At 48.0% G+C, this 1,127,121-nt stretch overlaps 1 protein-coding gene and 1 long non-coding RNA gene across 6 annotated transcripts in view; one reads left to right on the top strand and one right to left on the bottom strand.

Moving 5' to 3' along the window:
• Positions 1–242,388: 242,388 nt before the first annotated feature.
• Positions 242,389–1,117,847, bottom strand: SETD5 (SET domain containing 5). Of its 5 annotated transcripts, none has more exons than XM_069643234.1 (25): positions 1,117,521–1,117,847; positions 915,443–915,506; positions 896,605–896,682; positions 840,344–840,527; positions 731,114–731,219; positions 730,144–730,355; positions 718,417–718,472; positions 709,458–709,648; positions 692,518–692,760; positions 619,607–619,755; positions 618,718–618,835; positions 586,885–586,994; positions 539,566–539,821; positions 511,971–512,078; positions 483,155–483,424; positions 445,542–445,865; positions 419,356–419,598; positions 418,121–418,250; positions 417,552–417,805; positions 415,204–415,260; positions 345,162–345,641; positions 270,409–270,710; positions 264,313–264,446; positions 245,508–245,596; positions 242,389–244,684 (listed from the first exon to the last, which is right to left on the bottom strand). In XM_069643234.1, the coding sequence occupies exons 4-25, from the start codon at positions 840,412–840,414 to the stop codon at positions 244,070–244,072; spliced, it is 4,518 nt and encodes a 1,505-aa protein (XP_069499335.1). In that variant the 5' UTR covers positions 840,415–840,527; positions 896,605–896,682; positions 915,443–915,506; positions 1,117,521–1,117,847; the 3' UTR covers positions 242,389–244,069. The 5 variants fall into 5 exon arrangements, with proteins under 5 accessions (XP_069499335.1, XP_069499337.1, XP_069499336.1 ...); XM_069643236.1 differs by having other exon boundaries at positions 619,607–619,749; XM_069643235.1 differs by having other exon boundaries at positions 709,458–709,645.
• Positions 1,117,848–1,125,166: 7,319 nt separating this feature from the next.
• The window catches only part of LOC138566192 (uncharacterized), a 311,663-nt gene continuing 309,708 nt past the window's right edge, over positions 1,125,167–1,127,121 (top strand). Inside the window, exon 1 of the long non-coding RNA XR_011301864.1 lies at positions 1,125,167–1,126,811. This is a non-coding gene — a long non-coding RNA (uncharacterized lncRNA). The remainder of the gene's footprint in view (positions 1,126,812–1,127,121) is intronic.

Here is a 1,127,121-nt window from a genome sequence, read left to right as displayed (position 1 = left end):
AATAATGTTTTAAAAATTAACCAATGAACACATATTTTGAATAGCGGCTATCAGGCCATTTAATTAATTAGCTATTCAACAGCACGTATGGTCTGATATAGGAGGGTGCAGTAGAGTGTAAGTGAAGGTGAGTATGGAGTCATGCCCAGCGGATATGACAGGTTACAGTATGTTCATAGAGGTCCCCTGTGAAGCCTGGGCACGGGTAGTATAGCTCAGTAGCAACGCGCTCGTCTTGGAAGCAAGACGCCGCAGAGCAACACAGGCTCTATTAAGCATGTTATAAATAATAAGGGACACTTATGCACATGACCACATTGCTTGTTTATGCACCAGACCACATTGCGTGTTTATGCACCAGACCACATTGCTTGTTTATGCACATGACCACATTGATCGTTTACTCACATGACCACATTGATCGTTTACTCACATGACCACATTGCTTGTTTATGCACATGACCACATTGCTTGTTCATGCACGCACATGACCACATTGCTTGGTTATGCCCAGGACCACATTGCTTGGTTATGCACATGACCACATTGCTTGTTCATGCACGCACATGACCACATTGCTTGGTTATGCCCAGGACCACATTGCTTGTTTACGCACATGAACACATTGCTTGGTTATGCCCAGGACCACATTGCTTGTTTATGCACATGACCACATTGCTTGTTCATGCACGCACATGACCACATTGCTTGGTTATGCCCAGGACCACATTGCTTGTTTACGCACATGAACACATTGCTTGTTTACGCACATGACCACATTGCTTGTTTACGCACATGACCACATTGCTTGGTTACGCACATGAACGCATTGCTTGGTTATGCACATGAACACATTGCTTGTTTACGCACATGACCACATTGCTTGGTTATGCACATGAACACATTGCTTGGTTATGCACATGAACACATTGCTTGTTTACGCACATGACCACATTGCTTGGTTATGCACATGAACACATTGCTTGGTTATGCACATGAACACATTGCTTGGTTATGCACATGAACACATTGCTTGGTTATGCACATGAACACATTGCTTGTTTACGCACCTGACCACATTGCTTGTAATAGTAGTCATTGTGGGACAAGAGTAATATGTGATTTGCAGGGATAGAGCACCACAGGCTGTTAATAGAGGACACTGCTGATATCTGCCATACTAGAATGCCCCAGTGCTAACACAATGTAGGGGCCCTTTTAAAGTATTCGACATAACTGTAATTTACAATAGAAGTAATGTGATATTTATATAAGACTTTTGCCAGAGCTTTCCACATAGAATCTTTTATGAACAGCTATTATGCCCCAGCCTCCTGCAAGCTTCACTCTCCTCCTCCCTTCCACTGCCTCTTCTTCCCCTCACTCCTATTTTATCCTCCATCTCTCATTTCACTCCTCTCTCTAAACTTGACGTTGCCACTGTCTTTTCTCTTGCACTTCCCCTTACCCTCTTCCGTCCCTTCTTATTCCAAAGGTTTCTCTCATCTCTCCCCTTTCTGACCACACATATCAATCACCCCCTTTCATCTGCCACTTATCCCTTTAGCTTCGAACATACTGTTATTTTTCCCTTTCTCAAAAAGCCTTCCCTTGATCTTTTCCTTACAGCCAATTTCTGGCCCGATCTCTCTTCTTCCATTTATAGCCCAAATTCTTGAATGTGTGGCTTCCTATCTTGTCCATTATTCTCTGCTCCTCGAGTACCAATCTGGCTTCCGCCCTCTTCACTCTACCGAGACTGCTCTCCTCTCTGTCACTAACTCACTCCTGTTTGCTGGTCACTCCAAACTCGCACCAATCCTCACCCTGCTAGAACTTTCCGATGCTTTTGACACCATTGCCCATCCACCGCATAGCTGCACTCTCTTCTCCCTAGGCCTCTCATTAGTTTGACTTATCTGACTAAATGTTCCTTCTCCGTCTCCTGAGATGTGTGCTCAATCCAGGGTATTCGTTCTTTCTCCCCAGGGGGGAGCTGCCCCCTTTGAGCCTATGGAGGTGAGACTTCTCAGCAAGACTCTCCCTTGGGGTCTGGGTGAGTTAGACCACAATGGGAGTGAGTTCCTTCTTGGAGGCAAGGACTCCCATTCTGATAAGGAACTCCTAGCCAGAAAACTGTTGTCTGCCTATATGAATGCTAAAAAGACGGTTGTTACTTCCGTTTGAATCCTCCTAGTTTGAAACCAAGAAACAGTGACCTTTCTTCTTTCTCTTTGCCTTCCTAAAATTCTGTACAACGCTTGAATCGCCTGGCCAATGAAGAAGGACGCTTCTATTTATCCCTGTGACTTGTATAAAAAGACGACGGATTGTTAAGTAAAAAGGGAAGCTGGGTTGCTACGCAGAGACGACCCTCAGCTGTATTGACATCCTGGAGGGGCGGAGCCACATTGGGCCACGTGGCCAATGGCAGTAAGGAGCACAGAGAGAACGCTAACCGAAAGCCTGTGGTTTTGCGTTCATATCAGCCAAGAAGTTTAGGTCAGAATAGGAAAAAGGGTGGAGAGACACCCGTTCAGCCTGGTGGCTCAAACATGAAAAAGCAGTGGTGGCCTGGAGGGCCGGGAACGGACATTAAGACCAAACCATGTGAAGGAGCCCATACCCCCAAGCTCTTCACACATCAGACCGTAGCTACGGAGACAAGTATCTGCAGGGAAATCCAATGAGGTTACGGAAGCCTGAGAAACACAATAAAGAGCCTACCGTTACAAGGTATGAATATTGGAAAAACAAGCCGCGAAAGCTACGAAGGTTGCGGGAGCGGGAGAAACCAGAATGTGCACATGCCCTATGAACGGGAGATTGCGAGTAACAAGAATAGTGTGGATAACAGCTGGAGAAGCTATCCAGCTTATAAGAGCCAGAAGAACACGAGTGTACCAACAATCTATACAAGGGTGGGTGAGAATAATACAACCTTTGTGAAAAATTGCTGGCAATACTATTGAGGTTATGGGGGGCTGATCGAAACACAAATGTCTTACAAAAGAGTCATTGAGAAAAGTACAAATATTGTGAATCACAGCTGGGAAAGCTATCAAGGTTATGGGCGGCTGAGAAACCTGTGTGTGCAGCTACCGTATAAAAGGACTGAGGGAAAGGGCTTAACACTTTGATTTGACATTTATAAAACCCTGGAAGTTAAAGGAATTTGACAGGACACAGAAGAAACTTGAATTGAGCAAAGATAAGTTGTCTGAGGACAACAAGCCTTTGGGGCGGGGTAAGCCCAACCGTTAGAAAGAGAGTGTGTTTTGGTGCTAATACACAAGCAAGGCTGGAGAAATTGACAATTTTCTTTGAGAGCAACAGAAAGTAAAATGTTTATTTGATACAAAGACTGAGAAGACTTTCGTATTGTGGAACTTTGAAATTCAAGAACGAACCTAGTATACACTGGGTTGGACAGAAGCCACATTGAGGCTCTTGTACAAAAGCCTTACAATTCCCTTTTTTAGTTAGATTTTTTTGTCTAGAGTCGTAGGACAAGTTAGCAGTTTGGATCCAGACACAAGAACTTGATTTTGGACTTTAACATCCTTATTTAGGTAGGGAACATCCTTCAAAGAAATAGGGCAAATTAGGTGTTTGATCCCTTCATTCTTAATAAAATCCTTGAACAGGACTCCCACTCCTCCAAGTCCTTTCTGCTTCTTCGTGGTGTCCCCCAAGGGTCTGTCCTTTGCCCGCCATGCTTTTCACTCTACACATCCCCTATTGTGTCGTCTTTCAGTTTCTCCTCCAATTTCTACACTGATGACTCGCATATCTTTGTCTCCTTCTCTACAAAGCGAAAAGAAAGAGTTCATGGCTGGAAAGTTTAGAATTAATCTTAACCTCTGGCATTGCTCTGGGCAACCCGCCAGGCCATCGTTCTTCACCTGCCAAGCCATTTCAGAAGGGGAAAGACCATATGCAAATCAGGCTGGATCCCACCCCATAAGGGCCAGCCAAGCCCAAACTGCTAGGTCACATCCCTTCTGCATGAGACCACAAACATCCCCAGACATATTTCACCCTTGTTGAGCCTCTTCAGTGTGGAGTAGTTGGGTCTCTAAGCCCAGCAGGCCTTCTCTGACATAATTTGTTTTACCATCTCTTCTTTTCTATTGGCAATCATCCAATCATGGATGCATGCTATCTTCCAGCACGTTAATCCCTCTAAAACTAAGATTCATTTCTTTTCTTCTACCTCCATTTTTTCCCCTCTCTCTCTCCAATTTTCTTGTGCCCATTTCATCTTCCCCTTTGCACCTCAGCCCTTAACTTACGCATACAACAACACATAGACACCAATGCCACAACTGATAGCACATTACACATCTCATCTCGCAAAACCACAACTACTTGGACAACGTTCAAGACACTCAGCATGGAAGAACTCCCTGCAACCCCAGCATCCCTCCAGACCATATCATACATGGATGACATCCTCCCAGCCTCCATACTCAAGACACTTCAGACAGACGCACTGCTGCTGCCTTACCTGACAATCATCAACAGCTCCCTAACTCAAGGCACATTTCACCTCGACCCTCAGGACCGGAAAAATCCTCCTGCTTTTCAAGAAACAAAAACTATACCCTGATGACTTAAGCAACTACCGTCCCATCACCCATCTTCCTTTCCTAGGTAAGATCCTTCTTAAAGCAATAGCCACGCAAATCCTCCAATACATCACAACAAAGCCAACAACTTCCTTCAGTCCTACCAGTCTGACTTTGACCCAGATGCAGCACAGAAACGGCTGCCATCAAGGTGATCAATAATGCCCTTAAAATCCTTGCCTCCTAGTTCTCCTTGGTCTATCAGCAGCATTTTACACAATAGACCACCAGACATTCACCAACAATCTACATCACCACATGGGGATCAGCAAGATCGTCTTCAGCTGGTTCAAATCGTACCTTGATAATCACTATCAGTTCATATTAATGAATTGCTCCTCATCACCAAAGCTTCCCATCCCCGGTGGAGTTCCGCAAGGATCCATCCTCTCCTGTGATGGTCAGGATTTACATGGAACCACTCGGAACCCTCTTCACTCGACACAAGATCCACCAATACGCAGATGACGCGTAGCTCTACATCAAGATATTCTCCATCGAAGACATTGAAAGACTTAAGGCCTGCCCCTCATTGATCCAATCGTGGCTGTCCAGTGCTTACCTAAAACTCAACCCCTCCAAGGCTAAATTCCTACTGTTGCCCAACAACGCCCAGACATCCAGACCTGGCTCTCTGCTATGCACCAAGTGGCTTCACACCCCAGCTGGCAACCTGTGCGAAGTCCTTCCTTCCGTCCACCTCCTGGGCACCTCTCCTTCAAACAGCATACAGCAAGAAGGACACAAATGGCTTGGTATCAACTTATTTTCCTGTGGAAAATCAAGCCCTTCATCCCAGAAAACATCTTCAGATCTGCTGTCTAAACCTTCTCCAAATCTTGGTCCTCTCCCACCAGGATGGTAGCAATGCCCTATTGGAAGGCACTCAGGCAACTAGCCTGGCACCCCTGAGAAAATGTCCTAAATGCTGCAGCACGTCTCACCAAAGGACTCAGCACATATGACCACATCACTCTATTCCTCAACAATCTCTACTGGCTCAAGATGCAAGCCCAGATCATGAAATCTTGCTGCATCATCTACAAGGCTGTCCCCAAACTACCTCACTAAGAATCTCAGAATCTTTCTGGAGGACTGCGATCCACCAGAAGTAAGGACATGTGCAGACTCCCTAATACCTAGGTCCAAACACCCGCCACGCCCACCCTACCTGATACTGGGTGATCTGCTCCCCACTGTTTCCTCTCCGATGGTTTCTAGATCCATTGCAACCAACCTGCCTGCCCTCCCCCTCCCTGCGACATCCCTGCTGCCTTGTTTCTCTGCTTCCCTCGACATGTTCTCCCCCCGTGATTGTAAAGAGCTCAGATGCTTCCTGTAGCTAGGTCCATGTTCAATAAATACCCCAATAACAAGAATCCACTTTGATTCTGCGCTCACCACCCTTTCATGCCACCATCGCCTCCACAACATCCTCCTTTTTCATCCTTTCACATGACCAAACTGCTCATTTCGACTCTTGTTTTTTCAATCCATGAGTATTATTTGGATTTGCATACTGGCTTACCTGCCTATCAACATTCCCCGCTACGCTGTATCTTTTACGCCTCCATGCGTAACCTCTGCTATCTTTCTCCACGCACGTCTAACTTCCACTTCTTACGACCTCTATACTGGCTACAATTTGAGTCTCACCATCTCTTCCTCTGCATTGTATTCCAGTGCACACCTGGTTATTGTTCACATTCCTGGTGATGCAGGAAATGCATTGGGGGGACAGGGCCTCCTTGTCCTTGTCCAACTACTTTCCTTTATGTGATTATGTGTGTTTTTCTGCCACAGAGTCTTCATCTTTATCTTTTGGTGAACAATACCCATGGGTTACCCCTATGGCACCCATGGATAGGGGTTCATTCTGGTACCTCCAGTGCACCTGTGCGTTGCCCCACAGAGCAGGGAATGGGCCTGTGGCAGCTACATGTTCATTATGTAGGGGGCTCTGGGTCTCCCCCCATCTTGGGACAACCAGGCCCTGCCATAGGAATCAATGGATTCCTGAACAAAGGCAAGATGGCCCTGTAAGCCGCATGGCTTCCTGCCTTTTCCTTCCTGAAAAGCCCTGGCTCGGTCCCCTGATTGGATGTTGGGTGGAAGGACAATATATGGCTCTGGGGATGCCTCTGCTAGACTCGTAGGAGCCTTCCCAGGGGACGCTTGCTTTGGGTACACCCTACAGGTGGGACCAGAATGAATGGAAAGGGGAGTATGAGGAATTCGACCATCCGCACGGGGAGAGTGCATTCGCCTGGGCTTTTTGATTTTTTGATAAATGAAAATGAAGGATGGGATATCAACCTCGAGGAATGTGTGAGGCCATTCTGCACACAGTCCATCTGCTTCCCACACAAAACGCATAGTCACATGTACAGCCTACAGGCGCCGTCTTCCCCTGTCATATTCAACTGGAAGGTGACATCCCCAGTAACATCAAAGCATCTCAAGGAGGGGCAAGGCACACTTTCAAGGGGCAAGGCAGCATGGGAAGCCTAATTTAAATAACAAAGGCTCCATAGATCGGCATTCCTTTTGTCCTCCAGCTGGTGGCAGTGCATACTAACGAGATCATTGAAGCAAGCCTAGAGGAGAGGCTTGTTTGCCGAAGAGACAACAGGAAGGCTGGACTGACACCCCCTTGGTATGCAATGTGTCAACTTGAAGCTAGTTCCCAACTCTCTGTATGAAAGGCAGTGAATGGCCTGTCTGGGACCAGCAGTTACCGCAGGTGTCCCTGTAGAGCAGACCCCTTTCAAAGGGGAGAACAATGTGGTTTGGGGGAGACAGGAAGTCTGCTTCCAGCACAAACTTCAAGGCAACCCTGCGCTTTAATCAAGAGTCACAGAGGGCTGAGTTAACCAGAGAGACACTTTGGTCCACAACAGACAGGGAGATGGGTGGGACTTAGGTAAATGTTGCCAACCCCTTTGCCCGTCCTGTTGCAGAGCACTCTGGTCCTAACCTCATGCATAACAGAAGATTGTTGGTGGAGTCCCAGGATTGTTTCACTAAGGTGTGCTTAGCCTGCACCAACCACTGGAGCACATTAGGCTTTAAAAGAGGACTGAACCCCTTACTTAGCAGATCATCTGAAGACTTTGAAAGGAGTAAGGACTCATTTGGACCCGAGCTGAAGGTACAGTCTACCTTACATCTTCTGTCAGTGAAGGAAGGCCAGGAGTTCAAAGAGGGAAGCCACATCCCTCCCCTAAACATCTCCCAGGGAATGGAGGGAAATACTGGACTCAGAAGACCCGTCCAGCAGCTCCAGAACCGGTACCCAGCCAGCACACAGCGTGCCCTGCTAGGTTCTGCCATTAGGCTTGCTAGGTGGGAAGTGCCAGAGAGTCTCTGGTCAAAGGACAAGGCCGTTGACTACAACAACTCTCCTGAGCTTTGGGCCATCCGCCTTGAAAGGACACAAGCCCTGCGAAGAAGCTAGGAGTGCCACACAAGCATCATCCAGCATCCATCTTTTAAGGGCATTTTCGAGACAGTCGAGTCCTCAAACCACATCCGGGTGCACCACGGAATGTTGTCACGCTGCAGTCACAAGAGCGGTCTGAGCCACCTCGACAAGCATTCCAGATCCGCCATCCAGCACAGAGACAGCGATTCTTGCTGCGCCAGACAGCCTACAGACCTCCACCCAGCCTTGTTTGCCGAAATGCCTGCCGCCTGGTACCAGCACCTGTCTCCCACCATTAACTCTGTCTCAAGGGCTGTGAAGCGCTGTAGAAATGCCTTGACGCTGTTGAGCACTAAGAACGGCTTCAGCACCAGGTACATTGGGGTTCTGCAGCCCTGGTCCTTCTCCGAAGGCCCCTAGAGACAGTTACGACCCTTTGCCCCCCTTGGTGCTGGAACGGAATATCCTTGAACAGTAAGACTGGTTACTTTAAGAACTACCCTCCTATCTGTATCCAGAGTGCATCCCTTTCCTTCGTGAAACTGTATGTCCTCTGTGTTCCTTTACAGGGTGGGTTGTATTTTGTAGTGTGCTAGAACTGTCTGTTGTATTAATAATAAAGTAGATATTTTTATACAACTTTGACCGGACAGCCCTTTTTATCTTTGGGTAATTGAATTTTCGCTGTGTTGCAACTAAACAACAATCCACTTCCTTGCGGAAATAAGCCTGCTGTTCCGTCCACGTTACCAAAATCGGACAAGGAGGTCTTATAATTCACTTGTATTCCAATCTGTTCGGATCCCTTCTAGTGTACTAGAGGAGTGGGGCTGATTGATTGTTTAGAAACCGATATTCATCCCTGGACCACTGGTGCCCCAGAAGTTGATTCGTCACATGGAGTCAATTCATATTCTGTGTTGTGTGTGTCTGGTTTGGGCTGTGTGTCACTATGCCTGCCTCTTCCCGTAGCTAGGAGGGCACCTTCTTGACCCAAAGTGTCATGGAAGCCAGTCCTGAATGCCTGCCATCCTGCAGAAGTATCTTCATGGGTCCAGAAAAAGAGTATCCAGAAATCTTGTGCTCAAGACAACCATCATCATCGTCCTGTGTCGGAGGCTGTCTGCAACCAGAAGAAAGCCATATTGCTGTGTATCACCGAGAAGAGGGGGTACCCTGGCATAGTGCTGCTTGATGCCCAGAGCTTGCCAAGTTCCAACCAACCAAGGAAATCGTCAAGTGGCATTGCAGACATGAGATCTGTCCACTTTTCCACAGCTCAGGAAGTCCAGTGTCACCGGCAGCAGAGAACTGCATGCCGGTGGGTTTCCTGCTACTCTAAACAGAAGAACGAGTCCTGAGCATCCAAACTTGGCAGTGGTCTGCACAGAAGTCAAGTTCTCGAATCCAAGTTGCCAGAAGCCATCCTGTCATCTGTGCTATGGCTGCTGCACCGAAGAACCTAACAGTGGCCAACCATGAAATACCGAAACCTGACACCTACTTCTGTCAATGCACTGTAGCCACCAAAGATCATTGACGAAAACCAAAGGACTCAGCCAAACCTCCTAAGCCTTGTTGAGGACCACAGTGAGTTTCAGCTTCATTGGACATCCACAGCCAGTGTAGCAACCCGACCAAAGAGACCACTGCGACACCTTCACTGCTGACTTTCCAACACTGCTTGGTTCCCTTGTCCTGTTCGACAGTAATGACCCAGTGGCTACTTCCTCGTGGGGCATCGTTGAGTGAGTAAAGTTGGGAGACTCCACCACTTCTGCTTCCAAGTCACCCAAGGCCCTGTGACGAGGAAGTGGGGCTTCCTCCCTCAGCGGCCATCAAAGGGTCCCAGATTCGTCTTGGGGCCTGTTGCTTCCAAGTTACTTTGGGGTGGTGGGAATGGTAGAAACAAAAGCAGACAATTAATGAACATTTAAGCACTGGGATTTAATATAAAAGCAAAGTGCAACTTACCTTTTCTTGCAGGTTGCCAGGTGGGGGGGATCTTCACACATAATTGCATTTTATACTGAAAAGTATTCTGCCAGTGTTCTAGAATAATCTGCCTGCATTTCTACAACTGGGTTTCAGGTTAAATAGTCTTTAGTAAATTTAATAACTGTTACCAGTTGGTGCATTATTGCGGAAACTAAGAATTACTGTGATACCACATAATACTCTATATATTGTGTTAACTATTTGAGTAGAGTTTCATAGTGCCAAGTGATTCTTATTTATTTGTATATATTCACTAAAACCTAATCTATGTTAGTTAATAAAAGAACTTGGGTAGCACCTGACATAGTGTTTAGACATTCCTTGGAATAGGCTTGGGGATTCAGTGTACCTAAGAACCAGCCTGCACCACCGCCATTGAGTCTCAGCCTTGGTTGCTCGTCCACTGCTACCATTTGAGAGCCTTGGCTGGGGTGTCTCTGTGCCTCTACCCCCAAAACATATATCTAGCGGATAGCATCACAGACACCCCCCTCCCATCTTTACATTCTCTGACAACCAAGTTGCCCAAAGACTGCTTGGTATTGATGAGTTCTCAATGATATCAACACGTGGTAGGGACCCATTTTTTGGGCGATGATGGAATTCACTGACACGATGGGGAAATAGCCAGGTCATAAGGGCTTCTTGGCAAATGAGTGACTCCCAAATTAAACATCATTACCCTCTGCAGGTCTGAAGCAGTGACCTGTGTAGATTACTACTGTGTGTGTGTCTGTGTCTGTGTGTGTGTGTCTGTGCGTGCATGTGTGTGGCCTTCACTCCACTGGACAAAGCACTTAGTGGGGTGCGTCTCTTCAGCTTTAATCCAGGGGATTGTTCTGAATATATTCACGTTTGTATGTGGCGGGTGGCGCAATGTAAATCAATTCCAATGTTAATTCATGTGGGAAATAAATGCTGATGGACAGAACGCAAGACACATATCGATTACTAAATATGTGCAAATAGGAACAATATTTCATGCAGGTTTACCAATAACAAGGGCAAGATCACCTCTCCTCCAAGTTGGTTGGCATAGGTTATCCCAAAACAGGTTCATATAGTTTCTGCATGCAATCCTAGCAAAGAAGAAGCATAGCAAACTCTCGCTTCTGCATGCAATCCTAGCAAAGGAGCATAGCGAACTCTCGCTTCTGCATGCAATCCTAGCAAAGGAGCATAGCGAACTCTCGCTTCTGCATGCAATCCTAGCAAAGGAGCATAGCGAACTCTCGCTTCTGCATGCAATCCTAGCAAAGGAGCATAGCGAACTCTCGCTTCTGCATGCAATCCTAGTAAAGGAGCATAGCGAACTCTCGCTTCTGCATGCAATCCTAGCAAAGGAGCATAGCGAACTCTCGCTTCTGCATGCAATCCTAGCAAAGAAGCATAGCGAACTCTCGCTTCTGCATGCAATCCTAGCAAAGAAGCATAGTGAACTCTCGCTTCTGCATGCAATCCTAGCAAAGGAGCATAGCGAACTCAGCTGTGCCTCCCCTGAAGCACTTTCTTCCAAGAGTCGACTGAGTGTAGTAATGGGGCCACTCGCCTGAGATGGAGCAAAAGCGGAGGCTTCATATCTAAAAAGGGTATACCACCTAGGTAACATAACTGGGGTATCGAAGGCATTGTGCTCATTACAAGTTTTGAGGTATTCTGGCAGTAAATTCACATTCTGTTGGAGGTTTTTCCTCCACTTTACCTTTTGGTGGTGCAGTAATGCGGCAGTGATGCAGTGGTAACCACTGTATTACCACCATTTTTGGCCACACAGCCGAAATCACAATGAGGCCCACTGTGCCTTCCCTCTTAGCTCTGGAGTGAGGAATGATAAGCGACATCCTGAATATAATATATATCACTTGTACACAACATGTGCAATTAATATTGCATTTATCAGTAACACAGAATACAGGAATCATACAATAAACAATACAATAACCAAGAATAAGGAGTGTGGTACCAACCCACATAGTGACACTCTGCTGGAGCTTTATGAACTAAGAAAGAGGACCGGATATTACGATATAATTGTGTTGCCGCAGAGTGCCGCTAAGAAAGAGGACCAGATATTAAGCTATAATTGTGTTGCAGCCGAGTGCCGCTAAGAAACAGGACCGGATATTAGGCTATAATTGTGCTCCAGCAGAGTGCCACTAAGAAACAGGACCGGATATTAAGGTGTAATTGTGCTCCAGCAAAGTGTCGCTAAGAAACAGGATCCATATTAAGCTATAATTGTGTTGAAGCTGAGTGCCGCTAAGAAACAGTACCGGATATTAAGCTATAATTGTGTTGCAGCCGAGTGCCGCTAAGAAACAGTACCAGATATTAAGCTATAATTGTGTTGCAGCAGAGTGCCGCTAAGAAACAGTACCGGATATTAAGCTATAATTGTGTTGCAGCAGAGTGCCGCTAAGAAACAGGACCGGATATTAAGCTATAATTGTGTTGCAGCCGAGTGCCGCTAAGAAACAGGACCGGATATTAGGCTATCATTGTGTTGCAGCAGAGTGCCGCTAAGAAACAGGACCGGATATTAAGGTATAATTGTGTTGCGGCAGAGTGCCGCTAAGAAACAGGACCGGATATTAAGCTATAATTGTGTTGCAGCCGAGTGCCGCTAAGAAACAGGACCGGATATTAGGCTATCATTGTGTTGCAGCAGAGTGCCGCTAAGAAACAGGACCGGATATTAAGGTATAATTGTGTTGCGGCAGAGTGCCACTAAGAAACAGGACCGGATTTTAAGGTATAATTGTGTTGCAGCTGAGTTCCACTAAGAAACAGGACCGGGTATTAAGCTATAAATGTGTTGCGGCAGAGTGTCGCTAAGAAACAGGACCGGATATTAAGCTATAATTGTGTTGCAGCAGAGTGCCGCTAAGAAACATGACCGGATATTAAGCTATAATTGTGTTGCAGCTGAGTACCGCTAAGAAACAGGACCGGATATTAAGCTATCATTGTGTTGCAGCTGAGTGCCACTAAGAAATAGGACCGGATATTAAGCTATAATTGTGTTGCAGCAGAGTGCCGCTAAGAAACAGGACCAGATATTAAGGTATAATTGTGTTGCAGATGAGTGCCGCTAAGAAACAGGACCGGATATTAAGTTATAATTGTGTTGCAGCAGAGTGCCGCTAAGAAACCGGACCGGATATTAAGCTATCATTGTGTTGCAGCAGAGTGCCGCTAAGAACCAGGACAGGATATTAAGCTATAATTGTGTTGCAGCAGAGTGCCGCTAAGAAACAGGACCAGATATTAATGTAACACTCACCTGGTATCCACGGGGACGTCACTCAGCCTGTTCTGACCTCTTACAACCTCGAACACTTCCCTGGAGTCTACTCGACTGAGACTGGGATTTGTTTTCTTGGAAAGTGTGCTCTCCGTCCTGCTTTCAGCGCAGGGGCGCGTTGATGGATGCAGGCTCGTTTCTGCCTAGTTACATCACTGGCAAGAGTCCGACAGGTAAATATAATGAGTCTTTTGAACAGTTCTCTAACTTCGTTCCTTTCCTTCCTTAGATGGCTGGCGTCCGGGGATGGCGGCGTGCTGCTGAGATGAGTAGCGCTGAAGGTGAGTGAGATGCACGATGCGACCCTTTCGTATTTGTACTGAACGGAGTTCTTTTCTTTGTCTTTTAGGTGCCGCAACGTTTTCAGCGTGGATGCCGGTTATGAAGAAGAAATGCAGTGAGTAAAGGCGGTATGCGCTGCCTCTAGATGTTTCCACGGTAACCTGGAGTGTCTTTTCCCTCTTGCAGATGGATGAGAAGTTCCGGAGACAGAGTTCCCCCAGAGCGGCTGGGATTCAGGTAAGCGTTTGAAGCTCGTACAGTCTTTAAAAATAAGCGAAGATTTGCTGAATGCTTACTAATGCCTTTTTTCTGTTCTTTTCCCTTAGGAAGCGGCGTGCCGGGATGAGAATGACACCGCCGAAGATGCCCGCAGAACAGAAGAAGCGATGAATGATGGGCAGAAGCGCCGCAAGGTAAGGCTGTTCCTAACGGTGTTCTTGCAGGAGCTGAGCGCAGAAGAAAGATGCAGGCCTACTGGAGACCGATCCGAACACGGCGAGTGTCACGCTGCAGGTGCAGAAAACACAAAGGATGTTTCTCAGCATGGGTGTGGCTTAAATAGCCTCTGAGTATCCCAGGTGTCTCTGGGCTGAACCACACCCAAAAGACTAGACTGCACATGCAGTTCTGGGAACCGAAATATGCGGGGGCATCCATCTTGTCCCCATCAATGCACTACAAGTCCAATCCCCAATGTTATCCTACGGGAGTGAGTGAGTCTGGTGCCACAAGCGCCAAGTCTGACTCCAAGTGGGTCTTTGGAGGGATGGAGAGGCCCTTGAGGGCCATGTAGGTGATTGTGGCCTGCCTCCAGCCTGACATCTTGGAGGGCTGGGGACATGAGGGGCAGGAATCATGACAATTAAGCTATCATTGTGTTGCAGCAGAGTGCCGCTAAGAAACAGGACAGTATATTAAACATATAATTGTGTTGCAGCTGAGTCCCGCTAAACAAACAGGACCGAATATTAAGCTATAATTGTGTTGCAGCTGAGTGCCACTAAGAAACAGGATTGGATATTAAGCTATAATTGTGTTGCAGCTAAGTACGGCTAAGAAACAGGACCGGATATTAAGCTATAATTGTGTTGCAGCAGAGTGCCGCTAAGAAACAGGACCGGATATTTATTTATAATTGTGCTGCAGCCGAGTGCCGCTAAGAAACAGGACCGGATTTTAAGCTATAATTGTGTTGCAGCAGATTTCCACCAAGAAACAGGACCGGATATTAAGCTATAATTGTGTTGCAGCAAATTGCCACCAAGAAACAGTACCGGATATTAAGCTATAATTGTGTTGCAGCAGAGTGCCGCTAAGAAACATGACCGGATATTAAGCTATAATTGTGTTGCAGCCGAGTGCCGCTAAGAAAGAGGACCAGATATTACGCTATAATTGTGTTGTGAAAGTTGAGTGCCGCTAAGAAACAGGACCGGATATTAAGCTATAATTGTGTTGCAGCAGAGTGCCGCTAAGAAACATGACCGGATATTAAGCTATAATTGTGTTGCAGCAGAGTGCCGCTAAGAAACAGGACCAGATATTACGCTATAATTGTGTTGTGAAAGTTGAGTGCCGCTAAGAAACAGGACCGGATATTACGCTATAATTGTGTTGCAGCTAAGTACGGCTAAGAAACAGGACCGGATATTACGCTATAATTGTGTTGCAGCAGAGTGCCGCTAAGAATCAGGACCGGATATTAAAGTATAATTGTGTTGCAGCAGAGTGCCGATAAGAGACAGGAAAGGATATTAAGCTATCGTTGTGTTGCAGCCGAGTGCCGCTAAGAAAAGGATCGGATATTAAGCTATAATTGTGTTGCAGCGGCAGAGTGCCGCTAATAAACAAGACCGGATATTAAGCTATAATTGTGAGGCAATGCAGCAGAGAATGCCAGAGGAAATAAAATCACTTTAAATTGAAAATTAGAGACCTTTGAGTGAGCAGGTAATGACATGAGGAAGGGTTTGACCTTGCCTGCTCACAGAAAGACTGTGCATGTATAATGGCAAGGGGTTCCCGTTATTTACGTTGTCACCTCCTTCCTGAAAAGCGTTCCACGTCAACCAGCCTGACAGAAGCGCTGTGCATAATAGTTCTACGTCCTGCCTGCAGAGTGCGGCAGCCATGCACGCCACATGTGTGATGGGCCCCGCCCCACTTGAAGCCCTCTAAGGCCTCTCTCCATGCAGGCAGAAGGTGTTGCCTGGGAGCCCTGCCCCCTAGGAGAACATGAGGGCAGAGACACCCACATGGCCTCTCATGGGTCGGACGCAGAGGGGGGCGTGTACATCACTTCCGTTCATGCTTCTGTTGTTGCATAAGGAGCTGAAGAGACGCTGGAGTGGAGCATAGATGCCTGGCCAGGCAGAAGGAAAGGTCATTTATGGGCGTACTGAGAGCCTCGGGGTGCAGAACCTGGCCAGGGACATTGCGTCAAACCACGTCTCAAAGAGTTCATGTGTTCCCCTACAGAACTGTTTCAATTGCGATGACTTTTTAATTCTGATTTCACACATAATTTGAGCTGGAAAAAGCAACATGTTGACCGATTCGCATTACATTTTCTGGGGATGGCCCCCCACAAATCTCTGGAGCATGTTTGGACACACGTGTCCAGATCACTCGTTTAAATCCACCACTTTAAAAAAAATTCAAATGTTCTTGATTAATACGTGTACCTTAATAAACAAAACTTTAAACACAATTAAAAAAAAGTATTCTCAGTCCAACGCCGACTGGGCGAACAGAAACGCAAAATAATGAGATCCACCAGCAAGTAATCACAGTCCTGACTCCTGGGGGATCACTGCGGGAATGCAGGGTAAGGTACAAACTTGGGAATCTGGATGGTGCTTCCAATGAGAGCCACCTACAAGTAATCACAGTCCTACCTCATGGGAGAGCACTTTGGAAAGCAACCGGGGGTTGCACGCTTTGGAATCTGGATGGTGCTGCGAGCGAGATCCACCTGCAAGTAATCACAATCCAGTCCTGGGTGATCTCTTGGGAAAGCAGGGGAGGTTACACACTTGGGTATCTGAATGGTGCTGCCAATCTTGACTCTACTCTCCCTTCTGTCCTCATTCTCCTTGATCTATCTTCTGCTTTTGACACAGTCAACCATGCCATCCTGCTCAATCATCTCCGGGACAGCCATTGTATTACCCGCCCTGGCCTGGTTGACCTCCTTTCTCACTGACTGACCTTCTCAGGTCCAACTGGGGTCTTTCCCCTCTTCTATCTCTATCTACTTGTGGTGTTCCCCAGGGGTCTCAACTCTTTCACTGGCTCCTCAACCACTACTTGGCACCTCTTGTCCACCGCATCACTACTTTCTGCTCCAACACAGCTCTCTTTCAGGTTCTCCTCAGTCACCTCTGCTTCTTCTCTCATACCAGAATGTCTGGCCGCAATTCAGGAACAGTGTGCCGCCAATGATCTCTGCCTTAATGCCAGTAAGACTGAGATCCTCCTCATTGGGACACCCGCTCCCTCCTTTCTGTGCTCTCTCTCTGGCTGCACACTTGGGGCCCTCTTCCTGATCCTTCCTGTGAGGCTAAGAACCTTGGTGTCATCTTCGACTCTACCCTATCCTTCTCTCCTCTCATCTCTAAGTCGTCAAACTACCAGCTGCACCTCCTCAGAGGTATTCTTCCTTTTCTCACTTTCCCTCTGAAGCTCACTGTCTTCAGAACTGTGGTCCTCTCTAGGCTGGATTAGTGCAACAGCCTCTTTCTAAATCTTCCTGCCTCTACTCTTCGACCTTTACAACTTATCCAGAACAGGACTGCAAGACTTGTCCTTGGCATCAAGCCCAGGGATCGTATCTCTCCAGCTCTGAAATCTCTTCACTGGCTCCCTGTGGCTGTAAGGATCAACTTCAAGACCCTCTGCATTGTCCATAAGACTTTTTGGGGCCTGGGTGGCATGAAGGCTGGGCAAGCTAGTGATAGAATTGGCACTGGTGGGTTTCTTATTGATAAGGAAGTTAGCTTTCTTATTTGCCATGGGCAAGGACCTGGTGAGGGGTTTGTAGAGTTTAGTTAGTCTAAAGTCTGGAGGCCCTCTTGTTGTGCTCTGTGAGCAAATCCACCATGACTTGCCCATTTTTGCTAATTTACCGACCCCCTGGTCTCTCTCAAAATGGTTTTCTCGAGAATTTTCCTGATCTGCTGGCCAATCTTATGGTCCAATATACTCACTTGGTGGTCTTGGGGGATTTTAACTTGACATATAACCCAACCAAGGCCCCCCATTCTTGACCTTTTTGCGGAGAGTCTTGAAGACCTACAATTCCATCAACATGTTAATTGTTCCACTCACAAATTGGGCAATAGGCTAGATTTGATTTTTACGCAAACATCCTCCCTAATACTGCAGGCAGTTGAACCTGTTTTGTGGTCTGACCATTTCCTAATCTCATGTAGACTGCAAATTATTGGTAAGCCCACGAAAAGTACCACTGAGAAAATTTGTCAGAGCTCTTGGCGCACAGTGAACACTATAAATGTGGCAACCTCAATCCAAGCCAAATATGGAAAGGAGTCTGCTGTGTCACTGTCTTCACTGTCAGAAACATTTCTGGAGGTAGTTAATACCGCCGCCCCCCTTCGTCTGATTCAACCACGCAGACTTCCACCGGAGCCCTGGCTTACCGATCTCCTGAAACGTAAATGGTGTAGAGCCTACGATTCCATCTGCAAAATACAGTATAAAATTTGCCTGGCCGCTTATTCAGCTAAAATTAAAGCCGCTAAAAGGCTCTACTTTACTACCATTATTGAGTCTTCTCTATCCCAACCTAGGGCTCTCTTCTCTGCAGTCAAGGCCCTGGCCTCGGTAGAAAGACTCACTCCTATTGTCACACCCACTCAAGATATTTGCAATACTCTTTCTCACTTCTTCATCACTAAGATTGACAATATTAGACTAAAGATCTCAGCCACTACTACAGGTACTTTGTCATCAGACTCTCTCTTTTCACCCCCAGTCAAGGCTGATCCCAGTAGAGCCAATACCTGGGCTAGCTTTCCAGTCTTTTCGGAGGAAAAGGTACTGTCAGCTATTGAGAAAATTAAATCATGCTCCCCCTCAGATGCCATCCCTCTGCGGGTTATGAAGGAGATTGCCCCTACTCTCTCTTCTGAGATTACGAGTGCTATTAACGACTCCCTCCAGACAGGCTCTATTCCGTGTGTATTAAAGTCAGCCAGGATAATCCCTCTCCTAAAGAAGCCTACTTTGGACCCTGCTGTCCCATCTAATTTCTGCCCTATTTCTCTTCTTCCTTTCCTGGCTAAACTTTTAGAATCACTGGTGTCTCCTTTGCTTTCTACTTTCCTTGAATCTACTAATCTTTTAGACCCTGTTCAATCTGGATTTCATCCTGGCTGGGGCCTCCCTCTGGAACAGCCTCCCTGCCTCTCTCAAACTTGAGCAGGACCACCTCTGGTTCCGGAAGCAACTCAAGACCTTCCTTTTCGCTTCCGCCTTCTCTCTTCCTCTCCCCTGCTGATGCACCCAACTGCTCTGCGAACTGGTTCCCTGGTCAAACTCGGAACTCGGGCCCAGGCTCCTGCATGTCCAGTCGCCCTTGCACTGCGTCGGGCTCCCCGGCACTTAAGGGTCTGTATCTGCAACCCTACAGTCCTTTCTCTCTGAATTTATGAGCCACCCGGCTGGCTGCACTTGTGAGTTAACTGAACTTCCCCCTTTCCCTCCCCCGGGCACTTCTCCCATTCCCTCTTCCCCGCACTTGCGCGATCTGAATGACACAAGGCCTAGTAAGATCGTTATGTTATTCTCCCTTGTTTCCCCTCCTTGTCTTGTCGCGCCTAAGTGCGTTATAAATGCCACATCATATCATATCAAAGAGATCCACTTGCAAGTAATCACAGTCCTGACTCCTACGTGGTCTCTTGGGAAACCAGGGTTGATTGCTCGCTTGGGCATCTGGATGGTGCTACCAATGAGAGCCAACTGCAATTAAGAGAAATCTTCAAATGAAACAGAACACCCATTTATGGACTTTTTGAATTGACAAAGGGAAGGTTCCAAATTCTGATGGCCAAACAAGAGTCCTAACTGAACTAAGACTTTAAGGGACACTTTACAAGTTCATCTGCCTTCACTGCCAGATTGTCAAACTGGTGGAGAAAGCTCTTCAGCATTCTCTGGCTCTGACCGGTCTTTACCGACTCTTGTGTAATAACAAGACAACATATATTGATTTGGTCCTAAAGCACTCATACATTCTCAAACAAATCATGTAACGTGACCAAGAGAAACATTATCGCCGGCATATCCACAAGAAAACATCTCCGGACAACAGGATCGAGCTGGCTAGAAGCCCTCAGCCGTTAGATCCTCTGAACTAACCCTGCTGATGAAAGGGAGGGCTAGTCCTCCATACACTTTGCTATTTCACTGACCATCGCCCAGGACTGGGGGGGTCTGCGTGGGCAGGAGGATCATCGGCTCGGTTGCAACCTCCACCCCAACTTCTACCCCATTCTCTGGACATAATTCCATTGAACATGAGAGCACCCCTCAGGAATTCACAAGCTCTTTCTTCAATTATCCATCGATTTAGAAGTTCCTTAAAGAGACAACATCAAACATCAATATGCTACACTGCTGAGTAACGAGCGACGCGTCAACTGCCATGAAGCCACTGCGCAATAGTATTGAATTGTCCTTCGCTTCAGGATTATAATAATGGATTTTTCCACCATGCACTAATAACTGTTATCATTCTCTGAAGGAATGATGAATGGCTGTGTCTTAGCCCACAGAGATTGAAATTAATTACTCCCCCTAGGTTCCCTGACAGAGCCCCCTTCGCACCCCCTAAATCGCTCGCTGAACCCTCTACTCTTGGTTGCGTGTTTAGTGTCCCCTGCGAGTCTACTTCCTTGCAGTCCTCCTCTGCTGTTACCTGTGTCTGGACACTCCTGGCCGCCCATCGTGGTACTGAGACGTGTTTGGAGATCCCTGCATATTGCGGCACCCCTCCCCCCCGCCTTACACCAAAATAATGGGGCTTCAATGGAATGTGGGGGGCCTGAATGAAAGAGGGGAGTTTCAAGAGACAGATGAGGGAATGCTAAACATCCTGCAGCAAATGCCACCCCTTGTGTAGATGTACCATGCATAGCTCCTCTAGTGCACAAGGAGCTATGGGGCCCTAAAATGTTATGGTTCTAATGAGGCCACACCAGGTGCCCCAGTTACAAATAGGTCATGAACAAAGATGACACTGCACACATCATATATGAAACAATTTTCAAAGGCAAGCAATTTAATGAACCAGATCATGGACAACTGCACTAACTTTGTTCAAATGTAGTAAACAATTCCCAATAACCTAATTATCACTTCAGAGAGCAGGTTATTTCAGTGGAGTAAGAGGCACCGGCTTGCGCAAAAGCAGCCAGGCTAATTTCTAAAACCTTAAAATGGATACACAGGGAAATCAGGAGGAATCTTAAACTGGGGTTCACAGGGGTGCATACGCCTGTTTTGAACACCTACCCACAAACGAGTGGATACATGCTTGTATCGGTGAGGACACCACAGCCAAACATTGCCTGCAAAAGGGGTGCAACCTACAGTGCTACACACACCTTAAAGGCAGCGCCTTGGGTCACCAGAAAAGGGAGACTGAAGATGCATGTCATGCCAGTGGAAAGCTCTTCCCCAGAGGGCACATGGGCCGCACTTGCATTAACAACGAACCACAACCAGCATCGCCATTGCTTTGCTACCCTGGAGCACCTAGGAAGTGCTCAGGAGAGGGGGGAAACTTGGCACCATCCACTAATTCACAGAACCCATGGGGCACATGGTAATGCCCATCATAGAGAGGGAAAACTAAGAGGGGGGTGGGGCAGCTCCCACATAAGTGTAGAGTAGATGCCTGCTCTGCCATCTGTAATATAATGAAGTATAAAGTCTCGGACGGCCTATAAGGCAATAGGGCAATGCCAAAAGACTCCATCCTGGTTTACTGCACAAACAGTGTGACACACAAAAGAATGTATCGTCGTGTGGGACACTTTTTCATCGGTGCACGTGCCAATGTTAAGCCCGAGTCTGGAAGGATGTCACCGCTGAGCTTAGCATGGGCAGTTGCTAGACTCCACACCCTACTTGACTTAAATTGTGACTGGAGCCAGCTACAACATTCATGTGAACGGCTCTTCTTCAAGGCACTTACAACTCACCCATGGCCTCAGCACCATGAATAGTAGCCCCAGCCCACCTTATTCATCTAAGCCATAAACCCCAGCAACCTTCCGCCGGTCGGTCCAGTCTGTCGCACTGACGGACAGCTCCGGCCAAAGCTCTCTGAGGACCTTCGCCGACTAGCTCCGACATTTCTGAGGCCTTCTCCCTTTCGGAAGGACAATCAGCCATTCAAATACTGACTTTAAGTATCCGCTGCTGTATGTGAAGTGGGTCCCTCCTTATATCTAAGAGGAGGGATCCCCAGGAATTAAGGAATAATAAACTCCTAGTCCTGTGACATGTTTCGGTACACCTCATCAGAACACCTGATTCTGCACCTCTTCCCCCCCCCCCCGACTTTTCACACTGCAATATCTCCACAGGTGACTATAAACCCTCTCAAATCAGTCAATCTTCTCAAATCTGTTTGGGCTCCACACCTGTCAATCCCCAATGCCCCGCCCATTTACAGGAAACACTGCCATCTGTAAGGGGAGATGCCAGACCAGAAATGCCGCCAATACAATTGACCAAGGCTGTAGAAAGGGCTTAGGGACCTGCCAAAAAAACGTTATTCTGCTCGTCCTGCAATTAAAAAACGATAGCAAACGGCTCCCAGCTATATTTTGCGTTTGTATACGTTAGCCGAACATTTGACAAAGAAAACAGACTAGCTATGGAGAAAAACGTAAGACAGCAATGACCAATTCCAAGGGCCCCACATCTTCTCCACGCAATGCCCTACAGATTCCCACGAAGGCACCTGAAAAAAGTGGATTACAGGGGCGGATTGGCCCCTCGCCCTTTCACCCGTGGCCGGGCCGAAATTGTCCCTGGGGAGTGGGCGCTGGTTTCTGGCCATGCCCGGACCGGTTTGGAAGAAAAACAAATTGGAAAAAAAAAAAAGATTTCATTTTTTCAACTTTTTTTTTCTCCAAAAAGCCTTTCATCCTTCTTAGGTCGATAAATGAGCACCAACAACATAACATTTGGCGTTGGACGTCTGCTTGGATTCACAGTAATTTAGTGAACTTAGGATGCCACTTCCTGGTTTGTCAAGGGGTGAAAGGTCGTGTTTCATCACTTCCCGGGATGTCACTTTGGGGTGGGGTCAATGACATCACTTCAGGTGATGTCATCAGAGGTCAAGGGTCGTGAGGCGAGGTGTGGGCCACTTTTTTGAGACGAGGGGTGGGCCACGTTTTTTTGGGTGACCGGGCCCATTTCTTTTCCCAGTCCGACCGTAGATCGAGTAGATACGGCTAACCGAACTCAAACTTCCAACAACAATGTATAAAGAAAAACCTTTTTTTCAGACACCACCGACGCCTTTCCACAATGACTTTCCCAAATACACAAGTCTTTGTGGATCAAAAGGTGCCAGACAACCCAATAAGTCATACATATCACCCCCAATCAAGCAAATATAAAGGCACCCATCTGACTAGATAGAGTCCCCGAAACCTGACCAGCACACAGCTCTCCTCTAGCGGTCCTCCACACCCTGAATAACCTGAGTCTGCTACACAAATCTCTTAAACACACCCCTAGTACCACGAAAGGGAAAGCACCACAAAGAACAATAAGAAAAGAACAAAACCATAACACTCTGTACCCAGGCACTATCCACAACTCCACTACTCTAAACCTACTAATGAACAAGTTAATTACCTCTAGGTAATGTTCTTTTGGAAAGATGTTCCTCCCACGGGTTCTTCGTCTAGGATAGCCCTATTCCAGGGCAGCTGCTCCCTGCAAATCTTTCGCATCAGGAGGTGCAACACGACTGAGTCACATCCACCCGATGCCTCCCGTGCCAGATAGTACGTCAGGGCGAGTATGTATATCCACTACGAGGGGCAGGGAGGGAGATGAGGAATTTGTGGGAGGAGCATCTGTCAGAAAGAACATTACAGAAAGTTGAGTAATTTATTCTTCTAATGAATTCCTTCCTCCTATATGATAGACTCCCAAAGCAGTACGTACATCTGGAGGAGGTAGGCAGCAAGGACACCACCTAAACCTGAAGACTGTGGAGGACTGCTCTACCAAAATGGGCATCCTGGACTGCAAGGGAATCCAAGCACTAACGCTTTGCAAAGGTGTGCAAAGACGCCCACGTCACTGCCGAGCAGATGTCAGGGAGGCTTCACCCCATCATTCCATGGCAAAAAAATACAGAGGCCGAACATGCTGAATTTTCACTGTGGATTTCTACGCAATTATATGTGGGGGAGGTGGGTTAGGGTAATAATGTATGGGGTATATGAAGGGGTTGCATGGGGGTCTCCCCCACAAAGGATTGCGTGGAAATGTGTGAAAACAAAAGAAAAATCTGTGTTTTCGGCTTTGGTGTTTTGTTTTTGAGATAATGCCATAGATCTGCCCAGGACAGGGACACCTCTCTGCAGGGCCGAGGTGGTAGCCACTCCTCTGGCAGAATAGTCTCCAAGACACTCAGTCCCATCCTTTCCAGCCCGATCATGGCATTCTGAAAACACAGAGAATGATCCACCTTGACAGGGTCTGTTGGGTGACAGCCCTACCAGCACGAGCCCCAGTATAACACACAAAATGTTGGTCATCTTTCCTCGTCTCTATTGTCCGAGAGATGTAGGACCACATTGAAGAGAAATGACTAACCCCCACTCCTCTTAAACTGAATGTAGTGGAGAAACACCCCCTCCCCCTTAAACCGAGCATAGATAACTTGGTGGGCTGATCTATGCCTCCAAATATGGAGAAAAATAGAAATATAGTGCTTCACAGCAAAAGCGCTTTAAAAACCGAGTCATGTGTATAAAATCAGAATTTTTTTAAATAATAAAAGGCTTATTAAGTAGTACATGGTAAATATATTGTACTATAAAACTAGGTTTGAAATGGACCAGGTGTCAAGGTATGAACATAAATAGGGTAATCCACCATTTTGTGATAGATCAGGCCTTTTGGAATGTGGGCAGCCATATAAAATGGATGCTGCGCATTTAAACAGTGACTTTCTGTGAAACTGTGATTGAAATGAAAAAGGATTACCTCTTGGTAGTTCAATGAGAGTTCAGTAGCCAAAGACGGGATTTTCCAGACTCTTATTTCTAATCTTAACAGTATACTGTGGGGGAACGGTATAGCAGACAAGGGACGATAGTGAATGTGCATTTGGCTGGTTTAATTAGCAGGGAGAGCACAGCTGATGCCCATATTTGGGCCTCTGGGACAGGAAACCATGTGGGTGGTGCCAACATGATCTTAGAATGGACATCAGCAGCATCTCCAGTTGAAGGTCAGGTACAACACACACAATTTTAATTAGTTGCAGATGTGGTTTGACTTCAATGGAGAGTCTTATTTTATAAAAGGGTGCATGCAGAGGACAAAGACAAGAGGTGGGGGCTAGGAGTGAGCAGAACCAGTTTAGACTAGGCTTGAGTGGCAGAGAGGACAGCCAATCACAGAGCAGAAATAGGAACAGCTCATTGATCATGCCATATGAGCTAACGAATCATAGATAGGAAGTGGTTGTCTTTATGACCAAACCATTAGCTCACCTCCCTAGGACTGTATATATGGGAGAGTGAATTCAGTGTTTTAGAGCGGAGTTCCAGAGATATCTAAAGACATATGATGTGTACCTGCCTGCTGGAGAAATAAAGCCTGATGTCTTCTTGAAACCTGCCTCAGTCTCCTGCTTGATCCAGAGATTCCTTTTTGCCCCCAAGAGATGCCAATGCCCAGCAATTGGGGGTTTTGGGACCCTCAATACATTTTTTCGAGCCATCCAGGACCTGAGCTAATGTCTCCGGCACTGGCAAGGTAAGCCATGCTATCCTGCCTGGATGGGGGAATAAAAATGAATATGAGGACAGTTGCGAGGAAGAGCAGACTGCAGTTACCCCAGCCAGTAGAAGAGATGAGTCATGCAGGCATGATAGCATGGCAGAGGGACTTGGCACCTGGGGAAGTTATTTTGTGGGCCCATTTTTAGAAATCTTTGGGAGACCACTCTTAGAAAATTACTTTTTGAGTTAATGTTTTAACAGCTTTTCAGAAACAATGTTAGTCTCTCAGGGGGAACCCCTCTAAGAGAAATATTTTGAGATTATTTGTTAATGGTCTTTTCAGACACAAGAAGTACCCAAGTGTAAGGAACCTCCCTAAGAGTTTAGTTTTTAAAGAGTAATGTTTTTAAAGTGTAATATAAGTCATTTTGAAAAAGTAACGGAATGGAAATTAACTCAAAGACATTGAGCATTAAGGAGTTATGGAGAAATAAACTTGAGTGTGGCCAAGCATTATAAGAGGAAAAATAGTCATGAGTGGAGCCACGCTATGAGGATATGCCCTGTTCCTAGACTTTAAAGAGTTCTAGCAGAAGCTTTATTTCAGAGCCCCTTTACGTGGCACATGTAGGAGACGAGAGTGGTTAAAGACATTCTTAAAGGAATTAGCTTAAGTTCCAATCGGAGCAGATCTAGAGGGTAAGACGAGTCTTCGAAGAAGATCGTGAGTAGTACATACATGTGGCCGGCCGAGTGTGTTTGTTGTCTGTTTTTTTTTTACGTGTTGTATGTCCCAATGTCTGCGCCGTACATTCGTTTTATGACTTAAAGAGAAAGAAAATGCATTTTTCAGTTGATTTACAAAATTGGCATTGAGCCAAGAATTAAAAGTGATCAATTATAAAATGTTCTGAGCTGAGATAAGTAGATACTATAGGTCAAAGTAAACAGGTTTGCGTTGTTTTTATTTTGATAAAAACAAAACTTAGAGAAATAAATAAAAAAACAAGGAAGAAACTCCTTCTCCTTGAGCCTCTGTAAAAAATTCAAATCCAGCAAATAGATTAATTATTACATTTGTTGAAACTTGGCCAAGCGATTTATGATATGCACCCCACACGATAAAAAACCGCACTCAGTTTGATGAAGATAAAGTAGCTAAAAGATAAGGCCAGTCAGCAAATATAAATGCACATGGACTACAGTACAGCTGAGTAATGTAGTTCCGAGGTGCTAAAATCAGTTTAAAAAAAAGTGATGCTTTCAATAATGATCGAGCGCATTAGAAGAGTATTTAAAAACAATGAGACAGCGATTTCCCTCACAAATTTAAAATGTCCAAACTTTTCAAATAAAAAGTAATTAGGAACACAAAATGCAATTAAATAAAATATCATTGCCGACTGGGGTCATCTGGACATTGCTGAGGCAGTGCACACCTTTGCCAGAGGAGCTGCCGCCCTCTTGTTCGAGGTCCTTGGTGGTACAGGTTTGGTTGTCGAGTTTCCTCCAATGTAGAGTGCCTGTCTTAATGGAACTAGGCGTGACTATTTATTTCATTTATAATGTGCGCAGCACCCCGTGGGCATCGAGGCGCTGTTGCATTGATCCAGTTACTTGCAAGGAGATAACCGACATACAGGTGATACTGTGAGACAGTGCGAAGCATAACAGTGTGTGGAGTATAGTAGGGAGTGAGGGCGGGATTAGGTGGATAACCACGTTTTGAGGGATTTCCTGAATTTCCAATAGGAGGGTTAATTTCTCAGGGTGGGAGGCAGAGAGTTCCATTGGTTGACTGCCTCCCGCTTTCACACGTCTGACTTTCGGCTGTAGGAGGCGATGTGCATAGAGAGTGCTTGTTGGCCTTGATGGCTGAACTTTTCTGATTTTCTGAGAGATAAGGGGGTGCAGTGTTGGACATGCATCTGTGAGCGATGGACATAGTTTTGAAGATGATCCATTTGTGGATTGGCAGCCAATGGTCTGCTTTCCTGGTAGCGACGAAGCAAGCTCGTTTGGGAATGTGAGCGCGTTCTGTTGAATGATTTGAAGCTTTCGTATGTTTTTGGATGAGGTCCTGGCGAATAAGACGTTGCAATAATCAATTCTAGCGCCACTGTGCTATGGTAAGGCAGCTGTCAGGGAATAGAAAAGGTCTAGATGCATTTATCAGTTTCGATGTATAGGCAGCAGAAAAGGTGATTGGGTTCACTTGGCGGGTCATTGAAAGGGTGGCATCTAGAAGGACACCTAGGGTCTTTACTGATGCGCAGATGGGTATCATGATGCAATCCGTTTTGGAGGCTGTGTATTGGCGATTTAGCTTACTGAGGACCGAGTCCAATTAACAAGATCTCAGTTTCATCCCAATTAAGGCACAAGTGGTTGGCTGCCATTCAAGCCTGCGTGGTTGGTTTGGCAGAATCAAGGGTATTTGAGTCATCTAGGTAGTTGCCCGAGAGGTGGGAGGATTTGCATGTCATCTGCATAGTTAGTGTCGGTTATGCCAAGGGAGTCAAGAATGTCAAAGAGGGATCTGGTGAAAATGTTGTAGAGTGTTGGCGATATGCAAGAGCATTGTGGTACTCCGCAAAGGATGGATGCTGGTGGGAGCACTGACGTTGTTGGCAAACACTTTCATGACTCTCCCTTCTAGAAAGGAGGTGATCCATACTGTGGCTTCAGGAAAGAAGTTGGCTGAGGTGGTAATGTGGTGGCAGAGGATTATGTGATCTAGCAAGTCAAATGCTGCTGTCAAATCGAGGAGGCGCAGGAGGGCTGGCTTTCCCAGGTGTCTAAACTCATCCATCTGGTTTTTTAAGTTGAGCAGCACTGGGTCTGTACCGTGGCCTGGGAAGAAACCGTATTGGCGCATTCCTAAGATCTGGTCATTTTCCAAGTAGTGTTGGATTTGAAGGTAAGCTGCTCCATCTACGATTTTAAGAAGGAATGGGATGGTTGCGAATGGCTGGTAATTGTTGGGGACTGTAGGGTCAAGGGAAGGTTTGTTTTGGAAGCGGGAGAACCCAAGCTTCTTTGAGATTGGTGGGCACTATACTTGTGGCAAAGGAGGCATTGAAGAAGGTGGTGATGAGGGGTGCTAGGGCTTCGGAGCAGTCTTTGATAATGGTTGCTGGGCATACATCATCTTTGCACCTGGAAGGTTTAAGGCCTTTTAGAATGTATAGGAGTTCTAGCTCTGTGACTGGCTGGAAGCAGAACTGTGAGAAGGTTGGAGAAGAGGAAGATGGGCCTGTTCAGGGTTGGAAGGTGGCTAATTTTGCGTGGAATTTTTTGTATAGTATCTAGTTTGTTGAGCATGTCATTTTGGATATTTATGCACCAGGCTTTATCCTTTTTAATGGAGTAGGGTGGGGTAGAGGGGGATTTCAGCTCTCTAAGGGTGGTGAATATTTCCTTTGTGTCGGATACAGCATCAGCTATTCTAGAGTGGAAAGTGGTAGACTTCGCGGATACGATTGCTTATTTGTAGGTTTTAGAAAACTTTTTTGGAGGACTCTGAAGGGTTTTTTTCCAGCACGATTCAGCTAATTGTTTTTGTCCCGGAGATCTTGTAGGTCAGGTGTGTACCAGGAGTTCAGGTGTCTTACACATTTGGCTTTTCATTGGGTCAGGGGGCAACTGTGACTAGAGTGGATGCCAAGATAGTGGTGTACAGTTCGGCCAGAAGATTCGGGTCACTTGTGTGGGGTGGCTCTAGTTTTGGCATGGCCAGGAGAGGAAGGATGAATTCTTTAGTGAGCTTACGTGAGCTACTGGTTAAGGATGGGGGTAGAATTCGGATAGTGGTTTTAGTTTTCTTGTAATGTTGAAGGCAATGATGTGGTGGCCTGTCCAAGGGCACAGGGCAATAGAATCTATGTTGATCTGGCAGTTAAGGTCTGCAATCGAGTCCAACATGCAGCCTTTAGTGTGGGTGGGATTATTGACACGATGCCTAAAGCTCAGAGTCTTCAGGAAGTTTGAGGTCGAGGTGGCCTGGCGGTCTGTGGGGTCATTGAGGCCTAGGTTAAAATCACCAAGGACCATGATTTGCAATGCAGCCTTGATTCTCCTAGTATTTGGAGAAGATTCTTTTCAAAGTTTAGGATAGGGCCTTGAGGGTAGTAGATGATGTGGATAGTGATAGTACTAGTGGGTGCGGTGGACAGTTTAAGTGAGTGATGTCTCCATTTTCCTCCAGGGAAGGTGAGGAATTCATGGTGGCAACAAGTAAGACAGACACAAGTGATCACAGTTCAACGGTGTTTATTGAACAATGAATGCTGTATGAAGGTTGGAAAAACGCCTAATCTAAACCTAAATCTAAAAATGCCTATACTAAGAAACCTATTGCCAAACCTTACAACTAATACAAAAAGGGTGTGGGATAGTTTTCAGGAAATGAAAAAAGGTTTTTCAAAGAATGCGTCAGGAGGTGGTTGCCTGGGTAAGATGGGAGCTTAGAGCATAGTACAGTCTCGGGCTTCTCTAGCATCTCTAGCACGAGATAACAGTTCCAATGGCAGTTCTCAGGACCGTTGATGGCCAGGTCTCGTTTCCTTTGAATCTCTTGCCTTCAGGGCCTGACGTGTTCAAAAATATCAAAACAAAAGTTCCTTTAACCAAATGAATGTTCTTTTACTGTGATAATGGTTAAACCCTGGGTCCCCCTCTTCTGGGCGCTGACCCTTCTCAAATGTTATCCATCGTTCAGATAGGGTGATTGTTTCTCCCCCGGTCCCCCTCTTCTGGGCGCTGACCCTTCACGTATCATATTCCTCACTTATGAACTTTTGATGATAGCTTCACTCCTGGATCTCCCTCGGTCGGGCTCGGACCCCTCTTGACTGTCAGAATTCAGGTGATGGCTTCACCCCTGGATCTCCGTCTGCCGGGCTCAGACCCCTCTTGATTGCTAGTACTTGGATGATAGCTTCACCTCTGGATCTCCCTCGGTCGGGCTCAGACCCTTCTTCTCCGGCATCTCTACTTCGGGTTCAGTCTTGTTGTCTTTTAACTTTTGCTTTCAATTTTCTCAATCTTGGGGTGACAATTTTTCACCTTTAGATCCCCCTCTGCTAGGCTCCAACCTTTCTCGATTCTTAGCCTCCCTTCACCAGGTTTACTGTGGCTCTCGATCAGGGTGATATTGGCTCACCCCTCGGTCTCCCTCTTCTGGGCACTGGCCCCTCTTTACTTTCAATGTTCTGTTTTTGCTCAGTTCAATGTTTTCGGGATTCACTTCCCTTTCTTTCGCAGTGCTTGTAGATCAAAGTCTTTCGATTTCACAGGGATTTTGCTTGGCCCTCTCTATGACCATCTTGAACTATTTTGCTGGCCCTCCTATAACCTTTTGGTAAGTGTAGTCTCATTCAGATGGGGATCAACCAGAGTTTCTTGAGTTTAGCACCCACGTGGTGCAGGTTTCCCTTTGTAGCTAGTCGCCCCTAAACACTTTTACAGTTCTTTCAGAGTTAATCAAATTTGGTTTAAAAACGTGCTACTTTGCGATTCCCACTCAACACAGGCCGGTTCTCCCCTCGTCTCACCGGCTGTGATGAACCGCTTGGCTTTTAGCTTCTCTGGAGTCAAGGCCCGTACCACGGGAGCTTCCCTCGCTCTTGCTTATTGGCGTAAGCTTGCCCTGTGTACCGTTGACATCTGCTGCAAGACACTGGTGTTATTGTACGTGGTCTCCGGCTCTCTTCCACAAAGGTTCTGTGGTTCTGGGACAAAAAGGGCAAGGTCACTTCTCTCCTCGCCACCTTCTCGATGCCTGCTGTGTTGCTCCTTCTCTTGAACTGCCACGCTTGCTTAGCGGTCTCGTCGTGCTGTCTGCTCCACCTTTTATCACTAAGGGGAAAAGTAAGGGCCATCAGGTGTGTGTGATTTAAGTCAATTGCCTGACTTTGCCTCACCCTTGGGTTAGGACATGTCAAGTACACTGTTTTATTACCAGCCCATTGTTTTCAACTTTGGGGAAAAGTGTGGGTGTCGAAAAAGGGAAGAGGTATAGATTGTACATGTCCTATGGAGTAGGATAGGGATAAGGAAGGTTTGTGAAATAAGCAGGAGTGTTTGTGAGAATTCGGAAAATGATCATCAGAAGGACGGGTTTGCGGGGTAAACACAAATAGCTGAGATTGAGAAATGAACAAAGGGGATTGTGGGAATCCTAGTGTTTTCTCTGAGCCTATTGGTAGTGTGGGAAACAATAATCAGAGGGAGGTGGAGAAGAACGGTTGGAATCATTCAAGTAGGAATTAGAAAAACAAGGATTCTGGGATAGGTAGTTTGTGGGAGCAATGGAAATTGGGTTTCTAGGGGATTGGTTATATACAGACAAGGTTGTTGGCTTTGTCTCTTTCCCTCTCTCCTGGATAATACTGCGTCTCACCTGTGGTATCTCCCCAGTATGACCCCGGGTTCCCCTACCCAGGTGATCCTCCCCCACTCACTCGTCCACCCTCAGGGTTGGGATCTGAGAGCGCCAGCCCTTCCCTAGCCACCTGAATAACAGATTCTCTTGGTCTTATTGAGAGAATACCCTCATGTTTCTCACAAGAGGCAGTGAAAGGCATTATGGAGAGGGATTCTTTGGCCAATAGAGCAACCCCTCCTCGTCTGGCATTGGGGTGTCTTTATGGTAGATAGCGTAGCCTGGGGGGATGGCTAGGGATAATGCTGGGACGAGGCTTCATGAAGCCATGTTTCGGTGATGGCCAGAGAGTCTAGGTCATGAGATGTAAGGAGGCCATGGATATGTAGGGCATGGGCAGTAAGAGTGTGCATCGACTAGTGCACAATTCAGTGAGGGTGTCTTAGTATGCACATTCTTGTGGAGGTTATCCGGCTGAGGGTGTCAGGTGGTGATATGTTCGCAGTGGCAGAGCATTGCAGAGGTTCATGCGAGAGGTGGAGTCAGTGGGGAGTGTTTTCAGCACTGTTTCCTGGGATAGTGGTGCAGGCAATATACTCAGTGGTGCTGGCTAGCTTTTCCTGGAAATTGTTCAATGGTGAGATGAGAAGTCAATTTAGTGGGGTTGTTTGTTTTAATGATAGGTTGTCTGCTGCTGAGGTGGTGCAGCCAGTGATATCAATGGGAAATACAGGGGCTACACAGGTGCTGTTTGGCAACACAGTATTAACATTTGCATGGAGAGCAAGATCAGCAGCATTAGACATATCACATGCGCAGTGTAAGGAGAATTCTCAGAAACGTGCTACTTCCCTCTACCTTAGAGACCCCCAACACTTTCTGCTGTACTTTAGGACTTTTAATTTCTAACCTGGAGAGAGTAAGACCTTTTTCACCACACGCTTATGTATTTTTCTTTGATTTGTACTCTGTGTTTCTTTTGACTTTGGAGTCTGACAAACTCCATGGGCATCATCTGTACATTGTGTCACACTGCACCTTTAGTGCAGTGGCACAGGGAAGTCTTAGATTTCCCAAAGAGTTAAATACCCTCTCTTGGTGAAACTATTTCCAAGAGCAGTGAAGTGAAATTGACTTTACTTACATTTTGTAACTTTCTAGATCCAGCACACACTATTTTACCATAGGGTTCTGGAGGGGTTACTTGATATCCACTTTGTCAGGTTTCTCATGTAACATTTTTATGTTACACTTTCTACAATTAATGACTGGTGGCAGTTGTTTACTTTTTACTACGATTGTGTGTTTTTTTTTCCACGAGCTGCAATTGCAGTAAGACCCACGGATGCCCATTTTGTCAAAAAATGGCCCCAATCCTTTTTTTTCGCCATTTCTTATTGGAAACATCCTTTACTCCGTGCGCCAAACTAGGTTTGGTCCCGTTGCTCATTTTGTCTTTGGCGGGATTCACTGGTGAAGCCCGCTTGTGGTTCCAGCGTGTCTGGCAAGGAGGTGCCCAAAACTCCCTGTGCTTAATCCCCTTGGTTACAGGAATGCCCCCAAAGGTGATTGGCTGGCTGGCTGTCCTTGGAGGACAGCCACCCTGCTGTGTGATTGACAGCTAGGCTGGAATGAATGGGAGAAACATGCCTAAAAAATTAGGCTTTTTGGCTTGGAAGGCAGAGTCGACCACTGGACGAGGGAATCCGAAGAAGAACTGCTGCTGTGCTGTAGCTCCGAATTCTCCTCAACTAGACAAGCCCTGCCGATTTTGAAGACTACATCGTTGGGGTAGATTTGACCATCAACGACGAAGGGTGGCCACTAGATTTCGAAGTGGATTTGCTTAGTCATCTCCTTCGGGTGGAGGAAAAGGCCACTTCTGCTCTTTTCCTTAGACACCCCCTGGGCACTGACTTTTAGTGAAGGCCAGTCCTTGTTCGGCGATCTCAGCTCATCGTCGGAACCTCCCCTGTGTTTCTTCCTTCTGCTGCTGTGGACTTCATGCTACCTAGACCTCTTACGGTCTAGGTTGCATGGCAGTGGTTGGCTGGGCTGGCCTGCCATTCCATATAGAGGCATGGCTATGTACAGAAGCAGAGTCAGAGGCTCCGCCGGCATCCACAAGCCTCGCAACGAAACGCTGGTGACTATCAAGCAGCGTTTTGTTGGAGAAGGACTGGCAGATCTCAGTCCTGTATTATGTTATGTGGCTGAAGACAGTAGATACAGTCATCGTGACAGTCTTCAATGTAGACATTTTTCAGCCCATATAGGGCGCAAGCCTTGAACAAGCTCTTCCTCGTGTACTTGGCCATGAGGTACGCCCAAACTATGCAGATGGTGAACGTCGAAGATTACCGGCAGCAGTAAAGGTCTACGGACTCGCAGCCTCGCCATCAGCACTGGTTGTCGATGAGGAGTCAAAAAAAGAAAAGTTGTCAAAATTATTGGAAAAGTCCATTTTCAATGAAGATTACTTGAAAAGAGAAAATGTACGTGCAGTAAAAAAATCTGAAGATGGCCGATAGGAGAGGAAGTTAAGGGCGATGTTTCTTTTGGCTGTCAGCAGTATGAAACAAAATGAGTGTACTAGAGCACAAAAGTGACTGAAAGTTTCAGTTTGTTTAAACTGCTCTATGTTACAGAGGATTCCCAGCCTGACAACATGGAATATTCACAGCATGTGAATCTATGAAAGATCCAATGCTGGAGAAGTCTTGGTGAAGAAGATGATTTAGACATGAACGACGATCTTGTCATCGACGGGACTAAAGTAACAGGTTTGATAGTCAATGTTTTGGTGGACTGGGTCATCGTCGAAAGAGGACTTTAGGTGAACCATCTCCGGTTCCGGAAGCACCTCAAGACCTTCCTCTTTGCTTCTGCTTTCTCTCCTCCTATCCCATGCTGATCTCCCAGCTGAATCTGAATCTGGTTACCTGGCTACCCTCTGATCCCGGGCCAAGGTCCCCTCCCCGACAGTTGCTCACCTGCACTGACCCCTTGGCAACCGTTGCACTCTGGGACTGGTTCTGTATCCCTACAGCCCCTACCAGCACTTGACACCTGATGTCTGCACTTACCCGTGAACTGCCACCAGCTGGCCTCACTTTCAGTTATTTATTATTTATGGAATCTCTCTATTTATTTTACTGTTATCCTATGTACTGCACTGCCCCCTCCCCTACTCCCCCCATTTTTCCCCTTCCCCTTCCACCTCCCCTGCACTTGCGCAAACTCAATGTCACCTGGCCTAGTAGGATCGCTGTCTGTCTTCCCTCTGTTTCCCCTCCCTTGCCTCGTTGTGCCTGTAAACACTTGTGTATAGGCGCGTTATAAATGCCATATCATATCATTGACAAGTATCATGGCTGACCGTGGGTTGAGAATGACAGTGTAGGCAGAGCAATTGTAGTCAGGACAAGCATTGCTTTTCTGAAGGCTGCATGGACGATAATTATGAAGCTGCCGGCAAACGTGTTCAATGCCGAAGTGGTCAACGGGATTACCGTAGTTTGAGACGACAACGACACCATTGACGATGGAGCAGCATGAGCATATGTCCTATGTCCCTTTTAATCCTTCTCCTGGGAACCTTTGTAGGCCCTCAAACTCTTTGAAGAGACAGTATAGTATAGGAGTCTGCTGTACCTGACAGAGGCATACCTACAGACAGACCAAGCCACTAACCTGCGGTGGCCGTCCATGTGAGTCTTCGATGAGAACAAGTAGCAGATGGTACAGTTGTTTAAATTGTGGTAAAAGTACAGACAGTAAAGACACTTTCGTGAAGATTCTCGATGTAAGCGTTCTTTAGGTTACATGTCGGGCAGGCCTTGAATAGGCTTTTCTTCCTCATGTCCGTCATCTTCCATAACTCCTGTAGGCCTCAGATGGAAGATTGAAACTGCCGAGGCAAAGGAATGGGGTGGGGCTTCTCTGACATCGGCCAAAAGCAATGCAAGAAACCTTGAAGATTTAAATGAAAGAACTAGCAAAAATAGACAAAAAGTATCGAATTTGTAGCACCTATAATTCTCGTGGACTCCCAACACAATGTGTGGTAAAATAATCTAAAGATGGCCACCAGGAGGGGGCGTGGCTACATGGCCACAGACTAGGATGTGATCTCTACGTGCTCCTGCTGATCCTGCATCGATCTGGATGAAAAAACACACCCAGAGCCTGCAGAGTGCTGCTGTTTTGAAGCTGCAGTCCCGTGAATATGAGAGGCATGCAGAAGACGTAGAGCCGGTGAGAACCGAGACACAGAGCGTTGAGTTATGAGCTGGAGAAGTTAACGAGCTCTAGACGGCGAAGGATACAAAATGGCGCCCAGATAAGAACAAAGAGATGAGCCTCTGAACAGCCGCACCGAGATATTGTGGAGCTGCGCCGCTTGCCAGCAAAGGCGGACTCCAATCATTAAATGGGGACCGAAATGCAAGTAAGCAGCAGCGGCTACAGCTGATGAGCTCCAGAAGTCTGGCAGAGACACGGTGGACAGCTGATTGAGTGCAACAAAGTATCGCCACGAAAAAGAATAGCTGGCGGATTCAGACGCGAGCGCATGAAGCAGAGCAGCTCGGAGACAGAGCAGCGGTAGTCAACAGGCGACCATAAGATATCAAGAACGCCTGCACGCGAGAAGCTGGGAAGGGATAATGTGATATGGACAGCTTTACATCGATGAAGCACGCAGTACCCATATAGCCAGGCAGCGGAGCCCCATACACGCGGACGGATGCACAGAGGCATTCAAAGTATGTGACATACAACAGCAAGTACAATATATTATCGTTCCACGCTGAGGAAACTATCCGCATGGACTATGGGGCTCCGTGGGAGCGAAGGAAGCAGGTTGTAGATATAGGGTCAGCAGGCACAATACGAGCTGGAGTCTGGGAGAGCTTGTACAGCTGTGATAAATATTAAAAGCACACCCTCAGTGCTGCATGCAAATGTGTAAAAGTTTCTGTGACAAAAAAACTGGTTGGCACGGCCTGATAGATTGCAACAGTGGAAAGTGCGAAAAATAATAAGGTTGCCGGACATGAGCACAGGTGACCAGAATGGTAGCAGGGCAGCAACCAGAGGACGGTACCAGGCTGTTTCAATCTGCAAACTGAAAGCAAGCCTGCCAAGGGGCGGTGGACATTATTGAAGGTAAGGAACATACGCCTGTAGGTACAACACAACACAAACTAAACCGCCACCTGTACAGCCCCCAATGGAGAGGAGTACTCACAAATGTTATGGACAGGAGAGAATAAAATCTTTGGGGCACTGCTGCTACCCGAGGCACTGGAGGACTGCGTGGCACCAACAAGGATAATGAGGGCGCACAACCCAGCACGTAGAGCCTAATACTAGCCATGCCAGAAATTGCCCAGCCCATATCCAGCTGGATGGGCTGGGAGCTGCTTCACCCTAGGTGCTCGTGGGGTGACAAATGTAAGGAATGGCGGCAGGCGCTCAGAAGAGATAAGACTGCAAAACCTTGCATGCGACCCAAGGAACAGGTGGTGCATGGGCTCATGGAAAGGGTCTGGGGCATAGAAATGCAAATAACGTTAACAACGGCTGTAAAGAACTGAGACGGGATTCACCAACACGCACAGCCGGAAGAGGCAGGCAAGGGCGCTGGTCACATGGGAAGCAAACATTGGATTCCCTATCCCACGAGTGACAAACAACAACACAATACAGCTGAGGGGACCTGCTTCATCTGAAAGCCATGCAGGCTTAAGCAACTTTTGCACGCCAGAAGTGGCCGCAGCTGGGAGGCTGTACTCTGCTTGCACATAGCTGTAAGGACAAGAAACAGAGCTCAAGTGGAACCTAGAATATTGAATTTGGCCGCCTTCCGAAATAATGGAACTGACATGGTCAGGACGAAAGGAATACTCAAACAGCTGACACTGGAAAGAGACACAACAGGGGCAGGCTTGCCAGGTAAACAGAGCACTACACAAGCTGGGCAGACATTGTACGCTTGCTGGGGGCCACGGTCACTGGAGTACTACAAACAGTGTATGGGAGCAGAAGCCAGAAGCTGGATTGACGTACGTGGCAGAAGATGCAATATGGAGGCCCAACCCATGGACAGGAGGGGCCGTTCAGACAAAGAACTGGGGTGAAAAATAAGTTTGTCTTTTCAGAGTGACAACACAAAAAGAAACCCCCAGGAACAGAACAAACTGTCCCCAACACGTCTGCCGTACTCGGGTGAAGATGTCATCTAAGTTGCCCAAAGCCAAGGGGAAACAACCTACCCTAGAGGAGTTCGCTAAATCACCACCAGCAGTGGACAGGGCCAGACCTAAGGGACAGCGCACACACAACAGGAAGAAATCACAGCTCGCAGTGAGAAATAAATACTGGATTCCATAGCAGAATTAAAAGTATCTTGGGAGAGCAAGATGGGCGCTGCCATCCAGGAATTGAAGACCTCGCTCGAGTGCAAAATTGACGCAGTAAGTGTGGACGTTAACCTACTGCGACAAGATAATCGAGCACTTGGAGGGAACTTGGAAAAGGAGGTAAAAGCCAACACAGGCACGTGCTCGACCAATGCCAAAGAGATCCACACGTTGCAACAACAAGTGCACAACCTCGAAAGCAGAGCTGAAGAAGCAGAAGGGCGTGCGCGCAGAAATAATTTACGCATTGTGGGACTTCTGGAAGGTGAGGAAGGATCGGACCTGACAAATTACGTCGAGAATATGTTATTGCAAGAGATAACTAGCAGAGCACTCAGTCAGGGGTTCGCAGTGGAACGAGCGCACAGATCCTTGGTCAGAAAACCGCCACCGGGAGCACCCTCACAGCCGATTATTGCTAAAATACTGAACTATAAAGACAGAGAGAAGATCTTGGAACATTTCTGCAAAGGGGGGACGATAAGCAGAGCATCGGCAACCATCACAGCTTACCCGGACTACACCTTTTTGGTGCAGAGACAGCGTATGAACTATGTGGCGGTCAAAAGGAGGCTGCGGGAGGTGGGCTACAGATACATGCTGCTGTATCCGGCGAAGATGAAAGTGCTCCATAAAAACAAGGCCCTTTTTTTTGACTCACCAGAGGAAGTGATGGCATGGTTGGACGTAAGGAAATGCCCGCCAGGACAGGGAGACCAGGCGGAGAGGGACATGGAGAAGTGAATCGGTACCCTCGCAAGGCCACACATGTGGACATGTAGATCCTATGGAGATAAGTACAGCACGTATATAGGCTTTGGGACTAGATTATAATCGCGTATTAGATCCGTACCCTGGATCCAAAATATATACGGTAGATAGTTGACCTGAGTTGTGATAGTCATGCAGCGCTTAACATATAGGAACGTATCATAAACTGTAGCTTCAATGCAGAAACGGAGGGGATGCATCTATACCCCCAGTAGTTAGATTAAATAGGATATTAGTAGTACATTATCCCCCCTGCTGGGCTCTGAGTATCGGCTAGGCCGCAGAAAGGGACCAGATGCGGGGTAGCCTGAGATTCAGGGATGGAGCTGGGCAATCGTTTGGGGAGCTGGGTCAGTTGGGGATGGGAAGGGTGGGGGTTGGGAAGGGCCTTGGGGGATTTGCAGTGGGGAGTTTGGGGGATTTGCAGTGGGGAGTTGGGGGATTTGCAGGGTTATTTGTTGGGAAACGAGCTTACACACATGCGCGCCTGCGCTTAAAGTGGATGACAGGGAGGGATAATGGAGGGGACTGATAGGGTCGAAATATGGGGGACCTTAAGATAGTTACCTGGAATGTCAGAGGGCTCAACAGTTACCTGAAGAGGATCAAGATTATGATGTACTTAAGAAGGCAGAAATAGATATAGCCCTAATACAGGAAACACATCTCACGAAAGAGAAACAAGAGGTGATACAGAGGAAATGGAAGGGACCATCATACGTGCAACGTACTTGGCCTATGCCATAGGGGTGATCACTTGGGTAGCACCACATGTCCCTTTCCAACTGCTACAGACCACAGTGTGCAAGTCGTTCTAACAGGGTGCATTCCTTTAGCTCCACCCAAACGTTTTGCCAGGGACCCGAAAAAGTTCGCTGTGTTTATGAACCAATGCCACTTGCACTTTTTATGCAGACCTGGAGCTTTTCCAAACGACCAAGCCAAAGTAGCCTTTGTACTATCATACCTTAGTGGCAGCGCAGCAGATTGGTCAATTCCACTAGTCAACCAGGATGACCCTCTTCTCCGGGATTTTCAGGGTTTTCAATTGAGCATGGAAAGACTATTCGCCAGACATTCACAGGAACAGGCCCTAGATAACAAACTTTTATCCTTACGACAAGGTAACCAGGATCTACTGACCTATATCGCAACCTTCAATAGGTTGGTGGTGGAAACCGGATGGCCAGAGGTAAAACGAATTACATTATTTCATCGTGGACTTCGGGGTGAACTTAAAGATGTTTTGGCCCAAGTTGTGAACCCACCTCAGGATTGCGCAGAATATATAGACTTGGTGGTCCAGTTAGACCACCGACTTCAGAATAGAAAGGCTGATCGAGCTAAGTTCGAGAATTGGGTATTGGTTAAACCCAATGTTACCCCCAAAGGAACAGATGCATCAGAACCGATGCAGATCGGGGGGGTTAAGGGACCCTTAACTCAAAAGGAGAGAGAAAGGAGATGGCAGATGCAATTTTGTCTGTACTGTGGGGCCTCAGGACATTTTCTACGGGATTGCCCTATAAAACCACCCAAGAAAGTAGTCAGAGTTGCTGATAGAAATCAAACAGAGCCTGATTCGAGAAACGACCACGCCCGACAAGCGTAGAGGTCCGCTTGCCGAGCTTGAAGAAGGATACTCAGACCTCGCACCTAATCATACCAATGGTCCTTATTGATCCAGGGCAGCCATCATGTATGCACGCAGTTAGGGCATACATTGATAGCAGGGCCGTAGGAAACTATATGGACCACAAATTGGCTACTAGGATGAATCTACCTCTCTGCAAAAAGACCACTTCGGATGTCATCACCACAGTCGATGGAGCTGAAATTGCCTCTGGGCCTGTAACTCGTTCCACCGCAGAGATGACACTGTTGGGTCAGGATGGGCATCGAGAGACTATTGTGTTTGATTTAATCAAAGCCCTGCAGTTCCAAATAATACTGGGGATACCTTGGTTGGAAACACATAATTCTTGTGTTGATTGGCGAGAGAAGAGAATAACCTTCCTGGATTGTGCACACACCTGTTACCCGGAAAAAACCTTGAACAAAGGCCTAGCTACAGTCGCTAATCCAGTCGTGCAGTTACCTCAGGAATATCAAGAATTCCAGGATGTTTTCCAAAAAGAACAGGCAAACACCTTACCACCTCACAGATCATACGATTGTCAAATCGACCTCATACCCGGTGCACAACCTCCATGTAGTAGGATCTACGCCCTTACGGAACCCGAAAACCTTCACCTACGACAATACTTGGACCAATACCTTGATAATGGCTTCATTCGTCCATCCAAGTCCACTGCATCCTCAGCTTTGTTCTTCGTGTCTAAAAAGGAAGGTGACCTCAGAACGTGCATAGACTACCGCGCATTAAATCAGATCACGGTGAAGAACCGATACCCATTGCCTCTGATCCCCGAATTACTAGACCAAGTAAAGGACGCTTGTATCTACACTAAATTAGATCTCCGGGGGGCATATCATCTGGTACGTGTAAAGAAAGGCGACAAATGGAAGACTGCCTTTCGCACCAAGTATGGTTTATTCGAATATCAGGTGATGCCCTTCGGATTGTGCATGCACCAGCAGCCTTCCAGTATTTTATGAACGATGTCCTTCGTGAACTCATTGACGTCTGTGTTGTCGTATACATAGACAATATTCTAGTGTACTCCTCCTCAGAATCAGATAAGCACGTCCGTGCAGTCCTCGAGAAACTACGCCAGCACAAGTTATATGTAAAATTGGAAAAATGTGTTTTTCATGCTACCGAAGTTGAATTCCTTGGATTTATCCTGACTCCAAAAGGAGTCCGAATGGACTCTCGAAAGGTGGTCGCAATTCTCAAGTAGCCATCACCCAGTTCAGTTAAAGGGGTACAAAGCATGCTTGGATTTGCTAATTTCTACCACAGATTTATTCCTGACTTCTCACATGTTGTACACCCCATCAAAGCACTTTTGTGAAAAAACAAACGCTTCTTGTGGACCGAAGAGGCTGAAAAGGCGTTCCAAGAGCTGAAATTGAAATTCACGTCGGCACCTGTCTTAAAGCATCCACGCCCCGAGCACCCATACATAGTTGAAACCGATGCATCCAGTTTAGCCATGGGGCTGTCCTGTCCCAAAAGGATCCTGAAACCGGTCAACTTCATCCAGTAGCCTTTTGGTCCAGAAAGTTCTCGGCCCCCGAGTTAAACTATGCGGTTACCGATAAAGAGTTGTTAGCCATCAAATCCGCCTTCAAGGCTTGGCGGCATTATCTTCACAGTGCCAGGCATACCATTACTGTAATCACCGATCACAGGAACTTGCAGTATTTAAAAACAGCCAAGGCCCAATCATCGCGTCAACTTCGATGGGCATTATCCCTTGCCGAATTCGATTTCGTGATCACTTATCGACCAGGTTGTAAGAATGGTAAGGCAGATGCCTTATCCCGAATAGGGATGGGAGAAGCATATTCGAACCCAGAACCGGTGCCTATAATTCCAGAACAAAGAATTCTTGGCATAACTACTCTACAGACTTTATAAGATATTCATTTAAAAATCCACCAACTTTTCGATTCAGCAGCCCTGGGTGCTGCCTCCATCATTTTCTTCGTCGAACTCTAGCACCTGGGGGAAAACAAAAGAAACAACAAGGTGAGCCAAGAGAGCCGACAAATACAATCTCGTGCCACCATAGGCTTATCTGATTTACCACCGGAGGCATTACCCTTTAATACGCCTCATCTTCATATGCCGCACCTATAAAGGGAGAGGAAACAACAAGTTAAACTCATGCATCGTTTACCGGACAGTGTTGGGTAATACAGACTCTTACCTGAACGCCATCAGCTGCCTCCAGGCAACATTCTTTTGAACCAGCTGCAATTCAACAAGGGAATGGAACAAGAGTGAACATCGGACATATTGAACTCTTTGAACTTTATAAACCCCGGAGTCAATATTCCTCCGGAACTCCTCCAGTACCTTCAAACCAGTGAAGTAACTGGTATCTACGCGTCCCTGCATGCCATGTAGGATGGAGAGTTCATCATTTAAAAACATAAGGTGAGGTTACTAAAAGGGGATATCGGAGGTGACAAGTGGGGAGAACGAGAACAGTGGGAGGGGGCCATCACTAAAATCCACGGGTGGCTAAATCCCTTTCTCCACTTGCAGGAGAATACTTCTACGGTTCAAGCAGACGAGATTAGGCGGGCCAGTCCAGACAGTCATCTCGGCACTACGCATCACGTTGGTGGAGACCGCAGCTGTCCGGGTCCGATCGACGCCCCTGTGGGAACCAGGTGAGCGTAACAGGAGGAAGCAGAAATCTTGACGTCCTGGAAACACTTAGTGGCCACATTGTATGGGTCCATCCAGGACTGCTCAAGTGATCAGGAAACTTTTGAGACTATGAAAGGGGAGGTTCCCCCAGAGGAAAGAGAAGCAGAATGCGAAGTGGAGTAGGCTCATGTTGGGGGGAGGGTAAAGGGTAAGCGGTAGAGATTTAACGATATGCACGTGATGCTAAAGTGTTATGATAACTACTGCTGGTTTTGTTGAATGTTGATTGATTGTTGTAAAAACCAATAAAATTAATTTAAAAAAAAAAAAGATGGCCACTAGGGGTGGAGCTAAGGCAATCTGTCTAATTGACTGTGGGCAGTATGACTCAAAACGACTAATAGAGCACCGAAGCGACAAGCATCTTAAAAGGGTAAACTGTTTTAATGTTACTGAGGATTCCCGGCCTGACGGGGGAATATTCAAGAGCAGGTGAATCCATGAAAGAACCTATGCTGGAGAAGGTGTACTTTCTATCCTTAAGGATGTCCTCAATGAAACAGCCTCTTCTTGTGGTTCCTCTATCTGTATGCTAAAAGCTTTAGCATCCCTCTTTACTAGGTCAGCATATAAAACGTGATCCTCTGTTGGAGAGGACGAGGTTCATTTATTTATGGAGATGGCATGGTGAAGTCATCGAAAACAATTTCTGTATTTCCCCATCATCCTCATCAATAATCTCCTCCTCCGAGTATATTTCCTCCTCCTACACTAGGTCTTCCTCATCTTGTTCCTCTTGTGTAAGTAAAGTTATTATTTTGTGTAACAACTGTACCATCTGCCACTCGTTCTCATCCAAGACCCACAAGGACCTCCACCGCAGATTAGTGGCTTGGTTGGTATGCCTCTGCCAGGTACAGCAGACTCCTAAAGTGTACTCCCTCTTCAAAGAGGTTGAGGGACCACAAAGCTTCCCGGGGGAGGAAGGCTAAAAAGGGACAAAGAGCATATGCTCGAGCTGCTCCATCATCAATGGAGTTGACATTTCAAACTACGGTAACCTCGTTGACCACTTTGGCAAATGCGTTTGTCAGCAGCTTCATTATCATCGTCCATGCAGCCTTCAGAAAAGCAATGCTCGTCCAAGACTACAATTGCTCTGTCGACACCGTCATAGTCGATGACCCATGGTCGGCCAAGATAATTGTTGATGACTAAGTCCTCTTTCAACGACGAACCAGTCGACCAAAACATTGACTATCAAATCTGTTACTTTAGTCCCGTCTATGACAAGATCATCGTCCATGTCTAAATCATCTTCTTTACCAAGACATCCCCAGCATTGGATCTTTCATAGAGTCACATGCTGTGAATATTCCACATGGTCAGGCTGGGAATCCTCGGTAACAGAGCAGTTGAAACTTAACTGAAACTTTGTCACTTTTGTGCTCTAATACACTGATTTTATGTCATACTGCCCTCAGCCAATAGGAACATCGCCCTTAACTTCCTCCCCTGTCGGCCATCTTCAGATTTTTTACTGCACATACATTTTCTCTCTTCAAGTAATCTTCATTGAAAATTTACTTTTCTAACAATTTTGACAACTTTTCCTTTTTTCGATGACTCAACAACCAGTGCCGATGGCGAGGCTGCGGAGTCCATAGACCGTTGCCGTCGACATTTGGGCTTACCTCATGGCCGAGTCCAAGAGGAAGAGCCTGTTCAAGGCTTGTGTCCAATGTGGGCTGAAAAATGTCTCCATTGAAGACCGTTACGATGACTATCTCTACTGTCTTCACCCGCATCAAGTAACACAGGACTGTGAAATCTGCCAGTCCTTCTCCAATAAAACGCTGCATGACTCGTGAATGCTGGTGGAGCCTCTGACTCTGCTTCTGTACAGAGCCATGCCTCTCTATGGCAGGGCAAGACAGCCCAGCAAATCACCTCCCAGTAAGAGGTCTAGGTTGCATGAAGTCCACTGCAGCAGCAGGAAGAAACGCAGGGAAGCTTCCGACGATGAGCCGAGATCGTCGCACAAGAACCGGTCATCGCCAAAAGTCAGTGCCCATGGGGTGTCTAAGGAAAAGAGCAGCCATGACCTTTTCCCCTGCCCGAAGGAGACACCCTGTCAAGCAAATCCACTTCGAAATCTAGTGGCTACTTTTCGTCGTTGATAGTCAAATCTACCCCATTGATGTAGTCTTCAAAATCAGCACCAAGTAAGTCTTCATTGATGCACGTGGCTTCCTCCAGATCATCCACACCGAAGCAATCGACACCATCCACAAGTGCTCTGCCGACAAAACCGAGGACACCAAGCAATCAGGCTACCCAGTCAACGAAGACTTTGATGACTACTACATCGATGGTGGTACCCACATCAACAGAAAATGTTTTGTCTTCTTGCATTATTACAACCACCGCACCATCACTTGTGATGACCATTTCTACCATCCCCACCAACACAGTGACAGCGCTAGGTGCGCTCTCGCAAGCATCATACCCAAACCTCCGAGTGGGCGCACTCTCAGAGGGACCACCATAGACAAGCCAAGTCTCTCTTCCTCTGAAGATGTGTAGGAATGGTCTGTGGAGGTGGTCATATCACCTCCCTCATCCCCACAGCGCAGGACCACACCTCCTAGGAAGCAGTTCTCTGTGTGGTGAGGCAAGCCTTATAATGCTACCAGTATTTCTTCTGGTGCAGCCATCTCCACCACTGCCTCCCTAGAGGGACATGTCACTGGACATTTTATCCACCTTGGCTACGCTGGTGACTACATTCCAACAAAGTCTACCAGCACTAGTCCCGGTCCCGCTTTGACGGCCTCCCGCAGATGGGATCCCTTTTTTTGTTGTTTCATCAAAAGGGATTCCCTTTTCTTTTTGTGGGTAGTCTGTTGCAGAAATCCACAAAGGATTCCATTTTCCCATGAGCGTTGAGACTATCCAGAGTCCACTGACTTCCTTGTGAGTGTGCTATGTGTGTTCCTATTCCTTCTTCTACTTCTATTGATCCTGTGGCACCCTTCTTCTGCATGGCAGAGGTTTAGCTACCCTTCCCTTCTCAAGAGGTGTGTGTTTTCTTACTGTCTGTGTGGGGTCTGTGAGTTTTCTTTGAATATATGTCGTTCAGATTTTGTTTCTCTACTGCCATGCTCTTTGCTCTCGTCAAGTGGTCATACAGGCCTGAAGGAGGAAATCTTGACCTGCCGTTGGCATGTGTGAGGAATGCATGAGACTATCCATCTCACTATTGTGAGATTGCCTGGCTGTACGCCACCAAAATTGACAGTCTGCCTGGGGGCCTGTGAGGTTTAGTCCTCTCGAGATAAAACCTCAAGGCCCTTACAAATGCCCAAACAATGGAGTATTTAATCGTCTTCCGTCATTTGCATGGTCTCCAAGCACTCTCATGGCTCTGTAAGGCAAAGTGGGAGTGAGTTGGATCACTTCTAGGACCCTTTTCAGCAGTTGGCCATCACAACAAACTCTTCCCTATGTGGTGGAAACCAACCATGGGTGTGGGAGGCACGCTCCTCCTTTCCCGAAGAGTCATGCAGACGTTTAGAGTCTCCAATCAATGCAGTTTTCAAATAGCCCCCATTGCCGCAAACACACTAGTACTCAGACCTACTGCATACAGAAAGTGGAATACCTCTCCTAACCCCCTACCCCTTTTTCCAGACCTGTTTCGCCAGCAAGTGGGTGGGGGGAGGGGATCTACATCCTTTGCCCCAATCATGCACCTTGGGGCTCGGGCACCTGTAAAATTGATTTATGATCACTTCAGATTATCAGGCGAGAACCGTTGGTTAATGGGGGCATCCCGGAAACCTTCTACTCTAACTCGTTACAGGGTGCGGAGGGAAGATTTTTTTCTACCATTGGGTGCTGGGAAAGTCAAGAGATGACATCCTTTCCTTCTTGACAAGTATTGATCATTCAGACTCCCGTGAGCAGAACTCGTGATTGCACCGGCACCGTTAGCAACAGTTCCGGTGCCACCATGCACCCCAGCCCCATTCTGCCCTATGGGGCAGAATGGGGATCGGGAGCACAGCAATATCGCCACCCGCGAATGGGCAATTACCGGACCACTCATCTCATAATGGGACGGTTATTGCCCAATCGCGGGAGGCGGTGCCAGTAGCGAGCATGGCGGTAGCCGTGGCTGCCATACAGGCACAGCTACCGCCATGCTCCTAATGAGGCCCAATGTCCTATTGCAAAGCGGGATCCGGGTATATTAACAGCTCTCACTCACAAGCCCTTCCAGCCAATGGAGGGCTCGAAAAATCTTCTAAAGTCTCCTGGACCTGCAGGTCTAGTAACTTAATGTATCTACTCGACCTAGGAGTAATGTACTCGCCCAATGAGGATGACACATGTTTGATGTGTAAAGAAACGTATGCAGCGATGTGAATGTGCTTTTTAACACAGCCATACAAACTAAAAATCAAACGTATGTAGTATTATTTAATTGCAAGTCTTCTGATGCAACTTGTTTTTTTTTTTTGCGCTTTGACGATTATGGCCCAGAACTTGTTCTTAGCAATAGGAATGTCAGCACGCGGGGGTTGCTAATGCGTATGGTTGACTGTTTGCAGGGAGTCGCATTTGCAGAACTACTAATGTACGCGAATACCAGCTTGCATGGTCTGCTAATGTGGACACATGCGTGTCCTTGGGGAGTCCCAATGTGCAGGGTTAGCTCTTAATTTGGACTGCCATTTTACAGGTGCAAAGGTAGTTGCCAGTTTGCATGGCATTCTAATGGGCTGGTGCCCTGTTGTAGAGACTGGTAATGCACACATCCACCAGCTTATCGGAGCTGCTGATGTCCTAGGCAGCCAGTTCACCGAGGTTAATATCTTCAGCTACCTCTGCTTGTGGGGGCTTTATTGTGAGGACTACCAGTTAAGAAAGGGGCAATAACATATGACTGACCGTTTGCAGCAGCAGAAGCAGCTAACGTCTAAGCTGCAAGTTTACAGAGGCTCTCAATGTGCAGCAATGCCTGCGGGATCTGGTAGTTTGCGGCACTGTGAATTTATCAGGGCATATAATGTTCAAGGCTACCTGCTTGCAGGGGCTGGTAATGCGCAGTGCTACCAGTCCATATCGATAAGTGCATAGAGATACCTTTGTGCAGAGGAACCTAAAAGTGAAGGAGAGAAGGGTACAGAGAACAAAGGGCGTGGATTGACAGAAAAGTGATGAGGGAAGGTAGGTGACGAAGGACAATGAGTCAACGGAGAAGGAGAAGAGAGTGGACAAAGGGAACGTGGATGGAGAGGGAAAGGAAGCATAGAGTAAGTGGAGACGGTCCAATATAACCCTATCCCCTCTGTCATGACCCTTTTGTGCTAGCTGAGGGTGAAGGGGCATGGGAGAAAAAGTACATAGAGGGGTGAAGTTACCAAGGGGAAGTGAAGAGAGCCTGATGGGAGGGGGGTGGACTATGAAGTAAAGGCTAGAGAGAAAGAGAGGTAAGAGATTCAGAAAGCAGGTGTAGGAGAGAGGGAGAGCAGAGCATAACCGGGACTAGAGGGGGAGAGGATCCAGTGAGCATGGGAAGCCAGCGTCTGAGCAAGAACAGGGGGGGGGGACAGTTGTATACTGGGAATACATGGCAGTGCAGAAGCAAGACTGTAAACAAGAAGGGGGCGGGAGGGGGGATAAATAGTGTTAAACTAGAGATGGTCAAGCGAGTGAGCCACACACAATAGGGGACAGGCAGGACAAACATCTACAGAACTGGGCTTGCACATAAGGACGCACCCTTCTTTTCCGAGTGGCAATATGTCTGCCAGTGCTGATGCTGGCATGCCGTCCACCACGATGTGCATGGGGACCTAAAAATGCAGATGCCTGCACTGTCAGATAAAGTTGCTTTGCTGACACACAGGCTATACCTGTATTCTGTGAAAGTGGTAAGGGCGGCGTGGGAGGGAGCGTAGCTTCCACTTATGAGGCCTGCTAGTGTAGTTAACTGCGAAAGAAGCAGACAAAAAGGTGACGTGTTTTTTAAATACATCTGAGCTTCTAGACCATGTCACCCTCCAAGGTTTTGAGAGTCAGAAAATGATGTGATCAACTGCAAAAACAACATTACACTGTCAGTGCACAGACATTCAGTGTCTCCCTAAATACCCGACCCCTCCCACCCACTACTCCTCTCCCTCAGATTAAAACAGTCACAAGGCAAAAAGGTTAATAGTGCTCAGCTGGCTTTCATCCAGCGATTCATAGGCATTTAACTCCGTTCCGAGGAGGCATTCTGTGCACCAGAGGACTGTTTAACCCCACCCACAAGTCACTTCACAAAGATTTGGGGTCTACCGATCTGATTTTGAAATTGTCATTGTACTGAAGGGTGTTAATCCACTGTCTGCTTCCATCTAGTGGCCATTTAAAAGAATGCAACAACAATCATGCTCAGGGAATGCTCGCCAACAAGGTCGACATGCTGTCAATGCTACACGCCCATTCAAAAAATAGCTCGAGTGGGCGAGTGAATTTAGCGAGTCCTGCAATGGCGTCAGTTTACCTACAACGGTTGCAGGGAAAAATGCCTTCTTGGTGGTAATTACACCAGCCATTTGAACTACAAGTTTTATCTGTTTGTCTCGGGAGGATAGCTCAGGGGCAACGTGCTCACCTTGGAAGCAAGACCACACGGAGCAACACAGGTTCGATCCATGGGTCCGCTCTTAGAAACCTCTGGGTATTAAGCACGTTATAAATAACCCATCATATATCAAGGACCCTCACCCTCCTTTCACAGACACAAACTAGTCTCACCGATCACCCTCTGTTCCTACCAAAGGTGCTGTTGGCCTCCATATAAACCAGGAGACAGCCTGTATTTTTTTACATAACCACAGACAAAAGCGGGAGGCAGGGAACAGGGTGTGGTCGTGCTACATGCAGGTGGCCTGCTCCCTCTTATGGCTCTGGTACCATCCAAGCTCTTTGGAAACTTTCGTTCAGTCTTGGTGGTGTTTACTTTTGTAGGCATTCAACATCGATGTTACGCAGGCTTTCACGGAGGCGAGCAATGTCTCAGGGGCGCTGACGTTAAGGTACAGCGGAGTGTCATCAGCGCACCGATGGACAGTTATGATGTTCTGAACTAAATGGATTGTCATTCATATTGGTTACTCCAGGGTGGTTATCATTTTTGTGCCAGCACCTCGGGCACAGGTGAGGACTTAGTGCAGTGCTTGACTACTTCAAGTAAGTTTTCTCATTAGAGGCTGCCACAATGGTGGAGGTGTAGTAAACCGAATTAGACTTGGAGATCAAGAGTCTGTGTTGAGTGCACAGGGATTTGAGGGACGAGAGCCCCTCTGGGCTGTGGTCATTGTGCAAGCTTTTCAAGGGATCGGATCAAGCGATCGCAGGCGTCAGGCTCAGAGGTTGGCCAGGGTACAGACGTTTCGACTGCAGGGACTAGACTTTTGAGACATGTGGGCATCCACTAGTTCTTTTCCAAAGTGGGTAAATGTTTCCAGAAAGGCCTTGGCATTCCCTGTCGAGGGCAATGTTACAAGACAGTGAAGGAGATTATTGGATGTCATTGGCAGGGGGGGTGAAGGTGAAGTGTATTGTTTTTGGGATGGACTAGTTCTTTGAAGTTGCTTCATGTCGATGCTATTGAGCAGTTCCTCTTGTTGTTTAGTAGCTTGGCTTCTGGGACGGCGGTGGCCTCCAAGGAAGAGGAAAGTGCTGCTGAATGCTAATTAAGAGATCTGTGATTTGGCCTAATAAACAGTTCAGGTTTTCTCTTAGTGGGTGCTGTTCATATAAATATTTCCCCTAGTTACTGCTTGACCTGTAAGAGTTTTAGCCCTTATTGATACCTGGGGTATGTCACAGGATACACAATGTCGGTCTGATACACCAAAGTCCCCCTCTCTTACCAAGTCTTGTTACTGGTGACAAAAAGGCCCCAAAGCAGCCTTTGACTGTTCCCATGTTCTTTCACAGTGCAGGTCTTTAATACCTGCAAGGCTTTGTTAATGTTAAAGGATATTTGTACCGTGCACTATCACCACCGAAGTGGTCCCCTGGCGTTCTGGCGGCTTTGAAAGAGGAAGGGAGGGGGGTTAGTGGGAGGGATCTGGAAAAGTGCAAGAGAGCAGTGATGTGCTGTTGGCGGCTTCAGCCCAGTGGGTCCGTTGACTGGGCCTGGGGTGTTTGTGGCCGGTAGTCGTCATGTACTGTTGTGCGAGTCTAGGTGTGTTTTTGTTTTATTGTTGCCATATAGTGAAGTCTGTGCGGTTTGTTGTGCTGTAGGTTTGTGGTTGTGTTTAGTTTGGAGTTTGAGAGATGTATGCAGAGGGGGAAATTGTTAGTGAAATTGGTTAGTTGGCATCTCTATCCTGACTTGAGGCGGTGACCTTCTGTAATCTCCCCAGATGGGTTTCGGTAGCACCCCTATGCTTCTGTCCTGATTGGGGTCCATCCAGCCTTCAAGGTCCCTTTCACATCTAGCCCCCGCCTCCCCCAGCCTGACTCGCAGCCCTACCTATCTTCCCTTCCCACTCATACAGCCAATGCATCTGCCAATGTCCACAGCTCAGCTATTGTGGTGATTGACAATACCCCTACAATTCCAAAACACTGTGGTACCTGGTGGCCTAAACATTCTGTGCTATAAAATAGCAGAAAGATATTTTGGCCTTACACCACATCACTTCCTTCAAGTTGCGCTCAACAGTACTGCCACAATGGCAATAAGAAGGAAGGCTTTTTTACCTTTTTGGTACCCCATGTTGAATTATGTCATTACATTGCAAGGTTTTGGCCAGTGTGTCTGCGTAGTGCACTCAAAGTGTAGTTACTGCAGTAGTAAGAGCCTTATCAGCCTGTGCTGTGTTCAGGCTTGGAAGCCTTTCCTCTTCTGTGCAGCCGTGTACGGAGTTGCAAGTCGCCACCGGAACTATGAACAGCCCTTCCTCTGTTCATCATCGGGGATACAGAATCATATCCACAGCACGAAGCGCCCGGAGAGTGCACTCAAAGTGCAGTTAGGGCAGGGGCGCAGGGCCCAGAAGCCTAGTTCAAGTGCCACCTTAAACATGTCTACATACGCTCTTCGAAGCAAGATGGCTCTAGACCTTGATGTGGATTGCAGCGTGGGTCATCCAGTAATCTACAAGAGAAAGACTGGTCACGACCAAGACTGGTGATAAGCTGGGTCGCAGTAAATCACTGCCTACTATCCCACTGGGAGGGGACCCACCTAAAATCACAAACTATTTGTCCAAAGATATTGGTAATCTCCAAGTTCTTGCTAGTGAGCTGACTTCTATATGACCGGGCACAGGGCCAGGTGAGGGGTTCCTTGGTAGGGAGTGACAGATAGACTTGTAACTTGCAATCAGCAAACCATGATAAGGGAAGGACACTCGGCTGGGTCGCGACACACAATGTAGAATTCCAGTGTATCGACATAGTGCCTTGTCCTTGGTCCAACCACTTTTTTGTGCATTTTTGCATTCCCTGAATTTCTACGCATAGAAGCAACAAGGACCCTAGGGCCTGGGTTGAACGTAGGAACATTCGTAAGCTCACGCCAACTGCCGTAGAACCATTATTTTCTCCCATACTTAAGGAGCTACCTGACCTCCCAAGGGCCAATGAACTGGCCGAAGCCTATCGCAATATGCTGACCAAAAGGGATTAACGAATTGGCACCTGAAAAAACACTCCTTTCCAAAACTAACAATTCCAAAGCTTGGTTCTCCAATAAGATTCATAAACTTAGGTGCCTTACGAAAAAAGCCGTCCAACACTGGAAGAATGATCCATCTATGGGCAACAAATTGCACTATTCTAATGTTGCCAGTAGAAGACGGCCAAACGACAGGTGCACGACAATAGAGTTACGGCAGCACCCTCCAATACCAGGGAACTGTTTAGGATTCTTAAGAAACTCGAGACCCCATGTCCCATCACAACAGAAGTTGTGAAAGATAACAAGTGCTGCACTAGTATCCGGGAGACAATCTTAGACTCTTAGACTCTTTTCAAGACCCCATACTCTTATCTTACCCCATATATTGATGCACCTTTCTCCTTTAAGGAGGTTACAGAAATTGAATTGGCAGCCATTCTGGGCATTCTCAAGCCTACTACCTGTAGGGTAGATATATGCCTAGCAATGACTTAACCCTTTAAGTGCCATGGGTATTTCTCCCCAGTGCCAGGGCCTTTTTTGGTGAATTCGGTATGTGGCCATTCAATGGCTTGTAACTTTTTTGTTACATGAGATATCTCAGCCAAATTTGGCTCCTTTTTTTCCCACATGTAGGCGGTCGTAACGCCACCCAGGAATCCTAGGTTGCTGTAGAGGGGTGAGAGAAAATAAGCAAAAAGGGCGAAAATGTTGGGTTTTTTCAAAAAATGCCAATAAAATGATGTACAAAGAAGCCTGTGGTTTTTTTCCTTGTATGAGCTAGGAACAAATGGTTTGCTGTGCTGAATTCCCCAATTTCCTGGCGTTCAAGAACAGGTTGAGAGGAAATGGAAAAACATTATTTTGATGTGGTTATCAACTGTTTTGTGAGAGGTAGGCAATTTTGGCCATTTTTGCCAATTGGACATGCATGGACGGAATGGGAGAAAAGGGTAGGAAAACCGATTTGGAGGTCGGAAAGGCATATATTTCTGAAAAGTAGACAAAATTCCAAGTTTAGGAAGGGGTGATTTGCATAGGTCAGGCAAACACTAGGTAGGGGGAAATGCCATAGATTGGGGGAAAAGCGGGAAAATGACCAAAAAAAAGGTATGTGTTGGACATCGTTGGCTTGGTACGGCAATGGCTTCTATGAATTTTGAGAAAAGCAATGCTCCGCTACATTCCCCCGACTCTTGCAGTTAGGAAAGCACACATTTTTTGTAGTGTTTTACAAAACAAGCAACACCACAAGCCAAACACTGAGCCATGGTACACAGGAGTTTTACGCTCACGGCCTGAACAGACGCACTTAGCATGTGTAAATCAGGAAAACCAATGTGGTGAGGAAGGGCAAGCATACATTTTTTGAAAGAGCACAGGCAGACCTTTTCAAGGGTAGGTGACTTGTGCAGGTTACAAAAGTGTATGGTGCCTAAAGCAAAGAAATGAAAGGGTTGTGTGACAAAGGGCACCAGCAAATGGGTCAAAACGTTATGAAAACCACACAAGCACCACATGGCCTACCGTCCCACGTTCCCACAGGTGTCCTGATGAAAACGGTACCTCATATGTGGGTGCACCTACCTGGCCGCCAAGGAGAAAGCCTAAAACACAAGTAACCCCAAGTCTGTTTTCAGACTGGAATTTGAGACACTCTGCCGACCGGCACAACATACGGATATGGGCCTCGGGTGTCCAAGTCACCAAGGAAAACAGGGATCCCCGTGCATTTCCGAAAAGAGGACACCCGTGGGAATCCGCAGAGGTATGATTTGGGCAAATCGCCCCAGAATTTATTTCACAGACAACCCCGCAGAGTCCGACATGTGGGAAAAAAACGCATTTTCTGCACATTTCACTCGGCTCATCCATCGAAACACACCCCCAACACATGGGCTACCGTCCCGCGTTCCCACAGGTGTCCCGATGAAAACGGTACCTCACATGTGTGGGCACACCTACCTGGCCGCCAAGGGGAAAGCCTAAAACACAAGTAACCCCGGTGGCGACCGGCACACCATACAGATTTGGGCCTAGGGTGTCGAAGCCAGCAAGGGAAACAGGGAACCCCATGCATTTTCCAAAAGAGGACACTCGTAGGAATCCACAGCCCAAATCTGTAGGTTGCCCACATGAACAAATTCTGCTGTGGCGAAAGGCTTGGGGTTACCCTTTTCCTTTTCCTTTTGCACCCCCTGTTGGTGCACCCACACATGTGATGTACCTTTTTCGTCGGGACACCTGTGGGAAAGCGAGAAGGTATGATATCTGTTGTTGGCGACCTGTTTCGGTGAGTGACACAGGGAAATGTCTCTGAAATTGGCCGGAAATGCAGACAATTCTCAGACATTTCCCTCTGGCCACCCACCGAAACACACCGCCAACACCACGTGGCCTACCTTCCCACGTCCCCACATGTGTTCCGATGAAAACAGTACCTCACATGTGTGGGTGCACCTATCAGGGGTGCAAAAGGAAAAGGGTAACCCACTGGTAACCCCAAGCCTTTCGCCACTGTCCATTTTGTTCATGTGGGCAACCTACAGATTTGGGCCTAGGGTGTCGAAGCCAGCAAGGAAAACAGGGAACCCCACACATTTTCCAAAAGAGGACACCAGTGGGAACCCACACATGGCCAAATTGGAGGGGCGGCCCATCTCATGTAGCCCTCCCCAGGGGCAGATAATAGGGGGGGAAGCTGTCCTGCACTCCTCCTTGGGCTCAGGCGTCCGTTCCTAGGAGCAGATATCTGGTCCCAGGGAGGGCTGCATGACATGGCACCCACTCCATTGTGGCTGGGGGGAGGGGGTCAATGCCCCATCCCATTAGAAACTTCCCAGACCCTTTGGGGTGCCCCACAGCCCCCCTAAAAAGCGTTCCACCATTTCATTTTTTTCTTTCTTTACGAAACTTGCCTTGGTGCAGAGGGGCACATTGGTATGCCAATCTGGCCACGGGTTGCCCAAACCTTACTGCCCCACCCACTGGGGGGCCTGTCCCACCATTTTTGGGGGCCCTCTCCCCCCTCACCCCAAGTGGGTGGCAGGGGCACCTCATGCAGGCCTCCCTGGGCCTCCTACAAACGGCTGCGTGAGGTAGACCCCCCCCCTCCATTTGGGATGGGGGCAGAGGGCCCCCAAAAATTGTGGGTCAGGCCCCCCAATGCATGGGGCAGTAGGGTTTGGGCAACCTGGGGGCAGATTGGCACACTAATGTGCCCATCTGCGACAAGCGAAGTTGGGTAAACACAGAAAATACAAAATCGTAGGCTGCTTTTTAGGGGGGCTGAGGGCCATCCTAAATTGGCAGCAAATGTTATACTGCAACGCGGGTTGGCACTCACCCCTCCCACCCCAAATGGAGGGCCCCACCACATGCAACCCTCCCTGGGGGCAGATATCTGCTCCTAGGAAGGGGCATCTGACCCCAGGGAGGGATGCATGAGGTGGGCCCCCCCTATCTGATGCCAGGGAGGGATGCATGAGGTGGGGCCCTCCATTTGGGGTGGGCTGGGAGAGGGCCACCCCCTGTTACAGTAGAACATTCGCCGGCAATGTAGGGTGCCCCTCACCTCCCCCTAAAAAGGAGCCTACGATTTTGTATTATTTTCTTTGTTTACCCAAATTCACTTGGCGCAGATGGCCACATTAGTGTGCCAATCTGCCCCCAGGGTGCCCGAACCCTACTGCCCCAGCTATTGGAGGGTCTGTCCCACCATTTATGGTGGCCCTCTCCTCACCCACCCCGAACTGAGGGGGGCATATCATGCAGCCCTTCCTAGGAGGCTCAGGGAGGGCTGCATGAGGTGTCCCCCCCAGCCATTTGGGGTGGGGGGGAGGAGGGCCACCACAAAAGGTGGGGCAGGACCCCCAATGCATGGGGCAGTAGGGTTTGGGCACCCTGGGGGCAGATTGGCACACTAATGTGGCCATCTGCGCCAAGCGAACTTGGGTAACCAAATAAATACAAAATCGTAGGCTGCATTTTAGGGGGGGCTGAGGGACACCCTAAATTGGCAGCGAATGATGTACTGCAACAGGGAGTGGCCCTCATCCCCCCCACCCCAAATGGATGGCCCCACCTCATGCAACCCTCCCTGGCATCACATAGGGGAGGCCCCACCTCATGCATCCCTCCAAGCGGTCAGATGCCCCTTCCTAGGAGCAGATATCTGCCCGCAGGGAGGGCTGCATGAGGTGGGGCCCTCCATTTAGGGTGTGGGGGGGTGAGGGCCACCCCCCGTTGCAGTACATCATTTGCTGCCAATTTAGGGTGCCCCTCAGCCCCCCCTAAAATGCAGCCTACGATTTTGTATTTTTTTGTTTACCCATGTTCGCTTGGCGCAGATGGCCACATTAGTGTGCCAATCTGCCCCCAGGGTGCCCAAACCCTACTGCCCCATCTATTGGGGGGACTGTCCCACCATTTGTGGTGGCCCTCTCCTCACCCACAACGAACAGAGGGGGGGGGGCACATCATGCAGCCCTTCCTAACAGGTTCAGGGAGGGCTGCATGAGGTGTCCCCCCCCAGCCATTTGGAGAATATCCCCTTTCCAACGATACCCGCCTCGATCTCCGACTTCAAATACAGCCGGAGATCGACGCGGAGAAAGAAGGGCTCTTACCTTCTTTCACTGCAGCAGCCGAAAACGGCTGCTGCAGTGATTTTACTTTCGGTTTCACGCTGACGTGCTTTACGCATGCCGACGTGAAACTGAAGGTAATCCAGCCCCCTGGCAGTGAGGGGGGACCTTCCCCTCACATTGCCCGGGGGTCGGATTACAGTTTTGCTCGATCCCTGCGTTGCAGGGACCGAGCAAAGCAGAGTGCCAAAACCGACGAGCTGGCTTGTCGGTGGCAACCTGGAGCGGTTTCCACTGACGAGCCGGCTCGTCGGTGGCACTTAAAGGGTTAAAGCCTGCACAGCTCGACTACTGCCAATAATAACCAAGTTTGTCAACTGCTCCTGTCAAGCGGACGATTTACCTGGGTATATCAAACAGGCATGCAACTCCCCCCTTCCGAAGAAGCCGTCTCTCGACCCAGCCCTACCGAAGAACTATCGCCCCATTACAAACATACCCTTTCTTCTCAAAATCCTGGACAGGGTAGCATATTTTCAGATTCAGGGTTTTCTGGAAACGCACAACCTTCTAGGATATAAACAGTTAGGTTTCCGAAAATCACACGGCACAGAGTCCACTCTATTGGATCTCAAATCTACTATCCTACAGTATTCTGATGAGAGCAGTACAGTTATGCTCATGCTACTTGATCGGTCTTCTGCGTTTGATGTAGTGGATCATGACATACTGATCAGGAGACTCTGTGATACCACGTTCTTCTCCTCAAAGGCAGCTAAATGGGTCAAATAGTTTCTCTCTGGCCATATGGCTGAAGTATTTTGTAACAAGGACATGGCAGAGAGCTATTTGGTGGCATGCAGGTTGCCACCTTCTTTACCATCTCTACCACTTCCCTTTTTAACATGCTGGGTAGGGAGGGAACCCTGAATGCCAACTATGCTGATGACACCCAGTGTCTGATCTGCCTTACTGGGGACTACGCCAAAGAGACAATTTCTGTCAACTATGTGTTTGGCCTCATTGAATCCTGGATGAAGGATAATGGGCTAGCACTTAATGCCAAGAAGACAGAGCTGATGATCTCTGGCACTGCTGGCCAGACAAAGAAACTTGGAGATGAATACCAAGCTTTTGACATCACAGGTTGTGAAATTAAGAAAGTCAACAATTGAAGACCTTGGGGGTGGTACTGGATCAGGAGCTTTCCATGAAAGCACATATCAGTGGCCTGGTATCTAGTACAGGTTACTACTTGAAACTGCTGGCCCAAATTAAACCTTTTCTAGCAGACCCAACAGTTCGGCGATCAAAGAGCGATTATTGAGGCCCGCATTGACTACTGTTCCAGTCTTCTTCAGGGCGTTGGAAAAGGGAAACTGGCTTCAGGACATTCAAAATAACACGGTGAGAGTGGTTGAGGGTCTTAAACGATCTGACCACATCTCTGTTGCCAGACAAAGAGCCACATCACGAGTTTGGCGGTATCCCTTAAATGCTGTGGTAACGCTATTACCGCCACATTTAAGAGTCTGCCAAATCACAGGCTTGGCGGATTTACCGCCAGCTCTGAGATGGGGTCAAAAATCTGCTGTGATTTTGCTGATTTTCAGCGCTATTACCGCCAGCGGTAATACGTCACTGAAATAGCACCGAACTGGGCAATTCCCGAATGGGCCTAATGAGGACTTACCGGTCTGCCAAACCCGTGATCCGGCGCTAATAGCGCTGGGAGGTTTGGCGGTAGGGCCGGCCGGGGTTATCGCCTAACTCGTGATGAGGCCCAAAATCTCCACTTGCTCCCAGTGGAAAAGAGAGTGGTCTTTTGGACACTCTGTATTACACATCAATGCTTCCACAGAAATGTCCCCAGATATCTCGCTCAGAAACTGGCCAGGTTGTCAGAAAGAAGGGTCCTGAGATCAAAGAAATCAAATCTTCTGCTCATTCCTAAGGCAAGACTAGCCATGATTGCACAGAACTCCTTTGCCCACACAGCCCCCAGGCTATGGAATGATCTCCCACCCGACCTGAGGGCCTCGAGCAGCTTTCTGAAATTCAAACCGGTACTCAAGACACTCCTTTTACTGCTAGATACCGCTGCCCATATCTGCCCTGTTTCTTCCTTCTAAACTGTTTGGTCTTATCTGTGTGTCCTTGCGCTCTTATGCCTTCGGGCCCTGTCAACGCGCATTATAAATAAAACAAATAAACCTATCTAGATTGTACATCCATGCCTACGGCAGACCGAATATCTGACGATCCAACTTGGCCCCCGTCTTGCACAAATGATCCCCCTTACTGTGCACTCTAACGCACTTGTTGAAATGGACGCATCTGTCTGAGGCTCCCGAGGCACCGACACCTCGGTCACACACTTATGCTCCATCTCACTCAATGGAAACATCCCTGGACCTTTTTTAGAGCATCAAACTCCTCGTCTGAATTGGGTGAGAGTCTGAGCTTTACAACCAACAAGGAAGACCATAAGCAAAGGAACTCAACTTACAATACCCTCCCAGACATGGCTGTTGGATCAACCATATCCACATTCAATGTTGTGCTTAACTCTCTGGTGCGGGTATAAGAGAATCTAAACTATGACCTGTGAGAAGTTAAAACCCAGTGAAAATCTATGAGCTCCAAGATGAGCTTTATGGAAGGTTTCATCATTGCCCAAATCTCGAGGAGGAAGCGGGGGGTGGGGGGAGGAGGGCTGTGAAACATCTCCCATAAGAGGGCCATACTGCAGGTTTATAAAGGCCAGGCACTTCTCTGCGTGTCAATGGGACAGACACTCTTGATCCTGAGAGGGTTTATGCAGAGCTGAATGACCACATCCCTGATTTACAGAGGTCGTTGAACATTACAGAGAGCAGAGCTATCAGGAGGAAGCTATATTGAACAGGTGGTCTACAAATCAAGAAATGCCAAATGTACATTTAAGGCTGGATAATGCATAAGGGACTTGCAACTTAGCTATTCCAGCATAGATAGAGCCCCCAGGAAAAATAAATAAATATCAAAGAACATGAAGGGCACCAATTGAAAAACAAAATCGTGGCTCACGGAAATTTGAGAGACTAGCTAGTTGATCGCCACTCTGAGAATGGTAGTGTGGAAGGCCAGACCTTTCTGTACAACAGAAAAACACCACAAATAAGAAGGGCCAAAAAGGACACTTCCCAGAAGCAGAGACAAGGAACTACTTCTATATCAGATGAAAAGAGCCGACTCCCAAGATTCACTCCTGGAGATAATGATCTTCCTCCTCCTCCTCCTCCTAATAAACCCGCGAATGATGCTGAAAGCAACAGCTCAGTCCTACTGAATGAAAGCCTTGACTTGGCAGCAATCTTACCCAAATCACCAGCAATATACAGAGCTGTGACGTTTACTCAAGATCAGTCAGCGAGACCCAGGCAAAGTGCTCAAGAGCAGGACATGTGGTATAGGTTTAATTCACATAAGAGCAACATCTATCTAACTATGAATCACGTGGGAGCCAATGTAGCCTCCTGGGCGCTGGTGTGATGTGGTCCCTTTGTGAGAGTTTGAGAAGTCTGGCAGCTGAGTTCTGTGTTTGTTGCAGCTTCCTCAGTAAGTATTCCAGCATTCCGAGGTATAGCTTTTGGCGTAGACATGAGGGAGATGATGGTCAGTGTTTTGAACGTGAAGGAGAGAATAAGTATAAGGGCGCTACATTGGCTCCTAATCAAAAAACGAAGCACCTTCAAAACAATGTGCATCACACAGAGCAATTCACGGCCATTGAGTGGAATTCATACAAAAGAAAATCACCATCTACCAGCCAACTAGCACATTTAGACCCAGCGACGACACCCTCTTAGAACCTAAACCGTACACGAGGAAATAAAAACGTGGTGAATGAGCATTCTCTCGCTCAGCCTTACAAATTTGGAACTCTCCCCCCCCGAGAAACACGGACTATGAAGGACCATGTGATCCAGAGTATGTCAGTGATTTTATCCTTAAAATGAACTGCGAGATCAGAGCATAATTTCTGTGAAGGCATCACATCATTAACTTGCAAGAGGTCCGGTTAAAGGAAGCCCCATAAATTGATGGATATAAAACCTTCATACAAAATTCATTACAGGCGATTAGGGGGTGACTATATGGAGGTCCAATTACAGCTGTCTAAAATGATTTAGGCTTGGCGGGTAATCAATTGACCACATTCCACCAAGGGAATTTAGCTGTGGCCCCAACGAGTGCTCAGGCTCCGTAGGAATCTAATGGGGCCCTTCTCATTATGAATCTCTATTGGAATCTGTTGTAATGTTATTATATGATATGATATTTTATTTATATCGCGCTCATACACAAGTGTTTCAGAGTGACAAGGCAAGAGAGGGGAACAGGGGAGAAACAAACAACGATCTTACTAGGCTCAGTGACATTGAGAACGCGCAAGTGCATGGGAAATGGAAAAACGAAAAGTGCATGTAAGTGGTAGTAGTGGAAAGTGCGGAGCAGAGGAGAACAGATAAATAATAATAATACATAAAAATAAATAGATCAAAAAAAGGCAATAAACAGTGATAATGCAGCCAGCAAGTGGCAAGTGATGTGTTTGGGGCAGCAGACTGGGTATGTCTGATAAGTGCAGAAGGAAAAACAAAGGAGTGGGGGACTGTATGGGTACAGATACAGTCCCCAATGCAAGGGTTGGACCAGAGGCAGTGCAGGAGGGGGGCAGGGTAAGCAGGTACCTGGGCCCAGGGGCAAGAGGGTGACCAGGTGCACGGCGCCAAGAGAGAAGCCTATCAGCAGAGGAGAGGTGGGGTGAAGGCCGAAACAAAGAAGAGGGTTTTGAGCTGCTTCCGGAACTAGAGATGATTTTCCCCAAGTTTCAGGGAGGCTGTTCCAAAGGGAGGCCCCAGCTGAAGAAAGATCTACCCCCAGCTCAATTTTTGGAAAAGCGACTGACCCTGAGGGAGTTGAAGAAGAGAAGCCAAGAGCTCGAGAGGGGAGGTATTTGCAAAGGGATAGTTGAAGGTGTTAGGAAAGATTTCATAATTGTATGTAATTTTCCCTCCATGTGTACACCCCCAAACATTTTGCTGCTGTTTAGACACCATTGACCGACTTTGCCAGAGATGCACGGCCTTCAGCTGCACTCCTCAGGGCTTTCGCTCCCTTTTTATGGGGAAACTGACATGCCCTTAAAACAGTCAGTACTGGGAGACTTTGTTTCCCTTAGTCCTTTTCCCATGTTGAAAAGAAAGAGGATTCAATCTGGGAACCCTCCCATCCCCTGCACACTGTCAAATGGTTGGACTAATCCAATACAGTTATTCAAACAGAGTTATGTACATTATATGCAAACCTTTTTCTGACAAATGTAGGCAAACAAAATTGTGAGATAAAAAAAATATGTTTATATCAGAGCAATGTTATTTTCAACAAGGATTATTACTCAGAAAAAAGTTATTTACAGAACGAAGAAACAAGGTAGTATCAGTAGATTAAACTCAAATTGAGGATTAATGAAGTCCAAATCAATTAGCGACGCGCTTCGAGGAAGGTCTCCTCTTCTTCATAAGGCCAGATTTGGACTATTAATGTAAAGAGAAAACACAGGTTCAAGAAAAACGGTTTTATAGCCACAATTCATCAGTTTCATTTGTTGTACCCAAAGCAGTCTTTTATCCCTTGAAATTAGGGAATAGAACGGATATAACCTGTTTCCACATGTATTATCATACCATGTAACATTTTAAGGTAAATCCAGTTGTCTATGTTAAAAGCGATATGTAATGTCATTTGATGGTCCCCATCCTGTGGGTCTTGACAACATTAAATACTCAGTATTGAAGTTAGGTCACGGTGCTCCCCTGTTAGGAATTATCAAGTCAGTAAAACGAGTAGGCTGTATATATTAGATCAGATATATCAATCAGTACCTTGGCTATATCGATCTATTATGATAGTCATGCGAATATAAATAGTTACCTCTATGAATAAAGGTCCCAAAAAGCGTGGAACCAGATGGTGAAAGAAGAAATGGTCAGTGTGCCACAGAACATCAGTTTCTTCCTCAAAACAAGGCGTGTCCCAAAGAAGATTCTATATTGCTGGAGATAACAGAGCCTTATCAGTACTTCGCTATATGTAAATAGGTAATGAAAATTAATAAACAATAGAGTGACAGACCTAACAAAAGTATGGAGAATATTGAATAGTCGGCAAAAAAAAGAGAAAAATCCACACTGGGTGTAAAACTCAAGCCTCGGATGAAGAGTCAGTTTAGACTCGAAACACGCGTCAGGCTACTTTGCAAATAAATCCATCGGATTTATAACCACATCTCTCTTCAATTACTTGCAACACATGCCTATATTGCACTCTTGGGCGCAGTGCGACTGAGAATTGCCCGTGCTCCAATTGTTTCCACAACAGTGGGTTGTACTTGGCAGTACTCCCACACCTCTCAGGCACCTGCAGCCTATGTGCACTCTTAATATTTATTCATACAAGCGCTGTGGTTTTGTGACTTTTTCTGCCAAACCTGTGTTTTTCTTAGCATTACAAAGAAAGACCATATGATTTAGGTAAAAAAATATATGATTATTTTACCGTAGTGAAATTGCTCCCATGGCAAGACTGTAGAAGTCAATGAAGGGCAAAGTAAATATCAACCAGGAAAGAAATGGCCGTGATGGTCTAAATAAATCTCCAACGGCAAAGTAAATAAAAAGGAGAATGATGATCAAGCTAGGGAACTTTGTACCTAGTCCCTAATTCGCGTAATGCAAATTTGTTCACGCGTACCTGGAGCGCGAGGGGACAGCTCTAAACGGGGTCTGTTCTGCAGGACGGCGTATAGCACTGGAACCATGGAAACGTCACGCGTCCATGGAAATAGAGGACCTACGTCCCAGGTAAAAAAGGGACTAAGAAGTCGCTGGCCGAGAGGTCAGCCATCTTAAAATGATGTTGTAATACTATGGAGAGAAGACATGTGGAGACTAAATGAAGGAAGAGTAACAAAATAGAAAGAGCATATCGAGGGAAATCTAGAAATAAATGTGGGGTGCACATCCCCTATATATATTTAATAAGGTACCGATCAAGTTGTATAAGTATATCCTTTTCCCATGTTGCAACTTTTGTGCAACATGTAACAAGTATGCAATGTATCTGACCATACAGCACACTTGGGTGTATAGTCATTTACCAAGGCCCTAGATACTCTCGCTGGACTTGTTATGAACTGTGCTGATGTGTCATGGACAGGACTGGTGGCAGCTATCTTTTCGCATTATTTTTAACCCTTTTCTGCCATGTTAACCGTATCAACCGCATTTGGCATGAATAGGTGGCCTGGCTCCAAAATGGCCATGCCACGAGGTTCTTTGTCCTGTCCTTTGGCCATCTTGCCCCTTCACCTTCCCCAGGTCGAGTCGACCCGGGTCAGTCCTTATTTGGTCATGCACTTTCCCACAAAAACCAATGCTTTCGCAGGCTTCTGCACGCCTTGTGTGTGTGCCTTCAGGATGTGGGCTGTAACGTCTGAGTCCAATACACATCCTGGGTGCCAGAGAGTCTGGAGTGCCATGAATGACTGGGACCACCGTGGTCCGTGATTGATCCACGTATGGAGTGTGTGTTTGTGAGCAAATCTCCCATCGGATCCTCTTCGTTTTGGCGCGAAGGGAACTTTGGATAAGAGGAGGCCAAAAACACCCATACCATGTCGATCGCCTGAGTTCTCACTGAACAAATGATAGGATCCAAGTATCCTGCAACTACGAAGCTGAGTCGAGGAACCACTGGTAACCCGCTGGAAGGTTTGGCACCCTGAGCCTGCTGTCGTCCCGTGGGACCCCTCTGCATCTGGTCATCCTAGAAGGTCTGCGAAGACGCTTCGACCCATTGGAATAGTGGGACCAACTATTCTTGGCACCTTCATCAAACCCTGCACGTAAACTTTCTCTGAAGTGTCCCTGGGCCAACCAGTGGGCTGACCAGCTTGCCCAGTTGCTTTGCTCTGTCACCGCCGCCGTTTTGAGGAGGCCCTCGAAACTTGGTATACTGCTAGCTGTGTGTCCCCGGCACCCTCACACCGAATTTCATACACTTGGCATTCCCAGGTCTGAAGTGAGACGAGTGTGCCAGGACCGGAGTGAACGCGGTTACCGTGTTGCCCTGCCGCGGCAACATCTTTTGCAAGTACGCTGCATTTGTGACCCTCTTGTCTCTGAAACCTGCTGCAGTGAAACTGGGTCGATTCATCCAGCCGGAGCGGAGAAATCGCCACTGTCCTGTTTGCGAATCATCGCTGTATCTCAGGAACTGAAAGCCGCAGAGATGTCCTTTTTGTTGTGTTCGAACCTGCAACCCGAGTGGACTGAACGGGCGAAGTTTGGGTCCACTCGCCTAGGGGACCGGTGAGTACTCTATACTCTAACCAGTGGCCCCTAGCGCAAGGGCCCATTTTTAAGCATGAGCGGCCCCTGGGGGCCTGTAAAGACTGAAGGGGGGTGTCTGTACTTCTACTCTCTATATGGTAGAGGAGAGGCACAGAAGACCCCAGCCAAGATTCTCTATCAGGGTAGCAATGGACGAGCAATCAAGGCCTAGCTTCTCAGGAGGTGATGCAGGCTGGTTCTTAAGTACAGTGTAGACCCCAAGCCCCCACAACGGAATTCCCACACACTATTACTGAAAACAGTCTTTATATAATGAATATTCAAAGGTTATGTACACTTATCACAATAACTCACTTTGTGCTCAGGAAAAATCAACAATGGTAAATATCTACAATTCTAAAGTGGTACCACAAATATTAGATCTCATTGAAGTGCATGAACTATCATGTAAAAATGTCACACAGATCAATAAAGAGGAAACCATCCAATAGAGAGAGGAGGGAAAGCAAGATGGTTGACACAATTGCCAGAATACTGGCCCCGTTACCTAGACACAGTTCTGTGTGGAGACCCCCCCCCCCCCCAACCTGGGCAACTTGTAAAATAAAGCTATATAGCACAAGCCCAGTCCATATATTGTTCAATAGTCTTATTCCCTCCTATAATGTTTTTACCCCCCCCAATGTACCTGGTGGAGTCGAGTTCTTCGAAGAGGCGTCGACAGATCCTTCTCGAGTGACCCCCCTTTTAAAGCGGGAGTCGCGGATCGCCGAGAGGCGTCGGGAAAGTGGACTCGGCGTTCGGCGTCGGGGAATCGACGGCCTTTCTTCAGTGCCCTCCCTTTAAAGCAGGAGTCACAGGTCGAATGTCCGACTAAGAACAGGGTTGGACAGCTTCGATGAGGCGGCAGCTTCGTCCGAGCGGTGCTTGTCGACGGCAGAGCATTGGCGTCCTGCAAGGAAGAGGTGTGCGGGGCACCTCGGCGACGATAGTTCTGGACCGCAAAGAGATGAAGAACTGTGGCCCAGCAAGGGCGTTGAGTCGAAGTCTTTGTGGTCTTCAGGTGGCGGGAAACCCACCGGCGGATTCTCCTCAGCGCATCAGCGGCCTTGACTTTCTCCGGCAGGATAAACGGTCGTCGGTGCGGACATGGGAGTCCTTCAATTCAATACTTAGGCAAAGGAGCGGACGGCTCCGATCGTCGGTGGCATGGCATCAAGCGGTTCCCTCTTCTGGGACAACACGGTTTCGACGGGCCTCCAGCGGTTACGGCGAAACTCCGAACCCTGGACGACGGCAATGGACTTCGATGGCGGCGATGTCAAGGTGCTTCACTTCGTTCTCCCCGGCGGTCCCCGTCTCCGGTCGGCAGCCTTTTCGAGGGTCTGACTTCCAGGTAGCTTCAGCGAAAGTGTAGCGGTGCTCGATGGTCCCTCAGAGCACGGGAAGAGGGCGCCTTACCAGGTCCCCTCTCGGATCAGTCCTCAACGAACTCGCCAGCTTTCAGATCGGGTCGAAGCAAAAGCAACAGCAAGTCTTCTTCTTCCAGCTGGGCGTTGAGGGTCAGCAGTTCCAGTTACTCTTCAAGTGTAGACACAAGTTCTGAACAATTTCCAGTGGTGAGAGGTCCCCAGATATACTATCTTGTCTCTCCTCCACACTGCTGGGTCACTCTCAGCCGCCAATCATACAGAAGGGCATTCATGCAGTCAGTCATCCAATCAGGCACACAGTGCATTCAGGCCATTCTCCTCCCTCTAAGACACTAACAACAAGGAATGTGGATTGGGACAAGTACCCAGCCATTCAAAACTACACACTGCATTCAGGCCAGTTTCGGGCAGGGCTGTCTCAGTCTTTGTGTCTCATACCAGAAACCAGACAACCACAACAAGAAGTGCATATTGGTCACACACTCCATTCACCCAGGTCCCACCCACAGGGCGTACCCACAACATACAGTCACTGGGAAGGCTCCAGTCAGTCTGGACTGGACTTCACAACAACACCATATATGGAACTTCCACTCAAGAGCCAGTCAGGGGGAAGGGGCAGAGTCAGGGCTTCTCAGGACTTTGGGAAAACAAGGTAATAGGTAATAGAAAGCAAGAGGCCACATGGGCCATCTTGTTTTCCATCAGGAATGAACTTATTCCAATGGCAGGGCCTGGGGATCCCAAAATGGAGGATACTCAGCGCACCTGTCAAATTCAGCATGGAGCTGCCACCAGCCCATACCCTGCTCTGCGGGCCACCCACAGGTGCCCAAAAACATACACTAGGGGCACAGGGTTGTATCCCTATCCATGGGTGCCATAAAGGTATCCCATGGGTCTGTTCACCAAACCAAAAGAGAGCTGCACCGCCAGGAGTCCCACATGAACTCCTGCACGGAAAATACGACAGAACACACGATAAAAAGGCAGTAAAGGACAAGGATACGGAGGCCCTGTCCCTCCGATGCATTTCCAGCATCACAGTCGCCACCCTCCCAGACTGAGGTGGAGGGTGTCTAATCTCCCACGGGATAGACACCCTCATCCAGACGGTCAACATACCTTCTGGAAAGGCCATCTGCATTATCGTGACTCTTCCCTGGTCTGTGCTCTATGGTGAAGTCTAGCCCTTGCAGGCTAATGGACCACCTGAGCAGTTTCGGGTTTTCACCCTTCATCTGCATCAGCCACTTCAGGGGCTTATGATCTGTTTGGACCTTGAAGGTAGACCCCGTAGGGCCTAAAACGCCTAAGGCTCCAAACTATACTGAATCACTCCTTCTCAACAGTAGCCCACCTAAGTTCTCTACCCTTGAGTTGTCTACTGATGAAGATGATAGGATGTTCCCTCCCCTTGTTATCTAACTGGGACTAGACAGCTCCAATTCCGGTGTCGCAGGCATCCGTCTGGACGATAAAGAGTCGGCTGTAGTCAGACGCACCCAACACAGACTTTCTTTCAAGCCATCAAAGGCCCTCTGACAGCCTTCCGTCCAATTAACCTTTCGAGGTTGTTTGGGGGAAGTCAGAGCTGTCAGTGGTGCAGCTATGGTTCCATAGTCCGCCATGAAATTGTGATAATACCCAGTGAGGCCCAAAAAGGCTCTCACCTGGGTTTGAGTAGTGGGAGTCTCCCAGTCCTGTACATCCTGTACCTTACTGGGGAGAGGTTGGATTTGACCCCCTCCTACCTCATGACCAAGATATGTGACTTTCCCCTGAGCTATCTGGCACTTGGTGGCCTTGATAGTGAGGTTAGCCCTTTTCAAGGCCTGCAACACCTTATCCAGATGTATCAAATGCTCTTCCCAAGTGGAACTGCAGATGGCAATGTCGTCTAAATAAGCCACACAAAAGGCTCCCAGCCCACTGAGAGCATGATTGACCAATCTCTGGAAGGTGGCAGGGGCATTCTTCAACCCAAAAGGCATGACCCTAAACTGGTAGAGTCCCTCTGGTGTTGAGAACGCCATCTTTTCCTTAGCATGGTCCGTCAGAGCTATTTGCCAATAGCCTGAGGTGAGGTCAAAGGTTCTCACAAATTTGGCAGCACCTATGGTGTCCACAAGCTCATTAGCCCGGGGCAATGGGTGTGCGTCAGTTTTGGTGACGGCATGGACTCCTCGGTAGTCCACACAGAACCTCAATCCTTGGTACCTGCCTGGGAACTTGCCTTGGGGACAAGGACCAGAGGACTGGATCAGAGACTGGTTGAGGGTTCAATAACACCCAGATCCAACATCTTGGCAACCTCAGCCTAGATGTGGTTCTTAACAGTGTCTGACATACGGTAGCTCCTGCTTTTGACAGACACGCTGTCACCAGTGTCAATCTCGTGCTTACACTACGGTGTAAGGCCTGGCGTTAGCGAAAACAGAGAGGCATTCTGCTGGAGCAAAGTCCTGCAGGCCCTCTGCTGCTCTGTTGTCAAATCTGGAGAGAGATGCACTCCCTCCACTGAGCCATCCTGAGGGTTGCTATACAGCAAATCAGAAAGGGGCTCACTCTCATCCTCTTCTTGATCTGAATCTAGCAAGAGACATGAGACTTCTGCTCGCCTGTGGAAAGGCTTGAGCCGATTAACATGGAATACCTGAGGGGCTACCACTGGGATTCACAGGTCAACCAGATAATTGACCTCGCCCATCTTGGAGATTATCCTGTAGGGTCCAGTCCATTTATCTGCCAATGCCGAGGCTTGGTAGGCTCCATCACGAGGACCTCCTGTCCCGGAGTCCAATCCACTTGCGATGCTTTAAGGTCATGCCAGTATTTGTTCAATTCCTGGCTGGCCTTGAGATTCGCTGTTGGCTGACCCATCATCTGTGTCGTACTCCACTTGCTTGGCGGGACCTGGAGGGGTGTCTTCCAACCTTCTCTGATCAAGGCAAGGGGCCCCCTCACGGGATGTCCAAAGAGTAACTCAAAGGGGCTGAAACCAACACCCTCTTGAGGTACCTCTCTGTAAGCAAACAGCAGGCATGGCAGGAGGAGATCCCATTTCCTCCTTAGGGGCTCTTCCAAAGCACCTATCATGCCCTTGAGAGTTTTATTTAATCTCTCAACCAGACCATTGGTCTGGGGATGGTAAGAGGTGGAGAACGTATAGGTTACTCTGCACTCTTTCCACATGGTCTTCATGTAACTAGACATGAAGTTGGATCCTCTGTCAGAGACAACCTCCTTGGGGCATTCAGCACATGTAAAAATGCCCAGGAGAGCCCTGGCAACCACCTTGGCAGTTATAGTCCGAAGGGGTATAGCCTCAGGGTACCTGGTGGCATGATCTACCAAAACCAGGATGAACCAATTTCCACCTGAAGTGGGAGGGTCCAGGAGACCGACAATGTCGATGCCCACCCTCTCAAATGGTGTGCCAACCACTGGCAATGGCTGCAGTGGGGCAATGACACTGCCTCCAGTCTTGCCAGACAACTGACAAGTTGGGCAGGTCCTGCAGTGGGACTCCACTTCTACTCCCATCCGAGGCCAGTAGAAATGGGCAGAGCGCCTCTGCTTAGTCTTCTTGGTACCAAGATGACCAGCTAAGGGCACCTCATGCGCCAACTGCAGTAGGAAGGGCCTGTAAACCTGGGGTACCACCAAGCTCTTGAGGGCACCAGGTTCAGGCTTAGTGGGCTCACTAACAAGGAGCTCACCCTCCCAATAAATCCAGAATGTCCTAGGCACTTCTCCTTGTGCCTGGGACAGGGCCTGTTTCCTCAGACCCTCGAGAGAGTGGCACTCTCTCTGTCCTTTACAGAAGTCTGCCCGGGAGGGTCCCCCTTCAGCTAACAAGCATTGAAGATCGGAATGATCCTCCGGGATGAGAACCTCTCCCACAGGAGAGAGTTTTCTGGCTCTTCTCCCACATTGAGACGGGGTTTACCACTGGACCCAGCCCGTCCAGAGCATGGATCCCAATGGGTGCTGTAGGAACAGCAGGAAGAGAAGGAGCTCCCTCCACAGAGGTGGCCTTCTTCTTCCTTCGTCTTGCCTTAGGCCGTGCCTTTGGCTCGGGTACCTGACTCACAGCCAGACCCGGGTTCACCTGTGACCTAGTGACCGTAGCAGCAGTCATGGGAAGACCATCCGAGATCAATCCCAACTCTACTAGATCATTTCCTAACAGAATGTTAGCAGGGACATTGCCTGAACCAGGACAGGAAGCTTTGCCGTCTTGTCTCCAATTACGAGTGACACTAAGGCTACAGGCGATAATTTGGGAGGCCCACCAGCTAACCTGGTGGTTCTCAGAGGAGCACCTACATAGTCCTCTGGCTTGAGCAGGGTCCTGTCCACCACTGTCATGCTTTCCCCAGTGTCTCTCAAACCAGTAGACGGCTGGCCATTCAGGAGGACACTTCGCAAAAATCTGTGGGTGTTCTGTGGGATAGTCGCCAGTACTTCCGCGTCCTGGTCCCAGGCCCCAAGGGACACTCAGGAAATCTCTACATAAGCACCAAATGTGATCCCTGTAGAGGAGGGGAGGACAGTGGCCTCCACCTCAGACATGGGGTAAGGGTAGGTCAGGCTGACAACCTGTACTTCAAGTGCCTTACTTTTACACTTGGAGTCACCCCTCTTGTGATCCAGAGCCCCACAAACCCAACAAGTGCTGGGAGTGCGGGGTACGGTACTGGAACCACTGGGAGCCTGCTTTGCAGCAGGTGGACCACTACTCTTATTCCCACCCACAGATGACTTATCCCCACTAGATTTTTGGGTGTTAGGAGAGGAGGGTTTAGGTTTACCCGACTGACTGCTTTTGGGACTCCTCAGCTTTCTGAGAGGCCCCCTTCTCTTTGTCCTTGTCCTTCCCACTGGAGTCCTTAGGGGACACCCGGTGGGAGACCCACTTGTCAGCCAGCCTAGCCAGCTTAAAGGGATCCAAAATGTTCTGGTCAGCAACATACTGACGCAGCTCCGGTGAACAGGCTTCAGAAAAATGCTCAAAAAACAACAGGTGGGACAATTCAACAAAAGTTTTCACCTTGTAACCGTCAATCCACCCCAACAGCACTCACCCAGTCAACCCAAGACACATTCTCTCTTTTCTTAAAATCCCTGAACCTTTAAAGGTATTGGGTAGGTGTCTTGCCAAACCTGGCAATCAAAGCAGACTTCATACACACATACTGACGCCTGTCTTCCACACTCAGTTGCAGAATACAGTCATACCCAGTCTGAGGCACTCTGCTTAACAAACACTTAGCACAATCTCTTGTCAACATCATGAATTGCACAAGCCATTTCAAATGCTTCAATCCATTGGAGGACATCAGAACCCTCCACAAACACACCAACCAAATCTTTCATAAATTTGGTGGCTGGGGACCTGCCACTCTCAACTGGTTTAGCTAAAGTCTCCACTCTAGCTTTGTATAGCTGGATTCTTTGGTGCTCAGTGTCCCTTTCTTTGAGTATCACTTTCTTTGCCAACTCCTCTTTCTTCAACTCAGCTTCGGTTGCCAGCTTTTTGTATTGAAAGGCTAACTGTTCCCGTTGTAGCTCCAATTTTAAAAGTTCAATCATCAGGGCTTCCCCCTGAAGAGCAGTGCTGGGGTTCGGAACAGAGGCAGCAGGAATGGTGGCATTCCCAGAAACAGATTCAGTAGAACCCCCAGGAGCAGAGTCCTCATTGGTTGCATTCCCTCCTCATCAAGAGTTTCACCATCAGTCTGGTAGTCCACCAGGGCAGCTATCAGCTCAGCCCTAGACTTATCCACAAAGTCTAACTCCCTGGCTTCACAAGCACTCTGGAGAGCCTCTAAGCTCATCCTAGTCAATTTACCATTTGCAATAGACTCCACTGCTTGTAATGCAGTTATTTTGTACACAACCAAACCTTAATTTAATAAAGTGCAGATATTTTGTAAGTGGCACGGTTATACACTGATTCTTAAAACCATAAGCATCCCACCGCTGCCACCAGCGTAAAGACTGGAGGGGGTGTCTGTACTTCTGCTCTCTATATGGTAGAGGAGAGGCACAGAAGACCCCAGCCAAGATTCTCTATTAGAGTAGCAATGGACAAGCAATCAAGGCCTAGCTTCTCAGGAGGTGATGCAGGCTGGTTCGTAACTACAGTGTAGTCCCCAAGCCCCCACAAAGGAATGTCCACACACTATAATTAATATTCAAAGGTTATGTACACTTATCACAATAACTCACTTTAAACTCAGGAAAAAGCAACAATGGTAAATATCTACAATTCAAAAGGGGCACCATAAATATTAGATCTCATTAAAGTGCATCAACTATCATGTAAAAATGCCACACAGATCAATGAAGAGGAAACCATCCAATAGAGAGAGGTGGGAAAGCAAGGTGGTCGACAATTGGCAGAATACTGGCCCCGTTACCTAGACAGTTCTGTGTGGAGATCCCCCCCCACCTGGGCAAATTGTAAAATAAAGCTATATACCACAAGCCCAGTCCATGTATTGTTCAATAGTCTTATTCCCTCCTATAATGTTTTTACCCCCCGCCCCCATGTACCTGGTGGAGTCGAGTTCTTCGAAGAGGCGTCGACAGACCCTTCTTGAGTGACCCCCTTTAAAGCGGGAGTCGCGGATCGTCGAGAGGCTTCGAGGAAAGTGAACTCGGCGTTCGGCGTCGGGGAATCGACGGCCCTTCTTCAGTGCCTTACCTTCAAAGCAGGAGTCACAGGTCGAACGTCCGACTAAGAACAGGGGTGAACAACGTCGATGAGGCGGCAGCTTTGTCTGAGCGGTGCTCGTCGACGACGGAGCGTTGGAATCCTGCAAGGAAGAGGCGTGCGGGGCACCTTGGCAATGAAAGTTCTGGACCGCAAAGAGATGATGAAGAACTGGGGCCCAGTAAGGGCGTCAAGTCGTCGAAGTCTTTGTGGTCTTCAGGTGGCAGGAAACCCACCGGCGGATTCTCGTCAGCGCGTCGGCGGCCTTGACTTTCTCCGACAGGATAAACTGTCGTCGGTGCGGGCAAGGGAGTCCTTTGATTCAATAAAGGAGCAGACGGCTCCGGTCGTCGACGGAACGGAATCAAGCGGTTCCCTCTTCTGGGACAACACAGCTTCGACGGGCCTCCAGCAGTTACGGCGAAACTCCGAACCCTGGGCGACAGCAATGGACTTCGACGGCGGCGATGTCCGGGTGCTTCACTTCGTTCTCCTCGGCGGTCCCCGTCTCCGGTCAGCAGCCTTTCGAGGGTCCGACTTCCAGGGAGCTTCGGCGAAAGTGTAGCGGTGCTCGATGGTCCCTCGGAGCACAGGAAGAGGGTGCCTTACCAGGTCCTCTCTCGGATCAGTCCCCGACGAACTCGGCAGCTTTCAGATCGGGTCAAAGCAAAAGCAAGTCGTCTTCTTCCAGTTGGGCGTCGAGGGTCAGCAGTTCCAGTTACTCTTCAAGTGTAGACACAGCTTCTGAACAATTTCCAGTGGTGAGAGGTCCCCAGATATACTATCTTGTCTCTCATCCACACTGCTGGGTCACTCTCAGAAGCCAATCATACAGAAGGGCATTCATGCAGTCAGTCAGCCAATCAGGCACACAGTGCATTCAAAAACAAAGAGGTGATGGCTGGAAGGTTTAGACTGAATCTTGACCACTGGCATTGCTCGGGGCAACCCTCCAGACCATCGTTCTTCGCCTGCCAAGCCATTACAGAAGGGGAAAGACCATATGCAAATCAGGCTTGGCCCCACCCCAAAAGGGGAAGTCCAGCCCGAACTGCTAGGTCCATCCCTTCTGCACGAGACCACAAGCATCCCCAAACATGTTTCACCCTTGTTGGGGATCATCAGTGAGGAGTAGCTTGGGTCTCTAGGCCCAGCAGGCACGGGACCCACGTCTGGGCATACCCGTCCCACTCGGGGTGACAAAGCAAAAACAAAGAGGTGATGGCTGGAAGGTTTAGACTGAATCTTGACCACTGGCATTGCTCGGGGCAACCCTCCAGACCATCGTTCTTCGCCTGCCAAGCCATTACAGAAGGGGAAAGACCATATGCAAATCAGGCTTGGCCCCACCCCAAAAGGGGAAGTCCAGCCCGAACTGCTAGGTCACATCCCTTCTGCACGAGACCACAAGCATCCCCAAACATGTTTCACCCTTGTTGGGGATCATCAGTGAGGACTAGCTTGGGTCTCTAGGCCCAGCAGGCACGGGACCCACGTCTGGGCATACCCGTCCCACTCGGGGTGACAAAGCAAAAACAAAGAGGTGATGGCTGGAAGGTTTAGACTGAATCTTGACCACTGGCATTGCTCGGGGCAACCCTCCAGACCATCGTTCTTCGCCTGCCAAGCCATTACAGAAGGGGAAAGACCATATGCAAATCAACTTTGGCCCCACCCCAAAAGGGGAAGTCCAGCCCGAACTGCTAGGTCACATCCCTTCTGCACGAGACCACAAGCATCCCCAAACACAGTGCATTCAAGCCATCCTCCTCCCTCTCAGACACTCGCAACAAGGAATGTGGATTGGGACATGTACCCAGCCATTCAAAACTACACACTGCATTCAGGCCAGTTTCGGGCAGGGCTGTCTCAGTCTTTGTGTCTCATACCAGAAACCAGACAGCCACAACAAGAAGTGTATATTGGTCACACACTCTATTCACCCAGGTCCCACCCACCGGGCGTACCCACAACATACAGTCACTGGGAAGGCTCCAGTCAGTCTGGACTTCACAAAACCACCATATATGGAACTTCCACACAAGAGCCAGTCAGGGGGAAAAGGCAGAGTCAGGGTTTCCCAGGACTTTGGGAAAACAAGGTAATAGAAGGCAAGAGGCCATCTTGTTTTCCATCAGGAATCAACTGATTCCAATGGCAGGGCCTGGGGATCCCAAAATGGGGGATACTCAGCGCACCTGTCAAATTCAGCATGGAGCTGCCACCAGCCCATACCTGCTCTGCGGGCCACCCACAGGTGCCCAAAAACATACACTAGAGGCACAGGGTTGTACCCCCCACCCATGGGTGCCGTAAGGGTATCCCATGGGTCTGTTCACCAAATCTAAAGAAAGCTGCACCGCCAGGAGTCCCACATGAACTCCTGCGCGGAAAATACGACAGAACACACGATAAAAAGGCAGTAAAGGACAAGGATACGGAGGCCCTGTCCCTCCGATGCATTTCCAGCATCACAGGGCCCCTCTCCTTTCCACTGCTAGTGGGAAGTAGCGACTCCATCCCAGCTCTCTGGAACTGCATCTGCCTTCAAGTGGAGGTCCTCCCTGAATAATGGGAACTTGTTCTACATCGCCTCATCCACCTTCTGAACTGCTAGAGACCCCTGAAGAGACCCTAATTTGCCCATTGGAACAACCGCGTGCGCTTGCATTGCATGTACTATTGAGCACAAGGCTCCTCTCTTCTTAGGGCTTGGACTGCCTCTTAGGTGAATTGTCGATGTCGAAAGGGGCCTAAAGACTATCTGCACTGCCTGTTTCCTCCCACTCTAGGTTGTCAACATATTTCATGCATTTAACCCTTTAGACCCCAATGGTCTTGTATATACATTGTATTGATAGTGTTGTGTTGGTTTACTTGGTGTTACTGTGATTCTTTTGCTATGGTCGATGTTACAAAGGCCTTGTAATAAATGTGTCTATATTTTTGATATAACACCTGTCTGGAGTAATTTGTAAGTGTCCTTGCTTTGTGTGCTCATCGAGGTCCTTCAGGCACCCTCACCCCTCCTGAGACTTAGTCTTGGCCGCCTGCCATAGCTACCCTTATTGGTCTGGCTTGTCCAGAGGTTACCCTGTTCCAAGAAACTAGGCTGGCCTTCTGAACCACTGCCCCTCCAGTTCAGAAATCCATCTTAACAGAAGGTATTTTGGACCCAGGCCCCAGAAAGCCTTGTGGACAATGCAGAGGGCGTTTAATGTAATCCTTGCATCCAATTGGAGCCAATTAAGGGATTTTAGAGCTGGAGAGATACGATCCCAGGGTTTGAGATCAAGGACAAGTCTTGCAGTCCTGTTCTGGATTAGATGTAGAGGGCGGAGAGTAGAGGCAGGTAGATTTAGGAAGAGGCTGTTACAATAGTCCACCCTGGAGAGAACCAGAGCTTGGGAGACAATGACCTGGGAGAAGGAGAGGAAAGGCAGAGTACCTCGGAGGAGGTGCAGTAGGAAGTTTGACTTTTTAGAGACATCGGAGAAGTGGGTGGAGAAGGAAAGTGTGGAGTCAAAGATGACCCTGAGTTTCTTAGCCTCACAGGTAAGGGTAGGAGGACGGCCAAGGGATGCCGGCCAGAGAGTGAGGGAAAAGGATGGTGAAGGTGTACCGATGAGGAAGTTCTCAGTCTTGTTCACATTTAGACAAAGATCATTGGTGACAACAATCTTGAATGGCAGTTAGACAATCATAGATGACAGAGCGAAGGAGAGGAGGTGGCTGAGGGTAGCCTGAAAATGAGTTTAGTGTCATCCACGTAGCAGTGGAAATTTGAGCAGAAAATGGCAATGCAGTGGGCGAGAGTTGCTAGGTATTGGTTGAAAAGCCAGGGCGAGAGGTTAGACCCCAGGAGAACACCACAGGTGGAGAAGGAGATGGATGATAGGAAGGACACAAGTTGGACCTGGGAGGGTCCGTCAAAGAGGAAAGAGGTCAGCAAGGCCAGAGCCTGATCAGCGATACCCAGGTTATCACAGAGACGGTTGAGCAGGGTGATATGGTTCACTGTGTTGAAGGCAGTAGAGCGATCGAGTAGGATGAGGACAGAGGGAATGTTAGAATCAAGGTTGAGAGCAGATCTTCATGGATGTTCAGGAGAGCAGGTTCTGTGCTTCTGGCAGATCTGAACCCAGACTGGTGGTCATGGAGAGAGCCAACAGAATCAGAGTGACCATTAAGCTGAGAGATGGCCAATGTTTCCAGGAGTTTACCAAGAAAGGGAGTAACGGAAAATGGGTGATAGTTAGCCGGGCAAGAAGGGTCGGCTGTGGGTCTTTTGAGAAGGGGATGCCCAAGGGAGTGCTTCAGAGGGAAGGGGAAGGATCCTGAGGCAAAGGAGAGGTTACAAAAATTGGCAAGGGCTGGAGCGAGGGTATCAATGTGGTCCTTGAAGGTTTTAGAGGAACAGAGATGAACTTGTTTTGATGAGGTTTTCATAGATCGGACTTGTCTAGCAACCTCATCAGGGTAAAAAAAGAGGAAAGGAAGAGAAAGAAGGTGGCAGTGTGGTTGAAGGAGGGTCAGTAGGCACAGACAGAGGGGACATGAGGGGGAGGGGATATACCGGTCTCTCAATGTATCTTTAACCCTTGTACATCATTCTTTATCCTTGTTGCTAGGCTCTCTTGTTTGGTTTAGAAACAGAATGGGTGACCTCATTTTCTTCTACATATGGAACTGTTGGGATTTGACTGAGGAATGTTGAGAATGGAGTTCGCTTGGAGAGCTGAAGAGAGCGGCTGCAGCCTTACCTCTATACCGGTTTAAGAATAAAGCTTACCTTTGCTCTTCATCATCTGCAGCTTGTCACAGCTTTATTATACTGGCAACGAAGGTGGGATGGCTGCAGCAGGCGAGGATGGATGAGCAGATCCGCAGAGTGGAGCAGCAGGAGCTGTTTGTGTCGCTGCTCTTCTTGGCGCTGTGATCTCTATGTTGGCCTGGTGGCCATCAGTTGGTGTCAGCCCCTAAAGGGGCTGTCAGCGTTTTGGAGCTTTATCCTGCTGGTGGAGTGCTGCATTTCATTGCTGCATTGTTCAGCTTGTCTGCCCACTGAATTGGCATGCCACATCAGGACTCTCGAGATGAGGAGTGCTCTGCCAGTGGGCGCAAGACTTGGCAATCGCTCACTTTAGCCAAGCGAGCAGAGGAAAGAACTCACTGTGTGCAGCCATTTTGGAAAGGAGCTGGTTACCATGGCAACCCATTCACGTTGCGGATTCCCAGAGTTGCTACCGTGTATCACGCAATCGGGCAACAGGATTTATTGTGGTGGGACAATGAAAGTCAAGCTCCTATTTCTTTGACGCACGCTACTGTTGCAGGATATTTTACAGTGCAGGTTTGTTAATGAAGTAGTGGCTTGCTCTAGGTCTCTTGCATGCATGTTGTGGACAGTGTGTGGGAGGCACGCCCACATCAGCAGCAGAGCAACGTGGTAGTTAATGCACACTCTTCATACCAATACAAACCACTTTGACTTCAGCAGGAGCACAGCGTGTTAGTTGGTACACAGATAATAAACTTCTCCATTTTGAGCGTTGGGAGGATGGTTAACATTACAGGTCCAGTGAGCATCTGATTAAGTGGAAAGACTGGAAGGAGGATTGTCTGAAGTTTGTTTTAGCAGTGCATGGCACCAATTATGCTGTCGACAAGAAAGATGCTTTCCTTTTCCACTGTCTGGGTAATGCAGGGGAGGAGATGTTTACAAGACTTCCAGGGCCTACTCAGCCTCCAGCCTCCAGATGCTACATCGTGGAACTGCTTTGATCTAAGTATTTCAAAACTAGATAAACATTATGAGATTAGAGAGAACAAGGTTATAACCAGATAGCATTTTTGTACCTTGGGGCAGAAGAGTGGTGAGACTGTAGAGGATTTTGTCACCGCCCTCCAAGGTCTTGCCATCAAGTGCCATTTTGGTCACTGTCATGTAGGATAGTTGCCAAGTCCAAGAAAAAGGTTCTGGGTTGACACAGGTCAGGGAGATTTATCATAATTATGAAAACCTTGCCTAACAAGTGGCAGGTAATGCCTTTCATCTTTGAGGAGTGACCTCTCTGGCATCAGGTTTAAGAGCCTCAACCATTTCAAAAGGTGGCTCAACTGAGTCTAAGACAAGAGCTTTTCTGCTACACTCACCGATAACGGGCACTAAATGGTACACGAGATAGGACTTTCAAACCAATCTCGTCTCATCTTCCCTTAAGGTGTTTAGATATGGATAAGGTTCCTTCTAATATCTAGTTATGAGAGCTTCTCTCACCAAACACTAGTTACCTCTTTCATCCTCATTCATATCCAAGATCACATGCTAGTTATTTTTGGGAAGCCTAAAGAGAACCCAGGGGATCTAATCTCTCACTGAAACCAAACATTGTACAAGTAAGGTCAAATGTGCTCAGCCATACAACAATATCACACTCCAAGTTATACAGACTTACCAACTCTGGGATCCTGAAATCTTCCGACTCATCCTGAAAAATAAGTACATTCCAAATAATCCTTTTCCATAGATATGTTGGACTCTTGTTCCATTGTTCAGATCTTCAAGTTAAGTACCATTACCTTTTTCCTCTGGTTGAGTTCCATGAATACACCAAAAGTTATATTAGAGGGAGAGGTAGGGACAGGAGAAGGAAAGGGTGTTGAGCCAACATCGTCCTCATCAGAACCTTCATATTCATCCTCAGAGGGATTTTGACTGGTGCCTAAAACATCCTCATTTTCACTCTCATCATTATTGCCAGGAGTTGCCATAGGTGAGGAGCATAACACTTAATTATCCCACAGCCTTTGTATAGTTTCAAGCCGACTTCCTTCATCATTGAGGCCACATTCTTTACAGAATTCACACAAGGTCTCTATTGACAAGTTCAAGTAGTCCTCAGCTCTAAAGTAGGCCATAGTGGTAGTTTTACATTCTAAATATAAATAGTAAAATCTATTTGGCGAAACCAAACCTACTGGATAATTTCCTTTGGACACAAAGTATCTCCATAATCAGTGCTATCCAATCTACACAGATCCCACCGCATGCCAACAGTGTTAGGACAGACTTCCCAAAGTCCAACTAAGGGCTTCATAAAACCATATCCGAGGCAGTACAAAACTCCACTCTTAGTATAAGGCTGTACCACCTGAGAGCTTTTGGTAGCAGAGACAGAGCAGCCAGGCTTCTTTTAGGAGGGAGAGAGGGCTGTAGCTTGATACAAAGAAATTGTAGCATACATATGGTCCAAAGAAACAGAAACACTAGATTGTAAAAAAATTAATGGTTTATTTAAATACAAGTAGGCCAAGATAAATCTTGGATAAGTACTATAACATTGCATATAAACACAATTATAAAAACGTCTCAATACTTATGGGTTACAACACAAAGTATAACCCTATTTTGATTACAATCGGGAAATCCATGAGCAGAACTAGCTACCTGGGGACGTCTAATACTTTTGCTAAACCCACCTATCTGGGAATCTAGCAGAACTACGAGTCGGAGAATCCATCTAGCAGAACTACAAACACAAACAGCACGTATGCGCTTGATCACTGCCCTGCACCATTCTATCAGTCCAGGAAATGGCCATTCTGGCTAATCCCACTCATCCTGAAATCTGGGGAAATCCTGGAGCAGACCTTCAGACTAGGGAACATCTAGCACTTATTCTTTGTTAATCCCACCTATATGGGTGTCACGACCCTCGCCCAAAACCCCCTCTGGCAAACCCATTGGCCAGGTGGAGTCAGGACTCGGGCCTCGAGAGCCTGGAATTCTCTTCAAAAGCCCTCATGGGGCCAGTCCTGACGCCTAAGGCGCCAGGCTCATACACTATGAACAACAATGTGCTTGGGACCTATTTTATTGTATTGTCAGCAACATAGAGTCATCCACATAGCTTGGTTCCGAAGAACCAAGCTATGTGGTCTAGTGTTTTGGGTGTGGCAGGCCTGGAACTACTTTCCCTGGTACTACTTTACCTGGGCTATATAAACCACACCCTGACTGCAGAACATGCTTCATGTTACTTTGCAGCTTGCAACGTGACGCTCACCGTGTCCAGCTATTCCCTCGGAGAAGCAAAACCTGCAAGGAGACAAAAGGAACATCATATTAGCAGCAGCATCTTACCTGCAGTCTTCATCTTTAAACACTTGCAGCTACTGAGAACAGCTTCCTCGAATCTGCACACCTCCCGGACAGAACAACCTGAAAGAGGAAGATAGAGGCAACATTAAAGAAAGCAGTAGAGACATTTACAAATTACGAACTGCTCAAAAGGCTTACCTGGCTGGTCGCCTCTCGGCTGGCACCACTCCGGACATTCCACTCACGCTGAAGAACACCGCGACTTACCGCATCATAACGCTCTTAATGCGCCATCATTTACCAGCGGGGCTCAACCAAGCCAGTTCGCCGCGCTGAAGCTCTGCATACCTAAGGGAGAAAAAAAAGACATTTTAAACAAAGAAAGGCATGCAGGATAGCAACAAAACTAAAGAACAGCAATAAGACCTACCTGAACAATATCAAACGGGCCGGCGTCAGTGAAGTAACTGGACCGCACTCGCCCATAAAAGACAAGGTGCCCCTGCAAAGAAGGCAGGACGGAGAGCACGCTTAATTCTACCACAAGGTGAGGAGTGGGCGCCAGAGGGACTGAAAGCATACTGGGGTGGAGGGAGGATACTTACCCGAGTCGGTCAGTCTTGAACACAGTCCTCCTGTATTTTCAGGCAGAACCTTCCCCGCAGACCACATCAGGGCAAAGCTGAGAAGCATACCAGCGAGTAACCCAGCTGGGTGGCGTCCCTGTGGATACCAGGTGAGCGGAACAATGGGAATGCATTTAGCAGTACTACGCATCAGGGAATCTATTTAGCAGAACTACCAACTGAGGGCGTCCTTAGTAACTATACTGCAACTACATGATTTGAAAACGATATGTCCATCACAGCCCATCAGACTTCACCAAAGCGATTTGAACCAACGAGACACAGGGAGGACCTCAGCCTAACAGCCCAAACCCAAAGGAGATACTATCCCCTCGACAGGCACTGGAAACTCATCAGGGAACATGACCCCCTCCACCCCTCCCGGAAGGCATGCATACACTCAAACACGCAAATATGCTAACTCTCTCCTCTGCACCAAGAAACGGAATGCAGCTATACCCCTCGATTAATTTGTTCTAGCTGCACACGTACTTCTACGCCTCCATGATCATTAAAATGTGGAACTCTGCCCCAGGGAAATACGAACTGTGAAGGACCACATGATCCGGTGTATGTCAGGGATTTTAGTCTTAACATGATCTGCGAGATCATCGCATCATTTTTGTGTAGGCACCACATCATTATCACCTCAACAGTCTTTAGAACGCAGATATACCACATGAAAATCGGCCTAGCTGCACACATCATCCAATTCACAAACTCTAGCACCGCCAGAATGCAGCTACTCAAGTACGTCTGGCCTTGCTGCACACATTCTACTCACACAACCGTCGCCCAGCACTAGAACCGTGCCCCTGGCTTTGAGCAGAGAGGTGGAGATTGAGCTGGAATACATGGTTGGCAAGGCGGTAATTGAGTCAACAGATGTGTCTGAGTGGGTAGACCAATTGTTGCAAGAAAGGCCAACAGAGCTATGAGGCTATGTAATGACTTGAAGGGATTAAATTGAATCTAGGTCTGTTCCCCATCGCATGCCATTTGCCTAACCCCAGGACCTCACCACCTTCTGAGAACACCCAGCTAGCCACATAAGGCAATTGCTTAGAACCATATCTTTGCATAGTTAATCACGAACCCACAGTCTAATTTCAGGAGCTAGTTAGTCCAATGGCGTGTGCCCCCATTGAAAACCCTTAGTAACCAGACCGTTCCCTGCTTAGACACTCGGGTATCGGAAGATTGAAGTCCGGAACAATAAATAAATCACTACCCGACCAACCATTGTTGAAAACCCTGAGCTATACATACCACACCCTAGAACAACGCAACCAGGAAAACCCACATCTAGACTCAGCCTTATGCAGGCACTCCAGCCAATCCACAAGAGCGACACTCAAGAGCATATTCACCACTGGATCATAAACAAGCTACAAAGATACAAGCCAACAGAGTACACCCCATCAACACAGAGGAAGAGGACAGAGCTTGACAACATTCTAACCACACAAAGTCCTATAGTCGGGCTACAGCCCCTGCAACCAAAGTCCGAACTATCGCACAACCAAAGACGGTAAGATTCCCCATTAAAGAGCTGGACGCCGCCAAAGAGAAAAGGAAATAGAACAAACCAACCGGATATACGCCTGACTCCAGCAGAAACCGCCACAAATACAGAATACATGCTGAGAAACACCCCAGACAACTAAACAAATATCACAAGAAGAGATCCCTAGACCTAACACTATCTCACAACCACCTCACCGACTCAACAGCGCTAATATGTCCAGGCATGCCGGGAACCAACCGGAACCCCGCAGGAAGAAAAGAGATGACCCAAGAACGGGAAGGAAGGAAACCAACGCCCTCACTGTTACACTCACCTGGTATCCACGGGGCCGCCACCCAGCCCTGGTTGGATAATTTGCACTCTCGAACCCTCTCCCGGTCCCTTGGTAAGGCCCATGGTTAAAGATGGGTCTGCAATATAGGAGAGCTGGATTCAATACCAGATTGTCTTTATGTTTTCCCACCTCCCTTGGCCTCAACTCCTTCCTCCCCCCTTGGGCCCTCTCCTCACCTTAATATTGTAGAAGGTGGATTCTCTGTCCTGCTCCTCGTGGCAGGGGTGCGTAGATGTGGGGGGCGAGCAGCGACCAAGTTACTTCACTGGTGCAAGGCCTCCCCGTGGGAATCCAGGCCTGCACGGACTCCGTAGGTTTGCTGCTTTACAGTCTTTATATGCAGTTCTTATGTTCCTCTTAGTTCGAATAATAATGTCTTGCTTCTTTCCTTTTAGGTATGGAAAGGTATTTTGGAGTTGTCATGCAGTTTGAAGATGAGCATGGGCCGGTAGGCGAAAGCGCAGTGTGCGCGATGCTGTCTGGTGAGTAATGCGCGATGCGCAGCGCTGTTCCACCTTTTATATTGCTAACCTGTGTCTTCTCTCTCCTTGCAGGTTGCGATGTTCCTCGCCGAGCGCCGTAATGTTCCAGCAATGATACTGACCAGGAGATGACTACCCAGGTAAGAATTGTGTGGCTTTCTTCATTCGGAAGGAAACGTGATTAAACTCTTACTAATGCGGTCTTTCTTTCTCCTCTTTCCAGGTTATGGTATTCCAGGATGCATGCTGTGCCGGATGATGGAGTTCATACCTTCAGGTGAGTGGAACTGAAGTCGGTGATGGATTGAAGACAGGATACTGTTCCAGGTAAGTTTTGTAGTGTTCTTTCTCTCTCTGCAGGTGCTTGGTTTCAGGTAAGCTGTCAAAGAACTGGACACGGCGAGCGTTACGCTGCCCAGAGCAGAATAATGCAAAGCATGTTCTGCTGTTTGGGTGTGGTTTAAATAGTCTCAGGTAAAGTAGTCCAGGTAAGATAGTCCCAGGCCTGCCACACCCAAAGTAGTCCAGGTAAAGTAGTCCCAGGCCTGCCACACCCAAAATACTAGACAGCATTGCTCAGTTCCTTGTAACTGAGCTATGTGTGTGCCTCCATGTTGGCTCAAGCCCCCCACCCCCCAAGTTAAATAGTCCCGAGTAAATAGTCCCATTCTAATGTTGGTCTTCATGATGGTTATGAGCCTGGCGCCAACGGCGCCAGGCCTGACTCCAAGAGAGTCTTGGATGAGGTTTTAAGGCCTTTGACCTGGCCCTAACTGGAAGGCTGACTTGCCAGTGAGGGCCAGGGGCAAGGGTCATGACACTCACATCATAAAAAAACACAAGAAACCGTTGGCAACCACAACTAAACAGAGGATGAAGAATCGGAAGAATTTATCATCAACCCGACAACCTAACAGATCATTTCTGCAAGGAGGCAGAATAAGTGGAGCACCAACCAAATTGTGACCTAAACAGAGAAGAAGCCCAACAAAACAACCAAGAGAAAAAGCAAGGATTAAAAAACAATTCTAATCATGTCAAACAGATCCATTGCAACCTCATCAATGCCAGATCAATGTCCAAACATGCCACTGAGATTTTCGACCTCCTATGCGAAGGTGGTATCAACATCCTATTCATAACTAAAACATGGCTAGACGACAACTACAAAACCACATTGCATAACTGCATCCCTGACAACTTCAAGAGTTCACAAGTAAACAGGAAAAACAAAAGAGGGAGGGGACTGGCAATATCATACAAGGAACACCTCAAAATTGAAACTGTTGAAACAACTGAAGACAATGAAACTACATCAGCTAGTCAAAGGAGCAAACCACACTGTGGGACATACCCTAGATGCAATCTTCGCCAACAAAAATCTCATCACCACAACGCCACCACTATAGACCCACTGGAGTGGCCACCTCATCATTCAATTCGTGATCACACTCCCCATGACCAAGGCAAAAAGAACAGACAAACTGCCAACTATCATGAAAAGAAACTGGCGAGCCATCAGAGCTAGCAGCCTTGCAGAACAATTGGAAATCAACAAACCACCGACAATGACCCTGGACGAATGTGACATAAAAATAAAAACAAATACTTCATAAATGGATTGCTGGAACGATCAACAGGATCTCAAAGGAAAAACCTTTCACCACATCATGCAAAAGGGCGACAGCAAAATGGTTTACCCCGCTACTCTGCGCCACGAAAAGGAAAACAAGGAAACTTGAATTGGAATGGAGGGGAAACAAATTACAACTCCAGCGACAAATCCACTCATACAAGAAGAAAATCCAAAAGGCCAAAACGAAATACTATGACAACAGAATCACCAAAGACACCAACACCCAAAAGGAATGGTTTGAAATCATGCATGAAATAAGAAACCCCCCTGGCTGCAACAATGCTCCGATACCTTCACTGGAGCTATACAATGACCTTGCAGACCACTTCAAAGACAAAATCACCACCATCCAACAAATCATAAAAAGGAGACCAATCGACTACAACATGCGACCCACCCAGCCATCCGAGGGTCACCAGAACAAACTCCAAAGCTTCTCCCAATTATCAGCAGAGACATTTGTCAAGCTGGTAGGCAACAGCAACAAAGCTGGCTCCCCCATGGATCAATGCCCACCAGACGTACACAAATCAATCCTCACACAAGGAACGCCCACAGAATACTGCAGAAACATTTTCAACCAATCACTTTCAACAGGGAAAGTACCGCAATCATTCAAAGCGGCATACATCAAGCTGGTCCTCAAGGACACAGCAGGAAACGTGGAAGACCTCTCCAACTACTGACGCATATCCAACATCCCCTACCCAGAAACTACTCGAGACATAAGTCTACAGATAAAACAAGAATTCATGGAGGAGCACCAATGCTTGAACCAAGTACAAGCAGGCTTCAGACTGATGAGGGGAACGGAAACGCCATTGCTCTCAATCTGGGACGATCTAAAGACTAATGTAGACACAGACAAAAGTATAGCTCTAATCCTTCTGGACGTCTCCGTAGCATTTGACACAGTTAGCCATGAAATCTTCATCTGGAGACTAGAAGAAATAGGAATCATTGACACAGCCCAACCTTCCTAACAAACAGCACATAAACCATCTGGATCAAACCTTTCAAATCTACTACAAAGGAATCTAACTGTAGAGTACCACAATGATCATCCTTCTCCCCATTGCTCTTCAATATATACCGGATGCCACTAATCATACTCATCAAAAAACACGGCCTCACATGATACAACTATGCAGATGACACTCAGATCATCTACAAAATACAAGCTACACAGGAAGAAATCAAAAGGCTGAACAACTGCCTACATGAGCTCTACAGCTTGTTGAACACAAACAGCCTCAAACTCAACCCCAGTCCCACAACCAGGGCCATGCCCCTTTACTATACTAAATTTAATAGGGAAGCTCTCTTTTTCGCTGCAAAAGTTTCCGGTACGGTCCCCATGCTTGGGGACGCCCACAAGGAAGGTGTAAAAGGGGCTAAGGACTATGAGTACTCTAGTCACTACAGTGACTAACTGTTATTTAGGCCCTCTAAATAATCCATCCAATCTTGTTCAGGGATGCGATTAAGCGATTTCTTGAGAACCTCTGTCATCATTTGAGTTTCCAAAAGGTCTTTGTATCGTTAGTATCATTAGTTGTAAGCACTCTTAACATAGTTTCCCTGTATGAGTGATATAGTGGTATTGTTAAATGGCCTGCTGTAGCTCCTTGATCTTTTGCCTGTTCTCCGGATGGCCAATGTTTGTTTTAAAAGAAAAATGTTTAGGTACACGCAACTGCCGTCTTGGGTCCCTTTTCTTTTTTTGGACCACACCATCATAGGTATGTTTTTTCTATTATTCCCTGTAAACCTGTGACTTAGATTAGTCTCACTTCTCTAAGTGACATCTCCGAAAAAGGCAGAGAATGATGGAGCTGAAAATAAATCCACGCTATCCTCTATGGAGTTAGTGCTGCAGAAGTGCCAAAGTTCTACAGTGATTCATTCTACAACCCAGGGTCTCAAGATAAGGCGGTTACCAAAGTTGTTTATGGACTTATCCATGGCCTAAGTTATTTCTAGAGTCATGGGTCGTACTGGCGCTGCCCAATTAGAGGTGGTCACTTTCGTTGGTAGCAAAGATCTGACCCCTCTACCAGTGGCTATGTAGCAAATATATGATCCAGTGTGGAACTTAATTTGTCCCTTCTCCATGTACATTCAAGGACACTGCTGTTAGAATACATCAATTGTGAACAATATAAAGCCCACTCATGCATAAATTCCCCCATCTAGAATTTTCTAGGGTCCGCCCATTTACTATTATGCGCGCTACAACACGTCACCATAGTTACAATTTAGAACGCCCACAATAACTTCTATCAATAGCTCAGCAGCGCTATCCACAATATAAATAGTGTGGGTGTAATGATGATTCTATAATAAAGCTGTGACACGTTGCAGATGTTGTAGAGCAAAGATAAGCTTTATTCTTAGATGGTATAGAGGTAAGGCAGAAGCCACTCCCTTTAGCTCTCCAAGCCAACTCCATTCTCAACATTCCTAGGTCAAATCACTCTCAGAACATTCACTCACAGATCCACACAACATTCTCCTGAGCTGCATTCATGCATCAACGTTCTGACAGCAAGCACTCCAGGCCAGTGACATCACATGACAAGACTACATTACAACAAACCGTTCTATGAAGATGTCGTCACCCATTCTAATTCAGAACCAAACAAGAGAGCATATCAACAAGGACAAAGAACTATGTAAAAGGTTTAAAGATGCATTGAGAAACAGGTACGATGATACCATTACAACACACCTTCCCTCAGCAATGTCATTACAATTGAAACTGAAATTGGGTGAAACAAAAAACACACTGACAAAAAGGATTGAGGCCCTCACATAAATGATATCACCCTTTGCTTATTCCACACCTCCCCACCAAGTACCTTGACAGCATTTTCATAATATTTTTCGGCCCCCGTCTCCATGGAAAATCTTGCATCACACTTCCTTCCCTTCCTCAGCAGCAACACTTTCACTTTGTCGCTCCTCTCAAACTCCACACGCAAACAGGCACGCTTCCTGTCAAACCTCGCCTGATAATACGATCTCTTACCTTTGCTGTGTTCAACTGCACCAAACTCGATCTCCCAGGCCATCCAGCAGTGAACAACCTGTTGGGCTTCGTCCCCTGAAGAGTTCATGCGGGGTGACTCTATACTGGAACACCCTCTGCAACAAAACATCCTTCCAGCTCTCGTTATAAGTAACCTCAATCCTGACCCATCCATGTTATATTGAACCTTGCAACACATCCATTGCTTTGGAGGTGATAAAACGTGGTTCTCCTATGTTCAATCCCCAAATACTTCAACAACTTCTCAAACTCCAAAGACGTGAACGGAGGCCCATTGTCACTGACAATTGTAGAAGAAAAGCCTTCTCTCAAAAACACACCCTCCATAAACGTAATAACATTGACCGTAGCGATCTCTTTTTTTTTTTTATTTTGTGTTTAATCACTTCGGATTTTTTTACAAAACGAAAAGGACTGGAGATCCTTTTAAATGATTTCAAATTCAGTGTCTAGTTCAGGTAGATGAAGGTGCTCGTTATGGGCGAGGAAAAAGAGGAAGTCGACCATCCTATGCCAAAAGAAAACAAACGACTACTGTTGGAGCGTACAGCGTACAGGCGAACGGCTCTGGGCCAGCAAGAGAACCGGGTGTAAAGAGGCCTGACTTGTATCGGCCCTTTGTCGAAGGGATCGACAGGAGAGCAACGGTCGGCTATGACTCTAAAGGACGCATCAAGTTGATGATATATTGCATAATGTTTACCGTGGCTAGAGCCCAGCCTGGCTTGTCGCCTGCAATCAACTTGTTCCAACAATTTTCCTCGTCTAACGTTGAGAAGTCGGAGATGTTGTTCTTCAGGTAGGTACGACGGATTTCTCTTGTCTTGGGGCAGTTCAGCAGAAGATGGCGAATCGTTTCTTTTTCTGTAGGGGATTTGCAGTAACAGCATCGGTTTGTATTCGATAATCCTCTAATTGCCAGAATTTCGTTTGTCTCTAGGAGATTTAGGCGAATTTTCAGAAAGTAGAGGCGGGCTGCTCTAGCGACGTAGCGATCTCTTTTAAAACTCCCAACTCCGGCCACCACCAAACTCAAACTCTGAACTTTCGTCACCCACTTCATAATGCGCCTTGAAACGCCATCCATACTGCCTTTGTTGAATATATTAAACAAGAGGCTTCTGATCTGTCCTTACGATGAACATCCTCCCATACAAATAAACCTTACATTTCTCATTTGCCTAAATCAAGGCCAATGCCTCTTGCTCACTTACAGAATATATCTTCTTGACATCCTTCAGGGCCCTAGACATGGACACAGTCGTACACTCATTCCCATTGACAAGACCTCAGTCTGGCGCATCAGTATAAAACAGTTCTTACATTATCTCTGAGCACCCCTAGTACTGGCAGTGCCATTATACAATCCTACACATCTAAACTCCTCCTCACATTCCTGTGACCAAACAAATTTAACTCCCTTTCACGTAAGCTTCCCGAGCTCTCCTTTCTTACTCCCCAGGCCTTTAATAAACTTAGCATGATATTGAACTAGCCCTAGAAATGAAGACACCTCCGTCTTGGTTTAGGGAGCAGACAGCTCTACAATCACCTTTATGTGTTTTATCCCTTCACCTGTAGCTGCGGTACTCGACATTGCCCTTCTTGAAGTGACACTTCTCCAATGTCAGGGTCAAGTCCAGCCTCACCCAAACTGTCAAGAACGACGTGTAGTCTGTACACATTGTGTATAGGCGCATTATAAATACTCAATAAATAAATAAAATGTCATCCTGGTTGAACTTGACTCCAGGAAACCCGCCGAGTAAGGTGTGTACTACGCTTTGAAATCCGCTTGGGGCTGATACAAGCCCAACGGTCATACTGTCACATCGAAACATTTCAAATATGGGTAATGAAAGCAGTTCAATCACGTGAATCACGATGCAGGAGAATTTGGGGATACCCTGGCTTTAAATCGAGTAATGACTGTGGATTAGGGAAGAATACCGGTAAGCACATTTCCAGATTTAGATGAAATGGGGAAACTACCTTGGGCAGGAATCTGGGATGAGTGTGCAGAAGTCCCTTATCATTGTGGAAGATTGTGAACGGCTCACACGATGACAGCAACTGCAGCTCACTGATCCTACGCGCCAAGGTGAGAGCCACCAGCAGAACTGACTTGAGAGTAACCCACTTAATGTCGACTAAAGCCACTGGCACAAACAGCTTGCGCTGTAAGGCCACTAGCACTACATTCAGGTCCCAGATGGGATGGGGCCGGTACACCGGAGGAAGCAATTTTGTTAAGCCCTTGAGGTGTGCCTTCTCCACAGGGTTAGCAACTGAGGTGGTCACATTTCTGGAGTTCGTGTAGGCCTCGATAGCTGCTAGATAAGTGAGGCAGGTCTCCACTTGGAGATGAACAGAGACAGACAACACATTGTACACAGTGCATGTGAGGGAGTCCACGCTCTCCTTCCGCACCCAATGGCAGAATCAGGTCAATTTACTTTTGAATTGTGTGAGAGTGGAGGGCCGCTGGATAATATCCCAATTGCTTGCTGGCAAGAGTGCGTGTGAAGCCTTAGCTGATCAGGGGTCAAGCCAAGAGGGACAGCCTGCTCGGGCTAGGTTGCTCCACTGCCTTGTGCTGTTGACAGAGGAAGCCCTTGCTGAGGACTGGAAGATGGGCTGGATCTTGAGACTTTAGCTGGAGGAGGTCTGTGAACCACACCCTCGATGGCCAGTGAGGGGCAATTAGGATTAGAGAGCATACCACTGAGCTAAGAAACTTGCAGAGGGTCCTCTGGAGCATTTGCGGCCGTCCTCCAAGGAACCCTTCGCCACCCATGATGCAAAAAGGGGGCATTTAGAGTTCTGAAGAGAGGCAAAACGGTCCAGATCTGGGAAGCCCCCTGTCTGAAAGAGGTGACAAGGAGTTGATGTGTAACTCTCACTCGTACGTGTTGTAGCCCAGACGGCTCAGTCAGTCAGCCTCTGCATTGTTGTCCCCCGGGAGATAAACTGCATTGATCCAAATCCCCTCTGACATGGCCCATTCCTAAATTTTAGATCAGGCCTCTATAGGTCTTCAGCATAGCATGGATGCGTCAGCTATCTGCAGGACAACACATGGACTGGCCATCAATACACAAAAATTATGATTTGTACCTGTGACTAATCAACGTCCTGGGCACCAATGGTTCAGAGATTAATATTGGTTTCTAAACCGTCAATCAGCCCCACACCTCTAGTACACCAGAACGGATACTAACAGATTGGAAACACAAGCAAATTATGAGCCTACTTGTCCAATTTTGGTAACGTGGACGGAACAGCAGCCGCATCTCTGTAAGGTTGTGGATTCTTGGTTAGTTGCAACACTGCGAAAATACACTTGTTACCCAATGATAAAAGGGGCTGCACAGTCAAGGGTATATAAACATATCTACTTTATTATTATTATAACAGACAGGTCTAGCAACACTACGAAATACAACCCACCAGGTAAAGGAATGCAGAGAACAGACCGGAAATGGGATGCACTCTGGATATTGACAGGAGGGTGGTCGGTATAGTAGATAATCACAACAGTTCCAGGATACTTGGCTTCAGCACAAAGGGAACAAAAATGACAGAACCACAATGTACCTTCAGCTTGTAGGTGATTTTGGTGCTTGACAGAATCGAGTTGGTTTCAGGGAGCTTTGCAGCTTCTGCGAAAGGGTTCAAGATGGGAGACAGCTGCATGTAACAGGTGGCAAACAGTTCGACGGGCGGCTGCAGGCTGGCCTACACGGCAGCTCAGGGTCAGGAATCATTGTCTCAGTGCTGGATGGAGGTTCTGAAGCACTGGTCGAGACATCGCGGATGGCTTTAAACATCTGTGGCATAACAGTCGGCGTTGCAGTCGATTGAAGCTCGAGGGACTCGACTGGCTTGAAAATGTCCTTTAAGGCGGACATGGGTAGATGCTCTTTGATGCACTTGTCCTAGCTTCTTCACTGGACTGGTGCCATCATTGATTTCGGATTCAGAGAATCTCTGGCACTTCCCACCTAGGAAGCCTGCTGCAGAGCCTAGCAGGGCCCGCTGTGTGCTGGCTGGGTACCAGTTTTGGAGCTGCAGGAGGGTCTTGTGTATTTTGTATATCCCTCTGTTCCCTGGGAGATGTTCAGGGGAGGGATCTTGCTTCCCTCTCAGAGGTCCTGGCCTTCCTTCACTGGCGCAAGATGTAAGGCAGACTATACCTTCAGCCAGGGTCCAATGATGAGTTCTCCCTTCTGCTCTTTTGAAGCCAAATGGACCACAGGGATTGGTGTAGGCCAAGCCTACTTTAATGAACCAATCCTGGGTCCCCACCAACAATCTTGTGTATGCGTGAGGTTATAACCAGAGTCCTTCGAAACAGAAAAGGTAAAGGTGAAAATATGTAATACTAAGTCACACACATCTTCCTGTCTTTTGTGGATCAAAAGGTCTCTCTGGTTAATGGAGCTCTCTGTGGTTCCAGATTAAAGCAGCAGGTCTCCCTTGAAACTGTGGTGAAACCAGACTCTCTGGCTCTTGCAAAGCACAGTCTCGTACCTTATGAATGGGGTACCCTTGCGGGGAGGCCTTCTGTAAACACGCAGACTCAGATCTAACAGTTCAATGTCAATTGATACTGAGGGCGGGTGCTGGCTTCAGGTGGACAGTTTCATATGAAAGGTTGTGGAGGTTTCCGGTTTCCTTTGTTAGCCTCTGCATACAGGCCCCATGTGGGCCTGTTTGAATTACCCTTTGAATGGTATGCAAATTTCTCCCAAAAGCAGCAGGGCTCAACAAAAGGACAGGGCAGATCCATGGAGCCTTTGTTAGTTAATCAGGCTGGCCATGGCAGGGGGGAAGGTTTTGCCCTCCCCCTTCTGGAGATGCATTGTGTATTCCTCCCGTCATATCCCAACTAAACATGATGGGGGGAATGCTGTGTCCACCCAGAGTACATTAGTCTATGCATATGTCGTGCAGTGAGCATAGGAAAATGTGTGCAGATTAACCTCACATTTTCTGGAGGTTGATCTACCATCATTCAATTTAAACATTTAAAAAAAGCCCAGGCGGGCGCACATGCAACGGGCAGATGGTTGAACTCCTCACAGAAAAATACTTTATTTTATGGTTGGAAGATAAATGGGTAAATTATGGGTATAGTGCATAAATAAACATAAGCTAGGATTCTCTATATACACACATTCGACCACCATCAACCATGCACTTAGACAAATTAAAAAAGAAATATGACATATATGTAGCACAGATGAGAAGGCTAAACTCGAAATATGACCGCTTCTTCCAATGGTAAACGATTATAGAGCAAAAGTAATCCAGGCACAGAGATCCTGTTTAATAAGGATTCGGAATGGCAGAAACCGGAGGCGTTCATTTGGGTTAAAGTGCTGGGCTTGCCTAATTGTGTGCTATCCTCCATCATAAGATATGAGCTTGGCCTTCTTTCATTGGCAATTCTGATTAAGTGTAGAACCCTAGCTCTACATAGGAAAATCTGGGACCTCTCAAAAAAATCACTGTTCACCCAACTGCGTGCTTTAGTGATCAACAAAAGATTCATCCATTTAACAAACTGGGTAAAAGATTGCGAGTTAAAATTAATTCACATCAATAGATCCAGTGGGACCCTGATGCTCACACCCCACAAAGTAAAGAAAGACTGTTGGGAACAGGATTGGAACACCACACGAGGCAGTATTATTAAGTACTCTTTATACTACAATATGATCCAACAAGCGAAGGCCTATTATCAGGTAGAGACTTAATAAAAAAATGTCCGTGCCCCAAATGGAGGTTGCGTTTTTAAGATTGAGATTTTATCCCTTGCCTACCATGGAGGTGGAAGGGGCCAGGCTGAGAATACCCAGAGACAAAAGGATATTACTGAGGGGATGTAATTGAGACATCGGAACATCTCTAAAGGGAATGTCCAAAGACCTTCCCTCTGAGGCTAAAATACTTTGGTGTCTTTCTCCGGGAAGGCATACATTACTTACAGTGATTGTATTTCTGATGCTTGTATCTGCTTAGATTTATATGCTATGCATAGAACGTACAACCCATTCTCGCTTTTCATCTAAATTAATCTCCAAGAACAACCTTGTCTTTGTGAGTGATAATGAAGGGATCTTGGACTGTGAGGGCTTGAAGTTCACTGGCTCGTCTTATAGAAGTGATTGCCACAAGAAAAGCAGTCTTGCAAGTTAAATGTTTAAAAGTTCAATTTTTAAGAGCAGCTTTGTGCATTGGTTCAAAGGGTGAACCCATGAGTTTTGTGAGCACAACATTTAGGTCCCAACCAGGTGATGGATTGGAAATTGGAGGACATAGTCTTTCAACTCCTTCCATGAATGCGTTGATTACTGGGGCTTCCCACCATGCCACTTTGTTTTGAGATGTAGTGTCAGCAGAGAGTGCTGCTAAATGCACTTTGAGAGAATTGAAGGCCATATAGTATAGAAGGTAAAGCATTTAGAGTACTATATGCAACGGGAAAAAGTCAATTGGATTGATGTTGTGCGATTTGCACCAAATTGCAAATATTTTTCATTTGTTAAAATAAAAGTGTCTTGTATTTGGTTTACAGGCTTCTCTTAGGATGCCCATTCACCTTTGTGGAAGGTTTAAAATGTCCAAACTCTAGGACTACAGGAGCCAGGCTGCCAAGTTCAGAGTTTGAGGGTATGGATAAAATGTTGTCCCCTTGTGCTGGGATAGCGTGTTGTATGGGCATGGAAGTTTGATTGGTTTGCACATTGCTATTTGATTAGGTGTGGAAACATTGGAGCGACTAGGATTAGAGTGACTTGGTCCTGGTTCATCTTGTGCACTATTTTATTGAGGAGTGGTGTCAGTGGAAAAGCGTAAGCAAATTTCCCTGACCAACTCATCCACAGGGCATTCCTGGTCTTGGGTAAGGTAAACCTGGATGCAAAGTCTGGGCATTGTGCGTTTTGCTTTGTTGCAAATAGGCTCCAATTGGTTGAAGATATTGTGTGAAATAGCTGCATGCATTTTCCACTCGTGTTCTGCAGGAAGCTGTAGATTTCTGCTTAAAGTGTGTGCGAGCGAAATGTGTTCCCCCGGAATGTTTTTTGAGACTAGGGAAATGTTGCGTTTGAGAGATCATTTCCAAATCTTTTGTGCTACCCTAGACAGACTTGGAGTGTGTTTCACCCTGTTTGTTGAGATAGAACACGGCAGTGGTACTGTCTGTGAGGACTAGAATTCTTTACCCTGCTAAGTGGTGTTGAAATGATTGTAGGGCTTTGAGGAATGTTAGCAATTCTAGTAGGGAGTTGTGGTTTCTTGCTGTTGACTGTGTCCTCACGCTGTGTGCAGTGTGATAAAGGAATTATACTTCCCATCCCGAGAGTGAGGCGTCTGTTGTGAGAGTGGCCTGCACTGGTGTATTACAAAAGGGTTTTCTTTTTAACATTCTCTTTGGCCCAACAGCGTAGAGCCTGTACTAAGGTTTGCGAAACAACCACTAGATCGTCCCACTGACCGCTTGCCTGAGACCATTGTTTCAAAAGCCACTCTTGCACTGGGTGCATGCTCAGCCATGCATGTGTGACAAGATAAATGCAAGTAGCCATCATCCCAAGCAGGTGCATTCACTTGCGCACGGTTTTCGGACGACCAACCACATAATGAGGTACCTGGAACAGCATGTTTTTGACTCTCTCGTTGTGGGAAATACCAACCCTTCTTGTGTTTTTATAATTTCTCACAGGAATTGCTTTACTTGACTGGGGGACAAGACTTTACTTTTTGTTGTTGATTGAGAACCCCAACAGGAACAGTAGATTGATTGTTGCTCGAGTGTTCTTCTGACACATTTGTGGTGTTTCTCCTGTTATGAGCCAGTCGTCCATATAAGGGGACACTGGGATGGATAGCTTTTGCGCGTGTGCTGCAACCACCGCTATTACTATGGTGAACATCTGTCAGGATTCCATGGTACATTTCAAGAGTTTCAAAAGCGCACACCAAAAGGCACATACCTTTAAAAGGGCATTAAATCAAAAATTCATATAGTTACTTATTTTTCAGGTTCATCATTTTAAAAACACTTAATGTAAGTCAGTTTTAGCAGAGTGGTGTTTGGGTCACGTTTGGATTGAATTGTGAATTTTAATAGAAATATTCCTTAATGAAAATTACAGGAATCATTTGTTTCCCCAAAGCAAGATGGAGTTTCTTTTCAACAGCAGTAATTGGAGGGAATAGATTATGAGGTAGTTTGGAATGTTAACAAGAGTTCTAAACTGCTTTTCATTTTAGTTGCCTTAGAGGCAGGTCGCAGTTTCTTTTGCTCAGTGAATTAATTTGAAAGTATTCCATAAATCTTAGTTAATAAAGAAGATAAAAGAAAACTTATATCATCAGAAGAATTGAGATGTTGAAGTCAAGACTTTCCTTGAGGCAGTGAAGTAAAAACAGATGAAGCAAGCTAGGTTCTTCATACTTCAAAGTTTTAAAGTCAAGGAGTGTATATAATGCCGTATTTTAAAGTTTAAGAAAATTGAGTGTCATTTAAATATCAAAATAATTAAGAGTTAAATGACTTTCTGTAACTGAAAAGGTTCTGTGTGAATAATCTTGAATACAGCAAGTTGCGTGTGTTTTCAGGAACTGGAACCGAGTTGTGATGTTATGCGTCTGTTAACATACTAACAGGCGCGTGTGAAATCTTTTGAGGATATTTTAAATATTTAAATACTGACTCAGTATTTAGTTATTTTAATAACGCATGCAGTCGCGTGAGCAAGTGTATGATTTTTTCGATTGAGAAGAGCTAGAGTAAAGTTCCTTTTTACGTCGTTTGCGTGCGTGAGCGTCGTGTCATTTTTTCAGGAAGAGACTTTGAATTCTGGACTCTTTGCGTCGGAGCCGGTCAGCTGAGTTGATTTTAGCAACGATAAGTGTTGGAAGGTTGCGTGGTTAAATCTAAACCAACTAATCGCGTGGGAAGATTGCCCGGAACAGTTCCAGTAATACAAGACAAGTTAAAAAGAAGAAGATTTTAAAAGCAAAAAGTGTTTGTTTTAAGTTTACAGAAATTTATATAAAGACATTACCAAGAAAGTAAATAAGAAATTATATGAAACTACCAACAGAGAAAAATTCAGTATTTTCAGAAAAAAGTTATTAACAGCAGAAGAGAGAAAAAGAGAGAATAGTCAGCATTAACATTCATCTAGACCAGTATTTATGAAAGAAACAATGGCTGAGAAGAGATTGTGATATAAAGAATAAAGATATACAGAATTCTTTTATTTCAACAACAACCAATACATGAAGCCTATCAGCATCAGAATATAGGCAGCAGGTACTAATAAGGAGGGTGGCTGTAATTTAGTATAATGAATAAGAATAGAATGATTAGTAATCTATATATACACATTGTTGTCTCCTAGATATCACAGACACTGAGGCGTTTTATCCAGTTCCAGAGAGCATCAGTGCAAGCCAGTGAAGATCTGCATTTTGTTATTTTCTCCATTCCCCTTTCCCCTTTTTCCCCTTAGGTTTGCCAGCTTGGTAGTTTTATCTGCTGAGAGACTGTTAGGCAGGCAGATTTAGGGGGTCTGGTGGGCCAGTATCACTCCTGCAGGAAGAATCAAGACTGGACCTGACAACACCCTTGGCGCTGATGAAATGCCGAAGGGGAGCTCCTTCAATTGGTAGTGCATATTCCCTAGTTGGAGGTGCAGGTATTTTCGTTACGCTAATACTGCTTGTAGTGTGGTCAAGCGAAACCTTTGTGGTTTCACATACATGTTGGCTGAATGCAGGTCTAACACATGGTGCATAGTTAAATCCTTATTTGGGACTAGAAAGTACACTTAATAGATAACCTTGTTTACCTGGGAGCTGGAACCAGCTCTATTGCGCCTTTTTGAAGAAGAGAATTGGTTTCTTCTTGTAATATCTTCTGATATTGTGGAGACATCTTCTGGTGTCTTGGAGGATGATGCTGGGGTTTTTCTAAAAACTTGATTGAGGACACCCCCCCGACCTCTGCCTGCCACTGTAGATAACACTGACTGACCAGATGTAATTCCCTCCCATTCAGTTGGAGGCCGCATTTGTCAATTCACCCACGGAGTGGCATGGGAGGGAACCTGGGCTAGAATGGTTTATGGTCTTTCCATCAAATCCCAACAATCGAAAAGCAAATCCATTGAAATAAATACAACCAATATAAATGCATTGAAATGCTATCTTTTACATTTAAAAGTACATTTCCATCGAAACATGTCCATCGAATATAGGAATGGACACGTTTCGATGGATATTTACTTTTAAATGTAAAAGATATAATTTGATGCATTTATTTTTAACGTTAAAATGTTACATTGAGCTGCCCAGTACTGAAATCTTTAAAGTATTTCGGCACTGGGCAGATTCATGTAACATTTTCTTTATTGGGGGGGTTGCCCCCAAACTCCCCACACCCGAAGGGCACCCCCACCAACCCTTTCCCCAACACCAACCCTAATCGAAAACCAACAAAATATATTCAATGAAAGTGCATTTCGATGGAAATTACTTTCAATAAATAAATTGCGTTGGATTTCAATTCGATGAATCCATTTTCGATAGATAGTCCAGATACTAACTGGAATGTCATTGCTTCGATGCGGAGGCTCTTCAAATAGTGGAGGATCTACCTCTAGCTCTTTTATAGCCCCTTTGAATGTTTGATTGGTAAGGGGTGGATAGGCTTTGAGGGTTATTTCAAAGAAGAGGACTGTCCCAGATTGTAGCCCTGTGAATGTGGGAATCCCTGCCAGCTAAAGAAGAGACTTGCATTAAACAGTCCCCGTTGTATAAAGGGTTTATTGGTGATTTGAGCTACAGACTTTAGGAATCCGTGGTGGTCTTTTGCACTCTTCAGTTCATCGTCGACAGCTTTACCGAAAAAAACACAGCGCTCAATGGGCATATTCAACAAGGTAGCTTGTGTTTCTTGAATCCCAATTGAAGCAGCCAGGAGTGGTGCTTTTTTAATTTTTTTTATTGTTGCATGTTTAGTTTACAAAAATCCTTACACAACTTGTAGAACAAAAAACATCATAAATATACATAACCCTTAAGATCCACAATAAACAGTAATCCATTCACATTTAAAACTAAAAAACAATTACATAAACAATAGCCTGTCACATTAAATTCATCACAGAATATAACAAACGATAAACAGATCTTTTATCACGCTAACCAGAGTTCATTGAAGCAAAGCTCCCGCATCCATTAGCTAGCATTAAATGACCAAATTAATTATTTCCAATTCTTTGGTTGCACCTTGCAGAAAAGCGTTTAGTGCCACAATTGGGGAAATATTTAGCCCCCACATACATCTACTCCAAAAAAGATTCACTGACAACTCTGAATCTTTATCAAACTTAACCTTAAAAATCAAGACGCGCGTAGGCTCAAAGTGGGGACAAATGAGCACTAAATGCTTCAGTGTCTCTTGGGAGTTTTTATCTCCACAAAAACGACACCAAAAATGAAGAAGAATGGGCCCCGGCGCATCCTCATTACACCAGTGCCGTGTCCTCTCGAGAGTTGGTACCTGATTGAGCCTAAAACGCATATAACTTGTTCTTCCCCCATCACAAGGAAACCTCTGGAGATAAAGAGGCAAACATTCCCCAGCATGGCCAAAATTGGAATATTCTTTGTGGGTGGAATAGGTATTAACACAATCCACAGTTTCCACCCAATCTGCCCTGAAGAGAAACCTCTTCACCATCCCCGGACGTTGAATAAGGTCTTTTATGGTTAAGCCAAGGGAAAGCAAGATTAACTTCATTTTGGCACAAAACTTTCCCATGGACAGAACCGAATCAGAACTCGCGACATCTCCTAGTGTTTCATACAGAGTGTTTTTCGGAGGGTCGATTATTTTCCTAAACAGGGAAAGCTGTTTCTAAAGATATCTAGCTTTGAGAGCTATAAGGCAGAGGTCATGGCAAATAACTGCGTTGGGCACTGCCATAGATAAACCCAGTATCTCTTTCCAGAACTTTCCCTGGATGGTGTTAAGAGTAAGGCTCATATCATGGGTGCATAGGTCCAGGACGTAGAGTAAAATGGGCTCGCATCTGGCGAGATAATATCGCCTTATCGGAAGCAGAGAGAAACCTTCACTCCCAAGAATTTCCATTTGGGATTTGAGTTTGCAGACTTTCTTATCCAAGCTCTGTTTCCATGATTTCACACTAACCCTAGATTATACCCCAAATAGGTGAGGGCCTGGACCTGATACACCGATTCATCACCCATGATCCACTTATAAGTCTGGATCTTACTTCTTTTAGAAAAGATCATTATCCAAGATTTAAATGCATTTGGCAAGAGATTGTTAGCTATCTCCTAAAGGTAATAAAGACACATTGTCCTCCTGAGGCCACAGGGGGTACGATCCAAAAGAATAACGTTGTATGCAAAGGCCATCCACTCAATCCCTATCCTCCCCAACCTGGCCAGTGCGATGGAAGGGCCTTGCCCCATTCCCTCCACATCACACACGTACAGGTTGAAGAGAATTGAAGCCAGTGAGCAGCCTTGCTTAACCCGTACATATGTAGCAATTTCCTGAGACAAAGTCCCCTCCTTAGTCAAGCGGACCCTAATAGTTCTATTGGTATGGGGTAGGGTAAGGAGCTGGACAATCTTACGCGGAATCTTCATAGCTAGCATCTTGGATCACAATCTCAATCTTATTACTCCATCAAATGCATTTGAGAGGTCCAATGATGCTATAAACACATCTCCTATATTGGACTGGTGTACCGAATCTCTTAAATGTGCCAAAACAGTCGCATTCAAGCTGGTTCCCAGCTCTTCCCTAAAACCCACTTGGAATTTACTAAGAAGCAAATTATGCCTGAACTCATTATTAAGATTTCGTAAGAGCAAGATGGCAAAAACCTTAATAGCCGCATCAATGAGCGCTATAGGTCTATAGTTACTAGGAATTAAGATATCTCCCTTCTTACATATGGGCACAATAATAGATTGAACCCTGGAAGCCGGGACAGTGTGGGTCTCAAAGATGTAATTGAATACTGGTTTCAGGAGGTTAGCCCACAGCTCAGGGGTGGCCTCAATAACAAAAGGCTAAATGTCACCTGGGCCAGGGGCTTTGGACGGCTTAAGTTTGTGTATAGCCCATATAATGTCCTCGTGATCCAATGTACAGCCTCCTACAACAGGAAAAACCAAATCAGTACCTGCCCCTTTTAGAAATTTAGAGGGCAATGCAAACTTATTTATATAGTAAGTGATCCAGGCGTCAGCTTGGATTGGACATTCTAAACTACCTTTAGAAGGGTCTATAGTCTTATTGACAATGGACCAGAATTTGCTATACATACCCTTAGAGAGATTTTCCATCATGTTCTGGTGGGAATTCAAATAATGATCCATCCTAAGCGATTTAACCAAGTTTTTATGTCAAATGTAAGGATAATGTTGTTATCAAGATTCCCCCCTAGTAAAAGAACTATCCCCCAAATCAGATTGGACAGCTTTCGTTAAGTAATCTGTAAAATGAGTATTAAATCTCCTAATGGTATTAGTATTCCAATTAACGATCTCCCTGGTTTCACCACTGAAAGACCCATAAGGTCTGGCCTGACGTGAATATCCAAGTGGGCCAAAGTCAGAATGAAAACCAGTGGGGTATGGTCCCCAAGGTCAGTATCTATCTGAGTCAGGTTACCACACACTTGTTTCCATCCATTAGCCACGTAGAAGAAATCAATCATGGGGCTGTGGGAGCCCCTCTTCCATGTATGCTTGGGTAATTCCGAATTACATGGGTGGCCTGACATCCCCAAATCCTATCCCTCCAGAAAAATGTCCCACCACATCCCCCGGCTAAAATTGGGGTGGAGAATACTAGGAGTAGCCCCCCTATCATTCCACTTGGTGCCCTCAGCACATAGAGTTAAAATCACCTCCCAGCACAATTCGTTTCCCAAAACCCTTCTCACACCATTCCCCAAAGATCTCACTAAGGCTCTCCTCCACATTTTCAAACGGCACTTTCATAGGATTCCAATAACGGTTCAACAGCAAAATTGGCTCCAGCACATTCTCTATATCCAATGTAATGCCCAGGAGCCAATCCTTGCTGCAAACCAATTTACAGTTAAACCCCAAATTACAATCTACAGCTATGGTCATGCCCCCCACTCGATCGTCCCGCCATCCCTTTTAAGGCAGGATGTGAGAATGTTCGAAAACCCTCTATACTAAAATAATCAACAATCATAGTTTCCTGGAATAAATATATGCGGGGAAGGGTATTAGCGGAATGCTTCCGTAGAAATGTATTCAAGTTTATGCTCCCACAAGTATTACATGAAATAACTTCAATGTTAGTCATGTCATGCACATCCTGAACCTTGTCTTAAGGTCTCCAGCATCTGGAGGGCTGGCTGTAGCCAAGACCAGTCCTGTCCATTGTTTAATAAATTAGAAATCAAAGACAGAACTGGTATAGAATTATTAGATTGATTAGTGTCAGAATATACTGCTTGACCACTGGAATAGTCATGGGTTCCTTATATGCAAGGAAGATGTCAGCCTCCGTTGTACTGGATATTGTCGCAATATTAAATCCTAACGACTCGAGATTTTTTTCCTTAGCTCTTACCGTATCTGCCGCCATCTCCGAATGGAAATTACATACCATTCGGCAATTGTTGTAAATTGGCAGGGAAATGGCATCAATATCGTCAGTGGTTATAGATTGGAGTAGAGGGATCTTCTAAAAGATATTTAACAGATTTGTTCTATTAAGATCACTTGATCTGTCTTATTGTTATTTATCCACCCAATGATTTTCCCTGTGTTAATCATAGAGACAGGCTTTTCGGGAACCAACAACTCCTTTTTCCTGTCAAGGACTACTGGTTCCGCAGGCTTAGCTGTAACTACCCCTAATATGTTTCCATCCAATGGGGTCATTAAGCCTGGGAATGCTACCCCCCTAGTCGTATTATTAATAACCGGCCCACTTTCTTAACAGTGGACTGAGCCAATAGTCTGTGAGCCTACCTGGAGTGCATCCGTCAATGGAGGAGCTAAAATCTGTGAGCGGATCATAGAAGAAGCCCCCAAATGCTGCGAGCTGGTAGAGACCCGAGCATGCTTTGTGCTGACTATTTTCGTTTTTTCTGAGGCCGATCATTCACAGGTTCTACCCTAAATTGATTTTTGGGACTATCATGTATAGTTTGCATCTCTATATCATTATCTACTTCCATCCCTACCGCAGACCCCCCCTTAGACAACTCCCCCGAATGGGCCATATCGCCTCTATTTTGTCTGAGGCCGATCGTTCACAGGTTCTACCCTAAATTGATTTTTGGGACTATCATGTATAGTTTGCATCTCTATATCATTATCTACTTCCATCCCTACCATAGACCCCCCTTTAGACAACTCCCCAGAATGGGCCATATCACCTCTAGGAGGGTTATTACATTTGCTAGGCAATTTAAGTTGTCCTTCTTGAACTAATGTTTCTAATTGCTCTGAAATTAGAGTTCCTCCCCTTAATTTTGGTCCCTGGCATGTTTTTAGTTTTCCTAAGCATCCTCACCCCTCTTGTCCCTTTTTTCCTCCTACGGATGGTAGACTGGGGAACTTCATTGATATCATAATTAGATACATTAGATAGTTCCCCCCTGGTTGTGCAAGTCCTCTGAATCCAAAATTTCCTCATGTGGCAATTCAACTGTTTTTCTAGCATGTTTAGATTTTTCTTTTTCTAAAGTCCACTTTAGTGGCGCTTTTAAAGTGTACCTTCCACAATGATACAGCCATCGTAGTCTGCTGCATTCAAGTTACTTTAGAGAATAAAGCTGGCAACTTGCTTACCCCTCAGATACCAACTTTAAAATCTGGGATTTAAAGGGATCGGGCACCGAGTCAAATCATTGTTGAACTGTGTCCCATTGGTGGAAATTATAACTTTCAAATAAGGTTGTATTGTTATGTTATGTTATTTTATTTGTATAGCGTCATAGACCGAAGGCGTCCAGGCACTGAAACAAAAGACAGATAAATGAGGGCACTCTAGTGGGTCCGGACATTAACATGAATAATCTTGTTTTTAAGAGTTTCCTGAAGGCAATATGGTTTCCCTCTTTTTGCAGTGATTCAGGCAATTCGTTCCAGGCTTGTGCCGCCAAGACCAGAAAGGACCGACCACTTCCCTGAGCTATTTCTATTCAATCAACTCTAAGGAGATGTGCTTTGGCTGATCGTAAGTCTCTGGTAGGTTGGTATATAACTAGCCTATATCTAAGGTATTGGGGAGCTGTCCCCAGCACACATTTATGGGTAAGGGTCAATATATTGAACAAGACTCTGGCTGATATTGGTAACCAGTGTATCTCTTTCCGTGCTGAGGACATTGGATCGTTCCGCAAAAGTTTGTAGACGATGCGCATGGCTGCATTCTGGATTTTTTATATTTTTTTTTTTGCTGGCTCCTCCCATGAGGGAATTACAGAAATCTAAGAGGAAGAATTACAGCCCGGGCCAGCTTGGCACAGTTCTCCTTGGAGATCAGGGACTAACTAGTCTTAAAACTCTAAGATAATAGTTGGTATTTTTTTTTTTTAAATTTACTTTATTGGTTTTTTTTTTTGTTTTTTTTTCATCTTCAACAAGTACCAAGTAATACACAACACTTTTCATTCTTGCATGCCTCTCCAATTGTTCCTGGAATCAGTGAACATTGAAAAAGAAGAAAACGGGTAACTTGGAGTTGACAAGCATATAACTAAACAATTGATACTTGTCCCCCTTCCCCCACCCCCTTCCCTTCCTCCCCCCACCCTCCCCTGAGTAGCGCTCCAATAACAATGTATTTATGTCCTAACTAACAGTAAGTGTGGTACTTCTTCCTACTTCAGTAGTAGAGTTTGCGTATTGGGCTTGATGCCCTGAGTTGTACTTTATTAGCTATCTTGCGTGGGCAAGCTAGCCGGCGGAGGCAGTTTTCTGTGTAAGTTTTGTTGGTCACAGTGGCGTGTTCATGTTACTCTGTCTCACGGTGTCCCGATGCTTCGAGTAAAATTCTAAGAAGGGCAGCCATATCATGTGAATGTTTTTCTTAGACTCCTGGATGGCTGCCGTAAGGTTTTCCATTTCATAAATAGCATGTGCTTTGGTAACCCATTCATTTTTTGTGGGCAGGGATGGGGATTTCCACTTAATCGTCAAACAGACCCTTGCTGCTAGGAGTAGATTGCGGGGCATATGTGTGAGTATTGCATTAGAGTCTTCTTCATTTGGTTCTATTCCAAACAGGACCAGCATTGGAGTTAAATTTCTAGGTATTCCCTCTATGTCATGTATCCAGCCCAGGACCTCCTTCCAGTATGTTTGCACCTCCCGGCAGCCCCACCATTGATGCCAATAATCGCTAGTTTCTCCACAACCTCTCCAACAAAGGGGAGAGGTGCTGTGAAACATTTTCGACAGTCTTTGGGGGGTATAGTGCCACCTTACCAACAAGCGTGCATTGTGCATTTTATATTGCACTGATATAGATGACGACCACACTGCTCTATGAATGGTGTCCCAGACTTTTGGTTGATCTGTAAGGCCCAACTCTAGTTCCCACTTGGTCTCAGATTGGGGACGTTTCGGACATCTTCTCGTGAGCAGGGCTTTGTACATACGTGAGATCAAGCCCTTCATTGTTTGGGGTACACTTAGTATCTGCTCGAATGGGGTGAGGGAGCGTTTTAACTTTGTACCCCATCTGACATCGTTCAGGGCGCTTCGCAGTTGTAAATATAACATGGGGGTCACTTCGTTTCCTCGCATCGGCTCTCGTGCTTCTTCATAAGAGATAAAATTGCCCTCCTTCCACATCTGACCCACTCTTGTCAATCCTGCGTCGAGCCATGGTTGAAAGTGCCGCACCTCTGCTATGAGGTCGCGAATGGGAGGGGCCCAGATAAAACTAAGGGGAGATGGCCACGTGGTGACTCCTTTCATTACCCGGGAGGGACGCCACAGGGACCACAAGACTTTAAGTATTGGATGTTCTTTTATTCTGCGGGTCATTGCTGATGGCGGGACCCACATCCAATCTCCCAATGTGACCGGCGCAAAGATATCATTCTCTATGGCTACCCACTGTTTTTCGGGGTTTTCCCAAAGGTGGTCTGATAGGACTCGGAGCTGGGATGCATTATAATATTCCTCTAAGTCTGGGTACCCCATGCCACCTGACTCTTTAGATTGAATTAGTGTCGAATAGGGGATTCTGGGTTTCTTATCGGCCCACAGATACCTTAGGAGCGTGCGTTTTACTTCAGCCATGAACGGCTGCGGGACAATTACCGGTAGGGATTGGAATAGAAACAACAAACGGGGTAGGACATTCATTTTTATAGAGGTGAAACGGGCAGCCCAAGACAGTGGTAGCTTTGTCCATCTCCGTACGTCCGCTTGAATAGCTTTCCACAGAGGGACATAATTAGCTTCGAAGAGGTCAGTTATGGGAACTGTTATATTGACGCCCAAATATTTCACAGAGTGTGGTTGCACCAGGAACCCCCAGTCCTCCTTTAGGTGTTCTAGGGATTCGCTATTGGGTTTTAGGGGGACCGCTATGGTTTTCTGCAAGTTGGCTCGGAACCCTGAGAGGGCTCCATATCGAAATAATTCTCGAAAGAGGGCTGGAATGGACTCTGTAGGTCTGGTTAGGTATAGCAGAATGTCATCTGCAAACATTGCTAGTTTATATTCCTCTCCTCCCCGCGGGATTCCATGTATCAGGGGGCTTAATCTTATGGATTGGGCGAGTGGTTCAATGACTAGGGCGTATATCAGGGGGGACAGCGGGCAGCCTTGTCTTGTGCCTCGCGTGGGCGTGAATGAAGCCGAGGTGATACCATTGACGGATACTTTAGCTTGGGCAGAATGATAGAGTGCTTTGGCCCCCTGGATCCATGTGCTTCCCAGCCCGGCCCACTGCAGTACTGCCCTCAGGAAGGGCCACTCCACGCGGTCGAATGCCTTTTCGGCATCGATTGATAAGAGGAGAGGGCCTTCTCCTGCTTCTCTAAGTGTAGCCATAAGATCCAGGGTTTTCCTTATGTTATCTGCCCCCTGTCTCCCCCTTATGTACCCGACCTGATCGGTGTGGATCTGTTGGGGCAGAACTATTGCTAGCCGTGCTGCTAGAATGCCAGCGTAGATCTTTGCGTCTACATTTATGAGCGAGATAGGGCGGTAGATGAGCATTCTTGTGGATCTTTACTTTCTTTGGGAATGACAATAATTGTGGATTCAGTGAATGATTTAGGTGCTTGGCCCGTTTCCAGGATCGAGTTAAATAATTTGGTGAGGAAGGGGGTCAAGGAGGCGCTATTGATTTTATAAAAGGCAGGTGTGTAGCCATCTTGTCCCGGTGCTGAGCCCGCTTTCAAGTTGGAGATTGCTCTACTAACTTCAAGGGTGGTGATCGGATTGTTCAGTGCTCCAAGGTGGTCCTCTGATATTTGTGGTCGGGGGAGCGTGTGTAGATATAGATCTATAGCCGGGGTATGCTCGTTTCCTTCTGCTGTGTACAAGTCTGAATAAAACCTGGCAAAACGGTTGACTATATCTTGTGGTTCGGTAAGAGGGGAGCCCGATTCGTCGTTGATTTTGTGGACTGCCCTCTCAGCTCTTTGTTTTCTTAGTCGATTAGCTAGCATTGTGTGGGCCTTATCCCCCTTCTCAAAAAACTTCTGCTTAAGGTACTTAAGCTGTGTGAGTGCTTTGCCTTGCCATATATCTCTCAGTTCTCCCCTGAGGCCTTTGATTTGACTTGTTAGGTTTGCATTGTGTGATGGGTGCTGCCTCAATTTTTTCTCTAGAGTTGTTATCTCTATTCTCAGTTCCTTCTCCCTGAGCTGCCTGAGCCTTTTCTTGGCTGCACCCTCTACCATGAGGATCCCTCTGATTGTCGCTTTGCCCGCTTCCCAGACTGTATTAAGCGGCATACCGTCTACGTCATTTGTTTCGAAATACTCAGCGATAGCATCTGTAAGAGTTTCCTTAAATAGCGGGTCTCTACACAGGAAGTCATTACACATCCATCTACGCTCGGGTCTAGGGAGAGGGCCTAGGTCTAAGTCTACTGTACATAAGTCGTGGTCCGACCAGGCCACGATTTCTATCGAGGATTTTAAGATGGCACTTTCCTCCTCGGCCCCCAGCAGTAAGTAATCTATTCTCGAGTAGGTCTGATGCGGGGGAGAGTAGAAGGTGTACGCCCTTTCCTCTGGGTGTGTTGTTCGCCATGAGTCTATTAGGTGGTGTTCTTTTAGCAAGCTCCGGAATCTGTCCCCCTGTAGGTGGCTGGGGGGATGGACATTGCGCGCCACTGAGAGCCAATCTTTTTCTCTTTCCGCTACAACATTGAAATCACCTCCACAAATCAGGGTTCCCTCCCGCCAGTCCCCCAGGAAGTCGAACAGTGGCTCATAGAAGGTGGATTGGGCTTGGTTTGGAGCGTATACGGAGCAGAGAGTCAGCTTGCGTGTTCTCACCCTGCATTTCAAAGCTACGAATCTGCCCCCTTTATCTCTATGTACGTGCTCTATGTGGAGGCCTAGGGATTTCCTGTACAGGATTCCTACCCCCCCTTTCTTATGCGGGCCTGATGCCCATACTGCATTTTCTATGTCCCTGCCCACAATTTTACGTTCTTCCCCTTGGGCGTATTTCGTTTCCTGAATAAACAAGACATCAACTCCGGATTGTTTGAATTGACGAGCCAGCATTGATCTTTTTTGAGGGGAGTTGAGGCCCTTCACATTCAGGGAACCGAAGACAACACCATAAGTTCTAGCCATTGTGTACAATTTGAATCTTGAACCCTGCCTTACTCATACGTAACTCACGAAGTGGTGTAACTTCTTGATTTTGTTTTAGGCTGTTATCCTGTTGAAGTGTTTCTCTTATTTGTGAAGTAGTACTGTGTTTCGGCTTTTCTGTTCTGTAGGTTTGCTTGTTTCCCCTCCCCCCTCCCCCCCTCCCCCTACAAGATGCTGCCGAGAGCATCTCGTACTTCAGAAAATGAGACGCCCTTTTTATGGAAGGGCCACACTAAAGAGACCCCTCTCCAGCGACATTGCACTTTGGTTATTTAGAAAATAAACAACTGGCGCGGCCTGCTTAGTGCAGGTTATGCATTATGTTAGTTCCTGGGCCAAATTTTAACATTACAAACTCCCAATCAGTCATTGGCACAGAGTACTTGGGTGAAAAAGGTTAGAGGCTGGTGCTCCCTCGTGAGGCCTTAGAGGAAGCAGTACTTATATGTTCCGTAAGTGTCACTCAAGGAGTGTTGAGTTTCTTGAATTTCCATTTGGATTGTGCTCGTCCGCGGCGTGGTGGTCTTGGTGCTGGATCACGCATTGGGCCAGTTGGTTCTCTCCTGGAATCAGAGTTCATATCTGCTCCCGTATTCTGTAGGTGCTTCAGTGCTCGTTCTGCCTCCTCGATAGAGATAAGCCTGAACTCCTCGCCATCGTACTCGAAGGAAAGCGAAAACGGGTACCCCCAGCGGTAGCGAACTCCCTTTTCCTGCAGCCAACCCGTTAGGGGCCGGCATCCTCTTCTCTTGGCCAGGGTCATTGCTGATAGGTCTTGAAAGAGTTTAACCTTTGAGCCTTCGAAGTCTATGCTGTCCTTGTTCCTTGCCTTTAATAAAATGTCTTGCCTCTGCGTGTAATGGTGGCATTTAACAAGGACTGAACGGGGTCCGCGTGGTGGGCCCCCTGCTCTATGGACCCTTTCGAATTGCAGCGCGGGAGGGCTTTCGCCGTTATAGAGTGAGAGAATGAGGGATTTTATTTTGCATTCCAGGCTAGACGGGGTTTCCCCCTGCGTTTCCTCCAGGCCCATTATTCTTATGTTGGATCTTCGCTCTCGGTTTTCCAAGTCATCCATCTTGGACTCCATGTCTCTTTCCTTCTGCTCCAGGTCTTGAAGCCGAGCCTCGTACTGCATAGTGGTAATGACTCCTGATTGCTCGTTATTCTCCACAGCGTCCAACCTATCTTCCACCTTGGCCATCTTTGACTGGAGATCGGTGACGGTTTCCATGAGACTCGTTTTTATCGACCTGATTTCTCCGAGAAGGAGGCGAATGTCCGATTTTGTGGCACTGTCAAGGTCGTTACCTGGTATCTCAGAGGTATTCTGCACTACAATTTGCTCCATCGCTTCGTGTGGGCGACTAAACCCGCGTAAAGTTGCCAGGGTGCCCGGATCCAGCCTGCGCGATGGTTGTGGCAAGCACGTGATATTTCCCTGGGTCGGAGAATGTTCCTGCTAACAGTGTATAGTTGCGGGCCCCCAGGTCCTGCAGGATGCCTATGGCGGGGACTGCCTCTCGGCGCTTTATCCTCCGGAGGCTGGTTTGTTTCCGCTATTGCTCCTCTCTATTTGTGCTCTTAGAGTGTGGTCAGGTGGCGATGGCTTTGCGGCAAGGCGAAAGTAACGTTGCCTTGTGTTACTGGCCTAAGTGTATGGGGATCGCGTGGGTTCACCTTTCCTTTTTCTTCTTTCTCTTATTTCGTGTCTTTTGATGTGCTTGCCTTTTTTTTTTTTTTTTTTTTTTTTTTTTTTTTTTTCCCCTCTCTTCTCTTTCAGCAGGGGGTCCGCGGGGCCGTGCACCTATAGCGTCCTCCACCAGCGCGCATCTACCAGCCTTGTGCTTGTGTGTCTGCTGCCACGGGGGCCGCCGTTGGGCAGGTACTGCTGGGACTCTCAGAGCAGTGGGTGTATTGCCCGCGCGTACTGCTTACGCGTGGATCCGAGCACCCCCGGTCAGTCTATGATGATGCGCGTACTAAATCTCAGGCCTTATAGTAGGGGGAGGGGCAAGAGGGGCCGGCAGAGCTTTTCCCCTTAACCCGCCTGCCGTCGCACCCCTCCGCACTCCTTACCGTATGTTCTTTTCCTCGATCTGGCTGCGGCAGGGGTGCGGGTCGGGGCCGCGGGGGATGTCGCTCTCATCCGCTTCGGAAGGGCGGCGATCCACGGCTCCGGTTACTCGTCCGCCATCTTTGGATGCGCTGTGACGACTCCGGGCGTTCCACTTCTCAGGCTGCGTTTTCTTGTAATCCGTCCGCGGTTTTCCTTTAAACCTCGTACGAGGCGCCTCGGTACCTTCGCCCACGATGTCGTGCCTGCTGCATCTCTGAATTGGTCCAAAAATAGTGTTGTTTTGCTCTGTGGGATATCGCTGGAGAGGGAGACACAGGCTTAAGCTGCCTGCATGTCCGCGCCCCCTGGTGGTCCTAGTTGGTATTTTTTACAATCGACTGAAGATGTGCATCAGCATTTAAGTTGGCTTCCATGTAGATGCCAAGGGTCTTAACCTTGGACGCTACTACAATTTGATTGTCCTCAAATAAGAAGCTAGCATAAGCCTGATCGAGACCTTCCCTGGCTTGTTCGGAGCCATAAGTCATTAGCTCAGTCTTCCCTGCATTCAAATACAGCCAGTTTGAAGACATACAGTTCTTAATAATCAGGTATGTATTTTTAAGCTTCTTTAGGTTCGCTGCGCAAGCCCCACTAATTTCCATGGACAACTAAAAGTCGTCTGTGTAATTAGTAAAGAAGAAGCCAAGTCTTTCAAGATCCATACATAGTGGCTGAATGTATATTCAGATTGTGAGTACTGCCTCGGATGCGGCATCTCCCAAGTAGACCTTCGATCTGCGGCCCTCCAGGAAAGATCTCATCCAGTTGACTGCTTCCTCCGAGAGCACCCCCGTCACCCTCAGCCTCTCCAGTAATATCTGATGGTCTAAAAGATCAAAGCCCTGATCCACTTCTTTCCAGGGTTGTCAGCATTTAGGTTTGTAAATCGACTAAGGCACTTTCCGTGCCATGGGCGGATCTGAACCGTGACTGCTTCTTGTGAAAAATTCCTACTGATTCCATGTGCACTTGAAGCTGCATAGCCGCAACCTTATCCACCAGTTTGAGGAAGAACGGCGTGTTAGTAATCGGGCGCAGGTTTGTGCGTCCTTAGGGTCCATGCCCTGTTTCTTCAGCAGAGGGGTAACCGCCACATCCTTGATTGTGGGATCGTACAGTGCTTAAAGGAGGCATTGACAAATCTGCATAGGTAATGGGCAAACATGTCATGATGTTCGAGAATAACCTTAGATGGTATAAGGTCCTCTGGGCAACTAGTGGGGTGCATTACTTTGAGAGTCTCCTTAATTTCCTGAGTAGTGGTTACCACGAACCTGAAGCCAATGGAGGGTGACCCCTGGTCCGAGCGTAGGACTATCAACTAACGTATCTTGATGTTCATCACTGGGGTTTCTCACTACCGGGGCTGATTCCAACCTGTCCAGGGAATCCCTGATCTTATTCGGGGTGCGTGTCAGCTTGTCTGAGAAAACGTTTTGCACTCTTTCACAATCTTCCATGGAGGGATTTATGTTCTGGGTTTTTCCCAGGTTTTAAATAATTAATAAAGTTCTTTAGTTTGGTTCCCTGCCTTGTTTATTTGATCATTGTAATGATCATGTTTTACTTCAATGATCGTTTCTTTATATTCCTTTTCTTTGCGTTTCCAAACGGCTTTATTTTCAGGGTTTCAGTCTTTCAGCCAGGCGTGGCCTGCTTGCCTTTTTTTGGCTTTTGGCTTTGCTAGTTCCATAGAAAACCATTTTTGATGGTTAGGGTTTTCCTTTACGCTTCTCAATTTAGATGGGGTGATCCTGTCAAGTAGCATCGTCATATCACTATTGTAGGCCTCTATGAGGGAGTCTGGGTGATCTGAATCTTTAGTTTTTATCAATAGGGGATACATACACTCTGCCAAATATCCAGCTGTGATGGCACAGTAGTTTCTACCTAATGCCTTACGAGGTAGTTCATGTTGATGCTTGAGCGTGGAAGGGAGTTGCATCCGACACATGATGGAAGAATGGTCGGACCATACACAAGGGGTGGTTGTCACTTCTGTGCATGGAATGTTATCACTAGCCACCGAATCTAAGATGTTCCCTTTAGAGTGTGTGGCTTCAGCGTTATGGACAATGATATTCTCGTCATTTAAAAGTGTCTCTAATTCCAGAGCTTTCTTGTCTTTGAGGTCACCTCTCCAGAGGTTCAAATCTCCCAAGAGGATTACAGCAGTGTTAGGTGTTTGGATAGGAGATGCAAACTAATCAGGTCTTCGTTAAACTTTGTAGATTCTCCAAGGGGCCTACAGAGCACTAAGAAATCAACGCTAGAGTTGTGATTGGGGATGACCTTAGTATGGAGTATTTCACACCCTTCACATTCTATTTTAACCTCGTGCATCCCCAATTTTGTTTTTACATATAATGGCGACTCCACCACCCTGGCCCTCGTCCTGATGTTTACCAAAGACGACGTAGTCAGGAGGGGTTACCTGCTCAATCACGGGACCATGGGCATCCGAGAGCCATGTTTCCATGATGCACATTATGTCTGCGTCGTATTCTAAAGTAAAATCTTATACATCTAGGGTATGTCTCACAAGAGACCTGGTGTTGAGCACGGCAAGATTCAGGTGCGTAACAGAGAGCTTCTGTTATGCTAGGATTGCAGTCTTTCACCCAGAGTTCAGAAACAACACACAAACCACCTACCGGTATTCTGATAATTGGCTTCTGGACGTACTTTACAGGAAATGAATTCTTCCTAGTTGACGACTAAAGGAATCTACCCCAGTCTCCCTCTGAATCCCAGCACAAGGCTCAGGCTCAGAGAAAATCCCAGGGAAACCCGGAAGGGAAAAAACCCTGAGAAGAGCTGCTGGAGTTCGTAGAATCCTGAACGTCTTCTTCTCGGGATCAGGAGCGAAGTTTATAAGGGTTTTCTTCCCATGTAGGACACCCTGCTCCATGTTGTGGATGTTTTTGTGGGGGTTCTCCAGTTTGATAAGGAGAGTGATAAGGCATCTTCTGCACTGATACTCATCTGCCTCTCATTGACCCCGACTTTAAGGCTCACCCACTCATGTGGGATTTTCACAGCCTCCAAAGAGTGAGGATCCCTCTATTAGCCTGCTGAAGACCATGCATGTCTCCAGTATCAAGGGCATGTGGTGAGGTGTTAAGTACCATTTCAACCAGGGGCCTTACCTCCCAGGGTGATACTGCCTTTGTTGTTTGCATCAACTGCATTCCATCCATCTGGGTCTTAATGATGCCCTCCGGGTATGGGAAAGCTGTGTCAGTAGAAGTCATTACAGCGGCTGCACACAGTGTTGTCAAAGCATCAGCTTGTGGGATAGCTGTTACGATTAGCTGATTAGCACCACTCACTATATTACAAGGTTTGCCGCTCGCTGATGTTTCTAAGGATTTGAGGCTTAACATCTGGCAATGTCAATTACCTCAAGGACCTCAGAGATTCCTGTATCCCAAAGTCTGCCTGACAAACAGCGCAGCCACACATCGGCCAGTCCCGTTCGCGCTGGTGCGTTCGTGCCAGGGAACAACAAACAAGCTCTGGGAAACTACAGTCCTGCTGGGAAATGTAGTTCTCAGGGTTGTGTGTGCGTGTGCATAGCAAAACTGCTCTGTTTTAAATCGCACGTCAGGAACAACACTCAATTAAATTAAAGTCTAGCAGTCGGAGCAGTACAAAGCACAGTAAAGAACTGTTATACAAGGCAATGGATTAAAAAGATATTAAAATCACAATAAATGCTAAAACCAATTAGAATTAATATAAAGCACAGGCGGCAGAATAAAAGTATAAGGGTAACCTCACTTCACAATTTAAAACTATCTCTCTTTAAAACTATTGTTAGTGATGCATGTTTGGTGCTGCCGATGTAGCCGCTTTCCTGCTCAGTGTGTCTAATGGTTTACTTTCTTTGTCAGGGGGTGCCTCTTCAGAGCGGATGCTAGTGGGGTACCTGCCCTCTTCCTTGTGGTGGTTACAACCAAGGAGTCCGGGTTTAGCTGTCCCCTAATGTAGAGGGGATCTGTTGTATCCGGTTTAAAATTTCTCAATCCTAGGATTAACAGATCTGGTTAATGATGGAGTAAGTAAATACAGTTGAATATGCCTTTGCACTGAGTAAAGCAAAAGTATAAACTGTGTGACTGACTTTTTATCCCCCAAAATATCATCCACGAAATCTGTGACCTGTAGGGCCTCGAGTGTCAAATTGAATTTGTTGGACAGCTTTAATTAGTAGCTTGTTGCATTGTATTGTACTTGTCATTTGTATAGCACCAATTTTAACACTATTATAGTGTCTATGCACTGTTAGTGGGAACGCCGAAGTCGAAGTCCAGAGTGTTGGAGGTCATGGAGCACGATTGTGATGCATGTGTACAGGGCTCACCAGGCTCCAGTAGAAAAGCAACCCTTGTAGTCCGGTATTTAGATGGGTACTGGGAAGAGTAGGGGTGGCATCAGTGCTAGATACTCGCTATGTATTCAACTTGCATGGATTTTTCAATAGGACTGCACCGCATTCTGCTGTGAGAGATGTTGAGGCGTAGTCGGTGTAAGAAGCCAGAGGATTTATGTGAACAGCACAACCACATTTTTGTCGTAGTCTCTGTTACATACTGATGTGTGTTAGTGGAGTGGTGTATTGTACACTCTCGCACCCTCATTCCTTAACCCTCATTACACCACACAAAACCTCTTCTCCTCCGAGCCCTTCACTCAAAACCCACGTACATACCGCCACCTCGCCACCTCCACCACTCACCCCATACCCACCAATTCACTGACCAGAGGAGCTCTCTGGTCAACCAAAAGTTAACAGCCTACACCCTTCTGAACTAGTGCCGCTGACCCTCTCCCCAACACACCCTCATTGAGAACCCGTAGCCATCCACACCCTCCAACTCTCAGACCAGAGGGGCATTCTGGCATGCCCAAAAACACCTGATCCCTGCTCTGTTCTCATCAACCCTTGCCCAACCCCTCCAGGTGGAAGGGCGTCCCCCTCCCAAAGCGTCCCACTGCCCAGCATCCAACTCTCAGACTAAAGGAGCTCTTTGGTGCTCTAAAAACCCTTACCCCTCTGCCAGCTCAATGCCATTGCCTGCGCAACAGCCTAGAGGCACTCACGCTCACCCAGCTTACCAGAGGACCCATGCATACTGCTGGCCAAAACCTCAATGCCATTTTCAGCTCTTCCAAACTCATCTCCACGTCCACCCCCAACTCCTCATCTGGACAGACCACTCTGTCATACCCAAAAAAGGTCTGGGAGCCCCTCTACTAAAAAAGAACACGGCCAAATAACCTGTTTTATGGGAAGATGCCCACTCGGGAGGGTATACTACCACATTTTAGCTCAATGTACCTTTCACAGAGGAGAAAATAACCATTTGCATATCGGTCTTTCTCCTAACTACAAGGGCAGTGCAGCACCGAAATGCTAGGCAATTCTCTGAACAAGAGTACCAACAGCAACCCCAGAAACGTGTTTCAGCCTAGTCGGGCCTCATCAGTGAGGCTGCTATGCCAAAAAACGTGTCTGGGGTTGCTGATGGTACTCTTGTTCAGTGGAGATTTGCCTAGTATTTTGGTGCTGGGCTGCCCTTGTAGGTGGGACGAAGACTGATATGCAAAAGGATATTTCTCCCTGTGAAGGGTGCAGTGAGCTGAAACGTGGTTGTAGACCCTCATGTACGGAAGAAATTCCATAGAACATGGTATTTGAACCATGTTTGTTCTGAGCAGAGGGGTTCCCACACTCCTTTGTCACTCTGCCATACCTTTCTCCCTCCTCACACTGCCGTCACCCCCCCAACACTACCTCTACCTCTCAATTCAAATGCTGGAGCAAGGTCAAGATGCTACTGGACCTGGCCGAGGCGCTGCTAAGCACCCTCCCGTCAATCCCAACCACAGCTAGACCCTTACACTCTTAGCGCTCTTCGACTCCTGGCTAAATGACTCCCTCATTCCCTTAGCCCCTTCCAAGCCTGCTCTCTCCCGCAAAGAACATACCCCCAAATTATTCACCCCCCACCTGAAGATTCTAAAAACCCATAACCGCTCCCTTGAACACAAACAGCAAGCTTCCAGAAGCCCACAAAGCAAATCCACCACAGAAATTACAAATTAGAGATCCAAAAGGCCAAATAAGCCTATTGTAAAAAAAAGGACCCTGAACTGCAGTAGCAGCAGCAATGTACTCCACAGGATCATCACAGAATTCCTGAACCCACCCTGCACCGCCACCCTGACTGCCTCCTCAAAAATTCTCTGCAACTTCCTGTCTGAACACTTCCAACAACAGCCCTAGACAGGACCAACCTCAACGCCAAACTCTGTCTTGTCCACCTGTTCTATCAGACCCAACCCCCTCCACCCCTAAGAACCCTTCTTTCTGCTCTTTCAAACCTACCTTGAGAAAGGAGTTTGCAAAACTACTTCCTGTCAGCCTACCCTCCGGGCTCACCCCTCAACCTTTGTTCCGCCTCTCACCTCAAAGAAATCTTCACCTCCACCTGTGCTGGAGAATTGGCGAGATCCGTTCTTAACAACTACCTCACCTCCGGCAACTTCCAAGAATCCTTCAAAACTGCACATGTCAAACCTTTGCTTAAAAAGGCTTCCCTCTCCTACCAATCAACTACAGGTCGATCTCCAATACCAGATTCCTGGCAAAAGTCCTTTACCACACCGCTTACTCACAGCTCAATGGTTTTGTGGAACCAAACAATCTCCTATACCCCGCGGAATCAGGTTTCCGTGCATGCCATGGAACAGAAATTACGCTGATCTCCATCTGGGATGACCTCAAAGTCACTGCAGACTCAGAAGGATGCGCAGCACTTATTCTTCTTTACCCATCAGCAGCGTTTGACACCATTAACCACATGATCCTCCTTGGCAGACTGCGTTCCTTGGGAATACAAGATTCAGCACTCAACGGGATCGCCTCATTCCTCACTAATAGACAGCAAATCACCCATCTTCCCTCTTTTCTCCCCGCTGCACACCCAGTAAACACAGGTGAAACCCAAGGCAACTGCCTCTTTCCCCTTCTTTATTTTTATTTAATGGGCATTTGTAAGGCACATCTACATCAAGAAACTTAGTTTCAAAGCACCCACAGGGCAAAGGGAAGGGAACAAGCGTACAATACAAGACCATTGAATAAAATAACAGTGAGGAGCAAAAGATAAAGGCAGTCTTACTAGATTGTGAACATTCAGAGCATGCAAGTGCAGAGAGAGATAGACAGAAGGGGAAAGGGGTTAAGTGCTAGAGGTTCCACATAGGGGGAAGTGCCAGAGAGCCAGTTGCAAGGACAACAGTTAAGTGCCAGGCAGTGACCACTAGGTAGAAGAAGGGTCACCCGCAAGTACAATAAGTGTTGGGCTGTGAGACGACACTAGCCAGCGAGTGCCCGAAGGCAAGTGCTGGGGAAGAGTGGATGATGCAGGCGATTGGACAGAAGATCAGGACCCAAAAGGACACAAAGGCCCAGACCACCAATCACAATGATTGCGGGTTTAGCATGTGAGGAATAGAGGGAAGGAGGAAAAAAAAGAGGAAAGTCTTGAGGAGCTTGCAGAACTTTAGGAGATCCAGCTCAACATGGAGAGAGTGGGGGAGGCGGTTCCAGAGGAAAGAGCCAGCAGAGGAAAGAGAAAGGCTACCCGCTCACTGTCAAAGAAGCACTTGACAAGCAGAGAGTTGTAGCCGGAGGATCAAAGGGACCTGGAAGGAGAGTATTTGGTGCGAACAAGTTACAGATAGCATGGTCCCCGACCTTAGAAAGCCTTATGGATGATGCAGAGGGATTTGAATTTGATCCATGCAGTAACCGCAAGCCAGTGGAGATATTTTCGGGCTAAAGGGATGCAGTACCTGGGCTTGAGGCCAAGGATAAGACATGCAGCCCTATTTTGGATTAGCTGGCGGAGGCGGAGAGAAGTAGATAGATTAAGGAAGAGGCTGTTGCAATAGTCCAGCCTGGAAAGAAGCAGAGATCTGGAGACGTTGAGCTTCTGGGGAAAAGTGAGGATGGGACTGAGGAGGTGGAGTTGGAAGGTATCCCTACAAAATATCCCCACCAAAAATATCGCCGTACATATGGCCGTTTGTCTCACCATAGGCGATATTTGGGGGGGGGGATAATTTGTGGGAGCGGGGGATGCGGGGGTGTCCCATGCACATTTTAAAATAATGCAGGAGTGTCCCCCGCAGGGTCCATGGGTCAATATCGCCGCAAAAATATGGCAATATTTTAGTATCGCAATATTTTTGCGGGGATATTAACACATGGATTCAGTTGAAAATGGGCCTTCTTGGCAAGGTCCAAGATGTGAGGAATGAAATAGAGGAGTCGAAGATAACGCCCTCATTTCTGGATTCAGAGGAAGGAGCAGGGGGAGAGCCCTTAGAGGGAGGCCAGCGTGAAGGGAGAAAAGAGGGAACAGGAGTCCCGATAGGAAGGATCTCAGTCTTGCTGGCATTGAGACAGAGATCATTGGAGGTGCACCAAGACTGGATAGCAGACAGGCAATCGGGAATGACAGAGGAAATAGGAAGAGATGCAGAGGGTAGTTTGAAGATGATAAGAGATAATAGGGTAAACTGCTTGTAAGAGCACTTGAATTATGTTACTATTGCTGGGGTATGCGGCAGAACTAGTAATACTGGGTCCTACCCTAGGCCCAATGGAGAGATAAGTTGTACAGTTAAACCAGTATTCTGCTCTTACCAAACCTTTTAACAGGAGTCTCGTTTTAACACTGGAAGTGAGTCTTTGTATTGTTTATTACCAGTAGTAGATGCAAGTTACGTCATTAAAAAATAAATCGATGCAATTGAGTCCTTCAAAGAGATATGAAATTTAATTATCAAAGCCACAGTCCAGCCGATACACGTTTTGCCCACTGGTCTTTCTCAAGGCTGGTTATATTTTCCAAATATTTTTGATGAGGAGATTCTATTAACTTGCATCCAACTTGACCTAACTTGCATGTACTACTGTTAAGAATCACTTCGAGTGTTAAAACGAGAACCATGTTAAAAGGTTTGGTAAGATCAGAATACTGGTTTAACTGTATTTTTGACGAAGAGTTGGGTGTCATCTGCATAATGAACAAGTTACTTACCTGTAACTCCTGTTCTCCAGCACTGGTATCCTTCATAGATTCACATGCTGTGAATATTCCCCGTCACCATGCCGGGAATCCCCTGTAAAATAGAGCAGTTTAAATTAAACAAACTTTAGTGCTCTATCGTCATCATTTTGGGTCATACTGCCCACAGCCAATAGGGAATACTCCCTTAACTCCTCCCCTGTCGGCCATCTTCAGATTTGGCACGCGCACGTGTAGTAGCAATAAGAGCCAAATGATGAGCTATGAGGGGGGACAGAGGGAGGGTCGCATGTGAATCTATGAAAGATAGCAATGCAGGAGAACAGGAGTTACAGGTAAGTAACTTGTTCCTTCTCCAGCATTGGCTCTTTCATAGACTTACCAACCTTATGCAAGCAGGTTTCGTAGAACTGCCTGGCAGACTCTAGACTCCTTTGCGGAATCTCTGTCGACGCAGTAGAATCTGGTGAATGTTTGCACCGATCTCCAAGCAGCTGCACGGCAGATTCTGGCGGCGGGAGCCCGGCGAGAAATGCAATGGTCATGGCCACTTCCTTCTTGGAATGCGCCCGAGGCCGGCACAGGAGTGGTATTCCCGCCTGCTGCTGGCAGAATGAGATGCAGGCCGCAATCCATCCTGCAATTGAAGATTTGGAGACAGCCTTGCCTGGCCCTGTAGGTTCAAATGCGACAAACAGTTGATCCGTTAAACGGAATGAAGGTACCGTAGGTATGAACCTTGGATTAGTCTGCCATACAGACTTGATCTTGTGGAATGTCAAAAAAGGTGGTTTTGAAGAAAATGCCTGCATCTCTCCCACCCGTCTCGCCGAAGTAATTGCCACCAAAAAAAAAAAATCTACTTCCATGACAGATGCTTGATGGATGCCTGGTGCATGGGCTCAAAAAGGGTACGTTAAGTTCCCAGGCTGGTGCAGGCCAGCAGACTGGAGGGAATGAACGAAACAATCCTCGTATGAATTCTTTCACTAGCCGAGGAGACCAGTGGGAAGGCTTTCCAGAGTACCGCCAGTATCTGGAGATTGCGGCGAGGTGCACTATAATGGAGCAGTGCATCAACCCGGACTCCACTGGCAACAAGAGGTACAGAAGCAGCCTCTCTGGGTTGATGGTCTGGGGATGCAGGTGATGTCTTCTGCACCACACCTGGAAACACCTCCACTTGCTCATGTAGCATTTTAGAGTGGCTGGGGCCCTTGCTTTAGCCAACAACTCCTGACAAGCCTGCAGGAGGGAAAGGGTGCCAAATTCTAGGAACACAGGAGCCAGGCCGTCAGATTAGGAGAGACCCGGTCGTGGTGCAGAACCGTTCCCTGGTTCCTGGACAGGAGCCACTGGTGCGCGGCAGCCTGATTTGAGTTGTCGCCGAGAGAGTCAGGAGCTCTGAGTACCAATACTGTCTTGGCCACACAGGGGCCACTAATATCAGTCTGCACCAAAACTGTTTGAACGTGTGCAGGACTCATGGCACCAGAGGAATCAGGGGAAAAGCATACAGGAATTTCCCCTCCCATGGAAACGCAAAGGCGTCCCCTAACTGTCCGGGTGAGGACACCAGTTGGCAAAGGTCTTTCAGCGGCTGTTGTCGCATGTGGCAAACAGGTCAACCGCCAGGGTGCCCCACTTCTGAAACAAGTGTAGCTGGTCTTCGAGCAACTCCCATTCGTGACAAGCGTGCAACTCCCTGCTGAGTGAGTCCACCAGGGTGTTGTGGATCCCCAGTAGATGGAGGGGAATCAAGAACATGTTCTGTTGCAGCGCCCAATGCCAGAGCGCTTGGGCCTCCCTGGAAAGTTGTGGGGACCTGGTGCCCCCCCTTGCTTGCATATGTAAAACATGGACGTTGTCTGTGTAAATCTGGTCCACTTTCCCTCCGAGCAGGGGGAGGAGAGACTACAGTGCCTAGAATATCACCCATAGTTCCAGCAGATTGATCTGCTGGGTCTTCGCTGTCTCTGACCACAAACCCCTGGTGTGCTGGTCCGGGCAGTGGGCTGCCCAGCCCTCCTGGGAAGCATCCATAGTGACAGTGATCTGATGGTCTGGGAGCCTGAAGGGGGCACCTTGCATGATGTCAGCGTAATACAGTCTAATGTGCCGATCTGCCCCAGGGTGCCCAAAACCTACTGCCCCACCCATTGGGGGGCTGGTCCGGCATTTTGTGGTGGCCCTCTCCCACCCTACATGCAGGGGGGCACCTCATGCAGCCGTTCGTAGGAGCCCCAGGGAGACCTGCATGAGGTGCCCCTCCATCCATTTGGGGTGGGGGGGGGGGAGAGAGACATCACAAAATGTCAGACAGGACCCCCAATGGGTGGGACAGTAGGTTTTGGGCACCCTGGGGGCAGATTGGCACACTAATGTGCCCATCTGCACGAAGGGGAGTTGGGTAAACAAAGAAAAAAATTGAAAATGGTAGACAGCATTTTATGGGGGCTGTGGGGCACGCTAAACCACCCGGGAATTTTGTAATGGGAAGGAGTGGTGGCCCTCTCCCCCCACCCAAAATGGAGTGGGGGCCATCTCATGCAGCCCTCCCTGGGGGCATATATCTGCTCCTAGGAAGGGACACCTGACCCCAGGGAGGAGTGCATGATAGCCCCCCCCTTGTCTGCCCCCACGGAGGGCTACATGAGATTTCCCCCCCCCCCATTTGGGGTTGGGGAGGAGGTGCACCCCCCTTTACATTACAAAATTCTACGGTGGTTTAGGGTGTCCCTCAGACCCCCTAAAGTGCAGCCTACCATGTTCAATGTCTTTCTTTGTTTACCAAACTTCCCTTGGTGCAGATGGGCACATTAGTGTGCCAATCTGCCCCCAGGGTGCCCAAACCCTATTGCCCCATCCATTGGGGGGTCTGTCTGACATTTTGGAGTGGGCCTCTCCCCTACCCCAAATGGAGTGTGGGGGGGCACCTCATGCAGCCCTCCCTGGGGGGCAGATTTCTGCCCCTAGGAAGGGGCAAATGTGTTTTCACTGAGGGGTGGGTGGGGTGAGGTTCAGTAGACCACCAGGAATGGCTTGCAAGGAGGAGCCATGATTGGAAAGTATGAGTGTAGATTTGTTTTTGCTGGCGTGACCGTAGGTAACAAATGTTTTAGTTTTGTTTACAGCTTTTTCTACGCGAGCAGCTGCAACGTTATTCGAGTACTGTTTTTTATTATTCTATGGTTAGGGCTCACTGTCAGTGGGGTGGGTGAGACTGGGGCAGGGTTGTTGGTGGGGTGGGTGGCAATGGGCCGTCTGGGGAGATATTTTGGTGGGCTGGGACAGGCCACAAATTGCCCTCCATGCCAGGAGAACATTGGCGTTTCCCTGGGAGCGGATATCTCCCATGTGGGTTGACCGTCTGCAAGCCCAGGCTGCACCTCTGGGGAGGAATGGGAATCCTGCCAGGGTTCCCTGGAGCTGCCGCTGTGCTTAGCGGACGGTACACCCACATGGTAAATGGATGTCCAAGGCCGCTGACTTCACCTCCAACCGTCCTGGAGTTGTGGCTGGGCTGCATTACAGCTTTTCCCTTTGGGGAGGTATTGGCACACTGCGGGACTCCCTGGTGGGGAGAAGCTGTAACGCAGGCCAGCCAGAGCTCCAGCAAAATCGGCGGTAATGTCCCTGGCCTTGGTCACCCTTCTCCCATGTGGGTCTTTGCCGGGTGTTCTGGGTAATAAATTCTGGGCCGATTTGCGCAAGTCAGACCTCTGTGGATTACCACGGGTGTCCTCTTTTCAGAAATGCATGGGGTTCCCAGTTTTCCTTGGTGGCTTGTGTGGGTGCACCTACCAGGGCACAAAGGCGAAAGCCTAAAACACGGCTAGTCCCAAGACTTTTCGCACAGCAGAATTTCAGGAATTTTGCTCATGCGCACACCATACAGATTTGGGCCAAGGGTGTGCAAGTCACCAAGGAAAACTGGGAACCCTGTGCATTTCTGAAAAGAGGACACCTGTGGAATCCACAGAGGTCTGACTTGCCTAAATCGGCCCAGAATATATTACCCACAATCTACAACAAAGTTTGATATTTGGTGGGGAAAAAACCCAATTTTCACTTTGTCGGGGGTTCTGGGTAATAGATTTTTGGGCCGATTTGTGCAAGGCAGACCTCTGCGAATTCCTACCGGTGTCCTCTTTTTGGAAATGCATTTGTACATCATTTTATTGGCATTTTTTGAAAAAAATAACTTTTCTCCTTTTTGGTTATTTTCTCTCACCCCCCTATAGCAAACTAGGATGCCTGGGTGGCGTTACGACCGCCTACATGTGGGGAAAAAGGGCCATATTTGGCTGAGATATCTCATGTTACAAAAAGGTTACAATGCATTGAATGGCGACATACCGAAATCACCAAAAAATGCCTTGGCACTGGGGGGACGGTGGGGACCCATGGCAGTTAAAGGGTTAAGGCATAAAAGAATACAACAACGAAGAGAAGAGGCAAGGAAGGAAAACGTAAGAAGGGAGGAGTGCAGACAAGAGGAAGATATGAATTAGAAGAAATGCGAGAAAACAAAGAGAATTAGATGAGGAAATGGAACAAAGGAGGAAACAAGGTTTTGATACCAGCCTCATTCGAAAGGAACCAATGAGACCAATTCTAGAGATACAATGGGATAGAATAGAGGAGTTTCTTCCGTTAAAGGAAGCAATGCCAGGGGCATCTAGAGTTGTGTTGGATGAGGAAAGATTTGATGCGGAAAGCATCAGGAAAGAATCGTTAAGAAATAACAGTTGAGGCGAATTTGCGAGTATGAAACTCGAGGTAACAATGATCGATCATCAATGTCTCAATCATGAAGAGAAGAGAAGAGGGAAGCCTGCTCAGTAATGAATCACAATCATGGTCTTTAAGTAGATTGAACTTGGGGGAGTGGGAAGATAGCCACACCAGTTGGGGACAAGACACATTGACACAATCACAACTTAATGGAGGGGAAGAGAGATCGACACTCTCCCCCGAACCACAGAAGCCGAATGAATTTGACCCTCCCACTGTGGTTGGCACAGGCACGTGATATATATAGTGAAGAGGATGCCACGTGGCAAGCAGCCAATGAGTGAAGTGGGGTTAGGAAGAGGTTGTGGATAGGGTGGGGAAATAGGAACACCGAAAAAAGTTTAAGGAACTCCTAAATTGGATGGGAAAGGGGAGGCACCGGGAAAAAACCCTCGCCTGTCTAAACATATAAAAAAACAAGAATTCCCTTTTGATAAATGCACAGAGAATGCAATGCGTGTAATTGAGATGCAAGAGTACACCATTTCCCCTGTTCTCTGCCCTAAACCTGAGAAGCACACCTTAATACGTGTGCTAAACCATTGTTACACATAGTAGGAACATATAGCAAGCAACATAATGGAAACAAACAAATGGGAGTCTTCCCAACATGATAAGACAATTACACATGGCCCCTTGGGCGGGCGTAAGCAACACACAAGAAACATAAAAGCAGCACTAGTTCAGACTTGACTCAATGCCCATATGCGGTCTTAGAACACCACTTCTTTGGTAGTGCTGTAGGCTTGTTTTTTCCCCCGCACAAAGTTGCATGCTTCTGCTTTCCAGAGTTTATATTGGTTAAGGTTGCGAACACATTCCAGCATGAAAAGTAAATACACAGGCCCCTTCTCAGACCGTCTTAAAACACCATGCACTTCCCATGAATTCAAACTTCCCCAAGTACTTACTTTAAGTCCGGGAGCCCTGCGGGACTTCCCAGACGAAGAGCGAACCGCAATAAATCATCCTGGCAGCCTTGTAGTCCCTACACTCTGCAGGATACTTGCTACCGTCAGGAAATCACTGCTAATAAGCTGTTCACAATCAAAGACAGCTGGCAACGCGTGCACGCCCAGAACTACCAGGCACTCTGAGGATGCTGGGAAATGTAGTTTCAGGTCCTCCCAGCGCTCCCTGGTATCAGTAGGCGAATTTTAGCACTCTACGTCTGTTCCAGCCCTTATTCCTGACATATCAGTTGAACAGAGAGTCAGTTGTCAGGAGAAGGGACGTGTGCGCCCCTGAAGGAAGCCTGCAAATGGATAAGGAAGTGAGGTGGTCAGATATGGAACAACCTAAAGATAAAACGCCAGATCCTATAGCATATCCTGAGCGGACCCGAGGACGATTGTACAGTGAAAATGGAGAATCAACGCCATATGTGAGCAGACTAATGTCGTTTCCTACAAGGAAGCAGACGGGAAGAATGGTTTCTGCCAGGGATAGGTTGATAATGGGATCAGATTGTGGGGCAGGATTTATGCATTTTCCCTTATTGGAAAAAGGAGGAGCATGGCCACAGATGGACGAGAATAATTTAAGGTGTAAGCTCCCGAGTTTAACGTCGGGCACTGGGAAATGGATATACGAACTAGAAAAAACATTACATGAGGAAATACTCTGGCCATAGGGGACATTAAGGGCCTCCTGGCAGCTATTCTTGGGGAAAGAACGGACGTCATATGGAGAAGGACAGGGTATTCAAGGGTGCCCGTATAAAATAAAATGCATGATGGGGCGCCATTTAATAATTGCAGAGCAGAATGTTAGGAGGGCACTTGGAGTACAATATCCTGACACAGCAGATATGGGTGCAATAATGACACGAAAGATGAAGGAAGATGAAGACCCTATTACTTACATTCAGGAGCGGTGGCAACTTGAAACTAGGGAACTGTGGGGGAAGAAATGGTGGCATTCTTTTACCACATTTTGTGTCAGGGGTTACCAGAACCAGTAAAGAAGCAGATGGAGAAACAGGTGGGGATGGAGGCAAAACCGTGGCCTGAGATACAGCGGACGATAGTTCATCACTGTCGGTTGTTACAGGTCAATATAGGAAGAAAGATGAGGCTGAGCAAGTTCAGGAATAAATGTCAAAATTTGCCATGGAAGGGGCTGTATTGACAAGCGGAGAAGGATTAGGAATGCAGGAAGCAGTGGGTACATCGCAGGCATTTAATGAACGCCCTATGGACCAAAGTGGATATGGGTTTGTGTCGAGAGGCAGAGGTATGGGTTATAGAGGAAGAGGTGGATTTCAAAATAATCAAGGTGGGTTTGAGAATACACAGAATGAAAAACAGAACATGCAGGGAGGATTTAACCAAGGAGGCCTTGTAAGAAGACCGACCCCCAGTATGTTGCACTTGTGGGATGACAGGGCACACACATGTGGGAGCCAAGGGAATGTACAAAATGGCCACATTTCAAGAGGGGGGGTGCTTATCCTCCACCATATAGTGCACAGATCAGGGGTGGGTTTGCCCAAGACCACACACAATCGCCACAAACACAGCAAGTACAACAGCAAGAGCGCATGCAAACAAATCCACCACAAGGGTAGTCGCAAAAAGCTTGCATGCAGATCCAACAGTGTGCAAATACAGGACAAGTACTGACACCCAGAATAGGAGGTGTCACTGCAGTAGGTGCAAATCCTTTCACAGGGCCAGGGATGAGCATTTTCTCACAATAGGACAGCTCACAGGGTGACTTGATGTGTTCAGTACTATCTGTGACACAAGACCAAGAGGAACCAAGGTTATATGTGACGATAGGAGGCAAATCTTTTTCTTTCCTAGTGGACACTGGAGCCACTCATTCATGTATACGGGAGGAAAAATATCCAATGTCGGGAATTGTCATGGATGCTCAAGAGATCTCTGGAGCTACAAGTCGACTTCCTTTTAGTAATGATTTGCCAATCTCTATAGGAGAATGTGATGCATTTGCTCCTTTGTTATATTCACGACAGATACCAGTCAATATTTTGGGAAGAGGTTTGATGACAAAACTTAACATGACTATTTCATTCACTGACCAAGGGAATTCTACTGCCGTTCACAGGGAAAGTGGCTCTGCGAGGCATCACCGTAGATCCAGAGATTTTTCTGTATGGAGTGAGCATTCTATTAATGTGGCTACCTGCCTTTGTGGGGAAAATTGTGAGGATACCCGACGAGTTTCTTTTTTGGACCACAAATACCTATGGATGAAGGGACGGGGGGCCAGTCAATCCCTATAGAATTGGAAGCTGCCATAGTATGAAAGGAAATGGCGATGCTCGAGGGAGTAGACGATGAGGGTAGACCATGGAGAACAGTGATAGCAAGAAGGGTACAGATTGACTGACATTACTGACGACATGTTTAGGAAAAACCCAACAGATGATGAAGTGGTGTTCTTCATGAGCTTCACATATTGGATAAGGATAGAAAATTAATAGTTACTCACTGTAGTGACTAACATGCTGTTTGTCCAAGTCCCCTTTCCTCCACACTGCATGGGTGTCCCTCGCTGGGGACGGGAGATGGAACCTTTTTCACCAGAAAAAACCTTCTCCTTTAAATTTATAGGCACGCGGGGCACGGCCCTGGGAGCATGCGCTCCCCTGCCACCACCCACCGGTGCCACTCCTCAGTCCCCATTGACGCGTTGACAATATTCACCATTGCCTAATGACACCAGTATTATTAGGGGAGGGGGAATGGTGGGATGTATGGAGGAAAGGGGACTATGGACTAAGTACATTAGTCACTACGGTGAGTAACTTAATTACTCTTACGTCCCGTCCCCTTTCCTCCATACTGCATGGGCAATTACAACTGAATGTAGCCACAGGGTGGAGATGAGACCCTCATTAAGAAAATAGATTCCTTAGAACCACCTGTCCGATAGCCGCATCAGACTTAGAGCTAGCGTCGAAACAGTCATTCTTTACAGAAAGCCGACGGGGTGGCCCAGGTACCCGTCCTGCTGATGTGGGCGTGCATGTTGGCTGACAGTGGCATGTGCAGCCTTTCGTAGGCCTCCTTGATGGCAGAGACCATCCCCCATGCAATAGAGGCCTTGGATGCCTGATACCCAGGCCTTGACCCCCCCCCCGCCCCAAAGGAAACAAATGGTGCGTCTGACTTGCGGAAGCCCCTGGTCCTGTCCAGATTGGATGTCAGACGCACTGAAATGCTGACAGTGCAAGACCATCCGAGCCTCATCCTAGGGTTAGTAAAAAAACATAGGTAAGACTATTTCCTTGTTTAAATGGAAAGCGGAGGGTACCTTAGGTAGGAACACTGGGTGAGCCCGCAGGAACCCCTTATCTCTATGAAAAGTGGTATACGGTTCTGCGTCCACCAGAGCCTGAATCTCGCTGGTTCCGCGAGCAGAGGTGAGGCCCACTAATAAAGCTGTCTTGATGGTGACCAGCCTGATGTCCGTGGACGCCATTGGCTCGAAGGGCTTGTGCGCCAAGGCGCCCAGCACTACCTTGAGGTCCCACATGGGGTGTGGTTTCTTGATGCACGGGCAGAGCCTGGGAGGCCTGCCAAATGTCTTCTGACTATCGGGTTGGAGGAGGAGAGGGTCTCCTGCTTTGAATTTCTGCATGCCCCTACGGCTTCCAAATAGGTGCGCCATGTGTCCACCTGCACGCCCGAGTGTGCAAGAGCACAGAGAAGAGGAGCAACTCATCAGGTATGCACGTCAGGAGGTCGATATCTTTTAGAGTCCGCCCAATGACCGAATCTAGTCCAGTTACATAAGTACTGGCTCCTGGTAGCTTTGCTCCAGGCCCCCTGAATGAGCTCTAGATTAGCCTGCGAGAGGCTCAGGGGCTTGAGCGTGACCTGTTCAGGAGCCACGCTGGGAGGGCTAACTTCTGTGGAGCAGGGTGGAGGAACCTGTCCCTTCGGAAGGTGAATGGGTGGTCTGTCCGTGAGGCTGAGGAGTTCGGAGAACCACGGTCTCGCCCGCCACCCTGGAGCTATCAGAGTGACGCTGAGGTGACAAGATTCCTTTATCTTGCTGATCACCCTGAGGACCCGGGGTGGAGGAGGGAAGGCATATGCTGTCAGCTGTCCCCCTGTATCTGGAATGCGTCGCCACGGGCACCTACTGCTGGCACCTTCGGTTGCTGAAGATCTCCAGCAGTACCTGGGCGTTCAATTGCCACTCAGAATTGTCTGATCCCAGTCTGCTGAGCATCTCCGCCTATTGGTGGACTTGCCCGGGAGGTGGACGGCAGTAAAGTAGATATCTTTCTCCAAAGAAAAGACTCTCTGAGCTCGTGTCCCAGATGAGGTCCAGGACGGTCAGGTTCTGTGTAGGTTGCAGCTAAGTCTTCCTGAGGTTGACTGTAAACCCCAGGTCGCCGAGTGTGTTCATAAGTGGGGAGGCAGTGTGGAGTACCGCCAACGGAGATCTCGCCCTGACGAGCCAAACATCCAGGTACAGGTAGATGTGATGGCCCTGGGCCTCGAGGAGGGATGCCACTGCATTCATGAGCCTGGTAAATACCCTGGGGGCTGTGTTGAGGCAAAAGGTAGCACCTTGTATTGGAAATGGCAGCCCATGATCTTGAAGCAGAGGAAGGAGTGATGTGGTTGCCAAATCGGGACGTGTAGCTAAGCGTCCTTGAGATCCAGGGAGCATATGTCTCTGCAATGAGTGCTGCCGTAACCATCTTGAATTTTTGAAGAGGGAGGGGTTGAGGGTGGATAGGTCCAACAAAATTCTCAGGCCAGTCTGGTTCTTCTTTTGTGTGTGTCGAAAATACTGGAATAGAAGCCCAATCCTCTCGGGAGGCTGGGCCTTCTTCCACTGCCTGGCTCTCGACGAGCGACTGAATTTACGCCAACAGATTTGACGTCCCAATCTGTGGGAGTAGAGGGTAGAGGGGAGGAAAGGGAGGGACCGGTAGGTGGTACCCCGAGGATACTACAGAAAGGATCCAAGGACCGAAAAAAAGTTTGGGCACCAAAATAGCACAGGAACGGCAAGCCTGCCCCCCACCACAGACACGTGGACCCGAAGGGACACGCCATACTTTCTTTCCCTCTGAGTCTGCTGAGTCTGAGTCACTGGAAAAAGCCCTTGCCCCCCACCCCTTTGTTGTTTGCGCTGGTGCTGACTTGGAGACCGGTCAGGCTGCCTCCATTCCTGGAAACCGCTGTACGCTCGTCCCTTGTCGGAGCGTTGATGCGACTGGGTGTAGGCCTTGGGCGGGGCCTTCGTTAGGAAAGACTTTGCAGTTAGCGACCTGTTCTTTTTATCTAATTCCACATTGGTGGTAGAGGGAAAGAGGCGATGAATATGGCACGGTCAGAGGTATCGATGTGGGCCACAGAGGGCCCCATGATGTACTGCACTACCAGCTTGACATCTCCAAGCCCTGCCTTGAAGCGTGCATGGCTCTGCACCGGAGGTTTCTGGAAGGAAGTCCGCTATATGCCGCCAAAGCCTCTGGTTAACGGCTGCCAGCATGGCATCCGCGTTGGATTGATGCAGGTGCAGGGAGGCGGAGTACGGCTTCTGTCCCATACACCTACAAGATCTTCTCCTCGTTGCCTAACAATGCCGAGGACAAGGTGGCTGAGGACGACTGAGACTTAGAGGAGAGTGACGACGCAGCAATCACCAAAGAGTGCGGTTGAGGGTGCGCCAACAGCAAGAGTGGAGCCCCATCCATCTGTCTATACTTGGCGTGGAGGTGCTGATTGACAGGTTGGGTCAAGTGTGGCTTGTGCCACCCCTTCTTAACTAAGGCAACGACATCTTTCTGCATCGGGATACCCATTCTGGCAGGGAGTGTAGGGTGAGGACTTCAGCCAAGACCCCCTCCTCGGGCTGCTCAACCTCTGGTTGAGGAAGGCCCAAATATTCCACCAAACCTGCAAGCCATTTCTGGAAGGCTTTTGCTGACAACGGCGTGTCGTGGTCCTCCTCATCGTCTGTGTCCACCCGGGTGTCCGACTGGTCCGGAGCAGGTGGAGGAGTGCTGGGCACTGTGGGCTGCAGTGTGGAGACCGAAGCAGGAGGCTGGTGAGGAACCGCCTGTACTGTGGGAGGCAGGGGAGCCGGAATTGAAGGAGCCAGCAGGTGCAGCGGGGGCTGCTCTGGGGCCTGAGCCATAGGAAGAATGACTGTGGGTGCCGGTGGAGTGACCGGAGTGAGCAAGTCCCTGACTGCATCCCGCAAGATGGCCCCCATCTTAGGGGTTCGCATCAGCACTAGCAACCTTTAGAAGAACCTGTCTCCGGAGGCTGAAGAGGTGGCAGGTGATATTGGGGCAGGTGATATTGACGGGGTTGCTGGAGGCTGCTGGGTCTGCAGCACACTGTCTCGGTTGCAGAGGGAGGCTGCCCTGCGCTGCTGATAGATAAACTGTAGGCCACATACCTGGTTGATACCAGTCCAACCTCGAAAACTCATTTTCACGCCTGCTCCTTCCTAGGAGTGGCGTCGGAGGAGCGGCCATGTTGTCTGGCATGGCAGCCATTTTTGTCGAGCTGCATGCCACATGCTGAAGTCGTGGTGCTTGGCTCCCTGGGCCCGGCCTCCTCCAAGACTCTTGTCGGTGGAGCATGAGGACTATCCTGCACCTCAGACCGAGGCCTGGATGGCGTATTGCCCTTGGTAGTGTCGCCGGTAGTGCTGCGCGCAGAAATGCCCTTGGACGTTAGGCCGGTACCAGGGCATTGTCCCTCGGGTGTACACCCGGTAAAAGAACCTTGCGGTCCCTCAGCACTGCTTCTGGAGGGATCTGATGACCCCTCGGCTGTGAGGCTGGTAGCTGGACTAGCATCGTACGTGTGCTGGTGCAAGAAAGCGAGAGGTTCCTCCCGCTCAGGCATTTCCTTGGGAAGGAGTCGCCCTTACAGGATGCGATGGAAAATAGCGTCCTTGCCTTGAGCCTCGATCACTGTCTGTCGAAGTCTTTCAAGTCCTATGGAGACGACCTTTCGAAGAGCTCCCTCCAACTAGCTAGCTTGTTCTTCAGTGCGCGTGGAGTCAGTGCGTCGCACGAGGTACAACCTTCCCTGCCATGGTTGGGGCCAAGGCAGCGGAGGCAAAGAGCATGGGGGTCGGATATAGGAAAGGGCCCCTCGCAGGCTGGATACCTCCTGAAGCCCGCTGAATTCGACATGCGCCAGGGTGGAGCGTGACGCCGGAGGACCAAGTACCTGAATGACAAAAAGAAGACAAGAAAAATAGAAGTATCCGGGGAAGAGCGCATGGTATTACATGGCCGAAGCCAAACCCAGGAGCGCTGGTGAAATCAGCTGTTCCCGCAGATGCAGAAAAGGGGACTGGGGCGTGGTGCCAGTGGGCTGAGTCAGGGGAGCACATGCCCCCAGGGCTGCGCCCCCGTGCGCCTCTAAATTTAAAAGGGAAGACTTTTTTTCTGGTGAAAAAGGTTCGGTCTTCTGTTTCTAGCGAGGAACGCCTATGCAGTATGGAGGAAAGGGGATGAGACGTAAGAGTTAGAGAGAGATCCCACCCAAGAATGGCAATAGTGCAACAGCGCCCAGCATATTTTCAGGAAGACTTGGAGAAGGTGCTAAGTGTCATATAGGCCACTGGCCCTTATGATGTAGGTCTGTTGAAGGGAATAGGAGAAGTAAAAATAAAACTGAAACCAGGAACCAGGAGCAATTTTACCTCGAGCAAAGCAGTACCCTATGGCACGAGAGGCTGATGAGAGCATAATTCAGACTATCTATTATAAGTTGCTCACCGTAGTGACTAACGTACTCCTAGTCCATAGTCCCTTTTCCTCCATACTGTATGGGTGTCCCTCGCTAGGGAGGGGAGACGGAACCTTTTTCACCAGAAAAAATCTTCTTCCCCTTTAAATTTAGAGGTGTGTCCCTGGGAGCATGCGCTCCCCTGTCTCCACCCACCGACGCCACACCTCAGTCCCCTTTGACGCATCGACAATATTACCATTGCCTAATGACACCAGTTTTATTAAGGGGGACGATGGTGGGACGAATGGAGGAAAGGGGACTATGGAGTAGGAGTATGTTAGTCACTACGGCGAGTAACTTATAATTAATCCTAGGTCCTGTCCCCTTTCCTCCATATTGTATAGGCGATTACAACTGAATGTAGCCCCAGGGTGGAAGGGTGACCGACCCTCCTAAGAAAACAAATTCCTTAATACTGCCTGACCAAACGTTGCGTCCGACCTGGAGCTGGCATCCAAGCAGTAGTGCTTGCAGAAGGCCAAAGGCGTAGCCCCTGTAGCAGCCTTGCTGATGACCTGCCATGGAAGGAGCCTCTGGAAAGCCACAGTCATAGCCTAGGCTTTGATAGCGTGGGCATGTATATTTGCTGGGAGTGGTTTGTGCTGCCTCTCAGCCTCCTTGATGGCCGCAACCATCCATTTTGCCATGGAGACCTTGGAAGCTTGATAGCCTGGCCTTGACCCCGGCCCCCGAAGGTGACAAAGAGTCTTTCATTTGCGCAAGCTCTTGGTTCTGTCCAGGTAGAATTTTAGAGCACGCCCGACATCTAGACAGTGCAGTACCCTCTGAGCCTCGTCACATTGTCTGTGTGTGATGTTTATGTCAATATTGACAATATGGCACAAGTTCTAGTTCAGTGGAAAGAGAAGCAGTATATCGTATTTGTGAATGAGCCCTTTTGGGATATAGATTGGATAAACAACTGTAGGTGATGTGTGAATTGGGATTCAAGTAAGACACACTTTTTTCCGTGTGTGATGTTTATGTCAACATTGACGAAATATTACACATTTTAGTTCTTATGGAAGGAGAAGCAGTAAATGGTATTCATTAATGGTCCATACTGGGATTTACAATTGTAAGTGATGAGAGTTTAAGATTATCCGTGTTTGCAACAGTGAATTATATATATTGCCTAAGCCACACAGAAGAATTCGCATTGACCACGAAGATAAGTGCCATTTAATATGCACTCAAGCATTTAACCTATTTTAGTAATAATTTTGGTAATGTAGAAAGATGTGAATACATCACTCGATCGTGTTGGTGACTTTGCAGCAGCCCCATGGCTAATGGTAGAGTCCAACACCAAATTCAATTGCGTTCTAATTAGAAATTTTACCAGGAAGCGGCACAAACCACATTTTAACATCCCCATCTGTGGTGAGGACGTAACCCCTTCAGCTGAAAAAGTCCAAGGAAGATGAGCTTGGCTCCAGTCGGGAGATATAACAGTCTGCAAAGGAGAGAACGTCCCTCTCCCCGCATCGGTGCCAATCCAGAAGCAAGACAAGAGGAAGAATTTCAGCATGTGCAGACTCGGTCGATGACAAAGAAGGACGACGATAAAGTGCCCACCAGTTAATGATACAGATTTAGCATTTGGACTGTGATTTATACGGAGTCTTCTTATAGATATTTTAGTAGGAGTGCATGGACTTGCAGAAAATCACCTGATTTTTAAGAATTTTAAAAGAGACCAGTACTCCGTTTCATTTCGTAATGCATATTTGTTTTAAAAAGTTGATTCGATGGTATGCCCAGATAGTGACGTTCATCGACTTGTACTTGCTGTCTTTGTATTTATACTTCAAGCCTATCCTACTCTTATGGAAAAAAACATTGATGTTTGTCCTTTTTTTTCATGATCGTAAAAATGGGACAGTGATAAGGAGGCTTCTTATTGCCATAATTGAAGAGGTTCTGCAAATAGAAGTATACAAAATGTATGAATGTATTAAAAATGAGAAATTTTGAAGCTGGCACAGTTCTAGAGAATGAAAAAATGCAGCAGATACCAGAATGGCGTACAATGTGGATTCCTATTCTTTGGGCATAATATACGCCTTTATGATTATTCTCATTGTTTTTCTGTTCCTTATCTTTCATAGTCTCTATCATGTCCATACTTTTACTGCTCTAGAAGCGCCTATGATTCTCCCCACTAAGGGAACTGCTTTTGATTTGCTCATCTCCTCTAAGAGAAAGTCTCCCATGGTTCCTGGAACTAAAAGAACTAGTGTAGATGTGCTTCGTGAATACTACACATCCTTTGCGTTTGTGAGACATAATAGAAATGCAGACGAGGAAAAAATAAATAGATAGCTCAACAAAGAGTGGATAAATATTTTCTTAGATAATGCAGCACACCTGTGTAATAACAGGTGGTGCCAACCCATGAGAGAAGTAGAGGAGGGAACTTCGAAGGAGAATTGCTACTTCTGTGCTCTCATCCCCTATACCATGCACACACACACACAACCCCCCCTGCTCCCTTGACCATCCTCCACCTCTCACATAGCCACCTCTGCTCGCATACTCTTCCCAGCCCACATCGTTTATCTGCTCACTAGTCACCCAAAACCCACAGGCAACCTCTCCTTCCCGCACCCCTCCGCTTCCTGTCTCACCCACCGTCAATGCTCCACCCTCTACCACCACCCTACCAAGCACCCACGCTTCACATGCTAACACTCCGACGACAACAAACTCTACAAAGACTACTTCCCCTAACAAAGCCACCTGCATCCTTTTCAATGCCCGCTCCGTAGCAAGTAACGGACACAGCATCTTTGACCTCCTATCCTCCGACAAGCCTGACCTAGTACTTATCTCTGAAACCTGGTTCTCCGTAGACTTTGCCCCTGCTGCACACAAAGCCTCCCACCCCACCACCCCCCACTACTCGCTCCTCACCCACAATAGACCCTCCAAGGGAGGAGTAGCAGTCCTCTTCAGATCTCATTTCTCCGTCTCACTCGTCGAATCCCAGACATTCATCCCCTTCTGTGAATCCATTCTAGTTAGATTCGCACTACCGCCGAGTTTCTCCCACAGCTTCCTACTCATCTACTGACACCCACATCCCCCTGGTTATAACAGACATTTCACCAACAACCTCTGTGATTCAATAGCTACCATTAAAGTAAATCACCCATCTTTCACACTTCTAGGCGACTTCAATATCTGGCTCGATATTGCCAACAACCCCAGGACTCATCCGCTGGTTGACAGTCTTGACGCACTCAACCTCTCCCATCATATGACTGGGACAACCCACTCAGGAGGGCACACTCTTGATGCAATCTTTAGCTCCCATGACCAGGTTTATATATATCTTGTCCCAAACACTCATCTGGACCGGCCACTATGCCCCCCCCCCCCTCCTAAAGCTCCATCCCCCCGATCTCAAATGCTGGAACAAAGTCAAGATCCTTCCCGACCTAGCCAAAGCCTTACTTCTTCAACCCCCTGCAACACCCCCCACCCAGATAGAGCCTTAACCATAGACTCCTTTGACTGACTTAATGATACACTAATTCCTCTCACCCCCTTGCACCCTGCTATCTCACGCAATGGACCATCCCCCAAATGGTTCACTTCCCACTTGAGGAACGCCAAAAAACATAACTCTTTTGAACGCAAATGGCAAGCATCTAAAAATGATCTCAGCAGATCCATGTTCGCCCTGCACCACCGTAAATACAAAGCAGACACCCGAAAGGCCAAAAAAGCCTACTACAATAATCAAATTATCAACTGTGGCAACCCGCAGCAAAGAACTCCACATGATATCAGAATTCGTCAAACCCACTTGTACCTCTACCCACTCCATCTCAGTCACTCTGATTCCCTCTCCCTACACTTCTACACCATCACTCTTGACAGGACAACCTCCCTTAACAAACTGTCCCTCCTCTCCCACCTCTAACCCCAGACATCCACCAGCAAACTGTCCAGGTCCCCCCTCGACCACTGCCCTGCTTCTGTCCTAAAAGAAATATTCTCGTCAACCTGCGCAGGAGAACATGCAAGAGCCATACTAAATGACTCACCTCTGGCATCTTCCCTGATTCCTTCAAAATTGCGCATGTCAAACCTCTTCTTAAAAATGCATCCCTAGACCCCCTTGACCCCAAAAACTACAGACCCATCTCGAACACCAGATTTCTTGCAAAACTCATTGACCAAACAGCATACTCCCAGCTCAACGCCTTTGTAGAATCAAACAGCCTCCTCGACCCCGCACAATCAGGCTACAGACCGTGACATGGAACTGAAACTATTTTGACCTCGATCTGGGATGATCTCAAGGTCACTGCAGACTCTGAAGGATGCGCAGCACTAATTCTCCTTAATCGCTCTGCAGCCTTTGACACGGTTAACTACTCAATACTCCTTGACTGCCTCCACTCCCTAGGAATCCGTGGCACTGCTCTCAAGTGGTTCTCCTCCTTCCTCAGCAACAGGAAACAACCCTTCTCTCCCCTTTTGTCTCAGCTGTTCGCTCGGTGATCACTGGAGTACCGCAAGGCACATGCCTATCTGCTCTCCTGTTCAACCTCTATATGACTACCCTTCCTGGAATCGTCCGCATGCATAACATCTCATGCTACAACTACGCTGACGATACCTAAATCATCCTTAGAATCCCTAAATCTGGCACCTAACCACCCCTCGATCTTGAAGCATGTCTTCACAATATTGATCAATGGATGACAACAAACCACCTCCTCCAGAACCACAATAAAACAGAAATCATGGTGTGCAGCAACACTGCCCTTCTACCTCATCCATTCCCTTGGCCCCTGACCCTGAGTCCACCCCCACCCCACCCACACAGTAAAAAAACCTCACTATGGACTCTGGCCTAACCCTCTCCCGCCAAATCAACAATGTGTCAAAATGTTGTCACTACCATCAGTTATGTCAATTGTGATGTTGCGACTGGACTATGCCAACTTCCTATACCTTGGAGCCCCTGCATACCATCTTAAACTCCAAAGAGCCCAAAACGCAGCTGCAAAACTGCTCCTTTCCTTGGGTCCGAGAGACCACATCTCTCCAGCTCTCCGAACCCTCCACTGGCTCCCAGTCGGACGAAGGGCCACCTTCAAGACCCTACGCATCACTCACCGTGCAGTGCACAAGACCGGCCCATTATACCTGCAAGAAAAGTTAATTATAACTCCCCATCCCGCAGGCTAACATCAAGCACTGCCTTCCTTCTAGTGGTTCCAACCTCTAACTCGGTCAGGATCAGAGGAGCAGTCTTCTCAACCTTGGCCCCAACTCTGTGGAACTCGCTTCCCCCTCATATTCGACACACCCAAGACTATATGGCATTCCGCAAAGCTCTAAAAACTTGGCTCTTGCCGTAATACCAACCACAAACCTCTGAAGCGACTTGACACTAACAACCCGATGACTAATGCTCAATGAGATCCCCAACAATGTAATCACGGAATATGCTCATTAATTCGGTATTAAGCACCCGCATGCCTGAAATGCATAATATTGATCTCCTTAGAACACAACTCCGCACAAACTCCCTCCTTACAGGTATTCACATTTCCATGCCAGTATTCTTACTGCCTTTCACCAAACATGGCCCATTACAAGGGCCTCTGTTGGCTGCCGGTCCGCTTCAGGTACAGTTCCCACCTGTATTGGTGCTAGGTACCCCCCACGCTCTGTACCTCCAGCCCCCTCTGGTCCCCCATGATGTTGCTATGTACCCCCAGCCTTTCTGGGTCCCTGTGTTGTCGCTGTGTACCTCCACCCCCTCTGGTTCCACATGTGGTCTCCCAGCCCCTCTGGTCCCCATGTTATCGCTGTGTGCCCCTTCTGGTCCCTGTGATGTCGCTGTGTGCCCCAGCCTTCCCTGCCCCCATGATGTTGCTATATGCCCCAGCCCCCTCTCATCCTCCGTGATGTCACTGTGTCCCCAGCCCCCTTGTTCTCCATGTAGTCGATGTGTGCCCCAAGCCCCCCTGGTTCCACATGTCACTGATTTTCCAGCCCCGTCTGTACCCCATGTAGCCATTGTGTGCCCCCAGCCCCATTGTTCCCCATGATGTTGCCTTATGCCCCCAGCCCCCTGATGTTGCTGTATGCCGCCACCCACCCCCTGTGGTCGCTTTATGCCCACCAAGCCCCCTGGCTCCCTGTGATGCTGCTGTATGTGTAGTAAAGCAATGTCCACACTTGTCTTAGATTGCTTATAAGTAAGTTTACTTCCAGTTCTTATGTTACATGTTTCAGGACAAGACATCAAGTATAAGACAATAAATCACCGGCACCCATCACCCAGGGAGGAAGGGACCAACTGACCAGTTACAGAACACTCACCACATCATTCTCACACTCATACATCAACATTCCAATTGATGCTTGCATGACATCACTGAGCACATGTCCAGACTAGGCAGACTCAATTACAAACACACTCAGGCACGATACAACAGTATGGCCCAGCCCCCCCTTGATGTCGCTGTGTGCCCTCAGCACCCCCCAAGAGGTCTCTGTATGCCCGTGCCCCTCTAGTCACCCGTGTTGTCGCTGTGTACCCCCAGCCGCCTCTAGTCCCCCATGATGTCGCTGTGTCCCCACCGGCCCTATAGTCCCTGTGATGTTGCGGTGTGTCCATGCTCCTCTGGTCCCTCGTAATGTCTTTTGTGCCCCTCTGGTCCCCTTGATGTCCCTGTGCGCCTCCAGCCCTATCTGGTACCCATAATGTCGCTGTGCACCCCCAGACCGTCTGATCTCCAGTGTTGTTGCTGTGTACCCCCTGGTCCCCAGTGATGTCGATGTTGTGCCTCCCATGCCGTCGCTCTATGCCCCCTGGCCCCTTGATGTTGCTGTGTGCCCCAGCCCCTCCAGTCCCCTTGGCTGTGGCTGTGTGCCCCAGCCCCTCTGGTTCCCCGTGTTGTAGCTACGTGCCCCACCCCTTCTGATGCCTGTGATGTCGCTGTGTACCCCAAATCCTCTGGTTCCCTGTGATGTCACTGTGTGCTCCCAACCCCCTCTGGTCTCTATGATGTAGCTGTGTGCCCAGGCCCTCTTGTTCACCATGTAGCGGCTGTGCCCCTAGAACCCACCCTCCCCTTACCCCCATGATGTCACTGTGTGCCCCAGGCCCTCTCGTTCCGGTGTTGTCACTGGGTGCCCCCACAGCCACACCCTGGCCCCATGATGTCACTGTGTGCCCCAGGCACACTCGTTCCTGTGTTATCACTGTGTGCCCCCACAGCCACACCCTGGCCCCATGATGTCACTGTGTGCCCCAGGCCCTCTCGTTCCTGTGTTGTCACGGTGTGCCCCCACAGCCACACCCTGGCCCCATGATGTCGCTGTGTGCCCCCAGGCCCGCTCGTTCCTGTGTTGTCACGGTGTGCCCCCACAGCCACACCCTGGCCCCATGATGTCGCTGTGTGCCCCCAGGCCCTCTCGTTCCTGTGTTGTCACTGTGTGCCCCCAGCTCCTCCTTGGCCCCATGATGTCCACTGGCCCATCTTTCCATGTGGAATTCATTAATGGAACCATCTAAAAACCGTGCATTCTGGTCAACTTTCCCCCCCAGACCCGCTGATGTCGCTGTGTGCCGCCAACCCACTCTGGTCCCTGTGATGTCGCTGTGTGCCCCCAGACCCTTTGGTCTCCCATGTTGTTGTGTGCCTCCAGCCCCTGGGTCCCCCATGATGTCACTGTTGTACCCCCAGGTCCCCTGTGTTGTCGATGTATGCCCCCTGGCCCGATTAACATTGCTGTGTGTACCCCAGCCCCTCTGGTTCCTGTGTTGTCGCAGTGTACCCCAGCTCCTCTAGCCCCTGTGATGTCACTGTGTGCCCCCACATCCTCTGGTCCTCCTTGATGTCCCCCTGGTTGCCCGTGATACCGCTGTCTGCCCCCAGCCCCCTCTGGGCTCCTGGGATGTCGCTGTGTGCCCCCAGCACTGCCTGGTGTGTTGTAGGGCCCAGTGCAATCGTCGCTTATTTGGTCCTCCTGCTTTCCCCTCACATCGTGTGAGTCACCTGAGACGTCGTCAGGAAAATCGCCAGTCTGTTCCCGTTTCCCTCCTGTTTGTGCCTTGCCACTTGCACTATCTGGGGTGCCACTAGACAGAGTGCAATGGCTAATCATCGCATTCTTGTTGTTCATGACCTGTAGGACTGTCTTGTGTTTTCCCTTGTTCCCTCCATTGTCGCACCATCAGAGAATTCGAGTGCAGCTCCACCCCTTGATCAATTCGACCTAGTTGCTCACATAAGAACACTATCCCATGAACACCTCATTATACTAATAAAACACAGCTATATCCCATGACAAACCGGCCTAGCTGCACACAAACATCCCACAGGCCTAACGCAGCTAGAACCCAGTTTAGGTGTCCACCCGCCAGACTGCACACATTGAACCGATATAATACCACCACACCTAATGCTGGGATGCAGCTACCATCAGGCGATTACATCAGATGCACTCTACCGTTCGACACTATTTTCTCAACTGACCAGGACTACGCTCCCGGAAGGTGTTCAACCTACCAGCACTTTGAGGTCAGATCAATGATCGATAGAGTGCTATATAAATGCCAAAGAATTAGTCCCCTTTCCGCCATACTGATTGGGCGTCGCTTCCAAGGGACGGGAGACAGAACCTTTTTCACCAGAAAAAAACCTTCTTCCCCTTTAAATTTAGAGGTGCGCAGGGGTGCAGCCCTGGGAGCATGCTCTGTCCTGATCGTGCCCTCTGGAACCACACCACAGTCCCCATAGATGCGTCAACAATAGATTTAACATTGCCTAATGACACCAGTTTTATTATGGGGGAGGTTAGTGGGACTTATGGAAGAAAGGGGACTAGGGACGGTGAGTAACTTATAATTATTTTTACGTCCTGTTACCTTTCCTCCATACTGCATGGGTGCTAAGTCTAGCCCCAGGGTGGAGAGGAGACCCTCCTTAAGCAGACAAATTCCTAAGAATCGCCTGTCCGAAGGCCGCGTCTGATCTAGAGCCGGCATCCAAACAGTAGTGCTTGCAGAAACCCGAAGGGGAGGCCCATGTGGCCGCCCTGCTTATGACCTGCCAAGGGACAGGTGGCTGGAAAGCGATGGCCGTTGCCTTGGCTCTGACCGCATGGGCGTGCATGTTGGCTGGAAGTGGCTTATGCTGTCCCTCGTAAGCTTCTTTGATGGCCGTCACCATCCAATGGGCTATGGCGGCCTTGGAGGCCTGATACCCCAGTCTTGATCCGCCGAATGTGACAAAGAGCGTCCGACTTGCGGAAGCCCTTGGTCCTGTCCAAGTAGAATCTCAGGGCATGCCTGACATCAAGGCAGGGCAGAACTCTCTGTGCCTCCTCTTTGGGCTCAGCAAAGAACATAGGCAGCACAATTTCTTCGTTCGGATGGAATGCGGAAGGCACCTTAGGTAAGAATGCTGGGTGCGTCCGTAGGACTACCTTGTCCTTGTGAAACGTAGTGTATGGCTTTGAGGCGACCAGCGCCTGGATTTTGCTGATTCTGCGAGCCGAGGTGAGACCGACTAACAAGGCTGTCTTAATGGTGACCAGCCTGATGACCGCAGACCGCAGACGTCATTGCTTCAAATGGTTTGTGCGCCAGGGCACCCAAAACTATGCTGAGGTCCCAAACAGGGTGCAGCCTCTTGATGGGTGGGTAGAGCCTGGCGAGTCCCGTCAAATGTTTGACAATCGGGTTGGAAGAGGAAAAGATCTCCTCCGAGTTTCTGTAGGCTTCCATGGCTGCCAGGTAGGTGCGGCAAGTGACTACTTGCACGCCGGAATGGGCGAGATGCGCCGAAAAGGAGAGCATGTCATCCAGAGTACATGCCAGGGGGTTGATACCCTTAGTCTGCAAAGTGGCAAAACCTGGTACACTTGCTCTTATACTGGGTCCTAGTAGATTTTCTCCTGGTGCCCTGTATGATCTCTAGATTAGCTTGAGAGAGGCTGAGATGTCCTAATGTGACCTGTTCAGGAACCACGCTGTGAGGGCTAGTTTCTCTGGCGCGGGTGGATGACTCTGCCCACTTGTTGCATCAGAAGATGTGCTGGGCCCGTCAGAAGGCGAATGGGAGGCCTCTCCGAGAGGCTGAGAAGCTCCAAAAACTAGGGGTGTACCGAACTTCGGCTTAGAGTAAGTATTCGGCTGAAATTCGGCTAAAAAGCAATTATTCGGTTTGGGCTGAATGCATACATGAAGCCTTACTGGAAGCCGAAGTTAACACACCATGAATTCCTTCACTGAAAATACCTGCTCCCATATAAAAGCAACGTGTTCGCCTTGGATGCAGAGCTTAAAAACAGCAGTTGCTGCAGAAACCAGATGAGCCACTAGATGGCAGTCGAGTTGCACACAAAAACTTGCATTGCTTGAAAAACCGAGCTGCTAGAACTATCAGCATGAACGGTATTTATATCATGTCCCTCCTGTTGCCACCAATCCACTCACTTGTAAAATAAGGATTGTATGCACAACTCGCTTGGAAACACAAGGCCACATTGATTTCTTGAAGGCACCTCCTGCGCTGGGGAAATCAGATGGGAGGGCTGACGAACATCTCTCTCTCTAAACAGGACTCACACGCAACCAGTTTGCATTGCTTTGCTAAGTGGCGCGCGACTGGCATGATGAAGGAGGGGAGGGGCACTTTGGATTTCAATGGGCTGGGAGGATATCAGAGTCCCCAGGAGGTTGTTGTGCCCAGGGGTGTGGGAGAGGTTGGTCTCAGTCTCATTGCACTGCATAACACCTCAGGGCTTCAAGCTCTCCATAGGTGCTGTGCTCACAGTGACCATCGCCCCCCCCTGCAGGTGCGCCCACTGACAGCTAATGCCAGCCCCTGCCTCAACGGCGCTGGGCAGGCAATGATTAATGGCATCTCTTTGTGTGGTGGTACAAAGAGTGGCCCCCTTAAGCATGTGTTGCTGGCTGCATTGTCGCATTTCAATAGCAGTTAGCCTACTGAACGTTCTTCAGTGAATGCAGGCTCACTCTAACACGGCTGCAAAGTAAATGTGCACAATGCTGCATCTCTGTGGCTATTTGCAATGCATGAATATGCGCAATCTCCTTACCTGCCCGCTAATTGTTCGGCCACTTGCAGGGATAAGCACATCAGTTTTTAAAAGTTTTATAAATGGATACCATGGTTACAAAATGCTATGCCAAGTTGAAGTTACACAAATGAAACACAGAAGAGTGTAACCCAATTACAAAAGGAGCTAATGGAATTCCATGCCCCCTCCTGGTCCCAGCACACAAAACTGGAACCATCAAGTCCACTTCACATAACTATAGAGCTGAGGGCAGACACCCTTCTCGTGTCCCAAGTGACTAGGGGGTTGACTTGCCATTGTCCAAACAAAATTATGACTAGATGTGAAAAGATATTTCTTCATAGAAGATATCTTTGAAAGGGAAAGAATGTCAAGTCACCCGTGTAAAGCTTTAATGAAAGGTTTGTTTGTTGGAATTACCTTGGAACAATGGGCCCGTGAATGAAAGTTCTCATTGGGACAATTTATAAGCACTATGATATGGCATTTATAACGCGCCTATACACAAGTGTTTGTATACACTGTGCATGTCCTTCACTGAAGCGTTGTTAAAACAAGCATTGCCAAAGCCAACAGCTTTTATATGCGTAGGTACTTGCACCATTTTGCACCTGCAACCATCAATAGCCAGTTAACACTATGGCGGTGCCTGGCAAGTGCCTTTCCCATGCCTACACAAAAGCCAAAACAACTATTCGGCGCACTATTCGGTATTCGGCCGGATAGTAAATTTACTATTCGGTCCACCCCTACCGAGAACCATGGCCTGGCTGGCCACCATGGAGCTATTAGGATAATGCTGAGGTGGCGAGATTCCTTGATTTTGCATATCACCCTGTGAATCAGAGGTGTGGGCAGAAAGGCGTATGCTGTCATTTGGTCCCACTGGATCTGGAATGTATCTCCCAGGGAGCCCAGGCCCTCACACTGCCAGGAGGTGAACAGTTGGAACTTCTTGTTGGCCCAGGAGGCAAAGAGGTCCACCTGTTTTGTCCCTATTTGTAAAAGATCTCCTGCAGTACTAGGTCATTCAACTGCCACTCGTAGTTGTCCGCTCCCAGTCTGCTGAGCCTGTCTGCCTCCAGGTTGGATTCATCCGGTAGGTGGACGACCGTGAGGTAGACAATGTTCTCCAGGGCCCATTCCCACATGCAGACTGCCAGCCTGCACAGTGGGGGGGGGGGGGGGAGGAGATCTGGTACCTCCCTGCTTGTTGACATAGAACATGCTGGTCGAGTTGTCTGACTGAATGAGGACGACGTTGTCCTCGATAACCGGAAGGAAGGCTCACAGTGCCAGCCAGATGGCCTTCAGTTCCAGCCAATTGAAGTGGTACTCCTGCTCCTGTTGGGTCCAGGTGCCGTGGACACAGTGGTTGTCTAGGGTGGCACCCCAACCCTCGAGAGAGGAGTCTGTGGTGATGGTGACCTGTGGGGTAGGTTGCCGGAAAGGCTTGCCCGTCCGCAGGTTGCAGTCCCTGGACCACCCTGTGAGGTATGGGTGAAGCGACGGAGGAACATTGATCATCTTTGACTGGTTCCAAGATGATGCAAAGTGCAGCTGTATCCTCCTCATTCTGAGTCTCGTATGGGGACAGCCAGAGGACTGCTGCCATGAGACCTAGTAGGTGTTGGTACCACCAGGCCAAAGTCAGTTCTCTGCTGAGGAAGTGCGCTGTGGTCCTCTTGATGGCCGTGATCTTGTCCTCCGAGGGAAAAACCTTCTCGGAGCATGTGTCCCAAATGAGGCCCAAGAAGGTCAGTCTTTGCGTGGGCAGTGTGTTCATAAGAGCGTGGGAAGTGTGTTGCACCACGAAGACGTCGCCCTGACGAGCCAGTCGTCGAGGTGCGGGTAGATGTGGTGGCCTTGAGCCCGGAGGAGGGCCGCCACTGTATTCATCAGCCTGGTAAAGACCCTGGGGGCCGATTTGAGGCCGAAAGAAAGCACCTTGTATTGGAAATGGTAGTCCATGATCCTGAATCGTAGAAAAGAACGAGGAGGCTGCCATATCGGGATGTGCAGGTACGTGTCCTTCAGATCCAGGGAGCACATCCAGTCTCCCTTGCACAATGTCTTCGCTATCAAAGTTGGCGTAACCACCTTGAATTTTTGTAGAGGTAGGGAGAGGATGATGGTGGAAAGGTCCAGCACAACTCTCAAGCCCGCCTGGTTCTTTTTCTGAATGGCAAAAATCCTGGAATAAAAGCCAAAGCCTCGCTGGGAGGCTGCGACTTCCTCCACTGCCTGGCTCTCGACGAGCGACCGGATCTCCACCAAAAGAGTTGCTGTCCCAACCTGTGGGAGTAGAGGGGAAGAGGGAGGAGAGGTTGGGATAGGGAGGCAATACCCTGTGGATACTACCGAAAGGATCCAGGTGTCCGTCAAGTTCTGGCACCAGAAATGTGCATGGAGAGCATGCCTGCTGCCCCCCACTGGAGACACATGGACCCGGAAGGGCATGTCATACCTTCTTTCCCTCTGAGGCTGTTGCAGGGGAGGGGGACTCGAAAAAGCCCTTAATCCCCTCCCCTTTCTTGTTGTTTGCACCGATGCTGGGTCGGCGAACGGTCAGGCTGCCTGGAACTCCGCTCTTGGAAGCTGCGGAACCCTCCGTACGTATACCCCTTATCAGAGAGCTGCAGTGACTGGGTGTACATTTTGGGCATGGTCTTTGTAAGAATGGATAAAGACTTGGCTGGTTGTGAGATGTTTTTCTTTTTGTCCAGCTCCTCGTCTGTTGTGGAGTGGAAGAGGTCACCCCCTTCGAACGGAAGATCTAAGATGCGTTCCTGGACATACAGGTTGAATTTCATAGCACAGAGCCAGGCCGTTCTTCTCATTTCCATGGCAATGAAGATGGCACAGCTAGAGGTGTGTCATGATTCCTGCCCCTCATGTCCCCAGCCCTCCAAAATGTCAGGATGGAACCAGGCCACAATCATCTATGTGGCCCTAAAGGGCCTCTGCATCCCTCCAAAGACCCGCTTGGAGTCAGACTTGGCGCCTGTGGCACCAGACTCGCACACTCCCATAGGATGGCAGTGAGCATTGGACTTGTAGTGCATAGGTGGGACAAGATGGATGCCCCCACATATTCCGGTTCCTAGAACTGCATATGCAGTCTAGCCTTTTGGGTGTGGTTCAGCCCAGAGACACCTGGGATACCCAGAGACTATTTAAGCCATGCCCAGACCGAGAAACACGCTTTGCCTTTCTCAACACCTGCAGCGCGACACTCACCGTGTTCGGATCGGTCTCCAGAAGCCCTGCATCTTTCATCTGCGCTTAGCACCTGCAAGAACAAGAACACTATTAGGAATAGCCTTACCTTGCGGAGCATCCGCCCATCATCCATCGTTCCTTCAGTGCCGCGGGCACCTTCGGCGGTGTCATCTTCTCGGCACGCCGCTTCCTAAAAAGGGAAAAGAGCAGAAAGAAGCCATTAGTAAGCATTCTGCAAATCTTCGCTGATTACTTTAAAGACTGTACTAGATTCAAACGCTTACCTGAATCCAAGCCGCTCTGGGGGAACTTCTTCTCCAGAGCTTCTCATCCATCTGCAAGTGGGAAAAGATACACTAGGTTAGCGTGGGAAAACATTCAGAGGCGCCACCGACCGCGCTTACTCACCGCGTTTCTTCTTCTTAACTGGCATCCACGCTGAAAACATTGCGGCACCTAAAAGACACAGAAAAACAAACTCTGTTCAATACAAGTACTAAGAGGTCGCATCGCGCTCACTCACCTTCAGTGTTACTCACCTAAGAATGGCCTGAGGAGAACAGAACCACGTTATTTCATCAGGGGTTGCGGGGGGAGCTCAAGGATGTTCCCGCACAAGTAGTGAACCCCCCCCGAAAGACTGCTCAGAATTCATTGACCTTGTTGTTCAACTAGGTTGCAAAACCAGAGAGCAGATCGAACCAGAATGGACCCTCGCCCTATGTATGTGCGTTCAAAAGACAATGTTTCCCGAACAACGGAAGGTTCAGGAGAACCAATGCAAATCAGGGGGTGGGGGGTGGGGGTCAGATACCCCATGACTAAAGCGGAAAGGGATAAAAGGAGACAGCAGTAGTTATGTCTGTACTGTGGAAGGTCAGGTCATTTCCTTAAAGAGTGCCCTGTGAAGCCGCCGAGGACGACGGTAGGGGCCACAGACAAGGAAGACACCATCAAGGAATCGAAAACTCCCAAGCCCGGCAAGTGTAGGGGTCCACTTGATCAACCACCAACAACCATCTCGGATGCATGCAGTAAGAGCGTGCATAGACAGTGGAGCCATTGGGAATTACATCGACCAGGATCTTGCGGCAAAGATGGGGCTTCCGTTGTGCCCTAAGTCAACCACCGACACTGTTACTACTGGTGATGGCACAGAAATAGCTTCTGGTCCAGTATCCCAATGCACTGCAGCTTTAACCCTTCTGTGCCAGGATGGACACCAAGAATCTATCGTTTTCGACCTCATTAAGGCACCACAGTTCCGGTTGATTTTAGGAATGCCATGGTTGGTAGCTCACAATCCTCGAATTGATTGGCGAGCAAAAGAATTGGCCTTTTCCGAGAATTTCGCTCACATGTTATCGCCAAGGGAAACAACCAATAGACACCAGAATCTCCACGCTTGCGACAGTGGCAATCGGCACCCTACCAAGCGAATACCAGGACTTTGAAGATGTCTTTCAGAAAGAACAGGCTAATACCCTACCACTGCACAGACCATACGATTGCCAAATCGACCTGATACCCGGCGCACAAATCCCTTGTGGACGAATCTACGCACTCACGGAACCAGAAAAGCAGCACCTGAAGGCCTATCTTGACCAATACCTGGACAACGGGTTCATCCGTCCCTCGAAGTCTCCAGCAGCCAGTCCACTATTCTTCGTACCGAAGGAGGAGGGGGACTTGAGAACGTGCATCGACTATCGCAAACTGAACCAGATCACCGTGAAAAAACGTTACCCTATGCCACTAATCCCTGAATTGGTTGATCAAGTCAAAGATGCCCAGATCTACACAAAACTAGACCCGAGAGGTGCATATTACCTCCTTCGCGTGAAAAAGGGGGACGAATGGAAAACCGTTTTCCTCACCAAATATGGCTTGTATGAATATCAAGTGATGCCCTTTGGCCTTTGCAATGCACCTGCTGCATTTCAATACTTCATGAACGATGTCCTACAAGAATTGATTGATGTCTGTGCTCTAGTGTACATTGACGATATCCTGGTATATTCTGCATCAAAGCAGGACCACGTTAAACACGTCCAATCCGTGTTGGAGAAACTCAGTCAACACCAGCTCTACGCCAAGCTCGAAAAGTGCTCATTTCACGTTTCCGAGGTGGAATTCCTGGGCTTCATCCTCAGTCTGAATGGAATCCCAATGGATGTACAAAAGGTGTCAAGGAGTTCCCTCCCCTTCTCACCGGAGTCCGATCTTGGTCGATGCCTTCTTGTGGACGGATCGGGTCTTGAATAAGGCTGCACAAGTCTCTTCCGACTCCAGCGTGCGTTCAAAGTTCCGGGATGCAACGATTCAGGAATCCGGGGAATTAAGAAAGTGCACTACACAGCACACAAGTCCAGGAAGTAAGAAAGAAGGAAGAGGGACTAGGAACGGAGTTAGTAGGGACAGAATCAGGGAAACAATACTGCGAGCTACGGAGCACACGTCTGGTCGCTACTTCGTAATAGCATTGAGCCGTGCGGAGCCGCGGGGGGGCATGGTCTATTAATAGAACACGCTACATCCAACGTGTAGAGCAAGGAAGGTGTTTCATGCTGGACGGCCATGTTGGGAGTACCAGGGAGTGTAAGCCCCGTTGAGACAAGGACCAGGAAGTCCAAAAGGGGCGTGTTCTGTAGGTCATGACAGCATGCCTCCTCCGAAGACCCGTTCCTCAAGATTTGCCCAGGTGTATGAGGGGAAATTTTCTGAGCAGTCACAGGGTCGAGATTAGAAAGTGGTTCCCAGGTTCTTTCACTAGGAGGATATCCCTTCCATTCAACCAGGTATTGAAGCTGATCCCGTTTATACCTGGAGTCGCATATTCGGGACACTTCATATTCCAGTTGGTTGTCGACCAGCAGAGGAGGGGGTCTGCAGGATTTCCGGGAGGATTGGATGTAGGGTTTTAATAAGGATGTGTGAAAAACTGGGTGAATTTTCTTAAAGGAGTCTGGTAGTTTGATCCGGTATGAGACTGGATTTATAATTTCCTTGATGGGAAATGGACCATAGTACCGAGGGGCCAATTTGGTTGGCCGGAGATGTCGGGGTAGTAATTTCGAGGACAACAAGACTTGATCACCAATTGCATAAGAAGGCCCTGGACTTCTTTTGGAATCTGCATACCTCTTAGTCTGTGTTCTGGCCTTCTCTAAGTTTTCTTTGGCCTCCTGGTGTACGTTGATGAGGGTTTCGATCCAGGAGTCGACAGTAGGTACTGGTGTGGGATGAGGGAGAACAGAGGGTAGAACCGATGGATGGAAACCTTGGCTACAATAAAAGGGACTGGTCTTAAGTGCTGAATGATCGGAATAGTTGTAGGCAAATTCAGCCACAGGTATCAGGACCGACCAGTCATCCTGAACCTTGGTGGCGAAACATCGAAGATACTGTTCCAGGGTCTGATTAGCATGTTCTGTGGCCCCGTTGGTTTGGGGATGATAACCTGATGAGAGGGCGCGTTGGATTCCCAAAATGCGACAGAGATGTTTCCAGAATTGTGAGACGTATTGAGGTCCTCGATCAGATATGATCTTGGAAGGAAGTCCATGCAGACGGAATATGTGTTACAGAAAGATTCCAGTAAGTTCGGACGAGGATGGTAGCTCACACAGGGATGTAAAATGAGCCATGTGAGTGAACAAGTCAATGGTAACCATGATGGTCGTGTATCCTCGGGAAGGTGGTAATTCCACAATGAAGTCTGTAGCAATGAATTCCCATGGCCTTGTTGGCAGTGTAGGTTGCAGTAGAAGATCCGCCGGTCTCTTGTTATGTTTATTTTGACTACAGATAGCACAAGCTTGGATGTACTGCTGTACGTCAGTCTTCATTCCAGGCCACCAAAACTGTCTTTGTAGGAGGCGGAGGGTGTTGGTTATGCCACGATGTCCGGAGTGAAGGGTATCATGACAGAGGTTTATTATTCTTTGTTGTAATTTCTGTGTGGGAATAACCAGTGCATTGTCCTTAAATAAATATCCTTCCTTGACTCTTAGATTCCACTGATTCTTCCTTGAAATATCCTTCCACAGATCAGAGGATTGGGTTTGCACTCGAATTTCTTCCAGGAGATTGAATGCTTGAGCTACAAAGATTGTGTGGGGAAACATCTTAGGGTAGGCCCTATCTTCAGTAGTTACATAGTCAGGATGTCGAGATAAGGCGTCAGCAATCAGGTTTTGTGATCCGGGAACATGAGTGATGTGGAACTGGTACTGGGCAAAGAAGTAGGCCCAACGCGCCTGACGACTGTTCCTACACTCCAATGACTGTAGAATTTGAAGATTCTGATGGTCCGTGCGGACCTGAACTGGATGTCTAGCGCCCAGAAGTAGATGTCGCCATTCAGTGAAGGCTTGGCGGATGGCTAACAGTTCCTTTCCCAGGACCGAGTAGTGTGTCTCACTGGGAGTCAGGGTTTGTGAAAGGTAAGCAATGGGGTGTTCCAGTTTATCCTTAAATTCCTGCTTCAACACCGCTCCTATGGCGTAGTTGGAGGCATCCGTTTCTACTAGGAATGGTCAATTTATGTCGGGTTGGGCTAAGATGGGGGCTTGTGTGAACTCTGCCTTTAAACGTTGGAATACCTTATCTTGCGGTGTAGACCAGATAAAGGGGTTGTCTTTCTTCAAGAGAGCAACGATCGGCTGAACGATCTCGGAAAAGGTGGATATGAACTTCCGATAGAAGTTGGCAAGCCCCAGGAAGGATTGAACTTGTTTCACGGACGTGGGAGCGGGCCATGCCAGTATGGCCTTTATCTTTGAAGGGTCCATACCAATTCCTTCTGGGCTAAGGATAAATCCTAGGTAGTGAACAGAAGTAACGTGAAACAAGCATTTTTCGGATTTGGCTAAAAGTTTGTATTCACAGAGTCGTCGCAATACTGCCTTTAAATGTTCTTCATGCTTTAGAAGGTCCTTGGAAAAGATCAATATGTCGTCCAGATAGACAATGACGAAGAGGAATAACATGTCAGAGAACACCCTATCCATGAAACGTTGAAAAACTGCGGGGGCATTAGCTAGTCCAAAGGACATGACTAGATATTCATAGTGACCAAAGGGTGTTCTAAAGGCTGTTTTCCATTCGTCTCCTTCCTGGACACGGATTAAGTGGTAGGCACCCCGGAGATCCAACTTTGTGAATATTACACCGCCTCACAGCTTCCAGGATATCCGAGATCAAGGGCAACGGGTACCGGTCTTTCAGGGTGCATTGATTTAAGCCACGATAGTCGAGGCAAGGTCTGAGTTCCTTGGTGTCCTTCTTGGGAACAAAGAACAACGAAGCACCCGCTGGAGATTTTGAAGGTCTTATGGTGCCATTTTCAAGGTTGGTATCCAGATATTCTTGGAGGGCCTTTTTCTCAGGTTCGGAAAGGATGAACATTCTGCCAAAGGGAATCACTGCTGAGGGATCTGTATCTATGGCGCAGTCTTCAGGTCTGTGAGGGGGTAAGGCTTGGACTATGGCAGTTGAAAATACATCAGCATATCCCTGATAGGCCTCAGGGACTTGTATGATATTGGAAACCATGATTGGTGTTTGCTGGTCTCTTTAGGGGGTGTCAAGGAGGGATCCAGGAATAGACAGTGAGACATACAAAACTCTGAGCCTAGGAATAGTGATCCTGCTGTCCAATTGATATACGGATTGTGCTTCTGTAACCAGGGCAATACCAATACCATGGGGTAATGAGCTGACTTAATGATGTCGAATCTAATCCGCTCTTGGTGATGGTTTATAGAAAGCTGGATCTCTTTAGTCTGCAGGCTTATGGGCCCTGAAGTGAGGGGTCTTCCGTCGATTGCTTCCACCGGCTGCATGGTGCTTCGTCTCTCGTATGGAATATGATGACTAACAACCCAATCTTGATCAATGAAAATCCCCATAGCTCCAGTCTACCAAGGCCAAAATGGAATAGGTCTTATTCTTGGAGGGCGATAGGAAGGCCTGCAGTATCACCAAATTGTTTGTCCAGGAGAGTTCAAGGATGGAATTTATGTGGAGTAAACATCTCTCTCCCGAAGCTCTGCTCCATCTAGGATCGGGAGCTGGCGTTTCCCGAACGCCGAGGAGGGGCTAGAGGACACTCCCTAACCAAGTTTTTATCTGAGGCACAATACATGCACAACCCGTATGAATCCTTCTCATCCTTTCTTGCGGGGATATAGGTCCACGGAAAGGCTATCTGCATGGGTTCTGGTTCAGTGACTGAGCCTGGGTTTGTATCCGTCTTGGTGGTACTCTCAAAGGACACTTTCGGAGGATTTCCTCTGGATTTCTTCTTCTTTGCCTTCCTTTCCTGGATTCGAAAGTCTATTTGCATGGCAAGGTCCATTAGTGCCTGGAATGAGTTTAGGCGAGCCACTCTGGCAAACTCATCCTTAATCTTCTCATTCAGTCCTCTCCTGAAAAGGGTAAAACTCGCCTCCGGGACCCAATCAGCTTCCTTGGCCAATTGCTTGAATCGGGTTACAAAGGTGAGCATATCCTGGGATCCCTGCTGAAAGTCTAACAGGTGTTCCTGGGCACTATAGACCTGCTCTGGGCAGTCAAACATGGTTTTAAGGGCCCGTATGAACCCATCATAGTCTTCTAGGAGAGTATCGCCGGAATTAACGAGGGGCGTAACCTAGGTTAAGGCATTTCCTGAAAAGTGAGAAATTATGAACCCCACCTTAGCCCTGGGAGTCGAAAAGTAGTAGGGCTTAAAAGTAAAGTGGACCAAACATGAATCCAGGAATCCACAAAGGGTTTTTGCCGACCCATCGTATTTGTCAACTATGCCGCCCAGCAACACACTTTCTTTTGTGGCAGAATCACGGGATAGAACCAATTGTTTGAGAGCAGCGTTTTCTGCCTTGAGATTCTGTACCTCAGTTGATAGTTCTTGCATGCCACGCATCAGGTCCTGAACGGCCGCTTCCATGTCCATATCGAGTTCAGTCGGGTGGCGTCTCAAACTGTCAAGGAGTCCCCCCCCCCTTCTCACCTGAGTCCGATCTTTGCTGGATTTCTTGGTCGATGCCTTCTTGCGGACGGATCGCGTCTTGAATAAGGCTGCACGAGTCTCTTCCAACTCCAGCGTGCGTTCAAAGTTCCAGGATGCAACGATACAGGAATCCGGGAAATTAAGAAAATGCAGTACACAGCACACGAGTCCAGGAAGTAAGAAAGAAGGGAGAGGGACTAGGAATGGAGTTAGTAGGGACAGAATCAGGGAAACAATACCGCGAGCTACGGAACACACGTCTTGTCGCTACTTCGCAATAGCATTGAGACGCGCTGAGCCGCGGGGGGCGTGGTCTATTAATAGAACACACTACGTCCAACGTGTCGAGCGAGGAAGGTGTTTCACGCTGGACGGCCATGTTGGGAGTACCAGGGAGTGTAAGCCCCGTTGAGACAAGGACCAGTAAGTCCAAAAGGGGTGCGTTCTGTAGGTCATGACACAAGGTAGATGCTATCCTGAACTGGCCATCCCAACTTCATTCAAGGGGTCCCAAAGCATGTTAGGTTTCGCAAACTTCTACCGCCGGTTCATCCCGGGATTTTCCCAAATTGTGCATCCCATCACATCATTGCTAAGGAAATGTAATAAAAAGTTCCAGTGGACAACAGCAGCCGAAGAGGCTTTCCAGGAACTCAAGGCAAGATTCACTTCTGCCCCAATTCTACACCACCCTCGCCCTGATCTCCCATACCTGGTGGAAACGGACGCCTCGAGTATGGCTATGGGAGCAGTCCTCTCACAAAAGGACCCCAACACGGGCCAGTTACACCCTGTTGCCTTCTGGTCGCATAAATTCACACTCCCCGAACTCAATTATGCTATCACGGATAAAGAACTCCTGGCCATTAAGTTAGCCTTTAAGGCCTGGCGTCACTACCTCTTAGGCGCCAGACGCACAATCACCGTAATTACTGACCACCGGAACCTCCAGTATCTAAAAACGGTGAAGGCTCAATCCTCACGACAACTACGCTGGGCTCTTTTTTTTGCTGAATATGACTACGTGATCATATTTCGTCCAGGAGTAAAAAACAGGAAAGCCGACGCCCTTTCCTGTACGGGTGTGCAAGAGCAAGGGTATCAGACCCCTGACCCAATAGCAATCATCCTGAGTGACAAACTCCTAGGAATCACAGCAACCATAACTCAGAAGGAATTACATGAAGAAATCCAAAATTTGATGAGTCCGAAGCAATTACAAGCGTGGAGTGCACAAGGAGAACATTACATGATAAAAGATAAGTTGCCCTACTTCAAGAACCGTTTCTTCTTGCCAAACCAAGAACTACGAGAACAAGTCATATCCAGTTATCATGATTCCTTGATCGAAGGCCACCCCGGAATCCCTAAAACCCTGGCCAAGGTGAAACAAAATTATTGGTGGCCCACGTGGCGTAAAGACATTATCCAATTTATCCCATCTTGTGGAAATCCCACCAGCACCTTGGCACACGTTGTCCCTCGATTTTATTACTGACTTACCGCCCAGTCAAGGATTTAAACACAATTTTAGTAGTCGTGTACCTGTTTTATAAAATGGCGCATTTCATTCCTCTTAAGGGACTCCCAAACGCTTCCACTCTGGCAAAGGTATTTCTTGAAGGCATCGTACGGCTCCATTGGTTTCCTTCAATATTGGTCTCAGACAGAGGCACTCAATTCGTATCTAAATTCTGGAGAAAGTGCTGCTCTATGGCCCAGATCGACATCCGACTATCCACCAGTCACCATCTCCAAATGGATGGTCAAACTGAGAAGACAAATCAAACGCTCGAGCAGTATCTGTGCTGCATGTTACACCAAGCTGAAGGAAGCTGGTCAGACATATTATGGATAGCTGAATATGCTTATAATTCCCTACACACCAGCACTGGGCAGGCACCCTTCTACACCATGTATGGCAGGCATCCACATACTTCTGAGTTAGACGTTCCTACAACCTTGGAAATGCCAGTAATCAAAACCTTACATACAACCATTTCTCAAACCTTTAAAAGAGCAGCTGAACGCCTACTTCAAGGTAAGGATCGTCAAAAGAAGTTTGCTGATCAACATCGAGTAAAGGCCCCCAATTACCAAGTTGGAGACAAAGTCTGGCTGGCATCTAAACACGTGCCCATCAAAGGAACTCGAACCTTCCGTCCAAGATACCTGGGTCATTCACCGTCATAAATCCTGTGGCAGTCAAATTAGCCTTACCTTCAAACATGCAAATTCATCCTGTGTTCCACGTGTCTCTTCTTAAACCTGTTCAACCTGGGACCCGGGAAGCAACGCCACCACAGCCAGTAGTAGTTGCCGGGGAGCCAGAATTCGAAGTCAAAGAAATCCTGGATTCTAAGTATGTCAAATCCAATCTATACTACTTAGTAGATTGGAAGGGGTATGGTCCACAAGACAGGACATGGGAACCTTGTGAGTACATACATGCACCTCGCTTGCTTAGAATATTTCATCAAAACCATCCAACCAAACCAGGACCCGACAGAAGAGCCACCTTGAGAGGGGCCTTGAGGGGAAATGGGGGGGGGGGGGCAGTGCTGTCATGATTCCTACCCCTCATGTCCGCAGCCCTCCAAAATGTCAGGTTGGAACCAGGCCGCGATCATCTACGTGGCCCTTAAGGGCCTCTCCATCCCTCCAAAGACCCACTTGGAGTCAGACTTGGCGCCTGTGGCACCAGACTCACACTCCCATAGGATGGCAGTGAGCATTGGACTTTTAGTGCATAGGTGGGACAAGATGGATGCCCCCACATATTCCGGTTCCTAGAACTGCATATGCAGTCTAGCCTTTTGGGTGTGGTTCAGCCCAGAGACACCTGGGATACCCAGAGACTATTTAAGTCACGCCCAGGCCGAGAAAAACGCTTTGCGTTTCTCTGCACCTGCAGCGTGACACTCACCATGTTCGGATCGGTCTCCAGAAGCCCTGCATCTTTCATCTGCGCTCAGCACCTGCAAGAACAAGAACACCATTAGGAATAACCTTACCTTGCGGAGCATCCGCCCATCATCCATCGCTCCATCAGTTCCGGGGGCACCTTCGGCGGTGTCATCTTCTCGGCACGCCGCTTCCTAAAAAGGTAAAAGAGCATAAAGATGACATTAGTAACCATTCTGCAAATCTTCGCAGATTACTTTAAAGACTGTACTAGATTCAAACGTTTACCTGAATCCAAGCCGCTCTGGGGGGGAACTTCTTCTCCGGAGCTTCTCATCCATCTGCAAGTGGGAAAAGATACACCAGGTTAGCGTGGGAAAACATTCAGAGGCGGAACATACCGCTCTTACTCACCGCGTTTCTTCTTCTGAACTGGCATCCACGCTGAAAGCATTGCGGCACCTAAAAGACACAGAAAAACGAACTCTGTTCAATACAAGTACGAAGAGGTTGCATCGCACTCTCACTCACCTTCAGTGTTACTCACCTCAAGCAGCACGCCGCCATCCCTGGACGTCGGCCATCACCTAAGGAAGGAAAGGAACGAGAGTTAGAGAACTGTTCATAAAGACTCTTTATACTTACCCGTCGGACTCTCGCCAGTGAAGTAACTAGGCAGCAACGAGCCTGCATCAATCAACGCACCCCCGCGCTGAAAGCAGGACGGAGAGCACACTACACAAGGAAATGAGGTGAGGTGTGGACCAAGGGTAAGGGTTGGACCCCGGGAAAGAAGGGGTTTGAGCATGCAGAGACAATAGAGTGCTAAACCCTACCAATCCTGTGTGTTCAGACCCAGTCTCCGGTCGAGTAGACCCCAGGGAAGGGTTCGAGGTCGTAGGAGGTCGGAACAGGCTGAGTGACACCCCCATGGATATCAGGTGAGCGTTACAGGTGTCGATGTGGCCCACGGTGGACTCCATGATGTCCTGCGCACCAATCTTGGCCTCTGCCAATCCCGCCTTGAATCGTGATTGGCTCTGCGCCGGAAGCTCTGGGAGAAAACCTGCGATTTCCTGCCAGAGCCTCTGGTTAACGGCTCCAACATGGCATCCGCATTGGCTTGACTAAGGTGCAAGGACCTGTTGGAATACAGCTTCTTCCCGTACGCCTCCAAGATTTTCTCCTTCTTGCCTAGCAGCGCCGCAGAGGAGGCGGCTGAGGACGGCTGAGGCTTGAGTATAGTGATGCTGCAGCAATCACTGAGGAGTGTGGTGGAGGGTGGGCCAATAGCAAGAGTGTATCCCCCTCCAGCTGCCTGTTCTTGGCGTCCAGGCGTTTATTCACTGAATAGACTGAGTGAGGCTTGAGCCCACCCTTCTTGGCCAAGGCTACTACGTCCTTCTGCATCGGGATCCCGGTTCTGGCCATGGGACGTAGCGCGAGGACTTCCGTGAGGACCCTCTCTGCTGGTTGTTCGACCTCGGGTTGAGAAAGACCTAAGTACTCTGCCAGGCCTGCAAGTTGTTCGTGGAAGGCCTTGGCTGAAGACGTTGTGTCGTAGTCCTCCTCCTCATCGGTGTACACCTGAGGGTCTGGTTGGTCCAGCACCGGAGGAGGGGTGTTGGGAGCCGAGGGCTAAGGTGTGGAAACCAGAGCCGGAGGCTGCTGCAGAGGCTGGAAAAGAACTGCCTATGCAATTGCTAGGGGGTGGGCTGCTGAGGCTGGACAGGGGTCAGGGGCGCCTGGACCGGGGCCTGCAGCGGTGGAACCATTGGCTGGAGCACGTCCTAGATGGCGTCCCAGAGGATGACCGCCAACTGAGGAGATTTCATGAGCCCGAGGAACCATTAAACGAACCTGTCCTCGCAGGCCAGAGTGGTAGTAGGTGATATTGATGGGGTAGCGAGCGGCTGCTGAAGCCGTTGTGCGCCCTGCCCATACAGACGCAGTGGGAACCTGCCTTGCGCGAAGGAAGGTTAAGCTGTAGGCCACATACCTGGTTGACACCAGTCCCACCTTGACACGCGGTCCTCCACTTGCTGCCTTCCTTTGAGCGGCATCGGCTGGATGTCTGGATTTTCTGGCACAGCGGCCATTTTGCCGAGCTGCCTTCCACATGCCGCCGTCATGATGCTCGGCTCACTGGGCCCCGCCCTATCCCGGACTCTTGAGTGTGGATCATGGGGCCTACCCTGTTGCTCAGGCCGAGGCCCGGTAGGTGGTTCGGCCCTAGGCGGATCTGCCGGTAGAACTTCATATAGGCGCCCCCTCGGACATGTTGCCAGTACTGTCACTAGGAGGACCCACTGGCCTGTCAGCCGGTAGCTGATTCAGCCTCGGTACTTGTGCTGGTACCAGGACCTGGCGGTCCCTCCTGCGTGGGTTAGTCCTTGGGATGGAGTCTCACTTGTGGGGTACTCTGGAAAAGAGCAATGATAGACAAAGTCCTTTAGGTTCTTTGGAGGCGATCTCTGGAAGAGCTCCCTACACCTGGCTAGTCTGTTCTTCAGAGACCTTGAGGAAAGTGCGTTGCACGCAGTATAAGCTTGCCAGCTGAGGTCTGGACCAAGGCACCGTAGGCAGAGGGTGTGGTGGTCTTTAGTCGGGAAGAGCCCGTCGCAGGATGGACACCTGCTGAACCCTGTAGAAGTCGACATGTGTGGGGAGGAGCGCGACACCTGAGGACCAAGTACCTGAATGATAAAAAGACAAAAAAAAGACAGAAGAGAAGATTTATCCACACGGGTGGAGGACTCTGGCCCCCTGTTGCACCAGAAGATGTGCTGGGCCCCTCGGAAGGCGAATGGGAGGCCGTTCCGAGAGGCTGAACACCTCCGAGAACCACAGCCTGGCTGGCCACCAAGGAGCTATTAGGATGATGCTGAGGTGGCAAGACTCCTTGATCTTGCATATCACCCTGTGAATCAGCAGTGTGGGCAGAAAGGTGTATGCTGTCAACCCGTCCCACTGGATCTGGAATGCATCGCCCAGGGAGCCCGGGCCCTGACCCTGCCAAGAGGCTAACAGTTGGTACTTCTTGTTGCCCCTGGAGGCAAAAAGGGCCACCTGAGGGTGTCCCCATTTGTAAAAGATCTCCTGCAGTAATAGGTCGTTCAACTGCCACTCGTAGTTGTCTGCTCCCAGTCTGCTGAGCCCGTCTGCCTCCAAGTTGGATTCCTCCAGCAGGTGGACGGCCGGGAGGTAGATGTTGTTCTCCAGGGACCATTCCCACATTCCAACTGCCAGCCTGATGAGGCCCAAGGTGGTCAGTCTCTGCGTGGGCAGCAGCTGCGACTTATTGAGGTTGAATGAAAAACCCAGCTCATGCAGTGTGTTCATAGGAGGGTGGGAAGTGTGTTGCACTGCTTCCGTAGACGTCGCCCTGACGAGCCAGTCACCTCAGTGAATAGCGCACTCCTAGTACTCTTAGTCCAAAGTCCCCTTTCCTCCATACTTTATGGGCGATTACAACTGATTGTAGCCCCAGGGTGGAGAGGAGACCCTCCTTAAGCAAATAGGTTCCTGATAACCACTTGGCCGAAAGCTGCATCAGATCGAGAGCCGGCGTCCAAACAGTAACGCTTGCAGAAAGCTGAGGGAGAGGCCCAAGTGGCCCCCCTGCTTATGACTTGCCAAGGGGCATGGCGTTGGAATGCAATGGCCATTGCATTGGCCCTGACAGCGTGGGCATGCATGTTGGCCGGAAGTGGCTTGTGCTGGCCCTTGTACGCTTCCTTGATGGCAGAGACCATCCAGCGGGAAATGGAGGCCTTCGAGGCCTGATAGCCTGGTCTTGAGCCTCCAAAAGTGACCAACAGGGCATCCGACTTGCGGAAGCCCTTGGTCCTGTCTAAGTAGAATTTCAGACTACACCTGACATCCAAGCAGTGCAGCACTCCTTGTGCTTCGTCCTTACGGGAAAAAATGTAGGAAGGACTATAGCCACTATGAAACCTACTACTTGTGCCGAAAACATTCTTGTGCCCAAAATAATCCCCAACAAGCCCAACATATTTGCTCCAATCCTGACAAAAGTAATCAACACCTCTTTTAGAGACCAAAAAGTGCCAGAAAGCATAAAAAGGGTCATAGTAACACCATTAGTTAAGAAACCGAACCTGGACGAGAGGGACCCAAATAATCTTTGACCAATCACTAATTGTAATTTTATCCTCAAGATCATGGACAGGATCGCTACAATGCAGCTCCAAGTCCATGTGGAAGCAGCCGAGTCCTTGCACCACCAACAATCGGGCTTCCGCCCTGCCCATAGCACAGAGACTGCTATGTTAGATTGGCAGATCAAAATGCTTAGCATTATAGACAAGGGGAAAGCCGGCCTTATTATCTTACTAGACCGGAGCGCTGCTTTCGACTTGCTCGACCACTGTCCCCCTCGGACCAACAAATACCTCAACCTCAGGAGAATAGGACAACCACACCCTTCAAATTCAGGACTATCTCCATAATTGACACTAAAAAAATAATACTCTCCCTCAAACCCTCAAACTGCAAGGGCGACTCCTGCCCAGCACAAATAATAAAGGACGCAGCAAGAGACATAGCTCCCTTTATTTCCAAGCTTATAAACTCCTCCTTCAAATCGAACACGGTACCCACCAACCTCAAAGAATCTTGGGTCCTCCCACTACTTAAACAAACCTTGCGCCCCACTATCCCTACCAACTATAGACCTATCACCACTGTGCCATTCTTACTCGTAATCCTAGACAGAGCTGCCTACATACAAATCCAGGACTACTTGGAAGCCAACCACCTGCTCGGCTCACGGAAATCTGGTTTCCGTCCACTCCATGGCACGGAAACAGCTCCGTTAGACCACAAGACACAAATTGAGGAACTAAAGGACAATGGAAAATTAGCTTTGTTCCTCCTACTGGATTTGTCGGCATCTTTCGACTTGGTGGACCATGCAGTCTTATGCAACCACCTCAAATCTGCCGCCAACTTCTCCGGAGACGCTACAGCCTGGGTCCAATCCTTCTTAGAGAATCGCACTATGTGAGTCTTTTCCACATCTGACTCTGCTGACCCCATCAAAATAAGCTGTGGCGTCCCACAGGGATCTTGTGTCTCCCCCACCATGTACAACATCTTCACCAAGCCTTTGTTTAACAAGTTGGACAGACTGGATGTCACCTACACGAACTATGCAGACGACACCCAGATCCTCATACCCCTTTCGGGCGACTTCGAGGCAGACTCAGCCTTGGTGAACAAGATCTACACCCTCACTCAGGCATGGATGGCCTCCCATGGCCTCTGCCTGATTGACGATAAAACGGAGATACTAATCTTAGGCTCTGAAGCTAACATCCAAAAATTAAGCCCAAACTATACATCCTTCAGCATTGATAACAACCCAATCAAGGTGATGTCTGTGGTTAAAACACTTGGATTCTATCTGGACTCCTCCCTCACTCTCAAGAAGCCTCTTCTACCACTTACACCTGCAAACTCATCCGCGCATCTAGACTGTACCTCTCAGTGCTAGTTGTACTACCTTAGCCAATGCTCTTATCTTGTCTAGATAAGACTATTGTAACGCCCTGTACTCAGGAGCCAATAAATACATCACAGACAAAATCCAAAGACTGCAGAACAATGCCCTAAGAGCAGCATTAGACATCCCTCATAGAGAGCACATTACTAAATTCAGGAAAGAGGTTAACTGGCTGAAGATAACAGACGGAATCCTCCTCAAAACAGCCTCCCTCACATCTAAATGTCTTAACCTAGCCCCCCATATATTGGGGAAATAAATCAATAGGAAAACATCAACCCGCCCCACGAGATCGACTAACACCTTTAAATTAGGTTCAAACGCTCGACTGCGGGAGGAACCAGCTTTCCTGTCAAAGCTGCACAATGCTGGAACAAGTTACCTCTTGACCTCAGAACTGAACAACCTTACCCTATATTCAGATACAAGATACAAGATACTCAAATGGCTACGTGCAAACGACGCATAACCTGACTTACACTGAGCCCCCTACACCTGGCCCATACCGAACCTTCTGCATCCATGAACTACTCTGTACTCTAGGTCACTGGGCATGCACCATCACCAACTAGGCCCTATATGATACACAGACTGACTAGATTGACAAACTTGATTATATACTGCCTATTTTGATAAACTTGACAGACCCCCCAGTTTATAGCGATCCCACAAAATGATGCGAAAACAGCCGTTTTGCACAAAATGCCACAAAAACGGCCGTTTTGTGCAAAAACAGCATCTTTAAAAAAAAAAAAAAAAATTAAGTAATCTGCAAAAATTACTGTTTTAAAAAAAATAATACTAGGGTGCCAGGTTCTCAACTTTTTTTTTTTTACACAAGAAATGAAATGCGCTAACACATCTCATCACTTGCGCCCCAAAAAAGTGCAGCCCAATCCACAAGGGACACATGAATGGGCACATTTTATATGCGCGCCCATTCAAATGACCTTTTTCACCTCCTTGATCAAATAAAGTGGCGTTTCTGTCAATTTAAAAGCGCATCCCTCATTTCCAAGCAAGATGCACTTTTAAATTTGCAGAAATTGTAGGCAACCCTACGCGCATGGGATGTGGGGCTGCCACTGCACGACAGGGTCTTTCCTGACCCTGTCATGCATTTCTTTTAAGGTATGAACCGTTGTTGTCTCGCTTGCATTTCTGTTCCTTAAACAGGATAAAAATGCATTTTTTGGGTTGCATTTTACAGAGGCAGGCACCTGGAGGGCCTGTCCCTGTGAAAGGCGCTGGGAGCTTGCAGAACACTGTTGGGAGACGATTCTATTCAAAGTACTGCCCATTTTGATGACAAAAATCTATCGAATGTTACAATTTGACCTATTTCGTCCAGTACTATTCGATCGATTTTTATAAATACTGAACATGTGTTGCGGGGGTGTCACCCGCTCCCCATGTTCAGTATTTTTGGTCTAGGGTGGTTGCAGAAGTGTTTTCCCCTTATTCCTCAAAATTGGAGGCGGAGACAGAAAAAAAAGAAAATAACGAAAAAGGGACCTTGCGGAGTCAGATCCGATCCGCGTTAGAGGGACAGATCTAGCACTGCAGGGTTGTAGGGGAAGCGGCAGCGACCAAGCAGTTAAGTCGGGGAGGGGTTGAGGTGGTGGTGAAAGGTACATTTTGGGTTGTTTGGCTGAAGTGTAAATCAATTCCCAGCTAAATTGACTACGGTCAATTCCGCCGCAAATAATTACACTTTGGTCAAACAACCCAGCACACCATTCAAGGCAGCTGGCCAGCGCACAATTTGCGCTACAGCTCAAGCCTGTGGAAATGCGCCGGTCACCTTTGAGAACAAGGTGACCTGCTAATTTCCAAAAATGGGTTGTCTAAAAATAGCATATCCTCTGTTCTTTTTTAAAATGCCCCATTATTTGAGGAACTGGGTCGAAATCTACATTTAAAAAAATTAAAAAATGGTTACACTATGAGATGTGAAGTGATGGGCAAGAAAGCAGAGGGAGAGCAGTGGGTCAGAGGAGGAAGCGCTGCACAAGAGAGCAGAGGAAGCAGTGATGCGGTGGGCCAGAAATCTGAGAGTGAGCAGAGGTACAGAAAGTAGAGGGAGCGTGTGGTCAGTGAGCCAGAAAGCAGAGAGGAAGCGGTTGGCCAGAAAGAGGCAGTGAGCTGCAGATTGGAAAAAAGGATGAGGGAAGAGTGCGATTGAATGGGAGAAAGGATGCAAGAGGCAGAAGCAGCACAAAAGAATGAGGGACTGTATATTGCGGGAGGAATTGTAGAGTGTAAGGTGTGAGTTGGGAGTATAATTTGGAGTGTGGCAGGGGCTGGGCAGTGAAAATTGTGACTTTACAGTGTGACATAGCATGTGAGTATTTGTATGACAGAGTGAGAGGTTAAGGAATGTAAGTTGTGATGGAGGGTTGGTGAGATGTGTGTTGGTGAGAGAGGTGTGTGGGTGTTTGGGGGATTGGAGAACATAGAAGGGGAATATTTTCAGCATTACAATTGAGAATGATCAATTTAGTTAATACTATTAAATAGGCATGAACATTAAACCAGAAATGTAGCCAAATCAAACACTGTTCTGCCAAGCCAGAGACATCTGGGACTCTTCCTATTAAATTAATACAAAAGATACATAATAATGATACCCTGACTCTTGTAGCCTTGCACTCTGCCCATTTCCTGCAATGTGGCAATCTTACACACTCCAGTTAATACAAAATGTCCCGCAAAAATGCTGCAATAAATAAAGGTTTGTGCTGCAAAATTTGCCATTTCATGCCGCAAAATTTGCCATTTCATGCCGCAAAATCCTGGAAGGTCTGACTTGATACGAGTGTCCTGGACATCCCAAGTTATGTCCTACACCTGTATATATTTCTTCATATATCGCTGTACATATTCTTGCTTATGTGTTTTATATATTCATGCCAAACACTGTAATGAAGCTTAAGATTTCCTGTGTATACTGTTGCGCCCAGCTACCTAAGGGTTTGGCGCGCATTACCAAATAAATAAACAAACTTACTCAAAACATCTCTGATGAAAACGGCAAACTGCTCAGATGAAGCTATAGGCTGGATCATGTCCTTTCTTAAAAACAGGATGTCCAGAATCCACTGGGGGGATAAATTCTCCCTGGAAAAAGAGATCACATGTGGCGTACCACAGGGGGTCAGCATGTCCCCACTCCTGTTCAATCTGTAGCCAAGATACCTCTGCCTAATTCTTGATAACATCAACACTTTTTTCACCAATTACGACACACAGCTGGTGATAGAACTGAGTGGGGACGATCAGAAAGATAGTGAGAAATTATCTATGGTCTACAACACTGTAGAACAATTGATCGACACAAACTGGATGCGTCTAAACGCCAAAGAAAACGAGCTTATGGTCTTTGGATCACTCTCAGCCAGAATGAAGCTAGACACTTCCTACAGCTCATTTACGATAAATGACACCCTAATAAAAGTCCAGGGTAAGGTCAAAACCCTTGGCATGACGCTGGAAGCATCCCTCGGGTTCGAAGCTCAAGCCCAATAAATAAAAAATAAAACAAAAAGCCATAAGACCATACTTATCAGAACACAACTGTGCTACCATCGCAAGAGCTACTATATTGTCATGCCTTGACTATGGCAATGCACTCATTTTAGGATCCAACAAACAATGCTTACACAGCTACCAGGTCATCCAAAATAATGCTGTAAGAATTATGAAAAATAAATCCAGAACCCAACACATCAGTGAAGCCCGGAAGACCTCCACTGGATAACAATTCAATATAGGGTCCAATTCAAGGCTTTGACACTGCTGCACAGTGGAATTACTCCGGCATACCTAAAATCCAAACTATTCCTACATGTGTCCAACAGAAACCTGAGATCAGCCAATCAAGATATGATCGCAGTGGCCATCCACAAGTGCAAAAATGGAGAATGAAAATCCTTCCCTGTCATATCCGCCGGTTTATGGAACAACCTCCCTGCACACATACAAATGCAAACAAACTACTTGCACTTCCGCAAATTATTGAAAACCCACATTTTCAACTAAAAGTATCTTAGTCCCCCCCCCACCTTTCAGCTGTTGTCTCTTCTCTTGCGCCATTTATGTTCCCATATTGTCTTTTGTGTACATGTTTCTGCGCCCCAAAGCTTGCAAGCTACCAGCGCATTACAAATTAAATATATAAAGCAGACGTAATCTTGGGCAGAAAAGCCAGGTGTGTCCGGATGACTACCTTGTCCTTGTGAAAGGTGGTATATGGTTCAGAGGCAACCAGCACTTGGATCTCGCTGACTACGAGCCGAGGTGAGGCCAACTAGTAAAGCCGTCTTGATGGTGACCATACTGATGGCCATGGACGCCATTGGCTCGAATGGTTTGTGTGCCAGTGCGCCCAAGACTGTGTTGAGGTCCCACACAGGGTGCGGTCTCTTGGCAGGCAGGGAGAGCCGAGCGAGACCCGTCAGATGTTTTTTGACATGGGATTGTAGGAGGAAAAAAAGCCCTCCTCTGAGTTCCTGTAAGCCCCAATGGCTGCAAGGTATGTGCGACAGGTATCCACCTGCACGCCCGAAAAGGAGAGCATGTCGTCCAAAGTGCAAGCCAGGGGGTCAATTCCCTTGGAGTCTGCCCAGTGGCAGAATCTAGTCCATTTGCTTTTGTACTGGGCCTTGGTGGCTTTGCTCCTGGCGCCCTGTATGATCTCCAAATTGGCCTGTGAGAGGCTAAGGTGCCGAAGCATTACCTGCTCAGGTACCACGCTGTGAGGGCTAATTTCCCTGGCGCAGGGTGGATGATTCTGCCCCCGAGCTGCGCCAGAAGATGTGCTGGGCCCGTCGGAAGGTGTATCGGGGGCACCTCTGAGAGGCCGAGTAGCTCCGAAAACCATGGCCTGGCCGGCCACCATGGAGCTATCGGGATGATGAGGAGTCAGCGAGACTCCTTGATCTTGCAAATTACCCTGTGGATCAGAGGAGTGGGCGGAAAGGCGTAGGCTTTCATGCAAGTCCACTGGAGGTGAAATGCATCGCCCAGAGAGCCGGGCCCTGACCTTGCCAGGATGCGAACTGGGGACACTTTGTTGTGCCAGGTGGCAAAGAATCCGTGTGGGCGTGACACCACCTGTTGAAGATCTCTTGAATAACAAGGTCGTTTAGCTGCCACTCGTAATTGTCTGCTGCCAGCCTGCTGAGCCTATCTGCTTCCAGGTTGGATACGCCCGGGAGGTGGACTGCCCTGAGGTAAATGTCATGTTCCAGGGCCCACTCCCACATGTTAATCGCCAGTCTGCACAGAGGAGGGGATCTGGTGCCTCCCTACTTGTTGACGTAGTACATGCTGGTCGAGTTGTCTGTCTGGAGGAGGACAACCTTGCCCTTGAGACATGATAGTAAAGCTATGGGCGCTAGCCAGATGGTGTTCAGCTCCACCCAACTGATGTGGTATTCCTGCTCCTGTCGAGTCCAGGTGCCGTGGACTGAGAGATCGTCCAGGGTGGCTGCCCAGCCCTCAAGCAAGGAGTCTGTGGTGGCCTGCAGAGAGGGTGGCCGAAAGGGCTTGCTTGTCCGTAGGTTGCAGTCCATGGACCACCAAGATAGGTTCGGGTGGAGCAATGGAGGAACGTTGATCATCTCGGATTGAGAGCCCCGCTCCTTATTCCATGAGGCCGCGAAGTGCAGATGAATCCTTCTCATCCTTAGTCTTGTGTGCGGCACGGTTAACAGAACTGCCGCTAGTAGAGCCAGGAGATGTTGGTACCACCATGCCAATGTCACCTCTCTGCTGAGGAAGTGGGTGGTGGCCCTCTTGATGGCCGAGATCTTCCTCCGACGGGAAAACCCTCTCGGAGCATGTGTCCCAAATGAGTTCCAGGAATGTCAGAGTCTGCGTAGAGAGCAGCTGTGACTTGTTGAGGTTGAGCGAAAAGCCCAGGTCGTGCAGTGTGGCCTGGGAAGAGTGGTGAAACACTTTCGGAGAAGTAGCCCTGACGAGCGAGTCGTCGAGGTATGAGTAGATGTGGAGGCCCTGCGCTCTGAGGAGGACCACTACAGCGTTCATGAGTCAGGTGGCCGACTTGAGGCCAAACGGAAGGACTTTGTATTGGAAATGGTAGCCAATGATCCTGAACCGTAGGAAAGAACGATGGGGCTGCCAAATCGGGACATGTAGGTACGCGTCCTTCAGGTCCAGGGAGCACAGTCTTCCTTGTCCAATGCCTCCGCTATAAAAGCTGGCATAACCATCTTGAATTTTTGCAGGGGTAAGGAGAGGTTGAGGGTGGAAAGATCCAGCACAACTCTCAGGCCCACCTGGTTCTTCGGAATGGTGAAAATCCTGAAGTAGAAACCAAAACCTCCCTGGGAGGCTGGAACTACCTCCACTGCCTGGCTCTGTATGAGCAACCGGATCACCGCCAAAAGAGTTGCTGTCCCAACCTGTCCCAACCTGTGGGAGTGGAGGAGGGATGAGAGGCTGGGATAGCAAGGCGGTACCCCGTGGATACTACGGAGAGGATACAGGGGTCCTCGGAATTCTGGTGCCAGAACTGTGCATGGAGAGCAAGCATGCCCCCCACCAGAGACACATGGCATCCGCGTTGGCTTGACAAAGGTGCAAGGATGCGTTGGAGTACAGCTTCTTCCCGTACGCTTCCAAGATCTTCTCCTCCTTGCCTAGCAGCGCCGTAGAGGAGGAGGCGGAGCATGACTGAGGCTTGGCCTGTAGTGATGCCGCAGAGATCACTGAGGAGTGTGGCTGTGGGTGGGCCGATAGCAAGAGTGCATCCCCCACCATCTGCCTGTATTTGGTGTCCAGGCGTTTATACACCGGCTGGACTGAGTGAGGCTTGAGCCAACCCTTTTTGGCCAAGGCAACTACGTCCTTCTGCATCGGGAGCCCCATTCTGGCCACGGAACATAGTGTGAGCACTTCTGCGAGGACCCCCCTCTGCTGGTTGTTCAACCTCGGTTTGGGGAAGGCCCAAGTACTCTGCCAGCCCTGCAAGACGTTCGTGGAAGGACTTGGCTGAAGATGGTGTGTCAGGGTCAGAGCTGTCCCGGGAGGATAGCTCAGTGGCAACGTGTTCGCCTTGGAAGCAAGACGACTCAAAGCACCACAGGTTCGATCCCCGGGTCCACGCTTAGAGATCTCTGGGTATTTAAGTGCGTTATAAATACGCAACTAAGACAAAAAAACAATTAAGAACTAAAAAAAACAACAAAAAAAACCAATTCCTGTAACAGCGCCTCGATGCCCGTGGGCTGTGTGAGCACTTTAAAAATGCAAATAAATAAAAAAAAATAGGGTCCTCCTCATTTGTGTCCACCTGAGGTTCCAGTTGGTCCGGCACCGGAGGAGGGGTGTCGGGAGCCGAGGGCTGCGGTGTGGAAATTGGAGCCGTAGGCTGCAGCAGAACCACCTGAGCAATCGGTTGGGGGGCCGGGGCAGGCTGCTGAGGCTGGACAGGGGCCAGGGGTGCCTGTACCGGGCCTGCGGTGCTCGAGCCATTGGCGGGAGCACATCCCTAATGGCATCCCTGGGGATGCCTCCCCCCATCTGAGGAGATTTCATGAGCCCGAGGAACCGTTCAACAAACCTGTACTCGCAGGCCGGAGTGGTGGTAGGCGATACTGACGGGGTAGCAAGCCGCTGCTGGAGCCGTTGCACTCCCTGCCCATACGGACGCAGCGGGATCCTGCCTTGCGCGAAGGAAGGATATGCCGTAGGTCACATACCTGGTTGACACCAGCCCCACCTTGACACAGTCCTCCACCTGCTGCCTTCCTTGGAGAGGTTTCCGCCCGATGTCTGGATTTTCTGGCACAGTGGCCATTTGTCGAGCTGCCTTCCACGTGCCTGTGTTGTGTTGCTCGGCTCACTGTGCCCCGCCCCATCCAGTACTCTTGAGTGTGGATCATGGGGCCTACTCTGTTACTCAGGCTGAGGCCCGCTAGGCGTTTCGCCCCTGGCAGATCTGCTGGTAGAACTGCATATAGGCGCCCCCTCAGACATGTGCCAGTACTAGGGTTTAGCCCCTCGGGTGAAGACCCAGTAAAAGAACTTTCCCATCCCTCAGCACTGTCACCGGGAGGATTCACTAACCCCTCAGCTTGTCGGCCGGTAGCTGATTCAGCCTCACTACTTGTGCTGGTACCAGGACCTGGGCGAGTCCTTGGGAAGGAGTCTCCCTTGCGAGGTGCACTGGAAAAGAGCGTCCCAACCTTGGACTTGGATCGATGATAGTCCTTTAGGTCCTTTGCAGGCAATTTCTGGAAGAGCACCCTCCAGCTGGGAAGTCTGTTCTACAGAGACCTCGAGGAAAGCGTGTTGCACGCGGTACAAGCATGCCAGCTGTGGTCTGGGCCGAGGCACCGTAGGCAGAGGGCACGGGGGGTCTTTAGTCAGGAAGAGCCTGTCGCAGGATGGACACCTGCTGAACCCTGTAGAAGTCGACAGGTGTCGGGCAGGAGCGTTACGCCCGCGGACCAAATACCATGATTGATAAAAAGACAAAAAAAAGACAGAAGAGAAGAAGTATCCGTGCGTGGAATTACATGGCCGAACCAAACCCAGGAGCGCTGGTGAATTTGGCCCGTTCCCTTCGATGTGGAAAATGGGACTGAGGTGTGGCACCGGAGGGTGTGTCGGGGGGTTTCTCCCGGGGTCGGCTGAGCCTTCCGCGGACCTCCGGGCTGGGAGGCCCCAACTCCTCCCGCGTATCCCAAAAATGAGTATGAGACACACACAAGAAGCAAGGTGGTTCTGCTGTTTATTGAGTAACGGCAGGGATGGGTCTAGGATCGTACACGTCCGTCATGACTCTCGAAATTCGTGGGGCTTGCAGGCCCCTTTTTGCCTCAGTATGACGCGCTACTTGCGTCACCTGGGAAAGTTAGCAAAAAACCTATCGCCACTCTGGATTGGTTCCTCAAGTGGTAGGGTTAGTATAGCATACATATAGAGAACGCTGTTAGTGGTTAAGGGTCAGTCAGGTGGTATACTTGGGTTGTCCCTTCTATTAGATACATGAAAATTGTTACACAAAGACCCCTAATGATTGGCTAATGTTAATGGCGTCAGTGATGAGTGCCCCATGTTCTGATTGGTCCACTCGCGAGCCCCCCAGCCTGGGACCATCGTTGTTCCCAGCTCGCGGTGTACCTGTCATTTGCAACAATATCTAACTATGTGTTTGTGCAGACAATGCGTGGATTTGCTCATATGCCTGAGAGCAGACTATTCCCATCTCTGTAGGTGTCCATTGGGCCATTTCATTGTTGCAGCCTGTGTCTCAAACGTGGGACCCAGACGACTTCTCCCTCCTGGGTCTGGCACCCTGTCAGGTTCGGCTTGGTCACGTGAGGAGAGACCGTGGTTGAGGCAGAATTCTGCACATTTAATGTTGTATTTTCCACTGTGTGTCTGGTTTAGTTTGCAGGTGTGACCTTGGCTTCGGCTTGTGGCATGCGAGTTGCAACATTGCCCCCTTGGCTGTCAGTTCTCGCTGGGCTCATTCTGTAGGGACAGCAATTGTACTCTTGCTCGTTCAATGTTCGTGGAGGCTCTTGCTTGCGGCCTACTTGGGCCTGGTGCATAGGTGGGGATGTTTAATGCACAGCACTTTAAGTTGCGGTATCACATTGCTTCATATCCAGTATCATGTCTTCGTTGTATTTTCATCACAATGCAAGGGTTAGGAGAAGCGTCAGCAAGCATTTTAGATGAGTGCTTTGTGCGTCTTGCGTTTCTGCATTTTGAAAAACCTATGTGAAAAAAAATAATAAAGATGCGCGTCAGTGGGTGTGTCCGTCACCTACGTCATAGCACTGAATATGTTCTTCGTGTGGATTGGTGTGGGGGTGTCCAGTGTGCATGGTTGCACGGGTGTTCTGACAGTTGGCTAGGTCCTCATGGTATCTCTAACGATGTGTTTATTTACTGTTGAAAGGTTTAGTCGAGTTCATCCATGCCGCAGGTGTCGGCTTGAGCAGGGCAGGCTGGTGGGCAGGCTTATGGGCACATCCGTATGTTCCTGTACCAGGGTATTTGGTCATCTGGTAGGTAGGCAAATTCATCTCGTGGCGGGTGTCTGGGTCGCGATCCTCTAGGCCAGGGGTGCGAGGAGATTGGGGGGAGTCTTTTGTCCCATTCTCCCACTTCAGTCCCCCCTCTGGTCGACTTGTCGACCACAAACATATCCTTTTCCTTATCTCCTCTTACTCTCCATATTTTAGTTACTCCTCCCAGGTGTCCATAGTGGTTTACATGGTCCTCAAATGACCAATACATATACACACAACTTCCTCCCGGTGTGCAGTATACCCATTTCCCGATGTAGCTTCTCGGGTTTCTTGGGTTTTCGGGCTTCACGGATGGCGGGTCCAGGTGGTTGGTGATGATCTGTTTGCGCAGTTTTTCTCTTTCCTTTATTATTGTGTCTGTGTGCTGGCCATCATCAGTTGGCATCAAGGGGTGCATACCAACCATTTCTATCATTTTGTCTGTAGTGCGTGCTTTCCGGGCTTTCCAGAACCTTATTATAATCAGTGCAGCTCCAGCCAGCATTATTCATCCAACTATAATGTTCAGCCCGTCCGACAGCCATGATGGCATCCATGACCATAACAATGAAAACCAGCTGTCATCCTTCTTCACTCCTTTACTTTCTTCCATCATTTTGGAGTGCATATGGGCCAGTTGTGATACTGCTTCGGTGAGTGTACCATTGTCGGCATCGTTAGCAGGAATAAATGTGCAGCATGATTGTCCTATCTTTGCGCAAACTCCTCCTTCCATTGCTGTAAGGAGATCTAATACGTATCTGTTCTGTAGTGCTACCATCCTCACTGCTCGCAGTTCCTCTTTTATTGCGTTGAATCCATTTACTGTAGAATTAATTGTCATCATCAGCTCCCATCGGCTTATCTGGAGCCATTTTGCGTTTGCATAAGCTTGTAGTCCAGGGTGTATTATTGACGAGAAAAACATTGCTGCTCTGCTGAATAGTCTGTGTTCTGGTGGGATTGAAGTGAGTGCTGTTTCCGACCTTCCCCATAGGTAATTTCCTGTCAGAGGTTCTCCTTGTCTCTTTTTTCTATTCAGGACATTATTGTTGTTGTTTTCGTTGTCTGACCCCCTCTGAGATTGTACAGATCTCTTCTTCCTCTCGTTTCCTTCAACCATTTTGGGGAAGTTCGCCATGTTCACATGTTTCTGGGGCACCACTAGTGATGGTACATTAATGTGTACTATTGTGCATATACCGTTCCACAGAGGGGGCAGTGTGTGGTATGCCTTGTTTCCGCAGGCCCAGTAGTGGTCCATTAATACTGCTGTTCCTGCTCCCCCCTCTGGTAGCTCTAACACGCTGGCACAGTTGGTGTTGTATCCCACGTCCACTTCTCAACTATGTTGGTAGCATAGCTTAGGTGCAGACAGCGGCAGTATGCTCATTGGGTCTTCATCCTTCTCCATCCATGTCAGCATTGGTACGTACTTGCCCCCAAATCGTCCAACATCTGTTATTGTGTTCATCAATGGTGGTAATATTTTCTCTTGTTACCATGTTGCTGCCAACCACTCCTATATCCCATTTATTGTTCATGTATACCTTCCCCGTTATTGTTACCAGTGGTCTTTCCCAACAGCCTTGTGTACCAGGAACTTCGGTGGCATACCAGTCACATGGTAGGTATTGTAGTGTTACTTTCTTCGTTTCTCCCTTTTCAGGACCACTTGTCATGTATCTGAATGCTTCAGCATGCAAACTGCTCTTGTGGTAACTCAAATAAGACTTGAGGAAGTTGTTTTCGTATGGATATATGTCTCCCGTTTTCCACACCAGTCTCACCACCGTCCCTTGAAATCGCCCTCTCGTTTGGAATAATGCCAGGTATGTTATACATCGTGCCGTCTTTTCATCTATTTCTGTGGCAACGAATGTTCGAGAAGCGCTCATGGCGTATGGGATCAATGAACAGACATAGCAGCTGTCTTCTGTTGTCTGCTTACCTATTTGGGTCATGTGCTGGTACCACATGTTGTTCGAGACGTGTGCTGAATCTGTTATGTAATTATCAATACCTTTATTATCTGAGTATGTGCTGCGTTTAACTCTACTTCCCTTATGTGGAGGGTTGCTAGTACCACCTGACGTAACAACTGTTGCAGGCGTGGGTGGAGGTACGTTAGGTTTGGGTGCAGCCAAAATATTGATAGCATAACTTTTCTGCCATACAGAGGCAGCCAAAAAACCAGTGATCACCAAATCCCCTATCATTTTTATTACAAAAGCTAGTCACACCGGCATTTACTCTTACCTTGCTGCAGTCCGGCAGCTTATTCTTTCGACGTTAAAGTTGCCCGTCTGAAAATTCTCAATACGCTTGTTATTATTGTTAGTTGTCGTTATCAAGCCCTCCCTATCAGGTAGTCGTTCAGTACCCAGGCGAAGAGCTGCTCCCACGCCAATCTAAGCGATCTGTCTCTTAGAGCAGGTAAGTGCTGGTGAAGATGGGGCATTGATTGTTCTATGGCCAAGATAAATGCGGTGTAGTAAACACGTACCCTCCTTCTTTTTAGGTACTTTGGCTTCTTTATGTGATATACAAATTGGTGTGATAGGGCTTCAGGGTAATTATCGTCTGAGGGTAGCATCTACTCCTGGGCAATGTACGCTGTTAGTTACCTATTTTCTTAGCAATACAATAACACACGGTACCTGCATGTGCGAGAAAGAAAAAGAAAACATACAAGTGGTTACATGTGTATATGTGCAAAACAATGTCCTTCAATTGGGTGGTGGCTGTAGTGGGCAGGGGTTTGTGGGCAGAGGGTCTGGGGCTCAACTGGCAGAAGTCTGTTTACTCTTTGATCTTGTGACCATGGGATGGGCGGTATGCAAATCACCAGTGTCCATCTCAGTACTTGTCTCTGGGGATTCTGGGGGGTGACAGGGTATGGAGACACTGAGGTCGTCAGCTGTGGTAGACGTCTCTTTCTCCGTAGGTGACGCTGTCGCTGCTCTTCCAATGGCCCTGTCGGCGACACTAGGGCGGGTCTGGAGTTTGCAGATCTTCACGTCGTGTAGGTGATTCAAAGCATGCTTATCCTGCAACTTTACTGCTCTCGTAGATACCTCCTCTACCAGGTGGGGACCAGTGAAGCGTGGGCTGTTCCACTTTCTATTGAAATTGCGGAGTAGCACGTGGTCACCTTTAGCAATTTTGCACAGTTTTTCCTTTTCCAATTCTTTGTCCGCGTCTTCTTGTTGATAACTCTTAGACCCGCCCCGCGTGCGCTCGAGCTGGAGACACAAACACTACACTAGTAATCAAAGAAGACACATATTGATACATTTCATCACCAAGAACAGTTGCAGTGTTTTCATAGTCTGTGAATGCTCTTGATGTTGGCGTTAGAGGAAGGCGCATTTGACGTCCGGTCACCACCTCGTGAGGAGTGAGGTGGTGGTCGGAGCCTGGTCTATTCCTTAGCTCAAATAGAGCTAGCGGAAGGCAATACAACCAACTCTTCTTTGTTGTTTGCTGTATCTTTGCGATTGCCTCCTTCAATAGGCCATTCAGGCGTTCGCATATACCGTTGGCCTGCGGGTGATATGCACACGCAAATTTATGCTTGATATTCAGTAAGGATGTGATGTGCTGAAACATTTCATTAGCGAAATGCGGGCCGTTATCTGACCACAGTACTTCGCACACTCCCCACCTGGGGAAAACCTCCCTCACTAGAAATTCAGCTGCTCTGAACGCATCCGGATGTGAACAGGGTCCTGCCTCAATCCACCTGGAGAATGGGCATACTACTACAATCATATACCTATTTCCTTGACATACGTTGATCATGTCAATGTAATCAATATGAATGTGCAGGAAGGGTCCCTCTGGCCGGGGTATAGTACCTTTTATCACTTGCAGCGTGTGACCGGCCGTAAACTGTTGACATGTGAGGCAATTGCTGATAAAATTTGTTACATGAGAATTTAACTCGGGGCAAAACCAATCTTCCCTAATTCGTGCTGCAATAACTTCCTTCCCTGTATGAACTGGGTGATGGAGCTGGCTCAGGGCGGTGTTCAATAGTGCCAATGGCATTACCATCTTCCCAGTGTTACCCTGATGCCATAGTGCGTCAGATGGCGACATTGTACATCCTCTTTTTACCCATATTTCTTTTTCTGCCATTGGTGCAGCCGCTTGTAACTCCATTATCTGTGTGGCTGGGAGGTGGGTGTACCCTTCTTTCATCAACATCTCTTTAGCTATCCCCCTCCCCCTCCCCCTCCCTCTCCCTCTCTCTGACTCTGGGGGGGTTCCAGATCTCACCAAAATAAGCAGCATACTTCGCATGTGTGTCTGCTGCTTCATTCCCTTTTGAGATATGATCTTCTCCATTAGTGTGTGCGGGACATTTAACCAAAGCTAGTTCTTGGGGATTATTTATTACTTCAATTAACTCAGCTAATAAGAGAGCATGTTGCACTGGGGTGCCGTCAGCTCTCCTAAACCCCCTTCTCCGCCATTTTGTCAACCCCGAGTGGACAGTAGACGTGACATATGCGCTATCAGAATATATAGTAACTCTTTTGTCAAAGCTTTTCTTCAACGCCAAGATCAGTGCAACCAATTCTGCTGCTTGAGCAGAATAATGTTGTGGTAACTGTACACATTTCACAGCCACACACACCAAGTCCTCTTTCATTTTTACAACTGCTGTCCCAGTTCTCCTTATCCCATCACTCTGGTCTATTGTCGATGACCCATCAATGAACAACAGCTCTCCTCCATTTAGCGCATTCTCTTCAACTTTTCTAGTACACGAGTCAATTTCAGTAGTCTTCGTACAATCATGAGCATAGTCACCTTCCTCAATGACTTCTGCTATAAACCTTGCAGGATTAACTGTGCTGCATCTAACAATGGATAGTTCTGGTCTAGATAAGATGATCTCATAACCTGACGCCCTCTGCGTGGTTAGAGTGGACTTAGGCTTGTTCAATATTGCAAATAGTGCATGCTCCACAAATAGTGTGGTTGGGCACCCCATTGTAATAGATGATGATTTCTCTACCGCGAAGGCAGCTGCGGCGAGGCCTTGTTCGCAAGGGAAATGACCTAACATAACAGGGTCCAGGTGACCGCTGTAAAATGCTACTGGCTTGTATCCCATGCTTGTTTTTTGAGCCAACATTACTGCTGAGTCGCAATGTGAAAATATAAAGAACTGTCGTTCATAATCTGGGGTGGCCAGTACCGGAGCAGTTGATATTGCATGTTTCAATTCGTCAAAGGCCTCTCATTTCCATTGTCCACCCCAATTTTTTCTCCCCTTTGTTAGCTTCTCTCAATGCTTCAAGTAGGGGTCCTATGTATGAGCTGTAATCAAATACCTATGCTCTACAGTAGTTGCACAATCCCAGGAACTGCTGCAGCTCCCTCACTGTTTGTGGCAATGGCGTGTTTGATATAGCCTGTGCTCTTTGTGGTGCAATCTTTCTTCCGTGTTGGGATATCAGCTGACCAATGTATAATACCTATTCCTGACAGTACTGTAACTTTTCTTTGTCTACCTTGTAACCCTTTTCAGCCAATATTGTCAGCATCTTCAATGAGTCCTCCCTGCACCTTTTTTCGCTTGTGCTGCAAATTATTATGTCGTCAACATATTGCAACACTGTACTTTCCAATTCAATGTTTCCCAAGTCCATCTGTATTACTCTGTTGAAAATTGAGGGTGACTCGCAGTACCCTTGTGGCAACCTGGTGTGTTTCTGTACGTGAAGCTTGTCAGATCTTGTGAATCTGGATGCAGGGGTATTGAGAAAAATGCATTTGTGAGGTCAATCACTGTAAATCGTGAGGCCTCTGCTGGAATTCCACACAATATTGTGGCCGGGTTTGCTGCTATGGGGTATTCTGCTTCCACTATGTTGTTCAAGGGCCTGAGGTCCTGGATGAAACGCCAAGACCCTCCTTTAGCTTTGCGCACTGGATATACGGCCGTGTTACATGGTGATTCTGATGGTACCAATATGCCATTATTTATAAGGGCCGTTATTGTTTCATATATGCCCTCATCAGCCTCTTTTGATAGTGGGTATTGCTTCACTCTAGGGAGTATTGCACCTTTTTTCAGTTTTATTCTTACTCCCCCGATACTTTTTATGCACCCCACGTCATAGGGACTAGTAGTCCACAATGATGTTGGAACTTTTGCCATATCCTCCTCAAAAAAAGGAACTGGGGTGGATGTGGGTGCTTCAAGTGCCATTGCAATTTTCTGTGCCACTTGTTTGTATGTCACTCTTAGCCATATGTCTACACTCATCATAAATACCATTTCACCCTCTTCCTTCTCTTCTGAAAAGAGCTCCTCGTCTGACACCTGGGTGAGCCTGCATCCCTCAGCTATTGCTATCACTGCCCTCCATGCTCTTCCTTCCCGGTCTTGGGCATGTACTGCGATGTAATCAGCAGTCGCTATAATGCTCTCCATGCTCACTGAAATCACCTTTCCTTCTGGTTCATTGGCTGGTGTTTCCGGTCTGAACAGATAGGCTGTTGGCCTCCTCCAGATCTTCCCTTCTATTCCTGGCATCCATGCGAATGCCATGTCTGTTCCATACTGGAACAGTTCGCCATCTACTGGCTCGGCCCTAATCACTGTCTGCCCACAGTATGCTTGTATAATTTGCCGTGCAGTGAGCATGTTTATTCCAGGAGTGGAACAAATTATGCCGTCCTCCGTGAAGGCGATAGTCATATTCAACCTGCTCTCCCAAGTATGTTTACTGGCGAGTCCCTTGAATATAAAAGCGGGACGGACATGTCATAATCCCCTATCGATAAGGGGATGTTATCAGTAAAGGGAACCAACCCCCTAGCCCCAGAGAATCCTTGGGTGTTCATGGCCTCACCTGACATCTTAAATTTACCTTCCCTTATGCAAGACCGGGTTTCCCCAGTGTCAACAAGGAATGACAATTTTTTTGTCACCTATCGTTACCTCTATGCGTGGTTCCTCCGCACTATTAGGTGTTATCGACAGGATGGGACACACCAAGGACGTCTGTGGGCTGTCCTATTGTGGGTATAATGATTGACCACTTCCTGTGTAAGGGTTGTGTCCCAAGACCGTCACCTTCCCAGTTGTGTTTGCTGTAGCTGTGTATTGGTAGAGGTTACCTTATGGTCTTGAATTTGAGTGGGCTGCTGTACTTGCTGCACTTGAGGTTGTTGTGATATCGCTACCTGTTGTTGCGGTAGTGAATATGTCTGTGGCTGTTGTTGTGTTACTAACTGTTGCTGCATATTTCCCGGTTGCAGTGCCTGCTGTTGTTGGTGGCCCTGCTGTTCCCTTATAGGCCCTTGTTGTCCCTGTTCTCCCCATGCTGGTGTGCCGGGTCTCATTCTACATGTGCGTAACATGTGTCCTAATAATCCAAAAATCCAACATACAGGTGGTTCCCTGGTCTGCCATGGGAAAACTCCCTGAATTGTCCTGGTATACTGGTTGCCCAGTGGGGTAGAAACTTCTGAATCCTCCCCCTTGCTGTTGTGCGTTATAGCCGTATCCCCTCCCCCTCATCATTCCTCCCCTTCCCCTGTTGTAATTATAATATCCAGCTCCTGATGTTGAGTATCCTCCTCCCATGTTAGTCGTGTATGGTGGGGGGGGGTGGCAGCTGTTGTGCTATAATCTGTGGTGATTGTATTTGGGAGGGATCTTGTGCAGCCACTACTTGCGTGGGGTTTGGTGTCATTGTTGTAGGTGCAGTTATTAGTGCACCTTCCATCGTGTACTTAGTAAGTTTTTTCTGCACTAATTTAGCCTCTTGCGCTTTCCTATCCTCTTCCTTTTGTTTCATCTTTTCTTGCCATGTCCTACAATGATGTACTATCGTCAATTGTATTTCCGGCCAAGCCTTTGCTTCCATCCCCACTACTTTCTTCAATTGTTTCTGCACTGCTTCCGGGAGCCCTTGAATTAGTATATGATAAAATATTGCTGGTGTCTTGTCCCATTGCTCTCTAGTTTCCATACGCCACTTCTCCTGAATTTCCTGGATATAATCAACAGGATCTTCGTTTTCACGCATCTTGCGTGATGTGATTGCTCCTATGTCTGATGTGTCTGGGTATTGTACCCGCAGTGCTTGCCATAATGCATGTCTGCGGTTTGCGAATGGCGCCGCGTCGTGTGATGTGTTTGTTATTGTGACCCCGGGGAAGCCTGCTCTCTTCCAGATGTCATCTGCTGCATCCCCCAATATTGATATTAAGAGGCCCTTTACATCTCCTACTGCCAATTTCTGTTCTGCGGTGTGTTTTTCCATTTCATATATTCATTTCCCCGCACCTCCACTTAATGATGGGAGTTTGCACTTTATATTTTCTTTGTCTGCATGCTTCCAAGGGACGTATTGTGGTCTAACCCCTCCCCTCTCCAAGAGTGGCATTAGGTTGTGTCCTATCTGACCCCCCGTGTTCCCCAGAGTCGAGTCCGTATACCCCTCCTCTTCTTCCGTGTCGTCTACATCGTCTGTTATGTCCATATTTCCCCTGCTCGTAACTGTTTCTCCTCCATCTCTTCCCCTTCTTTTATCATTTCCTTTATTTGATGTGGGCGTGTGTACTCGTTCTTCCTGCCTGCGTCCAGGGAGATCTCTAAGCCTACCAGCGTAGGGTGTGTGTTCGTGAGGGGCGGGTGAAGGTGGGCATGTTGCACGGGATGAGTGTGGGGTAGTGGAGCATGTTGGACGGGATGATGAGGGTGTAGCTGCACGTGTGTGCCTTCCCGCCATTCCTTGCTCTTCCCCCTCACTTCCCCCCCAGTTCTTCCTTTCTTCTGCAGGCCCAGGGTGATTCCCTGTTAGTCCGGGTGATGTACAATTTATCTAAGCTTTCCCTTTCCCTATTTCTTACTTCTTTCTCCATTCCTCCTTCTTCCTCACTACAAAAGTCATCCAGGAGCGACAACCCCCAATCTGTCTTTTTCCCCCGAATCGTTACTGTTTTTAAATCTATTAAATCCATTCCTCCCATTTCTTCTTTACCAATTGCTCCCCTTTGTGCTGATGCTGTTGCTACTTCTGTGTCTCTGCGTACATATCTCCTTACTTCACTCTCCCCTCTCCTATCTTCTCCACTATCTCTCTACCGATTTCCTCTCTTTTCTTTATTAATTCCTCCATTACTTCACTACTCATTTTTTCCAATATCCTTTCCTCTTCTCTCTTCCTTTCCCATCTCTCTCATTCCCGTTCTAATATGCTTTCTATCATCCTCCCTTCTTCGTATTTCTTGGTCGTTTCTGATAGTATTTTCCTCTTCCATATTTCCATTTCTTTTTCTTTCTCTTCTTCCTCTCTTTTCTTGTCACGCTGTGCTGCTCGAGATACCCTTTCTGCTGCTGCCTTTACCCTTTCAGCTTCTCTCTTTCGTTCTTCAGTTCGTTCCCTCATTTTTTCCAACTCATTCTTACTTTCTTTCCTTTCCCGTGCTCTCTCTCTTTCCTCCCTCTCAAGCTGCTTGATCAGGGCATTTTGCTCATTCCTTAATTCTGCTAATCGTTCCTCCAAAATCTCTTCTTTTTCTCGTAACAACTCTTCCTCCTTTCTTTTCCCCCCTTCCCCTTTCATCTCGCTCTTACTCCCATTGTCCTCGTCCATTTTCCTTACTACCTCCTTCTCTTCTCCTGTTAATGAACCTCGCAATTTTAATAATACCTGCGCAGCTACCCACTCATCATGTCCTATTGCTGCAATTTGTTCTTCGCTATTCTTCCCCTCCCCTGCGGACGTCTTCGTATAAGTTGACCCTGCCGTACTTGTCGGCTCCCCTCCCGTGTAGCCACCTGTAGCTGTATATGGTGGTGGGCTGTATGCCGGGTTCGAATACCCCTCAGCCGCCCTTAATTGTTCTCTCACTATTTCTCGTAGTTCCGTTAAAGGATATAACCCCCCTTCCTCTTTTTTCACTACCTTCGCTAGGGGCATGTTGTCGCCCTGTTCCTTTTTTATTTCTTTTTCGTTTAGGTTGCTATTCTTTTCTCCTCCCTCTTGTCCTTTCCCCGTGCATTGTGTGCCTTCACTCTCTTTTTCCCCATTCTGTTCTTCCTCCTTAACCTTCTTCTCCTCCTTTGTTTCCCCCACAGTGAACATTCCGTTTGGTCCTGGTCGGGACCCCTGGAACATTCTCCATAAATTAAACACCTCCACATGGTGTGTCAACTTCTTCCCCTTGTATGTGTTATGTAGATGGGTCAATAGTGAGTGTTGGATGTATGGGTCGAAACTGCCATTAGGCGGCCATGGTGTCGTCATTTTGTTGTCCGTCCCCTGTGTCCATTCTATGCTGTATTTAATCAGTTTCTCCCTATGAGGTGACAGTGTTTTACATATATGCTGTAGCGGGGTAGTGAGGGTGTTCCCCCACCCTCCCGATCCTGTCCCGTATGACATAGTAGCACTGAGTTGTTATCCTCCCTCGATATGGTAGCGGTTATCTTGCTAATAATGAACGCTATACAATTTCAGATGTTTTACCTGGCCCCGTAATTTTGGGGACTTGCGATTGTCCGCTAAAAGAAAATAGTAAAATAGAGCATTTGCATTTATATATTCTTTTCTCTCTTTTCTTCTTTCACCTAACACCGTTACGGCCCCATACGGCCGAGGCGCACGTAGCCCCCTGCGGCTGCGTGCCCTGTGTGACGTTCTTATACAGCCGTCCCACTTTATTTCACCCCTCCTCCTCTTTCTTCACTTGTCGTGGCCGGCGTTCGCCGTGCGCGGCCACGTCCCTCTCTTCACCTTGCCCCGATGTCATCGTTACCGTTTATCTCCGTCTCCACTCCCTTACCATTATTCTCTTCCCCACCCCTCTCCAACAATGCCTTGTGCTCGAGATATCCTATGAAAGCCCTACTAGTGATGTCACCGACCTCTTTCAAAACTACCGGTAAGTTCTTTTCATTTTTTAAAAGTTTGAAATAAGGTTGCAATCTATCCCTGTTAACCCCACAGCTGTCCTCTGGTCATGCCTGGAACAAGGTAATCAACAATATAATCAGACTGCGCACGCTGCGTCGCCTCGCGTGTGATACGCCCCTCGACAGGAGGGCTTAACCAGCCAATTATCTTCCGTATTAGGCAACCAGCTAGCTACCGCCTACAGGGAAACGTCATCTATCGAGTTTTCTGCTCGATCAATAGGGATCCTCATCTACTCATTGATCAATAATCACCAATTCATAGGAAACCGCACACACACACCCACCCTTACAGGTGGTCGCGACCTAGGCCAATCAGTGTCTACGAGCGGCCGCACGTGATGTTTTCGTGCTCCACCCCCCTCTTCTTCGTGACGTAGCGGACTGCTCTCGCACTTGTCCAGCTACCATTCACTTCACCGTCAACACTAATTTATCAAACCTTCGCCGCGCATCTTTGTAACACCTCCCACCTCCCGTATTCTATTCCTCCCCCCTCCCTCACAATTTCACATTGCTTGTTGGGTGTGGCATACTCACCAAGTTCTCTTGATGCGGGGCCGCTCGACTGCGTGCACCCCTCCAAGCGGCTCGCCACCTCCCTTCGTCTAGACCACGTCTGGACACTCGCCAACCGCGGGAGGGATACTTCTCAACCGGCTCCCGAAGGCCAATATCCGGATTGCGCTGTCCGGTCTTCTCGCAGTTCCGCGATGGTCCTGTAGTCCTCAAAAAGGGGGCAGCGGCAGAGGGGGCAGCGCCGCCGGGCCTCCTCGCAACGAGAGCACTCGGAAAAATAAAATAAAAAGCAGATCTTAAACAGATCTCAGCAGTGCCTCCAACTTGTCAGGGGGTTTCTCCTGGGGTCGGCTGAGCCTTCCGGGGACCTCCGGGTTGGGAGGCCCCAACTCCTCCTGCGTATCCCAAAAATGAGTATGAGACACACACAAGAAGCAAGGTGGTTCTGCTGTTTATTGAGTAACGGCAGGGATGGGTCTAGGATCGTACGCGTCCATCCTGACTCTCGAAATTCGTGGGGCTCGCAGGCCCCTTTTTGCCTCAGTATGACGCGCTACTTGCGTCACCTGGGAAAGTTAGCAAAAAACCTATCGCCACTCTGGATTGGTTCCTCGAGTGGTAGGGTTAGTATAGCATACGTATAGAGAACGCTGTTAGTGGTTAAGGGTCAGTCAGGTGGTATACTTGGGTTGTCCCTTCTATTAGATGCATGAAAATTGTTACACGAAGACCCTTAATGATTGGCTAATGTTAATGGCGTCAGTGATAAGTGCCCCATGTTCCGATTGGTCCACTCGCGAGCCCCCCAGCCTGGGACCATCGTTGTTCCCAGCTCGCGGTGTACCTGTCATTTGCAACAATATGTAACTATGTGTTTGTGCAGACAATGCGTGGATTTGCTCATATGCCTGCGAGCAGACTATTCCCATCGCTGTAGGTGTCCATTGGGCCATTTCATTGTTGCAGCCTGTGTTTCAAACGTGGGACCCAGGCGACTTCTCCCTCCTGGGTCTGGCACCCTGTCAGGTTCGGCTTGGTCACGTGAGGAGAGACCGTGGTTGAGGCAGAATTCTGCACATTTAATGTTGTATTTTCCACTGTGTGTCTGGTTTAGTTTGCAGGTGTGACCTTGGCTTCGGCTTGTGGCATGCGAGTTGCAACATTGCCCCCTTGGCTGTCAATTCTCGCTGGGCTCATTCTGTAGGGTCAGCAATTGTACTCTTGCTCGTTCAATGTTTGTGGAGGCTCTTGCTTGCGGCCTACTTGGGCCTGGTGCATAGGTGGGGATGTTTAATGCACGGCACTTTAAGTTGCAGTATCACATTGCTTCATATCCAGTATCAGGTCTTCGTTGTATTTTCATCACAATGCAAGGGTTAGGAGAAGCGTCAGCAAGCATTTTAGATGAGTGCTTTGTGCGTCTTGCGTTTCTGCATTTTGAAAAACCTATGTGAAAAAAAATAATAAAGATGCGCGTCAGTGGGTGTGTCCGTCACATACGTCATAGCACTGAATATGTTCTTCGTGTGGATTGGTGTGGTGGTGTCCAGTGTGCATGGTTGCACGGGTGTTCTGACAGTTGGCTAGGTCGTCATGGCAACTCTTACTGTTGAAAGGTTTAGTTGAGTTCATCCATGCCGCAGGTGTCGGCTTGAGCAGGGCAGGCTGGTGGGCAGGCTGATGGGCACATCTGTATGTTCCTGTACCAGGGTATTTGGTCGTCTGGTAGGTAGGCAAATTCATCTCGTGGCGGGTGTCTGGGTCGCGATCCTCTAGGCCAGGGGGGTGCGAGGAGATTGGGGGGAGTCTTTTGTCCCATTCTCCCACTTCAGGTGGGTTCAGGGCAGCGCATGCTCCCAGGAATGCACCCCCGCGTGCCTCTGAATTCAAAGGGGAAGAATGTTTTTTCTGGTGAAAAAGGTTTAGTCTCCCGTCCCTTAGAAGGGACGCCCATGCAGTATTGGGGAAAGGGGACGGGAATAGTATGCTCACCAGATTTGGAACTTGACCTCGAAGTAGATGCTCCTTGGGTCAATTGAAAGTGTGTTGGTCCTTTTCCCGCCCTGCCTCTCCCTGGGTCCTGACCTTGGTGGAGGGCCGGTCCTTGTGAGATGACCTTGAGCCATCACCTGGGGCTTCCTTCTGCCTTTTTTGCTTATGTCCTGGTCGTCGTGCAATCTGTACCTCTCACTTTAGATGGTTCGCTGGGCCGTCCTGCCCTGCCGTAACAAGGCATGACTTTATACCGAATATGAGTCAGAGGCCTTGCCGGCGTCTTCCAGCCAAGCAACAAGGCGGGGGTGATGGTCCTTCAGCATCTTCAACGAGAGACTGGCAGATCTAGCCGTCCTTGATGACATGTAGCAGGAGAGGGTGAAGGCAATAGAGGTATTCCTCATGGTAATCCTCCAGCTAAACATTGCTCAGCCCACAAAGGGCACACGCCCTGTGGATTCCGCCATGAGGTAGGCCCAGGGCGTAGTTGACGATATCCAGCGCTGGGAACGTTTGACAGCAATCTCGTTGGTACCGCGTTGCCGGTCGAACTACGAAGAAAAATTGTTCTCGATGAAATACCAAAATGTTATATAATTCAAAGAAAATTGTTGAAGGTTTCTGAGGACTCCCAAAACTAACATGCGGTAACAAATCTGAAGATGGCCGACAAGGGAGAAGTTAAGGGAGTATTCGCTATTGTCTGTGGGCAGCATGACCCAAAACGCCGACAATAGAGCACTAAACTGACTGAAGTTTCAGTTTAATTTAAACTGCTCTATTTTACCAAGGATTCCTAGCCTGACTTGGAATATTCACAGCATGTGAATCAAGGAAAAGATTCCAATGCTGGTGAACACTGGAAGTGCAGGGAGAAAGTGGAAATAAGGTGAGCAAGATGGATGTTAAAGTGCCAAAGCAAAAAGGAAGAGTCCTGGAGAACGCCACAAGTGGAGATAGAGGAGAACGAGCCCAGGATAACCTGGTAGGGACGGTCAGTAAGAAAGGAGGTCAACCAGTCCAGTGCATGCTCTGAGAAACCAAGGGTATCATGTAGCCGCTTTAAGAGGATGGTGTGGTTAACTGTCAAAAGCAGAGGAGAGATTGAGTAGACGGCGAATAGAGGGTGAGTTAGAGTCAAGAGATGCATGCAGTTAAGGGTTGTTCAGGAGCGCAGTTTCCATGCCTCTGGATGCTCAGAATTCAAATTGATGGTCGTGCAAGCAACCAACGAGCTCAGTATGCTGGGTCAGTTGTGGCAAGACCAACTTCTTCAGATGTTTCCCAAGGAAGGGAGTGATAGAGATGGGACGGTAGTTAGCCGGATACAAGGGGTGAGCAGAAGGCTTTTTCAAGAGGGGGTGCACAAAGGAGCGGCTTGAGGGAAGAGAGGAAAGACCTAGTAGCAAGAGAATGATTGCAGAAGTCGGCAAAGGAGCTGATGTTGTCCTTAATAATTCTGGAAGAACAGGGGGAGACTTGTTTGGAGGAGACATTCATAGAGCAGACAACTCTAGTGACCTCGTCCAATGTGATCGGCGAGGAGCAAAGAGTCAATGACGGCGGAGGAGGGGCCAAGGGTGGGAGGATAGTGGAGGAAGAGAGTACTCAGGATTGTCCTGAGTTTTAGCTAGCAGTGAAGTGGTTGGCCAGTGCAGCGGTCATAGGAAGAAACGAGAGGTGGAGACTGCACATGGATTGGATAGATCCTTGCAGATTTTAAAGCGTTCAACCGTGTTAGAAGCTCCAGAGACACATGCCTGGATGTGAGCCCTCTTCTTGGAGAGACAATAATACCTTTGGAGAAGGCGACAGGACATTTTATCTGAGGGTGAGCTCGAAATTTGCCACTTCCGTTCAGCAGCTCTGCACTTGCATTTCCGGGCTGCTAGATCAGAATCGTACCAAGTGTTACACTTGGAGAATGGTTTCAGGCAGATCCTTATGACTCGGGCAAGAATGTTGGGAGTGTTAGTGATAGCGAGACAGATTATTGAGAGCAGTCAGTAGTTAAGTCGGCAATGGGAGCTGAAGGTGGAAGCAAAGGCAGCAACTGACACTCATTTCTTCAGACGGATGTCCACAAACGAAGCTGGCAGAGCAGGGGGAGGTTCGGTCAGAGGGTCGAGAGGACCTATGTGGGAGGAGAGGGGGGGAGTGGTCAGAGCGGGGTGGAAAGAGGGGCCCAGAGCAAAAGATCAGTATGGATGAAGGCATCAAGAATGTACCCAGCTGAGAGGGTAGGACCAGAGGGGAGGATGGAGAGAGGTGTAGAGGTCATAGATGAGAGTAAAGGACATGAGTGAAGAGTCGAGGTGGATGTTGGTCACCCAGGAGGAGTTTAGAGGTAGAAAGGAGAAAGGAGGGAAAATCGGACCATTCTCAAAGGAAAGGGGCGATCAGGCCCAGGGGCCTGAAGATGGGGACAATGGTCAGTGAGGAAATGGGATGGATGCCAAGCTTGCATACCAGGCTTTCAAAAGAGGAATAGAGCTGTGTGGGTATGAAGGAGGAAGGGACCCACACAGGGAAAATCACGGCTACTTCACACCAGCACTGTTGGGAGGAAGCTTAGAGATTATCTTGTAGCCATCAGGGAGAAGGTCATGGCCACTTGCCCAGTATCACAGGAGCGGCACCATCATGTGGAGGGAGCAAGGGACACCATGGTTCACGCACGTCCCTTTGGGACATTTATACATTGGGGGCCCGATTGGACTCAGTCCTGGCACCATTGGCACCAGGCTCATGGAAAAACAAGCAAGACTCCCTTTATTATGGGCAGGAGTGCTTTCAAGAACGTTCCACTTCTGTGCAACCAGTCCGGGTGTGGCCTTCTATCCATCTTCAGCTGCACGTGCAACTTAAAGGTGTGGCAAGCAGGATTGAGCTAGTGGGCGTGCCTTAAGAGCTCAGCTATAAAAGCCAGCCCAACCCAAAGGCACACGATTCATGTCAATCTGCATTTGCATGCAGCGTAACGCTCTCCGCCGCCTGGGTTAAACTAGCACTTACCTTGAGAATCCAGTCTCCTGTCCCTACGCTTAACTCTTAGAGTCAGCTTACACCTGCATCCATCACCGCTGAGCCTGGCATACATTCTTCATCTTCCGGATCGCAGGACTTCAGCTCTGGACACAACTTCTTCATCTCTGGCACGCAGAACTCCAGCTCCCGGCACCGCAGCACAACATCTTCTTCATCTCCGGCATGCAGAACTCCAGATCCCGGCACCGCAGCACAACATCTTCTTCCTCCACGAAGACGGACCCTGTAAAAGGACAAAAGACAAGGTTAGACATACGAACCTGCAGTTTTAAGATCGCTCTTGAAAAATTCTTCGCGCTTGTCCTAAAATGCACACTTACCAGCTGCCGGACCGCTGCAGAATCCTCTGCTCCTCATCAGGAGTCACTTCGGGCTCCGTTACTCTGCTGGACCACAATCACACCTATATGGGGAGAAAGAGACATTGTTACGGAGCTGACAACATGCCGAGAACCAGACAATACCAATACTTCACCACAAACAGAAAACAGAAAGACACTTACCAGAAAGGCGTGGAATCGTCACAGCTGGACTGGACACCACGTATAAAGGACCAGTGAAGCAACTCAGTCCTCATTCTGCAGGTACCCCTGCCAGAAGTAGCAGAACGGAGAGTTCGCTCTTAATAATCCACAGGAGCAGGGTTCCAATTCAACGCAGCAGCAGGAGGATGAAGCAGATCGGGGGGTACTACTTCCTAGGAGGGCTGCAACCGTGCCCCAACGTCCCCGCAGAGGCCAGGTGAGCATAACAGAAGGGTGTCAAAAGCAGTGACTGAGCTGGCATTGAATCACGCCTCGTTGAGAGCAAGGACGTCAAGATCCTAGTCTTCAAGGAGGCGGCAGATGTCAGAAGAATGCTTGATAGCGGAACGAGCATGGAGTGTGGCTAAGTGAAGCCTTTCAATACCTGTGAAGTTTTTCAAAGGTGGTGTCTAGGGGGGTGGTACGTCCCATTTTCGAGGAAAAGACGGTGAAGGGGAGAGAGGACGAAGGGATAGCAGGAGAGAGAAGGAGATGATCAGAGCAGGCAGGCTCCGGTCAAAGAGGAGATGGTTGGGTTGAGCACCCTGAGCCACGATCGTGTCATTGCGATAGACATTAATGATGCACCTGGATGATGAGAAGACCGCCAAGAGTACTTTCCATCGCGTGCCACCATTAATGGGTGAGGAAGAGAAAGGGGAGAGTGGAGATTAGGTGAGGAGTCCTGAGGTCTGGAGAGGGGACAGAAAAGAGGATAACGTGACAATCTGGCTGGATGTAGCTCTAACATAGATGTCAGCGATAGGTAGACCAGGATTAGAAGACGGGAGATCTGTTTTGAACTTTATTCTTCCAGACTTCTTGAGGGAGGAAAGGAGATAGAATAACAGTTAGAATAGATGGGAGGGATGAGAGCGCCATAAGGATGGGAGATAATGGAGTAAAGCGATAGAAGTGAGAACTGCACTGGCACGACAACTCACCAGGCGGCCTAGCAGCCAAACGGGGAAGGTAGATGACCAACAAGAAGTGTTATGCTGGAACAGGCAGTTCAGGAGGGATGAAGCATCAAGAAGGTAGGCAGTGGGGTGTAGATCTGTGCCATCAGAAGAAAGTCAGGGTAAAATGTCAGCAGAGGACCTGGGTGAAGAGGAGGGTCAGGGACAGCAGATGACTATGAATGAGGATCATTGTTGCGAGTAGTGGGCCCCAGGATGCAGAGAAGCTCTACGCAGACTGGTGGGCCAGCGAGGTGTAGATCAGGTGGCTGGGTCAGTGGAACAATGGGGAGGGACATCTTGAGGTGGGGGTCTGCGAGTGGTGAAGAAGGGTCCAAGTGTGTGAGGAAATAGGGCCTGTAGGAACTGCTGCATGAGGGAGGCAAAGTGAAGGTCACAACTTGCGCCAGGCACATCAAAGCCCCAGCGTCGAGGATGGTAGGCCTCAGCACACGGCAAGGTGAGTTGACTAGTAGGGCCACAGGTTACGATGGAACACCTACTGGATCTGTAGAGGACAAGAAAGGAGGTCACAGCTTGCTCTACGCTAGATTGCTAAATTGTCTCGTCTGCATTGCAAATCCCACTTTGCCAACACTACTGCTGCACAGTTGTGCTTTAGTTCACCACCATGCTTAGGGGCTCCACTACTGCACTTCGGCCTTGCTGTGGAGGGTCACTGTTCATGGGGGGCCTGGACTTCCGCAACACACAGGATGATGTACTCTTCACCTGTAGCTACGTGTGGGACCCTCACCCGGGCTGTGGGCCACACTGGCATAAGTGTCGGCGCTTGGATGTGTCTCCAGCCCTGCTGATGGTCGGATGCGCAGGGGCCCGCAGCACTTGCCTGCTCAATGCTGTTTGGTCTTAAAAACTGCCCACCGCCACTCACTTCAACCAGCTGAAGATCAGTGATCGCAGATGGCTCTGCCACTGCTCCCTGACACTACCCCCCATGCAAGGGCCCTACATTAAGTCCCTCTTCTGGTGAAAAGAGGGAAGAGTCTCTCCCCCAGAGCGCACCACTGCTACAGCCACTGAGGTGCCACCAGAGGTACCATTAAAGTGCTGCCCTCTGCTTGGGTCTCCAGTGCGGGCTGCAGATCCGATGAAGCACTGCCATGCACAACACGGCTCGGCAGTCTCCCAGGGCTGTTAGCTGTCGCAAGCATCAGCCGCCATCATGGATTTTCTAAGGCCCACTTCGGACATCGATTTCTCCCCATGCCATCGCTGGAACTGGCTCAACATTTCAGGAGGCAACCCCCACACAATCCAAAGCCATTCAAGCACTTTTAGGGCTAATTCCGATATTTTACAAGGGATGGAGGCATATGGAAATGATGCGTGCCTCAGAGCTAACCACAGAGACACCATTGGAGGTCTCTTCCACCTTTACACAACCCCTCTGCCCAAGATCATCCGCTAACACAACCTCACCTGCCAGAACCTACAGATGGGACACAAATCATGAGAATTCCTAAACCCTCGACCACCTACCCTCGCCCTGACCCAGCAGCAGGTTTCACAGAAAGTGACCGCTGGATGACTAAGGAACTCCTTCTGAACCCAGGAAAAAAGGATCATGGCATGCATCAAAACTGATCTATTCCCCCAACCAACTCCCTGGCAACCCTCACTCGGCCTCCCCACCCGACTCCCACCACTGTCAAAAATCTCAGCTGCACAATGGACCCAGACTCAATTGTCTCACCACATCAATGCATCCAAATCCGGTCATTACCACCCAAGGCTCCTGACGCGTATCTTCCCTTATCTTTCCTGCCCCAACAGACTGGCTGCAATTATGTCCATTGTCATGTCCAGACTTGACTATGTGAACTCCCTCTACCTGGGTGCACCGGCCTACCTGTTAAACTTCAGAGAGTACAGAACTTAGCTGTCAGACTGCTTCTTGCATTGGGCTGAAAGGCCTACATCTCACCTGCTATCCGCACCCTACACTGGTGCCAATTGGACGAATTCCTATACATTACCCACCAAGCGGTGCACAAAGCAGGACCCAAATTCCTACAAGAATAGATTATGCCTTACCACCCAACTCGGACCCTAAGGTCAAGCCCTGCCCTCCTCCTAGTGGTAACCACTTCCAATTAGGCCAGGATCAGAGGATCCACCAACTCAACCCTGGTGCCAACTTTGTGGAACTCACCACCTCCCCCCAATCAGACACAGCATAGACTACATGGCTTTCCAGAAGGCACTCAAAACCCGGCTCTTCACCTAAAACCACATAAGGGAATGCCATGAATCACTCTACTTGCCACCACGACCAACAAAAAGCTCACTCATTACAGACCCTTTCATAGACGCCAGACGATATCGACTTTCATTACCTGGAGCCTTTGCCCTAGACTTGAAACCCAAAAGGTACTGGCACCCATTTACGTGACGGCATATTAAAGTTACTCACTGTAGTGACTAGAGTACTCATAGTGCAGTCCATAGAACCTTTCCTCCATCCTTGTGGGCGTCCCCCAACATAGGGACGGTAGCGGAAACTTTGGCAGTGAAAAGTCTAGTTACCTACCTGTAACTATTTCTCCAGCATGGTTATCTTTCATAGATTCAAATGCTTGAACATTTCCTGTCAGACTGTGAATCCTATAATTTAAATATTTGTAAAACTATATTAAAACATTTCCTTAACTAAATGCTACACTTTGTCATCTGTGGAAAGGCTCATAGGGTGCTCTCTCAACAGCGCTGCCAGAACCATCTTCAGACTCCAGGAAGTAATGGCTTTTCCTTCTCTGGGGAAGGGGCGCATCAAACCTTTCAGGAAGGCTACAAGCTACAAAACCATTATATAAAAAAAAAAAACAGTCACAAAGGGGGCACGGATGGGGTGGTGTTCAAACACAGTTAGAGACCGGAAAGTCCACTCTTTGCCAACTGCAATAGATGAGGCACGATCTGTTTAACCAATGCAGATAGAGGATTTCAACTCGTACCTGCGCACCACACTTTGTAGCGCTTCCACTTTGTGGTGTATGTTCGTCGTGTGGGTAGAGCCCTGGCTGCTCAGAGTATGCCCCATCACTCTGGGTCTGGTGCAAGTTGTGGTAGAGCAGCTTGCCTTTGTGCAGCGGCAGGTGTGGATGTGGTTTTAGACAAATGGGGGTCTCCTATGGCAGTTGAAGGAGTGCAGTTTACCTTGACGTGCCCATGTTGGGGCTATCATGATCATGGTGCATGGTGGTTTGTTCATTTTGCAAAGCACACGCAGTATCAAAGGTGTCGGAGGGAAGCTGTAGAGGAACTTCCCCATCCAGTCCACAGGATTGCGTCCCCCATCGATTTCTCTGGGTACCTCGAGGCAAACTGACTGCATTTTCTGTTTTCGAATGTTGCAAACAGGTCTCTCTCTGGCTTCCCCCACCTGCAGAACAGCTTGTCCAGCTCCCGATCACTCAGTTCCCATTCGTAGGCTTGCAGGAATTGCCTGCTGTGCTCGTCTCTAGTGACAAGATGCTGGATTTTGTGCCGCCTTTTTTTTTTTTAGTACATTGACATGGTGTCCATCTGCACCGTCACCAGCTGCCTGGTGAGCACTGGCAGGAAAGATCTCAGTGCCGATTGGATGGTTCAAAGTAACAGCACATTTATGTGCAGGCAGGATTCTGCTTGTGACCACACCCCACTGGCCGGTAGACCGCCTAAGTAGGCGCTCCAACCTGACAGCGAGGGATCCATCCTTAAGAGTAGAATGGATGAAAGTATTTGAAAAGGCATGCCCCTGTGCCAGATTGGTGTCCTTTGTCCATTTCAAGGCCTTGTGGAATGTTAACGTGAGGGGCATGAAGTCCTCCCATGATCCGCTGTGTTGGACCCATTGCTTGTCCAGCTCCTCCTGAAGCAGTCTCATCTTTAGTCTGCAATTGGGCATGAGGAAAATACCGGAGGACATCATACCCAGGAGGGATTTTTATTGTCTTACAGTGGAGCTGGTTTTCCTTAGGGTTACGACAATGCAGAGTCTTGTTGCATAGTTCCAGTCTGGAGATGCACATACCTTTGGGAAAGGAGTATCCAGATCTCGCCCCAGGAAGATGGATGTTTGCGCTGGTACGGGAGAGGACATGGCTTAGTTGATCGAGAAGCCCAGATTTTGAGGTAGAGCTGTTTTCTCCACTGTCTCCGATGCTGCTCTCAGGGAAATGCCCTTCATGAGCGAGTCACCTTGGTATGGAAAACCCTGTACGCCCGATCGTCTGAGATGGGCAGCAACTGGAGCGAGACATTTTCTGAAGATTCTTGGTGCTGACTTGAGCTGGAAGGGGAGCACCTTAAATTGGAAGTGTTGTTCGCCCACAGAGAACCGAAGGAACTGCCTGTGGGAGGGGTGGATAGAAACATGAAAGAAGGCATCTTCTAGATCTAATGTGGCCAGGAAATCGCCTGTGTGAGTCATGGGAGTACCAGCCGGGGAGAGGTCATTTGGAATTTGAGGCAACAACTGAATTTGTTAAGGGCCCAAAGATGCAGTATCGGGCACCTCGGTCCATTCTTTTTCTTTATCGGGAAGACGTGCGAGTAAAAACCCTTCACTTTTTGTTGGAGCGGGAGGTGCTCTAATGCTGCTTTTTATATTGACTTGCCGACCTCTGCCCACAGTTCTAGCAGAGGTGTGTTCCTCATTCGAAGAGGTAGCTGCATGAAGTCTATGGTGTGGCCCCGTTTTACGACTGGAAGTGTCCATTTGTCTGAAGTGATGGTGTCCCAGTGCCTCAGGTGTTGGGTTATGCATCCTCCCACCGGGGTGCAACGCCGGAGGCACGTTGTCCTGGAGTCAATTTCGTTTGACCTGGGCTCTATCATGGACAGACCTGCTCTTGCCTTATATCTTGTGGAGTTCTGTTGATACCTGCCTCCCATTTGGTAGGAGCCCGATGATGGTGCCTGCCCTTGAAAAGACCCGTTGTATGTTCTGTATTTGGAGCTGGAGCATCAAAAATAGCGAAAAGGGTGGTGCTCCTTTTCTTTGTCTCTTAGTGAGTCGATAGCCCTAGCAGTATCCGTGTCCAAGTTGATGCCTTTCAAGTGGTTGTCCATTTCCTTCTAAAATTGTTCCCGGCCGCCAAACGGCATGTCTAAAATTTGAGCTTGCACCTCTGGTCTAAAGCTAGTGGCCTTCATCCGGGCCTAGCATCGAAAGACTGTGCCGTCTGCCATTTGTCTAAAGCCACGATGGGCCGAGTCATGTGGCCGCCATCATGTGGTCTGGGACCACCTCACCATCTGTGACTATGGCCTTTGCCTCCTCCTGGAATTCATCTGGCAGGTGTTTCACTAGGCGTGACATGCAGAGCCAAAGTTCTCTGTCCAACCGGGCCATCATTGCCATGGTGTTACTAGCCCTTACAACCAACGTAGCTGCTGCCAAGACCTTTCTACCCACTTCCTCTAGTTTGCGACCCTCCTTGTCAGGTAGAGCTGTGAGACGGGGGGCTGGAATATGCAGTTATTTCACACTGCAACTGTGACCATAGGGTGACCTCCTAGGCACACGAGTGCTGAATTGAGTCTTATATATTTTCTCTTGCCTTACCACCAGTGCTGGCGCAGAGAGAGGGGGTGGCCAGAATCCTTTCCCCTGCTTCCCAAAGTGCATCTAATATTGGGATTGTGGTTACTGTCCGGCGTCTCTTGTCCCACAAAGTAGAGCGAAACGACACAATATCATCTAGAGGCGAGGATTTCCCGCCCCCTCCCCCACGAGAGTCGTGAGTCTTCTGTTTCGCAATTCCCAATCGTCTGGGTCTGGGTCTTTGTTGGGTGCATCTTGTGTCAATTCACCCTCCTCTGGTTCTTCGACATGAGTGTCCATGTCCAAAAACTCCCTGAAAGCATCATTCGGTTCCCTCTGGTCTTCCGTGGGGTGGTCAGGCAATTCATAGGATGTGATGGTAGATAGCGCTCTGGACTCGGGTCTTTTGGGGTGAGGACGGTGGTGGGGAGGGCGAATGCCTCCTTCTCTGAGGCCTGGGTGATGCACTGTACTGCAAATAGCTGCCTCTGCTGGCTGCTGACAGATGACAAAAGCTGTTTAGGTGGTGACTGGTGTGGGATGCGGGACCGGCTCTAGCACGCCCTGCAGAAGACCTGCTTTGCAAGGGTCTGCCTTCTTCTCGACCTGGTTGAGTAGCAAGGAGCCTTGCTCTTTGTCTCCTCTGAAACTCCTACATTATTCTGTGCATGAATTGCATCAGAGCTAAGTCGAAGGGGCCCACTGTGTCTTCCATGATTGGTTGCGGTTCCTCCCTTCTGAATACTCCTCCTGTCGGATGTCTGGCAATTCTACCATTTCTGTAACATATATGTGATGTTCCTTCCAAGCACCCTAGCTGCGGTGTCTGCAATTCTAGAGTAAATAGCGCATCCCTTGGCTGTATTACTTGCACAGGAGGCTCCCCATGATCCCGCCGCCATGGGCAATGGAGTCCCAGTCGATAGGGCTTTGTCTGTTTTTGATTGTCCGTCGAGGACAATGTTTTCGTCGTCAAGGTAATGCATTTCTTGGTAGTGCCACGACCCTCGCCCAAAACCCCCTCTGGCAAACCCATTGGCCAGGTGGAGTCAGGACTCGGGCCTCGAGAGCCTGGAATCCTCTTCAAAAGCCCTCATGGGGCCAGTCCTGGCGCCTAAGGCGCCAGGCTCATACACTATGAACAACAATGTGCTTGGGAACTACTTTATTGTATTGACAACCAACATGGAGGCATCCACATAGCTTGGTTCTTAAGAACACATAGCTTGGTTCTCAAGAACCAAGCTATGCGGTCTAGTGTTTTGGGTGTGGTAGCCTAGGGACTACTTTCCCTGGACTATTTTGTTGGGGCTATTTAAACCACACCCGAGCAAGACAACACGCTTTGCGTTACTTTGCAGCTTGCAACGTGACGCTCACCGTGTCCAGCTATTCCCCTCGAACCTCGGAGAAGCAGAACCTGCAAGGAGACAAAAGGAACATTAGCAGCAGCAGCATCTTACCTGCAGTCTTCATCTTTAAACACTCGCAGCTACTGAGAATAGCTTCCTCGAATCTGCACGCCTCCCGGACAGAACGACCTGAAAGAGGAAGATAGAGGCAACATTAAAGAAAGCAGTAGAGACATTTACAAATTACGAACTGCTCAAAAGGCTTACCTGGCTGGTCGCCTCTCGGCTGGCACCACTCCGGACATTCCACTCGCGCTGAAGAACACTGCGACCTACAAGGACGGAAAACACAGGTTAGCAAAGGCAAGACTTTTCAGCGCTGCGCATAGCGCTTACTTACCGCATCATAGCGCTCTTAATGCGCCATCATTTACCAGCGGGGCTCAACCAAGCCAGTTCGCCGCGCTGAAGCTCTGCATACCTATGGGAGAAAAAAAGAGACATTTTAAACAAAGAAAGGCATGCAGGATAGCAACAAAACTAAAGTACAGCAATAAGACCTACCTGACCAATATCAAACGGGCCGGCGTCAGTGAAGTAACTGGACCGCACTCGCCCATGAAAGACAACGCGCCCCTGCAAAGAAGGCAGGACGGAGAGCACGCCTACCACAAGGTGAGGAGAGGGCTGCCAGAGGGACTGAAATCATACAGGAGTGGAGGGAGGATACTTACCCCAGTCGGTCAGTCTTGAACACAGTCATCCTGTATTTTCAGGCAGAACCTTCCCCGCAGACCACATCAGGGCAAAGCTGAGAAGCATACCAGCGAGTAAGCCAACTTGGTGGCGTCCCTGTGGATACCAGGTGAGCGTAACAGGTAGACAATTCTTCTGTCGATGATCCAGTTGTTTTAGACAGCGAGAGGCTGCTCGTAGACAGTGAAGAGTGTGCAGGCGTGGACTTCACCCCCATGGTCAACCACTTTGGTGATGAAGATTTAAAATCTTTACCTTTCTTATGAAGATACCCTTTTGCAGGCTTTTTCTGACCAGAAGATGGACTTTTCACTCCTTTTCTTTGCCTTAGGGTGTGGGTGACGCGGTCTTATCCACTGATAAAGCTCTTCTATTTGGAGCTTGCTTCTCCGTCTGCCTGGTGGAAGTTGAAGGTGCAATCTTTGAAGATTTGTTAGAAGACATTTGCCTGCTATCTAGATGTAGCAGGAGCCTTCTAGGTCTATCCTTAACAGTCTTTTTAGAGACGTACAGACACATTTTGCAGGACTGAATTTCACGAGGGTAGAGGCAATAAATACAATATTTGTGAGGGTCTGACCCTCTTGCCACATTTGCTGCATTCCCTGAAGAGGCAGGTTTTCTCCTTGGCAGCCTGCATTTCAGACTCTGCCATGAGGGGACAGCAAGGCAGACCAATATTTAGGAGGGAAAGAAGAATGACCTGAGCTGAGGAACAATAAGCCAGTGAAGGCACAATCCTAATAAAAGGGAAACAACAACCCAAGGTAGAGGAAAATACGATTTTAGATTATAAAAGTGAATAAAGCTCGAGAGGATTCCCCTGTTCAGTAAGATCACAGTGAAAAATCTTAAAATGGCTAACTGGGGAGGAGCTTAAGCGTTGCCACCTCATTGGTTAGTGTCTAAAAGGACCAAGGGAGGTGGAGGGACTGCACAAGTGAGAGGCTAAACAGGCCCTATAGTGCTGGGTGTGTAGCATGTCCTTAAGGAGAAGTTGAAATATAGTTTCTAATTATTGAAATTACTCAGGATTCCCAGTCTGACGATGGGTAATATCCAAGCATGTGAATCTATGAAAGATTCAATGCTGGAGAAATTGAGCTTCTCCTTTAAATGTAGTAAAGTGCACTGGGGCATGGCCCCAGGTGAGGGAACGCCCGTCCACTCCCAATCCCTCCGAGACCCTGCTCTCCAGCGCCTCACCCCAGTCCCCTTTTAACACATCATGCGTTTGAATACCTGGTTATGATGAATATTTTAGCCACTAGCATACAAGTGGGGGGGACATTTGGAGGAAAGGGGACTAAGGACTATGAGTACTCTAGTCACTACGGTAAGGTTTAAGATACTTACCTGTAACTATTGTTCTCCAGAATGGGTCTGGCATGGCTTCACATGCTCATGCATATTCCCGGTCAGGCTGGGAATACTCTGTAAAAGAAAATAACACTTTCAAACTGAATTTCTCCTCTAAACCAATCACTGTCCTCTGGGTCATGCCGCCCCATCCAATTACAGTCCTCTCCCTAAGCCCCTCTGGCAGCTATCTTCAGATTTGGTAGCACGTAAAATGGCAGAATGACCAAGATGAGCCGCAGAGGGGCTGGAGGGAGGAAGGGTTTCGCATGTGAATCCATTTCAGAGCCATGCTGGAGAATAGTTATAGGTAAGTAACATAAGACCTTCTCCAGCTTGGGTCTTGCATGGATTAACATGCTCATGAGTAACGAATACACAGCAGTACAACATCACACAACCTCAGGTTGTGGCAATGCTCAACAGAAGCAATGAGCTCTTTCCTCTGGAACAGACTCACCTCAAACAAATAGGTTGCTTAGCACTGCTTGGCCAACTCTGGAACTCCTCCCTGGAATCCCTGTCAACACAGTATAACTTTGTGAAGGTGTGCAGAGATCTCCACATAGCAGCCCTGCAGGGCCACACCAGACACGAATGCCGTCATTGCAGTGATCGCTCTGAGGCGGGCTCTCGGGCAGCGGTCGGTTTGCCAACAGTGCGCGATGCAGCTGGAGAGCCACCTTGAAATGGCAGCCTTGGACAAGGCCTTCACAGGACCAAAGTTCACAAACAGCTGTGACGTATTCTGAAACATTTCGTGGGTGTCACTTAGACCTTCAAGGCAAGAGCAATGTCCATCGAGTGCAAGGCCCTTTCAGCCGGTGACAAAGGCTTCAGAAAAAAAACAGTAACACCAAAGGCTTGTTGAGATGGAATTCTGACAGAACCTTCGTCATGAAAGAGGGGTGCGTCCGCAGAAGCTCCCTCAATTCATGGACAGTCAGGAATGGTTGTTTGCAGGTTAAGGCCTGGATCTCACCCACTCTCCTGGCAGAGGTGATGGCCACAGGGAAAGCAGTTTTCCACAAGAGGAACGAGAGGGGCCTGGTGCATACGCTCAAAGGGGCACCCCCCCCCCCCATTAGCCTCATCAGAACCACATTTAGTTCCCACGCCAGTGCAGGAACCTTCACCAGCAGGAAAGAATCAAAAAAGTCATTTGAGGAACTCCTTGACGAGTCGATGAGACCAAAGTGAAGACCTTCCTGGAAATCTGGTGTAGGAGGAGATAGCCACTAGATGACCCTGATTGAGGCATGCACCGGTCTTCAAAGTCAAGGACACCCTGGCCTTGGCGAGGACCTCCCTGCAGTCTGCAGCCAACTCATCCTCCAAAGTCCTGGGCTGCAGGAGCCAAGCCCTCAGGTTCAGCGATCCTGGTTCGTGGTGAAGGATTGCGTATCCTTCTCTGGTGAGACGATCCGGAAGCACTGGCAGCTTGGCTGGAGGCAACACAGATGGGATGAGAAGGTCCGATAACAAATCTGCCTCTGCCACGCCCGGGCAATGGGCATCATCCTGCGTTGCCACTAAGTGGGTTGACTCGTAGCAGGATAGGCAACGTGTACAGAAACCTCCCTTGCCACGGGAAGGAGAATGCATCCCCCAGTCTCCTGGCAAACGTCTGCATTTGGAGTTTGCCGCTGCAAAACATCAATCTGGGGCCTGCCTCACTTGGCGTAGATGCGATCCACCTGGTCCTGCCGAAGTGCCCACTCATGGCAGAAGCACAATTCGCTGCTGAGGGAGTTTGCAATGGTGTTCTTGACTCCCGCTAGGGGAAGAGGGATGAGGAACATCTCTTGTCTGATGGCCCAGCTCCAAAAGTCCTGCGCTTCCTTGCAGCACGTTGGGGATCGAGTGCCCCGTTTCCTGATGTAGAATGTGGTGTTTGAAGATCCTCACTAGCTTAAGCTTCAGAGACAGAAGGAAAGACTTGAGAACCCAGAACAATGCCCTTAAATCAAGGATGTTGATATGGAGATCCTTTTTTCCGGCAGTCACAAGTCTCTGGCGTGCAGACTTCCGGTGTGGGCTACCCAGCCTTCCAGTAAAGCGTCCGCGGTGACCGTCTCATGGTATGGAGGGGTTTTGAAACCCAGTGCCCGGGGCGGTGTTGGAGCAATGCCCCACCACACTATCGCCCGACGGAACTCCTTGTCAAGCGGGATCCTGTCTGCAAAGATTACAGACACCTGAATTCAGCAAACATCTAGAAACTCCTGTAGAGGTTGCATTTGCAACCTGCAGAGCCAGATCAGATGGATGCAGGACATCATGCTGAGCAACGACTTGATGGTCTGCACCGTGGCCGTCTTCATTGACTACAGTTGCTGCAGCTTCCCTTCAATGGCAGCTACCCTCTCCTCTGAGGGGGACACCAGGCAGGACACCATATGGAGTCTGGCCCTAGGAACAGCACGTCTGTGATGCTGTTAAGTAGGACTTCGGATAGTTGATGGAGAATCCCAGATCTGTCAGTAGCTGGAGAGTGGCCTCTGTGTGTCCCACAACCAACTCCCGCAAACAGGCCCGGATGAGCCAGTCGTCAAGGTATAAGTGTATGCCCCGTAGATGTACAGGGGCCACCACTGGTGCCAAGCATGTTGCAACGTGACCATCCTGAACTTTTGGGACTTCAAGTATTTGTTGCGACATCGTTGGTCTAGGATGGGCCTCCAGCTGCCTGTCTTCTTTCTGACCAAAGTATCTGGATTAGACTCGAGCCCCAGAGCCATGTGGGAACTAGCTCTATCGCACCTTTTTTCCGCAGAATCGCCCATCTCTCTTCCAGGAGCTGAGAGATGTGCTGTTCCTGATGGGTAATAGCAGGGCTCTATAGACACTTGTGTTGAAACTACAGGGTGTAGCACTGGGCGAGGGCATCCAGCACCCATCTGTCAGTGATCTTTTTCCACTCGCTAACAAATTTAGTTAGCTGGCCACCCACCGGGGTGCATGCGTGAGGGCCAGACGTCCCAGGCGGTTCAGGCCTGTGTTGGAGGCCAGGCGTCGGGGCTGGTTCAGGCCTGTGTTGGGGACCAGCGTCCTACCCGAACAGCGATGCTGTTCTCCACCGTAGGCCTGGGAACGCCTTTGTAGGCTTCCCGAGTCGTGGATCTGGAGGGCTGACGGTACGAAGAGGATAAACCTTTGGAAGACCTGCTCGAATTTCCCCTGGAGGAGTGAAAAGAAGAGTGCTGCTGCTCGAGAGTGCCCAGGGAATGGGCCATTTCCGTATCCACCTTGATGGCCTGGAGCGACTCGTCAAGGACCTTCCCAAACAAATTCCCTCTGTTGAAGGGCATGTCCAACATCTTCGCCTGGACCTCCTGTCAGAAATTAGGGGCCTTCATCCAGCCTTGTCTAGGAAGGCAGACACTGTTCACCATCTGCGGGAATCCTGGGCTGGCGACGTCCAACTCCACTGACATGGCGTGATCAGATGCTACTTCCACCTCCTGGAAAAGAGCGATTGGGGAGCAACTCCAGAATAGGCCCCAGCTTGTACCACATCTCCCTGTCATACGTGGCTACGACCGGCAGTGTGTTGGCCATCTTGATAGTGGACGCGGCAATGTAAATCACCTTCCTTCCCATGGCGTCTATCTTCTTCTCCTCGCTGTCCGGTAGGCCCGTAGACGAGGTGGGTTAGCCAACTGTTTACGGTGATGGTTGTGACTTCAGGCACTTGGAGGTGGTGTCCAGCACCCGATACTTCTCTAGCCTATCCAGTTTGGCCGGAGCCATGCACAGGTTCTTCATGAGGGCCAGGCCCTCTTCCCACATGCCATCTAGAAGGGTCACCACCAGGATTGTCTTCCTCTTGGCCTCACGCCTCTGGTACAAGAAATCTCCTTCCCGTTTTCTTCGGGCTCAAGGTGACTAGCTTGGAGGCTCTGGCGATCATGGAGTGGGACGACACCACCTCGTTTGGTGGAGAAGGCTCAAGTTGCACATCCAAATGCATACACTCGCCATCCGCTGCAACACTATCCTCGTCGTCCGTAGTATCCGTCCCTGTATCTGCTGGGGGCCCCGATGCAGATGTGGAGGCTGAAATGGGGGCGTCGGATGACACTTCCTCTCCTTCGTTGGAAGCTGAACGGTGGCCTGGGGAAACCACCAGTACCGGGTCCGGTGTCATCCTCTTCTGAATCTATGACACTAGGTTTGAAGGATCGACAATGTCCAGACCCATCCCTCAGCTGAGCTGGCAGGATCGGAAAACTAGGCGCTGCACCGTCATCGCCCTCCTCTTCCACGTTCCTGTTGTCCATGGATGAGCCCTACATGACTTGGGCCACTGGCTCTGAGGGCCATTTTGGAGCCTCCTGACCCTCTTTTGTTTTACCTCCCTGCAGGGCTTAAACCAGGGCCTGAACCGGTTTCCCTCCTTCTGGCGTGCCAGCAGACTTTGCAAAAGTCACTGCGGTGGCGTCACACCTTAGGGGCAGGGAAACCTGTGCTGCGGGGGCTCCCTTCACAGGGGCCGCTCCCTTAGTCGTGATAGCAGCTGCCACCAACTCTATCGTCAATTAAGTCTTATCCTGTGCCGCTTGGGCTGTTCAGCTTCTCTCACTTTTCCCAGTTTAGCAAAGTTAGAGGATTTCCTTTTCAAGGAGGAGCTTGATTGCCGGCCGGCAATGGAGGCAGAGGATGTCGATCGCACCCAGTCAACCTCGAGACCCGCTTCCGCGACGAACCCGGTGGACTCGGAATTGTGGTTCATGGCCTCATCTTGGGCCCCCACAGATGAGGCGCCCTTACAGGACTTAAGACCACCATTCCTCGGCCTAGCCGATACTGGTGAGGTATGACCCTGCTCGGAGCATGGGGCAGATGCCTTCACATTAAGCCATGCCGCCAGTCTACTGTGTCTGTCCCTCCTCTTCTTGGAGACCCTGAGGCATATCTCAAACTCCACCTTCTAATGGTCTCGGTGCAGGCTGTAGAGGCATTGCAGGTTCACATTCCGTAGCCCGCACTTGGTTCAGGGCTTGAAGAGGGACCTCCCCTCCTCCTCCATGGTCGAAGGGCGCGAAGTAGGCACGATGGCCTTCAGGAATCTTTGACGATCTTCGCTCTCGAGGGGTGCTAAAATTCACTGACAATGGGCCCCTGCTCTCGGCAGATGGAGAAAAGAACACCAGTGCTTTCGGAACAATAACAGAACCTTTTCTGTTGAAAACACGAAAAAACGTATAAGTAGCTCGCAGAGCAAACTCGAGGACTCCCAACACTGAAGTGTGCGGTAGAAATCTGAAGATGGCTGCCAGTGGAGGGTCTCAGGATGAGGCTGTCATTGGATGGGGGCAGTATGACCAAGAGTACAGTGATTGGTTAAAAGGAGAAATAATTATAGGTTACTCACCATAGTGACTAGTATCCTTTCCTCCATACTGCATCAGTGTCCCTTCCTTGGGATGGGAGAGAATCCTTTTCACCAGTAAAAACCTTCCCCTTTAGATTTAGAGGCGCGCAGGGGTGCAGTCTTGGGAGCATGTGCTACCCTGACTCCGCCCAACGGCACCAAACCTCAGTCCCCATTGACACATCGACTTTATTTAACATTGCCTAATGACATTGTTACGCTCACCTGGCTCCCACAGAGGCGTCGATCTGAACTGAACAGCTGTGGTCTCCACCAATGTGACGCGTAGGGCCGAGATGACGGACTGGCCCACCTAGCTTCGTTTGCTTGGCCTGTAGGAATATTCTTCTGATGGTTTGAAAAGATGAGCTCTCCATCCTGCATTGAGCGCAGGGGCGTGTTGATAACCAGTTGCTTCACTGGCTCGAAGGAATTGGTGAGTTCCAGAATATTGACTCCGAGATTCCCGGCAAGACGCCGTAAGTATGTAGTTCGTAAGAGTTCAAATGCCTGACTTTCACTCTTGTCCGATTCCTTGCAGGTTGCAGCTTGACCCTAGTGAAGAGTTCCTCGTGGCAACCGGTAATATTCTGGTAAGGATTTGTATTTTCCAACACAGTTCGATAAAATAATGTCAATATGGAACCTGTTGCTTTCTCCCTTTTTCAGGCGCTGAGAGAAAGTATGAAGTCTCGGGGAATAATACCTCCGGCGGTAAAATCAGGTAAGTATTGTGGTGAGAAGGGTTCCCCTTGTTAGACCCTTTGTTTCACCTTGCTGTCCTTTTGTTTCCCCTTAGGGGCCGGGGATCGGTGAAGATGCAGTGGAAGCTGCGCTGACCCGTGAAGAGGAATAGTACCCCCCGTGGTAAAATCAGGTAAGTCTATGGGGGGATAACTAATATTCCTCTGTGTATTCCCTTGGCTCACCTTGCTGTTCTGGTCTTCTCCTTAGGTGCCGGAGTGCGGCGGGAACATGCAGGAGGATGCGGTGGAATGTGAAGATGCTGCGAAGGCCGGTGAGCTCAGCGCGGTGCTGCAGCAGGCGAGGCGACGCGCATAAAATAACTTCTTTCTTCCAGCTCGAAGGCGCGATGGATCGGGAATTCAGGCAAGGATCAAAGGTATTGCTCTTGTTCTAACCTTTTCTCCTTTTTCCCTTTTTCTAGGAGCTCCAAACTCGAGGCGGTCGTGGCAGAAGACTGGATGCAGACTTGCAGGCACAGTGAGCGTTACGCTGATGGATGCAGAATAACGCGAAGCGTGTGCTGCTCTTCGGGCGTGGTTTAAATAGACTCCATAGTCGTCCCAGGTAAGTATTCCTCCCCAGCCTCACCCGAGTAAAAAATAGCCCCTAGGTAAAGTAGTCCCTTCCAAGCCTCTTTTGGCTTGGAGCTCTTGCAGCATGGTCTGCATCAGGTAAGTTTTAACCTATGAGCCCGGCGCCTATGGTGCCAGGACTGACTCTCCATATGAGCCTGGCGCGATAGGCGCCAGGACTGCACCCAAATAGCCCCTAGCAGGGGTTGTTAGGCTTCCGGGGTTGCTGGACTTGGTCTGGGTCCCCGGGGGTAGGCATCATCACAGACACCAGTATTATTAGGGGGAGGATGGTGGGACATAGGAAGGAAAGGGGACTAACAAACGACTAAGAGTATGTTAGTCACTACAGTGTTTAACTAGTAATTACTCTTACATCCAGTCCCCTTTCCTGCATACTGCATGGGTGATTGCAACGGAATGTAGCCACAGGGTGGAGGAGACCCTCCTTAAGAAAACAGATTCCTTAGAACCGCCTGTTCAAAAGCCGCATCCGACATAAGCTGGCCTCCAAACAGTAATGCTTGCAGGAGGCTGAAGGGGTGGCCGCCCTGCTGATGAACTGCCATAGAACCTGCCGGTGGAATTCAATGGCTGTTGGAATGCAAAACCCTGACCGTGTGTGTGTGCATGTTAGCTGGAAGTGGCTTGTGCTGCCCCCTCCTGCGTGCAATAGATGCCTTGGATGCTTGATACCCAGGCCTTGACCACCCCGCCCCCAAAAGTGCCCATGCGTCCTGTCGATTGAATTTCAGAGCGTGTCTGACATCCAGACAGTGCAAAACACTCCGAGACTCGTCCTTGGGGGTCAGCAAACAACATAGGTAAGACTATTTTCTCGTTTAGATGGAAAGCGAAGGCTACCTTAGATAGGAACGCTGGATGTGTCTTACCCTTGTGAAAGGTAGTATAGGGCTCTGAGGTCACCAGAGCTTGAATCTCACTTACTCTGCGAGCAGAGGTGAAGCCCACCAGCAGAGCTGTCTTAATTGTGACCAGCCTGATGTCCACGGATGCCATAGGCTTGAACAGCATGTGCGCCAAGGTGCCCAACACTACATTTAGGTCCCAGACGGTGTGGTCTTTTGTGGGTCGGTAGAGCCTGGCATGGCCCGTCAAATGTGTCTTGACTACTGGGTTGAAGAAGACCACCTTCTCTGAATTTCTGTAGGCTCCTATGGCCGCCAATTACGTGCAGCATGTGTCCACCTGCACACCTGAGTGAGCGATGTGTGCAGAGAAGGAGAGCACGTTGTGCAATGTGCACATAAGGGGGTGCGGGGGATCGATATCCTTAGAGTCTGCCCAGTGACAGAACCTAGTCCATTTACTCTTGTACTGGCTCCTGGTTGCCTTCCTCTTGCCACCCTGAATGATCTCTAGGATAGCCTGCGATAGGCTCAGATGCTTCAGCATGACCTGCTCAGGAACAACGCTGCTAGAGCTAATTTCTGAGGCGCAGGGTGGATGACCTTGCCCCCCTGCTGCGCCAGCAGATGATCTGGACCCAGTGGAAGGTGAATGGGTGGCCTGTCCGATAGGTTGAGAAGCTCTGAGAACCATGGTCTCGCCGGCCACCACGTAGCTATCAGAATGATGTTGAGGTGGCCAAACACCTTTATCTTGCAAATCACCCGGTGGACCAGGGGGGTGGGTGGCAAGGCGTAATGCTGTAATACCGTTCCGCTGTATCTTGAATGCGTCGCCCAGGGAGCCGGGGCCCTGGCCCTGCCAGGACGCAAACGGGTGCCACTTCTTGTTGTCCCAGGAGGCGAAAAGTGGTCGTTCAGTAGCCACTAGTAGTCTGCCCCCAGTCTGCTGAGCCTGTCTGCTTCCAGGTTGGAATCCCCCGGAAGGTGGATGGCCCTCAGGTATCTGTTCTCCAGGGCCCATTCCCACATGCTGATCACTAGGCTGCATAGTGGAGACCTGGTCCCACGCTGCTTGTTGATATAGTACATGCTGGTGGAGTTGTCGGTCTGTATGAGGACAAGATTGCCCCCGACGAGCAGAGGAAAGCTTTGAGGGCCAACTTGATGGCCTTCAGCTCCAACCAGTTGATAAGGGACTCCCGCTCCTGCCAGGTCCAGACCCATGGACGTTGTGGCTGCCCACAGCCTCCGAGCGATGAGTCGGTTGTAATAGTGACCTGTGGAGCCAGCTGCCGGAAGGGCTTCCCCGTCCGCAGGTTGCAGTCCCTAGACCACCATCTGAGGTCCAAGTTGAGAAAAGGAGGAACGTTGACCATCTCCACTTGGGAGCCCCTCTCCTGATACCAAGACACTGCAAAGTGCAACTGTAATCCCCACATCCTGAGTCTCGTGTGGGGTACAGCCAGTAGGACCGCTGCCATGAGACCTAACAGATGCTGGTACCCCCAGGCCGAAGTCACTTGTTGGGTGAGGAAGTGAGTAGTGGCCCTCTTGATAGCCGTGATCTTGTCCTCAGAGGGGCAAACTCTCTCCGAGCTCCATCCGGAACTTCTGGGATGGTATGTATTTGTTGAGGCGGTAAAGATCTAAAATGGGCCGCCAACCGCTGGTCTTCTTTCGGACGAGGAAGTACCGTGAGTATACTCCGGAGCCCCGGAGCCTCTTTGGGACGAGTTCTATTGCTCCCTTCTTTAGCATTGCTTGCACCTCCAGCAGAAGCTGCGGAATGTGGTTTTCCTTCCTGGCCACCGGTGGGACACTTCCCTTAGAACTCCAGAGTGTGTCCGTGGGCCAGGGCATCCAGCAGCCAACGGTCGGTGGAGATGGACTTCCACACGCCGATGAAGTTCGCCAGCTGGCCTCCCACCGGGGTGCTCGGGTGGGGGTCCGACGTCACGTCCTGTTCAGTCCTGCTTCGCCGAGGCAAAACCACCTTGGGCCCCTTGGCAACGACGATGCCCTCCAACCTTGCTGCTGCCTCTGTAGGCTCCCTGGGACGAATAACGGGCCTGACGGTATGAAGAACTGCCGCCAAATCCTTTGGAGGCACCTTGTGACTTGCTTCCGGAGGGCCGAAAGGACAGCTGTTGTTAATGGAGCGTGCCGGAGGCACAGCCCGTCTCAGTGTCTGCAGTGACTCGTCCAATGCCTTGCCGTACAGGTTGTTCCTGTCGAAGGGCATGTCCAGTACCCTCGTCTGTACTTCTGATGGAAGCCACCTCGCCTTCTTGCAAGATTTCAAGGGCTTCCGCCCTCTTGTCGTCTGAGAGGAAGTGTAGGAGGGGGCCTATTTTAAACCACAGATCCATATTGAGCGGGCCGCGAGAGTGTTGGCGGCACAATGGTCATTGCCGCCGACATGACCCGACGTCCCATGGTGTCCAGCTTCTTCCCCTCGCCATCCCGCGGGGAAGAGGAAGTCGATGCCGTCGCCCCAGCTGATTTCTTCTTGGCTGCTGCAGAGACCACTGAGTCGGGGGATGGCTGCGCTCCGAGTCTGGTACCCGGTAATTCTTCTCGTACCCGTCTCTCTTCGCCGGGACAGAGGATGGGTTCTTCAGGAGGGCCAGCCCTTCGTCCCAGATGTCGTCCAACAGCAGGACCCGAGAGCAAGGTCTTCCTCTTGGCCTCTCGTCACTGATAAAGGAATCCCTTCTTCTGCTCTTCGGGTCATAGCTGAAAAAGCTCTGAGGCCCTAGCGATCATGGCGTGAAAGGAGCCAATTTTCGGGGGGCGACGGGAGATAAGTTCCGTCATCGCCGCCATAGTCCGTCCCAGTTTGGTCCCTCGGTGGAGGGGATGGAGGTGAAGGATGGCAGGGCGAGGGTGGATGGATGGACCCGCCTCCACTTGGATGGAGGGCTTGGATGGTTCCCCGACTGTCCAGGCACCGCTGGATCGTCCGCCTGAGGCAAAGGCATCCTTATCCTTATTTCTGTGCAGTGTGTCCAAGGCTAGTAAGATGTCCTCCGACCTGTCCGTCGGTGGTGGCAGCGGTTGTGACGGGAGCAGCAGCGTAGTGTCCTCCGGCTCCTTGATCTGCCATGCCTCGTCTCCCTCCACATTAACCTTGTCGGGGTAATTCCAGTAAGATCTGACCACGACGAACTTCTTGTCAAGAACTGACTTGAGGCCCGAAAGCTCATCCTCGGAGGAGATATCCGAGTCCGGGAGGACCATCGTGCCACCCCACCCCCTTCTCGCCCAGGGGCTTCACAGAGGTCTTATCGATGGGCGTGAAAGAAGATTGCCTCCGGCTGGGCAGCGAAACTCTTGGCTTGGGGGAGGGGTCTGCTGGGGCCGCCTCTGCGTTCTTCGCCAGGAATGCTACCACTCCCTCAATCGAGGCCTTAGCCTGGTGAGTCTAGTCCTTCGCGTCTGAGGCTTTCACCGTAGGGGGAGGGCCACCGCCTCGCTCCCCCTGTGCTTTCTCCGTCAGAAGCTACCGGGCCTGCTCCAGAAGCTTACCCGGGTAATCCGACTTCCTTATCGAGCCCAGAGCGTTGGCTCGTGGTTGACTGCGTTGGCAATGCTGGGCCCGGCCTGGCAGCCGAGGAGCCCATACCAACGGCGCTCCCGATGCCCGCAGACTTGCGGTGCTTTGCCTTATGTTGGGCCCCCATCGCCAGAGCGCCCTCAAAGGTCTTAGAAGACCGCTCGGATTTTCTCTTGGGAGAAGTACATTGCCGGGGGCTCACCTGCAGCTGGGCTCTTCGACTCCAGCCAGTCAGCTAGTCGCTTGTGACGGTCCTTCAAGGTACGGGAGGACATGTCCTTGCAGAATGCACAGGCCTCATCGATGTGCGATTCATCTGCGTGCAGGCAGTACAGGCACCGGGAGTGCCCATCCTCCTTGAAGACGTTCTGTAATCCACATCCTGGGCAGATCCTAAACAGAAGCGTCGAGTCTCCTTTGTCATCGGCCATGACGACAAGGGGTAGGCCTCCAAGATCTTGTGGAATCCTCCAACAAGTGAAATTCGGCGAAAATTCGAACTTGAGGGGCGAAGAGATTACCGAAACGGGTAAAAAGCAAGATGAATTGGTGGAGCTTGAGGCTCAATTTGACTGAAAAAATAAGAGTAAACTCTTTGAAAAACGCAATACGCAGTAAAAGCTCAAGAGCTAAGCATGAGGACTCCCAACACTTGAACTTGCGGTAAAAGATGGCTGCCAGAGGAGGGGCTTAGGTAGAGGGCAGTATGACTCAGAGACCAGCAATTAGTTATTAGTAGAAAGACCGTTCCGAAACGAAACAAACTGATTTTTTTCTTTACCGAGGATTCCCAGTCTGACAGGGAATATTCATGAGCATGTGAATCCATGCCAGACCCCAGACGTATTGCTGATATTAGGGCAAAGCCCCTCGGATGTATTGCTGGTATTAGGGCGAGGAACCTGGGGTGAAGACCCAGTAAAAAGTACCTTCTCCAGCAGCTCCCTGCAACGCTGTCGGCACCCCCTGCCACCTCTTTGGCCAGTGAGGAGGTGCTCTTCGAGAAGTTCCTCGGCCTCATGAAGTCACCTCAGATAAGGGGGTCATCATCAAAGACGCCCCTTGCAATGCTAGAGGCACCACAGATGCCTCCACCGACACCCCGGCCGTGGTGCAGCCACCTCCTCCAGCCCCCCAGCTGGCTCCACAGGGGGGATGCCACCACAGCCTCTGTCCGCAGTCTCTGTACCCCAGCCTCCGGCACCAAATACTCCTCCACAAGATCCTCAGGATACAGATGAGGAGGAGGATCCTGACACGCCATCCTCAGCTAGGGCCTTCCACAAACATGTTGCTAGTCTGGCGGAGTACCTGGGCCTCCCCAACCCGAGGTCCAGCAGCCAGCAGAGGGGGTTCTGGCTGAAGTCCTCACACAATGCCACTCTGCCAAATCGGGGATTCCTATGCAGACCGATGTAGTCTTCATGGCAAAGAAGGGCTGGCTCAAACCCCACTCGGCCCAGCCAGTCAATCGACGCCTGGACACCAAATACAGGCAGGTGGAGGGGGATACACTCTTGCTTTCGGCCCATCCTCAGCCACACACATTTTGGTGATCGCTGTAGCATCACTATACGCCAAGCCCCAGCCGTCCTCGGCCTCTTCCTCTGCGGCACTGCTAGGCAAGGAGGAGAAGATCTTGGAGCCATATGGCAAGAAATTCTACTCCAACGCCTCTTTACATCTACATCAGGCCAACGCTGATGCCATGCTGGCTGCCGCCAACCAGAGATTATGGCGGGAAATTGTAGACTTCCTCCCAGAACTCCCCACCCAGAGCCAATCATGCTTTAAGGCAGGGCTAGTGACGCCAAGCTGGTGGCGCATGACCTCATGGAATCCACAGTGGCTCACATCGATACCTCAGGTCGTGCCATCTGAATTGCCACAGACATGAGAAGAATAGCCTGGCTCTGGGCAACGAAATTAAACCTGGACGTCCAGTAGCGCATTTTAGATCTACTGTTTGAGGGTGGGTGGGACCTCTTCCACGCCTCTACGGACCTGGACAAAAAAAAAAACATCACAAACGGTAAAGTCTCTATCCATCCTTACAAATACCACGGCCAAATCGTACACCCAATCTCAGCAGCGCTCGGAAAGGGGGTCATACATATGGAGGTTTCCGCGGCTTCCAGGAACGCAGATCCAGGCAGACGGACCGCTTGCCGTCTCAGAGCTGGTGCAAGCAACAGAAGGGGGGTGGTGGGAGTGGGGGGAGTAAGGGCTTTTTCCAGTCCCCTCCTCAGCGACAGCCTCCGAGGGAAAGAAAGCATGACACGCCCCTTCAGGTCCATGCGTCTCCGGTGGGGGGCAGGCTTGCTCTCCATGCACATTTATAGAGCCATAATTTCACAGACCCCTGGATCCTATCCGTAGTATCCACGGGGTACCGCCTTCCTATCCCAGCCTTTCTTCCCTCCTCCCCTCCGCTCCCACAGGTTGGGACAGCAACACTTGGTGGAGATGCAGTCACTTGTAGAAAGTCAGGCAGTCCCAGCCTCCCAGCTTTTACTCAAGGATTTTCGCCATTCAGAAGAAGAACCAGGCGGGCCTGAGAGTTGTGCTGGACCTTTCCAGCCTCAACCTCTCCTTAGCCCTGCAAAAATTCAAGATGGTTACACCAGCTTTCAGAGTGGAGACACTGGACAAGGGAGACTGGATGTGCTCCCTGGATGTGAAGGACGCGTACCTACACGTCCCGATTTGGCAGCCCCATTGTTCTTTCCTACGGTTCAGGATCATGGGCTACCATTTCCAATACAAGGTCCTTCCGTTGGGCCTCAACTCAGCCCCCAGGGTCTTTACCAGACTCATGAATGCCGTGGCGGCCCCCCTCAGAGTGCAGAGTCTCCACATCTACCCATACCTCGATGACTGGCTCGTCAGGGCTACATCTCCGGAAGCGGTTCTCCACTCTTCACAGGACCTTATGAACACACTGCACGATCTGGGCATCTCGCTCAATCTCATTAAGTCACAGCTGCAGCCTACGCAGACTCAGACATTCCTGGGCCTCATCTGGATACGTGCTCCGAGAAGGTATTCCCGTCGGAGGACAAAATCTCGGCCATCAGGAGGGCCACTGCCCACTTCCTCAGCAGATAAGTGACCTTGGCACAGTGGTACCAACATCTTCTGGGTTTACTTGCAGCGGTCCTGTTAGCCATGCCGCACACGAGACTAAGGATGAGGAGGATTCAGCTGCACTTCGCGGCCTCATGGAACCAGGAGCGTGGCTCTCAATCCGAGATGATCAACGTCCCTCCATCTCTCCACCGGGACCTAACATGGTGGTCCAGGGACTGCAATCAACGGACAGGCAAGCCCTTTCGGCCACCGTCCCCGCAGGCCACCAGCACCACAGACTCCTCGCTTGAAGACTGGGGAGCCACCCTGGACGGCCCCTCTGTCCACTGCACCTGGACTCAACAGGAGCAGGAATACAACAGCAACTGGTTGGAGCTGAACGCCATCTGGCTAGCGCTCAGAGCATTCCCACCGCTTCTCAGGGGCAAGGTTGTCCTCATCCAAACGGACAACTGGACCAGCATGAACTACGTCAACAAGCAGGGAGGCACCAGGTCCCCCACTCTGTGCAGACTGGCAATCAGCATGTGGGAGTGGGCCCTGGAAAACAACATTTACCTCACGGCGAGTCTACCTCCTGGGGGAATCCAACCTGGAAGCGGACAGGCCCAGCAGGCTGGGAGCCGACAATTACGAGTGGCAGCTAAACGACCTCGTTAATTAGGAGATCTTCAACAGGTGGGAACACCCCCACGTGGATCTCTTTGCCACCGGGCACAACAAGAAGTATCCCCTGTTCGCATCCTTGCAAGACTCCTCATTCTGATAGCCCCATGGTGGCCGCCCTGACCATGGTTTCCGGAGCTACTCAACCTCTCGGAGGTGCCCCCGATTCACCTTCCGACGGGCCCAGCACATCATCTGGCACAGCAGGGAGGCAGAGTCAAACTAGCCCTCACAGCGTGGTACCTGAGCAGGTAACGCTTCGGCACCTTAGTCTCACAGGCCAATCTGGAGATCATACAGGGTGCCAGGAGCAAAGTCACCAGGGCCCAGTACAAAAGCAAATGGATCAGATTCTGCCACTGGGTAGGCTCCAAGGGTATCAACCCCTTGGCTTGCACCTTGGACGACGTGCTCTTCAGGCCTCTAAGGTTTCCATATCCCACTGGATGGTCTCTGCCATCATAGAGACGTACGAGGGCCAGCACAACCCACTTCCAGCCAACATGCATGCCCACACAGTCAGGGCCAAGGCAACGGCCAACGCATTTCAGCGTCATGTTCCTTGGCAAGTCATAAGCAGGGTGGCCACTTAGGCCTCTCCCTCGGCTAGATCTGATGCAGGCTTCAGTCAGGCGGTTCTTGGGAACCGGTTTGCTCAAGGAAGGTCTCCTCTCCACCCTGGGGCTACATTCAGTTGTAATCGCCCACACAGTATGGAGGAAAGGGGATGGGATGCAAGAGTAATTAGAAGTTACTCACCTTAGTTACTAACATACTCTTAGTCCATGGTCCCCTTTCCTCCATACGTTCCACCAACCCGCCCCCTAATAATACTGGTGTCATTCGGCAATGTAAAACTATTGTCGATCCGTCAATGGGAACTGAGTTGTGGCGCCGGAGGGTGGAGTCAGGGCAGTGCATGCTCCCTGGGCCGCAGCCCTGTGCACCTCTAAATTTAAAGGGGAAGGCTTTTTTTTTGTTGGAAAAGGTTCCGTCTCCCGTCCCTTGGAAGGGACGCCCATACATTATGGAGAAAAGGGGACTATGGACTAAGAGTATGTTAGTCACTACAGTTAGTAACTTATACTTTCCCTCTGAGACTGCTGTGGAGGAGGGGGACTGGAAAAAGCCCTTGGATTCCCCCTCCCCTTTTGTTTGCACCGGTGCGGACTAGGAGACCGGTCAGGCTGCCTCCACCTCCGTTCCTGGAAGCCCCAGAACCCGCCAAACACCCGCCCCTTGTCGGAGCGTCGATATGGCAGGGTGTACGGATTGGATGTGGCCTTAGTTTGCAAACTGGAAGTCTTTATCCTAACAGTTCTTTTTATCTAATTCCTAAACGGTGGTGGAATGAAAGAGGTCACTACTCTCGGAATGAAGGTCCAATATACGTTCCTGGAAATCCAGTTTAAACTTAGTAGCAGGAAGCCATGCAGTCCTCATTTCCGTGGCGATGCATATGGCCCAGCCAGAGGTAGCTATGTGGGCCATGGTGGACTCCATGTCGTCCTGCGTCACCATTTGGCTTCTCCTAGACCCACCTTGAAGCGTGCTTGGGTCTGCACCGGTAGTTCTGGAAGGAAGTCTGCTATTTCCCACCAAAGCCTCTGGTTAACGGCTGCAAGCACGGCATCTGCGTTGGACTGACTCAGGTGCAGCGAGGTGTTAAAGTACAGCTTCTTTCCATTTGCCTCAAATAGCTTCTGGTTACCTAGGAGCGCAGAGAACGAGGTGGTCGAGGACGACTGAGGCTTAGAGTAGAGTCACGCTGCAGCGATCACCGAAGAGTGCAGTTGAGGGTCCGCCGACAGCAAGAGTGGACCCCCATCCATCTGCCTATACTTGGCATCGAGGTTCAGATTGACCGGCTGGGCAGAGTGTGGCTTGAGCCACATTCTTGGCCAAGGAAACATCTTTCTGCATCGGCATCGCCGTTCTAGTAGGGGGTCGTAGGGTGAGGACCTCTGGCAATACCCCACTTCCCGGGCTGCTCGACCTCTGGTTGAGGAAGGCCCAAAATATTCCAGCAAACATGCAAGCTGTTCATGGAAGGCCTTGGCTGACTACAGTGTGCGGTGTCATCCTCGGTGTCCACCAGAGTGTCCGGCTGGTCCAGAACGGGTGGAGGAATGCTGGGAGCCGTGGGCTGCAGTGTGGAGACTGGAGCCGGAGGCTGGTGTGGCACAGCCTGTACTGTTTGAGGTAGGGGAGGCGGAATTGAAAGAGCGGCATGGGCAGCAGGGGATGCGCTGGGGCCTGTGGCCCTGGAGCTATAGGAGGAATGACTATGGGCACCAGTGGATTGACCGGGGAGAGGAAGACCCTGACTGCATCCCGCAGGATGGCCCCCATCTGAGGGGGTTCTCATCAGCACCAGGCACCTTTCAAAGAACTAGTCAGAGGCTAAAAAGGTGGCAGGTGATATTGACGGAGTGGCTGGCGGCTGCAGGGGCCGGAGCACACCGTCTCGGTTGCAGGGGAAACCTGCCCTGCGCTGCTGATGGATAAACTGTAGGCCACGTACCTGGTTGACACCAGTCCCACCTTGAAACTCGTTCTCGCGCATGCTACGTTCCTAGGAGTGGCCTCGGATGAACGCCCATTTTGTCGAGCTGAGTGCCATGTACCAAAGTCGTGGTGGTTGGCTCCCTGGGCCCAGCTTCCTCCAAGACTCTTGGCGGTGGAGCATGAGACCTAACCTGCACCTCAGGCCGGGGCCTGGAAGGCGTATTGCCCTCGCCAGCATTGCCGGCAGTGCTTTGTGCAGACGCCCCCTCGGACATTAGGCCGGTACTAGGGCGTTGCCTCTCAGGTGCACAACAGGTAAAAGAACCGTGCAGTCCCTCAGCACTGCGTCCGGAAGGATCTACTAAACCCCCCCCCTCCCGTGGCTGCGAGGCCGGTAGCTGGACTAGCCTCTGTATGTGTGCTGGTGCGAGAACCAGAGAAGGTCCTCCCACTTGGGCGCTTCCATGGGAAGGAGTCGCCCTTACGGGATGCGATGGAAAATAGCGGCCCTCACTTGGGCCTCGATCTCTGTCTGACAAAGTCTGTTAAGTCCTCTGGGAGGCGACCTTTCAAAGAGCTCCCTCCACCTAGTCTGTTCTTCAATGCATATGTAGTCAGTGCATCGCACGCCGTACAACCTTCAGAGCCGTGGTTTGGGCCAAGGCAGCAGAGGCAAAGAGTGTCGGGGTCAGACGTAGGAAAGAGTCCATCACAGGCAGGACACCTGCTGAAGCCCGCTGAAGTTGACATGTGCCAGGGAAGAGCGTGGTGCCGGAGGACAAAGTACCTGAATGACAAAAAAAATAAAAACACAAAAAGATAGAAGTATCCAAGGAAGAGTGCATGGTATTACATGGCCGAAGCCAAACCCAGGAGCGCTGGTGAAATCGGCCCGAGTGGGCGGAGTCAGGGTAGAGCAAGCTCCCAGGGTCGCACGCCACTAAATTTAAAGGATACGTTTTTTTCCTGGTGAAAAAGGTACTGTCTCCTGTCCATAGGAAGGGACGCCCATGCAGTATGGAGGAAAGGGGACCGGACGTAAGAGTATAGTTTGTAAGTGAAAGTGAAACTTTTTTCTTTTACCAATGATTCCGAGCCAGACAGGGAATATTCATGAATATGTGAATCCATGCCTGATCCCATGCTGGAGAAGTATGAGTGCCGGGAGACGTGCCCCCAAAGGTGATGAACAGCACGTCGGAGTTACTTACCTGTAACTATATTTCTCCATCATTGGTATCTTTCATTGATTAACATGCTTGCATATTCCAGTTGTCAGACTGGGAATCCTCAGTGATAAAAATGATTATAATGTTTTAATATACATCCATTATTCCATAGAGAATGCATGTTAATACCCCATTGTGGCCAATGAGCCATTCCACTGTGAAGTCCCTCCACCCCACTTTGGTCCTTTATGGCCCCAAACAATGAGGTGACCGGGTCTAAGCTCCGCCCCAGTCAGCTATCTTCCGATTTTGATCCATAGGAACTACAGTACGATGGGTGCTGAGCGTAGGGCAGCCTCTCGGGGAGGCAGGTGGCCGCATGTGAATCTATGAAAGATACCAATGCTGGAGAAATACAGTTACAGGTAAGTAACTAAGACTTCAACACTGGATCTTTCATAGATTCAGATGCTTGAATAGAATACCAAGCAGTTAACACATGCCACCATAATATATCCATATAAGCATCAATGCAGAAAAAATATTTGACAAACCTTTACCATACAGCAACACAACGGTTACACACTCAGGGAAAGGGGGCTGGTCCTACCTTATGCAAAGAGGTGGCGGAGCACTGCCTGTCCAACTGCATATTCCTTGTTGGTATCTTCTGCCAGGATCACTACAGCAGAGTGCTCCAGGTAGCGGCTCTGCATATGTCCTTCAAGGCTACCCCTGCGTGAAACGCTACGAATTCTGTTCTCCCTCTGGTGGAGTGTGCCAAAGGCGGCTTGGTGAGGGGGTCGCCCTTCGCTTGATGACAGTGGGTGATACATAGAGAGACCCATCGTGCCAGACCTTGTTTGGAGATCTGCTGTGCTTTTGTGTGACCAGAAAAGGCAAAGAACAACGTTTGAGGAACAAAACTCGTTAGTTCTCTGTAAGTAGAACATCAAAACTATAGCCACATCTAGAGAATGCAATGCCCTTTCTGCCTCAGAGGTATGATTCTGGAAAAAGGATGGCAGGACAATGCGCTCTGTGAGTGTCATTTCCGATCAGACGTTGCAAAGAAATTTAGGGTGTGCACTCAAAATGACACGGTCCTTCTGAAACAAAGTAAAAGGGGGTTCTGAAGACAAAGCTTGCAATTCACTGATCCTCCTGGCCAATGTAATGGCTACCAAAAAGGCAGTTTTTCAAGATAGTAATTTCATGTCACATCTGTGAATGGTCTCGAAAGGGGGTTCCACGAGAGCCGCTAACAGTGTTTAGACTCCAGGTAGGGACTGGTGTGGGCGTAGGAGGGCAAGTACGCATCAACCCCTTTGGGAAGACCTTGACAGCCGGAAGAGTGCAAGGATTGTGTTTATGGAGTAGTCGTGTATACGGATATGGCCGATAGGTGAACTTTGATAGATGACAGTGCGAGCCTTGCCTTAGCCAAATGCAATAGGTAAGGTAGCATCTGTTCTACCAAAGCCGTAAGTAGATTAATTGTAGACGTTTCACACCACTTAGGGAAACGAGTCCATTTCCGGACGTAGGTGATTCTCGTCGAGGGGGCTCTGGAGGCCCTGATTGAATCTCTCGGCAGACTGCTGGGACATAGATTCATAAGTCTATGTTGCTCAGGAACCAAGCCTTGAGGGAGAGGCTTGCTGGTTTGTGGTGAAGAACTTTGTGGTTCTGCTGCGTCAATAGGTATTGATGCACTTTGAGGCGAATTGGCAACCATCGGGATAGATGCTGTAGAGTCGGGTACCAAATCTGTCGCGCATAGCCCGGTGCTATTAGGATCATAGAGCAATTCTGCTCCTTCATTCTGCGTAGAATTCTCACTATGAGTGGAACGGGAGGAAAGGCATACAGGAATTTCCCTGTCCGATCGATTGAGAAAGCATCTCCTGCCGATTGCTGTTCCGGGTACCTTGAGGCGAATTCTAGACATTTTCTGTTGGCTCTGGTGACAAAGAGGTCAATCGGTGGAGAAAATCAGCTGAACTTCCTTCTCATCTAGCTCACATTCGTGGGATGACGTGTACTCCCTGCTCAGTTTGTCCGCTAGGACACTGTCCACTCCCGGGAGATGTTCCGCCCTGATTTGGACTCTGTGGGGTAAGACCCATGCCCATAGCAGTTAAGCTTCTTGTGACAAGACCTCTGATTTCGTGCCCCGTTGCTTGTTTGTGTAGTGCATAGAGGTTGTATTGTCTGTCTGGACGGTCAGTGCCTGTACAGCTACTACTGGAAAGGAGGCTTTCAGAGCCCACTGTATCGCCCTGAGCTCCAAGACGTTGATGTGAAGCTGTGACTCCTGGTCTGATCAAGTCCCTTTTGTTTGGAGGTCGGCCAGATGAGCTCCCCAACCCGAAAGGGACGCATCCGTCCTTAAGAGAAGAGTAGATGTTGGTGTCTGGAATGGCATTCCTTGTAGCAGGTTCCACGGAGTGTTCCACCACCGAAGTGCCTTGTGTACCGTCGTCGGTCTCTGGACTACATCCTCCCATGAACCTATAGCTTGCTTCCATTGGTGGTCCAGGGTCTCCTGAACTGGTCTCTAATGTGAAGTCTGCAATTTGGTATGATAAATATGCATGAGGACATGCCCAGGAGGGATTTGAAAGAGCGTACTGTGGTTGTCCCTTATTCTAGGAACCATGAGGTGGATTGGAGGATAGATGTTACTCTGTCCGCCAATGGTTTTACCCTGGAAATGCTGGAGTCGAACTCAGCCCCCAGGAAGAGAACGGTCTTGCTGGGCACTGGGCAGGATTCTTTGTTTATCGAAAACCCTAACCCTTTTAGGAGTTTTATAGTTTGACACTGCCAATCGAGTGTGACTGGAGGAGTTCGCTCTTATCAACCAGTCGTCCAAATATGGAAAGACTTCCGTTCCCATCCTTCTGCGTTTTGCTGCAATGGGCACCAGACATTTGGTAAACACTCTCAGTGCTGACTTTAGCCTGAACAGTAGCACCCGAAATTGGAAATGCAGGTCTCCTACAGCAAATCTGAGGAACTGCTTGTGGGCAGGATGAATTGGAATGTGGAAGTATGCGTCCTCCAAGTCTAGAGTGGCTAGGAAGTCAGTTCTGTTTAGCCACAGCAGGATACCCTGCGGGAAATCATCATGAATTTGATGCGTTTGATGTATTTGTTGATCGCTCTCAAATCTGATATTGGTCTCCACTGGACGTTTTTCTTCTTGATTAGAAAGAAACGGGAGTAGAAGCCTTTTCCCCTCTGAGGGTAAGGAACTGGTTCTATTGCTGCTTTGTGCAGTAATTTTTTAACTTCGAACACTACTTGCTTTAGCATATGCACTTTGCGAGGATGTGTGAGCAAGGGATGGAGGTTGGTCTAGGAATTCTATGTTGTAACCCTCGCTGACCACCTGTAACACCCACTTTTCCGATGTTATTGAATGCATTGTTGAAAAAAATTGGCTTACTCCCCCCCCCCCACCCCACAGGTGACATTGAAGAGTAAGAACCAGCCCGTAATTGTTTGTTCTGGGCTTTACCTTGGGTTGAGCCACGTCTTTCTCTTTGGGAGTACTTGTCGGAGGATTGGTACCCGTTGCCCTGAAATGTATTTCCTTGAGTCTTTTGACCATAGGAAGATCGATTGTATCCTCTGTCTTTCGACAATGAGCCTCGAAAATGGCGAAAAGACCTACGGTCTCTATATTTATCCTTTAAGGAACCGATGGCTCAAGCTGGGTCTGTCAGTTTTTATTCCTTTTAGGTGGTCATCAACCTTCTTACCAAATAACTCTTGCCCAGTGTTGGGGAGAATTCTCATCTACGGCTAATTTCCCTCACTTAGTGACTCCCCCAGCAGCTTTGCTGGACTTCTGGAGTTTGTTTTCCACTTGGTAAGAGTGAGCTTTTCCCCCACTCTTACCTGTGTTTTGCTATGTGTTTCTACCTGTTTTTGTGATTATGGACTCTGAAGCACACCACTTCAGTAGCCCTCTTCTTTTTGTGTGTCACAGCACCTTCATTGCCAGGGCACAGGGTTGTCTTAGAAACTGAGTCGAGGGAAGTCTCGGAGGCGACTACCGTCCCACAGAAAAGGTTAAAGTTACCATTAACTTTACTTGGGCAATCTACCACAGATCCATGGAGTACTGGCAAGGGTTAATTTTTATCCCTTTTTATCTGTACCTCCCTAGAGCATTGTTTCGCTTATTTAACATTTAGACTTGGCTGGTGGCAGTGGTATCTACCCTAACTTTTCTACCGCAATTATATTAGATAAACGTGGTACTGTTCTTGGCTATTATATTAGCCTCGAACATAATCCCGCTTGACCAAATAGTCTTTCTTTTGACTCTGGTTGGGTTTATTCGCCATTTCTTTATGTTAAAGTCCTTCTTGTGTCTTACTTTGCGCGGCAAACTAGGTTCGCCTTCTTTGTTCTGTCTTTTGGCGGGCTTCTGCTCAGAAGCCCTCCTCAAGGCGCTTGGGTGTCTAGGTGGGCTGAATGTGAGGGAGGAGTGTAGTCACCCCCTGCACAAGGTATCCTAGGAAACCCAAGTCACACTTTGTCATGATTGGACAGGGTAGTTGTCTGGGCTGGAAAAAACCCCTGCTGGGTGATTGACAGCCAGGCTGTGTGAATGGGGGTTTTTCGCATAAAAGTCAGGTCTCTTGGGCTAGAAGTCAGAGAGTTGACACTGGGACTACAAGGAACTGAAGAGAAGCAGAGAGAACGACGGCTGCTGCAACTACCCCGTCCCGGTGAAGCCCTGCTGCAGTCCTGCGCTATCTTCCCTTCAACAATTTAGAGAAGATCCAGTCCGGAGTCTTCTTCCCTTGAGCTTGGTGGGGATAACCAGCTCATCTTCTATAGCCAGAGGATCCTCTTCCGTGGTCGAAATCGCTGCAAACTGCTGTAGTGGTCCGGATAGCCACCTGAAGAGCCTCTCCTGGTTTTAAGGAGTGCACCTTTTATTCCTCAACGCTGCTGCTGGCTTCATCCCTGTGTGGTGTAGACCCCCTTCAGACGTCCTCCTTCACAACGAAGCTCCAGGAACCGTGGGTCTGCGGGAAACCAACAGGAACAACCGCCAGGGGACAAGCTGCACCATTGGAACAAGGTACTGTGTTCTACTTGAGGAAACTTGCCGTTGTCGTCCCTCCTTATAACTTTTGCTTCCGAACATTGACAATATCGAAGTGCTTTTGGCTCCATGGAATCGTGAACTGTCTGACTGTGTGATCTTCGGCAACAGGCCCCGGTGTCTTCCGACCCTTTGACTTTTGAACTCCTGTCTGAGTGTTTCTTGATTCTGCCTGACCAACCAAAATATTGCCTATGATTTTTGCCTCCAAATCCCTCTGGGTATCTCAGGTGCTAAGTGTGTTTTTACCCCAGTAGCATTTCATGTCACGGATATGCTTTTATTTAGTAGACCGAACTGTCAAAAAGTGATCGCAATCGTATTTGCAGTAACAGGTTTTGTGCCCAACACCGGTTCATTCAAACACAGGTTACTTACCTTGCGACTTACTGTACAAAGTGAATTGGTTAGTTGTAGCATATTTAACGTGTGGTTTTTATTTGAGTTTAATAGAAGTGTTGTGTTAATAACAAATGGTTTAAAAATAAATGTACTTACATTTTTCTACCTGAAACCTTGAGTCAGTGTTTGCTTGAATCACAGTAATTGTGGTCCCTTTGTGTAATCTCTGCTACTGCTCATATATTCTAAGCCTGGCTGCTCCGCCACTGCTACCACTCTGACATAGTACAGGCTTGTACCAAATGTAAAAATTGTATTGCCACCTGTAGTCTTAATTGTGTGTAGTGGTCCCTAAGGGCACTGCACAGGATTCTGCCTAACACCCATCAAAGGGTATGTCCAGTATTTGCGCTTGCACCTCAGGTCTGAAATTTGTGGCTTTCATCCAGGCCCGTCTCCTTAGAACAGTGCCATGAGCCATCTGCCTGAAACCTGATTCAGCCACATCGACTGCAGCATCAACCATGTGATCTGAAGTAGCCTTTCTGTCTGCAATGATTGACTTGGCTTCTTCCTGGAGATCCGCAGGTAGAGGTTTGGTCAGTTTGGACATGAAAAGCCAAAGTCTGGTCAAACCTAACAGTCGCTGCTCACTCTAATAGTGAGAGATGCTGAGGAAGACACTTTTTTACCCATGGCTTCCAACTTATGACCTTCCTTGTCTGGTGGTGCCGACAGTGGTGATGAAGGGTTGGATAACTTTTTTCTGGCCGCTACAGTGATAAGAGTCTGGCTTAGTATGGCCCCTTAGACAAAGCAGTGCTGAGTCTGGTGCCTTGTATTTCTTTTACGGTCTTAAAACCAGCGCCAGCATGGATAACGGCAAGGCCAGTATCTTTGACCCAGACTCCCATATGGTGTCGAGAAGAGGAACAGTGGTAACCGTTCTTCTGCGCTTGTCCCTGTGTTTGTAAAGCACCAACTTCTTCTCTTCCGAGGCAACTTGTAATTTTAAAAATTCTGCAGCTTTTTCAATAATAGTATGAAACGATACTAAATCGTCCGGTGGTGAAGAATCACCTGGAGAGTCGTTCTTTCTGGGCTTCTCAACGAAATATGTGTCATCTCCCCTTCTTCAGGGTCCGAGAAATCCTTGAACGGATCCTCTTGCCGACACGAAACTGACCCAGACGATGGCACCATAGTTGGATCTCGAACCGGAGATCAAGGTCTATGTGATGCTGGAGACGGGACCCTTCTCGGTGAAGCACTGAGTGTCTGCTCCTGGATCTATATGGAGGCTCAGGTGATCGTGCTCTTTTCTGTGGTCTACTCCTGGAGGGGAATGTCTTGGTGTACAATGTCAGTGAGATATCCTCTGGGGGCTTCAGCACAGATCACCTATTCTTTTCTTCTTGAAGTCTGTTGAATTCCTTGATGATTCTTCACATCGATTCCATGAGCACAGGGTCATAAGGATCGGCAACAACCTCAGTAGACTGCCAGGGAGGACTGTTTTCCTTGGGAGTGAGAAAAGGTTGCTCACCAAGCAATTTCGTGTCTGAGAACTCCTCTTGAAGAATGAGGTCAGGGAGTTCTTTCATCTCTTTTTTAAAGGAGATAATTGTGCTCCAAGTGGTTCAGGAGCCTCTGAAACTGGAGGCGTTGCTCCCAAAGGCTTGGGGAGACTGCTCGCATTGGATGGTTTATCCGTGATGACCGCGAGGGGCGTTATTGGCCTTATTTCTTCCGTAGACTAAGTTTGCAGGGTCATTGACAGTGCTTGCATCAACGGTGGCTTCGTGGACGACGGCTTAGTCGATGGTGGATGACCCTTATCCGTCGAAGAGAGGTTCGTGGGCGAGAGGGTCGTCGATGAGTTATGAGCTTACTTCGTCGATGACTTTTGTAGAAGTTGACCTAGACGACGAGGCTTGGAGTGTCGTCAATGAGGGTTTAGTCGGCGGATTGGTCGTCAGTGGGTCTCCATCTTTACTGTTGCTCGTAGACTGCTTCTCCGTGGACTCCCGCGCTCCCCCCCTCTTTTTTTAAAAAAAATGCCTCCTTAGGTTTGGAGGTGGTTTTTTTCTTCAGGATGTCGTATCTTGTGGCTTCCAGAGCCCAAGGGAGGCATGGAAGAAGTGGTTTCCAGCTTTCTCTTACTCTTTAGAGGAGAGGAACTCCTTTCCACTGAAGAGGCCCTTCTCTTAGAAGTTTGTCTCTCAGATGGTTTAGTAGATAGTACAGGAGCTGTTTTGGCAGACTCCTCATCAGAGGGCAGACCTTTGGTTTTTAGATGTAACAGAAGTCTCCTATGTCTGTCTTGCAGGATTTTGGTGGAGCAAGACCTGAAAAAGTCAGATTTAATGATGTCATGAGGGTATAGGCAGTAGATGCAGTGGTCATGTGGATCCTTCATGTAGACCAGTTTTTCCTGCACCTCGTGCAGTCCCTGAACAGGGAAGGCTTAATGGTAGCCTTAAGTTCATAGTACATAAAACATATATCATATGTTAAAACCACACAAGTAAGAACACCATAAGTGAAAAATGTTATAATCATTTCTTTAGGATCATACACTCTGATTCCTATGCCACACAATTGATGGCCTATTTCCTATTGGTGTAATGTAAACAACCCGACTTGTACAAGTTTCTGTCCTTCAGATACAATAATGTAGGACATTCTTCAGGGGATTTTTGACTTGTGCCGGAATTAATAATTCTTCTTTAGGGGAGAAACCTGTTAATCAAAAGCAAAAGGCACCCTATTAGTATCTAGTAATCCAGTATTAATCTTATTTTACTTAAATGGAAACCCTCATCCCTAAGAGGGTGAACAGTAGGTATGAATCCGACTACATACCTTTCATCCCATTGATAAATCCTGGGCCTGTTCTGTAAATCACCGCAGATTCCCAATTTCTTGAGGAATTCTTGCGTTTCCTTAATCTCTCCTTTCTAAGTAAAAATTGTCATGGGCAAAATTTAGAATTACGAGCAAAAATAGACTCAAGGGACTTAACACATACCTATTTCTATTCACTGTCAATCATCATTCTTATAGTCAAACTTACCCATCTCACTGCTGGTCTGTAATATAGTGAGGTAAGCGCTCTCAGTCCTGTGTCTTATTATTCCACACCCGTGGTAATTGGACCCATTTCATCACTCTTTGAGGTTTAGTATTCTGTGAGGAGACAGAGTCCCTATTTAGTGACCTCTCATCTCCCCATATATCATTACATACAATAACCTCCAACATCCAAGTGATAGAGGCCCTTCCCCTTACTTACAAAAGTTCCTTATTCCTGCCTCACTATTACTGTGTCTGCGTCCTCATCTGGAGATTCACCCATGGAAACGCGGGTCAAAAACAACCTCCTTAAATACCAGCTGACGATGTCAAAAGAGCGCGAATTCGCGGGTCACAACGTGACGCGATGACGTCATCGCGCACGAGCGTGACGTCGTGACGTCATCACGCACTTTTTTTTTTCACACACTACAAATACAGTGCAACACATCAATAAAGACAAGTGTTTGAACAAGAATGAATGAACAAAATCTTAACAAATGTCACACTGCTCACATGGGCATTACATAATATTGCACACACTTTTGTATTTCAGAACACATAGGGAACGCATGACTGACCCACACCATATCGAGTCTACGGGACCCCAGCATCCTAGTCCTTCTCTACCCAGGTCAAATATTGCACACGTACGGGCGGGAGGCACTCAACAGAGAGAGACACCCAAATGCATGTGTAATTAATCACCACACACCTCCTAGGCATTATGCCACTCCACACCTTCGTTCAATCCCTTAATATGGCTTTTGGATAGAAAAATGAGTTTTTGTTCTAAATGCAATAATTTTTTGTTAATAATCACTTGTGACCGACCTTTGATGTGTTTCAAAATACACCATTCAAAGTCATTATGTGAATGTTCCATTTCTATAAAGTGCTTGACCATAGGGGCCTGTACCACCTTGTTCCTGATGCAGCTTTTATGCTCAATCATTCTAGTTCTGCATTTTCTGTTAGTTTTGCCAATGTACATTCGTTTGCATGGACATATAATCAAATAGATCACATTATTTGTATTGCAATTGGTGTGTTCATTAATATTCCACATTTTATCCAGACCCAAATCTACATGCACCGTTTTCTTTGTTTGGGTGCACATACAACAGGTTCCACAAGGGAAATGACCCACAACAGGGGGGAGACCCCATAACATTGTTTGTTGCACAGGTTTCTTTTTAGTGCTCACATCATTTCTCATAATCAAATTTCTTACAGTGGTGCTTTTTTTGAAAGCTACAATAGGCCTCCCGACTTCCTTGGTCATGATCTTATTCCAATTTCTTGTTACAATGCCCATAATTTTATATGACAGATTGCTGAATGTGTTAACAAAAACAAGAGGCGTCTCCTTTGTCTTTCTTTCTCTCTGAATTTGTTGATCAAGGAGAGATTCTCGATTATTGTTAAACGCTCTTTTGGCTGCTTTTTTAACCAAAGGGGTGGGATAGCCTCGATGTACCAATTTAGTAATCAAATTATTCGCTCCAACCTCGTATGATTCATTGGTGCTACTATTCTTTTTCAGTCGTAAAAATTGCCCAAAAGGAAGATTGTTCTTAACATGTTGGGCGTGATGACTCCTGAAGTGCAGCAATGCATTTTTGTCAGTGGCTTTGGTATACGGTCGGACCAATAGAAATCCGTTCTGGTGATACATGCAGATATCTAAATAGTTGACTTCCTTATTGCTTATATTACTGGTAAATTTTAGGTATCTATTTTGTTGATTAAGCCACTGTAAAAAATGGTTCGCCTCCTCTTCATTCCCTTTCCAGATAATGAAAATATCGTCTATATAACGCAACCAACATACGATATTATTCTGAAAGGGATTGCGTTCATTATAGACAACCGTTTCCTCAAACATGTTAACATACAAATTGGCAACATTCGGGGCCATGGCAGAACCCATGGCTGTCCCTTCAATCTGCTTGTAAAACTGTCCCATAAATTGGAAGAAATTTTGTGTAAGGGCCATCTCTGTGCACCACTTAATAAAAGAGGAGGATACTGGATTCTCATCCTCTCTTTTCAATAAAGTCTCCTCTACTACCTCCAAAAGTAGCCAACTGTGGTATGTTAGTGTATAATGCTTGAATATCTAAGCAAATAAGTAAATTAGCCCCGGGGTCAAAAATATTGCCCTCTATTCTGTTAATGGCATCCGTAGTATCCTTGATATAACTTTTCATAGTAGGAATAAAAGGTCTTAGATAGAAATCTGCATATTTGGAAAGTGGTTCCAAGAGAGAACTAACCCCCGAAACAATTGGTCTACCTGGCGGGTTTTCCAGGTTTTTATGTATTTTCGGTAATGTATAGAAAATTGGTACGCGGCCGTTTTCTCTAATCAGAAAATCACCCTCTTGTTTGCTAATCATGTGTTCATCCATAGCCTTGTGTACTTTATCTCGGATGATATTCAACAGATCATTACTCGGATCTTTGTCTATTTTTTGGTAGTGGTGTTCATCTGATGATAATCTTTCACATTCACTAATGTAATCACTCCTGTTCAGGATTACAATAGCGCCTCCTTTATCTGCTTGACGGATAATTATCTTATCATTGGCGCCCAAACTTTTCAAAATCTTTTGTTCTGTTATACTCAAATTAGAATGGTGAGGGATACCCTTAGTTTCTAATTTGGTTACCTCCTCCCAAACCTTTTTTTCAAAAACCTTGGATTCTACTGTATGTGCGTTGGTTGGTGCACAAAAAACTGATGGATTTCTCAAACCACTACAATTGTCTCCCTTATCAAAGGTATTATCCATAAAAAACTCTTTAAGGTGAACTTTCCGCATAAACTGATTAAATTCAATCCTGAAGTCAAAAGGATTGTGAAACTTGGTGAGTACAAAATTTAACCCATAGTTTAGTACTTCTTCTTCTTCCTTAGTAATCTGAAAATTTGAAAGGTTGACTACCAACCCCTGTAGCTCCTTGTTTGCATTCGTTCTGGTTCCCATTGTCTCTGATCTCCTCCTCTGCCTAAAAAAGCCTGTCTTTGGTTATTGCCTCTCTGACTGTTGTTTCTTGTGCCTCCCCCCCTGTTGTTGACTGACCCACACCATATCGAGCCTACGGGACCCCAGCATCCTAGTCCTTCTCTACCCATAATGACTTTGAATGGTGTATTTTGAAACACATCAAAGGTCGGTCACAAGTGATTATTAACAAAAAATTATTGCATTTAGAACAAAACTCATTTTTCTATCCAAAAGCCATATTAAGGGATTGAACGAAGGTGTGGAGTGGCATAATGCCTAGGAGGTGTGTGGTGATTAATTACACATGCATTTGGGTGTCTCTCTCTGTTGAGTGCCTCCCGCCCGTACGTGTGCAATATTTGACCTGGGTAGAGAAGGACTAGGATGCTGGGGTCCCGTAGACTCGATATGGTGTGGGTCAGTCATGCGTTCCCTATGTGTTCTGAAATACAAAAGTGTGTGCAATATTATGTAATGCCCATGTGAGCAGTGTGACATTTGTTAAGATTTTGTTCATTCATTCTTGTTCAAACACTTGTCTTTATTGATGTGTTGCACTGTATTTGTAGTGTGTGGGAAAAAAAAAAAGAAAAAAAAGTGCGTGATGACGTCACGACGTCACGCTCGTGCGCGATGACGTCATCGCGTCACGTTGTGACCCGCGAATTCGCGCTCTTTTGACATCGTCAGCTGGTATTTAAGGAGGTTGTTTTTGACCCGCGTTTCCATGGGTGAATCTCCAGATGAGGACGCAGACACAGTAATAGTGAGGCAGGAATAAGGAACTTTTGGAAGTAAGTAAGGGGAAGGGCCTCTATCACTTGGATGTTGGAGGTTATTGTATGTAATGATATATGGGGAGATGAGAGGTCACTAAATAGGGACTCTGTCTCCTCACAGAATACTAAACCTCAAAGAGTGATGGAATGGGTCCAATTACCACGGGTGTGGAATAATAAGACACAGGACTGAGAGCGCTTACCTCACTATATTACAGACCAGCAGTGAGATGGGTAAGTTTGACTATAAGAATGATGATTGACAGTGAATAGAAATAGGTATGTGTTAAGTCCCTTGAGTCTATTTTTGCTCGTAATTCTAAATTTTGCCCATGACAATTTTTACTTAGAAAGGAGAGATTAAGGAAACGCAAGAATTCCTCAAGAAATTGGGAATCTGCGGTGATTTACAGAACAGGCCCAGGATTTATCAATGGGATGAAAGGTATGTAGTCGGATTCATACCTACTGTTCACCCTCTTAGGGATGAGGGTTTCCATTTAAGTAAAATAAGATTAATACTGGATTACTAGATACTAATAGGGTGCCTTTTGCTTTTGATTAACAGTTTTCTCCCCTAAAGAAGAATTATTAATTCCGGCACAAGTCAAAAATCCCCTGAAGAATGTCCTACATTATTGTATCTGAAGGACAGAAACTTGTACAAGTCGGGTTGTTTACATTACACCAATAGGAAATAGGCCATCAATTGTGTGGCATAGGAATCAGAGTGTATGATCCTAAAGAAATGATTATAACATTTTTCACTTATGGTGTTCTTACTTGTGTGGTTTTAACATATGATATATGTTTTATGTACTATGATCATTTTTATGATTGTTTTTATGAAATAGATGAGATTTAAATAAAGTATTTTGGATAATTGACTCCATCGTTGATGGGGGAAGAGTTAAGCAACACCGGTTGAAATACTGGACTTTCTTTTTGTATATATAAAAAAAAGTGTATGCTCAGAGCAAGAAGTCTATCCCTAGCTGTGACTCTGAACCATTCTGATAATAGAAGAAGCCTTAAGTTCAGCCATGCTGAGGAGAAATTCACTCAACAAATTTGAGGCATGAAAAAAGATTTTCAGTGCCCAAAAGATCAGAATAGATCACCCCTAAGCAGGGGAAACAAATATGTAAAAAGGAGAAAAATATTCGAAAGCTCAGAGAGCTGGAGGATTCCCTCTGTTAAGATTGCAGTGAAAAATCTGAAGATGGCTGACTGGGGCGAACCTTACACCCAGTCACCTCATTGGTTGGGGCCATAAAGGACCAAAGTGAGGTGGAGGTACTACACAATGGAATGGCTCATTGGCCACAATGGGGCATTTACATGCATTCTCTATGGAATAATGGATGTCTATTAAAAAATGTTAATTATTTTTATCACCGAGGATTCCCAGTCTGATGGGGAATATTCAAGCATCTGAATCTATGAAAGATCCAATGCTGGAGAACTCAAACTTCCTGAAGGAAGTCAGAGAGATACAACTTGAGGACCCTCTTGAACAAGGAATGCAAAGCCCTTTCAGCCTGCAACTGCGGGTTTCAGAAACACCAGCATGCAGATTTCCTGATTCAGATGGAATGGAAAGACCACCTTGGGCAATAAGTTTGGATGGGTGCGCAAGATGACCATGTCGTTATGAAACGTGGTGAAGGACTTGCATGATGACACAGCCTGCAGCTTGCTGACCGTGAGTGCAGATGTGAGCGCCAGTAAGAGCAGTGTCATGAACCCAATGTCCACAGAGGCCATCGTCTCAAAGGGCTTGCACTGCAAGGCAGCAAGAACCAGATTAAGGTCCCAGATCACATTCGGCATTCACTGAAGGAAAGAGCCTGGACAACCCCTTGAGGTGGGACTTAACCACAGGTTGGCTGGTGAAAAAGTGCTCTGGGGAATTTGTGTAGGCTTGAATAGCTGCCAGATATGTGCAGCAGGTATCGACCTGAATGTTGGAAGGAGCCAAATGAGCAGAAAAAGCCATACGTAGTCTAGAGAGCAGTGTCCGGACACTCGTCGCAAGACCAGTGGCAAAAACTAGTCCACTTACTCTTGTACTGAGATCAAGAAGAGGGCCTGCTGTATGATGTCTCAATTGTCCTCTGAGAACTGAGCGTGGTGCAGTCTCAGATGGTCAGGAACCAGGCCGCATGGGCCAACCTTGATGGATCCGGGTGCTCCACAGCCCACCCTGCTGCGTCAGGTAGACCCTGCTGGGGATCGGAAGATGGACAGGCACCTGGGAGTACAAAAGCAGCAGATGCGAGAACCAAGCCCTCGACGGCCAGTGAGGGACAATCAGGATGAGGCTGTAGCCAACTGACGCCAATAACTTGGAGGGTCTGCTGAAGAAATGGAGGACACATTGCAGTCCTTCAGCCACCAGTGAAGATCTGGGAGGAGGGACAAGGGAATCTGAATCCTGTCCGACTGACTCTGTCTCCGTGTCCCAATTGGCCACCAGGTGGAGCTCCAAGCACCTCATCTCAAGGCAGGCATGCCACACCGTGTGTTCCAAGATGCTATCAGTTCCAGAAGGGGCTGGAACCACCATGCCAAGGTGGTTGAACTGGCCATAAAGTGCCCCATGGCCTTGCGGATGGAGAGGAGCCTCTTGGGCGAAGGGAACACCTACTGCATGGCCGTGTCCCAGCACACTACAAGGAACAACAGGTCCTGTGTGGGAGCCAGCTGAGACTAGCGCCCATTGAGGGAGAACCCCAGTTGGTGAAGAACTTCTGCCAGCCGTTGGCAGGCGTACACCACACCCTAGGGCAAGCTGGCCTTCACCAGCCAGTCATCCAAATAAGAGTATGAGTGATGGCCCTCCAAGCAGAGGAGAGCAGCCACTGGATTTAACAGCTTCGTGAACACAAGAGGGGCCGGGTTGAGGCTGAAGGGTAGCACCTTGGCACCGGAAGTGGTATGACAATCATGATTCACAGAAATGTCCATTGCGGCTGGTAGATGGGGACATGAAGGTACACATCCTTGAGGTCTATGGAACACATCCAGTTCTCTGAGCATAGAGGCTCGGCTATGTGCGCTGGAGTACTCATCTTGAAGCGTTCGAGCAGTAAAGATAGGTTAAGGAAAGATAGGTCCAGGACTACCCCCAAGACCAGCCTGGTTGTTCTTGGAACTTCGACGCCAGGATCATTTCGGTACCCAACGCCTACATCTCCAAAAGAGGGGATCTCCCATAAGTGGGCCGGGGACCTTATCTGAAGCAGAGGAGGAGATGAAGGGTAGAGGAAAAGGAAGACTGAAGCCTGTGGAGACTATAGCAAGATTCCAATGACTCTTGAAACAGTGCTTCGAGCTGTCCTGAAAGAGTCAACCGGCCCACTACAGGCGAGCTGTCTTCCCTGACCGTTATGCCACTGCTTTTTGACTTTAGCGGCGGGAGCAGAGGAGGGGTAGCGGAAAAACAAAAACACAAAGTCCTCTGCTGTTTCCTCTTGTGGTCACTGGGGAAACTGTCAGGCCTTCGTGCACTGCTGTCCCCAAAACCCCTTAAAGCTGCTAAAAGCACAGACTTCTGCCTGGGTTTAGTCAGGATGGCCAAGGACGTAGCAGTCGTCGTAGGTGTCTGTTTTTGTCAGCTTGTCATCAGTGGGCGACTTAAAAAGATCCGACTCCTCAAAAGGAAGATCCAGGATCCTCTCCACTTGCACATCAGGAGAATTAGTAGCATGCATCCATGCCATGTGCCTCATCTCAACCCCCAGACACAGCCGATGGGTTTGTCGATGTGGGAGACCGAAGACTCCATGAGGTCCTGCGCAACTGCCACAGCCTCTGCCAGGCCGGCCTTGAAGAAGGCTTGCCTTTCCAGAGGGAAGATGGGGAGGAACTACCCTATCACTCGCCACAGCTTCTGGTTCCGACATCTGCAGGACATCTTTCTGAAGAGGAATGCCTGAATGGCTAGTGGCACTCCGAGCCAGCAGCGCCGCTAACACCCCAGACTCCTGGGGGGCATGCTCTGGCTGAGGGACCACCAAGAACTCGAAAGCCCTAAAGACCGTCATGAAATGTCTTCACTGAGGTCGAAGGTTCTTTGGCCTAGGAGTCCTCGCTGTCAAGACAGATGAGCCTGTTTTGTGATACAGGAGCCAGTGCCCCTCTTCACCCCCAATCCAGATAAAAGATAACTGTGGATCCATGGGCGACTGACTGCGGGGGAGGACTTGGTGGTACAGGAGGAGGGGGCTCTGAAGTACCAGCAGGGCCTGGACCGGAGGAGGAACTGGCAGCAGCACTGGAGGAACCGGAGGAGGGTTCAGAGGTGGAGGCCAGAGGTGGAGGCCTAGAACGCACAACCAGTGGGATCACTTCCTTAACTATACCCTTGAGAAGCCAATTCATCCGTGGGGGAGCACATAAGGAGGAAGCGATCAAAGAAACGATCCCACGCCGCCAGATCGCGAGGGTCACGGCCTTCTGCAGCGCTGGGCCTCTTTTCCTGAACGAAAGGTCTAGCAGCCTGGGGCGTGCAGCCATAGGGCTGCGAGGGGTAGCTGTAACCCGGCGGAGGCCAAGCACCTGTACCATAGGGTCCACCACTGCTTACCCAGGGAAGGGGACTAGAACCCTCATGCAGGACCCACTGTGTGCGAAGGACCAAGGAGAGGGCCTGAATCCAAGACGGCCACCGGCATCACAGGATATGCTGCACACTTGTCCGCCATCTTTGGGCCTTGGGCCACGTCATGGGAGAAAGAGGGTTAAGGCCTGTGCCTCGTGCTGGCTCAAAGAAGGGCACTCCTTGGCCCTAGAAGCTGAATCAGAAGCGTCAACCTCAAAAATGCCGCCAAACCCTCAGCCCGCTGGCCAGTAGTCTAATCGTCCTGCAGAACTACCTCAGAGGGTTCTCCGGTAGGCTGTGCGCACTCTGCTATAGAGCCACTAATCCTTTTGGATTGTGCTTCTAACAGACTCTTGGAGGTAGAACAGGACGATCCTTTGACCGCTGGGGCAGCAGAAGCGGATGAACTGGATTGTCCCTCTATGGACCGCTCGGAAGAGCCCCTAGGCGCTCGACTTGGGTACTCTTTCAGATGACCTTGAGGCAAAGAATAAAAGATCTCACTTAAGCGGGAAAGACTATTCTACAAGGCCAGGTGACCAAGATCGCTGCAAGTCACACGCGTGCCAGAGGTCAGGCCTCAAGCACTCAAGACAGAGCACTTAGGGGTGCGAGGACAGAAACGAGGAATCGCAGGATGGGCATCTCTTGGAGCCCTCTGCTCGGGAGAGCCCGCCCTGATCAACCAATCGTCCAGGTAGGGGTAGATGTGAATTCCCCCCCTTTCCTGAGCATGTCCCGGGTCAGAGTGGACAATCAGCTCTTTATAGGTTACGCTGGAAGGCGTTTGGGGCAAGCTGTTACTAAGCAGACTTTCTGAATGTTACCGCTTGGTGGGTAAGGACCCTACAGTTGGCTTACGGGCCCGCTCCGTTTGGGCTTCGGTCCATACTTTTGTACGACACTACTCCCTAGATTCCATCCATGGGCAGGATCTGGCCTTTGGCAAGGCGGTCCTTTACTCTGCAATTTGATTGGACATTCTAAATTTCTATACTCAATTCTTTTTCCCTCCTCTATGCGTTGGTACTGCTTTGGGAGTCTGTCATAGATATGTAATACATCGGAGGACCCAATCCCCTCGAAGAACAAGTTACTCTCTTACCTGGTAAGGTTTTCGGTGGGAAGGTCCAATGACGTATTCCATATCGCTCCCTCCCTACCTGCCCCGCTACAGAATTTCTTATGCGATTGCATATTACGTTTCTGCAAGGCTTTCTGTGGTCATACTGGCAGTAGTTTGATGCCACACGTTCTGGGGGGGAAAAAACTACAACTGAGGCTACGGGCGTCATGCGTCCTACTTATAACATCCGGTGACGTCTGCTCCACGGAGGCCCTCGAGGACAGTGCATCGATATAGGACGCAGACGCCTAATATTTTCCGAAGCAGCACAGCTGTGGTGATTACCGTCATAGATATGGAATACATCCGAGGACCCAATCACCCCGAAGTTCAATTTTTCACTGGCAAAGGTTCCAGTACCATCCCCAAGTCTGGGGGACGCCCACAAGGATGGAAGAAAGGGGATGAGACGTACGAGTAGGACTCATTACCTCATCCGCAGAAATACCGTACGCTCGGCGGCCTAGAGTTATTCATCACCAACATTCATGAGCTCGATTAAGGCCATGCAATTTGCACTACACAATCAGTCCAAGAAAGCACTAATACAAACATTTCTGGGAATGCCTTAGTAGATTGAACTAATCAGGGAATCCATTTAGCAGAACTACCGACCGAGGACGTCGCTAGCACCAATTCCATAACATGCGTTTTGGGGCAGATCTGCCTGTCACCAGCCGTCAGTCTTCACCAAAGCAATTAGACTCAACAAGACACAGTGAGGACCTTATCCCAACAGCATGAACCCTAAGGAGATATCACCCCCTTGACAGACACTGGAAGTTTAACAGGAACAAGGTCACCCTGGAAATCACAGACACACCACAATGCTAACTGTCTACTCTTGACCAACAAACAAAAGAATGCATCTACACCCCTCAATTAATTTGGCCTAGCTGCAAAGTCTCACTCAAACACCGGAACTGCCAAATGCAGATACCAAGTACACTTGTCTTGCTGCACACATTCTACTGATCTCTCACAACCAATGCTTCACACTTAGCACTAGTATGCAGCTAGACACCACTATTGCACACTGGCTGTACACATACTGATTGCACCCACACAAATACATTACTCTCTCCACTGACATGGACTACGGTCCCCCAGGGCTTTCAACCCACAGTGCTTTGCAATCATACCAATGGTAAAAAGCGCTAAACAAATGCCCCATAACACACCTTGCCATCATTGGAAGCGCTCAGATATTGGGTTGCCCGCTCAGGTATTTGGCTTCTTGTGTTGGTTCTTGCGGCTTGAATTAAAAAAAGGTGAGCAGCAACAAAAGTCTATGTTCCAACTACTCACCACAGGAGGTACACAGGTTGTGCTTCCAAATTCTTTTCGGTGGATTTGGTGTATGATTGCATTGGAGGTGGTGTTGGTTCCATTGCACCATTGTGCTTCTACTAGTGTAGTTGTGATTAGCCCTTTTTCGGTCAAGATTACCGCCTGAGAAGACAGTTCATATACTTGGGATTTACGGGGTTTTCAGGATAAAGTGGCAAAAAGCAAGGTTTTAAGGGCTTTTTTGAAAAAGGTAGTTTTCGGTGTGGGGGTGAGCATTTCCATATAGTGGGCACTAGGATAGAGAAAGCCGAGCTGACAACTCTGGTGGGGAGGTGCTGTGGAATAGCCAGAAAGAGAGCAAAGCCCGATCAGAGGTTTGATTGGCTGGCAGTGGATGATTCTGTTCATCATTCGGGACCAGAGTTCCTTCTGAAGTGCTCGGTGTATGATGCACATGGCTTTGAAGGTTGCTCTTAGGCTAACTGGGAGCCAGTGCAGAATTCTGAGTGAGGGGTGATGTGTTCTCCAAGTGGCAGGGTGAGGAGCAGACTGGCTGATGTATTTTTCACACGTTGAAGTTTCCTTAGCTGGTGTGATGGCACGCCGAGATAGAGGGAGTTTGCGCAGTCCAGGTGGAAGATAATTGCCAGTATTGCAGATTGAGGGTAGGAGAGGTATGGAAAGATTTGTTTTAGGATGTGGAAGTGGCAGGTTCCGGATACGACGATGTGCTTTGAGGGGGATAGGTGGGAGGAGCGAGGGAGGTGGGACTCCAAGGGCAGACAACCACAGTAACTGTTGGGGGGATCAGAGCTGTTCTGCTACAAATTAGGATCTCCGATTTGTCTGAGTTGAGGATACAATGGTTCATAGTCATCCAATGGTCGATCTATAAGACGAAAGGCAAGGTTGGGAGGTGACAAGTGTTGGAATTTGGGGATTTTGAAGATCTGCACATCGTCTGCGTAGTTATAGCACGTAAGGTTGTGAGCGCAGATGAGGGCTGGCAGTGGGCTTAGATAGATGTTGAAGAGGAGTGGTGAAAGGGAGGCTTCTTGTGGCACCCCTTTTGAAACTGGGTGGAGGCTGAGGAGAAAGGAGGAGGAAAACTATTTGTGAGCAGTTGGAGATGAAGGAGGCGATCCAATTAAGGGCAGGGTCTTTGATGCCTAGGGTGAGAAGCCTGTTCCTCCGTAGTGTGTGGTTTATTGTATGAAAGGCTGTAGAAAGATCCAGGAGGATGAAGCAGTGTAGCTGATTGTCTATAGCGGAATCAGCGATTAGTTGGTCCAGGTCCTCTGGAGATGGTAAGACATGTCTGGGTCATCATAATATGGATCCAGGGTGGATTGGTCATCCTTTGAATATTAATCACCCTCTTGTGGAGGATCACTGCGAGATTTCTGTAGAAGTAATAATCTGATTGGTTATTTCTTAGACAAGTATTGTCTGAAACACCTCAATTTCGCTTTCATTCGACACTTTAAATACTATTCCTTTGAATTGAGAGCACGTTAATGTTGTAACTACCGGACCAATGAAAATACCACACTACAACATGGCTACCACTGTGCATGCAATTTTGAAATTTAGGGAGACAAAAAATGCCTGTACACCAGAAGAACCAATAAACCTAGTGCAATCTACATATGTTTCTAAAGAACGTCATTCCGTCTTCTCCAACACAGGACGTTTTCAAAAGGTTATGAATACTTTGTGTGTTAAGTTTCTTAGTTAAAAACATATGCAGACCACTCCCAACTATGTACATAATATGAATATGACCCCTTCCATCTAAATACGTGCAATTTACAAATTAAAATTACAGTGCATCAAGGTAAGTATTTTATTATCAAAATTATTACATCTCTCTGAAAGATCAAATGTTACAGCACTGTGTAAAAACACCATTGAGTTAACAAGCAGCCGCCTGCCCTTTCAGAAAGCCACTGTGTGAGGCCCTGCTGATTCAATCTGCTTATGCGCCAGGCGCGTGAAGCGGTTGGAATGTCAGGTTCATGCTGCTTTTCATTGGTCATCACTCAGCATTTGCTTACGGGAAAGGGGAGGACGCAACTCTGAAGCTCAAAGTGCCCTGTTTTTACACACATTTTGTACAGTATACAGGGAAACCCAAAACAAGGGTGACATGATTTCCATTCCCAACACTCTCACAGTCGTACAGTTTTAGAAAAATTTGATTTTTGTTTCTTATTTTAAAAATATCTCCCTTAGGTCAAACAAACACCTGATTGGAATTTCGAAATAAAGATAAATTCTGTAACAGTCACGAAAAAAATGACGACTGTGCATTAAAGATGTGAAGAGAGAAAGCTATAGAGGGGAGGGAGGGATGACTGTGCCTTATTCTATCTAATAGAAAATGACAGTCACTGCAGCACCATGGATTATAACTTTTGTATATTAGCTAACCTACAATGGTTATAACTGAATATAAAATTAGATAAATAAAAAACTAATGCCAGATATTACAGTAAACAAATGATAGAAATAAGCTGGCAACCATATAAAATGTAACAGACGAAGCATGACCGGAGTGCGTCCCAGGGATAGAACTAGGAGCCATCGATTTGGTAAGCAGAGCAGCTTTCCAAACTTGCTTTCAATGCATCGAAGGAGACAATCAATGAAAAGTCCATGCTGCCATCATCCTCCTCCCCCGTCCTCTTCTCCATTCCTTTGCATGCAATCATTTAGTCAGACTGAGATTCACAGCTTTCCAACATCCTGCCATTCAATCAACATGTAACCCAATGCACTTGTCAGCAGGTTGAGTGCTTGTGGTGAGGCAGGACACGCTGCCACAGTGAAAACATGGTTTATTTCAGCATCACCAGTTCAAATACAGGGGGATTACGCGCACGCGCACACACACGCGCACACACACGCGCACACACACACACACACACACACACGCACACCTGTCAACATACCGAAATGACCCCTGCATCTAGCGATGAGGGCAGCTCTGGTCACAAGAGTATAAAAAGTGCATCCGTCTGTCCATGACTGGAATGATAGTCTACAGATTAACCAACCCTCCCCCAAACAGTTATAACCTGATGCTACAAATATAGGTGCTCTTTAAGCCCTCCCTGACACTCCCCCCTCCCTCCCCATTACATTTTTATTCATTTTTAATTGTTTTCATATAAAAACTTTCCTTACTGCACAAGTGACTACAAGAGGTTCTGGTGAGGAGAGAAATTGCCCCAAGGCAAATCATTCTCTTGACTTACAATCTTTCCCATGATTTAGATTTCTAAGTTGTCCATTTAACTGTGAGCGCTGCATTCTTTCAAGTCTCTGCTTTGTACAATGTACACAAATGTCAGAGGACAACAGTGCCTGAAAGCCTAATCCTGACACCACTGGCCTTGCTCGCCTCCCAGCGTAAAGTGCCCTGTGTGAAACGCTGGGCCAGGGGTGAGTCCGCATGTTGCAGGAATAGTCTGTGGCTTGGTGTTGACTGGCTGTTGCCTCACTTAAGTCCTAGGAAAGTCCAGTCTGAGTCTTTACCCCTGAACTTTGAAGTTGCTGCAATCTGTATTGGTGGACTCCTGCCCCGCGCTGAGCATAGTGCTGTGTATTGTTAACCGTTGATACCCTGGAGGAGTACAGCGAAGGCTGCCCAGGGCTGGGCAAGTTTATAGTCCGTGTATCTGAATGGATGGACCGAGACCCCTGTGAAGCAGAGGTGGAGATTAAAGCCCCAGTATTGGGGGGTGAAACGGAGTCCAGCAATGAACTGTCTGCATTTACATGATGTTCAGGACTTGCAGCACTGCCACAGCGGCTATGGTGAGAGTTTCTTTTTGGGAGAGTACTCGTGCTACCACCAGAAAGTGGCTGGCTGTTGTAATGCACAGAGTTCACTGCACATTGAGCAGAGGAGGAGGAAGAGGTGCAAGAGTCTGTACAGCTCGAATGAACAGGGCTGGATTCGGTAGTAGGGGGTATTGAAGTTTCAGGAAGTCCATATCCTGCTCTCTGTGTTGAAGTTCGACAGCTGTAACTAGGAGATGGAGCCGTGGGTCCTCTGTATGGAGAAGAACTCTGCTGGAGAAGACTCAGGGATTCTGGCTGGGGGCTCTCGCACTGCAGGAGCTGAAAAGAAGGTAAACATGCATCAAACAAAACAATATTACAATCCAAGGGCACAGCATCTCCAACTACAACTACCCTTTCCTTTTCTACACCAACACCTATAATGCCACATACCCTCTACCCTGAAGCACTACTTCACATACATCTCTTGCATTTCACCCCAGAGAAGCCATTTGTACATACATCCTCTGTCAAAACTGCAAACGCTAAAACTAGGAGTGTAACAAGGCAGATGTCCATTAGATGGTCCATGACACAAGCTGGACACACATAACCAGAGATTCTGCACCATCATCAGATTCCTTTGTGTGACTTAATGCACGGTCATCTTCTAGAGTGGTTTCTTAGTGCTGCTGCTCCAATCTGTGCCCAATGCCTAAATATTGAATCCAAATAGCACCTACTTATGTGTACAGACATCGAGCACCATGTAGCGTCTCAGACTGTCTGGAGTAGAAAGCTTTCATATTAAAGCAGCCATTGTTACCTAAAGGAGGATTACAATTGCTCATAAGAGCCACTAACCATCTTGCTATTCAGGCCTTGGACAATACTTAGCCTTTAAGCAAAGTAAACGAAATGGCAATCCAGTAAAACCTACAGAAACTGGTACGTTGAATAGTTTCTGCCCATTCTCCGACTGAATCCATTATTTTTAATACATATTAAGCCTCACACGGGTTACGACATTTTCAGAATGTTCCAATAACAGAGTTCTTGACATAGAAGCCTTCCCTCAGCTACCTCCTTATGATGCACCTTTACTTCTTCAGACATCTGGAATGTTCTTGCGTAGCCTTCAATTGCCTACATTATCATTTACCTGGTAGTTATATCTGGATGGGCTGTATACTGCTGGTCCTTTGGTGATTTCAGTGCTATGCATTTCCATCAAGTCTCCATCCACAACATCTGCAAAGTTAAAAGAAAGTCCTTACATTAGGGCAGTTTTGTGCAAGATCTTTGAAAAAGCCTTAAAAACTGCTCAAAGAAGCATGACCCTGAGCATTTAAGATACTCCCTCACCTCCAAAATAGTGATAGGATTCTTGAGAGACGCTTATGTAAATTGTGGCAAGACTGGACAGCTAAAAATAGTCAGATTTATTAATTCAAAATTAATTACCAGAAAAACCTTTGGGGTTTTAACCATTTTAACTTTTTGATCTATGTCGTCAAAAGAGGAATGTGCAGCATAAGTCCCAGTTAGACACAACTAGCTTTCTCCAACCAATTTCTTTAACGCAGGTGGCATACTATAACTGCAGAGCTGAAATTCTGCACGTTTATCAGTTGCCCGAGACTAGCAATTTAGTGTCAGGCATGGTTACAGATTGCCAAATAACTGGGGTATCCAAGCATGGTGGCAAAGGCAAAATGGATCTACCCATCACCTGTGGAATCCCACAAGGACCATCTCCCGCCGTGATATTTAATATTTCCATGGAACCGCTTGGAACCTTCCTCGCTCCACACATCCACCAATACGCAGATGACGCACAGATCTATCTCAAGATATCCCTCCATCAAAGACATTCACAGGCTCAAGGCCTGAATCTCATTGAGTCAGTCATGGATGTTAAGGTCTTACAGGAAGCTCAACCCCTGCAAGACTGAACTCCTAACCACCACAGTGCATCCCGACATCCCAACCTGGCCCTCTGCTATGCACCTCAAGAGTTTCACACCCTAGACGGCCACTTGTGCCACGCCCCTTGGGTTCGACATTAACAGAAACCAGTTAGAAAGGATTTCTAAACACTGGCCTGGTGGACAGATGTTTAGGAGGCCACCCTTGTTATAGTGAACCAGGAGCAACTTCTGTGAGTTTAGCCACACCAATCAAGTTAGCACGGAGAGACGCCAAGGCTAAATCTCTGGAAGGCGAGTGGGGTCAGGGGTCCACATTGAGTACCAAGGATTACACTTTGTTATAAAAATATATTTATTTTAGGTTCAGAAAAACGACTAACGGCAAGTAATATTACACAATACTAAAAACTATACAACATATACGCAGTCACTGTAGTTGGTGCAAAATCATACATTCCCACCCACAAATACCTGTAAAGGAAGGCAAGTGATTGGGTTAGCACCAACTGTCTCCAAGATTTGCAATTCCAACATAGAATGGCAAGCTGTATGGGGCATTGGGCCCAATATTTTAATATTTTCCATGAGTTTACGAGCTGAGAAAAGATTAGGCTAGGAGTTTGGGGGTTGTGAAGATGGGTCAAAAGTTAGATGAAGACGTTTTCAAGTGAATAAGACAGTTCACAGCTTTTGAAGGGCTTTCTGCAAGAGGTTTTTCCAACGCCAAACAAAGGCAAAAGTTTTAAAAGTTGTTCACTTTGAGTGATCAGACTCAGCCTTCCAATGGCGAAATCTGCCTCACACATGCACACCAGCAGTGGTCCAATCAGGGAGCACTGTGGGTTTCACTCAGGCATGCACACCAGACCTTCAGGTGCCAGTATTTAGATTGGACCAGACAATCCCAGTCCACTTCCGTGGGACCCCACACGCATGGTATACTTCTTGCCTGCGAAAAGCAAGTCCTTCCCAGGCAAGTGCAGGACCATAAAAGGGTTTTCATGGCAGGGCAGGAAGAAGGCCAAAGGACAAGATGTCCAAGGAACAAACAAAAAACCTTGTAGCATGCCATGTTGTGACACTAGCTACTGTTAGTTGCCAAACATGATAAGGCTAAAACCAATACAGTCAAAAGTATGAAAAAGTAACTGCTGCCACCAGTTTTGCCTTAAGCACTTCTTCGGGAACCAAAACATCCCTTTTAGTGTAGTCGGGGCCATACAAAAGAACCCCCATTGCACTGCATTGGAGGATGCATTGTGTACTGATAAGTGATCAGTAAAAGACTAAGGGAAACAGTTTCCCAGTACTGACTGGGAGAAACAACACTATCTTTAGAAGCCAAACCTTAAGATGTATGGGGCTTTGTGCCCAAAGGTTCTCCAAAATTCCACAGTTTTTGAGATGGACAAATTAGTGTAGGGCTTCTGGGGTTAAATTAAGAGTTCCAAGTGGTGGAGGACAAATTATTCTGACTAACGAAAGTCACCTCAACCTTTGGAGTGCTTGAACGAGCAAGCACCGGCAAAGCCAAACAGTTGTAAATGTTTCTAAGTTATCAAAGGTTTAAAAAGGGAGTTAGGGGTTCAGGTAATTATCGTTACAAGTCACGGCCATACTCAGATTCTTCTTGGTACTTGGCAGGTCTTCTGAAGTGTGTCCGATGTCGCTTTTCCCGCCTTCAGCTCCGGTCCCTGTTGCCCAGGGGTGGCAGGTTTGAGCACTTCTCCGGGCAGCAACAAATGCTGTTGCAAGGTCTTCAGGTTTGAGAATGCAGAAGAACCCAATGCAGGGCCAATCTCAGCACAGTACTGGAAGAAGGAAAGCTGTTTCGGATGACAGCCACAGGTGCATGGCGAAGCAGGAGGACACTTGTCACAGTCCGACTTTGCCTTGTTTCTCAGGCCCCTTTGATGCTGGAACCACGAAATTTGGCAGATTTGAGTCTTGTAGCACAAGCTGGCGTACCTCTCCCCACACCAAGTTTCAGGTCTTGTTAGGCAAGATTTATATGCAGTATCCTTGGGGTGCACTACAACGACCCTGACCATCCTGGCAGTAGTAACCCAAACTTTGGTATAAGTCTGTACTACACAGGTTGGTAGTGTGGACGAGCAGCCAGGCTTAACTCAAGGGGGTCAATTTGAGCTGTAGGGGAGTTACAGAGGTTCACAGTGACAAGTATTCAAGCAGGCACTTACACACAATTATTAATTTACCAGTCAGTTAGTATAAGCCTGCTTCAGAAGGGAGCACTGTAAAACCCCACACAAAAATACTTCAACAATACACAACCTCTTATTTCAGAATCAGTAAATACCCATTTGGGATGCTATACAGCAGAGACCTACACCCTCAGGTGACTTCAATTGCTAGGGTGCTGTTGACATCAATGTATTACTGTTGGCATTCAGAATTAGTTAAAAGCAAGTAAAAAGGGAAAGATTATTAGAGCAAACAAGATACCACAAATATTTCTTAAGTAGGCAAATACTTTCAGATCCCCCGACCTGGCAGACGGATTCAAGAAAAAAAAATCAACAACCTACAACAATCCATACAAAACATACCAACCACAACATACTACAAAGCGAACCCATAACTGAACCTCAGCACAAACTCAAAAACGTCCCTGAAATATCAGCAGAGGCATTCGCATTGCTGGTAAAACAGCAAGAAAGCTGGTTCGCCCATGGATCCCTGTCCCTCGGACATCTACAAATCAATCCTCGCACAAAGAACGCCAGTAGAATACTACAGAAAACTTATGAACCTTTCTCTAGCAACATTAACTGTACCAAAGACCTCAAATCAGCATATATCAAACCACTTCTGAATAACACAAGCGGCGACGCAGAAGACCTCTCCAACTACAGGCCGATTTCAAACATCCCCTACCTGGCAAAACTCCAGGAAACCTACTTATATAAACTAACCCAAGAATACATTAAAAAAACTACACCTGCTAGACCAAGCTCAAGTCGGTTTCAGACACGCACGAGGAACGGAAACAGCACTACTATCCATCTGGGACGACCTAAAAACCAATGCAGACTCAAACAACCTCAGCCCTCATTCTACTTGACCTATCCGCAGCCTTCAGCACAGTTAGTCATGACACCCTAACCAAAAGGCTAGAAGACAGACATAACAGACAGTACTACTCTGGACTAAATCATTCCTAGCAGACAGAAAAGAAACCATATGGATTAAACCCTTCAAATCCACTCCAAGAGTTAACGACTGGAGTGCCACAAGGATCCTCACTATCACCACTGTACTTCAACATCTACCAGACTCCGGTTATCTGAATCTTCAAAAAGTACATTACATGCTACAACTACGCAGATGATACCCAAATCTTCTACAAAATCAATGACACCCAAGTTTATGATTCAACCCTAATCAAGTGTCCAAAAGAAGTCTTCAACTGGATGACTACCAATAGCCTGAAAATCAAACCAGGAAAGACTGAAATCATGATCATATCCAAAGACCAAGAGAACGAAACCGCCATCCCGTGGCCAACGGAAATGGGAACCGCACCATCACCATCTAAGGTATTAAAAAATCTGGGAGTCCTGATGGACAACACCCTAACCTTAGAACCACAAGTAAATGCAACAGTCAAGAAATGTTTTTTCATCTTGCACACGGCAAGAAGAATACTACCATTCCTCTCCTTCATGCACAAAAAACTTACTATCGTCGCCCTCATCATGTCAAGTATCAACTATGCAAACAGCCTCTACCTCGGAATTCCAGATTATTTCCTGAAGAAACTACAGCGGATCCAAAATGCAGCAGCCAGACTACTACTTAAACTATCAAGAAGAGAACACATCACTCCGTCCCTAAAAACACTACACTGGCTCCCAGTAAATTATTGCATCACCTTCAAAACAATGTGCATAACGCACAGGGCAATCAGTGGACAGGGAGCAAAATTCCTACAAAAGAAAATAATCTACAAGCCAGCAAGACCTCTCAGGTCAAGCAACGAAATCCGCCTGGAACCTAAACCATACCTCAAGAAGAAACTGGGGGACACTTACCACTTAGCCGCAAAAACCTAGAACAACATCCCAAAAGATTTAAGAAACACCAGAACTCACCTAAAATTTAGGAAACTACTAAAAACCTGGCTCAACACCACAGACTCAAACTGAAAACCGAAACAGAAAGGAAAAGGGATGAGTAAACGGGAGTGGACACAGACAACCCCATTACAGACTGGTGACATCTCTCTATGTGAAGAAGCTCCCACGGCACCTGGACGAAGGACGCCAGTTAGAGGGGAACACAGGAGACACCCTAACTGAGATGGAGTCAACATCCCACCCAACACCCGCACCATAGTTGCCACCAGGTACCAAAGTATAGTGGAATTATCGAGATTTTAGCAAACACCACACTATCTGAGCTGTGGACATGGGCAGGTGCGCTAGCCGTATGAGTAGGAAGTGAAGACTGGGGGAGGAAGGGATATGTTGTGAAAGGGACCTCGAAGGCTGGACGGACCCAGATCAGGACAGAGGAGCAGGAGGTGCTCCTGAACCCTACCTGTGGATGTTACAGAAGCCTAGCGCCTCAATTCAGGATAATGATGCCACCTAACCAATTGCACTAACAATTTCCCCCCTCTGCATGCACCTCTCAAACTCCAAACAACCACAAACCTACAGCACAACAAACCGCAATAACTTCAGTACACTGCAACAACAAAACAAAAACACAGACTTTGCACAACAGTACACAATGACTACCGGCTGCTAAACACCCCAGGCACAGCCAACGGACTCACCGGGCTGAGGCCGCCAACAGCACATCACTGCTTTCTTGCACTTTTCCAGCTTCTTCCCACTAACCACCTGTTAGGCAGAAACCTGTGCAGTTCCCTTAGGGACCACTGCAAAAAATGTAAGACTACAGGTGTTAGGCAGTAAACCCACTTGGTAGCAGTCTGTACCACACAGATTCACTCGGTAGCTGTGGCTGAGCAGTCAGACTTCCCTCAAGAAGAGTTAGGCAGTATGCAGAGTATTCACAATAGGTACAGAGACACAGTAGTACAAACACTGACCAGAGCTTTGGTGTAAAAGTATATAATTATTTATTTAAAAACACACTTGTGATTTACACTAGCAAAAATGAGGTACGTAAATTCAGCACACAGTCACTATCATATATATATATACATCCCTATTCACTTATTAGACAAGTCAGTCAGAAACACCACTTATTTTCAGACAGAGGTGAGCGCTTAACATAAGATGACACTCTAATAAGTTGTAAAGAAAGGGAGGGGAAAAAGGCAGAGTTAAGGAAGCACACAAGTTTCAATACTTTTACAAAGAACCACAGTAAGGCAGGATAGGCAGAGTTCTACTGGAGAGCAAGGCAGTCAATTGCAAGGCCACTCTTGGAGAGAGCAAGCAGAAGGGGTCCAGGTTCACACAGTGGGGTTATGCCCAAAGAGTCTTGTAGATAGTTCGCACAAAAAGGATGAAATTAAAGTCAGGAAAAGTTAACTAGGTTGTCCCAGGCCAGCCCAGGTTAGAAAGTCAAGGCTTTACTGTCACCCCGAACGATCTGTCGCAAGGGAAGCCAGGCGGGACACAGTACCTTAAGTGTGAAGGAAGCTCCAACGGGGGCCGTTGTTCCTGGCAGCAGGTGCAAGTCGGTGTTTCGTCCAGAGGAAGAAGAGGTCTCGCCGTGGAGGAAAGATGAAGGTCGTTGCACTGCCAGGGAAGAAAGCAGCCGCGGAGTTCTCCGGGTAAAAGGTGCTCCCCTTCTCTTCGAGGTAGTGGTAAACCGTGGTATTCTGGTTGCCAGGGTGCTTGGCACGGGCAAGGCGGCCACGAGATGCTCCAGGAAGGTGAAAAGAAGGCAAAACTGGTTGTCCCCACCAGTCAAAGGAAGAAGACTCTCCGGACTGGAGATCTCCTCCGTCGTCGGGAAAAGTGGCGAGACGGTTCAGCAGGGCTCCACCAGTGGTGTCGTCGTTGCAGGTCGGCTCAGCTTCTCCCTCCTCGGATTCTTAGGTCCTGTGGCGACTTCTGAAGTTCCAGTTCCCAAAGCCCTGCTTTTATGCAGCACACCCCCATTCACTCAGCCTAGCTGTCAATCAAACATGCTAAGTGGTGAGCTGGCCGGCTCACCACTTGGGCCAATCACACAAGAGTGCGACTTGAGTTACCAAGGTAACTCAGTCCAGGGTGCCTAAACCCCCTCCCACACCACCTGTGGTACCCAGACAGAGTGGCACCACTTTTGGAGGCTTCTGTGGAGAAGCCCGCCAAAAAGTGGAACAAAGGGCTCGACGTGGGTTGGCGTCACAGAAGAGAACACAAACGCCATTTTAGAATCGAGTTCTGGCAAAAAATACCACCCGGTGAATTAATATTAAATAAACCGGCGGTATGTTCGAGGCTATAAGAATTAAATAATTAAAGTTGGTAGCCTCGAACAATGGGAAAATCCCATAGAGATATATTTGCGGTCGAATATAAAAAGTAGTATCCACTGCCACCAGCCATAACTCGATCAGGGGGGACGGAGACGTGCCCCCTCGAACAACAGACCCCGGGGCAATCTAATTGCCCCGACCAGTATGTCCACAATATGATTGTTTGTACTGGTTTCTGTTCATAATTTGGGACTAGTAAAGCCAATGGTGACTTTACATGCCCTGGGAGACAGTCAGTCCCAGGGTATAGAGTCTATGTTGGGGGGTCGCTACAACACCCCTGGGTTACGGCACGGAGGGTGCTGTGTAACCCACATCAAAAACACATGAGACCCTATGGAGTAAAAGACCCCATAGCCCATAGAACACATGGAAAGTTAAAGGAACACCTCAAATCATGTCTAAGAGTGGGAGTAAAAGAATCTCTCTTAGCAGGAGAGAAAAAAAATAAACCCCAAAAATCCAGCAAAGCTGCTGGGGGACTCACTAGGTTTGGGAAATTAGCCTTACAGAGAATTCTCCCCAACACCACCCCTCCCTTCCACTTTCAGAGCCGCCAGAGCACCAGGGGACCACTCCAGTGGTGATAGTGCGCGGTACAACTGTCCTTTAACAATAAGTCATTCCGTTAAAACAGGCTGAGCCAAAGTCAATAGGCAAGAGTCTATATGGGCAGAAGCACTTCTTTGAAGATGGATAGAAAAGTCTTTGCACAATGTTTCAGAAGTCTTTGAAGAAAAAGATGAGTCAATGTATGGCCACAAGCTGTCAGACTTGTGAGTGGTAGAAGATGCAAGCAACTCTACAGCAAGATGCAAGTTCTTAGACTTTGTACAGTACCTTTAAAATGAAGAAAAGATGCAGCAGATGACTTCTGTTCCTGGCAGTTTCCTGCAGATCTCACTGTTCCTGGCAATCAGTCGTAGGGACAAGACGGAGGATGTTGGGGGACTCCTGCACTACACTGGGCGGGTCTAAAATCGCAACCGGCAAACTTCACTTTCAGTGGCTGTTCAGTGTTTCAGCTCCTTGCGTCTACCACAGATAGCAACACTGCGGTTCCTGGTTGTCGAGATGGATTTTCCTTGCTTCTGGGGCCCTGAACCCTGAGGGGGCTCGGGCTCAGGCTCAGTCAGTCCTGCTTCCTGGGAGTCCGGAGGATCTTCTTGGAGCTCCTGTACAACTTAAAAGCAATGCACACAAACTGGTGTTCCTCTCCCTGGCTCTACAGTTTCCAGCAGCAACTCTGGAAATTCAACCAGCTCCGAGATGAATGTCCAGGTGGCTTACTTTGGAGTTAATTCGTCCCACCAACTCAAGAGGAGAAGTCGACCTTGCCGGGGCTTCTCTGTCGAAGCGAACTTGGTATTATGGCACTGCAGCAGAGCTTCACTGGGCAAATCAACGGTCCAGGAGTTGCAGCAGGCGTCCTCTTCAAGTTCCTCCCCTTTTATACAGTTCTCTAATTTTCATTGCAGCCTAGCTGTCTCTCACCAAGCAGGGTGGCTGTCCTTGCCGAACAGTCGGAGTCTGAGCTCCCGAGTGCGGGACCCCAGAAGCAAGGAAAGTCCATCTAGACAGCCATGAACTGCAGTGTTGCTATTTGCTTTAGACGCGAGCTCGGAGCTGAAACACTGAACTCCCACTGAAAGTGAAGTTTGCCCGTTGCAAGTTTTGACCGTCCCAGTGCAGTAGTCGCCCGACATTCTCCCTCTTGTCCCCACGACTGAGGCCCGTGAGATCTGCAGAGCTGCACAGAAACAGGAGTCATCTGCTGCATCTTTTCTTCATTTTAAATGGTACTGTACACAGTCTAAGAGAACTTACCCCTTGCTGTAGAGTTGCTTGCATCATCTACTACTCACAAGAATAACAGCTTGTGGCCCTACATTGATTCATCTTTTTCTTCAAAGACTTCTGAAACATTGTGCAAAGACTTTTCTATTTACCTTCAAAGAAGTGCTTCAGCCCGTATAGAATCTGTTCTATTGACTTTGGCTTAACCTGTTTTTTAACCGAACGACTCTTATTGGGGGGATCTGAAAGTATTTGCCTGCTAAGAAATATTTAAGGCATCTTGTTTGCTCTAATAATATTTTCCTTTTTACTTGCCCTTAACTAAATCTGAATGCCAACAATAATACATTAATGTCAACAGCACACTAGTAATTGAAGTCACCTGGGGGTGTAGGTCTCTGCTGTATGCCATCCCAAATGGGTATTTACTAACTCTGAACTAAACAGAGTATCATTTTGAAGTATATTTGTGTGGCTTAGATTGACTGGGAAATAAAATTAATTGTTTTATCAAGAAACCCCGTGTGTAAGTGTCTGCTTAAATACTGGTCACTGAACCTCTGTAACTCTCCTACAGCTCACATTGACCCCTCTTGAGATAAGCCTGGCTACTCGTCCACACTAGCAACCTGTGTAGTACAGACTTATACCAAAGGTTGGGTTACTACTGCCAAGAGATCAGGGTTATTGTGGTGCACCCTAAGGGTACTGAATACAATCTTGCTAAACAGATGCGTATGGAATATGTTTGGCCACGGCCTCCATTTCGATCACACAGGGCCGGATTGCCAACACCACTGCATTAATGGCACTGCACAATGTGGAGTCTATAATCTGCCTTCACCCCTAAGAAATAAACCGTTTTATTCTCTGGTCCCTCAACATTGCCACTTAAAAAAATAAAAGGAGCAATTGGTGGTGGCTCCACCATGGGGTAGGTGTGTGCAACGTGCAAGCCCTATTCTCTTGCCCGATGTTTCCTTTTCATGCGCGTGTGTGTACTGGAGGTGCTTTTGGTCTTTTTGTGCTTCTTCGCTGACTGCACTCGATGCACTGGCCTGGTCAGACTCCTTTGATTCTGGAGTGACCCAAATGTTCAAAGCACAGCTTGGAGCAGGTGCCATCGGGATTTAGACTATTTGGGTTTGTGTGTATGGGAAGTCTCTTGAACACAGTCTTCTGCGAGGCGCAGCGCAACACCAGGCCTTTGACGCAGGGAAGGGCCTCGACAGTGAGTATTTTGGCCCTCTTGCAACTCATATTGTCACTCTATGGGGGACGGTGTTCTGGTGTAAGCAGTCCAGTGCTTGGTTCCACACTCTTTACGAGGATTGGGCTTAAATGGTCTACAGGCACAGCACTCCACTTCAGCGAGGTCCTTGGGAAGGCAGTTACACAGGGTATGTCACCATTCTAGGGAACTTTGAGTTACACCAAGGACAGAATTTACAAGGGCTATTATCCATGGGCGAACAATAAACAACCGAGAAAAAAAAAATCAAAAAAAAAAAAATCAGGTAAGCGCATTAAGCCTTTCTAGAAAGGCTCCTCAGAAACAAATAGCCACCCCCCTCTCCTCCTTCCCAAACCAGTATTTCGCCCCTCCAACTCCCTCAGGGTCAGTGGCTTCTCCAAGCAACGAGTTGGGGGTAGATCTTTCCTCTGATGGGGGACTTCGCTTGGAACAGCCGCCCTGCCACTATGAAACTTGAGAAGGACCATCTCCGGTTCCAGAAGCACCTCAAGACCTTAATCTTTGCTTCTGCTTTTGCTCTTCCTCCACCATACTGATCTGTCTGATTTGGCACTGTGCACCTGGTTACCCTCCGATTTCAGGCCCAGGTCCTTGCCCACCCAGCCACACAGCCAGACTACCTCCTGGTCTGTATCTGTAACCCTACAGTCCCTTTACATGCCCTTATCAGACACCCCTTGTCTGCACTGCAAAGCTTGCACTTGCCACCTTTCTGGCTCCACTACCAGCTGTGGTGTTATCCCTTGCTCAGCACTTTCCATTTCTACCATCCCCCTTGAACTTTTCCCCTTCCCTCTCCCCTGCACTTGCGCGTTCGGGTCACTGGGCCTAGTAAGATCGTTGTTTAGTCCTCCCTTGTTCCACTCCCTTTGCCTTGTCGCGCTCTGAATCACTTGTGTATGAGCACGATACAAATAAAACAGCACATCTCCCTACCATATGTAAGAAAGCGATCCGCTTCCAAGAATCTGTTTCCGAGAGTGACTTGTTAGATGTCGTGCGACTGGCTGGTCGGCTGCAGTGGAAAAACCAAACTATTTCATTTCGGAGGAACGTAGCAAACCAATTGCGGAAAAACAAATCTGAGGACATCACCGCGTGAAGGATCATCTTTTTTGAATCTGAAAAAACAATGGGATACTCCGAGCAAACAACTAGATGGCAGTGTATGTAAAGCATGTGAATCTAAGTAGATTCACAAGCCTCCGAAAGTCATTCGGGTGCTACTGATCCGTTTAGAATAACATTCTTTGTTTACTCCTTCATCTAATTACAGGTGGTCCCGGTAAATAAGACAATGCATTACTTACCGTAAAAGCATTTCTGATGGTTGTATCTGCTTAGATTCACATGCTGTGCATAGGTCCGACATCCAGTGGTCACTGCGGAGTATTGCATTTTGTTTTTCGTAGTCGAAAAGGGGACGTCGACAAGGCGTGTCTGTAACACTATCCCTATAGTGACATGCGTTGTACCCACAATCCCTCACGCGTCGAGGTCCCTCTGTTTGTATTTTTCTGCCCTGAGGGAGCCTTCTAGACGTGAGTGAGTACAGAAAAGAGAAATATAGTAGAGGATGTCTATGTTCCTTCCATCCGAGCGGGGAGGAAGGGCGGGCGCATGTGAATCTAAGCAGATACAACCATCAGAAATGCTTTTACGGTAAGTAATGCATTGTCTTCTGATGTTTGTTAATCTGCTTAGAATCACATGCTGTGCATAGACTAGCGAGCAGTACCCGGAGTTGGCGGTGGGTTATGAGAAGGAACAGTAGAGAAAAGATGTCTTAATACTGCCTGTCCCACATGGGAGTCAGATCTAGAGTGTGCATCTAGACAGTGTTTTGTAAAGGTGTGCACAGAACTCCAGGTAGCCGCTTTGCAGATGGACTCAAGGGGAACATTTGCAATGAATGCTATGGAAGCCCCAGTGCCTCGAGTGGAATGTGCTCTTGGCTTGAAGGGTAGTTCTCTCTTAGCAAGAGTGTAACAGAGTGATGCATTGTACAATCCATCTAGATATAGTGGACTTAGAGACTGCATCTCCTTCTCTTCCTGCTGCCACCGAGACAAAGAACTGATTAGTCTTTCTCAGTGATCTGGTTCTTTCCATGTAGAACATGACAGCTCTGCGTACATCTAGTGTATGCAGACTTTTTTCTCCCAAGCTGGAAGGGTTTTGAAAGAACGTTGGTAGTTCTATAGATTGGTTTACATGAAATTTCAAGATGAATTTTGGTGCAAACCTTGGGTGTGTGCGAAGAACCACCTTATCCTTGTGAACTGATACGAAGGGGTCTAGTACAGAAAGAGCCTGTAGTTCACTTACTCTCCTAATGGAGGTGATAGCTATTAGGAAAGCAGTCTTAAGCGTGAGGTATTTAAGAGTTGCCTTGTGCATGGGTTCGAAAGGAGTGCCCATGAGTCTAGAAAGTACCACGTTTAAGTCCCATCCGGGAGCTGGGTTAGCTATCGGGGGGTGTATTCTCTTTACCCCTTCCATGAAGGCCTTGATAACTGGTATCTTCCACCACGACACTTTAAGTTGGGAAGTGGTGTATGCAGAAAGTGCCGCTAGGTGGACTTTAATGGAATTAAACACTAGACCTGAATCCAGTAAATGGGTCAAGTACAGAATAATGTTAGTGGCAGAGCAGTCAACCGGGTTGATGTTCTTACTTCTACACCAGATGACAAATCTTTTCGCCTTGCTAGAATAGCAGTGGCGAGTATTAGGTTTTCTGGCTTCCCTGAGGATGTCCATACATCTCTGAGGGAGATGTAAATGTCCAAATTCTATGATCTCAGGAGCCAGGCTGCTAAGTTCATGGTCTGAGGGCATGGATGCAGTGTCCTGCCCTTGCCTTGTGACAGCATGTTGTACGGGCAGGGAAGTTTCATTGGGGGAGATAGGGACATCTCCATCAAGTGAGCGAACCATGGCTGCCGGGCCCACATTGGGGCCACTAGTATCATGGTAACCTGCTCTTGGTGCATCTTGTGCACCACTTTGTTGAGGAGGGGAGTCGGGGGAAAGGCGTAAACAAATTTCCCTGACCATTGAATCAACAGACCGTTCCCCTTGGACTGGTTCTGGGGGTACCTGGAGGCGTAACTTTGGCATTGTGAGTTCTCCAGGGTTGCGAACAGGTCTATTTCCGGGAAACCCCATTGCGTGAAGACGTCTAAGACGATGTTTTCGTGCAATTGCCATTCGTACTCTTTGGGTAGGGGGAAGTCTCTGCTGAGTTTGTCTGCTAGCAGATTGAGTTCCCCTGGTACATGTTGTGATAGTAGGAACATGTTGTGTTTGAGAGCCCACTTCCATATATTCTGGGACAGCTTGGACAGTCCTGGAGAGTGAGTGCCCCCTTGCTTGTTGAGATAGTACATGGCTGTGGTGCTGTCTGTGAGGACCATCACTGTCTTTCCTTGTAAGTGTTCCTGAAAGGCTTTCAGTGCTTTGAACACTGCTAATAGTTCCAGCAGGTTTATATGCTTGGATGCTAAGCTCGGAGTCCACACTCCGTGAGCAGTCTGATGGGATAGGTGAGCCCCCCATCCTGTAAGGGATGCGTCTGTAGTTAGAGTGGCCTCCACTGCGGGTGTGGCAAAAGTTTTCCCTAATAACAGGTTTTCCTTTGTCCACCACCGTAGCGAGAGAACCAAGGCCTGCGAGACCACCACTAGATCGTCCCATTGTCCGCTGGCCTGACATCACTGGCTGTAGAGCCACTCTTGCATTGGGCGCAGGCGCGCGTGAGGTACCAAATAAATACATGACGCCATCATCCCTAGCAAGCGCATTGCTTTGCGTACCGTAACCTCTCGACCTGCCACATAATGGGGGATCTGAAACAGCATGTTTTGAACCCTCTCGTTGGAGGGGAAGACGAGGCCGTCCTTTGTTCGAATTAGAGTCCCTAGGAATTGTTTGATTTGGCTGGGGTCTAAGCTGGACTTCTTTTCGTTGATGGAGAAGCCCAGTTGGGACAGAAGGTCTACGGTCCTTTGGGTATTGGAGAAGCATGTTTCGTAAGAATCCCCTGTTATGAGCCAGTCGTCGAGGTACGGGTAAACCGGGATGGATAATCTGCGCAGGTGGGCCGCTGCCACTGCCAGTACTTTCGTGAATACCCTTGGTGCAGATGCTATCCCGAAGGGTAGTACTCTGAACTGGTAGTGTTTGTTCTCTATCTTGAACCTGAGGTATTTTCTGTGCGCTGGCAACATTAAAATATGAAAGTATGCATCTTTCATGTCTAGTGTTGTCATGTAATCCCCCTGTGATAACAGTGGGATTACATCCTGCAAGGTCACCATACGAAACTTTTGGGGTTTGACAAACTTGTTCGCTGGACGCAGATCTAATACAGGGCGCATGGTTAAATCCTTTTTGGGTACAAGGAAGTACACTGAATAAATACCTTCTGTTACCTGAGATAGGGGGACAGCCTCTATAGCTTCTTTTTTCAGTAGCTCTTCTACTTCTTGAAGAAGAATAGTGAGGTGTTCCGGTGTCATGCGCCGGTTCCGTGGGGGTCTGTATTTTGGGGAACCGTTGAATTCGATGCAGTATCCGTGGGCTATGGTGGATAATACCCAGCGGTCTGACGTTATTCCCTCCCATGCTGAAAGGAACAATGTTAGCCGGCCCCCGACCGGTGATGCATGGGAGGGGACCCGAATCTTTGGGTCATTTGTTGGTATTGGGCGTGGGGCCTTTTGGACTGGAGTCGCGCCCTCTTCCTTTGCCACGACGTTGGCCTCTTTGACTGAACTGGGTGCTTTGGTTAGAGGGCCAGTTGGTAGCAGAGTAAAATTGTTGTTGGCTTTGCTGCTGGCGTTGGCCACGAAAGGAGCGTCTATTGCCATAGCTGCGTCTGTTAGGTGGCCTAGAAATTTGGCCAAGAGTCTTGATGGTATCAAACGGTGTGCAGTCATAATGTCGACATCAATAATGTCGACAGTCAAAATGTCGACAAATTAATGTCGAAAACAATGTCGACAAACAAAAATGTCGACATTTTTCGATATTTTTTCGAAATTTAATTTATTGTATGAATAAATAAATATATATATATATATGATGTGTTGAGTATGAGGGGTGGTTGGGGGGGTGTTGGGTGAGGGGGGGTTGGGGGGGACCCCCCATAGTAAATACTATTTTTATTTATTTAATTATTGACTAAATAAATAAATATGTAATTGTTATGTGTTGAGTATGAGGGGTGAAAGGGTGGTTGGGGGGGTGTTGGGTGAGGGGGGGTTGGGGGGGACCCCCCCATAGTAAATGATCCTTTTTTAGGTTATTTATTTATTGAATAAATAAATAAATAATTGGTATGTGTCGAGTATGAGGGGTGAAAGGGTGGTTGGGGGGTGTGGCAGGGGGGTGTTGATAGTTTTAAGGGTTTATAGTCATAATGTCAAAAAAAAAATGTCGACATTTTTTTTTCGAAAAAATGACTTTTTACATTATAAGTATAGGATGTCGACATTATTATTTTCGACATTTTTTTTTCGAAATTTTTGTCTGTCGACATTTTTTTTTCGACATTATGACTATAAACCGTATCAAACTCCTTCTTCGCATGTTCTAGGGCCTCATCAACTGCTTTTCCAAACAGATGTGTTTGCTCTATGGGCTTATTTATTAGGGAAGCCTGGGTTTCTGGCTTAAATCCTGAATTGCGCAGCCAGACATGGCGTTTGAGAAGTATTCCCTGAACCAGGGAACGGCCAGCTGTCTCTGCGGCATCTAAGGAGTTCTTTACGATGCCCTGGTTTACAAGAGTTCCCTCTGATATAGTAGCCAACAGGCGTGAACGCAGGGGTTCTGGTGCGTCCTCTGCTTCGCTGCGCAGCTTGCTCCACTGTGCATCTGCGTAGCTAGCTAGTAGGGAATTGTTATTCGCAATCCTAGATGAGAAGGCGGCGGAGGTCGTGATTCTCTTCCCAAGTGCATAGAGCTTCTTGCCCTCTTTGTCAGGTGGTGTCTCACTAGTAGATAGTGGTACCCCCGCTCTCTTTCTTGTGTTAGTAACTACCAGAGAGTCCGGAATAGAATGTCCCCTGATGTACAAAGGGTCCGAAGACGAAGGGCTGAAGAGCTTTTCTATCCGAGGGTTGACCCATCTGACTAAGGCCGGATTGGAAAGGGAAGGAGTTATTCTTCTCCTTATAGAAGCCAGGAGCGGAATGGACTGACTGAGGCTTTTTCTTTAATAACTTTTTCTACAAAGTCTATGTCCGGAAGAGTCTCCCCTGTGTCTATTTCAAAATGCGCTGCTGCCTTGCGCAATAGTGCATTAAGTGAAGGTTGGTCATCTATGGGGGAGGTGTTCCCAATAGGTGAGTCCTTGGGAGGAGAAGGGTGAAAGACATCAGGGTCTGAGTGCACTGATGGGGATTGCCAAGGCTGCACTGATGGGGAGTGCCAGGGCTGTGAGGTAGCTGTATCTTCCTCAAAAGCTCCTGCGCTAGTGTAAGGGTCTTCCTCAAATCTCTCCTCCTCATGTTCTTCCTCTCCACCTAAACACTCCTCATCTTCCTGGAGGTATTGCTCCTCTTCAGTGAGGTCATATGCATCTGTAGAAGGGGGAAACAGCCTAGGAATCTTGACCCTAGGGTCATCCTGGGTCCATTCTCTTGGTCTTTTGGGTGTGGGTGGGTTTTGGCTCCCCAAAAACCTCTCCATCTTTTCCATACAAGAATGGAGTCTTTCCAGGGTCTCATGGGGAACCCCTGAATAGTCTAGAGGGGGGAAATCAGTGTTTTCACCTTCAAAACGCTTCGAACGCTCCCACAAAGTCGACGAAAGGTTTCCGTCGCCCTCAGAAAAGCCCTCCGGTAGTTCAGAAGTGCCTTTAGATGAATGGGGCAGTTCCTGGCTACTCTTGTGCTTTTTTGGCGTTTCTATTTCCTTGGGTGCGGTATTCGACGTCTGTTTCGTCGTCCGCTTACGTTTGTCCTCGGAAACAATTCTCGCCAGACTCTCGACGACGAGTTCGCCAGTCGAGGGTTCTGGAGTCGGCGTTGCCTGCGTTGCGCGTTGTTTTTCAACGGCCGCTCTATGGAGCGTTACGTCGGATGTTTTTGAGGTAGCGCCCGTGTTAGATGACAGCCCAATCGCTGGTCGCGGCTGCGTTTGGGGCTTGAGACCCTTGCGGTCTGAGGTCGACGCCGGAGTGCCCTGCGTCCCCTTCGGCGCTGGTGGATCCTTCGTCCTCGACGAAGAAGAGCCGTGGGTTGTGTGCTTAGGCCTATGGGGTCAGTGTGCGTCCTTGTCGCCGGGGTGTTCATCCCCATAAGCAGGGCGTGAGCCGAGTCCGTCGGGGCCGGGGACGGACGTCGAGGAGCGCGAGCGCTCCTTCTGGGGGTTAATGACTTCCGTAACGGACGTCGAGTTATCACCCTCCTCGTCACTTTCTGTAACAGCGGCGGCGGGTGAGGAAACTGACTTAGACATAGCGTAGTCCGCCCACCTCTTAACTTTCCGTTCTTTAAGAGTTCTTGGTTTCAAGAGCTTACAGGCCGCGCAGCTGTCCTCTTTATGATCGAGGGGCAAGCAACGATTACAGAGCTTGTGTTTGTCCTTCCAAGTGTATTTGCCCCTACAGCGTGGGCAAAACTTAAAAGGTGTCCTCTCCATAGCTGAGGCAATAAAAACTGGTGATAACAACCCCAAGGGAAAGATAGGGGAGAAAGAAAGACATTCTCGACGAGAAGATAAAAGTTCGAACCCCCACTCTCCCTACTGTATGTTGGCCGGCGAGGCCTGGCCACGTGTTCGGCAGCGCCGAGGGATCTCCTCCGTCTCTTCCCCTCCGTCGAAAACTTGCTCGGCGGAGAAACAGATTCACAGCTAACGTCGAGGGGAAGGATCTTTAACAATAAGTATATATTAAGGACCGAGGTCGGTAGTAATTGTTTTGCAATGTCTCTCTAGGAGCTCCGCGTAAGGCGACCATAAGCTGGACGGAAAAAAACAATCTGAGGGACCTCGACGCGTGAGGGATTGTGGGTACAACGCACGTCACTATAGGGATAGTGTTACAGACACGCCTTGTCGACGTCCCCTTTTCGACTACGAAAAACAAAATGCAATACTCCGCAGTCACCACTGGATGTCGGACCTATGCACAGCATGTGATTCTAAGCAGATTAACAAACAAAAGAAATATATATATATCACATGCATAGGAGACGCTGTTACTGGGGTGGGAGGGACAGCATCTAAAGTAAAAGTAGGTATGGACATGGGCTTTCCCATCATACTATCCATCTCCTATGTGCACAGGCCTACAATGCCACTTCCACCAGTTTCTATTTAATTATGCACACCACATATCTAGGTAAACCAGCAACAAAAGCTATTCATTGCACCACTCAATCTTAAAATGTCTAAAGCATACTCCATTTGCTCCCACCCAATGCCAGGTGCACAGCTGTGCCGAGCAAACCCACAGCACTACAAAAGCTTACTGAGAAAAGTACATTATTTTTCTGCTTACCCGTTTCCTTCTCTGGAAAAGTGTCGCGGATAGGGGAGGACTCTCCCCTCTGTGACACTTTCGCCCCACTGCGTAGCACCCTTTCCAGAATGCCTCTACCCTCTCGAAGCCGCTCTACAGATGTAGGTACCATCCTAAAATAAAAAGGAAGTCATGGTCACAAATGTACATGTAGTTGCTAAGAAATACATGCTAAGCCTGCACACATGCTTAGTGTTTTCCATAAAATAAAATAACAGTAATTAGTTGACTCGGATTCCAATACATGTAAAGGTCAAGATATTACCGAGGCTGCTTAAAAGCAATGCAGCTGAAAACAACATTAATAAAATCAACCAGGCTTCTGTGGAATGCTAAATATTCGGGCACAGAGCACTGTCCTACCCACATTAGAAATAAGGTGGTGACGACAATTAAATTTAATAAATGGTTAATAAATGCAACTGAGCCTTCAAATACAGTGTTGTAGCAATGTTTAGTTGATGCAACGTTTAGTAACCATGAAAAAAACTAAAGGACACCTCAGGATTGAACACTAAACTGAACACATTTCAGCACCTTAGGTTGCATGAGACATTGCAAATGAGTATTTTACAATGGAGTGAATGCCCACAGTACATGACATCTCTGAACCAAGTCTGCACTGTATCCTCAGGACCAGCCTGAACTCTCAGAAACAGCAGCAGAGGCAACCAGTCATTCTTCCCTCAATCCCATTGCGAGGGCTTTCAGCTAGAAGAACGAAGTACTCTGATGGATACAATGTCGCCTTTCCAGATTACTCTGCCTTATGTCTGGCATGCCGACTAGGCCCCTAGACGTTCTGAATCACACTTGCACAATGCCTAGTATCACCCACAGGAAGGGACTACAGAGTATTTGTGGCGCCACCCAGCACGAATCCAACAGTTCCTCGGATACATCCTGCCACTGGCAGACTGGTATCATTCTGAGGCAACAGTGTAGGTCGGAGGCAGATGAGGATTATGCAGATGAGACACTGTATCCATCAAGATCAATGATACCCGTAAGGTATCTAACTTCTTCTAATGCCGGGGGCCGAAACCGATAACTCTTCAGCGGTTTTGGACTGCCATGATCCATCACCACTGGCTATGCTGGCTCGGGCAGATGGTAGTTTCAGCCTAAAGCATCTTGGGAGCCAAAGACTGCTGATCCCATTGCTCTAGTCAGTGTATACAACATCTTCGCATCCGTGCTGATGTGTAGTGGCTAAAACGCCACCTTTCGGTCCAGAAGGTTGAGCCTCTTTCTGCCTACAATGGGACAAAGTGGCAATGCAATAATGGCAGACATTGAAGGCTTGATTGATGTGGAATTCAGGGAAAGACTTATTTGCTTTTGTAAGGTTTTGTACACCTAGAGATGTTCAGATGAAGTTCTAAAATCAACTATAAAGGTTAAAAGGGATCTAGGAGTTTAGCCAAAACCCAATCAAGGTATGTGGAAGAGCAGTCAAGATCGAGTATTAGTCTCAAGAGTGAGAATGGTCTAGGGCTCCTATGAGTGCACACAGAATACAATTCCGCTTAGACAGTATGTATAAAAATACACCTATTTATTAGTCCTTTCAGAACACACTAAGATGAAGCCAGCAGGTCGCATTGAACAAAAAACATCTAGCAAAATTACGCGCTCATCAGTAGGATCAATTATATTAATAACTAACCAGTTGCAAAAAAAATCTTTAACAAGAGCCAATCAAGTCTGAAGATCATCTCCACAGCTGGTCGATGAGATGCCCATAGAAAGTGTTTATTACTTATGTTAATAAGGTTGCACATGTAAATATTACTGATTATGTACAAACGAAAAAATGTATATGTAAATATCTGATGTCTGTAAATGTGTAATATTTATAGCAAACCATTGTTTATGGTTGCCGGTGTTAACCCTGTAATGTGTATTATCTGCTTCAAATGCTAAATAAATAAAGGCTGTTAAAGAGAATTCTCAGGTCTGTCCTAATTCTCTGCCACCCTAGAGACCACCAGCTCTTTTGGTGGACTGAAGGACTCGTTCATTTGAATCCTGAGTGAGCCCTTTTTCTCAATCTGTCGGGTTTTTATCTTATTCGGATCATGCGTTTCCTCCGTTTCTGGAGTCTGACAAACTGCATAGGCATTTACTTTCTGTACGGTGACAGCACCTTCAGTGCAATGTCAGAAATTCCTTAGATTTCTCATAAGGTTTAAATACCTTTTCTTGTGTGAACTATTGTTCCCAAGAATAGTAAAGTGAAAATGACTTCACTTACCTTTTCTCTTTAGGTCCAGCACACACCATTTTATGTGGCGTACTGGGGTGTACTTAGCAGCCCCTTTTACTACCTACTCATGTAACATTTTTTATGCAACCCTCACTCACTACTTTAAATGGCTGGTGGCAGTACCGCAGGCTTAATCCTCAGCTGCAGTATAGCCCCAAATGGTGACCATTTTGTCAAAATGGCACCCCCGTTTTCTTTTTTCAGCATTTTCTGTTTGTGAGGTCTTTCTTGGGTTTTTACTCTGCGTGCCAAGCCAGGTATGAGCTCTTTGTTCGTTTTTGCCTTTGGTGGGCTTCAGTACTGAAACCCGCCTCTGGCTCCAGTGTGTCTGGAAGGGCAGGAAGTGAGGGAGGTTCCAGAAACTCCCCTGCCCTTTGTCTTTAGGAATGCATAAAAGAGCCAGTAGCTTTTGCCGACCTCCAAATTGCTGCTGCACGAGTCCTCCAAACTTCCACCCTCTTGTCCCCACGACTGAGGCTCAGGAACCCAGGATCTGCATCACTGCAACCAGACATAAGCCAGCTGGACCACTCTTCTAACTAGAGATACTGTTGACTCTGGTTACTTACCTCAGTGCCTGTTGCTTTGCTCTTCTCAGTTGAGACTTGCAGTAGCTCTTTGCTAGAGTTGATTTCAGCTCTACCCTCCACAAGTATAACAGCTTGTGACCCTACAGTGATTTTCTTCAGAAACTCTCCAACTTTGTGCGAGACGTATCAAAGATGTGCCTCAGCTCTATAGGCTGTGCTCCAATTGACTTTAGCAGTCCAGGCTCCCTGCAGACTCTTGCAGTCCATTTGACAGATAATTTATGCCACTCAGAGGTGGTAACTTGTTTTTAGACTGTTATTGCCCTGAAAGGTTTAATCTAGACTTCATAAGAAGATTTAAGTATACTCACATGCCCCGAGAAACCGTTTAACCTTTTTCCATCCCTTAACCTTTCCATACTTCCCAGCATCCTCTCCCGCAATAATACTGGTGTCATTAGGCAATGTTAAATATTGTCGACGCGTCAATGGGGACTGAGGAGTGGCTCCGGTAGGCGGTGTCAGGGTAGTCCATGCTCCCAGGGGTCCCTGCATGCCTCTAAATTTAAAGGGGAAGAATGTTTTTTCTGGTGAAAAATGTTCCGTTTCCCGTCCTTCGGAAGGGATGCCCATGCAGTATGGAGGAAAGGGGACTGGAGTATTATACACTGCACCTTCCAAGGTGTCTTCCCGTGTCCAATAGGTGGTTTCTCTCCCCATGATATCCACCTGCTAAGTACCACTCCCCAGGGGGCCTTTGCGGTAGCAGCCTCACCTCCCTGGCCTTATGGCAAGGGACTCTTCCCCCCCTGCCCCCCCGCCCCATAGAAGCAGTGACATCTGGGAGTTTGTTACATACCTTTAATAGTAAGCTAAAATTCCATGTGTAAAAAGTTAAGGTGATCTGAAAGTATCCCACTGCACTGCAAGGTGCTGTTTGCAATGTAAAAATACAGCAATTCAAAAAAGGAAACAATGTTTCGCAGTACGGACAGTCTTAAAGAGTAGTAATTTGCCCCTTGACAAATAGGCAAAAAAGGCAGAGGACATGAAGATGAAGGCTTTACTTTTCTTCAAAAAGTCAGGTTGGGATCAAAAACAAGCTGCTAATATGGGGTTAAATAGAAACCTATGGAGGGAAAGTTGGAAAAATTAAATCTTTAACAGATAGCCGCTGCCTCTTTGAATGGTTTGGATCATTAACATTGGTGGGCTTGGGCATGCTCCCAGCCCAGATCTTGGATAAAAGCAGGGCTCCTGTTTGATATTTGACCACTACAAAGAAATGCATCTATCGGACGATCAGAGGAGTCCAGAAGTGATCAGCATCTTTTGCTGTACCGGTGAAGCTCTGCTCCAAGGTCCCAATCAAGTACACACTTGTTGGTGCTTCAACCCCTAGACCGGCGGAAACAAACATTTTCAACCCCTGCTCTAGGATCCGTGCCTTCCGAGCCTTTGTAAGTGTCCTTGGACAGACCAGCTCTCTCCTGGGATACCTTGCTGCAGATTTCACCATTCTGAGTGCACCCGGTTCACCATTAACAGGTTGGCCTCTCAGAATCTACCCAGAGGGTTGATTCTGGGGAGAGAAAAAAAAATAAAAAATCAACAGTTGCTTAGAACTCAATCTCTGGACCGCACTGTTATATGTACAATGGAAGTCAGGAGTCGCATTATGTTTCGGTGAACAGCAACTCACACCGGATGGACCCTCGAGCCATATGTGCCTGCGTTTCTAAAACAATTGTCGCTACAGATTTGACAGTGGGGTCCTTAGTCGAATGCCACCTTTTGAAGTACTCAGTTGGAATACCTCGCCCACAAGTGCCCAGAGTACACTTACATAAGGTTCTGAGGAGCCAAGATAAGTAAATCATCCACTGTGGCTCGTTCCTGGGATTTTCGAAGTTGTCGTGCCCAGCAAGCCTCGCACTATCATAAGCATGTGCCAAAGCACAATAAGCAGTTTGTCCAATAGGAAATGTCCTCCAACACTTGATGCAAGCTTTAAATTCAGAGTTTTTTTGTTCATTTTAGCTGAAATTTAGCTCTTCTGAACACCCGTGAACTGCTCACATCCTTGGATTCCAAATCCCACACTGTCTTCGTCCTCATTGATCTCTCTTCTGCATTTGACACAGTGAAGCATTCAATCCTCATAAAAATGCTCCATGATACCCTTGGTTTCTCAGAGCGGGCACTGGACTGGCTTACCTCCTTCCTAACTGATCATTCCTCCAAAATCATTCTGGGCCCTTTCTCCTCCCCTACTTCCACCTCCCCAGTCTTTTTTCACCATTTCATTTTGGAAAGATCCTTCAAGATGTATTCTGGTGCCAAACTAAGTTTGGTCCCTTTGTTAGTTTTGTCTTTGGCTGGATTCACAAGTGAAGCCCGCCTCTGGCTCCAGTATGTCGGACAGGGGCAGGAAAGTGAGGGAGGTGCCCGAAACTCCCTGTACTTTAGCCCCTTGGTTACAGGAATGCACCCAAAAGGTGATTGGCTGGCTGGCTGACCCGGGAGGTCCACCCTGCTGTGTGATTGACAGCTAGGCTGGAATGAATGGTAGAAACCTGCATAAAAGGTGAGTCTTTTTGGCTTGGAAGGCTGAGTCAACCACTGGACGAAGGCATCTGAAGGCAGAGGGCGCCGTGCATCGATGTCGACGAGTCAATGGTCCCTCGAAGGCCTCCGTCGAGGGTGACGTCATCGGGTGTATAAGGAGCACGCATGGCGCCCGCTGGCCTCAGTACCGTTTTTTCCGCAGTATACGTTGCTTCGGAGATTCGGCGCGCCTCGCGTTCTGTGAGCCAAAGCAGCTGAAGCTGGATGGAATACATCTAGGATGAGGAATACTTTAGAGGACACAATCCACTCGAAAATAGGTTAATGCCTGCATGTGGGACATTACTAAAATAAGCAATCTGCAGGGAGGTGGTACCATAAGAACAGCTTTTCAAGAAAAAGTAGATGAAGCGCTAATCAGCAATCGACCCTTTGAGGCACTTTAAAAAAGGGTACATCATACATCAAATTTATCACAAACACTTGATTGAATTGTGAAGTGCATGAAAAGAAAAAAAAACTTCACTCCGATCCATAAACATTTATGGAGAGGCATTTCATGCACGCATGCCTAACAATTCATTTCTTATGGCGCATTACTTTCCACAAGACGGTAATACTTCCACAACCCATAAATATTCTCAAAACCTAGAATTATAAAAATGTTTTAATATGACCATTTGAACTTTAAGATGATATGACACTTACCACCTGCTGCTGGTGTTCTCCGAGGCTTTGCAGTGAGATGCAGAGGAGGAACCCCGAGGGTCTGGTGGACTAACCTCATCTATTTGAGGTATGAAAGGGTGGGAAGGCGAGGCAAAGCCACTATGTGGAGAGGAGGGAGGTTGGGATGCTAACCCCTGGGAGCTCGGAATGTCCATATCTGGAATAGCAGCACTGCTGTTTTGACGTGTGGGAGTCCCAGAACATCGCATTAAATCCCCTCCAGGGCAGGATGTGCCTTCCTTTGCTTCCTGTTTCCGCTTTCGATATTCCAACAGAGACACCTAGAGGATAAAACAATAGAAAGTTGAGGCAGTGTTCTGGGCACAATGACAACAGTGGTTATTGCACGGACATGCCTGATGCCCTCCACATTCAACTGGTCTTGTGCTCTGCTTCCCATGAGGAACTCTACCAAAACATATTTTACGGTCAAATGACAAACATTCTGGTTTCGTTTCGGTTTACAAACAGGTAAGATGATGCAGATACCAGCTAACAGAGGGTGTAATACAATTTGATGTCATTGGCTTTTTATTAGTATGCACAAGACTCTAAAGTTCAAAAGCTAAACTATGCAGACAATAAATGAAGTGAAACAATCTTCAAAGTAAAAACAAAATTCACAAGTCATTTTTGATTACACGAAGCAGCAAAAGTACATTCACAATCAAAAAACATGCACTTAAAAATCAATGGTAATCAGTGATGCTTTGGTCCTCGTTTTCGAATCCGGTCCTGCATCTGCATGTTGGTTTACTAGACCGGGGCCATCTTGACAAAATGGTCACCCATGGGTGCAATACTGCAGCTGAGGATTCAGCCTGCGGTAAACACACACAATGGTAGGAAAATTAAACCACTGCCACCAGCCATTAAAAGTAGTGAGGGGAGAACTCACCGGCTCCATTTCCATCAGAGCACGGTGAGTGTTTCCCCTGTCTGCTGCGGTTGTTTTTTGTATATTAAAGTCAGGCCTGAGGCCCCTGGCAGACACCTCTCCAGCCTGCTCCCACCCAGAGCCCTCTTCCTGCTTCTCCATCCCTCCCGAACCCCCCCTGCTCCCATTGGTCCGTGGATCGTGTTGCTTCCAGTGTAGCAGCGGAGCAGAACTCACCGGCTTCGTTTCCATCGGAGCACAGGGAGGGTTGCACCCGTCTGCTGTGATTGTTTTTTGTATATTAAAGTCAGGCCTGAGACCTCTTGCAGACCCCGCTCCAGCCCGCTCCGACACCCGCGCCCTCTTCCTGCTTCTCCATCCCTCCCGTCCCACGCCCCCCTGCTCCCATTGGTCCGTGGACCGCGTTACTTCCAGTGTAGCAGAACTCACTGGCTCCATTTCCATCGCAGCACGGCGAGTGGTGCCCCTGTCTGCGGCAGCTGTTTTTGGTATATTTTAGTCAGGCACGAGGCCCCTTGCAGACCCCGCTCCAGCCCCGCGCCCTCTTCCTGCTTCTACTTCCCTCCCACCTCCCGTCCTGCCCCCCTCCCTGCTCCCATCGGTGCTCTCGGCCCTCATCACCACTCCCCCCAGGGCAGCCCTCTGCCCGTGCAGCCCTGCGGCTAAGGGCCTTAAGGCCAAGGGCGGCTCCAACAGAGGCGGCTCCAAGAAGTGTCAGCAAGTGCCCGCAGGGGAAAACAGTGGCCAGCCGTCAACCATCGACTACAAGGACCAGTAAGATAGGAGTGGCCTGGGTCAGGAGTAGAGCAACTACTCTACCCTAGAATCCGAGCCACTTATCAAACCCATATTAAACAATGTGATTACTCCCCACTGCATCTTTCTCTCCCTCAACTTAGACAAAATGTAATCACCGTTTAATATTGTACTAATCTGACCTGCTAGGCACAGACCTTCCCACCTCTGTATAGACCTATACAGGTCTCTCAAATCTAGTAGGGATTCTGTGTCCAGATTGCATTAAGTGATATTCAGATTGCATTGATAGGCCTCTCCCCCACTATACAGGTCTCTCAAATTAACTTACCAACTCACTCTAAAGTGAGACAGAACCCACCAGTGAATTACTGTGGAGTGACTGATTAGGGGCTCACGCCTCATAAGGCGTAAATCCTAGCTGCGCCCCTCAAAGTCACTCCTCAACTAGTACATATCCTTCCTAAACCTACATAGCCAACTCACAGCAGTGAACCGCGTTCAAGGAGACAAAGAGAGCCACCGATAAAACCCAACTATATAACCCTTAACCATCTCCCATACCCCTACCAAGACAGTGACTGAACGAATAGGCATCAGCCGGAAATACCACCTACAAAGACCAAAACCGGTAGCGGGCAGCCTCCACACCCAAGTACTACATCACAAGACAACCAGACCAAAGGAGAACCAACTGGACATCAGCAAACAAAGACTAAAGAACTCTGAATCTTATAACACCGCGCAAACGACCCATCCCGAGGGAAAGAAAAAAAGAATAAACACACACTCCGGAACTGCAACAAAAGAACCACATCTACAGAACACACTCCCACAGACAGGAACAACAATAAAATCGAACCAACACAGAGAAGAGACAAATCCCTGTACTTAACTCCATACCTCGCTGACAACTGTTCACCAGACCAAACCAACGCTAGAAGCAGCAACATTAAACAACCTAACAAAAACACAGAAGGATGAACACCACCAGAAAAAACACACAACCGATGCGATAACACCTTACATCACCAAAGCAAGAAGAACTTCCAATCGACAACCACAACTCCTGGAAGACGAACCCGATAAAAAAAAAACCAAGACAAAACCTAGAACTATTCGAGGATGCCGACACCCCGAAACCAACACCTCAACAAGATCAGAAGACGACCCTAACAAGAAAAGCCAAACCAAAGTACACCTCCAAACTCCACTGCAATCTAATAAACGCAAGATCCATGTCAAAACACTACAGAGATCTTCGACCTACTCGATGACAACAGCATTGACATCCTATTCATCACAGAAACATGGCAGGACAACTACAAAATCACACCCCAAAGCTGCCTTCGAACCAACTTCAAATGCCTTCAAATAAACCGGAAAACTAAAAACCTCAACTGGGAAACCATGGTTATACACCTAAGAGTGAGCCCAAAAACCAACATCACATTCATCTTGGTGTACAGACCACTGACTTATGATGCATCCTTCGTCGACAACTTCATAGAAGCCATCACCAACATATACATCAACCACGAACACCTAATCATCCTAGGGGATGAAACATCTGGTTCCCAAAACTCACTGACTGAACAACTCACTATCATGAAACCAAATAGTAAAAGGGGCAACACGCTCGGCAGGACACCCTGGACGCAATTTTCACCAAGGAAAAACTCATCACCACGGCACCACTGATACAAATACTGTGGAGAGACCATCTCATCATCCCATTCGTGATCACTGCCAACTGAAGTCTGCATCCAACCTCCTAAAATCACAACCACCACAAAAAGAAACTGGAACGACGTCAAAGAAAACAACCGATTCGAACAACTGGAGTTAACCAAACCCTCAACTACAGAGCTAGAGCTAGCTGACCTAGACGGGAAAGAGGAGCTATTACACAAATGGATTGCAGATACAATTGACAAGATCGCCCCAACAAAAACATTCACACCATCAAAAAAAAAAAGAGCCATGGCTAAATGGTTCACCCCATTATTAACCACCATGAAAAAGGAAAACAAAAAGATGGAACTGGAATGGAGGAAAGAATACAACCTAGACAAAAAAAACTGTTCCAGAAACAAATCCGCGCATACAAGAAGGAAAGTCAAAAGGTGAAGAGAAGGTATTATGATGACAGAATCACCAATGCCACCAACACACAAAAAGAAATGTGATAACACCCCAACCTCGGAGAAACTATGCAACGACCTGGCAGACCACTTCAAGAAAAATAAATCAATGACATCCGACAAACCATTCAACGCCTTGAAACACTTCTGTATAGGCGCGTTATAAATGCCATATCATATAACAGAGACCAACCAACCACAACATACAATCAAACAAACCTAACTCAGAACCGCAGCACAAACTCTAAAACGTTACTGAAATATCAGCAGAGGCATTCGCAATGCTGGTAAAACAGCAAGAAATCTGGTTCACCTATGGATCCCTGTCCCCCTGACATCTACAAATCAATCCTCGCACAAGGAACGCCAGCAGAATATTACAGAAACCTAAATCTATCACTAGCAACAGGAACTGTACCGAGGACCTACAAATCAGCATATATCAAACCACTTCTGAAAAACACAAGCAGCGATGTAGAAGACCTCTCCAACGACAGTCCGACCACAAACATCCCCTACCAGGCAGAAATCCTGGAAACCTACGTATACAAACTAACCCAAGAACACGTTGAAAAACACCACCTGCCAACACAAGCTCAAGTTGGTTTCAGACCCACAAGAGGAACGGAAACAGCACTATCCATCTTGGACGACCTAAAAAGGAATGCAGACTCCAACACAACCTCAGCCCTTATTCTGCTAGACCTCTCCGCAGCCTTCGACACAGTTAGCCATGACACCCTAACCAAAAGACTAGAAGACATAGGCATAACAGAGACAGCACTATGCTTGACTAAATCCTTCCTAGCAGACAGAACAGAAACCGTATGGATTAAACCCTTCAAATCCACTCCACAAGTTGACGACTGTGGAGTGCCACAAGGATCCTCACTATCACCACTGTACTTCAACATCTACCAGACCCCAGTTATCAGAATCTTCAAGAAATACATTACATGCTACAACTACGCAGATGACCCTCAAATCATCTACAAAGTCAAAGACACCCGAGCAGATCATTCAACCATAATCGACTGTGTAAAAGAAGTCTTCAACTGGATGAACGCCAACAACCTGAAAATCAACCCAGGAAAAACAGAAATCATGATCATATCCAAAGACCAAGAGAAGGAAACTGCCATCCCGTGGCCAACGGAAATGGGAACCGCACCATCTAAGGTAGTAAAAATTCTGTGAGTCCTGATGGACAACACCCTAACCTTAGAACCACAAATAAAAGCAACCGTCAAGAAATGTTTCTTCCTCCTCCACACAGGAAGAATCCTCCTACCTTTCCTCTCCTTTACGCACAAAACACTCACTATTGTCGCCCTCATGTCAAGAATCGACTATGCAAACAGCCTCTACCTCAGAATACCCGAATAACTCCTGAAGAAACTACAATGGATCCAAAATACAGCAGCCAGACTACTACTCAAACTATCCAGAAGAGACCACATCACCCCTGCCCTAAAAACACCACACTGGCCCCCAGTAAAACATTGCATCACCTTCAAAACAATGTGCATAACGCACAGGGCAATCTGTGGACAAGAAGCAGAATTCCTACAAAAGAAAATAATCTACAAGCCAACTAGACTCCTCAGGTCAAGCAACTAAAACCATACCTCAAGAAAAAAACTTGGAGGCACCACCTTGTACCAGGGAAGGACAGACAGGTGGGGTTGTGAGGGAGCCTGGTGGAGGTGGAAGCGAGATGTGAAAGGGACCTTGAATGCAGGACGGGCCCAGATCAGGCCAGGGGCACAGGGTGCCCCCACACCCCATCTGGAGAGATTACCCAAGCCCAACTCGTCAATTCAGGATAGAGATGCCAACTAACCAATTCCACTAACTATTTCCCCCTCTGCATACACCTCTCAAACTCCAAAACAAACGACCACAAACCTACAGCACAACAAACCGCACAAACTTCACTGCAACAACAAAACAAAAACACAGACTCGCCCAACAGTACACGACTACCGGCCGCAAACACCCCAGGCCCAGCCAACGGACCCACTGGGCTGAGGCCGCCAACAGCACATCACTGCATTCTTGCACTTTTCCAGCTTCCTCCCACTAACTCACCCTCCCTCTTTCAGAGCCGCCAGGGGACCACTCCGGTGGTGATAGTGCACGGTACAAATGTCCTTTAACATTAACATGAGTAAGTAGGAAAAAGGGCTACTAAGTAACCCCCCAGTACTTCCACATAAGATGGGGTGTACTGGACCTACATAGAAAAAACAGGGAAGTAAAGTCAATTTCACTTTACTACTCTTGGGAACAGTAGTTTAACCAAGAGAAGGTATTTAAACCTTATGATAAATCCAAGAGACTTCTCTGTGACACTGCACTGTGTGTCAATACAAAAGTTAGATGCCTATGGAGTTTGTCAGACTCCAAAACCAAAGAAGCAGAGTCCAAATCAGATCAAAAATACTTGAGGGAGTGAGAAAAAGGTCTCACTCAATACAGGATAAAAATCCAAAGTCCTAAAGTCCAACAAAAGAGCGGGGGGGGAGGTCTCTATGGTTGAAGAGAATTAGGGAGAATTCTCATTTCTATGCTTACACTTACTATGGCCCCAATAAAAGCTTCAATGATACTGGAGCATACACAGACACTGCGGACCAAGGGGACAGACCAGTTTTATGATGACATAGAAGTCTACATGATACAGTCGCCGGATTATGCAGACCCACCAGTGGCAGAGTCACTGGTTGACAATCAGAACCAATATAAACACATGCTCCTAAAGGCAGCTGAACATTTCAAAATAGATACACAGGAGACCCAGGTAGACAAGGATTTTGAGACAAAAAGCCCGGCAGCTACACAATTACAATTCTCCCATCCGTACAGAGGCGAATCCAACTTTCTTTGGTAACCCCAAACTTTATGAGCGGTTAACCTGCGCATTGAAAAGGTCTTCCGACCAGCTCCATCAGATCCCCTTTACATCAGGGGCCAATTAAAACCAGATTCACTGATTGTTACAACCACAACAAAATGAGGGGAACACCTCTAGCCTTGTCTGAGGCACCCCCAACCAATGAAATTAAAAAGATTTATACTTTCAGTAGGAGACGCCACCTCTGCAGCCTACCAGGCGATGATTGCCAATAACACCACCTTACTGGCCAGCTACAACTGCTGTAAGTGGGACAAAGTGGCTGAACACACAGCTTCTGCACCAGGGCTTCTGAAATCACAACACTCCCACCATTGCAGAAGCAAAGGCTGTTGCAAACTGCATTCTCAAAAATAATCTAGATACAGCCGACAATGCAGGGAGGATAATAGCTGAAGGTACTATAGTGAGGCAATTGTTGGCTAGAGAGCAGGTGCCTCCCTGCCTTCACCAGAAACTAAATTACAAAATCAGAAAGGACCCATTTGAAACTGCACTTTAAATCCTCCTGGAAATGCAGCGGTCACAAAGAATAGGGAGTTTCGCTACACAAGTAGGGACAGAGGAGGCATTAGTTTACACAATTAGTGTGTCTTTTTAAATAGAATAGACTAGGTGGCAAGTAAGCTTGTACCAAGGATCAGGGAGTCACGACACTAGTAGGGAAGTATTTCTATAGGTAGGGATGAGGTTGCAGCGTACCTATATGTAGATTGTTATGTGCCAGGCAAGCACCAGGTTTTCGGTAGGCAGCTAATAAATGCAGAGCAAATGTGTCCTGCAGAAGAAACAGAACATGCCATTTTAAAATTGCATCAGCAGATTCCAAGATGGCAGCTGGAACCAAGTAGACGTGCCGACGGTTGGTCCCCGGCTCTGCAGCCTTTCATCTGGCGGTCCCACCACCCCCCAGCAGTAAGGCAGCAGTTTCGGAGTGTGGAGATCCCGGGGAGCAAGGCTGCAGCACAGAGATACCCTGAACGTGTAGCGTAGAATCCCTTTGTGGAGAGAAGGCTCAGAAGTGGTGCCGGGGAGGAAAAAGGCGCCAAATAAGGCCTGGGCAGACGGACTGAGGGGGGCGGGAGGGGGGGGGCCTGCAGGGACCGAAGGCTGTCAGAGGGGCAGAGGGCACCAGAGGAGAGAAGGAGGAGTAGCGGAGACGGGAAGAGCAGACGCCCCTCCAGTGAACCACTTCAGGGCCTGGACTACCCAGGGGGAGAGAGATGAGCAGCCTGTGGCAGAGGTGTATCTCCGGGTCCGGCGCGCGGCGGAGAAGACCCAGCGCAAGGGGGAGGCACAGAGAAGCCGGAGCGCTCCTCGGTGGGGAGAGGGAGCCGGGGTGCACCTTGAGGGAGACTGACAAATAGCCCGGCAGAGGAGACTGGAAGGCAACTTGGCACGGGACACCTTCCCCTGCTTGGAGCTCTTGGGGAACTCCCTGGGTGCGCCGCGGCCGGGCTTTTCAATTGGCTGCACGCAGAGTGGGAACCAGCTGGGCGACCTGTTGCAAGGAGAGCCAGAGGACGTAAAGAGTTCTGGAGCCGAGCAGCCGGCTCGTAGCGAAGTGAGGAGACCAGGGAACCTCTGGAGGGTGTGAGTGTGCCACCAGGGGGCGGGCCGTGGAACAAGAAGTGGCTGAAACCTGAGGAACCCCTGAGGGCCCAGAGAGGAGACAGAGGCCTGCCGGGTGAGCGGTGGGAGAAGGTGAACAGGCACCCCATGGTCAGCAGAGGGCCTCGGGTGGACCAGGAGGAGGAAAGGCCCCACCAACGAGAGGGTAAGGGGGCTGGGCCGAGCACCATAGGTGAGCAGGCGAACAGGCCCGTCAACAGCAGCAAGCGCCCACAGGCAGCGTGGCGCAAGACAACACCCCCCATGGACAGGAGTGCGCAGGGGCCTTGCTAGGGGCCAGTGCCTGCCAGTTTGGGGGGCCTTGAGGGGTGTGCAGGGTGGCATATGTGAAGGGATCCAGCGGGAACCCCCCAACACCTCTCACGGGGCCCAGCGGAAAGAACACAGCAAGATACTTGCTGGCGCAACGGCACAGGATCCAGCGACGGCCACCACGACCAGCGCAAGCGCCAAGGTCAGCCCAAGGCAAGAGGATCAGAGGTCTCAGAGCCTAATCCCCAAGAACAGTAAGCAGTCGGACAGGTTCTGGGCATACGCATCCCCTGGGGAAGGGTCCTCTCAAGGCCAGAGCTACAAGATGCGAGAGGAGGGACACCCCCGCAGAGGAAGGACCAACAGGACCGAGGCAAGAGCAGGGTTACTCCGAACCACGGGGTCGCAACCCAGGCCTGGGACAGGAGGCAGCAGCATAGTAGGGTTGCGAATTGAGACATACATAGATGAGTTCCAAGGCAAAGAGGAAAACGGCGAAAGCTGGCCAACACGCAGGGGACCGCCAGAGTACTCTCCCTACACTCTGGCCCACAATGGAGGCAATGGAATCAAACAAAAGCAGCAATGGATGGCCGAAGTAGAGGCGGGTCAATGAAGCGGATGAAGACTCGACACAGATGACTAGGCAGGACCTCAGGGGGGAGATGCAGACCCTGAGAGAAACCTTAGCAACAACTTTTCAAGACCAATTTCAGTTGATGCAAACTGATCTCAACGCGGCCTAGGAGAGATGAGACAAGAAATGGCTCAGTTAGGGGAAAGAACAGATTTGCTGGAAAGGGGTCTCCCGGAAAAAGAAAGGGACAACGGCAAATAGTGAGGCCATCGACCGGCTGGACGCTGCGACAAGGAACATGGAGGCACAAGTTGAGGACCTTGAGAATAGATCCCGAAGTGTCAATATCAGGATCAAAATGTTACCAGAGTCGATGTCAGACCAGGAACTTGAGGAAACCCAGTGTATTTTCACTGACCTCTTAGGTGAAGGGGTCCCAGGGACAATAGAACTGGATACAGTCCACAGAGTCAGCCGGCCCTCCAGGGGCTCCAACACCAGGCCCTGTGGCTTTCTGGCCGCTTTTGCCAGATATGGGCAGAAGGAAGCGGTGTTGCGGGTGGTCAGACAGCAGGAACGGGTGCTCTACAAAAGGTAAGAGATTCTTGTTTCAGGACCTCGCAATCAGTATGCTGATAAAAAGAAGGAACATTGGACCGGTCCTAAAGGAGCTGACCAGGAAAAGGGATACAATACAAGTAGACTTTCCCATTCAGTCTTCTGTTCGAGTGGGAGGGGACTCAAAGGCATGCAACCACGCTCCAGGAAACAGCAAATATAATACTATATGGAGCTTGAAGGCAAGATGGAGGGCCACAGAAGTGAAGACCCAGCCATTCCAGGGCAAAGGGCTAAACCCTGGGAATGGTCGACCGTAGGAGAAAGAAGTAGAAGAGCCACTGTGAGAGGCCTCCCTGGGGCAGGGAAATAAGCAGGGAGTGGTAGCGGACGACTCAGGTGACCGTAGTCCAGTAAAATATTCAGTTTGGGGTAGTGGGAGTAAGGGCAATACATTGGGCCTAGGAGGAGGGAGCAGAAAACATGTTGGAACGAATAAGGACTGGTGTGTCCAAGGGGTTGGGAGGGGTTTGGTCTCACTCCAAGTTAGGGGTTCGGGGTGTGAGGGGGTGAGGGGAGGGACCGTAGCGGCCCGGGCTAGGAAGGCAGGAGCAATTGCACTGGGGGATAGCACAGCAGCACAACAGGTGTGGATTTGGTGGCCGGAGCGTCACAGCAGGTGGGAGGGGGGGGGGGGCACAGCCTGGATGGAGATGCAAGGAAAGAATCAAGGGGCAGGAGGCTGGAGCGAGTCAAGTACTCATTCTGGGTTCAGATGGCTAACACATAAGATGAGGGGGCTCAACACCCCCCTCGAACGGGCTAAACTAGAACAGTTTACAAGGGTGCACGCCCCGGACGTCCCTGCTCTACAAGAGACCCACCAGCTGAGGAAAGACCAAGGTTGCCTGTAGCTGAGGGGATTTTTGCAGATATTTTGTGTGTCGGGTCCCACGAAAGGGGGGGGGGGGGGTGTGGACCTTGCTATAAGGAGAAGTGTTGACTTTAGGGTACAGGACATCCTCAGAGACAAAAATGGCAGGTACATCATGGTGGTGGTGGGGGGCGGACATATGGGCACGCCCTATACCATAGCCTCAGTGTATGCCTCAAACACGGCACAAGAGCGGTTCCTGCGCGAGACCCTGGGAGCCCTGGAGAACTTTGCGAGGGGACAAGTCATTATGAGGGACCTTAATCTGGCTTGGGACAAACACCTGGATCGAACATCAGACGTTGGCGGTGCATGGGGGGAAGGGGATTGGGGGGGTAGCGCAGGGGCTCCCCCCCACCTCCCCCCAACTCCGGGAACGGGTGGAGTGGGCCGGTCTAAGGGATGTGTGGAGAACCCTACAGGGCAGGAAGGATGGTCACACGTTCCTCTCCGAGGTCCATGGGACACAATCGAGAATCAAAAACATATGGGTCTCGGCAAGTAAGGTGGGCAGGGTGGAGTTGGTCGAGGCAGGTCCTATGGGCATAGCGGATCACAAAATCGTGCAGATGAAGATGGGCCTAGGGGAATGAATACCAGGAGTTTGTAAATAGAAGTTCCCAGAAGAACTAATAAGGGACCACGTGCTCCGGGAGGAAATAGGGGACAAAATTCGGGCCTTTTTCGAGAGGAACAATAGCACAGACAAGTGTAAGCACGAGGTGGGACGCTTTTAAGGCCACATTAAGAGGAGAACTCAGCCTTAAAAGCAGAAAGGAATAAACAAATGAGGCTGTTGGAAACTCAACTGGAAAGCGAGGTAGAGGCTACGAGGCTGAGGATGAAGTAGGCCCCCACAAGGAAAGGGCTAGCCGAGGGCCAGCTGGGGATTTTAAGAACAATGCTCGGGGTTAGGCAGAAATACCATGTGAAAGCCAATAAGGCTGATTCACGTCTGGTGCGTTTAAGGGGAGCCAGGGAGCAGAATATGATTACGGCTATGAAGGACGAGGGAGGGAACAGACTCACCCGAACTGAAGAAGTTCAGTGTCACCCAGCTAGGTTTTATGAAATACTATACTCCTCGCAGGACCCACCGTCCCAGCCGCAGAGACTTCCTTGAGTCTTTGCCTCTCCTCAGCGTACCCGGGCGACTTGGGAGGAAAAGGGACGGGCAATTACGGAAGACAGGGCGAGGGTTATAGCGTCACTCCCCTGCAACATGGCCCCGGAAGGCTACCCAGCATCATTTTATAAAACGTATTCACTTATACTGACCCCTCATCTTACAGTAGTTCAACACGTTCAAGACAACAGACCATTTCACAGTCAATGGAAGAAGCCAAAATTACACTCATCCATAAGGCAGGAAAAGACCCGGAAGAATGTACTTCCTATAGGTCCATCGCCCTCATCAATACGACCCGAAACTATTGCAAAGGCGGCTAGAGGGGCACCTCCCGGCACTGATCCACCAGGATCAGGCAGGGTTCGTGTTGGGGAGTCAGACAGCTGACATCTAGTGGATAAGACACAAAAAACGGCCACTTCGGCGGTCCTCCTAGCCTTAAACGCGGAAAAAGCGTTCCACCAGGTGGAGTGGCCGTTTTTGTTCCAAGTCATGGAGACGATGGGCCTAGGCGTAGAATTTATCAGAATAGTTCAGGCTAATTATAAAAACACCTCCTCACGCAGCCTGGTTAACGGGACGTCGTCGCATACAATTAGTTTAAGGCGGGGAACCAAGCAGGGGTGCCCGCTTTCCCCCCTGCATTACGCAATTTACCTAGAGCCCCTTCTCCAGGTGATACGGGGTCTGGGGAGATTCAGGACATACCATTTGGGGGAAGTCAGCACAAGGTGGCGGCATTCGCCGACTATATGCTTCGCACCCTAACCAACCCGATTGGGTCCATCAAGGCGAGCACGGATCTCCTGTCTAAACTCTGGGAGTTATCAGGTCTGCAAGTCAACTTGCAGAAGTAATGAACTTGTTGCTGGGAGACAGGGAAGCCGCAGAACTGAAGGCGGAATCTCCATTTAAGTGGAGCCCTGGGGTGTTATTTGGGAGTAAGAATTACCCCATCCCTGGCACGGTGGTACACGGGGAACTATACTCCCATATTAGCAGCCATTAAAAAGGACCTCAAAGTGGAGCACCCTTAGAATATCCTGGCTGGGGAGAGGAGCGGCGCTCAAGATGCTGGTTCTGGCCAAGTTGCTTTACTTATTCCAGACTATCCAGCTGCCGGTCCCACCGAGCTTTTTTAGGGAACTAGAGACAGCAGCTAAGGACTTCATTTGTGAAGGCAAGAGACCGCACCTGGCCAGACGGTTATTGTCAGCCCCGAGGAGGGAGGGGGGGCTGGCCCTACCAAACTTCCGCCGGTACCATGAGGCAGCGCAGCTCAGAGTGATCAGGGAGTGGTTTTCGGAGCAATATAGAAACCAGTGGGTACAAATGGACACAGCAGTGGCCCGGCGCCACCTGGGGGAGGCCCTTTGGCTTCCACGCCACCTGAGGCAGTCACATCTGTACCGTAGCACTATATCGAAGGGTATGGTTGACATCTGGGACGGGGCTGTGGGGAAACTGGGGATCACAATGTTCCCTTCACCATTTACTCCAATCTTCCACAATGGGGACTACACCCTGGGGATGAAAAAAGGGTAGTTAATTAATTGGGAATGAGGGGGTTAAGACAATTAGAGATGTTCCGGGGGAAAAATGTAAAAACGTTTCAAGAGTGCAAGCTGGATTTTGGTCTAGGTGAAGGGGAACGGCATAGATATTTCCAGATTAGGCATTGCGTGATTACTGCAGAGAAGAAAAGCAGCCACCCGCACCACAAAGCAGTTCAAATGGTATCTTCTGATGCACAAGGGGGTCCAGGGGTCTAATCTCAGACCTATACAAACTTCTGGAGAACTCAGCCCCTAAAACGGACTGGCGTTACATGAGCAGATGGGAACAGCTGTTGGGGGCCAGAATGGAAAGAGAGGACTGGGAGAGGCTGTGGTGGGAGATACCGAAAGTGGCATGGGCGGCACAGCTACAGGAGGCCTGGTATAAGTAGATCTATGGATGGCACTACACTCTAGCCCGCCTTCATGCTATATACCCGGCAACGTCCAAAGGGTGCTGGAGGGGATGTGGGGGGCGAAGGGACCGCAGCTCACATCTGCTGGGAATGCCCCAAAATCAGGCCCTCCTGGATAGACATCAAACGGGCACAGGATCAGGCGTTTGGGGAGGAGACCGGTCAGGATCCTCGGATGAGTCTATTGAGGAGGCAGGGGGGGTTGTGGGAGGAGTAGAGGGGCGGGGACGAGTTAAGGCAAAGGTTATGTTCACGCTGGCAGCGATGGCCCTCATCGCTCAGAGGTGGAAGGGGCCCACAATCCCGACAGAGCAGGACTGGCTGAGGAACATGTGGGAGTTGGTATCTATGGAGTGGGCCACTTATGCGGTCAACGACAACCTTGTGAACTTTGCAGCCGAATGGGGAGAGACTCTGGCCTATCTAAAAGGAGACTTCAGGGGGCAGTGGTGAGCACAAAGACTAAAACTGTTAGATCTTCACAGGTGATTCTCCTAAAGAGGGAGAGATGGACACAAGGGTTTACCAGCGCTATGGTAGAGGACTGGTGGAGGGGGAGAGAACAGTTGTTGTTGCCTTTCATGTTATAAAACAATAAAAAAAAGTTTAAAAAAACAATAAAAATTGCACCAGCAGTGAATTCAGCTGGCTGCTTTAAGAAAAGCCCAGTTGGAACAATTCAGTGAAAATGCTGTAGCCAGCTCGATGGTGGCTACCCAAAGGAAAGTTAAGGCCGAGCCTTTGCAGGGAGTGTACATGGCGGAATAAGATGATATTGTGTTTGGTCAGCTGTCAGATTAATCAAGTTGCAAAGACACAGCAACCGTTAAGTTCTTGGGACGAACTGGGCATCCCAAGAAATCAGAAGGCGTTGGAAGATGAATGTGTTCTACAACCGGCTAGGCGTGAAGGGAGGACGCAAAAAGCGGCTAAAGAAAATACTAAATGCTGCGATGAAATCTTAGTAAGGTGAGAGCAGGATGACTCTCAAAAATAATTATTCATAAATCTGTCAAGAGCAGGATGGCCATCACGGATTGCGAACAAGGCCTGGAGCCTCAGCGACTCATGGCATGGGAGGTAAAACATGGGCCATTTGGTTGAATTAAAATAAGGCAATATGCTTTCTCTCTCATCCACACAAACATGTCAGCATGTTTCCAGTTCATGGACGGTGTGACCGTCAGTTTAACTGATGAGCTCATGTCTTTTTTTCACTGCAGAAGTAGTTCAGGTTTTACCAACCATCAAATGTGATGAGTAACACCGCTTTAGGGGGAAGGTTCATGGGTGGTATCTTATTTAACATTTGTCCAATCCCTAGTTGTGCACATATAGGTTCCATATTTAGTTTTGTAAAGGGAGCCAATGATTAGGAGCGATAGGTTTTCATAAGCAACAACCACCGCCTGGAACCAAAACCCTACAACAAAAGAAACCTTAGGATCTTCTTTCTCTCACTAGGCACCAAAAACTTGGAACGACGAACCAAAAGAACAAACTTAACACAAGAAACCACCTACTACTCAAGAAACTGCTCAAATCATGGCTCATCACTGCGTAACTAGATCGCCCACAGGGACACACACATAGCTAAATCAAAGATGAAGATACCGATCCCTGATCCCACCAAGCAATCAACTATAAACAGAATCTAAGGAAGACACTCCATAACATACCAAACTACAAACAGAGATAGCCATGATAGGAGAACACAGAATACTGACTGAATACATAGGCAGACCAAGACGGAAGGACAAGGACGAATCATCATTAGCACCCTGGCCCTGAACCACACCCAAACTCCAATAGACCTATGTCACAAAAGATAGCAAGGGAATAGGGAGCAGCCAATCTTCAGCAACAACACTAAAGGGGGAAAATAGACATACCCAATCTCATTATGCGTAGTTCATTAGAATACAGCCGGGAATGCATAGCCGGGAATGCACAGCGCCATCACCCACAACAGTTAGATGGTCAAGAAAGGAAAGCAACTACCCCACCCATAGGAATACAATTTAAAATCGAACAAGATCTGCTACAACCAGGACACACCCCACTAATCCAACTTCAAATATCTGCATACCTAATTCACCCAAAAAATTCACACAACCATTTCTCGTCCAGCAAACCCCACGCATTTTACCACAACGCAACAACAAACACAAACAGCACACAAGGTTTTGCCCCCGGCCCGATACTCAAAGTTCAGCAAATGGTGTACACCAAACTGAAGCCGCCAATAGCACACCACTTCTCTCACTCTCCAACTCCCTCTTCACCCGACTAAACAAACCTGCCCGCCTTCTTGTTTTACAGATCCGCCAGAGCACCTGGGGACCAACTACGTTGGTGACGGTGCGCAATATAAATACCTTTAACATAACTGAAATCACAATGACTCATTCATGTTATATAAACTCCTGTTTTCTGTTCAAACGTTGGAGAATTCTGTAGTGAGAGCTACGCTTTTAATCTTGATTTTTTCCCCAGTCTATTGCAATAAACAGGTTACCTTGCATTTGGCATACCACAACCACTGTGTTGTCTCTTTTGACAAATGCTAGCTAGAGGGCAATTTGTTTTTTGTGACTCTTATCAGCACACTTATTGAAACGCCACGCATGGCTGAGCCAGTCTGGGTTTAAACTCGAGACACAAGCTACTCTTTTAAACATGCCACTAGAACCGTACGTCTTAATCAGCAAAGCAGCTGAAGACACTCAAGAGTGCCAATAAGGACTAGGATACCTTAAGGTCAATAGGCCAGCTTACTAATAAACCCTCCGGTCTAAGAGGGGGTTATAATTTTCACCGCTTTAGGGGACAAAATTCACAATGGGGGTCAGGGTACAGCAAAGGTCAGAGCTCATCCTGGGCCTCGCCACAGGGACAATCCTCCCAGGGATTTCAAAAGGCCAGAGAAGATCTTGTGGGAGGGGGAAATCCTCCTCTTCCAGACGCGGTTCAACACCCCCCCAAACAATGACCACCTGCTTCAGGTTCCCTCCCAGGCTACTCCACTAAGTGGACGCATATCCTACTTTACCCATGTATGGGAGGGAACCACCACAGACAAGTGGGTACTTTCAACCATGGCGGGCGGTTATTGTACAGAACTGCTACAGCAACTCGACAACCATCCCCCAAGACAAAGAACTACCACCAAAGAAGAACAGTGCATCCTATTGGAAGAGATGGCAGCACTGCTACTAAAGGACGCAGTAGAAGTCATCACGACGAACCAGGTAAACAAGGGTATCTATTCAACGCATTTCCTTGTGCCGAAAAAAGATCATGTTGCATCCCGTTTTATATATTTGCATCGGAAAACATCTATGTCAAGACACAGATTCTGAATGACTACGCTACAGGAAGTAATCTCACTGCTAAAGCGGGGGGATTACATGGAAACCTTTGATATGGAAGATGCATACTTTCATATTTCAATGTTCCCAGCGCACAAAAAATGATTGCGTTTCAAGATAGCAAACCAGTACTACCAATTCAAGGTGCTACCCTTCAGCATAGCATCTGCTCCAAAGGTATTCACCAAGGTACTAGCAGTAGTGGCGGCGCACCTGTGCAGGGAGTCACTCCCAGTGTACTTTTACCTGGACGACTGGCTGATCACAGGGGAAACCTGCCAAAGAAGCAAGCAAAATACCCAAAGAATCAACCTACTTTTCCAATTGGGTTTCTCCATCAACGAGAAAGTCAAGCCTTGTACCAAACTGGACCAACCAGTTCTTAGGAGCAGTCATAAAAACCAAAGGTCTAGTCTTTCCATTAAAGAAAAGAGTACAAAACATACTGCTGCAAATACCTCAGTATCCAGCCGGTCGCCAGATAACCGTACGCAAAGCAATGCGCTTGCTCGGAATGATGGCATCATGCATTTACCTAGTTCCACACGTACTATTGTGCAAGCGCCTGATGCAAGACTGGTTGCGAAACAATGGTCTCAGCAAGCGGACAGAGGGACGATCAGTGGTCGTTCTCCCAACCCTACTACAAGCTTTAGGCTGTTGGACAAGGGAGAATCTGTTAAAGGGAAAAGCCTTCTAGGACTGGCGGTGCCAGCGATTGTTACAACAGACGCATCTCTCACCGGGTTGTGGACTCACATCACAGCACAGAACCACATCAACCTTCTGGAAGTTCTAGCAGTGATCGGAGGCATCTTGGTGCTAAAAGTGCAGAAGGGATTGATATATTGAAGTAAAAAGACTAAAATAAAAGCGTTTTCAGCAGCCGGCGGTAGATAAAATGATCCTCAGTCCCACGTATGGTGAGAGGTAGATTGTTCCACGCTCTGGCAGCAGCTGCTGAGAACGCACGCCCACCTATTCATGAAAATCTGATCCAGGGAACTGCCACTAAACGGGCATCCGTTACTAACATTGCAACATGTTCCAGAGGAACTGAACATTCTAGCGGACTCACTGAGCAGAGATCCTCTACCAAAAGAGCATGAGTGGCAGCTCGACAAAAATATCGTACATCACATTTTTAGACTTGTTCGCAACAAGAGAAAACAAACAATGCCCAAATTTTGCGTCCACATTTCCTTAACACGACTCCAAGGGAAATGCCCTGTGGATGAGTTTGTCTGGGAAATTGGTCTATGCTTTCTCCACACCGCCTCCCTCCCCCCCGCCACCCTAACTCCACTGAGCAAAGTGGTGAAAAAGAATAAAGAACAGGTGACATTAATCCTAGTTGCTCCTATGTGGGCAAGACGACTTTGGTATCCACATCTGCACAAACTGGCGATATACGACCAGGTCAAGCTCCCGTGCCCGTTCAACATGCTCACTCAACCTCACTATGAACATGGCAGCTTGGCTCCTGAAATCATATTTGGACATCTAAATCTACCTCAAAGGGGCATGGAAATCCTCAAAGAGGCACGTAAACCGAAGACTAGACACTTATTTTGACAAGTGGAGAAGATTTGTAATTTGGTGAAAAATGTACATCACAAATTCTGCATTACATACTTAACTTACTAGACTCAGGGCTAGAATTTAACTGAATAAATGTTCACCTGGTGGCTCTATCCACATACACCACTTCTCAGAGTAAGGTGTCATGGTAGAAAATCCCTGTCATGGCATTCATGGAGGGGGGTAAAGAGACTCCACCCTCCGGTTTTTAAATCGCCGCCAGGCTGGGACCTCAATGTAGTACTTGCAAAGCTCATTGGACCCCACCTGTTTCTTTAGTGTCCCTGAGTCTGTGGGACCAGCAGAATGTGCATGTATGCAATTCCATTCCACATAACAAGAATATTACAAGGACAGTGTCCTTGTAAAGGGTCAGGAGACCCCGTCCATTAGAGCCACTGCGGCAAGCATTACAGTGGTTGAGTTTCCTCAAGGCTGGGGATGTTGCTAAGGCACCCAAAGGTCCCACTGAACTTGCTGGAGGCCCAATCCAGATGGTTCCAATACTGCCAGCTCTCATCTAGTACAATAATAGGAATGTAAGAATACCAGTCAGTGTACAAAATGAGGTGCCGGAGAGAGTCCTGTTGGGGAATGAGACTCTTGAGTTGTATCAAGCACCCGCAAGGCCTCCCAGTAAAAAGGAAGCAGGAGCAGACTAGATTGGCCTGAGGGGCAATTTAAGATGACTCTCAGTGGGAAGTTAGAGAGGTTCCTATAATTCCCAGTCCACATGAAGGACACCCTTCTAATTCCAGGCCAAAGAAAGACAAAAGGGGAAACCTAAAGTCTCAGGAAGAAAGAAAGGTATCAGACCTGTTCAAAGGACAAGGACATTTCCAAGAGGACAGTGCAAGGTCACACCAGTGACCCCTTCCCCAGCTGTGGCTGAGTGGAAGGACCAACCAGAAAGTGGTGAAACAGCTACTGAGGAAACAGAGCTGGATGAAGCCCTTCCCTATGTTGGAGATCTGGATCCTAAAGACCACCCTGAGCTGCAAACTTTACTTGCAGAAGGTGGACACTCTAGGACAGACTTTAGCAGAGGTCAGAGTGTGTCCCATAACCTCAAAGCTTTGGAATGCACTCCCCACTGACCTCAGAGTAGAAACTTCTCTCCCTGCCTTCAGAAAAAAGCTTAAAACTTTTCTCCAACTTAAAACACTCACCAATACATTTTTCGAAAACTATCCTATACAATTTGTACAACAATCATGCTTGTATGTGTTTTTCATGTGTAACTAAGTTTTGATCTCTCTCTGTAACAAGCGCCATGATGCCCCTGGGCTGTTGCGCGCTTAACAAATGTGAATAAATAAATACAACTGGACTAGTCCGTGGACTTGTAGATAGCTCTTTTACCCCAAGATCAAGTATCTTGACCTCTTCCTTTATGTGGGATCTTACATGTTGTGACATCCTGTAACCCCTGCTTTTGACAGAGACTGGTGTCAGTGAGAATATCATGCTGGCCCCAAGGTTTCAAGCCTGGTGACAATGAAAACAGGGAGGCAAGCTGATTTAACAGAGCTTTACGCTCCTGCTGTTGTTGCAGAGTCAGATCTGAAGAGTTTTACTCCTTCGATTTTCTCGTCTGAAGGTTGTCCCATGAGGTGATCAGGGAGAGGCTCACTCTCCTCCTTTTGATCAGAGGCTAGAAACAAAGCTCCTAGTTCTGGTTTGAAAATATAAGCCTTCAGACGGTTAGTGTGATAGACCGCAGGGGCTTCCTTGGTGTTGCCCAAGTCCACAAAATAATTGACCTGTACAAGTTTGCCACCAATCTTGAAGGGTCCAATCCATTTGTCCTGTAAGGCCCTCTGCCTTGTAGCTACCATAACTAGAACAAGTGAGTCTGGAGTAAACTCCACCATGTTGGCCCACTGGTCATGCCAATGTTTGACCAGCGTCTCACCTGCTTTCAAGTTATCAAAAGCTTCTGTCATCATGAGTGCCATTTTCCGGAGACCTAGCACATGATCAGTGACTCACTGGATTGAGGAAAGTAGCACTCTCCAACCCTTGATCAGGGTCAAAGGGCCTCTAACCTGATAACCATAGAGCAGTTCAAAGTGGCTGAAACCAACCCCTTCTTGAGGGACTTCTCTATAAGTAAAGAGAATGCATGGCAGTAGGAGGTCCCACTCTCTTCTAAGGGGTTCTTCTAAACCACCTTTCATGCTCCTCATAGTTCTGTTAAACCTCTACGAACCCATTGGTTTGGGGAAGGTAGGCGGCTGTTGAGAACTTGTAGGTCACTCCACAGTTTGTCCACATGGTTTGCATGTAGTGGGACATAAAATGTGACCCCACCCCCCCTCAGAGCTGACCTCCCTAGGAAAACCAATCCTGGTAAAGACACCAAGGAGGCCGTTAGCCACTGCCTGGGCAGTAACAGTCCTCATAGGTATGGCTTCATGATACCTGGTAGCTTGATCTACCACAAACTGCCACTCGCCGCGGAGTGGCGGCGAGTTGCAGTCCTTCAGGTTACCCTGGTGTGCAGATTCTGTCTTTGCTGCCCCTCATTTCTGGAGGAGGAGTGTTTCCCAGCTACCTATACGAACCACAACAGTCTGGAGCGGAGGGGCGGCAAGTGGCAGTCCTGCAGTAATGGCATTCGAGGCTGCGAGGACTGCCCTCGCTGTAAACTCCCGCCCATACGAAGGAAGGCGCAGGCTGCATAGCTCGCGGCCTCATCTGGAGCCAGATGGAGATTTGCCTCCGGAGCCCTTATATGATCAAAGGAGAGTTGCAGCGAAGAGCCCAAGGGATATAAAAGGAAAATTTACCAAACATGACCCTTCTCAGCTCCCGAAGGACAAGCGTGCTGAAACTTCTCCCAACCGACACCTCGCAGTTTTCCAGCACGACTCTGAAGCCCAACCCGACTGACGGGTGCCAAGAGACTAAAGAACATCGGAGTTCCATCGACAACCCAGGCGAACCCCGAGTCGCTTCCCCCTCTGGCCCGCCTACCTGATACTCCCTGAGGGGTGACCGGGTCGGCGTCGCTTTGTGGGGAGCAGATGGGGCTACCTCCCGGAACACCTAGCGCGCCTGCAAACCTGGAGGAAGCTGTGAGCGGCGCGCCAGGGGAAGACTACGGAGGCCGTGCTCGGCCAACACAGGCATTCGAAACTGGAAGAACGGGGGCGGGGCCTGGAGCCGCGGTCCCAGGCTCTCATTTCTCAGTCCGAGTCCTTGTTCACTGCGATGCGGGATACCCCTCATTGAGTCATCGCCAGGAAGAGCCTCCATCTTCCCTTCAGTGTACAGCATCGGATTGCCATTGCCGAGGAAGCAAGTTGTGAGGCCGATGGGGAGTTTCAACAACCACCCCCGGCTGATCTAGCCACAACCCCAAACCTCAGGAAAAGACAAAGACTTCATCTTTCTGCTCCCCAAAACAGGAAAACCTGCCGCAGTGCAATAAAAGAACCTTTAAAGAAAGCACGTTTCCCGGCAACTCAGACCTCTGGAAAAGCAATTGGTAAAGTCGACTTGTTTCTGTCATCGAAGAGGGGGAAAGCCAAAAAACAAACAATCTCCCAGTCTTCGCTGAGCTTCTTTAACTCCAACAATGTCTGCCGCGTGCCCAGAGGAGCAGAATTAACTGACATGGAAATCCTGGAAGCCATCCAGGACTGTCCTCCAATGTCCAAATACAGAAGGTTGGACCGACGAGCTGCGTTCAATCCATCAGTATCGGCCACCCACCCGACGTGTCAAGCTCAACTCCCTCAAAAGACACATCGCTGGGAAACAAACGGGCCACAACACCCTCTGAGCAAAAAATAATTTGCAAAGTAGAGAAACTGGAGAATCTATACCTCTAGTGACCTCAGAGTCATTGGCTGAATCATCGATTAAACAACTCCAAAGTTTGGATAATGCTCAAGATCAGTCTGAAGAGGCAGAAATTCACCCAAACAGGGCACCCTCAACGTGTTTAGTAGAGCACACATCAAAGGCCGCTGCCTCGGTACCTATATAGGACGGTCTCCCTAAAGATGCCATCGCAACTAAACCACTCAACCCCGGTATGGCACCACCTACTCTAACAGAGAAAGAAAATCTCAACCTTTCATCAAGGGAGACAAATCCACCTACATTAGCGCCGGACATCGTGTCTTTTCGGATTTAACTACCAGTGGTCGCGGTAGTAGCGATCGGGGCAGAGCAGAAGAGAGTCTACCTTCTCCTCTCAAGTGAGCCCCGCAGAGGTCTCATTAGATAATTATAAACAACCATCAACGAAGACCATCGAGTGCCGCATTTCTACCTTTGCATACACCTAGGAAGACAAATAACCCCGATTCACTGTCTGTTAGCGAGACCCCATCGAAAAAAACGGACATCTTTGCCATTATGTCGGCTATTAAAGTAGCTCTAGCACCATTTACAAAACTTTATGAATCCATGAATGATACTTCAAACGACCGCACGACACTCCAAGCTATGATACACACAAAGCTGGTTTACCTAGAAGGCTACGTAATGGCACAGAAGACTTGCCAAAGACAGAATAAAGACCTAATCCATCAGACCACGTCTACACAGAGCTCACGCGGATCACTTGGCGTTCAAGAGGAGGGGTGGCAAACATCTAAAACATTGACAGATAAGGCAGTACAAACAACTTCAGCTATCGATCTAACTTCTCAAAGTGAAACGCCAGATCCTTCAAGGAAAACTGACCTACTATCAACCAAAAGATCTGAAACAGCAGAACGTAAGAGGGAAAACAGAAGTGCTTCTAATTGTCGACGAGTCCGCCAACATACACCCTGAAACTAAAGATCAACCTTTTCAGATCTTTACAAAAAAGGCCCTCACTCAGAAAGAGTGAAAATTGTTGGAAAAAGAGCCCTTAATTCCACGACACCCCTTACCAGGTCAACTAGTCTTAAAAGAAATACAAGTGAAGCTCATCCTCCAGAAGAACACTCATCCCCAAGTAATCCAGATAAATGGATAAAAATATCCATGGAGCAAAATAAAGACCTTCAATTATCGACATCAACAGACGACTCCTTGCGAAATGAGTCTCATGAACATTAGCCAACGCTGGCAAAGAAACAGGGAAAACAGAAAAAACCTCTGGCAACGTGCAGCATACCTCAATGTCAAGGTTCTCCCGCTCTCCTCCTCAGGTATACTAAGGGGAGAGAGACCCACCGACAAGGCTTAGGGCCAAAAGCCACAGAGAGAGCTTCAACCAAGAAAGAGAGAAGGATATCGTCAACCCACATCCGTTCTTGAAAACTGTGAACTGACGAGCATCGAATTCGCTCACAACCGGAAAAACTCTATAAAGCCCAAAAACCAATACCAGAGTGGTGGCAGCGTTTTAAGTTAGAACAAATTGACAGAAATTACGATGATGTGATTCTAAATAGAAGCTCTGTATTAACTCTGCTCCATTTTGTCCCTAAATTGAGGGTCATAGCAACTGAAGATTTAAAAATAGTTGATCCAAGCCACAAGAATGGCAGAGCACAAACGTACCTATATCTCACCCAAAACGGTCAAAGAGCTGCTAAGGAAAGAGGCAAGTGAACTGCTCAGACTAGGATATGACCCAACGGAACCTAAAGAAAATAGACACGCTGCTCGATCTGAGACATGAGCTCCAACAATTCCTGAGTGCTCTCTGGCCTATCAATCAAACAGGGAAGATAGAACTTATAAGCCACCCAAGACTCATACGAGAGGACCAGTGACGCAGTCTCGGGACAGTGTTGATCGACACTTAAACACCACGTCAAGATTACAGACTACCGATCAGAAATCGGAGCTGCACCACCAGAACAATAAGCCGCAATCAGACGGAAAACATCTTCCTGATTAAAGAGCAAACAAGTCCTCTCTTCAACCGACGAGTAAAAATTCCACCTTTCCTCTTACTCTGAGAAAAACTATTAGTCAAGAGGTCCAAATTGCCTCTCCTGAAGCTAAGGCCAGTTTGAAAATTCTGCCTGCTTCGAGTCTTTGGGCTTGGCTCCCGAAAGCCCTTACAGCAAGAAAGAACAAATCGCAATTCAAGCCCCAACGTCCTGTCAACAGTGAGCCTCACAAGCCTGCAACGAGCGACATAAGACTTGGCTCCTGGAACACCAGGGGCTTTCAACACTTAACAGCTGCAGGGGATGTCAACTTGGATGATTTTGACATTTTATGCTTACAAGAGACATGGCTTACGAAAACCTCGACCTTAGATGGGTACGAAATTATTTTAGAACCGGCAAAAAAAAAAAAAGCACAAAGGGACACCCATCATAAGGTCTCTTAACAGCTATTCGTATTGGCCATGGCCTATAGATGGACAGAGTACTAACTGCAAATCAATCTCTTCTGATTGTCCTCACTTGGAAAACCAAATCGGAACCCAACCAGAAACCTCAAGTCACGCTAATGGCCATTTTAAATACCTACTGGAATCCAGCAAAAATTTAACCTGCAAACTTTTTAAAGGAATTGGAAAGTGCCGTTGATGAAATCCTGGCAACCTACTAAGTTGCGAACTTACGGATATGCGGGGATTTAAACCTAACAGCTGCCCTGCAAAAATCCAAAAGAAATCCCACTCCAGCAGATTAGAGAGGAGTGAAATGGCTACAGTTAATGGACTCGAGAAAACTGCAAAATCTTGACAAGGTTTTTCCTAATCCAAATCGATTGCCGACATGGTCAAACGGGTTAACAAACTCTACCATTGATTACATCTTTACCTCGAGATCATTTTTGAATTTGCTCACATCTTTCGAGGTCATCCAAACCAAGGAAAGTGACCATAATCTTTTGGTTGCTACTTGGCAGAGAATAAATGATCCTGAAGAAAAACTTGACTTCCAGCCAGAACTAAATATGCAAGGAAACAGACTGTCTTTCGGCCAAAGACGACGACAACCTGGCGAACTACAAAAAAAACAGAAACAAAAATAAATCTCACATGACTGATTACGGCCCTCTGCTCACAGCGTATAAAAAGCCCTGTCTAAAGTCATGTACATCTGCTGAGCCTCCAAGACACTTACGATACGACGCTGGTCGAGCAAAGACGGGTTTATTGAAAAGCGCTGAGAAATGCCGCAAAGTTAAACGATCAAGCGGAAACGGCTCACTGAGCAGTGAATTCTACATATCGCGCGTGGCTAAGAGCTTATCGGCTAAACTTACATCAACTAGATTCAGAAGCTATAATCAAGTCTATATGCACCAAGAATCCGCGAGAATTTTGGTCGCTACACAATTCTACATCATCGAGCAAAATCAGTAATATCGAAAATGTAATTGGCGAAAGATCTTGGAGGAAATATATTGAGGAAACTTAAGCTCCCCTCTGATAGTCAATTACTAGTAGGAAACACAACTGATTGGGAAAAACTTGACGACCAAGGAGAAATCACTGAGTTAATAACTTCTCTGAAAAACTCCAGAGCACTGGGACCGGAGGGCATTACTAACATCGACCTAACATCCTGATGCCTGGGCTTCATTTATCAGACAAGTCTTCGCACGATGTGCAGAGTCGAAATCAATACCTATCTCATGGACGATTGGTATCATAATCCCCATTTATAAAAAAGGAGACCTCAACAACCCTTCAAATTATCGTCCAATAGACTTGCTCGATCCAATCGGAAAGATTTATGGCTCACTATTGCTGAGAAGTTTCCAAACTCGGGCCAACGTCGCCCCGTGCTACGACCCCTTTCAATCAGGGTTCAAGAAAAGCATGGGAACTATGGTAAACATCTTGTCGCTAAGTGTCCTAAAAAGCAGAACAATGTAAGGAGGCCCGAGGCTTTATATGGCGTTTATAGACTTTACTCAAGCTTTTGATAAAGTTGACAGGCCGCTCTTATGGAATAAGTTAGAAGCTTGGTCCTGCCCTAAAGGAATTTTGGAACCTATTAAAGCCCTCCATACTAATACCACTCCTCAGTGTCCGACTAAACACTAAGGGCTCATTGTCATCCACCATTAAGACCAATAGAGGAGTCAAGCAAGGGTGCCCGTTGGCCCCTGCTATCTTCCTGGCATATATCGGAGACTACCAGCTATCAGAAGCTTCAGTAAGATCTTTTCCTCCGAATTCTCTACGCCAACGACCTGATCTTAGTTGACCAGACGCCAGTAGGTTTGCAACGCCAACTTGATAACCTTCTAATATATGCCACAACTAACCATCTGGAAGTAAACAAGGGAAAAACAAAAACACTAACCCTCGAAAGAACAGTAAAGAAACCAGATAGAACCAAATGGTTCTATCAATCGACGGAGACTGAAAAGGTGCAAAGCTTCAAGTATCTGGGTATAACTTTGGATAGTTCCAAAAAAGAATTAGCCATGCAGGAAGCCCTCTATTCAAAAATCAAGACACTGGCGACTAAGGGCAAGGCCATCAACCAAAAGTTCAGTCGGTTTTCAACAATTCCAGCTATACATTTTTACAAAATGAAAGCTGTTCCTTCTCTAATTTACGGAACTGAAGCTATGCTATTGCTTCCGTCTAATATTTGGCCAAAACTGGAAGCCTATTTTTGGAGAACAGTATTAGGCCTACCTTCTTCTACTCCAATAGCCTCGATCCGAAGAGAGCTGAGCCTTTTGTCCTACAAGGGACTATGAATTGTAATTCCTTGAGACTATACAGGAAATGCCTAAACCCCACAGGTCCACTGCTGTGCAAACTTCTATAAAAACTGAATTGGTAACAGGCACAAATAAGGCGTTACAAACCTGGAAAAAAGACTCTCGCCCTTTTAAAATCAATTGAGAGCAACGAGGAGGAACTGCTCCAAAATCCGACCAAGATCCAGAGGAAAATCAAAGAACTAGACTGGATACAGACCTGGTCAAAAGCTTCTGAAAATAAATTAACCCTTCACCTGCCTCCGAATATAAAAAAAATCGGAATGGACTACAGAGTTACATTAGACAATTTCCAAACAAACAAGCCAGAAACTGCCTCTTACATGCGAGGCTTAACCTTCTTCCAACAAACGAAATCAAAGCTATAAGAGGACTCTCGGATACAAGTGACTGTAGACTTTGCCATAAGACAAACGAAAAAGAAACAATACACCATCTTCTGCTCAATTGTGCGGAAACAGAGAAAATTAGGACATCTTATATGCAACAATTTGCGTCCGACCCCTTCCTAGATTCAGAATCTTGCTGGTGGTCAAGGATGATTAGTGGCGATAAGCCGAGGTGGTTAACGGCAACAACAAAAATACTACAACATGTGATGACTCAATTAGAAAACCCTCCGTAAACAATGGTACAACAAATGGCATTTGTAAAACCACTTTGAGCTTTTGATAAACAACTCCGACCTCTTCATACACGCAGATATGCCTAAACGAGAAAAGGGCCGAGGGTCGGCTGAAATCTTTAGTTTTCCACAAGAAAAATTATAACTACTAAGAGTAACTGTCGATGTTTTGTAAAAATCATTCATTGGATTAAAACAAATAAATAGAAAATATATAAAATTAGTTGCCTGAAGAAGTTCGAGGGTCTAGGGGACCAACAATGTCAATCCCTCCCTTCTCAAAAGGAACTCGCACTACTGGATGGGTGCTAAAGGTGCCACATTCTTGGCTCCACTCTTGCCAGAAAGAAGTCTGACAAGTGTGGCAGCTCTTATAGAATGCATCTACATCATACCCCATATTAGGCCAGTAGGAATACAGAGAGACACTCTTTGGTCCTCTTGAAACTCAAGTGACCAGCCAGAGGGATCTCATGGGCTAACTGTAAGAACTGTTGTCTCACCTCCCGGGGTACTACAAGCTTCCTATAGTCTCCTGGGGTAGACTCAGTAGATTCACTGTAGAGGAGTCCATCTTCCAGGTAAAGCCTATGCTTCCCTGGCTCTTGCCCTTCTAGCTGGGAAGATGTCTGTTGGCGAAGACCATAGTGAATTATCTTAAAGTTACATGAACTGGGTAGGCTATTTCAGGGAAAAAAATGTACCTGTGGAAAAAAGTGCTCACTGAGCGTATGTTGTCAGGAGGTAATTCTAGTCTTAGAACATACATTTGGCACTTACAATAGGCTGTTCAAAAGTTGAACTGGCAGCAAGAATTAGGCTATTGTAGAAGTGCCAAAAGCAGGAACCAAGGAATTGAGATACTGTGTGGACTATAGAGCTCTCAATGCAGTCACCACGACTGATGCACATCCTTTACCAAGGACAGATGAGCTGGTGGACAAACTTGGTTCAGCCAAGTTCCTCAGTACATTTGACCTGACCTCATGCTATTGGCAAATAGCTCTGACAGACCATGCCAAGGAGTAAACTGTTTTTCTCTACCACTGGAGGCCTCTACCAATTTAAGGTTATGCCTTTTGTACTAAAAGAAAATGTAGCTGCTACATTCCAGAGGATGATGAATCAAGTTCTGATACTTGGATGACATTGCAGTGTTCAGCCCCACTTGTAAAAGGCAACTTCACCACCTTTGATATGTTTTGCCGGCTCTTGAACAGCCCATCTAACCATAAAGGCTAGCAAATGTCAAATTGGTTAGAGAATAGTGGTCTACCTTGTACATGAGGTAGGAGGAGGTGGAATAAGGCCATTGCCTAGCAACGTACAAGCTGTACAAGACTGGGCCACCCCCACTACTCAAACCCATGTGAGAGCCTTTCTAGGTCTCACTGGGTACTACAGGAACTTCATTGAGAACTATGGGACCATAGCTTCCCCCTTGAATGTGTTGATCTCACCCTCCCTTTGTGTTCCCATCTGTAGGTTCAGCACAGAGGACTACGCAAGTGTGTGCACCCCCTCTACAATATATAGCACCAGTGTGCACGAAAGGTATGTGGTTCAAACTCCATTGAGACGATTGACACTACTATCATGATTAGAGATTTAGTCACACCTACAACAAACTATCTGTATGTTTCTCCAACAGACCAAATATGTATGGCTCCACTAAAAGGAACCCATCTAGATGTCCCTGTTCCAGATTCTACTGAAATAAGGTCAGTAGACCAGGCCCATGGTTTTGACAACAGTTTTTTAACCGAGACCGACCACTCCACCGACTCAGGGTTTGTGCGTCTATTATTTTTGTTTAGGAAGAACTAAGGGTTAGAAGATCTGTGAATTATAAGAAAACAATAACAGCATCTGTCCCGAGGAAGGCCTCCGGAAAAACCTTCTCTAGGATGGGGTTTATTCCACGGAAATGGGCCGAAACACGTCGACACAACATCCCTAAGACACTTTGGTTTTCAAAAAACGACCAATTTGCATTTAGTAGACTTTTGAAAATAAATGCAAAAGTATGATCAAAAAGAAATGAGGTTCCAGATAAAACCCTTGTAATGTATAATTTTTACAATCTGTACTGTGATGTCGGGTTAATTTATGAATATCTAAAATGACGAGACTTCTCATTATAAAAATAAATATTTGATTGATTGTTTTTTACTTGAGGAAAACACTCCAAATCCTGAGTCTGGGTGATCCATATTGTTTTTAGAAGGATACTATTACTCATTTGTCAATAAGTGGTGGAAATAAATTGTGAAAATTCACAGAAGACAGGGGTGGCTTGTGTTTCATTGCTGGTATAAGTACAGACTGTTGCCACGACGAAGGCACAGAGCAAGACCTACAAACAGAGAGAGTAAGCAATAACTGGGCCCAATTATTCAGATCCTTCTTTAATACCGAGTTAGTCAGGCCATTCGGTCCCAGCGCATTGGACGTCTTTAGTTTCAAAATGGCCTGTTTCACCATTCTGTGGCTCAGGGGCAGAGGCCAGTTCTCAGCCAGCAAAAATGTACTACGGCTATTTGCAATTTCCCTGGAGAATTTGTCCGAGATATGTTCAACCCATTGCTCCCTGGGGATGGGAATTCAGGATTCTCAAGCTCAGTTCCCCTGCAATTAAATGCCATATTTTTCAGCCATCTTTACTGCACAAAGTCTCCACAAACTTCTGCCACTTCCCTCTTTGCAATGACCGACGATAAACGTAGCCACTGGCGGTACTTCTGCTTTATATCTTTTATCATAGCAAAGGTCAGGGTGAAGTCTGCAGGGGAGGGATCAGACGATTTAAGGGCTCCGATGGCCCAGCGCATAACGAGTTTATGATCTCGGATATTAATATCAAAGGAATTAGAACCCTCGACTTTCAACTTATACCAAGGGGGGGCCTGCCCTTTGTAAGGGCTTGGGTTAATTGCAATATCCAGTTTTCAATGGCCTCAGGGTTTTTCCCCCAAAGTGCCTGGTTTATCCTAAGGCCCGGGGGGGGGGGGGGAAGGTGAGGGAATTCATCCCATCGATGTTTTGTGTCCACCGAACCCCATTACCTGGGTGGTTGGGGAATCACCTCTGTGCAAGTACTCGGCACTTCGCCACCCCCTTACTCTGGGTTAGGATAGCATAGTCACTGTAGGCGTTCAGAGAGTTGCAATTGCATTACCTGACCCCAACAGGCACTCGGTGACCGCCATGTAATCTAACAGTGCTCTTTGTCTCCACTGTCCAAGTCATCTGTCCTGGGTGGTCTGTGGTGCGCCCATTTAGTATTGTGCAGGTCCACTCCTTAAGTCTAACCACACACTCCCCTTTTTGTTGCTCTTAACTAGAGGCAAGTTACAGGAATCCGAGACAAACCATATCCCCCCCCCCGCACCCTCTGTGTCAACACATTTAGCATTTAGATCTCCACATAGTAACACAGGGGGCGGGAGGTGTCTATTTTCCAAAATACAAAACAGTGAGCGGATAGTCCAATTGTTCACCTATGAACTCAGAGCAGATCACCTGGAGGGTCATATTCATTAACTATAAAGATGTCTGAGCTCCACCCCAACCACCAGGGTGGGGTGAGATATCTATTGCCAATATGTTACCATCTGGTTTATCCTGGTGGATTAGTCTAAGGTTGAAGGTAGACTTTCTAGTTAGCAAGCCACCCAACGTCGGCCCCGCTTATCTTTAATGGTCCACGTTTCTTGTAGCATAAAGACCTCCCTTGACAATAGCAATTCCTGGGAACACCCCCCCCCCCCCCCAAGTTAAGCCAACAGCTAAAGTACCTGGTATTCCATCTGACAGTCAAATTTAACACCGATGATTTCCTTTGCGCAAAAATTCCTTGCAACCACTCCCACCCTTGTTCGTCATTGATCTTAGTCAGCGATTGAGATGGTAAAACTGAGGGAGTGATATTAGGCCGCGACCACCTACACTTGGAGCATCCATCAGGGACCACATCCCTAGGAGGAGGGGAGGCTAAAACATACCCCAAGTGGCCAAGAGAAGACTGATGGAGCCTTATAAGGGATGTAGTTTCAGGCAGACAACAGTTAATTTTAGTAAACTTTAGCCTGTGCAAACATAAGGATTCAATAAAGTCACAATGCCTGGAGTTTAGTATACAGAGACGGTATGTTATAGAACAGGTCCAGAAGTGTTGTACGATTTAAATGTTGGGCAGTTTCGCTGCCGTCTGCTGGCGAGATGGTGAACATTTTCTGATCAACCTGATTAATAGTTACCTGATTAAAGCAAGCCTCGGGTATAGTAACCAAGGGATCTGGGCAAGATTGCTCATGAGCTTGCTGAATTTTTGCCAAACCTTACATAGGAGGAATAGCCTGCAGGCCTACACTAGGCCCCAATTGTACAGCAGGCACGGGTTGTACTTTGTCCGGCATTTCGTCCAGTAACCAGCTTGTTAAAGTGCCCATCGTCTGTGCAGATCTTTTTCGGCGAGCAGCTCGCTTTAGTTTTTTGGAGACGTTGTTACTGCCTGGTCAAAGCGCTGAGTTTAAAGGCCGTTTGGCCACGAGGGGATTTTCCTCCATAGGAGATAAACCATGTCTGGGCTGATTGGGGACCTTCGCCTGCTGTCTTTTAGCAATTCTGGCCTGCTGCCTTGAAAGATGACCCGAATCTGGGGTAGCCTCTGCGTCCCCAGCAGCAAGTACAGCAGGTTCAGATGCTTCAGCTGTTACCTTGATCATGGGAGGTGCGGTGCAGGGCACTTCCAGGATAGAGATCGTAGGATTTTGTGTCGCTTCTCCCCTTAAGTCTATTGTTGGTATCGCCCCTGAAGTTCTTGGCGATATCAGTAATTTATGTAATATTGCAATAGCGGCCCCCTGTAGTTTCAGCTCTTCATGAATTGTGCCACACAGTTTCAATAGCATTTTTACCGCAAAGCTGAGCACTTCATAGATCTGGGCTGTATTTGAGGTATCATGTGTGCTAAAGTCGTCTTGTGAAGCTTCTGGTGAGGGGTTCACCGAATCACACGAGGTTGGAGTTAGCTGAGAGGCGAGATGCAGTGGGTGGTAAAACCTGTGGTGGGCCCTCTATAGTTGGAACCAAATCCCAGGCGGCCAGCACCACAAGGCTCTCCTCAGTCACCACTGTCTGCTCTTCCAGTTGTGGCGGATGCAATCGGCTTATCTCACCACCCTTCGCCATATTTCCAACTACCGGGCTTCCCAGATGGTCCTTGTTAGTTGCATCTCCCTTATTCCGACCCCCGGAAGGGGGTGGGGGGTCGTAGTGGTCTTGCAGCGCACAACACAGCTGTAGTAATGAATCATTGTCTAGATCAAGCGGCTGATAGCTGTGTTCCGCCTCTGGGAGATATATGGTCGGGTCCAGATTGCCTGGTGCTTGCTCTCGAACTGGAGACTGGGGGGGTTGGGTGGAGTAAGTATCCAGAGGATCTTTTTGTTGTGCCTGGAGCTCCTTGGCACATAGCTCATTATCACCTTTATTGCAAGGATGTGCCGTCCGATCCAGACAGGCTATAGGCTTTTTTCCTGAGCGGAGGCCATCTGGCTTCTTACCACGTGCGCCGGCCGTATTACCACGGCTGGTGGCTTTTCTAGGCATTTCCTAAAAATAAAAACACTAGTCACTGAGCCCCGCCGTAAACCATCAAGCAGGTGGCACTATAATTACCAGCAAACGCAGACCGGGAGAGCAGCAGAAACAGTCAGAGGGCTATGGCAGTATACTACTGCCACACTCCCTCAGGCTAGCCAGCCACCCTCTCAGTTAATCAGTGCCGGCAACAAATGCTGGCTCTCCAATAGCAACGGGGCACAGACTATCGTAAAAATATCAATCCCAAATTTTGCCCCGCCGTACTACAATCCGTGCCAATTAGAAAGTTAAGCAAAGTACCTGAATAGAATAGCTGGCTGGTCCCGCGGTCTCCACGGGAAAAACGGGAGAACACACCGCGCGCTCCGGGCCAGGCAGTGTTTAAAAGTCCAGCCCTTCACCTGAGGGTTAGTAGACATGGAAAGCAAAGGAGACTGCAACAAGGAAATAAACCTCCTGGCTCAAACATGCAGAACACACTGCGCACCTTTTGTTTTGGGGTCTGAAACTCCACAGGCATCTACCTTTTGTATTATTTATTTATTTTATTTTATTACATTTGTTATACGCCCAGACCCAGGGGTATCACGGCGTAGTTACAGACAATGGGATAATGCAATCTTAGAATGAGCATAGAGGTGTACAGGTATAACAATCAAAAATATACAATAGTAGGAATCAACAATATACACTAATATACAAAGTGGTCAGGTGAAATAATTGATTGGAGGGGGTTAGTGCACTGGTTCAGTTAGAACTTGTTGAAGAGCCAAGTCTTCAGAAGGCTTTTGAATTTGGGGAATGAGGTTTCATTCATAATGTAGGTAGGTAGCGCATTCCAATATCTGGGGGCCAGTATTTTGAAGCTGCTGCCCCCTGCTTTCTCTCTTTTGTATCTGGGGGTTTCAAGGAATGCGTTTTTGTTGGACCTGAGGAGTCTGGTCTGGGGCTTCATCATGACTGTGTTGTTGAGGTATTTGGGCGCTTTGTTAGCCCTGCATTTGTGGGTGATGCTCAGGGTTTTAAATTGAATTCTGGCTTGTATGGGGAGCCAGTGGTGGTCTCTTCTGGTGTTGGATATACGTTCAGATTTTTTGATGCCTAAAGCTGCTCTGAGGGCTTTGTTTTGCATGAGTTGAAGTTTAGCTATGTTGGCTTTGGAGGTGCCAAGGAATAGGATATTACAATAGTCTAGCTTAGACAGTATGAGTGCTCTGGCTAGAGTAACACAGTTGCTGGTAGAGAGGCATTTACGGCTGAGGGAGATGAGTTTAGAGGTGTAGGAGGCTAATGTGTTTACTTGTTTAGACATGGATAGTGTGGCATCTAAGTACACGCCGAGGGTCTTGACTTGTTTAAGAACAGGGATAATGGTTCCATCGATGGTGAATGATTTAAAGGCGGGCTCAAGGGTGTTGATTTTGCTGGAGGAGCCTAGTATGAGGAGATCGGTTTTGTCGTCGTTGAGACAGAGGCTGTTGTTAGCCATCCAGTTTTGGATGAGTGAGTAGATTTGGTTAACCAGGAGGGAGTCTTGTTCATGGTTGCCTGAGAGAGGAATGAGGATTTGGGTGTCATCGGCGAAATTAGTATAGATGACACCCAGGGCATCCAAGGCTGCAAATAATAGCTTGGTGTATGCATTGTACAAAGTGGGGGATAGGCAGGAGCCTTGCGGCACACCTGCAGGGACAGACACTGGGTCTGCTGATTCTTTGCCGATGGATACTCTGGAAGTCCTGTCAGCCAAGAAGGATTTGATCCAGTTGGTAGCGTTCTGAGCTAGGTTGAAGTTGTTTGCTAGAGTGTTACAGAGTTTGTCGTGGTCAACCAGATCGAAGGCCGCTGAGAGGTCCAAGAGCATCAGAAGGCAGAGTTTACCTGCTTCTCTGGTGGCATCCATTTGGATCTTCAGATCAAGGAGGGCTGTCTCTGTGCTATGGTTGGGGCGGAAACCTGACTGGCGATCTCCTAGTAGGTGATGTTGTTCCAAGGGGTTCTGAATTTGGCAGTAGGCTATTTTGTCGATTATTTTTAGGAGAAATGGGACCGTTGTGATGGGTCGGTAGTTAGTGGGTATTGTTGGGTCCAGGGAAGGTTTTTTTAGAAGTGGTGTCACCCAAGCTTTTTTGATACTGGTGGGGACTGTGTTTGTGAGGAAGGAGGCGTTGATGAATTCAGTGATGATAGGTGTGAGAGTGGGGGCGCATAGTTTCAACTAGATGGGATGGGAATTGGTCTTCCTTGCAGTTGGAGGCTTTGAGTTTCGTTATAGTGTCAAAGACTTCTTTGTTAGTCACTGGTGAGAATTGGAATGGGGGACCAGTAGTGGCGTTTGAGGTGGTCGTTGATATGGTGGGAGGAGTTTTGTCAGCTAGGAGTATTTTTTTACTATCGATTTTATTTTGTAGTAGGAGGATTTTGGATGAGAGTGCGTTTTGAATGGTGGTGCACCAGTCTTTGCTAGCGTTTGAAGGTGCTGAGATTTGACAGGGGTTTTCAAGCTCTCTAAGAATGGTAAAGAGTTCTTTGCTGTCTGAGGACGCGTTAGCAATGCGGAGGTTGAAGGCATTGGCTTTTTGAGTGATTATTGCTGATTTGTAAATTTTGTTGGCTTCGGCGAAGGCTGATGCCGATTCTGGGGTGTTTTTCTTATGGAGGTGTTCAAGTGATCTTTTTGTGCGTCTTAAGGCTATAAGTTCTTCATTAAACCAAAAGCAGGAGTGTTTATCAGGTCTACGGGTTTTAGTGGTGATGGGTGCAAGTAGGTCGATGGTTTGGGTGAGGCATTGTTGGTATTGTTCTGCTAGATAGGAGGGGTTGTTGGTGCCTAGAACCATATGGGCAAAGGAGGCACTCAGGGCAGGAATGAGTTTGTCGGAAGAGAGCTTTTTGATATTTCTAGTCTCAAATGTTTCTGGTTTTTTAGGGGTGATGTGTTCGGTACTGGTGTTGTCTATGGTGAAGTTGATTGCATAGTGGTCTGACCAGTTGATTGGGAGGATGGAGTCAATGGTGACTCGAGAGTTAAGAGTGAGAAGCCAGTCTAAGGTTCTTCCTTTTGAGTGGGTGGGTTTATCCACCAGTTGTATGAAGTTCATCTCTGACATGGCTGTATAAAATGTAGATGCTTCTGAGTCGAGGGGGTCATTGTATCCTAGGTTAAAGTCACCGAGGACTATGCATTTGGTTTTAGGCTTGATGAGGGGCGTTAGGAGTAGTGGGATGTCCAAGTCAGGGTGTGTGTTTTTATTAGGTGATCTGTACACCACTAGTAGGTTGGTGGTGCTTTTGGGGTTGGAGGTTTACTTGACTAATAGGAGTTCATAACCTTGTATCTGTTCTATTGGGCATTCTCTGATTTCCAGGGAGGTTTTGGCTATTATGGCAACTCCGCCTCCTTGGGTATTTGTCCTGTCAGTTCTCAGGATGCTGAATCCTTCAGTGCAGTGTCACAGAGAAGTCCCTTGGATTTCTCATAAGGTTTACATACCTTCTCTTTGGTAAATTACTGTTCCCAAGCATAGAAAAGTGAAACTGACTACTTACCTGTTTTTTCTATTTAGGTCTAGTACACCCCATCCTATGTGGAAATACTAGGGGGACGGGTGTGGGGGGTGGGGAGAGTTACTTAGTAGCCCCTTTTCATAGTTATTCATGTAAGACATGTATTACTCACTGTAATATAATTTCTTATGATTTTATCTGCTTAGATTCACATGCAGTGCATATGGCCCGACATCCAGAGTATTGCATCTGGTCTTTCGGGAACCGAAAGGGGACGTCGGCATAGGCGTGTCTAACACTATCCCTATCGTGACGTGTAGTGTACCCGCAATCCCTCACGGGCTAAGGTCCCTCCGATTGTATTTTTTCTGCCATGAGGGAGCCCAAGGCTATTGTGAGGGAGTACATAAAGAGAGAAAGTAGTAAGACGTCTATGTTCCTTCCACCCGAGCGGGGAGGCAGGGTGGGCACATGTGAATCTAAGCAGATACAATCATCAGAAATGCTATTACGGTGAGTAATGCAGGTCTGCTGATGCTTGTTAATCTGCTTAGAATCACATGCTGTGCATAGACCAGCGAGATGTACCCGGAGTTGGAGGTGGGATGTGAGAAGGAACAGTAGTGAAAAGATGTCTTAATACTGCTTGTCCCACCTGAGAATTAGATCTCGAATGAGTGTCTAGGCAATAGTGTTTTGTAAAGGTGTGTACAGAACTTCAGGGGAACATTTGCAATGAATGCTATGGAAGCCCCAGTGCCCCGAGTAGTGTGCTCTAGGCTTGAAGGGCAGTTGTCTCTTAGCAAGAGTATAACAATGTGATGCATTTGACAATCCACCTTGAGACAGCTAATTTAGAGACATGAACCCCTTCTCTACCAGCTGCCACTGAAACGAAAAACTGCTTTGTCTTCCTCAGTGGTTCCGTTCTTTCCAGGTAAAACATGACTGCCCTGCACACATCTAGTGTGTGTAGGCTTCTTTCTGTCATGCTAGTGGGATTCCGGAAGAAAGTGGGTAGTTCAATTGATTGGTTCACATGGAACTTTGAAATTTATTTAGGCGCAAATCTGGGATGAGTGCGCAGAACCACCTTATCCCTGTGGACTGTAACAAAAGGGTCTAGAACTGAAAGGGCCTGTAGTTCGCTAACCCTTCTAATAGAAGTGATAGCAACTAGGAAGGCAGTTTTATAAGTAAGGTCTTTTAGACTTGATTTATGCATTGGCTCAAAGGGAGATCCCATGAGTCTGGTTAAAACCACATTTAGATCCCATCCGGGAGCTGGATGAGAAATGAGGGATGAATTCTCTTAACCACTTCCATAAAAGCCTTAATAACAGCTATCTTCCAACACAACACTTTCTGTTGTGACGTAGTGTAGGCTAAGAAAGCAGCTAGATGAACCTTTAGGGAATTAAAAACAATTCTGGAGTCTAACAAATGATTTAAGTAAGTACAACACAATGTGTGTAGGCGAGCAGTCAATGGGATTGAAACCCTTGGTATTCCATCAGATTACGAGTCTCCACTTACTGGAATAGCAATAACGAGTGTTAGGTTTTCTAGCTTCCCCGAGTATGTCCATTCATCTGAGGGAGTTGAAGGTGTCCAAACTATATGACCTCAGGAGCCCGGCTGCTTTGCATGAGTGGGAGAAACCTGCATAAAAGGCAGGGTCTCTTGAACAGAAGGCAGAGTTGCCAACTGGATGAAACACCAGACGAAGGATCGAAGAGAAGCGTGCTGCACAGTCCAGGACAGCTGAACTGCCCGGTTAAGCCCTGCTGCAGTGCTGAAGCTCCAAACTCTGAAACAACCAGAGAAGCCCTGAATGGAAAACTTCTTCCCTTGGGTTGGTGGGACCAACTGATCCCAAGACGGACTCTGCTGGAAAACCTCTCCCTGCTGGCTGTACTTCTTTGCTGCTGCTGGAACCAGGTGCCAGGGGTCAGGAAAACCATAATCTAGTGCACTGTCTTTAAGCTGGACCAGAGCTCCAGGAAGATCCCGAGGTCCCTGAGGTAGCAGGACGACATAAGCTTGAGCCACAACAGAGTGCTGAAGCACATAAGCAAGTGAAGCCCATCAAGTGTCCAAGAACCAGGGTGGTGCTATTGACCAGTAGCTGAAACTGCAAAGTGATGCTGATATGGAAAGAGCCTGTAGCCGCCACTGAGCTTCAAACTGCAGTGCAGGAGTCCTCTAGATGTCCTCCCTCTTGTCACCACGACTGAGGCCCAGGATCTGCAGGACTGCAACCAAAACAGAAGCCAGCTGGATCTTCTTCAAACCTAAGGTACTGTCTCAATGGAGACTTCTAGTAGCTGTTTTGAGTACAGAGTCCCAGTCTCTCCCAGTCGGTGTGCGTTTTTCTTTCTGCTGAGAAGGAGTGGTGTTGACTGCGACCTGTAGCTGCTACTGCTGCTTTAATTTGAGACTCCACCTACAAATACGACTCCAGGTGTGTAGCGCTGCGCGCGAGTCCCAGTCCCTCCTGAGATTCTCTTAAGGAACGGTGAGTACGGCCGCCTTCTCGGAGCTTGGAGGCGGCGGAAAACCACGTCCCAACACCCGTTTGAATCAGCGGAAGCAAGATGGAGGCAGCACAAACAAAGACGATCAGCAAACAGCCTCTGATACGACTCAACCGGTGTGTGGCATGCACAATGCATACACTTTAAATGAGAATGTTATGAACGCTTCTAATAAAACAGGCGCAATACATGAAGTGAGACATTTGCAAGATCGACATAACAGACGGTGAGCTCCTTGAGGCAGACTTCTCTAGATAAGCATGCCAACAAGAAGTCAGTACTGGAGGCGGGTGTTAACTTTCTCCATCTACAGTACAAGCACAGAGAGTATTACCAAAATCCCAATACATGACTGACTTCTGGAATCGTGCTGTCAAGATTTGGAGGAAGTAGTCGGAACGTTAGACACTGGTGTATCAACAATGCCAATGCCTACTGAGACGGTGTGTGGAAAATACTTGCACTCGAATGGGCTTTTGAATAGCTTTAATAGCCAAGATAATGAGGGTTCCAGTATGTTGACAAAGACATCAAAGAAATGTGATGGCAAAGGTGATACAACGTAGTGTTCACAGCAAATAAGGCTTTTAACACGACAATGTGAAACTGACGTCACTTTAGAAACTCCAGTGATAGGTACGAATCATGGAATGACAAACAAAAACAGTGCCGGAGAGATAAATGTCAACACCTTTGAAAGAAGTAAATCAAAAGTTTTGGCGATTTCATTTCAAGAAGCGGTCTATTGCAGAAGAATTGAAAGAATAAGACCTGAGTGCAAACTTATCACAAAAATCAAAGCTAATGTGATAAAAAGGGGCTCTCAAACCATTAGTGGTCAAATGGGCAAGTGCCCTGGTGGGGGCTCTGATGATATAAATTTGCAGATGGATAAAAAAAAAAAACGGAAAGTATCGCACAACAGCGTTTGGCATTGGAGAAAAAAGTGTAAATAGAACTAACCAAAACTATGAAATGAATGAAACCTTTGATAACCATGTGCAAGGGGTACATGCCAATAAGGTTAACTGCATGCAACATATGAGAACAGAGCGAGATAATGAAACTGTATGCAAAATCTGTCTCAAAGCTATTTGGACGACAGCATGCACGCGTTAGAACAAACAGCCATGGATCAAGAACACACAAGAGAAATGTCAGAATATGGCTGAGAAGGCAAATAAAACTGAATTTATAAATAAAAAGAGCAGGCAGAGAAGTCAACATGGAGACCAAAATAAAAACATCAGTTGCCGCAAGGATCCAAATTCATAATGTGATGTCCACCATGACAATTTCTATGGCGCCTCTCACTAAGCTTTATGAAGTACTGAATGAAAATATGAAGGACAATGCCACATTGTTGGCCATGATAGATACGAAATTGATATTTCTGGAGGCATTCACCGCAAAAGTGGAGTAACAGCTAAATCTGGTTGCAGAATCAAATTGGTGGGGACTACTGATTTAGCTAACGGTGAGCAGAGAAAACGCGGCAATGATGGTAGCACCCCTAGGCTCAATCAAATGTATGAGAACTTCAACTGATTACAAAGAAAGAGATTCTGTGACTTAGAATGGAAAAGAGTTTGCGAGAGAGGAAACTTGGTCAGAACATAATGAGTCGGACACACAAAACACCCAAGAGTCCAGTGGTAGATGGTCAGGATCCTCAAAACAATTCAGAGGATATAACTACGTCAAGGAGGCAAATTGATCCGCAAGTCGAAAAGGACTGCTCCATTATTAAGGGAAGCCGAAAGAACAAGCGACACCAAAATTACGTGTTTTTGGAAATTATATTCTTTTTAAACGTACCCGATTGATTTCCATTGCATTGCCTTGCTAGTGAAAACGAAGTGGGCTAGTTTTGAAAAACCTGAAGCCTAGTACTTGGGCACACACGAGACAGGAGTGAACTACAGCCCCCAGAAGGCTTGTAGTCCTCCTGCAGTACTTGTTTTGTCAACAGGCGTGAACGTGCCGGCGCAAACAAGACCAGCGAGTCTGTGCGGGACCGAGCGCGTCCGTGCAGTTCAGCAGCTTACTCTCTTATGAAACGGTCGCGAGGGTAGGTACAGCTTTATTTTTAGTTATTTTTACTTGGGCCGATACCATGGCCCAGTCCAGGGGGACCTCCAATATAGGTGAGTGTTCACTCTACCCCAAACAATACCTCCAGTAAACATGAGAATATTGTTAATATCATGAGAAATGCTAATGTACATACTGATCTAACCATTACCCTGCTTAATACTCGCTCATTACCCAAACACTGCACAGATCTGCATGATTATATTCAAGAACATCAGCCAGACATTAGTTGCCTTACGGAGAGCCGGTTTACAGAAGCCCATGGACCGACCATAGAACAGGTAACCCCTCCTGGTTACGTGTTCTTAGGAAAGCATAGAGAGAATAATATTGGGGGCGGAGTAGCCATAATATGTAAAAAGCAGTTGGGGCTTTATGAGGTCAAAATAGAGTGCACTGGATGCGCTATCATCCATGTGAAACTGACCACAAACCCTAATTATAGTTTAAATTTGGTTTTACTTTATCGTCCGCCAGGAGAAGTATGTGAATTTAATGATGATTTAGTCAAGTTGATAGCACCTATGTTGACTACAAATTCAGGGTTGGTCATACTGGGGGACTTCAACCTATGAAAAAATGATAAAGCAGATAAGAAAGCACTCCTCCTGGAAGAAATGATGAGTACTCATCATATTACCTGTTGTAATACCGAACCAATGCATAATAAGGGACATATCCTCGATTGGGTTGGAGGGGGAAATGTCCAATTTGGGCCTATCTCTACGCTTCCATGTATTTGGTCGGATCATTGTTTCTTGACAGGTCGCCTTGGATTACCAGTTAAATCCATAAGAGTGCATGCTAAAGCACATAAGGGCAAGTCACGGAATTTTAAGAATATCACGTCTGATATTTTAACATCTAGTATGGAATTACTTTTAAGTAAAACAGATGATTAGGACGATCCTGAGAGACTTATAAAAGTTTATAACAATGTCATGTTAGATATGTTAGACAAACATGCACCTATGAAAGACAACGGTTAAAGATCTGCCCAATCGCCATAAGTGGTTCTCATCTGCCCTAGCCGAACTTAAAATTACTAAGAGGCAAGCCGAACACACTTGGCATAAAAGCAAAACAAATCATAATTTAATGGCTTGGAAATATATTGAAAAACGCTAGAGTGATGATTGCAGAGGCTAAGAAATCCTTCTACGATGCTCAAATAAACCAAACAGGAGATAAAACAAAAGAACATTTTCGCCTTTTCAGGTTATGGGAAAAACCTATTGTTTGTAATCCCTCGATCAAACCTACTACAGATGACTGTAGTAGAGTTCAGAAGGCCTTCGCAGACAAATTGTCAAAGGCACAAAAGGAAAATCGAACAGGAAATACTTATTTCCCCTTTGCCAACATACCCAACACAGGTAACTATCAGTACCTCAGGCAATTTTAACTTCGTAGAACCAAACTTAGCTGAAACATTGAAGCTATTGAAAGATATGCATCCTACAAATTGCCCAGGGGAAATCATTTCCTCAAAATACATATTGGAGCACCAAGAGCTGTTTGCTCCTTTTCTTTGTCGGTTTATAAAGTCTTCCTTTAGTACAGGTTCCATTCCTCATTAAGAATGTTGCCGTTACCCCCCTGATAAAAAAAGTCAGGTCTGGATCCAACGGATGCAGCCAATCTAAGAACGATTACAAATACACTATTCTTTCTTAAACTTATTGACAAGGCAACAACTACGCAGCTACAATCTCATGTACTTAACTCTGGCATATTACATGTGAAGCAATCAGGGTTTCAAAGCCTTCATGGAACAGACACCGCTTTATTGGATCTCCAAACATAAATGTTGGGTAAACTGGAGCATAGCAAGTCGGAGTTGCTGATGTTATTAGATCTTTCGGCAGCTTTCGACTTGCTGGACCATAAAATTTTGCTCACCAGAATGGCTTCGGTGGGTGGACTCTCTAAAAGTGCCATGTCTTGGCTTAGATCATTTCTGGAGGGTCGCCAGTCTTGTGTTCATTGGGGTGACTGCGCTTCTGAGCCACAGGTTATTACATGTGAAGTCCCCCAGGGGGCATGTCTCTCCCCCCTGCTGTTCAATATTTACATTCTTCTGCTATGTACTGAGTTGGAATCCCTCGGGATCTTCCTCTGTAACTATGCTAAAGCGCCTCGGACACCAAAGGCTCGCCCTAGACCACAGGATCTTTTTATCCGTGGTAAAATCAACAAAGATCCATCCGAAAAGCGTAAGCTTCTTTTGGTTGATAAGCGTTGATCTTCTCCTTCAAATATGCAGGAGCGTTTCCAAAAATACACTTGTGGCACATAGTGAGTATTTTGAATTGAATCCGCGATGCCACTGGAAGCCAATGAAGTTTTCTTCTGGCCGCACTGGTGGGTTCTGAGCTTTTCATCTGGAAGATAATTTTGACAGCTGCGTTTTATACCTTCTATAGCTGGTGAATATCAGCCTTGTTAGCTCCCCCCAACAGTGCATTGCAATAATCCACGCGGGGCAAAATTATTGCTCTTACGAGTTTTATGCGATTTTCTACTGATATCAACGGGGCTACTTGTCCAAGTACCTTAAGATGGTAGTCGGTATTGGTAGAGATGGCTGTGACATGTGCCTCACTATCATGATTCTCCTCCATATAGATACCCAGAGTCTTAACTTTCTTCACAGTTTCAATTTTGGCACCTTCTATCATAAGGCAATTATAATCTTGGCTTAGTTTGGATTGAACATGCTGGGAGCCGAAAAGCATCAGCTCAGTTTTAGCAGCGTTCAAGCAGAGCCAATTTGTGGACATCCATTGTTTTATGATGTCGTAAGCTTCGGCTACCGTTTGTTGGTCAACCTCATGATTCATCAAACCGATGCTTTACCGATCCAGATGCGCAAGATTGAGAATCATCTTGTTTTTCGTAAACAGTTGAAGACAATCCTGTTTAAATAGAATAACCTAGCTCTGCCTTTCTGCTACTTCTATCCCTCGGCGCCTGGATGCCTGCGGGCTTTGGCGCCTTATAAGTGCAATTAACATAACATAACAAAAGCAGGGATGAAAGCAGCAAAATTGGTAATGGAAACCTGAATGTAAAATCAAGAAACTCAAAGCAAAATACAGCTGCGGGAGCACAACAAGAAATTGCAAGAAATTCAAACACATTGTCGATGGAAGAGACGTACAAAAAAGTTGCTGAAAGAGAATTTCAATGGACAAAGTAGTCGATCGGGTCAAGCAGGGAAATCTAAGGGAAGCAAAAGTCCAAACAGGGTTCGCAAGTGCTCAGATGATGACCTATACCCCATATTTCAACTCATTAAGAAACAAAAAGAGAAGGAAGATCCAAACAACGTTGCACATAAGACCCGGAATGCAACACTTCAGAATAGGCATAGCGGAAAATATCCAAAATCATTAAAAACGGTACTACAACAAAATTGAATGAATCACATGCCTTCCTACGGAATTTAACAACGCCTCCACATCACCCAAGTACTACTTAATGGAAATGCACAAATGAGTGACGAAAATGAGTAAAACAAGTTAGAGTGATAGCCACGGCGATACCCTATCGGATGAAAGACTAGGACGATGAGTAAGAATGTGGTGGAATCTATTTGATTGATGATTTCATTTTATATAAAAGAGAACGACACCTGTGATCATACTCAGCAGACAAGAAGTGAGCAAACTGCTGACATTCCGAGGTCTGGCGAGCAAAACGTTCAACCACAAGACCCATCGAAAAGGATACAAAAGAAAAACAGCACAATGCAACATAGTAAACAAATACATAATTTCTAACGCTCTCTGAAAAGTAAAAAAAGACCAAAATAGTTTGACAAAACTGTCACTGATCATAGAGGGAGAAAGTCTATTGCCGCCAGTGACTGGAACCCCAAGGGACCAGAAATAAATAGAGGTTGACAGTGCGGACAAGTATCGAAATGAACAATGCAAGGAAGGCAATGATGGGAAAAGTCACTCTAGAGAATATGCTAGGAAACAGCAATGTAGTAAATTTAAACCGGAATAATGTAATGAAGTTGATCCATAGCGTCCCGTCACTACGGACAATATCCGTCGATGATATAGCAATTGTGCAATATGTTGACTAGTAAAGAGCTGATCGGGACATCTTGCACATAAAAACAAAAATGGTCAAAGAAACATTATTAAAGGCAAGTTATGAAATGTTGCTGTTTGGCTTTCACGTGACAGATAAGGATTTAGAAATGTGTGGAAATCAAAACTATAAACTGAAAAAGAATGGGAAAATGTTGAAAACATCAATGTAAATATTACAACACACTCAGAGAAAATCTGATGACGGTAGATCAGCATCCTTAAGAGTGAAATTCAACAATAGGAGTAAGTTGACAAAGGAAGACACGCATGAGGACACCTCAAACAGTTTGTGAATGGGGCTGGCTACCCTCGGCCCTGAATACATCAAGAAAGGCTTAGCAGAGAATCAGGCCAATTGCTTCTGCTAGTACATTAATATCTTGGAACAACAGAGGGTTTCAACATCTGTTTAATAAAAATCAATCTCAACTGAAAGGAGCCCAGATAACTTGCCTCCAAGAGATGTGGTTAAGAGCAAAGCCAGTATGTGAAGGCTACAAAAAGCGGATAAATCCTGTGGCAAAAGGAAGCAATGGAAGACCATTTGCCGGGCTCCTGTCATCGATTAAAAATAATCGCAAACTAAAAGTTCATAATGAAGAAACTCCTAATCCATACATATTGTGGACCACCTTACAAATTCTAGAGCAAGATGGTAAGACTCCGTTGTACATGGTCATTATAAATGTATATTGGAACCCAGCCAAAATACAGTCTAGTGAGATGCTGGATGTGGTATCAATAATTGACAATGTACAGGAGCAATACTGTAGTTCACTTATTCTAATCTGTGGTTTACCTGAATATGAAAGGTTTATCAAAGACACCCAAGCTGATCATTCAACCCCAATCGAGTGTCTAAAAGAAGTCTTCAACTGGATGACTGCTAACAACCTGAAAATCAACCCAGGAAAGACAGAAATCATGATCATATCCAAAGACCAAGAGAACGAAACCGCCATTCCCGTGACCAACGGAAATGGGAGCCGCACCATCACCATCTAAGGTAGTAAAGAATCTGGGAGTCCTGATGGACAACACCCTAACCTTAGAACCACAAGTAAATGCAACTGTCAAATGTTTTTTCCTCCTCCACACGGCAAGGAGAATCCTACCTTTCCTCTCCTTCACGCACTAAACACTCACTATCGTCTCCCTCATCATGTCAAGAATCGACTATGCAAACAGCCTCTACCTCGGAATACCAGAATACCTCCTGAAGAAACTACAACAGATCCAAAATGCAGCTGCCAGACTGCTCCTCAAACTGTCAAGAAGAGAACACACCACTTCTGCCCCAAAAACACTACACTGGCTCCCAGTAAAACACAGCATCACCTTCAAATCAATGTGCATAACGCACAGGGCAATCAGTGGACAAGGAGCAGAATTCCTACAAAAGAAAATAATCTACAAGCCAACAAGACCCCTCAGATCGAGCAACGAAATCCGCCTGGAACCAAAACCATACATCAAGAAATTTGGAGGCACCTCCTTCTACCACTTAGCCGCAAAAACCGGGAACATCCCAAAAGAAATAAACACCATAAATCACCTAAAATTTAGGAAATTACTAAAAAAACTGGCTCTTCAACACCACAAACTGAAAACCGAAACAGAAAGGAAAAGGGATGACTAAACTGGAGTGGACACGGACAACTCCCTATGTGAAGACGCTCCCACGGCACCTGGACGAAGGATGCTGGTTAGAGTGGAACACAGGAGACACCCATGGACACGGAGTCAACAACTCACCCTTATTCCCACCCAACACCCGCACTCGGCCCTTAGCGTCACCAGGTACCACAGTGGGGTGGAAATATCGGGATATTGGCAAACACCACCCTATCGGAGCAGTGGACATTGGTAGGTGCACTAGCTGTACAAGTGGGAAGGGAAGACAGATAGCGCAGCGAGGGAGGCTGGGGAGGAGGGACTAGATGTGAAATGGACCTTGAAGGCCGGACAGACCCAGATCAGAACTGAGGCGCAGGGGTGCTCCCGAACCCCACCTGGGGAGATTACGTAAGCCCAGCGCCTCAATTCAGGATAAAGATGCCAACAAATCGCACTAACAATTCCCCCCCTCTGCATACACCTCTCAAACTCCAAACATAACCAAAAACCTACAGCACAACAAACCGCACAAACTTCACTACATTGCAACAAAACAGTACATGGCGACTACTGGCCGAAAACACCCCAGACCCAGCCAACAGACCCACCGGGCTGAGACCACCAACAGCACGTCACTGCTCTCTTGCACTTTTCCAGCTTCTTCCCACTAAACCCCTTCCCTTCCTCTTTCAGAGCCACCAGAGCGCCAGGGGACCACTCCGTTGGTGATAGTGCGCGCTACAAATGTCCTTTAACATTAACAAATTAGTATCCCACATAGTGAATTGATCGAGACAGCTGATAAAAATCAAATAAAATGAACAAAACTGACGGAGTCATGAAATTAATATATGCTAAATGGAATAGAAGGAGACATCCCAGGGAAAAGATATGGTCCAATGGGAGTCGAGTATCTACAATAGACTATCTGGATCTGAAGGAATCACCTCGTTAAAATAAAGAGGCTGGATGGGACTCCACAGAAATAGTTACCACAATATACTAAAATTAACGTGGAATGCAACTTGTGCCTCTGGTTAAGAATTAAACACCCAATCACTTGAAAATTATGAGCTACTCACTGTAGTGACTAATATACTCTTAGTCCTAAGTCCCCTTTCCTCCATACTGCATGGGCGTCCCTTCCTAGGGACAGGAGATTGGACCTTATTCACCCGAAAAAAACCTTCCCTTTAAATTTAGAGGCGCGCAGAGGTGCCACCCTGGGAGCACGCACTGACCAGACTACACCCTTCGGCGCCATACCTCAGTCCCCATAGATGAGTCGACAATAGATTAAGATTGCCTAATGACACCAGGTCTGTTGGGAGGCTGGGGACGGTGGGACATATGGAGGAAAGGGGACTTAGAACTAAGAGCACGTTAGTCACTACGGTGAGTAACTTATAATTACCCTTACGTCCTGTCCCCTTTCCTCCATACTGCATGGGCGATTACAACTGAGTGTAGCCCCCAGGGTGGACAGGAGACCCTCCTTAAGTAAATAGGTTTCTAGGAACCATTCAAACAGTAGTGCTTGCAGAATGCCGAAGGGGTGGCCCATGTGGCCGCCCTGCTTATGGCTTGCCAGGGGACATGCCGCTGGAATGCAATGGCTGTTGCCTTGGCTCTGACCGCGTGGGCATGCTGGTTGGCAGGTAGTGGCTTATGCTGTTCCTCGTAAGCTTCTTTGATGGCCAAGACCATCCAACGAGCTATAGATGCCTGATAACCCGGTCTTGATACGCCGAAAGTGACAAAGTGCGTCCGACTTAGGGAAGCCCTTGGTCCTATCCAAGTAGAATTTCAGGGCAGCCTGACATCTAGGCAGTGCAGACCTCTCTGTGCCGCGTCCTTAGGCTCAGCAAAAAGCGTAGGCAGCACTATTTCCTTGTTCAGATGGAAAGTGGAAAGCACCTTAGGTAGGAATGCTGGGTGTGTTCGTAGGACTACTGTATCCTTGTGAAACGTAGTATAGGACTCAGAGGCGACCAGCGCCTGGGTTTCGCTGACCCTGCGAGCCGAGGTGAGGCCGACTAGCAAGGCTGTCTTAATGGTGACCAGCCTGATGTCCACGGACACCATTGACTCAAATGGTCTGTGCGGCGGGGCCCCCAAAACTATGTTAAGGTCCCATACAGGGTGTGGCCTCTTGATGGGCGTGTAGAGTCTGGCCAGTCCTGTCAAATGCTTCGACAATCAGGTTCAAAAGGAGAACATCTCTGAGTTTCTGTAGGCACAAATGGCTGCTAAGTACATGCAGCAAGTGCCTACCTGCACGCCAGAGAGGGTGATGTGTGCCGAGGAGAGCACGTTGTCCAAGGTACATGCATGAGAATCGATATCCTTTGAGTCTGCCCAGTGGCAGAACCTGATCCACTTGCTCATACTGGGTCCTGGTAACTTTGCTTCTAACCCCCTGTATGATCTCTAGATTAGCCCAGGAAAGGCTGAGGTGTTCTAGCGTGATCTGCTCAGGCACCAGGCTGTGAGGAGGGCCGCCACTGTATTCAGCTTTGTAAAGACCCTGGGGGCGGAGGTGAGGCCGAAGGGAAGCACCTTGTATTGGAAATGGTAGTCCATGATCCTGAATTGTAGAACAGAACGATGTGGCTGCCAAATCGGGACGTGCAAGTACGCGTCCTTCACATCCAGGGAGCACATCCAGTCTACCTTGCACAATGTCTCCGCTATTAAGGCTGGTGTAACCATCTTGAAGTTTTTGAGGCAGGGAGAGGTTGAGGGTGGAAAGGTCCAGCACAACTCTCAGGCCCGCCTAGTTCTTTTTCTGAATGTCGAAAATACTGGCGTAGAAGACCAAGCCTCGCTGGGAGGCTCAGACTTCCTCCTCTGCCTGGCTCTCGACGCGCGACCAGATCTACGCCAAAAGAGTTGCTGCCCCAATCTGTGGAGTGGAGGGGAGGTCCCATGTATACTAGAGAGAGGATCCAGGGGTCCGCAAAATTGTGGTGCCAGAAGTGTGCATGGAGCGGAAGCCTGCCCCCCACTGGAGACACGTGTACCCGGAGGGGTGTGTCATGCCTTCTTTCCCTCTGAGGCTATTGCGGAGGAGGTGGACTGGAAAAACCCCTTATCCCCCCCACCCCTTTTGTTGCTCGTGCCGATGCTGGGTCGGTGAGCGGTCTGGTTACCTGGACCCCCCGCTCTTAGAAGCCAAGGAACCCTCTCTATGTACGCCCCTTGTCCTAGCGCTGCTGTGACTGGGTGTACATTTTGGGCGTGGCCTTTGTAAGGATAAAGACTTCACGTTTTGAGTCATTTTTCTTTTTATCCAGCTCCTAGTCCGTAGTTGAGTGGCAAAGGTCATCCCCTTCGAACGGCATGTCTAAATGTGCTCCTTGACATCAGGGTTGAATTTCGCAGCACAGAGCCAGGCCGTTCTCATGTACGTGGCAATGCAGATGGCCCCACCAGAGCCGTCAATGTTGGTCACGGTGGACTCCATGATGTCTTGTGCCAACATCTTGGCCTCTGCCAGTCCCGCCTTGAATCATGATTGGCTCTGCACCGGAAGCTCTGGGAGGAAATCTGCAATTTCTCGCCAAAGCCCCTGGTTAACTGCTGCCAGCATGGCATCCATGTTGGATTGACAAAGATGGAGGAACGCGTTGGATTACAGCTTCTTCTAGTACACCTCCAAGATCTTCTCCTTGCCTGGCAGCGCCGCAGACGAGGAGGCCGAGGATGACTGAGGGTGGGCCGATAGCAAGAGTGTATCCTCCTCCATCTGCCTGTACTTGACGTCCAGGCATCGGCTAGTCCGAGGGGGAGGTCGCAGAGGGGCTTGAGCCAGCCGTTTTTGGCCAAGGCCACGTCCTTCTGCACCGGGATCCCCGTTCCCGCTGCAGGACGTAGCATGAGGACTTTGACGAGGACCCCCCCCCTCTGATGGTTGCTCGACCTTGGGTTAAGGAAAGCCCAAGTACTCCACCAGAGAGGAGAGGTGCTGGGAGCTGACGGCTGGCACGGAACCGCCTACAATATCAGTTGGGGGGCCGGAGCGGGTGGCGGAGGCTGCACAGGGGGCAGGGGCACCTCTACTGGGGCCTGTGGAGCCAGAGCCATTGGCGGGAGCATGTCCCTGATGGCGTCCCCAAGTAGGACCCCCCCAATTCGAGGACATTTCATGAGCCAGAAGAACTAGTCAAAAAAATCTGTCCTCACAGGCTGGAGAGGCGGTAGGTGATATTGACTGGGTAGCAGGCAGCTGCTGGGGCAGTTGCGTGCCCTGCCCATGCGGACGCAGCAGGAACCTGTCCTGCACAAATGAACGATAGGCTGTAGGCCACATACCTGGTCCCTCCACCTGCTCCCTTCCATGGTGTGGTATCGGGCAGGTGTCCCTACTGTCTGGCATGGCGGCCATCTTGTCGAGCTGCCTTCCACGTGCCTGCATCGTATTGCTTGGCTCACTGGGCCTAGCTCAGCCCAGCCCAGGACTCTTGTGTGGATCATGAGGCCTAACCTGTTCCGCAGGCCGAGACCTGATAGGCGTTGCGCCCATGGCGGATCTCTAGAACTGCGTATAGGCGCCCCCTTGGACATTTTGCCGGTACTAGCGCGTGGCCCCTTGGGTGAAACCTGGTAAAAGAACCTTCCGGTCCCTCAGCACCATCACCGGGAGGATCCACTGACCCCTCTGCCTGATGGCCAGTAACTGACAGCCTCGGTACTCGTGCTGGTATGAGAACATGAGCGGTTCCTCCCGAGCATGCAAGTCCTTGGAAAGGAGTCTCCCTTGCGGAGTGCACTGGAAAAGAGTGGCCATACCATGGGCCTGGATCGATGATTGACTAAGTCCTTCAGGTCCTCTGGAGGCGATCTCTGGAAGAGCTCCCTCCACCTGGCAAGTCGGTTCTTCAGAGACCTCGAGGAAAGTGCATTGCAGGCGGTACAAGCTTGCCAGCCGTTGTCTAGGCCAAAGCAACGTAGGCAGAGGGTGTGGGGGTCTGAAGTTGGAAAGCCTGTCGCAGGATGGACACCTGCTGAACCCTGTAGAAGTCGACATGCGCCGGGGAGGAGCGCAGCGCCTGAAGACAGAGTACCTGAATGATAAAAAGACAAACATGAAGTATACGGGTATGGAATTACATGGCCGAAGCCAAACCCAGCAGCGCTTGTGTATTCGGCCCGTTCCCGTTGGTGTGGAAAATGGGACTGAGGTGTGGCGCCGGAGGGCGGAATCAGGGCAGTGCATGCTCCCAGGGCCGCACCTCTGTGCGCCTCAAAATTTAAAGGGGAAGAACGTTTTATCTGGTAAAAAAAAGTTCTGTCTCCCGTCACTAGAAGGGACACCCATGCAGTATGGATGAAAGGGAACGGGACGTAAGAGTACTAGTAATTACTCTTACGTCGCGTCCCACCATATTACATGGGTGATTAGCCCCAATTTGGAGAGGAGACCCTCCTTAAGCAAATAGGTTCCTTAGAACTGCCTGTGCAAAGGCCCCGTCTGACTTTGAGCCAGCGTCCAAACAGTAATGCTTACAGAAAGCCGAAGGGGTGGTCCAGGTGGCCGCCTTGCTGATGACCTGCCATTGGAATGCAATGGCCGTGGCCTTGGCTCCGACAGCGCAAGTGTGCATTTTAGCTGGCAGCAGCTTGTGCTGCCCCTCGTAGATCTCCTTGACAGCTGCAACCAACCACTGTGCAATAGAGGCCTTGGATGTTTGATAGCCGGCCTGTAACCCCCGAAGTTGACAAATAGTGCATCCGACTTGCGGAAGCCCTTGGTCCTGTCCAGATAGAATTTCAGAGTGCGCCTGACATCCAGACAGTGCAAGACTCTGAGCCTCGTCCTTGGGGGTCAGCAAAAAACTTGGGTAATACTAATTCCTTGTTTAGATGGAAAGCAGACAGTGCCTTAGGCAGGAACACAGGGCGAGTCCACAGGCCCACCTTATCCCTGTGGAAAGTGGTACAGGGTTCTGAGGCCACCAGAGCCTGGATCACGCAGACGCTGCGAGCGGAGGTTAGACCCACCAATAGTGCTTTTTTAATGGGGACGCGGATGCCATTTGCTCGAACGTCAAGGTGTCCAACACTATATTGAAGTCCCACTTGTGTCCACCTGCACACCTGAGTGGGCAAGTGTGCAGAGATGAAGAGCTCATCATCCAACGTGCACTTAAGGCGGTCGATCTCCTTAGGGGCTGCACAGTGACAGAACCTAGACCATTTACTCTTGTACTGGCTCCAAGTAGCCTTGCTTGTAACGCCCTGAATGATGTCTAGGTTAACCTGTGACAGGTTAAGGTGCTTCAGCGTGACATGCTCAGAAACCACGCTGCAAGGGCCAATTTCTGTGGAGCCGGGTGGTTGACTTAGCCCCCCCCCCCTGCTGCGCCAGAAGATGAGCTGGGCCCATCGGCAGGTGAATGGGTGGCCTGTCCGAGAGGCTGAGAAGCCCCGAGAACCATGGTCTCACCAGCCACCACGGAGCGGATGCTGAGGTGACATTACATGGCCGAAGCCAAACCCAGGAGCACTGGTGAAATCAGCCGTGTCTCATTGGAGCAGAAAAGGGGACCGAGTGGCGCTGTGGGAGGAGTCAAGGGAGTACATGCTCCCAGGGTGTCACACCTCTAAATTTAAAGGGGCAGAAGGTTTTTTCTGGTGAAAAAAGCTCGTCTCCTGTCCCTAGCATGGGATGCCCATGCAGTATGGAGGAAAGGGGACAGAACATAAGAGTAATAATATTATGCTGAACCAGCAAATTCGGCTGAGCTGTGGAGTCTCTGAAACCAACTGGTTGACTCATTATGCTTAGGTTTTTGCAAGCAATGACAAGGAATTAGTTGAGCAAGAAGTTTGCACCCATCACAAATGGGTAGTGGAAGTCGACATGGCTATATTGAAGGCTTAGTAAGAAAACAAAAATTAATCAGCAGCAGGGCTGGATGGTCTATCAAATACAACACTAAAAGCCGATCCAGAGGTACGGACTAGATTTAGAGCAGCAGTATTTAAAACAATGCAAAGTGTTGCAAGCTACCAGCCTCATGGACATCGAGCATCGTAATTCCAATCTTCAAAAAGGGCTCGAGAGACTATCCAGTTAATTATAGGCCCATTGGGTTATTAGACGTGATTGGTAAAATCTTTGCATCAACTCTTCATCAAGGTTAACGCAATGGGCAGAGCGCGAAAGAATAGATCCACGACAAGCAGGCTTCACGAAAGGTAATAGTACAGATCGAAATCTCTTCATCCTTGGACACCAATCAGAAATTATGTGCTTGGAACTGTCCAGACGATCTGCTGGGCTTCATTGAAGCTTTGCATCAAAAAACCACCTGTGTCAGGCTCGAGACAAACTGAACCCTATCTGCGGCGAAACAAGTCAGAGGAGTAAAGCAGGCGTGCCCCTTAGCAGCTACACCGTTTAAATTATATATTGCAGATTTACCTGAAGCCTTGCAACATACAAAGCACTTCCCTCCCAAACTGAAAACAGATTCCAGTCTTTACATATGCCGAAATCTGGTAATAATTGATCAAACTGCCATATGCCATTTTTAGAAAGATGTGAATGCTAGCGCGACTCGCATCTAGACAGGATTTTGAAGGTGGGCCAGTGCCACATCTGGATATAATAGTTAATTTGGCGTGCATCATATGTACACAGGATTGTGAATATTAGCCAGTGCCGGATCTAGATAGAAATGCAGATGTTACTTACCAATTGCTAACTTTCTTTCAACTGAATGTTCCTCCAACGTATTCCAAATCTTTGGCATGTAATGTGCACAGCTGTGGACATTACATGCCAAAGATGTTTTATATGTTGGAGGACACAATCCATTCGAACGTGGACATTTAGCACATATCCCTTCTAGATAGCAAGGCCAATAACCAACCCACTAACAATGTCACCCCCCTCTGCATACACCTCTCAAACTCCAATCAAACACAACCACAACCCTAAAGCACAACAAACCGCACAAAATTAACTACAGCGCAACAAAACAAACCACACAGCTTCGCACAACAGCACATGATGGCTACTGAACGGAAAGCACCCCCAAGCTTAGCGAACAGTGTTAACCGAACTGAAGCTGCCAACAGCACATCACTGCTCTCTTGCACTTATGCTGCTTGTTCCCACTAACTTTGCCCCCCCTCATCCCCTTTTCCTTTTCAAATCCGCCAGAGCGCCAGGGGACAACTCCAGTGGTGATAGTGCGCGGTACAAATATCCTTTAACATTCACAAACTCAGATTGGTCTACAGCATCTATTGGACAAACTCCAAGATTAAATGCAGGATAATGACTTGGTCATAAATAGCGCTAAAACAAAGATCATGGTAATGGGTGCAAAGCATGGGAAAAGCTCAAAATCATTTAATTGGAGAATTGGATAAGACCAGCTTGAAATAGTCCATTCGATATGCTATTTGGGAATAAACTTTAACCTCTCATTGGCAGAAAAGGCATGGCAAGTGGAATTATGTCAAAAAGCTAATTTTCTAGCCTCTCAAGGTGCCTTATTGCATTCTTGCTATGGTAAATTCTCACTGCCATTGCAGACTTGTGTGTTATGATTTTGATACACCTTATTTGCCATGCACCCGTTTCACGTCATTATGCCTTGGTTTTTGCTCTCTGTAACCCACAAGCAAAACTTCGTACCATGTAACTAAGGCGCCTTCTTGCAACAGCGCCTCGATGCCCTTGGGCTGTAGTGCGCTTTACAAATACAAATAAATTAAATAAAAGGCAACACCCATTTTGACATATGTAGGTGAGCGGTTCTCAATCTTTCCAGGAAAACCTGGGAAGTTCTGGAAGGTAAATTCTGGAAGAAAACGCTAAGACTCTGCATCGAGGCGAAGGCCAGAGGACAAGGCCAACGCCGCTCTCTGCAGCTCTGCTGCGAGAGCCAACTTCAGGATCCCACAGGCCCCACTTGTCCACCAGGGAGCTCGCCCCCCCCCCACCCGCCGCCGCCATTAAGGCACACGCGGCCCTGATGCCCGCACTCAGCTGCACACCGAAGGAGCAGCGCCCTGCCCACTTACAGCGCTACCGAATTCCAGCTGAATCTGAATCAGCTGTTCAACCTGCCAGCCCCTCCTCTCCCGCTTTAAAGGAGAGGAGGCAGACCAGCAGACGAAGCCGCATCGAGGCGAAGGCCAGAGGACAAGGCCAATGCCGCTCTCTGCAGCTCTCCGCTGCTCGAGGGCGCCCCCTACGTTTTGCAAAACCTGCACTAAGTAAGGCCAACAGCCTCAATGCCAGCATGATCTACCCTGCATGTGCGCCTACCCTACGAGTACTCGCACGCCCCCTGCTGTATAACAGCAGGAATGTGCGATTACGGTCTCGCCCAGCCCACCAACCCCTTCAGCCTCACCCCCCCACCTTGGATTACCGAAAAGCTAGGCTGGGCACAAGAAGACAGCCGCCAGCACATATGTACGCTGCCACCAGATGCGCCTTGAGCCCCATGGCTGCCTCGCACTCCCATGCCACGACACGACAGGCCCTCAAGGGTCATACCAAGAAATACTACCTCATGAACAACAATCCCACCAATAACATTAACTCTGCTCCTCAATCCTCGCCCCACTATCCCACTGCACCCATACACGGAGCGCACACTGCTGGCGCCCCCCCCTCTGCCACACCTGGTTTTGTACAGCTCACTGATGGTTCTATGCCTATTGACTGCATTGACTATTGCTGGTGCCCCCATTGATTGTGTGCAGCCCACCGATGTTTCTATACCGATTGATTCTACTGCTGGTGCCCCCATTGATTGTCTGCAGCCCACGGATGTTTCTATACCTATTGATTCTATTGCTGGTGCCCCCATTGATTGTGTGCAGCCCACCGATGTTTCTATGCCTTTTTATCCTATTGTTGCCGCACCCTTGAACACCACCCAGTACTTCTGACCCTCCTTCACCCATTCCACCCATGCCTCCTTCCACCTACACGCTTAGCTGCGCCCTGCTCAATGCCCGCTCTGTACCAGCTCACGCCCTCGACATCAACGACTTGCTCATAAACGACAAGCTCGACGACCTCATCCTCACTGAAACCTGGCTTGATGAAAGCTCCGGCCCAACCCTATTTCTGGCCATCCCACCTGGATATTTCATCTTTAGTAAAGACCGCACCTCTCAGAGAGGTGGAGGAGTTGCCCTCATCGCCAGAGACATCCTTAACATCAGAGAAGTTGAAGGTATCCATGACAGCAACAGCGACTACCTCCCTCTAAAAGTCTCACTCAACTGCACCATATCCAAACACATGGTCTACAGACCCCCAGCCCCGTGCACTGACTTCCGTGACACCCTTATCCCAGCACTGTCTTACATCAAAAAGACTTCACAGGTCTTACACCTCGGTGACCTCAACCTAGGGCTTCACGACCCCAAAGACTCCCATGCGAAGCACCTAAAGAAGGCACTCTCCAACCCCGGCTTTGCGCACTCCATCTCCCACATCAAAGGACGCACCCTTGACTGGATCAGCCATCACAACTGCTCCCTTCTCATCACGGCCAACACCCCTATCCCCTGGTCCGACCATCACTACATCCATTTCAACCTCGGAACCAAAAAAGTGGCTCTCTCTCTGCCATCACTGTGCCCCGCTACCTACGCCAGAAGCTCACGCCTTCTCACAGTTGAGAGCCTAGCAACTTACCTCCTTAACCCAGCCATTCAGGCCCCCTCCTCGAATAACCCTGACACCTTAGCTGACACCTTCAAGGATGTCATCACGTCAGCCGTGGATGCCATTGCTCCCCTGACTCAAAAAAGCCAAACATGCCAATTCATGGTTCTCCAAAGAACTCCTTGAACAACGTGCGCAAAAGAGGACTGCACTACCACCTGGAAAGCAAACCCCTCCGAAGCCACTAAACAGAAGTTCAAAGCCATCTCCAAATCATACAAGACCAACATCACCCTGGCAAAGGCTACTGCCTTTAACGCCGGGATCGCTGACACCAAGTCAGGATCTAAGGACCTATTCACCATCTTTAGGGAACTCGAAAAACCTTCTGCCCTCCTCTCCTCAGTCATCAAAAATGACAAGTGGTGTAACAGCATTCAATCTGCCATGCTAGAGAAGCTCAACACCCTCCAAACAAAAATTTGCGGCCACCAAAAAGCCCTCTCCCACATTATAGCCAACATGCACGCTAAGCCACCCACCAAGACCACGCCATCCCCGCAGTTCGAATTCAAAGACATCACTGAACTAGAGGTCATCACCCTGCTCAACTCTATTAAACCTTCCAACTGCAAAGGGGATGCCTGCCCAGCCAGCCTCATCAAAGACTCTGCACCTACCCTGGACCCCTTCCTCACAGCCTTTATCAACTCCTCCTTCCAATCAGGACATGTCCCTTCAGGACTTAAGGAAGCATGGGTACGCCCACTCAAGAAACCTTCACTCGACCCAACTGTTCCGGGAAATTACAGGCCCATCACGACTGTACCATTCCTGCTCAAAATTTTGGACAAAGCAGCTTACCTGCAAGTCCAAAAGTTCCTAGAGGACAACCGTCTCCTCGGCCTGCGGCAATCCGGGTTCTGCCCGCGACATGGCAATGAAACGGCCCTCCTAGACCTGAAGAACCAAATGGATGATCTCAGATGCAGGCAAACCGGCCCTCCTACTGCTCCTTGACCTCTCCGCAGCGTTCGACTTGGTTGACCACAGGACCCTGTGCCACCACTTAGCCACCCAAGCCAACTTCTCCCCTAGAGCCTGCCAGTGGATCACCTCCTTTCACCAAGAAAGGGCCATGAAAGTCTTTTCTGAAGTTGCCGCTGCCACCCCTAGCCTCCTCACCTGCAGTGTCCCTTAGGGATCCTGCATCGCACCCACACTCTACAACCTCTTTACTAGGCCCCTGTTTAGCATCCTGGACTCCCTTGGTATCTCATACCAACTGGTGTCCAGTCAACTCGTCGAAAAAAAACTGTTCGACTGCAATTTGGTCGAAAAATTGTTTTTTATTTATATATTTATTTTTTGGGTTTTCGTTTAGTTAAAAAAGGGGTTTTTAGAGAAAAAAAGGGGTTTGGGGGGGACCCCCCCCAAAAAAAAAAAAAAAGGGTTAAAATAGAAAAAAAAAAATTTCGACGAAATGGTTTTCGACCAATTTGCTTCGACCATTTGTCTGGTCGACCAATTTTTTTCGACGAATTGACTGGCAACCATACCAACTATGCGGACGATACGCAGGTACTCATCCCACTCACCGGCGACTACCTAGCAGACACCAACACCCTCACCTCCATCTACTCTACCATCCAATCCTGGATGGCGGAGAATTGGCTTTGCCTCAATAGCGAAAAGACCAAACTCCTCCTCATTGGGTCACCTTCCACTCTAGGTAACCTCGGGGAGCAGTATGCGTCCTTCACTATTGATAACATGGTTCTAGACCTTGATTGGAATGTTAAGACACTCGGAGTCTACCTTGACTCCGACCGGTCGATGGATAGACCGGTCAATGCTATCGCTGCATCGTCAGCCTACTATTCCAAAGTCATCAACGCAGCCAGGCCCTTCTTGGCCACCCAAAGTTGTCTCATGATTGCCAGGGCAATCATCGGGTCAAGACTAGACTATTGTAATTCCCTTCTTGTGGGGACATCTAACAAAAACCTGGCCAAACTCCAGCTAGCCCAAAATAATGCACTTAGGGCAGCCACCGGCACCGCAAGAAGAAACCACATCACTGAAATCAGAAGGCAAGCACACTGGCTCCCTGTCAAAGAGAGAATTGTCTTTAAAACTCTGGCTCTCACCCACAAATGGCTTCACAAACTTGCCCCCCCCCCCCACCTGACTAACAGAATCACCAGGCACACAGCCACAAGACCTCTCAGATCCTTCTACGCCAACTTAATTGTTACGCCTACCACACGCAAAGGGCGCGCTGGGGGCTCCAGCTTCCCCACTCATGCAGCCACGCTTTGGAACGCCCTCCCACCTCACAGAAGACTCATTGAGTCCCACTTAGCCTTTCGTAAAGCTATCAAAACCAGACTGTCTAAACCTGACGCTGCATCATCCATCGCATATATGCCTGACAATATGTAACTAAGAGCCCTCTTGGCACATGTCTAATCTTAAACCTGTGTATTCTCTGTAACAGCGTCTCGATGCCTTATGGGCTGCAAGTGCGCTTAACAAATGCAAACAAATAGGTTTACCCGTGGCTGCGGTTAGAGCAGAGTTTGGCCTACAGTCTCTACATTCGATTGTACTGTGGGAACCACTGGGACTTTTAAGAAAATTGTCAGAAGATCAACCAATGATGGGGTACAGTTTATTTACAAGAAGATGGTAAAGAAAGAGGCTCCAGGATCCTTAATGATTCGAAGCAAAAATGTGGAAAATATCTCGACTACCTAGACTCCTTAAAATTGTTAATTGGCAATCCAGAGAAATTGAAGGAAAAGGTAAAAATAAATGATTGGATCAATACTGTGGAAGCAAAAATGCAAATTAAACTATTGAGAAATACGGTTCCAAACCATCGGCTAAGAAATATACTTCCCCGATACCTGCAAAAGTTTGAGTAAAATTTAATTGTGACAAACCTCTAAGTATAAGACTGAATATCTATCCAACTAATGAATAGCTCCACAGGACAGGACGACATGGTAAAAACAATGGACAATGTAGGTTCTCAAACCTACAAGGAATCTTGGAAACAGTACAACATCTAATAACGTTCTGTCCAGCAGCAACTGAAGAGAGACCTGTTTCTAGCCAAATACATTGAAAACTGCAAATAGCTTCCAGCAGATGAATGGTGGGCCTTATTCCTAGAGGGAAATAAACATGCAATGGTGTGTGCGGGAATCATTTTTCAGCAAGATGAGAGAAGCAGACTCACTTGAACGCAGCAGTAATATGAACTAACAGAATATGTGATTTCAATCAAAGTGTACAGTGGTAAAGAGAAAAAGTGTGTATTGTAAATACTAATGGCTTGGGAATTATAGTCTTAAACAAAGCCCGAAAGAGGGACACAAGATGAAAATAAGGATGCGTGGGGAGAAATGTGTAACTCTAAATTTTAAATGACAATGTGTAAAAGGTTTGTTAGTAAACTACAAACACAAATTTAAAAAAAAATCTAAAAAACAGTCCTTGCTTTTTGCAGAGTTGATTCCAGCTCTGCCCTTGAACAAGCCTTACAGCTCCTGGCCTAACAGTGATTCCTTTACAACAAACACTCTAAATAACATTGTGCAAGACTTTTGGTCCATCTAAAGACGTGCCTCAGCTCCCTAGACATTATTCAAATCGACTTTGGCTTTCCTGGCTCCATGCAGACTTCGGACCCATTGACTTTGGTTTTAACTGTCCTTCATAGGTGATGCATAAGTTTAACTTTTATTTCTGGGGAAGGTCTAACCTAGACTTCATTGGGAGATTGAAAATTATTCACAGGCTCCGAGAACCGGTTAACCTTTTTCCTTCCCTAACCTTTACCACAACCTCAGTATTGCATCAAGCGTAAACAGTGATGTATCAATGTCCACAATGTCCACAATGTCCTAATAATTGAAGTCGCCTCAGGTTGTAGGAAGTGTGTGTGTGTGTGTGACACATCTCAAAAGGGCATCTACTTGCTTATCTTAAATCTGAGGAAGTGTTGTAAAGTGTATTTTTATTGTTCCTTATTGCCCTTTCTAAAGAAGGCTTATTTAAAATGGACTTAAATTATTTTACTAGAAAACCTTGAGTACAAGTGTTATTTGGATACTTGTAATTGTGAATCTTAGTGTTACATCTCCACAGCTCACATTTACCCCGCTTGATATTAGTCTGGCTGCTCAGTCACTAACAACTCGTGTAGTACAGACCTATACCAATAGGTGCGTTACTTATTACCAAGAGGACAAGGCTGGTGTAGTCTCTGATAGGGTTACTGCATCCAATCTTGCCCAACAGTAAGTGAGCTGCCCTGGCTCCTGTTGAGGGATGGCTGCTTGTATACTGTCTGTATGGTCTGTTTTGGCAGGGGGGGGTTGTGTAAGTGGGGTCGTCTAAGAAATTGGCTAATGAAGACAGACATCTCATGACCCCATCCATTTCTTCTGCAGACCACTGGGATGAACTTGGGACACAGGTGAAGGTGCAACAGGTGGGGTAGGAGGTATGGGTGTTGGCTCAGATGAAGGGTGTTTCTTGTGCCTCATAGCCCCTGAAAAGGTCCTCTCCCCCCCTGGGTCACAATCCTTAACCTAGAGCCCTTCTTTGCTTTGAGGGCTTGTGATTTTTCTACATCCGACCTTTTAACAACGTATATGAGATGTGTTTGATTAGCGGAGACATTTGCGAGCTGTGAGACTACCTCGCAGTGGTCTTGGAGGTGTCTTTCGACTGTTGTGAGACGAGCATGATGGCCCAAAGGACACTGAATTGTCGGACCTCCCCTTTGACGCTGTGTGTGGCCTTTTGGTCAGCGTTTAAGTTTACTTGTGGCCGTGGGTTGTGTGCTTTGTGTGGAAATGTTGGTCTGCCGGTGCCAGTGCCGGGTGTCATCCAAGTAGCAGAGGTGCCGGCCTGCCTGATGGGTTCGGGGTGGCGGCGGCTGGTGCTTGCACGCGGGCATCCTGTGTCACTAAAGACGCTGATGCTGCTGTCACTGGAGGAACCCTCAACATCAGTGGCGGTCTCGACCTGCAGTGCGTGATGGGCCCAACACTTGGTTTTACGGTCCTTCAGAGTTTTGGGCTTGAAGAGCTTGCAAGATCTGCAGTGCACTTTATGGTCCCTGGGGAAGGATTGCACACCCGGTGCAAGTCTTTCCAGGGAAATATTCGGTTGCAAGATGGCCAACATTTAAATGGTGTATTCTCCATTGTGTATGGGGAAGGCATCCTTGCGAATAAAGTGGGCAGAGGGGGAAATATGCATTCTCTTCGGGAAAGCTAAGAAATGAACCACCCTCCACTGTTCCTTCTGTGATGGATGAGGGCAAAGTGACCTTTCAAGGCCGTCTGAAATGCTGGCCGATTGAGTTCAAGCAGTCGTTGACTAAGGTAGTCCCCAAAGCCGTCACCGAAGATCTTGTAGGGGAACAGATAAGAAAGGACAGTAAAAGTAAACTAGATATTATATTTGCCAAGAATGGCGATAGCCAGAAGGAACTCCGCTTTCAGCGACCAACGATGGTGGAAAAAAACAATCCGAGCGTCCAACGCATGAAGCACCATGGGTTCAGTAGACAGGACACTAGGCATGGTATTACTGGCATGACCTGTCGACATCCCTTTTCGAGTTTCGAAAACAACAACTGTAATACACTGCAGCTTCTATTAGATGTCCGAGAAAATATATGTGTAGGGCAAAATACAAACGCAAACCTCTGCAAAGGAAGGCAAGAATTAGTATGCAGCACTACAAGTCCACAGAGATGCAATACTAACTTTAAAAACCCATCCCTAACGTGGGTTTTTAAAATTAGTATTGCATCCTGTGGTCTATTGGTCCTTGTGCCCAAATGTTCACCAAAGTTCCACACAGTTTTGATGGGCTTCTGGGGTCCAATGAAGAGTTCCAAAGGATAGAGGACATGTTATTCTAGCTAATAAAAGTGTCCAACTTTGGGTGCGTTTGCACGAGCAAGCAATGGCAGAGCCAAATGATTACAAAAGTTTCTGAATGTTTACCAAACTTAACTGGCGTTATGGGTTGAGGTTAGTACTATCATAACTCACTCCCTTACTCAGATTCTTCTTAGGACTTGGCAGGTCTACAGAAGAGGGTCAGGGGTTGCTTTTCCCAGCTTCACGTTCGGTCCCAGATGCCTAGAGGTTGCAGATTTAAGCACTTCTCCAGTCAGCGACAAATGCAGGAGAAAGGTCTTCAGGATGGAGAATGCAGAAGAACTTATGCCTCTCAGCACAGCTGTTTTGGATGACTGCCACTAATGCATGGCGACGCAGGGGAACATGAGGAATTCAACCATCTGCACAGTGGGTGTGCACTCGCCAGGGTCTTTTAAAATATTTTTTTTAAGAAATTGAATGATGGTAGATCAACTTGGAAGATAAGCTTGCCACCAGTGGTCCTAAGTGGACCACTGATGGTGTGTGTGGAGGACCCCAGCACCCATTCTTCAGAGATCCTGGTAGAAACCTGAAGAAGCCAAGTATCCTGTCCAGCGGCAAAATGTGTAAGGAGACCATGCAACTGTTGGAAGAGTGCCTTGTGACAAACTTCTGCTGCTGTCCTGCAAGAGCCCTATCTTGTCGGTGATCTTCAGCAGTCTTGCAAAGGAGCTGTGACCCATGTAGTGGAGGAATCATCAATTCTCAACATCAGCTCCTAGTCCTTGGAAGAAGAGCCCTCGGAAGTGCACCTGGATCGGATCACCCAGTAGCTGCCCAGCTCAGGGTTTGGACTACTGTGCTGTAGTCATCGCTGTTCCGCATTGAGTCCCAGAACTTTGGGGATCTATAGCTTGTGCTACAGGACTCATCAATGCTAAATTTCGTGGCTTCAGCATCAAGGGACCCGAGATGAGGTGAAGTCCGTCCACGGCAAGTGTCTGTGACTAATCCCCTTCCGGGGGAACCAGTGGTCCTGGGATGAATATCAGTTTCCAAACCATCAATCGGCCCCACACCTCTAGTATTTCTAGTACACCAGAAGGGATCCAAACAGATTGGAAACACAACTCAATTATAAAACTCCTTGTCCAATTTTGGTAACGTGGACGGAACAGGCTCATCTCTGCAAGGTCGTGGATCATTATTTACAACGCAGCAAAAATACAATTATTACACAATGATAAAAGGGACTGTCTAGTCAAGGTAGTGCAAAAATATCTACTTTATTATCACAACCGACAGTTCTAGCACACTACCAAATACAACCCATCTTATAAAGGAATACAGAGGACAGAGTTTCAAGAAGGAAAGGGTCATCCCTTCCCCTCAGAATACCATCTGTTCTGTGCCTTTGTTTCTTATCCCAAAAAATGATTTTGCTAGCTAAGCCCCTTTTCTGAGCTGCTCGTCATTTTAAAGCCTGTGTAAAATAAGAAATTGCAATTCTGCCGCATGTGTTTTCTTGTGCACTGTTTTCCTCCCAAAATCGATTTCCTCACCCGAGTTCACACTGCTTTGGTGCCCTGCTCTGTAGCCTGTAAGCTTCCTTGTCTTTTAAGTGCAACCACACAGATCTGTCCTAGCTATCCTACTGCAATTATACACCGAGCTACAAGTAAAATCAGAGTATGCCATTTTGCTCCTTTTCAGGGTTTTCATTTTCGTTTCTGGCATCCCATTCTGGGGTGGTGGGCTGAATCTTAAATCTGATTTTTCACTCTTCTTTCTGACTGCTTGCCACTGCTTTCCATCCACAAAGAATTTACTCAGCAGGCGTTTGGGGAAAGTGTTGCAGGGAGAGTGCATAGCCTGTGTGTGAGGGAGAATTCTCATTCTATGGCTAATTTCCCTCACCTAGTGAGTCCTCCAGCAGCTTTGCTGCATTTCTGGAGTTTATTTTTTCCACGTGGCAACAGTGTAAGCCCATTTCCACTCTTACAAGTGTTTTGTCATGTGTATTTCTACTGTTTGTGTGATCTTGGTCTCTGGAGCAGACAACTTCATGAGCCCCACTTTTTGTGTGTGTTAAAACGCACCTTCAGTGCAGAAACACAGGGTTATCTTTGAGACTTCCCCCTGACTCCAGTTTTCTGGGGCTGACTGTCCCCAAAAAACATGTAAAGTTGCCATTAACTTTATGTAGTCATTTAAAACTACAGACCCAGTACACACCATCTTACACGGAGTACTGGAACGGGTTAATTACTATCCCTTTTAGTCTGTGCCTCTCTGAGCTCCGTTTTGTTCTTTTAACATTTAGACTTGGCTGGTGGCAGTGGTATCTACCCTAACTTTTCTACCACGATGACATTATATAAACGTGGTATTGTTCTAGGCTCTCCTATTAGCCTCGAACAAACCCGCTTGACCAAATTCTTTCTTTTGGCACGGGTCGGGTTTATTCGCCATTTCTTTGTTAAAGTCCTTCTGGTGTTTTACTTTGCGCGGCAAACCAGGTTTGCCTTCTTTGTTCACCGTCTTTTGGTGGGCATCTGCAAAGAAGCCCTCCTCTTGGCACCTGGGTGTCTAGGTGGGCTGAATGTGAGGGAGGGGTGTAGTCACCCCCCCACACAGGGTATCCGAGGAAACCCAAGTCGCACTTTGCCATGATTGGCTGAGGTGGCTGTCCGGGCCGGACAATCCCCCTGCTGCGTGATCGACAGCCAGGCTGCGTGAATGGGGGATTTTCACATAAAAGGCAGGACTCTTGGGCTGGAAGTCAGAGTCACCACTGGAACTGCAAGGAACCGAAGAGAAGCGGAGAAGACGACGGCTGCTGCAACTACCAAGTCCCGGTGAAGCCCTGCTGCAGTCCTGAGCTATCTACCCTTCAACGAACAGAGAAGATCCAGTCCGGAGTCGTCTTCCCTTGAGCCTGGTGGGGTCAACCAGCTCATCTTCCACAGCCAGAGGACCCTCTTAGTGGTCGAAATCGCTGCACACTGCTGTAGTGGTCCGGATATCCATCTGAAGAACATCTCCTGTTTTAAAGGAGCGCACCTTTTATTCATCGTTGCTGCTGCTGGCCTCATCCCTGGGTAGTGTAGCGCACTCCAGACGTCGTCCTTGTCCCCACGACTGAAGAGCCAGGAACTGTGAGTCTGCAGGAAACAACCAGGAACAACTGCTGTGGCACCAGCTTTATCAGATAATAAGGTACTATGTCCGACTTCGAAGAACTAGGGTGAACCCCTTTTCTCCTCATCCAAGGCTCGTCCTTGTCTTCCTTTCTTCTTATAACTTTTGCTTCTTCTTTTGACAATATCCAACTGCTCCTGACCTCATTGAATCTTGAACTATCTGACTATGTGATCCACGACAACAGGAACCCTGTTCCACCTAACACTGGCGCAGGCCTATTGACTTATCTTTGGGTTAGAAAGTATTCTCCGATTCTGTCTGCCTTGACAAAAGTATTGTCGATGATTTTTGCCCCCAACTCTTTGGTTAATTCAGGTGCTAAGTGTGTGTTTTAACCCAGTAACAATTCTTTCCTTTGATACGCGTATCTTTAGTAAGACCGAACTGTCATTACTGCCAAAAAGTGATGGCATATGTATTCTCGGTAACGTCTTTTGTTTCACAACACCGGTCCGTCAAATCAGAAGATACTTACCTTGAGTTGCCTTATCCAAAGTGGTTGTGTGTAGTGTATTTTTCGTGTGGTTTTAATTTAATAGAAGTGAAGTGTTTTGCAAACAGATGGTCAAAAATAAATGTACTTTTACTTTTTAACCAAAAACCTTGAGTCAGTGTTTGCTCGAGTCACAGTAACTGTGGTCCTTTGTGTAATCTCTACCCCTGCTCATTTGCTCTTGTGATGTGTCTGGCTGCTCCGCTACTGCTACCACTTTAATAGTGTAGTACAGGCTTGTACCAAAGGTGAACTTGTATTGCCACTTGCAGTCTTAATTGTGTGTATTGGTCCCCAAGGGCACTGCACAGAATTCTGCTAAACAGTGTGCCATCTGTGATTGTGAAGAAAGGTGATTGTTTCCATTTCTATTAAATGTTAAAGGATATTATTAGTGTGCACGATCACCAACGGAGTGGTCCCCTGGAGGCTCTGAAAAAAAGGGAGGCAGGGGTGTGTTAGTTGGAATAAGCTGGAATAGTGCAAGAGAGCAGTGATGTGCTGTTAACATGCTCAGCCCGGTGGGTCCGTTGGTTGTGTTTGGGGTCTTTAACGGTCAGAAGTCGTGTGCTGTTGTGCGAGTCTATGTGTAGTTTGTTTTGTTGTTGCGGTGTAGTGAATTTTGTGCGGATTGTTGTGTTGTAGGCTTGTGTTTGGTTAGAGTTTGAGAGGTGTATGCAGAGGGATGAAATTGTTAGTGGATGGGTTAATTGGCATTGCTGTCAGGAAGTGAGGTGCTGAATTTCTGTATTCTCTCCAGGTGGGGTGTGGGAGCATCTCTGCGTCCGTCATGATTTGGGCCGTCCGATAGTCACAGTCCCTTTAACACATGGTATCCCACTCACATTAATAACCTTACCCAAGTTTGGCCTCGGCCACCTACGTGACATTGGTCTGTATGCGAGGCAGGCGTTTGTGCTTCCCTTCAAATCTGGGCCTGAGAGCATTCCCAATCCAGTAGGTGTGCGGCATTGGCTAGCCAAGGCTAATCCATCCATATGTGGCAGGTGGTTGACATTCATCATTTATCCAGTTTATACAGGCTATCGCTCCCAGCCCCTTTGAAACGTGGCAGATGCCAACGCTTGCAATTGCGTCCAAGGGCAGCGCCTGCCTTCATTCACAACTTCATACAGTCAATGCCCATGCCATTGTCCACAACTTGGTTCAAGAGTGGAAAGTGCCAACATTCCCACAACTCTAGAAAAGAAGGATACCTGATAGCAATTATGGGGCGGGTGAGGTTGCTGGCTGGAGTAGGCTAGGGATGGTGATTTCTGTCTTCATGGGTGTCGCTTGTGTCGTATTCGACTTAGCATCGTCTTTCTTGTTGTAGTAAGAGTTTCTCTGGTGGTTCTGAGTGTTGTCAGTGTCATCCTAAATGTAGTCATCCTTTGCTTTGCGTTTCCCGTTCGGTTGTTTTCGGTTTTTCAGTTTGAATCTGTGGTTTTGAAGAGCCATGTTTTTAGTAATTTTCTGAATTGTACGTGGTCTTTGCCGTTTGGTATTTCTTTTGGGATGTTGTTCCAGGTTTCTGCAGCTAAGTGGGGGGAGGAGGAGCCCCCAAGATTTTTCTTAAGGTATGGTTTTTGTTCCAGGCGGATTTCGTTGCTTGATCCGAGGAGTCTCGTTGGCTTGTAGATTGTCATTTTCTTTTGTAGGATTTCAGCTCCTTTGCCGCTGATTTCCCTGTGTGTTATGCACATCGTTTTGAAGGTGATGCGATGTTTGACTGGGAGCCAGTGCAGTGTTTTTAGGGCTCGAGTGATGTGGTCTCTTCTGGATAGTTTGAGAAGCAGTCTGGCTGCTGTATTTTGAATCTGTTGTAGTTTCTTCAGGAGGTATTCTGGTATCCCGAGATAGAAGCTGTTTGCATAGTCGATTCTTGACATGAGAGCGACGAATTTGAGTGGTTTGTGGGTGAAGGAAAGGAAGGATTCTTCTTGCCGTGTGAAGGAGGAAGATGCATTTCTTGATTGTTGCATTTATTTGTGGTTCTAAGGTTAGGGTGTTGTCCATCAGGACTCACAGAATTTTTACTACCTCAGATGGTGTTGGTGCGGAGATGTCGAGCAGAATCTGGGCTGAGGTTGTGTTGAAGTCAACGTTCATTTTTAGGTCGTCCCAGATGGATAGTAGTGCTGTTTGTTCCTCTTGTGGGTCTAAAACCGACTTGTGCTTGGTCTAGCAGGTAGTGTTTTTATACGTGTTCTTGGGTTCATTTGTATACGTAGGTTTCAAAGAGTTTTGCGGGTAGGGAATGTTTGAAATCGGCCTGTAGTTGGTCGTCTTCTACGTCGCCACTTGTGTTCTTTAATAGCGGTTTGATATATGCCGATTTGAAGGCTCTTGGTACAGTTCCTGTTGTTAGTGAGAGATTTAGTAGGTTTCTGTAATATTCCGATGGCGTTCCTTGACCGAGGATGGATTTGTAGATGTTACGAGTGGGGCGGGGGGGGGGGGGGGGGGGGGGAGGCAGGGATCCATGGGTGGTCCTGCTTTCTTGCTGTGTTTTACCAACAAGACGAATGCCTCTGCTGTTATTTCAGGAACGTTTTTGAGTTTGTGCTGTGCCTCTGTATTAGGTCGGTTGGTTGAATGTTGTTGTTGGTTGGTCTGTTTTGTATGACTTGTTGGATGTCATTGATTTTATTCTTGAAGTGGTCTGCCAGGTTGTTACAAAGTTTCTCTGAAGGGATTGTGGTGTCGCAGTCTCATGGGTTTCTCATTTCTTTAATGATGTTGAACATTTCTTTTTGTGTGTTGGTGGCATTGGTGATTCTGTCAATGCCTTCCCTTCGCCTTTTGCATTTCCTTCTTGTACGTGCGGATGTGTGTCTGGAACTGTATTTTTTTGTCTGAGTTGTATTCTTTCCTCCATTCCAGTTCCATCTTCTTGTTGTCCGTTTTCATGGTGCTTAGTAGTGGGGTGAACCATTTTGCCATTGCTTTTTTTTGATGGGGTGAATGGTTTTTCCGGGGCAATCTTTTCAATTTTATCAGCAATCCATTTGTGTAGTAGCTCCGCTTTCCCCGTCTAGGTCAGCCAGATCGAGTTCTATAGTTGAGGGTTTGGTCATCTCCAGTTCGAATAGGTTGCTTGTTTTGTCGCTTTTCCAGTTTCTTTTTGTGGTGGTTGTGAGTATGGGGGGGTTGGATGGAGACTTGAATTGGTAGTCTGATCACGAATGGGATGATGAGATGGTCGCTCCATAGTATTTGTATCAGTGGTGCCGTGGTGATGAGTTTTTCTTTTGGGGAAGATTGCGTCGAGGGTGTGCCCTGCTGAGTGTTGCCCCTTTGACCACCTGTAATAGTTTCATGGTTGTAAGTTGTCCAATCAGTGAATATTGGAAGTTGGCGTGACTTTCTTGAAACCAGATGTTGAAGTGCCCCAGGATGATTAGATGTTCATGTTTGATGGCTATGTTGGTGATGACTTCTATGAAGTTATCGACGAAGGTTGCATTTTATGTCGTGGTCTGTACACCAGGATGAATGTGATGTTGGTTTTTGGGTTTGCTGATAGGTGTATGACCATGGTTTCACAGTTGATGTTAAGAGGGTTGTCTGTTTTTATTTGCAGGTGTCCTTTGAATGCTATTGCAATTCCTCCTGCTTTTTTATTTTTTTTCTCTTTACTTGAAGGCATTTGAAGTTGGTTGGGAGACAGCTTTGGAGTGTGATTTTGTAGTTGTCCAGCCATGTTTGTGATGAATAGGATGTCAATGCCTTTGTCATCGAGTAGGTCAAAGATCTCTGTTGAGTGTTTTGACAGGGATCTTGCGTTTATTAGATTGCAGAGGAGTTTGGAGGTGTAGTTTGGTTTGGGCTTTATATTTGGGGTTGTCTTCTGATCAGTGTTGAAGTTTCCTTTCTGGTCGATCTCTAGTAGAGGTGTTGGTACAGGCGCGCCTGTCGACAAGTTCTTCTAGCTTCTGTCTTGGGTTTTTGTTTTCATCAGGGTATTCTTCCAAGAATTGTGGGTGACGAGTGGAAGTGCATCTTGTTTTGGTGATGTAAGGTGTTATTGCATCGATTAAGTTTTTGTTGTTTCTAGTGTTGTCCGTCCTTCTGCATGGTTGTGTTTGGTTGTCTTCTGTTGCCAATTCTAGCGTTGGGTTGGTTCGTTCTGGTGACCGGTTGTTTGCGAGGTATGGAGTTAAGTAGAGGGATTGAGGTCTCTTCTCTCAACGTTGGTTCGGTTTTCGTTCCAGTCTGTGGGAGTGTGACAGTTGTGAATCTTTGTTGCTCTTCTGGTGCGTTTGTTCTTTCCTTTCTTTTTCTATCCCTCTGTATAGGTTGTTTGCACAGCATTTTGAGCTTGAGAGTTGTTTTGGTCTTTATTTTGTTTTTGATGCAGAGTTGATTTTTTGCTTTGGTCTGGTTGTCTTGTGGTGTAGTACTGGTGTAGAGAATTGTCCACCACAAGTTTGGGTTCTGTCTGTAGTTGGTGTTGTCAGCTGGTGTTGACGACTAGTTCAGTCGCTGTCTTGAGTGAGGTAGGGGAGGTTAGTGTTATATCATTGGGTGTTATCGGTGGTTGTTCTTAATGTCCGTCTCCCTGGACGAGGTTCACTACGGTGAGCTAGCTATGTGGAGTTAAGAAGGATAGCTACTAACTACAGGATTGTCCTGATGGGCGTAACTAAGAAGCACTGTCATCTTATGAGGCGTAAGCCCCTAATGACAGTATCACTCCACAGTAATCAGCCAGTGATTTCTGTCTCAACTCTACAGTAATGATCTCTAGGTGTGAATTGGTCAGTCACATATGAGCGTCCTGTATAGTGGGACAGAGGTCTACAATCAACAATGCAATTTTAAGTAGGACACCGCTACATTTGAGCGTCCCGTACAGTGGGAGAGAGGCTTATCCCCATCAGATCAAATGGGTGCAGTGCTAAACACAGTTAGGTTTGAGACACAGGTGACCAAAGAATTACAGTACTAAACATGGCTAGATTTGAGAGTCCTGTATAGTGGGGGAGAGGCCTACGCTTAACAGGTCAAATGGGTGTTGTATTAAACACAACAATGTTTGAGATACAAGTGACCAAAAGATTACTATAGTAAACAGAGCTAGATTTTAGACATAGGTGACCAGAAGATTACAATCTTAAACACAGCAACATTTGAGAGTCCTGTATAGTGGGAGAGAGGCCTATGCCTAATAGGTCAAATAGGTGTTGTACTAAACACGGTTTTGTTTAATAGTGTGATGTTGAGGAAGGCAGTAGAGGTGCTCATTATTAAGGTGTTTTAGACAGGTTTGATAATTGTTCTAGGCTTCCAGGGTAGAGTAATTGCTCTACTCCTCACCTAGACCTACCTTACTGGTCCTGGTCGTTGCTGGTTGACGGCTGGCAACTGGCTTCCCCTGCGGACACCTGCAGACACGCTCTGAAGCTGCCTCGGGTGGAGCCGTAATTTGTCTCGGGGTCCTTCGCCACAGGGGGCTACCGGGCAGGGGCTGCCCTGGCCAATCAGGTTCCGGGGGTGAGCAGCAGGGAGAGGGAGGAAGAAGGAATCCGGCAACTGCAAGGGCCTCAGGCAGGGGCACAAAGCAAGGCCCAAATTAGGTAGACCAAGCCCAGTAGGGACGCTGGCCGCCTTCACTCACCTGTACTGCTCTGGATGGGGAAAGTGTATGTATCTTATGTTAGGAGTAGGAAGTAACTATATTGTGGAATTTGTGCATGTATATTGCCACACAGTGGTGGCTGCGGCCCTAATTTTGATTTGCTTGTTTTTCTTTGAATTCTAAAAATTAATTAATATTTCATTGTTACACACCGGCCTGGTTCATAGTCCATTGCGACACGGGGTATTTGTCAAGGTGGGTGAGAGACGGGTTGGGGCCTTCTCAAACCAAGAATCCAGGAATCAAATAAAAATGTTTTTATTGTGCGCCAGTGTCTGTGGAAGTCGTCCCTGGCTGGAGTGTGCCGTATTATAAAACAGCTACAACAGGTTTCATAATGCCCCATATGAGCACATATGCATAACATTGCCAACTCAAACTAACTGAACCGGTCACGATATTACCACTACAAGAATGGTCACACTAGTTTCAACAATGCAATGCCAGTTTTGCCCAGTTTGCCATGCAGATTTCACACTACTCGCATAAACGGGACTCTAGAAAGTACACTGCCACCAGAAAATGTCCCTGACAATCATGTCACTGTAGGTCAGGCCAGCCTCACATTAACCAAAAGACATTGCCCCAAACCTATTAGGCACCAACACCCCCACACATTACCTGTTAACAAGGGATGCAGTACCTGTATGTTATGGCATTTCTTCTAGCTCCCTCAACACATGGTTCCCTGCATATGCACAAAGATAAAGGGTCACTCAAAAAGGGACTTGCTTCACTACCAGGCTGTCCCCCTGCAAGTACCCGCTGGCAAGCTGGTAGAGAGGGGAGTCAGGGGGAGTTAATATCCAGGACCAGTATTGGAGGCCCAAAGAACAGAAAAGGGCTGCCAATATAGTCTTAGCAGTCCTCTGACACCTTGCATTGTGTTGGGCATTTGAGTGCAAAGGAGAAGGCATGTTTGCATTTGAAATGACTATCGGAAATGCATTGCAGTTCACGACAGTCACTGTTCATAGAAAGAGGTCAAGGACAGCACATTTCCGTTTGCATTAGGGGGCAGCCAGAACTTTCCCACAATGAGCCTGCACCAGAGGGAACGTGTGCAGTAGGGGACCGAAGTATGACTAGTTTATCTGTCCACTGCCAACATTGCATAGCTGACTGCTGAAAACTATTTGATCTCCGTGTCGTTGCAATGGTGTATTTCACATTTTGTCATCGCAATGGAATGAAAGCAGAGACACTTCACATGTAAAGTCTTTCACAATGGATCATGTATGATAGACTAAACACCACAGACATGTTCAGTGACCATTTGAGGAACAAACCCAACATAGCCTATACCTCTGGTGCTGGCCAAGAGCTTTTTTCACACAGAAATGTACTTGCCTTTTTCCTTTGTGGTGGGTTTTGAGGAGAAGCTTTAAGTCCATCACACGGCCTTTCGCTACTGGGCGACATGGATTCTTGCGATGCTTCCTTTAGAAAACCTTGCCCAAATCTGCTAAAATATCCCTCAACAGGAGAACCACAATACAATGCTTCAGATTGTGAAGGCTTGGTCTCCCCTCCACGTAAAGGTCCATCCGTTCGCGTTACAGCGTTCAAAGGGGAGTAGGCATACATTAAATTAAATTCTGTCCGGAAAGCCTGATCCGAGCATCTTAAGGGAGTCTGTCCTTCGCCACCCTTCACAAGGAAGCCAGTATCTGAGGGGGTGCTGATGATGAAAGGATGAGAGGTGCTGGGTGACTGAGCAGAAAGTTCAACAATGCCAGTGCAAATCGCTGCTTGACTGTCCGTGCAACCATGCGTACTGGAGTCCAAATAACCAGACTTCGCTATATCTACATCCGTTTGAAGACAAGGCTGCAGAACAGGAGGGTGCAAACGAAGCAGGTCGAGGGATGCGAAGAATCGAGAAGTCGTGAGGATAAGAAGGGGAGGGAGAAAGGGACACATTGTTATATAAAATCTGCATTGCAACACCAGACAGGAACATGCATTTAAACCCACATTTTTGTTGAGCATTAATAGAAAAAGAGCAACTAAATTTTTGGATAATGCATTTACCCACAACCTAGAAAATAGCACTAACCCCTTCCCCACTGCTCAATTAATCCTTGTTACGATAATTAGAACATTGGGAACGCTTGCATCATTTATTATTGTAACTGCTCCATTGCTGGATACAGCCTCTACAACTTGTTTTGGAGACGAGGATCAACTTGCTTGCCTCAACCAAGTCTACGTTTTTTCTGTTTGATGGGTATTCTCGTTAAGTACTGGGGGTGATGTTTAGAATTTTGGAATGGCAAGTTTGGACAGCCAAGAAGAGGCATTATCTATTTTAAAAGGTATGCATTCTGTCAGAAGCAAATCTCATGATTTAAAACGAAAAGGACATTTTGTGGATCGTATTTCATGTTAAAATTAGGTTCCAAGTGATGCCACAGACTAAACCACAACATAGTGCGCTGAACAGGAGGCAGTATTTCATACAGTGCACATCACAAAGTTATGCAACATTAGTTTTGAACACCAGCACTCCATCCTGTCTGCATACACACCGGATATCTTCGTCCATCAAGGTCAAAGGAGGTGGCCAGTGCTAGCACGGAGTTGAAACCGCATGCATCTGAGGTGGCAGGTGTGGTTAATCAATGTGCATAACTTGGAAATTGAGCACAAGGTACTTGCCATAAGTGATCACTTGTACTCCTAAATATAGACACTCTTACTTCAGCCTAAGTGGGTTGCTTCAGTAGTAAAGGGGATTCAGGCACTTTGGCACACCACAATGAACCAAGCAGAAAATACCTACACATCTCCAGATTCTGCTCTCTCTCATTTCATATATCATTCACACACACAAACACTAGAGTGGGTATTGCAAGTGGGTAGCCTGCCTCAAAGAAATGCAGTGGCTTTAGAATAAAGCACACTATGATGAAAAACGGATGCTTGTTCGTTTGGCCTCAGAACCTTCCCGAACAGGGAAACTGACAAGCATTTTAGAAAAATAACTGATGTAGAAAAAAATATTCTTGAGCATGTATGAAGTGGAGATCTGCATTAGGAAAGTTATTTCATGCATACCATTAACTAAACGAGCATTCGCAATGCCAACAGTTTGGGCTTTTGTGTAGGCATGGGAGAGGAACTTGCCAGGTAATGCTGTAGTGGTATTAACTGTCTTGATAGTAGCAGCTGAAAAATGGTCAGAGTTCCTGGGCATCTAATAGCAGTGCCTGCCAAATACTTGTACACAAGAAAACGATTGACTTTGTCAATGCTGGTTTTAACAAGACATGCACACAGTTGCTGTGATTGGAGTCTGGGGCCATTATGCATCATCGGGCCCCTGACTTCCCACAGCCAATCGGCCCAGCTCCTGTCTACCCTTTGCACTGGCACACCCTCCGCCCTTGCACCTAATGCGGCTCCAGGTCGTGTGGCACTCAACAAGGCTAGCACTTAATCTGTGGCTCACCAATGAGCTCCGACTCCCCAGCACGGACCCCACCCCTCTGCCGGCCTTCCTTGCTGCTCGTGAATACTCAAGGAATAGAAGGTTCGTCCTCTCCTTTAAACCTCCCACTGCTCGTAAATAGTGTGTTTCGTGAAGTGTTTCACTCCCTTGTTCCCTCCCTTTGCCCTGTGGACGTTTTGAAACAGTAATTTACTTGCCGTATAAGCGCCTAACAAGCACAAAAATAAATGATGCTTGTAATTTGAGGCGCTGAAAGCAGTCTTGGTGAAAACATTGTTATTACAACAGTAGCACGTGTATAACTCCAATTAAGTCATCAGCCCTCAGAAGACTGCTTTGATAAATCATTGACAGGCCGAACAAGAGTAAAGTTTGATGGCAACAGTTGATAAACGTAGCCCAAAAAGATCACAGGAGGATGAGTTTTTACTTGGAGGTGGTGGATATGGGTGGGTATGGCTATATCGATGAGCATGGCCATGGCAGTCAAAGGGTGGGCAAATAACCAAACACCTACAGCTTTGTGACCCTCATGCTAATTCTCATGTGTACTCTAATGCAATAGTTTGGGGCGTATAGGTGGCGCCACCCAATAGCCGAAACTAAACAATGTGAAAACAGAGGTTGTTAAAAAGGTACCCCGACACTTGTCCGGCTTCAAAAAAGCTAATGTTGTACTCCGCCCTATTCACTAGATGGCGTATTAAGCAAGTATGTAAATCTAAGCATATTCACACACTCCAGAATTCAAATTACAAGAAAATCCAGCAAGTGCCTTTTTGCCAGAGCGAATTTGTCCAATTAAAGCACAAACACCTGGGTTGGAGGATCCTCAAGAATGGATCTTGGAAATGAAAACAGGAACATATTTCTGATAGAGGATTTCTGGAAGTATGGATTACTATTAAAATCACTGACAATCTATCAAAAGGCTGCTAAAAAGGATTGCGGGTCACTTATTCTTTACATTCCTCATAGTAGCATCTGTGCAGACAAGATAAATTTTTAATGTTATTGACCGACATGAAAAACTATTGTGCCACACAAAATAAAAAATGCATACCCCTCTAGTATGACTTCACGAAGTTAAGTGATGGAGTCTTTACAATTGGGCTGGAAAAAAACCACGAATAGCGTGAAAATTCCAACAGTTAAAGTGCAAATGCTAAAAAAAACATTTAAAAAGCAAAATGTATCGTAGGTTCAGGACAGATATTTGAACCATTGAATAACCAATTCAGGAGATCTTGGAATCTATGTCTGTTGCACGCCCAGACATTCCCTGGCACATTTGATTTCACTGAAAACTGTGGCTGGAACTGATTTTTAAAGAAACCAGAGGGAAAAGCTAAATGAACAGACTACAGCATTTCATTAGAAAGGAATACTTTTCTGAATATGGCGCCTCGCCGCTTACTCCATGAAGGGAATAGGCTATGGCCAGGAACTAGCAAGCCGAGACGAACATTTTCACCTACCGACATAACGCTAAATTGTTGGTCAGCTGAGCTACATATTACTGAGGTGGTTGAAAATGCATTTGGAATCGCTGACCAATAATTGAAGATTCCTGTCCAATTACATGTAAGCCCATCCCAACCTAAAGAAAACTGTACACGTTGCTAGCCGTTATAAGCAAGTGCAGTTCTAGTGCCATTCCAAAAAAAAAAAAAGTACTTAAGCCTCTCAACACTGATGTTATTATCAGAATAAGATCCAATGATGCACCATTTGCGAGCCTCTGGTATGCAGAAAGAATTATATGGGATAAAAACAAAGAAACCAACCTACCCCAACCCTCAATGCGCAGTCTCTAAAGAACCAGAACCAGCGTGACTTTACTCTTAAACTGCAACTTCTCCGCTGATTTGAACATTGCAATGTCATGCCCTTAAAAAAAAAAAAAAGTCCTTTCTGCCCACCAACTTTCAGACTATGAACTTCTTGCCATCAAGCAGGTTCGGAGCCAGCGTGGCTTTCATCAGGGCATCTATCCCTCCCACAGGACAGTATCAACCATGGCGTACGAGAGCATCTCTCAGCAACTTGCTGTATCAACTATCCTAATCTGCGAGTGAAATTTGACATAGCCCATGCAATTCTCTAGGCGCTCCTTCTGTTTGGGCTTGACCTATGTGGCTGCACCCTAGCCTGACGTGACCCCTCCTTTTCAATAAACTTCAGCAAGTAAAAAAGGGTTCCTTTCCATCATTTCTAAAAACTTATCTGGCAAGTGAGGTTCTGTTTAACCCCACTTGCAACTGCCTGGTCGAGTACTTGGAACGGCCACTATGGCTATACATACAGTGGTGCTGGAAGCACCAACAGTAGTGGCACTCCTCGTAGGATACCTGTGCGTTTCCTCCATCCCAGGCCCTCCCCCCGGCACAATTTTCACTCTCCACAGGCTGTAGCATATTTTTGCCGTAAGAGTGCCTTTTGGATACTGCAATTGACCAGCATGGCTACTACTGTTAAAGATATGTATTTGCCAACCACTGCCTTTGTCCTTACTGATCAATTGGTCATACGTATATGGCTCTTCTGTATTGCATCTGGTCTTTCGAGGACTGAAATTGGACATCGGCATGTCTGTAACACTATCCCTAACGTGACGTGTAGTGTACCCAAAATTTCTCCAGCGCCGAGATCCCGCCAATTGTATTTTTTCTGCCCTGAGGGAGTCCAAGGCTATTGCGAGTACACATGAAGAGAGAAAGTAGAATGTTCCTTCCACCCTGAGCGGGGAGGCAAGAACGGCGCATGTGAATCTAAGCAGGTACAATCAGAAATTCTATTACGGTGAGTAATGCATGTCTTCTGATGCTTGTTAATCTGCTTAGAATCACATGCTGTGCATAGACTAGCAAGCAGTACCCGGAGTTGGCGGTGGGTTGTGAGAAGGAACAGTAGAGAAAAGATGTTTTAATACTGCTTGTCCCACCCGAGTCAGATCTAGAATTAGTGTCTAGGCAATAGTGTTTTGTAAAGGTGTGTACAGAAATCCAGGTTGCCGCTTTGCAAATTGACTCAAGGGGAACATTTGCAACGAATGCCATGGAAGACCCAGTGCCCAGAGTAAGGTGCTCTAGGCTTGAAGGGCAGTTGTCGCTTAGCAAGAGTGTAACAGTGTGATGCATTTGACAATCCATCTTGAGATAGCCGATTTAGAGAAAGGATCCCCTTCTCTACCAGCTGCCACAGAAACGAAAAATTGGTTTGTTTTCCTCAGTGGTTTCGTTTCTTTCCAGGTAGAACGGGACTGTCCGGTGCACATCTAGTGTGTGTAGGCTTCTTTCGGCTATGCTAGTGGGATTCTGGAAAAAGGTGGTTAGTTCGATACATTGGTTCACAAGATGAATTTAGGCGCAAATCTGGGATGAGTGCTCAGAACTACCTTATCTGTATACTGTAACAAAAGGGTATAGAACAGAAAGGGCCCGTAGTTTGTTAACCCTTCTAATAGAAGTGATAGCCACTAGGAAGGCCGTCTTGTAAGTAAGGTCTTTAAGACTTGCTTTATGCATTGGCTCAAAGGGAGATCCCATGAGTCTGGTTAAAACCACATTTAGATCCCATCCAGGAGCTGGGTAAGAAATGGGGTGATGAATCCTCTTAACCCCTTCCATAAAAGCTTTAATCACCAGTATTTTCCACCACAACACTTTCTGTTGTGACGTGGTGTAGGCTGAGCGAGCAGCAAGATGAACCTTTAGGGAATTGAAGACCAGTCCTGTGTCCAACAAATGGGTTAGGTACAGCACAATGTGTGTGGGTGAGCAATCGATGGGACTGATGCCCTTGGTATCACACCAGATGACAAACCGTTTCCATTTGCTGGAATAGCAATAGCGGGTGTTAGGTTGCCTAGCTTCCATGAGAATGTCCCTGCATCTGAGAGAGCCGACGGTGGCCAAACTCTATGGCCTCAGGAGCCAGGATGCCAAGTTCTGAGCTTGTGGGCATGGGTGTAGGGTCTCCCCCTTGTCCTGAGACAACATGTTGTACGGGCAGGGTAGTTTTACTGGTGGGAAGAGGGACATAATTCGATGAGCGAACCAGGGTTGATGGGCCAACATGGGGGCTACCAATATCATGGTAACTGGTTCCTGGTGCATCTTGAGCACTATCTTGTTGCGTAGAGAAAAGCGTAAACAAATTTCCCTGACCATGTTATCCAGAGTCTGTTCGCCTTGGAGCGGTTCTGGGGGTAACTGGAGGCGTAGTCTTGCATTGGGCATTCGCCTGAGTTGCGAACAGGTCAATCTCTGGGAAGGCCTATTCTGCGAAGACGTTGGACACTAGGTCTTCGTGAAGATGCCATTCGTATTCTATGGGCAGTGGGAAATCACTGCTGAGCATGTCTGCCAGAAGATCGAGTTCCCCTGGAACATGTTGGGACAACAGAAACATCTTGTGTTTGAGAGCCCACATCCAAATGTTCTGGGACAGCTCGGATAGCCCTGGAGCGTGTGGGCCCCCTGGTTGGTTCAGGTAATACATGGCTGTGGTGCTGTCTGTCAGAACCAGCACTGTCTTACCTTGTAGTTGCATCTAAAAGGCTTTCAGTGCTTTGAACACCGCTAATAGCTCTAGCAGATTTATATGGTTGGATGCTACTCATCGGGACCACACCATTTGCTGTCTGCTGAAGCAGGTGAGCTCCCCACCCCATGAGAGATGCGTCTGTCGTGAGAGTGGCTTCCACTGCGGGGTGGTGAAGAATTTTCCCCTTTAAGAGGTTTACCCTCGACTACCACTGCAGAGAGAGAACGAGGGCTGGCGAGACAACTACCAGATCTTCCCATTGTCCGCTGGCCTGACACCACTGGCTGTTGAGCCACTCTTGCATGGGACGCATGCGCAGCCGCGCGTGGGGAACCAAGTATATGCATGACGCCATCATACCTAGCAAGCGCATGGCCTTGCGTACCGTCACCTCCCGACTGGTTACATATTGAGGGATCTGAAAAAGTATGTTCTGAACCTTCTCGTTGGAGGGGACGACGAGGCCGTCCTTCGTCTGGATTAGAGCCCCCAGAAATGGTTTTCCTTTACTGGGGACTAGACTGCATTTTTTCTCGTCGATAGGGAATCCTAGACTGAACAGAAGGTCTACGGTCTTCTGAGTGTTCAAAAAGCATGTGCCGTACTAGCCCCATGTTATGAGCCAGTCATCGAGGTAAGGGTAAACCGGGACGGATAGTCGGCGCAGATGTACTGCCACTACTGCCAGGACTTTCGTAAACACCCTTAGCGCCAAGGCGATGCCGAAGGGGAGCACCTTGAATTGGTAACGCCTGTCCTCTATCATGAACCTTAGGTATTTCTTATGCGCTGCCAACATTGAAATATGAAAGTATGCATTTTTCATTTCCAATGTTGCCAGGTGTTCACCCCTTTTTAACAGTGGGATCACCTCCTGTAGCATTACCATACAAATCTTTTGAGGTTTTTTAAATTTGTTCACTGGGTGCAGGTCTAGAACAGGACGCATGGTGAGGTCCTTTTTGGGTACAAGGAACTACATTGAATTAACACCCTTGTTTACCTGAATAGGGACGGCTTCTATGGCGTCCTTTCCCAGCAGCGCTTCCACCTCTTGATTCAGGATCTGCAGATCATCCGGCGAGAGGCGTCATGAGTCTGGAGGTCTGAGCTGTGGTGGTTGGGTGAATTCCATGCAGTACCCATGGGCGACTGTCTTTATAACCCACTGGTCTGAAGTGATCTCCTCCCATGCCGTGAGGAAAGATGTTAAACGACCCCCGACCGGGGTGACAAGGGAGGGGACCTGGATCTGTTGGTCATTTCTGACCAGAGGCTGCGGCTCCTCTGGGATTGGGGCCTCTGCCACGTTGTTTACCCCTAGGTGGGTAGTTGGCGGGGCTTCCTGATGTTTGTCCAGAGTTCTAGTTTCCCCGTGTTTTAGTAGTTCTGACCTGCACGGGACTGCCCTCGAAAGGACCGACGAAAACCACCTCCCTTTGGGGGGGAAGGTTTTAGTTATTTGTTGCAAGGACTTCACAGTCTCGTGCTCTTTCTTGGTCATCTCCAGGGCATCGTCGACCACTTTCCCGAAGAGATTGGTCTCTTCTATGGGTTTAAGAGCGGCATGTGTTTCAGGCTTGAACCCCGAATTGCGAAGCCAAGCGTGTCACTTGAGTAGAGTTCCAGGGGACAGCCTGCTGTTTCAGCCGTGTCCAGAGTGTTTTTATATTCTGATTAATGAGCCTGCCCTCGACCACGATGGTGAGAAGCCTGGACCTAGCGAGTCCATTGTGCGTCTGCATAACTGGCAAGCAGCGTGGTGTTATTCGCCATGCGTCTGGTGTATGCAGCTGCCGAAGTAACCTGCTTACCTAGGGTGTACAACCTTTTGGATTCCTTATCCGGTGGTGTCTCCCCCGTAGCAAGGGGTACCCCAGCCCGTTTCCAGGTGGTAGTGACTATCAAGGAGTCAGGGGTGGCGTGGCCTTTAATATATTGAGGAGCTGGCCAAAATAGTTTTTCTACTCTTGGGTTCACTGCCCGGGTCCGAGCTGGCGTGACGAGGGAGGGGGACAATCTTCTTTTAACAGAGTTTAGTAGGGTAATGGCTTGGCTTGAGGGGGTTTCTCCTTGAGAATGTCCTCCACAAAGTCTTGTTCGGGGACGGCCTCCTGAGTAGTGATCTGAAAGTGTTGTGCTGCCTTCCTTAAGATGGCATTGAAGGCCATTTGATAGTCTACAGGCAAGGCCTGGCGAGCCGGGGTGGTTGGAGGAGAATCCAGGCATAGAACATCAGTGTCCTGATCTTGCGCGAGGAGCGTCCATGGCTCCGTTTCCACTTGCTGGGTTTCCCCCAGTTGTCCATGGCATCAGCCTGGTCCTCGGGGTAGTCTTGCAGGAAGGAAGGGTCTTCTTTGCTGTAGATGTCCTGGTAAGTGTCCATCTGGACCACATCTTCATGGTGGACAGAAGCAAAGGGCTGAGAGTCAAGATTTTCCTGGAAACGTGAAACTGATCTCAAAAGAGGATCTTCACGAGATCTTAGGGGGAAGGATGCTCAAAAAGCGAGACAATCCTTTCAAGACGGTCCATGCATCCTTCAAACTTCTCCCTTGTCCAGAATGGCCCAAAGGTGGAAAAACAGTCTTCTGCTCTTTGGCATCGAAATTTGTCTCCAAGGGTATTGGACAGAGACTGTCCTCGTAGGTTTCGCGAGTATCGGGGCACCATGGCGTCTTTAGACTTGTCCGTGGCACACACCATGTGTTTCAACAGTGTCTTAGGAACCAGCCCAACCGCCGAAGTAATTCTCGCAATAATTTCCTCAATCTGCCGATTCGGCGTGAGTTAACGGGTCAGAAGGCCTAATAGTAGATTTACCGCCTACCGCGGCGTTAGAGGGCCTAGCGGTAGATTTTGCACCTGGGGAAAGGCTAGGAGGCCTAGTAGTAGGTTTTGGGCCTAACGGGCCCTTAGGGGCCGCCGGAGGGTCGAATGACCACTCTTCGGCACGTAAACACGATTTAGAGATAGCGCCCTTATTTTTGGAGTGCCCAGTCGCAAGACACTGCTGCGGATGCGGGGAAGGCTGCTGATCTACCCGATCAGAGGAAACCGCTCAAATTTTCGACAGCCCTGTTGGCGCTTTCACCTTTTTCGAATGAACCGACGAAATCGGTGGTGGGGTTGTGTGCTTAGTGTTTTGTGGTTTCTGTACACCCCTGTCGCCATGTGTTGTCCCTGAAGTGAGACTTGCACCATGCCTCGAGGGGTCGGGATGGGTGTGGCGGACCTAGAAGTGTCCGCCTCAAGGTCTACTACATCCGATATGGATGTTTGGTGATCGAAGGTCCCCCCTGTCACTTTTGGCGGGTGTGGCAGTTGCGGGGGGGGGGCAGAGAGAGGGTTCAGCCCGCGACATACCGTACGTGGCCCATCGCTTTACATGTCGCTCCTTAAGGGTCTTAGGCCGAAGGCGCTTACAAGCTGCACACCGCTTCTCGTCATGATCCAAGGTGAGATGAGAATTACACGTTCTGTGCTCTTTCCACGGGTACCTGACCCTACACTTAGGGCAGAACCTAAATGGTGTCCTTTCCATAGCGAAAGGTTTAAACAAAGATGACCAGACCTAGAGGGCAAAGAGGGGGAAAGAGGAAAGACATTAACGAAAGATGAGGCCACCCCGACCCCGCTCTCCCTACTGTGTAGGCCGACCAGAGGGCCCGGCCATGTGGATGACTCCACCGCCGGAAACTTCACGTAGTCTGTCTAGCTTGAATCGCTGTCGAAGTCACTTAAGTGGAAATAATCGACAAAGTCTCTTATGAAGAGAGCTATAGGGCGACCAGTATCTGGGCAGAAAAAAACCAGTCTGAGGGACCTCGGCCCATGAGCGATTTTGGATAACTACATGTCACGTTAGGGATAGTGTTACAGACACGCCTATGCCGACATCCCCTTTCGGTCCCCAAAAACACAAGATGCAATACTACGCAGTAACCACTGCATGTCGGACCATATGCACAGCATGTGATTCTAAGCAGATTAACAAGCATTAGAACTTCAATTCCGGTAGCTGTAAAAGCACACAAATGTCCCTCTTCCTGGTTATTCGGTTTCCTGCAGCACTCTGAGGAAAATACAACCCGCTCCGAGAATGGTATCCAGGTGGCTTAGCGTCGAGTTGATTGGTCCCACCAACTCAAAGGGAGATGTCGTCCTTGAAGGGCTTCTATGTCAAGATGAACTTGGCGATTCGGATCTGCAGCAGGGCTTCACCGGGCAAACCAACGGTCCAGGAGTTGCAGCAGCCGTCCTCTTCAAGCTTGTCTTCAGTTCTTTCGTTCCAGTGGTCGACTGCCTTCCAAGCCAAGAGACTCGCCTTTAATTCAGTTCTCTCCCATTCATTCCAGCCTAGCTGCCACTCAGCCAATCACGCCAGAGGGCATTTGGGTCTCCTAAGACACTAATCACAGGGAGTTTCGGGCACCTCCCTCACTTCCTGCCCACCCCAGACACTCTAGCGCCAAAGGCGGTCTTCAGTCCTGAAGCCCGCCAAAGGAACATAGGGACCAAACCTGGTTTGGCGTGCAGAGAAACTCTAGAAGGACCTTTCCAAAAAGAAATGGTGAAAAAAAGATCAGGACCTGTTCAAACAAAGGGGGCTCGGACGTAATCTTGAAAAACATGGCTCCCGCGATTTAACGCAACCAGTGTTTGCGGTCAGGAAAAATCATGGTAGTTCGTTGTAAAACCACTGCCAGCAGCCATTTCGAGAGGAAAGGGTAGCATTTGACTGCTACATGAGTTTCTAGACACAGGGGATACTAAGTAACCTCTCCAGCACTCTATTGTAAGATTGGGTGTGCTGGGTCTAGGAATTTAAAAAGACTAGTAATGTCAATTTCACTTTATTTTCTCTGGGAAACAGTTAATCCCAGAGAAGGTATTTAAACCTTGACAGCCTAAAAAGGCTTTCCTGTGTCACTGCACTGAGGGTGCTGTGTAACACAAATGAAAAGATACCTATTAAGTTGTTTAGGCTCCATAATCAAATGAAACGAGTAAAACACACTTCAAAATATATGAGAGAGTGAGAGAAAAAGGCTCACACTCTCCAGGTAAAAATAATAGGTCCTCAAAATCCAGCAAAGCTGCTGGGGGTCTCTAAGGTGAAGGTAATTAGCACATTTATGAGAATTCTTCTTAACACATAGTTAATCCAGATTATATAACAACTCAGTCCGAATAGTGCAGGTTTCCTGAAAGGTGGGCTGTGGTCATCCACACCACAGCCTTTTGTATATATGGGGACGTTTTCAAACCATTCTACAGTAGACTACTGGACGTCTGATTTGAAGCACCAACCAGCAAATCCAAAGGCAATGCTTCTAATTGTACCAGCGAAATCCGGTGTGCAGTCAAAAAAAAAAAAAATTGAAAAAATAATGTCCAAGTCATAATATAGAAAAACAAAAAGTCGAATGCCCCTTTAATTATATATTTATTTTGGGGTCCGAGAATAAAAAAAAATGGGTAAAACAAAAAATATTTAAAAAAGGGGGTTGGGGAACCCCCCATTTCGAATAAAAAAGTAATAAAAAAATTTGACTTTTCTTTCGACATTTTTATTTCTATATTTTGACTTTCGACTTTGTTGTTTGACATTTTGACTATAAACCGTGAAATCCTGCCTCCGGTTCCTCCACTCCCTGGAGCCAGTGGAGAACACTGGCTCTTCGTCCTGCTCTTTTGGCACACACCAAACTTGAAGGACTTGTATATCCTAAAATGAACCTCCACGCCGCTCCCACAATCATGAAACTGCACACAAAGTGGTCTAACCTGCGCTTATTTCCACCAGACACGTTTTCCCAGAGGAGCAGATGCCACTTGTCTGCTTATTATAATAGTTTTTTTTATAATGTACTTAATACCAGCGAGCGTTTCTAAGTGCGGGATGTTAGGTAAGAATTGGTGCAGTCACACTGTGTGAGACTACATAACACTTATCTGCTTGGTATAAGGTAACCCACCTCCTGATATAGGTCTGCAATACGCAAGTTGGTGGTGTGACTGAGCAGCCAGGCCCATCACAAGAGGGGTAAATGTGAGCTGTAGCAATGACATTCGTTTACACAAGTATCCAAGTATGTTTCAGTTATAAATATATTTATATTTAACAACTTTGCCCCCAATGAGCGGAAGGAAAGCTTTGAGAGTTAGCCAGATGGCTTTCAGCGCCAGCTAGTTGATATTGGACTAGTGTAGGGTCCAGACTCTGCACACTGTGGTTGTCCAAAGTGCTCCCTCCGCTCCCCCCCAGCCTTCCAGGGAAGAATCTGTAGTAATGGTGACCTGAAGGTCCAGCTGTTGGAAGGTCCTGCTCCTCCGCAGATTGCAGTCCCTGGACCACCATGTGTTTGTGCGTAGAGATGGAGGAATCCTAACACGCTCCACTTGGGAGCCCCGCCCCAGTTTCCATGAGGCTGCGAAGTGCAGCTGCAATCTCATCATGAGTCTCGTGTAGGGTATGTCCAGTAGGATTGCTGCCAAGATTCCTCATAAGTGTTGGTACCACCAGGTCATGGTCACTTCTCGGGTGAAGGAGTACTGGCCCTCTTGATGGCCGTGACATTGTCTCTTAGAGCTCGTGTCCCATGAAGGTCAGGCTTTGCGTAGGCTGCAGCTGAGCATTCTTGAGGTTGATTGAGAACCCCAGCTCGTGGAGTGTGGTCATAAGGGTAGAGGAAGTGTGATGAACCACCTCAGGAGATCTCACCCTGAGTAGAGAGTCGTCCAGGTAAGTGTAGACATGGAGGCTCTGCGCCCTGAGGAGGGTTGCCACCACATTCATGAGTCTGTTGAATACCCTGGGGGCTGAATTGAGGCCGAAGGGTAACACCTTGTATTGGAAGTGGCAGACCATGATCCTGAATTATAGGAAGGTTGGATGCGGCTGCCAAATTGGGACGTGTAGATAAACGTTCCTCAGATCCAGAGAGAACATCCAGTCTCCCCTACACAATGTCTCTGCAATGAGTGCTGGCGTAACCCTCTTGAATTTTTGAAGTGGGATGGAGGTTGAGGGTGGAAAGGTCCAACAACTCTCAGGCCAGCCTGGTGGTTCTTTTGTATGGCGAAAATCCTGGAATAGAAGCCCAATCCTCGCTGGGAAACTGCGACTTCTTCAACAGCCTGGTTCTCGACCAAACTTCCGCCAACTCTGTTGCTATCCCAATCTGTGGGAGGGGAGGAGAGAAAGGGATAGGTAGGCGTTACCCCGTGGATACTACAGAGAGGATCAAGGGTCCACGAACTTCTGACGCCAAAACTGCTTGAAGGACATGTCCTGCCTCCTTTCCCTCAGAGTCTGTTGCGTAGGAGGGGGACTGAAAAAAGCCCTTGCTCCCACCCTTTTGTTGTTTGCAACGGTGATGACTTGGCAAAGGGTCAGGCTGTCTGGACCTCCATTCTTGGAAGCCGCATAACCCTCCAAACGTCCGCCCCTTGTCGAAGTGACTGGGTGTACGCCTTGGGCGTGGCCTTCGTAAGGATAAAGACTTTGCAATTTGCCAACTGTTTCTTTTTATCCAATTTCTTATCGGTGGTGGAGTGAAGGAGGTCTCCCTCCTCGAATGGAAGGTCCAATATGCTTGCCTGGACGTCTGGGTTAAATTTAGTAGCCTGAAGCCAGGCAGTCCTGTCCGTAGCGATGTATATTGCCCGACCAGAGTTGTCAATGTGGGCCACGTGGACTCCATGATGTCTTGCCCCATCATTTTAGCCTCTGGCAGTCCCGCCTTGAAACGTGACTGGCGCTGCAACGGAAGTTCAGGAAGGCAGTCTGCCATTTTCCACCAAAGCCTCTAGTTAACAGCTGCCAGCATGGCATCCGCGTTGGACTGACGAAGATGCTGCGATGCATTGGCATAAAGATATTTCCTGTACGCCTCCAAGATCTTCTTGCCTAGCAGCACAGAGGACGAGGTGGCTTAGGACGACTGCAGCTTTGAATAGAGTGACGCCACAGCAATCACCAAAGAGTGTGGTTGAGGGTGGGCCGACAGCAAGAATGGATCTCCCTCCATTTGCCTATACTTGGCATCCAGACACCGACAGGTTGGGCTGAATGGGGCTTGCGCCACCCCTTTATGGACAAGGCGACAACGTCCTTTTGCATCGGGATCCCGTTCTAGCCACGGGGTATAGCGTGAAGACCTCTGCAAGTACCCCCGCCTCTCGTGGTTCAACTTCAGGTTGAGGAAGGCCCAAGTACTCTGCCAGACCTGCGAGCCGTTCGTGGAAGGCCTTGTCGGACAATGGTGTCTGGTGATCTTCCTCATTTGTGTCCATTGGGGCGTCCGGCTGGTCCGGAGTGGGTGGAGATGTGCTGGGCGCTGAGGTGTGGAGCACGGAGGCTGCAGCTGAAGCTGGTATGGAACCACCTGAACTGTGAGGCAGGAGAGCCGGATTTGAAGGAGCCGGTATGGGAAGTAGGGGCTGCACCAGGGCCTGCGGTGCTGGAGCCATAGGAGGAATGACTATAGGCGGAGAGGCCGGAGAGAGCATGCCCCTGATTACATCCCCAAGGATGGACCCCCATCTGAGGTTCAAAGAACCTGGCCTCGAACGCTGGTAGGGTGGCAGGCAATATTGATGGGGTAGCGGGCAGCTGCTGGGGCCGTGCGTACTCTGTCTAGAGGTTTGCGTGGTAAACCTGCCCTGCACTGCTGATTGATAAGCTGTAGGCCACATACCTGGTTGACACCAGTCCCACCTTGTAACTCGTTCTCCCACCTGCTCCGTTCCTCAGGGCAGTATCGGATGAGCAGCCATCTTGTCTGGCGCAGCGGGCATCTTGTCGATCTGTGTCCCACATGCCGAAGTCGTCGTGCTTAGCTCACTGAGCCTGGCCTCTTCCAGGACTCTTGGCGATGGAACATGAGACCTACCCTGCAGGTCAGGCCGAGGCCTGGTAGGCGTGTCGCCCTTGGCAGAGTTGCCAGTAGTGCTGCATGCAGGCGCCCCCCTCGGACATGTTGCTGGTACAAGGGTGTAGCCCCCTCGGGTGTGCACCAGGCAAAAGAACCTTGCAGTCCCTCAACACCGTCCCCGGAAGGATCTAATGACCCCTCGGCCAGTAGCTTAATTAGCCTCGGTAGTCGTGCTGGTGCCTTGGAAAGGAGTCACCCTTGCAGGGTGCGCCGGAAAAGAGCGGCCCCACTTGGGCATTGAACCATGTCTGACGAAGGCCTTCAAGTCCTCTGGAGGCGGCTTCTCAAAGAACTCCCTCCACCTAGCTATTCTGTTCTTCAAAGCATGCGAAGAAAGTACATTGCACGCGGTGCAACCCTCCCATCCGTGGTCAGGGCCAAGGCAGTGGAGGCAAAGAGCATGGGGATTTGATGTAGGGAAGAGCCCCTTGCAGGCTGGACACCTGCTGAAGCCCGCTGAAGTCACCATGCGCCGGGGATGAGTGTGGCGCCAGTGGACCGAGTACCTGAATGATAAAAGAAGACAAAAATGACAGAAGAAAGTATCCGGGGAAGAGCGTGTGGTATTACATGGCCGAAGCCAAACCCAGGAGCGCTGGTGAAAATCAGCCTGTTCCTGTCGACACAGAAAAAGGGGATTGAGGAGTGGCACCGGTGGGCGGAGTCAGGGGAGCGCATGCTCCCAGGGCCGTGCGCCTCTAAATGTAAAGGGGGAGAAAGGTTTTGTCTCCCGTCCGTAGCGATGGACGCACATGCAGTATGGAGGAGAGGGGGCAGGATATAAGATAAGGCCAATACTACACAAGTTGGAGTGTGACTGAGCAGCCAGGCTATTTTAAGAGGGGTAGTGTGAGCTATAGAGCTGTACAATGAAATCAGTAAATACAGGTATCCAAGAAAACACTTGGAGTTAAAGTATATACATGGGATACATTACTCACCGTAATCGTATTTCTGATGCTTGTATCTGCTTAGATTCACATGCTGTGCATAGGCCGACATCTAGTGGAAGCTGCAGAGTATTAGTTTGTTTTTCGAAACTCGAAAATGGGCGCCGACAGGGCATGCCAGTAATACTATCCCTAGTCTGACATCCACTGTACCCATGATACCTCACGCGTGGGGGACCCTCAGATTGTATTTTTTCTGACATGAGGTAGAATGAGGAGTAGCGTCAGTACAGGTTATCCAAGCAGATAGGTAAGACTACAAGAATCCATGCGCCTTCTCTCAGAGGGAAGGAAGGGAGGACGCATGTGAATCTAAGCAGAAACAAGCATCAGAAATACGATTACAGTGAGTAATGTATCCCTTCTGAGGCTTGTGGAATCTGCTTAGATCACATGCTGTGCATAGATTAGCGAGCAGTGTTAGAAGGAGGAGGAGGTGGGATGTGAGAAGGGTCATGAGCAAACGGGTGTCTTAGAACCGCTTGTCCCACTTGAGTATCTGTCTTGGAATGAGTGTCAATGTAGTAATGCTGAGTAAAAGTGTGAATAGAGCTCCATGTAGCCGCTTTGCAAATGGTGTCAAGGGGTATATTTGCAATGAAAGCCAGAGTGGCCCCAATGCCTCTTGTAGAGTGGGTTCTTGGTGTAAAAGGCAGCCTCTTTTCGGAAAGGGAGTAACATAGCTGGATACAATTGGAGATGGCACCCTTAGAGACGCGATCCCCCTCTCTGCCTGTAGCTACGGAGACAAACAGTTGGTCTGTTTTTCTTAGCGGCCTGGTCTTGTCTACATAGTAGAGGACCGCTCTTCGCACATCTAGAGTGTATAGTTTCACCTCAGCAGAGCTTTTGAGTTCTTGGAAGAAGACCAGAAGCTCAATGGACTGGTTAACGTGGAATTTATAAATGAATTTAGGTGAGAAACTAGGGTGTGTTTGTAGAACCAGTTTATCCTTATGAACAGTAAAGAAAGGATCCTGCACTGACAGAGCCTTAATTTCACTGACCCTTCTTATGGATGTAATGGCTACTAAGAAGGCAGTTTTATAGGTCAGGTGTTTGAGACTGGCTTTATGCATGGGTTCAAAGGGTGGACCCATGAGCTTAGCAAGCACCACATTAAGGTCCCATCCAGGTGGTGGGTTTGAAATTGGAGGGTGGAGTCTCTTTACCCCTTCCATGAAGCTTTAACCACTGGTACTTTCCACCACAAAACTTTGTTATGGGAGGTGGTGTAGGCTGACAGCGCCGCCAGGTGTACCTTGAGTGAATTAAATACCAACCCTGCATCCAGCAGGTGGAGCATGTAGGTGCAATCAACCGGGTTGATTTGCTTATTCTGGCACCAGATAACAAATCTCTTCCATTTATCCAAATAACAGCGCCTCGTGTTTGGTTTCCTAGATTCCTTTATGATGTCCATGCACCTCTCTGGTAAGTTGAGATGTCCAAACTCAATCTCAACTTCAGGAACCATGCTGCCAAGTTCATTGAGCTGGGTTGAGGATGCACTGTTTGACCTTGGTGCTGGGATAGTAGGTTGTGCCAGCACGGGAGTCTGATGGGTTCGCACGCTGCTAGTCTGCGCAAGTGTGGGAACCACGGTTGTCTCGCCCACATGGGAGCAACTAGGATTAGCGTCATCGATTTCCTGTGCATCTTGTTGGAAGGGTTTACCAGATTGTTCCGGGTAAGAAACTGCGCCCCCGAGAAAAACCAACTCTCTAGACGGGTTCAAAGACGATTTGTCAAAGTTGACGGCGAATCCCAGCCGTTGCAAAAGCCGCATGGTCGCCATGAGAGACTCGTGCTCTTTCCTGCGACAAACCCCCACCAGCCAATCATCCAGGTAGGGGTACACTTGATGACCCTCCCTCCGGAGGAAGGCCACCACCGGGGCCAGACGCTTAATGAACGTCCTGGGGGGACGACTTCAGGATACACGGGAGGATCTGAAACTGGTAGTGTTCGTCTCGGACCACAAAACGCAGGAACTTGCAGTGCTTCCGCTGATAGGGATGTGAAAAAGGCATTCTGCAGATCGAACGATGCCAGTAACTCGCCCGGCTGCACCCAACGGATGACATCTTGAAGGGTGAGTATCTTGAACTTCAGGCATTGCAGACTTGTTCAATGCACGAAGATCTAGAATAGGCCTTCACTTGTCGTTGGGCTTCTTTACGAAGTACCAGGAGTAACCCCCCAATCCCCGGCCCAGTTCCACAACCAGAACTGGTTCTATCGCCCCTTTCTCTAGCATGAGAACCCCCTCCTGCCGCAGGATGGGAAGATGCAGCTGCAGCACCGGCGGAATAGGGACTGGAGGGCGCCGGCACTCCAACAAGTGGCCGAGACGCACCGTGTCCCTTGTGAATGGGGATGTGAAGGGCGCGATAGAGCTCGTTCCAAAGAGGCTCCGGGGCTCGAGTGTACTCTCTGTACTTCCTCGTCAAGAAGACTGGTGGTTGGAGGTCCACCCTAGACCTCTGCCGTCTGAACAAGTACATCAGAGCCCAGAGGTTTTGGATGGTCACCCTTCAGAACGTGCTAGGACAGCTGGAAGAAGGGGATATCCTTGTTGCTGGACTTGGAGGCTGCCTACTTTCACATCCCCATTCACAAGGGACATCTGCACTTCGTGGTTCAAGGGCAACATTAGCAGCTCAAGGCCCTTCCCTTTGGATTGAAGTCGGTGCCAAGGGTTTTCACCAAGGGCCTGGTGCCATTGGCAGAGCTGCTGTGTCTACGAGGGATCCAAGTTTACCCCCTACCTGGACGACTGGCCCATCCGAGCAAAATCGATGGAGACCGCCGTCACGCACTCGGCGAAAAACGTCCAGCAGCTGACGAAGCTGGGGTTCTCGGTGAACTATGCAAAATCGCGAAGGACTGTTTGCTGTGCTGAGCTGCCTGCTTACTCGTGTGGACTCTCGCCCGAACTTGCAGCATTAGCTAGACTCGCGCTGCTGCTTTGCGGAGGAGGAAGTCTTTTCCTGTGACTCCACTCTGTGCCTGACCCCCGTCAGCAGCAGGTGATTTATGGATTGACACCCCGCCCTCTTGCCTGTCAATGCCCCTTACGCCTCCATTTATCCACGGCTCTCCAGCACACCTGCGCTGCGCACCGTGAAGCACTGCAAATGACTGTTTGCTGTGCTGAGCTGCCTGTCTGCCTACTCGTGTGGACTCTCGCCTGAACTTGCAGCATAAGCTAGACTTGCGCTGCTGCTTTGCCGAGGAGGAAGTCTTTTCCTGTGACTCCACTCTGTGCCTGACCCTTGTCAGCAGCAGGCAATTGCAATTTCTCTTGTAAACGCCATTACCGGATAAAGGACTGTCTAAAGGACTATGGGTGGCGCTTCCTTCAGAGAAAAGTTTATTCATCCTATTAACTTCATTTTTTGTGTTTACTTTCTCAAAAGGTGATTTGTGGATTGGACACCCCGCCCTCTTGCCTGTCAACGCCCCCTACGCCTCCATTTATCCACGGCTCTCCAGCGCACCCGCTGCGCACCGCGAAGCTCCGCAAAGGACGGTTTGCTGTGTGCGGCGCCTGGGTGCCCTGGATGTCTTTGCAGGCACTGCGTGCTTGGCTTGAAATACATTCCGTTTGATTATCATATGTGGCTAACCTAGGCACTGTAAGGTACGTCTGCTATTCCCATATTTTGGTTGGAATTCCTTTTCCGCTTAGCTTACCTAGTGTAATCTTTCCTGATGGATCCCACACTTACGACTCTCAGGAATGGTAAATGCTTAAAAGAAGCAGCAAAAACACCTCAGACGATGAAGCCACCTAAACCTAAAATGGAAGCCGTTCACTCCATGGAAATGGAAGCTGGTAATCAATCTCCCCCTTGTAGCTCCACCTATATTTCCTCCTTACAAAACATTGAAGTGAACTCATCTCCGCAAACCCCCGTGCCTCAGCTAGGTGTTACACAATTGCCTGAGACATTGTTGATCGAAATCCCAAATGTTCCTTTCTCGTTGAAAACAGCTAATGAATTAGATATCAACTCTGATGCTTTTTCGGGAGAGACGGGCACATCTCCCCTTCCCATCTCTGATACATCGATGCTGGCTCCTGGCGTAATTGCTGCCCTAGAGAGACGTATTAGCCTCTCGCTGGCACCGTCTACGCCTGCCGCAGCATCATCTTGTGGTTTGCATGAGCAAGTTCACTTCCATCCTATCTCGCTTCCAAATTCAACTTGGTCCAAAAAAAATGCTCACGACTTTTTTGCTCCTACTAACCTGGGAAGTTCTCCCACTGGTGATTTCCTGCCACTCAGGAACTTACACTTTGAAGATCATCTGACTCATGACTCTACCTTTAAACAGTTACCTCAAGAGTTCACTACTGTCCCCGTTTATACACGGTCCTCAATGTCTCCCATACCGATTGATGGGAATTCTTCCCATCTGGTAGAACAAGAATTACATTCTTGCCCAGTTTTAACACGAATTCTAAACTTACTTGATAAGGGACATGAATTCACACACGCACTCCTAAAAGACTTCAAAGACTCAATATCATCTAACTCTCTTCTACTCGCCAAGATTGAAGGATTTATGTTAGCCCAAGAAGCTTGTCATAATTTTCATACAACCTGTCCTGAACGAATGGCTGAGCTTGTAGGAAGGAGTCTGCCTGCTATCCCTTCAATGCAAGCCTCGATTTCTCAAAGCACTCAAACGGTTGATGCTCCTCTTCTGCTGAATGGTATGCCAACTTCACTTGCAAATGTGGTTGTTAAACCTGAATCAGCCGTATATACAAATTCTATATCTCCTCCCATAGAGTTTGTTGAAATATCCAAATTTCAACATGACAGAATTCTACAAATAGAACAAATTCTGTTTAAATCCAAACTATTTGACCTGGAAGCATTTGAAACTGTGTTTATTCCACCTCTGACCACTTCTATTGCTAATACTGGACTCTCTCCAGACAGTCCATCAGCTCTCACGAACCTTTTGGATGTGGATGACTAACGTGATGTCACAAGATACTGATGGGCCTAAAAACATGTATCACACATCTCGCAAAATGAAAAAAGCATATCAGAGAGCCGTGAAACGCAAAAATACATCCAAGTTAAATAAAAACTGCTCATCTAACAGCAATATTGCAGCCTCCTCCTTACAATGCTCACCCCTGACATGTGAGGTAACAGATGCCTCTTTGAACATCTAACAAAGAGGTACTGAAGACTTTCAGCTAAACTCTAGTCAGTTAAACGAAGAGAGTCAAATTGCTCTTCAATTGAAAGCTTCTAAAAATTAAAAAAGGAAAAAAGAAAGGCTTATGTGCCTCGTCACTCAAACCTATTTTGGAAAACACTCTAGATGATCAAAACGCATTATCTGCTTCGTCATGTGGTGGAGGCATTATGCCGCCTGTCGCCACGAGTCAGACTAATTTGAGCATGTTCTTTCCCCTTGTGGAGAATAAAAAAACTTTGTGCTCTGCAATCACTAATAATCTCAAGAAAGAGGTAGATGTCTCCAACATCTCTAATCCGAGGACTGTTCAAGCATTGATTCATCAGCCTTTACTTGGAGTGTCGCTGTCAGAACGTAATATGTCATCCTTGCAAATCAGTGAAACTCAAGCTTTGCGTTCCTGTTTAACTGTACAAGTACCCACTCTGTCAAGAATGGAGTCAGAAGTACACCCTGTGCCCACCTCAGTCCCCTTAGCTTCTAATTTTGCGCCAGTTGCTGCGACTCTTGTGGAAAGACAAGAGGTTGTGGCACAGCCTGCCCAGTTTGCTCATCCACTTCCCCATTAACAATAAATAACAGAAGCTTAGTTGCCTTCAATGACATTCCTGAGGAAACTCAAACATTAATTGGATGGTCCAGCAATCCCCAAATCAATGGCATGGCACCTATCAATCGTAATTTCTTGATGAACTCCCTTTATAAAATCCCTTTTTTGCGTAACTTAATCTCACAAAATGTCGATTGGATAAAGCTACCCTTGACTAACAATCGGATGCTTTGTAAAGTATTATCTCCCATTATTGCGAAACTTATTTGGGAGCATAAAACCAATTTGTTGTTTCTGGGATTGGAACTGCAGGCCTTCTCATCCCTTGAAAGGCGATGCAATTCCTGGAATTCATTCCCCCTTTGCTGACAAAAAACAGCAACACTTCTAAAGATTCATTGTCCGATCCATCAGAGAATGCAAAAGTCTTAGCACATTTAGCTTCCTTGACTTCTGCACTAAATGGTCTTTTGGGGATTCTACCTACAGTAAACCCTTCTGTTCAATTGGCTTCCACAACTTCTTTTGTAGTCACGAACTCATAATGTAAAAATTTCATTATTCAATCCTGGAACTGTTGTGGATTCAAGAACCTTTTAAACTGGTTCTCAAATAAGGCTACAACACACCTTCCTGCTATTCTCCTTCTACAAGAGACTATTTGTTCCTATAACTTTGACCTGGGTGGCTTTACAGCCATTCATAATGTAGCAATTCAACCACTAACTGGTCGCCCAATGGGTGGTACTTCTATATTACTTAATAATGACCTAAGCTTTACAATTAATCAGTGTGTCTCTAATCAATTGTTCTTGTTGGTTGATGCCAACATCAACATTTGTGGACAAAAGAGACTGGTGCTTATATTGATTTATTGGAACCCCTCCACCCTTCCCATTGTGGAGGCTATAAACATGCTTAATGACACCATTATGGACATCCTTTATAACCAACCTCTGGCAGAGATACTGGTTGGTGGTGATTTCAATGCATATCTATACGCATCCTCTACTTGTCCCCCTCCAAATGAAGCCTCGCACCACTTCAAAAATACATACGCAAATGGTATAAGATGGGCTAATTTTTTTGCTGGTTGGGATCTTTGTATAATTGAAACACATGCTTCAAAGCCCCGCTTTGCATGGCATAGGGGGAATGCATACTCTACTATTGATTACATAGTTACGTCAAAATATCTGTCAGGTCTATTATCCTCGATTATTCCTTTTTTTCCCCAGCATGGAGATCATGCCATTTTAGTGGGTACTTTTTTGGCACAAACTGAATCGTTTGCCAAGGAACCAGTGCTAGCCTTAGCTCAGAATGATAGACCATTCCTTTCAACTTGTTGGAATCTGTCAACATGTCGACGATTGACCTTTTTAGTCAATCGTGATTGGTGGCCAGATTTCCATCTTAATGATAATTTTTCACAGGTCATCTTATCCTGGAACTTTCAAATGATACGTCATCTCAGGGATATAGCCGTTTCCTCTTTTAGGCAGCATAATACATCACAACCAGCCACTATTTTATCAACTATTCTCGCAAAGTTAAAAAGGAAAAAAACTGAATTACGAATTTGAGAAATTTTTATACTACGGACTATAATAGCTTTGTAAAAGCCAAAATCATTCTTCAAAGAAAATACAAAAACAAAATAAAAGCGGCACGTGCCAAGTTTTATTTAATTGGCAATCAGAATATGGTTTGCTTAATTTGTAATCAGAATACCCGAGATATCTGGAAAATTCTTAGGGCCTCGAACAATTCTCTTCACCCTCACATGGAATCTGCAATTGATGGCGCCTCTTGGTTCACCTTCTTTGAACAAAAGTATTTATTACCGGTGAGATTTAACAAGGCGAACATACATGATCTAATCAAACATTTTCCAGAGATTTGCCCTTGGGCTCTAGATGATATCTTCGCAATTGCAAAGCTAAACTCTTCCAAGTGTGCTGGCCCTGATGGACTGCCGCCATGTGTTATAAAAGATGACCCCACATTTTGGGCTAAGGTGTTTTTGAAGATCTTTCACTCAGTATTCAAAACGAAATCTCTCCCCCCATCTTGGGTCTGCTCCATCATCATTCCGCTTCATAAAGCTGGCACTCAAAACAATCCTCTAAATTTCAGGCCAATTGCTCTAATTGATGTTGCTGCAAAGATTTTTGCGTTACTTCTCCTCAAAGATGTTGAGAAACATCATAGAAATGAATATTCTCAGTAAAGTACAGACTGGGTTTAGAACAAATATGGGGACTCAATTGAACGCCACTATTTTGGCACACTTAATTGCCAAAGCGCATGAACCAGCACACGGACCGATCTTTATTGCTTCACTAGATTTATCCTCCGCATTTGATTGTGTAATCCGCAGTAGACTTTGGGACAAAATGTTAATCCTTAATTTTCCACCTGGTTTAGTGGCACTCCTTGCACTCCTACATCACAACACCTCATTTAGAGTACGCATCTCCAGCAAAGGCCTCTTGACCCAGTCTATTCCTACGGCAACTGGTGTCAAGCAGGGCTGCAATCTTGCAGCAGTCGTATTTAATTTATACTTATCAGACATTGAAGGTATTTGGGATTCCTCGAAATCTAATGCGATTCGACTCGGCAAGCTTCAACTATTCTGGCTTTCTTATGCCGACGACGTGCTCTTATTTGACAGCACTCATTCTGGGCTTCAGAATAAATTAGAAGTATTTTATTTATTTTGCAGAGAAAATAACCTGACCATAAACTCTTCTAAATCAAACATTCTTGTACTCTGCTCCAAAAAAAGGTTTGCAAATTCGCTGGCATATTGATTGCAGATACCTTCAAATTGTCACATAAGCGACCTATCTTGGATACAACTTGGCAAACAATTCTTCTGCCATCTTCTGGAAAAAAGCAATTGCTGAAAAAGTACTACCTCTACAAAATCAAATGCGAATAATCTTTCGTAAATATTGCAAGTTCTCTCTAGCGCCTCTTTTTGAATTTTACTCTAAAAAGGTAGAGGCCATCATTTTATATGGACTAGACTTATGTCTATTAGATCTTTTGACTTTTCTAAATAAATTGCAAGCCAAGTTATGGAAAGTGACTTTATGCCTACCTGCTTATCTGCCGAATGCGATTTTATGGCACGAATTAGTCTTAAATTCTTTGGCATCGCGTCAACATTGGCGTCTTTTGAAAACCTACCTTAAGATGAGTTTCCCCCTGGAAAACTCACTTTATGAAGACTTCCGTTCCATGTTGAGGGAATCCCACCGTAGGTCGATTACATGCTTTCAATATCGTATACTTACCCTTTTATCTGATATCAATGTTCCTGCTGAGGACCTACAATTAAAGTTAAGTACTGCTCACAAACGCTTATTCCAGAATGATTGGGCGGCAACTTGTTTACAAATATCGCAATATCCATCTTTTACAGAAGGAACAAGTTACTTACTTGTAACTGTTGTTCTCCAGCATGGGTCTGGCATGGATTCACATGCTCATGAATATTCCCCGTCAGGCCAGGAATCCTCGGTATAGAAAAATCAGTATCAGTTTCGTTTCTGATCTGTCTTTCTCAGTAGTAACCAATCACTGGTCTCTGGGTCATACTGACCCCAGCCAATGACTGCCCTCTCCCCAAGCCCCACCCCTGGGAGCCATCCTCAGATTTGGTAGCACGTGAAGTGGCAGTATGACCAAGTGAAGAGCCGCAGAGGGGCAGACGGGAGAGTTCGCATGTGAATCCATGCCAGACCCATGCTGGAGAACAGTTAGAGGTAATAACTTGTTCCTTCTCCAGCCTGGGGTCTGGCATGGATTCACATGCTCATGAATATAAGAATACATAGCAGTATACACATGCACAACCACGGGCGGTGGCAAAAGGCTCAATATCAAGCAATACAACAACTCAACATTAAGCAACTCTTACCTCCTCACCAGGCTCACCTTAGGCGAACAGGTTGCGCAGCACTGTATGGCCGACTCTGGACTCCTCCCTGGAATCCCGGTCGACGCAGTAGAATCTCGTGAAGGTGTGCGTCGACCTCCACGTAGCAGCCCTGCAGATGTCGAGCAGGGGCACACCAGACAGGAACGCCGTAGTAGCAGCGATCGCTCTGGTCTCGGACGGCCGGCCAGCGGTCGGTTTGCCAACCGGTGACAGTGCATGATGCAGCCGGAGAGCCATCTGGAAATGGAAGTCTTCGAGAGAGCCTTCCCTTGATTCACAGGTCCAAACTCCACAAACAGCTGTGATGTCTTCCGGAAACTCTTTGTGCGGTCCACGTAGAACTTCAGCGCTCTAGCTACATCTAGCGAGTGCAGAGTCCTCTCAGCCGGCGACGGGAAGAAAACTGGCAACACCAAGGGCTCGTTGAGGTGGAAGTCTGACGGCACCTTGGGCATGAAGGAGGGGTGCGTCCTCAGCACCACCCTCGTGTCGTGAAAAGTCAAGTATGGAAGCTTGCAAGACAGGGCCTCGATCTCCCACTCGTCGTGCAGAGGTGATGGCCACGAGGAATGCTGTCTTCCACGACAGAAACTACAACGGCACTGAATGCATAGGCTCGAATGGGGCCCCCCTCATGAGCCTAGTTAGTACCACGTTGAGCTCCCACGCCGGGGCAGGGGCCTTCAACAGCGGGAATGATCGCAACAGTCCTTTCATAAATTCCTTCACCAGACGATGAGACCACAAGGATGCCCGTCCTGTAGTTCTGGTGTAACGTGAGACGGCAGCCAGATGTACCTTGATGGAAGCGTGAGATAGGCCAGCCTTGGCCAAAGACAGTAGGTACAGCAATACTTGAGGGGCCGTAATTCGCAGAGGGTTAATCTTCTGTGCCCGGCACCAGACAGAGAACCTCTTCCATTTATGTCCGTAGCACTTGAGAGTTGAGGATGCCCTGGCCTTTGCAAGAACCTCTCTGCAGTCGGCCGGGATGTCATATACCCCAAACTCTAGTGCTGCAGGAGTCAGGCCTGCAAGTTCAGCGACTCTGGTTCGTGATGAAGAATGGCGCCTCCTTCTCTGGAGAGAAGATCGGTGTCCGTTGGTAGCTTGACTGGTGTGGACGCTGACAAGTCCAGACGGTCCGGGAACCAGATCTGCCTCGGCCACGCCGGTGCGACGAGGATCATCCTGCACCGGGACCTCTTGAGCTGGTTGACGAGCCGGAGTAGCAACGGCGAGAATGCATAAAGGAATAGGCCGTCCCAGGGGAACGAGAAAGCATCGCACATGCTCCTCGGTTGGGGAAACCTGCTGGGGCACCTCCGGCACTAGGAGTTTGCCGCCGTCGCGAAGAGATCGATCTGGGGTTCGCCCCATCGTCGGAAGAGTCGGTCCACTTGATCCTGGCGCAGTTCCCACTCGTGGCACGAGCGCAGCTCCCTGCTGAGTGAGTCGGCGATGGTGTTTTTTATCCCTGCCAGATGAAAGGGTACCAGAAACATCACTTGTGCGATGACCCAATGCCACAGATCCTGGGCTTCCTTGGACAGGGCAGGGGATCTGGTTCCGCCCTGCTTCCGAATTTAAAACATCGTGGTGGTGTTGTCGGTGAAGATCCTCACCACCTTGCCCTTGAGGGACGGAAGGAAGGACCTGAGGGCCCAGAAGACTGCACGGAGCTCCAAGATGTTGATGTGGAGAGTCCTCTCCTCCGAGCACCAAAGGCCTCTCTCGCGTGGAGGCCCCCGGTGTGCGCTCCCCAACCTTCCAGGGAGGCATCCGTCGTCACTGTCACCTGGTGGGCCGGGGCTAGGAAGCCTGTTCCCACTGTCAGATGAGCGCGGACACCCCAACATCGTATCGCCTGACGGAATATTTCGTCGAGCGAGGTCCTGTCCTCGAAGCTGCCCGCTGTCTGGATCCAGAGGGCGTCGAGGAATTCTTGCAAGTGCCGCATCAGAAGTCTGAAATGGGGCACCAGATAAATGCAGGAGGACATCATTCCAAGGAGGGACTTGATAGACCTCACTCTGGCCACGTCCGTGGCCAGTAGACGTTGCACCTTTCCTAGGATGGTCCTTATCCTTTCCTCCGACGGTGAGGCCCGCCGCGCCACTGTGTCGAGCTGTGCTCCCAGAAACAGGGCGACTTGCGACGGGACCAGGTGGGATTTTGGAAAGTTGATGGAGAACCCCAGGTCCGTGAGCAGCTGGACGGACTTCGCAGTGTGTTCCACGGCGAGCTCCCTTGTCCTTGCCTGTATGAGCCAGTCGTCCAGGTAGGGGTAGACGTGGATCCCCTGCAGGCGCAGCCGCGCCGACACCGGTGCTAGGCACTTGGTGAACACCCTGGGCGCCGATTTTAATCCGAACGCGAGGGCCTTGAACTGGTAGTGCCGCCCTTTGACCACGAACCTGAGGAACTTTTGGTGCCTCTTTAGAATAGCGATGTGGAAGTAAGCATCCTCCAAGTCCAACGACGACAGGAAATCGCCCTCCTCCAGCTGTCCCAGCACGTGCTGGAGGGTGACCATCCCGAACTTCTGTGCCTTGATGCATTTGTTTGGTCGTCGCAGGTCCAGGATGGGACGCCATCCTCCTGTCTTCTTCCTCACGAGGAAGTATCTTGAGTAAACTCCGGAGGCCCAAAGCCTCTTCGGGACAAGCTCGATGGCACCTTTCCTGAGCATCGCCCGTACTTCCAACAGCAGTTGAGGGACGTGATTTTCCTTCCTGGCCTCGGGAGGAATGCGGGGGCACCTCTTCTGGAACTCGAGGGCGTGCCCCATGGCCAGGGCATCCAGCACCCAATGGTCGGTGGAGATGGACTCCCACACGCTGACGAACTTCGTCAGCCGGCCTTCCACCGGGGTGCTTCGACGGGGGCCCAACCCGACGGACGGTTCAATCTTGCTTGGAGGCCGCTTTGCCTCCTTGACCACCTTGGCAATGACGGCGGGATCCACCCTACTTGCCGCGTCCCCTGTAGGCCTCCTGCGACGAAGACCTTGCCGCTTGACGCTAAGTAGAGGAGCTGCTGCCGGCTCCCTTGGAGGCACCCCGTCTGCCTCCGGAACTCCGAAAGGGCGGCCGTGGTTGGAGCACACCCAGTGCACGAGCCGTCTCCGTGTCCATCTTGATCGACTGAAGGGATTCATCAACCGCCTTGCCAAAAAGGTTGTTCCCATCGAAGGGCATGTCCAAAACCTTGGTCTGAAGGTCCTGGCGGAAATCCGTCACCCTGAGCCATCCTCGTCGTCGTCTCAGGCAAACGCTGTTGCCCAACTGTCGGAAACCGGTGTCGGCGATGTCCTTAGCCACCGTAATGGCGTGGTCTGAGGCGATCTCACCTTCCTGCAAGATTTCCAGGGCCTCAGCCCTCTTGGCATCCGGAAGGAAGTCCAACAGAGGGGCGATCTTGAACCACAACTCCCTGTCGTAGCGGGCTACGATGGCCAGGGCGTTGGCCGCCTTGATGGTCGTCGCTGCAGATGAGATGAGCCGTCGTCCCATCGCATCCAGTTTCCTACCCTCACCGTCCGGAGGGGAGGTTGAAGTCGAGGCCGATGCCCCCCCGCTTTCTTCTTGGCCGCCGCCGAAACGACCGAATCCAGGGTAGGTTGCGCCCTAAGGCACAAGGGGGCAGCGTCGGGGACCTGGTACTACTTCTCGTACCGGTCCCTCTCCGCAGGAGCCACGGCAGGGTTCTTGAAGAGGGCGAGCCCCTCATCCCAGATGTCATCAAGAAGCGGTACGGTGAGGACCGTCTTCCTTTTAGCCTCGCGCCGCTGGTAAAGGAACCCCTCCTTTTCCTCGGGGCAGAGCGGGAAGAGCTCGGATGCCCTGGAGATCATTGCATGGAAGGATCCAATCTCGTCGGGCGGGGACGCCCAGGCAGAGGGGCGACGGGGTGGCACGTCCCGTCATCGCCTCCGTCGTCATCCGTACCCGTCGTAGTCGTGTCCATGTCTGTATCATCCCCGTGGGTAGTGGCCCTAGGGGAAGGCAGAGAAGGCCGCAGAGGCGGGAGAGGAGGCCTAGGATGCGTCGTCCTCCTCTTAGGCGGTGGGCTCCCCGAAGGTCCTGGCTCCAGATCCTCCGTCGGGTCTGGCTCAGGCTCCTCCGTCGGGGGAAGGGGCAACCTAGTCCTGATCTCCGAGCATAAGGACTGGATGGCTGACAAAATGGCCGCCGAGGTGTCCTGCGGCGCCAGAAACAACGGGCGTGAGGGCTCTTGAGGAGCCTCGTCTGCGTCACCGTCACCCTCGTTGGGATCCCTCCCGATGGGCTGGGTCTCCTCCACGACTTGGATGAGCTCCTCTTCAGAGGTCGTGTCCGTATCCACGACGGCCACCTCCCCCTCCCCCCACTTTCCAACGAGGACTTCGTGGGGGTCTTCTCGATGGGCCTGAAAGACTCCCTCCGCGGTGGCAGGGAGACTTGGTACCTGAGGGCGCCTCCACTGGTGTAGCCTCCACAGGCTGAGCCAAGGCCGCAGCGACATCCTCAATCGATGTCCTAGCAGGGTGAATCACAGCCAACGTCACCTTCTGTAAGCCTGGGGCCTTCACCTTCGGGGGAGAGTCCGAGCCTCGCTCCCCCTCTGCCGGAGTCTTCGAGATCGACCGGGGCCTCTCCAGAAGCTTCGCCGGGTTCTCGGACTTCCTCTTACCCGAGCCAGAGCGTTGGCTTGTAGTCGATGGCGCCGGGGAGAGTGCGCCCTGCCTGGCAGCCAAGGAGCCCGACCGTTCGGCGCTCCCGGTGCCCGCGGACTTGCGGTGCTTAGCCTTTTGTTGGGCCCCCGTCGCCGGAGCACCCTCACAGGACTTAGAAGACCGCTCGGACTTCTTCTCGCCTAGCGGGCTCTTACCTTCCAGCCAGTTGGCGAGACACAGGTGGCGATCCTTCATGGTCCGCTCCGACATGTTTCCACAAAACGCGCAGTCTTTTTCCTTGTGCGTCTTGTCCTCATGGAGACAGAGGCATAAAGAATGCTCGTCCTCCTTGAAAACGTTCTGAAGCTGGCATCCAGGGCAGGTCCTGAATAGCTTCCCGGGCGTCGAGCTCCCTTTCTCCTGGGCCATGTCCGGGGTAGGCCTCGGAACTTCTGGAATCCTCCAAAAGCGTAACTCGATGAAATCTTCACCCTTGAGGGGCGTAGAAAACTCCGAAACAGATCCCCGTTGATCAGAAGTAGAAACGGTGGATCTGGAGGCTCTTTTAACCGAAAAAATGAGAAAATCTCCTGAAAAAAGCGCGAAAACGCAGCAAAAGCTCGAGAGCTAAGCACGCGGACTCCCAACACTTGAACGTGCGGTAAAAATCTGAGGATGGCTGCCAGGGGTGGGGCTTAGGAAGAAGGCAGTCATTGGCTGGGGGCAGTATGACCCAGAGACCAGTGATTGGTTACTACTGAGAAAGACAGATCAGAAATGAAACTGATACTGATTTTTTCTATACCGAGGATTCCCGGCCTGACGGGGAATATTCATGAGCATGTGAATCCATGCCAGACCCCATGCTGGAGAATATGCGTTATATAGACACTCCCAGGTGCCCCGCTTACAATATCTTCTGCTTTGTCCCAGTGCTGAAACCCGGGCTATTTATATGCGGTTCCGCTTAGACCTCTTGCACACTAAATCAAGAACGAAACATTGGTTTCATAATTGTAATAATTCTTATGATACTGTCTGTAGATTCTGTAAAATACCAGAATACAGTGAAACCCTAAAACATCTTTTTATTATATGTCCAGCTTTTGAAACAGAAAGACTAAACATTACTTCCTTTAGTCCTACTAACACTCAATATGGAAGAGATTTAATTTGGACTCGCTGTATGTGGGGATCTTCCAATTCAATAATCTTAGCAACTGTTAGTTTAATAAAAATCATTGACGCAGCAATTTCTATACACTCAGTTAGAGTTTATGCGAATTGTTGAGACGTGCTTGTCTGTGTTTTGACTTTGCTAAGAAATATATGCTTAATCTTGTATGTAAGATTTATTCTGTTGAATATAGCTTGTTTAATTGAATTTGTAGTATTGTTTCTTGCTTCTTTATTAACTGTCAATTTTGGTTTGAGGATCTATCATGAATCCAGAATTTTCTGTGAATGTACATACATATATGTTTGTTATGTTCGTCATTCCCTGTTGCTTAATTTTTTTCTTTGTTTTTATCAATTGTAGAAAAATATTTTTGTAATTATTTGTTTTTAAATTGTAAGAAAATTCGGTGTAAAGAAATGAAGTGATGAGTTTTGTACAGAATGTTGATGTAATTTTGTAAAGATGCGTGAGCATCAAAAACAAAATCATTCAATAAACTTTAAAAAAAAAAAAAAACTGCAAAATCTTGCTTGGTGCCATCGCAAGACACGGTTTCTGGGAAGGAGTTGGATATCACATCTCATGCTATAGGAAGGGTCTCGGGTTGGGTAATCGAAGCATTGAGATATATCTCATGCTATAGGAAGGGTCTCAGGACGGCCCACTCCTCCAGCAGAAGCTGAAGGACGTTGTTTTTCTGCCTGGCCACTGTTGGTATGCGAGGACACACTGGATGGCATTCCAGGGTGTGTATGTGGGCCGGGGCGCCCTGCACCCAACGGTCGGAGGAGATGGACTTCCACACGCTGACCAAGTTCGCAGGCTGGCCTCCCTCCGGGGTGCGCAACTGGGGGCCCGACGTCACGGCCAGTTCAATCTTGCTTCGCGGTGGAGGCACCGCACTGGGGACCTTGTCGACGAAATAGACCACCTCCAGACTTGCTGCAGCCCCTGTAGGCCTCCTGCGGGCCGGTTGGACAAAGAACTTCCACTGAAGCCTTTGGAGGAACCTTGGGGTTTACCCCCAGAAGTCCAAAAGAATGACCGTCCCGGCTGAAGCGTGCCCAAGGCACGAGTCGTCTTGGTGTCAATCTTGGGCACAGAGGGGTGAGCTCTTAAAACAGAGTTCCCTGTCATATCGCGCCACGATGGCGAGGGCACTGGCCGCCTTGAAGGTAGTTGCCGCTGATGTCATAACTCGTCGTCCCAATGGGGTCCATCTTCTTCCCCTCGATGTCTGGGGCGGAGGAGGTAGTTGACGCGGAAGCGCCAGAAGATTTCTTCCTCACCGACGCCGAGAACACCGAATCCAGGGAAGGCCGAAACCTCAAACACTTGGGTGAAGAGTCCAGCACCCTGTACCTCTTTTCGTATCGGTCCCTCTTCGCCGGGGCAGAGGACGGGTTCTTCATAAGGGACAGCCCCTCGTCCCAAATGTTGTCCACCAGCGGGATCGATTTGCCTGGCGGCATTGGTACAGGAAACCAGCTTTCTTCTTTTCCTCGGGGGTCAGCTGAAACCGGTCCGAGGCCCTAGAGATCATGGCATGGAACAAGCCTATCTCGGGCGGTGAGGCTTTCGGTGGCAGAGATGTGAGTTCTCCTAAGCTGCTGTCGTCCGTGCCCGTCATATCTGGGTCTGTATCCTCCCTTGGTGGAGGCGAGGGAGGCGACAAAGTGGTGGAGGGTGAACTCTCCTCTTCCTGACCGGGGGCGTGCATGATGGCCCCGGTGCCAAAAGATCTTCCGTCGGAAGAGGCATACTCGTCTGAATCTCTGAACACAAGGTGTGAAGTGCCTGGAGAATGTCCACCGTAATGTCCGCTGGGGGTTAAGGTGGTGGAAGTGGGTGCAACGGAGGCAGCGGTGTAGGGTTCTCCAAATCCTCCACGGCCTGCTCCTCTTCGTTGGTCTCGACGTCTCCCTATTCGGGATACTTCCCGTGGGACTTGGCCTCGACCAACTTATTTTCCAAAATGGTCTGGAGAGTAGACCCCCCCACCCACCTATTCTCTGCAACAAGGGGAGACTGTTTCATGGAGATGATGGGCATCGCCTTCTCCGGTGTCTTCTCTATGGGCTGAAAGTACGATTCCCTCCTGGCAGGCAGGGAAACTCTCGCCTTGTGGGCCGCACCCTGCAAACCCGAGTCCGCGGCCTTCGCTAGGGACTCCACCACGCCTTCAATGGAAGGCTTTGCAGGGTGAATCTGGGCCTGCACGCCCTTGGTCGAGCTAGGGGCCTTCACCTTGGGGGTGAAGAGGTCAGAGCCCTGCTCCCTCATTGCCTTCTCCAACTGTCCCGTCCGGGACTTCTTCAGAAGCTTACCAGGTGGTCAAACTTCCTCCTCTTCACCAAACCGGAGCTTTGGCTCGTGGTTGAAGGTGCTGGCGACAGTTCACTCTGGCCTCCGGGGAGCCCGTCGCAACGGCACTACCGGTGGACTCGTGGTGCATAGCTTTATGTTGGGGCCCCGTCGTCGGAGCGCCCTCAAAGGTCTTAGAAGACCCCTCAGTTTTCTTCTTGTGGCCGGGGGAGGCATGCTACTGGGACTCACCCGTAGCATTGGCCATGGCCTGGAGCCACTCAGTAAAACGCCTGTGCCGATCCTTCACGGTGCGGGGGACGATCTCCTTCCAAAACGTACAGGCTTCCTCCACGTGCGTTTGGTCCGAATATAGGCAACAGAGGCACAGGGAATGCCCATCGTACAAGTAGATGTTCCGTAGGCCACATCCTGGAAAAACCCTGAACAGAGGCGTTGAGTCTTCCTTCTCCTCTGCCATGTCCACACGGGGTAGGCGTCGAAGAATCTTCTGGAATCCTAACCCGACAAAATGCAGCCCTTGAGGGGCGCTGGAAAATCCGAAAACTGGTCCGTTAACATGGGTTGATGGAGCTTGAGGCTCGATTAACCGAAAAATAGAGAAACTCTGTAAAAAAGCGCAAAACGCAGTAAAAAGCCAGAGAGCTTATCACAAGGACTCCCACCACTCGAACGTGTGATGAAAATCTGACGATGGCTGCCAGAGCAGGGGCTTAGGTAGAGGGCAGTCATTGGCTGGGGGCAGTATGGCAAAGAGACCAGTGATTGGTTGTTAGGAGAACGACAGTTCAGAAGTGAAAAACTGATTTTCTCTTTTCCGAGGATTCCCAGCATGACGGGGAATATTCATTAGCATGTGAATCCATGCCAGACCCCATGTTGGAGAAGGGAATGGCCGGACTGGCAGGACATTTTTCCTTCAATATGTCCTCTACAAAGTCTGAATCCTGCACAGCCCCGTGTGGCCATTTAAAAATGTTCAGCTGCCTTCCTTAAGATGGCGTTAAACACCATTTGATCATCCAGAAGTGAGGCATGACGGGATGGGGCTGTAGGGGGTGAATCCATACATAGAGCACCAGGGTCCAGGGTAGGAGATGCCCAAGGGAGGAGATCATCAACTGGATGACTGTCCTCCCAATTGTCAATAGGATCAGCAGGATCATCCATAGGGTCCCCAAAGGTCTTATCCTGTAAATAGGTATTGATAGGCACCTCATCATCTGTAAGGTCAAAAAGATGTTCATGAGGATCCTCAAAGGTCCTCTGAAACTTAGCCATAGGTGTAAGAGACAGTTCCTCACGGGGGCTCTTGGGAACAAACCTCTGAGAATTCACCAAACTTCTCCAGTCTGTTCATGCACCCCTCAAACTTCTTTCTGGTCCATGATGATGAACCAGGAGTGCAGGGTAGGAAAGGGATCTGCTTGACGGATTTCTGCTGTAGAACATCAAGATTTTCCTTCTAAAGTCTTGGATAAACATACAGGGCTTTCAGAGTACTCTTCGAGGCTCTGGGCGTTGTGACGTATCTTCAGATGAGTCTCTAAGCTGTTCTTTCTGCTCGATGTTTGTTTCAACAGTTCCTTTTGTTTAACCGCCGAAGCTCGGGACTTCAGGGAGGTGTGGCGGTAGAGCCGGCGGCTGCGCAGTGGATTTCAGTGTCACTGGGGCCTTAGGCGGTGTCGGAGCCTTCTTCTGAAGCGTCTCGATGGCCGCGTGTGGTTTGGTGCTAGAGCCCTTACTTTTGGATTGCCCGGACACATGCCGCTGACACAGTTGCAGGGAGGGTTGTCGTTCATGAGGATCAGCGGGCAACACCAAAATAGCCGACGTGCCTGTTGGCGCTTTGAGGCGCTTCGTCTTAACCATCGAAACAGAACCATGAGTTGTGTGTTTTAGTGTGGGGAAATGGGTGCATCCCTGTCGCCAGGATGCATCGTCCCCCATAGCAGGACTCACGTCATGCCTATCGTGGCCGGACGATGCAGAACGAGAACTTTCCGCGGTAATGTCAATAGCCTCCGACCGAAATGGAGCCATGGTCATTGCTAATCTTTGTCGCACTCAGCGGCTGTGGTGGCGGGGGAATTACTTTTGGCCTGCGACATACCGTAGGCCGCCCACTGCTTCAAACGGCGCTCCTTAAGAGTCTTAGGCCCTAGGAGTTTACAGGCCGCCTCATTGTGGTCGAGGGGGAAGACAATTATTGGACCAACGGTTTTTCCACAGGTATTTTGCCTTATCGTAAAGGCAAAATCTAAATGGAGTCCTGTCCATAGTGCAGGATATAGCTAGCGACGACAAACCCAAAGGAACAAAGAGGGGAAAAGGAAAGGCATTCTTGAAAAATATATGACCACCCCAACCTCACTCTCCCTACTGTAAAGGCTGGCCAGAAGGCCCGGCCATGTGGTCGGCAGTGCCGACCAGAATCAACAGCCGTCGAAATTCCATCGCCATAAGTCTTCGGCGGTGGCACAGGAGTAATCAGCCGTCAAAGGGAATGACAATGAGAATAAACGATCAAAGGTCGAGAGAATGCAAATTTTATGAAGAGCTGTGTATTAGGGCAAACAGATAGCTGGGTGGAGAAAAAAAATGTGAGTGTCTTCGATACGCGAAGTCTTTTGGGTACACTACACGTCACGTTGGGGATAGTGTTACAGGCACACCCACGGCAATGTCCCCTTTCGATTTTGAAGGTCAAGATCCAATATTCTACGGTTACCACTGGATGTCGGACTATATGCACAGCAGGTGATTCTAAGCAGAGTAACAAGCATCAGCAATACAGTTAGGCCAAGTTAAGTCTTGGGGTAAGATCTTTGTCATAGAGCCAATCACATTTATAAAAAATGCAACCCAATGCTTGAAGGTACACAGACCAGAGCATAAACCTTCTTTAGAATACCAAACAGTAATTCGAGGGGGCTTCAGACCGTATACACATTTAGTATAGCTTACACCTATTGATGGGGAGTAAAACCACAAGTTACTTTCTGATTACTTTTAGGGTATTAGACCCCGTCAGTTATGCAGTGACACTGAGCAAAATAATCAATTAACAAACCTGCAAGTGTTCTTTTCGGAACAGTGGAATACTTACTCAAGGAACAGCAGTGTTAGGTAAGAACTGGTGCAGTCACATTGGGTGAGACTACACAAGACTCATCTCTTGGTATTCGGTAACCCACCTTTTGTTATAGGCCTGTACTACACAAGTTGGTAGTGTGACTGAGCAGCCAGGCCTATCTCAAGAGGAGTAATTGTGAGCTGCACAGATATCAGTCAATACAAGTAACACTTACACTGTCATGGTTTCAGCTATAAATATTTACTTATACATCAGTTTTAGTTAAGCATTTATAAACAAATCATAAGTTATTCCCCGTAGTGTCCAACATACTCCTAGTGCCATTTCCTCCATACTGCATGGGCATCCCTCACCAGGGACGGGACACTGAAACTTTTCACCAGAAAACATCTTCCCCTTTAAATTTAGAGGCGCAGAGGCACAGCCCTTGGAACATGCGCTCCCCTGAATCCACCCTCCGGTGCCACTCCTCAGTCCCCTTTGACGCATCAACAAAATTACCATTGGCTAATGACAGTTTTATAAATGGTGAGGAGAGTGCGACATATGGAGGAAAGGGGACTATGGTCTAGGAGTACGTTAGTGAGTAACTTATAATTACTCCTACTTCCCACCCCATTTCCTCCATACTGCATGGGCGATTACAAATGAATGTAGCTCCAGGGTGGAGAGGTGACCCTCACTACCTGCCCAAATGACACATCCGACCTGGAGCTGGCATTGTTAGGCTAAGTTTGTATGCAGTACCCTTTGGGTGCACTACAACTCTGACTATAGGTATAGGAAACCCAGCATTTGCTATAAACTTGTACTACACAGTTTTAGTAGTGTGTTGAGCAGCCAGGCTCATCTCAAGAAGGGTCAATGTGAGCAATAGGGGAGTTACAGCGATTCACAGTGCCAAGTATTCAGAAAAACCTACACACAAGGTTTCTTGAATTAATTATTAATTTGTCAGTTAGAGTAAGCCTTCTTTAGAAGGGAGCAAAATAAAAAGTAACACACAAACACTCCAATACTATTCACTCTTAGTTTCTAAAAAAAAGGCCTTTTTGGGATGGCCCACAGACAACCTACACACTCAGGTGACTTCAATAGCTAGTGTGCTGCGGACATTAATATCTTACAGTTTGCATTTATTACACTGTTAGAAGTTGGTAAAAGGAAAAGGTGATTAGAACAAGAGACCACAAATATTCTTAAGCAGGCAAATACTTTTGGATCCCCTAAGCAGAGTTATTCAGTATAATAGGCTAAGCCAAAGTCAATGGGCAAAAGTCTTATATAGGGTGAAACACTGCTGGTAGGTAAGTAGAAAGTATTTGCACAATATTTTAGAAGTCTTTGAAGAAAAGAAGAATCAAATGTAGGGCCACAAGCTGATTAGACTTGCGAGTAGTAGAAGATGCAAGCAACTCTACAATAAGAGATAAGTGCTCTCAGAATTTACAGTACCTTTGTATTGAAGAAAAAGTGCAGCAGATGACTTCTGTTCCTGTGCAGCTCTGCAGGTCTCTCTGTTCCTGGGCCTCAGTCGTGGGGACAAGAGGGAGGACTTCGGGGAACTCCAGCAATCTTTCCAACAAATGGCAATTCAGTGTTTCAGCTCCTTGCGACTACCGCAAATAGCAACACTACAGTTCCTGGCTGTCGAGATGGACTTTCCTTGCTTCTGGGGACCCGCACTGTTGAGGGGGCTCAGGCTCGGTCAGTCCTGCTTCCTGGGTGTCCGGAGGATCTTCCTGGAGCTCATGGCCACCTTAAAGGTAACACAATCTGGTGTTCCTCTCCCTGGCTATACGGTTTCCAGCAGCAACTCTTGAAATTCAACCAGCTCCGAGAAGGATGTCCAGGTGGCTTACTTTGGAGTTGATTGGTCCCACCAACTCAAGGGGAGAAGTCGTCCTTGCAGGGGCTTCTCGGTCGATACGAATTTTGAGTTTCAGCATAACAGCAGGGCTTCACCCGGCAAACCAACGGTCCAGGAGTTGCAGCAGTTCTGTTCTTTCATCCAGTGGTCGAGACTGCCTTCCAAGCCAAACGCCTCGCCTTTTATTCAGTTCTTTCCCATTCATTCCAGCCTAGCCGTCAGTCACCAAGCAGGGTGGCTGTCCTTGCCGGACAGTCAGCTGGGCAATCACCAGACTACATTTGGTCTCCTAGGAGACTAAGCACAGGGAGTTTTGGGCACCTGCCTACACCAGACTCCCTGGAGCCAGAGGCAGGCTACACTCATGAATCTCGCCCAAGGCTAAACGAACAATGGGACCAAGCCTGGTTTGACGCGCAGAGTAAATCTCAAGGACCGGGGCCATTTTGACTAAAATCGCACCCATGGGTGCTTTACTGCAGCTGCGAACGCAGCCCGCGGTAAATGCACACCACGGTAGTTAAAACGAAACCACTGCCACCAGCCATTCAGTGAGAAAAGGGTAACAAAAAATGTTACTTGAGAAGTTAGACAAAGGGATACTAGGTAACCCCTCTAGCGCCCTATTGTAAGATAGTGGTTGGTGGGTCTAAAAAGTTACAAATGTAAGTAAAGTCAATTTCACTTTACTGCTCTTGGAAACAGTAGTTAATCCAAGAGAAGGTATTTAAACCTTTTGGAAATCTCAAAAGACTTCCCTGGGCCACTGCACTGAGTCCTGTGTGACCCAATGTAAAAGATGATTGTTAGGGAGAATTCTCATAAATGTGCCAATTCCTCCCACCTTAGAGCCCTCCAGCTCTTTTGCTAAACGTTGGGACTTTGAACATTTTATTCTAATTGTTTTCTGTCATTTCTTTTCGTTATGGATTCTAACCAATCCCATAGGCATCTTTTCATTTGTGTCACACGGAAGCCTTTTCAGGCTTCCCAAGGTTTAAATACCTTCTCTGAGATAAACTACTGTTTCTCAGAGTAAGTAAAGTGAGATTGACTTTACTAGTCTCTTTAAATTCCTAGACCCAGCACACCCTATCTTACAATAGAGTGCTGGAGGGTTTACTTAGAATCCCGTGTCTAGATACTCACATTGCAGTCAAATGCTACCCTCTCCTCTCAACATGGCTTGTGGCAGTGGTTTTACAACACACTACCATGAGTTTTCCCGACCGCGAACACCGGTAGCGTTAAATCGCAGGAGCCATGTTTTTCAAGATGGTGTCTGAGCCTACTATGTAAAAACAAGTTAGTCTTTGTTCGCCAATTCTTTGTGGAAACGTCCTTTTAGAGTTTTGCTCTGCGCGCCAAACCAGGTTTGGTCCCTTTGTTCATTCGCCTTTGGCAGGCTTCAAGAGTGAAGACTGCCTCTGGCACCCCGAGTGTCTGGGGTGGGCAGGAATTGAGGGAGGTGCCCAAAACACCCTATGCTTAATCTCATAGGAGACCCAAAAGCACTCTGGTGCGATTGGCTGGCTGACTGTCCGGCAAGGACAGCCACACTGCTGGGTGAGTGACAGATAGGCTAGAATGAATGGGAGAGAACTGAATAAAAGGCAAGTCTCTTGGCTTAGAAGGCAGAGTCGATCACTGGAACAAAAGAACCGAAACAGAACTTGAAGGGGACGGCTGCTGTAACTCCTGGACAGTTGGTTTGCCCGGTGAAGCCCTGCTGCAGGTCCAAATCGCCAAGTTCACCTCAACAGAGAAGCCTTTGAGCTGGTGGGACCAATCAACTCAACAGTAAGCCACCTGCACACCTTATCTCGGAGGTGGTTGAATTTCCTCACTCAGAGTGCTGCAGGAAACTGTATAACCAGGGAAAGGGACACCAGTTTGTGTGCTTTACTCACAGGAACCAAAATCGAAGTTTGCCAAGTGCCAGTCTTTGACCAGTGCAGGAGTCCCGACGTCTTCCCTCTTGTCCCCAGGACTGAGGCCTAGGAACAGCAAGATCTGGAGGAACTGCAGGAAGAGATCTTTAGCTGCATCTTTTTGTTCACTTGTAATGTACAGTGAAATGAGACCGAGTACTTACCTCTCGTGGTGAAAGTGCTTTTGCAACTCGCAGGCCTAATCAGCTTGTGCCCCAACATGATGATTCTTTTTACAAACTACTTCTGAGAACTTCTACAGAGACTTTACCATTTACTTAGCAGAACTGTTTTACCCTATCCAAGACTTTAGCCCATTGACTTTGGCCTAACCTATTGAATTGAATCGAATCGACTCTTCTGGGGAACTTAAAGTATCTGCACTTTCTAAGAATAATTTTAATCCTTTTATGTTCCGATAGCCTATTTCTTTTTGCTCCTCCTTTAAAGTATTCTGAATGCCATTTTGGTCCTCCTTCAAAGTAGTCTGAATGCCTCAGAAACTTAAGAGTACAGTACTGAAGTATATTTGTTTGTAATATATAACTGCCACCTTCTAGTGAATGTTTTATAACTGACTGTTGAATAAAGTGTTTAACCAAGAAACCTTTAGTGTAAGTTTATTTGAACACCTGTGATTTTAGATCTCTGTGTAACATTACTGCGCACATTCCCCTAATGAGATAAGCCTGGCTGCTCAGCTCAGCTACCAGAAACTGAGTAGTACAGGCTTATACCAAAGGTTGGTTTGCTTACACCTGGAGTCTTAGTTGTGTGTAGTGGTCCCAAAGGGTACTGCATACAAACTTTGCCCAACAATGATGCCGATGGAGTTTGTCAGACTCCACAACCAAACAGAGTTCAAAATCACATTAAAATACATGAGTGGGGAAAAAGGGTCTCGCTCTCCAGGTTAAAAAAAAAAATCAGGTCCTCAAAATCCAGCAGAGTTGCTGGGGGTCTCTAAGGTGGAGGGAATTAGCACATTTCTGAGAATTCTCCCCAACAGTCTACAAGCCTTGTGCGCCAATATTGTGCGTTAAGGGCAAGCCTGCCCCCCCCTCAGACACGTGGACCTGGAGGAGTGTATCATGCATTCTTTCCCTCGGAGGCCGAGGGGGACTAAACTAAAAGATGTGCTTATTCCCACCTTGTGCGGCTTAAGGCGGTGCCGACTTGGAGACCGGTCCTGCTATCTTGACCTTCCTTCCTGCCGCCGAAGGCCCGCCCCTTGTTGGAACGCTGGTGCATCTGGCTGTACATCTTGGGCGTGGACTTCGTGAGGATAGATAAGGATTTTGCAGTCTGGGAGCCGTTTTTCTTATCCAGTTCCTCATTGGTGGCAGAATGAAAAAGGTCGACACCCTCAGGCAGTTCTTCTCATATCCGTAGCGATGCAGAGGCATCGATTGGTAGGCTGCGCCGAATGCAGTTAAAGCCATCCCTTTTTGGCAAGGCAACACGTCCTTCTGCATCGTAATCCCCTAGCCGCAGGGCGTAGAGTGAGGACCTCTGCCAGGACCCCCGCCTCTTGTTCAACCTCAGGGTGTGGAAGGCCCAAGTATTCGGCCAGACCTGCAATCCTTTCATGGAATGCCTTGGCCAAAGACTGTCAGGGTCCTCCTCATCAGTGTCCGACAGGGTGTCCTGCTGGTCCGCAGCGGGTGCAGGACAGGAGTACTAGCCGCCGAAGGTTGTGTTGTGCTTACTGGAGCAGGAGGCTGCTGTGGAACCGCCTGGCCTGCAGGAGGCAGGGGTGCTCGAACCATGGGGCCCGGTGTGGGCTACTGGGGCTGCACAGGGCCTGAGGCGCTGGAGCCGTAGAATGAATGACCGTGGGCGCTAGCGGAGGAACTGGAGGCAGCATGTCCCTGATCACAACACAAAGGATGGCTCCCATCTGAGGGGACCTCAAAAGTAAAGTTTCAAAAAAACCTGTCCTCAAAGGCCGGTGGTGCAGGTGCAGGAGCAGGGCCCTGACGTTGCTGAGGCCTAGGCGTACTCTGCCTTGCTGCATGCAGGGGTGTATCTGCCCTGCGACGCTGAAGGCTATGCTGTTGGCCACGTACCTGGTGAAGACCAGTCCGACCTGGAAACTCGCTCCCCTACCTGCTCCCCGAAAGGGGATGGTGCCAAACGAGCTGCCATTTTGTCTGGTGCATCAGCCATTTTGTCGGGCTGTATGCCACATGCCTGCATCGTGGTGCTTGCCGCGCTGGGCCCGGCCTACTCCTGGACTCTTGGCAGTGGAGCTTGAGGCCTACCCTGTACCTTAGGATGGGGCCTGGTAGGTGTAGTGCCCTCAAGCTGTCGCCGGTAGTGCTGCGTACAAGCGCCCCCTCAGATATTTGTCCGGCAGTAGGGCGTAGCCTCTCAGACACCCGGTTAAAAAACCTTGCAGTCCCTCAGCGACATCACCGGCAGGATCTAGCGACCCCTCGGCCTGGCTGCCGGTAGCTGAAGCAGCCTCAGTACCTGTGTGCTGGTGTTAGAACCTGAGCGGTCCCTCCCGCTCAAGACGTTTCCTGGAGAAGGAGGCGTGCGTGCGGGGTGCGGATGAAAAAAAGCGTGGCGCCAGAGGACCAAGTACCTGATTAAAGACCAAAAGACAAGACACAGTATCCGGGGAAGAGCGCATGGAATTACAAGGCTGAAGTCAAACCCAGGAGCGCTGGTGAAGTGGTCTGCTCCAGTTGACACGGAAAAGAGGACTGGCGAGTGGTGCCGGAGGGCTGAGTCAGGGGAGCGCATTCTCCCAGGGCTGCGCCTCTAAATTTAAAAGGGGAAGAAGATTTTTTCTGGTGAAAAAGCTTTCGTCTCCAGTCCCTGGCGAGGCACGCCCATGCAGTATGGAGGAAAGGGGACCGGACGTAGTAGTAAGGTAATTATAACAGTCAACCAACCTTTGGAATCACTTTGCAAAGTCAATAAAGCACAACCTATGAGGGGACATCAATGTCAAAGCCAAGAGATTCAGAAGAGTGCCTTTAAGGAGCCAGGACAGCCAAAGTCATACGGACCAAGTCAATAGTTCTGCTGCACTTAATAACTTCTTGGGTAAAGTATTCCACAAAGTCAGACAGTTCAAGAAAATCACTGGAGAACCTCAAGCTGTCAAGCCTATGAAAGGGGAGTGGAGATCCACTCCAAAAGGTAAGCCAGTGCACTTTTTTTTGTATTAAAATTATTTAATTTACAAAACCTTTCATTTATAATTGAACACAACTTGTTTCTCAAGATTTCAACAAGATAAAACCCCCAAAAGAAAATTAGACATTCAATAACATGTTATACATCTACAGGTGCATGATTGATCCAAGTCAACAGAACCTGCCTCGGTAATTGGTTTATGTTTGCCTTATACTTCATCCAGTATTGGGGAATTTCCTATAATGAGTCTTGATTTTCTAGGATTCAATGATCTTATTCCAAAATTGTATTATAGTAATAGTCAGGTTTGTTTTTTTCCTGCCAAAATATGAGTCCATCTTTTTTTGGGATCTCGCGGGGGACCAGGGTTTGTAATCATTTCTTTTTTCGCTCAAATTGGGACCTTCCATTATCACATGGTGAAGTGTCTCAATTATACCTTCTTGTTCGCAAAATCGACTATGCTAGAGAATTGGGAATCAGTTTTGTTATTGCAAGGAGTTCACGCGTGGGTAGCTGGTTCATCCAGAATCTGAAGAATTGATCTCTTATGTAGCTGCCTGGAAAAAGAATCATATGGTAATTGATTGATCGGTCTGATATCTACATCACATTGTATGTTCATACGTTATTTGGACTTTTCAGCTATGGTATAAATACAGTTCTGTTGTATAAGTTACTTTGCTACCTGCATCCGCTTAGTGAGCATTTCCAAGGTTATCCAATTGCTTAGCATTAGTTCGTCTATTGCTTGTTTCCAGGTTTTGAGCACTGTGTCTGCAATCAAGTTCTGTCTGTCGCGCAGGATGTCATAGGCCGGAATGTCGTCTTTGTTTACCATTTTTCTATAAAAATCGAGTCGCTTCCACGTCACTATAGATTTCAGTGACCGAGTGGCTAGTTTGTGACGTATTCTTACTGCGGGAAACGATTTGGGCAGCCCTAGAATTTTCCACCGCCAGAAGGTTCCTTCTAAGGAGTCGCAGATGGTTTGGTCCAAGTTGATCATGGTTTCACTCCCATAGGTGGTGATTGCTATTACCTTCTGTTGATAAAATATGATAACAGGTTTCATAGAATATTTCCCAAATTTGCGATGTATCACTGCACCTTGATGGGCCATAGTGCAATAGGACAGTAATGAGAGGGCACTTTCGGGTCTCCGCTTTTGTGAATTGGAATCAATGTGGCTACCCTCCATGAATTAGAGATCTGTTTGCACTCTTCTATGTTGGTAAATAGAAGGTGACAGAGGGTAGCCCATTCTGCAGGGTACTTAATAATGGCGTTGCATAGCCCGTCCAGCCCGTGTGCTCTTGATGTGTTGAGCTTTATCGTCAAAATCGCCTCTAGTTCCCACGTGGATGGCCATCTTGTTGTCGGTTGTTGTGTTGTGGTCTCAAATCCGGAGGCTTTCCCTTTGTAAATAGATGCAAAATGGGTATTCCATGCATCTTCAGGAATTACCTGTATCAATTCGTCTTGGGCTTCAACTTGGGGGTTTAAGAGGTTCCATCGTCCTCTTGTATTCTGCGTCTTCAACATTTTTAGAATGGACGCTGCATATTCCATTTGTCCGGTTAGATTTTTTTATTTGTGCTAGTTCTTTCCGTAGTTTTTTTCTTTTTCTTTCAGCCATGGCAGGATTGAATGCATTGCTATGTATTATCTTTGGGGCTTTGTTCTTTTTTATGGTTTGCAGGAATGGCCTCAGCATCCATTCATAATTTATCTTATCCACACCAGCACGGGATGAGCCTAGATATGCTTACACTAGTTGGTTAGTTTCCTTTTCATTAATGCGAAGTCAGGTCACTGCACTATTAGCTTCTATCTCGAATAGCGTGAGTTTCGATCTAGGTGCACATGGGGCTCGCCATTCCACACTGATAATGTGGTGATCAGTGAAGGTATATTTCCAGTCAGTGATTTTATTTATTAATATATGAGACGGGAATATATAATCGAGCGTGGCAGATTACTTCCCACATGACTGTGGGTTGTGCAGCCTGTTCTCCTATTTTGGGTGATTTGAAGGTCAGTTGCCTGATCTCCATTTCTTTAGTCCATATTTTCGCTCACGGTGACAGTATATCTTTTGAAATCAGGACTCTACTGTTATCATAATGGTGGATATTTAAGTCCCCACAGATAATCCATTGGATGGTAGGATAAACCTCCGTCATAGTCAATGTTTGATATTATGGTATCAATGAATTCCGTTACAATTTATATGGGATTCCAATAGACGAACAAGTTACTTTCTTACCTGGTCAAGTTCTTTCGATCGGATGTTCCTCTGCCGTATTCCACATCTTTGACAGTGATTACCACAGCTGTGCTTCTTCAGAAAACTTTTGGCGTAGGCGTCCTGCGTCGATGACGTCGATATGCTCCCTAGAGGACCTCCTCCGATGGTCGACATCCCCAGACGTTATATGTAGGACGCACGACGCCCATAGCCTCAGTTGTAGTTTTTTCCCCTCAGAACGTGTGGCACCAAACTCCTGCCAGTATTACTACAGAAAGCCTTGTGGAAACTGAAGCTGCAATCGCATAAGAATTTCTGTAGAGGGGCAGGTAGGGAGGGTACAATGTGGAATACGTCGGAGGAACATCCCATCGAAAGAACGTTACCAGGTAAGAAAGTAACTTGTTCGTCGAGGGGATTGTGCCCTCCGACGTATTCCACATCTTTGACAGACTCCCAAAGCAGTACCAACGTAAGGAGGTGGGAAAAGAATTTAGAATTTTTAGAATGCCAATCAAATTGCAGAATAGAGGACTGCCTTACCAAAGGCCAAATCTTGCCCATGGATAGAGTCCAGGGAATGTTTCACAAAAGTATGGACAGAGGCCCATGTGGCCGCTTCGCAAATATTGCAAATCAGAATGCCCCTCTGTAGTGCAGTGGAGGCAGCGATACCCCTAGTAGAATTAGCCCGTAAGCCTACTGGAGGGTCCTTTCCCGCCAACCGATAACACTCAGATCGTCAAAATGATCCATCTAGACAAGGTCTGCTTGGCAACAGCTTGACCTAAACGGCTTCCAGCGTAACCAATAAAAAGCTGATCGTCCACTCTAACCTGGGACATCTGTGAGAGATAGAAACTCAAAGCTCTCCTAGGGTCCAACCTATGGAGGCTCTCCTCTTCCTTACCAGGATGTGGAGGATAGAATGCCAGAAGAATTACCTTCTGGCTCAGATGGAATTCTGACACAACCTTCGGAAGAAAGGAAGGCCGCACCCCAAGGACAACCCTGTCCTTATGGAACACAGTGAAGGGTGGTTTGGCGGAAAGTTCCTGCAACTCACTCACTCGGCGTGCGGAAGTAACCGCAACTAAAAATACAGTTTTAAAGGACAACAGTCTCAACGGACAAGAATGTAAGGGCTCAAAAGGAGCTCCCATTAGGAACTTGAAAACCAATTTCAAATCCCATCCCGGCACCTGGAAAGGCAACGGTGGAAACAAATGAGGCAGCCCTTTTAGAAACCGAGATATCGAAAGCGATTTTAAAATAAGAACATTCCTCAGATGAGCTCTTAAATATGGACAGCGCCGCCAGGTAACTGTTAGGTTTAAATGTCATTTTGTTTATATGTGTTACAGACCTTTGGAGTGTTTATTATGCTGTGTTCCACATTCTGAGAATTCCTGCATCCTAGGATTCTCTCGGAACGTGTATGTACTGCATGCTTTGAACTGGCAGACAGTTTGCCTTGAGTACCTTAAGCTGAAGGTGCGTCTGCTGCCTGTGCATAGTTCAACTTAAATAAAGCCTTTTGTCAAACTCTTACGGCGTCGGTCCTATCTCAAGAGTAACCCTTAATGGTAACCACATGCAGGCCCTTGTGGGCTAAAGAAAGCAAAAGAAGACAAAACCAAAAGGAATGGAACATTGGAAAGGATCCACATTCTGTACCCTGCACCAGTCGCAGAACTTCCTCGAACGGTACAGAGATTTTGTTGCGGGCCCTCTCGCCGAAAGCAACACCTCCATCTCGTCTTCAGGGAGGGCCCAATCCTTATATATTAACATTTCAGATACCAAGCATGAAGGCTGAGAGACTTGACCTCTGGATGGAGAACTCGACCCCCCCTCCCGTGAGAGCAGATCGTCTCGGTAGTGAAGATGACGTGGAAGGGCAGATGGACATGTCTAGAAGGTCTGGGTACCACGCTCTCCTGGCCCATGGTGGAGCAATGTGGATCATCCGGGAACCGACCCTCCGCAACACCTGCAGAATGACGGGGACTGGAGGGAACGCATACAGCAGTGGGAAGGACCACTCCACTATGAACGTGTCCCCGAAGGCTCCTCTTGGAGGAAATTCCTACAAGCAGAATCTTTCGCACTTCCGGTTGACACTGGTGGCGCAGAGATCCACTTGTGGGGTTCCCCAAAGGGCGAAGATCTCCAAAAGAATTTCCTGAGCCAGCTCCCACTCGTGAGAGACTGTGCGCTGCCTGCTCAGAGCGTCCCCCGCCGCTTGTCTCCGGCCAGATGAACTGCCTAGATTGAAATTTCCTGCTGGATGGCCCAGAACCAGGGCTGCATCGCCTCCCTGCACAGTGGAAGTGACACTGCCCCGCCTTTTTGTTGAGGTAGTGCATGGCCACTGTATTGTCCGTCATAATCAGGGCATTCTTCCCCCCGCACAGATGGCTGAAAAGCCTTCAGGGCTAGCCTGACAGCCCGCAGCTCTAACAGATTGATGTGAAGTCTGGCCGTCAGCTCGTTGGCATGAGCTCCCCAACCCGTGAGGAATGCGTCCGTCACGATCGTCACCTCCGGCCATGGTTGCCAAAACGGAGACCCTTTGAACAGATTTCCTTCGACGGCCGACCATAGACGGTCCTGGGCGACTGAGGGCGGAACCTGAACGGGGTCCGACATCCTGCCAGAGAACTGCGACCACTGCATCTTGAGTGCCCACTGCAGAGATCTCATCCGCAGCCTGGCCTCTGGCACCAGTAAAATGCAGGATGCCATGATGCTGAGCAATCTCAAGAACTCAAACGCCGGAGAATCTGGGCACGTTGAAATTTGTCCACCATCTGCAGAATTTGGTGAGCTCTCACCTGGGGAGGCGAACCCAGGGATGTGTCTAGCACTGCCCCGATGTACTGGAGCCGCTAGGTAGGTGTCACATGAGACTTCTTTAAGTTGAGGGAGAAGCCCAGCTTGCTCAGGAGAGCACGCCCTGATCAACCAATCGTCCAGGTAGGGGTAGACGTGAATCTCTCCTTTCCTGAGATGCGCTGCCACCACCACCATCAGCTTGGTGAAGACCCTCGGGGCGGAGGTCAATCCGAACGGCAGGACCCAAAACTGAAAATGCGAGTCGTCCGCGGCGAACCTCAAGAACTTCCTGTGCTTGGGATGAATCAGCACATGAAAGTAAGCATCCTTGAGGTCGAGAGACACCAACCAATCCTGAAGTTGAAGTGCCTGGAGGACTTGAGAAATATTAACCATCTCGAAATTGTTCTTCCTGAGGAGCTTGTTCAAACCACTCAAGTCCATGATGGGTCTCAATCCTCCGTCCTTTTTCAGGATCAAAAAATATGGGAAATAACATCCCTTGTTCCTCTCCCGTACAGGCACCAGTTCTATGGCACCTTTCACTAGTAGGGATAGGATTTCCTGCGCAAGGAGCGGATTCGGATGCTTCTAAGAGGTTCCCTGGCTGATTGGCGCAAGGCCTCTGCCGGAAAGGAAGACAGTAGCCGTGGGCTATGATCTCCAGAACCCACACATCTGAAGTAATGGCACGCCATTCTACAAGATGCTGCGCCAGCCTTCCCACAACCGGCGAACCATGGGACATGGCCTCATGACTGAGCGGAAGTGGCTGCAGCAGTGCCATTGGGCAAGGAGGCAACTGCTCGAGCGGCTTTGGCACCTAGAGTACCCTGCTTTCCTCCTCCGGTACTCCTACGGTGGCCCCTTTGTCTGGCAGCTCCCCTCGATCTACCACAGGAAGAGTAGTATCGAAAGGAGCCTCCCCTCCATTGCTGTCCCCTAGGTCGAAAAGGCGGAGGTTGAAGCACTGCAGCGCTCAAGGACTTCGCTGCAGCTTTGGAGGTCTGCAACCTCTCAAGGCTCTAGTCAGCCTTGCTGCCAATCAGATGGACACCATCAAAGGGCATGTTGAGAAGCCGGGACTGTACATCAGTAGCAAACCCCGACTTCCGCAATCACACAAACCTGCGCATCACGGTGCTCGCCGCCATGACCCGGCTGACAGTCTGCCACGTCCAGACCCAACTGAACGGTTTCACACATGGCATTCTTGCCACCCTGAACGAGGGCAAGAAAAGCATCCCGTTCCTCCCCTTCGGGAATATGTTCAGCCACCAAAGAGAGAATTCCACAGAATGTGCGTGAATCTTGCAAGGGCACAAACGGAGTTGGCTGCCTTTAAAGCCATACCGCCAGAAGAAAATACCCTTCGCCCAGCCATCAAAGTGTTTGTCGTCCCCATCAGGAGGGATTGTAGGGTACGCAGCCTGCTTTTCTGGGGGCCATAGCCGCCTGAACCACCAAACTCTCCGTAATAAGGTGCATACAAGTAGTGGGGGTCACAACTGGCTGGACGGTATTTTTTCATCAACAACTTATTCACTGCCGGGAGACTCTCTGGAGCAGTCCAAGCCGCCGCCGCCCTTCTTTGTAAGGCCATATGAAATGGCAACACCGGGTCAGTGGGTGGAACTTGGTCCAAGATATCTGTCGGGTCATCCTGCAGAAAATCCACAGGTGGAGCAGACCACCCCAGATACTCTCTCACCCTCGACATGAGGCGCCTGTACGAGGAGTCAGCATGCGGACCAGGCTTAGGCCTGTCAAACTCAACCTCTGATGAGGTATCAAGACCACTGGCGTCATGTAAAGAATTCACGAAGGTCTTCCAATTGGCTATGACCGGACAACAGGTCATGAGGAACCTCAGGAGGCATCAACCCCCTTCCTCAGACCCTTCTGCTACCTCTGCAATTTACTCCAAGGGTTGGAACAAGTCCACCCTGGGAGGAGGAACAGAGTATGGGTCAAACATAGGCCGCACAGACTTGCTGAGCGCCTTTCTAGGAGCTTCCAACGCTCTCCAGGGGACCTCCGGCAAATTCATCAAAAGGCGTCGAGGGCGCCGATGGGAGTGGCGTCGACCCAGGCGCCGACGACTTCGACAACTGCGTAGAGGCCGGAGCCCCGAGCGTGTCCATCGACGGACATGGCGCTGATGGCGTCAATGCCTTCTTCGAAGGCCTCACAGGCTCCAACGTCTCGACGGCGTAGAGGTCCTGGAGAGGGCACGATGGCCATCATCCTTGTCCGATCGGGACCGCGACAGTGCCCGATCATGCCGACCGCCCGAGCCCGAAGGCTTGCAAGCCGTGGCCCGAGTCCGAAGGCATGCGAGCGGTGGCCCTAGCGCGTTCCTTGCCGGCTTCTCTCAAAAGGTGCGGACTGAACGTGCCCTGCGATTCGAAAATCATTTGCTGGCGGAATTCCTCCCATTCGGCCGGCGACTAATGTTTTGTGGGACAAGCCACCTGCTGTCTGGTGGAGTCCTCTGACGGGGAAGGCGACCGGTGATGGTACTTCCGTGAATGGCTCAAAGAAGCAGAGGAACAGTGGGACCCACTCCTGAACGAGACCACCTGGATTTACACCGACACAGAGTTGCCCTCGAATCGTCGGTCAAAAGTCCAGTGGATTTCGACTTACGGGTCTTGGAAACCCTACCTACAGATAGAAGCTTCTTCCGCTCCCGCAATGCCTTCGACGTCAGACTGGCATTCGTCGCAGTCATTGGTGGCGTGGCTCTAGCCGAGGCACCAGAGGCAGACGTTGTGCGGGTCCGTAAGACATCTTGGAACCGCAGTCCCAACACTTCTTGAAGCCAGACTTCGGGGTAGCAGAAGACGAAGACATATTTCTCGAACAACATAAGAACCGATTCAACAAGAGAAACGAGGCGTGCCGAGATTTCGAAGCGAACACGTTCGCAGAAAAAAACAGAACTGAGGCCACGGGCATCGTGCGTCCTACATATAACAACCGGGGACGTCGATCGTCTGAGGAGGTCCTCGAGGGAGCGTACCGATGTCGACGCAGGACGCCTATTCCGAAAGTTTTCTGAAGCAGCACAGCTGTGGTAATCCCTGTCAAAGATGTGGAATACGTCAAAGATGTGGAATACGTCGGAGGACACAATCCCCTCGAAGTTGAGTATCCCCAAAAGCAGGTTTGGTTGTGCTGATATGAAGTCTTGAGATGGAAGAAGATCTGTAATGTATTCACATACGGTGAGTTGTGCCCATGGGTTAAGATTTTTAGTTTTAACTAACCGTGCGTTTGGGTCATTCTTGATTAGGGTGAGTTGGCCCGAAGACGGGCACCCTTTCTATCGTTGTATTGCAGGGTTCATCGCGATAATGTACCCATTGCATCCAGGGAGGGACGAAATCCAATTTTCTTGGAGATATACAAAGTGGTGTTTCCAGAGGTTGTCCATGTTGGTATGAAATAAATGATAACCTCTAGTAATCCAAGAACAAAGAAAGCGATTTTTTAACTGTTATTAATGGTTATCTTTGTGTGTATGCTGTTGAATTTATTGTGGAGTTTACCCATTCTAGGTCTCTCCAAATGAAATGTTTAGTATAGTTTGTCAATGAGTAGTGACCAATTTCCTTCTGCAGCGTTTTGTAGTAATTTGTTGGTTGCTTCTTGATGGTTCCATCAAGTCAAAATGAGGAACTTTCATCTCTTGGACAGCCATGTTTTTTTTCTGGTTTAATCTACCCTGGTGAACGAATTTTGGGTCTATAGGAGAGATTTGTCAGCATACAGGAGAATCCTAGTTCTAGTAACTGTAGGGTCGCATCCAGAATTCTTTCTGTAATTTCTAAGGAAATGAATTCAACCAGAATTATGTCCATGATCTTTCATTGATGAATTCAACCAGGTCGATATGACCCATGTTGATCCATTTTAAAGATGGAATCACTTGCAGTAGTCACAATAAATTGGGGCGATTCAAAATCAATGCGCCTTTGCCAGAAGATAATTGTTCAAATCTGATTTGTGACCTCTGATTTATTTCCCATAGGGTTTACAAATGTGTGAATTTTCAAGGTATGACAAGCAGTATGGCTATACTTACCTTTCCCTTCTTTGTGGCTCCGGTATGAATGGTATGTGCTAGAAAGCGATTGGTCATTGGTATCTACAGTGAGGTCAAAAGCTGTTAGAACTGTCATCGTGTGGAAATCCAACAAGATAATTCAGTCCATTCAGACTCTAGAGTGTGGCCTTCTTCCTATCGGTCAATGATGATTAAGGACTGATCGCTGATAGGCGGGCTCGAATTGTGACTAGAGTCCTGATTGTCAATCGAGTAGCCAGACATATTTAGCAGTGCCTCTAGTTGTTCTTCTAAGCTAACTTGCTGCTCCACATATAGTAAGTATTGATTCTATTTGTTGCTATATCAATAAGATTGTCCACAGGTATAGGTTTTCTTTACATCAATCTCTTTTTTATTAAGTTCAGCAGTGGTCAGATTTCGTAGAAACGGCCTTGAGCCGTTTAGCTTTTTTTTGTTTTGAATTTGGGGCCGGAGGGGTATCTTAGTGGACTTGTTGTGGTCTAAGATTGCAACATTTTCTGTTTCATGTGAAATGGGGTCGGTGGGGCCCTTTTAGCTCCATTGTTAGTTGGGATTGCCGTTTCACACGGGCTTCCTATTTCTATATGGCTACTTCCAGTTAAGAGCCGTGGGCTCGTTCAAACAAGTTTGATTTGGTTTGTTCCGTTGTTGTATGAGCTTTAGAATTAGTATTTAAATCATATTTGGTTAGTAGACCCACGATGGCAGTTGTTAGGGAGACTTGTGTCACAGTCTTTCCTCGCAATCTCAAAAAGTCGAGATTGCCATTGTGCACTAGTTTCAGCTTCTAAGTTGAGTCGGGTGTGAAGGGTATTCATAAATGCCTCAAGATAGATCTGCTTGGAGTGAATAAGTGCGAGGAGGGTGGCTTGATCTTATTGTGCTTCCACGCTTGTCTCTTGTAATTTCATGAATGGCGTCATGGCTTGCGGGGTAACTGCTCGGAGTAGGTTTTGTAAATCTAGCATCGTTGTAGGCATGGCCTCATGTCTCGGCGAGGGACTAAGTTGACAATGCCATTTTTGATACATGTACTACTCCTATTTTCAAGTGGTCGTTGCAGTGGTCATGTTAGCGTATTGCAGGAGTCAGGTTGTGACTCTGTAGGGCGTGTTCCATGTAACTGGATTGATAGATTTATTTGCCACACCGAACACTTCATTTCTTTTTTCCTGACTGTTCATGAGATATTCGATCTCCGTTATATCCAGAGAAAGATGTGCTTGCCGTGAAATTGTTGTGCTCCGTTCAGATTGGCCGGCACAGTCTATGGTGGGAGTATACATGTGTTTCCCCCCCCCCCAACTTTTCTTGGCTAGGATCGCTTTTTCTTTTTGGGTCAGATGTAGTGGAGAGTCAGTTGAGCCTTTTCGCTGTTTTATTGGAAGAGTTGTCACAGGTTTGTTATTGGGTACAATAAGATGTGTGAACTAATTGAAGTGCCATATTGTGATTTTACATTCCTTGCCATACTTTGTTTCGGTAAAGGCAAGGAGGGGAAAAAGTATCGGTTGGTGTCTAGTTGTTTCAGTGGCGAATTCATTTTGTTGCGCTGAGAGAGTCGGTTGCATAGGAGGTGGGATCCGCGTTCGTATCATTGTTCTTTTCTTTGTTTTTTGTGGATATCACAAAGTTCTTGCACATTGCATGTGCCGGTTGTGGACTGTCCCGGAGCAGCGTATCGGGCAATATAGATAAAAATCATGTTAGGACAGCATGTCAGTGAAGCCTGGGCAGTAGCAGCTAGTAGGTGAAATGCAACCAGCAAGGCGACCACCCTGTTCCTTGATCTTGTGGCCAGCCCGCAGGCAATGGCATTGGCGGACAAGTCGATCGAGCGGGGAGATCCATACAGGTAAGATCGGGGGTGGGTCGGGTGGAAGGAAGCACTCCGCAGCAGCCAGTGTGTACTTGTGATCCGACGCAGGCGTTAGTCGGACGGGGGGCTCCCCAGGAAGGCTGGAAGTTTCACGCAGGTCGCAGCGGCGAGCAGGATCCAAGGGACCAGCCCCGCAGTCTCCAGCTCACCCGGTTCAAAGGCAGGAGATTCACACACAGGGCAAGAGGCAAACCGCAAGCAGGATCAAAGAGACAAGCCCCGTAGTCTCCCGCTCGCACGGTAGTAAGTCTGGCCAGAAAGGTCTAAAGAAATGGCTTATCCGCTGGATTGTAGGCAGGAAGTCTGCTTCTTGTCAGATAGTACTCCACTTGTGTCAGCTAGCTCTCTTAGGTCGCCCTGGACGGTGGAAGGCAGGGTTGGCAGCGGTAACTACCGCAGTTAATGACAGGGCTTCTCCGATGCTCAGAAGCAGATGGGCAGTACCGCAGGCTGCTTGGCACACGCATAGCACCAAAGACCAACAAGACTGCAGCCGACACAGCGGCCTGCTCCGAGGTTGATCAGTGCATTTGTAGATCAACAACAAAAGAGGACTTCTGCTCCAGGCACGGTGTCAAGGATTGCAGACCAAAGACTCTGCAGTCGACTCCGCCCATACCATTATATGCAATAGAGGGAACAAAAGCAATGAAATTACCAGGCAGGGATATGGTAGCGGAGCGCTTCCCATCTAACAGACTCTTTCTGCTTCCGCTGACCTGCCAGCCCCTGAACACCGAACACACTGCAGCACACCGATAGGCTCCGCTTCCAGTGGAGATTTTTGTAGCTTGTGCTGGCTTGGTCTCCACTTGCACAGACAGAAAGAGGACTTGCAGGGAGTTTGCAGCAAAAACGAAAATGCTCCACAGCAAAATGGCAGAAAGAAACACCAACTGAGAAAGCACAATTTATGGCAATAGGTTAAGTAACCCATGCTCCCACAGTACCTGGTATTAAGGAAGTGTTCCAGCTGGATTTCTCTGTGCTACAGCCAAGCAGACCCTTGTTCCTGGGCCTCTGTTGTGGGGACAAGAGGGAGGACTTTTGGCAGGTTGCTGCGAAAGTACTCGGAAGAGAACTTCATCAGCTATGGATTTTCTTGGATTCAGCGTCTCTTTGCGGTTTCAGCGCCTTTCAAGCTGCACTGATGCAGAACGAATATCTCCGGTTGGACTTTCCTTGCTCCCTCAGGCGTGGGCTCTGCTGAGGGGACTATGGCTCAGGATTACCTGCTTCAGGAGGGTCCTAAGAGGCTTGTGGAGCTTTTGGCCAGATTCTTTCCACAGACGATATTGGACTCTAATGGACAATGGAGCCCTGGCATTGGGCTACTGCAGCACTGGAGAGGCACAGCAAGCCAAGGGTTGCGCCAAAGTGGAGTTCGTCCTGGGGCTAGTTGGTACTACCAGCCCAAGGGGAGAAGTTGTTCTGTTTGGAGTTTCTCTGTCGATTTAAAAAAGGTCAGCACAGCAGCAGGGCTTCACCGGGCACTTTGAGGTCCAGGAGGTTCCATGGGCTTCTCTTTACGGTTTCTTCTTTGGACGTTTCTCCCAGTGGTCGACTGCCTGTAGTCCCAAGAACCTCGCCTTTTAAGCTCGTTCTCATTCATTCACAGCCTCAGGCTGCCAATCGTCCAGCAGGGTGGCTGTCCTTCCCATACAGCAAGCTGGCCAATCAGAAATTGTTTCATTCAGGCACACCTAGAGACAAAGGACAGGGGAGTTTCGGGGCCATCCCTCACTTCCTGTCCTTCCAGACACACAGAGGCCAGGGGGGGTGTCAGGGCTGAAGCCTGCAGAACACACAAAAGGCTGAAATCTGCCTCACCTTACAGAATAAAACCCAAGAGAGACCTCACAAACAGAAAATGGCGAAAAAGACAGGGTCCAGTTTGACAAAATGGTCACCCATGGTGCTGTACTGCAGCTGAGGGTTCAGCCAGCAGTAAAAGTTCACACTGGTGGTTAAAGTAAAACACTGCCACAAGCCATTTAAAGTAGTAAGTGTAACAAAAAATGCTACATGAGGAAATAGGACAAGGGGCTACTAGTTAACCCCCCAGCACTCCACATAAGATGGTGTGTGCCGGACCTAGAAAGTAAAGATCAGTAAGATCAATTTCACCTTACTATTCTTGGGAACAGTAGTTTACCCAAGATAAGGTATTTAAACGGCATGAAATATCCAAGCAATTTCTCAGCGACACTGCACTGAGGGTGCTGCGTGTCATTATACAAAAATCAGATGCCTATAGAGTTTGTCAGACTCAAACAGTGAAAACAAAATCCTAGTCAGCGAAAAAACACGGGAGTAAAAAAAAAAGGTACCACTCACTCAGGAGGTAAATTAAAAAGTCCTAAGTCCAGAAAAAGAGCTTGGGGTCTCTAAGGTGGAAGGGAATTCGCACAGTTCTTCTAGTTGAGTAAGACCTGTTGGTGTAATACACAAATAAAGTTGCGTCAGTGTAATATACTATTACAGTTGCTTTTCAGCTCAGTGGAACGCAGATTAAGGTAACAAACAACTTGACACTAATTTAGGATTACATCAGGCAGACCAAGGTCAGCTACACCTACCTAACACTTTTTAAGAATGGGGCACAGCTATTCAAGGTTAGCCGGAGAAAGTTAAAGGGGAGCCCCACGGGCAACCCTGCAACAATAAATTATAAGTTACTCACAGTAGTGACTAACTTATTCCTAGTCCTTTAGTCCCCTTTCCTCCATACGGCATGGGCGTCCCTTCCTAAAGACTGGAGACTGAACCTTTATCACCAGAAAAAACCTTCCCCTAAGTACGATAGTCACTACAAGGAGAAATGTATCATTACTATTACATCCCGTCCCATTTCCTCCATACTGCATGGGCGATTACAATTGAGTGTAGCCCCCAGGGTGGAGAGGAGACCCTCCTTCAGCAAAAATAGTTTTATAAGAATCGCCTTTACATAAATTGATCTAGAGCCGGCGTCCAAACAATAGTGCTTGCAGAAAGCCGAAAGGTGGCCCATGTGGCCGCCCTGCTTATGACTTGCCAGGGGACATGCCGGTGAAATGCGATGGCCCTTGCCTTGGCTCTGACCGTGTGGGCGTGCAGGTTGGCCGGCAGTGGCTTATGCGGTCACCTGTAAGCTTCTTTGATGGCTGAGACCATCCATCAGGCTATTGAAGCCCGATATCCCAGTCTTGATCCGCCAAAGGTGACAGTGCGTACGACTTGCGGAAGCCCTTGGTCCTAGCAAAGTAGAATTTCAAGGAACACTTGACATCGAGGCAGTGCAGAACTCTGTGCCTCGTCCTTAGGCTCAGCAAAAAAAGTAGGCAGCACTATTTCCTCGTACCGATGGAAAGCAAAAAGCACCTTAGGTAGGAAGGCTGGGTGTGTCCGCAGGACTACTTTATCCTTGTGAAACGTAGTATAGGGATCGGAGGCGACCAGCACCTGGATTTTGCTGACCCTGCAAACCGAGGTGAGGCCGACTAGCAAGGCAGTATTCATGATGACCAGCCGATGTCCAGACGCCATTGGCTCAAATTATTTGTGCGCCAGAGCCCTCAAAACTATTTTAAGGGCACACACCGGGTGTGGCCACTTGATGGCCAGGTAGAGTCTGGCGAGTTCCGTCAAATGCATCTTGACAATCGGATTGGAAGAGAACACCTCTGTCTCCGAGTTTCGGTAGGCCCCAATGGCTGCCAAGTATGTGAGTCAAGTGTCTATCTGCATGCCTGAGTGGGCGAGGTGCGCCGAGAAGTAGAGCACGTCGTCCAAGGTACATGCAAGGGGTGGGGGGTGGGGATGGAGGACAATATACTTAGAGTTTGCCCAGTGGCAGAACCTGGTCCACTTGCTCCTATACTGGGTCCTGGTAGCTTTGCTCCTAGCCCCCTGGATCTCTACATTAGCCGGGGAAAAGCTGAGGTGCCCTAGCGTGATCTCCCCAGGAACCATGCTGAGGACTAGTCGCGAGGTGGGTGACCTTGCCCCTATGCTGCGCCAGAAGATGTGCTGGGCCATTCAGCAGGCTAATAGGTGGTCTCTCCGAGAGGCTGAACAGCTCCGAGAACAATGGCCTGGTTGGGCACCATGGAGCCATTAGAATGACGCTGAGGTGGTGATACTCCTTGATCTTACCCTATGTATCAGCGGTGTGGGCGGGATGGCGTATGCCGTCATGCCGTTACACTGAATCCAAAATACGTTGCTCAGGGAGCTGGGGCCCTGACCCGGCCAGGAAGCAAACTAACGGCACTTCCTGTTGTCGCAGGTGGTAAAGAGGTCCACCTGGGGGTGTCCCCATCTGCTGAAGATCTCCTGTAGCACGAGGTTGTTCAATTGCCATTCGTAATTGTCAGCTCCAAGTCTGCCGAGCCTGTCTGTCTCCAGGTTGGATTCTCCCGGAAGGTGGACGGCCGTGAGGAAGATGTTCTCCAGGGCCCATTCACACATGCTGACAGCCAGCCTGCACAGTGGAGAGGACCTGGTACCTCCCTGTTTGTTGACATAAAACATGCTGGTTGAGTTGTCGGATGATGATGATTTTGCCATCGATAACTGGGAGGAAGGCTCAGAGCTAGCCCTCAGCTGGCCAGATGGCCCTCAGCTCCAGCCAATTGTGTGGTACTCCTGCCTGGAAACAAAAAATGCTGACAGTGGTGCACACCTGGTAACATTTGATATAGAAATTCAAATCGTCATTATACGTACAGCAGAGCTGATTTAAGAATTTTAAGGTGCGGGGGAGGAAACAAGGCCTTGGCACAAAGCCTAAATCAGAAAAGAGAAAATAGAAGAGGGCCCAAAAGGTGGTACTCCTGCCTGGTCCAGGTGCCATGGACGCAGTGGTTGTTCAAAGTACCCCCACACCCCCTCATTTCGTAGGGATTGGGACCTGTGGGGTAGGCTGCTTGAAAGGTTAGCACACCCGCAGGCTGCATTCCCTGGACCACCACGTGAGTTCTGGGTGAAGAGAAGGCGGAACATTGATCATCTCCGCATGAGAGCCCCACTCTTGATTCCATGATGCCGCAAAGTGCAGCTGAATCCTCAACGCGAGTCTCGTGTGGGAGACGATGAGACTGCAATGAGACTCAGTAGGTGTTGGTACCACCAGGCCGATGTCACTTCTCTGCTGAGGAAGAGCGCAGTGGCCCTCTTGATGTCCATGATCTTGTACTCCGAAGGAAAAACATTCTCTGAGCACGAGTCCCAGATGAGCCCAAGAAGGTCACACACTGCGTGGGCTGCAGCAGCGAGTTCTTGAGATTGAGTGAAAAGCCCAGATCGTGCAGCGTGTTCATAAGAAACTGGGAAGTGCGATGCACCACTTCCGGAGATGAAGCCCTGACGAGCCAGTCGTCAAGGTATGGGTATATGCGGTGGCCCTGAGGAGGGCTGCCACTGTATTCATTAGCCTGGTAAAGACCCTGGAGGCTGAGTTGAGGCCGAAGGGAAGCACCTTGTATTGGAAATGGCAGCGCATGATCCTCAATCGTAGAAAAGAATGAGGCTGCCAAATCGGGATGTGTAAGTACGTGTCCTTCAGATCCAAGGAGAACATCCAGTCTCCCTTGCACAATGTCTCTGCTATTATGGCTGGTGTAACCATCTTAAATTTTAGTAGATGTAGGGAGAGGTTGAGGGTGGGACTTCCTCCACTGCCTGGCTCTCGACAAGCGACCGGATCTCCGCCAAAAGAGTTGCTGTCCCAATTTGTTTGAGTGAGGGAGAGGGCAGAAGAGGGAGGAGAGGCTTGGATGGGATGGGCAGACGGTACCCCATGGATACCACAGAGGATCCAGGGATCGGCAAAATTCTGGCAGCAGATTGTGCATGGAGAGCAAGCCTGCCCCCCACTGGAGACAAGTGGAACAGGGAGGGGCGTGTCCTGCCTTCTTTACCTTTGAGGCTGTTACGGGGTGGGGGACTGGAAAAAGGCCTTACCCACCTCCCTCTTTATATTGCTTGCTCCGATGCCGAGTCGGCGAGTGGTCCGGTTGCCTGGATCTCCGTACGTAAACCCCATGTCAGAGCGCTGCTGTGACTAGGTGTATGCTTTGGCCGCGGCTTTTGTACGGATAAAGACTTTACCGTTTGTGAGCTGTTTTTCTTTTTATCTAGCTCCTCATCCGTAGTGGAGTGGAAAAGGTCACCCCCTTCGAACGGCAGGTCTAAGATGCGCTCCTGGAAGTCTGGGTTGAATTTCATTGCACAGAGCCAGGCCATTCTTCTCATGTCCGTGGCAATTCAGAGGACCTAGCCAGAGGTGTCAATGTGGGCCACGTTGCACTCCATGTCTTGTGCCACCATCTTGGCCTCTGGTAGTCCCGCCTTGAATTGTTATTAGCTCTGCGCCGGAAGCTCTGGGAGGAAATCCGCAATTTCCCGCCAAAGCCTCTGGTTAACAGCTGCCAGCATGGCCTCTGCGTTGCCTTGAAGATGCAGGGACGCTTTGGAATACAGCTTCTTCCCTTATGCATCCTTGATCTTCTCCTTGCCTAGCAGGGCTGCAGAAGCAGAAGACGACTGAGGCTTGGAGCATAGTGATGCTGCAGCGATCACCGAGGAGTGCGGCTGAAGGTGGGCCGATAGCAAGACTATATATCTCTCCATGTGCCTGTACTTGGCGTCAGGCGTCGATTGACCAGCTGGACTGAGTGGGGCTTGAGCCAGCCCTTTCTGGCCAAGGCTCCGACATCCTTCTGCATCGTGATCCCCGTTCTCACTGAGGAACGTAGCGTGAGGACTTCGTGGACCCCTCTGATGGTTGCTCGACCTCCAATTGAGGAAGGCCCAAGTACTCGGCCAGCCCAGCAAGACGTTCGTGGAAGGCCTTGGCTGACAACGGGGTGTCGGGGTCCTCTTCCTAATCTGTGTCCACCTGGGGACCGGTTGGTCTGGCACCAGAGGGATGCTGGGAGCAGAGGGATGAGGTGTGGAGGTTGCAGCGGAGGCTGCTATGGAACTGCATGCACCATCGGTTGGGGGGCCGGAGCGGGCAGCGGAGGCTGCACAGGGGCGCCTGTACTGGAGCATGCGGCGCCTTTGGCGGGCACACGTCCCAGAGGATGAGCCCCCATCCGAGGAGATTTCATGAGCCTGAGGAACCTTGTCCTCACAGGTCAGAGGGGTGGTAGGTGATATTGACAGGGTAGCAGGCGGCTGCTGGGGCAGTTGCGTTCCCTGCAACTACGGACGCAGTGCGAACCTACCCAGCGTAAATGAAGGCTAAGCTGCAGACCGCATACCTGGTTGACACCAGTACCACCTGGACACTTGTTCCTCCACATGCTCCCTTCCATGGTGTGGTGGGTGGGTGTTCGTAATGTCTGGCACAGCGGCCATCTTGTCGAGCTGCCTTCCACGTGCCTCAGTCATGTTGCTTGGCTCACTGGGCCCAGCCTCGTCCAGGACTCTTGTGTGGATCATGAGGCCTACCCTGCTCTTCAGATCGAGAACTGGTAGGCGTTTCGCCCTCGGCAGATCTGCCAGTAGCACTGCGTATAGGCGCCCCCTCAGACATGTTGCTGGTACTAGGATATGGCCCCTCGGGTGAAGACCCAGTAAAAGAACTTTCCGGTCCCTCAGCACTGTCACCGGGAGGATCCACTGAACGCTCGGCCTGACGGCCAGTAGCTGATTTAGCCTTGGTACTCGTGCATGGTATGAGAACCTGAGTGGTTCCTCCCACGCGGGCGAGTACATAGAAAGGAGTCTACCTTGCAGGGTGCGCTGGAAAGGAGTGGCCCTATCTTGGGCCTGGATCGATGATTGACGAAGTCCTACAGGTTCTCTGCAGGCAATCGCTAGAAGAGCTCCCTCCACCTGGCTAGTCTGTTCTTCAGAGACCTCGAGGAAAGCGCATCGCACACGGTACAAGCATGCCAGCCGTGGTGTTGGGCCAAGGCACCATAGGCAGAGGGCGTGGGGGTCTGAAGTTGGAAAGAGACCGTCGCAATATGGACCCCTGCTGAACCATGTAGAAGTCGACATGAGCTGGGGTGGAGCACGACGCCTGAAGACCAAGTACCTGAATGATAAAAAGACAAAGACAGAAGTATCTGCGCGTGTAATTACGTGGCCGAAGCCAAACCCAGGAGCTTTTGTGAATTCGGCCCTTTCCCGTCGTCAAGGAAAAGGGGACGAAGTGTGGCACCAGAGGCTGGAGTCAGAGCAGCACATGCTCCCAGGGCCGCACCCCACGCTCCTCTAAATTTAAAGGGTAAGCATGTTTTTTCTGGTGAAAAAAGTTCCGTCTCCCATCCCTAAGGAGGGACGCCCATGCAGTATGGAGGAAAGGGGACGGGAAGTAATAGTAAAAGGAACATACAAAAGATGTCAAAGAGGATACAGTTAAAATTATACTATGGCGAGTCTTAGAAATTACACCCATAAAAAGTGTTACAGATTCTGCAAGTCCCACTTACTGAGGTATAGGGAAAAATAATCCATCAGTAAAGCAAAAGGTTCTCGGGTTCACAAAGGTCAGGATGCTATATCATTGCTATAAAAATCTTCCCTACCAGCCACCCCTCCCCCCCCTGTCCTCTGTTGGGTTCAAAGCCCTTGCACCCTCCCCCGCCCCCCAAAAGCTTCAAGCCTATCCTCGAAGCTGGGCTAGGAATCCTTTCCTAGGACTTATCTTTGAAATATGTTAAGAATGAGGTACTTCGCGGATTTGGGCTACATAATTATATTGATATAAAATACTTTTAAAGCACCACCACAGCCCATTGCATTTCTGAAATACCTTACCTGAAGAAGTAATATCTTGGAACTTGTGACCATTTGGCACACGGCCATATATCATCCTAGAGTTAGGCTTCTTAAGAGGGAAACTGAACCCGTGCTTATCCAAACCATTTCCATCTAGTTCACTTGCATTGGAGAACTCTGCTGTTGAACACTGGTAAACTAAAGCAAATTATTAATTATTCTCCTATTGGTGAATGTGTTTATAGGTTGTATATGGTTTTGACTGAATACTGTTCTATATGATTTTTGTGTAACTTAAGGCCTAATAAATGATTGTATTTTGATATGATGCTGCATAACGAGTGTTGCTCTGTGTGGACTCATTGTAACCTTAGACCACATTCACTTTTCCTGAGACTAAGCCTTGACTGCTCACTCACCTACCTCGAATAAGCTTTGGCAACCCTCAGTGTCTTCACAGTTTACCAAAAATCTGGTGGCCTCCAAAAATCCTCCGAGCAGGGACGATTTGGGAAATCTATCTAAAGAGCCATCACAGATTGAATCCATGAATAGGCGAAGATCATTTTGTATAAGGACACCATGGGATAGAAAAGGTCATGGTTAGAACACTAGACTAGGCAGACATCTGTTTGGATGAATTTTCATTTTAGTGCTTAATTCCTCCCACCTTGGAGACCCAACGCTTTAAGTCCTAATGTTAACTCTAGAGTGAGAGCCTTTTTCTCACTCCCTCATGCGTTTTGACGTGATTCGGATTATGGGTTTCCTTTGTTTTTGGAGTCGGACAAACTCCATTGGCATCTATTTTTTGTATGGTGACATAGCACCTTCAGTGCATTGTCAGAAAAATCCTTCAGATTTATCATAAGGTTTAAATACCCTTTCTTGTCTGAACTACGGTTCCGAAGAATAGTAAAGTGAAATTTACTTTACTTGCATTTTCTCTTTGTAGGTCCAGCACACCATCTTATGTGGAATGCTGGGGGTACTTAGTAGCCCTTTGTCCAACCTACTCATTTAAAAATGTTTATGTTACCCCTCACTACTTTAAATGGCTTGTGGCAGTGGTTTAATTTTCCTACCATTGTGCTTTTCTATCGCAGGCTGAATCCTTAGCTGCACTATAGCACCTATGGGTGACCATTTTGTAAAAATGGCCCCAGTCTTTTCTTAGTAGAAACAAGTTACTACATATTCATGGAATGCCCAGCAATTTGTGAGAAAAGAGAATTGTTCACATGAATGCTTCCTGCAGAACGTTTGCAATACAGCCCGAAAGAAAGATGGGAACAGATCATTGCAGGCAATAATAAAACTGATATACAGGATCATACAATTTTTTGAATGAAATTGTGACAGAATGATGAAAATAGAAAAAGCAAAATGGACAAGACTTCAAAAGGAATTGTGTAGCAACTCCAGGAATATCCTCTGAAGAACATTTATGTAAAGAGAATTAGCGACACATTTCTATACTAACATAATGAGACAGAAATTATTAGATAAAATGTAAAACGTTTCAAACTATAGATCATTTAAAAAATAAAAAAAAGCCTATACCAATAGGTGGGTTACCCAATACCAAGAGGACAAGGGTTATCTAGTCTCTCACCGGGTTACTACATCAATTCTTGCCTAACAAATTCCTCCCACCTTGGAGATGCCAAGCTCTTTTGCTGGACTTTTTAATTCCTGAGTGAGTGGGACCTTTTTCTCACTCGTGTTTTTCCTCCCGATTTGGATTTTGTGCGTTTTCACCGTTTGGAGCCTGAAACTCCGTAGGCATCTGCTTTTTCTAAAGTGACAGACAGCACCTTCAGTGCAGTGTCACTGTGAAACCCTCTGCATTTCTCTTTAGGTTCAAATACCCTTTCTTGGGTGAACTACTGTACTGAATCTGCAACTGGGCCACTCACCAATCTCGGTCCTTGGCCCAGTCACTCTCCCCTCCACTGCCTCCCTGGCAACCCCTGCACTGCGGGACTGTCTCTGTATCCCTACAGCCCCCCTTTCCCAGCACTTGTCTGCACTTATCTTGCACTTGCCACCAGCTGGCCCTTATTTATCTTGTATTTTACTAACCCTGTACTACACGTTCCCCTCCCCTTTCCCCCCTTGCACTTTTCCCTTCCCCTCTACCCATGCACTTGAGCGATCTGAATGACACCTGGCCTAGTAGGATCGTCGTCTGTCTCCCCTTGTTCCCCTTCCCTGCTTCGTCGCGCCTTGACACACTTGTGTATAGGCGCGTTACAAATGCCATATCATATATCATAAGGTGAAATTGATCTTACTTACCTTTTTCTTTGTAGGCTCAGCACATCTGTGGAGTGCTGGAGGGTTACCTAGTAGCCCCTTATCCTACTCTCTCATGTATACTTTCTCATATAACATTTTTAGTTACCCGCACTACTTTAAATGGCTGGTGGCAATGGTGTATTTTTTACTACCAATGTGCGTTTTTACCGTATGTTGAACCATCAGCTGCAGTAAAGCACCCATGGGTGACCATTTTGTCAAGATGGCCCGGTCGTCTTTTTTCACCATTTCCTGTTTGTGAGGTCTTTCTTGGCTTTTACTCTATGCGTTGACAGATTCGAGCCCTTAGTGTGTTTTGCCTTTGGCGGTCTTCAGCCCTGAAACCCGCCCCTGGCTCCAGGGTCTCTGCAAGGGCATGAAGTGAGGGTGGGTCCCGAAACTCCCCCGTCCTTTGTCTCTAGGTGTGCCTGAACAAAGACAGACCTGAATGGCCAGCTGGCTGTCCTGAAGAGAAGCCTGCTGCAACCTCCTGGACCTAGATTTGCCCGGTGAAGCCCTGCTGCTGTACTGACCTTTTTGGAAATGACCGAGAAGCTCCGGACGGGACAAATTCTTCCCTTGTGTTAGTGGGAACTAACCCAGAGACAAACTCCACTTTGGCGCAATCCCCAACTTGCTGTGCCTCTCCGCTGCAGCAGAAACCCAATGCCAGGGGTCGAGTTTCCATAACCGAGCGCAACGTCAGTCGCGGTACGAATCTGGCCAAAAGCTCCAGGAACCTCCTCAGGACACTCCAGAAGCAGGAAACCCCGATACAGAGTCCATCACCAGAGTGCAGGACCGAGAGAGCTAGAAAATTGTTGAAGTACTTGTTTGAGTGTGATGTGGTTTGTCATGTGAGTGCCTGTGGAATGTTGAGGTATGAGTGGGAGAATGCTGTGTTGAGTGTTCTATGTGAAGTCAGTTGGTCCCTACCTTCCTGGGTGATGGGTGCCGGTGTTATTGTCTTCTACCCGATGTCTGAGTCTTGTAACATGTAACTTAAGAACCTGGAGTAAACTTATCAAGAAGCAACCAAAAGCAGCGTAGACTGTGCTTTATTACAAAAAGTCCAACCGGAGTCAACCTTTCTGCATCAGTGCCGTTTGCGAAGCACTGAAACCGTGAAGTGGCACTGAATCAAATGAAGCCCATAGCTACCGAAGCCTTTCCCAGAGTACTGCCGCAGTAGCCCCTCCAGACGTCCTCCGTCTTGTCCCCACAACTGAGGCTCAGGAACAAGGGTATGCATGGCTGTAGCAAGACTGAATCCAGATGGGCCACTTTCTTCTAACCAGGGGAACTTACCTTCTGGCCTGAAGTTATGCTTTCTCACTTGAAAACTGCATTTGCTTAACTTTGAGTTGATTTCAAGTCCTCATTGCACAGGCATAACAGCTTGTGTTCCCCTACAGTGATTTTCTGAAATGTGTGAAATACTTCACCCAAGAAGTACATCAGAAATATAGACTTGGTCCAAATGATTATGGCTATCCTGGCTCCCTAAAGACACTCTTCTGCATCCATTAATTTCGGCATAGGTCGTAATTTGTTCAACACTTTCACTGCTGGGAAAAGCGTACCTAGATTTCATTGGAAGGTTCAAACTGTCCTCACTTGATAAGAAAATATGTTCTAACCTGTCTATTTCCCTTAACCCTTCCTTTCTGAAACTTAGTCTGAAAAGTATACCGGTGTTATATATAAATGCAATACTATCCTGGTTATTGAAGTCTCTTAGGGTGTAGGAGAAATGTAGAAGCATATGGAAAGAGCATTGACCAACTTTTATTGATTTTGAGAAGTGATTCAAAACTTGCTGGACGTTTAGAAACATTTGTCTTTTTAAAGAATGTGTTACTAAAACGGATGCTAAATAATTATGTATAACTGAAACCTTGAGTGTAAGTGTTACTTTTATTGACGCATTTCGTCTGTACAGCTCTAGACCTCACATTTACCCCTCTTGAGATGTGGCCAGTCATACTACCAACTTGTGTAGTACGTCTAGACCTATACCAAAAGGTGGGTTACCTAATACCAAGCAGATCGTATTACGGATTTCAATGGTACAGCTCACAATACCCTTCTTAAGATACGCCTGGCTGCTCAGTCACACTAAACTTGTGTAGTACAGGCCTATATAAAAAGGTGGGCTACCTAATACCGAGAATACAAGTCTTGTGTAGTCCTACACCAGTTGGACTGCACTAATTCTTACCCAACATAAGCACTAATCTTAACCTTTGAGAAATAATGAAAAAATAACTTCTTTTGCAAACGTGTTTCAGGTGCGACACTCAGCAGAACCATTGTTCTCTGGTAAATCATCATCACACATGCAGGAGGATTCTACAGAGTAGGGTTGCACTTTGCAAAGTGTAAGCAAGAAAATTGTATAGCATGCCTTTCTTGCCTGGATGACTGGGTTTCTATTTTACCTAAAGATTGATCCTGCAGATTCAGTTAAAGCAATCGTATTAGATTATATCTAAATACGTTTAGGTAATTTTAAACCTTCATGTACTTTAATGCCATACAAATATTTTAGTACCAGTTTCAAAACATGGGATGCTTTTATTTTTTGCTAATTCAAAGGCATCCTTGTACAATTCAAGCAATATTAGCAAGGTATGTTCGTCTTAAATCCGTAACGAACCATGTTTAAGTTAACGGGCTAAACAAACTAACCAAATACAATTTATTTGTATTGTACTGTGTATGGGTGAAAAAAAACACTGTTTTGCCAAGGCATCCTGAAGCTATAGAAATGATGTGCTATGCGACCAGAAACACTGGAGAAATTGCAATTGTAGTGATGCCATGTCAATACCAAAAGGCGTCACGCGTGCTTGGCAAATAGTTGGACGAAATGAAACCTCCCAATCACGATGAAATTAACAAAATCAGTCCTCCCTGCCTCACTGTACAGAGTACAAACATCCATCCTCAAAGCAGACTGGCAGGCAGCAGTCATCCTTGCCGCAGTGTCCGGAAGGCAGAACCAGCCATCTTTGAACTAGATGTTTTTTCTAGCAGGAAAGAAAATACAGCAAATACTATGTATGCAGGTCCATAACAGAAACCAACCATATTCTAACTCCACAGCAGTTTTATACACCCCCAAGCTTAATCTTATAACACAATGAATGCACCAATTGAAATCACAATCATGTTCTTCACATTTTTAAAACAGTGTTTAACAATGATTTGTCGCATTATAAGGAAATCCATCACCTTCCCCAATGTTCATGTGTTCACACCTCTCACACAGCAAAATGCCAATATGTCTCCAGGAATATATTAAAGGCTATGTCCCTTCACCACCTATCCCACCTCCTCTGATAATCGTGGCATCTTCTCCCTCCACCCAAACCCCCCACCCATGTACCATATGGAATCACAGTGCCAACACAAGCAATCCCCCCACAAACATACTTCCTAGTGCGATTGAGATTGTGTGATAACTACCTCGGGTGACAGGGACTCGGGCATAGGCGCAGGGGAACTCTCGGGGGAGGATATGTTCTGGAGGAGGGAAAAGCATCTTGTTATTCATCTACTTAAAAAAGTCAAGAAGCAAAATAAAACAAAAAAAGAAACAAAAGAAGAAACAAAAGAAAGCAATAACAAGCAGAGAAGTTAGCCACAGCTATTCTAAAAGCCTGAATGATTTTGTTACGCAACACAAAGTAGGAAACTGTTCAGAGAAACGAATTCTAAGTTGCCTTCTTTTAAAAAATTAGAAAAGGCCTTGGATTGTTAAAGTAGCTTATGAAGCGTTTTGGAAGACACAGTTATTACAGTTTGTTATTCGTGTTATTGAATGTCATGCCACCAGGGAGAATCCAAACGCACAAGAAGGCAGGGTTGATGGTTTCTTGATATTCCAAATGCAGTATGCCACCAGCATGTGGAGATCAAGAAATTAGGGCATTTCAATGAGTCGTAAGAGTGGCAGCACACTGGACACACGACATGGGAGAAGATGCTGTGGGAAGCCTAGCTTCACCCTAAAGACAGCCCCTCCTGTTATAGCTGTGCGTAATGTTGTTCTCCAATTAAAAACAGATTTAAAGAATGAGAAAATAAGCTAGCGGCTTTAATGTTGTACCCACATCCTGTTGCCTGCTGAGGAGCAGAGGAGGAAGGGTCATTCCCAAAGAGGACACATGTTGGTCATGTTTGACAAGGTGGCTGTCCCAAATATCCACAGCGACACATGCTCTGGTCGCAAGTTTTGCCAAAACAGCGCGAGTGAAAAGGGGAAGGCATGATTAAGCACACGCATGTGAAAACCAATAATGAGAGGAATGGCGCGAGGAGGGTGCTTTACTGGACAGTGTGCACAGGTCTGTGTATGCAAGGGGGTACAAGGCGAGAGCACAACAGCTGGGAGTCTCGGAACAGTGTGCAGTGCTCCCCCCCCCTCAATGCAGCGTCAAGAGAGATAGAGGCAAACTACTGCACAAGGCACGCACAGACCCATCTGACAAACCTGGAGAATGCAGTGGTGCACGCTCTACACATCGGAAAGGCTGACTGCACTTACTCTAAATCCTGGCGCCCAAATCAGTGTCAGAAGCCAAGTTATCTGGCCCATATTTGTGAAAGTCTAAACTGGGAAGCCAATGGATAATGCTACGGTGCAGGTACTAACTAGAAAAAACTAGTCAAAATGCAGCTGTCGCAAAAATGAAGAAAATGTAGCTTGCCATCCCCGTATTACAATGAAGACAGCAGATGTAATGAAAGGGAAACTTAGGTACACGCAACATGCTGCTACTACCTCGACACCCACTCGACCTCAGGAGGACATGCATTGAAGAGACTGGAGAGAGCCACCCATAAAGTAGTCCTCCCCCAAAGTCTCATGGATCTCTTTGGGAATGGCTCTTCTTTCTCAACCAGGCAGGGTTGACCAACTGTACATTTCTGCTAAACAGTTTTAATGCAAAGTCTCGGTTAATTGCAACTCAATGAAACACAAGAGTAGGAAGCTGCTGAAATGAATGAGCGGTATGTAGTGAATATAGAAGGCAGCCACTAGATGGAGCAGTGCAAGGGATAAGGAACCGCAGGAAAGGGAAACATGCCATGGATGCAGTCTGCTAGACGATTCATTGAAAACACTAAAAGGTAGGGTGCCAAAGCGGTGGCTAATATGGCAGCTTTCTTCGCTCCCTGGCCCCTTCCATTACATTCCATCTCTGCATAGGAAGGCAAGCACGTTTTTAAGTACCTCTTGGGGAGCTCACAGCATCTTGGCAAGTTCGTAGGTGAATACCTAGTGCAAACCAGGCACTTTACAGAAGATCTGAACAGACAATGTCGTAACAGAAAACTTGTCACCAAAATGGAATTAAAATCCCACTCCAACAAGCATTGAGGGCGACATGGGGGTAGGAAAGCAAGATCTTCACACACAGCTTCTCAGAAAGGCGGAAGTCTCCTAGAGTGTCAGGGCTTGAGTTAATACACAATGAATTAAGTCACTAGTCATTCATAACTGCAACGATTAATTAGTAGAATGTTGGCTTTAAATATTAGGAAACGGGCATTTGAGGGAGAAGATCTGAACTCAAGGGGTCACAGGTAAAGGAAACTTGTGAAATTGTGTGAGCGAGTTAATGAAGAGGCACTGCTCCAGGAAAGGAACGATGCCATGTCATGCCATGCCATCTTTAAAGCACTAGCCCTTGGCCAAGAGCTCTCCGTACTGGGCATCGCCCTCATTTACTTTCAAAGCCAATAGCAAACTGTCCCACCATACTGAAGGGGCCAAGGGGACTTTTCTCTACTTCGTGGCGACTGTTTACCTCAAACTGTAGTGGAGTATTGCAGCGGCTAGCAGAGAGAGAAGGGATTGGAGAGAACATCAGGCCGTAACCGCTGCGGCATTCATCCTCTCCGGGAAGGGACGAGCAGGGCGTGGTTTGCAGCGGGCTCATGGATTCGTTGCCCATGGGCAGCTGGGGTGGTGGTGTGATGGGTGACAGCGGTCTCAGCAGCTTGTTAACCGTCTGCTCCATAAAATACCGAGACTTCCACTTCTTTATAGGATTAGAAAGATCTGTGAATTAAATAACATGTTACAAACTAATTAAAACGATCCTCTAGAGAAACGAGGAAAATCCACTGTTGCATCTCAATCATATTGGGACCATTTTCTGTACATTAATTTAAAATGCTGCTATTTGTAGAAGGCATTGCAAATCATGAACCAGATACCCCTGTATGGATACATTTATTTCGACATGTGCAGGTCTATGGCTGGACCTAAAGGCACAGTAGACTATATTGCGCCTGCACAGATCACGAGCAGTCAACATCTCCGCAGATAACAGCAGCCTCGCCCAATTCACCAGAGAGAACATGAATGCCATACCCGCACTGTCCTTGTAGATGCTGAAAGAGCTGCAGCCTTCGTTGCTTTGGTATAGTGACTGCGGTCTTGGCTCTCCTGGGGGAGTGGATGTTTGGCCCATCCCTTCATCCAAGGCTTGTTTTATCCAGCGCTGCCAATGCAAGATATATATTAATTAAAAGCAGCAGAATACAGAACACTCCAACAGCAGCAGCAAGAATGGTCTCAAATCATGAGCACAACATCCGCTCGCTCCACCCCATCACGGCACAGTGTTACTTACTGCCAGCCAAAGCATCACAGTACACTAAATGGGCAGCTGAACATATCCTTATGCCGGCATTCCATAATGCAGAAAAAACTCGCACATCAGCATTGCTAACTACCAAAGATAAGCGCATGCACAAAGACAGGCATGCAAAACTAACAAGGCCAGGTACTGCCAATGTAGGTCATCTATTAGCTATGGCACCATGCCGGCAAGGAATGCTGCATACATAAAATCATATTGTTTACCAGGGTCGGACTGGGATAAGACATCGGCTCGGTCACCCAAAAAAAGTGGCCCACCCCTCGCCTCACGACCCTTGACCTCTGGTGACCCCCCCACCCCCCAAAGTGACATCCTGGGAAGCGATGAAACACGACCTTTCACCCCTTGACAAAACAGGAAGCGGCATCAAATAGCATTGTTCCTAAGTACACTAAATTACTGTGAATCCAAGCAGACGTCCAAGGCCAAATGATATATTATTGTATAGCACTTAAGCTCTTTTGTTAACAAATATGCATACAATATCACCCAACCTGTGTTGGTATTCATTTATCGACCTAAGAAGGATGAACGGCTTAGAGAAAAAAAAAAACCAGAAAATACCTCCCCCCCCCCCCCATTTTATTTTCTTCCAAACCGGCCCAGGCATGGCCAGAAACTGGCCCCCACTCCCCAGGGACGATTTCGGCCCGGCCACGGGCCGAAGGGACAATCCAACCCTGTTGCTTACTGCTACAAATGCAATAATGCCACCATCCATAAAGCGCTTAAAGCAACTAACATGACCATACCAGGCATTAAACATCTGTACACTAGCCTTATGAACTGCAAACAGGTCACCAACACACCAGTTTAGCAAGCAAATCCGCATCTAGCATTGACGATTCAGCAATTCACGAATAACTGGCATGTACCGGCACAAGGTCACAAGGACACCTTCCCAGCTGTTGCACATGCAGAAAATACGCAGCGACCAACATACCTTCTTACAGGAGCCGTATGTTGCATCCACAAAGAAAGGCCTCCTACGCCGTTCAGGGATGAAGGGCGATCCAAAGCGGATGTAGTGTTTGGGCGTGGTGCAGATTAAGGGGGAGTGGCTGAGGCCAGGCAGCATGTTTAGGGTTGTTGCCAGAACCGTGGGATCTGTGGTGATGCGTAAAGGACACTCAATAGGGCTTTCCTGCTTCTCCGCCTTGTCATTTAGCCATTCTGTAACTAAATACTGAGAGAGAAAGAGAGAAAGGACAGCATTTGAGGACTATACAAGGGTGTGCACAAGCTTTAAAAGGGGCAACATTTCCCACCCACACTCCCAGTTCAGCCACCCCCCATCGAAGCTTCACCACATGGACAGTTCCTCTTGCCAATGGCATTGAAAGCTGCGGAAAAGGTGGCCATCAAAGACTAAGGCCTAGAGCGGTTTCTAACGCGTCTAGACTCGGTGATATCTATTCACCATGCAGAGGCCAAAAAAGAATTCTGGTAGGCATGGCGACTGGAAAACCAGCAGCCACTTTCCCACACGCCCGCGTGTCCATGCAGATTTGTCAGTCGGGGAGGGGCGCGCCTTCAACCGCAAAGCCTTTATGATAAAGAATTGTGCTTCACACCCTACGTCAGCCTTGTCCCCTTCACACAGTGACTGTTCTCTACGTCCGCCCACCCTTTTCCCCCCTGGAAAAGTGAACATTTGTTCCACTTACAAGACTCGGATCCTTCAATCATTGGCCAAACACACACCCAACAGGGCAGTTGGCTGTTGTGTGGGCAGGGATAGGCTTTTTCCAGGCACTGACATAATGGAAATACCTGGCCATCACACGTCCACAAGCAGCAAATGGCTTTAACACCTGCCAAATATCTATGCAACGTCTGTACAAGGGCCAATCTTTTTGGATTTGCCCATGCTCATTTCTAACAGAAATTCAGTGCAAGGAACATATTAACGTGTACATTGACTTTAAATAAAGTGTCTGAAGGCACACTTGGTTCAAGATGACATGCATTACTCGCCGTAATAGCATTTGATGATTCTATCTGCTTAGATTTACATGCTTTGCATACAGTCCAACATCTGGTGTTTCGTGAATCGAAGGGGCGTCGACATACGCGTGCTTGTAACACTAATCCTAACGTGATGTGTAGTAGGCCCAAAATCCCTCCTGCGTTGAGGTCCCTCAGGTTGTATTTTTTCTGCCGTGAGGGAGCCTATGACTATCGTCAGTGGTCTAAGCGGTCGGGAGCGGTGCTACTCTACTTCTTTTAATTAAGTTTCACCGTTCCTATACTTTTATTTTAAAAAGAAACCGTTCCGAAATGGTTTCGATTTGAACTAAAAGTGTAGGAAGAAGTTGAAACGTACACTTTCAGTGCACTATACTGGACGTTCCCCTTAAACTGCAAGCACGTGTGTTTTGGACGTTTTATTGTGCATGGGAGGGGGCGTGGCGTTGGTGTTGTGGGGAGCGGTGCAGGCCAGTAGGGAACATATTTTAACTATTTCTTTTCGTACACTTCGACCACGGACTATCGTGAGCAAAGAGGAAGGGTGGGCGCATGTGAATCTAAGCCGATACAATCCTCAGAAGAACAAGTTACTTAACTAATGTTCTTTGGACTTGCTGTTCCTCCCACCTATTTCTCATATTAGATAATCTGACAGCTTGCTGCTTCTTTCCTCGGAAATTATTTTCGCCAGAGGGCGCTGTGCTCGAGGCCGCGTAGCTTTAGAACCTTGAGGGCTGCCGTAGAGTGTTGACGTCATCTGTCGTATAAAGGGCTCGAGTATGCCCGTTGGTCTCAGTTCTGTTTTTTGCTGTCATTGGTCGCATCAGTTGTATCAGGCATCGAAGGATGTCTGGCTCTTAAGGAAGTACAAGTGCAAAAAGCGTAAAAACTGTACGGAGGGGTAGGATGGGAGGGTCGATGAGGAATACATGGCAGGAATATCCAGTCGAAAGAACGTTACAGTTGATAAGTAACTTGTTCTTCAAATGGATTGTGTCCTTCCACGTATTCCTCATCTTAGATAGACTCCCACAGCAGTAGTAATTTGCAGGAGGGAATACCAGAGTTTTTAATTATGTACTGAATGAAGGACAGCTTTTGAAAAAAGGCATCCTTGGTAAGAAGTGGGGTTGTGCACGGATGACCAGGTGGCCGCTGCACAAATGTCCTGCACAGGAACACCCCCTCTGACGAGCCGTAGAAGTTGCTATGCCCCTGGTTGAATGAGCCCTTAATTCATCTGGAGGCTCTTTCCCAGCCAACCTGTTACATTCAGATATTGCTAGGATTATCCATCTGGATAAGGTTTGTTTGGACACACAAAGGCCCAATTTGTGTCCAGTGTAACTGACAAATAACTGATCAGTTTGTCTAAATCTTTCAAGTCTAGATATATAGAAGCTGAGAGCCCTTTTAGGGTCCAGCCTGTGGAACCTTTCCTCCTCTTTACTAGCATGCGGAGGAGGATAAAAGGAAGGTAAAATAATCTTTCTTGACAGATGGAAATCTGAAACTATTTTAGATAAGAAAAAAGGTTTGATCTTCAAATTAACTATCTTTCTGGAAAATAGTGTGAAGAGGCTTACAAGAGAGCGCCTGCAACTCACTCACCCTGCGGGCTGAAGTTAAAGCCACTAGTAAAACCGTTTTAAAAGTTAGGAGCCTTAAAGGGCAAGAATCTAAAGGCTCAAAAAGGGGCACACAAGACATTTTAAAACTAAATTTAAGTCCCAAATGGGAACCTGAAAAGGCATAGGAGGGAACACATTTGTTAACCCTTTACGGAATTGGACAACTAAAGGCATCTTAAAATATGAAACTTCTTCTGAGGAGCGCTTGAAGATAGATAGTGCTGCTAAATATCTTTTAATAGTACCAACTTGGAGCCCCTAGTTGGCCAAATGTAAAAGAAAGGAAAGCACCATGGGAGTGCTACATTCAAAAGGATCCACATTCTTATCCCTGCACCAGTTACTGAATTTCTTCCAACAACACCGATACAAGGATTTTGTTGCTGGCCCTCTAGTCAAAAGGAAAATGTCCATAACGTCGTCCGGACGGTCCCAATCCTTATACCTCAGCTTCTCAGAAGCCAAGCGTGAAGGCCGCGAGGTTTGACCTCTGGGCGGAGAACTTGACCTTCCCTTTGCGAGAGAAGATCCTCTTTGTGGAAGACGTATTGAAGGCAGATGGACATGTCCAGAAGGTCCAGGTACCACATTCTCCTGGCCCAATCCGGGGCACTTTCTCAACCTCCTGATTACTTGAGGAATCACAGGGACTGGAGGGAACGCGTATAGGAGTGGAAATATCCAGTCCACCACGAACGCGTCTCCTAGAGCTCCTCTCATGGGAAATTCCCTTTTGCAGTACAGTTCACACTTTCGGTTGGTAATGGTCATGAACAGATGCACTTGAGGGGTTCCCCAAAGGGCGAAGATCTCTGGAAGGACTTCCTGAGCTAGTTCCCATTCGTGGGAGACTGTGCTCTGCCTGCTCAGCGCATCTGCCGCAGTGTTTCTCTCTCCGGCTAGATGAACTGCTGATAGAGATTCCTTCTTACATTGTCCAGAACCAGAGCTGCATTGCTACTCTGCACAGTGGGAGTGATCCTACGTCTCCTTTTTTGTTGAGGTAATACATGGCCACTGTGTTGTCCGTCATTATTAGGACATTCTTTCCCTGTACAGAGAGCAGGAAGGCCTTCAGCGCTAGCCTGATTGCCCTCGGTTCCAAAAGGTTGATGTGTAGTTTGGACTCCTATGGAGACCAACGACTGCTGATTGTCAGATCGTTTGTGTGGGCTCCCCACCACGTGAGTGAGGCGTCCATCACTACCATTATCTCCATCCATGGTTGCCAAAACAGTTCCCCCTTGAGGATACTCTCCTTGCAATCCCACCATGGAAGATCTTGAGCTACTTTGGCCGAGACCTGCAGAAGATCTGAAATCTCCCCGGAAAACTGGGACCATTTAGTCCCAAGGGCCCATTGAAGGGATCTCATCCTCAGTCGAGCCTCTGGCACCAGAAAAATGCAGGATACCATGAGGCCTAGCAACCTTAGAAAGTCGAAAGCCGGTAGATGTTGGGCATTTTGAAACTTCATTACCATCTGCAGAATGTGGCGAGCTCTCTCCTCGGGAGGCAAGGCTTTCCCTGAGGTAGTATCCAGGACTGCTCCGATGAATTGGAGTCTTTGGGCTTGGAATAATTTGTGACTTCTTGCAATTGAGGGAGAAACCCAGTCTATGTAAGAAGTGGCAGGTCATGGTCAAATGTTCCTGGGCTCGTTCGGGTGAACTCACCCTGATTAGCCAATCCTCCAGGTAAGGGTAGACATGAATCCCTCCTCTCCTGAGACTCACTGCCACTACAGCCATCAGCTTGGTGAAAACCCTCAGGGCAGAGGTCAGCCCAAATGGTAGAATTCGAAACTGATAGCGAGATCCGCCAATTGCAAGTCTCAGGTACTTTCTGTGCTTGAGATGGATTGGCACATGGAAGTTAGCACCCTGAAGGTCCAATGATACCAGCCAGCCTTGAAGCTGAAGAGCCTGAAGGATCTGGGAAAGGGTCACCATCTTGAACTTGTCCTTCCCGAGGAACTTGTTCAAGTTTCTTAAATCCAAGATGGGTGTCAACCTTCTTGTCTTTTTTGGGGATGAGAAAATGAGGGGAGTACCAACCCTTGTTCCTCTCCTCTACAGGTACATGTTCTATTGTACTTTTCTCTAGCAGGGTTGCAATCTCCTACACAAGGAGCGGGTCTGAATTTTTACAGATTTGCCTCACGGTGGATGATCTTGAGGTCTTTGATGAAAAGGAAGGCAGTACCATGGGTCACTATCTCTAGCGCCCAGGCATCCGACATAATGCCATGCCATTCGTCTAGATACACTGTGATTCTGCCTCCCACCAGGTTTTTGTGGGTTAAGACCTCAAAGTGGCTTTGCAGCGGCTGCAGCAGTGGCTGAGGAGGTGGTAGCCGCTGCTGTGGCTGATCTAGCACTTCTCCCTTTTCCACCACAAAAGGTTTTCTCTGTTGGTCTCTCCGACTGGCCTGCCCCCTTCTCTTTTCCAAAGGAGGAATACAAGTGAAAAGGGCGACTCTTCCAGGAAGATGAGCCTGCGTAAGTGTTGTTGAGGCTGCCTTATAGCAGCGCAGAGTGATTTTGCTGCCGCTTTCGAGGTCTGCAACTTCTCCAAGCTCTCGTCCGCTTTGCTGCCGAACAGCCTCAAGCCGTCAAAGGGCATATTGAGTAATCTGGACTGTACATCAGATGCAAAGCCAGTTTTCTCATCCAAGCAACTCTGCATAAAACCGTGCTAGCCGCCACTGACCTGCTCACACTATCAGCAGTGTCCAGTCCTGACTGGAGGCACTCCTCCATAGCCTCCTTTCCATCTCTTACTATCGCCAGGTAACCATCCCATTCCTCACCCTCCGAGATGTGATCAGCCGCTGCATTCAAGCAGTCCCACAGGGTGTATGTAAATCTAGCTAATGTACAAGTCACATTAGTAGATTTAGGGCCATACTACCCGAAGTGAACACTTTCCTCGCCCAAGCATCAATATTTTTATTGTCCCCGTCAGGGGGCATGGATGGATACGCTGATTGCTTATTTGCAGTCACAGCTTGAATCACCAAGCTCTCAGGTGAGGGATGCTTAGACAGATACTCTGGATCTGAAATTGAATGTCTATACTTTCCCACATATTTTTTATTTACAGCTGGTAAAGACTCTAGGATTTCCCAATTTGCCATAACTCTTTTGCAGAGCTTTGTGGAAAGGAAGGATCGGATCCTTTTGAGGTCCTTGATCAATAATATCTGTCGTGTCATCCTGGTCGTAACTCTGGGACACTGTCTTCCACCCCATGAAGTCAATGACTCTTCCCAGGAGTTCCTATACCCAGATTCTGCGTGGTCAGTAGGGTCTGGTCTTTCAAATTCTACCTCAGGTGAGGTATCTAGGCCACTGGCCGATTGTAGGCAGTCATAAAGGTCGGCCATTTTGGTACTTGGGTCTATTTCTTCAGGAACTTTTCTTGTCCCAAATCTAACACCAGCTGGTGTAATTTCTCCAGAGGACCTTTCTTCAAAAATAGAAAATAGATTTGAAGAATTCCTGCCTGGGCTGAGGCTGGAAGATTCTTTCCGGTAATGGTGGCGGCATGGACCTAAGGTTTAGCCATAAATGTCTGTGTATCGGTATTAAAGATTTCCCCGACAAAGGGGTCGAAGGCATCGATGGAATAGACATTGGCTTCGATATGCTCGAAGGAATCCTTGAGGTCATCGAGTAAGGCTTCTATGTCGCAGAGAGAGGCTTTGGACACTGGTCAAAAGGTATCAATGCCATCTTCGGCTTCAAGGTAGTCTAAGGACGTGTCGAGTAAATGCCCAATTTCGACGACGGGGACGCCATTTTGTCCTTGGTTAACCTCTATTTGTGCACCGAAGGTTTTTGTCTTGTTTCATGAGGCGCTGGAGAATGATCCTCCGAGGACGCCCTCGACTTTGTCGGATTTTGCGTGTACAGTTTTAGATTTCCCTCTGTCACTTTTGGAGTGGACACGGGCATGCTCCTCACGCGACTGAGGGGGGTTGGGCCTCCTTCTCAAAAATGTTTAGCATTGAAGCCCTAAAGGCCTCCCATTTTTTGGGGGAATCATGCTTAGAAGGACATGAAAAGAACCTGCCGTCAGGCGAGGAAGAAGAAAAGGAAGAAGATGTGACGTTGCTTCTTTGATTTTTTAGATGAAGAGGCAGAAGATTTCCTCGACTCTTGGACCGCCTCGACTTGTGACAAGATTTTCTACTCGACTCTCCAGAGTCTGTCTTTTTGCAGACCTAAAAGACTCCTCTCCCACCGCTAGCTTACCTTGGCGTTCCTTAAGAGCCTTATTCAACATCGCCCGACAAGAACCGCACTCGTCGACCCGATGGTCAGGGCTGAGGCACCAACGGCAATTGCGGTGAGGATCCGTAATGGACACCTTCCTTCCGCACTTTAAAACCCATCATGGGTGTGGTAGGAGTTGAAGATGAAGACATTTTCAATGAAAGAACTGATGTGCCGTTTCGAAAACAGAGCAGAAGCTTGGAAAAACTGAACTGAAACCAACGGGCGTGCTCACGCTCTATATACGACGGATGACGTCGACATTCGACGGCGGCCCTCGAGGGACTAAAGCTACGCGGCCTTGAGCATAGCGCCCTCTGGCGAAAAATGTTTTCCGAAGAAAGAAGCAAGCTGGCAGATTATCTAAGATGAGGAATACGTGGGAGGACACAATCCATTCGAAATGCTATTACGGTGAGTAATGCATGTCTGAGGCTTGTGAATCTGCTTACGAATCCCATGCTGTGCATAGACTAGCGAGCAGAACCCAGAGATGATGGTGGGATGTGTGAAGGAACAGTAGTAAAGAGATGTCTTAGTACCGTTGTCCCACCTGAGAATCAGACCTAGAGTGTGTATCCAAGCAGTAGTGTTTTGTAAAGGTGTGTACAGAACTCCAGGTTGCTGCTTTACAAATGGAACATTTGCATTGAATGCTATGGAAGTCCCAGTGCCCAGAGTAGTGCGCTCTAGGCTTAAAGGGCAGATCTCTCTTGGCAAGTGTAGCACAGTGTGATGTAGTTTACAATCCACTTTGAGATGGCTGATTTAGAGACAGGATCCCCTTCTCTACCAGCTGCCGCTGAAACAAAAAACTTTTTTCCTTAGTGGTTTACTTTTATCCAGAAAATATAGGACTACTCTCTTGACTTCCAGTGTGTGGAGGCTTCTTTCTGCCACGTTAGTGGGATTCTGAAAGAAGGTTCTATGAGCTTAGACGCAAACCATGGGTGAGTGCTCAGAACCACCTAATCTTTGTTAATTGTGACAAAAGGGTCTTGAACTGAAAGGGCCTGTAGTTCACCAACTCTTCTTATTGAAGTGACTGCCACCAGGAAGGCGCTCTGGTAAGGGAGTGCTTTAAGTGTAGCCTTATGCATAGGTTCAAATGGCGGTCCCATCAGTCTTGTTAGAACCACATTTAGGTTCCCTCAGGGATCTTGGTTGGCAATAGGGGGATTAAGTCTTTTAACCACTTCCATAAAGGCCTAGATTACTGTGATTTTCCACCACAAAACCTTTTTTTGGACATAGTGTATGCTGTAAGTGCAGCCAAGTGGACTTTCAGGCAATTTAAAACAAGACTCAAGTCTAGTAGGGGAGTCAGGTACAGGGCAATGTGTGCTGGGGAGCAATCTATGGGATTGATGCTCTTGGAATTGCACCAGATGACGAAGTGCGTCCATTTGTTGGAGTAGCAGTGTCTGGTGTTAGGAGTTCTTGCTTCTCCAAGTATGTCCATGCAACTTTGAGGAAGTTGTAGGTGTCCGAACTCTGACTTCAGGGGCCAGGCCGCTAAATTGGGAGTTTGCGGGCATGGATGGAGTGTTCCCTCCCCTTGCCCCCCCGGGCTGTGATAGCATGTTGTATGGGCATGGTAGCTTCCTCGGAGGGGAGACTGACATTGCCATCAGATGAGTACCAGGGTTGGCGGGCCCACCAGAATCATTGTGAGCGGTTCCTGGTGCATCTTGTGCACTATCTTGTTATATGATGTGGCATTTATAACGCGCCTAAGTGTTTCAAGGTGCGACGAGGCAAGGGGGGGGTAACAAAGGTAGGACAGACAACTATCCTACTAGGCCAGGTGTCATTAGGATCGCGCAAGTGCATGGGAAGGGGGGAAAGGAAAAGTATGAGGGGGGAAGGGAGAGGGGTAAATGCAGCACATGCGAATTGGAATAAATAAGATAAATAAAACACATAAAACAGCCAGCTGGTAGCAAGTGCAAGAAAGTAAAGACAAAGTGCTGGAAAAAGGACTGAAGGGATACAGAAAACGGTCCCCAAGTGCAGAGGTTGCCAGGGAGGCAGTGCAGGTGGGAAGTTGACAGGGCCTGGGCCAGAGATCAGAAAGGGTGGCCAGGTAACCAGTGCAATTTCAGTCAGGAATTCAGCAAGGGAGGGGAGGAGAGAAAGCAGAAGCAAAGAGGAAGGTTTTGAGGCGTTTCCGGAACCGGAGATGGTTCTCGAGTTTCAGGGAGGCAGGAAGGCTGTTCCAGAGAGACCCCGGCCGAAGAGAGTGATCTGCTACTAGCTCGTTGCTTGGAGAAGCGACTGACCCTGAGGGAGTTGGAGGCAGATGAGCGAAGAGCTCGAGAAGGAAGATATTTAGGAAGAGAGAGTTGAAGGTATTTCGGCCCCAGAAGGCCTTGTGTACAATGCAGAGGGTTTTGAATTTAATCCTCGGAGCCAGTGCAGAGATTTCAGTCCTGGAGAGATATGATCCCTGGGCTTGAGGCCAATGTCAAGTCACGCAGTCCTGTTCTGGATAAGTTGCAGAGGGCGGAGAGTGGAGGCAGGAAGATTTAGATAGAGGCTGTTACAGTAGTCCAGCTGAGTAGGTGAGTTGGGTAAGGGGGAGTGGAGGGGTGGGCAGCAAACAAATTTCCCTAACCAGGTTATCCAGAGAGCGTTCCTCTTGGAGCGATTCTGCGGGTACCTGGAGGCGTAATCTGGGTATTGTGCGTTCTCCAGAGTTGCAAACAAGTCTGCCCTGGAAAGCCCCAGTCTGCGAAGACGTTGAGAACAATGTCTGTGCAATTGCCACCTCGTACTCTACGGATAGTGGGAAGTCTCTGCCGAGTACGTCTGCCAGAAGGTTCCCCTGGAACAACATGTGACAGGAGGAACATCTTGTGTTTGAGAGCCCATTTCCATATGTTCCGAGACAGTTTGGACAGCCCTGGAGAGTGCATGCCCAGTTGCTTGTTCAGGTAATAAATGGTCCTGGTGCTGTCCGTGAGGACTAGGACTGCCTTTCTCTGGAAAGCCTTCAGGGCTTTGAATATTGCTAGCAATTCCAACAGGTTTAAGTGGTTGGATGCTACTGCTGGGGACCAAACGCTGTGCACCATCTGATGGAGGTGAGCGCCCCCCCCCCACCACCCCATCAAAGATGGGTCTGTGGTGAGTGTGGCTTCAACTGCAGGGGTGGTGAAGTATTTCCCCTGCAAGAGGTTCTCCCTTGACCACCAACGCAGAGAGAACGGGGGCTGCCGAGACAACCACTAGATCGTCCCATTGTCCGGTGGCCTGACACCATTGGCTTTAAAGTCACTCTTGCATGTGGCGCATGCATAAACGTGTGTGTGGGGGACTAAATAAATACAGGGTGCCATCATCCCTAACCGTCACAGGGCTTTGCGTACAGTCACCTCACGATTGGCTACATAGTGAAAGATCGGAAACAGCATGTTCTGGACCCTCTCGTTGGAAGGGAAGATGAGGCAGTCTTTGATCCAAATTAGGGCCCCCAGAAATTTCTCGACTTGGCTGGGGTCTAAGCTGGACTCCTCGTTGATCGAGAATCCCAGACTGAAGAGGAGATCAACTGTCCTCTGGGAATTTGATCGGCATGTTCTGTACGAATCCCCTGTTATTAGCCAGTCGACGAGGTAAGGATAGACCGGAATTGACTGCGAAAGTACTGGTGGTAGTAGCGGCTCACCTTCGCAGGCAAACACCCTTGGGGCTGAGGCAATGCCGAAGGGAAGGACCTTGACCTGATTGTGCTTTTCCTCTATCATGAACCTTTGGTATTTTCTGTGCGCTGGCAACCTTGAAATACGAAAATATGCATCTTTCATGTCCAATGTTGGAATGTTATACCCCTGTACCAGCTGTGGGATTACTTCCTGCAATGTTGTCAGTCTGAGCTTTTGAGGCATTACCAACTTGTTCGCTGGGCGCAAGTCTAACGCAGGGCGCACAGTGAGACCCTTTTTGGGTACAAGGAAGTACACTAAATAAATACCCTTATTTAACTGTAGAATGGGGACGACTTCCATCTCGCCCTTTTCTTGAAGGATCTCCACCTCTTGTAGCAAAATCTTCAGGTGTTCTGGCGATATGCATCTGGATGTTGGTGGTCGTTAAGCAGAATTGCATGCAGTACCCTCTCGGACCACCACATACAATTAGGACTACAGGTGTAAGCAAAATCAACCTTCGGTATAAGCCTGTAGCACAGTTTTTGGGAGCGAGCTGAGCATCTAGGCTCATCTCAAGAGGTAATGAGAGAAGTAAATGACGTTACACAGAGGTCTTACAATCACAGTGGTTCAAGTAGACACTTACACTGAAGGTTTCTTGGTAAAACACTCGTTAATTTATTACACAGTGATTTAGAAAACATTCACTAGAAGGAGACAACTTATACACAAACACACTTCAGTACCAAACCAATACTTTGAGTGAATTAGGCTTCCCTGAAATAGGAGCAAAATGGCATTTCATTCACTTTAAATAGTAGTAAAAAGGCACAAGTTAATAAAATAGATCACAAATACTCTTAGGCAGTGAAAATAGTTTGTTCACTAGATGACTCGATTCAGTTCAACAGGCCTAGGCCAAAGTGAATGGGCTAGTGTCTTGGATAGGAAAGAGCAGTTCTGGTAGTAAACGGTAAAGTCTTTGCCAAAGTTCTCAGAAGAAGTTTGTACGAAAAAGAATGATATGTTGGATCACAAGCCGATTAGGCCTGCAAGTTTGGAAAGTTTCACAAACTTTCACAGCGAGAGGTAAGTTCTCTCAATCGGGTTTTTACAGTACCTTATGTTGAAGAAACAGATGCAGCTGCAGACTCCTGTTCCTGCAGATCTTGCTGTTCCTGAGCCTCAGTCGTGGAGACAAGGGGGAGGACGTCGGGGGACTCCTGCACTGCACGTGGACTGGTCATAAAGCTGGCAAATTAGCAATTCTTCGATTTCGGTTGCTGTTTCTCCAAGCACACAAGCTGGTATCCTTCCCCTCCTAGTTAATCTTAACCAGCTCCGAGAATGGTATCCAAGTGGCTTACGAGTTGATTGGTCCTGCCAAATCAAATGGAGGAAGACGTCCTTGAAGGGCTTCTCTTGTCGAGATGAACTTGGCGATTCGGACCTGCAGCAGGGCCCCATCGGGCAAAACAACGGTCCAGTAGTTGCAACAGCCGCCCTCTTGCAGCTCGTCTTCGATTCTTTCGTTCCAGTGGTCGACTCTGCCTTCCAAGCCAAGTGACTCGCCTTTCAAACAGTTTTCTCCCATTCATCCCAGCCTAGCTGCCACTCACCTTGCCAGACAGTCTGCCAGCCAATCACGCCAGAGTGCATTTGGGGCTCCTAGGAGACTAAGCGCAGGGAGTTTCGGCACCTCCCTCACTTCCTGCCCACCCCAGACACTCTGGCGCCAGAGGCGGTCTTCAGTCCTGAAGCCCGCCAAAGGCGTAGGAATAAAGGGATCAAACCTGGTTTGGCACGCCGAGACAAACTCTAGAAGGACCTTTCCAAAAAGAAACAGCGAAAAAAGACCGGGACTTGTTTAAACAAAATCATGGTAGTTTGTTGTAAAACCACTGCCACCAGCCATTTCAACAGGAATGGGTAGCATTTGACTGCTACATGAGTGTTTAGACAGAGGGGATACCAAGTAAGCCCTTCAGCACGCTATAGGAAGATGGTGTGTGCTGGTCTAGGGATTTAAAAAGACTAGTAAAGTCAATTTAACCTTACATTCTCTGGGAAGAACAAGTTACTTACCAACTGTAACGTTTTCGACTGGATGTTCCTCCCACATCTTGTGATCTTCGTTTGCCAGCTTCGGAATTTATTTTTATTTTTTTTCGGTAGAGGGCGCTGTGCTGGAGACCGTGGCATCGATTATCCCTCGACGGGCTCAGTTCCGTGTCGACGTCACTGTTGGTATAAGTAGCTCGAGCCGCGCCCGTTGGCTTCAGTTCGGTTTTTTCCGAGGAAATACTCGTGGAACATCCAGGCATAGGCTGTGACTGATAGGCCCATTGGGAGAGGAAAGTAAGAAAACAAACTGTACTGCGGGGCAGGCTGGGAGGGTCGATGGATACGTGGGAGGAACATCCAGTCAAAAGAATGTTACAGTTGGTAAGTAACTAGTTCTTCGAATGGATTGTGTCCTCCCACGTATTCCTCTTCTTGTGATAGACTCCCATAGCAGTGATCAATTTGGAGGGGGGAGTGCTAGTTTTTGTTTTCATGGACGAGTGAAGTACCGCCCTGGCAAATAACCCCTCATTGGAGGAGGCATCTAAGCAGTAATGCTTGATAAAGGTATGCATTGATGCCCATGTTGCAAATGTCTTTTGCAGGGACTCTCCTCTTCAGAGCCGCCGAAGTAGCCATTCCCCTAGTGGAGTGAGCACGTAGCCCATACGGCGGGTTCTTTTCCTGCTAATCTGTAGCATTCCAATATAGCCAGAATGATCCAGCGGGCTATAGTTTGTTTTGTCACTGCCAACCCCAATTTACGACCTGTGCAACCCACAAAGAGTTTGGCAAAATTACATCAATATGACCTTCTTCCAATGTAAAAACAGAGGGCTCTCTTGGTGTCCAGTCTATGCAATCTCTCCTCTTCTTTTCCCAAATGAGGAGGAGGATAGAATGTTGGTAAAATAATTTTATGACAAATGGAAGTTGGAAACTACTTTCGGTAAGGAAGATGGTTTAACCTTAAGAACTACCTTGTCCTTGTAAAAGATGGTATATGGAGGTTTCCATGAGAGCCTGTAGTTCACTAACCCTGCGGGTTGATATTGATGCCACAAGGAGGACAGTCTTCAGTGTTAAAAGCCTCAATGGACAGAAGTGCAGAGGCTCAAATGGTATATATGTTAGGAATTTAAGAACTAAGTTTAAATCCCAAGTTGGGACATGGAACGGTATTGGTGGGTATACATTGGTAAGTCCCTTCAGGAACTGTATGATTACTGGAATTTTAAAGTAAGAAACCTCTTCCGAGGAGCGCTTAAAAATGGACAGCGCAGCAAGATAGCCTTAATTGTTCCAATCTGGAGCCCCAGATTGGCTAGGTGTAACAGAAAAGAAAGCACCATTGGGGTGCCACGTTGAAAAGGGTCCACATCCCTATCCCTGCACTAGTTACTGAACTTGCGCTAACAACACCGGTAAAAGGATTTCGTTGCTGGCCTTCTGGCCGAGAGCAAAATCTCCATTACGTCATCCGGAAGATCCCAATCCTTGTATCTCAACCTCTCAGAAACCATGCATGTAGGTTTAGTGTCTTGACCTCTGGATGGAGAGCCAGGCCTTTGTCCTACGAGAGAAGATCCTCTCTTTGTGGAAGATGAATTGGAGGGCAGATGGAGAAGGTCCGGGTACCACGTCCTCCTGGCCCAGTCCGGGGCAATTACGATCACGCTTTCCTGAACGTTCTCAACCTCCTTATTACTTGAGGAATCACGGGGACTGGAGGAAACTCGTACAGCAGGGGGAAATCCCAGTCCACCACGAACGCGTCTCCTAGAGCTCCTCTCGGGGGAAATTCCCTTGAGCAATATTGATTGCACTTCCGGTTTACCGTGGATGCAAACAGATCCACTTGAGGGGTTCCCCAAAGGGTGAAGATCTCCAGAAGGACTTCCTAAGCTAACTCCCACTCGTGGGAGACTGTGCTCTGCCTGCTCAGAGTGTCTGCCGCCGTGTTCTGCTCTCTGGCTAGATGAACTGCCGATAGAGAGATTCCTTCTCGTATTGCCCAGAAGCAGAGCTGCATTGCCTCTCTGGACAGAGGTAGTGATCCTACGCCTCCTCTTTTGTTGAGGTAGTACATGGTCACTGTGTTGTCCGTCATTATCAGGACATTCTTTCCCTGTACAGAGGGCAGGAAGGCCTTCAGCGCCAGTATGATTGCCCTCAGCTCCAATAGGTTGATGTGTAGTTTGGACTCCGAAGGAGACAAATGTCAGCTGATTATCAGATTGCTGGTGTGAGCTCTCCACCCCGTGAGTGTGTCCGTTACTACCGTTACTTCCGTTATCTCCGGCCATGTTGCCAAAAATATTCTCCCTTGATGTTGTTGCAAGCCCACCATAATAGATCCTGAGCAACTGCGCTCGGGACTTGCAGAAGATCTGACATATTCCCCGAGAATTGGGGTCACTGAGTTCTGAGGGCCCATTGGAGGGATCCCATTCTCAGTCTGGCCTCTGGCACCAGAAAAATGCAGGATGCCATGAGGCCAAGCAACCTCAGAAAATCGAAGGCCGGCAGATGCTGGGCTTTCTGGAATTTTGTTACCATCTGCTGGATGTGGAGACCCCTTACCTCGGGCGGCGAGGCTTTGCCCGAGGAAGTGCCCAAGACTGCTGCGATAACTGGAGTACTTGGGATGGTATCATGTGGGACTTCTTGAAATTGAGGGAGAAGCGCAGGTTGTGGGGGAAGTGGAAAGTGATCGACAGATGTTCCTGAGCTTGTTCTGGAGAACGTGCTATGATCAAGCAGTCATCCAGGTAGGGGTAGACTTGAATCTCCCCCTCTCCTGAGACTCGCTGCCACTACCGCCATCAGCTTGGTGAAAACCCTCAGAGCGGAGGTCAGCCCGAAAGGCAGAACTCAAAACTGATAGTGAGAACCGCCAACTGCGAACCTAAGGTATTTTCTGTGCTTGGGATGGATTGGCACATGAAAATAAGCATCCTGAAGGTCCAATGATACCAACGAATCTTGGAGTTGGAGAGCCTAAAGGATCTGAGAAAGGGTTACCATCTTGAACTTGTCCTTCCTGAGGAACTTGTTCAATTTTCTAAAGCCCAAGATGGGTCTCAGTCCTCTGTCCTCCTTTGGGATGAGAAAATAAGGGGAAAACCAACCCTTGTTCCTCTCCGCTACAGTTACATGTTCTATTGCACCTTTCTCTAGCAGGGTTAAAATTTCCTGCAAAAGGACCGGGTCTGGAAATTTGGTAGAGCTGGCTCCGGGTGGGTGATCGTGAGGTCTTTTTAGGAAGGGAAGGCAGTAACCTTGAGATACTGTATCCAGCGCCCAAGAATCTGAAGTAATGCCCCGCCATTCTTTCAGATGCTGAGAGATTCTGCCTCCCACTGGTGTTTTGTATAAGACCCGAGTGATTTGGAGGCGGCTGCAGGAGCGGCTGAGGGCATAGATGCCGTTCCTGAAGATGGCTTTGTAGTCTTTCCTCGTCCACCACGAGTGATATTCCTTTTGCCCTTTTGAAACGCCTGTCCTCTTCCTCTACCAACAGAAGAGTAGTATCGAAAAGGACGACCCCTCCAGGAAAATGAGCCCGAATAGGGTTTCTGAGGCTGTCGCATGGAGGCACTAAGGGATTTAGCTGCCGCTTTTGAGGTCTGTAGTTTTTCTAGGCTCTCATCAGCCTTACTACCAAACAGCCTCGAGCCATCAAAAGGCATGTTGAGAAGTCTGGTCTGCACATCTGGTGCAAACCCCGACTTTCTCAACCATGCAAATCTGCGTAGCACTGTGCTTGATGCCATGTATCTGCTAATAGTATTAGCAGTATCCAGTCCAGACTGGAGACATTCCCCCATTGCCTCCTTCCCGTGTGACTATATTCGGGAAGCCTTCCCTTTCCTCGCCTTCCGGAATATGTTCAGCCGCCGCCGAAATGCATTCCCACAGGTTATGTGTGAACCTGGCCAGGGTACAGGTGACATTGGTTGATTTCAAGGCCATGTTACCTGAAGTAAAAACTTTACGAGCCTGAGCATCAACCTTCTTGACCTCCCTATCCGGAGGTATGGTTGGGTATGCTGTCTGTCTCAAAGTAGTAGCAGCCTGAATAACCAGACTTTCTGGAGTAGGGTATCTATTCAGATACTGTGGATCAGAAGTAGAAGTTCTATACTTCTTAGGAAGATTGCTATCTACTGCAGCAATGTTATCAGGTTTTTCCCAGTTCCTTTCAACTGTCCTTTGAAGCACCCTATGGAAAGGGAGAACTGGATCTTTCTGGGGTCCTCGGACTATTATGTCCGTCATATCATCTTGCTCAAAGGTAGGTGAGGCTCTTCCCCAACCCATATATTCCATCACCCTTCTCATCAAACTCCTGTACCCTGACTCTGCATGTTCTGCAGGATCAGGTGCAGCAAACTCTAATTCAGGTGATGTGTCAACACCACTAGCAGAATGTAGAGTTTCGCATAGGTCTCATTTTAGATGAACAAGTTACTTTCTTACCTGGTAATGTTCTTTCGCTGGGATGGTCCGACGACGTATTATGACAGGTAATGTCCACAGCTGTGCTGCTTCGGAAAATCTTTGGCGTCTGCGTCCTGCGATGACGTCGATGGGCCGTCCCCGAGGACCTCCTCCAACGGCCGACGTCACCCGATGTGATAAGAAGGACGCACGACGCCCATAGCCTCAGTTATAGTTTTTTCCCAGAACGTGTGCCACCAGTTTTCTGCCAGTCAAGACACACAAGGCCTTGCGGAACGCAAGCTGCAATCGCAAAAGAAATTCTGCAGCGGGAAAGGCAGGGAGGGAGCGATATGGAATAAGTCTTCGGACCATCCCATCGAAAGAACGTTACCAGGTAAGAAAGTAACTTGTTCTTCGAGGGGATTGGGTCCTCCGACATATTCCATATCTATGACAGACTCCCAAAGCAGTACCAAGCAAGGAGGTGGGAAAGAATTTAGAATACAAATTTAGCATGCCCAATCAAATTGCGGGATAGAGAACTGCCTTGCCAAAGGCCAGATCTTGCCCTAATAGTGATGTACAAAAGTATGTACTGAAGCCCAGGTGGCTGCATCACAGATGTGACGAATAGGAACTCCCCTCTGCAGGGCAGTAGACGCAGCCACTGCTCTGGTAGAATGGGCCCGCAAGCCAGCCGGAGGGTCCTTACCCGCCAAGCGGTAACACTCAGAGATAGCTAAAATAATCCAACGAGACAGTCTGTTTCGTCACAGCTTGTCCCAAACGCTTCCCAGCGTAACCAATGAAAAGTTGATCGTCCACTCTGACCCGGGACATGCGCGAAATATAAAAGCTCAACGCTCTCCGAGGATCAAGCCTATGGAGCCGCTCCTCTTCCTTACCAGGATGTGGAGGAGGATAGAACGCCGGAAGAACAACCTTCTGGCTCAAATGAAAATCCGAAACCACCTTCGGAAGAAATGAAGGACGAACTCTAAGGTCAACCCTGTCCTTGTGAAACACAGTGAAGGGTGGCTTAACTGAAAGTGACTGTAACTCACTCACTCTGCGAGCCGAAGTAACCGCAACCAAAAACACAGTTTTCAGAATCAACAGCCTCAAAGGGCAAGAATGTAAAGGCTCAAACGGAGCACCCATAAGAAACTTAACAAGCTTTAAATCCCAACCTGGCACCAAAAAAGGTGACGGAGGGAACACATTAGTGAGCCCTTTCAAAAACTGCGAAATTAAAGGAATCTTAAAATAGGAACACTCTTCAGACGAGCGCTTAAAAATGGACAGCGCCGCCAGGTAACCTTTAATGGTCCTCACTTGCAAGCCCCTGTGGGCCAAAGAAAGCAAAAAAGACAAAACCATGGGAATGTCGCATTCAAAAGGATCCACATTCTGAACTCTGCACCAGTCGCAGAACTTTTTCAAACGGCAACGGTACAGAGACTTTTGTTGCCGGCTGCCTGGCCGAGAGCAACACCGCCATCATGTCTTCAGGGAGGTCCCAATCCTTATACCTCAACCTTTCAGAAGCCAAGTGTGAAGATTGAGGGATCTGACCTCTGGATGGAGAACCTGACCCCCCCCCTTCTCCCGTGAGAGCAGATCGTCTCGGTAGGGAAGACGACGTGGAGGGCAGATGGACGAGTCTAGAAGGTCCGGGTACCACGTCCTCCGGGCCCACGCTGGAGCAATGAGGATCATCCGGGAACCGACCATCCATAACCTCCGCAGCACTTGCGGGATGACGGGGACTGGAGGAAACGCGTACAGCAGTAGGAATGACCACTCCACCACAAACGCGTCTCCTAAGGCTCCTTTTGGAGGAAATTCCCGCGAGCAAAACCTTTCGCACTTCCGGTTGACACTGGAGGCAAAGAGATCCACTTGAGGGGTCCCCCAAAGGGCGAATATCTCCAGGAGAATCTCCTGAGCCAGCTCCCACTCGTGAGAGATTGTGCTCTGCCTGCTCAGAGCATCCGCCGTCTCGTTGTCGTCTCCGGCCAGATGAACTGCCGAGATCGAAACTTCCTGCTGGATGGCCCAGAACTCGAGCTGCATCGCCTCCATGCACAGCGGAAGTGACCCTGCCCCCCCTTTTTATTGAGGTAGTGCATGGCCACTGTGTTGTCCGTCAGAATCAGGACACTCTTCCCGCACACAGTCGGCAGAAAAGCTTTCAGGGCTAGCCTGACGGCCCTCAGATCCAACAGATTGATATGGAGTCTGGACTCCGACGGAGACCAACGACCGATGACTCAACTCGTTGGCATGAGCTCCCCATCCCGTGAGGGATGCGTCCGTCACGATCGTCACCTCCAGCCAGTGCAGCCAAAATGGAGCCCCTTTCATCAGATTGCCCTCGACGCCCACCACAGAAGGTCCCGGGCTACCGAGGGCGGCACCTGAACAGGGTCAGACAGCCTGCTGGAGGACAGACCACTGGAGCTTGAGTGCCCACTGCAAAGATCTCATCCGCAGATGAGCCTCTGGCACCAGAAGAATGCAGGATGCCATGAGGTCGAGCAGTCTCAAGAACTCGGACGCTGGGAGATTCTGGGCAAACTGAAACTTGTGCACCATCTGCTGAATGTGAAGAGCCGTCACCTGAGGAGGAAAACACTGCCCCAGGGACGTGTCGAGCACTGCTCCGATGTACTGGGGCCGCTGCGTTGGTGTCAAATGGGACTTCTTTAAATTGAGGGAGAAGCCCAGCCTGTGAAGGGAGTGGCAGGTGACGGACAGATGATCCAGGACTTGCTAGGGAGAGCTCCCCCTGATCAACCAATCGTCCAGGTAGGGGTAGACGTGAATCCCTCCTTTCCTGAGATGCGCTGCCACCACCACCACCATGAGCTTGGTGAAAACCCTCGGGGCGGGGGTCAATCCGAACGGCAGGACCCGAAACTGAAAGTGCGAGTCGCCAACCGCGAACCTCAGGTACTTCTTGTGCTTGGGATGGATCGGCACATGGAAGTAAGCATCCTTGAGGTCGAGAGACACCAACCAGTCCTGAAGTTGAAGGGCCTGGAGGACTTGAGAAAGTCACCATCTTGAACTTGTCCTTCCTGAGGAGTTTGTTCAAACCGCGCAAGTCCATGATGGGTCTCAATCCCCAGTCTTTCTTTGAAATCAAAAAATAAGGGGAATACCATCCCTTGTTCCTCTCCGCTACAGGCACCAGTTCTATGGCGCCTTTCTCCAGCAGGGCTTGAATTTCCTGTGCAAGGAGCGGATCCGGACTCATCAAAGAGAGGTTCCCTGGTGGATTGTCGTGAGGCCTCTGCCGAAAAGGAAGACAGTAGCCGTGGGTTATGATCTCCAGAACCCACACATCCGAAGTAATGGCTTGCCACGCTACAAGATGCTGCGCCAGCCTTCCCCAACCGGCGAACCATGGGACCCGGCCTCATGACTGAGTGGTAGCGGCTGTGGCTTTGCCTGAGGGCAAAGAGACAACTGCCTGAGCGGCCTTGGCACCTCGAGTACCTTTGTTTCCACCTCTGGCACTCTTGCGATGGCCTCTTTGACTGCTAGCTCCTCTCACTTTACTGAAGGACGAGTAATAGCGAAAGCAACCCCCCCTCCATTGCTGTCCGCTAGGACGAAAAGGCGGAGGTTGGCGAACTGCAGCGCCCAACGATTTCGCTGCAGCTTTGGAGGTCTGCAACCTCTCAAGGCTCTCGTCAGCCTTGCTTCCAAAAAGGTGTTCAACGTCAAAAGGCATGTTAAGGAGCCGGGACTGCACATCAGGAGCGAACCCAGACTTCCGCAACCACGCAAACCTGCGCATTACAGTGCTCGCCGCCATGGACCGGCTGACACAATCCGCCAAGTCCAAACCCGACTGAATGGCCTCACACACAGCATCCTTGCCATCCTGAACCATAGCAAGGAAAATATCCCGTTCGTCCCCTTCAGGAATATGATCAGCCGCTAATGCAACACAGTTCCACAGAGTGTGCGTGAAACGAGACAAGGCACATATGGAGTTGGCCGCCTGAAGCGCCATACCCCCCCGAAGAAAACACTTTCTTCACCCAGCCGTCAAAACGTTTGTCGTCCCCATCTGGAGGGATGGTAGGATACGACGCCTGCTTTGCCGGGGCCGTAGCCGCCTGCACCACCAAACTCTCCGGGGTGGGGTGCCTAGACAAGTTGCAGGGGTCGCTACTGGCTGGATGGTATTTTCGCGACAAAGACTTGCCCACTGCCGGGAGACTCTCGAGCAGTCCAAGCCGCCGCCACCCTTCTCTGCAGAGCCATATAAAAAGGCAAAGCCGGGTCAGTGGGTGGACCGAGATCAAGGATGTCCGTGAGATCATCCTGAACAAACTCCCCTGGGGGAGCTGACCAACCTAAGTACTCGGTAACCCGAGACATAAGGCGCCGATATGAAGAATCGAGTGCCAGGCTCCGGCCGACAAAACTCCACCTCCGGAGAGGTGTCCAGTCCACTGGCATCATGCAGCGACTGCCTCAGGTCATCAAACTGGCTATGGCCTGAGATAAGGTCATCTAGAACCGCAACCGGAACCAGGCTGCCATCAGAGCCTTCATCACCCCCTGAAATGTACTCCAGGCAGGGAGAGGAAGACCTCTGCGGACCAAAGCAATGCCGGACCTTAGCCATAGCCTTTCTAGGGGCAAGCCCCGTGCCACGTGGCCCCTCCGACACCACCGCCTCGAAAGGCGCCGGCGTCGACAGAAAAGGCGTCGAGGGCGCCGAACGAGTCGGCGCCGACAGAAAAGGCATTGACGTCTAGCGAATCGGCATCGACAGCTGCAGCACCGTCAGCATCGGCGGCGTCGACAGTCCTCGAAGCCGGAGCTCCGAGCGTGTCTCGACAACCTGGGCGCCAATGGTGTCGACGACCCCCTCGAAGACGGAACCTCGAGAGAAATAGTCGATGACCTCGGCGTCACAGGATCACGCGGTCTCGAGCGCGTCGAGGATCGGGACCTGGAATGGCAAGAACGGCTACCCTTGTCCGAGCGGGACCTCTCCCGCGAGCCGTGCCGACCACCCGAGCCCGAAGGCGTACGGGCGGTGTCTCTCGACCGGTGCCGACCGACCCCACTCGGAGGCGCGGACGGACCAGTGCCCTGCGATTCCAGAATCGCTAGCATCTGCTTCCCCAAGGAAGCCCATTCCTCCGGTGTCGCTTGCATGGAGGGGATAAGCGACCCGCCCACGGGCGTAGTCCTCGGAAGAGGACGGGGAAGGCGACCTATGCCGGCGCTTCCTGGAATGCCTAGAAGAGGCGGAGGAGTGGCGAGACCGACTCCTGGAAGGAGACCCACTAGACTTCCGACGATGCGGAGAGTCACGCTCGAGTCATCGGTCGAAAGCCCCCGCAGACCTCGACTTCCGGGGCTTAGACACCCGGCCTACCGACAGCTTTTTCTTGCGTTCCCGCAAGGCCTTTGCAGTGAGCGACTGGCAGTCGACACAGTCGTCCGTATCGTGGGCCTCCCCGAGGCACCAGAGGCAGGCGTCGTGCGAGTCCGTGACCGACATCTTGGACCCACAGTCCCCGCAGTTCTTGAAGCCCGGACGCAGGGTCGAAGATGAGAAAGACATCGCCACGAACAGGTCTTCACAACCAACCGAACAGGTTCAACAAACGAGAATAGAAAACAGCAACTCCAACGAGTCGAGGCGTACCGAGATTCACGAAGCGAACACGTTCGCGGAAAAAAACGGAACTGAGGCTATGGGCGTCGTACTCATAACATCGGGTGACGTCAGCCGTCGGAGGTCGTCCTCGGGGACGGCGCATGGACGCAGGAGCCAAAGATTTTCCAAAGCAGCACAGCTGTGGACATTACCTGTCATAGATATGGAATACGTCGGAGGACCCAATCCCCTCGAATCAGGGCTTATAAATTCCTCTGGAACTTGTCTAGTGCCATATTTTAGTCCAAAAGGAGTGACATCTTCCGAGCCAGATTCTTCAAAAATTGAAGACATGGACCTAAAAAAATCTGACTTGGGTAAAGGTGTAAACCTTCTCTTCCTCTTGATTTTTTGCCGAAGCAATAGGTGTTTTCTTCGAAGGGGTTGAAGGAACCTTCCACACACTCGACGAAGTCTTCGATAAGGGCGTCGAAGATAGTATAGGCTTGGGTTCGATGTCGAAGCTGTCGGCACGACGACGAAGTTGCACAATACTTCGACAACTTATGCTTTTTATGAGGGATCGGAGAAACTCAATCCTTGAGGATCTCTTGACGATTTGTCTACTCGAGATTTATGGGTGCTACTGGGTTTTCTCAAAGACCTGCATCATTTTTCTTCTAAAGTTTTCCCATTTTGTAGGGGGGAATCCGATCTTGTTGGCCATCAAACCAGTTCAGTCGATGTATCGAATGATGACGATTGAGATCTACGTCTCCTTTTTAGTTTTTTAGAAGATGAAGAAGAGCGTCTCGATCTACTACAAGATCGGGATCTTTTCAAATGTTTGACGCTCCGATTCCTTTGCATCGGACGATTTCTTATGCTTTTTTTCGATGAGGCCTTCGAAGTGGCCTTTGACGCCTCCCGCCACACCGCAAACTTACTTTTCCTCTCACGGAGGGCCTTCTCCGTCATCGACTGACAGGAGCCACAGTCGCCGGTTCGATGATCCGAATCCAGACACCAAAGACAGATACGGTGAGGATTGGTGATAGACATCTTCAACCCGCAGTCGATACACTTCTTAAACCCAGTTTTGGGTGTAGAAGCGGTTGATGAAGACATTTTCTGACAGAAAAACTCGAAGCGCGCCATTCACGAGATTGAAGCAATCGGAAAAACGGAACTGAAGCCAACGGGCGTGGCTCGAGCTACTTATACCAACAGTGATGTCGACACGGAACAGAGCCCTTCGAGGGACAAAAGATGCCACAACCTCGAGCACAGCCCCCTCTACCCAAAAAAAAAAATTTGAAGCTGGCGATAACGAATATCACAAGATGAGGAATATGTGGGAGGACACAATCCATTCGAAACAGTAGTTTATCCCAGAGAAGGTATTTAAACCTTGGGACAGCCTAAAAGGCTCCCCTGTCTCATTGTACTGAGGGTGCTGTGTGACACAAGAAAATATGCATATGAAGTTACCTACAACTCCATAATCAAAGAACACAAGTGTACAAAACACGTCAAAATACCTGAGTGGGGAAAAAAGGCTCACTCTTTCCAGGTAAAAATAATCACGTCCTCAAAATCCAGCAAAGTTGCTCGGGGTCTCCAAGGTGAAGGGAATTAGCACATTTATGACAATTTTCCCTAACATCCTCAAAAGGATTTTCTTCCTGACCATAAGGGTCCTCAGAGTTTTTCAGTCTGAGAATTCTACAAACTCTTCCTGGGGGAAAGTACTGGAGAGTCTATGTACCTTTAAAAGAGTAGTACAGGAATCCTCCTCCCTTGGTCTTTTTCGGGTAATACATTTGTCAGAGAAATCCACAAACTTAGAAAGTTTGTCCATATACCCTTCAAACCGAACTCTGGTCCATAGAGATGCACCAGAGGGGTTGAGATTCGTCAGTCATAGCCTTAGAGAGAGGCTGCAACCCTTCCGACTATTCTTCTCAACGTTTGGACGTATCTTTAGGTAGTGTTTTCGACGTGCCCGTCAGCTTTGTCTGTGCCGTCGCTACCCTTGGCGTCGACACGATCTTATGTTTTTTGGTGCAGGCGCTCTTATGGCTGGAATGCCCGGCTGCATGCCGTATCGATGGTTGCAAGGAGCGTGGGGGGGGGGGGCTCGGGCCATCATGGTGTTTGGTGGGTGCTGTTTAAACTGTTGACGGGCCTGTTGGCATCTGTGGCTTCCTCCGTGAATCTACTGAGGAAGCTTGAGGGGTTGTGTACTTTTCTTTAGTGTTGCAGGTGTGCCCCCTTCACCGGGATGTTGTCTCCCCATAGAAAAACCAGTGGCCGGCCTGCCTGCAGGGGCCGGGCACTTTGGAACCTGCTGGTTCAGCAGAAAGGTAAATGGCGTCCACATCGGAGCCATGACTGCTGCTTGAATCCTCATCACTCGAGCCTGTAGCGGTGGGGGAACCACTCTCGGCCTGCACGGCGTAGGCCGCCCACCACTTTGTCAATCTTTTAGTGGGTTTGGATGCAAGTCAGCAACACTTGCAGGACTGCTAGTCATCACGAGGCACACAGTTGTTAAACCTTCGGTGTGTGTCCTTCCACAGGTATTTGCCGTTGCAGGACGGGCAAAACTTAGTCTACTCCATAGCTGAGGTAAGAAGCAACAGCGCGACCAGAAGGGAAAAGGAAGGGGTGAGGGAGAATGCATTCTACAAAGAATCAAAACCCTGGGGCCCTACTGTATAGGCCTGGCCGGAGGGCCGAGGCTACGCAGTCAACAGCGTCGACCGAAGCACCAGCCGCCGAAATTTGTAGTCGTCGCCGGTGTAGGATGCAGAAGTAGTCGATGTTGAATGGTCGAAGACTAAACGACCAGTCATGGACAAAGGAGTTATAATCTTGTAATGTACGAGCTTCGCATAGGCTGACCAGCTAGCTGGGTGGAAAAAAAACTATCTGAGGGACCTCGACACGCAACTGATTTTGGGTACACTAACACGTCACGGATAGTGTTACAGGCACGCCCATGTTGACGCCCCCTTTCGATTCTCGAAAGACAAGACGCGATTACCACTAGATGTCAGACTGCATGCACAGCATGCGATTCTAAGCAGATTCACAAGCATCAGAAATGTATATTACAACAGGGAACTTATTTATGAATGCATGACTACCTTTTAGATTGTCGATAAGTAGCACTGGCATCAACAGGGAGAAGCTGGGAAGGGCAGTTAGTAGGTGGGAACAACAATAGGCCCTAAAATAGCCAAGGTTAGTGAATGGGTGGGTAAACAGGAAAACAAAAAAAAACAAAAAAAAAACAGGAGGAATGGGGCCGGAACCAGGCGGAACTGTGCTCCTGCAAAACTGTCTTGCCAGTGCACCATATCGTGTAGACACAAGCCATACTGAACTCATGAGGTTCATTGCTTCACTGGCGTGGAATCCCAGAGAGCTTTGGGTGCACTCACCTTTTTTGTTTTAGGGCATTTGATTGTAGGTCGGTTAGCCTGAGGCCCTGCAACATTTGATGTTGCAGTCTCAGTGCCTGGCAGGGGCCCACTAGCTCCCACTCCTTCCACACTGCATGGCTCTGCCATGGCTACTTCGGCAGTTGGGGCTCCCTCGTCTGCCGCAGACTGGACTGGCTCTGCCTGCTGGGTTGTCGCCTGCTGCTTTTGCCGCCTCAATCGCTGCGCAGAGTTGCTACGGTACCGGGACATTCTGCTCTTGGGCCGAGGCCTGGAAGATTTTGCTTGGCCTGGTTTAGGGGTCACCTTTTCAGCAGTTGCTTCCTGAAATAAGAGAAGACATCTGAATAAGCAGAAAATATTGTTGCAAATCAGAATATCTATTACTCAAATGAGTTTCAGGAAAAGGTTTCTTTAACAGACTGGAAAGGGTTGTGTAGTAATAACAGACCGGCCTGGCAGTCTCCAGAAATTAATTATGAAAACTAATTTAATACGAAGTGTGAAGCTAGTGCTCTCCATTCTTACAAGTTATCGGAACAGGGATTACAAAGCAGCTAGTAGGGAAATAACAAGCACCAAGGGAAAAAGGGATTGAGACAAACAGAGGTTATCAGACACTGAGCAGCAGATGTCTGAGCACAACATTCCTAGGCAGCTTGGTATACACTTTACTGGAACATTGATTGCTTTATGTAAAATTCTTTCACAGACAATACAATATAGCCTTTAAGCGCTCGGAGTACAAACTTTGGACCTATAGGAGGACTGCACCAAAAGTGTAGTTATGCTCCTCCAATTCAGCACTGCTGTGCTGTAAATGGTGATCTAGGTCTGTGTTCATATTCTTTCTAGTGTATTGGTGAGGAAGAGAAAGGGGGACAAATGGTCAGGAGAGAGAGCATGTTAGGCAAGATTGTGTGCCGTATCCTTGGGAAGACTACAGCAACCTTGACCTTCTGGCAATAGGGACCCCAACCTTTGGTATAAGTCTGTACTACACAGATTGTTAATGTGACTGAGCAGACAGGCTTATCTAGAGGGGTTAATGTGAGCAGTAGGGTTGTAACAGAGTTTCACAGTGACAGTTATTCAAATGAACACTTATACCCAAAGTTTGATTAAACAATTATTAATTTATTTAACAGTCAGTTATATAAGCCTTCTTCAGAAGAGAGCAAAACATGTAACAATTATAATACACTTCAAAACACACGTTCTCTAAATCAGAAGATACCCACTGGGAATGGCACACAGGCACTTCCTACACACTCAGGTGGTTACTTTAATAGCTAGGACACTGGACATTAATTTATCACTGGTACATTCAGAGCAATACTGAGTTTGGGTGCAAAGGGTTAAATATGGAAATAAAACAAAGGTTAACAAATAATTCATAAACTGGTAAGTACTTTTAAAACCCTCCAATGCAAAGTAAATTAACCCTTTGCAGGGGAAAGGCAAAAGCACAAAGTCTTGCACAATGTTTTTAGAAAAGATTGTAGAAATAATATTCACTTGGAAGGGCCACACGCTGGGAGGCTTGTGAGGGACAAAGCTGCAAGCAACTCTGCAATGGAAACCAAGAAAGGTCTCAAATGAGAACAAGTAAGGCTACACAACAGGAGGTAAATCCTTAGGTTTACAGAACCTTGGGTGAGAAGAAGTGGTTCCAGCTGGCTTCTGTTCCTGTGTGGCTCTGCAGGTCCTGTTCCTGGGACTCTGTTGTGTGGACAAGAGGGATGACTGCGGACTCCTGCAACACAATGGGAAGGTTGGCGGCAGCAAAGGACTAACTTCCATTTAAGCAGCACTTCGTGGTTTCAGCTCCTCGTGTCTATAGCGAATAGCAACACTGCGGTTCTCGGATACCACTTCAGACTTTCGTCGCATCTGGGGTCCAGCACTCTGTTGAGGTGGTTCAGGCTTGGTCAGTCCTGCTTCAGGGAAGTAGAGGATCTTCCTGGCACTCGGGTCCGACTTAAAAGCGATGCACTCCATCTGGTGCTCCTCTCCTTGGCACTTCGGTTCCAGCAGCAGTGGAAGTTGAGCCAGCTTCGAGAGGATGTCCAGGCGAGTACACTTTGGGGGTCGATTGGTCCCACCAACCCATGGGGAGAAGTTGTCCTTTCTGGGCTTCTCTAGTCAATGTCAAAATAAGAGCTTCAGCACTGCAGCAGGGCTTCACCGGGCAAACCAACGGTCTAGGAGGTGCAGCAAGCTTCTCCTTCAGTTTCTTTCATCGGTTCCTTAGTCCAGTGGTCAACTCGGCCTTCCTTGCAAAAGCCCCCGCCTTATACAAGTCGTTCCCATTAATTTGCAGCCTAGCTGTCACTCACACAGCAGGGTGGCTGTCCTCCAAGGACAACTATCCGGCCAATCACCTTTGGGTGTATTTCTGTAACCAAGGCGACTAAGCACAGTGAGGTTCGGGCAACTACCTCACTTCCTGCCCTGTCAAACACACTGAAGCCAGAGGCAAAATGAACAAAGGGTCCAAATCTGGTTTGGCGCGCAGAGTAAATCTCAAGAAGGACCTTTCCAACAATAAATGGCAAAAAAAGAAAACCGGGGCCATTTTAACAAAATGGGCACCAATGGGTACTATATACTGCAGCTGTGTATGCAGCCCACGGAAAAACACAATGGTAGGAAAAAGTAAACCACTGGCACCAGCCATACACAAGAAGTTGGACAAAGGGGGTACGAAGTGGGTCTATAAAGAGGAAAATGTAAGTTAAGTCAATTTCACTTTACTACTCTTGGAAACAGTTATCCAAGAGAAGGTATTTAAGCTTTAGCAGGTATCCAAAGGATTTCTCTGAGACACTGCACAGAGGCTGCTGTGTCACAATGTTAAAAGATGATGCCTATGGAGTTTGTCAGACTCCAAAACCAAAAGAAATAGTGTTAAAATCAAATACAAATGCACGTGAGTGGGAAAAAGTCTCTTCAGGATGGAAAATTAAAAGTCGTAAAGTCCAACAAAAGAGCTGGGGGTCTCCAAGGTAGAAGGATATTGCCAATTTCTGAGAATAATCCCCAACAGCCCCTTTCGCCTTTGAAAAGGCGGTCACCACCAGCTCGACAGCTCGAGAGAAGCAGCCGATATAGCCTGCATCTCCTGGGCCTTCACAGGCAGATCAGACCCCTTGTTCTGTTTGGCCTTTTCCACTTTCTCCCGCAGCTTACCCTGGGGTAGCTGACTTTCTCTTCGACGAAGAACTTTAGCGATGCCTGGTGATTGAGGCTGTTGGAGATGAGGAGCGTGCCCTAGCTGATGGGGCCGGCCTTGCGGTGCTTGGCCTCGTCTTGGGCCCCCACGGATGGAGAGCCGTTAGGTCAAAGTACCGTTAGCTAAAATTTTCATAGAAATGGTAAATCTTCCTGACCTGGGTCAACCCCAGAACCTTTTGCTTTACTGGTGGATTTTTTCCAGTTATACCTAAGTGTGAGGGAACCTTTTTCCACACTCACTAAATCTTTTACTCTTTATATGGGTGCCATCTCTTTGACTCTCCATAGTATCTTTTTAAAGTTACCCTCTTTTTGGCAAGAAGTGCCTGTTGCTGGGTTGCCCTAAGGGCCACCCTTTTAACTTACTCTGGCTAATCTGGGGAGAACTATAGTTCCCCAAGGGTAGAAAGGATCTTTGGATCGGATCCTTTTACGTTTTATTTGGTGAAACTAGCACGCCCCACCTTATGTGGAGTGGTGGGGGATACAATGTAACCCCTTTCACAGTAAAACTAACAATTCTGTTACAGGGACAAACTTACCTTCAATGGCTGGTGGCAGCGATACCTTGTATTAATTTGGTGCACCTTTACAGCAGGCTGTGTTCACTTTAATTTTACCAAAAATGGCACCCGTCATCTTTTTTTGCCATTTTAGTATCTGTCCCTTCATGTTCCCTCCCCTGACATCAAGGGCTGGCAATTCCTTTGGGTGATTTTTATCTTTGGCGGGAGTCCCCTGGACTCCCCAGCCCAGGCTCCAGTCTGTCTGAAGGCAGGAAGCGAGGGAGGAGTCCAAAATGTCTGCAGCTTTTTGACTTCCTCCTTGCCTGAATGGGGACAAATCACAGTGGGGGGCTGGCTTTTCTGATTGAACAACCAGACCGACCCTTGTAAAATGCTGAGAGAGTATGCAGAGGTTGTGCTGTAGCTCCTGTTAAATACTGCAAACCTGGAAGCTGAAGACAAGCCGACCACTGGAACCGAAACCGAAAAGGATGAAGGAAAAGCAGCTGATAATATTTCCAGCGACCGGGGAGCCGGTTGTGTAATCAGAGGCTGCTGTGCCCTTCCTTCCAATCGACCTGGGGACTCTGAAAACTACAACCCTGACCCAGAGCCTGGTGAGACCCACTAGACTCAAGAAGAGCTGCATTTTGAGCCATCCCACACTGCAATACCCCTTACCCTGGGACTTCGAGCGATTGTGCGGTGCACGGTTCCGAATTCCGAATCTCACTGAAACTTTGTGGGCATACTGGTGTAATTCCATAGACACAAATTAGGTCCGGAAAGTCACCTCACCAGTGTGCTGGACCTTTGTAACGACAAGAATCCGGCCACGATATTCTGTATTCTTCTGTGCTCCTGTAAAAGGTGCCAAAATCCCACATTACTGTATCCATCCGTGAGGAAAACCTTGCCTAGAGCCTTTTCCATTGATCCCTGCTGCAAAGTCCCTTCCAAGGTCTTATTTTCAGTCACCACCACAAGGAATCCACTGACCGGGTTTTTGGCAGCAGATCCTCAATTCCTCCTGCTGCAAAATTGTCAATGCTGAGGTGCTGCGTTGACTTGGGTATTTACTTACCTTAAGTCTCTTGGTATTCCTGTGTAGTTGTGGGGTGTTTTCTGTGATTGGGAGGCCTCTCGTCCAGTGCACCCAGTCCCAATGCTAGAATCCTGCTAGTGTATGTGTGATGCTGGCAATGCATCGGAGGGACTGGGCCTCCGTATCCTTGTCCTTTACTGCTTTTTATCGTGCGTTCTGTCGTGATGTCCGGGCAGGAGTTCATGTGGGACTCCTGGCGGTGCAGCTCTCTTTTGGTTTGGTGTAGAGACCCATGGGATACCCTTATGGCACCCATGGGTAGGGATGCAACCCTGTGCCCCTAGTGTATGTTTTTGGGCACCTGTGTGAGACCCACAGAGCAGGGTACGGGCTGGTGGCAGCTCCGTGCTGAATTAACTGGTGCCCTGAGCGTCCACCATTTTGGGATGCCCAGGCCCTGTCATTGGAATCGGTAGATTCCTGATCGAGACAAAATTGCCCCCGTGGCTTCTTGCCTTCCATCGCATGTTACCTTGATCTTCCCGAAGTCCCGGGAAGCCGTGACTCTGTCCCTTGTCCCAGACTGGCTGTTGAGGTGGCAGTTCCATATATGGTAGTGTGGGGAGGTGCTGACCAGGGAGCCTTCCCAACGACTATGTTGTGGGTACGCCTGTGGGTGGGACCTGGGTGAATGGAGTGTGCAACTAATACGCATTCTGTATTGTGGGTGTCGAGTATCTGGTGTTTGAAACAATGATTGAGACAGCCCTGCCCGAAACTGGTATGAATGCAGTGTGGCGTGTTGAATGGCTGGGTACTTGCCCCAATACACAACTTGCTGTGAGTGTCTGGAGAGAAGTGAATGGCCTGAATTCACTGTGTGCCTGATTGGCTGCCTGTGTGCATGAATGCCCTTAGTCATGATTGGATGCTTGAGTATGACCCAGCAGAATGAATGGGAGATCAACAGTATATCTGGGGACCTCTCACTGCTAGGAATCGTGTTCAGAAGATGAAGTCCACTACGACAAGTAACTGGAATAACTGAAGCTTGACCTTGAAGCCCTGCTGGACAAGAAGAATTGCTGTTGCTCATATTCACAATTTGAAAGCTGCTGTGCCTCCAAGGACTGACCCAGAGAGGACCTGGTAAGGCACCCTCTTCTCGAGCTACAAGGGAACATCGTGCACCAGCTGATCTCTGCCTAAGCTCCCTGGTAGACAGACCTTCAACAGGCTGCCGACCCGATACAGGGACTGCTGCGGAACTCCAAGGAGAAGCGCCCGGACTGTTGTCTGCCACTGTCGACGACTGGAGCCACCGTGCTCTCGTCTTGCCTAAGAACTCTCGAATCCAAGGACGCTCTTGTCCGCATCGTCGCCGCTGTATCCCGCTGGAAAAGGCCTGACCGTTGACGCACCGAGGAGCATCCACAAGTGGGTTTCCCGCCACCCAAAGACCACAGAGATGCCGACGACTCGACGCCCTTGCTGGGCCGCAGTTATTCACACTCTTTGCAGTCCAGAACTATTGACACTAAGGTGCCCCGCACGCCTCTTCCTTGCAGGACGTTTACACTTCCCCGTCAACGAGCACCGCTAGGAACGACGCGGCCACTTCACTGTCGTAGCACGACCTGTTCTCCGTCGGACGTTCCACGACCAGTGACTCCTGCCATAAAGGGAGGACACTCGAGAAGGGCCGTCGATTCCCCGACGAGGAATGCTACAACGCCAGGTACTTTGGGGTTGCAGAACCATTGGGAAGTCTAGGGTGAACAATATATGGACTGGGCTTGTGATATATTGTTGCTTTACAGGTTGCCCAGGTCGGGGGCGGGGGGATGATCTCCACACAGAACTGTGTCTAGGTAGCGGGACCAGTAATCTGCCAATTGTTCCCACCAACTGCTTTTCTCCTATTTTCTATTGTTTCCTTTATTTGATCTGTGTGTCATTCTGACCGTATGCACTTTAATGAGATCTGATAACGTTTGTGGTACCACTTTAGAACTGTATATATTTACCATTATTGATTTTCTGAGCACAAAGTGAGTTATTGTGATAGTGTACAAGACCTTGAATATTAATTATATAAAGACTGTTTTAAACAATACAGTAGGTGGACATTCCTTTGTGGGGGCTTGGGGACAACACTGTACTTAAGAACCAGCCAGCATCACCTCCTGAGAAGCTAGGCCTTGATTGCTCGACCACGTACCAATAGAGAATCTTGGCTGGGGTCCTCTGTGCCTCTCCTCTACCTTATAGAAAGCGTAAGTACAGACACCCCCCTCCGGCGTCTTTACAGTATGACCCTCAGCTAACTTAAGTAAAATACTCACCTGTTTGCCCAGTCATCCTGAGGAACTCCGACTTTTGCTATTTAAGAACCTATCCCGACACAGTCTGTTGGACACTATATCCTAGTGACCCCCCCCTTCTGCCATTGAACACTCATGCTCCAAGAATAAGGGAAAGACTTAAGGGATTGGGCCTTTTGCCTAGAAAAGAGAAGAAGTGTTTAAAAGTTACTTACTTGTAATAGAGTTGGTTGGTAACTAACTCAGAGTGACCAGTTAAAGATCATTTGTGTTTATTTAATTATATTTAATTATTATTAAATTATTTATGTTTGATGCACTATTCTCAAAAGCATGCTCAACATCTTTCTTTCCTTAGAAACCGTTTTGCCATTCTAACAAAGTAAAAGTAAGGGTATATTACTCACCTGTGATTTGGTTGTGCCTCTTCCCAAAAGTAATGTTGGTTTCACCAGATTATTCCTGTCAGGATAATTGTACGAGTGTCCTCCAACTGGGTCTTGCTTCCCCTGACTTGCTGTTAGCCTGTCCAGAATAAGTCTGCATTAGGTCTTACCTACCTAGAATAAGTGAGTCATTCAGTAAAGTGTAACACTCGGCATTGCATTCCCTGTGCTGTTTAGACAAGAGTCTTAGGTTTATACCTGCCCCAAGTTGCAGATCGCTCCTTAAAAAAGTATGAGTTTTACTTAAATTGAGTTAGCTGTGTGCATCGCAAAAATAAGTAGTTACTGATTATCTCAATCAGTTTCACTGATCTCAAAAGCCCCTGTAATTGAATATTACATCTGTAGGTTTTACTCACCTAGTAAACTTCTCACAAAAGTAGTTATAGGTTTTTACTGTACCTAGAATAAGTGTTCCACTATTCACAAAACATACTGTCCAGTTGACCGATTATGTGATTTGTTGCAGAGCGTCACGGTACAACTGGTAGGGTCTACTGCCCTTGAATTACTGAATGTAATTGTGAAAGTAACCATTGGGGTTTACCCCAAGAACAGGTGTGACCTATACTGAATGTGTACAAAAAGGTTTGACTTCCCTAGAACTACTGTTACGTGTTCCAAATAAGGTTTATGCTTTGGTCTGTCTACCTTCAAGCATAGTGTTGCGTTTTTATAATTGTGATTTCATATAATGTGAGATAGTACTCTATTACCCCTAGATTTATCTGGACCATTTGTATTACAATTTCATTTGTACTGATTCGACAGCCCTCTCCCCCTCCTAAGATAAGCCTGGCTGTTCCGTCTACGCTACCATGAACTCAGGTGGCACAGCCTTATACTAAGAGTGGAGTCTTGTACTGTCTCAGTTGAATAAGAATTCCCTTTAACACTCATTCTTGGAAGCACAGTTTGATCGGGAGAATTCTCATTTCTGTGCTAATTCCCTTCAACCTTATAGACCCCCCACTGCTATTGCTGGACTTTAGGACATTTTAATTTTAACCCTGGAGTGAGCGAGCCATTTTTCTCGCGCTCTCATGTTTTTTTATCTGATTTGGATTATGTGTTTCCTCTGTTTTTGGAGTCTGAGAAACTCCATAGGCATCTACTTTTTGTATGGGGACACCGAGCACCTTCAGTTCAGTGTCAGAGAAATCCTTTAGATTTATCCTAAGGTTTAAATACCTTTTCATATGCAAACTACTGTTCGCAAGAATAGTAAAGTGAAAATGTCAACTTACCTTTTCTCTTTGTAGGTCCAGCACGCATCATATGTGGAGTGCTGGGGGTTTACTCAGTAGCCCCTTTTCCTACTTACTCATGTAAAACAGGTTATGTTACCCTGACTACTTTAAATGGCTGGTGGGAGTGGTTTCATTGTCCTACCATTGTGCTTTGCTACCACAGGCTGAATCCTCAGCTGAAGTATAGCAGCCATGTCTAAATGGCCCTGGTTGTCTTTTTTTTCGTAATTTTCTGTTTGCGAGGTCTTTCTTGGGTTTTACTCTGCACGCTAAACCAGGTTTGAGCCCTTTGATTTTGACTTTGCCAGGCTTCTGTACTGAAACTCGCCTCTTGCTCCAGTATGTCTGGAAGGGCAGGACGTGAGGAAGGTTCCCAAAACTCCCCTGTCCTTAGTCTTTTGGAATGCCTAAATGCATCCAGTCCTGACTTTCCTTTCAGGACAGCCACCCTGCTGGTTGAGTGACAGCTAGGTTGTCCATGAATGGGAGAACCCTGCTTAAAAAGGTGAGAGTTTTGGGACTTAAGACAAGGCCAACAACTGGGAAGCCCAACCCGACGAAGAACTGAATGACGCTTGCTACATCCTCCTGGACCTTTGAATTAACCGGTGAAGCCCTGCTGCTGTGCTGAAACTCATTGTTCTGCTTGAGAAGAGTATCCGCAAGGGACAACTTCTTCCCTTGGGTTAGTGGGACCAACTAACCCTGAGACGAACACCTTCCACGACTGGCTGTACTTTGCTGCTGCAGGAACTGAGTGCCAGCGGTTGAGAAATCCGTACTAGGTTGCAACATCTGTGATCCCACCAGAAGCTCCAGGAGTCTTCCCATTACCCTGCAGAAGAAGGACGACCAGAGCTCGAGTCCCATCCATTCCAGTAGCCGCTTTGCTAGACTTGATTTCAGCTCTAACCTTCACAAGTGTAATAGCTTGTGAGCCTACAGTGATTTTTCTTCAACAAGCTCTCTTTGTGCAAGACTATCTATGATGGCCCTCCGTTCCGTAGACTGTGCTCCAATTGATTTTGGTTGTTCTGGCTCCATGCAGACTCTTCTAGTCCATTTGACATTGATACTTACTGTTGCTCATAGGTGCTAACTTGGTTTTTAACTATTATTTCTGGGAAAATGTATCTAGATTTCACTGGAAGAAGTGCTCACATTCTCTGAGAACCTATTTAACCTTGTTCCTTCCTCTAACCTTTCCTTTCTACAAACCTCAGAATCTACAAAGTGTAATAGTGATATATATTACTGTCCTGGTTAGTGACATCTCCTCAGGGTGAAGGATGTGTGTAGGAAGAAACTCTACAGAATATCTACTAGCTTTGTATTGGCTCCGGAAAAGGATGCAAGTATATTTCATTGTGATACATATTTCCCTTATTAAAGAATGCTCATTTAAAGATTGTTATAGTTACCTATAACAAACAACCTTGAGTGCAAGTGTTACTTGGCTATTTGTATTGGTTGATTTCACTGCTACAGCTCTACATCTCACATGTATCTCTTTTCAGATAGGCCTGGCTGCTCAGTCACACTACCAACTTGTGTAGTACAGGCCTATACCAAAAGGTGGTTCACCATATATCAAGAGGACAAGTGTTGTGTGGTCTCCCACAGGGTTACTACAACAATTCTTGTGTAACAACTCTTAAGAAAATCTCCATTCATTGGTATTCTATGTGGTAGCTAGTGCCTTTGTGGCCCCCATGAGCTTGTGTCTCTGAAAATAGCACAGCCTGTCCCATGCTTAGCGCAGGCCTGGAACAGAAACATTCATTTCTGCAAATGTACCTCTTCTGCTTTCCGATGATAAACGATTACCCTCCTTCCGCATTGAAAGACTAGTCCAGACCAAATTTACTACCAAAAAGCTCCTGGTGGCGCAATGATTAAAGAATCCCTATTTAATATCTGTACATAGTGCACATGTTCGCGAGTGGGCCTCTGACAAATTAATCATAAAAAATTAGCAGGATTCTGAATGAAAAAAGCCAACAGGAGGTGAATTCCTACGAAAAAAAAAAAAATACAACCCGATGAGACTCTGCCGATCAAGCAATGAAATCCACCTGGAAAAACCATACCTTAAAAAAAAACAAAAAATAAAACTTGGGGGGGGGGGGGGGGGGGTCCTCCTTCTCCCACTTAGCAGCAAAAACCTGGAACATCCCGAAAGAAATAAACACCAAAGACCACATACATTTCTGAAAATTACTAAAAACATGGCTCTTCAACACCACAGATTCAAACTGAAAAATCAAAACAACTGAACAGGAAACACAAAGAAAAGGATGACTACATTCAGGATGACAGACACCCAGAACCGACCAGAGAAACTCTTACTACAAGAAGCGAGGCGATGCTAAATCCAATAGGACGCAAGCGACACTCTTGAGGACAGAAATCAACATCCCTAGCCAATTCCAGCCAACAACCTCACCAGGTATCATACTAGTATAGAGCTGTATGAATGTTAGCACTTGCCAAACTTGAACTAGGTTGTGGGCATGGGCATTGACCGTATGGAGTTGTGAATGAAGGCAAGTGTCGCCCCAGGACGTAATTGCAAGCGTTGGCATGTGCCACTTTTCGAAAGGGGCTAGGAGCGATAGCCTGCATTAACAACTTAATAAGATGATGAATGCCAACCACCCACCACATTTGGCTGGAGTAGCCTTGGCTAGTCAATGCCATGCACCTACTGGATTGGGAATGCTCTCTGGACCAGATTTGAAGGAACGCACAAATGCCTGCCTGCCCCGCATACAAACAGGTGTCTCAACAGGTGCCGAGGCCGAACTTGGGTAAGGGTATGAATGTGAATGGATGCCATGTGTGAAAGGGACTCAGTATTGGACGGCCCAGATCAGGACAAAGCCGCCGAGATGCACCCGCACCCCACCTGGAGAGAATACGGAATTCAGCGCCTCACTTCCGGAGAGCAATGCCAATTAACCAATCCACTAACAATTTCAACCATCTGCATAGACCTCTCAAACTCTAACCAAAAAGTACAAGTCTACAACACAACATTCCGCACAAACTTCACTGCAACAAAACAAACTACAGACTCGCACAACAGCACATGACGACTACCGACCGTAAAACACCCCAAGCCCAGCCAGCGGACCCACCGGGCTGAGGCCGCCAACAGCACATCAGTGCTCTTGCACTTTTCCAGCTTATTCCCACCAACTCACCCCCCTCACACGGTCAAGACTTCAGAGCTTGTGCAAGGACAAAGGCATCTGTTAGGCAGAGTTTGTGTGCAGTACCCTTTGGGACCACTACACACAACTAAGACTACAGGCGTAAGCAAAACTAACCTTTGGTATAAGTCTGTACTACACAGTTTTTGGTAGCGGAGCTGAGCAGCCAGGCTCATCTCAAGAGGGGAATGTGAGCAGTAATGATGTTATACAGAGGTCTACAATCACAGGTGTTCAAATAGACTCTTGCACTCAAGATTTCTTGGTTAAACACTTATTCAAAAGTCAGTTATAAAACATTCACTAGAAGGATGCAGTTATTATAATACACAAATATACTTCAGTACTGTACTCTAAGTTTCTAAGGCATTCAGACTACTTTGAAGGAGGAGCAAAAAGGAATAGGTTTTTAGAACATAAAAAGGATTACAATTATTCTTAGACAGTGCAGATACTTTGAGTTCACCAGAAGAGTCAATTCAATAGGCTAGGCCAAAGTCAATGGGCTAAAGTCTTGGATAATATAAAACGGTTCTGGTAAGTAAACGGTAAAGTCTCTGTAGAAGTTCACATAAGTAGTTTATAACAAGAAGAATCATATGTTGGGTCACAAGCCGATTAGGCCTGCTAGTTGCAAAGGTGTCAAGCACTTTGTCAGGATTCCATGGCATATTTCCACATTTTCAAAGAGACACTTTACTAGAAAACTCCCATTTAGGAGGCTACATCATCATATATATTTGTAGGAGTAATGTTGAGTGATGTTTGGGTGTTTGTTCTGAATTAAACATCTGATTGTTTACTTAAGTTTCCTTAATGTAAAACTATTCAGGAAGTGCCCAATTTCCCAAGCCAAGATGGAGGGTCCGTTCCACAACAGTGATTGGATGAGAGGTGCTGTGAGGTAGTTTGGAACTTTCACTAAGATTCTAAACTGCCTTTCATTCCAGTTTCCTTAGAGGAAGGTTGCAGTTATTTAGCTCTGTAGAAAATTTAACTATAGTGATCTTTAGAAACTTAAGAAGGAAAAAACTACTGAGAAGAGAAAGTTATTTCAAGAAGAACTCATCCAGCGTTGAAAGAAGAATATCTATACAGATGAAGCAAGCTAAGTCAATAAGTGGTTAACACTTATTATTTGTTATCAATATAATATCTACAATTGGAGTCAAGAAGTTATTTTGAAACAATATTCGTTTGAAAAAGTAATCCTACTAAGCTATGAACTTTCATGTGCTCTTTTGCTCGTGTTGTTAACTGGCTGGTAAAGTAAACGTTCGCTTCTCTGTAATTGCGGCTGCATTTACATTTTATCTTTATTAATGTTCTAGTTGGAATAGTATTTCTGAAACTAGGTATAAATTGTTTTACATGAGTGAAGTTATTGTGGTGTTTTACAATGCTAAATTATCGAATATTTATTTGAATTCTTGCGTGCAAAGTTCGTCATAGATTGTTTTTTGAGTAAAGTACCTTAAAACGTTTATCGTGCGTCCTCTATTGTGCTCCTGTTACTTCCTGGTTGTGACGTAGTTGCATATTTTTTGCGCGTCGTTTCGTGGAAGTATTATCGAGCGGCTTCCGTTTTGGTAGCGCTGATTTTCTTTAGTGTGCGGTTCCTTTCCAGAGTGCGCATGTGCGCGGTTCCTCTTCAACTGCGCGGTTCATCTTCCAGACTGCACGGTGCCATTTGCTTCGTGTTTTTCGTTTGCTTCGATTCATTTGAGAGCACATCTTCATTCAAAGATTCCTGTATTCTTCATGGGAGTTAAGGTATAAGCATGCTATTTCCAGATGTCAATAGCAGCGTGTTCCTCTTCAACATTTGTACTTCAGTTAAGTGAAAGTTACCAAGAAAAATAAATTTTAGATTGTGGATTTCCGACATCAATATTCAGACAAGAAAACTTTTAAATCTCAAGACTATTTTTTGAAGGATTTTGAACTATTAATGCTTCACAATAAATTAAGATTCTTGAGACTATAAGTTTGAGTAAAAGAAGATATTAAAGATTCAGAAAGAAAGATACTTAGCTATATTAAGCCTATCAGCTATCAAGCATAGGCTGCAGATATTTCTTTAAACTGAAAATATTAAAGCTTTTGTGGTTAATTAAAGTGATAGTAATAGTATATTATACATGTTTAGATCTTCACAGACACAACACTGAGGAATCATCAATCCAGTACACCAGTTCCAGATGGAAAACCAGTAGTCGAGAAGTCTACATAGAAAAGACCAGTGAAGATCTGCTTTTGTTTTGTTCTCCATTCCCCTTGGGTTTGCCAGTTTGGTAATTATATCTTATTAGAGATTGTTGAGTTGGCACACCTAGGGGGTCTGGTGGGCCAGCATCACTCCTGCAGGAAGATTCAAGACTGGACCTTGACACGTTCACAGCGAGAGGTAAGTTCTTAGTCAAATTTCACAGTACCTTTCAAATGAAGAAAAAGATGCAGCTGAAAACCTCTGTTCCTGGCAGTTCCTGCAGCTCTCGCTGTTCCTGAGCCTCAGTCGTGGGGACAAGAGGGAGGACGTTGGGGGGACCCCTGCACTGCACTGGGACTGGTCAAAAAGCTGGCACTTGGCAACTCATCAATTCCGGTAGCTGTAGGAAAGCACACAAACTGGTGTCCCGCTCCCTGGTTATACCGTTTCCTGCAGCACTCTGAAGAAATTCAACCAGCCAGCTCCAAGATGAGGTGTCCAGATGGCTTACTGTCGAGTTGATTGGTCCCACCAACTCAAAGGGAGAAGTCGTCCTTGAAGGGGCTTCTCTGTCGAGGTGAACTTGGTGATTTGGACCTGCAGCAGGGCTTCACCGGGCAAACCAACGGTCCAGGAGTTGCAGCAGCCATCCTCTTCAAGCTCGTCTTCGGTTCTATCATTCCAGCGGTCGAATCTGCTTTCCAAGCCAAGAGACTAGCCTTTTATTCAGTTCTCTCCCATTCATTCCAGCTTAGCTGTCACTCACCCAGCAGGGTGGCTGTCCTTGCCAGCCAATAACACCAGAGTGCATTTGGGTCTCCTAAGAGAACAAGCACAGGGAGTTTTGGGCACCTCCCTCAATTCCTTCCCACCCCAGACACTCGGGCACCAGAGGCAGTCTTCAGTCCTGAAGCCCACCAAAGGTGAATGAACAAAGGAACCAAACCTGGTTTGGAGCGCAAAGCAAAACTCTGGAAGGGCCTTTCCAAAAAGAAACAGCAAAAAAAGATCAGGGCCGGTTTAAACAAAGGAGGCTCAGATGCCATGTTTTTCAAGATGGCTATAGCGATTTAACGCTACCGGTGTTCGCGGTCGGGGAAAAATCATGGTAGTTCTTTGTAAAACCACTGCCACAAGCCAATTCGAGAGGAAAGGGTAGCATTTGACTGCTACACGAGTATCTAGACACAGGGGATATTCAGTAACATCTCCAGCACTCTATTGTAAGATAGGGTGTGCTGGGTCTAGAAATTTAAAAAGAGACTAGTAAAGTCAATTTCACTTTACTTAGTCTGGTAAACAGTAGTTTATCCCAGAGAAGGCATTTAAAACTTGGGAAAGCCTGAAAGGCTTCCCTGTGTCACTGCACTGAGGGTGCTGTGTGACAAATGAAAAGATGATGCCTACAAGTGAGCTACAAGTGTGTTGTTGAGCTGTGTGGAGCACTGTGCTGTGAATGGTGTTTTTCTGTTCTATCATCTATCTTGAAGCGTGTATGCACAAGGAGAAGTGCAGCGACCACTAAAGAGGCGAAACGCTACCAAAGGACTTTGCGTGGACTCACAGGAATTGACTACCTACATCTGTTTCACTGAGCAAACAGTTGGGCTGGGCTTGGTCTTTTCCATTTTCCCTTTCCCCTACTGGCCCGTATGTTTACCATGCACATAATTCACTCCTCCCAGTTTCTTTTGCCTTGCAGACCCATTGCGTGATTTTGCCACTCCCCTTAAAGCACCCGGAAGTGCTACATCTACAACTGATGCAGCGCATTTAGAGCACGCATTCAAGTTAGATACAACTGTGCTGTTGAGCTGTGAGGGTGAGCGTGTGCTTTTCAGTCATACTTTGATTTACAATCAATTAACATTACTTTACAACAAGGTTTTCCGCCTTTTGGATATTGAAGTTTGTCATTACTTTGTAATTCCTTTATCTTTTTTCTTTTCTGGATCTTCTTTTGAGAAATGGCTAGTGGATTACGTAGTGGTCGATGCATCGATACAGCACTGTCTGGTATTTCTTGCAATACTATTGATCTAACCGTTTGTCCGGGGAATACCTCTTCTGTCAATCTCATGTCTTTAGATGTCACCATGTGCGCAGAAACTAAACGGCTGCCTCATTTAAAAATGGAATCTAGCACTCCCACTGCGCCCTTAGTACTTATTGCTCAGGTTCATCTTTCCTCAGCAGCGGACTTGGCTGGTTCCAATCCCAGTGCACCACCAGCCATCGGTTGGCTGCCGAGGGACTATGACCTGCCCACAGAAGAGAAACTTGTGGGAGGCGAAAGGGACACCACTGAAATCAAGTGTAAATTCCAAAGGGAATGAGGTATTTGAAACAGGGCTGTAAACAATGGCCGACTTGGAAAGACCGGTTCGCCTGTCGACTGGAATTTTAACTCCATTAGTTACGAGGGCATTGGAGAGGGTGTCCCAACCAACTATGCCCATCGGAGCAGTCCCTTCCACTTCTCAACCACAAGCGCATGACAAATATAACTTCTATGGAATTAACGACAGTAAGCATTTCTGAACCACTATGTTACGCACCTGATTTAAATCAGGCTATGATTAACTACAGCTCACAGGAGTCTCCCTTAAAGGTGCACTCAACCTCCAATCCTGAAGAGGGTCAACCCTACACCTTCCCAATGATGATTAGAATTTTGGATTTATTAGACAAAGGACATGATCTATCACACTTGGAATTAAGAGAAATTAAAGGTTCCACGAGCCAAATGCTTTCCAAAATGGATAGATCAGAAGGATTCATATTAGCCAGGGAGTCCTTTATGACTCCGATGCCACGCCCCTCAAAGGTACCTAGCTTTCCTCCTATTAAGGTTACATCTGATAAAAGCACTCAATTTCCCCTTGACTCTCACGTAGAAACCAATATTACACCTTTGCATATGCCCGATTCCAACCTTAGCCCTAAAAATGCTAAAAACTGTTCATGTTGAATTAATGCTGAGTTAAAAGCTTTGAGGGCCATTATAGATGAACTAAAATATAATTTTCCACTGCCCAACAATAAAGTGTCTCTTCCATCCAAGAAACTGACCATCCTGATAGTCTGTGCTCCTAAAGGTAATGGAACAGATCGAAAAGGACGATTCCTCATTATTAGATACACAAGATAGTGCTGTTTTCATGTCGCACCAGACAAAAGAAATCCACTAAACAGACAGCAAAAAGACAAAAAAAAAAGCACTGCTTTGTCAAAATAGGAAAAAAGGAACGAAAAGATGTCAATTTGACCACTGATATTCCAATATGTTCCACAGAGTTGCATATGGAGAAACTAATGAAAGCCATTGATGAAGAGCCCATTGATGTGGCTCAACTATCGGTAGAGAGCCAAGCAGTGTTATTACCTACAGCCACGAAACAGACGGAGGTGTGTCCATCCTTAAGAGGTGGCATTAAAAATCGTAATTTCTGCCCCCAAAGTCCCCTTGAACGTATCACAAAACATCTCATGTTCCAAGGCCACTAATGGCACTATTGAGTGTACAAATGTAAACCCTTCTACGGCTCTAACGAGTGTAAAGTCCCACAAAAAATCTAAATGCCTATTTTCCAATAATAGGAGTTGTACCTCTGCTGTTTTACCATCCCCAATGAGGCGCTGTTGGAAGGGCACAGCAAGCTTCAGAATAGAAAGTCATATCTCGAAGCAGGTCTAGTAAATCAACGCACTTGTGACCCTTAACTCCTCTGTGGTTCATAAGGACTTTATTATAATTAATGGCGCTAGCAAAGTAAGGAACTTATCAGGGGATACCTCACAACTGAACGTTGTGGTTTCTAGCAATCCACAAGGAAATCTTATGAACCCCTCATTTACCACCAATCGCGGCCATTATACCCATTCACATGGAGCAGGAGTTTTCAAAGACTGTACTAACATTCCACCGAATTCTACCGACAATGAAAATCGCTCGCAAATTTTGAGAACTTTGAGAAAGGCTTTAAAAGAGGGATCGATCACTTCGGAAGCTGTAATTAAGGAATTTACATTAAACACTTAAGGTGAATTACCTCCATCTTCTTTGATGAATGTGAACACTGCACCGGTAGTGAACGAGACTCCGCCGTTAGAGCGCTCAATAACAAATATTACAATGAATGCTCAACTAACCTGAAACTACGTACAGATCATTGGTTTAGAAGGTAATGCTGAACTTCTTGGAAAGGCCCTAGAAAGAGAGATTAGTATCATCTCATGGAACTCCTGTGGATTCCACATCCAGAAATGGTACTCTACTTGAACTCTGTATCAATGTCCTTGAGTGATATTGATCCAGGAAACTATGAAAATGGATACACTGATCCTTTCAGGTTAGACATATTGCTTGTATGCGACTAGGGTGAGTTGTGGCGCCCTTCTGGCGGACTTGCGATTGCTGTCAATAATAACATTGTTTGTCACTCGCAACTTGTCTGGGAATCGGGTAATATTCTGGTTGTATTATTGAACATGCAGAATGACAAACCTAAACCTACTCTGGTAATAAATTTATAAGATATGCATTACTTACCGTAAAAGCATTTCTGAGGTTGTATCAGCTTAGATTCACATGCGGTGCATATGGTCCGACATCCAGTGGTAACCTCAGAGTATTACATCTTGTGTTTCGAGAATTGAAAGGTGACGTTAACATGGGCGTGCCTGTAACACTATCCCTATGTGACGTGTAGTGTACTCAAGATCCCTCGCGCGTCGAGGTCCCTCCGATTGTATTTTTTCTGCCGAGAGGGAAGCTTACGACTATCATGAATGATTACAGAAGAGAGAAAGTGGTAAGACGTCTATACGATGTTCCTTCCATCCGAGCGGGGAGGAGGGGTGGACGCATGTGAATCTAAGCAGATACAACCATCAGAAATGCTTTTACGGTAAGTAATGCATATCTTCTGATGTTTGTTAATCTGCTTGGAATCACATGCTGTGCATAGACTAGAGAGCAGTACCCGGAGTTGGAGGTGGGTTGTGAGAAGGAACAGGAGTGAAAGGATGTCTTAGTACTGCCTGTCCCACCTGTGAATCAGACCTAGAATGTATCTAGGCAACAGTGTTTTGTAAAGGTTTGTACAGAACCCCAGGTTGGCGCTTTGCAAATGGACTCCCGGGGAACAAATGCAATGAATGCTATGGACGCCCCAGTGCCTCGAGTAGAATGTGCTCTAGGCTTGAAGGGCAGCTCTCTCTTAGCAAGACTGTAGCAGAGTGCGATGCATTGGACAATCCACCTAGAGATCGTGGATTTGGAGACTGCGTCTCCTTCTCTTCCTGCCACCACTGAAACGAAAAAGCTGATCATCTTTCTTAGTGGTCGAGTTCTTTCCATGTAGAACATGACAGCTCTGCGTACATCGAGTGTGTGCAGAGTTCTTTCTCCCAGGTTTGAAGGATTTTGAAAGAACGTTGGTAGTTCTATCGACTGGTTCACATGGAACTTGGAAATTAATTTAGGCGCAAACCTAGGATAAGTGCGCAGAACCACCTCATCTTTGTGAACTGTTACAAAGGGATCTAGGATTGAGAGCGCTTGTAGTTCACTTAACTCTCCTAATGGAGGTAATAGCTATTAAAAAAGCAGTCCTATGGGGGGGGTCTTAACACTTGCTTTGTGCATGAGCTCGAAAGGAGCCCACATAAGCCTAGTCAACACCACATTTAGGTCCCATCTGGGAGACGGGTTAGAAATGGGAGGGTCAATTCTCTACACTCCCTCCATGAAAGCTTTAATAACTGGTACCTTCCAGCATGACACTTTGTTGTGATGTAGCGTAGGCTGAAAGCGCAGTTAAGTGAACCTTTATGGAGTTAAAGACCAGGCCTGAGTCATGTAAAGGAGTTAGGTAGAAAACAATGTGTTTGGGAGAGCAGTTTGAGTTGCATCAGATTGTAGAACCCGATAGTACGGAGAGGCCTGATTTGTTATTATGGAATCATTAGACTCATTGTAATCATTACATTATGTTTAGTTATCCATCATACATTCTTAGGAGTACATGAAGTACTGACAGACTATTCACAATATTCTGCCGCTTTGTATGCATTTGCTTATAGAATGAGACCTGTTGTATTCGAAGTGCCATGTAGTGCCATTTAGAGACGCATAGTTATATTTGTAGAGACACAGGTAGAGATATTTATGTATTATGTATGCATGTAGAGAGACATGTATGCATTGCACTTAGAATATGCAATGAAGTTTGCATTACAGATAGCTCTTATGGCATTATAAAGCCATTTCTGAATGCAGACACAGAAGCTCCGCAGAGTGCAAAGTTGTTATGAGTTAACAGTGTACCACATTTGCTTGGCAGAACACAGATAAGACCCTTGTCCGAGTGGGGAAGGCGAAGGAGGCTTATCAGCATGGCTGTGTGCTTTGCAGAGACAGAAACGGTGGGGGCCATGAGCAGCAGGGAGTGCTTTTGCATGGAGCGAGGGAGAGGCAGAGAAATGCACGAGAAGGAAGGATTTCAATGGAGTGAAAGAATATGAATGAAGGAATAGATGGTAAGATGAGGTATGGCAGGCAGACAGAAGAAGGCCATGCTAGTAGATATGTTAATGTTAAAGGACATTTGTACCCTGCACTATCACAACCGAAGTGGTCCCCTGGCGCACTCGCGGCTCTGAAAAAGGGGAGGAGGTGGGTGGGTTAGTGGGAATAACCTGGAAAAGTGCAAGAGAGCAGTGATGTGCTGTTGGCAACCTCAGCCCGGTGGGTCCGTTGGCTAGGCTTGGGGTGTTAGTCTATGTGTGGTTTGTTTTGTTGTTGCATTGTTGTGAAGTGTGTGCAGATTGCTGCGTTTTAGGCTTGTGGTTGTGTTTGGTTATAGTATGAGAGGTGTATGCAGAGGGATGGAATTGTTAGTTGGTTGGTTAGTTGGCAGTGCTGTCCTTGCAATTGTGGGATTCCATCTAGGTGTGGCGCATGTTAACAGTCACATTTCTATCTAGATGCGACGCAAGCTATGTTCAGAATTCTAAGTGTGGTGCATGCTAAGAATCACATATACCAACGATCATATTTCTGAAATTCCATCTAGGTGTGGCATATGCTAACAATCACATTTCTGTCTAGATTTGGCGCAGGCTAATCTTTGTGGTTCTCTCGGGGTATGGTACTAGTTAAGATTATACTGCAGGCAGTGTTTGCTGTCCAGCCATGAATAGGTAGAGGCTGGTGGTCACATATCTCTCTAATATTGCATGGTGTAGGTCTGTAGCAGTCTAGGTCATTGAAAGTTAAATTAGAGTGGCAAGAGCTTTCTGGAGTAGAGTAATTGCTCTACCCTCCCTGCCCCACCCATGCCAGCACTTAGTTTTGTCGGTGTCTGGTGGCTTCATTGGCGTCTCCTGCTGACACCTGCAGACACATCTCAGAGCCGCCAATGTAGGAGCCGCCCTTGGCCTTGGGGCCCTTAGCCGCGGGGGCTGCCGGGCAGAGGGCTGCCCTGGGAGGACCAGTGATGAAGTGTAGGTGGACCAATGAGAGCGGGCCTGGGCGGGTTGGTAGGTGGGAGGGAAGGGAGAAACAGGAAGAGGGTGCACGGTGGGAGCAGGCTGCAGGGGGATTCAAAAGGCTTCGGGGCCTCCAAGATTTCAAATTCAAGCCGCTCCTGGAGGGGGCTTGCCGCTCACCAAGCTCCTCTGCAGAGGGCTGCAAATGGTCTGTGGGAACCAGGAAGGGGCTGCGGGGTGGAAGGGGACGCAAGGGCCTGCTCCTGGGCACGGACCCACGAATAAATGGGCAAATTTAAACAGCAAAGCAGGTTTCAGGGGCATACACTCACCGCGCTCCTCGGATGGCAAATGAGGCGGTGAGACCCACGCGAGTCGGTAGACTCTATGGCTAAAGTGCATGGACCAATGGGAGGGAGAGCGTATCGGGAGGCGGGCGGGCTGGGAAACCAGGAAGGGGCTGCAGGGAGGAAGGGGACGCAAGGGCCTGCTCCTGGGCACGGGCCCACGAACAAATGGGCAAATTTAAACAGCAAAGGTGCTTTCAGGGGCATATACTCACCGCGCTCCTCGGATGGCAAATGGTATGATGACCAAAGTCACATTGACAAAGAACACGTTGTCTTTGACCAGAACACGGAGTGAAAGTACATGCAAACAGACATTTAGGCACTGGCTGGGATATAGAATTTGCTGACAGAGAGGCATCTTAGCTTAGAAAACGAATGTAACCATACGGATTTGTATACGTCATCAACAGTATAACCAGAGGGGGGTTTTAGGAGTTGCTGGTTGTTGGAGATGGAGCTGCTCTCTGATAGATTGAGAGACGTTTGGATGACTGAGTGAGGGGAGAGGTTTTTGGTGCAGCAGAATCCGATGGCTTTGGGAGTTGGGAAGCATTCTGACGAGGAGAGATCGAGAGCTTGGCAGAGGCTTGAGGCAGTTCAGGTGACGAGACTTGGCACACTGAGCTGGAGAGGGGAGAGATGGGACACATTCGAGATGCGCCCATGGGAAGCTCAAATGAGAAGTATGGTTTATGGCCTAAACTGATTGATTAGGGCAGACACTCACACAGAGCTTTGGGTTTGGGAAAGGGGAAATCAGACAGGGATTGTCTTAGAGAGCGAGAGAGAGAAGTATGGTGTGGAATGCTGAATGCTGGCACTATTCATATGTATATTGCATTAGACACAATAGATCCAGCTAATCACAGGCTTGCATTAGAAGCTTGTAAGGCTTATAGTCATTACACTGCATGGTAGATTCGCACCAGAAGTATAAAAGGTGCAAATTCAATATTTGCACTATATTACTGTTTGCATCATGCCTGGCTGTGCACGAATAAAAGTGTTTCTATTGTAGAATCGATTCATGCGTTTTCTTTGTGTCTTATGTTAATGTGTCCATAGGAGTAAGTTGATCGGAGTAATCTAGGAGTAACAGTGCACATAGGCCCTGAGAAACGAAAGCAGGGGAGCATAGTGATCCACACCCCCCTAGGAGATGGTCTAGGAGGTTATCGAAGACTGATACATGGTCGCCCACTCAGTTTGGGAATAACAAATCTAGGGGTAGGTATATTAGGCAGATTTGTTTTATGAAATGACAAGATGACAAACCGTTTCCATATACTGGAATAGCAATACCTAGTGTTCGGTTTTCTTGCCTCCCTGAAAATGTCCATACATCTGGAGGGAGCTACAGGTGCCCAAACTCCATGACCTCAAGAGCCAGTCCGCCAAGTTCAATGTCTGTGGGCATGGGTGAAGCGTCTCCACTCTGTCTTGCGACATGTTGTACAGGCAAGGCAGTTTGACTGGAGGAGATCGGGATATCTCCATCAGATGAGCGAACCAGGGTTGGCGGGTCACATGGGGGCCACCAGTATCATTGGGACTGGTTCCTGATGCATCTTGTGCACGATCTTGTTGAGAAGGGGACTCGGCAGGGTTTGGGGGGTATGGGTGAAGGGAAAGTGTAGACAAATTTCCCTGACCATGTTCCCCTTGAAACAGTTCTGGGGGTACCTGTAGGCGTAATCTTACCATTGAGCGTTCTCCAGAGTTGCGAACAAATTGATCTCTAGGAAGCCCCATTCTGCGAAAACGTTGGACGATGTCCCTGTGTAATCGCCATTCGTTCTCCATGGGCAACGGGAAGTCTCTGCTGAGTACATCTGCCAGAAGATTGAGTTCCCCTGGAACAGGTTGTGATAACAGGAACATGATGCGTTTGAGAGCCCACTTCCAAATGTTCTGGGGCAGTTTGGACAGCCCTGGAACGCGAGTGCCCCCTTGTTTGTTCAGATAGTACATGGCCGTGGTGCTGTGTGTGAGGATCAGGATCGTCTTCCTCTGCAGTTGTGTCTGGAAAGCTTATAGTGCTTTGAACACTGCCAACCGTTCCAACAGGTTTATGTGGTTGGATACTATGTCTGACGACCAAACGGCGCGCGCTGTTTGTTGAAGCAGGTGAGCTCCCCACCCTGTAAAAGACACGTCTCTAGTTAGAGTGGCTTCCACTGCGGGGGTGGTTGGTGAAGGATTTCCCTTCAAGCGGTTGTCCCTCTACCGCCACTGCACGAGAAAACGAGGGCCGGAGAGACAACCACTAGATCATCCCACTGTCTGCTGGCCTTATATCACTGGCTTTTGAGCCACGTGAGGAACCAAGTAGATACATGACACCATCATTCCTAGCAGTCGCATAACATAGTCACCTCTCGACTGGCTACATACGGAGGGATTTGAAACACGTTTTGAACCCTCTTGTTGGAGGGGAAGACGAGGCCGTCCGTTCGAATTAGAGGCCCAAGGAATTGTTTGATCTGACTGGGTCTAGGCTGGATTTCTTCTCGTTGATAGTGAATCCCAGACTGAAAATATCTATCTGCTTTTGGGTATTTGATAGACATGTTTCGCAAGAGTCCCCTGTTATGAGCCAGTCGTCGAGGTAAGGATAGACCGGGATGGATTGCATGCGCAGATGTGCTGCTGCCACCCCTAGTAAATTTGTAAATACCCTTGGTGCAAATGCTTTGCCGAAGGGTAGTAGCTTCAACTGATAATGCTGGTCTTGTATCCTAAATCCGAGGTATTTTCTGTGCGCTGGCAACATTGAAATATGAAAGTAGGCATCTTTCATGTCCAGTGTTGCCATGTAATCCCCCTGTGATAGCAGGGGAATTACTTCCAGCAGAGTGACCAAGTGAACTTTTGTGGCTTTACAAATTTTTAGGCTGGGCGCAGATCTAAAACAGGGCGCATGGTTAGATACTTTTTGGGTACAAGGAAGTACAGTGAATAAATACCTTCTTTTACCTGTGAAAGAGGTACGATTTCTATGGCTCCTTTCTCTTGTAGTGTCTCGACTTCCTGAAGTATGCGAAGATGGTCTGGTGTCAGCTGTCTTGCTCATGGAGGTCTGAATGTTGGGGACCGGTTAAACTCTATACAGTACCCGTGAATCCCGGTCTTTAGCACCCGCAGGTCTGTAGTTATCTTTGGGTCATTTTGAAACTGAGGCTGGGGAGCCTCTAGGGGTAGAGACCCGGTCCCTTCCTTTCCCACGACGCTGACCCCTTTGGGGATACGAGGAGGTGTATCGCTGCTTCCCTGTGGAGAGTTCAAATTGTTTCTGAGTATTATTGAGGGAAGCATTGGCCACGAAAAAGCCATTTTGACCCAGATCCTCGTCTTGTATAGGGTCTTTGTGTAATCTGGTCCAGTGTTTTCAGGGTGTCATGCTCCGTTTTTGCTGTCTCGACCTAATCGACCGCCTTCCCAAACAGGTTGGATTCTTCTATGGGTTTATTTATGAGTGACGCTTGCATCTCTGGCTTGAATCCAGAGTTCCGTATCCACGCATGTCTCTTCAGGAGTGTGCCCTGAGCCTGGAATCAACCAGCCGTCTCGGCAGAATACAAATGTCACGCTCACCTTGGCACTGCAGGGGTATCAGGTGGTCCCGTTCGGATCCTACCCTTGTCTGCTGGTGAACTGCATCTGCAGGGAATAATCAAGGGGATATGGGTGAAACTGAGACTTAAAGGATTGGAATTCCCCCTCTGTTCTCAGTGTCCCTCCCCTATGACCCTGCGCTCACCTTTGGAATATAGTAGGTTAACTCTCCATCCTGCTTCGAAAAGTAGCAGGGGCGCAATAGTTCCACTCCACCAGTTGCTTCACTGGAGGACTCCGTCCAGACCGGCTGTGACTTGGAGGGGTGCATGCGCCTTTGAAATGTTCCACTATTCCTCCAATGTTCTCGCCAGACTCGGCTGGCTGTTTTATTTTCTGTGCACAAATGTCCTGAGTGACAGTTGTATGTCCAAAGCCACTCCTAATGCTTCTGTTGTATATTGGGCATTCTTCCTTCCTTTGCAGTAGCCCCCTTTCCTTCCACCTGTATGCTGGTAAGTATGAGTCCTCTTACTTCCTTGTCCTTTCACTTGTCTGTTGTGTGTAATGGATGCTTCTTGTGCTTCCCTTTCAGGATGCAGGTCGGAGCCGGGATCGAACGTTCTGTGCCTTTGTTCCGGTTTGCAGCCGAGGGCCGCAGAGAACTGGATGTGCGGCCTCACCAGGGATTGAGGCAGCGAAGGCTGAGCCCCGCAGGTCTGGTGTGGAGGAGCGGCTAAGAAGACAAGAACCGCTCCTGTAGAAGTAGCGCGGACCCGTTGGTGAAACAGCTGATCAGCAGCTCATCACGATGGAAGGCAGGCAGCCTCCAGCGGAAGCCGCGACGGGTAGAGCAGGAGCGAACCGGCACACAGGAAGAAAAAAGGAGCCGGCAGCTGGAGTGGGTACTGGGATCAAGGAGCACGGTGAACGTGCTGCTGTCGTGCTGACAGTGTACAACGCAAAGCACGGAATGAAGCCTGGGTGTGGTTTAAATAGTCAGCCACACCCAGGGAGTAAAGGACTAGACTGCTGCCTCTAGTGTTCAGTTCACACTTTTCTCCCCCATGTTGAGTTATATGAGTGCCATGCTCTAGTGCATCTGAGCTTCCCGATATTATAGGAACTCCAGGAATGTATTAACCCATGGGGAACTATTCTGGATATATGTGTGTGTGTGAGATTGGTGGACATAAGAGCAGGATGTGTTGCGACACCAAAGTGTTCTTAAGTATGCTTTGATTCACTTGTCTGCCCTCAGTGACAGTGGTGAGGAGACAAGTACGTAGTGGTTCGGGAACCTCCTGTACGCCTTCGAGTAAGGCCCACTGAGCATCGGCATAGCTGGCCAACAAGGTCATGTTGGCCATACGTGTTGAAAACGCTGCTGCGACCGTGTCCCTCTTTCCAAGGGCATACAGTCTTTTACCTTCCTTATCAGGGGGTGCCTCGCTGGTTGACAAAAGGATCCCCTACCCTCTTTCTTGTAGTAGTTACCACCAGAGAGTCTAGGGTGGAATGACCACTGATATACAGAGGGTCCGAGGGTGAAGGACGAAAGTGTTTCTCTATTCTTGGGTTAACACCTCTTGTGAGAGCAGGTGTCAATAAGGTGGGGGCCAGGCGTTAATTGAAATGAGGAGAGGAATAGCCTGGCTGGTCGGCGGCTTCAACTTGAGGATGTCCGCCACAAAGTCCACTTCAGGGACCGCTTCATCTGTGACGATCTTAAAATGTTCAGCTGCTTTACGCAACATGACGTTAAACGTCAATTGATCATTCACTGGCGAGGGTTGCCTAGAGGGGTGGTCTGGGGGAATCCAAAGATGGGGCATCCGGATCCTGTGGATCTGGAGACTGCCATGGTTGAGGATCACCCATATCCGGGTTCTCCTCCTAGCCCTCCATGGAATCGTGCATGTCCTCAGGATTGATGAGTTGATCCTCATCCTGAGCATCTCACAGAATATCTTCTTCAGATAGGTCATAGCTGTATATATCCTCTTCAAGAGAGGGTTCAAAAAGCCGTGGGAATTTTGCTTTGGGGTCCACAGGGCTCTCATCCCATGGCCTCCTTGGTGTGGGTTCTGAACGGGAAACAAACCTGTCCAGCCTTTCCATGCAGTTTTCAAATTTCTCTGTATTCCAAACCGAAGACCTAGTATGGTCTAGAGGTGGATAAAGGTCCTGAACATGCTCATCCATCATAAAACATCGAGATTTTTGTCACAATGCCGAAGACAGCCCTTCGCCCTCAGAGAACTCCTCCTAAGGGACCGGCAGAGGTGGGACGTCCCTGTGCCTCTCTTTCGGCTTATGGACCGGTTCCGGTACTTCCCTTATGCCATCCTTGGACTTGGGCGGATCCTTGTCCTTTTTCGTAGGCCTCCAAGCATCCCCGGACTGCCGTTTGAGAATCGGCTGAAACAATCCTTGCTAATCTGTCAGCGATGTCCTCCGCAGACGGGAGGCGCGTAGCTTCAGCCTGCGATTGCGAGGGAGTCTTTTTCGGCGCAGCCGTGGCTTTGTCTTCGGTGGCAGCCTTTATCGGCAGTGCCATCTTCGGCGGAACCCCATCGTCGCCGGATGCCTTCTTGTGATGAGTCTCGACGGTACCTGGTATATTAGCAGTAGCGCCCATTGTCAGATGGCCCGGTCGCTAAGAGCATATGCGGCTGCGGGGAGGGCTGCCGATCCTGCCAGTTGGCGGGTGCCGTCGGAACCTCCGGTGTACCCGATGGTGCTGAAGTCATCTTTGACTTGGCCGAAGCTTGACTTGGGGTTGTGTGCTTAGTGCTGTGTACATATTTGTCTTTGTCGCTAGGTTGTGACTTTCCCATAGCAATGCCCAAGCCGTGCCTAGCAGGGCCGAGGACAGACGATGCAGAATGCGAGCATTCCGTTGAAAGGTCAACAACCTCCGGTTTGGAGGTCTGATCGTCACTCTCGCCGTCACATTCGGTGGCTGCGGCAGAAAACTCTGCCTTCGACGTACCGTAGGCCGCCCACCGCTTGACTTTACGCTCCTTTAATGTCTCAGGACGGAGGAGCTTACAAGCCGCGCATCCTCCTTCCTTGTGATCGAGGCGCAAGCACCGGTTGCACAGTCTGTGCTCATGTTTCCAAGGAAATTTGCTCTTACAAATAGAGCAAAACCTAAATGGAGTCCTCTCCATAGCTGAGGCTGGGTAGAGTGACGAAGACCAAAAGTGAAAGAAGGAAAGGTAAAGGCATTCTTAGATTGTACTGAAACGTCCACCCCAACCCCATTCTCCCTACTGTGTAGGCCGGCGGAAGGCCCGGCCACGTGGTCGGCAGCACTGACTGGAGCACCGGCCGAAGTTCTGAAGGTCTTCGGCAGAGATCTGGAACAGCCATCGAAATAAGGGACGGATAGGGTGACCCGAATTATTTTATATAACTATTCAACAAGAGGTCAATGGGACAATAAGCAATGTTTTTGACTAGCTCTGCATAAGGCGACAAGTATGCTGGCGGAAAAAAACAATCTGAGGGACCATAACACGTGAGGTATCTTGGGTACACTACACATCACGTAGGGATAGCGTTATAGGCACGCCCAGGTCGACGTCTACTTTCGATTCTCGAAAGACTAGATACAATACTCCGCGGTTACCACTGGATGCCGGACCATATGCACAGCATGTGATTCTAAGCAGATTAGCAAACATCAAAAATATATATAAATATATTGGAATCCAGCGGCTATTACAATTGCACTTATGCTCAATGAAATGGATAAATGCCTGGAAACTTTATTCCTGCAAAGGGGAGACTGACATCATAATTGGCGGGGACTTTAATTCCGTATGTAATCAGTTTACCACAGATTCCCAGGCAAGTAGCGCAGTAAACATAGCTACAAGAGGAAGGTCCTGGATATCATATTTCAATGATTGGGACATTGATTTTTTTGAGTGTGATGTTAAAGGACAAGCCGGGGCTTAAAAACTTCAATGATAGACTATGTCTACCCCATAACATCTGCCTCCTAGCGGGCCCATTGACCAGCCACCCCATTATACATAGGGGATCACGCCTATCTATGTATACAAATAGATTATACAAGGCTTGATATTGTTCATGTACCAACATTCCCAGAGCTCCATCGTGATATATCGTTACGATGGAACCCTGGGTTATGTAAACAATTTGCTCAATATGTATCTGTTAACATTAAAAAGAAGCATATGAAGGACTATACGTCGTCTACTCAAAAGGAAGCTATTTTGACAAAAGTCATCACTAATGCACTTCTATACTTTAGAGCTAAACGTTCTACAAATGGTATAAATCATTCTTATTATTTTGATCCTGTATGTAAAGCATTGAAAAAGGAAAAAAAACAATTGAGGAGGACTCAAACTGAAGACTCATATGTTGCAGAAACGGCTACTGTTGAAATTTAAAAATAAGATGAGAGGTGTTCGTATATCGAACTATAATGTAAATTGTACCCTAATCAAACCTATATGCAAACATGATACAAGGTTAACTTGGCAAACCATTAATACAGTCCCATCTTCCAATCTCATCAACGACTTGGTGTAAATATATCACGGCTAAGTTCGAAGTCCCGCTCAGATTTGAAACGCTTACATACCATCCATTGTGTTATGAAGAGTTGGGTCAGTTACAATGGTCACTTTGTGACATAGAATGGGCAATTGGTAAACTGACATTTTCAAAAGCTGCCGGTCCCGATGGGATACCGCCCTGTGCCTTCAAGGCAGATCCCCCACTATAGGCAAGCATCCTGAAAATGAAGTTTGATTCGATTATTTCAACTGGAAATATTCCCCATTCTTGGGTAACCTCCAATATTATTCCCGTCTTTTAAAAAAGGGGATCCATCTTTACCCGGGAATTATCGTCCTCTCTTTAATAGACACAAGCAAAACTTTGCGCTACTGCTTTTATATGAACTAGAACACCACATTGAGCAGCATGGCCTATATTTGAAATTTCAAACTGGATTTATAAAAGCTATGAGTACCACACTAAACGCCACCATCATGTCGCACATACTATCAGGAACAAATCAGAAGAGTGCATGCCCAGTATACATAGCACTTATGTCTGCGGTCTTCGATTCTGTTAGAAATGTACTATGGACCATGCTGGCAAAGCTGGGAATTATATTGGATCATACAACTCCATACTGACATACTATAGAATAAGGATCACAGGTGCAGGGGGGACAACTGACCCTATAAAAACACATCTTGGATTAACCCCTTAAATGCCAAGGACGTGATATCTCGTCCTTTACATTACCTCCATAGTGCCAAGGACGAGATAGTTTGTCCTTTTTGGCACCTTGTTTTGAGCGATCCCTGCAAAGCAGCGATCGCTCAAAACAGTAATCTTTCCCCCGGGCTATGTGAGGGGGAGGTCCCCCCTCACTGCAATGCCCACTAGACACCAGGGATCTTTCTGAGAGGCAGGAGAGGAGGGCTGCTTACAGTAAGCCCCCTCCCCTCCCCGCCCCCAAGCCCCAAAGCATAGGGGTAGATGGCTGAACATCTGCCCCCAAGGAGGGGAACAAATAAAAAAAAATGAAAAACAAAATGCAACGGGGATGGAGGGGCCACTAGGCACCACGGATTCTGTACCCATGAAAGGGTGGTGGCCCCACCCACACAGTGAAAAGGGGGGCCACCACTTGTAGCCCTCCCTGGGGGCAGATTTCAGCCCCCAGGCAGGAGTACATGAGGTGGCTTCCCATCTAATTGGAGGGGGGGGGGTGGGCGGGCCACCAGGAATAAGTGTGTAGGCCCCCAAAGGATGGGGCCTGCACGTTAGGGCCCCCAGCGAAGGGGCAAAATAAAAAGAAAAAAGGGAGATTTGGGTGGGAGGGGGAGCCGCTAGCCACCAGTGATTTATTTTACGGAAAAGGGGGGTGGCCCTCTCCCCCACACCCTAAGGGGCAATCGGGGCACCCCTTGTAGCCCTCATGAGGGGCAGATATCTGCTCCTAGGAAGGGGAATCTGCCCCCAAGGAGGCCTGCAGGTGGTGCCCCTGCCACCCATTTGGGGTGAGGGGGAGAGGGCCACCAAAAATTGTGGGACAGGACCCCCAGTGGGTGGGGCAGTAAGGTGTGACGCTCACCTGGCTCCCACAGGGGCGTCCATCGGACCCGGACTGCTGCGGCCTTCACCCACGTGATGCATAGTGCAGCGATGACTGACTGGATCTGCCCTCCTAATCTTGTCTGCTTGGCCCATAGAAAGATTCTCCTACAAGTGGAGAGATGGATTTAGCCACTTGTGGATTCAAGTGATAGCACCCCCACTGTCCTCCCCACTAATCACCTCTGAAGCGCTCTCTCAGCAATCTCACCTTATATTCTTGAAGGATGAGCCCTCCATCCTGCGAAGCACGCAGGGGCGCGTTGATGACCAGTTACTTCACTGGCCTGAAGATATTGGAAGAGTTGTAGACGAATCCCGACTCTAAAAGGTCCTGGCGAAGAGCTGTAAGTATATAGTTTGTAAGAGTTCAGAATGTTTGTAATTCACTCCTGTCCAATTCCTCTTATCTTGCAGCTTTGACCCAATAAGAAGATTGACAGCTGAAAGCGCTCTGGTAAAAGTCTGTTACCCAACACTGTCCGGTAAATAATGCCAAGGGTTAAACTTGCTGCTTTCTCCTTATCTTACAGGTGCGGCATAAGAAGATGTGGCGTGCTGATGCATTATACCGCCGGCGGTAAAATCAGGTAAGCATATGGCGGCTAAAGAGATGGTCTCTGTCTGTTCTCTCTGCTCACCTTGTTTCTTGTCCCACTTAGGTGGCGGGATTCGGCGATGTAAAGATGGAGACAGCGCTGGATCGAAGAGATGCGCGTGGAACGGCGAGTATGGCGCGGCGCTGCTGCCGACGATGCAACGCGTTTAAAACAAAGTCTTTCCTCTGGTTTGAAGATGCGATGAATCCGGAATCAGGTAAGAAATCAGGTAATACTCTTGTTCTAACCTTTGCTTCTTTCCTTCTTTCTAGGTGCTCCAGGTTCGAGCCGGGCTTGGCAGAAGGTTGGATGCTGCTGCTGGCACGGTGAGCGTTACGTTGCTGGATGTAGAATAACGCAAAGCGTGTGCTGTTCTTTGGGCGTGGTTTAAATAGCCTCCAAAGTAGTCCCAGGTAGGTATTCCTCCCCGACCACACCCGAGTAACAAAATAGTCCCGAAGGTAAAGTAGTCCCTTCCAGGCCTCACATGGGCTTGGATCTTCTTGCAGCATGGTCTGCATCAGGTAATTGTGCACCTATGAGCCTGGCGCCAAAGGCGCCAGGGCTGAACCCAGACAGCCCCCTAGCAGTGGTTGCTGGGTTTTCTCAAGGCGACATGATGTCTGCTCCCAGGGCTGATGGACGTGGTCTGGATGCCCGGGGGTATGCATCATGACATAAGGTTTGGGCACCCTGGGGCCAGATTGGCACACCAATGTGCCCCTCTGCGCCAAGGGGAGTTGGGTTACCAAAGGAAAAAAGTGAGAATGGTGGACCGCATTTTAGGGGGGATTTGGGGCACACCAAACCAACGGGGAATTTTCTAATGGGACGGGGTGATGTCCTCCTCCCCCCCACCCATAATGGAGTGGGGGCCTTGTCATGCAGCCCTCCCTGGGGCCAGATATCTGCTCCTAGGAAGGGACACCTGAGACCAGGGAGGAGTGCAGAACTGCCCCCTCCCTTATCTGCCCCCAGGGTGGGCTACATGAGATGCACCACCCCTCAAATTGGGGTAGGGGGTGGAGAGGTGCACCCCCTTCAAATTACAAAATTCCACAGCATTATAGGGTGCCCATCAGCACCCTCTAAAGAACAGCCTGCCATTTTCAATGTTTTCCTTTGTTTACCAAACTTGCCTTGGAGCAGAGGGGCACATTGGTGTGCCAATCTGGCCCCAGGGTGCCCAAACCCTACTTCCCCATCGATTGGGGGCCTGTCTGACGTTTTGGGGTGGGCTTCTCCCCCCCACCCTAATGGAGTGAGGGTGGGGGGGCACCTCATGCAGCCCTCCCTAGGGGCAGATATCTGCCCGTCGGAAGGGGCAAATGGGTTGTCACTGGGGGTGAGGTTCAGTAGACCACCAGGGATGGCTTTCAAGAGGGGGGGAATTGGCATTCTTGGAAAGGATTAATTTGTTTTTGCTGGTGTGCCCGTAGGTAACATGTTTTTTTGTTTACAGCTTTTTCTACGCAAGCAGCTGCAACATTATGGGAGTACTAGTTTTTATTATTCTATGGTTAGGGCCCACTGTCAGTGGGGTGGGTGAGACTGGGGCTGGATTGTTGGTGGTGTGGGTGGGAATGGGCCATCTGGGCAGATCTTTTGGTGAGTTGGGACACAATTGCAGGGGCAGGCCACAACTTGCCCCCCATGCCAGCCTAACATTGGCGATTCCCTGGGAGCGGATGCCTCCCATGTGGGTTGTCCGTCTGCAAGCCTAGGCTGTAGCTCTGGCTGTGCTACGTTATAGGTGTCACCTCCGGGGAGGAATGGGGATTCTGCCGGGGAACCCTGGAGCTGCCGCTGTGCTTAGGGGAAGGGAAAACTCACATGGATGTCCAAGGCAGGGGACATCACCTCGAACCGGCCTGGAGTTGCGGCTGGGCGTCACTACAGCTTTTCCCTTTGGGGAGGTATTGGCAGTCTGCTGGTGGGGAGAAGCTGTAACACAAGCCACCCAGAGCTCCAGAAAAGTCGGCGGTAATATCCCTGGCCTTGGGCACCCTTCTCCCATGTGGGTCTTTGGCGGGGCTTGTGGGTAATACATTCTGGGGAGATTTGCCAAGTCAGACATCTTTGGATTCCCACAGGTGTCTTAATTTCAGAAATGCATGGGGTTCCCTGTTTTACTTGCTAGGCCCAAATCTGTAGGTTGCCCAAACAAAGAAAATGTGCTGTGCTTTAAAGGCTTGGGATTATCGTTTACGTCGGGACACATGTGGGCACGCAGGAAAGTAGGACATCTGTTGTTGGCGACGTGTTTCGGTGAGTGGACAGAGGGAAATGTCTCTGAAATTGTCTGGAAATAAAAGAATTCTCGCTCTGGCCACCCACTGAAACACCACCACATGGCCTAACCTTCCCGCGTCCCCAAACGTGTCCCGATGAAAAGGGTACCGCACATGTGTGGGTGCACCTACCTGGGCGCCAAGGGGAAACCCTAAAAGACCCCTAACGCCAAGTCTTTTCCGACAGCTGAATTTCATGATTTTTTTCAGACGGGCACACCATACAGATATGGGCCTAGGGTGTCCAAGCCACCAAGGAAAACCGGGAACCCCATGCATTTCTGAAAAGAGGACACCTGTGAGAACACAGAGGTCTGACTTGTGTGAAGCGGGCCAGAATGTATTACCCAGAAACCCTGGCAAAGTTCGAAATGTGGCGAAATAAATCACCAAAAAAGGCCTTGGCACTGGGGGAGGAGTGGGGGGCCCATGGCACTTAAAGGGTTAAAAACAGGGTTCTAACCTAACTGCTATTCTCTTCAACCTATACAGGGCTGATTTGGACCATTGCTGGAAAAAGGAAAATCTCTTCGCAATTAAATTAGGATCATTACATTTACAATAGCTAGCTTTTGCAGACGACATCTTTGATCCAACTCCAGCTGGTCTCCAAACGAAATTGAATTTATTTTAAGACTTTGCTAGAGTTCACAATCTTAGTTCAAATCCAACTAAAACGGCCATTATGATATTTGGATCTAAGAAAAAAGACTAAACACTGTCATTGGGAAATAGTAAATACAAAGATTCCTCTATTTACTAACATTTATTTGGGATATTATATCTCAAATAGGAATTCGATTAAGCTCTGGACGGACCAATTGAACTTAAGGGCTAGACCTCTTCTTTCGCAGCTTAAAATATTCATGAAATACTGCAACTATTCCCTGGTGCCTCTAATTGACTTTAACTTAAAAGGTCGAAAGTGTGCTCCTCTATTCGTTGGATGTATGCTTATTGGACATCAATAAATGCCTAGATACAATACAAGGAAGGCTTCTGAAATCCGCTTTGCATTTCCCACTGGCATTGCTCAATAGCTTAAGTTGGGTCTTATTTCGCTTTCTTCTAGAAGGAAATGGACACAATCATCAAATTATATGAAAATGTGTACTCCTCCCAATTCTCTATATCAAGATCTGAATACGATTTTATCAACGAATAATGTCCCATCTGTTAACTCATACCATCGTGAAGTGAGTGCTATTTTGGGCGACGTGAATATAACACTTAATGACTGGTGTTCAAGACAGAGGTATGCAAAAATGAAACCATTAGAGTACGACTGGTGTGTGACTCTTGAGGAAATAAAGTATGATTCCTTCATTGAGTATGCTAGCTTAAGAAAAAACAAATATTTAAAAAACGAGTTCCTTGATATAACCATCTTGAGTCTTTTCTGTGTCACTACACCTGTGTCACCACACCAGAAACCTCTATATGCAAATTAAACTCAACCAATATACATGAGAAAGGACTGGATATTGGAATAAGGCTAAGGGTGATGAGGCCATGTTGAAATGTCATTTTATACCATGCACCGAAACTATAGAAACATCTAGTGCTATTCTGCCCTCATTTCAAAACTGAGAGAACTCATTTGTTGATGGAATTTGCTAACATTCATTTTGAGGACCATTTAGAAGCTCTTTGGGTTAGAATCATGAATGGAAATCATCGACCCTTGATATTTGCGCTCGTTTGGTTGTTGAAGCACTAAGCGAAATGGAAAAGCATTCATTGTAAACATGAATTATGTATATTTAGGTTTTTTCTTTTTTCTTTTATCTATTATGGCAACTTTTATACATGAATACAAACATGGTTTTAGATGTGTACAAACCTATTTTATGTGAATTGCTTTATTGCATTGTTTTTTGTAAAGGTTCTTTTGTGAACCATAAACAAAACAAAAAGAAAATGATGACTATGGAGTTGGTTAGACTCCATAACCAAAAGAAACAAACACAGAAAACACATTGAATGGAAAAGTTCAAAGTCCCAAAGTTTAGTAAAAGAGCTGGAGGGCTCCAAGGTGGGAGTAATTGGCACATTTATGGCAATTCTCCCTAACAGCATCATTATATACTGTTTGTTTCTTCATAACTATGACTGAGTCTCCCTTTAAAGACCAGCTCTTAAAAATGTCAAAGGTTATTTTGTTCAGCATTTGTAAGCATCCCTGGAGGTCACTGCATTTGGAATGCACAATCCAACTTCTCCTTATGCAAGTCTAGAATTTGTAACAATCAGGGCGACCTTTCTCTCATCACTAGCAGCACAGGAGTCCAGAATGTGGACCACTTTGAAGAACACTGAGACTCCACAAGAAACCCATCACATTCATAGGGGAAAAGATACATTTGTTCATTCGCAAATTATTTAAGCTCTCTTCACAACACACTTCCACTGATCATTTACTGTAAAGCATCAAGACATTCTAGGCAGCTTTAATGCCACAAGTGACATGTTCTGCACACCAATGGTCCTAATTTAAACAACTGGCGATCAAACAACAACCACTTAACCTGAGAGATTGAGTGAAATTCGTTATTGTTTCAATCTTGTCCACTTTCACGCACAACATCACCTCACAATGACAAGCAAAGTCTCAAGAACAGCTATACAGTTCAGTGCCAATAAAGAGGCAAAGATAATTTAATTGAGAGGGAAGTGGGAGGATAGGAGATAAGCAGGGTGCAGATATTGGATAAAGGCACAGAATGAGAAAAAACCTGGGAGGCAGGGAGGGCAGAAAAGTCGACAATAAGCGAGGAAGCAAAAAAGAAAGTGGGTGAAGGAAAAGCTTTTTGGAATTACTGGTCGATTAGTCCAAAATACAGTCCTTCACACTGCAAGAAGGGATCTGTTTGCTATAATGTGCATACTTTTGGAGTTCCGAAAATTTGCCTAAATTACACAAAACCATAGAGCCTCACCCCAGCCTGTGAAGACCGCCTTGTGTTCACTCCAACACTGTTGCATGGTGTGGCAGGGGTAGGTGATTGAGTAGGAGACATGGCTGGAGCATTATCCTCCGCTTCCTGGCTCTCTGGTTTAACCTCGTCATCTAACGCAGCAGCCTCTGTGCCAGAAGCACCTTCCACATCGGTAGCATTGGTGTCAACAGATTGGTCTTTCCTTTTCTTCCGCTTCTCCAGGTTCTCAAACATGTTCATGATGGCTTCCACTTTCCTCTCCTCTCGTGACTAGATCAAAAAGGACATTAGACATGAGAAATCCCAGTCACGAGATAAAAGAAATAAGAACACATCTGTGACAAATGTTCATGCTTATTTGCATTTCTCGTTATGATAGGGATAAGAGCATGGACAAGAAAAGTCACATATGTATGTTTGGATGAGTAGACCATCTCAGAACTGTGGAGTTTAAAATAGTAATAGATGCAATTTCACATATTAACCAGATGACCCGGAAGGCGTTGGCAAAGGAAAAAGGAACCCTTGAAAAGGATTATAAAGGAACATTAAACTTTGGTGCACTTTGTTTGCTACAAAATTATTATTGCAGTATTTAGTGGTGCAGAGTATAACAGATGGGGTAGAGTTGTGACATGGAGCGAGGGTGGCCTTCTGCAGCTTATGCACAGCACTAGGGAGACAATACAGGGAAAAGCATGCATTGAAAAAGCCAACAGTTGTGGCTTTTGTGTCGGTATGGCGGTGGGGCATGATCACCTTTTGCAACTTTCCCTCCAATGTTTTTACTGAGACCCACAGCATCTTTATGGCATTGACTGGTGTTTGGGGGGAGGTCTTTTTAAGCTAGCTCACCTGCTGCAATGGAATGTGCTGTGCTGTCCTGTCCCTCACTGCATGCAGATCTTCTGCCATTTCTTTCTTTCAATGTTTTAATGCAGCACAGCACGACTTAAGGGGAGTGCTGCAGGGACATGGTCCATTCAACTCGATTATGTAACTTTTGTTAATCTCTTTGATATGCACAAGAGAGACTTGTGGCAGTGAACAGACTTTTCCAGTGCACCAACGATTTTACCACTAGATTTGTGGCTTTTCTGGTTGGCTGGTTAATCTCATCTTTGTGGGTCAGAGGGACATTTGAGGCTACACTTTGGGGTCCACAACCTTTTATTTTGTTCCAGTTGGGGAGAATTCTGTGTTAACCTTAGAGACCCCCCGCCCAGCTCTTTTGCTGGACTTTAGGACTTCATTTTTATCCTGGAGAGAGCGAGACCTTTTTAACACTGATGTATTTTTCTTTGATTCGAAGCCTGTGTTTCTTTTGGTTTGGGGTCTGACAAACTCCATAGGCATTGTCTTTTTGTATTGTGACACACAGTACCCTGTGTGTAGTGTCAGCAGAAATCCAAAGGATTTCTCTAAGGTTTAAATGCCTTCTCTTGGATAAACTACTGTTCCCAAGAGTAGTAAAGTGAAATTGACTACTCATCTTTTTCTCTTTGTAGACCCAGCAAACACTATCTTACGTAGAGTGCTGGAGGGGTTACTCATTAGTCTACCTTCTCATGTAACTTTCCCTTTCAACAATTAATGGCTGGTGGCAGTGGTTTATTTTTTCCTATCATTCTGCGTTTTTACCGCAGGCTGCATTCACAGCTGCAGTGCTGCACCCATGGGTGCCCAATTTGTCAAAATGGCCCGGTCTTTTTTCTCTCCATTGTAAAGGTCCTTCTTGAGATTTACTCTGCGCGCCAAGTTTGGTCCCTTTGTTCGTTTTGTTTTTGGCAGGATAGCTGGTGAATCCCGCCCCTGGCTCCAGCGTGTCTGGCAGTGCAGATGTTACGGAAAATTCTCATAAATGTGCTAATTCCCTTCACCTTAGAAACCCCCAGCAACTTTGCTGGATTTTGAGGATTTTTTTACCTGGAGAGTGTAAGCCTTTTTTCCACACTCATGTATTTTGATGTGCGTTTTACTCTTGTGTTCTTTGATTATGGAGTTTTAGACAACTGCATAGGCATCATCTTTTCATGTGTGTCACACAGCACCCTCAGTGCTGTGACAAAGGGAAGCCTTTTAGACTGTCCAAAGATCTAAATGCCTTCCTCTGGATAAACTACTGTTTCCCAGAGAAAGTAAAGTGAAATTGACTTTACTAGTCTTTCCATATTCCTAGACCCAGCACACCCCATCTTACAAGAGTGCTGGAGGGGTTACTTAGTATCCCGTGTCTAGAAACTCAAGTACCAATCAAATGCTACCCTTTCCTCTCGAAATGGCTGGTGGCAGTGGTTTTACAACTACCATGATTTTTCCCGACCGCGAACAGTAGCATTAAATCGCGGGAGCCATGTTTTTCAAGATGGCGGCTGAGCCCCCTGTGTAAAAACAGGTCCCGGTCTTTTATCGCTGTTTCTTTTTGGAAAGGTCCTTCTAGAGATTGTCTCTGAGCGCCAAACCAGGTTTGGTCCCTTTGGTCCTACGCCTTTGCCAGGCTTCAGGACTGAAGACCGCCTCTGGCGCCCGAGTGTCTGGGGTGGGCAGGAAATGAGGGCGATGCCCAGAACTCCATGTGCTTAGTCTCCTAGGAGACCCAAATGCACTCTGGCGTGATTGGCTGGCTGACTATCCGGCAAGGACAGCTACCCTGCTGGGTGAGTGGCAGTTAGACTGGAATGAATGGGAGGAAACTGGATAAAAGGCGAGTCTCTTGGCTTGGAAGGCAGAGTCGACCACTGGAACAAAAGAACCGAAGAGGAGCTTGAAGAGGACTGCTGCCACTCCTGGACTGTTGGTTTGCCAGGTGAGGCCCTGCTGCAGGTTCGAATCACCAAGTTTATCTCCCTTTGAGTTGGTGGGACCAATCAACTGGAGACTAAGCCACCTGGATACCATTCTCTGAGCTGGTTGTATTTTCCTCCGAGTGCTCCAGGAAACCGAATAACCAGGAAGAGGTACACCAGTTTGTGTGCTTGACTACAGCTACCAGAATTGAAGATTTGCCATTTGCAAGCTTTTCAACCGGTCCCACTGCAGGAGTCCCCCGATGTCCTCCCTCTTGTCCCCACGACTGAGGCTCAGGAACAGTGAGATCTGCAGTAACTTCCAAGTACGGGCGTCTTCAGCTGCATCTTTTTCTTCAATGTAACGTACTGTGAAAACCCGACCGAGAGAACTTGCCTCTCACTGCGAAAGTGCTTGCAACTTTGGCAACCTGCAGGCCACGTCAGCTTGTGACTCAACAAATTGATCTTTATTTTATGAACTACTTATGAGAACTTTGGCAAAGATTTTTCCATTTAACTACCAGAACTGCTTTAGCCTATACAAAACTTTGGCCTTACCTATTGCATTGAATTGACTCCTCTGGTGAACTTAAACTACTTGCACTGTTTAAGAATAACTCATCTTTTTATTAACCTATGACTTTTTGCTCCTACTTCAAATGCTCTGAATGCCATTTTGCTCCTCCTTCAACGTAGTTTAAATGCCTCAGAACCTGATCGTGTGAAGTACTGAAGTATATTTGTGTGTGATATAGATTGCCTCCTTCTAGTGAATGTTTTATAACGACTGAAATAAATCAATAAGTGTTTTACCAAGAAACAGTGTAAGAGTTTTAGTTTTCTTTTGTTTTACTTGTAATTATAGACCCGTGTGTAACATTACAGCTCCCATTTCCCTTCTTGAGATAGGCCTGGCTGCTCAGCAACACTACCAAAACTGTGTAGTGCAGACATATACCAAAGGTTGCTTTTGCTTACACCTGTAGTTGTGTGTAGTGGTCCCAAAGGGTACTGCATACAAACTTTGCCTAACAGCAGGAAGCAAGGAAGATTCCCGAAACTCCCTATGCTTAGTCTCCTTACAGGAATGCACCCGAAGGTGATTGACTGGCTGTCCTTGGAGGACAGCCACCATGCTGTGTGAGTGACAGCTAGGCTGTGAATGAATGGAAGAGACCTTTGTATAAAAGGCAAGACCTTTTGCCAGGAAGGCAGAGTACACCACTGGACGAAGGAACTGAAGAAGCTTGCTGCACCTTCCTAGACCGTTGGTTTGCCCGGTGAAGCCCCGATTTTCGCATCGTCTAGAGAAGCCTGGAAATGGCGACTTCTCCCCTTGGGATGTTGGGAACAATCAGCCCCAAGACAAACTTGCTTGGAACCCCACTCCCTGCTAGCTGTACTTCTTTGCTGCTGCAGGAACTGAGTGCCAGTGGACAGGAACACCAGGACAAGTGCATCACCTTTAAGATGAACCCGAGCTCCAGGGAGAACTTCAAGACTCCCTCGAAGCAGGACTAACCAAGCCTGAGCCAACTCAACAGAGTGGTGGACCCCAGAAGTAAGTAAAGCCCACAAGGTGTCCAAAAACGGGGTAGTGCTATTTGCAAGTAGATGAAAATGCCAAGTGCTGCTGATCTGAATTGTGCCCATTGCTGTTGACAATGTTCAAACCGTAGTGCAGGAGTCGCCAGACGCCCTCCCTCTTGTCCCCACGACTGAAGTCCAGGAACAGGATCTGCAGGACTACAACAGGAACAGAAGCCAGCAGGAACCTTTTCTTCAGACTCAAGGTACTGTGTGACTAGGGGTACTTACCTGTGTGTGTAGCTTGCTTGCTCTCACTGTACACTGGCATTGGCTGCCTCAAGTCCCCTTGCAATTGTGTCCCTTTATGCCGCTCAAGCACCACATTTTTGCCATTGATTTCATCACTGGAGACAAGTTTTGGATTTAGTTTCCTTAGGGGTGCAAGCCATTCCACTGCATTGGTCGCCCAATGTAAAGTTTCGGTAGCCATTGCAGCACCAATTTCTTTTAAATACTGCATAAGGATTTTGTGTTTCTGGGCATTCCTTCTATGTGATTAAGAGGTGGCATCAAAATGGTAGTTATTAAAAGGTGGGCTCTTAGAGAGCCTACAATGGCATTCTCAATATTTTTTTTAACTGGTTCAGGCCAGTATAGGCCCATGTACCATCCCTCTCCCTTCCAATGGCTAGGGCTAAGTGGCAATCCTACAGCTGCTATGTTGATTTGTACTGCACACCGCTAACACCCAGCGGCTGTCTCCAGGCGCTTGCGTGCCTCTACAAAAGAGGGGCTTGGGGGTTAGTGGGGAATAGGGTGATAGGATAGATTCAGAAACAGGAGGAACTGGCGTCTGCGAATATTGGTTTGCATATGGTAGTTTTGTGAGAGGCCTCATGCATTGGAACCGTATGGGTAAGATTTTGTGCTTCGGGTGGGTGCTAGTGTTTAGTGTTAGTGTGGTTATGATGGGTTGGTCGTGTGCATTGGTTAGATAGTCTCCATTAGGGATTTAGAGTCACAGATGGTCAAAGCTGTAAGGTAATCCGGCATCTTGGTGTGTAGTTACTGCACTTACTTGGAATCCCCTCCCCACGAGAGGTTGCACTTACGTTCTTCAATTCGAGCACTTCACCCCGAGCACTTCTCTCTAGCACATCACCTTTCCCTTACCACCTCCCCTTGCACATTCTGAACACTCACAAAGCATAGTAGGTTTATCTCCCCCGCCAGTTAGTCTCACTTTTTGATTTATACTATTAATTCATTTATTTTCTTGTTGTAATTCATGGTCTACTTCCCCTGTCCCTGCCCTGTGGGCACTTTGACACAGTTTTGCGAATTGTATAAGCGCCTAACAAATGACCAATAAATACATTGTTGCCTATTTTGGGCTAAGTGGGTGGTTCACACTAGTTCTGGACATAGTATTGGTTCTGTCTTTATGTGGAGTGTGGCTAGTGCCATATATGGTGTAGTGGCATCAGTTATGTAGGAGGAGGAAGGGAAGAAGGTTTAGTAAAGGTTGTTGGGTAAGAAGTGGTGAAGTCACACTGTGTGAGACTACACAATACATATCTGCTTGGTATTGGGTAACCCACCTTTTGGTATAGGTCGGTACTACACAAGTTGGTAGTGTGACTGAGCAGCCAGGCCTATCAAGAGGGGTAAATGTGAGCTGTACAGGTTAAATCAGTCAATACAAGTAACAAAGTACCACTTACACCCAAGGATTTAGTAATAAATATATATTTATTTGCACAAGTTTTAGTTGAGCAATCTTTAAATAAAAAGGCAATTGTTTGTAACAGTCAATCAAACTTTAGAATCACGTTGCAAAGTCAATAACATTGGTGCCAATACATTTCTCCTACACCCTGAAGTGACTTTAATAACAAGGATAGTATTGCATTCATCTTAAACACCAATATACTTTTTTAGACTCTTGGTTTCAGGAAGGAAGTGTTAGGGAAATAGAAATGTTAGAACATACTTTCTTATAATGTGAAGACAGTTTGAATCCTCTAATGAAATCTAAGTAAGCCTTTACCAGCAGTAAAAGTCTTTAACAAATTACAACCTATGAGGGGACAAGCAATGCCAAATCCAATAGATTTGGAAGGGTGCCTTAAAAGAGCTAGGACAGCCAAAATCAAGGGGCACAAGTCAATAGCTCTGATGCACCTCTTCTTGGATAAAGTTTTTCACAAAGGCCGATCGTTCAAAGAATTCACTGGAGCAACACAAGCTGTTAAGCCTGTGCAAGGGAAGTTGAGATCAACTGCAAATGTTAAGCCAATGCACTTCCCAAGTGAGAAAGCATGACATCGGTGGGGGCACTGTTGAGCAGCCTGAAAATGGCTGCCTAGTTCGTGACCACCGTGCATTGTCAACTTGAATCTGACTTCAACAGCATATATTTTATCATCTCCGAACTGTAATCACTGCGTGTAGCAGGCGAACTGAGGCATGTTTGCCCCGAATCCTGGTGTGAATCGGTGCTCCATGGCCGTTGGAACCCAGACCGTGTGGGCAGCCACTCTGTCGGCCGGGTGGGCATGTGCTGTGCCCTCATCGAAGCCACAGCTCATCTGTGCCTGAGCCTGCCACGGCTCTACGTTTACTGGGGTCGCTGTTACCTGTGACTGTCCCTGCCCTCCTGATCTCATTGCTGTAGGGTGCCCATCAGAGGTACCCCGTCGCCTGGTGGGACTGTGCGGTGGGAGTCTGGGCCACCCCACCACCCGCGTGTCAGAACTGCCCAAATGAACGGGGGCCTCACCCTTGTTGCTGCCTAGGAGGGAGGGAGAGGAGGGGTTGGAGGGGTGGGGGGCGGACTAGCCGGGACCGAGTGCTTTGTTCCCAATTGCACCCACCACACCACCGGACCTCTCGCCTGCTGCGGAGCCGTATCAGACTCAGCGGGCGCCCCACAAGGATCAGGGGGGCCTACGACTTATCCCAGAGTGCTTTGGCGTACCATCTTGGCCCCCCCGTGTGGACTGGCTCTGCCACCCGACCTCAGGAAGAAGATCCGGCACGCTGCGATGCACCCGCGGCGCGGCCTAACTTGGCTGGGGGTCCTGCTGCTGATGGCCTCAGCCGGCCCTGGTCTGAAGCAAGGTGCATCACTGTTGCAGGTGAGATTATCCCGTTGCAATCACCCCTGGGGCCTGGGACAGTGCGCAGTTGAAGCGTGCATCTAACTCCCGGTGCACCTCTTGCTTTTTACCGGCACCATACGTGCGCATTTTTCTTCTCTTCCGGCCCGTCTAGTCGTGGTGTGCAGCCACCCCAGCTGCACCTACTTGGTATCCGGCTGGATCAGTTTGTCATCTGCAGCATTACTGGGCCCCATTTACGCACCCATCACTGTGCTACCAGGCGGCCATCGCCAGACTTCCGAATTACTGCACAGCTTGCCTTTAACAATTGTGCGTTGGGCCCTGCGCGGACAAAACCGTTCCTGCTGCCGCCTCCATTTCAACTTGGGCCGCAGACTATGGCCACACACAGAGCCACCCTAACCCAGGACCCCGGGCAACACATGCTATGCTATTTGGATGTACCCAATTGATCTGACCGCCTGGGCCCCCAGAGGTTCCACTGTGCTCCATACCTACACGGATACCTGTCTGGCTGACTATCGGCTATGCCACAATCAACCATAAGTCTGAATAGGACTGTATACACATACTACACACTCTGGTGCCCTGTATCACCCGCACTCTTATCCATCTGGAAGATCGGTCGCCTACGGAGCTACAGCTGTATTGTTCTCCCCATTACTGCATTGCTTGAGTGACCTCAAACACTGAACAACTACCAGACCAACTTCCTCCTGCTGTCCCGGTCCTGCTGCAACTCCACTTCGACCCTGTCTGGCTCTGGCTCGGGAAGCGATGCCAGTCACCTCGAAGGCCCGCCCTTTGTTGGGATCCTACAGCACGTTCAACTGAACAGAAATGTCTAACAGATCCCGGGGTGCTAACAAAGTGGGCGCCATGGATAAGTTTGTAAAGGTGGCGCCTAGGTCAGAACTGGTTCACTCATCGACCGGACAGGGGGAACCTGCTTCACCTCCAGACACGCCAGCTCCTGATCTCACCGCAATGATGGAATCCATGGCCAAGAACCTCGCCTCCTTCCATGAAAAATTGGACGACAAACGCCAATGTCGCATCTCTCGAATCACAGTTGGATCAGGCTGGAACTAGCATCACTGAAGCGGAGCCCAGAGTTGGAGCCGATAAAGGATGGAATGCACGCCCTTCAAGATAGTCGCTTCCCTTACCCGCGATATGAGGTTTGTGAAATCGAAATGTGATTTGGAATCCAGATCACGCAGGAACATACGAATCATAGGTGTTCCTGAAAATGCTCTTCAGGGCCGAATGGAACTGGCAATCTAAAACCTGCCAAAGACCTGCTGGACAATCCTGACCTGTCCCCTTTTTTTTCTGTTGAGCGTGCTCATTGCGCTCTGTCTCCACGACCTAAGCCTGGCGATTTCGCTAGACCTATCATCGCAAAAACTGTTTTATAGGGATCATACCCGCCTTCTGTCACGTGAGAAAGGAGAACTGCACCTCGGCTCTCAAACAAGTATGATCTTCCCCGACTTCTCCGTGGGGGTGCAGCAGGAGAGACCTTTAAGCAATAATAAGAGGAACCTTATTAGAGGGGACGGCGGGTGGGCGTATGGAAGAAAGGGGACTATGGACTAGGAGTAAGGTGGTCACTACGGTGAGTAACCTGGTTATACTCCTATGTCCCGTCCCCTTTCCTCCATACTTATGGGAGATTCCCAAGCACTCCTCACAGGAACTACCAGTGGATGGAAAACCCCTTACTGAAAAAGGTTCAGCACAGCCTGGCCGAACTGAGAATCGGATCTGGAGCTCAGGTCCAAACAGTAATGTTTGCACAACGCCGATGGGGAGGCCCAGGTAGCCGCTTTTGCGATGGTCTCCCAGTGGACATATTTTTGAAAGGCAACCGCAGCTGCCTTGCCCCGTACCAGGTGTTTGTGAATCCCTTTAGGAGGCTGTAGACCCTGGACAGTGTAAGACTAATACAGGCAGCAATCCATCTGGAGATGGTCACCTTAGAGGCCTGTTTACCCTGTGGATTACCAAGAGTCACCAGAACTCCTAAACTCAGATGTTCTGTCTAGATAGAACTTAAGAGTTCTTCTAACATCCAAGCAATGCCAAACCCTCTCCGCTTGTGAAGCTGGGTTTGGAAAGAAGACAGGCAGGGAGATTGACCGATTCAGATGGAAATCAGACACCACCTTTGGCAGCAAAGAAGGATTTGTCCGAAGGACCACCTTATCTTTGTGGAAAACCAAGAAGGGATTCTTCACCGACAGAGCTTGGAGCTCCCTCACACGCCACGCTGCAGTAACGGCGACCAAAAAAAGACACCTTCCACGAAAGGTGCTTAAGATCCACCGTGGCCTTGGTTCGAACGGCTTATGGCACAATGCAGTAATGACCACATTCAGATCCCACGTCGGGTGCGGCTTACGAACCGGAGGGTAAAGACGTGTCAGACCCACAAAGTGCCTCCTAATCCCTGGATTCGACAGAATAAGAGCACTGGTCCGTGGATAGATAAGTGGCTACAGCCGAAAGTTAAGTTATGCATGACAGAACATGAATGCTCGACTCTGCTAGGTGAGACACGAAAGACCGTGTCAATCGTAGCCACCCTGGGGTCCAGCTGTTTGTCTAAGCACCAATAACAGAACCAAAGCCATTTGCTTCTATACTGAGACCTTGTCAAGGGCTTCCTAGCTGCCTGGATAATGCGCATGTTGTCAGCAGACAGATTGAGATGCTCTCAAGATCTGAACTCCGGCACCACGCCGCCAAGCTGAACGATTGTGGGGAGGGGTGCCACAGCTGTCGATCCCTCTGGTGAAGCAGATCAGGAACCGACGTAAGCCTGATTGGTGCACACACCGATAGGTGTTGAAGCTTTGAGAACCAGAATCTGGCTGGCCACCAGAGGGCTATGAGCAGAAGAGAACAGTTCACTGTGTTCCTCAGCTTGCAAATAGTCCGATGAATCAGAGGCGGGAAAGCATAGGCCCTCATGTTGTGCCAAGGAATCTCGAGAGCATCCCCCAGAGAGGAGGCTCCCAGCCCATTTCTGGAGGCATACAGAGGAAGTTTGTTTGCCGATGTTGCGAAGAGGTTCACATCCAGAGTGCCCCAACAGAGGAATATCCGTGAGAGGATCTCCGCCATCAATTGCCACTCGTAGCTGACCATTGTCCGCAAACTGAGGGCATCTGCCATGACGTTCAGCTGGCCCGGGATGTTACTGCTACCAGCCAGACACCATGCCGAACCGCCCATTCCCAAATCTGGATGGCCGCTCCACAAGAGGAGACTTGGTTCCCTTGCGGGGAAACTCTCCCTCATCAAGATGATCCTAATCTTGAAACTGCTCTACATCTTTAGCAACTGGCCCGTCTGGCCCGGGAAACAATATTTCGTGAGGCTCCACAAACTGTGCGCACAGTTTGTATGGCATGCGGGTGCGGTTCCCAAGAAATGGCTAGATATGGCACTCCCGCATGAGAATGGAGGATTCACCGCCCCGACCTAACACTATAGTGGAGAGCCGCACAGGCCCAATATGCTACGTACTGGTACCCAAGCCCTCTAAATCGCCCACATGTCAAGCTGGAAACACCAGCTTCGGCTGAGTTTAACGTTATGACTGATATTTTGTCGGGATGAAGTGCCGGTTCCCCCACTCGACCCTGTAGCGACTACCCTGCGAGCCTGGGGCCGACTCCTGAACACAACAGCTGAATCCTGCCCCTATTATAAATTGCTTTCTGTCTGGAATTTCCACAGCCTGGAACTGACACACGATACCGCCTTGGCTTGTCACTGGGGAACTCTGGGATATCGGGCATTAACTGAAGTCTTTCCCGAGGGGAAATTCATCAATCCACTGACATGGAGGCAGTGCCATTCTGGCTCTGCACACAAGATGTTACAGTATTATAGAGTCTGCGCTGCCTTCTGGGCTAAGTGGCCCAAGTTTACTAATGAGCCACCAGATACCCCGGAGGTCGCCTACATAGCTAATTCGAGTGGAGCCCACAGTGTCATCTCCTCTCTATATAAATTTCTGCTGGCGGGTACCCCAACCCAGTCTCCCAAGGCGCGCACTGAATGGGGGGACGAACTAGGCCAGGCCTCAAGACCTCTGACCAACTGTGGAAGATGTGCTCGCACACTAACAAAGAGAGAATCCCTTAATTTTCGCTAGAGTCACGCAGTTTAAATTGCTGAACATAAGCTGTCAGTCGTGGGGACAAGAGGGAGGATGACTGGTGGGCTCCTGCGGCAGTACCCGGGAGAGGACTTCAGTCAGCTGCGGATTTTCCTTAGATTCAGCAGCTCTTCATGGTTTTAGCACCTTCCGAACAGCACTGATGCAGAACGAATATCCCCGGTTGGACTTTCCTTTCTCCCTCGGTCCTGAACTCTATTGAGGGGATTCTGGATCAGGATTTCCAGCTTCTGCATGGTCCTTAGGAGGCTCCTGGAGCTTTAGGCCGGATTTGTTCTGCGGAAGACGTTGCACTCTGTAATGGACACTTGACCCCTGGCATTGAGCTTCTGCAGCACTAGAGAGGCGCAGCAGGTTGGGGGTTGCGCAAACGTTGATATCGTCTCAGGGATAGGTGGTCCCACCTGCCCAAGGGGAGAAGTTCCATCCGGAGCTTCTCTGTCAATTTGAAAAAGGAGGTCAGCACAGGACTTCACCAAGCACTTTGAGGTCCAGGAGGATGCAGCGGGCTTCTCTTCTCTAGGGTGTGCTGGGTCTAGGAATTCAAAGAGACTAGTAAAGTTAATTTCACTTTACTTACTCTGGGAAGTTTAACCCAGAGAAGGTATTTAAACCTTCGGAAAGCCTGAAAAGGTTTCCCTGTGCCACTGCACTGAGGGTGCTGTGTGACTCAAATGAAAGGATGCCGCCTGTGGAGTTGGTTAGACTCCATAACCAAAGAAAACACAAGAGTAAAACATTTCACATGAGAGAGCTGGAAAAAGGGTCACACCCTCTCTCCAGGTAAAAATATATCAAGTCCTCGAAATCCAGCAAAGTTTCTGGGGGTCTCTATGGTGAAGGGACTTAGCACATTTTTGAGAATCCTCCCTAACATCCATCAATAAGAGTCATTCAGTGGAACAGCTAAGACAAAGTCAATGGGAAAAAGTCTATATGAGCTGAAGCACATCTTTGCAGTTACGAAAAGTCTTTGCACAATGTTTTAGAAGTCTTTGAAGAATCAATGTAGGGCCACAAGCTGTTAGACATCTGAGTAGTAGACGATGCAAGCAATTATACAGCAAGAGGTAAGTTCTTAGATTTTTACAGTGCCTTTATATTGAAGCAAAAGTGCAGCAGATGATTTCTGTTCCCGAGCAGCTCTGCAGATCTCACTGTTCCTGGCCTCAGTTGTGGGGACAAGAGGGAGGACTTCTGCACTATAATGTTCGTAACCGGAAATCTTCAAACAAGTGGCTGTTCAGTGTTTCAGCTCCTCGAGTCTACCGCAAACAGCAACACCATGGTTTCTGGCTGTCAAGATGGGCTTTCCTTGCTTTTGGGGTCCCGCACTCTGTTGAGGGGGCTCAAGCTCGGTCAGTCCTGCTTCCTGGGAGTCCAGAGGATCTTCCTGAAGCTCTTGGTCTGCTTAAAAGCAATGCAAACAGCCTGGTCTTCCTCTCTCTGGTGTTTGTTTCCAGCAGCAGCTGTGGAAATGCAACCAGCTCCGAGAGAATGGCCAGGTGGCTTACTTTGGAGTTTATTGGTCCCACCAACTAATAGGGAGAAGTTGTCCTTGCAAGTTGTCCTTGCAGGGCTTCTCTAGTCGAGGCGAATTCGGCGCTTCAGCACAGCAGCAGGGCTTCACCGGGCAAACCAACGGTCCAGGAATTGCAGCAGAGGTCTCTTCCAAGTTCTTCTTCAGATTCCTTCGTCCAGTGGTTGACACTGCCTTCCAAGCCAAAAAGCCTTACCTTTTATGCAGGTTTCTCCCATTCATTGCAGCCTCGTTTTCAATCACAGCAGGGTGGCTGTCCTCGACGGACAGCCAGCCGGCCAATCACCTTTGGGTGCATTCCTGTAACCAAGGGGATTAAGCACAGAGTTTCGGGTACCTCCCTCAATTCCTGGCCCTGCCAGACATACTGATACCAGAGGCGGGCTTCACTCGTGAATCCCATCAAAGACAAAACAAACAGACCAAACATGGTGTGGCGTGCCGAGTAAATCTGAAGGACCTTTCCAACAGAAAATGGTGAAAAAATAAGACCGGGGCATTTTTGATGAAATGAGCACCCAGGGGTGCCTTACCAGGGCTGCGAACGCAGCCTGCGGTAAAAACCACCAATGGTAGTAAAATGTAAACCACTGCCATCTGCAAATATTGTAGAAAGGGTAACATACAAATGTTACATGAGAAACTAGATAAAGGGGATACTAAGTAACCCCTACAGCAGCCTATGGTAAGAGTGTGCTGGGTCAAAAAAGTTACAAATTGTAAGTAAAGTAAATTACCCTTAACTGCTCTTGGAAACAGTTTCACCAAGAGAAGGTATTTAAAACTTTGGGAAATCCAAGAGACTTCTCTGTGCCACTGCACTGATGGTGATGTGCGACAATGTAAAGATGCCTATGGAGTTTGTCAGACTCCAAAGTTAAAGCACATTAAAATTACATGAGATAAAAAGTCCTATAGTACAGCAAACGAGCTGGGGGTCTCTAAGGTAGAAGGGAATTAGAACATTTCTGAGGGTTCTCCCTCACAGCTGTCAATCACCCAGCAGAGTGGCTCTCCGTCCCGGAAAGCAAGTCGGCCAATCAGGATTGGTTTCATTTCAGGCACCCCTAGAGACAAAGGACAGGGGCGCTTCGGGACCCTTGCTCACTTCCTGTCCTGCAGCCTGCCAAAGGCAGAACACACAAAGGGCTCACATCCGTCGACGTGCAGAGTAAACGTCAAGAAAATCCTTTCAAACAGAAAATGGTGAAAAAAGATGGGGGGCCATTTTGACAAAATAGTCACCCATGAGTGCTGTACTGCAGCGGAGGGTGCACACTGGTAGTTAAAAGTCAGTCACTGCCACCAACCATTTTAAGTAGTAAATAACAAAAAAAGTTACATGAAGTAGGATAAGGGGCTACTAGTTAACCCCCCCCCCCACCCCCTCCACATAAATGGTGTGTGGTGGAACTACGAATTAAAAGGCAAGATCAATTTCACCATACTATATCTTGGGAACAGTAGTTTACCCAAGAAAAGGTAGTTAATCCGTAAGAGAAATCCAAGGGATTTCTCAGTGACACTGCACTAAGGGTTCTGTATGTCACTATACAAAAAGAAGATGCCTATGGAGTTTGTCAGACTCAACAGTGAAAACAAAATCCTATTCAGGGAAAAACACACGAAGGAGTGGTCCCACTCACTCAGAATTAAAATGAAAAAGTCCTAAATCCAAAAGAGCTGGGGGTCTCTAAGGTAGAGGGGAATTTAGCGGAGCAGTAAAAATTCTCCCTCGTGTTGGGGTCTCTGGCATGGCCCTTTGAATACTGCTTGATGGAATCTAGGCAAGTTCTTGTCTTTTGGCCCATCTGGTCTTTCTAGTTTGTCTGCAATGTTGTGGCAGATTCCCGTCTAGGATATCACCTGGTTTTGAGCTGTTCCCTGAAGGTGATGGTCTTCTGCGATTCTAATTACTTTGGGCATGTTCTTCCAGATGTTAGCAATTAGATGCAAGAATGCTATGCCGGCGTTGAAAAACTTAATGTTTTGCCTCTATTAATAGGTTGTTGCTGGATCTTAGTTCCCTACCTGTGCAATGCCAGCTAATCTTCTCTTGGAGGAATTCCACTACTTGTCTGTGTAAGGCTTCGTAGGCGATGCAGACTGCTTTTAATTTCATGTGCTTTTTTTTTACTGGTAACCAGGGTAGGCTTTTCAGTGCTGGAGTGATGTGGTCCCTTCTGTTTAGTCTTAATAGGATTCGTGGCTACTGTATTTTGCAAGTCTTTCTGGCATTTATAGATAGCTTTGTGTGTAGTCAATTATTGTGCGCAACAAGGATATGATTTTGAGGGTTCTGTGGGGGAAGGAGAGGTAGGGGAGTAATCCTAAGTAGTCGTAGGAGGAGCATTTTTTGGCAATTGAGTGGACTTGCGGTTCCAGTAATAGTCTGTTGTCCACGAGTATTCCTAGGTTATCTACTACATCGGTAGTTTATGGCTGCGTTTCTCATGCCGATTGGCCAGTCTAGTTGCGAGTTTCCCTCAGTCCATTCCTGTGGGTAAGACCAGTATTTCCGTATCTGCTGTGTTCAGTTTGAGGTTGTTCATAGTCATCCAGTTGTAGATGTCGGTGAGGCAGTGGAGGTTATAATGTTGTTCCTGTGTTCAGTTTGTTTTCACAATCAGTTGTGGGTCGTCTGCGTATTTGTAGGCGGCAGGTCTGTGGGATTGAAAGGTTTTAATCAGTGGGCATATGCAGATGTTAAAAAGCAGACGGGAGAGGCTGGAACCCTGTGGGACTGTACAGGATATAAGAGCGGTGTTTGAGGTGAGCCGTGGTAGGTAGGTTCTTTTGGTTCGATAGTAATAAGCCACTTTAGTGCGGATTCCTGTATGCCACATTCCTTCAATCATCTTAGTGTTGAGAGGCTGATTGTGTCAAAAGTCACTGATATGTCCAGTAGTCTGAGGGCCGATTGGGCATCATCGTCTGCATTTATTTTTTGTCATCTCATATCGATAGAAGTGCCACTTTGGTTACGCTCATTGTTCTGAAACCAGCTTGTGACCGGTTGAGTAATCTGTTTCAACGTGTTAGGACCGTTTTTCTGAAGTCCAACTAAGGACTTAATAAAACCATTCAACTAAGGCAGTAGAAGACTCCACTCTTAGTATAAGGCTGTACCACCTAAATTCATGGTAGCGTAGACTGAGCAGTTAAGCATATTTCAGGAGGGAGAGAGGGCAGTAGAATCAGTACATATGAAATTGTAATACAAATTGTCCAAATAAACACTGAAACACTATGAATTGTAAAAATAAAAGGTTTTATTTAAATAAAGGTAGGCCCACATAAATCTAGGGGTAAATAAGTACCATCACAATGATCAAAACACCATGCTTCAAGGTGCACAGACCAAAGCATCAACCTTATTTGGAACATTTAACAGTAGTTCTAGGGAAGTCAAAACCTTTTCATGCACATTCAGTATAGGTCACACCTATTTTGGGGGAGTAATAACCAATGGTTACTTTCACAATTACATTCAGTAATGACAGGGCAGCAGACACTACCAGTTGTACAATGACTAACAAATCACATAATCGGTCAAATTAACAGTATATGTTTTGTGAATAGTGTAACACCTATTCCAGGTACAGTAAAAACATAACTACTTTTGTGATAACAGTTATACTAGCTGAGTAAAACCGAAGGATGTAATATTCAATTACAGGTGCTTTTGAGATCAGCGAAACAGATTGAGATAAGCAGTAACTCTTGTAACTTATGTTTGGATGGCAAACAACTAACTCAAGGTAAGTAGACGCCATATAGTTGATCCTCACAATGAAATCCAGGTTAGATCTTTCCAAGCTATACAAGTAACTTATATTTGACTTATGAGGGACAGTTAGAACCATGGTCAATGGGTTAGATAGCACAGGGAAGGTAAAACCCAATGTTGTACTTTACTGAAGGACTAAAAGTTATTCTAGGTAGGCAACAACATAATACAGACTTATTCTGGACATGCTAGCAGCAAGTCATGGGAAGCAAGACCCAGTTGGGGAACACTCCTACAATTATCCTAACAGGCGTAATCTGGTGATACCAACACATTACCTTTGTGAAGAGGCTCAACCTAATCACAGGAGAGTAATATACCTTCACATCTACTTTCTATTAGAATGGCAAAACGGTTTATAAGGAAAGAAAGATGTTAACCATACTTTTAAGTATAACTGTTCACTCAGAGTTAGTTACCAAACAACTCTTTTACACGCAAGTAACTTTTAAACACGTGTTTTCTTTTCTAGGCAAAAGGCCCAATGCTTTTAAAAGTATTACCCTTATTCTTGGAGCACGAGTTTTCTCCGTGGCAGAAGGGATGTCACTGGGATCTAGTGTCCAACAGACAGTGTTAGAATAGGTTAAGTAGCAAAAGTCAGAGTTCCTAAGGAAGACTGGGCAAACAGGTCAGTACTTTACTTCCGAGTTAGAAGAGGGTCCAGGGGCTTCGCATAAGACATCCTAGCAGTATTCTAGCAGTGGGACTGGATACACTGGAGAGGCTTCCCCATCACAGAAAACACCCCAAAGCTACATAGAAATCCTAACAGACTTAAGATAAGTACATACCCAAGTCAACACAATACCTCAGCATTGAAGAAAATTTAGCAGCAGGACGACTTCAGTATCTGCAGCCAAATACCTGGTTAGTGGTTTCCTTGTGGTGGTGACTGAAAACAAGACCTCAGAAGGAACTTTGCAGCAGGGATCAGTGAAGAAGGCTCTTGGTTAGGTTTTCCTTGCGGCTGGATGCGGTTCAAGGAGCACAGAAGACAGAAAATCGCAGTTGAATTCTCGTTGTTACGAATGTCCGGCACTCTGGTGAGGGGACTTTTCAGACTCGATTCGTGTCTCTGGAGATCCACCAGGATGCCGACTAAGTTTCAGCGAGATTCGGAATTCCGAAGACTCTGCACCGCAGTGGCTTGCGGTCCCAGGCGATTGCAGCAACGCAAGGTCGCCGCAGCAACACGTGGGATGGAACAAAATGCAGGTCTTGAGTCTAGTGGGCAGGCTCAGGGTCATCGTTTTCGGAGTCCCAGGTCGATAGGAAGGAAGGGCTACAGCATGCTCCGGTTACATAGCAGGCTCGCTGGTCGCTGTAAATCGTCTCAGCCGCTTTTCCTTCATCATCTTCTTCAGTTTCGGTTCCAGTGGTCTACTTGTCTTCAAGTTCACAGTACTTAACAGGAACTACAGGACAACCTCTGAATTCTCTAACTGCATTTTACAACAAGGGGAGGTCTGGTTGCCCAATCAGGACAGTCAGCCACCCACTGGGATTTGCCCCCATTTAGGCAAGGAGGAAGACAAAGGGCAGTGCAGTTTTGGACTCCTACCTCGCTTCCTGGCCTCACAGACAGACTGGAGCCTTGGCGGGGGGTCCAGGGGATTTCCGGCCAAGATAAAAATCACACAAAGGAATTTCCGACCATGGATGTCAGGTGAAGAAACAAGAAAGGACAAGAAACACTAAAGTGGAGAAAAAAGAAGACGGGCCATTTTGGTAAAATGAGCACCCTAAGGACCCTTTACTGCAGCTGTGAACGCAGCTCGCATTAAAGGTGCACTAAAATAATACAAGGTATCACTGCCACCAGCCATTGAAGGTAAGCTTGTTCCTGTAATAGAATTGTTAAAGTTTTAGTGTGACAGGGGATGCATTGTATCTTACAGGGCACTCCACATGAGGTAGGGGGTTTGCTGATTTCACCTAACAAAATGTAAAAGTGATCCAAAGATCCTTTCTGCCCTTGGGAACTGTAGTTCTCACAAAGTTAGTCAGAGAAAGTTAAAAGGGGAGCCCCTAAGGCAACCCAGCAACAACAGTCACTTATTGCCAAAAAGTTGTTCTAGAGTATAACTTTAAAAAGACACTATGGAGAGTCTAAAAACTGACACCCATAAAAAAAAAGTAAAAGATTCTGTGGGTGTGGAAAAAAAGTTCCCACAGGAGGTATTAAGGAAAAATATCCCACTAGTAAACAAAATAGTTCTGGGGTTGTTAGGCAAGATTGTATGCAGTACTCTTTGGGTGCACTACAACAACCCTGACCTCCTGGCAATAGGAACCCAACCTTTGGTATAAGCTTGTACTACAAAGGTTGTTAGCGTGTTGAGCACCCGGGCTCATCTCAAGAGGGGTCAATTTGAGCTGTAGGGAGTTAAGAGATTCACAGTTACAAGTATTCAAATAAACACTTACACAGTAGGTTTCTAAATCGTAGTGACTAACGTACTCTTAGTCCATAGTCCCCTTTCCTCTATACTGTATGGGCGATTACAACTGATTGGAGCCCCAGGGTGGAGAGGAGATCCTCCTTAAGCAAATAGGTTCCTGAGAACCACCTGTCCGAAAGACGCATCAGATCTAGAGCTGGCATCCTAACAGTAATGCTTGCAGGAAGCCGAGGGAGAGGCCCAATTGGCCGCCCTTCTTATGACTTGCCAAGGGACACAATTCTGGAATGCGATGGCCATTGCCTTGGCCCGGACTGCGTGGGCATGCATGTTGGCCGGGAGCGGTTTGTGCTGGCCCTCATACGATTCTTTGATGGCAGAGACCATCCAGCGAGATATGGAGGCCTTAGAGAACTGATGGCCTAGTCTCGAGCCTCTGAAAGTGACAGAACGTCCGACTTGCAGAAGCCCTTGGTCCTGTCTAAGTAGAATTTTAGGGCACACCGAACATCCAAGCAGCGCAGCACTCTGTATTTCGTCCTTGGGATCAGGAAAGAACGTAGAAAGGCCTTTCTTTATTCAAGTGAAATGCCCGGTGCATCTGCATGACTACATTGTCCTTGTGAAAGGTGGTAAATGGTTCAAAGTCGACCAGCGCCTGGATCTCGCTGACTTTGGGAGCCAAGTTATGATATATGATATGGCATTTGTAACGCGCCTATACACAAGTGTTTCAAGGCGCGACGAGGCAGGGAGGGGGGAACAAGGGGAAGACAGACAACGATCCTACTGGGCCAGGTGTCATTTAGATCGTGCAGGGGTAGGGGGGAGGGAAAAGTGCAAGGGGAAGGGGGGGGGTGGGAGTGCAGTACTGGTTAAGTGGAATAAAAAACAAATAGGGCCAGCTGGTGGCAGGTGCAAGGTAAGTGCAGACAAGTGCTGGGGTGGGGATGCTGTAGGGATACAGAGACAGTCCCGCAGTGCAGGGGTTGCCAGGGAGGCAGTGCAAGTGGGGAGTGGCTGGGCCAAGGACCGAGGTCGGAGAGAATGGCCCAGTTGCAGATTCAGTGCAGTTTCAGTGAAGAATTTAGCAGGTGAGAGAGAAAGCAGAAGCAAAGAGGAAAGTGTTAAGGTGCTTCCGGAACCGGAGATGGTTCTCCTCAAGTTTCAGGGAGGCAGGAAGGCTGTTCCAGAGGGAGGCCCCTGCCGCAGAGAGAGATCTACCCCCAGCTCGTTGCTTCGAGAAGCGGCTGACCCTGAGGGAGTTGGAGACGGATGAGCGAAGAGCTCGGGAAGGAAGATATTTAGGAAGAGAGAGTTGAAGGTATTTAGGCCCCAGGCCCCAGAAGGCCTTGTGGACAATGCAGAGGGTTTTGAACTTAATCCTCGCAGCCACTGGGAGCCAGTGTAGAGATTTCAGTCCTGGAGAGATACGGTCCCTGGGCTTGAGGCCAAGGACAAGTCTCGCAGTCCTGTTCTGGATGAGTTGCGGAGAGTGGAGGCAGGCAGATTAAGATAGAGGCTGTTACAGTAGTCCAGCTTCGAAAGAACCAGGGCTCGGGAGACAGTGAGCTTCTGGGGGAAGGAGAGGAAGGGAAGAATACCTCTGAGGAGGTGCAGCTGGTAGTGTGACTTCTTAGAGACGTCTGATATATGAGGAGAGAAGGAGGGTGTGGATTCGAAGATGACCCTGAGGTTTTTTGCCTTGCAGGTAGGAGCAGGAAGAGGGCCAAGAGAGGCTGGCCAGAGAGCTGCAGGGAAGGAGGGTGTGGGTGTGCTGATGAGTAGAATCTCAGTCTTACTGGCATTAAGGCAGAGGTCACTGGCGGCACACCATTCCTGGATAGCAGACAGACAGTCAGAGATGAGGGAAGGTGAGGAGGAGGTTGAGGATAGCCTGAAGATGAGCTGGGTATCATCCGCATAGCACTGAAAGTTGGGGCAGAGAGCGGCGATGCGGTGGGCAAAGAGTGCCAGATACTGGTTGAAAAGCCAGGGAGAGAGATTAGATCCCTGGGGGACACCACAGGTAGAGAAAAAGATGTCAGAGGAAGGACCCCAGTTGGACCTGGGAAGGTCGATTGGAAAGGAAAGAGGTCAGCCACGCCAGAGCCTGACCAGTGATACCAAGGTTATCACGGAGACGGTTGAGCAGGATGGCACGGTTGACAGTGTCAAAGGCAGAAGAGAGATCGAGCAGAATGAGAACACACGGAGTGTTGGAGTCGAGGTTCGAGAGCAGGTCCTCACGGATGTTCAGGCGAGCAGTTTCCATGCTTCTGGCAGCTCTGAAGCCAGATTGCTGGTCATGAAGACTAGATTCAGCATGGAGGTTAAGCTGGGAGATGGCCAGTTTCTCCAGGAGCTTGCCCAGGAAGGGAGTGATGGAGATTGGGCGATAGTCGGGCAGGAGGGGTCGGAAGAGGGTTTCTTAAGAAGAGGGTGCACAAGGGAGTGCTTAAAGGTGGGGATGGGAAGACTCCAGAGGCGAAGGAGTGGTTGCAAACGTCAGCCAGGGCAGGAGCCAGGGAGTCGATGTGGTCCTTGATAGTTGGAGGAACAGGGGTGAACCTGTTTAGACGAGACTTTCATAGATCGGACTTGTCTGGAAACCTCGTCAGCAGAGAAAAGGGGAAAGGCAGAGGAGGAGGGGTGGCTGCAGAAGGGCCAGAGGAAGAGCCGGGAAGAGAGGGAGGGAGGTGATAGGAGAGTGAGGACAGGATGTCCTGAGTTTTAGAGATGAAGTGAGAGGCCAGTGCAGTGCAGAGGGCCTGGGAGGGGACAGAAGAGGTAGAGACTGCAACAGAATAGTAAGGCTGTCTTGATGGTGACCAGCCTAATGTCCACGGATGCCATTGGCTCGAATGGTTTATGCGTCAGGGCGCCCAGGACTATTTTAAGGTCCCACACAGGGTGCGGTCTCTTGACGGGCAGGTAAAGCCCAGCAAGACCAGTCAGATATTTGACGATAGGGTTGGAGGAAAAAATGCCTTCTTCCAAGTTCCTGTAAGCCTCAATGACTGCAAGGTATGTAGGGCAGGTGTCGACCTGTACGCCCGAATGAGTGAGGTGCGCCGAAAAGGAGAGCACGTTGTCCAAATCTCAGGCCAAAGGGTCAATTCCCTTGGAGCCTTCCAAGTGGCAGAACCTGGTCCATTTGTTTTTGTACTGGGCCCTGGTGGCTTTGCTCGCCCTGTATGATCCCCAGATTCGCCTGTGAGAGGATAAGGTGCCAAAGCGTTACCTGCTCAGGTACCACGCTGTGAGGGCTAGTTTCCCTGGCGCAAGGTGGATGATTCTGCCCCCCTGCTGCGCCAGAAGATGTGCTGGGCCCGTTGGAAGGTGTATCGGGGCACCTTTGAGAGGCCAAGTAGTTCCGAAAACCATGGCCAGGCCGGCTACCATGGAGCGATTAGAATGATGAGTCGGTGAGACTCCTTGATCTTGCAAATTACCCTGTGGATCAGGGGAGTGGGCGGAAAGGCATAGGCCTTCATGCTGGTCCACTGGCGGTAAAATGTGTCAGCGAGAGAGCCGGGCCCTGAGCCTGCCAAGATCCAAACTAGGGACACTTCTTGTTGTGCCAGGTGGCAAAGAGATTCACTTGGGGTGACCCCAACAGTTGATCTCCTGAATAACGATCATTTAGCTGCCACTCGTAATCGTCCGCTCCCAGCCTGCTGATCCCGTCCGCCTCCAGGTTAGATTCCCCTGGGAGGTGGACTGCCGAGAGGTGAATGTTTTCCAGGGCCCATTCCCACATGCTGATCGCCAGTCTGCACAGAGGAGGGGATCTGGTGCCTCTGTTTGTTGATGTAGTACATGCTGGTCGAGTTGTCTGTTTGATAAGGACAACTGAGAAGTGGTAGGAAGGCTCCGAACGCTAGCCAGATGGCGTTCAGCTCCCACCAATTGATGTGGTATTCCGGCTCCTGTTGAGTCCAGGTGCCGTGGACAGATCATCCAGGGTGGCTCCCCAGCCCTCGAGCAAGGAGTCGGTGGTGATGGTGGGCAGCCGAGAGGGCAGCCGAGAGGGCATGGCAGTCCGCAGGTTGCAGTCCATGGACCACCAAGTTAGGTCCGGGTGGAGGAACGTTGATCATCTTGGATTGCAAGCCCTGCTCCTGATTCCATGAGGCCGGAAAGGGCAGCTGAAGCCTTCTCATCCTTAGTCTGTGCGGCACAGCTAAAAGGACAGCCGTCGGTAGACCCAGGAGATGTTGGTACCACCATGCAGAGGTCACCTCTCTGCTCAGGAAGTGGGCAGTGGCCCTATCGATGACCGAGACAGGAAAACCATCTCGGAGCATGTGTCCCAGGAATGTCAGTCTGCGTAGGCTGCAGCTGTGACTTCTTAAGGTTGAACGAGAAGCCCAGGTCATGCAGTGTGTTCATAAGAGCATGGGAAGAGTGGCGAACCGCTTCCGGAGATGTAGCCCTGATGAGCCAGTCGTCGAGGTATGGGTAGATGTGGAGACCCTGCGCACTGAGGAGGGCCGCTACAGCGTTCATGAGTGTTAAAGAGCCGAGGGGCAGAGTTGGGGCAAAACGGAAGGATTTGTATTGGAAATGGAAGCCCATGATCCTGAACCGTAGGAAAGACCAATAGGGTTGCCAAATCGGGACGTGTAGGTACGCATCCTTCAGGTCCAGGGAGCACATCCAGTCTCCCTTGTCCAATGTCTCCGTTATAAAAGCTGGTGTAACCATTTTGAATTTTAGCAGGGGTAAGGCAAAGTTGAGGTGGAAAGGTCCAGCACAACTCAGGCCCGCCTGGTTCTTCTACTGAATGGCGAAAATCCTGGCGTAAAAACCAAAGCCTCGCTGGGAGGCTGGAACTTCCTCCACTACCTGGCTCTCTAAGAGTGACTGGATCTCTGCCAAAAGAGTTGCTGTCCCAACTTGTGAGAGGGGAGGAGAGGCTGGGATAGGAAGACGATACTCTGGATACTACGGAGAGGATCCAGGGGTCTGATTTTCTGGTGCCAGAATTGTGCGTGGAGAGCAAGCCTTTCCAAAACCGGAGACACGTGGACCTGAAGGAGCGTGTCATGCGCCTTCTTTCCCACTGAAGCGGAGGCTGAGGAGGGACACTGGAAAAAGCCCTTACTTCGCCCCGCCCCCCACCTTTGTTTGCGCCGGTTCTGAGACGGCGAGCGGTCTGGCTGCCTGGATCTGTGTTCCTGGAAGCCGCGGAACCCTCCATAGGTGCAACCCTTCTCCGAGCGCTGCTGATATTGGGTGTACGATTTGGGCATGGTCTTAGTAAGAATGGATAAAGACTTTGCAGGTTGTGAGCGGTTATTCTTTTTGTCCAGCTCTTTGTCCGCAGAGGAGTGGAAGAGGCTCAGACTACCCCCCCCCCCACCACCTCAAACGGAAGCTCTAGAATGCGCTCCTGGACATCCGGTTTGAACTTCGTTGCCCGGAACCAGGCTGTTCTCATGTCCGTGGCAATGCAGATGGCACGGCCTGAGGCATCGATATGAGCCACTGTGGATTCGATGAGGTCATGCACCACGAGCTTGGCTTCTGCTAGCCCCCCCCCCCTTGAAGCGTGCTTGGCATTGGGTGGGGAGTTCCGGGAGAAAGTGTGCAATTTGCGGCCATAACCTTTGGTTGGCGGCAGCCAGCGTGGCATCTGCGTTTGCCTGACGCAAGTCCAAGGAGGCGTTGGAGTAGATCTTTCAGCACGCCTCCAAGACCTTCTCCTCCTTGCCTAGCAGCGCCGCAGAGGCGGCGGCTGAGGACGACTGAGGCTTGGAGCATAGGGATGCTGCAGCGATCACCGCGGAGTGTGGCTGAGGATGAGTTGAGAGCAAGAGTGTATCCCCCTCCATCTGCCTGTACTTGGCGTCCAAGCGTCAAATGACCGGCTGGAGTTAGTGAGGCTTGAGCCACCTCTTTTTGGCTAGTGAGACTACATAGGTTTGCAGTGGAATCCCGTGTTGCTAGAGTGGCGTTTCGTGAGGACTTCAGCCAGAACCCCCTCTGCCGGCTGTTTGACCTCGGGCTGGGGGAGGCCTACGTATTCCGCCAGGCCAGCAAGACGTTCATGGAAGACACTGGCTGAGGATGGCGTGTCTGGATCCTCCTCCTCGTCCGTATCCTGCGGATCTGGAGGATCTTGTGGAGGAGGGGGAAGAAGGCACCGGAGGCTGGGGTACAGGGACCGCAGCCGGAGGTTGCAGAGTTGGCTGTGGAGCCGGAGGAGGTGGATGCACCGGGACCTGGGGGCCCAATGCAGGCATCAGTGGTGCAGTCAGCATGGCGGGAATGATTTCCCCGACTGCGTCTTTGATGATAACTGTTGAAAAGCAGCACACAGCTTTCTTAGATAAGCTTGTAAGGTTTATTCCAGCTTCTTGTGACACCTTGACAAGCAGTTACATAGTTCTTAGTAAGTTACATAAAGGACACAAAGACATTAAAGGACATTAACACTGGCAGCCCATCACCCAGGCAGGAGGTTCACCAACTGACCAAGGCTAGAACCTCCACACTCACATTCCAACACTCAGACATCAACACTCCACATGACATCACAACATTCCTGTTTACCCAGGCAAGACATATACAACACATCCCCCCCCCCCCTTTGCATTGACACACCACACACACCAAGCACCACAACACCAAACACTACACAACACCTAGTGTTGAGCTGGTGAGCTCAGTTAGGTGCGGCAGGCTTTGATGATAACCCCCATCTGAGGAGACCTCATGAGGCTGAGAAACTTCTCGAAGAGCACCTCCTCACTGGCCAAAGAGGTGGCCGGGGGTACCGACAGGTTAGCAGGGGGCTGCTGGGGCCGCTGCATAACCTGTTTATATGGACGCACAGGAAAGTTGGCCTGTGCAAATGAAGGGCAGACTGTAGGCCACGTACCTGGTTGAAGCCAGTCCCACCTAGACAATCGTTCTTCGCAGAATTTGTGGAATGGCGTCGGACAGGTGCCACTTTCGAGCAGCATGCCACATGTCTGCAACGTGTTACTCGGCCCGCTGGGCCCAGCCTCGCCCAAGACTCTTGTGTGTGGATCAAGAGGCCTACCCTGCTCCACAGCCGGGTAGGTGCGACGCCCTCTACCCGGGGTACGGTAGAGCTGCGTTTAGGCGGCGTATTGGCAGTATTAGGGTGTACCCCCTCAGTCATTGGGCCGGTAAAAGGACATAGTCCCTCGGGTGTAGACCCGGTACAAGAACCTTCTGTCCCTCGACACTGCGCCAGGGAGGAACCGAGGACCCCTGCACCCGAAGGCCGGTAGCTGTAGCAGCCTCAGGGCACGTGCCGGTAGAAGGACCTGGCCGGTCCCTGGGAAGGAGAGTCCCTGGGAAGGAGAGTCCCTGGGAAGGAGAGTCCCTGGGAAGGAGAGTCCCTGGGAAGGAGAGTCCCTGGGAAGGAGAGTCCCTGGGAAGGAGAGTCCCTGGGAAGGAGAGTCCCTGGGAGTCTCCCTTGCGGGGTGCGCTGGAAAATATTGGCCCTACCTTGGGCCTGGTTCGATGCTTCACAAAGTATTTGAGATCCTCTGGAGCTCCGGCCACCTGGTGAGTGTTCTTCAGCGCCTTCGAGGACAGCGAGTCACAATCCAAACATGATCGCCAACCGTGGTCTGAGCCAAGGCAACATAGGCAGAGGGCATGGGGTTCTGAAGTTGGGAAGAGGCTGTTGCAGGATGGACACCTGCTGAACCCTGTGGAAGTCGACATGTGCCGGGGAGGAGCGCGATGCCTGTGGGCAGAATACCTGATTGATCGATAAGACAAAAAGAGAAGTATGAGCGCGTAGAATTACATGGCTGAAGCCAAACCCAGGAGTGCTGGTGAATTCGGCCTGTTCCCGTCGATGCGAAAAAGGGACTGAGGTGTGGCGCCAGAGGAAGGGGCCAGGGCAGCGCATGCTCTCTGGACCGCGCGCCTCTAAATGTAAAAGGGAAAAGGTTTTTTCTGGTGAAAAAGGTTCCGTCTCCCGTCCCTTAGAAGGGACACCCATACAGTATGGTGGGACAGGACAAGAGTACGTGAGGAAAAAAAAAAGGCACATAGCTTGAAGAGCACAACGCAAGAAATCCCACCACTTGAACGTGCAATCAAAATCTGAAGATGGCTGCCTGAGGAGGGGCTTAGGTAGATGGAAGCCACTGGCCGGGGGCAGCATGACCCAGAGCTCAGTGTTTGGTTTATAGGAGAAAGTTTAGAAACGAAACGGATTTTCATTTTGCCGAGGATTCCTAACCTGATGACGTGGAATATTCATGAGCATGTGAATACATGCCAGACCCCATGAAAAATGTGTTTAAACTCTTGAGACTAAAGGATTTATCTGCGATACTGCACTGAAGGTGCTGTGTCACCATACAAAAAGTAGATAGCTATGGAGTTAGTTAGACTCAAAATATGAAAGGAAACAATCCAAATCAGGTCAAAACACATGCGAGTGAGAAAAAGGGCTCCCTCACTCCAGGGTTAAAATGAAAAAGTCCTAAGGTCCAGAAAAAGAGCTGGGGGTCTCTAGAGTTGAAGGGAATTAGCACAGAAATGAGAATTCTCCCAAACAGCTAGGTATTCATGTGCTGAGGCTTCCAAAACAGACCACTCCAGGGTACTGGAAAAGCATCTACGATGAAGTGATAGCTTTTCTTATTTCATCACGCTCCTCATGTCCACAAAACAGATCCCCAAAAATGACCAATTGGAGAACTGAAGCAACAAACATGCAAAAGTGAACCTGTTGAGACCAGCTTAGCCAAACAGCATCTATTTAATATGCCAATTAATTTACAGTAATGTGTGTGGCAGCATCTACAAAGGATGTCTTACATATTTCCCTAACTGCAACATAACTTGGGAAATCTAGGATTACTACAATTTATCAGATGGAACTTGCTACCACATTCAGAAAATGACTTTTTTAAAATCACATAGGATACTGCATATTGTCCATGTGGCTATAAATGATTATGGAGCTAATTTGCTTGCAGGAATTCCATTATGCATGACATGAGAACGAACATGTCTGATGTCCCGTTTATCTGCATTGAACTTGAAGGCGCACATTACATATGTAGACTGTCTATTCAGGAGTGATTAACAATGGGTGAAAAAAAAGTATGCTGATCAGTGACAGGAGGCGTGTAATGGCCAATGCCTGGGAGCAATCAGATTACAAACTCCATGCACGACCACCTGCAGGAAGACAGATTTACTGCAAACAACAGCATATGGTCTCCAAGACTTAGTGCCCCTTAAGCAACAACCACAGCTCTGATTGGGTTCATGACCGCAGGATATATCAGGGCAGTATGATGCTGTGCTACATGGTTACAATCCCCAGCCCAGTGATAAAAGCGAGGAGTCGGGCATTGCACACAATCTAAATCATCCATTAAAAGCATACTGAGGCAAGGAAATGTGCACACAGTGTGGCTAAAGAGCAACTCACCCGTCTACCATGGACAAGAACACCCTGCTCATCAACTGCATCTTCTTTGTCTTCCTCCTGTTTTTCAGCTGGCTTCTCAACATCATGGAAAACAGAGGTGCCACATGACTGAAATAAAGTGATATATTTTTTTCATTCATTCACTGCCCTTTTTAAAAGTGTTACGAGATCTCAAAGCATGATGTGGTCTTCAAACTGGGGCCTTAAAGATGGGGAAATGGGGCTCTTCAAGAAGGCATTATGGTGCGCTTAATAGAAAATAGAAGCAGTTCTAGCTTGAGATGGTGTGGGAGGGTTAAACTTTTTTTTACTCTGGTGGGGAGGTGGATTTCAGAAATTATGAATATTACACACTTAAATTGCAACACAGAAAATTCATCAGGGGAACACTGCAATGCAGGAAAGGAAGTAAAGAAAAAAAGTAAGAAATCAATTTGAGAAGGTATGTTAAAAGAAAAGTTCGAAATGATACACAGCCGTACAATTCTATGGCTGTACACTTTAAAAGTCCTTCCCTTATTAAAAGAGATGGGATCTATGGCCGTTTTGAGTTACACGTACCAATAAAAGCTTCAAGGTTGAAGTGTTTTAGAAGTGAACATTAGAAGGGAAATGTACTTACCATTAATGTTCTATGGATTCTCCTACACAGTTCTCATCTGGATAGATATCCTCCAGCGCAGACGTTCTCAGAACATCTCGACATGAGGTGTAACATGGCTTAACGACCCATTCCTTGCCTCCGGAAAGGACATCTACATACATACATTTAGTACACACTATGCACCCTTACCTCAGTTCCCCATCTTCTCACCCATGCTTAGCTCCGGAGGTAATAGTTTCCCCCAACAAGAAAAACCCTGTAGAAATAAAATTGAATTTTCTTTTTGCGAATAGCTAATGCCAAGAATGTCAGATCTTTCAGCCTGGTCCAATTTGTATTGCAATATATTATTTACATTACTCGCTATAATCTCATTACTGATGTGTCCATCTGCCGAGATACACATGCTTTGCATAGGCCATCTATTGGTACATGCAGAATATTGCATGACTTGTTTCGAAAGTCGAAAAGGGATGACTGGGCACGTCTAATAGTAACCCTAGTGTGAAATCCTTTGTACTCATGGTCTTTCATGCCTCAAAGTCTCTAGACTGGTTTGTTTCTGAAATGAGGGAGCATGAAGCACTTGTGCAAGTACATGTTAGGGAGATTAATCAGTTTTTATGCTTAAACCCCCTCTCCTTCCGATACACCCAGCACTTTTAGCTTGACTTCTGGACCTTTTTCTTGTTCTCCTGAATGAGGGAAGTGCTTTTCTACATTCATTTATTCTTTGTGCTCGAACCATGGGAATTCTGTTCACTGCGTTTTTACTTAATTTTATGGAGTCCTGTTTTCCGCCATACTTTTTTAAAAAGGCATCTGTTGCACTTTTGCAGCACGCTATGTGCAGTATTAATGAGCCTCTTGGGCTCTCCTTTTCAAATTTTTATTTTCCTTAAGAACCAATGTTCAATGTTAGGACACTTTTTGTCCTTCTTTGCTTTTCCTTTTGAGAGATCTGCACACCACCATACGTGGAGTGCTAAGGGGTTACCTAGGATCCCCCTTCTCTCAGCACCAGTAACAACCCTAGTGTTATGGCTGGTGGCAGTGGATATGTTCTACCAACCTTTGTGCTATTCTTACTCGTAGGCTGCATTCACAGCTGCGGCTATGCACAGAAGGGTCACCTTTGTTCCAACATGGGGGCTTTTATTTTAGCCATTTCATGTGTGGTTATTCTTTCTTGGTCGTCTTTCTACCATCCTGGGAGGCAGAGATCCTGATTGGAGTTTTGTCTTTGGTGGAAACTTACATAAGAATTGATGCAGTCACACTGTGTGAGCCTGCACACCACATCTGCTTGGTATAAGGTAACCCACCTTTTGGTATCGGTCTGTACTACACAAGTTGGTAGTGTGACTGAGCAGCCAGTTTCCTAAGAAAACCTGGACAGTAAGGTATCCTTTCAGAAAGCCATATAGACATACTTCCACTATGCACAAGAGCAGAATCAACCAAAGGTTACTAAAAAGATCTCAGGAGAGGAAACCCTCAGCAAGCAAATCGAAAACTAAAGACAGAAAGAAACTCAGACGCATGCAAATCGTTCCAAGAAGCCAAGTTCGTATCGGCTGAAATAGACCAACAGTAGATACAATTAATGAGGCGAGGCAAAGAACAGAGTATCCTGTTCAGAAAGGTCAAGATAAGCCACAGAAGGCAGGTGGTGGGCAAAACTAAACCAAATACACGAATTGCATGGAGAATACGACCACTTCACAGTGTCTGAATCACGTGACCAGCCAAGCGAGAAGGGATGAAACTTTCACAACCTACGTATGGTCTTGTGCGGTGTGCAGTCATAATGTCGACATCAATAATGTCGACAGTCAAAATGTCGAAAAATTAATGTCGAAAATCTATAATGTCGGCATACAAAAATGTCGACATAATATATTTGACATTAATTTTTCGACTCATAAATAAATACATAAATACATTCTATATAAAATAAACAATTCAGACAGTAATTTAGTTTCATCTTTATGTTTATTAAATCTAAAAAAATATGTATAGGTAATATATAAATATATAGGTAATACCAACGTATTGTATTAAATAAACATAACAATGCTTCTTTTCAGATAAATAAATAATTAAATGCAACATCTTTTTATAATTCAGTTCAACATGTTATATACTAAACAACCAGTAGATGGCGCTAGCGAGTTAAAAATGTATGTATACAATTATTAACTTATATTTGTTTTAACTTTCTACGTACGGTACGTAGTACAACGTAAACGTGAGCGCCATTTTTAAAGCTCACTATCGTCTCGTTTCTACCGCGGTCGCGTCCTCGTCCGTTCCTTGGATTGTTTTTTTTTTTGGGTATTTCATCATTTTTTTCTTGGTTTTTCATCGGATGGACTGGGTCTACTTGGATTCCATGGATTTTGCCGTAAGGATGTTGGATTTTGCGTTCCTGGATGTTTCCATTTTTTTCGGATACGGCTTTCCTGGAAGTCTTTTTTTCATGGAGCAGAGAGTTTACCTGGAACAGAATTTTGGATCTCGGATTAATGTGGATTTTGGATACTTTACGTGGACTTTGGATACTTTTTTTTACTCAAGCTGTGGATTTTATCATGGAATTGGCACTTTTTCATGGTTAATGCAATCTCCCTTTGCACCTGGATTTATGGTTTTTTTTGGGGATTTTTCACCTTTTTCAACACGGATTCTTGACGACCATCAACTGTAAGTGTTCTTTTTCACATTTTAAGTTAAATGCAATAGAATCTAAGTAAATGTCCTTGTTCTCTATTGTGAATGCCTGTACTAGTTGCACTAATTTATTATCATAGTCTCTGTATTTTTTTGTTTTCGGTGCTTGATTTGCCAAAGAAATTGTTTGTGAAATTCTAAATTCCTGGTGGTGTTCCTCTAATTTTAAGTCTCTTAAGAAATGCCATAAACTTGGATTAAGGGTGTTGAAATTTTTATTTATGCGGCTATGCCAGCCTTCCAACGCGTTATTTGTTCTTGGTTGTTTTTCCATGGTAGACTGGTAGCAGTTCCACAATTCAATTGCGTATTTTGGTCTGCGTCTGTTGCCACTCCTAGTTAATTGCCCTATCCAGGTATTTTCGAAGTAGTCCAGTAAATTTGTTAATTCATCCTCATGATTTTTATAGTACAGACTTTCAATTAAATGTTCGTAATAAATAATAACATGATTTTCCGGTACAAAAGCCAATGCAAAAAGTTTCTTAACGTTAATCTGAAAGTAACTGTCCTCCGTATATTTTGATCCCAAACCTAATTTCTGTATTTTTCTCCAAACACTTTGTGTGAAATGAAAAAAACAGCCTTTTATTCTAGTTTCTTTGTACACGCTAGAATAACCCTTGATTTGTGCTGTTTCATAATCCATGATTATTGTCTCTGGTTGCGAATCTGGTGTAGTTTCCTTAATTTTATTGTATATGATTTTGTATGCGTCCTCTGTTTTTTATGGCATCAAAAAGTAAATAAGTGGTAATATTTTGTCATTGATTGTTCCATGTACTGTATAAAATTGAAAAAACGGGTGAGGGCATACCTTAAAAGTGGCGTCACTCTGCCAATTTTTGCTTTGACTTAGATGTTGAAAGTTTTGTGCGGTAGCGAACACCAAGATTTTGTCATTGTTTACTCCAATTGAGCCACAGTAAAAATTTTCTCCTCGTGCTGTAACCTTAAAAATATCCGGAATAGTTATATTTTCAAAGGATGTAGGTGGAGGGGGTAGGTTTTCATTAGTATGTTTGGCTCGGTTAATAGTGCGCTGCATTAATTTTTCAGCTGGTAATTGCGCTGTTACATGCGTTGGTAATTGGCCACAAACTTCTCTGAGTACAGATCCACTAGTTTCCCCCTCATGTTCTATTGCTTTTCTTTTTAGTTCCGTTAATGTTTTCCTGATTATTATATTTGTCTGATCAGGCATATGATTGTGTTCAGCATTTCCCTTTACTTCTGTTCCCACTGTTACTGCGCGGGCTGTACATTTATTTTTCGCATATTCTGTGCAGCGCCAGTAAATTCTCTCTTTTCGCTGAAGCTCTTTATAGAATATGTATCCATTCCAAATTAACTGCTTTCCTCCCTTTTGGCTTTCTATAAATTCTACTTTGTTTTCCATTTTATCACCTGAAACGACACATAAAATTAATTTTTTTGTGGTATTTTATACTATTTGTGTTATTGTACACGTTATTTTTTATTATGGTAGTGCGTCTTACCTTTTCTCCTGTTATAAGTACGAAAGAAGTGTTATCAATTGCCCGAAGTAACCTCTCAAGAGATGTTCTGTCAGGTAATGACGGTTTTCCACAGCCGTTACTGGTTTCCTGCTATCAAAAACAAGGTGCTTTACTCAGGAATGTCATCTAGTGTGTTAACCATTTCGTAACCTATCTTTATCTAGTGTAACAGACAAGTGGGTGATTACGGACGAAGGGGAGGGGGTGCTGGGATGGTTCGTGATGTAGGGTGAGGTTGGGGGGTTGGGGGGGGGGGACCCCCCCAATAATTATTTCGGGTTGTCTATGATAATCGACCATTTTTTTTGTCGACATTTCTTTTTCGAAAAATTGACTTCCTCCATTCTATGTATAGGATGTCGACATTGTTTGACATTTTTTTTTCGACTTTTTTGCGTGTCGACATTTTTTTTTCGACATTTTGACTATAAACCGTCTTGTGCCATGCACATATATCTAAACTTTTCCAGACAGAGATGACGTCTCGAGGCCAACCACAAAGAAATAATTGACACATGACCAGAGGTGATGATTGATTGTAGCAATAATTGGAGGAAGGCTGGGGGGGTGGGGGGGGGGGGCGCAGACGAGCACCCTGCTCCTGGCTGCCTATTCTGCACGCTGCTAAGCTAGTGGAAAATTATGAGTGGGTTTGGTGCCAACCCAATCATAATGGACCAAGTAATCTAGGGTACTATAGTTAGTAGAACCAATGAGACGTTGTGCTTTTAGTGACATCTACAGTAGCCATTTTGAAGGTAGGGCTTAGATGCCCCACATGACAGTGTTTGTCCAATCCCCTCACTCTTACCATATACAGATATAGTACCTCTATTAAAGTTACCTTCCTATAACCAATAGAATTGCATGCAACATTTTAAGAGTTACACATCAATGATGATGCGTTTTTAGAATAAAGGATGTGTTTTTCATGAAGTTTGTTTGAGTTGAAGCGAGAAGGAAGATGAAGCGACTGCTGATGTTCATGAACTCCCCGTTTTTTGTACTTGTCATTACACGGACGCCCTTTGCCAAACCATTGAGTTGTCATTATTGATTTGATGCTAGAGTATTAATCTGCATCGCCATTCATCTCACGGGTGCTGCCACTCATTAAAGTGCTATTGGGCAACCCCCAACTTTATGGGCCGGTTGGGGTCCTTGTGCACACAGTCAAGGTTTCAGTTATAGTTATTTAACATCAATTGTTAAATGAGCATTTTTTAAAAAGGCAATTTATTTAACAAGGTAAAAATACTCTAAAATTACTTTTCAGAATAAAGACAAGTTAGTGGATAATCTTTGGATATGCTTCTTACACAATTCCTACACCCTGGACAGTAATGGCATTTATATATCACTACTTTTACTCGCACTAGTTATATGCAGAAATGAAAGTTTTCAGCAAGGAAAAGGTTAAACAGGTTCTGAGTAAATGGGAAGACAACTAAATCTTCGAATGTAACCTAGACAAGCCTTTCCAGCAATAACAGTTCACAACACGCTACCACCTATGAGGGACAAACTAGATCAATGGACTAGAAGAGTTTTCAGGGAGCCAAGACAGCCAAAGTCAATTGCGGCACAGTCTATGGATCTGAGGCACTTCTTAAATCAAAGTCTTCCACAAAGTTTGAGTTTGTAGAAAAATCACTTGTAGGGTCACAAGTTGTTAAGCCTGTGAAAAGAGTTGGCCTCAACTCAAAAAAGGTAAGCCTCTGCAATTCCCCACTGAGAAAGGTACAGCTAAAATAAAGAGCTGTACCCCAAAGCCTAAACAGTACCTCAGGTTTGAAGAAGAGTGGTCCAGCTGGATTGTGCCTTGCTACAGCAGTGCAGACCCTGTGTTCCTGAGCCTCAGTCGTGGGGACAAGAGGGAGGACGTCTGGAAGGCTCCAGTGGCGGTACTTGGGAGGTCGACAGCATCTACGGCTCTTCTCGGTTCAGCAGAAATTTGCGGTTTCACCGCTTAGCAAACAGCACCATTGGATACCCGTTGGGCTTCCTTCACTCCTTAGATCCTGTACTCTGGTGAGGGGGACTCGGGATCTGGTCGTCCTGCTTTTGGAGAGACTTCTGGAGCGTCTAGCCGGTTTTGTTACTGCATTAGACGTTACACCCGACTACAGATTACTCAACCTCTGGAATTCAATTCTTACAGCAACAAGGCAAGTAGTCAGGGAAGATGGTCCACTGGAGTTCATCTCAGGGTTAGGTCATTCCAATAACCCAAGGGGTGAAGTCGTTCCATCCAGAGCTTCTCCGTCGAGGTGCAAACGGTCAGCACAGCTGCAAGGCTTCAATGGGTAATTCAAGGTCCAGAAGAGTGCAGTGGGCTTCTCTTCTCAGCTTCTTCGCAGGATGTTATTAGGCAGGATTGTATGCAGTACCCTGTGGAGGACTGCACCAGCCTTGTCCTCTTGGCAATAGTTAACCCAACCTTTGGTATAAGCATGTACTACACAAGTTGGTAAAGTGAGCAGCCAGGCTCATCGCAAGAGGGGTCAATGTGAGCTGTACGGTTGTAACAGATTCACAGATTGATATTTTATTTCTATTGCGCTCGTACACAAGTGTTTCAGAGCGCGACAAGGCAAGGGAGGGGAACAGGGGAGAACAAAACAGCGATCTTACTAGGCCCAGTGACATTGAGAACGCGCAAGTGCATGGAAGCGGGGGGAGGGGAGAGGTGGAGAGTGCGAAGCAAAGGAGAAACAGATAAATAACAAATAAAGGCAACAAACAGTGGTAATGCAGCCAGCAATTTGCAAGTGCTAGGTTTAAGGCAGCAGACAGGGTAGGTCTGATCAGTGCAGGTAGAACAAGGGGGGGCTGTATGGGTACAGATACAGACCCCAGTGCAAGGGGTGGCCCAGAGGCAGTGTGGGAGGGTGGCAGGATGAGAAGGTACATGGGCCCAAAAGACAGAGGGTGGCCAGGTGCACGGTGCCAAGAGAGAACAGATCAGCAGGGTAAGAGGGGGAGCAAAGGCAGAAGAAAAGCGGAAGGTCTTGAGGTGCTTCCAGAACCGGAGATGGTTCTCATCAAATTTTAAAGTGGCAGGGAGGCTGTTCCAGAGGGAGGCCCCAGCTGGAGACAGATCTACCCCCAGCTCGTTTCTTAGAAAAACAACTGACCCTGAGTGAGTTGGAGGTAGAGGAGCGAAGAGCTCGAGAGGGGAGGTATTTGCGGAGGGATAGCTGAAGGTATTTTGGACCCAGGCCCCAGAAAGCCTTGTGCACAATGCAGAGGGTTTTGAATTTAATCCTTGCATCCACTGGGAGCCAGTGGAGAGATTTCAGAGCTGGAGATATACGATCCCAGGGCTTGAGGCCAAGGACAAGTCTTGCAGTCCTGTTCTGGATTAGTTGGAGAGGGCGGAGAGCAGAGGCAGGTAGATTTAGAAAGAGGCTGTTCTAATAGTCCAAGCTAGAGAGAACCAGAGCTTGAGATACCATGAGCTTCTGGGGGAAAGAGGGGAAAGGCAGAGTACCTCTGAGGAGGTGCAGTCGGAAATTTGACTTTTTAGAGACCTCAGAGATGTGAGCGGAGAAGGAAATGGTGGAGTCAAAGATGACCCCGAGTTTCTTAGCCTCACAGGTGGATGGAGGAGGGCCAAGGGAGGCCGGCCAGAGAGTGAGGGGAAGGGATGGTGAAGGTGTGCCGATGAAGAGGATCTCCGTCTAGCTGGCATTCAGACAAAGATCATTGGCGGCACACCAATCTTGAATGGCAGTTAGGCAATCAGAGATGAGAGAGGGAGAGGAGGTGGAGGAGGGCAGCCTGAAAATGATTTGAGTGTCAGCGTACCACTGGAAATTTGAGCAGAAAAATGTGAATGCAGTGGGCTAGTGTTGCCAGGTATTAGTTGAAAAGCCAGGGCGAGAGGTTAGACCACTGGGGAACACCACAAGTAGAGAGGAAGCTAGATGAAAGGAAGGATCCAAGTTGGACCTGGGAGGGTCGATCTGAGAGGAAAGAGGTCAGCCAGGCCAGAGCCTGATCAGCGATACCCAGGTTTTCACGGAGACGGTTGAGCAGGATGGTATGGTTGACCGTGTCAAAGGCAGAAGAGAGATCGAGGAGGATGAGGACAGAGGGAATGTTAGAGTCAAGGTTGGAGAGCAGATCTTCACGGATGTTTAGGAGAGCAGTTTCCGTGCTTCTGGCAGCTCTGAAGCCAGAATGCTGGTCATGGAGACAGCCAACAGAATTGGAATGAAGTTTAAGCTGAGAGATGGCCAACTTTTCCAGGAGTTTTCCAAGAAAGGGAGTAATGGAAATTGGGCGATAGTTAGCTGGACAAGAAGGATCAGCTGTGGGTTTCTTAAGAGGATGCACAAAGGAGTGCTTCAGAGGGGAGGGATCCAGAGACAAAGAGACCAGTATCCAAATAAACACTGACACTCAAAGTTTCTTGTTTAAAGTATTATTTATTAATTTAACAGTCAGTGAATAAGCCTTCTTTAGAAGGGAGCAAAATATTTAATACACTTCAAAAACACACTCCGCTTCTTTAAATCAGTAGATACCCATTTGGGATGGCACACAGACACTTCCTACACCCTGAGGGGACTTAAATAGCTAGGCCACTATGGACATTGATATATCACTGATATATTTAGAGCAATATTGAGTTTGTACATTTTCAACTATATTTTTGGGTTACATATTTTTGCTCCCATCTAAAGAAGGCTTATTCAACTGACTTAAATTAATAAATAGTTGAATCAAGAAACCTTGAGTGTAAGTGTTTATTTGGATACTTATCACTGAAATCCTGTGCAATAACCCTACCGCTCACTTTGACCCCTCTAGAGATAAGCTTGGCTACTCAATCACTACCAACTTGTGTAGTACATGCGTATACCAAACTTTGGGTTAACTATTGCCAAGAGGACAAGGCTGGTGCAGTCTCCCACAGGGTACTTGCCTAACAGTCGACCACTGTGAGAAATACCTGATAAAGAAACTGACCGAAGCTTGCTGCAACCTCCTGGACCTTTGAATTGCCCAGTGAAAACCTGCTGCTGTGCTGTACTCCTTTTTCACCTCAACAGAGAAGCTCCGGACGGAACAACTTCTCCCCTTGGGTTAGTGGGACCAACTAACCCGGAGACAAACTTCACTGTACTACCATCCCCGACTTGCTGTGCCTCTCCGTTGCTTAAAAACCCAATGCCAGGGGTCGAGTGTCCGTAGTAGAGTGCAAAGTCTGCCGCAGAACAAATCTGGATAGAAGCTCCAGAAGACTCCCAAGGACTCTCCAGGAGCAGGACCTCCAGTTCCAGAGTGCCCTCAGAGAGCAGGACCAAGGGAGCAAAGAGATCTCAACCTGTGTCGAATATCCCAACAGTGCTGTTCGCTAAGCACTGAAACCGCAAAGTGCAGCGGAACCTAAGAGCCCGTAGCTGCTGAGGACCACCCGAGCACCACCGCAGGAGCCGTCCAGAGGTCCTCCCTCTTGCCCCCAGGGCTGAGGCTCAGGAACAATGGTCTGCACCGCTGTAGCAAGGTAGAATCCAGCTGGACCACTTTTCAAACCAGAGGTACTGTTTAGGCTTGGGGTACTCATTGCCTTTTATCCGCGCTCTTCTCAGTTGGGAATTGCATCGACGAGATTTTTCTAAAGACACTAACTTTGTGCAAGACTTTGATCTAAGAAGTGCCTCAGATCCATAGACTGTCCCAAATGACTTTGGCAGTCCTGGCTCCCTGAAGTCTTTTAGTCCATTGACTTTGATACCGTTTGTCCCTCATAAATCCTAGCTTGTTGTATACAGTTACCACTGGGAAAGGCTAATCTAGATTTCATTGGAAGATTTAGCTGACCTCTCAGTCAGAAACTGCAACCCTTTTCCTTCCTTAAACCTTTACTTTCTGCAACCTCACAATCTGCAAAGTATATTAGAGACATCTATAATTGCAATTACTGTTTTTGTGATTGAAGGTACTTCAGGGTGTAGGATATTGTGTAAGTAGCATATCCAAAGATTATCCACTAACTTGTTTTGATTCTGGAAAGTCATTTTAAAGTATATTTACATTGTTACAACAAATTGCCTTTTTAGAGAACGCTCATTTTAAAATTGATGTTAAATAACTATTTATAACTGAAACCTTGAGTGCAAGTGTTACTTGGTTATTTGAATTTAAGTATTTCATTTGTACAGCTCTACAGTTCACATTTACCCTCGCGAGATAAGCCTGGCGCTCAGTCACACTACCAACTTGTGTATACAGACCTATAACAAAAGGTGGGTTACCTAATACCAAGCAGATAAGTCTTGTGTAGTCTCACACAGTGCAACTGCCCCAATTCTTACCCAACAGTAGCGTTTTCCAGCAATTGGAGAGGCTGCTGTGTAACCGGTGCCCATGCAACCCTTCCAAACGATCTGTGGTACCGATGAGGGCGACCCCGACCCAGAGGCTGGTGGGATTCACTAGTCTGAAGTCCACCTGCATTTTGAGCCAACCCAGGACATGCTGCGACCTTGCTAGGCTGCATACCATGAATACCCTGGGACCTCGATCCAGTGTGCGGTGAATTGGTCTTCTGAAGTCTGGTAAGAATCTGAAACTTTGGTGGACTGCTTCTGGATCTCCAGAGACCTTTCGAATCCATGATGTCCCCTCACCAACGTGCAGGACTAAGGGAGCAATATTCGTTCATCTGGCTCATGTAAAAGTGCACCAAATCCATAAAACCATGAGACTCTGAAGCCTCTGACTACTGCTGCATTTAATGTCCAGTTCTTCCGTCCAGACCAGTCCCCAGATTTTTCCAGGCCAAGACTCCGGCGACTGCATTCTGAAGTCATCCACCCAGAAGGTCTTTTCGCCCAAGAAACGATGCGAGCTTGGGTAATACTTATCTCAAGTCGGGTGTGCATCCTGTGAGGCCGAGTGGGTGATTTGTGTAGTTGGGAGTTTGCCTATACCACCTGCCCAGGCGTAAGGTTGGAACGCTCATAGGGAGTCTTCTATGAAGTCCCTAAACACTTACAACTGATTGTGAATTGAATACTTACTTGTTTAAGAAGATCTTCTATGGAACTCTGACTTTCCTTGAACTGACCCCTATCCTGACCTGCCTACACAGCTGGCTCCTATGGTCCCTCTTCTGCCTCTGACAACACTCAGGGAAGGATTCCGTCCTGAAAAGTATAACAAGTGTAAAAGTACTTATCTGTTAAAGAAATTAGTGTGGTAACTATATCTCTGTAATTGATTAAGTTACAAAGTGTCCTTAAGCTTATAGTTAACCATGAGCCGCATTTTGCCCCTCCTAAAAGTATACAATTACTTTGAATGTTGTTTCCTCCCTTCAGAAAAGAAATTAGTACCATTTTATTAATCTGAAATTAATTTTTAAAAGCTTATCAACAGGGTTTACCTACCTTGAATAACAGTTTGTCATTCTTAAAGCGTACAAGTGGATTTTGCTTTCCCTGATCTGCGAATTTCTAAAACAGTCTTGAAGTTAATACTTTTCTTTTGAGTTCCTTGTAGCTCCTCTTCAATGTATATGGCTTTTGCGTACGTAAGTTGCTGCTCTTCTAAATTTGTAACATTGCACTAAGCTATTCAGGAAAGCAAAAGGCAATCTAAAATTGTTATTGCGCGTTTATACTTATCATTGATTAGTGTGAGGGCCCCACCAGAGAGTAGGAGTTGTTTTACTAGCTCAGAACTGTGTTTTAAAAAGTAATGTTGAGAGGTGTATACTTGTAATATAACAGGCCTGTTTTATTAAGTGATTCTGTAACTGAGTGTCACTGCATGATTGACCCGGTCAACTACCCTTTAATTACTGTTGGTATTCTAAAAGTATATCTAACCTGGTTGTATTCCCCAAGAATAGTATACTGCTATCCTGAATATGACATGCATTACTTACCATAAAAGCATTTCTGATGATTGTATCTGCTTAGATTCACATGCTGTGCATATGGTCCGACATCCAGTGGTAACCGCGGAGTATTGCATCTCGTCTTTCGGGGACCGAAAGGGGACGTCAGCATAGGCGTGTCTGAAACACTATCCCTATCGTGACGTGTGTAGTACCCAAAATCCCTCATGCGCCGAGGTCCCTCTGATTGTATTTTTTCTGCCATGAGAGAGCCTTATGACCATTGTGAGTGAGTACAGATAAGAGAAAGTAGTAAAACGCCCATGTTCTTTCCATCCAAGTGGGGAGGAAGGGTTGGCGCATGTGAATCTAAGCAGATACAATCAGAAATTCTTTGACGGTAAGTAATGCATGTCCTCTGATGCTTGTTAATCTGCTTAGAATCACATGCTGTGCATAGACTAGCGAGCAGTACCCAGAGTTGGAGGTGGGTTGTGAGAAGGAACAGTAGTGAATAGATGTCTTTGTACTGCTTGTCCCACCTGAGAATCAGACCTAGAATGTGTGTCTAGGCAATAATGTTTTTTAAAGGTGTACAGAACTCCAGGTTGCTGCATTTATTTTATTTTACATTTATAAAGCGCTCACACAGCCCGCAGGCATCGAGGCGCTGTTACAGGAATTGGTTGTTTTTTCTTAGTTGCGTATTTTTTTGTTGTCTTAGTTACGTATTTATGACGCGCTTAAACACCCAGAGGTTTCTAAGCGCGGACCCGGGGATCGAACCTGTTGCTGCTTCGTGTCGTCCTGCTTCCAAGACGCGCACGCTGCCGCTGAGCACTCTAGGTGAACATTTGCAGTGAATGCTATGGAAGCCCCAGTGCCCCGAGTATAAAGCACTCTAGGCTTGAAGGGCAGTTCTCTCCTAGCAAGAGAGAAACAGTGCGATGCATTTGACAATCCACCTTCAGATTGCTGATTTAGAGACAGGATTCTCCTTCTCTACCAGCTGCCACTAAAACGAAAAATTGGTTCGTCTTTCTCAGTGGTTTAGTTCTGTCCAGGTAAAACATGACTGCCCTACAGACATCTAAGGTGTGTAGGCTTCTTTCGGCCATGTTTGTAGGGTTCTGGAAGAAAGTAGGCGGTTCTATTGATTGGTTCACATGAAATTTGGAGATCCATTTTGGCGCAAATTTAGGGTGAGTGCGCAAAACCACCTTGGTTGTTTGTTTTTATTATTTACATACGAATATTATATACATAAGGTATATACAGAAGGATCAGGTTTATACAAAACATAAGGAGGGGGTACAGTAGTAAAAATACTTCCTTATCTCTGAACTGCAACAAAAGGGTCTAGAGTTGAGAGGGCCTGTAGTTCACTAACCCTTCTAATAGAAGTGATAGCCACCAGGCAGGATATCTTATAGTTAAGATCCTTGAGACTTGCTTCATGCATAGGTTCAAGGTTGTTCAAGGTTCATAGGTTGTTATAATGTAAAGAGCTTTGGATGAAAGCGCTATATAAACAAATACAAATGGAGACCCCCATAAGTCTGGTTAATAACACATTCAGGTCCCATCGGGAGATGGATTAGAAATGGGGGAATTCTCTTGAACCCTTCCATGAAAGCCTTAACTGGTATTTTCCACCACGACACCTTCGGTTGTGACGTGGTGTAGGCTGGCAGAGCAGCTACATGAACCTTAAGGAATTAAAAACCAAGCCGGAGTACATTAAGGGAGTCAGGTACAATGTAATGTGCGTGGGGGAGCAATCATTGGGATTGCCGCCCTTGGAATTGCACCAGATAACGAAGCGCTTCCATTTGCTGGCATAGCAATATCGGGCGTTAGGTTTCCTTGCTTCCTTAAGTATGTCCATGCATCTCTGAGGGAGTTGCAGGTTTCCAAACTCTCTAACCTCAGGAGCCAGGCCGCTAAATTCAATTTTTGCAGGCATGGATGGAGTGTCTGCCCTTAGTCCTGCAACAACATTTTGTACAGGCAAGGTAGCCTCACGGGGAGAGAGCGACATCTCCATCAGATGAGCAAACCAGGGTTGGTTTGGTACTGAAGTGTGTTGGTGTATAATAAGTTGCCTCCTTCTAGTAAATATTTTCTAAATGACTAATAAATCAATAAGTGTTTTACCAAAACCTGGAGTACAAGTGTCTAATTGAAACACTGTAATTGTAAGACCTCTGTGTAACATCATTTACTGCTCACATTCCCTCTTGAGATAAGCATGGCTGCTCAGCTCGCTATCAAAAACTGTGTATAGGTTGGTTTGCTTACACCTGCAGTCCTAATTGTAGGTGGTGGTCCCAGAGGGTACTGCATGCAATTCTGCATAACAACTCCCGCTCTTTTTCTGGTTGTAGTTACCACCAATGAGTCTGGAGTAGCATGGCCCCTGATGTAAAAGGGGCCAGAGTCCAAACAATTTTTCTACTCTAGGATTTACTGCTCTAGTTGGGGCAGGTGTCAATGAAGGGGCCAAGCACTTTTTGGTCGAGTTTAGCAGAGGAATCGCTTGGCTGGCAGGTGGTTTCTTTAAGATGGCCTCGACAAAATCAGCCTCTGGAAAAAGCTTCCTGGGTAGCAATCTGGAAACGTTCCACTGCTTTCCTTAACATGGCATTGTACGCCATGTGGTAGTCAACCAGGGAGGCCTGTCGAGTGGGTGTGGTCGGGGGGAATCCATGCACATGGCATCAGGTTCCAGTGTTGGATTAGGTGACTGCCAAGGTTGAGGATCATCCAGTTTGGGATGGTCTCCCCCAACCCTCTGTGGGGTCGATAAGAACATCCTCAGTGTCAGCAAAGGGATATTCTTCCTGGTTCTATTGGTCCACAGGAACCTCATCTTCAGTGACGTCATAAGTATACATTTAATCTTCTTTCTGAGAAGGATCAAAGACTTTTTGAAGTTTATCCACAGGGGGGAAAGGGACCCTCTTCCCGAGGCCTCTTGGGCGTGGAAATCTCAGAGTTGTACAAACCTCTCTAACTTATCCATACATTACTCAAATTTCTCCCTGGTCCAAATAGATGCACCAGAGGAGTCTAGGGGTGGAAAAGGCTCTTGTAATGGATCTTCCATCGCAGAACGTCGAGATTTCTCCTTTAACGTCTAAGAAATCCTTCCCGTGCCTTCCGAAAAGTCCTTTCGGGTACCGACGATTGATGAGTCCTTTTGTCTGTCCTTAGGCTTCTCTGTGGGTTCCGATGAATATTTCGGTCTATCCCTGGATTTTGACGAATCCCTAGGTTTGTCTTTCGGTGTCGACGAATCCCTGGACCGCTTCCTCTGATTATCCGCCGAAATAATCCTAGCGATAATTTCGACAACCTCTTCAGAGGTAGACGGGTGTCTAACGGTCCTGCGGTTGCACGGTTGTTTTTGGTGGAACCAGAACCCTCGACCGTGACCACCACCTTCCAATGCGTCCCAATGGTCTCTTGAGGATTGGGGGCAGTGCCCTTCGATTTAGAATGCCTGGTTGCAAGGCGCACCTGCAGTTGCGTGGTGGGCTGCCGATCCATTCGACCAGTGGGCACAGCCGAAACATTTGGAGCACCCATTGGCGCTATGGGTCGTTTTGACGAAGACGTCCCGGGGGATTGTGTCTTTAGTGTGTCGAGAGCGTGCGTTATTGTCGTCGGGGTGTACAGTCCCCATAGCAGGACCTGATGGGGCCGGTGACGGACGACGCAGAACGAGAATGCTCTGCTGAGAGGTCAATGCCCTCCGAATCGGAGGCCTGTTTGTCACTTAGCCCCTCATCACAAGCAGCGTTTGTGGCAGCGGGAGAACTAGACTCGGCCTGCAACATTCCGTAGGCCGCCCACCGCTTAACACAGCACTCCTTTAGTGTCTTTGTAGGAGGCAGGAGCTTGCAAGCCGCACAAGCTATCTCGTCATGATTCAGGGGCAAACACCTATTACACTTAGTGATTATCCTTCCAAGGAAATTTGGCCTTGCAAGAAGGGCAATACCTAAACCGAGTCCTCTCCATAGTGGATGAAAAATATAGGGACAAAGTACCCAGGGAACAAAGAGGGGAAAGGCATTCTCGGAAAAGGAAATGTCCACCCCGACCCCACTCTCCCTACGGTGTAGGCCGGCTAGACGGCCCGTCCACGTGGTCGGCATCGCCAACCGGAACTCTGTCCATCGAAGGTCTGTGGAACTGGCTTCGGCGTAGATCAAGAAACAGCCGCCGATGGAATGGACGGTAGAATAATAACTTTACAATATACGACCAAGTGTCGAGGATAACAAAAGCAATGTCTCTGGACGAGCATTGCATAAGGCGACCAGTATGCTGGCCAGAAAAAAACAATCTGAAGGACCTCGACGCGTGAGGGATTTTGGGTACACTACACATCACGTAGGGATAGTCCCCTTTCGATTCTCGAAAGACAACATGCAATAGTCCTCGGTTACCACTGGATGTCGGACTATATGCACAGCATGTGATTCTAAGCAGATTAGCAAGCATCAGAACTAACTATTAGGTTTGACCCCACCTTAACTTGCGTCATGATCTTCTAAATAAGGTAATTGGTGTTGTAACCCGTAGGTTTTCAGTTGTTTAATTGTGTTCAGATGGGAAGTTATAGTACTTAATTCCCCCAGATTATGGTTGGCCTACTTTTATTCAAACAACCTTTTAATTTTACAATATGTTAGAAGAGTTTTTCTGCTTAGTAAAACCATTCAAATGAGGCAGTACAAATCATCACTCTTAGTATAAGGCTGTACCACCTCAGTACATGGTAGCGTAGACAGACCAGCCAGGCTCAAGTTAGGCGGCAGAGAGGGCTGTAGAATCAGTACAAATTAAATTGTAATACAAATGATCCAAAGAGAAACAAACTTTCTATTGTAAAGATAAATTTAAGGGTAAATCAGCACCAACACATTATATGAAATCACAATTATATATTTTAAAAAAAAACTACTTTGAGGATACACAGACCCAAGAATAAACTTCTCTGAAATACCCAACATTAGTACCCGGGATGCGTGGTGCACCGGGATTCCAAAGTGTTGACTGGCTCTTTTCCAAGTCACACCACACGTAATTCCCGTGTACGCCGTGCGTGCTGTGTACTATGTTCCCGGCGAGGGGCGTGGCAGCCCCTCAGCCAATGAGGAGGCTCGAAACGGGGCAATCCCTACTCCGAGCCTCCCCATGGTTGGAGGCTGCCTTCGACCCCTGCCGGGGACTCAGGTAAGACTTTCCCCCCCCTCCCACCTCCCCAACCCACTTACCTTCTATCCCTTGGTCTCCGGCAGAGGAAGATGGAAGCCTCCAGGCGTGTGGAGACTCGGAGCAGAGCCATCCCCGATTCGAGCCTCCACACGGCTGGAAGCTTCCATCGTCCCCCGCTGGAGCCGCGGTACTTTTTTCCCTTACCCCCCTCCCAACCCCAATTACCTTCTTTTTTCTTTTCTTGGGAGCGAACGCGTTGTAAACACTTTTGTTCCCAGCGCGTCCGCTCCCGATGGCCGCCATGGAAAGGTAAAACTGACTACGTTTTCCCTTTCCCGGCGGTTATTTTTTTCAGTTTTTTTTTCTATTTTGAAACACGGCAGAATTTCTAAACAGAAAAAAATGGCATTAGTACCCCGGTCTAACGGGCCGGGGTACTAATGGCATTAACGCCCTCGGTGGCGGGCCAATATCGCCCATGGTAATGCCCCCAGGGCTTCGCTAACTACGGCCCCGGGGGTATTACCTGGGGCGATATTGGCCCGCCACCGAGGGCCTTATTGCCACAGTAGTTCTAGGTAAGTCAAAACCTTTTCACACATTCAGTATAGGTCACACCTAATCTTGGGGAGTAAAAACCAATGGTTACTTTCACAATTACATTCAATAATGCAAGGGCAGTAGACGCTACCAGTTGTACAGCGACTCAGTACAAATCACCTAATCAGTAAACTGGACAATATACTTTGTGAATAGAGCAACACTTATTCCAGGTACAGTAAAAACATAACTACTTTTGTGATAAAACACAGTTGTACTAGGAGAGTAAAACGTAAGGAAATAATATTCAATTACTGGTGCTTTAGAGATCAGTGTACCACAGAGAGATAAGCAGTTACTCTTGTAACTTATTTTTGGGAAGGGACAACACTCAAGTTAAGTAAACATATACTTTTTTTAATCTCACAATGAAATCCAGGTTAGACCGCACAGGGAAAGTAAATCCTACTGTTTCACTTTACTGAATGACTCAATAATTCTAGGTAGGCAAAAACCTAATGCAGACTTGTTCAGGACATGCTAGCAGCAAGTCAACAGAAGTAAGACCCAGTTGGGGGACACGCACACAATTATCCTAACAGGTCTAATCTGTTGATACCAACAGTTGGAGGACACTCATACAATTAGCCTGCAGGAATAATCTGGTGAAACCAACACATTACTTTTGGGAAGAGGCACAACCTAATCACAACAGAGTAATACCATCACACCTACTTTCTATTAGATTGGCAAAACAGTTTCTAAGGAAAGCAAATATGTCAACCATACTTTTAAGTATAGTGCATTACACAAACAAGATAAGTAAGAACCTTGGAAACTGTTCACTCTTAGAGTTACAGTTACCAACCAACTCTTTACAAATAAGTAACTTATAAACACTTAATTTCTTTTCTACGCAAAAGGCCCAATCCCTTAAAAGTCTTTTCCTTAATCTTGGAGCATGAGTGTTCTCAGTGGCAGAAGGGAGTGATCACTAGGATCTAGTGACCAACATGCAGTGTCAGGATAGGTTCTTTAGTAGCAAACGTCAGAGATCCTTAGGGAAACTGGACAAACAGGCAAGTCGTTTACTTCTGGGTTAGAAGTGGGTCCAGGGGCTTCGCAGAAGACACCCTAGCAGGATTCTAGCTGTCGGACTGGATGCAATGGAGAGGCCTCCCAATCACAGAAAACACCACACAGCTACACAGAAATCCCAAGAGACTTAAGGTAAGTACATAACCAAGCCCACAGTACCTCAGCATTGATGAAGAGTTTGCAGCAGGACGACTTCTGGATCTGCAGCCAAATACCCGGTCAGTGGATTCCTTGTCATGGTGATTGAAAATAAGACTTCAGAAGGAACTTTGTAGTAGGGACCGATGAAGGCGGCTCTGGGCAAGGTTTCCCCAATGGCTGAATGCGGTCCTGCGGCAACTTTTCAAGGACTACAGATTATGACAGAAAAACGCAGTTGAATACTCGTCGTTAAAAAAGGTCCAGCACTCTCTTGAGGGGACTTTTCGGACTCGATTCGTGTCTCTGGAGATCCACCAGGATGCCCACGAAGTTTCAGCGAGACTTGGAATTCAGAAGACCGTGCACCGCACAATGGCTCGAAGTCCCAAGATATTGGGGTATTGCAGCAACGCATGGTTGCAGCAATGCAGGTGATGGCTCAAAATGCAGGTGGTCTTGAGTATAGTGGGTCCCACCAGGCTCTGGGTCATCGTTTTTGGAGTCCCCAGGTCGATTGGAAGGGCTACAGCACGCTCTCTGGAAATCGTTTCAGCCACTTTTCCTTCATCATCCTCTTCGGTTTCAGTAGTTGACTTGCCTCAAGCTTCCAGATTTGCAGTATTTATCAGGAACTACAGCAAAACCTCTGCATTCTCTTGCTGCATTTTACAAGGGGAGGTCTGGTTGTCCAATCAGGACAGCCAGCCCCCCAATGAATATTGTCCCCATTCAGGCAAGGAAGACTACAAAAGGGCTGTGGCGTTATGACTCCTCCCTCGCTTCCTGCCCTCACAGACAAACTGGAGCCTACAAAGGAATTTCCCGCCCTGGGTGTCAGGGGAAGGAACAAGAAAGGACAATAAACACAAAAATGGCGAAAAAAGACGAGCCATTTAGGTAAAATGAGCACCCTTAGGTGCATATACTGCAGCTGTGAACACAGCCCGCGGTAAAGGTGCACCAAATTAATACAAGATAGCACTGCCACCAGCCATTAAAGTTAAGCTTATTCCTGTAACAGAATTGTTAGTTTTAGTGTGAAAGGGTATACATTGTATCTCCCCAGCACTCCACATAAGGTGGGGTGTGCTGGTTTCACCTAACAAAATATAAAAAGGGATCCAAAGATCCTTTCTATCCTTGGGAACTGTAGTTCACTCAAGGTTGGCCAAAGAAAATTAAAAGGGGAACCCCTAGGGCAACCCAGCAACAACAGGCATTTATTGCCAATAAGTTGTTAAAGATGATAACTTTAAAAAAACACTGTGGAGAGTCAAAAGAATGACACCCATGAAAAGAGTTAAAGATTCTGTGAGTGTGAAAAAAGGTACCCACTCACTGAGGTATTAAGGAAACATATCCCACTAGTAAAGCAAAAGGTTTGGGGGTTGACCCAGGTCAGGATTTACCAGGTTACTCACCGTAGTGACCACCTTACTCCTAGTCCATAGTCCCCTTTCCTCCATACTTATGGGACATCTCTCCGTCCTGTGGGACGGACCGGAGCACTTCGTAAAAAGCATCCAAACGTTTTTAAAAAATGTGTCCCTCTCTTTCCTGCGCGGGACCCGGTACGCAGCCGTAACCCTGCCCATCTTGGCTCCGCCCCGCGCATCGCCCATCAGTCCTTTTCTATCGCAGGGTCAAAGACCCATTAGCAATAACAGAGGAACCTTATTAGAGGGGACGGCGGGCGTATGGAGGAAAGGGGACTATGGACTAGGAGTAAGGTGGTCACTACGGTGAGTAACCTGGTAATACTCCTACGTCCCATACCCTTTCCTCCATACTTATGGGAGATTCCCAAGCACTCCTGACAGGAACTATGGGTGGATGGAAATACCCCTTACTGAAACAGGTTCTTCAGCACAGCCTGGCCAAACTGAGCGTCAGCTCTAGAGCTCATAGAGGCAGTAATGCTTACAGAAGGCAGATGGGGAGGCCCAAGTAGCCGCTTTAGCGATGGACTCCCAGGGAACATACTTCTGAAAAGCAACCGCGGCTGCCTTGCCCCGCACCAGGTGTGCATGGATACCTTTAGGAGGTTTCAGCTTTTGGACGGTGAAAGACTGATACAGGCGGCAATCCATCTGGAAATCGATGCCTTAGACGCCGGCCTGCCCTGAGGGTTACCGAAGGTCACAAAAAGTTGGGAAGAACTCCGAAGCTCGGCAGTCCTGTCCAGGTAGAACTTAAGAGCTCTTCGGACATCCAGGCAGTGTAGAACCCTTTCCGCTTCCGAGGCAGGGTTCAGAAAAAAGACCGGAAGGGAAATCGACTGATTCAGATGGAATTCGGTCACTACCTTTGGTAGGAAAGCTGGGTTCGTCCGAAGGACTACCTTGTCTTTGTGAAAGACCAAGAAAGGATGCTCCACCGACAATGCCTGGTGCTCACTCACTCTCCTCGCAGACGTAACGGCAACCAGAAAGGACACTTTCCAGGACACGTACTTGAGGTCAACCGTAGCCAATGGCTCAAAGGGTTTATGGCACAGCACCGCCAAGACTACATTTAGGTCCCAAGGCGGGTGCGGACTACGAACCGGAGGTTAGATGCGTATCAAGCCAGCAAAATGTCTCTTCACCACCGGGTTAGTTAAGGAATAAGAACACCGGTCTGTAGAGAGGTAAGCGGAAACCGCTGAGAGATAAGTCCTGCCAGACAGAACATAAACCCCTGACTCTGCTAGGGAGGATACGAAGGACAGCACCGTGTCAATCGTTGCCAATACTGTCTCCAAACACCAATGACAGAACCTGACCCATTTACTCTTGTATTGGGATCTGGTCGAGGGTTTTTTGGCTGCCTGGATAATGCGCATGTTATCCGCAGACAAGCCCAAACGCTCTAGAGACTTGAACTCAGGCACGATGCCGCCAAGTTGAGCGATTGTGGGGAGGGGTGCCACATCCGTTGTTCCCCTTGGTGAAGAAGATCGGGAGTTACTGGTAACCTGATCGGCGCACATACCGACAGGTGTTGAAGTTCTGAAAATCGAAATCTGGCCGGCCACCACAGAGCTATCAGTAGAAGAGAACAGTTGACAGAGCTCTTCAACTTCCAAATTGCTCGATGAACTAGGGGAAGAGGTGGGAAGGCGTAAGCTCTCATGTTGTGCCATGGAATCTCGAGAGCGTCCCCAAGAGAGGAGGCTCTCAGCCCCCCTCTTGAGGCATACTGAGGAAGTGTCTTTTAAAGCCATGGCGAAGATGTCCACCTCTGGTGTGCCCCAACGCGAAAAAATCCATGAGAGGATCTCCGCCTTCAACTCCCACTCGTAGCTGACCACTGTCCGCCGGCTGAGGGCATCCGCAGTGACATTCAGCTGGCCCGGGATGGGCACTGCAAGCAGCCAGACCCCACGAAGCACGGCCCACTACCAAATCTGGATGGACAGGTCCACGAGAGGGGGAGACTTCGTTCCCCCTTGCTTGTTTATGTAATACATTGATACCACATTGTCCGTTCTTATGCGGACCACCTTGGTGACAATGAGCGGTCTGAACGCCTTGAGCGCCAGAAAGATTGCCAGAAGCTCCAAATGATTTATGTGCAGGAGCTTGTCCTGAGGCGACCAGAGGTCCGAGACCTGAAGATCCAACGTCACACCCCACCCCAAAAAGGAAGGAGTCCGTCGTGATCGTCACCATGGGGGCTGGGTCCTGAAAGCCCGCGCCCACCGACAGGTTGCTGAGAGACGACCACCAGTCCAGGTCCACTCATGGAATCCGGAATCATTATCCGCTTGGAATCCGGGTCCACAGCCTGACGCCAGGAACTCCTAAGAGCCATCTGGGTCCGTCTCATTTTGAGAGGAGCAAGCGAAAGAGCCAGTACACACGAGGCCATGAGGCCCAGAAGCCTCTGAAACCACCAGGCCGACATGCTCTCTGACTGCGCAAACATCTGACACGTGGACAACAGATCCGCCATTTTGTCTCCGGTCAGATACACTCGGCAGTCGATCGTGTTCCAACGAAAACCCAAGAAAGTCAAGTCCTGAAAGACTGTCATGGAAAATTTCCACCAGTTCACCGACAGCCCAAGGTGGAACAGGAGCTGAAGGAGAGACTGGAGGTTGCCCGCTGCTGCCAACGGACAAGGGCTGCGTAGGAGCCAGTCCAAATAGGGATACACGGATACCCTGGAGACGAAGATAGGCCGCAATCACTGACATCTTCGTGAAGACACGCAGCGCCGAACTGAGGCCAAAAGGAAGCACCCGAAACTGGAAGTGCTCCTCTCCCAAAGAGAAGCGGAGGCATCTCCTGTGTGGATTCCAAATCAGGATATGCATGTACGCATCCTGAAGATCCACCACGTAGAGCCAATCGCTCATCTGCAAAGAGGAGCGAATCTGGCCGGGCGTGATCATCTTGAATTTCTCTTGGGGTAGGAAAAGATTGAACTGGGAAAGGTCTAGGATGGTGCGCAGGCCAGCCTAGTTGGGTTTGGGCACCGTAAGCAGCCGGGAGTAAAAACCCTCCCCTCGCTCCCCAAGGGGAACGGGTTCCACAGCTGTGAGGTGCAGAAGTTTCTGGACCTCGGCCTTGAGGGAGGGTGAGCCCGACAGCTGAAAAGGAGGGTTGAGGGGTGGGGTAAGGGGTAAAGGTAAGCAGAAGCCCGCTCGAGCGACTGACAAGACCCATCTGTCTTCAGTGATGGTCTGCCACGCCTCCCAATGAGACGCAATGCGTCCTCCCACCGGGGTCTCGTGTGAGCGCGGAAAACACTCATTTGGCAGGCTTATCAGTGGCGGTGCCACCTGAACCTGATGAGGAGGCTGAGGAGCGAGAGAAATACCGTGTACACTGTTGTCTACGGCGGTTATTCCCCGCAGGAGTATCCACTCTGCGAGATTTGCGGTCGAGGAAGCCCCTAAAACCAGAGGAAGGTCGACTTTGCGACAACGGTCTTTGAGACTTGAAAGGAGCTTTAACCAGAACAGACAACGATTTAGCCGTCTGAGTGCTATCTTTGGTTTTGGTGAGCTCTACATCAGTAGAAGAGTGAAAAAGCTCCTTACCATCGAATGGAAGGTCCAGAACCTTGTCTTGTACTTCCTTCGAAAACTTAGTGGCAGGCAGACACGCTTACAGCGAGATATCAACCCCAAGCATCAGGCCCCGAGCCGAGGTGTCTATGTGATGAGCCGCAGCCTCCAGGAGATCTTGGGCCAAGACCCTGGCATCGGAAAGGCCCCCTCTGAAATCTTCCAACTTCTCGACCGGAATGTGCTCCTCAAACTCCGACAGACCTCAACACATCCGCAGGTTAGCTCCCGCCAAAATCAATTCTGCATTGGCCTGCCTGAGCTGTAAGGCCGAACTGGCAAAGATTTTCCTCCCTAGGGAGTCCAGGAGCTTGCCCCCATTTCCCAAGACCCGAGTAGCCATCGCGGAGGAGGATGCTGCAGGCCTGGATTGCAACGTGGCTGCAGCCACCCCTGTGGAGGAGGGAGGCGGACAAGACGACAAGGCCACTTCCGAAGAATGCAGCCTGTACCTCGCGTCAATCTTTTTATTGCCAAAAAGTCCTGAGTGTGGCTTTTCCCAAACTCTTTGGACCTCGGCCAGAACGTCCTTCTGCAAGAATAGGCCGGTACACTCCAAAGGAGACAAGGTGAACGCCCCAGAAAGCACGCCCTCCTGCGGAGCGGGTGCCTCGGGCACCGGAACATCTAAGAAACTCATGTCCAGCACCCGGTCATGGAAAGCTCCGATAGAGCGGGGAAGTTCCTCATTGTCCTGATCGCCTTGAGGGTCATCTGACAGGTCAGGATCCTGCTGAGCTGTGTCAGGCACTGCCTTGTCCACTGGGGACAATGGTGGCAAAGGCGGAAGCGCAGGGGGAGGCACCACGGGCAAGGACGGTGCCAGCGGGACCACCGACGGAACGGGTGGAGGCGCAGGTGGACATATCTCCTTGAAAAGCCCTTTGAAATATTCCCTCATGGGGTCGGTGCGCATAAGCGCTTGAAATTTACCGAAAAAGGCGTCCTCAGGAGATGGTTTCAGAACCTGAGGAGGCCTCTCATGAGGTGGACAAATCCAGGGATGTAACGAGGAAGGGTGCCACACCGGCCCCTCCACCGACGTATCCACATAAATCAAGGGAGCCGCCACCGCGGGCAACGAAACACTGTGCGGAAGAGGCACCCGGGCGTTCCAATCAAACCGGCCGGTACGGATGCACACAAGGGACCTTGGGTTCACCCAAAGGACGAAACCCTACACCAGGGGCCGATGGAAGGAAGGCCCTCGGCACTGCTGGTAAAAGAAGAAACTTTCTTCTTTGCCCCCTCAACAGATCTGTGTCACCACAAGAGCGGGAACGGTGAGGAACCGCTTTCACCGACAGGGCCTTGCCCGGCCCCTCAGAACTGTTGGTAGCCTTAGCCTCTGTACGAAGGACCTCAGACCTAGGCCCGGTAGAAGCCTTATCAGCACGGGCTTCGAACATCCGTTCGGTAACCTCAAGCCCAGCCAAGACCTCGGGCGCACCCCAGTTTTGTTTTTGAGGGAAGCCGAAAGAGCGGCCTCAGAGCAAGCTCTGGTACGCCCCTCCCGGCCCGAGAGGAACCCGGAAAGGTATCCCCCGGCCGGGGTGCTCTGAAAGGTAAAGAACTTACCGGACGCTTTTTCTTCTCGTCGATGAACGCCTGAAAAGGAGAAGGAGGAGTTTGTCCGAACACCACCTCCCACCGCTCCAACCGACGTTGAAGTGCCCGGACCGAAAGGGAGTCACAGTAAAAACAGGAGTCCCAACGGTGTTCCGGACACAAACACTCTAAACAAAGAGGATGGGGATACGCCCTCGCGAAGCGACGGTGACACGATGAACAGTCTGGAAAATCTAGTTTTAAAGACAGACAGACTAGTAAACGAACGCTAGCGAGAGCCAGAGAGGAAAACAGGGAAGAAAGTCTTGCGAGGATGCAAGTGCTTCCGGTCCTGATCGGGCGGAGAAAAGGACTGATGGACGATGCACAAAGAGATGGACACATTTTTGAAAAAAATTTGGATGCTTTTTACAAAGTGCTCCGGTCCCGTCCCACAGGACGGAGAGATGTCCAATAAGTATGGAGGAAAGGGGACGGGACGTAGGAGTATTACCGGTTCTGTGAAAATCTTACTTAGTACAGTGTTTCATTGGACCATATGTATGCTACGATTTATTTGTAGCAAGCTACAGCCCACTGCCTCCCAAGGTAAGCCTAGCTGCTTGGTCTATGCTACCAAATGTTTGCAGGTGGCACAGCTTTATACCAAACGGTTTTATGTACTGCATCAGATGCATGTTTTTATGAAGCCCTTAGTTGAACTTTAGAAAAACTGTCCCAATACTTGGTGTTTCACTATATATGCCCGTTGGAGACCCCGGATCACCACCGCACCTCCTGGAATTTAGCCTCGACTGCTCTCCAATATACCGAAAATTGGTCTGCTATCTTCCTAGAAGTGTCCCCTGTTCATCTAACAAGAGTGGCCTCTTAAACACCAGGGCCAAGTTTAGAAAGCCATACTAACAGCAGTAATGCACTTTTTAATTTATTGTGTGGCATCAGGGATTCAGGGGCTTTGCTCGGTGTTGGAAGAATCTGGGTAGCATCTGCATGTGAACAGAATGTAAGACCAAAATGGTGGGTCAGTTACGTATTGGTTCTTAAGATGTTGAAGGAAGGTGGGAATAGGCATGATTCCTGAACTATCATGTAGTGATGGATTAGAGGGCTGGATAGGTAGGAAGAACACATTTTGGCAATTGTTCGAGGTATACAGCAGATACCTGGAATCCAGGTGCTAATAGCCAAGGGATCCGCTGAAAGAAATATTACATTTGAGTGAAATCTTAAATATTATGTCCGATTACCTCCTTGATGCCATTGCCAGCAGACTGTGGGGATGGTTGTACAGGGGGCTCCTCTGGCTGTTGGTTGCTGTTCTCATCCAGAACAATACCCTGCAGTTCCAACTCCCTTCGCCGTGCTTTTCGGCGTCTTGTTTCAGCACCAATTGACAGAATTACAGGAGGGGGCGGTAGCTGTGCGTTCACAGAGTTTGGAGCTCGTTTCTGCACAGGGCAGTTCCTATTGCCTTTGTGACATGCACAATCAATTTTGTAATTGCTGTAATAATGGGAAAGAAAAAAGATGAAGCGTGGTGGCAAATAAGCAAGCACAACCTTTAGGAAGCATGTCTGAAAAGTAATTAATTGTAACAAATGTACTCAAAGACCATAGCAACATTCATGTATACTTATGTAGAACTGCACACAGGAGTTCTTCCTTACATGGGAAAGTTACTTACCCGATAACCACCCTTTTGCAGCTTGGTCACTGTCGGTAAGATTTTCATAGTATAGCTTTATAGACCAGCAGCGAGGGCCGTACCCGGCGTTATGGACCCTGAAGACAGAGTTAATCGGGCGAGGGAATCAAGGGCATTTTACAAGGTTTGAGGGAGCACAATAATGGTACGGCCCGAGGGCGACGTCTATAAAAGGTATTAGCACCCATAGGCAAGACAAACACAAAGTTTATGTAAAAATATATATTATTAAAATATTTGTTTTTTGGGTGGGGGAATATTCCACGTGTTAAGTTAAAGGTACTTCTATAGCGCACCGTCACCAACAGAATTGGTCCCCAGGCGCTCTGGCGGATCTGTAAACAGGAAGGAGGGCGGGCGTGGAATATAAGTTTATAAAGGGGCACAGTAGGGGGGTTGGAACCATTCCATCAAAGGGAGGAGTTAGCAGATGTGTGTGCTACAGAGCACAGAAAGTGGAGACCGGAGGAGTACAGGGAAGGCAAGCAAGGACCACGGAAGATTGATGGACAGCAAAGAAAGGATAGATGGGGGACGGGGTGCACAGTGAGTAGGGAGGGTGCACAGGGAAGGGAAGTGAGGGAGCATAGCCTGGGGTGCGTGCTCGGGTTCATGGAATAGGGGGTGTGAGTGGGTCGGGGCAGGCCAGGCGACCGCCCGGGTGCCTGTGCCCCCCCAAAGCACCATTAGCCCCCTCCCACGCCAGCTCAGGGAAGACTTTCAAGGGCTCCACCGAGCTAGCGTAGGGGGAGAAGGCGCATAAGGCGCCCTTTTCCTATTAAATGCACCAAACTGCGGCACATTTAATAACACTACCACCTTGCTCCGAGGCAGTTTGCTCTGGAATAGGGCACTTGTACATTACCATGAACGCCCTATTCCAGTGATTAGCTCGCAGGGAGGTACCGGGGAGGTAGGGAAAAAAAAAAAAAAAAAAAAAAGCATCCTGCAGCCCCCCCCCCCCCCCCCCACCAATTAGGGCCGCGCTGGAAGGAGGCGCCAAACTGCAAGCTATACCTTTTTTTATAGCCCAGAAATTGACCAATAGGAAAGGTGTATTCACTGTGCCAGGATTCTAATACTGATAAAACTTCCTGACCTGTGTCAACCTCAGACCTTGGATTGATTTTACTGGTGAATTATTTTTCCTTATACCTCCAAGTGGGAACCTTTTCCCACACAGAATCTTTCACCTCTTGCTATGGGTGTCATTTTTAAGACTCCATAGTGTCTTTTAAAAGTTATCCTCTGACAACTTTTTGGCAATAAGTGGCTCCCCCCTTTAACTTTTTCTGGCTAACCTTGAGAGAACTACAGTTCCCAAGGATAGAAAGGATCTTTTTTTAACATTTTATTAAGTGAGACCAGCACCCCAAACCTTATGTGGAGTGCATTAGAAGTTACTTGCTGTAGTGACTAACGCACTCTTAACCCATAGCCCCCTTTCCTCCATACTGCATGGGCGTCCCTCGCGAGAAATGGGAGATGGAACCTTTTTCACCAGAAAAAAAATCTTCCCCTCTAAATTTAGAAGCGCGGCCCTGGGAGCATGCGATGCCCTGACTCAGCCACCACACCTCAGTCCCCAAAGACGCGTCGACAATAAATTTACCATTGCCTACTGACACCAGATTATTAGGGGGAGGGTGGGGGGATGGTGGGACGTATGGAGGAAAGGGGACTATGGACCAAGTACGTTAGTCACTACGGTGAGTAACATAAGGGATACATTACTCACCGTAATCGTATTTCTGATGCTTGTATCTGCTTAAATTCACATGCTGTGCATAGACCGAAATCTAGTGGAAGCTGCAGAGCATTAGTCCCTTTTCGATTTCAAAAACAACCTAACAGGTTGTGCTAGTAATACTATCCCCGGTGTGACGTCCCCTGTAACCATGAGCCCTCACGCCTGTAGGACCCTCAGATTGTATTTTTACTGACATGAGGTGGCATGAAGAGTAGCGCGAGTACAGAGTATCCAAGCAGATAGATAAGACTACAAGCATCCATGCACCTTCTCTCAGAGGGGAGTAAGGGTGGGCGCATATGAATCTAAGCAGATACAAGCATCAGAAATACGATTATGGTGAGTAATGTATCCCTTCTGATGTTTGTGAAATCTGCTTAGATCACATGCTGTGCACAAATTAGCGAGCAGTGTTCGGAGGAGGTGGGCTGTGAAAAGAGTCATGAGGGAATAAATGTCTTAGAAACGCTTGACCCACTTGTGTATCTGTCTTGCAATGAGTGTCAATGCAGTAGTGCTGAGTAAAAGTGTGAAGAGCTCCATGTAGCTGCTTTGCAAATACTGTCTAAGGGGACATTTGCAATGAAAGCCAGAGTGGCTCCAGTACCTCTTGTGGAGTGGGCCCTTGGCGTAAAAGGCAGTGTCTTATCTGAAAGGGAATAGCACAGTTGGATACATTGACTATCCACCTAGAGATGGTATTTTTAGAGTTGCAATCTCCTTCTCTGCCTGGCGCTATGGAGACAAACTGCTGATCTGTTTTTCTTAGCGGTCTGGTCTTGTCTACGTAGTAGAGGACCACCCTCCTCACATCTAGTGTGTGGAGTTTCACCTCAGCAGAGCTTTTGGGTTCCTGGAAGAAAGCTGGTAGCTCAATAGACTGGTTAACATGGAATTTGGAAATGAACTTCAGTGAGAACCTAGAGTGAGTGCATAAAACCAGTTTGTCCTTATTTATAGTAAAGAAAGGATCCTGCACTGAGAGCTTGGATTTCACTGACCCTTCTTATTGAAGTAATGGCTACTAAGAAGGCAGTTTTGTAAGTCAGGTGTTTAAGACTAGACTTGTGCATGGGTTCAAAGGGGGGTCCCATGAGCTTAGCAAGTACCAAATTAAAGGTCCCAACCTGGCGGTGGGTTAGAAATTTGAGTGTGCAGTCTCTTTACCCCTTCCATAAATGCTTTAACGACTGGCATTTTCCACCATGACACCTCGTTATGGGAAATGGTGTAGGCTGACATGGCTGCCAGGTATACTTTTAGTGAGTTAAACACTAACCCTGCATCCATTAAATGGAGCATATACGTTACAACATTAGACTGAGTACAATCAAGGGGGTTGAGTTGTTTATTCTGGCACCAAATTATGAATCGTTTCCATTTGTCATAGTAACAGTGCCTCGTGTTCGGTTTTCTTGACTCTTTCAAGATATCCATATATCTTTGTGGTAAATTGAATTGTACAAACTCTGACTTCAGGAGCCATGCTGCCAAGTTAGATTTGGGCTGAGGATGCACTGTTAGTCCCTTGTGCTGGGAGAGTAGGTTGTACCGGTACAGGAGTTTGATGGGGTCTCACACCGCCAGTTTGTGCATGTACGGATACTATGGTGGTCTTGCCCACATAGGAGCAACCAGAATGAGCGTCATTGGTTCCCTGTGGATCTTGTTCACCGCTTTCATCATCAGAGTGGTTGGTGGAAAAGCATAGGCAAATATCCCTGACCAGTTCATCCATAGGGCGTTCCCCTCGATGCCTGGCTGGGGGAACCTGGATGCGAAGTTTGGGGATGGTCTGTTTTCGCTTGTGGCGAATAGGGCTATAGTGGGAAAACCCCACTGAGAGAAGAGGTCTCCTACGTCGTCGCCACTCGTGTTCCTCTGGGATGTGATCTCTGCTCAAAGCATCTGCTATCGAGTTGAGTTCCCCTGGAACATGTTGGGATGACAGGTAAATCTTCCGTTTGAGTCCCCATTTCCAAATTTTCGGGTAAAACATTGCAGTTGTGATGTCTGTTCGGATCTGCACTGACTGGTTTGATCGGAGGGGTTTGAATGCCCGAAGCGCTCTGAAGACTGCCAGAGGTTCTAGCAGATTGATGTGGTTCTGAGCCACTGTGTGAGACCAGAGGCCCTGAGCTGTGTGATGAAGGTAGTGAGCTCCCCACCCTGTCAGGGGGTGTCTGTTGTGACGGAAGCCTGTATCTGTGGATCGTAGAAGGGTTTCCCCTACATAAGATACTCTTGTCCACCAGCGAAGACTCTGAACCACTTGCCTGAGACCACTGTTTCGCCAACCATGTCTGCATGGGTCGCAGGCACGCGTGGGGAACCAGGTAAATGCAAGATCCCATCATGCCTAGCAAAGGCATAGCTTTGCGCACCCTTATCTGGCGACCGGTCCGATTGAGGAATTTGCAGCAACACATTTCGAATTCTTTCCTCTGATGGAAAAGCCAACCCCTCTTGGGCATTTAGAACAGCTCCCAGGAAGTATTTTGAGGTGCTTGGCACCAGGCTTGACTTTCTCAGTGATTGAGAAGCCTAATTGGAAAAGGAGGTCCATTGTTCTTTGGATGTTTATTCTGCAAATTAGGGGGGACTTCCCTGTGATGAGCCAGTCGTCCTGGTAAGGGTACACTGGGATTGCCTCCCTGCGTAGGTGCGCCGGTACCACCGCTAGTACCTTGGTGAATATCCTTGAAGCCGAGGCTATTCCGAAGGGCAGCACCTTGAATTGGTAGTGCTGGTTGTGCATCTTGAAACACAAGAATCTTCTGTGAGCTGGGAACATTGCAATATGAAAATGGGCATCTTTCATATCCAATGTTGCCATGTAATCCCTTTTTTTAGTAGAGGGATTACCTCTTGTAATGTAGTCCTGTGTAATGTTTGTGGCTGGACATACTTGTTTGTAGTGTTCAAATCTAATACTGGCCGCATTGTCAGATCATTTTTTGGCACAAGGAAGTAGGTTGAATACATACCCCTGTTTACCTGGTTGACCGGGACGACTTCTATGGCGTCCCTTTGCTAGCAGAACGGCGATCTCCTCGTGGAGGATCTTCTGGTGTTCAAGCGAGTGTACTTTGTGGCGGATGATGGTCATGGGGGGGCACCCTAGCAACTCTATGCAGTAGCCTCCGGACACTGGACAGCACCCCTCTGTCTGAAGTGATCCCCTCCCATGCGTGGGTAAAGGTGGAAATGCACACCCTACTGGGGATGCATGGGAGGGGACCTGAAGCGGAACGTCACTGCTTGCTGGGTGGCGTACCACCTCTGGCAGGGCTGCCTCGGCCCCTAGTGCGACCCCTGCGCTGCCCTCTGGAGTAGCCTTGTGATGATTGGGAATTACCCCATGCGGTTCCCTGGTTTTGCTAATAATTTGAACCTCTTTGGGAAATTTGACCCCGAAAGCAGCGAAAATGATTGCTACCCGTTTGTCCAGAGGGTTTATTGGAGAGTTGGCCAAGAGATCTTAGGGTCTAATACACATCCTTTGTCTTTAAAGCTTCCTCCACTGCCTTGCCCAATAGTACATTCGGCTCTACAGGCATATCAATTACGGTTGCTTGGTTTTCGTGTTTGAACCCTGACTGCCTAAGCCAAGCGTCACGCTTGATGAGTGCCCTCTGCGATTAACCTCTGTCTAGATTTTCAATGAGAAATTACTGTAGAAAATCTGCATTCAAAAGAATTAAACATTTATTTTTAATCTTCATTATTACATTGTTAGTGGGAGCATTGGTTGAGTGGTGTTTGATTTTGGGTTTGGTATTTTAATATGTCAATATTGTGATAAGTTTCATTAATGACAACTACATATAGGAAGTGCCTAGTTCTCCAAACCAAGATGGAGGATCAGTGCAACACAAATGATTGGTGGAAAGATATTATGAGGTAGTTTGGAACATTTCACAACATTCTAAACTGCCTTTCATTCCAGTTTCTTCATAGAAAGGTTGTAGTTCATTTAGCTCTTAGGATATTTATTATAAGTTATTATAAAAATCCTTTTTGAGAAGAATTTACAGTGAGCGTAATTTCTACAGAAGTTTTGTTAATGAAGAAGTCCTTGTTGTAACTTCAAGACCAATTTACAGATGAAGCAAGCTAAGTTTTCTTAAATGCAATGTTTTTATCTTCAATTTATCTCAAGAAGTCTACTTTAAAATTCTAAGAAACTATTTATCTGCATTTGATTTTTAAGAACATTATTTGAACTCTATTGCGCGAGTATTCAAGGAAGGAAAATTCTGATGCACGTTTATTTTTTCCTCTCGTTACTGCGAGTGCGGGAAATGAAAGTACGTTTATTTTTTCCTTCCGCGGTTGCGTGTTCGGGTTAAGAAAGTTAGTGTAGGTGTTTTAGAGCATTCTGGTCAGGATATTTATTGTGACTTATTGGTTATAATTTAGTTTAATATTTTCACTATAGTACGCGTGTTATTAAAATTAGTATAGTGATGTATAACACTTAACATGTGCCTCTTTAGTTCATTTACTGAAAAATCAATTCTAGTCAGGAATCGGTTAGAGTATGCTCGCACGTTCCACTTTAAAGTTTTACTTCCTGGTTTGACGTACTAGTGTTGTCAAGTAGCGTTCCTAGGGGCGTAGTTTTAAGTTCTGGTATTTCTCTGTGAATTTGTTTACTTTTATGGAGCGGTTACTGAATGTAACTACGTGTTACCGCGACCGTTTGAAAGCGCGGCTATTTTGCTTCGTGTCTTTAATTCAACTTCGTTCTGATTGCGCGTGCGTCGCATTCTTCAATCAACTGAACTTATTGTTCATTGTGCAACAAGCCATCTAACCTCATTGGAGCATCCAAAATCTACAGTACAGTTTTGAATGATATTTATATATTCAGATACAAGAAAGTAAAGACTGTAAATTGAATAATCCAGAAGAGTTTTATTTAACTCAGACTAAGAACTATAGTAAAAAAACATTTTTTCTTCAAGCAAGACAGTTTCAGACTTTCTACAACATATATTCAAAGAATATCCAAAGTGTTTCAAGAATATTGAATATTGACTTTCATTGTAAATTCTTATTATAAGTAATTCAGAAGAGCATCTAATAATACAAAAGAACAAACTATAAATGCCTATCAGCAATCAAGCATAGGCAGCAGGTACATGATAGTTTTGTTTATATTATAAATAGCAGAAAACAGTCAGATAAGAGTTTATTTAATCTGTGCATTTTTGTGCTTAGATTTCACAGCCACACATTACTGATGAAGCTTCCTCAATCCAGTTCCAAAGAGTTAATCATCTACTGAGTTTATATTCTGGGAACCAGTGTCGTGTCTAAAGAAACAGTGAAGATCTGCAGTTATTTTCTCCTCCATTCCCCTTGGGTTTGCCTGTTGGGTAGTTTTATATTTTAAGAACTATTGGGCAGGCATATCAAGGGGGTCAGGTGGGCCAGCATCACTCCTGCAAGAAGACCCAAGATATGGACCTGACAACCTCCCAGCATTGTCTGCTGCATCAAAATTAGTTTTCAGCATGCAGCCTGATACAGACCTTCCTTCTGCTGCAAGCCGACCCAACTGGCTCTTGTGTTCGGGTGCAGAGGAAACCAAAGCGGACACTTCCTCCCACTGATGGCAATTGTAGCTTGCCAAAAGGATGGCACTGTTGGCAATTTGTGCCAGATAGGTCGAAGTGGAGGCAACCTTTCTCCCCAGACTATATATGACAATGCATTACTTACCGTAAAAGCATTTCTGATGGTTGTATCTGCTTAGATTCACATGCTGTGCATAGGTCCGACATCCAGTGGTCACTGCGGAGTATTGCATTTTGTTTTTCGTAGTCGAAAAGGGGACGTCGACAAGGCGTGTCTGTAACACTATCCCTATAGTGACGTGCGTTGTACCCACAATCCCTCACGCGTCGAGGTCCCTCTGTTTGTATTTTTCTGCCCTGAGGGAGCCTTATAGACGTGAGTGAGTACAGAAAAGAGAGATATAAAGGAAGTCTATGTTCCTTCCATCCGAGCGGGGAGGAAGGGTGGGCGCATGTGAATCTAAGCAGATACAACCATCAGAAATGCTTTTACGGTAAGTAATGCATTGTCTTCTGATGTTTGTTAATCTGCTTAGAATCACATGCTGTGCATAGACTAGCGAGCAGTACCCGGAGTTGGCGGTGGGTTATGAGAAGGAACAGTAGAGAAAAGATGTCTTAATACTGCCTGTCCCACCTGGGAGTCAGATCTAGAGTGTGCATCTAGACAGTAGTGTTTTGTAAAGGTGTGCACAGAACTCCAGGTAGCCGCTTTGCAGATGGACTCAAGGGGAACATTTGCAATGAATGCTATGGAAGCCCCAGTGCCTCGAGTGGAATGTGCTCTTGGCTTGAAGGGTAGTTCTCTCTTAGCAAGAGTGTAACAGAGAGTGATGCATTGAACAATCCATCTAGATATAGTGGATTTTGAGACCGCATCTCCTTCTCTTCCTGCTGCCACCGAGACAAAGAACTGATTAGTCTTTCTCAGTGGTCTGGTTCTTTCCATGTAGAACATGACAGCTCTGCGTACATCTAGTGTATGCAGACTTTTTTCTCCCGAGCTGGAAGGGTTTTGAAAGAACGTTGGTAGTTCTATAGTTTGGTTTACATGAAATTTCGAGATGAATTTAGGTGCAAACCTTGGGTGTGTGCGTAGAACCACTTTATTTTTGTGAACTGTTACAAAGGGGTCTAGGACAGAAAGAGCCTGTAGTTCACTTACTCTCCTAATGGAGGTGATAGCTATTAGGAAAGCAGTCTTAAGGGTGATATCTTTAAGAGTTGCCTTGTGCATGGGTTCGAAGGGAGGGCCCATGAGTCTGGAAAGTACCACATTTAAGTCCCATCCGGGAGCTGGGTTAGCTATCGGAGGGTGTATCCTTTTTACCCCCTCCATGAAGGCTTTGATAACTGGTATCTTCCACCACGACACTTTAAGTTGGGAAGTGGTGTATGCAGAAAGTGCCGCTAGGTGGACTTTAATGGAATTGAATACTAAACCTGAATCCAGTAAATGGGTCAAGTATAGAATAATGTCAGTAGGAGAGCAGTCAACTGGGTTGATGCTAGTACCTCTACACCAGATAACGAATTTTTTCCATTTGCTAGAATAGCAGTGTCGAGTATTAGGTTTTCTGGCTTCCCTGAGGATGTCCATACATCTCTGTGGGAGTTGTAAATGTCCAAATTCTATGATCTCAGGAGCCAGGCTGCTAAGTTCATGGTCTGAGGGCATGGATGCAGTGTCCTGCCCTTGTCTTGTGACAGCATGTTGTACGGGCAGGGAAGTTTCACTGGGGGAGATAGGGACATCTCCATCAAGTGAGCGAACCAAGGTTGCCGTGCCCACATTGGGGCCACTAGTATCATGGTAACCTGGTAACCTGCTCCTGGTGCATCTTGTGCACCACTTTGTTGAGAAGGGGAGTCGGGGGAAAGGCGTAAACAAATTTCCCTGACCATTGAATCAACAGACCGTTCCCCTTGGACTGGTTCTGGGGGTACCTGGAGGCGTAACTTTGGCATTGTGAGTTCTCCAGGGTTGCGAACAGGTCTATTTCCGGGAATCCCCATTGCGTGAAGATGTCTAAGACGATGTTTTCGTGCAATTGCCATTCGTACTCTTCGGGCAGGGGGAAGTCTCTGCTGAGTTTGTCTGCTAGCAGATTGAGTTCCCCTGGTACATGTTGTGCTAGTAGGAACATGTTGTGTTTGAGAGCCCACTTCCATATATTCTGGGACAGCTTGGACAGTCCTGGAGAGTGAGTGCCCCCTTGCTTGTTGAGGTAGTACATGGCTGTGGTGCTGTCTGTGAGGACCATCACTGTCTTTCCTTGTAAGTGTTCCTGAAAGGCTTTCAGTGCTTTGAACACCGCTAGTAGTTCCAGCAGGTTTATATGCTTGGATGCTAAACTCGGAGTCCACACTCCGTGTGCCGTTTGATGGGATAGGTGAGCCCCCCATCCTGTAAGGGATGCGTCTGTGGTTAGAGTGGCTTCCACTGCGGGTGTGGCAAAAGTTTTCCCTAATAACAGGTTTTCTTTTGTCCACCACCGTAGCGAGAGAACCAAGGCCTGCGAGACCACCACTAGATCGTCCCATTGTCCGCTGGCCTGACACCACTGGCTGTAGAGCCACTCTTGCATTGGGCGCATGCGCAGGCGCGCGTGAGGTACCAAATAAATACATGACGCCATCATCCCTAGCAAGCGCATTGCTTTGCGTACCGTCACCTCTCGGCCTGCTACATAATGGGGAATTTGAAACAGCATGTTTTGGACCCTCTCGTTGGAGGGGAATACGAGGCCGTCCCTTGTTCGAATTAGAGCCCCTAGGAATTGTTTGGTTTGGCTGGGGTCTAAGCTGGACTTCTTTTCGTTGATGGAGAAGCCCAGTTGGGACAAAAGGTCTACGGTCTTTTGGGTATTGGAGAAGCATGTTTCGTAAGAATCCCCTGTTATGAGCCAGTCGTCGAGGTAAGGGTATACCGGGATGGATAATCTGCGCAGGTGGGCCGCTGCCACTGCCAGTACTTTCGTGAATACCCTTGGTGCAGATGCTATCCCGAAGGGTAGTACTCTGAACTGGTAGTGTTTGTCCTCTATTTTGAACCTGAGGTATTTTTTGTGCGATGGCAACATTAAAATATGAAAGTATGCATCTTTCATGTCCAGTGTTGTCATGTAATCCCCTTGTGATAACAGTGGGATTACCTCCTGTAAGGTCACCATACGAAACTTTTGGGGTTTGACAAATATGTTCGCTGGGCGCAGATCTAATACAGGGCGCATGGTTAAGTCCTTTTTGGGTACAAGGAAGTACACTGAATAAATACCTTCTGTTACCTGTGATAGGGGGACGGGCTCTATAGCTTCTTTCTTCAGTAGTTCTTCCACTTCTTGAAGAAGAATGGAGAGGTGTTGCGGTGTCATGCGCCGGTTCCGTGGGGGTTTGTACTTCGGGGAACCGTTGAACTCGATGCAGTATCCGTGGGCTATGGTGGATAATACCCAACGGTCTGACGTGATTCCCTCCCATGCTGAAAGGAACGATGTTAGCCGGCCCCCGACCGGTGATGCATGGGAGGGGACCCGAATTTTCGGGTCATTTGCTGGTATTGGGCGTGGAACCTCTGGGGCTGGAGCCACGACCTCTTCCTTTGCCACGGCGTTGGCCTCTTTGACTGAACTGGGTGTTACCCTGGTTGGTGGGCCAGTTGGAGCCCGAGTAATATTGTTGTTGTTGGTTCTGCTGCTGTCTTTGGCCACGAAAGGAGCGTTTATTACCATAGCCTCGCCTGTTAGGGGGCCTAGAAATTTGATCAAGAGTTTTGATGGTATCAAACTCTTTTTTAGCATGTTCTAGGGCCTCATCTACTGCTTTCCCAAACAGATGCATCTGTTCAATGGGTTTATTTATGAGGGAGGCTTGGGTTTCGGGCTTAAAACCTGAATTGCGTAGCCAAACGTGGCGCTTGAGAAGTATTCCCTGAACTAGGGAGCGGCCAGCCGTCTCAGCGGCATCTAGGGAGTTTTTAACGATGCCCTGGTTTACCAGTGTGCCCTCTGATATTATAGCTAGCAGGCGAGAACGCAGAGGTTCAGGTGCTTCCTCTGCTTCGCTGCGCAGCTTGTTCCACTGTGCATCTGCGTAGCTAGCTAAAAGTGAGTTGTTATTAGCAATTCTAGTGGAGAAGGCGGCGGAGGTCGTGATTCTCTTCCCCAGTGCGTAGAGTTTTTTGCCTTCTTTGTCTGGAGGTGCTTCACTAGTGGATAGTGGCACCCCTGCTCTTTTTCTTGTGTTGGTAACCACAAGGGAGTCTGGAATAGAGTGTCCTCTGATGTATAAAGGGTCAGAGGATGAAGGGCTGAAGAGCTTTTCTATTCTAGGGTTGACCCCTCTTACTAGAGCTGGGTTAGTAAGGGAAGGAGAAATTCTTCTTTTAATAGAAGCCAGGAGAGGAATAGATTGGCTAACAGGGGCTTTTTCTTTGATGACTTTTTCTACAAAGTCGATGTCTGGAAGAGTTTCCCCTGTATCAATCTCAAAATGCGCTGCTGCCTTGCGCAATAGTGCATTGAGGGAAGGTTGGTCATCTATGGGAGAGGAGTTCCCGTGTGAATCCTTGAGAGGAGAAGGGAGAAAGGCATCAGGGTCTGAATGTACTGATGGGGATTGCCAAGGCTGCACTGACGGTGAATGCCAGGGCTGCGAGGTAGCTGTATCCTCTTCAAACCCTGTAGGAGTGGTGTAAGGATCTTCTTCGAAGCCCTCTTCCTCAAGTTCTACCTCTTCTTCTCCACCCAAACACTCCTCATCTTCTTGGAGGTATTGCTCCTCCTCAGTGAGGTCAACCAGCCTAGGAATCTTGACTCTAGGGTCATCCTGTGGCCATTCTCTTTGTCTTTTGTGAGTGGGTGGGTCTTGGTTTCCTAGAAACCTTTCCATTTTCTCCATGCAAGAATGGAGTCTTTCAAGGGTCTCATGGGGTACCCCTGAATAGTCTAGAGGGGGAAAATTAGTGTTTTCGCCTTCGAATCGTTTCGAACGCTCCCACAGCGTCGACGAGAGGTTCCCGTCTCCTTCTGAAAAGCCTTCAGGTAGTTCGGAAGCGTCCTTTGGAGAAAGGGGCAGTTCCTGGCTACTTTTGTGTTTTTTCGACGCGGTATTCTACGTTTGTTTCGTCGTCCGCGTACGTTCGTCTTCGGCGACAATTCTCGCTAGGCTCTCGGCCACGATTTTGTCCGTCGAGGGCTTTGGTGTCGACGTTGTGTGCGTTGCGCGTTGTACCTCGACGGTCGCTCTATGGAGCGTTGCGTCGGATGTTTTTGGGGTAGCGCCCGTGTTAGATGGAAGCCCAATCGCTGGTCGCGGCTGCGTTTGCGGGTGGGGCTTGTGACCTTTACGGTCTGCGGTAGACGCCGGAGTGCCCTGCGTCCCCTTCGGCGCTGATGGATCCTTCGTTCTCGACGAAGAAGAGCCGTGGGTAGTGTGTTTAGCCTTATGGGGTTTGTGTGCGTCCTTGTCGCCGGGGTGTTCATCCCCATAAGCAGGGCGTGAGCCGAGCCCGTCGGGGCCGGGGACGGACGACGAGGAGCGTGAGCGCTCCTTCTGGGGGTTCATGACTTCCGTAACGGACGTCGAGTTATCGCACTCCTCGTCACTTTCAGTAACAGCGGCAGCGGGTGAGGAAACTGACTTCGACATCGCGTAGTCTGCCCACCTCTTAACCCTACGTCCTGGGTTTTAAGAGCTTGCAGGCTGCGCAGCTGTTCTCTATGTGATCGAGGGGTAAGCAACGATTACAGAGCTTGTGCTTATCTTTCCAAGTATATTTGCCCCTGCAGCGTGGGCAAAACTTAAATGGTGTCCTCTCCATAGCTAAGGCAATAATAGCTGGCGATAACAACCCCAAGGGAAACAAAAGGGAGAAAGAAAGACATTCTCAAAGAGAAGAGACAAAGTTCTAACCCCCACTCTCCCTACTGTAAGTTGGCCGTCGAGGCCAGGCCACGTGTTCGGCAGCGCCGAAGGATCTCCTCCGCTCTTCCTCTCCGTCGAAAATAGTTCGGCGGAGAAACAGCTTCACAGCTAACGTCGAGGGGGAGGGATCGTTACCAGTATATTAAGTTATGACAAAAGGACCGAGGTCCGTGGTAAGTATAGCAATGTCTCTCTAGGAGCTCCGCGAAAGGCGACCAGAAACTGGGCGGAAAAAAACAATCTGAGGGACCTCGACGCGTGAGGGATTGTGGGTACAACGCACGTCACTATAGGGATAGTGTTACAGACACGCCTTGTCGACGTCCCCTTTTCGACTACGAAAAACAAAATGCAATACTCCGCAGTGACCACTGGATGTCGGACCTATGCACAGCATGTGATTCTAAGCAGATTAACAAACATCAGAAACACGTTTACTCTCCTTGTCGGGAGGTGCTTCTGAGGAAACAAGCTGGGTGCCCTTTTCCTGGTGGTTGTTACAACCAGGGAATCAGGCTTTAATTGGCCCCTAATGGAGGGTGTGGCACAGAACAATTCCTCGACCCGCCGATTTACAACTCGAGTGAGATTTGGGGTTTGCGGCGAGGGATTAATTCTGCATTGGGTGGATTTTAACAAAGGGATAGCCTGAGTAATTGCTTCCTTGTCTCCTAGGATTTCTTCAGCGAAATCCCTGTTTTCTTGAACACCTTGTGTGTCGATACGAAAGTGGGCAGCTGCCTTAGCCAGTACCTCATTGAGGAGGGGTTGGTTGTCCACAGGCGAGGAATGCACCGGGGGTCTTTAGCAACCGGGGAGTCAATGTTGTAGGCTTCAGCCTCATCCTCCTCCTCCGGGTCCTCCTCATCCCCATAATAAGGGTCACCCGCCTGGTCATCAACAAACTGGTTCTGTTTCATCACAATATGAATCAGGGCGGTAAGGTTCCACCACAAAGGGGTCTGTGACCAAGCCCTGAAACAGGGCATCAGAGAGGAATTTCTTAGCAGGGGATTGAGAGGACTCGGGTGTTAACTTGGACCCAGAAGGGGCAGAGGTAGGAGGGGTGTTGGTGTAACTACGAAAGTAGTTTGGGTCTTTTTCATAAAAGTTATCCATGAATGTTAGCCTTTTCATGACCCTGTCTGCAGAGCTTCTTTCTTTGGAGCTAGGAATAATAACAGGTTCTGGTTCCTCATCAGTGCCCATATCCTCAACAGTGGGAGGAATGGGATAGGTTCTGAAATCTTTGCCTTCCCTGTCTCCTTTGGGGCCTTCTGTTTCCCCTTATGAACATAGGGACCTGAAGAGGTCTTCTTATGTTTTTTATCCCCTTCCCATGGCTAAAGGAATGTTTTCCAGATTTTTTATGGGCCTCCGAAGGTTGACATATCGCGTCGAGTTTCGGAGGCGGGATTCGAAGGAGGACGTGTAGTCTCAGGAGTGTGGTCAGGCGCAATGAGTCTAGCCTTTAATCAACCGAAGACGGTTGGGTTTTGTCATGAGGCGAACGCGAGCAGGAACGCCCAGAGGACATGGATTCCTTGAACAGGCTCTCGTGGGGTCGTCTGGTGCTGATCACTCGACACGCATGTCGAGTCATGGCCGGGGCTGATGTGCTTAGTGGTGGTAGGATGTGAAGCGCTCTTGCCGTCGGGTGTTGTTCCCACAACGTGGCCACGGCCAATCCTTTGGTGTCTGGGGCGTGCGTGCAGGTGTTCGAAGTCACCCCTTTACTCTCACCCTCCGATTCGGTGGTGTTGCTTCCATCGCTGAGTGTCTCTTCTACGTCCATGGCCTCTAGTTGCCTGCCGTTGTGGGCCCAGCGCTTAGTCAAGCGGTCCTTAAGGGTCTTCGGCTTGAAGAACTTGCTAGCTCGACAGGCATCTGGATGGTCTTGTGGGAGACACAGATTGCATGCAAGGTGCTTATCCACCCAAGGAAACTTCCTATTACATTTAGGGCAGAATTTGAATGGAGTACTCTCCATATGGTACAAAATGGCAGCGGGCGAGTATATGTAGGAAAGGGGGAATAGAGCATGTATGACCACCCCCAACTCTCCCTACTGTATAGGGTCGAGGCCTTCCAAGGCCCGAGTCAGTCGTGACAGTCCTCGACGGCTGACTTCTTCGATCTTCACCGACTTCGGTCTTCGGCATACGGTGGAAGTAATAATGTTAATTGTTAAATATAAACTGCTCAGCGCCAAAGGAACTCTGCAACATTGGTCCGACTAAAATGGCGGGAAAAAAAATTTGGGGGTCCTAAAAGGCCTGAGGGATCATTGGTTCAGGGGACACCAGACTAGGGATAGTATAACTGGCATGAGCTGTTCGCCATCCCTTTTCAAGTTTCGAAAAACAAACGAATACTCTGCGGCTTCCACTAAATGTCAGCCTATGCACAGCATTTGATCTAAGCAGATTTCACAAACATCAGAATTACTCTTATGTCCCGTCCCCTTTCCTGCATACTGCATAGGAGATTACAACTGAATGTAGCCCCAGGGTGGAGAGGAGACCCTCCTTAAGCAAACAGGTCCGGAGAACCACCTGTCCGAAAGCTGCATCGGACCTGGAGCCGGCATCCAAACAGTAATGCTTGCAGAAAGCCAATGAAGCGGCCCATGTGGCCGCCCTGCTTATGACCTGCCAGGGGACATGCCGCTGAAAGGCGATGGCCGTTCCCTTGGCCCTGACCGCATGGGCATGCATGTTCGCTGGACGGGGTCTATGGTAGCCCTCGTACGCTTCCTTGATGGCCGAGACCAGCCAGTGGGAAATTGAGGCTTTGGAGGCCCCGATAACCTGGCCTGGTGCCTCCAAAGGTGAATAGGGCATCTGACTTGCAGAAGCCCCTTGGTCCGGTCCAGGAAGAATTTCAGGGCACGCCTGACATGTAGGCAGAGCAGATCAGAACTCGAAGGCTCGTCCTTCGGGTCCGCAAAGAACATCTCCTCGTTTAATGAAAGGCTGATGGCACTTTAGGTAGAAATGCTGGATGGGTCCGCAGGACCACCTTATCCTTGTGAAAGTTAGTGTACGGCTCTGAGGCGACTAGGGCCTGGATCTCGCCGATCCTGCACGCCGAGATGAACACGACTAGCAGGGCCTTCTTGATGGTGACCAGCCTGATGTCCACGGATCCCATAGGCTCAAATGGCTTGTGCGCAAGGGCGCCCAAGACAAGGTTCACACCACACACTGGGTGTGGCTTCCTGATTGGCGGGTAGTGTCTAGCGAGTCGGCCAAATGTCTGATGATCGGGTTGGAGAAGACGACCCCTTCCTCTGTATTCCTGTATGCCCCAATGGCTGAGCGATGTGTGGCAGGTGTCCACCTGCACGCCAGAGATGGCGAGGTGCGCCGAGAATGACAGCACGTCGTCCAATGAACAAGCCAGCAGGTCGATGTCCTTGGAGGGTACCCAGTGGCAGAACCTGGTCCATTTACTTTTATACTGGGCTCTGGTAGCCTTGCTCCTCGCCCCCTGTATGATTTCCAGATTGGCTTGGGATAGGTTGAGATGGCAGAGTGTCACCTGCTCAGGAACCATGCCGGGAGGGCCAGCTTCTGAGGGGTGGGGTGCACAACATTGCCCCCCCTGCTGTGTCAGAAGATGTGCTGGGCCCGTTGGGAGGTGGAGTAGAAGTACCTCCGAGAGGCTGAGCAGCTCCGAAAACCATGGCCTGGCTGGCCACCACAGAGCTATCAGAATGATGATCCGGTGAGACTCCTTGAACTTGCAAAGCACTCTGAATAAGTGGAGTGGGCGGGAAGACGTATGCTGACATGCCGTTACACTGGATCCATAAGGTGTCGCCCAGGGAGTCTAGGCCCTGCCCTCACCAGGAGGCGAACTGGGAGCACTTCTTGTTGTGCTTGATTTCAAAGAGATGCACCTGGGGGAGGCCCCATCTGTGGAAGATCTCCTGTGCAACAAGGTTGTTCAGCTGCCACTCATTGTCTGCTCCCAACCTGCTGAGCCTGTCTGCTTCCAGGTTGGATTCCCCGGAAGGTGGACTGCCGTGAGGAAAATCTTTTTCTCCAATGCCCATTCCCACATGTTGATCGCCAGTCTGCACAGGGAAGGGGACCTGCTCTCCCACCCCATCCCCTTACTTGTTGATGTAGTACATACTGGTTGAGTTGTCTGTTTGGATGAGGACAACCCCACCACCCCCGAGACGTGGGAGGAAGGCTCTGACCGCTAACCAGATGCATTCAGTTCCAGCCAATTGATGTGGTATTCTTGTTGACGGGTCCACGTGCCATGGACCGAGAGGTCCTCCAGGGACGCACCCCAGCCCTCTAGTGAAGAATCTGTGGTATCCGTCACCTGTGGGACGGGGGGAACGGGGGGGGGGTTGTGAAGGGCTTGCCGATCCACAGGTTGCAGTCCCTGGACCACCATGTGAGGTCCGGGTGGAGAGATATGGGGGTCTTGATAATCTGGGCCTGACAGCCCCTCTCCTGGTTCCACGACGATGCAAAGTGGAGTTGATCCTCCTCATCGTGAGTCTTGTGTGGGGGACGGCCAACAGTACAGCTGCAAAAAGGCCCTAGTAGATGCCGGTACCACCAAGCCGAAGTAGCACCTCGGCTGAGGAAGTGGGGCGTGGTCCTCCAGATGGCCGCGATTTTGACCTGCGAGGGGAAGACCCTCTCGGAGCGCGTGTCCCAGATGAGGCCCATGAAGGTTAACGACTGCGGGGGTTGCAGTTGTGACTTCTTGAGATTGAGCGAAAAGCCCAGGTCGTGTAGCGTGTTCATCAGTGCATGGGAGGAGTGGTGAACTGCTTCTTGAGATGTAGCCCCGAGGAGCCAGTCTAGATCAGGGTATATATGGAAGCCCTGAGCCCAGAGAAGGACTGCCACCGCATTCATGAGTCTGGTGAAGACCCTGGGGGCTGATTTGAGGCCAAAAGGGAGGACTTGGTACTGAAAATGGCAGCCCATGATAATGAAACGGAGGAAAGAACGAAAGGGATGCCAGATCGGGACGTGCAGATAGGCGTCCTTCAGATCCAGTCTACCCTTCATGATGTCTCCGCAATAAAAGCTGCCATCACCATCATGAACTTCTGAAGAGGTTCAGGGTGGAAAGGTACAGTACAACTCTCAGGCCGGTCTGGCTCTTTTTCTGAATGGCAAAGATCCTGGAGTAGAAGCCCGATCCTCGCTGGGAGGCTGGGACTTCCGCCACGGCCTGGCTCAGGACAAGCAACCGAATCTCTGGCAAAGGAGTTGCTGTCCCAACTTGCGGAAGAGGAGGAGAGGAGAGGCAGGAATAGGTAGACGGTAACCCGAGGATACTACTGACAGGATCCAGGAGTCCACAAAAGTCTGTTGCCAAAAAGGTGCGTGAAGAGCAAGCCTGCCCCCCACTGGCGACACATGGACCAGAGTGGGTCTGTCAGGACTTCTTACCCTCAGAGGCAGAGTAGGGGGACTGGAAAAAGCCATTGCCGCCGCCCCCCTACTCCTTATTTGATGCTTGCGCAGACTAGGTGTCGGCGAGCTTTCCGGCTGTCTAGACCTCCACGGAAGCCTCCAGAGGAGAGACCCTTATCCGAGCGTTGCTGAGACTGGGAGTACGCTTTGGGCATGGTCTTTGTCAGAAAGGATAAAGACTTGGCCATCAGAGCTATTCTTCTTGTCCAGCTCTTCGTCTGTGCTAGAGTGAAAGGGCAAGTCTAGAATACGTTCCTGGATATCAGGGTTGAAGTTGGTCGCCCGGAGCCAGGCCATCCTTCTCATGTCCGTGGCAATACAGATGGCACGTCCAGATGTATCAATGTGTGCCAGAGTGGACTTCATGATATCCTGCGCCACAAGCTTGGCTTCGGCTAGCCCTGCCTTCAAACGCGATTGGCTGTGGGTGGGGAGTTCCGGGAGGAAGTCTGCAATTTCCCGCCATCATCTCTGGTTAGCGGCTGTCAGCATGGTGTCTGTGTTGGCCTGTCGCAGGTGCAAAGAAGCATTGGAATACAGCTTCTTACCGTATGCCTCCAAGGTTTTCTCTTCCTTGCTTAAGAGCACCGTCTAAGACGAGAACGTTTGAGGCTTGGAGTACACTGATGCCGCAGCGATCGCCGAGGAGTGTGGCTGAGGATGGGAGGAGAGCAAGACTGTATCCCCCTCCATCTGCCTGTACTTGCCGTCTAGGCGGCGGTTGGCTGGCTGCACAGAGTGGGGTTTGAGCCAACCATTCTTGGCGAGGGACACTACGTCGGTCTGTAGTGGAATTCCCATTCTGGCAGACGGGCGCCTCGTAAGGACTTCGGCGAGGACGCCCTCTGCCAGCTGTTCTACCTGGGGTTGGGGGAGGCCCAGGTATTCCGCCAAGCCAGAGATACGTTCGCGGAAGGCCCTAGCTGATGGCGTTTCAGGATCATCATCAGTATCCTGAGGGTCTGGGGGATCCTGCGGAGGAGGAGTATCCAGAGCCGAGGGCGGAGGAAGAGGCTGGTATGGAAACGCCTGCGGAGTAGGCTGAGGAGCCTGAGGCGGCGGCTGTGCCGGGGCCATAGGCGACAGCGGAGGAGTCTGGTGCCGCTAGCATAGCGGAAAGGACTTCCCTGACTGCGTCCTTAATGATCGCCCCCATATCTGGAGACTTCATGAGGCCGAGGAAACTCTCAATGATCCGGTCCTCGCAGGCCAAAGAGGAGGGCACCGACAGGGTAGCTAGAGGCTGCTGCCGACCCCGAACATACAGACGCAAGGAAAAACAGCCTTGCGTATAAGGGTAGGCCATAGGCCACGTACCTGGTTGATGCCAGGCCTAGCTGGATAGTCATTGTTTGCCAAAGTCCTGCAGAGGTGTCGAAAGGATGTCCTTTTCTGGCACGTTAGCCATTTTGTTGAGCTGCCTACCATGTGACTGCGACGTGTTGCTCGGCTCGTTGGTGCGAGCCTCTGCCAAGTCTCTTATGTGAGCAGCGTGCGACTTGCCCCGCTCCTCTGGCCCATGCCCGGTAGGTGTAAATACCTTGACCCAGGGGGTCGATAGAGCTGCGTTCAGGTGCCCCCTCAGACGTGCTGCCTGTAATAGTGTCTAGCCCCTCGGCCATGATGATGGTACATGGGTGGAGCCTCTCAGGCGCAAGCCCGGTAATGGAGCCTAGCGGCCCCTCAACCTTGGCACCGGGAGGATCTGAGGACCCCTCAGCCCGAAGGCCTGTAGCTGTTTTACAGCCTCGGTGCGTGTGTTGGTATAAGGACCAGACCTGTCCCTCCCGCGTAGGAGTGTCCATGGGAAGGAATCTCCCTTGCGAGATGCGGATGAAAATATAGGCCCTACCTCAGGCCTGGATCAATGTTTCACGAAACTCTTGAGATCCTCAGGAGACCGCTGAAAGAGCTCCCTCCACCTGGCTAGTCTGTTCTTCAGTGCTTTAGAGGACAGCCAGACGCACACCGAACAAGCTTGACAACCGTGGTCTGGGCCAAGGCAGCGTAGGCAGATGGCGTGGGGGTCTGAAGTTGGGAAGGGCACCCGCTAAACCCTGTCGAAGACGACATGCACCGGGGGAAGAGCTGAGGCATCCTAGGACAGAGTACCTATCGAAAAAAGACTAGAAGAAATACAGGAGGAAACTGCGTGTGTTATTACATGGCCGAAGCCATACCCAGGAGCGCTGGTGAATTCGGCCTGTTCACGTCGATGCAGAAAAGGGGATTCAGGTGTGGCACCGGAGGGCAGAGTCAGGGCTGTACATGCTCACAGGGCCGTGCCTCTAAATTAAGAGAGGAAGAAGATTTCTGGTGAAAAGTTTCCGTCTCCCGTCCCTCGCGAGAGACTACCACGCAGTATGGAGGAAAGGGCACGGGACGTAAGAGTATGGTTCAATGATTGGTCCAGTAAGAAGACTGCATGCCGATATACTCCATGAGAGGAATACGTGAAAAATGAGATCCAGGAGAAATGCTAGGGAGGATGATCATGAGTTAAATTACCTGGACAGTACAGCACACTTGAGGAACTACATTTTGTATCAGCATATGAAAAAGGTGTGAAGGAGGACCTCGAAGGAGAAGTGCTTTGTATGTGCAATCTTGCTTTATAGAATGGGGGACTCAGAAAATCTTCATAGCTATTGAAATAGACTGCAAGACAGCACATTGTCCATCACACAGCACTCTGCAGAACAAGAGGCCAGTTCATGGGCAACCGAATGGACAGATCCAGATGAAGAGAACTATATACAGGATACAAAGACAAGAAACAGGGCTCAAGCCAAGAATCACGTGATAAGAAATGAAAAACCTGTAGTGAAAGTAGCTGGAATCAGATGGGAAGTAAACAAAAGACCTGAAAGTCCAGGAAAAACTGAAGAAAATATCCGACACTGGAAAAACAGAGGCCAGATGCACATTTGGGGATCAGTGTCATCACCAGATGGATGGGAAGAAGGAGCGGGTATCTGCAGAGTCTGGATGATATACGATAGCACTGAATCAACTGTTTGGAATGCCCAGGTGGGGTGCAAACAGTTATGGCCAAAGCTTGCTAAACTATTGACCTGGGTCGAAGATAGATGACCCTTGAAGATAACGTTGGAAAAGTGCTTCAGAAATAATGGCACCAGAAAAGTTGGAATGAGAACTACAGTCGGATCTTTGATGCACCAAAGATGAATCTTGGGACAGCAGTGATCATGGATCATTATTGGGTTTGTGGATCAGAAGCATATGACAATGCATTACTTACCGTAAAAGCATTTCTGATGATTGTATCTGCTTAGATTCACATGCTGTGCATAGGTCCGACATCCAGTGGTCACTGCGGAGTATTGCATCTTGTTTTTCGTAGTCGAAAAGGGACGTCGACCGGGCGTGTCTGAAATAGTATCCCTATAGTGACGTGTGTTGTACCCACAAGCCCTCACGCGTCGAGGTCCCTCTGTTTGTATTTTTCTGCCCTGAGGGAGCCTTCTAGACGTGAGTAAGTACAGAAAAAAGAGAAAGTAATAAGATGTCTATGTTACTTCCATCCGAGCGGGGAGGAAGGGTGGGCGCATGTGAATCTAAGCAGATACAATCATCAGAAATGCTTTTACGGTAAGTAATGCATTGTCTTCTGATGGTTGTTAATCTGCTTAGTATCACATGCTGTGCATAGACTAGCGAGCAGTACCCGGAGTTGGCGGTGGGTTATGAGAAGGAACAGTAGAGAAAAGATGTTTTAGTACTGCCTGACCCACCAGGGAGTCAGATCTCGAGTGTGCATCTAGACAGTAGTGTTTTGTAAAGGTGTGCACAGAACTCCAGGTAGCCGCTTTGCAGATGGACTCAAGGGGAACATTTGCAATGAATGCTATGGACGACCCTGTGCCTCGAGTAGTGTGCGCTCTAGGCTTAAAGGGCAGTTCTCTCTTAGGAAGAGTATAGCAGAGAGTGATGCATTGAACCATCTAGAAATAGTGGACTTTGAAACTGCATCCCCTTCTCTTCCTGCTGCCACCGAGACAAAGAACTGATTAGTCTTCCTCAGTGGTCTGGTTCTTTCCATGTAGAACATGACCGCTCTGCGCACATCTAGTGTATGCAGAGTTTTTTCTCCCAAGTTGGAAGGATTTTGAAAGAACGTTGGCAGTTCTATAGACTGGTTTACGTGGAATTTCGATATGAACTTCGGAGCAAACCTTGGGTGCGTGCGTAGAACCACCTTATCTCTGAACTGTAACGAAGGGGTCTAGAACAGAAAGAGCCTGTAGTTCACTTACCCTCCTGATGGAGGTGATAGCTATTAAAAAAGCAGTCTTAAGAGTGAGGTCTTTAAGAGATGCTTTGTGCATGGGTTCGAAAGGTGAGCTCATGAGTCTGGTAAGTACCACGTTAAGGTCCCATCCGGGAGCTGGGTCAGCTGTCGGGGGGTGTATTCTCTTTATTCCCTCCATGAAGGCCTTTATAACAGGGATCTTCCACCACGACACCTTGAGGTGGGAAGTGGTGTATGCAGAAAGTGCCGCTAGGTGGACTTTAATGGAATTGAACACTAGACCTGAATCCAACAAGTGGGTCAGGTATAGAACAATATGTGTGGGAGAGCAGTCAATTGGGTTGATGCCTTCCCCTCTGCACCAGATGACAAATCTCCTCCACTTGCTAGAGTAGCAGTGGCGAGTGTTAGGTTTTCTGGCTTCCCTGAGAATGTCCATACATCTCTGCGGGAGCAGTAGATGTCCAAATTCTATGATCTCAGGAGCCAAGCTGCTAAGTTCATGTTCTGGGGGCATGGATGCAGAGTCCTGCCCTTGTCTTGTGACAGCATGTTGTACGGGCAGGGGAGTTTCACTGGGGGAGATAGAGACATCTCCATCAAGTGAGCGAACCATGGCTGTCGGGCCCACATTGGGGCCACCAGTATCATGGTTACTTGTTCCTGGTGCATCTTGTGCACCACCTTGTTGAGAAGGGGAGTCAGGGGAAAAGCGTAAACAAATTTCCCTGACCATTGCATCGACAGACCGTTCCCCTTGGATTGGTTCTGGGGGTACCTGGAGGCGTAATTTAGGCATTGTGAGTTCTCCAGGGTTGCGAATAGGTCTATTTCTGGGAATCCCCATTGTGTGAAGACGTCGAAGATGATGTCTTCGTGTAGTCGCCATTCGTACTCTTCGGGCAGGGGGAAATCTCTGCTGAGTTTGTCTGCCAGCAGATTGAGTTCCCCTGGTACATGTTCTGACAGTAGGAACATGTTTTGTTTGAGAGCCCACTTCCATATATTTTGGGCCAGTTTGGACAGTCCTGGAGAGTGGGTGCCCCCCTGCTTGTTGATGTAGTACATGGCTGTGGTGCTGTCTGTAAGGACCAAGACTGTTTTGCCTTGTAGGTGTTCCTGGAAGGCTTTTAGCGCCTTCAACACAGGTAGTAGCTCCAGTAGATTTATGTGTTTGGATGCTACGTTCGGAGTCCACACTCCGTGAGCAGTCTGATGGGATAGGTGAGCCCCCCCCCATCCTGTTAGGGATGCGTCTGTGGTTAGAGTGGCTTCTGCCGCGGGTGTGGCAAAGGGTTTCCCTTTTTCCAGGTTTTCCTTTGTCCACCATCGTAGCGAGAGAACTAAGGCCTGCGAGACCACCACTGGATCGTCCCATAAGTCGCTGGCCTGACACCACTGGCTGTTGAGCCACTCTTGCATAGGGCGCAGGCGCGCGTGAGGTACCAAATAAATACACGACGCCATCATGCCTAGCAAGCGCATTGCTTTGCGTACAGTCACCTCTCGACCGGTCACATTGAGGGATCTGAAACAGCATGTTTTGGACCCTCTCGTTGGAGGGGAAGGCGAAGCCGTCCTTTGTTTGAATTAGAGCCCCTAGGAATTGTTTGATTTGGCTGGGGTCTAGGCTGGACTTCTTTTCGTTGATGGAAAAGCCCAACTGGAACAAAAGCTCTACAGTTTTTTGGGTATTGGAGAAGCATGTTTCGTAAGAATCCCCTGTTATGAGCCAGTCGTCGAGGTAAGGGTAAACTGGGATGGACAACCTGCGCAGGTGGGCCGCTGCCACTGCCAGTACCTTCGTGAATACCCTTGGTGCTGATGCTATGCCGAAGGGTAGCACTCTGAACTGGTAGTGTTTGCCCTCTATCATAAACCTGAGGTATCTTCTGTGCGCTGGCAACATTAAAATATGAAAGTATGCATCTTTCATGTCCAATGTTGTCATGTAATCTCCCTGTGATAGCAGTGGGATCACTTCCTGTAAGGTCACCATACGAAACTTCTGGGGTTTGATAAACTTGTTCGCTGGGCGCATATCTAATACAGGGCGCATGGTTAGATCCTTTTTGGGTACAAGGAAGTACACTGAATAAATACCTTCCGTTACCTGAGATAGAGGCACGACCTCTATGGCTCTTTTTTCCAGCAGTTGTTGTACTTCTTGGAGAAGGATGGCAAGGTGTTCCGGTGTCATGCGTCGTCCCCTCGGGGGTCTGTATGTTGGGGAACTGTTGATTTCGATGCAGTATCCGTGGGCTACGGTGGAAAGTACCCAGCGGTCTGACGTTATTCCCTCCCATGCTGGAAGAAAGGATGTTATCCGGCCCCTGACCGGTGTTGCATGGGAGGGGACGCGAATCTTCGCGTGAGTTGGTGTTGTTGGGGGCTTGGGAGCCTCTGGGGGTGGACCTCCGCCCTCTCCCCTTGCCCCTGCGCTGTCCTCTGGCTGTACTGCCCACTATTGGTCTGGTAACTGGTGGCAGGGTACTGTTGCTGCTGATTCTGCTTTTGGCGTTGGCCACGAAAAAAGCGTGCGTTGCCATAGCCGCGTCTGGTAGTGGGCTTAGAGATCTGGTCAAGAGTTTTGATAGTATCGAACTCTTTTTTAGCCATTTCCAGAGCCTCATCCACCGCCTTCCCGAAGAGGTTTGCGTCTTCAACAGGTTTATTTATTAAAGACGCCTGTGTCTCCGGTTTGAACCCTGAGTTGCGCAGCCATACATGGCGTTTTAGGAGTATTCCCTGAACCAGGGAACGTCCCGCTGTCTCAGCAGCATCCAGAGAGTTCTTTACAATACTCTGGTTGACCTGGGTTCCTTAGCCAATAGTTGAAAGCAGGCGTGTACGTAGTGGTTCTGGCACTTCTTCGGCGTCCTTGCGCAGTTTGGCCCACTGCGCGTCCGCGTAGCTAGCTAGCAAAGAATTGTTGTTCGCAATTCTTGCCGAAAAGGCAGCCGAGGATGTGACTCTTTTAGCAAGGGCATATAACCTCTTGCCCTCCTTGTCAGGTGGTGCCTCACTGGTGGACAGCGGCACCCCTGCCCTCTTCCTTGCATTAGTTACTACAAGGGAATCCGGAATGGAATGTCCCCTTATGTACAGCGGGTCTGAGGGTGAAGGAGTGAAAAGTTTTTCAATCCTTGGATTAACTCCTCTGATTAGTGCGGGTGTGGATAGCGAAGGGATGATTCTTCTCTTCACTGAAGCGAGGAGGGGAATGGTCTGGCCGACTGGGGGTTTCTCCTTAATTACTCTTTCCACAAAGTCTATTTCCGGAGAGATCTCCCCTTGGTTCTGTCCTTCATTGTCCACAAAATCATCCTCCTCTTCTAAGTATTGTTCCTCACCAGTGAGGTCATACACATTATGGAAGTCTAAGGCTGTGTCCTGCCTCAGGTATTTGGCCCTGGGGTCCTCCTGAGGCACTTCTCTTGTTTTCTTGGGAGTGGGAGGGTTCTGGGTGTTCATAAACCTCTCCATTCTCTCCATGCAGAGATGGAGCCTTTCCATGGTTTCATGGAGTACCCCTGAGCGGTCTAGCGGGGGAAAAGTAGTGTTTTCTTGCTGAAAACGGCTCGACCTCTCCCACAACGTCGAGGAAAGTGTCCCGTCGCCCTCCGAAAAGCCTTCCGGTGTGCTGGGGGTCCCCCCCGACTGAAGGGGGTAGTCCCTGTTTTTCTTCGGGCTTTTTCGGCGTGTCTTTCGACCTTTGCGTAGCGCTCGACGTGTCTTTCGAGGTACGCTTCTGGGCGTCGGCTACAACGATCCTCGCCAAGCTCTCTGTGACTCGTTTGTCAGCGGAGGGCTGTGGTTTCAACGTTACGGGTGTCGAACGTTCTACGGCGGCGTGCGCTCTCTGCTGGTGCGCGCCGGCCCATGGTTTGGGGGCGGCGCCCTTATTTGCCGAAAGCCCAGTCGCTGGTCGCGGCTGCGAGAGGGGCTTCGAACCCGAACGGTCCGAGGAGGCCGCCGGTGTAACCTGCGTCTCCTTGGGCGCTGATGCTTTCTTCGTCTTTGACGAAGAAGAGCTATGGGTTGTGTGTTTATGTGTTGTATCGTGTGCGTCAGTGTCGCCGGGGTGTTCATCCCCATAAGCAGGGCGTGAACCGAGCCCGTCGGGGCCGAGGACAGACGACGAAGAGCGCGAGCGCTCTTTAGAGGGGTGTACGACTTCCGTAGCGGAGGTCGTGTTATCACGTTCCTCGTCACTGTCGGTGGTAGCAGCGGCGGGTGAAGACCCGGCCTTCGACATAGCGTAGGCCGCCCACCTCTTGACCCTACGGTCTTTTAGAGTCTTTGGCTTTAGAAGCCGACAAGCCGAGCAACCCTCCTCTACGTGATCGAGGGGCAAGCAGCGGTTACACCGTGAATGCTTGTCCTTCCAAGTAAACTTGCCCTTACAAAGTGGGCAAAACCTAAAGGGTGTCCTCTCCATAGCCGAGGCAATAAAGCATGATAACTGCCCCAAGGGAAAGGAAGGGGAAAAGGAAAGGCATTCTCAGAAAAAGAATCAGAGATGTCCCACGACCCCACTCTCCCTACTGTATTTGGCCTGCGAGGCCAGGCCACGTGTTCGGCAACGCCGACGGATCTCCTCCGCTCGTCCCCTCCGTCGAAGATCTTGCTCGGCGGAGACAGCTTCACCACTGCGTCGCGGGAGGGATCGATATATTAAATCTTTAAACAGGAAAAAACGACCAAAGGTCGAGGAGATGGAATCTGCAATGTCTCTCGAGGAGCTCCGCGTAAAGGCGACCAGTAGCTGGGCGGAAAAAAACAATCTGAGGGACCTCGACGCGTGAGGGATTGTGGGTACAACACACATCACTATAGGGATAGTATTTCAGACACGCCCGGTCGACGTCCCTTTTCGACTACGAAAAACAAGATGCAATACTCCGCAGTGACCACTGGATGTCGGACATATGCACAGCATGTGATTCTAAGCAGATTAACAAGCATCAGAAATGAGATTACCCAAAGATTGGGCACGAATATGCACACTGGTGAATGTTCATGTTCCCGTATGAACAAAGACTATTTAGCCAGATGTCGTCCGTATTCACGTTGAACTTCATGCCAAGAATCCAGGTTGGAGCAAATACTAAATGGTTACAGATAACGAGATGGGAATTGGTGCAGATCATCAATACAACCAAAAGGGATTCAATGCAATCAAGGAGGAGCTGAGAGCTATACGACTGATTATTCTTCAGAACGGATGCGTGTTGGATATGATCACAGCTATGGAGAATCATGTTGCACATTTATACCTTCTCACGACGATGAGAATGGCACGTTGACTGAGGCCATAGGAATACTAACAAAGCTACACGTCTAGATAAAAAACAAAGTAGCAGATATTACTGATGACAGCTAGTTTGTATCACTTTTTTCTTGGGTTCCACAGTGGAAGGCAGACATGTTCCAAGTTCCTTGGAGCCCTGATCGCGTTGGTGTTGCTGGGATTCTGTGTGATCAAGGTAATAATTACACAATGCAAGAAGACTGCAAAGAAAGCTATAGGGATTAAGATCATAATTGATGTTTAATCAGGATGGAAGGCCAGAGACTTAACAGATAAGATCAGAGACTTTGTGAAGGCCAGTATCCATGCACCCGAGGGAATGAAGTTGTCATGATTCCTGCCCCTCATGTCCCCAGCCCTCCAAGATGTCAGGCTGGAGCCAGGCCACGATCACCTACATTGACCTCAAGGGCCCCTCCATCCCTCCAAAGACACACTTGGAGTCAGACTTGGCGCTTGTGGCACCAGACTCACTCACTCACTCTCATAGGATAAAATTGGGGATTGGACCTTTAGTGCATTGATGGGGACTAGATGGATGCCCCCACATATTTCGGTTTCCAGAACTGCATGTGCAGTCTAGTCTTTTGGGTGTGGTTCAGCCCAGAGACACCTGGGATGCCCAGAGACTATTTAAGCCACGCCCAGGCTGAGAAACATGCTTTGTGTTTTCTGCACATGCAGCGTGACAATCACAGTGTTCGGATCGGTCTCCAGTAGGCCTGCATCTTTCTTCTGCGCTCAGCTCCTGCAAGAACACCGTTAGGAACAGCCTTACCTTGTGGCGCTTCTGCCCTTCATTCATCGCTCTTTCTGTTCTGCGGGAATCTTCGCCGGTGTAATTCCCATCCCGGCACGCCGCTTCGTAAGGAAAAGGGAAAAGAACCGAAAAAAAGGCATTAGTAAGCATTCAGCAAATCTTTGCTCATTTTTAAAGACTGTACGAGCTTGAAACGCTTACCTGAATCCCAGCCGCTCTGGGGGAACTGTCTCCGGAACTTCTCATCCATCTGCAAGAGGGAAAGACACCAGGTTAGCGTGGAAACATCTAGGAGGCGCCGCATACCGCGCTTACTCACCGCAGTTCTTCATAACCGGCATCCATGCTGAAAACGTTGCGGCACCTAAAAGACACAGAAAAAGAACTCAGTTCAATGCAAATACGAAAGGGGTGCATCGCGCATGGCGCTCACTCACCTTCAGCGATACTCATCTCAGCAGCACGTCGCCATCCCTGGACGCCGGCCATCATCTAAGGAAGGAAAGGAACGAAGTTAGAGAACTGTTCAAAAGACTCATACTTACATGTCAGACTCTTGCCAGTGAAGTAACTAGGCAGCAAGAAGCCCGTATCAAGGCACCCCTGTGCTGAAAGCAGGACGAAAGCACACTTTACAAGAAAACAAGGTGAGCTGTGGATCAAAGGGAAGGGTTGGACCCCGGGGAAGAAGGGGTTCAAGCACACAGACAATAGGGAGTTAAACTCTACCAATCCTGTGTTTCAGGCCCAATCTCCAGTCGAGTAGACTCCAGGGAAGGGTTCGAGGTCGTAAGAGGTCAGAACAGGCCGAGTGACGTCCCTGTGGATACAAGGTGCGCGTTAAAGAAGTTCCTGTTGTAGTCCTAGTGGGCAGTGCATGCTCAAGAATTGGAACAAAGATGAGCATGTGAAATCAGCTAGATGCCCGATATGGGTCCCAAAGCAGCATTTCTTTAGCCAAGGATGTCTAGATGTGAAGAATGAGCGAGTGGTCGATAAAGCGCCCGGGAGGAGGGGGGAGTGGGGGGGTTAGTGTAGAGTAAGAGCCACGTAACCCCAACTTAATCACTTCGCCCATATTGTCCATCTGCTGGAAAACAGAATATGACACGCCATTTGAAGTACAGATACCAAGGAGAATCCTGGAAGCAAGGTTCCCATTGAGACAACAGTACCCGCATGCGAGACAGTATGATGGCTGAGTGAGTCCGGATGAAAGCAGGACAAATTGAATAAACAAAGAGAAATAATGACATCATACAATGCAAAGCTGACGGATATAGAGAAGATATGCAGAGACCAAAGAATGCAGGCAATTCTTTAAAGGCATCAAAAAGTATCGAGATAAATGACATCGTGGGATCAAGATGAAGAAACGTGTGCTACAAAAATAATGAAGATATCAAGTAATTTCACACGTGTAAATATGTACAGGAACAGAAGCAGATATATATAATAAATTACTCACCGTAATCTTATTTCTGATGCTTGTATCTGCTTATATTCACGTGCTGTGCATAGGCCGACATCTAGAGGATGCTGCAGAGTATTACAGTTGTTTTCAAAACTCGAAAAGGGACGTGGACAGGGCGTGCCAGTAATATCCCTAGTGTGACGTCCACTGTACATACGATCCCTCACGCATCGGGATCCCTCAGATTGTTATTTTTCTGACATGAGGTAGCATGAGGTGTAGCACGATACAGTTATATCCAAGCAGATGTGTATCAGACAGGCTCATAAGCATCTATACCTCTTCTCTCTGAAGGGAGGCAGAGTGGGTCTAATGTGAATCTAAGCAGATACAAGCATCAGAAATACGATTACAGTGAGTAATGTATCCCTGCTGAGGCTTGTGGAATCTGCTTAGATCACACGCTGTGCATCGATTAGTGAGCCGTGGAAGATGGAGGTGGGATGTGAGAAGGATCATGAGCGAATAAATGTCTTAGAACCGCTTGTCCCACTTGTTTATCTGTCTTGGAATGGGTGTCCATGCAGTAGTGCTGAGTGAAAATATGAAGAGAGCTCCATGTATCTGCCTTGCAAATACTGTCTAAGGGGACATTTGCAATGAAAGGCAGAGTGGCTCCATTACTTCTCGTCGAGTGAGCCCTGGGTGTAAAAGGCAGTGTTTTATCTGATCGGGACTAGCACAGTTGGATACATCCGACTATCCACCTATGGATGGAATTTTTTTTTTTTTTTTTAGAGATGTGGTCACCTTCTCTGCCTGCCGTTATGGAGACAAAGAATTAGTCTGTTTTTCTTAGCGGTCTGGTCTTGTCTACGTAGTAGAGGAGCACTCTCCTCACATCTAGTGTGTGGAGTTTTAACTCAGCTGAGCTGTTGGGTTCTTGGAAGAAAGCCGGTAGCTCAATTGACTGGTTAACTTGAAATTCGGAGATGAATTTAGGTGAGAACTTAGGGTGATTACGTAAAACCAGCTTGTCTTTATGTACAACAAAGAAAGGATCCTGCACTGATAATGCTTGGATTTCACTAACCCTGCTAATGCAAGTGATAGCCACTAAGAAGGCAGTTTTATAAGTCAGGTGTTTGAGACTAGGCTTGTCATAGGTTCGAAAGGGTGTCCCATGAGCTTAGCGAGTACCACATTGAAGTCCCAGCCTGGCGGCGGGTTAGAAAGTGGAGGGTGCAGTCGCTGTACACTAACCCTGCATCTAGCAAATGGAGCATACAAGTTAGAATGTGGGATACAGTACAGTCTATGGGGTTTATCTGTTTATCCTGGCACCAAATTACGAACCTTCGCCATTTGTCAAAGTAAAAGTGCCTAGTGTTTGGTTTTCTTGATTCTTTCAAGATATCCATGCATCTCCGTGGCAGGTTGAGGTGTCCGAATTCTGTGACCGCAGCAGCCATGCTGCCAAGTTAATTGAGTCCGGGTTCATGGTTAGTCCTTTGTGCTGGGTGAGTAGGTTTTACTGGCACAGGAGTTTGATGGGATCACACATCACCAGTTTGCGCAGCTGTGTGTACTAGGGTTGTCTTGCCCACATAGGAGCAACTTCTAACGACTATCCGCGTTATCTATAATGTGATGCCCGACTCCAATATGGCAGCTCTCGCAGACATGCCCGACTCCAATATGGCGGCTCTCGCAGACCACTGCAGTATGTGGAGCAGTCTAGTCATTGAGCCCCAGAATGCCTTGCAACGTTTCCGGGTCGATACGCCGACAGCTTATCAGCTTGCAGACCCCGGACAAGGATGCATTGCTACTCTCCAAGGAGCTGGCGATCGCTACGTGAGTCTGTATCAGGGCACCTTTTCCTCTTTCTACACAGGCTTGCCTTTTGACTTGCTTTCAACTATTGCCACTTTTACATTGGAACCCTATAGATCATTGCCGTTTGTGTGCGTTTGCTCTAGGACATCTCGGTGCCATTCAATTCTGCTTTTTTACTGAGGTTGCCAAAGCAGCTCGCTTTGGAGGATTTTGTTTCCTGCATTCGCCTTTGGCCGGTGTGGTTTCCTAGGGTTTCCTTTGGTAGGCATTTGTTTCGCCTGAAGCATTGATGGGAGTTATGGTTTCTTTTCTTGCGGGTTCATTGTCTGCTCTTTAATTCATGATACAGATCCAACGCCCTTTGCTCTCATTCCTTCAGAACACCCGTCATCCCTCAAGGTAGAGCGGGCCTCCGTTTATTCCGAGTAAATATTGCTTTCTTCTTTCCTCCTAGAGTTTAGATTGCTCCCAGTTACACCTCATTGTTTACCACGTTTTCCTTGCTTTGCTTTGTCCAGTGTGCCCAGTCTTTCAGATGGTACCTGGTCTTCTGTTACTTTCATTTCAACATCTTGTTACCATCAGATCCTGATGTAAGAGTTCTGCTTCAAGAGTTGTCTTTTCCATTACAAGGCAGACTCTAAACTGATCACTTTGTTTCACCATCTTCCATCATCCAACCTGACACTTCTGCTCTGGATCAGATCCTTTAAAGACATGCTCATTCATCATCAGACTCCCGGGATAGCGTAATCTACATCTACGGGACGTCTCAAGGAGTCTACGTTCACTAGCAGCTCTGCAGGGTTTTATTCCCCAAGAGGGTTTCCCTGGGAACCTTCCTGTGTTCTGGCCTTTGTGCCGGTTCGCTGGGTGTTTCTCGGGGGGAATTCTAATTGTCATCTGAAGATACAGACATCAACCTCCATCTGGGTATTCCATTTTCTACATTATCATCTACTATTCTTGCTCCAACCCCCAGGTGAGAGAACTTTGTTTCTATGTTTTCCTTACACGGGACATCTTTGGTTGTAAAACAGTGAAGTATTGTATTCATTCATAACACAACTAGGATAAGCGTCATAGGTTCCTTGTGTATTTGTTCACCATTTTCCTGGAGAAAGGGTTCGAGGGGAGGGGGGGGGGGGGGGGGGGGGGGGGGGGGGGCAAGCGCAAGAAAATTTCCCTTGCCAGTTCATCCATTCCCCATGGAGCATGGCTGGGGAAACCTGGATGCGAAGTCTGGGTAGTGACTGTTTTTGCTTGTGGCGTATAAGTCTAGAGTTGGTCAACCCCATTGAGAGAAGGTGTTCTACGGTCCTTCGTGTAGATGCCACTCGTGTTCCTCTGGTAGGGGATCTCTGCTCAACGAGTCTGCTAGAGAGTTGAGTTCCCGTGGCACCGGTTGCGACAGGAATATCTTCCGTTTGAGTGACCATCTCCAAATTTGCTGTGCAAGTCTGGACAGATTTAGAGAATGTTTAACCCCTGTTTGTTGATATAAAACATTGCTGTACTTCTGTCTGTTAGGATCTGCACAGATCGGTTTGTTAAATGGGGTTCAAATATCTGAAGGGCTATGAATACTGCCAGAAGTTTCAGCAGATTGATGTGGTTCTGACCTACAGTGCGAGATCACAGACCCAGAGCTGTGTGAAGGTAGTGAGGGCCCACACCCCCCCCCCCACCCCACCATGCCAGTGAGGCGTCTGTAGTGACAACCGCCTGTACATCTGAATCGCAGAAAGGTTTTCCTTTCGTTAGATTTTCTCTTGTCCACCAGCGAAGATTGTGTACCAGTGTTGGCGAAACGACCACTAGATTGTCCCACTGACCACTTGCCTGAGACCGCTGTTTCGCCAACCACTCCTGCATGGATTACAGGCGCGCGTGAGTAAACCGGTAAATGCAAGATGCCAACATGTCTATTAAATCCCCCTTCCCACCCACTCACCACCACCCTCATACCCTCCCTCCCCCATCAACCTGGGCCTCGCAGCCAACATTATACACAGCCACCCTAGACCGAACACTAAACCTTACCACACAAGACTTAACATCAAACATCCCGCCCTATCGAAGCCTCCTGGCCCGACCCCCTCCTCCTTCACTCCTAACCTCACAGCCCGCAATGACAGACTAGGCACCAGGCTCCCCAGTACAACTACTAGGCCCAACGCCAAACCCAAAACCAACACAAAGCACAATATGCTTAATAAGCCAAAACCACCCCCACTAAAAAGGAGCCCTACTCAATCTTAGATCCTTGGCTGCCCACCCCACAGAAATAGCGGACATCATTCTTACCAATGACCTTGATTTCCTAGCCCTAACAAACCTGGCTTCATGAGGCGTACGGACCACACTTATTAGCCATCCCAGACAAATACTCTTATGCTCAGAGCTGATAGACCTAACGCTAGAGGAGGAGGCGTAGCGATAATCTCCAAATCCTCCCTAGACTTCAGATCAGCCCCTTCAGTGTCACTCACATCGTGCGAGATACTTACTGTTAAATTGCAAACCTCCCCCACAAGCACAATCGCCATCCACCTCATATATAAACCCCCAGGCTCCCCTGGGGTCTTTGAAGAAGACCTCACATCCCTCAGTGCTGAAAATTCCAAGCCATCAGCACAAATTAAGATCCTCAAGGACTTCAACCTCGGCTACCAGGACCCGAACGATGCACATGCTGCATCCCTAGCCAATGTCCTAACAGAACATGACTTCACACAACCCAATGTACTCCCCATCCACCAAAAGGTCAGAATCCTTCACTGGGCTGCAACTTACAACTGCAATACAATTTGTAAGGACCCCCAACCTCTGGCATGGACAGATCATCACCTGATCCCTCTTGAGGTCAACACTAATCATGTACTACCCAATAAATACCCCCTGGCACCAGCTTGTTCCACCAGAAACAAACGTAACATTACCGCCGAAGCCCTACTACCTCTGGTCCGACCCACCCTCAGCGCTCTCCCAGCCAAAGCGGACTTAAACCTATTGACACCTTCAATGACTCCATGGCTAAGGCGATGGACACCACTGTCCCCCTGAAACTACATAAAGATAAACCAAAAGCTCATCTGAACTCGTGGTACACCCCTAAACTCAAAGAAAAAAGAAAGCTAAGGCACAACTCACATGGAAGACCAACCCCTCTGTGGAAAACAAATCCAATCTCACAAACGTATCCTCTCTATACAATAGTGAGATAATTCACACCAAAAAAGATGTATACAGCACCAGGATTGTTCTGGCAGGGTCCTCCAGTAAAGAATTATTTAAAATTCTAAAAGAACTAGAAAACCCTATTTCACCTCCAGACACCAGTTTGAAAGACAAACCCTGGTGCACCAGTATCCAAAACACCCTCAACAAAATTAAAAGACTCCAAACTAAAATAGAGGACAAACGCCTACAACTCTCCAATAACATGGTCACCAACCCCAGCCCACCTACGCCCAACACCAGATCGGGCTTCACTTTTAAGAAAGTTACCACAGCTGAAGTTCAAAAAATCATTGCCTCCTTAAAACCATCGAACTGCAAAGGAGACAGCGGTCCTGCCCAGATCATAAAAGATGCAGCCAGAGAGTGTTGCCCCTTCATCACCAAACCTATTAGCCTATCCTTCATCAATAACTCAGTTCCCAGTAACATAAAACAATCATGGGCTCTCCCACCCCTGAAAAAACAATCCCTAGATCCAGCCATCCCCACCAATTACAGACCCATCACCACAGTCCCATTCCTACAAAAAATCCTGGCCAGAGTCGCCTACATCCAAATTCAGGAATACCTGGAAGCCAACCAACTGCTAGGAATACGTCAATCTGGCTTCTAGTCGCCTAGCCACTGTAGATCACTTCTCCTCGGCCATCACCTGGATACAATCTTTCCTGGCCAACAGAACCATTCGGGTCTTCTCAACAACTGGAGACCCCGTCCCCATTTCATGCGGGGTCCCACAGGGCTCCTGTGTATCCCTCACTTTGTACAACATATTTACAAAGCCTCTATTTGACAAACTGGACCGTCTGGGTGTCACCTACACGAATTACGCAGATGACTCCCAGATACTCCCCACCATCACAGGCAACTACCAAGCAGACGTCACCCATATCAACGAAATATTCTCCATCATTCAGGCATGGATGGCCTCTCATGGCCTCTGCCTGAATGATGAGAAGACTGAGCTCCTAATCGTCGGCTCCCCCAGCAACCTGACCAAGCTTAGTCCCAGGTACAACAACATCACAATCGATGGTCACACCACCCCTATTGCCAAAAGCGTGAAAACTCTCGGCTTCTACCTGGATGCCAACACTAACCTCTCCAAACAAACTAATATGATCGCCTCGGCCTATACCGGCAAGCTCATAAGGGCCAGCAGACCTTTCCTATCACCCAATAGCTGCCTCACTCTCGCCAGAGCCCTCATACAATCTAAACTGGACTACTGCAACAGCCTGTACCTAGGTGCTAACCAATCCGTAATCAACAAACTACAGGTACTACAAAATAACGCTCTGCTCGCAGCCCTCAACATTCCCAGGCGAGAGCATATCTCCGCTGCTAGGAAATCCTGCAAGTGGCTCTCCATACGCCAGAAAATTGACTTGAAAACCATCTACCTCAGATACAAGTCCCTTAATTACCTAGCATCACCATATCTAGCTAATAAAAATTCACCATGAAACCTGCCACCAGAACCTATACAAATAAACAAACGCATAGATTTGCGCACCCTTATCTGGTGGTCGGCCTGATAATGTGGTATTTGCAGTAACACTTTTTTACTCTTTCCTCTAATGGAAAGACCAACCCCTCCTCTGTATTTAAGACAGCTCCTAGGAACTGCTTTTAAGTGCTTGGCACTAGGCTTGACTTTCTCGTTGATGGAGAAGCCCAATTGAAAGAGGTTGATTGTTCTCTGAATGTTTTGTCTGCAAATCAAGGGCGATTCCCCTGTAATGAGCCAGTCCAGGTAAGGGTACACTGGGATTGCCTCCCTGCACAGGTGTGCCGCCACCACCGCCAGTACCTTTGTGAATACCCTTGGAGCAGAGGCTATTCCAAAGGTCAGCACCTTGAATTGGTATTGCTGGTTCGCTAGCTTGAAACGCGAGAATCTTCTGTGCGCTGGGAACATTGAAATATGAAAATAGGCATCTTTCATATCCAGTGTTGCCATGTAATCCTTTTTATTAGAGGGATTACCTCTTGTAGCGTAGTCATGCAGAACTTTTGGGGCTTGACATTTGTTCGCAGGGCGCAAATCTAATACTGGGGGCAATGTTAGATCTTTCTTTGGCATAAGGAAGTCAGTTGAATAAATATGACATGCATTACTTACCGTAAAAGCATTTCTGATGATTGTATCTGCTTAGATTCAGATGCTGTGCATAGTCTGACATCCAGTGGTCACTGCGGAGCATTGCATTTTGTTTTTCGTAGTCGAAAAGGGGACGTCGACTTAGGCGTGTCTGTAATACTATCCCTATAGTGACGTGCAGTGTACCCAAAATCCCTCACGCTTTGAGGTCCCTCCGTTTGTATTTTTTCTGCCCTGAGGGAGCCTTCTTGTGAGTGAGTACAGGAAAGAGAGAAAGTAGTAAGACGCCCATGTTCTTTCCATCCGAGTGGGGAGGAAGGGTTGGCGCATGTGAATCTAAGCAGATACAATCAGAAATTCTTTTACGGTAAGTAATGCATGTCTTCTGATGCTTGTTAACCTACTCAGAATCACATGCTGTGCATAGACTAGCAAGCAGTACCTGGAGTGGGAGGTGGGTTGAGAGAAGGAACAATATAGAAAATATGTCTTAATACTGCTTGTCCCACCTGGGATTCAGTTCTAGAATGGGCATCGAGACAGTGTTTTGTAAAGGTGTGTACAGAACTCCAGGTTGCTGCTTTGCAAATGGACTCAAGAGGGACATTTGCAATGAATGCTATGGAAGCCCCAGTGCCTCGAGTAGAATGTGCTCTTGGCTTGAAGGGTAGTTCTCTCTGCAAGAGTGTAACAGAGTGATGCATTGGACAATCCATCTAGATATAGTGGATTTTGAAACCATCTCCTTTTCCTGCCGCCACCGAGACAAAGAACTGATTAGTTTTTCTCAGTGGTCTAGTTCTTTCCATATAAAACATGACCGCTCTGCGCACATCAAGTGTATGCAGGCCTTTTTCTCCCAAGTTTGATGGGTTTTTAAAGAACGTTGGTAGTTCTATAGACTGGTTGACATAGAATTTAGAAATGAATTTAGGTGCAAAACTAGGATGTGTGCATAGAACCACCTTATCCTTGTGAACTGTTACAAAGGGGTCTAGTATAGAGTGTGCTTGTGTTCACTTACTCTCCTAATGGAGGTGATGGCTATTAAGAAAGCAGTTTTAAGAGTGAGGTTCTTAAGTGTTGCTTTGTGCATGGGTTCGAAGGGGGAGCCCATGAGCCTGGTTAGTACCACATTTAGGTCCCATCCGGGAGCTGGGTTAGATACAGGAGGGTGGATTCTTTTTAATCCCTCCATGAAAGCTTTGATAACTGGAACTTTCCACCATGAAACTTTATGTTGGGACGTTGTGTATGCGGAAAGTGCAGCTACATGAACTTTAATAGAATTAAAAACTAACCCTGTGTCTAATAAGTGAGTTAGGTAAAGAACAATTTGTGTGGGAGAGCAGTCAACGGGGTTGATGCTTTTTACCCTACACTAGATGACGAACCGTTTCCACTTGCTAGAGTAGCAGTAACGAGTGTTTGGTTTCCTTGCCTCTTTAAGGATGTCCATGCATCTTTGATGGAGTTGCAAATGTCTGAATTCTATGACTTCAGGAGCCAGGCTGCTAAGTCGAGTGTCTGGGCATGGGTGCAGCGTTGTGGCCCCGTCCTGTGACAGCATGTAGTACGGGCAGGGAAGTCTCACAGGTGGAGACAGTGACATCTCCATTAGGTGAGCGAATCAGGGTTGCCGGGCCCACTAGTATCATGGTAACTGGTTCCTGGTGCATCTTGTGCACCATCTTGTTGAGCAGGGGAGTCTGGGGAAAAGCGTTAACACATTTCCCTGACCATGTTATCCAGAGACCCTTCCCCTTGGAGCGGTTCTTGGGGTACCTGGAGGCATAATCTCGGCATTGGGTGTTCTCCAGAGTTGCAAACAGATCTTTTTCTGGGAAGCCCCATTGTGCGAAAACGTCAGACGATGTCTTCTCGTAATCGCCATTCGTGCTCTGCGGGCAGAGGGAAGTCTCTGCTGAGCTCGTCTGCCAGCAGATCGAGTTCCCCTGGTACATGTTGTGATAACAGGAACATGTGTCTGAGAGCCAACTTCCAGATGTTCTGGGACAGCTTGGACAGTCCTGGCGAGTGAATGCCCCCTTGCTTGTTCAGGTAGTACATGGCTGTGGTGCTGTCCGTGAGGACCAGCACTGTCTTCCCTTGAAGGTGTGCCTGGAAGGCCTTCAGTGCCTTGAAGACCGCCAGTAGTTCCAGCAAATGTGTTTGGATGCTACACTTGGAGTCCAAACTCTGTGTGCAGTCTGATGGGATAGATGAGCTCCCCATCCTGTGAGGGATGCGTCTGGTTAGAGTGGCTTCCACTGCGGGGGTGGCGATTGGTTTCCCTATTACAAGGTTTTCCTTCCACCGCCACCGCAGCGAGAGAACCAGGGCCTGCGAGACCACCACTAGATCGTCCCATTGTCCGCTGGCCTGACACCACTGGCTGTTGAGCCACTCTTGCATTGGACACAATCACACGTGAGGTACCAAATACATACATGACGCCATCATTCCTAGCAATCGCATTGCTTTGCGTACCGTCACCTCTCGACCGGCTACATATTGAGGGATCTGAAACAGCATATTTTGGACCCTCTCGTTGGAGAAGACGAGGCCGTCCTTTGTTGGAATTAGAGCCCCTAGGAATTGCTTGACCTGGCTGGGGACTAGGCTGGCCTACTTCTCGTTGATGGAGAAGCCCAGTTGGAACAAAAGGTCTACAGTCTTGTGTATTTGAGAAGCATGTCTCGTAGGAATGCCCTGTTATGAGCCAATCGTCAAGGTACGGGTATACTGGGATGGACAACCGGCGCAGCCACTACTTTCGTGCATACCCTCGGCGCTGACGCTATGCCAAAGGGTAGCACCTTCAACTGGTAGTGTTTGCCCTCTATCATGAACCTGAGGTATTTCCTGTGCACTGGCAACATTAAAATATGAAAGTGTGCATCTTTCATGTCCAGTGTTGCCATATAATCTCCCTGTGAAAGCACCATATGAAATTTTTGAGGTTTGACAAGTTTGTTCGCTGGGTGCAGATCTAGTACAGGGCGCATGGTTAAATCCTTTTTGGGTACTGTTAGGCAGACACCTGTGCAGTTCCCTTAGGGACCACTGCAAAAGGCTTAAGACTACAGGTGTTGGCAGTAAACCCAATTGGTAGCAGTCTGTACCACCCAGATTTACCTGGTAGCTGTGGCTGAGCAGCCAGACTTCTCTCTCTCTCTCTCTCTCTCTCTCTCTCGAGAGAGAGAGAGAGAGAGAGAGAGAGAGACACTATATAGAGTGTACAAGATAGGTACTAAAATAAAGTAGCACAAGCAAAAACTGACTAGAGCTTGGGTATAAAGGTATATAATTATTTATTAAAAAACACACTTTGTAACATACACTAACACTAATATGGCAAGCAATTTCAAACAGTCACTATTAATATATATACATCCCAGATTACTTATTGAACAAGTCTTAGTAAAAACACCACTTATTTACAGACAGAGGTGAGCGCTTAACCCAAGATGGCACTCTAATAAATTAGTTTAAAAAAAAGGGAGGGGGAAAAAGCAGAATTAGGAAAATACACAATACCAACACTTTAAGAGAACCAGTGCAAGTCAGAAAAGGCAGTCTACTGAGGAGCAAGAAAGTCATAGGCCAGGCCCACTCTTAGAGAGCAAGGCAGAATGTGTCCAAGATCACACAGTTGAATAGTACTTTAAAGGGTCTTTGCAGATAGTTCAAAAAGGGTTGGATCAAGTCAGGAAAAGTTAGCAGGTCCCAGGTCACCCCAGGATAGAAAGTCAAGGATTTACGGGACATCTTGAACAGTCTGTTGCAAGGGAGACCAGGCAGGACACAGTAACTGAAATGGTGAGAAAGCTCCAGGGAGGGCAGTTGTTCCTGGCAGCGGGTGCAAGTCTGTGCTTTGTCCAGGGGAAGAGAAGCTCTCGACATGGAGGAAAGCTGAAGGTCGTTGCACTGCCAGGGAAGAAACCAGCCGCAGAGTTTCCCGGTTAAACGGTACTACCCTTTTATTCACGGTAGTGGTGAAGCGTGGCTATCCGGCCGCCGGGGTGCTTGGCACGGGCGATTTGACCACGAGACGATCCAGGAAGGTGAATGAGAGGGTGAACTGGTTATCCCCACCAGTTCAGAGGAAGAAGACTCTCCGGGATGAAGATCTTCTCGGTCGTTGGGAAGTGGTGAGACGGTTCAGCAGGGCTCCACCGGTGGTGTCGTCGTTGCAGGTCAGCTCAGCTTCTCCCTCTTCAGATTTTTTGGTCCTGTGGCGACTTCTGAAGTTCCAGTCCCAAAAGCCCTGCTTTTATGCCCCATTCATCAGTCCTAGCTTTCACTCAAACATGCTAAGTGGTGAGCCGGGCGGCTCACCACTGGGCCAATCACACAAGAGTGCGACTTGAGTTGCCGAGGCAACTCAGTCCAGGGTGCCTAAACCCCCCCTCCCTCACATCCTGTAGACCCAGACAGAGTGGCACCACTTTTGGAGGCTTCTGTGTAGAAGCCCGCCAAAAAGAGGAACAATGGGCTCGACTTGGGTTGGAGTAACAGAGGCGAACAAACACGCCATTTTAAAACCGAGTCCTGGCAAAAAGACCCAACCGGGGAATCAGTATTAAATAAATAACCCAATGGTATCTTTAACATTGTACCAAAAAGTGGTGCGTTTAAAATGAATGGGAAAATCCCATAGGAAATATTCTGGAGGAATATTTTGCGTGGTATCCACTGCCACCAGCCAGGAACCCGACAAGGGGGGAACTGGACAGTGCCCCCTTGGAAAACAGACCCAGGGGCAATCGAATTACCCCTACCAGTACTTCCAGAATATGATGGTTTGTACTGGTTCGGTTCACAATTTGAGACTAGTAAAGCCAATGGTGACTTTACATGCCCTGGGAGACAGTAGTCAGTCCCAGGGTATGGAGTCTATGTTTGGGGGGTCATTATGACACCCCTGTATTACTGCACTGAGGGTGCTGTGTAACACATACCAGAAACACATGAAGCCCTATGGAGTAAAAGACCCCATAGCCGATAAAACACATTACATAGTCAAAGGACATTCTCAAATCATGCCTAAGAGTGGGAGAAAACAAGTCTCACACTCTTAGCAGAAGAAAAAAATAAACCCCAAAAATCCAACAAAGCTGCTGGGGGACTCACTAGGTTTGGGAAATTAGCCTTAACAGAGAATTCTCCCCAACACTTGAGTTGGCTTGTGAGATCTGGGTGTTGTAGTATTCTTTTTTGGCCAGGCAAATTTCTTTTTTGTAGAGGGGGGAGATCTTAATGAGTTTAGTTGTGTTAGCTTCTGATGGGACTAGGCGCCAGGCGGCCTCGTAGATTTTTTTTTTGTCTTCGAACTTTTAGGTATGGGGTAAACCATTTGTTCAGGAGGGTTTTGGGTTTACTAGGTCTCAGTTTGAGCGGGGCAATAACATCTAGCAATTTTGCCATGATTTTATCGTCTCATTGACCAGTGTTTCAGGATCGGAGCTGTCTGGAAGGGCGTTGACAGTGGGAAGGATGGCTAGGATGAGCCTTTCAGCGGTAATGTTTTTTGCTTCTAGTTAGGGTGGGGGACGGGGCGGTGGGGATCGTGGTGGAGAGAGGTCTGGTGGTGGTGAACTCAAGACAGGAGAGTGGTCTGTAATGGTTAGAAGGGGGATGAAGTGATGTTAGCGAGACAGTTGTAGTCAGCTACCCTTTGGAGTAGGGCGAGTTCAGTCAGGATAGTGGCAATGATCAAGGCAGGTTTATCAAGATGATCGATGAATCCCAGATTGAAGTCACCAAGGAGAAGAACATGCGAGGAGTTTGAGGTTGTTAGAGTATGGAGGAAATGTCCTCCTCGAATACACCAATGGGTCCAGGTGGTCGATCAATAAGGGGTAAAGTTAAGGTTTGGGAGTTGGCCAGTGGTCATTTGAGCGTTTCACAGGATTGGAGATTATGTAAAGGGTCAAGTCTCATGGCGAGGCTAGATTTCAAGATGGCGATAATTCCTCCTCGGGACTCATGTCTCTTGTCTGAGGATAGTGTAACCATCGGGCTCTGCTAACGTGAGTAAAGGTCAAGCTGCAGCATGTAGCCATGTCTCGGTTAAGGCGAGAAAGTCTAGGTTATTGGCTAGGATCAGATTTGCAATTTCTGTGGCATGTGCTACCAAGGACCTGGTGTTTAGTAGGGCGCCCTTGAGCGGTGGTATATGGGAGCCGTTGCTTGCAGTGTGGGGTCAGAGGTCTTGGGGTGAGGAGCCGCGCACTGCTCAGCGGTGGCATTCATAGTGTGGCTGTTAGTGTGATGTTTGGAGTTAAATGCATTTTTGTTGGAAAAGTGGATAATATTAAAGTTGGGGCTGGGTAGGAGTCTGGCCGGAGGTTCAAATAATTTGGCCATGTGGTAATCCCAAATCCTCATCTGTGGGAGGTACTACTTTAGGCCTAGACTCTACGGTTTCTATGGGCCTGGATTGTTTAGGCATCATCTCCTGAGGTGTTTTTCCCCTAGGAGGGCTCTTGTCCCTATGAGAAGTTTTAGAGGTCTTTTTAGGACGTCCCCCCCTCTCCCCCGGGGCCGAGGGGAGTGTTTGACTTTATGGGGCCTGCTACATTATCCGATGCAGTGACAAATTTCAGATGCGGGTAGGCCCGAGGCCTTGTCCACAAACGATCAACCTTCAGAGGGAGTTTTGCGAGCGACACCCTTGCCGTCTTTCGACGGTTGGGCCATGTCGTGTGGCGATCGAGCGAGATTGCCCAGAGGACCAGGATTTAGCGGACCTTTCCCTGGGTGTCGAACGTTGGACACTCGACGCATGTGTCGCATCTCGACCTGGGCTTATGTGCTTAGTGGTGTGTGTCTTTGTAACGCTACCGCCGCCGGGTGTAGTCCCCATATCATGGCCACCGGCCTGTCCTACGGGGTCAGGGGCCTGCGCTTCAGTAGCTGGAGCTACTCAGTCGCCGTCCGAAAGGACGGCGTCACTGCCATCGCTAAAGGCGCCTTCCACCTCCATGGCCTCGAGCTGCCTGCCGTAGTGGGCCCAGCGTTTCGCGGAGCGGTGCTTTAATGTCTTTGGCTTGAAGAGCCTGCACGCTCGACAAGACGTTTCCACGTGGTCTTTTGGTTGGATGAGACAAGAAGCCAAGGCCTTATCAGACTGGAGTGAGCTGATACTTGATATAAAATTGTGTGACAGAACAAGCTTCCTGTTCAGAAGGCATGGATGGGAAACAAGAAGACTTCAGGGGTCTATTCGAAAATAGCATTTAAATACACTGAAAGCTCAATTTCGGGGTCTTCAGTCACGTGGGGAAGAGAAGCTGGACGAGCATGATGGTCACACCTACGCACAAGAGCAGAGTGTGCCTTCACTCCCAAGAATTCTTCAGTAGCAAGGAACATTTCCAAGGACGAGTTCAAAGCCCTAATTGACGGCAGACCACTAAGGTGATGAAGGATGGTAATGCTAATTGGTGAGAAACTTAGACTAGCTCATCTGCACCTGGACGCTCAGCCTGTGGGTACTGACGGAGGTTAGAAAGTAACCAATGATAGAAGACTGCATGATCAAGGGTCCTATAGTTGTGTAGCCAATTAAACGTATATTAAGTGATATTCAGTGACATTTTAGGGATGGGCTTAGTTGCCCCACTTGATGTTAAGAAGCCCATCACTTTATTTAACTGCCCAAACGAATATGGATCGTATAACTAGATCTGTTTAGACCCGGTCACATTCACCTGTAGGTTTTTAAGTTTTGCCATGTAGGATGACGTTACCGATACAGGTTAACATCATCAATGACGAATATTTAGTATAAAAGTGCGATTTTTTATGAAATGCTTTGAGATCATGAGACGTCTGATGTCCTTTGTACTCCCTGTTTTAGATAATTGATATTAAAAGTAATCCTTTTACCAACTACCCGAGCTGTTTCGATTATTGATGTTTGAATGATATTTTGCATCCCCATCTATCTCAAGGGTATTGCTATTTCATCTTAATGGGCTTGAAGGTCCAGTTCATAGCGACCCCTTGGCCTGATGGCCAGTAGCAGAATCAGCCTCAGTACCTGTGCCAGTGTGAGAACCTTAATGGTCCCTCTCACTCGGGTGTTTCCTTGGGAAGGAGTCGCCCTTGCAGGATCCGATGGAAGAAAGTGGCCCTAAAATGGGCCTTGACTTGTGTCTGACGAAGTTCTTGAGGAGACTTCTTGGAGAGCTCCCGCCACCGAGTTAAGCTGTTCTTCAGAGCGCATGATGTAAGCGCATCACATGTGGTACAACCCTGTCAGCCGTGATCGGGAACAAGGCAGCGGAGGCTAACAGCGCAGGGGGCACAGATATAGGGAAGAGCACCTCGCAGGCTGGACACCTGCTGAAGCACGCTGACGTCATATGCCGGGGAGGATTGTGGCGCCAGAGGACCGAGTACCTGATTAAGAACAAAAAACAGAAGACAAAAGAAGAAGACAGTATCTGGGGAAGAGCGCGTAGAATTACAAGGCCGAAGTCAAACCCAGGATCGCTGGTTAAAGCAGTCCGTTCCCGTCGATGCAGAAAAGGGGACTGAGGAGTGCACCAGTGGGCAGAGTCAGGGGAGCGCATACTCCCAGGGCCGCACCCTTGCGCGCCTCTAAATTAAAAGGGAAGGAGATTTTTTCTGGTGAAAAGGTTCCGTCTCCTGTCCCTAGTGAGGGACGCCCATACAGCATGGAGGAAAGGGGAATGGGACGTAGCAGTATATACATGTATAGTTTTTACATAATGGAGGTGGGTTAAGTGAACAGCATATTTGTATACATTTGTGTCAGCATTTGTCAATTTTGTTAATTCTAACAGTCACAACACTTGTCTTGAAAAAAACATTAATCGGCTTGACTGGTGACTTCACATGGCCAAAACAAATGCTTCAACTTCTCTTCATGATATGGTTTTACAAAAATCTCAAGACCGATGTGCAAAACAAAGGCAGCAGAACAAAATGTACATCTTGGTTTTTAGAAACCTGTTCAGCAAAAACAGTTCTATAGCTCAGTGATTATGCATCAAGAAATTGCAACAGTAATGAAAGCCCTTCCCAAATACTGTGGTCTGAAGTGGCCACCAAAGGGGAGGACTAAATGCAGCAGGTATGCAATTTCTGCAATAAGACAAATGTAAAAAGTGCTTAAAAATGATAAAACAAGACTTTGCAGAGGAGCTATCACGATGGACTTACCAGTTACTGTAATCGAAGTCGAATGCAATGGTGACTTCAGAGTCCTTGGCGATAGAAGCAAGAGCATATATGCAAAGGTGCACCATTCCATCAGCTATCAAATGACGCACCTTTGGAAACAAATGGAGAGGTACTTATAATATAGAATGGATAATACAGGAAAAAATGCATTCTTTCGGTGTGCAAAGAAACCCTTTCATAACTGGCTAGATGAACACATCTATCCCATGTAATGTTTAAAAAAAAAAAGTATTGAATTTTTTAACCATAAACAAAAACAAGTACTATCATGAGATACAGCATTCGTTTAGTGTATGTGTTCATCTACCCCAGCTACTAGTACATACCCTTCTCCCCACACAGCCTACCTAACCTTCTTAGTCAAATAATTACTCTTTCTGCATCGACCACATCAGATTCACGCTCAATCACCCCTTCGTTTTTATACGCAAACACTGTTACCATCAGCACAATCCATCTTTGTATGTCCATTCCTGTCTCTGCACCTTGCCCCGTAAGTGCCTTCTCCAACACCCCTGTTTCTGCTATACACCACTGTTACAGTTCCTTCCACCACTTGGTCACACTGTTCTCTCATGTGTTTCCACCCTATGGCTATACTGCATTTGGCCACTATATACATCAAGTCTTTGAGTTTGGTCAGCAGCCCGTCTTTAACACTTTTCTTTTATCTGCCCAGCATGCAGGCCTCCGGTGTCTCACCATCCAAGTCTATACCTCCTTGGGCCACCCCGTTCTGCTATCTTCCTCCAGAAGCCCTGTACTACCAGGCACTCCCAGAACATATGTATGAGCCCGAATCCTACTGCTCTGCATTTCAGGACATCCTTGTCTTCTGGCCCCTTTAAAAGGTAGAACTAACAGCGTCCGGGAGATATGCCCTCTCTACTACATACATCTATATTAGTTGTAACCTAGCGTTCCTGGAAACCTTTTTGTGGATAAATTTTATTTCTACCCATTCTTTATCCTCAAACATCTTCCTCAGTTCCAGTTCACACGTCCCTTTACATTTCAGTTCAGCTTGCAAGGTTCGGCTTCTCAAGATCTCGCAGATCCTGGAGACTGCGGGTCCACCTTGCACCACTGTCAGCAACATCTCAAGGCCTTTGTCTCCTGTTTTGGGAGAATTCCCATAAATGTGCTAATTCTCTTCACCTTAGGGACTCCCAGCAACTTTGCTGCATTTTGAGGATTTATTTACCTGGAAAGAGTGGGAGCCTTTTTTCCCCCACTCACTCATGTATTTTGATGTGTGCTTTACTCGTGTTCTTTGATTAAGGGGTTTTAGATAACTACATAGGCATCATCTATTCATGTGTTTTCACAGAGTACCCTCCGTGCAATGACACAGGGAAGCATTTTAGGCTGTCCCAAGGCTTCTCTGGGATAAACTGTTTCCTAGAGAATGTAAGGTTAAATTGACTTTACTAATCTATTTAAATTCCTAGAGCCAGCACACACTATCTTCCTATAGAGTGAGGTAGGGGCTACCTGGTATCTCCTGTGTCTAGATACTCGTGTAGCAGTCAAATGCTACCATTTCCTATCGAAATGGCTGGTGGCAGTGATTTTACAATGAACTACCATGATTTTTCCTGACCACGAACACCGGTAGCTAAAAAAATAAAATAAAAAAAAATAAAAAATCGGGTGAGCCATGTTTTTCAAGATGGCGCCTAAACCCCCTTTGTTTAGGTCCCAGTCCTTTTTTCGCCATTTCTTTTTGGAAATGTCCTTCTAGAGTTTGTCTCTGCGCGCCAACCCAGGTTTGGTCTCTTTGTTTCTATGCCTTTGGCGGGATTCAGGACTGAAGCCCGTCTCTGGCACCTAAGTGTCTGGGGTGGGCAGGAAGTGAGGGAGGTGCCCGAAGCTCACTGTGCTTAGTCTCCTAGGAGACTCAAATGCACCGTGGCGTGGTTGGCTGACTGTCCGGCAAGGACAGCCACCCTGCTGGGCGAGTGGCAGCTAGGCTGTAATGAATGGGAGAAAACTGTTCAAAAGGCAAATCTTTTGGATTTGAAGGCAGAGTCGACCACTGGAACGAAAGAACCAAAGACGAACAGGAAGAGGACAGCTGCTGCAACTACTGGACCGTTGATTTGCCTGGTGGAGCCCTGCTGCAGGTCCGAATCACCAGGTTCATCGCGACAGAGAAGCCCCTTCAAGGACAACTTCTTCCTTTAAGTTGCTGGGACCAATCAACTGGTAACCCACCTGGATACCATTCTCTGAGCTGGTTAGGATTAGCCAGGGGGAAGGACATCAGTTTGATTGCTTGAAGAACAGCAACCGGAATCTAAGATTTGCCAGCTTTGTGACCAGTCCCCAACGTCCTCCCTCTTGTCCCCACGACTGAGGCTCAGGAACAGCGAGATCTGCAGGAACTGCCACAAACATAAGTCTTCAGTTGCATCTTTTACTTCAATATAAGGTACTGTGAAAACCTGACTGAGAGAACTTAACTCACTGCGAAAGTGCGTACAACTTTGGCAACTTGCAGGCCTAACCCGCTTGTGACCCGACATATGAACCTTTCTTCCGTGAACTACTTTTAAGAACTGTGGCAAAGACTTCCATTTTAAATACCAGAACCGTTTTTACTTATACAAGACACTAGCTCATTGACTTTGGACTACCTATTGCGTTGAATCAACTCCTCTGGTGAACTCAAACTATTTGCACTGTTTTAGAGTAACTAATATTAATTTTATTAACTTATGCTTTTTTGCTCCTACTTCAATGCTGTTTTGCTCCTACTTCAAGGGAGCTCAACTGCTTAGTAATCAGTATTGTAGCATAATTTGTGAGATATTGGTTGATTCATTTAGTGAATGATTTATGATTGTGTAATAAATAAATAAGTGTTTTTACCAAGAAACCTTGAGTATAGGTTTCTATCTGAACACTTGTAGACCTTTATGTAACACCCTTACAAGCTCACATTCCCTCTTGAGATAAGCCTGGCTGCTCAGCTCGCTACCAAAAACAGTGTGGTACAGACTTATACCAAAAGGTTGGTTTTGCTTACACCTGTAGTCCTAGTTGTGTGTAGTGCTCCCAGAGAGTACTGAATGCAAACTTTGCCCAACATCTCCCATTTCCCCTTCCATGTCATTTAGTAATCTCCTATGCAGCACACCCATGGATGTGTTACACAGCAAAATCTGTCCTACGTACATACCTGCATCTTCCTGCAATTCCTCAAATGTCTTCCACCCTCCCTCGTTCCGTAGGTCCCTCACTGAGGCCACTATGCACATCTCCCACCTTGTCTCTTATTGCCCTGCAGCCCACCCTCCCCTCTAGATTGCAGCTATTGGTACCTGTGGAGTGAGAGGGTCTACTACTCCCATGAACCTGCAGGCCCTGTGCCATATTCGGATGCTAATTTCACTAGGTAGGGGTTCTCATGCTGCTCTTTGGCGTGGATCCACAAGAGGTCCCTCAGGTATCTGTTTTGTACAGCCGGCTGCAGCAACGCTGTCTACGCCGTGGGGTCGCCGCCATCCATATCACGTACTGTAGTTGGCAAGCTAGGAAGTGCAGCGTGAAATGCAGCACCCTTAACCCACCTTGGTCGTACGGCCTTTGCATTGTGCTCAAGGCTACTCATTTCTCCCTTCCTGCCACAGTAACTCCCTGCACATCTTTTCCAAATCACAAAAGTACTGCTTTGGAATATCATATGGGACATTCCCGAAGCAATGCATGAGTCGTGGCAGCGCTACCGTTTTTAGCAAAGCTGCTCTCCCCATCATTGACAGATAGCTTACTCCAAAACTCCATGGTTGCTGAAGCCCCAGCTTTGGCTCACACTGTTTTGCTACATGTTCTCGGACAGGGCCGTGGTATATGTTAATGCCCAAATATCTAAAAGAGGTGCCGCTCAATGGCAGGGGCAGGCCTGGCAAGTCCTCCCCCGACCTCTTTGCAGTGGCGGCCAGCAGGAACAGGGATGACTGTTTATTTTGATACCCGTTAATGTGCTAGAGTTTTCCAACACCTCCAGAATATATGCAGATTCTCTTCGGAGTCTCTTGCGTATAATAACACGTCGTCTGCATACATACACGTGCTTCACCCCATCTATGCCCATATCTCCATATTCCTGCCTCAGGTACGCTGCCATGGGTTCTGCCGCCAAGATGTATTGCATCGGGGACAATGGGCACCATTGACTGGTGCCTCAGTATAGCTGCCACGCCTCAGTACAGGTTTCCCAGTCCTAACCCTGGTCATTGGTTTAGTATATATTAACCGTACCAATCCCTTGAACAGCAAGCCACTCCCCATCTTCGTCATTGTGGCACACAACCAGTCCCAATACACTGAGTTGAACGCCTTTGTCGCGTCCAATGAGGCCATTGCGCATTGAGGCCCGATCCGCTGTGCTATAGATCACATGGTGGAGCCGTCTGAGGTTCTCAGATGTTTCTCCAGGGAACATACCCTGTCTGGTCCGGGTGGATCAGCACATGAATCACTCGTCGGAGTCTGTTAGCCAAGACCGCCATAAGGATCTTGCTATCTTGGTTCGGCAGAGGCCTGTTTATCTTATCTGGCTTGATCAGCAGCACTTGTCTGGGGAGGATAGCTCAGGGGCAACGTGCTCACCCTGGAAGCAAGTCGACACAGAGCAACACAGGTTCGATCCCCGGGTCCATGCTTAGATACCTCTGGGTATTAAGCGCGTTACAAATGACCTATACTCTCGGGCAAGATATTATCTGTAAATGCCTCATTGTACACCTTGGCCATAATGTCTCAGCATAAGCCTTATAAAATTTGCTTGGGAATTTGCCAAATTGGGTGGGGTTATCCGTCAGAGAAAATCTTGACTGTCCTCCGTGCCTCCCTTATGGTCCGCATAGAATGCTTTATAATATTCGAAGAACACTTCATTTATGCCCGCTTGCGTGTGCACCTCCTCCATATCCCTGTTCTTAAGAGCATATCAGAGTCCTAGTGACCTTGCGCTTGCACAGCCATGCCACCCGCCTCCCAAGCTTATCCCCTTGCGCATGGTCCCTTTCCACATAGGTAAGCCTCCCCAGCCTGTCCCATTGTGCTAGATCCGATTGTTTCAATGCAATTATTTCGTCTAGATGTTCCTTGCTTGTCAAGGCCTCCCACTCCTGCTTTCTCAATTCTGCCTCAGTCTTCCACAGATCCTTTATTGCATCCCGCCCGATTACGCCATCATTACCCCTCTAAAAAATATGGTGTACACTTTCCAGCCTGTACCCACCTTTTGCACACTCCCTTCATTTACCTTGACTTATTCAACCATGCTTTTTCTGACATGCTCAGCAAACGCTGCATCTTGCAGCGCTTCGCTCCTCGATTTCCATGTGGGAATGTGTGGCCTTTGGGCGAACACGCCATCTTGCCACAAGCGGCGAGTGGTCCGACAGTAATCAATCTAAATACTCTGATGCTTAAAAAGCAACTTCGAGTTCCACTCCAATGAACAAGTATTCTATCCTGATGTAATACTTGTGTGGCGCTGAGAAGTGTGAATATCCCCTTTCCTCTCTATGCTCGGCTTTCCACAGGTCTTGCAGCTGAAAGTGCTCCACTAGCGAGTTCAATACCTTGGCCGGGGTGGGCGCGTGGTCCATCTGTTTGGCAACTGACCTATCTAATAGCCTGTGTAATATGACCATCCTACCCTCATTGTCGGTTTTCACTGTCAACACTTTGAATAGTATGGTGGGGGCTATCCAAATGAGGACTCCCCTTGCATAGGTCGAGTATGTAGAGCCCGCCAAAGTTCTTCTGCTTCTGTGCATCTAAGCGTTTTTTTGCAGTAGCGCCATCCCAACTTTATTCCTCCGAATATGCTCACTCTTTTGCCTTTTATGAAATTGTTAAGCCTCCAACATTCCAAGTCATAATCCTAATGGTGCTAGCCATTATAGCCCCATTACCGTTCCTCCCCCTTCCTACCACCTTACAAATGACTAACTACTAACTTAACTTGTCCTGCTATGCCATGCCTGCTGGGATAATCCTGTTTCCGCTCCATTCAACCTGGTCACAAGACTAGTCTCCTGGTGACCTACGGGCAGGCTTACCTTGACTACCTAAGGGGGTGGGGGTTGTACCGGGTCTGTGCTAGCATTCCCTGTACCGGGTGACTGATACTCCAAATGCTCCCTCCATCGTATTGTTGCCATAACATTCAGATGCTCCCTTATGTGGCGTGGGTATAGCCCACTCTGTTGCCTAGCTACATAGTGTGTCCTGGCATCAGCCGACGACGTGCCCGTCAACACTATCCAGCTCCTTGGTTGGCGGCGCTTCTTCCAGCAGCTGTGTCCTGTCCATTCATTATTGTGCTTCCTCCAGTGATTCAAAGAAACGGGATTTGCCGTTGTGGATCACTTGTAAGCAGTAGCCTCTGGGAACACTACAAACAACTACGACTACAGGTATAAGCAGCCAACCTTTGGTATAAGCTTATGCTACACAGTTTTGGTAGCGTGTTGAGCAGCCAGGTTTAACTCAAGAGTGGCAATGTGAGCTGTAGTGGAGTTACAAAGATTCAGTTACAGGTATTCAAATAAACACACTCAAAGTTTCTTGCATAAACAATAAGTTATCAGTCATTAATAAATCCTTCTTCAGAAAGGAGCAATAGAATAGTAACACATACACTTCAATACTGTACATGTTTCTGGTTCAGACAAGGTCCTTTTGGGATGGCCCACAGACAACCTACCCCCACAGGTGACTTCATTAACAAGAGTGCTAGGGACATTAATACCTTACTGTTGGCATACAGAACACTCTTTAAAAAGTAAGTAAAAGGCTAAAGTTATTAGAACACAAGAAATACAAATAGTCATAAGCAGGGCAAATACTTTCCGATAGCTCTGAGAAGAGTCATTCAATTCAATAGGCTAAGCCAAAGTCAATAAGACAACGTCTTTGTATAGGATGCAGTTCCTCAGGTAAGTAAATGGAAAAGTCTTTGCACAAGTTCTTAGGAGTCTTTGAGAACAAGAAGAATCAAATGTAGGGCCACAAGCCGATTAGATTTGTGAGTTGCAGAAGTTACAAGCACTTTCCACAGTAAGAGGCGAGTTCTCTTAGGCTAGTTTTTACAGTACCTTAGTAAAGAAGAAAAAGATGCAGCTGAAGACTTCTGCCGTGCTGTACAGGAACAGATCTCACCCATCCTGGGCCTCAGTCGTGGAGACAAGAAGGACGTCGGGGGACTCCTGCACTGTACTGGCACCGTCAAAACTGCCAACCAGCAAACTTTACTTTCAGTGGCTGTTTCGCATTTCAGCTACTTGCGGTACAGCAAATAGCAATAAGCGCAGTTCGTGGCTGTCAAAGTGGACTTTACTCACATGTAATGTCCCGCACTCGGCTGAGGGGGGGGGATGCGGGGGGGATGGGAGTATCAGGCTTGGTCAGTCCTGCTTCGTGGGAATCCAGAGGATCTTCCAAAAGCTTCAGGCCAGTTTACAAGCAACACACAATCTGGTGGTCCCTCTCCCTGGCTCTACTTTTTCCTACAGCAACTCTGAGGAAATTCAACCAGCTCTGAGATGGGTGTCCAGGTGGCTTACTTGGGAGTTGATTGGTCCCACCATCTCAAAAAGGGAGAAGTCGTCCTTGCAGGGGGTTCTCCATCTATACGAATTTGTAGTTTCAGCACAGCAGCAAGGCTTCACCGGGCAAACCAAGGGTCCAGGAGTTGCAGCAGGCGCCCTCTTCAAGTAGTTCTTCGGTTCCTTCATCCAGTGGTCGACTCTGCCTTCCAAGCCAAAAACCTTGCCTTTTATTCAGTTCTCGCACATTCATTCCAGCCTAGCTGTCAGTCACCCAGCAGGGTGGCTGTCCTTGCCCGACAGTCAGAAAGGCTGATCACTACAGAGTGCATGTGGGTCTCCTAGGAGACTAAGCACAGGGCGTTTCGGGCACCTCCCTCAATTCAAGCCCAACTCCGACACCCTGGAGTCAGAGGCAGGCTTCAATCGTGAATCCCACCAAAGGCAAAGCAAACAATGGGACCAAACATGGTTTGGCGCGCAGAGTGAATCTCAAGAAGGGCATTTCCACAAAGAAATGGTGATAGAAAAAAAAGACTGGGCCTTTTTGACAAAAATGGCACCCTTGGGTGCTTTACTGTAGCTTCGAACACAGCCCGCGGTAAATGCGAACCATGGTAGTTAAAACAAAGCCACTGCCACCAGCCATTCAATGAGAAAGGGGTAACAAAAAATGTTACATGAGAAGCTAGACAAAGCGGATACTAGGCAACTCCTCCAGCACCATATTGTAGGATAGTGAGTGCTGGGTCTAGAAAGTTACAAACTTAAGTAAAGTCAATTTCACTTTACTACTCTTGGAAACAGTTTATCCCAGAGAAGGTATGTAAACCTTTGTGAAATCTGAAAGACTTCCCTGTGGCACTGCACTGAAGGTGCTTTGTGCCACAATGTAAAAGATTATGCCTATGGAGTTTGTCAGACTCCAAAGTCAAAAGAAACAGATCACAGAAAAATATGTGTGAGACAGAGTTTGCATGCAGTACCCTCTGGGACCACTACACACAACTATGATTACAGGTTTAAGCAAAACCAACCTTTGGAATAAGTCTGTACCACACAGTTTTTGGTAGCGAGCTGAGCAGCCAGTCTCATCTCAAGAGGGAATGTGAGCTTGTAAGGGTGTTGCACAAAGGTCTACAATGATAAGTATTCAGCTGAACAAGTTACTTCTTACCTTGTAACGTTCTTTCGATGGGATGTTCCTCCGGCGTATTCCTTATCTTTGATAATACGTCTCCAGCTTGCTGGCCTCGGAATTTTTTTCTCTGTAGAGGGCGCTGCGCGTCGACGTCCACCGAATCGATGTCCCTCGACAGCCACCGTATCGGCGCCAACGTTACCATGTCCATAAATAGCCACACGCGGCGTCCGTTGCTCAGTTCCGTTTTGTAGCATAAGATAAGTCATGCCTGAATTGGTTATTGACCTTGAAGGAGCGTAAGCTGCAACCACAAGGGAAGTATTACTGCAGGGGTGGATGGGAGGGGCGATAAGGAATACGTCGGAGGAACATCCCATCGAAAGAACGTTACAAGGTAAGAAGTAACTTGTTCTTCGAAGGGATTGTGTCCTCCAACGTATTCCTTATCTTTGATAGACTCCCATAGCAGTGGCATGTAACTGGGAGGTGGGAGTAATGTCATGTATCCCTTTTAGGAATTAACCGAATGTAATACGGCTTTGCCAAATCTGGTCTCTTGACTAGTGGAGGAATCCAGGTTGTACAATTTTGTTAATGTATGTGCGGATGACCATGTGGCAGCCGTGCATATGTCTCGGACCGGTACCCCTCTTTGAAGGGCCGAAGAGGCTACGATACCCCCTAAGATTTTGGGGTGGCTCTTTCCCTGCCAGTTTGTAACATTCCAGAATGGCCAAAATAATCCACCTGGAAATGGTCTGTTTTGTTATGGGTAGTCCCAACTTGTGACCTGAGCATCCTACAAACAGCTGGTCTGCTTGCCTAATCCTAGCCAGTCTGCTGATGTAAAAGCTCAGAGCTCACCTTGGGTCCAGCCTATGTAGCCTTTCTTCCTCTTTCCCCAGATGGGGAGGAGGGTAGAACGAAGGTAAGGTAATTTACTGAGTGATATGAAATTCAGAAACCACCTTTGGGAGGAAATTAGGCTTCACCTGTTGGACAACTGTCCTTGTGGAAAATTGTATGGGGGGGAGGGGGGGGTTACAAGAGCTTGTAATTCGCTCACCCTCCTAGCAGATGTTAGTGCTACCAATAGGACAGTTTTAAGTGTGAGAAATCTCAGCGAACAAGAATGGAGTGGTTCGAATGGAGTACCCATTAGGAAATTGGTAGACTAAATTTAAGTCCCATAAGGGAACTTGGAATGGTCTTGGAGGATAAACATTAGTTAATCCCTTGAGAAATTGTATTACTAGAGGTAGTTTGAAATACAATGGTTCCTCCGCTGTGCGCTTGAAGATTGAAAGCGCTGAGAGATAGCCTTTTACAGTGCCAACTTGAAGGCCTGAGTTTGCCAAGTAGAGTACAAACGATAACACCGTTAGTGTACCACATGAAAAAGGGTCGATATTCCCTTCTCTACACCAGCTGCAAAATTTGTTCCAACGGCAGCAGTATAAAGACTTTGTTGCTGGCCTTCTGGCCGAAAGCAACACCTCCATGACGTCCTCAGGGAGGTCCCAATCCTTGTACCTCACCCTTTCAGAAGCCAAGCGTGAAGGTTGAGGGTACCACGTTCTCCTGGCCCAGTCCGGGGCAATTAGGATAATGGTTTTCCGGAATCTTCTCAACCTCCTGATCATTTGAGGAATAACAGGGACTGGTGGAAACGCGTAAAGGAGTGGGAACTCCCAGTCCACTACGAACGCGTCCCTAGAGCTCCTCTCGGGGGAAATTCCCTTGAACAGACCAGATCACACTTCCTGTTGGTGCTGGTGGCGCACAGATCCACCTGAGGGGTTCCCCAAAGGGCGAAGATCTCTTGAAGGACTTCCCGAGTTAGCTCCCACTCGTGGGAGACTGTGCTCTGCCTGCTCAGAATGTCCTCTGTCAAGTTCTTCTCTCCGGCTAGGTGGACTGCCGATAGAGATTCCTTCCTGAATTGCCCAAAACCAGAGCTGCATTGCCTCTCTGCACAGTGGCAGTGACCCTACGCCGCCTCTTTTGTTGAGGTAGAGCATGGCCACCATGTTGCCCGTCATTATCAGGACATTTTTCCCCTGTACTGATGGCAGAAAAGCTTTCAGCGCTAGTCTGATCGCTCTCAGCTCTAATAGGTTGATGTGTAGTCTGGACTCCGATGGAGACCAACGACCACTGATGGTCAATTTGTTGGCATGGGCGCCCCACCCTGTGAGTGAGGCGTCTGACTACTGTTATCTCCGGCCATGGTTGCCAAAACAGTTCTCCTTTCAAGATGTTCTCTGGATAGGCCCACCCATTGAAGGTCGTGGGCTACCTTGTCCGGAATCTGGAGGAGATCTGTCATTCTCCCTGGGAATTGCGACCACTGAGTTCTTAGTGCCCACTGAAGAGATCTCATTCTCAGGCAAGCCTCTGGCACAAGGAAGATGCAGGATGCCATGAGGCCTAGCAACCTCAAAAAGTCGAAGGCTGGGAGACGTTGGGCATTTTGGAACTTGTTCACCATCTGCAGAATATCTTGAGCCCTCACCTCTGGTGGCGAGGCTTTTCCCAGGGAAGTGTCCAGGACCGCTCCAGTGAACTGGAGTCTCTGTGATGGCATCATTTGTGACTTCTTTAAATTGCAGGAGAAGCCCAGTTTGTGAAGGAAGTGGCAGATATAATCTAGCTGGATCAGAGCTTGTTCCGAAGATACAGCCCTGATCAGCCAATCGTCCAGGTAGGGGTAGACGTGGATCCCTTCCCTCCTTAGACTCGCAGCCACTTCCGACATTTGCTTTGTGAAGACCCTCGGGACGGAGGTCAGCCAAAATGACAGAACTCAAAATTGATAATGAGTCTTGCCAATTGCGAATCTCAGGTATTTCCTGTGTTTGAGATGGATTGGCACATGGAAATAAGCATCCTGAAGGTCCAGAGATACCAGCCAGTCCTGGAGCTGGAGGGCCTGAAGGATCTGAGAGAGAGTTACTATCTTGAACTTGTCCTTCCTGAGGAACTTGTTCAATTCTCGTAAGTCCAGAATGGGTCTCAGTCCTTCGTCCTTCTTTGGTATGAGAAAGTAGGGGGAGTACCAGCCCTTGTTCCTATCCGCTACAGGTACCGGTTCTATGGCACCTTTCTCTAGCAGGTCTATAATTTCCTGCAAGAGGAGCGGATCTGGAACATTTAAAGAGCTGTGCCCCGGTGGATGACTGAGGGATGTGTAGAAAGGGTAGGCAGTAACCCTGGGCAACTGTCTCCAATGCCCAAGCATCTGACGCAATAGCCTGCGATTCTGTCAGATGGTGAGTTAACCTGCCCCCTACAGGTGTTGTGTGGAAAGACCTCAGAGTGGTTTGGGGGCGGCTGATGCAGAGGGTAAAAAAGCACTTATTGCTGCGGCTTTAGTACTTTTGACCAGTCCACCTGGGGTGGATCTCCTTTGGCCTCTTTGACCCGGCTGTCCTCTGCCTTTCCCGAATACGGAATAGCAGCGAAAGGACTTTCCTCTCCCAGAGGTTCCTGAGGGGCGAAAAGGAGTTTGGCGGATTGCAGCTCCTAAAGATTTTGCCGCTGCTTCAGATGTCTGCAACTTTTCCAGACTGTCATCAGCCTTTTTACCGAATAAAGAAGAGCCGTCAATGGGCATATTCAAAAGTCTGGCATGTACATCTGGAGCAAAGCCAGACCTTCGCAACCATGCATGCCTGCAGATTGTCATACTTGCCACCATGGCCCTGCTGATACGGTCAGTGGAATCAATGCCAGTTTGAAGTGACTCGCGCATGGCATCTTTGCCATCTTTAATGATGGAAAGGAAGGCTTCCCTTTCCTCTGCTTCCAGTATGCAGTCAGCCGCTGATGAAGCACACTCCCACAGTGTGTGACTGAACCTGGCGAGCGTACAGGTGGCGTTGATGGACTTCAACGCCATAATACAAGCAGAAAAGACTTCTTTTGCCATAGAATCGTACCTTTTGTCATCTCTATCCTGTGGGACAGTAGGGTAAGCGGATCTTCTGCTTGATGAAGTTGCCGCTTGAACCACCAGGCTCTCTGGAGTCGGGTGTTTTGATAAGTATTCAGGGTCAGCCGCAGCTACCCTATACTTGGCTGACAATCTTTTATTGACTGCAGGGATAACCTCAGGAGTTTCCCAATTAGATGAAATCTTCCTTTGCAAGGCTGCATGTAAGGGGACCACAGGATCCTCCTGTGGACCTTTGTCTGGTATGTCTGTCAGGTCATCCTGTTGAAAAACAGGTGAAGGCGCAGATCAACCCATAAATTCAATAATCCTTGCCATCAGGGTTCTATAGGGTGTTTCGGCATGTTCCCCTGGGTCTGATTTGACAAATTCCACTTCTGGGGAAGTGTCCAGCCTACTTGCCTCATGTAATGATTGCTGTAGGTCTTGCAACCTTCTTTCCTCAGAGGTAAAATCCTCTGAAACAGGTAGAGTGGTCCTCTGCAACCCGAAGGTTTCCTGGTCAGAATCCTCCCCTTCTTCATAGATTGAAGATAATCCGGGGTACTCTGACCTCGGAAATGGTGTAAAACCCATTTCTAAGGCAGAAGGAGCCAAACTCGTCATTATTGGGTGACAAAACGTTGATGCCGATGTGTCAGGCTTCGAAGGCGCTGAGAAAGGCGTCGAGAAAACTGGAAGAGGCCTCGAAGAACTCGAGAGGATCGGGATCCTACTCGAGGATGTCAACGACGGTCTCGGCGTCGTGTCGGAGGCTCTTGGTATCACCGTTGGCTGTGAAGTAGCTGTGGTTTTCTCTTTCATCGGCGACGATACCAATGCTGGAGAAATGGAGTTACAGGGAACAAACTACTCCCTTCTTCAGCATTGAATATTTCATGGATTCACATGCTGTGAGTAGACTTCATAGCAGATAACCTGTAGGTGCATAACAGTCAAACAAGACCCATGCCCCAGGCAATCCAAAACCAACCATAGACAAGCATACATCAGTTATCCAACCAAAAACATTAGCAAAAACCAAAACCCGGGGCTTACCTTACTGGAGCAGGTGTTGGAGGACCGCACACCCCACCTGCACATCCTCGGCATGCCGTCGACGACCCCGGCCGCGCCTATTAAAGGTATGCAGAACTGCCCATGTTGCCGCTTGGCAAATGTCCATGAGCCGTATGCCGGCCCACAGCGCTGCCGACGATGCTGTGGACCTCGGAAAATGGGCCCTGGGAGTCCACTGCAATGGCTTGCCGGCCTTGTTGTGGAAAAAGGAAATCTTAGACACCAAACGGGAAAGGTCCCGTTTCGAAATCGGCTTCCCCTTGTTGGAGGGGCCGAAAGCCACAAACAGCTGCCAGGACGTTCTGAAGGATTGAGTCCTGTCCAAGTAAAACTTCAATGCCCTCTTGACATACAGGGAATGTAGCTCTTTCTCCGCCGGAGAGCACTCGTTTGGAAAAAAGGTGGGCAAGGTCAACATAGCGTTCTTATGAAACTCGAGGGAATCTTCGGAAGAAAGTGAGGATTTGTAGACAAGAGAACCTTGGCCCTCAAATGCAGATCGATTACCAGAGCCCGACGTTCGGAAACCCTCCTGGCAGACATGATGGCCACCAGAAAAGCCACCTTCAACTTGAGAAACTTCACCACTGCCGTGGACATGGGTTTAAACAGTGGGTTCATGAGGGCTGAGTACCAAGTTGAGACCCCAGACCGGAGAGAACAACTTCTTCGGAACGGGGGCGAGAATGTCCTGAAAAGGCCGTGGAGGAAAACTTTAATCAGTCTGACATTGAAAAGTGGTGTAGCGTTGCGCTGCCTTGTGAACCAGGAGATGGCAGCCAAATGGACCTTGATCGAGGACACCACCAGACCCCCCCCCCCTTCGCCAACAGCAGAAGATAAGGTAGCAGTTGTGGAGGCAAAATCTGCAATGGCTGCACGTTCGGCTACCGCACGCACCAGACACAATCTTTTCCACTTTCAGCTGCAAGACATTGGTAGATAGCGCCATTGCGGGAACCCAAATGCGACAACAGTCCTGTGGAATGCTTAGGTGTCCAAACTCGGCGTGGTCAGGAGCCACGCTGCAAGGCTGAGGAAGCTGGGGTCGTGATGCCACACCTTTCCTTCATTCTGAGACAGAAGATCCGGATCTGACCCCAGATGAAGAGGGCCGTCCACTGCTAGGTGAAGAAGGTCCGAGAACCAGGTCTGTCGAGGCCAGAACGGAGCTACCAGGATCACTTTGCAAGGACCCTTGCGCACCATCTGGACCAGAGGAAACGTGTATGCAAACAGGCCCATCCACAGGACTGAGAATGTGAAACCCCCCCCTCTTGAGTCTGGATGAGCCACACTACTGGCAAGGAGACTGCACTGCCCATTTTCTGGACTGGCCAATAAGTCCAGCGGGGGAGCCCCCCCATTTCCTTAATATCCCCGCCACCTGGTGGTCCTTCAGTCGCCATTAGTGCATCTGAACTGGGTCTCTGCTGAGAGCATCTGCCTGCTTGTTCTGAACCCCTGGCAAATAATAAGCCAACAGATGAATCTTGTGCTCTATGGCCCAGAGCCAGACCGCCTGAGCATCCGGGGACAGGTGCCATGAATGCGTGCCCACCTGTTTGCGGAGCTAAAACATAGTTGTGGTGTTGTCTGTCAGAACCCGGTCCACTCAGCCGAGAATGAGGGGCAAAAAAAAAAAAAAAAAAATAGAAGTCTTCGGTGCCTAGTGTACAGTCCTCAGCTCCAGAACTTTGATGTGCAACAAAGCCTCCTTCAGGGACCATAGGCCTTGGACCGGAAAATTGTCAAGGTGAGCTCCCCAACCCACATTGGAGGCATCCGTTACGATGGTAAACAAAGTCTGGCTCCACCAGCGGCATACTCCGTACTATAATGCCGGAGCAAGAACACCATTGCAGGGAGTCAGCCCGCACCCGGGAGATGAGAATCGCGTCGGACCAGGAACCTAGAATCTGTGAGCATCTTGACGTGAAACACACCTGTACTGGCCGCATGAACAGTTGACAATTCAGAATGAGCAGCACACAGGATGCCATGAAGCCTAGAAGAGACATGTACCCTCGGACTGTGATCGAAGTCCCCAGCACCCAGGAAACCGCCATGAGCGACCGCTTCTCTTTCCTTTCCACAGAAGGCTTCACCAGATTGAGATGTGTATGAGCCCCAGAAAAACCAAGTCCTTGGAGGGCGTCAGACACGTTTTGGCGAAGTTGACCCCAAAGCCCAGACACTCCAACAGGATCATAGCCACTTGGATAGACTCAGACGCCTGCTGACGAGTCGCTCCTGACTGATCAGTCGCCCAGGTTCAGATTTACATGGCGACCTTCCTTACAGAGGTAAACCGCTGCTGGAGCAAGGCACTTTGTGAATGTCCTGGGAGCCGACTTGAGGCCAAAGGGGAGAACCCGAAACTGGTAATGCTTGTCGCCAACCACAAACAGTAGAAATTTGTGATGTTTGGGGAGTATTGGGATATGGAAATAAGCATCTTCGAGATTCAAGGGCACCAGGAACTCCCCAGGCTGCACAACCCGAATAACGTCCTGCAATTTTAACATCCTGAACTTTTGGCATTTCACATCTTTGTTTAGCGGCCTTAGGTCCAGAGTGGGGAGCCACTTTCCACTTGTTATTCTGATGACGAAAAACCGAGTGTAGGTGCCTTGTCCTCTTTCCGACTTCGGGACCTTTTCTATAGCCCCTTTCTCCATCAGGCACACCACCTGCCGCAAGAGCTTCACCGGTGGAACAGGGAGTGGTGGACGCCGGAATTCTAACGAATCGTTGTACCGCACTGCGTCCAGCACTCACCTGTCCCCTTCGTAATCTAACGCCACTCGTCAACATGTTGCGTCAATCACCTTCTGAGTCAATTGCCCTTGTGGCAGTCATTGTTGAGGCTTGGACTGGCGACCTCTAGTAGAGGAGGAGGTTCAAACCCTCTTCCGTTGACTTTGATAGTCCTTGGCTCGTTGAGCTGACTAAGATTGACGAAACCCGAGAGGAATAGCCGAAGCAACTGTAGCCTTTGTCGCACGATCCCGCAAACCTCGAGTTACAAGAGGCTCCTTGAAATGAGTGAAAGGGCCGAAACGAATGCCTACCATGTAGCGTTGCCCCTCGCCGTATCCGAATACTCCTTCATATCATTTAGAGTTTCATCAAGCTTCTCCCCAAACAGCTGCTCCCCCTCGCAGGGCATGTCGACCACTTTATGTTGCACTTCAGGGCAGATGTCGGTACAGCGCAACCATGCTTGCTACTAGAGGACGATCCCATTATTTGTTTAAACTCCGACTCTTCCAGGTCCACTGCAATATTAATGCCATGATTGGAGGCTTCCTCCCCATCATGACCCAGAAGCATCCCCTCCTTACACTGCTGCTCAGGCAGAGGGGCCAGCAGCAGCACCAACATGTGCCACATTTCCCTGTCGTAGCGTTCCATAATGTACAACGAGTTGGCCACCTTCACCGTCGTCGCCTGCACTGTCCGCACCTTCTTGCCAAAAGCATTCAGCTTACAGCCCCCATTGTCTGGGGGAGACGCACACTTATGCTGGGTACACGCCTTCCTACAGCCGCCGGATGCAGCGTGGGCGGTGATGTGAGGCACTTCGGCATGGACTCAAGCCTTAAACATTTTCTCCAAGCGGCCCTTGACCGCAGGCTCCGTGAAATGATGGCGTATCGTGCGAAGCCCTTCCTGCCACACATGGTCCAAGATAGGGATAGCAAAGACTGCCTTCTCCCCATATGATCAAATAAAAAGTCTTTTCTCTCCTCAGGAGTAATGCCAAACTCATGGCAATCCTTGGCCATCATGGCATGAAAAGTGCATACATCGTCGGTGGGGGGGTTTTGGGGGGCTGGGGGGAGCCGAGGGCTGCGCTGGACTGCTCGTGGGATCCACCTGTCGGTCCATACCCCAGTTTTCTGCCTGCCTGGGAAAGGACGAAACCAGCGAGAACGTATCTTGCGGGACGCAATTAGGATCAGATTCCACCGGCTTCCCCCTTTCCCGATCCCTACAATGGGTGCACCTAGGAGATGAAACCGTACGCCGAACCTGGGGAGACTTCCTTGGCTGACCCTGGTGAGGGGGTACCCACGACATCCTTTGGTCGGGAAATGGCTGGAACCCCCCCCCCTACCCCTGCCCCAAAGGCTCCACCAGGGATTGGGGCACCGTAAGCCCGGCATCCAACTGTCTTGAGTGACTGCAGTGTAGTCAGTACTTGCATGGCGCGCAGGTAGCACGGGTACACCAACGGGTACTGAGGCGGAACAACCCCCAGACCAGCTGACGTGGATGGCGCCACCAGCTGTAGGCCTAACGCCTAAGGGTCCAGGAATGGATGAGACTCCCCCTCAGGACTATTAGGTCAAATTGTAGATCGAGGGATCTTGCTGCAGAATCTCCATCGGGAGCAAGGGCACAAAGTCCGTCCCAGACTGCCACAGCACCTCCTCGGAAGACAATGGATATCCATCAGACCCCCGCGGACCCGAAGAACTCGGAAGTCCCACAACCGCTTAAACCACTGTCGTTGAGGCAGTCGTTAACATCGTGGTCATCAGCCAGGCCGGAGCAGAGGTAGTCATCTGCAAGGTTGACAAAGGGATCAGTGCACCACATCGGTCGATGTGATCACTATCGTCGACAAGCTCATCTTCTGTGGAATCTAGGCCGCACTCGGCAGCCTGGGCTTCGCCGGCTAAGATGGCCGCTTGGATGCGGAGCTGGAATGGCGTTGGGAAGACTCTTTGCTCGCCGGCGAATGACGCCGGTCCTTCGATTACTTTGTTGACGAGGAGGATGAATGAGACCGTGATTTTTTTCCTTGTTGGAAGACACAGGCCTGCGCGATGGATCCCCCATGCTTCGCCGGCCGGCCAGTGGAAACCTAAGACTTCTCCAGCCGTAGAGCCTGCAAGCCTGGAGTGAGGCCTTGTCTCTGTATACTCCCCACCCTTTCCTGAACCCCGAAGCCGATCCAGCACCCGGGCATGGTTTCTTCGGCGCCAGCTCTGCTGATTATGCCTTCTGGCATGGAGGGGACCTCTTCGCGGAAGGCATGTTAATCCATGAAAGATACAATGCTGGAGAAGTGTGTGTGCCATCCCAAATGGGTATCTACTGATTTATAGAAACAGTGTATTTTGAAGTATATTTTTCTGTTACATATATTTGATCCCTTCTAAAGAAGGCTTATTCAACTGACAAATAATTGTTTAATCAAGAAACCTTGAGAGTAAGTATTTATTTGGAAACTTGTCACTGAAACTATGTTGCAACACTACAGCTTACATCGATCCCTCTTGAGATAAGCCTGGCTGCTCAGTCACTCTACCAACGTGTTTAGTACAGACTTATAATAAAGGTGGGGTTAACTATTGCCAAGAGGGCAAGGCTGGTGCAGTCTCCCACAGTGTACTGCATACAATCTTGCCTAACAGGGGTTCACTACAGTTCCCAAGAATAGTAAAGTGAAATCGGCTTTACTTACCTTTTCTCTTTGTAGGTCCAGCAAACCTTAAATGGAGTGCTGGGGGTTACTCTTAGTAGCTCCTTTTCCTACTAACTCATGCAACCCCTTTGTTACCCTCACTACTTTAAATGCCTGGTGGCAGTGGTTTAAAAGTTCCTACCATTGTGCTTTTCTATCGCAAGCTGAACCCTCAGCTGCAGTATAGCACCCATGGGTGACCCTTGTGTCAAAATGGCCCCAGTCTTTTTTCGCCATTTCTTGTTTGTGGGGTCTTTCTTGGGTTTTACTCTGCGCACCAATCCAGGTTTAAACCCTTTGTTCATTTTTGCCTTTGGCGGGCTTCAGTACTGAAACCCGCCTCTGGCTCCAGTGTGTGTGGCAGGGCAGGAAGTGAGGAAGGTTCCCGAAACACCCCTGTCCGTCCCCATGGGCACCTGAATGCACCCAGTCCCGATTCGCTGGCTGTCCTTGCAGGAGTTACAGCTAGGCTGTACATGAATAGGAGAAACTTGCATAAAAAGGTGAGGCTTCTTGGACTGAAGGCCAAGTCGACCACTGGGAAGACCACTCCGAAGAAACCGTGAATGGAGCTTGCTGCATCCTCCTGGATCGTTCAACAGCCCGGTGAAGCCCTGCTGCTGTGCTGAAGCTCCAACTTCATATCGACTAGAGAAGCCCAGAACAGACGACTTCCCTTGGGTTGGTGGGACCAACTGACCCCAAAAACCAACTTTGCAGGAACCCTTCTCCCTGCTGGCTGTACTTCGTTGCTGCTGCTGGAGCCAAGTGCCAGGGGTCAGGAACATCCGAATAGAGTATCGTCTTTAAGCCGGACCCGAGCTCCAAGAAGATCCTGAGTAACCAAGCCTGAGCCACCTCAGAGTGCTTGGCCCCAGAAGCAAAGGAAATGAAGTGTCCAGGAACTGCAGTGGTTATGTTGACCGGTAGCTGAAACTGCAAAGTACCGCTGATTTGGAAAGAGACTTTAGCTGTCTTCGAACTGCAGTGCAGGAGTCCCCTAGACGTCCTCCTTGTCCCCACGACTGAGACCCAGGATCTGCAGGACTACAACCAGAAGAGAAGACAGCTGAATCCTCTTCTTCAAACCTAAGGTACTGTGTTAACTATGTAGATTGCTTGTTCTTACTGGAGACTTGCAGTTGCTTGCAGCTTTGCCCTTCACAAGCCTTATAGCTTGTGGCCCAACAGCGATTATTTTACTAAAAACTCTCTAAATAAGAACATTGTGCAAGACTATTGTGCTACCTAAGAAATAACTCTGCTCCCTAGACATTGTTTAAATTGACTTTGGCTGTCCTGGTTCCCTGCAGACTCCTCTGACCCATAGACTTTGGTTATAACTCTCCCTCATAGGTGGTGCATAAGTTTAACTAGCATTGCTGGGAAAGGTCCAACCTAGACTTCATTGGGAGATTGAAGAGTATTCACATGCTCTGAGAACCGGTTAACCTTTTTCCTTCCCTAACCTTTTCCTTTTCCAACACCTCAGAATTGTATGAACTGCCAAAAGTGACAGAATAATGTCCACGGTGTCCAAGTAATTGAAGTCACCTCAGGCTGTAGGAAGCTTGGGTGTGCGCGCGACATCCCAAAAGGCCATCTACTTGCTATTCTTAAATCTCAGAAGTGAAGTGTATTTTTATTGTTGCATATTACCCTTTCTAAAGAAGGCTCATTTAAAACGGACTGCTAAATAATTATTTCACTAGAATACCTTGAGTCAATGGCAAAATGGTTCACCCCACTACTAAGCGCCATAGAAAAGGAAGCCCGCCTATGGCTCCAGTGTGTTTGGCAGGGCAGGAAGTGAGGGAGGTGCCCAAGATTACGGCTTGGATCCCGCTGATGTGAGGCCGACTCGCAGGGCCATCTTGATTGTGACCAGCCTGATGTCCGCAGTCGCCATAGGCTCAAAAGGCTTGTGCGCGAGGGTGCCCAAGACCAGATTCAAATCCCACATGGGGTGCGGCTTCCTGGTGGACGGGTAGAGCCTAGCGAGCCCGGCCAAATGTCTCCTGACGATCTGGTTGAGGAGGAGAAGACCCCTTCCTCCGAGTTCCTGTAGGCCCCAATGGCTGAGAGGTATGTGCGGCAGGTGTCCGCCGGGAACGACAGCACGTCGTCCAATGAGCAAGTCAGCGGATCGATATCCTTGGCGTGAGCCCAGTGGCAGAACCTGGTCCATTTACTCTTATACTGGGCTCAGATAGCCTTGCTCATAGCCCCCTGTAGGATTTCCAGGTTGGCTTGAGGTGGCTGAGTGTCACCTGCTCAGGAACTATGCTGTGAGGGCCAGCTTCTGAGGTGCGGGGTGGACGACCCCGCCCCCCTGCTGTGTCAGAAGATGTGCTGGGCCAGCCGGGAGGTGGATTGGAGAGACCGCCGAGAGGCTGAGCAGCTCCGAGAACCATGGCATGGCTGGCCACCACAGAGCTATCAGTGTGAGGTTTAACTGGTGAAACTCCTTGAACTTGCAAAGTACTCTGTGAATCAGTGGAGTGGGCGGGAAGTCATATGCCGACATGCCGTTCCATTGGATCAACAAGGGGTCGCCCAGGGAGCCTAGGCCTTGCCCCTGCCAGGAGGCAAACTGGGAGCACTTCTTGTCGTGCCTGGTGGCAAAGAGGTCCAGCTGGGGGAGGCCCCAACAGTGGAAGATCTCCTGTGCAACGAGGTTGCTCAGTTGCCACTCGTAGTTGTCTGCTCCCAACCTGCTGAGCCTGTCCACTTCCAGGTTGGCTTCCCCCAGAAGGTACACTGCCGTGAGGTATATGCCGTTCTCCAAGGCACATTTCCATATGCTGATCACCAGTCTGCACAGGGAAGGGGACCTGGACCCCCTTGCTTGTTGATGTAGTACATACTGGTCGAGTTCTGTCTGGATGAGGACAACTCTTCCCCTGAGATGTGGGAGGAAGGCTGAGCGCTAACCAGGTGGCGTTCAGTTCCAGCCAATTGATGTGGTATTCTTGTTCTTGACGGGTCGACGTGCCGTGGACCGAGAGGTCCTCTAGCGTGGCTCCCCAGCCCTCTAGGAAGGGGTCAGTGGTAATCGTCACCTGAGGGACGGGGGCAAGAAGGGCTTGCCCGTCCACAGGTTGCAGTCCCTGGACCACCATGTATGGTCCGGATGGGGATCTTGATAATTTCGGCCCGAGAGTCCCTCTCCTGGTTGCACGATGCTGCGAAGTGTAGCTGAATCATCCTACTCATGAGTCTTGTGTGGCGGACGTCCAACAGTACCGCTGCAAAAAGGCCCAGCAGATGGTGGTACCACAAAGCCGAAATAGCGCCCCGACTGGGAAAGTGAGACGTGGCCCTCCTGATGGCCGCAATCTTGTCCTCCAGGGGGAAGACCCTCTGGGAGCATGTGTCCCAGGAAGATCAACGACTGTGTGGGTTGCAGTTGTGACTTCTTGAGAATTGAGCGAAAAGCCCAGGTCGTGTAGTGGGGGGGGGGGGGGGGGGCTGGGGGAGAGGCAGTAATAGGTAGGTAGACGGTATCCAGAGGATACGGACAGGATCCAGGGGTTCGCGAAGTTCAGTCACCAAACGTGTGCGTGAAGAGCAAGCCTGTCCCCCACTGGTCGACTCGTGGACGCGGAGGGGTATGTCGAGACATTTTTCCCTCCGAGGCAGAGGAAGCAGGACTGGAAAATGCCCTTGTCCCCCCCCACCCCCCCTCCCGTTTTTGATGCTTGCGCTGCCTAGACCTGCGCTCCTGGAAACTGCAGAAGCCTCTGGATGAGCGACCCTTATCCGAGCGTTGCTGAGACAGGGAATACGCTTTGGGCGTGGCCTTTGTCAGAATGGATAAGGACTTAGCCATCTGCGAGCTATTCTTCTTGTCCAGCTCTTCGTCTGTGCTTGAGTGGAAGCGGTCGCTGCCCTCGAAGGGCAGATCTAGAATACGTTCCTGGACATCCGGGTTGAACTTGGTTGCCCAGAGCCAGGCCATCCTTCTCATGTCCGTGGCAATACAGATGGCACGTCCAGAGGTAACGATGTGTGCTAGCGTGGACTCAATGTTATCCTGCGCCACGATCTTAGCCTCGGCTAGACCCGCCTTGAAGCATGATTGGCTCTGGGCGGGGAGTTCCAGGAGGAAGTCAGAAATTTCCCGCCATAATATCTAATTAGTGGCCGCCAGCATGGCGTCTGCGTTGGCCTGACGCAGATGCAAGGAAGCATTGGAATATAGCTTCTTATCGTATGCCTCCAAGCTTTTCTCCTCCTTATCTAACAGCGCAGACAAAGAAGACTAGGATGACTGAGGTTTGGAGTACAGTGATGCTGCAGCGATGACCGAGGAGTGTGGCGGAGGATGGGAGGAGAGCAAGAGTGTATCCCCCTCCATCAGCCTGTACTTGGTGCCCAGGCGGCGGTTGACTGGCTGGACAGAGTGGAGTTTGAGCCAACCCTACTTGGCGAGGGAGACTAAATCTGTTTGCAGTGGAATTCCCGTTCTGGCGGAAGGGTGCCTTGTGAGGACTTCAGCAAGGACGCCCTACGCTGGCTGTTCGACCTGTGGCTGTGGTAGGCCCAGGTATTCAGCCAGGCCCGCGATACACTCATGGAAGGCCCTGGCCGATGGTGTGTCAGGATCCTCCTCATCAGTATCCTGTGGGTCTGGGGGATCCTGTGGAGGAGCAGTATCCAGAGACTGAGCCAGGGTCACGAGGACCACCGCCAGAGGCTGAGGAAGGGGCAGAGGCTGGTATGGAACTGCCTGTGGAGTAGGCTGAGGAGCCGGCTGCGCCAGGGCCTGAGGCGTCGGCAGAGGAGTCTGTGGTGCCGCTAGAATAGCGGAGAGGACTTCCCCGACAGCATCCTTGAGGATAGCCCCCATATCAGGAGACTTCATGAGTCCAAGGAACCTCTCAAAGATCCGGTCCTCACTGGCCGAAGAGGGCACTGAAGGGGTTACTAGAGGCAACGGAGGCCGCTGCGACTCTGATCATACGGACGCAAGGGGAAGCAGCCCTGCGCATAAGAAGGGTAGGCCGTAGGCCACGTACCCGATGACTGTCCCACCTCGATACTCACCAAAGACTTGCAGAGGCGTCAAACGGGTATCCCTTTCTGGCCTGTCGGCCATCTTGTTGAGCTGGCTACCACGTGGCTGTAACGTGTTGCTCAGCCCGTTGCTGCGATCCTCTGCCAAGTGTCTTCTGTGTGAGGTGCGCGACTTGTCCCGCTGCTCGGACACGTGCCCGGTAGGTGTATTAACCTCGACCCGGAGGTCGTTAGAGCTGCGTTCAGGAACCCTCCTCGGACGTACTGCCGGTAACAGTGTGTCGTGCCTCGGCCATGATGCCAGTACAAGGGAAGAGCCCCTCGGGCGCAAGCCCGGTAAAAGAGCCCCTCGGGCGCAAGCCCGGTAAAAGAGCCCCTCGGGCGCAAGCCCGGTAAAAGAGCCCCTCGGGCGCAAGCCCGGTAAAAGAGCCCCTCGGGCGCAAGCCCGGTAAAAGAGCCCCTCGGGCGCAAGCCCGGTAAAAGAGCCCCTCGGCCCCTCAACCCTGACACCGGGAGGATCCGAGGACTCTTCAGCCGGAAGGCCTGTAGCTGTGACAACCTCAGTGCGAGAGTTGGTGAAAGGACCCGCTCGGTCCCTCCTGCGTAAGAGAGTCCCTGGGAAGGAGTCTCCCTTGCAAGGTGCAGATAAAACTATAGGCCCTACACCTCTGGCCTGGAACGGCTCAAGAAACTGGAGGTCTTCAGAAGGAGACCGCTGAAGAGCTCCCTCCACCTGGCTAGTCTGTTCTTCAGCGCTTTCGTGGACAGCGAGCCGCACGCCGAACAGACTTACCAACCGTGGTCTGGGCCAAGGCAACATAGGCAGATGTTGTGGGGATCTAAAGTTGGAAAAGGCCCTTTGCAGTATGCGCACCTGCTGAACCCTGTCGCAGTCGACACGCGCCAGGGAGGAGCTGTGGCGTCTGAAGACCAAGTACCTACTGAACAAAAAAAAAAAAGACAAAAGAATAGAGGAAGAATCTGCACGTGAAATTACATGGTCGAAGCCAAACCCAGGAGCACTGGTGAATTCGGCCCGTTCTCATCAGCATGGAAAAAGGGACTGAGGTGTGGCGCCGGAGGGCAGAGTCAGGGCAGCGCATGCTCCCAGGGCCGCGCCTCTAAATTTAGAGTGGAAGAAGATTTTTCTGGTGAAAAGGTTTGTCTGTCCCTCGCAAGGGACATCCATGCAGTATGGAGGAAAGGAGACGGGATGTAAGAGTAACACTTCTACTCAAGGTTCCTTGATTAAACAATTATTTATTAATTTAACAGTCAGTTGAATAAGCCTTCTTTAGAAGGGAGCGAGCCTATAACACTTAAAATATACTTCAAAAATACACAGTTTCAATAAACCAGTAGATACCCATTTGGAATGGCACACAGACACTTCCTATACCCTGAGGTGACTTAAATAGCCAGGACACTGAACATTGATTATATCACTGGTATATTTAGAGCAATACTGAGTTTGGTGTCAAAAGGAAAAGGTTAGGAGATAAAACAATCGTCAACAAATATTCTTAAGCAGGTAAGGTATTTTGAACCCCCCAATTCAATGTAGATTAACCCTTTCCCGGCTATACAAATAAATGTATGACTTTTTTGGGGGGACAGTTAAAGCACAATGTCAGAGGTTAGAAGTCTTTCAGGAAGCCAGGGCAGCCAATGTCACTTGCACAGTCTAAGGGTGCTAAAGCACTTCTTGAAGTTAAGTAAAAAGTCTTGAACAATGTTTTAGAAATCTTTGTAGAAAATGAAATCACTGTTGGGCCACAAGCTGGGAGGATTGTGAAGGGCAAAGCTGCAAGCAACTCTGCAAAAAGCAGCCAAGGCAAGTCTCAACTGCGAGCTAGCAAGGCTACACGACAACTTAGTTCAGAGTACTGTAGGTCTGAAGAAATGTGTTCCAGCCGCTTTCTGTTCCTGTTGTAGGTCCTGCAGATCCTTTAGTTCCTGGGCGAGAGTCGTGGGGACAAGAGTGATGAAGTCTGGGGACTCATGCACTACGGTTTGAAGGTCGGCGGCAGCAACTGGCACACTTCAAATCAGCAGCTCTTCGCTTTCAGCTTCTTGCTAATAGCACCACTGAGGTTCTCGGGTACCTTAGGGGTTTTCCTCGCATCTGGGGTCGAGCACTCTTGATGTGGCTCAGGCTTGTTCAGTCCTGCTTCGTGGGAGTCAGAGGATCTTCCTGGAGCTCGGGTCTGACTTGATGCTCTCGATTCTGGCATTCCTCTCCCTGGCAATCGGTTCCTGAAGCAGCAATGGAAGTACAGCGAGCTCCAAGTTGATTTCCAGAGTTCATCTGGAGGTCGATTGGTCCCACTATTGGGAAGGAGCCTAGTGCTTCTCTTTATTACCAAGCGCTTTAGAATGAGGCAAGACTTCTGTTAACTTTTCTAAGCACTACAAGAGTCCAGGGGGAGGAGGGTCACCAAATAAAGATAGTTAGGATTTAAATATAAGGCACAAATAATTATTTAGCTGAATATATTTGTAAAACTGTTGAAATGTAGTGTGCTTTTCTCAAAGCAAGGTAAACCGCAGAATCCTCTGTGCCAAAAAGAATGCAGCCTGTGCTAAAAACAGACTACAGGCAAAGCGTGGGGCCGGCTAGCTCCGGCAGAGCACACAAAGTGTCTGAGCAGCTGTTCCCTGTCCATCAAAAGCCCATGTATTGTAAATGGGGAGTGTACAGATTGAATGCATGACAAAGAATTATGAAATCTGGTTTAAAAGAGAATGTAGGACCACATAAAAATATGAGTAAGATGAGTGGAATATGAATGAAAATTAGTTATAAAAACGTTTAGCTTTTCCTGGGGGCTAGGCCTAGAGGGTTGTAAAAGTCTGCAGGGCTGCCTATGTAAGGTATTAATATGTTAAGTAGTACAGATGCCAGAAATTGCTGATTAAGAAAGACTTGGCAGCATCACCTTTAAGGAAGCACAGTTTTGGATGAGTCATGCGAGCATCCAGTGACCAAGTTGAACAGTATATAAAAGACGCCTGCTTGTCAGTCTACAGGAGCTTGCAGCGGTTGGGGAGCAGACCAGACCATTGAGGAGCAGAGTCATTTGCTCCTATCCTCATTTTCTGTAAAGATTAAAGTTTGTTATCCTTGCAAGATGGACTAATGCCCTTAATTCCCTAGAGGAGTGCATTTGCTCTGGTGTGAGCCTGATCAAAGGTACCCCAATATATTTAAGGGGCGCCCCTATAAGTTGGGGTTCACTTTCACCAACCCAAGAGGAGAAGTCATCCTTTGCAGTGCTTCTCTAGCCGATGCGAATTTGGCGCTTCAGCACAGCAGCAGGGCTTCACCGGGCAAACCAACACTCCAGGAGTTGCAGCAGGCATCTCTTCCTCTTATTCATTTGCCCAGTGGTGGAGACTGCCTTCTGTCTTAAAGACCTCGCCTTTTATGCAGGTTTCTCCCATTCATTCGCAGCCTCCAAGGACTGCGAGCCAGCCAATCACCTTTGGATGCATTCCTGTAACTGAAGGGATCAAGCACAGGGAATGTCGGGGACCTCGCCCACTTCCTAACCTGCCAGACACACTGGAGCCAGAGGCGGGGTTTACCAGTGAATCCCGCCAAAGAAAACGAACAAAGGAACCAAACCTGGTTTGGCACGCAGAGTAAATCTCAAGAAGGACCTTTCAAACAAGAAATCGCGAAAAAGACCAGGGACATTGACAAAATTGACAGGCATGGCTGCTTTACTGCAGCGCACAGTAGAAAAACACACTGGTAGCAAAAAGTAAACCACAGCCACCAGCCATTAATTGTAGAAATGTAAACTAGACAAAGGGGATACCAAGTAACCCCTCCAGCATCCTATGGTAAGAGTGTGCGCTGGGTCTAGAAAGTTACAAATGTAAGTCAATTTCACTTCCTGCTCTTGGAAACAGTTTAACCAAGTGAAGGTATTTAAACCTTTTGGGAATCAGAAAGACTTCCCTGTGCCACTGCACTGAAGGTTCTGTGTGTCACAATGTAAAAAGATGATTCCTATTGAGTTTGTCAGACTCCAAAACCAAAAGAAACAGTTCAAATCAAATAAAAATACATGAGTGGGAAAAATGTCTCACCCTCTCCAGGATAGAAATTAAAAGTCCTGAAGTCCAGCAAAAGAGCTGGGGGTTTCCATGGCAGAAGGGAATTAGCACATTTCTGAGAATTCTCCCCAACACCCAGGAACAACAGGATCTGCAGGACTACAACAGGAACAGAAGCCAGCTGGAACCTTCAGACTCAAGGTACTGTTTAACTAGTAGGTACTTACGTCTTGTGTGTAGCTTACTTGCTCTCACTGGAGACTTGCATTGGTTGCCCTTTGCAGAGTTGCTTGCATCCTTGCTCTTCACAAGCCGCCAAGCTTGTGGCCCAACAGTGATTTTTTTTTTTTACTGAAAAACTAACATTGTGCAAGACGTTTGTGCTATCCTCAGGAAGTGTCTCAGCTCCTCTAGACTTTGCTCAAGTAACATTGGCTGTCCTGGATCCCCGTAGACTCTTCTTACCCTCCAACTGTGTAGATCTGTCCCTCTAAAAAGTCATACATAAGTTACTTGCATAGCTGGGAAAGGGTTAACTTATATTTTCATTGGGGATTCTAAAGTGCTTACCTGTTTGAGAAACTTGTTAACTATCGTTTCCTTCCCTAACCTTTTCCCATAATTCCAGTATTGTAAGAGGGGGCACGAGAGAAGTTGAGTGAGAGTGAGAGAGTGTGAGAGAGTGAGAGAGTGTGAGAGAGTGAGAGAGTGTGAGAGAGTGAGAGAGTGTGAGAGAGTGAGAGAGAGAGTGTGAGAGAGTGAGAGAGTGAGAGTGAGAGAGAGAGTGTGAGAGTGAGAGTGTGTGAGAGAGAGAGAGAGAGAGAGAGAGAGAGAGTGTGAGAGAGAGTGTGAGAGAGAGTGTGAGAGAGAGTGTGAGAGAGAGTGAGAAAGTGTGTGAGAGTGTGTGTGAGAGTGTGAGTGAGTGTGAGAGAGTGAGTGTGAGAGAGTGTGTGAGAGAGAGTGTGTGAGAGAGTGTGTGTGAGAGAGTGTGTGAGAGAGTGTGTGAGAGAGAGTGTGTGTGAGAGAGTGTGTGTGAGAGAGTGTGTGTGAGAGTGTGTGTGAGAGAGAGAGAGAGTGAGAGAGAGTGAGTGAGTGAGTGAGTGAGAGAGTGAGAGTGTGTGAGAGAGTTTCCAAAAGGGTATTTGTAAGTGTATTTTATTGTGCCATTGCCCCTTTCTCAAGAATGCTCTTTTTAAAAATGGCTTCATTAAATAAATAATTTTATGAAACCTGGAACATAAGTGTTATTAGAATACCTGTCACTGAATCTGTTACACCTCTACAGCTCACATTGACCCCCCCCTCTTGAGGTAAGTCTGTTATAGGTTTGTATAGTTGGTAGAGTGATTGATCAGCCAAAGGTTGAGTTGCCTATTGTCAAGAGGACAAGGCTAGTGTAGTCTCCCACAGGGTTACGTAAGATAATCTTGCCTAACAAACTGTAAAAAATGTTGATGCAGTAAAGTCTTCTGAATCAGAAACAAGAATGGAATTATGGTTCCGACTCTCCGGTACCAAATCGGAGATCGAGGCTACGGGTGATTTCCCCCCCCCCCCCACCCCCGTTTCTGCTTCTTTGGAGAAGTCTATACCAGACTGGATCTCGAGTGAGAATGTTTATGCCTCTTGTGAGGGGAGATCTGTGACTTCTAAGGATCAACTGCGGTAGCAGAGGATAAGAGATGTTCTCTTTTGGTACTGAGTGCTGGAAGGTTTAACTTTCAGTAGCCGCTGTGGCAGATACAGGGGAATCGGAAGGTATCGAATCAACCTTGGGGCCATGCGCCCCTTTGAAGGAACGATTTCCTGAATGTATTACCGAGCATATAGAGTTTTTTCCCCCCAGTACCTTAAATATTTTGTCTGGTATGAACAAATCTTCCAGTACCGAGTGGATCTTTTCAGACCCTTTCGCACCTGGAGGTACTAGTGCTTTGCCACCCCTAAACTTTCAAGTGAAGACCCCGGAACTGAGGAGGCAGTCTTCCGCTGGGTACCAAAGGTTGGTGCCGAAACACGTACCTCACCTGAAGGTATGGTCCCCATCTTACCCATGTCAGCATCCCTCATGTTGCATACAATACCTTCTGTCATCTTCAGTAATGGTCCCAGCAGTAACATGGAGAGACTAGTCCACAGATACCTCGGGTGAATCCCACAGCAGAAGACACAGGTACTCACAGGGTGATGTATACCCAAACACCGGACACAGGAAAAATGGGGAAGTCTGCTGCAGAAAATTGCTTCCGACAACGGATGCACTGTTTGAATCCAGTCGTATACAGCTAAGAAAAAAAGGGATGGCCAGCAAAAAGTAACGCCCCAAAAAAAGGAGGGAGTCACATCACAGCAAAATAACGACCCGCCCAGTAGGTGGAACAAGGTCTGGGTGTGGAACATTGGTGTCCTAGGGGTAAGATATGGGCCTGGCGCGCATAGGGACGGACATGTGACGTAGGCCCTACCTACACCTTTAATTTTATTTGAGTGCCAGCTATCTTTTGCAGCCAGCAGTTTAAGCATTTGCCTGGTTTGTCTTCTACACAGCGACACTAATTTCTCCGTCTCACCCCTTAATCTCCATCCATGTCCCATTACAGTTAAGTAAATGTTTCCCCACGTATATTATTACAATTAAAGTATCACTACCACCAGTTGCAGAGTAAAGCCATAGCACTGTGTTTAATGCACACTGGTAGCCAGTGTGAAATGTACAGACAGCCATGAAGGGCATCAGACGCCAGTGCCATTTTCCTACACTCTAAAATCCATACGAGTCCACACCCAGTCATCTTTTTTTGTCCCACCACCTGACATCAAGTGTTTTTTTTTTTATGTTTCTTTATTGAATTTCCGTCAAATTACAACAAATGTGCATATATCTAACAAGATTTCACAATAAACATGTAAATCCATACTTCTTGAACATCCACAATATAGATTTCGGGAAATCAAAACCCCTTACATGAAACGTAGAAGTAATCACCACCAAATATACTCATTACCACCACAGACAAACATCAGACAACATAAACAAGAGAAAAGAAGAGAAAGATGGAGAAAAAAAAAACAAAAACCCACACTACTTGTTCCATCCAATATCCCACAGCTTCATCCATAAAGATCATCAAACGGTCCCCATAATGACATACACCTCTTCCTTATCCTTTTTTTTCCAATTAGATCCTCTCATAATGTGACAATATTTGTAATTCCATCAACCAGTCATCAGCCGTAGGTTTCTTCCTCGTCTTCCAAATTCGGAGGATCAACTTAATTGCAATCACAGCCTTGTCAATCCATAAGTTATACATCCTAGTCTTCGCACACCTATCTTCATGCGAGAGCAAGATTATGTTCGCCCACTCAATTTTAGTTAAGATCTTACAAGCACAATCAGATGAAGACCACTTTACTAAGTCAATACCACCTTTAAATAAAAAATTAAACACTTCTGCCCACCCAGACAAATCTGATTAAGCCTTAGGTCTGATTTCACATATAACACTCATAGATGTTTTACCTCAGCATTGGGAGTACAGGAACGCCTGATAAATCTAGCATTGTTGCCGAAGGTGCGTGCATCCACACACATCTCCAAACCAGCGAACTTCGAATAAAATAGCACAAAGGGATATGGCCTGGGGGGGAAAAAAGAAAATGTTTATTAATTCTAAAAATGCATGTTGAGCCAGCTCATTGTCCTTGGAACTTCAGCTAACCGCCAAACTTTGCCTGTTAAAACAATCCTCAGCCCTACACGTGACCACCATTCTCCTTCCAATCACCCGAGATTCACAGACCCAACACCAGCTTCTTTCACTAAAATACACTGTCCTGAACACGTGTAGGTGCAAGCAGGTTAGGTTAGGGCATCTGGGATTGAAAAAGCCCAATGTCTGCTATTTGTATTGCATCTTGGCACAGACAGCTGCAGAGCATGTGCTACCCAGTCATGAACGCAATTGTAGTCGGTCAGCAAATTAGGGTCTGCCTTTCATGGAGTGGTCCTTTATATGAAAGGTAATTTCCATCTCCACGTGGGCTGCAGTAAACAATGGGCCTTTAGGTGGGAGCGACATCGGGCCTTGTATGGAGTTCAAAGTAGACGCGAGGAAGGAGGGGTCACAATGGTCCTCGACTGTGTTGGAGGCAAATGAGAGGGAAGAAGTGTGCGACAGATAAATATGGATGTCTGTAAGCTATCCATGTCGGATGATAGTTATGTCACAGCCATTCTCAAAATAGAAGATCCTTAAAAGGAGAGTAGTCCAAACCGCTGACGAGGATAGAAAGGGAACCAGATGTTGCTCCCTTTATCTTTGATCAAATATTTTAACATCTCAGGGTGTTGAGTCACCAAGTATAGTCCAAGACTTTACTTTGGACCTATGTATAAATAGCATGCTTACTTTTTGAAAAAGTGCCCGTTGACTTCAAACTGCTCCCGTAGCATGACTTTCCCTTTGTACTCTATAATGAGGGCATCCGACGCCAGATCCCGTGCTGCTCGGAGGATCTTGCGATGCTTCTGCACTCTGGTCACTCTTCCCAGCTGCAACTGACAAGAAATAGACGAGAACTGATCCACTTGATAAAAATTGAACTTTTCTCCAAAATCACAGTAAACAACGCCTTAATCACGATCAAGACCAGAAAGCAACAGTAGTACAAACTAGAGTTCATTTTTATGCGGAAACTTGGCAGTTGAGTTAGGTGTCCAGGGCGCAAATGTCCTACCCACAACTAAGCAATATGGCATTCCTGAAGTCCACCTGGCCACTAGTAGTAAACGTGGAAAGGTGAAACTCTTCATGAAGTAGGGTGGTTAAAAATGTCAAATTCCATAATGCAATGTCCACACAACAAACAAGTTAAGCTAAAACTATCTGTTAAGATATGTTAAACAGCAATAAAATAGAGTAGTAACTATGGAATAGGTTCTTGCAGTGCCTTTTGTGGAGAGGCACAAGGTGGTCACTGTTTCAGATCAAGGTCCACTGGAATAGCAGACAACCTAGGTTTGTTAGTGTTAGGTACTTTTTATGAAGTCCAACTGGGGTTAGACTTCATAAGATTTCTCTTGGTTTTAGGGCCTCTACTTCTAATATTGGCCTGTACTACCCAAGTCGTTAGAGTGGCAGAACAACCAGGTTCATCTTAGGAGGGAGGAATGTGAGCTGTAAAATGCAGCAACTACTAATAACATTCAATTAAAAATGGAATAGGATTTGGAAAATAATAATGCAGGTGACTAACTTTCCATATCCACACAGTGACTTCAGTTAAGGTCAGTAAAAGGACTTGTATGCATCACCTTTGCAAAATACAGTGCAAGGTGAAAGGAAAATTTAGACAGAACACAGCTTCCAACTGGTAAGTAACTATGTAACAATCTAAGAATGGTATAGGAAGTCTAAGTAACCAGTTGCTGAGGTCGAAAGCACATGAAAACAAGGGTATGTAGGTATACAGGCTGCAAGACATGCACAGTAGAGTTGGTCAACTCCCAAACATGGAAAACCGCACTCCCTAAAGCAAAAGAGCACAAAAATGGCCTTCAGTAAGTGTAACTCAAGCCCCACAGTACCTGGAGAGAAGTAAAAGATTTAGCTGGTCGCCTTCTTGATGCAGCGTTGAACAACTGATGTCCTGCTCCTCTGTCGTGGTGACAAAAGGAGGAACCTTCAGTGGACTTCTGCGTCAGTCATCAAGAGAAGGTGTCGCCAGCAAAGGATTCATCTCAGCCCCCAGCAGCGATTTATTGTTTTTGCACCTTTTTATTTTTTTAATTTGTAATGCGCACTAGCAGCACAGAGACATCGAGGCGCTGTTTAAGAAAGTGTCATAGTTACATTGACCAAACGCTGTGCTCAGGGTTTACAGTGAGCGTGAAGCCTTACAATGTAGAAGTGGAAGATAAAGGCTGGTTATATGATGCCTTATCCTACAATGCAAGGAGGGTAGCAAAGCACAGAACGAGAAGTGTGTGGTTGGCCAAGGCTATGTAGCCGGTCAAAGCCACGTTAAAACAGTTTGTATACCTTTCTGTGGGAGTCAATGCTTCTGCGGTGTGGTGGTAGGGAGTTCTAGTGGGCTGCGGACATGACAGGGAAGCTGGAGCTTCCTGCGCTGTTAGGCAGAGTTTGTATGCAGTACCCTTTGGGACCACTACACACAACTAAGACTACAGGTGTAAGCAAACCAACCTTTGGTATAAGTCTGTACTATACAGTTTTTGGTAGCAGAGCCGAGCAGCCAGGCTTATCTCAAGAGGGGAATATGAGCAGTAATGATGTTACACAGAGGTCTACAATCACAAGTGTACAAATAAACTGCTACACTCAAGGTTTCTTGGTTAAACACTTATTAATTTATTCAGCAGTCAGTTATAAAACATTCACTAGGAGGCAGATATACAAAAATATACTTCAGTACTATACTCCTTAAGTTTGAGGCATTCAGACTACTTTGAAGGAGGAGCAAAAAGGAAAAGGTTCAGAACATCAAAGCATTACAATTATTCTTAGACAGTGCAGATACTTTGAGTTCACCAGAAGAGTCAATTCAATAGGCTAGGCCAAAGTCAATGGACTAAAGTATTGGATAGGGTAAAACGGTTTTGTAGAAGCTCTCAGAAGTAGTTTGTAAAAAGAAGAATTATATGTTGGGTCACAAGCTAATTAGGCCTGCGAGTTGCAAATGTTTCCAGCACTTTCACCGCAAGAGGCAAGTACGCTCAGTCTCGTTTCACAGTGCCTTACAAATGAAGAATGAGACGCACCTGAAGACTTCTGTTCCTGACAGTTCCTGCAGATGTGCTGTTCGTGAGCCTCAGTCGTGGGGATAAAAGGGAGGACATCAGGGGACTCCTGCACTGGGACTGGTCAAAAAGCTGCGACTTGGCAAATCTTCAATTCCTGTAGCTGGAGTAAAGCACACAAACTGGTGTTCCTCTCCCTGGTTATACGGTTTCCTGCAGCACTCTGAGGAACTTCAACCAGCTCAGATAAGGTGTCTAGGTGGCTTACTGTCGAGTTGATTGGTCCCACCAACTCAAAGGGAGAAGTCGTCCTTGAAGGGACTTATCCGTCGAGGTGAACTTGGGATTCAGTTCTCACCCATTCATTCATTCCAGCCTAGCAGTCAGTCACCCTTGCCGGACAGACAGCCAGCCAATCACACCAGAGTAAATTTGGGTCTCCTAGGAGACAAAGCACAGGGAATTTCGGGCACCTCCCTCAATTTCTGCCCACCCCAGACACTCGGGCACCAGAGGCGGTCTTCACTCCTGAATCCTGCCAAAGGCGAATGAACAAAGGAACCAAACCTGGTTTGGCGCGCAGAGCAAAACTCTAGGACCTTTACACAAAAATGGCAAAAAAAGACGACCGCAACCTGTTTAAACAAAGGAGGCTCAGAAGCCATCTTGAAAAACATGGCTCCCGCATATTAACGCTACCGGTGTTCGCGATCGGGAAAAATCATGGTGGTTCGTTGTAAACCACTGCCACCAGCCTTTGAGATGAAATGGTAGCATTGGACTGCTACATGAGTCTATAGGCACAGGGGCCACTAAGTAACCCCTCCAGCACTCTCTTATAAGATAGGGTGTGCTGGGTCTAGGAATCTAAAGAGACTAGTAAAGTCAATTTCATTTTACTTACTCTGGGAAACAGTAGTTTATCCCAGAGAAGGTATTAAAACCTTGGGGAAGCCTGAAAACGTTTCCCTGTGTCACTGCACCGAGGGTGTTGTGTGACAAGTGAAAACATGATGCCTATGGAGTTGGGTAGACTCCATAACCAAACGAAACACAAGAGTAAAACACTTTTCAAAACACATGAGAGAGTGGGAAAAAGGTTCACACACTCGCCAGGTTAAAAAAAAAAAAATCAAGTCCTCAAAATCCAGCAAAGTTGCTGGGGATCTCTAAGGTGAAGGGAATTGGAACATTTTTGAGAACTTTCCCCAACATGCACAAATCCTCAATGTCCAAGGAATGGGGTTTCGGTTTGTGCAGGCAGTTCTGGTGGGTCTGTCTGTGACTGGTTTGGCGATTATCTGTGAAAGGTAAAGGGGTGTCGTGTTGGACACATTTGTGTGTGATGGCGAGAGTTTTAAAGATAATGCGCTCATTGATTGGAAGCAAGTGAACTAGTCTCCTGGTTGCTGAGATGTGGTCCCTTTTGGAGATGCCGGTGGCAGCCCCAGGGGCATTATTCTGGACAGTCTGGAGATTACAGATGTATTTTGCTGAAGTGCCTGCTAGGAGGGCGTTACAATAGTCAAGCTGCAACCCAATTATTGCTCTTGCTATAGTTAGGCAGTTCTGCTCCGATAGGAAGGGTCTTGCTGCGTTGAGCAGTTTTGAGTGGCACGCTGTGGCAGACGCTATGATGTTGACCTGTCTGATCATTGAGATGTTGGAGTCTAGGTAGGTAGGTAGGTTTTGACGGCTTGGGGACTGGGATTTGGGTGTTCGATCGTGAAGGACCTGTACTGTTTGTCAAGTTTCATTAGGGTTGGAGGGGAACCAATTAGAAGTAACTCGTTTTTTTCACCTTTCAGGCTAATTCAGTTTTCTGCCATCCAAGTTTGGATAATGAAGTAAATGGAGTGGAGGGTTACCATGTCCAACTCTTAGTCACCTGTGACGGGGATGAGAACCTGTGTGTCATCAGCATTGTTAGTATATGGGAAGCCCAGCGCGTCCAGGAGATTCAACAGTGGCCTTGTGAACAGGATGTAGAGGGTAGGTGCAATGCATGAGCCCTGTGGGACTCCGCATTTGATGAGGCTCGGGTGGGCGCAGGCTTGGTCAGAAAATACTTTCATAACTATCCTGGAGAAGGGAGGTGATGAATGCTATGGCCTACGGGGTGAAGTTGGCAGAGGGCTTTGTGGTCCACCAGATCAAAAGCCGCTGACAGGTCAAGGAGCAGAAGGAGGGCTGGTTTGCCCGAGTCTCTGAAATTCATCCATTTGGTTTTTGAGGTCTAATAATGCAGTCTCTGTGCCATGACCCGGACGGAAACCAGACTGCCAGAGACCAAGAAGGTTGTTGGCCTCGAGGAATTTTTGGACTTGCAGATAGGCTGCTTTGTCGAGTAGTTTAAGAAGAAAAAGGGACAGTGGTGATGGGTCTGTAATTCCATGGGATGGTTTGGCTGTTAGGGAGAATTCTCATAAATGTGCTAATTCCCTATACCTTAGAGACCCCCAGCAACTTTGCTGGATTTTGAGGACTTGATTTATTTTGTACCTGGAGAGTGTGAGACCCTTTTCTCACTCGCTCCTGTACTTTGATGCAAGTTCATACACTGTTTCTTTTTGGTTATGGAGTCTAACCAACTCCATAGGCATCTTTTACAATTGTGTCACAAAACACCTTCAGTGCAGTAACACAGGAAAGTCTTTCAAATTTCCCAAGGTTTAAATACCTTCGCTGGGTTCAACTACTGTTTCCCAGGACAGTGGATTGAAATTGACTTCACTTAGTACTGTAAAATTCTAGACCCAGCACACCCTACCTTACAATAGAGTGCTGGAGGGGTTACTTAGTATCCCCTGTCTAGTTACTCATGTAGCATTCACATGTTACCTTTTCCTCTCAGAATGGCGGGTGGCAGTGGTTTTGCAATGAACCACCATGATTTACGCCGACCGCCAAACCGTTCGCAGCTCTAGTAACGTTAAATCAAGAGACATGTTTTTCAAACTAGCGCTGAGCCTCCTTTGTTAAAATGGTCCCCGGTATTCTTTTTTCGCCATTTCTTTGTGGAAAGTTCCTTCGAGTTTTTCTCTGCGTGCCAAACCAGGTTTGGTCTCTTTGTTCCTTCGCATTTGGCAAGCTTCAGGAGTGAAACCCGCCTCTGGCTCCAGAGTGTCTGGGGTAGGCAGGAAGTGAGGGAGGTGCCCGAAACTCTGTGCTTTGTCTCCTAAGAGACCAAAAGGCACTGTGACGATTGGCTGGCTGACTGTCCGGCAAGGACAGCCACCGTGCTGGGCGAGTGACAGCTAGGCTGGAATGAATGGGAGAGAAATGAATAAAAGGCGAGTCTCTTGGCTTGGAAGGCAGAGTCGACCACTGGACGAAGGAACCGAAGAAGAGCTTGAAGAGGACGGCTGCTGCAACTCCTGGACTATTGGTTTGCCTGGTGAAGCCCTGCTGCAGCTCCGAAACACCAAGTTTGCAGACAGAGAAGCCCTGCAAGGACGACTTCTCCCTTTGAGTTGGTGGGACCAATCAGCTCCCAAGTAAGCCACCTGTACACCCATCTCAAGGAGCTAGTTGAATTTCCTCAGAGGTGCTGCAGGAAACTGAAGAGCCAGGGAAAGGGACACCAGATTGTGTGCATCGCTTGCAAGCTTGCCGAAAGCGTTTGGAAGATCCTCCGGACTCCCACGAAGCAGGACTGACCAGCATGACCGCACTCAGTCGAGTGTGGGACCTCAAACGTGAGGAAAGTTCACCTCGACAGCCAGGAACCACGCTTATTGCTATTTGCTGTACTGCAAGGAGCTGAAACGCGTAAGCCACTGAAAGTAAAGTTTGCCAGCTTTGACTGTGCCAGTACAGTGCAGGAGTCCCCAGATGTCCTCCCTCTTGTCCCCACGACTGAGGCCCAGGGACAGTGAGATTTGCAGAGCTGCACAGGAACAGAAGTCTTCAGTTGCATCTTTTTCTTTACTAAAGTACTGTAAAACTAGCCTCTTACTGTGGAAGTGCTTGTAACTTCTGCAACTCACAAGTCTAATCAGCTTGTGGCCCCACATTTAGTTCTTTATCAAAGACTCCTAAGAACTTGTGCAAAGACTTTTCCATTTACTTACCTGAAGTGCTGCATCCTATACAAAGACCTTGGCCTACTGACTTTGGCTTAGCCTATTGAATGACTCTTCCAAGTGCCATCTGAAAGTATTTGCCCGGCTTATGACTATTTGTAAATTCTTATGTTCTAATAACTTTTGCCTTTTACTTAAAGAGTATTCTGAATGCCAACAATAAGGTATTAATGTCCCCAGCACCCTTGTTACTGAAGTCACCTGTGGGTGTAGGTTGTGTCTGTGGGCCTTGTCGGATTCAGAAACTCAGTGTGCAGTATTGAAGTATATTTGTGTGTTACTATTCTATTGCTCCCTTCTGAAGAAGGCTTTATAACTGACTGATAGAATAATTGTTTATGCAAGAAACCTTGAGTGGAAGTGTATTTGAATACCTGTAATTGTGAATCTTTGTGCAACTCCACTACAGTTCACATTTCCCATCTTGCGATCAGCCTGGCTGCTCAACACGCTACCAAAACTGTAGTACAAGCTTATACCAAAGGTTGGGTTGCCTATACCTGTAGTCAGTTGTTTGTAGTGTTCCCAGAGAGTTCTGCATTCAAACATTGGCTAAGATTGGTCGAGCGCAGGTTTTTAAAAATGTCTTTTTTTTTTTTAGGAGCGGGCATACACAGGCTTCCTTGAGGCAGGTTGAGAACTGGCCTGTTCTGAAGGAGGCATTGATTAAAGCAGTAAGGAAAGGGGCAATGGTTGAGGCGCATTATTTGATGAGTTGAGAAGGGCAAGCATTCCCTTTACATTTGGACGGTTTGATGGACTTAAGGAGGGCTATGACTTACTATTTGCTCATTTCACTAAAGGCGATGGAAGGGGGGGCGGAATCAGTGTAAAAACTACTCTGGATGTTGGCAATTTGGTGGCTGAGGGCCTGTTTGCTGGGCGAGGATGTTGTTTTGAAGGGTGTTAAGTTTGTCTAGCATGGCGGTTTGGATAGCATTACATCAGTCTTTGTCTTTGGTAAAAGTTGGCGGAGAGGGAGTGGTTGTTTCCAGCTCCCTGAAGATGGCAAACATCTCTCTGGTATCTGATTTAGCGTTAGCTATCCTCTTGTTAAAAGAGGTGGCTTTGATTATGGCGGATTTGTATTCTCTGGAGATGTTCTGGAAAATTAGTTTGATGGAGTCACAAGGGTTGACCTTTCATGAGCAGTGTGCTGCCCTTTTCTTAGTGCGTAGCTCAAGAAGCTCAGGGCAGTACCAGGCATTTGTGTGCTTAACGCGTTTGGCTTTCCTTTGGATGAGCAGGGCAATGGCGAAAACCGTTTCGGTGATGTGTTGAAGGACACTGCCAAAGTTTCCCAGGTCATTGGAAAAAGGCAGGTTTGAGGGCAGGCACCTAGAGGTAAGGAGCGAGCCTGTCTTTGGTGAGCAGGCAGGAGTTCCTAGTGATGGCAGGGGGTAGTGGATACTATTGCTTGGGGGTCCCCTTGGTGGTAAGATCGAAGCTAACTGCATGGTGGTCAGACCATGGAATGGGAGAAATGGTGGTAGAGGTGGGAGGGCAATTGTGGTGAGCAACCCAATCAAGGGTACGTCCTTTGATGTGGGTGGGCTTTGTGATGGCCCGTTTGAACCCTAGGGTGGATAGAGCTTTATCAAGAGAGGATGCTTGGGAGTCGTTGGGGACATTAAGGCATAGTTTGAGGTCTAATAGGAGGATGGCTTTGGTGGATTTTTTTAGGTTGTCTGCTAGGACATGAATGAGGGCATCTTGGAAATTTCTGACTGGCCCAGGTGGATGGTAGACAATGTGTAAGGCAATAGTGCAGTTCGGGGAAGGGTTGACTTTGAGGACAAGGTAATCACTGTTACCGAGTTCTATTTCCACCTTTCTAATAGCTATGGTCTATTTTGCTATGAGCACCACCCCTCCTCGTTTCTGAAGGGGCAGTCCTGCCTGAAGATCGTGTACCCAGGAGGGATTGCTAGGGCAAGGGCAACAACGTCATACTCTGGATGAAATCATTTCTAGCTGAACGTATGTCCAGGGTTACCATCGGTAAAGGTGCGGCTGATCCCATAGCTATCCCCATCTGAATCCCAAGGATCATGCCTCTCGCCCCACCCTCTACACCGCCTATACAAAACTCCTATTCTCAGCACTAGATGATATGGGTGTCATATAGACAAACTTTGCAGATGACACCCAGATCCTTACTCGCATCACCGGGGATTACGGCCAAGGTACCCAGACCATTAATAAACTCTACGCCATCATTCAAAGTTGGATGGAAATGAACAGTTTGTCGTAACGATGAGAAGACTGAGGTTATCACTGCAGGTTCCCAATCTTGAATAGGCACACTCCACCCAGACTACACACATCATTATTGATACATTGATCCCAGTACTCAAACAAGTCAAAACTCTTGGTGTATATCTAGATGCTAATCTCAGCATGAGTAAACATATAAGCCCTCTCATCCTCCACCGCATACACAACTAAACTCATTACACTGAGCCGCCAATTCCTTACACCCTCCAACTGTATAACATTGGCCAGAGCTCTGATCCTAACCAAGCTCGATTACTGTAATATCCTCCTACTAGGAACTTCCAACATCAATATCAGTAAGCTACAACTACTGCAGAATAAAGATCTCAGCTGCACTAGGTATAAAGAAATCAGATCACATTACCAACATTAGGCGAGAAAACTGGCTGCCTATCAAAGGCAGAATCATCTTCAAAACTTTATGCGTTGTACACAAATCTAACAAATAAAGCCCCTAGCTACCTCAACAATGCCATAAAGAAAAAAACAGTAGTACACTCAGATCAAACAACAAGGCACCGCTTGAAATTTCGCTGCATAAATGTACCAAAGCAGGAGGAAGTAGCTTTAGAGTCCTCACCCCTACCCTCTGGAACTCCCTACCTCTCAGCATTAAAAACGAGGAAACGATCTTAGGTTTCAAAAAAGCGCTGAAAACCTGGTTGTTTAACCAATATTGAGATCTCATGCTATCCTGCCATGGCCCAAACAATGGCATTGGCTGTAAGTTGAATTTGTAGGTCCTCCTTCCTAGTCATCTAACATATCAATTGTGTAACTACACTTTATTTTAGAGCCATCTCGGCTAAATGCTATTCTTTCCGTTTGACTGTAACACTGTTTAAGAAACTTGATAAGCTGTCCAACTTCGCCGTGATACCCTAGGGTCTAGGCGTGTAACAAATGTAGTAAATAAAATAAATAAAAATAAAGGCTGGTCCAGACACTTTGTGGTGACAGGTTTCATGGATTATTAGGAGCTCTAGGCAGCAGCTGATTAGATTTTGAACGTCCAACGCATGGGGTGGGAGTGAACGGGTGTTGATAAAGGGGCAGCTGGGATTAGGTGTACAGGGTTTGTTGAGTTTGGTGAGGGGTGGGGGGGGCTGGCACTAGGTTCAGGCAGAGGTTGTGGCATGGATGTAGGCATTGTAGAGCCATAGGAGTTAGAGGCTGTGCGTTTGGCAATCACTGTATGGATTCATGGGGACTGGTCAGCACAAGTGTGGCAGCTATGAGAACAGGTGATCGCAAAGATACAGGCAGTGTGAAGTCATGGGCGGTTTCAAGAATATTGAGGGCAGGCATGGAGGTGGCATCATTGAATGGTGGCACAGGCGCAGGCAGTGTGACTTCATGGGCAGTTACAGGCATGGCACACATTGTGGGTAGTTACAAGCATGGCAATGGTGGCAGTAGATTAAAGCACAAGTGACTAGTGTGAAAACATGATCAGTTACAGGTATGGTACCTATATCATGGTCAGTTAAAGGCATGGTAGGTACAGGCATGGCAATAGTGGCGTTAGGAGAAGGCATCAGTGAACATAGTGTGACATCAAGGGCAGTTGCATTGAAAGTAGGTACAGGCATGACAGTGAAAGCAGCACGTGATAGTACAGGTGCATATTGTGTGGCTAGACCCGAACTGTATCCTCGTAGAATTAAGCGCGAGAAGTCAGTGCAATGTCAGTGAGGGTGGCAGAGAGCGGGTAGCAGTAGTTTGTGGCGCTTGTGCATGCCAGGGAGATTTGCAAGGTAATCTGAGTACCGGTGAGAGCCAAGGAGCCCCGAGCTCCGTGGCTAGTGCTTTGGTAGTGGGGTCAGCAAGCAGAGACTGCACAGGCTGTGGTCGCCTAGGTATGTGGAGATTGAAGGTGGGTGCAGTACTTGCCCTGTATTGAGCAGGGCAGTTGCGGCTAGGAGCGGACTCCTGTTGTAGGAGCCTGGATAACGGCATAGTCTCCTGAACGTGTGTAACGTGAGACACAGCGGGTGATGTGGTGAGCACATAATTTAGGCATTAAGGATCGAGTGACTGATGTTAGCAAGCCTAGACCCAAGTCATGAGTTCCTTGCAAGGGGAGGGACCTGCAGGAAGGGATGTTGGGCTATGAGGGTGCGCGCACAGAGGCGTGCAAGCCCCATTAACATAATGACTATGCACTCAGAAAGGGTCCAGGTACCCCAGGTATTGGTGTTCCGCAGATCGGGTGAAGTCTGGGGATGGCCCAAATCAAAGAGGGACCTGAGGCCAATTGATCCAACCAGATCAAAAGGAGAAAGTCATCCTTGGCGGATGATCCCAGTCAAGTTGAAAACGGGGTCAGGACAGCAGCAGAGCTTCACTAGTATTTCTTTGGTGCTTGGAAAGTGCTGCAGGCCTCTCTGCTCGTCTTCTACTTTGGATGACCAGTTCCAGTGGCAGAGACTGCCTGTGGTACAGAAATCCTGGCCTATGATGGATCCCATTCATTCACTCCTATGGAGCTGTCAATCACCTGGGCGTTGGCGGACCTGAAGGACAGCCAACTGCAGAGCTTACACTGGTTTCAGCCAGGCACAGTGTTGGGGAGAATTTTCATTTCTGAGCCAATTCCCTTCAACCTTAGAGACCCCAGCTCTTTTTTCTGGACTTTTTCATTTTAACCCTGGAGTGAGCGAGACCATTTTCTCACCCGCTCATGTGTTTTGACCTGATCTAGATCATGTGTTTCCTCTGTTTTTGGAGTCTGACAAACTCCATAGGCATCTACTTTTTGTATGGTGACACACAACACCTTTAGTGCAGTGTCACAGATAAATCACTTTAGATTTCTCATAAGGTTTAAATACCTTTTCTTGTGTGAACTACTGTTCCCAAGAATAGTAAAGGGAAATTGACTTTACTTACCTTTTCTCTTTGTAGGTCCAGCCCACCCGATCTTATATGAAAGTGCTGGGGGGATTCAGACGTAACCCTCACTACTTTAAAATGGCTGGAAGAAGTGGTTTAATTTTACTACCATTGTGCTTTTCTACTGCAGGCTGAATCCTCAGCTGCAGTATAGCACCTGTTAAGCAAGATTATATGCAGTACCATGTGGGAGACTACACCAGCCTTGTCCTCTTGGTAATTGTTAACCCAACCTTTGTTATAAGCAACAAGTTGGTAGAGTGACTGAGCAGCCGGGCTTATCGCAAGAGGGGACAATGCGAGCTGTAGGGTGATCAGACAGATTCCCAGTGACAAGCATTCAAATAAACACTTATACTCCAGGTTTCTTGATTAAACAATTATTAATTTAACAGTCAGTTGAATAAACCTTCTTTGGAAGGGAGCAATATATATGTAACAAAAATATACTTAAAAATATCCACACTCAGTTTCTTTAAATCAGTAAATACTCATTTGGGATGGCACACAGATTCTTCCTACACCGTGAGGTGACAAATGAATAGTGTGCTAAAAAATGTTATTGTCCCTATCAAGTCGTTCTAAGCATACATTGATCAAATAAAAATAAAAGTCCTATGCAAGTTACCTTACTTTTCCTCACATTTACACATGCGCAATCAAGCAGCGGGGCGCGGCAATCTTGTGCTAATCTTAAAAGGTTGCCACATCGCCCTAAGGTGAACTGCCCTTGCGGCACCAAATCATATCCCCCGCCCCTGAAGCTGGCATCACTAATCTCGTATGGCCCATTTCACAATGCGAATGCACATCTCGTTACAACGTTCTGTGCGCCAGCTAATGACGTGTCATGGAAATGGCAGGACGCCTCTTTCCTAAATAAGTATAAACCGAGCACTTCTCAGACAGAGGTGCTATTTCAATTGTTTCACTGTCTTTTTGAGCATCCTGTGACTCGTTTCTGCTCTGTTCAGCCATCTTCGTTGAATGTAGGCCATGCAAAGGTATTAGCCGAATTGTTAGTTTACAATTGTTCGAATAACAGGGGTCCGAATTGACCTTCTGCACAATTGACCGGAGATAGATAGATATATATATATATATATGATACATTACTCACCGTAATCGTATTTCTGATGCTTGTATCTGCTTAGATTCACATGCTGTGCATAGGCCGACATCTAGTGTAAGCTGCGGTGTATTACAGTTTGTTTTTTCGAAACTCGAAAATGGGCGTCGACACAGGGCGTGCCAGTAATACTATCCCTAGTGTGACGTCCACTGTACCCAAGATCCCTCACGCGTCTAGGATCCTCAGAAAATTTTTTTTTATATATATATATATATATATATATATATATATATACACACACACACATATATATATATATATATATATATATATATATATATATATACATATATGTTGGGTTAATAATATAAGGTGATTGGGTGGGAGGTTGGATTGGGCGAGGGGTGGCATAAATATCCTAATTGACAGTTTAAAATCGGTCAATTGTGCAGAAGGTCAATTGTTATTCGAACAATTGTCATTCGTACAATTCGTATACATCCCATGCGAACAGATACTAGCATTACTATTGATTTTAATTTTGTCGTATAATGGCAACAATACAGCCCTACCAGTACAAGGCGGAATTAGTTGAAAGAGAAAGATGCGGAATCGATGGGGCATCGGACGACAGTTGGGAGGACGATTCACCGGATCATGGCCTGAGCCTAGTCGCACTGAAGACGTTTCCACCTAGTGTACCTGCAGTCGGTGCAAGGTCATGCCAAGCAAAGAGGAGAACTGCTGCTGCAGAGAATACTCTGGATGCTTGGCCTACATATTGGAAGAAGACACCACCGCTCTGCGTTACTGAGCTGCATGACTTCAGGGCAGCCTGCCTCACACGGTCCGTGTTGAGGGTTAGGATGGTGCTTATGCACGAACTTCGTGCAACAGTTCGCCCTCGCAATCCAAGTAACGAGTAAGTGTACTCTAGATGTGATGTCACTTAGGCCACAAACATTTAATATTTGGCTCCTATATTGTTGCAACACTGATCTATCACTGCCAAATGAATGTAGTCAGGCAATTCAATACATATCTCACGATTTGGGGAAATCATAGTGGTCATCTTATGTGTATTTCATGCACAATCAAGAAACAATATTTCTCTGTGCCCCAAATGTTATGGAAGGCATGGGTGTTCAAGTTTGTAATGCAAGTTGATTGATCCATGAAGTAACATTTGTACAGGCAAGTATGCCATAGGATACAAGATTGCATTTTCAACTAAGGTTTGATACACTTATGTTCATGTTAATTTAAATACAGTTTGTAGGACATGCATTACTTACCGTAATAGCATTTCTGATTGTATCTGCTTAGAGTCACATGCTGTGCATATGGTCCGAAATCCAGTGGTAACCATGGAGTATTGCATCTCGTCGTTCGGGGACCGAAAGGGGACGTCAGCATAGGCGTATCTGTAACACTATCCCCATCGTGACATGTAGTGTACCCAAAATCCCTCCAATTTTTTCTGCCTTGAGGGAGCCCAACGCTATTGTGAGTGAGTACATAAAGAGAGAAAGCAGTAAGACGTCTATGTTCCTTCCACCCCGAGCAGGGAGGAAGGGTGGGCACATGTGAATCTAAGCAAATACAATCAGACATGCTATTACTTTAAGTAATGCAGGTCTTCTGATGCTTGTTAATCTGCCTAGAATCACATGCTGTGCATAGACAAGCGAGCAGTACCCGGAGTTGGAGGTGGGTTGTGAGAAGGAACAGTAGAGAAAAGATGTCTTGGTCCTGCTTGTCCCACCTAAGAATCAGACCTAGAATGAGTGTCTAGGCAATAGTATTTTGTAAAGGTGTTTACAGAACTCCAGGTTGCCGCTTTGCAAATGGACTCTACGGGAACATTTGCAATGAATGCTATGGACGCCCCAGTGCCTCGAGTAGAATGTGCTCTAGGCTTGAAGGGAAGTTCTCTTAGCAAGAGAGAAACAGTGTGATGCATTTGACAATCCACCTTGAGATGGCTGATTTAGAGACAGGATCCCCCCCTCTCTACCAGCTGCCACTGAAACGAAAAATTGTTTTGTTTCTCTCAGTGGTTTTGTTCTTTCCAGACAGAACATGACTGCCCTGTGCACATCTAGTGTGTGTAGGCTTCTTTCGGCCATGCTAGTGGGATTCTGGAAAAAGGTAGGTAGTTCAATCGATTGGATCACATGGAACTTCGAGATGAATTTAGGAGCGAATCTGGGATGAGTACGCAGAACTACCTTATCCCTGTGGACTGTAACAAAGGGGTCTAGAACAGAAAGGGCCTGTAGTTTGATAACCCTTCTGATAGAAGTGATAGCCACTAGTCAGGTCATTTAGACTTGCTTTATGCATTGGCTCCAAGGGAGATCCCATAAGCCTGGTTAAAACCACATTTAGATCTCATCCAGGAGCTGGGTGAGAAATGGGAGGATAAATCATCTTACCCCTTCCATAAAGGCCTTAATCACTGGTATCTTCCACCATGACACCTTCTGTTGTGATGTGGTGTAGGCTGAAACAGCAGCCAGATTAACTTTTAGGGAATTGAAGACCAACCCTGTGTCCAACAAATGGGTTAGGTACAGCACAATGTGTGTGGGTGAATGGGATTGACGCACTTGGTATTAGACCAGATGACAAAACGTTTCCATTTGCTGGCATAGCAATAAAGGTTAGGTATTCTAGCTTCCCCGAGTTTGTCCATGCACCTCTGAGGGAGCTGAAGGTGTCCAAACTTTGACCGCAGGTGTCAGGCTTCTAAAATCAGATTGTGAGCATGGGTGTAGGGTCTACCCCCTGTCCTGAGACAACATGTTGTACGGGCAGGGTAGTTTTACTGGTGGGGAGAGGGACACTTCCATTAGATGAGCGAGGTAACTGGTTCCTGGTGCATTTTGTGTACTATCTTGTTGAGTCGGGCGTGGGGGGGGGGGGCGGGTGAAAGCGTAGACACATCCCTGACCATGTTATCCAGAGAATGTTCCCCTTGGAGCGGTTCTGGGGGTACCTGGAGGCGCAGTCTTGGCATTGGCCGTTCTGAGTCGCGAACAGGTCGATCTCTGGGAAGCCCTATTCTGCTAAGACGCTGGACACAATGTCTTTGTGCAGATGCCATTTGTATTCAATGGGCAGAGGGAAATCTCTGCCGAGTATGTCTGCCAGAAGATGGAGTTCCCCTGGAACATGTTGGGACTACAGAAACCTCTTGTGTTTGAGAGCCCACATCCAAATGTTTCGGGACAGCTTGGATAGCCCTGGAGAGTGAGTACCCCCCCCCCCCCCCTGTTTGTTCAGGTAATACATGGTCGTCGTGCTGTCTGTTAGGATCAGCACTGTCTTCCCTTGAAGTTGCATTTGAAAGGCCTTTAATGCCTTGAACACAGCTAATGGCTCCAGTAATTTTATATGGTTGGACGCTACTTGTAGGGACACCATGTGCTGTCTGCTGAAGCAGGTGAGCCACCCACCCCGTGAGAAATGCGTCTGTCGTGAGAGTGGCTTCCACGGCAGGGGTGGTGAAGGTTTCCCCTTCAGAAGGCTTTCCCCTTGACCACCACTGCAGAGAGAACAAGGGCTGGCAAGACAGCTACCAGATCTACCCATTATCCGCTGGCCTGACACCACTGGCTGTTGAGCCACTCCTGCATGGGATGCATAGGCAGCCGCGCGTGTGGAACCAAGTATATGCATGACGCCATCATTCCTAGCAAACGCAAGGCTTTGCGCACCGTCACCTCCCGATTGGCTACATATTGAGGTATCTGAAGAAGCCTGTTCTGAACCCTCTCATTGGAGGGGCCGACAAGGCCGTCTTTCGTCCGGTTTAGAGCTCCCAGAAATGGTTTTGTTTGACTGGGGACTAGATTGGATTTTTTCAGTTGATAGAGAACCCTAGACTGAACAGAAGGTCTACGGTCTTTTGGGTGTTCAAAAAACATGCGTCATACGAGTCCCCTGCTATGAGCCAGTAGTCGAGGTAAGGGTAAACCGGGACAGATAGTCTGCGCAAGTGTGCTGCCGCTACTTCCAGGACCTTTGCAAACACCCTTGGTGCCGAGGCGATGCCGAAGGGGAGTACCTTCAATTAGTAATGCCTGTCCTCTATCATGAATCTTAGATATTTCCTGTGCGATGGCAACATTGAAATAAGTATGCATCTTTCATGTCCAATGTTGGCATGTAGTTCCCCTGTTTCAACAGTGGGATCACCTCCTGTAGCGTTAAACTGAGGTTTTATCAACCTGGGAGCAGGTCTAGAACAGGGCGCATGGTGAGGTGCTTTTTTGGTACAAGGAAGTACACTGAATAAATACCCTAGTTTACCTGAAGAATAGGGACGGCTTCTATGGCGTCCTTTCGCAGCAGAGCTTTCACCTCTTGATTCAGGATCTCCAGATGGGCCGGTGAGAGGCGCGGTGGTCTAAATTGCGGCGGTCGGGCGAATTCCACGCAGTACCCGTGGGTGACCGTCGTTATGACCAACTGGTCTGAAGTTATCCCCTCCCAGGCTGTGCGGAAAGATGTTAAGCGCCCCCTGACCGGGGAGACATGGGAGAGGACCTGGATCTGATGGTCATGTCTGACCAGAGGCTGCAGCTCCTCTAGGATTGGGGTCCCTACCACTGGCTTAACCGCGTAGCTGACCCCTTGGTGAGTAGTATGCAGGGCTACCTGATGTTTGTCCAGCATTAAAGTTTCCCGTGCCATAGTAGTTCTGACTTGCCCCCCCTTTGTGGGGGGGGGGAGAGAATGATTTTGAGTAATCTGCTGCAGGGACTCCAGAGTCTCATGCTCTTTTTTGACCGTTTCCAGGGCCTCATCGACCACCCTTCCGAAGAGATCAGTTTCTTCAATGGGTTTGTTGATTAGAGCGGCCTGTGTCTCAGGTTTGAAACCAGAGTTACGAAGCCAAGCATGCCGCTTAAGTAAAGTGCCCTGGGCGAGAGACCTGCCTGCTGTTTCATCAGTGTCCAGAGTGTTCTTTAACATATTCTGGTTTACTTGCCTGACTTTGGCCACATTGGTGAGAAGCCTGGACCCGACGGGTTCTGGAACCTCCTGGAGACCTTCCTGTACTAGGTTACACTGAGCGTCTGCATAACTCAACAGCAGTGCACTGTTATTCGTTATGCGTGTGGTATATGCAGCAGCCGAGGTAATCCGCTTACCTAAGGCATACAACCTCTTGGATTCTTTATCCAGAGGCTCCTCCCCCGTAGCAAGTGGGTACTCTGCCCGTTTCTGGGTGGTAGTCACTACAAGGGAATCGGGGGTGGTGTGCCCTTTTATGTATTGAGGGTGGAAGGAGCTGGCCGAAATAACTTTTCTACTCTTTGGGTTCACTGCCCGGGTCTGAGGTGGTGACACCAGGGAGGGGGCCAATCTTCTCTTAACAGAATTAAGGAGGGGAATGGCCTGGCTTGAAGGAGGTTTCTCCTTGAGAATGTCTTCTACAAAGTCCTGCTCGGGTACCACCTCTTGAGCAGTGATTTGGAAGTGATCTGCTGCCTTTCTTAACATGGACTTGAAGGCCATTTGGTCGTCTATAGGCGAGGCCTGCGGAGCCGGGGTGGACGGGGAGAATCCAGGCACAGAACATCAGTGTCCTGATCTTGTTGGGGGCGAGTCCATGGGTCCGTCCCCACTTGCTGGGTTTCTTCCCAGTTGTCCGTGGCATCCGCCTGGTCCTTATCATAACCTTGCAGGAAGGAAGGTTCTTCATCTTGACTGTAAATGACCCGATAAGTATCCATCTGGACGATGTCTTCATGATGAACGGGGACCGAGGGCTGATCTTCCTGGCAATGTGAAGCCAATTTAGGATTAGGTTCTCCACGAGACCTTTTCAGGGAAGGATGTTCAGAAAAATTATTTTTTTCAAGATGATCCATGCACCCTTCAAATGTCTCCCTTGTCCATCCTACGGGTGGAAAAATGTCATCTTCCGCCCCGTGACGCCGAAATTTGTTACTCAGGGTGTTGGAAAGAGGCTGACTGTCCTCGTAGGTCTCGCGAGAATCTGGGCACCATGGCGTATCTATAAATCTGTCTGCGGCCTGCCCCAAGTTTTTCGACGGAATAGGTATCAGCCCAACCGCCAAAGTAATTCTTGCGATACTGTGCTCAATCACCGACAAATCGCCGTGAGTTAGTGGGTCCGAAGGTTTATCTGTAGATTTACTACCGCCTACTGCAGCATTAGATGGCCTAGCTGTAGGTTTTTCGGCTTGAGGCCTATTCGCAGGTTTTGGGCCTACTGGGCCTTTAGGGACCGTCAGAGCGCCGAATTTCCACGCTTTGACATGTAATCCTGATTTAGGGGTAGCATCCTTATTTGTTTTGGAATGCCCAGTCGCAAAATGCTGCTGTGGATGTGGGGAAGGCTGTTGATCTCAACGATCAGAGGAATCCGCTGAAATTTACGATGGCCCTACTGGTGCTTTCATCTTTTTCGACATACCCGTTGAAATAGGTGGAGGGGTTGGGTGTTTAGTGTAATGTGTTCTTTGTACGCCCCTGTCGCCGGGTGTTGCTCCTGTAGCCGGGTGTTGTCCCTGAAGCGAGACTAGTGTCAGGCCTTGAAAGGTCTGGGACGGGCGTGGCAGACCTAGAAGTGTCCGCCTCGAGGTCTATCACATCCGCAACGGATGTTAATCATTGGAGGTGCCCCCGTCACTTTCGGTGGGTGTGGCAGTGGGAGGGGAGTGGGGGGGGGGGGGCAAGGGTTCCGCACGCGACATACCGTACACGGCCCACCGCATTACACAGTGCTCCTTAAGGGTCTTAGGCCGAAGGAGTTTAGAAGCCGCCCACCACTTCTCGTCGTGATCTAAGGGGAGACAGGAGTTGCACGTCCTGTGCTCGTCCTTCCACGGGTATCTAACCCTACACTTAGGGCAGAACCTAAATGGAGTTCTTTCCATAGCGAAAGGTGTAAACAAAGATGACCAGACCTAGTGGCTAAAGAGGGGGAAAGAGGAAAGACAACGAAGATATGCCACCCCAATCTCACTCTCCCTACTGTGAAGGCCGGCCAGAGGGCCCAGCCACGTGGATGCTTCACCCGCCAGATCTTAGGCGCCGAAATCCAACGCCGTAGACAAATCCCCAGCAGTCTTCGAAGTTGTTTCTGCCGTCGAAGTGACTTAAGGGGGAATAACCGACAAGTCTGTTTAAGATAAACAATGTCTCTTAGGTAAAAGCTAAGCTATAGGGCGACCAGTATCTGGGTTGGAAAAAACCAATCTGAGGGACCTCGGCGCGTGAGGGATTTTGGGTACACTACATGTCACGATAGGAATAGTGTTACATACACGCCTATGCCGATGTCCCCTTTCGGTCCCCGAAAGACAAGATGCAATACTCTGCGGTTACTACTGGATGTCAGACCATATGCACAGCATGTGATTCTAAGCAGATTAACAAGCATCAGAAGTTTCTCTTCCACAGGTGGTACAGGCTGGTGGCCTATCGTACATTTACATGGTGGCGTCATGGGAGGCTTGGATACCGCGTTCGATGAGTTATACCCGGCTGTGTCGTTGGTGCCATTCGAGCCAAATACCCCAGTGACAGCAGTCAGTACAGGGGATTTTCCCACACTGTGCTGCAACCTTAAGTATACAATGTGTAGTACATATGTGCCATCAACATCAGCAACAAAATAAAATACAAATCAACTTAATGAATAATTGTTTCAATTTTTCTGTTAATCAAGGACACGCTCCCTTGTCCTGGCAGGGTGGGAATGGCCAAGGTGCCAAACACAATTTACACTTTAAAGGCATCTTCTGCACAGCGACCGTTGTACACATGGCCTCCCCAGACAGTGTGTCCAGGCAGGCTCCCCTGAAGACCGCACCCCTGCAATCCACATGATATGATATGGCATTTATAACACACCTATACACAAGTGTCTCCATTCAGCAGTGTTCCTGGCCTTTTCTGCACGCCTCTTGCCCCTCTACCCCCCCCCACCAGTATCAACGGCAGATCGCACCTGTGGCCGTGCCCTCCCAAGGGGGCTGGCAAAGTGAGAAAAGCCAAGGTGCCAAACACCATGTACACTTCAAAGGCATCTTACGCGCAGGGGGCATTGTTCACATGGCCTAGCCAGACCCAGTGTCTCCAGGCAGGCTGCCTTGAAGCAGACCACGCCAGAAACATGTCACTCATTCACATACACCTTTCTAATTCTTTATGAACTCCTTGATATTTATCCTGATAACATCTGTGAGCACTGCCAGTCAACACGTGATCGTGCTAGCTGTGAACATGTGTGAGCACTGGAAGTCAACTCTTGATCGCGCTACCTGTTCTCCTGCTAACTATCCTTGATTGCTGAATCCAATTGTTAGTCAAGGTAAGGGCAGGCCACCTAATCATCTCTTTCTGATCTCAAAATGTCTATTCCCAACAAATGTACCTCTAGAGCAGGTCTTCAAACTGTGGGGCGCGCCCCCCCCAGGGGGGCACGGCCGCCTCCTAGGGGGTGGGGGGGGAGGTGCCAGAGCCCAGCATGAAAAAAAGAATTGGATTAGATTGGAGGAAATGGGAGGGGAAATGGGAGTGGGCAGATCACATGGACCATAAAACGGTCTTAGGCACCAATGAAAACATGGCCAGCAGTTGCAAATGGATATTCAGTCCTTTAGTCACAGACTGAATAGTACCCAAGGGGTTGTTTTTTATTCAAATGTAAACAAATTGTGATATTTAAAGAATATTTATTCAGGAACAATGGTCAAAACTACTAGCTGCATAGTGAAGCAACTCCTCAAACTGGCCCACATTGGCCAAAAAAGTGGCCCATTTTGATTGGCCTACACTAGCATTTTTGGTACAGTCATCGCCCTATTGCCCCATAGGCCAGTCCAAGCCTCCCAACTCATCCATAATGGGTGAGGAGGCATCCACCCACTGGCCACCTCACCCATTATGGAGGAGCAGAGGAGCCAGCGCAGTGAAACACTGAGCACTCCCTCAGCTGCTTTATCCAGCTGAGGGAGTGCTCCTGGGCCGGCTGAACTGTCAAAGGGTAACACTGTTTGCCTTTGACAGTTCATTTCCCCAGCCGCACATGATCACTGAGCCATACAACGCTGGGGGTGTTTTGCTTCGCCAGCCTTGCATAGCTCATTGGAAATGCTGGCTGGGGCCCTGCATGTATGTATGTGCGAGGGGGTGCTCCTGCGCCTCCTCGCACATACGGGCAGAGCAACCTGGAGCGGGGCATTATAGCAACCACGCGCAGGCCCCTGCAGAAGGTACGTTTATGGCGATTTATTTTTTTATTTAAATGTGTATGGATGTGTGTATGTTTGTGTTATGGGACTGTGGTGGGTGCAGGATGGGCGGCAGCACTGGGATAGTGGTGGGAGTAGGGTGGGGGAGAGCCCAGGGTCTGTACTGGGAGTAGGGTGCGGTGACGGCACGCAAAAGTTCATAGCGATTTCTACATACTGTCCATCCAGCACTTTTAGGGGGGCCCGGCCTGCCTAAACTTGGCTCAGGGGGGGCCCGAGCCAAAAAAGTTTGAAGACCACTGCTCTAGAGTAATGTTCATTCATCTCATTGACTTTAACATTGTCTACTGCTTAAAGTGTTCCGATCTCGATATATAGCAAATTTCATGAGTGTCAATAGTCATAGAATTGCATCTTTATCGGACCATGTCTATAAGCAGGTTTCCTTTTGATGCATACAAGTAAATTCAGCGTACGTGTAACAAGTTACGATTTCCATCATATCAATCAATTCTATATAAGTTATCCCAGTGTATATTAGACTACGCTACACAGGTTTCGCTTCTTTGACCAAAACAAAAATTGCATAGAAAACTAATATAATTCCAATCAATCTCACACATTCAGTAGAGTTTTTTTCATAATGTGTACTTTTTTTATACAGATTTTTCAAGAATGCATGCTTATACGGATTCGGTTGCCGTTCTAAGAGCCATGACAAAATTAAGGGCACAATAATGCATACATTTGAGGGATATTGATTTAATAAGAGAAAGGGTTGGGTATTGTGGATTTGCGGTTGACGAGTTTGAAAGTAGAGGCCAGGATGTCTTGGGAGACTTGCTTCCGAATGCAATTCCAACTCTATTCATGCACACGCTGCCTCAGGTGAGTCTCGGATGATGAATTAGCTGTGGGCGGTGGGGTACTGAACAGGTAATGACAAACGGATTGGTGCTTTCGGTGTAAATATGTCGTACAAAAGTTTGCATATTTACCAGATTGTATTATTTTTTTAACTATACCACATTTTTCTACACATCTGTCCCTGGTTTATGGAGCATCATAGAAAATAACTAGGACCATAGAAAACAATGCCATAGTGCCCTTCAAAAGAAGCAATCTTTTCGTAATCGGCTGCTCGACATGTTCATTTATTTTAGCAGAGCATACTGACGGAAGAACAGACCTTTGCAAGTGACACCACCAACAAGTCTAGTATACCAATGGTGAGCCCTACAGACTTGCTGAAGTTCATATCATCGAGAGTTGGATCTTCCTACATATCTATTGCAAATCTAATTTTAACTTTTACCACTTCATGACAATGCACTGAAAATGAAGGAGCAAGATTCTGCAACCATTTCTTTTCAAGAGTCCACAACTTTGAGCGCCTACCAGGTAATTTTATTTCAGTTTTCAATTACGAGAATCTATTATGCTTTGAATTTTAAATATGAAATTGTTTATGTATCCTGTCGGTTTTTTACAATATTTATCATTTATGGATTTCTCTTTATATGCATTATTGTCTGCATCCTATGGTCTGTTCCATTTCGCTGTTTTCATCCATATTAAAACAAGTACTGTGTTACATGGGGATTCTGGTTCTTCAACTACAAATACATCATCCTTTGGAGCTTGTCCAGAGTATGAGGTATTCGTACTTACAATCCCCTTGAATGAAAGTAAATCCTTCATAGGATACTATTAGACAGTGACATTCATATAAACGAACAAGTTACTTTCTTACCTGGTAACGTTCTTTCGATGGGATGGTCCGACGACGTATTCCATATCTATGACATGTAATCACCACAGCTGTGCTGCTTTGGAAACTTTTTCGGCGTCTGCGTCCTGCGTCGATGACGTCGATGCGCCGTCGTCGAGGGCCTCCTCCGACGTCCGACGTCATCCGATGTGATAAGTAGGACGCACGACGCCCATAGCCTCAGTTATAGTTTTTTCCCCCAGAACGTGTGACATAAGTCAACTGCCAGTCAGACACAAAGCCTTGCGGAACGTAAGCTGTAATCGCAAAAGAAATTCTGCAGCGGGGAAGGCAGGGCGGGAGCGATATGGAATACGTCGTCGGACCATCCCATCGAAAGAACGTTACCAGGTAAGAAAGTAACTTGTTCTTCGAGGGGATTGGGTCCTCCGACGTATTCCATATCTATGACAGACTCCCAAAGCAGTACCAAAGCAAGGAGGAGGGAAAGAATTTAGAAACAAAATGTAGAATAGCCAATCAAATAGCAGAGCAAAGGACAGCCTTGCCAAAGGCCAGATCCTGTGCTCGGATGGAATCAAGGGAATAGTGACGTACAAATGTATGTACTGAAGCCCAGGTGGCTGCATCACAGATGTTGCGAATAGGAACACCCCTCTGCAGGGCAGTAGACGCAGCCATACCCCTGGTAGAATGGGCCCGCAAGCCAGCCGGTGGGTCCTTACCCGCCAAACGGTAGCACTCCGAGATGGCCAAAATAATCCAGCGAGACAAAGTCTGTTTCGTCACAGCTTGCCCCAAACGCTTTCCAGCGTAACCAATAAAGAGTTGATCATCCACTCTGACCCGGGACATGCGTGAAACATAAAAGCTTAAAGCTCTCCTAGGATCAAGCCTATGGAGCCTCTCCTCTTCCTTACCAGGATGCGGAGGAGGATAGAATGCCGGAAGAACCTTCTGGGCCAAATGAAATTCCGTCACTACCTTCGGAAGAAAAGAAGGACGAACTCTAAGGACAACCCTGTCCTTGTGAAATACAGTGAAGGGAGGCTTAACTGAAAGTGCCTGTAACTCACTCACTCTGCGAGCGGAAGTAACCGCAACTAAAAACACAGTTTTCAGAGTTAACAGCCTCAAAGGGCAAGAATGTAAAGGCTCAAACGGAGCACCCATAAGAAACTTAAGAACCAGGTTTAAATCCCAACCGGGCACCAGGAAAGGTGACAGAGGGAACACATTAGTGAGCCCTTTCAGGAACTGTGAAATCAAGGGGATTTTAAAGTAAGAACACTCTTCAGACGAGCGCTTAAAGATGGACAGCGCCGCCAGGTATCCCTTAACGGTACCCACTTGCAAGTCCCTGTGGGCCAAAGAAAGCAAAAAGGACAGAACCATGGGGATGTCACATGCAAAAGGATCCACATTCTGAACTCTGCACCAGTCGCAGAACTTACGCCAACGGCAACGGTACAGAGACTTTGTTGCCGGCCTTCGGGCCGAAAGCAACACCTCCATCACGTCCTCAGGGAGGTCCCAATCCTTATACCTCAACCTTTCAGAAGCCAAGCGTGAAGGTTGAGGGACCCGACCTCTGGATGGAGAACCTGACCCCCCCTCCCGTGAGAGCAGATCGTCTCGGTAGCGAAGACGACGTGGAGGGCAGATGGATAAGTCGAGAAGGTCCGGGTACCACGTCCTCCGAGCCCACGCCGGGGCAATGAGGATCATCCGGGAACCGAACTTCCGTAACCTCCGCAGCACTTGCGGGATGACGGGGACTGGAGGAAACGCGTACAGCAGCGGGAATGACCACTCCACCACAAACGCGTCTCCTAAGGCTCCTTCTGGAGGAAATTCCCGCGAGCAAAACCTTTCGCACTTCCGGTTGACACTGGAGGCGAAGAGATCCACTTGAGGGGTCCCCCAAAGGGCGAAGATCTCCAGGAGAATCTCCTGAGCCAACTCCCACTCGTGAGAGATCGCGCTCTGCCTGCTCAGAGCGTCCGCCGTCACGTTTTCGGCTCCGGCCAGATGAACTGCCGAGATCGAAACTTCCTGCCGGATGGCCCAGAACTCGAGCTGCATCGCCTCTCTGCACAGAGGAAGTGACCCTGCCCGCCCCCTTTTTGTTGAGGTAGTGCATGGCCACTGTGTTGTCCGTCAGGATCAGGACATTCTTCCCTCGCACAGACGGCAGAAAAGCCTTCAGGGCTAGCCTGACGGCCCTCAGCTCCAACAGATTGATATGGAGTCTGGACTCCGACGGAGACCAACGACCGCTGACTGTCAGCCCGTTGGCATGAGCTCCCCATCCCGTGAGGGATGCATCAGTCACGATCGTCACCTCCGACCAGGGAAGCCAAAATGGAGCCCCCTTCATCAAGTTGCCTTCGACGGCCCACCACAGAAGGTCCCGGGCGACCGAGGACGGCACCTGAATCGAGTCCGACATCCTGCCGGAGGACTGCGACCATTGCGTCTTGAGTGCCCACTGCAAAGATCTCATCCGCAGGCGAGCCTCTGGCACCAGAAGAATGCAGGATGCCATGAGGCCGAGCAACCTCAGGAACTCGAACGCTGGGAGCGTCTGGGCATGCTGAAACTTGTGCACCATCTGCTGAATGTGAAGAGCCCTCACCTGGGGAGGAAAACACTGCCCCAGGGAAGTGTCGAGCACTGCTCCGATGTACTGGAGCCGCTGTGTTGGCGTCAAATGGGACTTCTTTAAATTGAGGGAGAAGCCCAGCCTGTGAAGGGAGCGACAGGTGATCGATAGATGATCCAGGACTTGCTCGGGAGAGCTCCCCCTGATCAACCAATCGTCCAGGTAGGGGTAGACGTGAATCCCCCCTTGCCCGAGATGCGCTGCCACCACCACCATGAGCTTGGTGAAAACCCTCGGGCGGAGGTCAATCCGAACGGCAGGACCCGAAACTGAAAGTGCGAGTCGCCAACCGCGAACCTCAGGTACTTCTTGTGCTTGGGATGGATCGGCACATGGAAGTAAGCATCCTTGAGGTCGAGAGACACCAACCAGTCCTGAAGCTGAAGGGCCTGGAGGACTTGAGAGAGAGTAACCATCTTGAACTTGTCCTTCCTGAGGAGTTTGTTCAAACCGCGCAAGTCCATGATGGGTCTCAATCCCCCGTCTTTCTTCGAAACCAAAAAATAAGGGGAATACCATCCCTTGTTCCTCTCCGCTACAGGCACCAGTTCTATGGCGCCTTTCTCCAGCAGGGCTTGAATTTCCTGCGCAAGGAGCGGATCCGGACTCATCAAAGAGAGGTTCCCCGGTGGATTGTCGCGAGGCCTGTGCCGAAAAGGAAGACAGTAGCCGTGGGTTATGATCTCCAGAACCCACACATCTGAAGTAATGGCTTGCCACTCTACAAGATGCTGCGCCAGCCTTCCCCCAACCCGGCGAACCATGGGACATGGCCTCATGACTGAGTGGGAGCGGCTGCGGCGTTACCTGAGGGCAAAGAGGCAACTGCCCGAGCGGCCTTGGCACCACGGGTACCCTGTCGTCCACCTCTGGTACCCCTGCGTTGGCCTCTTTGACTGCCAGCTCCTCTCGCTTTACTGAAGGATGAGTAATAGCGAAAGGAACCACCCCTCCACTGCTGTCCCCTGGGACGAAAAGGCGGAGGTTGGCGAACTGCAGCGCCCAACGACTTCGCTGCAGCTTTTGAGGTCTGCAACCTCTCAAGGCTCTCGTCAGCCTTAGTGCCAAAAAGGTGTTCACCATCAAAGGGCATGTTGAGGAGCCGGGACTGCACATCAGGCGCAAACCCCGACTTCCGCAACCACGCAAACCTGCGTATCACGGTGCTCGCCGCCATGGACCTACTGACGCATTCAGCTAAGTCCAAACCCGACTGAACGGACTCACACATGGCATCCTTACCATCCTGGACCATAGCAAGGAAACCATCCCGTTCATCCCCTTCGGGAACATGTTCAGCCGCTAACGCAACACAGTTCCACAGAGTGTGCGTGAAACGTGACAAGGCACAAATGGAGTTGGCCGCCTGAAGCGCCATACCACCAGAAGAAAACACTTTCTTCGCCCAGCCATCAAAACGTTTGTCGTCCCTATCAGGAGGGATGGTAGGGTACGACGCCTGCTTCGCCTGGGCCGTGGCCGCCTGCACCACCAAACTCTCAGGAGTGGGGTGCCTCGTCAAGTAGCAGGGGTCGCCACTGGCTGGACGGTATTTTCGCGACAAGGATCTGCCCACCGCCGGGAGACTCTCCGGAGCAGTCCAAGCCGCCGCCACCCTTCTCTGCAAAGCCATATGGAACGGCAGAACCGGGTCAGTTGGGGGACCAACATCAAGGATGTCCGTCAGATCATCCTGCACAAACTCCCCTGGGGGAGCAGACCATCCCAAGTACTCAGAAACCGTAGCCATAAGGCGCCGGTACGAGGAATCAGCATGAGAGCCAGGGTCAGGCCTACAAAACTCCACCTCCGGAGGTGTCCAGTACACTGGCATCATGCAGTGACTGTCTCAACTCGTCAAACTGACTATGGCCCGAGACAATGTCATCCGGAACCTGACTAGGAACCAGGCCATCAGAATCCTCATCCGCCTCTGAAATATAATCCAGGTGGCGAAAAGAAGGCACTCGAGAGTGCTTGCTCTTAACCAGAGCCTTCCTAGGGGGTCCACCCGTGCCCTGGGGTACCTCCGACACGAAAGGCGTCGACGTCGAGGAAATCGGAGTCGACGTCAGATGCAGCGCCTCCAGAATCGGCGGCGTCGACACAGCCCTCGAGGCCGGAGCCCCGAGCGTGTCCCTCGACGACCTGAGCGTCGACGGCATCGACGACTTCCTCGGAGCCAGAGCCTCGAGAAAACCTGTCGACGCCCTCGACGCCACAGACGTCGAAGCCTTCTTCGAAGACCACACAGGTGCACACGGTCTCGAACGCGTCGAGGACCGGGACCTGGAACGGGTACATCAAGAACGAGTCCCCTTGTCCGAACGGGACCTTTCCCGTGACTCGTGCCGACCACTCTTGCGAGCGGTGTCTCTCGACCTCACACGACCGACCCCACTCGGGGGCGCGGACGGCTGAGTACCCTCCGACTCAAGAATCGCCAACATCTTCTTCCCGAAGGAAGCCCATTCCTCCGGCGTCGCACGGCCCGAGGGGTAAGCGACGTGCCGGGCAGAGCCCTCCGAAGAGGACCTGGAAGACGACCGATGTCGGCGCTTCCGAGAATGCCTCGAAGAGGCAGAGGAGTGGCGAGACCGACTCCTAGAAGGAGACCCACGAGACTTCCGACGATGACACGGAGAGTCACCCCTCGAATCATCCGTCGAAAGCCCCGCAGACTTCGACTTCCGGGGCTTGGACACCCGACCTACCGACAACTTCTTCTTACGTTCGCGTAAGGCTTTGGACGTGAGCGACTGGCAGTCGATACAGTCATCCGTGTCGTGGGCCTCCCCGAGGCACCAGAGGCAGGCGTCGTGCGAGTCCGTCACCGACATCTTGGACCCACACTCCCCGCACTTCTTGAAACCCGGACGCGGGGTCGAAGACGAAGTAGAAGACATCTTCAGAAGGATTTACACAAACGAACAGGTTCGAAGAACCGAGAAGAACAGAACTCCAAAGTGTCGAGGCGTTCAAACCGAGAAACACGAAGCAACACGTTCGCGGAAAAAACGGAACTGAGGCTATGGGCGTCGTGCGTCCTACTTATCACATCGGATGACGTCGGAGGAGGTCCTCGACGACGGCGCATCGACGTCATCGACGCAGACGCCGAAAAAGTTTCCGAAGCAGCACAGCTGTGGTGATTACATGTCATAGATATGGAATACGTCGGAGGACCCAATCCCCTCGAAGTGCTGTGTTTAAAACTTTTATCATTACAGTTCTAACATTACAATTGTTACAATTTCTACCCTAACGCATTATACATTGCAAAAAGTTTGAGGGCAAAATTACAATCAGTATCTTTTGCACAGTGATCTCTGATCGAGTACACTTGCCATATATCTGGTGAAATTCGAAATGTATAGCTTGACTAAATGACATACACTGTTTGCAAGGTTATGTATGTAAGCGATGTGTCCGATGAAAGATCGTAATTTAAAAAATGTTCGACTTGTTTTTTAATGAATATATTCAAGGAATGTATAAAAGGTCGGGAATTGGAAGAGGCACATGGATCAGAGGCGGTGGTAACAAACAATTGTTTACTAAAAGTGTTTGGGGCTGGTGTCTTCATAAGGAACAAGTTACTTACCTGTAACTGTTGTTCTCCAGCATGGGTCTGGCATGGATTCACATGCTCATGAATATTCCCCGTCGTCAGGCTGGGAATCCTCGGTAAAGAAAAAACGAGTATCAGTTTCGTTTCTGATCTGTCTTTCGTAGTAGTAACCAATCACTGATCTCTGCGTCATACTGACCACAGCCAATGACTGCCCTCTACCTAAGCCCCGCCTCTGGCAGCCATCTTCAGATATGGTAGCACGTGAAGTGGCAGTATGACCAAGTGAAGAGCCGCAGAGGGCTTGGCGGGAGGGTTCGCATGTGAATCCATGCCAGACCCATGCTGGAGAACAACAGTTACAGGTAAGTAACTTGTTCCTTCTCCAGCCTGCGGTCTGGCATGGATTCCCATGCTCATGAATAAAGAATACATAGCAGTACACACATGCACAACCACGGGAGGTGGCAAAGGCTCAACATTAAGCATTACATCAAACTCAACATTAAGCAAATCTTACCTCCTCACCAGGCTCACCTAGGCGAACAGGTTGCCTGGAATCCCGATCGACGCAGTAGAATTTCGTGAAGGTGTGCGTCGACCTCCACGTAGCAGCCCTGCAGATGTCCAGCAAGGGCACACCAGATAGGAACGCCGTGGTAGCTGCGATCGCTCTGGTGGAATGGGCTCTCGGACGGCCAGGCAGCGGTCGGTTTGCCAACCGATGACAGTACATGATACAGCCGGAGAGCCATCTGGAAATGGAAGCCTTCGAGAGAGCCTCCCCCTGATTGACAGGTCCAAAATTCACAAAGAGTTGTGACATCTTCCGAAAACACTTTGTGCGGTCCACGTAGAACTACAGCGCTCTAGCCACATCCAGCGAGTGCAAAGTCCTTTCAGCCGGCGACGAAGGCGACAGGAAGAAAACAGGCAACACCAAGGGTTCGTTGAGGTGGAAGTCCGACGGCATCTTGGGCATGAAGGAGGGGTGCGTCCTGAGCCCTACCCATGTGTCGTGAAAAGTCAAGTACGGGGCCTTGCAGGAAAGGGCCTGGATCTCTCCCACCCGTCGTGCGGAGGTGATGGCCACAAGATACGCTGTTTTCCACAACAAGAACTTCAACGGAGCCGAGTGCAGAGGCTCGAACGGAGGTCCCATGAGCTTGGTCAGCACCACGTTGAGCTCCCACGCCGGGGCCAGAGCCTTCACCGGCGGGAACGATCTGAACAGTCCCTTCATGAACTCTTTCACCAGACGATGAGACCACAAAGACGTCCGCCCCGTGGTTCTGGTGTATCGGGAGATCGCAGCAAGATGAATCTTTATGGACGCGTGCGCCAGTCCAGCTTTGGCCAGCGTCAGTACTTGGGGGGGCCGTAATCCGTAGAGGGTTAATCTTCTTTGCGTGGCACCAGACAGAGAACCTCTTCCATTTGTGTCTGTAGCATTTAAGAGTTGAGGACGCCCTGGCCTTTGCAAGAACCTCTCTGCAGTCAGCCGGTATGTCGTATCCTCCAAACTCTAACGCTGCATGAGCCAGACCTGCAAGTTCAGCGACTTCGGGTCGTGATGGAGGATGGCGCCTCCTTCCCTGGAGAGAAGATCCGCGTCCACTGGCAGCTTGATTGACGGGGACGCTGACAAGTCCAGAAGGTCCGGGAACCATATCTGCCTCGGCCACGCAGGTGCGACGAGGATCATCCTGCACCGTGACCTCTTGAGCTGGTTGATGAGCCGGATCAGCAATGGCAATGGAGGGAACGCGTATAGAAACAGGCCCTCCCAGGGGAACGAGAAAGCATCGCCCATGCTCCTCGGCTGGGGAAACCTGCTGGCGAACCTCCGGCAAGTGGAGTTTGTCGCCGTCGCGAACAGATCGATCTGGGGTGTGCCCCACCGTCGGAAGAGGCGGTCCACTAGATCCTGTCGTAGTTCCCACTCGTGGCACGAGCGCAGCTCCCTGCTGAGCGAGTCGGTGATGGTGTTTTTTTATCCCTGCCAGATGAAACGGCACCAGAAACATCCCTTGGGCGACGGCCCAATGCCACAGATCCTGCGCCTCCCTGGACAGGGCTGGGGACCTGGTTCCGCCCTGTTTCCTGATGTAGAACATGGTGGTGGTGTTGTTGGTGAAGATCCTCACCACCTTGCCCTTGAGGGACGGAAGGAAGGACCTGAGGGCCCAAAACACTGCACAGAGGTCCAGGACGTTGATATGGAGGGACTTCTCCGTCGGGAGCCAAAGGCCTCTCGCGTGCAGATTTTCGGTGTGCGCTCCCCACCCTTCCAGGGAGGCATCCGTGGTCACTGTCTCCTGGTGGCCGGGGGTCTGGAAGTCCATGCCCGCCGTCAGAAGCGCGGGTGCCCCACCACCGGATCGTTCGTCGGAAACTCTCGTCGAGTGTGATCCTCTCCTCGAAGCTGCCCGTCGTCTGGATCCAGAGCGCGTCCAGGAACTCCTGCAACGGGTGCATCCGGAGCCTGCACAGGGGGATGAGGTAAATGCAAGAAGACATCATTCCGAGGAGGGAATTGATGGACCTCACTCTGACCGCGTCCGCAACCAGCATCCGCTGCCACCTTGCCCAGAATGGCCCTCGTCCTTTCCTCCGACGGGGAGGCCAGAAGCGACACTGTGTCGAGCTTCGCTCCCAGAAACAGTGCGTCTTGCGCGGGCACCAGGTGGGACTTGGCGTAGTTTACGGAGAATCCCAGGTCCGTGAGAAGTTGGACGGTCCTTGCCGTGTGCTCCACGGCGAGCTCCCTCGTCTTGGCTCGGATGAGCCAGTCGTCCGGGTAGGGGTAGACGTGGATCCCCTCTCGGCGCAGCAGCGCCGCCACCGGTGCGAGGCACTTGGTGAACACCCTGGGTGCCGACCTTAGTCCGAAGGGAAGGGCTCTGAACTGATAGTGACGCCCTTGGACCACGAACCTGAGAAACTTTCGGTGTCCCTTTAGGATGGGAATATGGAAGTAGGCATCCTCCAAATCCAACGACGACAGGAAATCGCCCTCCTCCAGCTGACCCAGGACGTGTTGGAGGGTGACCATCCGGAACTTCTGTGCCTTGATGAATTTGTTCAGTCGTCGTAGGTCCAGGATGGGACGCCATCCTCCCGTCTTCTTCTCCACGAGGAAGTATCTTGAGTAAACTCCGGAGCCCCGAAGCCTCTTTGGGACGAGCTCGATGGCGCCCTTCCTGAGCATCGCCTTTACCTCCAAGAGAAGTTGAGGGACGTGAAGTTCTTTCCTGGCCACAGGGGGGACGCGCGGGCACCTTCTTTGAAACTCGAGCGCGTGACCCTGGGCTAGGGCATCCAGCACCCAACGGTCGGTGGAGATGGACTCCCACACGCTGACGAAGCTCGCCAGCCTCCCACCGGGGTGCTTCGGTGGGGGCCCGACCCCACGGCCGGTTCAGTCCTGCTTCGACGAGGCTTTGCCGCCTTGACCTCCTTGGCGATGACGGCGGGGTCCGCCTGACTTGCCTCGTCCCCTGTAAGCTTCCTGCGACGACGAACGGGCCGCTTGACGGTAGGTGGAAAATCCGCCGCCGGAACCTTTGGAGGCACCCTTGCCTCCGCCGCTCCGAAAGGGCGGCCGCCGGTGCTGGAGAACCCCAAGAGCCCGGGCCGTCTCCGCTTTGATGGCTTGAAGGGAATCGTCCACTGTTTTCCCAAACAGGTTGTTTCCATCGAACGGCATGTCCAAGACTCTGGTCTGCCCGTCTTGACGGAAGTCAGTAGCCTTGAGCCATCCACGCAGCCTAAGGCACACGCCGTTGCCCAACTGGCGAAATCCAGTGTCGGCGATGTCCGTCGCAATCGTAATGGCGTGGTCCGACGCCACCTCACCTTCCTGCAAGATCTCTAGGGCATCCGCCCTCTTGTCGTCCGGTAGGAAGTCCAGCAGGGGGGCCAGTTTGTACCACAGCTCCCTGTCGTAGCGGGCTACGATAGCCAAGGCGTTGGCCGCCTTAATCGTCGTCGCTGCCGACGAGATGACTCTGCGTCCCATCGTGTTTAATTTCTTTCCCTCGCCGTCCGGCGGGGAGGTCGATGTAGAGGCCGCGCCCCTCTTCCCCCCCCCCCCCCCCGCTTTCTTCCTGGCCGCCGCAGAGACGACCGAGTCCGGGGTCGGCTGTGCCCGAAGGCACAAGGGGGCCGCGTCCGGGACCCGGTACTTCTTCTCCTACCGATCCCTTCTATCCAGCGTCGTTGATGGTGCCGGGGAGGATGCGCCCTGCCTGGCGCCCGTAGAGCCCGACCGTTCGGCGCTCCCGGTGCCAGCGGACTCGCGTTGCTTGGCCTTGTGTTGGACCCCCGTCGCCAGGGCGTCCTCAAAGGTCTTAGAAGACCGCTCGGATTTCTTACTCTTCTTCTCGCCTGACGGGCTCTTCCCTTCCAGCCAGTTGGCGAGACGTTGATGGCGGTCCTTCATGGTCCGCTCCGACATATTGCCGCAAAACGCACAGTCCTTCTCCACGTGCGTCTTGTCCTCATGTAGGCAGTAAAGACAAAGGGAGTGTTCGTCCTCAAAGACATTCTGAAGCTGGCATCCAGGGCAGACCCTGAACAGCTTTCCGGGCGTCGAGCTTCCCTTCTCCTGGGCCATGTCCGAGATGGGCCCGAGAAACTTCTGGAGTCCTCAAAAAGCGTAGCTCGAGGAAATCTTCACCCTTGAGGGGCGTAGACGAATCCGACACGGGTCCCCGTTGATCGGATGAAGAATCGGTGGAGCTTGAGGCTCTTTTGACCGAAAAAAATCGAAGTTTTTGAGAAAAAACGTGAAAATATAGCACTAACGCTCAAGAGCAATAGCACGAGGATCCCAACACTTGAACGTGCGGTAAAAATCTGAAGATGGCTGCCAGAGGCGGGGCTTAGGTAGAGGGCAGTCATTGGCTGTGGTCAGTATGACGCAGAGATCAGTGATTGGTTACTACTACGAAAGACGGATCAGAAACGAAACTGATACTGGTTTTTTCTTTACCGAGGATTCCCAGCCCGACGACGGGGAATATTCATGAGCATGTGAATCCATGCCAGACCCCATGCTGGAGAATGTGTTTTTTTAATCTAAGGTGCTATCTACTGTATGTTTGATTTACATTGAAAATGTTTTTACAACCCATCTCCTAGAGGCCCGGAAGGTAAAGTAGTATAAGGACATGGACAACAAATGAAACCAAAGATGCGGCTTGCCAAACAGATTTCACGCTGGAGCAACTACTATTTCAAGCGCAGCATGGTCCAGTCAATAAGCAGACTTGAGATGCTTATGCCAAATGGCCAGTAAATGAATTGAAAGTGACTGCGAAGCAAGCAATAGGTTGTTGGACCATTGCTACAATGTGAGAACTCGACAATGAAATGGCATATAATTAAGGTGATTTTGAAGTACTCCCTGACAACTTGCAAAAATCTACATGTGAAAAAAAAAAAAAAAGGTCCACGCAATAGACGTTGATTGTTTCTCCAATTCATGTGCAAATAACACAGGCTGAACTAACAGACTGAAGCCTCAGCGCTATTGACCGAGGAACTTGCCAAAGATCTCGACTACAGTTTTTTTACTTCTGTCGATTTCTCCACCACAGCTGAGTCACAAACCACAATCATGCAGGACTATTGGCTAATAAAGGAGCATAAATATATTGTATTCGACAGCTGCTTAGAAGAGATTATACTGATGCTGAAATATTTTCCCCTTCAGAATGGAGACATGCGGGGAGCCACTGGGGATTGAGATTTGTCTATTACAAGGCACTAACCTGAAAATACAAGCCATCTGTGCCCACCTCCATGATACATTTTTATGGTCCGCTCAACCGTTGATGGGCAAAGTGACAGCTGGAAATCTTCTGTGTTCAGCAGCTTTACTTTTCATTGGTTCGACTTATTAAGTTGTTCAGTTTGTCAATTTGTGGGACTTCAGTTCCAAGCTAAAACGCAGTACTATAAATATCAAACATTTATTCCCTGCTATTAGTCAAGCCTGGAAAATTTAACAAATGGCAATTGAAGGGACATTCTCTGTCATGGACAGTGCGACAGCCCCGGATTTTCAGCAAAGAACTGCACATACCACTTTCAGGACATGGAAACTAAATAAATGGCGAGTTGGGAGATTGTGCAGGTGTCCCAAAGTAAATCCTCAGTGGCCATGGAGAAACATGGTTTCATAAAATCTCTCGAACATCTTCAATCGATGGGAATGCAAATAGACCTCATAGCCACTGACACATATGCTTCAATAGCCAAGGTAATGTGAGAGCAGGCTCCAAACATTTGCCATCAATTTAATGTATGGCAGGTTGCCAAATAAATAAATATTTTACAGTGGTCCCAGTCTTTCAGCAACCATCTTTGGTGGAGCTTCAAAACTTGTGATGGTCTGGAAATTCTACTGGAAAAGTGACTCATTGATGCACCACTGTTCAAACGTCCACACATGGACAGAAAACCAACATTTTCACGAAGGTGCACATGGACCTTGATCGGCGGAACAGGAACGCAAGAAGTGGTTGGTTCGATCTTACCCTCCAAACAGAGCTCTTGAGAAGATTGTGTTTGATAGAACTCTTTCAAGAGACCTGAAGGGACTCAGTTCTGTCACACCAGATTTGGAGATGTTCCACAATATGTGCCTAAAGTACAGGCCCAAGTAGTAGCATTTCGGCATAGACGGTATACCATATCGAACATTACTAGCCATATTAGCGCATAACGAGAATCTAGGCAGAGAACAATTGAGAACTGCAGGAAACTTCGGAATGCTTCGTTACACAATGGCCTTTTCCACACAAAGCAAAAAATGGGTTGCCAAGCCGATATATCAGGAAATGGAATTCGATTGTGACAGATCTCACTTTGACTGTGTTGGCCATGCATACTCATGGAATCAATCCAGATTGTTCCTAGGGCACATATTGCCACCAAACATTGCATGCGAGCCCAGTCCACCAAAAGCAAACCTTTTTGAACATTTGATTTCCCAGTATAAATGACTAGCAGCGGTGTGTATGTTCCACAATGTTTGTACATTGTACATGACCAATAGGAATCCATTTAACTTTAATTTCAAAGCTATTAAAAGTACTAACAGGTATTAAGCGTCCAAATTGTCTTTTTAAATGTATCCACTTTGTCAATTTTTTTTGCAAAAAGTGCTGGTTGCAGCATGCCATACAGTGTAACTGTTTTCCCCTTCCCGCTTTCGGCCAGCTCTTGTGGGTCCTACACTGATCAGGACGAAGGAGAGTCCAAAGGATATCTGCATGAAAGCAACAGCGGGGTCTGCAGTTGCCTTAGAATGCACATATCCAAATGGACAGAATGAATAAGAGTCCCATTAGGGAATGAGACGCAAGATAAAAAACAAACTTGCCATGCAAGTACTAATGACTATAAGCAAAACACTGCATGAAAGGGGGCTGTTGCTGTGAAATAGATGGTCTGACATATTTTTATGGGGGCATATGTTGGTGGTCATTCCTTTCGGGTGCATTATCAGAAGGGAAGATCTTTGATTTGCGTCCTTTGGAGTCTTACGATTACAAACACAGTGTTGATCGGTGTTAGTGTTACCAGAATATAGGACCACTCGTGATTAAGAAATATGGTAGGTGAATTGGAGGTGGTGCGGTGGGGGGGGGGAGGGGGTAGGGACTGGTGACCAGATGCGCCCAGAGGGAATTGGAGCAGGTGTTGGTCTCACATTCTTAAGGAGCACATTTTGTTAGGGCTCGATACTCGCTACTTGTAAAAATGAATAGCTGCATTTCCATGAGAACAGGAGACGCGCTGAGCTGACAGAGGACAAAGATGATGGGGGCTGGCTGTGCACAGCGCTGGAAGAACGAGAGTGAATATTTCGCAAGATGGGCAGAGGGCTTAGAAAAAGTTGGCATTTGAAAGGACACAAAATGAAGTTCAAAGTATACACATTAGCACAGCGTTAATACACTTAAATGAAACATGAGTGATGCAAATAGGTACAGGAGGGGTGGAGAGGTCTCCCACGTTAGCTTAAACGTAATTTGCGCGGTACGAGACTGGTGCAGGGGGGCGGGATATACCGCCTCTCCCACAACATTTGTTAGTGAATGGGAAGCTCAGAGTTGGAAGGGCACTCTGATTTATGTATCCGCAAAGCAAATTCCTCTGCGAAAACAGGCCGCACACAGAGGTGACAATGGGGAGGACTAACTGGAACTGTTGCCCTAAAAGAACTAAATCACTATCAATATAGATGACCAAAAAGTATTCACGATAGCGTGGCATTGGTGGATGCCAGCAAACTATTTAGTTTTTTTAACATATTTTGAATGCCTTGTTGGACGGCAGGGCTAATCGCGCCGATGGAGTGAAGGTCACTCACTGCATTTGATGTTGCTTGTGGGCTGTTCACAGCGAGGCTTCCTGTACGGTATGTTTTTGATTTGTGGCATTCACCAAATGAAACTTTGCATACGCTCTACTAAGAAGGCTCAATTGTTGTTGGTCCTTGGAAGAAAGGGAGGATTTGCCATGGATTGAGGGACGGGAGGTGTGTAATACCCACAAACATAAGGTTCACCATTTCAAAAGTGTACAAAGGAACATGACATTTCATGAAACCTGCTGAACTGAGCCGACACTGCGTTACGCCAAGAGAATGGAAATACCAAATATAATGTAAGTGTTACTGAAGTTGGGGCATATTGTGACGACACGCCAAAACAACCTGTATGTATTTGTCCCAGGCACATGGGCAGTCCAGCAACAAAATGCATAGAGTCCACGTATGGCATAGCTTTCAACCTTTCATGGCCCCTGGGTGGTTGAAAACACCCAATTTGGTATTTGGCGGGTGAACGCCCATTGTTTCCTAAGGGTATGTGAGAGCTGCCGAAGTGGCAGGTGATGCCTGCCAAAAGCATGCGAGTTGAGAGATATGCATATGGGTTCCCCCAGGTGCCACCAACGCAAAGTTCGTAGTGAATATTCCTTTATAATGCTATCTATATGTTCAAATTATTCTGTCAGCTTGCGCATCCACATCCCAACGCAAGATAAACATACTCCACAGCACTAACCTCAAGCACATCGTGTACTCCAACTTTCCACTGTTTTCTCTGTTTCCATTGTTTCTGTTCATTATTAGGTTTCACCCGGTGCTGAATTAAAGGGTACATGGATACATTTGAATAAATAACGGCTACTGAAATAAATTTGTCATGTTTTCTACACAGCTACATCCTCCCTTTGTGCGAATGTCATTGTTTCTAGATACCCAATGACTGGTTCATCAACAGGCAGCGACAGATAAACCTGAATGGCTGGATCACAACTACAACTACTTTTTTGTGGGACGATCACCCAGGACCGGTATGCCCTTTGGTGGTACCAGCAACTATTAGCAACATGACATTTACGGTGGTCTAGCAAGAAGCTGATGCACAAGCCTTGCGATTCAAGGTGTGTCCATTGAGCTTCTACTTAAAAGGACACTCTGTGCCTCAAGATGAAGATTTGATGTTCGAACAGAAAGAAATAAAAAATGTGGTTGAAAATGGAAATTGGTTGATGTTCTCGGAACGTATAAAGTGAAAAATAAGCACATTTATAAACTGCACAGTACTGGCGTTTCCTTTAAAAATAGTGTTTTCTGTTCAGATTTGGGACGTGCTGTGAGAGGGTGTGTGTTGATATTTTGGGTTCTGTGTCATCTGACAAAGACGTAGGTGATGACTGGGCGTGTTTGGCTAGGCTAACGTCATGAAAATAGGTGGAGAATATTGCTAGGAATAGTGATGTCAGCTTCAGGGGAGGGGGGATATGATTTAGTGCCACGAGGGCAGTTCACCTTAGGGCGATGCGGCAACGGATAAAATAAGCACAAGATGGCCACGCTCCACTGCCTGATTTCGATCTGATTTTTTTAAAATCGAACATATGCTTATAACGACTTGCCGGATCGATCGGGACAATAAAAATTTGGAGCACACTATTCCTTCAAACTAGGACACTGGACATCAATCTATCACAGGTACATTTAGAGCAATACTGAGTTTTAGTGTAATAAGGAAAAGATGATGGAATAAAACATTGGTTAACAAATATTCGTAAGCAGCTAAGTACTTTTTGAACACTCCAATTCAAAGTAAATTAACCCTTTCCTGGAGGAAAGGCAAAGCACAAAGTCAGAGGTAAGAAGAGTCTTTCAGGGAGCCAGGACAGCATTGGTCTATGTGAGCTGAAGCACTTCTTGCAGGTAGGAAAAAAGTCTTGCACAATGTTTTAGAAGTTTTTGTAGGAAAATGACGTCACTGTAGGGCCACAAGCTGGGAAGCTTGTGAGGGGCAAAGCTGCAAGCAACTCTACACGACAAGAGGTAAGTACCCCTTAGTACACAGTACCATAAGTCTTAAGAAATTGGTTCCATCTGGCTTCTGTTCCTGTTTGTAGGTCCTGCAGATCCTTTTGTTCCTGGGCCTCATTTGTGGTGACAAGAGGGAGGATGACAGGGGAATCCTGCACTACGGTTCGTTTTGCCTTTGGCAGGCTTCAGTACTGAACCCCGCCTGTTGGCAGGGCAGGAAGCAAGGTAAGTGCCCGAAAATCCCTGTCCTTCGTCTCCTTGGTAACCTGAATGCGCGAGTGTGACCTTTTTTCCCCCAACACTCATGTATTTCTATTTGATTTTAACTTTCTTTTGGTTTTGGAGCCTGACAAACTCCATAGGCATCATCGATTTACATTTTGACACACATCACTTTGTGTGCAGTGGCACAGGGAAGTCTTCCAGATTTCCCAAAGGTTTAAATACCTCCTCTTGGTTAAACTACTGTTTCCAAGAGGAGTGAAGTGAAATTCACATCACTTACATTTGTAACTTTCTAGACCCAGCACACACTATCTTACCATAGGGTGCTGGAGGGGTTACTTAGTATCCCCTTTGTCTAGTTTCTCATGTAACATTTTTGTGTTACCCTTCCTACAATTAATGGCTGGTGACAGTGGTTTACTTTTTACTACCATTGTGCATTTTTACTATGGGCTGCGTTTGGGTAAGCTTATAAAGCTGTTTCCCATAGGAAAACTTTCGACACTTTCGTGTCCCATCTACGTCGTTTTGGGCCGCGCATGCATGCCCCACTAGGACGTATCGGTATAAATGCCCCGCCCCCGCAACTCCCTTCAGATTTCGACCCCTCCAAAGCAGAATGGGGTGAAACCAAGAACTACAAGACGATTACATTTAGGGAGGCTGGCGGGCGCATGTGAATCCATGAAAGATACCAATGCTGGAGAAATGGAGTTACAAGTAAGAAACTAAAACTATTCCCTTCTCCAGCATTGGATCTTTCATGGATTCACATGCTTAGAATAGAATGCACAGCAGTGATCCTGAAAAAGGAGGAGGTGTGAATGCAATCCGGCACCCTCCCAAGCCTGTGTATAGCGAACCACGCTTACATAAGATTCGAATTTAAAATGTGCCATAGTACCTGCACTGAGCTATATATATATATATATATATATATATATATATATATATGACCATGCATTACTTACCGTAAAAGCATTTCTGATGGTTGTATCTGCTTAGATTCACATGCTGTGCATAGGTCCGACATCCAGTGGTCACTGCGGAGTATTGCATTTTGTTTTTCGTAGTCGAAAAGGGGACGTCGACAAGGCGTGTCTGTAACACTATCCCTATAGTGACGTGCCTTGTACCCACAATCCCTCACGCGTCGAAGTCCCTCTGTTTGTATTTTTCTGCCCTGAGGGAGCCTTCTAGACGTGAGTGAGTACAGAAAAGAGAGAAATATAGTAGAGGATGTCTATGTTCCTTCCATCCGAGCGGGGAGGAAGGGCGGGCGCATGTGAATCTAAGCAGATACAACCATCAGAAATGCTTTTACGGTAAGTAATGCATTGTCTTCTGATGTTTGTTAATCTGCTTAGAATCACATGCTGTGCATAGACTAGCGAGCAGTACCCGGAGTTGGTGGTGGGTTATGAGAAGGAACAGTAGAGAAAAGATGTCTTAATACTGCCTGTCCCACCTGGGAGTCAGATCTAGAGTGTGCATCTAGACAGTAGTGTTTTGTAAAGGTGTGCACAGAACTCCAGGTAGCCGCTTTGCAGATGGACTCAAGGGGAACATTTGCAATGAATGCTATGGAAGCCCCAGTGCCTCGAGTGGAATGTGCTCTTGGCTTGAAGGGTAGTTCTCTCTTAGCAAGAGTGTAACAGAGAGTGATGCATTGTACAATCCATCTAGATATAGTGGATTTAGAGACTGCATCTCCTTCTCTTCATGCTGCCACCGAGACAAAGAACTGATTAGTCTTTCTCAGTGATCTGGTTCTTTCCATGTAGAACATGACAGCTCTGCGTACATGTAGTGTATGCAGACTTCTTTCCCCCAAGCTGGAAGGGTTTTGAAAGAACGTTGGTAGTTCTATAGATTGGTTTACATGAAATTTCGAGATGAATTTTGGTGCAAACCTTGGGTGTGTGCGAAGAACCACCTTGTCCTTGTGAACTGATACGAAGGGGTCTAGTACAGAAAGAGCCTGTAGTTCACTTACTCTCCTAATGGAGGTGATAGCTATTAGGAAAGCAGTCTTAAGCGTGAGGTATTTAAGAGTTGCCTTGTGCATGGGTTCGAAAGGAGTGCCCATGAGTTTCGAAAGTACCACGTTTAAGTCCCATCCGGGAGAAGGGTTAGCTATCGGGGGGTGTATTCTCTTTACCCCTTCCATGAAGGCCTTGATAACTGGTATCTTCCACCACGACACTTTAAGTTGGGAAGTGGTGTATGCAGAAAGTGCCGCTAGGTGGACTTTAATGGAATTAAACACTAGACCTGAATCCAGTAAATGGGTCAAGTACAGAATAATGTTAGTGGCAGAGCAGTCAACTGGGTTGATGTTCTTACTTCTACACCAGATGACAAATCTTTTCTACTTGCTAGAATAGCAGTGGCGAGTATTAGGTTTTCTGGCTTCCCTGAGGATGTCCATACATCTCTGAGGGAGATGTAAATGTCCAAATTCTATGATCTCAGGAGCCAGGCTGCTAGGTTCATGGTCTGAGGGCATGGATACAGTGTCCTGCCCTTGTCTTGTGACAGCATGTTGTACGGGCAGGGAAGTTTCATTGGGGGAGATAGGGACATCTCCATCAAGTGAGCGAACCATGGCTGCCGGGCCCACATTGGGGCTACTAGTATCATAGTAACCTGCTCTTGGTGCATCTTGTGCACCACTTTGTTGAGGAGGGGAGTCGGGGGAAAGGCGTAAACAAATTTCCCTGACCATTGAATCAACAGACCGTTCCCCTTGGACTGGTTCTGGGGGTACCTGGAGGCGTAACTTTGGCATTGTGAGTTCTCCAGGGTTGCGAACAGGTCTATTTCCGGGAAACCCCATTGCGTGAAGACGTCTAAGACGATGTTTTCGTGCAATTGCCATTCGTACTCTTTGGGTAGGGGGAAGTCTCTGCTGAGTTTGTCTGCTAGCAGATTGAGTTCCCCTGGTACATGTTGTGATAGTAGGAACATGTTGTGTTTGAGAGCCCACTTCCATATATTCTGGGACAGCTTGGACAGTCCTGGAGAGTGAGTGCCCCCTTGCTTGTTGAGATAGTGCATGGCTGTGGTGCTGTCTGTGAGGACCATCACTGTCTTTCCTTGTAAGTGTTCCTGAAAGGCTTTCAGTGCTTTGAACACTGCTAATAGTTCCAGCAGGTTTATATGCTTGGATGCTAAGCTCGGAGTCCACACTCCGTGAGCAGTCTGATGGGATAGGTGAGCCCCCCATCCTGTAAGGAATGCGTCTGTGGTTAGAGTGGCTTCCACTGCGGGTGTGGCAAAAGTTTTCCCTAATAACAGGTTTTCCTTTGTCCACCACCGTAGCGAGAGAACCAAGGCCTGCGAGACCACCACTAGATCGTCCCATTGTCCGCTGGCCTGACACCACTGGCTGTAGAGCCACTCTTGCATTGGGCGCATGCGCAGGCGCGCGTGAGGTACCAAATAAATACTTGACGCCATCATCCCTAGCAAGCGCATTGCTTTGCGTACCGTCACCTGTCGACCTGCCACATATTGGGGGATCTGAAACAGCATGTTTTGGAACCTCTCGTTGGAGGGGAAGACTAGGCCGTCCCTTGTTCGAATTAGAGCCCCTTGGAATTGTTTGATTTGGCTGGGGTCTAAGCTGGACTTCTTTTCGTTGATGGAGAAGCCCAGTTGGGACAAAAGGTCTACGGTCCTTTGGGTATTGGAGAAGCATGTTTCGTAAGAATCCCCAGTTATGAGCCAGTCGTCGAGGTACGGGTAAACCGGGATGGATAATCTGCGCAGGTGGGCCACTGCCAGTACTTTCGTAAATACCCTTGGTGCAGATGCTATCCCGAAGGGTAGTACTCTGAACTGGTAGTGTTTGTTCTCTATCTTGAATCTGAGGTATTTTCTGTGCGCTGGCAACATTAAAATATGAAAGTATGCATCTTTCATGTCTAGTGTTGTCATGTAATCCCCCTGTGATAACAGTGGGATTACTTCCTGCAAGGTCACCATACGAAACTTTTGGGGTTTGACAAAGTTGTTCGCTGGGCGCAGATCTAATACAGGGCGCATGGTTGGGTCCTTTTTGGGTACAAGGCAGTACACTGAATAAATACCTTCTGTTACCCGAGATAGGGGGACAGCCTCTATAGCTTCTTTTTTCAGTAGCTCTTCTACTTCTTGAAGAATAGTGAGGTGTTCCGGTGTCATGCGTTGGTTCCGTGGGGGTCTGTATTTCGGGGAACCGTTGAATTCTATGCAGTATCCGTGGGCTATGGTGGATAATACCCAGCGGTCTGACGTTATTCCCTCCCATGCTGAAAGGAACGATGTTAGCCGGCCCCCGACCGGTGATGCATGGGAGGGGACCCAAATCTTTGGGTCATTTGTTGGTATTGGGCGTGGGGCCTTTTGGACTGGAGCCGCGCCCTCTTCCTTTGCCACGACGTTGGCCTCTTTGACTGAACTGGGTGCTTTGGTTAGAGGGCCAGTTGGTAGCAGAGTAAAATTGTTGTTGGCTTTGCTGCTGGCGTTGGCCTACGAAAGGAGCGTCTATTGCCATAGCTGCGTCTGTTAGGTGGCCTCAAAATTTGGTCAAGAGTCTTGATGGTATCAAACTCCTTCTTCGCATGTTCTAGGGCCTCATCAACTGCTTTCACAAACAGATGTGTCTGCTCTATGGGCTTATTTATTAGGGAAGCCTGGGTTTCTGGCTTAAAGCCCGAATTGCGCAGCCAGACATGGCGTTTGAGAAGTATTCCCTGAACCAGGGAGCGGCCAGCTGTCTCTGCGGCATCTAAGGAGTTCTTTACGATGGCCTAGTTTACGAGAGTTCCCTCTGATATAGTAGCCAACAGGCGTGAACGCAGGGGTTCTGGTGCGTCCTCTGCTTCGCTGCGCAGCTTGCTCCACTGTGCATCTGCGTAGCTAGCTAATAGGGAATTGTTATTCGCGATCCTGGTTGAGAAGGCGGCGGAGGTCGTGATTCTCTTCCCAAGTGCATAGAGCTTCTTGCCCTCTTTGTCAGGTGGTGCCTCACTAGTAGATCGTGGTACCCCCGCTCTCTTTCTTGTGTTAGTCACTACCAGAGAGTCCGGAATAGAATGTCCCCTGATGTACAAAGGGTCAGAAGACGAGGGGCTGAAGAGCTTTTCTATCCGAGGGTTGACCCCTCTGACTAAGGCCGGATTGGAAAGGGAAGGAGTTATTCTTCTCTTTATAGAAGCCAGGAGCGGAATGGACTGACTGGGGCTTTTTCTTTAATAACTTTTTCTACAAAGTCTATGTCCGGAAGAGTCTCCCCTGTGTCTATTTGAAAATGCGCTGCTGCCTTGTGCAATAGTGCATTAAGTGAACGCTGGTCATCTATGGGGGAGGTGTTCCCTATAGGCGAGTCCTTGGGAGGAGAAGGGTGAAAGACATCAGGGTCTGAGTGCACTGATGGGGATTGCCAAGGCTGCACTGATGGGGAGTGCCAGGGCTGTGAGGTAGCTGTATCTTCTTCAAAAGCTCCTGCGCTAGTGTAAGGGTCTTCCTCAAACCTCTCCTCCTCAAGTTCTTCCTCTCCACCTAAACACTCATCTTCCTGGGGGTATTGCTCCTCTTCAGTGAGGTCATATGCATCTGTAGAAGGGGGAAACAGCCTAGGAATCTTGACCCTAGGGTCATCCTGGGTCCATTCTCTTGGTCTTTTGGGTGTGGGTGGGTTTTTGCTATCCAAAAACCTCTCCATCTTTTCCATACAAGAATGGAGTCTTTCCATGGTCTCATGGGGAACCCCTGAATAGTGTAGAGGGGGGAAATCAGTGTTTTCACCTTCAAAACGCTTCGAACGCTCCCACAACGTCGACGAAAGGTTTCCGTCGCCCTCAGAAAAGCCCTCCGGTAGTTCAGAAGTGCCTTTAGATGGGTGGGGCAGTTCCTGGCTACTCTTGTGCTTTTTCGGAGTTTCTATTTCCTTGGGTGCGGTATTCGACGTCTGTTTCGTCGTCCGCTTACGTTTGTCCTCGGAAACAATTCTCGCCAGACTCTCGACGACGAGTTCGTCAGTCGAGGGTTCTGGAGTCGGCGTTGCCTGCGTTGCGCGTTGTTTTTCGACGGCCGCTCTATGGAGCGTTACGTCGGATGTTTTTGAGGTAGTGCCCGTGTTAGATGAAAGCCCAATCGCTGGTCGCGGCTGCGTTTGCGGGTGGGGCTTGAGACCCTTGCGGTCTGAGGTCGACGCCGGAGTCCCCTGCGTCCCCTTCGGCGCTGGTGGATCCTTCGTCCTGGACGAAGAAGAGCCGTGGGTTGTGTGCTTAGGCCTATGGGGTCTGTGTGCGTCCTTGTCGCCGGGGTGTTCATCCCCATAAGCAGGGCGTGAGCCGAGCCCGTCGGGGCCGGGGACGGACGTCGAGGAGCGCGAGCGCTCCTTCTGGGGGTTAATGACTTCCGTAACGGACGTCGAGTTATCACCCTCCTCGTCACTTTCTGTAACAGCGGCGGCGGGTGAGGAAACTGACTTCGACATAGCGTATTCCGCCCACCTCTTAACTTTCCGTTCTTTAAGAGTTCTTGGTTTCAAGAGCTTACAGGCCGCGCAGCTGTCCTCTTTATGATCGAGGGGCAAGCAACGATTACAGAGCTTGTGTTTGTCCTTCCAAGTGTATTTGCCCCTACAGCGTGGGCAAAACTTAAAAGGTGTCCTCTCCATAGCTGAGGCAAAAAAAACTGGTGATAACAACCCCAAGGGAAAGATAGGGGAGAAAGAAAGACATTCTCGACGAGAAGGTAAAAGTTCGAAACCCCCACTCTCCCTACTGTATGTTGGCCGGCGAGGCCTGGCCACGTGTTCGGCAGCGCCGAAGGATCTCCTCCGTCTCTTCCCCTCCGTCGAAAACTTGCTCGGCGGAGAAACAGCTTCACAGCTAACGTCGAGGGGAGGGATCATTTAACAATAAGTATATATTAAGGACCGAGGTCCGTAGTAATTGTTTAGCAATGTCTCTCTAGGAGCTCCGCGTAAGGCGACCATAAGCTGGGCGGAAAAAAACAATCTTAGGGACCTCAACGCGTGAGGGATTGTGGGTACAACGCACGTCACTATAGGGATAGTGTTACAGACACGCCTTGTCGACGTCCCCTTTTCGACTACGAAAAACAAAATGCAATACTCCGCAGTGACCACTGGATGTCGGACCTATGCACAGCATGTGATTCTAAGCAGATTAACAAACATCAGAAATATATATAACAATGCATTACTTACCGTAAAAGCATTTCTGATGGTTGTATCAGCTTAGATTCACATGCTGTGCATAGGTCCGACATCCAGTGGTCACTGCGGAGTATTGCATTTTGTTTTTCGTAGTCGAAAAAGGGGACGTCGACAAGGCGTAACAGCGGCGGCGGGTGAGGTGAGCCAGTCGTCGAGGTAAGGGTATACCGGGATGGATAACCTGCGCAGGTGGGCCACTGCCACTGCTTTCGTGAATACCCTTGGTGCAGATGCTATCCCGAAGGGTAGTACTCTGAACTGGTAGTGTTTGTTCTCCATCTTGAACCTGAGGTATTTTCTGTGCGCTGGCAACATTGAAATATGAAAGTATGCATCTTTCATGTCCAGTGTTGTCATGTAATCCCCCTGTGATAACAGTGGGATTACTTCCTGCAAGGTCACCATACGAAACATTTGGGGTTTGACAAACTTGTTCGCTGGGCGCAGATCTAATACAGGACGCATGGTTAAGTCCTTTTTAGGTACAAGGAAGTACACTGAATAAATACCTTCTGTTACCTGAGATAGGGGGACAGCCTCTATAGCTTTTTTTCAGTAGCTCTTCTACTTCTTGAAGAAGAATAGTGAGGTGTTCCGGTGTCATGCGTCGGTTCCGTGGGGGTTTGTACTTCGGGGAACCGTTGAATTCGATGCAGTATCCGTGGGCTATGGTGGATAATACCCAGTGGTCTGACGATATTCCCTCCCATGCTGAAAGGAACGATGTTAGCCGGCCCCCGACCGGTGATGCATGGGAGGGGACCCGAATCTTCGGGTCATTTGTTGGTATTGGGCGTGGAACCTTTGGGGCTGGAGCCGCAACCTCTTCCTTTGCCACGGCGTTGGCCTCTTTGACTGAACTGGGTGTTGCTACCCTGGTTAGAGGTCCAGTTGGTAGCAGAGCAAAATTGCTGTTGGTTTTGCTGCTGGCGTTGACCACGAAAGGAGCGTCTATTGCCATAGCTGCGTCTGTTAGGTGGCCTAGAAATTTGGTCAAGAGTCTTGATTGTATCAAACTCTTTCTTCGCATGTTCTAGGGCCTCATCAACTGCTTTCCCAAACAGATGTGTTTGTTCTATGGGCTTATTTATCAGGGAAGCCTGGGTTTCCGGCTTAAATCCCGAATTGCGCAGCCAGACATGTCGTTTGAGAAGTATTCCCTGAACCAGGGAACGGCCAGCTGTCTCTGCGGCATCTAAGGAGTTCTTTACGATGCACTGGTTTACAAGAGTTCCCTCTGAGATTATAGCTAACAGGCGTGAACGCAGGGGTTCTGGTGCGTCCTCTGCTTCGCTGCGCAGCTTGCCCCACTGTGCATCTGCGTAGCTAGCTAGTAGGGAATTGTTATTTGCAATCCTAGTTGAGAAGGCGGCGGAGGTCGTGATTCTCTTCCCAAGTGCATAGAGCTTCTTGCCCTCTTTGTCAGGTGGTGCCTCACTAGTGGATAGTGGTACCCCCGCTCTTTTTCTTGTATTAGTAACTACGAGGGAGTCCGGAATAGAATGTCCTCTGATGTATAAAGGGTCAGAGGACGAAGGGCTGAAGAGCTTTTCTATCCGAGGGTTGACCCCTCTGACTAAGGCCGGATTGGAAAGGGAAGGAGTTATTCTTCTCTTTATAGAAGCCAGGAGCGGAATAGACTGACTAACAGGGGCTTTTTCTTTAATAACTTTCTCTACAAAGTCTATGTCAGGAAGAGTCTCCCCTGTGTCTATTTCAAAATGCGCTGCTGCCTTGCGCAATAGTGCATTAAGTGAAGGTTGGTCATCTATGGGAGAGGTGTTTCCAATAGGTGAATCCTTGGGAGGAGAAGGGTGAAAGACATCATGGTCTGAGTGCACTGATGGGGATTGCTAAGGCTGTACTGATGGGGATTGCCAGGGCTGCGAGGTAGCTGTATCTTCTTCAAAAGCTCCTGCACTAGTGTAAGGATCTTCTTCAAACCCCTCTTCCTCATGTTCTTCCTCTCCACCCAAACACTCATCTTCCTGGAGGTATTGCTCCTCCTCAGTGAGGTCATATGCGTCTGTAGAAGGGGGAAACAGCCTAGGAATCTTGACCCTAGGGTCATCCTGGGGCCATTCTCTTGGTCTTTTGGGTGTGGGTGTGGGTGGGTTTTGGCTTCCCAAAAACCTTTCCATTTTCTCTATACAAGAATGGAGTCTTTCAAGGGTCTCATGGGGGACCCCTGAATAGTCTAGAGGGGGGGAAATCGGTGTCTTCACCTTCAAAACGCTTGGAACGCTCCCACAACGTCGAAGAAAGGTTTCCGTCGCCCTCAGAAAAGCCCTCCGGTAGTTCAGAAGTGCCCTTAGATGAAGGGGGCAGTTCCTGGCTACTCTTGCGCTTTTCCGGCGTTTCCATAGCTTTTTGTGCGGTATTCGACGTTTGTTTCGTCGTCCGCTTACGTTTGTCTTCGGAAACAATTCTCGCCAGGCTCTCGACAACGAGTTTGTCAGTAGAGGGCTCTGGTGTCGACGTTGCCTGCGTTACGCGTTGTTCCTCGACGGCCGCTCTATGGAGCGTTACGTCGGATGATTTTGAGGTAGCGCCCGTGTTTGATGAAAGCCCAATCGCTGGTCGCGGCTGCGTTTGCGGGTGGGGCTTGAGACCCTTATGGTCTGAGGTAGACGCCGGAGTGCCCGGCGTCCCCTTCGGCGCTGATGGATCCTTCGTCTTCGACGAAGAGCCGTGGGTTGTGTGCTTAGGCCTATGGGGTCTATGTGCGTCCTTGTCGCCGGGGTGTTCATCCCCATAAGCAGGGCGTGAGCTGAGCCCGTCGAGGCCGGGGACGGACGTCGAGTTATCACCCTCCTCGTCACTTTCTGTAACAGCGGCGGCGGGTGAGGATACTGACTTCGACATAGCGTAGTCCGCCCACCTCTTAACTTTCCGTTCTTTAAGAGTTCTTGGTTTCAAGAGCTTACAGGCCGTGCAGCTGTCCTCCTTATGATCGAGGGGCAAGCAACGATTACAGAGCTTGTGTTTATCCTTCCAAGTGTATTTGCCCCTACAGCGTGGGCAAAACTTAAAAGGTGTCCTCTCCATAGCTGAGGCAATAATAACTGGTGATAACAACCCCAAGGGAAAGATAGGGGAGAAAGAAAGACATTCTCAAAGAGAAGATAAAAGTTCGAACCCCCACTCTCCCTACTGTATGTTGGCCGGCGAGGCCAGGCCACGTGTTCGGCAGCACCGAAGGATCTCCTCCGTCTCTTCCCCTCCGTCGAGGTCCGTAGTAAGTATTTGCTATGTCTCTCTAGGAGCTCCGCGTAAGGCGACCAGAAGCTGGGCGGAAAAAAACAATCTGAGGGACCTCGACGCGTGAGGGATTGTGGGTACAACGCACGTCACTATAGGGATAGTGTTACAGACACGCCTTGTCGACGTCCCCTTTTTCGACTACGAAAAACAAAATGCAATACTCCGCAGTGACCACTGGATGTCGGACCTATGCACAGCATGTGATTCTAAGCAGATTAACAAACATCAGAAATATATATAATACATTACTCACCGTAATCTTATTTCTGATGCTTGTATCTGCTTAGATTCACATGCTGTGCATAGGCCGACATCTAGTGGAAGCTGCGGAGTATTACAGTTTGTTTTTCGAAACTCGAAAATGGGAGTCGACACAGGGCGTGCCAGTAATACTATCCCTAGTGTGACGTCCACTGTACCCAAGATCCCTCACGCGTGTAGGATCCTCAGATTGTATTTTTTCTGACATGAGGTAGCATGAGGAGTAGCGCGAGTACAGATAATCCAAGCAGATAGATAGAAAGGTAAGACTTCAAGCAACCATGCGCCTTCTCTCAGAGGGGAGGAAGGGTGGGTCACATGTGAATCTAAGCAGATACAAGCATCAGAAATACGATTACGGTGAGTAATGTATCCCTTCTGAGGCTTGTGGAATCTGCTTAGATCACATGCTGTGCATAGATTAGCGAGCAGTACCTGGAGGTGGGATGTGAGAAGGGTCATGAGCAAGTAAGTGTCTTAGAACCGCTTGTCCCACTTGTGTATCTGCCTTAGAATGGGTGTCAATGCAGTAATGCTGAGTAAAAGTGTGAATAGAGCTCCAAGTAGCTGCTTTGCAAATGGTGTCAAGGGGTACATTTGCAATGAGAGCCAGAGTGGCACCAATGCCTCTAGTAGAGTGGGCTCTTGGCGTGAAAGGCAGAGTTCTTTCAGAGAGTGAGTAACAGCTGGATACAGTTAATAATCCACTTCGAGATGGCACCTTTAGAGACGTGATCCCCCTCTCTGCCTGTAGCTACGGAGACAAACAGTTGATCTGTTTTTCTTAGCGGTCTGGTCTTATTTACATAGTAGAGGACCGCCCTACGCACATCTAGTGTGTGTAGTTTCACCTCAACCGAGCTTTGAGGGTCCTGGAAGAAAGCCGGAAGCTCGATGGACTGGTTTACATGGAATTTTGATATAAACTTAGGTGAGAACCTAGGGTGTGTGCGTAAAACCAGTTTGCCTTTATGGACAGTAAAGAAGGGATCCTGCACTGACAGCCTGAATTTCACTGACCCTTCTTATAGAAGGAATAGCTACTAAGAAGGCCGTTTTATAAGTCAGGTGTTTGAGACTGCTTTTATGCATGGGCTCGAAAGGGGGTCCAATGAGCTTGACTAGCACCACATTAAGGCCCCACCCTGGTGGTGGGTTTGAAATAGGAGGGTGAAGTCTCTTTACTCCGTCCATGAAGGCTTTAACTACTGGTACTTTCCACCACAAAACCTTGTTATGGGAGGTGGTGTATGCTGACAGAGCTGCCAGGTATACCTTCAGTGAATTAAAAACCAGTCCTGCATCTAGCAGGTGGAGCATGTATGTAACAATAGTGGAAGGAGTGCAATCAAAAGGGTTGATTTGTCTACTCTGGCACCAGATAACGAACCTCTTCCACTTGTCAAAGTAACAGTGCCTTGTGTTTGGTTTCCTAGATTCCTTTAGGATGTCCATACACCTCTGTGGTAAATTGAGATGCCCAAACTCTATGACCTCAGGAGCCATGCTGCCAGGTTCATTGAGTTGGGTTGCTGGTGCACTGTTTGACCTTGGTGCTGGGACAGTAGGTTGTACCAGGCTGGAAGTTTGATGGGCTCGCACACCGCCATCCTGCGTATGTGTGGGAACCACGGTTGTCTTGCCCACATGGGAGCAACTAGGACGAGCGTCATCGACTCTCTGTTCATCTTGTGCACCACTTTCCTGATGAGGAGTTGGTGGAAAAGCGTACGCAAACATCCCTGACCAGTTCATCCACAGGGCGTTCGCCTGGGAGTCTGGTTGGGGGAACCTGGATGCAAATCCTGGGCATTGTCTGTTTTCGCTTGTGGCGAATAAGTCTATAGTGGGGAAACCCCACTGAGAAAATATCTTCTACGACCTCTCTGTGTAGAACCCATTCGTGTTCCTCTGGGAGGGAGTCTCTGCTCAGAGCATCCGTAAGGGAATTGAGCTCCCCTGGAACATGTTGTGATGACAGGAAGATGTTCCGTCTGAGTGCCCATATCCAGATTTTCTGGGCAAGCTTGGACAGATTTGGCGAATGAGTCCCTCCAGGTAGAACATGGCTGTTGTGCTGTCCGTCCGGATTTGCACTGACAGGTTTAGTAGGTGGGGCTCGAACGCTTGAAGCGCTCTGAATACTGCCAGAAGCTCTAGCAGGTTGATGTGGTTCTTGGCCACTGAGGGAGACCAGAGACCCTGAGCTGTGTGGTGGAGATGGTGAGCTCCCCACCCCGTCAGACATGCATCGGTAGTGACTACTGCCTGTACTTCGGGATCGTAAAAGGGTTTCCCCTGTGCGAGATTCTCTCTTGTCCACCAGTGAAGGCTTTGTACTAGTGTTGGCGAAACGACCACTAGATCGTCCTGACCACTTGCCTGAGACCACAGTTTCGCCAACCATTCCTGCATGGGACGCAGGCGCGCGTGGGGGACCAGGTAAATACATGACGCCATCATGCCCAGTAAACACATTGCTTTGCGTACCGTTATTTGGTGACCGGACTGATAATGCGGAATTTGCAGTAGTATATTCCGAATTCTTTCCTCTGAAGGAAAGGTCAACCCCTCTTGAGTATCTAGGATTGCTCCTAGGAACTGTTTGGAGGTGCTTGGCACCAGGCTTGACTTTTTCTCAGTGATTGAGAAGCCTAACTCGTGGAGGAGGTCGATAGTCCTTTGAATGTTTGTCCTGCAAATTACTGGGGTTTCCCCCGTTATGAGCCAGTCGTCCAGATAAGGGTACACCGGGATTGCCTCCTTGCGTAGGTGTGCAACCGCCACCGCCAGTACCTTGGTGAATACCCTTGGTGCATAAGCTATCCCGAAGGGCAGTACCTTGAATTGGTAGTGCCGACTGTCCACCTTGAAGCGCAAGTACCTTCTGTGCGCTGGGAACATGGAAATATGAAAATAAGCATCTTTCATATCCAAGGTTGCCATGTAACCCCCTTTTTTAGGAGGGGGATTACCTCTTGTAGTGTAGTCATACGAAACTTTTGGGGCTTGACATACTTGTTGGCAGGCCGCAAGTCCAATACTGGGCGCATTGTCAAATCTTTGGCACAAGGAAGTAAGTTGAATAAATACCCTTGTTTACCTGGTGCGCCGGGACGAGTTCTATTGTGTCCTTTTCTAGCAGAATGGCGATCTCCTCGAGGAGAATCTTCTGATGTTCTAAAGAGTGTACTCTTTGTCGTGGAGGATGGTTCCGGGGACGCTGCAGTGGTTCTATACTGTTGATAGCACCCATCTGTCTGATGTGATCCCTTCCCAAGCCTGGGTGAAGTTGGAAATGCGTCCCCCTACTTGGGTTGCGTGAGAAGGGACCCTGAACTGAGTGTCACTGCTTTGGTGGAGGCGTGCCGCCTCCTTTGTTGGGGCTGCCTCTGCCTTTACCACGACCTCTCCTATTACCCCTGCCGTAACCCTGGGTAGACTGTTGGCTGCTGTTCCACTGTGTACCCTGCCCCTGGGAATAGTTAGATCCTCTCTGGGAATTTTTGCCGCGTGGGCGACGAAAATTACTATTCCCTCTCTGGTTAGGGGGTTTATTGGTTAACTGGCCAAGGGACTTGAGTGTCTCGTATTCGTCCTTGGCATTCTTCAGTGCGTCCTCGACCGCCTTACCAAACAGATCGGCTTCCACCGGTTTGTCCAACAATGATGCCTGGGTTTCTGCTTTAAAACCAGACTGCCGTAACCATGCATGTCTCTTGATAACATTGCCTTCTGCTATCAATCTGCCTGCGTTGTCCGCAGCATCAAAGGTTGCTTTCAAAATGCAACCAGACACGGCTCTACCCTCTGCGGAAATCCGAGCTAACTGGCCCTTTAAAGGTTCTGGAGCAGAGGCTATGAGTGCCGCGACTTCTTCCCACTGATGGCAGTTGTAGCTGGCCAACAGGGTGGTGGAGTTTGCAATCCTTGCTTGATGGGCAGACGTTGAGGCTACTTTCCTGCCAAAACCATATAGTTTTTTGCTCTCCTTGTCGGGAGGAGCTTCGGACGATGACAAGGGTGTTCCAGCCCTCTTACGAGTGTTCGTGACAACTAGGGAGTCTGGCTTCAGATGTCCTCTTATATAGAGAGGGTCAGACTGGGCTGCCCTGAAAGGTTTTTCAACCCTGGGATTGACTGCTCTGGTGAGGTTCGGGTTCACCAGGGACGGGTCTATTCTTCGCTGAATGGATTTAAGGATAGGGATGGTCTGGGCAACAGGCCTCCTTTCTCCCACTAACTCCTCTGCGAAGTCCCTCTCCTCCTGGACACCGTGGGTGTCAATATGGAAATGTTCTGCTGCACGTGCGAGAACCTCGTTTAGGAGGGGTTGGTTATCGACAGGTGAGTCGGTAACCGGGGCTTCGTTTTCTACTGGGGAATCTACTGTAGGTTTCAGGGTCTTCCTCTTCCTCTTCTTGGTCCTCATCATCCCCTTAGTAGCCCGTCCCGGTTTGCTCTTCTACCATGCCAAATTCTTGGTCCTCACCAAAGGAAGCCTCTCCTTGATACAGTGAGTATGATCGTGAGTATGGTTGTACCTCGAAGGGGTCTCTAGACCTTATCAGTGTCTTAAACCGGGGCTTCTTACTCGGGGGGGATAGGATCGTTCGAGCCTGAGGGTGTTGCCCCTTGTGGATCAAACGAAAGGAAATGGTCTGGATTTTTATCGTAAAAGTCAGCCAAAGAAGACATCCTTGACATGACCCTATCTATGTCTTCACTCGACCATTTTTTGGAACTGGGAATGACTATCAGCAAGTCTCTGGGATTTATCTTGAGTGGATTTGCTGGTTTTAGACATATCAGCAGACCTGGTCTTGTCTGTCTGTTTAGGGGGAGTGGTGTGTTTCCCAGGTGTGGAAGAGTGCAAGGGCTGCTTCTTCTGCTGTTTTCCCCCCTCTGCGTGAGTGGAAAAATGTTTTCCCTGTCCCTTTGTGGCTCCAGAGGTTTTCGACGCCTGGCGTCGAGGATCGGGGGTAGAGTCCCTGTCCTTCGAGCGTGGGACCTCGCTGATCTTGTCTGCGGGCTCCGACTCCTGGAGCGCGGCCTGGGGGTGGAAGTCGTCTTCGTCCTCCGACGATGAAACTTCCGTTAGCCTAGGGAGCGAGGCACTCTTGGCAAGAGTGGATGATTGCCTGGAGTCATGCGGCGATCTCGATCGAGAACGCCCAGAGGACACCGAATCGGACCGTTCTGTTTGTGCCTCTTTCCGAGAACTCGACGTCGTCAAGTCTCGGTTGGACTTCGTGTGTTTAGTGTGTGAAGCGCTTGTGTCGCCGGGGGGTCTTCCCCCATAGCCGCCTTGCCGGACGACCTTCCGAGGTCGGGGACCTGCGCTCGGCTGTCTTTCGACGCCGTAATGCCCTCGCCGTCCGAAAGTACGGCGTCGCTGAAGGCGCCCTCCGCTGCCATGGCCGCCTGCCTGGCGTGGTGGGCCCAACGCTTTGTCGAACGGTCCTTAAGTGTCTTAGGCTTAAACCTACTACACGCTCTGCAGTTCGCTTCGGGGTGGTCCCTCGGCAAGCAGAGATTGCACGTGGCGTGCCTGTCGACCCAAGGGTATTTGCGGTTGCACTTGGGGCAGAATTGGAAAGGGGTACCCTCCATACGCACCTTGAGGCAGCGGGCTGGTAAGTGTAGGAAATATATAAGGTGTACCTATATACCAAGAGTGAAGAGTATGTACCACCCCCCACTCTCCCTACTTGCAGGGCCGAGGCCAGCGGCCTACTAGGCCCGGGCCGAGGCCAGCGGCCTTCCGAGGCCCAGATCCGTCGTGCAGCAGCCGACGGTCGATGTCTTCTCCAGCCGTCGTCGAGGGTCGACGTTGGGGTGGGGAAGGATGTCAATAAATAATTTTAAACTTCTATAATTAGCAAAAGTATGGCTAAGGCCAGGGGACTCCGCAAGATGCTTCCGACCAGTATGGCGGAAAAAAACAATCTGAGGATCCCAGACGCGTGAGGGATCTTGGGTACAGTGGACGTCACACTAGGGATAGTATTACTGGCACGCCTGTGTCGACGCCCATTTTCGAGTTTCGAAAAACAAACTGTAATACTCCGCAGCTTCCACTAGATGTCGGCCAATGCACAGCATGTGATCTAAGCAGATTCCACAAGCCTCAGAAATATATATATACACACACACATATATATATATATATATATATATATATATATATATACACATACACATGTCCAAATAAGCATAGACCCTTCTTGAAAAAGGGCTTACCTTATTGAAATAGATGGCACAAGACTGCTCTTCCCATTTGTGTTTCGTCCGCATGCTGTCGTTCGAGGCAGTAGTGGCGGGTAAATATGTGAGGCACTAACCATGCTGCCCACAACGCCGTCAACGACGACGTCAAAGTCGCCCTGGTGGAATGAGCTATCGGACGTCCTTGTAGCGGTTTAACATCCAAGGTATGTAGGACCTTTTCCGCAGCCGATGAGGGGGTCGCGAAGAAGGTGGGCAGGACAATGGATGAGTGCTTATGATAAGTTGTAAAAACTTTTGGGATGAAACCAGGACTTGTTGACAGAATCACTGTCCTTAAAAGATCTTATGTACGGAGGGTCTATGACCAATGCTTGCAACTCCGAGATCCGTCTAGCTGATGTTATAGCCATTAGAAAGGCCACTTTCCATGACAAGAACTTCGACGACGTGGCCATTGGCTCAAAGGGTGGTTTAATTAACCCTGCTAGCACTATATTCAGGCTCCGCGTTGGTGGAAAATGTTAAACCGGAGGGCATGTCCGGAACAAACCTCTCATGTAAGTGTTTCACTAACATGTCGCTAAACAAGGGAGACTATTTCCTTCTTCTCGTGAACCTAGAGATGGCCGCCAGGTGAACCTTTAGTGATGAAAAGGACAATCCGTTTTTTGCTAGGTGTAGCAGATACGGCAGAAGCTGTTGGAGTAACCCTCAGAGGTTGCACTCCCGTCTGTCCGTGACACCACGCACAGAATTGACACCACGCACAGAATCTTCTCCACTTACACCTGTAGGACTTGTTGGTGGAAGGGGCTCGCGCAGCTTGTAAGATGCTCCGACAGTCCGAGGAAATGTTCAAGGCACCAAATTCTGAAAAGTCAGGAGCCAAGCTATGAGATTGAGACTGTCTGGATTGTGATGCCACACTTAACTCGTCCCGGGACAGGAGGTTGGGAACCCTTGGGAACGTTATCGGATGATCCGCTGACAGGTGAAGCAGGTCCGAAAACCACGGCTGCCTCGACCAACACAGTGCCACCAGGATGACCCGGCACCTGTACCTGCGTATCCACTGCAGAGTTCTCCGTATCAGAGGAAACAGAGGGAAGGCGTAGAGGAACTTCTCCGTCCACGGGAAGGAGAACGCTTCCCCCAGCGAACCTTCCTGTGGCCACCTGCTGGCATACATCTCGCACTTCTTGTTCCTCTTCGTAGCGAAGAGATCCAGCGGAGGCCGTCCCCATTTCTCGAAGACCTTCGACAATGGACCGGTGTCAATTTGTCACTCGTGAATCTGGTCCATATTTCTGCTGAGCGAGTCAGCCTGTTCGTTCCTAACTCCTGGAAGGTGATGAGCTACGATGGATATATCGTGTTTCAGAGCCCAGTGCCACACCTGAGCCTCGATGGAAAGGGTTCTGGATCGTGTGCCGCCTTGCTTCCTCAAGTAAAACATCGCTGTGGTGTTGTCCGTCAAAACTCTCACTGTGGACCCTCTGATGTGAGGCAGGAACGCCCTCAAGGCCCAGCGCACTGCTCTCAGTACCAGAAATTTGATGTGCAGGAGAGATTCCCTCTGAGACCAACGACCTTGTGTTTGCAGAGTGCCCATGTGTGCCCCCCAGCCTGTTAGGGACGTGTCTGTCACTATGGTTAACCGAAACTCCGGCTCCTGTAGGGATACGCCTTTGGATAGATTCTGGAAGCTTTTCCACCACTGAAGAGCTAGTAGCAGCTTGTCGTCGTTGGCGGTCAGTTTGTCTGACCAGAGCCCTTGAGCCTGCGTCCACCGGTCCACCAGAAACTCTTGCACTGGCCTCGAAATGGCGGCAGTTGCCCACCAGAGGAATGCAAGACGCCATAGCGCCCAGGATGGACGTATATTTTCTCACTGACAGTCTGGTATTGATTTTCAACTGACCTGCCAATCGACTGAGTTTGGCGATCCTGTCGAGGGATGGCCTCACTAACCCCGACTGGGTCTCGAACTGTGCGCCCAGGAACACCAAGCTTCTCGACAGCGTTAACAATGATTTCTCGAAGTTTATCGCTAACCCCAACCGTTGTAAGAGGTTCATGGTGGCCTGCAAACTTTTGTGAGTCGACATAGGGGAGGACCCCCTCACCAACGAGTCATGGAGATACGGGTATACATGATGGCCTTGCCTTCTCAGCCAGGCTGCCACCGGGGCCAAACATTTCGTGAACGTTCTGGGAGAAGATTTCAGTCCAAAGGGAAGTACTGTGAACTGGTAGTGAGTCCGCCCTACCACCAACCTTAGGAACTTCTTGTGTCGCCGACACATCAGTATGTGGAAGTACGCGTCCTGCAGGTCCAGAGACGCCAAACTGACCGGATCACTTCATGGAGCGCGAGCATCTTAAACTTTATGCTTTTCAACGATTTGCTTAGATCGCGCAGGTCTAGGATGTGACGCCCCTTTGTTTGGCTTGGTCACCACAAAGTATTGGGAATAAACCCCTTGACCCCTTTGTGACGACGGAACCAATTCTATAGCACCTTTTTGTAGCATAAGTGCTACTTCCTGCTGCAACACGCTCAGATGGGATTGAGCTACAAACGCCGGTGGAATGTGCGGAGGGTTGCTTTTGAATTGCAGGGAATGTCCGTATCTCACAGTGTCCAAAATCCATTGATCCGTTGTCATTTGCTCCCATTCGTTGATGTAGCATGATACCCTGACTCTCAGAACGTTCTGATGCCCGTCATTGCTGGTCCTTGGTCTGCTTATCCCTCGTCGACGAGTAACCTGCTCTCTTCTTGGGGGCCTGGTAGTCCCGGCGACGTTTAGCCGCTTGAGAAGCCCGTCGGTATCCCTGAGAGGGATATGCTGGCCTACTGAAGGATCTGTCCCTCGATTTTGAGAATCTGTAATTTCCCGATGCTCCCCTGAAGGGACGAAAAGACCGGAAAGTTCAAGTCCTCTTTCATGCCCTTCAGGGCTTCGTCTACCTTCTCGCCGATGAGGTCTCCTTCAAAAGGCATAGCCAGTACCTTGTACTGCACCTCCGGTCAGAAGTTGGTGCATTTCAGCCATGCCTGTCGTCGGAGAACCACACCGTTATTCACCTGCTTAAACCCCGAATCCGCGAGGTCCACTGCGATGTTTATGGCATGATTGGAAGCCTCTTCACTTTCCCTGACCAGCAACATAGCCGCTTGTCGATGTTCATCCGGAAGATGCTTCAGCATAGGAGCCAGCCGGTGCCACATCTCCCTGTCGTATCTGGCTACTATGGCTAGAGAATTGGCCGCTTTCACTGTGGTAGCACCAACCGACAGCACTTTTTTGCCAAAAGCATCCTGTCGTCTGGCATCACTTTCCGGGGGAGTCGTGCATTTGTGCTGGGCCCTCGCCTTCCTTGCCGGCAATACCACTGAGTCAGGAGTTGGTTGAGAGGAAAGGCACTTGGGGTAGAATCTGGGGCCTTAAATTTTTTCTCTAGACGACCCTTTATCGCTGGTTCTGAGAAAGGGTGGTGCATGGTCTGCAATCCCTCCTTCCACACATGATCCAGGATGGGTACTGAAGACAGACCTTTTCCCCATGTGGTCGAAAAGAAAACAGTCCTTTTTCTCCTCTTCCTGGGCCAGCCCGAATTCTGTACAAGCCCTGGCCATCATGGTGTGAAATGACCCAATATCGTCTGGGGGAGACGGCTGAGCCAGGCGTCTCAGGGTTTCCAATTCTGCTTCGGACTCCCAGGTTGGATCCCTGGAGGGGGAAAGGGAGACAACTGACGAGGCACTGCTGTCCGAGTCCGAATCCATCAGCTCCCCTTCCTCGTGGCGTGGAGCCGAGAGGTTTGCATCCGGTGGCACTGCCGCGGGGGTTGATGCTGGTGGCTGACGAGACAGGCCCGGGTTGTCGATGGCCGACCTAGCCGGAGTTGTTCGAGGTAGTCTGTCATCCATTGTCTTCAGCAACGTTTGCAACAAAGACTTCCAGCGACAAAAGTGACTGTGGATTGAGCAGGGGGGTAGAACCCGGAATGCTCCCGGAGAGAGGCCTGGTAACCCCTTGTAACCCTAGGTCTGCAGGGCCAGCTATTCTCACATCCTCGTCTCCCGAGGACACCGACAAGGCCTCTTGCTGCAGAAGTGTCTCCGGCAAAACTGTGTCTTATACCTCTGGACGCCAGGCCTCTCGCAGGATCTCCGTCGACGAAGCGATAGTCGGCTCCGTCATCGACGTCGTCTGCGGTCCAGGAACGGTTGAGGCCAACTGCGTCAGCAGCAGAGAAGTAGTCGACGAAAGTGGTGGCCGTGCAGGCCTATGAGGCGTTCCCGCCTTTTCCGAACTCGACCTGCGTTTTTCTGCATCTCGACCCGAGGTCGATCTATGACTATCGCCCGAGGAGAATTTAGATTTTTCTTTTCTGTCTTTCTTCGTTGAAGATGAGGATGACAATGCTTTCTTCGACGAAGAGTCCTTGGAATGGCCTCCCGAGGATTCCCTCTCCGCCGGTCGCGATTTCGATGTCGAGCGGCGCAGGGCCCCTGAAGATTTTGACAGTCGTCGCGTATGCCCCCGCTCCGTCGTTTAACCATGCCACGAGTCTTCGACTCCGATCTTTAAGAGTCTTCTGGGAGAAGCCCTTACATATGTCGCACTTCTCTGCCGAATGACGAGGGTGTAGACAATATAGGCAATCCATATGTCCGTCCCCCTCGTACACCTTCAACCCGCACTTAGCACACGGGCGGAATAGCGCTTTTCCTGACATCAGGAGAAAACTGCAACAGCACAAACTAGACAAAATAGTAGACTACACGAGGTGCTCCCACTACTTTGGAGACGTTTGAAATCTGAAGGGAGCCGCAGGGGTGGGGCATTTATACCGCTACATCCTAGTGGGGCATGCGTGCGCGGCCCAAAACGACAGATAGGACACGAAAGTGTCGAACGTTTTCCTACGGGAAACGGCTTTATAAGCTTACCGAGGGTTCCCAGTCTGTCGACGGGGAATATTCTAAGCATGTGAATCCATGAAAGATCCAATGCTGGAGAAATTCAAAGTTACAGGTATTCAAATAATCTTACATTAAGTGTTTATGCAAGGAACCTTGAGTGTATCAGTCAGTTATAAAGCCTTCTTCAGAAAGGAGCAAATAGAATATTAACACAAATATACTTCAATACTGTACACTGAGTTTCTGGATCAGACAAGGCCCTTTTGGGATGGCCCACAGACCACCTACACCCACAGGTGACTTCAGTAACAAGGGTGCTGGGGACATTAATACCTTACTGTTGGCATTCAGAACACACTAGTCTTTCATTGTTCTCTACCATTAATTCTGGCCTAGCTGCCACTCACCCAGCAGGGTGGCTGTCCTTGCCGGACAGTCAGCCAGCCAATCATCAGAGTGCATTTGGGTCTCCTAGGAGATTAAACACAGGGAGTTTTGGGCACCTCCCACACTTCCTGCCTACCCCAGACACTCTGGAGCCAGAGGCGGGATTCACTCCTGAAGCCTGCAAAAGACCAAACCTGGTTTGGCGCGCAGAGAAAAACTCAAGAAGGACCTTTTCACAAAGCAATGGCAAAAAAAGAAGACTGGGGACCATTTTAACAAAGGAGGCTCAGGCGCCATTTTGAAAAACATGGCTCCAGCGATTTAACGTTACCGGAGCTGCAAACAGTTCACGGTCGGGGTAAATCATGGCAGTTCATTGCAAAACCACTGCCACAAGCCATTCTGAGAGGAAAGGGTAACATGTGAATGCTACATGAGTAACTAGACAAAGGGGCTACTAAGAAACCCCTCCAGCACTCTATGATAAGATAGGGTTTGCTGGGTCTAGAATTTTACAAGACTAAGTGAAGTCAATTTCACTCCACTGTTCTGGGAATCAGTAGTTGATACCAGAGAAAGCATTTAAACCTTTGGAAATATGAAAGACTTCTCTGTGCCACTGCACTGAAGGTGCAGTGTGAATTGTAAAAGATGCCTATGGAGTTGGTTAGACTCCTTAACCAAAAAGAAACCGTAAATTAACTTGCATCAAAATACATGAGTCTCACTATCTCCAGGTTAAAAAAAAAATAATCAAGTCCTCAAAATCTAGCAAAGTTTCTGAGGGTCTCTAAGGTAGAAGGGATTCGCACATTTCTGAGAATTCTCCCCATCAGGTTCGACTCCCCATCAAACCGTATGACCAGGGCATTCACAGACAGCCTAGATCCACTCAATCTGAAACACTACACCTCCACTCCCACGGGAGGCCACGCCCTTGACTAAATATTCAGCACTGCAAACAAATCTACCCACCCATCATGGACGGACAACTCAGCACTTTGTTTCACCATACCACTCAACACTAGTCAGCAGCCAACACCCAACAACGTCCAACAACGAAAGCCCCCTTAGCGTTCCCACTATAGAACAAAGTGGTAATCACCTTAGATCTTGAATTCTCTCAACTCACTCTTCCTCGCAGAAGGACCTCCAGCAATAGAATGCTTCGACCTCTGGCTTACGAATGCCCTCAAACCACACAACCCGTCAAAATGTACTGCGCAGAGATCTGGACCAACACTAAGGTGGTTCACCCCCAATCTCAAAACTCTGAAGCACCATCTGGAACATGCCTGGAGAGCCGATCCCTTCGCTCAAAACAGAACCGCCCTAGTGAGAACAACCAGAATTTACAGATTGGAAATCAGAAAAAGCAGGACATTTTTCTACGAGAATCGAATCCAAAATGCTTGCAACCCAAGTAAGGAACTACATGAGATGATATTTTATTTATATCGCGCTGGTACACAAGTGTTTCAGAGCGCGAAACTCAAAATCATAGCAGAATTCAAATCTCCCTCATGGTCTCGGCTGTCTATTCCGAGCTCTCAAGCCTTATGAGACATCCTCACACCACTTCTACAATGCTGCCATCAAACTTAAAATCCTACCGCCACCACCCACCCGTCCACAGCACCCAGCCAAACCCCCCCCCCGCCCCCCCCACACTCAAATGCTTCTTTTGGCTTTTCCCCCCATCACACACCAAGAATTCCTCTCGCTTGTAGCAGTTAGCCGCCCATCAGGCTCACCTGAAGACCCGTGCCCACCATCAATGCTCAAAAAAATACTAACCTCCATCTGTGCAGGTAACGTCGCACGCACAGTCCTTAATCACTTACATCAGGATCCTTCCCAAAAGCCTGAAAAACATGCTAAACCAAACCCTTTCTCAAAAACCAGCCTTTGACCCACTCCTCCCCCAAAACTATAGACCAATGTCCAATATGTGTTTCATTGCAAAATTGACTGCGCGGCTTACACAGAGCTTGGCCAATTTGCCGAAGCCAACAACCTGCTAGACCCAGACCAATGAGGTTTCAGACCACTAAGGGGGAACAGAATCCCTGCTAGTCTCCATCTGGGACGACCTAAAAAGAACAGCCGACACAGACGGCTCTGCGGTTGTCATCCTGTTAGATCTGTCCGCGGCCTCCGATACCGTCGATCACTCGACTATTAGCCAGACTACAAACACTATAAATCGCAAGCACAGTCCTTTCGTGGATCTCCTTTATCTATAACCGGTCGCAAATCATTTGTCTAGACCAGGTCACAACCAAATCACGCCCAGTTTGTAAAGGAGTCCCCAAGGAGAATCCACTTGACCACTAATCCACCCATGCCCGCAATCATCCGCTCGTACAACCTTACCTGCTACAACTATGCAGGTGATTATCATACTAAAAATCCCAAACTCCGAAGGCTCTGCCAGCCCGGACCCGTCATCATGCCTCTCGGACTGCCAGGGAGAATTTTCAGAAATTTGCCAATTCCCCTCTACCTTAGAGACCCCCAGCAACTTCGCAGGATTTCGAGGACTTGATTTCTTTACCTGGCTAGAGCGAGACCCTTTTTCCCCCCACTCTCTCATGTATTCTAATGTGATTTTGAACAGTGTTTCTTTTGGTTGTGGAGTCTGACAAACTACATATGCATCATCTTTTACATTGTGTCACCCAGCACCTTCAGTGCAGTCTTTCAGATTTCCCAAAGGTTTTAATACCATGTCTGGGATAAACTACTGTTTTAAAGAGCAGTAAAGTGAAATTGGCTTTACTTACAGGTGTAACTTTCTAGAAACAGCACACACTATCTTACAATAGGGTTCTGGAGGGGTTACTGAGTATATTTTTAGGTTACCCTTTCCTCGATGAATGGCTGGTGGCAGTGGTTTACTTTTAACTACTGTGGTGTGCATTTGTTCGCAACTGCAGTAAAGCACCCAAGGGTGCCATTTTTCTCAAAATGGCTCCGTCTTTTTTCGCCATTTCTTTGTGGAAAGGTTATTCTTGAGAATTACTCTACAAGCCAAACCAGGTTTGGTCCATTTGTAAGTTTTGCCTTTGGCAGGATTAACGAGTGAAGTCCGCCTCTGGCTCCAGGCGGGGGCAGGAAGCGAGGGAGGTGCCACAAACTCCCTGTGCTTAGTCTCCTCGGAGACAGGAATGCACTCTTAGGTGATTAGCCAGCTGGCTGTCCAGCAAGGACAGCCACCCTGCTGGGTGACTGACAGTTAGGCTGGAATGAATGGGAGAAACCGGCATAAAAGGCGAGGCTTTTTGGCTTGGAAGGTAGAGTCCACCACTGGAAAAAGGAATCCAAAGAACAACTTGAAGAGGACACCTGCTGCAACTCCTGGACTGTTGGTTTGCCCGGTGAAGCCGTGCTGCTGTGCTGAAACTCCAGTTTCGTTTCGACTAGAGAAGCCCTGCAAGGACGACTTCTCCCCTTGAGTGGATGGGACCAATCAACTCCAAAGTAAGCCACCTGGATATCCTCTCGGATCTGACTGAAATTCCACTGCAGATGTTGCTGGAACATGATTAGCCAGGGAGAGTAACACCAGATCGTGTGCGTTGCTTTTAAGCTGGGCACGAGTTCCAGGAAGATCCTCTGCACTCCCAGGAAGCAGGATTGACAGAGCCACCACAGAGTGCAGGACTCCAGATGCAAGGAAAGCCCATCTCGACAGCCAGGAACCGCGATGTTGCTATGTGCAATAGACGCGAGGAGCTGAAACACCGAAGTGCCATTTTTTTTTTTTTTTTTTTTTTTTAAGATTGCCGGTTGCGCCCGTTGACCGTCCCATTGCAGTGCAGAAGTCCCCACACGTCCTCCCTCTTGTCCCCACAACTGAGGCCCAGGAACACCAGGATCTGCAGAGCTGCACAGGAACAGAAGCCATCTGCTGCACTTTTCCTCAGCCTAAAGGTACTGTACAGTCTAAGAACTTATCTCGTGTAACTGCACTTGTTCTCGGTTGGTGAGACTCGGTGTGGTTGCTCTGTAGAGTTGCTGACAGCTTCTTTACTTCACAAGCCTAAACATCTTGTGGCCCTGCTTCAATGTCTTTTTTTCTACAAAGACTTTTAAAGACATTTTGCAAGACTTTTACCTACCTCTAAGAAGTGCTTCAGCTCAACTAGACTTTTGCCCAATTGACTTTGGTTTAGCCCAGCTCCCTGAATGACTGATCATCCCTCTGTTAGTGTGTTTTGTCTTACTTCCAGGAAGGGGTCAACTAACTTTGAATTGGGGGGGGTTTACAAAAGTACTTGCGTGCTTTGAGAATATTTGTGCGATCTCTTGTTTTGTCCCAATAACCTCTCTTTGATAAACTCTCAAGTCTGATTCATAATGGCAACAGTAGTATATTACTGTAATAGTGTCTTAGTTACTGAAGTCACCAGAGGGTGTAGGAAGTGTCTGGGTGCCATCCCAAATGGTTACTTGCTGATTTAGAGAAACCAAGTGCATTTTGGAGTGTATTTCTGTATTATACTGCCCCCTTCTGAAGAATGCTTAAACAGACTGTTAAATTAATAATTGTTTAATGTTATGTTACTTTGCATATAGCGCCTTATGCATCATTGGTATGGCCTCAAAGCGCTGGTAGGTTGAACGCCCTCGGGAACCGCAGTTCAAGTCAGTAGAGAGAGTGTCGTATTGTGCGTGGGCGCACCGGATATGTGCGCAGCTGGTGTGGTTGTTGCATGATAGCCGCTTCTGAGGCCCGAGGAGACGCCTAAACTAGCCGGTATGTGCTCAGCTAGCTGTGTTATTAGGATGATGTGTTTGTGGGGTCATGTTAGTAGGAGAACAGCTAGGCCGAATGTGTCATAGCATAGCTGTGTTCTGAGTAAGCGTAGTAGTGTGATGTGGTGGTTATCAGTAAAGCACCTGCGACCAAGCACGAGAGCAGGACAGGGGGCACACATAGCGGCATACGTATATAAAGAGACAGGATGGATAGGGTAAACATGTGATACAGATAACACGGGGATACAAGTACATAGCATATACATAGAAATAGGAGATACAGAGATCTATCCACTCCATCCACTAAACTTAAGCACAGTGATTATATTAGGCACACTTTCTAGATTCAACCCCAGCAAAGTGACGCTACTAGGCATACTTTTCAGATTCAACCCCAGCACAGTTACTCTATTAGGCACACTTCCCAAGTTCAAACTTTGGCACAGTAACGCTATCAGGGCACACTCTATGTTGGGAGTACAGTCTAGATGGAAGGGTTCACTATTGTGATGCTGTTAGGCTACGAAAAATCGTTTGACCTTAATATGTGAGAGTACAATGTAACAGTGATACTTTTAAGATTTTTTAAGTAGAAGTGGAAGGGATTTCTGGCATGAAGTAATTGCCTCAGTCATCACTCTTACCACACTTACTTTTTGGTTGGTGGATGATGGCAGGCTACTGGCTTCTCCTGCGGATACCTGCAGATACCATCTGGAGCCGCCTCGTTGGAGGAGTCCTTTGCCTCAGGGTCCTTAGCCGATGGGGCTGCTGGGCGAGGGCAGCCCTGGAGTTATCAGTAATGTCCCCTTCGAATGGGCCAATCGGGTCGTGGGAGATGGGTTAGGCAAAACCAGAAAGCAAGAGCGAGGGGGTGTGGGCGGGCGTGAGTTTTTGAAGTTATTTTGGACAGAATGGGGGCTCAGAAGGAGGCTCCATTCACCTTGGGTACCACGAAGGAAAAAAACTGGAGTGAGCTCTTGGTGTAAAATTCAGGGTTTTGTTTGATAATGAATAGCACAATTGAATACATCTTACTATCCATCTGGAGATGGCATTTTTCGAAAAATGCGGTCTCCTTCTCTGCCTGTTGCTATGGAGACAAACAGTTGATCGGTTTTTCTAAGCGGTCTGGTCTTGTTTACATAGTAAATAACCGCTCTCCTCACATCTAGAGTGGAGTTTTACCTCAGCTGAGCCAATTGGTTTCTGAAAGAAAGCCGGAAGCTCAATGGATTGGTTCACGTGGAATTTAGAAATGAATTTAGGGGAGAACCTAGGATGTGTACGTAAAACCAATTTATCTTCGTGAATGATAAAGAAAGGATCCTGCACTGACAATGCTTGCAATTCACTAACTCTTCTTATGGAAGTATTAGCCACTAAAGCGGCAGTTTTGTATGTCAGGTGTTTAAAGCTTGACTTATGCATAGGCTCGAATGGGGACCCCCATGAGCTTTGCTAACACTACATTGAGATTCCCAACCTGGTGGTGGGTTTGAAATAGGAGGGAGTCTTTACACTCCTTCCATTAATGCTATAATGACTGAAATATTCCACCACAATACCATGCTTTGAGAGGTGGTGTAGCCGATAAAGGCGCCAGGTGGACCTTTATAGAGTTGAACACTAAGCCAGAGTCTAACAAGTGGAGCATATAGTTGAGCAGGACTACATTCTATGGGGTTTGTTTGGACTGGCACCAAATTATGAATGTCTTCCACTTGTCGAAATAACAGTGTCTAGTGTTAGGTTGCCTTGCTTCTTTGAGGATATCCATACACCGCTGTGGTAGATTGAGGTGTCCGAACTCTGACTTCAGGAGCCATTCTGCCAAGTTCATTGAGTGTGGTTGAGGGTGTACCGTTCCTCTGTTGGGTTAACAGGTTGGTTAGGTACAGGAGTTTGATGGGAATCGCACATAGCCAGTTTGCGCAGCTGCCGATACCATGGTTGTCTCGCCCACATAGGAGCAACTAGGACTAGCGTCATCGGTTCTCTGTGTATCTTTTTCACCACCCTGCTCTCATTAACGGTGTCGGGCGGGGAGGCAATGGGGGGTTGGGGGGGGGGGGGGTGGGAGTATGTTGGCATGGGGTGGCGGGATGCGTAAACAAATTTCCCTGACCAGTTCATCCATAGGGCAGTATTGCTGGGGGAACCTTGACGCGAAGCCTGGGCATTGCTCGTTTTCTTTTGTATTGTGGGATAGCCTCATTAGGAGACTATGTTGTCTAGGACGCTTGAGTGTAGTTGCCACTCCTGTTCCTCTGGTAGGGGATCTCTGTACAGAATCCGCTAGATTGTTGAGTACCCCTGGAAAGTGTTGGGAGGATAGGGATATCCCCAATTTGAGTGCCCACCTCCATATTCTTTGTGCCAACTTGGATAGATTTGAAGAGTGTGTGCCCCCGTTTGTTGATATAGAACATGGCAGTTGTGCTGTCTGTTAGAATTAGAACCGACTAGTTCATCAGTTGCATCTCGAACACCTGAAGTGCTTTGAGTACTGCTAATAGTTCCAGTAGGTTGATATGGTTCTGTGCAGTGACTTGTGTCCACAGATAGTGTGCTGAAGGTGATGAGGCCCCCCCCCCCCCCCAATCCGGAAAGTGACGCGTCTGTCAAGACAACCACTTGCGCCTCGGGATCGTGGAAGGGTTTTCCCTTTAACAGGTTCTTTTTCAAACACCAGCTTAGGTTTTGTACCAGTGTTGGTGAAACAACCACTAGATCGTCCCACTGACTACTTGCTTGAGAACATTGTTTTGCCAACCACTCCTGCATTCATTGCCTGCGCAGATGAGCATGTGGGACTAGATAAATGCACAATGCCATCATGCCTACTAATCGCATTGCTTTGCGTATGCTTATCTGGAGACCGGCTTGATACTGGTGTATTTGCCGAATCATGTTTTGCACTCCTTCCATGGATGGAAAGGCTAGGCCTATAATCAAGAAACCTTGTGTGTAAAAGTTTATTGTAAAAGTTTATTTGAATACTTGGCACTGTGAATCTGTAACTCCCCTATAGCTCACATTGACCTCTCTTAAGATAAGCATGGCTGCTCAATCATACTACCAACCTGTGTAGTGCAAGCTTATACCAAAGGTTGGGTTCCTATTGCAAGGTGGTCAGGGTTGTTGTAGTACACCCAAAAGGCTAATGCATACAATCTTGTCTAACACGGACATTGATCACTGGATGACGACCAACCACCTAATCCACAACCAGGGGAAAACTGAAATCCTAGTCTGCTGAAAACTTCACTCATTCCCCCAACCAATCCCATGGCCCAAATCACTAGAACAAGCACCTGCACTCTCTAACGTTATTAAAAACCTTGGAGGCGAATTTGACTCAGATTTATCCCTCATCAAACACCAAGAGTATCCATAACCTGTTTCTTCCACTTACGCATCCTCAGGCGGATTTGCCCCACCTCACTTATCCACATCGATTCTCAGCCATCAACTCCATCATCCTTTCCCGCCTAGACTGCGCAAACTGCCTACACCTAGCCCCAGCATCTCAACCAAGTTAACTCCAAATAATCCAAAATGCTGCAGCACGCCTGCTCATTAATCTGCCCTCCAGGGAACACATAAGCCCTACCCTGAGAGTCCGCCACTGGCTCCCAATTGCCCGAGGCATCACCTTCAAAGCCATGTGTATCACTCACCAGGCAGTACACAACAACCGCCGTGAATTTCTCAGTCAAAATTGTCCCCTACCAACCGTCGAGGCACCTCAGATCTCGCACTGAATTTCGCCTAGTGATCCCCACCCCACAGCTCCATTAGACTTGCCAGTTCCTCCCTCTCCGTCGAAGCGCCAATTTAGAATTCCCTTCCATTGCACATTCGCAACACTGAAAACCACCTGAAATTCAGAAAGGCCCTTAAAACCAGGTTCTTCCCAATAGTCTTAATCAACTGCTCTCCCGGTGAATACGCCAATATTAAATCCCTGCGCATCAATCACAACTCATGGGCCGGCAGCTCTCGCAGCGGCTTCTCCCGACACCGACTGATACTCCTGGTAAGCCAGCAGCCTTCGTTGTAACATCTGACCGACCATCAACCCACCCACAACACTCCCAAAGGACAAGCAATCCAGGCAAACCAGCAGTGGTCGCTGTGGCACACTCGCTACATTCCCACCGTGCCCCACGCGCCGACTCACAAGAGAGATGACTAACAATGAAATGGGAAACACAGGGTAGCGGAAGCACATCAAGTAATTCACTGCCACTCTCAACCTGCTTCGCTCACTCAGGGAACCTCTCAACACTAGCAATCTCCCACTACTAAGTTATACCCAAATCTAGGTTCAGCAAACAATCAAATCCTGCCACACTATGTAAACCTACTGTATTATAGGCTGAAACCTACAGCACTATGAAGCCTAGGCAACCCCGCCCACCATGCAGGATGCTCAAATCTATATGTAGCCTCATCCCCTATTGGTTATATGAGACCTGTATTTGTAGACCGAAGCTTGTTGCACATGATACAGGATTCCCAAATACAGGTGTAGCCTCCATCTTTGCTTACTGTATGATTAAACCTAGTGCATTGTGATGCCTGACCTCTCTCCCACTGTACAGGATTCTCGGTTCTAGGCGTGGCCTCCGTCTGTTTAAGATATGCAGATATCTGCTACATTGTGAAAACTACGCCCTTTGGTATAGGACTCAATTCTAGACCTGGACATCTATTGCCCGAGCCAAGTAATCTCGGAGCCTACGGTACGTCTATTTTCAAACCACCAGAGTGGACACAGGCTGCAGGCATGGCCAAGCATCCTTGCACAATAGAATAAGACTACGGCCAAGCACGTCCGGTCTGGTGCACACAGTCCAGACTGAAACACCTGATGTACTTCAACACCTCTGCCACTAGCATAAAGCGACCACCACCCGAAAGGAATCTGTTATAGCTGGCCTCACATAGACTCTATCCAATAGCAATCTATCTCCAACCTTCAAAACAGCACCCACCCATGTGTCGAACCTCTCTTGGGCTGCTTAGTCGAGCCTTGCCAGTCACCCAAGTCGTAGAATTGCAACATGCACACATGCATCTTTTAAACTGCCTAGAATTCCCAACCACACTGACTACAGTCACCAAGGGCTTTAAACCGAGGAAAAAGCAAATTGAAGTGTACTTGACAGCCCAAAGGAGAGGCTGCTGTACTAGGATGGTTACTAGAGCTGAAAAACATTGAAATGCAAAAAGCATTTTATCCAACATTTCAGGATGACAAACTGGATATTGCGACAGCCAATATGCAATCATTCACCATCCTGGCTTCCATCTTACAGCATCCTATGCACAGCCCTGCCCGTACCTGCATCTGGGAGCCCACAACTGTGTTACTTGCGATCAGCTCTGTCTTCTTGAAAGCTTCCAATGCAGCTGCTTTACGGATGGACTCTTTGCATGCTCGGATGTGCCGCTCCAGAAGGCTCTGCATGTCTGTGCTGTACTGGTTCGAAAAGGCTTCCTCATACTGATCCGTCCAGAGACGGATTCGGTTCTCCCAGCCTTCCGTGGTATTCTCATCAAGAGGGAGCGTTTCGGTAGGAGAGTTCTGCAATGAAAACCAAGGTGCTAATAAGAACATTTCAGCAAAATTTACTGAGAACCTTAAATAACATACCAAGGATCCCAAAATCCTACTACACTTAAAAACAATACTAAAGGGAAGAAGGGTAATAAAACCACCTTAGAAGAGGTGTCTAGATGTTTCCAAGGATTGAGACGAGGCCATGCATTTCCATGAAAATGACTCCAGTACCAGAGACCTAAAAACCTTAAACGGTCATTCAGAGGGACCTACACCACGAGAGCAGATATGGTCTTCTGTCGCCTTCTATTCTTGTCAAAGGACTAATATGCCTGTACTGTTTGCCAGTGTGGTGTAAAATCAGAATACAAACCCTGGGAGAGTGCCAGCAGTTCTAAGCAGTGGGCAGGAGGTTGGAAGAGAAGGTGGATTTAACTGTTGTAAACTTTGGCCTCCAGCGTCACCAAGACACCACAAAAAATAAAGCATGTTTACCATTAGTATGACAGGGTGTAACATTTTTAATTAGAAGCTACCAACGAGTTATAAAAAGTCAATTGCCACCTCAATTCTACACATTCACAGCACACCATTGCTTACTCCCCGAGAGAATTATCCCTAGCAAATGGCTAGTGGCAGCTGTAAATGTTGAGCCCAGATTATAATGTACAGTTAGGTTTCTTGGTTTCATTGTTCGATAACTGGTCCTTTGAGCATGGAAGAAGTTTTCTAAAAATGGGAGAACATTTTAAATGCACATCATCAAAATATTGAACCGACACAGACTCCGATTTTGCAGTGAATCCCCAGTGTGCCTTTCAAGCATCAGGCCAAATAAGAGGAGCAAGAAACCCTATCTTCCATCAACTCTTCCTACAGTGGCATTCTAAAAAAAGTACCTCCAGTGTAATGGTAGCCAAAGAAGAGCTACTCGAGTGCACTGTTGCACACTTCTAGAAGTCGTCCCAAACCCACCATAGAGGTTTTCTACCTTCCCAATATGGTCATGACAACTTTTCTTCACCTGCAAAGTCATAGGCAAGAAGCTACAATATTCTATTAGGCCTCTACAGCTAGAATCAGAGATTACGCCATCTTCATTGTCTCATACATGCCTAGAACCAGAGATCTCGGGTACAGTTATGATTCATTTACATGTGAACTGACCACATTTTCAGAGAATCAAGATTGATTTTCGTTTCGTGATGTGCTCCAAGAAAAGGGTGTAGTAATTAGAAAAAAGTACTGTAGGTAATTGCATTGTGGCATGTAAAAGTATATGCGCAAACGAGTCCCTCCTGCACTCAATACCCACCCCACAAGGCAATTGATGCAGATTCTGTGAAATGCATCAAGTAGCCTTATCGTAACATAACTCATTAAGTGCATACGGGGGGTGGGGGGTATGTGGTGGGTATCACATTTGGGACTGTTAGGCAAGAATGCATGCAGTACTCTTTGACAGACACCAACCTTGTCCTCCTGGCTATAGGTAAGCCATCATTTGGTATATGTCTGTACTACACAGGTTGTTAGTGTGGCTGAACAGCCAGGCTTATCTCAAGAGAGTTCAATATGAGCAGTAGGGTGTTTACACGGTGGTTCACAGCGACAAGTATTCAAATAAACTCGTATATTCAATGTTGCTTGATTAAACAATTAGTAATTTAACAGACAGTTGAATAAGCCTTCATCAGAAGGGAGCAATATATAAGTAAAACAAAAAACACTTCAAAAGAAACTTAGTTTCTCTAAATCCCCTTTTGGGATGGCACATAGATGGTTCCTACACCCTGAGGTGACTTAAATAACTACGACACTGAACATTAATATATCACTGGTACATTTAGAGCATTACCGAGTTTGGTGTCAAAGAAAATGGTTTGGGAATAAAATAAAGATTACACAAATATTCTGAAGCAGGTAAGTACTTTTGAACCCCCCAATTCAAAGTAAATTAACCCTTTCCTGGAGGAAAGGTACAGCACAAAGTCAGAGGTAAGAAGAGTCTTTCAGGGAGATGGGCCAGCCAAAGTTAAATGACCAAAAGTGTAGGTGAGCTGAAGTACCTCTTGCAAGTAAAAGTCTTGCACAATGTTTTAGAAGTATTTGTAGAAAAAATAGAATCACTATTCTAGGGCCACAAGCTGGGAGGCTTGTGAGGGGCAAAGCTGCAAGCAACTCTGCAACAGCAACCAAGACAAGTCTGAGAACTAGCAAGGCTACACGACAAGAGGCAGTCCCCTTAGTTTACAGTACCTTTGGTTAGAGGAAATTGGTTCAGCTGGCTTCTGTTCCTGTGTAGGTCTGCAGATCCTGTTCCTGGGCCTCGGTCGTGGGGACAAGAAGGAGGTGGTCTGGGGACTCCTGCACTACGACTGGAAGATCGGCAGCAGCAATGGGCGAACTTCAAATCAGCAGCACATCGCGGTTTCAGATCCTTGCGGTTATCGCAAATAAAACAGTGGTTCTCGGATTCCACTATGGATATTCCTCACATCAGGGGTCCAGCACTCTTGAGGTGGCTCAGGCATGGTCAGTCTTGCTTCCGGGGAGTCCGGAGGATCTTCCTGGAGCTCAGGTCCGACTTAAAGACACTCACTCGATTCTGGTGTTCCGCTCCCTGGCACTTCGGTTCTTGCAGCAGCAATTTAATTACAGCCAGCTCCGAGAGAATTTCCAGATGAGCTTGTCTTGGGGGTCGATTGGTCCCACCAACCCAAGGGGAGAACTCCAGCCCATCACCCTTGGATGCATTCCTGTAACCAAGGAGACTAAGCACAGGGAGTTCCCAGCACCTCCCTCGCTTCCTGCCCCGCTAGATGCGCTGGAGCCAGGGGCGGGCTTCACTCGTGAATCCCGCCAGAGACAAAACGAACAAAGGGACCAAACCTGGTTTGGCACGCAGAGTAAATCTCAAGAAGGACAAAGGGGAGCTGACTCCTCATACGGGGTGCACTGCTGTTGTCAAAATATGAGTTGGGAACAAAGTTACAAACATATAAAGCTTAGAGTAAATTTGAAATAAGTAGTATTCAGACAGAATCTCAGGGTCACAAAAACATTTTTATATGATAGATTGTAAACAGATCTGCCGAAACGTTTCGGCCCACACCAGGTCCTTCTCAAGGCAAAACTGTATATTAGATGATCAAGAAAACCATATAGCATAACATTTCAAAGAAACAAAGAAAATCCAAAACATATATGCCCCATTGGGTAAGTTGAATACAGGTGCAGTCCAGCAAATAAATTGGAAAGAATAAACACAGGTCATTACCTGTAGATTAGTATCATCATATCCAGAAAAAGATTGTGGAACCAAGCGACCCAAAAAAAGGAAGGGGGTGGAGGGAGGAAAAGGTTCCGGATTAACAATCAACCAGAATCAATATCACAAAATGTTGTGGTTCAATAGATAGCCACCAAAAAAAACGATGAATAGGTACTCTATTTTACCGATCAGTGTTTTTTTGGTCGCTTGGTTCCACAAAATCTTGTTCCAGATACGACCATAATCTACAATGGTAATGAATTGTTATATTTGTTGCATATTATAATTTCTTGTTCTCCTGGGTTTCTCTGTTGTACTTGGCCCTTTACCCCTATCTCTCTATATATATTATTTTGATGTGTGTGGTGTTAAATGGGAAAGAATAAACACAGGTTGTTTGGTGGACTGCACCTGTATTCAACTTACCCAATGGGGCATATATGATTTGTTTTTTTCTTTTTTCTTGTTTCTTTGAAATGTTATGCTATATGTTTTTTTTTTATCATCCAATATACAGTTTTGCCTTGAGAAGGACCCGGTGTGGGTCGAAACATGTGTCAGATCTGTTTACAATATATTAAGGATAATGGGCACAGGTCACAAGGGATAGTATTTCAAACACGACCAGTCAACATGCATTTTTGAATTTCGTAAACAAGTCAGGCAAAACTCTGCAACTACCACTAGATGTCGGCCTCTGCACCCCAAGTGATTCTAAGCAGATCCACAAGCCTCAAAAATATACATACACACCACTAAGTTAGGTAACCCACTAGGAGTTACACACTCATAGCAGGGGGGACAGATGTTAAGCACATAAATACATAGCCTAATTAGAAGGCCCCAGCACCATGTACAAAAACGTCATACATCCAGCCCTTGCCGGTACAGTCTCTTGAAGTCTTTCAGATGTCCCAAAATGTTCCACAGGGGAAAGGCTAGTAGGCCAGAAGAGCCATCTACTATTGCAGGAAAGCTGTGGAATTAGTGCATGATTTGAAAGGTTCAAGGAATCACATTGCAAATTATTCAGACCTCCATGGGCAATTGCAACATGCAAATAGGCACTTAAGGGTCTTAAGACGAGTCCCCCAGACAGCGCAATGCCCCGTGATCAAGGGATAAAAGTAAATGCAGGAGATGAGTGAGTCTCACTCGCATTCAAAGTCAATGAAAAAATCCCAGCGATTTCAACAATAGTGCTAGTAGGCTCAGGACAGGGTGCAAGATTTGCTAAAAGAAATGGTTCAGGTTTGATTCTGTTAAGCAGCACACAAACTATGTACATGTGCACCGTAAGTGTGGGAGCGGCATAGCATACCAGGCACGGTATAAGAGACTAGGTACAAAAATCTAAAATGTTACCATCAGGCAGGCATATTATTGATAGGGTGCAGTTAAATTATTCAGTATACTGTTGATCTGGTATCTGTAGAATTGACATATTTTATGTGTTCCCATACACCACTACCTGTAAACCCTGCAACTTAATTGTATTGAACTATGAAACGTAACACCAACGTTTTTCTTCATTAAAAACATCTATAGGAGGGTTGCTGTGGTAGTGAAGGGTCCGTTCATAGAAATCACACTATGACCAATTCACAAATGCTGCCAGTTCCTTCCACAAACCCACCCGGAGTGGTTTGGGCTAGCTTGCTATTATCTAGTGCATGTATTCACGAAAAAAAGCAATGCCTGCATCATAGCATCTCAACAAGACATGTAAACAAATACCTATTCACATGCTGCCTTTTCCGTAGCAGACACATTCATTGTGATGGCAATACATTGACCACAGAAGTAGGACAGTCCATGTCGAAGCCCTAGTTCAGTGCTATCAAAAACGCAATCTAGTCACTAACGACAGGTAGAGTATGTTAGGCAAGATTGTATGTAGTAACCCTGTGGCAGACTACCCCAGTCTTGTCCTCTTGGCAATAGGTAACCCAAGCTTTGGCATAGGCTTGTACTATACAAGTTGGTAGAGTGACTGAGCAGCCAGGCGTATCTCAAGAGGGGTCAATATGAGCTGTAGGGTTAAATGTTAAAGGTATTTGTACCGCGCACCGCCACCAACGTAATTGGTCCCCAAGCGCTCTGGTGGATCTGTAAACGATAAGGTGGGATGGGTTAGTAATGTGAAGAGGGAGTAGGATAGTGAGAGGAGTGGTTCTGTTGGCAGCTTCAACTCGGTATACACCGGGTGCTGAGCTTTGGTGCGGTATTAGATCGGTGTCAGTCCGCGTGTGCTGTTGCGCCGGTTTATGTGTTGTTGCAGTGTTGTGAAGTGCGTGCGGCTTGCTGTGTGAGAGATGGTTGTATGAGTTTGAGTGAGAAGTATGCAGAGTTTGAGCGTATATTGGTTACTGGGTTACTTGACCTTTAGCATGCTAAGATTCACAGTTTTGTCCAAGTGTGGCACTTCACAATCCTATCTAGATGCAGCGCAGGCCAATGTTTAGAATTCCATCCAGGTGTGGGCATGCCAACATTCACAATCCCATCTAGATGCGGCGCAGGCTGGTGTTTAGAAATCTGTCTAGGTGTGGGCATGCTAACATTCACACTTTTATCTGGATGCTACGCAGGCTGGTGTTCACAATTCTAAGTGTGGCATATGCTGACATTCAAGTTTCATCTAGGCGGGGGCATGCTATCCTTCAATCAATCCTATCTAGATGCGACGCAGGCTAATGTTCACAATTCTAAGTGTGGCATATGCAAGTCTTCAGGTTTCGCATAGGTGCAGGCATGCTAACACTCAAAGTCCCATCCAGACGCGACGCAGGCCAATATTCACAACTCTATCTAAGTGTGGGCATGTTGACATTCAGGTTTCACCCAAGTGCGGGCATGCTAACATTCACAGTCCTATCTAGATGCGATGCAGGCTAATATCCACAATTCTATCCAAGTGTGGCCATGCTAATATTCACAATTCTATCTAAATGCGTCTGCCGGTCTGGATATGGTGCGTACGAGTGGATGAGTCACTTGAGGGCTTTCGCCTGGGTCTAAGTATGTGATCAGTCTCTGGAGCCTTCCTTTAGTGGCTATTTTCCATGATATCTTATGCTCTGTTGAGTGGTTGGTTCTTTGGGTTGAGTGTTTGTCCAATTTGAGAGTGGCTGAGGTTGGAGTTATTTTTAGCATTATTTTAAATTCTGGACAATCTAGTGCGTCTCTGTTGTGGTTGCACTGTGAAGAGCCATGAATTGAGGAGTTTCCTGAATGGTAGGTGGTTTGTTGTGTTCCGTATATTCTTATGTAGGTCATTCCAGGTTGTCGGTGCCTGGTGAGAGAAAGGATCCTCCTAGTTTTTTTCTGTTGTAGGGTTTTGGTTCCAGGCGTATGTCGGTGCTTGATCTTAGTGTTCATCGATTGATGCAGGCGTAGTTTGTCACTTAGGAATTCTGTGCCTTGTTTGTGTATTGCTCTGTGCGTGATGCACATGGACTTGAACTTTATTCGCTGTTTTAGTGGTAGCCAGTTTAGTATTTTTAGCACGGGTGTGATGTGTTCTTTTCTGGGTAGCTTGGAGGAGGAGTCTGGCTGCTGCATTTTGTATGCTTTGCAATTTTATTTTAGAAGTCGTTTGGGCATGCCCAGGGATAGGCTATTGGCATAGGCTAGTCTGGACATGATCAGAACGATGATGGTAAGTGTTTTGTTGGCGAACAACAGGAACGGTAGGAACCTTTTTGCTGCTTGCAGGAGGAAGAAACATTTGATTACCGAGTTTACTTATGGCTCTAGAGTGAGGTTGTTATCCATCAGGACTCACAGGTTTTTTACAGTTGATTATGGTTCTGGTGTGGTGCTGAGCTCTCTTGGCCAGGGGATGTAGTTGATGTCTCCTCACTTTTTTGAAACAATCTGTTTTGCCTGGGTTGATTTTGCGATGGTTGAGGTCCATCCAGCTGAATATGTCACAAAGGCAATTCGCTAGTGTGGTATTTGAGTATCGTCGGCTTAGTTGTAGCAGGTGAAGCTGCGTTTGGTGAGTTTGATTAATAGGTACATGTAGATGTTGAATAGAAGCAGGGAGAAGGGTGATCCTTGTGGTACTCCGCACGTGGAGTCTCTAGGTTTGGATTTAAAAGGTTTCATCCATACTGTTTCTGTTCGGTTTGTTAGGAAGGATTTGATCCATAGTAGGGCAGTGTCGGTTATCCCTAGTCCTTCTAATCTCTTTATGAGGATGGCATGGTTGAGTGTCGAAAGCTGCAGACAGATCAAGGAGAATCAGGGCAGCACTGTTGTCCGAGTCTGCGTTTGTTTTTAGGTTGTCCCATACTGAGAGGAGAGCTGGTTGTGCCTGGTCTAGTAGGCAATGCTCTTCTGTGAATTCTTGGGTTATTTTGTAGATGTACTTTTCTAGCAGTTTGGCTACGTAGGGTATGTTGGAGATGGGTCTGTAGTTGGTTAAGTCCTCTACGTTTCCAGTTGATTGCACTCCTTCCACAATTGTCACATACATGCTCCACCTGATGGACGCAGGGTTGGTTTTTAATTCACTGAAGGTATACCTGGCAGCTCTGTCAGCATACACCACCTCCCATAACAAGTTTTCGTGGTGGAAAGTACTAGTGGTTAAAGCCTTCATGGAAGGAGTAAAGAGACTTCAACCTCCAATTTCTAACCCACCACCAGGATGGGACCTTAATGTGGTGCCATCTAGACTCATGGGACCCGATTCGAGCCCATGCATAAAAGCAGTCTCAAACACCTGACTTATAAGACGGCCTTCTTAGTAGCAATTGCATCTATAAGAAGGGTCAGTGAAATTCAGGCTCTGTCAGTGCAGGATCCTTTCTTTACGGTTCATAAAGATAAACTGGTTTTATGTACACACCCTAGATTCTCACCCAAGTTTATTTCTAAATTCCACGTGAACCAGTCCATCAAGCTTCCGGCTTTCTTCCAAGACCCTCAAAGCTCGGCTGAGGTGAAACTACACACCCTAGATGTGCATAGTGCGGTCCTATACTATGTAAACGCAACCAGACCGCTAAGGAAAACAGACCAACTGTTTGTCTCCGTAGCTACAAGCAGAGGAGATTGCGTCTCTAAAGGTGCCATCTCTAAGTGGATTGTTAACTGTATCCAGCTGTGTTACCCTTTCTGAAAGAACTTTGCCTTTCACGCCAAGAGCCCACTCTACAAGAGGCATCGGGGCCACTCTGGCTTTCATCGCAAATGTACCCCTTGACACCATTTGCAAGGCAGCTACTTTGAGCTCTATTCACACCTTTACTCCGCACTACTGCATTGACACCCATTTCAAGACAGATACTCAAGTGGGAAAAGCGGTTCTAAGACATTTATTTGCTCATGTCCCTTCTCACATCCCACCTTCTTCTAACACTGCTTGCTAATCTATGCACAGCATGTGATCTAAGCAGATTCCACAAGCCTCAGAAGGGATACATTACTCACCGTAATCGTATTTCTGATGCTTGTATCTGCTTAGATTCACATGCGACCCACCCTTCCTCCCTCTGAGAGAAGGTGCATGGATGCTTGTAGTCTTATCTATCTGCTTGGATTATTTGTACTCGCGCTACTCCTCATGCTACCTCATGTCAGAAAAAATACAATCTGAGGGTCCTACACGCGTGAGGGATCATGGGTACAGTGGACGTCACACTAGGGATAGTATTACTGGCACGCCCTGTGTCGACGCCCATTGTAACCCAAGGCTCGAGTATCACCTATTATGTATCATGTCTTCACCAAGACACTGTTTCAGGACCATCTGGGTGTCACCTACACCAACTATGCAGATGACACCCACATCCGGATCCCACTTACTGGAGACTAGGATACCAACTTGGCCTTGGTGAACAAAATCTACCTAGTCATTCAGGCATGGATGGCCACACATGGTCTCTGCCTGAAAGGCAAGAAAGCAGAGCTCTTAATCTTAGGAACATCATGTTAATTTTAAAGGACATTTGTACCGTGTACTATCACCACCGGAGTGGTCCCATGGCAGCTCTGAAAGAGGAGGGGAGGTTGAGTTAGTGGGATGAAGCAGGAAAAGTGCAAGAGAGCAGTGATGTGCTGTTAGCGGCCTCAGCCCGGTGGGTCTGTTGGCCGGACCTGGGGTGTTTGCGGCCGGTAGTCGTAGTGTACTGTTGTGCAAGACTATGTGTGCTTTTGTTTTGTTGTTGCAATGTAGTGAAATTTGTGCAGGTTTGTTGTGCTGTAGGTTTTGATTGTGTTTGGTTTGGAGTTTGAGAGGTGTATGTAGAAAGGGAAATTGTTAGTAGGGTTGGTTAGTTTGTGTCTCTATCCTAGTTGAGGTGCTCGGCTTGCAGAGTCTCCCCTGATGCGGCTCTGTCCTGATCTGGGTCCGACTAGCATACAAGGTTACTTCCTCCTCTGGCTCCCACCTCTAACATGCTCCCCTTATCCTCCCTTCATACTCCTGTGGCTAGTGCACCTGTCAATGTCAACCTCTCAGGTAGTGTGGTGATTGCCAGAATCTCGACAATTCCACACCACTGTGGTACCTGGCGATAACTAAGGGTCGGGCTAAAGTGTTGGTGGGATGGTCTGGGGTAGTTGACTCAGTCTCCGTGCGTGCCGCCTGTGTTCCAGTCTATCCGGTGTCACCCATCCAGGTGCCGTGGGAGCTACCCTCCCGGCTCGGAGATGTCCGTCTTTTCCCCTTTAGTCATCCTTTTTCCGGTTTTGGTTTCCAGATTTAGTCTGTGGTGTTGAAGAGCCAGGTTTTTAGTGATTTCCTGAATTTTAGGTGATCTTCAGTGTTTATTATTTCTTTTGGGATGTTGTTCCAGGTTTTTGCGGCTAAGTGGTAGAAGGAGGTGCCTCCAAATTTTTTCTTAAGGTATGGTTTGAGTTCCAGGCAGATTCCGTTGCTTGATCGGAGGGGTCTCGTTGGTTTGTAGTCCGTTATTTACTTTTGTAGAAATTCTGCTCCTAGTCCGCTTATTGCCCTGTGCGTTCTGCACATTGTTTTAAAAGGTGATGCAATGTTTTACTGGGAGACAGTAGTGTTTTTAGGGCTGGAGTGATGTGGTCTCTTCTGGATAGTTTGAGGAGTAGTCTTGCTGCTGCATTTTGGATCCGTTGCAGTTTCTTCAGGAGGTATTCTGGTATTCTGAGGTAAAGGCTGTTTGCATAGTCGACTTTTGACATGATTAGGGTGACTATAGTGAGTGTTTTGTGCGTGAAGGAGAGGAAAGGTAGAATTCCCCTTGCCGTGTGGAGGAGGAAAAAGCATTTCTTCAGTGTTGCATTTATTTGTGGTTCCAGGGTTAGGGTGTTGTCCATTAGGACTCCCAGATTTTTTTACTACCTTCGATGGTGTTGGTCCGTTTCCCCATTTCCATAGGCCACGGGATGGTGGTTTCGTTCTCTTGGTCTTTGGATACGATCATGATTTCTGTCTTTCCTGGGTTGATTTTCAGGTTGTTGGCATCCATCCAGTTGAAGACTTCTTTTAGGCAGTCGATTAGGGTTGAATGGTCGGCATCAGTATCTTTGATTTTGTAGATGGTCTGAGTGTCATCTGCGTAGTTGTAACATGTAATGTTGTATTTTTGAAGATTCTGATGACCGGAGTCTGATAGATGTTTAAATATAGTGGAGATAGTGAGGATCCTTGTGGCACTCCATAGTCGTTAACTCGTGGAGTGGATTTGAAAGGCTTGATCCATACGGTTTCTGTTCTGTTCGTTAGGAATGACTTGGTCCAGCGTAGTGCTGTGTCAGTTATGCCTAGGTCTTCTAGTCTTTCGGTCAGGGTGTCGTGGCTAACTGTGTCAAAGACTGCGGAGAGGCCGAGCAGAATAAGGCTGCAGTAGTGTTTGAGTCTGCGTTAGTTTTTAGGTCGTCCCAGATGGATAGTAGCGCTGTTTCCGTTCCTCTCGCTGGTCTGAAACCGATTTGAGCTTGGTCCAGCAGGTGGTTTTTTCCAACTTGTTCTTGGGTTAGTTTATATAAGTAGGATTCTAGAAGTTTTGCTGGGTAGGGGATGTTAGAGATCGGCCTGTAGTTGGAGGGGTCATCTACGTCACCACTAGTGTTTAAGAGTGGCTTGATGTATGCTGATTTGAAGATCTTCGGTACAGTCCCTGTTGATAGTGATAGATTTAGAAGGTTTCTGTAGTGTTCTGGTGGCGATCCTTGAGCGAGGATTGATTTGTAGATGTCTGGGGGGCAGGGTCCATGGGTGATCCCGGTTTCTTGCTACGTTTTACCAGCATTGTGAATGCCTCTGCTGATCATCCAACATTAACAAACTTAGGAGTAAGTACTCAGCCTTCAATATCAATGGCATTGACATTAATGTGGTTAAGGAGGTTAAAACGTTCTGTTTCTACCTAGATTCAACTCTCAGCCTAGGTCAAGAAGTTAAGGCTACTGCTTCAGCAACAGCCTACACCTGTAAGTTGATACAGGCTTGCAAACCATTCCCTTCTACTGAAAGTTGCACTACGTTAGCAAGAGCCTTAATTCTATCCAAAATTGATTATTGCAATGCACTTTACTTAGGGGTGAATAAATACATTGTCAATAAACTATACTTCAAAATAATGCCCTCAGAACTGAACTCAGTATACCGAGGAGACAACATATCTCAGAGGCTAGACGGAATATCAACTGGCTCTATTAATGACCGAATCCAGTTCAAAACTGTCTCGCTTAACTATAAAATGCCTCAATAATTCAGCCCTACTAATTACCAGAGAACTTTATCAAAAAAACATCTGCACGCCATACGAGGTCAGCCAACTCTTGCTGCCTCACAGTTCCAAGATTTAATCTGAAAAAAACTGGAGGCATGAGCTTTCCTGTGATGGAGGCCCAACTGTGAAACTCGCTTCCTACTGCCTTGAGAACTGACCAGTCATTCTACAGTTTTCGGAAAAACACTGTAAATTGGCTCCTCACTAAGAACTTATGAAGTGTTTGTGGCTATTCCAAGTCACCTTTTCACTGCACAACTCGGCCTCCGTTATGTAAATTAATGTAAAGCAAACCATGTACTTGTTTCACTTGTATACAATGTCTGTAAATGTTTCGTACTTACAGTTCGCAATACTCCTAACTGTAAAGTTGAAAACTGATTCGTGTATTCAATGTCTGTAACTATACATGTAACGGAAACCATGAAACTTACTTGTAATGCGCCCAGACATCTAAGGGTTTGGTGCGCTTTATAAATTAACAAAGGAGACTTTGCAGCTGAAGTAAAAGGGTTTAATTAATTTCAAATAAAAAAAAAATTGTCAGCACAGAACCACGAAGCATCAGTAGCTCTCCAGCAGAGATTAAGCATATGCAGCAGGTATTGAAGGGATGTTGGGAGAGCAAACAAAAGATCAGTTGTGAATTAATAGACATGCTGCAATTTTGTTTGTGGTCATCTTTTAGGTGACCTACAGAACAAGCCTAATCAAGGGGAGTTCAGAAGGCCAGGGCAATAGAACAAACCTGCGTGTGTTATTGCTTCCACTTCCCCTTGTGTTTGCCAGCTTGATAGTTGTAACTTAATGATTGTTAGGCTGGCAGGCTGGGGAGGGGGGGGGGGGGGCACTATCATCACTCCTGCAGATATTTGAGCTGGACCAGACAAGCAGCCAGACAAGGGAAACTATAGAGAAGGACAAGAAAAGGCATTTTCTATTGAAGAAAGAAGAAACCCCCCCCTCCCCCCCCGCCCATGCACTTTCGCTACTGTCAGATGGTGAAGTCTGCACCCACTCGTTGCTGAGTCGAGAGGAAGTCTTCAGACGACAGACATAGCACCAGTGGAGGGACTTCGAGTACATGTCGAAAGCTGAACTGTAGTTTGAATAATCGAATAGCAATATATCCGTAGCACAAGGTTTGCATTACATGACCAACCAGTATGGTGGAAAAAAATCATCTGGGGGACAACAGGTGAAGTATCTTGGGTGCACTACACATCACAAGATTCAGAAGTATATTAGTAGTTAATGTTTTTTGTGTTACTGACCTGTTCGCTTCTTGCTAAGAGTGTGTCCAAGGGCTAAATTAACTGTTCATCCATTCTGCCTAACTTGCATTAAAAGTGCTCCAAGTGTGCTTAATTGAACAAATTCACCACTCTCGTGCTTTCCCAAATCTAAGCCTTGCTGTTCAGTCACAATACTTAGACACATCTGGCTATATATTCGTGTTGGTCCCAGTTTTCTCAGAATAGGGTAGCTCTCAGAACTCTACAGGACCGATGCTGAAAATCCATCTTCACAGAATATGAAACTTGCATAGCCTGTTAAACTGCAAAACTACATGAATACACAAACATTTCCCCAACTAGGCATAGGTTATGTTACAAAGAAGTGGTTACTACACGTGCTGGTGCTGCTGCCCACCCCTGAACTAAGTTTGCAGACTAAACTACAGGTACAGTTCTGTGCTCCAGCAATTTCTGTAGCTCAAACAATTACATGCTATAAAATGTATCAAATGCTAATATTAGGGTTTTTGAGAGTGGTGGACCAAGCTTGGAAAAGCAACGAATCGCTTCAAAACCAGAGGGGGAAGAACATGGTGTGGGGGAGAGGGGAAGAGGAACAAAGGAGTGAGGCGCTCGCAGTGGAAGGTGAGAAGCTTGTCAGCAAGTGGTCTACAAGCAACCATGGGAAGAAACAGTAGGGATAGAATTACCCAGCCTCAGGTAGGGTGGTTCGTGGCCGGTGTGTGGATGCAGGTGTCTTGTGAAGAGCCATTCCTTGAGGGCATTGCGCTCCAACCTGAACCGTGGCAGCAAGGTGGCTAGTCCGATGTTGACTGGAAGGAGGTTCCGGACTCTATGCGCAAGACCACCAAGAAGGGCAGTTATAAGATAAGATTTGGTGCAGTCACCCACCTTTTGGTATAGGTCTGTACTACACAAGTTGGTAGTGCAACTGAGCAGCCAGGCCCATCTTCAAGAGGGGTAAATGTGTGGTGTACAGGAAGTAACCAAGTAACCAAGTAACCAAGTAACCAAGTAACCAAGTAACCAAGTAACCAAGTAACCAAGTAACCAAGTAACCAAGTAACCAAGTAACCAAGTAACCAAGTAACCAAGTAACCAAGTAACCAAGTAACCAAGTAACCAAGTAACCAAGTAACCAAGTAACCAAGTAACCAAGTAACCAAGTAACCAAGTAACCCTTACACTCAAGGTTTCAGTTATAAATATTTATACATCAGCTTTAGTTTAGTCTTTAAAAAAAAAGCATTTCTTTTGCAACAGTCAAGCAAACTTTGGAATCAGTGTACAAAGTCAATATTTGGTCATGGCAATACATTTCTGCTACACCCTGAAAGATAGTCTTGCATTTATCTTGCACACCAATATCCTTTAGACTCTTGGTTTCAAGAAGGAAGTGTTCGGGGAAATAGAAAGGTTAGAACATACTTTCTTATAATGTGAAAACAGTTTGAATCCTCCAATGAAGTCTAGATAAGCTTTTCCCAGCAGTAAAAGTGTTCAACGAATTATAACCTATGATGGGACAAGAAATGCCAATAGATTCGGAAGGGTGACTTGAAGGAGCTTAGACAGCCAAAATCAATTGGACCAAGTCAATAATTAAGCCTGTGCAAGGGGAGCTGAGCTCAACTCCAAAAGGAAAGCCAGTGCACTTCTCAAGTGAGAAAGCATGACTTATGGCAATAAGTTAAGTACCCCAAACCCCCACAGTACCTCTGTTTTGAAGAAAATGTTCCAGCTGGATTCCTCCTTGCTACAGCCAAGCAGAAACTTGTTCCTGGGCCTCAGTCGTGGGGTCAAGAGGGAGGTGGTTTGGCAGGCTCCTGCAGATGTACTCAGGGATTTTTATTAGATTCAGCAGCTCTTCGTGGTTTCAGTGCCTTTCAAACAGCACTGATGCAGAACGAATATCCCCAGTTGGACTTTCCTTGATCCCTCAGTCCTGGACTCTGGTGAGGGTACTCTGCATTTCCTGCTTCTGGAGGAAATGCAGTGTACCTTAGTATGCTCCTGGAGCTTTTGGCCATATTCGTACCGCGGAGGACTTTGCACTTAGTAATGGACACTCGACCCCTGTCATTGGGCTTCTGCAGCACTGGAGAGGCACAGCAAGTCAGTGATTGTGTCAAAGGGGTGTTGGTCTCAAGAGCTGGTTGGTCCCACCAGTCCAAGGGGAGAAGTAGTTCCATCCAGAGCTTCTGTCGATTTGAAAACCGAGGTCAGCACAGCAGCAGGGCTTCACCGGGCACTGAGTTCCAGGAGGTTGCAGCGGGCTTCTCTTCACGGTTTCTTCTTTGGATGTTTCTTCCAGTGTTCGACTCTGCCTGTAGTCCCAAGAACCTCGCACTTTAAGCTTGTTCTCATTCATTCACAGCCCTGGGCTGTCAATCAACCAGAAGGGTGGCTGTCCTTCCCGGACAGGCTGCCGGACAATCAGGACTGGTTTAATTCAGGGACACCTAAAGACAAAGGACAAGGGAGTTTCGGGACCACCCCAGACACACTGGAGCCAGGGGTGGGCCTTAGGGCTGAAGCCCGCCAAAGGTGAAAAACACACAAAGGGCTCAAACCGGTCTCAATTTAGAGCAAAAAGCCAAGAAATACTGTATAACCAGAAAATGGCAAAAAAAAGATGGGCGCTATTTTGACCAAATGATAACTCATGGGTGCTGTACTGCAGCTGAGGTTTCAACCTGCGGTAAAAATGCACACAGGTAGTTAGAAGTAAACCACTGCCAGTCATTTAAAGTAGTAAGGGTATCAAAAAATGTTACATGAGAGCTAGGTAACCCCCCCAGCACTCCACATAATTTGGTGTGTGCTGGACCTAGAAAGTAAAAAGGTAAGTAAGATCAATTTCATCGTACTATTCTTGGGAACAGTAGTTTACCCAAGAAAAGGTATTTAAACCTTAAGAGAAATCCAAGAGATTTCTCAGTGACACTGAACCGAGGGTGCTGTGTCTCACTACACAAAAAGCAGATGCCTATGGAGTTTCAGACTCCAACAACAGTAAAAACAAAATCCTAGTGAGGGAAAAACATGGAGTGAGAAAAAGGTCCAACTCACACGAGTTAAAATTAAAAAGTCTGAAGTCCAGCAAAAGAGCTGGGTGTCTCCAGGGTAGAAGGGAATTAATGCAAATTAAAATTCCCCAACACCAGCCTTCTGTTGAGGGGAAAGTAGACAAAATGAAACTACATTTACGGTCAGCAAAATAGCAAATTATCAGAAATGACAAGCGTCAAAGCATGGAGAGAATACCAGTTTAAAATGTTTGTAGGGCATGTGCAAAAGCATTGCAGCTGATTATGCAAATCCAGAGAAGATGCAAAGTCAAAGATGGGGAGGAATACAATGGTCAAGCCCACGATGGTTCTAGTAAAGCATAAGACGTGTGCACACTAAAAAGTAATATACTTGAAAACGGATAACTATAAGAGTAGAAGCTATACTATATACCTTAATTTTCTTGGCCTTTGGAGCAGCACGTGCCTTCTCTGCGCTCTTCTTTCGCTTTTTGGGCTTTGTTCTTCGGACCCGATTGACTGTGAGAGTGATACTTGTAGGTGTGTGCTGTGTTGCTGTATAGAGTACTGTGGAAGGGGACAGTTCTTCATCCCAGCTCTCAGTCGCACTGCTTTCCCCACCTGCTAGGAAGTGAAAGCAGGACTCAATGAAAGTGCACAACTGTCCAGCTTTTTGAACATGTCCTACCCACCCTTCTGCACTATGGAACAGCAGTGCAAACATTGAAGATTATCCGTTTTCTACTTACAAAGTTTTGCAATTAAAGAAAATAAAAGTGTTGGAGAAAGACCAACATGGATCAGTGCATCAAAACATTTGACTGGCAGGTTACTTAACTAATAATTGTTTTCCAGCATGGGTTCTGCATGGATTCACATGTTACTGAATAATTCCTGTCACCAAGCCCGGAATCCTCAGTAAAAATGAAAGCAGTTTGTTTTTAACCTTAAAAAGCAATGCTCCTCTATAGTCTATCAATTTACTTTGGATCACACGCCCGAGCCAATTACACTCATCCTTATAAGCTCGAACCCTTGTGGCCCTCTTCAAATTTGGTAACACGTAAAGTGGCAGTATGAACCAAGAAGAGCCGTAGAGGTGTGGGAGGGGTTGCCACCGATGGTGGAGAACAAGAGTTCCAGATAAGTAACTTGTTCCTTCTCCAGCATGGGGTCTTTCATGGATTTGCATGCTCAGGATTACGATAAAGCAGTACATATACACAACCATGGGAGGTGGCAAGGCTCACTGAAGCAATACACTTACCCTAGAACAGACTCTGCTCAAACAAACCAGTTGTGTAGCACCGCTTGTCCAACCGGGGACTCCTCCCTGAAATCCCTTTCAACACAGATTTTTGTGCAGGTGTGGGTAGACCTCCACATAGCAGCCCAGCAGATGTCAAGCAGGGTACACCAGACAAACACGGTTGTAGCTGTGATGGCTTTGGTGAAGTGGGCTCTCGGCTGGTCTGAGAGCAGACTGTGGGCCAGACAATTGCAATGCATGATACAGCTGGAGATGGAAGTCTTAGACAGGAACCCTTCCTGTGTCACACAGGTCCAAAACGGACGAACAGCAAGAGGTCTTCCAAAAGTCTTTTGTGCGTGCCAATGAACTTCAGGGAACAAATCACATCCAGCAAATGCAAGGCCTTTTTAGCAGGCGGCGAAAGGGCCCCGAAGAAAACTGCGAGCACCAAAGACTTGTTGAGATTAAAGTCTGATGGAACATTCGGCATGAAGGAAGGGTGAGTTTACAGAACAAGTGGCGTGGAAGGACAAAAATATAGGCGTACAGGAGAGGGCCTGTATCTCCCTGTTCCACCTGTCCGAGGGGATTGCCACCAGGAAGTCTGTCTTCCACAACAAACTTCAAAGGAGCATGATGCATTGGTTCAAACGGAGGCCCCATGAGCCCACAGTATCGCATTCAGTTCCCAAACCAGGGCAGGTGCTTTCACCGGCAGGTATGTCCTGAAGAGACCCCTTGATGAACTCCTTAATGAGCCTGTGCAACCACAGCAAGAACTTGCCCGGGGCCGGTGTGTAACTGGTTACAGCGGGTAAGTGGATCTTGAGACGCAAGGGCAAAACCATCCATGGCCAATAAGCACGTACGGGAAGAGCTGCAGTGCAGTGACGCGCAGTGGCAACGTTTTCCATACCCACCGCCCCCACACTGAAGCGCTTCAGTTTGTGCCTGTAACAAGACAATGTAGAGGGAGCCCTGGCCAGGATCTTCTTGTACCAAAGGTAGAAAATAGTGTCAACATTTTAAGGCTGCAGGAGCCAGGCCATGAGGCTCAGCAACGCTAGGTTGTGGTGCAGGATTGACCCTCCTTCTCTGGAGAGGTTCAGATGTGGAGCAGTTGTATGGCCGGAAACCAATGACTGCGGTAGGATCATTTGCAGTGGAAACGGCCGAGAGTGTTGATCCCACATAACAGTGGAATTGGAGTGAAAGCGTAAAGTAAGAGATCCCTCCCAAGGGAATGAAAAAGCATCCCCCTAGGGTCCTCGGCAGAGGACATCTGTTGGCACACTTGACACTGATATGGCAGTCGAGCGCATTGACCAGGTCGATCTGAGGAACACCCGACTCACTGAAGGGGCACAACACTTGCTTAAGCTCATATTCCTGGTAGGACTGCGGCTCCGTGCTGGTAGAGTCTGCAATTCTTGATGGGATGATAAACGTGCATTGAAGAATGGCCCAGTGTCAGACGGGCTTCAAGGGAGAGAGCAGGGAGCAAATCCCAGCCAGTTTCCTGATGTAAAACATGGTGGTGGTGTTGTCCAGTAAGACACGCACCACGTATCCCTGGAGCGGAGGCTGGAAAGACTGGAGGGCCCAGAAGACTGCAGCAGTTGCAGGACATTTATATGAAACTCATTTTCTTCCCAGTACTACAGGCCTCTGGTGTGAGGTGGGGTAAAGTGGGATATGAAAATACTAAGAGGGGTCTCATCTGAAGACTGCAAAAAGGGTCCAGATGGATACAGGAAAACATCTCCAGCAGCAACTTGATGGACCGGACTGTTGAAACGTACGCGGTCGAGAGCTGTCAGACTTTACCCTTTCTTCTGAGAAAGTCGCCAGGCACGAAACTGTCGAGTCAGGCGCCTAGAAACAGTCTTATGAGATGCACCATGCAGGACTTCAGATAGTGGATCGAGAACGCTAGAGAAGTCAGAAGCTGTATGGACTCCGCTGGGTTTCCAGCGGGTGGGAGTGGGTCCGGATGAGCCAAACATCCAGGTAAGGGTAGAGGTGGATTCCTTTGTGGCACAGATGTGCTGACACTGGGGCCTTGAACTGGTAATATCTCCCCCATGGATGACAAAATGTAGGAACTTCTAGTGTTTGCAATAAATGGGGACGAGTAATTACACGTCCTCAAAGTTGAGTAGCCAGAAAATCCCCTTTCTCCAGCTGGTCAATCATGTGCTACAGAGTGACCATCCTGAACTTTCAGGATTTGAGGAACTTGAGGGGTCGCAAGTCTAAGAGAGGTCGCCACCCTCCAGACTTCTTACCAGAAAGTATCGGCAGTACATGCCAGAGATCCATAGGCGCTGAGGGACTAGTTCTATTTCCCCTTTGAGTAGCATGGCCTGAAAATCCTGCAACAGCTGGGCCATGTGCAATTCTTGCTGCGCGACAGCAGGGATTCGGGCGAACTTTCTTGAAATTCTAAAGCATGCCCTTGCAGAAGAACTTCCAGCACCAATTTGTCTGGAGATCTTTAGCCACCGATTGACACATTTTGATATCCTGCCTCCCACTGGGGTGCGTAAGTAGGGCCTGGATGGGGCAACAACACTGGGTACCACTGCTGTAGGCCTGGGAGTGACCCCTATAAGCCTCCTGGGTGGTGGAGTGGGAGGGCCAACGAGAAGGGGTGGTGTAACCCTTGGACAATCTGGAGGATTCAATCTGGAGGACTGTCCTTCTCTGCTGCAGGGTCCCCAGAGAGTGGGCCAGCTCCATCGGTCTTGATGGCTTTTCCAAACCGGTGGTACCCATCGAACAGTGTGTTGATGGCTTTGGTCTGTAGAAAATTGTGGCCTTTAGAAAACTTTGGCATTGGGAGAGCCACACCATTCCCCATCTAGCTTAAGCCAGATTCTGCTATCTCAAGAACGACAGTGATGGTTGGAAGCTACTTCTTCCTGGAATAGGGCCAACGCTTCCTACTTCTTCCTGGAATACTACTTCTTCCTGGAATAGGGCCAACGCTTCAGCCTTCTTGTCGTCATGGAGGAAGTCAAGGATTGGACCCCAGCTTGTACTAAAGCCCCCTGTCGTACCTGGACAGGAGGGCTAGGGAGTTGGCGGCTTTGATTGTGGAGGCTAAGCTTCACTGCAACATCAAGCTTCTTGCATTCCTGATCCAGAGGAACCATGGACAACTAAGAGGGGTTGGAGGACCTCTTCCTGTCGGTGGCCGATACCACAGAGTCCGGTGAAGGCTCAGACCCGAGGTACTTGAGGGCCAAATCTGGAACCCGGTATTTCTTCACCAAATGGTCACTTTTAGCAGGCGTGGTATTCATAGTCTTCATGACTACCAAGCCATCGTCCCATGTGTCATCCAACAAAGGGACCGATGCGATAGTCTACTTAGCGGACTCCCGCTGTTGAAAAAGGAAGCCCTCTTCTGGCACCAGGTTAAAGTGTGACAGCTTTAGAGGTTGAGAGGAAAGCGCTTATTTCATCTGGGGGAGAGGCACTGGAGGGGTCACAGACATCCAGAGGATCCCCATCCACGGAAACGTAGTCAAACTTATCTGTGCAAGTACCGGTGGGGTCTGCGTCCGTGGCAATGTGTATGTGTGAACTGCTCCTCTGCCACAGGGAGCAGAGCCCCTAATCACTGGCCAAGGGGTAACAAGTGCCGCATGAGGCGGTGTTGGCCGATGCCAAAGCTGGCTTGGGGGACTCTTGGCTGTACCAGGTACAAGGGCAGTGGGCAGAAATGCTGAATTTCAGCTGCAGGGTGGTTAGGATGTCCAAGGACATGTGTCTCGGCGCAGGAGCAGCCGTTGGAGTAGGAGCAGGAGCAGGGCCTTGGAGGGATCAATGGTTGGAGAATTCCACGGGTCAGTGATTCCTCATAAGGCAGGGGCAGAATAGGACAGGGTTCCCCATGGCCACCCTTCCTGATCTGAATAGCAATCTTCAGGCAGGTCCCCTTCGCAACTGGTGTAGAAGGCAGATCACTTTCTGGGGATCCCATAGGAGCCAGAGCAAAGAAGGAGACCGCTTCGGTGGGCCTGGGCAGGAATTCCAGAACTGGAGGCGTGTCCATCACCAGATCAGAGCCGGTCTGAGGAAAAAGGCCATGACAAGGGTCTGCAGAGCAGGAATGGGAGTCTACTGGATCGTTATAGGGAACGTTGGTGCAGATCTACGAGAAACAAATCCTGGGCATAGTGATAGTTGTAGAGGTAAAGGTGACTGTCAAACCTTTCGGCACAGCGGCCGCTGAGGGAAGACATGTTTTTGCGTACTTTGCAGACAAATTAGTCGACGGTCTTGATGGATGAAGTTGAGGTCAAAGTACACGTGTTGATGACATTGGAACTAGTGACAGATCCTTAGAAGATCTGCTTTTCGACCATGTTTGGGCGACAAGGTTAGCGTTATCCTCGCGGGTGGGGAAAAAAGCCACCACCAGGCAGGCTAACCGTTGACTGTTACAACCCTTCTCAGAACTTGCAGCCACAGAGACTGTTGAAGAGGAAGTTTGAGTGTGGGATTTCACCTTTTGTTGGATCTTGGCAGAGGAAGCATCCTCAAAAGGACCTCAACCTCTTCTTACTAAAGGGAGTATATGGTCAGTGGACCGGCCAGCCCTTGAAGAGCCATAACTATACCCCGAAGCCATGTCCAAGGCATTCCCCTTCCTCCATCCATGCCACCAAACTCTGGTGATGGTTCTTCCGTGTCTTCGACGAAAAAAAGACTGGCAAATTGAGCATCTGATCGCATTGTCGTCAGGATGAAGACAATACATACACTGGAGGTGTCAATCCTCGATTGAGATATTCTTCAGGCCGCAGCTTACACAGGACCTGAAAACATTTCTGTGGCATTCGCCATAGTCTAGGTGCAGGCCCAAGCCCAGTCCTGTAGCACCACGGGCTGAAGATCCGTCTTGGATTGAAGATCGTAGCAGACAATGGGTCCCAGCTACCGGCAGTCGCCGCTTGACTTCATTAAGAGATGGAGAATTTCTTCAAAAACTAGCAAAAAGTCAATTTAAAGAGCGAAGCATGAGGCCTCTACCAACAATAGAAATGTGCAGTAAAATCTGAAGATGGCCAGCAGGGGGTGGAGCTTAGGACGAAGAGCGTCATAGGCTGGGGGCAGCACAACCCAAAGACACTGACAAGCTATATAGGAGGCTAGCAGTTTAAAGTTTGAAGCAAACAGCTTTCATTTTACTGAGGATTACCAGCCTGATGACTGGGAATATTCAGGAGCATGAGAATCCATGCAAGACCCCATGATGGAGAACAGCACTTCACATTCACTAATCAGCTGGAATTAGAATAGTATGAAACTCATTTAACAGGGTGAATATTCTGTGGGTCAACCATTAACCAAGAGCATGGAAAATGCCACTGTTATCATCTAGATTGTATTCAAATAATGCCATGATTGAGGAAATTCACGAAGATCAGTCAGGTCTAGAGTCAAAGGATTTCCACTTGCAGCAACTATTCCTGCCACAGCATTCACTTTCAAGTGAACCAGTGAATTATGAAAGTGATCCTCTAATACACTGTAGCATGTTCAAAGCTGCTGTCTCTCATAGCAGCTGGTTGCAAGTGGAAAAGATGCAATACAAAATGAGACTTGAAAAAGTGGACCTCTAAAGCTACTAAAGAAAGTAGTTCACACAATGATGCAGGCTTGAGGTTCAGCATCGCTGTCAGAAACTAGAATTACTATTGGCCAACAATTGCACAGAACAGTTTACGAGTGGATTTCAGACTTTATTTCACAGTGGCGATCACTCACTCTACAGAATTTACTTTAGCTGAGATTTGGGCATGACATGTTGGTCTTCAACCAATAAGTGCTCTAAAACAACATTCGACAACTCATAACTTGGCTGCGATTTTAAAGTGCTACTGCAGAGCACTTGAAGCACGTACTTCAGAGGACCCAAGATGCATAGGACATGTCTCCATTACCCTGAAGGTACTATGAACAACTTTTCTGCAAGTGCTCTAGGCACATAAAGAGACTGCTATATAGCTGGATAAGCTAGTATCACGCTGTCTAGACGTGAACAGTAAGCTCCTTACAAAAACAATAACTGCTCAGTAAAAATCAGATTGAAGCCAAACCAGTGTTCTGTACAAACTTCCCAGGAGACCTCCAGCCTCTTTTCCTTTGCAGATGGGGAGCAGGTGCAAGTGGATCTAGGTTACCTGGCTAAAGTATCAGCAACCTTCTTAGCCCTACCCTCTTCCTTCCTGCTCTTAACTCTTAGGGCAGAAGGGCAGACAAAGAAAAGGGCAGACAAAGAAAAGGCCAATTCCTGTTTAGACCAGGACCACCCAGGGCCTGCACACCTGCTCAAACAGTGGGTAAGCATGCACCAACATGGGTTTACTCCCTATGTCCCCACAGGCCACCCGCCCCCCTCTCGTCCCCCTGCGAGGTTTCCTTGTACCCCGCTTCCTTCTTGCACACAGGTGTCTGTTTTGCTGGATTCATCTACCATACTCCCTCTCACCTCCTTTCCAGCCTACTTCTGTAGGAGTCTGTCCTGATACATTATGGTTTCACCATGACCGTCTTGGGGCCAATGCTGGATTTGACTTTTATGGGCTAATTGATTCACGGTGCATCACCCTTTCTTAACTCTCATGCTGAGCTTCCTTTGCATCTTGTACTCATGGTGGCCCTGAATCCTGCTGTTCCCATTTTCATCTTGTAGCCTGGCTTGCAACATTCTTTGTTACTACCGACTTCTGTAATTGTATTTGCGCTCCCCTCTGGCTTCTCCACTCTTGACTTCTTACTCTGTTCTCTCCTCCTCTACCTTTCTCCCTTTCCCCCCGGCCTCCCATCTCCTCCCCTTACTTTCTTCTATGCACTTTATCAGAATTGTCCGTGGACCTAGTATGATAGCAACCTAGTCTATCTCCTCCCTCCCTCCCCTAACTTGTTTTTCCTCCCCTCCATCACTATCTGAAATGTTGTCAGGCCTAGTACAATAGTCGCTTGTTTTGTTCCTCTCCTCCCTTTCTGCAGCCCTCCCTCACCTTTTATTTTTCTCCAGCTCCACCAGAAATGTTGTCAGGCCTAGGATGGTAGTCGCCAGTGTCCCCATTTCCTTCCCACTCTCCCCCTTCCCTTCCATATCTATGTCTTAGCTCTTGCACCATCTGAAATGTCAGGCCGAGTACGATGGTTAATTTCACATCCCTACTGTTCATGGCCTGTAAGAATGTCATTGTATTTTCCCTTGTTCCCTCCCTTGCCTTGAAGCGCTTTGAAACGTGTATAGGCACTATATAAATAAACCTTTATACCTTATATATCAGAGCACATCAAAAAGGGGAGCCAAAAGGGCTGCAGTTTAAAGAAATCCCTCATAAAAACATCAAAACTCGTTTAATTGCATTTTGTAATATGACATCTCCAAGATTCTCTAGTTCAGCATGGCCATATCCGATTACAACACTAAACATGTGTATTTTTACATATTGAAATCTTTTGCACCAGTGACCAGTTCAAAAGTACTAATTACTAATTAAAATACCAGTAAAGCATTTTTGACCAAATAGTAAATTGGTTTCGCTTACTACCATATGCATTGTGTACCAGAACATGCCATCGGTATCTGCATGTAAATGCCTTGTTTCATATGCCTAAGATTCCTGTATTCGACATGTATCATATGCCTAAGATTCCTGTAACAGCGTCACGATGCCCATGGGCTGCTGCACACTTTATAAATGAAGAAAATAAATGAAAGTACTAATACGATACGAGTCATGTATAACAAGCCTGTACACAAGTGTTTCTAGGTGCAACAAGACAAGGTAGGCCTTTCCAGAGGGAGGCTGCTGCAGAGGAGAGAGATTTATCTCCCACTCTGCACCGAGAAGCGTCTTGACGATCAGAGTTAGAGGTAGCTGAACTAAGTGTTCAAGAGGTTTGGGAAGAGTTGGCTGTAGTGCAACTGCAAATGTTCTTATTTTCTACTTTAAACCTAGCAGTTTTTGGGTGAACCACTGCCCTCTTCAAAATAAAACATCTTGATCCTTTCACGAAAACTATAAATGGGAATAATGAGCCACATTTAACCAGCTTAAAATTTGAATAGAGACTAACAGAAAGCATTTGTAATCATTTTTCTTACCAGATACATTATCCTGTTTCCTACGAAGCCTGATCACTTTACCCCTGTTCACGCCCCTGAAAAATAAAGACAGCATAATTCAAGACATGCATTTGGCATATATCTAGCATAAACAAGCGCTGACCATAACTCTCTAAAGGTTACTCACCATAGTCTAATGCACTTTTATCTATAGGCTGTATTCCTCGGTTTGTGGGGTCATCTGATCCAGAGACTGAATCATGCCCACTTTTCACAGTACATCTTCCATATTTAATTCAAAACCAAGCTCTGCCCTCCCCTACACCGCCCAGACCAAAAAATAAAAATAAAATGTATACTTCATATTTGCCTCCCCCCCAAGCGTTTTTCCATCTGTCCATGCCTGGATAACCCGACGGATTACTAGTCATTTAGGGGATATTGAGGATAAAGAGGTGTAATCACTATGGGAAGCAAGTTACTTTTTACATACTCCTTCAGCCCACCATTTATCCTCCATGTTAGGAGGAATTCTCAGAAATGTGCTAATTCTCTCCACCTTAGGGACTCCCAGCAACTTCGCTGGATATTGAGGACTTGATTTTTTTTTTTTTACAGAGAGAGAGAGAGAGAGAGAGACCCTTTTTTCCCCACCCTCTCATATTTTAATGTGATTTGGAACACTTTCTTTTGGTTGTGGAGTCTGACAAACTCCATAGGCATCTTTTACATTGTGTCACCCATCACCTTCAGTGACGCAAGGAAGACTTTCAGATTTCCCAAAGGTAAATACCTTCTCTGGGATAAACTACTGTTTCCCAGAGCAGTAAAGGGAAATTTAGGGTGCTGGAGGGGTTACTTAGTATCCACTTTGTCTAGCTTCTCATGTAACAATTATGTTACCCTTTACTCGATGAATGGCTGGTGGCAGTGGTGTGCATTTAACTACAGTGGTGTGCATTTAACTACAGTGGTGTGCATTTACAGTGGTGTGCATTTACCGCGGGCTGCATTTGCATTTGTCAAAAAGACCCCGGTCGTCTTTTTTTCACCATTTCTTCTTAGAAATGTCCTTCTTGAGATTTACCAGGTTTGGTCCCTTTGTTCGCTTTGTCGGAATTCACAAGTGAAGCCCGTCTCTGGCTCAAGGGTGTCTGGTGGTGGCAGGAAGTGAGGGAGGTGCCCGAAGCTTCCTGTGCTTGGTCTCCTAGTACCAAATGCACTCTATAGTGATTGGCCAGCTGACTGTCCGGCAAGGACAGCTACCCTGCTGGGTGACCGACAGCTAGGCTAGAATGAATGGGAGAAACCTGAATAAAAGGTGAGGCTTTCAGCTTGGAAGACAGTCCACCACTGGACGAAGGAACCGAAGAAGAACTTTAAGAGGACGGCTGCTGCAACTCCTGGACCATTGATATGCCCGGTGAAGCCCTGCTGCTGTGCTGAAACTCCAAATTCGTATCACCAGAGAAGCCCCTGCATGGAAGACTTCTCCCTTTTAGTTGGTGGGCCCAATCAACTCCAAAGTAAGCCACCTCAACATTCTTGGAGCTGGTTGCATTGCCACAGAGTTGCTGCTGGAAACCAAAACGCCAGGGAGAGTAACACCAGATTGTGCGCATTGCTTTTAAGTTGGCCAAGAGCTGCAGAAAGATCCTCCGGACTCCCAGGAAGCAGGACAGACCAAGCCAGAGCCCCAACAGAGTACAGATCCCAGAAGCAAGGAAAGTCCATCTCAACAGCCAGAAACTGCGGTGTTGCCATTTGCGGTAGTCGCGAGAAGCTGAAACACTGAAGTGCCACTTGTTTGAAGATTGCCGGTTGCGAGCAGTGACCGTCCCATTGCAGTGCAGGAGTCCTCCCTCTTGTCCCCACGACTGAGGCCCAGGAACAGTGATATCTGCAGAGCTGCACAGGAACAGGAGTCATCTGCTGCACTTTTTCTTCCATCCAAAGGTACTGTAAAGTCTGAGAGAACTTACCTCTTATTGTAGAGTTGCTTGCATCTTCTACTCACAAGCCTAAACAGCGTGTGGCCCTACATTGATTCTTCTTTTCTTCAAAGACTTCTAAAACATTGTGCAAAGACTTCTACTTAGAAGTGCTTAGAAGTGCAAAGACTTACCTACCAGAAGTGCTTCAGCTCACAGACTTTTGCTCATTGACTTTGGCTTAACCTGTTATACTGAATGACTGCTTAGGAGATCCAAAAGTATTTGCCTGCTTAAGAATATTTGTGGTCTCTCGTTTGTTCTATCACCTTTTCATTTTACCGAGTTCTAAGAGTATTCTAAATGCAACAGTAAGATATTAATGTCCCCAGCACCCTAATTATTGAAGTCACCTAAGGGTGTAGGTCATCCCAAAGGGTCTGTACTGATTTAGAAAATAAGTGTGTAGTTTTGAAGTATATGTGTGTTGCTTTTATATTGCTACCTTCTGCAGGTTTATTCTGACTGATAAATTAATAATTGTTCAAGAAACCTTGTGTGTAAGTGTTTAATTGAATAATTGTCACTGCGAATCTCCGTTTAACTCCCCTACAGCTCACATTGACCCCCTTTTGAGATCGGCATGGCTGTTCAACATGCTACCAACCTGTGTAGTATAGGTTGGGTTCATATTGCCAGGAGGTCAGGGTTGTTATTGTTGTAGTGCACCCAAAGGGTACTACATACAATCTGCCATACAATGCATACAATCTTGCCTAACACTCCAAACCTTTACCATAATCGGAAGTACAGTCACTTCTAAAAGGATGGTGTATATAGAACTACACTATTAAAAAAACTGCAGAGGCAGCTTGAATTAAGCAACTCCTTTTGAACTGTGTCCTTCTAGTAACGCAGAGGGCTTCAACCGCAACAGAAGGATGCTTTTGCTCTAGCGGCATGGGTATGGAGCCATGTAGAAGAGAAAACCTAATTTTGTATGCAATAGACAACCCATCATACTGTTAAAGAGTAATACGTAACACGTTCCCCTTTAACAGTGGCGGAAAGTAAGCCTACATGAAAACACCTACATCTCAGAAGCCCTGTTGGCAATCAATTGCCACCAGAAACAGTCAAAAGTCAAACTGAGCATGAAAGTAAAGGCTTGAAAGGAGAAGCCATTAAGAAAAACAAATGAACCAGATTCAGCTCAACTAGAAAAATCACATTTTGTTGGGAGAAAACCTGTACTAAGCCCTTCAAAAAATTAAAGTTACTCACCGTAATGACTAGAGTACTTAGTCCATAGTCCCTTTCTCTCCATCCTTGTGGGTGTCAAACCCAGCTCTGGGAGAGTACTGAAACCTTTCACAGCAAAAATGTGAGCTTCCCCTTTAAATTTAGTATAGCGCATGGGGGCTTGGGCGTGGGAACGCCACCGGCTGAGGACCCGCCCCACGGCGCCTCACCTCAGTACCATTTGAACAGCTTGGACGCTCAGATACCTGGCTACGCACATCAAACATTAGCCTTTGGTGGGTGGGACGTATGGAGGAAGAGGGACTAGGAGTACTCTAGTCACTTTAGCAACTAGAATTACTCATACATTCCTGTTGGCGATATCACCAACCAAGACTAGTGTGTGGAGCTGTGACAATGTGCCTCATATCTAGGACGAAGCAAAGAGTTTCTTCAGAACCGTCAGACCGAACTCTGCAGAGTAGCCCTATTAGGCCGGCTTGCTGAGGACATCCCAAGAATCAGGTCTCTAAAACGCAACTGCCCTGACCAAATGGGCATTGATCCCCTCATGAACTGGTTTGCCCATGGCCATATATGCCTCCTAAATGGCCTGAATAATACAATGAGTGATTGAAGCTTAAGAGCCAGAGTAGGAGGCCCCAAAAGTCAATGACTCAGACTTCCTGAAGAATAACATCCGAGAGAGGTAATACTTGAGGACCCTCTTGAGCTCCAAGGAAAGTAGGGCCCTCGCTGCCTGCGACTATGGTTTGGGGGAAGAAGACAGCAGGCAGATCGAATTAAATGAAATGGAGAGACCACCTTGGGCAACATTTTTGGATAAGTACGCAAGATGACCTGGTCTTGAAACGTGGAAAAGGTCTTGCACAAAGACCATGCCTGCAGCTCACCAACCATGTGCAGAGGTGAGAACTACCAATAAATCTGTCTTCAGTGTTACCAAGCAGATGTCCACAGAGGTCATCGGTTCGAAAGGCTTGCTCTGGAAAGGTGCAAGAAGCCCATAGAGGTGCCAGACCAGGTGCGGCCTATGCACCAGAGGAAAAAGCCTAGACAGTCCCTTAAGAGGGGGCAGGGGGGGTGTTAACCATCCGGTTGGCCGCCGAAAACGCATGCTATGGGAAATTCTTGTAAGCCCCAATGGCTGCCAAATAAATGCTGCAAGTATCCATCTGAACACCAGGATGAGCCGGGTGTGCTGAAAAGGCCAGTATGTCATCCAGAGTACAGGTGACAGGGTCCAGGCCCTTGTCACGAGCCCAATGGCAGAATCTAGTCAGTTTACTTTTATACGGGGACCGAGTCGAGGGCCTCCTGGCCTGCTCAATGATATCCCAGTAGTCATCTGAAAATTGAGCATGCTGAAGCCTCGGCTGGTCAGGAACCAGGCCGCCAGCGCCAGCTTGGCCGGGTCCGGATGTTCAACCACTGAGCATGCTGCGTCATGAATCCCCTGCTGGAGATTGGAAGGTGGGTGGGTCCCTAGGAGCACAACGGCAGCAGATCAGAAAACCAAGGTCTCGAAGGCCAATGAGGGGCCATCAGAATGAGGCTTTAACCCACCGAAGCCTGAAACTGGAAAACAGTCTGCTAGAGCAGAGTGGTGGGCGGAATCTCAACCCCTGCGGCCGTGCCAACAGGTCTGGAAGGAATCTACCAGAGACTCCACACCACAACTTGCCCAATAAGCAAACTTTGAATTCAGCGGGGATGCAGACTTATCCAAGTCTGCAAAGGTCCAACACTGGAACAGGGGCAACAAGGAGTGCGTGCAACTTCCCCTCTTAGATGTTGAACCCCAGGCAGATCAGCTTCTGCATTGCTGTCATCCCCGGGAGAAGGACTGCTGAAATCCAAACACACTCAGCGCCCAATCCTAGCCTAGATTGATAACACCTCCATGTGGGGTGGTGGGCGGGTGGTCCATGGGAGGGTCGGGAGGGGGGGGCATAAACCCTGCTTATTCAGGTAAAGGTAAAACATCAGAGTGGAGTTGTCCAGCTTGCCCAGAACAGACTTTTCCTTGATGAGGGGCAAAAATGCCTTGAAGGCCAAGCTAACTGCTCTGAGCTCGAGCAGATTGCTACATTGATCTGCAGGAGGGCTTCCACCCAGGCCCAAACTCCATGAATTGCATAGCCCTCCAGGGTAGCGTGCCCCCCCAGCCCGAAAGAGACGAGTCAGTCGTCACCACCAGTATAGGCTCTGGTCAAGTGAATGGGCCCCCCCCCCCGAATAAAACATTGCCATCCATTAGCCACCAGCGACATTGGGGCAGTGGTATTGGTATCTTGTCCGACCAAGACCCCTTCCTATCCAAAGTGGCCCCCAGGTGGAGCTTGAGGCACCTCATCTTGAGGCGAGCGTACCATGCCGACGTGGTCATGTTAGCCAGAAAGTGCCCTACCGCCTTGCGGAGGGACAGAAGGCTCTGTGTAGAAACGCACGCTGACCTGGAGTGTTCCAACGCACCCCTAGGAAGACAAGTTCCTGAGAGTAGCACACCTGTGCCTTCCTCTGGTTGAGGGAGAACCCCTAGCTGATAAAGTATATCTGCCAATCTCTGGCAGGCGTGAACCACCCTGCAGGTGACCCCCACCCACACCAGCCAGTCATCCTAACAAGGGTACAGGTGATGGCCCTCCAAACATAGGCAGCCCGCCACTGCGTTCATGAACTTTGTGAAGACCTGAAATGCTGAATTCAGGCAGAAGAGCAGTTATTGAAAGTGGTACAACATAATCGTGGCCGCAGAAACTTCTGATGAGGTTGGTAGATGGGTACATGCAGGTAGGCATCCTGATGTCCAGGGAAAACATCCAGTCCCCTGCACTCACACACTCATCTATGTGCGTGGGAGTAATCGTGAAGCATTCCAGTGGTAAAGACCGATTTAGATATGACCGGTCCAGGACAACCCTCAGGCAAGCCTGATTGTTCTTGGGTACTGCAAAAATCCTGGAATAGTACCCGGAGCCCCTGTCTACAAGAGGAACCGGGTCTATGACCTTCATCTCCAAGAGCGAAAAGACTTCCTGTAAAAGATTTGGGGACCCAATCTGACAAAGAGGATGGTAGAGGCACAGTAAGAGAAAGACCGAAGCCTGTGGAGACTATGGATAGGATCCACTGGTTGCTGAAAAGGCACTTCATGGTGTCCCAGAACAGAGTCAAACAGCCTCCCCTCCCCCCCAAAGGCTAGCTGTGTTTCCCAACCTAGGCGTCACTGCTGCTTGGCGGTGGGGCAGGGGCAGGGTAGTGGAAAAACCTGCAAAACGTCCTCCGGTTCCTCCTGTTGTCGTTGGGTGACCCAATCAGGCCTTTGTGTACCGCAGATGAAAACTGATTTAGAATACAATCAGGCCGCAGCCACCACTGAGGAATATAACACGGGTAGGAGGCAAGGCGGATTGGCTCCCCGACGGTCACCTAAACCTGCTGTCCAACTTCGTGTTCATCTGGCGTCTCCCAGACATTTCGCACTACCTGCAGAAAATGCTTCTGGAAGGGGATGCCAGGGCAGATTGCGGTGCGCTTCCCCACAGACCGGTAGCACTCCGAACTCCTGCGGGGGCAGGGGGGGCAGAAGGACGCCCCAACAACTCCACCAGGCACTGGAGGCAGTCATGAAAGGCCTTAACAGCCGACCCCCCCGCCCCCTTTTCACAGCCCGAGGGGAATCCGGGGCCTAGGACACAGGTGCAGGCAGGTTCCCCGTGAGTCCCTTAGACAGGTCCAATGGCTGTTGCGGGGGAGGCTTTGGTGTTAGGTGGAGGTTCAGAACAACCAGTACGGTCTGGTACGGAACCGGATGCACAATCGGTTGGGGGGCCGGAGCGGGAAGCGGTGGCTGCACAGGCACCAGGGGCACCTGTGCTGGGGCTTGCGGCACAGGGGGCGTTGGCAGAAGCACGTCCCTGTGGCGTCCCGGAGATGACCCCCATCCGAGGAGATCTCATGAGCCTGAGGAACCTTTCAAAAAACATGTCCTCACAGGCCGGAGGGGTGGTAGGCGATATTGACGGGGTAGCGGGCGGATGCTGGAGCCGTTGCATGCCCTGCCCATACGAGGAACCTGCCCTGCGCAAATGAAGGGTAGGCTATAGGCCACGTATCTGGTTGACATCAGTCCCACCTGGACACTCGATCCTTAACCGGCTCCCTTCCTTGGTGAGGTATCTGGCATGTGTCCCTACTGAACGGCACAGTGGGCAACTTGTCGAGCTGCCTTTCACATGCCTGTGTCGTGTTGCTTGGCTCATTGGGCCCAGCCTCGTCCAGGACTCGAGTGTGGATCATGAGGCCTACCCTGCTCTTCAGGCTGAGGCCTGGTAGGCGTTTCACACTCAGCGGATTTGCCGGTAGTATGGAGTATAGGCGCCCCCTCAGACATGTTGCTGGTACTAAGGCGTGGCCCCTTGGGTGAGAACCTTTCGGTTCATCAGCACTGTCACCGGGAGGATCCACTGACCCCCTTCAGCCAGTAGCTGAATTAGCCTTGGTACTCATGCAGTTATGTGAACCTGAGAGGTTCCTCCCGCGCGGGCGAGTCCTTGCAAAAGGAGTCTCCCTTGCATGGTACGCTGGAAAAGAGTGGCCTGGGCCTGGAACGATGATTGACGAAGACCTTCAGGTCCTCTGGAGGCGATCTCTGGAAGAGCTCCCTCCACCTGCTAGTCTCTTCTTCAGAGACCTCTAAGAGAGCGCGTTGTACGTGGTACAAGCTGCCAGCCGTGGTCAGGGCCAAGGCAACGTAGGCAGAGGGCGTGGGGTTCTGAAGTTGGAAAGAGTTGCAGGATGGACAGTTGCTGAACCCTGTTTAAGTCAATATGCGCCAAGAGGAGGCGGGGGAGCACGACGCCTGGGGACTGAGTACCTGAATGAGAAAAGACAAAAAGGCTCCTCACCCATAATTATGCTGCGTTTGCGAAGGCAATCTTCCCTTCCCAAGTACTTTGTCTCGGGGCAGAGAGCCCCTTCCACCACGTCCTTGACATAACTAGTAAAAGGATCCTTATGACCCTGTGGACAATCCGTACAGGGATTTCAATGATACGAATGCCCAAGATGTACCTGGGGAGGGGGAACTACCTCAACATTCAACACGACAGATGAATGGGACGAATACATCATCGAGAACCAGCAGAGGCGGGACTCCCCAGGGGCTCCGCACCACCAGATAATGTAACCCCTTTTCACATCAGGTGGCAGAGTTATTCAACCTACAGGTCCTCCTGTGAAGAGAAAAGTTATAAGATACTCACCGTAGTGACTAACATACTCTTATTGCTTAGTCCCCTATCCTCCATACTGTATGGGCGTCCCTTTCAAGGGACAGGAGACTGAACCTTTTTCACCTGAAAGCATGCGCTGCCCTGACTCTGCCCTCCGGCGCCACTCAGTCCCCATTGATGTGTCGACAATAGATTTAACATTGCCTAATGACATCAGTATTATTAGGGGGGATGTTTGTGGGACGTATGGAGGAAAGGGGACTATGGACTAAGAGTATGTTAGTCACTACGGTGAGCGACTTATAATTATTCTTACGTCCCGTCCCCTTTCCTCCATGCTGTATGGGCAATTACAACTGATTGTAGCCCCAGGGTGGAGAGGAGACCCTCCTTGAGCAAATAGGTTCCTGAGAACCGCCTGTCCGAAAGCGGCATCAGATTTAGAGCCGGCGTCCAAACAGTAATGCTTGCAGAAAGCCGAGGGAGAGGCCCAAGTGGCCACCGTGATTATGACTTGCCAAGGGACATGGCGTTGGAATGCGATGGCCGTTTGCTTGGCCCCGTTTGCATGGGCATGCATGTTGGCCGGGAGCGGCTTGTGCTGACCCTCATATGCCTTCTTGATGGCAGAGACCATCCAGCAGGATATGGAAGCCTTCGAGGCCCGATAGCCTGGCCTCGAGCCGCCGAACGTGACAAACAGTGCATCCGACTTGCGATAGTCCTTGGTCCTGTCCAGGTAGAATTTTAGGGCACCCCTGATGTCCAGGCAGTGCAGCACCCTCTGTACATCATCCTTGGCATCGGGAAAGAACATAGGAAAGACAATTTCCTCGTTCAAGTGAAATGCAGACAGAACCTTGGGCAGAAATGCTGGGTGCGTCCGCATGACTACCTTATCCTTGTGAAAGGTGGTGCAAGGTTCAGAGGCGACCAGTGCCTGAATCTCGCTGACTCTGCGAGCCAAGGTAAGACCGAATAGTAAGGCCGTCTTGATGGTGACCAACCTTAAGTCCACAGATGCCATGGGCTCGAATGAATTGTGTGCCAGGGCGCCCAATACTATATTAAGGGCCCACACAGGGTGCTGTCTCTTCGAGGCAGGTAGAGCCTAGCGAGACCCGTCAGATGTTTGACGATAGGGTTGGAGGAGGGAAAAAATGCCTGCCTCCGAGTTCCTGTAAGCCCAGATGGCTGCAAGGTATGTACATCGAAAAACACTCAGGGAACAGTTGAATTTTACTTCGTAGTTTAGCCTGAAGTGTTATTTTTGGGCATGTTTTTAACACACAAGAACACTTCGTGGGGTCCACTGTTTCAATGTGGGAACTATTTGTTATTCAGGTACCATTTAATGTGTGGCCTAAGAATATCTTCTCTTCTGGAGTAGCCTTCGTAACATATGCGGGCTGCTGTCCTTAGGAGTGGGGTGCACGGATCTTTTTCCCATTTGGGAGTATGGCTGGAAGTTAGTGTCTCTGTGGGGCTTGGGGCCCCATTTCAAAGAGGAACTGTTTCATAGGTCATGGGACCTTTTTTCCTACTCCCAAATGGGCAGATCTCCAGATTGGCCTGTGAGAGGCTAAAGTGACGAAGCGTTCCCTGCTCAGATTCCACGCTGTGAGGGCTAGTTTCCCTGGAGCAAGGTGGAGGATTCTGCCCCCCTGCTGTGCCAGAAGATGTGCTGGGCCAGTGGGAAGGTGTATAGGTGGCCCCTCCGAGAGACTGAGGAGCTCCGAGAAGCATGGCCTGGCCGGCCACCATGGTGCCATCAGAATGATGCTGAGTCAGTGAGACTACTTGATCCTGCAAATTACTCTATCAGAGAAGTGGGCGGAAAGGCGTAGGCTCTCATGCCAGTCCTGCCCTTGCCAGGATGCGAACTGGGGACACTTCTTGTTGGGCGGCCAGGTGGCAGAGACTCATGTGGGGGGAGACTCCACCTGCTGAAGATCTGAGAAACGAGGTTGTTTAGCTGCCACTCATTTGTCTGCTCTCAGCTTGCTGAGCCTGTCCGCCTCCAGGTTGGATACCACCGGGAGGTGGCCTGCCGAGCGCTAAATTTTGTTTTCCAAGAGGACAAGGCTGGTGCAGGCTCCCACAGGGTACTGCATTCAACCTTGCCTAACACCACCAAACACTCAGGTGCACCAAAATAGGGTGGCAGATTTGTGGTAGGATGTCAGGTCAAGCTAGTTTAAACCACACAAAAGGGATCAGGGCTGGGCCCAGAGAACCCATGTCAGTACCTTTGTGTTCCACAGTCATAGGGACAGCCAAAAACAAAGTGGCTACCATATTGGTACATTGGGCGACTAACATGTAAAAAGACGACTGCACCCAAGGGGAAGCCAAAAGTAAACGAAAACCATAATTAGCCTACTCCACTACACACGTGTATAGTTTTACCAGGGAATCACTGTGTGGCGATGGAGGGGGGGGGGGTCAAAAAGCAGCCCAGCCCAGTCAAATGGGCTAGCATAGGAGAGCACATGTAAAGGTGATGGGACTGGGGTAGAAGTCCCTCAGTTCACAAAAATAAAGATGCAAGAAAAGCAGGGGGGTAATGGAGGGGGGGACAAGCAAATATTTCAGGAGGCGGGGGGTTGGTCTTCTAAAATTAAAATTGCTTATGAGAAGTCCAAATCTGGAATTCTGTCTTAATGGCCATAAACCAACCCCTGCATCTAGTGTCTGTATAGTTAAGACGGGAGCCCCTCAGCCACCAAGCTCCGTCATGTTAGAGAACTAGATAACTGCATTCTACAGGACGCTTCAATGGATGCTGAAAGCAAGGCCATTAATGAAAGGTTTTGACATCAGGTGACAAGGTGAATGATAACCAACTGGTACAACCTGTCAAACGTGATAGCCCAAGAACCAATTGGACTGTCTTTGCGTATCATCGCAGCTAGGATAACAATGAGAGCATGTTCCTATATCTGTTTTGCAGTCTTGTTATCGGCACAAGATATAATTTGCCATGTTCAAAAGAATAAGTCAATATATTTTTAACATCGGAGTGTGGAAAATACTTAAAAGGTGCTTTGTTATTTAGAATCTTAATGCAAACTTTGTAAGAGGGAACTGCTCAGAACAGAGCCAGATAGCTTAAACCAATCAGTTTGCACAAGATTCGAGGCAACCTCACTCACGCAGCAGAGCAGAGAAAATCTCCCAAATCGCTCTTTACAGCATTAACCAACAAAGTCCCACTGGCATTACAGATTGGTGTCACCAACGATGAAGGATAGACAGCTACTTCAAACGAACACATGGGAAAATATAAACAGTTTCTTTAGAGAAATAGCTTTCAGAAGAGGTCTAGTACTCACCTGCATTTCTCACACTTAATGAGAAAGCCATCTTGCGAGAAGCTGCAGTGGCACCAGTTCGGGATGGGATTTCCTGCTGAAGAAGTGTCACTATCGCCAGAGTTCACGTCTCGTGGAGAGTGCCGGCCGTTCTGCACCACACGCGGGATTATGGCATGCACTGGGGGAGAGGCAGGAGGCGTCGGTGGAGGAGGAGCGCCATAATTGTGATCCTGTAAATACACACAGCTTTTTAGCTAGGCAATTCCGAAGGGTGTGGGGGAAGGGGGATGAACAGTTGTATGGGTGAACAAGCCTCGACATCCAGGGACAAAAGACAATCAATGTGGAAGGAAAAGTACACCTTTCGAAGCATTCTGACGGAGCAGTAATACGAAACATGAAGATTATTTTCTGCTTACAAGTTAGTTTTTCTTTCCTGGTTTGATACAGTACCGCCATGAAAAACCTATTGCTCGAGTTCCCCTACACCACCCAATGCGAAAAACCTGTCTTGCTATTTTTTTTAATTATGACCCATTTGCAACACAACCTTAAATTATGAGAAATCAAACAAACTAAGACTTCCTACTTCAGACGCAACTAGATAATTAATGGTATGGTGCACTGACAAACTATCTTCTCATAAGGACAACACCACATGTGCAGCAGTAGTGAGTAGTTCACTGCTGCTTGTGCCGAGCATTTGGGATTGAAACACTTGTGTATAAGCGCATTATAAATGCCATGTGATATCATTCAGGACTTAGTACCGGTGGCATTATGACAATTTACATCATGGAGGTGAATCGATCAAGGCAGCAGACAATCCAACTGCAAAAGAACTGTAGTGCAATAGTTGGTCGCACAGTGAGAAGTGGACGGCAGACATCTCATTAGAGCAGCGGCAGGTCTGCTGTGCACAACAGACCCTATTCTGCAGCAGCATACATGATGACCCCTGTGCAGGTGCCTCGCAGAGTATACTCACTGCATAGGGTAGACCTCTGTAGACATGGCTCTGGGTGACACCATAGCTGTGACTAATGAAGGCAGTCTTCCCGCTGACAGCTGGACTTGCTTCCACTGATTCTGGGCTGCAGAAAACACCAGAAGCAGAAGCTGTGAGCACATTATATAGAACAGACCAGCTCTTTTCAGATGAAACTGAACATACACGTATCACAGCCCAAGCTAAACAACCAGATCGTTCCCTGCACATGAAAGGACACAGCCTCTGCAGTCATGAGCAATGTTAAACTAGCTACATGATCACGTATCACAGACTTCTCTGGACAGACCAGACTAATTCCGACCAAAGTTGAAAAATTATAAGTTACTCACCGTGGTGAGTCCCCTTTTCCTCCATACTGTGTGAGTGTCCCTTCCTAGGGACGGGAGACAGAAACTTTATCACCAGAAAAACCACCTTCCTCTTTACATTTAGAGGCGCGAGGGGGTGCGGCCCTGGGAGCATGCGCTTCCCTGCCTCCGCCGACCGACGCCACTCAGGCCCCATTGACGCATCAACAATATTTATCATTGCCTAATGACACCCGTCTTATTAGGGGGGTGGGCGGGATTGTGGGACTTATGGAGGAAAGGGGACGAAGGACTTTATGTTAGTCACTACGGGGAGTAACTTCTAATTACTCTTACGTCCTGTCCCCTTTGCTCCATACTGTATGGGCGATTACAACTGAATGTAGCCCCAGGGTAATGCTTACAGAAAGCCAAAGGGGTTGCCCAGGTAGCTGTCCTGCTTATAACCTGCCACAGAACCTGCCTCTGGAAGGCGATGGTCGTGGCTTTGGCTCAGACCGCGTGAGCGTGCATGTTGGCTGCCAACTGCCCCTCATAGGCCTCCTTGATGGCCGCAACCATCCACCTTGCGAAGGAAGCCTTGGAGGCCTGATAACCGGGTCTGGAGACCCCAAAGGTGACAGAGTGCGTCCAACTTGAGGAAGCCCTTGGTCCTATCCAGATAGAATTTCAGAGCGTTTGACATCCAGACAGTTGAAGACTCCGAGCCTCGTCCTTGGAGTCCGTGAAGAAAGTAGGCAATACGATTTCCTCGTTCAGATGAAAAACGGAGGGTACTTTAGGTAGTAACGCCGGTTGAGTCTTTAGGACCACCTTGTCTCTGTGGAAAGGTGTATAGTTCGCTGAAGCCACCAGAGCCTGGATCTCGCCGACTCTGCGAGCGGATGCGAGTACTACCAGCAGCGCCGGCTTGATGGTGACCAGCCTGTCGTCCGCGGAGGCTATTGGCTTGAAAGGTTTGTGCAGCAAGGCGCCAAACACCACATTGATGTACCACACAGGGTGTAGCCTCTTGATGGGCAGGTAGAGCCTGGACAAGCCTGTCAGGTGTTTGACTATTAGGTTGAAGGAGAATACTACCTCCTCTGAATTACTGTAGGCCCCTATGGCTGCCAGATAGGTGGTTTTTCCAGGGCCCATTCCCACATGTTGAACGCTAGATCGCACAGTAGAGGGGACCCCCTCCCCCTCCCCGCTTGTTGACCTAGTACATGCTGGTGGAGTTGACGGTCTGGATCAGGACAGTCCTGCCTCAGATGAGTAAGGAAGGCCCTGAGACCTAGCCAGATGGCTTTGAGGTCCAGCCAGTTGATATGCGACTCCTGCCGGGTCCAGACTCCGTGGAAGCTGTGGTTGTCCAGAGTGGCTCTCCAGCCCTCTAGGGAGGAGTCCATAGTAATGGTGACCTGCAGAGCTGGCTGCCGGAATGGCCTGCCGGTCTGCAGATTGCAGTTCTTGGACCACCACGTATTCCAAGTGGAGAGAAGGCGGTATGCTGACCAGCTACGCTTGGGAGCCCTCCTCGGATTCCATTAGCCTGCAAAGTACAGCTGCACCCTCCTCATCCAGAGCCTCGTGTGTGACACGGCCAAGAGGACTGCTGCCATGATACCCACTAAGTGCTGGTACCACCAAGCCAAAGTCACTGTTGTGGTAAGGAAGGCCCCTCTTGATGGCCGTAATCTTAACCTCTGAGGGAACAGATTCTCGGAACTGGTATACCAGATGAGGCTCAGGAAGGTGAGAAACTACGTGGGCAGCAGCTGAGACTTGAGGTTGATGGTAACCCCTAGGTTGTGGAGTGAACTCAAGTGCGGAGGATGTGTGGAACACCACCTCCAGGGATCTTGCCGCGACGAGCCAGTCGTTCAGGTACAGGTAGACATGGTGGCCCAGAGGGCTGCCACTGCATTCAGGAGCCTAGTAAATACCCTGGAGGCTGAGTTGAGGCCAAAGGGTACCACCTTGTACTGGCAATGACATCATGATCCTGAAGCGTAGGAAGAAGCGATGGGGCTGACAAATCGAACATGTAGGTAGCGTCCTTCAGATCCAGGGAGCACATCCACTCTCCATGGTCTAGTATCTCTGCAACGAGTGCTGGCGTAACCATCTTGAAATTTTGAAGAGGGAGGAAGAGGTTGATGGTGGATGGTCCAAAGCAACTCAGGCCAGCCTGGCTGCTCTTTTGTATGGCAAAAATCCTGGAATAGAAGCCCAAGCCCCTCTGGGAGGCTGGTACTTCTTCCACTGTCCGGCGCTCGACGAGCGATCGGATCTCCGCCAACTGATTTGCCATCCCAATCTGGTGGAGTGAATAGTAGGAAGGAGGAGAGGGAGGTATAGGCAGGCGGTACTCTGGATACTACTGAGGATCCAAGTGTCCGCAAAGTTCTGATGCCAGAAATGCATTTGAGAGGCTAGCCTGCCCCCCACTGGAGACACATGGACCCGAAGAGACGCGTCATGTCTTTTTATTCTCGGAGGCTGCTGCTGAAGAGAGGGACTGGAAGAAGCCCTTGCTCCCCCCACCCCCTTTTTTTATTGCTTGCGCCGGTGTTAACTCGGCAAACAGTAGGTTGTCTCGTCCTCCGTTCCTGGAATCCCCAGAACCCACCCAACTCCCGCCCCTTGGGCGTGGCCTTCGTCAGGATCAAGATTACGCAGTTTGCGAGCTGTTCTTTTTATCTAATTCCTTGTCGGTGGTAGAGTGAAGAGGTCACTACCCTCGAATGGAAGGTCCAATATGCGATCCTGGACGTCGGGGGTTAAACTTAGAAGCACAAAGCCAGGCCGTCCTCATGTCCGTGGTGATGCATATGGCCCGGCCAAGAGGCATCAATGTGGGCCACTGTGGACTGCATGATGTCCTGCGCTCCCAGCCTGGATTCTCCTAGACCTGCCTTGAAGCGTGCCTGGCTCTGCACCCGAAGTACCGGAAGGAAGTCCATTTCCCGCCACCACCTCTGGTTAGCGGCTCCCAACACGGAATCCACATTGGTCAGATGCAGGTTCAGGGAGGCGTTAGAGTACAGTTTCTTCCCGCACACCTCCTAGATTTTATCCTCCTTGCCTAGCAGCGCCAAGGACGAAGTAGCAGAGGACAACTGAGGCTTAAGTGACGCTGCAGCGATCACCGAAGAATGCAGCTGGGGGTGCGTTGATAACAAGAGTGTAACCCCCTCCATCGTCTAGAATTGGCATTGAGGTGCCGATTGACAGGTTGGGCCAAGTGAGGCTTGAGCCACCCATTCTTGGCCAGAGCCACAACGTCCTTCGGCATACCAGTCCTGGTAGGGGGTTGCAGGGTGATGACTGCTGCCAGGACCCCCTCCTCGGGCTGCTCGACCTCTGGTTGAGGAAGACTCAAATATTCTGCCAAATCTGCAAGCCTGTCGTGGAAGGCCTTCGCTGACGACAGCATGTCAGGTTCCTCCTCCTCATCCGTGTCCAACAGGGTGTCCAGATGGTCCCGAGTGGGTGGTGGAGTACTGGGCGCCACGGGCTTAGGTGTGGAGACCAGAGCCGGAGGCTGATGTGGAACCGCCTGTACTGTGGGAGGTAGAGGTGCCAGAATCGACAGGGGCAGCGGGGACTGCGCTGAGGCCTGTGGTGCCAGATCCATGGGGGGTGAGGGGAGGGAGAAGGACTATGGGCGCCGATGGAGTGACCAGAGAGAACAAGTCCCTGACTGCATCCCTTAGGATGGCTCGCACCAGTTCCAAGAAACTTTTGAAGAACCTGTCTTCAGAGGCCGAAGAGGAGGCAGGAGATATTGACTGAGTGGCTGGGGACTGCAGGGAACATAGCACACTCCGTCTGGTTTGCAGGGGAAAGCTGCCCTGCGCTACTGATGAATACACTGCAGACCACATACCCGGTTGACACCGGGAAGGCGTCGCTCTTACGGGGTGTGATGGAAAATAACGGCCCCCCTTGGGCCTTGATCTCTGCTTGACTAACTTCTTCAGGTCCGCTGGAGGCGACGCTTCGAAGAGCTCCCTCCACCTAGCTAGCCTGTTCTTCAGTGCGCGTGAAGTCAGCGAGTCGCACGTGGTGCAACCTTCCCAGCCGTGGCCAGGGCCAAGACAGCGGAGGCAAAGAGTCGACATGCACCGGGGAGGAGCGCGACGGAGGACCAAGTACCTAGATGACACAAAAGACAAGAGAAGAATACGGGTAAGAGCGTGTGGAATTACATGGGAAGGCCAAACCCAGGAGCGCTGGTGAAATAGTCCCATTCCAGTCAACGCGGAAAAAGGGACTGAAGAGTAGCACCAGTGGGCAGAGACAGGGGAGCGCATGCTCCTCGGGCCGCAAACCTGCGCAACTCTAAATTTAAAGGGGGAAGAAGGTTTTTCTAGTGAAAAAGGTTCTGTCTCCTGTCCTTAGGAAGGAACGCCCATACAAAATGGAGGAAAGGGGACGGGAGAGTAATTCTGCACACACGGGTACAGTGCTAATGGGCATACAGCACACCGAATTGCCCATAGTAATTGGGGACGTTAGTGTTGGATTTGCTGGACTTAAAACTGAATACAGCAAGAAACGCAGAACAGTGGTAGGGTACATTAGGGGTAGGGCAGAATCCAGAAAGGAAGGAGCTGGCAGGAGTGTTCCTGTGATGGGGTAATTCAGAGGGGCTACCATAAACCAACTAAATCAAGACAAGCTGAGAGTGGGGTGAAGAATGCATGTTTTCCATCTCGGAATGTACGTGTGGACAAATCCCTGGGCAAGTTTAAGCTGGAACCTTACACTGGGTGGCACTGAAAGGCAGATTATCAAAGCACAAGTACGAGATCTTAGGAGCGCTGGCAAATGCGTATGAGGACATGTGTGCAAACCTGAATCGTGATGGATGGGAAATGTATTCAAAAGTTTTTCTAAAGGTGTGCAGTTTGCAACATGGCTGACCCTAAATATCTTATTCAGTGATACAAAATGAGGTGGTCCACAGTGAAACTATTTAACAGAGTGAAGAAAACGTGGAATGCTCCATCTACAAGGGAGGCGGGTAGGTTCCGCCAACCCCACCTGCGACAACTCCAGCACCAATGGCTTACAAAGAATGGTAATGTTTATGCAGGGTCTGGACCATCGTGGCCGGACTCGCCATACCCGGCTTTCAGTAATTTTCATTGCATTCATCACTGAGGCTAAACCAAAACACTATAATGAAAGAATTGTGAACGCACAATCTAACACTAGTGAGCCATTTAAAATCTTAGCTGAAATCAGCCTCCACCCACTAACAACATCATTAAGGATGATAAGTGGTGTCAGGGCATTCATGATGCCTTTCTATCCAAGATCGACTCTCACAAAGATAAAATCAAGAAAACCCTTAATGTAGCACCGACGCAAACCTCCACAGACTCCTTCCAATATAATTGAAAACACCATCCCTCAATTTATTTATTATTTTTTTTTTTTTTTACACACTACACCGAAGACGAAGTCTCCAAGGTCATACAAGACCTCAAAGCCACTTCTTGTCCTGCAGATGACTGTCCCACAAGAATTCTCAAGGAGTCCTCGGAAACATTGGTTCCATAGATTACCAAACTGGTAAATCTTTCCTTTGATGAGTGTCTGGTACCGGACCAGTTAAAATCGGCCTGGATTATACCGTTATTAAAAAAAGAAAACCTTGATCCAACCAACAACGACGACCACAGACCCATAACAAACATGCCGTTTATCCTCAAGACACTGACTGTATAAACTTGCCTACCTGCAATTACAGGCCCATGTTGAAAAACATAACATTTTGGGAGCCCGTCAGTTAGGTTATAGAGCTCGTCATGGGACAGAGACAGCTATGCTAGATCTTAAATCCACCTTAGCTAGCATAGCTAACAAAAATCAAGCCGCATTGCTCATGCTATTGGACCTCTCCGCAGCCTTCGACCGAGTTGATCACAGCTTACTGGTGTCAAGGCTAGGAGAGGTCGCCAATTGGTCCGAAATAGCATCTAGATGGATAGCCTCCTTTCTGGGTCCCAGAATGGTTAGGGTCTGTGCAGGCAATAATCAATCCTCCCCCATTTCTCAGATATGCCGTGTTCCCCAGGGCTCCTGCCTGTCGCCTTTGCTTTTTAATCTATACATCCGTCCCCGTCTAGACCCCCTAAGCAAATTAGGAGTGCAATACACAAACTACGCTAACGATACTCAGGTAGTTATACAGCTGAGTAGCTCTTATAGCAATGACGTTGAAACCATCAATAGAATATACAAAGCCATACAGGAGTGGATGGCCTGCAACTCCCTTGCTCTCAATGACAAAAAAAGAACTCATTGTGTCATCCAAAAATATTCAGACCAAACTTGATTCCAACTACGCCTGCTTCCCTATTGAGGATAATATCACCCTCCAAAAGAAAGTCAAGATCCTAGGAGTTGTTCTGGATGAAGAACTTTCCATGAAGTCCCACGTTTCCAGCATTAAGTCCAGCTGAGGTCTCATAAATAAGCAAATAGGAGACATTCGCCCATTCATCTCCGAAGAGAACTGTGCCCTCTTGTCCATGGCACTGATTAATTCTAGATTAGACTATTGTAATAGTCTCCTAGCTGGCACTACAGCCTCCAACATCCAATCACTACAAGTGGCTCAGAATAATGCTGTACGCAATATCTTCAATCTCGTCGCACACACAGCTCCACATTTAGTAAGAAACTTCACTGGCTTCCGGTCAAACATCATAACACACAAGGTGCTGACTACGACCCACAAATGCCTTTGTCTCAGCAGTCCGACATACTTGTCAGCCCGCATTAGTACCAAACCTAATGAGAGAAATCTTCGCTCATACACTGCAGTCGTCCTCAAACACCCCAAATTTAGGACAGCCAAATTTGAAGGCACCACTCTTGATGCTCAGGGCCCCCTTCTTTGGAATGCACTACCAGCCCGGATACGGCAGATCCAGAGCTATATTGTATTCAAACGCACCATAAAAACTCACTTTTTCAACCTGGAATAACTCATTGACTATACCCTCCTCTTCTGCCTTATGTGCCTGTTTGTTCTTGTCTTGTCTGTGTACAAAAATAAAAATAAATGGCCAGGGGTCCAGATCAAACGTGTCCGGCTCCAGTGGGACTTTTTCAAGGTCTTTACTCTTCCCTGCCCACAACCCACACTCGCCCAGTGCATCTGTAATTTTCCTTCAGTCTGTGCAGGTGTTACTACACAGCTTCGGACACACTGTCTCGAGTCCTGCGGCCAGAACTTCAGTGAGCCACTTGCTTTTACCATAACTCAGAGTGATCACTGAGAACCGACCAATTTCATTTGCGAGCACCCAGGTCCGGTGAGCTCTTCCCATAGCTCTACGGTCATGGGAGGGATCAATCAGGGCCTAGTGTTACTGGTACTAAACCAGGGGTCACCCGATACGGAGGCTAACCTAGATACCAGAGTGTTATCAGTGCTTCCATGCTAGGGGGTGAGGCTGCTCAGAGGTTCTCCCAGGATTCTTCCTGAGGCTCCCTCACTGACGTCTTCAAGGTTCCCTCACAAAGGGCTAAGCCTGTGGAAGTTCAGCCTCAAGAACTTGTGGTTTGTATTCCCAGGGTATCTAGATCTTCCGAGCCATGCTCTGGGCATAAGCCTGTTGTGATTTTGTTGACTCAGATGACGCTCCCATCAACCTGGTCATTAGCTCCCACATCTTCCCAATTTATGTGGACCTGTGAATGAAAAGGCCTTCTTGGCAGCCAATATCCATCAAATCCTGGTTCTGGCCTTATGGTTGTGTTGGCTCTTCATTTGTACACGTGAGGGTTGGGTGGGTATTTTAGCCACTACTCATCCTTTTACTTCTGCATGCAGAATCCAATTTGTCACAGTGTAGTTCCTGAAAGGGTCAGGTTACTACTATATGCAGTTTACAGTGCCTAAAATCAAACTAGGAGGGCCTGTGCACCATTTTGGTTTTTAGCAGACTACAATCTGCAGTTTCTCCTGAGAGAAAAATCAATATCACTCAGACAACCTCGGTATGCTCTTCAGCAGACAGGATCAGTGTGGTGTTTCCGAAAATGCCCACCTGAATCGCACACTTCTTTTCCGGGGTGGTGCTCATGTTTGGGCTGAACTCGGCATCCACAGTTTTTACCAAGAAGATGGCAGCGTTCGTACATTTCCATAATGGGCGTCCATGTACAACCCGACCTAGACAACTAGCAGGACAGCACATTCTCCACAGGTGGCATAGGAACACAGTATCTACTGGTTATTCTGTTCAGGCCGGATTATCAGTTAACTGGAATAGGTCTATTTTGTCGGACCTTCAAGACCTGAGCTTCATGGGCTTCCTCAGGGATACTCGTCCGGCCAGTGTATTATCTATGTATTTATTTTATTTGTAAATTTAAATGGTGTGCACAGCCCACGGGCATCTAGGTGCTTGTTAAATAATGGAGGTGGGTGTTTAAAGGGGAATGGGGAAGAGGGGACGTGAATGTCAGTTAACAGGAGCGTCTTTAGCAGCTTTCTGAAGGTGTTGTGGGATGGTTCGCCTCACAAGTGGGAAGGGAGATCATTCTAGAGTGCAGGTGCCAGGACTGGGACGCTGGAACCACCTAATCGTATCTGCTTGAACCTGGATGTAACTAGGTGGTGCTTGCAGGCTGATATTGTAGGTCTTGCCAAAGAGTGTTTTTATTTCGTCAGCTAGGTAATGCGGTGCATCGATCGAAAGACAGCAGTGGGCAATTGACAAAATCTTAAAGTTGATTCTTTCCTTGATTGGGAGCCAGTGGGCAGCTTTTCTGGCCTCAGAAACGTGTCCTTTTTACCAATGTCAAGTGCCACCTTGAGGACATTGGTTAGGATGGTTTGCAATGTGTGCAAATTCTTTTCAGAAGTGCCACAGAGTAGGGCGTTACAATAGGCAAGTTTTGACACTGATGGCCCGGTCAACTTCCAGACGGTTCATGGTGCTGTGGAAGGGTTTGCTGGCATTGTTAAGCTTAGTGGCGTAGCCAGATGAAGCTGCAATGTGGTTGCCCTGTCGAGAACTGATCAGAGGAGTCAAGGTAGACACAAAGGGTCTTGACGGACGAGGCAACAGCAATGTTGTGGCCGATGAAAGATTTATAGGCCTGAGGTAGTTTTGCCAAGCAGGTAGGAGGCCCGATAAGCTCTTTTATTTCATCATTGAGGTACAGGCTGTGTGGCCATGCAGGATTGGATAGCTTCCTAGATGCAATTCATTCTGAGGGTGTCACTGGGGTGGTCACCAGTGAGCGGGATGAAAATGTGGGTATTGTCAAAAGGTTTGTGAATGAAATTACAATAACTGAGGTGGTTGAATGGGGGATTTGTGCACACAGTGTGGGAGAGACATGAGCCTTGGGGTACCTCACAGGATGTAGATGTAGTTTTAGCAGCACCCTCCCTGCAGAAGACTCAATAGGTATCTGCCAAGAACGACGCAACCCATTTGGTGGCTTACATGCGGAAGTGGGCTGAGGAGATTAAGGCATGTCAGAGGATCTTATGTTCTACGAAGTCAGCGCCGCTGAGAGGTCGAGCAGTAGGAGCAAAGAGAGGGCGCCCTAGTCGTTGTCTTGCTATTTCCCTCGCCCCTATCTAGGAGGGCCGTTTCGGTCCTGTGCGTTGGGCAGAAACCCGATAGACAAATCTCCAGAAATTAAGAGTTAATCACCGTTGTGACTAGAGTACTCAGTCCATAGTCCCCCAACATGGGGACAGTACTGGAAACTTTGTCAGCAAAATAAATTCAGCTTCCCCTTTAACTTTAGTGTAGTGCGTCAGGGGCATGACCTTGCGTGGGAATGCCCTGCCGAGGCACCACCCACCGGCACCTCACCTCAGTCCCCTTTGAACAAATCAATCAAGTAGATACCTGGCTACACTGATTACAATTCAGCCATTTGCATAATAGTGGGTGAAGGCGGGTGGAAATAATGGAGGAAAGGGGCCTATGGGCTAGGAGTACTCTAGACCCTAAGGGGGAGTAACTAATGACTTATACATCACATCCGCTTTCCTCCATGTTAGTCAGAATTATATGCAGTACCCTTTGGGAACACCACACACAATTAAGACTACAAGTGACAGTACAAATTCACCTTTGGTACAAGCCGGTACTACACAGTTAAAGTGGAAGCGATGGCTGAGCAGCCAGACTTCTCAAAAGTAAGTGAGCAGTATCAAATAGTTACAGAAAGGACAGCAATTACTATGATTCAGATAAACACTACCTCAATGTTTTCAAGTAAAAAAATATACATTTATTTCACTCTTCAGTTGTATACCATTACACTATTATAAGCAGTTTAAAAATCACTCTTAATACACCACATCACCCCCAATATGTTCCAGACAAGTTAAGCGGAAGCAAAATGGCACTCCAGCAATTTAAAAGGGAGGGAAAAACAAGGTTAATAGAAATTGAACCACACCAACAGTTAAGTACTGAGGGCAATTGAGCAAGAGGAACTACAGTGATAGAATCAGGTACAAAAGGATTAGGGCCAAAGTCAATGGGTCAAAAGTCTTTTGCTCAAGATTACACAGTTCAGGGTAGTTTGCGGTAAAGTTCGTGCCACGGATTCCGGACGAGGTTGGTTGGCAGAAAAGTTAGTTCAAAGAGAAGAGAAGAACAAGCCCTCTGTTTGAAATCTTTCTCCAAACACTTTCACCGCGGTTGAACAAAAAAAAAACAACCGGATTTGCACAGTACCTTAAAACGGTGAGAAAGGAAGCTGTAGTTGAGGCGGACGTTCCTGGTAGTTCCTGCAGGCTAACGGTTCCTTAAGCGACTGTCGGACTCACAAGAAGTAGGAAGACTGGAGGGTCTTGCACTGCCCAGTGAAGAAACCAGCAGCATAGCAAAGTAACAAATAAAAGGTGCGCTCCTTAAAACCCAAGCAGGGTTCCACCTTCCTAGCTATCCGGCCCACTGTAGCTCTGTACAGCGAATTCGACCAGAGGAGGGGTCCTGGCTTGAAGTTTGGGCAAACTGGTTGGTCCCACCAGCTCAAGGTATGCATGTATGTATTTATTTTTTGTATAGCGCCGATAGCCCGTGGGCATCAGGGCGCTTGGGCAAACAACGAAAAACAAAACAATAGGAACGTCTGCGCTAAGCCATGAGGTGGTCATAATCCCCCGTATCCCAGTTCATCATCTGAAAAGATGAGTCTTCAACCCTTTCCTAAAAACAGTAAGGTTGGTTACGGTTCTGAGTATTTCTGGAACACTGTTCCACAAGATGGGGGCCTGCACCAAAAAGGAACTGCCCAGCCCAGATTTCAATTTAAACTTGGGGACGATCAACAGACATTTACCCTTTGAACGAAGATTCCTACTGGGGGTATGAAGCACTAAACCCTTTTTCAGATACTCAGGAGCAGAGCCGTACAGGCATTTATGCACCAGGCAGAGAGCTTTGAATTTAATACGCTCCTCCACTCTGAGCCAATGCAAGGCTATTCTCTCTGCAGTAACATGATCTCTTTTCTTCAGATTTTTTACCAGCCTAACCGCGTTGTTCTGAAGCACCTGACAACTAGAAACATCCTTAGAGGAGGCCCCTAATAACAGGGCATTGCCATAGTCAAGCCTTGATAGTATAATGGCCCTGGCTACGGTGGCCATATTACCCTCATTAAGAAACGGCCTAATGGCTTTCATGAGCCTTAAGTAATATGCCGTATTTTTTTGTAGGTAGCTAGTCTGGGCATGAGAATCCACCTGTGAGTTGACCATTATTCCCAGGGTCTTCACTTTCTGGACCACCTGGATAGTGGCATTCTTGATTTTAAAGATTTATACTCAGCCCCCAAGTTCGCTAGCTGATGACTTGATCCAAACAGCATCAGCTCGGTTTTGGAGTCGTTCAGACACATCCAGTTTGTCTGCATCTGTCATGCATGCTGGACGTGGTCCTACCTCCTACGCTCGTAGAACGGCTAGACCGTTCTATTCCAAATGGCGGATGTTCGACACGTTGCCGGGAAAACGACGTTTACACTTTTCACGTCGCTAACTCACGTGTATTCTGCTTCGTCACGTGAACTACGGCATTACGTATTTAAGCAGCGTGGAAACTTCACTCGCTGCTTCTGATCGAATCATTTGGCGTTGTGTAGCTGAACCTCCGGTCTGCATCCTTGCAGGTTACTACAGCTACCTTTTTGGCCTTCTATAGCGTGTTTTCCGCCACACGCTGATTCCTGGAGCTGTTTGGTTGCGTGTAAATCCACACATCTTCAAGCGCTGCTGGCCTGGACTGCGTGAATCCTGCTCGCGTGCAAATCCACACGCGCACGCTATCTTCAAGCGCTGCTGGCCTGGACTGCGTGAATCCTGTTCGCGTGTAAATCCACACGCGCACGTTATCTTCAAGCGCTGCTGGCCTGGACTGCGTGAATCCTGCTCGCGTGCAAATCCACACGCGCACGCTATCTTCAAGCGCTGCTGGCCTGGACTGCGTGAATCCTGCTCGCGTGCAAATCCACACGCGCACGCTATCTTCAAGCGCTGCTGGCCTGGACTGCGTGAATCCTGTTCGCGTGTAAATCCACACGCGCACGTTATCTTCAAGTACGGCTGGCCTGGACTGCGTGAATCCTGCTCGCGTGTAAATCCACACGCGCACACTATCTTCAAGTACGGCTGGCCTGGACTGCCTGAATCCTAATCGCGTGTAAATCCACACGCACACGCCCTTTTCTTCGCGGCTGTCCAGAACCGCGTGTACTTTGTTTATACCTTAAAAGGAGCGTTATTTCCAACTCCTGCACCTGTGATTATTAACAGGGGGATTGATTCATTTCTATACTTTACACTACGTGGGAAGGAAACTTTTCAAGGATAATTGGAAGGTGACAGTGAACAGTACTTTGGACGCTATCCTGTGGTGCATCAACCCGTATCTAGCGTGAGCCTCGTTCCGTTCGGGATAAGTCTCCCTTACTAATCTTCCCTTCCTTGTCGTTTGTTCTACCTTGGATTCCGCAAGAGACTCTGCTGGATTCATCTGCCCTAGACTCAAGGTCAGTGTGTGCATTCATGACATTTCCTATTCCATCATACCCAGGTTGGGGTAGTTATTCATGATACTTTATTTTGTTCTAGGCTGACTTCTTATACCTTACCCACGCCCTTTCCAGTGATCCATCGCTCTGCCTGTTTTACCAGTCAGAGAGTTGTATCATTTGGAAGGTCTTAACTTGACTTCACAACTATCAAAACGCGTGAACAGGGATCCGGAAGACCCTACCACCTGTATCCTTTTAAGTACCGTATCCTTTTCAGTTAATACTTTGGTGCTTTCTGACAGCATCCAATCGTCGATTATCTTATAAACCCTGGCTATTATTTCACTGTCTGAATCATAGTGGCTGCCACCCAGTTCCATAATGAGTTGGGTGTCGTCTGCGTAATTAGTAAACGACACCCCCGCATTCACCAGTAGACTGCACAATGTGCGCATGTATATGTTAAACATGGGGGACAGACTGGCCCCTTGTGGGACTCCGAATAAGATGTCATACGGATCGGAAAAACTACTGCCCCAATGGAGTAGTAGGTTCCTTGTTAAGAATGGTAAAATCCAAGTTATTCAGAGCTTTTTCCAAGGCAATGGCACCCTTATCCTTCTTATTGCCTCGCCAAAAATGCACGTCGCCCATAACAACTGTGGATGCATTAGCAGTACTCAGGGTGTTTAAGAGCAGAGTTCCGACGAGAACTCTGAAACCAACGCAGGTGGTCTGTAAATTGCTATTAGGTTTAAGCAGTTGTTGGGTGAAAACACTAGTTTAAGATGCAATGTTTCGCACCCACTGAGTCCTAATGTCACTTTGAAAAGTTTGAGACTGTTTTCGGCAATGATTGCCACCCCACCTCCTCTACCCTGCACTCCGTTTTCAAAATAACTAGTGTAGTCGTTAGGGATAGCCTGTTCGCAAGTAGGCCCCACTGGGTCCTTAAGCCAGGTTTCGGTTATACAGAAAATGTCGAAATTATTGGAGATAATCATCTCTTTAATATTAGAGGCATGTTTAGATAAGGAGCGTGTGTTAAGTAAACCAATCTTGAGTTCAGCAAACTTCTCCACACACTCCTGTGGTAAATCAGTGTCAGTAATACCCCTCCACCCCCTTACTTGTTGCTCTATTTCATTCATGAAGCCCAACTTCGCTTGCTACTTTTAATGCTGCCATTGCGTAGTCTGACCTTACATGAACACGACACTCCAAAGTGCCCTAAAAGCCAGAGGGATATTCTATCGGACAGAAAATGAAGGGAGGCCAAACCTGACTCTGCCAACGCCAACACGTCCGGAAGAGGTTTCCTGCAGGATCTTCTCTGTCATTGGATTCTGAAGATTCAGACCTGCAGCAGGGCTTCACCCGGCGGTTCAGTCGTTGTAGGGGTCCTCTTCCATCAGCTCCTCGGTTCTTTTGTTCCAGTGGCGACTCTGCCTTTCCAGAGACCTGCTTTTTATGCAGTTTTCCCTAATTCATACAGCCTGGCTGTCAATCACAGCAGGGTGGCTGTCCTGGCAAGGACAGTCACCCAGCCAATCAAACAGGAGTGCGACTTGGGTTACCTTTGGAACCCATGGCAGGGGTCCCTAGACCCCTCCCCTCACATCCTGCCTACCCAGACTTTCAGGCACCTTAAGGAGGGCTTCTGTGCAGAAGCCCGCGAAAAGACGGCAAAGGGACCAAACCTGGTTTGGCACGCAGAGTAAAACACAAGAAAGACTAAAAAAAGAAATGGCAACTAAACCCAGCCAGAGCCGAAACAAAATATATCTGATCAAGCGGGATTATGTTCAAGGCGAATATAATAGCCTAAAACAATACCATGGTTATATAAGATAACCGCGGTATGAAAAATAGGGTAGTTACCACTGCCACCAGCCAAGTCTTGATGAAAAGGGAGCAAAACAGAGCTCAAAGAGAAACAGACAAAAATGGATAAGAATGAACCCTTTCCAATACTCCATGTCAGATGGGGTGTACTGTGTCTGTGGTTTAAAGAGACTACATACAGTTAATGGCAACTTTACATGTTTCTGGGAGAAAATAATCAGTCACAGAAAAATTGAGTCAGTGGTAAGTCTAAAAGACAACCCTGTTTCACTGCACTGAATGTGCTATGTAACACATAAAAATGATGCTCATGGAGTAGGTGAGGCTCCAGAGTCCAAGATCACAAATGGTAAAAACCCAGCAAAACACATGTAAGAGTGGGGAAAAAGGCTCACACTTACCAGGTGAAAAAAAATAAACCCTAGAAATCCAGCAAAGCTGCTGAGGGACTCGATAGGTAAGGGAAATCAGCCATTTATGAGAATTTTCCCTAACACTCCATCCTTGTGGGCGATTCCACCGAAGAACATAGGGTCGAGCTATGGTAACCTGCCTCATATCTAGGACAAAGCAAAATGGTTCTTCAGAACCACTTGACAAAACTCAGCTTGGCGCCTGGAGCTGGTGCCCAGCGAGTAGTGCTTACAGAAAGCCAACAGAGTGGCCCAAGTAGCCACCTTGCTGATGAAATCACAAGAGGCATGTCTCTGAAACGCGACGGCTGTGGTCTTGGGCTCTGACCGCATGGGCATGAATCCCTACATAAACAGGTCTGGCCATTGCCATGTATGCCTCTGAAATGGTCTTAGGCATCCAACAGGCGGTGGAAGCCTTGGAAGCCAGAGAGCTGGGGGAAGAGCACCCAAAATTCACAAACAATGCCTCAGACTTCTGGAAAGGATTAAACTTGAGGACCCTCTTGAGGCCCAAGGAATGCAGGGCCTTCTCTCCCTCAAACTGAGGGTTTGGGAAGAACACCAGCAGGCAGATCTCTGGATTCCGATGAACTGGAGAGACCACGTTGGGCAAGAAGTTTGAGTGCGCAAGATGACCTTGTCGTAAAACCTGGAGAAGAGCGGGCACAAGGTCAATGCCTGCAGCTCAACCCTGTGCACAGAGGTGAGAGCCACCAGTAAAACTGTCTTTAATGTCACCAAGCGGATGTACACAGAGGTCATCAGCTTGATTTGCTTGCGCTGCAAAAACCACATTGAGGTCACTGACCCACTGCAGCCTATGCACCAGCGGAAAAAGCCTACACAACCCCTTAAGGTGGGCACTAACCATCGGGTTTGCCGCAGAAAACATGCTCAGGGGGAATTCTTGTAAGCCCAAATGGCTTCCAAATAAGTGCAGCAAGTATCCACTTGAAAAACAGAGCCAGTCAGGTGTACTGAAAAAGCCAGTACGTCATTCTGAGGACAGGTGGCGGGGGTCCAGCCCCTTGTCACGAGCCCAATGGCAGAACCTAGTCCATTTACTCTTATACTGGGACCGAGTAGCGTGCCTCTGGAATGATGTTGCCGTTATCTGAAAATGGAGCATGTTGAAGCCTGAGCTGGTCAGGAACCAGGCCACCAGCGCCAGCTTGGCCAAGTCTGGATGTTCCACCGCCCGTCCTGCTGTTTCAAGAATACCCTGCTGGAGATGGGAAGGTGGACCCTAGGAGCACAACTGCAGCAGATCTGAAACCAGGGTTTCAAAAGCCAGTGGGGGGGGGGGGGCAATTAGTATGAGGCTGCAACCCACCAAAACTCAAAACTTGTGTTGGGTCAGTTGCAGCAGAAGGGTGGACGGGAACACACCCCCTATGGCAGTGCCAACAGATCTGGAAGACATCTTCCAGAGCCCCCTGCCCATGAAGCAAACTGGGGCACTTGGAATTCAGAAGGTATCAAATCCATGTCCACGAACACCCAACGCTAAAACAGGTGCGACGAGTCAGTGTGCAACTCCCACTCGTAGGGTATGAACCCTAAAGCAGGTCAGCTGGTCCACTTCTGCATTGCTGTCCACCAAGAGGTGGACTGCTGAAATCCAAACTCCCTCCGTCAGGTCCCATTCCGAGATTGATACCGCCTCGATGCAGAAGAGGCGGTGGGGGTTAGGGGGTTTGACGACCTGCTTGTTCTGGTAAAGCATTGAAGAATTGTCCATCCAGACCAGATCTGTCCCCGATGAGGCAAAAAGGCCTTGAAGGCCAATCCCACTACCCTGAGCGGGAGCGGATCGATATGCAGGAGGGGATTCCACCGTGGACCATGCCCCATGAATTGCATAGCCCTCCAGAGTAACCCACCAGCCCGAAAGAGGAGTCCATCGTCACCATAAATGTAGGCTACGGTCGGGTGAAGGGGGCTCCCCCTGAAACATTGCCATCCATCAGCCACCAGCAAAGATTGAGTGGTGGTAATGGGATCCTGACCGACTGAGAACCAGTCTCTTGATCATAATTGGCCGCCAGGTGGAGCTAGAGGTACCACATCTCAAGGCAAGCATGCTGTACAGTGAGCACACAGGAGGCCATCAGGCTCCGCCCGCCTACTTTTCCCAGCCTCCACCGACTAAACCCCTCCATTTATCACCCCGAACCCGTCGACACCCTCCCTGCCCCACCGACCACATTGTTTTCGATGGGTACCACCAACCGGAGGATCCGTTCTGCATGCCCAGCGGTTCTAAAACCCTATGAAGCCACAGAAGGAACGAGACCCTGACCTCCGTATAAGGGGCCTTAGCTGGGACCTTTGCCAGGACAGACAAGGATTTGGTGGTTTGGGTACTCTCCTTGGTCTTTGTCATCCGTAGAAAAATTAAACCACTCCTTTCCGTCGAAGGGAAGGTCCAGAACTTTATCTTGCACCGCCTTCAAAAACTTCGGTCGCATGGAGCCACGCCTGGCGTGAGGTGTCAATTCCCACCATAAGGCCTCGAGCTGAAGTATCCACATGGTGTGCTGCAGCCTCCAGGATATCCTGTGCTAACACCCTAGCGTCCGACAAAGCGGCATTGAAGTCGTCTAGCCTATGTGCAGGAATGCACTCCTGGAATTCAGCCAACTCCTTCCACAGCTTCATATTAGCTGCCGCCAGAATCAGCTCTGTATTTGCTTGCCATAGTTGCAGTGCTGAGTAGGCAAAGACTTTTTTGCCCAAGGAGTCCAGAATTTTGTCTTCCTTGGAGAGAATATGAGCCGCAGCTGTAGATGTCGCAGAGGCTGGCTTGGATTGAAACGTGACTGCAGCTACCAACATCGAGGAAGGAAACAGACAAAATGCCAAGGCTATCTCCTCGGAGGTGTGAAGCCTTTATTGGGCGTCGATTCTTTTATTGATATGCAGCACAGTGTGAGGCATATCCCAGACTTTACGGGCCTCAGCCAAACTGTCCTCCTGGAGGAACAGGCCGGTACACTCTTGTGGGGACAAGGTGAACGCTCCCCTCAAGTACTGGAATGTCAAGGAGGGCCATCATATCCAGAACCCAGTCATGGAACGCGCTCACAGAGCAGGGCTGCTCATCGTTACCCTGATCAGCTTGAGGGTCATCCAGCGAATTGGTAACAGATGGCTGTGCCGCCACAGATTTAAAGTGCTATTCCGTTCAGCTGGTGTCTTCTCTACGGGAGACAGCGGGGGTAAGAGAGAAAGCGATGGAGGCGGACCGGTAGGAAAAGGTGGTACCACCAGCGGCGCAGGAGCTTCCTGGGTGAAAGGTGGAGCCGCAGATTCGGGGTAGATTTCTTTGAATAGACCCTTAAAGTACTCTTTCATAGTGTCAGAATACATGAGCCTTTGAAATGTCCCTCCCGAACAATACATCCTCTGGTGAAGGTTTAGGAACTGGGGTAGGCAGAGGCTTCTCATATGGGGCATAGCCACGCAAATGCAATGAGGATGGTTGGCAGGAAGGCCGTCCACCAATTTGGTCCGCATAGACCAGTGCAGCAGAAGTGGAGATAAGCGAGACAGTGTGGCAGTGGCATCGGAACACGCCAGTCATAAGAAGGACGGCACTGATTTTTACATTCCATCGGAGATTAAAAAAGCTGCTCAGCCCCAAAATTAAGCTTCCCAGCACCCGCCATCGAGAAAGTAGGTGTAAGGGAAGAATCCAAAATGGCCACCGTGGACCATGAGGGGTGGGCTGCCATTTTGAGGTAGCTCAAGCCCCATTATACCATTTAAGGGGAGCATGGGACACCCCTGCAACCCCCGCTCCCCTTAAATGGTACAAAGGGGTACACCTTTACCGAGTAAAACCACAGCATTTCTTTGCCGCAATTTTTTTCACAGGCAACATTTTTGCGCGCTTTTATTGCTGTATACCCTATGTACTCCGTACCTACGCTGTTAGGTTCAGTGTTTGAGGACATGATGTAGTGTTGACCCCGGATCTTGGGACAACATGTTTTAAGGGCACGGTAGTTTGACTGGAGTGCAGAGTAACATTTTCATTGGATGTGCAAACCACGGTTGACAAGCCCACATTGGTGCTAGGAGGATATGGTTGACTTGTTCCTGGAGCATTTTGTTAAGATGTAAGGGCACCCTGACCAATTCATCAGCAGGGCTTTCCCTTTGGATCTTGTTTGGAGATACCTAGAAGCGTAGTTTGGACATTGTGCGTTCTCCAGTGTTGCGAAGAGATCGATTTCTGGATTACTCTAGTTTGAGAAGATGTGCGCGAAAAATTTGATAATTATTTGAAGAGAAAAACAAGTTACTTACCCCTGGTAACGTTCTTTCGACTGGATGTTCCTCCCACGTATTCCTTATCTTTGATATTTCTAAGTTCCCAGCTTTGCTGCTTTGGAAAAGTTCTCAGCAGGAGGTGCTGTGCGTCAATGCTTGTCGAGTCGATGTCCCTCGGAGGCCTCCATCTTGAGGTCAACGTCACTGCGTGCATATGTAGCGTGCGCAGCACCAGTTGGCCTCAGTTCCATTTTTACGAATGGAGCACTACCTTGTGTCGGACGGTTACTCCCGTCCCCCCAACCCCTTAGAGAGCGTAGGCTGCAACAGCTAGGGAAATTCTACTGTGAGGTAGGTTGGGAGGGGCATAAAGGAATACGTGGGAGGAACATCCAATCGAAAGAATGTAACCAGGGTTAAGTAACTTTCTTCGAATGGATTGTGTTTTCCCACGTATTCCTCCACACTCCGAAAGCATTTCACTTAATTTAGAGGTGGGAGTAGAAATTAGTATGGCATGACAATTTTATGGTTGTGTATGCAGTGAATGCAACACTGCTTTTCCAAAAGCAGAATCTTGGCCTGAGGAGGAGTCTAAACGTGTAATGTTTAGTAAAGTTGTACACCGACGACCATGTGGCAGCTGCACATATATCCTTATCTGAAGTCCCCCAGGCAAGTTGTAATTTCCCTGGTCGAATGAGTTCTTAGGTGTTCTGGAGGATCTTTACCTGCAGTTTGTAGCATTCCGATATTGTTAGAATAATAAATCTCTGGATATAGTTTGCTTGGTAATGGCCAGTCCAAGTTTGTGACCTGAATTGCCCACAACCAACCAGTCATCTTGTCATAATTTCGCCAATCTGGAGATGTATTAGCTCAGTGCACGCCTAGGCTCAAGCCTGTGAAGACTTTCCGCTTCCTTCCCTGCATGTGGAGGAGGATAAAAAGAAGGCAACGTTATGTTCCGATTAAGGGGAAACTCAGACAATTTTGGGGAGAAAATGAGGCTTCACATTCAGTACCACTATCTTTATAAAAGACAGTATGAGGAGGCTTGCAGGATAAAGCCTGTAGCTCACTCACCAGACGGTTTACAGGGTTAGCAGTCTTAAGGGACAAGAGTGTAAAGGCTCGAAAGGTGCTCCCATCAGTTGAGATCCCACAGTGGGACTTGAAAAGGTGGTCCCAAATAAAGCCTGCATTCCAGTCGCCAATTTTTAAGTTCCACGAACGTTCACACCAAAATATGGGACGATGAGCAAATCAACCAGCAGAGAGCCGCAGTGGGGCTCTGACCAGTGCCTATTAGAAGAGCAACACCTATTGAAGTACCGATACCCAGAAAACCATGGACAGTAAGGTATCCATTAAGGAAGCCCTACCAGCAAATAAAAAGAAATGAAGATTGCCTAAGTAGGAAGAAACCAAAAAGGCCTTAATGGAAGACAAAAGGTGAGGTCCCGGACTAACGTGCCGATAGAAGAAATGACAACCAAAAAATGACAGACGAAATGCCATGAATAAAGATATTGTGAACCTAAAGGGGGAGAATGATGTTGAAATGCAAAGAAGTTTAAAATGTAAGCAAGATGAAGATATTCAACCAGTTTACAACTGTAAATATGCTTGGAACCGCAAGAAAGCTAAGGAAACAGTGTAGCTTGCTATGCTAAGTAGCAAAGTAGTGCGGCAAGCGCCATTATACATAATCTACCTCAAACAAAGTACCTTATAAGTATGTTTCCACTTTGGAAACAAAGCAGAACCAACCCAGGTTACTAAAGGCCAAATGAGCAAAGATTCATATTTAGCAAAACGAGAAGAGACGGCTGAATCGAAACTCGGCAGAGGCAGCTCCTGCCAGGGAAGCCAAGGTCATACCAATAGAAGCTATGAACCGTAGCTACTTTTAACTGAAACTAAGACCAGAATATCCTGCCTCTGAAGCATCGAGATAAGGCAAAGGCAGGTAGCGGGTGAAACGAAAATCAAACACAAATTGAGAGAAACAAGACAAATTCATGGTGTGGGAATCACGTGACCAGCCGAGCAACAAGAAGCACGGGTTCACACCTACACTTGACATCCGACCAAGCAGCGATATCAGAACCTTTCCAGACAGAAGATGCAGTTTCAAGGCCAACGACAGTTAACTAATTGACACATGGCTATTAAAGTAATGATCATTGTAACCATAATTGGAAGGCCGGGTAACTAAGGGACAGACACCCTGTACCTGGCCAACCATTCTGCGTGCTGCTAAGCGAAGTGGAAAAGTATGCATGGGGTTGGTTCCAAACCAATCACAATGGACCAAATAATCTAGGGTCCTATAGTTACAACCAATAGGACATTGTACTTTTAGTGATGTTCGCAGTAGTCATTTTTGAAGGAAGGGCTTAGATGCTCACCCGACAGTGTAACCCAATCTCCTCACTCTGTTACCATATACAGATATAGTACCTATAGTAGTGTTACCTTTTTCCAACCAATAGAATTGCATGTTAACTTTTGAGTGTTACACGTCAATTATGACGAGTCGAGTATAAATGTTACCACTTGTATAAAGTGGTTTGGTGTTGAAGAGAGAAGGACGATTGCATCACTGCTGATATCCATGACTCCACCATATTTGTACTGGTCTTTAAACGGACTCCCCTTTGCCAAACCATTTAGTTGTCTTATTGATTGGTGTTGGAGTAATGAATCTGCACACCCATCCATCTCAAGGGTGCAGCTATCTCATCTTAAAGTACTTCTGAGCAAACCTAGGCTCCATGGCCCTGCCAGGGGTCTGAGTGCAAAGGTACCAGTGGGAAAACAGTCCCTTTAAGAATTGTCCTATTAGAGGAATCTTAAAATAGGAGACTTCCTCCGAAGTGAGCTTAAAAAAAAAAAGAAAGCGCTGCCAGATATCCCTTTATGGTACGAACCAGGAGCACCAGAGTTGCCAGATGTAATAGAAAGGATAACACCATTGGTGTATTACATGAAAAAGGGTCAACATTCTCATCTCTACACCAGCTGCAGAACTTATTCCAGCAGCACAAAGATTTAGTTGCTGGCCTTCTGGCCGAAAGCAAAAGCTCCATTAGTCGTCCAGGAGGTTAGGTTATGTTATTTGGCATTTATATTAAAGTTACTCACTGTAGTGACTGCCTTACTCCTAGTCCATAGTCCCCTTTCCTCCATACTGTTGGGACTTTCCGTCGTGTGGGATGGGACCGGAGCACTTTTTGTAAAAAAGCATCACATTGAAAAAATGTCTTTACGCGGGGTACCGCACATGCCAGTAAATGCCAGCACCAGGTAGTACCCACCTTAGCTCTGCCCCGTGCATCGCCCTTCAGTCCTTTTCTATCACCAGGTCTGAGACCATTTAAGCAATAATAGAGGATACTTATTAGAAGGGACGACGGGCAGGCGTATGAAGGAAAGGTAACTATGGCATAGGAGTAGGGTAGTCACTGCGGTGAGTAACTATGTTATACTCCTACGTCCCGTCCCTTTTCCTCCATACTTTTGGGAGATTACCAAGCACTCCTTACAGGATAACAGGTGGATGGAACTCCTTTACAGAAAGAGGTTTTTGAGAACAGCTTGCCCGAACTGAGCATCAGTCCTGGAAGTCAGGTCTAAGCAGTAATGTTTCACAAAAGCTGATGGGGAAGACCACGTAGCTGCTTTGGCAATGGTTTCCCAGGGAACATTTTTGGAAAGCAAAGGCAGCTACATTGCCCCACACCAGATGGGCAAGAATTCCCTTCAGAGGTTGAAGGCCCTGAACGGTCTAAGGCTCCGAAATACAGGAAGCAATCCATCAGGAGATAGTTGCTTTCGAGGCCGGCTTTTCCTTTTGGGTCACCGAAGGTCACCAAGAGCTGGGAAGAGCTCAGAAGATTAGATGTTCTGTCCAAATAAAACCCAAGAGCTCGCCTTAAATCCAAATTATGCAGAACCCTCTCGGCATCGGAGGCCGGTTCTGGGAAGAAAACTGGTAAGAAAATAGACTGGTTCAGATGAAAATCGGATACCACCTTTGGAAGGAAGGATTGGTACGAAGGACAACCTTATCCTTGTGAAATGTGAGGAATGGATTTTCTACTGACAAGGCCTAAAGCTCCCTCACACGCCTTGCCGAAGTCACCACAATTAGAAAAGCCATTTTCCATTAAAGGAATTTCAAATCCACCGTAGCCATGGGCTCAAAGGGTTTATGGCATAAAGCAGCAAGAACCACATTCAGATCCCACTTGGGATGCGGTTTTTACACACAGGTGGATACAGATGCAACAGACCTGCAAAGTGCCTTTTGACAGGGCTTGTCTAAGAAAAAGAGCAAGACTCTGCTGACAGGTAAGCGGCAATAGCCAATAAATACGTCCTACAAGACAAAAGGAACAAGTTACTTACCTGTAACTGTTGTTCTCCAGCATGGGTCTGGCATGGATTCACATGCCTATGAATATTCCCCGTCGTCAGGCCGGGAATCCTCGTTAAAGAAAAAAATCAGTATCAGTTTCGTTTCTGATCTGTCTTTCTCAGTAGTAACCAATCACTGGTCTCTGGGTCATACTGCCCCCAGCCAATGACATCCCTCTCCCTAATCCCCACCTCTGGCAGCCATCTTCAGATTTGGTAGCACGCAAAGTGCATTATGACCAAGGGTAGGAGGGAGGGTTTGCATGTGAATCCATGCCAGACCCATGCTACAGAACAACAGTTACAGGTAAGTAACTTGTTCCTTCTCCAGCATGGGGTCTGGCATGGATTCACATGCTCATGAATATAAGAATACATATCAGTACACACATGCACAACCAACGGGAGTTGGCAAAGGCTCAACATTAAGCATTACATCAAAAACAACATTAAACAATTCTTACCTCCTCACCAGGCTCACCTTAGGCGAACAGTTTGCGCAGCACCGCTTGGCCGACCCTGGACTCCTCCCTGGAATCCCGGTCGACGCAGTAGAATCTCGTGAAGGTGTACGTCGACCTCCACGTAGCAGCCCTGCAGATGTCCAGCAGGGGCACACCAGACAAGAACGCCGTGGTAGCAGCGATATCTCTGGTCTAATGGGCTCGGACGGCCAGGCAAAGGTCGGTTTGCCAACCGATGACACTGCATGATGCAGCCGGAGAGCCATCTGGAAATGGAAGCCTTCGAGAGAGCCTCCCCTTGGTTCACAGGTCCTAAGTTCACAAATAGCTGTGATGTCTTCCGAAAACTCTGCGGTCCACGTAGAACTTCAGCACTCTAGCCACATCCAGCGAGTGCAATGTCCTCTCGGCCGGTGACGAAGGCGACGGGAAGAAAACGGGTAACACCAAGGGCTCATTGAGGTGGAAGTCCGACAGCACCTTGGGCATAAAAGAGGGTGCTTCCTCAGCACCACCCTCGTATCGTGAAAAGTTAAGTATGTAGGCTTGTAGGATAGGGCCTGGATCTCTCACTCATCGTGCGGATGTGATGGCCACAAGAAACAGTCTTTCACGACAGGAACTTCAACAGTGCCGAATGCAGGGGCACGAATGGCGCCCCCCATGAGCCTGGTCAGCACCACATCGAGTTCCCGCGCCGGGGCAGGGCCTTCAACGGCGGGAACGATTGGAGCAGTCCCTTCATAAATTCCTTCACCAGGCGATGAGACCACAAGGACGCCCATCCTGTGGTTCTGGTGTAACGGGAGATCGCAGCCAGATGCATCTTGGAGGCGTGAGCCAGTCCAGCCTTGGCCAGCGACAGCAGGTACGGCAGCACTTGAGGGGCCGTAATCAATAGAGGATTAATCTGTGCACGGCACCAGACAGAACCTCTTCCACTTATGTCCGTAGCACTTGAGAATTGAGGACGCTCTGGCCTTTGCAAGGACCTCTCTGCAGTCAGCCGGGATATCGTACCCTCCAAACTAGTGCTGCAGGAGCCAGGCCTGCAAGTTCAGCGACCCCAAGTCATGAAGTATGGTGCCCCCTTCTCTGGAGAGAAGATACGCGTCCGTCGGCAGCTTGACTGGTGGGGACGCTGACAAGTCCAGGAGGTCCGGGAAACAGATCTGCCTCGGCCACGCCGGTGCAACGAGGATCATCCTGCACCGGGACCTCTTGAGCTGGTTGACGAGTCGGAGCAGCAATGGAGGGAACGCATATAGGAACAGGCCGTACCAGGGGAACGAGAAAACATCGCCCATGCTCCTCGGCTGGGGAAACCTGCTGGCGAACCTCTGGCATTTGGAGTTTGTCGCCGTTGCAAACAGGTCGATCTGCGGTTTTACCCATCGTCGGAAGAGTCGATCCACTTCATCCTGATGTAGTTCCCACTCGTGGCACGAGCGCAGCTCCCTGCTGAGTGAGTCGGCGATGGTGTTCTTTATCGTTGCCAGATGAAAGGGCACCAGAAACCTCCTGGGCTTCCTTGGAAAGAGCTGGGAATCTGGTTCCTCCCTGCTTCCGGATGTAGAACATCGTGGTGGTGTTGTCAGTGAAGATTCTCACCACCCTGCCCTTGAGGGACGGGAGAAAGGACCCTAGGGCCCACAACACTGCACGGAGCTCCAGGATGTTGATGTGGAGCGTCTTCTCCTCCGGGAGCCAAAGGCCTCTCGCGTGAAGTTCTCCGGTGTGCGCTCCCCACCCTTCCAGAGAGGTGTCCGTCGTCACCGTCTGATAAGCCGGGATCTGAAAGTCTGTGCCTGCCGTGAGGTGCACACGGGCACCCCGCCATAGAATCGCCCGACGGAACTCCTCGTCGAGCGGGATCCTGTCTTCGAAGCTGCCCGTTGCTTGAATCCAGATGACGTCGAGCAACTCTTGTAGCGGACACAGCCAAAGTCTGCAAATGGGCACAAGGTAGATGCATGAGGATATCATCCCGAGGAGGGACTTGATGGACCTCACCCTGGCCACATCCGTGGCTAACAGGCGCTGCACCTTGCCCAGGATGGCCTTCGTCCTTTCCTCCGACGGCGAGGCCAGACGCGCCACTGTGTCGAGCTTGGCTCCCAGAAACAGTGCGACTTGCGACGGGACCAGGTGGGATATGGGAAAGATGGAGAATCCCAGGTTCGTGAGCAGCTGGACGGTCTTCGCTGTGTGATCTACGGCGAGCTCCCTTGTCCTTGCTCGGATGAGCAAGTCGTCCAGGTAGGGGTAGACGTGGACCCCCTGCAGGCACAGCCGCGCCGCCACCGGTGCGAGGCACTTTGTGAACACCCTGGGTGCCGACTTCAATCCGAACGGAAGGGCCTTGAACTGGTAGTGCCATCCTTGGACCACGAACCTGAGAAACTTTCGGTGTCCTTTTAGAATGGGGATGTGGAAGTACGCATCCTCCAAATCCAACGATGACAGGAAATCGCCCTCCTCCAGCTGTCCCAGCACGTGCTGGAGGGTGACCATCCAGAACTTCTGTGCCTTGATGTACTTGTTCAGTCGTCGCAGGTCCAGGATGGGGCACCATCCTCCTATCTTTTTTTACGAGGAAGTACCTTCAGTATATTTCGGAGCCCCGGAGCCTCTTCGGGACGAGCTTGATGGCACCTTTTTTGAGCATCGCCCTTACCTCCAATAGCAGTTGAGGGATGTGATTTTCCTTCCTGGCCATGGGTGGAATGCGGGGGCACTTTTTTAGAAATTCAAGGGCGTGCCCCTCTGCCAGGGCATCCAGCACCCAACGGTCGGAGATAGACTCCAACACGCTGACGAACTTCGCCAGCCAGCCTCCCACCGGGGTGCTTCAGTGGGGGCCCATCACCGCTGTCGGTTCAATCTTGCTTGGAGGACGCCTTGCCGCCTTGGCCTCCCAGGCGACGACGGCGGGGCCCACCCGACTTGCCTCGTCCTCTATAGGCTTCCTGCGACGAGGAGCAGGCCATTTGGCGGTACTTAGAGGAGCCACCGCCGAATCCCTTGGAGGCACCCTGCTTGCCTCCGGTGCTCCGAAAGGACGGCCTTCGTTGCTGGAGAACGCCTACGGCCTTAGCGGTCTGTGTCCGCCTTGATGGCTTGGAGGGACTCATCCACCGTTTTCCCAAACAGATTGTTCCCGTTGAACGGCATGTCCAAAACCTTGGCTTGTACTTCCTGGCAGAAATCCGTCGCCTTGAGCCACACTCATCGTCTGAGGCAAACGTCGTTGCCTAGCTGGCGGAAACCGGTATCAGCAATGTCCGTTGCCACCGTAATGGTGTGGTCCGACGCCACTTCGCCTTCTTGCAAGATCTCCAGGGCCTCGGCCTGCTTGTCATTCGATAGGAAGTCCAACAGGGGAGTGATCTGGTACCATAACAACCTGTCGTAGCGGGCCACGATCGCGAGGGCGTTGGCCGCCTTAATCGTTGCCGCCGACGAGATAACTCGTCCCATTACGTCCAGCTTCTTTCCTTCGCCGTCCGGCAGGGAAGTTGACGTTGAGGCTGATGCAACCCCCCACTTTCTTCTTGGCCGCCGCTGAGACGACCGAGTCAGGGGTCGGTTGTGCCCTAAGGAACAAAGGGGCCACGTCGGGGACCCGGTACTACTTCTTGCACCAATCCCTCTTTGCAGGCGTCGTAGACTGGTTCTTCAGAAGGGCGAGACCCTCATCTCCGAAGTCATCCAGCAGAGGCACGGAGAGGACTGTATTCCTATTGGCCTTGCACCGTTGGTAAAGGAAACCTTCCTTCTCTTCGGGGCAGAGCTGAAAAAGCTTGGATGCCCTGGCGAACATTGCATGGAAAGATGCAATCTCGTAGGGCGGGGAGGCCCGGGCTGAGAGCGATAGGAGCTCTGTCCGTCCCGTCGTCGGTACCCGTCGTGGCCGTTCCCGTGTCATCCCCAGGGACGTTGGTAAAGGCTGAGCGGGACGTGGGTAAAGGCTGAGCAGGCTGCGAGGGCTGAAAAGGCGGGGCTGGATGCATCCCTCTTCTCTTGTTCAGGGGGCTTCCCGCCAGGCATGGCTCCGGCTCCTCCGTCGAGCCAGGTTCCGGATCCTCCTTCGGTGGCAAGGACAATCTCGTCCTCAGCTCCGAACATAAGGATTGTATTGCCACAAAAATGGCCGCAGAGTTATCCTGCGGCTCTTGAAGCGACGGGTGACTAGGACCCTCGCCGGTGCCGCCGTCACTCTCGTCACCTTTGTCGGGATACCTCCCGTGGCGACGGGCCTCTTCGACGCCCTCGTCGAGGCCCTCTAAGACTTCTACCAGCTCCTCCTCGGATGCCGTGTCCGTGTCCACAATGGCCACTGCCCCCCCCCCGCCCTTTTTCTGCCTGGGTCTTCACGGGGGTCTTTTCGATGGGTCTGAAAGAGGCTTCCCTCCGCGGAGGCAGGGAGACTGGGCCCTGAGGTCGCAGCCACTGGTGTAGCCGACACAGGCTGCGCCAGGGCCGCTGCGACTTCCTCGATAGAGGCCTTGGTCGGGTGAATCAAGGCCTTCGCCACCTTGGGCGTGCTTGAGGCCATCACCTTGGTGGGGGTGGGGGTGGCGGGCGGGGGAGGGTCACCGCCTCGCTCCCCCTCGGCTGAATCCTTGGAGATCGACCGGGGCCTCTCCAGAAGCTTACCTGGGTTCTCGGATTTCCTCTTCCCCCAAACAAGAGCGTTGGCTCGTGGTTGATGGTGCCGGGGAAGGCGCGCCCTGCCTGGCAGCCGAAGAGCTCGACCGTTCGGCGCTCCCGGTGTCCGCGGACTTTGCCTTCTGTTGGGCCCCCGACGCCGTGGCACCCTCACAGGATTTAGAAGACCGCTCAGACTTCTCACCTAACGGGCTCTTTCCTTCCAGCCAGTTGGAGAGACGAAGGCGTCGGTCCCTGATAGTCCGTTCCGACATGTTCCTGCAAAACGCACAGTCCTTCTCCACATGCGTTTTGTCCTCATAAAGGCAGCAGAGACTTCGAGTGCTCGTCCTCCTTGAACACATTTAACAGCTGGCACCCAGGGCAAACCCTGAACAGCTTTCCGGGCGTTGAGCTTCCTTTCTCCTGGGTCATGATCGGGTAGGCCGCAGAAACTTCTGGAATCCTCCAAGAAGCGTAACTCGACGAAATCTTCACCCTTGAGGGGTGTAGAAAAATCTGACATGGAACCCCGTTAATCGGATGTAGAGACGGTGGAGCTTGAGGCTCTATTTGACCGAAAAATGAGAAATTCTCTTTGAAAAGGCGTGAAAACGCAGCAAAAGCTCGAGAGCTAAACACGAGGACTCCCAACACTTGAGTGTGCGGTAAAAATCTGAAGATGGCTGCCAGAGGCGGGGCTTAGGGAGAGGGCAGTCATTGGCTGGGGGCAGTATGACCCAGAGACCAGTGATTGGTTACTACTGAGAAAGACAGATCAGAAACGAAACGGATACTGATTTTTTCTTTACCGAGGATTCCCGGCCTGACGGGGAATATTCATGAGCATGTGAATCCATGCCAGACCCCATGCTGAAGAACCTAATTGCCTGAAGCTGCCAGATGAGTAATGAAAGACAGCACTGAGTCGATGTCTACTTCGCTGGGGTTCAGCTTTTTTACTAAACACTAGTGACAAACAGATTTCCCCTCCCGGCTGCAATGCGACCCGCTCTGCTGGAGTCTTGTCCACAAGGGAGGCAGAGGACGGAAGAGCCAGAGGAGGGCTGGGAGGCAGAGGAGGAGCTGCTGCCGGGGTGACAGGCACTGTGGCCGGAACTGCCGGGGCAGGCAACAGAGGGCAACAGAGTCCGAGGGTAGATTTCCCTAAAAAGGCCCTTAAAGTACTCCCTCGTGGGATCAGAATTCATTTGACTATGAAATTTCCCCAAAAAAAAAAAATCATCCTCTGGAGTGGGCAAAGGCCTCTCATGAGGAGCATAACCCCACAAACGCAGTGAGGAGGGCTGCTAAGAGGGCCCGCCACCAACCAGTTCTACGTAGACCAATGATGCAGATGTACGAGTAAGACCGAATGTGGTAGTGGCATCCAAGCACGCCAGTCATAGGAAGGGCGGAACACATTCACACTGTCATGTGGAAAAGGTTGTCCACCGAAAAGAAGGTTCCCAGCACCTGCCGTCGTGGGTGTGAGGAAGAATCCAAAATGGCTGCTGTATTCAACGCGGGATAGCCCGCCATTTTGTGAACATCTGAGGAGAACTGCGTCACGTGTAGATGAGGCAGTTGACTCCACAGACTGGTCAGGGGACTTGACTGAAATCTAAGCCTTGACACAAGGATCCTCGGCAGGGCCGGTACTATCGGGCCTTGGATATTTACTTGACATCCTGTCCCTTGAATTAGCCTCAAAGGAGGAACCTCGGCAACAGAGGAGTTACGGTCAAAGACCTCTCTGTGTCCCCTCAACAGAACCAGTAACTCTGCGAGCGCGGCAAAGTTGAGGAACTCCACCTCAGACAGGACCCTCAGTTCTGTTGATACACACCTTTAATAGCTCCCTTGAGAGGGGCGTGAACCGTGGTTTGGTACAGAAAACAGAGGCCTCAGGGCGCATCCCGGTTTCTGTGTGCGAAGCTCCCGACAAGGAGACCTCGGAGCGAACGCCAGTACCCAAAGCCTCAGCACGACGATGCTAGCTATTAGCACCTGATCGGTGGACCTCGAATCGTGATCGGTATAGGCAGCCCCCTCACGTAAACCCTCGCAGAAAACCCTGGTACGCCTATTAGGCTTGTGAGGCACCTTAGGGACAACCCTGGTAGCAGAGCTTTAGAAGACCAGACCTAGAGGGCCCCAGTAAGGAGTCCCCTGGCCGGGGTGCCCTGAAAAGTAAGAAACTTACCGGGGGCGTCTCTTTCCATCGATGAAGAGTTGGAAATGTGACAAAGATGAAGTTGAAGTGCCCAGACCGAAAGGGAGTCGCAGAAGAAACGCGAGTCCAACGGTGATCCGTACCCAGACACTCCAAGCAGAGATAATGGAGATCCACCCCAGTGAAGCGACGCTCGCAAGAGGAAGTGGAAAATCCCAGATGCTCCGGCATAGACTGAGGACTATGCGACCGTAGAACCGGAGAAGGACAATGGGAAGAAAAAGGTCTTCCCAGTGATGCTAGTGTGTCCAGCCCCGACCGCGTGGAGGAAAGCACGGGGGTGTGGGGGAGCGCAGGGCGGAGCTAAGGAGGGCAGTGTTACGGCCGCAGGCGCTACCCCACAGAAAAAGGACACATTTTTTCAATTTGATGCTTTTACAAAAAGCGCTCTGGTCCTGTCCCACAAGAATGGAGGAAAGGGGATGGGATGTAGGAGTAATAGGGTTTCCGGTTTTCAGAGAATAACAAAAAAAATAAAAGTCTATTTAACCCCCCCACCCCCATTCTCCAGTTATTATATTCCTCGGGGGACTCAGATTAACCCCAATATTATCATCATAATAGCAAAGTGCGGGGAGCGGGATTCAAAACAGTGTGGTCTTGTTTCCAAGACAGAAGCGTTGCCGACGAGCTATCCTGGCAGATCTGTCTCAGCATTTTCTATTTGAACTGACATTGCTACGAGCTCTGAAATGATTAACTGCCTAGTCATAACATGGACCTCGCATGCAAACTGCAATGCTGGTGAATCCGGAACACTCTGGTTGAGCGTTGAGCTCTGTGTGCCTCTCCCAGCTTTGGCATTGTTCCTGGGAAGGAACCAGTAGCAGGCCTGCAGGGGTCTGCTATGGTAGCCGGGGAACGGCGCAGGAGATGTGCCAGCTCGGTTGTGCTGAATATTAAACTGCTTATTCAGCACGATTTACCACATATACCGTATTTACCAAATTGTTTGTGCAGGGGAGGGCGGTTCTTGTTTGTGGAATACATTCTCAACACCTGCACAGCATGCTGCATCCGACTCCTCGCTGGACTGCACAGTCCACAGCCTTTCCGGGGCCTGGTCTCCATAACGTGAGAGCCACGGCATCCAGACTATTTCCATGGTTCCTACTGCAGATGGTGACACTACGCCCTCCCAGCCCTCCGGTAGCCCCCTCTTTTTTATCACCTCCCCTACGTCTTTCCGCTTTGGTCTGCAAAGCGGACATTGTTGTGACAGCAGCGGGAGGTGGAGGTCCACAGTTCGCTCTAGATCAGAAGAGAGATGGCATTTACAGTAGGTTCCCATTTTCGACCTCGGTTGCGAGTGGGTGTTTAGGTTAGTTGTGGATGGGGGCGCGTGGCAGGGGATTATTTAAGAGGGTTCTGAACGCAACGTTCAAATCCAGGTACTGAGCTAATGTCGAACATTCTGTGTTTACAGCGGGCATATCTTTCCAATAGAGGTACGCCCTGCACAGCTCTGCCATTGCCCCTTATACCAGATCCATGAACTTGTACCAATGCATACTCCCTCGGCCAGCAATACGCCTCTGCTATTACAAGTCTGTGGATTTACCATTGCAGCTCATGTACCACAATTACGACAGCATTTTTACTGGTTGCACAGGGTGGCCGCCGCACCGCACGGGAGGTGCTAATGTTCAACCTCGATGGCTTTGTGCCACGGTTTTTCTGTCATCGTTCTGTCTGCTTTTTTTGTGAAAGGACGCAGTCTGTAAAATTCACCTTTTGGGAAATAGCTAATTTAAGGGAAGCTGGGGAAATAGCAGCCGTCCCCTTTTTTAAGGGAGCTTATGTTGAGAATGGTTTATTTATGCACATATTGCAGCCGCCGGGCCACAATAGGAGCATGCCACTTTCCACATGTTACAAAGTGGGAAAATGGAAGGTTCAGAACTACTTGAACATCGAAGAAATGTGTTTAGAATATTTGCTCAACTGTTTTAATTTTATGATGTTCAGATACTTCTTAGATTGCCTTGTGATATTTATTCAATGATTGTGATCCTTAAAAAGGCCCAATACTTTAACTGAAGGTATAGTTGTCCAATATTGTTGCCTAAATTCATAAATAAAAACTCCCTCCTCACTTATGGGACTTTGCTCTGTATATTTTATCATGTATTAGTGTGTTGGAAGTGAAGCCTTTGACGGCCAACTGCGTGTTGGTCGAATGGCCGGCAGAACATGGCCTTAATTTGGGATACACCTACTTAAACAGAGTGCTTCACATTGTGTAAACTAAAGTTACTGCTAAATATTGTGCAGTGCTACCATGTTGATGAAGGTGCAGGTTGGGCAGATGCTTAAGCAGGGCAGTGTGTATTGCTTTGATGGAGTGTTAGTGGTCAGGCGCCTGGCATCGGGCGAGTTTAGGCACAGGATAATGATGTTGGTTGGCACACATTAGGTCATGGTTGCATTAATGTTAACAGGCAATTCAGAAGGCATGCACCTGTTGCATCTTACAGCTTTCCAGTCAGGACTTCGAAAATAAAGGCACACTGTGGGTTCCCATTCCATCTATGGTCGTTTTAAAAAAAAAGCAGTGTGGGTCGGTGGCCCCTTACCAAGTGTGCATTCTAGCCCAAAGTCCCCCACTCAAATGAGTGCAGCTAGCAGTTTTATCAAAGTGTTGAGGAGTTCATGATGTGTTCATATGTGAGCAGCAAGGATGAATTGATCGAGGGGTGCATTCTAAATGTGTGTTGGTGTAGAGAAGACAGTGAGCGTGGTGATAGGAGAGATGAGTATGGGAGGAGGGTTTGTTCTAGCAGGCTCGCAGTTCTGGAATTAAGGTTTGCGTTTGAATTTGTTGCATTCAGAGTGAACTTATTCGTAATTTATTAGCCGTCAGTGGCGTTATTGCTCAGGATTTCTGAATATTTGTCATCAAGCAGCAAGGTGTCAGTAGTCTTAGATGGTTAAATTGGGCTTTACGGTAAGAGCCGGGTTTTTAGAACTTTGAGAAAGGCCATGTAGCTGTGGGTGTGTCCGATATGAGCGGGGAGAGAGTTCAAGAGAGTAGGTGCTAAGGTTGAAAAATACGGATCCTCAGATCCTGGCAGAGCTGGAGGCTGGAATCGCTAGTAGGAGGGCAGTGCTTGATCTGAGGGTGCGCGATGGGAGGTAGGGTTTTATCTTTTCATGTAGGTATGTTGGGGGCCGGTTTTATGCACTGCTCGGTGTGTAATGCACAGGGGTCTTGAAGGAGGCCCTTCATCCGACTGGGAGCCAGTGGAGGGTTCGAAGAGCAGCAGAGATGTGATCTGTGTCCCAGGGCGAGGAGGAGTCTGGCGGCGTAGTTTGGTCTGGCATAGTTTAAAATAATACTTTTAAGCATTTCATTTACAGATCATCCTCGCTTTGTGAATTTCCCAAACAGTAAGACTACCATTTGTCCATCCATAATTATTTTGACTGATACATATTCTAGCTATATCCTCGTTTCGGCTGGTCGTATGCATTATTTTAAGCCTGCCCATTTAAAATGTATAATGGTTGATTTGTATGCCTTTATTTTTGAACCCGAGAACACTGATCAAGAAATGGCAGCAAGGCAAACTCCCGGTGCAAGCCAGTGACACTGAAGACAGTTCTAAACCAAATCATATCAACTACATAGCCAATTGGTACAAAGCCCTGAGATTGATGCTCAAATTAGCAGAAAACACCCGTTTACAGGAGCATTACACTTATAGGGCCTAAAAATACAATGAAATCCCCCACAACAGTAAATTACTTTGTGGAGGCCTTACCAGTTTTGCTCTTCGCATGCCGATGACATACAGGGGCACTGTTCATCCGCAGGACACCCTATTTAATGGGCATAGCATTAGAATAAACATTGTAGAAATAGATCTATACTCACCAGCTCAACTGACAATTCTTTCCCATGGGACTGACTTTCAAAATAGCACATATCTTCCAATGTGTTACATTCATATTCCAAGTGAGGATGGATGTCAAGTGTATCTAAATGTCCAATGTCTGCTAGTCGGTGTGTTATTTTTTGTGGGGGAATAGAGGATTTGACTGGTTCAAATCTGGCCAGCATACAATTAAAATGTGCACACATTCGGAAACGTGAAATGATTCCTTTTGAAACAAAATGTTTCAGTAGTGACGAATGTGAATTTTTGTGAAAAACGTTTACATGGAATTTTGATTTAGATTAATAGGCAGTTCCAGATAAGTTGGAGTATTTTATTCCCCCTTTTTAAAACTTTGAGGGTAAATGTGATTAAGAGTAAAAATTACTTTCCTCCTTTTCAAGAGATGTGGCATTCAGCCGACGTGTGCAAAAACTGCATTGAAATAATTGCCATGCAGCAGCTTTCTGCATTGTGACAGAATGTAGCTTACATAATTGCTCTCAAGTCTGGCTATTTCATCTGGCCTGCATTAAAGTATGAAAACACAAAAACCTAGCCAGTTGGATAGTAAAGCACACGTGAATTGTATTGTGTGTTTTAAGGTTCGATGGCGGAATTGTCTTTTGAAGTTTAATGAAAGTCCTCATTTCCTTGAGCAATAACTACCTAATGGTATGCCAATGTTATGATACAAAAGTGTAGAGGCAAGGACTCCATGCTAAATTCTATACCTAATCTCATGGTCAAATGGTTGTTTATATAGAGCTTTTGCCAAAGCGCTGTACATAGAAAATATGTATCACAATCAACAGACTCAAGTTGAGACTCCTTTATCCACCTCGAAAGGATGAAAGGCTGAGTTGGCTTTGCCGTGATTCGGGCATGCAACCTAGAGAACTCCCACAGATCGCAGTAACTAGCGGTCAACCGGTTGAGCTATCTTACGGGCCAACATACTTCAGAGGTCAGTAAACTGAGTATCAACTGATGTATAATAATCACAGTGCCTAGATATTGGATGAACCATGTATGAAGTGCTACATAAAGTTAGGTACTGATCTGGATTATCACAGTACAAATGTATACAGGGGGGTGGGGGGTCCACAACAGCTTCCCACCATCACAGTGACAGGTTTTGCTGAGATTTTAATTCAATTACAAACCTTACTTTCATTCGTTTTTGAACAGAGGATGTACTTCCTGGAGAGTCAGGTTTTTGAGGTTTTAATTGTAGTCTTGAAGATTTGAGAGGCTATAAAGCCTGTGATTGATGTAATGACAATCACTCACCCTTGAGCAAAGACTCTGCTGCAACTGACCATTTATAGAAATGTACACTATTGACTGCAAGGTTGAATGGCTGTAAACTAAGCCATGCATACTAATTCTTTTAAACACTTTTTATAATTAGAATGTATGAGAATGCATTACTTACCGTAAAAGCATTTCTGATGGTTGTATCTGCTTAGATTCACATGCTGTGCATAGGTCCGACATCCAGTGGTCACTGCGGAGTATTGCATTTTGTTTTTCGTAGTCGAAAAGGGGACGTCGACTAGGCGTGTCTGAAACACTATCCCTATAGTGACGTGCGTTGTACCCACAATCCCTCACGCGTCGAGGTCCCTCTGTTTGTATTTTTTCTGCCCTGAGGGAGCCTTCTAGGCGTGAGTGAGTACAGAAAGAGAGAGAGAGATATATAAAGGAAGTCTATGTTCCTTCCATCCGAGCGGGGAGGAAGGGTGGGCGCATGTGAATCTAAGCAGATACAACCATCAGAAATGCTTTTACGGTAAGTAATGCATTCTCTTCTGATGTTTGTTAATCTGCTTAGAATCACATGCTGTGCATAGACTAGCGAGCAGTACCCGGAGTTGGCGGTGGGTTATGAGAAGGAACAGTAGAGAAAAGGTGTCGTAATACTGCCTGTCCCACCTGGGAGTCAGATCTAGAGTGTGTATCTAGACAGTAGTGTTTTGTAAAGGTGTGCACAGAACTCCAGGTAGCCGCTTTGCAGATGGACTCAAGGGGAACATTTGCAATGAATGCTATGGATGCCCCCGTGCCTCGAGTAGAGTGTGCTCTTGGCTTAAAGGGTAGTTCTCTCTTAGCAAGAGAATAGCAGAGAGTGATGCATTGAACAATCCATCTAGAAATAGTGGATTTTGAAACCGCATCTCCTTCTCTTCCTGCTGCCACCGAGACGAAGAACTGATTAGTCTTCCTCAATGGTCTGGTTCTTTCCATGTAGAACATGACCGCCCTGCGTACATCAAGTGTGTGCAGAGTCCTTTCTCCCAAATTGGAAGGATTTTGAAAGAACGTTGGTAGTTCTATAGACTGGTTTACGTGGAATTTAGAAATAAATTTCGGAGCAAACCTAGGGTGAGTGCGTAGAACCACTTTATCTTTGTGAACTGTAACAAAGGGGTCTAGAATAGAAAGAGCCTGAAGTTCACTTACTCTCCTGATGGAGGTGATAGCTATTAAAAAAGCAGTCTTAAGAGTAAGGTGTTTAAGGGATGCTTTGTGCATGGGTTCGAATGGAGAGCCCATGAGTCTGGTAAATACCACATTAAGGTCCCATCCGGGAGCAGGGTTAGCTATCGGGGGGTGTATTCTCTTTACTCCCTCCATGAATGTCTTTATAACTGGGATCCTCCACCACGACACTTTGAGTTGGGAGGTGGTGTATGCAGAAAGTGCCGCTAGGTGGACTTTAATGGAGTTAAACACTAGGCCTGAATCCAAGAGATGGGTCAGGTATAGTACCACATGTGTGGGAGAGCAGTCAATAGGGTTGATGCTTTTACTCCTGCACCAGATGACAAATCTCTTCCACTTGCTAGAATAGCAGTGGCGAGTGTTCGGTTTTCTGGCTTCCCTGAGGATGTCCATGCATCTTTGCGGGAGTTGTAGATGTCCGAACTCTATGATTTCAGGAGCCAAGCTGCTAAATTCATGTTCTGGGGGCATGGGTGCAGAGTCCTGCCCTTGTTCTGAGATAGCATGTTGTACGGGCAGGGGAGTTTTACTGGGGGAGATAGAGACATCTCCATCAAGTGAGCGAACCATGGCTGTCGGGCCCACATTGGGGCCACCAGTATCATGGTCACTTGTTCCTGGTGCATCTTGTGCACCACCTTGTTGAGAAGGGGAGTCGGGGGAAAAGCGTAAACAAATTTCCCTGACCATTGCATCGATAGACCGTTCCCCTTGGATTGGTTCTGGGGGTACCTGGAGGCGTAACTTAGGCATTGAGAGTTCTCCAGGGTTGCGAACAGGTCTATTTCCGGGAATCCCCATTGTGTGAAGACGTCGAAGACGATGTCTTCGTGTAGACGCCATTCGTACTCTTCGGGCAGAGGGAAATCTCTGCTGAGTCTGTCTGCCAGCAGATTGAGTTCCCCGGGTACATGTAGTGACAGTAGGAACATGTCCTGTTTGAGAGCCCACTTCCATATATTCTGGGACAGTTTGGACAAGCCTGGAGAGTGGGTGCCCCCCTGTTTGTTGATGTAGTACATGGCTGTAGTGCTGTCCGTAAGGACCATTACTGTCTTGCCTTGTAGGTGTTTTTGGAAGGCTTTTAGCGCCTTGAATACTGCTAGTAGCTCCAGTAGATTGATGTGTTTGGATGCTACGTTCGGAGTCCACACTCCGTGAGCAGTCTGATGGGATAGGTGAGCACCCCATCCTGTGAGGGATGCGTCTGTGGTTAGAGTGGCTTCCGCCGCGGGCGTGGCAAAGGGTTTTCCTTTTTCCATGTTCCCCTTTGTCCACCACTGTAGCGAGAGAACCAAGGCCTGCGAGACCACCACTAGATCGTCCCATTGTCCGCTGGCCTGACACCACTGGCTGTTGAGCCACTCTTGCATTGGGCGCATGCGCAGGCGCGCGTGAGGTACCCAATAAATACACGACGCCATCATTCCTAGCAAGCGCATTGCTTTGCGTACCGTCACCTCTCGGCCGGTCACATATTGGGGGATCTGAAACAGCATGTTTTGGACCCTCTCTTTGGAGGGGAAGACGAGGCCGTCCCTTGTTTGAATTAGAGCCCCTAGGAATTGTTTGATTTGACTGGGGTCTAGACTGGACTTCTTTTCGTTGATGGAGAAGCCCAGTTGGAACAAAAGGTCTACCGTTTTTTGGGTATTGGAGAAACATGTTTCGTAAGAGTCCCCTGTTATGAGCCAGTCGTCGAGGTAAGGGTAAACTGGGATGGAAAACCTGCGCAGGTGGGCCGCAGCCACTGCCAGTACCTTTGTGAATACCCTTGGTGCTGAAGCTATACCGAAGGGTAGCACCTTGAACTGGTAGTGTTTGCCCTCTATCATGAACCTTAGGTATTTTCTGTGCGCTGGCAACATTGAAATATGAAAGTATGCATCTTTCATGTCCAATGTTGTCATGTAATCTCCCTGCGAAAGCAGCGGGATCACCTCCTGTAAGGTCACCATACGAAACTTTTGGGGTTTGATAAACTTTTTCGCTGGGCGCAGATCTAATACAGGGCGCATGGTTAGATCCTTTTTGGGTACAAGGAAGTACACTGAATAAATACCTTCCGTTACCTGAGATAGAGGCACGACCTCTATGGCTCCTTTTTCCAGCAGTTGTTGTACTTCTTGAAGAAGGATGGCAAGATGTTCCGGCGTCAACCGTCGTCCCCTCGGGGGTTTGTAGGATGGGGAACTGTTGAATTCGATACAGTATCCGTGGGCTACGGTGGAAAGTACCCAACGGTCTGACGTTATCTCCTCCCATGCAGGAAGAAAGGATGTTATCCGGCCCCCGACCGGTGTTGCATGGGAGGGGACGCGAATCTTCGCGTCACTTGGAGTTGTTGGGGGCTTGGGAGCCTCTGGGGGTGGATCCCCGACCTCTCCCTTTGCCCCGGCGTTGGCCTCTTTGGCTGTACTGTCCACTATTGGCTTGGTAATTGGTGGCAGGGTATTGCTGATGCTGACCTTGTTGTTGTTGCCGTTGGCCACGAAAAAAGCGCTTGTTGCCATAGCCGCGTCTGGTAGTGGGCTTAGAGATCTGGTCAAGAGTCTTGATAGTGTCGAACTCTTTTTTGGCCATCTCTAGGGCTTCATCTACCGCTTTTCCGAAGAGGTTAGCGTCCTCGACAGGTTTATTTATTAAAGACGCCTGTGTCTCCGGTTTAAAGCCTGAGTTGCGCAGCCATACATGGCGCTTTAGGAGTATTCCTTGTACCAGGGAACGTCCTGCTGTTTCTGCCGCGTCCAGAGAGTTTTTTACAATGCTCTGGTTCACTTGTGTTCCTTCGCCAATAGTCGACAGTAGGCGTGTACGTAAAGGCTCCGGTGCTTCCTCTGCGTCTTTGCGCAGTTTGGTCCACTGCGCGTCTGCGTAGCTCGCAAGCAAGGAATTGTTGTTGGCAATTCTTGCTGAGAAGGCAGCCGAGGAAGTAACTCTTTTTGCAAGGGCATATAGCCTCTTGCCCTCCTTGTCAGGAGGTGCCTCACTGGTGGAAAGTGGTACCCCTGCCCTCTTTCTAGTATTAGATACAACTAGGGAGTCCGGTATGGAATGTCCTCTAATGTAGAGCGGGTCTGAGGGTGAAGGAGCGAAAAGTTTCTCAATCCGTGGATTGACCCCTCTGATCAAAGCGGGAGTGGACAGCGACGGGGTGATCCTCCTTTTAACTGAAGCGAGGAGAGGAATGGTCTGGCTGACCGGGTGTTTTTCTTTAATGACTCTTTCTACAAAGTCTAATTCTGGAGAGAGTTCTCCCGTGTCCAGTTCGAAATGCGCTGCTGCTCTGCGCAACAGTGCATTGAAAGTAGGCTGATCGTCTATTGGAGACGTGTTCCTAACTGGAGAATTATCCGGAGGAGTTAGATTTAGGGCATCAGTGTCGGAACACACGGATGGTGATTGCCAGGGGTGCGAAGGTCCTTCTCCTGGGCTAATCCCGAAGCCTTCTTCTATAATGTCTGTTCTGTCTTCTAGACATTCCTCCTGGTTCTGTCCTTCGTTGTCCATGAAATCATCTTCTTCTTCGACGTATTGTTCCTCCCCAGTGAGGTCATATACGTCTTGGAAGTCTGAGGCTGTGTCCAGCAGGGGATCGACCAGCCTCGGTTTTTTGGCTCTGGGGTCGTCTTGAGGCCCTTCTCTAGTTCTTCTGAGAGTTAGAGGGGCTTGGGTACTCAAACTTTTCCATCCTCTCCATACAGAGGTGGAGTCTCTCCATAGTCTCATGGGGTACCCCAGAGCGGTCTAGCGGGGGAAAACTCGAGTTGTCTACCTCGAAATGGCTCGACCTCTCCCAAAGCGTCGAGGAAAGTGTCCCGTCGCCCTCCTCAAAACCCTCAGGTGTGTAGGGAGACTCCCTGACTGAAGGGGGTAATCCCTGCTTTCCTTCGGGTGTTTTCGGCGTATCCTTTGATCTATGCGTAACGCTCGACGAAATTTTCGGCGTACGCTTTTGGGCGTCGGCTACAACGATCCTGGCTAAGCTATCGGCGACATTCTTGTCGGCGGAAGCTTGAGTTTTCGACGCTATGGGTATCGAGCGGTGTACGGCGGTATGCGCCTTCTGTTGATGCGCACCGGCCGGTGGTTTGGTGGTGGCGCCCTTGTTTGCCGAAAGCCCAGTCGCAGGTCGCGGCTGCGGTTGCGAGAGGGGCTTCGAACCCGAACGGTCCGAGGAGGCCGCCGGTGGAACCTGCGTCTCCTTGGGCGCCGAAGCTCTCTTCGACTTAGACGAAGAAGAGCCATGGGTTGTGTGCTTATCTTTATGTGAATCTTTGTGTGCGTCAGTGTCGCCGGGGTGTTCATCCCCATAAGCAGGGCGTGAGCCGAGCCCGTCGGGGCCGGGGACAGACGACGAAGCGCGTAAGCGCTCCTTAGAGGGGGTTTCGACTTCCGTGGCGGAGGTCGTGTCATCGTGTTCCTCGTCACTGTCGGTGGTAGCAGCGGCGGGTGAACCTTCGGCCTTCGACATCGCGTAGGCCGCCCACCTTTTAACCCTACGGTCTTTTAGAGTTTTAGGCTTCAGAAGCCGACAAGCCGCGCACCCTTCCTCTTTGTGATCGAGGGGCAAGCAGCGGTTACACCGTGAGTGCTTGTCCTTCCAAGTGAATTTGCCTTTACAAAGTGGGCAAAACCTAAATGGTGTCCTCTCCATAGCAGAGGCAATAAATCGCGATAAACACCCCCAGGGAAAGGAAGGGGAAAGTGAAAGGCATTCTCAGAAAGACCCAGAGATGTCCCACGACCCCACTCTCCCTACTGTAAGTGGCCAGCGAGGCCAGGCCACGTGTTCGGCAGCGCTGAAGATTTCCTCCGCTCGACCCTCCGTCGACGATTTTGCTCGGCGGAGAACAGCTACACTGCGTCGAGGGAGTGCTGTATTAATCTTCGTAGAAGAAACGACCAAAGGTCGAGGGTTGCAATGTCTCTCGAGGAGCTCCGCGTGAAGGCGACCAGAAGCTGGGCGGAAAAAAACAATCTGAGGGACCTCGACGCGTGAGGGATTGTGGGTACAACGCACGTCACTATAGGGATAGTGTTTCAGACACGCCTAGTCGACGTCCCCTTTTCGACTACGAAAAACAAAATGCAATACTCCGCAGTGACCACTGGATGTCGGACCTATGCACAGCATGTGATTCTAAGCAGATTAACAAACATCAGAAATTAAATTATTAGTATAAACATGATCTATCTCTGCACGATTATGCACAGCACAGGAACTCAAAAATAAAACTGAAATAAACAGGTTATTCACCGTAGTGACCACCTTACTCCTACTCCATAGTCTCCTTTCCTCCATACTTATGTGACATCCCTCCATCCTGTGGGACGGGACTGAAGCACTTTGAAAAAGCTTCAAAATTGAGCCTTTTTTTTAAGTCCTTCCTCTTTCTGCGCAGGGCATAGCATGCAGCCGTAACACCGCCCATCTCGGCTCCACTACGCGCATCACCATAAGTCCCTTTCTATCACCAGGTCAGAGGCCTTTAAGCAATAACAGAGGAACCTTATTAGAGGGGACGGCTGGCGGGCGTATGGAGGAAAGGGGACTAGGAGTAAGGTGGTCACTAAGGTAAGTAACCTGGTTATACTCCTACATCCCGTCCCCTTTCCTCCATACTTATGGGAGATTCCCAAGCACTCCTCACAGGAACTACGGGTGGATGGAAAAACCCCTACTGAAAGAGGTTCTTCAGCACAGCCTGGCCAAACTGAGCATCAGATCTGGAGCTAAGGTCTAGGCAATAATGCTTAGAAAAAGCCGATGGGGAGGCCCAAGTAACCGCCTTTACGATGGTCTCCCAGGGGACATATTTCTGAAAGGCAAATGCAGCTGCCTTGCCCCGCACCAGGTGTACATGAAAACCTTTAGGAGGCTGCAGTCCTTGGACAGTGTAAGACTCCTTAAAGCAGGCAGCGATCCAGCTGGAAACAGTCGCCTTGGAGGCCTGCTTACCTTGTGGATTACCAAAGGTCACCAAACGCTGAGAAGAGCTCCTAAATTTGGAAGTTCTGTCCAGATAGAACTTAAGAGCCCTTCTCACATCCAAACAATGCAGAACCCTTTCCACTTCTGAAGCAGGGTTCAGAATGAAGACGGGTAGGGCGATCGATTGGTTTAGATGGAAATCAGACTACCTTTGGCAAGAAAGAAGGGTTTGTCCGTAGGACCACCTTATCCTTGTGAAAAACCAAGAAGGGATGCTCCAATGACAAAGCCTGGAGCTCACTCACACGCCTCGCTGAGGTAACAGCAACCAAAAAGGTCACCTTCCACGACAGGTGCTTGAGGTCCACCGTGGTTCAAAGGATTTATGGCACAACGCTGTAAGGACCACATTTCGATCCCACGACGGGTGCAGATTACGAACCGGAAGGATAAAGGCGTGTCAAACCTGCAAAATGTCTCTTAACCACTGGATTAGACCAAGTGTAAGAGCATTGGTCCGTAGATAGGTATGCGGATACCGATGAAGAACAAGTTACTCCTCACCTGGTAACGTTCTTTCGATGGGATGTTCCTCCGACGTATTCCTTATCTATGATGATATTTGTATCTCCAGCTTGCTGGCCTCGGAATTTTTTTTTCCCAGTAGAGGGCGTTGTGCGTCGACGTCCGTCGAGTAGGTGTTCGACAGCCACCGTATCGACGCCGCCGTCATCATGCCTATAAATGGCCACGCGCAGCGTCCGTTGCTCAGTTCCGTTTTGCAGAGTAAGGTAGTTATTGCATGAATGGTTACTACCCTTGAAGGAGCGTAAGCTGCAACCACAAGGGAAATGTTACTGCAGGGATGGATGGGAGGGGCGATAAGGAATACGTTGGAGGAACATCCCATCGAAAGAACGTTACCAGGTAAGGAGTAACTTGTTCTTCGAAGGGATTGTGTCCTCCGACTTATTCCTTATCTATGATAGACTCCCATAGCAGTAGTATGTGATTGGAGGCGGGAGTAAGGGATGCCCTATTACTCTTTAAGAATTAACAGAGTGTAACACAGCTTTGCCAAATCTAGTCTGACTAGAAGGAGGAAGCCAGGCTATAAAATTTGGTAAAGGTATGTGCGGACGACCATGTGGCAGCCGCACATATGTCTCTAATTGGTACCCCTCTTTGAAGAGCTGAGGAGGCTGCGATACCCCTGGTCGAATGAGCCCTTAGATTTTGAGGGGGCTCTTTCCCTGCCAGTTTGTAGCATTCCAGAATGGCTAAAATAATCCAGCTGGAGATGGTTTGTTTGGTTATTGGTAATCCCAACTTATGTCCTGCGTAACCTACAAAGAGTTGGTCTGCTTGTCTAATTTTAGCAAGTCTACTGATATAAAAACTCAAGGCTCGCTTAGGGTCCAGCCTGTGTAGTCCCTCTTCCTCTTTCCCCGGATGGGGAGGAGGAAAGAATGAAGGTAAAGTAATCTGAGTAATGTGAAATTCAGAAACTACCTTTGGGAGAAAGTTAGGCTTCACCTGTAGAACGACTTTGTCCTTGTGAAAAATTGTATGAGGAGGTTTACAAGATAGGGCCTGTATCTCACTAACCCTTCTAGCAGATGTTAATGCTACCAATAAAAGAGTTTTGAGGGTGAGAAACTTCAATGAACAAGAGTGGAGTGGTTCAATAGGAGCACCCTTTAGGAAGTTTAAAACTAGATTTAAGTCCCATAAGGGAACTTGGAAGGGTCTTGGAGGGTAAACATTAGTTAGACCTTTCAGGTATTGTATTACCAATGGAATTTTGAATATGATGGCTCCTCTGCAGTGCGCTTAAAGATCGATAGCGCTACGAGATAGCCCTTAATAGTGCCAACTTGAAGGCCTGAATTTGCCAAATAAAGTAAGAAGGATAACACCGCAGGTGTACCACATGAAAAGGGTTTGATATTCTTTTCTCTGCACCAGCTGCAAAATTTATTCCAACGGCAGCGGTATAGAGTCTTAGTTGCTGGCCTCCTGGCCGAAAGCAACACCTCCATGACGTCATCTGGAAGGTCCCAATCCTTATACCTCAACCTTTCAGATACCAAGCGTGAAGGTTGAGGGTCTTGATGGCTGGATGGAGAACCTGACCTCCCTTCTGCGAGAGAAGATCCTCTCTGTACGTTAGACGAATTGGAGGACGGATGGACATGTCCAGAAGGTCCGGGTACCACGTTCTCCTGGCCCAATCCGGGGCAATTAGGTTCATGGTCTTCCGAAACCTTCTCAACCTCCTGATCATTTGAGGAATGACAGGGACCGGAGGAAACGCGTACAGAAGTGGGAACTCCCAGTCCATTACGAACGCGTCTCCTAGAGCTCTTCTCAGGGGAAATTCCCTTGAGCAAAATCTGTCGCACTTCCTGTTGATACTGGTGGCGAACAGATCCACTTGAGAGGTTCCCCAAACGGCGAAGATCTCTTGAAGGACTTCCTGAGCTATCTCCCACTCGTGGGAGACTGTGTTCTGACTGCTCAGAGCATCCGATGTCAAGTTCTTCTCTCCGGCTAGGTGAATTGCTGATAGAGAGATTCCTTCCTGATTTGCCCAAAACCAGAGCTGCATCGCCTCTCTACACAGTGGCAGTGACCCTACGCCTCCTTTTGTTGAGGTAGTGCATGGCCACTGTATTGTCTGTCATTATCAGGATGTTTCTCCACCGTACAGACGGCAGAAAAGCCTTCAGTGCCAGTCTGATGGCTCTCAGCTCCAACAGGTTGATGTGTAGTCTGGACTCCAATGGAGACGAACGACCGCTGATGGTCAAGTCGTTGGCATGGACTCCCCACCACGTGAGTGAGGCGTCCGACTACTGTCATCTCCGGCCATGGTTGCCAAAACAGTTCTCCTTTCAAGATGTTCTCTGGAGAGGCCCACCATTGAAGGTCGTGGGCTACCTTGTCCGGAATCCGAAGGAGATCTGTCATCCCCCCTGATAATTGTGACCACTGTGTCCTCAGTGCCCACTGAAGGGATCTCATTCTCAGGCGAGCCTCTGGCACAGGGGCTATGCAGGATGCCATGAGGCCTAGCAACCTCAAAAAGTCGTAGGCTGGGAGACGTTGGGCATTTTGGAACCTGGTGACCATCTGCAGAATATCTTGAGCCCTCACCTCAGGTGGCGAGGCTTTTCCCAGGGACGTGTCCAGGACTGCTCCAATGAACTGGAGTCTCTGTGATGGTATCATCTGTGACTTCTTTAAATTGAGGGAGAAGCCCAGCTGGTGAAGGAAGTGGCAGACAATCTAGTTGGATCCGAGCTTGTTCCGAAGAAACTGCTCTGATCAACCAATCGTCCAGGTAGGGGTAGACGTGAATCCCTTCCCTCCTTAGACTTGCAGCCACAACCGACATTAGCTTGGGGAAGACCCTCGGGGCGGTGGTCAGCCCAAATGACAGAACTCGAAATTGATAATGAGAGTTGCCAATTGCGAACCTCAGGTTCTTCCTGTGCTTGGGATGGATTGGCACATGGAAATAAGCATCCTGAAGGTCCAGAGATACCAACCAGTCCTGAAGCTGAAGGGCCTGAAGGATCTGAGAGAGAGTTACCATCTTGAACTTGTCCTTCCTGAGGAACTTGTTCAATTCTCGTAAGTCCAGGATGGGTCTCAGTCCTTCGTCCTTCTTTGGTATGAGAAAGTAGGGGGGAGTACCAGCCCTTGTTCCTGTCCGCTACAGGTACTGGTTCTATGGCACCTTTCTCTAGCAGGTCTACAATTTCCTGCAAGAGGAGCAGATCCGGCACTTTCAGAGAGCTGTTCCCCAGTGGATGGCTCTGAGGGATGCGTAGAAAAGGCAGGCAGTAACCTTGGGCAACTGTCTCCAATGCCCAAGCATCTGACGTAATAGCCTGCCATTCCGTCAGATGGTGAGTTAACCTGCCCCCTACAGGTGTCTTGTGATGGGAGACCTCAGAGTGGTTTGGGAGCGGCTGATGCAGTTGCCTAAGGTAAAGCAGCTCCTGCGGCTTTCTTTCCTTTACCCCGTCCACCACGAGTACATTTTCCTTGGCCTCTTTGAGCCAGCCGTCCTCTGCCTCTTCCATATGAGGAATAATAGCGAAAGGACCTTCCTCACCAAGAGGATCCTGAGGGACGAAAATTAGTTTGGCGGATTGCAGCCCCTAGTGACTTGGCTGCTGCTTTAGATGTTTGCAGTTTTTCCAAACTGTCATCCACCTTCTTACCAAACAGGGAAGAGCCGTCAAAGGGCATATTTAACAGTCTGGCCTGTACTTCAGAAGCAAAGCCGAACTTTCTCAACCACGCATGCCTGCGGATTGTGGTACTTGCCGCTATGGCCCTGCTGATACTGTCAGCAGAATCAATGCCAGTTTGAAGGGACTCACACATTGCATCTTTACCATCTCTGATGATATTTAAAAATGTGTCCCTTTCTTCTCCTTCCTGGAGGCAGTCAGCCGCTGATGAAGCACACTCCCAAAGAGTGTGGCTGAACCTAGCGAGCGTACAAGTCGCATTAACAGATTTTAAAGCCATGCTACAGGCCGAGAAGACTTTCTTAGCCATGGCATCATATTTTTTATCATCCCTATCCTGTGGAGCAGTGGGGTATGCAGATGTACTGCCTGATGAAGTTTCAGCCTGGACCACCAGACTCTCTGGAGTAGGGTGCTTAGATAGGTATTCAGGGTCAGCAGCAGATACCCTATATTTCGCTGACAACTTCAGGAGTTTCCCAGTTAGTTAAAATCTTTCTTTGTAAAGCAGAATGAAAGGGAACCACAGGATCCTCCTGTGGACCTTTATCCAGAATATCTGAGGGTTTGTAGCGCTATATAAAAGCCTAATTATTATTATTATTATTATTATTATTATCTGTGAGGTCATCCTGTTGAAAAACAGGTGAAGGCGCAGACCAACCCATGAACTCCATAATTCTTGACATTAGGGTTCTATAAGGGGTTTCAGCATGTTCCCCTGGGTCTGGTTTGACAAATTCCACTTCTGGGGAAGAGTCTAGGCCACTTGCTTCCTGTAATGCATCCTGAAGGTCTTTCAACCTTCTTTCCTCAGAGGCAAAAGTCTCTGGTTCAGGTGATGTGGTCCTCTGCAGCCCAAAAGGCCTTTCTTGATCAGAATCTTCCCTTTCTTCATAAATTGAGGTTAAGTGGGGAATGCTCTGGCCTGTGAAATGGTATAAAACCCATCTCTAAAGCAGAGGGAGCCATCATCGGTGGCCTTGAAAAGGTCGATGTCGTCGATGTAAAAATCCTCAAAGGCGCCGAGAAAACTGGAAGAGGCCTCGAAGAACTTGAGAGGATCGGAATCCTGCTGGAGGATGTCGACAACGTTCGACGTCGTGTCGGAGGCTCTCGGTGTAACCGTTGGCTGTGGAGTAGCCCTGGGTTTCTTTTATCGGCGTCGATGTCGACTCGTTCGACGGATGCGTCGAAGAACCCTTTGATAACGGCGTCGATGGCGCCGATCTATGCTTCGAAGGGGCTTTCGACGATGGCGTTGAAGATGCTTTACTTCCCGATGGCGTCGAAGATGCTTTACTTCCCGATGGCTCATGGCGCTTTCGGGTCGACTCTTTCGCCGGGTGCTGCGACTCGCAGCATTAAGATTTTTTGGGCTTTCCACCCGGGGTATCACCCTCATCTGACTTCGAGGGGGTCGAGGCCGGTTTCTCGAAGACGCTTAGCATCTTTTTTCTGAATTCCTCCCACTCAGCCTGAGAGCTGCGTTTTGTGGGGCAATTTACTCTTTTAGGGGAACTAGAAGACAAAGGAGATGTTCTACGTCTCTTTTTCGAGTGTCTAGACGTCGACGAGTGGTGGGAGCCACTTCGAGACCTACACCGAGAATGCTTTCGACGGTGAGGAGACGAATGTCTCGACTCTACCGCAGAAACTTTCCTCACACTCCGAACACTGGTGTTCGATTCCCAGACACCACAAACAGATCCTGTGAGGATCCGTCAACGACATTTTCTTCCCACAGTTTCGGCATTTTTTGAAACCGGACACAGGAGTCATCGGGTCAGAGGAGGAAGCCATCGAGTAAGAGTTGGTTCTCGAGGAAATATGAGTATATTTCGACTGACGAACTGAGCAACGGTATTCCGAGGCACACGAAGCGCAGAAAAACGGAACTGAGCAACGGACGCTGCGCGTGGCCATTTATAGGCATGACGACGTCGGCGTTGATACGGTGGCCGTCGAGGAACACCACCTCTACGGACGTCGACGCACAGCGCCCTCTACTGGGAATTTTTTTTTCCGAGGCCAGCAAGCTGGAGATACAAATATCATAGATAAGGAATACGTCGGAGGACACAATCCCTTCGAAAGATAAGTTCTGCATGACAGACCGTGGATTCCCGACTCTGCAAGGTGGGATACAAAGGACATTATCGTGTCAATTGTAGCCGCCTTTGGGTCCAGCTGTTTGTGTAAACACCAATGACAGAACCTGAGCCATTTGCTTCTGTACTGAGACCTAGTCGAGCAGTTCCTGGCTGCCTGAATAGTGTGCATGCTATCCGCAGACAGGTTGAGATGTTCTAAAGACCTGAACTCGGGCACCATGCCGCCAAGCTGAACAATTGTGGGGGAGGGGTGACACAGCTATTGATCCCCTGGTGAAGATCGGGACTCACCGGTAACCTGATCGGTGGATACACAGACAGGTGATGAAGTTCTGACAACCAAAACCTGGCCGGCCACCACGGGACTATGAGTAGAAGAGAACAGTTCATGTTCTTCAGCTTGCAAATCGTCCGATGAATCAGAGGCAGAGGTGGGAAAGCATAAGCACTCATGTTTTGCCATGGAATTTCAAGAGCATCCCCCAGAGAGGAGGCACTCAGCCCATTTCTGGAGGCGTACAGAGGAAGCTTCTTGTTTGCTGCTGTCGCGAAGAGGTCCACTTCCAGAGTGCCCCAACGCAGGAAAATCCATGAGAGGATCTCTGCCTTCAATTCCCACTCGTAGCTGACCATAGTCCGCTGACTGAGGGCATCTGCCGTGAAATTCAGCTGGCCCGGAATGTGTACTGCAACTAGCCAGACACCATGACAAACCGCCCACTCCCAAATCTAGATTGGCAGGTCCACGAGAGGGTGAGACTTGATGCCCCCTTGCTTGTTGATGTAATACATTGACACCACATTGTCCGTGCGGATACAGACCACTTTGTTGGCAATGATCGGTCTGAACGCCTTGAGCGCTAGGAAGATCGCCAGAAGCTCCAGATGATTTATGTGGAGGAGCTTGTCCTTTGGCGACCAAAGATCCGACACCTGAAGAAGATCCAAGGTCGCACCCCACCCTAGAAGGGAGGAGTCCGTCGTGACCGTTACCATAGGGGCTGGGTCCTGAAAACCTGCCCTACTCCCCCACCACCCCAACAGGTTGCTGAGAGACGACCACCACTCCAGGTCCGCTCTCATGGAAGCCGGAATCATCGACTTGGGAGTCCGGATCCACGGCCTGACGCCAAGAACTCCGAAGAGCCATCTGAGTCCACCTCATCTTCAGAAGAGGAAGAGCCAATACGCATGAGGCCATGAGGCCTAGAAGCCTCTGGAACCACCAGGCTGACATGCTCTCCGACTGCGCAAACATCTGACACGTGGCCAACAGATCCGCTATTCTTTCCCCGGTCAGGTACACTCTGCAGTCAATCGTGTTCCAGCAAAAACCAAGGAAAATCAAGTCCTGCGAGACCGTCATGGAAGATTTCCGCCAGTTCACCGACAGCCCAAGATGGAACAGTAGCTGAAGGAGAGACTGAAGATTGCAAGCGGTTTTCAACGGGCAAGGGCTGCGTAAGAGCCAGTCGTCCAAATACGGATACACATGGATACCCTACAGACGAAGATAGGCCGCAATCACCAACATCATCTTCGTGAAGACATGCAGCGCCGAGCAGAGGCCAAAGGGAAGCACTCGAAACTGGAAGTGCTCCTCTCCCACAGAAAAACAGATCTCTCCCGTTTGGAGTCCAGATCAGAATATGCATGTACGCATCCTGAAGGTCCACCACGCTGGACCAGTCGCCCATCTGCAAGGAGGACCATATCTGGCCAGGCGTGATCATCTTGAATTTCTCTTGGGGTAGGAAAAGATTGAACTGGGAAAGGTCTAGGATGGTGCGCATGTCAGCCTGGTTGGGTTTGGGCACCGTAAACAGCCGGGAGTAGAAGCCCTGCCCTCGCTCCGCAAGGGGAACAGGTTTCTGAACCTCGGCTTTTAGGGAGGACAATCCCGACTGCTGGAAAGGAGGGTTGAAGGGTGGGGTAGTGGGTAAGGGTAAGCGAAAGCCCACCGGGTAAGCGAAAGCCCACCCGAGCGACTGACAAGACCCACCGGTCCTCAGTGATGGTCTGCCACGCCTCCCAATGAGACGTATTCGTCCTCCCACCGGGGTCTCCGGCTGTTCAGTGGTGTTACCACCTGAACCTGAGGAGGCGGCTGAGGAGCGGGAGAAAAACCGAGTCTGTTGCTGCCTCCGGCGAGAATTACCCAAAGGGGTATCCACTCTGCAGGATTTCCCATCTAGCAAACCTCTGAAACCAGAGGAAGGCCAGCTTTGCAACAACGGTCTCTGGGTTCTAAAAGTAGTTTTAACCAGGACGGACAAGGACATAGCTGTCTGGGTGCTGTCCTTTGTTTTGGTCAGCTCCACATCCGTTGTAGAATGGAAAAGCTCCTTACCGTCCACAGCAGGTCCAACATCTTGTCCTGCACCTTCTTTAAGAGCTTGGTGGCATGCAACCATGCCTGTCGATAGGTATCAAGTCGCAGCATAAGGCCCCGAGCCGAAATGTCGACGTGATGCGCCACGGCCTCCAGCAGATCCTGGGCCAAGACCCTGCGCCTTACAATCTTCCAGCTTCTCGACCAGAATGAACTCCTCGAACTCAGACAGACCTTTCCACATATTCATATTCATATTCGACCCGCTAACACCAGTTCTGCATAGGCGTGCCGGAGCTGCAAGGCCGGGTTAGCAGAAATCTTCCTCCCAAGGGAGTCGAGGAGCTTGTCCTCATTCCCCAGGCCCTGAGTAGCCGTCGTAGAAGAGGATGCTGCAGGCCTGGACTGTAAAGTGGCCGCAGCCACCACCGTGGAGGAGGGGGTGCGGACAAGATGATAGGGCTACCTCTTCCGAAGAATGCAGCCTGTATTGCGCATTAATTTTCTTATTGCCGAAAAGTCCAGAGTGTGGTTTTTCCCTGACCCTATGGACTTCGGCCAAAACGTCCTTCTGCAAGAACAGGCCAATACACTCCGATGGAGACAAGGTGAACGCCCCCGAAAACACACCCTCCAGCGGAGCAGGTGCCTCAGGCACTGGAACATCCAATAGGGACATCTTGTCCAGTACCTGGTTGTGAAAAGCTCTAATAGAGAGGGGCTGGTCTTCGCTGTCCTGATCGCCCTGCGCATCAACCGACAGGTCAGGGTCCTGCTGAACCATGTCGGGCACCGCCTTGTCACAGGGGACAGGGGAAAACGGAGGCAAGGGCGAGAAGGTCGGGGGAGGCACCGTAGGCAAGGGCGGCGCCGGCGGAACCACCGGAGGCGTGGGTGGAGCCGGAGGCGCAGGCGGGCATATCTCCCTAAAAAGACCCTTGAAATACTCGCTCATGAGGTCAGTACGCATGAGTACCTGAAACTTGCCGAAAAAAAGCATCCTCCGGCGAAAGCTTTGGCGCTTCCGGAGAAGGCCTCTCATGAGAGGGATAATTCCACGGACGCAGAGGGGAGGGTTGCCAAGCCGGCCCATCCCCTGAAGTGTCCACATATATCAAGGGTGCCGAACCCACAGGCAACGAGATGTTATGCGGAAGGGGCATCCGAGCGTTCCAGTCGTAAACTGGACAGAATGGGTGTGCAAATGGAACCTTATATTCACCTACAGAACAGCTCCCTAGACCGAGGCTCATGGCATAGTTGTGGGATAAGCGCCCAAAAAGGCCACTGTAGTCGTGGCGGGAACGGCAGCCATTTTGCCGTCACCCGAGGGGAACTGCGGCACATGTGGAAGTGAGGCAGGGGTCCCCGTCGGCGGATCAGGGGTCTTCATTTTAGCCTTTACACAAGGAATCTCGGCTGAGCCGTTACTATGTGGCCTGGAATGTTCCTGCGACATACCAGTAGCCAAACTAACGTTCACAGGAAGGACCTTGGCTCTGCTGGTAAAGGAGGAACTTCCACTCCTTGGCCCCTCAGCAGTTCTGGCGTCGCCACAAGAGCAGGAACGGCGAGAAACAGCTTTCACTGATAGCCTTCTCAGGCCTCTCAGAAATGTTGGTTTCCTTAGCCTCTGTACGAGGGACCTCGGACCCAAGTCCGGTAGCAGCCTTTCCAGCGCGGGCCTTGAACATGCGTTCGGTAACACCAAGCCCAACCAAGGCCTCGGGGCACACCCCAGTACTTTTGAGGGAAACCGATAAAGAGGCCTCAGAGCAAGCTCCGGTACCCCAGGACTCAGAACTAGGTCTACAAGCAGCCCCCACAGGAGGGGCCTTGGAGCGTACTCCGGTATCCACAGGCCCCTTACGGAGACCCTCGGAGAAAACTCCAGTACTATTAGGCCTAGAAGGCACCTCAGGGCAAGCCCCTGTGGTAGAGCGGTCGGCATTCCTCCCGGCCAGGGAAGAACCCAAGAAAGTGTCTCCCGGCCGAGATGCTCTGAAAAGTAAAGAACTTACCGGGCATTTCTTCTTTTCATCGATGAAAGATTGAAAATGCGAAGAAGTAGTATGTCGAAACACCTCCTCTCACCGCTCTAACCTACGTTGAAATGCCTGGACCGAAAGGGAATCACAATTAAAAAAAAAAAAAAACAGGAGTCCCAACAGTGATCAGGACCCAAACACGCTAAACAAAGAGGATGGGGATCCGCCCTCGCGAAGCATCGATGTCACGAGGAACAATCTGGAAAGTCGACAGACAAGACTATTACGCGATCGCTAGCAAGCGCCCAAGAGGAAGAAAAAAGGAAGACATTCCCCCGCAGATGCAAGTGCGTCCAGTCCCGAACGAGCGGAGAAAAGGACTGATGGGCGGGGTTACGGCTGTGTGCTATGCCCCTCGCAGAAAGAGGAAGGACTACACATTTTTTGCAAAATTTTGATGTTTTCAAAGTGCTCCGGTCCTGTCCCACAGGAAGGAGGGATGTCCCATAAGTATGGAGGAAAGGGGACGGGACGTAGGAGTATATGGGTTTGCTTTCCTGGAGAAAAAAAAAAAAAAAACAATTTGCTACAAAAGATGAACTAAATTATACAATACTAAGACGCTAGGAAAATAAATACACACTGTGCTTCTGTCTGCTCTATGAGCATCTGCACACAACACAGCAGGCACAATGGGAAGAAACCAGAAACCATTCCGTTTATCAATGTGCAGTTTTTTTTAAAAAGCTTAAAGAGAAATAAATTCCGTTTCAGAGGGTTTTCTCCAAGACTTTCAATTACATTCATGTAGATACAAATCAAAATAAGCGCTCTGGTTTCTGTCAAGTAATTGGACCTTTGCACTGCCGACTGCTCTAAACCAGAGTAAATGTACACAGGAAAATAATAAAGATGTTGCATTTACAAGATTTTCATGCGTTAAAAGGCCTGGTAGGAACATTATCTAGGTCTGTTAACAGTTGTTCATTCATTAAAAACACAAGTATATAAACTTCAAAAACGAGGCCCTTTCTCATCTGTCAACTTTTCCATTAGCTGTTTGATACCCTAATATCTGTGACTTGCAAAAATATTGCATTGGAACGATTACTTGGGTGAATTCCCACACATACTGTGATCCACGGGGCTAGTGCACCTGCCGCTAGTTGGACAGCCACTATGTTGCCTGAAGTGATTGTGGCATTACTTTATTAAATTCTAAAAAATGACTTTCCACACAGAAAGTTCCTTTTGCGCTAAGCATCAAGATAACTGTTGGACCATCTGTGTACAGACCAAGGTTTTGTTCTTCCCCAGGAAGTCCCATTGGGATAGGAGGAAACACGACCTTGAGAAAACACCATTTCTGGAATATCTTACCTTGATAGTTTCTTGTACTTTTCAGGGCACTGAGCACTTGGTTCAATTTTATTATCAAAGGCATATGGCCCACAACATTCCACATTTCCCCCCTGCCTCAGCCCTAACACAGTTTCTACCAAGGTGAAGGCAGACAAAATACATCAAAACAAAGCACATCCCACAAAGAGCTCAGCCACATGTTACAAAATCAGATATACAAAAGCACTTGCAAACAAGAATGGACTAGAGCATGGTAGAACAGTCCTAGAAGATGGCACAACTGTCCTCTTCACTGTCAGTCTGCATATCGAAAGATATAAAAGTCTAGACCTGCCACAACCCGCACACCCATACACATCTTGTGTCCAACTGGGCAAAGCTAGACTATCAAAATAGAAACCTACCGCTCCTCCCCAAAAAAAAAAAGAACACTGCTCATCCAGTATAAGCCAACACGCTCAATTGTGAACTGCATAAATAACACTTGCTAACTGAATTGACTAGGAGGCCCGACTGTGGCGTGGTACAAGTATTTCAAGATAGCACACTACCCCTTTTGTCACCATCGGGACTTTTTTCCAAATAACATTGAATGTATTTTAACTTCAAAGGCCTGTACAGTCTGTTCTCCACCAACCAGAGTCTATACACATTGGGTGTCTAGCATGGTAAATGCAGAATAGTAAAAGACGCTGGCGAATCGAGGGAATTCGTCCTTTCTCCCCAATAGGGGGACCCCTTCCTGCGAGACTATGGAGGCAAGTGGGTGCCCACCGGGAGAAACTCCCCCATAGGGGACAATGACTCGTGCCCATGAGGTCCTCCTTCAAGCTGGACGTACCATGGCTTAGATGGTAAGTTTTAAAAACACAAGAACAAATGAACTTTCAAGACTGCGACGAAGTAATTGCCGAGGGCCATCTTGTGAAAAAATGTTTATTTTGAAGATGAGGATCATAGATGCAGGCTGTGGGAGGTCCCAAGCTGTGCAAAACCGGACGTAAACGAAAATGAGAAAACCTGAGTTTCAAACTCGCTTCAGCTGCAACATGGGACAGCAAAGTGACAGCTGCCCGAAACACAGACAGGGCGGAAAGCCCAAGCGGAGGTGGTGGCGAGACCAAGGATAGGAATCTGCGGCAGACCGGTCAGAAAAATGACGCTGACCCGCCATTAAAGGACCATACTGGGTACACTAGGCGGTGGGGTGGCAGTAAGAGGAAGAGAGCGCGAGTGAAGACTCTCTGTGATACAGAGACCCCGAGACCAAAGCCTTAGACACATTTTAACTGGAGGAACAAAAGTAACCGCGACGAGTGGTGAAAACTGCTAACATGCCACAGTAGAAAATATGCAACCAAATTAACTTTGAAAGTACATGGATACAAAGAATATGAAGAGGTCCTAACAAAGTTAACACGTCATAGTAGAAAATATGAAAGTTAACTTTCAAAAACAATACAAATGTTAAGAAATGAGGAAAAGGTGATGAAAAGCAACAATGAGAGCCAGTGGGACAAAATACCCTAGGAGAAAGGGGGCAAACAAAGCATTATCCTGGACAAGAACAATATAGTATTAAGGAGAAAGATAGGTATGCTATGAGCCAACAGACAAACCAGATACACACCCCATTGACACAGGAAAAGTGAAACTTACCACACTAAAGTAAAAGCCTAACAAAAGCATATTTCCTCAGAAAGGCACAACCAGTTCTGTGATCAAAACCATAAACTGGCAAAGAGGGCCAAAAGAGATTCAAGGTGAAGAGCAGAAGTACAACATCCCACTGTACTAGCAGTACCTTCAGGAGAGAGGAGTCATTCTCATGAGCCAAGTTAGTTTTCACTTAGGGTCAGTTAGGGTAATTTTGGACATGGGACTTCTTTATTTGGAAATGAATGACTGACAAACGAGCACCTTAGTAAAACAGGCAGGTACCACCCCCATGGTCATGAGGAAAGTTGGGCCTTATACCTTAACTTTAATAAACAAGAGTATATTGTGACCTCTAAGAGGCTGTGTCCTCCTGACTTGCCACCACAACACACTAACCAAAGAACTGACCTCTAAGAGTTAGCCCAGATGTAGCAGAACCATGTGATCAGTACAGCTTAGAAAACCGCAATTAAATAAAAAATTCTATCATTACTGCAGATTCAGTTGGACTCGCACTACTAGCCAAACCAGCATTTTGGCTCAACAGCAAACACTAAAGGGTAAGCAACGGTTTTTAAAGTTGTGCCATTCTACTCACATGTCTCATCCATCTTTGCTCTAAAATCAAAAACTTTAAACAAATTAATTTCCAGTGTGGCGTTGGAACAACTTACTTACCTGTAACTGTTCTCCAGCATGGGTCTGGCGTGGATTCACATGAATATTCCCTGTCGTCAGGCTGGGAATCCTCAGTAAAGAAAAAATCAGTTTATTTTGTTTCTGAACTTTCTTTCTACTAATAACCAATCAATGGCCTCTAGTCATTCTGCCCCCAGCCAATGACTGCCCTCTACCTAAGCCCCTCCTCTAGCAGCCATCTTCAGATTTGGTAGCACGTGAAGTGGCAGTATGACCAAGTGAAGAGCCGCAGAGGGGTAGGCAGGAGGGTTCGCATGTGAATCCATGCCAGACCCATGCTGGAGAACAACAGTTACAGGTAAGTAACTTGTTCCTTCTCCAGCATGGGGTCTGGCATGGATTCACATGCTCATGAATAAAGAATACATAGCAGTGTACACATGCACAACCACGGGAGGTGGCAAAGGCTCAACATTAAGCATTACATCAAACTCAACATTAAGCAATTCTTACCTCCTCACCAGGCTCACCTTAGGCGAACAGATTGCGCAGCACTGCTTGATCGACCCTGGACTCCTCCCTGGAATCCCGATCGACGCAGTAGAATCTCGTGAAGGTGTGCGTCGACCTCCACGTAGCAGCCCTGCAGATGTCCAGCAAGGGCACACCAGATAGGAACGCCGTGGTAGCTGCGATCGCTCTGGTGGAATGGGCTCTCGGACGGCCAGGCAGCGGTCGGTTTGCCAACCGATGACAGTACATGATACAGCCGGAGAGCCATCTGGAAATGGAGGCCTTTGAGAGAGCCTTCCCCTGATTGACAGGTCCAAAGTTCACAAAAAGTTATGACGTCGTCCGAAAACACTTTGTGCGGTCCACGTAAAACTTCAGCGCTCTAGCCACATCCAGCGAGTGCAAAGTCCTTTCGGCCGGCGACGAAGGCGACGGGAAGAAAACAGGCAACACCAAGGGTTCGTTGAGGTGGAAGTCCGACGGTACCTTGGGCATGAAGGAGGGGTGCGTCGTGAGCACTACCCTCGTGTCGTGAAAAGTCAAGTACAGGGGCTTGCAGGAAAGGGCCTGGATCTCTCCCACTCTTCGTGCGGAGAGATGGCCACAAGAAACGCTGTTTTCCACGACAAGAACTTCAACGGAGCCAAGTGCAGAGGCTCGAACGGAGGTCCCATGAGCTTGGTCAGCACCACATTGAGCTCCCACGCCGGGGCCGGAGCCTTCACCGGCGGGAACGATCTGAACAGTCCCTTCATGAATTCTTTCACCAGACGATGAGACCACAAAGACGTCCGCCCCGTGGTTCTGGTGTATCGGGAGATCGCAGCAAGATGAATCTTCATGGACGCGTGCGCCAGTCCAGCCTTGGCCAGCGTCAGAAGGTACGGCAGTACCTGGGAAGCCGTAATCCGTAGAGGGTTAATCTTCTGTGCATGGCTTCCATTTGTGTCCATAGCATTTAAGAGTTGAGGACGCCCTGGCCTTTGCAAGAACCTCTCTGCAGTCGGCCGGTAGGTCGTATCCTCCAAACTCTAATGCTGCAGGAGCCAGGCCTGCAAGTTCAGCGACTTCGGGTTGTGATGGAGGATGGCGCCTCCTTCCCTGGAGAGAAGATCTGCGTCCACTGGCAGCTTGATTGACGGGGACGCTGACAAGTCCAGAAGGTCCGGGAACCATATCTGCCTCGGCCACGCAGGTGCGACGAGGATCATCCTGCACCGTGACCTCTTGAGCTGGTTGATGAGCCGGATCAGCAATGGCAATGGAGGGAACGCGTATAGAAACAGGCCCTCCCAGGGGAACGAGAAAGCATCGCCCATGCTCCTCGGCTGGGGAAACCTGCTGGCGAACCTCCGGCACTTGGAGTTCGTCGCCGTCGCGAACAGATCGATCTGGGGTGTGCCCCACCGTCGGAAGAGGCGGTCCATTAGATCCTGTCGTAGTTCCCACTCGTGGCAGGAGCGCAGCTCTCTGCTGAGCGAGTCGGCGATGGTGTTTTTTATCCCTGCCAGATGAAACGGCACCAGAAACATCCCTTGGGCGACGGCCCAATGCCACAGATCCTGCGCCTCCTTGGACAGGGCTGGGGACCTGGTTCCACCCTGCTTTCTGATGTAGAACATGGTGGTGGTGTTGTCGGTGAAGATCCTCACCACCTTGCCCTTGAGGGACGGAAGAAAGGACCTGAGGGCCCAAAACACTGCACGGATCTCCAGGACGTTGATATGGAGGGACTTCTCCGTCGGAAGCCAAAGGCCTCTCGCGTGCAGATTTTCGGTGTGCGCTCCCCACCCTTCCAGGGAGGCATCCGTGGTCACTGTCTCCTGGTGGCCGGGGGTCTGGAAGTCCATGCCCGCCGTCAGATGCACGTGTGTGCCCCACCACCAGATCGCTCGTCGGAAACTCTCGTCGAGTGTGATCCTCTCCTCGAAGCTGCCCGTCGTCTGGATCCAGCGCACGTCCAGGAACTCCTGCAACGGGCGCATCCGGAGCCTGCACAGGCGGATGAGATAAATGCAAGACATCATTTCGAGGAGGGACTTGATGGACCTCACCCTGGCCGCGTCCGCAACCAGCATCCGCTGCACCTTGCCCAAGATGGCCCTCGTCCTTTCCTCCGACGGAGAGGCCAGAAGCGACACTGTCGAGCTTCGCTCCCAGAAACAGTGCGTCTTGCGCGGGCACCAGGTGGGACTTGGTGTAGTTTATGGAGAATCCCAGGTCCGTGAGTAGTTGGACGGTCCTTGCCGTGTGCTCCACGGCGAGCTCCTTAGTCTTTGCTCAGATGAGCCAGTCGTCCAGGTAGGGGTAGACGTGGATCCCCTCTCGGCGCAGCTGCGCCGCCACCGGTGCGAGGCACTTGGTGAACACCCTGGGTGCCGACCTCAATCCGAAGGGAAGGGCTCTGAACTGGTAGTGATGCCCTTGGACCACGAACCTGAGAAACTTTCGGTGTCCCTTTAGGATGGGAATATGGAAGTAGGCATCCTCCAAATCCAACGACAGGAAATCACCCTCCTCCAGTTGACCCAGGACGTGTTGGAGGGTGACCATCCGGAACTTCCGTGCCTTGATGAATTTGTGCAGTCATCGTAGGTCCAGGATGGGACGCCATCCTCCAGTCTTCTTCACAAGGAAGTATCTTGAGTAAACTCCGGAGCCCCGAAGCCTCTTTGGGACGAGCTCGATGGCGCCCTTCTTGAGCATCGCCTTTACCTCCAAGAGAAGTTGAGGGACGTGATGTTCTGACGTGCGGGCACCTCTTTAGAAACTCGAGCGCGTGACCCTGAGCTAGGGCGTCCAGCACCCAACGGTCGGTGGAGATGGACTCCCACACGCTGCCGAAGCTCGCCAGCCGGCCTCCCATCGGGGTGCTTCGGTGGAGGCCCGACCCCACGGCCGGTTCAGTCCTGCTTAGACGAGGCTTTGCCGCCTTGCCCTTGGCGACGACGGCGGGGTCCGCCTGACTTGCCTCGTCCCCTGTAAGCTTCCTGTGACGACGAACGGGCCGCTTGACGGTAGGTGGAAAATCCGCCGCTGGAACCTTTGGAGGCACCCTGTTTGCCTCCGCCGCTCCGAAAAGGGCGGCCGCCGTTACTGGAGAACCCCAAGAACCCGGGCCATCTCCGTGTCCGCCTTGATGGCTTGAAGGGAATCGTCCACTGTTTTACCAAACAGGTTGTTTCCGTCGAACGGCATGTCCAAGACTCTGGTCTGCACGTCCTGACGGAAGTCAGTAGCCTTGAGCCATCCACGCCGTCTAAGGCACACGCCGTTGCCCAACTGGCGAAATCCAGTGTCAGCGATGTCCGTCGCAATCGTAATGGCGTGGTCCGACGCCACCTCTCCTTCCTGCAAGATCTCTAGGGCTTCCGCCCTCTTGTCGTCTGGTAGGAAGTCCTGCATGGGGGCCAGTTTGTACCACAACTCCCTGTCGTAGCGGGCTACGATAGCCAAGGCGTTGGCCGCCTTAATCGTCGTCGCTGCCGACGAGATGACTCTGCGTCCCATCGTGTTTAATTTCTTTCCCTCGCCGTCCGGCGGGGAGGTCGATGTAGAGGCCGCCCCCCCCCCGCTTACTTCCTGGCCGCCGCAGAGACGACCGAGTCCGGGGTCGGCTGTGCCCGAAGGCACAAGGGGGCCGCGTCCGGGACCCGGTACTTCTTCTCGTACCAATCCCTTCTATCCAGCGTCGTGGATGGGTCCTTGAGGAGGGCGAGGCCCTCATCCCAAATATCGTCCAGTAGAGGTACAGCGAGGACCGTCTTCCTCTTGGCCTCGCGCCGTTGATAAAGGAAACCTTCCTTCTTCTCTTCCGGGCAGAGCTGGAAAAGCTCGGATGCCCTGGCGATCATGAAGTGAAACGATCCAATCTCGTCGGGCGGGGAAGCCCGGGTGGGAGGTGACGACGGGAGATCGTTGTAAACCTCGTCGTCTGTACCCGTTGCGGCCGTGTCAGTCCCCAAATCATCCCCCACGTGTCGTGGACGGGGAGGAGGGCAGAACAGGGTGCGATGGCTGAAAAGGAGATGGAGGATGAATCCTTCTCTTAGGGGGAGGGCTCCCAGAAGGGCCTGGCTCTGGGTCCCCCGTCGGGAGCGGTTCCTCCGTTGGTGGTAACGGCAGTCTCGTCCTCATCTCCGAGCATAAGGACTGTATAGCCAACAAAATGGCCGCCGAGTTGTCTTGCGGCACTGGTTGAGGGGAGTCCGACGGGCGGTCAGGAGCCCCGTAGGCACCCTCGACATTATCGGCGTCTCCTACGTCGGGGTACCTCCCGACGGGCTGCTCTTCTTCCACGCCAACACCGTGGCTTAAGACTTCGATCAGCTCTTCCTCAGAGGTTGAGGCCGAATCCACGACGACCTCCTGCCCCCCCTTTTTCTTCTCCGTCAGAGGTTTCACGGGGGTCCTGTCGATGGGTATGAAAGAGGACTCCCTCCGCGGTGGCAGGGAGACTCTGGGCCCCGAGGTCGCCACCACTGGTGTAGCCTCCACAGGCTGAGCCAGGGCCGCCGCGACTGTCTCGATAGAGGCCTTGGCCGGATGGATTAAGGCTTTCACCACCTTAGGTGCACTCACCCCCTTCTCCTTGGGGGGAGGGTCACCGCCTCGCTCCCCCTCCGATGGGGCCTTCGAGCTCGACTGGGGTCTCTCCAGGAGCTTCGCCGGGTGCTCGGCCTTCCTCTTACCCGAGCAGAGCGTTGGGGAGGATGCGCCCTGCCTGGCGCCCGTAGAGCCCGACCGTTCGGCGCTCCCGGTGCCAGCGGACTCGCGGTGCTTGGCCTTCTGTTGGACCCCTGTCGCCGGAGCACCCTCAAAGGTCTTAGAAGACCGCTCGGACTTCTTCTCGCCTGACGGGCTCTTTCCTTCCAGCCAGTTGGCGAGACGTTGATGGCGGTCCTTCATGGTCCGCTCCGACATATTGCCGCAAAACGCAGTCCTTCTCCACGTGCGTCTTGTCCTCATGTAGGCAGTAAAGACAAAGGGAGTGTTCGTCCTCCTTAAAGACATTCTGAAGCTGGCATCCAGGGCAGACCCTGAACAGCTTTCCGGACGTCGAGCTTCCCTTCTCCTGGGCCATGTCCGAGATGGGCCTGAGAAACTTCTGGAGTCCTCCAAAAGCGTGGCTCGACGAAATCTTCACCCTTGAGGGGCGTAGACGAATCCGACACGGGTCCCCGTTGATCAGATGAAGAAACGGTGGAGCTTGAGGCTCTTTTGACCGAAAAAAGATAAATTTTTTGAGAAAAAACGTGAAAAATAGCACTAACGCTTGAGAGCAATAGCACGAGGATCCCAACACTTGAACGTGCGGTAAAAATCTGAAGATGGCTGCCAGAGGCGGGGCTTAAGTAGAGGGCAGTCATTGGCTGTGGTCAGTATGACGCAGAAATCAGTGATTGGTTACTACTACGAAAGGCAGATCAGAAACGAAACTGATACTGATTTTTTCTTTACCGAGGATTCCCAGCCTGACGACGGGGAATATTTATGAGCATGTGAATCCATGCCAGACCCCATGCTGGAGAAGTGCGTCCTCAGCAATACCCTCGTCTTGTGGAATGTCAGAGGCTTACAGGAGAGAGCCTGGATCTCTCCCACTCGTCGTGCAGAGGTGATGACCACAAGAAAAGCTGACTTCCACGATAGGAACTTCATCGGTGCAGAATGCAGGGGCTCGAATGGCGGACCCATGAGCCTGGTCAGCACCACCTTGAGCTCCCACGCCGGGGGTCGGAGCCTTCACTGGCGGGAACGAGTGGAACAGTCCTTTCATGAATTCGTTCACCAGGCGATGCGACCACAGCGATCACCACCCCAGAGTTCTGGTGTAGCGGGAGATAGCCGCTAGATTGATTTTGATGAAGGCATGTGCCAGCCCCGCCTTGGCCAGCGACAGCAAGTACAGCAGCACTTGAGGGGGCGTGATCCGTAGGGGGTTGATCTTCTGTGCACAGCACCAGACAGAGAACCTCTTCCACTTATGTCCATAGCACTGAAGAGTCGAGGATGCCCTAGCCTTTGCAAGGACTTCCTTGCAGTCTGCCGGGATATCGTAGCCTCCGACCTCTAGTGCTGCAGGAGCCAGGCCTGCAGGTTCAGCGATCCCGGGTCATGATGTAGGAATGCGCCTCCTTCCCTGTCGAGAAGAACCACGTCCGGCGGTATTTTGACTGGGGGTTGGGGGTGACGCCGACATGTCCAGAAGGTCCGGGAACCATATCTACCTTAGCCACGCTGGTGCAACTAGGATCATCCAACTGGGGAAACATGCTCACGAACCTCTGGCACTTGGTGTTTGTCGCCGTCTTGAACAGCTCGACATAGGGACTGCTTCAACGTTGGAATAGGAGATCCACTTGATCCTACGGAAGTTTCCACTCATGGCAGGAGAGCAGCTCCCTGCTGAGTGAGTCGGAGACAGTGTTTTTCACTCCTGCCAGATGAAAAGGTACCAGGAATATCCCCTGGGCGACGGCCCAGTGCCCCAGATCCTATGCTTGCCTGGATATGGCTGGGGATCTGGTCCCCCACCCCCTGCTTCCAGATGTAGACCATTGTGGTGGTGTTGTCGGTGAAGACCGTACCACCTTGCCCTTGAGGGATGGAAGGAAGGCCCCGAGTGCCCAGAACACGGCCCAGAGCCGCAGGACGTTGATGTGCAGGAACCTCTCCTCTGGGAGCCAAAGACCTCTCGTGTGGAGATCTCGGTGTGCGCTCCACATCCCTCCAAGGAGGTGTCAGTCGTCATTGTTTCCTGGTACGCTGGGGTCTGGAAGTCCATGCCCGCCGCGAGATGCGCACAGGTGCCCACCACCATCGCTTGACGGAAAGTATCGTTGTGTGGGATCTTGTCTTCGAATCTTCCCGCCACTTGCATCCAACGTGCGTCGAGGAACTCCTGCAGTGGCCGCCTCCGCAACCTGCACAGACACACAAGTTAGATGCACGGTGACGTCATGTCGAGCAGGGACTCAATGGCCCTCACCCTGGCCACTTCCATGGTCAACAGCCATTGTACCTTTCCGAGGATGACCCTCGTCCTTTCCTCGGACGTGAGGCCAATCGCGCCACTGTCTCGAGTCTGGCTCCCAGGAACATGGCGTCCTGCGACGGTACCAAGTGGGACTTCGCAAAGTTAATACAGAATCTCAGTTCCGTGAGCACGCGGACAGTCTTTGCTGTGTGGTTGACGGCAAGTTCTCGACTTTGCTCGGATGAGCCAATCGTCCAGGTAGGGGGTATACGTGGATCCCCTGCAGGCGCAGCCACGCCACCACCGGTGCCAGGCACGTGGTAAAGACCCTTTGAGCCGACTTCAACCCAAACTGGTAGTGCCGCCCTTGGAGCACGAAATGTAGGAACTTTCAATGTCCTTTGTGAATGGGGATGTGAAGGTAGGCATTCTCCAAGCCCAGCGACGATAGGAAGTCACCTTCCTCCATCTGTCCCAGCATCTGCTGAAGGGTAACCATCTGGAACGTCTGGGCTTTGATGTATTTGTTGCGGTGCCGAAGGTCCAGGATGGGCCGCCGGTGGTCTTTCGAATGAGGAAGTACTGCGAGTATACTTCGGAGCCCCGGAGCCTCTTTGGGACGAGTTCTATTGCGCCCTCTCTCAGCATGGTTCGTATCTCCAGAAGCAGCTGTGGAACATCGTTTTGTTTCCTGGCCACAGGTGGGAAACAGGGCCACTTCCTTTGGAACTCCAGAGTGTTCCCGTGGGCCAGGTGTCATGACCACTGTGAGGTGGCACAAGTTGTGCCACAAGCAGGCTCCCACCAGAACCCGGGGGGCCTTAAAAGCACTGCAAAAGGGCTCCTGGAGCTAGTCCTGGCACTTTGAACAGCTTTTACTTCCTACATATGAGCCTAGTGCCAAACTAGGTCCCATTTATGTACATGGGCCTTTAAATCCAACATGGCAGCACGCACACAGTCTAGTTCTAAGAACCAAGCCATGCGGTCTAGTGTTTTGGGGGTGGCAGGTCTGGAACTACTTTACCTGGGCTATATAAACCACACCCTGACTGCAGAACACGCTTCGTGTTATTCTGCAACCCGGAGCATGACGCTCACAGTGTCCAGCTCCTGGTCTTCAGCATCTTCCTGTAATCTTGCAAGAACAAGATTATTCTGTCTTACCTGAGAAAACACCATCCAGCACTCAGCATCTCAACTGGGCTGCAATCTGTGGAAACCGAGAAAAGAAGAAACACTCACCTGTGAGTACTAGCTTAAGGACTTCCGGCGAACCGCTACCACAGCTGCTGTTCGAACATTGCGACCAGCAATACGAGAAAGGGAAAAACAATGTTAGAAGGTGCGCTTCCAAAACATCGAATTCCACCAGTCTTAGCTAAATTCCATCATGCTACGCCATGCTTCAATCCGGAGCACCACGGCAACATCTGCAAAGGAAAAGACATTAAGGTTCGCTTTCAATATTAAACAACCGCACAGAGCTGTACTTACCTTAACGGATCCAGGGGCCTGTTTTTCATCGTGGCGGCCTGTGAGGAGAAGAAGAAAACACAGGTTAGCTTTAAAAGACAAAAGGCGCAGCGCTTCCCCTTACCTAGAAAACGTGCCTCTCCATCCGGCACACCAGATTCAAGACCGTCGCAGCTGAAAAGAAGATAAAGACATTAACGAATTCCCACCATAAACGGAACAAAGACTTACAATTAACAAACCTACCTGCCTACCAGCAGATTCGGGGTCACAGCAGGCATAGGCCCAAGGAAGGAATAATGCACCAGTGAAGCAACTCTGGCAGCTCGCCAACAAACGTCAAGCGCCCCTGCACAAGAAACACGGGACGGATAGCTCACCCTACAAATAACTAAGGTGAGAAAAGAACCAAGTGGGAAGGGAATCGGTCAGAGGGAGGTGGGAGATTCAAACATTGGAGACATCACAAATCCTCCCTTCTTTAATTGCAGATTCATTATTCAGCACTAGGCAACTACGCATCCAGGGTTCCAGATCTCAGAGCCTTCCAGACGCTACCAGGGATATCAGGTGAGCATAACACCAGGGCATCCAGCACCCATCGGTCGGTGGAGATGGACTCCCACACGCCAAAGTTAGCCAGCCAGCCTCCCACTGGGGTGCTTAGGTGGGGGCCCCCAAAGTCACGGCCGGTTCAGTCTTGTTTCACCGAGGCCTTGCCACCCTGGGCTCCTTGGCGACTACGGTATCCACCGCCTTGCTGCGGTCTCTGTAAGCTTCTTGCGACAAGGAACGGGCAGCTTGGCGGTACGACGATCAACTGGCGCCGAATCTTTTGAGGCACCTTGGGATTTGATTCCGGAGGTCCTAAAGGATGGCCATCGAAGGGTACAGGCCGTCTCGGTGTCCGCTTTGATGGCCTGTAGCGACTCGTCCATCACTTTCCCAAACAGGTTGTTTCTGTCGAAGGGCATGTCCAGTACCCTAGCCTGCACATCCTGATGGAAGTCCTGAGCAAACCGCGCCGGCGTAGGCAAACGCTGTTGCCCATCTGACAAAAACTGGTATCAGCGATGTCCGTAGCTACAGTGATGGCATGATCCAACACCACCGCCTTCTTGCAGGATTTCCAGGGCCTCCGCCCTCTTGTCCGTGAGGAAGTCCAGGATAGGAGCGATCTTGAACCACAGCTCCCCATCATAGCGGTCTATGACAGGGAGGGAGGGGGGGGGGGGGGTTTGTCCTACCCTCTGGAATTCAAATGCATGCAATACAGTTTAAATGCATAATGGTTTGAACCCTTGTGAAGACCCAATTAGATGGGGCATTCACCATTTGAGACAAAAGCAACACTGCTAATGAACACATGTATCCTTCATTTTTGGTGATTCCAGCTTTATTAATTAGCTGATTTTCTGGATTTTGCTTACCAAATTTTTACAATATTTTTTTGTGAACAGCAATTCATAATAAACATTGTAATTGAAAACAATGGAGGTTGAACATAGTTGTGTCTAAAATACAGTACACACACTTACAAGTTTACACAGCTTGATGGATACGCTACTGCGTTTGGAAAACAACTTGCAAATAGGTGAAAACCAACATGTGGTTAAGTTAACCAACTACGAGGTCAGACTCTAGCCGGGCATAGGAGACCTACAGCTAATGTCTCCGTCATTTTCATTCACACTCTGTGTTTATTGAACTTGTAAGTGTGTGTACTGTATTTTAGACACAACTATGTTCAACCTCCATTGTTTTCAATTACAATGTTTAAAGGTCTGCAACCCCAAGGCTCTCGTCAGCCTTGCTGTCAAAAAGATGAAATCCATCAAATGGCATGTTGAGAAGATGAGCCTGCACATCAGGTGCAAAACCCAACTTCCGCAACCACGCAAACCTGCGTATTACGGTGCTCGTAGCCATGGCTTTGCCGATACTATCCGCAGAATCCAATACAGACTGGAGGGACTCCCAAATGGCTTCCTTGCAGTCCTCAACTATAGCCACTAAGCCGTCCCTCTCATCCGCTTCTGGAATGTGCTCCGCCGCCATGTAGATGCACTCCCACAGAATTATGACAGTTTTGCAAGCGCACAGGTGGAGTTTGCGGATTTCAATGCCATACTCCCCGCTGCAAATACCTTCCACGCCCATCCATCTACGTGCTCATCATCGATGGTAGGGTATGCGGCCTGCTTCGAGGCACCCCGTAGCTGCCTGAACAGCAGACTCTCGGGAATGGGATGTAGGGGCAGATAGTCTGGGGTCGCTATTGGAGGGGTAGTATTTTAGTGTAAGCCTTGTCAACCGCCGGATTAGTCTCTGGGGTCTCCCAATTCCTTGCCATCCTTTTCTGAAGTGCCACATGGCAAGGTAAAACAGGATCCATAGGCGGATCCCTGCCTAAAATATCTGTAAGATCATCCGGATCATAAGACACTGGAGATCTGGACCATCCCAAGTTTTCCACCACCTTAGACATAAGGTGCCTATATGAAGAGTCGGCTTGCTCCCCAGGTTCCGGCTTGCCAAACTACAACTTGGAGAGGTAGCAATACCACATGCATTATGCTAAGTGTCACACAGGTCCTGCATCCTGCTCTCCTCGGAAATGAGACACTCGGCACATTTGGAGTCCCAAACGGGGCATCCTCCACATCCGAATGTTGTTCCTCTTGAAAATTGAAGTGAGGTTGCTAAAAAAATCCTTTTTAGGAAGAGGGACAAATGTTTTTTCTGCCATGGAGCAGAGAGGCTTAGAAAGCATTGAAGGTGATGATTTTGCCAGAACATTCCTCGGTGGGTCAACAGGACCTGGGTATTGGGACGGCAAACTAAGCCCCCACCTGCGTCAACTGCTTTGGCGTCGACAAAGGAACCGAAGGCTTGACTAGCGTTGAAGACCCAAGGGGCACCAACAAAGGCTTTGAAGAGTTAGACGATGGAGACCTTGATCGCTCAGTCTCGAGTGATCCTTCAACACCTTGTCTCAAGGCCTCAAGGGCTCTCCATGTGCATCACGCCGTGAACCCGGGCTCGAGGGCACGCGAGTATCAGGCCGAGACTGCTCCTTGCCGGCTTCCACAGCCTTGACCCGTTTCTCAAAAATCTTAAGCACATCCAACCAGAATAACCAGGTTACTCACCGTATTGACCACCTTACTCATAGTCTAGTCCCCTTTCCTCCATACTTATGGGACATCTCTCCGTCCTGTGGGACGGGACCGCAGCACTTTGTAAAAAGCATCCAAAAATATATATTTTTTTAAATGTATCCTTCCTCTTTCTGCGCGGGGCCCGGCACGCGGCCGTATCCCCGCCCACCTTGGCTCCGCCCCGCGCATCGCCCATCAGCCCTTTTCTATCGCCAGGTCAGAGACCTATTAGCAATAACAGAGGAACCTTGACCTTATTAGAGGGGACGGCGGGCGGGCGTATGGAGGAAAGGGGACCATGGAGTAGGAGTAAGGTGGTCACTACGGTGAGTAACATGGTTATACTCCTACGTCCCGTTCCCTTTCCTCCATACTTACGGCAGATTCCCAAGCACTCCTTACAGGAACTATGGGTGGATGGAAATACCCCTTATTGTAAAAGGTTCTTCAGCACAGCCTGGCCGAACTGAGCGTCGGCCCTAGAGCTCATGTCAAGACAATGCATACAAAAAGCAGATGGGGAGGCCCAAGTAGCTGCCCTAGCGATGGACTCCCAGGGGACATACTTCTGAAAAGCAACAGCAGCTGCCTTGCCCCGCACCAGGTGTGCATGAATACCTCTAGGAGGTTTCAGCCTTTGGATGGTGAAAGACTAATGCAGGCTGCAATCCACTGAGAAATAGTCGCCTTAGACGCTTGCTTACCCTGAGGGTTACTGAAAGTCACAAAGTTGAGAACTCCTAAGCTCGGAAGTCCTGTCAAGGTAGAACTTAAGAGCCCTTCTGACATCAAGACAGTGCAGAACGCTTACTGCCTCTGAGGTAGGGTTTGGAAAAAAGACTGGCAGGGAGAGACTGAGGTGTCCAGTCAACTCGTCGAAAAAAAACTGGTCGACTGCAATTTGGTCGACGCAATTTGGTCGAAAACCAAATGGTCGAATTTTTTTTTTTTATTTATATATTTATTTTTTGGGTTTTCGTTTAGTTAAAAAAGGGGTTTTTAGAGAAAAAAGGGGGTTGGGGGGGACCCCCCCAAAAAAAAAAAAAGGGTTAAAATAAAAAAAAAAAAAAATTCGATTATTTGGTTTTCGATCAAATTGGTTCGACCATTTGTCTGGTCGACCAATTTTTTTCGACCAAATGACTGGCAACCAGAGACTGATTCAGATGGAATACAGTTACCACCTTCGGTAAAAAGGCCGGGTTTGTCCGTAGGACTACCTTGTCCTTATGAAAGACCAAGAAGGGATGCTCCACTGACAAGGCCTGGAGCTCACTCACCCGCCTCGCTGACGTAACGGCGACCAGAAAGGACACTTTCCAGGATAGGTACTTGAGGTCCACCGTGGCCATTGGTTCAAAAGGCTTCTGGCACAGCGCCGTCAGGACTACATTTAGGTCCCACGGTGGGTGCGGACTACGAACTGGAGGGTAGAGGCGTGTCAAACCTGCAAAATGCCCCTTAACCACTGGGTTACTCAGAGAGTTGGTCTGTAGAAAGATAAGCAGAGACCGCTGAAAGGCAAGTTCTGCATGACAGAATGTGAACACCCGACTCTTCTAGGGAGGACACGAAAGACAGCACAGTGTCAATCGTAGCCACCCTTGGGTCCAACTGCTTTTCCAAGCACCAATGACAGAACCTGAGCCATTTACTCCTGTATTGGGATCTGGTCGAGGGTTTCCCGGTTGCCTGGATCATACACGTTATCCTTAGACAAGTTAAGAAGCTCTAAAGACCTGAACTCAGGCACCATGCTGCCAAGCTGAGCGATTGTGGGGAGGGGTGCCACATCTGCTGTTCCCCTTGATGAAGGGGATCGGGGGTCACTGGTAACCTGATCGGCGGATACACCGATAGGTGTTGAAGTTCTGAGAACCACAACCTAGCCGGCCACCAGGGGGCTATGAGTAGAAGGGAGCAGTTCACAGAGTTCTTCAGCTTCCAAATTGCTCGATGGACTAGAGGCAGAGGCGGGAAGGCATAAGCTCTCATGTGCCATAGAATCTCGAGAGCATCCCCCAGAGAGGAGGCTCCCAGCCCCCCTCTGGAGGCATACAGAGGAAGCTTCTTGTTCACCGCCGTAGCGAAGAGATCCACCTCCGGTGTGCCCCAACGCAAGATCATCCATGGGAGGACCTCCGCCTTCAACTCCCACTCGTAGCTGACCACTGTCCTCTGGCAGAGGGCATCCGCTGTGACATTCAGCTGGCCCGGGATGTGCACTGCAAGCAGCCAGAGCCCATGAAGCACGGCCCACTCCCAAATCTGGATGGACAGGGCCACGAGGGGGGCAGGGGGGACTGTTCCCCCTTGCTTGTTGATGTAATACATCGACACCATTGTCCGTGCGTATGCGGACCACCTTGTTGGCAATGATCGGTCTGAACGCCCTGAGCGCTAGGAAGATCGCCAGAAGCTCCAGATGATTTATGTGAAGGAGCTTGTCCTGAGGCGACCAGAGATCCGAGACCTGTAGAAGATCGAACGTTGCACCCCACCCCAGGAGGGAGGAGTCCGTCGTGATCGTCACCATCGGAGCTGGGTCCTGAAACCTTGCACCCACCGATAGGTTGCTGAGAGATGACCACCATTCCAGGTCCACTCTCATGGAAGCAGGAATCATTATCAGCCTGGAATCCGGGTCCACAGCCTGACGCCAAGAACTCTGGGGTCCGTCTCATCTTGAGACAAGCAAGAGGAAGAGCCAGCACACACGAGGCCATGAGGCCCAGAAGGCTCTGGAACCACCAGGCCGACATGCTCTCAGACTGCGCAAACATCTGACACGTGGCTAACAGATCCGCCATTCTGTCCCCTGTCAGATACACTCTGCAGTCCTGTAAGACCGTCATGGAAGATTTCCACCAGTTCACGACAGCCCAAGATGGAACAGGAGCTGAAGGAGAGACTGGAGATTGACCGCTGCTGCCAGCGAACAAGGGCTGCGTAAGAGCCAGTCGTCCAAATATGGATTCACATGGATACCCTGGAGACGAAGATAGGCCGCAATCACCGACATCTTCATGAAGACACGCAATGCCGAGCTGAGGCCAAAAGGAAGCACTCGAAACTGGAAGTGCTCCTCTCCCAAAGAGAAGCAGAGATATCTCCTGTGTGGGTTCCAAATTAGGATATGCATGTACGCATCCTGAATATCCACGACGCTGAGCCAATCGCCCATCTGCAAGGAGGACCGTATCTGGCTGGACGCAATCATCTTGAATTTCTCTTGGGGTAGGAAAAGATTGAACTGGGAAAGGTCTAGGATGGTGCGCAGGCCAGGATGGTTGGGTTTGGGCACCGTAAACAGCCAGGAGTAGAAGCCCTCCCCTCGCTCCCCAAGGGGAACGGGTTCCACAACTCTGAGGTCCAGAAGTTTCTGAACTTCAGCTTTGAAGGAGGGCGAGCCCGACAGCTGAAAAGGAGGGGTGCCGTAGGGGGTTGGGGTAAGCGGAAGCCCGCTCGAGCGACTGACAAGACCCATCTGTCTTCTGTGATGGTCTGCCACGCCTCCCAATGCGTCCTTCCACCATGGTCTCGTGCAAGCGCGGAAAACCCCAATTTAGTAGGTTTATCGGTGGCAGTGCCACCTGAACCTGAGGAGGAGGCTGAGGAGCAGGAGAAAAACCGTGTCTGTTGCCTACGGCAGTTGTTCCCCGCAGGGGAATCCACTCTGCGAGATTTGCGGTCGAGGAAGCCCCTAAAGCCAGAGGAGTCAACTTTGCGCCAACGGTCTCTGGGTTTTGAAAGGAGACTTAACCAGGACAGACAAGGACTTAGCTGTCTGAGTGCTATCCTTCGTCTTGGTGAGCTCTACCTCTGTTGTAGAATGAAAGAGCTCCTTCCCATCGAACGGAAGGTCCAACACCTTGTCCTGCACTTCTTTTGAGATTTTAGTTGCATGCAGCCACGCCTGCCGTGAGGCATCAATCCCCAGCATAAGGCCCCGAGCTGAGGTGTCTACGTGATGAGCTGCAGCCTCAAGGAGATCCTGGGCCAAGACCCTGGCGTCGGATAGTCTACCAGCTTCTCGACTGGGATAAACGCCTCAAACTCCGACAGACCTTTCCACATGCGCATGTTAGCTCCCGCTAATATCAATTCAGCGTTGGCCTGCCTGAGCTGCAAGGACGAGTTGGCAAAGATTTTTCTCCCGAGGGAGTCGAGGAGCTGGTCCTCCTTTCCCAGAACCTGAGTAGCCGTCGTGGAAGAGGATGCTGCAGGCCTGGACTGCAAAGTGGCCACAGCCACTACTGTGGAGGAGGGGGGCGGACAAGACGACAGGGCCACCTCTTCCAAAGAATGCTGCCTGTATCTCTCGTCAATTTTCTTATTGACAAAAAGTCCAGATTGTGGCTTTTCCGAAACTCTGCGAACCTCGGCCAGAACGTCCTTCTGCAAGAAAAGGCCGGTACGCTCCAAGGGAGACAGGGTTAACTCCCCAGAAAGCACACTCCTGCAGAGCGGGTGCCTCGGGCACTGCAACATCTAAGAGGTTCACCATGTCCAGTACCCGGTCATGAAAAGCTCTGATAGAGCGGGGAAGGTGCTCACTGTCCTGATCGCCTTGCGCGTCATCCGACAAAATCAGGATCCTGCTGAACCGTGTCAGGCGCTGCCTTGTCCACAGGGGACAATGGGGGCAAAGGCAGAAGTCTGGGAAGGCACCGTAGGCAAGGGAGGCGCCGGCGGAACCACCGGAGGAACAGGTGGAGCCGGAGGCGCGGGAGGACATATCTCCCTAAAGAGCCCTTTGAAATACTCCCTCAAGGGGTCAGTACGCATAAGCGTTTGAAATTTAACGGAAAAAAGCGTCCCCCGGAGACTGTTTCGGAACCTGAGGAGGCCTCTCATGAGGTGGACAAATCCAGGGACGTAACCGGGAAGTGTGCCACACTGGCCCCTCCACCGACGTATCCACATAAATCAAGGGAGCCGCCACCACAGGCAACGAAACAGTGTGTGGAAGAGGCATCCGAGCATTCCAGTCATAAACTGGCCGATAAGGATGCGCACAAGGGACTATGTTCACCCAAGGGACCAAGCCCTGCACCTGAGGCGTAGTTGTAAGGGTAGCACCCAAAATGGCTGCCGCGGTCGTGGCGGGAACGGGCGCCATTTTGTTCACATCTGAGGGGAACTGCGGCACGTGAGGAAGTGAGGCAGGGCACCACCACCCCCCATCGATGGATCAGGGGTCTTAACTTTAGCCTTAACATAAGTGACCTCGGCAGAGCCTGTACTATGAGGCCTGGAGTGTTTTTGCGACATACCAACCGCCAAATTAGTCTTCGAAGGACGGACCTCGGCACTGCCGGTAAAAGATGAACTTTGCTTCTTTGCCCCCTTCAACAGGTCTGGTGTCGTCGCAAGAGCGGAACAGTGAGGAACATCTTTCACCGACAAGGCCTTGTCAGGCCTCTCAGAACTGTTGGTAGCTTTAGCCTCTGGACAAAGGACCTCGGACCCAGGATTTATCTGCGCGGGCCTCGAACATCCATTCGGTAACAGCAAGCCCACCCAAGACCTCAGGGCGCACCCCAGTCTTAGTTTTGAGGGAAGCCGACAGAGGTCTCAGAGCGAGCACAACTCAGTAGAACTGATCCACAAACAGCCCCCACAGGAGGAGTCTCAGAGCGTGCTCCAGTATCCACAGGCCCCTTACGGAGACCCTTGGAGAAAACTCTGGTACAATGATTAGGCCCAACGGGCACCTCAGGGAGAACCACGGTGGAAGAGCGATCAACGCCCCTTCCGGCCCGAGAGGAAACCGGAAAGGTATCCCCGGCCGGGGTGCTCTGAAAAGTAAAGAACTTACCGGACGTTTTTTCTTCTCGTCGATGAACGCCTGAAAATGTGAAGGAGGAGTTCGTCGGAACACCTCCTCCCACCGCTCCAACCGACATTGAAGTGCCCGGACCGAAAGTGAGTCGCAGTAAAAACAGGAGTCCCAATGGTGATACGGACCCAAGCACTCTACACAAAGAGGATGGGGATCCGCCCTCGCGAAACGACGGTGACACAATAAACAATCTGGCAAGTCTAGTTTGAACGTCAGACAGACTAGTAGTACACAATCGCTAGCGAGAGCCAGAGAGGAAAAAAGGTAAGAAAATCTTCGAGGATGCAAGTGCGTCCAGTCCCAAACGAGCGGAGAAAAGGACTGATGGGCGATGCGTGGGGCAGAGCTCAGGTGGGCGGGGTTACGGCCACACGCCGGGCCCCGCGCAGAAAGAGGAAGGACACATTTTTTGAAAAAATAATTTTTGATGCGTTTTACAAAGTGCTCCCGTCCCACAGGACGGAGAGATGTCCCATAAGTATGGAGGAAAGGGGACGGGACGTAGGAGTAAGCTCCCCTACTCTGCCGGTGTCGAAATTTTTGGACATGCATGTCACCCTCTCAGGGGTAATTCCTGACGAAGACGACCGGCTTTGCCTCTGCTTGGAACGCTTCGACGAGGAGGAAGAGTGGCGGGAACCACTACAGGACCATGAGCGTTTGGCTTTCTTCTAACTAGGAGAGTCGCCCCTCGACTCTTCAGTCGAAAGCCCAGCCAGTCGTTATTTACGAGGCCCGACACCTTGTCTACCGTTACCTTTCCCTGTCGTTCCCGCAAGGCATTCCCTGTCATGGACTGACATTTTGAGCAGGCATTAGTCTCGTGACCCTTGCCCAGGACCGACAGACAGACCTGATTCAATCCATAATCAACATCTTGGAGCCGCACTCCTTACATTTCTTAAACCCGGAACGAGGAGTTGTCAGGGTAGAAGACAAAGAAATCGTCGAAAGGATATAACAGCAGTATTATAGAAGTTTGAGCCGCGGCAAGTTCCACGAAGGAACAGGTTTGCTGAAAAACAGAACAGAGGCAAACTAGCGCCATGCGTGCTACTTCGGATGACGTCACCCTCGATGGAGGCTTTCGAAGAATGCCATCGACGCAGGGAGCCCTCAGCCTAAAACATTTCCGAGAGAGATGGACATTACATGTCAAAGAAGAATACATTGGAGGACACAATCCATTCGAAATATATTTATATATTTCACTGTGAAACTTTACATTTGAATCGAAGTGACCTAATTCTTGTGATTGAAGGGGATGGCACAATGACAGCAGGTGGAAATGTATGCAGGGGATTCACCACCACTGCAGTAGAACGTCAACAACTTCACAGTAGCAACATGAATACACCACAACAGAAATGTCAAATGAAATGTTTTATCATTAAATTGCTGTATTGCGATTCATGCTCGGATCGACATGTAAAAGTGCATTTTGTACCTAGAATCTTTCTCTACCAACATTTGCATTTCTTCAATAGGAGCGGTACTGAGTCAGAAAGTTTATATATAAAATTGCATGTATACAGGCAATATTATGGAACAGTGCAAAATATGGACTTGTTGGCTAGTGATGGACTCTTGGCAAGAAAGAAGAACAAGTTACTTATCGCAGGTAATGTTCTTTCGATTGTATGTGCCTCCCACGTATTCCTAATCTTATGATTTTCTCCCCTGCTGATCTGCTTTCTCTGCAGCGTGCACCTGGCCACCCTCTGTCAGTCGGGCTCAGGTACCTGCTCACCCTGCCACCCTCCTGCACTGCCTCCGGGCCACCCCTTGCACTGGAGGTCTACATCTGTACCCATACAGTCCCCCCCCCACCCATTTTTCTTCTGCACTTATCAGATACACCCCGACTAACCTAGCACTTTGCCACTTGCTGGATGCACTACCACAGTTTATCGCCTTTATACTTATTTCTGCTCCGTTTGTTGCACTTTCCACCTCTCCCCCCCCCTTCCATGCACTTTCCCCCTTTCCCATGCACTTGTGTGCTCTTAATGTCAATGGGCCTAGTAAGATCATTGTTTTTTGTTCTCCCCTGCTCCCCTCCCTTTGCCTGGCCGCACTCTGAAACGCTTGTGAACGAGCGCGATAGAAATTAAATATCATGATGATTATCGCTCAGCATCAGTTCAGCTACCCCCCCCCCCCCCCCCCCCCATCCTCCCCTGAAGAGGAATTACCAGGTGTACCATAGACCGTATCCTCACAGAAAACGTAGTGTAAGAACACGTTAATTGTATGGCGGGATAGGCCGGGAGGGGTGATCAGGAATACATGGGAGAACCAATGGAAAAAACCTTACCCGGGGTAAGTAACTTTTTCTTCGAATGGATTGTGTCGTCCGACCAATTACTCATCTTAACAGACTCCCAAAGCAGTAATGATTTGGTGGAGTACTAATTAAATGTTGTAATCATGGACCGAAATTGCCTTCCCTGACTGAAAGATGAATCCAGGTAGTAATTTCTCACAAAAGTATAAATAGACGACCAAGTGGCCGCTGAACAAATGTCTGATTGGGACACCTCTTTGAAGATCAGCAGAGGCTGCCAGGCCCCCTGTGGCTCTTAGACTTTGCAGCAGTTTCTTACCTACTAATCTGTAGTATTCACCAATAGCCAAGATGATCCATCTGGATATGGTGTGTTTAGAAACAGCTATACCCAATTTGGGGGCCAGTACGGCCAATGAATAATTGCTCATTTTTGGTGAAATTTAGCCATTCTGGAAATGTAAAAATAGAGCCCTTTTTTTTATTTGGTTTAGTCAAACCTTTAAAAACAACATTCTTTTACATCCCACATCTTACCCTCCTTTGTTAATTCAACATAAGTACATGGTCTTTCCAAGTTCATAATAAAAATAATTTCCCATTAGTGACCAATTGGAGTTTACTTCCTCAGCATCCAGACATTCTTTTAGAATTCGCAAAAAGGTGGTTAGTGCAAAGAGCGCTGATCTATTAGATCCATTAAGCATTGCTTTCCACCAATCGTCGCGTCCAGTGTTTGATGTTTGTTAATTGTGTCCAGAAATGTTTGTTCTTGGTTTCCGAAACACCGGACAATACAATGTCTGCAGAAACGACATGTAAGGTCCAGCTCCGCAAATTGAGTCCAGGTGCTTAATCAGTCTTTCGTTGCAAGTATATTGAGCCTAAATTGCATGTATAACGATCTCGCTTTATGGTCTGGAAAGCGGGCTAAGTAAGGATGTAACTGACCATATTCTCTCGCTTCACCAGGGACATCCTTTTTTTAAAAAAAAAATGTTATTAATTTTATTTCAACAAACACAAACCAAACTTGCAGTGCATATAATAAGATTTTGATTTTACATAACTCCATCCGTATCCACCGCTTCTCCGGTTATCTCCCCCCCCCCCGTTCAATCTAGTCTCCTTCATATTCTATTTCTTCGTCTTGCAGTAGGGATTCCTCTCCTGTGGTCTCTGCTGGGTCCCCATCACTTGACAGGTCTTGCGTGGGTCCAAATAACGTGGCTATTAAATGTTTCCAGGCTATCAAGGTTTCAGCAGCCTCCTCCCATCCAGAATTACTAGCTTCCTGCCATACTGTGGTTTCAGCTTCTGCCCATTTCTGAAGGTCTTTCCACCATACTTCTATTCTTGGTCTATGGCATGCCTTCCATCTCATAGCGATTCTACGCTTTGTAAGTATGTATGCCAGGTCTTTTAGTTTACTTACATGCTTGATTTTATGTGGTCTGGGAAACCCCCCCTATCAAGCATGCCCACGCTGTTTCCACCACTAACTTCATCCCTTTTTTTCCAGCCTATGTGCTACTTCTCCCCAGAATCTCTCAATTACTGGACATGTCCAGAACATGTGCACCATTCCAGCGTTTTCTTCGTCACATTTGGGGCATGATTGCCGTCCTGTATTTTAAAATTTGGCTATCCTCTGGGGTGTCAAACCCTGTGGGTTATATATAATTATACCTATTGTAACCTTGCATTCCTTGACACTTTATGGTACCCTTGGGCTCGCTCCCACATCCCATCACATATTGGAGAACCCACTTCCTCCTCCCAGTCCTGTCTCAGTTGTACCACTTCCTTCTCCACTTTGGACATCATCAGATCATATATCCTGGATATCTCGCGTCCTCTTTCTGCTATGTCATATATTATATCTATGGTGGTGTCCGGTTGATCTTCTAGTACTTCGGCCCATGTCTCTGATTCGCCGCACCACCCTATGGTATTGTCCCGTATGCAACCCCGTTTCCTCCTCCAACATCTCAAAGTCTTTTATCCTCCCCTCTTGCCATATGTCTCCCATTGTTGCTATCCCCACAGGTTCCCAGTGCTTCCTGATGATCATCATCCTTTGTTGCTCTTCTTTTCCTGACAGTGAAACTAGTGGCACTTGCGGGGAACACAGGGATGGGTTCTTCATTACCTGACAGGCCCTATGCCGTATCTCCCACCCTAGTATCTTTGGAAGCCCTTCCATGTTCAATCTGGGCAGCCACATAATTTCTTTTAAGAATGGGGCACCGTCCAGTCGAAAGAGCCTGGATTCTGAGGTTGGTTCTTCCGAGAGCCATTTTGCTACATATTGTAGCTGGCTTGCTATGTAGATTTCATAGTTAGGCAGTTTTATACCCCCTTTCTCGTCTGAGTTTTGTATCTTCCAAAGGGCAACTCTGTTCCTGGTCCCATGCCAAAGGAATTCCCTGCATATGCCATGTATCCTAGCAAAGAATTGCCTTGGTATCAGGTATGGGCTGTTCCCAAAATAATGCAATAGTCTTGGCAGGACCACCAATCACAGCATTGCCCCTCGTCCCATCATCGCCAAGGGGTGCTTTACCCAGAACTTCATACTATTTTCTATATTCTTGATCGCTTTCTCAGTGTTATGTTGGTGCTCTGCCTCCACCGTATGATAGATAACTATTCAGAGATATCGAAACGTGTTAACCTCCCATGGTATCTGTAAAACAGGTAATTGATCTAACGGGATCCCTTTGTATCTGCCCAGTGGAAATATACAAGATTTCTTAGGATTCACTGCTATGCCAGACAGCCCTGCAAATCGCTTCATCACTTCCAGGACTATTGGAGGTTTTCTTCAGGTTAACGTAGATACAACAGCATATCGTCTGCAAACAAGGAGACTAAGTGCAGTTCCCCTTTTATGGTGATGCCTACTATGTCATACTGCTCCCTCAGGTATCTCGCCAGGGGCTCTAGAGCTAAGATATACAGCAACGGGGACCACGGGCATCCCTGTCTAGTACCTCTGAGTTGCCACCTCTCTGATATTAATGTTCTCGTTTTACCCTGGCCAGTGGCGTGCTATATAATAGTTTGACCCATTTGAGATACCCAGGTCCTATTCCATAATTGGTCAGGGCCGCAATCAGCCAGCGCCATTTGACTGAGTCAAAGGCCTTTATTGCATCCTGTGATACAATTGCAATTTCACCCGTGTCCCCATTTGAGTGTTCAATAACTCGGTGGAGTCGTCAGGTTGTTGGATATATTCCTATTAGGGACATAACCGGTCTGGTCGGGGTGTAATAATTTATTAATGATCCTCCTCATTCTGTTTGCCAGGACCGCCGTTAGCATTTTGCTATCCTTCTTCCGCATTGACAGCGGTCTATATGAGCCGCAATCATTACCAGGCTTATTGGGTTTATGGAGCGGTATGATCGCCTCTCTAAGGGTCTCTGGTAGCCTTCCCACTTCGTATGCCTCATTTAGCATCACAAAAAGTGGGTGGGTGGGGAGGGGGCACCTCATTTCTATACATTTTACAAAATTTGCTAAGGAGTCCATCAGCCCCCGGAGTCTTGCTGGTGGGTAGTTACACCACTACCTCTTCTAGTTCCTGTAGAGTAATCGGAGCATCCAGCTCCTCTCGCTCCTCTGCGCCAATCTGCGGCAACCCTAGGTCCTCCAGTGTTTCTCTAACTTTCCTGCAATCGCTTCCCTCTTCATCTCCGTACAGGAGTTGGTAATAGTATATCCTGATTAACGCCTTCTTGGGTGTCCACTATGCGCCCATCTTCCTTCATTATTGTTCCGATTGTGGGTCTAGGGGTCTCGCTTTTATATAACCATGCCAGGGCCCTCACTGGTTTATCCCCTCCTGCGTGCTGCCTCTATGTACTTTTTATAGTTCAGTTTACACAATCTCTCCCAATGCCCAGCACATTTCTGTTGCAGGCCGAGTATTGCTTCATTTTCCTCCTTGGTATTACCTCCCCTTCTTAACGCTGTTTCTAATTATTTTCCTGCGTCTTGCAGTTCGGCTAATATCCCTCCTTGTAGTCCCTTTGACTTAGCTATGGATATCCCCCTCACTACCACTTTAAAGGCTTCCCAGAGCATACCCGCTGTCTCAACACTGCCAGTATTGATCTCAAAATAGCTTATTTTTTCCTCTCTCAAATCCTCCCTGAAAATTGTATCTTTCAGCACCTCTGCTCTGAGGCGCCACGTTGGTATCCTTGCTCTCGGGGGTCAGTATTGCCGTAGCAGTGGTGAGTGGTCCGATAGGACCCTCATTTTATTCTGTCTGCGCTATTTCTGCCATTAGCTCATGTGTCGTAAACATGTAATCCAGCCTGGTGTGTACATTTTGTGGGGCCGAATATTGTCTGTCCTGCAGATGGCGCACCCTCCATGCATCCTCGAACCCGAAATCCGTTTAGTGACTGCAACGCCCTGGCGGCTGGGGTCCATCTATTTTGCCCTCTGATCTGTATATTTTTGGGTTTAGTGCGCAGTTAAAGTCTCCTCCCCAGATCACCGCCCCCCCCCCTAAGCACATGCTGAGTTTTTTGTATAGGTCCTAAAATATGCTGCTGTGTCCTGATTCGGGGCATATGTGTTTATAATGCTTATTTCCTTGTTTTCCACCAGCCCCATTATTATAACCATCCTCCTGTCTGCTTCGACTGTATATTGTAGTAGCTGGAATGGGACATGCAGTGCTACCCAGGTATTCACCCCTCTATCATAGGCCGAATATGTTGCGTCCAAGATGGTCCCCCTCCACTTCTTCCGGATCACCTCCAACTTTTCTTGTGTGAGGTGAGTCTCCTCTATCAGGGCTATGTCTATTTTCTATATACGCAGATACATTATAACCTTATTCCTCTTTAGATAGCTATTGAGCCCTCTAACATTCCAAATAATGTATTAGGATCCTGCTCCTCCCTCTGCAAGTACAGTCCATATCCAAGTTCCCCCCCCCCCCATTATGTGTAGGCTCGTTCAACAAACTTCCCCCAACTATAAACACTTCAACTTCACCAACCGCCCTCCCTCCCACATGCCACCATGAATAATGCCCAGTGGTCCCACTTCTGGCCCTACGCACCCATGCAGTGCGGCATCATGCCATTGCAATCCAGTTTGGGCTGTGCACCATTGGCTCACTGTAGTCTAGTAGGGCCTCCAGTGTCCTATTGTGGGCAATGTCAGTCTTCTCCCCTCTTGCAGCATATTCGCCCCCCCACTATTTTAAACTTAGTATTCTGCTGTATTTATTCTCCGCTTTGGGAGAGTTTGTTTGCTGCCCTGAGGGTGGGGGAGGGACACTAATAGTGCTCTGTTGCACTTCCTATGGGATCGTGTCGCACCAGTGCTGTAGTGATGTGGGCTTTGTCCTGCCCTCCAGCGCTGCATTGGCATCCTCATTCCCGGGCTTGTGGCGCCTGCTGCCCCCAATGGCCTCTCCTCGTAGGCCCCTCTTTTGCTGCTGCAGGTGCCCACTCCTCCATCCGGCATTCAGGGCATCCGCTGCGGCTTTTGTAGTACGCCGCGCTGACCCCCCCCCCCCCCCCCTCGGCTCCCTCCGGCTCAGCCCCTCTTCAGTGTGCAGCTGTTTCTCAGCTGGACTGCAGCCCCTCCGCGCCCTCGCACAACGTACCTGGTCTGTGCCTCAGCGCAGGGAGGCTTGCTTCAGTGCACACACAGGTACACCCGACCCCACACCGCATCTGTCGAACCACGGGCACCCCAGGGCTGGTGACTCAAGGCAATCGAGTCACCGGTCATCCTTATTTTGGTTCAGGTCGTCCTCTGCTACGGCTGATTTGCATGGATGGTGCTCCCTGCTTCAACTTCGTTGCTTCCTCTTTCTTCAGTCACGGGGCTGTCGCCATTTTGTATCCAGTTCGGGACGTCCTCAGACTGCAACAATGTTGCATAACTGCATAATTTCCTTCTCCAATCCTATATAGCCTCACACATCCTAGGCGATCTGTGTTCATGAGGCATCAATGGCATTTTCTCGTTGGATTGTCAGCTGGAAGTAAGCGCGTTTTGACGGATTAATATGCAGATACACAGAGCTCTCCCAGAGAGCAGCCTAGTCCATGGCTGCCAAGCCACGGCCCCCAAGCCACGACCCCTCACCAGGGACATCCATCAATTTTGATTTAGATCTTAGCTCACATGTGTTGATCCAGTCAGATCTCCATAACTTCCTCTTTGCTAAGTCTGGATTTTCGATACGTGTTTGTATCGTAATATCATGATCTTTCAATGCTTCCAGACATTGTTGACGCCACTTAAAAAGGATGATGTATTCTTTATCAGTGTCTGGCTTATGCAGTATTTTTACTTGTGGCACTGGCTCCTCTAACATTGTTTTCCTAAGTAGAGTTAACAGGTTCCAGTAAACTCTTGCTTGGATAGAAATTAGGCCCAGTTCATAACGTATACATATTGTTGGGGGTCCCTTCAGCAAGTGTAACTCTGACCCAAAAGATGTTTTCAAGTGAGTTCCACAAATTATGTGAACAGCCAAAGGCATTTTCTGCACCGTAAATCATTGCCGGCACGGCTTTTTGTTGGTAAAAGTTGACAGTTGGCTTCAAAGAAAATTTCCAATATTGCTTGTTGATCATGGAAGCTTGGCAAGCCAGCTGTTGACACTTGCTCTTTGTAACTTCGGCCCATGGAGCATCATTTCTGTTGGCACTAATCCTCATCCCCAAGTAAGTAGTGCTTTTTACAATGTTCAATGGTTCCGTATCAAGGTGCCAAGTAAAATTTTTACTTCTCCTCCCAGTTCCTATCAAATTCTCAAGCACCAGTATTTCACATTTTTGTTTATTGAGACAGTTGTTACATAAGTTTCAAGGATGCCAAATTTACGCTGAAGCCCTATAGGTGTGGAGTCTAAATAAGATTGTCTGCGTAAATAAGATAGTCCATGTGCAATCCGTGGATTTTTGGTGGAAATGTAGCAGCTCCATTATAGACGTCATTAACATCAGATAAACACAAATTAAAGATAATGGCTGCCAAGGGGCAGCCTTGTTTGACGCCTTTGAATGTATGAATTGGGGCTGATAGAGTACCTTTAGAGTCCAACCTGATCTTGATTGAGGTGTCAGAGTGTACCTCCCTGATTGCATCTAGCAAGCTAAGGGGACATTTCCACATGCTTAATTTTTTCCACATCAGGTCTCGATGGATGCTATCGAAAGCATGGGAAAAAATCGATTAGGGCCAAATAAACCTTGGTGTTAGTTTGCATTGCTTCCATCTTTATCAAGTTCAGCAATAACATGTTTAAGCCACACCCAACTCCCTTTACAAACTCTGCTCGTCTCGGATCCACATGCTTGGTTTCTATGGACCATTTTATGAGTTTCTGTTGAAGGAGGGTGGCATAGATTTTCCCCAGTACGTCAAGAAGTGCTATGGGTCTGACGTTTTTCGGGTCGTTCTATCTCCCTTTTTAAAAATTGGGACAACAGCAGCACTCTCACGATTTTGGAGTGGCACGTCTTCATTCTTTCAAAGAGAATTACACAGAAGTCTGCCCACAGGTCCGGATTGCGTTTGAGGGTATAGTTTGTCAATCCATCTGGACCAGGTGCTCTTGAGTCATGTACGTTATTAATTGCCTGCAGGATGTCATCTCTTACAAATACTAAGTCCCAGTGGTTCAAGATTGGCGATATCCATTCCTCTGTCGTTGAGTCTTTACGAAACAGGTTCCTGTAAAACAAAGCATGCGCTACTTCTGGAACCAAATTTCCTGTAACGTATGTTGCTGTGCTAAATTTTTGTTTATCAATCTCCAGTACCCCGAGGAGTTTTTATTTTCCATTCTGGACCGCATAAGCTGGGAGTCATTTTGTAGCATGACTGCTATGGGCGCTTTGGTCCAATTCTTGTACTTCTGTTTGATTACTCTTTTGCGATCGCAAACCGTGGCATTGTTGGAGCCAACTAATTGTCTTAAGTCACGCCTCATTGCTCCGTTTCGCTGCAGCGCCTCCAGATCTAACTTATGTTTTGGGGAAAACTCTGCGTGTTTCATACTATGTGTTCTTTAAATTGCATCAGGAGGTGTTGATATTCTAATGAATTCCGTTTATTGCAACGTATTCGAACAACTAACTTTGGAATTAACCAAACCCTCAACTACAGAACTAGACCTAGCTGACCTAGACGAGAAGGCAGATATACTACACAAATGGATTGCAGATACAATAGACCAGATCGCCCAAGAAAAACCGTTTACCCCATCAAAAAAAAAAAAAAAGAGCAATAGCAAAATGGCTCACCCCACTACTAAGCACCATGAAAAAGGAAAACAAAGATGGAACAGGAATGGAGGAAAGAATACAACCATAAAAAAACACTGTTCCAGAAACAAATCCGCGCATACAAGAAGGAAATTCAAAAGGCAAAGAGAAGACATTATGATGACAGAATCACCAATGCTGCCAACACACAAAAAGAAATGTTTAGCATCATTAAAGAATTGAGAAACTCATCAGGCTGCGATAACACCCCAACCCCCTCAGAAAAACTATGCAACGACCTGGCAGACCACTTAAAAAAAAAAAAAAAAAAAAGAAAATCAATGGCATCCGACAAACCATACAAAAGAGACCAACCAACCACAACATACAACCTAACGAACCTAACACGGAACCAGAGCACAAACTCCAAAGCTTTCCCGAAATATCAGCATAGGCATTCGCAATGCTGGTAAAACAAAGCAAGAAAGCTGGATCACCCATGGACCCATATCCACCAGACATCTACAAATCAATCCTCGCGCAAGGAACGCCAGCAGAACACTACAGAAACCTAAATCTATCACTAGCAACAGGGACTGTACCGAGGATCTTCAAATCAGCATATATCAAGCCACTCTTGAAAAACACAAGTGGCGATGTAGCATACCTCTCCAACTACAGGCCGATCTCTAACATCCGCTACCCGGCAAAACTTCTAGAAACCTACGTTTATAAACTAAGCCAAGAACACGTAAAAACACACCACCTGCTAGACCAAGCTCAAGTCTGGTTCAGACCAGCAAGAGGAACGGAAACAGCTCTATCTGGGACGACCTCAAAACTAACGCAGACTCAAACACTACCTCAAGCCCTTATTCTGCTCGTCCTCTCTGCAGCCTTTGACACAGTGAGCCACAACACCCTGACCAGAAGACATTGGCATAACAGACACAGCCCTACTCTGGACCAAATCATTCATAGCAGAAAGAACAGAAACCATATGAATTAAACCATTCAAAAGCACTCCACGAGTTAACGACTGGAGTGCCACAAAAATCATCACAATATTTCAACATCTATCAGACTCCAGTCATCAGAATATTCAAAAAATACAACATTACATGCTACAACTATTGATACTCAAATCATCTACAAAATCAAAGACACTGATGCCGATCATTCAACCCTAATCGACTGCCTAAAAGAAGTCTTCATTTGGATGAATGCCAACAACCTGAAAATCAACCCTGGAAAGACAGAAATCCTGATCGTATCCAAAAACCAAGAGAACGAAACCACCATCCCATGGCTTAGGTAAATGCACCAACACCATCGAAGGTAGTAAAAAATCTGGGAGTCCTAATGGACAACACCCTAACCTTAGAAACACAAATAAATGCAACAGTGAAGAAATGTTTTTTCCTCCTCCACACGGCAAGAAGAATTCTACCTTTCCTCTCGTTCATGCACAGAACACTCACCATTGTCGCCCTAATCATGTCAATCGATTGTGCAAACAGCCTCTACCTCGGAATACCAGACCACCTGCTGAAGAAACTGCAACAGATCCAAAATGAAGCAGCAAGACTAGTCCTCAAACCATCCAGAAGAGAACACATCACCCCTAAAAGAAAATAATCTACAAACCAACAAGACTCCTCCGATCAAGCAACGAAGTCCGCCTGGAAATCAAAACATACCTTAAGAAAAAAACTTGGAGGCACCTCCTTCTACCACTTCGCCGCAAAAACTTGGAACATCCCAAAAGAAATAAACACTGAAGATCACCTAAAATTCAGGAAATCACTAAAAACCTGACTCTTCAACACCACTGATTCATACTGAAAACCGAAACAGAGAAAACAACGACTAAAATGGATAGAACACGGACAGCCCCAGAAATGACGGGGAAGCTCCCACGGCACCTGGACGGGTGACACCGGATAGATCGGAACTCAGACGACACACAGGGAGACAGAGTCAACTACCCGACCCGCCCCTTTGTTATCACCAGCTACCACAGTGTTGTGGAATTACCGAAATATTAGCAATTAGCACACAACCTGACTAGTTGATATCGCCAGGTGCAGTGGTCACATGAGCATGAAAGGAGGACAGGTGGGCTATGAGAGCCCGATAGAGGCAGGGACCAGAGGAGTAAGGAACCTTGAATGTCAGGAGGGACGCAAATCAGGACAGGCGCATGCGGGGAGACTACACAAGCCCAGCGCCTCAAATCAGGATAGAGATGCCAACTAACCAACTCCACTAACAATTTCCCCTCCTCATACACCTCTCACATTCCAAACCAACACAACCAAAACCTACAGCACAACAAACCGCACAAACTTCAACACACTGCAACAACAAAACAAAAGGAAAAAAGACACTCGCACAACAGCACATGACGACTGCCGGCCGCAAACACTGCCGGCCGCAAACACCCCAGGCCCAACCAACGGACCCACCGGGCTGAGGCCGCCAACCGCACATCACTGCTCTCTGGCACTTTTCCTGCTTCCTCCCACTAACTCAACCTCCCCTCCTCTTTCAGAGCCGCAAGAGCGCCAGGGGACCACTCTGGTGGTGATAGTCTGCGGTACAAATGTCCTTTAACATTATGCTGAAAACCTGATGTAATATGAATTACTACAACTACTTTGAGATTTAGACGGGTATTGTTGGCTCCAGTATTCACTGCATATGGCCATATCACTTTTTCTCGTTGAGTGGAGCAGTTAAATCTTACCTTAACCATATCATGATCACTATGGACCATTTTAGTGCCCTCCAAGTGTGTTCTAATGTGAATAGATTCAGACACGAATATGTAGTCAAGAACCAAGCTTTGGTCTCGTCTTCACTAGGTAGACTGTGCTGGAATATCTCCAGCTGTTACCATTTAGCATTGCCAACATTCAAAGGTCAATTTCTAGGCACCATTGGCGTGCTGCAAGATCTTTGTTGCCGATTGCTGTTTTTTTTGCAGCAAGATGTCTCCTTATATTATATTCAAGTCACCGCAAATTACATCTGCTGGATTTGCTTTTTCAAGTAAATCATCGATGGCAGCTGTTACTTGGTAAATAAAGGCCAAAGATCCAACTGCCAGATGGTTCCAATAGAGATTGATAATATATTTGGCAAGACATAGGACTTACCTTTCCGCAATGTCACAATGGATATCTGAATAATGGTGAAATATGGATTGATTTCTCAATCCTAAAGCCAGAGGCTTTTTTTACTGCAGTGAGAAGACCTGCCATCAGTCGGCCCTTGGTGCGTTTTATCGCTGGATTTAGCGATATTTCAAATTCTCCGGTAAAGGGCATTCGGTTAACCAGGTTTCCTGTAAACACAGGAGGTCAAGATCTTCTGCCCAAGCTGTCGTTTAGCAGTACATAAACCCTCTAGTGTTCCAGGAGCCCAAAGTACAAACAGCGAAATCCTCCTGATCCTGGCAATACTTGTCATATTCCATATTAAGCATGCCTGCAACCCACGATCAGTCGCTACTTTTGGTCACAGTTGATTATTGGCTCAGTTGCATCTGTGGTGGACAAGTGACCTTCTGTGCCTTCGATGGTTATTCTTATCAGATCTCCCATCTGGGAATTAGCGGTAGATACCGGATTTCAGGGATTTGTGAATGATGAACCAATTATGCTTTTAATTGGATAGGCTTGCTTCATTTTTAGTCCAGATTCTAAGAGTCCAACTACACTTTCATATGAGGCTTGGGCACCTTACTTTCTGCGACTTGAAATGTCAAACACAAGTGACATCATTACTGGTCCAGCATCTCGCAGAATGTCGGCTATTAATTTAGATTATATGTGAATGATCAATGCATCGTTTTTCTTTTCAAAGAATTCGACAGTTTGCAGATCATCCGATTCAATGGCTCTAAGACTCGGAACCAGATGACAGCCATAAGACGTAACGATTCAGAATTAAGTCATCAGAGGACTATGTTACAATATAAGTCGATATGGAGCTTGCCTTTTTTGGGGTCATGTTTTTTCTTGTGCCATTTTTTGTTTGAGAATGGCTTTGACCAGTTTCTTGCACATGGGAGTGATTATTTACAGAGACGCATTGAGCAGAGTCCAACTTTGATGTTAACTTGTGAACGTACACTGTGGCATCATGCATATCGCTTGAGGGACTCGAGGCCTCTTGAGTCGACTTGCAATTTAGTGATCTCTGCAAAGTATCTTTCCCACTTGTAAGTACAGAGGCCGACTGATGTATAGAAACCAGGTTGGCTCGTTTTTACTCAAGGGTCCTAAAACTTGCTCCTGGATAGGTTTCTTCATTTTGAGCCAAAGAGGGAGGTTGAATTAGCTGGCAGGATCTTGAGACTTAAGGCGAATCGCTCCAGATGCGGCGTCTGGAACACTAGGTGGCTCTATGTTTGTCGCCATGTGCTCCACCTGAATTAGCAGCTCAGACTCACACCCATCAGATCCTTCATCTTCATATACTGATGCATTCATCAAGTCGTCAGATGTGTCGCCAATGCAGATTTGATAAGCCACTATTTCAGCTGGCATTTGTTTTGGAGCTTCCACATTTAACTTTAATTCACGGTTTTCCTCCGTTACGATGGTTCTGTTTACGGTTACATTAACTGTTTTTATGTTTCGTAGGAACTTCCGTGAATCGTTTCCTCATCTCGTTTTTCTTTGCGGTTTGATTTGTTTTTTTCATCGTTGCACTCGCAAGTTTGGGCTTCAGTGATTTTAAACCTTTGTTGTTCAACTGCCCTTTGAATATGTCAAACAGCTCGACTTGCTCGGTGCGGTCACCTGGTTTTGGCAAAGATTTCTCATGAGTTTAAAGTCATTGACTAATAATCTCGCTTGATGTTGATGCTTTTTGGGGATTCTGTAATGGTAGATTTACTGTGGATTGGCTTTCCTTTAGTACAGCTGTGAATGGACTATTCAGCAGATCATTTTGAGAGTTTATGTCATTCAGATGAGGTTGTAGAGGCCCGATCTTCATTTTCTGGGCTTACAGCACCCGACTTCGCTTCCAAGTGATTAATCACCACTGTAGATCTATGATCCAGTTGGTCGGCCGACAAGTCAATAAGGGGTGCTTCTTTGTATTTGGCTGTTATCGCCGTTTCTCTACAAACCTACTTTTTCTTTGGATGCTGCCGTCTCTTCACAATTTGACTGAGTTATAATAAGTTCCGGGTTAGGCACTCCGGATACTGGAGGATTGTCATGCCTCAGGGCTCCATTAGAACACACGATAGAATGGCACATTACCGCAAAGTACATCGCCTGTGTTTAAAGAGGCTCAATGTTTGTTCTGCTACCTCTGCTAAGAGCTTTTTGTCTAAGTTGGCATTTTTAGTGTGCTCAGTCATTGTGTTGAGTGCCCATTCCATCTTCTTGTTCATCCGTTTTAGCACCCCTTTACAGTTAGCATTCCCATTTTCAAAAGTTGTGTTCATTGTAGAGATCATGATTGATCTTTAAATGTTATCATTGAGGTGCTCATACGTTTTGATGAATGGAGCAATTGTTATCGTCATAGGACATCAAGGTCGCTTGTAGGTCTTTCACGCGCTGTGTATTTTCCAGTACTACTTCAACACGACCCTGAATACCACTCAAATGGTTATTTGGGCGCCGAATTTTTGGAAAAGGACTTTCATTAATGAAGAGTCCGAGGAAGAAATGTCCGTAGAGGAGTCCTCTGTAGAAGGGCGAGTGTGTGTGCAACACGTCTGCCCATTGTTTCAGCATTTGGAAGGTTTAAAAGGCTTTTTGGGGAGAGGTTTGCCGTTTTTACCTTTTTTCTTTGTCAACAGCTGATACTGGGAGAAATACTAGAGTATTCTCCAGCGTTTGGGGATGCTCTTTATCCAAGTAGCTTTCGGCTGTTGCTGCTTTGGTACTGAAAAACTTTCTACAGCAGTTAGTTCCGTAAATGATTCCAAGTTCTCAAGTACAACATTTGCTGTATTTTTACAATATTTCTCTTTATTGAGTCGAGTAGGATCGTTAAGTTTATTAACGTCCAGTGAATTTCTCCTATTGTCACTCAGGTGTGTATTTTTTGGGCCGATTGACTCGACATTACATTGGTTTGGCTGAATATCTGCCCTTTTTGGATTCAGGGCCATACAATCGTGCAGACGACAAAACTAGTTGTCCTCTGCCTCACTGGCGTCAACGGCTACAAGCCGATCCGGCAGCAACACGCCTGGATTTTCAAATTCGCTGTAAAAACAGGAGTGCGAGAGCCTCAAATTAGGGCTCTGGCTTCCGTCTGACAATGAAGTGCAGTTTGATATAGGCAACTGCCCATTATCCCCAGGTACAGCTTCCAAAGAGACATCCTCATTATCGCTCCTTAACATTGTATTGGCTCGTTTATTCATCAAGCTCCAAGCCAAGCCTTGCAATGAAGGAACCACGCTAGAAGAAAATATTACCCGAGAGGGCGGATGCACTTTTTTCGATTAATTAATAACCTTGTTTGCCACTCTCACTTCCTCCACCGACGCAATCCGACACACCCCACTCCCATGTGCTTCTGCAGATTTGACTTCAAGCATATTGGTACAAGTGGCACAATTCATCTCTGCAAGTACTGTACCAACATCTGATGCTATTAATTGTTCTAGCACGGTGATTACCCTTTTTGGGTGCAGTCTATGTAATCTTTCCTCCTCCTTTTCCGGGATAGGGAGCTGGATAGAAAGACAGTAAAGTAGAGGGTTTCACTTTAAGAATAACCTAGTCTTTATGGAAAACTGTATGGGGAGGTTAAGAAGGGGCCGGCAACTAGCTTAGCATGCATGCTGATATTTTAGCAATACAGTTTTTAATGTCAAAAGTCTTAATGGGCAGGAGTGTAAAGGCTCAAAAGGAATGCATGTCAAAAATCTGACCAGATTGAGATTTCATGTATGGAGATTGAATGGAACCGGTGGAAACACATTGGTAAGGCCTTTTAGGAATTGAACAATCAGAGGGATCTTAAAATATGAATTCTCCTCTGAAGAGCGCTTGAAAAAAATCGATAGTCGCCAGATAACCTTTAAGTGTTCCAATCTGGACCTCCAGATTTGCCAAATGCAACAAAAAGGAAAGCACCATAGGTGTGTCACATTGAAAGTGATCCACATTCTTATCCCAGCACCAGGTGCTGAACTAGTAACGACAGAGGTACAAAGACTTTGTTCCTGGCTTTCTGGACGAAAGCAAAATCTCCATTACATCACTCGGGAGGTCCCAATCCAAGCATCTCAACCTTTTAGAAACCATGCGTGAAGGCGGAGTGTCTTGACCTCTGAATGGAGAACTCAACCTTCCTCTTGCGAGATAAGATCCTCTTTGTGGACGAATCATTGGAAGTCAGATGGACATGTCCAGAAGGTCCAGGTACCACGTCCTCCTGGCCCAATCTGTAGAAATTAGGTTCATGGATTTCCCAAACTGTATCAACCTCCTGATCACATGAGGAATAACTGGGACTGGAGGAAGTACGTACAGTAGTGGAAAATCCCAGTCCACCACAAATTATTCTCCTAGCGCTCCTCTTGGAGGAAATTCCCTGGAGAAAAACATTTTGCACTTCCGGTTGACACTGGTCACGAACAGATCCACTTGAGGGGTTACCCAAAGGGTGTAGATCTTCCTGAGCTAGTTCCCACTTGTGGGGGACTGCTCTGCCTGCTCAGAGCGTCCGCCGCCATGTTCTCCTCCCACTCTAGGTGAGCTGCTGACATGGAGATTCCTGGTTGTATTGTTCAGAACCAGAGCTGCATTGCCTCTCTGCACAGTGGTAGTGGCCAACACCACCTCTCTTGAGGTAGTACATGGCCACTGTGTTGTCAGTCATCAGGACATTCTTTACCCACAGAGTTCACAAAGGCCTTCAGCGCCAGTTTGATTGCCCTCAGATCCAAAAGGTTGATGCATAGTTCCAAAAGGAGACCAACTACCACGGATGGTCAGAACGTTGGTGTGGACTCCCCACCCCGTGAGTGAGCGGCCGTCACCTCCAGCCATGGCTGCCAAAAAGCTTCTCCCTTGAGAATGTTGTCCTTGCAAGTCCACCACAGAAGGTCCGGAGAGACTCTGCTCAGAAATTTCAGGCGGTCTGACATTCTGCCTGAAAACTAGGACCATTGAGTCCCGAGAGTCCATTGGAGGGATCTCATTTCACAGGCGAGCCTCAGGCACCAGGAAAATGCAGGTTGCCATGAGACCGAGCAACCTAAAAAAAAAAACTTAAAAAAAAAAACATCTAAAAATCGATGGCCGGAAGATGCTGGGTACTTTGGCATTTGTTAACCATCTGCAGAATGTGTTCAAGCTCTCACTTTGGGTGGCGAGGCTATCCCCCAGTGGAAGAATCCAGGAGTGCTCCAATAAATTAGAGTCTTTGAGTAGGCATCATGTGATATTTCTTGCAATAGTTTGTGGAGCGAGTGGCAGGTTACGCTGAGATGTTCTGGGCTTGTTCGGGTGAACGAACCCTGATCTGCCAATCGTCCTGGTAGGGGTAGACACGAATTCCTCCCACTTTCCAGAGACTCGCTGCTACCACCGCCACCAACTTGGTGAAAACCCTTGTTTGGAGATCTGCCCGAATGGCAGAACTCAAAACTGATGAGAACCGCAAACCTCAGGTACTCTGTGCTTGTGATGGATAGGCACATGAAAGTAAGCATCCTGAAGGTCCGACACCATCCAGTCTTGGAGTTGGAGAGCCTGAAGGATTTGGGAAAGGGTAAAAATCTTGAAATTGGCCTTCCTAAAGGAACTTGTTCAAGTTTCTTAAGTCCACGATGGGTCTCAATCCTCTGTTCTTTTTGGGAATCAGAAAGTATAGGGAATGCCAACTCTTTTTCCTTGCCACTACATGTACAGGTTTATTGCACCTTCTTCTAGCAGGGTCAAAATTTCCTGAACAAGGAGCGGATCTGGAATTTTGAAAGAGCTGAACACCGGAGGACGATCCAGGCACCTTTTTGGGAAAGGAAGGCAGTAACCTTGGGCCACTGTTTCCAGTTCCCAAGCAAGTAATGCTCGCCATTCGTTCAGATGCTGAGTAAGTCTGCCTCCCACCGGTATCTTGTGAGTCAAGGTCTCAGAGTGGTTTTGAGGAAGCGGATGGTAAAGCCGCTGCTGCTTGGGTTGGGTTGGCTTAGCACCTCTCCCTCATCCACCACGAGGAAAACTTCCCTGACCACTTGACCTGCTTTTCCTCTTTCTCTGCCAAACAAAGAATAGAAAGGACTTACCCATCTAGGAAGATGAGCCACAGAAGGGGTGTTGAGGCCGCCTAACGGCGGCGCTAAGGGATTTAGCAGCATTTGGCAGCAAGGCAGATGAGATTTTAGAAAAGCTGCAAGCCTCAAACAGCCTTGAGCCGTCAAAGAGCAGGTAAAGTATTTAAGCTTGCCCATCTGGTAAAACCCAGACTTCCTCAGCCACGTCCATTTGCGCAAGACTGTGCTAGTAGCCATGGATCTGCTGATGCGGTCTGCAGTATCCAGAACTGACTGGAGACAACACCCATTGCCTTCTTACGATCCTTGATTGCCAGGAAGCAGTCTCTTTTCTCTGCTTCCGGGATATGGTCAGCCGCCATAGTTATGCAATCCCACAGGGTAAACAAACCTTGACTAGCTAAAAGTCACATTTGTTGATTAGAATGCCATACTGCCAGCTGTAAAAACCTCTCACCCAGGCATCCACTCTCTTATCCCTATCAGGAGGGATCGAAAGGCAAGCTGGTAGTTGTAGCATCCAGAACAAAAATTTTCTGGTGTTGGATGTTTAGTCCGATACTCTGGGTCACTGCTGGATGGTCTGTATTTTTGGGCAATTTTTTTATTTACTACAGCCCCAGTTTCTGGTGTGTCCCAATTTACAGAGACCATTTTCTGTAATGCAGTGTTAAAAGGCAAGATTAGATCTTTCTGGGGACCCTAGTCCAAGATGTCTCATGTCATCTAAAAACGGGGAGTAAGCCTGCTCCCGCCTAAAGACTCTATAACCTTACCCATTTGTTTTCTAGGTGAGGCGTCAGCATGTTCAGCTGGATCTGGTTTGCCAAACTAACTCGGGAGAGATATCTAACCCACTGGCTGACTTAAGGTTGTCATAGAAGTCCATTAATCTGGAATCATCAGAAATTAGCTCTTCTGGCTCATTAGGGGTGCAGAATTGTAACCCAAAAAAGGTGGCTTGTTATCAGAAGGTTGATCTTCCTCATAGATGGCTGATTAAGAATTTAAAAAGTCTTCATTAGGTTTGAAAACCTTCTGTTCCACCATGGCTTCGACAATTTTGAGTTAATTGTCCACAATGACTTCGAAGTCGGGATTGCTTTAGTCGGTGTTGACGGCTCAGATACCGACAGACACAGAAGGAGTAGACTACTTCATGTGCTTCTTTGACGGATCCTTCGATGGGCTAGGTCCCTGACTAAGCCCTTGCCGATTTTTCATCGGATCGAGATGCTTCTCGATGTGGAACCGGCTTAAGGCTCGGTTTAGAAGATGGTCTTTAACTTCCCTTGGTCTTTTTGCAGATCAACTGGGGCATGGGCTTTCTGCTTGTCCTTCGAGGGGGGGGGGGGACGTCGAGGCTGCTTCCTCGAAGATGTTAAGCATCCCACTATGAAAGGCCTTCACATTTAGCAGGGGAGGGCGATCTAGTTGGACACCCGATTGACTTAGCCAATCAATCACTGGAGGTCGAAGGCAACATATGACATTTTCTTTGCCTTTTTTCGAAGACGACTAAGAATGGCATGATCAAGAAGGCTTAGATTTTTTACGTCGAGAAGAACCCTTTAACTCATCTATCTTTTTTGAACTTCAAAAGCGATTTCGAAGGCAACCTCCCCACCGCCAATTTACCTTTATATGCTCAGGGAGAGCCTTTTCGATCATCCCTTGACAGGAGCCACAGTCTGAGGTACAGTGCCCGGAACCAAGCAAACATACGCAGTGGGGGTGGGGGGGGAGGGGTCAGTGAGCGACATCTTCGATCTACAGTCTCTCTAATTGTTAGCCCTGTAAAAATTGAACTGAGCCAACGGCAACAGAGTGCGCTACTTCTACTGATGAAGTTGATAGTCAAACGGAAGCCCTCAAGGAACCATCGACACAACGAGAACGGCTCAGTCTAAATTTGTTTTTCCTGGAGCAGCTGAAGCGATAATTTACATAAGATGAGGAATATGCGCAAAGACAATCCATTTGAAATGGTGTGCTGTGTGAGATTAGAATTGAGGTGGCGAGTGACTATGGCTGGCTTGTAAACTGCAACTCGAATTTGTGTTTCGGATTATGGAATATAGAGTTATGAACATTGAGGAGCAAACTGGAGATGGGAGAGCAGAGCGGATATTCTAAGGACTGACCCAGGCAGATTGGAGATCAGTCCAGTCAGAGAAGGATGAACAGCCTATGTTGGAATTACACCTGATGCGAGGGTTTGCTGAAGGAACAATTCTAGGCCGACTGAATCCCAAGCTGATTTTCCAAAATCAGAACTCACTCTACAGAGGGTAAAATAAACCCCAATCAAGGCAAAACTATTCATATACATTGCCACTGGTAAACCTGGTGAGATAAAGGCCAAAGAACTCCTAGGAATGCAATTTAATAACAGGAATACAGGTGCTACTATTGCCAATGCCCCGTGTTGTCCAAGTTACAAGGGACACACTGAGTTACTTATTTAAAGCTCAACATAATTTGTCTTTAGAAATTAAATTTAAAACTGAATGCATGTCGGTGCCAGTTTGATACAGAAATGGCATTGCAAAATTAAGTACCATTTTAAATATAAGTAGCTTGAGCCACTCTATAGTCCAAAATGACTAATGTCATTGCAAAATACTGCATTACTGCAGCCAGACAGGCCATAGCCAGATTAGGTGTTTGCACAACATAAATAATTTTATGTAATTAATTCCATTTTATACAAAGGTCAAGCACCTTCAGCCCCTTACCTTTGAATGCACAGATTGATTTGTAGTGAGAGGGAAGCATATTCTCTTCAACATCGTACAATTTACTAGTAAAAGGTTGCTCGATCTGAAAATGCATGCCGGCTGAAAACTACACAAATTAAACATGCACATTCAAAAAGAATGAAAACCATACATACAAGTAAATTTAAAGCTGCATGCATATTTGCATTCAAAGTCACACACACGTAGAAAGTTACAAACTCTTGCTTAGTCAAAGTCACACATTCTGAGAAAGCTGTAACCTGAATGACATGCATTACTTACCATACAAGCATTTCTGATGGTTGTATCTGCTTAGATTCACATGCTGTGCATATGGTCCGACATCCAGTGTTAACTGCAGAGCATTGCATCTTGTCTTTCGAGAATCGAAAGGGGACGTCGACATGGGCGTGCCTGTAACACTATCCCTATGTGACGTGTAGTGTACCCAAGATCCCTCACGCGTTGAGGTCCCTCAGATTGTATTTTTTTCTGCCGTGAGGGAGCCTTATGACTATAGTGAGTGAGTACGACAAGAGAGAAAGTATTAAGACATTATGTTCCTTCCATCCGATTGGGGAGGAAGGGTGGGCACATGGGAATCTAAGCAGATACAACCATCAGAAATGCTTTTACGGTAAGTAATGCATGTCTTCTGATGTTTGTTAATCTACTCAGAATCACATGCTGTGCATAGACTACCAAGCAGTACCCGGAGTTGGAGGTGGGTTGTGAGAAGGAACAGTAGTGAAAAGATGTCTTAGTACTGCCTCTCCCACATGAGAATCAGACCTAGAATGAGTGTCTAGGCAATAGTGTTTAGTAAAGGCGTGTACAGAACTCCAGGTTGCCGCTTTGCAAATAGAGTCAAGGGGAACATTTGCAATGAATGCTATGGACGCCTCAGTGCATCGAGTGGAATGTGCTCTAGGCTTGAAGGGCAGTTCCCTCTTAGCAAGAGTATAGCAGAGTGTGATGCATCTAACAATCCACCTAGATGGTGGATTTGGAAGCCGCGTCTCCTCTTCCTGCTGCCACCGAAACGAAAAACTGATTAGTCTTTCTAAGTGGTCGAGTTCTTTCCATGTAGAACATGACAGCTCTGCGTACATCCATCTCTCTCAGGCTTGAAGGATTCTGAAAGAACGTTGGTAGTTCTATCGACTGGTTCACATGGAACTTTGGTAATGAATTTAGGTGCAAATCTAGGGTGAGTGCGCAGAACCACCTTATCTTTGAACTGTTACAAAGGAATCTAGGATTGAGAGCGCTTGTAGGTCACTTACCCTCCTGATGGAGGTAATCACTATCAAAAAAGCAGTCTTAAGGGTGAAGTCTTTAAGACTTGCCTTGTGCATAGGCTGAAAAGGAGCCCCCATAAGCCTAGTCAACACCACGTTTAGGTCCCATCCGGGAGCTGGGTTAGAAATGGGAGTGTGAATTCTCTTCAATCCCTTTATGAAAGCTTTAATAACTGATATCTTCCACCATGACACTTTCTGTTGTGATGTCGTGTAGGCTGAAAGTGCAGCTAGGTGCACCTTTATGGAGTTGAAAGTAAAGTAAATGAGTTTGGTATAAAACTGTGTGTGGGAGGGAAGTTAATAGGGTTAATGCTCTGAGTTGCACGAGATGACAAACAATTTCCATTTACTGGAATAGCAGTATCTGCTGGTCGGTTTTCTTGCTTCCCTGAGCATGTCCATGCATCTGAGGGAGTTGCAAGTGTCCAAACTATGACCTCAGGAGCAAGGCCGCTAAGTTCAATGTCTGCGGGCATGGGTGAAGCGTCTCCCCTCCGTCTTGCGACATGTAGTACGGGCAAGGCTGTTTGACTGGAGGAGATAGGGACATCTCGATCAGATAAGCGAACCAGGGTTGGCGGGCCCACATGGGGGCCACCAGCATCATCGCGACTGGTTCCTGGTGCATCTTGTGCATAATCTTGTTTAGACGGAGAGGGGGGGGGCTGGGGGGGTTGGTGTAGACAAATTTCCCTGACCATGTTAACCAGAGTCCGTACCGCTTGGAACGGTTCTAGGGGTACCTGGAGTCGTAATCTTGGCATTGAGCGTTCTCCAGAGTTGCGAAAAGATCCATCTCTGGGAATCCCCATTCTACGAAAACAGATGTCTGTGTAATCCCCATTCGTACTCCGTGGGCAACGGAAAGTCTCTGCTGAGTACGTCTGCCAGAAGATTGAGGTCCCCTGGAACATGTTCTGATAACAGGAACATGTTGCGTTTGAAAGCCCACTTCCAAATGTTCAGGGACAGTTTGGCTAACCCCCTGGTTTGTTCAGATAGTAAACTGGCGTAGCTCTGGTGGTATGATGTCCTCTCCCCTGTTATCACCCCAGGAGGCGTTTGTCTGCAATGTTGAAACAAGGTATTGGCTATTGAGTGGGCTGGATTGGTCCCACCTTCAACCTCCTGATGCCCAAATCCTCTTCTGGCTCACCTTTGAGTTTTGTGAGGTTGGCTCTCCGTCCTGCTCGACTTTCAGCAGGGGCGCAGTAAGCTCAGTCTTTCCCCGGACCCAGTTACTTCACTGGTCCAGAGTGGCTGTTGCAGTGTCTGGAATATCTGGATTAAGCAGGTAAGTCTCTTTGCCAATGGCTTGTTATAGGTGCTCAATAGCTTTATTTCCCAAGGTTTAAACGTGTTGTGTCTTTCTTGCAGGCGCAATTTCGTACAGAGGTTTGGATGAAGAATTGACTCTTTCTAGGATGCAGGTTACCTCCAGGTGAGTATTAGCGTGGGTGGGTGGCGCAGAATGGCTGAATTGTTCTTTTTCGTGCGCGACTAACCTGCTGTCTGTTCCTTCTGTGCAGGCCTGGCCCCAGGATGATGAATGGAAGAACCGCTTTGACGTATTCTGGAGGAATGAAGATTCCCGGGTGAGTATTGGATGCCTGCGCGGATGCCCTCTTCCCAACAAGGACGGCGATCCGAAGATCAGCTGAAGGCGAGACCGATGGATGAGAATTGCAGGTAAGGCCTTTGTCACTGTAACAACACCTGTTCTCTTTCTTCTTTCAGGCACCGAGGGATGGAAATCTCAGAACGGGCGTGGCTGTAGAAGCTCGAGGACAGAGCAGACACGGTGAGCGTTACGCTGCAGGAGTGCAGAATAACGTGAAGCCTGTTCTGCCTGCAGGGTGTGGCTTAAATAGCCTTGCAAGTAGTTCCAGGCAAGTAGTCCCTTAACCGCACCCTGCCTGTCAGGTAAAGTAGTCCCTCGGTCACGCCCTGGATATGCAGAAAGGCCCAGCCTCACTAGGCTGAGTAAGTAGTCCATATGGCTCAAACCATCTTATGAGCCTAGCGCCAACAGCACCAGGACTGAGTCCAGGAGGTACTGGGACACTCCTTTGGGGCTTCATAAGCCCTATTGGGTGTCAATGAATGGGATGGACCCATCAGTTCCAGGGGTTTTTGGAGCATGCACCATGACACCTACCGTGTAAGAGACGCATCTGTGGTTAGAGTGGCTTCCACTGCGGGGGTGGTAAAGGATTTCCCTTTCAAGAGGTTGTCCCTCGACCACCACTGCAGCAAGATGAGGAGGGCCGGCGAGACGACCACTAGAACCTCCCACTGTCCGCTGGCCTGACACTACTGGCTGTTGAGCCACTCTCGCACTGGGTGCATGCGCGTGAGGAACCAAGTAGATATAGGACGCCATCATTCCTAGTAGTCGCATAGCCTTGCGTACAGTCACCTTTCGACTGGCTACATAAGGAGGAATCTGAAACATGTTTTGGGCCCTCGCGTTGGAAGGGAAGACAAGGCCGACCTTTGTTCGAATTAGAGACCCTAGGAACTGTTTGACCTGACTGGGGTCTAGGCTGGATTTTTTCTCGTTGATCGATCTTTTATTCAGTCTGGGATTCTCTATCGTCTTTTGGGTATTTGACAGACATGTTTCGTAAGAGTAACCTGTCATGAGCCAGTCGTCGAGGTAAGGATAGACCGGGATGGATTGCCTGCGCAGATGTGCTGCTGCCACCGCTAGTACTTGTGTAAATACCCTTGGTCTAGATGCTATGCCGAAGGGTAGTACTTTGAACTGATGATGCTAGTCTAGTATCATAAATCTGAGGTATTCTCTGTGCGCTGGCAACATTGAAATATGAAAGTATGCATCTTTCACGTCCAGTGTTACCATGTAATCTCCTTGTGAAAGCAGTGGAATTACTTCCTGCAGTGTGACCATGCAGAATTTGTGGTATTACAAATTTGTTTGCTGGGCGCAGTTCTAAAACAGGGCACATGGTTAGATCCTTTTGGGGTACAAATACGTACACTGGATAAATACCTTCTTTAACCTGTGACAGAGGTACGATTTCTATGGCTCATTTCTCCTGTAGTGTCTCGACTTCCTGCTGAAGAATGCAAAGACCGTCTGGTGTCAGTAGTCTTGCTTATGGCGGTCTGAATGTTGGGGACCGGTTGAACTCTATATAGTACCCGTGGGCCATGGTCTTTAGCACCTACTGGTCTGTAGTCATGCCTGATGAAACAATGTTAGCCGGCCTTCAATCTTAAGGTCATTTCGAACCTGGGGCCGGGGAGCCTCTAGGGGTAGAATTCCGGCATCTTCCTTTGCCACAGCGCTGACCCCTTTGGGGATACGGGGTGGTGTATCCGCTATTTCCCTGTGTAGAATTCCAATTGTTTACCGAGGAGTATTGTTGAAGCGTTGGCCACGAAAAAGCCGCTTGGACCCAGATCCTTCTTGTAGAAGGTCTTTGTGTAATCTGGTCCAGTGTTTTTAAGGTGTCATGCTCCTTTTTTGCAGTCTTGTGGGCCTCATCGACCGCCTTCCCAAACAGATTGGATTCTTCCACGGGTTGATCAGTGACGCGCAAGTCTCTGGCTTGAATCCAGAGTTCCGTAGCCACGCATGTCTCTTCAGAAGTGTGCCCTGAGCAAGGGATCGACCAGCCGTTTCTGCAGAATTCAAAGTATTCTTAAGAATGCTACGGTTACCTGTCTGCCCTCAGTGAGAGTGGTAAGGAGACAAGTACGTAGGGAATCAGGAACCTCCTGTATGCCTTCCTGTAGTAAGACTCACTGGGCATCGGCGTAGCTGGCCAACAAGGTGGTGGCAATGCGCGTTGCGAACGCCGCTGCGACCATGATCCTTTTCCCAATGGCGTATAGCTGTTTACCCTCCTTACCAGGGGGTGCCTCGCCTGTTGACAAAGGGACCCCTGCCCGCTTTCGTGTAGTAGTCCCCACCAGGGAGTCTGGGGTGGAATGACCCGATATATAGAGGGTCTGATGAAGGACAAAGTTTTTCTATTCGCGGGTTGACACCTCTTGTGAGAGCAGGTGTTGATACGGAGGGTGCCAGACGTTTTTTGATTGAATTGAGGAGGGTAATAGACTAGTTGGCCGGCGGTTACTCCGTAATGATGTCCTCCACGAAGTCCGCTTCGGGGACCGCTTCATCTGTAGCAATTTTGAAGTGATCAGCTACTTTATGGAACATTACGTTAAAAGTCAACTGGTCATCCACTGGCGAGGATTGTTGCATAGTGGGAGTGGACTGGAGAGTCCAGAGACAGGGCATCAGGGTCTTGATCCGGGCACTGCCATGGTTGAGGGTCACCCACATCTGGGTTCTCTTCCCACCCATTTATGGGATCATGCATGTCCTCAGGGTTGATGCATTGCTCATCCTGAGTGTCAGCAGGAATGTCCTCCTGAGTTAGGTCATAATTGTATATATTCTCTTCTAAAGAGGGGTAAAAAAAAGTCTTGACAATGTTGCTTTGGGGTCCACAGGGCTCTAATCCCTTGGCCTCCTTGGTGTAGGTTGTTCTGAATGGGAAACAAACCTGTCCAGCCTTTCCATACAGTTCTCAAACTTTTCTCTAGTCCAAACCGAGAACCTAGAATGGTCAGGAGGTGGAAAAGGGTCCTGATCGTGTGCATCCGTCGAAAAGAGTCGAGATTTTCGTCTCATCGGGAATAGCTCTTCGCCCTCAGAACTCCTGAGGTACCGACAGAGGTGAGCTGTCTGCTTCTCTTTCGACTTATGGGTGGGTTCCTGTACACCTCCCCCCCTTAAGACATCCTTTGACCTCGGTGGATCCTTTAGCCTTTCCGTGGTCCTCGGCGCATCCCCGGGTTGCACCTTCTGAGAATCGGCGGCAGCAACTCTAGCTGTCAGCAACATCCTCCGTGGTCGGCAGGTGTGTAGCTTCAGCCTGCGATTGCGAGGGGGCCCTCTTTGCCAGCGCTGGGGCCTTGTCCTCAGCGGCTGCCTTTTTTGGCGGTGCCGAGCCTCATCTTCTGCGACCGCCTTCTTCGGCGGAACCAGAATCCAATCGTTGCCGGACGCCTTCTTGAGATGTGTCTCAACGGAACCTGGTATATTAGGGGTAGTGCCCTTTGTTTTCGTTGGCCCGGTAGCTATGCGCACTTGCGGCTGCTGGGAGGGCTGCCGATCCGGACGGTCGGTGGGTGCCGCCGGAGCTTCCGGTGTACCCATTGGCGCTGAAGTCTTCTTCGACCTGGCCCAAGATTGACTTGGGGGTTGTGTGCTTTGTGCCGTGTACATTTTCGTCTTTGTCGCCGGGGTGCGACTTCCCCATAGCAGTGCCTAAGCCATGCCTAGTGGGGCTGGGGAAAGACCATGCAGAACGCAAGCGTTTTTTATCGAAAGGTCAACAACCTCCGGTTCGGAGGTATGATCATCACTCTTGCAGTCACATTCGGTGGCTGCGGCAGCGGGAGAAAATGTGGCCTTTGGCATACCGTAGGCCGCCCACCGCTTGACTCTACGCTCCTTTAATGCCTTAGGACGGGACGAAGGAGCTTACAAGCCGTGCATCCTTCCTTGGGATCAAGGGGCAAGCACAGGTAACACTGTCTGTGCCCATCTTTCCGAGGGAATTTGCTCCTACAATTAGGGCAAAACCTAAATGGAGTCTTCTCCATAGCTGAGGATGTGTAGAGCGACGAAGACCGAAGGGGAAGAGGAAGGAAATGGAAAGGCATTGTCAATTTGTATAGAAATGTCCACCCCGATCCCACTCTCACTACTTTATAGGCCGGCGGAAAGCCCGGCCACGTGATCGGCAGCGCCGATTGGATCACCGTCCGTCGCGTTCTTGAAGGTCTTCGGCGGAGGTTTGCAGCAGCTGTCGAAATAAGGCATGGATAGGGCGATATGGATATTTTATATAATTATTTGACCAAAGATCGATGGAATAAGCAAAGTCTTTGACGAGCTCTGCATCAAGGCAACCAGTATGCTGGGCGGAAAACAAATCTGAAGGCCCTTGACGCGTGAGGGTTCTTGGGTACACTGCACGTCACATAGGGATAGTGTACCAGGAACGCCCATGTCGACGTCCCCTTTTGATTCGAAATACAAGATGCAATACTCTGCGGTGACCACTGGATGTCAGACCATATGCACAGCATGTGATACTAAGCAGATTAACAATCCATCAGAAACAAAGCTACAGCAGACAAATGTAGGCAGACCACCGTCTACATTGAAACAACCTAAAATATTCACAGCTCCACACTTGAATAGGGGAGTTAAATTTTTCATGTACTTTAAGTGTTATATGCTCAATTAACTGTCTCATACCATGCTTGTCTTGATTTAGGAGAAAAAAAAACAGTATTCGGAAAACTGGTTTGAAACATTTCCAAGTCAACACACATACACTGGCCAAGGATCAGCAATGTTAGGTTTGCAGTAAAAACGTGTTTAAGATCGAATAATTAATAGGAGCATTTATAAGGCTTAGTATTTTTGAGTGCACTGTCTTTGTAGAAAGGAAATGAATGCTTGTGTGGACTGAATTTAGTGAGAATATAGACGGGTAAATTAATTGTATTAACAATTTGGTTTTGGTATTTCTCATGGCAATGATTTCCAGGGTGAAGCTGGAGACCTTAGTTTAAAGTTACTTTATTCTTTTAAATAAAGTAACATGTATGACTACCACAGTCTATTCCTTGCCCAAAATTGTGGGGTGGATTGTATACATGGGTATGCAAAACCAGTATGCCACGCTTCAAATGAACCCAATATAAAAAAAAAAAAATATATTCCTACAAAGTGCTTGTTTGCGTTGGATTTAGAGGAGCTGCTCAGGTACAGTTGGTTTAACATCACACCAAACTGCTCATGGAGAGGGACAGAAATAGGCTAATGCTCAACTCCCCCTTTCACCAAAGAGTTGGATTTCTAGATTCCAACTCCGCTTCTAGAATGGCAGTGGAGCAGAATTAGAAGTAAGCTTTCACTCTCCATTTAACTGGTCAGTCTAGCTCCAGCTGTCTGTTGTAGATGCACCTCAAACCTGACTGTTCTGCTTCCTCAGGCTTAGGTTCTCTGAGTCCATGCTTGCAGGGCCTGAAGTTCTGCATACTCAAACTCTATCATTGAGAGTTCAAGTGATGGGGTTACAAATGATTACGCAGTGTTGCAGACTATCCCCTCATAATTTTGAAAGCTGTTAAGTCACTTTTTCCTAACAACTTTTAAGTGGTCGCCCCATGCTTTAAAGAGTTCAGCAGTACCAAAATCGCCACACCTCCATACACATCCACTTCAACAGCGTCTAGGTTCTGAAATCTGATGCTTTGCAAATGGTTAACAAGTGTACTTTACATACTGCTGTACTTAATTTCATTCTTTAGGGTGTACTAACGTACAAGCAACAGGGAGGCTCAAGAATTCGTGGAAATCGTTGAGGATAGCAGCCAGAAATAAGACCGGAATAGCTTTTTCGTTTTCACTTTGACCTACAATGCACAAAGGGCCATACAGACCAGGCTCTGTGTAGTCGCTTGCAAATATCACTCCCGAATAAAAGCGTTCCTTCGGTCATTACCGGAACCATTTTCCCCATGAGAAAAGCATGCAGATTGTGGCGGTTACTGCTGGCCAGGCTTTGGCGTCTAAAACTGCAATTCTGGAATTTTATAAAGGCACAGGTGTTCTGAAGCATGGAGCTTATTGTTTAAATAAAGTTGCTGTCTCTAAAAGAAACATGAAGTCTCACAATAAAAAGTACATTGCTGAACATAGGCACCAAGCCGTATTAGCAGAAACTCTGCTCATAATATTCAAGGTGCTTGTGGCAAAAATGGCAAGTGGCTAACTGAGCTGCATGGACTGTGGGTACACTGTAGCTTCATTTTTTGTGTGCAATTTCTTATACCTTCCCAGAGATTAATGTCGAAGAGTGGACCGTCTACCAAGAATCTATTTCAAACTGGACAACAGCATTTAGATTACATCATCCACAAGGCAGGCATACAGACAAATATTTTGCTTTCACCCCTGAACTCATCCTGCATCACTGTATCCCAACTGTCACTAGAAGGAACTGAATTATTTAAAGACCACCCAGCTCTGAACTACCACACTGACATGTTATGTCCTACCCCCCCCCCCCCGAAAGGCCCACAATGGTAGTCTTCACCCTCAAACAGTGTTCCTCACGACCAATACATGCAAGCAAACATCCTAAACAACCCTTACCTGGGTGGACTCCTTCAATTCCTTTTCTCCCTCTGACAAATTACTTAAGTGTGCTACCTGTACCCTTCACAAACTCCCAGGATAATCATTCGCCTCTACACATTTCCAAACACAGCAGGGATGCAAAATAGCAAACTATTCAGATTCCTGGTATTCATTGGCAAACCAGCTTCACTTTGCCTGGGCTCTCACACTTTGCCCTCTACATGCCCCACTCCAAGATCCCAATTATTAAACACCACCCTCCGTTCCACCATACAACATCTTCCAACCTTATACTCCACCACTGGAACTCCTTACGTCATGATCGTAAGCAGATTACCAAACTAGCTGTTTCAAAAGCACCTCTTATCGAAGGAAGGGTGCACAGAAAAATATGGCCATCACTTGTTGATTTCAGATTTCCCTCCCCAATCCTCCACTGTAGCCATTTGTATAAACTGACGATTGTAAATAGGCCTATTAATATAAAATCTATAGCAGACTGTCACATGCATTTAATGTTACCATCTGCACGCCAAACACAAAGCTGCATCGCATTCAAATAGAATGTGAAAGATTTTGTGGTATCATGGATGTGAATCAGCAAGACTGAATGAAGTAGTACGCTGGGATACAAAGACAATATCCATAGACTGCACATCATTATTGAATTACATTGATGGGAATACAGCTTTTCGCAGGTATATGTCCTCCCCGCGCCGCCAACCCCACCTAGGGTTACACATCACTACATGGAGTGGATGCAGCACATAGTTAAACTATGCATGTGGTAACTACCCATGCTGTATGGCAGAGGCCACAGCAGGAGCATATAAGTCTACTTACTCTGATCCGGCAGCCATGTCGGAGTAGGATGTATCTGGTGTGGTGACTCCCAGAGGAATTGCAATGCTCATGACGTCCGGCACTGCGGTCAGGGGGGATCACAGGGTCGGAATTGCAGCAACTGTCCACACCGAGGGCGTGAAGCCGCAGGCCCTCAACCGATACGTCACAAACATGAGGATACCTGCCAACGGGAAGCACATACCTCCAGTTAGTCACAAAATCATTGCATGAAGTAACTGGAATGGTTGGTTCATTTGTTTTATGACATTTAAGGGCTAGGACAGCACATTTGCATGAAATCTGATATTTTGTAAATAAGGCTATTGAAAGAGCATACGCAACTAACTTGCACAAGTGGCCGAAAGAGAGGGTTTACTTTCAGAGCATCACATATTACGTTTTTCCTCTTGCAAGATATTTTCTACCACCCATTCATGCTCCGGTCTACTCAATAGGGGAGATTTCAGGCACTCAAATTATAAGACTATTAGTCTATATCCTTTTCAGATCTAACCAAGTGTCCTAAAGATCTCTGCAGAGTGAGTCGATGTCAAATACTAATCAGAAGAGCAAGCAGAGTACAGTTCAAACATTTACACTTGCTTCCAATGTCCCATTGGACATGTCCTCTACCAATGCAATTTCTGTCAAATGTCAATCAGCCTGAGAAAATGAAACTGCCATCATTGCCCATTTGAAGAGCTAGAGCTCACCGTCCGGATGGGTTATGCAGCACCCTCTTTAAAAAAGAACCTCCTGTATGTTATTTTAGGCAAAACAGGACAAGAAATAAACTTGTATGAATTGGAGTTAAAAATATTTTTCAAAGAGCTTCTAGCTGGACGCAAATTACAGTTTAACTGCCCTATTAAATGCTTCATCAAAAAAAACTGAAAGAAATTGTGAAATATCTAGAATGAACGAAAACAGGTTTAATCTTAATTGGGTCAAGTAGCAGTTATAAAACACTGTCCAGTGGGACCAACAAAATAATTTTATTTGAAGGGGGGAAAAAAAATCTCAATATTTATACTACCCAGGGGGTGGATATTGATAAACCTTTAGAAGGAAACCACTCGTAATGTAACGGTTTTCAGATTTATCCTTCTAGACACTAAGAACATCGTAGGAAGTTGTCTGAAAAAACAAAATTCAGATATTTTATGACTTATCAAACTAACATTGTGGAGCCCCCCACACCCTCCATGACTTATCACAGTAGGAGTGGAACAGAGTAAGATCTGAAAACTGGGAACGTATAAGAAATAAAATGAACTAAATTACGAATTGCTCTTGATATGGAGTGAGTAGAGGGACAGGTAAAAACCATGGTACCTATTATGTTCTGTGTAAACATGAAAAAAAGGCTTCTCGTTGAAAAGTCGGAATGTTTTAGGACCAGCTGGATCTAAATTTCAATTTAATCTGAGATTTTAATATGTGTGATGGTTTTAATTTCTGCTAAATACATTTTGTATGCAGGTAATGTGATGTTAGACATTGGTTCAGTATGTTATGAATTAATCGAGATGAATGTGTATAAAAGGTTTGATACAGCAAATCTAGAGTGAGCCATATAATTTGCCATTTGATGTTATTGGTAGCAATATTTACATAATTGTGTATCACAACTGATGACTTACTGAACATTCAATATAAAGTGAATAAGGATACAATCTAAATTTGCAAGCATGTGCCTCTATAAGACAGTAAGCATATGCACATCACGTCTCCTTGCTACTTCCAGTTTTGTTCAAGGTAATCTTTTACATTCAGATGAAAGTAGCATTCTACTCTACATAGTCCTACAACTTCTCATTTGATCCATTCAAAAACATACACAGCACACACACCTCCACAATCACTTAACTGACAACCCTCTCAAAATAGGAAGGCTGATAGGGATACATGTTTTTGAAACATCACACCATGTTGTAAACTTCTCTCCCATTGTAATCCCACATTTTTTCTTTAATACAGTGTCCATGCCTTTTCTGGATACTCTGACAAGGACCTGTGAAATATGTTACCACTTGTCCCCAATATACTATAAAGCAGTATGCCAGGTTGGGTAGGTGTGCAAAATAACCAGAAAGCAGTCCAACTGATAATGGATGTTGGAGATTTCTTGCATTCTAGCTGAGACATACCTCTTCAGCGAATATTATAAAAAAGTATGGAAATCTCAAATGATGTGATAATGAAATGTAAAGGTATTTACTCACATTACGAAATTTATACAGTAATGTGTAGTACAGAAAAAGTCACAACAGCTTAAGAACTTGGGTCAATCTAATCTGAAGACGCTTAAAAAAAGATTCAAACTATAAACTAAAACAGTAACTGATCAATTGGGTCTCAAGTAAAAGGAATGTATCAAATATGTTGAAACATCACCTGTGAAATAGTTACTTATGTTACACATGGGTTTTGAAACTAGGCGTTTCTTGGAGCGGTTTTGAAAATTTCCTTTCCAATATGAAGGACAATGTGTGCATCTATAGCAATTAAATTATTAACTGGATTGTTTGACCAAAAATAACAATCAACCTCTTTGAAGGATTCATTTTTCTCAGAAAAAAATGAATTCTCCATCTCTCTGGGAAATAAATACTTGCAAGTAGTGATTATTAATTTCACAACACTGTTAATTTGCATAATAGATATTTCTACTGAGATCGTAAATTCGATTTTGCTAAGTAGTTTCTCTCTTAAATGTATGATCCTAATTGCATTTCACAATTGATTTGCACTCATTTTTGACTTGCGCAAAATAACCTTCTATACTTCTATATTTAGAAACATACATCTTTTTACAAATCACAAACTTACATCCCTCTTTTCAGGCGAGACATTCGTAGCCATCTTTCACATCCCAATCTATGCTGCATGACTTATTTGCAATGGTATTCTACTCCACATTTTAATTTGTCAAGTGATTATCCCAGTACAGGAACGCCGGTTTTCAAAGAATATTCAGGGTAACCACATGCAAACTGCTGAAAATGGAAGCAAGATCTTGTTTTATATTCCTTTTTCAGTACCACTACTGCTGAAACGCTCTGAAGCTAGCATCAATGGACCTGAAACAGTTTTACACAATTCTAACCAACCATACTTGGTAACCGAGCTAAGCAAAGCCTAAGGAATCTGCTGTAAAGAACAAACATACATAAATCTTGTCAATAGATTGCCCACACATGCAGGTACAAAAATATAATTAGCAACACATACTAAGTGTTTAAGTTAAAGATGTACAATGCCTTTGACCTAAATGGGAATCACATCACCATTTGGAATTAGCAGTTTCAACAATGAAAAAAACCCACCAAATTGGGGCTCATGGGGTAGCCCATACACCTTAAAATGCTATGAAGCAGTGACAGTCCATAGAAGCTTAATTTATAGTTCCAATCCCAAACTTAAGACAAGTGTTCAATGAGATTCAATCCAAGTGACCTCGTTTAAACTACTGTGGGGGAGGATGGGTTAAGTTCTCCCATAAGGAGCAAAGTGGATCCATGCAATAGATCACATTAGTCAGAGACCCAAATCATAGGATAGCAAGTTCAGGTTCTCTGCAAAAAAATTCCTATGCATAGAGAGAATCACAACTTTTGATGTGTAGTCAAAGACAAGCACACTAAAACGTGCTCTGTCGAAGTCAAAGTACAAAATTGTCAAGGTGTAACATATAAAAAACAGCAGTGTTACAATTGGGGCCGTGTCCTCTTAAATTACTAACCTTTAACAATTGCCCAGTGCTACCCAAAAAATGAATATAAGTTAAGCCAGGAAGGGAAGACCGAAACAAAATCTCCCTTCCTCTTCAAAATCAGGTCAGGGTCTCAGTTGGGAGATATGCTCTGGGTCACATTGCAGTGGATAAGAAACTGCAAGAGACACGCATTACTCACTGTAATAGCATTTCTGATTTTATCTGCTTAGATTCACATGCTCTATAGTCTGACATCTAGTAGTAATCACGGAGTACTGCACCTTTTTTTCAAAGGTCAAAAGGGGACGTAGGCATGGTTGTGACTAACTCAATCCCCAACTTGACGTGCAGTGTATCCAAAATCCGTCAGGCGCAGAGGTCCCTCCAATAGCGTTTTTTCTGCTGTGAGCAAAGAAACGAACTGTCTTAGCACTGCTTGTCCCACCTGAGAATCAGACCTAGAGTGTCTATCTAGGCAGTAGTGCTGTGTAAAGGTGTGTACAGAACTCCAGGTTGCTGCTTCACAAATAGACAAGAACATTCCCAATTAATGCTATGGTAGCCCCTGTGCCCAGAGTAGAGTGCTCTAGGCATGAAGGCCAGGTCTTTTAGCAAGAGTGTAGCACAGTATGATGCAGTTGACAATCCACTTTGAGATCGCCGATTTAGAGACAGGGTCTCCTTCTCCACCAGCTGCCACTGAAACTAAGAATTGGTTTGTCTTCCTTAGTGACTTAGTCTTGTCCAGATAATAGATAATTGCTCTCCTCCCATCTAATGTGTGGAGGCTTCTTTCTGCCATGTTAGTGGGGTTTTGGAAAAAGGTGGGTAGTTCTATGGACTTGTTTGCACTGAACTTTGAAATAAATGTTGGAGCATTTCTTGGGTGAGTGCGCAGAACCACCTTATATTTGTGAATCGTGGCAAAAGGGTCTTCAAGTAAAGGGCCTGCAATTCACCAACTCTCCTTATTGAGGCGCTCACCACCAGGAAGGTGGTCTTGTAGCTTTTCTACCATGCCCATTCTGTCACGTCTGAGGGCCCCCCCCCCACCCCGCTCCAGTTCCCTCCTTGCACTGCGCGTTTCTCCCTTCCATCCTTCAACCCATTTCTCCTCCACTCCTGGCAGAAGTCTGTAACCGCACCAAGCAGAACATCTCCAAACAGCCCAGTTCCTCTCGCCACCCCCTCAATCCTCCAAGCAAACTACTCTGCCGAAGACCTGCAACCAACCACTCGTCCCGGTCCCCACCCAACCGCCATCTTCTACGCAACCCTTAACTGTATCCTTCCCCCTGACCAAATCCATCCAGTCAGTCACACTGTGACCCAATCCACCCTCTCCCTGCCATCACAACTAACCCACCGGCCACACTGACCAGCCCTGCCATTCCGGGACATCAGGAAAAATACTGCCCCCACAACTTCCCACAAAGTCACCGGCCCTCGTTTCAATGGCCACTCCGTGGCCCAAAAACAAACATTAACCACTGAGAATGCAAATCACATCCATCACAGAAACTTAGTTCTTGGACGACCTCAAAACAAATGCACCCAAAGCATTCCCACTTGACTCACTCATCACCCACAACAGACCAACTAGGGGAGGCAGACTAGCCATCTTCCACAAACTACGCATCTCCATCACCTACAATGAAACAACCATGCACAGCTAACTGCAAATCCCTTCTAGTCAAACCCCATCCCCTGCCCACTCTTTCGCACAGCTTCACACTAGTCTACAGGCTCCCCCGCCCCTAGACATGACGGACATTTCGCCAACAGCCTATGCGACTAACTAAAGGTCACATTAGTTAACCACCCTGCACTCACCCTACTAGCAGACAAATATCTGGTTGGACATAACCAACAACTTGATGACTACCACCCCAGCTAAATAGCCTAGAGGCACTCAACCATACCCATTAGGTCGCAAAACCCACACACACTGCTGGCCACACGCTGGACACTATTTTCAGCTACTCAGACCTCATTTCCACATCCACCCCAAAATTCCTTATCTGACGAGACCACTCTGTCATAAACTCTCTTGTGTCACTGCCGTCAACCCCATGACCACCTCTAGCCCTACATCTCTGTTTAAGTGCTGGAACAAGGTCAAGGTAGTACCGGACGTGGCGGAAGTGCTGCTACGTGGCCAGCCCTCCCTCCTGGCCACAGGACCACCCATACCCATAGAGCTCTAACTCTTGGCTAAATGACTTCCTCCTTCCCCTAACACCCTACAAGTCCACACCCTCACGCAAAGAACCTACCCACAAATGGTTCACCACTGACCTGAAGACTCAAACCCCATGACCACTCACTCGAGTGCAAATGGCGAGCCTCTAGAACTTTGCAAAGCAAATCGCCCGCAATCACCAAAATTACAAACCAGAGACCCGAAAAGCCAAAAAAGCTCATGATAAAAGAATTCTGACCTACCGTAGCAGAAGCAAAGAGCTCCACAGTATCACAGAATTCCTGAACCCTTCCTGCACCGCAGCCCCGACTGCCTCCTCACAAACTCGCAAACCCTCTGCAACTCCCTCTGAACATTTCCACAAAACAGCCTTAGACAGAATGACCACCCTCAATGCCAAATTCTACAACTTGTCCTCCCGCCTAACACCTGCCCTACAAGAATCTACCTTCCTGGCCCCCTTCACCCACCCTCTCCTGAGAACCCTTTGTTCTGCTCTTCGAGCGAAGAGTTGGTCAAACTACTATCCAACAGCCGACCCTCTGGATCTCCTCTCAACCCATGCCCCGCCTCTCATCTCAGAAATCTTCACCTCCACTTGTGCAGGAGAACTGGCAAGATCCATCCTTAATGACTCCCTCGCCTCCAGTAACATGCCAGAACCCTTCAAAACCGTGCACATCAAACCTCTTAAAACAGCATCAATCAACCATCTCCTACCAATCAACTACAGGCCTATTTCCAACACCTGATTCTTGGCAAAGCTCATTAACTGCACTGTGTGCACAATAGTTTCGTTGAATTAAACAATCTCCTAGACTCCGTGCAATCAGGTTTCCGTCTGCACCACCAAACAAATCACACTGATCTCCATTTGGAACAACCTGAAAGTCACTGCTGACTCCAAAAGATGCGCAGCACTTGTTCCTCTTTAGCTCTCTGCAGCATTTGACACTTAAGCCCATGATCCTCATTGACAGACTGCACTCCCTAGGAATACGAGATTCAGCGCTCAACTGCATCACCTTATTCCTCACTAACAGACAGCAAATCCTCCACCTCCCCCATTTCCTCTCCACTGCATGCCCAGTGAACACTGGAGTACCCCAAGGCACATGCATCTCACACCTTCTCTTCAACCTTTGCCCAGGGTCATCCACGCACCTGCTATAACTATGCCGATGGCACAAAAATCATCGAGAATTACTAAATCTACCTCTGACCCTAGCCCTGTTCTAGCGGGCAGCCTGTCTCACTGACATTGACTGCTGAATGACTACTAACCATCTCCTAATAAACCCAAGGAAACGGAAATCATGGTATGTGGCAAAACCACTCCATTCCCGCAAACTGCCTCCCTGGCCACCCTCATTCAGGCCTCATCCCCACGATCACCATCCTGGTCAAAAACCTTGGCTACACAATGGACTCAGACCCAACTGTCACCACATCAACAATGCATCCAAAGCATGTCATTTACATTTTAGGCTTAAGAGGCGCATCTTCGCTTACCTCATCTACCCCAATAGACTAGCTGCAATTATGTCAATTGCACTGTCCAGACTTGATAATGTGAACTCCCTCTACCTGGGTGCACTGGCCTACCAACTTAAACTCCCGAAACTCAGCTACCAGACTGCGCCGCGCACTGGGATGAAGGGACTACTACTCGCCTGCTCTCTGCACCTTACACTGGCTCCCAAATGGCCGTAGAACCACCTTCAAAATCCTGTGCATCAATCACCGAGTAGTGCACAAAGCGGGATGCAAATACCTACATTAAAAGATTACGCCTTATAACCCAACCCAAACCCTAAGGTCAAGCACAGCCCTCCTCCTAGTGGTCCCTCCTCCTAGTGGTCCCTCCTCCTAGTGGTCCCTCCTCCTAGTGGTCCCTCCTCCTAGTGGTCCCTCCTCCTAGTGGTCCCTCCTCCTAGTGGTCCCTCCTCCTAGTGGTCCCTCCTCCAATTCAGCAAGGATCAGATGGTCCGCCTACGCAACCCTGGCACCAACTTTGGGGAATGCCTCCCTGCATTAGAAACAGCCAAGACTACATGGATTTCCAGTAGGCACTCAAAACCTTGCGCTTCTCCTAAAACATAAGGGACCGCACTGACAACTCGATCTACCATCAGAGCCTAGTAATGGCTTGGTAACACCTTTCAATATGGGACCCTTCAATAGGCTCTCAGGCGAGGCGATATATACCACCAACTATCTGGAGCCACTGCACTAGACTTGAAACCAGAATACTAGCAGTACTTATGTACCTAAACCATGACTGAGTTGAATCATTGACTTCCTCCACCAGTTATACACTACGCTCTATGGCCAAGCGATATCCATCTCCAATTATCTGGGTAAATTGTGCTAGACTCATAACCCAAGCACTAATAGCGCTTACGAACCAACACTGACTGAGCTTGATCATTGCCTCCTCCAGATATGCACTACGTTATCAGTCGTCCAGGAGAGGACTAACCTTGCTAATTTTACTTATATGTACCATCTTGGAGCAAAACCACATACAGAGGGTCTCTCCCCGCACATATCCTTTCTAATTCTACCCACCTGGAAATGTATTTAGAAGAATTACCGAACGAAGGCCTTCTAGCACCTATATTGAAACAATACGATTTGGGCCAGATCTGGGTGTCATCGTACAACAGACATTAAGGTTTCTCTGATAATTTGATAATCTGATCTGTCTGGTAACAGATACCTGAACTCCTTTCACGTGGGTCGCAGAAACACCTTTATTCTGATGCTTTTCTGGGATCGCTCCGTCTCTTGCTGTTCCTCATTACACTCCTGGAAGCGCTCCGGCGTTTGAGCACACCAAACTCACAATGGGACTTTGATGTGGTGCAATTATACTATTTTGAACCATAAACTAGGACAGGAATACCTGACCACCCGCTGTAAACAATTACTTGGGACCTGAATAATTTTGATCCATTAGCACTTGTGCTCAACTTTATTCCAACCTTCAAGTGAATAGACTCTGGAAATCTGACAACGAAACAGGTGAGGCAAGTACCAGCTAGGTACATCATTGTACCCAACTGTTAGACACAGCACAAACAAGGGCTTGCCAGGTGCTGGACCTTCGGTTTCACTAACACCAGCCACAATAACCAGGATCTACTTGTACGTCCGCAAGTACAGAACTTGATGCAATCGCACAGTTATATGGTACCACCTAAAACAATTGCAGACTCAGCCAGACCAAGGGATGACCATATACAATGACGCCAGAACGGGCTCCTGAGCCGGCCATAATTTCGAGGATTTAGTGCTAGGACTGATAGATCTGAAGTTATTGTTATTGTTATTTTGCATTTATATAGCGCCTTATATACCATTGGTATGGTCTGAAGGCGCTGGTAGGTTGAACGCCCTTGGGAACCGAAGTTCATATCAGTAGAGAGAGTAGAGATAGTCAAAAGGTGCGTGTGAGCACCGGGTATGTGTACAGCTCGTGCGGCATCAGTGTGATAGCTGTTTTCTAGCGGTGGGCGTGGTGGTTGAGAGGTCAGGAGTATGTGTTCGTTCTGGCCGGATTTATCCAGATCGGATGTGGCTGCGTTAGGCCTGAGGAGAACGCCTCGCTGGGGGGTGTGTAACCAGCAGTGATTACTTAGAATGATGTGGAGTAAGCGGCGAATGTTGATATGAGAACAGTTATACCGAATGGTGTCATAGTATCTCTGTGTTCTAGTTGAGTGGTGATGTAAGGAGAGAGTAAGCGTGTTTGTGAGATATGATGGGTTACATGCCCTTTCGGAGACTTCTAATTCATAGAGAGGCTATTGGGCATGCTTCTAAAATTCACAGAGAGTACATTTCTGAATTCAACTTTCACCGAGAGGCTATGGGGCACACTTTTAATCTCGGCTTTCACAGAGAGGTTTTTGGGCGCACTTCTAAGTGCAACTTTCCACAGAGAAGCTGTTGGGCACACTTCTAAATGCAGCTTTCCAATTGTACTTCTGAATTCAACTTTCCACAGAGATGCTATTGGGCATACATTTAATTCAGTTTCACAGGGAGGCTATTGGGTGGACATCAGAATTCAAATTTCACAGGAAGGCCATTGGCCATACTTCTAAATTCAACTTTCCACAGGGAGGCTATTGGGCATACATTTAATTCTGTTTCATCGGGAGGCTATTGGGTATACTTCTAAATGTATCTTCTAATTGTACTTCTGAATTCAACTTTCACAGGGAGGCTATTGGGCACATTTCTGAGTGCAACTTCTAAATGTACCTCTAAATTCAACTTTCATACTCTTCAAAAATTCACCATCTAACTGCACTTCTGAATTCAACTTTCCACAGAGAGGCTATTGGGCATACATTTAGATTCAACTTTCGCAGAGAAGCTATTGGGTGTACTTCTAAATGCAACTTTCTAATTGTACTTCTGAATTCAACTTTCACAGGGAGGTTATTGGGCACATTTCTAAAATCAACTTTCCACAGAGAGGCTATTGGGTACACTTCTGAATTCACTTCTAAGTGCATTCCAAATCAACTTTCACAGAGAGGTACACTTCAAATGCAGCTTTTCACAAAGAGGCTGTTAACAGTCACCTTTCTGTCTAGATGCGACGCAAGCTAGGGTTCAGAGTCCCGAGTGAGGGGCATGCTAACAGTCACAGTTCCATTTCGATGCGACGCGAGCTACAGTTCAGATTTAAGTGCTAGTGTGGCACAAGCTAACAGTCACATTTCTATCTAGTTGCGACACAGACTAGGTTCGGAATTCTATGTGCGGTGTATGCTAAGAGTCAAGTGGATGCAATGGAACTCCAATAAGCAATTGCAACCCCAACAAGACACAGATGACCTTAGCATAATAGCCACGAAACCCAAAGGGAAAGACCATCATCTCCACAGGCGCAGGAAGGTTACCAGGAACAGGGTCCCTTCAATCCACACAGACACACAACACACCAATATGCCAACACTCTCCTCTTCACCAACAAACAATAGAATGCAGCTACACCCCTCGATTAATTCAGCCTAGCTGCACACATACTTCTACACCTCCATGATCACCTCAACAGTCTTTAGAATGCAGCTTTAGCCCAAGGAAAACTGCCTGGCTGCACACAATCCTATTCACAAACTCCACCGCCACCAGACTGCAGTTTACCAAGCCCACTTGGCCTTGCTGCATACATTATACTGATCTCAACCACCGACCCACACCTAGCACTAGAATGCAGCTACACACCACTTCATCCTCTGGTTGCACACATAGCACCATTTACTGCACTACTCTCTCCACTGACATGGACTACAGTCACCGAGGGTGTTCAGCCCACAGTGCTTTGAAATCATACCAACGGTAAAAGGCGCAATACAAATGCCCAACAACATGCCTTCCCCTTAGTTAATGGGAGGGGGTATTAGATCAAACAAATCCCCCACACACTTAGTTCTGTTGGACAAGCCACTTACATTGATCTCTCTGTGTTTGGCATGCAGGAAAGGCAGCAGTGTTGCAGGATCCTCTCGTGGAAGCACAGGGATCTGGTGGGTACTTCAGTACTGGTCGGTTTTGGGGCAAGTTAAGTTGTGCCTACCAAGGTTCCTTCAATTTTTGGACGAATGTGTTTGTAATGTGCACCCAGCACTCAAAGTAAAAATGCAAACTTCAGTGGTTTCACACGTCCCAGGCCTGCCTGTTCCTCCCAGTCCCACCTCCTCTCCTGATTAGACGACTCACTGCTCATAACCCACTGCACCAGGGCAGCCCCAAGGCGATGCCTTTTCTTTTTTCTAATAGAAGTGCCGACACCTGCAGGCAGCTTGTGTAACTGTGCAGCCTCTTACACGGGCTGGTTGAGGTGTCGCCTGGCTTGGGCTAGTCAGGGATGGGCCCCGGCTCGGGAGTTTTTTCTGGAGGCCCACTTAAAGCCCTGTGAGCCCAGATTCGCTGACTACAAAACCCTTGCACACGAGACGTTCCCACCTGGTTACATTCTCACCGTCCGGAACAGATCATGAAGGGGAGGAGGGTTTGCAATATTACACAAAGAACAATTCAAGCTAATACCCAAAGACACCTCCAGCAGCACAGACGACAAATCCCTCCTGGTAAAACTGCTTGCACCCTCCACCTCGCACAGCTTCCTACTCATCTACAGACCCCCTGCTATAACAAACATTTTGCAGACACATTTGGTGAAGCACTGGCCACAAACCTCACCCTACACCCAACCCTCACCATCCTATGAGACAACATATGGTTCGACTCCCCACCAAACTATGACCAGGTCACTCAGTCTAGAACATCTCAACCTGAAACACCACACCTCCACTACCACCAGAGGCCACAACCCTGTAACAATATTCAGCACCACAAACATATCTACCCAGCCCCCACAGCCCGTCAAGGTCGGATCACTCAGCCCTTTTTCACAATTCCACTGAACACTGGTCAGCGGCCAACTCCCCACACATCCACCACCCGCCCCCTCTACTTTCCCCACTACGGAACGAAGTGGTAACCACCCTAGATCTTGATCTCACTCTGCAACTACTTCCTCCTCCTCTTGGAACAATCCCCAGTAATTGATTCCTTTGACCTCTGGCTTACAAATGCCTTCACGCCCCTCACTCCATCAAAACGTACCTCACAGAGATCTGGACCAGCGCTGAGGTGGTTTACCCCCAATCTCAAACCATTAAAAACTCAAGAACTGTCTGGAACAGTTCTGGAGAGCTAACCCATCAGCCCAGAACAAAAGCGCCCTAGCAAAGAACCAGAATTTACAGATCAGAAAAAGCAAGAAATTCTATGGGAACCAAATCCAAAATGCTCGCAACTCAAGCAAGGAACTACCTAAAAATCATAGCAGAATGCAAATCCCCCTCGTGCTCGCACTTTTTCAATCCAAGCTCCCAAGCCCTCTGCGACACCCTCTCGCTCCACTTCTACAATGCTGGCAACGAACGACACTGTCATCACTAAACAAAAAAATCTTACCGCCACCACCCACTCGCCCGCAATCCTCTGTCCAAAACCCACCAAAATCACAATTTTCTTTTGACTCATTCTCTCCCATCTCGCTTATAGTAGTCAGCCACCCGTCAGGCTCCCCTGAAGACCTGCGCCCACCCTCAATACTGAAAATACTAACCTCCACCTGTGCAGGTAACGTTGCACGCGCAATCCTTAATCACTCACACATCAAGAACTTTCCCAAAAGCCCTAAAACATCCTACACCCAACCCATTCGCAAAAAAATGACTCTTGACCCATTCCTCCCCCAAAACAACCGTCCTATCTCAAATACGCATTTCATCGCCAAACGGACTGACCCCGCGGCTTACTAACAGCTAATTTGCCGAAGCCAACAACAACCTAGACCCAGTGCAATCACGTTTCAGACCACTAAGGGGAACAGAATCGTACCTAGTCTCTATAAGAACAGACATAAAAAGAAAAGCCGACGCGTGGTTCGCATCCTGCTAGCCCTCTTTGCAGCCTTCGATAGCATTGATCACTCAATTCTATTAGTCAGACTACAAACACTAGGAATCAAAAGCACATCCCTTTCGTGGATCTCATCCTTTACCTCTGATCGGTCTCAAATCATGCACCTCGACCAGTTCACATCCATATCACGTCCAGTATTTAAAGGTATCCCACAAGGAGCATCCACATCACCCCTAATCTTCAATTTCTATATACAACCCATTCCCGCGATCATCCGCTCGTACAACCTTACCTGCTACAACTACAGAGATCTACAGATCATTCTCAAAATACCAAACTCTGAAGGCTCTGGCAGCCCGGACCCCGTCATCGTGCTTCTCAGACATTGACCACTGAATGATGACCAGCCACCTCATCCTCAACCCTTGGAAAACTGAAATCCTAGTCTGCGGGAAAACATCGCTCCTCCCCCAACCAATCCCATGGCCAATCCACTAGGACAAACACCAGTACCCCCTAATGTGGTAAAAAAAAACCTTGGATGCAAATCGGACACCGATGTATACCCTCACCCAACACCACCAGCATATCCAAAACCCACTTCAACTACGGATTCTCATACAGATTTTCCCCTACCTCACCTATCCCCACCGTTTCTCTGCCATCAATTCCATCATCCTTTCCCACCTAGACTACGCAAACTGCCTCCATCTAAGAGCCCCGGCATCCCAACTAAGGAAACTCCAAAGAATCCAAATCGATGCAGCACGCCTGCCCATTAACCTGCCTGCCAGATAACACATCAGCCCTATCCTGAGAGTCCTCCACTGGCTCCCTATTGCTCGACGCACCACCTTCAAAGCCATGTGCATCGCCTACCGTCAATCCACAACACCAGCCCGGAATTCCTTCGAAACAAAATTGTCCCTACCAACCTTCCAGGAACCTCAGGTCTCGCACAGCATTTCACAAAGTGATCTCACTTCAGATTCACAAGTCTTGGCGGTTCGTCCTTCTCTGTCCAAGCACCAAAGATCTGGAATGCCCTTCACCTACACATTTACAACACTGAAAACCACCTAAAATTCAGGAAGGCCCTTAAATGCAAGGTCTGTATCTTTCCTCTGATTTGCACACAGCATTTTGTGGAAGCTGAAGATCAAAGGCTGCCTTTTTATCTGTCGGCTCACAATGTGACTTCCCAGTTCCTTTCTGCAGTCTAATTTTATTTTTTACCATATTCCTGGTTTGAACTGCAGAAATACAGTTTAAATTCACTAGGTACCTTGGCTGTGTTAACGTTTGGAGGCTGGTTTTTCATTCTGCGCGTGTGCCTGTCCATGAGAAGAATGTATTTCAGAAGATTAGGGCCTTAACATGACCTTTCAGTTCATGGGATCCTGGGGCTGGCATTAAACCCCCACAACACTAGCCATTTGCTAGTGATATTAGACTCTTGGTGAGTAGGAAATATGCAGTGTGTATGTATAGAATTGTGGTGGCTAATAATTATTATAACATGCTTAATACCCAAGGTTTCTAAGCACGGACCCGGGATTTAAACCTGTGTTGCTCTTCATCGTCTTGCTTACAAGACAAATGTGTGTTGGCCCAGAGTTATCCTCCCGGCCCTGGCTAGTAGCTTGCAACTAGAAGGTTTGCCTCCTGCCCTACCCATTACGGATCGGCTCCCTCCTACTTTCACAATACATTGAATACATTGCATTCCTTGGCAAACTCAACCCCACATTGGCTTCTCACAATCATTTTGCCAATAACAGTGCTAATTCCTTGCCCGTCCCTTCAACCCACAGTTCACTTCTTGCAAAGAGAAAATGCATACACCGGAAAGCTCAACAATCTGATCCCCAACCAACAGAAAGCTTGGAAAAACCCAACAGGATGAAATAAGACAAGAACCACAGCACCAGAATCTTGGCTAAACAAAGGCCAGACATTTATGACCTACTCTGCAAAAACAATGAGAATCTATTCTTCAGAAACTTTGCAAATGGCTACTCTGCACTAATACAAGGCAAATCCATCAAACCTCAACATCACCAGTATGAGAAGGTGAAAGCCCACTAGTACACATCCTCAATCAATGTTAACGTATTGCCCTCGACAATCTCCCAAATCCCATTTGTTTCGGATACACTTCACTACCTTGCACATGATCAGCTTTCTTCTACAGAGGTTCTGTGTACAAATCATATTCCTGGACAAAGCTGCAAATAAATGTGCTCTCGTGTTCACACCAGCACCATAAAATATTGAAATATATTTCAAAGTTCTGGATTGAAACGCGGATAAAACTGCCACCAAATCACCGAAACTATATGCCCTCCACCTTAAGCAACTATTAAGAAAACGCACACATGCTGACCCAAACACTCTGGATGGTGTATTCAAGAAATGTTAGTGCAGTGGCACCCCTGCTACCTGTATATATTGGGACAACAACCTCGACATCCTGTTCACCATGTTCAATCCAGATGCATCACTAGCAAAAAGTATCACAGCGTCAATCGCCCCTAAGATCACAAATAACTAACTTGCAACCTCCCACTAAATGAGCAGCTCCACACTCCGAGACCCCCCCAACCCCCAACTATGGCTAAGTGATGCAAGATTAGTTTTCAATTCGTGAACCAGAAAGCGCCCTATTCCCATGATCAGACACCATCCTTACTCGTCCCCGCCAGCAACCAAAACAAGCAATATGACAATCAACACCCTTCCCCGCCAAGACAACCGACTGAGCACGTCTTTGATCATCTACCATCCCACACATAGGTAGTTTTATCCAGCCCAGCTTTTGACCACCTCACTTCCACACCTACTTTTATCAGCACCACAACCACCCTTTTTAGATCCCCTGCTTTGCATCTTTAAACAGCGTGTGCAATCCTTGGCTTCACACTAGCTAGGCCGAACCTCAACGCCCACAGCTCCCTCAATCCTCACGCCCACAGCTCCCTCAACCCTCACGCCCACAGCTCCCTCAACCCTCACGCCCACAGCTCCCTCAACCCTCACGCCCACAGCTCCCTCAACCCTCACGCCCACAGCTCCCTCAAAATACCATTTCTTCAGGGGACCCGACCGCCCCTCCAGCAGCACCTGTGCCACTGTCTCGGGATTGAAATCAAAGTGACTCCTGACCTGACAGAACCTACTCAGCTCACCGACCTCCCCTCTACCCAGGCCAGATCACCATTTCCAAATTCGATCACTGGCTTTCAGAAGCACTCAACTCCACAACCCACATCAGATCTTTAACAGACAAGGCCCTTCACCCAGATGGATTACCCTAGCCCTCAAAAAACCCTGAACCATATCTCGGAGCATATATTGTGTGCAGATACATATTCATCCAGTAAAATGGCCTATGTCTCCCTGCAAAGACAACAAAAATCCTACTATTGGAACACATTCTCCAAAGCCCTGCACCCGTCGAGGGAACCAGCCCCACAGATACAGGGTGTAACGGCTACTTTTACTCCTTAAAAATAGGCAACTACTCAAAAATAAAAGTAGCACATAAAAATACTCCAAACAAAAAATAGGAAACGGACACGTAGGACCTTGTGCCTATGCTTTCACTACAGCTACACAGATATGCTTAGAACAATCATGCCCGTAGTACCACACGGAGAACCTATTTTAACATCCCGATTGGAAGTAGTAAACGTGCATCTCTTAATGTGAATGAATAACTAGGTGCAAAGAAATAATTGCAAAAAACATTTGTTTTCTTAGAAAGTACTTTCATTGGGAATTGAACTTACATTTTTACTTCCTAAAAAATAATTTTGCTCCCAACTTAAACATAGGAGTAAACAGAAAGAGCGATCAGGCACTACACCCGAACCAACTTCACCAAAACGCTGTTTTGGCGAGACTCAGAATTATCAAGCCTGTCAATGAACTCAACTGATAAATACGACACATAACCGCCAACGAAAAAGGATAAATAAAACCATGAACCTTTGCTCGTGGAATACTAGAGGTTCCCTCCCATCTGTTTCAAACCAACACAGATAATCTTTGAAACTATAATTTCCTAGGTCTCCAAGAAACTTCAATTTCTACTATGCCTGGATGCGATGGATATATCACAGTAATGAATCCTGCAATACAACGCCAAAAAAGGGAGGCCATCAGCAGGACTCCTTACACATTAAAATCGGAGAGCATACGCATGCTGGAATACATCAACATCTCCATGGATTCAACTGACGACCCTGGAATTTACAGCCACAGGGCTGACAAATGTCTCAACCTTTAGCGTCCTCACAGAAATTGGCGATATGTAATCTGTCTTGGAACCCTGTGGCGATTCAAACCGATGAATTCATTGACACTGTATTCTCTGCCATAGATAAATTAACCACCGAAACGGACAACATTGAAATAATCATATGTGGAGACTTAAATATCCACCTATACGACAGCCAAGGAATACCCTTCAACAAAACTCAACTTTTATCAAGAGCTAAAACCTAGAAGAAATAGCACTTAGACATCTAAATTGTGCCAATATGATGAACCAAAAGCCAATAACTACAACTTGGACTTCTGGCAAGGTGTCAGCGACATTAGACTACATTTACACATTTCCCCCCCCCCCGCCCCCCCCCCCAACTCTTACCCCAAAAGTACCATCACAAGACAATACAAGATCTGAAAATAGTGACCACCATGTCATCAGTATCAAGTGGGACTCCCCTCACATCTTAGCAGATACACTCCTCTTGCCACAGATCGAGGCTAACACTGCAGTCCCCAGACTACGTATCAACGGCAACCAAATCAAACTACTAACATCTACACTAGCTCTGTTCGGACTGGCATGAATCAAGTGAACTATGAGTGGATACTTAGACTCTTCCTACAAATAACACGCAAACAAGATATTACCAAAACATTTCACACATGCATATAACCAACAGCTTGTCGAAAAGAAAAAATAACTCAGGAGAAAGATCACGGAAATAAAAAGAAAGAATATGCCTAACGCAACAGGAATCATTGGTAAAGCGAAGCAAACCTACAGAAAATGGACAAGAAAATGCAAAAGCACTACTATTACAAAATGCATAATCAATCCCATCTCTATAGAAATCCAACATGTGAGGATTGTGTAATCTATTAAACCCTCAAATCAATCAACAAAACAATCCAAGGGATCTCAGAAGCCTCTTGGACTACCTACAAACGAACAACGATAAAACAAAATTCACGTATTGATCTTCCAGACGCTGGACCGTGGAAGGCATCCTGGAGTCATGATTCCATACTAACAATTTTAAGGAAACTTAATACACCGAGAGCTCCTGGGCACGATGGCCTGGGTAATGCACTCAAAGAAATATCCAGATGAATGGGCCACCCTATGCATGCACCTATTTTCCTCCATTGAAGAATTGAAGCACATTCCTACAACCTGGACAACAGCCATCTTGATCCCAATCTATAAAAGCTGATGGGTCGGTAATTCGATGGAATTTGCCTATCGCCTTACTAGACCCGATTGGGAAAATCTATGCCAACCTTCTGCTCAATAAACTCAACAGATGGATCAAAGAAAGTAAGAAATAAGACACGAGGAAAAAAGATGGGAGCACTCAACAAGAGAGTGAGGGGGCTCCGACCCCATTATAGCCTACATCACAAGAACAGAGGGGCAACATCGATTTACACTACATCCTGCACAAAACGGCGAAGCACCAACAACCAACGATTCTACCCCCACCCAACAATCGGACTCAATGAAGAAACCACCGCTGATCCTCATCTGAGCATCATCAAAGCAGAAACACCAAGACTAATCAGCCCCGTTATCAACCTATTGGACCGATTCAATGAAGAAGCAGCCGCCGCCGTTCTTCATCCTACCGACATCAATGTGGAAACACCACGAACTGACAATTCCAAACTTGAGCAACAAATAACCTCAAAACAAAATCTCACCCAGGAAATCCACTGTAACCTAATAAACGCTAGGTCAATGTCCAAACATTCAACTGAAATATACGACCTCCTGTCAGAAGGAGGCAAAGACATCCTATTTGTAACCGAAACATGGCTAGACGGCAACTACAAGATCACCAACAATTGCCTGCCTGAAACCTTCAAATGCACCCAAACAAACAGAAAATCAAAGGGGAGGGGGGGGGGGGGGGGGGGGGGGGTTGTCGGGTGGGCCGGCACTAGCGATCATCCGCAAGGAACAACTGGCCATCAAAATGGAAGATCCATTAAACATCGAGAAATGCGAATCCTTAATACTACGACTGAGTAAATACCAAAACTAACCTGAAATTCATCCAGATACCAACAACCTACGATGCGACTTTCATTGACGCTTTCACAGAAGCAATCATCATCCTAGCCATCAAATACAACCATCTGATCATCCTCGGAGATTTCAACATCTGGTTCGACGAAGAAACCACAACTACACAAAAATCCTTAACTGCCCAACTAGCAGCCATGACCCTACAACTAGAAAGGAGCAACCCACTAAGCAGGGCACACACTTGAGATCCTTGTTGGCGAAGATTGCGTCATCACCACAGCACCCCCAATTCAAATACTCATTCATAATCACAACGGCCACTGCAACAAAAAAGCAACAAGAAAAACGACCCATCATGATGAAAAGAAATTGGAGAACCATAAAAAACTCAAACCTAACCGAGCTCCTAGAACTCAGCCAACCACAAGCAACCACCATGGAAGAAGCAGACCTAGACAAAAAAAGTTGCCCTACTCCATACCTGGATCGCAACAACCCTAGACGACATCGCCAAAGAAAAGCCCTTCACCCCATCATGTAAGAAAACTACAGCAAAATGGTTCACCCCGCTACTTAACGCCATGAAAAGAAAAAAACGAAAACTAGAATGTGAATGGAGGACCAACATCACCACTGCAAACACATTGAAATTCCTACAACAGATCCGCTCATATAAAAAGGAAATACAAAAAGCGAAGAGGAAACATTACAACAACCGAATCTTCAGAGCACCAAACGCTCAAAAAGAACTATTCAAAATCATAAACGAAATAAAAAACCCACCGGGCTGCAATAACATGCCAATTCCATCGATGACTCTGCGAGGACCTCGGAGACCACTTCAAAAACAAAAATAACCTCCATCCAACACTCCAAACAAAACAGACCAAGCGATCACCGCTCAAACCCCACCGACGAGGAACAGGCAAACAAGCTACAAAACTTCCCAGAAATATCAGTTGAGGCTTTCGTCAAACTGGTAAACCAAAGCAACAAATTAGGCTCTCCTGAAGACCCTTGCCCCCCCGGACATATACAAAACCATTCTCAAACAAGGCACCCCCATGGAATACCACAGGAACCTTCTCAACCTCTCAATCTACACCGGTAAAGTACCACAGGCCTTCGAATCAGCCTACATCAAGCCGCTTCTCAAAGACAACAGGAAACTTAGAGGACTTCAACTACAGACCCATCTCCAACATACCCTACATAGCCAAACTGCTAGAAACGCACGTCTACCAAATAACCCAAGAATTCAAAGAAGATCAATGCCTACTAGAACAGGCACAGGTTGGTTTCAGACCCATGAGAGGAACAGAATCAGCTCTCTTCTCAATATGGGACGACCTAAAAACAAAAGCAGACTCGGAGAACAGTACCACCCTGATTCTCCCTGATCTGTCTGCAGCCTTCGACACTGTCAACCGCGCCATCCTCATAAAGAGATTAGAAGGACTAGGGATAACACACTGCCCTACTATGGATCAAATCCTTCCTAACAGAGAACAGAAACAGTATGGATGAAACCTTTTAAATCCAAACCCAGAGACTCCACGTGCGGAGTACCACAAGGATCATCCTTCTCACCGCTTCTATTCAACATCTACATGTACCTATCAAACTCATCAAAAAACACGGCCTCACATGCTACAACTACGCCGACGATGCTCAAATAATCTACAACATACAAGATACCCGAGAAGAAAACACACTATGTCGCGAAGGCAATTCTCTATTCAACAGGATGAACCAACCATCTCAAAATCAACCCAGGCAAAACAGATAATGATCGTTTCAAAAAAAGGAGGAGACATCAACTACATCCCCTGGCCAAGAGAGCTCTGCACCACACCAGAACCATCAACTGTAAAAAACCTAAGGGTCCTGATGGATCACATCACTCTAGAGCCACAAGTAAAGTCTAATCAAGAAATGTTTCTTCCTCCTGCGAGCAGCAAAAAGGATCCTACCGTTCCTCTCGTTTGCCAACAAAACACTTCCCATCATTGCTCTGATCATGTTGAGGGTAGACTATGCCAATAGCCTATACCTGGGCATGCCCAAACGACTTCTAAAAAAAACTGCAACCATCCAAAACGCAGCAGCCAGACTCCTCAAGCTACCCAGAAGAGAACACATCACACCCGCACTAAAACTATTACATTGGCTACCACTAAAACAGTGAATAAAGTTCAAGTCCATGTGCATCACGCACAGAGCAATACACAAACTACGCCTACATCAACCGACAAGAACACTAAGATCAAGCACCGACATACGCCTGGAACCAAAACCCTACAACAGAAAAAAACTCAGAGGATCCTCTTTCTCTCACCAGGCACCCAAAACCTGGAACCCACCTAAGAATATACGGAATACAACAAACCACCTAACATTCAGGAAACTCCTCAAATCATGGCTCTTCACAGGGTAACCACAACGGAGACGCACTAGAATGCGCAGACATTAAAACAACGATGAAAATAACTCCAACCTCGGCCTCTCTCAAATTGGACAAACACTTAAACCAAAGAAACAACCACTCGGCAGAGCATAAGATATCATGGAAAATAGCCACTAAAGGAAGGCTCCAGAGACTGATCACATACTTAGACCCAGACAAAAGCCCTCAAGTGACTCGCCCACTCGTATGTACCGGACGGACCATATCCAGACCGGCAGACGCATTTAGATAGAATTATGAATATTAGCATGGCCACACTTAGATGGAGTTGTGGATATTGGCCTGCGTCGCATCTGCATGGAACTTTGAATGTTGGCATGCCCGCACTTGGATAGAATTGTGAATACTGGCCTGCGTCACATCTAGATAGGACCTTGAATGTTAGCATGCCCGCACTTAGGTGAAACCTGAATGTCAACATGCCCACACTTAGATTTGTGAATATTAGCCTGCGTCGCATCTAGATATGATTGAAGGATAACATGCCCGCGCCTAGATGAAACTTGAATGTTAGCAGGTGCCACACTTAGAATTGTGAACACCAGCCTGCGCCGCATCCAGATTAAGTTATGAATGTTAGCATGCCCACACCTAGACAGATTTCTAAACACTAGCCTGCACCTCACCTAGAAAAGACAATGTAGGCATGCCCACATGTGAGGGCCAACAAGTGCCACACTTAGACAAAACTGAATTTTAGCATGCTAAAGGTCATGTAACCCATTAACCAATATAAGCTCAAACTCTGCATACTTATCTCACTAAAAAAAAAAAAATCACAACCATCTCTCGCACAAGCCGCATGCTCTTCACAACACTGCAAAAACACATAAGCCGGAGCAACAGCACACGCGGAATGACACCGATCCAATACCCGCACCAAAGCTCAGCACCCGGTGTACACCGAGTTGAAGCTGCCAACAGACCACCACTCCTCTCCCTATACTACTCCCTCTTCACCCTACTAACCAATTCCCCCCCCCTTATTTACAGATCCGCCAGAGCGCCTGGGGACCAATTCCGTTGGCGACGGTGCGCGGTACAGATACCTTTAACATTTAACATAAGAAAGACAGGAATTACAACACACACAGGCACCAATGTCATTCTAATGATCCTCAACTTGTTAAATCACGAAGCAATGACCAACAAAATACACCATTTACGCCGCATTTATAGATCTGCATTTGGCTTTCAACCTGGTGAATAGTGTGACACTTTGGGAAAAACTGAAAAGGTGGACTTGCCCAACCACGAAACTGGACCCCAACAAATAACTCCAGCAATAAAACATTCAGGATCTGATTATCACAATATGGACAACTATCACTACCCATAATTTCTGATAATGGGTTTAAACAGAGCTGCTCTCTAGCAGCAACGCTTTTCAATCTATACACCTGACATTCCAGATCTCCCCCTCCCCCCCATTTTCAGAAGGCAAATCCACCCAAAATAAACAATACACAGATGCCACCTCATGTAAGCATCCTCGACAAGACCCAGATTGAGCTACAAAGAAGCCTGAACGACTTGGAATCTTATATGCTGCAAAATCACTTGGAGATAAATACAGCCAAATCAAAAATAATGGCTCCGACGATGGTGCGACAAGCGAAAAACAAATGCTTCAACTGCACCTGAACGGTAAAAAAAAAGATGAAACAAACATCCATCAAATATTTAGGAATTGTAGTGAACCAATCAAAAGTAGAATCAGATTGGCAAATTTCAGATCCAAAATATCATTGGCCTGACGAGGTTTAACCCTACATCGAAAATTCTGAACATTTTCGATGAAACCAATTGTAATCTATCGACAGAAAGGGTCTGCTATCGTTACCTACGGGAGTGAGTCCATGATCAATCTCGACCAGACGACATGGGATGTCTTGGAAGGCCTATTTTGGCGGAAAATCTTGGGTCTCCCCAAATCCTTCCCGATGAAAAGAATGAGACATGAGATCGCCACTCAATCTCTATGATCCATAGTCGACTGGAAAAAAAATGGATCTTTATAGAAAAATGATAAATGAGGACGACATCCTAGCCTTCAAAATATTTCAAGGAGAGATGAATGCAGTGACTAATATGGTATTGACCATATGGAAAAACACAGTCAAAGGCCTAATGACAGCAAACATAACGCAAGAGATGCTAATGAATCTTCAAGCGTAGTGGTCCCTCAGATTGTTTTGTTTCTGACCTGAGGTAGCATTCAGTGTAGCGTTAGTACAGGTTTATCCAAGCAGATATGTATCAGAGAAGCTCATATAACATCTATGCCCCTTCTCTCAGGGGAGGAAGGGTGGGCGCATGTGAATCTAAGCAGCTACAAGCATCAGAAATAAGATTGCGGTGAGTAATCTATCCCTTCTGAGGCTTGTGCAATCTGCTTAAATCACATACTAGGCATAGATTAGCGAGCACTGTTAGATGAAGGTGTTGTGTTGTAAGAAGGTTGAGCAGCAAATAGATCTTTTAGAACCGCTTGTCCCACCTGTGCATCTGCTTTTGAATGGGTGTCAATGCAGTAGTGATGAGTAAAAGTGTTTTTGAGCTCCATGTAGCTGCTTTGCAAATGATGTCTAAGGGGACATGTGCGATAAATGCCAGAGTAGCTTCTGCTACTGTGCTCCTTGTGGAGCAAGCTCTTGGAGTGAAAGGCAGTGTCTTGTTTGATGATGAATAGCATAGTTGTATGCATCCGACTATCCCATCTAGAGATGGCATTCTTGGAAATGCTGTTTCCTTCTCTGCCTGGTGCTACGTAGACAGTTGGTCCGTTTTCCTAAGCGGTCTGGTCTGCATTACATAGTAGAGGACCGCCCTCCTTACATCTAGTGTATGGAGTTTTACCTTAGCTGAGCTAGTTGGTTTCTGGAAGAAGGCCGACAGCTCAATGGATTGGTTCACGTGGAATTTGGAAATTAATTTAGGTCAAAACCTAGGGTGTGTACGTAAAAAAATAAATAAAATAAAGACAATGAAAGGGTCCTGCACTGACAATGCTTGCAATTCACCAACTCTTCTTATGGAAGTAATAGCCACTAAGAAGGCAGTCTTCTATTAAGACTTGACTTATGCATAGGCTCAAAGGGGGATCCCATGAGCTTTGCGAGTACTACATTGAGGTCCCAGCCTGGTGGAAGGTTAGAAATTGGAGGGTGGAGTCTCTTTACTCCCTCCATGAATGCCTTAATGACTGGCACTTTCCACAACAATACTTAACTTTGAGAGGTGGTGTAAGCTGATAAAGCCGCCAAGTGGATCTTAATAGACGTGAATACTAACCCAGAGTCTAGCAAGTGAAGCATATCATTTAGAATGTGGGAGGGAGTACATTCTATGGGGTTTGTTTAGACTGGCACCAACTTACAAATCTTCTCCACTTGTCTAAATAACTGTCTGGTGTTTGGTTTACGGGCCTCCTTGAGGATATCCATACATCGTTGTGGTAGATGTCCGAACTTTGATCTCTGGAGCCATGCTGCTAAATTCATTAAGTGTGGTTGGGGGGCAGGGTGCGGGGGGACTGTTATTCCCCCCCATGTTGGGTCAATATATTGGTCTGGCACGGGAGTCTGATGGGATCACACATTGCCAGTTTGCGCAGATGTGGATACCATGGCGGTCTTGCCCAAATGGGAGCAACTAGGAGGAGCGTCATCTGTTCTCTGTGCATCTTGTTCAGTACCCTGCTCATTAAAAGGAGTTGGGGGGAGCGAGGGGGAGCGCAAGCAAATTTCCTTGACCAGCTCATCCATGGGCGTTCCCCTTCAAGTCTGGTTGGGGGAACATGGATGCGAAGTCTGGGCATTGCTGGCTTTCTTTTGTAGCAAACAACTCTAGCACGGGGTAACCTCACTGTGAGAAGATGTGGTCTTCTGGTTGGGGATCTCTACGGAGAGTCTGCTAGAGTGTTGAGTATCCCTGGAATAGGTTGGAAGGATAGGAACATCCCCCGTCTGTGTGCCCATCTCCCTACTCTGTGCCAGCTTGGACAGATTTGGAGATTGTGTGTGCCCCACCCCCCCTGCTTGCTGATATAGAACATTGTGTAGTGGCGTCGGTTAGGATTTGTACCAACTGATTTGTTAGCTGCACTTCAAATGCTTGAAGCACTTTGAATACTGCTAGGAGTTCCAGCAGGTTGATGTGGTTCTGTGCTGGGAGTCCACAGACCATGTGCTGTGTGGTGAAGGTAATGTGATCCCCACCCGGAGAGTGAGACTGTTGTATCGAATGCTTGCACTGCCGGGTCGTGGAAGGGTTTCCCTTTAACAGGTTTTATTTTGTCCACCAGCCTAGGGTTTGTATTAGCGTTGGCAAAACGACCACTAGATCGTACCACTGAAAGCTTGCCTGAGAACATTGTTTAGCCAACCACTCCTGCATGGGGCGCATGCGCAGACGTGCGTGTGGGACCAGGTACCTGCACAATGCCATCATGCCCAGTAAACACATTGCTTTGCATACGTTTATCTAGCAACCGGCTTGATACAGAGGTATTTGCCGTAGCAGGTTTTGAAACCTTTCCATGGATGAAAAGACTAACCCTGCTTCCGTGTTTAAGACAGCTTCTAGGAACTGTTTCGTTGCGATTGGCACAAGGCTGGACTTTCTCGTTTATTGAGAAGGCCAATTGGAAGAGAAGATTTATGGTCCTTTGCGCGTTTTGTTTGCAAAGGTGGGGCGATTCCCTTGTAATCAGCCAGTCGTCTAGGTAGGGGTACATTGGAATGGCCTCCCTGCGCAGGTGCGCCGCTACCACCGCCACTACCTAGGTGATCACCCTTGAAGCAGACCCTATTCTGAAGGGCAGCACCTTGAATTGGTAGTGCTGGTTTGCCATCTTGAAACTCAAGTTTTCTGTGCGCTGGGAACACTGAAATATGAAAAAAGACATCCTTCATATCCAGTGTTGCCATGTAGTCTCCCCGCTTTAGCAGAGGGATTACCGCATGTAGCGTTATGCACAATTTTTGTGACTTTACATAAGTGTTTGCAGGGCGCAAGTCTAACACTGGACGCACAGTTAGATCTTTCTTTGGCACAGGGAAGTAAGTTGCATAAATACCCTTGTTTACCTTGTTTGCTGGTATGATCTCTATGGCGTCCTTAAGTAGCAGCGCAGTTACCTCCTCAAGAAGGCAGAGTTGTTCTTCCTTCGTGGATTACCTTTGTCGCGGGCGATGGTTGGATGTCGTTGGAAGAGCTCCACACAAACTCCTGCCACAGTCGATAGATAGCACCCACTTGTCTGTGGCGATTCCCTCCCATCTGTGGGTGAAGTGTGAAATACGCCTTCCTAATGGAGAGGTATGGTAGGTGACCTGGAACAGGTCTTTGTTTAGGAAGTATAGCTACACCTCTGGATGTGGAGGACCTCCCCCAGACACGAGATCGGCGCTGGCCTCTCTGGAATCCTTGCAGGGCTTGATCCTGGTTGTTACCACAGGAAGAGCCCCAACCTTGTCCATAACCCGAACCTCTTTGGGAGTTTTGGTCACAAAACCGACTAAAATTGCTTCCGCCTCTCTGGCCTGGTGGTTTGCTCGTCAGCTGGCCCAGAGACTTTAAGGTATCCTCCTGGGTCGACTTTAATGAGTCTTCTACGGCTTTCCCGAATAAGACTTTGGGTTCCACCAGCATATTAAGGAGTGTTGCCTGGGTTTCATGTTTGAAGCCAGACTGGCGCAGCCATGTGTGGCGTTTGATTATGGTTCCCTCGGCAATAATCCTGCATGTATGGTCTACGGCATCTAGGTTGTTCTTTAAGATGCAGCTGGATGTTGCCTTGCCATTTGCTTCTACCAGGGCCTTTTGTGATTTAAGAGGTTCGGGAGCAAAAGCTATCAGCATACTTACCTCGTCCCACTTGTGGCAGTTGTAGCTTGCCAGTAGTGTCAAGTTATTGGTGATTCTTGTTTGGAAAGCTGTCAAAGTGGCCACCTTTCTCTCCCATCGTATAGAGTTTTCGCTCCTTATAGAGTGTCGCCTCTCACAAGGCTAACTGTGTTCCGGCCCTCTTACGAGTCGTGGTAACCCCAAGCGAATCTGGTTTAAGCTGGCCACTGATGTAAAGGGGGTCAGATGGTGCTGGACAGAAACGTTTTTCAACCTGGAGGTTGACTGCCCGTGTCTGGTTCGGGGTCTCCAGAGACCGTTGAATCCTCCTTTGGACAGACTGCAGGACAGGAATTGGTGGCAGCTTATTTGTCCCCCGATATATCTTCCCCAAAATCATTATCGAGCTGAGTTTCTTGGGTTTGGATTCCAAAGTGTTCAGCTGCCTTAATAAGCATATCATTAAAGAGTGGCTGATTGTCAACTGGTGAATCGGCCACTGGTGAATCCTGTTAAAGTGTATAGCCTAGCCTCACCAATTCCTCATCATAATAATGGTCGGTCTCGTGTAATGTTTCATTGTCGTCAGTGTCTGTACATCATACAGATCACTATGGACTGGTTCGACTCGAGTCTGAATAGGAAGAGTATTCGGGCGCGTCCTCTCAGCTGGGGGATGGGAGGTCGAACCCTCGGTTGTTGGTGTGGTTCGGAAATTCAGGTAAGCCTGAGGGTTCTTCTCAAAGCAGTTGGTCATAAAGGTCAACCCAGTAATACCCTAGTCTAGGTCTTCAGCAGTGCATGTGGCAGAACTACGAATTACTGTAGAGTACTGAGCGATGGCCTGTCCTAGGGGTGTAGGTTGGCCCAGAGCTTGAAGCTTGCCCTTCTTTAAGGCTTCTGCTAAGAACAAGGGGAACAGTGGGGTTCTCCCTGTGAGTAGTGGTAGACTTGTCCTTGCTAGACTTCTCCTTGTGAGTGGGCCTCTTGGAGTGTTAATTTGAATGTTTTGACTTAAGTAAGCTCTCAGGGACATGGTTTTGCATTAGGTAGGCTAAACTAGTGCTTTGTGCTTCCAGCCATTGTCGACATGGCGTGTCGTCTTCGGCGGTGGGGCGGACAAAAGCCTTGTCTCCAGATGTTCCATAGAGTGTTTGGGCACGGCGGCTGGCTCGTCTTCCGACTTACAGGGTCGGACGTGAGGCGATCGGGACGAGTGCTCAAAGGACAGGGATTTGGTAGACCTCCCATTGATGCAGTGTGTGGGCTTTTGGTCGAGGATGGTGTTGATCCCTTGTCCCGGACTATGCGCTTAGTGCTGGTGTTAAGTGCTACCGCCGCAGATCTTCCCCGTAACAGCCGCAACCTGTCTTTTGGGATCGGGGCTTGCACTTGGGAATCTGGTTACCCCGTCGCATTCGCTGTCCGTAAAGACCGCGATGCTGCCAGCACTGGAGGCTCCCTCCAAATCCATGGCGGCCTCAGCCTGCATGGTGTCATGGGCCCAGCGCTTGATTCTTCGGCCCGAAGTATTTTTGGCTTTAAAAGCTTGCAGGTTCGACAATGCCCCTTGTGATCCCGTGTTAGACACAAATAGCACACTCGGTGCTGGTCTATCCAGGATCATTTTTTATTACACGTGGGGCCAAACATAAATGGAGTGTTCTCCATATTTATGTGAAATGGCAGCCAGGCGAGAAAGGAGAGGATAAAGGGGAAAATGCATTCTACAATGACCACCTCCCACTCTCCCCGTTAAGGCCTAGTCCCGGGGCAGCCTTCCAAGGCCGAAAAGGTCTGCCGAGTATGGGACATCATTCGACATTGGTTTAGAGAAAGGACAGAAAGAGTATCTAATTTTTCAATATTAAATGGAATCAGCCAAAATGAACTCCACAATTAAGCGTCCTTCACAATGACAGAAAAAAAACAATCTGAGGGACCTCGACGCGTCAAGTAACATGGGTACAGTGGACATCACTAGGGATAGTATTACTGGCACGCCAAGTCGACATCCCTTTTCTAGTTTCAAAAACGACTAATACTCTGCAGCTTCCACTCGATGTCGGCCTATGCATATCATGTGATCTAAGCAGATTAAACAAGCCTGAGAAAAAAATATATATTTTCTTGCAAGTCGATATAGATAGATAATACATTACTCACCGTAATCGTATTTCTGATACTTTTATCTGCTTAGATTCACATGCTGTGCATAGCCCGCCATCTAGTGGAGGCTGCAGAGTATTACAGTTTTCAAAACTCGAAAAGGGACGTCAGGCCTTGCCAGTAATACTATCCCTAGTGTGATGTCCACTGTACTCATGATCCCTCACGTGTTGAGGTCCCTCAGATTGTATTTTTCTGACATGAGGTAGCATGAGGTGTAGCATGAGTACAGCTATATCCAAGCAGATACTTAACAGACAATCTCTAAAGCATCCATGCGCCTTCTCTCTGAGAGGGGGGAGGGGGTTGGCGCTCCATGTAGCCGATTTGCAAATATGGTCTAAAGGAACATTTACAATGAAATCCAGCGTGGCTCCAGTACCTCTTGTGGAGTGGGCCCTGGGCGTAAAAGGCAGGGTCTTATTTGAAAGAGAATATCACAGTTGGATACATCCACCTTGAGATGGCGTTTTTTTGGAGACCTGATCTCCTTCTCCGCCTGGCGCTACGGAGACAAACAGCTGATCTGTTTTTCTTAGCGGTCTGGTCTTGTCTACATAGTAGAGGACCGCCGTCCTCACATCTAGTGTGTGGAGATTTAACTCAGCAGAGCTTTTGGGTTCTTGGAAGAAAGCCGGTAGCTCAATAGTCTGGTTAGCATGGAATTTAGATATGAACTTAGGTGAAAACCTAGGGCGAGTTTGTAAAACCAGTTTGTTCTGATGTATAGTAAAGAAAGGATCCTGCACTGACAGAGCTTGGATTTCACTGACCCTTCTTGTGATGGCTACTAAGAAGGCAGTTTTATAAGTCAAATGTTTGAGACTAGATTTGTGCATGGGCACAAAGAGGGGGCCCCATGAGCATAGTAAGTACAACATTAAGGTCCCAACCTGGTGGTGGGTTAGAAATTGGAGGGTGGAGTCTCTTTACCCCTTCCATTAATGCTTTGACAACTGGAACTTTCCATCATGACACTTTTTTATGGGAAGTGGTGTAGGCTGATAAAGCTGCCAGGTGCACTGTAAATGAGTTAAACACTAAATCTGCATCCAATAGATGGAGCATATAGGTGACAATATTAGAAGGAGTACAATCAACTGGGTTGATTTGCTTATTCTGGCACCAAATAACAAATTGTTTCCATTTGTCATAGAAACAGTGCCTTGTGTTAGGTTTTTTTGATCCATACATCTCTGGGGTAAAGCGAGATGTCCGAACTCTAGGACTTCAGGAGTCATGTTGCTAAATTCGTTGAGTTGGGCTAAGGATGCACGGTTAGCCCCTCGTGCTGGGAGAGTAAGTTGTACCGGCAAAGGAGTTTGATGGGGTCGCACACCGCCAGTTTGCGTAGGTGTGGATACCATGGTTGTCTCGCCCACATAGGAGCAATTAGGATGAGCATCATTGGTTCCCTGTGGATCTTGTTCACCACCTTCCTCATCAGAGGGGTTGGTGGAAAAGCGTAGGCAAACATCCCTGACCAATTCATCCATAGGGCATTCCCCTTGGAGCCTGGCTGGGGGAACCCGGACGCGAAGTCTGGGCATTGTCGATTTTCGCTTGTGGCGAATAGGTCTATAATTGGAAAACCCCACAGGGAAAAGAGGTGTTCTGCGACCTTTTTCGTGTAGACGCCACTTGTGTTTTTCTGGCAGGGGGTCTCTGCTCAGTGAGTCTGTTATAGTGTTGAGTTCCGCTGGAACATGTTGAGATGCCAGGAACATGTTCCGTTTGAGTGCCCATCTCCAGATTTTCTGTGCACGACTGGATAGATTTGGAGAACGTGTCCCCCCCCTTGTTTGTTGATATAAAACATTACATTGGTGCTGTCTGTTAGGATCTGCACCAACAGACTTGTTAAATAGCGTTGAAATGCTTGGAGGGCTTTGAACACTGCTAGAAGTTCCAGCACATTGATGTGGTTCAAAGCCGTAGAGTGAGACCACAGACCCTGAGCTGTGTGGTGAAGGTAGGGCGCCCCTCCACCCCGCTAGTGAGGCATCTGTTGTGACCACTGCTTGCATCTGTGGATCATAGAAGGGTTTCCCCTTGGTCAGATTCTCTCGTCCACCAGCAATGATTGTGTACTAGTGTTGGCGAAACAACAACTAGATCGTCCCACTGACCGCTTGCCTGAGACCATTGTTTCGCCAACCCCTCTTGTATGGGACACAGGCGCGCGTGGGAAACCAGGTAAATGCAAGTTGCCATCATGCCTATTAAGTGCATTGCTTTGCTTACCCTTATCTGGCGGCCGGCCAGATAGTGTGGTATTTGCAGTAACAAGTTGTTTACTCTTTCCTCTGAGGGAAAGACTTACCCTTCCTCTGTGTTTAGAATAGCTCCCAATAACTGTTTGGAAGTGCTGGGCACCAGGCTTGATTTTCTTTCTCGTTGATCGAGAAGCCCAATTGGAAGAGGTTGATTGTTTTGTCTGCAAATCAGGAGATTCCCCTGTTATGAGCCATTCATACAAGTAAGGGTACACTGGGATTGCCTCCCTGCGCAGGTGCGATGCCTCCACCGCCAGTACCTTGGTGCCGAGGCTATTCCGAAGGGCAGCACCTTGAATTGGTGGTGCTGGTTCACTATTTTGAAACGCAAGAACCTTCTGTGCGCTGGAAACATTGGAATATGAATATAGGCATCTTTCATATCCAGTGTTGCCATGTAATCCCCTTTTTTAGAAGCGGGGCTACTTCTTGTAGTGTGGTCATGCAGAACTTTTGTGGCTTGACATACTTGTTTGCAGGGCTTAAATCTAATACAGGGCGCATGGTTAGATCTTTTTTGGTCACAAGTAAGTTGAATATATACCCGTTTACCAGGTTGGCTGGGACCACTTCTATGGCGTCCTTTAATAGAAGCGCTGTAATTTCCTCTACAAGAGTCCATTGATGTTCATCTGAGTATCTTGTCTCGGGGGATGATTGCGAGGTTTTTGAAGTTCTACACAGTAGCCCTTTGCTACCGTTGACAGCACCCATCTGTCTGAGGTAATACCCTCCCATGTGTGGGTGAAGTTGGAAATTCGTCCTCCTACTGAGATGCATGGGAGGGTACGTGAAGAATGTCACTTGCTCGCAGGTGGCGCACCACCTCGAGTCTGGCCTCTGCCCAGAGTACCACAACCTTTTCGTTGTCCTCGTGGGTAGCCCTGAAAGGATTGTCTTTGGTTGGTACCATAGGAACCCCGACCCCGGTTGTATCCAGATCCCATCTGGGAAATTTGTCCCCGAAAGAGGCGAAAATTGCCGTTGCCCCTCTGCCCCGTGGGTTTGTTCGTGAGCTGGCCTAAAGACTTAAGGGTTTCGTATTAGTCTTTAGCAGTTTTTAGTTCGTCTTCTACTGCCTTGCCAAAGAGCACATCTTTTTCCATCGGCATATTGATTAAGGTGGCCTGTGTTCCTGGCCTGAAGATTGATTGGCGAAGCCAAGCGTGTCTTTTAATGATGGTGCCCTCTGCGATGTTTCTACCTGCATTGTCTGCTGCATCAAAAGTTTGACTTTAGGAGACAAGTAGACACCACTCTACCATCTGCTGCCACCTGGGCCGACACCCTCCAACACAGTGAAAAATCTTGGATGCACCCTGGACTCCGACCGAACACTCTCGCGCCAAGTCAACAATGTCTCAAAATCCTGCCACTACCACCTCAAAAACCTTAGGCGCATCCTTCCATACCTCTCATTTCCCAACAGGGTCTCCGCGGTCCAATCAATCGTCATATCAAGACTCGACTATGGAAACCCCCTATACCTCGGAATTCATGCCTACCAACTAAAACTCCAAAGAGCACGAAACGCGGCAGCCAAAATGCTACTTGCGCTTGGCCCAAGAGACCACGTATCCCCTGCCCTTAAGACACTGCACTGGCTTCCAGTAGCCCGTAGGGTGGCATTCAAAACATTATGCCTCTCCCATCGGGCACTACATAAAACTGGACCTCAATTTCTTCAAGACATTGCACCCTAACATCAAGCTCAGCCGGCCTCCTAGTAATTCCTAAAACAAACTCAGTCAGGTTAGGCGGATCATCATTCTCAGCCCTGGCCCCAACCCTGTGGAACTCACTCCCATCCCACATCCGCCTAACTGAAGATCTAACGGCCTTCCGCAAACTACTGAAAACCTGGCTCTTCCCCTAAGACTAATCGGTCCCAAACTAGCTTCTGCACAATAACACCCACCCATCAATCGACATGAAGCAAGAAATTTACAACTAAATAAACTCGAATGTAAACTATGAAGACAAACAATACTAAATGGGACGAGTGCGGACGAGTGCGGACACAAATGGAGTGGATTAATGCGCTTGGCGGATGAGTGTGGAGGGCCGAAGAATGTGGAGAGCGGACGAATTGCAGAATTGCATGACGTCCGTATTATGCCTTGGAATGCACGGATCCTTTATAAGAGCACATCCCACGCTTACTCTCTCCTTACACTACCACTCAACTAGAACACAGAGATACTATGACACCATTCGGTATAACTGTTCTCATATCAACATCTTGCGCTCACTCCCCATCACTCTAAGTAATCATCGCTGGTCTCGCACCCCCAGCCAGGCGTTCTCAGGCCTAACGCTGCCACTCTCGGTCTGGATAATTCCGGCCAGATTGAACACATACTCCTGACCTCTCACCCACCACACCTACCGCTAGGAAGCAGCTATCACAGGAATTTCGCACCAGCTGCACACATACCAGTTGCGCACACGCATCTTTTGACCCTCTCGTCTCCCTCTACTGACCAGAACTTCGGTTCCCAAGGGCGTTCAACCTACCCACGCCTTCAGACCATACCAATGGTATATAAGACGCTATATAAGTGTAAAATAACATATATGGTTTGACACTCAAGAATAGGAATAGATTAGAAATGGGATAGAGAATACCCAGGTGATGTGTCAGGCCAGATATATTTTAAAGACCACTCTGTAATGTTCATCTAATGCAATCAAGACAAGCACTCATGGCACCAGGCCTTGCTTTCAAAGAGGTATGATCAGTCCTCCAGATAAGGTTTGTATAGTGCCTCTAAGCATGTAAATTCAGCATGGTTTCTGTTCCCAAACTGTATTGTACGATATTCAGATTGCACGGATAGGCCTCTCTCCAACTATACAGGTCTCCCAAATTTAGCAGGGACTCTGCTCCCAAAATTTGCATCATAAGGATTACAATACTCCTTAGGTTCCCTCCTACCATACAAGACTCTAGAACATAGTCGGACTTAGTCTCGAGCACAAACGTAGCTTAACCACCTTAACATACTCCTAGTGAGGACCAGACCGTGATAGAATAGTTCTACCGCCCTCACCTTTTCCGAGACCTACATAGACAGCACTGAACTTGGACAGTGCTCGGAGGATACACAAACCAACCCACCCGAAGAACAGACGGCACAAAAAGCACCAAAGCGTACCAACACAAGAAGAAATACCAGCACTCCCATCACATGACACAGCAGCCACTCACTCAACCGGCACCTCCGCACTGAGCACCAAAATGCCCCAGACCAGAAAGGGATGCAGAGAAAGGGCACAAGACAAGGCCGCACTGGACACAGGCACACAAATCCAACCTACCACTGAAGCAACAACCGCAAATAGAGGAAACGACCAGAACAAAATTCCAAAGGGAAAATTCCTTACATCTCACACCATACCTCAACAACCCCAGAACCAGGGTACCCCAACTACACAGACATCAAGACACACAAAGAACATCACGAAATAACCAGGAAAAAGATGTGAACACCCAAGAAGAATGTGGCGAAAGTCCGACCCCATCACCCCATTCATCACAACAGAAGGACACCCTCAAACACCTACGCCATACCGGACATAACGATGACGAAGATCTTATAACCAACAACCCAAACATGAACCTAACTGACCAATTCAAGGACGCCTTCACGGACCTTCTAACCAGCACAAACGGAGAAGCAACACCACTGAACAGCCAAGCTTTCAATCTAGCAGACCGCTTCAATGAAGATGCAGCTTCCGCTGATCCTCACATGCCCTCATACAATAAGATGCAGCCTTCGCTAATCCTCATCCACCCCCAATCCACGCCAATAAGGATGCACCGCAACCAAACTACCACAAACCAAACAAGGAACAACTAACAAGCAAAATCACACCAAAATGTTCCACTGCAACCTTATCAGTGCAAAGTCAATGTCCAAACATACCACCGAGATATATGATCTGCTCTGCGACTGAGGGAATCGACATCCTATTTGTAACAGAAACTTGGCTAGACGACAACTACAAGATCACCCTCAACTGCTTGCCTGAATACTTCAAATGCGTCAAATCAAATAGAAAAACCAAAAGAGGGGGGATGACTGGCAATCATTCACAAGGAACACCTTGATTTCAAATTGGAAGACCCACTAAACATCAAGAAATGTGAATCCCTAATCATACGTCTAGCAGTAAGCCCCAAAACAAACCTGAAATTCATACTAATATATAGACCACCAAACTACAATGCAACCTTCGTAGACTCCTTCACAAAAGCAATCACCGTCCTAGCCATCAAACACAATCACCTGATAGTCCTCGGAGACTTCAACATCTGGTTTGAAGGAGAAACCACGACCATACAAAAATCTCTAACCAGCCAACTAGCAGCAATGAACCTACAACTAGTCAAAGGAGCAACCCACTCGACAGGGCATACACTTAACGCAATCTTCGCAAACCAACTAATCCTCACCACGACACCCCCCATTCAAATACCATGGAGCGACCGCCTCATCCCCTTCGTAATCAAAATGACCACTAACAAACAGTCAACTGGACAAAACAACGAACACCATGAAAAGAAATTGGAGAACATCAAAAATTCCAAGCTAAATGAACTTCTGGAGCAAAACAAACCACACCCAACATTCATGGAAGACGATGACCTGGACAAAAAGGTAACCCTGCTGCATTCCTGGATTTTAACTACTATTGACAACATCGCCAAAGAAAAACCCTTTGCTTCTTCTAATAAACGGTCAATGGCAAAATGGTTCTCCCCACTACTTCGCACCATGAAAAGAAAACCCAAAGACTAGAACTTGATTGGAGAAAACAAAACGACAGCAAACAAACTGAAATTCCTACAACACAACCGGGCATACAAAAAGGAAATACAAAAAGCAAAGAGGAAACACTATGACAACCGAATCTTTGAAGCACCAAAGGCCCAAAAAAAGCTCTTCAAAATCATAAATTAAATCAAAAACCCTCTGGGACGTAACAAACCAACCCCGTCCACAAAACTCTGCAATGACCTTAAATACTACTTCAAAAACAAAACCACCAACATCCAACAAACCATACAAAGCAGACCGTCTGATCTGACCAAACCCCCCCCCCCCCACACCTAGGAGGAGCACCTAAACAAACTACGAAGCTTTCCAGAAATATCAGTGGAGCCATTCGTCAAACTGGTGAATGAAAGCAATACCTCAAGGTCCCCCCGAAGACCTTGCCCATCAGACATACAAATCGATTCTTAAACAAGGATCACAGGAACATCCTCAACCATTCCATCGCAACTGGGAAAGTGCCACAAGCCTTCAAAACTGCATACATCAGGCCACTACTCAAAGATACAGCGGGAAGCGTAGAGGACCTCTCCAACTACAGACCCATCCAACATCCCGTATACAGCCAAGCAGCTCAAAACGTACATATACAAAACAACCCAAGAGTTTATAGAAGACCACGACCTACTAGACCAGGCACAAGTTGGCTTCAGACCACTGAGAGGAATGGAATCAGCTCTACTCTCAATATGGGACGATCTAAAAATCAACGCGGACTGACAACAGCAGTGCCTTGATACTCCTAGACCCATCGGGAGCATTTGACCCAGTCGAGCACGACACCCTCATAACGCGATTAGAAGGTCTTTGAATAACAGGCAACGCCCTACTATGGATTAAATCTTTCATAACAGAACGGAAACCGTATCGATGAAACCCTTCAAATTCAGCCCGAGATATTCCACCTGTGGAGTACCACAAGGATCATCCTTCTCCCCGCTACTATTTAACATCTACCTGTATCTACTTATCAGAATCATCAAAAGCCACGGCCTCACCTGCTACAACTACGCTGACGATGCACAAATCTTCAAAATACAAGACAACCCGGAAAGAAACTCAACACTAGAAAACTGCCTCTGCAATGTTTTCTTCTGGATGAACTCCAACTCCCTCAAAATCAACCCAGGCAAAACTGAAATGATGATCCTCACAAAAAAAAAAAAAGGGAGGAGAAAACCAATTCATCCCTTGGCCAAGGGAACTCGGGACAACTCCAGCACCCTCGCCGACTGTAAAAAACCTGGAGGTTCTGATGGACAATCTCACGCTAGAGCCGCAAGTAAACGCTCTCAAGAAATGCTTCTTCCTCCTGCGTGCGGCAAGGAGAATCTTACCGTTCCTATCATTCAACAAAACAACCACCATCATCGCCCTAGTCATGTCCAAAGTAGACTACGCCAATAGCCTATACCCAAGCATGCCTGAACGACTCCTAAAAAAACTAAAACGCATTCAAAACGCGGCAACCAGACTACTTCTGAAACTACCCCAAAGAGAACACACCGCACCAGCACTGAAAACACTACATTGGCTACCAATAAAACAAATAAAATTCAAAACAATGTGCATTACGCACAGAGCAGTACACAACGGAGGCGCGGAGTTCCTAAGAGACAAACTGCGCCTACATCAACCAACAAGAACACTCAGATCAAGCATGGACATCCGTCTGGAACCGAAGCCCTCCAACAAAAGAAAACTTGGAGGATCCTCCTTCTCTCACCAAGGCCCAAAATCCTGGAACGACCTTCCAAAACACATACGTAACACAAACCACCCATTATTCAGGAAATTACTTAAAACCTGGCTCTTCACCCATAACTAGAAAGACGAGCCACAGGGGCACTAACAACTAAATCATCAATGAACAGAGCGACCGCGATACACCGATCAATCAATGAGGAGAAGCCAAGGTAAATATCACACGACATACGAAGCGACCAAACGGGAGACAGCTGCAATACGACCAAAGACAGTAAACATAGCAAACCAAAACAGAAACACTAGTATGAACCATCAAGGGGACCATAACCTTAACTATTACCTTCCCCAACAGCCCCAAGGACAAAACATAGGGAAAGGAAGCACTGCACCACAAGCCCCAATCCAGTGGGTGAGAAACAAAGTTTCATCACTACACACTGTACACCAATACACAGCAGGAAGCACAATGCCCCACCACACAAACTTCAACTAAATATTCCCAAGGATGTTCACCCCACGGAAACCAAAGAACCAGTCAGGACAGAAGGATACGAACGACTGAATAAACAGGCTCACCAAGACAGATCCAGTAGAACAGCACATCAACACGACTCCAACCCTGAACCATTCAAAGCCTTAACCGACCAGGCTAACACTAGATAACCTGAGAATAGATATTACCTACCCAGTCCCACAACTAAAGATTAGGTTCAGACTCACCTACCAATCCAAACTATACTCGTAGGATACAGTTGGATTAGCGCAAGACCACCAAAGCGAGTCGGCCCACGAGGAACCAGCAACAGCCCAACCCACAGGTATACAACTCTAACGGAACCATAAGTACCTGAATCAGGATACAGACTCCACTAACCCAACCCTCAATCTTCTGCATACTTAAACCCACACAACCATCTCTCTCCCAGCAATCCGCATGCACTTTACCAAACCGCATCAACACAAACTTCGCCCACAGCACTCAAGGCCTCGCCCGATCGCTACTAGCACCAAAGCCCAGCACTCTGTATACCTGTGTATACAGAGCTGAAGCTGCCAACAGCACACCACTTCTCCCATTCTCCTCCTCACCTTCCTGACTAACCCTACCCTCCCTTCCCATTTACAGATCGGCCAGAGCGCCTTCCACATCACATGTAATTATGGCAAATACGGAACATTTGTTTTCCATTGTGTACAGTTTATGCAGTGTTCACAATATTTATTCATTAAAAAAAAAGCTTAATTTTTCCTCCACTAGATGGCACTGCAGACTGCACGATTACCACTCTGGACTGCAACTTCGGGAATTCCTTTTGAGTTTGCAAGCTTGGAAGGGGAGAGCAGGGCCTGATCCCACCACCTCACTTAGCCTATACCCAAAGACAGTGCAACAATTTGGCGGCTAGGCCAACCCCTCCCTCGTTGAACACAGCAGCACAGATGGGTAGGCTGAGGCAGTGTGCAGGCAGAGTCATTCAGTGCTGGAATTAATATTTTTCCCCCCATAGTTCCTGCTGATTGAGCATGCTTTGTGGGACTAAATAAAATAATTCAGGCCTAGGCCCAGGCAGCTAGAGTGTTTTGTGATTCGCGTGCGTACTTGTGCATACACAGGGGCGCATCCCATGCCACAAACATGTTCTTTCATTTGTTCTCCCTGGAGCTCTGGGCCAATAGTGTTGGGTGTTTTATTATGTGGACGGAGGTACGCCAAAGAGGTGGCCCCATCAGTCTGATGTTTGGGTAAACGGCACAGTTTCTTTCCTTACTCACTCCCTTCTTAGTGCCGTTTGACTATCAGTCGCAGACAACATCAAACTTCATTCACATCCAAAGAAATCTGCACCAGTGGTTGGGCGGGTCTGAGAGTGGAGTGAATAAACTTGAGCAGCCGGAGCTTTGGCCTGGCGAGCCAGGACTAGAAGAGTTAAGTTGTGCCATTCCCACGTGTGACAGGAGAAAAAGCGTATGTGAAAGCCAGTCAGGTTGCAATATTTGCAATTTAAAAAAAATAATCACAACGTCACCACCCATTCAAATACTATGGAGCAACCACCTCATTATTCCTTTCGTAATCCAAATACCATCATAGCCGCCTAAAAAAAAACTGAAAAATACCAACCTATTTGGAAAAGAAACTAGAGAACCATCAAGGAAAGCAATGAGTAGTGACTAGAAATCTCAAAGCCAGCGACCATGTCAATGGATGCAACAGACGAAAAAGCAAAAGTAATCCAGAAATGGATTGCAGAAACACTAAGTGCCATCTGATCAGAAAAAACACTTTGTCCCCTCAAGAAAGGGGTGGCAAAAATGGTACACATCCCACCTAAAAGTGATGAAGAATGTACAGAAACAGAGCAAAAATGGAGGAAAAAACGTGACCAAGAAAATACCCACTATAAATGAGAGAATACAAACAAAATTCTAAAATCAAAAAGAAATCCAATAATGAAGGGATCGAAAAAAATATAAATACCAACACTCAAAAGTATGAAATCATAAGTGAGATGAGAAACCCACCAGGATGCAACAACGCACCAACACCATCCCAAAAACTATGCGATGATGATCTTGCAGACCATTTTAAAAACAAGATCACCAGCATACACCGAATCATACAAAGCAGATCAATCGACAAGACAACCCCACCAGCTACCACAAAGCATTACTTCCACCAGATGCTTCCACCAGATGTTGGGATAAAAACTACTAAGTTTAGTGAAAAACAGCAACAGGCATGTTTTCTGATGCACCCTTGCCCACCAGAGATCTATAAATATATCCTTGCATAGGACACATGAGTGGAATACTACCTAAACCTCTTCAATCAATCCCCTTCAACAGGGAAATGACTTAACAGTTCAAAACGACCTACAATAACCTTCTACTCAAAGACACAACGGGCAATGTGGAAGACTTCTACAACTACACACCAATCTCCAACATCCCTGCCCTGGCAAAAATACTACAGACCTATGTCAAAGAATAACTACTGGAGCGCGTTGCTGGATCATGTGCAAGTAGGATTCAGACCACCGATAGGAACTGAAACACTAGTCTCAATATGGTATGACCCAAAGATGAACGTAGATTCCAACACCAGATTAGCACTAAATTATAAGTTACTCACCGTAGTGACTAACCTACTCTTAGTCCATAGTCCCCTTTCCTCCATACTGTATGGGTGTCCCTTCCAAGGGACGAGATGAACCTTTTTCACCAGAAAAAACCTTCTTCCCCTTTAAATTTAGAAGAGCGCGGGGGCGCAACCCAGGGAGCATGAGCTGCCCTGGCGCCGTCCTCCGGCTCACTCCTCAGTCCCCATTGACACGTCGACGATAGATTTAATATTGCCCAATGACACCAGTATTATTAGGGAGAGGCTGGTGGGACGCATGAAGGAAAGGGGACTAGGGACTAAAGAGTACTTTAGTCATTACGGTGAGTAACTCATAATTACTCTTACGTCCCGTCCCCTTTCCGCCATACTATATGGGCGATTATAACTGATTGTAGCTCCAGGGTGGAGAGGAGACCCTTCAACCCCCCCTTAAGCAAACAGGTTCCTGAGAACTGCCTGTCCGAAAGCCGCATCAGATCTAGAGCCGGCATCCAAACAGAAGTGCTTGCAGAAAGCCGAGGGAGAGGCCCAAGTGGCCACCTTTCTCATGACTTGCCAAGGGACATGGCGCTGGAAGGCGATGGCCGTTGCCTTGGCCCTGACTGCGTGGACATGCATGTTGGCCCAGGAGCGGCTTGTGCTGGCCCTCATACGCTTCTTTGATGGCAGAGGCCATCCAGCGGGTTATGGAAGCCTTAGAGGGCTGAAAGCCTGGCCTTGAGCCTCCGAAAGCAACAAACAGGGCGTCCTAATTGCGGAAGCCCTTGGGTGTGCCCTAAAATTCTACCTGGACAGGACCAACATCCAGGCAGTGCAGCACTCTGTGCTGCATCCTTGGGATCGGGAAAGAATGTAGGAAGGACTATTTCTTTGTTCAAGTGAAATGCGGATGAAACCCTGGGCAGAAATGCCGGGTGCGTCCGCATGACTACCTTGTCCTTGTGAAAGGTTGTATATGGTTCAGAGGCGACCAGTGCCTGGATCTCGCCGACTCTGCGAGCCGAGGTAAAACAGACTAGTAAGGCCGTCTTGATGGTGACCGGCCTAATGTCCACGGACGCCATTGGCTCAAATGGTATGTGCGTCAGGGCGACCAAGACCATGTTAAGATCCCACACAGGGTGCGGTCTCTTGACGAGCGGGTAGAGCCTAGCGAGACCGGTCAGATGTTTGACGATCGGGTTGGAGGAGGAAAAAAAGCCTCCCTCAGAGTTCCTTTAAGCCCCAATGGCTGCAAAGTATGTATAAGCGAGGTGCGCTGAAAAGGAGAGCATGTCGTCCAAATTGCAGGCCAATGGGTAAATTCCCTTGGAGTCTGCCCAGTGGCGAATCTGGTCCATTTGCTTTTGTACTGGGCCCTGGTGGCTTTGCTCCCGACGCCCTGTAGGATCTCCAGATTGGCCTGTGAGAGGCTAAGGTGCCGAAGCGTTACATGCTCAGACACGCTGTGAGGGCTAGATTCCCTTGCACAGGGTGGATGATTCTGCCCCCCATGCTGCGCCAGAATGTGTGCTGGGCCCTTTGGAAAGGTGTATCGGGGGAACCTCCGAGAGGCCGAGTAACTCCGAAAACCATGGCCTGGCCGGCCACCATGGAGCTATCTGAATGATGAGGAGTCGGTGAGACTCTGATCTTGCAAATTACACTGTGGATCAGGGGAGTAGGCGGAAAGGCGTAGGCCTTCATGCAGGTCCACTGGAGGTGAAATGCGTTGCCCAGCGAGCCAGAGCCCTGACCCTGCCAGGATGCAAACTGAAGGGACTTTTTGTTGTGCCAGGTTGCAAAGAGATCCACTTTTAGATGACACCACCCGATGAACTCTTGAATAACAGGGTTGTTTAGCTACCACTCGTAATTGTCCGCTCCCAGCCTGCTGAGCCTGTCCGCCTCCAGGTTGGATTCCCCCAGGTGGAGGACTGACAAGAGGTAAATGTCATTTTCCAGGGCCCATTCCCACATGCTGATCGCCAGCCTGCACAGAGGGGATCTGGTGCCTCCCTGCTTGCTGACCTAGTACATGCTGGTCGAGTTGTCTGTCTGGATGAGAACAACCTTTCCCTTGAGAAGTGGTAGGAATGCCCCGAGCGCTAGCCAGATCGCATTCAGCTCCAACCAACTGATGTGGTATTCCTGCTCCTGTCGAGTCCAGGTGCCGTGGACCGAGAGATTGTCCAGTGTGGCTCCCTAGCCCTTAAGCGAGGAGTCTGTGGTGATGGTGGCCTGCGGGGAGGGCAGCTGAAAGAGCTTGCCCGTCCCTAGGTTGCAGCCCATGGACCACTAAGTTAGGTCCGGGTGGAGAGATGGAGGAACGTTGATCATCTCGGATTGCGAGCCCGCTCCTGATTTCATGAGTCTACGAAGTGCAGCTGAAGCCTTCTCATTCTTAGTCTTGTGTGCGGCACAGCTAACAGGAGCGCCGCCAGTAGACCCAGGAGATGTTGGTACCACCATTCCGAGGTCCTCTCTGCTGAGGAAGTGGGCGGTGGCCCTCTTGATGGCCGAGATTTGTCTTCCAAAGGGAAAACCCTCTCAGTGCACATGTCCCAAATGAGGCCCAGGAATGGGTGCAGCCGTGACTTCTTGAGGCTGAGCAAGAAGCCCAGGTCGTGCAGTGTTCATAAGGGCATGGGAAGAGTGTCGATCCGCTTCAGGAGATTTAGCCCCGACGAGCCAGTTGTCGGTGTATGGGTAGATGTGGAAGCCCCCCGCTCCGAGGAGGGCCACCACCACTTTCATGAGTCTGATAAAGAGCCTGGGGGCCGAGTTGAAGCCAAAAAGAAGGACTTTGTATTGGAAATGGTAGCCCATGATCCTGAGACATAGGAAAGGACGATGGGGCTGCCAAATCGGGACATGTAGGTACGCGTCCTTAATGTCCAGGGAGCACGTCCAGGGAGCACATCCAGTCTCCCCTGTCCATTGTCTCCGCTATAAAAGCTGGCGTAGCCATCTTGAATTTTTGCAGGGGTAGGTAGAGGGTGGAAAAGGCCAGCGCAAATTTCAGGCCCGCCTGGTTCTTTCGATTGGCTAAAATCCTGGAGTAGAAGCAAAATCCTCACTGGGAAGCTGGGACTTCCTCCACTGCCTGGCTCTACGATCGACCGGATCACCGCCGAAAGAGTTGGTGTCGCAACCCGTGGGAGTGGAGGGGAAGAGCAGCTGGGATAGGAAGACTGTACCCCGTGGATACTACAGAGAGGATCCAGGGGTCCACGAAATTCTGGCACCAGAATAGCGAATGGAGGGTAACTGGAGACATGTGGACCTGAATGGATGTCATGCCATTCCCTCAAAGGCGGATGCTGAGGAGGGGGACTGGAAAAAGCCCTTTACCCCCCCCCCCTTTTTTGTTCGCGCCGGCTTCGAGATAGCGAGTGGTCCGGCTGCCTGGATCTGCGTTCCTGGAAGCTGCGGAACCCTCCAAATGAACGACCCCTTTCCAAGCGCTGCCGAGATTGGGTGTACGATTTGGGCGTGGTCTTTGTAAGAATGGACAGACTTTGCCGTTTGTGAGCTGTTCTTGTCCAGCTCTTCGTCCGTAGAGGAGTGGAAGAGGTCTCCCCGCCCCCCCCGTCTGAGGCTGGCGTGTCCGGATCCTCCTCCTCGTCCGTATCCTGCAGATCTGAAGGATCATCTGGAGATGGGGTAGATGGTGCCGGAGGCTGGGGTACAGGGACCACAGCCGGAGGCTGAGGAGGCAGCAGAGGTTGGAGTTGGCTGTGGAGCCCGAGGAGGCAGCTGCACAGGAGCCTGGGGCCCGATGAAGGAGTCTGTGGTGCCTCTTGCATGGCGGGGAGGACTTCCCGGACTGCGTCCTTGATGACCCCCAACAGAGTAGACCTCACGAGGACGAGAAAATTCTTGAAGAGCACCTCCTCACTGGCCCAAGGGGTGGCAGGGGGCATCGCCAGGTTGGGGGGGCTGCTGCAGCCGCTGCGTACCCTGTCCATATGGACGCACGGGAAAGTTGTTGCCCAGCGCAAATGATGGGTAGACTGTAGGCCACTAACCTGGTTGAGACTATTCCCACCTTGACACTTGTTCTTTGCCGAATTCGTGGAATGGCATCGGACAGGTGCCCCTTTCTGGCGTGGCAGCCATTTTGTTCGAGCTGCCTGCAACGTGTTGCCCAGCCCACTGGGCCGGGCCTCAACCAATTCTCTTGCGTGTGGATCATGAGGCCTACCCTGCACCTCGGGTCTCGGCCCGGTAGGTGTGGCACCCTCGACCCGGGGTTGTTAGAGCTGCATTTAGCCCCCCCCACCCCACCTCAGACGTTTTGGCGGTATTAGGGAATACCCTTCGGCCACTGATGGTAAAAGGGCATAGCCCCTCAGGTGTAGACCTAGTACAAGAACCTTCCGGCCCCTCTACACTGCGCCCAGGAGGACCAGAGGACCCCCTCAGGCCGGTAGCTGTAGCAGCCTCAGTGCACGTGCCATTAGAAGAACCTGGCCGGTACATCCCGCGCGGGAGCGTCCCTGGGACAGAGTCACCCTTGCGGGGTGCGCTGGACAATATCTTCAGCGCCTTCGAGGACAGCGAGTCACACGCACAACATGATTGCCAACCGTGATCTGGGCCAAGGCAACGTAGGCAGAGGAAGTGGGGGTCTGAAGTTGGGAAGAGCCCGTTGCAGGATGGACACCTGCTGATCCCTGTAGAAGTAGACATGCGCCGGGTAGGAGCGGGACGCCTGAGGACCGAGTACCTGAATGATAGAAAAGACAAAAAACACAGAAGTATCCCTGCGTGGATTTACATGGCCGAAGCCAAACCCAGAAGCGCTGGTGAAGTTGGCCCGTTCCCGTCGACAGAGAAAAAGGGCACTGGCGTGTGGCACCGGAGGGCGGAGTCAAGGCAGCGCATTCTCCCTGGGCCGTGTCCCTGCGCTCCTAAATTTAAATGGGAAGAAGGTTTTCTCTGGTGAAAAGGGTTCCGGCACCCGTCCCTTGGAAAGGACGCCCATAGAGTATGGAGGAAAGGGGATGGGACGTAAGAGTATATTAACCGGGTTACTCACGGTAGTGACCACCTTCTTCCTATTCGAAAGTCCCTTTCCTCCATACTTATGGAACATTCCTCCATCTTTCTGCGAGGAATGATTTGATCCAGAGCAATTCTGTCAGTGATCCTTATTTCTTTGATTTTTTTTTTAGTGGTTGACTGTGTCGAAGGTAGGTGACCGAGTATACTCCTACGTCCCGTCCCCTTTCCTCCATACATATGGACATGCCTCCGTCCTGTGGGACGGGATCGGAGCACTTTGTAAAAGCATTAAAATTTTGCAAAAATGTTAGTCCTTCCTCTTTTACGTGGGGGACTGCATGCGGCCGTAACCCCACCCATTTTAGCTCCGCCCTGCGCATCACCAGGTCAGAGACCTTTAAGCAATAATAGAGGAACCTTATTAGAGGGGACAGCATGCGGATGTATGCATGAAAGGTACTATGTACTAGAAGTAAGGTGGTCACTACAGTGAGTAAACTGGTTATACTCCTACGTCCCCCGTCCCCTTTCCCCCATACTTCTGGGAGATTCCCAAGCGCTCCTCACAAGAACTACGGGTGGATGGAAAACCCCTTTCTGAAAAAGGTTCTTCAGCACAGCCTGGCCAAGCAGCGTCAGATCTGGAGCTCAGGTCCAGACAATGTTTACAAAATGCTGATGGGGAGGCCTATGTAGCCGCTTTTGCAATAGTCTCCCAGGGGGCATTTCTGAAAGGCAACTGCAGCTGCCTCTCCCCGCACCAGGTGTGCATGAATTCCTTTAGGAGGCTGCTGACCTTGGACAGTGTAAGACTCCGTAATACAGGCAGTGATCCATCTGGAGATAGTCGCCTTAGAGGCCCGTCTACCTTGTGGATTACCAAAGGTCACCAATAGTTGACAAGAGCTCCTAAATTCAGATGTTCTGTCCAGATAGAACTTAAAAGCCCTTCTGACATCCAAACAATGCAGAACCCTTTCCGCTTCTGAAGCTGGGTTTGGAAAGAAGACCGGCAGGGAGATTGACTGATTCAGATGGAACTCAAGGACCACCTTTGGCAGGAAAGAAGGATTTGTCCGCAAGACCACCTTATCCTTGTGGAAAATCAAGAAGGGATGCTCCACCAACAGAGCTTGGAACTCACTCACACGCCTTGCTGAAGTAATGGCAACCAAAAAAAACACCTTGCATGAAAGGTGCTTAAGACCCACTGTGGCCATTGGTTCGAACGGTTTATGGCACGACGACGCAAGGACCACATTCAGATCCCATGTCAGGTGCGGCTTGCGAACCGGAGGGTAAAACGCGTCAAACCACCCAAGTGTCTCCTAATCACTGGATTTGACAGTGATTAAGAGCACTGGTCCGTGGATAGGTAGGCGGCAAGTGCCAAAAATATAAGTTCTGCATGACAGAACATGAATGCCCGATTCTGCTAGGTGAGACACGAAGGACAGCACTGTCAATCGTAGCCACCCTGGGGTCCAGCTGTTTGTCTAAGCACTAATGACAGAACCTAAGCCATTGCTTCTAAGACCTTGTCGAGAGCTTCCTGGCTGCCTGGATAATGCGCAAGTTGTCAGCAGACAGATTGAGATGCTCTAAAGACCTGAACTCCGGCACCATGCCGCCAAGCTGAACGAATGTGGGGAGGGGGTGCCAGAGTCGTCGATCCCTCTGGTCCACTGTGTTCCTCAGCTTGCAAATCGTCCGATGAATCAGAGGCAGAGGCGGGAAAGCAAAGGCCCTCATGTTGTGCCAAGGAATCTCGAGGGTGTCCCCCAGAGAGGAGGCTCCCAGACCATTTCTGGAGGCATACAGAGGAAGTTTGTTTGCCGATGTAACGAAGAGGTCCACTTCCGGAGTGCTCCAAAACAGGAATATCCGCGAGAGGATCTCTGCCTTAAATTCCCACTCGTAGCTGACCATTGTCTGCCGACTGAGGGCATCTGCCGTGACGATCAGCTGGCCCGGAATGTGTACTGCAACTAGCCAGACACCATGACGAACCGCCCACTCCCAAATCTGGATGATCAGATCCACTAGAGGAGACTTGGTGCTCCCCTGCTTGTTGATGTAATACATTGACACCACAGTCCGTGCGGATACGGACCACTTTGTTGGCAATGAACGGCCTGAACGCCTGGAGCGCTAGGAAAATCGCCAGAAGCTCCAGATGTATGTGAAGGAGCTGGTCTTGGGCGACCAAAGGTCCAAGACCTGAAGATCCAATGTCGCACCCCACCCCAGAAGGGAGGAGTCCATCACCATCGGGGCGGGGTCTTGAAACCCCGCACCCACCGACAGGTTGCTGAGAGACAACCACCACACTAGGTCCGCTCTCATGGAAGCCAAAATCAACATCTTGGAGTTCGGATCCACAGCCTGACACAAAGAACTCTGAAGAGCCATTTGCGTCCGCCTCATCTCGAGTTGAGGAAGAGCCAATACGCATGAGGCCAGAAGCCTCTGGAACCACCAGTCCAACATGCTCTCCGACTGCACAAACATCTGACACGTGGCCAACAGATCCACCATTCTATCCCGGGTCAGGTAAACTCTGCAGTCGATCGTGTTCCAGCAAAAACCCAGGAAAATAAATTCCTAAGAAACCGTCATGGAAGATTTCCGCCAGTTCACCGACAGCCCAAGGTGGAACAGGAGCTGGAGGAGAGACTGAAGATTGCACGCGGCTTTCAGCGGGCAAGGGCTGCGTAACAGCCAATCATCCAAATACGGATACATATGATACCCTGTAGACGAAGATAAGCTGCAATCACCGACATCTTCGTAAAGACACGCGGTGCCAAGCTGAGGCCAAAAGGAAGCACTCGGAATTGGAAATGCTCCTCTCCCACAGAGAAACGCAGGTATCTCCGGTGTGGATTCCAGAACAGAATATGCATATACGCATCCTCAAGGTCCACCACGCTGAGTCAATCGCCCTTCTGTAAAGAGGGCTTTATCTGACCAGGCGTGCTCATCTTGAATTTCTCTTGGGGGTAGAAAAAGATTGAACCGGGCAAGGTCTAGAATGGTGTGCAGGCCAGCCTGGTTGGATTTGGGCACCGTAAACAGTCTGGAGTAGAAGCCCTCCTCTCATTCCCCTAGGGGAACGGATACCACTGCTCCGAGATCCAGGAACTTCTGAATCTCGGCTCTGAGGGAGAGCGACGCCAACTGCTCAAAAGAAGGATTGATAGGTGGCGGAAGGGGGAAGCGGAAGCCTGCCCGAGCGACTGGCAAGACCCACCAGTCTTCGGTGATAGTCTGCCACGCCTCCCAATTAGACGCAATGCGTCCTCCAACCGGGGTCTCGTACGAGCGCAGAGAACCCTCATTTGGCTGGTTTTTCGGTGGCGGCACCACCCGACCCTGAGGAGGAGGCTGAGGAGCGGGAGAAAAACCAACTCCGTTGCTGCCTCCGGTCGGAATTTCCCCAAGGGGTATCGACTGAGATTTTCTATCTAGAAAACCCCTGAACCCAGAGGAGGGCCGGGGTTTCGACAACTGTCTGTGTCCTAAAAGTTGGTTTTACCAGCACAGACAAGGACTTGGCGGTCTGGGTGCTATTCTTCGTTTTGGTCAGCTCCACATCCGTTGAGGAATGAAAAAGCTCCTTGCCGTCAAACTGCAGGTCCAAAACCTTGTCCTGCAACTCCTTAGAGAACTTGGTGGCGTGCAGCCAAGCCTGGCGAGCAGTATCCACTCCAAGCATAAGGCCACGGGGCGAAGTGTCGACACGAGCCGCAGCCTCCAGCAGATCCTGAGCCAGGACCCCAGCATCCGACAATCCCACCTTTAAGTCCTCAAGCTTTTCAGCGGGGATGAAATCCTCAAACTCCGACAGACCTTTCCACATTTTCATATTCGCCCCTGCTAACACCAGTTCTGCATTGGCTTGATGCAATTGCAGGGCTGAGTTAGCAAAAATATTCCTCCCAAGGGAGTCCAGAAGCTTATCCTCTTTACCCAGGACCTGTGTAGACGTCGTAGAAGAGGATGCCGCAGGTCTGGACTACAAATTGGCCTCAGCCACTATAGTGGAGGAGGGGGGCGGACATGATGCTAAGGCCACCTCTTCCGAAGAATGAAGCCTGTAGCGCGCATCAATTTTCTTATTGACGAAGAGTCCAGAGTGTGGTCTCTTCCAGACTCTACGGACCTCGGCCAAAACGTCCTTCTGCAACAACTAGCCGGTACGCTCCGAAGGAGACAAAGTGAACGCCCCCGAAAGCACGCCCTCCTGCGTAGCGGGTGCCTTGGGTACTGGAACATCCAACAGACCCATTTCCAGCACCCGGCCGTGAAAGGCTCTGATCAAGCAGGGCTGGTCTTCGCTGTCTTGATCGCCCTGCGTGTCGTCCGACAGGTCCGGATCAGGCTGAACCACATCGGGCACCAGAATGACCTTGTCCACTGGGGACAACGGAGGCAAGGGTGGAAGAGTAGGGGGAGGTCCCGCAGGCAAAGGCAGCGTCCACCGAAGACGCAGGAGGAACCGACGGCGCATGCAGGCATAACTCCCAAAAAAAGCCTCGAAAGTACTCCTTCATGGGGTCGGAACGCATACGTTTTTGAAACTTGCCAAAAAAAGCGTCCTCCGCCAACGATTTCGGGGCAGCCGGAGGAGGCCTCTCATGAGGGGAGTAATTCCAGGGACGAAGGCCCATCCCCAGAGGTGTCCACTTAAATCAAGGGCGCTGATGCGCAGGCAGCGAGACATTGTGCAGAAGGGGCATCCGGGCGTTCCAGTCAAACTGGACGAAACGGATGTGCACAAGAAAACCTATGTTCACCTACAGAACCAACCCCTACACCCAAGGCCGATGGCGTAGTTGTAAGGGATGCATCCAAAATGGCCACTGTGGTCTTGGCGGGACCAGAGAACTACGACAGGTGTGAAAGTGAGGCAGGGGTCCCCACAGGTGGGTCAGGGGTCTTCATTTTAGCCTGAACACAATGAACCTCGGCCGAGCCGGTACTGTGTGGCCTAGGATATTTATGTGACCTGCTAATAGCCAAACTAACCTTCGCAGGAAGGACCTCGGCACTGCCAGTAAAGGAGGATGTACATTCGCAACCTCACTCCTTGCCCCCTCAACAGTTCCAAGTCACTGCAAGAGCAGGAACGATGAGGAACACCTTTCACTGACAAGGCCTTAACAGGCCTCTCAGAACTGTTGGTCACCTTAGCCTCTAAACGAGGGACCCCGGACCAGAACTGGGTCTACAAACAGCCCCCACAGGAGGGGCCTCGGATTGTAATCCGGTGTCAACAGGCCCCTTACGGAGACCCTCTGAGAAAACTCTGGTACACTTTTTAGGCCCAGACAGCACCTCAGGGCAAGCCCCAGTAACAGAGCCCTTGATGCTCCTCCCAGACCAGGGAGACCCCGGAAACGAGACCCACCACATTGGGGTGCCCTAAAAAGTAAGGAACTTACCGGGCGTTTCTTCTTCTCGTCGATGAAGGATTGGAAATGCATAGGGGGAGTGCGCTGAAACGCCTCCTCCCACCGCTCTAACCGACGTTGAAGCGCCCGGACCGAAAGGGAATCGCAATAAAAACGAGTCTCTCCAGTGGTCAGAAGCCAAACACTCTAAGCAAAGAGGATGGGGATCCGCTCTAGCGAAGCGTTGCTGACAGGAAGAACAATTTGAGTCAGAGAGAAGGAAATTGGAAGAAGAAAAAAAAAAACTTCCACAGATGCAAGTGCGTCCAAGTCTCGAACGAGCGGAGAAAAGGACTGATGGGCGATGCGGAGCTAAGATGGGCAGGGTTACGGCCGCTTGCAGTACCCCGTGTAAAAGAGGAAGCACTACAATTTTTGCTACATTTTTATGCTTTTACAAAGTGCTCCGGTCCCGTCCCACAGGACGGAGGAATGTCCCATACCTACCTTCGACACAGTCAACCACTAAAAAAAAGAATCAAAGAAATAAGGATCACTGACAGAACTGCTCTGGATCAAATCATTCCTCGCAGAAAGGACAAAATCTGGTTAAAGCCTTTCAAATCTATGCCACGGGATACCGCCTGTTGAGTACTACAAGGCTCCTTACTATCCCCGCTTCTTTTTAACTTCTACATGACACCGCTAATCAACTTCATCAAAAGGCACGGACTAACATGCTACAACTACACAGACGATACACAAATGTTAAAATTCGGGAACATGCAAGAAGAGAATGCACCCCTGGGAGAGTGTCTCAAGGAGCTCCACCAATGGATGAACCATAACATAGTCAAAATCAATCCTGACAAAACTAAAATCATGATTAGACCCGAAGATAGAGGCAACGACCAGCACATACAATTACCAATAGAGCTGGGAAACAGACGCCATCCTCTTGGACAATGAGTTGACACTTCAAGACCAAGTGAATGCAATAATCCAGAAAGGTTTCTTCCTTCTAATAACTATTAAAAAGATCCTACCATTCCTCTCATTCATGCACAAAACAGGCCATCCTAGCCTTAATTATGTCCAGGATCGATTATGCCAACAGCATATACCTCAGAATGCCAGAATACCTAATGAGGAAACTACAAGGAACACAAGGCGGAAGCTACACTGCTCCTCAAACTCAACAGAAGACATCAGTGCTCAGGATGCTACATTGGTTCCCAGTCAAAAATACAATCTCCTTCAAAGCCCTGTGCATAACGCACTGAGCAATGTACGGCCAGGGAGCAGACTTAATCCAAAAGAAATTCTCCATCTGCAAACCAGCTAGAACCCCGAGATCCTGCAACTACAGTCTCAAACCCAAACGGTACTGGAAGAAAAAACGGAGTGGCTCATCACGCTCCTACTTGGCCACGAATCTATGGAACTCAATTACGCGGGAAATTTAAACGGTGGAGGACCATATAAAATTCAGGAAACTGCTGAAAACCTGGCTCTTCAATTCCAAACACAAAGAAGCTGACTGAACATCTGCACACATACCGATCAAAACAAGCAAAGAAAAAAAGTAGTAAGCAGGAAAAACAAGATTGCGGTATAGGACTGAAATGAGAAGCACCCTACCACCCCCGGCCAACAGAGACCCCAAAAAGAGGGTGATAAGCCATAAACGCTAGCACCAGGGGAGAAACCGGGTTGGGAATGGGAGGGTCACCCCCCACCCTATCCCCCCAGTATCACACGAATAGGGGCAACAAGAGGGAACTGGACCAAACACTATGACCCTAATAAAACAGCTCAAACGCCCCCCCCCACCCCCGCACCCCCATCAAGGGAATCCAGTTAAAGAACTCCCTGCTGATGACTCTGGGCTAGGAATGGGCATCTAATCGGAAATAAGGACTGCACTCAGAATTCGGCCAACAGAGTAGCAAAGTAGCACAAGAAGCCTTCACCTAGAGCAGACACTGCCGTTACAACTAGAAAGGGCACACGGAAGAAGGGAAGATACAACTAATAAACGGGAAAAGCAGAAGATCAGGCAGCCACCAACAACCCTGTACTATCAACCCGCCCGCATACACCTCATTACTGCACTAAAACTGGAAACTCTGCACAGCCAACAGCACACACTTAACACTGCAACAAGACAGATACCACATACAACCTTGAACACCACATGACGTCCGCCTACCGAATCCTGCATCCAAACTCTGCCAACAGCACATCACAGCTCCCTTGCTCTTTCTCCCACTCCTCCCACTGACCTACCCCCACCCCTTCTTTCACAACCACCATAGCGCAGAGAGACCACGCAAGTGGCACTTGTGCACGGTAAGGAAACACATACAGAACGCTACCCTTCTAGACAGTCTACGTGAAGTTTCCAATAAATGACAAACGTAAAGTAAAGACAAGGTCCATACATTTCAAAATGAGGCCTTTATAGCGAAGTACTATCAAGAAGTAATACAGTAACAGTTCCTTGCAAGACTACTTTTGCAAAAAGATTAAATGTTGAATCTGTAGTCCTAAAAACTTAGTTGCTGGAAGTGCACATGTAGAAATCAAAACAAATACCAATTCCCTATATTTCACTGGCAAGAGAGCACTTCAAGAGATTTTGATCAAGATACTGTATCAATTCAGCCAAACACGGTCCAACCCTTTTAACTACAACAATCAGAAGTCACCATTTACACAAAGCCCACCACATCTCACGCAATACTGCTGCTCACCTCAGATAATGCAGAGCGTGCTCCTTTATGAACTACTGGATAGCTCACAAGTTAACCACTTGCCTCAGGCATCACATTCGCCTTCACATTTCAAGTTTAAACACTACAGCTGGGCAGACTCAAGCCTTCAAAGTTCTGATGCTATATTATATTTATATATATATAGTACCATTAAACGGGTCATCACACACTATTACAGCATTTAGAAACAGGTGCAATCTAGCATGACTATATGCCAGGCCAGTCTCCTGGTGAGACTCCAAAATGTTACTCTACCAAATAGTGATGGAAATGTAATAGTTGCAACTTGGCAATTCAGGTTTCACGACTGGATGCAAATTGCCCGTTTAAAAGCAGAAATCACAGTTCTCCTTCCGGCCTCACTCAATTTTTCCAATGCAATATTTTGGGGGAGCTTTCAGCTTTCAAAATGTAGCATCTTCTATTATTGAAATATTGTGACGACAACTCTCATTTGAAGATGGGAAAGTGTGCTTGTTTGAGTGGCTGCATTGCACGTTAGTTGAAGTCTTGGAGCAGCAAAAACAGGTATCAAAGTAGAATATAAGCATGATTAATTAATAAAAATTAAGTGACAAGGGTCATCCGTCAAAATCAGTACTCAACCTGCTCAAGTGAAGAGCCATCGGTGTGGTCTCCAAGAACAACAACAACATTTGGCAGCTTTGTGTAAAGGAGATTACCAAATGAGATTTGAAAACTAACCCTAAGCAAAATGACTCCCTTCTGTAAAAAACACATTTTTCATTAAAAAATCTTTAACGATGCAGGGGAATTTAAACCAATACAAGGACTGATCAGACTATGGCATTCTGTAAACCTCCATATTGCAACTCCGGACAGAGTAAGGTGCCTACACACAACGGTTGCTGATTAATTGAAGGAAGAGCACAATGACTTTCAAAGCTCCCATCAAGGAGAAGTGTATGAAGTAAACCCAATGAACAACATTTCAATGTTAAAATGATGACATACTTACCAGATCCAAGGCAATGGACCCAGTACTGGGCACTTTGGAACCTGCATGGCCCAGCGTCTGGAAACCCTCTGCCATGCCCTAGAAGAGGGAAAGGGAAACAATCGTTAAAAAGGGAAAATTGAACAAAGCGTGTCGCTTTGGGGCGGTTTCCAAGAGCAGAATCCTGGTCCAGCAGGGAAAGGCATTTCTAGAACATTCAGTACACAACTTTAATGCAGACAAAAAGAGAACAAATTACAGATCAAAAACAAAAGCGCCTGAATAGAACATTTTCAGTTGGGCATTAAAACTACACTGACGTGTACATGCAGAAATGGGCAAATATTTCAATCACAGGTGCACAAGTTGTATCGAAGAATGTCAGTGTTTCAGAGCTCTTCCGCAAAACAGGATTCAGGTCAAATATGGGCAGAGTAAGAGTGGTCATAGGAAGTCAAGGCAATGGCTGGAGTATGCCCTCCCTGGCAATTGTTAAAGTCAGCATCAGAAAGTAAAACACATTATAAAGCTGTAAACAAGTACAAAATGACGAAGGAAAAATGCTGGTGCCTGGATTTACACAACAGTGATCTTCTGGTAGGAGTTTCAGGATACCCGAACAAGGAATCTTGAAGGGATATTTAACCAACAGAATGGTTATCATCCTAGTCACTTAATTTTGAATTTGCTAATAGATTTTGTGATGAGACATTAAACTAGAGAATGTGCTTCCCACCTTGCAATAAACTTCAACTGAGGAGGGCAGGCTGTTCTTTGAACGTTTATTTTGGGCTCTGTGCAGAATTCTAAACTAGCAAAAGTGTTGATCTGCCAAGAACGATAAAGTATGAAAAAAAAGTACTGCAACAACCAGTTAACCGGCCTCTTGATCTATAGATCTATATATATTTTATTAAGACCACCTCTAAGTCCAGAACCATTGCACTAAATTCAAACACAAGACACAAGCGGTCAGTGAACTGGTGGAAATAGTCTCGGATGGTTGCTCAAGACCAGATATTTCTAGGTTTCCGTTGGGATACTGTCAGTGCCAGAGCTTTCGGCACGGAAGACAGAATTGCAGATTTAACAACCGCGTGTATTCTTTTCCTGTACTCCTCCCACAGGTCAGCCTGGTGGTTCCAGAAACTGCTTGGACTGATGGCTTCCTGAGATCTAGCACAGCCTCTTGCAAGCCTGAAAAGAGGGCGCGCACAGTGCTAGCGCTGCAGCGCTGCTGGTGCCAAGCCTTGTACCCAGAATGAAAAATGATAACTATCCCATCTTCCATGACGTCAGATCTTAAATTCTGGTCAACCGCCAACAATCTTAGTGGGAACCTCCTTCCAGGAAGCATTACCACAGGTCCGTTACAAAGGACTCCTCCCTTCTAGGGTTGGGAGAGATGTTGGGTCATCGAGGTCTGCAATCTGTGGACACCCCAAGACAAGATGTCTCATATCAACTACCCAAAACACTTGGCGGTCTCCCTTGGATTGAAAGCTTTACAGCTTTCTATCAACAGGCTGGTGCGAATTTGCATGCACAATTCTATAGCTGTGTTCTACATCAACAAACAAGGGATCACCAGGGCACCTCCTCTGGTGGATATAGCTATCCAGATTTGGAATTGGGCATTCAAACAATGCCTGGGGCTGCTCCAACCAGGGGTTTCCTCCCAACCCCCCCCACCCCCAGGTTTTCCAGTCTGGGACTAAATGGAGCGAGTCTAGTCTCGAGTTTTCCTGTAAAGTGACAAAGTACCAGGGCTAGTCCCGAGGATTCCCAGGCGGGCTAAAATCAAAAGCAGCAGGAGAGTGGGGCCCCATTTAGGTGCTCTGGCTACCGGGTGTGACCCCAAGCTTTCCCACAAAAAATCTTTGGGTTGTACTGGTCCTGCTGAGGGGTTAAAGGAGGGCAAGGGCCCCAAGTCTTCAAGCATCGACCATGCCGAGATTCCCTCACTGAGGGCTAATTGTTCTGCAGAAATAAAGGGTCTGAAAAGCAATTCAGGTCTGCAATTAGCGGCTTTGTCGAGGTTCCCTGTCAGAGGGTTAAAATTGATTCAAAAGCCCCTACAATCCCTGCGGGCAATGGCCTCACTAAACCTGTGACGTATATCACTTCAGGCAGTGACAAAATGGCAGTTCAATCCACGCAGTAATCAGACCTTCCAGGATTTGCGGCATGAAATGGCAAATTGTGCGGCATGAAATGGCAAATTTTGCCACACAAACCTTTATTTATTGCGCCATTTTTGCGGGACATTTTGTATTAACTGGAGGGTGTAAGATTGCCACATTGCAGGAACTAGGCAGAGTGCAAGGCTGCAAGAGAACCAGGACATCATTATTATGCATCTTTTGTATTAATTTAATAGGAAGAGTGCCAGATGTCTCTGGTTTGGCAGAACAGTGTTTGATTTGGCTACATTTCTGGTTTAATGTTCATGCCTATTTAATAGTATTGACTAAATTGATCAATTTTAATGCTGAAAATATTCCCCTTCTATGTTCTCCAATCCCCCAAACACCCACACACCTACCTCTCTCACCAACACACATCTCACCAACTCTCCATCACAACTTACATTCCTTAAGCTCTCACTCTGTCATACAAATATTCACGTGCTATGTCACACTGCCAAGTCACAATTTGCTCTGCCCAGCCCCTGCCACACTCCAAATCATACTCCCAACTCACACCTTGCACTCTACAATTCCTCCCGCAATATACAGTCCTTCATTCTTTTGTGCTGCTTCTGCATCTTGCATCCTTTCTCCCATTCTATTGCACTCTTCCCTCATCCTTTTTCCCCAATCTGCAGCTCACTGCCTCTTTCTGGCCAACCGCTTCCTCTCTGCTTTCCGGCTCACTGACCACACGCTCCCTCTACTTTCTGTACCTCTGCTCGCTCTCAGATTTCTGGCCCACCACATGACTGCTTCCTCTGCTCTCTTGTGCAGCGCTTCCTCCTCTGACCCACTGCTCTCCCTCTGCTTTCTTGCCCATCACCTCACATCTCACCCATCACTCTCCCTCTCTGTCATAGTGCAACCATTTTTTTATTGTTTTAATGTAGATTTTGACCCAGTTCCTCAAATAATGGGGCATTTAAAAAAAGAACGGAGGATATGCTATTTTTAGACAACCAATTTTTGGAAATGAGCAGGTCACCTTATTCTCAAAGGTGACGGTGCATTGCCACAGGCGTGAGCTGTAGCGCAAATTGTGCGCTGGCCAGCTGCCTTGAATGGTGTTCTGGGTTGTTTGACAGAAGTGTAATTATTTGCGGCAGAATTGACCATCGTCAATTTCACTGCGAATTGATTTGCACTTCAGCCACACAACCCACAATGTACCTTTCACCACCACCCCCCACCCCTACTTAACTGCTTGGTCACTGCCGCTGCCCCTGCAACCCTGCACTGCCAGATCCGACCCTCTAACGCGGGGCGGATCTGACTCCGCAGGATGCCTTTTTCGTTTTCTTTTTTTTCTGTCCCCGCCTCCAATTTTGAGGAAAAAGGGGAAACACTTCTGCAACCACCCTAGACCAAAAATACTGAACATGGGAGCGGGCGATACCCCCGCAACACATGTTCAGTATTTATAAAAATCGATCGAAAAGTACTGGACGAAATAGGTCAAATTGTAACATTCGATAGATTTTTATCCTCAAAATGGGCAGTACTTTGAATAGAATCGCTCTCCCGACAGTGTTGTTCAAGCTCCCAACGCCTTTCACAGGGACAGGCCCCTCCAGGTGCCTGCCGCTTATAAAATGCGACCCAAAAAATGCATTTTTATCCTGTTTGAGCAATATAAATGCAAGCCACACAGCAGCGGTTCATACCTTAAAAGAAATGCATGAGAGGGTCAGGAAAGACCCTGTCATGCAGTGGCAGCCCCACATCCCATGCGCGTAGGGTTGCCTACAATTTCTGCACATTTAAAAGCGCATCTTGCTTGGAAACGAGGGATGCGCTTTTAAATTGACAGAAACGCCACTTTATTTGATCAAGGAGGTGAAAAAGGCCACCTGAATGGGTGTGCATATACAATGTGCCCATTCATGTGTCCCTTGTGGATTGGGCTGCACTTTTTTGGGGCACAAGTGATGTGTTGGCGCATTTCATTTCTTGTGTAAAAATGAAAGTTGAGAACCTGTCACCCTGAGTATTATTTTTTTTTTAAAAACAGTAATTTTTGCATATTACTTTTAAAAAATATATTTTAAAAAATGTTTAAAAAGATGCTGTTTTTGCACAAAACGGCCGTTTTTGCGGCATTTTGCGCAAAACGGGCGTTTTTGCAGGATCACAAAATCGCTATAAGCTGGAGGGTCTGAGTAATGCAGGAGGCACGCAAGCCTTCTACAAGAATGCAGTACAAAAATAAATGGCTGTTGACTGTTTTGTCTTATATCACACCTTGCAGCCTCCAGCATCCACGTCTAACATATCTGCCACCATTGCAGCTTATCTTTCTACAGATAAGGTTGAAGTTACTTACATGTAACGATTGTTCTCAAGAATGAGTCTGGCATGGATTCCCATACTCCGGAATATTCACTGTCAGGCTGGGAATCCTCAGTAAAAGAAAAAAAAAGTTTCATTTTCACTTAAAAACTACTTCTCTAAACAAATGACTGTTCGCTGGGTCATACTGCCCCATCCAAGGAATGTCCTCTCCCCAAGCCCCTCCTCTGGCAGCCACCTTCAAATTTGGTAAGCACGTAAAGTAGCAGTATGACCAAGAGCCCCCAAAGAGGGGACAGGAAGGGTTCGCCTGTGAATTCATGCCAGACCCATGCTGGAGAACAATAGTTAGTAACTTTTTCCTTCTCCAGCATGGGGTCTGGCATGAATGCACATACAAACCCTACCTCCAGCCCCTCTGCGGCTCTTCTTGGTCATACATAGCAGTACATTACAAAACCATGGGAGGTAGCAAAGCTCAAAAAATGCACCCTCCTGTTCGGAACAGTCTCACCTCAAGCTAACAGGTTGCATAGCACTGCTTGGCGACTCTGGACTCTTCCCTGGTATCCCTGTCGACACAGTAGAACTTTGTGAAGGTATGCATGGACCTCCACGTTTCAGCCCTGCAGATGTGTAGCAGGGACACACCAGACAGGAAGACCGTCGCCACAGTGATTGCTCTGGCGGAGTGGGCTCTCGGGCAGACGGGCTGAATTCGGTTTGCCAACCGATAACAGTGTGTGATGCAGCCAGAGAGCCACCTTGAAATGGAAACCTTGGACAAGGCCTCCCCCATGGTTCACAGTTGTGAGCTCTTCCAAAAACTTTGTGCGTGTCACATAGAACTTCAGGGCACAAAGCAACATCCAGCGAATGCAAGGCCCTTTCCACCTGTGACTAAGTTTCGGGAAAAAAAACAGGCAACCCAATGGCTTGTTGAGGTGGAATTCCAACTGAACCTTCGGCATGAAAGAGGAGTGCGTACGCAGCGCTACCCTTGATTAGTGGAAAGACCGGAATGGATGCTTGCAGGATAGGGCCTGGCTCTCATCTACCCATCTGGCAGTGATTGCCACAAGGAAAGCAGTTTTCCATGAGAGGAACGAGAGGGGGCTGATGCATAGGCTTGAAGAGGCTCCCAGCTCCCCCATGAGCCTAATCAGAACCACGTTCAGTTCCCACGCCAGGGCAGGAGCCATCACCGGCGGGAAAGATTGAAAAAATCCCTTGAGAAATTTGACGAGTCGGTGGGACCAAAGCAAAGATCTTTATGGAGCCATGGTGTAGCGGGATATCACCGCCAGATGTACCGATAAAGGCGTGCGCCAGTCTGGTGTTGGCCAAGTATAGAGAGTATGGAAGAATCTGCAGGGCCGTGACACTCAGAGGGGTAACTTCAGAAACTGGCACCACATAGCAAAATGCTTCCACTTGTGACCGTAGCACCTCAAAGTAGACACCGCCTTGGCGAGGACCTCCCTGCAGTCTTGAGGCAAATCATATCCTTTAAACTCTAGGGCTGCAGGAGCCAAGCATTCAGATGCAGCGATCCTGGGTCGTGATGCAGGATTGCACCTCCCTCTCTGGTGAGATCTGAAACCACTGGAAACTTGACCGGATGCAACACTGACAGGCTGAGAAGGTCGGGATACCAAATCTTTCTCAGCCATGCTGGGGCGATGAATATCATTTTACATTGACACGAAGTGTGATGACTCGTAGCAGGAGAGGGGAACGGAAAGAACACGCACAGAAACAGACATATCCACTAGGTCCTCGGTTGGTGGAATCGGCTGGCAATTCTCTAGCACTTGATTTCTTCTACCATCGCAAATAGCTCGATCTGGGGCCTGTCCCATTTGACGAATAGACGGTGCATCCAATCCTCAAGAAACTCCCACTCGAGGCAGGCGCGCAGTTCCTGCTGAGGGAGTCTCCAATGGTCTGCCCGATGGCCCAGCGCCACAAATCCTACGCTTCTTTGGAGAGCGCCAGGGATAGAGTGCCCCCCTGCTTCCTGATGTAGAACGTAGTGGTGGTGTCCGTGAAGATACGCACCACCTTGCCTTTCAGAAAATGTAGGAACGACTTGGGGGGTTGGGGAGGTCCAGAACACTGCCTGTAGCTCACGGATGTTGATTATGAAGCTCCTCTGGCACCACAGGCCACTGGCATGCAGGCGTCTGGTTTGCGCTCCCCAGCCCTCCAGGGAGGCGTCCATGGTGACAGTCTCCTGGTATGGGAGATTTTGAAATCCTATGCCTTGGGTGATGTTGGAGCGGACGCCACACCATCCTATTGCCCGACGGAACTAGTCATTGAGCTAGATCGTCCGTGAAGCTTCCAGACACCTGTATCCAGCGTGTGTCCAGGAATTCCTGTAGGGGTCGCATTTGCAACCTACAGAGCCCGAGGTAGATGCAGGATGACATAATGACCAGTAACAACTTGATGGCCCGCACAGTGGCCATCTTCGTAGACGGCAGTAACACCTTCCCTTGAATGGCCGTTACCATCCCCAGACACTGATCCCCAGTTGCCATAACCCCAAAGTCAGTGAAGTCAATGCCACTGCGATGGCATGATCAGAGGTCACGTCCCCTTCCTGGAAGAGTGATTGCTCCATCTTTTTGTTGGGGAGGAACTTCAGAATTGGCCCAAACTTTTACCACAACTCCGTCGTACCTGGCCGGATTGCCAATGCGTTGGCCCCCTTGATAGTGGGTGCCGCAGTGTGAATCAACTTCTTTACCATGGCGTCCATGCTCCCTCTCCTCCCCCCCCCCCCCCTCTCGCTGTCCAGTGGGATCGAATACGGGTTGTCTGACCATTTCCTTGTGGCCGCCAATACCACCGAATCCGGCGAGTGTTGCGACCTCAGGCACTTGGGTGCGGAGTCCAGCACCCTACATTTCCTCTCCAGCCTATCAGGTTTGACTAGATCTGTGCAAGGGTTCTACATGAAGACCAGGCCCTCTTCCCAAATAACGTCCAGAAAGGGTACGGCCATGACAGTGGTCCTCTTGGCCTCGTGCCTCTGGTACACAAAGCGCTCCGCCTTTGGTTTCCTCGAGCACCATCTGGAATAGCTCAAGATCGAGTGGAACGATCCCACCTCATCTGGTGGGGACACCCTATGTGGAGCATGCAAATGTGGAGCTTCACCATCCGCTGCAATGATATCCTAGTCATCATTCGCCGTCGTCGTGGCAGTGTCCATCCCCGTGTCTGGGTCTGCTGTGGGCGAAGGGACCCGACGTGGTGGCCGAGGCTGAAATGGGAGCGTCGCTGGAAGCTAACCAGAGACCGGGGGGGGGGGGACCACAGGTACCGGAGCCAGTGGCACCCTCATCTGGATCTCCGACACCTAGGTGTGTAGAGTTGACAGATGATCCAAGGAAATGTCCCTTGGCTGAGAAGGCAGAACAGGCAAACTTGGCCCTGCACCGTCATCGCCGTCCTCTTCAATGTCCTAGTGGACCGTATGTAATGACTTTGCGGTCTGTGGACGAAGCGTCCATGGTTTGGGCGACTGCCTATGATGGCTGTTTTGGGCCTCCCTCCTCCACCACGTTAGGCCCCCCCCTACCCTCAAGGGTCTTGAACAGGGGTCTAAGCCCATTTCACCCCTTTTCCGAATCTGCACACTTTGCCAAAGTCACTGCGCCGGCATTGCGTCTTGGGGTAGGGACACCTGAGCTGTGGGGGGCCACCCTCGCAGGATCAGCTCCCTTAGCTGTCATAGCAGTTGTCGACAAGGTCTAAGCCTGTGTTGGTTGAGCATGCATGGGCTTTTCGGCCTTACAGGTCCGCAGCGTCTGATTGCTCACGTAGTTTAGCCGGGGTATAGGACTTCCTCTTCAAAGAGGAGCTTGATCGTCAGTTGGCAATGGAGGCGGAAGGTGATGCTGCCTGCGCTCCATCCACTTTGGGAGCCGCTTCCGCAGCCAACCCAGTGGATTTTCCGTTCTTGCGCTCATCTTGGGACCACACGGATGAGGCACCCTCAATGCATAGAAAACCAATCCACGGACCAGCAGGTCCTGGGTGAGTCATGACCCTGCTCCGAGCACTGGTCAGAGGCCTTTGCGTTAAGCTATGCCACCAGCCTACTACACCCGTCATTCGTTTTCTTGGAAAAACCAAGGCATATCCCGCACTCTACCTCCTTGTGGTCCGAGTGCAGGCAGTAGAGGCATTGCAGGTGCTTGTCCTCCACAAACAGATGCCGTAGCCCGTATTTGGTGCAGGGTCTGAAGGACCTTCCCTCCTCCGACATGGTCGCAGGGGGAGAATTAGGCCCAAATGCCTTGTAGAATCTTCAACGATCTTCCCCTTTGAGAAGCCGTGGAACTTCACCCACAACGTATCACTGCTGTCTGCGGAAGAAAACAACAAATGGGCTTCTTTGAAACAAAAGTAGAACTTTATCCATCAAAAACACACATAGCTCAGAGAGAAAACTCGAGGACTCCCCAACACTGAAGTGTGCAGTAAAAATCTGAAGATGGCTGCCAGGGGAGGAGTTTGGGGAGAGGACTGTATATGGGGGCAGTATGAATCAGAGGACAGTGATTGGTAGAGGAGAAACAGTTTAAAGTGGAAGTGAAACTTTTTTCTGTTACTAAGGATTCCCAGCCTGACAATGGGGAATATTCATGAGCATGTGACCGGTCAGGCCTCCTCACCCAAAATCTCTAAACGTGGTCCTTACCGCTTTGTGTCACAAGCCATTTGAACCAATGGCTACTACAGAACTCCAGTTTCTCTCCTGAAAAGTGGTCTTCTTGTTTGCAGTAAAATCTGCGATAAGAATAAGCAAGCTTCAAGCTCTCCAACACCAGTTCTTGACCTTTCACAAGGATAAGGTTGTGCTCTGCACCCATCCTTCTTTCCTTCCAAAAATTGTCTCAAGAGTTCCACAGAAATCCGTTGATATTCCTACTGGTTTTCTTTCCAAACCCGGTCTCGGATGCAAAAAGGGTTCTAGATAATCTGGATGTCACAAGAGCTCTGAAGTTTTACCTTGAAAGAACAAGCAAACTTAGAAGCTCCTCACAGCTCTTACTTTTGGGGACCCGGCTTCAAAGGCGTCCATTTCACGATAGATCGCTTCATATATCTTAGAGGCTATTCATTTCAAGGCCTTCAGTGTTTATGCACATTTGGTCTGTGGCAAAGCAGCTGCGGTTGCCTCATGTTCCTTGGGAGTCCATAGCCAAGGCTGCTACGTGGACTTCTCCCTCAGCTTTTTGTAGACACTATTGTCTTGACCCGAGCTCCCGGGCTGATGCTCAGTTTGGCCAGGCAATTCTTCAGAACCATTTCCAGTAAGGCGAATTCCATCCTCCCGTTTCTTTGGTCAGTGCTTGGTAATCCCCAAATGTAGGATGGGGACGTAGGAGTATAACAAAGTTACTCACCGTAGTGAGTACCTTACAACTAAATCCAGTGTCCCCTTTCCATAATATCGTTTGCCACCTCTAAAATGTTTACTCCATTTTGTCTAATGGTCCTTCGACATTGGTGATAGAAAAGGACTGAAGGGCGATGCAGAGCTCAGAAAGGCAGCGCTACGGTCACGTGTGGTGGCCCTGCATAAAAATAAAAAAAGACCAAAAGTTTTTTTAATTGCTTAAAATGTGCTCTGGTACGGTCCCGATGGATGAATGTTCCAAAAGTATAGAGGAAATGGGACTATGGACTAGGAGTAAGGTAGTCACTATGGTGAGTAACCGTATTGTATTGACTGCTCCGTTTCTTTAGTAACGTGGGGAGCAAGGTTAGTTCAGGGACGAGTTTGTCTTGGAAGCAACGCAGCACAGGAGCGAATCCGATCCCTGCGCTTAGAAACCACTCGGTATTAAGATTATAAATGAACAATTTATAATAATTTGAAACTGGTCAATTATGTGCTATAGGATGGTAATCTAGGTTTCAAAGAAGAGTCAATGATATATCAACTGTATATTAATATGTTCCGAGGTTACTAATTTTCACCATTGTTGTAAGGTCGATGGTAAGGGGGGAGCACTGGCTGTTTCACTTGTTCCTACAATACCACACCCTAAGAAACTTCGGACACTAGATGTGTGAAATACAGGATCCCAGATTGTTCCTTTGTCAAAATGTTCAGCTTCACCTACAGCCACTTTTAATTAAGTTGTGAACTAAGGATGTCATATTGTGTATGCAAATGTTTCCCGAACAGAACTGGTTGACGAGGGATCCAACCTTCATTAGGGTACTAGACACAAAGGTAACCAACATGACGTATTAGGTTGCTAGAAAATCATGGAAGTGTCTTAACATTTCATATTATTCCTCTAGAGCTCCCATAAGGGTTTTCCTCTGATGGAAAGTAAAATCTTGTGTTTTCAAATAGAGCCAAATGAAGAGCTATTCAAGGGATCAGTGCGAGTCGAGGGTAGGTTCTTAGAAATTCAACTGGATTAGCAATCTAGAGAAGACTGGGATAATAGTGAGTGTTTACTACGCAGGTAAGGCAAACAGTAGTAGAGTTCTACAATGCAGAGATCAAAATTAAGATTGGATTACTAGAAGCTAAAAGCAGCTATTGGTTATCCAGCATTAAGCAATGTTCAGGAGCTACAACTGGGGAACGAGGAACAAGTACATAGCGTGCTGCAAATCTAAATGCACAAAAGTCAAAAATAATTTTGTCCATTATTTTCTATCCCCTTTGCTTTTGTATAGATGTGTCCTAATGTTTATTTATAGATTGTGCCAAACGTATTGAAAGTAAATTCACATAGATGTGTTTGCCATTGGTTGACCAAGGAGATGAAAAGTAGCTCTTGGTAGATGTTGGTCTCAAGCTAACCAGGCTTTTCCAGACCGCCTTGAGACTGCCGCTGGGTGGTAGCAGTGCATGGTACAAATCAACTTAACAAGCAGGAGCTAAATAGTTCCCAGCTCGTCTCGACTTCGAACCCTGAAATGTGACCTTGTATAATGGAAACAAGAGTTGGCACCAGACTGTCGGGATGAAGGAGGAGCCTATGCTCTGAAGTACAATGTAAAAAAAAGTGTTACAATCCTAGTCAACCGGAGGACTGCAGGGTACCAATGTCACGCCCCAACATCCCTCTACGGGTCAACAGCATTCTAAATGAACTGAGTCAACAAGCTAATTGGTAAAGAGACTGGACTTTAGACACCTGCAGTTTTACCTCAAAGGGGGACAACTTCTCTCGACAACGAAAGAATACTGACGAGCCAAGTGCAGTAAGAGGAAGCTGTGGTTAAGTTCTCTACAGATCCTGGTAAAGATAGCCCATCTAGTTGGACATTATGTATCGAGGTTTCTAACAGGCAAATACATCTAGAAGTATACATCAGAGCCAAGTCTACAATTACTTGGTAGCTTAAGGTGTGGTAGAAGAACAAGTTACTTCTTACCTTGTGACATTCTTACGATGGGATGTTTCTCCGACGTATTCCTTATCTTGATAGATCACTTCCAGCTTGCTGGTGTCAGGAAGCTTTTGGAGTAGAGGGAGCTGCGCGTCGACGTCCCCCGAGTTGGTGTCCCTCGACAGCCTCTGTATCGGCGCCGATGTCATCATGCGTATAAATAGACTCACGCAGCGTGCGATGCTCAGTTCCGTTTTGAAGCAAGAGTAGCTGTGCATGATTTGGTTATTGACTTGAAGGAGCGTAAGCTGCAACTACAAGGGAGGTTTTACTGAGGATATGGATGGGAGGGGCGATAAGGAATAAGTCGGAGGAACATCCCATCGAAAGAACGTTACAAGGTAAGAAGTAACTTGTTCTTTGAAGGGATTGTGTCCTCCGACGTATTCCTTATCTTGATAGACACCCATAGCAGTGGTGTGAAAACTGAGGTGGGAGTAAAATTGGAATATTTCCCTTTAAGAATGAACAGAGTAACACAGCTTTGCCAAATCTGGTCTCTTGGCTAGAGGAGGAATCCAGATTGTAGTATTTTGTAAAGGTATGTGCGGACGACCATGTGGCAGCCGCACATATGTCTCGAATCGGTACACCTCTTTGGAGGGCCGAAGAGACTGCGATACCCCTGGTTGAATGAGCACTAAGATGTTGAGGCGGCTTTTTCCCTGCCAGTTTGTAGCATTCTAGAATGGCTAAAATAATCCATCTTGAAATGGTCTGTTTTGTGATTGGCAATCCTAATGTATGTCCTGCATAACCTATAAACAGTTGGTCTGCTTGCCTCATCCTGGCAAGTCTGCCGATATAAAAACTCAAGGCTCGCCTTGGACCCAGCCTATGTAGCCTCTCTTCCTCGTTCCCTGGATGGGGAGGAGGATAGAATGAAGGTAAGGTTATCTTCTGGGTGATGTGGAATTCAGACACTACCTTTGGGAGGAAATTAGGCTTCACTTGTAGGACAACTTCGTCTTTGTGAAAAATTGTATGAGGTTTGCAAGACAGAGCTTGTAATTCGCTCATTCTTCTGGCAGATGTCAAAGCCACTAGTAAGACTGTTTTAAGGGTGAGAAACCTTAATGAACAAGAATGGAGTGGTTCAAAGGGAGTACCCATCAGGAATTTTAAGACTAGATTTAAGTCCCACAAGGGAACTTGGAACGGCTTTGGGGGATAGACATTAGTTAACCCCTTCAGAAATTGGATTACTAGGGGTAATTTGAAATATGATGGCTCCTCCGCAGTGCGCTTGAAGATAGACAGCGCTGCGAGGTAGTCCTTGATCGTACCAACTTGAAGACCTGAATTCCCCAAATATAGCAAAAAAAGTTAACACCATTGGTGTACCGCATGAAAAGGGTTCGATATTCTTTTCTCTACACCAGCTGCAAAACTTATTCCAACGGCAGCGGTATAAAGTCTTTGTTGCTGGCCTCCTATCCGAAAGCAACACCTCCATGACGTCATCTGGGAGGTCCCAATCCTTGTATTGCAACCCTTCAGAAGTCAAGCGTGAAGGTTGAGGGTTCTGATGTCTGGATGGAGAACCTGACCTCCCTTCTGCGAGAGAAGATCCTCCCTGTGCGGAAGACGAATCGGAGGGCAGATGGACATGTCCAGAAGGTCCGGGTACCACGTTCTCCTGGCCCAGTCTGGGGCAATTAGGATTATAGTCTTCCGGAATCTTCAACTTCCTCATCCGAAGAATGACAGGGACCGGAGGAAACGCGTAAAGAAGTGGAAACTCCCAGTCCACTACAAACGCGTCCCCTAGAGCTCCTCTCGGGGGAAATTCCCTTTAACAAAACTGATAGCACTTCCTGTTTGTACTGGTGGCAAACAGATCCACTTGAGGGGTTCCCCAAAGGGTGAAGATCTCTTGAAGGCCTTCCTGAGCTATCTCGCACTCGTAGGAGACTGCTCTGCCTGCTCAGAGCGTCCGCTGTCAAGTTCTTCTCTCTGGCTAAGTGAACTGCCGATAGACTCCTTCTTGAATTGCCCAAAACCAGAGCTGCATCGCCTCTCTGCACAGTGGCAGTGATCCTACGCCTCCTCTTTTGTTGAGGTAGTGCATGGCCACTGTGTCGTCAGTCATTAGGAAATTTTTCCCTTGTACAGATGGCATAAAAGCCTTCAGCACTAGTCTGATAGCTCTTAGCTCCAACAGGTTGATATGTAGTCTGGACTCCGATGGAGACCAACGACCGCTGATGGTCAAGTCGTTGGCATGGGCTCCTCACCCCGCGAGTGAGGCATCCGTGACTACTGTTATCTCTGGCAATGGCTGCCAAAACAGTTTTCAAAATGCTCTCCCGACAGGCCCAACACTGAAGGTCTCGTGCCACTTTGTCCGGGACCTGAAGGAGATCCGTCATTCTTCCTGAGAATTGCGACCACTGGGTTATTAGTGCCCACTGGAGGGATCTCATTGTCAAACGAGCCTCTGGCACAAGGAAGATGCAGGATGCCATGAGGCCTAGCAACCTCAGAAAGTCGAGGGCTGGGAGACGTTGGGCATTTTGAAACTTGGTAACAATCTGCAGAATATCTTGAGCCCTCACCTCTGTTGGCGAGGCTTTCCCCAGGGAAGTGTCCAGGACCGCTCCGATGAACTGGAGTCTCTGTGATCTCATCATCTGTGACTTCTTTAAATTGAGGGAGAAGTACAGTTTGTGAAGGAAGTGGCAAACCATCTAGTTGGATCTGAGCTTGTTCCAATGATACTGCTCTGATCAACCAATCATCTAGGTAGGGGTAGACATGGATCCCTTCCCTCCTTAGACTTGCTGCCACAACCGACATCAGCTTGGTGAAGACCCGCGGGGCAGAGGTCAGCCCAAATGGCAGAACTCGAAATTGATACTGAGAGTTCCCAATTGCGAACCTCAGGTATTTCCTGTGTTTGAGATGGATTGGTACATGGAAATAAGCATCCTGAAGGTCTAGAGCTGCCAGCCAATCCTGAAGTCGGAGGGCCTGAAGGATCTGAGAGAGTTACCATCTTGAACTTGTCCTTCCTGAGGAATTTGTTCAATTCTGGTAAGTCCAATATGGGTCTCCTTCGGTACTAGAAAGTAGGGGGAATACCAACCCTTGTTCCTCTCCGCTACAGGTACTGGTTCTATGGCACCTTTCTCTAGCAGGTCTAGAATCTCCTGCGAAAGGAGCGGATCTGGAAACTTCAAAGAGTTGTTCCCCGGCAGATGGCTGAGGGGTGCGTAGAAAGGGCAGGCAGTAACCTTGGGCAACTGTCTCCAATGCCCAAGCATCTGACGTAATAGCCTGCCTTCCGTCAGATGTGGAGTTAAACTGCCCCCCTACTGGTGTCTTGCGAGGAGAGACCTCAGAGTGGTTTAGAGGTGGCAGATGCAGAGGGCAAGGAGGCACCTGCTACTGCTGCAGCTTTTGTACTTTTAACCCATCAACCGCAGGTTAATCTTTTTTGGCCCCTTTGAGCCGGCTGTCCTCTGCCTTTTCCCAATGCGGAATAAAAGCGAAAGGACCTACCCCTCCAAGAGGTTCCTGGGGGGCGATACAGAGTTTGACGGATTGCAGTTCCAAGACATTTCGCTGCTGCCTTGGAGGTTTGTAACTTCTCTAGGCTGTCATCAGCCTTCTTACCAAACAAAGAAGTGCCGTCAAAGGGCATATTCAAACGTCTGGCCTGTATATCTGGAGCAAAACCAGACTTTCGCAACCACGCAAATCTGCGGATTGTAGCACTTGCCGCCATGGCCCTGCTGATACCGTTAGCAGAATCAATGCCAGTTTGAAGGGACTCACACATTGCGTCCTTACCATCTTTAATGATGTTCAGAAATGCTTCCCTTTCCTCTCCTTCCGGGAGACAGACAGCCGCAGATGAAGCACACTCCCAAAGTATATGGCTGAATATTGCAATCGTGTAAGTAGCATTAATGGATTTAAGCGCCATGCTACATGCCGAGAAGACCTTTTCCGACATAGCGCATAGCGTCAAACCTTTTATCATCCCCGTCTTGTGGAATAGTAGGGTATGCAGATCTACTGTTCGATGAAGGTGCTGCTTGTACAACTCAACTCTCTGGAGTTTGATGTTTGCTCAAATATTCAGGGTCAGAAGCAGATAATTAAAACCTATCTGCCAAATATAGGTTTTAATTAACTGCCTGGATAACCTCAGGAGTTTCCAAGTTGACAGATATTTTTCTCTGCAATGTAGCATGAAAGGGAATCACGGGATCTGCCTGTGGGCCTTTAAGTAAAAGGTCCGTAAAATCATCCTGTTGAAGACGGTGAAGGTGTAGACCACCCCATGAACTCTATTATTCTGGCCATTAAGGACCTATAAGGGGGCTCAGCATGTTCCCCTGGGTCTGGTTTAGCGAATTCTATTACTGGAGAAGTATTTAAACCACTTGCCTCATGCAAAGCATCTTGTAGGTCCTTCAATCTGTTCTCTTCAGAGATAAATTCCTCTGGCATAGGTGTAGTGGTCCTCTGTAACCCAAAGAGTCTTTCATGGTCAGAATCCTCCCCTTCCTCATATATAGAGGACAAAGCTCTGAAATAATCGGACCTTGGGTATGGTTTAAAAACCATTTATAGAGCAGAAGGGGCCAAGCTTGTAGTCACCGGTTGAGAAAACGTCGAAGTTGTTGACGCGGAAGTCAAAGGCTTTGATGAAACCGAAAAAGGCGTCGAAAAAAGTATGAAGAGGCCTCGAAGAACTCAAGAGGATCGGAATCCTACTCTGAGTCGTCAAGGTTATCGACGACATCGTCGAGGTCATGGTCGAAGCCCTCGGTACGTCTACTGACTGAGATGTAGAAACAGCAGTAGGTCTGTCCTTTAACTGTGTCGACAGCAGCGTCGAAGACGGCATCGATTCGACAGATTTGTGTCGACTGACCCTTCGATAAAGGCGTCGATGATGCAGAGTTATGAGTCGAAGGAACCTTCGACGACTGCGTCGAAGCGTTCTTACTGCCTTTGCTCGAGGCTTCATGACGCTCTCGGGCAGTTTCTTTTGCCAAGTGCAACGACTTGCGGCGTTTCAATTTTTTGTGTCCTTCACCCAGGTTATCACCTTTAGCCACTAAGAATTTTTTTACAGAATTTCTCCCACTTAGCTGGAGAGCTGTGTTTCGTGGGGCAGGTGACCCTTTCCGGGGAAGTGGAAGAAGATAAAGAGTGAGATCTACGACGCCTCTTTTTCAAGTGTTTAGATCTCGAAGACTGATGGGACCTGCTTCGAGACCTTGAACGGGAACGTTTCCTATGACGGTGAGGAGACGAATGTCTCGACTCTGCCGAGGAACCTTTCGAAGTTGAAGTTTTATGAGTCTTATCTCTTTCTAGCTTCCCCTTAAGCTCCTTAAAGGCTTTTGCCGTCATTGACATACAGTCCTTGCATTCCTAACAGTGATGCTCTGATCCCAGGCACCATAAACAGATCCTGTGAGGATCCATCAACGACATTTTCTTCCCACAATCTCGACACTTTTTGAAGCCGGACCGTGGGGTCGACGGTTCGGAAGAGGAAGCCACTGAATAAAGAAGATATCTTCGAGGAATAATAAGAAATAATTGAAGAACTGAGCAACACGATTCTGAGGCGCCACGAAGCGCAGAAAAACAGAACTGAGCAACGGACGCTGCTCTAGCCTATACGCACGATGACGTCGGCGCCAATACGGAGGCTGTCGAGAGACACCAACTCAAGGGACGTCGACACGCAGCGCCCTCTACTGAAATTTTTTTCCGAGGCCAGCAAACTGGAAGTGATCTTTCAAGATAAGGAATACGTCGGAGGACACAATCCCTTCAAAAACTGCTCCCTAGAAACAAACTTCATGAAACCTTAATGGGAAATAACATTCAAACATTAACAGAAGTGTGTTAATATAAAGAAAATGGATATCAAGAAAACTACACAAAAACAAGCTACCCACCCCCACCAAATGGTAAGATTTCAGGAAGATATGGATTAGGGCGAAGGAGGTGCAAAAAAAAAAAGTGTATGCTGCTATCTTAATGCAGGTGAGTGGTAAGCACATGGCAACAATTAGGTGGCTGGGAGAAAGCGGAACACTGGAGGTCAATGGCACTGCCATATGGCACTACCGGGAAACTAACACATTCAGGCTGGTATAGAGGATAATCGTGTTGAGAATGCCTTTGAGGGGAAAGTTAAGAAAAAAACACTTTAAAAAATGTAAATCACAATCCTGGCTTACAACCGGAATTATCTAGGTCATTAGAATGCATCTCGGGGTTGCGGAAACAGCCTGCTTGCGTCTGGGGAAGACAGATACTGCACTCAGCTGGTGCAATTGACTGCAAGTGCTGGAGTAAAACTCGTTGGTTGCCGTCTCAACGCTCGCCACAATGTAATCAAGTCCCTGGACCCAAGCCCTGTGAAAACACGACCACCTGTGTGCGAACTCTGGAGAAGAAAACCCAAGTCTATCTGTCCACCATCTTATCCAGCTGGATTTCCGTCTCGCAGCTCATTGGCCAATTGCAGAATACAAGGGCAACATTTTAAAACAAACGAAGCCAGAAGCAGGATCTTGGCAGAGCAGATATCAGTTGATTGTGAGCAACGATTGTGTGTGCTTGTGAATCTGGAGGGAAATTACAGATTATACTATGGGCATGTGTGTTTTCCAAAAGCTTTGCGCTTCCATCCTCCCCCAATCTACCGCCCCCACACAGAGACCCCCACCCACAGCTGGTTCGCTGTAGTCAACTCCAGCAGCACTAGAGAGCATGCCCTCGTCCCAGCTCCTAAATCAATACTCAGCAGGATTCGGCACACTGCTTTCAGCCGCCCAAAAGGCAGCCAGGCTGGACTGCCAGACATCTCTGTACCGGGGACGATTCTTGCAGGTTGTGCCGCCACCCATGGGTGGTGCGCGTTGTCAAATCAATGGGCACACAATGATCCAATCCATTACCTTCACACAGGCCAGGTGGTGTGAAGTTCCAATATGCTCTGCTCCCAGTGCGTCCTCGGTAGATCTAAAGAGGAAAAAAAGGACATGTTTAGTACTTTCCCACAGCAACAAACCCGGAATAATTTGGCCCAGTGTATCACATTTGGTTTAGCTTCCCGCTAACTTCACATATTCAAAGTCTCAGGGTACACCATCTGTCCACCAAGAGGCCATAATAACAATGCATAGAGATCAATCTGGGATAGCCCTTTATTCTGTGACAAAGCCCGGATGTTGGATCTGACCAGTCCCAACCCAGAGTTCACACACTTAAACGTCCCAGTTATTTTAAGTGTAAAATAGGGTTTATATCAGGAAGTGGATTCAGGGCGAAGGCCATGAAAAATGTACTAGTCTAGGGGTTGTATGTTGTATATACCCTAGCACCTTGAACAGGGGATGGTGCCAGAGTGTATTGAGCTAACCAAATCACCTGCATTAAAGACAGGCCACCTGTCTATACAAACACCACACATTCACGCCACTCGGGGAATGATAAAGGCCGTCCTACTGCCAAGTGTGAAGTGAATGGGCCCAGTGTTTTTTCTGAATTAAAGGTACTGCAGCTTCAACTTCTGGTCTGAGGTTTAAAAGAGTGGTGCTATGCATCTTGCTTTTCAAAATATTGACGAAATCTGTGCCACCTTGAACACTGCAATGACCTATGTAAATATGCAAATTAACTAATACGCCTACCTGTGAAGCAACTCACCAAAACGGATAATCGGGACATTCTGAGAATACGGACTAAATCTACAGCCAATGGACGGACAGTCTTGCCAAAGTGCTTGCTTAAACATTCTTTAAACGTCGTTTGGTAGAATTGTGCAGTTCTCCACCATTCCGCAGACCAAAGCCACCATCACAACTAAAGATCCATAGCATTTCTTGATGTCAGCAGCAACAGGATTGCTACAATGGTCCAACAGGAGCTTACAAGCTGGACTAAGAATATCCCTTCCCCTGGCGCCCCCCCCCACCCCTGCTCCCGAAATGGGTCCCGGCTACATTCTCCTCATGGTCATGGTTCCCCCCCCGACTTGCACCCAGACACCACGGGGCCCACCTGCGTTCCAATAGGTTCCGTCTGCACTCCGCCAATGGTCGCCAGACCCCCCACCCCCCTGGGCTAGCATCGCACCATGGTTGACAGTGTCACCCCCCCCCCCCCGTGGGCCACAACCTGGCTCCCCCCCATGGCCACCGCCCCCCCCCCCCCTCTTGGGTTCCGTACTCATTTCCACCGCGATCGCCCAATCCTCTCCCCGCTTGGTTCTCGGCTAAGGTCACCCCCATAGCTTGCATCCTTATCCGTCACGTGATCTCTGCTACCACTCTCCCAATGACCACAGGCGCAGCTCTCCCCCTCTTTGGTCTTCTCACAGCACTGATCCCTATTCCTCGCGAACCCCCTTTCCCATGTCCCCTCATTTCAGATCCAGCTCCCCTGGTTTATATCCCCCACCATGGTCTTCGACCTTGCTCCTTATCCCCTCTGGCACTCTTCTCTCCCCCCGCCACCTCCAGGGGACGGACACACACACACACACACACACAGCATGATTACCCCTTAGAAGAGTACCACGCTGGACCACATGATCCTGGGGACCTCCGGCACCGGCTCACACGTCCGAAGGGGGTTTGGCAACGATGAGGTAAATGGTGAGGATGGCTCTGCATGTTTCAAGTATTTGGTGGGTGCATGACCATGATATGACAGACTAGTGTTGTGTCATTTCATTACAACATCATGCATTAAAAATCTCAACTACTAAAGGTAGTTCAAACCAATAAAATATATTTCCAATGGTAAATTTAACCATACTTACATTATTTGTGTTATTGTTAAGATGTACAGTTTATTACAAACCTTTATCAAGACATCCTCGGCGCAACTAAATCACACCAAGTAAAAAGCCCCAACTCATACCAATCGCAATAATCAATATTTTTCATCAAATTAAAACATGCGTCCCTCTAACAAAAATCCTAAATGATCCCCACGTGTTCCAAATTAGAGGTTAAACATTTATTTAAAAAAACTTTACAAATCAGAACATTGCAGGGTAATTCTCACCCCTAAACAAAAGATTTCAGAATAATTCCACCTCTTGGCATTGCCCATCTCTGATCCATTTGCCCATGTACCTTGTTTGTGCTGAAGTCAATCCTGGAAAAAACATTATAGTATGTTCTAGCGTCTCAGATTGGCTTCCATTTCTCAAAATCTACAGATCCCATTAGCTTTTTTTTATAGACCCTCACATTTCTTTAGTCGGGTGTATATTTAAGCGGAATCGAGCTTGATACAGGTACAGGGGAAACGTCTCAAGTACTAGGCAAACAATCGTACCCCTTACAAGCGTTCAACAGTGCAGATTGTAAACAGTCAATTTTTATCTTCTATGGTACGGATCCAATGTTGCCAGAGTTTTCGTTTTACCTTCTCTGGGTTGGCCAGCAAAAACTCTTGATTTACATTCAGGCATTCCAGAATCCCCTGGCAACAAAGCACCTGTTGACCCAGAAGAACAGAGCCATACCCACCCATTTCTGTGCTTCAAATTAGAAATGGAGGCGCAGATGGGGACATCATGCACTTATGCAATAGTGCCAATGCCTTCCTAACATTTCTTGCATACATCGAACTCAAACCCTTACTCACATTATATAAATATATATTCCCCCAAATGGTCCACGCTTCAACTATGCTGGTGTGGTGCTTCTGCCGGTGCGGCCCATCTTTCTGGGGGCACAAAGTTCGAGGTACAAATCCCTGAATTGTGTTTGAATTCATGATCATACCTTTGAGACCAGATAAGTGAACGCCAGAGGGACAAATTAAAGTTCTGTTTTGCCATATTACCCTCTGTATGGAGACAGTCTTACACTGATGCTTCAGAACTCACAGTATTCTGTTTAGCTCAAACAATATTCACAAGTGTGTGAACCCCTGAACATGGACTGGGTGCTCCCAAAATAATGTAAGGATTATGCTTCGCCATCTAGGAAATGCCTAATATGGGCAGAAAACTGCACAATATGGTTGTGATTTTACAATCAAACCTGCAATTAATTGGACTAACTGAACATATTATGCTGTAGTGAAGAGCTGGTTCATCAGATGGTGTTGCTATCTGACGATAATCTCTGACTTCACAAGGCAATAAATACAGCATTACATGCAGCCTAAAATTTTTAGTTCATCCAAAAAAAGTATCAAAACCCAAACTTCTAAGTTGTAGGTTTTTTTGATTCGACTAATGCAGCCACACACCTTTCGCACATAAAGTCCAAGCAAAATGGTAGTTCTGGTCACTCATGATAACCAATGATTGACAACTTGAAGGCTGGATGGAGCCAGGACAGAGGCATAGGGGTGCTACCGAAACCCATCTGGGGAGATTACAGAAACCCACCGCCTCAAGTCAGGATAGAGATGCCAACTAACCAACTGCACTAACAATTTCCCCCTCTGCATACATCTCTCAAACTCCAAACCAAACACAACCACAAACCTACAGCACAACAAACCGCACAAACCTCACTTCATGGCAATAACAAAACAAAAATACACGTAGACTCAACAGTACACGATGACAACCGGCCGCAATACACCCCAGGCCCAGCCAACGGATCCACCGGGCTGAGGCTGCCACCAGCATATCACTGCTCTCTTGCACTTTTACACCTCCTTCCCACCATCCCCCCTTCCTTGCTCTTTCAGAGCCGCCAGAGCGCCATGGGACCACTTCGGTGGTGATCATGTTAAAGGACATTTGTACCGCGTACTAACAAAATAAGTTAATGACGGGGAGTGTGGCGAACTAAGCACGAGTGCTACTTTATTGTACAGAAATTATCTTTGTGTGCGAGCTAATATTTATAAAGTATTAAATCCACCAAATGTAAAAACATGCATGAATATAAATGCATGTGGAATTCATGAATATCAATATTAGTGGCCTTTTCACCACAAATCAGAAACGAGGTTAGGGTCAACCGCAAAATGCACTTCGACTTCTAAACAGGTTTGCAGACGGCAGAAGCAGGTAAGTGAATACAGCCTTCGCGGTCAGCAGCTGCAGAAATAGCTTTGAGTTTTTAATGGTCTGATAAGTCTTGTATAGAAGATATAATTTCCTGTTTGAGTGGGACCAAGAGAGTATTCATTATTTATTTTTGTCAGTAGTAAAGCACAGGGTAAGCTGGTGCCTAAAGCCATTTAGGAGTTTCAATCTTGCAATTAAGTAGGAGTTTTGTAAATTGGAAAGTTTCAATGGAATAGTGACCTGGGAAATGAGATAGCGTCACAAATGAAAAGAAATCATTCACCCTGCCTCCTCATATTGCATGAAATGTCCATATGACCCATGTGCTAATCAAGAGTTATGGTTTAAACGGCTTAGGCCAGTTATTGCTAGTAATACATTATGTTTTCAATAGCAATGTTTAACCATGTGTTGTTGTCATTACCTACCGCGGATGAATCATAAGAGGCACGTCAATATAATCTGAAAATTACTCCTATAAACCTGGCAAATAAAAATGTAAGAATTGGGAAACTATGTGGTTTCTTTGAAGAGGGTTGTGTCCAATCACGTTTGGGGGTGGATTGCAATCAAGTATTTTCAGAGGGTTTGAACTGTTGCAAAAATGTATAAAAGATCTGAACAACGGATGTGGTAATGTTGAAACTTGGGTTAGTTTGGTCCTGCAACACCATCTAACTGGAGCATTGTACAATAGACTATGTACAAGCATGTACTTGCTATTTTAGGGGTGGGCCTGTTTGGGTTAAGGTGATTGAAGGCCCATCCGCACAGCTTTTAAGCCAACACTGTTCCTCTCCCTGTCGGGACATTGCTTTCCTAGACTGGACAGCAGTCTTGACACGGTATGTAGAGAACCTCTGTGGCATTATTTTGTCTTGTGGGTAGAAAGCCTAAAATTAATTATGCTACACCCAGATTCCAGTGGGTCTGTACACCAGTCTGATTGGTGCTTTTACGAAGGAGATTGCCATTTAAAGGTGCTTGAAACAGGGATGCGTTTCGTCTCGTAGCCTTTTCATGTGGCCGACTTACCTGCCCCAAAACTATCAGCCTAAGCTGGATGAATACATTTGTTGCTTAGTTCATAGAGAAGTACGCATACTTGACCACACAAACCAATCTTTGGCAAATTATGACCACTATTTAGATGTTTGTTTTGTAGAACTACTCAAACGTTTGTTAAATAATGCTCGTTTAGAACCTCCAACTACTTGTAGGAAGTTGGACGAGTGTGTACAAGCAACTTTCAAGCACAAGGTCTTGTGCTAGATCATGCACGCCTATGGCTAACTTGACTAATGTTGGTGCTTATTACCAAGTGATTAAAGTACACAAGCAGAAGCTTGTTCTAGTGTATGTGCTTCGACTTTCAACTTCTAAATTTAACTTGCCTTTAGAAACAGGAGGGTAACGTTTGGATATCACGGCTGAGACTGCCTCCAAGTCAAAGTATAGAGGCCAAGACCAGCAGCGCCCCAAAGGTAAGAAAGGTGCAGGCAGTGGGAGCAGCCACAACTGCTCTCTATTAAACTGAACAGCCTTGCACGTACTGTTAATCACCTGGCTTATACGCGATCCGTCTCTATGCAACCTTAGGCTAACAGCTCCTGCGGTCAGCTGTACTTTGTAAGTCGCTGCTGTGCCTCCTCACGACTAACTGCTGTGTTCTAGGTCAGTTTCCCCTTCTAGGTTCCCGTTCACTATTGGCATCGGTTAGTACCCATTTGCTGTGTCCACTAGGCTCTCTCCCACTCTCTAGGTTCCCACTCCACTGTGGTTAAGGTTGTTCACCTACCTTGGTTCTTGTTGTGTTCACTACTGTGCGAGATCTCTACCCCCCTCTCTCCGTGCCTTCCTCTATGGTACTCTTGATTTTCCCCCCCTCCGCTCGCCCATCGTCTCTAACCGCTATTCTTCTATCATCTATCCCATCCCCCCCAACTAAGACTGAAGTAAGATTTTTCCAAGAGGGCTATCCAGTCTCCAACCCAGACCTTCCCATCGTCAATACCTACATCAGTGCTTCCTCCAGACAGACCTCAGTCATTCCCTCACCAAACCTATGGATCCCTCCTATGGTCTCTGTTCTCTCCTTTCTCATCCTCTCCCAACAATGGCGTTACCCAGTGGGAGGTCCGCTTAGCCTCCTCCCATTGCTGTCAAAATTTCTTCAACAAGGTCTTTCTAAACGGTACCATTATAGTCCAGGTCCTCCTCTCTGGCCCCTATGCCACCTCAGGCTGCTGCTCTGCCCAGTCTAGGGCCCATCTACCGCTTCTGCTGGGTGTACCTCGCTCCTGTACCCCACTACGGAAGTCTTTCAAATGTGGCAACCTGCTCCACGTCGCTACGCTCAACTCTCGCTCTGCTGTCAAACTCCTCTGACAACTGCCACCTCCTCGAAGACCTTGACCTGGATGTCCTCGCTCAGACATGGTTCATGGCCAGCTCTGTCACAAGTTTTGACACTCTCCTCCGAGGGCTACAAGAGCCTCTCCGAACCCAGAACCAACCGACCCAGAGGTGGTGTGGCCCTGACCTTGGTCCTTGCTTCTGTCATTCCTATGCAGGCCTACTCCGCCTTTGAATGTCTGGTCTGCAGGCTCTCCATCTCCTTGACTGTGCCCACCATCTACAGGCCACCTGGCCAGGTCGCCCTCTTTCGCTCAAAATGAGCTGACCACTCCTTGCCTCTACCTCAACTACTCCTCCTCGGAGACCTCACCATCCATGTGGCTGCTTCCAATCCTTCTGGGCTCATCTCCCTTTGCAACACTCCCTCCCCTTCCATCGTACCCTCTGGTACGACACTCAGACCACCCCCCCTCTAACCCTCTCACCAACTCCTCGCTTGGCCTGACCATTTCTGCGCTCCTCCCACCTGAAGCTTCTTGCCCCCAGGCAAAGCCTACCCCAGCACTGACACCTACTTCGGTCATTCGTCCCATGAATCGAGCGTCAGTGGATGCCTTTGCCTCTATTTTCTCTTTCTCTGCTCCTCCTACGCCAGTGGCCGACACTGACAGAGCTCCCTCTAAACTGTATCTTTCAATTACCAACACCCTGGTCATCCTTGCCCGGGTCATGAGAAACCATCTGAAGCCTACCTCCAAGTGCAACTCTTGGAATAACTCTGACCTCGCCACCCTAAAACACAAGTGCAGGGTGGTTGAGAGGATGTGGAGGGCTTTGGGCGCATCCTCTGACAAGCTGGGCTGCCGCCTGCTTCAAAAGCAATGCAGACTATGTAATGGGTCCATATACAATCCCTCATCCATGTGGCCTCCAACATGGCCAAACTCTAAAATCTGCAAGGAGCAGGCCAGTCCCACTGCAGTCTCACCTCTCCAGTTCCCTCCCAGGCTCTGGCCTCATGTCACCGCTAAAACTCTGGACACTTGTCCTCGCTTTCCTCTACCTCACTCAGTCCCCCTTTGGTGCCTCTCCCTCTCCTGCTTTCCCCCTCTCTGCAAAAGTATCGTCCAAACAGGTGCTGCTCTGCTCTTTCAGAACCATCACGGACAACATTGCCAGCCTTGGCAGATTTCTGAAATCACTTTCGCCACTAGATCTTTCCACTCTCCTCAAGCACTCCCTTGTGCACCTCCTCCTAAAGAGAGCCTTCTGCCGATCCTACTTGTCCGGCTAACTATCGATTGATTCTGAAAGTCTTTCTTGAGCAAACGCCTGGAAAAACGGCCCATCTTGCAGCTTACTCTCCACGCTGGATAGGTTGGTCTCAATGATCAGTCTGGCTTCAGAGAAGCCAGAGGGACGGAAAATGCTCTCCCGAACACCCATGAAGATCTCTCTAACCTTGGCATAACAGATCAGGCCCTGGTGTGGCTGACCTTCCTCCTGGACCGATCCTCCCCCACTCCCCACCCCCCAGGTCCAACTTGTGTCCCTTCTCTCCACCACATCTTTCCACATGTGGTGTCCCCCCCCAGAGCTCTAACCTCTCACCTTGGCTCTTCGATGTCTATCTGGCCCCTTTAGCCCACCTGATCTCCACCTTCTTTTCTAATGTGTTATGTGGATGACCCGCCTCTTTCAAGTTTCGCTCAGCCTCTCCTTGCTCATTCCCCAACTGTATCCAGAATTCAGGATTGGTGCACCTCAATCTCCACCTTAATGCCAGTTAGACGGAGATCCTTCTCATTGGGACCCCTGCTCCTGCTTTCCCGCTCACTCTGGGAGCCGTCCTTGGGCCTTTTACCATCACCTTCCTGTGAGGCAAAAAACCTTGGTGTCATATTCAATCCCACGCTCTCCTCTCATCAGACATTGCGAAGAAGGCCCACTTCCATCTTCACCTCCTCAGAGCACTACTGCAACAGGCTCTTTATCAATCTACCCAACTCTACTCTTCGCCCCATGCAACTAATCCAGAACAGGACTGCAAGACTTATCCTTGGCATCAAGCCCAGGGACAGTATCTCTCCATCCCGGAAATCTCTCTGGCGGCTGCAAGAATCAAATTCAAGCCCCTTGCATCATCCACAGGGCTTTCTCGGGTCGGGCCCACACTACATCCATACTCTCTGCCGAAATACCTTCCTTCTTGAGCCCTTCACTCAGCTACCTCCACCTCTGAGGGGGAGACACTTTGCCAAGCAGAGGGAGGAGGAGGGGGGGGGGGTGTTGAGAAGAGATCCCTCTCTGCAGGCACCTCCCTCTGCAAAGGCCTCCCTGCCCCTCAGACTCGAGCCGGACAACCTTAAGTTCCGGAAACTACTCAAGGCCTTACTTTTCTCCTCAGCCTTCTCTCGCTCGCTTTCTTGCTAACTTATCCAACTGGTTGCTTGGTACCCTCAGAGTCTCACTGGTTACCAGGCTCCTCCTCCATGGCCAGTTTGAAGATGTACCTAGGCGCTTTACAACAAGGCGAATCCCATAAAAACATGTGATGTGCCAGGGGGCATATTAGGAAACCCTACACAAACAATACTATGCAAAATATAAATGCTTGGACTTAGCACACACATGTAAACAGGTGCCATTTTGTAGTTATGGTAGAAATATTCGGGCCAGCATGGCTGAGCGGTAGACAGACCACGAACCCAACAAAGAAACCTAATAGTCCCAAGTGCTGATGATCGATAGACCCATGCGGTTAGCCTCCATAAAAACTTTCCTTTGTTCCACAACTGTTGCTAATACACGTTATAGCAAGAAGAAATGTGCCCTGCAAGGCTGCGAAACCGTGCCAGGCGCCTCACAGTGCACGTTTATCGCAGCCATGCCAAAGCAGGCCTCCAACCCACACCAAGCCAACCATGAGCTTTGACCTCCACAACTGTCCCCTGAATTATAGTAGGTGACCTCAGACCACCAACCATAAACCCACTAGACAAAAGATCTAAAAGAACACACCCATGCCACGTTTCATAAATGACAAGATTTGTAATCTGAGGTAGAGGGTAGAATACATTCTAGTCCAACCCAAGGGTGGAAGCCTTGGGTGCAGATAGTGCGATACTGAATGAGTGAAGAATGTGCGGTTCAGCTTGATATTAAGCATTCCACCTGTGCCAGTCCAGAGCCTCTGAGGTGCACGCCATAGCAATAGAACAGCACAGTCTTACACAGTAACCAATTGTGAACTCTACCCTGGTTACCTGGAGATGAGCCCAGCAGACCCCAGGTGACAATGGAAGAGGCTGAGGCCAATGGCCTGGCATCTCATATGAAGCGGGTTGACCATGTATAGGGTCTCACCAACTAGTCACGCAGGTTTTTACTGTATAGGTTTTAATCACTGATGACAATTTGTTTGCTTATAACATTCTTCTTGTACCATTTTTTGGCAGAACGTCCTTGAGCAGCAGAGTTCTTTGCTGGCATACCCATTTATTTGTTTGATTAAAACTGGTTATCTTTGCAAGAATCACTTGGCCTTTATTCCCTAGTGGGTTGCATTTTTTCATGGCGTGTGCGTTTGTAGGCAGTGCTTCAAGTCCTTGCACTGCCTCCTGGCCTCCCATGTACTAGGGGGCTGTAACTAACCCCTACATGCCCCCCCGCCTCCTTACATTTACCCTGAGCCGCGATGCACTGGCTGCACTTACTCTTCCCCATATCCTCTCCCGTGCAGTTCCCTCTCCCTTCCCCTGCACCTCATATCGCACTTTCACGATCTGAATGACAAGGCCTAGTAAGATAGTTTGTCTTGTCCTCCCTTTGTCTTCACTCCCTTGGTTTGTCTCGTGCTTAGAAACACTTGCGTACAGGTGGGTTATAAATACCATATCATGAGAGGATAGAGCCGGGATTGACGTCCATAAAAGCTTTGTTATGTTGGAAAGGCTTTGTATGAATTTTTTTAAAAAAAGCTGACTCTTCACCATTTTGCACTCATACCGGGCAGGTGTGAGCCCCGACATTGAATATTTGCAAACTTGATATCGTTTTACTGGACTCAATATCCAGAACAAAATTGTGCTTAACGAAGTACTGCTGTGGGACAGATGTAAAAACTAAGCACTTTGGAACCCAAAGAGTACACCCATTCTGACATGGTCAAAGTGCCTCTTTAAAATACGCAACATTACCTGATACAAATAACCAGGTTACTCACCGTAGTGACCACCTTACTCCTAGTCCATAGTCCCCTTCCCTCCATACTTTTGGGACATTCCTCCGTCCTGTGGGAAAGGACCGGAGAACTTTGTAAAGCATCAACAAAAAAAAAATTCTTTCTACGCGGGACACGGCACGCGGCCGTAGCCCTGCCCATCTCGACTCCGCCCCGCGCATCGCCCAACAGTTTTTTTCTATCGCCAGGTCAGAGACCTTTAAGCAATACAGAGGAACCTTATTAGAGGTAACGGCGGGCGGCCGTCCGTATGGAGGAAAGGGGACTACGGACTAGGAGTAAGGTGGTCACTACGGTGAGTAACCTGGTTATACTCCTACGTCCCGTCCCCTTTCCTCCATACCGATTCCCAAGCATTCCTTACAGGAACTATGGGTGGATGGAAAAACCCCTTACTGAAAAAGGTTCTTCAGCACAGCCTGACCAAACTGAGCATCATATCTGGAGCTCAGGTCTAGACAATGTTTACAAAAAGCCGATGGGAGGCCCAAGTAGCCGCCTTTGCGATGGTCTCCCAGGGGACATATTTCTGAAAGGAAACTGCAGCTGCCTTGCCCCACATCAGGTGTGCATGAATACCTTGAAGAGGCTGCAGTCCTTGGACGGTGTAGGATTCCGTAATGCAGGCAGCGATCCATCTGGTGATAGTCGCCTTAGAGGCCTGCTTTCCTTGTGGATTACCAAAGTTTACCAAGGGTTGAGAAGAGCTCTGAAATTCGGATGTTCTATCCAGATAGAAGGGCTCTTAAGCTCTAACATTCAGGCAATGCAGAACCCTTTCCGCCTCTGAAGCGGGGTTCGGAAAAAAGACCGACAGGGAGATTGACTGGTTCAGATAGAAATCGGAGACCACCTTTGTCAGGAAAGCAGGGCTTGTCCGTAGGACCACCTTATCCTTGTGAAAAGCCAAGAAGGGATGCTCCACCGACAAAGCCTGGAGCTCATTCACACGCCTTGCTGAAGTAACGGCAAACAAAAAGGACACCTTCCACGACAGGTGTTTAAGGTCCACCGTGGCCATTTGTTAGAAGGGTTTATGGCACAACACCCTAAGGACCACATTGAGATCCCACGCTGGGTGCGGTTTACGAACCGGGGGATAAAGGCGCATCAAACCTGCGAAATGTCTCTTAACCACTGGATTGGACAGGGAGTAAGAGCATTGGTCCGTAGATAGGTAGGTGGATACTGCCGAAAGATAAGTTCTGCATGACAAAATGTGAATGCCCGACTCTGCTAGGTGGGATACAAAGGACAGCAGTGTCAATCATAGCCGCCCTTGGGTCCAGCTGTTTGTCTAAGCACCAATGACAGAACCTGAGCCGTTTGCTTCTATACTGAGACCTAGTCAAGGGTTTCCTGGCTGCTTCAATAATGCGCATGTTATCCACAGACAGGGAGGTGTTCTAAGGACCTGAACTCGGGCACCATGCCGCCAAGCTGAACGATTGTGGGGAGGGGTGCCACAGCTGTTGATTCCGCCCCCCCATCTCCCCGGTGAAGATCGGGAGTCACCGGCAGACTCATCAGTGCACACTCCGACTGGTGTTGAAGTTCTGAGAACCAGAGCAAGGCCGGCCACCACGGGGCTATAAGCAGAAGAGAACAGTTCACTGTGTTCTTCCGCTTGCAAACTGTCCGATGAATCAGAGGCAGGAAAGCATAGCCCCTCATGATGTGCCAAGGAATCTCGAGAGCATCCTCAGCGAGGAGGCTCCAAGACCATTTCTGGAGGCATGCAGTGGAAGATGCTTGTTTGCCGCTGTTGCGAACAGGTCCACCTCCGGGGTGCCCCACCACAGGAAAATCCCCGAGAGGATCTCCGCCTTCAGTTCCCACTCGTAGCTGACCATCGTCACGGCAGATTCCCTCATCGGCGGACATTCAGCTGGCCCGGAATGTGTACCGCCACTAGCCAGACACCATGACGAACTGCCCACTCCTCAATCTGGATAGACAGGTCCACAAGAAGGGGAGACTTGGTGCCCCCCTGCTTGTTGATGTAATACATTGACACCACATTGTCCGTGCGGATACGGACCACCTTGTTGGCAATGATCGGTCTGAACGCCTTGAGCGCTAGGAAAAAACGCCAGAAGCTCCTCCAGATTCATGTGGAGGAGCTGGTCCCGAGGTGACTAAAGGTCCGAGACATGAAGAAGATCCAACGTCGCACCCCACCCTAGAAGGGAGGAGTCCGTCATGACCGTCACCATCGTGGATGGGTCCTGAAACCCTGCTCCCACCGACAGGTTGTTGAGAGATGACCAACACTCCAGGTCCGCTCTCATGGAAACTGGAATCAATATAAACTTGGAGTCCGGATCCACAGCTCAACTCCGCAGAGCCATGCGAGTCTGCCTCATCTTGAGACGAGCGAGAGGAAGAGCCAAAAAAAACAAGGCCTTGAGGCCCAGAAGCTTCTGGAACCACCAGGCAGACATGCTCTGTGACTGCGCAAACATCTGACACGTGGCCAACAGACCCGCCATTCTGTCCCCAGTCAGGTAAAATCGGCAGTCGATCGTGTTCCAGCGAAAACCCAGGAAAATCAAGTCCTCAGAGACAGTCATGGAAGATTTCCACCAGTTCGACAGCCCAAGATGGAACAGGAGCTGGAGGAGAGACTGAAGATTTCAGGCTGCTTTTAATGGGCAAGGGCTGCGTAAGAGCCAATAGTCCAAATACAAATACACATGGATACCCTACAGACGAAGATAGGCCGCGATCACCGAGATCTTCATGAAGATAGGCCGCGATCACCGAGATCTTCATAAAGACATGCAGCGCCGAGCTGAGGCCAAAAGAAAGCACTTGAACGGGAAGTGCTCCTCTCCGACAGAGAAATGAAGATATCTCCTGTGTGGATTCCAGATCAGTATATGCATGTACGCACCCTCAAGGTCCACCACGCTGAGCCAATCGCCCATCTGCAAAGGGGAACGTATCTGGCCGGGCGTCATCTTGAATTTCTATTGGGGTAGGAAAAGATTAAACTGGGAAAGGTCTAGGATGGTGCGCAGGGCAGCCAGGTTGGGTTTGGGCACTGTAAACAGTCGGGAGTAGAAGCCCTCCCCTGGCTCCCCTAGGGGAACGGGTTCCACAGCTCTGAGGGCCAGCAGTTTCTGAACCTCAGCTTTTAGGGAGGACGAACCAGACTGCTGTAAAGGAGAGTTGTAGGGTGGGGTAGGGGGTAAGCGGAAGCCCGCCCGAGCGACTGACAAGACCCACCGGTCCTCGGTGATGGTCTGCCACGCCTCCCAATGAGACGCAATGCGCTCTCCCACCGGGGTCTTGTGCAAGCGCAGAGAACCCTCATTTGGCGGGTTTTTTGGTGGTGTTACCACCTGAAATTGAAGAGGAGGCTGAGGAGCGGGAGAAAAATAGTCCGCTGCTGCCTCCGGTGGGAATTTCCCAAAGGAGTATCCACTCTACAGGATTTACGATCTAGGAAAACTCTGAAAGCAGAGGAGTGCCGGCTTTGCGACAACGGTCTCTGGGTTCTGAAAGAGGTTTTAACCAGGACGGACAAGGACTTCGCTGTCTGGGTACTGTCCTTAGTTTTGGTCAGCTCCACATCCGTTGTGGAATGGAAAAGCTCCTTACAGTCAAACAGCAGGTCCAACACCTTGTCCTGCACCTCCTTTGAGAACTTGGTGGCATGCAACCAAGCCTGTTGAGGCATCAAGTCCCAGCATAAGACCTCAAGCCGAAGTGTCGACGTGATGAGCCGCGGCCTCCAGCAGATTCTGGGCCAAGACCCTGGCATCGGACAATCGCGCCAAAGTCTTCCAGCTTCCCGACCGGAATGAACACCGACAGACTTTTCCACATCTTCATGTTCGCCCCCGCTAACACCAGTTCTGCATTGGCCTGCCGGAGCTGCAGGTCTGACTTAGCAAAAATCTTCCTCCCAAGGGATTGGAGGAGCTTGTCCTCTTTCCCCAGGACCTGAGTAGCTGTCGTAGAAGATGATGCTGCAGGCCTGGACTGAAAAGTGGCCGCAGCCACCACCGTGGAGGAGGTGGGGGGCGGACAATATGCTAGGGCCACCTCTTCCGAAGAATGCAGCCTGTATCGCGCGTCAATTTTCTTATTGACGAAGAGTCCAGAGTGTGGTTTTTCCCAGACTCTAGGGACCTCGGCCAAAACGTCCTTTGGCAAGAACAGGCCGGTACGCTCGGAAGGAGACAAGGTGAATGCCCACGAAAGCACACCCTCCTGCTGAGCGAGTGCCTCAGGTACTGGAACATCCAATAGGCACATCATGTCCAGTACCCGGTCGTGAAAAGCTCTAATAGAGCGGGGCTGGTCTTCGGAAAAGGCATCCGTGCGTTCCAGTCAAAAAACTGGACAGAACGGGTGCGCGCAAAAGGAATCTTGTGTTCACCTACAGTGCCCAAAATGGCAGCCGTGTTCGTGGCGGGAACGGCCGCCATTTTGCCATCAACTGAGGGAAACTGCAGCACGTGTGGAAGTGAGGCAGGGGTCCCAGTCGGTGGAACAGGGGGTCTTCATTTTAGCCTTTACACAAGGAACCTCGGCTGAGCCGGTACTATGTGGCCTGGAATGTTTCTGCGACATACCAATAGCCAAACTAGCCTTCACAGGAAGGACCTCGGCATTGCCAGTAAAGGAGGAACTTCCACTCCTTGCCCCCTCAACAGTTCTGGCGTCGCCACAAGAGCGGGAAAGGTGAGACACAGCTTTCACCGATAAGGCCTTGCGAGGCCTCTCAGAAATGTTTGTTTCCGTAGCCTCTATACGAAGGACCTCGGACCCAGGTCCAGTCACAGCCTTTCCACTGCGGGCCTCGAACATGCGTTCGGTAACACCAAGCCCAGCCGAGGCCTCGGGGCGCACTGCGGTACTTTTGAGGGAAGCCGATAAGGAACAAGTTACTTACTTGTAACTGTTGTTCTCCAGCATGGGTCTGGCATGGATTCACATGCTCATGAATATCCCCAGTCAGGCTGGGAATCCTCGGTAAAGAAAATAAATAAATAAATAAAATCAGTATCGGTTTCGTTGCTGATCTGTCTTTCTTAGTAGTAACCAATCACTGGTCTGTGGGTCTTACTGCCCCCAGCCAATGACTTACCTCTCCTTAAGCCCCGTTCCTGGAAGCCATCCTCAGATTTGGTAGCACGCAGAGGGGCAGGAGGGAGGGTTCGCATGTGAATCCATGCCAGACCCATGCTGGAGAACAACAGTTACAGGTAAGTAACTTGTTCCTTCTCCAGCATGGGGTCTGGCATGGATTCACATGCTAATGAATATAAGAATACATGGCAGTACACATGCACAACCACGGGAGGTGGCAAAAGCTCAACATTAAGCATTACATAGACTCAACATTAAGCAACTCTTACCTCCTCACCAGGCCCACCTTCAGACGAACAAGTTGCGCAGCACTGCCTGGCCGACTCTGGACTCCTCCCTGTAATCCCGGTCGACGCAGTAGAATCTCTTGAAGGTGTGGTCCAACCTCCACGTAGCAGCCCTGCAGATGTCCAGCAGGGTTACACCAGACAAGAACGCTGTGGTAGCAGCGATCGCTCTGGTCGAATGGGCTCTCGGACGGCCGGGCAACGGTCGGTTTGCCAACCGGTGGCAGTGCATGATGCAGCCGGAGAGCCATCTGGAAATGGAAGCCTTCGAGAGAGTCTTCCCTTGGTTCACAGGTCCAAAGTTCACAAACAGCTGTGATGTCTTCCGAAAACTTTGTTCGGTCCACGTAGAACTTGAGCGCTCTAGCCACATCTAGAGAGTGCAAAGTCCTCTCGGCCGGCGACGGGAAGAAAACTGGTAACACCAAGTGCTTGTTGCGATGGAAGTCCGACGGCACCTTGGGCATGAAGAAGGGGTGCGTCCTCAGCACCACCCTCATCTCGTGAAAAGTCAAGTATGGAGGCTTGCAGGATAGGGCCTGAATCTCTCCCACGTGTCGTGCAGGTGATGGCCACAAGTAACGCTGTCTTCCACGACAGGAACTTCAACGGAGCCGAATGCAAAGGCTCGAATGGTGGGCCCATGAGCCTGGTCAGCACCACGTTGAGCTCCAACGCCGGGGCTGGAGCCTTCACCAGCGGGAACGATCGTTAACAGCCCTTTCATAAACTCCTTCACCAGGTGATGAGACCACAGGGATGACTGACCTGTAGTTCTGGTGTATCGGGAAATCGCTGCCAGATGTATTTTCATGGAAGCATGAGCAGTACGGTAGCACTTGAGGGGCCGTAATCCATAGAGGGTAAATCTTCTGTGCACGACACCAGACAGAGAACCTCTTCCACTTGTGTCCGTAGCACGAGAGTTGAGGATGCCCTGGCCTTTGCAAGAACCTCTCTGCAGTCCGCCGGGATATCGTAGCCGCCAAACTCTAGTGCTGCAGGAGCCAGGCCTGCAAGTTCAGCGACTACGGGTCGTGATGACGGATGGCGCCTCCTTCTCTGGAGAGAAGATCTGCGTCCGTCGACAGTTTGACTGGTGGGGATGCTGACAAGTCCAGAAGGTCCAGGAAGTAGATCTGCCTCAGCCACGCCGGTGCGACGAGGATCATCCTACACTGGGACCACTTGAGCTGGTTGATGAGTCGCAGTAGCAACGGAGGGAACGAGAAAGCACCGCCCATGCTGCTCATCTGGGGAAACCTGCTGGCGAACCTCTGGCAGTTCGTCGCCGTCGCGAACAGGTCGATCTGGGGTTTGCCCCATCGTTGAATCGATCCACTTGATCCTGATGCAGTTCCCACTCGTGGCAGGAGCGCAGCTCCCTGCTGAGCGAGTGGGCGATTGAGTTTGTCCCTGCCAGATGAAAGGGTACCAGAAACATCCCCTGGGCAACGGCCCAGTGCCACAGATCCTGGACTTCCTTGGACAGGGCTGGGGATCTTGTTCCTCTCTGCTTCCGGATGTAGAACATCGTGGTGGTGTTGTCGGTGAAGATCCTTACCACCTTGCCCTTGAGGGACGGGAGAAACGACCTGAGGGCCCAGAGCACTGCTCGGAGCTCCAGTATGTTGATGTGGCCCATCCTCTCCTCCGGGAGCAAGAGGCCTCTCACTTGAAGAACTCTGGTGTGCACTCCCCACCCTTCCAGGGAGACATCCGTCGTCATCGCCACCTGGGGTCTGAAAGTCCGTGCCCGCTGCGAGATGCGCGCGGGTGCCCCACCACCGAATACCTCATTGAGCGAGATCTTGTCCTCGAAGCTGCCCGTCGCTTGCATCCAATGGGTGTCGAGGAACTCCTGTAGAGGGTGCATCCGAAGCCTGCACAGGCGCACCAGGTAGATGCACGAGGACATCATCCCAAGGAGGGACTTGATGGACCTCACCCTGCCCACGTCCGTGGCCAGCAGACGCTGCACCTTGCCCAGGATGGCATTCGTCCTTTCCTTCAACGGCGAGGCCAATCGTGCCACTGTATCGAGCCTGGCTCCCAGAAACGGTGAGACCTGCGACTGAGCCAGGTGGGATTTGGGGAAGTTCATGGAGAATCTCAGGTCCGGGAGCAGTCGGACGGTCTTCGACCAAAATTACGAGATTTTGGTTTAATCTCTACAAGACTAACAAAATTGTTCTTAAAACGAACTGCAGATTAATTTTGGCTACAACTTGTGTATTGCCTGAAAACATACATTTTTGCTCTTGGCATATTCAATGAAGTGTACTATATGAACCATGAACCATAGCACTACAAAAGGACACCTCAAACTGACTCCCAAGAAGTTATGCAGACAGCCACCTTTGAATGAATCTTTGCCAGTGCAGGACCGGTTTAAATCAGCAGTAGATGGATGACTACAGTTGCCCAATAAACGAGGCATGCACAAGGAGTCCAAGATTTTATTTAATTTAGCTTTTATATAGTGCTACGAACCCGCAGGTATTACCACCCACAGTGCTTGGTGCTCCTTTATCGACCTCGGAAGGATGAAATGGCCCTGCCAGGATTCGAACCTGCGTCAGCAGGCTCTACTCGCCGTGCTATCGGACCGGATTCATGCCATTTTATAAGAGGAGTGACCCCCAACCCTCCCACTCCCCCCACTGCGCCCAGGCCCACCATCAGAATATCTGTCTCCAGACCTCTTGCTATGTGAGAGGGGCACGAGATGGGAAGTATGGGATTGCTGGCATTAGAAGTGCACAGTACGGTTGGGTCTGCGTACCTGAGAAAGATTAACACCTTGTATAGGGCGCAGGGTTATTGGGAGCCAATGTGGGCTTGAGGTTTCTCCCTTGAATTTCTTTGTCTTGATTTTACTGCAATTGAGGCACTTTCACGAACAAAGGGTTTTCTTTGCCCAAAAAGACCTCAGGTTCATTTTCACTTTGAGAAAGGTGAACAACTTGTTTGCACGACATCACAGCAACATCCAATGTGCATCAATGATCAGGGAACAACTGCCAATCTCACTTGCCCTCCAAGCTTTTGACAAGCATTTGCAATACATATGCCTGGCACTAACTGGTCATCGATGCTAGAAGTTGCAAAATTGAGCGAGTATGTTGGTAAATAATAGTGTATGGCAAATACCAGATACGTATAAACAAGCCAAAACTGTTGACAGCGATTCAGTTGACATGCATACGGCATTAGGTCATTAACTTTCAGAAGACTGCTTTGAAAAAAATTGGAAGGCACTTTGTGCCAATTTCCTCAAGCCTTACCATCAAAGGTTATGCTGGAAGAGATCCCAGGAATATCTGTTTTGGGGAAGGAGAGGCAGAAAGTGGGTGGAATGGCATCAGAGTATAGCATGGTCGGGGCAATCAATGGGTGGTTAAGTAACCAAACTACAAGCTGCCTTCCTCCTCATATACCAGTTCGCTGTATCTGCATTGTATTCGTTATTTATATAGCGCCCTTTCCCCCCCCCCCCATTTGTATGGCCTCAACACGCTTTGTGATTGGAATGCCCTCAGTGACCGCAGTCCATGTGTGAAAGGTTTCAAGAGATCAAATTAGAAGAAGCTTGTGTGCATTTTTGCCAGGTCATGACTTAGGTGGGCTGGCTAGGCTCCAGTAAGCAACCCAGAGGCCAGGCACCAAGGTGGGGACCATTAGAGGTATAGGAAACAGTGCTATTGCTGAAGTTTCAATGTGTGCCCAGCAAGACCAAATTTCTTTTTCGTTGTTACTGTATACTGATGCAATAGTCAGCTAATAGGTAGCGCTTAAAAAGTTATTTCCTTGCCCCTTTACAACCCGCGTTCTCTAAGCTGGAGGGAACCCAACTGCACTGACTGAGGGGTGTTCATACAGACAAAGCGAGGTGGGGTGGGTCATGAGTCATTCTTTCTATGTGGAAGATAGATAGAGGCTAACCACGCTAATGCTGCAGGTTGGATTGCGCTAGATCCTGGCAGAACTACCAGCTGGCACTCCAAGTGCAACGCGAAGACATACTTCAGCAGATCATGGTTATCCTACAGCTCGGCAGCTACTGACGCACAATGTCACACTCCCATTTGCCTGGCCTTTAAGTCAATGCAAGTTCGCTCCATCTGCCGATATCTGCATTGGTGAGAGGACCAATGCAGTAATACTCCACAGTGTGAAGCATAGGCTCTGCAAACGGACCTGTGTACAATAGTGGGAAGATACAAACACTAGCTAGTACAGTAAGGAGCGTGGGCACATCTCTAATGCTCCGGTTCCTCCATTTCGCTTTACACATTGTGCTGTCCGCAGTTGCAGCTCCCTCCAACCTACCCATTGATTTTCAAATAACAGCCTCACCGGCGGCCGTACCACCCCCATCCGAAATCATATACAATGTCTTGCCCAACAGAGAAGCACATTCGAGGCGTCACAGCCACTTACCAAAAAAAAAAAACTTCCAAATAAAGAAATGCTCATCGACGGACATGAGCTACCCCACAGGGGCACTGCTTTCCCAGGCAGGTGCTTGGCCATGGGGAGAGAGGAGGAGGGAGTTCCTGGCAGAAGGGCTGGGGAGCAGGTGGCCAGGGCACAGGCGAAAGGTCTTGAGTTAGTAGCCAAACACAGCAAACACGAGAGAACTAAAAATATAGGCACATTTAAAAGTAACCAAAAGTCCCTTGAGTGTAGGTCTAGGGTGATACAAAACTATCCCCACTGCACTGCATTGGAAGATGCTTTGTGCAATATGAAAAAGTTAACCAAAATGGAATTAAAAAGAAAAAAAGGAAAGTTTCCCAGTACTGACAGTCTGAAGTACTAGTTTGTTTTGCCATAACCGATGAGCAAAAGACCAGTGTAGTGAAGCTGAAACGTTAAAGATCATTTATACTGCGCACCATAACCACCAAAGTGGTCCCCTGGTGGATCTGAAAAGGGATGGAGTGTGGGGTGGGTTAGTAGGGCATAGCGGGAAGAGGTAGAGCGAGAGTTGTGATGTCCTGTTCAGAGTTTCAGTTCAGTTTGCACCGTTCGTTGAGCTTGGGTTGAGATTTACGGTTCAGTAGATTCACATGTGCTGTTGTGCGGGGCTGTGTGTTTGTTTTGTTGTTGCAGTGAAGTGCATGCAAATTGCTGTGCAGGGAAGGGGCTGTGTTTGTTGCGTTTAAGAGGAGTATGTGGAACTTGAAGTTTTAGGGTTGGTGGGGCTTTTCGTACCTCGTTGGTTTGGACTTCTGTGCTCAGCGTCTCTGCCTGTGCTGTGCGTTTGCAGCGGTTCATTAGCCGGTTCTGCGCATGGTGGTAGCTTTCTTCTCCAACTGTCTGTGGTCATGAGGTGGTGTAGACCTCCCCTCATCCCTGGGTGGAGATGGGTATCATTGAAGGGTATGCTCTTAGATCGCCATGAGTGGTCCCACCATTGCCTCACCCCAGCCATTGGTGTGGGGTCCCTCCCCCACGACGGCACTTTAGGGCCTCCGGGGGTTCCAGTTAATTGGGTAATGTTCCTCCCTCTGCAGCTATGGTGCACGTCCCTAGGGTGATGTCTAGAGTGGGGTTGTTTGGGGGGGTGGGTCTTTTAGCGTCACTCCCTTGATTCTTCCTTCCATGTGTGCTTGCTGCGGGCTATCCTCTGATTCTGAGGTAAAAAGCCAGCTTTTAAGTAGTTTTGATTTTTTAGTGATGCTTTATATTCCGCATTTCTTTCGGGAGAGTGTACCAAGTTTTTGCTGCCAGGTGGGAGAAAGAGGACGGCTCCAAGTTTTTTTCTTCTGTAAGGTTTTGGTTCCAGATGAATGTGTTTGCCCATAGTGGTCTGCTCGTCGGTCGTTCTGTTCTTTTGTAGGAATTCTGCTCCTTGGCCATGGATTGCTCCATAAAGCCCTAGAAATGTGTAAAACAAAAGCAGAATTTTGGGGATCCATAGAAAGGACAAGTCGGCTAAAAAAATTAAATTAAAGTTTTTTTTTAAAAAAAAAACCTTTACCAACACCTATACATGTTTTGTATCCTGGTGCATTTTAGTTACTCCAAAACACTCTCAACCCTCTGCACTAGGTTCAGCGATGGTTTCAACTCAATTTGCATTGAAGTGCAGGGAAGTTTTAAATCTAGTTGTATGAGGGTATTTTGTCTTTAAATCTAGCTGGTATTGGAGTATTACAACTGCCCTTGAATCACAGTAATACTCGTGCAATTACAGCTCAACACCGACGTACACCACCTCCTCAAGTCAACCTTTTCCCATTGTTCGTGCATTGCACCTGCTTTCTCCTGCCCCACTCTCCAGGCCTTAGACAGCCATGACCTCCAGCTCCCTAGGCATGCCCCCATACCTTTTCAGAACACAGGCTGCTTCTTTCCACCATGCCCGTCAGCTCCAAGATCAGAAGGGCACTATGGCGTTCCACAAACCAGACCTCTGCCCCACCATGCTTCCTCACTCCCCCAACTTCTCCGGCAACCCCCCCTATCCAAATCATCAGCCCCCACCACACACCTACATCACCATCTCCCCAACATTCCCAGCACTCCCCAGCTGTCCGCCTTACACCCTCCTCCTCACACGCTCATTCACATTTCCCCATCCTTAAGTGCAGCTCAGCAGCCCCACCTGCACAACTTATATTGGCACCTGTACACCTTTCTAAACTGAGGCCACATCCACCACAGGAAAACGTCTCAATCCTCATCTAGATCCCACCCTGCTGCCCTTATACCGTTGTCCTGCCCTACAACTCCCAACCCAGTCCAGTTCACCACTCCTCCCCTGCAAACTCTCCTAAACCTGCCCCACCTCAACTCGCCCTAACCCCACCGAACCTCTCCTCCCCCGCTCCCAGCCCCTCCAAAATCTAACCTAGCCCACTCCTCCACCATTCCCCCTCCCTGACATCTGCCACACCACCTGCACCCTATTCCCCTCCCTAAAAACGTCTTTCGCAACCACTCTTGCTTCTCAGCCTTTGACCTCCCTCAGCACCCCCTCACCCTCACTTACCATCAACCCCCCTTTCCTCCTCCACCTTGCACGCACCCCGCCCCTGGTACTCCATTTAGAAATGGTCATCCCGATCTCTCCTCTCTCCCCCACTACTCCCAATTCTTCCCACTCTCCAAGACCAAAAATGCCCCATTGCCCCTACCTGTTCTCCTGTATCCTCATCAGCGCCAATTCCGTTGCCAAAAAGAAAACAGATTGTTTTTGACTATGTCCTCTGAAAGCCCAGACCTCAATCACGGAAACCTGGTTCTCTGACAACTTTGAACCAGTCGCACACAATGGTCTCCCCTCCAGCTACTGCCCGATCATGTACAACAGATCCAGCAGAGATGGGGGGAGTTATTGATCCTCCACAAACAAGCCCTAACAGTCTTATACTCTGAAAAACAACCCTTCAACGCTGGCTGCAATCATTGCTAGTGAAATTTCAACTCGCTCCCTCCATCACCCACATCTTCCCAGCTCCTTTACAGACCTCCAGGCTACAGTAGAAACTTTTCAGAATCCCTTTATGAATGGTAGCCATACTGATATTGCATCCCTTCCTCACAATGCTAGGGGACTTCAACATCCGATTTGGAAACATAGAAGCCCTCAACATTACCCAACTGATCTCAGACACCACTCACATGGCTGCATACTCCACGCTTTAATGAGCTCTACCGATTTGATTTCCACTCTGCCTTCACGTCCACTAATTTGGACGGATCACTGCCATCACCTTCTGTCTCATGACTGCCAGACCTACCCCACCTCCCCCATTGCCCCATCCTTTCCTCCGTGCACCTCTTCGTAACACGGTCAGAACCCCCCCCGACCTGGCAGACTCCCTTCTATCCTCTGTCCTAAACCTCATTCTCCAAGGAGAATCAACCTCTATCTACCTTTTTGACCGATGGCTCTCTAATGCTTTCATCCCTCTCACCGCGACCAGATTGCAGACAAGGTCCTACTGCCAAGTGATTCAATCAACTCCCTCAAAAAATGCAAGCACCGCCTGGCGAGCACATGGCGGGCCCAACGCCCCAGAGCAGTCACTCATGCCAGACAGATCAGGATCTACAGGAAAGTTAGAAAAGCATAAACCGAATAGCAAACTCCCATAACCCTAGCATGGAACTCTGAATTATCACAGAATTTAAAGGCTCCACTGTGCACTGCCCACTGTGTCCACCCCCAATTCCAAGTACTCTGATGCCCTGTCAGATTACTTTCACAACATTGCTATCGAATGACACCACCCCATCACCAATTTAGCAACTTTCACCACCCCTTCTTCCATCTCTTCCCCCTTGCCCCCTCAATCCGCACAACCCGTCTTTCTCTGCCATTTTCCACCCCTCCAGATCTCGCCCCTCCCCCCGAGATCCCTGCCCAACCTCACTCCAAAAGAAAAAAGGTTATCCTCAACCTGTGCATGTAGCGTCGCAAGAGCAATATTTAACCATTCACGGACATCTTCCCTAAAGCTTTGAAAAGCTCACGTCAAACCCATACTTAAAAAGCCATGCCTCGACACCCTTCTTCCATCCAACTACCACTGAATCATAAAAACCTGCTTCAATGTCAAACTACTATTCAGATCCCGCGGAGGAACTGAAATTTCCCTCATCTCCATCTGGGATGGCACGAAAAGAACAGCAGACTCGGAAGGCTGATCTGCACTTATCCTCTGACCTTCGGATGCCTTTGACACCAGACCACTCTATCCTCACGAACAGACTCCCATCTTAGAACTGAATCCCTGATGCCCAGGGTTCCCCTTTCCTCGCCAACCACTCACAAATCGAGATCCTCCCACTTTTTCCTCTCCACCCCACCCTTTCACCCTAGTGGTCCCACGGGGGGGGGGCTCCTTGTCCCCTCTCCTCTTGAGCCTCTACCCAGGTCGACTCCCATTACTCATGAGCTAACATGACCCAACTCACTACAACTATGCATATCATTTTCAAGATCCCCACAACCCCGGCCTCCTCACCTCCTGCCTCTCAGAAATCGACCATTGGATGAAGGCCAACCACCTCCTCAATCCTGGCAAATCCAAAATCCTGATCTACAGCAAAACTGCACCTTTCTCCCGACCCGGCCCCTGGCCACACTCCTTAGGACGCTTGTCCGCACTCTTCACCCCTTAGCATCCAGCTCACTAAAGAACCTGGGATGCTCCGATCGACACATGAACGCTGTATCCAGATCATGTCATTTTCAGCTCTGCATCCTCAGACAAATCTTCGCTCATCTCTCCTACCCAATCATCCTCTCTCGCCTATACTACACCAATTCCCTCTAGCTGGGTTCCGCTGTGTCAGCTAAGAAAGGATCAAACTGATCCAAGACTCTAGCTAGGCTCCTCCTTGCCCCATTCACCCAGATAACACATCACTCCTGCCCCTCGGGTGCTCCAGTGGCATCAGTGGGTGACTTTCAAGTCCATGTGCCTTACCCACCATGCCCTCCACAAGACAGGCCCTGAATTCGTCTAACACAAGCTTACTCACTACCAACTACTCAAACCTTAGAACTGGATATGCACTCCTTGTGACCCCCCCCCACCTCCTTTCAATTCCAACAGAGTGGGAGGATCCACATTCTCTGTCCAAGATCCCACTCTCTGGAACTCAATTCCACTCAGTATCCACTGACAAGAGTAACGCCTCTTCTTCAGGAAGGTCATCAAAACTTGGGTCTTCCCTCCAACAACCTGACAAACTTTCCCACTTCACACTCCGCTTCATGGCAACCATGGCATGACAGTTTGTTCCTCACCAGTATATTCTCCAGTGCAAGGTAAAGTATAATTTCGCATCAGACTGGACAAACAGATACCACTGCCAATTCAAAAGTAATGTTCCAACAGAGGCTCAAGCTACGTTATTTACGCACCACTTCACTCGACACTAGCTGCAGGCATGGCCACCCTCTTGCAAGCATTCACCTTCATACACCAGACTAAACCACAAAGCACTAGGTCAGGTTTGATGCGCCGGTGGACTCTATAATGGCTTTCAATCAATTTTCAATGTATAGATTGAGTATTACTCAGGTGCTCCTGGTCAGATCTGTGCTAACAGACCAAAGTGACTATTCTGAAGGGAATGTCCTTTGAATAACATCGACGGATAGACACGGCACACTTTTTGGACAATATAATGCAAAAAAAGACTCAAGTTCGTCAAATCAATTCAAACATTAAAGGCGAAATCATAAAAAAAGTGTATATTTTCAATTTTAGATCTCCATAGAACATTTCAAAGGTTTGTTCGAGAATGTTTCTTCTCATACACAAAAAGTAAGTTTGCAACAATGTTAAGATATCAAACTCTGTCAAACAATTCGTTAAATATGCAGCAGAAAAATCTATGTTACAATCCTTTTAGGAGATCAGAGATTGTTTCCTATTGGTTACTGTGTGTTTCAGGCCTCAATCACCCTTATTCAGGTAAAGATATCTGTAGTTTTAATTAGATTCTCGAAATTAGAGGTGAAGAAATTCAGTTTTTGCGGTGTGTAAACACTGAGTAAGGAACAAGTTACTTACCTGTAACTGTTGTTCTCCAGCATGGGTCTGGCATGGATTCACATGCTCATGAATATTCCCCGTCGTCAGGCTGGGAATCCTCGGTAAAGAAAAAACCAGTATCAGTTTCGTTTCTGATCTGTCTTTCGTAGTAATAACCAATCACTGGTCTCTGCGTCATACTGACCACAGCCAATGACTGCCCTCTACCTAAGCACCGCCTCTGGCAGCCATCTTCAGATTTGGAAGCACGTGAAGTGGCAGTATGACCAAGTGAAGAGCCGCAGAGGGGTAGGCGGGAGGGTTCGCATGTGAATCCATGCCAGACCCATGCTGGAGAACAACAGTTACAGGTAAGTAACTTGTTCCTTCTCCAGCATGGGGTCTGGCATGGATTCACATGCTCATGAATAAAGAATACATAGCAGTACACACATGCACAACCACGGGAGGTGGCAAAGGCTCAACATTAAGCATCACATCAACTCAACATTAAGCATCTTACCTCCTCACCAGGCTCACCTCAGGCGAACAGGTTGCGCAGCACTGCTTGGCCGACCCTGGACTCCTCCCTGGAATCCCGGTCGACGCAGTAGAATTTCGTGAAGGTGTGCGTCGACCTCCACGTAGCAGCCCTGCATATGTCCAGCAGGGGCACACCAGATAGGAACGCTGTGGTAGCTGCGATCGCTCTGGTGGAATGGGCTCTCGGACGGCCAGGCAGCGGTCGGTTTGCCAACCGGTGACAGCACATGATACAGCCGGAGAGCCATCTGGAGATGGAAGCCTTCGAGAGAGCCTTCCCCTGATTGACAGGTCCAAAGTTCACAAAGAGTTGTGACGTCTTCCGAAAACCCTTCGTGCGGTCCACGTAGAACTTCAGCGCTCTAGCTACATCCAGCGAGTGCAAAGTCCTCTCAGCCGGCGACGAAGGCGACGGGAAGAACACAGGTAACACCAAGGGTTCGTTGAGATGGAAGTCCGACGGTACCTTGGGCATGAAGGAGGGGTGCGTCCTGAGCACTACCCTCGTGTCGTGGAAAGTCAAGTACGGGGCCTTGCAGGAAAGGGCCTGGATCTCTCCCACTCGTCGTGCGGAGGTGATGGCCACAAGAAAAGCTGTTTTCCACGATCGAAACTTCAACGGGGCCGAGTGCAGAGGCTCGAACGGAGGTCCCATGAGCTTGGTCAGCACCACGTTGAGCTCCCACGCCGGGGCCGGAGCCTTCACCGGCGGGAACGATCTGAACAGTCCCTTCATGAACTCTTTCACCAGACGATGAGACCACAAGGACGTCCGGCCCGTGGTTCTGGTGTATCGGGAGATCGCAGCAAGATGAATCTTGATGGACGCATGTGCCAGACCAGCTTTGGCCAGCGTCAGCAGGTACGGCAGTACTTGGGGAGCCGTAATCCGTAGAGGGTTAATCTTCTGTGCGTGGCACCAGACAGAGAACCTCTTCCATTTGTGTCCGTAGCATTTAAGAGTCGAGGACGCCCTGGCCTTTGCAAGAACCTCTCTGCAATCGGCCGGTATGTCGTATCCTCCAAACTCTAGTGCTGCAGGAGCCAGGCCTGCAAGTTCAGCGACTTCGGGTCGTGGTGGAGGATGGCGCCTCCTTCCCTGGAGAGTAGATCCGCGTCCGCCGGCAGCTTGATCGGCGGGGACGCTGACAAGTCCAGAAGGTCCGGGAACCATATCTGCCTCGGCCACGCAGGTGCGACGAGGATCATCCTGCACCGTGACCTCTTGAGCTGGTTGACGAGCCGGATTAGCAGAGGCAAGGGAGGGAACGCGTAGAGGAACAGGCCCTCCCAGGGGAACGAGAAAGCATCGCCCATGCTCCTCGTCTGGGGAAACCTGCTGGCGAACCTCCGGCACTTGGTGTTCGTCGCCGTCGCGAACAGGTCGATCTGGGGTGTGCCCCACCGTCGGAAGAGGCGATCCACCAGATCCTGCCGTAGTTCCCACTCGTGGCACGAGCGCAGCTCCCTGCTGAGTGAGTCGGCGATGGTGTTTTTTATCCCTGCCAGATGAAACGGCACCAGAAAAATCCCTTGGGCGACGGCCCAATGCCACAGGTCCTGCGCCTCCTTGGACAGCGCTGGGGACCTGGTTCCGCCCTGTTTCCTGATGTAAAACATGGTGGTGGTGTTGTCGGTGAAGATCCTCACCACATTGCCCTTGAGGGACGGAAGGAAGGACCTGAGGGCCCAAAACACTGCACGGAGCTCCAGGACGTTGATATGTAGGGACTTCTCCGTCGGGAGCCAGAGTCCCCTTGCGTGCAGATTTTCGGTGTGCGCTCCCCACCCTTCCAGGGAGGCATCCGTGGTCACAGTCTCCTGGTGGGCTGGGGTCTGGAAGTCCATGCCCGCCGTCAGATGCGCGCGGGTGCCCCACCACCGTATCGCTCGTCGGAAACTCTCGTCGAGCTTGATTCTTTCCTCGAAGCTGCCCGTCGTCTGGATCCAGCGCGCATCCAGGAATTCTTGCAACGGGCGCATCCGGAGCCTGCACATGGGAATGAGGTAGATGCAGGAAGACATCATCCCGAGGAGGGACTTGATGGACCTCACTTTGGCCGCGTCGGCCACCAACATCCGTTGCACCTTGCCCAAGATGGTCCTGGTCCTCTCCTCCGACGGGGAGGCCAGAAGGGACACTGTGTCGAGCCTCGCTCCCAGAAACAGTGCGACTTGCGCGGGCACCAGGTGGGATTTGGCGTAGTTCACGGAGAATCCCAGGTCCGTGAGGAGTTGGACGGTCCTTGCCGTGTGGACCACGGCGAGCTCCCTCGTCTTGGCGCGGATGAGCCAGTCGTCCAGGTAGGGGTAGACGTGGATCCCCTCGCGGCGCAGCTGCGCCGCCACCGGTGCAAGGCACTTGGTGAATACCCTGGGTGCTGACCGTAGTCCGAAGGGAAGGGCTTTGAACTGGTAATGACGCCCTTGGACCACGAATCTGAGGAATTTGCGGTGCCCCTTTAGGATGGGAATGTGGAAGTAGGCATCCTCCAAATCCAATGACGATAGGAAGTCTCCTTCCTCCAGCTGACCCAGGACGTGCTGGAGGGTGACCATCCGGAACTTCTGCGCCTTGATGAACTTGTTCAGACGTCGCAGGTCCAGGATGGGGCGCCATCCTCCCGTCTTCTTCTTCACGAGGAAGTATCTCGAGTAGACTCCGGAGCCCCGAAGCCTCTTTGGGACGAGTTCGATGGCGCCCTTTCTGAGCATCGCCTTTACCTCCAGGAGAAGTTGAGGGACGTGAAGCTCTTTCCTGGCCACGGGGGGGACGCGCGGGCACCTTCTTTGAAACTCGAGCGCGTGGCCCCGGGCCAGGGCGTCCAGCACCCAACGGTCGGTGGAGATGGACTCCCACACGCTGACGAAGCCCGCCAGCCGGCCTCCCACCGGGGTGCTTCGGTGGGGGCCCGACCCCAAGGCCGGTTCAATCCTGCTTGGACGCGGCCTTGCCGCCTTGACCTCCTTGGCGACGACGGCGGGGTCCGCTAGACTTGCCTCGTCCTCTGTAGGCCTCTTGCGACGACGAGCGGGCCGCTTGACGGTAGGAAGCGAAACCGCCGCCGGAACCTTTGGAGGCGCCCTTGCCTCCGCCGCTCCGAAAGGGCGTCCGTCGTTGCAGGACTCCAAGGGCCCGGGCCGTCTCAGTATCCGCCTTGATGGCCTGAAGGGAATCGTCCACTGTCTTACCAAACAGGTTGTTCCCGTCGAAGGGCATGTCCAGGACTCTGGTCTGGACGTCCTGCCGGAAGTCCGTAGCTTTGAGCCATCCACGACGTCGAAGGCAAACACCGTTGCCCAGCTGGCGGAATCCAGTGTCGGCGATGTCCGTCGCCACGGTGATGGCGTGGTCCGAGGCCACCTCACCTTCCTGCAGGATCTCAAGGGCCTCCGCCCTCTTGTCGTCCGGCAGAAAATCCAGCAGGGGAGCCATCTTGTACCAGAGCTCCCTGTCGTAGCGGGCCACGATAGCCAAGGCGTTGGCCGCTTTAATCGTCGTCGCTGCCGACGAGATGACTCTACGCCCCATAGTATCCAATTTCTTTCCCTCGCCGTCCGGCGGGGAAGTCGATGTGGAGGCCGCACCCCCCCCCGCTTTCTTCCTGGCTGCCGCGGAGACGACGGAGTCCGGGGTAGGCTGCGCCCGGAGGCATAGGGGGGCCGTGTCCGGGACCCGGTACTTTTTCTCGTACCGGTCTCTTCTAGCTGGCGTCGTGGAAGGGTTCTTGAGGAGGGAAAGGCCCTCATCCCAAATGTCGTCCAACAGAGGCACTGCGAGGACCGTCTTCCTCTTGGCCTCGCGCCGCTGATAAAGGAAGCCTTCCTTTTTCTTCTCCTCAGGGCAGAGTTGGAAAAGCTCGGAAGCCCTGGAGATCATGGAGTGGAAAGATCCAATCTCGTCGGGCGGAGAGGCCCTGGTGGGAGGCGACGACGGAAAATCCTCGTCGTATGCCTCGTCGTCCGTACCCGTCGCTGCCGTGTCAGTCCCCGTATCATCCCCTCGGGTGGACGGGGAGGAGGGCTGGAAGGGGCGCGACGGTTGAAAAGGAGGTGGTGGATGGATCCTTCTTTTCTTGGTAGGGGGAGCACCAGAAGGTCCCGGTTCTGGATCCCCCGACGGGAGAGGTTCCTCCGTCGGTAACGGTAGCCTCGTCCTTATCTCGGAGCATAAGGACTGTATGGCCAACAAAATGGCCGCCGAGTTGTCTTGCGGCGCTGGCAGAGGGGAATCCGACGGGCGAGCAGGGGCCCCATCGGTATCCTCGACGATGTCGTCACCTGCGTCGGGCTCCATTCCGACGGGCTGGCCTTCTTCCACGCCTAGGCCGTGGCTTAAGACCTCGATCAGTTCCTCTTCTGAGGTTGAGGCCGACTCTATGACGACGCCCTGCCCCCCCTTCTTCCCCACGGAGGGTTTCACGGGGGTCCTATCGATGGGCACAAAGGAAGACTCCCTCCGAGGAGGCAGGGAGATTCTGGGCCCTGAGGTCGCCACCACTGGTGCAGCCACCATAGGCTGAGCCAGGGCCGCCGCGACCGTTTCGATAGAGGGCTTGGCTGGATGGATCAAGGCCTTCACCACCTTAGGTGCGCTCACCGCCTTATCCTTGAGGGAGGGGGCACTGCCACGCTCCTCCTCTGCCTTAGAGCTCGACCGGGGCCTCTCCAGGAGCTTCGCCGGGTGCTCGGCCTTCCTCTTACCCGACCCAGAGCGTTGGCTCGTGGTTGATGGTGCCGGGGAGGGTGCGCCCTGCCTGGCGCCCGCAGAGCCCGACCGTTCGGCGCTCCCGGTGCCAGCGGACTCGCGGTGCTTGGCCTTATGTTGGGCCCCCGTCGCCGGGGCGCCCTCAAAGGTCTTAGAAGACCGCTCGGATTTCTTCTTCTTCTAGCCAGACGGGCTCTTACCCTCCAGCCAGTTGGCGAGGCGTTGATGGCGGTCCTTCATGGTCCGTTCCGACATGTTGCCGCAAAACGCACAGTCCTTCTCCACGTGCGTCTTGTCCTCATGAAGGCAGTAAAGGCAGAAAGAGTGTTCGTCCTCCTTGAAGACGTTCTGCAGCTGGCATCCAGGGCAGACCCTGAACAGCTTTCCGGGCGTCGAGCTTCCCTTCTCCTGGGCCATCTCCGAGACAGGGCCTGAGAAGCTTCTGGAGTCCTCCGAAGTGTAGCTCGACGAAATCTTCACCCTTGAGGGGCACAGATGAATCCGACACGGGTCCCTGTTGATCGGATGTAGGATCGGTGGAGCTTGAGGCTCTTTTGACCGAAAGAATCGAAGTTTTTTGTAAAAAGCGCGAAAAAATAGCACTAACGCTCGAGAGCAATAGCACGAGGATCCCAACACATGAACGTGCGGTAAAAATCTGAAGATGGCTGCCAGAGGCGGTGCTTAGGTAGAGGGCAGTCATTGGCTGTGGTCAGTATGACGCAGAGACCAGTGATTGGTTATTACTACGAAAGACAGATCAGAAACGAAACTGATACTGGTTTTTTCTTTACCGAGGATTCCCAGCCTGACGACGGGGAATATTCATGAGCGTGTGAATCCATGCCAGACCCCATGCTGGAGAAATTAGTCATTTAGAGATTATTATGATATATATACTGGTCTTCTGTGGTTCTTTCCTGCAGCTTGAATAAGCATGCAGTCTACTGAAAGACCTAGGAGCCCACAGGACTTGATCTCCAGAACCGCTGTGCTAGGTTTGGAGATTGTGAGGAGTGGTGTTGGATCTGGCCTGCCTTCTGAATCAGCAAGTTCAGGAAGGAAGAATAGTATTCTTTGGCTAGGTTCAGATTGGAACACCAGAACCTGGCTCACCACCGGGGAGCTATGAATATTACTGAGCACCTGTGACAGATTGACATCTGGAGAGGGAGAAGCAGCATGGCTTTATTTTTATTGTATAAAATAAGGCAGATAATTCCATCACTCAAAAGAGTAACCCGCTAATCCAATACCCCATTTATAAACTGCATGCCAATAGCATAGGCAACAGTTGTCCCCTACAGCAGCAGTAACCTGATCTTCAGCACCTGTTCCCCAGTTCCAGGTCTCCATTTGACAACTGCAGTAACAATCAAGACACTGCAGTGCAGGGGCTAAGATATGCACCCCTGTAAAACGAAAACAAATGAGTATGCTGTGCCGCTGGCACGCTAAACTGTAAGTATAAGCCACACCCGAGTTATAGGCATGGTGGCTAGCAACTCAATCGTGCAAGCTGCATGAATTAGATATCCCACGTGTCGGGCCTGTGAGCCCAGCTCAGCTGAAAATGTGTACCCAAGAATAGGGCAGCAAGACGTATCCTTGGGCTCAAGCCAAGGGACTGCATCTCATGCCCTACAAAGTGTTCACTGGCTCCCAGTCTCAGCACAGATTAAATTCAAACCCCTCTGCATTATCCACAAGGCTATCTGGGGCCGGGGACCACGATCTTAAACGCTTCCTGACTAAATACTCCCCTTCTAGACACCTGCATACCTCTGGCAACTAACACCTTGCATGTGAAGCGGTTTTCTAAACAGACTGGTGGTCGATCGCTTTCCTCGGTGGGCTCCCTTCTGTGGAACAGCCTCCCTCTCCCTCAGAGTCTTGAGCAGGACCTCCTTAAGCTCCAAAAAAGCCTCAAGACCTTTCTCTACCTTTTCCTTCTCCTCTCTTCCCTGCTAATCATACAGTAGCGCGACTGATATGCAGGGCCCTCACTTATCCTCGGTGCCCTGACCCCCCCACCCACATCTCTCATCCCATCTGCTGTCCATTTACTGCACCTGCTTAGGCTTACCCTCCCCACTGAGGTTGCACTTACATTTTTCTCTTCTTCGCACTTCTGCATGAGCACATATCCCTTACCCCTCCGCCCCCCGTCACCTCTGCACTTGCACGCTCTGAACACTCACAAGGCATTGTAGTATTGTCTTCCACTACCTTTATTCTTCCGATTTGTTATGCTATTAATGCGTTTATTTTTCTTTGTTGTAATGCATGGTCTACCATCCTTGTCCCAACCCTTCTGCCCTGTGGGGGATTTGAAACAGTTTTTGCTAATTGTATAAGCACCTAACAAGTGAAAAATAAATATATATTTCCCCCCACACCCAGACTGCCCTTGCTGCTGCCAGGAAAACACTGGCCTTTACGGTTGCCAGGTAACACCCTCCGCAAAGACCGCCACTACAGAGGAAGCAGTCCTGGGTACAGGAATCCAATGGTACACCCACTCATAAAAAAGGAAGCTTCACCATGGTGCTGCATACCAAAAGGACTTTGATTCTATTGGGAAGGGTCAGTGTAGACACATTACAGCTGGAGGAAGATTCAACCATATTGTTTCTCTCTGGCTCCATCTTTCCTACCCGTCCCCTCCAGTTCCTGTAGCACATAGTACTTTGAGTGTGATGAAAGCAAAGTCCACTTGTTCCAAGAACATCGATTGGGCCCAGAAAGGAGTTTTGCTTTTGTCAAATCAGATGTAGACTTCGGCCTTTCAGCCTTTGAAAGAAGAAAAATCATCTCTGGACTTCAAACTACCAAGAACACTTTCCAAGGTCCTCCACCAGTGAGGTGAAGACATTGTCCAAGGCAGAGGCGAGCTGTCCCATACGGATCCCACTACTGGGGGAGAACTGCCTCTCTGCCAGCCACAACATTACCCACTCACCATGCTGAAAGACATCTGTAGTGGGTTAGCCTCCTCAGTATTTGGAAGCCCAAGGACAAACTTATCCTAGAGTCCCTGGATTGGGACACCGTTACCGGAGTGTCAAGACAATGAGGACCCCCTATGTATTCGCTGTGGACTTGTGATTCATGGTCATAGCACCCAGTCGACCCTCTGGTGCAGCCTTTGGCACTTGCATGATATACAAATCGCTGTGCTGTACCCTTTGAACCATTTAAGTGCTGCATTTGCCTATGGAGCACATTGTTGCCTCAGCTCGAACAAGAAGCCTAGGCTGCATCCAAATCGTTTGAACGGCCAGCATCTTTGTTGACGAATGACAGAAGACCAGACCCTTGACAGTTCGAACTGAGTCAGTCGAACACACCTTGATGGGCCTCAGGAGCCACACTTTGTCAAGCATATTTCCGGAACGCAAGCAAGCCTTGGTTCAACGACATTGTGTCCAAAGAGTAGTCAGTCACCAGTAGGTTCTAACAAACTGCTCCTTTACCAGTCCTAATCTAGAAACGCTGCCAGCATCATCAACCAAATCCAGTGGTTACTCTGACTCGAACAGGCTCGACATCCATGTTGTCACCTTATCGATTGCTTCCTACCACATCTCAGCGTGGCATCATAGTCAGGGTAAGTGCTGCGCCACCAGGCCGATTGCGAAGCGCCAAATCTCACCTGTATCCGCCCCCCCTCCAGTGGCTGTGTGATGCCCGACCCTCCAAATACCAACCTCCTAAGTTTTTATTTTTTCCAATTTCCATATACAATCCCCTTCTCCGTAGCTCCTACTTTGCCCGCCTCCCTTCCCAACCAACATAATCTGATTGGCCCACAGGCTATTTTAAGAGGCCAACTCAGGGATACCTCTGCCCGGGCAGCCCTCGGCTAAGGATCCCAAGGCAATGGACAACAGCTCGAAGAGGCAGCCCAGATTGTGTTGGCCCGTGTTAGCATGTGAAGCCTGCAACCGCCACCCAGCAGCCACTGAGTAAGTGGTTATGGGCAGGTGGTGCAGCCATTACTGCCCCCCACTATGCTGACCAAACCCACCTTATTACCTTCCCAGATAGCCTAATGAGCCAGATCGCAACATTTCAGATTCTGCCAGATAGCACGACTTCACTTTTGGCCCGATTGTGCCTGATAGGCTAAATGTGAGATGCTGCTGTCTGGCACAGTCATGCCGACGCGAAATGCTGACTGTGCCAGATAACCCAACTATACCAGAGAACATGATTGTGCCAGATAGCCTCACTCCTCTTTTAGCTTGATCGTGCCAGATAGCCACATCCTACAGTTAGCCGGATTTTGTGCTGGATGGACTCTACCAGATTGCCTCATCTCGCATTCAGCCTGATTGTGCCAGAAAGCCTTAGCTCAAATTTAGCCTGACTAACCCCATGAGCCACGTTTGGCATTTAGCTGAACTGTACTGGATAGCATGGCTGGCTGTGCCCAATAACCTTAAGTCAACTACAATCTTGGAGTGTCACTATCTCTATGACTACAATGCTCTGAAACTTGGGCCTTCTCCCCACTGTCTACGAACTACTGAATCGATAGCTAGACAAACCCTTTAAAGAGCCAACTGGAAAGCCTAACAATAAGCCTTGAACAACATCAAGCCTAGGATCTCGCCCCCCCCGACCCCCCCCCCCCCCCCCCCCCAAGTCCTCCTCTAAGTAAATCCAGTAGTAATGCAGGGACCACCAGCTACTACCCCCAACTGCCCACCCACCCCGTCCCCACTACCAAACGACATACCAAGCCATAAGATCACCAAACGCTAAACCACTATGCCGATAATCACAAATGTAAGGAAGCCAAGAGCCGCCACAATCCGACCAGGAAGGTATTGCATGTGGGCTACAGCCCCTGCAACCTAAAAAGAAACTTAAACGCAAAAAAAACAACAAAACCCAAAGGATCACAACACAGACGACCCAAACGCAAAGCAATGCTTAAAACAACCTACCAGTAAGGAACACAACATGCCACGAAAACTAATGGGACCACGCGAAAGACAACCATGAATAGGAATAAACCAAATGAAAACACGCCATATAAACACAACCGCGGAACACACCCCCATAAATACGGTCGACAACAGAACAAGCGGCAAAATAAGAAAAATCCCTATACCAAACACCATACCTCACGAACAACTCAAGTCATTCCGACCAACGTTACAAGACGGACCAACAACAAAACGGAGCAGTATAGAAAAAGAACAGAAACGCCCAGTAGAAATACAAAGCAGATGATAAATAAATCCACTGCACCCTAAATCAACGCAAGATCAATGTCAAAACACACCATGAATATATACGAACTGCTCTGCAACAACAGCATAGAGTTCTTATTCATCACAGAAACTTATTTGGATGATAACTACAAAAATCACTCCACAGCTGCCTACCCAACAACTTCAAGTGCATACAGTTACACAGAACAGGAAAAAAAAAAAAAAGGTCTTGCAATAGTATTCAATGAACACCGGAAAATAAAAACAAGCCACTGAAAGTTAACCCAAAAACAAAATTCATATTGATTTACAGACGACATACAACGCAACCTTCGTCAACTTCATAGAAGCCATCACCAACCTAGCCATCCATCATGAAGATCTGATAACCCTCAGACTTCAACATCTGGTTTGAAGAAGAATCAGCAAACTCACAAAAATTGATAAACAACTGAAAACCATGAAACTACGACAACTGGTCAAAGGAACAACACACAGCGGGACACACTTAACGCAAGCTTAGCCAACAAAAACCTAATCACCACTGCACTAGAATTCTGGAGCCACCACCTCGTCATCCCATTTGTGATCATGCTACCAACTAAAGCAGCTTGATAAACTCCCAACCGTCACAAAAAGAAACTGGAAAGTCACCTAAGCAAGCAACTTAGAACAACTTGAACTCACAAGACCAACTACCACTAACCGGACCGTAATGGAAAAACAGAGCACTTCATAAATGGATCGCTGAAATAACTGACTGCATCTCCTCTGAAAAACCTTTCACCCCGTCCCGAAAGAGAGCAATGGCACAATTGTTTACCCCACTGCTCAGCACCATGAAAAACAAGAAATGGAATGGAGGAAAGAATACGACCCAACAAAGAACAATTCCAACGGCCAATGAAATCCTACAAAAAATAAATTGAAAAGGCCAAAAACTGCAGAATCACCAAAGCTGCCTACACCCAAAAAGAACTGTTCAAGATCATAAATGAAACGAGAAACATGCCCGGATGCAAGAATACCCAGATACCTTTCCAGAAACTATTCAATGCCCTAGCAAAACACGTAAAAAAAAAAAGAAATCTGCGACATCCTTCAAATTATACAAAGCAGACCAGTCGACCCAAACACAACCAATCCTGCCAAACAAGCAATCACGGTATAAGGAACAAGTTACTTACCTGTAACTGTTGTTCTCCAGCATGGGTCTGGCATGGGTCTGGCATGGATTCACATGCTCATGAATATTCCCCGTCGTCAGGCTGGGAATCCTCGGTAAAGAAAAAAAATCAGTATCAGTTTCGTTTCTGATCGGTCTTTCCTAGTAGTAACCAATCACTGATCTCTGCGTCATACTGACCACAGCCAATGACTGCCCTCTACCTAAGCCCCGCCTCTGGCAGCCATCTTCAGATTTGCTAGCACGTGAAGTGGCAGTATGACCAAGTGAAGAGCCACAGAGGGGTAGGCAGGAGGGCTCGCATGTGAATCCATGCCAGACCCATGCTGGAGAAGAACAGTTACAGTTAAGTAACTTGTTCCTTCTCCAGCATGGGGTCTGGCATGGATTCACATGCTCATGAATATAAGATTAAATAGCAGTACACACATGCACAACCACGGGGGGGTGGTAAAAGGCTCAACATTAAGCAATACAAAAAACTCAACATTAAGCATCTCTTACCTCCTCACCAGGCTCACCTTAAGCAAACAGGTTGCGCAGCACTGCTTGGCCGACCCTGGACTCCTCCCTGGAATCCCGATCGACGCCGTAGAGTCTCGTGAAGGTGTGCGTCGACCTCCACGTAGCAGCCCTGCAGATGTCCAGCAGGGGCACACCAGATAAGAACGCCATAGTAGCAGCGATCGCTCTGGTCGAATGGGCTCTCGGACGGCCTGGCAGCGGTCGGTTAGCCAACCGGTGGCAGTGCATGATGCAGCCGGAGAGCCATCTGGAAATAGAAGACTTCGAGAGAGCCTTCCCTTGATTCACAGGTCCAAAGTTCACGAACAGCTGTGTTGTCCTCCGGAAACTCTTCGTGCGGTCCACGTAGAACTTCAGCGCTCTAGCCACATCCAGCGAGTGCAAAGTCATCTCGGCCGGCGACGAAGGAGACGGGAAGAAAACAGGTAACACCAAGGGCTCGTTAAGATGGAAGTCCGACGGCACCTTGGGCATAAAGGAGGGGTGCGTCCTAAGCACTACCCTCGAGGCATGGAAAGTCAAGTACGGTGCTTTGCAGGATAGGGCCTGGATCCCTCCCACTCATCGTGCAGAGGTAATGGCCACCAGGAACGCAGTCTTCCACGTCACAAACTTCATAGGTGCGGAGTGCATCGGCTCGAATGGGGGCCCCATGAGCCTGGTCAGCACCACGTTAAGTTCCCACGCCGGGCCGGGGCCTTCACCGGCGGGAACGACCGGAACAGTCCTTTCAGAAACTCTTTTACCAGTCGATGGGACCACAGGGACGTCCGTCCTGTGGTTCTGGTATGTCTGGAGATCGCCGCCAGATGAATCTTAAATGAGGAATGGGCTAGCCCAGCCTTTGCCAGCGATAGCAGGTACGGCAGCACTTGAGGGGCCGTAACCGTAGGGGGTTGATCTTCTGTGCTCGACACCAGATAGAGAACCTCTTCCACTTATGACCGTAGCATTTGAGAGTCGAGGACGCCCTGGCCTTTGCAAGAACCTCTCTGCAATCGGCCGGTAGATCGTAGCCTCCAAACTCTAGCGCTGCAGGAGCCAAGCCTGCAGGTTCAGCGACGCCGGGTCGTGGTGGAAGATGGCGCCTCCTTCTCTGGAGAGAAGGTCTGCGTCCGCCGACAGCTTGATGGGAGGGGACGTTGACAAGTCCAGAAGGTCCGGGAACCAGATCTGCCTCGGCCACGCCGGTGCGACGAGGATCATCCTGCACCGGGACCTCTTGAGCTGGCTGATGAGTCGAAGCAGCAACAACAACGGAGGGAACGCATACAGGTATAGGCCGTCCCAGGGGAACGAGAACGCATCGCCCATGCTTCTCGGCTGGGGAAACCTGCTGGCGAACCTCTTGCACTTCTAGTTCGTCGCTGTTGCGAACAGGTCGATTTGGGGTTTGCCCCATCGTCGGAAGAGTTGATCCACCTGATCCTGGCGCAGTTGCCATTCGTGACACGCGCGCAGCTCCCTGCTGGGCGAGTCGGCGATGGTGTTGCTTTCTCCTTCCAGGTGGAAGGGAACCAGGAACATCCCCTGGGCGACCGCCCAGTGCCACAGATCCTGTGCCTCCTTGGATAGGGCTGGGGATTTGGTGCCTCCCTGCTTCCGTATGTAAAACATTGTCGTGGTGTTGTCCGTGAAGATCCGCACCACCTTGCCCTTGAGCGACGGGAGGAACGATTTGAGAGCCCAGAACACGGCTCGGAGTTCCAGGACGTTGATGTGCAGGAGCCTCTCCTCCGGGAGCCAGAGGCCTCTTGCGTGGAGATCTCCGGTGTGGGCGCCCCAACCTTCCAGGGAGGCGTCCGTCATCACCGTCTCCTGGTACGCCGGCGTCTGAAAGTCCTTGCCCACCGTGCGGTGCGCTCGAACGCCCCACCACTGAATCCCCCGCCAGAACACCTCGTTGAGGGGGACCCTGTCTTCGAAGGTGCCCGTCGCCTGTATCCAACGGGCGTCGAGAAATTCTTCAAGAGGGCACATCCGTAGTCTGCAGAAGCGCACCAGGTAGATGCAAGAGGACATCATCCCCAGGATGGACTTGATGGACCTCACCCTGGCCACGTCCGTGGCTAGCAGGTGCTGCACTTTGCCTAGAATGGTCTTCGTTCGTTCTTCCGACGGGGCCGCCAGGCGCCTCACTGTATCGAGCTTCGCTCCCAGAAACAGGGCCACCTGCGACGGCACCAGGTGGGACTTGGGGTAGTTTATGGCGAATCCCAGGTTTGTGAGTAGCTGGACGGTCCTCGCAGTGTGTTCGACGGCGGTTTCCCTCGTCCTTGAGCGGATGAGCCAGTCGTCCAGGTAGGGGTAGACGTGAATCCCCTGTAGGCGCAGCCGTGCCGCCACTGGTGCTAGGCACTTGGTAAAGACCCTGGGGGCCGACTTCAATCCGAACGGCAGTGCTCTGAATTGGTAGTGGCGTCCCTGGACGATGAACCTGAGGAACTTGTGTTCACTTTTGAGGATGGGAACGTGGAAGTATGCATCCTCCAGGTCCAACGACGATAGAAAGTCGCCTTCCTCCAGCTGTCCCAGTACGTGCTGGAGGGTGACCATCCTGAACTTTTGTGATCTGATGTATTTGTTCAAGCGACGAAGGTCCAGGATGGGGCGCCAGCCGCCCGTCTTCTTCCTGACGAGGAAGCACCTTGAGTACACCCCGGGACAAGCTCGATGGCGCCTTTCCTGAGCATCACCCGTACTTCCAACAGCAGTTGCGGGACGTGATTTTCCTTCTGATTGATCTTCTTCATTTTTTCAAGTGGCAAATGTAGTTTGAAATCTGGAAAATCCAAAATGGTGCGCAGGTCCACCTGGTTCGGCTTTTTATGGTGCCATGAGCTAAACCCCTGGCCTCTGGAAATGGCACCTCCGCTAATGCTTTCCTCTTAGTGTTGGGATTTCTTCCCTGAAGGAAGGCGATTCCGCCTGCATTATGATGGGTTAGGAAGGGGCCCCCAGAAACTCAAGCTGGCAATTGAAATTCACACCGATTGGAGGTAAGCAGCCTCAACTTGATGTAAAGGGAAATCTTCCCTCTCACCGGAGTTCCGTGGGACTGACCAGCACGATCACTTACTAATCTGTGTTGCAGTAAACGAAGCTCCTGATGAAGGCCTGATTAAGGGGTGGAGAAAGAAAACCCTTGTGCAGAGGGGTTTTGTTTTTTCTTTGCAGCCTTGTAGACCAAACCTGCTGCTTTGCCTCATGCTCTTGGAAACAGCAAAAATCCAATAATGGGACAAAAACCCTACCCTAGGTCTTCACCCTTGGTGGCTCGGTCAAAACTGACAAGGATTTTGCAGTGAGGGTGCTTGCTTTTTTTTGGAAGGTCTTCGTCCGTTGCACGATGAAACAGATCAACCCCATTGAAGAATTGTGTCCTTAACCTCTTTTGCAAACTTAGTTTTGTGTAGCCACCACTGCCTACACATGCTAGCTACATTGGCAACTCCCGTGGAGGTGTCAACGTGAAGCACTGCGGTCCACAAGAGGCCTCCCATAAATTGCTCCAGGTGTTTTTAAACCTTGCAAGATCTCTTTAGAGCCTCGCGTTTGCAGCAACTTGCAGAGCCAGAGAATTAGCCTGACATGATAGACAGCTTCAAAAAGGTCACAAATCCATTAGCTCAAGTCATGCAATATGTATCCGATCTCCATGAACAAAAGCAAAAGAAAAAAAAAGGCGTGGGGTCTTAAACTTCACTTGGGCTTTTTAAGCAGGCCAGGTGAACAGAACATCTACTAATAGCCATCAGGTTTATTCCTTGGTCTTGAGAGGCTAATCGCTTTACAATAGGTCATGTCTGCGTGAAGCGTTGCACCCAATCGATTGAGCATGTCAGCAGCTAAGTAGATTGAAAAACAACAAGTGCCAAAAGACGCTCCAGGTGGTGCCTACAAAGGCTCGAAAACGATGAGTTGTCCAATAGGTCTGAAAGCACAGATGTGAGGAGCAGCCCAGAATGCATTAGCCTGTATTGGCGGGAGGGGGGCGGCATCCAGGATCTACAGGGATACGGAAATATTTGAACTGCTCAGTCAGGAAGGATGGTAGCCAGAGAGCACTGGCAGGGGCTCCACGCCATTGAGCAGGATCCCGGTTACAGTGTTTTCCGCAGCAAATGACCGTGTCCATAGACAGTTCAGCTGCCAAAAGGTACATCTAGCATAGGCCAGGGAGTGGTGTTTCTCCTTCCTTTGAGGCTTTATTTTCACTTCTATGGCAGAGAGCTAGGGCAGACAATACCCAGCTAGACACCAAGGTGATGGCCTTCTGACGCCCAAAGAGGATCCCATTAAGGGGGTGGTGTAAACCCCTTCTATCGTCAGCCACAGCAGGTTCGTCCATATCCCGACGGCTGGGATCAGTGTATTTTCCAAGTGCCAGCCTCAAGGTGATTTGTCTGCAGCAAGTAATGAGGGGCCACAGAAACTGCAAGAGCCCTGGGAGATTGCAAGATGGTAGGCTCCATCCCTGTACCAACTCCTCCTGGTTACACCAACGTCACTCTCTCCAGTCTGCATCTAAGAGTCTATTAGTAATTACCACCCTGCTGGGACTACAGTCTTGTCGCAGAATCTGTCCTTTGGAGCACGAAAAATCTTCCTGGCCCCCTAGAGGCAGATCTTTTTTCTCAATCGGGAAAAGGTTTGCTGGGCCTGAACATAAATTGCCCGTTTTTAGCAAAACTGAAACCTTGACAGAAGGGTCTCTAGGAATCAAGCTGAGAGAATGATGGTGTTTCGTCTGGTCGAATTGTGGATTCCCAGAGGTCACAATGTCTAAACTAGACATGCCTTATATTTAGATATGCATCTACCATCAGGCTCTGACTAAACAATTGTACAGTGTGGGTGAGGGTTATCTAATGTTAAATGCAGCCCTTCACTGCTGAAACTTTGGGTTGCATAGGTCATGCAGGAGAAGCTGTTCTGTAACTGCCACGTTGCCAACCTATAAGGAAGTTACTGACGGGTGTCGGACAAGCACAACAGAGCTGCATGTTGTTTGCAATACACTTATAATCGACGGGCCTACGCCCAGCAGTTCAAAGCCTACAGGACAGAAATACATAAGGCCAAAACATCCCATTACTGGAATCAACCCAAATACCTGTAGGGAACTCAAGTTTATCTCTGAATACAAGGCCACATTATCTACTGCCTACCCACCTCTCCCACACCCTCTCTGGCCACTTCCACAACATCTCCACCTGGGATGATCTCAAAACAACTATAGCCTCGGGAAGGTTGTGTCGCACTAATTCTTCTCAACCTCTCAGCAGCCTTCGACACCATGGACCACCACACTCATGGACAGACTCCACTCTCTTGGCATCGGGGACGCAGCCCTGAAATGGATTTCCTCCCTACTCTCCAACAGATCCAAATACACATGCCTCCCTTCTCCTAGAATCCCCATTCCATTACAAAGGGAATGCCACCGGGTGTCTCTCTCCCCCTCCAAACTCCACCCAAGCCCCATCCCTGCTCACATGGCCTGTCTTGCTACAACTATGCAGATGACACCCAAATAGTCTAAGAACCCAGAGGGTGCTTCCTCCACTTCCCCCAATCTTGCCTCTCAGAAATCGACCAGTTGACTGCTAACCACCTCCTTCTCAACCCTGTAAAACGTGAGATGATAGGTGGGAAGACCACCCTCTTCCCCCCAACACACCAGTTGGCCGCACTCACTAGGCCCGCCCCATCCACTTCAAACACTTCAAAAACTCAGACATAAACCCGATACCTACATGGTTAGGTTATTTGGCATTTATATAGCGCTCTATATATCAGTGGTATGACATCAAAGCGCGTGTGGGTTGAATGCCCTCGGGGACCGTAGTCCAGGTCAGTCGAGAGTAGGGTAGAATAGGGTGCTTGGGAGCACTCAATATGTAAGCAGCTGATGCGACTGCCCGATGGTAGCTGCATCCTAACATTAGGTGTGGTGGTATTAAGAGATCAGCTGAATGTGTGCAGTCTTGTGGTTGGTCTCAGACTGCATGCTGGCGGCATTAGGCCTGTGTGGGATGTTTATGTATGCCACTAGGCCGATTTATTTAGTGCAGTATAGCTATGTTCTAGCAGGATGTTGAGGTGTCCGTGGAGTATTGTTCGTATGCGAGCAGCTAGGCCACAATTGATCGAGGGGGTGTACCTGCGCTCTATTGCGTGTTTGTGCAGAGTAGAGAGTGAGCATAGTAATGGGAGAGGAGAGTGTTGCGAGTGATGTATTATACATACGAGCCCACTGTTCCTGATTAAATTCACATGTTTCGCAGTAGCTGCACTCAGAGGGAGATGGCATAGGAGGCAGCTAAGGGTGTGTAGTAGACTGAGGAAGCGGATAGCCAGCAGTCATATCTAGCACCTGTAGGACGCCACAGTTGTCATCTATGGCAACCGTTTCCCGATTCTGTCTTGGTGACATAAGTCGCTTTCAGTGGTATCATTGCTCGGTATCTCCTGGAACATTTGTCATGCATCATCTGACAAATCTTCCCTTACCTGAACTTCCTAGACAGTCACAGCGATTGTCCATCGCCACCTCACACTTAGACTATGCAAACTCTGCATCGCAACCTAGGAAACTCCAACAGGTACAAAACACAGCAGAAAGGCTCCTTGTTGCCCTAGAGAATACATCACGCCCGCCATCCTTGTTCTTCACTCGTTGCAGTTCTGGAGACAATCCACAGAGCACTGCACAACACATGACCAGCATATCTACAACACAAACTATCCCTACACTCCCACCAGAAACTGGAGAACCGGCACATCATCCCAGTCACAAAATCAACCAGAATAGAAGGGGGGGAATTTTCTCAGTCCAAGCCTCCAACTATCTGGAACTCTATTCCATTTAGCATCCGCCACATAGAGGATTACCTAGCTTTCCAGGTGGCTCTCAAGACCTGGCTCTTCCCCTTCTGCATCCTGACTGACCAAGTCCACCTCATGGGTGAACCATGACCCCAGACAGGAATGCTGGGGTAACAGTCAAGAGGAGAACTCAAGGCAGTACTTCGCCTGAAAGGAAGGGATTCCAGTCAAACCGTATACAATATGATCTGCATAACCTCATAGTAACCAGACACCAACCTTGAACAGCAACCAACCTGCATAAAAAAAGAAAAACGAGCGAACGTAACACCAAAACCTCAATTTCCGTATACACAAACTCCCACATCTCTGCACAGCAATCCGCACACTTTACCACACTGCAACAGGCAATCACCACACCGGGCACACCACCACATGGGAAGCCCTGAAAAAATGCACTCAAGCTCAGGGAACGTTGCAAATCGAACTGAAGCTGCCAACAGGACATCACAACTCTCACTTTCCTATTCCCACTACTGACTACACCCTACTAACCACCCCACAACCTCTTTTTTTCAGATCCACCAGAGCACCTGGAGACCACTCCGCTGGTGACGGTGCGCAGTACAAAAACCTTTGACATACATCTGCAATAATAGCTACTCTACTTACCTCATCACTGCAAATAGAACGCAGCAGAGTACAAATGCTGTATAATGTAACATCTGGCATTATGAAAGTGAAGAGATTAGCAGAACTCACCAAGGCAGAATTACCAGCATTTCTTGTGTTACAAAAATCAAAGTGCATGCGTGGCAGCCCTCACATTTGGCATTGTGTCACAAACACCATCCCACACTTGGGTGGTATGGAAGATTGTGAAAGCAGGCCATACTGAGCGAATGACAACTAATTTGTCACATTGAGGTGTCAGGTGGTCGAAATACCCCGCCCGCTAAACCCACACCTCTCCGCTCACTTAGCCCACATAAGACTGTAGTCAAAGGCTACAGAGCACGGTCGGTGCGTGCATAAGCCACTCTAGAGCATGGTTCCTCATTGTGGTCCTCCAGATGTTTGGTGTACCATGACCAAGATCCTTCATCACCAACTATGCTGGCTAGGAGCCGTGGGAGTTTAATTCAGAAACATCTAGAAAGCTACATAACCAGTACTTACTCTAGGCCGGTTGGAGGTGGGGGGGCAGAGACGGAATGGCAGATCCATGCAAGACACCCACTGTGGCAGACCATTCCAACTCACACAGAAAGCCATCAGCGCAAACATGACAAGTGAATATTGCACTTTACAAATACTGCCTAGGTATCATGTTAAGCGGTCTGCTCCCTAGTTGACAGTTCTAATTGCTTTCAATTGTATAATCAATACGACTATGCCAGTTTAAATCATATTGCTGAATAACCCTGAATATTGCTGAATAACCCCACTGTGTCAAGATTCCCTGCTGTACTTAATGGCCGGATTCCATAATGCCATGATGGGCAAAAATGCACTCAGTTTCCACAATGCCTATCAAGGGAAATTACCCCTTCCCATTATACCCAGAGTTACAAATGACCAGTTTCCCCAATCTTCTGAAATGTTCACTACAAGTCACAAAATGAGTGGGTTTCCCTTATGCACCAATTATACTTAATCAGTTCCTGGGAGTCTCAGAAAATGTCCAGTAGTACACATGGTCAATGTCAGTTAGCATATACGGGCAAGTTCAGGTAACAGTACTATTAGGACGGCAACACAAATCGGCATGAATGCCAGCAGTGTCAATTAGACACAGCAAGTAAATTGTGCAACATGCAGGACAGTCCCCTGCACCCAGCAAAAAGTTTCAGGTGGGAAGAAAAAAAATAAAACACGAATTTGCCAAAAGCACAACCATGATTTGCACAAAGCATAAATCGACTGAGCAGTGGGCCCAACTTTGCTGAATGCATTGGGAAACTACTAACAGTTCCAAGCATCAGACTTAGCAGACCTGTGAAAACGAGAAAGAACTGCAGCAAAGCACACAAGAAACCATGCACATCGACTTTCAATCACTTCCATTACTAATGATATAAGCAAGGATTGACCCAGCCATCCAACTGGCCAACACCTATTCTTAAATCAAGTCAAGCCACAAATTACCAGGTTACTCACCGTAGTGACCACCTCACTCCTAGTCCATAGACCCCTTTCCACCATACGTATGGGGGGGGGGGGGGGGGGGGACACGACATCTCTCCATCCTGTGGGACGGGACCGGAGCACTTTTGTAAAAAGCATCCAAATTTTTTTCAAAAATGTGTCCCCCTTTCCTGCGCGGGGCCCGGCACGCGGCCGTAACTGCGCCCACCTTGGCTCCGCATTGCCCATCATTCCTTTTCTATCTCAGGGTCCAAGACCCATTAGCAATAACAGAGGTACCTTATTAGAGGGGACGACGGGCAGGCGGGCGTATGGAGGAAAGGGGACTATGGACTAGGAGTAAGGTGGTCACTACGGTGAGTAACCTGGTAATACTCCTACGTCCCGTCCCCTTTCCTCCATACTTATGGGAGATTCCCAAGCACTCCTGACAGGAACTATGGGTGGATGGAAATACCCCTTACTGAAACAGGTTCTTCAGCACAGCCTGGCCGAACTGAGCGTCGGCCCTAGAGCTCATATCGAGGCAGTTATGCTTACAGAAAGCAGATGGGGAGGCCCAGGTAGCCGCTCTAGCGATGGACTCCCAGGGAACATATTTCTGAAAAGCAACCGCAGCTGCCTTGCACCTGATGTGCATGGATACCCTTAAGTGGTTTCAGCTTTTGGACGGTGAAAGATTCCGTGATACAGGCAGCAATCCATCTGGAAATGGATGCCTTAGACGCCGGCCTGCCCTGGGGTTTACTGAAGGTCACAAACAGTTGGGAAGAGCTCCGAAGCTCGGCAGTCCTGTCCAGGTAGAGCTTAAGAGCTCTTCGGACAGCCAGGCAGTGTAGAACCCTTTCCGCCTCCGAGGCAGGGTTTGGAAAAAAGACCGGAAGGGAAAATCGACTGATTCAGATGGAATTCAGTCACTACCTTTGGTAGGAAAGCTGGGTTCGTCCGAAGGACTACCTTGTCCTTGTGAAAGACCAAGAAAGGATGCTCCACCGACAATGCCTGGAGCTCACTCACTCTCCTCGCAGACGTAACGGCAACCAGAAAGGACACTTTCCAGGACACGTACTTTAGGTCAACCGTAGCCATTGGCTCGAAAGGTTTATGGCACAGCGCCGTCAGGACTACATTTAAGTCCCAGGGCGGGTGCAGACTATGAACCGGAGGATAGATGCGTGTCAAACCAGCAAAATGTCTCTTCTCCACTGGGTTAACGAATAAGAACACCGGTCTGTAGAGAGGTAGGCAAAAATCGCCGACAGTGAAGTCCTGCAGGACAAGACATGAACCCCTGACTCTGCTAGGGAGGAGACAAAGGCCAGCACCGTGTCAATCGTCGCCACCCTCTGGTCCAATTCTTTCTTCAAACACCAATGACAGAACCTGAGCCATTTACTCTTGTATTGGGATCTGGTCGAGGGTTTCCTGGATAATGCGCATGTTATCTGCAGACAAACCCAAAGGCTCTAGAGGAACTCGGGCACCATCCCGCCAAGTTGAGCGATTGTGGGGAGGGGTGCCACATCTGCTGTTCCCCTTGGTGAAGAAGATTGGGAGTTACTGGTAACCTGATCGGCGGACACACCGACAGGTGTTGAAGTTCTAAGAACCAAAACCCGGCCAGCCACCACGGAGCTATCAGTAGAAGAGAACAGTTGACAGAACTCTTCCAACTTCCAAATTGCTCGATGAACCAGAGGGAGAGGCGGGAAAGCGTAAGCTCTCATGTTGTGCCATGGGATCTCGAGAGCGTCCCCAAGAGAGGAGGCTCCCAGCCCCCCTCTGGAGGCGTACTGAGGAATCTTGTTTACCGCCGTGGCGAAGAGGTCCACCTCCGGTGTCCCCCAACGCGAGAAAATCCATGATAGGATCTCCGCCTTCAACTCCCACTCGTAGCTGACCACTGTCCGCCGGCTGAGGGCATCCGCGGTGACATTCAGCCGGCCCGGGATATGCACTGGAAGCAGCCAGACCCCATGAAGCACGTCCCACTCCCAAATCTGAATGGCCAGATCCACGAGCGGGGGAGACTTCGTTCCCCCTTGCTTGTTTATGTAATACATTGACACCGCATTGTCAACAAGGTGGTCCGCATAAGAACGGACAATGAGAGGTCTGAACGCCTTGAGCGCCAGAAGAATCACCAGAAGCTCCAATTGATTTATGTGCAGGGGCTTGTCCTGAGGTGACCAGAGGTCCGAGACCTGAAGAGGATCGAACGTCGCACCCCACCCGAAAAGGCAGGAGTGTCGTGATCGTCACCATGGGGCTTGGGTCCTGGAACCCAACGCCCACTGACAGGTTGCTGAGAGAAGACCACCAGTCCAGGTCCACTCTCATGGAATCCGGAATCATTATCCGTTTGGAATCCGGGTCCACAGCCTGACGCCAGGAACTCCGAAGAGCCATCTGGGTCCGCCTCATTTTGAGACGAGCAAGAGGAAGAGCCAGCACACACGAGGCCATGAGGCCCAGAAGCCTCTGGAACCACCAGGCCTATATGCTCTCCGACTGCGTAAACATCTGACACGTGGCCAACAGATCCGCCATTCTGTCCCCGGTCAGATACACGGCAGTCTATCGTGTTCCAACGAAAACCCAGGAAAGTCAGGTCCTGTGAGACCGTCATGGAGGATTTCCGCCAGTTCACCGACAGCCCAAGATGGAACAGGAGCTGAAGGAGAGACTGGAGGTTGTCCGCTGCTGCCAATTGGCAAGGGCTGCGTAGGAACCAGTCGTTCAAATAGGGATACACATGGATACCCTGGAGACGAAGATGGGCCGCAATCAACGATATCTTCGTAAAGACACGCGGCGCCGAACTGAGACCAAAAGGAAGCACCCGAAACTGGAAGTGCTCCTCTCCCAGAGAGAAACAGAGGTATCTCCTGTGTGGGTTCCAAATCAGGATATGCGTGTATGCATCCGGAAGATCCACCACGCTGAGCCAAATCGCCCGCCTGCAGCGAGGAGCAAATTTGGCCGGGCGTAATCATCTTTAATTTCTCTTGGGGTAGGGAAAGAATGAACTGGGAAAGGTCTAGGTTAGTGCGCAGGCCAGCCTGGTTGGGTTTTGGCACCGTAAACAGCCAGGAGTAGAAGCGCTCCCCAAGGGGAGCGGGTTCCACAGCTCTGAGGAGCAGAAGTTTCTGAACATCGGCCTTGAGGGAGGGTGAGCCCGACAGCTGAAGAGGGTTGAGGGGTGGGGCAGGGGGTAAAGGTAAGCGGAAGCCCGCTGGAGCGACTGACAAGACCCATTTGTCTTCTGTGATGGCTGCCATGCCGTCCAATGAGACGCAATGCGTCCTCCCACCGGGGTCTCGTGCGAGCACGGAAAACCCTCATTTGGCAGGTTTATCGTGGCAGTGCCACCTGAACCTGATGAGGAGGCTGAGGAGCGAGAGAAATACCCCGTACGCTGTTGTCTACGGCGGTTATTCCCCGCAGGAGTATCCACTCTGCGATTTTTGCGGTCGAGGAAGCCCCTAAAACCAGAGGAAGGTCGACCTTGCGACAACGGCCTTTGAGTCTTGAAGGGAGGTTTAACCAGAACAGACAAAGATTTGGCCGTCTGAGTGCTGTCTTTGGTTTTGGTGAGCTCTACATCAGTAGATGAGTGAAAAAGCTCCTTACCATCAAATGGAAGGTCCAGAACCTTGTCTTGCACCTCCTTCGAGAACTTAGTGGCATGCAGCCACGCTTGCCGCGAGGTATCAACCCCCAACATCAGACCCCGAGCCGAGGTGTCTACGTGATGAGCCGCAGACTCCAGGAGATCCTCCTGGGCCAAGACCCTGCATCGGAAAGGCCTCCTCTGAAATCCTCCAGCTTCTCGACCAGGATATGCTCCTCAAACTCCAACAGACCTCTCCACATCCGCATGTTAGCTCCCGCCAAAATCAATTCTGCATTGGCCTGCCTGAGCTGCAAGGCCGAATTGGCAAAGATTTTACTCCCTAGGGAGTCTAGGAGCTTGTCCTCCTTTCCAAAGCCCTGAGTCACCACCGCGGAGGAGGAAGCTGCAGGTCTGGATTGCAACGTGGCCGCAGCCACCACTGTGGAGGAGGGAGGCAGACAAGACGACAAGGCCACTTCTTCCGAGGAATGTAGCCTGTACCTCGCGTCAATCTTTATTTACAAAAAGTCCCGAGTGTGGCTTTTCCCAAACTCTTCGGACTTCGGCCAGGACTTCCTTCTGCAAGAACAGGCCGGTATGCTCCAAAGGAGACAAGGTGAATGCCCCAGAAAGCACCCCCTCCTGCCGAGCAGGTGCCTCGGGCACCGGAACATCTAAGGAGCTCATCATGTCCAGTACCCGGTCATGGAAAGCTCTGGTAGAGCGGGAATGGTCCTCGTTGTCCTGGTCGCCTTGAGGGTCATCTGACCGGTCCGGATCCTGCTGCCTTGTCCACTGGGGACAATGGCGGCACAGGCGGAGCGCAGGGGAAGGCACCACGGGTAAGGGAGGCGCCGGCAGAACCACCGACGGAACAGGTGGAGCCGGAGGCGCGGGTGGACATATCTCCTTGAAAAGCCCCTTGAAATATTCCCTTATGGGGTCGGTGCGCATAAGCGCTTGAAATTTACCGAAAAAGGCGTCCTCAGGAGATTGTTTCGGAACCTGAGGAGGCCTCTCATGAGGTGGACAAATCCAGGGACGCAACGGGGAAGGGTGCCACACAGGCCCCTCCGCCGACGTATCCACATAAATCAAGGGAGCCGCCCCCGCGGGCAACAAAACATTGTGCGGAAGAGGCATCCGGCCGTTCCAATCATAAACTGGCCGGTAAGGATGCGCACAAGGGACCTTAGGTTCACCCGAAGGGCCAAACCCTACACCAGGGGCCGATGGGGTAGTTGTAGGGGGTAGTACCTAAAATGGCCGCCGTGGTCGTGGCGGGAACGGGCACCATTTTGTCCTCATATGAGGGGAACTGCGGCACGTGAGGAAGTGAGGCAGGGGTCCCCGTCGATGGATCAGGGGTCTTAATTTTGCCTTAACGTAAGGAACCTCGGCAGAGCCGGTACTATGAGGCCTGGAATGTTTCTGCGACATCACCAACTGAGCCTTCGAAGGAAGAGCCTCGGCACTGCCGGTAAAAGAAGAAACCTTCTTTGCCCCCTCAACAGATCTGGTGTCACCACAAGAGCGGGAATGGTGCGCTGTCACAGACAGGGCCTTGCCCGGCCCCTCAGAACTGTTGGTAGCCTTAGCCTCTGTACGAGGGACCTCGGACCTAGGCCCGGTAGAAGCCTTATCGGCACGGGCCTCGAATATGCGTTCAGTAACCTCAAGCCCAGCCAAGACTTCAGGGCGTACCCCGGTTTTGTTTTTGAGGGAAGCCGAAAGAATGGCCTCAGAGCAAGCTCCGGTACCCCACGACTCAGAACTGGGTCTACACACAGCCCCCACAGGAGGGGCCTCGGAGTGTACTCCGGTGATCACAGGCCCCTTACGGAGACCCTCAGAGAAAACTCCGGTAGAATTATTAGGCCGACAGGCACCTCAGGGCGAACCCCGGTAACAGAGCGATCAACGCCCCTCCTGGCTCGAGAGGAACCCGGGAAGGTATCCCCCGACCGGGGTGCTCTGAAAATCAAAGAACTTACCGGGCGTTTTTTCTTCTCGTCGATGAACGCCTGAAAATGCGAAGGAGGAGTCCGTCCGAACACCACCTCCCACCGCTCCAACCGACGTTGAAGAGCCCGGACCGAAAGGGAGTCACAGTAAAAACAGGAGTCCCAACGGTGTTCCGGACCCAAACACTCTAAACAAAGAGGATGGGGATCCGCCCTCGCGAAGCGACGGTGACACGATGAACAGTCTGGAAAATCTAGTTTAAAAGACAGACAGACTAGTAAACGAACGCTAGCGAGAGCCAGAGAGGGGAAAAACGGAAGAATACCTTCCGAGGATGCAAGTGCGTCCGGCACGATCATGCGGAGAAAAGGACTGATGGGCGATGCGTGGGGCGGAGCCAAGGTGGGCGGGGTTACGGCAGCATGCCGAGCCCCGCGCAGGAAAGAGAGGGACACATTTTTGAAAAAAATGTGTATGCTTTTTACAAAAGTGCTCGGGTCCCGTCCCACAGGACGGAGAGATGTCCCCCCATAAGTATGGAGGAAAGGGGACGGGACGTAGGAGTATACCCAATCAACAATTCAGAGTCAACTGCATTTTCCTAACCCAATTCCAAGCAATTTTAACAATCCCTACAAAAGTCTGATCTGAAACCTAGACCATGTAGGAATCTGCCTCCTATTTTCAATAATTTAAGGATCAGAAGAACAATTTTCTAAAGGTCGAGGATGTGCTCTTAATAGTTGGTACTTAAATTAAATGCTGAAATATACGAGGCTCAGTATGGTAAAAGGCAGGACTAGTCTCAAAATAGGTCAGCTAGGTAACCTGGAGAGTTTTAAGCTTTCGACAAATAAACCTGGGAGCCCTATAAATTTTGAATTGGTTTCCTATAGTGCAAACTCAGACTTGTAGTTGAAGATTAACATTCAAGTTCTAATGTCTGCTGTGTGTACTGTATATTCAATATTCCAATGCCATACGATTGAGGCCGCCTACAGATCCAACACGCAACGCAGTAAGGTGGGCCAGCAATCCAGGCTGCAATTTCAGGGTAGCCATGTGTGTCTTTGGAGTCACGTTGGCTTATTTTCTTGCAAAAGGAGTGTTTACAGCCAGACTCCACACAGATCCCCAATGGGGAATTTGTGCGAGGAAGCAGCTGCGATGAAGAGAAAGCAGAGATGTGAAACCTCTAAACAAAGGTGAGGCTTCAATGCCATTCAGCATCTCCAAGCTCCAGGAAGGAGCGTCAGGCGAGGGGAGGAGGTTTCCGAGAGGGAGGCTTTGTGCACGGTTGAAGAACTGGCAGGAGTTGTGTGGGTGATGCAATCCTGGTGAATACAGGCCAGCGAACGGATCGAGCTGCATAAATCTAAGCGGACCCCACGGCGGCTGTGTGGAGAACAGTCGTCAGTATGGGCACAAGACATGAAAAAAAAATGAAGAAAAAAAGAAAAGAAAAGTTCTGCGACTCTACACCAGGGGCCAGCAACCTTTGGGTCGGATGTTAAGACTACAACGGTATACCAGATGTCGGTGATTACGAATCCTTGCGATTAGTAGAGTCATAGGTTGCACACCAATGACCTACACCCTGCAAACCCTACCTTTATCTCAGTCCCTGAGCTCATTCACCAGCGCGCCTGCTGCAACCTTTTAAAATGCTTTTAAGCTTCCCATCAACTCACAGGCTGGGCAAACGCACAAGTGATATGTCAACTAATATGCAACACAAGTCCCCCAAAATGATGCCGCAAATTCAACTTCCTTCGACCGATTCTGCAGTGAGACGCGACTTCCGGCACGGTCCCATCACAGGCTGAAATCGCAAAATACTATTTATTGAACGCATGTAACAAACCAAAAAAAGGCCACAAAGTACACCACCAAATAAAACAAACAGCCGGCCTATAAGACAACACCAATATCGAGCTTTATGAGAACTTGGAAACTCATTGCGACATTTGATTTTTTTTTTCCACTGCCCACGTACAAGGCTGTGGTCCCTTCCATCTCCCAAAATCTGGTTGGCTTTAAATCACAGCTTCCATATTCTGCCAATTCCCAAACTCCTCACTGTGCAGAAAGCAATCCGTAATCCATCCAAGACGAGGAAAGCTAGCCCCCATATTCTACTACTGTCCCACTATAGAAAGAATGAACCATACCGTCAACATTTATGCACCTGGTTTTCCTCATCAACGCACCCTTTTCACATGTAGGAAGCTCTGATTAGCTAGGCTATCAGCCTACCCTATGACGCACTGGTCACGTCCTGTCTTCCAAGCACTCATCCTGGTTTATTTGAATGAGGACCTAGCAGTATGTCCAACCTCTTTCCCTCCTGTCAGCGTTTGCCGAGTTACTCTTCTTGTATGTGCCATTTAGAAAACCAGCTTTTCTATTGAATGGTTCCTCCAGCTTTACACATACCCATCCTATGATCAATAAAAAAAAAGAAAAAATATATTACTCCCGTATTTGTATTTTTGATGCTTGCATCTTCTTAGATTCACAGGCTTTTGCATAGGCTGACATCTAGTCGAAGAGGGACGTCAACTGGGCGTGTCAGTAATACTAACCTTAGTGTGACGTCCACTGTACCTCTGTTCATTCACACATCAAGGTCCCTCTGTTTCGTTTCAGACATGAGGTTGTATGAAGTGAAGCGTGAGTATATATGCAATAAAGCAGGGAATAGAGAGCGCCAGAAACATCCATGCACCTTCTAACTCCAGCAGGGGAGGAAGGGTGGGTGCATGTGAATCTAAGCAGATTCAAGCATCTAAGGTATGGAGGCTTTTTTCAGCCGAGTTTGATGGCGCTTGAAAAAAGGTAGGAAGTTCAATGGACTGGTTGATATGGAACTTGGATATGCATTTTGGTGCTAACCTAGGATGGTCCTCAGACCATCTTGTCTTCGTGAATTACAATGAACGGATCTTGTACAGACAAGGCTCGTAGCTCAACTCGTATGAAGCCGATAGCTACTAGAAAGGCAGTCTTGTAGTTGAAGTGTTTTAGGCCGGCCTTGTGCATGGGCGCGAAGGGAGGACCAATGAGCATAGATTGTGGATGGAGTATTTTCTCCTGGTGCTGGGACTGCATGCTGAAAGGGCACAGAAGTTTTACTGGTTTTCACGTCGCTAGTTTAAGTGTGGAAACCATGGCTATCTTGCCAACATTGGAGTGAACAGGAATTTCCTTGACTTGTTCCTGGTGCGTCTTCTGCACTATCCTACTGAGGTGTGTGTGGAAAAGCGTTAGCAAATTTCCCTGACCAATTTAGCCACTCAGCGTTCACCTTGGATCCTGGTTGGGGAAACCTAGCTGCCAGGTCTAGGCATTGTGCTTTTAGGTTTGTGGCAAATACGTTATACGAGGGGGGACCCGACAAGGAGAATATTTGGTGTAAAATATCTTGGTTGATTTGCCACTCGTGCTCCTTGGATGGAGGATTGCTGCTCAGAGTGTGCGTCTCCCTGCTTGTGTATGTAAAACATGGCAGTGGGGCAGTCCGAGGACTTGCACGTATTGACCTGCTAGTTGCTGCTGAAAAACTTGCGGTTCTCTGCTAGATGTTCTAGGAGGTTTATGTGGTTTTGGGCTGTGGTGTGTGACCAATGGCTGTGAGCTGCGAGTGTGTGGTGAAGGTAGTGGGCTACCCAGCCGGAGGTGGAGGCGCCTGTAGTTAGTATCACTTGAACGGGTGGATTATGAAAGAGCTTTCCTTTTAATAGACCGTCCTTGGACCACCACCGAGGACCCTGTACCATGCTTAGCGAAACCACCACTAGATCGTCCCGACTGACCACTTGCCTGAGACCATTGTTTTGCTAACCAATCTTGGCATTGGGCGCATGCGCAGCAGCGCGTGTAGGACCAGATAAATGCATGAGGCCATCATCCCAAGCAAGCAGGCGTATTGCCTTGCATACTGGAATGCGACAACGTCTAGATCGTGAGGTACTTGTAACAGCATGTTTTGAAACCGGTCGTTTGAAGGGAAGACTAGCTCTGTTCTTGTTTTTATGATCGCACTCAGGCATTGTTTTGTTTGACTGGGTGAGAGGATTGATTTTCTTCTCATTGATAGAGGATCTCAATTGGAACAAAAGATTGATTGTTCTTTGGGGGCTGTGCTTGCAAATTTGAGGAGCCCCCTGTTACAAGCCAGTTTATATAAGGGTACACTGGGATTGACTCTGCGTAGGTACGTCGCTACCACCGCCAGTAACTTTGTGAATACCCTTGGAGCAGAGGCTATGCTGAAGGGGAGCACCCTGAACTAGTAGTGTACTCCCGCTATTTTGAAGCGCAGATCATTTCTAGTGCGCTGGGAACACTGAAATATGAAAGTATGCATCCTTCATATCTAATGTTGCCATGTAATCCCCGTTTTAGGAGCGGAATTTCTTCCTGAAGCGTAGTCATGTGAAACTTGTGGTTTGATTTACTTGTTCGCTGGGCGCAGGTCTAGTACTGGACACATTTGTAAAGTCTCTTTGGCACATGGAAGTACATTGAATAGATACCCTTGTTTATCCGGACGTCCTTTTCCAGCAATGTTTTGACTACCTCTAGCAGAATGCCCTTGCCTTCCACTGTCAAATTTGTGTTTTGGCGGGTGGTTGGATAGTCTCTGTAGAAGTTCTATAAAATAAAACACCCACTTGTCTGAGGTGATGGCCCCCCCCCCCCATGCGTGGGTGAATTCTGAGATGTGACCTACTGGAATAGGATGGAATGGGAATCGGAGTGTCATTGTTTGGGTTGGGTGGTACCCCTGGAGGAAGATCTTCCTCTACTCCTGGACCTTTTGTTGCCTCTTCGAAAGCTGGAGGACTGTCTCTTAGAGGTGCCCCATGAAGGCGACTGGCTACCCTGGTTTTAACTGGAGGATCACTTTGGAGCTTGCCCAAGGAGGAACAGTCTGGTATTAAAAAGGCACCTCTTTGGACAAAGGGCTTGTTGGAAAGCTGCGCAAGCGACTTAAAAAAGGTATAATTCTTCCTCCACTACCTTACCGAAAAGGGCATTGTGCTCAATGGGCATATTTAATAGCATGGGCTGTGTTTCCAACAAAGATTTAATAACATGCCCTCGGCTATGATCCGGGCTGTGTTGCCTGCAGCATCCAAGTTCTTTTTTAGATGCAGTTGGCTACTTGCTTTCCCTCTGCAAAGGTCTTTAGGAGCTGTGATTTTAGAGGCTCCGGAACAGCTTCAACCTGTTTTCCAAGCTCGTCCCATTTGTGGAAGTCACTTATGACACCAATGCAACCTTCACTTGAGTCCCCCGCCACGTCTATGGATGCTCCAGCCTGCATGGTGTGGGCGGCCCAGTGCTTTTAGATGGTCCTTTGTTTTGGGCCGACAAGTTTGCAAGTCTTTTCGGGTGGTCACTCAGCAGACAGCAATTACACACTGTGTGTCCTTTCAGGGATATTTCCTATTACAGGATGGACAGCGTTTAAATTGAGTATTCTCCATGGCAAACATGACAAACAGCGCTGCAATGAAAAGGAAGATTTGGGGGGGGAGAAAAGCATTCTCTAGCAATGAAGAGAATGTAAGAAAGCTCCCCCCGCTCTCCCTACTGTGAGGCTCAGTTGTTGATAGTCTAGGTGGTTGCAGTTGACTATGTTGCCATCCGTCGAAAGCCGCCGAAGCAGTTGGTAGTACGGCAGGCGAGTGGCGGTTTAGAAAAGGGTAGGAAGAGAAATTAAAACTTTGGTCTAGCAAAAGGCGTAGGCCTGAGGAACGCCACAAATTATCGAAAAACCACAATGGTGAAAAAAAAACGGAGGGACCTCAAGGCGTGAAGGAGCATGGGTACAATGGACGTCGCACTAGGGAAAGTATTACTGAAGCACCCAGACATCCCTTTGAGTTTCTAAAACAAATCTGCGACAACCACTAGATGTCAGCCTATGTAAAGCATGTGATCAAGCACATCCATAAGCCTCAGTATCACGCTGGTTTAACTAATTCCATTTGTCTAAAAAATAAAATGGGCAACTTCTCCTCCGGCCATACCCACTCCACAATTGTTTTGCAGCATATGTTACATATGTGGAAAGTAACAGATAGGTGTTTAACGCTTGTCATTACGGATTTAAAAAAAAAACAGACTTTCAGGATAACCTCTATGTAACCAATACCCATTTATATGTATATATATCAAAATGTATCATTTAAAGAAATTCTAAAACCTGGGGTGTATTAGACCCCAAGTAACATCTGGCAACAAACCAGCATGGCAGCCAGAATAGATGCCCTTTCCCAAAAAGTCGCCTTCCCTCCATGCTTGTGTGATATTCCGTCCTTCGAGACAGAATCAGAACTTTTTTTAGCATCCCAAAAATGTTCTGCCTTACTTTTGATGCAGGCCACAACGCATGCATGGCTACAGGCTTTGCCGCCACAAGCGCTGCCTCTGTGTCCCACACCTTTTCGATAAGCCTAGTTCGGGTCTAAACTGACAAGCCAAGGTTTTAGGGGGATGGAGGGAGGGCATATAGAGGAAAGGGGTCTATAGCAGTACAGTAGTCACAATGGTGAGTAACTTCTCATTTATACCCTTTTCTCCATATTTGTGGAGATTCACTAGCACTTGTCTTACAGCGGTTGGAATGTTCCATTTCCTCAGTACTTCTTGACCGAATTAACCATCTGCCCTCAACCTCAGGTCAAGGGAGTAGTAGTTGCAGACGACCAAAGGAGAGGCCCAAGTTGCAGCTTTTGCAGTAGTATCTCAGGTGACATGCCTCTGAAATGTAACTTATGTCCCTTTGGCTATGGCCAGGTCGGCATGAAGCCCCATTGGATGAGGACATGTCTGCAGCGTGAAGCTTTCTAGAATCGCTGCAGCAATCCATCTGGCAATGGTAGGTTTTGAAGCAGAACCACCCTTATTCGTGCCCCCAAATGTAACAAACCGTTGCGATTTCCTGAACACTTCACTCCTGTTCAGGTAAGACTTCAGAGCACTCCTGACGTCTAAGATGTGCAGAACTTTTGCTGGTCTGAGGTTGGATTTGGAAAGAAATCCAAGAGACTGATAATGTGGTTTATATGGAACTCAAAACTATTTTAGGAAGGAATGACGGGTGACTGCTAAGCACTACTTTGTCGCGATGAACGGTTGTAAACTGCGTGTCAGCTGCCAATGCTGGTCTCTTACTTATCCTCCTGCCTGAGGTGATCGCCACCGCAAATGCGTTTTTCTAGATTAGCCAGTTAACTGCAGAAGCCATTGGCTCAAATGGTTTTTGGCACAATGCTGTCAGTACCACGTTTAAATCCCGCTTGGGTTGTGAAAGTTTGACTAAAGGAAACCCACGCTGAAGGCCATCAAAATGCTGCTTTAATACTGTGTTGGAGATCTAGAAACACTGCTCATCTGAATTCAGGTAGGCGCCAAGCGCTGATAAATAAGCCCTACAAACTCCTTGCATTAGATTGAGGGTTGGACCACCAAAGAGAATCCTGGGGCAAGTCTTAGGAGATCTGAATCCGTTGCGACTGAGGATCCGATGCCTGCGACCAAAAGTCAGAGTTGGCTGGGTCCTTTTAATTTTTTCACTGGGCCAGAGAGGCTGCTTATGCCATCAAACACAGAAATCTCTGGAACCACCAAGCCGTGTTGTCATCGGAGGAGAGGAATGGGAAACAGGTGTGCTGAATATCTGTTACTCTGTTCATAGTAGGGAACACTTTAGCTAGTCGGGAGTCGCAAATGAAGCCTATGAAAATCAAGCACCATCTAACACTTGCTGTCTGTACTTAACCCGTGCCCCACTGCCACCTGCTGGCCGTACTACTTTTTTCGTTGTTTAGATACTTTGCCATGCACTTGCTACTCCTCCCCTCCCACTTCCACCTTTCCTCTCCCCTGCACTTACGCGATCTCAAGGTCACTGGGCCTAGTAAATTTATTGTCTCCCTCCCCCCCTTGTTCCCCTCCGCTGCCCCATCGCACCTTGGAACACCGGTGCAAAGGCGCACGATAAATAAAATGTATCATATCAAGCGCCGAGACGCTGTCAAATTCAACTTTAAGTTCACTGACAGACCTAGGTTGTGTGGCAAGTCCAGGAGTTCCCGGGATGCCTGCGACCAGGAGAGTATCAGCCAGTCATCCAAGTACGGATAGACATGTACTCGCTGAAGACAGAAACAAGGCTCTTGCTGCCATTATTTTAGGGAACACTCTGGGTGTGGAATTGAGGCCAAAAGGACTACTGGAAATGCGATTCCCCACTTCCCCTGAAAGTCTCAAACCTCCGATCTAGGTTCCATATAGTATCCTTCAGGTCCACTGCAATCGATCCAATCTTACTGGTGTAAGGTTGAGCGGATTTGTTCGGAGTAATAATCTTGAACTTGGAGGGGAAGTAAAAGATTGAAATCTGCAAGGTCCAGGGTATTGCACAGGCCTGCCTGGTTGGACTTTGCCACCATGAACAGATGGGAAAAGAAACAGTCAAGCTTCTGGACTTGGCACCTGCTCTATAACTTTCATCTCCAGCCATTTTGAGATCTCCAGCCTGAGAGGGAGGCCCAAAACTGTTTAGAGGTGCGAGAAGGAAGGATATGAGGCAGGGGAAACCTACACCCTGAATCCAAGGTCATGGTACTCCAGGCATAGATATGTAGGGGAAATTCTCCTTCCAACCAGAGTCCTGTGGAGCCGAGACTGAGCGTCTTTCAGATTATCACTGAGCGGCTGAATAACTAGCTGCGGGGGACTGGGAGAAGAAAAAAAATAAGTACAAATAAATAAATCTCCAGTAGAGGTTTCCTGCAATTTTAGTTTCTTCCTTTGGGTGCTGAGCAACCTGTCTTGCAGTCGCAATTTTTGCTCTTGAAAATCCCTGAATCTGGAGCGTGAATCGTCCCCAAACGCGGGCAGCAGTTTGACTAATGCCAGTTTGGTTAGCACGGACAGACTTTTCCATCCGCGAGTGTGCTAGCTTTCTTTTTTGCCAACTGATTTAACTGTTGAATTATGGAACAGATCTCCTCTGTCCTACGGAAGGTCAGGAAATGTATCCTGCACCTCTTGTGAATTTTGTAGCATTAAGCCATGCCGGTCTGCATGCATCTGTGGCAATCGCACCTTCTCTTGCAGAAGTGTCAACATGGTGCACCACCGCCTCTAGATCATTCAAAAACCATTCTGGCGCCAGCTAGGCCGCCTTTAAACTGGTTATGAGCTCCTCGAATTCCTACAGATCCTTCCACAGCCTTTGGTTTGCTGAGGCTAGTAGCGCTGTGGCATTAGCTTGTCTAAGCTGGAGGGCGTAGTTCTTGAAGATCCATACCAGATTTTGGTTTCTAACCGTGGATCCAGGATTCGACCCTATGTTGCTCTGCGTGGTCTTGCTTCCAAGAACAGCGTGTTGCCTCTGTGCTATCCTCCATTCACATTTATTAGAAGGTGTTACCAAATTAGGTATTCCCCTTTTCACGAACTGGGCCACTACTAGCACACCTCCCTATGAAAGGAGAGGCTCGGGGACAGGGATGGCTTGACCGGTACTTGCAGACGACAGGGTCTCATCTCCATCCACGGTTAGATCAGGGTTCTTAAAATGCAGTGGTGGAGGTGGGACAGGATCTTGAAAAGGAGACATGGAAGTATCTGGGGCAATGGTGGAAGGGCCTGTGGCTCCACTGGGGGAGGAGGGTTAGGAATGGTCTCCTGAAAATGCCCTCGAAATACCCCCTCAGAGGACCTGGATGCATTGGGTGGAACTTATCAAAGAAAGCGTCAGACGTATGTGGTCTCTGCTGTTGATTAATACGGACATGGTGTAGGCCTGAACCATGATTGTGGAAATCGGTCAAGATGGCCTAGACAGCTTTTATCCGTTGGATCCCGATCCGTTACCGGCCATTTACGCCCCTATTGTATTAGACTACAGATATGGAGAAATGACAGGAGGGACACAGCTTGTAGGTGTGGTTTGGATACACCGGCAGGCACATCTAGCACAAAATTTGATGGAAAGGCTTAGTCAGTCTGAGAATCAATGACTTAATTGGAGCTGAAAATGCGCTGCAGATGTAATAGTAGGTGGAGTACTGCATTCAGCCACTAGATTAAGAAGCACCATGTGTGCCCTTTTACTCAAGTGCTGTTAACAAGCATTGGCAAAGCCAACAGTTCTCGCTTTTGTGGCAGTATTAGGCATTTGTCAAACACTGTTATAAGCCCATGTAATTCCACCATTTTTCATCCATGGATGGCCAGTTAACTAGAGCAGAACCTGCCAAATGCCATTCCCATGCCTACACAAAAGCCAGAAAAGTTGGCACGGCCAATTCTGGTCTATGGGTGTTCCTGCACGAAGTGCCGTTTAAAAGGCCCAAATTGCTACCATCTTTCTATAATTGGTGGATAGTAATAACTTTGAAGTCAATCTACCTCCATCGCAAGATAACCCATCCACCAAGCCATCACAGGTTGCACAATGGAATGTACAACACCCACAGACGTGTATCTGCACATAGATCAACACAAACAACCACACAATTACCTTAGCAACCTGTAGTGCACATTACAGGGTCCCAGACAGCTCACAAAATATCAAACTATGCACACCACAGAGCAAAATATGTCCACATCTGCACACATCAACACTAACAAAGCAACCTTGCCCTGTGTGAGAAACCTGAAGGTGTCTCACCTGCTAGTCCCAGAGGTTCTCTTATCCAGGTGGCCAGGACAAGGCCCTCTCTTTCGGATCCAGTTGCGGGGGGGTGGGATCATTGCAGGAGGATCACCTGGGTGATGGGTCTTCGGTGAGTGGAAGTGGGGCACCGGATGGCAAGACGCAGCATCACCTTCCCTCAGTCCAACCCGGTAGGATATTTAGGAATCCTAGGCCCCCATACTCCCTTCAGAACATGAACACTTTCTCACGTACATCTCACTATGAGATAAAAACGGCCTAACTTTGAAGGCAAAATACGATACTGTACACAGAGTGGTCCAGCGTCACGTAGGTGTTTCATCGAAAGTGTGACAAAGAATTGTGAATCAAAGTGGTCCTGCAACGGGATAAGTAAAATCCTGTGCAAAGTCAAGAGACAGTCAAAAGACAGTCAAAATTGTAATTGATCTGAGCCTGGCTGAGGGAGGCTAATAGAACAGTGTGCTAAAGAAGATCTGAGCTTGGCTGAGGGGGAACCGGGGAGAGCCGTGAATCACCTGAGAAATTGGATACAGGAATATCCTATGAGCATTGTGTCAAGAGGATTTCAGCCCAGCAGAGGGGTATCCGGGGTGCACAGGAATAAACACGTAAAGTTGAACATTGTGTCAATGTGAACAGTGAATCACCTGAGAAAATCACCACTTGTGAAATCTAAGAGGAAAAGAACTGGTTTGTCGCATGAGGCACTCTGAAAGAAGAGACTTGGGCACGGAAGGACCAGATGCTAAAGATTGAACTTTATCCTTGTGCTGGAGAAGCCAGAGACTATGCTAAGCTCTAGTATACCGCCTTGTCCTGTGCTGGGAAGTGAGGCCAACGGCATGAACATCCTCACATCATTTTGGGAACACTTCTTTCTTTTAATAACACTATTATCCACACTTTATGTACTTAGGAGGTAAGGATTGGCAACACGTGTATTATCATAAGCCCTTTAATATTGACAAGACACCACTAGGACTGCGTTATTGTGTGATTGTCGTACCTTGCTCCCATCTGTAGATTTAGGATTAGATAGGCGTTTTTCAAAACCCCTTATTGAAGTTCAATAAACACCCTTGTACTGTGGTCACTTGTGTCCATCTTACTGTTGCTACCATGCCTTCCTTACACCGGCTACTACATTAGACTCACCCCCAACTCTCGCGGATGCTGAAGCTTTAAGTAACCATGAAAGATGCAGCAAGCCTCAATAACAGACTATTGGGGCAAATATATGATAGGTTTTTATAATGTACTTAATACCCAGAGGTTTCAAAGCCCAGACCCCGGGATCGAACCTTTGTTGCTCCGTGTCGTCTTGCTTCCAAGGCAAACACATTTTGCCGCTGAGCTATCCTCCAAAGAGTTTTCATTCTCCTTTGGGCAGTACTCTGGACAACCCAAGCAACTTCTGCAATGGGCAGTATTTGTATTTTATTTATTTGTATAGCGCACCAGGCCATAGGGCAACCGGGTGCATATTTTACAGCACATAGGTACATGAACGGCAAGGATACAGTTAGTCAAACAGCATTCACAGGGGCAGTACAGTGCACCGTAGTGCAAGTTGGCAGGCAAAGTAGCAGGCGTAAGGAGGGTGGAGGGGATCAGACGGCCTGGGAGGGTAGTTGGTCAGATGTGGCTGAGAGCCAGATCTTGGCTTTGTGTTTGAAAAGGGTAGGTGAACAATAACTCAATTTCAGGCGACTGCCTTTGGGGGCTACTAACGGGAGCAGGATGGGACAGTGCTTGTTAAACGCATGCTAAAAAAGTCACTTAAGTATAGTAGTCATCTACTTCTTGGTGGTATGCATGTTCAGAATATTCGACTATCCACATAAAAGCTAATTTCCTTTTCATGCCAATGTAGTAGACATTTACAAGTTTACACTGAACTCCCCCCAGAACACTGGGCCAGCAATGCTGCACTAGTGCCCAACTACAATTAGAAACAATGATCATTTTTCCCCCTAGCTATGGCCACAAAACACTGGACCACTACCCAAAAAAACCTGCCTGGGACCAAAAATAAAAAAACCCTGACGTTCAAGAAACAGTTAAAAGGTAAGAGTCGTCAACCAGCCACAGAGAGCAAGCAAGAGAAACCAACCAACTAAAAACTGCACCAGAAACGTGGCCTACGCACTTACAACTAGGGGTGTAACGAATTTCGCCTGAAAACTTGCTATTCAGATTCGACTGAATACTTGCACAAAGCCATACTCTAGTCCAATTCCTACGATTAGCCATCTACCTTTGTGTTGGGTGATTCCTTATTGGCTGCCACAGCCTGCCCCACCACAGATGGCAAGGTAAGCTCTCTTCACAACGCAGCGGTAGGTGATTGCCGGGCATTGCCATGGCAGCTACATGCTAGCAAATGCAGCTGCAGAGGAAACCAGGCCAAGACCAAGCTAGGTTGAAAAATGTAAAAATGAATTACTTCATGATCATGTGGCGACAAATACCAGCCTCCAGAATTACTGAACTAGGCTTCAAGACCCTGAGGGAAACTAAACCAGCACAAGCTGCAATCTAGGCCAATTAAAAACAAACATGAACAGAGCCCAATCAAGCGCCTTCTTCCTCACGCACCAACCAGGTATCAATTAAGATGGGAGGAAGCTGGAAATGTCCTCTAAAAGCATTAAACAGGATATCTTTCTTCTTAATCCGGATTGAATTCAGCCGCTTGCTACCTTACATGTCAGCTCCCCTGATCACCATTTGTGGGGTACCAAAGGCGGCCATAAAGTGATCTAGCCAATGGCAAAAAAGAATGCGTGCAAATGGTAAACCGAGGGGACAAGTGATTTCATGCCCTGCTAGCAAGTTGAACTGCTTTGCATCCCCAACGGCCGAGCTCAGAAACTCGCATGAAAGAAATGTCTCTACATAAACAGCCAGAAGGGTCAGATCATTAATGTTGTCCTTTGTCATGGTAACACACCACAACATACATTCAGGTCTGTGCCTTCTTCACTGTGATGGGCACTTCTCACGCTGATTCAATGAAAAGCGTCTACGCACCCCCGGGTCACCAGTCCCTCTGCTAAAAATAAAGGATTTAGTGACTTTCAAAGTTGGAAAAAAAGCCCCAACTTAGGATAGGATAAGTTTATGAACAAGACGCCCCCCAAAGGCCAAGCTAACTCAAGTACTTTGCAAAGATACCTCAAATGTAGACAAACTGTTTATTTTCCCCACAACGTAAAATGTATTAGAAACCAGCCAATACCACAGTCAGCAACTGGACAAAGGCCTGCACATAGCATATTTACATCAACCGCTGACCCCCCATATATACATTCTACAGAAACACATCAGTTCAAACACTAAATGCACATTAAACAGTGCCAAGTAGGGCGGGTGGTGAAAATAAAGATCCCTGAAAGCACTACCTGCATGCGCAGGACCGCCAACACTGCTGGAGGCACGTGAAGTCTGAACCTTCTCTGGGGCCACATGAAGGCCAGGGCTCAGCATGGAGAGCCGTGGTTCGTTTCAGGCTCCACCCAGGTAGGCATGGCCTGGCCAGAGCCCAACGGAGATGCTGCCAGCCCACTGCTTTGGCGGGAACAGACATTGCACCATCACCAGGCCTCCAGAAAACAGCCGTAGCAGGCCTTTTTACGCATGAAAATCTAGTAAATACGAATGCTTTATTATCTTCCTGCGTATATTTACGCACATGTAGAGGGCAGTGCAGAGGTCAGGTTACTTAAAAATTATGAGTCTTAGTTACGTACCTGTAACTATTTCTCCAGCATTGGTATCTTTCATAGATGAACATGCTTGAAAATTTCCCGTCGTCATGGGAATCCTCCGTGATTTGAAACATTAAAATACATACATTATTTCCTGAGAAATAGGACTGTAGATTGCCCATTATGTGCTATGAGCCATTCACTTGTGTAGCCCCTCCAACTCACTTTGGTTCTGTGGCAGGGCTTAAGCTCTGACCCAGTCAGCCATCTTCAGATTTTGAACCATATAGACTACAGAATGATGGAAGCTGAACGTAGGAGCAGCCTCAAAAGGGAGCGGGTGGGCGCATGTGAATCTATGAAAGATACCAATGCTGGAGAAATACAGTTACAGGTAAGTAACTAAGACTTCTCCAGCATTGGATCTTTCATAGATTCAGATGCTTGAATAGAATACCAAGCAGTAAAAAACATGCCCACATCATATAACAGATATGCAGAACAACTTCTGAGAGCCTTTGCCATACAGCAACACTAAAGTTACATATCCAGTGAAAGGCGGGAGGAAGGCTAATCCTACCTTAGGCAAAGAGGTGGCAGAGCACTGCCTGGCCAACTGCAGATTCTTAGTTGGTATCTTCAGTCAAGCAGTAATGCTTGGCGAACATGTGCAGAGTGCTCCAGGTAGTGGCTCTGCAAATGTCCTTCAAAGCTACCCATGCAAAAAAAAGCCACTGAAGCTGCCCTCCCTCTGGTGGCATGTGCCGAAGGAGGTCTGGTGAGGGGGCAGAGGGTTGGGGTCGCCTTTAGATTGGTGACAGTGGGTGATACATAGAGAGACCCAATGTGCCAAAGTTTGCTTTGAAATATGTTGACCTTTAGTGCGTCCAGAGAAAGCAATGAACAATCTGTTGGAGGAGCAAAACTCCTTAGGTTCTCTTTAAGTAAAACTTTAGAACCCTTGCCACATTTAATGAAGACAAAGATCTTTCTGCATCAGATATGTGATTCTGGAAGAAAGTTGGTAGGACAATGCGTTCCGTGAGAGTCATTTCCAACAAAACCTTGGGGAGGAATTTTGGTTGGGTTCTCAGAATGACGTGAAAGGAGTTTGATGATAAAGCTTGTAATTCGCTGATCCTCCTGGCAGATGTGATGGCTATCAAGAAAGCTGTTTTCCAGATAAGAATTTCATGTCACATCTATGAATAGGCTTGTAAAGTGGTTCCATGAGAGCCGTCAGTACCATGTTTAGGCTCCAGGATGGTACCGATGCAGGCGTAGGTGGGAAAGTACGCATTAGCCCTTTTAGGAACATCTTAACAGCTGGTAGAGTGAGCAAAGATTGTTTATCTGGGCTTGTTGTATATGCTGCTATGGCTGATAGATGAACCTTAATAGAGGATATAGAAAATCCTGCTTTGGCCAAGTACAGTAAGTAAGGTAGCACTTGCTCGACCGATGCTGTGAGAGGGTTCACTGAAGATGTTTCGCGCCACTTGGAGAAACTAGTCATTTCCGGGTATAGGTGATCCGAGTAGACAGAGCCCTAGATGCCTTGATAATATCCCAGCAATCTGCAGGGAAATCCAGATTCATTCGTTTTTGCTGCTCAGGAACCAGGCCTTGAGAGATCGGCTCGCTGTGTCGTGGTGGAGGACCTTGCGGTTCTGTTGCGTCAAAAGCTCCTGATGAGCGAGATGAATCTGGGCCAACAGGAGATGTTGTAGGGTTGAGTACCAGGTCTGCCGGGCCCAATCCGGCGCTATCAGAATCATAGAACAATTCTGTTCCTTCAGTATGCGTAGCACTCTCGCTATATGGGGTGAAAGGCATAAAGGAATTTCCGTATCCAATCCACCAAGAACGCATCTCCTATTGACCGATGTTCTGGGTAGCTGGAGGCGAATTAGTGGCATTTGTTGGTGAACAGGTCTGTCTGCGGATGACCCCCATTCGGAAAATATTCGGTGGACTTCTTTCTAGTCTAGTTCCCACTCGTGAGAGGTCGTGAACTCTCTGCTTAGTTTGTCCACTAGGACGTTGTGCACTCACGGAAACTGTTCCGCTTTGATATGGATTGTGGCGCAATGCTCATGCCCATAGCAGTTGAGCTTCTTGTGACAAGGACGGACGGACGGATGGTCACCACCTGGCCGGCTAATACTGGGAGAAAAGCTTTCAGCTCCCACCATATTTCCCTGAGCTCTAAGACATTGATGTGCAGTTGAGATTCCTGAGCAGACCATGTGCCCTTGGTTCGGAGGTCCTCTAGGTGAGCCCGCAGCCCGACAGATACATCTGCCCTGAGTAGAAGGGTAGATGTTGGTGCCTGAAAGAGCATTCCCTGTAAAGGGTTTTGAGGTGTATTCCACCATCGAAGAGCCTTGTGTAATGTCTGCCGTAGTTGGACAGTATCCTCCATTAACCGAGTGCTTGTTTCCATTGGTGGTCCAGGGCCTCCTGGATTGGTCTCATGCGAAGTCTGCAATTTGGTATGAGGAATATACATGAGGACATCATGCCCAGGAGAGATTTGAAAGAGCGTACCGTGGTCGCCACTCCGTTTAGGAACCATGAAGTCAAGTGAAGAATAGATGTTACTCTGTCCGCTGACTGTCTTACCCTGGGGATGCAGGTGTCGAGGTTTGCACCGAAGAAGAGAACGATCTTACTGCACACAGGGCAGGATTTTGTTTTGTTGATTGAAAAAGGGTTAGGTTTTAACCCACTGCCATGCGTGTAAGTTTGTATGAACTTGCCCTTATCAACCAGTCGTCCAAATATGGGAAGACTGCTGTTCCAGTCCTTCTGAGTTTCGCCGCTACTGGTGCAAGACACTTGGTAAAAACTCTTGGTGCAGACTTTAGTTCGAACGGGAGTACATGGAATTGTTTAACTCCCCTATTGCGAACCTGAGGAACTGTATGAGCAGGGTGAATGGGAATGTGGAAGCAGGCGTTTTCCAAATCTAGAGTGGCCAGGAAGTCGTGTTGGTTTAGCCAAGGTAAGACACTTTGCAGGGATGATATCTTGAATTTGATGCGCTTGATGAAGTTGAGCGCCCCTATATCCAGTATAGGTCTTTTTTGATCAGGAAGAAACGAGAGTAGAAACCTCTTCCCTTATTTTCTTGGACTGGTTCGATAGCTGCTTTTAGGAGCAGTTTTGGAATTTCAGATGTAACAGGTCTTAAAAGATGTACCTTGCGAGGAGTGGGAGCACAGGATAGAGGTTGATCTAGAAATTCTATTGTGTGACCCTTGCGGATCACCTGCAACACCCACTTGTCCGATTTTATTGACTGCCAACAATGGGGAAAAAAAAGAAAATCTGCTTACTCTCCCGACCACCCCCACCCCACCGTTGTGCAACGTTGAGGGGAAAGAAATGATCTGTCAATTTGGTTTGCCCTGGGTAGAGCCACGCCTTCCCCTCTGGGAGTACCTGCCAGAGGATTGGTGGTATCTGTTGTCCTGGAAAACGTTTCCCTGCGTTTTTTGGCCATAAGAGGGAGGATTGAAGCCTCCGAACTTAGATGATGAACCCTGAAAGGGACGAAAAAAATCCATGGTCTTTGTCCCTGTCTTTAAGGGAAATGATGGTTCGAGAAGTGTCCGTCTTTATTCCTTTGAGGTGGCCATCGATCTTCCCAAATAAGTCTTGCCCATCGAAGGGCATGTCCAATATTTGAGCTTGTACCTCAGGTCTGAAGTTTGTAGCTTTCATCCAGGCTGGTCTCCTTAGAACAGTACCGTGAGCCCTTTGCCTGAAACCTGATTCCGCCACGTCCACTGCTGTGTCAATCATATGATCTGAGGTAGCTTCCCTGCCTGCTAGGATTGTTCGGTCTGCTTTGATTGTTCTGGCTTCTTCCTGGAGATCCACTGGTAAATGCCTGATAAATTCAGACATATGCAACCATAGCTCGCAGTCAAAACGCGCTGATGGTGAGAGGGGCTGACTAGGATACCTTCCTGCCCATGGCCTCTAACTCAAAGCCTTCCTTGTCAGGGGGTGCTGATAAGGGCGATGAAGGTTTGGCTAACTTATTTCTGGCTGCCACTGTGATGACAGAATCAGGTTTAGTATGTCCCCTTAGACAAAGTGGCACAGTGTCAGGATCTTTGTATTTCTTTTCCGGTCTAGAAACCAGAGCGGGAGTAGATAAAGGAGTAGCCAATATATTTGACCCAGTTGGTATCAAGAAGAGGTATAGTCGTGACTGTCCTGCGTTTGTCCCTGTGCTCATAAAGCACTGACTTTTTCTCTTCAGATGTGAGTTGCAACTTGAATAAGTCTGCAGCTTTACCGATAATGGTATGAAAGGACACCAAATCGTCTGGTGGAGAAGAATCTCCTGGAGAGTATTTCCTTCTAGGTTTTTCAACTATGTAACCATCTCATTCATTATGAGTGTCAGGCTCATGAGTAATCTCCCCTTCCTCAGGGTGAGAAAAATCTCGGAAAGGATCTTCTTGCCAGTCTGAGACCAATGCGGTTGAAGGCACAATTGTAGGATCTCGAAAAGGCAATCTTGGCCTAGGTGATGATCTTAAAGAGGAGTCCCTTGTCGGTGAAGCACTGAGCATCCTGCTCCTGGATCTGCGAGGAGGCTCAGTTGACTATGCCCTTTTTTGTGGCCTGCTCCTGGAAGGAGAGACTAGGTGTCCTATGCCTAGGCGAGATGCTCCTCTGGAGGCGTTACCTCTTTTGGTATGGATGACTTATTTTCTGCTTGACGTCTGTTGAATTCTTCAATGATCCTTTGCTTCGAGTCAATGAGAGCTGGATCGTTAAGGGTCAGCAGGCTCCTCCACAGTTGGATGCCAGGGAGAACTGTTTACCTTGGGGGTGAGGCAAGATTGCCCGCCAACAAATTGTGTCTGAAAACTCATCCTGAAGAATGATGTCTGGGAGTGGGTGTAACAGTGGCGTCTGCAGCAGCTGTTTTGGGCTTTGGTTTCTCCGTGGACAAGAGAATTGACGGTCGTCGACGGCGCCCATGTATGCTTAGTCGACGGTGGTTTCATGGACGATGAGTACTTCGTCGGCAGTTGAGTGCGTTTTTTTCTGTCGATGGGATCTTCATGGGCGAGAGATTCATGGACGAATGATGGGACTCCATCGATGCATGTTTCGTGGAGGCGGATTTCAACGAAGATTAGGTCGATGAGGTTTCAAGTGTCGTTGCTGTGGACCATCACTATGGCTGCTCGTAGACTTCTTATCCGTGGACAATTGCTACCCCTAAACCCCCCCGCCTTGGGTTTTTTGAAAACGTCTTACCTTTGGAGGTTTATTTTTCCAGATGCTGTTTTATGTGCTCCCCAGTGTCCAAAGTGTGCATTTCCACCTTCCTCTTACTTTTGTGAGGGGGAGACACTCCTTTCCACCGAATAGGCCCTTCTCTTAGAAGTTTATCCCAGATGGTTTAGAAGAATGTACAGGAGCTGTTTTGGCAGATTCTTTGTCAGAAGATAAACCTTTGGCTTCTAAATGGAGAAGAAGTGTTCTGTGTCTATCCTACAGTGTCTTGTTGGCGAAAGTCCTGCAAATGTAATTTTTTTACAGGCAGTAGATGCATTGCTCATGAGGATCCTTCATGTAGACTAGTTTCTTCATGCACCTCGTGCAGTTCCTGAACAGGCAAGGTTTCTTGGCAGTTGAAAGTTCAGCCATGTTATGAAGAGTATTTCACTCGAATTTTAGGTGAAAAATAGATGGAGGATTCCATCTGTCAGACTGCAGCGAAAAACGGAAGATGGCCGATTGCGGCGGAGCTTAAGCCCTGCCACCTCATTGTTAGGGTCATAAAGGACCAAAGTGAGGTGGAGGGACTACACAAGTGAATGGCTCATAGCACATAATTGGCAATCTACAGGCATCTCAGGAAATAATGTATCCATTTTAAAATTTCAATTTTTAAAATCACAGAGGATTCCCAGTGTGACTGGGAATATTCAAGCACCTGAATCTATGAAAGATCCAATGCAGGAGAAAGAAGTGTTCTGGATTATTTCATCTACATGGATGATATTGCAAAAGAATTCTGTTACAGAAAGTTCTCTGAAGCCTTTCAAAAAAGACACTGCACACCGTGATAAAAGGAATGGTCTCTTTCTGTTCAGTTTCTTCTGTGTTGGTTGTAGCTGCTCATGGAGGGAACAGAAGTACTGTGCGTATTTATTTTCCTAGCATTTTAGGATTGTATAATTAACGCAATGAAAAACTAATTGCAATTGAGAATTAATCTTTTCTAACAAATTTCTAACAAATTATGCTTTCCACCCCTCCTCCCCCTCACTCCGTGACAGCAAAGCGGTATTTCACAATTTTATTTTCCATAGTTCCTGTGTTCTGTGCATAATCATGCAGTTATTTTTTACACTTATTTTACCAGTTATTTAATTGGAGTGCAAAGTAAATTCTCAGTACGCACAGTGTAGTTTACATCCAGTCAACCTTGAAGTCCATGGGGTACATTACTATAAATGGTCAGTGCAATGACAGCAGTCTTTGCTCAAGGGTAAGGGATTGTTATTACACCAATCACAGGTTTTACAGCCTCTCAAATCCTTAAGGCTACAATTAAATCAAAAACATGACTCTCCAGAAAGTGCTGTTCAAAAAATAACAAATTAAAGTTACATTTGTAATTCAAATAGAAACTCAGCAAAACCTGTGTCTAACAATCCAGAGAGGCATTTAACTTTATGTAGCGCTTTGTGCATGGTTTGCCAAACATCTAAGCACCAGGTATTATACCCGAGTCGATACTCAGTTTACTGACGTTTGAAGGATGTTAGCCAATAAGACAGCTCAGCAGGTAGAGCGCGTGCTGCTGCGATCTGTGCGTGACCTTTAGGTTGCAAGTTCAAATCCCAGCAAGGCCACTCAGCCTTTCATCCTTTCGAGTTGGATAAAGGATTATCAACTTCAGGTTTGGTGATAATTGTGATAAATATTTCGATGTGCAGCGCTTTGCCAAAAGCGCTATACAAACAATAGAACCATGGGAGTAGTTATAGAATTTAGCATGGAGTCCTTGCCTCTCTGCACTGCTGTATCATAACATTATGATACCATTAGGTAGCAATAGTTCCCGGAAATTAAGTCTTTAATTAAACATCAAAAGACAATTCTATCAAAACAAAGCACCAAAAACTATTCAGGTTTGCTTTACTATGTAATTGGCTAGGTTTTTATGTTTTCAACAATTAAATATATACAGGAGAGATCAAATGGCCAGAGATTAAAGAAACAATGAAAGGTGTTCTATCACAAAGCAGAAAGCTGCAGCATGTTAATGATTTCCATATAGTTTTATCATACATTGGCTGGATGTCAAATACATTTTACTCTCTTGCAAAGGACAACACAATCTTGAAAGTTCAAAAATAGGGAGCAACACTACCACCTCAAAATATTCTCTGGAGCAATGACCGTCGCAGATGAAAATCGAGAGGCTTTATAAGTACTGAGCCCAAGCACCGCCATGGATATGAAATAGGAGGGCACCATAAGCCCTGAAACACTGCCACATAGGAAATTAACAGGGTTTCCAAAGCCTTATGAAATCCCATTGCCACGGGGACACAGCAGAGCTGCTCAAGCCCAAACTAATTTTACACAACCCACAGCCAGCAAGGCCCCAAAATGCCACTTCTGCAACTGGCGGCAGCACCCGCTGCAAAGCGGGGTTTTAACATATCGGTACATAATAGTGAAAGACCTGAAGGTACTGCACATTAGAAAGATATTACATGAATCAGAAGTGGAGACTGTGGCATTGAAATTAAGAACGCGGTCCAAGCCATCCAGGGACTGCCTAAATGAGCTCCTGTCTGAGGTCAGGAGGGTACTTCATTGGCTGCCTATTCGACAGAGGATCAAACATAAGATCTTGACCCTGTCCTTCAAAAGTCGAATAAATGCCTGCCAGACCCATCTCATTGGCAGAGTAAAGCCCAAGAAAGACAAAGGAGGCTTTGCTCCTCCGCTTGCCCCACTCATTCAACGTAGGTACAAACTGGTACACTTTGGAAGTACTTCCTTCAGTGTCCAAGTACCACTGCAGTGGAATCCTCTTCCAGGACAAACGCTTGGCCGAAAACCTGGCGTTTTTCAACCTGAACCCGGGCTGAACATAGCAGATAGAAGACAGGCTGACTCCCCCTGCTACTCCTCTTTGGTTTGTCTGTCTTTTGTTTTTGTGCGCTCCGAGGCGCACAAAATGTAAATTAATAAAGGGAAGACTGCAGCTGGCAATGTTGTATAAGGACATGCTAAAGAACGTACTTTCGAATGGTTGTTCCTCCCACATATTTCTGATCTTTGATAATCAATATCCAGCTTCAGCAGAGGCGTCCGTCACTACGGTTAATTCCGGCCATGGTTGCCAAAAGGTGCTCCCTTCAGAATGTTGTCCTCGCAAGCCCACCACAGGAGATCCTGTGCAATCCTGCTTGGAACCTGAAGTAGGTCTGACATGTTGCCCGAGAACTAAGACCATTGTGTCCTGAGGGCCCACTGAAGGGGTCTTCTCAGGCGAGCCTCTGGCACCAGAAAAATGCAGGATGCCATGAGGCTGAGCAACCTCAAAAAGTCAAAGTTTGGAAGACACTGGGCACTCTGAAATTTGGTACCCATACCCAAAATGTTGCGAGTCCTCACCTCGGGTGGCAAGCTCTTTCCCAAGGATTTATACAGTACAGCAGCGATTAACTGGATCTTTAGTGATGGTGTCATGGGGGACTTCTTGTAAATGAGGGAGAAGCCCAGTCTGGAGATGCAGGTGACGTGGAGATGATCCAGGACTTGTTCGGAGGAACATGCCCTGATCAGCCAATCGTCCAGGTATGAGTAGACGTGAATTCCCCCTGTCCCCCTCCTGAGACTCACTGCCACCACCGCCATCAGTTGGTGAAACGCCTCAGCGCGGGGGTCAGGCTGAATGGCAGACCTGGCTGATAGAGAACCGCCAATGGCAAATCTCAGGTACTTTGTGCTTGAAATTAATTGGCACATGAAAATAAATCCTGGAGTTGGAGGAGCTGAGGGATCCGAGAAAGGGTGACCATCTTTAACTTGTCCTTCCTGAGGAACTTGGTCAAGTGCCTCAAGTCCAAGATGAATTCAGTCCTTTGTTCTTTTTGGGGATTAAGAAATATGGAGAATACCATCCTTTTTTCCTCTCAGTTACAGGTACTGGCTCTATAGCACCTTTCTCTAGCAGGGTTAATGTTTCCTGCACAAGGAACGGATTTGGAACCTTCAAAGAATGGCTCCCCGGTGGACGGTTCTGAGGTCTTTGAATGACAGGGAGGCAGTAACCTTGAGCTATGGTTTCTAATGCCCAAGCATATGAAGTAGTGTCTCGCCATTCTTTCAGTTGCTGAGCTAGTCTGCCTTCCACAGGGGTAATGACTCAAAACCTCAGGTTTTGAGGAGACTGAAGCAGTGGCTGTTGGTAAAAACGCTGCTGCTTGAGCAGACTTTACACCTCCCTCATATCCACCATGAGGGAATCATCTTTGGCCTCTTTGACCAGCCATTCCTCTCGTTCTACCAACTGAGGAGTAGTAGCGAAAGGATCTACCCCTCCAAGATGGTAGACTAGGGCAAACATTTGGCAGCCGCCTTGGAGGTCTGCAGCTTCTCAAGGCTTTTGTCAGCCTTGCTGCCAAGTAGAGGAGACCCGTCAAAAGCCATGTTAAGGAGTCTAGACTGCACTACCCTTACAAATCCAGATTTCCTTAACCACGCAAATCTGCGAATTACGGTGCTTGTCGCAATGGCTCTGATGATCACGTCAGCAAAAACTAGACCCGACTGAAGAGACTCGCACATGGCTTCCTTGCTATTCCCAACAATGGCCAAGAAACGGTTTCTTTCCAACCCTTCGGGAATATGATCAGCCGCAATAGGAATGCAGTCCCATAGAGTATGAAACCTTTGCCAAGGCACATGTGGAGTTGGCCGACTTAAGAGCTGTGCTCTCACCAGAAAATACTTTTCTTGCCCTGGCAACTACCCTTTTGTCATCCCAATCCGGTGGGATACGCTGCTTGTTTTGAGGTAGCAGCTTCTGCCTGCACCACCAGCCTTTCTAGGGTACAGTGTTTCCATAAATAGTTGGGGTCACTACTTGATGGGCGGTATTTTCTTGTAAAGTTATTTATTGCTGGACTTGACTCGTGTTTCCCAATTGGCACTAACCCTTTTCTGTTATGTTACTTGGCATTTATATAGCCCCTTATGTAGCATTGGTATGATCTCAAAGCGCTGGTAGGTTGAACGCTCTTGGGAACTGTAGTTCAAGTCAGTAGAGAGAAAGAATGTGGTATGTGGTATATGGTGCGTGGGTGCACCGGATGTGTGCAGCTGGTGTGGTTGTTGGATTATAGCTGCTTTCTAGCGATAGGTGTGGTGCTGACGAAACCAGTTGGATGTGTTCAATCTGGTGGGTGGACACCTAGACTGGGTTCTGGCTGTTTTAGGCCTGAGGAACACCTAAGCTAGCCACAATGTGCTTAGCTAGGGGTGTTTTATTAGGGTGATGCAGTGTTCGTGGGGTTGTGTTCGTATGAGAACAGCTAGGCCGAATCATCATGGTATAGTTGTGTTCTAGTTGAATTATGGTGTATAGCAGAGAGTAAGCATAGTGGAGTGATATGGTGGATAAACTGAACAGGACAGAGTGAGGGGGGGGGGAGGGGAGAAATATATATGCTGTTGCTTAATGCATGGTTATGAGCTGGCTTGGAATGTTTGCCTATGAGCTTCGCTCCAGAGTTCCAATGCCGTCAGTTGAGCCTGGGTGATGGGACCCAGTGGTCTTTCTATGCTTAAGAGCTCATGTCACTTATAATAAAGAACTTACTAGTAACCTAAGAAGTCTATGAAGCAGCTATTTAACATTGGCGACGAGGATTTTCAAGAACCTCCGCAAGAAACAGAAGTAAGCTGTGGTGGGGGAGAAGCAGAGGAAGGCGAGAGACCACCGCCTCCAGCCATCCGTAAGTCCCATCACCCAGGGGCCCAAAGCGCAAGGGGTTTGGAAGAGAACTAATGGGGAGAGGATAAGTGAAGTTAAGCCCCAGGAGAGGAAAACCACAGAGGCAAAGCGCAAGGCCCATAAGGGGCACAGGGGATGAAGGAGAGAAGTTAAGAGGGAGTTTAAGTACAGGAGAAGTTAAACAGACATCATCCCATAAAGAGTGTAACCCCTGCACAAAGATGAGGGGTTCAGAAGCAGAACAATCGGGTCAAAAGAGCTGTGAATTTGTAATATGGAAATGACCCTCATATGGTGCTAGAAGTAAAAGATTGGGACGGCTGTGCAGCCACAGTAAGCAACGCTTGAAAATCCCAAGCACAAAGTGCTGGCATGTGAAAAGGTAGTGCGCTGCCTATGAAGGGAGAAGTTATGTGCAATTGCCCCAGCGCAGCCTATGACCCAACGTGAAGGTGAAAGGTAATAGAGAAAGGTGCGCAAGATGGATTTTCTGAGATCGTTTGGGTAGCAGTAAAGAGCGCCAGTTTGTGCGGAAAGTTGTGTCTTACCTGGACGGTGTCTGTGACTTAAGTCGGGGCCAAGCGCAGCCTTTCTCCAGCTGGGCGACGGTTGGCCCAGGGAGGTCTGGGTCGCTCCAGTGTAGCAATGTGACTGATGACATCACGTTCTGAGCAGCAGGAGATGGCGGAGAGTTGCGCATCATAGATTGTGACGACGTGATGGACTGTCCCTGCAACAGTGTTCCGGTACCGTGGCGGGCACAATTCCAGTGAAGCTGTGGGTCAACGTAAGGGAAGAGAAAAGGACCCCAAGGGGCGCGAGTCTATGTATGTAGATCCCAAGAGAGTTAACCCGGACGTCTGTCATCCAGGGATAATAAGCGGCGGAAGGAGTTGAACGCACAGGAAGAAGTTGAGTGCACAGAAATTGACCTCGGACTGTATTTCGCGAGTCGGAAAGTCTGATTGAAGTCTGCGCCCAGCATGGTTTCCAAAGTTTTGCCAAAAGGGATCCGGCGTAAGGCATGTGTAAAAGTGCTACATCAAAGCGCAGCGAATTATGGCGGCTGACTAATGTTGGCCACGGGAGAAGTGGGATGTTATGAAGAGTTCTGTGTATCCTTTTCTGGTTCTTTGACGATTGTAATGAACTCGCCCTTATTGTGCGTGTGTGCGTGTTGCATTAGTTGTGACGGCTGAAGGGTGCAGGAAGTGATTGAGGAATTGAGATGTTTTACTTTAACCTTATTGTGGCATTTTTAGGTTAAAAGTGGACTCTGACGTCCTGAATATGCACGTAGGGTGAGTTTGTATTAGGTTATGAGAGCGGCTAGAGTTAACATCTTTGAGGCATTTTAGGGTACATTGCAAATAGCAACATGGACTCTTAGGAAAATAAAGTACCTGTGTGTTAATTGATGTTAAAGGGTGCATGGTGAAAGGATGTCTGAGTATCCACGGACGTTGAGTTTTTGTGGGCGAGTGTCCTGAGTGTTTTTGGGTGTAACAAAGTGTATGGAGGTAGCGCCTCCATGTTGTGGGTGCTACAGATGTGCAAGGAGGTAGTGACTGTGTGGGTAAGTACCACAAGGGAGTAGCGACTCCTAGTGTGTGGGTGAGTGCCACAAAGTATAAGGAGGTAGCGACTCTGAATGTTTGTGGGTGATTGTCACCATGGTGGTCAGCGGTGTTGCCCTAGATGTTGAGTTACATCATCTCTAAAAGATGCATTTTCTTTGACATAGTTCTCCGGAGTGAATTTTTCTGTGAAAGTGTACCTTGGCATGGGTTTTGCTTTCTGGTGGTGTCATGTAAGGAGAGGTATGCATATGTTGGAAGTGTTCAGTTGGTCCTCCAGCACAGGGCTTTTCCTGGTTAGGGTTGTCTGTGTTAAGGAGGGGTGCGAGTGTGGTGGACATCTCATAATTGGTTTTCACCGGGAAGGGAGGAGATGTGTTATGATGTTGCTTAAAGCATGGTTATGCGCTGGCTTGGAACACAGAGCGCTTGCCTAGGAGCCTGGGTGGTGGGACCCAGTGGTCTTTCTATGCAATATATACAATGCAATCTGGACACAAAAGCCACAGGGTGGATAGTGGTATACATGGGATACAGATACCCAAGTGGATACTGATACATGGGATATATAGGCGATACAGGTATTCAGTATGGCACTATCTAAATGGGAAACTCAACAGGCACACTTTCTAAATTCAGCTTTAACACAGTGATGCTATCAGGGCACGCACAATGTCAGGAATAACTTCTAAATTCAGCGTCACAGTGATGCTATTCAGGCACACAATGATGTTGCAGTACCTTCAACTTCAAACTTTACCACAGTGAAGCTATTAGGCACACTTTCTAAATTAAAAAACTTTGACAAAGTGACGCTACTCAATGAAGTTGGGAATACCTTCCAAGTTCAAACTTTGACACAGTGACGCTACTATGTACATTCAATGAGGTAGGGACTACCTTCTAAATTCAGCTTTAACACAGTGACGCTATGTGGCACACTTTCTAAATTCACTTTATTGCTATCAAACACATTCAATGTTGTGAGCACAGTCTATATGCAAGGTTCAGTATAGTGATGCTATTGGTGTAAGAGTAATCGTGTGACCTTAATATGTGGCTGTACAATGTAAAACAGTAAAACTTTTAATGTTTTTAAGTGGGACTGGTAGGGCTTTCTGGCGTGAAGTAATTGCTTCAGTCCCTACCCTTGCCACACTTTTTGGTTGGTGTTGGTTGACGGCAGGCTACTGGCTTCTTCAGCGGATACGATCTAGAGCCGCCCTTTGCCTCGGGGTTCTTAGCAGGTGGGGTTGCTGGGCAGGGGCCACCCTGAAGTGATCAGATAAGTCCCTTTGAGAGTCCAATCGGGTCGCAGGGCGGTTTCACAGACAAACCAGGAAGCGAGGGGATGCAGGCAGGGGGCCTTCCAACAGTTACTATGGGCAGAACAATGTGGAAAGATAAAATTGGATCCTTTTGAGGACCTTTATCTAGGATGTCTGCAAGATCATCCCGCTGGAAGGGAATGGCAAGTCTGCTCTATCCAAGGTAATCTACTACCTTCGCCATCAACTGCCTGTATGAGGCTTCTGCATGTTCATCGGGCTCAATCTTTGCAAATTCTAATTCTCATGAAGTGTCCACTCCACTGGATGTTTGCAAATTCATATAGGTCCTTCAGTCTGGATTCTTATGATCTAAAACCATCAGTGACATTTGGTGTGCCATACTGTAAACCAAATGGAGCATCATTATCAGGTGGCTCATTGTTCTCATAAAAAGGAGGTTAGAGATTTAAAGTAATCCTTTCTTGGTTAAGGAGTGAAAGATCTCTGGTAAAGGCGTCTAAGGCTTCAAAAATGTTGAGCTCGAGGATTCGATGTCTTGGAAGATGTTTTAGACTTAGATTGCACCAAAGGTTTCAATGGCACCCACTGTTGATAGGCCCGCTGGTGTCGATGGTACAGCTGGCGTCGGCGACCTTGACTTTTCTTTTGACTTATGACTCGAAAGATCCTTCAATGATTTCTCAGTGTGTCAATGCCTCTACGGCTCTCGATTTGGATCTGGCCTTACTGGCTTTAGAAGGTGCGGTAGGAGCATGGCTCGTCAACCTCTGCTTCTAGCGGAGGGGCAATTTATGACGGTTGGAGTTCATACTGTCTTGCTTCTTCAACTGGAATCTGATGTTTTTAGACTATTGCTCCCTCGGCTGCTCTGCTAAGAGTTCTCAACTCTCTTGCTTCCACTATCCATGTAGCTATTCTCAGTGAAAACCAATTAGATTCTTCTCTGGACACCACAACTCTATTCCTAAACGTGTACCCAGGAATTCTCTGTTCTCTTAAAACAGATTGCACAACTTTAATTACTTTGCGCTTTTAAACTGCAACTTCTTTTGCTACTTTCTTGTATTGAAGGACTGCTTATATTCTGCCTTTTTACATAAAACATTAAACATTTAATATTTCAAACTTGAATGCCACTGCTCAATTAAACCGATTACTACTGATCGGAACCGATCTAGGATGTCTAGATTACATGGATAGGCCTCTCTCCCACTATACAGGTCCCTCAAATTTAGCAGGGGTTGTATCTCCAAACGACATTATATGATGTTTAGATTGAATTAATAGGCCTCTCTCCCACTATACAGGTCTCTCCAGCATAGCAGGGGTTCTGTCTCCAAACTGCATTGTATGATGTTTAAATTGCACTGATAGGCCTCTCTCCCGCTACACAGGTTTCTCAAATCCAGTTGGGTTGTGTGTCCAGATCGCATTGTTTGATACTCAGATTGAGAGGCCGGTCTCTGAAATCTAGCAGGACTTCTGTGGCCGGATTGCATTAAGGGAGTAAGTCCTAGCTGTGCCCTCAAATTCACTCCTCAACTAGTACATGCCCCCTGAACCTACATGGCTAGCTCACCGCAGTGAACCGTGTTCAGGGAGATGTCCACTTTGCAGGACTCCCAGATCTAGCTGTGTTTGGTATCGTGCTCTACTGCTTCAACTGACCCGCAGATCCAGCTATGTCTGGCATCGTACAGTAATGTCTCAACTGACCCTCAAATATAGTCGCTTAGTCTGATACCCTGTTGCTCTCCTAGGCATGGGCCACCTTCCTACGGTGCAGGACCCTCGAGCCTATCTGTGCTTGTTATCGTGCTCCACTGTTTCGGCTGACCGTCAAATCTAACTATTTGGTATCAGACAGTACCGCTTCAACTGCCCTCAAATCTAGCGGTGTTAGTCTGATACCCTGCTGCTCTCCTAGACATGGGCCTCTCTCCCACAGTGCAGGACCCTCAGGTCTAGCGGTGCTTGGTACTGCACTTCACTCGGCTGGCCCACAAATCTAGCTGCGTTAGGTCCAGAACTGTCGCCTTCTTAGGCGTAAGCCTTTCTTCCAATATACAGGGCCCCTAATCTAACTGTGCTTAGTTCAGTACTCCATTAATCCCGGAAATCCATCACTACCTAGCTTAATGGAGTCCCATTCCACCAGACCATTTAACGCCCATAACCCTCCCTGACAGTGCACCCTTAGGAAACACACCCTAGCCACCGACAGAAATGACAGACCGAGCCAGAGAGCACCCTAGCGTATCCAGAGAAGGAAAAAACAAAATTACCGCGCCTGCACAACACCATAGAGGACCAGCCACCCTAAGTCTGCACCTTAAACAGAAAAATGGCCCAACCCAGAAAAGGATGCCGAGAAAGAGCGCAAGATCGTGCAACAAGGGACACGAACACACAAAACCGACAGAACTCAGAAGAAGCAGCCCCATTGTCAGGAAACACGCCTAAGGCAGCCATAACCGGAAGTAAATTTGTAAGAGAAAAATCCTTACACCTCACACCTTACCTTGCAACAACCATGGAACACCGACACCTCAACACGGAAACCGAGACATGCAAAGAATTTTCCGAAACACCCGGAAAAAAAGACAGGAGCACTCAAGAGGGTGGGATGGCTCCAACCCCATTACACCTTACATCACAATAACAGAGGGGCACCATCGATTTCTACAACACCCCACACAATATGAAGCCCCAACAACCAACAATGCTACCTCCGACCTAACAATCTGAAGAAGCCATCGCGGATCAACAGAGCAGCATCACAGTAGAAACACCACGAATGATCAGCCCTGTTATCAACCTATTGGACCGCTTCAATGAAGAAGCAGCTGTCGCCCCTCTTCATCCTACCAACATCAATGCAGAAACACCACGACCAGACAACTACAAACCTGAACAACGAATAACCACAAAACAAAAATCACACCCAGAGAATCCACTGTAACTTAACAAACGCAAGGTCAATGTCCAAACATTCCACAAGGAACAACTGGCCATCAAAATGGAAGATCCACTAAAGATTGATAAATGCGAATCCTTAATACTACGGCTATCAGTAAACCCCAAAACTAACCTGTAAGTCATACCGATATACAGACCAACCTATGATGCGACTTTCATAGATGCCTTCACGGAAGCAATCACCATCCTAGCCATCAAGTACAATCATCTGATCATCCTCCGAGACTTCAACATCTGGTTCGACGAAGAAACCACAGCCACACAAAAATCCTTAACCACCCAACTAGCAGCCATGTACCTACAACAACTAGTCAAAGGAGCAACACTCAGCAGGGCACACACTTGATGCAATCTTCGCCAACAAGGATCTCATCACCACGGCAACCAATTCAAATCCTCTGTAACGCCCACCTCATAATTCCATTCATAATCACAACCGCTCCAACAGAAATGCAACAAGAAAATCCACCGATCATGATGAAAAGAAATTGGAGAACCATAAAAACCTCAGTAAACCACAAGCAACAACCATGGAAGAAGCTGACCTAGACAACAAAACAAGTTTCCCTACTCCATACCTGGATCGCAACAACTCTAGACGACATCGCCAAAGAAAAGCCCTTCACCCCATCACGTAAGAAAACAGCAAAATGGTTCACCCCACTACTCAGCGCCATGAAAAGAAAAAACGACAACTAGAATCTGAATGGAGGACCAACACCACTGCAAACAAATTGAAATTCCTGCAACAGATCCGCTCATATGAAAAGGAAATACAAAAAGCGAAGAGGAAACACTACGACAACCGTATCTTCAGAGCACTAAACGCCCAAAAAGTCGTCTTCAAAATCATAAACGAAATAAAAAAACCACCGTGCTGCAACACGCCAGTTCCATCGATGAAGCTTTGCGATGACCTAGGAGACCACTTCAAAAACAAAATAACCTCCATCCAACACACCATACAAAACAGACCAAGCGATCACACTTCAAACCCCTCCGACACAGACGAGGAACATCCAAACAAGCTACGAAGCTTCCCAGAAAGATCAGTGGAGACGATCGTCAAACTGGTAAAACAAAGCAACAAATCAGGCTCTCCTGAAGACCCTTGCCCCCCGGACATATACAAAACCATTCTCAAAAAAGGAACCCACATGGGATACCACAGGAATATCCTCAACCTCTCAACCTCAACAGGTAAAGTACCACAGGCCTTCAAAATCAGCTTACATCAAGCCACTACTCAAAGACACAACAGGAAACGTAGAGGACTTATCCAACTACAGACCCTACATAGCCAAACTGCTAGAAACACAAGTCTACAAAATAACCCAAGAATTCATAGAAGAGCACTGCCTTCTAGACCAGGCACAATTTGGTTTCAGACCAATTAGAGGAACAGAATCAGCTCACCACAATATGGGACGACCTAAAAACGAACGCAGACTTGGACAACAGTACCGCCCTCATTCTTCTTGATCTGTCCGCAGCTTTCAACACCGTCAACCACGACATCCTCATAAAGAGATTAGAAGGAGTAGGAATAACAGACCCCGCCCTACTACGGATCAAATCCTTCCTAACAGACAGAACCAAAACCGTATGGATGAAACCTTTTAAGTCCAAACCTAGAGACTCCACGTGTGGAGAACCACAAGGATCATCCTTTTCCCCGCTTCTATTAAATATCTACATGTACTTATTAATTAAACTCATCAAAAAACACGGCCTCACATGCTACAACTACACAGACAATACTCAAATAATATTCAACATACAAGACACCGCCAATAGCCTATACCAGAGCATACATGAAAGACTTGTAAAAATAACTACAACGCATAAAAAATGCGGCAGCCAGACTCCTCCTCAAGCTACCCAGAAGAGAACACATCACACCCGCGCTAAAAATACTACACTGGCTACCATTAAAACAGCGAATAAAGTTCAAGTTCATGTGCATCACGCACAGAGCAATACACAAACATGGCGCAGAATTCCTAAGCGTTAAAATACGCCTAAGTCAACCAACAAGAACAAGCACCGACATCAGTCTGCAACCAAAACCCTATAACAAAAGAAAACTGAGGATCCTCTTTCCCTCACCAAGCAACGAAAACCTGGAATGACCGACCTAAAAATATACGGAACACAACAAACCACCTAGCATTCAGGAAACTCCTCAAATCATGGCTCTTCACAGCGTAACCACAACAGTGACGCACTAGAATGCCCACCCCCACTAAACAACGATGACAATAACACCAACCTCGGTCACTGCCAAGATGGACAACACTGAACCCACACGACAGACCACAAGTTATCATGGGAAATAGTCACAAAACGAGGTCACCATAGACTGATCACACACTCCGACCGAGACGAAAGCCCTTAAATGACTCGTCCACTCCCTCCCAGACACACCATATCCAGACCCCGAGCAGACACATTTAGATAGAAATTGTGAGAGGAGTCCACTACACCAACTCCAGCACCCAAGGAGGAGAATAGCCACCCAACCCACATTAATCAATCCATCAGCATTAGAACACATAGAGCTCGCTAGACTAGAACGGCGAGGAGCAATTAGAACACTTACAGGACAGGGAGCACCTCACATAAACCAAGACCCTGCCAGGCGTAACCCATTCGCCCACCCTGATGAGATTGGGAGGATTGGCGAGCGCCACACTGACAGATTTCTGAATGTTAGCATGTTAAAGTTCTTACAACCCACTAACAAAAAAACTCAGCATTTCTGCAGACATCTCACTCAAAAATCTCACAACCATCTCTCGCACAACAAACCGCACACATTTCGCAACACATAAGCAACACCAACAGCACACGAGGACTGACATCGATCAGATACTCGCACCAAACCTCAGCACCCAGTGTACACCGAGCTGAAGCTGCCAACAGAACACCACTCCTCACTATCCTCCTCCCGCTTCACCTACTAACCCATCCCACCTTATTTGCAGATCCGGCAGAGCGCCTGGGGACCAACTCTGTTGGTGACGGTGCGCGGTACAAATACCTTTAACATTTAACTACTACTTCTCGCTCACTTGTACTCTGTTGTATTGACTTCTTCAGTGGAAGCGCAAACTTCTGAAGCTAAAATGAACTTCCTTTCGATACGACTTCTCTTACAGCTGCTGCTCTCTCCTTTACGCGCACAAATTATTTACTTGTACCGCATCGAACGGTCTCAACAGCTACCTTCAAGCCGCGCCACACAGCTAACACCGGCGGTTAGTTTGTATCACGATACGATCAGATCCCCCTCATACAATGCTGGAACCACGGCGCTAGGTTCCTTCTTCTAATGAGCTTGTCTTAACACAGCGCCGACTCAGTCGCTTTTAAATCTATTACTGCTTACATGCGCGCGCACACATCACTTTTGTCCAACAGAAATATTTACACTTAAATATATACAGTCTATGCTGTTCCCATTAATTTATGAAGATTCTTAAAACAGCTGACTTTTTCCAGAACTCTCTAAAAACTATGCACACGTAGTAAACCTCTTACTAATGATATTGACAACATTTCTTCAGTCACTTATCTGCGTGTGATTCTCTGGTACTTTCTGCAGTCTTTTCCTCTTGGCTGGATGTTTCCTTGATTCTGTAGTAAACTTGAAAGCTCTTGAGCGCTGTGACCTCTCCATAGATCTTGAATGAAAGGCAGTTTAGAACCCTTTCAGAGGTTCCAAACTGCATCAGAATAGTCTATAGCCAATCATTGCTGAGCAGGAAGTTCGCCATCTTGAACTGGGAGAAATACAGCTGGCAAATGTGAAGCTCAAGGAAAATATTGTAAACTACAGAAATTAAGCCTCCAGAACACAGGAACCGGACAGGTTTACAAATATTTTGAGCTTTCCATTAGGCAGGACTGAAGGCCTTAGTGGGACAGGATGTAGCTCTCGCAGGAGAGGCGTGGGACGAAGACATTGAAATAGGCGATTTATGGCGCCTCGAGTGGTGGGAGCCACTCCTTCGAAAAGGCAGTTTATCAGGATTTCCTAGGGAATCTACCTACCACCAATTTCCCCTTTTCAAGTCATCGATTGACATTTTGAACACGCTGAGGTCTTGTGCTCCACACCGAGACACCACAAGCATTCTCGATGCAGATCGGTCAGCGACATCTCGACATCGTAGTCTTGACACTTTTATACCCGTCTTTGGGGTCGTCGTGTCGAAGACTAACATTTTTGTATATTTCACGAAGGAAATCCTGAACCGAAGCAAACTGGCACTGCACGTGCTCTATTGGCCTTCAATAACATCCTCGAGACGGAGCCCGTCGAGGGACAGAGTCGACTGCATCAATGCACAGCGCCCTCTGCAGAATTTATTTTCTGAAGCAGCAGCAGATATTGAATATCAAAGATGAATAATACATGGGAGGACACAATCCATTTGAAATGTGTATTGAATTAAGTGGGATATGGTGAAATGAGGAATGGAAAGTTTGAGATTGGAGAACCTGCTTGCAGGTTTCCATGAAGAGGGGTTTGTTCAGATGGGTAGCTTTTACCCTGCATAGAGTAACAATAAATCGAAGCCACAGAAGGGGCAAACAGATGGAATGTTCAAGCATGTTTTATGTTTTTGTAATAGAACTGCCCACAAGGTTCATAAAACGCCCCATCTAGTGTGCGGTCTCATTTAATATGAGGAACCCAGGATTGAGGCCCATCAAATGTACCAACATATTTAAATCGCAGGTTGCTCAGCGCCTCACCGAACAGCTGGTCTGGGATGGAGGAGTGGTTCCATTGTGAAACATTGCTGGCCTGGGGCAAATTTAAAGGGTTCTCAAAACCTGTTTTTAGTGGTTTCTTTTAGCTCTTGCTTTACCATAGCCACTACACGCACCATACCCAACCAGAAAGGCCTCATTTGGGGTTGGCGTCTCAGGTGGACGATTGTTGCCAGAAGCCAACCATTCCACTCACCCTGCGAGATAAAATGTAGGGGATACCTAGAAGCTCAACAGAGGAAGCAAATTCACTGTTGCACATAAATACCTCAGAGGCACCTTGAGTCTCCCTTCACTAAACCTTTCCATCCCCCAAGCAGCCTCCCACAATTGACAGAAAGGTATTAAAAAGGCCACAACAGAGTTAGTTCAAGCGTGGTCTTGCAATCCGGCCACCCAAGCACCTTCATAGCACCCTAGGAGCAGAAGACAAATAAAAATCATGTATTTTGCGAAATGTGTTTTGTGTGCGTTTCCCCGGCTCTCACACACACACACTAAAGATCACAAACAGTTTTTGCAGTCAGCCGAAAGGAACCAGGCAGAGGGAAGACTAATGGCTGGGCACTGATAGTGGTCCTTGTTACCATGGCAATAGGACACCGACGGTGGCTTAGGATGTAAGAACGTGCTCAAGGGAAAGGCAGTCTTCGTACCCTTAGCTAAAAAAACAACTCGCAACATTTAAAAATAACGGCAGCCCTCAAAGCAGCGCGGAAACACCCAACCTTTCCCAGACTACCTCCCTATCCTGAAAGCCCCTCTACGGGTCTCGCATCCATTGGCTACCTTTTCAATTTATAAAAGCAAAGCTCAATGGAGGCCCAGGACTATTGCAAATGCACAGCCATGTAGGCTCTCACACATCGACAACCTCTCCAATGGTCTACGATCCTGCTTCATTACTCAAGATTCAACTCCATGTTAACAATTTCTCCAAAGTGATCCAAACGTTTTGTTTGGCCGCAAATGGGACTATTATTTGCCGACATATCTTGGCTCTCAGAAAGGATGCAACAATTTTAAATCTCCTTTGAAGAGGTGCAGACCAACCCCCAGAGACTGCATGGAGGAGCTCTCCTTCCCTACTTGCAATACAAAAGCACAAATGACTACTAGCACTACCGTTTTATGGCAGGGGAATACCTCCCCATGAGAACCACCCCCAGGAGACTATAGGATATCAGCCTCACCTGCCTGGCGTCGTGGAAAGGGCCCCCCCCGTTGAGGAGAAGGTACGACATCATGACGTGTGGGTGTGCACTGCTGGTGGAGAAGTACTGGGGGACATTATATCCAATTAAAGAAGGGGGCAGAGGAGAGGTACCCTTTCGTGAGGTATTCCGATAAAGTGGCGGCCTGCATGAGGCGGCTTACCGAGATGGGACCACAGACCAGGCCATCCTTTGGCCTCACACTCAATGTAGGCGATACCAGAGTTTGGGTAGGTGGATCTGTTGCGCTAGACTCATTCCAAGGGTCCCCCGAGACTCCTCCAAGAAAGGGTGAGCCGCCAACGTAGCAGGTCCCCATTTAGATTGAGCTCACACCAGGGGAATCCTAGGGACTATTAAAAGTTAGAGTGCTTAATAATGAAGGGTCCCCGTTGGGATACTCAAATAATTCACTCTGGGTTGTGTGTGTGGCTTAGGCTTAGGCTAAATCCTGAGTTCTTAGATCACCATCACCCGTTATCAGCAATTTTATTGTAAGATGCAGCACCCCTCCTATCCAGCGGGCGGGGGGGGCGGGGAGGGGTCGGGGAGGGTGTGCCTGGTTTGCAGTGAGGGAGCTGCACGCCCTTTCTACGACCGCGGTCAGTAAACAGCAGATACACATACATAACAAAACATTCAAGTAAAAAAATGTCTTTGCTTAAGAGCGAAGCAAAAACACGATTAAGCAAAACCCTTAAAATTCAGTAGTGAAACCTGAGCTGGAGCGATGCACGTACTGGTTTAACAGAGATGGGCATGCCTTGGAAGCTACGCAACCTAAAGAGCCGCCCCACACCCGTTTGCGCTGCCCTTGACCACTATGTGGAAATCACTGCCTAGGACCATATATATATGACAATTTAATCCAATCCTGGAAATTATGACAATCCTTCAAAGTAGAGCACACATCGCAGTTCTCATCACATGACTACAATGACGACATCTAGGGCATACCTAGGATTGTGGATTAACTGTAAAAGTGTAAAAACCATGTCATGCAAGTCACTACAACGAAGTTTGTTTGGTGTCAGGAACAATGTGAACTTTCAAGGATACGTTCCTGTCAGTGTCCACCCACTAGCGCATTCTCTTTCGTTGTTTCCACTTCAGTCATTAACCACACTACTCTAGATTGTCATTTACCACATACCCCTCAACCATCTCAGTTATTTCTTAAACTGAACGGTATTTGGGAAGAGTACTCATCTCCCTGCGATACTTACATCCCAGGGTACAAGTCGCGAAACACAGCCATTTCAAATTACTCCTAAGGAAAAAAGAACCATGGTGGATGCAATCGTGCCTCTGTGGCATATGCATACATTAAAACCAAACCCATTTTTTTTTCTTTTGGCTATAGTGCTCAGCTCCACGACACCTCAATGCCCACAATAATCTAAAAAAAACAAGAAAAACCACAACTGTTGTAATATAAAGTAATCCTCATTCAAAAGTAAAGACAACATAAATATTTTTCCAACTATCGATTACCCACCAATGTCTGCCTTTGTTAACATTCCTTAATAATCCATCTTTGTTTATGCTTTTTAACGCTCAAACGGCATGGCTTCAGAAAAACTCGAAAAAAGTTCTCTAGGGCAGCCACAAATTCCAGTCCAAACTAACCCACTTTACTTAGTACCCCTCAGCAACACCACCATCAAACATCACTCTGGAAAGGCCACCTCAACCCAATCTACCATTTAAGCCCTTAGAAAAAGACTGGCTCTTCAAATGAAGGGAAAAAAAGTGCATTTAAAATGGCAGTTTGACGCCTGCAATGCATTATGGGACAAAGACACCCCACTTCATAGTTTTTTTTTTTTTTTTAAATAACTACTTGACAGATCGTCACCAACATCCTAGCGCTCTTTAAAATCATCCTCGTGGCATTCCATTCAGTGGCTTAGCTCCAAATTGAGAGATATATAAACATCTTCAGGAATACATTTATGGAACCTCGCCAGACTGGTGGGGCCAAACATTAGGATTCATTTTTTTCAATTGATGGCAGCAGATTAATGCTATGAATGATTGCAAGCTGCCGCAAGCAGCCGCATTTTCAAACAAAAAGTTGATGCATTGATGGACTGATAAGCTAGACAAACATTCTACGTAATAATCAAAATTGCAAACCTTCGTTTTCTAGTGCAAAAAGAAAAGGTTTACTATCCCCAGAAAAATAAAATGCACGTTACCCGTATCCATTAGTTCAACTTCGGTCCATTAATGCACATGAAACAGCCTTAAAACTATGAATCACATATTTTAAGTTCAAATATATCAACCAATTGACAACTATATACATTTCAGTGAATACATCAGTACAAATGAAAGACACCAATACAATGTTTAAAAATGCTCGACAAACCTACATAGTGCCTTCACTGACCTAGCTGCTAAATGCTTACAATCGCTAACGTAAATAAGCTGGGAAGGGCATCAGCAATCCTAAAAAGGTAGTTGGAAAACTCTTCTGCCCCCGATTCCTCTTTGGGACGAATTTCAAATCTAAACTAAGGGGAAAACATGTCAAGTTGCAATCTACTAGCAGGTAAACTGGTAAGATAGCTCAGTGGGTTGAGCGCTCGCTGCTGCCAATCGAGCGTAATCTGCAGGTCGCAGGTCCAAAACCCAGCGAGGGCAACTCAGCCTTTCATCCTTCCGAGGTCGATAAATGAGTACCAATTTCGGTTGGGTGATAGTGTATGTAAATATGTGCTTTGTAAAGCACTTTGGATTAAGGCGCTATATAAATAGCGCATCATTATCATTACTAGCCAGATCTAGAGTCGCTCGCTATCTCAACGCCTCAGATGCGCACAGCACACCATTTCTTACCCGCCAAAACTGCAAAATCCCTAGCCAATAGCTAGTGTCGTGTATAAACTTTGAGCCCTCTAAACATTAGCATATTCGTTCACTGTAAACCCATCAAGCACATGCTGCACAGCAAACGGATATCTGTATATAAAAAACAACTTACTTCAAACATGTTTTCTGTAGTTATACAGATAAAATATTAAAAAGAACTCCAATTAGTTAATCCTCATTAAGTGGCAAACAAACTTCCAGCGGTTCTGCTCAAGGTTGGGAAAGTTAACACGTCGGATACTACACTCGCGCAAAAAAATAAAAATCCTAACTATAAAAAGGCACCAGTCATGCATCCATAATTAAGAAAAATACACCAGGTGGTGAGGCCATTACCATCTTGTAAAGGATCTTGGTCCCAAAAGTTGTTCGGGCCTTAACATGGACCCTAGAACATTACAAGATGGCAATGGCCTCTTGAGCGCATGCCCCAAATTCCATTAAACGAAATTACTAAAGATTGACATCATGGATAGAGACTTTTCTAAGTCAATAGCAGCATCTACAAGAGAACCAGTTCCATGGTAAGTTGGGGTGGGTGGGGGCAGAGTATGAAGGAGATGGGTGCGTGGCCAGTGTAGTCTAGGGTAAGGCAAACGATAGTCTGAGGCAGTGGGGCTGCTTGCTTACATGAGAACACTGGCTTTAGAATTTCGGAAAGCCCGTGTTCAGAGCAACATGATGGGCTGGCCACTCTACCCAGATCGAATCATTGCGTTAGCTAAACAGCACAAAACGCAGCTCAAAAGACGCAGCTATCTTTAATCACTGCAATAAAGGCAGCACTCTAATCTAGGCCAGATGTCCAACAATGCCTTTTCTTATAATTGTATAATTCCATACTAAAAAGAAAGAAAAGCAGACAACAGTTACGTTCATACAGGATATGCCACCTTTGCCACATTGTACGTGGACGACATTCTCCATTGCTTCCGACCCTTCCGACAGAAGCGCTCCTCCCCTTACTGGACAAGGAACAGCTCCTACGACTAAATCCCCCCCCACTTCTATATATAAAAAAAATTAAACACCCAGACGCCCTCCTCAACTACCACCCCATCACACATCTTCTAGGTAAGATGCTCTCGAAAGCAGCAACCACCCAATTTCAAAAAACAACAAAGCCAACAACCTCCTTCAGTCATGCCAAACTGGTTTCAAACCCAGATGCAGCACAGAAACTGCTACCATCAAGGTGATAAGACAATAGCCTTAAAATCTTGGATTGCAGACAGGTTCTCCTTCACCTCAGTAGCATTCGACACAGCAGACCACGGACTGGAGCAGGGTGCACCCCCCCCCCCCCCCACGTCCCTCAAGCAGTCACGAGTCACAGCTTGGGCTCTTAGTCTGACCTCCCTTTTGGGTCAATGCCTGCCTAAAGTAGGGGCCGGCCACGACCCCCGCAGGATGCCCCCATTCCAGGAATAAAAATAAAATAAAAAAAAACAACTCCCACCCGATTCCGGTTTCTGCCACCTTACTTCCGGTCCCCACTCCCCAGCCACTCAATTGGCTGGGACAGGAGTGCTTCCCAGCACGACCGTACAGCAGCTAGTGGAGATTTCAAAAGTTAAGCGAGCACAGAGTGCTACCAACTCTTAGTGCTGCTCCAACACTCGGTCCACATCCCAAGCCCGCAAAAATGCCATCATCCTCTCTTCCCTGCCCCCTCCCCCAAAACACCAGCGTTGTCCCTACACACTTGTCCCAAGCCTCTTTTCTTGCCTCAGCACCCTTTAGCCCCATTTCTTGCCCATGTATTTTAGCCCAATTTCTTGCCCTTCTCAGTCCATTTTGTTGCCCTTGTAACCCCCTTTCCTTGCCCCTTTTAACCCTTTACCAAATTCCATGTCTTGCCCCTTTTGATATCCTTTCCTGCCCATTAAGCCCTTTTTTTGCCCCAGTCACTTGTATCCCTTTCCCCGTTCCATTTAGAGTCTAAGCCCTTTACATCCAATCCCTTTATCCCCTTTTACCCAATCCCTTAATCCCCTTTTCTTGCCCCTCTCACGGTTTTAGAACACGGCACACTCCAGCCAGGGACACCTTCCCCCCCCCGACAATGAAGGTAGCGCACAATAAAAATGCTTTTTATCTTGAATATCCCATGGGTTCCTTTATTTGAGTAGGCCGCCAACCCATCTCACACCCACCTTTACAAACACCCCGTGTCACAACGGACTAGGAATCAGGCCGCTGTATACCAATAAGATTTATTTTTCAATAGAAAAAGCAAAATCAAACAATTTGACGACAGCCACCAATGTCATAGCACACAATACAATGTTTCCTACAGAACTGGAATCTTTAATGGCAAACAGGAAAAATCGTTTTAAAGCATGTGATTGCAACAAAGTTAAGCAATCTCCCCTCCAACACTCACTCCCAATTATCAGCTAACTTAATTCCCTTTGAATGGAAGGCAGTGACAAGGATTAAGGAAAAAGAGGGGAAAAAAAGAAAAACCCAAAAAACATTCAGATTTTGGACAGTCCACCAACCCAGAATGGGAAGTCAGTAAAGAAAATGAAAACCCGATTTGAGAGCAAAACGAAAGAATCAGAGTTGCTCGTTAGTCGCACAGCAGCTCACAAAGGCGGTGGGACAGCTAGAAATGAAATTGGTGTTGCTACACTTTAGGAGATAAGGAATCCTAAAGACTACTACTATGCACACCAGGGCATCATGAAAGCAAGGTAGGAAAATCGATTTTGGAGAATAAAGCAAATGCAAAAGAAAAATGCACACTGCAAGAGAATTTCGTTTTTACACAGGATTTGGGATGACGGGTAGCTAAGAAAAGGGATCAGAAATCCGTTTTTAACGACAAAGACAGAGGCACAGAACAGATAGTATTCTAACAGAAAGGGATTGCTCTCAATGGGACTATGGTTTGGGTTTTTCAATGGAATAGATGCAGATTAAGAATTTGAAGGAAGATGAATACACAGAAAATTTCAGTGTTCATTGACAAGGAATAATTCTGTTGAGGCCATACTTTAATGACTATAGTTCGTAAAAACACTCCACAATTATTGAACGTGAATTTCAAAGGGGAATTAATTGATTTACTTCCAAATAATGCTAAGGATTTATACAGCCAACTGAAAGATTTGTCAAAGGAATGCGCCAACATACACAGGGTAATACAGATTCTTCAATGGAAAGGTGAATGGATTATACTGCCAATTTGGACTTTCAATGGGATTTTCAATTCGATTTTCTATGGGATTGAGTTTACAAAAGAGGGTTATGCAATTTTCGACTGGGGTTATCTGCTACTTACAAAGTAAGCCTGGGTCTGGGATTCTGGACCGCCAGCGGGATCTCGGGTCACTCTGGACAGCTACGGCAAGGGATCTGGTCACTGCTCTCCTGGATGAGATTCTGGACAACTAAGCAAGGGTCTGGTCTCTGCCCTCTCCTGATGGGATCAGCTAGCCAAGGCCCTGGCCTCTGCACTCTGGATGGGATCAGCTGCCTCCGCCCTCTTTCTCCTGTCTCCCTGGATTATTGTTGGCGTGTGCGCTCCTGTGTCTAGTACAGTCCCCCCCTATATAGCCCACACCACTCATGGCAACAGACATCTGAGGCGGAAATGGTGCACGGGCCACGGCAGCAATTTCAGGTGCCACTCTATAATATTTAGGCTGTGGCAGTGATCTCGGGTGGGTCCGCCAGCCAATGCTGCATACCCAAAATTAAGCTATATACACCGCGGCATTGAGTGTGGGCAGTCCTTAGGTGCATAGGGGCCACCCAGGATATAAAGGGCGCAAGTTGTGCGGTAGCCCCACGTGGTGACCAGGCCACCTTGGAAGACGAGGAAGGGGCCTGGCCCCAGGCATCACCTGTAGGGCCAAGCCTAATTTACATAATATCAGCAGCACTGCCCCTCAGGAGCAGCCTTGCATCCACACATTGAGCCAGCTCCCCAGGACAGACCACAAGGTACTGTTAAGGGGTGAATGACTGCAGCAGTCACGCCATTTCAATATATTGTTTTATGCTGTATATATGTTGTGAATCCATGTATGAGTAGTTGTGTACATGTAAATAATGTTATGTAGGCTAATTGATAAGTAGGGGAAGTAGAGTTGGAGTATTAGGGTAATGTTAATTAGGGCAACTGCTGAGTAGGGATGGATAGGATATCATGTAAATGGCCATTGGTATTAATGGGGTAGAGGGGAGATAGCCTGGCGTGGGTTAGAGGGATAGGTTGGCAGCCTGCCTGAGGCCACCTTGCAAGATGGGACCACTCAGAGGACATCCTCTGGCCTCACTTCATGTGGATGGTACTGGAGATTAGGAAGGGGATTGGGTGCAATCACGCTCATTCTTGGGGTTCCCGAGAACACTACAAGAAAGGGTGAGCTTGACGTAGCTGGAGCTCACAACGGGGAAATCCTAGGGTCTAGATTTTAAGAATGGGTATGTTTAATAAAGAGGGGTCCTCATTGGGATCCCTATAAAAGTTCACTCTGGTGTCTGTTAATCACCAAAGAAATCAGGGTATAACCCATCTCCTGTTTACAGCCGTTTTATTTGGCAGGTGCAACGCCCCTCCCTTCTCAGCAGGCTTGGGATGGTATTCATGGGAACGGTCTCTGCTCCAGGGAAGGGGAGAGCACACCCTTGCACGGACCAGGAAACCAGGGGCTACACAAGGAAGACAAACTGCTTGGTACCAATTTTATCTAATGAGGAAAGTCAAACCCTTCATCGCAGGAGAAATAAAAATAAAAAACCCAAGCGTTGCTCCACTCCCACCTGGATGGTGGCAATGCCCTTTTTAAAGCCCTTCCAGGGACTACCTTGATATCTCATAAATAGGTCCTGCATGTGGCAGCACGACTCAAAGGACTCTGAAAATTTGACATCACCCTGACCCTCCTGAAACGACACAGCGTCCCGCTACAACCCCCCCACCCCTCATATCTTCAAATCATGTGCATCATCTACAAGGCTGTCACCCAGAAGTCCCCACACAAACTCCTTGAGGAACTCACCATCTCCGGTGGCCTACAATCCACCAAAAGTAATGACTTAAGATGAATTGCCATCTGGCATGGGTGCGAGAGCCCCATCTTTTTTGATCAATAAATAAAATGATACAGATAATCACATCTCTGAAAGGGTGATCCGCTAATCAGATTCCCCTTTCAGAAGGTCCAAGCCAAAAGCATAATGTGCTCTGCTGCACCAGTATTCAGATTTGCAGAACCTGCTCTGCCATTGGCAGTGATGTGCATTTGTGCCAGACAGGCTAAGCCTGCCAAATCACAGGAAGCTGAATGGCCTTCCCTCTTGGATCCCTTTGTAAGGGTAGGTTAACGCCCTCTGGCAGAGACAGCCATGCACCAGGCAGCTGCCCTTGGCCCAGGCATCAAAATAGTACACCCATTGTTACAGAGTAGCCTCACACCAGGGTGCTGCATTTCTTAAGGCCTTTGTTTCTAGTGAGAAAGGAAGCAATAAGGGTAGCCAGCAGGGTTCCATACAGTGGAAGAATACTTCAACCATCTTGTGTCTGCCTCTTTCCTGTCCGCTCCACTTCCGTTGGAGCAAAGTACTATGGATGGGATGAAAGGGCAAAGTCCACATCTTTCAAGAACAGGGATTGGATCACTAAAGCAGGAATCACCTGTGGACCGTTACCTTTACAAGAAGGCGTCTCACACCACTTCTTTGATTCGCTCTGGAACACCAGCCGAGGATTCATTGGTCCTCTTTTGGGAGAGTTGCAGTTTCCAAAGCCCTTAACCACGACCACAGGTGAAGGGGCAGTCCAAGGCTGGAGAGATCTGCCCCCTACCACGCTAAGGGCACATCGAGGGCGATGCTTGCTGTGGGCCAGGAGCAGCACAAGAATCTACCGTGGCTGCGAGTACAGACCCAGAAAGGACTCAATTGCCTCAAGCCCCTAAACTGAGTCTTGCAGCATCTGGACTACCAGGTCTGCTATGGCTCCCTGTTGCTACCAGCTTGAAACCGGTTGGACTGCCGTCAATACTGCAGGATCCCACCGATGCTACTTTCTGGACCTCCTCTGAACCGGTAAACAATTGGTTGCAAATTGAGCCTGCTCGAAACTGCATCGTGCCCTTGTTGAGCCAGTCACCTACTAGGCTTGAATCTAATGTGCATCACTGGGACACAACTCAAACTGCTAGTGAGCCACTACAGGGTCGCTAGCCAACTAATCAGGGTTTCACCACGATTAGGCAGGACTACCTCTTACTGCAGCTTTGATGAACCACACATCGGAGCAACGGGATCCCCATTCAACACTTCCTGGTGGTTACTACCAGACAACATGGACAGACAATCTATTGAGTGTCCTGATCTGCACTGCTGAAAGCCACCTTTGAGGCGCACCGAGCTACCGTATTTGGACCAACTCAACGTCAGATTGCACATCCTCTATCCACTGCACCCGAACATTGATTGATCCGCTCGCACTATTGCTCGAAGCTGAGGTTCGATTACTTTGAACCACACAAGAACCGACACAAGGTAATATTGACCAATAACTGCCTCCTTGGTCCATTTTGGCCCTAGAGGCTGGTTAGGTCACTTGTGCACCTTTTATCATCCAAAGGCATCCTTGTTGGGGTAAATACATTTTATGTGCTAAATTCTTTTATCAGTTACATCTTCTCCTTTCTCCATAGGGGTGGGATTTGTACAGTGTTTTCTAGATGTCTATTGCGGTGTGTATGATTAAAGTACATTTTTTATAAAATGTTGATTGACATTGCCTTTATTTTGGACAGTATTAATGTGTGGTTTTTGTTCACTACTGGATCACATTCATACTAGTAATACCACAGCCTTCCCTCTGCCCATGTTAACACACAATGAAAAGGAGGTATACCTTATAACTGTGCCCTTTTTACATTTATGACTGCGTTGGATCTTGGTTTGTAAAAGTGACGGTTGAGTGGGCATTTTCACTACTACTCAAGCAGAGCAGAATCCAATTCATCACACTTGCGCAGACTAACTCAGCCGGTTCGGAAAGGATCAGAAGACATGCCTTTTCCAACTATGTTCCAAGTGTCTGGTACCTCCGCACCAACATCAGATTCTCCCCTTCAGTTGTACAGTTCAGGACAGAGCTGAAGACCCTTCTCTTCAGAGAATGCTCCTCCCAAACACGTAGGTCCACACCCCCTCCACACCCAAGCCTACCCAAGAATGAGTGATCTGCTAACCCACTCTGATCTCCCCTGGTTGCTTGCATATCCCTTGCTACTAGTTGTCCACCCAAACCCCTAGGACTGTAAAGTGCACCATTGCTTCCCGAAGCTAGGTTTGTGCTCAATAAATATCTTAAATACAAAAACAGGCCAAAGAAACAGCTGAAAGGAAATGCCATGGTTACAATGACCCTGGTATAAATATTTACTTGCCCATGGTCGATTTTGTTTGTTATGAGGGTCCCTCCGCACATATGCCCCATCACTTCAAAGCGCTAAAACTATTATTTATCTGTGTATGTGTTCAGAGACACTCTGGCTCCCAGCTGCAATCAGCCCCCATGACCAAAAAAGTAACGTCGGCTGTGGTCAATTAAAGTGTCGACCAAATGTACAATGAAAAACAAGGTCTCAAACCATGCAGAACCAGACGTAGGAGGCAGTAGATAGGCTTACAAAGTTTTACTATTTTAACAGCGACAAGTACAGAACTTTATGTCAGAGCATGGGGAGCCCACTTAAGAACACGTTGGACCGCCGACAGTGAATGCATCTGTACAGGCAGATTGGGAACGACTGGTAGTTCCACTTGTAGCCCTGGGATCTGGAGTAACCTTTGGAGCCCCTTGTAACCTTTGAGCCCCTTGTAGAAGACCATCTAGATTGTCTGGGCACTCCCCAAGATGGATGAAAAAACATTCTCCACTGTAGTGGAGTCAGGGATCGTGCGGTCTCGGAATCCGCTTTAAGGGCCTCATCTATTTTGTCTTCGAAGGCTTTGTTGCCTTCAAAAAGCAAGTGTATAACTTTGTGCCTGACTTCTTGCCTGAAGTCTGTACAGCACAACCGGCCTGGTCTCCTCAGCACCACCCCAATACCGATCTGTTAGACGTCACTAAAAATGGCTTCAACTCAACGTTGATGCTGTGGTTTGATGCTGCCTCGCTTTCCCGAAAGATAGGTATGGTTCTTTCCGGTGGTCATCGGGTAGATGTGATACTGGGAGCCAGCCTGTATCATATTTCGCGATCTTAGCGGGCCACAATGGCAAGGGAGTTGGCAGCCTTGACCACTGTTGCCCCAATGGCAAGAACCTTCTTACTGAAAGCATCTAGTTATCTCCCTTCACTCCTCGGAGGAGTGGGACATTTTTGTGAATGTGCTTATCGACTTGCTGCTGCAGAGACTACTGATTCTGACGAGGGTTGGGATGAGAGGCATTTTGGCATAGTGTCAGTGGCCTTGAATTTTATTTGTCCAGCCGCCCATTGATTGCTGGTTCGGTAAAAGGGCGCTTTAGGGTTTGTAGCCCTTCGTGAAAATCATGTGCAAGAACAGGTATGAGAACATGGCTGTGGCGCTTTCCCATGTGGTCGAAAAGAAAAGTATTTTCATTTTCTTCTATCAGTGTTGAACCAAATTCTTAAGCTTTTGATAAAACAGAGTGAAAAGCTTCTAGGTCCTCTGGTGGCGACGGCTGTGCTGGGCTACCTTGTGGGTCTGGGTAATCCACACAATCAGTATCCCAGGTATCACCATGATCCGATTGCGTTGTGGTGGAGTTGGTATCCCTAGGGTCAGTGTCAAGTTAACTCTCCTCCTTGCTCATGCAGTCAGCTTGCTTTGCGTGGAGGTGGAGTTCTAGGCAGAGATGCTGACCTATGTGGTGTGCAAGGTCGCTTTGCTCCCTCCAGAGGGCGGGATGTCTGCCCTTTCTTTGAGGAGGGTGTGGTCTCTGCCCGTGTGTTGCTGCCTGATGGAGCTCCTGTAATAGGCCCCGATTTCAGAGGAAGTAGCCCAGAGTTGAGCAGTCCTAAAAATTCTTGTAATGTTGAAAACACTTGAAGTGACAGCAGCGATTGTGTGTTTAAGGGGTATGTTGGTTGTACGCCCTACTGCCTAGTCCAACTGGCTGTTGAGGGTCCTGCTTGCCCTGTGTGAGTCCACGTGGCCTGTAGTAGCCCTGGCATACATCCTTCTCGGTTGTGGGAGACTGGGGTCTGCGACGGTGGGTGGACCACGACACTTGTCCAAATCTGTATTCACTGGAGAGTTGTCAATTGGTGCCTCAAAATCCAACGTGATCATGTAGGAGGATTTCCGTGATGGGTAATAGACCTGTGGGGTGCTCCTTAGGCCCAGTTAGGTTATGCCTTGAGGATCTATGGCTTCCTTTAGAGATGGCATCTGGTTAATGTGGCCCAGTTTGAAGAACCTGCTGTGTTGTAGATTATATAGGGTCACTAATCGTCCAGCGTGAAGATTGCACAGTGGACAGGATGGAATCCTTTGGCTTGGAACGTGTTGAGCCCTTTTCTCCGGATGCAGACTTCGACGATGTGTGCTAGAGACGATTTGTGTCCTAATGAGTGGTGTCTCCCCTTACTGGACGAGTAAGAGGTCGACCAATGTTGGTTTGTGTTTAGTCAACAAACTCTGCCATAGACTACTGGCCTTTGTGTTTTTCCCTTGTTGGCGAGTTCGATTTGGACGACAACAGTCGGTTGACCGGAGCCCTTGACATGTGGACGATCCAACAACCATCAACTTCCCGCTAGGAAAGATTTTTATTATCACTAAATTTCGCCGTCTTTTCGCCCGATGACAGCTTGGTACTGGACTGTGCTCTTTGGGCCAACTGGCGTTTGTTTGTGAGGGAGATGAAGAAAGATGGACTGTGTGGCCCCGTCGACTTCGCAGCTTGCTTTGGCGTATTGGAGGGCTCACCTTTTTGGGACATTTTGTCTTGTGCTTTTTGCCTTTTGACAGGTCGGTGGCCAGAAGGTGAATAGTTCTCAGGAGTGTTCGTTGTAGTGGAACCCGCTTGTGAGGCAGGATAGGTACCTTCATTTCGCTAGATAAGGTGGCGCATACGGTCCTTGAGGGTTTTCTGTGAAAAAACCTGGCACGTTTCAAAGTCCTCCGATGAATGATTGGGGGTATAAGCAGTAGTTTAGGCCGCGAGTTCAACAGGTCTTAAATAACTATTTTAGACGTTTCCATCTTTGTCGTCACTGTGTGTTAGGGTGAAAAAACCTTAATTAACCAGATATTTTTTAGAATCAGGGCGATATTTGTAGGTTGAAAGAATTTCTCTAGAGAGATGAGCACAATGATTCCTACCAGCAAAGAAGACTTGATATCTGAGGGGAAGCTACTGGGGCAGAGCTATAAACTATGTCCCATTGGTAGGGACCAAAAGCACAGACAGCGATGTGGATGAGAAACTCAAGGTGTTTTGAAAAATGACTTAAGGAAATACATTACGATCTAGGTAACTGGGGACTCCAAGCCCGACGACTGGGAATAGTCACTGCATGTTAATTTTATGAAAGATCCAATGCTGGAGAAGAACTAGTTACTTACCCGTGGTAACGTTCTTTTAAATGGATGTTCCTCCCATGTATTCATCTTAGGATATCTCCATATCCAGCTTTAAAAAAAGATTCCGGCAGGGGGCGCTGTGCGTCGATGCCAGTCATCTTAATGTCCGGAAGGCCTCCGTCATCGATGGCATATAGGGCGCGCAGCGACCGTTGGCTTCAGTTCCAATTTTTACGTGCATTCGTTTATCCTACGCCTGACAGCTACTCACCCAGAAAGAGTGTAAACTACAATAACCTGGAAATTAAACTGCAGGGTAGTCTAGGAGGGGCTATGAGGAATATGTGGGAGGAATATCCAGTCGTAACACTTACCACAGGTAAGTAACTTGTTCTTCGAACGGGTTGTGTCCTCCCATGAAAGAGGTGGGAGTGAGAATTTTCAGTTTCAAATTAGACTTTGGGTGTTCCTATTGACCGGTGTGTACAGAACGCAGCACTTCCTTCCCAAAACCACCTTCCAGTCTGAGGAAGAGTCCAGACTATAGTGCTTAGTGAATGGGTGGATTGAGGACCACGTGGCTGCAGCACCAATATCCTGCTTTGGGACTCCCCCACTCGCTTGTAAGGCAGAGGAAATAGACATACCTCTGTTCGAATAGGACAAGGCTCACAGTTCACTCTCCCTACGGGCTAATGTAAAGGCTACTAACAGAATGGTCTTTAAAGTCAACAATCTTACTGGACAGGAGTGGATAGGGTCGAATGGAGCACACATCAGGAATTTTAGAACTAGGTTGAGGTCCCAAACCAGGACTTGAAAAGGGACTGGAGGCAAGCCATTTGTCAATCCTTTCAAGATCTGTATAACCAGTGGCATCTTGACGAAAGATACCTCTTCAGAGGAGCACTTAAAAATAGACAGCGCTGCCACATTGTACCAACCTGGAGCCCCACATTAGCCAGGTGATAAAACCATAGGTGTACTGCTGCATGTAGAAGGGTCCACATTCTTATCCCTGCACCAAATTGTTTCAACGGCAACGGTACAAGGACTTCGTTGCTGGCCTTCTGGCCCAAAGAAAAATCTCCATTACGTTGTCCGGGACATCCCAATCCTTATCTCAACCTCAGAAACCACGTATGAAGGTTGAGTGTCTTCTCTTTGTACAAGACTACTTATTCGAGGGCACATGGGCATGTCCAGAAGGTCCAGGTACCACGTCCTCCTGGCCCAATCTGGAGCAATTAGGATCATGGGTTTCCTGAAATTTCTCAACCTCCTGAATAAGTGAGGAACGACGGGGACTGGAGGAAACTCGTACAGGAGTGCAAACTACCAGTACACTACTACAAACCTGTCTTCTAGAGCTCCTGTAGGAGTACAGTTTGCACTTCCGGTTGGCCCCGGCCGCGAACAGATCCACTTGAAAAGTTCCCCCAAAGGGCGAAGATCTCTTGAAGGACTTCCTGAGTTAGTGCCCTCACGTGGGAGACTGCTCTGCCTGCTCACAGCGTCAGTGGAAATGTTCTGCTCTCCGACTAAGTGAACTGCCGATAGAGCAATTCCTTCTTTATTGCCCAGCAGTGCAGTTTCCGTTCCTCTCATTGGTCTGAAGCCTACATGAGCTTGATCAAGCAGTCTGTGTCCTTCTACAAATTGTGTGATTCTATAGGCATACGTTTCAAGTAGTTTTGTTGGGGACGGGATGTTTGAGATGGGTCTGTAGTTGGAGGTCCTCTACGTTTCCTGCTGTGTCCTTGAGGAGCGACTTGATGTATGCCGATTTGAATGATCTTGGTACTCTGTGCCAAGAGTGATTGGTTGAAAAGGTTTCTGTAGTATTCCATCGGTGTTCCTTGTGCGAGGATTTGTGAATTTATTTGTGTATATCGGGGGGCAAAGAGCCTTGGGGAAGCCAGCTTTGTTGCTGTAGCAGATCAGCTTGACGAATGTCTCGGCGGATATTTGGGGGGGAAGCTTTAGATTTTGTTCTGGAGATTCTCGGGTGGTTGGGTAGGTTGCATGTTGTAGTTGCTTAGTCTGCTTTGAATGATTTGTTGGATGGTGCCGATTGTCTTTGAAGTGGTCTGCAAAGTTGATACATAATTTCAGTGTAGGTATTGGTGTGTTGCGTCTGGCGGTGTGGCTAGGGGGGGGGTTCTCATTTCGTTTGATTTTACAAACAGTTCCTTTTTGGTGTTGGCGGCTTTGGTGATTTTGGCGACGTATTTCTTTTTGGCTTTATGAATTTCCTTTTTTGTATGAGTGGTATTGTTGCAATTTCTTCACCAGGTCATTCTCCATTCTAGCTCAAGCTGCCCGTTTTTTCTTTTCATGGTGCAGAGTAGAGGGATGAACCATTTTACGATTGCTCTTTTACGCAATGGGTTGAAAGGATTTCCCTTTGAGATCTATATTGTTCTGGAGATCCATTTGTGAAGTAGTACTGTTATTGTGTCAAGGTCAGCTCCATCCAGGGTCGTTGCCGGTGGTTTATTTCAAGAAGTTCCAACAGTTTTGCTTTTTTTTTTTACGGTCCTCCAGTTTCTTTTCATGATAGACAGCAGTTTGTCGGGTTGTTTGTTGATGTGGCAAAGGTGGTCGCTCCAGAGGATCTTTATTTGTGGCGCTATGGTAATGGTGAGGTTATTGTTGGAAAATATTGCGTCTAGTGTATGTCCCGCTGTACGAGTTGCTCCTTTGAGAAGCGGATGTGGTTTTTGTTCTCAGTGCGGGTAGCGATGTTGAAGTCTCCAAGGTTTATCGGGTTTTCCTGGTCTATGGCAAGGTTGGTGATGGATTCAGTGAAGGAGTCATGTTCGTCTATATACTATGATGAATTTGAGGTTTGGTTTTGGCTGTCAGGCGAAGGATAAAGGATTCGCAGTTTGATGTTTGGTGCTTCTTCAGTTTCAAATTTCAGGGGTTCTTTGTATGCGAACGCCAGTCCTCTTGTTTCTTCGGTTTGCTTGTGAGCACTTGAAGTTGTCAGGGAGGCAGTTATGAGTGCATTTTTTTTGCACTCACCTAGCCATGTTTCGGTTATGAATAAGATGTCGATACTTCAGTCACACAGGAGGTCGCAAATCTCTGTTGCATGCTTGGACATTGATCTGGCGTTGATTAGGTTGCAAAGGATTTCTTTGACGTAGTTGGGTTTGCTTTTTTATATCCGTTTTGTCATGTTTAGTTGGGTTGCTTCTCTGTAGATCAGTTGATCTATGAGTCTGCTTAGTCATTAAGGTGGTTGATGGTTGGGTCGAATTCTTCTGCTTCATGGTCTCTTGATAGGGTTGCTGCCAGTGCCCTTGTTCTTTGGTGATGTACGGAGTGAGTGCTTTGGTTTCGTACCTTTCTCTTCTGGGGACAACTCTTTTTGGGGGAGCGGGGGAGAAGGTTTCAGTTGGTTGTCAGCATGTCTGGGTCTGTTGGGGTGTCCCTGTTGTTGCGAGGGACGTTGTAAGATGAAGGGATTTTTCTCTTCTCACAATGTTTTTATTCTTTTGGCTGTGGTGTACGTTGGAGTTTCTACTGTAGGCGGATGAGGGTGTGGATCCATTTGGTGTGTTCTCCGTTCCAATTCTCTTTGTCGCTGTTTCGAGGCATTTTGTGGTCCTTCTTGGTATGGTGATTAGGACATTTAGGCTGGTGAGGTTACAGGGGCAGAAGCCCGGCTGGAGGGTTTTGAGCGGTTTGGATGTTTTCCAGCCTTGTTCTCTTGCGATGTGAGAGCTGGATGTCCTTTATGGGTGGTTGTCCAATTAGTGGTTTAGGTTCTGGTTTTCCTCTATGGGCAGGCGGCCTATGCGAGGTGCTGGCGGATGCTACGCGAAGGAAGTGGGTATGGCAGTCGGAAATGTGAAGTAGACTGGTTCTTAGTTCACCTTAGGCAGTGACCCGGTTATTATTACTTGTTTCAGTGGTAGCTGGGTGATCCTGGGTACAGAGAGCTGCTACAGGCTGCCCTCAGTCACTGATGAGGTGTGAGGTCTGTGGCTATTCAGCAAAGCACAAATCAGGCTGCCTGGGGCAGGAGGGGAGGGAAATCCAGGAGACAGCGAGGATGTGGGAGCAAAGGTAGCGATTATGTTTAAACTATAGTTGGAGATAAGGCCCTGAAAGCATACGAATTTCTTTTGTATGCAAACGAAAATCAGAGAGCAGAGCTCTGATGGGACACCCTACCTTAACATCTTTGATGTTTCATCTATACATTTTTACGAATACAAGCTTTTTATGTGTTAAGGGTCTTTGCTTCTATACTTTTATAGAAAAAGGTATGTAGCATTTGCAACCAAGGCATATGATTGTATCCATTCCCTCTAGTCGCCATTTTGTCATTACCCTCAAATTACTAGAACACCGTTTGAGGGATTGTCTTCTTGAAAGTGTTTACATTGAAGGCAATGAGCCATGCCCATCATTAGCCATAAAAGGAATTTGACAGATCTGGAGCATGGATATCCCTAGTAAACTCTCGCCTTAAAAGGATAGCTTTTAGGTTACTGAAATAAGCATTTTCAGCTGCATTTGGAAACTATATGGCGTTTGAGTGTGGAGAAGTCCTAGTGTAAATTAATGAAGGGATAAAGGTTGTTGATACACAAATCAACCGAAGTTGACTGCTTTTAATAGAAAACTTCAGCAGTCTGAGCACTGGTGGAGGGGTCAGACAAATTTGATGGAGGATGGGGTTTTGTTGTACAAATGTTTGGCAACCAATGGTGTAACCAAGCTTGAAAGCATAAACACTGGATTTCACAAGCACACTGCTATAACAGGCTTGTAGATCAGATTAAAGTTACATTTCACTATCATACCTGAAATGCAGGAGCAGCACTCCCTGCACCAATTAGAATTCTGCACACTCAGCTGTTGTGACGGCCAAAGCCACTGGAACAGTCGAGCAGAACGATACCAAACCTATCAGCAGCAACTCCCATAGCAAACTGATAACCCACTATGCAATTCAGTAGGACTGCAACCTGATCCACGTCAGTGAAGGTGGAATCTATGTCCTTTTCCTCATAGAAACCTGACTAATGGAGGACTTCAAGGTAGTTACACATCGACTCGTTATCCAACAACTTCAAACTCAAGCATGCCAATTAGGGGGGGGGGGGAATCACTCTTACCCCAATTAACCCAAGGCCATCAAACCAACCTTTCATTCCTACACATACAGAACACCCAGGTATGGCACATCCATTACAGTTGCAGACATCATAACAATCACTTTAGAACATATCGCCTGATCATACTGAGGGAAAGTAAAACACCAACTCTGCAAAATCACTGACCTCACAAATATCCACCATGCGCTTACAACAATTGATTAAAAAGGAGCAATGTACGCTGCCAGACACTTTGGACGCAATCGTCTGCAAAATAAAGCACACAAAAAAAAGTCTAAAAATAAAACTTTGCTACAATTGCACTCCCAATACACATTTGCTGGAGCAACCGCCACACAATATCCTTTGTGATCCATGACTAGAGTAAATCAATCCCATAATTTAAAAAAACTTTCAAACCAGACTGGAATCCACAAAACCACCAAATGATCTCCTGAACTCACTTCAAACAGAAGAGGGAAGACCATCCAAAAATGGATTACATATACACTAGATGACTACAATGAAACGCTTCACTACCTTACAGAAGAAAATGGCTGCAAGATTGTTTACTTCATATCTCTGAGGTGGGGTGTGAACAAAGGAAACTTAAAGAAGCTTGTGAATATCACACCAAAATCAAATATGGATTGATCATGCAGAAATCCTGAAAGTAAAAAAATTAAAAATGATACAAAACGCATCTCAAAAGCAGGGAATAAAGATGTTCAACAAAGTCAATGATAAGAAGCCCGACAGCTTGAAATAACACCCACTCACAGAAACTAATAACATTGAAAGCCACTTTAAAAATTGTTATAACATCCAACAAGTCATCAACACTTTGCCCAAGGACAAAAGCAAAAATATTATTAACAGCCCAACCCCAGAGGCAACCACAAAATTGAACTACTTCCCACGTAGCTCTACAAGACTTTGCTAAACTAGTACAAATCATCCTCAGCAAAGACACCTACAGAATACTACAGCATCACATGAAACACTCGCTGGTAACAGGAAGCATATCTAGTAGCCTCGAAGCTGCCCACATCAAACCACTTTTCATACCAGCACACAAGCCACCAACCTATATCCAACATCCCTTACCTAGCCAAATTCCTAGAAACCTAGGTATATGAATAAATCCGGACATGTGAAAACCAACCACCTAATGAATGAGGCACAAGTCAGCTTCAGGTTTTTAAGAGGAACTGAATTAGCACTGCTTTCCATCTGGGATGACCTTAAAATGTACTCCGACTCCCACATTACTCCCGTACTGATATTACTATACCTTTCTGCATCCTTTGACACAGTCGACCATGCAGCGCTCATTAAAAGGATGCAAGAAATCTAAATAAGCAGCACTGCACACGAATAGACAAAATCCTTCCTGACACAAAGCGCAGAGGCCGCCTCCCTACCAGCCTTCAGCTCACTTTGCACACCATCTTGTGGGGTTCCGCATGATTCATCCCTCACCACAACCTTTCAACATGTACATGATCCCATGCACAAAGCTCAAAGGACATGAACTCACACTACAACTATGCAGTAAATAAACTCCACATATAACAGCATATATACCATGGCCCACCTAAAAGGAAACATAACAGAAACATCAAAAGTAGTTACAAATCTCAGAATTATGATGAACAATGATGAACAAGCCCCAGCTCTAGAACCCCCAAGACAACACAGTAGCGAACAAATGCTTCCATTTATGCACCATAAAGCAAATGTAGCCCATTCTTACCTATCCACACAGAACACTTCGTCATGTTAAGAAGAGACTATACCAACAGCATCTACTTTGGAAAGCTGACTATATTACCCCTAAAATGCAAAGGATACAAAAGCAGCAGCAAGACCACTCAGACTTGGCAGGTGAGAACGTATCACACCAGCACCACCATCGCTATAATGGCTACCAGTCAAGAGAAGGATACACTGCATTGCCCACAGATTCTCCTTATATAGATCAAAACATCTCCAGGGATCCAATAACAAAGTACGCCCGTAACACAAACACTCAAAGTAGATGCATGAAAGGCAAAGCCCCCAGTATTTCAACAAGTCTCTAACACACTACCCAAAATAATATACAAAGTATAGCAAAACGGAAAGCATTGCAATTATGGCAGATCTAGTCCTAAAAAGCGAAGCCGTGGTCTAAGAGAAAAAGGACAACCTCAATGGAAAAAGGTAACAAAGAACAGGTGCCTGCTAAGGTTTTCAAGTGAAGGAAAGCACTAGCATCGCTAACCCTACCACACCAATTGACCCACGACAAACACCAAGCAATCAAGGCAAGAATGGCACAAGTATCACCACTCAAAACTAAACCACTAAAATTCTCCTCACTCCTGCAGGCACCACTCACCGACCACAATACAACACCATACACTACTACCACCTCTCACAATGACAACAGCAACAGCCACACCTCTAATAATTCAGAGCCACAGCCTCACTGCAGGCATACAAGCCTCCATAGACTCAAACACCCATCAACCCAACCCACCTACAAGCAAACCCCAGCAAGACTTTTCAAAACGCAATCTACCAAACAGCAAAACGTACGCTCTCCCTCAATGCACTAGCATACCAACCCCTTTCACCATGAAAATGGCAGCAGTGTGCAGTACAAATCACAAGCAAACAGCACAGATGAGGGGTATTAATAGTCAAGCATTTGTAAGAGAGTACTCCTCCTCCTACCAATGAAACCAACAAAGTCAACAATATCTACACAAAGATCACACATTTGAAGGCCCTTAAATAGCTTGCCCTGCACAATCGCCCAGTTAGGGCCGATTGATTAAATAGGCAGGCATGGCGCGGATTGAAATTATAATTTATGGGGAAAGTTGTAAGTAGCTCCTGGATGTCAGGATTTTCCTCCAACCACAAACCATCGAGGCATAGGAGATATTAATGCCTCATGAATAAAATTTAAGGACAGTTGACGTTTAAATACGGAGAACTTCAAAATAAAAGCGTGAATAAGACTAAAAGAAATGCAGACACAGGGGGCAGGTGGGAAACGGTATGGCGATTGAACATTGAGAGATGCGCCTAACAGAAAAGCTAATTTTAAGTTCCTGGCAGATTGTGGGATTTGCTTTTCTTCCCGACATTGTGGCATGCACAAAAAAATCCACACACCGTAAACCCCTCTTACTACTGCTTTGTGTCTCTGTAATACGTTCCACTGCTGACTGATTATTTTGCCTCTTGCCTTCCCCCCAGTGCATTGCCTTCTCAGATTTCCTTTTACATTTATTTCCTGTTATTTCTTCTGTCAGGCTGCTATACCTCTCATTTAGTCATTAGCTATCTTTGCCAGTACATCCAAATCTCTGCCACTGCATTCGTTACGGCATCAGTCTGTTGCCGTTCCTTTATTGCCACAACATATTGATCCCTGTGGCCTCAGCTTTTCTGCAAAGCCACCATGCTCATTCATCCCTTTCTCTCGACTTCCTGGCAGAATGAGGAACCAACATAGCAGGTTACAAATCCAACTTTCACATGAGATCCGAAATAGAACGCTTCATGCTTTGAATGTCTGAGAGGTTTCCCAATACAGATTTTATACAAAATCCCAGACACCAAGTAAATGTCAGATAGATATAGTTGTACTGCACCAGTCACCAGGAGCCAATAGTAGCTCCTTATGTCAAGCAAACCAGGCTCTCCTAGCCTATAACCAGAAGCCAAATAGCTCCCAACAATTGAACCATGCAAGGAACGTAAAGTACCCAATCCCTTCACTAGAACTGCACACTGCAACATTTATGATGGCTTACCCAAGAAACACCTAACTAATGCTGTTACTACAGAGCTTTCCAGGCGGACGATCTGCCTGGGACTAAACCGTGTAAACCTCTACAGATTAAACAAAATATGTTTATGAGCTCTTGGGTGCCTGCTAAGAGTCCAGGGAAAATGACATGCTAGACATGGAGAAACCAGGTAAGTGGTGAACGCTTTGGGCCAGCAAAATGTCTCCTCAGATCTACAAAGAAAGCCACCAGAAATGCATCCTCCAAGAGCAAAACCAAATTGACTTATCCACCACCCAATTATATGAAAATAGGAGCACATGGGTATCAAGGAAACAAGCAATTGACTCATCAAGTGTTTTCTCTGGTGCTCTTACAGAAAACCAGATCTTGCAGAATCAAATTAGTGAATGTAGGCATTGGATACACCAAAACAGACATTGTTTAATCCAGTCTACCAATTCAAATGAAGACACGTCAGTTTGTTCTAGTTACAGGCTTCCCTACATTTGTAAATTTGTGCAGCACATTTGAAAGTTTGCATTTGTTTGCAATGATCCCCTTCACCACTGACATTTTTCAATGTGGGAAGGCAGGTTTTAGTGTCATTAAATATCTGCTAGCTCTGAAGCGACTGAATATAGCAAATTATGGCTGCTTGGATGTGCACAAAACATTAGCCAGGGAAATGGAGATATTGTTGGATAGCAATGCTGCTCTCACGGGATCAAGAGTAAGACTCACGACACAGAGGCATGTTAAATGCTGGTTATAGACTTATCACAAAATAGGGTTTGGGAGAAATCCCATCTATCCTTAATCGTAATAGGGGCGCCCTGCTAACAGTTTCTCCACTTATAAGGCCTTCCACAGTTAAGGAACATGACTCCTAACCTTTGTTCCTCCTATTATTCACCATCCAATATATAAATACAGTCCAAGGTTATTTCAAGGGGGATAAACCATCCCATCAATGTCGACACACCCAGTGCTCCAGATAAGATTCTGAGGTGGGAGTATTTTACGCATGATTTTTCAAATTAGAGCGTAAATGCAATTTCAAGAGAGTAAAACCTATCCAACACATACGTTATGGGTATGAACACATTTTAAAAGGGTGCGTGCTTCATTGTGTTGCTCGCTTAGCTGTCACAGATTTGGTCTTTCAGTTGGAAATTCACCATCATGCATAAGAAGGCTATGCTGCGGACAAAAGAAATGCTACATTGCCATCTAGTGGTGGAAAGTATGTTTTTTTAATGAATAAATGAAAGCGTACATGGTACGCAGTACAAAATTAAATGGTCCGTATTTGCCATATTTACATGCGTAAAAGGGCAAGATACGCACATTAACTGGTAGGCTGGACACACCATTTTCTTGAATTTTCAGTTTCTCTCACTCAATTAACCTTAAAGGGGTACGGTTATTCTCTTTTCCTTTAATGGTTTCTTTTTGCCACTGGTGTACACTCCTGCCAAGAAACTGCGACTGTTACTTATCCTTAAAAGGGGTATGTTTAAAAGGGGTATGTTTAAAAGGGGTATGGTCTTCCTTTTTGTACTAGTGCTCACTGTTCCAGGTTTAATTCGCGTCTCACTCCTCGTTTACTTCTCCTGCCAGTGCTTTATATTCTTTCATGGGTATGAGTCCCTGGTTCACTATCCTGGCCAGGGCTCTTCCGTTCCCCATGCACTCTTTCATCCAAGAAATAATGTTTTTGCAGTATTTGGACACTGACCCTTTTTCAGCAGTGATTTTTGGTATCTGCTCCTCTTCAAGTATTGGGTCACTGACCTCTCAACACTGGTCGTATTCTTGTCAATGCCCTCTACCAAGCATTGGGTCACTGATGCTTTCTCTTAAAGTCTTCTTTCCAAGATACGGGTCACCAACTCTAAACACTGTTCGCACTTGTATCAGTTCCTCCAATTACTCGAATTGGGCTCTCTAGCGCTGTTAATCTCTCTCTCTCTCTCTCTCTCTCTCTCTCTCTCCATGCATCCTTCTGTCTTTTGTTTGCTGATGGGGGTGTTTCCAGTTAGCCAATTGGATCCCGTTTCATCTTCCTTTACTTCTGACTGCTCCAGCTGCTGTAGCAAAAAAGTGGTCTCCACGCACACCATTCTCACCAGCCTCTATGCTGCCTTCCACAGTGCGCTTGCCTCCGACGTATTAACCAGGATCGACAAAAACTGAATTCCTCTGCAGTCCCTGCCTCTCACCCTTATTCTGTTCGGCTGAGTGCATTTTAAACTTCCAGCAACACTTTCTAAACACTAGATCGCCAAGTTTGCTTACCGGTTCTGGTCATCCTCATTGTTCCGCCCCTCCTCCTCGTAGGACTACTGTCGGAAAAAAAAAAAATCTAGTTACACAATTCAAATTGATCGGGTTGGCTAGAGAACTATACTCACCTGAATGATTTAAAGAAAATAAAAAAGTGCCATATGTGCTATAAAAATTGCAGAAGCCTCATTACTACCTTAACCTCTGCCCCTCTAAGAGACTTAAGCATTTCACACTATTAATGAGATTGGCACAACTTCCCACCTTGTCTGTTACGGGCATTGTCAACAAGATTCTTAAGGAAGACCAGTGTTGTTGACTCTGTAAAAACCCATGAACTGCCCTGACAGTGGAGCATACAAACTGGCTATTTTAAAGGAATGGTTCGGTCAAAAATATTGTCCCTACGGGTCGGCCATGTGTTTTTAAGCCTAAATCGGTCGATATTAGAAACATTTCCTATGGACATTACCCGAGTTTTCGTCCATTAAACACGCGAAAACAGGCAGTAGGGCGCCGCCATTTTGTGATAATCTTATCACATGCCGCATCGCCCTGTGTGACCCGCTTTTGCGGCACTAAATCATAGCCCCCGTCCCTGAGCCGGTCATCAGCAGACGCGTACTGCCCATTTCACGCCGCCAAAGCATGTCTCGTGTCAACATTCGCTGCGCTTCAGCTAATGAACCGTCGCCATGGAAATGGCAGGACGCCTCTTTACTCAATAAGTATAAACAGACCGTTTGACAACACACAGCAGCAGATTTGATTCCACTCCTCTCTGTATTACTTTGAGTATTCTGTGACTCGTTTCTGTGCTCTGGTCAGCTACCTTCGCCACTTGTAGCCCGTGTGAACAGATACCAGTAACATCGCTATAAATTATTTGAGTTTGTTTACCACACAATGGCTACAATAATGCCCTAAATGTCGAGTATACCGAGGAGAAACTACTGGAAAGGGAAACATGCGAAAACGATGGGGCTTCGGATGGCAGTTGGCAGGAAGAATCAACGGATGAAGACACTGGACCTAAATCGCATGGACAGTGTTTCCACCTGGTGCACATGCAATCGGTGCGAGCTAATGCCAACCGAGGACGAGAACTGCTGCTGTGAAAACTCGATGCGTGGCCTACATTTCGGAAGGCGAGCCATGACCGCAATGCATCACCGAGCTGCCAGACTTCAGGGCAGCCTGCCTCACACAGTCCGTGTTGAGGATAGTGATGGTGCTTATGCACGAATTTCGCACAACTGTTCGTCCTCGTAATCCGAGCAACGAGTAAGTATACTCTGGTTGTGATGCCACTACTATTTCATAGTCTCCCATATTCAAAATTACATCTACATATCGTAACGCATGAAAGTAGTTCAATAGTGTGCAGTTTCTAGATAGCATTTGTCCGAGCACAATGCCATTAGTTACAAGAATTGACAACAAAGGTTTAATAAACTTATCTTGGTCATTTAAAAACAGTTTGTATCATTCATTTTCACCGGTGGTACAGGCTGGTGGCCTTTCGTTCCTTTACATGGTGGCTTCATGGGAAGCTTGGACACTGTTTGAAGAGTAATGCCTGCCTGTGCCGTTCGTGCCATAAGACACACTTTCCCCAGTGACAGCGGTCAGTACAGGGGATTTTCCCCTCGCTGTGCTGCAACCTGACCTGTACAATGTGTTGAGTTTTGTATTTTTGTGCCATCGAAATAAGCAACAAAATAAAACGCCACATATTTTAACGGTTGTTTCGATTTTTTAAATGAAAAAGTGCGTCTCCATTCAAGAGTCTTCCTGTGCCTGGTCTGCACGCCCCAGGCCCATCCATCCCACCACCCTCAAAGGCGGTTTGAGCCAGTGTATGCGCGCTGTCATGGGTGGCTGTCAGGGGCGCAAACGGCCAAGGTGCCAAACAGCATGTACACTTCAAAAGGTATCCCACGCCCAGGGGCCGTTGCTCACATGGCCTGCTCAGACCCCGTGTCTTCGGCCAGGATCCCCCACTCCCACTCTCACGCTGGCCGCCCCCGGCAAACCACATAATACCACGACATATACACATCATTCATTCACAAACACACCCCTGTTTCTAATACTTTATAAACCACTTGATATGTTTCATGAGAACATCTTTGTGCTTTGCAAGTCAACTCCTGAACGCGCTACCTGAGAACCACTGAGATCGATGCTAATCTGCTCGTCGTCGTGCTATCTGAACTCTGTGACCGCTTCGAGCAAACTAGCTGTAGCCATGTACCTGTTTCTCCTGCCACAAACTACTGGGCTTGCTGAATCTAACTGTTTGTTGGTCAAAGTAAGGCCATGTATCACAGTAATTTTTCAGTCATTTTTAAATGTCTATTTGCGAGTAGATTACTCAATAGTGCTATGTTCATTGGTCTCATTGCTATTGACTTGAGTTGCAATTGTTATGCTATCAATAGATCCATTTATTTTCATCTGTGTCAATTGTCATCGAATTGCATCCTTCGCGGGTCCTGTCTATAATGTAAGCATGTTTCCTTCTCGTGCAAGACAATACATCCAAGGGACGAGTCACATGTTCAGAGTTTAGTTCCATCCTTTAATTTGTGAAAGTAATGCAAATACTAAGCCGCACTTCATGAACTGGTATAGTTTCGGCGACCAAAATAAACCTTGCATTGAACATTGTATGGTTCATTTACTTGACATTTTTATTCATCAAGATTTTATAATAACCTTGATATTTACTTCAACAATGCCTGCCTGTTCGATTAGCGGTTGCCCTTCGAAGACCCATGCTAAATCTGAAGGCACTACAATGCATGTATTCCCTAAAACTGTTGATCGAATAAGAGAATGGGTCAGACATTGCGGATATCCACCGGAAGAGCTTGAAAGTAGTGTCCAACAATTCTTTGAGGACAAGAGCGGTGATCGATAACGCATCTGCAGCTGGCACTTTCCCTCAAACATGTACGCCACATCTTGGGTAACTAAGAATAAACGGCGAACGACACGAAAATTGCTTGCAAATGCTATTCCCACTCTATTCGTCCACATTCCGCCACTTGGGAGTCAAGTGTCCGGATTTAGCTTTAGGCCTTGCGGTAGTGTGTAGGTAGCCGAATGGATTAATTGATTTTTAGGTGTTGTGTCCCTTGTAATACTTTCAATATTGATACGAGTGTATAGCTTTTTGAATAATGACATTTAGCAATAAATAATTTTTCGATTTTATAACCCTCAAAGGAAATCTATTTATGGCCACAGGGAACTGTGCTATATTGCGCATTTTCAATAGCATTATTCAAGTATTCTGTCACCTTACATGACAATTTTTAATATTGGCATTTCATTATCAAACAATAATTTACCTTTGCAACTGCTTGACTATCCACTGAATCTGAAGCAAGAACATTCTACATCCGTGACGTGCCCGCAGTTATCAACCACTTCTAGCGCATCAGGTAATCTTACTTAGCTATTAGGCTACAGACTTGTTTTATGCATGTCAAGTAATAGTTTTTATGTATCGTGTAATGATTTTACCGAATGTTTGGTTAGTGCTTTCCATTAAATATACACCTTAGTTGTCATCCCCTAGTGTTTCTTTTCAGTTATAATTAGTGTTATCCATACTAATGCAAGTACTGTCTTTCAGGGAGATGCTGAAGCGTCCACCACATTGAGAACATCCCTAGATGTTCTTCAGCAGCACGAGGTATGGATACTGACAGTTCCATCGAACAAGATCATCAGATCTTGTATACTTGTAGTGTGATTGTTCTACACAATGTTTCATTAGTGGTTAGCCATTGATATGTACCTGTGTGGTCGACCCCAAGTGTGTTATGTTTTCAATATTGTAATCCTCACTAATGCAAGTACTACGTTTCAGGCGGTAGATGGAGCGTCAACCCCTGCACTTGATGCAGAGCCTGACATTCAAGTCATTCCAGGGGAAGTGGAAGCGGTGCAACAGCTTTCGGAAGTGCGCACTACATTTACACCATCCATAGATATTCTTCGGCAGCACGAGGTATGGATACTGACAGTTCCATCGAGCGTGATCATAACACAATTCCATTTGCTATAATTTCTTCCTTATTAACGCAAGTACTCTGTTTCAGGGAGACGACAGAGCTTCCTCTACAATCACAACATCCCTTGTAGTTGATGCAGATGTAAATAAATCGGATCATATTTAGATATCCATTGATTCTTTTAGACCATGCATCATTTGTGGTTAGCTCTTTATATGTACCTGTGCCGTCGACCCCAAGTGTGTTGTTTACAATATTGAAAACCATACTAATGCAAGTGCTGTGTTTCAGGGAGTTGCTGAGGAGTCCTCTCCAATAAAATCATTCATGGCAGTCTTTGCAGAGCAAGAGGTATGTCTACTGACAGTTCCATCAAACTAGATCATCAGAGCTCGAATACTTGTCGTTTGATTGTTCTACACAATGTTTAATTCATGTTTAGCTATTGAGATGTACTGTGTGGTCGTCCTCACGTGTGCTTTAAGTTTTCAATATTGTGATACATAGTAATGAAAGTACTAAGTTTCAGGGAGTCGATGGAGCATCATTCCGTGCGGTCTATGCGGATCCAGAAAATAGTCGTTGCAGCGCAAGAGGAAGTGAAGACATGCGGAAACTAATCAGAGCAACAGCGTGCAGATGTTGAAGTTCGAGTCAAGAAGGTTGCAAAGAAAAGCAACAAAAATAAGGTTACAACAGTTCATATTTTTAGAAATCGTTTTGTGCTGGGGACTATATTAAGTTTTTTTTCTGTCAATTGGACTATACTTTATCTTGTGTTTAAACTGATCATCCCTTTTCCAATCTGTCCTCTAGTTACCCGTGGGTGTACGAACTATACATACACAGACAGTGAAGCAAATGAGAGATGTTGCTTGCCAGACCATTTACACTTTGGAGGAACTATTAATTCAGGCGTGGCGTGTTCACACTCGAGATGCGATTGTCCAATGGCCAGAACTTGAATTGAATGTGTCCAGAGAATCCAAAGTTTTATTGGACCATTGCTACAGTGCGACTGCACCACCACAAGAGGATACTGGATGTATTCACGATAGCTCTGAAGTAGTCGCAGATCAATTCACACAATCTACACCAGCAAAAAAAATGCCACCCAAAAAGATGTCGACATTGTTGTGTTCTCCCATCAATGTTCAAGTAACAGATGTTGAAATTACAGAATGAACCAGCAGCACTATTCACAGACGCATCAGAACATGATATCAGCAATATTAGTTTCAATTCTGGTGATATGTACACGATACAGTCCGAAACAACTGTGATGCAGGATAACAGTCAAATGAAAGTGGGCAAATGCACAGTATTCGACAGTTGTTTGATGGATATTATAAGTATGCTGAAATGTGGGCATTCAGTTAGAGGGGAAGTATGTGGGAAGACATTGATTCATGCGACTCGTCAAACACAAGGCAGTAACGTCAAAATACATGCCGCCTGTACATTACATCATAGGTTCTCATGGTCTGCACAACCGATGCTGGGGAAACTGCCAGCAGGCAATCTGTGTGCAGCTGTCTCACTTTTTAGTGGGTCCAGTTTTAAAAAGTTAGTGTTTCTTTCAGTTTGTGGGACTCCATTTCATTTCTAAAACGCAGTACTACAAATTCCAACATGATTATCTATTTCCGGCCATTAGTGATGCTTGGAAAATTGAACAATTGTCTCTAGAAAGTACATTCGAAGGCAAACGATTCAGGCTAGCTGGCGATGGACAGTGCGACAGCCCTCGATTTTCTGCCAAGTACTGCACCTACCACTTTCAGGATATGGATATTAAGAAAATTGTGAGTTCGAGGTCGTGCAGGTGTCCCAATGTAAATCCTCAGTGGCCATGGAGAAACTAGGATTTATAAAATCATTGGAATATCTACAATCGAGGGGAATGCACATCGACCTCATAGCCACGGACAGACCAGTTTCAATAGCCAAGACAATGAGAGAGCAGTTCCCACATTTTAAACATCAATTTGACGTATGGCATCTTGCTAAATCAATAAGAAAATCTCGGCGACAGGGAAATAAAAAAAAAAAGGTTTGGAAAGTATTTCACAGTGGTCCCAGTCTATCAGCAACCATCTGTGGTGGAGCTCCAAAACTTGTGAAGGGTCAGTGGAAATCCTACTTGAAAAATGGAGGTCACTGATGCACCACTGTACCAACGTTCACCGCTGGACAGAAACCAACATTTCCACCAATGTGAACATGGCCATTTATCCCCAGAGGAGGCATGGAAGAAGAAGTGGTTGATTCCATCTTCACCTACACACAAAGCCATTGAGAGGATTGTTTTTGATAAAACTATCAAGATATTTGAGGGGACTGACAGAATTCTGTCACACAGGAGGTTTTCCACAATATGTGCCTAAAGTACAAGCCAAAACAATTACATTTCGGGATACAGGGCATGAAACCTAGGACTCTACTAGCGGTCTTGGCCCATAATGAGAATGTGTGCCGTGAACAATCTAGGACTACGGGAAATGTAGGGATGCTCCGCTACACTACGGCCTTTGTAAAAAATGGTAAGAAATGGGTGGTCAAACCAGTATAGGAGGAAATGGAGTTCGGCTTTGTTAAAGGCCTTATGGTTCATGTACTAGGGAAGCACACACATGGAATTTTGAGCGATTCTGTGCAGAGCACACATACATTGCCACCAAACATTGCCACTGTGCCATGTCCACCCAAAGAACAGCTATTTGAGAAGTACAAATCCCGGTTTAAATCATAATCTGATTGTTTTTTTGAAAAAAATGTTATTGTACAGTGTACATACAAATTATGCTAACCCTAACCCCTCCCGTTACCATCCTGGGTGACGAACAACCTGCGTGTCATCTTTGACATCTCGTTATTCACCTCATATCGCTGACCTGGTCAATATGTATGTATATATTTTTGTTGTTGTAACTAAGCTTCGCAATCTCATGTAAATGCTGCGCACCGTTACCTGAGGGGAGGCTTGCGCATTACAAATAATAAAAACAATGAATCTCACTTTCAACTCAACTCCTCAGGTACTTTATACTTTTCCTCACCTTCCCCCAAAAAGTCAATGTCTCCATAGTTATGGTTCTCTAGGGCTGCAAAGCTTGCGGACAACGAGGACAAACTTGGGGGCCTTGGAACGCACCAAGCGAGGCGTTGCAGATGGGAGAACCCAGTTTGCATTAGCACAGTGAGGCCTAGTACAAAGATGGAGTCAAAAATTCAAGTTCTCACAGATGGCTTTACACGGGATGTTGCAAAGTAAGAATGTATGCTCATGCAGAGTGAAGGTCAGCAGCTTTCATTTTTTGCTGGCGGGCTGGAGAGTCCCACGACTTGCACTGGTAGTATAAGGTTCTATTGTTTTTTGACCTTGAGAGACAGGGACCATGCCGAAAGGACTTCATTTGAAAGAGGGGTGCCCCGCCTTCCTAAGCTCAGCCCCGCACCTTGCCCTCGTGTCCTTTTCTATCGCCAGGTCCAGGACCATTTAGCAACAATAGAGGATACCCATTAGAGGGCATGGCGGGTGGGCATTTGGAGGAAAGGGGACTATGGACTAGGAGTAAGGTAGTCACTACGGTGACCAACGTTCATACTCCTACAGCACATCCCCTTTCTTCCATCCTTGTGGGAGATTCCAGAGCACTGAGCATAGGAACTACGGTGGATGGAAACCCCCTTATTGGAACACATTTTTAGGAACTGCCTGGCCGAATTGGGCATCAGCCCAGGAGCTCAGGTCAAGACAGTAATGTCTTGAAAAAGCTGATGGGGAAGCCCATGTAGCAGCCTTGGCTATGGAATCCCAAGGGACGTATTTTTGGAAGGCAACAGCAGCCACTTTGCCACCAACCAGATGTGAATCAATGCCCTTTGGGGTCTGAAGGCCCCGAAAATACATGAAGCTATTCCCCGAGAGAAAAAACTTTCGAGGCCGGTTTCCCTTTTGGATCACCAAACGTAACAGTTGTGGAGAAAGTCTAAGCTCACTTCTTCTGTTGAGGTAGAACTCCCCAAGCACGTCTGACGTCTACATTGTGTAAAACTCCCTGCATTAGAGACCAGGTTAAGGAAGAAGACTGGTAAAGATATTGACAGGTTTAAATTGAATTCAGAAACCACTTGGGAAGGAAAGAAGGGTGGGGGCGAAGCACAACCATATCCTTGTGGAAAGTTAGGAACAGATGTTCGACAAGAGCTTGAAGCTTGCGTATTCGTCTTTCAGGTCACTGCAATCAAAAAAAGCAAGAAAGCTTGCAAGTGGCCATGGGTTCAAAAGGCCACTGACAAAGCAGTGCTGACCACATTCGGATCCCATTTGGGATGGGGGCCCAGACCGGCGGGGAAAAGATGTAGAGGACCTGCAAAAGGTCTCTTGATGACTGGGGGTCACCAGTGAAAAAAAAGAGCAACTGCCTGGACAGATAAGCCACGATGGCGGATAAATATATCCTGCATGACAAGCCATGGATGCTAGAGGCTGCAAGGTCAGATACAGAAGACAAAATAGTCAAAAGAAGCTTGTCTGGGATCAAGCTCTTTGGCTAGACACCAATGACAAAACCTGAGCCACTTGCTCCTGTATTGGGCTTTAGTGCCACTTTAATTATATGCATATTGTCCTCAGAGAGGTTCAACTGTGCTAATGATCGGAACTCAGGCACCAGGCCGCCAAGTTGAATGATTGTGGGAAGGGGTGCCACAACTGGAGATTGCTCTTGTGAAGAAGGTCGGGAATGTGAGGCAATCTGATCAGGGAGCACACGGACAGGTGCTGCAGTTCCGAAAACCAGAACCTGACTGGCCACCAAGGAGCTATGAAGAATAGAGTGCAGTTTGATGCACTCCTGAGTTTCTACAGTCACCGATGAATCAGATGCAAGGGAAGAAAAGTGTAAGCCCCCCCTCCCCCGCAGGACACTCAAAAAGCACCTGCCTGGAAGCATAAAGAGTAAGTTTCTGGTTCGATGTCGAAAAGAGGTCCACCGAAGGTGAGCCCCATTGCCGGAAGACCTTGGTGAGAACAGAGTTTATCTCCCACTCGTAACTCACTGCTGATTGGCAGCGGAGGAAGTCTGCAGCCACATTGATGTGACCCGGAACATGTATAGCTTGAAGCCAGACATTGTGTTAGAAAGCCCAATTCCAATTTTGGATAGCAAGGTCCACCAGGAGGGGAGAGGTGGTGCCCCCGTAGTTTGATGTAGAACATTGCTATGGAATAGTCCATGCAAATTCAAATCACACTGTTGGTGAGAGGATTGAAAAGCCTTGAGCACCAGAAAAACTGCCAGGAGCTCCAGGTAATTGATATGGAACCGCCTGTCCTGAGGAGTCCACAAACCGTACACCTCGAGGTGATGCAGTGTCGCTCCCCAAGCCAGAAGGGAGGAGTCTGTAGTAACCATTGCTTGTGGGCAGGGCTCCTGGAAGAAGGTCCCCACTGAAATGTTGCTGGCGGATGACCACCGATGCAGATCCACCCTCATGCAGGATGCGAATGGAATCATCTTGGAATCCGGAACTGTAGCCTGGGACCAGCAGCTATGAAGAGAAAGCTGAGTGGGTCTCATCTTCAGGCACGCAAGAGGTAGAGCTATAGGCTATGAGGCCCAGTAGTCTCTGGAACCATAAGGACGACATGTGGGAGGCCTGTAGGAAGAGTTGACACGTGGCTGAAAGGCCCCACAAACCTGTCAGGAACACTCCGTACTGACAGTATCCCAACCAGGTCTTGAGCAACCGTCAGACAATTTACTCCAGTTCACCGAGAGCCCAAGATGGAACAGGAGCTGGAGGAGAGACTGAAGATGCACTAGCAGCCTGGCTCAAGGACTGCGAGGAGCCAATCTTCAGAAAGACATGCAGTGCTGAGCTGAGACCAAATGGAAGCACACGTGACTGAAAGTGTTCCGATCCTACGGAGAACCGCATTTCAAAGTGGGCTCCAAATCAGAATATGCATGTAGGCATCCTGAAAGTCTACCACACTGGGCAACTGCCCTTCCGGAGAGAGGACTTTATCTAGCAGGGCGTAATCATCTTGAATTTCTCTTGGGGTAGAAAGAGATTGAACTTGGAGGTCGAGGATAGTTACAGGCCAGCCTGGTTGTGTTTGGGCACTGTAAAAAGACAGGATGTAATAGCCCTCCTCTTGCTCCCGCAAGTTAACCAGTTCCTCTGCTCCGAGGCTAGAAGTTTCTGTACCTCTGCTCTGAAGGAGAGAAATCCAGTCTGCTGGAGAGGACGGTGGGGTAGGGGCAGAAGCCCGTCCAGGCGACGGACAAAACCCATCGTATTCTGTGATGGTCTGCCACGCCTACCGATGAGACGAAATTCGTCCTTACACGGAGTCTCGTCCGACCAATGGAAAAATGTAGATGTTTTATCGGCGGGGCGACCGCCCGTTGCTGAAGAGGAAACTGTTCACCGAGAGAAAAAAAACAGCCACCTGCGGTTTACGGCAAGGGCCACCAGCTGAAGCATCTGCGCCGAGGTCCTGAAAGGACCTCGTTTGAGACCCCGAAGTATAAAGGTGACAAAGACTTGGCAGTTTGAGTGCTTGCCTCGGCCTTTGCGAGTTCCTACTCTGTGGAAGAGGTGAACAATTCCTTACCCACAGAGAGGAGATAAAGTACCTTGTCCTGAACTACCTTCGAAAACTTTGTAGCATGTAGCCACACTACTCCAATCAAAAGGCCTCGAGCGGATGTGTCAACATGATGGTCCGCCGCCCTTAAAGTCTTCTAGCCTATCAGGAGGAATACATTCCTGAAACTCAGCGAGAAACTTCCACAGTTTGACAATAGCAGCCGCCAGGATAAGCTCAGTATTAACCGGTCGCAGTGGGATTTCCGAATTGTAGAAAAACTTCCCAGTGGCGTCAAGAAGCTTGTCCTCTTTGGATAGGATCTGAGACGCTGCAGTGGAGGATGTATAGGTCGGCTTTGACTGGAGCATAGCTGCTGCTACCGTTGATGAGGGGACATGCAGACAAGGATATGTTCAGACGTGTGTAGCTTGTAGTGAGCGTCAATTTTCTTGTTTAGGTGTTGCCTGGAGTGAGGTTTTTCACCCCAGACCTTGCGGGCTTCGGCCAAGACATCCTTTTGAAGGAACAGGCCAGTTCGCTCCTGTGTCAACAGCGTAAAGGCTCCCCGTTTGTGGAGCCGGAGGCTGGGATATTTCGATGTCTAGCAACGCAATCATATCCACAAACCAGTCATGAAAGGCTCTAATAGAGCAGGGCAAGTTGTTGCTGTCCGGATCCACTTGATCCCCATCCAGTGAGGAGAGAGCAGAAATCTGATCCGCCGCATGTGGAGCCTCAGGAACTGAGGGCAAGGTTGACTGCGCAACATGAGTCTTATCCACAGGAGAAAGTGAAGGTAGGGGAAATGGCCCCACAGAAGTTGTGGAGGAGGCGGCACTACCTGTAACTGCAGAGTGACTGCCGGAGCAGGGGCCGGTTCAGGTGGCTTACGATAGATTTCCTTAAATAAATCCTTTCCTTAAATAAATCCTTAAAGTATGCCTTCATGGAATCAGAATGCATCAGCGTCTGAAACCTGCCAAAAAACACATCCTCAGAAGCTCTAGGCACTGGAGAAGGCAGAGGCCACTCAGAAGGGGCATACCTCAGGATTGCAAAGAGTATGGTTGCCAAAATGTCCCTCCACCAACTGGTTGTACGTGAACCAATAGCGCGGATGTATGAGGGAGCAAGACCGTGTGTGGGAGCGGAGTCTGAGCACGCCAATCCATCAGAGGCCGTAATGGGTTCTAGTGATCTACAAAACATGGAAAGGGCAGCTCAGCGCTAAAGACAGGCCCCCTCGGTACCAGCCGATGTGAACCTTGGTTTGAAAGGTAGACCAAAAGGCCACCGTGGAACGCAGGGGTTGGGGCGGCCATTTTGTTAACACCTGAGGTGAACTGCGTCACAGGTGCCAGTGAGGCTGTGGTCACCACAAAGGAATCAGGGGACTTATTTTCCATTTTAGCCTTGTGACAAGAAACCTATGCAGAGCCGGTGCCATTTCTGCAACCCCTTAGAGACTGCTGATTGCTGCTGGTCTTATATATATAGCCCCAAGATGGGGAACCTCAGGGGTAACCCCGGTACGTTTTGTCACCTTAACAGGAACCTCGAGCTGAGACTTGGTACACTTAGTTCCAGATGTGGAAACATTGGTACTGACCCCAGAAGTACTGGGCCCAAATTTAGCTCCCAAAGGGGAACCCCAGAAGAAGATCCGGCTCCGGCAGTCCCTTTGCAGTGCCTATTGGATCCCTTGTAACAGAGCTACTTGAGCCCCTCCCAGACCATGAGAAGGAGTGGCCTGGCTGAGGTGCCCTAAAAAGGAACTAACCTGTTGCCTCCTTTTTTTTTTTACCGAACTACTGTAAATGCTGTAAATGTGGAGGAATCCACGAGAACACCTCCCACCTGGCAAGCCGACGCTGGAGTGCCCGAACGTAGAGCGAGTCGAAGTAGAAGCACAAGTCCCTAAGCACTCCAGGCAAAGAGTGGGGGACCCGCCCTCGACAAACGACGTTAGCACGATGAACAGAACACGAAACCCAGACGCTATTGTATAGATGCAAGAAAGTGGACCATGGAACCGGAGCAGGAAAATTAAGGACAAGAGAACAAAAAGAAAAATATTCCCAGAGATGCTAGTGTGTCCGGCCCCGACGAGAAAAGGACAGAAGGGCGGTGCAGAGCTCAGGAAGGCAGGGATGCGGCCACGTGCGGTGGCCCCGCATAAAAGGACAAAAAAATGCAATGTTTTAATGCTATTAAAAAGTGCTCCGGTCCCGTCCCAAAGGAAAGGGGACGGGACATAGGTGTATGCTGTAAACTATTCCACGTTTAAAACAACGCTCTTAGCCCACAGGTCCATGTATGAAGGTCCTCAGCTTTCATTCAATGGCGCACACCAGAGCCTGAGACGCCCCAAGCTGCAGGTCTATAAAGCTATTAGAACACCCTCATTGTTAAAGTTGAATAAATGAGATGTTTAATTGAAGCACAGAAAATTACAAAATGGTAAATCATTGTTGCAGACTTTTTTTTTTTGTACTTCAATTGAACCGGTTTCATTTTTTTTTTTTTTTTTTTTTTTTTTTTTTTTTTTTTTTAATAGGGTGGAAGGAGTATCATGATAAACAAGTCAGGTGTGGGTATGCCTGCCCCCTACTCTAATTTTCCTTTAGGTGTGCCCCCCACTACACAAATGTTACAAATTACTCAACACAAACATGTCCTGCAAGCTACATCTGCACACATCACATTGACAGGCAATTTACTTACCTTTCTGTGCCCTTCGTCTCCATTGACACTTCCCTGCGCCACTGAACTCCCAGAAGTGCGCGCAGCATTTCATTTCACTCCTACAAACACACTTTTCCACACGTTACACCTAACGCTGCAGTCCTTTACTTTCATTTCATTTCCCAGTTAATTTCACTGGGCATGCCTACGTACACACGTTTTTCCAAAGTGCATTTTGGAACGGAAAGATACACATGCAGCCCGAAATACGGGCGGGAATCAATCTGCGGGCTATACCAGTGTGTATAGCCTGCAGATTGACCAATCACAGAACACTCGCTAGGGTGTTCTAGTTCGCAGGAAGCAAATTGGAAAGCTAACTCGACCTTTGAAATCCATGGCTCACTGTCCGAGCGAGTACCAATTATTCAATTGGGTACAAACAAGCAGGTTTTCCCAGGTAGATCTGTACTACAGCGTGGCATGGGACATCTTAAAATGGCTCTGCATTGGGCCACTCTAGCATACTTTAGTCCAACTTTTAGCAGGGATTCAGCCCCCATCGGCCTGAAACCCACAGCTGGTACCGCCATGGCCCAGAGGTGGAATGATAAATGCCACAGTCAACGTTGCAGCTTCAGAGCCATCACCATTGTTGTAAATACGCCCGTTCCTATTCAGACTGAATCATCAAGGCGGCATCTGCGATAGCATCAATTAGCACAGAGGCCACAATTAGTAGCTATATCAACGATCAGCACACGGACTGGCCTACGAGGCAATAGCCAAAGCACACGTCCAACAAAGCTAGTGAATGCCAGTTTTCTTGGTCAAAGTGGGCCAATGTGAGGAGTTGCTAGACAGCTTAGCATGTAGTTAATACTATTGAAAATGCACGACCGCAAAACATTCCATGCAACAAAGCCTTGTCCACTATTTCAAAGAAGACTAACATAGTGGGGGAGGCAACCAGACGACAAATTATCTATACCGGCCACCTTTAACTCCGTTTTACAAGCCACAAAAGGGGTGGGGGGGTGGGGGGGGGGGGGGGGGGGAGTTTAAATAAATTGTGAAAAACACGGAGATTCAGGACCACTAAGTGTGCAAAAGCGGTGTGTGAATTGTTATGAGATATGCTTGGGCACACTGTCTGCCGTTCTGACCGTCGTAAGGCTAACTTCACATTAGTGTTCTAAGCGCTGGGCTAATATGGGTTAGAGCACCTGCATGTCAATGCAGAGACAGAGGATAGCAAGAAAGACAATGCATTACTTACCGTAAAAGCATTTCTGATGGTTGTATCTGCTTAGATTCACATGCTGTGCATAGGTCCGACATCCAGTGGTCACTGCGGAGTATTGCATTTTGTTTTTCGTAGTCGAAAAGGGGACGTCGACAAGGCGTGTCTGTAACACTATCCCTATAGTGACGTGCGTTGTACCCACAATCCCTCACGCGTCGAGGTCCCTCTGTTTGTATTTTTCTGCCCTGAGGGAGCCTTATAGACGTGAGTGAGTACAGAAAAGAGAGATATAAAGGAAGTCTATGTTCCTTCCATCCGAGCGGGGAGGAAGGGTGGGCGCATGTGAATCTAAGCAGATACAACCATCAGAAATGCTTTTACGGTAAGTAATGCATTGTCTTCTGATGTTTGTTAATCTGCTTAGAATCACATGCTGTGCATAGACTAGCGAGCAGTACCCGGAGTTGGCGGTGGGTTATGAGAAGGAACAGTAGAGAAAAGATGTCTTAATACTGCCTGTCCCACCTGGGAGTCAGATCTAGAGTGTGCATCTAGACAGTAGTGTTTTGTAAAGGTGTGCACAGAACTCCAGGTAGCCGCTTTGCAGATGGACTCAAGGGGAACATTTGCAATGAATGCTATGGAAGCCCCAGTGCCTCGAGTGGAATGTGCTCTTGGCTTGAAGGGTAGTTCTCTCTTAGCAAGAGTGTAACAGAGAGTGATGCATTGAACAATCCATCTAGATATAGTGGATTTTGAGACCGCATCTCCTTCTCTTCCTGCTGCCACCGAGACAAAGAACTGATTAGTCTTTCTCAGTGGTCTGGTTCTTTCCATGTAGAACATGACAGCTCTGCGTACATCTAGTGTATGCAGACTTTTTTCTCCCGAGTTGGAAGGGTTTTGAAAGAACGTTGGTAGTTCTATAGTTTGGTTTACATGAAATTTCGAGATGAATTTAGGTGCAAACCTTGGGTGTGTGCGTAGAACCACTTTATTTTTGTGAACTGTTACAAAGGGGTCTAGTACAGAAAGAGCCTGTAGTTCACTTACTCTCCTAATGGAGGTGATAGCTATTAGGAAAGCAGTCTTAAGGGTGATATCTTTAAGAGTTGCCTTGTGCATGGGTTCGAAGGGAGGGCCCATGAGTCTGGAAAGTACCACATTTAAGTCCCATCCGGGAGCTGGGTTAGCTATCGGAGGGTGTATCCTTTTTACCCCCTCCATGTAGGCTTTGATAACTGGTATCTTCCACCACGACACTTTAAGTTGGGAAGTGGTGTATGCAGAAAGTGCCGCTAGGTGGACTTTAATGGAATTGAATACTAAACCTGAATCCAGTAAATGGGTCAAGTATAGAATAATGTCAGTAGGAGAGCAGTCAACTGGGTTGATGCTAGTACCTCTACACCAGATAACGAATCTTTTCCATTTGCTAGAATAGCAGTGTCGAGTATTAGGTTTTCTGGCTTCCCTGAGGATGTCCATACATCTCTGTGGGAGTTGTAAATGTCCAAATTCTATGATCTCAGGAGCCAGGCTGCTAAGTTCATGGTCTGAGGGCATGGATGCAGTGTCCTGCCCTTGTCTTGTGACAGCATGTTGTACGGGCAGGGAAGTTTCACTGGGGGAGATAGGGACATCTCCATCAAGTGAGCGAACCAAGGTTGCCGTGCCCACATTGGGGCCACTAGTATCATGGTAACCTGCTCCTGGTGCATCTTGTGCACCACTTTGTTGAGAAGGGGAGTCGGGGGAAAGGCGTAACCAAATTTCCCTGACCATTGAATCAACAGACCGTTCCCCTTGGACTGGTTCTGGGGGTACCTGGAGGCGTAACTTTGGCATTGTGAGTTCTCCAGGGTTGCGAACAGGTCTATTTCCGGGAATCCCCATTGCGTGAAGATGTCTAAGACGATGTCTTCGTGCAATTGCCATTCGTACTCTTCGGGCAGGGGGAAGTCTCTGCTGAGTTTGTCTGCTAGCAGATTGAGTTCCCCTGGTACATGTTGTGCTAGTAGGAACATGTTGTGTTTGAGAGCCCACTTCCATATATTCTGGGACAGCTTGGACAGTCCTGGAGAGTGAGTGCCCCCTTGCTTGTTGAGGTAGTACATGGCTGTGGTGCTGTCTGTGAGGACCATCACTGTCTTTCCTTGTAAGTGTTCCTGAAAGGCTTTCAGTGCTTTGAACACCGCTAGTAGTTCCAGCAGGTTTATATGCTTGGATGCTAAACTCGGAGTCCACACTCCGTGTGCCGTTTGATGGGATAGGTGAGCCCCCCATCCTGTAAGGGATGCGTCTGTGGTTAGAGTGGCTTCCACTGCGGGTGTGGCAAAAGTTTTCCCTAATAACAGGTTTTCTTTTGTCCACCACCGTAGCGAGAGAACCAAGGCCTGCGAGACCACCACTAGATCGTCCCATTGTCCGCTGGCCTGACACCACTGGCTGTAGAGCCACTCTTGCATTGGGCGCATGCGCAGGCGCGCGTGAGGTACCAAATAAATACATGACGCCATCATCCCTAGCAAGCGCATTGCTTTGCGTACCGTCACCTCTCGGCCTGCTACATAATGGGGAATTTGAAACAGCATGTTTTGGACCCTCTCGTTGGAGGGGAATACGAGGCCGTCCCTTGTTCGAATTAGAGCCCCTAGGAATTGTTTGGTTTGGCTGGGGTCTAAGCTGGACTTCTTTTCGTTGATGGAGAAGCCCAGTTGGGACAAAAGGTCTACGGTCTTTTGGGTATTGGAGAAGCATGTTTCGTAAGAATCCCCTGTTATGAGCCAGTCGTCGAGGTAAGGGTATACCGGGATGGATAATCTGCGCAGGTGGGCCGCTGCCACTGCCAGTACTTTCGTGAATACCCTTGGTGCAGATGCTATCCCGAAGGGTAGTACTCTGAACTGGTAGTGTTTGTCCTCTATTTTGAACCTGAGGTATTTTCTGTGCGATGTCAACATTAAAATATGAAAGTATGCATCTTTCATGTCCAGTGTTGTCATGTAATCCCCTTGTGATAACAGTGGGATTACCTCCTGTAAGGTCACCATACGAAACTTTTGGGGTTTGACAAATATGTTCGCTGGGCGCAGATCTAATACAGGGCGCATGGTTAAGTCCTTTTTGGGTACAAGGAAGTACACTGAATAAATACCTTCTGTTACCTGTGATAGGGGGACGGGCTCTATAGCTTCTTTCTTCAGTAGTTCTTCCACTTCTTGAAGAAGAATGGAGAGGTGTTGCGGTGTCATGCGCCGGTTCCGTGGGGGTTTGTACTTCGGGGAACCGTTGAACTCGATGCAGTATCCGTGGGCTATGGTGGATAATACCCAACGGTCTGACGTGATTCCCTCCCATGCTGAAAGGAACGATGTTAGCCGGCCCCCGACCGGTGATGCATGGGAGGGGACCCGAATTTTCGGGTCATTTGCTGGTATTGGGCGTGGAACCTCTGGGGCTGGAGCCACGACCTCTTCCTTTGCCACGGCGTTGGCCTCTTTGACTGAACTGGGTGTTACCCTGGTTGGTGGGCCAGTTGGAGCCAGAGTAATATTGTTGTTGTTGGTTCTGCTGCTGTCTTTGGCCACGAAAGGAGCGTTTATTACCATAGCCTCGCCTGTTAGGGGGCCTAGAAATTTGATCAAGAGTTTTGATGGTATCAAACTCTTTTTTAGCATGTTCTAGGGCCTCATCTACTGCTTTCCCAAACAGATGCGTCTGTTCAATGGGTTTATTTATGAGGGAGGCTTGGGTTTCGGGCTTAAAACCTGAATTGCGTAGCCAAACGTGGCGCTTGAGAAGTATTCCCTGCACTAGGGAGCGGCCAGCCGTCTCAGCGGCATCTAGGGAGTTTTTAACGATGCCCTGGTTTACCAGTGTGCCCTCTGATATTATAGCTAGCAGGCGAGAACGCAGAGGTTCAGGTGCTTCCTCTGCTTCGCTGCGCAGCTTGTTCCACTGTGCATCTGCGTAGCTAGCTAAAAGTGAGTTATTAGCAATTCTAGTGGAGAAGGCGGCGGAGGTCGTGATTCTCTTCCCCAGTGCGTAGAGTTTTTTGCCTTCTTTGTCTGGAGGTGCTTCACTAGTGGATAGTGGCACCCCTGCTCTTTTTCTTGTGTTGGTAACCACAAGGGAGTCCGGAATAGAGTGTCCTCTGATGTATAAAGGGTCAGAGGATGAAGGGCTGAAGAGCTTTTCTATTCTAGGGTTGACCCCTCTTACTAGAGCTGGGTTAGTAAGGGAAGGAGAAATTCTTCTTTTAATAGAAGCCAGGAGAGGAATAGATTGGCTAACAGGGGCTTTTTCTTTGATGACTTTTTCTACAAAGTCGATGTCTGGAAGAGTTTCCCCTGTATCAATCTCAAAATGCGCTGCTGCCTTGCGCAATAGTGCATTGAGGGAAGGTTGGTCATCTATGGGAGAGGAGTTCCCATGTGAATCCTTGAGAGGAGAAGGGAGAAAGGCATCAGGGTCTGAATGTACTGATGGGGATTGCCAAGGCTGCACTGACGGTGAATGCCAGGGCTGCGAGGTAGCTGTATCCTCTTCAAACCCTGTAGGAGTGGTGTAAGGATCTTCTTCGAAGCCCTCTTCCTCAAGTTCTACCTCTTCTTCTCCACCCAAACACTCCTCATCTTCTTGGAGGTATTGCTCCTCCTCAGTGAGGTCAACCAGCCTAGGAATCTTGACTCTAGGGTCATCCTGTGGCCATTCTCTTTGTCTTTTGTGAGTGGGTGGGTCTTGGTTTCCTAGAAACCTTTCCATTTTCTCCATGCAAGAATGGAGTCTTTCAAGGGTCTCATGGGGTACCCCTGAATAGTCTAGAGGGGGAAAATTAGTGTTTTCGCCTTCGAATCGTTTCGAACGCTCCCACAGCGTCGACGAGAGGTTCCCGTCTCCTTCTGAAAAGCCTTCAGGTAGTTCGGAAGCGTCCTTAGGAGAAAGGGGCAGTTCCTGGCTACTTTTGTGTTTTTTCGACGCGGTATTCGACGTTTGTTTCGTCGTCCGCGTACGTTCGTCTTCGGCGACAATTCTCGCTAGGCTCTCGGCCACGATTTTGTCCGTCGAGGGCTTTGGTGTCGACGTTGTGTGCGTTGCGCGTTGTACCTCGACGGTCGCTCTATGGAGCGTTGCGTCGGATGTTTTTGGGGTAGCGCCCGTGTTAGATGGAAGCCCAATCGCTGGTCGCGGCTGCGTTTGCGGGTGGGGCTTGTGACCTTTACGGTCTGCGATAGACGCCGGAGTGCCCTGCGTCCCCTTCGGCGCTGATGGATCCTTCGTTCTCGACGAAGAAGAGCCGTGGGTAGTGTGTTTAGCCTTATGGGGTTTGTGTGCGTCCTTGTCGCCGGGGTGTTCATCCCCATAAGCAGGGCGTGAGCCGAGCCCGTCGGGGCCGGGGACGGACGACGAGGAGCGTGAGCGCTCCTTCTGGGGGTTCAAGACTTCCGTAACGGACGTCGAGTTATCGCACTCCTCGTCACTTTCAGTAACAGCGGCAGCGGGTGAGGAAACTGACTTCGACATCGCGTAGTCTGCCCACCTCTTAACCCTACGTTCTTTAAGAGTCCTGGGTTTTAAGAGCTTGCAGGCTGCGCAGCTGTTCTCTATGTGATTGAGGGGTAAGCAACGATTACAGAGCTTGTGCTTATCTTTCCAAGTATATTTGCCCCTGCAGCGTGGGCAAAACTTAAATGGTGTCCTCTCCATAGCTGAGGCAATAATAGCTGGCGATAACAACCCCAAGGGAAAGAAAAGGGAGAAAGAAAGACATTCTCAAAGAGAAGAGACAAAGTTCTAACCCCCACTCTCCCTACTGTAAGTTGGCCGTCGAGGCCAGGCCACGTGTTCGGCAGCGCCGAAGGATCTCCTCCGCTCTTCCTCTCCGTCGAAAATAGTTCGGCGGAGAAACAGCTTCACAGCTAACGTCGAGGGGGAGGGATCGTTACCAGTATATTAAGTTATGACAAAAGGACCGAGGTCCGTGGTAAGTATAGCAATGTCTCTCTAGGAGCTCCGCGAAAGGCGACCAGAAACTGGGCGGAAAAAAACAATCTGAGGGACCTCGACGCGTGAGGGATTGTGGGTACAACGCACGTCACTATAGGGATAGTGTTACAGACACGCCTTGTCGACGTCCCCTTTTCGACTACGAAAAACAAAATGCAATACTCCGCAGTGACCACTGGATGTCGGACCTATGCACAGCATGTGATTCTAAGCAGATTAACAAACATCAGAAATTTGGTTCTCTTGCAGTTTTTACAGTGCTCTATGAACCTCAATGCCGCGATGGACGTCGCAGCCTATTGCCACAATCTCGCTATCATCCATACTTAATTGGAGGCAATGTGCCTTTTTGAGAAAGTGCCTCATATCAACACAGACAGATACGCTGCTTAAGGTGCTTTCGAATTATATGTTCAGCACTGACCATTCATTTCCCCAAAAATAGTTACTATCGGCATACAAGGTTTTGGCACAGGCAGAGGTCAAAATTGATCCAATACAAAATCCTGATAAGGCAAAACAAAATTTATCAAGCGTCATGGATTAATAATCATCAGAAATGCCTTTCATATAAAAATGCAACCAGTCAATGTTTCCCTCCACACTTAAGAGGAATTACGCAAAACTACTTATCTAAAGCACAGTCTTCAAAATACAGAAACATCATTTTGCGTTTTCGTCTACACATATGGGAAACTAGAGACCTATGTACGCGAAAACTTATTTTGTCCATACAAAATGTTTGTCGCTTTTGCCGATCTGCTGATACTCCTGAAACCATAGAACATCTTATTTCTCAATGTCCCAAGTTATGTAGTCAGACAATTGCATTTCCACAAGTATTGTTCCGCATTCTCTCTGGGTGAAACTAGTGAATGTTGGAATCGTATTTATGGCGGTTCTCTTCTGGGGCTTCAAATTGCGAATGTTAATTTCCTACTTTCTCTACAATTGGATTATTTTAAACACAATAAATCTAGGCCATCACAGTGTATGTTCAATCTAATGTTTGAGTTCGTGATATAAACGGACTCATGTTTTTATCTTTAATTCATTTACCATTCGTTTTATGTTCATGGGACTGAATTTTTATGGTTTGTTGCTTATTATATACATTAGTTTTTACATGTACTTTGATACGTTTATTGGTATGCAAAGACATTAATGGTTTTGCTAGTATAGAAATGTGTGTTGATGTATTTGTATATTGAAAAGTTGTTAATTCAACTAAATCAATAAAAAACTTTTTTTTAAATTGCCACAATAGAGTACGGGGTAACGGGTGCTCCATCAAAAGGAATTGGATGCTTTGAAGAGACGCTCATAAGAGATCGCTTGCCTTACACCTTTTTGCCTCTGTCAAAATGCAGGCCAAACAAGGAGTCCATTCAGGATGTTAATACTGCGGCCATGGGTAGGGGTAGCGAAGGTTCCACCCGCAAAGAAAATAATTGCACTGGAATCTTCTTCCGCCCATTCCGCGAAAATCAGCGTTACAGCACCACTGAAATGTTGCAGTTTCGCGCCTATGTTGGTTTTGTGTAGAGCTACAATGAGCTTTGCGCCGGTGTTTTTGAATACTGCCACGCGAAACGTTCCATGATGTTAGCCGATCCATGGTAGTTTCGTACAGCGCACGAGAAACGTTGCATAGGCTCCTTTTAGATGCCTACTAGTTTTGCACTGCGGCACGAGAAATTGCATGTCTAACTGCGCTACGTTTGCGCCGGAGCACGTGTACATTTGCACCACTTTCATGTGTGGGGGTGGCAGAACACTGGATTGGAACGGAAATTACCGATTTCACCAAGCCCTTGTCATGGGCTCCCTTCCTCCTGAGTGCCACTGTAGTCAAGATGAGATGGGTAAGGTGGACAGCATAAAGGTGCAGGTAGGATGTGCAAATGATGGATAAGTACAAGGTAAAAGCGAACATTGATTTAGGAGGTACAAAAGGGGGGGCCGTTATTCCGGGTAGCAAACATGGGGTGAGAAATCAGACTGAAGGGCTACTGTGCCAACACCTACCAACCTTTGATGGCCCCATGCCAGCCAAGAGATCAATACAGTCCTATAGTCCAGTGTCATGCCAGCCAAATCTACTCCCAAAATTCAGACAAAGTAAAACAAAAAAGGTAACAAAAATAATGGGGCAAAAGAAACAAACCACAAAACAGCACACATAGGAGCCATGCAGAATATATATATTAGAGCCATGCAGAATATATATATTAAAGCTATGCGCTGCACCTAACCAATGTAAACCCAGATTGCACGTCATTGAGACCCAGCACTTCAACACAAGACCACACGAATCTGTCGTAATCAAGTTGTCAAATGTCTTATATAGACATGCCATACAGGACGTTTTGTTACAAATTCTTAAAGCATAAAAAGGTGGACGGACCCCTTTTATGCTTAGCAAGGTTCTAGGAAAACCTGTCCTCTTGGCAAATGCTCATTTTGTCCTCTGCACTTTCTTTACTTGGGAACAACAAATTGAAAATGTGCATCTCTCACTAAAGGAAACGTGACTTCCAGTGGCGTCGCGTGCCACTGCGCATGTCAGAACCTCCACCCCAGACTTCCTGAAGAGCCTACCTCCTTTCTCCACCCACACAGCTCAGAGGTTACTGAAGCAGGGCCAACAGCAGAGGCGTGCCACAGGAAGCAGCGCCTGCATGATGTGAAGTGCAAGTATGAAGATAAAAATGAATCTTTATTTGCAGGACGTACTAGATTAGATTCCAAACAAAGCACACATGCGCCCACACGGAATAGGAATTTACTTATTTAAAAAAATTACAGCAACACTTCATAACCCCTTAAGCTTCTCTCTAGGTCGCCTTTCAATGTAGTGGAGTAAAGTGGTCAGATTTGCTTTTGCTGAAGCCACCAGACATTGCAGACAGCTGCACAATCTGACAGAAAGGAACATCGAGGGAGCTATAGCTGTATTTCCGAATGCAGCCTTACAAAAAATAAATTACCACCCTGTAAACTGGCTCTTCAAAATAACTATTTATGCTGCTCAGTAAGACCAGTTCAACATTAGAAATGAACACCCAACAACCATAGACATTGCTTTCTGATCGAAGGTTACCTTTTCAAGACAGACAGGCGGGTTACACTACCATTACATGCCCCCATGTGAAGGGGAGCGTGGCAGATCTACCCAAGGCGGGTTCCTGGTCGCTTGGCACTAAATCAAAGGGCTTTTTGCAATAACCACCACAGATTTTTATTTGCCCAATATCAGTGCTTTTGGAGACTTCACCAGCCTCGAGACACCGCCTTTTACCTGCGTCCTTATCACTCTTTCCCTGCACTGCCTTCCTGCCTGCATCTGCAGGCGCTCCTCCATCAGTTGGATCCTCAAGGCAAGACGACCAGCCTCATTGCAGTACCACCATACTAGGTAACTAATGGAGATAATTTATTTCATTTTCTTTGTGCACACTGAGCACTGTAATATGACTAAATTATTCAATGTGGCACATTTTACTGTTCCACATTTTACTGTACAGTACTTGCTGCACCAGAATTGCCCTCGTGGACACTGCTTGGCCAAAACAAATGAGGCCTTTGTTTCCCCGACATGGATACCTCCTCCAACGTCCCTCCAGGCCCCAGAGTGCACCTTCCTTGCTACTTTTGTTGCGACCACGCAATTGGCCGTCTTTCTACTTGTAAAGGCCTATGGTGACCCGGCAGGTGAAAGCCATCCCACGGCCCTCACCCAAGGCCCCCCCATCTGGCCCCGTCTGGTGCTGGAGTAGGCCCCTGGCGCTACTCAGCAACACCACAAAGGTTGCATACGTACTTCACCCCCCACACGCTCAAACTACGAACAAAATCTTGATTTCAATTGCCCTGGTAATCAATTATGGATCTCACTGGTCTACCTTCCTTGGACACCATGACTGCTGAAATTGCTGCCGGCTCCTTTTCCTACATGCCCAAGGAATACATTACTCACCGTAATCGTATTTCTGGTGCTTGTATCCGTTTAGATTCACAGGCTATGCATAGGCCGGCATCTAGTGGAAGCTTCGGCATATTACAGTTTTCGAAAGTCGAAAAAGGTACGTCCACAGGGCGTGCCAGTAATACAATCCCTAGTGCGACGTCCGCTGTACCCATGATCCCTCGCGCATCGAGGTCCCTCAGAGGGAAAGCAGTAGCATGTAAGTACAGTTGTATCCAAGCAGATATATGTAGAAGCTCAAATAACATCTATGCACCTTGTCTCAGGGAAAGGTGGGCACATGTGAATCTAAGCAGTTACAGGCACCAGAAGAACAAGTTACTTACCAACTGTAACGTTCTTTCGACTGGATGTTCCTCATCTTGTGATAAATCGTCATCTCCAGCTTCGGGAAAAAAAAATTCTCGGCAGAGGGCGCTGTGCTCGAGGTCGTGGCGTCGATTGTCCCTCGACGTACTCCGTACTCGGTCGACGTCACCAATGGTATAAGTAGCTCGAGCCGCGCCCGTTGCTTCAGTTCTGTTTTTTCGATGAAATATATATATATAGGAGGAACACCCAGGCGTGTCCCATGACCGATACCTTCTTCATGAGAGGAAAGTGTAAGAAAACGTAAACTGTACTGTGGGGTTGGATGGGAGGGTCGATGAGGAATACGTGGGAGGAACATCCAGTCGAAAGAACGTTACAGTTGGTAAGTAACTTGTTCTTCGAATGGATTGTGTCCTCCCACGTATTCCTCATCTTGTGATAGGCTCCCATAGCAGTATCAATTTTTGGAGGTGGGAGTACCATTTCAGTTTTCGTGGACAGAATGCAGAACTGCCTTTGCAAATAAACCCTCGTTAGAGGAGGCAGTGTCCAAACAATAATGTTTAACAAAAGGTATGTATTATTTTCCAGGTTGCAGCTGCACAAATGTCTGCTGCCGGGACTCCCCTCTTTAGAGCCGCAGAAGTAGCCATTCCCCTTGTAGAATAGGCACGAAGCCCATCTGGTGGTTCTTTTCCCGCTAATCTGTAGCATTCAACTATGGCTAATATGATCCAGCGGGAAATGGTCTGTTTTGTTACAGATGAGCCTAATTTTTTGACCAGTGTAACCCACAAACAGTTGGTCATCTTGTCTCAATTTAGCCATCCTAGAGTTGTAAAAACTAAGAGCCCTCTTGGGATCTAATCTATGTAATCTCTCCTCTTCTTTGCCCAGGTGAGGAGGATAAAACGTTGGAACTACTACTTTTTGTGACAAATGGAAGTCCGACACTACTTTTGGCATAAATTAAGTTTTAACCTTAAGGACTACCTTATCTTTATAAAAAATAGTATATGGTGGTTTGCATGAGAGAGCCTGAAGTTCGCTAACCCTGCGGGCTGATGATAGGGCCACAAGGAGGACAGTTTTTAGAGTTAAAAGCCTCAATGGACATGAGTGCAGAGGCTCAAAAGGTATGCAAGTCAAGAATTTTAATACTAAATTTAAGTCCCAGGTTGGTACATGAAGGTACTGGAGGGTATACATTAGTGAGCCCCTTCAAGAATTAAATTATTAACGGTATTTTGAAGTATGAAACCTCTTCCGAGGAGCGCTTGAAAATGGACAGCGCAGCAAGGTATCCTTTTATTGTTCCTATCTGGAGCCCCAGATTAGCTAAATGTAGCAGAAAAGAAAGCACCATTGGGGTGCCACACTGAAAAGGGTCCACATCCTTGTCTTTGCACCAGTTACTAAACCTATTCCAGCGACATCAGTACAAAGACTTTGTTGCTGGTCTTCTGGCCGAAAGCAAGATTTCCATTAAGTCTTCCGGAAGATCCCAATCCTTGTATCTCAACCTCTCAGAAACCATGCGTGAAGGTTGAGTGCCTTGACCTCTGGATGGAGAACCCGACCTTCCTCTTGCGAGAGAAGATCCTCTCTTTGCGGAAGACGTATTGGAGGGCAGATGGACATGTCTAGAAGGTCCGGGTACCACGTCCTCCTGGCCCAATCCGGGGCAATTAGGATCATGGTTTTCCTGAACTTTCTCAACCTCCTGATTACTTGAGGAATCACGGGGACTGGGGGAAACGCGTACAGCAGTGGAAATTTCCACTCCACTACGAATGAGTCTGCCAGAGCTCCTCTTTGAGGAAATTCCCTTGAGCAGTACTGATCGCACTTCCGGTTGATCGCGGTGGCGAACAGATCCACGTGAGGGGTTCCCCAAAGGGCGAAGATCTCCAGAAGGACTTCGTGAGCCAGCTCCCACTCGTAAGAGACCGTGCTCTGCCTGCTCAGAGCGTCTGCCGCCGTGTTCTTCTCTCCGGCTAGGTGAATTGCCGACAGATTCCTTCTCGTATTGCCCAGAACCAGAGCTGCATTGCCTCTCTGCACAGTGGCAATGACCCTACACCACCTCTCTTGTTGAGATAGTACATGGCCACTGTGTTGTCCATCATCAGAACAGTCTTTCCCTGTATAGAGGGCAGAAAGGCCTTCTGAGCTAGTCTGATTGCCCTCAGCTCTAATAGGTTGATATGTAGTTTGGACTCCGATGGAGACCAACGACCGCTGATTGTCAGATCGTTGGTGTGTGTGCTCCCCACCCCGTGAGTGAGGCGTCCGTCACTACCATTATCTCCGACCATGGTTGCCAAAAAGACTCTCCCTGGAGAATGTTGTCGTTGCAAGCCCACCATAGAAGATCCTGAGCAACTGCGCTCGGGACTTGCAGAAGATCCGACATATTCCCTGAGAACTGGGACCACTGAGTTCTGAGTGCCCATTGAAGTGATCTCATTCTCAACCTGGCCTCTGGTACTACAAAAATGCAGGATGCCATGAGGCCGAGCAACCTGAGAAAATCAAAGGCCGGTAGACGTTGGGCATTCTGGAATTTTGTTACCATCTGCTGGATGTGGAGAGCTCTCACTTTGGGAGGCGAGGCTTTTCCCGATGAAGTGTCCAAGACTGCTCCGATAAACTGGAGTTTCAGGGCTGTTATCATGTGGGACTTCTTGAAATTGAGGGAGAAGCCCAGTTTGTGGAGGAAGTGGCAGGTGATCGAAAGATGTTCCTGAGCTTGTTCTGGAGAACTTGCTCTGATCAACCAGTCATCCAGGTAGGGATATATGTGAATACCTCCTTTCCTGAGACTTGCTGCCACAACCGCCAACAGTTTGGTGAAAACCCTCGGGGCGGAGGTCAATCCGAATGGCAGAACTCGAAACTGATAATGAGAATTGCCAATCGCGAACCTCAGGTACTCTGTGCTTTGGATGGATTGGCACATGAAAGTAAGCATCCTGAAGGTCCAATGATACCAACCAATCTTGGAGTGGGAGAGCCTGAAGGATCTGAGAAAGTCACCATCTTGAACTTGTCCTTCCTGAGGAACTTGCTCAAGTTTCTCAAGTCCAAGATGGGTCTCAGTCCTCCGTCCTTTTTTGGGATGAGAAAATATGGGGAGTACCAACCCCTGTTCCTCTCCGCTACAGGTACCAGTTCTATGGCACCTTTCTCTAGCAGGGTTAAAATTTTCTGCAAGAGGAGCGGATCCGGAATTTTGACGGAGTTGGCTCCCGGTGGATGATTGAGGCCTTTTTAGAAAGGGGAGACAGTAACCTTGGGCTACTGTTTCCAGTGCCCAAGCATCTGAGGTAATGCCCCGCCATTCCTTCAGATGTTGAGAGATCCTGCCTCCCACTGGTGTTTTGTGTAACAAGGTCTCAGAGGGATTTGGAGGCGGCTGCAGGAGTGGCTGAGGGTACAGATGCCGCTCCTGAGGCTGATTTTGCACCTCTTCCCCATGTTCCACGAGGGAAGTTCTTTTCGCCCCTTTGAGAGGCCGGTCCTCTTGCTCTACCAAAAGAGGAGTAGTATCGAAAAGAACGACCCCTCCAGGAAGATGAGCCGGAATAGGGTTTTAGAGGCTGGCGCAAAGAGGCGCTAAGTGATTTAGCTGCCGCTTTCGAGGTCTGAAGTTTTTCAAGGCTTTCAACAGCCTTTCTGCCAAAGAGCCTTGAGCCATCAAAGGGCATGTTGAGGAGTCTAGCTTGCACTATCAGCAGTATCCAGTCCAGACTGGAGGCATTCCCCCATTGCCTCCTTCCAGTCTTTGACTATATTCAAGAAGCCTTCCCTTTCCTCGCCTTCCGGAATATGATCAGCCACCGCCGAAATACAGTCCCACAGGGTATGGGTAAACCTGGCTAGGGTACAGGTGACATTTGCCGACTTAAGTGCCATACTGCCTGACGTGAAAACTTTACGTGCCCAGGCGTCAATTTTTTTATCCTCTCCATCTGGAGGGATAGTTTGTTTTGAAGTGGATGCTGCTTGAATGACTAAACTCTCTGGAGTCGGATGTTTATTCAAATATTCAGGATCCGATCGAGCTGGTCTATATTTTCTTGGAAAAGTGCTGTCTGCAGCAGCAATGGTTTCTGGTTTCTCCCAGTTTTTCTCCACAGTCCTTTGAAGGGACCTGTCAAAAGGGAGAACAGGATCCTTCTGAGGTCCCTTGAAGATAATATCCGTCATGTCATCTTGTTCAAAAAAGGGTGAAGTATTACCCCAACCATGTATTCAACTACCCTGGTCATAAGACCCCTGTACCCAGCATCTGCATGCTCTGCAGGATCAGGTTTGGCGAACTCCAATTCTGGGGATGTGTCAACTCCACTGGCAGAATGTAGAGTATCACTCAGGTCTCTCATTCTAGATTCCTGGTCAATAAGTTCTTCAGGAACTTGTCTTGTACCATAAGTAACTCCCAAAGGAGTAACTTCGTCTTCTTCTGAAGCAGACTCTTCATAGATAGCAGACAGATTTGAAAAAGTCTGATCTGGTCAAAGGAGTGAATCTCCTTTCTTCCTCTTCCATCTGCTTCGAAGGAAATGGCAAATCCCTCGAAGTTTTCGAGGGTGTCTTCGAAGATGACTTTGATAATGGTGTCGATGACGCATTTGGCTTTGGTGTCGAAATTATCGACATCAAGGGCGTCGATGAAGTCGAAGTCTTCGACGATTTGTTTTTCTTGGCCGGCACTGGAGAGGTGCTTGACTCGAAGATTCAACGGTTTTACATCGACTCAAGGTTTTTTGTATGCCTCGACGCTACTGGTCTTAGCCATAGTAGCCTTGGACTTCCCTTTGTCGTCTAATGGAGCGACCTTAGGGGTATGGCTTTTTCGAGGTTCTTTCGAGGGGGGGGGGTCGAGGCCGCATTCTCGAAAACCTCCAGCTTTTTGCGGAATTCTTCCCACTTACTGGGAGAATCCGATTTAGTCTGACAACGAATTTCTTCGGTCGACTCTGAAGAAGATGGAGATCTAGGTCTCCTCTTCATTTTTTTCGATGACGAAGAATGTCTCGATCTACTTCTAGATCGAGATCTCTTCGAGTGCCTATGGCGATCCGATCCCTTAGAATCAGTCGCTTTGTGTTTTTTTGACAAAACCTTTTTTGAGGCCTCCCTCCCCACCGACAGTTTACCTCTCCTCTCACAAAGAGTTTTTTCGGTCATCGATTGGCAGGAGCCGCAGTCGTCGGTTCGGTGACTGGAACAGAGACACCAGAGACAAATCCGGTGGGGATCGGTAATCGACATCTTAGACCCACAATCTGCACACTTTTTAAACCCAGTTCTGGGTGTCGAAGGTGTCGAAGATGATGACATTTTCTTCACAGAAAATAGATGCGCGCCGTTCTCGATAGCGAAGCGATCGGAAAAACGGAACTGAAGCAACGGGCGCGGCTCGAGCTACTTATACCATCGGTGACGTCGACAGAGTACAGAGTACGTCGAGGGACAATGGAAGCCACGACCTCGAGCACAGCGCCCTCTGCCGAGAAATTTTTTTTCCGAAGCAGCGAAGCTGGAGATAACGATTTATCACAAGATGAGGAATACGTGGGCGGACACAATCCACTCGAAATATGATTACGGTGAGTAATGGTATTCCTTCTGTTGCTTGTGTAATCTGCTTAGATCACATGCTATGCATAGATTAGCGAACAGTGTTATGAGAAGGAGTAGCGGAAATAGATGTTTTAGAACCGCTTGTCCCACCTGTGTATCTGTCTTGGAATGTGTGTTAATGCAGTAGTGCTGAGTGAAGGTGGGAACTGAGCTCCATGTAGCTGCTTTGAAAATGCTGTCTAAGGGGAAGTTTGCAATAAAGGCCAAAGTAGCCCCAGTGCCCCATGTGGAGTGGGCTCTTGGTGTAGAAGGCAGTGTCTTGTTAGATAATGAATAGCATAATTGTATACATTTGACTATCCATCTGGAGATGGCTCTTTTGTAAACGCGCTCTCCTTGTCTGCCTGTAGCCATGAAGACAATCTGCTGCTCAGTCTTCCTAAGCGGTTTGTTTTTTTTCTACGTAGTAGAGACCCGCCCTCCTCACATCTAGTGTGTCGAGTTTGACCTCAGCTGAGCTAGTTGGCTTCTGAAAGAAGGCCGGAAGCTCAATTGATTGGTTTACGTGGAACTTGGAAATTAATTTAGGGGAGAGTTTAGGGTGAGTACGTAAAACCAATTTGTCTTTATGGATGATAAAGAAAGGGTCCTGCACTGACAAGGCTTGGAGTTCGCCGACTCTTCCTATGGAAGTAATAGCCACGAAAAATGCAGTTTTATAGGTAATGTGTTTAAAAGTAGCTTGATGCAAAGGCTCGAAGGGTGGGCCCATGAGTTTTCTAGCACTACATTGAGATCCCAGCCTGGCGGGGGATTAGAGATTGGAGGGTGTAGTCTCTTCACTCCCTCCAAGAATGCTTTAATGACTGGCACTTTCCACCATGAGACTTTACTTTGAGAGGTGGTGTAGGCTGATAAAACTACTAGGTGGACTTAAAGTAGTAAAGAGCAACTTTGAATCCAACAAGTGGAGCATATATGTTAGAATGTGTGATAGAGTATATTCTATTGAGTTGATCTGTTTAGATTAGATTGGCACCAAATGACAAATCTCATCCACTTGAGGAAATAACACTGTCTGGCGTTTGGTGTCCGTGCTTCCGTTAGGATATCCATACACCAATGTGGAAGATTGAGGTGTCCGAACTCTAGGACTTCAGGTGCTATGCTGCCAAGTAAAAGTGAGGTTGTGGGTGTATCAATAGCTCAACACGGTATGACAACCGGTTGACCTGGTACGGGAGCTTGATGGGATCGCACATTGCCAGCTTGTGCAGATGTGCATACCACGGTTGTCTCACCCAAATACGAGCAACTAGGATGAGTGTCATCTGATCTCTGTATCTTGTTCACTATTCTGCTGATTAATGAGTCGGGGGGGGTTAAAGCGTAAGCAAATTTCCCTGACCAGCTCATCCATAGGGCATTCCGCTTTGAGTCTGGTTGGGGGAACCTGGACGCGAAGTCTGGGCATTGCTCGTTTTCTCTTGTAGCGAGCAAGTCTAGAGAGGGGAAGCCCCATAGAGAGAAGATGTGGTCTACCACGTCTGTGTGTAGTTGCCACTCGTGTTCTTCTGGCAGAGGATCTCTGCTGAGAGAGTCCACTAGAGTGTGGCGTACCCCTGGAACATGTTGAGAGGACAGGGAAATCCCTCATTTGAGTGGCCACTTCCATATTCTCTGAGCCAGACAGATTTGGAGAGTGTGTACCTACTAATTTGTTGACATAGAACATTGCAGTGATGCCGTCTGTCAGGACTTGTAGAAACTGGTTTGTTAGGTGGTTCTCGTAGTGCTTTGAAGATCGGCAATAACTCTAGTAGGTTGATGTGGTTCTGTGCAGTAACTTGTGACCATAGGCCGTGTGCTGAAGGTAGTAGGCCGCCCCACCCGGAAAGTGACATGTCTGTTGTAACTACCACTAGCGCTTACAGTTCATGGAAGGGTTTCCCCTTGAGCAGATTTTCCATTGACCACCACCGTAGGTTTTGAACAAGTGTAGGCGAAACACCCACTAGATCGTCCCACTGACCACTTGCCCGAGACCATTGTTCGCCAACCATTCCGCCTGAGAGCATTGTTCGCCAACTATTCCTGCATTGGTCGCAGGCACACGTGGGGGACCAGGTAAATGCACAATGCCATCATGCCTAGCAGACGCATAGCTTTGCGTATGCTTATCTGGAGACCGGCTTGATACTGGGGTATTCGCAGAAGCATGTTCTGTACTCTTTCCATGGATGCGAAGGCTAAGCCTGTCTTTGTATCCAACACAGCTCCTAGGAACCGTTTTGATGTGGTTGATACGAGACTCTCGTTTATTGAGAAGCCCAATTGGAAGAGAAGGTATATGGCAAAGATGGTAGGATTTTCCCGTAATCAGCCCGTCTTCCAGGTAGAGGTATTTGTTTATTTATAACGCGCAAACCCACAGGCCCAGGGGCATCAGGGCGCAATTTGTACAAGGTTGCAAGAAAAGAACATACAGGGATATAAATTACAATAAAAGTGTGTCAAAACAGCAAAAAAAAAACTTAATAATTACAAATATTACACAAAAACAAACTTAATAATTACAAATATTACACAGAAATGTCTGACACAACTATTGCTGGTCAAAGAGCCAGGATTTGGTTTTATTCTTGAAGGTGTTGAAGGAGTCTTCAGCTCTGATGGCAGCGGGGAGGGTATTCCAAAGTTTGGAGGCTAGGACAGGGAAGCTGGTGCCTCCGGCTTTTTGGAGCTTAAACCTGGGGATAGTAAGGCAGTTAGTCTGGGCAGTTCTTAGTGGACGGGCAGTGGAGTGGCGCGAAAGCCGACTGCAGAGATAGATCGGAGCCTTGTTGGCTAGGCATTTGTGCGTGAGGGCAAGCGTTTTTAGGGAAATTCTCTGCTTCAAGGGTAACCACTTAAGGCTAGTTCTGGCTTCTGAGATGTGGTGGTTACGAGGGATGTTCAGGGCTGCTCGAAATGCATTGTTCTGGGTAGTTTGGAGTTTGGATAGGTTTTCTTGGCTAGTGCCTAAATATAGAGCACTGCAGTAATCTATTTTTGCCATGATAAGTGTTCTCGCTAGTGTGACGCTATTGTGGGTGGTGAGGAAAGGTCTACAGGCTGAAATGAGTTTGCACGTGTAGGCGGAGGTGGACCTGACTGCATTAGTTTGTCTTGACAAGGATAAGGTGGAATCTAGGTAAAAGCCTAGTGTTTTGGTGTCTTTCGAGACTTGTATGGAGTTGCCGTCTATGATGAATGACTGATAGGATGGCTCAAGTTTGCTAAGGCGTTGTGAAGTACCCAGGATAGGTAGCTCCGTCTTATCGTCATTCAGACATAGCTGGTGCTGGGCCATCCAGGCTTGGATGACCAAGTAGACGTCATTGAGGGCCTTGGTGTCAGCAAGATAATCACCAGAAATGGGAATGAGTATCTGGGTGTCGTCTGCATAGTTGGTGTAGGAGACACCCAGATAATCGAGCACATCAAAGAGTGGTTTCGTGAAGATATTGTAAAGAGTAGGTGACACGCAAGAACCCTGAGGAACACCGCAATGAATAGGGGAGGGAGCTGCGGCAGCGGAGGGTGCAAAGACCCTCATAGATCTGTTGCTCAGGAAGGATTTGATCCAGGCCGCTGCGGAGGGAGAGAAGTTGGCAGCAGAGTGGAGGTGCCTGCAAAGGATCTGGTGGTTAACCAAATCAAATGCGGCGGAGAGGTCGAGGAGTAATAGCATTGCTAATTTGCCCTTGTCCTTCAGGACTTCGATCTGGGTTTTTAGGTCTAGTAAGGCCGTTTCGGTCCCATGTCTGGGCCGAAATCCGGATTGTCGTAGACCTAACAGATTGTTAGATTCAAGGTAGTTTTGGATCTGCAGATAAGCTGCCCGGTCCAGTATCTTCAGCAGAAATGGTACTGTAGTGATGGGTCGGAAGTTCGTGGGTATGCTTGGGTCAAGGGACGTTTTTTTTAGTAGCGGGATCACCCAGGCGTCTTTAAGGTTGTCCGGGACAATACCTGTTTCAAAGGATGAGTTAATGAAGGTTGTAATGGGGCTAGGTCATGGGCGGAGTCCTTAATGATGGGGGCTGGGCACGGGTCACCTTGGCAGTTGGAAGGTTTCATCCTGAGGATGATGCTTTCTACTTCGGTGACAGTGAGCGGTGCGAAGGTGAAAGGTTTGATGTTGGCAGAGTTGGAGAAGTTAGGCCTAGTGGGGGAGAATGAGCGGTTGTCCCGCCTCAGGCAGTCCTGTTTTTCATTTATTTTAGATTGGAGCGTAGAGATTTTGTTTAGAAGGGCTGCTTGAATGTTAGCACACCATTTGCTGTCTTTCGTGCAAGTGTCTGGCGGGGAGACTGGGGTTTCGAGCTCTTTTAGGACTCGGCTTGCATGATACGATTATTAAGCGATTCTTTTTTAGCAGTGATGATGGCGTCTTTATAAGTGAGGGAGGCGAGAAGGAAGCCGTCTTTATGCTCATCAGAAGGGTAGCTTTTCCAACGGTTTTCCGCGCAGCGTTTGGCTTTGCGGAGGATTCTTAGCTGTGGAGTGAACCATGAGTTGAGATGTGCTCGTGGTTTAGCCTTCCTGGTTTTAATTGGTGCTAAGGTGTCAATGGCCGTGAGCATCGTTTGGTTGTAGATGTCTGCTAGGGAGGTGGGATCAGAACAAGCGTTGGTCGCCGCATTAAGAGAGGGGAGTAGCAGTGGGAGGAGTTGTTCTCTTGTTATGTTTTTTTTATTACGGGTGGGGAGGGCTGGGGCTATGGGTGTTAGGGCTCGCGGGGTAGCTTCAATGTTAAATGTTATGATGTGATGGTCAGACCATAAGCAAGGGGAGTTATTGAGGACCTGGATGTTGCAGTTGGAACCAGCTAACCAATCGATGGTCCTACCTTTGATGTGGGTCGGTTCTTGTAAGTACAAGGTGAGGCCAAGGTCGGTAAGAGCGTATTCCAGATCAGTTGCTACAGGATCCTTAGGGTCACCGCGACCAAGATTGAAGTCACCTAAGATGATTGTTTGGGAGTTGTTTTTTGTTTTGTCAAGAAGAAGAGTGGAAATTTCACTGACAAAGGTGGGTGCCGGCCCTGGAGGCCTGTAGATAAGGTGAAGGGTGGCCGTTTGGTTAGGTGTTAGTAGTAATTTGATTGTCAGCAGTTCAGCTGATTCAAGTTTGGATTCGGATACCACTCTTAGGTCAAGGGAGTTTTTGTGGATGAATGCCACGCCGCCACCTCTAGTATGGGTAGAGGAGCGGTCACAGCGAGTGATGCCATAGTCAGGCGGTAAGGCCAAGGATAGAGAAGGGCCAGAGGCGGCATGTAGCCAGGTTTCAGATATGGCAATGAAGTCAAGGTCGGCAGTGGTGATAAGGTCGGCTATGTCAAGAGCGTGTGCCTCCCTGCGAAGGTGTGCTGCCACCACTGCCAGGTGTGTACCTTGGTGAACACCCTTGCAGCCAAGGCTATTCCGTAGGGCAAAACTTTGAACTGGTAGTGCTGGTCTGCTACTTTGAATCGCAAAAATCTTCGGTGCCCTTGGAACATTGAAATATGAAAATAAGCATCTTTCATGTCCAATGTTGCCATGCAATCCCCAGTTTTAACAGAGGGATTACTTCTTGTAGCGTTGTCATGCAGAATTTTTGTGGCTTGACAAATTTGTTTGCAGGGCGCAGGTTTAATACCGGATGCATGGTCAGATCTTTCTTTGGAACAAGGAAGTAGGTTGAATAAATACCCTAGTTTACCTCGTTGTACGGCACTAATTCAATGGCGTCCTTGAGGAGTAGAGCTTAGACTTCCTCCACCAAGATGAGTTGTTCTTCTCTTGACTGTCTTCTGGCGCGGGGGAAGGTTTGATGGGATTCCCTTGATTTCTATGCAGTAACCTCCTGCTACCGTTGATGACACCCACTTGTCTGATGCTATCCCCCCACGTGTGGGTGAAGTGTGAAATTCGCCCTGACTGGGGAGGCATGGGCGGGGACTCATAGTGGGGCATCATTGCTTGGAGAGTGTTCCTCCACCTCTGGTGGGAGAACCTTTCCACGACCTCGGCGCTGTCCCCTGGGATAACCCGGGGATGCCTGTTGGTTATTGTTCCATGAGGAACCCTGGCTTTAACTATTGGCGGTGCCTCTGAGTTTTGTCCACAAAACCGCCGAAAATTATTGCCCCCTCTATGGCTTGTTAGTTGGCCAAGGGACTAGTGTTTCATATTAGTCCCGTGCGGACTTCAGCGCGTCCTCAACTAACTTTCCAAATAAAACATTAGGCTCAACAGGCATGATGAGCAGGGTAGCCCGTGTCTCTAGTTTGTATCCAGACTGCTTAGCCAGGCATGGCGTTTGAGGATGGTGGCCTCAGCAATAACGCGTCCAGCGTTATCTGTTGCATCGAAATTGTTCTCGAGTAGGACGCTTGCCGTTGTTCTGCCTTCAGCAGCCACAAGGGAGGAGTCATTCCGGCACAGATTCTGCAAGGGCCGTAACTTCATCCGACTTAGTACAGTCATAGCTTGCTAACAAGATGGAGTTATCAATTTGTGCTTCATAAGCAGCCGAAGATGCCATTTTTCTTCCCATTGTATATAGTTTTTTTACTCTTTGTCCGGAGGAGCTACGGAGGCAGCCAAGGGGGCACCGCTCTCTTCCGGGTAGTGGTAACTACTAGAGAGTCTGGTTTAAGTTGGCCCCTTATATACAAAGGGTCACAGGGTGCTGGGCAGAAGCGCTTTACGATTCTAGGGTTTACCGCCCTAGTCCGATTCGGTATTTCTAGACAAGGTTGTACCGACTTGAGTAAGAGGATAATTGAGTTGCCGTTTTTTGCCCCCCCGACCTACCCCCCCACCCCCCAAGATGTTTTCAGCGAAATCCTTATCTTGCTGGATTTCCTGTGTTTCGATACCAAAATGTTCAGCAGCCCTTAGAAGTACGTCGTTAAACAAGGGCTGGTTGTTCACAGGGGAATCGGGTAAGGGAGGGTCCTGCGGGACTGGAGAGTCCATGGCAAAGACTACTGACCGTCACCTCGATTGTCCCCTTCACCGACGTCGCCAACCCAGACGTCATCATAATAGGTATTTTTGTCTGGGTACTCATCAGCTCTTACATCTAGGTCGTAACGGCCAATGGAGAAGCGTGGTGCCTTGTGGACTGGTTCTTCATACAGTTCCAATGGGGGTGGCTTTGGCAGGGGGGTGGGGGGGAGGGGGGGATGGCTTTTCCCTAGGTTTGTCCCTTTTAGCTTGCCTGTCTGAGTTCCTGTCTTTGAGAGGAATCCCTGGATGTATGTTTCTCCCTATGATCTGTGCTCCTAGAAGCTGACTTTTTAGAGCTAGAGACCGTAGTAGGGACCTTGGGGCATGTTTTTCCACTGGACGGGACAGTCCCGACTCCCTGGGCTTTGCCCCGGGTGTGGGTCGAGTTTTGACTTTCGAGAACGGCTTGCGCTGCGTCCATAGATGTAGGAAGGACGGGAGAAGGAGTTTTATGTCTAGCGTGTTTTGATTTCGCAGGCTTGTCATGAGGCAGCCGCCCGGGGTGTCCAGAGGATCATGAATCCGAATATTTGCCCTTAGACGTTGGCTCTCGGCGTGTGAAACTCTCATCGCCGCAGGGTATGTACTTGGTGTGGTGCCTTTGCTGCCGGGTGTCATTCTCATAACAGGACCACCGGCCTGTCTGCTAGGGTTGGGGGCTTGCACTGGGGAACGCAGAGGTTCCCAGTCACCCTCGCCGTCCGAGAGGACGGCGTCGCTGCAGTCGCTGGAAGCCCCTTCGACAGCCATGGCTGCCTCGGCATGCATGGCGTGATGGGCCCAACGCTTCGCCCTATCTTTGAGGGTCTTGGATCGGAGCCGTTTACAGGCCCGACAATGAGCCTCAGTGTGGTCCCGATTCAAGCAAAGGTTACACACCCTGTGCTTGTCGACCCACATGTACTTTATTGCAGGACCGGCAGAGTTTAAATTGCGTACGTTCCATCTTGGGAGTAGGCAGTCGGGTGACCCAGGGAAGGGGTGGGAAAATACATGTTATGACCACCCCCCCCTCCCTACTGTAAGGCCTCGGCCCAGTGGGCCTTCTGAGGCCGGGTGGTTCGGTCGAGATCTCCGTTCGCCGGTCAGTCCTGTCCTTTATTGAATTCTTCGTCACATCACGGTGCCGATAAAGGACAGAAAGATAAACTAATATTAAACACTTTATAAGTCAATGACGTAAGCCGAAAATGCACTCTGCTTATATGCGACCGCTCACGATGGTGGGAAAAAAACAATCTGAGGGACCTCGACGGGTGAGGGATCATGGGTACAGTGGATGTCACACTAGGGATAGTATTACTGGCAAGCCCCGTCGACGTCCTATTTTGAAAACACCAACTGTAATACTCCGCAGCTCCCACTAGATGTCGGCCTAGGCATAGCATGTGATCTAAGCAGATTACACAAGAAACAGAATCTGTATTCTGTAATATCTGCACCAACAGTACTATGCTTCATGACGTGCATCATATTGACTGCATCTCTACGCTCTCTTAATGCCCTGCTTCAAAAGAACAATTAACGTATAACTCTTTTCTATTCTCTTGTGTGCATCCACCATTTGGTACTGCTTTTGAGTGTTTTCTGCCCAAAATCGAATTCAGGTGTTCTACCAATTTGTCAATTATCTGTAAATCTGGCAATTTTCAGCATGCTCACTGATTTCCATCTGCTTGGCTGCTTGGGGTAATTCTATTGTTGAATAGTGCCACTGACCCTCTCCCCACTATCCCCTGGCTCCCACCGACGCCCCTCTTATCTATGCCCCATGGTGCTCTCCGTCTCCCCTATCTTTCTAACTGCTCCTCCATCTCCTATCCCATCTCACAAAGTCTGGATGAAAAGGCACTCCTGAGCTCCAACCCTTGTCTTCCCATCGCAGACACCTACATCAATGCTTACTCCAGACAGACCATCACTGAGCAGCGACCTCCCAGCTCAGCACACCATTAACTGTCTCACCTGGAAACACTCCAGACCTTACCCACAAATTCCATGAATGTTATAAATTGAACACCAAGACTTTGTACAGTTATTGGCATAACATGAACAAATGCTATAACCCTCATTGCCTGAACTATATACAGTGCCAAGTTAACAGACATGACTAAGCAGGTACTCCCAGAAGACACTAACAGCCCCCCTTCCTTCATCCACCCTTGCCCCTCCAACCCCCAGTGGTGCCACACCACCCCTATGCCCCACCCCTTCACAAATCTTTTAAAGGGGGCAACCAGCTACCCTCAATTCTCACTCCGTTAGCAAACACTATGACATCAGTCACCTCCTTGAAGACTTGGACGTCCTTTCTCTCATGGAGACGTGGTTCAAGGCCAGCTCCATCACTGCTTTTGACACTCTTCTCCCTCAGGGCTACAGGATCCTGTTATCAATCCACCATCTTATCTCTTGACCACCTCCCACTTGCGACCCTCAGTCTCACTGTTCAAACCTTTCCTTCCCCTGTACCTCTTTGGAACAAGGTCATTATAAATACTGACATGGCTGATTCCCTTCCATGTTCCCTCTCAGACATCACCCTTCAAGTTGGACCACCCTCCATCGACCAATGGCTCTCCAATGCCTGCCTTCCTCCCTCTCACCCTGACAAGATCCACTTCCCAGAGATCAGGCCCCCTATCCCAAATGTTAAAACCCCCTCTCAAAACTTACAAGCATCGCTCAGAGCACACATGACAGGCCAACCCCCACACCCCAAAAGAGAGCCATTTATGCCAGACAGATCAGGGCCTACAAGCTGAAAGTTAGGAAAGCCAAAAGATCCTTCTATGCAAGCCAAATAGCCAACTTCTGTAATGCTAGCAGGAACTCTACAGGATCATCGCATAATTCAAGAGTCCAAGCTGCCCCACCCCACCCCTCCCCCAACACAAAAGTACTCCGAGGTCCCGTTTGACCACTTTTACAACATCGCTATTGAAAGACAACACCAAATTAGCATCATTCATTCCCCCTCTCATCACCTCTTTCTTCCGTCTCAGCTCGACCTCCCCCAACACACCCGGTCCTCGCCTCCTTCCCAGCCATTACCCACCTTTAACTCTGGAAACTGCTATCCCAAAACCACCCCCCCTCTGGTTCCCATGGCGATCGCCGACACCCCCCACCCCCACCCTCCTATCCTCAACCTGTGCAGGCAGTGTCATAATATCCATAATTAACTCACATCAGGGATCTTCTGTGAGGACTCTAAAACCGCTCACATCAAGCCCCCCTTTAAAAAACCCACCATCTACCGCCCTATCTCAAACACCTGCTTCATTGACAAACTCTTATACAGCACTGCCTACTCCCAGCACTGCCTCTACACAGAATCCAACAGCCTCCTTGACCCTGCGCAGTCTTATTTCAGACCCCCTCAGAGAAACTGAATCCTCCCTAGTCTCTATCGGGGATAACTTGAAAAAAACTGCTGTCTTGAAAGGCTGTGCTGCAATCATCCTCCTAAACCTTTCTGCGGCCTTTGACACCATCGACCATGTCATCCTCACTGACAGACTCCACTCTCTAGTAATCTGGGATTCTGCCCCAAGATGGATCTCCTTCCTCTCCAGTCGCTCACAAATCAAGCGTCCCTGCCCCGTCTCCAAAGGGAGCACTATATTTCCCTCCTGTTCAATCTCTACCTAAACACCCGCCCCCGCACTCACCCGCTCTCATAATCTAACCTGCTACAACTATGTGGATGATGCTCAGATCATTTTCAATATTCCCAAGTCACTGGCTTCCCACCATCCTGCCCTCGCCTCCTGCATCTCTAAAATCAACCACTGGATGACAGCAAACAACCTCTCCGATCACCGGTGAAACCGAAATCCTAATCTGCAGTAATATGTCACTCTTCATGCCCCTTTGTCCTATCCCCCCCCCCCCAAACACCAACCTGACCACCTGCCCCAAGGGCCCCGCCTGCAGCAGTCTCAGTAGATAACCTGAGATTCACCTCGGATGCTAACCCAACACACATGCTACACATCAACACTGTCACACATGCTACACATCAACACTGTCACGTCATTTCTACCCTCATTTGCTCAGACAAATCTTCCCTCATCACTCCTACCCTCACAGAGTATCAGCAATCCTGGCAATTATCCTCTCCCACTTGGACAACGGCAATTACCTCTATCTGGACGCCTCTGCCTATCAGCTCAGAAAACTCCATTGAATTCAAACCTCTGCAGCTTATGTTTTCCTTGCCCTCTCACCCAGAGAACACACCACTCCTGTCCTTAGAGTGCTCCACTGGCTTCCCATCAGCCAACAGACAGCTTTCAAGGCCATGTGCATCACTCACTGCACCCACGACAAGACAGGCACAGAATTAGTCCAACACAAGCTCACATGCTACCAACCAATCAGAAACTTTACATGTGGCTCTGCACTCCTTTCAATTCAGAATTGGAGGACCCTCTTTCTCCGTCCAAGCACCACCCCTCTGGAACCTCGTGAAAACCTGGTTATTTCCTCCAGTAACTTGATATATTTTATTTATAGCGCACCCATACACAAGTCTTTCAAGGTGCAACAAGGTAAGGGAGGGGTACAAGGGAGGAAATGACAACTATCTCACTAGGCCCAGTGACATTGAGATCGCATAAGTGCAGGGGAGAGGTGGAATGGTGGGGGAATGCAAGGGGCAGGGGAGGAGTGGAATGTGCAGAACGCTGGATAAAAGAAGTAGTGCGGCCAGCAGGAGGCAAGTGCAAGATTTAAAGGCATGGTCTAGTAAAAAATTTTAATTTAAAAAATAGAAAGGAAACATAAAAAAAAATACTAGCATTCTCTTTTTTAAAACTTCCTATGTAAAATTTTGAGCTATTCAAGCTCAAAATTCGCAAAAGCAAGCACATGGGCGCATCCATTTAGTGATATGGATGCCCTCCTGTGCTGGCTTTTGCAGCACTAATGAAGGAAAAGCCAGCCAGCTGTAGTAAACAAAAGCTACCGCTGGGTGGCTTTCCCTTCATTAGTGCTGTACGCGGAGGCCGGGGACCGGAGACCAGAGCAGGAAAGCTGCAGCTGAATCTCGGTAAGTGCTATTTATTTTTTTTTTTTTTAAATAAGCACTAGCTGGGTTTTTTTTTCTAAGTTTTCCGGGCTGCGGTTTTTCTTTCCAAGTTTCTCAGGCTCCTCCGGCTCGGAGGGCCTGAGAAACTCGGAAAGAAAAACCGCAGCGTTTTCCAACACAACCGCGTTGTGTTTCTGCCTGCTGTGGCTATCACTTTGGACCCAAAGTGAAAGCCACAGCAGGCAGAAACAACGCGGTTGTGTTTACATGCCGCGTAGTGTTTCTGCCTACAGCTGATTTCCCATTGGGAAATGCTAAATGCTGCGTTGTTTCTGCCTAAATCTGCTTTCCCATTTGGGGAAATAGCACTTACCGAGATTCAGCTGCAGCTTTCCTGATCTGGTCTCCGGTCCCCGTCCTCCGCATACAGCACTAATGAAGGGAAAGCCACTCAGCGGTAGCTTTTGTTTACTACAGCTGGCTGGCTTTTCCTTCATTAGTGCCGCAAAAGCCAGCACAGAAGGGCATCCATTTCACAAAATGGATGCGCCTATGTGCTTGCTTTTGCGAATTTTGAGCTTGAATAGCTCAAAATTTTACATAAGAAGTTTTAAAAAAGAACGCTAGTATTTTTTTTTATGTTGCCCATCTATTTTTTAAATAACATTTTTTACTAGACCATGCCTTTAAGCGAAGACAACAGGTGCCTAATAAGTGCCGGTAAGGAGACTGTAGGGTTGCTGATACAGACCCAAGTGCAAGGGCAGCCAGGAGGCAGTGCATGTATTCAGCTGGGTGGGCAGGGACCTGGGCCCTAATTCAGAAGGTAGCCAGGTGCCCAGTGCAGTAACACATCAGCAGGGGGGGAGGAAGAGAGAAGGCAGAAGCAAAAAAAGGAAGGCCTTGAGGTGCTTCTGGAACCGAAGATGGCTGCTCAAGTTTCAGAGAGGCAGAGAGACTGTTCCAGAGGGAGGCCCCAGCCGAAAAAAAAAAAAGATCTACCACTAACTTGTTGCTTGGAGAAGCGACGGACCCCGAGGGAGTTGGAGGAGCGAAGAACTCAAGTAGCAAGTTATTTCCGAATGGAGTGTTGAAAGTATTGCAAACCCAGGCCCCAGAAAGCCTTGTGGACCATGCAGAGGATCTTAATCCTTGCAGCCACTGTGAGCCGATTAAGAGATTTCAGGCTTGAGGCCAAGGACAAGTCTTGCAGTCCTGTTCTGGATGAGTTGCAGATGGCTGAGAGTAGAAGCATGCAGATTTAGAAAGAGGCGGTTGCAGTAGTCCAGCCTAGAGGGAACCAGAGCTCTACAGACAGTGAGCTTCTGGGGGAAGGTGAGGAAAGGAAGAATACCTCCGTGGAGGTGCAGTTGGCAGTTTGACTTCTTAGAGACGTCAGATGTGAGGAGAAAAGTAAGTGTAGCGTCGAAGATGAGCCTGAGGTTCTCAGCCTCAGAGGTGGCACCAGGAAGAGATCCAAGAGAGGCCGGCCAGAGAGTGACAAAGGAGGGTGCAGGTGTGCCGATGAGGACGACCTCAGTCTTACTGCCATTAAGGCAGATGTCACTGGCTACACACCACTCCTGGTTAGCAGAGAGGGAGAAGCGGAGGCAGAAGGGAGCCTGAACATGAGCCGAGTGTCATCTGCATAGCACTGAAAGTTGGAGCAGAGAGCAGCAATGCAGTGGAGGAAAGGTGTCAGGTATTGGTTGAAAAGCCAGGGAGCGAGGTTAGACCCCTGGGGCACACCACAGGTAGAGAGTGAGATAGAGGAAAGGAAGGACCCAAGTTGGACCTGGGAAGGTAGGTTGGAGAGGAAAGAGGTCGGCCAGGCCAGGGCCAGATCAGTGATACCTAGGTTGAGCAGGATGGCATGGTTGACTGTGTCAAAGGCAAGAGAGAGTAAGATTAGGACAGAGAGGGAGATTAGAATAAGGTTGGAGACCAGGTCTTCACAGATGTTCAGGAGAACAGTTTCCATGCTTCTGGCTGCTCTGAAGCCAGACTGATGGTCATGGAGACAACCAACAGAATCAGTGTGGAGGTAAAGCTGGGAGATTGCCAGCTTTTCCATGAGGTTGCCCAGGAAAGGATTGATGGAGATAGGGCGATTGTTAGCCGGGGAGGAGGGGTTGGCTGAGGGTGCACAAGAGTGCTTTAGGGGGCGGGGGTTGAGGGGGGAGAAGCAAAGAGAAGCAGGAGGAGGAGATGGAGAGGGTGGACAGGAAGTCCTGAAATGAGAAGCCAGGGCCATGCAGAGGGCCTGGGAGGGGACAGGAGAAGTAGAGACTGCAGCAGAATTGGTCAGCTCAATTTTAGAGGGTTCAGCCAAGTTGTTTGATGCAGCAGAGACGTGGGCTTGGATGTGGGCTCTCTTGCTGAGGACAGAGACGGTATGCCAGTCATTTCCTCTCCGCCACCCTGTACTTGTGGTTAAGGGCGACAAGGTCAGAGTCGTACCAGGAGTTGCACTTGGCTTTGGGCTTCAAGGGGCAAGAACATCGAGAGTATCAGGGAAAGAAAAGTGGAGCTTGGAAAGGGCTCTGTCAGGATGCGAGTCAGCCTGAGGTGAGGAGGGGGAGAGAAAGTGTCAGCAAAAGCCTCAACTGACACACGCTTCATGGGCTGGATGACATTTTATGCACTCTAGACCATTCCATCTATGTCGCATATTTCTATGTGCTTAAATTTTTCGATGCGCTCTACATTGAGCCCTTTATTACTCCGCACTATGCACTACTCCGTCCTCCGAACTCATCCGCCCTACGCACTCATCTGTTCAGTGCACTAATCCGCTCCACCTATATGATCCGTTCCTGCATTTTGTTCATTAATCCTACATTATTGTTACAGGCCATGCCGCTTGTCGTACGCATTCAGATTTGTTTCCTGCTCTTGATCAGTCCTATGCATTACACCTGTCGCATCTATTCAAGTCGTCCATTTTCTACTTTCCCTTCATAACATGCACTCATACAATCCATAGCATCTGTCCGTGCACTGGTCCCACTCCTGAATTCTTCATTACCTCCTCTTCATTTTATTCTTTTGTTCATTTTGTTTCTTTCGATTATTCATTTTATTTAATTCACAGGCTTTGATCATTTTTCTTGATCTATTTTGTTTGTATTTTTACCTAATCAGTAGAGGTTATTAGTTTATGATTTGTGATTTCGGGCCTGGATCTGATACTGCATTGTTATTTATGATCTAGTGTTTTGGGAGCATCCTTGAGATGGTGTTATCCAGTTTGAGTTAGAGTGAGTTTGGTTGGGTTTTAGGGGAAAAGCCAAGTTTTCAGCAATTTGCGGAAGGACAGGAGGTCTTCCGTGAGTCGGATGTGGGGTGGGAGTACGTTCCATAGCGTGTCATGATAGTTTCAGCTCTAATTAAACCGATAATGCACGGTACTTTGGAATGGCTTGTCACCCTAACGGAACATAAACGCCTCAACTGCAGGATAAGAATACAAATGGGTTCATAGAAAAGGGAGAAAGATGATCCGCCTAGTCGGAGTTTGTTTTTGGTATTACTAGGAGGCCTGCTGAGCTAGATCTTACGTGCAGGGTGATAGGGTTTCAGTTTGTCTTGAAGATATTGTGGTCCAGTTTTGTGCAGCGCTCAGTGAGAAATGCATAAGGTTTTGAAAGTCCTACAAAACAAGGCCTACTGGGACAAACATACCTAGGACCTACTCACTGGAAGGGATAGAACCCTGACAGAGGGGCGGAAAAAAAAAAAAACACAACTCGTTGTCCGAGACCTTGGAAGGGGTCTTCCATTGACTGCAAGGATAAGGCATCAGCCCAGTGTGCGTCTCCCTCTACCAAAATCGAGCTGCTACAGGGTCTATTGTGCTCCAAATCCTTTGATCAGTTTCTGTGCCATTCGAGAAGTCACGACAAAAGTCGACGCCTTGACCATTCTCAAAAGCAGATCTTCTGGGCAGAGACTCGCTCCATGAAGGAAGCTGCAGTAAGCTTGGAGAGCGCTGTTCCGTCAGGCGTGCTGCTTGAGACATCAGACGCTTCAGCATCTATTGCCCAGCAGCCCCCGCTCCCCATAGCATGCCCTTCTGTCCACCCTCATCTAGCCCCCATCACCGCGATTGGTGTATAGATCAGGTCAGCTAACCCAGAGAAACATACCCTTAAACAGACCGATCAGGGCAGCATTGCCCAGGCAAAGGGCACAGGGCACTCATCCCAGTTTGCCCGTTTACCCTGGGCGCCCCAGGCCTCATGCTCACCTATTTGCAGCTACAACCAAGTAGGAGACAAAGCCAATACTGTAGTGAAGTTCTGAAACCCACTATTTTATATATGTGCATTTTGCTCCCACATGGGTTTTGTCTTAGGTCGGCATTTTGAATCTCGCTACCGTTTTCGTCTACAAGGTTGCATTTTTATCCCCTCAGGGATTCAGTGTTGGGCTTGCACTTTCAAAATCTCGCCGAGGTTTTGCTCCACCACACTGCATTTTGCTCCCACAGAGATTTTGTGCAGGTGTAAATCTTTGAATCTCCTTTACCAGCACCTCCTTGGCTGGGTTGGCCTAACTAGGTACATGAATGCAGTGATCGACCATTGCATTTCTGCGCTTTCCAGGGTTGGGTTGGTTTGAACTCTGCTTCCTCCCACAGCTGGTACTCAACCACACCTGCATGCTGGAATGGTCAAAGGAAGGGTGAGCCCAATGCTGAAGATTCACCAGGAGCTACGTGGAAGAGATTCAATTTGTCTGGGGAATTGAGAGTACACCCTGCACCCTGTCCCGCTACGGTAGAGGACCTATTCCTCAAGTCGGTTGTAAATGAAGCCTGGTAACTAGTATTTCTAGAAATTAAGCATAATATTGTGGGTCTCCTTCAGTTGTATACATAAAATGCCCTCTTAAAATTAGGATGTACAATGCGACTGCAAAAAACACCATTTAGCTCTTGTCAGATCTTCATCAGTGCTCAGAACTAATTCTCTAGACCTAAAGGGGTGGAAAGACATACATGGACCATGAAGACTACACTAAATGGGGGCCAGAACAGGTTATTCCTTGGAGGCCAATGGCTGTGCACTTGCAGGGTCTGAAATAAATAAAAAAAAATCCTTGCCGTAACTTTTCTTACATTGTTATAACTTCCGCCCCTACAAGCAGAAAGATTCCAAAATGGTCTGAATTTGTAAGACGTAGCACCTTTTCAGCTTCATGCGGTTTTTCACATTACGAACACAGGTAAGATCAGCATTCCAGTCATCCCATCCTGCATGTAAAAAAACCTTACCTTCATAAAGGTCACCCGCTTGAATGACCGCTTCCCTCTACGGATGTTGAGGTTCAAACTCCTGCAACTACCGCTCTGAGGTTACTCACAGAGCAGTTCACAGACCAGATTTACTAATCTTGCTATTTCACAGCCACAAAGACAGGATGGGCTCAACCGTGAGCACTTTGAAACACTTGCCTGTATAGGCGCTATATAAATAAACAGTACCATACCAAACAATCCCAGGATGCCTTGATAGCCATTGAGGGTGCAGTCTAGTCACCCCAAGTGTCTACAGTTAACAAAGTCTGCAGAAATGAGTGTCCAGGATCCTACCCATGGCCTCCATTTGTGCACTGTAGAAAGTGGGAGGGGAGATTCATTGCAGCTTCCAGAGGCAGGAGAGTTGGAGGACTTCGTACTGGGACAGGTTAGGTGCTCTTCCACGAGACACAATTAGCAAACTCAAGTGCAGAAGAGATGGGGATAGTCTTATTCCAAGTTTTGGGTGAGTAATACTTCCATCACCAGGTGTTCCATTGGCCTCAGGAGGTTGTGTTCTGGCATGTGGGGCGTTCCTTAGTCGTGGCAGCAGTTCCTCTTGAGGGACAGCAATCAGGTTGTCACAGATGGCGTTACATCAATTACAGATGCAGCATAATAATAGAGCTAGGCTGGCATCAGGCCCAATGGCCGCTGTTCAGTTGAGACGTTGGAAGACTGAGTAGACCGGCTTGATTTTCAACCACCACATTAAGCAATTGCATTCCTTCTTTCGATGAGATCTCCAGCACAAAGGTTATTGCCAATGGCATAAAGCACTTGGTGCAACAGATCTAACTGCAGTGTAAGACTTCAGCCTCCATTTTATAAAGTGCAACTAACTGCATCTCTTCATATGGGCAAATATGCAGCAGCATAGTCAAATGAAGCGCTGCTTATAGAACAGTGCAAATAAATTGGTGATGACAAAAGTTTCCACCAACTAGAGCGTTGCCTTGGGAATCAGGACGAGCGTGTAGCCATGCGAGTATATGGAGTAATACTTCCACAGATTAAGAAAATGTGTGTATTCAGGAAGAGGGCAGAACAAGCGTATCACCATCCTTTTTTTGACTGGACTTTATGATAGAAACCAGTAAATACCATCCCCGTTCCCTGGGCTCCACAGCGCCTCAGAAGTAGAGCTAATTTTGGCAGGTGGGTAGGGGGAATTGTGCAACAAAGGCATTTAGGCATTTTTAAAATGCCTTTGTTGTACAACCCTCCTTCCCACTCCATCCATCACTTGCCAAAATCAGCTCAACCGACCAAAAAACACACACACAACATAAATCGTACCTTGTGCATTGGCATGCATGGGGGTGCTGAAACACCCTGCTCCAGGCTGCTCTGTCTGCAGAACCCCCCCACCCCCTCGCACATGCAGACATGCAGTGCCCGAGACAGCATTTCCAATGAGCTATGAAATGCTGGCGAAGCAAAACGCCCCAGCCTTACATGGCAAAGTGAGCATGTGCAGCTAGGGCACTGAACTATTAAAAAGGGAACTCATGTTTCCCCTTTGACAGTTCATCCAGCCCAGGAGCACTCCCATAGCTGGAAAAAGCAGCCGAGGGAGTGCTCATTGTACTGGGCTGGCTCCTTAGCTCCCCCATAATGGGTGAGGGGCCACTGGGTGGGCGCCCCTTCGTCATTAGGAATGAGCCGCTAGGTTCGCACTGGCCTATAGAACAATGCATGCATCAAAAATTCTAAATGCTAGTGGGGGCCAGTCAAAATGGGCCACCCTTTTGGCCAATGTGGACCAGTTTGATGAGTTAATTCACTATGCAGTTCGATTGTGAACATTGAGCAGTTAGTAATTTTGACCATTGTTGTGGAATAAATATTCTTTAAATATCACAATTTATTAAGCACCCCCCCCCCCCCTTGGGTACTATTCAAACAGTCTGTGACTAAAGGAATGAATATCCATTTACAACTGTGGGCCACTTTCATTGGTGCCTGAGACAATTTCATGCTTGTGCCTGACCAGATCCGGTCCTGCCAGCCCCTTTGCAGGGAACCTCGGAGGAAACTTTCAGGACACCTCAATGGAGATTCCGGGTACCAGAGCCAGAGAGACCCCACCCATGCAAACTGACATTCGCACAAAGAACAGGCCACAAATCCCAGATGCTCCAGCATAGACGGAAGAAAGACGACTGTGGAACTGGAGCAGGAAAAAGGACAAGGGAACAAAAAAGAATATTCCCTAAGATGCAAGTTTGTCAGACGCGGACCATGTGGAGAAAAGGACTGAAGGGTGATGCGGAGCTCAGGAAGGCAGTGTGGTCCCGTGCGGTGGCTCCACATACAACTAAAAGGAGGATAAAATAAAAAAATGTTAGTGCTCCAGTCCCGTCCCGATGGACGGAATGACCCACAAGTGCTTTCCTCAGTGATTAGGAACCTTCCAAGAGACAAACCTAGTGTCATTGAACTCTCACCTACGTGCACAGAGATGGCAACTAGAGAAATGCCAGGAGAATGTGCTCAACATAGTTTAATATTAAACTGATCACTACCTTGAACGGCATAAAAATCGGACTCTGAACTTGGGCCCTACCTCACAGAAACCGGGGAAGTTACTGGCCACTTCACTGGGATGGGCGAGGGGCAAATGAATGAACTGCCAAGCAACAAGTGACAATATCTGGTCAAAAAAGACATTCTGCCAAAGCCAAGCACAGCCATAATATTCCCACATACTAACAATTTGCCAAATGTTGCCATCTAGGGCATTGGGCACAGGTAGTATAGTTCAGTGGCAACGCGCTCGTCTTGGAAGCAACAAAAAAGGTAAGAATCACAGGTCCGTGCCTACTTTTAATTATAATCTGATCACCAGGTAGCGCCTGGAAGTCGCTGAGCCCATGCCTACACAAAGGCTCAAACTTGTTGGCTGTGATTATGCAGTTAGCGTTGGGTATGCTTGTGGAATATGGCCATGTGCTTGATGCATACCAACATTTATAGTAATATGGAGATGAGCAATATTTTGGTCACATGGTGTTGAGAGTGGTTACAAAAGGGAGCCATAAGAAGCTTTATTACAAGGAGGTATTGCCCTGTAGATTACTCTAGGAAATGGAAGGGCAGGGCTGAAATTTAAGGGCAAAGCTCTGTCAATAAAATACATGTACAGAGCCATGTAGTGGTGGTGCCGGGATAGAAGTGAGATGCATTAATAGACTTATGGACTAACGCCACCGCGAATGGGCATTAAAAGTGCATTGGCAGAATTATGCGTGGGACAAATAGTGTACAAATAAACGCAAGCCATCTGAAGGATACTAGGACATTGCACAGAGGGAGATCTTAGCATTTTCCACGAGTTAGAAACAAGAAAGAAAGGTTTGGGACTTGGAGCTCATAGTCCCCTGCCCACCCATGGCAAACATGGATGCAAGGTGCCACAGAAGACTGCCAATACCGGTGACAGGGCACACTGCCTAAAGATCAATCTGCCCCAAACATTGGGAGAATAGCACCAGTTTCTCAAAGCAGCAGCATCTTAGAAACAGCGTTCGAAATTTGAATTTGTTGACCAGGAGCAAAAAGAAGCTCCCGAGTACCAGGCATAACTAGTTCAGCAGGGAACCAGGAGCTAATACAGAGTGCTCAGCAAATCTAACTTTCCACAAGAAGCAAACTGTTCATTTCATGTTAGCCAATGTGCTCTTAATGACCTTCAAGTGTGTTCTTATCGTCCTTCATATACATCCCCAAATAAACAGTTATCACATAGCGAGGTTTGCATTGCACCACTTGGCACAGGAGTCAAAAGTAGCTCCTGGTAGCTGTTGGTTTCAAGGTAACCAGGTGCATAAATAGCTACCAGCATTTTCGAACCCTGGAAGCAGTATCATAGAACCTTCCCTCCCACAGACGTCAACACTGGAATTTGGTCCTTTTAATGGGATTTCAAGACAGGCATTATTAGTAAACCATTGCCACACACCCAGGCCTAGCTCAAGGCAAGAAGGATCCAACATCCCCACTTGCCCCCACCCCATGCAGTCTGTAGTTTGTCCGGATTTCCTCCTTGCAATATCTGAATGCATCAGTCAGACCATCAGCCTGCAGCCTTTCTTTCCCACCAATGACCTCTTCATTGGAAGCAGGTTTCACTAGAGGTTGGTGGCCTTAAAGACTAAGTGTGTGCACCAATATCGGCCTTTTCATTAAGTAATCATGTATTTCAGTTTGAGATACACGTGCCACAGTGTCACCCACTAGCCATCCCTGGAAGACCACCTTCAATTCAAAGCCACTGAGTAATGCACAGGAGGCAAAGTCAAGTACTTAGTTAAAGTAAGGGAGGAATGGAACAGAGGTATAAGGCAAAGACTGGAACAGTAATTCAGTCTGCTGGAGGCATGGGGCTTCTGGTCAAGCGGAAGCAGGGACAGGAGCAGATGTTATGTACGTAGACTTAGCTGCAAAGAACCATTCCCGGGTGCAATGTAATTCCAGAGAGTCTGTCTAGTTTATAATTAGGCCTGGTTAGGAAGAAATGCTATACCAGCACAGACCAAACATGCTGCCAGTCCACAAGTTTGTTTTCCACTGCCACGTAAAAATGTGTATATATAATGTTGTACAATTGTTCTCATCATTGAATAGGAAATTGTTGATGTTTACAAGGTACACCTTATTAAAGAGGATAACTTATTTTACGAAATGTAAATTCCTTATATTTGGGGCACGATTTGGATGGAATGTTTGATAAAAATGTAGGTAAATAAATAGCTAAGAGGTTTGAATTAATGGAGTCTTTCAAAATGAGTCCCATCTAGAGTAGGTTGATCCGGGCTACGATAGACATGGTGGTAAACTGCAGACTAATATCACTAACAAACCAGCTCCATCTCTCAAAGATGGAGAGCTACATTGGGGGGGGGAGGGGACAAATCAAGGTGAGAGGAACCACCAGTGGGATCTTAGAGCAGAAATCTTTATTTTAGCCAAGATGAGCATTGCAAGTAGGGAGCTATCAATTGACGAACGGGGGAGGCACAGGAGGAAATACACATGGATAATTATTGGGAGTAAGGAACAAAATTGGATGTAGTCAACTAAAAGCAAGGAGAAACCAAGAGGAGATTAGCTTGGCAAGAGGGGCGGTGCAAAGTGTGCCCATGAGAGGTGCAAGTCAATATAGATGGCTGGGATGTTGGAGTCAGCAAAGTTGAAACGAAGGAGGCAGAAAAGGTCCATGTTAAGGAGAACTCCAATTTCTCTGCTAAATCCCTTCCACCCAGAGACCCCCAGCTCTTTTCCTGGACTTTAGGACTAAATCCTGGCACGAGCGAGACCTTTCTCTCACTACCAATTATTTTCATCTGATTTGGACACAGGAGTTTCTTTTGGTTTTGGAGTCTGAAACTCCATTGTCATCTTTTTGTATTGCGACACACAGCGCCCTCAGTGCCACAGAGAAGTCCTTTGGATTTCTCTAGACTACTGTTTCCAAGAAGTGAAATTGACTTTACTTTTTTCTCTTTTTAGACCCCGTACACACCATTTTATGTGGAGTACTGGGGGGTTACTTAGTATCCCCTTTGTCTATCTTCTCATGTAACATGTTTGTGTTACTCTTAATACAATGGCTGGTGGCATTGTTAATTTTCCTACCATTGCACATTTTTACCGCAGGCTGAATTCCTCAGCTACAGTAGTGCACCCACGGGTGCCCATTTTGTCAAAATAGCCATTTTGTCAAAACCATGTTTGGCCCCTTTGTTCGTTTGGTCTTGGCAGAATCCACTGGTGAAGCCAGCCTCTGGCTCCAGCGGGTTTGGCAGGGCAAGAAGCAAGGGTTTTCCCTGAAACTCGCTGTGCTTAGTCTCCTTGGTTACAGGAATGCACCCAAAAGGTGACTGGCTGGCTTGGCTGGCTGTCCTTGGAGAACAGCCAGGCTGAAAATGAATGGGAGAGACTTCCAGTAGACCTTGCCTTTTATGCAAGGAAGGCAGAGTCGACCACTGGACGAAGGAACCAAAGAAGAAACTGGAAGAGAAGCTTGCTGCACCCCTCCTGGACCATTGGTTTGCCCATTTAAGCCCCGCTGAAGCTCCAAATATCAAATCGACTAGCAAAGCCCAGAACGGATGACTTTCCATTGTGTAGGTGGGACCAACTGACCCCAAGACAAACTCGACTGGAACAGCTCTCCCTGCTAGCTGTACTTCTTTGCAACAAGTGCATCGCCTCTAAGCTGGACCCGAGCTCCATGAAGATCCCAAGGACTCCCTCAAAGCAGGACGACCCAAGCCTGGGCCATTTTAAGAGTGCTGGACCCAGAAGCAAGGGGAGCACCCAAGATGCCCAAGAACCGCAGTAGTTCCCTTTGCTGGTAGCTGAAACCACGAAGAGCCGCTGATATGGTGTAAGTCCACTGCTGCCGCCAACCTTCAAAACGTAGTGCAGAAGTCCCCAGGCGCCCTACCTCTTGCCCCTGAGGCCCAGGAACAGGATCTGCAGGACTACATCAGGAACAGAAGCCAGCTGGATCTCCTCCTTCAGACTCAAGGTACTGTGTAACTAGGGGTACTTACCTCTGGTTGTGTGTAGCTTGCTTGCTCTCACTGGAGACTTGCTTGCAATGGCTGCCCTTTGCAGAGTTGCTTGCATCTCCTAGCTTGTGGCCCAACAGTGATTCTTTTACCACAAAACTCTTTAACGTTGTGCAAGACTTTTGTGCTATCTTCAAGAAGTGCCTCAGCTTCCCTGGATTTGACATTGGCTGTCCTGGCTCCCTGTAGACTCTTCTTACCCTCTGATTGTGTTAATCTGTCCCTCAAAAAGTCATTCATAAATTACGTGTATAACTACGAACGATTTAACCTATAATTCATTGGGGGATTGTATAGTAATTACCAGTTTGGAGAAACCATTGTTTCCATCATTAACCTTCCCCTTTTTCCACAACTCATCAATGTCCAGAGTGTCCTAGCAATTGAAGTCACCTCATGGTGTAGGAAGTGTGTGTGACATCCCAAAAGGGTATTAACTGAAACTGTAGGAGTGTATTTTTGAAGTGTTTAATTGTTGCCAATTGCACTTTCTAAAGAAGGCCTGTTTTAAAACGGACTGTTAAATAAATAATTGTTTTAATAAGAAACCTTGAGTATACGTGTTATTTGAATACCTGTCACTGTGAATCTCTATGTTACACCTCTACAGCTCACAATGAGCACTCTTGATAAAGGCCTGGCTGCTCAGTCACCCACCAACATGTATAGTACAGGCCTATACCAAAAGGTTGGGTTACCTAGTGTCAAGAGGACAAGGCTTGTGGGTTACCCCATACAATCATGCCCAACAGTCCCTCAAGCCTTGAGAGGTGAAAGTGTAGCAAAGAAGCTGCAGGTGCAAGATTTTAGCGCATTTATTGTCCCGGGAGCAAATAGAGCACAGCAAGAGTTTACAGTTTAGAGCAGGATGCCTGTTCCTCAGGAGGCGGCACAGGAAAGGGAGGGGAGGGCGGGAGTCGGGGAGTGTGCATTGAGTCTCAATGGTTAAAGAAAAGGATCCAATGTATGGACCCTCCCCTCCCCTGCACATCCAAATGCTGAAATCAGCCAAACGTTAAACAGTATTTCAGAGCAAAGCTCATAGCATATTAGATATACAAAGATGCTGATGAGATGTTCATGACATTTATTCAATTGTATTCCAGAGGAAGCCAGATCGAAATTGTAAAGAGTCATACGGGAAAGCAAAGTCACGTGGGAGTTGCCCTAGCGTTCAGTGTTCATTCAACCGGCAAAAAGAATGGAGAAACATGTCCTTAATGTGGGCGCCATTTTAGATGGGAACTGAAATTATGCATAACCATACCCAGCTCAGGTTTAGTGTGTCCCTACTCTGGTGTATTGAAGGCAATAAATGGTGGTTATTGTCTCTATATTTTATAAAAGAGGGGAATCTTCCCGGATAGATATTCTATACATGTTAACCCACCCTTTTTGGTTTGCCATGAACCTTACAATAATATAATTCAACTTGGATAGTGTGACCCAATCAGGTTTTCCTGATACCAATTAAAGTTTACACAATCGCATTAGATATATCAAAATTGATACACGAATCAAATATATATTTTTTTGTTTTTAGGGCTACATACAGGCCTCCAGATAAGGTGCGTACCCGGCCTTTTTTACACATGAAAATCTTGTTAAGACAGCTTTATTATTTTCCTTTGTACATTTACACACAAGTTAGAGTCATGGGCAGTGCAATGGTCAGGTTACTTGACAGAAGGCTTCTTTTGATTTATATCTACGTGGATGTTATTGCAAGCCATGGATAAAAGCCTCTGAAACGGAATGCATTTCTCTGAAGCCTTTCAAAAAAAGAAACTGCACACTGATAAAAGGAATGATAACATTTAGTTCCATTCAGCTTCTGCTGTGTTGCTGCTCATGGAGCAAACAGAAGCACCGTGCATATTTTCCTAGCATTTTAGGATTGTAAAATTCATAACATGGAAATTGAGAATATTTTGTAACAAATGCTTTCTCAAGTGAAAGCAAACCAGTATTGCACAATTGTATTTTTCAGAGTTCCTGTGCGCATAATCATGCAGAGGCAGATAATTTTTACACTTCTAATTTAATTTACACTGTCATAAAAACTGTAAAATGATGACTATGCACGGTCTTGCAGTCAATGGGGTACATTACTATAATTGGTCAGTCGCAGCAGAGCCTTTGCTCAATGGTGAGTGATTGTCATTACACCAATCACAGGTGTTATAGCCTCACAAATCTTCAAGACTACAATTAAAACATCCAAAACCTGACTCTCCAGGAAGTGCAAGCGCTGTTCAAAAACTAACAACTGAAAGTTACATTTGTAATTGAAACTCAGCAAAACCGGTCCCTGTGATAATCCAGATAGGTAGTTCAACTTTATGCAGCACTTCATACATGGTACGTCCTGCATCTAAGCACCGATTATTATACCTCAGTCGATGCTCAATTAACTGACCTCTGAAGGATGCTAGCCAATAAGATAGCTCAGCCAGTTGAGCACTTGCTGCTGCGATTTGTGCGCGATCTTTAGGTTCGTATCCCGGCAAGGCCAACTCGGCCTTTCAAGGTTGATATTGTGATAAATATGTTCTATGTACAGCACTTGGTCAAATGGTTTCTATATAGCGCTTTTGGCAATGAGATTAGATACAGAATTTAGCATGGAGTCCTTCCCCCTCTGCACTGTTGTATCATAACATTGGCCTACCATCAGGTAGTAATAGCTCCAGAAAATTTAGGTCTTTCATTAATCAACAAAATACAATTCATGCTGGTTTACTACGTAATTGGCTGGCTAGGTTTTTCTGCTTTCAACATTTAAGTATATACAGGAGAGATAGAATGGCCAGACTGTGAAGAAATAATGAAAGGTGTATTCTGTCACAATACAGGAAGCTGCTGCATAGCAATGATTTCCGTACAGTTTTTACACACCTCGCCTGGATGTCACATACACACTTTACTCTTGCAAAGGAGCAAAGTCTTTTTTACCGTCAAAATTACATTTACTCTCAAGTTTAAAACTAGGGAGTAAAATACTCCCACCTCAAAATCTTATCTTGAGCTCTGGCTACATATCATTGCTCTTCAAAGAGGAGTCCAAAAATTAACATACTGTACAATCATTGTACAAAAGATCTGAAACCACATTTGCCCGATCGAGCAAAACATTTAGTTTTGGCCTCCATTGGAATACAATTGAATAATAAATATATGTCATGAACATCTTACCAGCATCTTTGTAGATCTAATATGTTATGAGCTATTGCTCGGAAATATTGTTTAAGTTTGACGACAGGGTCATAGATTGGATCCTTTTCTTTCACTGTTTGTACTACGATCTCTTGCCAGGGTCGCTATTCCTCCCCTGTATCCAAACCATTGGCAACATTAAAGTAGGATTCCCCCTCAAACTTGAGTTGGTGGGCACTGACAATTAGTTTTGCATGAGTCTCACTGGTCTCAGCGATTTGGAAGAGAAGGGCATTAACATGTTAGCACTGCCTGGAGGGTAGAGGATGGGAGCAGAGATGGATTAGGTCTGGCTAATTAGAGGAACATAGGCGGGAGCAGAGATTCCCTGTAAGGGGACACCAGAGGGATATGTGGATTTCCACAATCAGCAAAGGTAAAGGGCTAGCTTTGTTCAAATTGCCCTCCATAAGTAGATTTAGTGGCCTCAAGACATGACATTTGCCATACTCCAAAATCCTGGCCAGAACACTGCAGCCATGGCTACTTATCACAGAATTCACTCTGCTGAATTCTCTTTGCTGCATTACCTACAGTGCACATGGCTCAGATGCTGATCCGGAGATGGACCTCAGGCCCTACCCATAAGACTAACCACCCAAGCCTCAGTGAAGTACAGTGGGGTGGGTTTAGAGAGGGGCGGTGGAAGCAAAGCATTTGGCAGGGACCAGCCTCTGAGGAGACAATCTGCTTATTCCTCCCAGTCTTTTTACAATGCTTCCGTCATGTCAGACCCCTGACATGTATACCCCTTTTCTTATAGTTCTTCTAATGCAGTAGCTCTTTCCAACTTCAGCCAAACCTAAATGAATATGACAGTAAGGTAGAGTAAAGCACTGAAGGACCAGCAGGAGGGACATTATATTCAACTGGAAATCAAGGGAGGACTGCTTCAGAGTAAGGTTTCAACATTCTCTCTAAAATTTCCATTATGTTGGGTAAACATCAGTTCTTGGGTGTCTTGTGACGCAATGCATTTTATTTAAACATATTGGCCTCAATCCACTTTTCTCGTCCAAGCACTGATTAAACCGATAATGCACGGTACTTTGGAATGGCTTGTCACCCTAACGGAACATAAAATCCTCAACTGCAGGATCAGAATACAAATGGGTTAATAGAAAAGGGAATGCAAAAATTCAACAGGACACTACCCACCCCTTTCATGAGGAAACCGGTTCCACCGGGGTGAATACAGTCAAGCCATGGACGTGCTGCTAAAACAAAACAACCCAATAGATTTGGGGTCCAAAACATGGTGTCTTATGCCACCATCGGGGTATTGGTAAAGCATCCAAGTTATTGGTCATTTCAAATAGGCTCCAGGCAATTGGTGTGTGAGGGAAGAAGTTAAAACCGCAATAGTAGTACCCTTTAAAAAAAACAATTTAAAAAAACTGGCTAAAATGAATGCTAGAAAACGCGACTTTAAATAAATAAACGCACACGCTTTTATGACAACGTAAAACATTTTAACATGGCTTCACCTCATATTGCTCGTACATTACACTGGCAGTCACCAAGAGCCGAAATCCAACTAAGCATTGCTTGCCCGGTGAGCCATCACCATCCATCTAAACAGAGGATTTTTATCAACTACATCAATAAAATAAATCCACTTTTCAATACATAGGTACAAAAATTCATAAAAAACAAAGATATATACAAAACAGATACAAATCACACCATTACACATTAATGTCGTATTAAAACAAATCATATTAGCTCAGAATTAGAAAGATATATTCAATTTTCATGTTTTCTCCTTCACGTTTAGTAAACACAGTATGTTGGCATTTTCTTTATCCATAAAATATATATAAAAGAAAAATTAGAATAAATGACTAACCTTTTCCATCACTAAAAATTTCCTTTCAGATTATCGTTACAGTTTCTCTTTGAGGTCTTCCTTTAATTTCAATGCCATCAAGTAGTTGACAACTGCTAATCTTATTGTTATTCTAGTGTTATAAATCTGAAGCCCAGAAGTGTTCAATCGTCAAAGGAATATATGTTTCAAAATGTCTTTTGAAACACTCAATTCTTTTATGCAATAGCATGGGACATTCCGCAATTAGATGGACTAAGGTTTCAGGAATTCTTGGATCTTTACAAAAACGACAAAAATCTGCCTTCTTTGTAATGATGTTCCATTTAGCTAGGACGTTTGTGTGCCATAGGTTCATTCTGAATCTTAAAAATGAATCTCTGGCTTTAACGCCAGGAAATTTCAACAAATAATTTTCAGGTGTTCTTACTTTCTTCATAATTTTATGGACTTTGGCATGTTTAGTATTTTGGCATTGCTCCTATGTATTGATCCAATCCCGTATCATAACTTTCTCCTTGGCTCTATTGGGATTTGTTACTAATAGCTCCTCTGAGACTTCAGCACAATACAGGAAATGTTTTACACGTTGATGCCACATACCCATGACCTTGTGTTCACTTGTTCTCATATACATAGACAAGACATGCAGTAGGGAGCTTTGTTATTGACCCGTGATGAATTTACAGTACAGACCACATAATCTCCACATGTACATGCAGTATAACGAAGATAAGCCTAGCTCATATCCCAAACACATCTGAACTGTCTTGGGTACATGTAATTATTTTTCCAGAATTGTCCTTCCAACCTCGACCAGGCCATCTCGTTTCTCCATGAACTGGTCTCTGCCCCATATAGTACCGTAGGTACTACCTTTTGACAATAAAACAATTATAGGTTTTAAAGAGAAGGTACCATATTATTGATTTATGATGGAAGCTTGTGAGATAGCAGTTCTGATTTTCTTTTTTAATTCTTCTAAATACGGAGTGTCAGCAATAGATGTGTTGTCATTCATCCCCAGGTATTTATATTGGGTTACATTTTCTAGAGGTTGGGACATTAGAGACCACGAGAAACGAGATGCTCTAGCTTTGCTGTTTGGTACATTCTTCATGGTTTTTGTTTTGGAGACATTTATGACCAGATTTGTTTTTTTTCTACATATTTCGCCTAGCTGATCGAGTAGGTTCTGCAAGCCCCTTGGTGTTTTTGCCAGCAGAACCAAATCATCGGCACAGAACATCCAAGGGACTGCATGAAGTCCAAGCCGTGGCGCATCTGATATCACCTTGCTGAACTCCTTCACCACATCTGCTATAAAGTAGTTGAACAGGGTGGAGGCCAAGACACACCCTTGTTTGAAATCTGTGTATGCATTAATGGATATGGATAAAGTTCCATCCATTGTCAATCGCACTTGTATGGAAGTCTCTGTATGAAATTGAATTATCCATTGTTGCAGATACATAAGACATGAATTTTTAGCTAATTTATTGAATAGAAGTTTTCTAGATACAGAGCCGAAAGTGGTTTCAAAGTCAATGAAGGCCATAAAGACCGGTTGTTTAGCTTGCAGCTTATGCTGTTTAACATTCAAAACCTGTAAATTCACAGGTGCGCCTATACCCACCACAAAACACGTTTGGAAGGGATCATTTAGACGAGCTGCTTTAGACCAGTCGTCGAAGTCTCTTAAGACCAAGCGCACAAAGATCTTTCTCGGGACATTAAGTAGCGCGATTGGTCTATAATTTCTTGGATCTAACCTTTCCCCTTTTTTATAAATGGGGACAACAATTGATTTCTGCCAGGAGCGAGGTATTTTTTTTACTAGTTATGATCTGGTTAAATATGGCGCCCAATATAGCCGCCCACTCCTCAGGGTTCTTTCTTAATATAAATTTCAATATCTAGTTTATCGAACATCAATTGTTCGTTTCCCTTGAGTCGGTATCCATTTGCCTCATCGGGACATGGGTTTCGGCATATAAAGAGTTGTAGTACTGTACCCGTATTGCCTCAGGAACTACATTTGTTTTATTAATTGTTTGCCCCCATACGTAGCTTTTATTAAGCCCCATACTAAGGCAGAATTCTTTGAAGCTATTGAGTACAACATGGTTTGAGCATCTTTCAACATCATTTTTGCTTTTTGCGGTTTTAACCAGTTATATCTATTTTTGCACTTCGATATAATCAGTGATTTATTATTACAATTCTGCTGCATAATGAAACGTACCTCCCTTCTACGCTCCGCTTTCCTAATCATAAACATGCTCATGCTTTTTCTGATCCACAGAAAAAAATGGTTCAGATTTCTCGTTCCCACAGTCTCCGTCTAAGTAATGCGTTCGGTTTCAGAAAGTCTTTTGGATATGACACCGCTAAAAGAAGATCGTTTAAGACCGCTGGAGTCCATATAAAATGATTAACATTAGTAGAGAGCTCCAGACTTCTAGTATATTTTTGGGGTGCGTTTCTAACAATTTCGACAGGCCATGTCCATGTAAGATGGAGAATGTTATGATCACTTTTTACTTGCTGGAGAACTTTGAAAGAGGTGACATCACAAAATAGCTCATTATTAGTGTAAACAATCAATTATAGAGGTGTAATTTCCTTGCTGCCATGTAACTTTAGGCGGTACATCACCGGACACGGAGCCATTTATCATGAAACCTCTCTCTCTCTCTCTCTCTCTCATTAGACACATCCACTTTTCCTTCGTATTCTTTAACTTCACCCTTTTACATTAGTGCAATTCATTATGCTTGATAAGGGGATCTTTATCAATCATATTTAGACAGTGTTAAATCTTTAAAAAAACGATTGTCAGAGATACTTACATTGTTCCAATACAGATTAAGGCAGGCAACAATGTGATAATACGATTCAAACCAATCGCATGTAATCGTTTGGAGAGGCCCATGCTTCAACTTTCATTCCACTTGACATTTTTACAGCTGTTAGAAGACCCGCCTTTGGTCGGCCTCTAGTTCGTTTAATAGCCGGTTCCAAGAGAACAATGATTCTCCCACACTGGAGGTGAGGTCAGCCATACTTTTTGCAGCATGATAACGTCATATATGCCCAGAATGGACATTGAAGTTGATGCAAGGTGAGCATGGCCTCGGTTGTTCCAAGAAGCTAGCTGAATACTTTGCTTACTTTCTTCAATAGGTAGCCAACATGCATTTGCCTCCTTTCTCTGAGAGAAGCTAGTTACCATTCTCGTTTGATCATCATTAGCTGTGAAACATTTTATCGTCAACGGATCGGAGGGTCTATCAGCAAACCATACCCTTCCATGTTGAATGTTCGGATGTTTGTTGGTTACACTTGGAGGATATGTGTTCGCTACATTCAGAGAATGGGTATTTACTGTATTTGATGTTACTGTAGGATTGTGCAGCAGAAAACCTAATTGATATATTTCTTCCCTTGCTCGCCAGATTGTGTATTTGACTATTGCGGATGACATCCATATCTTAACAACTGATCTGTCGTGATCATGGATGAACTGTGATACATCATCAGATTTCAACCTTTGCAAGACTGGAATATTCTGTAGTAGGTTTAGTACTGAGGATCGATTCAGATCATATAGCCCAAACTCTCCACCCAGACATTTTAAGATTAAACTCACGTGCGTCGAGTCATTACATTTATTATGTCTATTCCTCAGTGGCATTTTCCATTTCCTTTTGCTTGTTTGTTGCCACAGCGTTTACACTTACTGGAGCTACTTTTGCTCCACCAAAGATGTTATTTTGATGGGATTTCAGATCGTATACATTAGGGTTATACTTCCCAATCTGATTGGTCGCAATTTCGAGGGGCCTTGCAACGCTCGTTTTGGCGCTCTGTAGATTTCGCGAGAAGATACCCATTGATTTCATAATTTCTTCCTGCCCATCTTCTAAAGTCAGTGAGAAATCTTGTGGTCTGTTATCATAATTGCCTCCCTGTTCTTTCAACTGAGTCAACTGGGAGGAAGGGTATGTTCCTCCCATAACATGACTTGAAGGAAGTAATTATTTAATGTATAGGTACAAATTGTCAGTTTCATTTGAATGTAGAAAACTGGGAACAAAAAGTGACATTTAGCTGAAACCTGGCTTAGTGAAACTGGATTCTGCCTGACAACTACCCCCGACAGGAGAAACCTGTTCAACCACTCTTCCCAGGCCTAGCTGCATCCTGCTGCCCCTTGCCAAAAGGAGTTGTCACCTCTCTGATTAGATTAGGGGTGGAGCACCTGGGAACTGGAAGGAACAGAACAATGCAACTCCCTTGACTGAGGCAAATGTTATATTGGGGGTGTCGTAAAGTGGCTTCCTCTTGGGGAAACTGGGAGGGGCAGTGCCTCTGCTAGCAGCTGAGCTTGGGGGGGGGGGGGGGGGGAAGTGGATAAACCAGTTATTCCACCCTGTGATGTGGGAAGCCACACCGCTTTTTGACCAGGGCATAATTTTAAAAAGATAGATAACTCATAGTGCGGACTTGTCAGAATTATATAAGTAATATTATTTTTGTGATTTTTCTGTGAACATTTTGAGAGGCGTTAGGACCGTGTGGTGTATTCTGGGGGTTGCTAGTGGAAAATAGGGTCTCACTCCAAATGTCTGCATGTTAAAAATCTGACACTTCATCAATTAATGTCCATACTCCTCGCGCACATGTTTGAAATTTTGGGTAAATGTCCGATATTGCAAAACCAGTTAAAAAGCGCAAAATGTTGTCATTTTTGAATGCAAGCCCCCAGGAAGATCAGAGGCGGACAAGCATGGACCATAAGGAATATATAATGTGCACATGTAATTTCAACAAATTGTATATCTGGAAAAGATGTATTTGAATCAAATATAGATTTGTGGGCAAACTGACCAGGGGAGGATCCTCTGACCCATAAACAGACCTCATCATGATGACAATCCATTTCCTTCCCCCAATCATGGGAGAGGGGAGAATTGGGCCAATGACAAGTAGAGAGGGGCAGGTTTAGCTAGGCCCAGGCACACACCCATTTTCAAAACACATAAAAAGAGACTGCTGGGACAGGTAGAGACATTCAATTCCATTTGCTGCGGAGAATGCTGACCGACGACTTCACATCCAGAGATCCAACACTTAGACTTCCAAGCTAAACAGAGACTACAGAACCTTGAACCAAGAAGGCCCACTGCAAGCAAACGTATTTGTCAGAAGGCCTCAAAATCATTTGCAAACTATTCCACAGCCGGGCGAGCTGTCTGAATTCTTTTGCCAAGAACTCTTGCCAGTACCCAGAAAGCAGTGTTACATCCAGAATCCAATTGATCCGGACCGGAAAGCAGAGCAGTATCCAGAACCAGAGGCCGCTGAATCCAGAGAGGCTAGACCAGCAGAGCAGCGCTGACCCAGATCGCTGTGAACAGAACCGGTGCCTGATTGACCCGCCGAGCAGACAGAACCGCAGCCGGGCGTGTTGACCAGATCCGTGACGAGGCCTAGTCCAAATTTATATTGCGAGTACCTAGCAGAACTGTGCAGAACCAATCTCTTAGTTAAAATAATCTAATCCAAACTATTTTAACCTAAGTAGTCATTTGTAAAGCTGCACAACTGTCACCTGTCAGTTCTGAAGCTGCAAGCTGTCACCTGTCCTTTTGAGTTACTTTAAATCCGAAAAACTACCTTTATTTAATCGTCCGTATCTCTGGAACAGTTTGGGCTAGGAACAAGATTTAACTTTCCTCTGAAAGATTAGAATCTAAGCTTTCCAACAGGCATAGAACCGACTTCCTACTCCTTATACTTTTTCAATCACGATTTACGCACTCGCGAAATTTACCGCGATTTGCGATTTTGGCTCAATTTCTCCACTTGTCAAAATAGCAGCTCCATTCTTTCTTTTGTTAAAATCAGTTTGCAACCTGGTAATAACTCAGAGCATTGCTAAAGTGAGCCTGAACTAATACCAACACACATCTCCCACTCACCCTGAATCTCTAGAGGGAATTAAAATCAGTTGGCACATTTTCCCATCCATTGCCATCACATTTAAAAAGCATTTTGGGCCTGTGTTTCAAACTCCTACCTGTTTCCTCTAAGCTTGCTGGGGGGGAACTGAATTTCGTATTGTACTTGATTGCATTCCTGAGAACTGTGTGCTCCTCTTTCCATCTCCTTCCATGTCTTGCATTGCATAGGGTAGGGGGGTGAATTGCCAAGGAAAAAGGGATTATCTTATCTTTTGCTAAAATCATATCAAGTATTTCTGTACTGCATTTTATTCCTCATTGCTTTTCCCTTGAAATCATAAAAGTATTTTTGCTACTTTATCCATCCTATACCAACTCCTCATTGATTGTAAAGAAGTGTGCTAGTGCCAGATTACCCATTGTTGATCATCATATGTTTAAGTGTACTATCAGATATTAATTTATTATAAAGTGTGATATATATATTGTTTAAATTCTCAAATAAACCTTTTAATTTGCAAAACAAACCTACTTCTTGGCTCAGTGGGTTCAGGGGGATTCTAAGAGGGGGGTGTTATACAAGGGTGGTCATCCAGAGTACTGAACTAGACATGAAAATACATTAATAAGAGTTTTCCTCAGCATCCCAGACTAGGCATGGACTTGGCTGTAGTGTTGATTGAATATCGCTTACACCCCCAACAAGCAGGGTTTGTAAGAGGGGTAGGCTGTGGCTTAAATCTGCTCCTACTGAACCTTTTAAAGATGGAGGGAATTAGATCCAATTCAATGATCTACCTGGCTCCGATAGACCTCACTCAGGCGTTTGATAGTATTAACAGAGAGCTTTTGTGGAGAAAACTAGCCAAGTGGAACTGGCCGCCTAGCCTAATGGGCGCAATTCGAGAGTTGCACACGGAAACGTCCATTAGGGTCCGACCTTGATGAACTAAATACAAGACATTTAAGGGTGCGAAACAGGGTTGTGCCTTGGCAGCAACAATATTTAATCTGTTCATATCAGACGTAAAGGATGTATTCTGTGGCGACAATATGTTCCCCCCTAAAATGCATGGATTGCCCCTCACCTAGTATACGCTGATGACCTCGTTCTAATAGATCAGACACCGATAGGTCTTCAGCGTAAAATTAATCTTATAGATACTTATATAACATCGAACGGGCTGCAAATTAGACAAAAATCTGAAATCCTGATTTTGGAGAAACTATCGGGCCCACATGGAAGGGGTCGGAAGTTCAACTGGCATATCGCCAAGGAGCCAATTCAGCTTGTAAAACATACAACATACCTAGGCATGACAATCAGTGCGAGTAAAAACGACGCACCGTGGGCATAAGTAGCAAAAAGCAGGTGCCGGCAGCTGGCATGTCAGGCCTGTTTGGTTAACAAATATGGAACATTCTCTCTAAAAGCCATCATTATGTTTTTCCAACAAAAAGTTGTGCCTAGTTTAATCTATGGAGGCGAAAATGCATTTGGCTGCTCTAGTGACCTATGGAACTCACTAGAAAACTGGACTCGAGTGCTTCATTTACCGAGGGGTACTGCAACTGTGTGCATACGATACAAACTAGGCTTAATTTCTATACATGCAAGAGTCTTATGGAATCTTTTGAGTCTGTATCGCAAAGCAATGTTGAAGACACCGACACCAGCACCACAATTTCTATCATGCATATGCCTGAATCTGCGAAAGACTATACCATTCTTTTTAAATGAAATCTGCTTTGTCAAGACCTGTTAGGAGAGTATGACATCACTCCTTCAATGCTAATAGAAAATCTAGCGTCAGCTAAGAAGAAGATATGGAGGCTGGACTGGATTAAGACCTGCGACATAAGAGCCAAATCTAAAACAATGTATGAAGCAACGGGTGAGGCGAAAGCTTTTTATTTATTTTTTTATTTTTTTACATTTGTATAGCGCGCAGGCAGCCCAGCACCAACACCACTCCTATTTAACTCGCCTGCCAACCCAGCATGCAAGAGCACTCTACATTCGCTTCAGATTAAATCCATTTCGCACAAAAGAGTGCATATGTATCTAGCCAAAATACACAAATCTTAACCCCATGTGCCGCTTTTGTAACCTCGCCAGAGAAACGTTGGAATATCTGACTGTCATGCCCGAATCTTGACCAGCATAGAGGTCTTATCTTTGCCCCAGTTATTAATAGCTATTGTTCAAGGAGCACTGAAGAGTGGTGGAAAGCTCTTTTTGAAGGATCCAGTAGAGCAGTCTTATTTGCTCTGATAAAACTTTCTTCACGTTCTAAAAACTCGGTTGGAAGAACAGGAACCAACCTAAGTGATTAGAGACAAACAATAAGGCCTGGTAGTATAAAGGGCTTGTCTACTTGAACTGGAGATGTCATAACGGACTGGATGAAGATATGAGGAGGGAGGGAAGGAAGGAAATGACATGGCCAACTTTGTTAATCGTTGTCTTGTCTTCCGTTTTTTAAAAAGGTTGAACAAACCAATAAAAAAAACAAAAAAATAAATAAAAAATAAACGATTTTGAGGGCATGGAGATCCTAAATTGCCATGCTTGGAATGCTTAGGGGAGTGTTGTGTAAAAGGTAGACAGGATGGATGAGTCTTGGGAGCATTCCGGGAACATTACTGGTGATTGTGACAAGTGTTCCACGTCATCTTCTACATTAGTTTGTTTTATTACTTCGCCGCTAACCGGTGAGGCCATATCATTTATCGTATTAGAAATAACCTACAAATTGCCATTCATTTCTTCATGATCTTTATCTACAGGACAAATTATCAAGAGGTTGGACAGGCTCCGTGTGTATAATTACATCGGTCAGATTTTGAATTCACTGGCAGGGCTTAAATCACCCAGCAGGTTATGTTCAGTGAAAGCAGCTAAGAGTGAGTCCGACGGCATACGCAAGTCGACGGCAGGCGGTCCCGATTTAGACTTTTCAGGGATCGCAGTACCCGCTTGTGGAACATCGCTTGTAGGTTTAGGGTTTTTTTTCCCTTCCCTTTTGAGGGATTACAATCAACCCCCGACAAGCTGTCAGAATAGAACTTCCTAATGTCGCTGGTATGCGACAACAATCTACCACGCCAGGTTACGTGTGGGGGAGCACCATTCATAATACGTTTTGGAGTTGTGCGAGAGTCATAAGGTCGGTCAGTTAGAGGTTCAACATCAGGCATGTTTGTACGCAAAGTATACAATTTTACCATTAATACAGTTGACCAGTATTACCTCAGAGATCTGTCTTTCTCACGAGAGGGTGTGCCAAAAAAAATGTAATAAATAAAAGGAGGTAAAAAAGCGAGAGGAGATAGGTGTATGTTATTGAGGCTCACCCTCACCACTCTTCACACGATGAGGACAATCAGCCCTTAATCTGATTATCAAGTTTGTCCAACAGGGAGATGTTCGTTTTAATTATTAAAACACTATTCTAGCTGCCACTCACCACTCACAGTGAACTTCGAGGTACTTCCGGGTGAGCGCGCGGGTGCGCTGCACACTTGGAACTTGAAGCTGCTGTGAGGCGGGTTCAGAGGTGTGGCTAGGCAAATCACAGTTGTGCTACAATTGTGGAAAACAGAGAAACAAAAAAAAAAAAAGGAAGGTATCAAATGTCAGTGACTCACTCACTGTCCTCTGCGTTGCAGAGGACTATCATTACAGTTCAAAGGTTCAAAGTAGCGTGGGATGGAAATGACTTCGAAGTCAGGCAACTTCCGTGTTGCTTGTAACGACATCCTCTCCTTCTCAACGCTTTGCCACAGTATAAGCTTTGCAGGGAGATACGACCGCAACACGAGTGGTTATCAAACTGGAACTCCACAGTGAACAGTGTACTTCGAGGTACTTCCAGAGGCTTTTCAATTTGTCGACAATGTGCATACTCAAGTGGCCACCATCATCGGGGTCAAACAACCACACCGATATCCACAAGCGCCACGGTCTAACACACTCCGTAACCCTCAGCAGTTACATTTAGAGTTGATATTTTATTGGATATGCAAACATTGGAAAAAGCTGCTCTGTTAAGTTTTCCTTCAAATGGATTCATATATAAACGATGCCGAGACTCTGCCATTGCAATCCTTTGTTTGTCCATACTAGCATGCTAGGTAAACTATAGCGCACTTCAACAGGCACATGTGTCGGATGCTCAAAGAATAAGCAAAACATTAGATAAAAAAATGTAGAATTCGTCCAGTAAACCTGGCTTTATCGTTTGATCTTCGATCACAGGCACACACTTTTTTTTCTATCATTGCACCATTCTTCTAAGCAGGTCCACAGGATCACTACTGCTCGGTTTGAAATGTTTTCATTGTGCAGCTGCCACGAGTGTAGATTCATAAAATAAGAAGGCCAATGGGATGTCGATCATGAATAGGAAGATTTGTCCACCTAAGTGATGTGTGCAGGGCTTCTGGAACATTCTGTTGAGTCATAAGTTCATCCTGTACTACCTGAAATTTTCATTTTCTGCAAATGTAATAATTTCCCATAACTGTTCAATCATTTACTTTACAAATAGTACCATCTCAAGTAATTTCCCTGCATATGGAATCATTGCTCCCTTATAATGCCAATGTCTTAAGTCCTGTATGACGAATCGCGGGAATGTGTCCCTTCTCCACTGTGAAAGAAAGGCAGGGGGAGGGGGGGAAAGGGGGGGATTTGTTGAGGCCAGCTGAACATCAATGGGAATAAATGTACCATGGACAAGGACTCCTGCGAGAAACCCCCTAGAAACATGACAATATCACCCCCTCAACCAAGCACATCCTGTAATGATTTATGGGAAAGTAATATCCATATGGGCGATTTTGTCAACGGGAAACACCGACTATTTTGTGATGGCCAGGGGACGGCAGCCGCTACCTGATCCTGGGCGTAGGACTGCTATATGAGGGAGGATTACATGGGGAGACAACCTCTGGACGATGTTATGGCTTAATTCGGTGAAACATGGTATTCCCGTTTTTCTTGGGGATTACCCACCCATGCCCTTTTTGTCTCGGGAGGATAGCTCAGGGGCAACATGCCCACCTTGGAAGCAAGACACAACGGCAACAAGGGTTAGATCCCCGGGTCTGCGCTTAGAAGCCGCTGGGTGTTAAGTGCGTTATAAATAACCTATCATATATTATACCCGATGCTCCCATTGCATATGGTCATACATCTCATCCTCCTATGAAGGGCAGCAAAAACCCATTCCCCAAAACCGATAGGCCAACCTTACAACTTCGATTCGCCCTGTGAAACGTATGACAAGGTCTTCTCCATTTAGACCCATTAATCATCCAGGACCGACTTGCTCTTGAAAACCATTAAGAATATTGATCATGCAAATTGTATAGAATGTACTTCCTTTCCCAGAAGCACCAAAATACTGGTAAGCGGAGCCAAGCAACACAGAGCAAAAGAGGCCACAAGCCAAGGAGCGCTGTAAACACACAACTGTGACTGGGAAATTTAAAAACAGCAGCAGCAGAGTCGAGGCATGCTACTGGCGGGAGAGAGCTGCGCCTTTCCATGTGTATCGAGAGAATGAAAGGCTGAGACTGATGTGGTGGAGCCGTGGCACGAGAGCCACGAAGAAAAAAGCTGCCACGTGAAGATCAGGAGCAGACGATTGAATTCCTGGGCGTTTGCAGGAGTACGAAAGCAGCATCTAACTCACAAGAGCCTGGAACAAAGCAGATAAGGCCAGCCAGCAAAAGCTGCAAGAGACATGAAAGCCAAGAGGAAACGATCACGAGAAGGAAAGAATGAAAGACCATCATTGGCTAGCTGCAGGAGAAAACAAGAACCGGCTTATTTTCAAAAGGGGAAATGTACTGAGAGTTAATGTATACCAGTAAGTATATGAAGAGCCGACAGGATAATATATCCAGCAGATACACTAGCTAACAAAGTAAATGTGCAAGTCTGAGAGCGCAGAGAGCCCATATGAACAGAAGCCATGTCAGGTGAGTATACCAGGCAATTACAAGTGTGTGAATACAAGAAACCCTGGCAGGAGAGTATACCAGGCAGTTACAACAAATATACAAATGTAAAGAGGTCCCGACAAGAAATCTCAGACTAGAAAATTGATTGCGTTAACCAGGAGAGAGGGAGCAAAACCCTTGCAGAAGAATATACAAGGTATGCTAAAAAAGATCAAAGTAGAAAACCAGACAGTGTTGTGCGTTAACCTTGCTGGACAAGAAAGGTACAAAAACGTTTACTTGTGAAAATATCCAAGTAAAGAGGAATCCAGGGGAAGGGAGCCACCAACTGGAGCAAGAATCTTTATCCTAAGAAGTACTTGTGTTGCAGTCATGTATTCTTCCTTTTTGAACAATTTCCTAAACCGCACAAGGCTAAAGACATTGCCATCTTCACTGTGGTCTGGGTGAGTAGCACATCAATTGCTGTACTCCAGTGAAACCGTACCTCTCATCTTACATAGCATAGCTCAAAACCTCACTGATGTTAACTAGCTAGTGGGTAGTTCAAGCTACTGATGTGTTCATATTGTAGGTCAATTCACAGCTGCGTCTCAAACTGTAGTGCCTCAGGTCTGAGTTTCTGCAGCTGTGTTCAAACGAAGACGTTTCTCATTCAAACCTCTCAGCCCACCCCCCCCCCCCACTGACCCTTCAAACTCCAGGTACTGAGGCCCAGATGTGCCCCCATGATCAGGCCCCTCCCTGTGCTCTGTCACTACTCAAGTTGGACCATACATGTGTGCAATCTTTCTATTAAGGGGGCATCCAACACACAAGATAGACCCCATGCCCCACACTGCCCAAATCAGAGCTGCACACTGGCACGGCAGTATGTCCTACAATGCACATTATACCCCATTCCTCTTCCACGCACAGCCCAACCCTCCACCACTTCACGCTGCACTCAAAACCAGGAGGTATAAACCAAACTTCCGCCCTTGTCCAATACCCACTTCCCCCTGCTCCAATCTCCACGTAGATCTCGCACTGCCGAAGCCAGAGCGGCACGCTGGAGTGCTACAGTTGAACATTGCTCCCCCTCACGCGCCCCACCCCGAGAATCCAGCTCCGCCCACCCACTCCCACTGCCTGCACATCTCACCTCTACCCAAGGAGAGGCCCCTTCTTACCCCACGTCCCCTCTCAGAGCAGCAAGGGCAGCACTGGCAAAAGAAAACTACCTCAACAGACCCCCCTCTCCCACTCTCACCCACACCCCACTGGGTGCACAAAAGAAACAAAAAAGGCCCAATCGTCAGCCACCTCAGGTCCCACTTTGCATCACCCGTGCTCCACCTCAGACACCAATCCATGCCCCCTCGCTAAAGCGCCCAAACTGGTCTTCACACTATTCCCCTCCTCCACCCGCCCAGTCGGTCAACCTCCACCCATGTTTGTCTCCCCTGCCTCCCCATCCCTCCGCCACGGCCCACCCCACCCCCCAACCCCACTATTCCCACCCCTTCAACAATCCCTGCCATGACCCTGACAAGCTCATGTCATCCAGCACATCCCACCAAATCTCTTGCATTTTCATCAATGCCAGGTCAATCTCTAAAAACAAATGAAATGCAACGTCTTTGACCACATCTCTGACAAGAACCCAGAATCACAGAGATCTGGTTTGCTGAATACTACAAACCCACTGCATACAAGGCCTTCTCACCTATCTACATCCCAACTGTTCAGGATAGAGCAAGGAGTTGGGTGACTAGCAATGCTACAGTGCGACCTCTCACCTACCCTTGTCCGTGATTGCCCGTTTCCCTCCAGGACGTAGGCTCTTTACCACAACACCTAGGGCAGCCCACTGCCCGTGCAGCACCTTCAGCAAAGGGCAGCTCCAAAGAAGCAGCCCCAGACCGTGTTTGCCTGTGTTCGCCCGAGAAGCCACTAGCCAGCGGTCAACCAGCAGTGACTGACAAGATATGCGTGGTCTCGGTGGGGAGTACAGCAATCGATGTACTCCAAAAAGGCCTGCCTCTTATTACCTACACAACATACGCATACCAAAATTAGCCAGCTAGTTAAGAATACCCCTTCACTGCTGTGTAACAAACGCCGAGTGGTGTTATTCAATGGTGTGCCACATACTTAAGTGTTCTCCATCTATTCAGATACCTCAAACCTAGATGTTTGCACTTCTGCTGTGCCTCCAATTTAGGCATTCACAGTCTGTCCTTGTGAAGTAGACGAACTACCTTTTAAGCCATATGCATTACTCACTGTGCCACCCACAACACAGGCCTGGAATTCCTCCAAGACTCTGTTCAAGCTCCCACCCCTTAGAACTCTATGCCTCTACAGATCCACAACTCTGACAATCACCTTGCATTCAAAAATGCCCTCAAAATCTGGCTTTCTCCTTTTTTCTCTTGAAACTCTCCCACTATGCTGCGATTGCCCGGGCACACAAGTTCGGTCCCAGACCCAACTAAACACCTACTCTTCCAAACCACTGCAGATGCCGGCAGCGTTTGTAGCGGCACTGAAAAATGTGCCCTCGCCCAAAGATGATCATATTCACCCAGTCGTTCCGAGCGCTCCCTAGGCCCTGCCCAACAACTCTATATCCGGTGCAATCTGGTCACTAAACTACGCAGGTAAATCTGAAGCACCTTGGATGTGACAACTTAAAGATGCAGGGACAGAATGCTTTTTCAGACTGACCACTAGAGGTAGCGATGGTAGCAGGACCAGTTTGAACGGGGGACAGCTATGATTCGTGCTCTCAGCTGGAGGTCCCAACCGGATTATCAAAAGGCTTACCCAAGCACGCAGAACGCTAAACCCATAGAACGCACTGGGGAGTAGCAAGTTCCAGTTCAACTGGGGATATTGGGTATGGTACGCCCTTTGATAGCTGTGGGGGTAGGAACAGAGACGCACTTAAGGCTCTTTCATTCAGGGACAGGAACAATACTATTTGGTCTCGGCCATAGATGGCAAGATCTATTTTATTTATTTTCTATTGCACTCAAAGAGGGGCACCAGCCAGGTCCTCCACAAAGGTAGTATCCTACCACCACCAAAGATGCACTCGAACTACCAATATATCATCTGAAGAGCCCTAAGACAAGGACAAAACAAAAAATCTGTCTGAGACTATGGAATGTATAAGTCGAACCATGTCTGGACACAAGCTGCAGGCACTGCTCCCCAGAATGCAGCTATGGCTATGCAAATCCAATCTAGCAGCTTGCACAGTTGTCCACACAAACCCCTGACGTACCTCAGCCCTTAGTATATAGACAACCTACGAGGAAATGAAAATCTGTCTAACCAGGCACACATTGAATCTCCTGCCCTAGCACTCTACCCTAATCCACCTACAGCACCCACAAACGTGCCCAACATCGTGGCTGCTTACAGGGGCCCAGCCAGCACTCCCAAGTCCTAATCTGGCAGAACACACACACACACACCCATTAAAGTGAACGGAATCTCCCATACATGAACTTCAGTCGCAGAGGGGCATCCCAACCACAAAGCGCATTGAGGCCATACAAATGGGAAATGGGTGCTTATAGTTTGTCAGAATAGAACTTGACACCGCACAGTTTTGTTCTGGTCATTCTGAAACAAATAATCCCTTGGTTTAGGTAGTGAAACTCTCCTTAGAACAGGGTCAGAGAGGCATTTTCCCATATTTTATTTTCAATAAAAATTCTTTAAACAAAACCTTATGACTCGCATGTGTCAGAGTTTCATTCCAGACTTCTCTCAATTCCTTTAGCTAAGTAATCCCCATTAAACAGACAAGGAAGATTACCCGTGGAGGAGAAAAGAAGTCATGGAAGAGAGAAAACAACAACCATGCCGCCGATGTTCAATGTCTATGAAGCATATGAAAGAGGAGAAACCTGAAGACTAGAGAGAGAAGCCTGCGAGTTACGAATTAGCTCACGCTCCGGCACTGAGCAGAGGATGGGCGCCCTGCGTCCTAAACGTGAGAGAACAGGAACCAGGGAGACGTGCAGCATCGAACAGCAGTAGCTGGGAAAGGAACGACAAGGAGAGTGGTGTGATCACAAAAAACTCATGGTGGACCTGTAGTCCTAGAAACAACGATGCCGCTTGAGCAAAACAAAAGAAACCAGTAACTGAAAGCCCGAGTACCTTCAAATACGGCGGCACAGAGGAAGAGGCGTGAAGCAAACATCAGATGGTAACTAGACAAAGCGGAAAGACGACCAGGCGAGAACCCAGCAATATTATCCCTGCCAGGTACAGGCAACAACGAAGGAGAGGGACCCCTTAATCAAATACACACCTCATGGATACTCATCAACGCATGGTGGGTTGCCAAAAAATATACACATTCATTGACCTTCTCTCGGATGAAAACCCAGATACCGGCATCACCGAAACCTGGTTTGGCGACGACTTCCTCCTCACTGCACACAGGGCCTCTTCCTCCTCCTCCCCCACCCCACTCCCCCCCCCCCCCCCCCCCCCCAAGTCTACTCCTTGATCATGCACAACAGAGCCACCTTCCACAAACGTCACCTCACACCCATACACGTCGAGAAACCAACCTGCAGTGACTGCAAATCCCTGCTAGTCAAATCCCAACTGTCTCCCACGCTCTCCCTCAGCGTACTCCTCCTTTACAGATGCCCTGGCAGTAACAGAACTTCGCAGACTTTGTAGCAGCCATCATGATCTCTCATCCCACGCTTACCCATCTGGTTTGACACCCACTCGTACCCCATGACTCCACTCCTGGGTTCGATGAGGGGATTTGGGAGCCAATTCGCACCTGGTTGAAGCTTAGAAAAGCCTGGTTAGCTTCACACCAACAGCTACCGGGAGCTACTTTTGATTTCCCAGACCAATCATTGCCGAAAATACACACCCATGTGAATTTAACTGTGTGCATTTTTAACAAGCGCTAAATATTAGGATGCATCTATACGACATTTAAAGCATAAGGGGTCATATACCAGCACCAACCAGCAGTTGCCACCACCCCCGTGTCCACTCCCTCCCACCCGTCTGCTTTTCAGCTACCAAGTCAAGGGATCATCCAGTAACTTGCACATGATAAGAATGCAGAGTGGCCCGGGAATTGCGCTCGAACAGGTCGGGGCAGGAGGCTCCGATAGGCAATGTAGCACACTTTTAGGTCAAACAATTGAATCATTTTGGATGAGGATATTTACAGTTGAGAGTTCAATTGAAGTCGCCACTGTATGCAACTCTAAAGCATACGAGGGTGGGCCACCTGACTCACTAGATGCTGTCTGGCCAGCTCCTTCCCACCTCTTTGTACACCTTTGTGCCCCTGTGTACCCTACCCCCGCTGTATATCTGTTCCCTCTGAAAAGCATTCAGTTATGCATCTGTACTGTTGTATACCTCCAAATTGCTCCTTTGCTTCTCGAAGCAAGGCCTGCGCTCAATAAATACCATAATCACATTACACTGTTGCACACTTCTGCCACCATTTTAGGGCCGTCTGGCTCTTGATCCCCGTCCTTAAACTCAGGCACTGATCAAATAGGGAGTTATCTACCAGCGATAATACGGTCTTTCTCCTTCTGATCACGTGTGGGGAGTAATTAGGGGTGGCATTGTCTCTTTATCACCGCTGTTTTCATGTTCATGCACACTGGTGAAAAAATGCATTTCCCCCCCTCCCCCCCTTCACCTCATAGTTGCCCGATTTACTAGAAAACAGTGGGCCTTCTGATCAGTGCCCGAGTTTTGTTTGCAGCTCTATGGAGAAACCAGGTGCCTTTATGTACAGGTCTATTTGGGAAAATTAATCCCAGTGGTTTTGGGGCCAGATGCTGATTTCTCCAACTAGGCTCTTTTTCCAGTTGCACAAATTGCATACATAGGAGATAGTGTTCTTAACAGTTCATTGCATAACAATAAAAAGGAGGTTCATCTTAAGATCCCTATGTAAAAATGCCTAAACTTGTGCACTGTAGCGATGAGGAAAAGGAATTTCTCACTGATCCAGAGCCTTGCATGCATAGGTATAAAAAAATAAATAACACACATTAGGATCCGAGTAATTTCATACACGTTTAACCACATCCATCGTCCTGCTTAGACGATGCAAACCGCTTCTACCTGGAAGCCCCGGTATCACAAACAAGGAAACTCCAAAGAATTCAAAACATGGCAGCACGTCTGCTCATTAACCTGTCGGCGAGAGCACACAACAGCCCTACCCTGAGAGTTCTCCATTGCTCCCGATTGCTTGATGCACCATCTTTAAAGCCCTGGGGATCGCCCACCGCACAGTCCACAACACTGCACTGGAATTCCTCCGAGACAAAATTGATCCCCACCAACCCTCCAGGAACCTCAGATCTCGCACAGCATTTTGCATAGTGATCTAACCCCACAGCGCCACAAGGCTCGACAGTTCCTCCTTCTATGCCTAAGCAACAATCATCTGGAATTGCCTACTGCTGCACATCCGCACCAATGAAAACCCTCTGAAATTTAGGAAGGCCCGGAAAACCTGCCATTTCCCAATACTCACCTGATCCACGTACCCCGAGACTTCACCACTGAAAAAGACTCCCCTACTCAATCACAATGGCAGGCAGCTCCCATAGCAGTTTCTCCTGACACCACCAACACATGCACAACACGACCACCCGACGGTACTCCAGGTATGCCAGCAGCCTTCATTGTGGCTCACCTGAAACACTATCACTCCACCTACAACACTTCCACCCGACAAGTACTCCAGGTACACCAGCAGCCTTCGATGTGGCACTCCTGCAACACTCACCACACCCCCCCCCCATCTCCGTCCACAACACCACGAACAATGAGATAAATAGCCCAGGGTAGCCCACACCCACCACTAAAGCACAACGCAATATACCCACCCACGTTAGGTGCATCCTAGGCCCTGTTTCACCAGAGACACCATGAATGATGAGACCACCCGGTCCGCTCGAATGGAGATCGCACCAGCCAAACAACTCCGAAGACCATGCTACGTATATCCCCTGAAGACCTCTGGCACGTATACCTACACTGCATCAGAGGACACAGGCCTACACTGCATCAGAGGAAACAGGCCGCAGGTACGACCAAGCACCCAGGCACCATAGAATGCAGCTACGGATGCACTTTCCGATTTAGCAGGACAACAGTTCACACTGAAACACCAGACGTACCTCAACACATATGCCACTAGCATAGGGCGACTACCAACGATATGAAATTCGTTATAGCCGGCCACACATCGAATCGCTCAACAATATCTCTCTATTGCAACCCCCAATAGTGCCCTCCCAAGTACCAGGACCACTGGGCTGCTTAGTCGATCCTAGCCAGCCGCATAAGCCCTAGACCGGCAAAAAATGCACACGCATCTCCTAAAATTAAAACTTCTAGAAAGTCCCTTGACTGCGGTCACCAAGGGAATTACAACCAGAAAAAAAAAAGTGTGTTAAGGCCATACAAACGGGAAAGAGTGCTATATAACAAACTAAATACAATACATGTACAGATCAACTGGTTGTAAAGTATTGCACACAATCTTTGCCACTCGCGCTGGGGCATCTAGCATCACATTATGCAGTGCTCAATTGCTCGTGTGTTTTCTGTACCCTTTACCTGGTCACCTATAGCCATCGGGTGAAGCTCCATGTCCTCCCGAGAGCCTCATACATATAAACTCAAAACATAGAAGGGGGCGGGTACACGACGAGCCATACTTAAAACTCCAGAGTATTCTCTCTGTGACAGAACACACACACACAGAAGCCTCCGACCACAAAGAAACCTACTTCAAAAAATGTGCAAAATAAAAAGAATGACAAATAGCAACGACCTGGGTTAGCTTGTCGCAGTGACTTTAACAAAACCTGCAACGATAAATGCAACGAGCAACCCGAAATGACAGCCTTAAAATTGGGCTCATGGAACACGAGAGGCCATATGCACCTCACGTCACCGGGAGATGTCGATCTGGGCGCCTATGATATTCTCTGCCTCCAAGAAACCTGGCTCGTCCACCAACCTTTTCTGGACGGGTTCTCTGTGAAGATCTCTCCTGCAGTTAAAGGCCTCTTAGGTAGACCGTCATCGGGTTTACTTACAGCTATAAAAACAGGGACAGGACTGAGTGAACCTAAAAACTGGAAACAGTCCTACGAAATGCTTGTCATCCTGACATCCATATCCCAGGGAAAGATCAAAAGGAAAAATGGACATCAAAAGACGATAGCTATTATAAACTGCTATTGGAACCCCCAGCGAACGTCTACCAAAATATTCTGCAACAACATCGCCGAAACAATTGACCAGCTATATGCAGAATTTGATAAAATCGAACTCATCATATGCAGCGACATGAACGCCAAATGTACCGAGGTCTTGGGAGTCCATTCCGAGGGTCCATTGGGGAGACATGGATTCTGCTACCGAAAGAGGCATAGCCGTGAATGAAGTTATGAGTAAAAGAAATGTCCAAAATGTGGCGTGGTTATTCCCCTATCAAATTAACTGTCCAACATGGGAACGTAATGAATCAAAAGCAACTTTGGACTACATCTTTATCTCCAATGGCTTCATCCAGGAGCTGTCAGGTTTCGAGGCCAAAAAAAACATCCATAGTGATCACAACCTTCTGTGCTGTTCATGGAGTATCACTACCAGGATATCCAAAACCTACAATTGGACGACAGAAGTAAACCAGCAACAGACTCGCCTGTGGTTAACCGAACGAGACATTGAGAAAATTAGAAATACCTGGGAGGTGAGAGTAAAAGATCAGGCTTGGACCGACAAGAGAGAAAGACCAAACTACCTACCGTTATTGCTAGCTTTCCAGGTCAAAGGAGCAGGGAAAGCAAAGAATATGCCCCAGAACAATCACACGTATGATAAGACGGTGGTAGAAAAAAGAAAAATTGTACGTTGTTTGCGAAGAAAAGCTAAGAAATCCAACGATGAGCTTGATTGGGAAAATTGGCGCAAGGAAAATTTAAGCTACAGAAATTGGCATAAACATCACAAAGCCACTCTGTACCAAAACGATGCCGAGGCGATGATGCAAAACTTCGCACAAAAAAAAAAAATCTAGTGACTTTTGGGGTTTAATAAAAGATATGAACAGGCCCCTGTCCGCCGCAATGGGAAATGCTGTAGCGGAAGAAAACTGGATCCAATATTTTACGGCTGAATTCGACGGCCCCACCAGTGATAGCCAAGGGGCTAAGCAAAACCAAGTGATAACGTGGGTCGATCTGTCTAATACTATGGACATCGAAACAGCCATACGGAACCTGAAAACATCTAGAGCGCCGGGCCCTGATGGACTCTCCAACATGGACCTGAAAATGTTCCCGAAAAAATGGGCTGAAATGATCAGTGGTATCTATTCGGAATGTGGTAGAACCAACATGGTCCGGAATCATGGCAGAAAGCAGTAATTGTCCCGATTTATAAAAAGGGACCGAGACAAGAACCGGCGAGTTATAGACCAATCGCCCTTTTGGACATCCTGGGTAAAATCTACGCGACCCTGCTACTCGTCCATTTTCGAGCTTGGGAAAAAAAGTCAGCCAGGCCAAAGATCAGCTTCAAACTGGCTTCCAGAAAAATGGGTGTACATCAATCAATCTTCTCATACTTAACATCATGAAAGCCAAAGTCAAAGAGGGGGCGCCAAAAGTATATTTGGCATTCGTGGACCTCTCAAAGGTCTTTGATAAGATAAGAAAATATTGGAGCCAATAAAAGCGCTCCATTCGAACACCAAAATAAGAGTTAAACTCAACAATCAGGGCATGCTCTCAGAGGAGATAAATGTTAAACGAGGAGTAAAGCAGGGATGTCCTTTGGCACCGGTACTGTTCACAGCTTTCTTGGGCGACTATCAATCCTCCGAAGAAAAAATTCGATCTTTTCCCCCCGAAATCGGGAAAACTGAGATCCCACGGTTACTCTACGCAGATGACATTGTGATCGACCAGACGAAGGTGGGCCTGCAAAGAAAACTCTGTAATTTGGAGGCCTACATCCTGGAAAATAAGCTGGAACTCAACAAATCGAAGACAAAGGTCATGGTGCTCGAGAAAGTCCCCTGCAAAAAGACGAAAAATCTAAAGATCTTCTTGGACGAGTCAAAAATCGAAATCGTAACCAACTTTAAATATCTGGGGATTCAATTAAGACAGTTCAGGTGTGGAAAAGAGCCTTGTTGACCAACGCTGGGAAAAAGTGAAAAGACTACGCAAACCAGAGCAGTAGACCGCAAATATGGCAAATTCTCCCTGATCCCGGCTATAACTTTCTATAACACTAAGGTTGTTCCGGCCCTGACTTATGGTACGGTGTGCTATATCTCCAGCGCAACATCTGGAGCAAAATCGAAGGCCACCTCTGGAAAACGGTCTTAGGCCTACCTAAATCTACCGCCATGCCAGCCATAAGGAGAGTCGGGGCTCATATCATTAGCATCGACAGTGGATCAAAGCGCCTTGCGCCTCTACAGAAGAATCATCATGTCTGACACCCTACCCATTTATAAATACCATACGGGAAGAAATTGATTTAGGCAAATGCACGGCTTTGAATAAATGGGTGGAAGCGAGAAAGAATGATCTGAGAAAAGTTGAATGCACCGAGAAAGAGCTAATAGAAAACCCAGAAAGAAATAAAAAAAAGACGGAAAACATGGACTGGATTATGACAACAGAAAAGGTGGTGGAAAACAAACTCCTGAAACATCTCCCACCCACTTTCAACAAGGGGAAAAAACCGCTCCAGTACTGTGTAAAGTTTCCAAATAAGAAGCTGAGATTTTCTGTCATGAGAGCCAGATTCAACCTCCTCCCTACGAGAGAGATCATAATTTTAAGAAGAAATGGAACCGAAAGCAGCTGCCGTTTATGTAAAAACGAGTCCGTTATTGAGACTTTAAAACACCTCGTGGTCGAGTGTCCCAACACAATGGAAAACAGAAGGCTATACCTCCCCTGCCTGGCCGAAAATATGTGGATTTTCCAAGTAGATGAACTATGGAATAGACTGAAATCGGGTGAGAAGACAAGATGGACCCTGGTTCTGGCCAAACTCATCGACCTAGTATTTGAATAAAATTAACAGTCTTCGGACTGAAAGTACTTCGGTGACGGTCTCTGACCCTGCTGAATGAGGCCTTTTAGCTTCCCGGACAAGGTTTAGGACTTGGACTGTGACCCGGTTTGCCAGCTTCTAGGGGAGGTTTTTGTGAGAAGCTACCATTCGTGGGTTCGCTTTCTTTTATGATATGCAAGATAGAGAAGGTGTTTGACAAAACTCAGTCTTTACTGAGTAAAGTTCAAAGAAAAAAAAGAAAAAGAAAAAAAAAATGTGCAATTGGTCTACAAACCCACACACAAAATACCTATCGGAATTAAAAAGATCAGAATAATGCCACCTACTAAATATATATTTAGTTGTTACATTTATTGTACGCCCAGTCCGTGAGGTATCACGGCGTAGTTACAGACAGAATCAAATACAATCATGGCGAAGAAACAACAGAGCAAGCAATACAAATTGTGATTTACAGTAGGGGTTTACCATACTTCTCATCTACAAGTTATGTACATTTATATACAGTGAGGGCATAGGATTAGTATGGGATACGAGGTGTTTGGGCTCGACTTAAACTGGTTGAAGAACCATGTTCTAAGTAGTTTTTTTAAATAGTGGGAAGGATTGTTCATTTTTGATGTTGATAGGTAAAGCATTCCCGTGCCTAGGAGCGAGTACTTTGAAACTGCTGCCTATAAGCACATGCGGTCAAATAAGGAGTACGTGCATAACAATGATATCATTAAATACATTAATAGGACAGCTTCTCATCTGGTAGAAGCAAAGGGTCGAGCCAGAGCTAACCAAAACACATTTGTTCGGGTCCATAGTGCCACATATACGCAAACAAGTGGCCAAGCGAATACATGAAACGTGTACCCACTCCCGGGTTCTTAAATGCAATCCTATCAAGTGAATACCCCATGGTAGAGACTTTTCCGAAAGGACTTGCAGAGCCCGAATAATTAACACGTATATTCAACAAAATCAATGGAAATAAACCGTGCTCCCAAAAAACGTGAAAATGTAAATAAAAAATATGTGGAGTTCGTTCCCAATTGGCAGTAAAGCTCCGAATCAACGGAAACAAATATACGCTCCCCAGTATTGAGGTTGAAATACTCCACGAGGTGTTGGCGACGCGAACCATACCAGTAGCCAGGATTTCAATACAAATAAGGAAATAGGTTTGTGGGGATGAGAGAGACTGCGGAAAGAAAGCACAGCCCGAGAGGCCAGAAGCGAATGCTCCGAGCCATGGGGGAGGAGGCACGGCCAGATCAGATTATCTGAAGACGCTGGGGGAGGAAGGCGCAGCACTCAGCCAGACTGGGTGGGGGAAGGGCTGTAAACAGTGGGCAAGGCAGTGGGAAACGTCGACAGGCTTAAACCTGTGAACTGGGGGCGGAGCGGCAACAGCACAGAGTGACAGAAGCAGCATTCAGTGCTGCTAAAATCGCATACCATGCCCTCCTCTCAGAGCAGGGACACCCGCCTCTGCTGTGTGCCAGGCTCGGACTAAAAGCAAGACAACAAAGCCGGTCCGGCCCCCAAGACTGAGCAGCAGGGCCCAAGGGCTGGAATCCAGGGCAGAGCGGTGCTAGCTGCAACCCTGTACAGTGGATGGAAAATGCATGCTCACTGTGCACACCACACCCAGAGTTCAGCACAACAGACATCCCACCACTTTGGTTCAGCCTGGCCTGCGGTTACTGGGGCCGTGTCCCCTCTACACGGGGGCCCGGGGGTCCCTTGGGGCTGTGGCGGCAGCCCACAACGGTCAGACAATAGCTCACACGTTAGCAGCCAAGAACACTGCGCGAGGGTCACTTGCTGGTTACTCGGGACAATGCAACGACCCCAGATTGTCGACGCAGAACCCGCCAACCTGAGCTTTTCAATGCACACAAGCGTGAAGCCCACCCCCCGTGAAGCTCCAGGCTGCAATGCCCTTCCTCCCTGGAGACGGTGGCAGTACTCGAGCTTTTCCCATAGCAACAGGATCCGCGATGCACCCGCGGCAGCCCCCTGCATTCATTAGTAGAGCCAGGGCAGCGGCCATCTTGGAGGAGCCCATCCACGCTTCGAGGCGCTGCATTACCAGGCGCACAGGGCAGGCACGGACCTGCGTGACCCGAGCTAAGTCTAAAGTGAATGCACGCAGAAAGCTACTTTGCATTCCCTCTGCTGGCATCCACGGCTGCCCCTAGTAGTAGTGCCACTGCCCTCTCCACACACTAGGGTGCGTAGCTGCACGGCTACGCGACCCTCACTAAAGCTGCTCTAACACCCTAACCTAAGCAGGGGCGAGAATCCAAGCATCACACCCACTGATGGTCCAGCCACAGGGTCCGCACCAAGAGTGCTTCGTGCGCTATTCTTCACGGCGAGGGGCGATGCGATGGTTCCAGAAGGCCACGGTGTAGATAGAGGCCCTGGCAGCAATGATAAACCTGCGCATAGCAAGCAGCGTTGCCACACGGCAGCTTCAGAGCCAAAGGTTACATAAGTCGCCGGGCCTCTGTTTACACCGGGGACACCAAGCGCCTTTCTTTGTAAAGGTGAGAAATGTCCCACCTGCAGCCAGCGAGAGCACAGGCGGGCAGTGCCAATGCAGACCCGCGCGTCCCTGCCATCAGCAGGCGACAGGTGCGTGGACAGCAGCTTGCCCGGGCAGAGCAAGCCCTTGCCCGCAGCCAGGACGAGCGAGAGCAACAAAAACAAAGGGGCCCCGAGCAGGCCACCAACTCGGAAACGGGGATCCCTGCATGCAGGCTCCCGATAAAGGTAAAGCGAAGCTTCTGTAGTTATACGGCCAAAACGAAAACATGCGCAACAGTCTTTATTGAAAAGGGTCGCAGGAAAACAAACGAGCTCCATTCAAAACCAGTGGCCAGATGAGGAGGGTGCCCAGAGAAAGTAGCGAAGGCCGCCGAGTTGCCAGCCACCCTTCACGTCCAGGTGTGACGCTGCCGAATAGTGGCCAGGCTGCAGGGGCAGCAGGGCACTCAGAAGAGACACGTGCAAGCTATGCGATGAAAGGGGCCACGCCAAGAAGAGCACGACACGTGCCATGTTTAAGTGCGATATTACATTATACCAGTGCCATGCCAACTTTTCCAAAACGAGCACCCGCACGAGCAAAATATTGTGTCTGCCACCCCCAAACCTATAAGATCACCTACTGAATATATTGTCCAGTCATCTTAATCTTCTTTTATATTAACAGTTATCTTGCATCTGCCCCCCCCCCCCGACATAAACTAGCCTCAGTTTGAGAACCATAGCTTTTTCCGCACCCGCAAACACCCCTTCTGTAATCTGTAACGTTTTAAGCACCCCGTGTGCTCGATCCTCACGGGGGTGGGGAGGGGGGGCATGGTACCATTTTACTAGTGATGGGCGTGGAGAATAAGCCAGCAAAAGAAGGGAGCCAAAACATCCTCTTTGCCACAATAACCTAACACATATTGGCCACCACAGCTGTGCCCATGCAGATCATAAGGGGGGGGGGGGCGGGGCAGAGGGGGTCACCCACACTAGGGGAGAGGAGAAAGTCAACACCGCCTGGTGGGGGAGGGGGGTGTAGGTCCAACACAACAATAAAGGAGCCGTGCCTGCAGCACTCCCTGGGGGGGGCTGGCAGCTCACCTCCGCCTTCCTCTCCTTCTAGTTCACTGTTGTCAGAAAAAGAAAATGGGGTCTGAAAGGAAGCGGGAGAAGAGAGCACGCCAGCCCGGCCCGTGTGGGAGGTAGAGTGGGGGCCGGGGGCGGTGCTGAGCCCACAACCTGCCCGCCATAGCGCATGCAGGAAAGAAGGAACCTTGTACACAAACATAGACGGCGGAGAGTTGAGATCTGCACGGCGAGAAGCGGGGGGGGGGGGGCTGCGGGGTGGCCCCTTCTGCTCTATAGCCGGGCATTCGGCTAAAGGGGGGAGGGGCCAAAACAGTAAATAAAACAAGAGTGAGGGGCGAGGAGGCGAATGCATGGCCGGGGGAAACATTGCAAGAATAACCCGTAGGTCACTGCTAGTGGCCCACTGCGCCCCCAAACCTACCCCTTGCCAAGACTCAGATCAATGATGTTTATAAACTGGGGGGCAGCACACCCCCAAAAGCGTCTCCGCCCAGCCTTGGGTACACACATCACATACAGGCTGCATTAGTTTGCATGGACTTAAATGGGTGACGATATATTAAACGACCCCCCCACCCCAAAAACGTACACACTGCAACACCAGTTCTATCAATACTTCCACAACAACCCCCCTCTCTCCCGAGCAATATATGCATATACCACAATAAATAAAAGCCAGCAGGCAGGGCTCTGAACTCACCTATCTTGGGAGCTTCTTTCTCTTCAGCCCGGCCCCCCTAGAGCCCGATCTCGCGGCCCCAGGGGCACGGGCCACACTAGGCCGAAAACGAAGCCTCGGCGTTTCCTGAGGGCCGCCACTCGGAAATGGCGCGGCCAGCCCCGGCTACGGGGCCCCGCTGGAAGAGGCCCCTGTGTATATAATACTGTTGCTCACCCTGTGGCCTCCTGTGTGGCGCTCCAGAGAGCGGGCCAACCCTACCCGTGTCACATCGAGTACAGCGCGGTGGCTCCTTAGCAGAGCCTCCTCCCCTCCCCCCACCTCATCTCCCTCCGCGGGCGGAAGCGCGAATGAGCGCACGGGGATCCCCAACTCCGCCGGCAGGGGCGGCGTGCAGCTCCTGGATGCCGCCTCCCAGGCCTTACCGTTGGCTAAGATAGGGTGATTGAGATCAGGGTTAACCTATCAATGAAGGTATTATTTAGGGAGGACCGACCATTTATTTATCGGTCTCTGTATGGCTAGAAATGAAGAGGCATTCCCCTTTCTCCGATATTGGATTGGGTTTCACGCCTGCCAATCGGTTTACGTAATGTCTCGGCGAAGAAAAGACCCAGCAGGAGCGCTCGCATTTCACAGTTGGGACTACAGAGGCGCGTGAGAGAGGATGCGCTAGGGAACGCTGTGTTCAGTGAATTTAAGGCTGGTGTTGCACGTTCGGTGCTAATGGAGATGGGTGACGTTAAGGCTCTCGAACCGAGGCGTTGTCCAAGCGACCATGGCTTTGTTTTCGGTATTTCTGTTACTTCGCGGTAACCGCAGTTCGGCGAGCGCCGCGGAATAGTTCGGTCGCCTACTCCATGTTGGGTGGGGGGAGCTGAATGGGGGGCGGGAACACTGACGTTTCTGCTCGCGTGCGACGGCGGAGAGCGGCTCTCATTGGTGGAATTTGGGAAGTTTACATCGGAGACGTCATCCCGGTGCCTTGTTGATTGGTTCGTGTAAGTGTCAGTCACCGTCCCCGTTTCAACGTTTGTTTTTTCCTCATCGACGATTCTCTGCGGCTTCGCTTCTGCCTGCGGGTGTTTTTTTTCTTTTTTCGGTAACGGTGCCCTTTGTTTTAGGTCGGAGTGGGCGCTTTTAATCGATGCCGCCTCACCGGAGGGGGAGGGACGGGGGTTGGGCATTCCGTCGACATGGCCCCTCTGGGTCAGCGTTTGGAGCCGGGTGTTTTTGAGGGCATGGGGGAGGAGGGTCTTTTTTAATATTCGTTTTAACCAGGTGCAGCAAGGATTTTGGGCCCCTGTAAACTGAGTCGACCGTTGGCGTATTTCTATAGCACGTGAACCCTAATAAGTGAATATTTACACCGTCGCAAGATGCAACCCCCCCATAGTGCTCCCCCCCCCCCACCATCCTAGCGAAAGGTCATCCTTGTCGAGTGCCCGTATCGCAGAGGCACGGCCGTGTGTGTGTGTCCCAGCAGGGCAGAGGGTTTTCTGTGGTTCTGGTGCATTGCCAGGTCATTTCATCGCTGTGGTGTAAGGAAGAAACGAGTAAAGTCAAGGACGTTGCGAGTCCACCATTGAGGCCGTGGTATTCAAACGTTTTGATGCGGACTCCCCCTTCGAGTAAACCTAGCGCCCCCCCCTGCCATAGTTGCTCCAGAACCCCCATTTTGAAGAGCCTCCCGTCCCAGCCACCCTCCCTTCGTGCCCCCTAGGTGGGACAGTCCCAAGACCACTGCATTAAGGACATATATTTCATTACTTTGTACTGTACCTCACAGCCAGGACATACACTAGTCCACAACGCAGAAAATCTTCCCATCCATCCTTTTTCCCATTAAATACGTTTAGCCACTCTTGCAAGCCAGGACAACCATTACTTTTTAAAATGCTACCTCTTGGTACTCGACTGTCCAGGTAATTTTCCGCCCCCTTCCTACTTGGTCTCACACTGTACTACTCGCCACTAAACCAATCTCCACAAGACCCACCAGAGCCCCCTATACCAACATGCTCTCAATCCCCAGAGTCAAGAGAACCGGGGGCGCTAGCTTCCCTCGCCTGTCAGCCCTACTATGGAACACCTTGCCACCACCCCTGAGAGCAGAAGACTCCGCATTCTGCAAAGCCGTGAAAACATTAGTCTTTACTTAACCAGACTAGTTGTACCTGTCCTGCAATGTATTATGTATCTCACGATTGTTGTCACTTGAAATTTCTAACTGAATTACATGCATAAGTCTGCCCTGTAACCGACCCACACGTAACAGCGCTGTGATGCCCTTGGGCTGTATGCGTGCTATATAAATGTAAAAATAAACTCTTTGAACTCCGTCCCAAATAAGGTCTACAAATCTTCCTACTCTGTTCTCGCCGTGAAAGATTGCCTTTATGCTGATTGCAGTACATTAAAAAAATAGTCCTATACCTTACCTGAGCTTCAACCCCGCAACCTAGTTAATGTTACCTCCCACTATTCTATAAGACCGGGAAACTAGCTCGCGTGCAACGCCTTTACATTGGGAACAAGTTTGAATTTAGGCCACATGCTTAGAGACTGTTTGCTACTAAGCGCTTTTATAAAAGGCGAATTATCGTCCCTGCACTACAGTCCACTACTTAATCTCGCACCCCCTATCCCTCTTAATTCCACCTTTTCACATTTGCCCGAAGTGACTCCATGTTGTGGTAGTTAAGGATTGTGCGTGTCGGGGAAGGTTTTACTTTTGTTTCTAGTTTTGTTCTTATGCACACCTAATGTATCGGCTGGGTCTGTTTTTCCTAACCCTTTTTGGCAAGTATATTTCTTTGTAAAGTGCTTTTAGTGTCCGACAGGCTGTTGGCGTATATTTACTTTTGTATCTTTTATTTTTTCCACAAAGGTGCCCGCCAGCCAAAACAAGACCACTAGTGCTGCTCTAAGAAACCCACACCCTAATAAGTAGAAGATGGAATGCGTTAGACTGGCATACACGCCCTAGCAGAATTCCTGGAGATGGACTGAAAATCAAATCGACAAACCGGACACACATCAAAAATCAATTGAAATATAGGTATGGTGATTCCCTTGCGTCAATCTGGACGTGGTGGTAAGGGCTGAACCGAACCACGCTGTACAAAGATAGAGGTATGGGCATAGGTCACAACTAGATAGAGCTACGGGGACCGTTTTGCATCAGGCACAGACTGGGGTGTAAGGGCTGGCCTGAGTAACAACAAAGATAGATTTGTAGAAACTGACCAGCACAACATATGGACAGAGAGGTGTGAGAGCCTTGTCATCATGCTGAAATGAGCACCAAGGAAGAAATTCATCTAAACCTTGAAAGACTCACAAAGTGAGTGTGCGTCTCTTCACACAACAATGCTAATAATCAACCCTACTAAAACCTCGCCCCTCTTCATGCACCTCTCAAAGCCAAGTAAACACAACCATACCTCTTAAACCACAGCATCCTGCACACTTCACTACAACAAACTCACCACACAGAGCCTTACACGACGGACACCGACCAGATACCACATGAAAAAGCTCAGCGAACGGGGTTAAGCAAACGTTTTCGCCAACATTTGTAAAATGGCTACCCTTGTTGTCTAAATTGACTTTTCAAACCACTACATTTTGCCGACTTCTAACTAGTTATGTGAAGCAACTGGCCATAAATGGTGAGTCTTCACTGCGGTCCTTGCCCGGAGCCTGAAAAGGCGAGCCTACAAAAGTAAGTCTTCCTTTGCAGTTAAATCGGCCAGACCCGTCGCCTAGAGAATGTTAAACCCAGACCAATGATGACCCAGGTGACTAAGAACAACAGACCTTCACAATAAATAGTCCAACCCACAAGTCAGAAATGGTAACCATTGCATTGAGAAACCCAACTGAACAGACCCAGTAAGATTGGGCAATCGGCCAGCTTAAAAGGACCCCATAGTGAATTGTCCTATGCCATTTGTCACGGCTCGTAGCACGGTAGGACATGGGGCCCTTTAGCAGAGCAGTCTGAATAGAAAATTAGCAGCGCACTGCATTTAGCAGAAATGTTATTTTTGGCACTCTGCCGACGGCAGAGATTTCTAGTGCGAAGTTGTTCAAAGCAGACGGGGATTGAGAAGAGGCACATGGAAGAGCATTGAAACTATTACAGCAGCACTGCATTTTTTTATGGCACTGCTGTATGCTATGGGGCACAGTACTACATGCAGAGTGTGCGCACACATTGCATACTATGTAATAGAAGTTGAGCGGATCTTATTCTGACTCGGCAGTGATGTTCCAACACACCTTATCTGGCGGCCATTTTAGGTAACATGTCCACAAGAGAAACGGGCCTTACTAGTTTTGAAGAGATGCCGCACACAACTGGATTTATACACCAAGCCTTCTTCCAGTTCCACTAGGTGCTAGACTGACTGGTAACTAATATTTCCAAGAGTGATTTGGCCAAACCTGATTTACCCCCCACTGCAGGGGCTTTGTTAAAAATATCCACCAGGATGTAAGTAAATCTACACAGTGCAGAACGCTAGTGAATGTGCAGCAGGGCTGAGGTTGGGTTGGTCTCTCGTAGATGTAGCTATGCGATCATTGGCTGGCCGAAGTCTCAGCCCTCTAATCTCATGGGGATATGTAGCCCAAGGTTTAGCAGCCAGTCTGGTTGCTCCCCAAATATTGTGTGGGCTGGGGTCCGTGTGTACCCTGCTTTGCACAGTGGCCATTTGAACCTGTTCTTCTCTCCCCCCCCCCCCCCCCCCCCCATGTGCTAAAACAAGACTACACCCCTGCTAAAGCTGAACTAAATCACAGCTAACGCGTGCCTGCTGCACAATATTAATGCAAGTTGATCTAATCACCGTGGTCGAAAATTGGGTGCTCTGTTCTGGAGCAACATAGGACAGCACAGTCCCCAAACACCCTTCATTGAGTACCTGAATGATGGCTACAGAAACTGGTGACCGGCTATATTAGGGAATGAATGCCCTGAAATAAAGTGCTCTACTGGCTTTGCTATCGGACTGGGTACATGATCTATTAATGACTTGTATGTGCATATTTGGCGTTTAATAGTCACTACTGTTATATACATAGCACGTAATTACTGTACAGAATGATTTACTGAAATTGACAATGCTCCATTCTTTGACATGAGCGTTATGGGTTATAACTTTACACATTTTCTTTAATAATAAATCCACTCTATATGCAAAACGGCAATCCAAAAAATCAGTTCCTGAGTCGAAAAAGATGAAGGAAACGGCAGATAAAATGTACCAGTTGTCGCAGTAGTGGCTTCTGCATCACGTAGGCGTATGTCATAGTATGTGCTTGCCCACATGATCCCTGGTGCCCTGTAAAGTCAACCAGAAAAGGAAGTCCAGAACGTTGCCGTGACTGTATATGGTGCCACTGGGCACGCCCAGTGTACTGAAGTTGTGTGGGACCTCAACACCTATTGCCAGTTTGCCTGGGTCGGATTGGCCTTTCGGCCCGGCTACGGGCCGAAATCGTCCCTGGGGAGTGGGGGCTGGTTTGGAAGGGGGGGAAAAAAAGATATCTTTTTTTCCCTCAAAAAGCCTTTCATCCTTCTTAGGCCGATAGAGTACCAACACAGGTTGGGTGATATTGTATGCATATTTGTTCTGCAAAAGAGAGCTTAAGCGTAAATGCTATACAATAACATTATAATTTGGCCTTGGACGCCTGCTTGGATGCACAGTAATTTAATGTGCTTGGAAACAATGCTATTTGATGCCACTAACTGTTTTGTCAAGGGGTGAAAGGTTGTGTTTCATCGCTTCCCGGGATGGCACTTTGGGGTGGGGTCAAATGACATCACTTCCGGTGAGGTCAACAGAGGTCAGGGTCGTGAGGCGAGGGGTGGGCCACTTTTTTTGGGTGACTGGGCCTATTTCTTGTCACAATCTGCATCATCCTGAATGGGAACCTCTGCTGGATTCCGTCCACTCTCCAGTGTGGTGCAAATTCAAAGGTAACTTTGCCAAGAGAGAGACTTTGTGGGTACGCTGCTGTTGCTCTCCACCAAGAAGTGTTTTTTTGCTGGAGATAAACGTTTCCTCTCCTGTTCAGTTCCTGCAAACCTTTGCTGAGTCACCATTGCTGCTTATCCAGGCTGCTACAGCATCAAACATTTTTTGGGTTTGGGTGCTGAAGCAGAGGCCCATTATTGTTTCGAAGTCTTGAGTCCAGCTTCTGTTCGGTTCCAAGCCATGGAGTCTGCATGCAGAAAAAATGACTACTTACTGCACCCAGATCGAACACTTTTGTCTCCTTGGGGTGCAAAAACACAAATGGGGTTTGTTTGCCTTTCCAGTCAGCCTTGCTGTTTGTGATGGCATCAAGGTGTAGGCCTTGCAAATGGCATCCACTTTGACAGATGATTGCCCTCTTGTGTGACTATCCTGTAACTTTCAAGGCGTGGCACAACTTCTTTACTGTTGACTAGACATAACCTTTACAAGGGAATTTGAAATTGCCTAACGGCCATAATTGAAAGGGAACTTTGCGCAGAAATGTTATTGGCCCACTGGATAAGGGCGTGTTTTTATTTTAAAAAGCATATTTTGATCGATCAAAAGATGGTTCCTATGCATCTTACCTGGTCACCCCTGAAGCGGACCACATCAGAATACCAGTGCATATCTCCCATCAACCATCCAAGACAGGCTGATTATGCTTAGCTTCATAAAGCAGCACGGTTGAGACAATCCAGGCTGTAAAACCATATACAATCAATGCTTCATCCCAGCACCCTGATTGCTAGTATTCATATTGGTGCTACTACTACTTATTAGCTGACCCTGCTGACTGAAGCTAAGCAGTATCAGCCTTGGTTGGTTTGCAGATGGGAGACTGCCAAGGAAATTCCAAGCTTGGTGATTGCTGCACATGGATTGAGTTTATACATTTTAATTTAATCACGGCTAGCTTGCGACCCACCAGTGGACTGGGAGGAGCATTGGCTTTACCAGGTGCAGGATTCAGAACGTTAAGTAAATAAGTTATGATTTTAAAATGATGCCTGTAATAAACATGTCTCCCATGCGGAAACCAGTCCAGGATGATCATGCTTAGGTTCATGGGGCAGGGTCGGCAAATGAGCAGATTGTATTCTGCTTTACAGCCTGGATGGCCTTGACTCTGCTGCCCTGTGAAGCTAAGCAGGATCATCCTCGGTTGGTTTGTGAATGCAAGACATGAGACGTGTACTGGTGTTACAAGGGGCATGAGCTTCTAATGATAGCTATAGTGGCGGTGAAAGCATAATATTAACACAAAATAGTTGCTTCCAATTTGCGTTGTCACACTTGCATGCACGATATGAATGACACATGGCCTAATAAGATTTGTTCTCCCTGTCTTCCCTCCCTTGTCGCGCCTAGACACACTTATGTACAGGCACGTTATTAATTACCTATCCTGTGTAAATGTGAGACAATCATAGGAAAAAAATGTTGGGATTGATATGATATTGCATTTATAATGTGCCGAGATACACAAGTGTTTCGAGGCGCGACGAGGCACCAGAGGGGGAACAGAGGAAAGACGGATAACTATCCCTACTAGGCCAGGTGTCATTCAAATCGCGCAGGGGAAGGAGGAGAAGTGCGGGGGGGGGGGGGGGTGTAACTGAAATATGCCAAAAAAATACATGCTCCATTGAAACTTCCCCTTTAAGGGACTTTACTTACCTGTGACATAGATTTCACGCCTGCTTGGAGATGGGTGGATGGGGTAGACTTCTGTTAAGGGTATGGCTTTTGCTGGGTTGCCTGAATTTGCGTTGTTTTACTGTAATGGAACAAACTGCTGCCACAAAAAAGCATGGTTTTGGCCAAAAATACGGTTTGTCCATTACGGTAAAACAACTGAAAATAAATGTATTCCCCGCTTCCAGCTCCCCCACCCAGGAAGTAGCACCGCAGGGTCTTTTATTTTTTTTGGTTTTGTTTTACTGTATATAAACTGCTGCAGGGAACACCCCTGCTGACAGTGAAGAAGCGTGCAGGGGAGGGAGACCTGCTGTCCATGCTCACTAATGTCACGATTTTCGGCCGTGCGAACTCTTCTTGTGGTGGAAATTTGGCCAAATCTCTCATTCAGTAATTTACTTTCAGTCATTTTTGGCCTTTCCTGTGTTGTCTTGGGTCACTTAAGGCCCATATACATGTGTTTGGCTTCTGTGTTTCTTGGTGCTTTCTAAATGCAGCAGTATGTGTCGTGTTGCCATCTTATTGTGTATGTGCGGGTTGTGTCCATATTGGATGCCTGATAGTTTGTTATATATGCTACTTACCTTTGGTAAGAGGTTGATTGGCTAAACTCGACGCCATTGTTCTATTAGAAAAACCCTCTGAGCATTGCTTCGTAGCTTGTGCGTGTGTGTGGGGGGGATGTGCTAGGGTTGTTTGCTGTGCCCCTCCCCCTTGCGTTTTGTTTTTCGGAAGGATGGCTGCTCCGCTATGTGGGAATACAGCAGTCTTGTATAGTGAAATAATGGAAATGGGCAGGTCCATTTTGACATCTTTATTTGATGTGTGGTTGGCCACGGAGGGCCTGAAGCGATCAGAAAGTGTAGGTGTTGGGGGGGGGGGGGTCCTTCGGGAGGAGCTTGCAGATGTGCCGGGTTTGCAGTGCAGCGGTTCTGTCGGGTGGAGCTTTTGCAGCATTGTGGCATGGCTCGTTATTCGGGGCTCCCCCTCTGGGTCAGAATGTTGTTTCGCGTGAATGCATGTGGTGGAGCCGGGAGCACGGCCGCGGTTGCAGGTAGCTGGGTATTGTGTGTGCTGTTTTGACTGCAGTATTGCGCGGGGGTCCGCCTGCTGGTATATATAGTAGGAAGCGCAGCATGGCATGCGCGTCACGGGATTGGCGCTGGGCCCAGGTGCCATTGCGTTAAGAAGCCGTGTCCTTTGGGCCCGGGCAGCCGGGCCGGCGACGTGGCAGGAAGCGGCGGTCGCGGCCTGAGCCCGACTCCGTCCCCAGCGTCGGAACGCTCTGTATGTACATAACATCTGCGCAGCCCCCAGCAGCTCTGCAGTGACGCCCCTCCCGCGCGCGCGCACACTGCGGCTGGCGCCTCCCCCGCAGCCTTCTCCGCACGTCGCCCTGCGCCGCGTGTACGCGCGGTAACGGCCGGCCGGGCCACGCGACACCGCGCGCATGCGCACTTGACTCGCCACGCCGCCGCCCTCCTGCCACAGGCTGATGATGTAACGGCTGCGTCAGTGGCCACGCCCACAACCCATCACCTGCGCCACTGCAGTCCCCTGCAAACGCCCGACCTGACCCGTATGTACACGGCTGCGCGTCCGCAGTGTGCGCGCGCGCCCCTCATACACGGCGGCATACATGCTAATCACAGCCATTTGGGAGGCAGATTTCGGGAGACCTACATTTCCTCATAGGAATGCATTGGGGCTACAGTAATTTTAGGTGGCAGAATGTGAAAAATAGCTATATTTTTTCACTAAAAAATCGTGAGGATTGGCATGTCTGCCCCATCCGCCATAGCTGAGCGTGCTTCCACACTCATGGGTGTAATTTTAGGGGGGTCAGGGGTGTTTGTCTCCCTCCCCTGCCCCCCCCCCCCCCCAACTTT

Source organism: Ambystoma mexicanum, chromosome 2p, assembly GCF_040938575.1.
Source record: "Ambystoma mexicanum isolate Mex_15411 chromosome 2p, UKY_AmexF1_1, whole genome shotgun sequence".
Lineage (NCBI taxonomy): Eukaryota > Metazoa > Chordata > Amphibia > Caudata > Ambystomatidae > Ambystoma > Ambystoma mexicanum.
Note: the sequence above shows the minus strand (reverse complement) of the source record. Positions and strands in the feature narration are given on the sequence as shown.

What these genes read in the sequence shown, in the direction of transcription:
- SETD5 (XM_069643234.1), bottom strand. Translation starts at nt 840,414, where the DNA reads ATGAGCATTGCAATTCCTCTGGGAGTCACCACACCAGATACATCCTAC. An exon ending in ACAGAGGTCTACCCTATGCA is followed by an intron (nt 730,356 to 731,113) that starts GTGAGTATACTC and finishes GTGTATTTACAG; the next exon opens with GATCACAATTATGGCGCTCC. An exon ending in CATCTACAAGGACAGTGCGG is followed by an intron (nt 417,806 to 418,120) that starts GTATGGCATTCA and finishes TTTAATTCACAG; the next exon opens with ATCTTTCTAATCCTATAAAG.